At 39.1% G+C, this 1153433-nt stretch overlaps 2 protein-coding genes, 1 non-coding gene and 3 pseudogenes across 13 annotated transcripts in view; 2 read left to right on the top strand and 4 right to left on the bottom strand.

Moving 5' to 3' along the window:
• The window catches only part of Prex2 (phosphatidylinositol-3,4,5-trisphosphate-dependent Rac exchange factor 2), a 315395-nt gene extending 89983 nt beyond the window's left edge, over positions 1-225412 (top strand). Inside the window, exons 7-40 of the mRNA NM_001393795.1 lie at positions 5447-5580; positions 10789-10892; positions 17615-17764; positions 17951-18095; positions 20449-20549; positions 34036-34139; positions 34738-34787; positions 37500-37575; positions 40889-40961; positions 44066-44208; positions 44347-44439; positions 46695-46843; positions 53370-53455; positions 57169-57305; positions 59770-59887; positions 70398-70582; positions 73706-73867; positions 86786-87008; positions 87500-87707; positions 99846-100025; positions 102075-102169; positions 102779-102861; positions 103505-103595; positions 104410-104538; positions 108704-108745; positions 115780-115997; positions 119536-119638; positions 125742-125885; positions 145918-146032; positions 187381-187447; positions 187633-187823; positions 206677-206779; positions 212222-212289; positions 219599-225412. Of these exons, the coding sequence (NP_001380724.1) occupies positions 5447-5580; positions 10789-10892; positions 17615-17764; positions 17951-18095; positions 20449-20549; positions 34036-34139; positions 34738-34787; positions 37500-37575; positions 40889-40961; positions 44066-44208; positions 44347-44439; positions 46695-46843; positions 53370-53455; positions 57169-57305; positions 59770-59887; positions 70398-70582; positions 73706-73867; positions 86786-87008; positions 87500-87707; positions 99846-100025; positions 102075-102169; positions 102779-102861; positions 103505-103595; positions 104410-104538; positions 108704-108745; positions 115780-115997; positions 119536-119638; positions 125742-125885; positions 145918-146032; positions 187381-187447; positions 187633-187823; positions 206677-206779; positions 212222-212289; positions 219599-219644 (4116 nt within the window). The 3' untranslated portion in view covers positions 219645-225412. The remainder of the gene's footprint in view (positions 1-5446; positions 5581-10788; positions 10893-17614; positions 17765-17950; positions 18096-20448; positions 20550-34035; positions 34140-34737; positions 34788-37499; positions 37576-40888; positions 40962-44065; positions 44209-44346; positions 44440-46694; positions 46844-53369; positions 53456-57168; positions 57306-59769; positions 59888-70397; positions 70583-73705; positions 73868-86785; positions 87009-87499; positions 87708-99845; positions 100026-102074; positions 102170-102778; positions 102862-103504; positions 103596-104409; positions 104539-108703; positions 108746-115779; positions 115998-119535; positions 119639-125741; positions 125886-145917; positions 146033-187380; positions 187448-187632; positions 187824-206676; positions 206780-212221; positions 212290-219598) is intronic.
• A 160470-nt stretch (positions 225413-385882) lies between these two features.
• Positions 385883-925095, top strand: C5h8orf34 (similar to human chromosome 8 open reading frame 34). Of its 11 annotated transcripts, none has more exons than XM_039110519.2 (14): positions 385883-386843; positions 521322-521469; positions 529114-529245; positions 561832-561960; positions 573826-573854; positions 612386-612558; positions 622141-622307; positions 722195-722327; positions 774683-774768; positions 794814-794890; positions 857619-857666; positions 883135-883228; positions 921857-921913; positions 924044-924339. In XM_039110519.2, the coding sequence occupies exons 1-14, from the start codon at positions 386775-386777 to the stop codon at positions 924085-924087; spliced, it is 1386 nt and encodes a 461-aa protein (XP_038966447.1). In that variant the 5' UTR covers positions 385883-386774; the 3' UTR covers positions 924088-924339. The 11 variants fall into 11 exon arrangements, with proteins under 11 accessions (XP_038966447.1, XP_017449050.1, XP_063144238.1 ...); XM_017593561.3 differs by having other exon boundaries at positions 722192-722318; NM_001109259.2 differs by having other exon boundaries at positions 386323-386843; positions 722192-722327; positions 924044-925095.
• LOC120103365 (U2 spliceosomal RNA) lies at positions 391211-391339 on the bottom strand (annotated as a pseudogene).
• Positions 925096-1051945: 126850 nt separating the features above from the next.
• LOC120103277 (small nucleolar RNA SNORA2/SNORA34 family) lies at positions 1051946-1052081 on the bottom strand. Its single transcript, XR_005505356.1, has one exon. It is a non-coding gene; the product is annotated as a small nucleolar RNA SNORA2/SNORA34 family (small nucleolar RNA).
• On the bottom strand, positions 1127921-1129459 carry Ybx1-ps1 (Y box binding protein 1, pseudogene 1; annotated as a pseudogene).
• Tuba1b-ps1 (tubulin, alpha 1B, pseudogene 1) lies at positions 1132182-1133772 on the bottom strand (annotated as a pseudogene).

Raw genomic sequence — 1153433 nt, 5'->3', positions numbered from 1 at the left:
TGACAATGCAGATTAAACATAACAATTACTTAAGTTATAAGAGTCCAAGCCATTTTGCTGGCTAGGTTGATGTCAACTTGACACAAGCTACAGTTATCTAAGAGGAAGGAGCTGCCATTGAGAAAATAGCTGTAGGTAAGCCTACGGGGCATTTTTTCTTAATTAGTGGTGATTGGGAGAGACCCAGACTATTGTAGGTGGGGCCATCTCTGGACTGGTTGTCTTAGATCCTTCAAGAAAGCAGACTGAGCAAGCCACGTGAAGCAAGCCAATAAGAAGCACTCCTCCATGGCCTCTGCATCAGCTCCTACCTTCATGTTTCTGTCCTGTTTGAGTTCCTGCTCTGGCTTCCTTTAATGATCAACTACCATATAGAAGTGTAAACTGAGTAAACCCTTTCTTTCACAACTTGCTTTGGCCCGTGGTGTTTCATCACAGAAATAGTAACTATCTTTGACAGTCATGGACTTTTCAAATAAAAGTTAGCTTTACAGAAACTGTGTAGATCAGATCACCAATAGAAAAATCCACAATATCAGACTTGAAAATGATTTTGGAGCACCTGAACTTCCCGATAATCTAATAAAGCTCTAACTAAGTAGGCTCTATTTTCTTCAAACCTTTTAGCATGCCATCCCAAACTCTATTTAGACTTCTAAGACAGTAGTAATTTTATTTGGGTTAACTTGACTGGAGGAAGGTACAGGTCCTTGGCTAATGATCAGTGACTCATCTTTGGGAAATATTGATTAATGTAAACAACTAAAGGGAATACTTAAGCTTGGTCACTTAGCTCAGGGTGTGGGGGAGCCTAGAGTTTGTTCAAGTTATCTGCTCAAGTCTCCAGAGCTTCCGTGCAGATGAGAGAACAGCATGGGAGTTCATGAGAAGAGCTAAGTCAGTAGAGCCATAGAAGGTAGAAGTGATCAAGTTCCTTTTTAATAAATCATTCTCATGGGAAGTGACCCAGTACATAAGATCTGCTTTAACTTTTGTGAGGGTAGTGCCTGTGACCTAATTATCTTTACCACTCACCAACATTGTTTTGCTGTAAGGGTGCATGATTCACAGAAGAATGATACCCTGGACTCAAAAAGTATGTAAACACAAAGAACATTTTATTCTGCAGAAGTCTAGCCTGCTGGGGTCTGCCATCTACCACGATGGAGACATCCCAGTGAGCTCGAAGGCCCGATTTAAGGTACATTAGAGGAATTCCAGGGAGGGGTAGTTGACCTCTATCTTAATCATTGGCTCTATCTCTAGGGACATTCCAGAACCATTGCTGGAGTGTAGAGGTCTGAAACTGTTGTTGGGGAAATCTGGAAACTGTTGCTGACCTATTGTCCTTGCCTCAGGTCAGGTGATGGGACAGGGCAGGATCTGAGGTCTGGACTTTCCTGGACTTGCCCAGTTCTTGGAAACAGAAATTTAGGCCTAGTCTTCTGAACTGACAATGTGAAGGCTGTCATGGGATCAGCCTAGCCTATCTTAATACAATATCGCTAGGATATGAACCTCTGGGGTGTTAACCACACCTCAGCAGTGGCTATGAGTCTGAACATTTTTCTGAAGTTTTGATTCCCTTTCTGTTGACTTACAAGTTAGGATAATTAACTTACCCATTTCTCAAAACAATAAGCTAATGAGGTTTAGGTTTGCAAATTTGTAACTAAGGAAAAAAAATAGCTGGTTCTTTGAAGTATTGTTTCCCTACCTGCCCTTGAGCAGTAAAGAAATTAGGTTTTTCTCAGCATTTATGTAGTAACTATGGCCAAGAAAATATACAACTTATGCTTTAACTGCTCATCTTTGAAGTTATGCCTTACGCCATCACAGTTTATTATACTACTTCCCAGGAGAATGGCAATGGCCACTTTCTGTGAGAAAATGTTGATAATGGACATTATGAAACACAGCCAGAAAGTGGAGAGTTTCGGAGCACTCTACTAGACTTACTGAGCTCATATACCAATAATTAATATACGTTTGACAAGAAGATTATCAGAAGCTTAATCAGGGCTCTTGACTCATTTATTTCATAGAACTCAGTTTCACCCCACTTTCAGTGGATCTGTTATGTGGTTTTAGCTCTAATTTCTGGATTACAATGAGGTATTTTGATGAAGGACTATCATTAACATGACACTGTTTAGTAATTCAGCTTAAAGTCCTTGATTCTTGGTGAGCATGCTTTCTTTAAAATGCTATTTCATCGTGGTTATTCCCAAGATAAGGAATTATATAATTATAAGGGAGTAATAAGAAATCATGCTACTGGATGCAGACCTAGGTTCACATTCATGGTAATTTGGGTTCAGTGAACACAGGAGTGTTGATCAAACTGTAAAGATTTACAGTATCTCCATATTTTCTGGACTATCAGGATAAAAGGAATTTAAAGAAGAGGTTTTCTAAGACAAGATATGTTTGGAGCATAGATAAGCAAGTGGGAACAATAATACTTTCTCTTTATTAGTTTCTTCTTTAGACTTTAGAATAGGTTTGTTTTCATTTAGCTTTATTTGCAATTGACTGTAAAACCTCTACTAGTAGTTGTTTGGCTTCAGACCACTACACAAAGGACTGAGGTACATATTTTACATGTCAAAGCAGAACTGGCTTTCAGGTTCTCCCAGCATCCCTCAATTCCTACCTGGCAACCCTATCCCCAACCCTGAACTTTCCAGCCCAGGAGCTGGCCACTATTCCTCCAGAGGCTCTTTTTATATAATCCAGACATTTTGGTCTCTCTCTCTCTCTTCCTTCTCTTCTCTCTGCACTCCTGCCCTTTCTCTGTCCCCACCCCCTTGGCTTCTCTGCTGGCCTCAATCCTTGGGAAAAGTCAACTCGCTTGCAGCTTCTTAATTAACCTGCTTTTAATCTAATCTAATCTGTTTTGAGATCGACCATTTCATCGGCATTGGAGAAATAACCTGTCAATAATTATTGTGGAAATATAAGACTATACCTAACGTTCTGAATATTAAATATCAAAACCAAAATATAGAAACATTGATTTAAACAAAATCCAGCAATTTACCTATAGATTAAAAGAAACTAGACACATTTAAAGCTGAAATACTCTAGCTGAAGAGACCAGTTAGAGAGACCTATTGAAAACTTTGATTCTTTTATTTTTCTCTCTTAAATCTGACTCAATGCCCCCACCCAGTGTGGACGGCTAGGTGGCAGCAAACAGACTAGAAGTGTGAGTAGGAAGTGAGCCAGACATAGCTCTGTTGGAGCCCAGTGGTGCTGTTGAAAGCTGTGAGCTCAGCTCTGTGCTCAGCTAAGTTATGTTGATGCCTGGGGGTGGCTGCTTCTCTCTGGCCACTCTTCTCCTCTCAGGGCTAGTAGTCTTCCTTAAGAATCAGCTAGATCAAAAACTCAGGTGACAGCAGATGCTGGCGAGGATGTGGAGAAAGAGGAACACTCCTCCATTGTTGGTGGGATTGCAGACTGGTACAACCATTCTGGAAATCAGTCTGGAGGTTCCTCAGAAAATTGGACATTGAACTGCCTGAGGATCCAGCTATACCTCTCTTGGGCATATACCCAAAAGATGCCTCAACATATAAAAGAGACACGTGCTCCACTATGTTCATCGCAGCCTTATTTATAATAGCCAGAAAATGGAAAGAACCGAGATGCCCTTCAACAGAGGAATGGATACAGAAAATGTGGTACATCTACACAATGGAATATTACTCAGCTATCAAAAACAACGAGTCTATGAAATTCGTAGGCAAATGGTTGGAACTGGAAAATATCATCCTGAGTGAGCTAACCCAATCACAGAAAGACATACATGGTATGCACTCATTGATAAGTGGCTATTAGCCCAAATGCTTGAATTACCCTAGATCCCTAGAACAAACGAAACTCAAGACGGATGATCAAAATGTGAATGCTTCACTCCTTCTTTAAATGAGGAAAAAGAATACCCTTGGCTGGGAAGGGAGAGGCAAAGATTAAAACAGAGACTGAAGGAACACCCATTCAGAGCCTGCCCCACAGGTGGCCCATACATATACAGCCACCCAATTGGACAAGATGGATGAAGCAAAGAAGTGCAGACCGACAGGAGCCGGATGTAGATCGCTCCTGAGAGACACAGCCAGAATACAGCAAATACAGAGGCGAATGCCAGCAGCAAACCACTGAGCTGAGAATAGGTCCCCCGTTGAAGGAATCAGAGAAAGAACTGGAAGAGCTTGAAGGGGCTCGAGACCCCAAAAGTACAACAATGTCAAGCAACCAGAGCTTCCAGGGACTAAGCCACTACCTAAAGACTATATATGGACTGACCCTGGACTCTGACCCCATAGGTAGCAATGAATATCCTAGTAAGAGCACCAGTGGAAGGGGAAGCCCTGGGTCCTGCTAAGACTGAACCCCCAGTGAACTAGACTATGGGGGGAGGGCGGCAATGGGGGGAGGGTTGGGAGGGGAACACCCATAAGGAAGGGGAGGGGGGAGGGGGGTTTTGCCCGGAAACCGGGAAAGGGAATAACACTTGAAATGTATATAAGAAATACTCAAGTTAATAAAAAAAAAAAAAAAAAAAAAGAATCAGCTAGAGGCATTGGATCCCCCAGGGGTGGAACTAAAGGTCTTGTGAGCCACATGGCCTGGGTGCTGGGAACTAAGCTCTTACCCACTAAGTCACCCTCCAGTCCATTTTCCTTCTGTTGTCTCCTCCTTTCTATAATTAGATGATATCTTTAGATTGATACCCACTAATCATTTAAGCTTCTTAAAAATTATTTTATTTTTGACATTAAAATGTATTTATTTCATTCCTATCATTCCTCTCTTCCCTTGCCTGGCTCCAAATCCTGTCTGTCATATACCCCCTCTTTGTTGCCTTTGAAATTCATGACCTCCCTCCTTGTTTCATGTTATTGTTGTTACATGTATATATGTGCAAGTGTGTGTGTGTGTGTGTGTGTGTGTGTGTGTGTGTGCGCGTGTGTGCATGTGATTGTGTCTTCTCTGTTATACTTGAGTTTCTAGGCTAACCATTTGGTATTGGATGATCAGTTAGTGTGCTCTTAATTAGGGAAAATTTCTCTCTCATCTCTGGAGTTGTCTGTGGTTCTTCCTATAGGCTTAGGCCTGCTGGTCTCCCTTCCTGTTTTAGTATGTCTATTGCTGGAGCTTCAGTTGTCTCTGGGTAGGCCTTGAGTCTCTATGCAGACTGACCTGGAGACTGATGGGAAGGAGAGACCATTCAGTGTAACCACCTTCACTGTGTACCACTTTGTCCTGACTACCTGTTAGTACTAATAAAAAAAAAAGCAGAAATTTAAAGACAATAATTGCATATAAAAAGCCAGTCAAGGCTTGCAGGTAAGGCAGTGTGCTTGTCTAGCTTGTGCTACAAAGATAATAATATTAATCAGGCAGTCAGAAATAATTATCCTTTCTTTTCCTGCCCCAGGGTTCCAACATTACCGACACCTGTACTGAGATGCTCATGTGTGGAGTCCTAATGAAAATTTCTTCCGGAAATATTCAAGAAAGGGTGTTTTTTCTTTTTGATAATCTTTTGGTATACTGCAAAAGAAAACACAGGTAAGCTCATAAAATTAATTACATGTTGGAATTATTATTTGCACCTCACAGGATCCCCACAGGAATCCCAGAACTTACCAGTAACCCGTTTCACTCAAGCCTGCTTGTCTGTTCTCTTTACCTGTGGTATAGTCAGAACCGTGTGTCACTATCCCTTGTGATTTCCTCACAACAGCTCTCTCAAGAAAAGGTATATCCCGTGGGAGATGTTGGTGTGTTCCCCCTTTCCTAATTCTGCTTCTAAGCCATTTCTTCCTGTATCTGCAGGAGATTCAGCAATGTGAGATTCGGTTCCTATGCTTTACACTCACAGAACACAGTGTCCAATCACCGTCCTGTCTGCTTTTATCACCATCTACAGTATTTTCAGGATTTGTGTAGGTGACACATTGAGAACCTCCGGCCCGCATTCCTTTCCCTGTTAACACCTGAGCCACCAGTCCTGTGCCTGTACCTGAAGCTCATTAGCACTATCAGTTATGAATTTGACCTGAAGCTCATTAGCACTATCAGTTATGAATTTGACCTGAAGCTCATTAGCACTATCAGTTATGAATTTGAACTTCCATTGTGATCATGCAGTCCTGAGAGCTTCTACCTGTGTAAATCCAGAGCTTTCACAATATTATCACCAGTATACAAAATGCTGGCGTAATGTGATATTATGGTCTCCCAGAAATTAACTGAAAAAGTAGTATGGAGGGAAGATCTTACTGTGTGTCTGGCAGATATCCTTAAGGCACAGTGGCTACAAAGGGAATAACCTGATTAGCAATTCTCAGCCTGCGGGCGTGACCCCTTTGAAGGTCGAATATCAGATATCCTGCATATCAGCTATTCACATTATGATTTATAAGAGTAGCAAAAATAGAGTTATAAGTAACAATGAAATAATTTTATCGTTGGGGGTCATGACAGCATGAGGAGCTGCAGTAAACAGTCACAGTGTTAGGAACATTGAGAACCACTGAAATAGACTGAGGTCCCCTTTCTTCCAAAATTAGAGAGGCCTGTGCACTGTCTATTCCAGGAACAACCCACGTCATTTACAGGCTTCACCTTAACATACATAGGCCTTAGGAGACCCAGAGCTACTTTGAGAGCAGAGTAAACTGAAATCCTCTCAACATCCCATAATACTGTAATCACAAGAACCAAGGACAATGCATTCATTTCGGATTTCCACTTGCACTCTTTGAAGAATGATGTGTTAAATTAGGCATCTCTTTGGATCCTTTTAGTGCTATCAATGTTAGGAGAGACGAGTGTACAGATGATTTATGGTGTACCATGTGGTTCCAATGAATGAGATGCTACTTCGTTTTGCTTGATGACTTTCTAAGACAGAATCACAGTACATTTAGATTTTTTTCTATTTACCTTTTCCATTCATCAGTTTCCAAAATGAATATCCAGTTCTGTATTGCTGCATTGATAACCTATTTGATTAATCACAGTTTATTACTTCTTCTCCTGTCACTGGATTTTAGCATTGTTTGCAGCGTTCTGCCACTGTACATTGTCTTGCTAACATAGAGCACATGGTCAGAAGACAGGGATGACAGAATGAATGTGCACAGAGATGCTGTTCCATAACACAAGACAAACTGGCTTCGAATCTTCATGTCAGGCTACTTTCTTGAGAGATTACAGGATGTTCAAGTGTAAGCTGCCTATAGATTTACACATTATAACTCAGTATCAGCATTCAAGATTAAAAAGCCTGCTCTAAGTTCCAAGTGGGATCACAAAGAAAATTAAAAGCTTTGAAAATAGGACCCGATGATGAATCACTCCTCTGTGCGTGTGCATGTTATAGAAAGTGTTTGTTTGTTTTGTATGTGTGGTTATGAGGGAGGGTATATTTATATGTGTTTGTACATACAAAAATATGTATTGTGTAAGTTGTATGTGAGTATATGTATTTTGTCTGTATGTGTATATGTGCTGAATGTATGTCTGTGTTTTTGTATGTGAATCTGAGTATGTGTTGTGTGAATGTTGTATATTGTGAATGTATATATGTGGATGAGGATATGTGTGAGTGTTCGTGTGTTTTGTGTGCTGTGTGAGTATTCACAATTGTTTTGCCTATGACCAAAACTATCATTAAGAATACTAAGCCACTGTCTTGTGATTGCTTTTGAACAAAAGAGTACCAACTTCTAAGAAATGTTCTTTCATGATATCATGATTCTATCTTGTAAAACATATAAAAGCATGTATATTAATATACTGAACATAAATATACAAATGATGAAATGATAGAACTTCTTGTTTTAATTGTTAATTAAGTTAAACAACAGAAACGTGTTTACAGATAAATACTTGCTGTTTAGAAAAAAATCTATAGTAAATGTAATATGAGTCATATATATACATATACATATATATACATACACACACACACACACACACACATATATATATATATATATATATATATATATATATATATATATATACACACACACACACACACATATATGTCGGCGCCTGCACCAACACGGTACCAAGAATCGGGTGAAAGCCTGCAGGATTATAGAAACATACACACACAGGTTATTCGTGTCAAGCCTGAAGAGGAAGGGCCTCCTCTAACTTTATTCACCAAAATATATACCCCAAGTATACCAGGTACAAAATATCTGGGAAGCACAGTGGGAAACCCTGGCTCGAGACTTCAGTAACAAAAGACCAACTAGTGACCTGAATAAACTAGGGAAAAATCCCAGAAGATCAGTCTAAATCTCAGAGACAAAGACGGAAAAGACAAAAGGCAGGAATGAATTGACCACCACCCAGGTGTGTGGGTACCAGGCCAGACTGCTCCTTTGTTAGGAACAAAAGGCTTCCACATCCATCAGCAGGGCTCAGCAGGGGTCAAACCCTGCAAGAAACCCAGAAGGGTCTGACAAGGGGGGTGAAACATTGCAGGGGACCCAAGAGGCTCTGACATATATATGGCCTAAATTTCTGATTAAGAGCATTTATTGAGGAGTTGTAGCAGAGGACATTTAGAGATTGTTATCCAAGTCATACTAGAGTGTGTAGTGGTGATGGCTATGGGCTACAGGCTCTCTGGTCAGATGAATTCATTTGTTGTTTTTAGTAGTGAAGTGAAGGACTGCTAACTATGGATGAGGGGTCAGGACTGATTAACCAGCTCTTTGTTTTCCATGGAAGGAGGTCTGGGAGGGGAAGTATGCAGAGATGTTTCCATTGCCTACCTCAAGGAAGGTCAGTACTTAGAAGAGAGGAGGGGAGGAGGGGCTAGTGGATGGGCACAGTATGACTAGCTCTTCCATTATAAAATTAAGTATCTTTATTTCCATGAATTAGATTCTATACAGACTTTAGCTGTTGAGTCAGATTCCAAACTAGGTCAACTGAAGTCTGTTGACTGACTCGAATGGTTTTAAATTTTGAATACTTTTGTTAATCCTTTACTGCTTAATTAAAAGAAAAACACCTCCATCCAGTCTGATTATCCTGATATGTTACTGTGTAGTTCTCTGATACAGGTGGTCATCGGTAGATCTGGGTGAAGCTTTTACTTTAAATTAATGTCGATTAATTTAAAAATAAATAAGACTTTTAGAAATATTGAAAATGTACTAAAAGTCTTGTTTAACAAGTATACTGTGGTCATATAAAAACAGTAGAAGCATCCCACATTTTTAAAGTAATTTCTTTTTCTGTATGTAAGTTTTAAATCTGCCTGTATGTGTGTATACTGTGTGTGGTTGCTTAGTGCCCTCTCAGCCACAAGAGGGTGCCAGATCCTCTGGAACTGGGGTCACAGAGGTTGTGAGTGACCATGTTGCTTCTAGGAATTGAAGTCAGAACTTTCCTAGGAGCAGCAAATCCTCTTATCTGCTAAGTCGTCTCTAGGGCCCAGGATATATTTTTGCATCTGAGTTGTCACTTACATATGAGCTTCCAGAAGGTCAGTTTCTCTGAAGATGAATCAGAAGAACTAATTGAGTTTGCTTGCCAGGTCTTGAAAAACAATTCTCAGCTATTGAAAATTGAGAATCAGAGGTGTGAGAACTCAAATGTAGCATTAAAATGAACAACTTCCAGCATCTGTCAGTTAGGCTTCACGGTATTGAAGTCTCACATTGACGAAATGTGCATGACCACACCACTACTGCTATATAGTCTTTAGTTTCATGCTTTATTTTAGTTGGGTGTTGTTTTAATTCATATACATAAAGGGCTGGTGGTGCTCACTTGGTAGAGTATTTTATAGCAAGCAAGAAGTCTGAGTTAGGGGCCCAGCATCAAATAAACAGGGTACTGTAGTTGGTTCTTCTTTTTCTTATCCTTTATCCCCACCACCTTACCCCCAGTTTCAGCCCCTATCACTAGATACAAGAGAAAGAAAGATAGGAGGGAAAGAGAAAGAGTCTCCGGATTTAATTTCCTTCTTTCTTTTTTGCTTGTAGCTGGTCTTTGCTACGTTGTGGGCCTCCTTTTTCCTGCCCTTCATCCCCCTGATTTCACTGCCTATCACTAGATAGGAGAGAAAAAAGGATAGGGTTGGGGAGAGCTATCTGAATCTAATTTCTTTCTTCTTTTGTTTCTTCTTTTTACTAGCAAACCACAACCATGCCCCGTGAATGACCAATGATCCCCCCATCAACACTGTCTACCAGGTCTCTAGCTTGAAAAGTTCACAGAATTCCAACCCTCGCACCATCACAGAAACTATCTGCAGCTGGCAAAATTATACCTCTGCTTGAGTATGAGGCAAATCACAGTCAGCTACTATGGACAGTCTGAAACTGCTCCACATCACCATACCTGGGATTAAAATGAAAACATATTCTTACAATATTTCTCTGTGTTGTTGTTGTTTTTTTTTTAAGAAACAAAGATTTCAGAATTCTCTCTATAGGGTGTGGTCATGCACACCTGTAGTTCCAGCAATTGGAAACTGGAAGCAGTAGGATCAGAAGTTCAAGGCCATGCCCTGTTATATAACATATTTTAGGCCTGTTTAGGATACATGAGATCCTGCTTCACTTTCCCTCCTCCCAGCCTGCACAGCAACCTACCAGCACCATCGTGAGGGAGAAGACTTGAGTAAAATCAACTTCCCCAGACTTTTTATGATACTAACCAATTCGAGACTTTCTTCCAAAGAACTTTAAGATCCATATTAAGTTAGTAACAAAAGCCTTGTGGTTTCATTTATTTAAGACGGCTGAAGAATAGCAAGGCATCCACGGATGGGCATCGGTATGTCTTCCGAGGGCGGATCAATACCGAGGTGATGGAAGTGGAGAATGTGGATGACGGTACAGGTGAGCACACTTCTGATGCCATAATTTGCCCGTCAAAGCTTAGGCATGCCTTGCTAGGTATGACGGGTAGGTTGGGGAGAGAGGGGAGATGTAGATGTGCAGGATCCTTATTTAGCTTGTAAATGGTGTTGGCTGGAAGATACTATTTGAAAAGAAAATAACTGCTGTGCTCTGTCTGAGTATGCCTATTTTGCTTTAATGCTATAGGACATTAGCAACTTTGTATTTGGGAGTGTAAAAGACAGGTGCAGAAAATGTCTACTGAGTGAATTGATTCTCTTTAAGTTGTATTTTATTAGGATGGTAATTTCATTCTATAACATTTAACCATAGAACGTAAATGACTGTAGGTGTGGATTGTTATGCAGTGGTTACATGTGGCTCGGTTGTCAGTTGCCTTGCAGAGGGAAACTGGGGATGATCTTTGTGGTCCCAAGTGCTGGGTTGCTTCTTATTACTAAAGGGAAGTAAACTTTCTTTTTGAAAATTTGACCTTTACAAACATGTTTATGAAAATATGATTAGTCACAACCATAAAGTAAAACAAAGTTAAAATGCATTTTACGTTTATCATTTAGGAAAAAAAAAAGGTTATATACCCAAAGTGAAGGATTTGTAAATTGAATCACATTTTTCTCCAATGATTTTCATTATAATTTCAATGTTGCATTAGGAAAGATGATAAGAGCATATAGAATAGATTAATAGATAGCTAAATTTACCCCCCCCCCCAAGGTAGAGTCAAGCCTCTTCATATCCAGCAAAGCAGTGGGACTAAGGATTTCTTGTCACTCTGACTAGAATCCCTTATCAGTAGCTAGATAATACCATAGTATGTGTATATAATGTATGTGACTTGTCTGTTCACCTACTTCAGACTATACAGTGCCTTCATTAGCTTCTCTGTTGCTGTGACAACCGCTACTCCCACCCCACTCCAATCCCCCCTAAAGTAACAGCCTAGAGAGGAAACCGCGGAGGAGAGAACTCATAACAACTGTGATCAGGATGTTGCAGTATAGCTTCCCACAATTGATGACTTTTGGCAGGGGAGCAAGGAGAGAAGGCCTCAGATGTCTTTAAGGTTGGCCACTGGGATTTTGACCACGCTCTGGGGAGTATATGAGAAACACAAATTGAACTTTCATTTCTTCTTGTTCTGTAGGGAGGGAGGTTGTGTGTGTGTGTGTGTGTGTGTGTGTGTGTGTGTGTGTGTGTGTGTGAGAGAGAGAGGGGGGGGAGGGAGAGAGAGGGATAGGGAGGGAGGGAAGGAGAGAGAGAGAGAGAGAGACAGACAGACAGACAGACAGACAGACAGAGACAGAGACTTGGGAGTGAAAGCTACTATTGGGTGAATGACATAAAGTTTGTCTTTGGAATTTGTTTACAAAGAGACAAAACAGATCTCATTGTCTTAATGATTAAAAAACAGGGAATGGAAAGCACTTCAAGTTACAAATGAATGCCTTCTTTCACTTCCTCTGAGGAAGTACATAGGAAGGCCTGGAGGTGTGCACCCTCTCCTCCTTAGGAATTCAAACGTAGAGTTTTTAAGGATGAACAAGATCTCAAAGACAAGCAATAAAATTCATCAGTGTCTTGGGAGACTTGAGCCCAGATGCCAGAACAAAGTCACTGTGGAACATTCTGTTGTTTGGTGGAGAGCAGGGTCCAGGCTTCAGTCATGGGGTGGAGAGCAGGGGTCAGGGTTCAGTCATGCGGCCCTGGTATCCATGCCTCAGAAGCTGGCATTGGGGCTGATCTCAGAAGCTGCCTTTTCAGTGAGCCTTTAGGGCTGCTGCATCAACTTTCTTCCTTTCCTATTTCCCTGGTCATTCCTATCACAGAGCCTTCATTGCTTCTCAATGAACTCAGATTTTAATGAGAACCTATGGTCCTGAAAGATCTGGGCTAGACTTGTGATATCCACTGCCAAGTAACTGCTTATCTTATCTGCCTCTCCGGATATCCACCTTATCCGCAATATCCGGCTTATCCGGATATCCGCCTTATCCACAATTATCCAAACCAACTCAACAGCGGTACTTTATCACGATCACAACTGAGTGAATTGAGATAAAGTTTTGAGGATGCCTGGACTTTCTGATGGAAAACCAGATGGGAAAGTTTTGGTTTACTTGAATCATAGAAGCAATTAGTGTTGTTATACACTATAGGTGTAGACAAAAATGCTTCCTGGAGAAAGAAACTCCATCAGACACCTGATCGCCCTGATTTCGTTCAAAACTAGCAGGAGAAATATCTGTGTCTGTTGTGACACTCGCTTAGCCTCCAACTGACACATACAACATAACTCAATTATTCTCATAAACCCACGGCCTTCCACTTGTGAGGGAAAAGCTGTACTACTAAACTAAATCTTCAGCCCCCTAGTAAATAATTATGATAAATTCTGTTTAGAATCTTTTTTTTTTCCGGAGCTGGGGACCGAACCCAGGGCCTTACGCTTGGTAGGCAAGCGCTCTACCACTGAGCTAAATCCCCAACCCCTAGAATTCTTAATAACTTGTATTCTATCATGGTCACACCATAGCATAGATGAACTGATAGTATGTCCTTCCAACGTGAAAGAGTTTGGCCAGTTTTCTTCCATTTTATTTGTCCTGTTGAGTAAGGATGTTAGTAATTTAGCGTGTAGCCAGATCGCCATCCACCCATTATCTGGATTCCAGCAATCATTTCAGTGACTTTAATTTAGTTTCTCTTTGAGGATTATTGCTGGGGATAGTAGTTTGTTCGTGGTGTTATAAAATACCCAATTAATAGCAATAGCGAAAACATTTGCAAAATTCCACCGACTAGCTTTTCTAGTAAGTTTGAAAGCTCTTTGAAGAACGAATTTATACATGTGGTTTGGCAGAGCGAACGAATGAAGGCAGCGGACTTTTTAAAAGAGTGGTTTATGGTTCATTGGGCAAACCACAGGTTTGAATACAGTGGTTACATTTGAATGTGGTACGACTAGAAATTTTTATTCTAGGATAGTTTTCCCATCTGTGTGTTTGTTTGTTTTTTCCACTTTATTTTGTGGTGGGTGTCAAACTTAGCTTCACACATAGGCTGGGCAAGCATTGTACTACTGCTTTGTTTTGCCTCAGATATATTTTAAAAGTCCAATCACTTTAAAACAGAAAATGTGCAACCATTGTTTTAGTATAAATATTTAGAACCATCTTAAGGTATTGAGTATATTACTGAATATTAAGCTTTGCGTTTTGAATGAGATTTTAAAATAATTTCTTTCATGTATTTTTAAATGTTGAAAAATGCAAACTCTTAAATATTCACTTAAATAGAAGTATTAATGATACTCGTCATTTTCCCATTTGTGCTCACCAAGTGCATGCACATAGTGTTCAGTAGTTTTACAAGAGTTAATTGAATAAATAAGGATACCTGATCAAAGTAATTTTTGTACATGTTCGGTAGAATATTTTCTATGCTGTTATTATTATTACCGCCACCACCACCACCACTACTGCTGCTGCTATACATGAAGGGTTTGCCTGTGGGTTAGGGTAAAAGTGTAGAGTGCAGAGAACTCCAGAACCCACAGAAGTCAGCTCTTTCTTTCTGTGGGTCCAAGGACCCAACTCACAAATGCAGGCTTGTGTAGGGAACCTTTTCACCTGCTGAGCCCTCTAAATGTCCCTAAATACATTCTTAACTAAAAGCTCATAATTTTACTATGTTAACTAGGTTATGAAAAGCATAATATTTTCTAATACATTTTAAAACATCTTAAATCAAATTTTTTACATTATGTAAAGAAATCTTAGTATCCCAAAAATTTGAGAGATGAGAACATTTATGGGTTTTAAAGGAATATTTGAACCCCCTCCCCATTTTTGTTCTAAGTAATAGCCCATGTTGTGTTGGATGCCAGAATTCTTTCTTGCATCATTTGATAAAATCAAAGATTTATTCCAAAACTAATTTTCTTGACATGAAATATTCATCTGAATGGGTTGTGATTTTAAGTTTTCTTTTAGAATTGATAATTCATTGTTGACCAATAGAGCAAGGGCTAGATGCATTATGGAGCTATCATTATTAATATTTGATGTTTTGAACAGATATTTTGGTAACTCACTCTTTTGTAGCATGTGTGTACAGGTCTTGGATAGTATCCTTCTTACTAAAATACAAGTGTATAAATGGCTACCAGTGTACCAACTGAGGTTTATAGGGGGCACTTTTGGAAGAACTCCATTGCTGTCAGAGGCTGGGTGCTGAATTAATGTAAGGAACTCCCAGATCACATGGCTTCAGAGTCATTCATGACTTGTTTGGGTTTGACCTTTGAATATTTCTGGTTTTATAAGAAATCAGATGTGGTGGATTTTTTGAACTTGAACATTCCACATTTAATGAGTGGGGGTTAAGTTCAATTCTCCTTTGCATGTCTTCTATAAAATTAATCTTTAAGTCCCATGGAAGCTTATGAAGTTCTGTGTTAATCACCTAACTGTTATTTCATTTGAAGATATTTTTAATTCTTAAAGAGGACAAAGAAGTTGGGAGTGTATCTCAGTAATTGGGTGACTGCTTAACACTGGAGAGGCCCTGGGTTGGATCCTAGCAACAGAACAAATCAAAACCAAACAAAATCCATGGAGGAGAAAGACTATCGACCTTTTCCTTGGCCTTAGTGAGAATGATCTTTATGAACAAGTTTCCGAGTGGGAATATTTTGAACAATGTGCTGTGATTATGTCTTCTTACAGAGTGCTGCATTTTAAAGCAAATGGAAAGCATCTCTTATTTTGTATATGTTAATTACCTTATGAAATATGTATATTCATTCTTGAGGCTCCATATTTATGCATATATGTGAGAACTACGTATATAAATTTACAATTACAAATAATAGTTTAAAAACATAACAGAAAACAATTCTCTTCTGAACATTGAATGGATTATCATTATTCTTCCATTTAAAATCATATGACACAGGGCTGTAGAGATGGCTTAGCAGGAAAGATCACTTGCTGATCTTAAGAGAACTCAAATTGGGTTCCCAACACCCATGTTGTAACTTTTACTCCATCTGTAAGTGCGCTAAGACCAGCTTCAGGGGATCTATCCAGCTTCTTCTGGTCTTAGCAGGTGTCATGCATCCATGACGCATATGTGTGCACACTAATTTATTTCAGTTGTTATGATACAATCTGATTTTCCCCAATGCTGTTTGTATATCAGGTGGTGTGTTATTTGAGAAGATTGATTCTTTCAGTCTTCAGAAATAGATATTATTAGCTGAGTTTACTATTAGCTGTGGGAAGATTATGATGAGCTCAATGTTAAAGTGGGCCTAGTATTTCTCATGTAGGCTGAACATGGCTATTGTAGATTTCTTTGTCTGGAGGGGGGTAAAGCAGGCACGAATGTGGGATCTTTTAAACAATGGATCACAGTTCACATGTAAGGACCTTGTCAGGTGACAAGCATAAACGAACAGTTGCAAATATTTTTTAATAGAAAATGTGTTTTAGTTTTATTCTCGCTCATTCATTAAAATTTCTCAATAAAAGTCTAGAGTAATTATAAAGTCATTTTGATATTCCCCTTAAAGATAGCTAACCCATAATCTTATAACCCATAACCCATAACTGTGAGCTATTTTTAATTGGCTATGAACATGAATTAAGTAAAAATAACGATTCCCCAAAGCTCCTTTTACAAATTTGAGGCCCTGTTCTACCAAAGGTTGCTGTTTCTGGGCTCACCGTACATATATACAACACAGACCAGGGTCTGGTATAATTTGACTGATGCAGATATGACTGGGATGTTTTAAAGGACAGGACATGGGCATGTAGTGACTCTGGAGTGCATTCTGGGGATCAGCCAGTTAACAGAAGATAGCATGGTGCTTTGGCCAGAATGGAAAAGGAGTGAGCACCACGAACACCGCTGCCCTTCAAACCTTAGTGAAATGTGTGGCCTGGCAGAAGAGTTGCCAAGCCAGGGGGAGCAGCACTTGGGTGTTTCTGCTCATTCACATGGCTGTGCTCTGGGTACTGGCTGCTGCTGCCTAATACGTTATGGGACACAAACGATGTCCCTGAATCAGGCTGTCCCTCACTTCTCCATCTTGGAGCCATTGCTTGGTGGGCATGACTGACTAGTAAGGACAAATTGTGTCGCTGCTCTCTCCCTACTTTCACTATGTGGAATGGTGTGGGCTCCAAGATTCCATCCCATCCTGGTGTAGTGATAGCATCTGTTTCTGTTTGTTTTGTTTTACTTTTGTACACCATTCTTTTGCTGACTTTATTGCCCTGCGACATTCATTAAGTAATATAAACTTATCTGTTCAGCAAAACTGTCCTTTTTCTGAAACCTAGAATATATTTCTAGGAAATATTAGAAAGCTAAAATGAATTTAATATCTAAAATGCTTGGTTATTGAAAAATGCCTTGAAGTTGCTTTATTATTTTCAAAAAATCATAAATATCTTTGGACATAGGTTAAAATATGTTATTATACAATATCTAATTATATGTAATATATCAGTATTCTGAGTTAGATATGTTCCATTAATAAACATGACTGTCCATGAACATACCTACCCTATAAATATTTCCTTAATTGTCCTGTGTATAGTATATGAGTATCATTCATCAGGAATTGCCTGTTCATGCTGATGTAATACATATTGCCCTGTAGTGATTGGTATTCAATTGTTACTTTTCAGCTGATTTTCACAGCAGTGGGCACATAGTTGTGAATGGGTGGAAGATACACAACACAGCGAAAAATAAATGGTTCGTATGCATGGCTAAAAGCCCTGAAGAAAAGCATGAATGGTTTGAAGCTATCTTGAAAGAAAGAGAACGTCGGAAAGGTGGGTGCATAAAGTGGGAGCTGTTTTGCTTTGTGAAAATTCTTGCTTCCTATGAGAACAGAGGATTGGGAAACTATGAGAATGCGGTGAGGCATGATGTACACCTTGATTTACTATGTGATGTAACTGGCTCATTAAAATTAAATTATGTAGAAGAGCATTAACATGATGCCTGTTATTTCATAGGTTTAAAATTAGGAATGGAGCAAGATACCTGGGTAATGATCTCCGAGCAGGGTGAGAAATTGTATAAAATGATGTGCAAGCAGGGAAATCTGATCAAAGACAGAAAAAGAAAACTGACCACATTCCCCAAGTGCTTCCTGGGAAGGTAAGCTTGGTCTCTTGGGTGTATCATCTACCTTAACACGGTTTGTGTTTAAAAGGTATTATCCTAAACATTTTTCAATCTATATTCTTAATCCACGTTTTCTGGATGGTAGGGATATGAGGTAATTGACAAAGATGCAGTCACGGTGGGCCCCTTGAGCCGTCCAGTCACCACCTTTGGTCTTAACAATTGCTGACATGCCTGTTGTCATGGTGAATTAGAGCTTGTGGTCAGGCAAAGAATGTCAGGTAGCTGTATGCCTGTTGGGGACAGGATGATAGATGTGATGTGGAAGTGTTCAGGATCTGAGACTCAGAGTCTGGCATGAGTGTGTAAAATGAAGGGATGAGACAGCTCGGAGAAAATAATCTAAACTTTTGTTTAGTGAGATTTAATACAACTGGAGTCAAAATAGAAGAGTATCAATTATGAGTATGGTAGATTGTCCTCTGAGGGGCCTCAAACCTGAGACTATTGGTCATTTGGGTGCATGAGATTCCCTGGGTGAGGAGTGAAGCTGCTTAGCTGGTTCTTCTTAGGCCAGTCTCTACTCTGGTTTCTTTCTGTATCTAAGTTTGAATTCAGCAAGCGATCTTTAGGAGTTTATTGTGTTACATAAAGAATCAGCAACTATGGACCAGGGAACTTGACACATTCATGTGGTTAGTGGATGCTGAAGTCTGTCTGCAAAACTTCCCTGGAATTATATCAAAGATCAGTCTATAATCATCTATCTTTGTTCAACTCCTGATACTATTATTGGTTTGTATATTTGTTTGGGGCAGTTAAATCTCTGTTTCTCTTTAATCCATGAAGTTGATGGATCTGTACCCACTAGGATATTTAGCTACCAGGAGACAGCACGTGGCCACATCTGAACTGTAGGCCAGGAAACCTCAGACTGTAGGCCCATCTGAGGAAGTGATCCTCATAGTGGGGCTACCCAGTTGCCTGAAGACATTAGTAAGGTATTGCATCTGTGATCTGTCAATACCCCTTAGGTGAGAGCTAATGCAAAGGAAAACAGATCTAGTTCCCCCTTAAAATGGAAGACCCAACATTCACCATAAGGATGCATATATTGTAATAATTTCATGGGTATAATTTTAGGGTCCCCATGGTGATACGTCCACTTGCTGGACATTCACTGAAAGTTATGGCTTCTTGGGACCTTTAATGGGCATACTACATAGTCATAGAATATCTTTTCTTTATTGTTAATGTCACTTGAGAACTTACTGACCTCTCTCACACATTAAGAAAACACCACCATTTCACATCATTCTGTAAATCAGCTCTTTTTTTCATCCACACTTGGCATTTAGTGAAGTAAGAGAACTCTGGATGAAGAATCATGCTTTAGCTTCATATGAACCAGTTCAATCAACTGGCCTTTGTCAGAAGCCATTATGTGCCAGGCCCTGTGCTGACATATCTCATCCCAAGCAATCCTGTAGCAGCACTATGACCTTGATATTCCCAATATCATTCCTGTGTTATCAATAAAGGCATCCAGCTTGAGAGAAGTCATACAACTTGAGGGCAAAGAAGCAGGGCTTGATTCTAGAGTTTTATGTTGAAGAACCCATGACTGTAATCATTACAAGGTATTTTACATTCTTAAACCTTTTCTCTTTTATTTTCTTAAGTTATCTTGCTTCTTTTATTATTCCTCTTATGCTTAGTCATTCTTTTATATGATTCTTATTTAATAAAAGAATCGAAAGCCCTTTGTCCACTTTCCTGCCTTGACAAGTATTTCTTAAACTAACCAACATACTTGTAGAGTTCTGCGTCCCTTGATAATTTGATAGAAGGTATTTGTTACCTGTGGGATCAATGGAAAAGAATGGTTTGGTAATGGCCATAGCTTCATTACTCTGGGCTGTGTGCAAGAAACAAAAATGATTCTGAATCACATTCATCAGTTAATGTAAATATTCAAGTGTTAGATCTTTTTAAGCATAAACATAGGAACATTTTATTTGGAAATATTTGTATTTATTGAGTATTTATCTCAGTGATCTCCACAGCAATTGACATTGGGGTGTGGGGAAGTGGGGGAGTGTCATCTTTTAACTAAATCCTTTTTCAAATGCTCTTTGAGAAAGAGGACCTCCCCAAGTGCAGTTATTAAGTGGGTTCAATGTAGGGGAGGCTTAGTACATAGGGATTCTGGAATAGACTGTGACTGATGTGGTTGGGAGCCCTATGCATGAGAAAAAATATCTTCCAGACAATGTCTCAAAATGGTGCTTTGTGTATTTAAGATTCCTTTCACAGTTTTTCCATCACCAGACATGATTCTCAGAGAGACACAGACCTTATGTCGTCCATTATCTTTCCCTTGCAGTGAATTTGTCTCATGGCTGCTGGAAATTGGAGAAATCCACAGGCCTGAAGAGGGTGTTCACTTGGGACAAGCATTGCTAGAGAACGGGATCATCCACCATGGTGATTACTTCATTAATTTACTTTTTCTGTTTGTTCACAAATGGCCTGCATTTGAGCCCCATGTCTGCTTTTTGTATAATTTTCTACATTATGGCATGGGTATTTCTTTCAATACCTAATGTATAAAGAACAGTGTATCATGGGTTTAAGGTTATAGAGTTGTCATTCTATAAAATGATCAACTGATGAACAGCCCAAAGCACCAGTTCCACTTGAGGAACTCCAATAGGTTCTCATGTGGCTATACGATACTATGAGTTCATGAGCCAGTGTCCTGAGAGGAGCTTTTTGTGGGAAAATTGGAAGATACCTGAAATCAGCAGGACAACTCACTGGCTGTGTACCGAAGGGCAGGAGAAGATGTGTACTTTTACAGGAAGGCATGGCCAGGACTTGGTCTCAGACCATTGCTGCAGCACTGCAGAGTCTGCACTGTAGAGGTTAAAGGTGGAAGCACCCAGGTCTGCCAGAGGACTGAGCTTGACCTAGGAGTAACAGAAGAAGGACTGAGCTTGACCTAGGAGTAACAGAAGAAGGACTGAGCTTGACCTAGGAGTAACAGAAGAAGGACTGAGCTTGACCTAGGAGTAACAGAAGAAGGACTGAGCTTGACCTAGGAGTAACAGAAGAAGGACTGAGCTTGACCTAGGAGTAACAGAAGAAGGACTGAGCTTGACCTAGGAGTAACAGAAGAAGGACTGAGCTTGACCTAGGAGTAACAGAAGAAGGACTGAGCTTGACCTAGGAGTAACAGAAGAAGGACTGAGCTTGACCTAGGAGTAACAGAAGAAGGACTGAGCTTGACCTAGGAGTAACAGAAGAAGGACTGAGCTTGACGTAGGAGTAACAGAAGAAGGACTGAGCTTGACCTAGGAGTAACAGAAGGACTGAGCTTGACCTAGGAGTAACAGAAGAAGGACTGAGCTTGACCTAGGAGTAACAGAAGAAGGACTGAGCTTGACCTAGGAGTAACAGAAGAAGGACTGAGCTTGACCTAGGAGTAACAGAAGAAGGACTGAGCTTGACCTAGGAGTAACAGAAGAAGGACTGAGCTTGACCTAGGAGTAACAGAAGAAGGACTGAGCTTGACCTAGGAGTAACAGAAGAAGGACTGAGCTTGACCTAGGAGTAACAGAAGAAGGACTGAGCTTGACCTAGGAGTAACAGAAGAAGGACTGAGCTTGACCTAGGAGTAACAGAAGAAGGACTGAGCTTGACCTAGGAGTAACAGAAGAAGGACTGAGCTTGACCTAGGAGTAACAGAAGAAGGACTGAGCTTGACCTAGGAGTAACAGAAGAAGGACTGAGCTTGACCTAGGAGTAACAGAAGAAGGACTGAGCTTGACCTAGGAGTAACAGAAGAAGGACTGAGCTTGACCTAGGAGTAACAGAAGAAGGACTGAGCTTGACCTAGGAGTAACAGAAGAAGGACTGAGCTTGACCTAGGAGTAACAGAAGAAGGACTGAGCTTGACCTAGGAGTAACAGAAGAAGGACTGAGCTTGACCTAGGAGTAACAGAAGAAGGACTGAGCTTGACCTAGGAGTAACAGAAGAAGGACTGAGCTTGACCTAGGAGTAACAGAAGAAGGACTGAGCTTGACCTAGGAGTAACAGAAGAAGGACTGAGCTTGACCTAGGAGTAACAGAAGAAGGACTGAGCTTGACCTAGGAGTAACAGAAGAAGGACTGAGCTTGACCTAGGAGTAACAGAAGAAGGACTGAGCTTGACCTAGGAGTAACAGAAGAAGGACTGAGCTTGACCTAGGAGTAACAGAAGAAGGACTGAGCTTGACCTAGGAGTAACAGAAGAAGGACTGAGCTTGACCTAGGAGTAACAGAAGAAGGACTGAGCTTGACCTAGGAGTAACAGAAGAAGGACTGAGCTTGACCTAGGAGTAACAGAAGAAGGACTGAGCTTGACCTAGGAGTAACAGAAGAAGGACTGAGCTTGACCTAGGAGTAACAGAAGAAGGACTGAGCTTGACCTAGGAGTAACAGAAGAAGGACTGAGCTTGACCTAGGAGTAACAGAAGAAGGACTGAGCTTGACCTAGGAGTAACAGAAGAAGGACTGAGCTTGACCTAGGAGTAACAGAAGAAGGACTGAGCTTGACCTAGGAGTAACAGAAGAAGGACTGAGCTTGACCTAGGAGTAACAGAAGAAGGACTGAGCTTGACCTAGGAGTAACAGAAGAAGGACTGAGCTTGACCTAGGAGTAACAGAAGAAGGACTGAGCTTGACCTAGGAGTAACAGAAGAAGGACTGAGCTTGACCTAGGAGTAACAGAAGAAGGACTGAGCTTGACCTAGGAGTAACAGAAGAAGGACTGAGCTTGACCTAGGAGTAACAGAAGAAGGACTGAGCTTGACCTAGGAGTAACAGAAGAAGGACTGAGCTTGACCTAGGAGTAACAGAAGAAGGACTGAGCTTGACCTAGGAGTAACAGAAGAAGGACTGAGCTTGACCTAGGAGTAACAGAAGAAGGACTGAGCTTGACCTAGGAGTAACAGAAGAAGGACTGAGCTTGACCTAGGAGTAACAGAAGAAGGACTGAGCTTGACCTAGGAGTAACAGAAGAAGGACTGAGCTTGACCTAGGAGTAACAGAAGAAGGACTGAGCTTGACCTAGGAGTAACAGAAGAAGGACTGAGCTTGACCTAGGAGTAACAGAAGAAGGACTGAGCTTGACCTAGGAGTAACAGAAGAAGGACTGAGCTTGACCTAGGAGTAACAGAAGAAGGACTGAGCTTGACCTAGGAGTAACAGAAGAAGGACTGAGCTTGACCTAGGAGTAACAGAAGAAGGACTGAGCTTGACCTAGGAGTAACAGAAGAAGGACTGAGCTTGACCTAGGAGTAACAGAAGAAGGACTGAGCTTGACCTAGGAGTAACAGAAGAAGGACTGAGCTTGACCTAGGAGTAACAGAAGAAGGACTGAGCTTGACCTAGGAGTAACAGAAGAAGGACTGAGCTTGACCTAGGAGTAACAGAAGAAGGACTGAGCTTGACCTAGGAGTAACAGAAGAAGGACTGAGCTTGACCTAGGAGTAACAGAAGAAGGACTGAGCTTGACCTAGGAGTAACAGAAGAAGGACTGAGCTTGACCTAGGAGTAACAGAAGAAGGACTGAGCTTGACCTAGGAGTAACAGAAGAAGGACTGAGCTTGACCTAGGAGTAACAGAAGAAGGACTGAGCTTGACCTAGGAGTAACAGAAGAAGGACTGAGGTTGACCTAGGAGTAACAGAAGAAGGACTGAGCTTGACCTAGGAGTAACAGAAGAAGGACTGAGCTTGACCTAGGAGTAACAGAAGAAGGACTGAGCTTGACCTAGGAGTAACAGAAGAAGGACTGAGCTTGACCTAGGAGTAACAGAAGAAGGACTGAGCTTGACCTAGGAGTAACAGAAGAAGGACTGAGCTTGACCTAGGAGTAACAGAAGAAGGACTGAGCTTGACCTAGGAGTAACAGAAGAAGGACTGAGCTTGACCTAGGAGTAACAGAAGAAGGACTGAGCTTGACCTAGGAGTAACAGAAGAAGGACTGAGCTTGAACTAGGAGTAACAGAAGAGGGAGCCTTTGGAGCTGCATCCATCGATATGAAGAGAGGTGGCCATCTGAGATTCTGGTGAAGCTGGGAGCTCTTGTATGATAAGTGGTTGGATGTGGTGGAGGAAGAGATTGGGCGCTGCTGAGCTTTCTGCTCTGCATGACCAGGAGAGTTAATTCAGAAGAGGCTTGAGAGTTGAAGCATAGGCATGGAACAGTGCATGTGGGAAAAGGACCAAAGATAAGGAGAAAGTGGTGCTGAGACCGAGGATGAAGCTAGAAGATCACCAAGTGAAAAGGCAGGGAGGAGAAAGAGACAAGGAGCCATTAGAAACAGTGGCACTTTTACAATCATGTCCTTCCTAATAGGCAGTGTTGCATGAAGAAAGCAATCCTGATGCGTTTTCTTCATCACTCTGGGTGTTACCTCCATGTCTGCTGTGGCCCACTAACCATTTGGGCATTCCCACTCTTAGTAGACAGTTTCTCTCCCTCCCAGGATTGACGCTTCTTAATCTCTGCCATTTTCCCTTTGTTTCCCCCTTTGCCTAAGGACTCCTGTGAAAAAAGATAGAAGCTGATGGTTTCATTGCTATTCCTGGTTTCTTATCAGTTCATGTCCAGATTTCTTTGTGGTTTAACTCTTCACCAAAGGCCTGCAGCTCTCTGTACAGTGGGGCCCTTGGTATCTGCTTAAGTTGGGCAGCTATCGAATTTGACTTGCTACTCTGTGCCCACTTTACCCTTCTGCATTCCTATACTCAAAGCTAACCCTTATTTAAGATGTTTACTCTTGCTTCTCTCTTTAACAGTTTACAAGTTTCTCATTAAACACGGGACATTTCCAGTGTTAAAATTTAGTACTATATTAAATGAAGTAACAACATTGTATGCACTCAATGCTCATGCTCTCTGTGGCCTCTGAATTTTAGAAGCCCATCTGGTTTGCCATTTTAATATATTTGATCTTTTGGAATTTAAATTCTTCTGGAGTTTTGAATTTATAATTAGTGTGTGTGTACATGCACATGCGGTCTTTGTGCTGGCCAGAGGATATGTTTCTGGAATGGATTCCTTCTGTCCACTATCGGTTTGGGGACTGAACTCAGACCATCATGCTGTGCAAAAGATATTTTTACAAACTGAGCCATTTAATTAAATTGGCCCTAAAATTCTTCATGTGCTTATCATTGTCTAAAATTATGTTGTTTTATGTTGTTGTTTTTGGTTATATATTATCTCATTGTCTTTCTTACCCTGTCCTGGACTCTACTGAAAATACATGCAACATTAGCACATGAGCCTTTGTTATATACCATAGTATGTGCTTTTCATGCCTAGCATGTTCAGGTACTCTGTAAACACATGCTAACTGAGTGAAAGAATTAGCATATTTTAAACATATCTAATAATACATGGCAAGTGAATAAAAGAATTATTATATTTTATCATGTTTTACTCTTTATTCATTAATAGCAAACCATCTAAGGCATCATATAAATATATTTACCGCCAGGTAACAGCCATAATAGTTATTCTTTGCTGTGACCAAAACACACAACATAAGCAATGTAAAGCAAGAATCTACTTTGGTTCATTGGATCAGATGTCTGCATCATTTGACCACATGCATTTGAAGAGAATGTTATGGTGTTGGGAACATGAAGCAGAGGATGGCTGTTCACCTCATGGCCAATCAGGAAGCAAGGGTCAAGGCAGGAAATAGTCAATGCTTATAAACTCTCAAGAACCCACCTCCAGTCACCAGATGTACCCTATCCTCCAAGTTTTTAGAACCTTCAAAACTAGTACCACAATCTGGGGACCAAAAATTAAAATGAGTCTGTGAGGAACGATCTGATTTAAAACACACAACAAACTTAAATAGAAATAAGATGTTGATGGTTTTAGTCTTTCATATTCCTTAACTCATGTATACATTTAGGGATAAGACTATGTATTATACTGTTATCTTTAACTTATAAAGCATTTTAACCAACACACAGTAATTATATGTATTTATAGGGTATAGGGTAATAATTTGAGTCATGTTTTAATATGTAACGATCAAGTCAATCTCCTAAAACATTTATCATTTCTTTGTTTTATCTTGAACTCAAGTAGGTGGCATAAAATTGTGGTCAACCAGTTAACCTTCCTTTCTCACTTAGACTTATACATCCAGAGACACTGAATTATTGTGGTGTTTTAAGTACAATTGGCCCTATAAATTCATGTGTTTAAATACTTGGCTGTAAGGAGTGGCACTATTAAAAGGTGTGGCCTTATTGGAGGAGGAGTGGCCTTGTTAGAGGAAGTGTATCACTGTGTAGATGGGCTTTGTGGTTTCCTACGCTTGGGCTCCACCCAGGCAGTCTCCTGGCTGCATTTAGATCAAGATGTAGTCTGCTTGCCTGCTGCCAGGTTCCCACCATGATGATAATGGACTAAACCTTTGAGCCTGTAAGCCAGCCCCAGTTAAATGTTGCCTTTCTAAGAGTTGCCTTGGCCATGTTGTCTCTTCACAGCAATGAAACCCTAATTAAGACAATTACGTACTAAATCAAAAGAGGTTTCTTCTGTGGCTGTCAGGCCGCTATTGTACTAATGGCCATATCTTCCCAGGCCTGTCATTCTTGAAACTCATAGCAGGGTGATATTGTGGAATACTTTTATCCTCCATTAGGTCAAAGCCCAGAATGGATGGGAGAGTGGCTCCTGAAGTTCCACCACTTGTTCAGATGCCATTGACAATCACTGGCTACCTGACTTGACCACTGAAAGGCTTACTCATGCTCCAGGAGATGGCCCTGTACCTGTGAACACACAGGCAGCATTACGTAGGAATAAATAAACCACAGCAACAACAAAGGTAGTGCCTGACGTTCAGCAGGAAAATGAAGAGAACAAGATGGGGAAATAGGGTTGATTTGATCTAAATATATGCATATTTGAAACTATCAAAAATACAAAATTTAAAAAGATGAAGAAGTAGAATAAAATGAACACAAAGAATGGGAGCTCTTCAGTCCTGGTCAGTTTGTCCCTGTCTGTAGGCAGCACCTGGGTCAATAGCAGAGTCAAAGCATTTTTATACTAATTCCTTTTGTGTATCTGCATGCCTTGGCGTGCATTTGGTGGGTAGATGTCATCTGTTGGGAGTCAGTTCTCTCCTACCCTTTGAGTTCCAGGGATTGAACTCAGGTTTTTGGCCTTGCCAGGTTCCTTTATCCATGGGGTCATCTTCTTGGCCCAGTAATGAAGTCTTGAAATAAAATATTCAATGCATTTTTATTAAAAATTAGTTTCAAACCTGAAATGCATGAATTCATCAGATATTTAAATTAGGAGAATTAAAAACTGTTTTGAATATTTATAGCTCGGTTAGGTCTTACTGAGAAATACAGCCCAGAGAGCTGCCAGAATTCTTCTTTTTTTACTATTTCAATTCAGGGGCCTGGGCTTGTTATAGTGCAGTCAGGATTTGATTAACTATACAGTTATATTTTGAATCTAGAATTTTTATAAAAAGAAACCAGTTTTTTAAATGCCTATAATTCTCAGAAACTGGGTGTGAGAAATCTTATTATGCAATTTCATATTAAGAGAGTGGTTCTATTTCAATGAAGAGATATTGAGTCCATGCTTCCAGCTGCACTTTTGTAAAACAGAGTTTCTAAATAAAGTTGAATGAGCCATCTGTTTAAAACAGCTAGGGAGCAACAGAGAGACGGGTTGGGGTGGGGGGCAGAGACAGAGTCAGAGATGGGGGGAGAAAGAAACAGAGAGAGACAGAGACAGAGACAGAGGGGGGAGAGAGACAGAGAGAGTGAGTGACAGAGAGAGAGAGAAAGAGACAGACAGACAGAGGGAGAAAGAGAAAGACAGAGAGAGAGAGAGAGAGAGAGAGAGAGAGAGAGAGAGAGAGAGAGAGATTGTTCTTGCTATTATTCACATTGAATATATTATTGGCCTAGTCTGAGATAATATCTCACTTTACTGTGGACTCATAGGTTGGGGTAACATATATTTTCTTTATGACACAATGTTAATATTGTTCTTCTCTAACCAGTAGTCACAGTCAAAATGCTCATGTGAGATTTCAGAACTCTCATCTGGTACATCCTGCAGTGTGTAAAAATCCATTGTATAAGCTTCTGAAAGCTGTTAATAAAATTACTAAGGCTCTGAAACTGGTTGTTAAATACAACTGTTATTAATGTTGAGGATACATAACTAGGCATGTAATGCACAGGGTGATGGGTTCATGAAACCGGGCATTTCCCAGTTATTTTGCATTTTCCCTTACCTCTGCTAAGGGGTTATGTGCAGTGGAACCACTCTGTCCACTGTGCCAGCTCAGGTCACTAAGTTTTAGTGGACGGTTTGAAGTTAGCCCATGTAGGAGACTTCATAGCACAGATGTTAGCAAACTGTGTATTAGTTGGCCTTCTTCCCCACTTGCCCCAACTCTCTAGAAGTAATGATAACTGTGCATGCATTCTTCTGTCATAATTGTCTGAAAGATTGCAGTGAGCATCCTTTCTCATAAGTGGTGGCTGAATCTACTTTCCTGCTGTAGACTGAGTGCAAACCCCAGTTGTTCCTTCTTATTCAAGACAACATTTAAGTGCCTCAGATTGGCACAAGGTTATAAAGATTTAACCTCAAAGTCCCTTCCTGCTTAGCAGAGCCTCTTGAATACTTTAAGCTCCCATTTGTTTTGGTGTCACAAGAGACATACCTGTCTTCAATTTTCTTGAAAATCAAGAGAATTTATTGCTATAGGATATAGGCAGATTAGATAAAAAATTACTGATTTTAAAAACAAAACAGAATTTCAAAAATTTTCTTTTAATTTAATTTAATATTTTCACTCATGCTTCTTCTTAAAATGGGTGTTTTTGTGTCACCTTAACCCAAGTTAGAGTCATCACACAGGAAGGATCCTCAGTTGAGGAAATGCCTCCATAAGATCCAGCTCTCAAACTTCTCAATTTGTGATTAATGGGGGGAGAACCTCGTCCATTGTGGGTGATCCCATCCCTGGGCTGGTGGTCCTGGGTTTTATAAGAAAACAGGCTTGAGCAAGCCACGAAGAGCAATCCAATAAGCGCACCCCTCCATGGCCTCTGGATCAGCTCCTTGTCTCCAGGTTTCTGCCCTGTGTGAGTTCCTGTCCTGACTTCCTTTGATGATGAACAGCAATGTGGAAGTGCAAGTCAAATAAACCCTCTCCTCCCAACTGGCTTTTGTTCTTGGCGTTGTGTTTCAGAAATAGAAACCCTAATTAAGATAATGGGTTAGCTTCAGGGGAAAATCAGATGCCAAAAGGCTGTGTTGTTTACTTCTTCCCCCAATAACAACAGTCTTGGCTCAATTTCACAGACTTAAACCATGTACAAGGTTTATATGGGCTGGGTTAAAGATTTACACTCTTGTGTGTGTGTGCACACATGCATTCATGAGTTTGTGCTTATTAATCAATCTTTTGGTATACTTCTAGGTTCAACAAATGTTGTTACTTTTGACAGAATATATTCTGATTTTAATATTCCCAGTATAAAGATTACAGTTTTCTGTCTAATCATGAAATTATAGCTCTTTGTAGCACATTGTCTATCCTGAGTTTGCTGCATTCTTCATATAGAAAGTATTTAAATATAAACGGCTTGATCTTTATTTTAAAGTGTTTCTCTTCCCAGGAACTTTTCTGGAGAGACATAAGCACCCTCCCCAGAGCTCCTTAGCTGCCTCAGCACCTGCTTTCGGAAGTTCCCACCTAGGTGTTTTGTCCACTTTCAGTCGAGTCATTTATAGTGACTTGATTGCATTCCTTCTATATTTCGGATATTGACCCTATGGCTTATATGGTGTGCGGATGTTTTCCCTGATGCACATTTTGTCCTTTTATTTGGTGGATTATTTTGTTGTAAGAAAAGCTTTTTCCTTTAAGACATTCCCATTGGCCTGGTTTTGCTTTTCTTATTGTCACTTTTGGGGACAAAAGCTTTGTTGCCATGACAGTGTCAAGAAGGTTTTCTCCATTTCTTCCTTCTAGTGGTTTTAGTTTTAAGATTTTAATTCATTTTGAGTTGGTTTATTGTTTGTGGTATCAGATGTGGCTCCATTTTCATTTGTAAGCCTGTGTACGTGAGCTTTCCCTAGAACCATTTATTGAAGAGACAATTTTCCTATAACCATTTCCAGGAATCTTGGCCAAGGTCAGTCGACTACAAATACATGGAGTTTTTTGGAATTCTCCAGCATATTCCAGTAGTTTTCTATGTCTGTTTTTGTGTTAGTACCGCAAGGCTTTGATTACTACTGTCCTTGGAGTTTGCTTTGAAGTCATATAGTGCATGCTTCCAGCCTTGAGCTTTGTATAAAATCATCTTGACTATTTGGGGTCTTTTTTTTGTTCCAAAGAGATCCTAATGTTTTGTTTTACTGTTTTTTTCTTATTTCTATGAAACATGACAGTAGATTTTGATAGGGATTGTATTTGATCTTTATATCACTTTGGGTATATTGGACCTTTAAATAATAATAATCCTTTCAATTAATGAACACAGAATATATTTTTCCTTATTAATATCTTCCTAAGGAAATTTCTCTAATGTTTTAGACTTTAGTACACAGGACATTTGTCTTGTTCAAATTCATTCCCAAGTCATATGTCTTAGTGTGATTATGAATGCAATTTTCCTAAGGACTTTTTGGATAGTTCATTTTCAGCATTTAGAAATGCTACTGATTTGGGGTGTTGATTTTGTTCTTGGATGCTGATTTGTATCAGATCAATTTTTACTAAACAGTCATCCATTTTTTTAAAAAGGGATTTTGTGCATAGAAAACATAGAGATGATTTTTTCTTTCCAAATTGGATGCCTTTATTTCTTTTCCTGTTGCAGTCTCATGAGGAATACAAGTAAAACTAAATGCAATGTGTTTGCTCCTTGGGCAGTTGAAAGCCAAGACGTAGGATCAGGAGCTGTGATAAAAATAGTATTTCTTATGACAAAGAGAGTAGTGGGAGGTGATTGCCACCCAAGGTCTCTCTCTGAAAAAAATGTTGTTACTGAGGAACCTGATACATTCTCATATAAGGAAGTATCCTCATTACATGCTGAGGCTGTTGCATTTCTAAACATGGTCATGTAATCAAAGTCATCCTTCCTTATACATCATATGGCTTTTAAATGGCCAATGGGAATAGGCCACAGTAAAGAATTTAGCACCGTAATAAGATTGTGAGTAGATATGTCTCCTAGGAAAGGTCATCTTTTTCTCCCTCAGGAGCTTTAACAGAGGACTAAGGTTATCTCAAGGGGCAGTAGTTTCCCCTCTTCCTGCCAAGCAGCTGACAGGAGTACTGTAAAGAAAGATTACAAAAAAATTTCAAGGAAATGAATGGGCCTAGATGACAGTTTATTAAGTGAGGTAACCCAGGCTCAGGAAGAAAATACCATGCATTGTCTGTCATGTGTCCATTTTCGTCTCTGTCAAATGTGCATGTCCATGTAGAAAGTCATAGGAAGCTAAAAGGGAAGTTTTAAAGGAGGGCCATAGTGAAGATAAGACAACATAGTTCAAGGGGAACAAGGAACAAGTTGGTAGAACAACAGGGAGCTGAGGAGGGAGGTGGAGAAGTAAACCAAAAAGTTCTAGAATATATGGAAGTCCCCAGAAGGAAACCTGTAACTGTGAAAACTAATTTAAAAATTTTGGAATGAAGTGGTGAGCGTGAGTTTCTTCATTTCATTTTGGCCTCATGGACAAAGCTTTTAGATGTTACCTTTTGAGTGTAATGTGAGTTCTTGTCTCATATGTAATCCTTTCTCTGTTGAGGTCTGTCCCTACTATACTATCCCTTCTACTCAGAGAGTTTCCCATGAAACAGTACAGTGTTCTGTTAAATGTTTTATCTCTTGCTCATATTGTTTGTAGTTGTTTTTTTTTTTCCATCTTTATTAACTTGAGTATTTCTTATTTACATTTCGATTGTTATTCCCCTTCCCATTTTCCGGGCCAACATCCCCCTAACCCCTCCCCCTCCCTTTCTATATGGGTGTTCCCCTCCCCATCCTCCTCCCATTACCACCCTCCCCCCAACAATCATGTTCACTGGGGGTTCAGTCTTGGTAGGTTTGTAGTTATATTTACTGATTGGTCAGTACCCAGGGATGGGTCTTACATGCTTATCACTCATGTTTCTCTTGTGTCCTGTTGAATTTGTTTCTGTCAGTACAAATGGGAAAAAAAGTCTTACAACTGTTATCTCAAAGGAGAGAAGAGTTTATTCTGGAGCTAAATATGAGTAAGCACAGCCTGGAGTGGTCTCCCCAAGTACCATGTTCTGACGAGGTATCAATGTAATGAAATGTTTATAGTGATATAGAAGAAAGTCATAAAATAACACACTTTCAATAACATTGGTGGTGACATTGGGTAGGTAGGTTATGGCAAAGCATTAGACCAATGCTAGGTGATCTTACTGATTGGCGAGCCTAGGAGTAAGTCAGTTTATACAATCCAAGAGGATTTTATCAGTTTGTCAAACGGTGCTTGGTCCCATGCAGAGGGATGCAAGCAAGTGCTACTTAGCTGAAGTAGCTCAAGGTAACTTTAATTAGGTTCTGGGTTTGCAATACTCCATGCTCCCCAGGTCACCGACTCAGTCTGCCTTTGCAAGCAGTTCTTTCCTGGAACCCTTGGCCACAGTTTTATGGAATTTTGTTGAGGATTTTTGCATCTCTGTCCATTAGTGACATTCGACTGTGATTTTATTTCATTAGAATACCCTTTTCTGGCTTCATAGACTGAATTTGGAACTATTCTTTCTCTTCAGCTTAATTTTTTTTGGAAGAGTTTGAGAAAGTTTGCATTAATTCTTTAGACATTTGTTAGACATTGTTCAACACAGAAACAATAATTCCTAATGGTAAGAGTTTTGAGAAATGAAATGTTATCCTGTGGATGACACTGAAGACTAGCCATTCTTAAGAAGAAGATGAAGAAGAAGGAGGAGGAGGAGGAGGAGGAAAAAGAGGAGGAAGAGGAGAAGGATGAGGAGGAGGAGAAGGAGAAGAGGAAGAAGAAAAGAAACAAGTATCATGTTTTTAAAAAGTGCTAATCAACATAAGAACTCTTAAAATTTTGGAATCTGTTACATACTGAAAGTATTCAGTATGTCTGGAGGTCTGAATACAGGATACATGGATTGGTGTGTGTGTGTGTGTGTGTGTGTGTGTGTGTGTGTGTGTGTGTGTGGTCTTGGCCCAATCACTGTATGAATAAACAGTTACAAGCAAATATGCACTTCTAGGGCTGAAGATAAAAACACATAAAATAAAACACAAAATGAAAACTCACAGATATAATGCTCACTAAGTATGTACTCTACGATTTTTAAATTAAAATGTATTCTATTTTGTGAGGCAAGGTTTTGCTTTATAGCCCATGTTGGTGTGGGACTTACTTTGTAACCAAGACTGGCCTCAAACTCACTAGGTAGGTTAGGCTGGCCTTGGACTCAGCTACTCTCCTGCCTCAGCCTCCCTAGTTCTAGGATCATAGGCATGCACTACCACACCAGGCTAGGTGTTTGCTCTTTGATGTTTAGTTCAGCCTTGGGGAACTGTCAAGGAAGAGGAAGCATGCCTCGGCATTTCCTAAGTGTAAGCACACAGTCTATGTCTAGTTACATACGTGTATATATTATGCTAGCTGAGTATTACTAACCTCATTCAAGTCTTCAGATCATTTGGGAAGTTGCCTTGTAGTAGAGAGCAAAACCTTACAAATTTTACTGTTGAAAATACTGTGTTGACATTACTTTGTTGGAAAATCAGAACCTTTTCATAAATTGTGAATGTATATTCAATAAACCTAATCAAATTGCCAGTATTTTACTGTAACATTTTTATGTTCTTAGTTACCGATAAGCACCAGTTCAAGCCAGAGCAAATGCTATACCGATTCCGATATGATGATGGTACCTTTTACCCCAGGAGTGAGATGCAGGATGTGATTTCTAAGGTAATGACATCATCAGCCACTTCTAAAGCAGGATTCCTTTTGCCGTACTTGGGTAGATGAAATGCTACTGAGAGATTTGAAAAAGTCTTCTAATATAGGAAACTCTTAAAATATCTTATAAGCAGTCTTCATCTTATTAAGATGAAATTCCAGTGTTAGATCATTTTAATTCTTTCATGTGGAATAAACTCTGGCCAAAACATTTGAATAAAATTTAAAAACAGAAACATAAGGACAATATAATACCCCTTTTTATTGCAACCTTGAAAATTCTGAGACGTAACTAACCACATCCTAGATTTATTGCTGGATGAACTTTGTTTGCAGTATATCTTATAATTTATATCAAGAAATACTTCAGGTGATCTTTCGTATCTGTCATACACATATGGCAGATTCACAGTTCAAGCCCATCCTGTTCTTCAGTGATTTAACTCCTATATTTACCCTGTATTTCAACATTTGGACAGATTTTTAATCTTGCTGAGATTGCATAATGACCGAAGGAGACTGAGAAAGAGTTGATTTATTCTGAATGCTCAGTCGCGTGGCTCTTGAGTGATCCTATCCATTTCTGAGCTGCTTTTTTTCCACACAGGGTGTAAGACTCTACTGTCGTCTCCATAGTCTGTTTACTCCGGTGGTCAGGTGAGACCTGCTTCATGCTTATGTTTCATGTTAGAACTTGAATCATTACATTTTAAGTAATTATTTATGTCAAATCATCCTATAATTTTGTGGCACTGTATTTTCAGTGTCTTTTGCCTTTGTTATGCTTTCAAAAGTTCTTTTATTATTATCTCATACCTTCAGCTGTAAATGAAATAATCCATATTCCTTTAGTATTTAATAAATGGTACTTGAACGATCTGGAAATGATTCAGAAATACTGTTAATTCTAATTCTTCATAACTAGGAATATTTTTGATATATATTTTGGACTTTGTATACATTTATATATATGTAGAGTATAAATTGAACATTAGATGTATATTTTATATTTCCTTTTGATAGCTTTTCCTCTCAAAAGGCAATATTTTGTATTAGAAAATTAAGAATTATTTTAGACTCAATACACATAATTTTGGAGCTTATTAACTAAATCATTTTCAAAACAAGTACACAGTCCATTTTTTGAAGTGAATAAATATATTTTTCAGTAATGGCTATAAAAACCCAAATTTTTTGTATGCATACATTTATTTTACATGTGTAATATAAATTCTAAGGTGATGCATAGATAAGTAGGAGGAAGATTGATTAATGATGGATAAATGATAGAAAAATACATGATTGATAGAGGATGACTGGGTAGATGGATGGATACATAGATAAGATAAATAGATGATAGATAGATAGATAGATAGATAGATAGATAGATAGATAGATACTTTTTTCAGGAGTTGCTGTGTCTGCATATTGGAATCCCTTTTATACCACATAACGATTGTGAGTAGGTTCTTTAGAACCGTGTGTCTTCTCATCTTTTTGTCCTGAACTTTAGCAGTAGGCTTCAGAGTGGAAAGTTGGGAAAGAATGCGGGTAGACTTTATAATCCGCTGCTGCTATAGATCCCTTTCATATGCTTTGAGTAAATTAATATTAAATACTTAGCAATAATGTATCTTCTTTTCTGCTAATCAAATAGAAAAGAATAATTACTAAATGTCATCTGAATGTATATAAATATTATATGTATGAAAATATGTTTAGAAAAATACATTTAAAAGTTATTATCTTTTAAATTATCTTTATTATTATTATTATTATTATTATTATTATTATTATTATTGCTGTATGAGAGTTTACATCAAGAAAGTTACAGTCCTTAGGAACCAATAGGAAGTAATTATTCTTTGGCAAGAAATAGCCATTATTTACGTGCTGTATAAGAAAATGTATGGAATTAAAACATAAAACAGATGCACTGTATGATAGTTTCTCATTAATATATATGAGTTTGATTTATAGAGAAAAATTTCTTGCTGATAGGAACCAGATATCCACATCTGGTCCATGACTAGTCCTTTCTTTCCTGCTGATGCTTATGGAAATCAAGGTGAAAGGTGACAGCTTTTAGAAAGATGGCAGTGGACTCAAAGGAAATGAATTGGATTCCTGAGGAACCCAGCGGATAGACTGAAGGCCAGAAGTTTCAGTCACACTTCAGAGAGCTTTATATGCATGTGGATGGAGGATATGGATCTCAACTGGAAGTTACTGACAGGCTAAAGGACAGGACATATAGGCAGGACTTGGTAGCCACCTCAAGCTATTAGCAGCTTGCACTTTTTTTTTTTTGACATTTTGCAAGGATTGTCATTTTTTTCTCTTTCTCTCTTATCTGGGCCTACAAAATAAAATCAATTGTAGATTCTGTCTTTGTGCATAGGACTGGTCATGAGACTTCTTCAGTTTTTCATTGAACTTTGAATGATTTCTCAGGCCACAGGATGCGAACCTGTTGAATGAGTGATTGTGTGTGCATGTATGTGCATGTGTGTGCTTGTGTATGTGTGATATGTTTGTGCATGTATGCGTGCTTGTGTATGTGTGATATGTGTGTGCATGTTGGGGGTGTGTGTGCTTGTGTATGTGTGATATGTTTGTGCATGTATGCGTGCTTGTGTATGTGTGATATGTGTGTGCATGTTGGGGGTGTGTGTATGTGAATGTGTGGTATGTGTGTGCATGGGTGTGTGTGTGTGCTTGTGATGTGTGTGTGCATGTTTGTGTATGCATGTGTGTGTGCTTATGGTGTGCATGTGTATGTCAGTGTGTGGTATGCATGTGCATATGTATGGTTGTGTGTGTGTGTGTGTGTGTGTGTGTGTGTGTGTGTAGCTTCACTATTCCATGCTTTTCTTAGACAGATTATGCAGTACAGTTTTACTGTATCTTCTATAGGCCTGCAGGCTTTACATAGATCCTGGGAATAAGTACAATGTGCATCCCCTCTCTTCGCGGACAATATAGAGACCAGAATTTTCTTGCTCTATTCTCCACACTTTGAGAATAGTTTTAGTAACCATGACTTAGGGGTAGAAATTCTATTTATTATTTATCCACTAATGAGATGTCATGCCATTTTCCAGCTAGAGCACCACCAGGTTTAATAGAATTAATAATCTTGTGCGTGAAAACCTGTGAGAGAAGAAATGACTTATTGTGGTATTTTGATGGGTCAACCTTTCTTCTATGATAGATCTTTGTAGCTTACATACCTTGTTACTTCTTACGTATACATACACTGGCTGGCCGAAGGCTCACTGGTAGATGTTCCCCGGTACACTGATACTGAACGGAAGGACTTGCCTGTGATTACACTGGTTTAACACTTGTGCCTTCTTTTTCTTATAGAGATAAAGATTATCATTTAAGAACTTACAAATCTGTCGTCATGGCCAACAAATTGATAGACTGGTTAATTGCACAGGTAAGGAGGCAGATAGATGTCGCTCAGCTTCCTTCTCTGTCGTTTTAGTGTGAGGTGGGAACTTGCCATTGTTTGTAATCATAAAGAATATGAAGCGGAGTTAGGATTTGGATCTGATTGCTGGGATCTTGCATAGCCTTTATGCTATTTTCATTTTCAAAAATAAGATGTTCCTGCTTTTAAAACATGAGCTGAGTTTCATTCAACAATCAAATAAACAAAAACAAATGAGGTCTGCCACCAAGCACAATTTGATTATGAGTGAAGAGGAACTGTGTTCAGTCACTGAGATGTCTTGCATTGCTTTTTCTATTAATTTCTTTTAAAGTATCTGTTCATTAGTCCTCAAAAGTAATTCCACTGCCCCATGTCAGTTTCTCTGACACAGTGGACATGTATAGCATGAGCTATGTATGTGCATATGACATGTCTATGAAGTGCAGAGGGCACACTCACTGTTGCACAGAGTCATTGGCTCTTAGTGCTGACAGTGGTGTTGAGAAAGTTTATGATTATAAATAAAAACTTATATTTGCTTATAAGTAAAACAAATTCATACATACAACATGTCACAATAGCTTTTCAAATACAAATTTACACAGTTATTTTCACAATAGGTCAACTAAAAAGTGCTTGGATATATTCTGCTGACACTATTTCGAAAAGGTGATATACACTTGAATTGAACTTGCTGCCTGGGGCAGGTGGTTTGCTTGGTTAAAACACAATTGTTATACATAAATGTTTGAGTCAACTTAATAAGCAACCTCACTCTTTTGTTTGTATTAAAATATACTTCTTTTCCTTTTAGAAATAGTAACAAAATATTAAATATTGAAATGACATATATAAATATATATTAAATATTAAATATATGGGGTTTAAATATTAAAAATGAAATGAGTCAACCTTTTAAGTTCAATATCTAATTTAATATGTATAATAATTATAAAGAGGGTATATATATGTATACATATATACATTTGAGATTTCATTGTTTAGTGTTGATTTCTAAACTCTTCAGTGTCATCTGTTTCTGTATTTCATTGAATGTAAACTTTTACATTGAGAAGTTACTGTCTTAGGGGAATCAACGTGTCTTTGAAAGGACCATGAATCACATGTCTAGAAGCTCCCCAGTATGATAGCCTCTAACACTTCTATACTGTTGGTCATATGTGCAGCTGGGTTAGTTCTTTGCTCAGTAAGAGACTTTTACACAGAATTCATGTTGCTCTATAGTTTACATGAGCTCATATGATACGTGGTCATTGGGGGAAGACTGAGGAAATGGGTTTGAAGCAAAACCTGATGCCAAATCAGCCTTTAAATTCTAAAGCAAAAAGTCAGTTACTAACTTTAGGGGAGACAGTACTTGTGTTTTTAAACATTTAGGTAAAATGGGATAACAATAGTTATCTCAGGCAAGTAGTATTTGATACCAGCTCTGCTAAACCTGAGACAAACTTGGACATGTAGCTCTCATTCTAGAGTGTAGTGTTTTCAGCTGATTACCTCGTCCTAGAATAGCCATTCCTGGCTTCCTACAGCGGTCCCTGCAGCTTCATAATTCTCATATTGGTAAACATGTACGTTTAAGGCAGACTTTCTAGCTCTTAATGCTGAACTTCAAGATAGAGCATCATGGGAGAGATAGACATAGTAATGGGATGATAAGGGAGCAAGCTAAAGTGCAAGAGACAATGTAAGGCTCCCTCTATGCCCAGACTTGAGTACGACTTAATCTGCACACTAATCAGTACTGAATGGATTTGGACAGCACGATTGAACAGTTAGCAGTGCAGCAGGCCTTAGTCTGTTGCAGGGTATCTCTGGATGCTGCAGATGTCTGCAATATGTGAGTCAAATCATCCTGGACAATGCAATGGCTTTGTTCTGTTCTGGATACATTCTCACTTGCTAGATTGATGCTTTTATTATAATAATTTACAACCGACTACCTTATTCCACAGAGGTAACTCCTCACTGGATACGTATGTCAATGTATTACTAAAACATGTGATTTATATTTGTGCAATGTGCAGGAAACATTTGTATTTTTTAATTAGACAAGTTCTTGTTTCGTCTCCTCTAAGCAATGTTTTCACACCTTTCTCCAGTGCTTCCCAGATCTAAGTAGACCCAAATGGATTTTTAAAAAATATAGGGTCACTACGGTATTCCTCCCCCTTCCCTCTCACTACAGTATTTCAGATTAAATTTATACCTCTTCTTTTACTGAAATATTAGTCTGGTAAATATAACATTTTAATAATTAAAACAGCCAAAGCTTTCAGCTTAACCCTTTAAATAGCTACTGAAATAAAAGATCAGGAAACATGCAGGTGAGTTCTTACCTTGGAGAAGTTGGTACTCATTTGGGCTCATTTTTAATCTTCTGTAAAATTCTTCTTCAGCATCATCTTCTACAGAAGTCCTTATGGATTCTCCAGCTAGGCTCAGGGTCTTTCTGCACGCTGGAAAATCAGGCTGATTACGAATTCTAACTAATGGATAATGGTACTTAACTAGGTACCTAGTAATCAAATCCTTCACAAGATCCAAATTACTGGACAGAAAGAAAATGGCCTTTTTTTGGATTTTTTGTTTGTTTTGTTTTGTTTTGTTTTAATGTGTTGTATCTTGAACTCAGTGTGATATTTAGAAATGTATAAATGTATATTTTCAACTGACTTCATAAAACTTATCAAATATCTGGATTTGGGGAAGATATGATACATATCTGCAGGTACATAGTCAGTTTGCTTTGGTGGATAACAGGGTTATATCATCTTGGTGTTTTATAGACAGGGAAAAAACATCGTATGTGCTGGCATTACATTACTGAAGGTGAGCGTGACACTGATTGAATTCAGGCCATTGTAGGAAACTGGACCGACCAAAGAAAAGGGATAAGTTTGAAATTTGGGAAAGTAAAAGCTGGAGATGAGTAAACCAAGACTGGACAATCTTGAAAGCCAACAGGATAGTTTTGTCTTGATTATTAAGAACTTTCTCCAACTTTAGAGCATCATATTCCTGTGCAGTAGAGCTGATTTCTGCAGTAACTAATGTTGGAATGACTCCAGAAAAAGAATCTTAATTTAGATAATGGAAAAGGAAACACAAAATGAGAATATCGATGGTAGAAATGAAATAGAAATGAGAGTTTGGCAGAGTACTTACATGCTAAGAAAAGGACTAGGGCAAAGTGACATTATCTGTGGGAGATGTTCCTTGAACTATAATTCAGGCTCTATAAGGCCTCTAGTTGCCTGTCACCATGCACAGTGATTTATTTTTTGGTTAACAGGGTGATTGCCGTACCAGGGAAGAGGCAATGATATTTGCTGTTGGGCTTTGTGACAATGGATTCATGCATCACGGTAGGAACCCTTACCCTCAAACCTCACAAACAGATTTCATTGCTTTGGTTCCTCTTGGGACATTGTCCAGTGGTCCAGTAAGGCCAAGACAACCTGTCTGGGTCTAGCCATGGGTCCCAGATGAGTCACAACATCTGCTACCGATTTCACTATTAGTGCCATTTCTGTGGCACGTTCCTGTTATCTACCAGTTTTTCTAGGCCTTTTTTTGTTTTTCTAGATTGTGTTGACCCCAGAAGAGTCATGGAATGACTTAGAAGTTTTATTTTTTTTTTTTAAATTTCATATATCTCTTTGAATTCATTTTATATGAGCACTCATGATCTCCCCTGACTGTTGTGTGTAGTGGAATGCATAGATAAGAGCATACATAGTTAATGTTTATTGTTCATTTTAAGAAATCATACTCAGAATCATCCTATGGAACTAAGTCTTTGGAAATAAATATCTTTTAGTCTATTGGATTTTCTCTTGCTTGATATCTTCAAAAATCATTGAACATTAGTGTTATAATTCTCCATCTATCAAAGTAATGAGAGTTCCCTCTGTCTAGGCCATCTTACATAGGGCATGCAAACAGACGTCTCTTTTCATTACTAATGCGATGTACTTCTCAACATCTGGCTGATATGGCACTTACATCCATCCCTCAACTACTTTCAGAAGGTTATCAACACCTGTATGAAAAACTAGCACCAGTTACAGTCCTTTGTGTGTGGGGGGTATCCTTTCTCGTCCCATGCTCATTGGAGAATTCTGAACTGTGTTCTTATGTGTGGATCACTAGGAATATTAAGATAGAGAAATATGGATCCCTGGAGTACAAACTACTGATGATAGAAATTATAATATTTTAAGAAATTAGAATTATATAATCCATTGGACACCCCTCAATTATTTTTCTCTTTAACCCAAAACAACAACAGGCAGTAATTTGACATAAGCATTTATTGCAAAATACTCTGTGACAGTAAAAGTTCAGCTGAGAACAGCCCCAAGCCTGGATTTCTTGGTGCTTCTCTTGCCTGCTATGGGCCAGTTGCTTGGAGGAAGTATCATGTGATATTCCGGAAAACAATTAGATCATGGAGGCAAAACTTAGCCCAAAGTGTTTTTCCTTTCTGTTGTTCACTGTGGCTCATGTTACTGTTTACTGTGTGGGGGTAGCTTCATTTGTCACCATGTTACCAGATGCTCTTCTGCCCAAAGATCACCCATGCACCATCTGCTCCACATTATTTGCTGGAACTCTGTCAAAACAATGAAATCAAATGCTCCTTTGGGTTGTTTGACATATGCCAAGCTGCTTACATGCAACAATTCATTGTAGGGAAGGCAAGATGAAGAGTTCTTTGATTTTCATTTTGCAGACGAGAAAATTAATATGCAGAGAGTTTGGGTAACTTTCAAATTACCACACTGAGAATTGACCCCAGAACTAGACTGATTCATTGCAAAGTTAAGTGCCCTGGGACTACAGCCTTCCCATTACAGTGGGTCACCTTGTCCCCACAAGACACTACAAGGTACTAATGTCAAAGAATGAGAAACACAGATTTCTCTTCTCAAGTATTTCAGTAGCTGTCAAGATCGTATTCAACATAATTTTTTAAAAGATTTATTTATTTATTATATATAAGTAAACTGTAGCTGTCTTCAGACACACCAGAAGATGGCATCAGATCCCATTACAGATGGTTGTGAGCCACCATGTGGTTGCTGGGAATTGAACTCAGGACCCATTGGAAGAGCAGTCAGTGTTCTTAGTCATTAAGCCATCTCTCCAGCCCCTCAACATATATTCTTATTTATTTGTATCTACCTGTAGTTTAAACAAAACTAACAAAACATACACCAACAAACAGCACATGCTACCAGTTGATACTGGAGATCTTATGGGGATATGTAAAAATGTTAACATTTGGATAAAAGAGATAAAGTTGACCTTTGCAGAAATAAGATTATTTGGGAAGGTTGCTGTGAAACACAGAAGAACTAACAACTCATGGAAACTAAAATCACATTTTGTCCAGATGATGTATTTCTAGTTTGAAGTGTTGGGCTAACTATGACCCCCCCCATCAGAGTTGCTCTCACATAGAAAACTACTATGTGTATTAGTCAGGGTTCTCTGGAGTCATAGAACCTATGGGATGTCTCTATATATTAAGGGAAATTCCTGGAATAACTTATAGTCTACAGTCCAACAATGGGCAGGTATGAATGGGAAGTCCAAGAATCTAGGAGTTGGTCAGCCCCAAAATGCTAGTGGTTTCAGCTGGTCCTCCATATAACCTAGAATCCTGAAGAAACAGGTTCCAACACACTGCTGGCAAATAAGTGCAAGCAGGCGAGGAAGAAGAAATCCTTCTTCCATTGTCCTTATATAGGCCTCCAGCAGAAGGTGTGGTCCAGATTAAAGGTATGTACCATCATGCCTGGACCTAAACTGGTCTTTACTTGGAACTTGCTCTGCCTTAGGCTTGCCTTGAACTCGGAGATCTGCTTGCTTCTGTCTCATGGGATTAAAGGCATGCATCATTTTGCCTGTGCCAAAGTTTTTCATGGCCACTATGCTTCAAGATTGGGATCAAAAGCCTGTGTGTTCCAGCATCAAAATCTAGATCAGAGGTGTACCCTCCATTTTTGATTGTAGTTCATTCCAGATATAATCAAGTTGACATAGGGAATCACTATCACACTATGCAACCCAGTTGACCTTTTCCATAAAGATGCAGAACATTAAAAGCAGGCTTATTTTCCGAAAGTGGAAAATGAGTTTTACATTTAGAATATGTGAGATTTAGGAATTATATTTTCTTCTTTAAATTTTTATTTTCATTTGGACAATGGAAGATTAAGAGTTTCAACATTGAGAAGATGCTACTTATTTTAAAATGGAAAATCCTGCAGATAACAGTAATTTACAGGAAACGTAGGCATAGGTCATTGAAGGAATCTGAGAAGTATATGAGAGGAGAACTTGTTCTAGGAATCCAAAGCTGAGCTCATGGTTGACGAGATGTCCCTAAGTGTGTACTGGTGTGGAAAACGAGCTTGAGATTCAAGCTTACTGAAATTATTGAATCTCTCCATTTTTCTAGTCCTAGAAAAAAGTGAATTCAAAGACGAGCCTCTACTTTTCCGCTTTTTTGCCGATGAGGAAATGGAAGGATCAAATATGAAACACAGGCTGATGAAACATGACTTGAAGGTGGTGGAGAATGTCATAGCTAAGTCACTGTTGGTAAGCCGCTGCCACCTTAGGTTTCTTTCTGGGGTAGTGATTAGCACGAGGACACAATAACATGTTGATGCTTTCGATGTAGTTCATTGTAAAGACCTCCTCATTCTTTATCAGTAATGTTAGTATTTTACGTTTCAGATTAAATCCAATGAAGGCAGCTATGGATTTGGGCTGGAAGACAAAAATAAAGTTCCAATAATAAAGTTAGTGGAAAAAGGGTCGAATGCTGAGGTAATATAAATTAGTATTGTTGTTAAGGTTTGTCATCATGCAATGTAGTGCCAAACTGAAATCAAACATTATGTGTTTATTGAAGATGGTGTCTCTGAACAATCATGCACTGAGGTTCTGACACATACTGTTGAGTTTGTATCAGCTGGGACTGTGTTTCAGTGATAACTGGAGATGAGAGGTGCTGATATTCCAGAGATCTTCAGCTCTGAGTTGAAGAGTTCCCCAGTGATGTGTTTCCAGGATTGTTCCAATCATGCAATCCATTCTAGAAGTTTTTGGAAGCTGTGTAGGGTGTGACAGTTGTTCTAGGTCTACCAGATGGCTCTTCTGTTCAAGTGAAGGCAGTATCTTCTGTCTTCTGCTTTGGTTGTCTTTTCTATGAATGTAATTTCCATCATTAAAGCAAACATTTTGACTTTTTCATTAAATTAATTCTAATTGTCATCTTTTCGCATCACTAAGTTATTAAACAGTGAACTCTTCTGATCATTGACTCCTTCACTGAGAAATATTCATTTGATAGCAGTTAGTATTCTAGACTCTAGGATTATAGACATGTAGAAAGCAGATGACATTCCCTGTTCTGAGCTGGAAACTTTGGTGGTTTTCCTGTATATACATGAGGGACTGAGTTTGATAAACAAAACCCACATTTTGTTTTGTTTTGTTTTGTTTTGTTTTGTTTTGTTTTGTTTTGTTTTAAATGTGGTATGTGCAGGCTTGTAATCCTATGCTTAGGAGGTGGAAGCAGGTGAAATCCTGCACTCATAGGCCAGCAATCCTAGGCTGCTTGGTGATTACCAAGCCAATAAAAGACCTATCTCAAGAAATAAGGTGACAAGGTGGGCATCACCTGAACAACAACCAGAGTTGCCCTCTGGCTGCCAGATGGATGCATATACATGTACATACACCACACACACACACACACACACACACACACACACACACACACACACACACACACATACACGAATTCTGTTCTGTTTCTTTGTCTTTCTGTATCTGTCTTTATCTCTCTCTGCCTCTCCTTCCCTTCATCTTCCTCCCTGTTTTCCTGCCCCCTGCTTCTCTCCCTCCTTTCTTCTCTTTTCTTATTGAGTTTAACAATGCTATACCAGGGTAATACCGGATTTAAAGACTATCCTGCTACCTAATTTGCAAGGCACATAACCTTAAGCAAACACTTCAGTATTCATGTCTTTCATAAAAATATAAGAACTGGAATAGTAGAACATATATAATTTTAAATCTGTGTAGTAAAGTCTGTGTAAACTAGTCGTAAAGGTCTTTTATTTCACCCTAAAACAAAAGTGTGCAAGATAAAGTTTTCTATCCATCACTCCAAGTGCAAATACAGGACCTGTGGTCCATTTGTGGTCTGTTCATGTATTTGACCATCCAGCGACCATGAAATAATTCTATGGGAGAAGATGCTTCTCCCAGGTGCTTTTAAAGACTGGACTTAGAGCAGAGCATTATTTTACTCTGCAATAGAAAAGAAAAAAAAGCCCATCTCATTAAGTAACTGCAGTTCAATATAGAGGATAGTCTTGCTGGTTAGGACATCTGGGCTGACTGTAGGGGTAAGGTCTTCCTTATCCTCTTTCAGTGGGTTGCATTAGGTATAACCTGCACTTGTTGGACTGTACTTGCTTGGATTCCTGGCTTCTCTTTCCATTCCTTTATACTGGGCACACTCATGCTGATTGAGGCTGGAGATACAAATTGGTTGTAGTCAATATGTTTATATATTCATGGGATAAAAATTTCTAAGCTAAATAAATAAATAAATTTATATATAATATATAATATATTTGTATAATATATAAAACATACATCTGGAGATACACATCTATCCATCTATCTATCTATCTATCTATCTATCTATCTATCTATCTATCTATCTTGTTTGTAAATTAAAAGTCAAGTTTATTTATTTTTTTAAATTAAAGACACTGTTGTTATAACAACTAGAGAGAGCCAAAGATGCATACAGTATTAAGGAATAGCATGCATGGGGTTACGGGGAGGGTTGATTTCAATAAGACTCTGCAATCTCATTTACAATAATTCTCTGTATTATTATAACTATTATTGCATTCATGGTTCTGTTGCATAAATTTGTATAACAGTATAGAATATGTGTTTTCATGTACAAATGTGTACATGCTGAGCCTTCTCTGATTCAGTTTTGTGAAAAACTATTCATTAAATTATCATTCCAATTATTCTTGGTATTTCCCCCTTAGATGGCTGGCATGGAAGTTGGGAAGAAGATATTTGCTATTAATGGTGACCTGGTTTTTCTGAGACCTTTTCCTGAAGTTGATTGCTTCCTGAAATCGTGCTTGAACAGCAGAAAGCCACTGAGAGTCCTTGTGAGCACAAAGCCAAGGGAGTAAGTGACACAGCAGAACAGGGATGAGTAGAGTAGTGATGCTAACTTCAGGTCATTATTCCCCTGGTTTACAACATGTATGCCTCCCCAATATGGTGGGAACAGGCTCTAGATGAGAGAGGAAACTGCATTGCTTATCGAAAAATGTGCTCACTCCTGAATTAAATGGTGTTGGTAGCAATGACATTTTTCTTTTACTGTCCAAACTTTGCTATTTTGGGTTACGGTGAGTTTGACTGAGTGAAAACTAATTTATTAGAGCACCTGAAAGTTGAGAATAAAGAACTGTATGCTTGGCTATAGGAAGTGTTGTTGATTATTCAGTCTATAATGTACTGCTCATATGCATGGAATCAAACTCAGAAGGTACATGATGCATGCACATTCTTAGTAAGTTGCTCTTCCCTTTAAAACAAACTAACCCAAAACTCTGTGGCTCTCCCTGCTTCTGTTTACATAAGGAAACAATGTTTGTGCTTGTCTTTAATTGTTATGACACAGTAGCTGAGATAACAAAAAAACATAGTAGAGGATTACTTTAACTCGTAATTTCAGAAGTTTTAGTCCATAATGAGAGGAAAGAATGGTGTTGTAAAACTGTTCACTCAATGTTGTTCAGAAAGCAGAGAGAGGGAGTCAAAAATTGTGCTCCTAGACAAGACCTACCTCTCAAGGGCATGCGCCCAGTATCGAACTTCTCAAACTTGGCACAGTTACTATTAGCCCAACATCTATGAACTCAATTCATGGGTCAGCCAAGGGAGGAAATCATGATTCGGTCATCTTTAGATAATGCTACCATCATGAGACTGTTCAACACATGGGCCTTTTGGGTTCAACATATGAAATGTAACAATATTCATTATGAAAAATTCAAAGTACACATTTCTTTAGAGGAACTAATTTTTCTTCAAATTTTACCACATTTAAACAGCTACTACTGTTTAGAAACCAATTGCTGTTTATCAGAGTATTGATATATGATATAATCATGCACATATGGACTAGGGCCATGCTCTACGGCAGTGTCTTTAGCTAAAACAATTGATGTCCATACAGTTCATTGGCTTTTATTCTCTAATTTGTTTCTATTAGTGACCTGGTATTTCTTTCTCAGATTAGTCATCAGCTGGTTGAGATGACATATATGCAAAGTATTTAACAGAACATGTGAATGAGCTACGCCTCAATTCCTATTTAAAGTTTCTTTCAGTTAGAACAAGCAACATTATTAATTTTAAGATGAATATGAAGGATGTCACTTAAAATGACTTTTATTTTAATAATTTAGGAAACTGTTATGACCATAGCTGGTATCCTTGTTGACTTTAAAATACTTTTATATGTAGAGTATTTTATAGCACACACACTCAGGGCTAGGTAGATGTATCATACTTACATTGTTCTTGAGTATGAGTGCATTTTAATGGGCTGGATTCTCCCTAGAACATCCCTGTCTGACAATGCTAAGTCATTAATGGTCACGGGTGCTTTAGCTCATAACGTAATACACTAAGTGGCCCGAAAGCATAAGTGTGGCTTGTTAATATAGTTTCTCACAGGAAGCACTAGGCGAGAGGGCAGCAAAGAATCACTTCAGTGTCTTCTCTCTATGTACAATTATAGCTTATTTTTCCTTGTTTATCTAGCCCTGTTTAGGGAAGGTTATCTTAGTTGCCTGTGTCCTCACACATTTAAGGCATTTAAAAGCTATAAAATATCTTAGGAAGGAGTAGAGAGGTATTTGAAACAATTATTAGTGAATATAAGTATATGCCCCGTGGCCACTGGATTTACCCTTACAGTAACTGATCTGCTTACATGGACATTTCAATAATTGATAGAACATATAGCCAATGACTTAAAGACTAAATAGATGGAAACAAGTCCTGAGCTGTCCGAGTCCCGGCCATGTTTTCCCGTCATTCCCTAAGTGTTGTTGTGCAATGTAGACTCCTGAAAATTGTCCTTTGACTACACACGTGAGTGCACACACACACACACACACACACACACAGAATAAATAAATGAACAAATATTTAAAAGATTACATACTCACGTTTTCTTTTAATATACTTGAAATATATGACTTCCCCTAATATTCTCTTTATATTGAATCCTTAAACCATTCACATGTATTAAAGAAAAAGTTATGTTCTCTTTTAAAGAGACAATATAAATAAGCTAGAGTGGTATTATGGGAAATCCTCCTGTAAGTTACAACATTTATTAATTGGTGGTATATTGTCTTTAGACAGTTATGCTGGTTTCCATTAAGGAAAGTGTAAAATAAGTCTCATAACTCCAAACTCTAGTAGGCACTTTGCATGCTGTGGGCTGTGTCCTGGCATCCCAAGCTAGTCTACCCACTAATTGCTGGTAGAAACTTTCAACATCCTACTGTGAGCAGCAGACATGTTCTCAGACACGGCAGTGTGCCTTAGCAATAAATAGGTATGGTCACTTATAATAGTTGAGGCCACAAGAATACTCACATTCCTAACATTTCCATTTGAAAGTGACTTTCTAAGCTGCATAGATTACTAGTTTTCCTTTGGTCTAAGTTGCTGATTATTAAAGAGTTGGCAGTTTTTTCAAGACTTTGAAACACTCCAGTTATAATGATTCATTTCCTATGTGTCTACTGACATCTCCCTGCCTAATAAGGCTGAATTCATTAGTTTGTCTCTCTGTGGCAAATAGATGACATGAGCAGCTCAAAGGAGAAAGATTTATTTCAGCTCCTGGTTTCAGAGGACTCAGTTCAGAGTTGCTTGGCTCTGTGTACTAGGCCACAACATGATGGTGGTGGGAGTTTGTGGTGACCTGATGGGACCCTGAAAACAGCGAAACAGAAAGACAGGAAGCATTCAGGAGAAGATACAGCCTTTAACCACTCAACTCCATAAACTTGCTCCCCTTTCATCACCTCCAGTAATCCAGAACATTGTGAGTCCATCAAGATCTGACATCATCAACTAGGCCAGATCTCTCAGGAACCACTCACTTCCCCCAGGACATTTAGCATTCCCCACCCAGTACAGTGTCTTAGGGTTTCCTTGATATTTTCGTTCATAATTTGACCTGAGTATAAGGAGGACAGTACGGGCTTTTCTCCTAGGTGGATTTTCTGCTCTGACAGGTAACTTATCAGAAAGGCCATGAAGTACCTCCAGCGGGCTGCGTGTGCCCTGGTGCAGACAGATCAACTGCAATGTTTACCCGAGTGAGTGATTCTCACTTAATATAAAGAGGAGTTGGAGGGGACAGAGAGGCAGTGATATTTCCATGTCTCCAAACAGTTCATTTTGTCTTAAATCGTGCTTTCTCCTTCTCAGGCTTCCCAGGCCACCTGGGCTGGGGAGCATCTTTAGATCAGGCCCAGAGAGCATGAGGCCTCAGGACAAACTGCGGAAGCCTTGGATGGGTTATTCTTTTCTTTCTTTCTTTCTTTTTCTTCTTTTTACTTATTTTTTATTTTTTGTAATTTAAGTAGTAACCTGTGGAGAGGAAAAGATAAAAATATAAGAAGTAAATACAACAGAATTTTCCTTTCATTCCAGCCGTGTTTTACACTTGATAACATCAAGGAATTTCTCCAAAAGGCTTTGCAGTAGCCGATTTCACATATTTATTTTCTACCAGAAATAGAACATTCCTCATGTATACTTTTATTAATTATTTTAACAGGCAATATGGTTTTCCCATTGGAAAAGCATGATCTCCAAAGGTCATGTTTTTATTTGAGTTTAATCATATTTAATTAGAAGAATTCCAAGTTTTTCCCTAAAATGGATTTCATGGTGTTGTATACACAGTTTTTTAAATGGATAGAAATCTTCTTGAAGAGTAGAAGTCAGCCTCACACAGCCGAGTTAGATGGGCAGACCTTACTGAGAAAGCGCTGAGAGGCTGCTGAGAAGGACAAACAGCCTACAAGTAATCAAGCACCCGTTTGGAAGCTGTGAGGTAGTCCGGGCTAAGTGACTTTGCCTACAGCATACACAGAAGCCGGCAGCCACTCTCTGTTTCATCCTCACCAGCTCTTGTATTCATTCCCCTCTCGCCTTAGTTCACTTTAATTTTAATGAAATGACATGTCTCTTTGACAGGTAATAATAAGGGTTTCCCGTTCAAATGAAATGGATACAGACCTGTACCTCAGAAAACATTTAATTAAAGATAAGGGATGTGCTGTTTCTCTGACCCCTGTCATACATATATGCAAATCAAGCTATGGTCTATAGCGTCATTTATAATAAATAGTGCTTTCAAACTGCCACTGGATGGGGACTTTGCATTTTTATCACTGATTGCTTGCCTGGGTTACATCAGAGACTTCAGGGTCGGGCACTGCCTGCTGACCTAAATGTAACTTGTAGTTTTCTAGACTGTTCCAGGCACAGGGTCTTCTGTGAGCTGCCTCCGATAGATAAGCCTATCTTCAGTGTGTCTGTGAAGGGCTGCTTAGATTTCTTTTATAAGCGGTTTATCCTTTTCAGAACACAGTCGGTACTCGGGCAGGCAGGGCCATCCAGCAAAATGTACTGCTCTGCGTCCAGTTTGTCCTGCTCTCTGCTTCAGTGTATGGCACTTACCTTCACATAAGGATGCTCCATCCTCTCTAGAGTGCTCTGCTCTTCGGGTTTGCTCTCCGATCCCTGGCTTCCTCCCATGGAATGGGCTCCATTGTTGGGGACGAACAGCACATCCCTTCCAGTGTGCCATGACAACCATCTCTTATTCTCCTCCTCCTCAAATTCATTTTGGTGCGGGTTCCATGGGCGGTGCTTCTCTTACTCGGGTTTTACCTTTTAAATGTCTTATTCTTCCAGAGCTGTATTACAGCAATGCAGAAGTGAATCAAATTCCTGATACCATGATACAGTGTCAGGCAGCTCTGTCCCCTATAACTTGTCCTTGTTGGTCCTCTGGTGATGTTTGCGATGGTAGAAATGTACTGCGTGCTTTGTTTATATTATTAGTTACCCATTTCCTTTTTGTAATGATAAGTCCATAAAGAATGCTTCTTTTTCTCTTGAGCATCTGTCTAGCTCAGCATCTTTCAGGGCAGTTTATTACCTGTAGTGGCTAATCTTGGACATCAGCTCGACACACCTGAGGAGGGGAAAACTTAGCTGAGGAACTGGCTTCATCAGATTGTTCTACTGCCTTGTCTGTGGGGCCATTTTCCTGACTGCTAATGGATGGAAGATGGCCTCGCCCTGGGTTAGCTGGGCCACTCCTTGGCTCTTGTGTCTGGCCTGCGTAGGGAAGCTAGCTGAGAAGCAGAAAGTTAGCCTCTAAGCCGTACTGTCCTATGGTCTCTGCTTCCGTTCCTGCCTTGGCCTTTGCCAGAGTTTCCCTTGATGATTGGCAGGAACCTGTAAGATGAAGTAAAGGCCCCTACAGCTTGCTTTTGGGCATGTTTTGATGCTAGCAACAGAATTTAACTAGAATAGAAACTGCTCTTTAATTTTCAACAGCATATTACAAAAAAAAAGTTTACCCGTGATAACCTCCAACAGTTTCTGTAGTACGTTTTCCAACAGGAGCTAGTCCAAACCCACGGTTACCCAGCTACAATGTATCAGAATCCCAGCTACAATGTATCAGAATAAGGATGCAGAGCTGGTTCAGTGCCCACATAGCCTGCTCTTCACACACAGCGCATCCATGTAAGAGATTGTGGATATGTTATGGCAGCCCTGTTCCATGTCTAGCTTTTGCTTAGACAATGACCAGTGTTACCTCCACCGGCTTCTCATTCAGTGGCATTCTCCAGGTAGACCCTCTCCAGCTTTCCAGTTTTTTTTTCTGATCTAGACCCCAGCAGCGGTCTCCCCTCTTAGGCTCCTGGATTAAGAATTCATCCGGGAAACAGTAATAGATCAAGCAGGGGAAGGTTCAGTTAGGACAAATGGGGAGTGAAGAATGCGCTCTAGTACAGAGCAGTCTGAACTGAGCAAAAACTCTGCTGGCCACGTGGGTGGGGGCTTAGATTTCTCTTCCACATGTTATTACTAATACTCCCCTCTCCTGCCCCCTCTCTCCGGGGGGCATTTCTAACAATGGGGGCAACCTAGCAAAGAGCTTCCCCTCTCATATAAAATTGTACTTGATATAAGTAGATGAATAAAACGCAAGACCATGCATGAGAGACTTCAGTGCCTAGGAGGTTGAAAAGTCCAGTAGGGGAAAGGTGAACAGTACTGCGCATGCTCCTTGGTGAGGACGTTTCAGTGCAGTTGTCTAAGCTGACCTAGCTGGAGTGGCCTCTGCCACATATTGTTCTTCACATCCTGTTTTGGGGGCCTGAGCTGGGGAGACCATCTGGAGTCCACCACCGCCATTCTACTTACTTCCTGTTGAGGACCCTGAGCATCTCAGCTGGAGGAGCTGCTGCCCCCAAAGCAGAACTCCGGCTGTCCATCTCAGGACGCGTGCCTCGCTGAAATGAGCCGAGGTGTAGAGTACCCAGGAACCGATTTACATTTGTCTCACCTTATTTTCTGGTTACTTTTAGGACCGTTAAGATCCCAGATTCTGCAGATGGGCTTGGTTTCCAGATCAGAGGCTTTGGTCCTTCAGTTGTACATGCTGTGGGAAGAGGTGAGACGTCCTTTGTCACTGCGTGGGAAGTGCTTCAGCCACTCAGCCCTTGCTTTAGTCCTTTGGCCTGTCCCCTATCCCTGTCCTCAAAGTGCTAGCAATGGTTCCCTTTCACTGACATAACTCTCGCAAAGGATATTCTGGAAATAATACATCAAAATAAAACCTCAAAACTTCAACTTGTGTGCCCTGGCATACTTCTACATGTCTAGCACTTAGGAAAGCCAAGGCAGGAAGGACTGATTCAAATTCAAGGCTAGCTCAGGCAAGAGTGAGACCTTTCTCAAAAACAAAACGAAACAAAACAAAAGAAAAAAAAACAAAACAAAACAACAGAAAACCAAAAACCAAAAAACAGAACAAAAAAAATAAAAACAAAAGGGAGATTGGAGAGATGGCTCAGTAGGTGAAGTACTCACCCCACGAACATGAGATTGTGAGTTTTGATCTCCAACTGTTACATTAAAAACGAAATACAAAACAGACTTTGTGTGCTTGCTCCTAACTCTAATCGCAGCTCTGGGGACACAGAAACTGGAAAATCCCCTGGCTTGCTCAGTGTCTAATACAGTCCAAAGGCAAATTTCAGGTTCAGTGAGAAATCTAGCTTAAATCCTGAGGTGCAGTGTTCTAGGAAATACACAATCCTGGCCCTCCACATGTGCATACATATGTACAAACACATACATGCATGGGCACACATGCATAGATGCATACACAAAACCCTGTGAACAAATAAATGAATAGGCCCCCAAATTCTTAATTATATTATTGTTGTTACAAATCTGATTGAAGAATGACAACCTCAATCATAACTTTTTTTGTCTAGTTTAAATTAACAATGATTTTAAGGTTATCAAGTTGTGTTTTTCTTGGCATCAAATAAATTTGGGGTCTTTGTTCAATAATTTAAAAAGGAGAGTTTTCAAGTTTTGTAGAGAGGTCAGGCTTTGATGGTAATCTTGTTATATATTTCATTCAACTTTTTCCTTTGAATTCTCAGAAAAAAAAATCTCATCACGAAATTCATTCCAAAGCAAACAATTTTAATGATTAAAAGCCTGCTTAATTTTTTGAAATTATTTGAAGGGCAAATAAGAAAAGGTTCTTGTGATATGTACTTTTATTTTATCTTGACACCACTAAAGGGTGGAGAGATTCCATGTGCTGCACAGAACAATCGGCCTGGCTGCGGGAGCAAGAAGGGTGTTTGTGAACACAGGAGGTCTCACGTTTACGTAATATGGCGAAGGTGGCTGTTTGTAGACATTTAAAACATCCTAGTGTGATCACTCAAGCATGAAGCAGAGACATTTTGAAAGGGTGTTCTTATCAGAACCAGATTTATACTATAAAATCAACCAATGTGTGTATGACTAAAAAGTAAATGTTCTTTCAAAAGAAGTAACTTTCCACTTAGGCTTCCACAGTGGATGGATAAACGCTGTGGAACAGACATTCTCTGAGCTATCACATATAGCTTCTGTTTTCACTACCCTATAAGGGAAGTTTGTCTCATACTTAGGCACAGTCACTGCAAGCCTAAATGTATAGAGCTGTGGTCCCATCACTGTCTTTTGAGTGGGTGGCCACTGGGTTCATGCTTTTTGTTTCTTAAATGGGAAAGACTGGGATTAAGGTGTTCCCTTGTGTTTTTCCTCTCAGACTTTTTTTAAAAATCCCAATGGTGATTCATTATCAAATTATGCAACAAGAAAGGGTCACTGCAGTCATTCTTGCTGGTACTGCTGCTTGCAGGCCACTAGAGTTCAGCCTTGACTCAATCTAAGCGCTTTCCTAGCTCCTTTTTCAGAATAGCTGGAGGGAAAGCAACCAAGTGAGACACCACAACACATCTTCCCTGCAGTCTGCCCGACTCACAGAACTGCATGTCCTGATGCCAGCTCTGTCCCCAGAAGCCTTTTACAGGTTCCTGCTCTGCTAGCTCTTTCTCCTTCTCATACTTGCCTTATGTTTCCCAAGATGCACTTCTTTCTTGCCTCCCAGACACCCAGGCTGTAAGACATATATGTCCCTCAGTATCCTCCAAGTATAATAAAGTTCAAACTCCAGGGACTTTACTCCAGGCAGCTAGGACTCCAGGGAGAGGGGTTCACTCTGCCACTCCAGTCTGTCTCATCTGCTCCTCTGCCCCCAGATCAAGTCTCAGTCCATGCTCCCCCTAATCTCCCACTAACTCTAAGCTTGCACACAAACACTACTGCTTGTGTGTCCACATGGCTGAGTGATTTTCTGACTTAAAGCATTATTTGCTGCTGAAATATTCTTCCCTTCCTAAGGCTCAATTCAGTGTAGGAAAACCATTTTTAAGAATGAACATTAGAGGGGACTGAACAGAGAGTAAAAGGTGTTTTAAATATAAAAGTTTAAAAATGATTCCTTTATGGGTAAATTGCTTGAAGGGGAAATCTTTTCTATTGTACATTAAGTCTTGTGGACATTGGTATATTGTGTGTGTGTGTGTGTGTGTGTGTGTGTGTGTGTGTGTGTGTGTGTGAAATCCATTAACAGTACTTGTCAGACTCTAATATCAATGGTTGGAAAATCTTAAGTCTTCAGTTAGGACATGCCACTTATGTATTTGCACAGGTACCTTTCCATAGGTACAGATGTATGTACTTATGCACACAAAGTGACTGATGACTGATAACTGCTTAGATCTGTTGTTCACACGTTCTCCGGCTCCCAAACTTCCATTTATTTTCAAGCAACCAGTCATGATGCTAATTGACTTGACTTTTTTTAAATTAAGAATTGCTTTATGTGGGCTAAAGAGATGATTCAATTGAAGTTCTTGAACTGCTGTTAGACCAGCATTTGAATTTCCAGAGCTCACATTAAAAAAAGCTAATATCTGCAGTGCACCGATATAATCCAACACTGGGGAGGCACGGAAGAGTCCTGGGCCCAGTCTAGCTAGTAATTTAACTCCAGGATGAGTGGTAAAGCCTGACTGAAAAAGTACAGTGAAAGGTAATCTAAGAAATGCTCAGGTCTGTGTATGCAAGCATGTGCATGAGCGCGCGTGCGCGCGCGCGCACACACACACACACACACACACACACACACACACGCATGCACAGACACACACATGCACGCACGTGCAGACACACACATACGCATGCACAGACACACACATGCATGCTCATGCAGACACACACACACACACACACATGCACATGCACACACAAACACGGGCACAGCTATACACTTGTCTATGCTCACATCAACATGCACCACCCACACAGAAACAAAATACCTGCAAGATTTTTAAAGGATTCATTTTATATGCACATTAAATTGTTTGCTTTTGCAAAACAAAAGTAATATTATTTTAGTATCCATGGATCCTAGTAAACTAAGTAAAGTTCATGCTTTTGGTCTTTCAGACTTTTGTTTTACTAAATATTTAGAAAGTTAGACTGACTAGAGATAAGAAAGGCAATGTCACTATGTGTTATTTCTTCCAAATAATCCTTGCGGAGGCAGTGGACCAGTCTATCAATCACAGTCTGGATCATGGGTAAAGAACTAGAAGGACTGAGGGGCATTGCTGTCAGAAGGGGCTTCATCAGGAACATTTTCGTTATGCATTGTCATGCTTAAAATTGTTTCCATTGTTCCGTATGTGATACAGGTGAATCCTTGTGCTGACATCTGATTTTGACAATTTTTCCCGTTTCTATTTAAAGGTACTGTGGCTGCAGCAGCTGGCCTTCATCCAGGACAGTGTATTATCAAAGTAAATGGAATCAACGTCAGCAAGGAGACACATGCCAGTGTCATTGCACATGTCACCGCCTGCCGCAAATACAAGCGGCCCATGAAGGTACAGATGACATTAGATTTCAGTGAACACTGCATGGAATCCTTAACAGTGGCGTGGACTCATTCAAGGGAAGCTTTGGTTCCCAATTTTCTCCCGGTCTGAACACAGCACTGTGAATTTTATTATGATGCTCTTATCTTGTTATTTAATTCTTAAGTGCTGGCTGTGTTGAAATAGTTGTATTTTGTCATTACATTTTATTCTTTTGGTCTTATCACTTATTCAAAACATATTCTGAGGCACCTTTCTTCTTCTTTCCCTCTTTCTCTTTCAAATCCAATTGGTCCTAGGTGTTGAACCCAGGGCCACATGCAAACAAGACAAGCTCCTCCCTCAGTCTCTTTTATTCATAAGGGTTTATCAATATTAGATCTACAGCTATGAAATGTAGATTTCTTAGAATGAGATACTTTAGAATATATAGTGATCAAGAGTATATAAATGTACTCTTTGTAACAAATCTATGAGAAAGTCTAGACTTTATAGAATTAATTTTTAGATATAGTTATTGGGTAAATGGATTTAGCTTTAAAAGAAAATACCAGAATATACGTGGCCTGTATTTAAATTTTTAGGTGCTATCCTTTGATTTGTTAAATACTATCAGAAAATGAAGTTGGATCCTAATATAATCAAATTCTATTGTTATCTGGAAAAAAATGAATATTGGCCTGGTTGAGTGGAGTCTCAGGTTATCCAACTGGAAGCATCAGGAACCTTTAAGGGGAGGGCCAGGTGTTTTCCTTACTCTGTGTGATGAAATCCTCTTGCTTTTGAGATCTGACGGTACAAACTGGGAGGATATATGGCTATTTTTTTGAAACTAGGGCTGACAGTATGTAAAACACTAACTCCACAGAGGTAGAGCTGAGATTTACTGCTTACTTACTAATAGGGTCAGAACTGAAATAGAAAATCAGAAGTTATATGCATAACTCTGGATCAGTAACTATCTGTTGAATTGTACAAGTGAATGTGACCTCCACCTTGAGAGTCTTCTGAAATAATCAGAAGACTCCTTCTTCTCCTTCTTCTATCAGGATTTTACTAAGTAAACCAACTGATCCACCTGAGTTTTGGTTCTTTTCCATTTCCCCACCTCTCTCCTTGGAGAAGTCATGATCAAGAAATCATTAAAAGAAACAATGAATGCACTGAGTACCATGCCCTGACAGGTACCCTTTGACATGTTATAGGGGACTCCAAACCAGGTAACATAGGGAAACACTGTCTTCCTCTGAGCTGTCTATAGGTGGTTCTTCTGAAACTGCTGGTATACCTGACTTCATGGGGACCCACATAGGGACCTGGATCTCTTCTTTTTGGCACTGAGATGTCTGTGCCCAGCTGTACCCCTGAGCTCTTACAGGATTTTTCTTTGTACATAGTACCAAAATATTAGGAAGGGAATGTTACCTCCTATAAACCTTCCTCCTAGATGATTCTAGCTACTACTAAACCGCTGGGCAAATCGAGTCATAGAGCTAAGGCAGGATCAGGGTGAGAAGGACCTAAACGAATGCTAGGATACTGTGTACCCATAGTGGTTCATTGAGAATGGCCAACTGGCATGGTTTTATGTGTGTGGTGCTGGAGACTGAGTCTACACCCTCAGGAATGTTAAGCATGTCCCTACTCCTGAGTTCTATCACATCCACAAAGCTAGCTCTCATTTTAGTGATTTATAGCAACACACTAGCTAGACACAGTTGTGGAGTTGATTCAGATAAAAATGGGTGCTGTGCATTATATCACGCTTAAATAATTCAGTTCAATTTGATTTATTACCTTATTTGTAAACCTTAAAGTCATGTAACCCTTGAAGCGTTTATTTGGAGATCATCCCATCTGTCTTTTTTTCTCTAAATAAGGATTGAACTGCTGTTCCAATTAAAATACAGGGTGAGTTATGTCTTACATGAAAGGATGTTACATGACGTGGAAATTCAGTACAGTGAAAGATGTTCTTCCAGTTTTCAGCTTGGTTTGATTCATAAATACCATTAATATATTGAAATCTATGTGTCTGTTAGGACCTTAAAATGGTATGTATAATTGTAGGTAATTGGTGCAGCAAATGATTGCCCATTAGCATTTGCATATTTAAAGGTATAATTTATAACTTCACTAAAGATATACTTGAGGCAGTTGAATAAGACATTTTAGAACTGCATCCTATTTGAAAGAGTAGTCTTTAGTGTAAGTATGTAGAACACATCTCCTGAAGATGATTTAAGATAGAAAAAGTTGAAGTGTTAAATTGCCATTGGCTGTCCTTTCTGATATTTTATTTCTTCTGGAAATTTTATTACTGTTAAACCAGAAAAGTAAACAAGCATGATGCTTACGCTTCTTTCTGACATTGATGCCCATTAGTATGTTATTAGTGGTTATGAAACTAATACATAATCTTGCACCTATGCAGTACCTCTGAGGTTTCTCCCTTCCCATCCCTTCCCTCCAGCAAGATTCCATACAGTGGGTCTATGATAGTCTTGAAAGTGCTCAGGAAGACATTCAGAAGTCCCACTCAAAGCCCCCTGGAGACGAGGCTGGGGATGTTTTTGACTGCAAAGTAGAAGGTAGGTACCTTTTTATTTCTTCATGTGCATATGCCATTCTTTTCCAGAGAGCCCGTGCCTGTTCCCAAGTACTGAGGTCTTATATTTTTGAGCCGTAACTTGTTATCACATTTATATGTCATTTCATTCTATATCTCAACTTATATAGTTGAGATAGGGTTGACATGTGACACCATATTCTATTTTGTAGGTTCTTTATTTTTATTTTTCTTGGAGGCAGGTTTCATCTACTATATGACCCAGACTGGTCCAGAATATGTGATAATCTTCTTGCCTTTGTGCCCTAAAGGATGGGACTACATGCGTGCATCCCGCTCTGTAGTAGGATCCTTTCAGTGTTTCCCTAGACTTTCTCATTTAATCATCAAAACAGAAAGTCTCACCAGTTACCTGTTACCGTCATTCGGGAAGAAGAAATTAAACTTGTTCAGGTCAAGGGTCTGGTATGTGAGTTAAGTCATGGAGAGGTGGGCTGGGGGCAGGGAATCCAAACTAGAATTTCCTTCTTGGAGATGAATGTCATTTAGATGTTATTGTTCCTATATGGCTCATCTATAGTAAGCTTCCCTGAAAGCTAGGTAGAAATGCTGACTCTCTACTTCCACCCCGGGTCTCATGGATCAGGTCCTCATTTTCATAAGATCTGCTTCATATAGTCAGGCACATATAAGAAGCCCTAGGTTTGAGATAGTCTATAAAATATTCTTTAAAAATAGACCCCTGACTCAAATAATATTTATTATATCCACACCTCGACAAAAAGAGGTAAGTACGTATGCATGTGCCACACATACACATGCACACATTCACACTCACACGTACACACATGCGCATACACACATACACACAAACATACTCACACATATACACATACACACTCGTATATCTTTTGGTAAGGCTCTTGCTTCTTTTTCTGTTCCTTTTTCTCAGTGGAGTAGTCCTTCTTTGAACTGTGTTCAGCGGCTTTCTTTACCTTTGGCAGCTGAGGCTATTGTATTTGTGCCTGCACTTGTCAAATGCCGTGACTGATTTTTTTTTTCAGAGCATTTCTACAGAAGTCCTTGTATTCACTTACATTTTTGTTGGGTCCTTCCAACATATTTATTGGTGGGAATCTCTGGATACTTTTATTACACCATGAATTTCCTCCAAATAAATAGTTGGGAAATTATTCTCGGGCCAACACTTCACATATCATCTGTGTAAATATCTGTCCTTCTTCAGAGAGCACTGATGTCTACATCTCTGTTTTTGTGTTTCCAGGGAGTTAGCACACACTGTTAGCCCCACATCATGCCTATTCTGTCAATGCCCATTTCAGATGTTTCTACCTTGATTTCAGACCAAGTGGTACTACCATCAGTGGATTTCTGCACTCTTCTCTTTCATGTAATATTTTGGTAGAGTGATTCTCAAAATCTAGAAGGATAATTTCTTTAGTCTCACTGATTGAGCAGCCAGATAATGTGGTGGGCAGTTGGGGTACAACACACTGCCCCATTGAGTTGAGGTATCCCTGACTTCTGGCATATGAATATATTTACTGCCTTGGAAACTCTTAGACTCTACCACTGTAAGTATTTTCGGGGAGGTCTTGTGATGTAATATGGTTGACTTATTGGTTGTTGGTGATTAAAATTAACTTCTATTCCTCCCCCCATCCAGAAGAGAGTGGAAGCTGAACTTGTAGCTAAGAATTATATGATTGATCCCCTGGGTCTCATTTTGCAGTAATCTTAGGGATTATCTCATATGTTTAACCACAATTCACAATTGGTTTCAAAATATCATTGTGAATAACAAAAGAGCTATAGCTTGGTATGTAGAACACTTGACTGGCAAGCATAAAAGCCATCTTTGGCTCTGCCATGACATAAATGGGGTATGGCCTTCCTATTGTGCTTACTACTCAGACTCAAGATGATTCAAAGGATCTATTTATTTATTTATTTATTTATTTATTTATTTATTTATTTATTTATTCACTTATTTGGTATTTGTGCATGTGCCGATGCATGGACTTGTGAGTGTGAGTGCATAGGTGTGCATGGGGAATGTGGAGAGCAATCTTGGGTGTGATCGTCAGGAACTCCATTCACATCCATTGAGACGGTGTCCCTCATTGTTCTTGAGGTTAATTATCAGGCTGAGTTGGCCGGACAAAGAGACCTGTGGTTCTGTTTCTGTCTTCTCAGCTGAGATTGCAAATGCGTGCAACTCTACCCAGCATATTTTTATGGATTCTGGGGATCCAGCTCAGGTCGCTCCTGCTCTAGAGGAAAGCACTCAACCAACTGAGCCATTCTCCCAACTCTCAATTATAAGGATGTTCTTTAGTGGGAATAAGGGTCACAGACCACCTGTGTTTGCTCTTATTGTGTGACATCTGTATGCACTGATCATGAGGGGTTTTCTCTTCATCCATTGAAGGATGTTTAGCATAATCTAAAACGTGTACTATATGAATTATCTCAACCTTATTAGAACAGTACTGTTGTTATGATAAGATATAATGCTATTGCTCACAATAGGATTAGGTCCTGAGGCTTTTATTCTACATGTGGAATAAGTTGGCACTAGTTCACATCAAAAGTTTGATTGGTTGATATGACAGTTCGAAATTGAAATGGAGATTTATTTACTTTATAATAAATAATGGTATTCTACATTAGCCCCTACCCCCTCTCCCGTGTGTGTGTGTGTGTGTGTGTGTGTGTGTGTGTGTGTGTGTGTGTGTGTTTCCTTATAGGACTTAGTGAACTTTGTGTTATAAGTAACTATTTTCTCCTACCAAGTATGTATCTACTATTAGGCCACATACTAGTTTCTTTTATGAAATTATAGGCATTTACTCCTTAGCTTTTGAATGTATGCTAAAAAGAGTATAGTTGAAAGTTTTAGATGAAAATTTTAGCCTAGTGAACAATGATGGACTTCTTCCATGAATTCTCTCTCCAAGATGCTGTCTGGGAAACTTCACGCATCTGAAAACAAAAATGATATAGCATCTCCTTTCTGCCTTAGAAATCTGAGCTGTTTTGTGATTTTTTTGGAGTTATTTGATTCTTGGAGCATATTTTCATCCCATGTTTGAGGCCATTTTAGAATGTTTTTCCTTTTTTCTTTTTTTTTTATTAACTTGAGTATTTCTTATATACATTTCGAGTGTTATTCCCTTTCCCGGTTTCTGGGCAAACATCTCCCTCCCCCTTCCCCTTCATTATGGGTGTTCCCCTCCCAATCCTCCCCCCATTGCCGCCCTCCCCCCAACAGTCTAGTTCACTGGGGGTTCAATCTTAGCAGGACCCAGGGCTTCCCCTTCCACTGGTGCTCTTACTAGGATATTCATTGCTACTTATGAGGTCAGAGTCCAGGGTCAGTCCATGTATAGTCTTTAGGTAGTGGCTTAGTCCCTGGAAGCTCTGGTTGCTTGGCATTGTTGTACATATGGGGTCTCGAGCCCCTTCAAGCTCTTCCAGTTCTTTCTCTGATTCCTTCAACGGGGGTCCTATTCTCAGTTCAGTGGTTTGCTGCTGGCATTCGCCTCTGTGTTTGCTGTATTCTGGCTGTGTCTCTCAGGAGCGATCTACATCCGGCTCCTGTCGGCCTGCACTTCTTTGCTTCATCCATCTTGTCTAATTGGGTGGCTGTATATGTATGGGCCACATGTGGGGCAGGTTCTGAATGGATGTTCCTTCAGTCTCTGTTTTAATCTTTGCCTCTCTATTCCCTGCCAAGGGTATTCTTGTTCCCCTTTTAAAGAAGGAGTGAAGCATTCACATTTTGATCATCTGTCTTGAGTTTCATTTGTTCTAGGAATCTAGGGTAATTCAAGCATTTAGGCTAATAGCCACTTATCAATGAGTGCATACCATGTGTGTTTTTCTGTGATTGGGTCACCTCAGTCAGGATGACATTTTCCAGTACAATCCATTTGCCTACGAATTTCATAAACTCGTTGTTTTTGATAGCTGAGTAATATTCCGTTGTGTAGATGTACCACATTTTCTGTATCCATTCCTCTGTTGAAGGGCATCTGGGTTCTTTCAAGCTTCTGGCTATTATAAATAAGGCTGCGATGAACATAGTGGAGCACGTGTCTTTTTTATATCTTGGGGCATCTTTTGGGTATATGCCCAAGAGAGGTATAGCTGGATCCTCAGGCAGTTCAATGTCCAATTTTCTGAGGAACCTCCAGACTGATTTCCAGAATGGTTGTACCAGTCTGCAATCCCACCAACAATGGAGGAGTGTTCCTCTTTCTCCGCATCCTCACCGTCATTTGCTGTCCCCTGAGTTTTTGATCTTATCCATTCTCACTGGTGTGAGGTGAAATCTCAGGGTTGTTTTGATTTGCATTTCCCTTATGACTAAAGATGTTGAACATTTCTTTAGGTGTTTCTCAGCCATTCGGCATTCCTCAGCTGTGAATTCTTTGTTTAGCTCTGAACCCCATTTTTTAATAGGGTTATTTGTCTCCCTGCAGTCTAACTTCTTGAGTTCTTTGTATATTTTGGATATAAGGCCTCTATCTGTTGTAGGATTGGTAAAGATCTTTTCCCAATCTGTTGGTTGCCGTTTTGTCCTAACCACAGTGTCCTTTGCCTTACAGAAGCTTTGCAGTTTTATGAGATCCCATTTGTCGATTCTTGATCTTAGAGCATAAGCCATTGGTGTTTTGTTCAAGAAATTTTTTCCAGTGCCCATGTGTTCCAGATGCTTCCCTAGTTTTTCTTCCATTAGTTTGAATGTATCTGGTTTGATGTGGGGGTCCTTGATCCACCTGGACTTAAGCTTTGTACAGGGTGATAAGCATGGATCGATCTGCATTCTTCTACATGTTGACCTTCACTTGAACCAGCACCATTTGCTAAAAATGCTATCTTTTTTCCATTGAATGGTTTTGGCTCCTTTGTCAAAAATCAATTGACCATAGGTGTGTGGGTTCATTTCTGGGTCTTCAATTCTATTCCATTGGTCTATCTGTCTGTCTCTGTACCAATACCATGCAGTTTTTATCACTATTGCTCTGTAATACTGCTTGAGTTCATAGGGATAGTGTTGAGGGATAGTGATTCCCCCTGAAGTCCTTTTATTGTTGAGGATAGTTTTAGCTATCCTGGGTTTTTTGTTTTCCAGATGAATTTGCAAATTGTTCTGTCTAACTCTTTGAAGAATTGGATTGGTATTTTGATGGGGATTGCATTGAATCTGTAGATCGCTTTTGGTAAAATGGCCATTTTTACTATATTAATCCTGCCAATTCATGAGCATGGGAGATCTTTCCATCTTCTGAGGTCTTCTTCAATTTCCTTCTTCAGTGTCTTGTAGTTCTTATTGTACAGATCTTTTACTTGCTTGGTTAAAGTCACACCGAGGTACTTTATATTATTTGGGTCTATTATGAAAGGTGTCGTTTCCCTAATTTCTTTCTCGGCTTGTTTCTCTTTTGTGTAGAGGAAGGCTACTGATTTATATGAGTTAATTTTATACCCAGCCACTTTGCTGAAGTTGTTTATCAGCTTTAGTAGTTCTCTGGTGGAACTTTTGGGATCACTTAAATATACTATCATATCATCTGCAAATAGTGATATTTTGACTTCTTCTTTTCTGATCTGTATCCCCTTGACCTCCTTTTGTTGTCTGATTGCTCTGGCTAGAACTTCAAGAACTATATTGAATAAGTAGGGAGAGAGTGGGCAGCCTTGTCTAGTCCCTGATTTTAGTGGGATTGCTTCAAGTTTCTCTCCATTTAGTTTAATGTTAGCAACTGGTTTGCTGTATATGGCTTTTACTATGTTTAGTTATGGGCCTTGAATTCCTATTCTTTCCAGGACTTTTATCATGAAGGGGTGTTGAATTTTGTCAAATGCTTTCTCAGCATCTAGTGAAATGATCATGTGGTTTTGTTCTTTCAGTTTGTTTATATAATGGATCACGTTGATGGTTTTCCGTATATTAAACCATCCCTGCATGCCTGGGATGAAGCCTACTTGATCATGGTGGATGATTGTTTTGATGTGCTCTTGGATTGGGTTTGCCAGAATTTTATTGAGTACTTTTGCGTCGATATTCATAAGGGAAATTGGTCTGAAGTTCTCTTTCGTTGTTGGCTCTTTGTGTGGTTTAGGTATAAGAGTAATTGTGGCTTCATAGAAGGAATTTGGTAGTGCTCCATCTGTTTCAATTTTGTGGAATAGTTTGGATAATATTGGTATGAGGTCTTCTATGAAGGTCTGATAGAATTCTGCACTAAATCCGTCTGGACCTGGGCTCTTTTTGGTTGGGAGACCTTTAATGACTGCTTCTATTTCCTTAGGAGTCATGGGGTTGTTTAACTGGTTTATCTGTTCCTGATTTAACTTCGGTACCTGGTATCTGTCTAGGAAATTGTCCATTTCCTGCAGATTTTCAAGTTTTGTTGAATATAGGCTTTTATAGTAAGATCTGATGATTTTTTGAATTTCCTCTGAATCTGTAGTTATGTCTCCCTTTTCATTTCTGATTTTGTTAATTTGGACACACTCTCTGGGTCCTCTCGTTGGTCTGGCTAAGCGTTTATCTATCTTGTTGATTTTCTCAAAGAACCAACTTTTGGTTCTGTTGATTCTTTCTATGGTCCTTATTGTTTCTACTTGGTTGATTTCAGCTCTGAGTTTGATTATTTCCTGCCTTCTACTCCTCCTGGGTGTATTTGCTTCTTTTTGTTCTAGAGCTTTTAGGTGTGCTGTCAAGCTGCTGACATATGCTCTCTCCTGTTTCTTTCTGCAGGCACTCAGCGGTATGAGTTTTCCTCTTAGCACAGCTTTCATTGTGTCCCATAAGTTTGGGTATGTTGTACCTTCATTTTCATTAAATTCTAAAAAGTCTTTAATTTTTTCTTTATTTCTTCCTTGACCAGGTTATCATTGAGTAGAGCATTGTTCATTTTCCACGTATATGTGGGCATTCTTCCCTTATTGTTATTGAAGACCAGTTTTAGGCCGTGGTGGTCCGATAGCACGCATGGGATTATTTCTATCTTTCTGTACCTGTAGAGGCCCGTTTTTTGACCAATTATATGGTCAATTTTGTACTAAGTACCATGAGGAGATGAGAAGAAGGTATATTCTTTTGCTTTAGGATAGAATGTTCTATAAATATCTGTTAAGTCCATTTGACTCATGACTTCCTCTTAATCTGTCTACGTCTCTGTTTAATTTCTGTTTCCATGATCTGTCCATTGATGAGAGTGGGGTGTTGAAATCTCCTACTATTATTGTGTGAGGTGCAATGTGTGTTTTGAGCTTTAGTAAGGTTTCTTTTGCGTATGTAGGTGCCCTTTTATTTGGGGCATAGATATTTAGGATTGAGAGTTCATCTTGGTGGATTTTTCCTTTGATGAATATGAAGTGTCCTTCCTTATCTTTTTTCATGACTTTTAGTTGAAAATTTACTTCATTTGATATTAGAATGGCTACTCCAGCTTGCTTCTTCCTACCATTTGCTTGGAAAGTTGTTTCCCAGCCTTTCACTCTGAGGTAGTGTCTGTCTTTGTCTCTGAGGTGTGTTTCCGGTAGGCAGCAGAATGCAGGGTCCTCGTTGCATATCCAGTTTGTTAATCTATTTCTTTTTATTGGTGAGTTGAGGCCATTGATGTTGAGAGACATTAAGGAATAGTGATTATTGCTTCCTGTTATGTTCATATTTGGATGTGAGGTTATGTTTGTGTGCTTTCATTCTCTTTGTTTTGTTGCCAAGACGATTAGTTTCTTGCTTCTTCTAGGGTATAGCTTGCCTCCTTATGTTGGGCTTTACCATTTATTATCCTTTGTAGTGCTGGATTTGTAGAAAGATATTGTGTAAATTTGGTTTTGTCATGGAATATCTTGGTTTCTCCATCTATGTTAATTGAGAGTTTTGCAGGATACAGTAAGCTCGGCTGGCATTTGTGTTCTCTTAGGGTCTGTATGACATCAGTCCAGGATCTTCTGGCCTTCATAGTTTCTGGCGAGAAGTCTGGTGTGATTCTGATAGGTCTGCCTTTATATGTTACTTGACCTTTTTCCCTTACTGCTTTTAATATTCTTTCTTTATTTTGTGCGTTTGGTGTTTTGACTATTTTGTGATGGGAGGTGTTTCTTTTCTGGTCCAATCTATTTGGAGTTCTGTAGGCTTCTTGTATGCCTATGGGTATCTCTTTTTTTAGGTTAGGGAAGTTTTCTTCTATGGTTTTGTTGAAGATCTTTACTGGTCCTTTGAGCTGGGAGTCTTCACTCTCTTTTATACCTATTATCCTTAGGTTTGATCTTCTCATTGAGTCCTGGATTTCCTGTATGTTTTGGACCAGTAGCTTTTTCAGCTTTACATTATCTTTGACAGTTGAGTCAATGTTTTCTATGGAGTCTTCTGCTCCTGAGATTCTGTCTTCCATCTCTTGTATTCTGTTGGTGAAGCTCGTATCTACAGCTCCTTGTCTCTTCTTTTGGTTTTCTATATCCAGGGTTGTTTCCATGTGTTCTTTCTTGATTGCTTCTATTTCCATTTTTAATTCCTTCAACTGTTTGAATGTGTTTTCCTGGAATTCTTTCAGGGATTTTTGTGTCTCCTCTCTATGGGCTTCTACTTTTTTATTTATGTTTCCCTAGAATTCTTTCAGGGATTTTTGCGATTCCTCTCTGTAGGCTTCTACTTGTTTATTAATGTTTTCCTGTGTTTCTCTAAGGGAGTTCTTCACGTCTTTCTTGAAGTCCTCCAGCATCCTGATCAAATATGATTTTGAAAGTAGTTCTTGCTTTTCTGGTGTGTTTGGATATTCTGTGTTTTTTTTGGTGGGAGAATTGGGCTCAGATGATGCGATGTAGCCTTGGTTTCTGTTGCTTGGGTTCCTGCTCTTGCCTCTCGCCATCAGATTACCTCTAGTGTTACTTTGTTCTGGTATTTCTGACAGTTGATAGACTGTCCTATAAGCCTGTGTGTCAGGAGTGCTGTAGACCTGTTTTCCTGTTTTCTTTCAGCCAGTTATGGGGACAGAGTGTCCTCTTCCGGGCGTGTAGTTTTTCCTCTCTACAGGTCTTCAGCTGTTCCTGTGTGCCTGTGTCTTGAGTTCACCAGGCAGGTCACTTGCAGCAGAAAAGTTGGTCTTACCTGTGGTCCCGAGGCTCAAGTTTGCTCCTGTGGTATTGCTTATTAGCTCTCTGGGGCGGCTGCAACCAGGAAGATCTGCGCTGCCCTTTTAGGGAGCTTCCGTTCACCAGGGTCCAGATGGCATTTGGTGTTTTCCTCTGGAATCAGTAATGTGTGCAGAGTGCAGTCTCTTCTGGTTTTCCAGGTGTGTCTGCCTCTCTGAGGGCTTAGCTCTCCCTCCCACGGGATTTGGGTGCAGAGAACTGTTTATCCGGTAGATCCCTTCAGGTTCTGGTGGTGCCTCAGACGCAGCGGTCCTGCTGCTCTTGGGCCCTCCTCTACGGGAACCCAGAGGCCTTATACAGTTTTCTCTTGAGCCAGGGATGTGGGCAGGGGTGGGCAGTGTTGGTGGTCTCTTCCGATCTGCAGCCTCAGGAGTGCCCACCTGACCAGGGCGTGAGATCTCTCTCCCTCGGGGTTTGGGAGCAGAGAGCTGCTGCGGGCTGGGATCCGCAAGTTTGGGACTCCCGGTAAACACAGGAAGTGCCCGGTCCTAGGGGAAATTTGTCTCTGTGTGTCCTGAGTTCACCAGGCAGGTCTCTTGCAGCAGAAAAGTTGGTCTTACCTGTGGTCCCGAGGTACAAGTTCGCTCGTGGGGTGCTGCCTACGAGCTCTCCGTGACGGCAGCCCATTTTAGAGTCTTTGACTTTAATCCACATATAACTTTTTTGCTTATTTTTTATTTTGTGTGGGCAAATGTCCTTCTGCATGTGTATGAATGTGTACCAAGTATATGGCTTGGGCCCATGGAGGCCATAAGAGGGTTCTCAAATGGTTATGAGCTATCATATGGATAGTGCAAATTGAACCTAGGTTCTCTGCAGGAGTAAAAAGTTCTCTTTGATAAGCCTTCACTTAAGCCCCTCACATCCACTTTAATTAAAATATGCAGTTCTCTCTATAGTGTTTACTTGGTGGAAGTCAGTATATACATAGTTCACTGATCAAAATGACATATCAACCAGACCTTTTATGTTAAAATGACAACGTTTGAGTCTGTCAAATATTTATTTTTCTTAAAATTATTTTTGTTTTTTTAAAGCATTAGCAGAAATAGATATACCATTTATAATATCTATCTTAGATAGCCTTTAAAATTCTTAAAAATATTCAGAGACTCTTGGAGCACAGAGATACATGTCTTTAGCCCCAGCACTTGGGAGACAGAGCCAGGTGGATCTCTATGGATTCAAGGTCAACCTTGAGTTGTAGGTGAGCCAAGGCTACATAGTAAGACACAATGTCAAAAATAGAACAAAATAAAAATATTTAAATAGTCAGAGACTCAAAATTGCTTGATGAGGAGGAAGGAATGTGGATTGTCTTCACCAAAATTGTATTCCAGATGTCATGGACAAGTTCAACACCTTGGCCATTATCGACGGCAAGAAGGAGCATGTGAGTCTGACGGTGGACAATGTCCACCTCGAGTACGGGGTTGTGTACGAGTATGACAGCACGGCTGGCACAAAGTGCAATGTGGTGGAGAAGATGGTGGAGCCCAAAGGGTTCTTCAGCCTAACTGCCAAGGTATGAGTGACTCTGGGACATTAAGATTCTTCTACCTAAATTTCAGAACCACCCCCACTTTCTCATAAGGAATGACGGTGTGTACTGTAGCAGATCACCCAGTTAAGTCCCATTATTTGCTGTGCACCAGATTCCTGTTAACCATCCTAGGAGCTGAGTGTTAGGTGAGCCTCCCACGCAGGCAAGGCTTAGCTGATGAGGTAAAGACTTTGCTGTATCTGTTACTGTTGCTACACTTCTAGCTGGGCCTAAAGAACGGACGTCAGATAATCGTCATAATGGGTTTTTGAATGTACATTATTCATGTCATGAAATAAAAAATTCAAATTCCTTAATTGCCAAAATGTTAAGAACTTAGAAACCAGTTTGTAAATAGACCCAAAATGTCTGATTGTTGTTTGTGAATGATCATCTCAGATGATCCTTAGGTGAAAGCAAGGTAGAGGAAGGGGAAAGATCTTTAAATCTGAATGGAATGGCATACATTATAAAATAGGTCAAACTCCTGTTTTATCTAATAAATCCAAATGTGCCGTCTTCACATCTGGCTTTAGTATTCCAGTTGACTTTTTATCATCCTGTGAGAACTTTGACTCTGTAAGTTGAAGAGATAGTTTCTTTACCTTTATTTGTTTAATTATTGTTTCAAATACATATAGTCAAAATGCTACATATATCATTCATTTAAAAAATATAAGTTGGAAAATTAATGTAGTGATCCAAAGGAGGTATTTTAAAATAATTGTGTTTTGATCTTCTCAATGTTAATTAAAGGACACATTCTGATGTTATACCATTATAGGCATCTTGTATATTTTCAAAATTCAATCCTTTCTGAAAAATATTGTCTTATTAAATAGTACCCATATAAGATCTTAGGACCAGATGGTGAAAACAATTATGTTACTTCACTCTTTAGTTATTTCCACCCTGCAAAATCACATGGACTATTCTATGTGTGTGACAGTATGAGTTAGTATGATGACTCAGTGTTAAGACAGAAAACCAGGAGCACACATTGCTGATGGTGAAGCCCACACTGCTATTTCCAGACCTGTGAGCGAATGAACCTGTAGTCCACAGACCTGTGAGTGAATGAGCCTGTAGTCCACAGACCTGTGAGAGAATGAACCTATAGTCCACAGACCAGTGAGTGAATGAACCTCTAGTCCACAGACCTGTGAGTGAATGAGCCTGTAGTCCACAGACCTGTGAGTGAATGAGCCTGTAGTCCACAGACCTGTGAGTGAATGAGCCTGTAGTCCACACACCTGTGAGTGAATGAGCCTGTAGTCCACAGACCTGTGAGTGAATGAGCCTGTAGTCCACAGACCTGTGAATGAATGAGCCTGTAGTCCACAGACCTGTGAGCGAATGAACCTGTAGTCCACAGACCTGTGAGTGAATGAGCCTGTAGTCCACACACCTGTGAGTGAATGAGCCTGTAGTCCACAGACCTGTGAGTGAATGAGCCTGTAGTCCACACACCTGTGAGTGAATGAGCCTGTAGTCCACAGACCTGTGAGTGAATGAACCTGTAGTCCACAGACCTGTGAGTGAATGAGCCTGTAGTCCACAGACCTGTGAGCGAATGAACCTGTAGTCCACAGACCTGTGAGCGAATGAACCTGTAGTCTACAGACCTGTGAGTGAATGAACCTGTAGTCCACAGTCCACTGACTGTGAGAAGCAGAGCTGAAAGAGATGAACAGAGCAGCACTGCATCTCACACTTAGAGTGGTTGGGAAATTTCGCTTCATCAGAAAATCTCAGTGAGCCAAGGTACAGGGAGATGTTCATGCACATATATGTGCACATACACAGAGCCTTAACTCGACTGCCACACACAAATGATTGCTCATTGAAAATGTTCTTTGGGGGTTGGGGATTTAGCTCAGTGTTAGAGCACTTGCCTAGCGAGCGCAAGGCCCTGGGTTTGGTCCCCAGCTCCGGAAAAAAAAAAAAAAAGAAAGAAAAGAAAATGTTCTTTGGATGGTTTTATCTAGAACTTTTTTCAGCCAGAGCTCAGGCACCGAATAAAGTTCAGTGTATACGAATCAAGATACTTTTCTTTTATTCCTATTCCTAAAAGGCTAATGTGAACTTTCTTTATTCTTTTTTATTATTTAACATAGATTTCTTTCACACAATATATGTTGTTTATAGTTCGCCCTCCCTCATCTTCTCCCAGATCTTCTTTATTTCTCCACTCACCCAAATCTACACCCTTCCTTCCTTCCTTCCTTCCTTCCTTCCTTCCTTTCTTCCTCTCTCTCTCTTTCTCTTATTAGAATAAAAACCAGCATTAATAATAATAGTAATAATAATAATATTAGAAAAAGACAAAGTAAGAAAAACAAAACAGAGGTGAAGGCAAAGCAGCAGGAGCACGTCGAGACATCGGAACACACCTTCTCACATACAGAAAGTTAATTTAAAAAATCATAGGGCTGGAGAGATGGCTCAGTGGTGAAGAACACTGAATACTCTTCAAGAAGTCCTGAGTTCAGTTCCTAGCACCCACATGGTGGCTCACAACCATCTGTAACGGGATCTGATTCCCTCTTCTGGTGTGTCTGAAGACAGAGCACTCGTAGATATTAAATGAATAAACAAATAAATAAATATTTAAATATTAAAAAAGAAAATAACAAGCCATAATGCATAAGTTAAAGATCTGTAAGCAAAAATGAATTTACAATGCTAGGTGAAGCCTTGTGAACACTTCTCATTATTCAGTGGGCAGTCCACCGCGGCCTGTCTCAGTAAGGAAGGCTATTGATGCTTTCTCTTAGCTTTGTTGTTATTGTTGTTGTTGATCTACCATGAAATCGAGGGGGAAGGAGTCACAGTGAGTGAGGTAGATGTTCAAGAACTGTGCACCTACGTCAGAGGGAGCTGATTGATCCAACAGGGAGTCTTTGAAGTCCGGTTGGCTCCCTGAGCAGGCTTTCATTGTCCAGGGACTGTGAAACCTGAGATCTCAAACAGCCAAGTCAACCAGTTTACAGGCTGTGCCTCATAAAACCAAACCCGGGTAACTACAGTGCAAGCTTCATGGAAATGTATGTGCTCACTTTTGAAGTTTCCTTTCTCTTCTTTTGTGTGTGTTTATTGGTACAGATTCTGGAAGCCCTAGCAAAAAGTGATGAACATTTTGTCCAAAACTGCACCAGCCTCAATTCTTTGAATGAAGTGATCGCCACTGACCTTCAGAGTAAATTCACCAGCATGTGCAGTGAGAGAGTCGAGCATGTGTGCCACAGAATATCCAGCTATGGGAGGGTAAATATTCTAAATTTATGTGAAAATTGTTACTGAAGTTATTGCTTTTGAGTCACATTCTAATCAGAATTTAATATCTTCTTTAATATGTGTTTGGATTCATTCGTTGAAATATTAACATTTATATCATTTTCTTGGTCAATTATCTGTTGCAGTAAGAAAATGCTTGAGGCTATGTAGGGTTTTTGTTTGTTTTTGTTTTTGTTTTTCTTTCCCTCAAGGTCTTTTCCACATAGACTATGGTTTCCAGTGTTGTGATTTTATAGGATTTCTGTGTGTATGAATGTGTATTTCTGTGTGCCTGTATGTGTTTCCTGTGCTTTCTCTTTGGCTCTTTTCCTCCTTTTGCTAGTTTATTTTGTTTCACATTATTCTGGTTTGTTTGATTTTATCTTATTTTCTTTTCTATTATCTTCTTTTACTTTTTAGATGCATATTTATATTATAATTGGAGAGAAAGAGAGAGAAAGAAAGGGTATAAATTTGTATTGTTGGGTATCTAGGAGCAATTGGGAGGGGAAATTGTAATTAGGATATATTGCATAAAGTATCTATTTGCAATAAAAACTAACCAACAGATGGGGGGGAAGTAAATAAGGAAAAAAAGACAACTATGAAAATAAATTCCCTGATCCTATACAGTTGTTGAAATTGAGTGCCATGTTTGCCCTCCGCCTCATGAAAAGTGAAGTAATCTGCTATATTCTAATCAAATTCCCTGTGAGATATGTATGTATATGTGTGCATGACTGTCCTATTTAAGGTTATTATTGCTGTGATGTAACATGATGACCGGAAACAACTTTGGGAGGAAAAGGTTTATTTGGCTGTTCATCATGGAAGGCAGTCAGGACAGGAACTCAAACAGGGCAGGAACCTGGAGGCAGGACTTAAAACAGAGGCCATGGAGGGGTGTAGTTTACTAGCTTGCTCCCCACAGCTTGCACAGTGTTCTTTCTTATGGAACCCAGGACCACCAGATCAGGGATGACACCACTTAGAATGGTCTTTATCCTTCCCCATCAATCACTAATTAATATAATGCCCTACAGGGTGGCACATAAGGCCTGATCTTATGTTAGCAGTTTCTCAAATGAGATTCCCTTCTCTCAGATGACCTTCACCTGTGTCAAGTGACATCAAACTATCCAGTACAATAGACTTTCTTGGGCTCATTTTCTAAAGGAGATTTTTCCTACCATTTTCTTTTAATTTTGCAGATTTCACATTTGAATACTGCATTTATAGCATTCACGTCCCTCACTTTTCCCCCATGCTTCCCTTCCACCATCTCAAGTTCATAACCTCCGTCCTCCTCTGTGTGTGTGAGCGTATACTACCGAGCCCATGTGGCAATGTTTATATGAACACTTGTTGATGGCTGATTTTATAGGGTTGGATAATCTGTCATGGAGCTTGTCCATGAAGATAACCGTTTTTCTGTCTGCAACCATTAATTGCCCGTAGCACTCATTAATGAAAGTTCTCCCATCCACATTGTTTCAGCAGCCATATTGTTGAGTGTATCTATCTCTGCCATGTCTACAACACACTGTGCAGCAGCAGATTTCCTGTTTACCTAGCTCTTAGAGTCTTTCTTTCCTCGTTTCTGCAACATTCCTTGGCTCAAGGATATAGAAGTTACATTGTAGATGTACCAGATGAGACTGGGTACCCAAAGTCACTTATTCTGTTCATTTTGAGCAGTTGTCACACCAGGTTTTGTAGAGGCAGTACCAAGAAGTATCATGGGTTCTCATAGACAGGCCTCTGCAAAGAATTAGTGACAAAGAACAGGTTATTTTATGTAGCAGAGATTTTCAGTGCATAGGTCATTGGCTCTATGTTCCATAATAAAATGAAAGCAGTTTTTTTCTAAGATGGGCCAGGAAGCAAAGGGTGATACTGGCATGGTCCTACATGTTGCCAATAGAGGCACAGGGAAACGCTACTTGAGGACCTTTGTTTTCTCACACTTAGCACCTAATTAAAAAGAAAGATGAAAATAGATGGAGTGAGCATAGCCATGCCACTTTGACCAGCTAGGAGCCTCTCCAAGATAGCGGAAGGCCCTGGCGGCTCACATCTGGCTGCGCTCTCTGGAGCTCTGCAGCACAGTGTTCTCTGTCTATTAGATGCGTCCAGCAATGTGTGAAACAGTTTACAGAAGTATTTTACTTTTGTATGTGCTTTTCAGTGTGTGTGTGTGTGTGTGTGTGTGTGTGTGTATGCATGTGTGCCACGTGCATGAGTAAGTGCAAAGGCCAGAAGAGATCATTAGGTTCCCCAGAACATTGAGTTACAGAGAGTTGTGAGCCACTGATGCAGGTACAAGAAGCTGAACTTCCATCCTCTCTTAATACCTGCACCATCTCTCCAGCTCACTATATATATATATATATATATATATATATATATATATATATATAATATCTTACTAATTGGTGAGGTGGGATATACATTCTCTGTTTCATTGATAAAGTAATTGAAGTTCTGAGTTGTCAGGGAACTTGTCCAGTAGTGCCCAGTTGGCAAAGGCACTGACATCAGAAACTTTCTATCTTTTTATTCTTTTCTAACAGTTGTTCTCATTTGCTTACCTACATTTTATGTCCTGTTATCTTATACACTGCATATACTAGGAACTGTGCTTCATACTATAAGAACAATAGGATTTCTACAAAAGACAAATCACTGGTTTGGATAGTCAACAGTCATAACTCTTATTATAAAAATACATGAAAGGCAAGGTGTGTGTATTGGCTGATTTTGTGTTTCAACTAGACACAAGTTAGTTTTTATAGAGGGAGGAACCCAGTTGAGAAAATGCTTCCCTGAGGTCCAACTGTAAGGTATTTTCTCAATTAGTGATCAATGGGAAAGGGTGCAGTGCTTGGTGGGTGGTCCTGGGTTATGAAATTCATAGGCAAATGGATGGAACTGGAAAATATCATCCTGAGTGAGGTAACCCAATCACAGAAAAACACACATGGTATGCACTCATTGATAAGTGGCTATTAGCCCAAATGCTCAAATTACCCTAAATGCACAGAACACATGAAACTCAAGAAGGAAGACCAAAATGCAAATGCTTCATTCCTTCTTTAAAAGGGAACAAGAATACCCTTGTCAGGGAATAGGGAAGCAAAGTTTATAACAGAGGCAGAAGGAACACCCATTCAGAGCCTGCCCCACATGTGGCCCATACATATACAGCCACCAAACTAGATAAGATGGATGAAGCAAAGAAGTGCAGGCCAACAGGACCTGGATGTAGATCTCTCCTGAGAGACACAGCCAGAATACAGCAAATACATAGGCAAATGCCATCATTAAAACACTGAACTGAGAACAGGACCCCCGTTGAAGGAATCTTAGAAAGGACTGAAAGAGCTTGAAGGGGCTTGAGACCTCATATGAACAACAATGCCAACCAACCAGAGCTTCCAGGAACTAAGCCACTATCCAAAGACTATACATGGACTGACCCTGGACTCTGACCTCATAGGTAGCAATGAATAGCCTAGTAAGAGCACCAGTGGAAGGGGAAGCCCTTGGTCCTGCCAAGACTGAACCCCCAGTGAACGTGATTGTTGGGGGGAGGGCGGTAATGGGAGGATGGGAAGGGGAACATCCATATAGAAGGGGAGGTGGAGGGGTTAGGGGGATGTTGGCCCAGAAACTGGGAAAGAGAATAACAATCTAAATGTAAATAAGAAATACCCAAGTTAATAAAGATGGAAAAAAATTAAAAAAAGAAAGAAAGCAGGCTGAGGAAGCCAGGTGAAGCAAGCCAGTAAGGAGCATCTCTCCATGGCCTCTGCATTAGTTCCTGCCTCCAGGTTCCAGCCTTACTTGAGTCCTGGTCCTGACTTCCTCTAATGATGATATGTGATCCTGAAGAATAAGCTAAATTAACTCTTTCCAGCCCAACTTGCTCTTTGGTCACAGTATTTTGTTGTAGCAATAGAAACCCTAAGACAGTGTGTGATAGTGCACACTGTTAATCTCAGCCCTCAGGAGGCACAGGCCTCCTAATCTGTACAATGGATTCTAAGCTAGCCAGGTACATAGTCAGACCTTGTTCCAATAACAACAACTGTCAAACAACAAAGTGACAGGGAGCGACAAGGGTGAGAAATAATGTTCAAGTATAGACATGAGGCTGAACTAATTGATGGGGAAGATGGACTATAGCTTGGATTAGGAGGGGAGATTTTAGTTAGTTGTAATCATAAAGGAATGAAATCACATATTTCCAGAGAGTGTTTGGCTTAGAATAAGACAGTGATATAAAGTGTTCTTGGGTTATATAGCCCAAGTGGAAATGTTGCTAGTCTTTTCACCCTGCGAAGATGTAAGTTGGTAGTGACTTAGAAAGGCTAAAAGCTCAGGAGATGGAGGATGAAGAAATCAATCCTGACTATGTTTGTGGAGCAACATGAATGCATATGATGACTTGGTTATGGAGGATTAAGGTTCTGTCATTTCTCATTTTCTACAAAAAAAAATTAGCTGTATAGTAAGGTAAGAGGTGCGAGTGCAATGGGCTCAGAAGCACATACTGCCAAATGGTGAAGATTCTCAGAAACATCATGTTTCTGTGCTTAAAGTATTTGTCTTTATATAGAAGCAACGTGGGTGCTATAACACTTTAAGGTAGATATGGCCAGCTTAACAGGCAGTGATCACAGATAATAAAAAGTGTCTCATTTAATTATAGACTATATAGTGTCACTGAGTCTCGAAGCTCTATACACATCAAGTCTTGTCTTGCTTTTACCTGTAGGAGTTAACTCTTGCCTCAGACCATGTATCTGAGGAGATAACTGAATGGTCTCTCAGTTACATTTATTGTTAATCAAGAAGCATCTAGGCCACAAGGCCTGGTGGCTGTATAAGCTCGGTTCATTGTCATCACCCTCGGAAGATGCAAGGTTAGCCCCAAATATTGCCTACAACCCCTCCAGTTGGAATGGGATGTTGATAATTCTAGTAGTTTAAAGGGGATGAGTGCAATGTGTCTATCAAGTTTATGTCAACAGAAACCACAGCCTTTGTGTGCAGAGTCCCACAAACTCATTTTGAAACTATTATTAGCAACGTTTTTTTCTTCGAAATGAAGCTTAAACATGCTTATTGTGAAATAAAAACTCCTAGATCTCCTTAGAACCCCTTAGAGCTCATAGATCAGTGTCTTATTAGCTGTCATCAGTGAGACTTTGTCCTGAAGCAGATAGGATTGAATGAAGAGACCAATAGCCAGATATTACACTGTTACACACACACACACACACACACACACATACACAAACACACACACACGCACACACACACGGGGGAGGGGAAAGAGAGAGGCAGACAGCAGACACAGACAGACAGACAGACAGACAAACAGACAGACAGACAGACAGAGAACATTCAGCCCTAAATGGGATGTCTCATTCAAATCCCTCCCCTCAGAGCTCAGGAAATCCCTTTGAAAAGGGAAAAGGAAAACATTACTCTAATCAACTGAGCAAAGCCCATATGAGCTCACAGACTGAAACCTAATGTGCAGGACTGCACGGGTCCATACCAGGTCTTCTGCATGTATGACTGTGGCTTGTAGTTTCATGTCGTTATAGGATTCCTGAGTGTGCAAATTCGTGCATCTCTGATTCTGCGTCTTCTCTGGAGCTCTTTCCCTTCTGCATGTTTATCCTGTCCAACTTTGATATAATAATTTTGGTTTATCTTTTTATATTTCATTTTATTATATTAGAAAAGAATGAATGAATGAAGACCCAGCCACTAGGGTGAAGGCTAACAAGGGAAGGGAGAGGGAAGCCCATTTACCCAATGGAGTGACACTGAACATATCAACCACTTCAGACCAGACATCATGTTAGGAATAGCCAACTAACATATGAGCTCCATTTTCTCAGTGTGTGCCTCTTTTTGATTACACTTTGGTGGATTTTTTTTGTTGTTGTTGTTATTTGTTTTATTCTATTTGGGTGTTCTATTTTATTTTCTTGGTGTAGGGTAGCTTTTATTGTTGTATTGGGCTCTTGTTTTTTGAAAAAGAACTTAAAGTTAGACAAATACAGAAGGGGAGATGGTATGGAAGGACTCAGGGAGGACAAATATGATCAAATATATTTCAATTTTAAAACTTTTATATATAATAATAAAATGGATTCACAGAAGCTAAAAGTCTTAGGCCAACTTTACTTTGTTCTGATTCTAAACATTTCAGATTTTAAAACTAAGAACCAATCAATTTCAATAGCTTTTATAGCCAGGGACCTGAGATTGTAATAGGTTTCCCACCAGCCAAGAGATGGGTTTCTGCCCATGTGTGAGATAGATAAGGCTTCCATACCCTGGACAACTGAGTGAATCCTGAGCAGAAATTATTTTCTGTGTAGCAGAATTGCGATCGGATCAGGTGTGAAGCTATGCCTTGCTTTAGGGACACGCTTTTCTTACACTCTGCTGAGAACCCGTCCTAATAACTACAGTCACTGTCGTGGTTGAAATTATGAGTCTTATTGTGAGTGTTTGGAGTTCTTTATAGCCTTCCTAGAGGTAGTTCTTGTTTGCACAAAAATAGCACTGCAAGAATTGGAAAGCTTACTTTGAGGTTTTCTTCTGCTTCATGTTTTCCATATATGTAATCCTCAAACTGACACATGGCTTTGGTGAAATTATGTATAAATTTCTTCACCCTTCTTTTCTAAGGGGACAATCTACTGCAAAATCTTCTTCCTAACCATGGCAAAGCATTTTATGCTTAATTGAAATGAGAGATATCTGCCTGTTAGTAATTTACTTTTGTATTATCTCTGGCGTTTGGTTAAATGTCTTTATTGAATTTAAACTTGTATTAGCTTCCAATGCATAGAACACCTGAAGTTCCATGTCCAAGAACTGTTTGCTCCCGTCTGTTCACAAGTATTCCTTCATTGTCACCTGCTTTAGCAACGTGTCCTTTCGATGCTGGTTGCCACCACTTTTTTTTTTTCATCTTTATTAACTTGGGTATTTCTTATTTACATTTCGGTTGTTATTCCCTTTCCCCGTTTCTGGGCCAACATTCCCCTAACCTCTCCCCCTCCCTTTCTCTATGGGTGTTCCCCTCCCCATCCTCCCCCCATTACTGCCTGCCCCCCAACAATCATGTTCACTGGGAGTTCAGTCTTAGCAGGACCAAGGGCTTCCCCTTCCACTGGTGCTCTTAATAGGCTATTCATTGCTATCTATGAGGTCAGAGTCCAGGGTCAGTCCATGTATATAGTCTTTGGGTAGTGGCTTAGTCCTAGAAGCTCTGGTTGCTTGGCATTGTTGTTCATATGGGGACTCGAGCCCCTTCAAGGTCTTCCAGTCCTTTCTCTGATTCCTTTAACGTGGGTCCCGATCTCAGTTCAGTGGTTTGCTGCTGGCATTCGCCTCTGTATTTGCTGTATTCTGGCTGTGTCTCTCAGGAGAGATCTACATCAGGTTCCTGTCATCCTACCTTTCTTTGCTTCATCCATCTTGTCTAATTGGGTGGCTGTATATGTATGGGCCACATGTGGGGCAGGCTCTGAATGGGTGTTCCTTCTGCCTCTGTTTTAATTTTTGCCTCCCTATTCCCTGCCAAGGGTATTCTTGTTCCCCTTTTAAAGAAGGAGTGAAGCATTCGCATTTTGATCATCCGTCTTGAGTTTCATGTGTCTGTGCATCTAGGGTAATTCAAGCATTTGGGCTAATATCCATTTATCAATGAGTGCATACCATGTGTGTTTTTCTGTGGTTGGGTTACCTCACTCAGGATGATATTTTCCAGTTCACTCCATTTGCCTATGAATTTCATAAAGTCATTGTTTTTGATAGTTGAGTAATATTCCATTGTGTAGATGTACCACATTTTCTGTATCCATTCCTCTGTTGAAGGGCATCTGGGTTCTTTCCAGCTTCTGGCTATTATAAATAAGGCTGCTATGAACATAGTGGAGCATGTGTCTTTGTTATCTGTTGGCACATCTTTTGGGTATATGCCCAAGAGAGGTATAGCTGGGTCCTCAGGTAGTTCAATGTCCAATTTTCTGAGGAACCTCCAGACTGATTTCCAGAATGGTTGTACCAGTCTGCAATCCCACCAACAATGGAGGAGTGTTCCTCTTTCTCCACATCCTCGCCAGCATTTGCTGTCACCTGAGCTTTTGATCTTAGCCATTCTCACTGGTGTGAGGTGAAATCTCAGGGTTGTTTTGATTTGCATTTCCCTTATGACTAAAGATGTTGAACATTTCTTTAGGTGTTCCTCAGCCGTTCGGCATTCCTCAGCTGTGAATTCTTTGTTTAGCTCTGAACCCCATTTTTTAATAGGGTTATTTGTCTCCCTGCAGTCTAACTTCTTGAGTTCTTTGTATAGTTTGGATATAAGCCCTCTATCAGTTGTAGAATTGATAAAGACCTTTTTTTCCAGTCTGTTGGTTGCCGTTTTGTCTTAACAACAGTGTCCTTTGCCTTACAGAAGCTTTGCAGTTTTATGAGATCCCATTTGTCAAGTCTTGATCTTAGAGCATAAGCCAATGGTTCATTTGTTCAGGAAATTTTCACCAGTGCCCCTGTGTTCGGGATTCTTCCCCACTTTTTCTTCTATTAATTTGAGTGTATCTGATTTTATGTGGAGGTCCTTGATCCACTTGGACTTAAGCTTTGTACAAGGCGATAAGCATGGATCGATCTGCATTCTTCTACATGCTGACCTCCAGTTGAACCAGCACCATTTGCCACCACTTTACACACTATTTCTTCTCTCATCTCCTTCCTGGAAGGAGCTTCCCACAGCCCTTAGGTCACTGTCCTCTGCACTCCAACTGGACTCAGACTCCTGCTGTGTAAAAGAAAGAGCTAGATTTTAGTTGAAGCCCATTGAACTATTGTCCTTATTATCCTTCAATAGAATCTGCCACAGCTGACCTTGAACCCTCATTTATCAGTTCTCTGGAACTTAAAGCTTGTATTTCCTTCTATTTCTGATCCTTCCATTGACAGTCACCAGGGCTTAGCACTTGTTGTCCTTTCATTCTGCCTCCCTAGGTGATCTCAGTCTCTGGGTCTACTGGCTTCTCCATTCGAGGTTAATGAACATCTCAGCCCTTACCTGTTTTCAGCAAAGCTCCCATACCACCCCTCGCAATGTTCCCTGTCTGGTATCTCTTTTATCTCAGGCTTATGCCATCTTTCCATTAGGTAAATTCTATCATTCTGCATCTGGGCTTCCACATCCAGAGTCAACCAACTAAGATCAAAAGCATTTTGAAAAATAAAATAACAAAAATTTAAAAGTTATTTATGACATATTCTTATATAGTATTTATATTGTTATAAATACTATAGAAGCAATGAGGGACAGTCTTAAAATTACATAAAGAGTGAGATTTTTCTATAGAAAAAAATAGTACCTGTTAAACCTTTTAACTTCTTTTGATCCCTGGAACCCACATAGTAAATGTAAAGAGGAAAAAACAGAGTCATATCTAAGTGCTTATGCCACTTTATATAGGAGATTTAAACATCTTTGATATTCAGTAGTCCTACCATATCCTGGAACCAACGCCCTGAAGACTCAGATTCTAATTCATCAATAAATGGATAAAGCTAGCAGTGACTTTAGGCTTCACTATTCCACAGTAGGCCTAACCTTTTGTCCTTCAAAGCCCACCCGGACCAGTGTATCTATTCATTGAAAATTATCAGATTTCACTTGGGGAGAAAGAACTTTAATCTGCCTTTCCTAGTCAACAGGTGTTTTATTTAATATTGCTACAATGTTAGGCAGGTTGGAGCTTTCTAACACCTGTCACAGAGTATGTTCTTACGGATGTACCACAGTTGGTTCATAAGCTGAACCTACATTTTTTAGGATTTTCTTTATGGAAGTTGTTACTACAGAGTCCAGAGGATGTCTGTCTGGATACACACTTTTCCACCCAGCACTGTAGACTTGTGATGGAGAGATACTCCTGTTGGTTCCTCCCCTTGAGGTTATCTGCCTCAGTCCAAGTTCTGATGCTGTGACTATGTACCATGGACTGGGTGGCTAATGAGAAGGTCCTGTAACATCTGGTCAGCATCTGAGAAGGGCCTGCCTGCTGGGTCGTCACATGAACAGTGTTGTCATACTGAGACAGAGAGTGTGTCATGGAAGACAGGGACATAGAAACAGAGAGATCTCATCTTTCCCCAGAATAACATGCCAGCATGCTCTTCAGCTCAACCTGAAGACCTCTCACTCGACCACCCTTCTCCAAGGTCCCAGGACTGCCATCCCAAGCATAAAGCTGAGAAATTTGAACACACAGGTCTTCTCATCTAAACCACACCATGATTTGTGCTTCTAATACATCTATTTGACACATACATCAAATTCATACTAGACATTCCAGGATGGGAGACATTCCAGGATGGGAGATTTCCTGAGGTTCTTGCTTCTCTAGATAGACATAACAGAGTTGCTTCTTCCATGATACTTTTGAATTATTTGAGGAACATCCCAACCAAGGGCTACGATTTCTCTCCAGGTATGGAGTCAGAAATTTGTGTTGGGATATGAATCAGAGATTCTACCTCACGGTCTCCAAACCTACCATCCCTAATCACCCTAGTACCTACTCCTACCTCTAACCCCTAATCACCACGTCCATCACCTTCCTAGACTTTAACAACATCTCTGATCACCCACCTTGTAGATCTAGTATGTGTTTGCTCCATGTGTATCATTCCATAAGCCTGTATATATGATTGTACCTTAGTAGTTGTTCTGTATAACAGTATCCACAGTGTTTACCTGTTCTACTGCAACAGGGTGTACTTCATAGGATAGGAGTTGTATCTCCAATGTTTAGCTCTGGGGCCTAAACAGACAGTTCCCTCTTTGTTTCTGACTGGATGGATAATTGGATGCTATCATGACATAACACAATTTACTGCTATGCCTATGTGTACCATGCAGCCTCAGCTAAGACTTTAATCTCCAAGTGAGAGTAGAAAGAACTTGGTATTGAACTTTCGCAACTAGCCTCTTTTAGATCCCGGACCTGTCTTGGCAGGAAAGTTATTATTAAAATGAGGATCTAGATTTGGATTTTCTCAAGGTCTTTGTTTCTTTTCAGTGTATACAGTCATATAGTTTGGAGGACTCATTAATAACATCCTCCACTTTGGGCCAGTTTCATTCTGATTCTTACTGTGCTGCTTGACTGAGCTATTTATCTAGAAATAATTCACAAATAGTTTAACCCACATATATACATATGCATGTTTATATAGTTATGTATCTGTATATACATATAAGAGAGGCTTTCACCCTGATAGTGAGCTTATACTTATGGAATATGGTGTTTTATATTACCATTGAATTTAAAGTGTCAGAAAGTGCAGTGGTAGTCTTAATTCTTGTTCTTTTCAAAGCCAAAACTATCAATCAGCTTATAGCATGAGAAGGTAGGATCATGGCTGTGGTTTTAGAAAGAAGACAGGGTTATTTAATCCGAACCTTCTGAGAGATAAGACACTAACTTGCTCAACATCATATCCAGTCCTGTAATAGAGTATTTTTACCAAGGCCAGAGGATATCACGGCCCTTGAAACCACAATTAAGTTGGACTCTATGGGTGCCTGCTTCTTGTATACAAGACTGTTACGCCATGGAGTTTTTATCTTGCTGCCTGAGTGAGAGTAAAAATTACTCCTAATTATGTGGAAGGCTATAAGTGCCTTATAATTTGTAGCCAGGGAAATGGAAGCTGGCCTAGAATTCACTGAAGTCTCCTGATGACTTTTTAGGTCCCAAAAAATGCTGAAGAGAAAGTGTCTGGCAATGAATCAGAAAATCTAGACATACCAAATGTTTTGTAGAAATCCCAGAGTGAGTAGGTAATATATGAGTAGAACTATGTTCACAACAGAAGGAGTTTAGGGCTCAAGGGGACAGAGTTCTTTGAAGAAGGGGAAGCATACTTAGTGGAACTAAGTATATTGGCCTCATAGACCACAGAAGGAACATATGGGGTCCATTGGAAACCTTCTGTGAGGTTAGGGTAGCAGTGTAGTCATACTTGGAAGTCACACATCATTTGAGTGGCACTTTATTGTCAATGGCATGAAAACAGAATACACAACTAACTTCTGGCTGATCCCACCTATACAGCCCAGCCATCTGGCAGGATGTATGGGAAGCCCAGCCATCCTGCCACTCTGGGCCAATACCTCTACAACTTGTTGCTGGGTCTCAACAGATTACTGCTTTGGGTGGGTTTCTGATGGTACTTAGGATAACCCCATTTTTTTCCAAATTTATTTATTATATATAAATACTGCGTAGCTGTCTTCAGACACACCAGAAGAGGGCATTGGATCCCATTACAGACAGTTGTGAGCCACCATGTGGTTGCTGGGAATGGAACTCAGGACCTCTGGAAGAGCAGTCAGTGCTCTTAACCGCTGAGCCATCTCTCCAGCCCGATAACCCCATTTATTTCCCACCCTTGACCAGCTCTAGCTAGCTATACTGTTTTATTGTCTTGCCTAGTTTCAAAACTCTGCTTCCTGCTCTAAGGTGTCTTCTAAGCAAGTCTTTCTATTTGGCTCTCTCAGTTCCTGGGACCCACGGGACCAAGTGCTAAGAAGCTCCATGTCACTGAGGTTCACTCTAACACCTAAGTCATCCTCCCAGCATCAGCTGAGACACATACAGTTGCTGCCCATATACTTTGGTTTATCGGAAGATTTGGGTTTGAAGTGCATTCCAACATTACAGTCTATTCTTACCTTGTTCATATAGACATGCCTCAATTTTCCTTTAGCCTTGTTAGGGAGGATGCACGTGAGGTGTCTGAGTCGTTGCTGTGAGCTCGACTGGTTCCCATTTCTTTAATTTGCAGTTCTCTCGGGTGCTGAAGAACAGAGCCTGGCCCACCTTTAAGCAGGCCAAAGCTAAGATGTCCCCGCTGCACAGCAGTGACTTCTGCCCTACCAACTGCCATGTGAATGTGATGGAAGTTTCTTATCCGAAAGCATCGGCTTCCCTGGGCAGCGCCTTCGGTGTGCAGCTCGATAGTAGGAAACACAATTCCCATGATAAGGAAAATAGGTCTGCAGACCCAGGTATTTTGTCAAGTCGTGAATATGAATTTAAGCAAATGTAAAGCTAGCTATGCCTGCATCGCAAAATGTGGTAGATTCCCAGTGTGCAAGGAAGCCATTGTTTTCATAAGGGAAAGATTCCTGGCAACACTTAAACAATCTGTAAAGACTATCGACACTTTACTGTTTCCCTTGAAGAAGGCCATTGCTCCTGCTCTCCTTATGTATGTGGCTTACCTTGCTGTGAAAAAATCTTACCCCAAATCATTCTCTGGCTTTGAGAACAATAGAGAAGGTACAGGAGAAGGGTGCATGAGGCTCCTGTGAATCATTGCAACAGGACAAGCAAATTAACTACATTTATAGACTTTAATAACAATACCTCACAAGTTTTAACTTCTGAATTAAGTTTAACATTTAATTGACATTTCCTTATACATGAGCTTGGGCTTCTAAAATGTGCTGGCCTCCACAAGCAAAAGTTAAATGATGGAATTCTTTCAACTCCTCAGGGAAACTGAGCCCCATGGTATACATTCAACACACAATCACAACCATGGCAGCCCCTTCAGGCCTGTCGCTGGGACACAAGGATGGCCATGGCCTCCGGTATTTGCTGAAAGAAGAAGACTTAGAAACTCAAGACATCTATCACAAACTCCTGGGCAAGCTGCAGACTGCACTGAAGGAGGTGGAGATGTGCGTTTGTCAAATCGATGAGTGAGTATGCTTTGTCATGCAAGAAGTTTGCTAAAACAAAAGAGTTATGCAAGGCATTGTTTTTGAAAAATGTGTTCATTATTGTGAAAATCTTTGTGCTGACCATAAAGATCTTTGCCATTCTATCCTATAAATGCGATAAAATGACAATTCATATGAATAGGTATGTTAAGTAATCATATAGTTTGAAGAGAAGGAATGAATCAAGAAGAACACTAAGTCATTATAAAACATTACACTGGAATATATTCAAAGCTGGGCCCAGCTACTATGCAGTCAAACAAGAGGATCACAAGTTCAAGGCCAAACTGGGCTACATAGGGAGCACAAGACCAGCCTAGGCAACTTAGCAAGATCCTGTCTCAAAATATAAAGTAGTAAAAAGGACCTGAGGGGTATAGAGAGGTAGAACATTTACCTACATGCATGAGACCCCGTGTTCAATTCCAAGTACCAAACAGGTGCACTTAAACATGTCCTCAGAGGGTATGACCATTCCCTTGTTGTGTTCTATTTTGTAGTTCAGGAATTGGTATTTGAGTATGTCTTTTGCAGAGACGTTCATATGTGGTACATAGTATTACATAACAAATACTTAGCATATATTGAGTTAAAGCAAAACTATGTGTTTCTAAGATTGATTCTTTTTTTCCTATTCTGACTGAATTAGTGGACCAGTAATTTGGAAGTTTTAGCAAAGATTGGACGGAGGAAGTTCACGAGCTCCTTTGTAAGCAGACTTTTTAATATTTGATACTTAGGATGCCTACGCTCCATAGAGGAGCATGTCATATTCTGATGTGTGGTTATGTCTTCATCTAGAAGTTCAGTACCATGGAGAACAAGTGGCTTTTGGAAAAGTTCAATTTCTCAGGCATAGAAGTGAATGCATAATAATAATAACAATAATAATAATAAATTTTATATGTTTAAAATGTATAAATTAATAAGAAAAGTAATCAACATAGTAGAAAATACGCTTACTCGTGTTTTCAAGGAGTGGATATTATTGAATATATTTAGACATGATGAGATTCTGAAAGTTATATAGAGCCCCGTATCCTATTGGCTTTATGAAGTTGTTGAATTGCTTACAGATGTGAAGTAAATAGTTTCCACACATACATCATCAACAGTTCCATGAACAACATTTTTTAGATGCAAAATATTTTGAGCATACTCCACACTTTCTTTTTAATATATTTTTATTTAGTCCTCTATCATATATTATATCCCAACCACAGTTTCCCCTCCCTCATGCCTTCCCATTCCACACCCTGTACCCCCACTCAATTCACTTAACCTTTATTTCTCTTCAGAAAAGGGCAGGGCTCTCAGGGATATGGGATATCAACCAAACATGGCATATCAAGTTGCAGTAAGACTATGCATGTCCCCCCATATTAAGGTTGGACAAGGCAAACTCAGTGTGAGGGAATGGGTCTCAGAAGCAGACAGAAGAGTCAGAGACAGTGTCTTCACCAACTATTAGGAGCTACATAGGAAGATCAAGCTACACAACCATAACAAATGCTGAGGGCCTAGATTACACCCATGCAGGCTCCCTGTTGGACGGGTCAGTCTCTGTGAGTCTCTGTGAGCCCAGGTTCATTCATTCTCTGAGTTTTCTTGTGGTGCCCTTGACCTCTCTGGCTCCTACCATCCTTCTTTCCCCTCTTTAGCAGGATTCCTGATTTCTACCTAATGATTGACTGGAGATCTCTGCATCTGTTTTCATCAATTGCTGGACGAAGCCTCTCTGTTGACAATAGGCTAGACAACAATCTATGAGTGTAGTAGAATATCATTAAGAGTCATTTCATGGGGCAGGAAAGAGGGTAAGAATCATTTCACGGGGCTCAGAGGTTAAGAACACTGCATGTTCTTCCAGTGGTCCTGAGTTCAATTTCCAGCAACTATGTGCTGGCTCCTAACCATCTGTCACATAATTTGTTGCAGGCACACATGATGGCAGAACACCGTATATAATAAATAAATAAATAAATAAATAAATAAATAAATAAATAAATAAATAAATAAATAAATAAATAAATACATCTTAAAGATGAAGCAGAACAACAGCAACAAAGAATCATTTCCTATAACTTTTTTTTTTGTCATTCGTGTTTGGTTCTATCTTAGGTTTCTGGATTTTCTAGCCTCTGGGTCCTGGCCCCCTAGGCAGTGATAGGCCTGAGCTCCCACTGTGTGATGGGTCTCAAGCTGTTCTAGTCACAGTTGGGGTCTTTCTCAATTTCTGTACCAACTCTACCCCAGCATATCTTGCAGGCAGATTCATGCTTCTCCAACTTGAGTTCTTCTTGCTACTTAGCTTCTCCAGGTCTATAGATTGAAGCCTTGTTACTCTTTACTTTACAGTAATATCCATTTATAAGTGACTGTATACCATGCTTGTCTTTCTGGGTCTGACTTTTCTCACTCAGGATGGTATTTTTCTAGTTCCATCCATTTGCCTACAGGTGACGTGGGGTTATTTCTTTTAACAATCGAGTAATATTACATTGTGTGAATGTACCCTATTTTCTTTCTCTATTCTTCAGTTGAGGGGCATCTAAGTTGTTTCCAGTTTCTATTATGTATAAAACTGCTATGAACATAGTTAAGTGTCCTTGTGGTAGGATGAAGCATCCTTTGAGTATATGCCGAGAGTGGTATAATATGGTCTTGAGGTAGATAGAAATACAATTTTTGAGACTGACTTATTTTCCAAATTGTGTCTCCTCGATCTCCTTCAATTGTCTTATTTTGCTAGGAAAGACTTCAACTACTATACAGAGAAGGTGTGGAGACAATGGACAACCATTCATTAATTCATTTAGTCAGTCAGTCAGTTAGTCAGTCAGTCAGTCAGTCAGTCCAGATTTTAGTGGAATTGATTTCAATTGAATTCCATTTAAATTGATGTTGGCTATGTGATTGCTCTAAACTGCCTTTACTATGTTGAAGTACATTATTATATCCAGAATCTCTTCAGGATATTGATTATGAAGTAGTATTTGATTTCTTCAAAGTCCTGTTTTGTATCAAATGAGGGGTAGTATTTTTGTCTTTAGCTTTCTTTTAATATGGTGGATTATACTTGAGATTTACAAACGTTAACTGGTTCTGAGAGTATTTGCATTTGTGTTTATAAGGGAAACTATTCCATAATTCCTTCCTTTGTTTTGGTTGGGTTTTGATAAGGTTTGGATGTCAGTCAAACTGGGGCCTCCTAAAATGAATTGAGCAGTGTTCCTTCTGTTTCAATTTTGTGAAATAATTTGATAAGTATTGGCATTAATTGTTTGAAATTCTGGTAGAATTCTGTGCTAATACCATCTGGTCTTGGGCTCTTTTTTCAGGGGGGCGGGCATTTAATCACTGCTTCTATTTTTGTAGGGGTTATAGTGCTGTTTAAATTTCTGTCTTATCTTGATTTAACTTTGCTAAGTGGTACCTATCAAGATAATTATACATTCTTTTAGATTTTTCAATTTGGAGGAGTACAGATTTTTAAAGAATGTCCTTATGATTCTTTGAAGTTCTTGTTGTCTATTGTTATATCTCCCTTTTTATTTCTAATTTTGTTAATTTGGTTGGTCTCTCTCCTCCTTTTTGTTAAATTGGATAAGGTCTGTCACTCTTACTAATTTTTTTTCAAAGAAACAACTATTTGTTTCATGGATTTTTAGTATAGCTTTGTTTATTTGTTTCTATTTTATTGGTTTCTAACCATAGTTTATTCCTTGTCATGTACTTCTTTTGAGTGTGATTTCTTTTCTTCTAAATTTTGTTCTTTCAGATATTCTCTTGTTAGTATACGATCTCTCTGCTTTTCTCCACTTTATTTTTATTTCTTATTTTTTTAATGTAAACTCTTAGTTCTATAGACTTGCACCTTAGAACTGTCTTCACTGTCTCTCTTAGTTTTATGTATTTTGTTTTTTGTTTGTTTGTTTGTTTTCATTCATTTCTGGAGGGAATTTAATTCTTTTCTTAATTTCTGTCTGGACCCATTTTAATTCAGAAAAGAGTTGTTTAGTTTCTGTTAATTTATAAGCTTTTTCCTGCTTCTGTAGTTGTTGATATCTAGCTTTAATCCATAGTCAGATAAGATGCAGGGGTGTTATTTCAATTTTTGTATATTTGTTGAGAATTGTGTTGTGTCCAAGTATGTGGTCAATTTTGGAGACAGTTCCTTGAGATTCAGAGAAGTAGGTATATTCTATTGTGTTTGAGTTAAATTTTCTGTAAATATCCATTAGTTTCATTTGTTACATGTCAGATAGGCCCAGCCTTCACTGTTTTTTCTGGATGACCCGTCTATTGATGAGCATAGAGTGTGGAAGCCTTCCAAGACCAGTGTGTGAGAGATCAGTATGGGACTTAAGTTGTGCTAGTCTTTATTTTACCAATTTGGGTGCCCTTGTGTTTGATGCACAGATGTTAAGAATTGCAATATCCTCTTAATGGATTTTTCCCTTTGATAAGTATATAGTGCTCTCCCCTGTCTCTTTCGATTAATTTTCAAGTCTATTTTGTCGAATATTAAATTGGCTACCCCAGCTTGCTTTTTAGGGCCATTTGTTTGGAAAATCTTTTTCCCAACCCTTTCTTCTGAGGTAATGTCAATCCTTGATGTTACAGTGTGTTTTTTTGAGTACAGCAGAATAATGAATCCTGTTTCTTTATCCATTCTGTTAGTTTCTCTCTTTTTATTGGGGAATTGAGACCATTTGATTCTGAGAGCTATCAGTGAGCAGTGTTTATTGTTTCCTGTTACTTTTTTTGGTGATGGTATTGATGGTGGCCTGTGTGCATGTGTGTGTGCATGTGTATGCATTGTGTGTGTGTGTGTGTGTGTGTGTGTGTGTGTGTGTGTGTGTGTGTGTGCTTTTTTGATTTCACTCTTCTGGGATTATGTATTCCCAGTGTTTTCTTGGATGTAGTTAGACATATATAACTTAAATTTGACTTGATTATGGAATCTCTTGTTTTCTTCATCTATAGTGAATAATAGTTTTGCTGGGTATAGTTGTCTGGACTGGCATCTGTGGACTCAGTGTCTGTGTACATCTGTCCAGGCTCTTCTGGCCTTTAGGGTTTCCATTGAGAAGTCAAGGTATAATTATAATATGTCTGCCCTTACATGTTGTCTGGTCTTTTTCTCTTGTAGCCTTTAATATTTTTTGTACATTTAGTATTTAGATTATTATGTACCAATGGCACTTACATTCTGGACCCAGTTGATTTGGTGTTCTGTATGCTTCTTTTACCTGGTTAGGCATCTCTTTCATTAGGTTAGGGAAATTTTCATCGATGGTTTCTTCTTTTAAATTTTGTTTCTTTGATCTAGATTTCTCTTTCTTTTTCCTTTTCCATTATTCTTGGGTTGTTTTTTTCATAGTGTACCAGGTTTCCTATATGTTTTAGGCCATGAGCTTTTTAGAATTAATATATCTATACAGGCTGTTTTAAGGTCTTTTTTTTCCCTCATGTTTCAGCTGTGTTAGAATATTCAGGACCTGCTGTGGTAGTGTTTCTGAAATCTAGCGGAGACATCTTGTCCTCGCTATTATTGATCCTGTATTTATTCTGGCGTCCAGGCATGTGGGAAGTAGAAGATTGTAATTCTGGGTGCTGACATCTGGCTTTCTCTTTGTTGGATGGGTGTTTATTCCCTTTGTTTCTGTTTTCTCTCTGGTTCTTAGGAGAGTATGATGCTTGTATTTTGCCTGGAAGGAAACTCTACTGCGGTCCTGATAGACATGTATACTAGGGCTTCTAGGTAAAACTTGTTTCTGAGTATCAGAAGTGGGCATTTAGTAAATAGGCTGGGTATTGGGGAAAGGATGTTCTACCAGGAACTGCTTATTTAATACCCTTGGAATGGAGGAAGAGTGAGGAGCAACCACATCAGACTGAGGTCTGCTGCAGAGCTGGAGATGAGGCTGTGGGATTGGGTATGGAGGAAGAGAGGGGAGAGGTGAGCATTTCCTGTTAACACACCTACTTCCCTGGCCAGAGTAGCCTGTGGGTTCCCAGGGAGTCCCTGCTGGAGCTGGGAGCTGGGATAAAGCAATGAGATGGTCAAAGGAGAATGGCAGGTAGGGGAAGATCTGTGAAAGTGACTAGATATGGAGTGGGTGAGGCTGCTGCAACGTTAAGGATCATGCTGGGGATTAGATATGGAACAAAAGAGGATGGGGTGGAGATCTCTGCTCAGCCTACCGCTTCCCTGGCTGGAGTACACGTAAATATATTTTGGGGGAGAGGGCATGAATTAAGGCATTGCTTCACTTGTTTTTTGATTCTTATATTTAAGGAACTAGTTTTAGCAATGGCTAGGTTTCAGTGAACTGAAACTAATTAAAATGATACATTTTCAATTGAAAGCCCCCGATTTTGTAATTGTGAAAAACTTTACTGAGTTCTCTGTGCTGAAAGAGCAACAAAAAATACACAATAGCTGGAGAAGGAAATTTGGTCTTCTTCATGAGCACCATGTAATTTAATTCTAAATATAAACATTTTCCACATAATTTTATCTGCAGCATGATCTCTTTAAAATAATACAGTTGTCCAAATGCCTGGGTTCCCTGTTGTCCTTAGTATTCAGAGATGCTGCAATGAGCTCCACCAGTTCTTTCAAAGGCTTGTTAGCAGACCGTTTTCTCACGGTGTAATGATCATTGTTCGTCAGGGTGAAGCAGCAGATGCTGAGACAGCAATAGGGATATTGCCTCAGAAGCTTCTTTAGCCAGCCAGCCCTCCTAGAGTTATCCATTCCTATGAGGGACCTGTTACTGAGGTTGTCTTACTTCGATATCTTTGTACCTTATCTCTCCATGACTCCTAGAAATCAAATTTCTATCAGCACATAGACATTTTACTAAGTCTTTCTACCTAGTTTCAGATCCAGAGATGGAAACTAGGTAACTTTCCTTTACAGTAATATGATATAAGAGGATGTAGCCAGTTTGATGAAGGCTTGGTGGTTTCTGTTACACTCTGAGAAGCAGAATGGTTTTTTGCCTTTAAATAAGTCTTTGGAGTTAGTTACGTTTGGATATAAATGAGAGGAGTTTATAATAGAGAGCTTGCATATCGTCATTAGCATAGGTTATGGGTGGTCCATGGTCAAGATGGGAATAATTCTTGTTTTGCAAGTAGCAGACACCCCAAGACTGAGTGAAGAGCTATACCTAGCAAGAAGTTAGTACTTAAGGACTTCCAATATTGATGGTGGAATTATGTTTGAACCCTTTTGCTGGTAAATGTACAACCAGAAGCATACCTTCCCCAAAACCATTCCATGTGCTTCTGCGGAGGGTGTACTGTGTTTTTATATGCACTGACATATTTCATTATTGCAGTGGTAACTGGGTGAGAGGATTTCTCCAAATTACCTCTCATTTAAATCTTTCCAAGACTCATTTGTGATTTTCTACTGTTTCAGCCATTTTCACCTGTTCACTCACCAGGGGCTTCCCCTGACATCAAAGTGCTGGCCAACTTTGCAGTTCATGAAACTAGAATCCAAATATTACCTTCCTTTTTGTCTGACTTTTTTCTCCACTTTTAGTACCTCATTAGCATGTTAGTTATGCCTCAGAATATGTCCCTGACTGTCATGCTAGACTGAGTCACTGTCATACCCAATGAGGACTAGTGTCACCAGAGTGTTTCCTAGCTGAGCCTCTCTACGATACATCCTACATTCAGCAGATGCCAGAGATATTCAGTGTGGTGAATTTGCCTAGTGCCCTGCTAAAACCGTACAGAGCATTACATTGCAGTTAAACTACACTTGTCATATAGCATACAATGGAGATTGTACCCCTAACCCTCAACACATAACAAAATCTCAAGATTCTCTAATGACTTACACAAAATGATAAAGGATTTGTGTGCAACTTGTACTCTTCCCTTTATCAAATCGGCTGTAGATTCATTATGATGTTTAATATAAATAAGTACTTGTCATACCCTACTGCTCAAGAAATAACAGAGAAAGTGTTGTACACATGTAGTACAGGTAGGATTTTTTAAGGAATATATTTTTAATGTGTAGTTGTTGATTGAGTCCATGGATATGGATATAGAACAGGCAGACCCAGACAGCCAACTATAGAATCAAGTATGCCTTTCTAGCCTATAAGCTTTTTGATCACTCACTCCAAGTTCATTTCACTGAACTCCAGCTTTGATACATGTAGCATGTAATTTTAAGAAGCATGCTTGGTCTGGCTAGACTCTGGGACCAGCCAACTCTGGGACCAGCAGCCACCTGCCTGTTCCTCCTAGCCAACACCTCTCCCACAAATGCTGGCTTTGCCTTTCCAGAGCTCCGAGATCAATCTCTTGCCAGCCAACCACAGCCAACTCTGCCAGTGTCCTCCCAGTCTGTCTCATCAAACAGCCAGCTTGTACCCCCCACCCCCAAGAACGCCTCCAGTTCCTCAGTGCCCGTTCCTCTGCTGCCTGCTTTCTCTTCCAGCTCACCTTAACACAGTGAATGAAAAACACTAGCCACCTTTATATTTGAAAACTGACCAGATAATTCAAAGGCTGGGCAAAGAATTTCCTGCCCCGTCTTTCATTGCCTCCATAGGCTGCAGAGGCCTACCAATGCCCTGAGAAACCCTTCTTATCAACTTCTCATCCTGGTCCTCTCTCCTTCTCTTTCTGTCCTACCTAGAAAATCTCACCTCCATATCTTTCCCCAGTGATTAGCTTCTGCTCTCTTTTTTAGCCAACCAACAATTAGGGAAATAATTAGGAAAAGAATCAGGGAAACTCCCCCCTATAGCTATACACTTTCTACCCCTGAAAAATGACAACTGCAATCCTACCTGAGGGTGCTCTGCTTGTGGACCCTGCATCTGAGGGGGTCTATAAGGCCAGTCCATCACTTTGACTTTCAGGGTCAAGCTATGAAAGATCCATAGACATAGGAAGAAAGTAGCCTTTCTGCTCATGTCTGGTTTCCACTCAACCAGATCACGGTGTAGTATCTCCCACAAAGGGACACTAAAGATCTCGCAGATTTAAAAAAACAAGGGTTTCTTTGCTCGTTCTTCAAGTCTATGGTGAGCCACAAGGTCACTATTGTGCATTGTCTTTACTCAGAGGAGTAGCTTAGGTAAAGGTGCCTCTTTACCTAGAATGCTACTGATTGTTCTGCAAGAGAAAGGAATGAGCTGGTTTTACTTAGTCATATGGAATCTACTGTAAGTAGTCATACACCACATCGATCCCCATCATCTTACATAGCTATAGCAATCCTCATAGACATGTTTATCCTCAGAGAACTAGGAAAGGATCTCCTCTCACTTGAACGTGCACACCAGTGACCACCTAACCTTTCCAGTATGTAAAACCCATGCAGAGATGGTAAATATTGCCTATTTTGCAAAGTGTATGTGTGTAATAATGCATGTCTGTCACTGCAATACCCCCTGCTGAAGTAGAGTTAACACTTACTTACAGCGTGGACTTACATGATTACATTTAAGAGTAATGAATTGAACTTCAGTGAATTAACACCAGGCCATATTTACTGTGTGTACTATGAGAACTCAACAAATGCTAGATGTTATGATGATGATATTTTACAACACAGGCAGATGTGTGATAATATACACAGAAGTCTTCATCAATCAGTGTTTAACCAATCAGTGTTTAACCCAGAGGAAATGTTCTGGGAGTGGGATTCTGCAGAGAAATTAATTAATTGGACCTTTTGTGGATAGCTGCATGTTCTCGATGGGTGAAAGCAAAGGGAATATTTTTTGCCTACACACAAACATATATACGCTTTATTGTTGCTTCTCACGATCTCGGAATGTTATGCCTGTGATTTTTCCTATCGTTTGTTTTATTTGTAAGCTTAAACACTTATTCCCATAGGGTCAGAGCAAGCACATTGCAATTGTTTAAAATGTGAATATAATTCTTATTACTGTGAGAAAACTACTCATGCTCAGGCCCATGACTTCTAATTTAAAATACCCACAAGCCCAGAAGGCTCCCTACGAGATGAGAACTCCTGCATGCCTTTCTTGCTTGGTATGCAGAGTTCATCTGTCTCTGCAGTAGGTGCTTGGGTAATTGGAGTTAGTCTAATGTTTTCATCTTTGGAGTGGGGGAAGGAGTAAGCAAATGTACAGTCTGTCTTACAAGCAAGCATCTTTTTCAATAGAGAAACTCTAAAATTAATTCATCCCTTTGGGTTCAAAGAGCATTTTGAGCAATGCAAGGCGTTCTCCAGTTTTCACTGGTGTCTAATGACTCTAAAATGCCACATGTTATTCAAGCATCAGCTTACAATGAGAAGTTTCCCTTCCAAACTATGAAATCGTGGGTCTCAGTTGAATCCAGCGGGCCATGCACGTGATGCATAAGCAAGCGCTCACTGTAGAGCCGCACCGAAGCCCAGCATCTTTTCTTCTATTTCTTTTCTAGAAGTTTGTGTTTGCCCCCATCTGAGGAACTACAAAGCTTGCTGTTTGTGGCCTCCTGCTGGTGAAACTGACATTCCAATGAAGCAGAGGCTTTAGTTCAATACTACATTCACACTACCATGAGCACAACATTGTTTTAATCAGTGAAATCTCTTTCTCTAGGTTTACTCAATGCACAGCATTGGATTTGTTGTCTAATATAAAATATATACGAGAGGTGTGGGCATTGTTGACCTGAAATTCCAAAAAAGAATGTTTGCATTACCACAAACAAATTAATATACACATAGCGTGCAATTGGTTGGAACTGAGTGTCATAGGCATTTTATAAATGTTACTGTGATTATTGGCTAGAGAAATCATTTATAGGCTGTTATTTCAGGTGTATTTTAATCCATCTTGCAAGTTTGTAGCATGCTGTTTGATAATAAACTCCAATTTGAATTTTGCCGAATTTTGATGTGTCTAACAGAAGCATGACCTAGTCAGACTTCTAGCCTTAACATCACAGTTGGCTTTTACTCAGGGCATTATACCCTCAAGCGGAACTGGAGGAGTCTTTGTTGTGCCAATTCGTGCATTTCATACTGGCTGGATTGAGAATGCAAGTGGCCCTGCCTCCTCTTGGCCTCATAGGGAATGCTTTCCTGCTTAGAATCTTTAAGTCAATGTGTCCAGAACACCTGCCTATTGTAACAGAAACTGATGATGTGGATTCTCCCTATTGAATAGGTAATGATGCAGACAGGCTTCAGAGAATATCTTTAATTTTACGTTAAGAGGATGAGCCAGTGAGGCTATTAAAGCCTGGTTAATGGTTGCAATTAGTAGTTTCTTGCATGAATTTTCCTGTGGAGGCAGGAACTAGTTAGTGTCTGAACTCCCAATATGGCACCAATGCCAGGCCAAAGAATTGGTTCTACTCAAGTCTATCTTGGTAAAAGAATGGTTGTATTTGTTGCTTATGGGGAAATATGCATGAAAGTTGCTTATAGGAGCAGGGATGACTCATGGCTGCATCAGGGAAAGGCCAGTCCTAGCATGGCGTGATGCCTAAAAAGAGCTGCATCCTTAGAATTACCAAAACAACTTGAAAGCAGCTCCATTGAAGGCTCATCTCTCTTCAGCCATCCATTGCTGGATTTAAAGCCTTTACTGAGGACTTGTGAATTGTTAGGTTTTAAGACCTTCCTGAACCTTGTAAGTTTCCTTAACCTGCTGAGCCTTATGAGCCTATTTCAATTTAGAGGAAATAGCTAAACTGTAATGCTAGTGGTACTAATGCAAGAGGAAATAGCTAACAAATATTATATACCAGAATGTTGCTCCCTTTTTATTCCCATTGCAACCATGAAAGCTAGTTACTTCTTATTCCCATCATCTAACTATCAGTGACCCACCATAATCGTTTCAGATAACAAAGCTGGTGGGGAAGGGCATACCAGGCTTTGAACCAGGATCAGGCTGATCGTGTGCTGTTCTGTTATTTCTGAGTACTGAACAGTAAATCTGAGCTTCCTACGATGCATTTTATACACAGATAGTATTTGACATGTATCACAGAAGCCTTCTGGAAATATTTGTAAGCTATCACATTTAGCAAATAAAAGACTTATCTGTTTTGTCTAGTTTCAAAACATGCACTTATGTTCTAAAAAATGTCACATTGCAGCCTTCTGTCTTCAATAACATATTCTCCTAAATTGGAGCGTAAGACAACAGAGTATGTGATACCAACGGACAGCGACAATGAAAAGGGAGAGAGAAATAGCAAACGTGTCTGTTTTAATGTAGCAGGAGATGAACAAGAGGATTCAGGTCATGATACAGTCAGCAACAGAGACTCTTACAGGTAAGCTGGTTCTCAATCTCATTTCATCAACAAACTCAAGTGAGAATACATATTTTTCTCAAAGACTTAAAAACTGTTAATGGTTGATTTTTATCAAAATAACCACCCATTTAAGAAGAACAACACTGTTCTCATTAACAATCCAGATTATTTAGAGAAAGCATTTCTCCTTCTAGCAGTGTAAACCTATTGTGGAGAGAGATGCCCTTATAGGCTGTGTAACTGTGTAATAGCAATTGCTAAAAATGTCTTTCTGGTCATAGTTCATTAGCTAGTAAATAGCTAATAGTCCTTTTCACCGTTTCCCTTTTCTTTTTCTGTATTGCACTTTCATGTCCAGCTTTGTGTTTGACTCCTCTCTGGGCTCTTCTTGTAGTAGTTAGCCGGGTAGTGCAAGCTACCACTGACTGCTGACTGGAACACCTGAGGACTGGGAAGGAAGGAGATGCTCCAGGCATGCATCCTTACCATGTAAATTGTCATCTTTCCTCTGTGTCTCCTTGTGTGACCTCCCATTATAGACCCCTTCTTAGAGAACGTAGTCATACTGGATTGAAACCCATCCTGATGACTGTGCAGGACTATGTCCTTCAATCTGGTCCCATTTTGATGTACTAATTATTAGATGTTAACTTCATCATTTCAGGTTAAACAGTCTGTTCAGTACCCCTCCCTGCTCAATGGCTCTTAGGAGTTCACCTCTGAGAGTGCTTTGTTCTTTAAAACCTCGTCTCCAGAATTTTCACTGAACATTTTTACAGCTAGTCACATGAACTATGTGTGCAGCTTCCTGTCCCTGGTTTCATTCATGTTAGTTAGAGGGAAAATGTTCAGTCTTGTTCACAGTGTTTTAAAATGGAAAAATCATATAAGTAATAATTAGATCAAAATTATTCTCATCACATAGTGTTATCTCATATTCATAATTGATAGTCTTTGAAATGCATAGTTTTAGCATTTTAGAATTTAAAATACTCTGCCACAGCAACCAGGAGTGATAGCATTCTGGTAGCCCCATTTAACACATCAGGAAGGAGAGGACCACGGAGTTATCTTCCTTAATCAGTCTGCTGTTCTAAATTTTTCTTTTTTCCAAAGAGGATTTTGACAATGACATCAAAGTTGATTATTCCTGGAAATGTATTTATGAATCAAACACTGATACTATTTCATTTACTTCTAGCTTCTGAAGGTACCACCATGCTTCATAATAGGAATCTGTAGTTTCTCTTCACTGGGAAATGACTTTTCTAAAAATACTTTGTACCTCATATCCTAGTTACCAGATAATTAAAATTACCCTCACAGTCTTCCTCTGGACTATGATAGAAAATTGAAATAAGAATTTAAAATCAAGTCTGTTTTCCTTATTACAAGGGGTTAAAAAATTCTCCTGCACTGTTTCTAAAATCCAAATTATTTTCATATCCAGCAGCATTGAAAACATTCTTTGTGTAGACATTCGTCATTTCTAGTGCTTTCCAGTGCTGTGTTTTCTGTGGAGACAGATGAGGTTTCTACTCTGGGGAGCTCCAGGTATCCCCAGTAAGTTATTCTTTAAACTAGTAGATAGGGTTGAAAGAGAAAAGTCATAAAACAGACTTTGTCTTTGTCAGAAACTTATCTAACCACTGTTATTAAATAGATAATGGAGAATCTCAGGTGGGCTGCCTCTTGGTTTTACAACCAGACAGTTTTAAAAACTCACTCAGGAATCAATTACATAGCAAGAAAATTTGAAAAGTTTGGATTTGAAAGAGTGCTTCTGAAAACTGAGATAAATTGAGTTGGACAGGTCTCTTTCTCATAACGTTATATGGAACACACTAATAAATGTGTCTGTGGCACAGGTTTATGTGATAAGAAATAGCAGGAGGAAGTGGGCATTCTTTCATTAGCACACACAGCAATGACTTTCACTATGACATTCAATCCCGCATCCCTCTGCTCTGCTCATGTATGGCCCTTACTACCCTCTCTTGCTATCACAGTGGGATACCAACCTGGGCGAGCATGTTCTTAAAGCAACATAAGGCTCTTTTTTTGCAGTGACTGCAACAGCAACAGGAATTCCATTGCCTCCTTCACGAGTATCTGCAGCAGCCAGTGCAGTTCCTACTTTCACAGTGATGAGATGGACTCAGGTGCGTGGGGTCGACAGCCATGGTCTTTGATGTTAGTAACATCCAAGATGCCTGTACGATGGGGATTAATTTCTTGATTCCACATGTATTTTCAATTTTATTAGCCATTCTCCATGGCCACCCATATTGCCTTGTGACTGAAAAAGTGAGTTTCCAAATCCCAGATATAAGAACAGCACATTGAAAAGTGTTATTAAACATATGGCTTCTGATCTTCCTGTTCATTGTGAAAGGTTCTAAGAACACTGGAAATCAGTTTTAGCAGAAACACTGGGCATGGATGCTTGAGAAGAGGTGTGAGAAGACATTCCAGCCTAAGGATGATTTTTAGAAGGCACAGATGCCTGAGAACCTTACATTAAGTCAGCGGGGAGAGGGGCGTCAGAAAAACACAGGTTGATACTCTGCTCCCTGTGATGGGCATTGCCTTGGTTATTTCAGAACCAAGATCCAACTTGATCCAACTGACTTTTCTGCTCCATGAAACCAGATACCATTTTTCCTGATGTGGGATAAGAGCTCATTTTGAATTGCTTGTATGTTATCAAGTATGAGACTATTTCAATGTGTTAAAAATGGGATGGGGGTTTTGGCTTATTTTTCACATAGGTGATGAGCTTCCAACCAGCATCCGGATATCTCATGATAAACAGGACAAGATCCACACTTGCCTGGAGCAGCTCTTCATCCAGGTATCATGGGACAGTGGGGGTCTTGTTTACAAATTAAAAGGTAGAAATCTTTCAGACGCAAAGAGCTTGGAAGGCGAATATAAATGTCTCCGTCTGTCTCTTCCTGTTTGCTTTAAAAGAGGCATTCTTACAAGTAACCTAAAGGAAGCTACGGGAGATGGCGTCTTGACTATTTGTGGGTTTCCTGAATGTTTCCTGGCTTCTTGCTTAGTGTTGGTTCTAGTTTTGAAAACTGCACAGTTGTCTTAACTTTCATGTTAGGAGTTTGCTTTTGAAAAATGTTCCATAATCATAATTAAAAGTTAGAGTATTGAAGGTTTGGGCACTTTGAAAATAATTCTGTGTTTTTTAAAAGTAAGTTCTAAGCTTTCACTTTCCTTGGTGAAGTAAATTTTTATTTGGTAACTGTTTATCGATTTATAAATGACTAGGAAGAATTGGAAATATTTAAGTGAGAAGATGAATTCATTTTGACATTTTGTTTAAAGATAAGCTTCACTAGCATTGTGGGTTTTCAGAACCACTTATTTAAGAAAAATATTTTATAAGATATATTCACATATGTGTATATATTTATTATCATTTATTCATTTATATCATGGATTGTGGATTAATATAATACTTGGAAATCTACCCTCAATAGTTGGATTCAATAACCAACCTCTTGAAAGGACGAGCTGTTGTAAGGGCCTTTGAGCAAACCAAGTATCTCACACCAGGTCGAGGATTACAAGGTAGGTCTGTGAACCCCCAGTGAACTAGACTGGTGGGGGGAGGGCGGCAATGGGGGGAGGGTTGGGAGGGGAATACCCATAAGGAAGGGGAGGGGGGAGGGGGATGTTTGCCCGGATACCAGGAAAGGGAATAACACTTGAAATGTATATAAGAAATACTCAAGTTAATAAAAAAAAATATCGAAAAAAAAAAAAAAACAAGGTAGGTCTGACATAAATGTCAGATGATTACATGAAATAGGCAACATAGTCATGAAGCAAAATCATAACATCAGAAGAAAATAATTCCTGTTTTTGTTCCATAATTCTCTATTTCTGTTTGGATCGTTTGTGAAAGATATTAAAAATCACTGTATTATCGTTTATAAACTTTTTATGTTTTTTTGAGTGTTTAAAACACTTGATTCTTCTAGATCAAAACCGGAAAGGCATGAATTAAAGACACAGAAGACTTAAGGTTTTTTTGCAGAGGAGTATGGTGCAGCTGGTCATATCCCATGCAGGGGAAGGGGCTCATGAGTGTAGAACTGGCAAGTGGACTTCAACACAGCAGTGCAGGCTTCACACATCTCTGGTTCAGCATTCACAATAGAGCTTCTGCCTATATTTGCTTCCTGGCTGGACTATCTATAAGAAAATAATATTGAGCTTTGGTTTTTAGAGTTAGCACACTTTCTGATGTGACTTCACTAAAGAAATTATGAATGCTATTCTAGACTAGTAAAATTGGCAAAAGCAAGCAAATTCTGAAGACAGTGTCCTTGACTGAGAATCCTCCGTTGACAATACTGAGAGCCTTTCCATGTCTGATTAGAATTCCAACAGGAAATGGAGGCAAAGCTGAGTTGCCCCAGGAGGTTGCGGCTCCACCTCAAGCAGGATCCTTGGAATCTTCCCAGCGGTGTCCGGGCTCTTGCACAGAGCTTCAGAAAATATGTTGAAGGTCAGTGGGGAAGGCAGGGCACATTGTGGTAAAGTGATACAGTGGTACCCTTGATCCTTGTTCTAAAGCAAATAAGAGGAACACAGTAGATGAGGGAGGAGGAGAGAGGGAAGGATTAGGCTTGAAGACACTGTGCACTGTATCATGGAGAGGATCCTGAAGGAACACAACATTGTGCATAGACAGATGAAACATCATGAGCTTCATAGTACGGAATTAGAAATAATCACAGAGAAAATGATAAGGAACGAACAAAAAGTACACAAAGCTTAAATTTTTATAGGAAGCCTAAAAAGTCTACTGTACAGCTATGTGGGAGTCTAATTAGCGTCACAGCTTCATCACTAGTTTTGAAAGTTTTGGCCTTGGCTGACGGTCGCTGGCTGCCATGACACATTTACATGGCATCCTGAAATTGTCACAACCTAAGTTAGAGATCAGGTCTGGAGCTGTGTTTTATTCTCACAGCTTTAAGACTACTACTGGACATGGTGGCAGAGAGCAGGGATACTGCTGAGCCTACTACCATGTGCAGGGTGGCTTCTCACGACACAGGATCATTTATCCCCAAATATTGACAGCACTGAATTTGAGAATTGTGCACAGCAAACATCATGCCCATGCTTATAGTTTTATGTCCTAGTTCTTCATTTGATACTCAGCTGGAATAGATGGTATTCAGCAGCATTCTAGTCAGAGTCCAACTTTAGGGTAAATTAGGAAAAGTGTCCTATTTTCCCATCAAAAGACCAGCTCCTCTCACCTGATAGAGTCTGGGCAGGCAGCTCTGCTTCTTCATTTGGTGAGTGTTATCCTGAGATACTAAGTCTTCTGCATACAAATACACCCAAATATGGCAGGTTTGAACGTTGAGTGGAGTAGAGAGGACATTTGGATGGATGTGGATGGAACAGGCCCCTAGAAAGTTAACAGATGTTTTATTCAATGATGAAATGTTTTGTTACTTGTGACTGGATTTCTTGGCTATATTTTAATTTTATGGCTTAATCTGTGGTTTCCTGGGACACTTATAACATCCCATGTGATGAAAATTCTAAATCAAGACTGCCCCGATTAATAAATATTTAAAAAATGAATGGGTTTTAAAGATACATTAGGGAATTGAAGCACATGCTTTAAGGAGGGGATGCCATATTTTCTTAAAATAGTTAACTCTCAGCAGCCTAATGAACTCAATAGTTATAAAATCATAGTTCTCACCATCTTTTGTGGTTTTGACCACAATAAAATAGATTTAAAACAGATTTAATAGCATTTGTATTTCAAATAAGCACAGTATTGATTATAAAAATACATATACTTCTGAAACTTTGTTTTGTTACTTAAAAAATGTATACATATATAATGTAGAAACAAACTTACTGAAAAAATACTTTTAAATCTTAAATTATTATCCCTAGTTGAATTTTTATATTCATTTTCCCTCAAGGCACACTTGGAAGTCATAGACTTAGTTAGATACTTAGTGATTGAGTTATCGTTTGCTTGTTCATTTGGTTGGTTGGTTGATTGATTGATTGATTGATTGATGTTGTGAACATTGGTACCACCCTTGGTCATGAGACTCAATAGCTAGTTTAGTCTGGCTGTATGTCCTAAGACTGTACAGGGCCTTTTGCAGACTTTAGTTCTATTTTCTAAGTGCATTTGATATGCACTTACAGTGGGTCAAACACCAATTGTCTTGTGTTAAATGACTCCTTAAAACACAATAAAAGCCAATTAATTTACCGTCCACTGCTACAGCCTGCTGCCTACTGGGCTGTTCCAGGGAGAGGGTAAGCTGCCATTATCTTCAAGACAGTTGTAATGTAGACTGTCCTCAGGTAACCTTCCCATCCATTACCACTTGCTTCAGTGTAATTTTCATCCTCCCTTTCAAACTGTTGGGAATGCTGTAATAGATGGAGCCTCATGGATACTAATAGGTAAAAATTTAACGTACTGATATAGGGCAACGAATGTGTGCCTTACATATGTAAGTCAACAGAGTGATTCCATTTACGTTCCCTGAGATCCAACTTATAAGTTATACCAAATATGGTATCAGAATAGCATGACACTGTGGCTTTTATTTAAGAATTGCTACATGCCATTCCAATGCTAGATGAGTATTTACTTATCTGTACAAAGCCTACTGAACTGGGAGAGGGTGGAGAAGATAATCGATAGTAGCTAAGTCAAATGGTGATCATTTATTAAGATGTCACAAAAATGGTCTCCTGCTTAATCCTTCAGCTAAGCACAGTCTCCAGTTACCAGCTACATTGAAGTGCATTTGCTTAAATTGTGCTCAGTTTCTATTACATGATTTTTCCTAGGAAGATTACAAAAAATGCCCCATTACCCCAGATAGGGCAATGGTGAGTCAAAGAAAGATTCTATCTCGATTCAGTCTAATGAACCAATGAGTTTATTGGGGCTGCTTACAGGAGCATGGGTAGCTCACAGGAGCTGGCAAGGGCCATCACCAGGAAGCCCACTCCAGCATGTGTGGTAGATGGCTGTGTTCCCTGCACAGCTTGCAGGCAGCCAGGTCACTGAAGAGCCTCCTCTCCCCTAAGGGGTTTCCTGCTGACACAGTCAATGGGAGAGCCTTTGGGAGTCTTCTAATTTTCTGAGCTTTTGGAATCTGCTAAGTTTCTTGTGAATTTAATAAGCATTCTCCCTCTAAGAGGGAGTATTTCACATGCTCTGTAAGTGCTAATATTTTCTCCTTGTCCTTTCTTTTAAAAATGACATTCTTTTAAAATCTATTTTCTTCCCATAAAGCTACTTTTTCTTCTTTCTTTCTTTTCTTTGTTTCAATATCTTAAGGCCCAATTTTCATTCTCTATCCTGCATTCACAAGGCTAATAATTTTCTATTTGTGTCTTTGTGTTTTCTGATGTGTATACCCTAATACCAAGTGTCTCATTAATAGTTTATTCTTCTACCCTAGAGCCTTGTCACAGCGATTTTCTCTTCGATGACTCAAACTCATCAGTCTAATTTTAGAAGCTACTTTGCACTTGAACTTCATAATTGTAGCCCAGTCCTAGTGTCTTAGTGTTATGATAACAATCTCTACCTGCTAGATGACTGCATTGTTTGCTACTCACTTTCTGATGCATTTCTTTGCTAGCATTATTTCCAAGGATGCTCTGTCTCCCTGCTGATCTAAGCATAAGTTTCTATGAAATGTTTTCTTGCTGTAAATCCTATATCAGCTTCAGTTAGTTTTAGGTTATAGTCGTAGCACCCTTTCTGTATATACAGCACTTCAAAAAACTTCCGAGGACAATACGTGTATTTCCTGATCATTTTTCCTAAATAAGCCATTATAAAGATAAAGTAGATATCATCTATGAGTGAACTGGTACTGAAAGTATTTATTAAAATTTCTAATGCCACAAAGCTGGGTTATAGTAACTTGGTTCTCAGTTCAATATGCATTTCTACCTCTGATATCCTTTTGTTTTCTCAGTCTTGTTTGTAAACCTTAATGCGCTTTGAAGGGCTGTCTGATTCTTGATCAGTTAAACCACCCCATTCTTTAACACCTGTAAGCCTACATAGGCCAGGATGCCTTGTAACCTTCTTTTATTCTTTTTTCATCCCACAATTTAGGTTACATAGAAGGAACTTGAGACTTTATAAAATTTTCCTAATGCGAGTGCGCTATTTTCTATTGGTAGCAGATGGCCACAGTGATAAGTATGACATTAATACATACTTGTCAAATATTTGTGATTGGCCTGTGTGGGATGGAATAGCAGAATATATCAATGTATATACATGGTGTTTTTGCTAATTATTTTAGTCACAGTAGCAAGTGTTATTTTTATGGCTTAGCAACACAACTTTTAATACATATATGTTAGGGGATAGTACACAGGCTAAGATAGCTAAAGATTACTGAGAGTTTGGCAAGGTTTGAATGGTGTTCTATTACTTTTGTAATTCATAGATGAAAGATGATTTAGCATTCTGAGAAGTTTGTTGGCGTTTATCTTCACAGACGGGCAACAGTAGAATGTCAAGTAAAGAGGATTTTGATTGCCTGATATAGTGAGACCATGGCAGCTTTTGCTGCCATGTAACAGTGCAGAGTGTATTTCAGAAACAGAGCCGACGATTAACAATGTGCTTTCTCTCCCTGCAGAGGTGAAGTGCCGCATACTTCTGGCTCTCCTTGAATACTCAGGTAATGTTTTCTCCTAGTTTTACTGGTGAAAGTATGTGGCTTGGGTCATAAAAGTTTTAAAATAGGAAATCAGTTCCTTCTACCACTTTAAGACACAAAGCGAGCCTTTGACACCTGCCTTCTTCAAAGTACTGGAAAGATGCTTTTTAAAATATATTTACATGTTTTAGTGAGAGCCAAAAAGCCTTTTCTCACTTTTCATCATACGTACATAAGAGAATACATATAAACACATATTAAAACAGTTTCATTAATAAAAGAAAGAGGACGTTGGGGATGAAAGAACAGGCAGGCAATGCCATACCTCAGGAAGCCAATGAAGGAGGAACATCACAAGGAGTCCATCCTGGGTTACACAGCAATATCTTCCCTCAGCAAAACAAGGGGAAGGGTATATGGGATTTATCATGAAGCCATCTAATTATAGTTTATGGTCAAAGATTTATATAAACATTTTATAGATCATTAGCATACTTCTAACATGCATTTAGAAGGAGCTCAACATAATTAACAATGATGCCAAAGGACAATTAAACATTTAATCAAACTATCAATTACAAATGCTAAGTCATTAGCCTCTTCAAAGCAAGCACTGTTTCCTTTTAAATACCTAAAAGGTCAGCTGTCACAAGTGTCCCTCAAATATGTGTTGCATGTAAGAATGATGGCCTGAGAATGTAGCTGCACTGGTAGAGCTCAGCTAACAGTCAGAAAACCATTAGTTTTATCCATCGAGTGGCCTGATGGCACCTACACACCCCTAACTTTTGCACCCAGGAAGCGGGTGTTGTGGAAGTATGTAGGAGGTCAGCACTGTCTGCATAATGATACCTAGGAGCAGGTTCCAGTGCTACAGTACAGACGGGGCCTTTGCTGGATTGGGAGTGATTTTTTTTAATATTTAAGAGCTAGCTTCTTACCCAGTTACTAAGGTTGTCTTAAACTCCTCAGTTGAAGTGATCCCTCAGCTTCAACTATTTGAGTATCTGGCATCCCGCCACAACCATCTTGGGATTTTTCTTTGGATGGCAGGACTTACAAGTCCATGGCTTCAGGTAGAGGCTAACCTGTGAGAGCTTTAGAGCCTAGCACACTTGGAAGCTTTTGGGGATGAATGAGTTGGGTCAAAGAAAAGGGTTTTCTATTACTTGGTTGGCTGGTTCATGCTTCTCTCCTTGATTAATAACAGTAATTATAACAAAATTCTCAATCTTTTTAATTTTTCTAAAGACATTTCATAGTTTTCCAGGAAATCTTATCGGGGACTACTATTATTGTTTCTATAGTTATAAAAGAAAAATGTTTTAGGAGAATAATAATAACCAGTAGATTGTATTCATTCAACTCGGATCTTGAATGTCATGAGAGTTCACCAAAATAGTTTCCAGTGAGCAACTTTAAAGAAACAGCAAAACGCAGTTTTGAATTACAAATTCAGTTTCTTCAGTGCATTAGTGGTCCTGGACTGCATGGCGCCAGTACTGAAGTGGCCATTTTAGCAGATAGTGTTGGTGAGTGTATGTGTGCTTATGTGTGTGTTGAGAAGGGTTCTCATGTAGCCCAAGATGTCTCAAACTCAGGATGTGGCCCAAGCTCATCTCTTACTATAGAATCCAGGCTTGGCCTCCCAAGAGTTGGGATTGCAGGCAGGTGCTACCACACGAGCTGGCAGAGGCTGCTTCCCTTCTTATTTTATTCTTCTATTCTACCTATGGTTCTTTTGTTATAGTTTCACTCATCTTTCTTCCCTTTTATGCACGGTATGGCATTTGAACAATAGCCAAATTGCTACATCATTTTGGCTGTGAAGTGCTGTTTCTCATTAGAAAAGGGTGGGTCTTATCTGCTAAATTCTCTACTTAACCCTTTTCATCTTTTGGAGATGCTCCAAAATTTATTTGGTAAAAATTTATTCCTCTGGTTTGGGCCTTTAGGACTTTTTTAAAAATAGTTTTTCAAAGAATTTTATACTTGAAATACTCAGGTAATGTTTCACCTGCCCCCTCTTCTAAACTCTACATGTACCTCCTCCCAAAATCATTATCTTTTTTTGAATTATTATTGTTGTAAGCATATACATATGTAGAAACACACACACACACACACACACACACACACACACTTGTACGTATGACAACTTGGTATTGGATAACCTGTGTGGGAGCTCATCTGTGCAAAAGCCTGCTTCTCCCTCTCTAGGTAGCCATTGACCAGAGGTAGCATTGCTACTATTCCTATTCGGTGAAGTCTTTGTGTTCTTGTCTCTGCTTGTTTTTCTCCCCTGCCCTACCTTCTCTGAGTCAGTATAATACCCATCAATATTTCTCTGTTTCTCTCTATCCCCTTCTGGGTTCTTTTTCAGCACTAAATTAAGGCATTTGGGCTTGTAAATAGCTGAAATTACACAGAGTATTGATTGTGTTAGGTGTTTATAGAAGATGAATATAGTAGGTTCTTAAGTATTGAAAGGAAATTGAAGCTTTTGTATAGGAACAAAACCCACATTTTTGGAAATATATTCCCTCTACAAGAAAAAGCATAATCTTCAAAAATAATTAGAAAGCTGTGACAAAAGCCATTCTTTTGCTAGAAGCTGGGAACAGCTGTTAAGATGTTTGCTGAAGTTCTTTATATTTTATAATACAAGAAGTGAGAAGAGCTTTGTTATAGAAGGACACTGGGGAATTTTGCATGACTACATAATTTAAAGGAAAACAGTATATGTTTTTTTCTTACATTAAACAGATTCTGGTTTGTTTCTTTATCATCCTCTTCTTTTTCTGCCCAGTAATATGACCAGGTTTCTATATATAGCACTCTTCGATACTAAGAAAAGAACAGTTGCAACAATAAACTCATTACACTGCATTTTCTTAGGAAGTGCTTGGTATTTTCAATTCTACTTGTCTTTATTAGATACCTAAGAGATAGGAAGAAGAAATGAATTGTCTTGGTTCTTTTTTCTTTCCAGAACTAGGGATTGAACCCAAATCCTTGCTCTTGTTCATGCAAGGAAGCACTCTGCTACTGAGTTTTCTGGGTGCTCAGAGCCCGTTGGCTTAAGATACCAAAGCTAATTAGTTGCCTCAATGTCCATGGGTATGCTCATGCGAGTAACCCCATTTGGTTTTAAAGCACTTCTCTTCCAATGGGAAATCTAGCTATGTAAACAGACTCAAAGTCCTGTTAATTATACATCTTAGAGATGCCCTGGCTCTATGATGGCAGACATAAGTTCACTATGTTTCTCGATAGAAAGAGAAAAATTCACGAAGGGAAATACAATACTTCAATATTTCAAGGAGGTCCAGCCTTTCAATGAGACGCAGAAACAAAAAAGTGGGCTATAAGGCCATTTCACAAGGCATTTAATGTTTGAGGGTGCCGAGTCTCAGTGCAGGTCTGTGCACAAACACTACTTTGTTTTGTTACAGTTTCACACCTGTAACACTCTTGCTGCACTGTGGGAGGAGAGACGGAATGGGGCATTGTGGGATGGGACGTTGAGGAGCTGTGAATATTGGGTAGAGATGTATTATCACATGGCCTTAAGAGGCTATGGAACATCAAGAAGCTGTGAATAATAGGTGGGGATTATCACCAAGTGACCTTGATGCTACTGAGTTTTTAAATTTTCTAGTTTCTGTGAAATGGTAACTTTTTTTTTTTTCTGGAGCTGGGGACCGAACCCAGGGCCTTGCGCTTGCTAGGCAAGCGTTCTACCACTGAGCTAAATCCCCAACCCGAAATGGTAACTTTTTAAAATTACTTGTAAAACTCTCCATATACAATGTAGATTAAAAGCCTTTATTCTGTAGATGATGCCCCCACTCTCCATATCAGCAACTTCTGCCCAATTTATTATATTAAATTATCCTCAGGTTATACGTGGGATTATTCCTTCAACAGCTACTGAGTGTTTTTAAAGTTTATCCAAGCTTTCTACTTCCCTCTAGGACAATTAAGGCTTTTTGAATTTGGCTCTTAAGTCAAACTGTAGCCACAGATTCCAGGACCTCTGAGAATGAACTCATGCATTTTTGTGCTTTAACCAGCACCCTGCACATCATTGTGTCTGTCCACTCTGTCAGCAGACAGCTGTTGAATGCCCACTCTGTTAGAGGGGTACAACTCAGACAGGTGTTTCTTTCTGCTTAAGAGAAGAGTAAAGTTTATTCCAGTTTTCATGTTGGCTAGCTTCCTGCAAAACATTTTTGCCATCAAACAGCACAGGACACATGGTATGGAATTTTTGAAGGGAGATATCTAACATGCACATGTTTGTTAAATTAATAAGTTGAACCTTATGAAATTAGCATATTCAACTCTTTTGATCTGCCAGAGGAGAAGACTCATATAGTTAAACCTAATAAGGGAATATCTTAAATACAGTGTTGCATATTTTAATATTGAACCTATTTTCTATGAAAATATCAATAGTGAGTGCTCTTAATATTAAAAGTAACACAAAACAACTCTATTATGTGGAAACATGATTTTGATGGTTATTAAAAACAAATGTTCAATGTTCTTGGTAAATGACTTAAAAATTGTGTCTGTCAATAAAATGAGTATTCAATGCTGAACACTTCATTTCTCTTTGTTTCACACCAATATTGGTAATAGCTATTCCCTTCACAGGGTTATTTACGTCCTCAGAATACTCAGCCCATTTTGGGGAGGGGGTTATTTTGCTCTGTGTTCCTCTCCCATACCTTGTTTTCACCCCAGGCAGAAAGTAGGGCCTGAAGATCATGTAGACTGCAGGTTGCACTGACGCCACATGTGCCGGGTGTGTTTTATCATCTGCATTCAGAAACACATCCCGGAGAGGCAGGTCACACGCAAAACATACCTTCAAGGTTGGTTTGCCAAAAGTCACACAATTGTTGGATAGTACTTTTATTAAGCATATTAAAATCAATTTATGCTAAAATTAAATTCATTCGTATGCCAGGGAAAATATAGGAATCTTCAGTTTTATTACTGTAAATATATTTACCACTCAAGGAACTGAGTTATTTAGTTTATAACGTGCAGATTTGGTTACTAGTACAAGTAGTTTGTCAGCTAATAGTCTTTCTCCACCTGCATTATCATTTGGGAAGCTTTCAAAGGTGGTTATTTAAAAAAATGTTAATATTGTTTGTCAACACAAACTACATTTAGACTTTGAGTCTTTTTTACAAATAAAAATTGTGTCATATAAGGCAAATAGATAAGTAAACGAAGGTTTACATTTTTCCTTAGGTTTTCATAAAATAAGTTAATGATTATGAAATAGTCACAAGGCAAATGAAGGAAATTTTTATTTTGTATCCTTCGGAGTTTTCATATACATACCTTTTGTATATGATATATATTGATCGTACACACCCTTCATCCCCCTACTCCAGCTACCCCTGGGTCTCTGATATATCTCCTGCCCAGTTCAAGTCTTCCTTGTTGACTTTCTTTCTTTATTATTATCCTGTCGTCCACTGCCTCCAAGTATTGCTCTTTGTGTGGAGGTGGTCACAGGGCCATCCACTAGGACACAGAGTGTCCAGTGACCACACTCCTTAAGAAATAAAGAAAGTGCCTCTCTCTACAGCAGCTATCATCAGCTAGAGACAGGGCATTACGGACCTATCCTCCTCCATGCTTGGAGAGCCAGCAAGCTTAATTTGCACAGGTCTTGTGTATGTAATCAGAGCTCCAGTGAGTCTCCTGTGTGTGACAACCAGGCCATGTCCAGAGACCAGCATTTCACAGCGACACCCCTCCCCATCCATGGAGACTTCCTTTGATAGTTCAGATATATTTTAATATTCAAAACCTCAATGGAAAGCACATTTAAAAGATTTGTTATCAAAGAAAGTCAAACTCACCCTTCCCCCTCCAGTTAAATGGAGAAATTAAGTACTAGCCTTGGAATATGCTTAATAATTCATTTTGAAGCTGGTGTTGTGGCATAGACCTTTAATCCTATCGCATAGGTGGAAGAAGCAGGTGGATATCTATGAGTTCAAGGCCAGCCAAGGCCAGTGAGTTCCCTGGCAGTCAGGCTACAAAGAGAGACCTTGTTTAAAACAGAAATAGTTTTCCCTTTTTGCAAGCTCTTTTGAGATTATAATTACATCATTTCCTCTTGCCTATCCTCCATCCATACCCTCTTAATCAGTCCTCCTTTCTGTCATTCAAATTCACAGACTCTTCTTTCATTACTTGTTATTATGTATGTATAAGTGTATGCATATATGTATGCATATATCTATGCATATAGAGACAGTCCTTTGTGTAGGATTGAGGCCTCGTAGGCTTTCCTCATCAACTTTGGCATGCCTATTGCTTTTCAGCTCATGTTTAGGCAGCCATGAGAGTTTATGAGCATAGTTTCTGACATTACTAGAAGATACAGTCTCACCACAAATTCCCTTGTCCCCTGGTTCTTAAACTCTAGCCCCTATTCTACAGTGTTCTCTGAGCGTTCCATGCAGGCGTGCTTTGTACGTGTATCCACTGGGACTGGGTCCACAACCGTGCATTTTGATTGGCTAAAAATTTCTGTAATGGTCTCTCTCTGTTTCAAAGAGGAGTTTTCTTGATGAACAGTAATCGATACACTTATCTTGGGTATAAAGCTATTTAGAATTAGTTAGGGATATGCTGGCTTAATAAAGTGTTTTATATTCTTCTCTAAGACCGATGAATTCACTAGCCCTAACTTGTTGGCTGGGTTTCTAGTAACATCATGGTTTCTTGCACGCAGAGTGAGACTTAAGTGCATTCAGAGAGCTGTTGGTTAGTAGCAGGGCATGCATATCACTACTGTTCCATTATAGCTAACATGCCATGTAGGTGATGCTTTCTGCAATGTTTCGTGTTTTGTATTGCTTTTTGAGACCGGGTCTCACCATGTAACCCTGGCTTTCCTGGAACTTACCATTTAGACCAGGTTGGTTCCAACACACAGTGCTGGGATTACAATCACATGCCATCCATCACACCTGGCTACTGCAGTAAAGTTTCCTTTGTATTCTTTTCAATCACAGATAGTGAAACCCAGCTCCGGAGAGACATGGTTTTCTGCCAAAGTCTTGTGGCCACTGTCTGTGCCTTCTCTGAGCAGCTCATGGCTGCCTTAAACCAGATGTTTGATAATAGCAAGGAAAATGAAATGGAGACTTGGGAAGCCAGCAGGAGGTGGCTGGACCAGATTGCAAATGCGGGTGTGCTTTTTCACTTCCAGTCACTTCTGTCACCAAATTTGGTAAGTGATCTTCTGACTGCCATTGCCTGCATCCATTGTAACCTGCATGGTCACGTTGTTACCAAATATAAAGCAGTTGATCATTCCTCCGTCAGTATCTCCTTCCTTGTTTCCAGTCTTCAGTACTTTTTTAAAATGTTTTTTACTGTTATTTTATTTATTTACATTTCAAATGTTATCCCCCTCCTGGTTTCCTCTCTGAAAACTCCCTATCCCACCCCTGCTCTCTCCTGCTTCTATGAGTGTGTTCCTCCCACCCACCCACTCCTGCCCCACTGCCCTAGCATTTTCCTCTGGTGGGGCATCAGCCTTCACAGCACCAAGGGCCTCCCATCCCATTGATGCAGTCTTCCATACTTTAAAGGGAAATTTTTCCCTTCATCATTTAGGCTTTAATAAGAGTGTAGAATATATTTTTCCTTTCTGATTTGTTCTCTTATCTCTGGATACTAAAACCTAGAAAGAATGTCATTGTTAGAAATTCTTAGATCCTCAAGCACTGACTTGAATAAGTCATGAGAGAAAAGTGGGTCTTTATAAATCCACTCAGTCTAGAAATAACAAGTTCCCCAATACTAGCACTCCCACCAATGCTGATAATCTGGGACATGCTTCATGAGGTAACAACTGTCTGGCAATCTCTTTAAACTTTGCCTCTGCTATACAATTTCAACTGTTCCTTTGAAGGGGTGTTCTCCATTAACAGTAGGAACACTAGCATATACAGTAGAAAATGCCATGCTTAAGCATGAATAAAGATGAAAAATTCTTGAAATATAGAGAACTGTGGACTTTTTCACAGAGACTTTCTGTAGTTTTTGTGATGTCCTAATGCACAAGTGTCCACTTTTATTTGTGTAAACATTTTTGGGCCTCATAAATAGAATTCTGATTTGAGCATGAGAGCCTGTTTCATCTGATAAAGTACAAGTAGAAAATGTAGCTACCACGTAGCATGGTTATAAAACAAATGTAGTTGTATTGATGTAGCGAAATAGCACTTTTCTTCCCAAATATAATCTGCTCATCTGTATAATGCTATATAGAGAAGTGGTTGTAGTACTGAACATTCACAAAAGACTCTGGAGTGACAGGGTAAGGGCATTGATCTCTGAGAGGTCAAGAGATACAGAAGTAGATGCTTTAGAATGGATTTTGTGTACTCCACATAGGCAGCAAATTACTAACATGGTTGATTTAAACCAAGACACTTTAAACAAGTATTTAAAACCAAAGCCCATAGAGTACCTGATGTTAATTATGAATGACAGTCAGGTTGCTAACAATGTAGCACTATAGTTGACTAAGTGAATGAATGTATGTGGTGTGACTGAGATATAATGTCTATTTTATTCTCTTTAAAGTTTCAGATATCTAATCAGTTGCTGCTGTCTTTAAGCTGAATTTTATTTGAAGTTTCCAAGATTAAGAGAAAATATTTAGAAATCACAGAAGCAATAAATTGCACAGATTAGAATGTATAAAGAACTCTCAAACCTCAAGAGTAATTAAAATATGACCCAATTAAGCAATGGGATTTAGAATAGATACTGCTCTAGAAGGTGTGGAAACAGTCATTAAGTACAGGACAGACACTATTAACTGCCGTTAGATAAATGCAACTCAAGGCACAAAGAAAGAGCCCTCTACGGTAGCCATTGTTAGTGAGGATATGTAAGAGTTATAATTCTCACAAGATTATAAAATAACACAACCTCTTGGAAAACAGCTTAGCAGTACTTCAAGACATTAAGCATAGTCGCTGTGTTCGTGGAATTCTGGTCCTTAGGTAATACCCAGGGAACCCCAAACTTCTATTCATGCAAGAACTTGTTTCAGGCTGGAGAGATGGCTCAGCAGTCAAGAGCACTGACTTCTCTTCCAAGTACCCAGGTTCACTTTTGAGCTCCTACGTGGCAGCTCACAACTGTCTGTAACTCTATGGATCTAACACCCTCACACAGACATGCATGCAGACCAAAAAAAAAAAAAAAAAAAAAACAAGCCCATAAAACAAAAATAAATTATCTTTAAAAAGAACTTGTGACAAACTGTCCTATCCATCTTCTGCAACCTTAGCAGCTCAGTGTTTATCGGTGGATGACTAAGTAGAATGTGGTGTTCCATCTTCTCCAGTCTTGTTCAGGCAGAGACCCGTGTGCAGTACTGTGAGTGCTACACTAGACATGACTCTTGGAAGCACAGTCCTAAGACACTTTCTTGGTAACACAGACTATTTGCTTACATCATGATGAAATGTGCCGAGTGGAAACATTTCAGAGATCAAAGTAGATATCTGATTGCCTGGAGCTAAGAACTGTGGTAGATGCCCCAGGGCTCAGTTTTCTTGTGATGAAAATATTCTTAAGTGAGATGCTTTTAGAAGCGTCTCAGCTCCACATACACTGAAAACTCTGATCTGTGCTTTGTGATGGGGTGAATCCCATCCTCTGTGAGTTATCTCAATGGAACTGTGCTCTTGTTAAAACCTTGACGTTTATTTCAGCAACTTAGTTTTCAATCAGTTTACTGGGAAAAAATTCAAAGAAACCTTTGTATTAAGAACATAAAGGCCTGAAAATGTACATACCAATAGCATTATACAGATGAGCAGATTATATTTGGGAATATATACATGGACATGCATATGTACACATGTAGTCAGTAATAATTACTGAAAAAAGGGGTTATTAATTCGGAGAGTAGGAAGAGGAACATGGAAAGTTTAAAGTGAAGAAATGTAAGGGAGAAATGCTGTAATTAAATTATAACCTAAATTGATATACGTGCACACATACATACATACATACATACATACTTACATACATGCATACATACATATATAACCTACATACATACATGAAAACTCAAGCTCAGTTGTGACTGTGGCTCTCTGAAAGCAGGGTAAGTGTAGTGAAAGAGCTCTTAAAGCATTGTTATTGTATCCATTTAAAATCTCATTACAGAAATGAGACAAGTAGTTGAAATGAATTGGATTCTTTTTTCATACCTTATATTGAGGACTTCACAAAGATTGTGAATATTGTATGTAAGTTCCTTGGAAGACAAATATACTATATATAGCAATTGTTTTATCATAGTTCTAATAAGTAGTAATTGAACAACATAAATTATTATAAAACAGGATCTGTGATTTAGTATAACTTTTAACTTAAAATTAAGAGTTTTTTAGGTGTCATTTTGTGAGATTTTAGAAGGAAAAGGCAAGAAGCATAGATTATTTGTAAATGAGTTCAGCATAATTAGGTTCTATCTACAAGCTAGGCTGAAAAGTGTACATAAGATCATTTAAATATTAATAAAATGCAAAGGCAGAAAATTGTTAAGCCATACAAGAAACCTGCCACTATGTAGAATTTCGCTTCACTTTGAACAGAGAGTTCTCATAGATGTGTTGACACTATTGTTTTCTATGAAATAAAATGGAACTGAAATGATTTTGGTTTTGATTTACATTGTGCCATGAACTCTGACAGCATATCATCCTGATCTTATAGATTCTTTTTCTTTATTGCAGAAAGATGAGCAAGCCATGCTTGAGGATACACTGGTTGCCCTGTTTGATTTGGAAAAAGTTTCCTTTTTCTTCAAACCATCAGAAGAGGAACCACTTGTTGCAAGTGAGTAACTTTGTGTATCTAGAGGGTTTCTGGTCACAGATGTTAACATCTTTTCATTTGCATTATGTTGATGTGATAAGTAGAATGATTGAAAAAGTCCCTTTGATTTAGCCATTTTCCAGCATTAATGCTGACAGAGGCTCTATTTTAGAAGTCATATTGAGTAAAAGCACTTGTATGGTGAACCCATGGATTAATGTCCATGTCTTTACATTTTGTAAATGATCATCACTCTTCTACTATTTCAACCGTGTCATAAATGTTTAAGAAGAAGATGTCTACCAGTCCAGAAATGTTCAGTTTGCTTATAGAAACAGTTTTATATGCTTCCTGTTTTTCATAAATATGAAGTTCCTATGAATGTAATAGAAGATATAAGTGTCTTCGGAGATGGAGGAAGTCCTATTCACCTTCTCAATTGCTAATATGATAGATGGAGACTCAATAAGTACCCACTTCAAATCCAAGATTTGACCAAACGATGAGAACCATTTTTTTTTAATTTTTCTCATCAAAAACTTCTTTTGAATACTTACTTCTTGCCAGCACTATTCTGGTTACTAGGTTCAAAAGAGTACTGAACAGATGGTGTCTTCCACAGATTATAAATTGAAGTGAAGAAAAAAATGACAAGTCAGAAAAACAAATTGATTTGATGTTAATTTAAAAGAAGCAAATAATAGATCAGAATATAAGTAAAAGTTACTCCTGCTAGGATGGGGGAACATCTACTATAAGAGTACAGGGCTCTGAAGGAGCTAAGGAAAAGTCCCACACATATTGGGAGGAGAGTGTCAGACTTCAGGTGCACAACAGGTCCTTCTTTACATATCCAAAAAGTTGCATCCTGCTGTTGTTTTACACATACCATCCTGAGGACAAGAAAGAAGCCCTCAGACCACTTAGGAAGCTTTTGAGTAACCCAACTTGTCGCGCGCCTAACGTCTCGCCAGCAAGAATGATGCGCAGACACCAGGATCCTTTTGCAGCAAAGCGTTCATTGCATCTTGAAGAGGAAGAGACCGAGCCCCAGAATGGCGCTGCTTATATACACCCTAATGTGGCGTGTCCACGCCTGATTGGTCGCTTACCCATTAGCTCATTGGCACGCCCCGGGGTGGGCAAAGACTTGGCGTGAACACACTCTTGCACATGTGCACACAGCTAGTTTCCTGAAAGGAAGTCGGGCTGGCGCAGCGGAAGTCAGCGCCATCTTGTAACGGCGAATGCTATCGCGGCTTTCCACACCAACTGAGAAATCAGTGAACTGGACTTGAGAGGAACTGAAGGATGCTGAAATTAAAAATATTGATATTATTTCTATTTATGAAGATAGAGAGAATAGACTTGTCTCTAATTTTCACTTTTTACTTATGAATAAGAACAAGCAAGAATATGATGGTGTACGTCAGTTATACCCAAGAGAGACTTGTTATCTGGCAAGAGGTGATACATTCTGATTAAATCAATTTTAAATAATTTATGAGTTTTCTGCTTGTGTATATACAAAGATATATATTTTTTACTTGAAGGTAATCAGCACTTTTGCTGAAAGCTGTGAAAATGATTCTGAGATGTCACCTAACATTCATTCTTTAAAGTGCTGCTTAAGGAGCTATAACTCCCATGAACATTCACTGTCCTCCGGGGTTTCAAAATGCCATTTTGACAAATGAGTAAGCAGCTCTGGGAGTTATTTTCTTATTTATCAGAAGAAACACTGATGTGTTGGACACATGCTAAACACTACAGGTAATTGTAAGTAAAGTTAGTGTTTTAATACACCTGTGCCCATGCTAAATCACTCATGGCGGTGTTGTTTAACAATGTCTTTAATATATCTCTCTGGAACATAACCTGGACTTCTGAAGACAATTCTCTAGTAAAGTGCCAGTTTCAATGCTGCATGACGGTGTCATTAATTATAAAAATAAAGAAAGGGGAGCAAACCATTGGAGGTTTGGGAAAGGAGTTGACACATAACCATTCAGGAATGAAGTTTATCAGAAGAAACTTTCGAAATCACAAACGAGCCTTTTGTGGAAGAGCATTAATTAGAAGGATGCATTATCATTTAAGCATCATAACCTGGGTCTTCCTTAAAGGAAAGAAGATGCTTCCTCTTAAAACTGAGAGGAGATTCATTTAGAGATGGTTTAGTCAGATGTGCTTTTAGCTCCAGGCTCTAGAGGGAGAGCCTAAGGAGATGGATTTCTGTGAGATCTTGCATTCCTCATTCACATAGTGAGCATGAAGCCAGCCAGTCAGTGAGAAGAATAAAGATAGAACCACTGTGAGAGGGTTGGTTCAAGGAGGAGAGAGGAGCCTCAGAGAAATACTGAGAACAAAGGGTAAGATCTGGCTTTTACAAGTTTTGGGGGCTGGCAGAAAAAGTTTTTATACCATGCAGGTTGGTCCAGGATGACATAGTTGACAAAGAATGTGGAGGAGACAGATATTTGTTAGAACCATAAATCAGGGTCAATATAACTGTAAACAGGACAGCTTCTTAGTTCTGTCCCTTTGTGCATCCATTCTTATTTCTTTGGGCTGTGGGGTCTGGTTTCTTTATAAAGGAATAGGCTGTGATCTAACAGTAACTTTCCAAGCAAATTATAAAAGATGATAAGAGAGAGTTCTCATTGTGAGGCTGAGCCAACACCCAATGTCCATCATGTGTTCCTTAAGTGACATAAGAAAGTTAGAGCCTATTGAATTCTATGGCAGGTAGTTTTGTTTTTCCAGCTGTGTAGATTCATCTTCCTGTTGTGCTGGCATTTTGTTTCATAGAACTCAAAATCTGAATTTTAATAAAATCTAGATGACCAGACTTTAATTTTGGCAGCTATGTCTTTGGTGTTTTCTCTAAGATGGCACCATCCACGATCACCTGGCTTTCATCTGTGCAATCTTCTAGGCTTTCCACAGATTCTTTTTATATGTGCATGCCCAGGTGTTAAAAACAGTAGCTGAAAAGCCTATGGCTTTGCCCTTGCTTTTCTGTCAAGGATAAATTGACAAATCACATGGGAGTAATTCACAGGTTTCTAGACTGGGGGTCCATTTGGCTGCTTGTTTAGTCTTTGCTCATCAGCACATGGTCTTAGTATCTGCAACTGGAGGGATACCTGGAGGTAGACAGTCCCTGTACTTCTCCTCTCTTTCCTCTTCATCCTCATTCCTCCCCTTCTCCTCCTCAGCACTATGTTTGTTGTTCTCAATCCTTTTCATCATGTGAACTTTGGAATCATTTTGTTGATATCCATGAATATCTTGGACTTTTAAGATATTGAATGAAAGATGCATATCAGGTCATAAAAATAACATCTTGAAAATATTGAAGCTTCTTTATCATGAACATAGGCTAGTTTCCCATTTGTTTCCTAGTTTGTGTGTGTTTATGTGCTCTGTGTCAGAAATTTTCTTGCATTAATCTTGTACATATTTTAGTATATTTGTATGTATTTCATTTTAGAACATGGTGGTACAAATAGTAATGTGTTTTTAATTTTGTATTTTGTTGCTAACATATGGGGAAATGGTTGGGTTTTTTGTACATTAACTGACTCTTACTTACTTCATACATACATTTATTAGTTTCAAGAAAACTTGGTTCATCTTCTTAGATTTTCTTCCATCATTGAAAATTGTATCTGTAACCAGAAGCTTACTCTTTTCTTAGTGTTTTTGTTTTTCATGTCCCTTTTTTCTATGCTTGGCTTAGTGGGGACATAGTACATCATTGAAAAGCAGAGATAGTGAGAGGCATCATCTTTCTTTCTCCTGATTTAGTGGGAAATCATAGTTACTCACAACCAAATATGATATTAGCTATATCTTTATATGTTTTTCATGTTTGGGAAGTCCTTTTTTGCACCTATTGACTGAGAATAGTTTTTTATGAGTACATATTATGTTTTATCAAAGGGTTGTCTTGTATGCTGCCAGGATTAGGTAGGATTTTTTAATCTATTTATACAATGGATTATATTGATTTATTTAGCATACCTTGTGAAAACTCCTCCTAATAATGGTAAATAATTGTTTGCCAGATTGAATTTGCATACTTTGGGGTAATTTTTATGTCCATGACAATTATGGACAGTGAAACTATTCTCATTCCTTCATGTGGTATTGAATTTTTACTTCGCAGTAAACAAGATATTGGTAATTCAGAGTAAGTTTTACCTCTTTAATTTCTTTCTGCCTTTATACTGATCTATAATAGACATCTAACTGCAGCATCATTGTCATTGTTTCAATAGCAATATCCACTTAACACAGCTTTGTTACATTGATGACACAGAATTGAATAAATTCAGAATTGAATAAACAGTGGTATATGTTACAGATAAGGAAAAGAATAAAATATGTAAATATTTATGCTGCAAAAATCTATATTTCTTCTTTTTGTCTCTGTCTGCCTCTCTTTCATTCTATCTCTTAATCTCTTTCTTTCTCTTTTTAATTCCATCTAACTCTATCTATCTCTCTCCTTCTCTCTTTATCTCTTTCTCTGTAACCAAGGTTAGGCTGGAACCCCACGACCTTCCAGTACAGGTGTGAACTGCCATGCTTGATGGGTACTGCTAATTTTAACTACCAGGAATAAAAGATTTTGTCAATCATGAAAAGGATATTTATTGAAATCTTCAGTTGAGATACTTATATTTCTATTTCTTAAATCAAATGTCTTGCTATGAGACAGTTACAGAAATAAGACAGCCATTAGGATTTGGCATAAAGGAGTCTGGTGAACATCACTGCCACAACTCCATTGCCAAGATACACAATTAAGCAGATAAATAGGAAGCTTGTGATTTGTGTGGCCAATGACATTTGCATTTGAACTCTATATCAGTTTCATTTCAGGAAGCAAGTTTGAAGTGTTAATGTTGAATCAAGATATAGTAAGAATCTCCTATGTTTTGCTCTTCATTTTTAACTAATCAGTGTTTTAGTTTGAGTATACTCAGAATGATTTTCTATTCTTTTTTAATAGTGTAGAAATATTGTGGATTCATGTACAAGGAAAAGGATCTACAGTCACACTGTAAAATACTCCCACTGCTTTTTAGCTATTCATGCTGGCTGATCTTTTAAGCCATTGAGTTTAAGGTATTTGAAAATAGTTACAGGAATTTGAAAAGGTAATTGTTAATGACCATCAGGCATCCTTAATAGAATATGTTCATTTTAATCTGACACTCAAGAGAACAGAGCATTTAAAACCCATGGCTATTTTTTAATGGCTGCTATGTGGTCTGTTTCTCACATACTACTTAAGGAGTGTACCCCACAGGCTCATTTTGACTGAGTAGGAATGAGCCAGCTGCCCTGAGAGATCCTCATTTAGTTAAGTGAGTCATCTGGTGTGTCAAAGTGCAACTGTCTTTCCATTATAGAATTTGGTATTGAACTCAGTAATTTAGTTAATGAGACTCAGATTCAGTACCAATAGCACTTCCTATGCCAGTGGGCCTAAATGTTCAGTGCAAGTGTTCCAGCTCTGAGGAGAAAGGTTTCTCCAGTGCAAATGTTACAGCTCTCAGGGGAAAGCTATCCTGGCAGTCAGGAGCTAAGGAATACCACAAAGTCACACTGCACAATAAACCTCATACAAGAGATTTATTGGAAAAGATACAAGATGGTGGCTTACTCTGCTCTGACAAGAAGCAACAAATAAATGAACAAGAGGATGGCTTTATAAAGGGTTTTGGGGTTCGGGTGGAGATTTTCAGTGTGCCTGAGGATTAGTGGGATTTTATGGCCTGATATTGGGGCAAGTTCAAAAATTGATGGGATTTTGTAACCTAATCATGGGCCTTTTTTTTCCCCCTGTAAAGCAGAACTTGCCCATCTGCAGCTTCTGGGACTGGAAAAAAAAACCTTATGGCCTTTACAGTAGTGTGAGGGCTGGGCCTGGCCGTTCACCTACCTAAAGGAGCTTACGTAGAGGAGCATGAGTAATGCATTACTTCATAGCAAATTTCAAGATTTTTTTTTTTTGGTAAAAAGTTTAATACATTGCTGATATAATCCAAATGTACTATCTAACATATCCTGATGTCAGGAAGTGACTTGGCATTTTATTTTACTTCAGATGTGCCTCTTACATACCAAGTGGAAGGAAGCCGGCAAGCTCTGAAAGTTGTCTTCTACATGGATAGTTACCATTTTGAGCAGCTGCCCCAACGGCTGAAGAATGGAGGCGGGTTTAAAATTCACCCTGTTCTCTTTTCACAAGGTGAGCTATTTTCCTTTTCAGGCTTTTAGTATAGAAACTGTTTTATTTTTATTAATGTTTTAAGTACATTTCATGTTAATGGGGAAGTTTTTTTTCTCTTCTAATTTGAAAAATCCTTCATAGAGTTCAGGTAATATAATTGTTCCCAGAAACGTTTGTTAAGAATGTTTGATTTTAATATATTCATCAAATAGAATTGGAACATTTTGTAAGAAAGAGGAACACATCAAGTACTTCAAAGGAATAAGGGTGAATAAAACTGGAATGAACTGATTAAATAAAGTATGACAGAATAATCAGATGGCTAGACTACCATATAACAGAAAATGTTCAACGGTAGTATATTTCTGTTGGGGGTGATGGTTTAAGCCTGTAATTCCAGTGTTCAGGAGGCTGAGGCAGAAATGATACTAATTTAAGATCAGTTTGTGTTAAACAGCGAGACTCTGTCTACAGAAATTGCTGCCTGTTATTATTGCTTATGTTGTCTTGTGAAGAAATATATATATTCCTACTCATTTTTCTGTAAGTAATCAGTGAATGTCATCTGCAGTGGAAGAAATTCAGAACAATATAAGAATGAAGAGTCTTTCCATCAGTTCCAAGGGAAGCTCCTGGGTACCCAGAAGAGATTAGACACTCGTTATTATGTAGTCTCTGTTAGTGTAGGAGTAACTCCCTACCTCCTAAAAGGAGCATGCTAGGTGCCATAACTACAATAATTCCTAAGTGGTACCCTACAGAATTAGAGTTTTTCCTTTTTGGGTTTTCATAAATTATGTTTGTTTATCATGGACTTTAATAGTTTGATAAAAGTAAGAAATAGTCAGGCACATGATAGCCAGATTTGCTACAAGTGGATATTTTGCTTTATGCCATGTATGTATTAAACTGAAAGTCTAGTTTTACAGGATAGGCTACTCTCCATCAGGTTTCCAAGTTGGTTCCATCCAAGGCAAATTTCTATGAAGACACTGCTAGGAGGCATTTCCATTTTTCTTTGGTGGTATTATGTCATAGTTAAGATCAGTGTTGGCAATAGTCTGTAAGAAAGAAGAGACAAAGAAGCAACGACCAGCAGTAGATCGTAGGAAGTAAATAAGATTAACCTGAAATAGATCAGATATCTCCACAGACTGGGTGAGACAGAGAAGAATGCTAGGTCAGAGTTCATTTTTATATTTTATGTTGGGCTTACAGCTCTTAAGGAATCTTTGTGTCTTCTTTGTTTTATATTATGAGAGGGACAGAGACACATGGAGAAAAAGAGAGGCAGAGATACATGAGAAAAGTACACAGGCACATATATACAGAGACAGACAGAAACACACACAAACACACACACAGAGAGAGAGAGAGAGAGAGAGAGAGAGAGAGAGAGACCGAGAGACCGAGAGACCGAGAGACCGAGAGACCGAGAGACCGAGAGACCGAGAGACCGAGAGACCGAGAGACCGAGAGACCGAGAGACCGAGAGACCGAGACCGTGTTCACATGGACAACCTGTGATCCTGTGATGTCCACGTTCTCCTGCAGTTGAAAGTTCTAGGGATCAAACTTACCCTGTCAGAGTTGGATCATTGAGGAGCAAAAGCCTTTCCCCTGGGAGCCATCTTACTAACCTTATTTCTGTCTTTTTAAAAATTGTCATCTTTGCAACCATTACTGATATGAAAAGGGCACTAAACATTTCTTTTAGAAATTGTTTCATATAGAGATATCCACCTAAAATAACTGACAAAACACACCCATTGCAAATGTATATAGGGAAAAGAATATTTTGTAAGTAACCTTTATTTTGTTAGTGTTTGCACAAGCCAATTGAAAAATAAGTCCATCGCTTTAGTCATTTAAGAAACCTACACTAAACATTTGCCATTCAAACCTCATAGAGATAATCTAAGAGAAGCACATCTTTAATTCCAGCACTCCCATGGCAGAGACAGGAAGGAGAATCTCTGAGTTCTGGACCAGACTGGTCGACAGATGACAGATTGAGTTCCAGGGCAACCAGGCTTACACAGGGAAGCCCTGTCTCAAAAAAACCAATGAGAGAGGTGGAGGGTGGCAGATGTGTGTTCAAGGTCCCTGAAGGACATAACGTCCAGAAACAGCTGATTTCATTAAGATCTGCCCATGATAAACTTGTTCCCTTGAAGGACTATAAATGCCTCTCTAGTCATAAATCTCCTGTGATCTACTATTAACATCTCTCAGTGTTCTGACAGAACCCATGAGAACCTGACTCAAGTTGAGTAGAGATTTGCCTGTTATGGTGACTGAAAGTTATGCTAAATGAAAGAAATAGTCTTTCCCCAGGGTGAACGTCGGAAGGGGTTGCGGTTCTTGTTATTCGTGACTCTTCACTAGCTATTAGAAAATAGGGGGAAATAAGGAAATGTGACGTTTATCCTGGGGATGGGTAGCCTTCAGTGTCAGCCCTTAGCGTGGCTTATGGCAACAGACTCAAGGATATTGCTCTCTTCCTCTCAAGGGCTGGAGGTAAATAATGGCAAAGGTGAATGTGAATTGCAGGAAGCCACTGCTTCAGAACAGGACCTAGGCAAACAATGTGGTTCTGACTTACAAGACAAGGCACACAGAGATAGCACCACAGGAAAGTTGGCACAAAGAATTTCTACAGTGCGTGAAGCTAAAGATCACTTTCAGAGAATCGTTGTGCTTTGTTCCTTACAGGTTACACAGTTTAATGTGGATGGGTCCCTGAATCTTTACTGTGAGGAAAATCAAATAGAACACAGAAAATCAATACTCAGTCCTCCTTCTGCTGATTTATTTTCATGTCTGTTTTTATTTTGATGACTCACTTACTGTCAGCAGTAATCAATGGGGACAACCCAAGGTCACCTTAGAAAGCTTTTAAAAAGTGTCCGTGCTCTTAGAAAGGTTTTAGAAAGTGTCCACGCTCGCTCCACATAACACACAGCCATTAAGACAGAATCATTGGGAGGTTGTACATAAGTGACAAGATATATATATATATATATATATATATATATATATATATATATATATATTTTGCAGTTTTCTAGATGTTTTTGAGTCCACCAGGGTAAGAAGACCACTGGTCTTTCTTAATTATACAGTACTTCAATTATCTAGTTAATCTTTGTTTAATTACACTAATTCATTGCATGGTTGTTCAGGTCTAGAGTGTGTATAACTGGAGTAAAGTGGTTAAGGGCAGTGTACAAAGTTCTGTGGGCTTATGATGTAGTAAGATGCAGGCTGCCCTACAAGGAGACATCACATGGCTCAGCTTTCTTGGGAAAAGTTGACAGTATTCTGATGGGTGGAGGCACACAGGTAGAAAATGAACAATTTCTGATGGGGCATCGGCCTGGCAGCTCTTGGAGATTCTGTAGTCTCTGCTTTGTCTCAGCCCTTATAGGGCTGTGTTCAGCTTCCCTTCCACAGAGGAGATGCATGTACAAGAAGCTGGCTACTGGGATAAGTTAGAATCCTAACTCTCGGAGTTCATCCTAAAGCCTCACAGATCCCTTCCTTCTCATATAGATAGCTGCAGTCAGCAGATAAGTGACTGCTCTATGCAGATGGATCACTCTCTCTGAGCATGCACCTCCACTGGTCTTGGTTGATGATCCATGGCCAACCAGCCTTAATCCCAGGGGCCTTGGGATCCTAACTGCTGTCTTCATCTACTCCCCAAAGCTTTCAGCTGAGGAACCGCCAGGTAACCTCAGCAAATCAATTTTTTCTCCACTAATAAGTGGAAGCATAGATTACTATGAGTCTTAACATTTATTTTCCTTTAAAACTGATTAGGTTGGCCCATAGCCTTTTATCCTGCTGGCACTATTAGTTAAATGGCATGTTTTATTTCCTCTAATTCAAAAGTGCTAGCAATAAAACAAGTGAACTCAAGCTATGTTTTAAATATTGTTTTTAATTAAGTGCTATTAAGTATGTCTTCAACCAAGTATGTCAATATAATCTTTGAGATCTATATTATATACATAAGAAGGGAATTAGATAAGAAAATGTTAAAGAGAAAAAGTTTGACGTTAGCATGGTTATTATACATTTAATCTGTTTTTCCTTGCATTAGAAATTTAATTTGAAGAACACCATTCTGTGTCATGTTCATTTAAATAACAATAAATAAAACAAATTGTTTAGCAAAAATAGGAAATGCTGTTCTTTTTTCTCCTTTTGACCACACAAATCTAATTTTTAAATATAGAACTCATCTTTTTTGTTTTTCTTTCTCTACACTCTTATTATTTCCCATCAAATTCTTGCTAAATCTTTTAGCAAACAGACATTTCTCCTGTTTCTAACAAAAGTTGTTATGAATTTTAATAGTCATGTAAATTTGTTATTGTCAAAAGACAATGAAAATGGTGATTAAGAACAGAGGAGTGTTCATTAAAACTATACTCAGTGTTATTTGCGTCATTGTCCTTATTGTAGTAGGCTCCAAGGGCAGGACTAGGCCCTTATGAACACATCTCAGATTAACTCAGTTCAGCTAAAGCCCCACCCACTACCCATCTGTCTGCTCTGAAGCCACACAAGGAAGTGTCCTTGCACGAACCCTTGTTTTCACACTGTCTGCTTAGATGTGTGTTCTTAACCTCAGTCCACAGATCACAGACATTGAATTATCAAGTCTGGCGGAGTATCTGGCTTGTTGCCTAGAACTTAGAATTTTTCCAAAAGTAAGTTCTTATTTACTTATATAGTTTTGTTTTGCATCATATATAAGTTGCACACTCTCTAAATACTATCATTTATCTCTCACAACCGTCATTAGTAGCTACTCACATTTTCCAGGCCGAACCTTCAAAGAACCTGAGTGTCTCAGATGTTAATGAAGCTGCCCACTGTTGACTGCACAGTTCCAAAGGAGCAGAAACTGGGGTCTCACCATTAGCTTTCTGAGCAGGACGAATAGTTGGTATTGAAGTACGGCTGTTGATGAACCGATGCCTCCTGGGTAGCACCTTTCTAACAGATTCTTCCCACCCCTTAGCAGGAGGGACCCCTGTGTGCGTTTCAGGCTGGATCCCAGAAGGCCTGCATTTACCCTGTCTATTCAGGGCCTGGGGATTACTGCGTCTTTTACAGTTTTCCTAGTTATTGTTGAAAGCGTGAGGTAGAAACATGCTAAATTTGAAAAGATGCCGCAAAGATGGTTCCTGTGCAGGGTTCAGGTTATAATCATCCACTGTAATCTTCTACATTTTTATTAAAAACTTCAAATTTAGTAATAGGCTTTAGACGTTTCAATGTGACATGTACAAGATCCAAGAAGCTTAGAAAACAAATGACAATTCAAGTTAGTCGTCACCTTTCTGATTTTGAAAAATAAAAGGTAAACTTAGTCCTTGATACCTCATTATTTAGTTTACAAAGTATTGTATTTAGCAGCTTCAGAAGGAAATAAATTTTCTTTAAAAGTCAGTTTTGAAATGTTCTTTCGAAAATCAGAATTTGTGACTTGCGAACCACAGAAAAGGAAAAGAATTCACATGACCAAATTGCATTCATAACTGATCTGGCAGCTGGCAGCCCATGTATGAAATTTGGACGTCTGGTTTGGCCTCTGTTGTATGATTACACTTGATCTTAGCCAAAAGGCCGAGAAGCGATCTGTTGTATGATTCATGTCTTCTAAAAAAAAAAATCAAAAGCAAAACCAAAACTCATAAAGATTAAAAAGAAAAGAAACTCTTAATAAAAACTGTTATTAAAGTGAAAACTATGTTAAGCAAAATATCTTTAAAATGAGTGAGATGTTATATATGTCTTTTATCCAGACCTAAAATAGTTCACCATTTGAGTAAAAGTACTGTCCTAAGATTTCACAGAATTCATCTGCACTTTTTGCTACACTAGTAATAATTAACTGAATAACAGAATATAAATATAAATGAAGTATCTATGTGTGTGTGTGTGTGTGCGCACACACACACACACACACACACACACACACACACACACACACACACACACACACACACATACACACAGTACTAGTTAAGCCCAGATCTAGTGCACACTAGGCCAACACTCTCCCTCTGAGCTGTACCCTCAGATCTTGTTGGTTTTGAGACATTCTTACCATTCAGTTCACATTGCCCTTTGCTCATAGTGTGCCCCAGGCTGGCCTGAGTTACTCTGCTTTTGCCTCTTGAGGGCTAGGGCTGTGGGATTTGGGCCAGTAATGTAGCTCCCCTCTACTGTCCCTAGAAACCTGGGGACCTCTTTACAGAGGTATCTGCTTAAGTAAAGTTGAGGCTCTTGACTGAACCACACAGAATGAAATTTGAGAATGAGTCAGATTGGAGCAGAATTAGAATTTATTAAGAAAATAAGTTTTTGTAGATTTAAGCATTTAAGGACAGAATAATACACAGATGTGGGCTTAGGAAAGAGTTGTGCCTAATTGTTTTAGCGATATTTAGAAATAGTTATAATTAAGATTTGAGGGACTTTGAGGGATCTTTGCAGTTGCTTCTCTGAGTCACTAAGGGCATTCTCAGTGAATGAAAGTGAATGAATGCTTTGTATATGGTTACAATATGATAAGGTTAAATCATGGATCCCTAAACTAACAGAAGGGAGATTCTCAGAATACTGCAGGTTTGAAGTTGGAAAAAAAAAAAAAAAGAAGAAGGCCGTAAATGGTCATGTATGCTCAGGCTATAAGCATTGTTCATTGCTGTTTATTCAAATGTCACTGTAGAATGAGTATTATCTCTGTGTCCGTAAGCTTTATAAGGACTTTGCTATGTTTCTTAACTGAGAACCTTCAGCCAGACTACTGGGCTGGTTCTCTTTCCATGCTTCCCTAATTCCTGTTCTTCTGTCCTGCCTCAATTTCCTCCTGTAAGTCTTTGGTCCTTGAATATTTGTTGATGGCCAAAGTTTTCTAGAACGTATGATTTACTTTGGGCCTAGACCCTTCCTATCCAGGTACCCGAAGTCTCAACTGGCTTATCTAAGGGGGATAAGAGAATGTCCCAGAGTTGTAAGACCAGAGTATTATCTCATCTTTTGATTGAAATTTAAAAAAATGTGTGATTACTTCTGAAATCAAAGGAACAGATGACATTTTATGCAGCAGATGTTTGTGTTTAATTAATAAGATTAGCACTGAAAACAACAGAACCTTTGTGTCAAGAGATTCATTGTAATGATGCTAGTAAACCATTAAAACTTAAGCAGAGAGTGATATAGATGCCATCTGAGTATGTAAATCTTGACCTAAGACATGTCTTTCCCAAATTCTCAGGTATATATTCCCAACAATCTATTGTCACACTAGTTCCTTGGTAACCAAAGGTTTTCAAGTGTCCATATTGTGCTAACTTTTGAGCTTAGAAGTAAGCTTCTTTGGGCTATTAATAAAATCTCGAGTCTTATATATTAAGAATGTAGCAAAAAATATAAGAATAGTTTCAGGAAAGAATACACTGTGGAACAGATGCAAAGGAAGAGTGTAAGGTTGTGATGATTGAGTAAATGTCACACCAGTGGTAGTATTTGAAAGGACACTTGTAGTTTTAAGAGACTATGCTATCATCTTCTTAGAACTGTGCTCTCAGCTCAGTTCTGAGAACAAGCTGCCACTGGTCCCACTCACAACATAGCTCAGCGAATGGCCACATGGTTCTCTGACCCCTGGGCACTGTGACTGCTCCTCCAACTCCTCAAAGCTTCTCTGCCAAAACTCTAATGACCACCCTGAGGCTATGCCCACTTGAGTCACTGCAGGTAGAAAACACCAGACAGCCTTAATATTTTTAAATCAGCCAGATAACACAACTGCTGTGTGAAGAATCTATTGCTCAAAACTCTTCAGCTATCCTATATTAGAACTCTGCCCCCAGAATTCTAGTAGCCCCCAGACCTTACATGCTTCTGCTCCTCTCTCCAAAGCCTAGCCAAAAAGACCTTTATCTCTCTCCCTCCTTTTCCTCCTGGAACTCCGATAATCCCACCTCTTTATCTGTGCCCAGCGATTGGCTTCTGCCATCTTTATTGACATAATCAAGAAACAATTAGGGAACCAGATTTCAGTATTAGCCCCTCCCCACACAGACACTGGTGAAGCAAATCAAAACGTAAGTTTACAACTTTGAATAGGTTTATAACTTCCTTTAGCAAATTAAGGCTTTTTTTTCTTGAAGAAACCTTTTAAGTCTTCTGAGGTTCGCAGGTATAAAAAAGATACTCTTAGGCACAGACACCTAGGAGATAGAGAGTTTATTATAAGGACTGAGCCCTAACCTTATTTATTTGATTTCTTTTTTATTCAAGTATGGTAGATGTCCGTCCATCCTGCAGAGATGTCAGCCAACCCTAGAGAGTATACAGAGAGACATCTCAGTAAAATCCAGTTGTCCATCTCCTAAGATTTACCTCTCCTTTGTACAATATGGAGTAAAGTGGTAACTTGACTTCACCCCGTGCATTAATTCAGAGCTAAAAGGCACAACACCTGATTGAGGGTTCTGGTCATAGACTTTAATCGTTTTCCCTCAAAGGCAAGAGTGACTAAAGGAGTTAATATTTCTCTTCCCAGTGACATGAAATTCCTTAATTTGCAACTGATCTCTGGACAACAGATTCTTATGTCCACATCGAGTTCAGCATGAGCCATTTTTATCTGCATCCTTGATTCCTATCCCATTTCTTCTCTGATTCCTGCCTCTGTGTAAGATGGGCTTGCATGTACAGAGTGGTAGAGTGCTGCTTGTCTGGCACGTGTGTCTGTTAGTTTATTTCCTTGATGCCAAAAGGGAATTGTCCTTCTGCTAACTCTAATTGTGTATCACTGCTACCCATGTGAGTCACCAGATGGCTTAGAGAAGAAATAAAATGCAGAACCTTATTTATTGGGAACATTTTTCTGTTAAAATTCCTTTCTTTCCATACAGCTATGTGAACATAAAGAACTAGAAAACCAGGTGTAGAATCAGCGTACACATTGAGTCACTTATTTTTCCCAGTTAGAAAGTTCCAGTTAAATTGAACACTTCAGTTTTGTGAGCTGAGGTGTTGGGAGACAGGCATGTAATCTTTCTTGTCTTCTGGAAGCCACTGTCGCATTCTTGTCTATCAGTTCCCAGGTTTACACACCTGCTTCTATCTGTAAAAACCGTACATAGGTCTGTCGATGGTTCATCTTTTAGGTCAGGGCCATTGGCATAGACTGGGGATCTAATCACTCCACACATGAATAGGCTAATTTGTTTCTACAACTTGAAGAAGTTAGTGGCCTTAATGTGTGAAAAATCTTAACGATTGTTATTTGGTGGTTCCAATAACATGCTGGATTCTAGCTAATCAACTACTGATTTCTTCTGGTTATAGAGATGCTCTGAACTTGGTGAGGACTTAGGACCTCTATCTGGCGTCCAAGAGTGAGTTTAGTTTAGTTTAATTTACCTCATCTGCTACCATTGCTGTAGCTGTTACAGCTTGTAAATGTCCTGGCCTGCCACATCATGGCTATAAATCATTTGGTTTTGACATTTATTTTTATATATACCTATACCTAATGTATACATTGTCTTCACTGGATGAAAATGAAAATGTGACCATGCTAAGTATTGCTGAGGAGAAGGTTTTTATTGTAGATACGAAAGAGAGAACAGCCAGAGGCATCTGAAAGAATTCAAATTGAACATGGCCAGAATAAACCAGGCCATGAAAGGGGATGTGAGGAATAGTGAGAGAAGAGCAGAACAGAAACGGAGTAAGAAAGAGGGCAAATGGAAGAAGAGAGAAGCCTAGGAGCTTAGAAATTAGTAGGCCAAGGTCAAGAGAGGACTGGACTGGAGAATGGTTTTTAAGCAGCTATTCCCAATATATTTAGGCTTTATATTGCTCTGCTTAGCAAGGCTTATCATTTTTAGTGCCACACCAAAGTCACTTCTCAATAAGTCTCTGGCCAATCTCTTGGAGAAAAGAAATGGTTTTAATAAATAGACCTTACAGTGATATTCACTCCATGAATTTCTGAGACCGTTCTATCTGGGCCAGGAATGGATATTGGTAACTCCAGGAGAAAACCTGTCTTCAGAGCCAATTATATTCATTTAGCATCAAGTGGGGCTTTTGACTTTCTCCAAGAAAAAGAAATCAAGGTAACAAACAAGCTAGGAGAGTAGAGCAACAGTCGAGGAACTCAAGTATACTTCTCCTGAGGTTGTCCCATCTTGGTCATCAGAAAAGATATCAATGGGAGGCTGGCACGACCTGTAGATGCATCTCCATGCTGCCCCTTGTAGCAGACTAAGGAGAAATATTCTGGGACTTGTACCCATGCGATACCAAGATTCTAAGTTGGAGTTTATTAGGAAGAGATGTTTAGCATAGATTTAAGCATGCACAGCAACAGAAGGAGGGAATGTACATATGCAAACATGGGTGAGGACTTTGCAGGAAAGCTCTGTGTTTGTCTTCAGAATAGATGACTTAGGTGATTTCTGAAAGTACAACTTTAAACATTTCTAGGCACTTCCTCTACCTTTGGTGAACAAGATCTTGAAGTGCCTTGATGGCATTCAGTGATGTCCTAGTTTCATTTGTTATTATGATAAATGTGCTGATAAAAGCAGTTTTAAGAAAGATCATTTACAATCCCATCATTGGTGAAGTCAAGGCATGAATTTAGAGCTCACAGTTCCAGGTTCCAAATGCTCATTGAAGAGAGTCAGGGCAGGCACTGGGAGTAGTAGCCATATCTGTTGAGAACAGAAATAAATGAATGAGGGCATGACTGCTGATGAGCTCACTTTCTTTATACAACTCATGATGCAAACCCAGGGAACAGTGCTGCTGACTTTCAAGGCCTTGTCTCCTATATCACTCAACACAAAACAGTTCCCACAGACATCTGGACAGGCTACATTTGGTCAAGTGCACTTAGACTTTTATCATTGCTATTTTACAGTTTTTAATAGAAATGAATCTATATAAAAAGAATATTCTGCTTTCTATATGGAGATAACTCAGCAAGGATTAGTGCTTTTAATTGGAGTGGGGGGGTGTTGTGATTTGATTTTAAAATGTTCCCCATAGACTCATGTGTTTGAACACATGGTTTCCAGTTCCTGGCACTGTTGGTGAAAGTTTTGGGCCTTTTAAGGACAGCAATGGATCCTAAAGAACAAGCTATGGCTTGTGACTCCTTTGGCAAAACTCTACCCCCAAAATATTTACATTACAATTCATAATAGTAGTAGAATCACAGTTATGAAGTTGCAACAAAAATAATTTTATGTTTAGGGGGACCATTGAAACATGAGGAACTGTATTAAAGGGTCACAGTATTAGGAAGGTTGAGAACCACTGTTCTAAGAAGTAGAACTTGCTGGATGAGGTATGTCAGTGGGTGTGGGCTTTCTCTGAAGTTTTTTTTTTTTTTCTTAACCATTTCTTACTTTCTACATTTTTTTTAACTTTTTTTTTCTATATTTTTTTTTTATTAACTTGAGTATTTCTTATATACATTTCAAGTGTTATTCCCTTTCCCGGTATCCGGGCAAACATCCCCCTCCCCCCTCCCCTTCCTTATGGGTGTTCCCCTCCCAACCCTCCCCCCATTGCCGCCCTCCCCCCACCAGGCTAGTTCACTGGGGGTTCAGTCTTAGCAGGACCCAGGGCTTCCCCTTCCACTGGTGCTCTTACTAGGATATGCATTGCTACCTATGAGGTCAGAGTCCAGGGTCAGTCCATGTATACTCTTTGGGTAGGGGCTTAGTCCCTGGAAGCTCTGGTTGCTTGGCATTGTTGTACATATGGAGTCTCGAGACCCTTCAAGATCTTCCAGTTCTTTCTCTGATTCCTTCAACGGGGGTCCTATTCTCAGTTCAGTGGTTTGCTGCTGGCATTCGCCTCTGTATTTGGTGTATTCTGGCTGTGTCTCTTAGGAGCGATCTACATCCGGCTCCTGTCGGTCTGCACTTCTTTGCTTCATCCATCTTGTCTAATTGGGTGGCTATATATGTATGGGCCACATGTGGGGCAGACTCTGAATGGGTGTTCCTTCAGTCTCTGTTTTAATCTTTGCCTCTCTCTTCCCTGCCAAGGGTATTCTTGTTCCCCTTTTAAAGAAGGAGTGAAGCATTCACATTTTGCTCATCCGTCTTGAGTTTCATTTGCTCTAGGCATCTAGGGTAATTCAAGCATTTGGGCTAATAGCCACTTATCAATGAGTGCATACCATGTATGTCTTTCTGTGATTGGGTTAGCTCACTCAGGATGATGTTTTCCAGTTCCAACCATTTGCCTATGAATTTCATAAGGTCGTTGTTTTTGATAGCTGAGTAATATTCCATTGTGTAGATGTACCACATTTTCTGTATCCATTCCTCTGTTGAAGGGCATCTGGGTTCTTTCCAGCTTCTGGCTATTATAAATAAGGCTGCAATGAACATAGTGGAGCACGTGTCTTTTTTATATGTTGGGGCATCTTTTGGGTATATGCCCAAGAGAGGTATAGCTGGATCCTCAGGCAGTTCAATGTCCAATTTTCTGAGGATTCTCCAGACTGATTTCCAGAATGGTTGTACCAGTTTGCAATCCCACCAACAATGGAGGAGTGTTCCTCTTCCTCCACATCCTCGCCAGCATCTGTTGTCCCCTGAGTTTTTGATCTTAGCCATTCTCACTGGTGTGAAGTGAAATCTCAGGGTTGTTTTGATTTGCATTTCCCTTATGACTAAAGATGTTGAACATTTCTTTAGGTGTTTCTCAGCCATTCGGCATTCCTCAGCTGTGAATTCTTTGTTTAGCTCTGAACCCCATTTTCCAATAGGGTTATTTGTTTCCCTGCGGTCTAACTTCTTGAGTTCTTTGTATATTTTGGATATAAGGCCTCTATCTGTTGTAGGATTGGTAAAGATCTTTTCCCAATCTGTTGGTTGCCGTTTTGTCCTAACCACCATGTCCTTTGCCTTACAGAAGCTTTGCAGTTTTATGAGATCCCATTTGTCGATTCTTGATCTTAGAGCATAAGCCATTGGTGTTTTGTTTAGGAAATTTTTTCCAGTGCCCATGTGTTCCAGATGCTTCCCTAGTTTTTCTTCTATTAGTTTGAGTGTGTCTGGTTTGATGTGGAGGTCCTTGATCCACTTGGACTTAAGCTTTGTACAGGGTGATAAGCATGGATCGATCTGCATTCTTCTACATGTTGACCTCCAGTTGAACCAGCACCATTTGCTGAAAATGCTATCTTTTTTCCATTTGATGGCTTTGGCTCCTTTGTCAAAAATCAAGTGACCATAGGTGTGTGGGTTCATTTCTGGGTCTTCAATTCTATTCCATTGGTCTATCTGTCTGTCTCTGTACCAATACCATGCAGTTTTTATCACTATTGCTCTGTAATACTGCTTGAGTTCAGGGATAGTGATTCCCCCTGAAGTCCTTTTATTGTTGAGGATAGCTTTAGCTATCCTGGGTTTTTTGTTATTCCAGATGAATTTGCAAATTGTTCTGTCTAACTCTTTGAAGAATTGGATTGGTATTTTGATGGGGATTGCATTGAATCTGTAGATTGCTTTTGGTAAAATGGCCATTTTTACTATATTAATCCTGCCAATCCATGAGCATGGGAGATCTTTCCATCTTCTGAGGTCTTCTTCAATTTCCTTCTTCAGTGTCTTGTAGTTCTTATTGTACAGATCTTTTACTTGCTTGGTTAAAGTCACACCGAGGTACTTTATATTATTTGGGTCTATTATGAAGGGTGTCGTTTCCCTAATTTCTTTCTCGGCTTGTTTCTCTTTTGTGTAGAGGAAGGCTACTGATTTATTTGAGTTAATTTTATACCCAGCCACTTTGCTGAAGTTGTTTATCAGCTTTAGTAGTTCTCTGGTGGAACTTTTGGGATCACTTAAATACACTATCATATCATCTGCAAACAGTGATATTTTGACTTCTTCTTTTCCGATCTGTATCCCCTTGACCTCCTTTTGTTGTCTGATTGCTCTGGCTAGAACTTCAAGAACTATATTGAATAAGTAGGGAGAGAGTGGGCAGCCTTGTCTAGTCCCTGATTTTAGTGGGATTGCTTCGAGTTTCTCTCCATTTAGTTTAATGTTAGCAACTGGTTTGCTGTATATGGCTTTTACTATGTTCAGGTATGGGCCTTGAATTCCTATTCTCTCCAGGACTTTTATCATGAAGGGGTGTTGAATTTTGTCAAATGCTTTCTCAGCGTCTAATGAAATGATCATGTGGTTTTGTTCTTTCAGTTTGTTTATATAATGGATCAAGTTGATGGTTTTCCATATATTAAACCATCCCTGCATGCCTGGGATGAAGCCTACTTGGTCATGGTGGATGATTGTTTTGATGTGCTCTTGGATTCGGTTTGCCAGAATTTTATTGAGTATTTTTGCATCGATATTCATAAGGGAAATTGGTCTGAAGTTCTCTTTCTTTGTTGTGTCTTTGTGTAGTTTAGGTATAAGAGTAATTGTGGCTTCGTAGAAGGTATTCGGTAGTGATCCATCTGTTTCAATTTTGTGGAATAGTTTGGATAATATTGGTATGAGGTCTTCTATGAAGGTTTGGTAGAATTCTGCACTAAACCCGTCTGGACCTGGGCTCTTTTTGGTTGGGAGACCTTTAATGACTGCTTCTATTTCCTTAGGAGTTATGGGGTTGTTTAACTGGTGTATCTGTTCCTGATTTAACTTCGGTACCTGGTATCTGTCTAGGAAATTATCCATTTCCTGAAGATTTTCAAGTTTTGTTGAATATAGGTTTTTATAGTAAGATCTGATGATTTTTTGAATTTCCTCTGAATCTGTTGTTATGTCTCCCTTTTCATTTCTGATTTTGTTAATTTGGACGCACTCTCTGTGTCCTCTCGTTAGTCTGGCTAAGGGTTTATCTATCTTGTTGATTTTCTCAAAGAACCAACTTTTGGTTCTGTTGATTCTTTCTGTGGTCCTTTTTGTTTCTACTTGGTTGATTTCAGCTCTGAGTTTGACTATTTCCTGCCTTCTACTCCTCCTGGGTGTATGTGCTTCTTTTTGTTCTAGAGCTTTTAGGTGTGCTGTCAAGCTGCTGACATATGCTCTTTCCTGTTTCTTTCTGCAGGCACTCAGCGCTATGAGTTTTCCTCTTAGCACAGCTTTCATTGTGTCCCATAAGTTTGGGTATGTTGTACCTTCATTTTCATTAAATTCTAAAAAGTTTTTAATTTCTTTCTTTATTTCTTCCTTGACCAGGTTATCCTTGAGTAGAGCATTGTTCAATTTCCACGTATATGTGGGCATTCTTCCTTGATTGTTATTGAAGACCAGTTTTAGGCCGTGGTGGTCCGATAGCACGCATGGGATTATTTCTATCTTTCTGTACCTGTTGAGGCCCGTTTTTTGACCAATTATATGGTCAATTTTGGAGAAAGTACCATGAGGAGCTGAGAAGAAGGTATATCCTTTTGCTTTAGGATAGAATGTTCTATAAATATCCGTTAAGTCCATTTGGCTCATGACTTCTCTTAGTCTGTCTACATCTCTGTTCAATTTCTGTTTCCATGATCTGTCCATTGATGAGAGTGGGGTGTTGAAATCTCCCACTATTATTGTGTGAGGTGCAATGTGTGTTTTGAGCTTTAGTAAGGTTTCTTTTATGTATGTAGGTGCCCTTGTATTTGGGGCATAGATATTTAGGATTGAGAGTTCATCTTGGTGGATTTTTCCTTTGATGAATATGAAGTGTCCTTCCTTATCTTTTTTGATGACTTTTAATTGAAAATTGATTTTATTTGATATTAGAATGGCTACTCCAGCTTGCTTCTTCTGACCATTTGCTTGGAAAATTGTTTTCCAACCTTTCACTCTGAGGTAATGTCTGTCTTTGTCTCTGAGGTGTGTTTCCTGTAGGCAGCAGAATGCAGGGTCCTCATTGCGTATCCAGTTTGTTAATCTATGTCTTTTTATTGGGGAGTTGAGGCCATTGATATTGAGAGATATTAAGGAATAGTGATTATTGCTTCCCGTTATATTCATATTTGGATGTGAGGTTATGTTTGTGTGCTTTCATTCTCTTTGTTTTGTTGCCAAGACGATTAGTTTCTTGCTTCTTCTAGGTTATAGCTTGCCCCCTTATGTTGGGCTTTACCATTTATTATCCTTTGTAGTGCTGGATTTGTAGAAAGATATTGTGTAAATTTGGTTTTGTCATGGAATATCTTGGTTTCTCCATCTATGTTAATTGAGAGTTTTGCAGGATACAGTAACCTGGGCTGGCATTTGTGTTCTCTTAGGGTCTGTATGACATCAGTCCAGGATCTTCTGGCCTTCATAGTTTCTGGCGAGAATTCTGGTGTGATTCTGATAGGTCTGCCTTTATATGTTACTTGACCTTTTTCCCTTACTGCTTTTAATATTCTTTCTTTATTTTGTGCGTTTGGTGTTTTGACTATTATGTGACGGGAGGTGTTTCTTTTCTGGTCCAATCTATTTGGAGTTCTGTAGGCTTCTTGTATGCCTATGGGTATCTCTTTTTTTAGATTAGGGAAGTTTTCTTCTATGATTTTGTTGAAGATATTTACTGGTCCTTTGAGCTGGGAGTCTTCACTCTCTTCTATACCTATTATCCTTAGGTTTGATCTTCTCATTGAGTCCTGGATTTCCTGTATGTTTTGGACCAGTAGCTTTTTCCGCTTTACATTATCTTTGACAGTTGAGTCAATGATTTCTATGGAATCTTCTGCTCCTGATATTCTCTCTTCCATTTCTTGTATTCTGTTGGTGAAGCTTGTATCTACAGCTCCTTGTCTCTTCTTTTGGTTTTCTATATCCAGGGTTGTTTCCATGTGTTCTTTCTTGATTGCTTCTATTTCCATTTTTAATTCCTTCAACTGTTTGATTGTGTTTTCCTGGAATTCTTTCAGGGATTTTTGCGATTCCTCTCTGTAGGCTTCTACTTGTTTATTAATGTTTTCCTGTGTTTCCCTAAGGGAGTTCTTCACATCTTTCTTGAAGTCCTCCAGCATCATGATCAAATATGATCTTGAAACTAGATCTTGCTTTTCTGGTGTGTTTGGATATTCCATGTTTGTTTTGGTGGGAGAATTGGGCTCCGATGATGCCAAGTAGTCTTGGTTTCTGTTGCTTGGGTTCCTGCGCTTGCCTCTCGCCATCAGATTATCTCTAGTGTTACTTTGTTCTGCTATTTCTGACAGTGGCTAGACTGTCCTATAAGCCTGTGTGTCAGGAGTGCTGTAGACATGTTTTCCTGTTTTCTTTCAGCCAGTTATGGGAACAGAGTGTTCTGCTTTCGAGCGTGTAGTTTTTCCTCTCTACAGGTCTTCAGCTGTTCGTGTGGGCCTGTGTCTTGAGTTCACCAGGCAGCTTTCTTGCAGCAGAAAAGTTGGTCTTACCTGTGGTCCCGAGGCTCAAGTTCGCTCGTGGGGTGCTGCCCACGGGCTCTCTGCGGCGGCAGCAACCAGGAATACCTGTGCCGCCTCTTCCGGGAGCTTCAGTGCACCAGGGTTTCAGATGGCCTTTGGTGTTTTCCTCTGGCGTCCGAGATGTGTGTGCAGAGAGCAGTCTCTTCTGGTTTCCCAGGCTTGTCTGCCTCTCTGAAGGTTTAGCTCTCCCTCCCACGGGATTTGGGTGCAGAGAACTGTTTATCCGGTCTGTTTCCTTCAGGGTCCGGCGGTGTCTCTGGCAGGGGTCCTGCCGCTTCTGGGCCCTCCCCCACGGGAGCCCAGAGGCCTTATACAGTTTCCTCTTGGGCCAGGGATGTGGGCAGGGGTGAGCAGTGTTGGTGGTCTCTTCCGCTCTGCAGCCTCAGGAGTGCCCACCTGACCAGGCGGTTGGGTCTCTTCTCTGAAGTTTTATTCCTGACCACACTTCCTCTTCTCCCTGTCTGCTTGCTGTATGGGGTTAAATGTGATTAGTCTGATTCTTGACTGCCAGGCTTGCCTCATGCTTCTGTTACTGTGACTTCCCTGTCATGGCACCCTGTGTCTCCTTCAGAACTATAAGCTAAAATACCTAGTTTTTCTCTTGATTGTTCTTTGTCAGGGTCTTTGTTACAATCACAGAAAAGTAACTAATGCTGGGGCAGTGATTTCACCGCAAAGGCTCCTGTATCTTGTGGCTTGCTGCTCCTTGAGTGCAGTTCAATCCCTTTTTATGAGTCCTGTCATGGCTAGAATCTAACCTAACTTCCAAAGAGCGTGGTAGCGTTAGGAAATTAGTTGAGGAGCCAGAGTAGGGCCAAAGATGTACAGAATGGAGTGTGTTAAGCCAGGGACAGGTGTCCTTCTTCAGCTTTGACCCCAGCTTAACTGTGGTCTCTGCCTTCTCTGTGGTTTCACTTTTGTGGTTTTGTGTACCAGCTAGCAAGTGTGGTCTGATAACACTACATGGCAAATTGGAGATATAAGTGATTCACGGTTTCAATTGCACATCATTCTGAATAGTGTGATGTTGTGTATCTAACCAGAGCATGATAGATCATCCTTTGAGCAACATATCCACATGTGTATTAGTCACTTACCCATGAGTCACTCAATTGACCTCAGTTATCAGGTCCTTGACTATACAGGGTCTCATTCTTAAATAATTCCGACTTTAGTGAGTAATGGCTCCAACATGCAAAATTAGTGATGTTGGCAATTGGGATGTGCTGAAGAGAGGCATAAATGCTACCTTCCTGGGAAAATGTTACTCTTGACCTAATAGACACAAAGTAAAACTAGTTCCTTCGTCCATAATATTATGAGGATAAATAATCCCGTGTTTCTATTATCCTGGTGCAGTAGTTACAGAACATAAAAATATTAAGTGCTTTGTGAAAATGAGAAAGGTATTGTAAAAGTGTATGTAGGTGTGGGGCATTATGGGGTGTGCATGTGTATGGTGTGAAAATCCAATCAGGCTTCAGAAGAATCCCTTGTTTCAGCGTCTACTGCAGGTCTGGAATGCATCCCACAGAGAAAAGAAAAACAATGGTACTCAGATCCAGGGAAACAAATAGGGAGAAAACACCAATTATAAAGAATGGCATGGGGTACTGGCTAGTTTTCTGTGTCAACTTTATGAAAACTTGAGTCCTCAGAAAGGAAAGAGCCTCACAGTTTCGCAATTAGTGGTCGGGGGTGGGGAGGGATCACCAGCCTATGGATGACTGGTGGCCCAGAGTTCTATAAGAAAGCAAGCTGAGCAAGCCATGATGAACAAGCCAGTAAGCAATACACACCTCCCCACCCCATGGCCTCTGGATCGGCTCCTGTCTCCAGATCCTGCCCTGTTGGAGTTCTTGTCCTGATTTCCTTCAGTGATGAACAGCAGTGTGGAAATGTAAGACAATTAAACCCTTTTGTTTTCCGCTTCAATTTGTTTTTTGGTCATGGTGTTTGGTTGCAGCAATAGAAACTCTAAGACATGAGGAAAATAATGATGAGGCTTCTTGTATAAATTTATCTCAGTGGTTTGTGGAGGGATTAGAAGTTATTACACTTTTGTCCCTTCTTCTTCATGGTGCAGAAAGGGGCTGTACATGCAAATGCAGACACCCATCCCCACACCCTTGTGCTGGTATATACAATGTAGGCTCCCATTTAAGATATAAATTCTTTTTACAAAAAACTTAATTTTACATTTTTTTTCAGAACACTTCCTATGTCCGCAGTTTCTCAAAATAAACAGCTGAAAATAATGCTCATGCCAAAACAGCATATTCTGGAATGGCATAGTCTAGTCTTCCACAGTGCATTCAAAATGCTTTAAAAATAGAGGATAGTTTAAACCAGAACTTGCCTTTGCCTATTTAACAACAACAACAACAATAAATTTTCAGCTGTTTGATATATATATATATGTATATATATACATATATATATATGTTTTGAGAGCAAAGGACCCATTTTCATTCATTTCTGGAGTTACTTATTGCACATGTATTCATACTCAGCACTTTAAGTATATTGAGAATTAGTAGCATAGAAGAGATGCACAGTGACTAAGTTATAAGTTGGCATGCAAACTGTTCACTTGTTTCGCAGCACTGGAGAGCATGGAAGGATATTGCTATAGAGACAACATCTCCGTGGAAGAGTTTCAAGCGCAGATAAACACAGCCTCCCTGGAAAAGGTCAAACAGTACAATCAGAAGCTCAGGTATGTAACCTCCTCTGTTGTTGACTTAGCTTTTCTTTTTATATTAGGCCGAATGCTTTGGCTATATGATGGGGATGTGAACATTTTTATTAGCTTAGATTATCGATGATATTCCCTTTGATAATATAATGTTTAATGTCTCAACTACCCTTCTGGCCATGTCTCATGAAATTATTAAGAAAAAGAGGTTTGGAATATGTGGCGTTGGGGTTTTAATATCTGGGAAAAGTTAAGGGATGTAATTAAGGTATAGCCTTGTCCCCAGGGGAAATATCATTGTTGTATCTTATAGTGCCACCTAAAGGAAGGGTCATTGAATTGCAGGGAAAGTATATTCCTTTGTTTGCATTAAAGAGGTAGCCCCTCACATGGGGAGAAAAAAGGCTCCATATGAAGATGCTTGTTATTGGAAGAAATTTATCTGCAGCCAAGTAAATAATATTTAAATTTTAATTCTGCCTTTCTTCCTACACTGTTACTGTGCAGTTATCCTAGATATTAGCAGAGTTGGAAGCCATGGATGATAGATTCTTTTGTCATGGTTGACTTTAGACCTAACTTATTTCTCTGGTAATACAATGAAAGCAAATGTCAGCTTCTCTCTCCTTAGGATTTAAAATAACATATGGAAGAGTAGAGGTATCGGGGCTTTGTGGAGTCTCTTTAATGGAAAACTACTTCCTCCTGACCCAAAGAATAGATTCCGAGTTTTGCCTCAGGCCCTGAGTGGAGACTTGATTTCACCTCTCCTAAGATTAGAACATCACATAGGACTGTCCCCTGCAGCTGGGGCTGCCAATCACCTCACCAGAAGAACACCACAACTGAAGATATGCTAAGGAGATGGGAGGAATAATTTTCCTCACTGAGAAGATGCACTGGTAATGTGCAGAAGCCCCTTCTGCCCATGCCATACTGCTAAGCCTGCCTGTTTTTTTGGAATTCTAACTCTGAGTGTGAAACTCTTCCCCCTTCCTTCTCCCCTCCTCCCTCCCTCCCCCGTCTCTCTGATCCTAGTCAAAAACCTAAGCTTGCTCAAAATTTTTATTTTGTTAACCTATGTCTGAAGGTGACCCAGTGCCTTCTCCTTATATCATGTAGCTGCTTTGCTAAATGTGAAGACTTCCTTAGACTCACACTCAAAGTGGAGTAGCTTTTTCTTCTACTTACTTATCTCCCTCCTGCCTTCAGTTTCTGAGATTTATAGCTTGCCTGTTCTATTGTTTTTCCTTGGAGATTCTAACAGAATGATTTTTGAAATTCCTTCCATACCCATTTAAAATTTTTTATTAACAGGACTAAAAACCCCAAAAGGGAACCATGAATTTCATTGATAATTCAAAGGCAATAAAAATTAACCATCGCTAGTGAAAGGGAACTGGATTATAACTTAAAAGGTTTTATTTTCAACAACAATTAACATATATTCTTCCCTCCTGAGTGAGCTACTTGTCAGATCACTATTAAAATTACTTGACAGATTAGACCATTCTTTTTTATCTTTTTAAGTTAGCATACAAAAACGTATTTCGTTATAGTATTTATACAAATTTCATACATCTATAGATATTTCATATATTTACATTTTATATCGACATATATTTCATACATCTATATATTCATATAGATGAAAATACTATTGCAAAATATTATACATACTATATATACATATGTACATATATATTCCACAATATATGAAAAATATATATAGTCTCCCTCAGAGTATTCTTTCAGCCCTTTTCTCCCTGCCATCTGCTGATTGATCTCTTTCCTCTCAGCCCATTAGTTCCCTCTGCTATGTACATGTCTACTGGACTCCATTACTATGTTTTCCTTATTCTTCCTTCTCTTGAAATCTCTTCCTCCCTTCTTATGATCCTCCTTACAATTTCAGGCTACACAAACACACACACACACACACACACACACACACACACACACACACACCAGAAAGATATTAATTTTTATAGTCCTCTTATAAGATGCTGTGTTATCTATCTTTATTAGTCTGGCTTATTTCGCTTAACATTTTTAAAGGGAAATTTATTTTGTTCTAGCTTGGGTCTTAATAACTAAAAAAAAAGTCTATTGTGGTTATTTTGTTTTCCCTTCATTAATGTGGCTGAACACTGAAAATTAAATAAGTACCTAAATGACCAGCAGGGTGTGTGTGTTAGTGCTGGTGATTTCCTCCAGTGGCACTGGCCTGAACTTGTCTCACACATCTGTCCTTTCTCCTGTGCTCTCTACTTCAGCCATTGTTTGTCATTTCAAAAAAGCTTTAAGTCCCCTCATTTTTTCAAATACTTATGTAGACTTCCTTAGCAAATGCATTCTGATGTCCCAGTGATTCAAATTTAGAATGTCTTAGCCTGCTTTAATTTTGTTTTCTTGTTGACATCACTGTTTTTCAGAAGTATATATTGTACTAACTCGATCCATAGGAAAGGAAAATGTTAATCTTAAATTCATATTTTGTTTCTCCTTCCCTGACCAAGAAGCATTGGCTTAAGAAGTTCAGTCTTGAGAAAATCTTCCCGTTGATGATTATTAGAGTAGAATTTTGCCTTCCTAACTTGTGAAGAGTATTGCTATGTTGTCTTTGAATTAGATGCAATATTGAAGCATTTCTACAGAACACACGATCTTGAGCATGCACCCATGTACTCCCTTTAAGAAAATGGACCACTGTTGAATTATCCTACTTAACCCTGTCTCAAGGCAGCGGTCTTTCATTCACCCCCTCAGACTTGTGCTCCCAGGCCGTGCCATATTTTGGCTAGCAGGTCTTTAGTGATTTCTAGTTGCCTTCAAAAGGAATAACAAGCCCCTTAGTTTGGCGGTTAGGCTCTTTCATGACCTAACCCTACACTTCTTTTTCTCTGCAGACAGATCAGTCATTTGTCCTTCCTCACTACTACGATCCTTGCCCTCTCTTGTCTTCTCATTCTCCGTCAGCATCTGCTTTCTCTGTTTCCAACTCCCCAGGGAGCTGTGCCTCACATTCATCTCATATTGATAAAGTCTTCTTTGTATTCATTTATTATAGATGTGGAATAAGTCCTGGACACCAGGGATTTCAAAAGGTGCCTAAGAGATTAATGTGTAGTGAGAATTGAAGATCAATTCCAAAATAAGATCTCAAAGAACAGTCCCCAACCCTTTTAATGTCAGCGCCAGCTACAAATTTCTTAAAAATGGCTAAGAGTGCCCCATTGTCTGGGTTGGAACAAGCTTTCCCCATGATTCAGTCTTTTTTTTTCTTTTTATTGCAGATCTGAGAACTGCAATATTGTGTGAGTTTGGTGGCTGTGTATGGGCTGGATCCCCAGGTGGGGCAGTCTCTGGATGGCATTTCCTTCAGTCTCTGCTCCAAACTTTGTCTCCATATATCCTCCTGTGAATATTTTTGTTTCCCCTTCTAAGAAGGACTGAAGCATCCGCACTTTGGTTGTCTTCTTCTTGAACTTCATGGGATCTGTGGATTGTATCATAAGTAATCCAAGCTTTGGGGCTAATATCCACTTATCAGTGGGTGCATACCGTGTGTGTGTGTGTGTGTGTGTGTGTGTGTGTGTGTGTGTTTTGTTCTGTTTTTTGTGATTGGGTTACCTCACTCAGCATGATATTTTCTAGTTCCATCCATTTGCCTATGAATTTTATGAAGTCGTTGTTTTTAATAGCCGAGTAGTACTCCATTGTGTAGATGTACCACATTTTCTGTGTCCATTCCTCTGTTGAGGGACATCTGGGTTCTTTCCAGGTTCTGGCTATTATAAATAAGACTGCAATGAACATAGTGGAGCATGTGTCCTTGTATGTTGTAGCATCTTTTGGGTATATGCTCAGGAGATATAGCTGGGTCCTCAGAACTATGTCCAATTTTCTGAGGAACCTCCAGATTGATTTTCATAGTGGTTGTACCAGTTTGCAGTCCCACCAATAAGTTGTCACCTGAGTTTTGATCTTAGCCATTCTGACTGGTGTGAGGTGGAATCTCAGGGTTGTTTTGATTTGCATTTCCCTGATGACTAAGGATGTTGAACATTTCTTTAGGTGCTCTTTACCCATTAGATATTCCTCAGTTGAGAATTCTTTGTTTAGCTCTGTATCCCATTTTTAATAGGGTTATTTGATTCTCTGGACTCTAACTTTCCATTTCTTATTTTCTTAATTTAGATACTCCCTCTGTGCCCTCTGTTTAGGCTGGTTTTGTTGATTCTTTGTCAAGTTCTTTTTGTTTACACTCAGTCCTGAGTTTGATTATTTCCTGCCTTCTACTTCTCTTGGGTTCATTTGCTTCTTTTTGTTCTAGAGCTTTTAGGTGTGCTGTCAAGCTGCTAGTGTATGCCCTCTCCAGTTTCTTTTTGGAGGCACTCAGAGCTTTGAGTTTTCCTCTTAACATTGCTTTCATTGTGTCCCATAAGTTTGGGTATGTTGTGCCTTCATTTTCATTAAATTCTAAAAAGTCTTTAATTTCTTTATTATTTCTTCCTTATCATTGAGTAGAGCATTGTTCAGCTTCCATGTGTATGTGGGCTTTCTGTCATTTTTGTTGTTATTAAAGACCAGCCTTAGTCCATGGTGATCTTATAATATGCATGGGATTATTTCAATCTCCTTGTATCTGTTGAGGCCTGTTTTGTGACCAATTATATTGTCAGTTCTGGAGAAGGTACTATAATGTGCTGAGAAGAAGGTATATTGTTTTGCTTTAGGATGAAATGTTCCATAAATAATCTGTTAAATCCATTTGGTTTATAACTTACGTTAGTTTCTCTGTGTCTCTGATTAGTCTCTGTTTCCATAATCTGTCCATTGATGAAAATGGGGTGTTGAACTCTCCCACTCTTATTGTATAAGATGCAATGTGTTCTTTGATCTTTAGTAAGGTTTCTTTTATGAATGTAGGTGCCCTTGCATTTGGAACTTAGATATTCAGAATTGAGAATTTATTGTCCTGGGTTTTTTTTCAATGAATATGAAGTGTCCTTCCTTATCATTTTTGGTAACTTTTAATTGAAACTCAATTTTCTTTGATATTAGAATGGCTACTCAAGCTTGTTTCTTGGGACCATTTGCTTGGAAAATTATTTTCTAGCCTTTTACTCCGAGGTAGTGTCCAACTTTGTCACTGAGGTGTGTTTCCTGTATGTAGCAAAATGCTGGGTCCTCTTTCTATATCCAGTCAGTTAGTCTATGTCTTTTTCTTAGGGAATTGAGTCCATTGATGTTGAGAGTTATTAGGGACCAATGATTGTTGTTTCCTGTAATTTTTGTTGTTAGAGGTGTAATTAATTACATTTGTGTGACTATCTTATTTTGGTTAGTTGAAAGAAGATTACTTTTTTGCTTTTTCTAGGATGTAATTTCCCTCCCTGTGCTGGAGTTTTCTTTTTATTAACCTTTGTAGGGTGGATTTGTAGAAAGATATTGTGTAAATTTGGTTTTGTCGTGGAATATCTTGGTTTCTCTTTCTATGGTAATTGAGAGTTTTGCTGGATACAGTAGCCTGAGCTTGCATTTGTGTTCTCTTAGGGCCTGTATGACATCTGCCCATCTTCTAGTTTCCATAGTCTCTATTGAGAGACCTAGTGTGCTTCTCATAGTTCTACCTTTATATGTTACTTGACCATTTTCCCTCATTGCTTTTAATATTCTTTCTTTCATTTGTGTATTTGGAGTTTTGACTATTATGTGATGGGAGAAATTTCTTTTCTTGTCCAATCTCTTTGCAGTTCTGTACGTTTCTTGTATGTTTATGGGCATCTCTCTCTTTAAGTTAGGGAAGTTTTTTTTCAATAATTCTGTTGAAGATACTAGCCCTTTAAGTTGGGAATCTTCGTTCTCTTCTATACCTAGAATCCTTAGGTTTGAACTCCAAATCGTGTCCTGGATGTTTTGGGTTAGGAGTTTTTTGTGTTTTGCATTTCCTTTGATAGTTGTGTCAATGTTTTCTATGGTATCTTCTGTCCCTGAGATTTGCTCTTCTATCTCTTGTATTCTGTTGGTAATGCTTTTATTTATGACTTCTGATCTCTTTCCTAGGTTTTCTTTTCTTTCTGTGTGTGTGTGTGTGTGTGTGTTTTGTTTACATTTCAACGTTACCTCCTTTTCCATTTTCCCATCCATTTGCCCCCATCCCACCCTCCCTCCCCCCTTCTTGTATGATAGTGTTCTCCCACCCAACCATCCATCCATTCCAGCCTCCCACCCTGACATTCCCGTACACTGGGGAGTCCATCTTTGGCAGGACCAAGGGCTTCTCCTACCACAGTTGCCCAACAGGGCTATCCTCTGCTACATATGCAGCTGGAGTCATGGGTCTGCAGGGTTGTCTCCCTTGTGATTTCTATACTGTTTGTATTTCTGTTTTTAGAATACAGATTATTTTGTTCAATTCCTTCCCCTGTTTGGATGATTTTTGTATTTCCTCTTTAAGGCCTTCTACTTGTGTTGTCCTGTATTTCTTTAAGGGGGGTTATTTATGTCTTTCTTAATGTCCTCCAATATCATCAAGAGTTGTGATTTTAAATCAAAATCTTGATTTTCTTGTGTGTTGGGGTATCTAGGGCTTGCTGTGGTGGGGGAATTGGGTTCTGATGATGGCAAATGGCATTGGTTTCTGTTGCTTAGGTTCTTGCCGTTGCCTCTTGCCATCTGGTTATCTCTGATGTTAGCTATTCTTGCTGTCTTTGACTGTGGCTTGCCCCGCCTGTAAGCCTGTGTGTCAGCTTTTTCTTTTTAGATCTAAGAAACAATTTGACTATTTCAAGAACATTGACTGTCCCTCTCTAAGGGGATATTTTCCCCTTTCCCCCTCATTCCCCTAGTATCCCTCTTACTCTTTCATTAGAACTCATTAATTTATTTACTAATAGGACTTCAGAAAATATCCTTTTGGCCATTGTGTGATAAAAAAACATTACTTGGATGACAAGCTTCAGAAAGCAAACTTAAGCTAGGATAAGTAAAACAGTGTATTGGCTGTGTGATGCAGACATCAAGGCTTTGGCCTAGGGTATGAGCGTTCTTGTGAATAAGGATTCTTACTGTCTATTGGCACCATTGTCTCTGTGTAGATCCATTTTAATCTCATCTGGGCAATAGGTTCACTACAAATTAATGTTAACATAGAAAAAGAGATAGTGCCTTCTGCATCAGGAGTTCTACTAGAGGACTTGGGAGGGGCTTACAGCTACAACCTAGTTGGGTACTCCTTTCTAAAGGCCTTCAGCATGATAGACCAGTATTCTATCAAATATGAAGGCAAGTATACCCTACTTAAAGTAGTTAAGAACAGATAGATAAGATAGATATAATTGTCCACTTATCAGAAAATAACAGACATCATCTACCAAATAAGGACATATTGAATCAGTCCCATAAAAACATGTTATATGGGTTACTTAGAAGCTTAATGTTTATCTCTTTATCATTTCCATTGTAAGGAGAACATTGTTATCCAGACAGTGAGTTGGTGAAACCAAGCTTTAAAGCAAAGAATTATTTCTCTCTAGTGATATTTTTTTGTCCTGTATAAGGCCATATGAGGGGGTGAAGTGAAATTTTTCATGCTGTAGATGAATTTTATGCTACTGTTTCTATATTTGTTACCCCATGGGCCTCCATAGCTCATATTTTGTGCAATCAGCCATGCATTCACCCAACATATTTGATGCTACAACTAGAGGAAAAAGGACATGTGGTGTTTGAACATTAGCCTGAGTCACAGGGAAATATCCTTGCCAGGATTCAGGAAAGACCTTCCAGAAAGTGAATCAATGCCTGCACGTACTGTGTGATGCTATTTCCTCAGGTGTTGAAATGCCATCTTGGACTTTGTCCTGTAGCCATGGCAACTAGAATAGAGAAATATTACAATGGTACTTAGTCTACTAATGGTAATGAAGCTGTTGAAACTCCCTGGTAAGGATCAGGAAACCCTTGCCTGGCATTTTAGCTATTCATCTCTACTATACCACCCACATCAGCAGCCACTGATCTCGGGAGATGCTAGGGCATATGCAGAAGTAAAAGGCTGACTAGAACCTAGACTATGTGGTACAGATTCCGTAAGGTCACAGTCCATGTTGGTGTGGAACATTGCGGTGCTGCTGGTGTTTGAGGGTTAGCCATATTCCTATAATCATTCCTCCATCTATGATCTGTGAGAAAGCATGAAAACTCATTGGTTTCCCCAACTTGAACTTTTGTGAAATCTTACTTGCTCTGTCATTGGTGCCTATCTGGGATGATTGGATTTCATTTGCCTCTGTTCAGGAAAAATTAATACAATAACAATTCATGGAAACTGGCATATCATGTTCAAGGAAAGGCTGAAGGATTCTAGCCCTTGGAGAGCATGACACCCATGGAGAGAAATGGACAGAGCCTGACTTGCAGGGGTGATGTTATTGTAGGTACTTTGGGTTATATTCTAAGTGCAGTGGAGAATCCACGGGAAAACTTTATTGAATTAATACTGTTACTAGTTAATGCATCCATTGCAAATGATATTAAAGATAGTTAACATTTCCACAGCATACAATAAAGAAGCCCAGGCCAGTGGCTCAGCTCATCACTCTACACTCTGAGATACAAGTGGGGAAGAGCCTAGGAGCCTTGGCAAGGCCACTGGCTGCCCGACCTTTCTTCCTAAAGATGCTGGCTTAGCTCTTTAACCCATGCATAAGGCTGAGCTAGCATAAATAGTTCCAGGATGTTTCTAGAATATTTCCTTCTAGAACCAAGTCAGAAATCATTTTAACTGATTTATTTCTGCTTATTATTTTGATGAAGAATAATCAAAGTGTTTAACTGTGAAATTCTGGCAATCTCAGAAGTTAGGAAGTATTGCTAACCCTGACTACAACCCTTACCTGCTCTATTCCTCCATCCCGCCTCCAACACCTCAACCTGCTCTATCCCCCTCCCACCCTAACCTCCAACTCCTTGATATGCTCTATACCCCACCCTGCCTACTACTTCCTTACCTGCTCTATCCCCCACCTCATCTACTACCCCCTTACCTGCTCTGTTCCCCCTCCACTAACACTTTACTAGCTCTATCCTACCTCTTCTAACCCCCTGACTTGCTCTATCTTTCTCTCTTTTTCCCTTTTTACTTCCCCTGGCCATGATCCATCCTCTCCATCAGGCACATTTTGCCATGCCCTACTTAAAGGTAATTTATCATTAGTAAATCCTTTCATTTTAATGCATCCTCTATTGGCAAAAAGCACCACAGTGTGGTGACTAAGGATATAAATTGTAAAAGTGAACACTGTTTCCTGTATCCAAGAAGTCCTTGAAATTTGAGATACTCAGATAATTATGTTTCAATATTACTTTAGTGTAAAATAAAAAAAAAGTTCTGCATTAGCTGATCCCTTTACTATTTATATGAGTTAATAACTTCATACTGAATATTTTTTAGGGCTGATAATCTTGGATAGCAAACTGTAAATCTATAATTTTTGCAGAATATGGAAAAACTATTCAAGGATTCTCTTAAGATGTGCCTTTGTGTGGTTTAAAAAAAATAGCACATGGCCTTTGAGAAGTTTGTTTTTTAATGTAGTCTAAAGATAGCTTCGAGATAAAGAGCCTGTACTGCTCTTCCAATGACCAGGGCTTGCTTCCCCACTTGAGAGGTGGCTCACTACCATCTGCAGCTCTAGTTCCAGAGCGTCCAACACCCTTTTGTGGCTCTGCAGAAATCTGAACTCTCATGAAGGATGTAGAGACAAACAGGCATATACACTACACACAAAGAGAAAATAATTTAAAGACCTGTAGAATCCCCAAATATATTTTCTACAATACATAGAAAAGAGTAACAATTTTCTGCTGCAAGGGATACTACACACACCCATCTGATAGCGACACGTGTTGGACAGTATATGCAACATGAAATGACAGCCAGAAGCATTTGTTTGATTAGTCCCATGGTAATATTTCCCTTATCCACACCACTTCTCACACCCACAAAAGGAAAATATAACAGGGGTTGTGCGTTCCTGTCATGGAGCAGTTATGATGTATAGTTCATATTTTAGGTACATCTATCAAACAATGAGAAACAGCACCCACTCGGCTGTGGTATGCCTTTGCGGGTCCTAGGCTCAGGGCTCATGTCCTTCTTTCCCTCTCTTTGTTGGCCTCATATCATGAGACACTGCTGCCCATCCTTTGTTGAATGGCAAATGGAGCAGCTGAGTTTGGAAAGGAGAATACTAGGACCTGTTGGTGACCGTGTGTGTGTGTGTGTGTGTGTGTGTGTGTGTGTGTGTGTGTGTGTGCGCGCGGGCGCGCGCCATATTAAGTCAATGAAAGTACTAAAGAACATCAATTAGCATGTAAATATTTCTGTCTTAGGAGTAGCAGGTAACTTTCAGAAATCTATATCTATCTCCTCTGTGGTATTTCTGTATTTTTTTTTATTTTTTTTTATTTTTTTTTATTTTTATTTTTTTTATTTTTTTTTTTATTAACTTGAGTATTTCTTATATACATTTCAAGTGTTATTCCCTTTCCCGGTTTCCGGGCAAAATCCCCCTCCCCCCTCCCCTTCCTTATGGGTGTTCCCCTCCCAACCCTCCCCCCATTGCCGCCCTCCCCCCATAGTCTAGTTCACTGGGGGTTCAGTCTTAGCAGGACCCAGGGCTTCCCCTTCCACTGGTGCTCTTACTAGGATATTCATTGCTACCTATGGGGTCAGAGTCCAGGGTCAGTCCATATATAGTCTTTAGGTAGTGGCTTAGTCCCTGGAAGCTCTGGTTGCTTGACATTGTTGTACTTTTGGGGTCTCGAGCCCCTTCAAGCTCTTCCAGTTCTTTCTCTGATTCCTTCAACGGGGGACCTATTCTCAGCTCAGTGGTTTGCTGCTGGCATTCGCCTCTGTATTTGCTGTATTCTGGCTGTGTCTCTCAGGAGCGATCTACATGCGGCTCCTGTCGGTCTGCACTTCTTTGCTTCATCCATCTTGTCCAATTGGGTGGCTGTATATGTATGGGCCACCTGTGGGGCAGGCTCTGAATGGGTGTTCCTTCAGTCTCTGTTTTAATCTTTGCCTCTCCCTTCCCAGCCAAGGGTATTCTTTTTCCTCATTTAAAGAAGGAGTGAAGCATTCACATTTTGATCATCCGTCTTGAGTTTCGTTTGTTCTAGGGATCTAGGGTAATTCAAGCATTTGGGCTAATAGCCACTTATCAATGAGTGCATACCATGTATGTCTTTCTGTGATTGGGTTAGCTCACTCAGGATGATATTTTCCAGTTCCAACCATTTGCCTATGAATTTCATAAGGTCGTTGTTTTTGATAGCTGAGTAATATTCCATTGTGTAGATGTACCACATTTTCTGTATCCATTCCTCTGTTGAAGGGCATCTCGGTTCTTTCCATTTTCTGGCTATTATAAATAAGGCTGCGATGAACATAGTGGAGCACGTGTCTCTTTTATATGTTGAGGCATCTTTTGGGTATATGCCCAAGAGAGGTATAGCTGGATCCTCAGGCAGTTCAATGTCCAATTTTCTGAGGAACCTCCAGACTGATTTCCAGAATGGTTTTACCAGTCTGCAATCCCACCAACAATGGAGGAGTGTTCCTCTTTCTCCACATCCTCGCCAGCATCTGCTGTCACCTGAGTTTTTGATCTTAGCCATTCTCACTGGTGTGAGGTGAAATCTCAGGGTTGTTTTGATTTGCATTTCCCTTATGACTAAAGATGTTGAACATTTCTTTAGGTGTTTCTCAGCCATTCGGCATTCCTCAGCTGTGAATTCTTTGTTTAGCTCTGAATCCCATTTTTTAATAGGGTTATTTGTTTCCCTGCGGTCTAACTTCTTGAGTTCTTTGTATATTTTGGATATAAGGCCTCTATCTGTTGTAGGATTGGTAAAGATCTTTTCCCAATCTGTTGGTTGCCGTTTTGTCCTAACCACCGTGTCCTTTGCCTTACAGAAGCTTTGCACTTTTATGAGATCCCATTTGTCGATTCTTGATCTTAGAGCATAAGCCATTGGTGTTTTGTTCAGGAAATTTTTTCCAGTGCCCATGTGTTCCAGATGCTTCCCTAGTTTTTCTTCTATTAGTTTGAGTGTGTCTGGTTTGATGTGGAGGTCCTTGATCCACTTGGACTTAAGCTTTGTACAGGGTGATAAGCATGGATCGATCTGCATTCTTCTACATGTTGCCCTCCAGTTGAACCAGCACCATTTGCTGAAAATGCTATCTTTTTTCCATTGGATGGTTTTGGCTCCTTTGTCAAAAATCAAGTGACCATAGGTGTGTGGGTTCATTTCTGGGTCTTCAATTCTATTCCATTGGTCTATCTGTCTGTCTCTGTACCAATACCATGCAGTTTTTATCACTATTGCTCTGTAATACTGCTTGAGTTCAGGGATAGTGATTCCCCCTGAAGTCCTTTTATTGTTGAGGATAGCTTTAGCTATCCTGGGTTTTTTGTTATTCCAGATGAATTTGCAAATTGTTCTGTCTAACTCTTTGAAGAATTGGATTGGTATTTTGATGGGGATTGCATTGAATCTGTAGATTGCTTTTGGTAAAATGGCCATTTTTACTATATTAATCCTGCCAATCCATGAGCATGGGAGATCTTTCCATCTTCTGAGGTCTTCTTCAATTTCTTTCCTCAGTGTCTTGAAGTTCTTATTGTACAGATCTTTTACTTGCTTGGTTAAAGTCACACCGAGGTACTTTATATTATTTGGGTCTATTATGAAGGGTGTCGTTTCCCTAATTTCTTTCTCGGCTTGTTTCTCTTTTGTATAGAGGAAGGCAACTGATTTATTTGAGTTAATTTTATACCCAGCCACTTTGCTGAAGTTGTTTATCAGCTTTAGTAGTTCTCTGGTGGAACTTTTGGGATCACTTAAATATACTATCATGTCATCTGCAAATAGTGATATTTTGACTTCTTCTTTTCCGATCTGTATCCCCTTGATCTCCTTTTGTTGTCTGATTGCTCTGGCTAGAACTTCAAGAACTATATTGAATAAGTAGGGAGAGAGTGGGCAGCCTTGTCTAGTCCCTGATTTTAGTGGGATTGCTTCGAGTTTCTCTCCATTTAGTTTAATGTTAGCAACTGGTTTGCTGTATATGGCTTTTACTATGTTTAGGTATGGGCCTTGAATTCCTATTCTTTCCAGGACTTTTATCATGAAGGGGTGTTGAATTGTGTCAAATGCTTTCTCAGCATCTAATGAAATGATCATGTGGTTTTGTTCTTTCAGTTTGTTTATATGATGGATCACGTTGATGGTTTTCCGTATATTAAACCATCCCTGCATGCCTGGGATGAAGCCTACTTGATCATGGTGGATGATTGTTTTGATGTGCTCTTGAATTCGGTTTGCCAGAATTTTATTGAGTATTTTTGCGTCGATATTCATAAGGGAAATTGGTCTGAAGTTCTCTTTCTTTGTTGTGTCTTTGTGTGGTTTAGGTATAAGAGTAATTGTGGCTTCGTAGAAGGAATTCGGTAGTGCTCCATCTGTTGCTATTTTGTGGAATAGTTTGGATAATATTGGTATGAGGTCTTCTATGAAGGTTTGATAGAATTCTGCACTAAACCCGTCTGGACCTGGGCTCTTTTTGGTTGGAAGACCTTTAATGACTGCTTCTATTTCCTTAGGAGTTATGGGGTTGTTTAACTGGTTTATCTGTTCCTGATTTAACTTCGATACCTGGTATCTGTCTAGGAAATTGTCCATTTCCTGAAGATTTTCAAATTTTGTTGAATATAGGTTTTTATAGTAAGATCTGATGATTTTTTGAATTTCCTCTGAATCTGTAGTTATGTCTCCCTTTTCATTTCTAATTTTGTTAATTTGGACGCACTCTCTGTGTCCTCTCGTTAGTCTGGCTAAGGGTTTATCTATCTTGTTGATTTTCTCAAAGAACCAACTTTTGGTTCTGTTGATTCTTTCTATGGTCCTTTTTGTTTCTACTTGGTTGATTTCAGCTCTGAGTTTGATTATTTCCTGCCTTCTACTCCTCCTGGGTGTATTTGCTTCTTTTTGTTCTAGAGCTTTTAGGTGTGCTGTCAAGCTGCTGACATATGCTTTTTCCTGTTTCTTTCTGCAGGCACTCAGCGCTATGAGTTTTCCTCTTAGCACAGCTTTCATTGTGTCCCATAAGTTTGGGTATGTTGTACCTTCATTTTCATTAAATTCTAAAAAGTTTTTAATTTCTTTCTTTATTTCTTCCTTGACCAGGTTATCATTGAGTAGAGCATTGTTCAATTTCCACGTATATGTGGGCATTCTTCCCTTATTGTTATTGAAGACCAGTTTTAGGCCGTGGTGGTCCGATAGCATGCATGGGATTATCTCTATCTTTCTGTACCTGTTGAGGCCCGTTTTTTGACCAATTATATGGTCAATTTTGGAGAAAGTACCATGAGGAGCTGAGAAGAAGGTATATCCTTTTGCTTTAGGATAGAATGTTCTATAAATATCCGTTAAGTCCATTTGGCTCATGACTTCTCTTAGTCTGTCGACATCACTGTTTAATTTCTGTTTCCATGATCTGTCCATTGATGAGAGTGGGGTGTTGAAATCTCCCACTATTATTGTGTGAGGTGCAATGTGTGTTTTGAGCTTTAGTAAGGTTTCTTTTACGTATGTAGGTGCCCTTGTATTTGGGGCATAGATATTTAGGATTGAGAGTTCATCTTGGTGGATTTTTCCTTTGATGAATATGAAGTGTCCTTCCTTATCTTTTTTGATGACTTTTAGTTGGAAATTGATTTTATTTGATATTAGAATGGCTACTCCAGCTTGCTTCTTCTGACCATTTGCTTGGAAAGTTGTTTTCCAGCCTTTCACTCTGAGGTAGTGTCTGTCTTTGTCTCTGAGGTGTGTTTCCTGTAGGCAGCAGAATGCAGGGTCCTCATTGCGTATCCAGTTTGTTAATCTATGTCTTTTTATTGGGGAGTTGAGGCCATTGATATTGAGAGATATTAAGGAATAGTGATTACTTCTTCCCTTTATATTCATATTTGGATGTGAGGTTATGTTTGTGTGCTTTCATTCTCTTTGTTTTGTTGCCAAGATGATTAGTTTCTTGCTTCTTCTAGGGTATAGCTTGCCTCCTTATGTTGGGCTTTACCATTTATTATCCTTTGTAGTGCTGGATTTGTAGAAACATATTGTGTAAATTTGGTTTTGTCATGGAATATCTTGGTTTCTCCATCAATGTTAATTGAGAGTTTTGCTGGATACAGTAACCTGGGCTGGCATTTGTGTTCTCTTAGGGTCTGTATGACATCAATCCAGGATCTTCTGGCCTTCATAGTTTCTGGCGAGAAGTCTGGTGTGATTCTGATAGGTCTCCCTTTATATGTTACTTGACCTTTTTCCCTTACTGCTTTTAATATTCTTTCTTTATTTTGTGCGTTTGGTGTTTTGACAATTATGTGACGGGAGGTGTTTCTTTTCTTGTCCAATCTATTTGGAGTTCTGTAGGCTTCTTGTATGTCTATGGGTATCTCTTTTTTTAGGTTAGGGAAGTTTTCTTCTATGATTTTGTTGAAGATATTTACTGGTCCTTTGAGCTGGGAGTCTTCACTCTCTTCTATACCTATTATCCTTAGGTTTGATCTTCTCATTGAGTCCTGGATTTCCTGTATGTTTTGGACCAGTAGCTTTTTCCACTTTACATTATCTTTGACAGTTGAGTCAATGATTTCTATGGAATCTTCTGCTCCTGAGATTCTCTCTTCCATCTCTTGAATTCTGTTGGTGAGGCTTGTATCTACAGCTCCTTGTCTCTTCTTTTGGTTTTCTATATCCAGGGTTGTTTCCATGTGTTCTTTCTTGATTGCTTCTATTTCCATTTTTAATTCCTTCAACTGTTTGATTGTGTTTTCCTGGAATTCTTTCAGGGATTTTTGCGATTCCTCTCTGTAGGCTTTTACTTGTTTATTAATGTTTTCCTGTGCTTCCCTAAGTGTGTTCCTGTCTTTCTTGAAGTCCTCCAGCATCATGATCAAATATGATTTTGTAACTAGATCTTGCTTTTCTGGTGTGTTTGGATATTCCATGTTTGTTTTGTTGGGAGAATTGGGGTCCGATGATGGCATGTAGTCTTGGTTTCTGTTGCTTGGGTTTCTGCGCTTGCCTCTCGCCATCAGATTATCTCTAGTGTTACTTTGTTCTGCTATTTCTGACAGTGGCTAGACTGTCCTATAAGCCTGTGTGACAGGAGTGCTGTAGACCTGTTTTCCTCTCTTTCAGTCAGTTATGGGGACAGAGTGTTCTGCTTTCTGGCGTGTAGTTTTTCCTCTTTACAGGTCTTCAGCTGTTCCTGTGGGCCTGTGTCTTGAGTTCACCAGGCAGCTTTCTTGCAGCAGAAAAGTTGGTCTTACCTGTGGTCCCTAGGCTCAGGTTCGCTCGTGGGGTGCTGCCCAGGGGCTCTCTGCAGCGGCAGCAACCAGGAAGACCTGTGCCGCCCCTTCCGGGAGCTTCAGTGCACCAGGGTTCCAGATGGTCTTTGGCTTTTTCCCCTGGCGTCCGAGATGTGTGTGCAGGGAGCAGTCACTTCTGGTTTCCCAGGCTTGTCTGCCTCTCTGAAGGTTTAGCTCTCCCTCCCACGGGATTTGGGTGCAGAGAACTGTTTATCCGGTCTGTTTCTTTCAGGTTCCGACGGTGTCTCAGGCACAGGGGTCCTGCCGCTCCTGGGCCCTTCCCCACGGGAGCCCAGAGGCCTTATACAGTTTCCTCTTGGGCCAGGGATGTGGGCAGGGGTGAGCAGAGTTGGTGGTCTCTTCCGCTCTGCAGCCTCAGGAGTGCCCACCTGACCAGGCGGTTGGGTCTCTCTCTCACCGGGTCTGGGAGCAGAGAGCTGCTGCGGGCCGGGATCCGCGGGTGTGGGACTTCCGGTAAACACAGAACGTGCCCGGTCCTAGAGAAATTCTGCTTTCCTGTGTTTCAAGCTCACCAGGCAGCTTTCTTGCAGCAGAAAATTTGGTCTTACCTGTGGTCCCGAGGCTCAGGTTCGCTCGTGGGGTGCTCCCCACGGGCTCTCTGCAGCGGCAGCAACCAGGAAGACCTGTGCCGCCCCTTCCGGGAGCTTCAGTGCACCAGGGTTCCAGATGGTCTTTGGCTTTTTCCTCTGGCGTCCGAGATGTGTGTGCAGGGAGCAGTCACTTCTGGTTTCCCAGGCTTGTCTGCCTCTCTGAAGGTTTAGCTCTCCCTCCCACGGGATTTGGGTGCAGAGAAATGTTTATCCGGTCTGTTTCTTTCAGGTTCCGGCGGTGTCTCAGGCACAGGGGTCCTGCCGCTCCTGGGCCCTCCCCCACGGGAGCCCAGAGGCCTTATACAGTTTCCTCTTGGGCCAGGGATGTGGGCAGGGGTGAGCAGAGTTGGTGGTCTCTTCCGCTCTGCAGCCTCAGGAGTGCCCACCTGACCAGGCGGTTGGGTCTCTCTCTCACCGGGTCTGGGAGCAGAGAGCTGCTGCGGGCCGGGATCCGCGGGTGTGTGACTCTATTTCTGTATTTTTTACTCTGCCTTTCAGCAAAGTTGGTTTTTTGTTTTATTTTGGTTGTTGTTTTCATCTGTTTAAGGTGTCCATATTTTGGCATCTTTACAACTAAGTATAAAGTAAGTGTGTATATTTAATTCCTGTTTTTAGACTGAGAATGAAGAATTTTCAGAGTTTTATATGAGAGGTGATTCTCTTGTGGTAGGATGATAAAGCAAGTCTATGAAGAATTTGAGTCCATTCAGGATGCTTACAAGTTTTCTGGGTGTCTTTCTTATATAAGAGACATAAGACAAATCCACAATTTACAAACTACAGGCTTCACTTAAGTGACATTTTCCCACAGAGTAAAAGTATACACTTTCTGTGACTTAACCATTAATTCAGCAAACACCACCTACCTGCAGAGTGACAAGGACAACACTCCATGCTTGTGGCATTGCAGCAGCTAAGAGTCTGTCTGCCAGGAACATTATGTCTTTGGGTTAAGATAAATTCTAAACAAAATTCAACCCAATACTTAATGAAAATAAGTGAGACAAACAATATATACCTATGTGTGCAAGAAGAGAATTCATCCCAACTGTGGGAGGACGGTGAGTGGCAGTTATAGGAGTGTTACTTGAGGAATATATCCTTTAAGCTGAGATCTGGAAGCAGAATGGAGTGGTAGGGTTTAAGGGAGAGTGTCTGGAAGGTAAGCTTGGTAGGAATGATCATTATTTTCCAAAAGATGGGATAACATTTGCAAAAGTCCCAAGGATAAAGGGAGGATCTGCACTATTTGACTGAACCTAGAGCTCATGAGAGCAGATAGTGAAACTGATCTGTAAAGAGAGACCAGGCGCTTTGTTAACCCCTTACCTTTCAGCTCCTGCCCACCTTCTGCCACGCCATCCTTAACCCAGAACACACTCAGTTCCATTGCCTTTTGTTGACAGTGTATTTATTTTGTAGTTATTTAAGACCCATCTCGAACTCATCTTCTTGCAGGGTACCTTTGGTTACATTAAAGCTATGATTAATCAACTTCTTCCAAACTGAACCTTTTAAATAGCGCTTTGTTTAGTTTAGTGAACTATCTCTATAAGTTCCTCTTATATATATGCATATATGTGTGTATATACATTTATGTATATGTACATATATGTGCAAAATAGTTGTATTGAATTAGAAATCATATTAGTTATAATACATGGCCATACTCTCGTCACATTGTTATTATACTGAATTTATTCCACTATCCAGTCTACTTTGTTTTATATCTAAAATTTTTAGACTATTTGAAGGGTACAGATGCTGACTCTGTTGGAGTTCTCTCCAGAAAATTTATCATCATAGTCAAGTTTCATAAATTTCACATGAGATGAGAACAGATAAAGTTGAAGTTGTAGTGAAATTTTGAGAGCAGCATCTCTTTTTTATTTGAAAACTACAGTAATTCTATGAAAGCTTGACACCATTGTTTTACTGAGAAAGCATTGTAGCAACATATATATTAATGTGGTTATCTTGCCAATCTCACCTGGAATGTAGTTTTTGGATTCAGACCAGTTCATTTGCCCTTGAGAAGTTATACTTGTTACTAATATTTATTTTACATACCTTAAAGGCATTCTTAATGTAATATTTCAGTAAGGAGAATACAGGAGATTAAAATTACTAACCTATAGGTTTTCAGATTTTTGTAATAAATCCTACATCTGGTAGTATTTATGAGGAGGACTAGTTCATAGCGTGATAAATACAAGCAGATAGAAATCATCTTCATTTTCTTAGTGTCATTGGATGAGAATCATCTCATTGGAGATGCTAGTTGATTTCTATCTGGAGATTAGGAAAAGCTGCTGTTTTCTATTTCCTAGCTAAGAAAAGACACTTTGTTTTTGCCATATGAAAAAAAGAGATGAAAGTACCCTGTGCTTAGAACTTCTTTTGGAATAAATGCAAGTTGAAGGTGTAAAGGAACGAATAAGCACATCCTCAGAGTGTAGCCCTTAGTTAAGGGAATATACTGTGTGGGAGGAAATGACTATTGCTTACGGAAGCAAAATTGATTTTTAACTCTGCTGACTTTTGTATCTGATGACAAGGACAGCCTTAAAAAGGTGTGTAAGTATCTTAGCCAAACTTTTGGATGAGTATTTTTCCTATTGCTTTTGCTTGGTCCCTTTTAGCTGGCATTTCAGATTTTGTTTTATGGATGTGCAATGGAGGGATGACTTATAAATTACCTTTAGCTTGATCCCAGAAACTTTGCTACAAGAGGCATGATTCTAACTTGGAAGAAAAGACTATGGCTATCTTGAAACCCTTGGTTGGTAATGGAAATGCAGCATGATGTGTGTAAAATTAGCTGCTTAATTAGACAAGTCAACTCAGAAGGCAGGTCCTGTCTTTGTAGATTCAAATTTGTGAACTTCCGCCACTCTCCTTAGCTCTGTTAGGCCTTTAGTACATTTAATCAAATGACTCCAATTTCTGTTGCTGATCATTTCCTACATCTCTGCATACCTTAGATCTCATGCAACACCGTATCTTCTCACCTCTTCTTATTCAGTCCTTTTCTCTCTTTGCATTCTCCCATTTGTTGCTGATGGCTTATGTTAACTTGTATTCTTATATTATTTAATTCACTCTCTTTTTTCTTTTTACCTATTTTTTCTTCTTTTTTGTTTATACATTGCCAGCATTGAAGACCACTAGACATAATGCCAAAATGAGGGGGAAAGAAGAGGGGGGGAAATTGCTTAGGGAACTATTTTTTTTTTTGTTTGTTTTTTTTTTGTTTTTTTTTTTTTTTTTTTTTTTTTTTTTTTTTTTTTCATCTCCCTGTAGGAGTGCTGGCCTTGGGGTTACAGACCTGAGCCACAAAATCCAGCTCTTTTTCACAGAATCAAACTGTGGTCATCAGGGTGGAGAGGCAAGTGCTCTTACCCAACAAACCACCCCCTAAACCAGCAGCCTGCACCTCCACTTTTTTTTTTTTTTTTTTATTAACTTGAGTATTTCTTATATACATTTCGAGTGTTATTCCCTTTCCCGGTTTCCGGGCAAACATCCCCCTCCCCCCTCCCCTTCCTTATGGGTGTTCCCCTCCCAACCCTCCCCCCATTGCCGCCCTCCCCCCATAGACTAGTTCACTGTGGGTTCAGTCTTAGCAGGACCCAGGGCTTCCCCTTCCACTGGTGCTCTTACTAGGATATTCATTGCTACCTATGGGGTCAGAGTCCAGGGTCAGTCCATGTATAGTCTTTAGGTAGTGGCTTAGTCCCTGGAAGCTCTGGTTGCTTGGCATTGTTGTACTTTTGGGGTCTCGAGCCTCTTTAAGCTCTTCCAGTTCTTTCTCTGATTCCTTCAACGGGGGTCCTATTCTCAGTTCAGTGGTTTGCTGCTGGCATTCGCCTCTATATTTGCTGTATTCTGGCTGTGTCTCTCAGGAGCGATCTACATCCGGCTCCTGTCGGTCTGCACTTCTTTGCTTCATCCATCTTGTCTAATTGGGTGGCTGTATATGTATGGGCCACATGTGGGGCAGGCTCTGAATGGGTGTTCCTTCAGTCTCTGTTTTAATCTTTGCCTCTCCCTTCCCTGCCAAGGGTATTCTTTTTCCTCATTTAAAGAAGGAGTGAAGCATTCACATTTTGATCATCCGTCTTGAGTTTCGTTTGTTCTAGGGATCTAGGGTAATTCAAGCATTTGGGCTAATAGCCACTTATCAATGAGTGCATACCATGTATGTCTTTCTGTGATTGGGTTAGCTCACTCAGGATGATATTTTCCAGTTCCAAACATTTGCCTACGAATTTCATAAACTCGTTGTTTTTGATAGCTGAGTGATATTCCATTGTGTAGATGTACCACATTTTCTGTATCCATTCCTCTGTTGAAGGGCATCTGGGTTCTTTCCAGCTTCTGGCTATTATAAATAAGGCTGCGATGAACATAGTGGAGCACGTGTCTCTTTTATATGTTGAGGCATCTTTTGGGTATATGCCCAAGAGAGGTATAGCTGGATCATCAGGCAGTTCAATGTCCAATTTTCTGAGGAACCTCCAGACTGATTTCCAGAATGGTTTTACCAGTCTGCAATCCCACCAACAATGGAGGAGTGTTCCTCTTTCTCCACATCCTCGCCAGCATCTGCTGTCACCTGAGTTTTTGATCTTAGCCAATCGCACTGGTGTGAGGTGAAATCTCAGGGTTGTTTTGATTTGCATTTCCCTTATGACTAAAGATGTTGAACATTTCTTTAGGTGTTTCTCAGCCATTCGGCATTCCTCAGCTGTGAATTCTTTGTTTAGCTCTGAACCCCATTTTTTAATAGGGTTATTTGTTTCCCTGCGGTCTAACTTCTTGAGTTCTTTGTATATTTTGGAAATAAGGCCTCTATCTGTTGTAGGATTGGTAAAGATCTTTTCCCAATCTGTTGGTTGCCGTTTTGTCCTAACCACAGTGTCCTTTGCCTTACAGAAGCTTTGCAGTTTTATGAGATCCCATTTGTCGATTCTTGATCTTAGAGCATAAGCCATTGGTGTTTTGTTCAGGAAATTTTTTCCAGTGCCCATGTGTTCCAGATGCTTCCCTAGTTTTTCTTCTATTAGTTTGAGTGTGTCTGGTTTGATGTGGAGGTCCTTGATCCACTTGGACTTAAGCTTTGTACAGGGTGATAAGGATGGATCGATCTGCATTCTTCTACATGTTGCCCTCCAGTTGAACCAGCACCATTTGCTGAAAATACTATCTTTTTTCCATTGGATGGTTTTGGCTCCTTTGTCAAAAATCAAGTGACCATAGGTGTGTGGGTTCATTTCTGGGTCTTCAATTCTATTCCATTGGTCTATCTGTCTGTCTCTGTACCAATACCATGCAGTTTTTATCACTATTGCTCTGTAATACTGCTTGAGTTCAGGGATAGTGATTCCCCCTGAAGTCCTTTTATTGTTGAGGATAGCTTTAGGTATCCTGGGTTTTTTGTTATTCCAGATGAATTTGCAAATTGTTCTGTCTAACTCTTTGAAGAATTGGATTGATATTTTGATGGGGATTGCATTGAATCTGTAGATTGCTTTTGGTAAAATGGCCATTTTTACCATATTAATCCTGCCAATCCATGAGCATGGGAGATCTTTCCATCTTCTGAGGTCTTCTTCAATTTCTTTCCTCAGTGTCTTGAAGTTCTTATTGTACAGATCTTTTACTTGCTTGGTTAAAGTCACACCGAGGTACTTTATATTATTTGGGTCTATTATGAAGGGTGTCGTTTCCCTAATTTCTTTCTCGGCTTGTTTCTCTTTTGTATAGAGGAAGGCAACTGATTTATTTGAGTTAATTTTATACCCAGCCACTTTGCTGAAGTTGTTTATCAGCTTTAGTAGTTCTCTGGTGGAACTTTTGGGATCACTTAAATATACTATCATGTCATCTGCAAATGGTGATATTTTGACCTCTTCTTTTCCGATCTGTATCCCTTTGATCTCCTTTTGTTGTCTGATTGCTCTGGCTAGAACTTCAAGAACTATATTGAATAAGTAGGGAGAGAGTGGGCAGCCTTGTCTAGTCCCTGATTTTAGTGGGATTGCTTCAAGTTTCTCTCCATTTAGTTTAATGTAAGCAACTGGTTTGCTGTATATGGCTTTTACTATGTTTAGGTATGGGCCTTGAATTCCTATTCTTTCCAGGACTTTTATCATGAAGGGGTGTTGAATTTTGTCAAATGCTTTCTCAGCATCTAATGAAATGATCATGTGGTTCTGTTCTTTCAGTTTGTTTATATAATGGATCACGTTGATGGTTTTCCGTATATTAAACCATCCCTGCATGCCTGGGATGAAGCCTACTTGATCATGGTGGATGATTGTTTTGATGTGCTCTTGAATTCGTTTTGCCAGAATTTTATTGAGTATTTTTGCGTCGATATTCATAAGGGAAATTGGTCTGAAGTTCTCTTTCTTTGTTGTGTCTTTGTGTGGTTTAGGTATAAGAGTAATTGTGGCTTCATAGAAGGAATTCGGTAGGGCTCCATCTGTTTCAATTTTGTGGAATAGTTTGGATAATATTGGTATGAGGTCTTCTATGAAGGTTTGATAGAATTCTGCACTAAACCCGTCTGGACCTGGGCTCTTTTTGGTTGGGAGACCTTTAATGACTGCTTCTATTTCCTTAGGAGTTATGGGGTTGTTTAACTGGTTTATCTGTTCCTGATTTAACTTCGATACCTGGTATCTGTCTAGGAAATTGTCCATTTCCTGAAGATTTTCAAATTTTGTTGAATATAGGTTTTTATAGTAAGATCTGATGATTTTTTGAATTTCCTCCGAATCTGTAGTTATGTCTCCCTTTTCATTTCTGATTTTGTTAATTTGGACACACTCTCTGTGTCCTCTCGTTAGTCTGGCTAAGGGTTTATCTATCTTGTTGATTTTCTCAAAGAACCAACTTTTGGTTCTGTTGATTCTTTCTATGGTCCTTTTTGTTTCTACTTGGTTGATTTCAGCTCTGAGTTTGATTATTTCCTGCCTTCTACTCCTCCTGGGTGTATTTGCTTCTTTTTGTTCTAGAGCTTTTAGGTGTGCTGTCAAGCTGCTGACATATGCTCTTTCCTGTTTCTTTCTGCAGGCACTCAGCGCTATGAGTTTTCCTCTTAGCACAGCTTTCATTGTGTCCCATAAGTTTGAGTATGTTGTATCTTCATTTTCATTAAATTCTAAAAAGTTTTTAATTTCTTTCTTTATTTCTTCCTTGACCAGGTTATCATTGAGTAGAGCATTGTTCAATTTCCACGTATATGTGGGCATTCTTCCCTTATTGTTATTGAAGACCAGTTTTAGGCCGTGGTGGTCCGATAGCACGCATGGGATTATTTCTATCTTTCTGTACCTGTTGAGGCCCGTTTTTTGACCAATTATATGGTCAATTTTGGAGAAAGTACCATGAGGAGCTGAGAAGAAGGTATATCCTTTTGCTTTAGGATAGAATGTTCTATAAATATCCGTTAAGTCCATTTGGCTCATGACTTCTCTTAGTCTGTCTACATCACTGTTTAATTTCTGTTTCCATGATCTGTCCATTGATGAGAGTGGGGTGTTGAAATCTCCCACTATTATTGTGTGAGGTGCAATGTGTGTTTTGAGCTTTAGTAAGGTTTCTTTTACATATGTAGGTGCCCTTGTATTTGGGGCATAGATATTTAGGATTGAGAGTTCATCTTGGTTGATTTTTCCTTTGATGAATATGAAGTGTCCTTCCTTATCTTTTTTGATGACTTTTAGTTGGAAATTGATTTTATTTGATATTAGAATGGCTACTCCAGCTTGCTTCTTCTGACCATTTGCTTGGAAAGTTGTTTTCCAGCCTTTCACTCTGAGGTAGTGTCTGTCTTTGTCTCTGAGGTGTGTTTCCTGTAGGCAGCAGAATGCAGGGTCCTCGTTGCGTATCCAGTTTGTTAATTTATGTCTTTTTATTGGGGAGTTGAGGCCATTGATATTGAGAGATATTAAGGAATAGTGATTATTGCTTCCCGTTATATTCATATTTGATGTGAGGTTATGTTTGTGTGCTTTCATTCTCTTTGTTTTGTTGCCAAGACGATTAGTTTCTTGTTTCTTCTAGGGTATACCTTGCCTCCTTATGTTGGGCTTTACCATTTATTATCCTTTGTAGTGCTGGATTTGTAGAAAGATATTGTGTAAATTTGGTTTTGTCATGGAATATCTTGGTTTCTCCATCAATGTTAATTGAGAGTTTTGCTGGATACAGTTATCTGGGCTGGCATTTGTGTTCTCTTAGGGTCTGTATAACATCAGTCCAGGATCTTCTGGCCTTCATAGTTTCTGGCGAGAAGTCTGGTGTGATTCTGATAGGTCTCCCTTTATATGTTACTTGACCTTTTTCCCTTACTGCTTTTAATATTCTTTCTTTATTTTGTGCGTTTGGTGTTTTGACAATTATGTGACGGGAGGTGTTTCTTTTCTGGTCCAATCTATTTGGAGTTCTGTAGGCTTCCTGTATGTCTATGGGTATCTCTTTTTTTAGGTTAGGGAAGTTTTCTTCTATGATTTTGTTGAAGATATTTACTGGTCCTTTGAGCTGGGAGTCTTCACTCTCTTCTATACCTATTATCCTTAGGTTTTATCTTCTCATTGAGTCCTGGATTTCCTGTATGTTTTGGACCAGTAGCTTTTTCCGCTTTACATTATCTTTGACAGTTGAGTCAATGATTTCTATGGAATCTTCTGCTCCTGAGATTCTCTCTTCCATCTCTTGTATTCTGTTGGTGAAGCTTGTATCTACAGCTCCTTGTCTCTTCTTTTGGTTTTCTATATCCAGGGTTGTTTCCATGTGTTCTTTCTTGATTGCTTCTATTTCCATTTTTAATTCCTTCAACTGTTTGATTGTGTTTTCCTGGAATTCTTTCAGGGATTTTTGCGATTCCTCTCTGTAGGCTTTTACTTGTTTATTAATGTTTTCCTGTGCTTCCCTAAGTGTGTTCAGGTCTTTCCTGAAGTCCTCCAGCATCATGATCAAATATGATTTTGAAACTAGATCTTGCTTTTCTGGTGTGTTTGGATATTCCATGTTTGTTTTGGTGGGAGAATTGGGCTCCGATGATGGCATGTAGTCTTGGTTTCTGTTGCTTGGGTTCCTGCGCTTGCCTCTCGCCATCAGATTATCTCTAGTGTTACTTTGTTCTGCTATTTCTGACAGTGGCTAGACTGTCCTATAAGCCTGTGTGTCAGGAGTGCTGTAGACCTGTTTTCCTCTCTTTCAGTCAGTTATGGGGACAGAGTGTTCTGCTTTCGGGCGTGTAGTTTTTCCTCTCTACAGGTCTTCAGCTGTTCCTGTGGGCCTGTGTCTTGAGTTCACCAGGCAGCTTTCTTGCAGCAGAAAATTTGGTCTTACCTGTGGTCCCGAGGCTCAGGTTTGCTCGTGGGGTGCTGTCCAGGGGCTCTCTGCAGCGGCAGCAACCAGGAAGACCTGTGCCGCCCCTTCCGGGAGCTTCAGTGCACCAGGGTTCCAGATGGTCTTTGGCTTTTTCCTCTGGCGTCCGAGATGTGTGTGCAGGGAGCAGTCTCTTCTGGTTTCCCAGGCCTGTCTGCCTCTCTGAAGGTTTAGCTCTCCCTCCCACGGGATTTGGGTGCAGAGAACTGTTTATCCGGTCTGTTTCCTTCAGGGTCCGGTGGTGTCTCAGGCAGGGGTCCTGCTGCTCCTGGGCCCTCCCCCACGGGAGCCCAGAGGCCTTATACAGTTTCCTCTTGGGCCAGGGATGTGGGCAGGGGTGAGGAGTGTTGGTGGTCTCTTCCGCTCTGCAGCCTCAGGAGTGCCCACCTGACCAGGCGGTTGGGTTTCTCTCTCACCGGGTCTGGGAGCAGAGAGCTGCTGCGGGCCGGGATCCGCGGGTGTGGGACTTCCCGGGAACTATTAAAATCATTAAGGCAAGGGTAAGCTAATAGTTAAGGATAATAAAAAAACCCTAACACTCCCTGGGTTCGGTCCCCAGCTCCAGAAAAAAAAAAACCCTAACACTGAGAAATGGAGAAGGAACCCAGAAAAATGGGCAAGGAGACTGGAATGATTAGAATTATGTTGTTAGTTGGAAATAAATATTTTATGTGGGGCCCATCTGTGACTCAAGCTCAATCATATATTTTGTCCTCATAGTGAGTTTGCCTAGTGAAATATTACTGAGAGAGAAGGACGAGTCATCTACATTAAATTTAAATGCCATCAAAATGTATCATCATCCCTATTCAAAACCCAAAATGTATATTATATTATATAGTCAGTATTCTGTGGTAATTGTAAAAAGACAGTAATTTTATTTTATCGCTAAGCAAACCATATAGATAAAGTTGAACTTAAATGTATTTTCATTTTAGTCCATTCGAATATCAAGATGTTTAATTATGCAAAACCAAAAGTTCACAGTGGTACCCACCCATAGATTATGTCATAAATCAGTGTATCATAATAATTTCAAACTTCTTGAATGTTCTTTTATTTGTATAGAGTTTTGAACCTCCTTTACTTTTGACATCAGTAACACAGGCATAAAAAATTATAAATCCAGGGACAAGAGAGGTTGCTTAGCAGTAAAGAGAACTGCTTGCTCTTCCAGAGGACCTAGGTTCAATTCCCAGCACCCACCTACTAGCTCACAACTATCTAATAACTAAAGTCCCAGAGGATCTGACACCATCTTCCTGCCCTGGAGGACACTGCATGCATGTGGTACACATATATACTGGTAGACAAAATACTCAAACATATAAGTAATATTAATTTAAGAAATTAAGTATATGCACCCTCAAAATTCAGTGGGGAAGGGATGGACGAAATCCTTACTTGCCTTATGGAAAAGCGTTTTCAGTAAATATGACATTCACACTATTTCTTATGAACCAACTGAAAAAAAACAAAATGGAAATCTGATTTATTGATTAAATAGTAGTTGGGTCCCGGAGGGAAGAGTGCAGAGTAAACATGTAGCTCTGCTATGTTATAAGCAAGAAGCCTGTGATGCCACAGATTACTCGCTGACTACATTTCTCCCCTGGAGTCCAGTACAATTGGAGCCCAGACCCCTGACTAGAATGCTCTGAATAGCCACATCTCTTGGGGCAGACTTATAATGTCTACAATTCTGTTTTCCATTTTCTCTGTTGGAGATAATGATGATTCATAGCCTGAGAAGAAGTTTGAGCTCTCTTCAGAACTTGGCTAGTATGCACAGTAACTGATGCTAGAGATTTCTGTCTGAAGATAGGTTTCGTGGGTTTCCTGCAGAGCAATTTAATTGGAGGCTGGAAATATGAATGCCAAGCAATTCTCTGAGGTGCTTGATTCTAGGGTAACTGACCTCATTGCCTACTTGGAAAGGATGGACCTCTACACAAGAGTGATGCAGCATAGGCCAAAAGGGCCTTGCCTGTGCACAGCTGTACTTCTGAGATTTGAACATGGACTCTGCCCCTGTTAACATCCAGCAAACTGCGAAAGTACAGAGGTGATCCTGAAAAACTATTGGGAAGGATGTACAGCCCCTGCTCTCCTTGTCCTAAATTTAGCCCAAAGACAGGAAGGCTACTTCCCCAAATCTGTCATGAGCAACTTTGCCAGAGAGCTATAGGCACCCTTTATGCTGTATAGTCAAGGTGGGAAGAAATATCAGTGTCCTTGAATGCTACCAAATTCTATAGTAGTTAAGTAATTGCCATTAAAATCATTGTTACCAACGAAAATAAAATTTAAGAATGAAATAATGAATCCTCAATTCAACTTTATGCATGCTTTGGGCAACATGTCATATATGATAATAGTTAAAGTTAGTTATGTGAGAATGGACTTGCTGCCTGCTGTTGACACATGCAATATAGATTGGAATGATAGTGTGGTTGATAGTCAGCTCTATGCTTGTTCTAATAACCTTAACGGAGGAGAAAACCAATTTCAGAAATGCATTCACACGAAGGAAAGAAGAGGTTTCAAAAGAAATGTTTCCCTAACAAACATCTCGTAGAGTTCTTGCCATGAGTTATACACATAATAGCAATCTTTCTTGTTTAATTTAGTCAAGGATGTAGCTGCAGCAATGTTCAAATTTTTACTAGCAAAACCAGTGTGAAGAGGTGAGATGACTCAGTTGATAAGATTGCTTGCTGTGGAGCAAAAGCAAGAGGGCCTGGGTTCAAATCTCTGGCACCTGCATGAAAGCCAGGCATGGTCATGCTTTGGAAAGACAGAGAGAGTGGGTCCTAGGAACTTTGTGACCCGCTGGCCTAGCTAAAAAGACAAAGGCTCAGTAATAAGGCAAAGAACAATAAAAGACATCAAAACTCTCTGCTCTCTGCATGCATGTAATGAGCATGCACACATATCTTGTATATAACACACACACATATACATGATTGTAAAGAAGATAATTTTTAAAATGAAAGTAAATTTCTTTGTGGTCAAATCTTATACATCTTTGCTTAATAGTTTACAAACTGATGTGCTGTTTCTTTTATCATGCATGGGACTCGGGTTACACACAGACATTGTCATGCAAGTACATTTTTGACATACCCATGTTATTCCTCCCCTCACTGTCCCATCAGTCTACCTTGTTTCTTCCCCCAGATGGTTTTATCTCTAGCTTCACGTCATATGCATCTGTGCAGAATCTAGGACCCCCAAATGAGACATAACGAGCTTTTAGTCTAAGACTGATGTAATTTGCTTTGTAAGATTATTTATCTCCAGCTGCATCCATTTTTTTTCTGCAAGTAACATTACTTCATTCTTCCTGATGGCTACATAATTTCTATTGTGTGTATACGCCACAATCTACTATCCATTTCTTTTGTTGACAGACATGTATGTAAGGTTCTTAGTTTAGCTATTGTGAATAAACATCTAAGTCAGCAGATACAGAAACTTGCACAACCAAAAAGGACTAATCTTACTATGCCCCTTACAGTGATGTGGCCCTACTGTGTGTGATTAATATTCAAATCATACCTCAGCTTAGAGTGTCCCTCCACTCTAAACTGTGCACTAAAGTCATTCCATGTTCATTAAGACATGGTATTTTGGAATTTTTGTGTGCTGAGACAAAAAAAAGCACTGTTAATATTTTTTTTATTTGTTGTGTTTGTTTCAGAGACAGTGTTTCATACATTTCAGGCTGACTTTGAACTTGTGGTGTAGCTAAGGATGACTTTGAACTTCTGATACTCTTACTTCTGCTTCCTAAGTAGGATAGTAATTACCCACTTATTTCTCTTCCCTGAACTAGTTAGTTTTTTGCAGGTAAGACTGTCCTTTCCTTATAATGTGATCCTCAGCCCTTGACATTCTTTCTTCCTTATGAATTATATGTTATGAACAGATAACACATAAATTTAGACTTTAGAGACATCTTGGTAGTATGAGGAACTGAAAAGGATCAAAGAGAATGTTAAGGGAGAACAGAAGAGTGAGATCAGGCAGACAAAAGCACAGGAAACAGGTGCTTCAATATTAGCAATGAATAGAATGCCAAGGAGAATTCGGTGAGAAAATTATGCCACCATCAAGGTACCAGTCTCAAGCTAGAGACAGAAGGTGTCATTTACAAGAGTTGGCCACTGCAAAGCTGTCAATGTAAGCAGGGAGAATGGTTTGACTGGAGCAAAGGGAGAGCAGTTTTCGCAAGTTGGTTTCCTTGGGAGAAGTTTTGGTTGGAGGATAGGGGGGTTACTCAATTCCATCTGCAAGGGGTGTGGTGAGTGGGGTCTCTGCTTTCAGTCAGGATAAACTTGGCTGAACTTGCAGTTATTTATAGGCAGACTTGTTATCATACTAGGCGGTTCCATGATAGCCGTTACTGATTTTTTGTTCTGTCCTTGATTTATTTTTGTTCCCCTTCATGCATGCTTCCTGAGCAGCTAGCTTTCTAGGAGTTGAACATAACCTCGAATGTGGTTAAGAGTCCTTGTTCTCCCATAGAGAAGCTTTAGGGGTCGCTTCCAGACTAACCTTTGATCCCTTCTCCTTTAAGAAATAGAGTTGTGTAGGGGGTCACATGGGACTTGTGATTTCTACTTTATGTATGTATTCTTTCCATGAATTCTCTTGGAAGCAACTTAGCCATGTCTGCATGCCTGTAATTGCAACTTGTGTTAATTCTCCCACCCTCTCCATGGGCACCAGAGGTCTGCAGGTGTTTATAAAACTTGCTGCTGAGTTGTCACAAGTCTTAGGAGACATCTTAGGAGACAGTGGCAAAATGCTGATGCTTCTGTGGATTGTAATTGAAGTTTAAGGTAGGGCAGTCCTGGGTTATCTTTGCCAGTCAGTTCATTGGTTATTTTTTTTCTTGTAAAACAACAGCTCATATGACAAATGAAACACACACATGTCTTGTGATAAGAAAACAGATCTTACGCTTGGCAGGGCTTTTTTTTCTTTACCAATAGCTACCATTCAGGAAGGACAAATTCCCTTTTTTTAGTACTTGTTGACAAGCAATCTTAATTAAAAAATTCTTGGAAATGGTCTCATTATCAGAAAAGCTGGAAAATCATTCACTTATTGGCTCAAATAAAATATGTTGACCACTCTTTGCTCCCCCAAAAAGAGATGATGTAGCAGAGGCAAACTGTGTGGGAAAACTCATTTAATTTAAGTTTAAGAGATGCCTGGGTTTCTGGGGCAGTGGAAGAGTCTCCAACTCTAAGGAAAGCCAGAAGACATGATGCTGAAGAGAGAACAATGACCGCTGTCATCTAGGACATTTTGTCCCTCAGAAACTACTCTTAACAGCATGAATGTTGCCAGATAGTGGGAAGCTTATCTCTAACATGTTTATTACATTCATTTAATTATTGTTTGTGTGTGCTTTCATCCAAGCATGCACATAAAATTCAGGGGATAGTTTGTGGGTCCCATGGATCTCTCTTAGGTCCTCAAGCTGGGGAACAAGCTCCCTTATTCTCTAATCAACCTTGCTGGCCAGACACTTTACCATTTGATGTGACTTACTGTAGAGTCATATATGGCAAACATAAGGCACTTAGAATTTCAGTATACCAGTAGATAAGCCTGTGTATTTTAATCTCTTCCTTAGACATAAACAGGAGTTTTGATACATCATGTCTGTCTTGTTAGAGAAATATAAGGTCAACAAGAGCCTGTCCCAGATTGTCAGGCACCCTAAGAATGTTAGTTTTCATTTTAGTTGCCATTCACTGATGGAGAGATTGTCAGGCATCCATATTTGAATTTTAAGTTCTGATACCTGTTAACTGTTTTCTTCAACTGTTATTTTTCAGTGCCAATTTAATTGTTAGATAATGTTTATACGTTTAAGAATTCTTCCTGCATGCCAAAAACCCTTTTGAGAATATGCATAAATATAATATTTTCCTCTACAAGGCAACATGTGTATTTAGTTGCTACAGTATGACAAGCCCACAATTATACTCTCAGGAAATAAAAATCAGTTCAATACTACATCTGGTTCAAAATACATAGTATTGTCAAGAACTTCCTTAGATTATGAGATTTCAAAATAAAATGGAGGTTGGAAGCTTGGCTCACACCTGTAACTGAAGCACTCAGGAGGCTGAAGAAGGAGGATTGCCGTTGTTTTGAGACTACTTGGTCTACATAGTGTGGTCCAAGACAACTTGAGGCTGAGACCCTATCTCAAAATGAGGGCAACTTATAAAATGTCAAAGTGTGCTTGCCCACTCAGACTGCACTGTGTATTATAGGTGAAGGAGGGTGTGTAACTCAATATAATGGAGTTATAGTGAAATTGTTCTTTAAATGTCTCATTTGAGCTGGGCTTCATGGGACTAGTAGGATTCTGTGTGTGCGTGCATGTGTGTGAGTGTGTATGTGTGTCGGGAGGGGGTCCTACAGCACAGAACAGTGCTCAAGTGAGCAAAGTGCACACACAAGTGACACATAGGTCTGAGAAAGATAGCATGCTGTGTAGACAGGATGGTTGGGTGATGCTGACTGCAATTCAAACTTGGAGTCCTAATGAAAGCTAAATTTTTTGAGGTCTATAAAATGAAATTTATGCTCTCTAGAAATCATCTTGAAGACAGACTTGACCTAACTAAGGTACCAGAAGGAATTGGCTCCAATTTACTACTTACATTTTCTTTAATAAAAAAACTCATAGTTTTAAACATTAAAGAGTTTTTCCTTGAAAACTGTATTTCTAACACTTGAAAAAGATGTTATGCTATTTTACATAGTTTAATTATCTAACATAAGTATTCAACTAAGTAGGATGATTTTTAAAGTCGGAATACTCAATTGAATGTTTTTCCTCAGTAAAATGAGCTGGTCTTATATGACATGATACCATTCAGCTTCACTATTACAAAGGCTTCCTTAAATTAGACACTCGCTTCCTTTTCTCTCCCTTTCCACAAGAGTCTATTTTGTAATGGTGGAGTGTTATACCCTTGGAAACTACTCCCAGGAATATTTGAGCAGTAGATACTGTCCATTGTATTATATAAATAGGTAGGCACAAGAAGAGTCTGTCACTCGTATTGATTCATAAATGGGAGAACAAGAATCAGTAAAGGAGTGTTTGGAAAACAGAGATAGGATGCCGATCTAGTCAACTTACTATTTTTGGTTCTTGGAAAGGAAAGGAATGATGTGGGTTTATTGACAACATTGAGGAGCTGTGAGTCCATGACCAATGTGACAAGTCATAAAAGTGCTGTTGAACCATGTGTGCAATGACACACTTCTCTGTAGCCATGCACATGGTCTGGCTCGATAACCCTCTAGCAGCTGATTTTGTGTGCTTAAGTCAAACTGAAGTGCAAATTGGTCATCGGAAGTTCTCTGGCAATTCTAACTATAGAATTCATTCTATTTCCATTTGTGACAGGTAAACAGGCAAAGCCAAGATTGTCTCATAATCCAAATTACTCTTCATCTAACTGTAAGCATTGCTTCTAGTGATTTCCAGACTATGCTTAAGGTCATTGAAGAAGGCTAGTGGGACTGTCTCCTGCTTTTCCACTCAGTATGTGTCCTTTAAATGTGAACTGCCTTTTAATAAGACATACCAGAAAATTATTTACCATAATTTAAGTGCAATGGCAGCCATCAACTGTAATTTAACAGTAATACCAGACATCCAGTCACACCTGTACTCAACTGTAATAGTGGAACATCTAATCATATGCCCAAATGATATCCATCACAGGCCAGTTGGCATTCCAGTTCGTAGGAAACAAAGAATAATTGCTAAGACGCAAAGTGTTTGTAAGATGCATAAAAACAACTTGCTTCAATTCATAATATTTTAGAATAGGGTACAGTAGTAGAAATAAGTATGTGTCAGATGAAATAAAGAATCTTGCCCGTGACTATAAATATATAAATAGAATGGTGATCTCATGAATAAGCATCTGGAAAAAAAGCCAGAATACAGCAGAGGTCTTGCCTGGAGAATGCACTTCTACTTTGTTATAGAACACTAGAGACTCTTTGTCTTCATCATCTCTCCTAGAAACTGGCTCCCCTCCAACATGCTCACAACAAAAAGGAGAATTGGGTGGCCAAATGAGAAATAAGAGGATGTCAGTTTTGTCATTGATCTAACTTCTGTGTATCTCTCAAAACTAAGTCTATTTCTTTAACCCTTTTCAGCCTTTACGGAGAAAACTATCATCTCTGGGGCACAGCTCGATCCTGCTGAGCTAGGATCTGATCTGTTTACCCATTTAAGAGTGTAATATTGCAATTCTTAAATTAGTACTTAGCATGGATGACTGCATGAACTAATCAACCCGTCCACACCTGTTTTCTTCCTCTTGTGGCAAGCATTAGTTCCCTACATGATCCCCAAGGTCTTCTTATAGTGTTTCATGATACTTATCATTTCAAGGATCCCTTGAAACACATTAGCAGCCATGTGTTTTGTCCTACTCATTCCTACTGTAGCTGGTAGCTGAACTTTTCTTTTGAGTCCTCTTCACACTTTAATAATTATTGACAAACTTTTTGTTGTTATTGTTGTTTCTTAGTTTGACATTTCATTCCCTCAGTTTATAGAACTGTCCACCTTGTCAAATACCCTCTCCTCCAACTTCAATTAAACTCACTCTTTAAATATATTGACTCTATCTCTCCGTGCCAATTACATTATTCGTGGTGAAGTTTCCATTTAAAATGTTTCTTACAATTGTTACCTGTTATCATCCTATCTGAATCCAACTCTTAAATCCTACTTTTAGGACCTTCCTTCTATTTATCCACTAAGCCTTTGGAGTTACCTCTTATAGTCAGACTTTATTGCAAATGCATCTATACTTGTTTTCTTGGTAATGGTAGGTAGACTATGCCAAGTTTACCTTTAGCATAGTTATTCGATGTATGTATGTATATATGTATGTATGTATATGTGTACATATGTGTATATATATGTATATATGTATATGTGTGTATTTCAACTTAAGTTTAATTACTTGTTGAAATGTATGCTGCTTCCCCTTTTCATTGTTATTTCATTCTCTGAAGCTTGACCACGAGGATCATATAAAAATCTGCCCTTTTAGAAAGCTGTGATAGTGAAAGCTGACATGGTTCAGCAGGAATGGGAACTGCCTTGCCAGCCTTCCCAGGCTAGCATCAACACTTTCAAAATTGCCTAATAGGATTTTTCTATATTCAGGCCCAGGACCATGACTTCATTCTTACTCACCTTAGAAGCATCATAAATGACATCAGCTTTGGCATTAACCCAATTTTACCATTAACTTTCTCCATAAAATTTGATTAAGAGGCCTTATAGGACTTTTATAATTAAGGATAGTACATTATGAGATTATTTTCTGTCCATGGTTTGTCATAATCAGGATGACACTGAAATTCACCACTTGTTAAGTGAAATACCTTGTTGAACAACCTTTTATCTGATGAAGAATTCCTAACATTAGTTTCTGCCACAGGTCTAAGCTCCCATCGTCACAAGTAATTGAGTTTTCAGATTTGTTGACTGTGCATATGGGAATATTGAAGTAGCCACGTAGTTCCTGGTTACCTTCTTTAGACTTCTTCCGAGAGTCTGTGTACTGTACAGAAAACACATTGTTAATGCTTGCTAATTGTGGTTGCTGATTACTGTAGTTAACTGATGGCCACACACTAATGACTCTTCATAATTATTCCTTCCCTTCCACCATTGGTTAGAAAGTGTTAACTCCAAGAACACAACTTCATGAGTCAAATATTTAACTCTGAATCTGTAGAAACTTTTATTTGTAAGAGTATCTGAAGTTGTCAAGCTTTGTTATTGGCTGATTTTCTTTTTAGTTATCATATATAGCAGTTGAAAAGTAAAATTTCTAAATGGTGTTCTTTGATGTGGACTATGCTGTAAATCTATAAGTTGTTTTTCTTTAACTTCATCAACCATGAGTTGTTTTTTTTTTCTTTTAACATTTTGTTGAATTGATATTTGGAGATTTCTATAGAGTCGCTTGTAATTGAAATAGCAGATTTAGATGGTCAGGATCTAACCTTCCCTGAAGAGGCTGAATTAGTGGTAGCCTCTTTTCCTTCTGGTATTGAAGATTAAAGCCAAACCTGAATAATGCATGCCAGGATAGGCAAGAATTCAACCACTGGGCTGTAACCGAGCTAGAGTGGCCTTGTTCATTTGTTTGTTTGTTTGTTGTTATAGAACATTCTCTTGGAATGTTGGCAGCCAATGGTGCTGGCATCTTACCTAAAGGACATTTTCCTCAGCTGGAGCTGTGGGTGCTATTATAGAGCGCTGTTCTAGCTGACTCGAGAGATAGCAGTTCTGAACTGTCAATCATGGACCTTTAAAAGACAGACTTTTCTTCTTTAACCTGAAAACAGCTCTTTTCTTTTTAGTCCTAAACCTCTTTTTTGTTTCATGGTCATGGAATTATCTATATTTCAAATGTGTAACTTAATTTTTATCTTTGAATAGTTCAAAATGTAATAGAACAAAGAGGTTGTAAATTGTTTTAGGTGATGCCAGGAACAGCAGGATGTCTTTGATCTTAATCTTAGTTTTTAAAAAGATTTTTTTATAATCTTGTCTAAATGTAGGTGCCTATGTGTGAGTATGTGCACTTGTATGTGGGTACCTGAAGAAACAAGAAGTTGTGAGATCCTCTGTAGCTGCAGATATGGGGAGGTGCAAACTACTAGAAATGGATGCTAGGAGTCAAATTTGAGTCCTCTGTCAAATGTGTGCTCTTAACTATTTCTTTAGCCCCTAATTTTTACACTTCTAAAGCAAATGTATTGTTTCCGAGAGAGAGAGAGAAAGAGAGAGAGGGAGAGAGAGAGAGAGAGAGAGAGAGAGAGAGAGAGAGGCTGTGCATGTGTGAATGCACACATGTAGTTAGAGATAATTTTGTAGAGTCTTTTCTCTGCGTCCATTTTTGTATGGATTCTGAGGATTTATCTCATATAGTCAGGCTTGCCTGATAAGCACCTTTGCCTACCGAGTCATCTTCTCATCCAAGTCTCTCTTTTCGAATGACTAAAACACTGCAAGAAGCCTTGACCAGTGTGTGCACTTGTAGCTCCTATTGTTTGTTATACAAGTCCTACTGGCATATCATAGAGCTAGGCACTTCATACACCAACATTGTGCCGTCTATGTAATGATGATACTGGGCTCCTGAGAGGCTAAGTAGTTCACCCTGAACTTTAGTCCTTTCACCCCACATTTCCTTCTCTTCCTAGACATGGTAAAGGAAAGGATAATTGGACAGGGAGAGAATCTAACTTTGGATCACCACACACTTTCTGAGTCATAGCTTTCCTAGATCAAGTTTAAGGACAGAAAAGGCATAAGTCATATCTGATCACAAATGGCCACAGAAATGCAGGTGATGAGTTGAAGGCTTTCTTGGGACCTGTGAAGTGCAGGGATCTGGAACTGGCAGAGGCTGGAGCAGCTTTTGCAGGACAGTGGATGGTCACTGTTAGGCTCTAACAGAAGGAAGTCTAGAGCCAGCTCTACCAGTTGAGACAAGGCACAGAGAACTTGTCTGTTTACCTTCTTGGTGAAGGATAAAAATGTGTTGCCCTCCCTGTTTGAGACTGTCACTCAAGGTTTACTAGATCTGAAGGTGATGGGAGGAAGCAAGTAGAGCCACTAGACAACGAAATGAGCTGTAGTCTTCAGGATGTCTCCAAGATGCAGTCTCAAACCTCTGATGTGAAGGCAACAGAAATGTAATTCTTAGCACTAAATGATTTAGAAAGAAACACAATAGAGTTAATAATGGAGTTATCTAAAATAAATAAAACTAAATTTAAGATGTTCTTACTCCAATAAAATTACATGTAATTTCATAAGTCATGAGAAAACTCAACTTTAAGAAAAACAACCAAAAAATCTGGCCACGGAGAATAACAGTGGTTCTCAACATTCCTTATTCTGCAACCGTTTCATACAGTTCTTCATGTTGTGGTGACTCCCAACCATAAAAATACTTTGTAGCTACTTCATAATTATAATTTTGCTACTGCTATGAATTGCAATGTAAAGATCAGTTATGTGGGATATCTGATATGCCACACACTCTCTTTTTTTTTCCTTTTCTTTTTTTCGGGGCTGGGTACCGAACCCAGGACCTTGCGCTTCCTAGGCAAGCGCTCTACCACTGAGCCAAATCCCCAACCCCATCTACACACTCTCAAAAGTGTTGTGACTCACAGGTTGAGGACCACTGGCCTAGAAGCATTTGATCAATCAAAACAGCTAGGAAAATATATCTGGAATTCTGAAAATATAGCTCCAAAAATATCAGCCATAAAGGCATAAAATCCTGGAGCAAAAATGTTAACTAGTTATTACATACTTGCAAATATTTATTGAGATGACCCTGTCACAGGTGCTATAAATTACAGCAATTAGCAAAGACATCCCTGTAGTCACGTAGAGAAGAGAGATTTGGGGACAGGAACATTAACTTTTTAAAGTCAGAAGTAAAAGAAGAATGAATAGACATCTTTAAAATAAAAAGATAATCATTATAGTAAACTTCGTAACAAGGGCTAGGTTTTATACTTGACCTAGGGACAAATTATATACCTGGAAGACCTTACCAAGAAAACCACCTGAGATGCAGTATGAATCAACCTGAAAAGGAAAGAGTGGGGGTGGAGACTGTGTGGGGGAGACTGTGAAAGATGTATGTATGTGTCTAGTGGGAGTGGCAAGAGAAAGCAGACATTTTGATGGAAAGACAAAATTCGGCAGTTGATAACTACTGACATTTCAGATATGAGAGTGAGATTTCTCCCATGGAAAACTTTAGTCTGAGGTCCTACCTGGATCTATAAAAATAAATGTATATCTGAACACTAGCCGTCAAACTATAGGTCAGAGATGGGATAAAAAGGGACCCTTAGCGTGTAGCAATAATAATAATAATAATAATAATAATAATAATAATAATGAACCACAAAACCTTTCTCTCCAGATCTTAAACTGAAACGGTATTGGCAGGCAAATGCTACTGAAATATATTCTAAAATTTTATGATATAGTATGCAGTAAAAGACAGTGAGTGAAAAATATAAATTGAATAAGCAACTTTTAAAATTAAATACTGGATCTAAGATAAGAAAGGTGAGAGATTGAAAATGAAAATATTAAGCTTTCAAATTTAACTCTCTGTAAAAGTAATAGCTATGGACTGGGTGGTGGGAATGCTCTCCTTTAATCCCAGCATTCAGGAAGCAGAGGCAGGCAGATTTCTGTGAATCCAGGCCAGTCTAGTCTACAGAGCAAATTTCAGGATAGCCAGGACTACACAGAGAAATCATTTCTCACCTCTCACCCCAAAGTAATAGTTAATGACTAGGTATGAAGAAAGCATAATACCATACAAAAATAAGAAATAGGAGCAGACCACTAAGAGAGGAAACATGAGTGGTTAACAAATAAATACAAATTCAAATTAAGCAGACAGAGGTTCAAAGTCTGTAAGTGTGGAAATGTACACTCCTGTTCACAGCCATACATGTGAGCTCCCAGGAGTCTGCAAGGTATTTGTTCTAGACAAAGGACCACCATTGGCACAAACAGAAGAGTCGAGAAGGGTGTGTTCCTGCAGTCTCTGACCATTTCAGTGACTTTTTTATGTAAAATGAAAAACAAAGGACAAAATCTCACAGCGTGTTAATGGTTGGTATGTGCACATGGGTTTTCATATCATAGTAATTATGGCCGTGTGTGTTGGAAATGAAAGACATGTTGAACTTCTGATACCTGAAACGTTGGGTGTGGTGATAAGTGGATTAAACAGCCAGGTCATTTTCTAGAAAGGAGTCACGTTGCCTGATCACTTTCATTCAGTGGCTCCCAACTTTTCACAAGGACCCACAGGGCCCTACCTACCCAGGCTATCCCTTGTTGTGTCTTTGCTGTCCCTTCGCTCCATAGACCAGCCTCACTGCATCTTTTTGCTTTCTTTTCCATTCTTTGAGAGTCTTCCTTGTGGATTACTACTGTCACGGGCTTGGGAAATCTAGGGAAAAGTTTAAGTGATGCTTGAACCCCTTTGGATTTTGCTCCTGTTCCTATGGTTGCAGTACAAACAGATTCATTAGTTCATTAGGACTGTCTTCTTATTTGAGGATGTCCTGTGGATCATGTCATTGTACCCTTGCACTGGAACCAAGCAGTGCCTGGTGTCGATTCATCCTGTATTCATGGTCGTTTCTTTGCTCATGACACTCATTCCAGATGGTGCCTGGAAGTAAATCTCAGTAGGTCATTCTGAACTCTGGTGAGCAATAAGCAACTTGTGGTACGGAATTAATTAGATGCAAGCTCTTTTCGAGAAAATCTTAATCACTGCTTTAGGAAAGAAGAAACTGATTCTCAGTAAGAATGAAGGTAATTGTCAATAAGCTGTTGAGTGTTATCTTTCCTAATCAAGTTTGTAAAATGTCATCGATCCCTGCTGCTTTATTTTGAAAAGTAGACACCAAGCAAGACTACTAGTAACTATGAGATTATCACTATCAGCTGCAGCCTGCTTCTGGGGGAAGGATCAGAACACAGCTTTAGGCAGTAGCTTTTCTCTTGTGGACCATCTTTCTGGCTCTCTCTCTCTCTCTCTCTCTCTCTCTCTCTCTCTCTCTCTCTATCTCTATCTCTCTCTCTCTCTTTTTAGTAACCACTGCCTTTGCAGAGCCCTGACCAACCTTGTTGTCAGGGCCTTTGCTCATCTATTGCTCTTTAAGCAGACGTTTTTGGAAACCAAATATCCTCATGCATTTTATGTTCTTTGTTTTCTAACAATAGATGGTTTTCTTTGGACTCTTTCAGGGCATTCTACTTGGACAAGTCAAATTCCCCACCAAATGCCACATCTAAAGCTGCCTACATAGAGAAGGTAAGTGATAGCATTTGCTGACCCAGTATCCTCCCCTGCACCCTGTTAGCTGATTCTCTGAACACTGTCCCATTTTAAGATGATATTGTAGATCAGTAATCTGAAAGCTGCGACAGCTGAATTGCATGCCGCCTGAATGGACTTCGAAACACGTTGAGCTTTGTGTTCCTTGCTTTTCGTTTTAGCTCATGAGGCCTCTCAATGCTTTAGATGAGCTTTACCGGCTGGTCACCTCGTTTATCAGATCCAAGCGCATCGCTGCCTGTGTGAACACACCTTGCAGCGCCTCTGGAGTCGGACTGCTGTCAGTTTCTTCGGAGCTGTGCGACAGGCTCGGTGCCTGTCACATCATCATGTGCAGCAGTGGTGTGCACCGGTATGTGAACATCTTTGTGTTTTTTTGCATTTTTTTCTTGTTCTGTATTTAAGGTGGAAGACTTTGACTGGATTAAAGCTTGAAATGTTCAAATGACTCAAATGTGTTCAGGAACAATTTGAGATATTTTCTGGGTTTGTATTCTTGTGGTTTTGTTAACTATAGACAGACCAATTAACACAATCCTCTGTTTATGCCAAGATAGCTGAGATTTGTATCTCTCTCATATTTGCAGCTCTATTTTAGTATTTTAGGTTCAAAATGAGCATCTTTCATATTCACTGTAGGACTTCCCACTTTCCTTGAGGTGTTTAAAAGACATCCCATCCTTCAGTAACCGACACCCCTAGAGCCACATTACCATGAGCAGTATTCATGGAGATGGCTAAGTGCCATCTCCCATGGTCAACAAAGTGACAGTCCAGGAGCTCACAAGCTAAGATATGCTCTTTATGAGAAAGCATGCTGACTGTGTTCTCTGGGGCAGCCAAGGCAGCTGCATTGCCTGAGCTCCATCAGACTCTGCCTCCAACAGCAGTGAACATCCCAACTCAAGTCTTTCTTCACGATGAATTCTTCCTCTTAGTTTCTTTGGAAGTGAAACCTTATAAATGGAAATAATAAGGTAGGATTTATTCTTTTCTTTCATCTAAATAGGGCCTCATGCCACAGGATAGACTCTCTTAGTGTTAGGTCATTTAGACTTTGAAAGTCATGATTACTTATTTATTTACATTATTTGGTCCTCAGTCCATGGAAAGTATTGTAGCTGGTGCTTTATGATAAAATATAGCAAGAGTGTTCATGTTGGAAACAAGCATGATTAGCTAATAGGGGCAATGTAAGAGCTAATAAAGTTAATTATAAAAATAACATGGATGAAACCAACAAAACTACAGTGTAAGAAAATATAACTTAGGAAATCTAAAGATAATGAACAGGATTCAGAGGGAATCAACCGATCTTTCAGAGCTTTAGATCTGAACCATTCCCTGGAGCCGATGTTTCAATTAGGATAATGGATTGCAGAAAGTGGAGACGTGCCATGCAAGGCAGTTCGCTCTACAGTCTGGGACAATTCATTTTGATGAGATAGGACCAAAGTCTAGTTTTGAAGGCATATAGCATGACCTTATGTATGAAATGTGACAAGACAAGTTCTCAAGGTGTATTACCTAATCTTTTTACTAGCAGAGAAATATTTCTGAATACTCCCTGTTCATTCAGCCTGTTCTCTCATTCATTTATTCATTCACTCACTCATTCATTCATTCATTCATTCATTCATTCATTCATTCATTCATCCATTCTTCAGCCTATCTATGTTCACTAAACACTGGTTAAGTTTCTACACTATTACTGTTGCTGGGCTTACTGTATTGAAAGAGAAAGACCCCACTTGTATATAGTGTGTGTGTGTGGTGTGTGTGTGTGTGTGTGTGTGTGTGTGTGTGTGTGTGTGTGTGTGTGTATTGCATTGTAGGAGATGGACGGTAAAGGAAAAAATACATTGTGTTGCAGGTTGATCAGCTCCAGAAAATGTAAATCAGAGTAGTAGAAAATGCCAGCATGAAAAGGGATATACCTTCTGAGGGCTGAGCAAATCCATGAGGCCTTCAGGAAATGAGGGAGCCATTCATTCACTTGTCTGAGACAGGGCTGTCCTACAGAGAGACACAACAAGAAGTCTTTGGCAGGAGTATGCTTGCTGGTTTAAGGAAAAGCAAATCGTCCCTGGTGAACCCAATATGCTGCCATCACCATGAGTGTGTTCTTGTGTTCCATAGCTCACAATCAGATATCAGAGGAGCAGAACAAGCAAAAAGAGGCTTGTAGCTTTGCATCTAGAAATGCATGCTCTTACACTTGCATGAGCTTCCTGAAATTGAAGGAAATTCAATCTGCCATTTCATCCTACCAGTCATGAGCAAAAGTGCAAATTGCTTTTACAGATATTCCATAAACACTTTTAGAGTTTGATGGGTGTTGTCAACATCATCAGGGCTTTTACAATTTCTATACTCATTAATTCTTATGTTACAATCATAAATAGCCTTGAAAAATTTTTAAAGTACGATTTACTCCACTTTTACAAATAAAAATCAGTAAGGGTTTGGGTTATTCCCCTCAAGAGATATTTACTAAACTGTGGACAGATGCTGAATTTCAATTTAAAACTATTTTAAAATTACGTTTTATTTTGTATTTCACAGAGTAACTTGTGACTTTCACATAAATTTTCATTTTCTTCCATGAAGGACTTGCTTAGATTTTTTTCTGTAGAATAAAATAGGGGCCAATTTACATTGGAATTGAAAATTCCACAGAAGGCTGTTCCTAAAATAATCCTTTAGTAATTCTAATTTAGGCAGCTAGGAAGGAAGCAAAGGAGACCTGCAGGAGCCACTGAACAAGGAAGCTTCCCATCTGCTTTCCACCCCACCCCCACCGAGAGAGCACAAATTCAGTGTTAATCAAATGGCAAATCAGATATTTTTAACATTTATTTTTAAAATAAAGATGAGAAATAGGTGAACTTTGTAATGTCCATTTGATTTACTCTACTGCATTTTCATTCACTGGGTAAAGGGGTGTATCTAAATACTTTATTATTGGGAGCAAAAAAAAAGTGGGTTTTAGAAGGAAGGACAGACTTAATTCCCCACAACATAAGCTCTGCATGTTTAATAATGCATATGCGGGGCTAAGAGAATGGAGTTTAAGATGAATTATGAAAGTCTCCTAGCACTCAGCTTGCTTTGTTTCTATTGATTTTCCCCAAGGTGTCCATCCTTGTCCCCATGGAAGCTCCCCACTACCTCTCCCTGATGCATAAGCCTCTCGTTGCCATCCAGTCGAGGAAGGGAATAAGGGTGATCTATCTTTAAGATGAGGTTTTGCCTTTTAAAAACTATAAATATGATGAAAGGTAATGTAGCGTTTCCTCCTTGTATGTCCACCTTTTCCATTGTGAATCTTCTCATGATTTCTTTTTTTTTTTTCAATTTAATTTAATCTTTCATTTTTACACTCCAGATTTTATCCTTCTCCTGGTCCACCCTCTGACTGTTCCACATCCCATACATCCTTCCTGCTCCCCTGGCTACAGGAGGATGTCCTCATCTTCCCATCCCCCACCAGAACTCTAACCACCCTGGGGCCTCCAGTCTTTTGAGGGTTAGGTGCATCTTCTCTGACTGAACCCAGACACAGGAGTCCGCTGCTGTATATGTGTTGGTGTCCTCATCTCAGCTAGTGTATGGTTAGTGGCCCAGTGTCTGAGAGATCTCAGATGTCCAGGTTAATTGACACTGCTGTTCCTCCTACAGGGTCATCCTCCTCCTCTTCCTCAGTTTCTTCCAGCTTTTCCCTAATTCAACCACAGGGGTCAGCAGCTTCTGTCCATTAGTTAGGTGCAAATTTCTGCATCTGACTCAGCTGCTTTTTGGGTTTTTCCGAGGGAAGTCATGATTGGTCCCTTTCTGGAAGCACTCCATAGCCTCAGTAATAGTGTCAGGACTTGGGCCTTCCCCTTGGGCCTGTCTCTGGGCCTTCTTTTCCTCAGCCTCCTCTCCATTTCCATCCCTGCAATTCTTTCAGACAGGAAAAATGGGACAGTGTTTTGACTGTGAGTTGGCAACCCCAACCTTACTTGATGCCCTGTCTTTCTGCTAGAGGTAGGTTCTACAAGTTCCTTCTGCACACTGTAAAGTATTCATCTAAGGTCCCTCTGTTTGAGTCCTGAAAGTCACTCACCTCCCAAGTTTCTGGTACATTCTGAAGGGTACCCCAACCTCCTTCCTCCCGAGGTTGCCTGTTTCCATTCTTTCGGCTGGCCCTCAGGGCTTCAGTCCTTTCCCCCCACTCAATTCCAAATCATGCCCCCCCCTACCCTGCAACCCCATTCCCTTTCCCTCCTAGGTACCTCCCCACTTCTGCATTGTAGTTGCTTTCTCTCCCTCCCAAGTGGGACTTGGGCCCTTCAGCTTGTTGACATTTTTGAGTTCTGTGGACTATATCTTGGGTATTCTGTACATTTTTGGCTAACATTCACTTATTAGTGAGTACATACCGTGCATGTCCCTTTGGATCCGAATTACCTCATTCAGGATGATATTTTCTAGTTCCATCCATTTGCCTGCAAAACTCAGGATATCCTTGTTCTTAAATTTGTAGTTCATTCATAGTCCATTTGTGATTCATTGTGTAAACGAAACATATTTTTGTATCCATTCTCCTGTCATGGGACATCTGGGTTGTTACCAGCTTCTGGTTATCACAAACAGGGATGCTATGAACATAGTGGCACACATACCCCTGTAGCATGGTGGAGCATGGTGGTATTGATGGGTCTCCAGGTAGATCTATTTCCAATTCTCTGAGGAACCTCCAGATTGATTTTCAGAGTGGTTGTACCAGTTTGCAATCCCACCAGCAACGGAAGAATGTTCCTCTTTCTCCACATCCTCGCCAACATGTGCTGTCACCTGACTTTTGATCTTAGCCATTCTGATTGGTGTACGGTGGAATCTCAGGTCATTTTGACTTGCATTTCCCTGATCACTAAGGACTACACACTTGCACAGTGCTTTATTAGGGTATGATGGTCTTAGTAAGAGCTCATTATGCCCCATGTTAAGTGGGTTAGTTTGTAGGAAAGGGTTGTTACAGTAAGTTTGGCTCCTTTAGTTCTCCAGTCCTTGCCATTTGCTTTCAGTGGGAGATCATGCAGCCAGAATGTACAGACCAAGTGGAAGCTCCTCAACCTTGGACTTCTGCCTCAGCCTCAATTTTAAGAACTGAATGTATTTAAAAATCACCCTATCTTGTACACTGTTGTAGTAGCACAGAAGATGCATTTCCATCCTGTCCATTTAATGTTCAATCCATGAGTCTGCCGTTGATTACTAATGTCTTGTTTAATGATTATCCACCCCCCACCCCCCGTGGTGGCATGTAGGACTGGCACAGAGGCACACTTTTATATGTTGCTATCTCTTAAGTTAAAATAGCCCATCTTCTAGTTAGGATTACTGTGTCACAAAATAAAAAGCTTTCTAGTTAAATACATTGCAGTTAAGGGTCCAAAACAAATGACTCTCAATATAACAGAAGTTGAGTGGGTTATCCTGGCTTTCGTTGACTTGTCTGAAGAGGTTAATGTAACTCATCTGCATATTGCCTCTAATAGAGGAGCAATTACATTCCTGTATTGCTTTAATTTATACTTTTGTGCTAACAAATGGAAGTATTAGCTGTCTTATGAATTTCATTTCCTACAGAGAGATGTTACTTCTACTGTGTTGTTACCTGCCTATAGATGGAGTGAGTTTTATTTTTCCAAATGGAACATTTAATGGTATTAAATCAGCTCTGTGGCTTTCAAGTTCTACTTTGTATCCATACCAGTTATTTGTTACAGGTAATCAAAAAGCTTGCAACTTTTATTTCCCATTGGAGTGTATTTTGTTTGTTTGTTTGTTTTTGTTTGTTCGTGTTCCTTATTTCCACTCTGCCTAACAGTCATCATTTTCCCTTTAACAAATGTAAATCAGGACCTTACAAATGTTGCAAAGCCCCAAATATGTTTCTAAGTCCACAAAGATGCTTTTCTCTTCTACTCTGTTTGTGTCTTCTTTGTCACATGCTGGGAACCCACCAGTAGAAAACTTCTTGAAAGGACACGTGTTTAAAAACTTCCCAGTGAAGACAAGGTGTCTGTGATCATAGTGTGTCTCTTAGGAACCTATCTTTGTACTCATCTTGATCTGAGTTTCAGTAGTGGGTGATCCATGGTATCTTGGTGTGGCTGTGCCAGTAGATGATAAGGGATTTGAGTTCAGGGTTAAGGACTTGACAGGCCCGTGAAGTGCCTGGTCAAATTCTTCTGTATAAAGAAATGACTTTCTGCTGTCATGATTTCTGGTGAGACTAAGTTTCTTCAAGAATCAGCACATCCATTTTTAGGTAATATTCCTAGCCTTTTACCAGTAGAAGCAGTCAGATGAGCCTTTGACTTCCCAGGCTCCACCGTATCATAATACTCTGTGTGAAGAACTGCCCACAAGTATGAGGAAGGCACAATGCATGCTAAGGCCAGCTGGTTACCATTGTTAAATGCTTATGGGCCTCTTTTGGCACACATATTCAGCAGCAGGCTATTTTTATTATTAGCTGTAGAAAGAATATATTCATATATATATGACATTAGATATTTCAAACAAGATAGCAAAAATTGAAGGGAACAATTGTTTTACTTACGATTAGCTGTAGAAAGAATATATATATATATATGAATTCATATATATATGAATATATATATATAGTTTTAGGAAACTGAAGGGTCCATTTCCAAAATGCATTTATTAGGAAATTGAGCTGACATTTCCTAATTAATATTTCAAGACTTTGTTGGAGTCATGGGGTCATACCTTACCCTACACTCACCAACAGAAGCCCAGTTGTATAAGCATGGTACAGGACCCAAAGTATGACTACAGTATTTGTTAAGGAAATCAAATCCAGACAGTGACATTTAAAAGCAACTCCAAGGAAATCAGTGTTAGCAGTGCCTCCAATGGAATAGTTTTCATTTCAAAGAAAGATAAACAGTATGGTGAATTTTGGTTAAAAAGTTAGAAAAGTGTTTCTCAGATAACATGAACCACCATTTGTAAGAACCACTTTGAAGTTTTGAAGGACTCTTTCTTAGTATATTTTATTGTCATTAATATGACATCAAAGGACAAATTGACAAATAGGCTCAGATTAGGTCATGTAGACTCTTAGGAAAGTAGAGCATTCAAGGTAACCTGGCTTAGGTAATCATGGCATCCCAGGAGGCAGGCAGCAAAGCCTCACTTGTTCCAACTCAGAAAGATAGAGAAAATGTCAGCAGGCACTGTTCTTTCTTGGGGGCTTCCATATGAAGCTTAGAGTGTATGTATAGTACACTCTATTTAAAAATTTTAAAAAACCTCCATAAGCAAATAAAAGTTTTATATTATTTAAACTGTATTCAGTCAAACTCCCAAAGCAAAGAAGAGATGAAATGTGTGGGACAGAGAACCCAAGCCTGGGAGTGTACAATATGGAGGAACAGATTCATACTAGGTGTGCACAGCACTGGGGATACCTGGTGTCAGGCTCAGTTCCTGCACATCCTTGCACAGCCAACACTTCCTCCAAGTGCCTTAGTTACCTGATGCCAAATGAGTGAACACCTTGATGCTGGTCTTCACAGGGAGCAAGGCTGGTTAGAAATATACGTGTGTGTTGGAATAGGAGGAGACAAGATTAGTGCATGTGTTTGTTTATGGTTGTTTTTTTTTAATTGCATTTTTTTAACTTTTCAAATGTTATCCCCCTTTCCAGTCCCCCCTCCCTTGCTTCTATGAGTGTGCTCCCCCATCCACCCATGCCTTGCTTCCCACCCTGGCATTTTCCTACACAGGGGCACAGAGTCTTCACAGGACCAAGGGCCTCTGCTCCCACTGATGCCAGACAAGACCATTGTCTGCTACATATATAGCTGGAGCCATAAGTTCATCCCTGTGTACTCTTGGAATGGTGATTTAGTCCCTGGGAGCTCTGGAGGCTCTGGTTGGTTGATACTGTTGTTCATCCTATGGCGTTGCAAACCCCTTCAGCTCCTTCAGTCCTTTCTCTAACTACTCCATTGGAGACCCCATGCTCAGTCTTTGGCGGGCTCTGGCAGAGCCTCTCAGGAGACATTTATAACAGGCTCCTGTCAGCAAGCACTTCTTGGAATCCACAATAGTCTCTGGTTTGGTGTCTGTATATGGGATGTATCCCCAAGTATGGGAGTTTCTTGATGGCCTTTGCTTCAGTCTCTGCTCAAAACTTTGTCTCTGTATTTCCTCCCTTGAGTATTTTATTCTCCCTTCTGAGAAGGACTGAAGTATCCACATTTTGGTCTCCCTTCTTCTTTAGCTTCCTGTGGTCTATGAATTGTATTTTGGATATTTGGAGTTTTGGGGCTAATATCCATTGATAAGTGAGTGCATACCATATAATTTCTTTTGTGACTGGGTTACCTTATTCACGATGATATTTTCTAGTTCCATCTATTTGCCTATGAATTTCATGAAGTCATTGTTTTTAATAGCTGAGTAGTACTCCATTGTGTAGATGTACCACATTTTTTTCTGTCCATTCCTCTGTTAAAAGACATCTGGGTTCTCTCCAGCTTCTGGCTATTATAAATAAGGCTGCTATTAGCACAGTGGCACATGTGTCCTTGTTATATATTGGAGCATTTTGGGGTATATGCCTAGGAGTTGTGTAGCTGGAGATATATGAAGGCCAGGCAGTGGTGGCTCATGCCTTTAATCCCAGCACTTGGGAGACAGAGAAAGGCAGATCTCTGAGTTCCAGGCCTGCCTGGTCTACAGAGTGAGTTCCAGGACAGAGAAACTCTTTCATGAACATACAAAAACAAAACAAAACCAAAAAAGATACATATGGAAAATTTCAGGAGTTTTTGTTGGAAGTTATAATAGATTATGTCATTATCTTTAATGAGAATTTCCTATTTAATTTCCTGTGCAGGGCTGGAAAGATTCCCCCTTAAACACCACTGTATTTTGGCCTTGAGATAGGTAGAGGGAGTGGAGTAGTCAATACCTCTACTGTCAGGATCCTACCCTGGCTATGGCTCATCACTCCTGCACTCTGTTTTCTTGAGTTCACAGTGCTGTCCTCTGCTCTGCCTGTCATGTCTCTGCTGATCCATTAACCTTTCATCCCTCTAAGGTTCCAATCTAGACATCACAGCAGATTTCACCAGACCTGTCTGTTTGACAAGGAGCAAGTGATAATGCTGAAAACCTCAGGAGGTGCCCAGAGATTACCTCTCAAAAAAATAGAAACAGTGCCCAATTTGATTTAGTTTTAGAATTTTTTTCCACACCAAAAAGCATTTGTGTGCTTCATTAAGAAAGGGGATCCTATTACACAAATACTATTGTTCTGAAATCCCCATCAATGTGTAGTAATTTTTATCAAGGTTTTCATTTGTCACAGAAGAATTACTAATGGTGAACTGGATGAGAAATATCAATAGGTCAGCATCTGGCTCTCCGTATTAATTGTGCAAAGGCTTTGACTTTGGAGAACCACTGTAGCCACTTGGGTGTTTAACATGCTGCCTTTGGCCCTCAGGTGTACAATTTTCCTCTGTGTAAGGTAATATAAGCAAGGAGGAAAATAGAGCCATGCAACAAGAACAAATTGGTTTCTTCAATAGGGTGCTTCGCTCCACTTGTCAGGGGACTTTAACAGTGGTGCTCCATACACCATGATTAAATATAATTAGAAGTTAGAGTAAGTGTGATCATGGAGGGAGTGGAACATGCTTTGCACAGAGCAGTGCATTTTCTACAGCAGAATACAATTCCCTGGTTGAAAGGGACACATTATCGTGTCTGTTTATCCTCACTATTTGATTGCTTTCCAATCTACACACCTGAGTGTGGTTCCCTTCTAATCCTGAGCACAATTTAGTAGGACAAGGTCTACTTCCATTGAGAAGCAATCTGAGCTTCTTAGATTTATCTGTAGCAAAACAATGCATATAAAACACAAATGCTTGGGCCCAAGATTGTGGTTGTTGAATTATGGATGTTGGTAACTCTAAAGGCATTAACTATGGGATATGAATTTCATATAGTGAAAAGTTTGTTGGGTTTTGAATCAGAAAATGGTTGGATCCTGTTACTTAACTTGCTATTAAAGTAAGTAAATGGTTGTGTAACCTGATCTCTTACAGCCTCAAGGATGAGATGTGAATGGTAAATTCTTTGTTACAGTGGGAGTGTGAAGATCAAAGGAGCAGTGAGAGGACCTAGGTACTGCAGGCACTCTGGTTTTTCCTAGAGATCTGTGATGTTGATAGTAAATCCATTCATCCCCTTATTGCACAATTAGAAATATGATGCACATCTCACTGCTGTTTTTCTTCCATTTTTCCAATACTATTGACAGACCTCAGGTCCTCATTCATGTTAGGCAAGCATTCAACACTGGGCTGTAACCTCCAGCCTATAAAACACGCTGCTCAAAATTACCTACCAAATAGAGGAACCCACAGGAACTATCTGAAATCACAGTAAGGATTCATCATAGGCAAGAAAGGGAGGGGTATCCCAAGAACGCAAAATGTTAGACCTTGTTAGTGCTTATTTTTAGAACTTTCCCTGGCAACATCACAGAAACTTACTTAAGACAACAAAAGCATTCCCCTTGAATTCAAATAGAGGAAGTTTTTATTCCCCAAAAGAAAAACCATTAGAATAGAGATGCAAATTTAAGACATGAAAAGAGGCAGGTGTTAGCATTTGTTCTTTTGTTGATAATATAAAAGGCCCTTTGTAGAACTTTACTGTGGGAGTTCTGAACTCCCCCAAGGAAGGAAACTTGAGAAGCTTCACCTTCTCTGCACTTAGTCCTAATAAGGGAGCCCCCCAGGAAAGCTGGGCTGCAGCAATTTAATATTGGTTAACCCAGAGGGTTAGGCTTTTAAGTGAAGTAACTCAAAGCAGAATAAAAAGAGGTGACAGCTTTGTGGAGCAATTCTATTGTAGCCAGTGAGGTTTACTCAAAGGCAACTTTTTCTCAACAGCATTGTTGTAAGACTAGTTAGTCAATACTATGATATTTATGTTCCAAGTAGAAACAAAATTCGCCCAAAAATGTTAACTGGCAGATGTTAAGGATGAGAATGATCAGATCTGAAGGAAAGGAAATGAAACCAAATCTTATGTATATGCTATCAGGGAACCAATATCGATTTTGCCAATGTGTATTATCTTTTCAATGCATCTGCCACATGTCTGAATGGATTTAATGATTGGGTCCTTTTTACCAATAGATGCCAGTTCCAGACTATAAATAAATTAGTCTTGTATTTTAGAAGTGCTTGAATATCATTGGTACTTGTTAGGGGTTTGTATGCTTTTCCAAAACATATGTATTGAATACCTACTAAGTAGCAGGAATCAGACTACAATCTGAAAAACCTACATTCAACACAGATGTAAGTCCAGCCTATTGGTGATGGTATAGTGATCACTTTAATGAAATTTGATAGTTGTTGAGACTATACTATATACTACATGCTTGGTGATAAATAATACGATGGGTTGTTTTTATGTAACCCTGAAAAAAGTCACTCTGAGATATGTACTATTATTAGCTAGATTTATAGGGCAAGGCATTTAAGGAGATTAACTTGTTCTACGTCACCAAACTACTATTTTGCACTAATGAAATTTGATTGTTGTTGACATTATACTGTGTTCTATAGGCTCTGTGGTAAATAATAAGATGGTATATTTTATATAATTCTGAAAAAAATCACTCTGAGATTTGCCCTATCATTTAGCTAGATTTATAATGAAAGACATTTAAAGAGATTAAATAGCTTGCTTAAGGTCACAGAACTGTCTGCAAAGCCAGAATTCTACTCAGACCTATCCCTCTAATATCTGTTTTCTTAAATGTACACCCTCCTGCTTAGTAGGATATAGGATGTACTTAAACCAGTGCCCATTGACAGTGTATGAAAAGTTTGTGCAAAGTAGGAGCTGGCTACTGCAGAGAGTGTAAGTACTGGGGTTGAAACTTATGGTAGTTAGCAGAAACCACTGTATTGTGAAGACCTTATACTTCATCCAAAGACACAAGAAACCTGAACCACTCACATAACTACATTTTCATTTGCACTTTAAGAGGTCCACCATCTCAGTGGAGGAATCCAAGGAGAAGAGGCCACAGAGAATGGTCAAGGCATTAGTAATCTAGTAGAGAGGGGAGATTTAAGACATAGCTAAAAATAGAAAATAGAATGTTCTTTGTTGACGTAGTAATCCATTGCACACATGCAATGATCTCCTGCGGATGTAGAAGTTAAACTTGTTGCTGTGGGATTGATTATAGTACACCACAATTAATGGAACCTTATAAGACAATCAGAAATCAGTGCAGAATGGACTTGTTAAAAGGGCAGTGTTTGGACCACATTTTATAAATCCTTCTAACCTGTGTCCTTGATAAATTAATTTTTATGCCTCATTTCTGAAGTTGGTGAACCTCTAACAAAGCTGGTTCATAGATTTCTTATTAGAGTCAAAAGAAAAAAACCCACCAAAAAAGCCCAAGAGAAAGATTTATAAACTGAGCATAGGCACTTACATCACTATAACAGGTAAAACTGTGTCTTTAGCTCAAATATTGTTAAAATTAATGGGTCAGAAGGATAGGCGATGCTTGGTAATGTATAAAATCAGGTGATCAGCAGTGTCTTGCACCTATTAAAAGAAGCACATGTGTGTCCATAGGTGCCACATGATGAGTCACCAGAGAAGTCCTTGTTCCTGTGCACTGCCCCCATCATTATCCAGGGGCTGAAATAGGTGTTGGTTACTTTCCCACAATTCAAATGCCCAGGTAACTACTACCTAAGAAAGCAGCACCAAGAAGCGTCCTAATAATGCATTCCAATAGTCACTTAAACAAAGTGACTCAGCTTTTAATGAAAGGAGAAATAACCAAGACTTCCACTGAATGGGGGAAATCATTTCATATTCTAAGATCTAGATCTGTAGGGTTCTAAATATAAATCAAAAGCTATACCAGATGTAATTCATGTTTTTCTAGGTTTCCTCAGATTCTGCAGAGTCCTGTGCCCTTAGAGAATTTTCTTTTTTGTTGTCTCTGTGACTTGAGGGTGCACCAGAGCACAATGATGAAAAAACATTGTTCAGGTTATGTTTGAGTTATTAATAACTCATAACTAATAACTCATAACTCAGGGAAGGCACTGGATATTTTAGGCACAGTTTTGAGTTCTTCATATCTGTTATGACACAGATAAAGGTTTTAAATTAGTGTTCAGTGTGACTTAAGATTTTCCAAATGTGTAAAATTACCGAGAACCCCTTGTAAGAGTTGTATTTTCTATATCTGATTTTTAGATGAGTATACACATGATACTACTTTACGAAAATCTGTGGCTACAATTCTAGAACTGTTTATCATAAACCTGGTCTTTCATGTGTTGAATTTGTTGTGTTGAGTTATAGCGAGGACCTGAATCACAGACACACAGACACACATGCAGACAGACAGACACACACACATACACAGACACAGGGGGTGGAGGAAAAATAAGGGTTTAATACTGGCCCCAAGAGACAGTACACATGGTTAACTGACAACCAAAACATCAGCTCCTGTGTCCCTGTGTGCACTGAGAGCAAAGGAATCTTGTACAGCACTGATCAGCCACACTGGGTCCCACATCAGACTTATTCTAACTCCAGCACCACCACTGTGACCCTAAGGAGGTACAGCGCACCCACAAGTGTTCAATTTAACACACCTGTCACTGAGAGACTGTTATACTACAATCTGACTAGATATTAAATGAGTCATTTGAAGATATAATTAGAATTAAGCTGATGTTTTTGTCTGGGATTATTGCAAATGACCAAATATGCAGAAAGCCCCAAGGATTTGAGTTTGTTTGTTGGGTTTTATTTATTTATTTTTTTGAGTCAAATTTATTATCAGAGTCATGAAACATCTAAAATAGGAGGATTTCATGTAGCAAAAAGCTGCTTCCTTGAAGATTGAATGTCTAAAATCCCAACCTTTGTGTGTAGAAGATAGGAATTAATACAGGGATGAAATAAATCATTTTACGTATAAGCAATTTTGAGGCTCTAAGCTTTCCAACATCAGTGAGCTTCTGTTGAAGACAGGCCCAGAGTTTCATCTTAGCATCTTGTGCCTCTAACAGTGAGAGGTAAAAGACTCTGGTCACTGGGAAGGTGGAGATATTAGGGACTGAAGGTAAGTATCTTCTTTAAGAAAAATAACAAAAATGAGAAGACAAAAAAAATGAAAGTATTTACCAAGTATCAGAACAAGAACAAGTCACAAGGCTTAAAAGCTAATACATAGAACTCTTAAAAAAGTTGAAATATGATTGTGTGACCCAGTTCTGTCCTTTGTCCCTCAATTTTTATAGCACTACCTTTGATTGCCTAACAAATTATGATAATTTTGTGATATAATTTTTTTATGAAGAGAATAGAAAATTTGTTCTAGCTTCTAGCATGCCTGATCTAATTTGAGTTACTGAGAGCTCAGAAAAGTGTTTTAGTAGCAAAGGTGCATTACTGCTAATGGCTTGTACACCTTTTGTTTGTTAATTTAAATCCATATGAAATTGCACAGCACAGAGACTAAGCCCTGTCGTTGTAAACATTATTACACAGATATAGTCAGGCTTTCTATATTTCCAGCTTGCTTCCTCTGACCATACATATTTCCCATCGAGAGGAGCAGGATATGGGCTATCTTTCTTGCCCCTGCTTTTTAAATAGGAAGATTTTGTGCAGTGGGCAAGAAGGAAAGAATGCTCTGGAAGCCATAGTTATACCAGAATATCAGTACCATAACACCATGTAGAAGCAAGTATGAATCATCTAAATAATTCCAGTCAAGCTATCCTGAACGTATCCTAAGTTGGCTCTCTCTAGCTCAATTCTAGAACTAATCAACAGCCATTAAAATGCTACCCAAGACTACACATTATTACTGAAGAAGCTGGGGAGTGAAGAAATTAGCAGATGGAACCTATGAAGTTAAATATTTCACATTGTGCAATTGAAAACGGAAGCATGTAATAATGTCTCTAACCAAGTCCCTTCTAATTGCAAAAGGATCATTTCAGGCAGGCAGTTTAGAAACTGAAGCTTTTCAACATGGAAACAGATTGACTCTTCTGGCAACTCATGGCACTTGGTACAAAGTGGACACACAAAATAGCCCAGAGTGAAATGAAGTTACTCCTCTATGTTAGGTGCTACGAAGATGCTTAGTCATTAAAGTTCTTGCCGTGTGAACACTAGGACCAGAGTTCAACCCCCAGAACCCACATACAGCTGTGGCCGTTGTACTGTGCACTCGGATACCCAGTGTTGGGTAAGCGGAGACCAGTGGGTCTGTCAGAACTTCTATCCAGTTAACACCCCAGAGGAGCTTCAGGTCTCAGGGAGAAGATCTATTTCAAAACAAAACAAGACACAAGGTGAAAGACTCTTAAGTACCAAGACATAAAACCTCCATATGGATATGTGCGCACGCACGCACATGCTTCACACAAAGACTCCTAAATTAAACTGTCCTTCAAAGTAAATTGGGCCTATTAGCTATAGTTTATCATTTTAAGTGTGGGTAAAATAGGAATGAGTTGCCTCTATTTTCAATATAGGATGTCTGGAAACATATTAATCATAAGCACGGGTCTGTTGTCTTGTTTTTGTTTCTATGGGGAACTAGCAGTTGCTCTGGGATTAATCATCTCACCAAGTCCATGTCCTCACAAGTGTAAGGCAGGATCCAAATTCGGACCATCTTATTGCTGAGGCCACACTGGGGCTTCCTCCCTGTGCTTCTCTGCCACTTATGAAGGAGGAACAAACTAATGTGTAACATTGATCATTTGCTTTAAAATTTTACACTTTTATGTAATTTAAATGTTAAATTAGTTCATGTCAACAAAGGAAAAAAGTCTACTTAACTTCGTTTGTTTAATAGCAGCTAGAAGGAGCTACAAAAGGAGCCCATATTTTCTCAAAATAATGTAAAAAATATATATATTTTTAAATTTTGTCCATGATTGAAAGTATGAATTTTTCTAGAAGTGGGGTATTTAGTCAGGCAAGAAATTTCATAGTAAGTAGGACTTACTTGACTCCTGGCCTCTCAGATGGATTTTCTTATTCTTGCCTGAGATTTTTAAACTCGTCCCCTCTGGTAATCAAAGCACCTGTAAAACCCAATGGTGCCCTGTGAATCCCAGCAGTGGGCTTATATGTCTCTATTCACTAGGGGAAATCCACATGCCCCTTTCCGGAGTTGGAGTCTTAGATACAAGGACTCAAATGCTGGATTTTACCACCAGACTTTCAGGTAAAAGAGTTGAGAGACAATAAAGCGCTATGAGGCAAACAATAGCCTATCACCCACAGAGCGGGGAGCACAGGTCTCTGCTTCCCTTAGGATGCTGGAATTCGGGATATTGTACATGGAGATACTAGCCCTGGGGAGCCTGGAAGTCCGAATTGGAAACAGACAGTATATCCAGTGTTTGTATGGTTGTTTCTTTCAAAACAAAACAACAAAAAAAAAAACCCTCAAAAATCAAAAACAAACAAAAAAACGAAAGTGGTTATTTAAATTTTTTTAGTCACTCCTGGGACTTCATTAAAATATACAGGACATTTTGTTGTTGTTTGGATTGGCTAAGGGAAAAAAAACATGCATTCCCCTTCGAAGGTCAGCTTTTCTTTAATATCTCATTGGTTCTAACCATGTGCACCCCTTAGCCGGATGTGCTATCTGATGTCCATGATCTCAGCACTTAAATAGCTATGAGTTCTAGGTCATCCTGAGCTACATAGTGAGTAGCACTAGCCCAGCCACTATTAAATAATGGGGGGGGGGTGTGGGGCAGCAGCAGAGGCTGAGTTAGGGGGAGAGAGTCAGACAAAAGAGGTAACACTGATGCCCCTTGTTCAGTGTGTACCGTTGGCTACATTGATCGCACAGTTGAACTAAAATCTTTCTGGCAAGCAGTTTTTGATGTGTTGCTATTTACAACTTGTAGTACAAAGAATAGTCAGTGTAATATGATTAGAAAAATTGATGACACACATCCCTCCCTGTGTCTGTGTTCACAGTAGGAAAGGCAGCCTTGCTTTATTAGGAAACTGCAGACATGTCTCAGGACTAGAAAAGAAGTCAAGAGTTCTCTTTCTTTAGCATCATTTGGCGGTGTAATGAGCATTATTGATTGAACTGTTAGGGTCACCAGATTTAATATCGGAGCAGAGGACACCTTACTGAGGACGAAAAGGTTGTAGCTGTTGAGGAGGCAGGCAGTTAAATGAAATTGACTCTCCTTTTATATGAACCATTAGATCCAGTGGTTGGCCTTCTGTGCCTACAGGTACATGCAAAACATTGTGCAGAACAATTTGCATCAACTCAGACGCTAAGTCCTTGTGAACATCCTGTCCAACTAGAAGTTAATTATGTAACTTCAAACAATTGGCATGTGAAGAATTCAGACGAGTTCTCCGTAATGAATATAAGGAGGCCACTTCTCCAGTTGCTTATTGAGATGTGTAAATAAAATTTTTATTATAAATATGGGTATTCAATTTTCTATGGAAAAGATGTCTTTTATACATAGTTCACAATGCTAGGCTAATTTTAAGTTTAAATTCTTTGTCATATATTCCCAAACATGTGGTCCTGTGACCTATTTTTTCACTGTTAATTCTATCAAACTATTATTATTGTTGTTGTTGTTATTAATTTAATCTTTTTTATAGTGTAGTTGTTACCCCCTCTGAGTCTGCCCTGTGACAGTTCCTTATCTCATTCCTCCCTGCTCCCCTGACCCCCATCTCCAGGAGGATGTCCCCACCCCCACCCCAGCAGACCTTCACACTCCCTGGGGCCTCCAGTCTCTCCAGGGTCAGTTGCTTTTTCTCTCACTGAGGACAGACCAAGCAGTCCTCTGCCATGTATGTGTCAGGGACCTCATATCAGCTGTGCATGCTGCCCTCTTGGTGGCTCAGTGTCTGAGAGATCTCGGGTCCTGGGTTAGCTGAGACTGCTGGTCTTCCTATGGGGTCACCTTCCTCCTCAGCTTCTCCCAGTATTTCCCTAATTCAGCCACAGGGGTCCTCAGGCTTCTGTCCATTGGTTGGGTGCAAATGTCTGCATCTGAGTCTTTCAGCTGCTTGTTGGGCCTTGTGAAGGGCACCCATGCTAGGCTCCCATCTATAAGCACTCCATAACATCAGTAATAGTATCAGGCCTTGGGGCCTTCCCTTGAACTGGATCCCAATTTGGGCCGATCACTGGAACTCCTTTCCTTCAGTCTCTTTTCTGTTTTTGTCCCTAGAGTTAGGGACATATCTGGGTTAGAGTTTTTGACTGTGAGATGGGAATCCCATCCCTCCACTTGATGCCCTGTCTTTCTAATAGAGGAGGACTCTACAGGTTCCCTCCTCCCACTGTAGGGCATTTCATCTAAGGTTCCTCCCTCTGAGTCCTGAGAGTTGCTCACCTCCCAGGTCTTTGGTACATTCTGAAGGGTCTTCCCACGTCCTACCTCCTGAGGTTGCCTGTTTCCCTTCTTTCTGCTGGCCCTCGGGGCTTCTCTCCTACCCCCCTTCCCATATCTGATCATGTTCTCCTTTTCCCCTCCCTATCCCCTCTCTGACCCAGTTCCCTCACTCCCTCTGACCCCCATGATTGCTTTCTTCTCTCTCCCAAGTGGGATTAAAGCATCCTCAGTTGGCCCCTTTGGCTTGTTTACCTTTGTGAGTTCTGTGGATTGTATTCTAGGTATTCTCTAGGTTTTTTTTCTCTTTTTTTTTTGGCTCATATCACCTATTAGTACATATCATGCATGTCCTTTTGGGTCTGAATTAACTCTCTAAGGATGACATTTTCTAGTTCCATTCATTTGTCTGCAAAACTTAAGATGTCCTTGTTCTTAATAGCTGAATATTATTCCATTGTGTAAATGAACTATATTTTCTGTATCCTTTCTTCTGTTGTGGGACAACTGGGTTGTTTCCAGCTTTTGGCTATCACAAATAAGACCCTCTGACCTATTTTTTTAAAACAGGAGTTCCATGTAAAGAAATCATGATTGTCTGGTTTCTGAGGACTTTGGTCATTCAAATTTCTCTAGGAGTGGATCAGTGAATCTGACTGTGATTTCCACTACCTTGGCCCACAGGTGTACCCTGAGTGTGACACTGGAGCAAGCCATCACTCTAGCAAGAAGCCACGGGCTCCCTCCTAGGTACATTATGCAGGCCACAGATGTGATGAGAAAGCAGGTGAGTCACTTTTCCGCGTGTCTTAGGGGAGATGTTTTCTAGGACCTGGTTTGGCTTTGGTCATTTATCAGGTGTGGCACTTGTCTAGGCACATGACAAATGGGTAAGCCATGCTTAGGAAGCACGTTCAAGGAGAAAATAGTACAGACCCCTCATTCAAGGGCCCTGAACTTATAGGAAATAGATATCTGAGCTATGACCTAGAAGCAAAAGGGGAGATAGCTACACAAAACAAAAATGGACTGGGGCTCTTAACAGTAAGAAAATAAAGGATATGTGGTACTTCTAGAAACTACAGACAATTTAACAAACCAAGGAAGTTGATTGGGGTGGGGGGCAAGGAAAAGGAGGAACTGAGGACCCCACTAGTTTCTGTGATCTCCCACAGTCTTCCATGCCATGATAAAATGGGCACATCATCCTGAGGAGTAAGTTCTCACCTCAGGATTCCCATTTAGGGCTGAATACAAGCCTTTTAACTGAGTTTCCACCAGCAGAGACTGTACTGTCTTTGCATTATTTTAAACAGAATGAATTTCCTAAGCTGTAACCCAGTAGCATTTGAAGAACCAAGATAACATGATTATAAATTGTCTAAATTATTTTTTAAAATACACCAGCTTCCATAGTTCTGACTAGAAAATGGAAAATAGAATCAAGCTAGTACAAAAGACCTTTAAGCAGTGATAAGACAAATGAAAGTCGTCAATTTTATTTTTTTCTGTCACCTCCCCTTTGATCTGATGCAGCCAAGCTGACTTCTCTTGACTTTTTTCAATAACAGTGACTTCATTTGATATGCTTTTGCAATTATGACCACTTTATTCATCAAAACTTTACTCAAACAAATGAAAGCATTTTCAACCCCCATGGATCTTGTCCCCAGGATTTCACTATGGAATGTCAAGCTAGCCAATGAATATTGCAGTCCTACTGAGTTTTCCTGCCTCACACTTCTGCTTTAGGAATCAAGGGTAGAAGATGACTGTGAGGAACTTAGAAGGTTGCACAGGAATCAGTTAAATTTTTAGACCCACCAGAAGCCTATGACATACTGTTGTCCAGCTGGCAAGTGACAAACACAGACACAATCTACCATATGTTATAGGAGGGACTTGGGAAGTAGATGTACAAATTCAACTTTACTAAACAAGCCCAAGTAAACTTGTAGATTCTCACATCAGAGGTGGGATTTAGGTACAAAGGAATGAAGTCGTACGTTCTTTTCTTCCTCTACTCTAAGAGAGAGTACATAAGAGGCTTTGGAAATGTTCCCTCAAAATTATCACCTACAAGGAGAAGGAGCTAGCGTGAACCTCTTAAGAGCATTCCCCGAAGGAGTTTATTCTGAGTTTATTCCATATGCATTCCTACCTGTGGGTCTGAGTAATGACAGTCCTCTAATGTCTTCAATTATTAAAACAAAAGTGTAAATAGAGACAATAGAGAGAAAGTGAAGTTGATATTATCTATTCCCCAACTTCACTGCTACAAAGTTCATAAGCATGGTACACATACATAGTCTTGATAGTTGGTGTGTAAAATAAATCAGAAAAACCTGAAAACTGCACATTTTTCATTGCTCCTTTTATCGCTCTCTCTCTCTCTCTCTCTCTCTCTCTCTGTGTGTGTGTGTTTGTCTGTATGTGTGTCTGTCTTTGTCTCTCTGTTTCTCCCTCTCTCCATGTGTGTCTCTGTCTGTCTGTCTCTGTCTCTGTCTCTCTCGCTGTGTGTCTGTCTGTCTCTGTCTCTGTCTCTCTCGCTGTGTGTGTGTCTGTCCTGTTTCTCTGTATCTGTCTCTCCCTCCTTTTCTCTGTCTGTCTGTCTCTGTGTGTGTATCTGTCTGTAAATGTCTCTGTCTCTATTTCTCTGTCTCTGTCTCTCTGTGTGTCTGTCTGTCTCTGTCTCTGTCTCTCCCCCCTTCTCTCTCTCTTTGTCTCTATCTCTGTCTGTGTGTGTGGCTGTCTTTGTCTCTGTGTCTCTCCCTCCTTCTCTCTCTGACTCTATCTCTGTCTGTCTCTGTCTCTGTCACTTCTTCCTTCTCTTTCTCTGTCTCTATCACTGTCTGTCTCTGTTTGTCTGTCTTTGCCTCTCTGTCTCTCTGTCTCTCTCTGTTTGTGTTGTGTGTGTGTCTGTCTGTCTCTCTGTGTGTCTGTCTCTGCTCTCTGTCTCTGTCTTTGTCCCTCTGTCTCTCCCTCCTTCTCTCTCTCTCTCTCTTTCTCTCTCTGTATGTGTGTGTCTCTGTCTCTCTATCTCTGTCTGTCTTTGTCCATCTGTCTTTCCCTCCTTCTCTCTCTCTCTCTCTCTCTCTCTCTCTCTCTCTCTCTCTCTCTCTTTCTCTCTCTAATTGGGTTGAAAGTAGGTAGTTTTCTTCTCTTGATATTGGTTCCTCAGCTCGAAGCTGTGTGTCCTACAAACAGAGAGAAGGGAAGACCTCATTATCTCTTCCCTGTAAATGATTGCAAAGACAGGGCTCCTCTTCTTGGGCACCAGACTGGTGGACTGATGCACAGTACATCAGCCTGCAGGGCTCGGGTAAGCATCTTCCTTTTGCCATTCAGCAGTGGCAGGTGATGAGACAGGCGCTGGTGCTCCGGCCTCCAGCAAGCTCTCACTTTTCAAGGGGAAAGATTTGGCTGTTTAAACTTGACTCTGGGAGATACAGTGGTTAAACATCTTTCTTCTTTATTAGGTTTCAAAGTGTTAGAACTACTTTGTTGTTGAATTTTGTCATGGTTGTTTATTGGGGCTTTGAGACAAGATCTTAATTCTGAATCCATGGCACTCATGAACGGAGCAGTACCATTTGAATTCAGTATTAGTACTGATCAACTCTGTGCTTGAGGGCAAGGCTTTCCACACCTCAGCTTTTTAGTGTCCTTGTGATTTGATCAGGGATAATAATAACACCTTATTGATGACTATGTTTCTTAAGACTAAGAAATCTGTATATTTAACTCACTAAAAAGTGAGATGTCAAACGACCAGGTAGTTATTGTGAATGATTGTGATACATTTTTAAAGTCTCCAGAATAAACAGTGTAGACTGACAAAGGGGCGAGGGAGGCTGTCTGGGCCTGCGGGTAGAGCATGAACAATGGTGTGAACAAACTGCAGACAAGCCAAATGCATGGGGAATTGAACAGACAAATCAACATAAAATGTGCCAATGGTCTTATCAATTAGACCAGTTATCAGATTTTGGGATAATAAAAAGAGTTCTATTAATGACTTAATAAAATATCATGAAAGGGTACAGAGGATTATACATGAGTATTGTGCTCTAGTTTCTAAACATTTTTAATGTAGGTACGACTTAGACATTATAAAACAAAGTTTTGTACACACTAATATTGAAGAAACTAGTGATAATAACCTACACATGAAAAGGCGCGTTGCCGCTGACAGAGAAAGTTACAAAGAGGGACCAAGGAAAGGCTGGAGTCCAATGCACCCTATGGTGTTTAGAGTCTCACTATGGTAGTAGATATTCCAACCCGCCGTGTGCACACACAGATGGAGCAATGAGTAGAGACGGGTGCGTGTTTACTAGTAAACTAACCTTATTTACTAGTAAACTAACCTTGTTAACTAACCTTGTTAACTAGGAAAGAGTCAAGCAGCTTTTAATGGTGGTAATGAGCACACATAGTTTGTAGACCTTGGCTTATAAATAACATTTGGAAAGAAGGAAGACATGGAAAGAAGGTAGCTGGGAGAGGTGGTAGAGTGCCTAGTTACTGGAGGGGAGAAGATAAGCCTTTGGTCAGCAGACTGAAGAAGACACCAAAATAATGGTGCCTCGATGGGTACAGCGAACAACCAGAAAAAAGCAAACCCTCCAGTGTTCAACACCATCACAGTTTGAAAGAGAAAAAAACATATTTATATTATACCTCAGGATGACATTAATCCTTATCTGTGCGTTTCTGCTGAGGTAGATATATACTTAAATAAAGTATTTGGGAAATAAATAACTGATCTTGAAAGAAAATGCCATTCCATCACAATATTAATATGCCAATATTAATATTAATATTAATATTAATATTAATATGGGGGCTGAAGTGGTATGCAGAAGTTTGAAGGGAGATTCAATGTGCACAGTCTTAGAGCCTAAACTTCTTTGTAAAGCCCTCAAAAAAGAGGTGGTGACATTACAGGAGTTGCCCCATTGGAAAAGTGACCAAGTAATGTCACAAGTGCTAAGACACAAGGACAGCCTATATCTCCTAATGTGATGAACAGAGAAGATTTCAGTGTAACTCCTTTGATTTTCTTTTTTTGGAGAAAAAATCATTTCCTCCCTCTAACTATAAGAACACAACAGACAAATCCAAATGAGACATTATACAAAATGCTGGCCAGTAACCATCCAAAGTATGAAAGTTATCAAAGGCAGGTTCTGAGCAGCCGTCACAGGAACATGAAGCATGTTCACAAAGTACAACATGTCATTCTGCACCGAAGGACCCCAGACCAGAAAAGGAGCCTTCCTGAAGTAAGTGGTGGACCCAAGGATGAAGCACCATAATTAATAGCTGTATGCTGAGCTGATTCCTGGCTTTCATCAACCACACTTCAGGAAACTGTTAAGAAGGGTGGTGAAGTGTGTAGAAATCTATTTTGTTCTTGCAAATATTTTCTTGCAAAATTTTTTGTTCTTGCAAATAATTTCAAATATTTTGAGAGAATCTATTCTTTGGGGTTTTCCCTGCTTCTTCTCTCAACTTTATTTAAGGCAATATTTGGTGCAGTGGGTACTTGGAACATTCAGAGTTTTGTTTTGTTTTGTTTTTGTTACTGTCCTTTCTCTGATCCCAGAAGCAAACAATCATATTTGGTTCAATTGGGAATCCATTAGGAAGCAAACAGTGGTCGTAACTTCATTTCTGACATTGACTGGTCACAGGGCCCCTTTTATTGCTGAAAATGGATTGTCTTTATACCACCTTCTTTGAGACAAAACTCTTACATTTTATAAATCTACATCGATGTGGCTTGTCTAGGAATTGCTGTAGAGCCATTTAGAAGATGTTTTCTTACAAAATGCTATTACATTTAAACTACCTATCCATCTGAAGAGACGCAAGTTTGACGCATGTTCTGTGAAAGTGTCTGGGCCTAGCATGTGCTTATAACCTGGTCATGTTCTGTTTTTAATGTTTAAGTTACTAATTGCTTCTGGCAATAAAGATGTAAGATATGGGAATGAATAGGAAGCTGTTAGACTCTCAAATGAGCTAAGGCTATAAGTTAAATAGCAATTATTTGCAACAGTATATTTTAACTCATAACAGCATCAATTAAAAAATGTTCATATAGTAGTTTTGGTTGTATTTCTTATTAATGACCCTTGATATTAAGTAGTATTAAAATGCCTTTAAACTCAGTTTTATTTTAATTAACTCTTAAAGCATTATTGATTTTTCTGATTTTCAGGGTGCAAGAGTTCAGAACACAGCTAAGAACTTGGGGGTTAGAGACCGGACTCCTCAGTCAGCTCCGAGGTAAGTGTGCCACATCTATTCCTTATGTGAGGGCTTGCTGGCTTCTGCCAGAATCAGTCATGGCCCGTTATCTGCTCTAGTTTATGCACAGTGTCCTACTGGCAGTAATTGTAAGCTGACTCTGGAAAACATTCAATGGTGAAGTCTGGTAAAGGGCCATTCATTGTCTCAGAAAGAAACACATTATTTTATTTTCAACATGAATTTTAAAAAACAGAGTTTACAAAAAATCAACTCAAAAATGTAATTTTTGCATGTCAACTGCCATCTACCCTTTCCACAGCTCCTCTGTGAATGTCATGCTCTTGTCTCTACTGTTATGAAAAACTCCTGTTTAACTCTGAATGCCAGCTTGCATGTAATCTTCTGCTTTAAGTCATGGTTGAGTAGGCTCTTGTGAGGCTTCTGAGTGTCACATGATAATGCCCCTTTCTATATTATGTTGCCATGTATTATTAGAGGGTTTGATCCTAAAATGGGTTCTCAGGAGACAGAGAATATACATTGATTTTATCAGTGACTACATAGTAGTCTTCAAATATCTAAATTAATTTCAAGACCATGTGAATGAATGAATGAATGAATGAGTGAATTGATGGATGGATGGATGAATCATAGAGCTTTTTGTTGGTTATATCAAATATTCACAGTTCACCAATTTTAAGAAGGGACTCTAACCTAACTTTAAAGTGACTGAATTTATAAAAGTGCTTTTCATTTGATCTCCATGATTAGGGTAAGCAATCATCTATCTTGAAGTGGGGCAATATTAAATAATTACTTAGACATTTGATCATGATTACATGTTTGCATTTTAACAAAAAGTAGGCCCTTAAATGCTGTCTCAGGTAAGATGTTCTTTGTTTCTGTTTCTAACACCGTCAGCAGAAAGAGGAAGGTGATTACAGCCATTTATGAAGTTATACTTCATGTTGATAACCTACTTGGGAGGTATGAGTGCTTTCAAAAGAGAAACCATGTTTCCCCAGTAGAAGTGGATGGGACTATCATGTAGTGGCTACATTTATTTCCAGTGCTGACTCCTAACTCTGTATAATCCTCTAGTCTTGTTGATGGTATCATTCTTAGCTGGTTAGTCTTGAGGCTTGCTATTGCTAAGGAATCATTTCAAAAAAACATTCTCTTTTGTACCTTGAGCAGACACAGGATATTTGTGTAATAGACCTGCTAAAGTGTTCAAATTCCAATAAGAAAACAAGGCAATAACTTTGCAAGGTGGTTTCAGCGAGAACCATTGAACACTAATGAACAGCAGGGCTGGGATAAAGCTTTAGCACCTGATCAATAAACCAGTACTCTAGCTGAACACAGGACAACAAACGGTTGATGAATTCAAGCTTTCTCTCTGTTGGATTATCTTTAAAACACTTAAGATGAAATGTAATAAAATGAACCAGCCATAAAATTGATATGTTGTACAAAGGAATAACAAGAGAGAAATAAAAATCATTTTAAATTTTTATTTACTATTTCACTCATTCTGCAGATATTTACTGAGTAAATACCATTTGTTTTACTGTTGCCCCAGGGAGAATAGAAACGCAATACGGAAGTGACCGTGGCCCTGAAGGATCAATGTGGGACTAGGTACATAACTCAGTGGTAGAGTGTTAGCACCTTCGCCTAGAAAGCACAAGGGCCTGGATGTGATTCCCAGCAAGCAAGATACAGAAAAGAAGGGAAGAAAAGGAAGGAAGAAGGAGGGAGGGAGGGAGGGAGGGAGGGAGGGAGGGAGGGAGGGAGGGAGAGTGAGGGAATAGGGAAGAGAGGAGAGGGAAGCTGAGGGGGAGAGCAGCAGTTTGTGGAGACACAGGGAATACAAAAGCTCCCAGGGCATAGGATCCCTCCTGACAGGAACCAGCACTTCCTTCAAAGACAATAAGCTAAAAGATAGACACATTTGGAACTCACAACCAAACTACCCATTGGGCAAGCTGGCAAAATATTTCTGGAAGTTTCATTCTTGGAGCTTCAGGGAGCCATGTGTCCCTACAAGTTTATGTGGTTCAAACCTCCCAACCTAACTCCATCATAGTGTTCCTAACGTACTCTTAGTTTACTCATTATTATTGGTGTTCACTCAGCAAACATCCACTGATGTATATTGACTTACTGTTGTGTATCTGGGAGGGGCAGACCTTTTGGTGAAAGCAGCATGAAAAGATTCCCCAGTCTCTGTGACAAATGGGTGAGTGTGATTAAGGATGTTAAAGAGAGGAGGCAGAAGTGGCTATGGTTATCACATAGGAAGAGTGGGCATGATTCATGGAATCGCCAAGTCCTGAAGTTTAATGATTTTACATTGGTTGGTGGTAGGTGGTTGCTAGGGAAAGCCTACAGCTGAAGGGTGGGTTTCCTGAACATCTCTGCAACTTTGCATTAGTACATTAGCACTTTGTTTGATATCTATTAGGAATGGCCTTTGGCAATAAGATGTCAGATTTAAAACAAAACAAAACAAAACAAAATGTGTTCAAGGAGCTTTCAGCCCAGTGAAATACAAAGGCAGATGAAGTTTGTCTGGGCATGAGAGGCAACACTGAAATGGAGCATGGTTGGTGGCAGTCCTACCTAACTCTGGCTTTCCTTACAGCATTAATGATGTCAGATTACCATGTAAGGCACACTCCCTTATCTCTGTTATATCATTTGAAACAATTGTTCTATGAGAGTTTCACTCACTTTGTGTAATTTAGAGGTAACAAACATCAGTGGTTAAAACAGAAAGAAGGAAAAAAAGTTCTGAGTTCCAGCTCTGGTTCTCCACTTGACCTTCTGTAGTGATGTATGGTTGCGTGTACTCATGCATGCATGTGTGCTTATGTATGTGCATTTGTGTGTGCATGTGCATGTACATGTGTGTGTGTGGGGGTGTATGTGTATGTTTTCTGTCAAAGACTAGCTTTGTCACCAAATATAAATTGAGTCAGGCAGCAAGGTGTGGCATTGGCAGTTGGCTTCAGTGTTATAGCTGACAGGGGTCAACTCTAAGAAGGACTAATGGGGGTCTGTCCTGATAGCAGTCAACTTGAGGTGCTGCCAATGGCAGCTAGTGATTAGGGAAATTACACAGCAGACTCTTCTCTGACAGAACAAAGCGTTATTAATTGGGGCAGGTACTCCCCATAGCCAGAGAGAAACTCTGAATTATTCTCTTTAGGGGCTGGCAGGAAAGAGAAAACACACACACACACACACACACACACACACACACACACACACACACAAACACAGAGAAAGAGAGAGAGAGAGAGAGACAGACAGACAGAGACAGAGACAGAGACAGAGAGACAGAGACAGAGAGACAGAGACAGAGAGAGTGAATGAAGCAAAAGCAGGCTCCAATAAGTTTATACACACATACTTACTTACAACAGACAGATAGATAGATACACATCTATATATAGAATGGACGGAACAAAGTTCCAACAAGCAGGCTCCAAGTACTTCACAAATACACATATACACAGTTATTGGATGGAGCAAACACAAAAACACATATTAATTTTTCTTCCAGGGTTTATACATCCTAGCAAATCTTTCAAGAGTATAGAATTACGTGATTACATCCTTTTTTCTTCTAGTGAATGGCTATGAAAAAATAGCATGTTATCTAATGCCTTTACCAGGGAAACCATCAGTTAGTACACATCAATAAAACAAAGTATTACCCACGAATCCATTATATTTGTAACTATATCAAGTTTCTACTTGATATAGATAAACAAAATGTGAGTAAACAAGGTAATTCTCTCAGCCAGTTTCTCTTACTGGCAGACAGCAGATTGCCATTACAAAGAGATGATTGTTTTATTTATCTTAAGACACAATTTAATAAAAATCTTAAAAGACTCACAATTCTAAACTTTTATATAAGTAACAATCAGTCATATCTACTTTAAACCCTTAGAAGATATAAATCATCAACATTCTTCACAAAAGCGTATTAGGAAGTTGAGGGCAAGAATGGGTATAAAAAAATCACTCATCACTAGTCCAGCCTCAGTGAGAGTCACGTCAGCCAGAGCTGCCACTATTCTTGTTCCCTGACCATTAAAATTCCTAGCTTAACTAATACTGTTCCTTTCTGACCTTTAGATTGTTCCCTAAGATGTTCTACATCAGAACTAGTAGCAAAAAGACTAACAATTCTATTTTTCCAAATGCTTTCTAAGGTTAGGAGTCATTGTTGACAATCTACATTTCTAAGTTCTTTCCTAGGGTGGAGATTGAATCATAAATCTGCTCCAGCAGCAATGCCTGAAAGCATTGTGAATGCCAGAGATACTGCCCAGTGAAGGACTGGAAGCCCTCTTAGAGTTTTCATATAATTTTTAGGTTAAGAGGGACAGGAAGGCAGCAGGCAGAGCAGAACTTCATAACAGCATGAAATCCTCAGGACATATAGCCCTGTGGGACGCACCTGTCCAAAACATACCCATCATGGCTGTGCTAACCAGTAGGCCACATACTGTGAGTTTGAAAGCTGTTTGTTGTTCTTCCTGCATGGCCCTTGGCGTTTCACTCTCTGAGATACCTATTTCTCATCTGTCAGATGGAAGAATTGCCTTGAGAAACAGTGTATTTTAACCGTGGGAGAAGCATTTGCTCTGGAGCCCTGATTAGCAAATGTAGGAGTGTAGAGGACATAGCATAGATAGTGATGTTTGAAAACTCTGCTAGATGCAGAAATATCAACCCATCAAGGAAGAAGGGAAAGAGGAGTCAGAACAGGCCCTTTAGTGCATGTGTGTGGGATAATAGTTCCACATGCCAGGCCAGCAACCTGCCTCCCCACCCCCCTACACACACACCAATAATTTAGTTTCCAAAAGCAGAAGCCATGGTGCAGGGTTAGAGTCCAACTCCTTACCCTCTATTACTTCCAAAATTCATCAGCCGGTGCTAAACTCCCAGAGCTGTCAAGTTTCCATTATAAGTGTGCCTGAACTCAGATAACCCCGAGTCACTTCCAAGAAGCCTCGAGACACAGAAGCTTCCCAGATCTGCAGCAGCCAGAGTTATTATTGCATTTGGTGACCACAGGGAGTAGCCTTTGCTCCAATTTGCAAGGCACACACTTCAAAGATTCGTCTCCGTTAGCACTGGTCACGTTGGGCCCAAAGATGCAGAATAAGGTAATAGAATGTGAGAGGTTGGAGTTCTCCATGCACCCTCCTATCTCTGTCCTTGTTCTTGAGCCTCTGTGCATTGTCACTCACTAGGCAGAACAGCCACAGAAATAGGATAGAAATTGAGAGAGAAAAGAATCTTCTGAATGTTCTATTTCCCCAGCCCCAGGAGGCAGTTTGAAGCAGCATCTTGTACTTTGGCTGCAGAAGTATCTTCAAACTACATCAGCTCAATTTAATGTGTTCTTTCCGTTAGGAAGGACAAAACACACTTTTTTGTGTTCTCCTCTGTGGAGATAACCTGAGGGACATATGCCACCTTGTGTGCCTGAAGTACATATTTCAAACCTCCAAAGACAGTGACTTTTGGCTTCCAGACCAATCAAGTCCATTTTATTAACCAGACTTACAGTTCAGCATTAAATCATCCTCATTTCTCCCCACTGGTTTGGAAATAGTGTGGTATTTTGTGTTTCAGATAGAGGAAATTTATAGTTTGCAAGTGAGTGGCAATGCTTTTAAGTTCTGTTCAATTTACTGTGCAAGGTGAAGTAAATCTCCTTGGCCACCCATATTAGAATCTCTTTCCAAAAACTGTAAGATTGGGGTGTTCAGATAATGAGTGTAGATTAGGAGTGGAGCACATGCTTAGCTAGTTTGAAAGTCCTGGATTCAATCCTTAGGATCCATAAATACTCCTGACAAGATGCACACACACACACATACACACACACACATACACACACACACACACACATAAACACACGCACGCACACACGCACACACATGTACATATGCTTATACACATACTCACACTTGCATTCTCTATTTGAGATACTAGCTTAATGTATAGAGTAGGACAAGTGTAGACTTAATTCTTCTTAAGGAAAACAGGTAGGGTCCAAAACCCACACAATTTAGCTCAGCCTCTCATCTCTCTAGATTGGTGTTTTTCAACCTGTGGGTCTGAATATCTTTGGGGTGTCACATATCAGATGTCCTACATATCAGATATTTACACTGTGATTCATAACAGTAGGCAAATTACAGTTATAAAGAAGCAATGAAATAATTTTATAGTCAGGGTTCACCTCAAAATGTGAACCTGTATTAAAGGGATGCAATTAGGAAGGTTGAAAACCACTGCTTTAGACCTAGGGTAAGTAATCCAGAGGGCTTAGCGGTCACTAGCGTTGACAGCATTTTTCTCCAGTTCTTGTGTTAACTTTTAGCTACTTAGTTCAACTTGTGTCGAGCTAATAAATTCTCCTGAGCTGTGTGTTGATGCAATATGGGCTCAAATAGCTAGGCCTAGGCTGTGAAGGAGCATGACCCAGCTTTTCCACAAGTACCATGAATTCTCTGGACCTGATGATCCTACTGACAGGTGATAGCTGGCTGGAGTCAGTCGTGAGTCCTTAGGAAAAGCCAGGTAACTAACTAAATCTTGAGATTTAGGCCTTGTGAAGCTGTACTTCCACAAGTGTGTGGTTAACTCGTTAGTAAATGTGCAAAACTTGCTGAAAAATCTGTAGATCCCCATGAGATAGAGACTACATCGCTGCAAGATAGTTATGTTTGTCAATGTGTTAATTATCATAATGACACTGCCTCTGACAACTCAGGGGAGGGATATTACCATCAGCAAAGTAAACAGATGGACTGAAGCAGAGCAACAGCTTCTAAAACAGCAGGTTCTTACCTTGTGGTTCGTGACCCCTAGGGTCAATTGACCCTTTCAAGGAGCCCCATGTCAGAATTCCTGCATAGCATATATTTAAGTTATGATTCATAACAGTGGCAAAATCATAGTTATGAAGTAACAATGACATAATTTTATAATTGGAGGTCACTACAATGTGATGAGTTGTATTACCAGGGTGCAGCATTAGAACTGTTGAGAACCACTGTAAAAAAATAACGCTGTTAAATGACCAACCTTCTAAGCATTCACAGAGAAAGAGAAGTATTCTCTAAATCATAGGACCAAAATTTTAGATCAAGCTGATTTATATGCTATTTTCTGTGGTAGAACCAATGTAGTGATGACTGATGGAGTCAAGGAATTAGTGGTGATGTATTTGTTCTACCAATAAAAATATTCAGGTAAGGGTAGTGTAGAAAGTGATTATTATACTGTCCCATTTCTTTTCTAGGTTGTATAAGCTGTGTGAGCCACCACCTCCAGTGGGAGACGAATAAGCATTCCCAGGAGCCACGAGACAGATGCTTCCAAATGCTGGCCAAGTCAACATTCTCCCCTGAAGACAAAGAATTGCATATTTAAGAAGCAAAGTTTTCCCATGGTGAAAATAACTGATGTTTGGTTTGGATATTTATACTGGAACTAGAAGTTCCTTAAGACAGTTCAGCCTCACATTCTAGATATATTAAAATTACAGATTCATATTAGCATAAAATTCACTGCTCAAATTTGTAGAAAAATATACAGAGATAAAAGATTTAACTATTTTGATTCCTTTCTCATTCGTTAATTATATTGTATTTGTTTTTAGCTTCCCCAGTGGGCAGATATAATATTGGTAGTTTCTCGTGAAGAAGTCTGTCACTAAAAATGATTGCCACACTCTGGAAACAGTCATACAAAAATGTTAAGAACAGTGTAGATGGGGAGTTACAGGTGTCCCGTCTCCCACTGGTGCCACCTAGAAGTGCACATGTGGGAGGTAGGAACATACACACCTCCCTTTCTTCTAAGGCTTCCTGGTAATGGAGAAAGCTTTGAGGTCCTGGTAAGACTTTTCTTACTCTTGTCCTATGTACTCCCTGGCCATGAAAACACTCCAGCAGGCAGGTGCTTTTCTTGATCTCTTCAGTGAGCCACGAATCCTGGGTGATGTACCATTGATGGCTGTGTATAGGGAGTTGCCAGGTTGGAGAGATGAGAGGAGCCAATGAAAATAGCAAGCCTGTTTGACAACTCAACCCTTAAAAGAGAAAGATAAACTCGCAATTGTATGAAGTCGTCCTATGAGATGTCAGACCCTTAAAATAATACACCTTCATGAGTATTTTTCTATCAAGTTATATATGTAAGATGTAAAAATAAATTTATTTGTTGTATTTCAAAGGGCCATTAGAAAAAAACCTTGATAATTTATGTATTCATTCTAAAGTATATGCAATATTTATCACTTCTGTGTTGATGTACTAACATTGTTTTGAGCACATAAATATATTAATATTGGTTTTAAATGTGTAACTTTAAAAATAATTAAAACGGCATTACTGTGATTATGATAGAGTTGTGCTTTGCTTAATGATAGGAATACATTGTGCCTTTAGACCATATTATTATTGTACAAATGTTGTTGGGTGCACTTACCCAGACTGAGATGGCTGTGGCCTCATTAGACGGTATAGCCTACGGGACCATCTCCTACAGGTTGTCAATCACTGACCCAAAGGCCACTGTGTAGCACAGTACTGTGTATAGATATGGGCTAAGCACATGAAATCCTTACTTTAACTACAGTTTTGGCAAACCGTTATTCCATTTTACTTTATAAATCTTATAATGAATTTCAGACAATCATTAAAGCTGTCTTTACTGCCAGTGATATATTGAATTTAAAAATGTGTTTCAAAGGTATGGGATATATTTATCCCATGAATTAAGATGAAAATTATTCAGCACAGAGAACTTGAGATTTTTTTAATTCAGCAAAACTGTATGTGACTAATAGAGAAACCAATATGTTTCTAAAGAAAAGCCTTAGCATTTTGAATTTAATAAATGATATGACCTGCATTTGCATATATACAACATGCACCCATAACTTTCAGGGAATTAATATTTTGCTGCCATCAGCACACAACCCTGAAGCTCTCATAGTTCAGGCTGTCCTGTCTGAAAGTCTTGAGAGTAAGGAGAGCTGACTGACTGACTGACTAGGCAGACCCTTCACACTGCTTTCCTGTTCTGTGCTCACCAGCCTCAGTAAGTTTCCATAGAGGCAAAGAAAGGGCTACATGAGGGCTACAAAGCATGCTTATATGTCCTGGGTATATTGTCTACTTTTGCATTATTTATAAATTAGTGTATATAACAGATTGTGGTTAATGTTATCTTTTGAGTTAAATATATTTGTGTGCACAGCACTTACCAACTTTAAAAGTCGGCTGGTGGTTTATGGTAATGTCCATCACTGTCAATTTCATGGTAGTGAAGTCATAGTTGACATGATTTAGTGTGTACTAAAAGGCTCCCTTTATTGCCTACTCCACGTTTCGCTATTCCTTCTTCACATGGTGGTGCAGCAGGGATGAAGCCTGGCCTTGTCTTATTACGTGCACTTCACAGTTCAGCTACAGCAGAGACTAACGGAGTGACTCGCCCAAGTTCACCTGATGAACATGGTGGGGTCAGATGATGAACATGGCGGAGTCAGAAGTTAATGTAGGAAATCCCTCTTCTTAATGATTACACTAATTTCATCTGTTAATATGAGAACCATTATAATATTAGCAATTATTTTCTGACTAAAAAGTTGGAGTTTTATGACATGTGTTGTCATTCAATTCTACAGACTATGTTGCAAAAATCAAGTGGGAATATGCAGAACACCTTTAATGTATAAGAACTATATTCTTGGCACTTCCCATTCATAATTGAAGAGGCCCCACATGTATTGCAAGCCAAGAGTAAGACATTATATAAAATTTGACTATAATTTTAAGATTGCTAACACTTAAAAGTCTACGATAGATGAATAATCAATTTTTAATTCCATAATATATACCTTCTTTTGACATTGGAATTTTAGCAGGCCTTAGACCTTTTGAACAGCCTTGCTTTAATGTCGGACTAGCCTCTGCAACTGGGGGTTACTGAGAAGCTAAGGGAAAAGCCCTGCTTACTGTTCTTACAACTTCTGTTTGTGAACATAGGCTCCTGTCTACACACTGAGAGATTTCAGATCGCATCATGGGAACTGAATCGTATTTACTATCTTAAAGATTTTTCTCATCGATTTCTAACATTACAAAATTTAATTTTGTAAAAAGTATGAAGATTTAAGGGCTGAAAGTATGTCCATTCCTTATTCTAGAGAGAAGGACAGACAGGGGATGATAGTTTCTCTTCTGGTTGACTTGGCAGGATATGTAATAATGAGTGTATGCTCTCCCCTGTAAACCAGCATCGTCATCAGCAGGCCCATGCTACTCTCTTTCATTTAACAGAAGTCTTCTACTCTTCAATCCCCTGTGTATTCATTGTCACTCTTCTTGCAGCCAGATGTTCACTTAAAAAGGAAGGTAGGGCTGGTAATGTGGCACAGTGGTTGAGCACTTGCCGAGCACACGTGAGGCCATATATTAAACCGTGCTGACTCTTCTTCAGGCCAGTGGTGGCCCACACCTCTAATCCCAGTACTTGGAGACTCAGTAGGATTGCCAGCAGTTCAAGGGCACTTTAGCTACATATGAGTGTGAGGCCAGTCTGAACTACAGTGTGAGACATGGCCTATGAAGGAAAGAAAGATACTACAGTACATGTTACTTGGGGAGGGTGCTATTTCTGGCTTTATTGATTTTAACTTTGAATAGTTCAATTCAGAAGGAAATGAAGTTGATCCCTAACTTTAACGATGAATATAATCAATAAGAAACAAATTCAAGAGGAACTATTACCCAACTTAAGCAAAAAATGTCTTGTAGCGAGCACATAGATTTTATAGGCAAGGTTATTTAAAGCAAATATGTTTCTATCTCAAACTATCAAGTATCCTTACAAAAGTCTAAACATCTGTAGTCCTGTGCATTGTGAGTCACCACATCTAAGCAGGTGGGTTTTTTTAGGCACTTGGGGTTTTATAAAATCATAATATTAAAATTTCAAAGTAATAACCTTGCTTTTTAAGTCATTTGCCCTTTTAAAAAATTTTGAAAGTAATTCTGGAAATCTACCCAGTGGGATTACAGTCAAACCACTAAAGCTATGTTTTTGACTGAATTGCTTCTAAACTTTAGGAATTTTAATTTTGAAAGTTTAATTTTGTTTTTATGTGAATGTTCCTGCAAAACTGAGGTCCAAAGACTCTTCCTTAAACAATTACAATTTCATTAGCATACATAAGTTTCAACTAAGTAAGACGAACTATACTTTTGTATATTTGACGTTTCAGGGGAGAGCCTCAGGAAAATCTTTACTGTGAAGAACAGGTGGGGGAAATCTAAGAGGCAGCTTTACCAAGAATGGCCTCATTATAGTAGCAGTTTTAAAAAATAGTCACCATTTTACTAGGTGCGGCAATTCCATGACAGTCATAATGGTTAATAGTTGGTTCTAGAATCATTTGATACTTTAATGATTTGCCATTGTCACTATTGTTAGCATTGCTGTTGCCAAGCACCACATGGCATCAGTGTGGAGGTCTATTAAAGTACAGTTAGTCTGTGTGACTCTCAGTGGCCACTTAGTAGGAGTCTGCCTCACTCAGAACAGTTTATTCTCTCCCTGGCTAGGTTTCTAAAGTCTAATGAGTTTGATAATGATATACAGATGTGTGTGTGTGTGTGTGTGTGTGTGTGTGTGTGTGTGTATTCTCACATAACATAAACCATTTTTTTAGTTTTATGAACATTAACTATAAACATTATGATAATTATTAAATTTTGGTGTTTTCTTCATATGAAAATACAAGTCACGTATAGACAGACCATATGATGTCTGCTGCAGACGTCAGTGCTACCTAGGCCAGAGGTGAACTTGTGGGCTGTCCTATATTCACTGAGGCTCCTCTGCTATATGTATGAGCCAGCTTGGTTTCTGATTTGTTTTTGTTTGTTATCACTGTGACAAATCATCTGAGATAATTAAGTTACAAAGAGAAAAGGCTTATTTTGGCTCAAATTGATGGAGGTTCTAGTCCACAAAGCCTGTGGTTGGACCTGTCATGAGGTAGCAACTCCCGACAGGAGAAGACAGAAGAACATAACTAGTGTGCTCATTAGCCAAATCACAAAGGTGATTAAGAGACTTTAGCCCCACAGTGTTTCAAAGGCAGCCTTCAACAGACATAGGAACTATCCATTGGCCTCCATCTTCCAGATGTTTCACCACCTCTCAATAGCACTACAGAGGGGATCAAGCTCTTAATACAGGACCTTTGGGAGACATGCCGGAATCCAAACTAAATATCTAGTCAATCTCAAATCTGCTTTTCTGGTTTACCATTAAGAATTATAATGGACTTAATTGCTGAATTTGTAAATGATAGTTGCTAGAAATACTGGTAATACCAGAAATCACAAAAATTGGGTAATTAATTTTAGGCACAGATAATGGTTTGTTTCATTCATATTCAACAAACATTTTGAAATTCACTTAATAAGGCCCAACCAGAATTTAGTGTATTGGATATATTTCATTAAAAAAAAATCATCATAGGGTCACTTATATCTTTTACTTTAAAATTGTATTATTCATAAGGTAAATATATTCTAATACCATTTGTGTATTGTATACTATATGGTCAAGAATACTAAGTTGTTGACATATTTAGAAAGCATACACTTGAATTTAAATATCTAATGCCTCAAGCAAATCTACTAGTTTCAGAAGAATATATATTTTTGTAACTGCAAGAATATGAGTAGATCAGCTTTTGCTTAAAATATTTTTGTAAGCACTCATTTACATAATACTCATTTTTAATAGTAAAATTGATTCTGTAGAAGTAACTGTTTTGACTATGTCTATATTTAATATGATATAATATCCAAAATTCAATGATAAATTTCATCTAAATGTATTGTTAGCCCTTTTTCCTTTGTAAAATAGTCATGTAACATAGTTTCAGTCATTCCATATTTGTGTATGGTTAAATTTGTTAAAGTTCATTATGTATTTTGTATCATTCGTTTTATCCCACATAAAAGTTTGGAAAAGTAATGTTATCTGATAAATGTCAAAAATAATAAAGTGAATTATAGAGTGAGCTTAAGTTTGTCTAATTCCTATTAAATTCTTACATGTTTGGAAAGCAGAAAAATATGAAACTGCAACATTCACCTTTTAAAAATTCACAAGCTCAGGAGGAGAAACGTGGTCTATGTATGACACAGATTGACTGTGGTAACTTCTGAGGAGGGGACAGAAAAAGACGTTCAATACGTCTCACAATCTAGGAAAGCTCTATTAGAAACGAGGTTTTGTGGGGTCTCTCCTCAATCTCTCAAGCCTATCTCTCAAGGTTTCCATTCTTAATATGCATGAACTGTGGTCATTGTAGTTGCTTAGGGTGCTACAAATGCAGCAATACTTAAAATCACTTAAGGAGATTTATTTAGTACACAAGATAAGGAGCTATCTATTAACAAAAGACATCCACAATATCCACAATAATGTAAAGCCAACAATGAAGCAATAAGAAACTTGTACTGTTCACATTCAAGGAACTTAGATTCAATTAACATCAGTGTGTGGACTGCCTATAGGCCAAGTACCCACTTTTTACTGAGGTAGACATTAATAGAGAGACACACAAATCTCTATTGACCTTAGAGAGTTTTCCACCTTGGGAGGGGAAAGATTGATATCAAAAAATTTGAAGAGAGGCAGTGAGGTTAAAAAAAAAAGTGGTGAATTTGTAGAATGAATGAGAGTAGCACCTGTCACTGGTTTTGTGGGATAGAAAGTGGTTGAGACTGGACAGGATAAATGTTTGTGGATGTGAATTGAAACAGGTATAGATAGAGATTTAATTTAGCTCTGGACACTTGAGTATGCCTGCCATGTTAAAACTTCTAAACAGGGCCAGGGCATTGTGAGTTGAGTAGCTGAGATATATAGTTGATGACTGATGTGAAATTATGAATTCCAAGTGGTGAGTTTGAAAAGTGTACATACTGCTGATTGTGTTGGCCAGCTCAGAGATGTCAAGATCAAATTAATTGGAGGGAAAAATCAATAACTGGATTTTTATTGTTTGGACATTGCTAGTGGACACCACAATAGCCCATTTAATATAGCTTTAAGAATGAGAAAATAGAAGCAGCAAACATAAGCTATTTGTTTTGGAACAAGGATTTCAAACATCTATGTTCCAGAAGAGTGGTATTAACATGATCTTTCCCCACCTTGCCCCTTCTCCTTTCTCCATTCACACTCATGTGCACACACACACACACACACACACACACACACACACACACAAACACACACACACACACACACACACATGCACACACACGCCTACCCCACCCCCTACCTTTATGGGTATATTTTGGTAATAAGTTTATGAAACAGAATTGCTGTAGCATTGGAGCATGCCTGAAATCTGAGTGCTGGGACATGACAGGAATACAATGTGGTCAAGGTCAGCCTGGATTCCATAGTGGGTTCAAACCCAGTCCAGGAGACATTCTCTCAGAAACACAAGAGAAAATAAGAAAACAAAAGAACTGTAAAGTAAAACATGTGTTTTTTAAGAAGAAAGGAGAAAGGAAGAAAGGGAGACAAAGAGCAAGTCAAACAGATTTCCTTACAACCCCAAACATTCCCTTAACAGTCTAGAGGATGAACAGCAACTGCAGCTGGCAAAAATTCTTTATGCTGTGTTACCTATAATAGAAGACATGGAAGAGTTGTTCATTGTTCCTTGGAATACAAATATTTATTAAAACATAACATGGAGAAATAAATTAGAAACTTCATACATTGAAAGGGAAAGTAGTGGGCAGAGGGGCATTGTGCATCATCCCCTGAAATCTGTTGTCTAGCTCTGGGCTTGCTCTTCAGACATAAAGAGCCTTACAGGCTTGAAGAATGTCCTGCTCCCCTGTGGAAACCTTTGGAACTCTACTCCACAATCCCATCTCAGTTTGGTCCTCCCAAGACATAGGCAGAGATGAGTATTGATTGGTCTCCTGAATACCACTGTCTAGCTCTGGACTCACTCTTTGCTCCCAAGGAGTCTTGTGGGACCCTAAGAGTATCCTGCTTCCCCATGCGGAGCTGCAGAGACCCTAAGAACTCCAAGCTTGGAACATCAGCCCACCAATCCCTTGCTAGTGGGGACTACCTGAGGCACAGCCAGCAGAGTTGGATATTCCATTGTCTGATCTATGGCTCTCCCCAACTGGTGAGAAATCCTGATGCCATAAGGATCATCCAGCCAACAGCAGGGAAAACTAGATGACTAAAGGACAGCATAAGATTTCACCTCACACCAGTGAGAATGGCTAAGATAAAAACTCAGGTGACAGCAAATGCTGGCGAGGATGCGGAGAAAGAGGAACACTCCTCCATTGTTGGTGGGGTTGCAGACTGGTACAACCATTCTGGAAATCAGTCTGGAGGTTCCTCAGAAAATTGGACATTGAACTGCCTGAGGATCCAGCTATATCTCTCTTGGGCATATACCCAAAATATGCCCCAACATATAAAAAAGACACGTGCTCCACTATGTTCATCACAGCCTTATTTATAATAGCCAGAAGCTAGAAAGAACCCAGATGCACTTCAACAGAGGAATGGATACAGAAAATGTGGTACATCTACACAATGGAATATTACTCAGCTATCAAAAACAACGACTTTATGAAATTCGTAGGCAAATGGATGGAACTGGAAAACATCATCCTGAGTGAGCTAACCCAATCACAGAAAGACATACATGGTATGCACTCATTGATAAGTGTCTATTAGCCCAAATGCTTGAATTACCCTAGATTCCTAGAACAAATGAAACTCAAGACAGATGATCAAAATGTGAATGCATCACTCCTTCTCTAAAAGGGGAACAAAAATACCCTTGGCAGGGAAGAGAGAGGCAAAGATTAAAACAGAGACTGAAGGAACACCCATTCAGAGCCTGCCCCACATGTGACCCATACATATACAGCCATCCAATTAGACAAGATGGATGAAGCAAAGAAGGGCAGGCTGACAGGAACCGGATGTAGATCTCTCCTGAGAGACACAGCCAGAATACAGCAAATACAGAGGCGAATGCCAGCAGCAAACCACTGAACTGAGAATAGGACCCCCGTTGAAGGAATCAGAGAAAGAACTGGAAGAGCTTGAAGGGGCTCGAGACCCCTTATGAACAACAATGCCAAGCAACCAGAGCTTCCAGGGACTAAGCCACTACCTAAAGACTATACATGGACTGACCCTGGACTCTGACCTAATAGGAAGCAATGAATATCCTAATAAGAGCACCAGTGAAAGGGGAAGCCATGGGTCCTGCTAAGACTGAACCCCCAGTGAACTAGATTGTTGGGGGGAGGGCGGCAATGGGGGGAGGATGGGGAGGGGAACACCCATAAAGAAAAGGAGGGGGATGGATTAGGGGGATGTTTGCCCGGAAACCGGGAAAGGGAATAACACTCAAAATGTAAATAAGAAATACTCAAGTTAATAATAATAATAATAATAATAATAATAACAATAATAATAATAATAATAATAATAAGAAGAAGAAGAAGAAGAAGAAGAAGAAGAATGCAGCCAACAAGAGCCAGGACAATATGGAACCACCAAAGCCCAGCTATCCTGCTATAGCAAACTTAGTATATCTTAATGAAAATGAAGCACAACAAGATGATCTTAAATTCAATCTTATAAAGATTGTAGAGGCCTATAAAGAGGAAATTTTAAAAATCCCTTAAGAAAATATAGGAAAATACACCCAAGAAGGTAGAGGCATTTAAAAAGGAGGCAAATAAAAATAAAGAAAGTGGAATAAAAATATGGCAATATAATTGAACAGCTAAAGGATATGAATAATATTGTCCAAGACTTGAAAAGGCAAATAGAAACAATAGAGAAAACATGATCTGAGGCAATCCTGATATGGAAACCCTAGGAATGAGAAGAGGAACTACAGGTGTAAGTTTCACCAATAGAATACAGAATACAGAAAAAAGAGAGAATCTCAGATGTAGAAGATACAATAGAAGAAATCAATATATCAGTCAAAGAAAGTCCAAAATCCAAAAGGTTCCTGATTAAAAACATCAGGAAATTTGGAACACTGAAAAGACTAGACAAGAATAATAGGCATAGAAAAAGGAAGAGAATCCCAGCTCAAAGGCCCAGAAAACATCTTCAACAAAATTATAGAAAAAAATTCCCTAACTTTAAGAAAAAATATTCCTATAAATGTACAAGAAGTTTACACAACACCAAAGAGATTGGACCAGAAAAGAAAATCCTCCTACCACATAGTAATCAAGACACTAAATATACAGAACAAAGAAGGGATTTGAATAGCAGCAAGAGAAAAAGGCCAAATAACATCTAAAGGCAGACCTATCAGAATTATATCCTATTTCTCATCTGAGTCTCTAAAAGCTACACAGGCCTAGGCAGAGGTCTTTCAGAATGTAAGAGACCACAGATGTCAGTCTAGACTACTATACCCAGCAAAACTTTCAATCACCATAGAGAAATCAGGATATTCCATGAAAGCAGCAAATTTAAACAATACCTTTCCACTAGCCCATCCTTATGCAAGATACTAGAAGGAAGGTAACAAACCAATAAGGCTAACCACACCCAAGAAAACACAAGAAATAATTTTGCATCATTGAATCTAATAGAAGAGAAGCACACACATGCACACGCACAGGCACATACAAATCCAACACCAACACCAAAGTAACAGGAAGTAACAGTCATTGGTCTTTAAAACATCAGTGGACTCAATTCCCAAATAAAAAGACACAGAAAAGCATAATAAATGCATAAACAGAAGCCATCATTCTGCTGAATACAAGAAACACATCTTAGCAAAAAAGATAAACATTATCTCCTAGTAAAGGGCTGGAAAAAGCAAATGGTCCTAAGAAACAAGCTGGAATGCCTATTCTAATATTTAATACTATAGAGTTTAAACTGAATATATTCAAAAGAGACAGGAAAAGACACCTTGAACTCATCAAAGGAAAAATCTACCAAGATGATGTTAAAGTTCCTAACATCCATGCCCCAAATGCAAGGGGACCCACATTCATAAGAAACATTACTAAAGCCTAAATCACACACTGAACCCCATACATTAATAGTGGGAAATTTCAACACCCATTCTCACCAATAGACAGGCCGTGAAGAGAGAAACTAAACAGAGAAATAATGAAGCTAACAGAGATTATGATTCAAATGGACCTAACAGATATTGATAGAACACTGGACCAAACACAAGAGAATGTATATTCAGCACCACACAGAACCTTTTCCAAACTGATTATAGTCAATCACAAAGCAAGCCTTGAAAGATATAAGAAAATTGAAACAATGGAAAGCCTAAACACTGATGAAAACTAAACAACTTTCTACTCAATAATCACTGGGACAGGGAAGAAATAAAGAAAGTAAAGTCTTTCTAGAATACAGTGAAAATGAGGGCACAATAAATCCAAATTTATGGGACACAATAGAACAGTGCTAAGAGAAAAGTTGATAGCACTAAGTGTCTCCATAAAGAAATTGCAGAGTTTTCACACTAACTAATTAAAAGTATACCTGAAAGCTCTAGAAAAAAGAAAGAAGCAAACGCACACAGGAAATAATCAAACTCAGGACTGAGATCAATCAATTAGAAACAAAGATAACAATACTAAGAATCAACCAAACCAAGCTGGTTCTTTGAGGAAATCAACAAGATGGACAAACACTTAGCCCAACTAAAAGGCAGAGAATCAGTATCCAAATTGACAAAATCAGAAATGAAAAGGGAGACATAACAATAGACAGTGGCTAGATACAAAATTAAGTCAAATAAATTGGTAGTGTTCCTCTATACAAACAATAAACTGACTGAAAAAGAAGTTAGGGAGATCATACCCTTCACAGTAGCCACATCAAGCAAGAGAAAGACCTGTATGACAAAAACTTCAAATCAATGAAGAAAGAAATTGAAGAAGATATGAGATGATGGAAAAATATCCCATTCTAATGGACCAGTAATATTAACATAAAAAATGGCCATCTTACCAAAGGCAATCTACAGATTTAGTATAATCCCCATCAAAATTCCAAAACAATTATTTACAGATCCTGAAATAACAATTATCAATTTCATATGTAAAAGCAAAAATCCAGGATAGCCCGAACAATCCTGAACAACAAAAGAACCTCTGAATGTATCACTATCCCTGATTTCATAGCAGTCTTCTTTGTAGTCCTCAGAAAGTGGAAATAACCCAGATATCCCTCAACTGAAGAATGGACAAAGAAAATGTACATTTACACAATGGAATACTATTCATCCACTAAAAACAAGGGCATCATCAATTTCACAGGCAAATGGATAGAACTAGAAAATATCCTAAGTGACGTAGCCCACACCTGAAAGGACATATATGTTATGTACTCACTTATAAGTGGTTATTAGCCATAAAATACAGAATAACCACACTATAAACAACAGACTGAAAGAAGCCCAATAACAAGGAGGATTCAAGGGAGGATGGTTGAATCTTTCTGAGAAGGGAAAACAAAATAGATATTGGAAGTTAATGGAAGAGGATGAAAGAGGGGATGGGGGTGGGAGCAGATGTAGGGTGGGGTAAAATGTAGAGAAAGCAGTGGATAGAGAAGAGAAATCCTCGATGTGTGTGGGAGGAGGGGGGACAACCTCTAGGACATACTAGAGACCTGGGATGGGTGGCTGTCCCAGGGTGTATATGGGGGCAACTCTACCTGAGAATCTCAGCAGTGTGGGGTATGGATCCTATAGTGGACACTTCCTTTAGCCAGGCAGGACTCCCAGTGGAGGGATAAGGAGAATAACCCAGCCATAAAACCTTCAACCCCAAATGGGTCTTTCCAACAAGGAGTTCATGGACAAAGATAGAGCAGAGACAGAAGGTATAGCCAACCAATGAGTGCCCAAATTGATATCCATCTCCAATAGCAAGAACCAATCCCTGGCTCTATTCATGATACTCTGTTATGCTTGCAGACAGGAACCTAGCATAACTGTCCTCTGAGAGACTCTACCCAGTTGCCAATGGAAAGAGATGCAGTGACAAACGGCCAATGATTAGTTGGAGCTTGAGGGTTTTATTAGTTAGGAGAAGGATTGAAGAACTAAAGAGGGACTATACAGGAAGACCAACAGAGTCAGATAACCTGGACCCTTGGGGGTTCCTAGAGCCTGAATCAGCAACCAAAGACTGATCATGGGCTGGACCTAGGCCCTGGCAAAAATGTATGAGCAGCTTGGTCTTCATGAGTCCTCCTCAACAACTGGAGCAAGGGTCACCTAGCTCTGCAATGACTTGATATGTGAGGTGTAGGGGAGAGGAGTAGTGGAGTGGGGACTAGCACTCAGAGTGGGACTACCCTTCACCAAGGAAAAGAGGAGGGTGGAAATGTGGGGAGCATGAAGGCGTACTTGGAGAAAAGGGGGACTGATACTGGGTTATAAATTGAGTAGGAAGCACTCATTGGTTGGCTGTATCTTCTGTCCCTGCTCTATCTTTGTCCATGAACTTTCTGCTAACATTAAAGACATTTGCTCAATGCAGGTTCTCTAGCCTGCCATTGGCCGGCCATTTAAAAATGAATTGAATGTGGTGACAAACTTCTCAGTGATTTATTAAAACCAGACTGGCTATCAAAATATGAACCCCAGGAAGTCAGAATGTCCTATCTGAGGTCATTAAGATTTCTTTGCAACAGTAATTTCCAGATTTAAAGAAGGACCCCATTCAGTATTGATGCAAATAAAGTTCATAGGAGGAAGTCTCAGTTTCAGACAGTGGAAACACTGCAAGTCATGCACTTCACAGTCTTATCCTTGACTCACCGCATTGCTCTCAGTACAAGTCTGTGAACTCCTTGTCAGAAGAATGATGAAATATGTCATTTGGGAGCCATGGGTTCCAAGTAAAGGCAGCCATCACCACATGATATAATAGAGTGTTCTACTGAGGACACTTTAATTCTGAGAGATGTCGACAGGGTGTAAATAATAGCCACAGAATGACTAAAGGCTATGAGATGGATTTCCAGGACACACCAGGGCTGCTAAGAACTGCCGCTGCCCATATCTTGCCTCCCTGTTGAAAATGTTTGCCAAGAGGTTAAATATATGAGGACACATTTCCTGGCTTTAGCAACACAGGACCTAGAAGCTGGAGGCACACAGTGTGGAAAGAATAGCTTGAAAGAAGACAAGGTTTGGTATGGTGCTTAAAATATGTGGAAGAGTTGTATAAAATATTAGTTGAAAACCTCGCTAAGGTAGTTTTCTCTATTCTTTTATTGAGATGAGATTCCCAGCATGAATGTTTTAAAGCATAAAACTCAGTGGCATTTAATACATTCACAGAGTTCCCTCATCATTGTTCTTATCTAGTTTCCCCAAACTCACCTCCCCCTGAAAGGGGCTATATCTTGTGCTTTGTTGTTAAATTTATTTGAAGACAATTGTGCATTCACACTTTTACTAAAAGCATTAGGGCACTTCTAAGAAGGAGGGATAGTCATTTCCTCCAGTGGAAATAATGGAGCAATTAAATATAGGCACAAAAATGAACTTTTAGATGGTGCACCTGACACAAAAATCATCTCAGTATGGACAGTTCATTTAGATTAAAAGCTAAAACTTTCGGGAAAAAATCATAAGAGAAATTTTGCAAGAGTTTTGGCCAATTTTTACAGTTGATACAAAAGACATACTCTATAAAAAAAAAAAAAAGACAACAGAAGCTAATCAACGGTACTGGATCCTAAATTTGCATATTTTGTTATTTTAAAACCCTTGTGAAAACAACGGAAAAACAAGGCACAAGGTGGGAAGGAATAGCTGTAAACTGCTGATAGAGAAAATAGCTAATGGGGTCCTTAGACTACGTAAAGATATGGGAAATGTTGCAGCAGCTTGTAACTGAAGATCCCATTTGTACGGTCCTCTTTGACTGACAGCATTCTGGCCGGGAGAACGTGGATCGGATGAGGGAATCAAGAGGGTGCGGCCATGTGGAAGGAATGAAGTGTTCCTCACGGCGATTCTCATAACCCTACACGGCACCATCCATACTGTGCCTGCAGAAGTGCGCCCTGTAGAGAAGGCATGAGTGTACTGAAGCTCTCTGCTAACTCCCGTAGCTGCGCATGAAGCTACAACTGTCTCAAAACAATCTCATAAAAATACAGTGTAGAGTTGGAGGTCTGGCTCAGTAGTAGAACATGGTTAGCACACGCATAGAGTTAACATGCGTAAGATAATGAGTGTAAAAAGCCTCTCAAAATTGTCATTTTAAAGACAGATTTTTTTCTAAATATGGGAGTAACTCTAAAGATAAATACACCATTTTGAGAGTGGATACAATAAACTAAGCAACGTGTTTGCTTTTCAAACTTTCTTTTTGCTTAGTAGCATTCATACATTCTGAGAGTCCTTTACTCACATTGACTCACTATATCAAAGACTTGGTCATAGGGGACCCTCTTGAGTCCCAGGAAACTCATCTTTCAGACAGGCCCAGGCACATCCACATAATATCCTAGTTAAAAATCCCAATCCTGAGCTGAATAGCAATGTGACATGGAGAAGTTAGTTCCTTCTCCTCTAATTTCCTGAGCTGTAAAATTACACTAATAATCCACTTACTTTGTGGAGCTATAATGAGCATTAAATAAGATCATTGAGACAAAAATTTAGCACTAAGTCGGGCAGCTGGATGTATCATATAGTGTTCATGAGATAATACAGAACTAAATGTTATCGAGAGGCTGAAGAAAATTAGAAGTAAAAGGACCTCCTTTCCAGATACATTTTCTTCAGGTGAATTCTGTAAGACATTTGGAGGCTTCTGTTTGGAAGCATGAGATACCATGGGAAGAAGCTGTAGGTTATCTTGGAGGCAGGTAAACCTTTGCAATCTAGGCCACAGAACAAGTGAAAGTATCAAGTTGGTTACAGTCACGACCGTTCGAGCGATTGAAGGAAACCAAACAGTGTTTCTTAGGATTATCAGAACAAGTTCATCAAAATCCCTTGAAGGATCACTCTTGAGGATTTTGTTTCATATGCTTTCCAGATATGCTGATGTGGACTTTTTAAAAATTATTCTAGAGTTTGTGAATTGCTTATGTCAAGCATAAAATTCTTATTAGAATTCTGAAAAGAAAATATCTGGGAAGATAGGGATGGAAATGTTTTGACAAAGATTTACTAGATAAATTAACAAAAGGTATCCGTCTGCATGGCGTGAAGAACTGAGTTATAGGAGAAGACTTGGGATGTTGCAAAGTAGCTTAGTTGGTCCTGTAATAAGGGAGACAGAATTAATTGTAAGTAAACCATGGATCTGTGGCTGCATGTGAATTTGCCATGATTAAACTAGCCATGAGTTCTAAGGAAAAGATACTCTGGATTTTAAGTAAAAATCGGGAAGTAAAGCACCAGGAAGTGTATTAGCCCCAGTGGAACATTGGTGAGAGACACCCCAAATTAGAATTCTGTTGAGCAGAAGGACAGTACCTGGAGGTACTACATTTAACCAAAAGGAAAATCTAAATGAAATGCAGAATAAGTTGAAGTGACGGGGAGGAGGGATGATGAATGCTGTCAACTCCATAGTTGAGGAAGTAAAGTCCAAAGGGGGGATTATCAGAGTGTTGCCAGGTGAAGAAGAGGGCCATACAAATGGAATTGTCCAGTCCCAACCTGCTGCATCCTTTCCCAGATCCTTACAAAGTCTAAATTATTAACTAGATCATTAAGTGGACTGCGAAGGAAAATGATATTACCCCTGAACTACTTACTCACTTTACTCATCTAGGCACTATAAGGATGGATTATTTTTCATTTAAGTTGCAAATTTTTAAATTTTAAGATAAAGTGCTTTTATTTTTAGTTTCCATTGTGCATACTTATTGTATGTAACATTTCGTTACATAGGACAATTTCACACAGGAATAAATTGAAGAAAGCCTTGTTTCTATGAAGAGATAAACAAGGTGAACAAACTTAGCCAAACAAACAAAAAGGAGAGAGAGAGAGAGAGAGAGAGAGAGAGAGAGAGAGAGAGAGACACCACATTAATGAAATAGAGAGTAAAGGGGGAGTCATTTCCACACACACCAGTGAAATTTGGTAAAGCCTTAAGACATGTCTTAAAAAATATTGAAGTAAATAGGAAAATCTAGATGAAATGGAAAATTCTAAGACCTACCAAAATTAACCCAAGAGAAGATAAACAATTTGAAGAGATTGATAACAAGCAAGAAGACTGTAGAAATAAAAACTCTTCCAACTAAAAAAAGTCTGGACCCAGATGGACTCTCTGCTCAACCGGAATTTAAAGAGGAAGTAAAAAAAATTCCATAAAATAGGAAAGGTTGCTTCAAAGTACTTTTCACAAAACTCATATCATCTTAATATCTAAATAAGATGATAGAACAGAATATCATAGACCAATCTCTATAATGAATTTGCATGCAGAAATTCTCTATAAATTATTGTAAATCAAACTCAAGAACACATCTCAATCATCATTATCAAGATCCAGTTAACTCCTTCCACAGAAACAGAGATGTTTCAGCATGTAAAAGTCTATAAATGCAATATATCATATAAATGAACTCAAGAACAGAAGTCACATGATCATCTCAACAGATGACGAAATGGCCTTCAACCAAAGCTACATCCTTTCTCGGTAAAGGTCTTGAAGATAATAGCAGTGACATACCTCAACACGATTAGGATTGTATACTGCAGCCTGTGGTCAACAGCGTGCCAAGTGGGGGAGAATAGCATATTTCCACTAACATTCAGAAGAAGATGGCGAATCTACTTCCTCCACTGTTATTCTAGATAGTAGCTGGTTATTGCTATTAAGGCAATAAAGAGAGGTAAAATGATATAACTAGAAAGGAATAAAAGTGTTATTATTTGCAGATAAAATGATCCTATATAAAAATATCTTAAAGATTACACCAGAAAACTTAGAGCTAATAAATATTTTTAGCCAAGTGGCAGTATATAAAAGTGACACAAAAATCAGCCAGTTTTTGTGTATACAAATGATAAACACATTGAGAAAGAAATCATGAAAATTATCCAAATCACAGTGGCATCAAAATTACTTAAATAAAATACCTTGGAATAAAACCATTCAAGGAATAATAGAAATCCTTCTCATGCCCATGGTTGGAAGGAAACACGGAAAGAGGCTACGTTTCCTCATGTATTCTATAGGGTCTCACCATTAAGTTTCTAATGATGTTCTTCATAAAAGTAGAAAACAGTTTTAAAATTCATATGAAAAGTGAAAGTCCCCAGATACACAAAGCAATGCTTAGCAAGAACAATACTGATTGTATCACCATATTTGATTTCAAATTAAACTCCAGAGCCATAATACCATGTGCCAGCATGCTACTGGCACAAAAATAGAAGTGCAAAATCATTTGATGAAATAAAAGACCCAGATCTAAGCAGCTACCGCCATCTGGTTTTTGGTACAGATACCAGAAATATTCATTAAAGACAGCCTTTTCAACCAATTCTGCCAGAAAAATTGGATAGCTACAGCAGACACAATGAGCTTTGATCCCTGTGTCTTATATTTTACAAAAGAGCCTTCTTTTCAAAACTTCACAACATATTGTCCTACTAGAGTGTGTCTAGAACCCAGAATTTGCTACAGCATTGAATAATAGAAAAAAACCAAAGTATGACTGGCTTTCACAACCCAAATGGTATTGCTTGTTTTAGATTGCATTTATTTTTATTTTATGGATATAGGTGTTTTGCCTGCATGTATCTATATTCCATATGCACTCATGGCTTGTAGAGTGTAGAAGAGGGTGTTAGGTACTCTTGGGCTGCGAGTGATCCTATGAGAGTTGGGCTAGAAACTAGGTTTTTTAGAAAAGCAGGCCTTACTGTTTACCACTTAAGCATCTTTTCGGTACCAAAGGTGTAGTCCACTGGATAAATGAGACCTCGTGGGTAAAATGATGCCGCTGGAATCTCTCTTCCTCACTTTGCTTGTCCCTACCCAGCAGCTCTTCCTCAGTGACAGCAAATGGGCTAGCTGTATTGCTAAATTCAGAGATCTCACTTCAACTCCAAGAGTGGGTAACATCTCTGAGATTTCTCCCCAAATTAAATGCATGAAGTGCTTGCAGTTGGTCTAGCCTGAGTCACATTGCCTAAAGCACTTTGAGACCAAGCAGAATAGAATTGGCTGGATCCAAGCTGCACTCTTTGCCTCTCAATTAAGGGAGGAACTGTCAGAGATGGGCAAATAGAAAATTAAGGCTTACTGGAAGCAGGGATGATTGTGGACAGGCTTAAACATGATGGCTTGGGAGAGAAGCATTCAGGGATCCTGTGTCAGCCTTAAATACGACAATGCCTTGCATTGATGTGCCAGTCAGTCATGGGAGATTAAGTCTATTAACTACCTGGTCTCTTACCAACTCACAGTTATCTTTAGAAAGATCTGTGGTGGAAAAGGCAAGCTGCTGTAGACTATAAAGTGAACAGAGAAGAAACGGGCAGTGTTATTTTTACTATAAAGTTACTGGGAAAGAAGAAGCCTGCAGCTATAATCTGGGCAGCAAGAGTAAGAAAGGCCTTTTTTTTTTCCAGTTCAGTATAAGATTTATTTATTTACTAAAAATGAAAATAATGATTTCCAGGTGATTTTTCTATGTAACTATTAGGCAAAATTATTTTTATATTGGAGACACTTAAATATTCTTTTCTTGAGTTTCTTTTTCTGACTATTGCCCTTGACCTTAGAAATACATCGTTCAACTATAGTTTTCTTCAGTGTCCTTTGTGTCTATTTCTGTAGACATGTATATATGTATACAGTTTTGAATGTCTACTCTAAATTGGAGATCCCAGTTGAAAGATGCATCGTGTCATTCTGGGAAAATGGCATTTACAGGAGTCTGTTATGCAAAGTTTTCATGCTCCTATAAGTCCTGAAGAACATTGCTATAGGCCTAGTCTGTGGGTTTCCTTGGGACTCTATGATATAGTTCAGACATATTTGGAGTGCATTTGACCACTGTGACTTCATTGCTCAGCCAGAGAATGAAAGTGAAAGGCTGTGATTTTTTTTTCTTATCAAAGACTATCTCCTCAAAGATAGTGATGTAAACTGAGTGGTTTATGCCTGGTGTCTGACCAGCAGGTGGGGCTGGGTTGCAGGGAGACTGAGTTTGCCTTCTGGGAAGAGGCAGCATAAAATGTGATCTGATACATCTTTTAAACCGACACTTATATTGTCAACAGTTAAGATAGACAGTGAGTCAGTCCAGCACTTTGAAGACAGAGTTCTGATTACAACCCCTACTGCTATTTCTCATGAAAACCACAGTAAATATCATGTTGAATCACATCTGTTTTCAAAGTCAGAGTTATCACTATGTTAAATAAAGAGACAGCAGAGCACTGTAGAGCAGAGAGAGGTAATACTAATAAGAAGATCACATAAGCAGGACCAATTCTAGGATGGAAAGGAGAAATACTTCAGATTTTGGTAGAGTGAGGTGGACTTGTAAGGGATGTATTAACTCATTTGTTTCTAGTCCTCTATAGTGTTAACCAGCACAACATTCACAGACATAGGACATCTCACAGGGTTCAACTCACAGGCACCTAACCAACCTTGAGCTAGAACCCAGAGCCAACCTGTCTGTGGGACTCCTGAGAAACCTGGAGCCCACTGAGGTGATTAGACTTAGCCCACCTTAAACCTGTTTAAACCTGGCCCCACAATTCAGGTTCCTATTTCAGTCCTGCTATCTGTCACTCTGTGCTTTTCAAAGTGGTCCTTCTGGCACGTGGTACCCTGTTCTCTTTCAAGTGGGATGGGAAATATGGAAATCAAGGATAGGGTTCTTGGAATATCTCCAAATTGGAGATAAGACCCCACTGGATGCTCTGATTTTTTTATGGAGCCATTTGTTGCAGTCCTAGGCAAAGACTCCTGTTTTCAGTGGTCAGGAATGTTTAGTTGCATCTTCTGTCCATTTGGTAGTAAATTTGATCATGGCTTTGAAGGTGATTCTTTTTCCAGAGAGGGAAGAATTTTCTCTTTAAATCCTAGAGTGGGATAATCTGATTAGGGGTATGGGAGTCAACTGTGGCTGATTCAGAATTATTCTAATAATCAAAAGGGAAACAGTGCATTGCCTCCAGTTGGAGAATTCCAGAGAATATACCTTAGACCAGCTCCTTTCAACTTTGATATGCCCAGGAGTCCCTAAAGTGTTTGTCACACCTCGGGGCATCTGGGTGGAGCCTGTGTTTCTGAATCTAATGAGATCCCAGAGGCAATAATTGCAAGGTGCATTCCTTGCCTTGAACATAAATCACCTGCGGCCTTGTTAAAAATAAATAGTTCTGGGAAGTTGCCTGGAGATTCTGACTCAGCAGGCTGGGCCTGAGAATTATTTCAGATAATTTTATCATCAGGCAAGCTCAAAGTCTACCAGCCTGCAGAAACCGTCTGAATGTCATATAATGATGAGGATTACAATAGAACTAAATTGGTCACATAGTATATATTAGATTCTACTCTGTGCCAGCATTGTTCCAGACTATTCAGCCACTACAATAAATGACAGCAGAATCACTTGCTTTCACTATGGAGAAAACAAAAATAGCAAGGTGTATAGAGTTTTTTTTCTTTTTTTCGGAGCTGGGGACCGAACCCAGGGCCTTGTGCTTGCTAGGCAAGCGCTCTACTACTGAGCTAAATCCCCAACCCCCGAGGTGTATAGAGTTTTAAGATCTTCAAAATTCTTGATTATTGTGATAAACTATGCATACTGCCATCTAGACCTTTTTAAGTGAACACTGCACTGATGCTAAGTACACTTACCACACTATCTAACCAACTCATTTCACTTTGCAAAACTCACTTTATACACATCAAACAACAGTTCTTTATTACTTTCTGTTCACAAGCCAATATCACTGATTCTGCAATTATACATAGAATCTAAAACAGTCAAACTCATGGAAGCCAAGTGCACAATGGTAGTTCCAGAACGTGGAACTGGGGGCAGAGGGGATGGTGGTCACTGAGTTAAAAAGTCTTAGGAGAAATAAGTCTTTTTGGGTATGAGACTGTTGCATAGTGTTGAGTATGATTAGTGATAGAACACTATAAACTTAAACATGATTGGCAATGCATTTCACATGTTTTTCACCAGAAAAAAAAAAGGTAATTGGGACTGGTACTTTTGCTCATTGGCAAAGCATTTGACTAGCACATGCAAAGACCTGGGTTCACTCTTCAACACCAGAAACAGAAACTCCCATTTTTGGGTATGGAGGGATGCATCTGTAATCCCATGCTCAGAAAGCTGAGGCAAGAGGATTGAGAGTTCATGGCCAGCCTGGGCTAAACAAAGAAAAAACAGTTCAGAATATCAGAAGCTCTTGCTCAAGATGTGTAAGGCTTTATACACAAACTCTTACAATAAAAAAGAAAAAATAATCAACAATAACAACAGATAAGCAGAATTAAATAGAAAACACGATGTAATGTATTCTTGAAGGGACTAAAGTTAATTAGCTCAATTTTCTTTCACCTTGTATTCATAAATTATAACATCAATTAGACTTGACAAATATTTTCAACTATAAATAGTTGTTACTATGTTTTTAATAATTATACATAAAACATCTTAACTTACATCTTAAATACTTGGATTTATTTTTATATCAATTGAACAAGAACTCGTATTTTGGCAGAGTTTCTAATCCCTATCATATTTTATTGTTTGCAGTTCATCTTGAACATTCTAAAGTCCTCTGTCACTGAAACATGCAAAGCGTACAGACCATACAATCCACAAGTCCCAAGGGGAGAACTCACATTATTGAATTGCATTGATTATATAGGGCAAGGTTCTATAGGGGAGCAGAACCCAAGACTAAATATATGGTGTAAAGGGGTTTTATCAGATTTGGCTCGCACAATAGGGTCTGGGAAGTACTTCCATGGCTACCTGCACACTGGTGGTCTGAGAACCTGCTAACTTGTAGTGTACCATCTGTGGGCCTTGGTAGTCCCACTTTGGTGCGGAAGACCTGAATGGTCTCCCTGCAGACTCCCTGGTATTGAGTTCACATTAAAAATGCCTAAGAAGCTGGAATCTGATGTTAGCAGCTGGAGAGATAGACATGCTTGCTCAGAAGAAAGAACTGATGGCAAATACTACTGTTTCTCTGGATTGTCTTGGGAAGGTGGATACACTTGAAAAGCAGATATCTCCTAAATTCATCTTCTCTAGAAATGCCTTCCTTACATTTGTCTTCCAGGCCATTCTAAATCCAGTAAGTCAACAATGATGGCCAATCAGGACAGGATAGTATGCCACTCCACTGACAACTAGCTCTCTGATCCATAGCTGGCCCAATGTATAGTCCATATGGCTTTAAGTGGGAGGCTGGGAACACAATTACTGAGATGGATCCTTGCCATAGCTAATTTGATCCAAGATCTGAGAACATGAAACTCCGGCTTTTTCTCAGATTTAGTTCTGATTGCCTATGTCAATAATTAATTTCTACATTTCTATAATAAAATGCTACAAGCATGATACAGAAATGTCCACTCCAGACTTCAGTGGATCAAAAGCTGAAATTAGTAGATTGGCACAGATGTGTTCCCTTCAAAGAAGGTGGTTTTGGTGGGCATCAGAGCTCATAGCAGTTGCTACATAATTCTGTCTCTGCTGTTTGGAATTCTTCTTCAGACTTATTTATATATAATTTTCAAATAAAAGGTTTATGTATTTAGTGTATATATTATACCATTTTGATATATTTTAGAATGTGATTACCACAATCAACCAAGTTAAAATATCTGTCACTCTAATCTTTTTACTTATTTAAGAAACATAAGGCATAAAATGCACCATCATTAATTTAATTATCATTTGAAGATTACAAAACATACTCAATTATATCTGAAATGGATAATGTACTGTTTATCAGTTCATCCATGTTGCTTATTTGGTTGTTTTTTTTTCTTGTATGGTTGTTGTTGTTATTGTTTTTTACTAATGACAGAATTCTCTCTTCAAGAGTGAGTAGTTTTATATATATTATGTTTCCTTTATTAATTCAGCACATCATGGACATCAAAGTTATACTTGTGTGTTCAAACAATGTGTGGACCCAAATCCTGTGGGAGAGAAAGTTGAACTTCCAGAAGGGCAGACAATCCTGAGACTTCAGGACAGACCACAACTTCTGCCCACTTCTGTCCACATCCTCAGCCCAAAAGGAAACTGCATACTACCTCTGGATACAGGAATATAGGACCAATCAGTTTCAGGAACCATCTGGTTTCCTGCTGTGCCGGGAACTGAACTGAACCACTACTAAAGCTCCCTGCACCCAAATCCTGTGGGGAAAAGAGCTGGACCCTCAGAAGTGTGGACACTCCTGAGAACCCAGATTTGACAAAAACTTTCTGCCCACATTCCTGACCCAAAAGGAAATCGCCTAGTGCCATCTGTGCACTCTGGACACAGGGACCTAGGAACAGTCAGGGGCAGGACACTTTGGGTTTCAGCCTGTGCCAAAAGTTGAAAGCCAGTACCTAGGAATGCCTACACACCTGAGAAGAGAGCTGTCTGTTCCCAGATCCGATGAAAAAAAAATAGGTCTACAGGAGTGCTGACACACAGGACTAGAGGAGGGTGAAGCCATTGTCAGAGACAGCAAGACAAGCTAACACTAGAGACAACCTGATGGTGAGAGGCAAGCACAGGAACCTAAGCAACAAAAATCAAGACTACTTGGCATCATCAGAGCCCAGGTCTCCCACCAAAGCAAATACTGGATTTCCAAACACACTGGAAAAGCAAGATTTAGATTTAAAAATCACATTTTATGATAAAGATGTAGGACTTTAAGAAGGAAATAAATAACTCCCTTAAAGAAATACAGGAAAATGCAAGTGAACAAATAGAAACCCTTAAAGAGGAAACAAAAAATCCCTTAAAGAATTACAGGAAAACACAACCAAACAGGTGAAGGAATTGAAGAAAACTGTCCAGGATTTAAAAATGGAAATAGAAAAAATAAAGAATGCACAAAAGGTGACAAGCCTAGAGATAGAAAAGCTAGGGAAGAGATCAGGAGTCATAGATGCAAGCATCACCAATAGAAAACAAGAGATAGAAGAGAGAATTTCAGGGGCAGAAGATACCATGGAAAACATTGATGCAAACATCAAAGATAATGTAAAAGACCAAAAGCTCCTAACCCCAAACATCCAGGAAATCAAGGATACAATGAGAAGATCAAACCTAAGGATAATATGTTTAAAGAAGAGACTGAAGACTCCCAACTTAAAAGGCCAGGAAATATATCTTCAACAAAATTATAGAAGAAAACTTCCCTCACCTAAAGGAAGAGATGCCCGTGAACATATAAGAAAGCTACAGAACTCCAAATAGATTGGACCAGAAAAGAAAATCCTGCCATCACATAGTAGTCAAAACACCAAATGCAGAAAACAAAGAAAGAATTTTAAAAGCAATAAGGAAAAATGGTCAAGTAACATATAAAGGCAGACCTATCAGAATTACACCAGACTTTTTACCAGAGACTGTGAAAGCCAGAAGATCCTGGACCGGTGTCATACAAACCCTAAGAGAACATGACTACCAGCCCAGGCTACTATATCCAGCAAAACTCTCTAATAACATAGATGGAGAAACCAAGATATTCCATGACAAAACCAAATTTACACAATATCTTTCTACAAATCCAGCCCTACAAAGATAATGACAGAAAATTCCAACACAAGGAGGGAAACTATACCCTAGAAAAAGCAAGAAAGTAATCTCCTTGCAATGAAACCAAAACAAGAGAGACACAGAAACATAATTCCACCTCTAACAACAAAAATAAGAGGAAACCACAATCACTATTCCTTAATATGTCTTGAAATCAATGGACTCAATTCCCCAGTAAAAAGACATAGACTAACAGACTGTATAGGACATAGGACGCAATGTTTTGCTGCATACAGGAAACACACCTCGGTGAAAACGAAAGACACTGCCTGAGAGTAAAAGGTTGGAAAGCAACTTTCCAAGCAAATGGTCCAAAGAAACAAGATGGAGTAGCCATTCTAATATTGAATAAAATTGACTATCAAACAAAAGTTATCAAAAAAGATAAGGCAGGACACTTCATCAAAGGAAAAATCCACCAAGATGAACTGTCAATCCTAAATATCTATGCTCCAAATTCAAGAGCACCTACATTCATAAAAGAAACCTTACTAAGGCTCAAATAATACATTGCAACTCACACAATAAGAGTAGGAGATTTCAAAACCCTACTCTTATCAATGAACAGATAGTGGAAACAGAAATTAAACAGAGACATAGAGAAGCTAACAGAAGTTATGAAGTAAATGGTTGTAATAGAACATTTCATCCTAAAACAACAGGATCTACTTACATCTAAGCACCTCATGGTACCTTCTTCAAAATTGACCATTTAATCAGTCACAAAACAGGCCTCAACAGATACAAGAAGATAGAAATAATCCCATGAATCTTATCAGATCACCACAGACTAAGGATGGTCTTCAATAACAACAAAATGACAGAAATACCACATATACATGGAAGTTGAACACTGCTCTACTCAATGACAACTTGGTCAAGGAAGAAATAAAGAAAGAAATTAAAGACTTTTTTGAATTTAATGAAAATGAAGGCACAACATACCCAGTTATGGAACACAATGAAAGCAGTGTTAAGAGGAAAACTCATAACAGTGAGTGCCTGCAAAAAGAAACAGGAGAGAGCATACATTAGCAGCTTGACAGCACACCTAAAAGCTCTAGAACAAAAAGAAGCAAATACACCAAAGTGGAGTAGAAGGCAGGAAATAATCACACTCAGAGCTGAAATCAACCAAGTAGAAACAAAAAGGATGATACAAAGAATCAAATCTTTGAGAAAATCAACAAGATAGGTAAACCCTTAGCCAGACTAACCAGAGGGCACAGAGTGTGTCCAAATTAACAAAATCAGAACTGAAAAGGGAGACATAACAACAGAATCTGAGGAAATTCAAAAAATCATCAAATTCTACTACAAAAGCCTATATTCAATAAAACCAGAAAATCTGGAGGAAATGGACAATTTTCTAGACAAATGCCAGGTACCAAAGTTAAATCAGGAACAGATGAACCACTTAAACAACCCCATAACTCCTAAAGAAACAGGAGCAGTTATTAACAGTCTCCCAAACACAAAGAGCCCAGGACCAGATCGGTTTAGTGCAGAATTCTATCAGACCTTCATAGAAGACCTTTTCCCAATATTGTCCAAACTATTCCACAAAATAGAAAGAGACAGAACACGACTCAATTCCTTCTATGAAGCCACAACTACCCTTATAGCTAAACCACACAAAGAGCCAACAAAGATAGAGAACTTCAGACTAATTTCCCTTATGAATATCAATGTAAAAAGTACTCTGTAAAATTCTTGCAAACCGAATCCAAGAATACATCAAAAGATCATCCATCATTATCAAGTAAGGTTCATCCCAGGATTCAGGGATGGTTTAATATATGGAAATCTATCAACGTAATCCACTATAAAAACAAACTCAAAGAAAGAAAAAAACCACAAGATCATCTCATTAGAGCCTGAGAAAGCATTTGACAAAATTCAACACCCCTTCATGATAAATGTCCTGGGAAGATCAGGAATTCAAGGCCCATACCTAAATATAGTAAAAGCAATATACAAAAACACCAGAAGGTAACATCAAGCTAAATGGATAGAAACTTGAGATAATCCCACTAAAATCAGGGACTAGACAAGGCTGCACACTCCCTCCTCTTTAATCAATATAGTACTTGAAGTACTAGCTAGAGCAATCAGACAACGAAAGGAGGTCAAAGGGATATAAATTGGTAGGAAAGAAGTAAAAAATCACTATTTGCTGATGATTTGATAGTATACTTAAGTGACCCCAAAAGTTCCACCAGAGAACTACTAAGCCTGATAAACAACTTCATCAAAGTCACTGGGTATAAAATTAACTGAAATAAATCGGTAGCCTTCCTCTACTCAATGGATGAGCAGTCTGAGAAAGAAAGTAGGGAAACAAGACCCTCCATAATACTGCCAAATATATAAATACCTTGGTGTGACTCTATCCAAGCCAGTGAAAGATCTGTATGACAAGAACTTCAAGTCTCTGAAGAAAGAAATCGAAGATCTCAGAAGGTGGAAAGACCTCCCATGCTTGTGGATTGACAGGATTAATATTGTAAAAATGGCCATTTTGCCAAAAAGAATCTACAGATTCGATGCAATCCCCATCAAAATTCCAACTCAGTTCTTCATAGAGTTAGAAAGAGCAATTTGCAAATTCATTTGGAATAATAAAATACCCAGTATAGCCAAAACTGTACTCAACAATAAAAGAACTTCGGGGGAGTCACTATCCCTGACCTCAAGCAGTATTACAGAGCAATAGTCATAAAAACTGTATGGTATTGGTACAGATACAGACAGGTAGCTCAGTGGAATAGAATTGAAGACCCAGAAATGAACCCACACATCTCTGGTCACTTGGTCTTTGACAAAGGAGCTAAACCCATTTAGTGGGAAAAGATAGCATTTTCAATAAATGGTGCTGGTTCAACTAGAGGTCAGCATGTAGAGGAATGCACATTGACCCATTCTTATTGCCCTGTACAAACCTTAAGTCCAACTGTATCAAGGACCTCCACATAAAACCAGATACACTCAAACTAGTAGAAGAAAAGGTGGGGAAGCATCTCAAACACATGGGTACTGGGGGAAATTTCCTGGACAAAACACCAATGGCTTATGATCTAAGATCAAGAATTGACAAATGGGACTGCATAAAACTGCAAAGTTTCTGTAAGGCAAAGAACACTGTCATTAGGACAAAATTGAAACCAATAGATTGGAAAAGGTCTTTAACAATCTTACATCTGATAGAGGACTAATATCTAAAATATAAAAAGAACTCAAGAAGTTAGGCTCCAGAGAGCCAAATAACCCTATTACAAAAATGTGGTACAGTGCTAAACAAAGAATTCCTATCTGGGGAATATTCAATGGCTGTTAAGCCCCTAAATAAATGCTCAACATCCTTAGTCATCAGGGAAATGCAAATCAAAACAACCCTGAGATTCTAGCTCACACAGTCAGAATGTCTAAGATAAAAAACTCACTTGTGACAACAGATGCTGGAGAAGATGTGGAGAAAGAGGAACACTCCTCAATTGTTGGTGGGATTGCAAACTGGTACAACCACTCTGGACATCAGTCTGGAGGTTCCTCAGAAAATTCGACATTCCACTACCTGAGGTCCCAGCTATACCTCTCCTGGGCATATATGCTACAACATACAAAAAAGACACATGCTTCATGATGTTCATAGCAGCCTTATTTATAATCGCCAGAGGCTGGAAAGAACCCAGATGCCCTTCAACAGAATAATGTATGTAGAAAATGGGGTACATCTACACAATGGAGTACTACTCTGCTGTCAGAAACAATGACTTCATGAAATTCATAGGCAAATGGATTAAACTAGAAAAGATCATCTTGAGTGAGGTAACCCAATTCCAGAAAAACACACATGGTATGCACTCACTGATAAGTGTATATTAGCCCAAAAGCTCGGATTACACAAGATGCAATCCACAGACCACATGAAGCTCAAAAAGGATGACCAAAGTGTGGATGCTTCACTCCTACTTAAAAGGGGGAACAAAAATATTCATAGGAGGGGATATGGAGGCAAAGTTGGAGTACAGACTGAAGGGATGGCCACTCAGAGACTGCCCCACATGGGGTTCATATATATACAGCCACCAAAAACAGATAAGATTGATGAAGCTAATAAATGCATGCTGACAGGAGCTGGATATAGATGTCTCCTGGGAGACACAGCCAGAGCATGTCAACTACAGAGGTTAATGCTGGCAGCAAACCATTAAACTGTGAACGGGACCCCCATTGGAGGAAGTAGAGGAATGAGAGAAAGAGCTAAAGGGGCTTGCAGCCCCATAAGAACAACAATGCCAAACAACCAGAGCTCCCACAGACTAAACAACTACCCAAAGACTATACATGGATAGACTATACATGGATACCCATGGCTCTGGCTGTTTATGCAGCAGAGGATGGCCTTGTTGGGCACCAAAGGAAGGAAAAGTCCTTGGTCCTGCTAAGGTTGGACTCTCAGGATAAGGGAATGTTGAGGGGGCAGGAAGGGGGTAGATGACGAAGAGAACACCCTTATAGAAGAAGGGGAGGGGGAGGAGATAGGGGACTTATGATAGGAAACAGTGAAAGGGAATAACATTTGAAATGTAAATAAAAATAACCAAAAAAATAAAAAATAAAAAAAACATTCAAAAAAAGAGAAACTGGAGCTCAAAGATTTCAGAATTCGAATCTCTATTAAGAACCTCCAGAAGAACTGATATTATAAAAAAAACAGTTGTAAGAATTTTGTGGTAAAAGACAGTGAAATGTCTTTTGAAAAATATAAACTTGAAAATGAGACTTGAGCTCTCTGCTCCCAAACCCCGTGGGAGAGAGACCTAAACTTTCAGAAAGGCAGACACGCCTGGAAAACCAGAAGAGACTGCACTCTGCACACAAATCTCGGACGCCAGAGGAAAACACCAAATGCCATCTGGAACCCTAGTGCACGGAAGCTCCCGGAAGGGGGGGGGCAGATCTTCCTGGTTGCTGCCACCACAGAGAGCTCGTGGGCAGCACCCCGCGAGCAAACTTGAGCCTCGGGAACATAGGTAAGACCAACTTTTCTGCTGCAAGTGACCTGCCTGGTGAACTCAAGACACAGGCCCACAGGAACAGCTGAAGACTTGTAGAGAGGAAAAACTACACGCCCGAAAGCAGAACACTCTGTCCCCATAACTGGCTGAAAGAAAACAGGAAAACAGGTCTACAGCACTCCTGACACACAGGCTTATAGGACAGTCTAGCCACTGTCAGAAATAGCAGAACAAAGTAATATTAGAGATAATCTGATGGCGAGAGGCAAGTGCAGGAACCCAAGCAACAGAAACCAAGACTACATGGCATCATCGGAGCCCAATTCTCCCACCAAAACAAACATGGAATATCCAAACACACCAGAAAAGCAAGATCTAGTTTCAAAATCATATTTGATCATGATGCTGGAGGACTTCAAGAAAGACGTGAAGAACTCCCTTAGGGAAACACAGGAAAACATTAATAAACAAGTAGAAGCCTACAGAGAGGAATCGCAAAAATCCCTGAAAGAATTCCAGGAAAACACAATCAAACAGTTGAAGGAATTAAAAATGGAAATAGAAGCAATCAAGAAAGAACACATGGAAACAACCCTGGATATAGAAAACCAAAAGAAGAGACAAGGAGCTGTAGATACAAGCTTCACCAACAGAATACAAGAGATGGAAGAGAGAATCTCAGGAGCAGAACATTCCATAGAAATCATTGATTCAACTGTCAAAGATAATGTAAAGCAGAAAAAGCTACTGGTCCAAAACATACAGGAAATCCAGGACTCAATGAGAAGATCAAACCTAAGGATAATAGGTATAGAAGAGGGTGAAGACTCCAGGCTCAAAGGACCAGTAAATATCTTCAACAAAATCATAGAAGAAAACTTCCCTAACCTAAAAAAAGAGATACCCATAGGCATACAAGAAGCCTACAGAACTCCAAATAGATTGGACCAGAAAATAAACTCCTCCCGTCACATAATAGTCAAAACACCAAATGCACAAAATAAAGAAAGAATATTAAAAGCAGTAAGGGAAAAAGGTCAAGTAACATATAAAGGCAGACCTATCAGAATCACACCAGACTTTTCGCCAGAAACTCTGAAGCCAGAAGATCCTGGACAGATGTCATACAGACGCGAAGAGAACACAAATGCCAGCCCAGGTTACTGTATCCTGCAAAACTCTCAATTAACATAGATGGAGAAACCAAGATATTCCATGACAAAACAAATTTACACAATATCTTTCTACAAATCCAGCACTACAAAGGATAATAAAGGGTAAAGCCCAACATAAGGAGGCAAGCTATACCCTAGGAGAAGGAAGAAACTAATTGTCTTGGCAACAAAACAAAGAGAAGAAAAGCACACAAACATAACCTCACATCCAAATATGAATATAACAGGAAGCAATAATCACTATTCCTTAATATCTCTCAATATCAATGGCCTCAACTCCCCAATAAAAAGACATAGATTAACAAACTGGATACGCAACGAGGACCCTGCATTCTGCTGCCTACAGGAAACACACCTCAGAGACAAAGACAGACACTACCTCAAAGTGAAAGGCTGGAAAACAACTTTCCAAGCAAATGGTCAGAAGAAGCAAGCTGGAGTAGCCATTCTAATATCAAATAAAATCAATTTTCAATTAAAAGTCATCAAAAAGATAAGGAAGGACACTTCATATTCATCAAAGGAAAAATCCACCAAGATGAACTCTCAATCATAAATATCTATGCCCCAAATACAAGGGCACCTACATACGTAAAAGAAACCTTACTAAAACTCAAAACACACATTGCACCTCACACAATAATAGTGGGAGATTTCAACACCCCACTCTCATCAATGGACAGATCATGGAAACAGAAATTAAACAGAGACGTAGACAGACTAAGAGAAGTCATGAGCCAAATGGACTTAACGGATATTTATAGAACATTCTATCCTAAAGCAAAAGGATATACTTTCTTCTCAGTTTCTCATGGTACTTTCTCCAAAATTGACCATATAGTTGGTCAAAAAACGGGCCTTAACAGGTACAGAAAGATTGAAATAATCCCATGCGTGCTTTCAGACCACCACGGCCTAAAACTGGTCTTCAATAACAATAAGGGAAGAATGCCCACATATACATGGATATTGAACAATGCTCTACTCAATGATAACCTAGTCAAGGAAGAAATAAAGAAAGAAATTAAAAACTTTTTAGAATTTAATGAAAATGAAGGTACAACATACCCAAACTTATGGGACACAATGAAAGCTGTGCTAAGAGGAAAACTCATAGCGCTGAGTGCCTGCAGAAAGAAACAGGAAAGAGCATATATCAGCAGCTTGACAGCACACCTAAAAGCTCTAGAACAAAAAGAAGCAAATACACCCAGGAGGAGTAGAAGGCAGGAAATAATCAAACTCAGAGCTGAAATCAACCAAGTAGAAACAAAAAGGACTATACAAAGAATCAACAGACAAAAAGTTGTTTCTTTGAGAAAATCAACAAGATAGATAAACCCTTAGCCAGACTAACAAGAGGACAAGAGAGTGTGTCCAAATTAACAAAATCAGAAATGAAAAGGGAGACAACTACAGATTCAGAGGAAATTCAAAAAATCATCAGATCTTACTATAAAAGCCTATATTCAACAAAACTTGAAAATCTACAGGAAATGGACAATTTCCTAGACAAATACCAGGTACCGAAGTTAAATCAGGAACAGATAAACCAGTTAAACAACTCCATAACCCCTAAGGAAATAGAAGCAGTCATTAAAGGTCTCCCAACCAAAAAGAGCCCAGGTCCAGACGGGTTTAGTGCAGAATTCTATCAAACCTTCATAGAAGACCTCATACCAATATTATCCAAACTATTCCACAAAATTGAAACAGATGGATCACTCCCGAATTCCTTCTATGAAGCCACAATTACTCTTATACCTAAACCACACAAAGAGCCAACAAAGAAAGAGAACTTAAAACCAATTTCCCTTATGAATATCGACGCAAAAATACTCAATAAAATTCTGGGAAACCGAATCCAAGAGCACATCAAAACAATCATCCACCATGATCAAGTAGGCTTCATCCCAGGCATGCAGGGATGGTTTAATATACGGAAAACCATCAACGTGATTATATAAACAAACGGAAAGAACAAAACCACATGATCATTTCATTAGATGCTGAGAAAGCATTTGACAAAATTCAACACCCCTTCATGATAAAAGTCCTGGAAAGAATAGGAATTCAAGGGCCATACCTAAACATAGTAAAAGCCATATACAGCAAACCAGTTGCTAACATTAAACTAAATGGAGAGAAACTTGAAGCAATCCCACTAAAATCAGGGACTAGACAAGGCTGCCCACTCTCTCCCTACTTATTCAATATAGTTCTTGAAGTTCTAGCCAGAGCAATCAGACAACAAAAGGAGGTCAAGGGGATACAGATCGGAAAAGAAGAAGTCAAAATATCACTATTTGCAGATGATATGATAGTATATTTAAGTGATCCCAAAAGTTCCACCAGAGAACTACTAAAGCTGATAAACAACTTCAGCAAAGTGGCTGGGTATAAAATTAACTCAAATAAATCAGTAGCCTTCCTCTACACAAAAGAGAAACAAGCCGAGAAAGAAATTAGGGAAATGACACCCTTCATAATAGACCCAAATAATATAAAGTACCTCGGTGTGACTTTAACCAAGCAAGTAAAAGATCTGTACAATAAGAACTTCAAGACACTGAAGAAAGAAATTGAAGAAGACCTCAGAAGATGGAAAGATCTCCCATGCTCATGGATTGGCAGGATTAATATAGTAAAAATGGCCATTTTACCAAAAGCAATCTACAGATTCAATGCAATCCCCATCAAAATACCAATCCAATTCTTCAAAGAGTTAGACAGAACAATTTGCAAATTCATCTGGAATAACAAAAAACCCAGGATAGCTAAAACTATCCTCAACAATAAAAGGACTTCAGGGGGAATCACTATCCCTGAACTCAAGCAGTATTACAGAGTAATAGTGATAAAAACTGCATGGTATTGGTACAGAGACAGACAGATAGACCAATGGAATAGAATTGAAGACCCAGAAATGAACCCACACACCTATGGTCACTTGATTTTTGACCAAGGAACCAAAATCATCCAATGGAAAAAAGATAGCATTTTCAGCAAATGGTGCTGGTTCAACTGGAGGTCAACATGTAGAAGATTGCAGATTGATCCATGCTTATCACCCTGTACAAAGCTTAAGTCGAAGTGGATCAAGGACCTCCACATCAAACCAGACACACTTAAACTAATAGAAGAAAAACTAGGGAAGCATCTGGAACACATGGGCACTGGAAAAAGTTTCTTAAACAAAACACCAATGGCTTATGCTCTAAGATCAAGAATCGACAAATGGGATCTCATAAAACTGCAAAGCTTCTGTAAGGCAAAGGACACTGTGGTTAGGACAAAACGGCAACCAACAGATTGGGAAAAGATCTTTACCAATCCTACAACAGATAGAGGGCTTATATCCAAAATATACAAAGAACTCAAGAAGTTAGACCGCAGGGAGACAAATAACCCTATTAAAAAATGGGGTTCAGAGCTAAACAAAGAATTCACAGCTGAGGAATGCCGAATGGCTGAGAAACACCTAAAGAAATGTTCAACATCTTTAATCATAAGGGAAATGCAAATCAAAACAACCCTGAGATTTCACCTCACACCAGTGAGAATGGCTAAGATCAAAAACTCAGGTGACAACAGATGATGGCGAGGATGCGGAGAAAGAAGAACACTCCTCCATTGTTGGTGGGATTGCAAACTGGTACAACCATTCTGGAAATCAGTCTGCAGGTTCCTCAGAAAATTGGACATTGAACTGCCTGAGGATCCAGCTATACCTCTCTTGGGCATATACCCAAAAGATGCCCCAACATATAAAAGAGACACGTGCTCCACTGTGTTCATCGCAGCCTTATTTATAATAGCCCGAAGCTGGAAAGAACCCAGATGTCCTTCAACAGAGGAATGGATACAGAAAATGTGGTACATCTACACAATGGAATATTACTCAGCTATCAAAAATAACGGCTTTATGAAATTCATAGGCAAATGGTTGGAACTGGAAAACATCATCCTGAGTGAGCTAACCCAATCACAGAATGACATACATGGTATGCACTCATTGATAAGTGGCTATTAGCCCAAATGCTTGAATTACCCCCGATGCCTAGAACAAATGAAACTCAAGACGGATGATCAAAATGTGAATGCATCACTCCTTCTCTAAAAGGGGAACAAAAATACCCTTGGCAGGGAAGAGAGAGGCAAAGATTAAAACAGAGACTGAAGGAACACCCATTCAGAGTCTGCCCCACATGTGGCCCATACATATACAGCCACCCAATTAGACAAAATGGATGAAGCAAATAAGTGCAGACTGACAGGACCCGGATGTAGATCGCTCCTGAGAGACACAGCCAAAATACAGCAAATACAGAGGCGAATGCCAGCAGCAAACCACTGAACTGAGAATAGGACCCCCGTTGAAGGAATCAGAGAAAGAACTGGAAGAGCTTGAAGGGGCTCGTGACCCCATATGTACAACAATGCCAAGCAACCAGAGCTTCCAGGGACTAAGCCACTACCTAAAGACTAGACATGGACTGACCCTGGACTCTGACCTCATAGGTAGCAATGAATATCCTAGTAAGAGCACCAGTGGAAGGGGAAGCCCTGGGTCCTGCTAAGACTGAACCCCCAGTGGACTAGACTATTGGGGCGAGGGCGGCAATGGGGGGAGGGTTGGGAGGGGAACACCCATGAGGAAGGGGAGGGGGGAGGGGGATGTTTGCCTGGAAACCAAAGAATTATTATTAAGTATTAAATAAATTTAAAAAAAATGAAATCCAACTTGTGAAAAAAAAAAGAAAAAGAAAATGAGACTTTTAATATAGATGTGTTTTATTTTGTTTAAATACATAAATATTTCTGATCGCATTTTTACACAGTACCGCTTATCCATTTTTAAGGAAACAATTTTCATGAAGAAACATAAAACAATGGGCAATTCATTCAATTGAGTTTTATTACAGCTATATCATTTAACAAATCAAAGGATTTTGCTCTTGTTTAATAAGGAATTTATACTTTCATAGTGACAAAATCTAGTTGACATTTAGTTTCCCATGATTTGCTTTATAAACAATAAAAGATAATTATATTCTGGAGAATATATTAGTGCCAACTACATTTAAACCCTTTTTGTTTAATAACATTAAAATTTGATAACTTTTACACAGAATTAATCCACATATCCTATAATAATTGATCCCAGCCATGTGAGTTTTTTTGTGTTAGTTGGATGGAATATTCTTTTTTTCTGAAAGCTTTGTATTGCTCAACTCGTGAAAAGTCAGAGATTTAAATAGTTTTCTGCAGAGTGAGCTATATTTCACAGGAAGACATCATAAAGAGAAAATTGTTTAAAATGTCTTCATATTGCAGACATATGTTATCTGTTGAACCCACCACCAGACCAACTAGGGTTTACCAAAGCAGACTTTAACAAGGTCTTTCATACAAATATGGGAGACACTCCTTCATTCCCCAGCATTTAAGAAGGTTGTTCCTTTTTTCTGTGTTTGAAAATGGCTTTCGATAGCAAACTCCAAAGAAGAACTCTATAAGTATTATTTCTATAGAGAGACCATCACTGGATTCGTGCCTAGTTGCATTTAAGGTATATTTATTTGCCTGCGGCTATCCCTTGGGAATAACTGTACTCTTCCCATGTCAGTGCTGAACAAAGTACACTCACATTTGATTCCATTAAGACTTCATGGTTCTCTCTGAAGTCATTTTCAGACCCTCATCACAATACTTCATTAATTATTTCATCTCCCCAAGATTCAGTCTTGTCACTTATAGCATGGGAAAGGCAGGCTAACTGCAAAGAAATTTGCAAAGCTTAAATGCATTACTGTATTTAAAATGCCTACTGTGAAGTTCACATACTAAAGAGAATGAACTAAAAGCACACAATAAAAGTATACATTTAATTTTTTCGAGATTATATTGGCAAGATCTGTATGGCTCTGGGCTTTTCAAAATAACCCCATATACCCCCAGCTCTTTCCCTTGGTACAAATGGAGCATGTTCATCAGAGAGTTAATGGCCTCTGATGAGACTCCCATTTCTTCGTTGCCCAGATAAAAGCTTAGAACTACAGTAGCATTCCTTGTTCTTCGTGATGACTACTGGCCACACACCTACAAAGACAAGTCAAAAACAGCAAAAAGTACATGGTGAATTGATTTGATCAGTGCTTTATAAGAAACAGACTGAAGAACCAGAGAGAAGTATCTACTTTTTTAAGATTTATTTATTTTATCTTATATGTATGAGTTCTTTGCCTGCATGTATATATATATACACCACATACAAACTCAGTGCCCACAGAGTTAAGAAAATGGTACCAGATACCCTAGTACTAAATTTTCAGATGGCTGTGAGCCACCAAGTAGATGCTACGAACCAATTCCAGACCCTCTGTATGAGCAACAAAGTGTTCTTAACTGCTGAGCCATCTCCCTGCTCTCTTAAACTGTCTACTTTGTATGCATAAGCTCTGTGATTAGATAAAGCAATCTGATCTAATATAGCACACATTTAACAATGTCAGGCTTTGCAAAATCTTCTATCCCTTCTTTTAGGACCCTTTCCTCCCAGGCTGGAGAAGTGCATCTTCTGGAAGGAGAGTCTTGTATTCAGACAAGGTGTGCCAGGGACGTTCTCTGTGGCTGGCTTCAAATCAGAAGGTCAAGGAAAGGCTAAAGGTATATTCACATCTTGATAGCTTACTTGGTAAAGAGGGTTCTAGTTTCTATGACTTGTTTTAGGGATGAGGAATTATGATTTCTGTGACCCACTTTAGTGGAAAATTGAGCATGAGAACAACAAGGCTAGAGGGCAGAGACCTGAGTATTAAGGATGCTTCCTGGACTTTTGGATAGTCAAAAGTTCAAAATTTTCAGCATGACAAACTGCTCTACTTGGGTCATCATTTTCTGAGTCCAACAAGTATATACCTAGGATAAACCTTAAAACTAGTGCTATGGTCTCATTTAAGGAGACATTCCCAGGACCAAGGATCAAGCCATTAAAAGTGGGTTGGAGCAGCAGCTCTCTGCTCCCAGACCCCGTGGGAAAGAGACCTCACCGCCTGGTCAGGTGGGCACTCCTGAGGCTGCAGAGCAGAAGAGACCACCAACACTGCCCACCCCTGCCCACATCCCTGGCCCAAGAGGAAACTGTATAAGGCCCCTGGGCTCCCGTGGGGGAGGGCCCAGGAGCGGCAGGACCCCTGCCTGAGACACCGCCGGAACCTGAACGAAACAGACCAGATAAACAGTTCTTTGCACCCAAATCCCGTGGGAGGGAGAGCTAAACCTTCAGAGAGGCAGACAAGCCTGGGAAAACAGAAGAGACTGTTCTCTGCACACACATCTCGGACGCCAGAGGAAAACACCAAAGGCCATCTGGAACCCTGGTGCACTGAAGCTCCCGGAAGGAGTGGCACAGGTTTTCCTGGTTGCTGCCGCTGCAGAGAGCCCGTGGGGAGCACCCCACGAACGAACTTGAGCCTCGGGACCACAGGTAAGACCAACTTTTCTGCTGCAAGAAAGCTGCCTGTTGAACTCAAGACACAGGCCCACAGGAACAGCTGAAGACCTGTAGAGAGGAAAAACTACACGCCCGAAAGCAGAACACTCTGTCCCCATAACTGACTGAAAGAGAGGAAAACAGGTCTACAGCACTCCTGACACACAGGCTTATAGGACAGTCTAGCCACTGTCAGAAATAGCAGAACAAAGTAACACTAGAGATAATCTGATGGCGAGAGGCAAGCGCAGGAACCCAAGCAACAGAAACCAAGACTACATGCCATCATCGGAGCCCAATTCTCCCACCAAAACAAACATGGAATATCCAAACACACCAGAAAGGCAAGATCTAGTTTCAAAATCATATTTGATCATGATGCTGGAGGACTTCAAGAAAGACATGAACACACTTAGGGAAGCACAGGAAAACATTAATAAACAAGTAAAAGATACAGAGAGGAATCACAAAAATCCCTGAAAGAATTCCAGGAAAACACAATCAAACAGTTGAAGGAATTAAAAGTGGAAATAGAAGCAATCAAGAAAGAACACATGGAAACAACCCTGGATATAGAAAACCAAAAGAAGAGACAAGGAGCTGTAGATACAAGCTTCACCAACAGAATACAAGAGATGGAAGAGAGAATCTCAGGAGCAGAAGATTCCATAGAAATCATTGACTCAACTGTCAAAGATAATGTAAAGCGGAAAAAGCTACTGGTCCAAAACATACAGGAAATCCAGGACTCAATGAGAAGATCAAACCTAAGGATTATAGGTATAGAAGAGAGTGAAGACTCCCAGCTCAAAGGACCAGTAAATATCTTCAACAAAATCATAGAAGAAAACTTCCCTAACCTAAAAAAAGAGATACCCATAGACATACAAGAAGCCTACAGAACTCCAAATAGATTGGACCAGAAAAGAAACACCGCCCGTCACATAATTGTCAAAACACCAAACGCACAAAATAAAGAAAGAATATTAAAAGCAGTAAGGGAAAAAGGTCAAGTAACATATAAAGGGAGACCTATCAGAATCACACCAGACTTCTCGCCAGAAACTATGAAGGCCAGAAGATCCTGGACTGATGTTATACAGACCCTAAGAGAACACAAATGCCAGCCCAGGTTACTGTATCCAGCAAAACTCTCAATTAACATTGATGGAGAAACCAAGATATTCCATGACAAAACCAAATTTACACAATATCTTTCTACAAATCCAGCACTACAAAGGATAATAAATGGTAAAGCCCAACATAAGGAGGCAAGCTATACCCTAGAAGAAGCATGAAACTAATCGTCTTGGCAACAAAACAAAGAGAATGAAAGCACACAAACATAACCTCACATCCAAATATGAATATAACGGGAAGCAATAATCACTATTCCTTAATATCTCTCAATATCAATGGCCTCAACTCCCCAATAAAAAGACATAGATTAACAAACTGGATATGCAACGAGGACCCTGCATTCTGCTGCCTACAGGAAACACACCTTTGAGACAAAGACAGACACTACCTCAGAGTGAAAGGCTGGAAAACAACTTTCCAAGCAAATGGTCAGAAGGAGCAAGCTGGAGTAGCCATTCTAATATCAAATAAAATCAATTTCCAACTAAAAGTCATCAAAAAAGATAAGGAAGGACACTTCATATTCATCAAAGGAAAAATCAACCAAGATGAACTCTCAATCCTAAATATCTATGCCCCAAATACAAGGGCACCTACATACGTAAAAGAAACCTTACTAAAGCTCAAAACACACATTGCACCTCACACAATAATAGTGGGAGATTTCAACAAAAACACCTATGGCTTATGCTCTAAGATCAAGAATCGACAAATGGGATCTCATAAAACTGCAAAGCTTCTGTAAGGAAAAGGACACTGTAGTTAGGACAAAACGGCAACCAACAGATTGGGAAAAGATCTTTACCAATCCTACAACAGATAGAGGCCTTATATCCAAAAATACAAAGAACTCAAGAAGTTAGACCGCAGGGAAACAAATAACCCTATTAAAAAATGGGGTTCAGAGCTAAACAAAGAATTCACAGCTGAGGAATGCCGAATGGCTGAGAAACACCTAAAGAAATGTTCAACATCTTTAGTCATAAGGGAAATGCAAATCAAAACAACCCTGAGATTTCACCTCATACCAGTGCGATTGGCTAAGATCAAAAACTCAGGTGACAGCAGATGCTGGCGAGGATGTGGAGAAAGAGGAACACTCCTCCATTGTTGGTGGGATTGCAGACTGGTAAAACCATTCTGGAAATCAGTCTGGAGGTTCCTCAGAAAATTGGACATTGAACTGCCTGAGGATCCAGCTATACCTCTCTTGGGCATATACCCAAAAGATGCCTCAACATATAAAAGAGACACGTGCTCCACTATGTTCATCGCAGCCTTATTTATAATAGCCAGAAAATGGAAAGAACCCAGATGCCCTTCAACAGAAGAATGGATACAGAAAATGTGGTACATCTACACAATGGAATATTACTCAGCTATCAAAAACAACGACTTTATGAAATTCATAGGCAAATGGTTGGAACTGGAAAATATCATCCTGAGTGAGCTAACCCAATCACAGAAAGACATACATGGTATGCACTCATTGATAAGTGTCTATTAGCCCAAATGCTTGAATTACCCTAGATGCCTAGAACAAATGAAACTCAAGACGGATGATCAAAATGTGAATGCTTCACTCCTTCTTTAAATGAGGAAAAAGAATACCCTTGGCAGGGAAGGGAGAGGCAAAGATTAAAACAGAGACTGAAGGAACACCCATTCAGAGCCTGCCCCACATGTGGCCCATACATATACAGCCACCCAATTAGACAAGATGGATGAAGCAAAGAAGTGCAGACCGACAGGAGCCGGATGTAGATCGCTCCTGAGAGACACAGCCAGAATACAGCAAATATAGAGGCGAATGCCAGCAGCAAACCACTAAACTGAGAATAGGTCCCCTATTGAAGGAATCAGCGAAAGAACTGGAAGAGCTTGAAGGGGCTCGAGACCCCAAAAGTACAACAATGCCAAGCAACCAGAGCTTCCAGGGAGTAAGCCACTACCTAAAGACTATACATGGACTGACCCTGGACTCTGACCCCATAGGTAGCAATGAATATCCTAGTAAGAGCACCAGTGGAAGGGGAAGCCCTGGGTCCTGCTAAGACTGAACCCCCAGTGAACTAGTCTATGGGGGGAGGGCGGCAATGGGGGGAGGGTTGGGAAGGGAACACCCATAAGGAAGGGGAGGGGGGAGGGGGATGTTTGCCCGGAAACCGGGAAAGGGAATAACACTCGAAATGTATATAAGATATACTCAAGTTAATAAAAAAAAAAAAAAAAAAAAAAGCTACTGGTCCAAAACATACAGGAAATCCAGGACTCAATGAGAAGATCAAACCTAAGGATAATAGGTATAGAAGAGAGTGAAGACTCCCAGCTCAAAGGACCAGTAAATATCTTCAACAAAATCATAGAAGAAAACTTCCCTAACCTAAAAAAAGAGATACCCATAGGCATACAAGAAGCCTACAGAACTCCAAATAGATTGGACCAGAAAAGAAACACCTCCCGTCACATAATTGTCAAAACACCAAACGCACAAAATAAAGAAAGAATATTAAAAGCAGTAAGGGAAAAAGGTCAAGTAACATATAAAGGCAGACCTATCAGAATCACACCAGACTTCTCACCAGAAACTATGAAGGCCAGAAGATCCTGGACTGATGTCATACAGACCCTAGAGAACACAAATGCCAGCCCAGGTTACTGTATCCTGCAAAACTCTCAATTAACATAGATGGAGAAACCAAGATATTCCATGACAAAACCAAATTTACACAATATCTTTCTACAAATCCAGCACTACAAAGGAAAATAAATGGTAAAGCCCAACATAAGGAGGCAAGCTATACCCTAGAAGAAGCAAGAAACTAATCATCTTGGCAACAAAACGAAGAGAATGAAAGCACACAAACATAACCTCACATCCAAATATGAATATAACAGGAAGCAATAATCACTATTCCTTAATATCTCTCAACATCAATGGCCTCAACTCCCCAATAAAAAGACATAGATTAACAAACTGGATACGCAACGAGGACCCTGCATTCTGCTGCCTACAGGAAACACACCTCAGAGACAAAGACAGACCTTACCTCAGAGTGAAAGGCTGGAAAACAATTTTCCAAGCAAATGGTCAGAAGAAGCAAGCTGGAGTAGCCATTCTAATATCAAATAAAATCAATTTTCAATTAAAAGTCATCAAAAAAGATAAGGAAGGACACTTCTTATTCATCAAAGGAAAAATCCACCAAGATGAACTCTCAATCCTAAATATCTATGCCCCAAATACAAGGGCACCTACATATGTAAAAGAAACCTTACTAAAGCTCAAAACACACATTGCACCTCACACAATAATAGTGGGAGATTTCAACACCCCACTCTCATCAATGGCCAGATCATGGAAACAGAAATTGAACAGAGATGTAGACAGACTAAGAGAAGACATGAGCCAAATGGACTTAACGGATATTTATAGAACATTCTATCCTAAAGCAAAAGGATATACCTTCTCCTCAGCTCCTCATGGCACTTTCTCCAAAATTGACCATATAATTGGTCAAAAAACGGGCCTCAACAGGTACAGAAAGATAGAAATAATCCCATGCGTGCTATCGGACCACCACGGCCTAAAATTGGTCTTCAATAACAATCAAGGAAGAATGCCCACATATACGTGGAAATTGAACAATGCTCTACTCAATGATAACCTGGTCAAGGAAGAAATAAAGAAAGAAATTAAAAACTTTTTAGAATTCAATGAAAATGAAGATACAACATACCCAAACTTATGGGACACAATGAAAGCTGTGCTAAGAGGAAAACTCATAGCGCTTAGTGCCTGCAGAAAGAAACAGGAAAGAGCATATGTCAGCAGGTTGACAGCACACCTAAAAGCTCTAGAACAAAAAGAAGCAAATACACCCAGGAGGAGTGAAGGCAGGAAATAATCAAACTCAGAGAGGAAATCAACCAAGTAGAAACAAAAAGGACCATAGAAAGAATCAACAGAACCAAAAGTTGGTTCTTTGAGAAAATCAACAAGATAGATAAACCCTTAGCCAGACTAACGAGAGGACACAGAGAGTGCATCCAAATTAACAAAATCAGAAATGAAAAGGGAGACATAACAACAGATTCAGAGGAAATTCCAAAAATCATCAGATCTTACTATAAAAGCCTATATTCAACAAAACTTGAAAATCTTCAGGAAATGGACAATTTCCTAGACAAATACCAGGTACCGAAGTTAAATCAGGAACAGATAAACCAGTTAAACAACTCCATAACTCCTAAGGAAATAGAAGCTGTCATTAAAGGTCTCCCAACCAAAAAGAGCCCAGGTCCAGACGGGTTTAGTGCAGAATTCTATCAAACCTTCATAGAAGACCTCATACCAATATTATCCAAACTCTTCCACAAAATTGAAACAGATGGAGCACTACCGAATACCTTCTACGAAGCCACAATTACTCTTATACCTAAACCACACAAAGACACAACAAAGAAAGAGAACTTCAGACCAATTTCCCTTATGAATATCGACGCAAAAATACTCAACAAAATTCTGGCAAACCGAATCCAAGAGCACATCAAAACAATCATCCACCATGATCAAGTAGGCTTCATCCCAGGCATGCAGGGATGGTTTAATATACGGAAAACCATCAACGTGATCCATTATATAAACAAACTGAAAGAACAAAACCACATGATAATTTCATTAGACGCTGAGAAAGCATTTGACAAAATTCAACACCCCTTCATGATAAAAGTCCTGGAAAAAATAGGAATTCAAGTAAACATAGTAAAAGCCATATACAGCAAACCAGTTGCTAACATTAAACTAAATGGAGAGAAACTTGAAGCAATCCCACTAAAATCAGGGACTAGACAAGGCTGCCCACTCTCTCCCTACTTATTCAATATAGTTCTTGAAGTTCTAGCCAGAGCAATGAGACAACATATAGAGGTCAAGAGGATACAGATTGGAAAAGAAGAAGTCAAAATATCACTATTTGCAGATGATATGATTGTATATTTAAGTGATCCCAAAAGTTCCACCAGAGAACTACTAAAGCTGAGAAACTACTTCAGCAAAGTGGCTGGGTATAAAATTAACTCAAATAAATCAGTAGCCTTCCTCTACACAAAAGAGAAACAAGCCGAGAAAGAAATTAGGGAAACAACAGCCTTCATAATAGACCCAATAATATAAAGTACCTCGATGTGACTTTAACCAAGCAAGTAAAAGATCTGTACAATAAGAACTTCAAGACACTGAAGAAGGAAATTTAAGAAGACCTCAGAAGATGGAAAGATCTCCCATGCTCATGGATTGGCAGGATTAATATAGTAAAAATGGCCATTTTACCAAAAGCAATCTACAGATTCAATGCAACCCCCATCAAAATACCAATCCAATTCTTCAAAGAGTAGACAGAACAATTTGCAAATCCATCTGGAATAACAAAAAACCCAGGATAGCTAAAGCTATCCTCAACAATAAAAGGACTTCAGGGGGAATCACTATCCCTTAACTCAAGCAGTATTACAGAGCAATAGTGATAAAAACTGCATGGTATTGGTACAGAGACAGACAGATAGACCAATGGAATAGAATTGAAGACCCAGAAATGAACCCACACACCTATGGTCACTTGATTTTTGACAAAGGAGCCAAAACCATCCAATGGAAAAAAGATAGCATTTTCAGCAAATGGTGCTGGTTCAACTGGCGGGCAACATGTAGAAGAATGCAGATCGATCCATGCTTATCACCCTGTACAAAGCTTAAGTCCAAGTGGATCAAGGACCTCCACATCAAACCAGACACACTCAAACTAATAGAAGAAAAACTAGGGAAGCATCTGGAACACATGGGCACCGGAAATAATTTCCTAAACAAAACACCAATGGCTTACGCTCTAAGATCAAGAATCGACAAATGGGATCTCATAAAACTGCAAAGCTTCTGCAAGGCAAAGGACACTCTGGTTAGGAGAAAACGGCAACCAATAGATTGGGAAAAGATCTTTACCAATCCTACAACAGATAGAGGCCTTATATCCAAAATATACAAAGAACTCAAGAAGTTAGACCGCAGGGAAACAAATAACCCTATTAAAAAATGGGGTTCAGAGCTAAACAAAGAATTCACAGCTGAGGAATGCCGAATGGCCGAGAAACACCTAAAGAAATGTTCAACATCTTTAATCATAAGGGAAATGCAAATCAAAACAACCCTGAGATTTCACCTCACACCAGTGAGAATGGCTAAGATCAAAAACCTAGGGGACAACAGATGCTGGCGAGGATGTGGAGGAAGAGGAACACTCCTCCATTGTTGGTGGGATTGCAAACTGGTACAACCATTCTGGAAATCAGTCTGGAAGATCCTCAGAAAATTGGACATTGAACTGCCTGAGGATCCAGCTATATCTCTCTTGGGCATATACCCAAAAGATGCCCCAACATATAAAAAAGACACGTGCTCCACTATGTTCATTGCAGCCTTATTTATAATAGCCAGAAGCTGGAAAGAACCCAGATGCCCTTCAACAGAGGAATGGATACAGAAAATGTGGTACATCTACACAATGGAATATTACTCAGCTATCAAAAACAACAACTTTATGAAATTCGTAGGCAAATGGTTGGAACTGGAAAACATCATCCTGTGTGAGCTAACCCAATCACAGAAAGACATACATGGTATGCACTCATTGATAAGTTGCTATTAGCCCAAATGCTTGAATTACCCTAGATACCTAGAACAAATGAAACTCAAGACGGATGATCAAAATGTGAATGCATCACTCCTTCTTTAAAGGGGGAACAAGAATACCCTTGGCAGGGAAGAGAGAGGCAAAGATTAAAACAGAGACTGAAGGAACACCCATTCAGAGTCTGCCCCACATGTGGCCCATACATATACAGCCACCCAATTAGACAAGATGGATGAAGCAAAGAAGTGCAGACCGACAGGAGCCTGATGTAGATCGCTCCTGAGAGACACAGCCAGAATACAGCAAATACAGAGGCGAATGCCAGCAGCAAACCACTGAACTGAGAATAGGACCCCCGTTGAAGGAATCAGAGAAAGAACTGGAAGAGCTTGAAGGGGCTCGAGACCCCATATGTACAATGCCAAGCAACCAGAGCTTCCAGGGACTAAGCCACTACCCAAAGACTATACATAGACTGACCCTGGACTCTGACCTCATAGGTAGCAATTAATATCCTAGTAAGAGCACCAGTGGAAGGGGAAGCCCTGGGTCCTGCTAAGACTGAACCCCCAGTGAACTAAACTGTTGGGGGGAGGGCGGCATGGGGGGAGGGTTGGGAGGGGCACACCCATAAGGAAGGGGGGGGAGGGGGATGTTTGCCCGGATACAGGGAAAGGGAATAACACTCGAAATGTATATAAGAAATACTCAAGTTAATAATAATAAAAAAAAGTGGGTTGGATCTTGAGGCATTTATGAGTTCTGGGTTGGAACTTGAGGTATCCATGAGTCCTGGTTGGAACTTGAGGTATCCATGAGTCCTCGTTGGATCTTGAGGTATCCATGAGTTCTGAGTTGGATCTTGAGGTATCCATGAGTTCTGGGTTGGAACTTGAGGTATCCATGAGTCCTAGGTGGAATCTTGAGGAATCCATGGGTATTCACAGAGCTCTGGTTTGTGACTCAGATGTTCAGTGCTCTATTTTCTCCTCCTTGGTTTAATTCTGGAGCTCATTCTCTCCCCAATGATCAGCTAAAATTGTTTTCCTATAACTAAACAAACAAACTATTTAACACATAAATGAAATTAACACTGAGTGGCAGTAAAGGATGTCACTTCATATTGTTCAAAGCAGCAGCCCCCAAAATGCAGTAAGAGAAGATGACTTCGTGGACAAATGTCTAGAGCAGTGGTTCTTAACCTTCCTAATTCTGCAACTCTTCAATACAGTTTCTCATTTTGTGATGACACCCAAATATAAAATTATTTGTGTTGTTACTTCATAACTGTAATTTTTAATGTTATGAGTCATAATGTAAATACTGTGTTTCTGATGGTCTTAAGCCTGTGAAAGCATGGCTTAAATCTCAAAGGGGTTGTGACCCACAAGTTGAGAACGACTGGTCTAGAGCAGAGTGTCAGGAGCTGCTGGAAGGGTCTAGAGAGGTTCATTCTCCTGAGATTACCATGCTGTAGTGTTAATACAGCTAAGAGAGGTGCCCACACAGCTAAGAGAGGCACATATATGATGCCATCAGCCTCAAATAAAACCACAGAGATGTGGAAAAAGAAAACCCACAATGAAGAAGTCTCCATCAAGACTTGGTCACTGGACAATGTGTTATCAGATAGAGAGGTGAGATGCAAAGGTGCCTAAATGAGTAAGAATGGGGAAAATAGAGCCTATCCCACAGAGGACACTGATGACTTTGATTTGGGTGTTGGTAAAAGCCGTGGAAGATTTAGCTGAAAGCTTTGGGCAGGGCATGCCGGTCAGTGGCAGAATGCTTGTTGGAATGCATGAGTAAAATAAAGGTCTTGAGTATGAACATACTTTAACTCAAAAGACATTTGTTTATTGAGAGACCTGCAAATAAACCTGTATGTTTTAAAGAGAGGGCTACTGGTAGGATTTAGAGTAAGTAAATATTTTAATTACTCAAATGGAAACCATGAAACTATAATATACAGATGGCATCAAATCAGGACATAAGTTAAGCATAGCTAGTTAGAATCTATCTACCATCTACATGTGATGTTACTGCGAGATGTCAAGCATCAGTGATGGAGAGAATGGTGAAATTCTCTACAGAGAACAGATGATAAAGTAGAATGATTATAACTGTATTATAGCAAAGTTATGTGGATATGGCTAATTTGTCTTTCTCAACATACCTAGTGAGAATGCCTCATCTTCTTTTATGTGATAACGAAGACGATACAACCCCTCTGTGGCCAGTGAAGTGGGAGGAATGATGTAGGCACTGAGACGTGATATGAGGATGCTGGTAGTCACTGGGATGTGATGTTAAGATGCTACACAGGGAATGATAGAGAGTAAGTACTGTGATACTCTGGTAGTCTATCTGAGAACAAAACAGCTCTGGGCTGTTATACAGGGGGACACATTGCTCTATGTCTAAGCTTTTCCTGCAGGCCATTTTTCTTGCCTTTCCATTCCCATCTGAGATCAACACAAAAACAGAATGGACATCACAGCTTCATAAATCTCCAGGCTGCAGCTCACAGAAAACATCTCCTACAACAGTGCTAGAAGCAAATTAAACATAATATCAAAATAATTATGAAAAAAAGTTCCACTTGGGGTACATCTTTATTAAGAAAACCAAGTATCATTTACCTTGATTGATACTTTTAAGTAAAAACACCTGAGGCCAGATAGCAATAATTTTTAATAAAATTAACTTGTATATATCTACAATCATTAAATGCATTTCCAGCCAAAGTTGTCTAAAGAAAGGGTTTTGTTTAATATCACCTCACTCTAAATTGTTAAGCAAGTTTCAAAGATTTTTAAATTAGTTAAATGTTTGAATTGCACATCTACTATAAGCAGTATAATTTTTATCAGTGAAAAACATTTGCAAACCAATTAAACAAAAGTTGAAACCGCAACTCCCCTTTCTTTTGGGTCAGGTCTTAGTAGATTGTCTCAGAAGCCCTTGAACTTGCCATCCTCCTGTTTCAGCCCACTATGTACTGGGATTAGAATCTACACGACTTAGTCATCTATATTTGAAACACTTCTAATAGAGAAAATGACCTATCTAGAAGTTCCGAGATAAACATTGCTTCTCCTGATAACATAGACTTCAGCAAACACCACGTAGACTATTGAGTTATAGCATTACTAAATGGTTTTGATAACACTAAAGTTCCCTTCTCAAGTCCTTCTGAATTGTCCTTGTTCTGTGTGAAGACAAATGACTCCCTGAGATTTCAAATACTGAAAGGTTCCAGTTTTGTTTGTAGACCACAAATGATATGGCTTGGCTCTTTCTGCACAGCATCTGCTACTCTGCCTCTCTTGACAAACTATCTGAATCAGAAACAAACTTGGCGCATTCCAGTGCTTTCATATAATATTTTCTTTGGTAATTAGTATACGAGCCAGTTTGTGCTTGCAATGTTCACCAATGTTCCAAAGCTGCAAAACAGAAGAGTGAGGATTTGAGTTCAGGTTCTCCATTCGCTCTAGAGCTCCTCAGATAATAGTGATGTTACTGATGGTGAAGCATTTAAAGCACAGCAAGAAGCTTCTCTTCGTAGCAGACCATCACAGAAGCCATTCTGGACAAAAGAGAGAAAAACTGACCCCAGGGTACTCAGCCGCAATAGGTACATCTACAATACCACTCCTGTACATAGGCTCAGAGGAGAAAGCTCGTAAGATTCAAAGAACTGGGAGGCCTGCCTTGAGATATCTCCTAGAAATGACAGGGAAGCTTCACCCAAACTCCGCAACACTAAGACTATCGAAACAAGACCAAAACCTGCTTCGAAAACACTAATAGAAATGCCAGCATGGAACAGGAAAATCTCAAGGAATCCTAACACAAGTCTACAGACAGCTGGTGACTGATGAGGGATGAGGAATTAGTCTTTCCCGTGGATGAGCCCTCTAAAACCAAGGAGTTAAAACCCAAAATATCATGCATGTACAAGCAACACTAAACAGCTCAGCACGTTTATATACATATGCATGTGTGTGTCTATGTCTGTGTCTGTGCCCGTGTGTGTGTGTGTGTGTGTGTGTGTGTGTGTGTGTGTGTGTGTGTGTGTGTGTATGTGATAAAAAAGAAAAAGCTGGGGTTGGGGATTTGGCTCAGTGGTAGAGCGCTTGCCTAGCAAGCGCAAGGCCCTGGGTTCAGTCCCCAGCTCCAGAAAAAAAAAAAAAAAAAAGAAAAAAAAAAGAAAAAAAAAGAAAAAAAAAAAGAAAAAGCTATGAATTTGAGAGGGAGGAAGGGGTTTGGGAGTGGTTATAGGGAGGAAAGGGATGCAGAAAATGATTTTTATATTTTAATAAAAATGTAAAAATTAACAAAAAATGAGTGGTTGCTGACAAAAATTAACAAATCAAAAAGACATTAGTCCCAAATTTGCTGTTGGAGTTTTGTAGAGCAGTTGGAAGAATTTGCATTTATTACAAAATTTGCTTTCTTATGATGACAAAGTTTCCAACGAGTATCTCAAAGAATGTGATTACTGATTCCTTCAAAGGTTTCCCACAATTCCATACCAGTCTGAACTCAGCAAGTTCTGCCCTGCATGTAGCCTGGAAGGCGGTGTTGTTTTTAGCAGCTCCATCCCCTCCCTCTGTTTCTTGGGAAGCTTTCATTGCATTGTGCAAGGAATAGACATGCTTCTCTGTTTTTAAATTGAGCACTAAAGAATTTGTGTTTATTTAATCACAGTTGGAGAGCACATTCAAAGTAAGTTTGATCAGGAAAGTAATGAGAAATTTCAGAAGAATCCGTCAGGCAATTGAGACTCAGATTTAAGCCAGCCTCATACATGAGAGGAGTTGAAGCTTGACTCAGGTAAGGGGCAGAGTAAACACAGTAAAGAAAGCAATTTAGGCACAGAATCTGCTTGGGTTGGCAACTGATTGGATATAAGGAATTTTTGATTAGCCTGCTGCTTATTCAATTCAGCATCATTCTGTATTCCAGGGATTCAGGTCTCCGCAGCTGCACAATTTCTAACTTAATTCCACAGTGGCTGTTTCTGCACTTCAGCATACCGTGTGTCCTCTTGATTTTCTGATGCCAGAGAAATGGGGATTTTAGTCTCATCTTATCTTCATTCCCATCCTTGTCCCCCACCCTTCCTTTCCTTCTTCCCGGAGGGATAGGGCCATTTACAGTAACTTTTCTCACTTTTGCCTCCATTCAAACTGCCAGAGTACTTTGCTTTAGGAGGGCCAGTACTATTCTTTCTCCACCATGAGAACTGTTACCACACTGGGATGCAACCATTCCCCCATTTACAGTAGCTCAGCAAACATTTGGCTTTGGATTTGAATTTGGCTTTAAATCAATGATAAACACTCCAAGCTTCGTAGAGAAATGGACTCTTTTTTCATATTTTTATTGGTTATTTTATTTATTTACATTCCAAATGTTATTATTCCCCTTTCCAGTTTCACCTCCACGAACTCCTCAGGGTGTCAACTCTCTGAGAAACAAGAGACTAAAAGCAGCCACTCTCAGTTGTCTGGAGCCGTGCGGTGGAAGGTCCTATCTTGTCATTGTACATGGGGCCCGGATAGGTGAGTTCATCGTGATGACCGAAGTGTCTTGGGCACTGAAGCAGGGGAAGGATTTACCTCAGTTGTCCTCAGTTCTGAAGTCGAATGACAGTATTTCTGTTCCTCAGAACATTGCTGCAGGCCTCTCTAAAACTAGCTGCAGGGAGTAATTTTGGACAGTTTAGATTTGCATTCTTAGGAAATGCAATTTGAGGGCTTTAAATAAAACCATTTTGTATATTCATTCATTCATTCATGAAAGCCACCACCCAGCTCCAGGTCTGCTTATAACTTTCAGACTTTTATTTTTGGCATGGTCTCACTCTGAAGCTCTGGCAAGCCTGGAGCTCACTATGTAGACCTAGTTTGTGTCAAACTTCTAGTGATGGTCCTCCAGCCTCTCTCTTTACAGTATTGAAATTACACACACGCACCACCATGCCCACAAGATTTTTTTGATTTGTGGACATTAATTTATTACAAACAAACCTGTTGGGTGCCCAATATTACCTGCTTTCCAAGATGAGATCATTGAAGAATGTAGACAGAGAACAGAGCTTGCGAATGACAGAGCCACACTCTTAACCAAGTGTAAATCTTCACTCATTTCTGTGGTCATTGCTAAGTTCAAAGGAAGAAAGATATTCTATATGTAGTATTAGATTAAATAGAGATGGTCTTTCACTGGGATTAAATGGTCTTTTTCTGTAGTTATAAACCATTTCCAAGCTTCTGATATATTACAGGAAGATTTTTTATTGAAAAAAAACATTAAATGATCACTGTTTCGTGGAAAAATAACTCTTGAATAAAAACTGGAGTTCAGGAAAGATTTATTTATCTCTTTTATTGTATAAACCCTCATGCACATCTTAGCTCTGGAACCTGAAAATCAGGCTTTTATGGTTTACCAAAGATTTTAAAATAAATAGCAATGCCAAAGACCAGCAGCATGGGTGGGGCGGGAGGGAGAAGTCAATGAGTTTTGTCTTTAGTACCAAAATAATTGCTAGGAATCAATTATAGTGCTGCTTGCATAGTAAATAATACCATCTTCAATGGCTCAATGGACCACAAAAGTCATCAGTTGAGAGCTGATAGAAATTGGAAGAGATTCATTATAAGATCTCTAGGATACCACAACTTCAAAAAGAAAAAGAGATTAGCAATGCATCAAAGATAAACCTAATTCACTATTCTCACATTTGCTAAGTTTTCCACTTCAGTTTTTACCCAAATCACTAAGAAGCTGGTAACAGCTGAGACACACAATGCCAGCGATAGGAATGCTGTCAGCCCCTCTCCTTTGCTCAGTTCCAAGTCAGAAAAATTGGGCTTTATGTGCATCTGGAAGGATTGTGCTAAGTGATTACTAAAAGGGGGAGAGGTTACCCAAATTAGTTATGTGGGAGAATGTATGTCTGCAAACAAACACTTCCTTAGAATTCTTTTAATACAGGTCAGGAATTGGTTTGTGCCATAGCTTAGATTAGGGCTGACCCCCAAAGATCCCATGTATTGCAGGCTTGGTCTCTGGTGACCATATCGAAGAAGTAAAATCTTTTTTTTCATCTTTATTAACTTGAGTATTTCTTATTTACATTTCTTTTTTTTTAATCTTATTAACTTGAGTATTTCTTATTTACATTTCGATTGTTATTCCCCTTCCCGGTTTCCAGGCCAACATACCCCTAGCCCTTACCCTTCCCCTTCTGTATGGGTGTTCCCCTCCCCATCCTCCCTCCCATTACCGCCCTCCCCCCAACAATCATGTACACTGGGGGTTCAGTCTTGGCAGAACCAAGGGCTTCCCCTTCCACTGGTGCTCTTACTAGGCTATTCATTGCTACCTAGAGTTGGAGCCCAGGGTCAGTCCATGTATAGTCTTTGGGTAGTGGCTTAGTCCCTGGAAGCTCTGGTTGTCGTTCATATGGGGTCTCAAGCCCCTTCAAGCTCTTTCAGTCCTTTCTCTGATTCCTTCAACGGGGGTCCTGTTCTCAGTTCAGTGGTTTGCTGCTGGCATTCGCCTCTGTATTTGCTGTATTCTGGCTGTGTCTCTCAGGAGCGATCTACATCCGGCTCCTGTCGGTCTGCACTTCTTTGCTTCATCTATCTTATCTAGTTTGGTGGCTGTATATGTATGGGCCACATGTGGGGCAGGCTCTGAATGGGTGTTCCTTCTGCCTCTGTTCTAAACTTTGCCTCCCTGTTCCCTGCCAAGGGTATTCTTGTTCCCCTTTAACAGAAGAAGTAAAATTTTAAAGCTGGAACCTAGTGAATGGTGGTTAAGATGTACACTGCCTGTGTAGAGGTTTGGGTAGCTGTTATGAAATTGATGTGCTGTTATTAGTTATATCCTACAAATGTGAATTCTACACAAGTATTCCACTGGCCGGCCTGCTTGCTGTGCAGGTCTCTGTATAGTTCAACTGTGATGACATCATTAGATCTACCTAATGAAGATCTCATTAGAGGCCACATGGGTGGTACTTCAAATCTCTCTGTCTCTACAACTGCTAGCTCAGTAATCCCTTTTACTGTACAAGTATTGTCCCAATCTCAGGTATTTTGTTAAAGCAATGGAAAAAAATAACTACCAATCTTCCCTATTGGTTTGAGGGCGTTTTCTTGTACAGATTTTAAACACTTGATGCCTCAGATGCACCGTATTACAGAAAGGCCAAGGGCCCTTCCTGACAAAGATCTTCATTTTATTTCAAAATATTCTAGCTTGACCTTGTAAGAGTATGTATGACTTAAAGCCCATGGAAGGAACCAAACCAACAAGCAGAGAGGACTGAGAAATGATATCTCTCTTTAGTGGGTTTTCTTACCCTTCCACTTTGGGTGCTACTTCAAAAATAAATGATAGTGTATTGTGTACATAGGTATTATCATTTGAACAGACAAACCTCACACAACTGTAGTGTGAAATGAAATTGAAAAGCTACAAATGTACCCCTAATTAGTTAAAAAAAATTATCTTGGTATCATATTGTTATCCTGTTAACCACACATTTCTCTTTGTATTATGTAAATGACTGCTTGGCTTATGGAGGGAACTGAGTAGGTCATTGGGTCAAATGAATCAGGCAGAAAATCTACAGCTGAGAAAATAAATTATGGCACTATCTTGTATGAGGATAGCAAAGGAAAATGACTGGCTGGAAAGCAAGACTCGCTTGTGCCCCTGGTCTGTTGCCTGTGTTATTGACAGAATGATGCCATTAGCCTCTGCAAGGGCATTGCTATTACTCAGAGTTTACATAGCACAACCATCTTTTATTGGGTTTAAAAGGTCAATTGTGATCTCAGGTTTGTTTTTCTGTGTTCTCCTTTAGAGCCACTGAAGATGGTTTCTTAGCTTCTTTTCTTCAAAAATTTTCATTTTTCTCAAAGGCAGTTTTTGAACACAAATGATGTCTCACAAATACAATGCTTCTGTGCTCTGCTGATTTGTATGATGGAAGCTTTAATATGCATGAGTATTTATCTGCTTGATGACATGGCTGCTACCCTTCCCCATTCACACCAGCCTATTCAGAGTGCTGTCAAAAGCAGTTGGAAGATGTAGTGTGTCCACTTCAGGTTTCTTTTTTTTTTTTTTTTTTTTTTTTTTTTTTGGCCAGAGGAAAAACACCATGACTTGCCATCACTGAGAAAATTCAAGTGTCTTGTGTACACATTCAGTGTGTGGACAGTTTTCTTTAACTCCTCACACACTTCCCCAACTTCCCATAACCAGTGATTGGCCCATTGGACCCCAGCTCCAAGCTACTAATGCTGCCACTTCTGAATCCAAGCCAGATACATCTGCTATAGTAAACATGAATGCCAATGTGTTCAAAGATGAGCTGTCTGTCTGTGTTGTGTGGGGAATTAGTGAAACCTTTTAGAGATGGTGCCAAATGAAGGAACTTACAGCACTGTTGACATGACCTGGAAAGGGTGTGAGGGCCATTCCTGTCTCTTTGTTTTTGCTTTCTTGCCACCATGACTCGAGCGGACTTCATAGGTTAGATGCTGTCACTGTGGTATAGTGCCACGACAGAACCAAAACAAAAGACAAAATAATAATGGAGCCATTCAACTACCAACTGAGAGTTCTGGGACTATGAGCCTAAGGAGTTCTTTATTATTGTAAGTGTCTTATCTCATTGTCTCATCACAGTGATGAGAACTGGACTACATATCTTTACTCCCAAATGTGATGCTGCTGGCACTCCTTAGGTGAGATATCACTCCTCTCCACTACACTGAAGCCATTTTAAGTAAAGCATTTATTTTCATTAGGGGTCAAATAATATTAAGTTCCCAAGACCTTTATGTATACTGACATTGAGAGAGAGAGAGAGAGAGAGAGAGAGAGAGAGAGCAAGAGAGAGAGAGAGATACAGAGAGACAGAGAGACAGAGAAAGAAACAGAGAGATAGAAGATCCTACTTGAGATCCCGGCCCGCAGCAGCCCTCTGCTCCCAGACCCCGTGGGAGAGAGACCTCACCGCCTGATCAGGTGGGCACTCCTGAGGCTGCAGAGCAGAAGAGACCACCAACACTGCCCACCCCTGCCCACATCCCTCGCCCAAGAGGAAACTGTATACGGCCTCTGGGTTCCCGCAGAGGAGGGCCCAGGAGCAGGAGGACCGCTGCGCCTGAGACACCGCCATAATCTGAAGGAACAGACCTGATAAACAGTTCTCTGCACCCAAATCCCATGGGAGGGAGAGCTAAACCTTCAGAGAGGCAGACACGCCTGGGAAACCAGAAGAGACTGCACTCTGCACACATCTCGGACGCCAGAGGAAAACACCAAATGCCATCTGGAACCCTGGTGCACGGAAGCTCCCAGAAAGGGCGGCGCAGATCTTCCTGGTTGCTGCCGCCGCAGAGAGCTCATAAGCAACACCCCACGAGCAAACTTGAGCCTCGGGACCACAGGTAAGACCAACTTTTCTGCTGCAAGTGACCTGCATGGTGAACTCAAGACACAGGCCTACAGGAACAGCTGAAGACCTGTAGAGAAGAAAAACTACACGCCCGAAAGCAGAACATTTTGTCCCCATAACTGGCTGAAGGAAAACAGGAAAACAGGTCTACAGCACTCCTGACACACAGGCTTATAGGACAGTCTAGCCACTGTCAGAAATAGCAGAACAAAGTAACCCTAGAGATAATCTAATGGCAAGAGGCAAGCACAGGAAACCAAGCAACAGAAACCAAGACTACATGGCATCATCGGAGCCCAATTCTCCCACCAAAACAAACATGGAATATCCAAACACACCAGAAAAGCAAGATCTAGTTTCAAAATCATATTTGATCATGATGCTGGAGGACTTCAAGAAAGACGTGAAGAACTCCCTTAGAGAACATGTAGAAACCTACAGAGAGGAATCACAAAAATCCCTGAAAGAATTCCAGGAAAACACAATCAAACAGTTGAAGGAATTAAAAATGGAAATAGAAGCAATCAAGAAAGAACACATGGAAACAACCCTGGATATAGAAAACCAAAAGAAGAGACAAGGAGCTGTAGATACAAGCTTCACCAACAGAATACAAGAGATGGAAGAGAGAATCTCAGGAGCAGAAGATTCCATAGAAATCATTGACCCAACTGTCAAAGATAATGTAAAGCAGAAAAAGCTACTAGTCCAAAACATACAGGAAATCCAGGACTCAATGAGAAGATCAAACCTAAGGATAATAGGTATAGAAGAGGGTGAAGACTCCCAGCTCAAAGGACCAGTAAATATCTTCAACAAAATCATAGAAGAAAACTTACCTAACCTAAAAAAAGAGATACCCATAGGCATACAAGAAGCCTACAGAACTCCAAATAGATTGGACCAGAAAAGAAACACCTCCCGTCACATAATTGTCAAAACACCAAATTTACAAAATAAAGAAAGAATATTAAAAGCAGTAAGGGAAAAAGGTCAAGTAACATATAAAGGCAGACCTATCAGAATCACACCAGACTTCTCGCCAGAAACTATGAAGGCCAGAAGATCCTGGACTGATGTCATACAGATCCTAAGAGAACACAAATGCCAGCCCAGGTTACTGTATCCTGCAAAACTCTCAATTAACATAGATGGAGAAACCAAGATATTCCATGACAAAACCAAATTTACACAATATCTTTCTACAAATTCAGCACTACAAAGGATAATAAAGGGTTAGCCCAACATAAGGAGGCAAGCTATACCCTAGAAGAAACAAGAAACTAATCGTCTTGGCAACAAAACGAAGAGAATGAAAGCACACAAACATAACTTCACATCCAAATATGAATATAACGGGAAGCAATAATCACTATTCCTTAATATCTCTCAATATCAATGGCCTCAACTCCCCAATGAAAAGACATAGATTAACAAACTGGATACGCAACGAGGAGCCTGCATTCTGCTGCCTACAGGAAACACACCTCAGAGACAAAGACAGACACTACCTCCGAGTAAAAGGCTGGAAAACAACTTTCCAAGCAAATAGACAGAAGAAGCAAGCTGGAGTAGCCATTCTAATATCAAACAAAATCAATTTTCAACTAAAATTCATCAAAAAAGATAAGGAAGGACACTTCATATTCATCAAAGAAAAAATCTACCAAGATGAACTGTGAATCCTAAATATTTATGCCCCAAATACAAGGGCACCTACATACGTAAAAGAAACCTTACTAAAGCTCAAAACACACATTGCACCTCACACAATAATAGTAGGAGATTTCAACACCCCACTCTCATCAATGGACAGATCATGGAAACAGAAATTATACAGAGACGTAGACAGACTAAGAGAAGTCATGAGCCAAATGGACTTAACAGATATTGATAGAACATTCTATCCTAAAGCAAAAGGATATACCTTCTTCTCAGCTCCTCATGGTACTTTCTCCAATATTGACCATATAATTGATCAAAAAACGGGCCTCAACAGGTACAGAACGATACAAATAATCCCAAGCGTGCTATCGGACCACCACGGCCTAAAACTGGTCTTCAATAACAATAAGGGAAGAATGCCCACATATACGTGGATATTGAACAATGCTCTACTCAATGATAACCTGGTCAAGGAAGAAATAAGGAAAGAAATTAAAAACTTTTTAGAATTTAATGAAAATGAAGGTACAACATACCCAAACTTATGGGACACAATGAAAGCTGTGCTAAGAGAAAAACTCATAGCGCTGAGTGCCTGCAGAAAGAAACAGGAAAGAGCATATGTCAGCAGCTTGACAGCACACCTAAAAGCTCTAGAACAAAAAGAAGCAAATACACCCAGGAGGAGTAGAAGGCAGGAAATAATCAAACTCAGAACTGAAATCAACCAAGTAGAAACAAAAAGGACTATACAAAGAATCAACAGAACCAGAAGTTGGTTCTTTGAGAAAATCAACAAGATAGATAAACCCTTAGCCAGACTAATGAGAGGACACAGAGAGTGTGTCCAAATTATCAAAATCAGAAATGAAAAGGGAGACATAACAACAGAATCAGAGGAAATTCAAAAAATCATCATATTTTACTATAAAAGCCTATATTCAACAAAACTTGAAAATCTGCAGGAAATGGACAATTTCCTAGACAGATACCAGGTACCGAACTTAAATCAGGAACAGATAAACCAGTTAAACAACCCCATAACTCCTAACGAAATACAAGCAGTCATTAAAGGTATCCCAACCAAAAAGAGCCCAGGTCCAGACGGGTTTAGTGCAGAATTCTATCAGACCTTCATAGAAGACCTCATACCAATATTATCCAAACTATTCCACAAAATTGAAACAGATGGATCACTCCCGAATTCCTTCTATGAAGCCACAATTACTCTTATACCTAAACCACACAAAGAGCCAACAAAGAAAGAGAACTTCAGACCAATTTCCCTTATGAATATCGACGCAAAAATACTCAATAAAATTCTGGCAAACCGAATCCAAGAGCACATCAAAACAATCATCCACCATGATCGAGTAGGCTTCATCCCAGGCATGCAGGGATGGTTTAATATACAGAAAACCATCAACAATATACAGAAAACCATCAACGTGATCCATTATATAAACAAACTGAAAGAACAGAACCACATGATCATTTCATTAGATGCTGAGAAAGCATTTGACAAAATTCAACACCCCTTCATGATAAAAGTCCTGCAAAGAATAGGAATTCAAGGCCCATACCTAAACATAGTAAAAGCCATAGACAGCAAACCAGTTGCTAACATTAAACTAAATGGAGAGAAACTTAAAGCAATCCCACTAAAATCAGGGACTAGACAAGGCTGCCCACTCTCTCCCTACTTATTCAATATAGTTCTTGAAGTTCTAGCCAGAGCAATGAGACAACAAAAAGAGGTCAAGGGGATACAGATCGGAAAAGAAGAAGTCACAATATCACTATTTGCAGATGATATGATAGTATATTTAAGTGATCCCAAAAGTTCCACCGGAGAACTACTAAAGCTGATAAACAACTTCAGCAAAGTGGCTGGGTATAAAATTAACTCAAATAAATCAGTAGCCTTTCTCTACACAAAAGAGAAACAAGCTGAGAAAGAAATTAGGGAAACGACACCCTTCATAATAGACCCAAATAATATAAAGTACCTCGGTGTGACTTTAACCAAGCAAGTAAAAGATTTGTACAATAAGAACTTCAAGACACTGAAGAAAGAAATTGAAGAAGACCTCAGAAGATGGAAAGATCTCCCATGCTCATGGATTGGCAGGATTAATATAGTAAAAATGACCATTTTACCAAAAGCGATCTGCAGATTCAATGCATTCCCCATCAAAATACCAATCCAATTCTTCAAAGAGTTAGACAGAACAATTTGCAAATTCATCTGGAATAACAAAAAACCCAGGATAGCTATAACTATCCTCAACAATAAAAGCACTTCAGGGGGAATCACTATCCCTGAACTCAAGCAATATTACAGAGCAATAGTGTTAAAAACTGCATAATATTGGTACAGAGACAGACAGATAGACCAATGGAATAGAATTGAAGACCCAGAAATGAACCCACACACCTATGGTCACTTGATTTTTGACAAAGGAGCCAAAACCATCCAATGGAAAAAAGATAGCATTTTCAGCAAATGGTGCTGGTTCAACTGGAGGGCAACATGTAGAAGAATGCAGATCGATCCATGCTTATCACCCTGTACAAAGCTTAAGTCCAAGTGGATCAAGGACCTCCACATCAAACCAGACACACTCAAACTAATAGAAGATAAACTAGGGAAGCATCTGGAACACATGGGCACTGGAAAAAATTTCCTGAACAAAACACCAATGGCTTATGCTCTAAGATCAAGAATCGACAAATGGGATCTCATAAAACTGCAAAGCTTCTGTAAGGCAAAGGACACTGTGGTTAGGAGAAAACGACAACCAACAGATTGGGAAAAGATCTTTACCAATCCTACAACAGATAGAGGCCTTATATCCAAAATATACAAAGAACTCAAGAAGTTAGACCGCAGGGAGACAAATAACCCTATTAAAAAATGGGGCTCAGAGCTAAACAAAGAATTCACAGCTGAGGAATGCCGAATGGCTGAGAAACACCTAAAGAAATGTTCAACATCTTTAATCATAAGGGAAATGCAAATCAAAACAACCCTGAGATTTCACCTCACACCAGTGAGAATGGCTAAGATCAAAAACTCAGGTGACAGCAGATGCTGGAGAGGATGTGGAGAAAGAGGAACACTCCTCCATTGTTGGTTGGGTTGCAGACTGATACAACCATTCTGGAAATCAGTCTGTAGGTTCCTCAGAAAATTAGACATTGAACTGTCTGAGGATCCAGCTATACCTCTCTTGGGCATATACCCAAAAGATGTCCCAACATATAAAAAAGACATGTGCTCCACTATGTTCATTGCAGCCTTATTTATAATAGCCAGAAGCTGGAAAGAACCCAGATGCCCTTCAACAGAGGAATGGATACAGAAAATGTCGTACATCTACACAATGGAATATTACTCAGCTATCAAAAACAATGACTTCATGAAATTCGTAGGCAAATGGTTGGAACCGGAAAATATCATCCTGAGTGAGCTAACCCAATCACAGAAAGACACACATGGTATGCACTCATTGATAAGTGGCTATTAGCCCAAATGCTTGAATTACCCTAGATGCCTAGAACAAATGAAACTCAAGACGGATGATCAAAATGTGAATGCTTCACTCCTTCTTTAAAAGGGGAACAAGAATATCATTGGCAGGGCATATAGAGGCAAAGATTAAAACAGAGACTGAAGGAACACCTTCAGAGCCTGCCCCACATGTGGCCCATACATATACAGCCACCCAATTAGACAAGATGGATGAAGCAAAGAAGTGCAGACCGACAGGAGCCTGATGTAGATCGCTCCTGAGAGACACAGCCAGAATACAGCAAATACAGAGGCGAATGCCAGCAGCAAACCACTGAACTGAGAATAGGACCCCCGGTGAAGGAATCAGAGAAAGAACTGGAAGAGCTTGAAGGGGCTCTAGACCCCATATGTACAACAATGCCAAGCAACCAGAGCTTCCAGGGACTAAGCCACTACCTAAAGACTATACATGGACTGACCTTGGACTCTGACCTCATAGGTAGCAATGAATATCCTAGTAAGAGCACCAGTGGAAGGGAATCCATGGGTCCTGCTAAGACTGAACCCCCAGTGAACTAGACTGTTGTGGGGAGGGCGGCACTGGGGGGAGGGTGGGGAGGGGACGCCCATAAGAAGGGGAGGGGGGAGGGGAATGTTTGCCCGGAAACCGGGAAAGGGAATAACACTCGAAATGTATATAAGAAATACTCAAGTTGGGGTTGGGGATTTAGTTTAGTGGTAGAGCGCTTGCCTAGGAAAGGCAAGGCCCTGGGTTCGGTCCCCAGCTCCGAAAAAAAGAACAACAAAAAAAAATACTCAAGTTAATAAAAAAAATAATTAAAAAAAAAAGAAGAGCCTACTTGTCAAGTGGAGGCATGAATAATGGGCAAGTCACCCCACTACAGTTGAATACACCCGCCAACTCAATTTAACAACAGGACAAGTGTACCACATAGGAGTCCTCTGTCCCTGACTCCTGACTGGTAGAAAAAAATTATAACTGTAACTTATCACAGATTTGTGATTTTCAAGCTTTAAATTTCTGTAACATTCTGGCTTAGGTGAGGGTTCATAGTTCTGCTCCTGAGTGTATTCTGCATCCCTGATAAATACATAGCAGCTTGTTGACAATAAATCTTTGTCATCTGCATTGACCTGTTATTTGAATTGTGTTAGATCTAGGAGGATCCCATTACAATACTCTTAAACACATTCTTCATGTCAGTTTCTAGGCTCTAAGGATTTCTCTTGCTCTAATCTTGTAGCTTTTCCCATAGAGCCTGGATCTCTTCTGATGATTGTCACTGTTTTTATTCTACTTGTAAAATATTAGGTTTCCCATTATATATTCAAATTGGTAAGTCTTTTTATTGGTATACATTAATTACATTTAACACTGAGTTTCATTTGGATATTTTAATACAAGTATCGTCTTTTCTCCCCTCCTTCTGTTAGTGATCTTTGTTCTCCTACTGTGTTTCCTTTCTTTAGCATCACACACAATTTATGTATATATATATATATATATATATATATATATATATATATATATATATGTAGAATCTGGGATGCACAATGAGCAAAAAGTTCAATATTTATCTTTCTGATTCTGACTTAAGTCACTTAATAGGATACCTGAAGCTGGACCGTTTTACCATTACTAGTAAATGGGCACACCATCAAAAGCCACATTATTAGTTTTGAATTGAATTAATTCTATAAATACTGGTTGAGTTGAATGAACAAGTTGTTGTTCAATTTGTTAACTTTCACAGATACTTCTTGGATGACTTTTCAAATAGATATGTATATTTGTGTTGAAAAGTAAAGAGATGGCATGATATGCCTGGCATAGACGCTCCTGTAGCAGGAATAGAAAACATCTTCTTCATGCCAATTTCTGTTGTTTCAAGTGTGGCAGGCATTTTCATGAAGGGCAGAAAACACAGCTTGGCTGCCGTGAAGGACAGAGGAATAAGGAAACAGATACTTGGGAGAGCTTGCCAGTGGTGTCTGGCTCACATATATTCAGCCTTCTGATTTCAACTGAAGCAGAACCTCTTCGAAGACCACCCACTGCCAAGCTTGATTAGCTGTCCCCGCTATATATCCTCCATGCTAATGACTAACTATAGCAGCAACAGCTGCTTTAGAAATATGTTCTCCTAAGGAGACATCGCCTGAGGTACTCACTACACCACCTGTACTTGGTTTGGTTTATATGCTGTAGAGCCAAACAAAGTTGCTTCCAATCATCCCTTGCCAATTTTCACATAGTCTTCCAGCCTAGCCAAACATGGTTACTTGCCTGTAAGGTCCTTGTTCTAGCCCCAGAGTGGACTGCAGCATAGCATTGCCGTGGCCAAGGTTGCTTTAATATTTTCTAGACATCTTAACACAAGCCCTGCCAGTTCTTGATTATTAGCTCCACTGAGCATACTCACATTCATCTATTAAAGCCCAGACAAGTTCCCAGGCAGCTCAGCAGAATTGCTCAGACCGATAACCTATCATTTCTCCATCTGCTGGATCCTGAGAGATGAATAGACCTTCAGAGGAGGAACAGTCCAAGTATATAAACACATTCTGAGGCGAGTAAAATCTAGCTTTGCTCCTCCCCAAAACACTAACTGGAAAAAAAATAGAAGAAAGTGTGGCAATGATGCAAAGTCAATTTTCTAATGTAGGGATAGTTGATCATCTGGAAATTTCTAATAATCATGATGTTAACAACTTGCTAACATTGGAACAAGCTTAGGCTAAGACAACATAAAAACTGATTCCAAAAACAGAAACAGCAACCAAAACAAACTTAAATCTTTTTTTAAAAAAAAGATACAAACATTCCAGGATAAAAGTTATTTTTTCAGAAGTTAGGAAGCTATTGTGGTAAAGGCTGTCTGCTGTTTGTACAGATGCTGGCCTGTAGCACTTCCTGTATATAGATAAGGGCATCTGTTCTATTTTCTACTCAATACTGTCTCAGTGAAGAGCCACGCAGACAATATCTAGAGAAAGAACAAATGGACAATGTAAGTCTGTCATGTTTGTCCCTGACTAAGAGGAAACCCCACCACATGAGCCTGCCACTCAGCTAGAAAAGGAAAGATGAGAAGAATTGGTAATAGTTAGCTTCGCGTGGGAATAGCATTGATTTTGATATGCTTTCTAATTGCAACATTATTATTCTGCTAGTGAAAAGACAAATGAAAGTCACATGAAATTCTGTCATTTGATGATAGTGTATGAAGGGACTAGAGAGATGGCTCAGCAGCAAAGAGCTCTGGCTGCTCTTCCAGAGCTCCTGGGTTTGATTCTCAGCACCCATATCATTACTCTAGTTCAAGGCCATCAGATGTCTTCTTCTTGCCTCTGAGGGTAACAAGTACACACGTGACACCCAGGCATGCACACAGGCAAAACACATAAAGTTTAAAATATTAAGTTACTATATGAAGTCTTAAGTAAAACTATGCACCAGGAATACTGTTATATGTAGTGTGATTGTAACTTAGTAGTCCTGAAACCTTTCTTATAAACCAGTAGATTATAATTAACAAACACTAAGTGAATTTTGGAAGTGTAAGGCTGTACAGGCTAGTAACCTTTTTGTTATAGTGAAATTTTAAATGCATTCTCATTTCCCCTTCTTGAGTATTTCAAAATCTCAACAAAAAACATTAAAAACAAAAGAAAAGGAATCTTTCTTTAGCAAGTGTTGATAAACTTGATCAAGATTTAGAAATGTATACAGCGGGGTCGGGGATTAGCTCAGTGGTAGAGCGCTTGCCTAGCAAGCACAAGGCCCTGGGTTCGGTCCCCAGCTCCGAAAAAAAAAAAAAAAAAGAGAGAGAGAGAGAGAGAGAGGAAAAAAGAAATGTATACAGCAGTCTTACTGATAAGCACTTGAAAAGAACATATGAAATTACTTGTACTCAGACATTTTAATTTTAATTTGTTTAATTTTATTGGATAATTTTTATTGACATTTCGAATATTATTCCTGGACATAAGCCCCCTAACCCATCTCCCTCCCCTTCTTCTATAAGGGTGTTCCCCTCCCCAACCACCTCCCCTTCCCACACCTCCCCTAACATTCCCCTACACTGGGGGTCCAACCATGGGAGGAACAAGGGCTTCTCCGTCCATTGGTGCCCAACAAGGCCATTCTCTGCTACATCCGCAGATGGAGTCATGGGTTAGTCCATGTATAGTCTTTGGGTAGTGGTTTAGTCCCTGGGAGCTCTGGTTGGTTGGTATTGTTGTTGTATGGGGTTGCAAGTCCCTACAGCTCTTTCAATCCTTTCTCTAATTCCTCCATCGGGGGTCCCGACTCAGTTCAGTGGTTTGCTACTAGCATTCCTGTCTATATTTGACATGCTCTGGTTGTGTCTCTCAGGACAACATTTATTTTTTGCATTGTTAAGAACATACTGTTATAGGTTGAAAGGTGATATCTCATTAGTTTATTTGAGGACAGTTAGTCTATTTGTTTTACAGTTCTGTACCAGTCCTTTTAACAGCAGGCAGGGGGTGCCTTTCCCATGCAGCAAGTCTTCATGGGTAGACTGTATTTTCCTGATACCAGGCAATGATTTAAGTTCAAGGATTATCATTTCTAAAAAGGACAGGCACTTCATTCCCTAATCAAATCACAAACACGTGAAACAAAGGTAGTTCCTGAGCTTATCAACTTATTGTAATAAACTCCAAATCAGATGAAGACAAAGATACATAAAAGAAAAATGGAATTGTAGTCAATGTAAGTCAAATAAAATTACTGGTGAGAAGAGTATGAATAAACCAGACAGTACATCTTCACCAAAGGACTCATCCAAATTAACCAGGAGGTTGTGCTCCAAGGAGACTCACAGTTATACGCAATGAACTCAAGAAACAAAGGACTGTTCATTCTGGGCGAGCATGTGGCAGCCACTGTCTCTAAGAAAAATGCTTATCTTGCATGTTGGAAGACAGTGTATAGGTATGTGGATTTGTATAGTAGAGGGTTATTATCCTGTCACAAGCTAATTTTAGAGGGGGGAAAGTCTAGTTGTTTATGAAATTGGGAGGGGGATGGTAGCATGGTCTCCTCCTGGAGAAAATGCAGAAGATTAAAACTACATACAACAATATTGACTTTTAATAAAGCCACTAAATCTGAAACTAATAACAAAATGAAGATTTGTTTACTTCCATAAGATCTGTGTAGCTACAGGGGGCTTTTCTCTTTAAAAACACTACCTGGTGCTTTGGAAAAAAATTTTTTTAACTGATAAGGAGCTATTTTGTATTTTAAATATAAAATTTCAGAAATGTAAATGCTCCATAAAATATAATCCTATAGGCTAATTAATACAGTGGTCTCCGTGTATGAAGTTTGAAGTGACTATGTTATGGTGTTTTTATGAATTCTTTATATCCAGAGGAATCAGTGATAAAAGACACACACATCTTCTTCCATTATAACTTGCCTTCTTGGCACAATTGCTGGGTGTAACTGTCCCCTGCCTAGGAAAGTGTGCCCTTACCAATTTATTATCGCTGTCTCTCCACCTGCCCTAAACTTCAGTAGCTAGTCTTGCCTAGCTCTGGCCAAACATCTTTGGCCACCCACCTGTAGTAGTGGTCACAGGTTCCAGCTCCCCCAAGACCTCACATGGTTGTTGTGTTCTTCTTCCTCCAAAGCATGGCAGAAAAACCTCCTCCCTCCTTCCTTGCATCTACTTTTTCCACCTGGGACCTGGAAGTTTCTCCTGTACCTTCTGCTCAGCAATTAGCCCCCAACTTTCTTTACTGACAAATCAAGAACCAATCGGGGAATAAGACCTTACCCCTTCACATTATTTTCAAAAACCTAGTAAGCTATATTCTCAGTGAGGATGTGAGAGGTAGAAGAGAGCCCCTAGCCATGACACTGAGGTTAATTGAAGAAAACCAAACAAATAAACACTATTCATTGGATCAAACTCAACTTTGATGAAATAAAAATTTCCTAAAGGACCATATGATCGGTTTATTTCCAACAGTGGTTCCAATGAGAATTTTCTAGAAGTAGGCCTCAGAGAAGTCATCAAGTCCCTGTGCACACCCCTTCCTCATGTTCTTTTCCTCCCTGGACATTCTGTGTGTGTGTGTGTGTGTGTGTGTGTGTGTGTGTGTGTGTGTGTGTGTGAGAGAGAGAGAGAGACTTGTTCTGCTATGTGTCTCTGCCATAGGGCTTCACCATGGATCCATAGCAACAGGAACACCTACCTCATCAAGACTGAAGCCTCCAAACTGACTGAAAAGAAGCTTTTTTTTTTTAGTATTGTTGATCATCTCTAGTACTTGTGACAGAAAATTGACTAGCATAGGGTTTTGTTTTGTCTTTTGATGTTTTAAAATGTGCTCTACAGAACTTGTCTAAGAGGGGAAATATGCTTGAGGATTTCATTATTATACCTTTAATCTCATGTTCCTATGTCAAGCCCCACATTTTCTTCCTTTGAGATGCCCTCACATCCCAGGCAAGCACTCTACATCTGACGTATACCGTAAGTCCATCTGTGGTTTGTATCTGCACGTTTTCACTGTGGGGGTGTTTCTTAGAAGTGTACATTGTCACATTACAGTGGACATGGCTATACCTCAGATCTCTAAGGAATAGGTGCCAGGACTGGTACACAATTCCCTGAGGAGGTGCAAACTGAAGATTTTCATGTATTGGAAATAAAATCAATTTTCCTGTTGGCATAAATTTAGAAGAAACCTCTATATTATCACAAGGCGTAAACCTCTGCTCACTTTTTTTTATAATCTCAAGATGTTAATGAACATTTTAAATGTGAACATATGCTGATTTTTAAATAAATGTCATTACTATGTAAATTAAATATATATATATTCACCCAAAATTTTCACTGTGCAGAGAATGTAATTTTTGGTTGCAATGCTAATAAGGGTAGTCAAGTCCAAAAAAAGGTAAGGGTTAGGCTAAGGAGACAAAAAATCAATCAAAATATTATCCCTACCCTTGCCAGCTAGAAACTGTGTTTTGTATCTCATCTTGCGCTATCTGGGTAGTTTGGTTCTGATCAGGCAGAGATCTAACTCACAGCACCCTGTGTAGTGTTAGGGGAGCACTTACATATAAAAATATGTATTAGAAATCAAGTTTTTTAAATACATTTAGGGTATGATACTGTATTACCACTTGCTATAGTTTAATACTATGGGAATTTGTTGACTCTGGAGGAACTTTCTCTCCTAAAATTGATTAGTTTTTAGAAAGAGTAAACACTTCACCTGTGACTGTACTTTTAAGTTTGAAATAACCAATCAAAAGCCCACATACCAACCGTCTTCTTTATTTAGTTCTGTCACTCCAGGCTATCCATTGTCCAGTTCACTCAGCAGGAACCAAACACATAAGGATGGGCTTTCTGCATGAGCTTGCCCAAATCATTCAATTTATCGCAGTCTCGATTCCACTTACCCTGTGTACCCTGTGCCTTCCAATGGGAACCTCCATAAAGGCAATTGCCAATGACCCTTCTCCCTCTGCTATCTGACCAGTCCTGCACCCCACCTTTTAGTCCCATACCTGTGCTATGTTATACTGACTTTAGGGTGACACTTTGAGTAACAGGCTGTATTATTTAGGACCAATGATCTCTTTACCTTTTGGCCGTATCATACTTAGACTTTTCCACAAATAGGCTATGTTGCAAAATGTGTTTACTTCAAACTGAAGATAAGATTTGACTTAATTTTCTTTACATTTCCTGATTGTAAGGGGTGCTACAAAATGTTTGCTGTGAAAAAATAGTGTTGAATTTTATAAAGTTGAAGATAACTGACCTTGAACTTGACTGCATTACAGAGATTGATAAAAGCTTTAGAGGCTATAGCACTTGGAGACTGCTGCTTTGAGGTGTGACAAGCACCATATGTTTATCTTAACGTGACACTGACTTGAATTCATGACCAGACTTACAGCATTCCATTAATTTCATCTTAAATGTGGTATTTCAAGGAGAGACTATGATTAGCAAGGAGTGAGAAGTTATTATCTTGGAAATTAAAATTTTCAAATAAAGTTAAAGTCATTAGTTTTGAGGATTTAGTTAGTGTAAATCTTGACTCCCAAACCTGATAATTGATTTCCCAAACAGACCTCTTCTGTTAAGAGTCTGCTTTGCCTTTTAAATGAGAAACCTGGTGGAACATTCTGGGTTAGCACTGTATCTTAACATTTTTTTTTTCTTGGAGCTAGAGACCGAACTCAGGGCCTTCCGCTTACTAGGCAAGCGCTCTACCACTGAGCCAAATCCCCAACCCCAACATTTTTCTTTCAACCTTTCACAACACCTTCTTGCTCTTACGCCACTCAATTCTGTTATGGTATACCTTAGGTTGTTCTTTATATCTTGTTTGAAACATCTTGTCATCCCTCCATACTAATCATATATACCTAGAACTTATTAAACAGCTAATAATTTTAGAATCCAAGTTCTTCATCCTCTTCAATGGCTAGTAGCCTTACAAACCTTCCAAGCATGAGTCCATAAGCTCTGAGAAAAAGAAATCTGGATAGCACTTATTTTCTCTTCAATGGACTGAAGAAACAGCAGTCACTTGAGTCATGCACCCTCCATCCCCTGAGACATGATCTCATGCTTCTTTCAGAGCTGTGGACATGTTTGGCAAGGGTCCACTTGACCTACAATCTTCCTCTGATCTTCAGAGAAAGGCAATATGTCTATAATTAATCTCAAGCACAAGGGAAATAAACAGAAGCTGAGATTGCTGCTCAAGTTACAGTCTCTTTTTGCTACTATTCACTGGCTGATATGGTGCTAATTTTCATTTTCTTTGAGTAGATATAATTTGTTCTGTTCATTACCAAAGTTTAATATTAAACTCTGCCATTGATATACTTAGAGAATATACTTCACAGATGACTGGCACAAAGGGGATATCAAATGAATAACGTAGATATGGTTATAAAGTTATCACCATTAAAGTTTCATTAGTCAGGATATTTAACACACCATGAATATAAGTGTGTTTTCTTATATTTTTGGTTGTGAGCCTAGCCTTTAATAGCTGAGCCATCTCTCCAGCCCATAAGTGTGTTTTCTATGTTTGCTCTTATGTTAAAATCCAATTCTGTCACATATAAGTCAGTCCTTGAGCACACAGTTACTACAGACCCATATTCTAAAGAAATGTGAAGAAGCTCACTGAATGACTATCTTGAGCATTTCAAGTTTAAATACTATGAAAAAAAATATATGGATGTCCTCAAGTAAGGCTAATGAAAAATAAAGCATAGAAACACAGGGGAAATTAACATATTAATTGTGATAAGGTTCAATAGAATTATTTACATCTGACGTACAGTGAGGAATTGTGGCCATGAGTTTGAAAAGATGCTACTAAACCATCTGCTGGGAGAGGGGCAAGAGCTGACTGATTCTTTTTTTTAATTGAAATCAAATTTATTTGCTTGAGTAACACTATAATTTTCAATACCAGTAAAAGGGGAATTGTGAGCTCAACTGCCAAGTGCCCTTGTCTCATCCTCTCATTCTCCTTCCACTCATTGCTTCTGTTTGGTTTACTTTGAGCATCTGTGCCATCTTATCTCTTATGGTTATAGATAACAATCTCAATAGAACTGTTAATGATTTACAATAACTTTATTGACATATCTAATGATACTTCAAACAGACCTTAAAAATAAAATCCTTACGTAGAGAAGTTAGAAAGATTGCAGGAGCCAAAGTATTAGGGGTTTAGCTGTGAGCTATACCCATAAAGTCTCACTGGCATGCCTGCTTAAACATGAGCTAAGCGAGTGTCAGGACATGGTCAAAGATGACCTTGTAAAAGACAGACAAAACCAAAGACATCCAAAACATTTGCAGAAGGAACATGTGAAGTAAGGAAAGACAATGGGATGATGGATCCATCAAACCAAAAGAACAGAATCTACCTACCAATAATGATGCAGAGGGAGAAACTAGTAATGGAGGGAAAAGAGTGAAATTTCATGGAATGGGTGGGTGTGACTGCAGAAAGGCAGTTTTTGCTATGTTGGATCTGTTGGAGGCATCTGTTACTGTGGAGACAAACTGGGTTTATGTCCCTGATCCTCCTGTTCTTCGCTTTGTTAATTAGGAAGAGGATAACATTCTGTTTATGTCAAGGACACTGAGATCTCAGATGCTTCCCCTTGCTAATCATGTTGTTCTTCAAACAAAGATGGTCACATGACAACTTGAACATTAATGTTCAAGTCTTGCATGATAAAATATTAACTAAAATATTAACTATTCAACATTCGAAGTAAGATAAATTACACTCCTCAAAAACTTTTATTTTTCACTTTATTGCCGACATTCAATGTTATGTGTGTTCCCACACACGCTGATAATGGTCTAACTTTGCCTACTGAAATTTTAAGAAATTCTGTTTTGAATTATAAATTCAACACATCACTAGAATCACTTATAACCCACAAGGTCACACATTTGTAGAACATACACATTCCATTCTTAAGAAAACAATTTTTGAAAAATAAAAGCTGGGGAACTACTGCCTGAGACACTCTTGTTATTGCCTTATTTATTTTAAAACTTTTAAGTTTGTTCCTAGGTGAACTTATTATGAAAACTTTCCAACATTTTCTGGATGCTCAGCTCTGCAGGCAGCCATTGTATTGGCCCATCTGGCATAAAGAACTAGACCACTGGGTACTAGGATGAAGATTTTCAGATATTTTCTCAATAGCTCCCTGGATTTCAGGCCGTGCAATAGCAGAAGAAATTGCTGATGTGTTATAAGGCAGGGGTCCTCGTCCCTGAGGGAAAAGCACCCTGTAAATTTCTCTTACATCAGCATGGCACTTATCTCTTCACCCTTCTCTTAGGATGTTGATGACTCCAAACAAGAATAAATACTCCCAAAAATTAAAATATAGAAAAGGGAGGGGAGTATGTTGGAACTTGGTCAAAAGAATGATGCATGCTGAACAATGCCTGGAGAACTGTGAGAGAGGCTCCAGGAAAAAAATGGCAGATAGCCTTTTACCTCAGCTGCATTTTTCCCCCTGTATTGTTCCTGGATGTGATTTCATGACAAACATTTACATTCAATATACAAGACATGTTTATTCTTGTTGGATGGCAGAACCTTCAGCTGTAGAACCCATCTTGGTCAGTGTGCCCTGAATTGGGATATGGCCATCTGCCCTGCTTTCATGCTTTCCCAGATAAAATCTATAGTATGCACAAGACAATTGGGTTTAAATTAGTCTATCCTGAGAAAGTTCTGGGAAAGGATTGCTGTATTAATATTTAGTATATACTTACTGGTGTTTATTTACATGTTTTTCTGATGATTTTCTGAACTCAAACAACGTTCCTTGGATCATTACTTTCTTTGTTACATTTGTATATAAAAGTACACTAAAACTAAAATAAGATTTTCTATATTTGACTGCAGTCCTCCCATTATTTCAGGTCCTGAGATCCCAAGTCCAGCAGAAAAGATCGTAGAGGTTGGCTGGAATGTCAACGACAAGGTGAACAGCAACGGACTTGTCACGGTGGATAGGGAAAGACCATGAAACCTCTACCCAACACAGAGAGCTACAGGCAATAAAGGACTGCTGAGAATGGGAGAAATAGTCCTCCCCAGAGAAGAGTACACCAACTGGTTATCCATACCCATGAGCCCTGAAAGCACACATTCGAGTGACATGTACAGTCTGAGAAGGCTGTATTTAGGAATATGTATGTATACACATGCACACATATATATATTCTTCTAACAATTACTGAAAAAAAGAGGGCATTAATTTGAAGAACGAGCAAAGAGAGATGTATAGAAGAAAGGTTCAAAGGGAGGAAAAGGTGAAGCGGAAATGGTGAGATTATATTGTAATCTTAAAAATACAGGAAACATTTTTAAAAATAGAAAATGAAGGCATCAATAAATATGAAAGAGAACAGACCAATATTTATGTGTTAAGTTACATGTTATTTTTTACTTTGTGTAATATATTGCTATCATATGTGATTTTATATTATATATAAAAGTAGAACATATATGTTGTTTTGTACAATATTGTTCATATATGTGAAGCATATCATAATAAATATGTAGCACACATTTTAGAATATATAGTTTGGAAAATTCATCGTGCACTATGATATTTATTTTTCTTAGATTCCAGAGTAGAAAGACATACTTAGTAAAAGCAAGCATTTTTATCAACTCAATTTCCAAAGCTTACTGGTTTTTTCACTGCCTAGACTAAGTGCTGTTCAGGGAATAAGAAATAATTTCATTTTAGACTGAGAAACTGCAAAGGCTCTGAGCATGAACAGTTGCATTCCTTGTATATAGACATACACAAAACCATATGCTCAGGTCTAATTATAAATTCTGAAACATCATACTTGGGATATTAATAAAAGCATATCAAATCTTCCTGCTAAAAGACTAAGAATCAGTATCATGGGTAGCAGACAAGGGAAATGAGGTAAGGAAGCCTTGTACAATGCGAAATCATCAGGAGCCCATTTTCTACCCAGATAGGCCTTTTTAATACTTCAGCAGCAATCTCACAGGATAGCTTATAAAACAATAATTCAATATAATACACACTACTGTAAAGGTCACTGCGAGAAATCAACAGCATCTAGAAATACTTAGGAGAACAGAGTTGGACCTGAGTACCTGGAGAGAATACACTTGTTGAATCCCTATGGTTTAGATTCCTAAGGGTGAGCACTAATGCAGTCACACACTGCTAGTGGCCAGTGGTATGATTCCTGCCTCTCACATGGTGGTGGATTTCTAGGGATCAGTGGGAAGCAGGTGGTTCCTGAAGGTGGCATCCAGCAGTAGATAGCAGAGATTTTTCTCCTGGAAAATATTAAACGTAAAAAGAAGTAGAGAGATAATAAGTTGCTCTCAGGAAACCAGAGGACCTGCCAACTCGACCTCAGATCTTTAAGTGCAAAAGAAACTGAAACAGTATGGAAAGATGAAAATTAGCAGACCCAGGTTTTAACTAAGGCAGGGATGGTTCAGTGTGATTGTTGAGAAAGTGACTTTACACTTCTAAGGTTTCCTTTCTATACAAAATGAGAAATCACAACATATATTTTGTAATTCTTTTGATAATAAAATCTTTAGATAATTTAGTTACAGTTTTTTGCACATAATAAACTTTGTCAAACATATAGAATTGAGCTCTAGTTGAGAAATTGGGTTCCTGGGTATGTGTCCCTATAGCCATAACTCGCCCAGGTCTATTTCTGTATTTCCTTTCCTTTACTCTCTGTCTTCCGTGAGATGAACATTTTTTTCTACATACGCCTGCCTCTGAAATTCTCCCAAGCATATGGGGCTAAACATAATAGAATCTTCAGACCATAAACTAAAACAATCCACTCTCTTGTTTCTTTTAGGTGTTTTGGTAGAAAATGTAGTATTTAATTCACAGGTAACTTTTCTAGCACATTATTATGAGCGTTATTATATACACATGACACTTACATAGTTAACATTTTTTATTTATTAGAGTTTTATTGGATATTTTAAGTTTACATTTCAAAAGTTATCCCCTTTCCCAGTTTCCGATCCATAAGGCCCCTATACCATCCTCCTCCCCCTTCTTCTATGAGGATATTCTCCCATCCATCCACCCCCCTGACATTCCCCTACAATGGGTCGTCGATCCTTGCCAGGACCAAGGGCTTCTCCAATCATTGGTGCCCAACAATGCCATCCTCTGCGCCATATGCGGCTAGAGCCATGGGTCCCTCCATGTGTTTTCTTTGGTTGGTGCTTTAGTCCCTGGGAGTTCTCATTTTTATCATCTTAAATGCATGGAAATGTTATATCTGTTTATATTACCTTGCCTTTATAAATATAAAATTCTCTAGAATGTCATTTTTATGATTTTTCTTCCAACAATTAAATATGATCATCATCTTTTGAAAGGGATGCCGTGTACTCTATACTCACATCTCTGCTTGACCATTCTTTTTTTTTTTTTATTAACTTGAGTATTTCTTATATATATATTTCAAGTGTTATTCCCTTTCCCGGTTTCCGGGCAAACATCCCCCTCCCCCCTCCCCTTCCTTATGGGTGTTCCCCTCCCAACCCTCCCCCCATTGCCGCCCTCCCCCCATAGTCTAGTTCACTGGGGGTTCAGTCTTAGCAGGACCCAGGGCTTCCCCTTCCACTGGTGCTCTTACTAGGATATTCATTGCTACCTATGGGGTCAGAGTCCAGGGTCAGTCCATGTATAGTCTTTAGGTAGTGGCTTAGTCCCTGGAAGTTCTGGTTGCTTGACATTGTTGTACTTTTGGGGTCTCGAGCCCCTTCAAGCTCTTCCAGTTCTTTCTCTGATTCCTTCAACGGGGTACCTATTCTCAGTTCAGTGGTTTGCTGCTGGCATTCGCCTCTGTATTTGCTATATTCTGGCTGTGTCTCTCAGGAGCGATCTACATCCGGCTCCTGTCGGTCTGCACTTCTTTGCTTCATCCATCTTATCTAATTGGGTGGCTGTATATGTATGGGCCACATGTGGGGCAGGCTCTGAATGGGTGTTCCTTCAGTCTCTGTTTTAATCTTTGCCTCTCCCTTCCCTGCCAAGGGTATTCTTTTTCCTCATTTAAAGAAGGAGTGAAGCATTCACATTTTGATCATCCGTCTTGAGTTTCGTTTGTTCTAGGGATCTAGGGTAATTCAAGCATTTGGGCTAAAAGCCACTTATCAATGAGTGCATACCATGTATGTCTTTCTGTGATTGGGTTAGCTCACTCAGGAAGATATTTTCCAGTTCCAACCATTTGCCTACGAATTTCATAAAGTCGTTGTTTTTGATAGCTGAGTAATATTCCATTGTGTAGATGAACCACATTTTCTGTATCCATTCCTCTGTTGAAGGGCATCTGGGTTCTTTCCATTTTCTGGCTATTATAAATAAGGCTGCGATGAACATAGTGGAGCACGTGACTCTTTTATATGTTGAGGCATCTTTTGGGTATATGCCCAAGAGAGGTATAGCTGGATCCTCAGGCAGTTCAATGTCCAATTTTCTGAGGAACCTCCAGACTGATTTCCAGAATGGTTTTACCAGTCTGCAATCCAACCAACAATGGAGGAGTGTTCCTCTTTCTCCACATCCTCGCCAGCATCTGCTGTCACCTGAGTTTTTGATCTTAGCCATTCTCACTGGTGTGAGGTGAAATCTCAGGGTTGTTTTGATTTGCATTTCCCTTATGACTAAAGATGTTGAACATTTCTTTAGGTGTTTCTCAGCCATTCGGCATTCCTCAGCTGTGAATTCTTTGTTTAGCTCTGAACCCCATTTTTGAATAGGGTTATTTGTTTCCCTGCGGTCTAACTTCTTGAGTTCTTTGTATATTTTGGATATAAGGCCTCTATCTGTTGTAGGATTGGTAAAGATCTTTTCCCAATCTGTTGGTTGCCGTTTTATCCTAACCACCCTGTCCTTTGCCTTACAGAAGCTTTGCAGTTTTATGAGATCCCATTTGTCGATTCTTGATCTTAGAGCATAAGCCATTGGTGTTTTGTTCAGGAAATTTTTTTCAGTGCCCATGTGTTCCAGATGCTTCCCTAGTTTTTCTTCTATTAGTTTGAGTGTGTCTGGTTTGATGTGGAGGTCCTTGATCCACTTGGACTTAAGCTTTGTACAGGGTGATAAGGATGGATCGATCTGCATTCTTCTACATGTTGCCCTCCAGTTGAACCAGCACCATTTGCTGAAAATGCTATCTTTTTTCCATTGGATGGTTTTGGCTCCTTTGTCAAAAATCAAGTGACCATAGGTGTGTGGGTTCATTTCTGGGTCTTCAATTCTATTCCATTGGTCTATCTGTCTGTCTCTGTACCAATACCATGCAGTTTTTATCACTATTGCTCTGTAATACTGCTTGAGTTCAGGGATAGTGATTCCCCCTGAAGTCCTTTTATTGTTGAGGATAGCTTTAGCTATCCTGGGTTTTTTGTTATTCCAGATGAATTTGCAAATTGTTCTGTCTAACTCTTTGAAGAATTGGATTGGTATTTTGATGGGGATTGCATTGAATCTGTAGATTGCTTTTGGTAAAATGGCCATTTTTACTATATTAATCCTGCCAATCCATGATCATGGGAGATCTTTCCATCTTCTGAGGTCTTCTTCAATTTCTTTCCTCAGTGTCTTGAAGTTCTTATTGTACAGATCTTTTACGTGCTTGGTTAAAGTCACACCGAGGTACTTTATATTATTTGGGTCTATTATGAAGGGTGTCGTTTCCCTAATTTCTTTCTCGGCTTGTTTCTCTTTTGTATAGAGGAAGGCAACTGATTTATTTGAGTTAATTTTATACCCAGCCACTTTGCTGAAGTTGTTTATCAGCTTTAGTAGTTCTCTGGTGGAACTTTTGTGATCACTTAAATATACTATCATGTCATCTGCAAATAGTGATATTTTGACTTCTTCTTTTCCGATCTGTATCCCCTTGATCTCCTTTTTTTTTTTGTTTTTGTTTTTTTTTTGTTTTTGTTTTTTTTTTTTTTTTTGATCTCCTTTTGTTGTCTGATTGCTCTGGCTAGAACTTCAAGAACTATATTGAATAAGTAGGGAGAGAGTGGGCAGCCTTGTCTAGTCCCTGATTTTAGTGGGATTGCTTCACGTTTCTCTCCATTTAGTTTAATGTTAGCAACTGGTTTGCTGTATATGGCTTTTACTATGTTTAGGTATGGGCCTTGAATTCCTATTTTTCCAGGACTTTTATCATGAAGGGGTGTTGAATTTTGTCAAATGCTTTCTCAGCATCTAATGAAATGATCATGTGGTTCTGTTCTTTCAGTTTGTTTATATAATGAATCACGTTGATGGTTTTCCTTATATTAAACCATCCCTGCATACCTGGGATGAAGCCTACTTGATCATGGTGGATGATTGTTTTGATGTGCTCTTGGATTCGGTTTGCCAGAATTTTACTGAGTATTTTTGCGTCGATATTCATAAGGGAAATTGGTCTGAAGTTCTCTTTCTTTGTTGTGTCTTTGTGTGGTTTAGTTATAAGAGTAATTGTGGCTTCATAGAAGGAATTCGGTAGTGCTCCATCTGTTTCAATTTTGTGGAATAGTTTGGATAATATTGGTATGAGGTCTTCTATGAAGGTTTGATAGAATTCTGCACTAAACCCGTCTGGACCTGGGCTCTTTTTGGTTGGGAGACCTTTAATGACTGCTTCTATTTCCTTAGGAGTTATGGGGTTGTTTAACTGGTTTATCTGTTCCTGATTTAACTTCGATACCTGGTAACTGTCTAGGAAGTTGTCCATTTCCTGAAGATTTTCAAGTTTTGTTGAATATAGGTTTTTATAGTAAGATCTGATGATTTTTTGAATTTCCTCTGAATCTGTTGTTATGTCTCCCTTTTCATTTCTGATTTTGTTAATTTGGACGCACTCTCTGTGTCCTCTCGTTAGTCTGGCTAAGGGTTTATCTATCTTGTTGATTTTCTCAAAGAACCAACTTTTGGTTCTGTTGATTCTTTCTATGGTCCTTTTTGTTTCTACTTGGTTGATTTCAGTTCTGAGTTTGATTATTTCCTGCCTTCTACTCCTCCTGGGTGTATTTGCTTCTTTTTGTTCTAGAGCTTTTAGGTGTGCTGTCAAGCTGCTGACATATGCTCTTTCCTGTTTCTTTCTACAGGCACTCAGCGCTATGAGTTTTCCTCTTAGCACAGCTTTCATTGTGTCCCATAAGTTTGGGTATGTTGTATCTTCATTTTCATTAAATTCTAAAAAGCTTTTAATTTCTTTCTTTATTTCTTCCTTGACCAGGTTATCATTGAGTAGAGCATTGTTCAATTTCCACGTATATGTGGGCATTCTTCCCTTATTGTTATTGAAGACCAGTTTTAGGCCGTGGTGGTCCGATAGCACGCATGGGATTATTTCTATCTTTCTGTACCTGTTGAGGCCCTTTTTTGACCAATTATATGGTCAATTTTGGAGAAAGTACCATGAGGAGTTGAGAAGAAGATATATCCTTTTGCTTTAGGATAGAATGTTCTATAAATATCCGTTAAGTCCATTTGGCTCATGACTTCTCTTAGTCTGTCTACATCTCTGTTCAATTTCTGTTTCCATGATCTGTCCATTGATGAGAGTGGGGTGTTGAAATCTCCCACTATTATTGTGTGAGGTGCAATGTGTATTTTGAGCTTTAGTAAGGTTTCTTTTACGTATGTAGGTGCCCTTGTATTTGGGGCATAGATATTTAGGATTGAGAGTTCATCTGGTGGATTTTTCCTTTGATGAATATGAAGTGTCCTTCCTTATCTTTTTTGATGACTTTTAGTTGGGAATTGATTTTATTTGATATTAGAATGGCTACTCCAGCTTGCTTCTTCTGACCATTTGCTTGGAAAGTTGTTTTCCAGCCTTTCACTCTGAGGAAGTGTCTGTCTTTGTCTCTGAGGTGTGTTTCCTGTAGGCAGCAGAATGCAGGGTCCTCGTTGCATATCCAGTTTGTTAATCTATGTCTTTTTATTGGGGAGTTGAGGCCATTGATATTGAGAGATATTAAGGAATAGTGATTATTGCTTCCCGTTATATTCATATTTGGATGTGAGGTTATGTTTGTGTGCTTTCATTCTCTTCGTTTTGTTGCCAAGACGATTAGTTTCTTGCTTCTTCTAGGGTATAGCTTGCCTCCTTATGTTGGGCTTTACTTTATTATCCTTTGTAGTGCTGAATTTGTAGAAAGATATTGTGTAAATTTGGTTTTTTCATGGAATATCTTGGTTTCTCCATCAATGTTAATTGAGAGTTTTGCTGGATACAGTAACCTGGGCTGGCATTTGTGTTCTCTTAGGGTCTGTATGACATCAGTCCAGGATCTTCTGGCCTTCATAGTTTCTGGCGAGAAGTCTGGTGTGATTCTGATAGGTCTGCCTTTATATGTTACTTGACCTTTTTCCCTTACTGCTTTTAATATTCTTTCTTTATTTTGTGCGTTTGGTGTTTTGACAATTATGTGACGGGAGGTGTTTCTTTTCTGGTCCAATCTATTTGGAGTTCTGTAGGCTTCTTGTATGTCTATGGGTATCTCTTTTTTTAGGTTAGGGAAGTTTTCTTCTATGATTTTGTTGAAGATATTTACTGGTCCTTTGAGCTGGGAGTCTTCACTCTCTTCTATACCTATTATCCTTAGGTTTGATCTTCTCATTGAGTCCTGGATTTCCTGTATGTTTTGGACCAGTAGCTTTTTCAGCTTTACATTATCTTTGACAGTTGAGTCAATGATTTCTATGGAATCTTCTGCTCCTGAGATTCTCTCTTCCATCTCTTGTATTCTGTTGGTGAAGCTTGTATCTACAGCTCCTTGTCTCTTCTTTTGGTTTTCTATATCCAGGGTTGTTTCCATGTGTTCTTTCTTGATTGCTTCTATTTCCATTTTTAATTCCTTCAACTGTTTGATTGTGTTTTCCTGGAATTCTTTCAGGGATTTTTGTGTCTCCTCTCTATGGGCTTCTCCTTGTTTTTTTATGTTTTCCTGGAATTCTTTCAGGGATTTTTGTGTCTCCTCTCTATGGGCTTCTACTTGTTTATTTATGTTTTCCTGGAATTCTTTCAGGGATTTTTGCGATTCTTTCAGGCATTTTTGCGATTCCTCTCTGTAGGCTTCTACTTGTTCTCTAAGGGAGTTCTTCACGTCTTTCTTGAAGTCCTCCAGCATCATGATCAAAAATGATTTTGAAACTAGATCTTGCTTTTCTGGTGTGTTTGGATATTCCATGTTTGTTTTGATGGGAGAATTGGGCTCTGATGGTGCCATGTAGTCTTGGTTTCTGTTGCTTGGGTTCCTGCGCTTGCCTCTCGCCATCAGATTATCTCTAGTGTTACTTTGTTCTGCTATTTCTGACAGTGGCTAGACTCTCCTATAAACCTGTGTGTCAGGAGTGTTGTAGACCTGTTTTCCTCTCTTTCAGTCAGTTATGGGGACAGAGTGTTCTGCTTTGGGGCGTGTAGTTTTTCCTCTCTACAGGTCTTCAGCTGTTCCTGTGGGCCTGTGTCTTGAGTTCACCAGGCAGCTTTCTTGCAGCAGAAAAATTGGTCTTACTTGTGGTCCCGAGGCTCAAGTTCGCTCGTGGGGTGCTGCTCACGGGCTCTCTGCAGCGGCAGCAACCAGGAAGACTTGTGCCGCCCCTTCCGGGAGCTTCAGTGCACCAGGGTTCCAGATGGTCTTTGGCTTTTTCTTCTGGCGTCTGAGATGTGTGTGCAGAGAGCAGTCTCTTCTGTTTTCCCAGGCTTGTCTGCCTCTCTGAAGGTTCAGCTCTCCCTCCCACGGGATTTGGGTGCAGAGAACTGTTTATCCGGTCTGTTTCCTTCAGGTTCTGGTGGTGTCTCAGGCAGGGGTCCTGCCGCTCCTGGGCCCTCCCCCACGGGAGCCCAGAGGCCTTATACAGTTTCCTCTTGGGCCAGGGATGTGGGCAGGGGTGAGCAGTGTTGGTGGTCTCTTCCGCTCTGCAGCCTCAGGAGTGCCCACCTGACCAGGCGGTTGGGTCGACCATTCTTTTATGATAAAGAATTTCTATTACTATTCACTATTTAAAGCCAAATCTTAGCAACAAAATTTGTTTTTTCTACTTCTGATAAGGTCTTTTTTTCCTTTACATGCCTAAAAGACATGTAATATGGCATTTATAGTTAGCAGGTCTCATCTCAGCTTGAGAAATGTGCTGCTCATCCAATGATTTTGGATAAAAACTCCACTGTCAGTGGAATCAATGGTTTATCTGGATGTTACTAGCAGTGATAACTTATTCAAGTTGCAGTTTTCACAGTTCTTATCAATAATTGATAAGTGTTATCTTGCATATTTTATACTGTTAATGAGAGAAGACTCTGAGACTTCATCTTTTCAGTTTAGCGGGTACTATTCCACTTAGGGCTGTGGTTTTGGTGATAGTTAATGCTCACAGACCCTGTACTTGTGTTTTGATGTACCTATTTGGTATTCGTAGAAGTCATAATTGGTCTTTCTGACATTATCTGACAGGGTACAGTGGGTCATGTAAGTCCTGTGTGCCCAGACTCTTTGTGGAGAAGTGTCAGGTGTTTGACAATGAACTTCTTTGTTGGGTTAATATTCTTTCTGTGGGGACTCTCTTCGAGGGGCTTCTATTGACTGAGTTAAGTAGGAGTCTTAGCTGTGTGGGAAGAGATGGGCTTTAGGGGCCATGTGACTGTTAATGGTGGGGTTTTCTTGCAGGGACACCTTACTGACCCGTTTGGTCGAGTAGAAAGAGAGATTTCATACCTTTCAAGAAAGGAGAGGCTTCCCCAACTTACATTAGCAATATTGCCAGAGGAATCACCTTGCCCCCAGAGCAGCCATGCCTGTTTGTGGTGTAGAACCTCTTTCTGGTTCAGGAAGGAATTGCACCATCCAAACTACCTGTACTGTTGCTACTTTTGTTGAGAGTAAGAGAATAAAATGTCAGGTGACTGCATTTCCTTTAATTCTTAGGTCATAAACCAGCATTCCCCTTTGCTGCCTAGTACATTATTCCTGTTCTCATCTGAGGAAGAAGAAAAACAAACAAACAGTAATAGAGAGTTAAAGTCTGCATCATCTTGTATTGACCAGAAGTCATAGACCAACTGAAAGCATGCTTTATATAGGCAAATGAGTTTTCTATGCCTACTTCTATTTCAAGAATCTATTCTGCTTCCTGACTCTGTTTTGATTAACCCTGGTTGCCTCTGATCTTCATCACTGCAAGCCAGACCTCTGCTCTACAAAATAGCCAGTTACAGTTTAAATACATTTTCCCCACTGCTGTAGCTGCTTCTTGTCTGGGTTCATCCCGCTGACATGAGCCTGAGCAAATTAAATTGTCTACTGGCTCATTTTTCCATTTGTAAAAATAAGAAGACACATTGAAAATCTGTCTCTCAAATCCGTTCCTAAATAAACCACTGATGACATGAAAAATGTAACCTGGCAAATGAGGGAGATGGTTTGGCTATGATTCTCCTGAGATTTTGAATCAAAGATTTTTTCAAGTTAATCAAATTCTCATAATTCCTCACCATGTAATTTTTAAATCTGACCCTTCAGTTTTCTTTTGGTTTACCTCTATGCATTATATTAGGTGAAAACAGATGCTTGAAATACAGTAACAGACTCACAATACAGGGGTGTGTGTGTGTGTGTGTGTGTGTCTGTGTTTGTGTGTGTGTGTGTGTCTGTGTGTGTGTCTGTGTGTGTGTGTCTGTGTGTGTATGTGTTTGATCACCCAAAACATGTTATTGAAATAAAATCATGGTCCTAAGAATATAAGTCATACTGAGAAACACCTAAAGAAATGTTCAACATGTTTAGTCATAAGGGAAATGCAAATCAAAACAACCCTGAGATTTCACCTCACACCAGTGAGAATGGCTAAGATCAAAAACTCAGGTGACAACATATGCTGGCAAGGATGTGGAGAAAGAGGAACACTCCTCCATTGTTGGTGGGATTGCAGACTGGTACAACCATTCTGGAAATCAGTCTGGAGGTTCCTCAGAAAATTGGACATTGAACTGCCTGAGGACCCAGCTATACCTCTCTTGGGCATATACCCAAAAGATGCCCCAACATATAAAAAAGACACGTGCTCCACTATGTTCATAGCAGCCTTATTTATAATAGCCAGAAGCTGGAAAGAACCCAGATGCCCTTCAACAGAGGAATGGATACAGAAAATGTGGGACATCTACACAATGGAATATTACTCAGCTATCAAAAACAATGCCTTTATGAAATTCATAAGCAAATGGTTGGAACTGGAAAATATCATCCTGAGTGAGGTAATCCAATCACAGAAAAACAGACATGGTATACACTCATTGATAAGTGGATATTAGCCCAAATGCTTGAAATACCCTAGATGCCTAAAACACATGAAACTCAAGACAGATGATCAAAATGTGAATGCTTCACTCCTTCTTTAGAAGGGGAACAAGAATACCCTTGGCAGGGAAGGGAGAGGCAAAGATTAAAACAGAGACTGAAGGAACACCCATTCAGAGCCTGCCCCACATGTGGCCCATACATATACAGCCACCCAATTAGACAAGATGGATGAAGCAAAGAAGTGCAGGCAGATAGGAGCCGGATGTAGATCTCTCCTGAGAGACACAGCCAGAATACAGCAAATACATAGGCAAATGCCAGCAGCAAACCACTGAACTGAGAACAGGACCCCCGTTGAAGGAATCAGAGAAAGAACTGGAAGAGCTTGAAGGGGCTCGAGACCCACATGAACAACAATGCCAAGCAACTAGAGCTTCCAGGGACTAAGCCACTACCTAAAGACTATATACATGGACTGACCCTGGACTCTGACCTCATAGGTAGCATTGAATATCCTAGTAAGATCACCAGTGTAAGGGGAAGCCCTGGGTCCTGTTAAGACTGAATCCCCAGTGAATGTGATTTTTGGAGGGATGGTGGCAATGGGGGGAGGATGGGGAGGGGAACACCCATAAAGAAGGGGAGGGGGAGGGGTTAGGGGGATGTTGGCCTTGAAATGTAAATATGAAATACTCAAGTTAATAAAAAAAACTGGGTGAATGGAAAAATATGACAGCCATATCAAGGTTTAAAAAGGTAAATAAAAAACTTTATTTTTAATCATCTTAAGATTTTGGGGGTTAGCCTTTAACAACTGAGCCATCTCTCTATCCCATTAAATGAGCAATTCTTAGTGATCATGTTAGTGTAGGGGTTGGGGGAAAGGAAAGACATGGGGAAAAAAAAGAATATAAGCCATAAAGGGACTAATACTACATTGATTTTTACATATTATGTTATATCTAGTGTTCAAAGTAGAAGCTCAATGTATATGCTGAATTCATAACAAGTGGCATTAGTGAAAATTTTAAAGTTGCAAAATTCTAATGTTATAGAATAGGAAAAGTATAGCTAACCAATGAGAACAAAGGCTGGTTGATGTACAGACACTCTTGGCACATTGTCTATCATATATATATATATATATATATATATCTGTATATATATTATATATATATATACTGAAAGAGACATTGGCTGGTGACTAAAGGGTGCCATTTGATCCATGGATCAATTGTAAATGGAGTGAGAATGGATTTTATTAGGGGAATTATTTGATGAAAGCACACGGGAGAACTTTTAGGAATAGTATCCACAACTGCCTGTTCAGTTGCTAAACTAGAGTAAACCATGCTCTGACCTATGACAGTGAAGAGGAGGGAAAGGCAGAACATAATTTTGTCATGGATAAAGAACTAAAAAAAGAACTTTGCCCTTCTTCTTCTATATTTTCCTAGGACTATCCACCAGATCATATGCTCGTCTCCATCAGAAACTGGAGAAACATATGCAATGATTCGCACCAGTAATCCAAGCAACAGGAGGCAGAGAGATGGCATGTTTGAGGCTAACCCAGGCAGTAAAATAACACCTGATCTCCCACAACACAAAACAAGGCAACTCAGTAACTTAAGAACAGCAGCACCAATGGTAACAACACAGGCAAACTGAAAAGAGATGCTTAACCGCAGACTTAAAAAAATCACCCAGAACAGCCCTCCTTCCTCCTGTTCTAGGGGCAGATAAAACATGTAATCTATTGATCAATTTACTGTGTGCTTGAGGAGGGAGTGACTTATCCAATACCATTCTGATGTACACGAATTTTCTTCAGGTTTGAATACTACAAATGATTCTGCTTAGTAAGGAGATAAATGGAAGCCTTCATAGAATGAAACACAAATGTGATATTGAATCTTATATTTCATTAATCAAAATTCCATTTTTTCTCTTAAATTAGCAAACTGGGCCACAGTTTGGCCTAATACAGCACAATGCTCCCGAGAAACCAACTTCTCTGAAGGAATTAGTTATTGGAAGGAGCATAATAAAGCAATAGTCGGATTCTTTCCCTCACTAGTTCTTAAAAGACTAATATCACAGATCTCCATAGACCAGTTTGCTAAGAAAAATGGGTTTAATTCCTGGTAATGGAAAACTCAGAGCGCATATCCACCAGCTTCGCACCAGCTCCGCTGTGGAGTGTGGTTACTCAGAGTCACTGTTTTGTTCCTTCTTTTTATGCCTCTTCTACTCTGATACCCTGTACTTTTCTCTCATTTCATTTCTATTTGAATCTTTATATCTGCTATCTGGAACCTAGGGTGCTCTGTATGTCTTTTTTAAATAAAAATATTTTTGACCACAAATATTAATCTTATAATTTCAAAGAGTAACCCATGTAAAACTGATGAAGATGTTTAATGTCACCCAAGTCTTCAAAATCCAGTGTGCCGTTTTCATATTTCAGCACATTTCTACTTTAAAATTATGTTAGATATGCTTGATCTGTTCTTAGACCTTAAAACATTTACAATGGAAGAGTGTTGAAATAGCCAGATATTTTCAAACATGACTTAAAGATTCTAAAAATAGAGGCAATTATCATAGAAAGTTTAATTTATGCTAATAAAAAATATTTCCAATAAGCAGCTCTGTTCTGTTTATTTCCGGTTAGTGTCCTGCTCTAGGGATGTCCCAGTTTGCTAATCCCTTCAACCACTCAAAAGCATTTCAGTGCTTTCCAATTTTGGCAACTTTATTAAAACTGTTATAAATATTTACAACCAGGTTTTTGTGTGTGTGAGTACAGTGTATAATTTAGCTTACAGTGTAAGGATAGGTTTCCATACATCAGAAAATGACCATTGTTCTAGCTTAGTTTTCCCAGTTCACATTCCTGTCTGCAATGTATGGTAGCTGTTCCCATCCTCCAGCCCTTTGACATTTTAAATGGCTGTGTGTTGGTTCATTCACAAGTAGTGGTGAGGAGCACATGTTCGTTCATTCACAAGTAGATGTGTTGAACATTGATTCATGTGTTTCATTGCTTTTTCTGTAACATATGTGTTCAAGAAACTAAACGTAGTTGTGTAACTGATAAATAACCTGCGTCTTGTTGAAACCATTTTCTGAGTTTGGTTCTTTTAACACATTCTTTTGCTTTGGTCTAACAGACTCTAGTCATTCCCCAAATGTACTGGAGCCAGCATTTCTCCCTTACCTTTTTTCCACTAAATTAACTAACTTATTTGTTCACTTTACGTCCCAATCACTGCCTGCCTTCTCCTCCCCCTTACCTTTTTAAGGTGTTAACTGTGTCATGCGGTTCAATTCTTTTATTATATTCTATATTCCAGCCTGAGATCCATAGACTTACAAAATTTCAATGTTTTTGATAACTGTGTATATTAATGTTTATACTTGTAATCTAAGCAGTTTGGAATTTTGCATAATACTATGTAACCATCATTATTACCTTATGTATTATGTGTATTATTATGAAATAGTTTTACTGCATGAATCCATTTTCTGCTTTCTCTCCTCAGCCATTCTCGATACAACCTAAACACCGATCTCTTTGCTGCTTGTGAGAACTTCAGTTTTCCAAACTTAAGTTGACTGGCTTCCTTCAGTCACTGACATGTACTTAGCTAAGATTTGTCCAAGTCTTCATTTTAAAGTCATACCTAACTTACAGTAATTATGCAAAAAATTGGCTATTTTTTCCCTTTTTCTTTATAAAGAAATAAACCCAGAGCTTTTTGTGCACCAGGCAAACATTTTATCATAGACTCTCAGACTTCTGACATTTTTATTTTGGGGACATGGTCAGATTTACTTACCCAGACTGGACTTGAAGTCTCTCTTGTAAAAATGGGTCTCAAGCTTGTAATCTGCCTGCCTCCTTTTCCCGAGCAGCTGGAATCACAGGCTTGTGCCACCAGGCCCAGATGATTCCAGTCTTTTAGTACAATGTTGTGTTTTAACACCCACATATATTATATAGTAATCAATACAGAATATTTAGCTTATTAATTATCTCAAACATTTATTGCTTCTTTCTTGTGGGGACATTTAAATATCCTCCCCAAACTTTTGAAATATGCAATACAATGATAACTATGGTCACACATTGGTATAACATCAAACTGAAATGCATTCTTCCTCCCTCCCTACCTGTTAGCCAATCTCCCTATTCTCCATTTTCCCTAATTTATCAGTCCCTGCTCAGCACCATGGTGTTCTCTCCTTTTATTAAAAAAAAATGACAAAAACCCAGTATAGCTAAAACTATCCTCAACAATAAAAGAACTTCTGGGGGAATCACCATCCCAGTATTACAGAGCAATAGTGATAAAAACTGTATGATATTGGTACAGAGACAGGCAGGGAGATAAAAAAAAATAAAAAAAAATGTGGCACCAGCCTTTCTGTGTCTGACTGTATCTGATTTGTTCTTCTTAAGCTATATCATTCAGATTTACCTCCATTCAAATGTGTCTTTCGGAAACTTGGTAGCAGATTTCTTTAATTGCCAAGCAAGATTCCATTGCTTGGATCGACCATGATTTGTTCAATAACTCATTTTTTAAGGAATATCTTGGTTGCTTCTAGTTTGGAGAAATTGTGAAGAAAGCTTCTATGAACATTGTGCGTAAGTTTCTTGTGGACATAAGTTTTCACATCATCTGGACAAATATCTGAAAGTATAATTGCTGACTCCTATGATAATAAATGTTAGACTGTGTAAGAAACTGCCAAACTGTCTTCCAAGTGGCTCTGCCATTTTCTAGTTCCAACACCACAAACAACAGTTGCTGTTGCTCTGGTGTTCTCTAGCAATTGGTCCTGATAGACATTAGACTATAGGATGAAGATCTAATCCAATGTGGTTAATAATCTTAGAAGAAGAAACAGAGAGCCCTGGAATAGACATACACTGACCAAACACCATCTAAAAGGCAGTCATCTGCAATCCAAGTCAAAAGGCCTCAATGGGAACCAATATCCTGTAACTCAAGTTTCAGAGACTCAGATGTCCTCTTCTGTCCTTCACAGGCACCAGACACACAATTAATGCACAGATTTACATGTAAGCAAAACACCCATCCATATATAATAAAATGATTTTTAAAAATTAAAAAGAGGAGTTTTGCATTTTAAGATTTAGCTACATGGTTTATTTTGAGTAAATTTTATGGTGATTATAATGTCCTTGTTGGAGAATGTTAATTTTGTTTACTTGTACATGAATATAAAACTATACAAACCCTCATTATTGGATAAACAATTTCCTCATTAGATTGCTTTTGAAATTTTATCAAAAATATGTTGACTATATTTGGGTCAGATTAGCCTTCTATTAGATATGTGAGTATGAATTAATTCTTAAAACTTGGAAATACAGAAATGCTATACTTAATATTTCATGTAAAACCACAGATATTTTTATTATAACTATATAATTTATCTCCATCTTACATGTCTCTTTCCATAAGTGAGGTCAAACATATGTATCTCTTAGAAATGAAATATTCAACTTAAGAGAAATACTAGTTGTTTGAGTTTGCCTTTGGGCCAGGCTCTAGGTCAAATTCTAGACTGAAATTTATAGGTAATCTTTTAGATTCAACCACAGGAAACAGCAAGTTTATAGCTATCCTCTGGGCAGAGTTGCTCTACTGCTGGCTAGTGTGCTGTAGAGGCAGAACACCATGGTTTCTGGAGGAAGTAACAGGCAGGGACCCAGCATTTTCACACCAACTCTGCTCATCCAGCCATAGTCTTATCCTATAAGCCTCCCTAGCCTAGCTACCTCCATTCTGATACCTAGGATGGGCAAATGGTTTTGAATCACTCTATCTAGAGGGGCTGGAAAGATGCCTTGGCAGTAAAGAGTCACCACATGGTGATCCATCACCACATGGTGACTCACAACCATTTTGGAACTCCATTTCCAGGAGATCTGATATCCTTATATGGCCTCCATAGGCAGCAGGTGTATACAGGTGGTACACATACATGTATGTAGATAAAACTTTCAGACACAGAAATAAACAAATCTACAACAGAACCCATTATGTAGGTATCTCTATGAAGCTTTATTCTTCTCCATTCTGTCTTTCCTTTTGTCTCTATGTCCTGTCACCTCCTAAAGTCTATCTGGGCAGTGAGAGGGCTCAAAATGTCTAATCTAATTCACATGGCCCTCTTCTTGTGTAGTTCCATGAGGAGAAAACAGCATCAGCAACAATAACAAACAAAAACCAACCAGCCAAACAGGACATGGGAGAATCCACTACTTGATTTTTCTCTTTGGCTTTTCCCTTATACTATCATGGTCAGTGAGACAGGTACTGACAGGGAATATTGAGAAAATGGCAGCCTTACCTATACCATGTTTCAGTTGGGAAACTGTATGTGTAGGCAGTTGTTGCCCTTAACAAGGAACCTTAAACCAAAGGAGACTCTGACGTTAAACCTGGTTTCTAGAATGATAAATCTTGAGACATGAACATGCCTTTTAGAAAGACTCCCTTACCATTTATTCTCCTGATGGTTCACCAACTCAAAACAAATAATGTCACCAGATTGTGTCTAAGGTCTACAACAGTGGTCTCCCTGTTATGTGCAACACACCAGTGTGATGTTTCCATCAATGATAGAAAATGCTCCTGACTTAGAAAAGAGTTTATGGACTGTTGTCCTGTGCAGCTTTGGGGTGTGAGGTAACCTAATCATATGATCCAGAACCATGCCATGATATTTGTCTCTAGTACTTATTTTCTTTTAACATAAGAAATAGTCTTGGATCAACAGTTATTGACACTTAAATGTGGGAGACTAAGGACAGTCCCCCTTCATCAGAGGAAGTGCATAGGTCAGTTACATGTACCGGCATCGGACCTTTGTATCTACCAGTCCAGCACTGGCTCCTGGGGTGGACATTAGTGTATTCTCTCTGGATCTTAGACCTCACTTTATCTTTGTTTCAGTCTGTTATTTTGCCAGTGTTTAGACTTATTCCCTGCTACTGCTCTAGTCACTAACTGTAAAAAGATACAATGTCTAAATGCTGATGTTTGCCATTCCAATTGACTTTAAGATTAATATAATTATTGACTGTTACTGATTTCTTTATAACCCTTTTTAAAACCCTGCTTATCCTATGTGAAGACATATAGATATCATGATATTTACAACTGTCCCAAAGTGTTTAATTATGCCCTAATTATATTTTTCTTTTATAATGCGTTGAAACAATAGTTTGGGACTTCTCTCTATAAAAAAATGAAAGGACTGAAAGATATTGTCAAGTAAAAAGGAGATATACATATAAAAGCTATTCTTATAAAGAATATTAATGTACATTTTTAAAAAGTTATGAGAATTGATGCTTAAAAATATGACATGGCTATAACCAAGATCATGACAATGAAAGATTATTAAATTTCTTAAGGTAAAAGTTCACTACTGTGAGGTAAACCGATGCCAGACTATCTGCTTACAGCACTTGGTCTGCCTTTAATGACATTTACACAAAAATCAACTCAAAAAATAAAAAACTCACAAGGATTTAAGGGTTCAACCTTTGCCAAATAGGCCATTTAATTATTGATAATTTGATTTCATTTACATGCTGTTCATATATGTTTTTCCACAGGGAAAAAACCTTACCTTGTCAGATGTCCACTACTGTAACAATAGGGAGACCCTTACATAATAAATTGTATTGTAAAGACCTTTTTCTATTCAAGACATTGCTACTAAATTAAATCTTTTGTAAGAACTGAGAATTATGAAAAGTGTTCACTGTGTCTATAATCTTTATATCGACTAAAGTAATGATTAAATAGGCTATTGGTACAAATAATCAGAACTGACCATGGTTTTCAGCTTCCTTTGGTTCTAAATTTACAATCTGACACTTTTACCCATTGTAAAATAAAATGAAAACTATATGAGTCATGTCTATTAAAAATACATATATTATAGAGAAAAGAATTTTCATCATGATGAGTAAAGTTTCAAGAATGGTTATAGAATTTTTCTACAATGAAAAAGAGGGAAGTATGTGAATAAAAGCTAAAACCAGATGATTTTATCCATTCAGAAAAGAAATCACATCAAAGACCCCTTCATCTTGTGGGGAGAGGGAGTCTACAAAGAACTTCTAAATATTTCCTGTGCTGAAATGCTTCTGGAGAGCCCTCTTATATTCATATTTCTCATCTCAGAATTGTACCAACTTCAAAGAATACATCCTTGTGAACTTCCTAAATGCTGTATCTTCAACTACAATGATAACTGGTCATGAAAGATCCCCGAAAAGAGAGACCCTTATTCAAGTCTTGGGAAATCACGGACCCCAGACACAGAGAGACCATTTTGGATGTAATAAACAAAGGCGAGGTTTATTACGGAGATCTATTACGGAGATCTCCAGGCCAACATGTATCCCGCAAAGGAGACAGGGGTGTCGACCCGGACTTTTAGAAGCAAGGGGTTTTTATAGGGTGAGGAACAGGGGGATGGGGAGACTCGGCATGGCTATAAGTGATTGGCTCATTCAAACATAGCAGTTGGATCACAACACAGCAGAAGAGTACGTGCTGACTGGGATGCTCGGGTTTTTAGAAGCCAGGGGCTTATCAGGGTTTGAAGGACATCTGGTTAAAGTGTGACTCTGAATAAGCTGGGGGAGGGGCCCTCCTGCCAAATGGTTTATGAGTCAGTCTTGATAGCTTGGGCTGGTTCTTGCATTCCTTTTCTTTATCTTTATGGTCTATTAGTCCTTGTGGCAGGGCTGCGTGGACTTGTCTGGGCTTGTTTCTTATAGTTTAGCCCTGAGTCTGTGGATTTTGAAACTTATTCTTTTAATTTTACATTTTTAAACCTTAAATCTGTATAATTTTCCTTTCAGTCACCCTGCAGAACTTAGGCCTCCCAACAATGTTCCTCACTCTCATGTGCATTTTCCACATCCTTATGCCTTCAGATCTGCCTAAAATATTTGAAATTTGGTTGGTGCATTCTTAAATTTAATAAAATAATGAGAGTCTTAGTTTTACTGTATCTACAGACAAGAATGACATTTTATGCCCACATACTAATCATTTTTGTTCCATGTGTTTGCCTATCCAAACCTCCAACATTACTTTAACCCAGTCTGCAAATGTAAAGAAATTCTATAGACCCAAGACAGAGTCATACAGTGACTCAGTATGACTGAGAAATAAGCTGACACATCTAGATGATGATTTGTTTGTTAGGATGTCTGCTTGGTTATTTGTACCTCTGAGATGGCATTCTTCTTACTAATTATTATTATCAAATATTGTGTCTTAGGGTCTTATTGATGTGAACAGACATCATGACCAATGTAAGTTTTATAAAGGAATTCAGTTTGGGTTGGCTTACAGTTTCAGAGGTTCAATCCATTATCATCAAGGCAGGAGCATGGCAGCACTACAGCATCCTGGCAGGCATGGTGCAGAAGGAGCTGAGTTCTACATCTTCACTTACAGGAAGCCAGGAACAGACTGAGCATTCCCAGGCAGCTAGGAGGAGGGTCTCTAAGCCTGCCCCCACAATGACACACTTCCTCCAACAAGGCCACACCTTCTAATAGTGCCACTCCCTGGGCCAAGCATATGCAAACCATCACATTCTTTCCACTCCTGGCCTCCATAAGCTTGTGTAAACACATGAATCTATGGAAGCCATACCTAAACTTAGCATAATAAAAAATATATTTAGTTCAACTTCCAAAGTCTCCATAGTCTATAGCAGTATCGGTAGTGTTAAAAGTCCAAAGTTCAAAGTCTCTCCCATGATCCATCTAATCACTTAACTGTAATCCCTGGATTAAGACAGGCAACCAGCTGGGCAAACTTCAAACTCTGCCATCTCCAAGTCTGATGTCAAAGTGGTCTTCATATCTTCAACTCGTTTTTCATCTTTGCTGACTAAAACAAATTTCTTTCTCCTGAGCTGGTTCCACTCCCTGTTAGCAGCTTTCCTAAACAGATAGCCCGTGACTGTGAGATCTTTAACATCTTTGGGTCCCCACGGCAGCTTCAACATTACAGCTTCTTTCAATGTCTGGGATCCACACATGATCCTACAAAGGGCTGGCTTCACTTCTCCAGCTCTGCCATCTGTAGCAGTTTAACTTCAGCTTGATCCACACTACACTGTTGCTGATGTTCTTGGTGGTCATCCCATGGTACTGGCATCTCCAATACACTGGGGTCTTGCGTTGCATCTAGGCTTCATCGATAACTTTTCCTAGGCTTTCTTCATGGTGACAAGCCTCAGTTCCTTTGCCTGACCCCTTCGGTCCTTGGCCATCAATTGCTACAGAAGGTGCACCTTCACCAATGGCCTTCCACAGCCTCTCACAGTGCCCAGCCCAGCTGCTCTTCATGACCCCTTCAAAACCAGTACCACCTGGGTAACTCTTACACATTACCAAGTCCAGCTGTGAGAACCCTATCAGAAATAGTAGGCCACCACCCTACCTGAGGGAAAGACAGATAAGGAAATGGCCTAAACAGGGAACCACCCTGCCTAGTGTGAGGACAGAGAGGGAAGTGACTTGGATAAAAGACAATGCCAGGAAATATCACAAATTCCATACGATGGGCAGGACAGGGCCAAATGAAGTAGACAACCTTTCCATTCATGTTGACCAATATTTTTAAATGTTGCTCAGGGTAGCCAATCACAGTCGTCCAACTCAGGTGACCACTGAATTCCCTGCCAAAATGTTTATAAAAAGCGTGTGCTTTGTAAGCTCATGGTCTCCTCTTGCCTGCGTGCTGAGGGACCCCAATGTACATTGGAACAAAAAAACCTCTTGTGGATTGCAGCGATTCCAGTCTTTGTGGCCTTGAGTGGGGGTCTTCCAATTAACTCTTACACAGCCACAACATGAGATACACTTGGCATTTCTGGAACATAGCTTTCAAAATACACTTCTCAGAAGATTTCACCTCAGTGATGCTGATCTCTTTTGTAGCTCCAGCTAACCAGCATCAACTGTCTCCTTCTCCTCTTAAATATAAAGCCAGAGACATGTGGCTGAAGCTGCTGAGTTCTGCTGCTTGCAGGAGCTGGAACATGGCCCTCTTGTTCTATTATATTATCAATAGCTTCCTCTTTTCTAACTCCTTCACTGTCTAAACTTGGCTGTCCTGGATCTTGCTCTGTAGATTGACCTTGAATTTAGAGATCTGTTTGCCTGTCTCCTGGGATTAAAGGTTGTACTTAGTTGCCTGGAGCTAACTTAGCTGGGCGGGATCTTCCCCCAAGGTCATTACTCCCTTAATTCAATTTAATATCCTTGAGCACAGGATGCAGCTCCATTTCATCTCCAGGTGTCCCTTTAATACTCAAACCATATATTTTGTATTTTTCCTTTCTCAACTTCCCCTTTCTTTTTCATTAAATTGCTCTTCAAGAGACTTAACCAGAGGAAAAAATTCTATGATGGGTGTTTATGAGACTTCCTTTGTCAATTTAATTAATCTGAGTCTTTTCACCTTAGCTTCAGGCTCACTCCAGACAAGGGCAAAAAGCAGCCACATTCTTCACCAAGATACCACAAGAAGAGTCTTTTCAGCACATACCAGAAATTGTTCTCTGAAACCTCTTGGGCCAGGCCTGCACAATTCAAATCACTCTTAGTAACAAAGACTTCTGCATTCCTACTAAAATAGCCCATTAAGCCCCATGTAAAGCATTCCACTGTTTTTTTTTAAAGTCCCTAAATCCACATTCCTCTAAGCAAAAGCATGATCAGGCCTATCACAGCAATACCCCACTCCCAGTACCAAATTCTTTCTTAAGGTCTTATTGCTATGAACAGACACCATGACCAATGTTAGCTTTATAAAGGACATTTAATTGAATCTGGCTTACAGGTTCAGGGTTTAGTCCATTATCATCAAGGCAGGAGCATAGCAGCATTGTAGCATCCAGGCAGACATTGTGCAGGAGGAGATGAGTTCTATATCTTCACCCCAAGGAAGCCAAGAATAGACTGAGCATCCCCAGGCAGATAGGAGGATGGTCTCCAAGCCCGTCCCCACAGTGACACACTTGCTTTAACAAGGCCACACCTTCTAATAGTGCCACTCCCTGGGCCAAGCATATACAAACCATCACATATTGTATAAGATAAAGAAGATGAAAAGGAAAAATATCAGACCTGGAATTTGATGGCTAGAAATATTTTATATGACTCAGGTATTTCTTCCTTAATAGATTTTGCCAACTATTTTTCTCCAGCCTTTAGGTTTACACAGCATCTCCTCCTGATACTAGAAATGAGCCTCCTAGAAACAATGGAGGGAAAAAATGACCATCTTGGCCTCAGCATTCATGGGTATAATGCTTGTCCAACAAGGGAACTGCAAACCAAAGTCCCGGTGAAGAAACAATACCTCTGTTAAGGATTCTACTTTGTTTACTTACTGATAGAACTTCTTTGGATATACAGAACTGAACAGCAATAGTCTGAAGCCAGAACATATCTTAGGCTATCTTTGGCGCTCTTGATAGTTTGTTGTCTACTTCTTATGATTATTAAGTAAATCTTTGTAAGGTGACCAATCTGAAAGTGTCCAACAAAATAAAAACAATATCCTCTCTTCTCCCTTTCTCTGCCTTTCCTTCCTTTTCTCTTCCTTCCTTTTCCTTCCTCTCTGCTCTCCTCTCTTTTCCTTACCTTTTCTCTCCCTTCTCCTATTTTCAAAGAATTTACTTCCCCTGGAACCCAGCAAGTCCACAAACAAGTAGTCCTGGAGAAAATACTGTACCCTGGAGCAACAAAGCTGGCCAGAAAGAACATTTGGTTTACTAAGGAGTGACTTAGACGCTTCATGGATGATGGCCAATGGGTCCCAGGAAGTATAACACCTTTAGGGACAGAATAGGAGAGATTTTCTGCCCTACCTAACTCTATGTTCCCATTCAGCATGAAGTTCTAGGATGGCTGACCATTTTTCAGTTCCTGACTCAGTTTGGGTTATCCATACCCCAGCATTTTGCAAACATAAAACTCAGCTGCCTCATCTGTTTAACTGCACACAGTGCTCATTCACACCCAACTCCACAAAATGAATCTGGCAACCTGCTAGCAACATAGGAGCTTTGTGTGCCTTGAGCTACACATGGAGCCCTCTCTAAAATATGAAATAAATTTCTCCTTCTCTCCCAGTCATCAAAGGTGAAGTCTCTATTCAAACATATGTATCATGGCATTAGGGACTTGTGAAATAAGAGGTCAAGAACACAGAAACACAGGACCCAGACTCTAAACATCAGTGAAATAAGAGAATAAAGGTCTGCACTGTTAGTTTTGGTTTGGTTCCTTCTCAGTGGACCGGCCTGACACCCCAGTTTCCTGACAGCATTTTCTATAGTTGTTCCCTGGCAATTTTACAGAGTCCTATGATGGTGTCATTTTTCTAATCAACTTTACTGGACAGAAAACTTCCAAAGAGACTGGTAAAGTCACCTCTAGATGTATCTGTGGTGGCATTTTCAAACATGATTACAATATGAGGACTCTCTTCTAATTAATATATTAGCACCTTTGTAGATTAATAATTCCCAATGACCATCGAAATCCAGATACCAAGAAAGGCAAGGGGTATGGAGTCTGCAGCTGGAGTTGATGCTGCAGCAGTTGAAGTCCCTTCCCTGCTTCCTGCTGATAGCTATGGGCAATTTACAGAGTTAGCACTACTGCCCAAACAAAACTTAATTACCTGAGGCTGACAAGAATGTCCAGGGAGAAACTCTGGACTCTTTTAACTCTTCAGAGGTCAGCGATAAAGAAAAGGATAGAGAGAAAATTATGCATATACAGAGACACACGAACACACACACACACACACACACACACACACACACACACACACGCACACACACACACTTGGCCAGGGCCAACCACCAGTTGCATCAATTTCACAAGAATACATGAATACTTTCATGCATATACCTATATATGTATGTATGTACATACATATAAACAGATGCACATATATATATATATACATATATATATATGCATTTTGTACATACATGCATGTGCGGGCACACACACACACACACACACAAAACACACACACATATACATCTAATGGATGGACTGAGCCACACTTTATTTTGTCTCTCAGATTTTTTAAACCTACTTAGACAAAAGTTTTTTTTTATAAAATTACCTCATAGATGAAACGTTGCACAAAAGAGGGGTTACAGAAGGATCCCAATAGTAAGTTCAAAGCAGTGTTTTATTCTATAAGTTCATTACAAGTTCAAAGCAACAGTTTCACATGGCCTTGCTTTATCATAGTGCACACCTGATGCTTCATTCTTGAACCTGACATAGAATGTATGATTTTTTTTTCATGATCACAAATCTGTATCAAGCCTATTTTTCTTCTTAGTGTAATTGTGAAAGTTCATTGTACTCCTTATTATGCAGGCTTTACTTATTATTCTACTAGGAGGGGCACATTCTATTTTTGACTCTAAGTGTATTACATCTTTCTGTTAAAACAAGTAAAACCATCTTCTTAAACCTTCTTCCTAAAATTATTTGAATCATATCAGGAATTCTATAAAGTCTTTAGTTAATCTAAATAGCATTAATTCATGAAAGTTCATCTTCATGTTGATCTGCAGGAAATTTACCCAATAGGGTGGCTGACTATTGCACAGGAATTATTAGGTTATGTAATAGTGGAGGAAAAGGCATATCAGAATCGAGAAGCAATCCTAAGACAAGTCTCGGTGGTTGTGCCTGTCCAGAGTGCAACCATTGTTATCATGTGAAATGGTGGGCCATCTCCAGGAGATTTTCTTGCCTGAGGCCTTTCCTAGAAGGCTTCTGTCAAATAATACAAAGTTACTGCTGTGAAGTGGAAAAAGGAAGGGCATGACTTTAACTGGAAGAAGTGGATTACTGAGCCAGGCTCTGGAAGGACTGTATCTTTCTCATCGTAGCCTCTTGCTATACAACGCCAGCTTGCTCTTTGTTTGGTTCCCAGGAAGGATCACATGATGCTCCTTCTTCTTTCGTATCACCTTCACAATGGTGATACTCTGAAACATTGCATTCTATGGTTAATGATAAAGTTGGTTCTGTTTTTATTCATTCTAATTATGTATATGAGTTCATTTCTTTAAAATATTAATATGTGGTATGAAAATTTTCCCTCAGGTTCATGTGTTTAAATATTTGCTTTTGAGCCTGAGACACTGTTTTTGGAGGTTATTTCTGGATACTATCCATGAGAACAAGTAGTCCCGTTGCTGCTGTATAGTCTGGGGTTGCTCGTGCACCATGTTTTCTCTGCCCTCTGCAGCCCTCAGAAACTGGCAGCCAAAGTCTGTCTTTCCTCCTTGAAGTTTCTCTCTTAGATATTTTGTTACATCAAAGCACCAATACAATTATGTTTTGCCTTTCATTTCTTTGATTCTATATAATACACAGGGATTAAGCAAACTCACTTCTGGTCAAATTTTTACTTACTTTACTTTCAGGATAAAAAGAATTTCTAAGCAATCTCAAAAATAGGCAGCAGGTTCATTTTCAGAGATGTATTTCACCTTTGCATTATGAAGCTTACACCAGATTCATTAAAATAAAGACATTATTCTCTATAATTTCACTTTCATATACATATTGCTCTATGAAGTTCTTGTAAACTGTAGTTTTATGATACATGTAAGAGTATAACATTTTCCTGCCAGGTTTCTCATGCTTAAAACTTGCTGCCTCTGTTTGCCATACTTGATGGATTCTGTAGAAGGCTGAACTAAATTTACTTGGAGAATATTTTTTCTAATGCTTCAGCAAATTCACACAGCAGCTGCTAGACTCGCTTTCAAATATTTAGTAGCAATAATCTATAAGAAGAATTGGGTTCATCCTGTGCAACAGGCTGAAAGTATGTCATGATTTAAGACATAAGCATCTAAATACTATAAATGGTAATTAGGTCTTCATAATTAAGTAAAACCTGTAATAGTTGGCAAACTGTTCAATACATTTACTCAGGTGATACCTACACAGATGAATATACTACTCAAAATTCTGGCACATAATTGCCAATGCATTACAGGAACAAGTATCTCATATAAAAATCTCACAACAGAAACTATTTTAGTAAAAATGACAGGTGATTGTGGCTCTGTGCTACCTATAAAGGATGTGTTTGATTTACAGGAGATTCTATACTCTATACAAAACTTTGAATGTATGAAGATAACATATAGTCAGTCCTTTCAAGGTACACACACACACACACACACACACACACACACACACACACACACACACACACAGGACCATGAAAAGCACCCTGATTGAGGAGGTTTAAAACCTCTTAGGCCCTAAGGGACAGTAGACGTTTTGCCCAACTCCCAGTAAACCAGGCTGGTCACTAGCTGTATCCCTCCATTAATTTGTGACCATCAGTCACAAAAGGCAATGCCCCAAGCTCCTCCATAGATAGGATGTGACCAGTGGTCACATAGGCTCATGACAGATCTCCGTTATAATGATGTACCTAAAGGCCTGGAGGCTTAGCCAATCACCTTTTCTTTCCAGCACTCCTCCCTACAAAAGGTATTTAATCTCAGACCACTCTGAGAAGTAGGGTATGGTTTTACTCATCCACTTTCTGCCATGACAATAAACACCTTAAAACCACGAACCGAGTCTTTTTATCGGGATCTGCTGTGGGGAGCCACAGAGAAGGCTTTCACCTACAAGAGTCATCATCTATCTAATCATCCAAAGAAAGCCTCCCTGTGCTCCCAGCCTCCTTCACCACCAAGCATGCAGCTTACCACAGTCAAGCCAAGGACTATCTCTGTGGGATCAGTCACCCGGAGTTTCCCCTTTTCCAGCCCTGCAGACCCTCACTTTGTTCTCAGCTTTTCCCTAGCACTCCAGCAGTGCCTGGATGCCCAAGAGCCTGAGAATCAGAGGGCTTCAGCTTCCTTACAGCCCACCCCCAAGCCCCAGCCAGCTCCAACTGTGTCCCATGCTCAGACTGCGCTCCTTCCGCCCCCTAGTGATGACCCTGACATCTGCAGCATGTGGTCAACTTCCTGTGTCCTGCCTTCACAAGCGGCCCAAGCCCTGTGGTGGAGGGAACACAGTACTCCAAATTAATCACACACACACACACACATACACACACACACACACACACACACACACACACACACGCAAGCACTCCCTCGTTCAACTAAGTACAATTCCATAATATGAATGGAAAGTTCCTGTTGAGCACTTTGACTCTCACATAAATATAGTGTTGGATATTATTGGTGTGGAACTCCTGGTTTGAGTAAGGGTTTCATGAAATATGCAAATCTTTCACTTTTATCAGATTAAAAAAACTAGTAAGAGAATCCTAAAAACAAGTTATTAGAAAGGAAACTGATCAGCATTTTAGAGAAAAGTGCCCTCTGTTATTAGGTTAGTCCAGAAGAATGAGATCAATGGAGTCCACCTGGTAAGTCTGAGACATTCACAAAAGAGGCCACTATGCTAGGTCCCAAGGGACCGAAGAAGTTGTATAACTTAACAGAGGAAGGAAAGAGAGGGTAGGGGAAGAAGGAATGTTCTTCAGAAAGTCAAAGAAGTATTATGACTAAAATCTTTTTGACAAAATAGATATAAGTATCATATAGCATATAAATGAGTAAAAAGCCACTTGCTAAAGATAAAAGTACATTTCAATACAAATAGAAGTAATTAAAATATCATCATCAAGCAACACTTAGAAAAATTCAAAAGACTTGGGGATTTCTGTTTGATTGTTTTCTGTTTTCATATTTAAAAAATATCTGGTTTATCTACGTCCTTGCACAGGCAAACATTTACTGAGAATGCAACATTTACAGGCAAATACAAATAACTTCTATGTAAGACATACGAGGAAAGAACAACTTTTCTGAAACCATATCTATATGAATCAAAACCATGTTAGACTCTGTATTTCAAGTATGAAGGCTGTATAATGAGATATCTGACCATCACCAGGCCATTCAGAAAGACCAAGATGTATGCGCATCCAAGAGCATTCTATCAAACTGGCCAAACATGTCTCAGCATTGTTGTACCCAAGAGACTGTCATCATCAAAAGAGCTATAACCATTCATATGGATCTTGCAATCTGCCTGTTGAATAATTTCTTTACAAAGAAAAGACTGAGTAAAGATCACCAGACACATTTAAGAACAACTTCGTAGACACAGCCAGAATACAGCAAATACAGAGGCGAATGCCAGCAGCAAACCACTGAACTGAGAATAGGACCCCCGTTGAAGGAATCAGAGAAAGAACTGGAAGAGCTTGAAGGGGCTCGTGACCACATATGTACAACAATGCCAAGCAACCAGAGCTTCCAGGGACTAAGCCACTACCTAAAGACTATACATGGACTGACCCTGGACTCTGACCTCATAGGTAGCAATGAATATCCTAGTAAGAGCACCAATGGAAGGGGAAGCCCTGGGTCCTGCTAAGACTGAACCCCCAGTGAACTAGACTGTTGGGGGGAGGGCGGCAATGGGGGGAGGTTTGGGAGGGGAACACCCACAAGGAAGGGGAGGGGGGGAGGGGAAGTTTGCCCGGAAACCGGGAAAGGGAATAACACTCGAAATGTATATAAGAAATACTCAAGTTAATAATAATAAAAAAAAATAACAACTTCGTGCCCTTTCAGTGGTCCTTTCTGCTAGTGCAGACTGCTAGATTGCATGGTGAGAGGCTCCTCTGAAGATACCACAGCCTGAGATATCCCAGGAGATCAGTAGCACACAGACCAACTGACACCAGAGCCAGAAGGAATCTCAGGAGATCACCAGGCAACTGAGAAGCTGATCATCAGCCTGTCTATTCCACCGAAGACACCAGAGCTTTAGGGCATCCCAGGAGATTTTATGTACACAGGGCATCTGGGCAACTGACACCACATTCTGAAGACCTGCTGGGGTCTCTACAGCATGGCAGAGCAACTGACCCAACAGACTGAAAGTCTCCCTGGAGTTCTGTACACAGGGAAACAGAACCCATAGTCTGTACCCCCCTACCCCCACTCTCAGAACAGCTCCACACAGTAGCTTGACTACTCCTCTGAAGACCCAACAGTCTGAAGGCCTCCCAGGAGATCTGCTGCTTCTCTGCTCCTTCTCTGTTGGTCTGCTACAGCTAGGACCGCAGGCCTACCAAGAGACTGAAGCAACCAAGGGACAAACGAGGCAGGCCCCAGACAGAATCACCCAGAGCAGCAAACACCAAGGATAACCACATGGTGAGAGGCAAGCACAAGACCATAATGAACAGAAGCTAATATACATGGGCATCATCAGAACCCAGTTCTCCCACTACAGCAAGCCATGGACCTGAAATCAGGAAGCTGACCTAAAATCCTGTGCCATGAAGATAATAGAGTCCTTAAAGGAGGATATAAATAACTCACTGAAAGAAATGCAGGAAAACACAGGTAAACAGATAGAAACCCTTATAAAGAAAACAAATAAATCTCTCAAAGAATTACAGGAAAACACAATAAAAAAGGCAGAGAAATTGAATTTAGTAGTCAAAAACCTAAAAGTGGAAGTAGAAACAATAAAGAATACACAAATGGAGGCAAACCTGGAAATGGAAAACTTAAGATAGAAGTCAGGAATTACAGTTGTAAGCATCACCAACAGACTACATGAGATAAACGAGACAATATCAGGTGTAGAAGGTACCGTAGAAGAGATTGACATAGCTGTCAAAGAAAATTCCAAACACAAAAATCTCCTAATCCAAAACATTCAGGAAATTCAAGAGACAATGAAAGGACTGAATTTAAGAATAATTAAAATAGAGGAGAATGAAGATTCCCAGCTCAAAGAACCTGAAAACATCTTCAACAAAATCATAGAAGAAAACTTCCCCAACCTAAAGAAAGAGATGACCATAAAAGTATAAAAAGTCTATTGAACACCAAATAAATGGGACCAGAAAATAAAATACTTCTGTCACAAAATAATTAAAACACTAAATGCACAAAAGAGAGAAAGAATATTAAAAGATGCAAGGGAAAATGGACAAGTAACATATAAAGGTAGACCTACCGGAATTACACCAAACTTCTCAACAGAGACGCTAAAACCAGAAAAGCCTGGTCAGAGCTCATGCAGACTCTAAGAGAATAGAAATGCCAGCCCAGGCTACCTCTCTCAGCAAAACTCTCAATAAACATAGATGGAGAAACCAAAATATTCCAGGACAAACCAAATTCAAACAGTATCTACCAATCCAGCCCTACAGAGAACTGTAGAACAAAAACTCCAACACAAGGAGGATACCTACACCAAAGAAAAGACAGGATATTAATTATCTCACAACAAAGCCAAAGCACATAATGCCACCTACAAAAACAAACATAACAGGATCTAACAATCATCTGTCTTTATTATCTTTCAATACTAATGGACTCAACTCACCTATGAAAAGACATAAGCCAACAAACTGGATACACAAACAGGATCCAACATTTTGCTGCATACAGGAAACAACAGATGAACAAAGAGTAAAAGCTGAAAAAGTTCTTCTAAGCAAATTGTACCAAAAAAGAAGCTGGAATTGTCATCCTAACATCTAATAAAATAGACTTTCAAGCAGAGATAAAGAAGGACACTTCATACTTATCATAGGGAAAATCCAACAACAGAACATCTCAACTCTGATCATCTATGCCCCAAATACAAGGGCACTCCCATTCATTAAAGAAACTTTGCTAAAGCTCAAAATGTACATTGAACCCTATACAATGATAGTGGAAGAATTCAGCATCCTACTCTCACTAATGGACAGATCATTGAAATAGAAGACACAGTGAAACTAATATAGGTTATGAACCAAATGGACTTAACATTATCCATATCCATAAGTATAGAACATTTCACCCTAAAACAAAAGGATAAACCTTCTTCTCAGCACCTCATGGTACCTTCTCAAAATCTACCATATACTTGGTCACAAAACAACCCTCAGCTGGTACAAGAAGATTGAAATAATCTTATGCATCCTATCAAATCACCATGGCCTAAGGCTGGTAGTCAATAACAACAAAAGCATTAGAAATCTCACATATACATGGAAACTGAACAACTTTCTACCCAATAACACTTTGTCAGGGAAGAAATAAAGAAAGGAAAGTCGTCCTGAAATTCAATGAAAATGTTGACACAACATTTCCAAACTTATGGGGCATAATAAAAGTAGTACTAAGAGGAAAATTCATAGCACTAAGTGCACTGGTAAAGAAACCAGAGAGATCTTACACTAGCAACATAACAGTATATCTGAGAATTCTAGAACAAAAAGAAGGAAACACACCCAAAAGGAGTGGATGGTAGGAAATAGTCAAATTCAGGGAGGAAACCAACCAAATAGAAACAAAGCTAATGACACAAATAAACAACAGAACCAAAAGCTGTCTTTTTGAGAGAATCAACAAGATAGATAAACCCCTAGCCAAACTAACTACTGAGTCGAGAGGCACTATCCAAATTAACAAAATCAGAAATAAAAACAGAAACAGAGGAAATTAAAATAAATCATCAGATCTTACTACAAAAATCTATACTCACAAAACCAGAAAATCTGGATGAAATGGATGGTTTCCTATACAGATACCAAAGTTAAGTCGCTAGTAAGAAAACTATCTAAAAAGGCCCAAATCCCATAAGGAAATAAAAGAAGTCATTTAAAACCTCCCAACCAAAAAAAAAAAAAAAAATCCCAGGGACAGACAGCTTTAGTGCAGAATTCTACCAGACCTTCATCGAAGACCTAATATCAATATTCCTCAAAATATTCCATAAAATATAAACAGAAGGAATACTACCTAATTTGTTCTATAAAGCCACAATTATTCTAATACCCAAACCATACAAGGACACAACTAGAAAAGAGAACTTTAGACAAATTTTGCTTATGAATATCAATGCAAAAATACTCAATAAAATTCCTGAATCAAAGAACACATCAAAACCATCATTCACCACTAAGTAGGCTTCATCCCAGGGATGCAGGGTTGGTTCAATATGGGAAAATACATTAACATAGTCCACTATATAAATAAACTCAAATTTTAAAAAATCATCTCCTTAGACGCTGACAAAGCATACAGCATCCCTTTATGTTAAATTATTGAAGAGATCAAGAATTCAAGGTCCATACCTAAACATAATAAAGGCAATTTACTGCAAACCAACAGCCAATATCAAATTAAATGGAGAGATACTTGAAGTAATCCCACTAGAATTGGGGACAAGACAAGGATGCTCACTCTCCACATATCTAGTCAATATAGTCAATTGAAGTTCTAGCTAGAACAATAAGACAACAGAAACAGATCAAGAGGATACAAATTGGCAAAGAAGAAGTAAAGGTACCACTATTTGCAGATGATATGATAGTGTACACAAGTGACCCCCAAAATTCTACCAGAATATTTCTCCAAGTGATAACTTCAGCAAAGTGTCTGGATTTAAAATGACCTCAAATAAATCAGAAGCCTTCCTGTATACAAATGATAAACTGGCTGAGAAAGAAATTAGGGATACAACTTCCTTCACAATAGCTACAAATAATATAAAATGTCTTGGGGTAACTCTAACCAAAGAAGTGAAAGTTCTGTATGACAATAACTCCAAGTCTCTCAAGAAAGAAATCGATGATCTCAGAAAATAGAGAGATCTCTCATGCTCATGGATTAGCAAAATTAACGTAGTAAAAATGGCCACCCTACCAAAGGCAATCTACAGGTGCAATGCAATCCCCATCAAAATCCCAACACAATTTTTCAAAGACATGGAAAGAGCAATTCTCAAATTCATCTGGAAAAATGAAAAACCCAGAATAGTGAAAACAATTCTTAACAATAAAAGACTTGCTGGGAGAATCACTATCCATGACCTCAAGCTATACTCAGAGCAATTGTGATAAAAACTGCGTGGTATTGGTACAGAGATAGACAGTTGAAGACCCAGAAATAAACCCACACACTTACACACACTTCCTCTTTGACAAAGAAGCCAAAAAAAAAAAAAAAAAAAGGAAAAAAGAAAGCATCTTCAATAAATGGTGCTGGTCTAACTTGATGTCTATATTTAGAAAAATGAAAATAGACCCATATTTGTCACCTTGCACAGAGCTCAGATCCAAGTAGATCAAGGACTTCAACATGAAATCAGATATATTCACTCTAATAGAAGGGAAAATGGGAAAGAGCCTTGAACTCATTGGCACAAAGGAAAATTTCCTAAACAGAACTTCAATGGCTCACGCTCTAAGATCAAAAATTGATAAGTGGGAACTCATGAAACTGGAAAGCTTCTGTAAGGCAAAGGACAAATCTGCAACCTACAAATTGGGAAAAAAAATCTTCACTAACTCCACATCTGATAGAGGATAATATCCAAAATATGTAAAGAACTCAAGAAGCTAATCCTCCAAAAACCAAACAACCCAATCAAAAATGTGGTATAGAACTAAACAGAGAACTCACAACAGAGTAATCTCAACAGGCTGAAAAGCACCCAAAGAAATGCTCAAATCCTCAGTGATCAGAAAAATGCAAATCAAAACCATTGTGAGACTCCATCTTACACACCGATCAGAATGGCTAAGATAAAAACCTTAGATAACAGCACATGTTGGTGAGGATGTGGAGAAAGAGGAGCACTCCTCCACTACTGGAGGGATTGCAAACTGGTACAACCACTCTGGAAATCAATCTGGAGATTTCCCAGAAAATTGGAAATAGATCTATCTGAAGACTCAGCTATACCATTCTTGGGAATATAACCAAAAGATGCCTCACCAGGCCACAGGGGCATGTGTTTTATTATGTTCATAGCAGCCATGTTTGTGATAGGCAGAAGCTGGAAACAACCTAGATGTCACATGACAGTATGACAGGCCCAAATTGGGATCCAGCTCAACAGGAGGCCCCAAGGCCTGACACTATTACTGAGGCTATAGAGTGCTCATGAAAAAGAGACCTATTAGGAGCGATTACCTAGGAAGTGCAAGGCCCTGGGTTCAGTCCCCAGCTCCGAAAAAAAGAACCAAAAAAAAAAAAAAACAACAACAAAAAAAAAAAACACCTGCATGGTATTGGTACAGAGACAGACAGATAGACCAGTGGAATAGAATTGAAGACCCAGAAATGAACCCACACACCTATGGGCACTTGATTTTTGACAAAGGAGCCAAAACCATTCAATGGAAAAGAGATAGCATTTTCAGCAAATGGTGCTGGTTCAACTGGAGGTCAACATGTAGAAGAATGCAGATCGATCCATGCTTATCACCCTGTACAAAGCTTAAGTCCAATTGGATCAAGGACCTCCACATCAAACCAGATACACTCAAACTAATAGAAGAAAAACTAGGGAAGCATCTGGAACACGTGGGCACTGGAAAAAAATTCCTGAAAAAAACACCAATGGCTTAGGCTCTAAGATCAAGAATCGACAAATGGGATCTCATAAAACTGCAAAGTTTCTGTAAGGCAAAGGACACTGTGGTTAGGACAAAACGGCAACCAACAGATTGGGAAAAGATCTTTACCAATCCTACAACAGATAGAGGCCTTATATCCAAAATATACAAAGAACTCAAGAAGTTAGACCACAGGGAGACAAATAACCCTATTAAAAATGGGGTTCAGCAACACTGCTCACCCCTGCCCACATCCCTGGCCCAAGAGGAAACTGTATAAGGCCTCTGGGCTCCCGTGGGGGAGGGCCCAGGAGCGGCAGGACCCCTGCCTGAGACACCGCCGGAACCTGAACGAAACAGACCAGATAAACAGTTCTCTGCACCCAAATCCCGTGGGAGGGAGAGCTAAACCTTTAGAGAGGCAGACAAGCTTGGGAAACCAGAAGAGACTGTTCTCTGCACATACATCTCGGACGCCAGAGGAAAAAGCCAAAGACCATCTGGAAACCTGGTGCACTGAAGCTCCCGGAAGGGGCGGCACAGGTCTTCCTGGTTGCTGCCACTGCAGAGAGCCCCTGGGCAGCACCCCACGAGCGAACTTGAGCCTCAGGACCACAGGTAAGACCAACTTTTCTGCTGCAAGAAAGCTGCCTGGTGAACTCAAGACACAGGCCCACAGGAACAGCTGAAGACCTGTAGAGAGGAAAAACTACACGCCCGAAAGCAGAACACTCTGTCCCCATAACTGACTGAAAGAGAGGAAAACAGGTCTACAGCACTCCTGACACACAGGCTTATAGGACAGTCTAGCCACTGTCAGAAATAGCAGAACAAAGTAACACTAGAGATAATCTGATGGCGAGAGGCAAGTGCAGGAACCCAAGCAACAGAAACCAAGACTACGTGGCAACATCGGAGCCCAATTCTCCCATCAAAACAAACATGGAATATCCAAACACACCAGAAAAGCAAGATCTAGTTTCAAAATCATTTTTGATCATGATGCTGGAGGACTTCAAGAAAGACGTGAAGAACTCCCTTAGAGAACAAGTAGAAGCCTACAGAGAGGAATCGCATAAATGCCTGAAAGAATTCCAGGAAAACATAAATAAACAGGTAGAAGCCCATAGAGAGGAGACACAAAAATCCCTGAAAGAATTCCAGGAAAACATAAATAAACAAGTAGAAGCCCATAGAGAGGAGACACAAAAATCCCTGAAAGAATTCCAGGAAAACACACTCAAATAGTTGAAGGAATTAAAAATGGAAATAGAAGCAATCAAGAAAGAATACATGGAAACAACCCTGGATATAGAAAACCAAAAGAAGAGACAAGGAGCTGTAGATACAAGCTTCACCAACAGAATACAAGAGATGGAAGAGAGAATCTCAGGAGAAGATGATTCCATAGAAATCATTGACTCAACTGTCAAAGATAATGTAAAGCGGAAAAAGCTACTGGTCCAAAACATACAGGAAATCCAGGACTCAATGAGAAGATCAAACCTAAGGATAATAGGTATAGAAGAGAGTGAAGACTCCCAGCTCAAAGGACCAGTAAATATCTTCAACAAAATCATAGAAGAAAACTTCCCTAACCTAAAAAAAGAGATACCCATAGACATACAAGAAGCCTACAGAACTCCAAATAGATTGGACCAGAAAAGAAACACCTCCCGTCACATAATTGTCAAAACACCAAACGCACAAAATAAAGAAAGAATATTAAAAGCAGTAAGGGAAAAAGGTCAAGTAACATATAAAGGCAGACCTATCAGAATCACACCAGACTTCTCGCCAGAAACTATGAAGACCAGAAGATCCTGGACTGATGTCATACAGACCCTAAGAGAACACAAATGCCAGCCCAGGTTACTGTATCCAGCAAAACTCTCAATTAACATAGATGGAGAAACCAAGATATTCCATGACAAAACCAAATTTACACAACATCTTTCTACAAATCCAGCACTACAAAGGATAATAAATGGTAAAGCCCAACATAAGGAGGCAAGCTATACCCTAGAAGAAGCAAGAAACTAATCGTCTTGGCAACAAAACAAAGAGAATGAAAGCACACAAACATAACCTCACATCCAAATATGAATATAACGGGAAGCAATAATCACTATTCCTTAATATCTCTCAATATCAATGGCCTCAGCTCCCCAATAAAAAGACATAGATTAACAAACTGGATACGCAACGAGGACCCTGCATTCTGCTGCCTACAGGAAACACACCTCAGAGACAAAGACAGACCCTACCTCCGAGTAAAAGGCCGGAAAACAACTTTCCAAGCAAATGGTCAGAAGGAGCAAGCTGGAGTAGCCATTCTAATATCAAATAAAATCAATTTCCAACTAAAAGTCATCAAAAAAGATAAGGAAGGACACTTCATATTCATCAAAGGAAAAATCCACCAAGATGAACTCTCAATCCTAAATATCTATGCCCCAAATACAAGGGCACCTACATACATAAAAGAAACCTTACTAAAGCTCAAAATACACATTGCACCTCACATAATAATAGTGGGAGATTTCAACACCCCACTCTCATCAATGGACTGATCATGGAAACAGAAATTAAACAGTGATGTCGACAGACTAAGAGAAGTCATGAGCCAAATGGACTTAACGGATATTTATAGAACATTCTATCCTAAAGCAAAAGGATATACCTTCTTCTCAGCTCCTCATGGTACTTTCTCCAAAATTGACCATATAATTGGTCAAAAAACGGGCCTCAACAGGTACAGAAAGATAGAAATAATCCCATGCGTGCTATCGGACCACCACGGTCTAAAACTGGTCTTCAATAACAATAAGGGAAGAATGCCCACATATACGTGGAAATTGAACAATGCTCTACCCAATGATAACCTGGTCAAGGAAGAAATAAATAAAGAAATTAAAAACTTTTTAGAATTTAATAAAAATGAAGGTACAACATACCCACACTTATGGGACACAATGAAAGCTGTGCTAAGAGGAAAACTCATAGCGCTGAGTGCCTGCAGAAAGAAACAGGAAAGAGCATATGTCAGCAGCTTGACAGCACACCTAAAAGCTCTAGAACAAAAAGAAGCAAATACACCCAGGAGGAGTAGAAGGCAGGAAATAATCAAACTCAGAGCTGAAATCAACCAAGTAGAAACAAAAAGGACCATAGAAAGAATCAACAGAACCAAAAGTTGGTTCTTTGAGAAAATCAACAAGATAGATAAACCCTTAGCCAGACTAACGAGAGGACACAGAGAGTGCGTCCAAATTAACAAAATCAGAAATGAAAAGGGAGACATAACTACAGATTCAGAGGAAATTAAAAAAATCATCAGATCTTACTATAAAAACCTATATTCAACAAAACTTGAAAATCTTCAGGAAATGGACAATTTCCTAGACAGATACCAGGTATCGAAGTTAAATCAGGAACAGTTAATCCAGTTAAACAACCCCATAACTCCTAAGGAAATAGAAGCAGTCATTAAAGGACTCCCAACCAAAAAGAGCCCAGGTCCAGACGGGTTTAGTGCAGAATTCTATCAAACCTTCATAGAAGACCTCATACCAATATTATCCAAACTATTCCACAAAATTGAAACAGATGGAGCACTACCGAATTCCTTCTACGAAGCCACAATTACTCTCATACCTAAACCACACAAAGACACAACAAAGAAGAGAACTTCAGACCAATTTCCCTTATGAATATCGACGCAAAAATACTCAATAAAATTCTGGCAAACCGAATCCAAGAGCACATCAAAACAATCATCCACCATGATCAAGTAGGCTTCATCCCAGGCATGCAGGGATGGTTTAATATACGGAAAACCATCAACGTGATCCATCATATAAACAAACTGAAAGAACAGAACCACATGATCATTTCATTAGATGCTGAGAAAGCATTTGACAAAATTCAAAACCCCTTCATGATACAAGTCCTGGAAAGAATAGGAATTCAAGGCCCACACCTAAACATAGTAAAAGCCATATACAGCAAACCAGTTGCTAACATTAAACTAAATGGAGAGAAACTTGAAGCAATCCCACTAAAATCAGGGACTAGACAAGGCTGCCCACTCTCTCCCTACTTATTCAATATAGTTCTTGAAGTTCTAGCCAGAGCAATCAGACAACAAAAGGAGATCAAGGGGATACAGATCGGAAAAGAAGAGGTCAAAATATCACTATTTGCAGATGACATGATAGTATATTTAAGTGATCCCAAAAGTTCCACCAGAGAACTACTAAAGCTGATAAACAACTACAGCAAAGTGGCTGGGTATAAAATTAACTCAAATAAATCAGTTGCCTTCCTCTATAGAAAAGAGAAACAAGCCGAGAAAGAAATTAGGGAAACGACACCCTTCATTATAGACCCAAATAATATAAAGTACCTCGGTGTGACTTTAACCAAGCAAGTAAAAGATCTGTACAATAAGAACTTCAAGACATTGAGGACAGAAATTGAAGAAGACCTCAGAAGATGGAAAGATCTCCCATGCTCATGGATTGGCAGGATTAATTTAGTAAAAATGGCCATTTTACCAAAAGCAATCTACAGATTCAATGCAATCCCCATCAAAATACCAATCCAATTCTTCAAAGAGTTAGACAGAACAATTTGCAAATTCATCTGGAATAACAAAAAACCCAGGATAGCTAAAGCTATCCTCAACAATAAGAGGACTTCAGGGGGAATCACTATCCCTGAACTCAAGCAGTATTACAGAGCAATAGTGATAAAAACTGCATGGTATTGGTACAGAGACAGACAGATAGACCAATGGAATCGAATTGAAGACCCAGAAATGAACCCACACACCTATGGTCACTTGATTTTTGACAAAGGAGCCAAAACCATCCAATGGAAAAAAGATAGCATTTTCAGCAAATGGTACTGGTTCAACTGGAGGTCAACATGTAGAAGAATGAAGATCGATCCATGCTTATCACCCTGTACAAAGCTTAAGTCCAAGTGGGTCAAGGACCTCCACATCAAACCAGACACACTCAAACTAATAGAAGAAAAACTAGGGAAGCATCTGGAACACATGGGCACTGGAAAAAATTTCCTAAACAAAACACCAATGGCTTACGCTCTAAGATCAAGAATCGACAAATGGGATCTCATAAAACTGCAAAGCTTCTGTAAGGCAAAGGACACTGTGGTTAGGACAAAAAGGCAAGCAACAGATTGGGAAAAGATCTTTACCAATCCTACAACAGAGAGAGGCCTTATATCCAAAATATACAAAGATCTCAAGAAGTTAGACCGCAGGGAAACAAATAACCCTATTAAAAATTGGGGTTCAGAGCTAAACAAAGAATTCACAGCTGAGGAATGCCAAATGGTTGAGAAACACCTAAAGAAATTTTCAACATCTTTAGTCATAAGGGAAATGCAAATGAAAACAACCCTGAGATTTCACCTCACACCAGTGAGAATGGCTATGATCAAAAACTCAGGGGATAACAGATGCTGGCGAGGATGTGGCGAAAGAGGAACACTCCTCCATTGTTGGTGGGATTGCAAACTGGTACAACCATTCTGGAAATCAGTCTGGAGGTTCCTCAGAAAATTGGACATAGAACTGCCTGAGGATCCAGCTATACCTCTCTTGGGCATATACCCAAAAGATGCCCCAACATATAAAAAAGACACGTGCTCCACTATGTTCATTGCAGCCCTATTTATAATAGCCAGAAGCTGGAAAGAACCCAGATGCCCTTCAACAGAGGAATTGATACAGAAAATGTGGTACATCTACACCATGGAATATTACTCAGCTATCAAAAACAACGCCTTTATGAAATTCGTAGGCAAATTGATGGAACTGGAAAATATCATCCTGAGTGAGCTAACCCAATCACAGAAAGACATACATGGTATGCACTCATTGATAAGTGGCTATTAGCCCAAATGCTTGAATTACCCTAGATACCTAGAACAAATGAAACTCAAGACGGATGATCAAAATGTGAATGCTTCACTCCTTCTTTAAAAGGGGAGCAAGAATACCCTTGGCAGGGAAGAGAGAGGCAAAGATTAAAACAGAGACTGAAGGAACACCCATTCAGAGCCTGCCCCACATGTGGCCCATACATATACAGCCACCCAATTAGACAAGATGGATGAAGCAAAGAAGTGCAGACCGACAGGAGCCGGATGTAGATCGCTCCTGAGAGACACAGCCAGAATACAGCAAATACAGAGGCGATTGCCAGCAGCAAACCACTGAACTGAGAATAGGTCCCCCGTTGAAGGAATCAGAGAAAGAACTGGAAGATCTTGACGGGGCTCAAGACCCCATATGTACAACAATGCCAAGCAACCAGAGCTTCCAGGGACTAAGCCACTACCTAAAGACTATACATGGACTGACCCTGGACTCTGACCTCATAGGTAGCAATGAATATCCTAGTAAGAGCACCAGTGGAAGGAGAAGCCCTGGGTCCTGCTAAGACTGAACCCCCAGTGAACTAGACTGGTGGGGGGAGGGCGGCAATGGGGGGAGGGTTGGGAGGGGAACACCCATAAGGAAGGGGAGGGGGGGAGGGGGATGTTTGCCCGGATACCGGGAAAGGGAATAACACTCGAAATGTATATAAGAAATACTCAAGTTAATTAAAAAAAAAACTGCATGGTATTGGTACAGAGACAGACAGATAGACCAGTGGAATAGAATTGAAGACCTAGAAATGAACCCACACACCTATGGTCACTTGATTTTTGACAAAGGAGCCAAAACCATCCAATGGAAAAAAGATAGCATTTTCAGCAAATGGTGCTGGTTCAACTGGAGGGCAACATGTAGAAGAATGCAGATCGATCCATACTTATCACCCTGTACAAAGCTTAAGTCCAAGTGGATCAAGGAACTCCACATCAAATCAGACACATTCAAACTAATAGAAGAAAAACTAGGGAAGCATCTGGAACACAAGGGCACTGGAAAAAATTTCCTAAACAAAACACCAATGGCTTATGCTCTAAGATCAAGAATCGACAAATGGGATCTCATAAAACTGCAAAGCTTCTGTAAGGCAAAGGACACTGTGGTTAGGACAAAATGGCAACCAACAGATTGGGAAAAGATCTTTACCAATCCTACAACAGATAGAGGCCTTATATCCAAAATATACAAAGAACTCAAGAAGTTAGACCACAGGGAAACAAATAACCCTATTAAAAAATGGGGTTCAGAGCTAAACAAAGAATTCACAGCTGAGGAATGCTGAATGGCTGAGAAACACCTAAAGAAATGTTCAACATCTTTAGTCATAAGGGAAATGCAAATGAAAACAACCCTGAGATTTCACCTCACACCAGTGAGAATGGCTAAGATCAAAAACTCAGGTGACAGCAGATGCTGGCGAGGATTTTGAGAAAGAGGAACACTCCTCCATTGTTGGTGGGATTGCAGACTGGTAAAACCATTCTGGAAATCAGTCTGGAGGTTCCTCAGAAAATTGGACATTGAACTGCCTGAGGATCCAGCTATACCTCTCTTGGGCATATACCCAAAAGATTCCTCAACATATAAAAGAGACACGTGCTCCACTATGTTCATCGCAGCCTTATTTATAATAGCCAGAAACTGGAAAGAACCCAGGTGCCCTTCAACAGAGGAATGGATACAGAAAAGGTGGTACATCTACACAATGGAATATTACTCAGCTATCAAAAACAGCGCCTTTATGAAATTCGTAGGCAAATGGATGGAACTGGAAAATATCATCCTGAGTGAGCTAACCCAATCACAGAAAGACATACATGGTATGCACTCATTGGTAAGCGGCTATTAGCCCAAATGCTTGAATTACCCTAGATCCCTAGAACAAACGAAACTCAAGACAGATGATCAAAATGTGAATGCTTCACTCCTTCTTTAAATGAGGAAAAAGAATACCCTTGGCAGGGAAGGGAGAGGCAAAGATTAAAACAGAGACTGAAGGAACACCCATTCAGAGCCTGTCCCACATGTGGCCCATACATATACAGCCACCCTATTAGACAAGATGGATGAAGCAAAGAAGTGCAGACCGACAGGAGCCGGATGTAGATCGCTCCTGAGAGACACAGCCAGAATACAGCAAATACAGAGGCGAATGCCAGCAGCAAACCACTGAACTGAGAATAGGTCCCCCGTTGAAGGAATCAGAGAAAGAACTGGAAGAGCTTGAAGGGGCTCGAGACCCCAAAAGTACAACAATGTCAAGCAACCAGAGCTTCCAGGGACTAAGTCACTACCTAAAGACTATACATGGACTGACCCTGGACTCTGACCCCATAGGTAGCAATGAATATCCTAGTAAGAGCACCAGTGGAAGGGGAAGCCCTGAGTCCTGCTAAGACTGAACCCCCAGTGAACTAGACTGGTGGGGGGAGGGCGGCAATGGGGGGAGGGTTGGGAGGGGAACACCCATAAGGAAGGGGAGGGGGGAGGGGGATGTTTGCCCGGAAACCGGGAAAGGGAATAACACTTGAAATGTATATAAGAAATACTCAAGTTAATAATAATAAAAAATGGGGTTCAGAACTAAACAAAGAATTCACAGCTGAGGAATGCCGAATGGCTGAGAAACTCCTAAAGAAATGTTCAACATCTTTAGTCATAAGGGAAATGCAAATCAAAACAACCCTGAGATTTCACCTTACACCAGTGAGAATTGCCAAGATCAAAAACTCAGGTGACAGCAGATGCTGGCGAGGATGTGGAGAAAGAGGAACACTCCTCCATTGTTGGTTGGGTTGCAGACTGATACAACCATTCTGGAAATCAGTCTGGAGGTTCCTCAGAAAATTGGACATTGAACTGCCTGAGGATCCAGCTATACCTCTCTTGGGCATATACCCAAAAGATGTCCCAACATATAAAAAAGACATGTGCTCCACTATGTTCATTGCAGCCTTATTTATAATAGCCAGAAGCTGGAAAGAACCCAGATGCCCTTCAACAGAGGAATGGTTGGACTTCTAGGGACTAAGCCACTACCCAAAGACTATACATGGACTGACCCTGTAACCTCATAAGTAGCAATGAATAGCCTAGTAAGAGCACCAGTGGAAGGGGAAGCCCTTGGTCCTGCCAAGACTGAACCCCCAGTGAATGTGATTGTTGGGGGGAGGGTGGTAATGGGGGTAGGATGGGGAGGGGAATACCCATATAGAAGGGGAGGTGGAGGGGTTAGGGGAATGTTGGCCTGGAAAATGGGAAAGGGAATAGCAATTGAAATGTAAATAAGAAATACCCAACTTAATAAAGATGGAGAAAAAAAAAGAAAAAGAAAAAGAGACCTTTCAAGACTGACCTTCAAAAAACCCAATAAAGTAGTTGAAAGAGTCAGATGCAGATATTTGTACCCAACCAATGGACAGACGCTGCTGATCCCTGTGGTTGAATTAGGTAAAAGCTGGAAGAAGCTGAGGAGGGTGTGACCCTGTAGGAGGACCAGCAGTCTCAATTATCCTGGATCTCCAAGATCTCTCAGACACTGTGCCACCAACCAGGCAGCATAAATCAGCTGATTATGAGGCCCCCAACACAAATACAGCAGAGGACTGCAGGGTCTGGGTTCAGTCAGAGAAGATATACCTAACATCAAGAGACTGGAGGTTCTAGAAAGTTTAGAGTTCTGGTGGGGTGGGGGTTGTGGGTGTGAGGACATTCTTGTGGTGGCAGGAGAGTGAGGAGGAGGAATGGAATGGAAAACAGAGGGTGGACCAGGAGGGGGAATAGAACCTGGAGTGTTAAAAAAAAGATGAAATAAAAAAAAAAAAAAAAAAAACGAACAAGTTCTCTACAAGAAGAAAAGATAATTCCAAACAAATAAATACAAGAAATAGAAGATGCGGAAAGTAATGGGACAATTTAGAAACAAGCTACTTGAAGTGTTGCTTTCAGTTGTTTTTAGTTGCTCAAGTAATTTATCCTGAGACCTGATAATTCTTTGACATTACTTATAATTTTGAGATCAATTATAAAAGAAGGTACTGCAAAGGTATTATACAATGAATAAATGTAAGCAAATTCCAGGAAAACATGAAATTTGGAAGAAAAGACACATCCCTAGATTTAAAATAATTTTGAACCTAAGAGTAATGCAAAGTTAGTACCAGAGTGCTTTGAACATTATGAAAGAAACATAGTTTTGGGTACTAGTGTTTTCTATGGAAGATATAGTAGGTTCATGGTCAGAAGCCTCAATACTGTGAAGGAATAAATTGTTTGTACATTCGTTTATGAGGCAGCAGAACCTTAAGTAAAATCCAAATAGACTTTTTAGTTACAAAATTTATGTTAAGTGCCAGTATCCAAGATAAAACCAAAACAAACAAACAAACAAACAAACAAAAAAAAACCAAGCAAACACCAAGAACAAGTTGGAGAGTGAATGCTATGGGAATTTAACAGTTGAATAAATTGACAGCTTTAGAGACTGTGGTCCTGGCATAGAGAAGATGAAACCAGAGGAACAGATATGAAAGTACAGAAATATATCCAGCATATGGATGGCTTATTTTCTTCAAAGATATATTGAGGAGAGATTATTTTTAACATGGTCATGGAACAAATAGTCATGCAGGAATAAAAAGAATGAAGGTTCCGTCCACTGCTCTGTGCCACAGAAAGATGCTATGGTCTACAACAATTGATAAATTTCTAAGTATTTAGGAAAAGAAGGATACAAAGTTTCTGATCACAGGCTGATGAAAAAGTTCATTACCTTAATTTGGTAATTACCACATTCAATATATGTATCAAATTACTATAATGAAGATCATAAATATATATAAATATTATATGTTAATTAAGAACAGATTTTTATTATATACTTTAAAGGTTGATAGATATATCAACCCCATAAATGATTTTACTAAAGAGGATCATTGACATAAATGTGAAACCTAAAATTATAACACTTTAGAAAGCCCATGAGAAATATTCTGTGAGCTTCTGTTGGACAAACTGCCTAGGCAAACTCCTGGACATAATCTAGAAAAATCCATTAGGAGAAGCATGGTGGCTTGTAGAGAGTCCAGATCAGGAGATAGTGGGAGCTATTTAATTGGTGTTGAGATTTAACTTTGTAAGATGAAAACATCCTGGTGAATGCTTGTGCAGCACACGGGCTTAATGCTGAATTCTACACTGAGTTTGGTAAACCTTAAAGTTTGCACATTTTAGCATAATTGAGAGAAGATGCACCTAACCTTCAAGAGACATGAGGCCCCTGGAGGTCTGGTGGGTTGCGGGTGGGGGTTGAGACATTCTCTTGGAGACTGAGGAGGGGGAGAGGAAATATAGAATGTGGAACAGAGGGTGGACTGGGAGTGGGGCAAAGACTGGCCTGTTAAAAAAAGATTAAAGAATAACAATAATAAAATTTTTTAAAAATCTCTGAATACCCACAATACAATTCACAGACCATTTGAACCTCAGGAAGAAGAAAAATCAAAGTGTGGCTGTTTCAGTCCTACTTAGAAGGGAGAACAAAATAATGACAATAGGTACAAGGAGGGAGGGACCTGGAAGAGAGAGAGGAGGGGGATGGAAAGTGGGGGGCAGAATCAGGTGTGGGAGAAGACAGGGGAGAAGTACAGAGGGTCAGGAAATTGAGCAGAGGTATGTAGCAGAGGTGGATGGGGACCTGAGGGTAGACATTAAAAAGTCCCTGATAACAGGAAAGCATGAGGCTCCCAGGACCAAATGGGGATGACATTAGCTGAAATACTCAAGAAAGGGGAGAGAGAACTTGTAGAGACCATATCCAGAGGTTAGGCATGAACCCCCGGTTGAGGGATAGAATCACTCACCCATCTCAAAAATATTAACCAAAAATTGCTCCTGTCTAAAGGAAATTCAGGGACAAGGAGTGCAGCAAAGACTGAAGGAAAGGTCTTTCAGAGACTGTCCTACCTAGGGATCCATCCCATATACATACACCAAACAGAGACACTATTGATGATGCCAAGAAGTACTTGCTGACAGGAGCCTGATATAGCTGCTCCTGAGATGCTCCGCCAGAGCATGACTAATACCGACACAGATGCTCACAGCCAACCACTGGACTGAATATGGGTATCGAAGAACTGAAGGAGCTAAAGGGGTTTACAATCCCATAGGAACCAACCAGACTCCCCAGGGCTCCCAGGGACTAAACCACCAAACAAAGAGTACGTATGGAGGGACCCCATGGCTCCAGCTGCATCTGTTGCAGTGGATTGCCTTATCTGGCATCAGTGGGGGGGGGAGGTGCTTGGCCATGTGAAGACTCAATGCCCTTGTATGGGGGAATGCTTAGGACTGTGAGGCAGGAGTGTTTGGTTAGAAGGAGGAGCTCCCTCATAGAAGCAGAGGGGAGGGCAGTTGGATAGGGTATTTGCAGAGGGGAAAACAGGAAGGGGGGATAACATTTGAAATGTAAATAAAATAACGAATAAAAAATAAAAGCGTGCATACTATAATTAACTTTTCAAATCATGCATATTAAAATGATAATGAAAAGAGTAATATTAGGACAAAGATAAAGCTGTTATTTTGTGTTTTCATTCTGTATTTCTGAAACTGTCTATAATACACATGGTTTAATTATAGATTTAAGTTGCATGAAACTTTTTGATAAGTGAAAGTACACTCACTGGTAATAAAATTACATAAAATTGTTTTATACACTTTTATGTTCACCACCACTAAATGCTCATAAGAATTTAAACTTGCTGGAAATTTTAAATGCTTCTAGAAAGGATATTAAATAGTCAAATTTGTCTGGAAAGCAATTTGGTAGGTTTAAAAATAATTACACATATACCTGATCTATGATCCAGGCATTGCCTTACAAGATATTTGGGTAAGAGAACTAAAGAGTATGTCTTTCTAAAAATACTGTCTATCATGGGGACAGAGGGTAGGGCACAGATATTTTTCAAACAAATGAGCATATCTGTACAACGGGATGTTTATTAGCAATTAAAGTGTGTGAGGTAATGGTACATTCAGTAATGTATGGATATCAAATAATTGTGGTGCTTAAAGGTTATTAGACAAAATAGTGTATGAATCAACATTTATGAAATCCTGGTAACAAAATCCGGTAGTGACAAAGGAGATCATTGAAAGTCTTTGGAGATTGTGTGAAAGATAGCAGAGGAAGTTTCAGAAATAATAGGTGTGTTAGATACTTTAATCTTGTGCTTTGAGGCCAAAACGTCTAACTCAGGCTCATACGTTGAATGCTTCTTGGCCAGCTGGTGGCGCTATTTTGGGAAACCTGAAACGTTCAGAAGGAGAGGCAGAAATGGCTCAATTGGATTGGGCCTTTGAAGATTGTAGCCCACCCCTGGTTTCTGTTGACTCATCTTTCTGTTTGGTACTTATGATCAGTTGTCCTCCACCCTATTCTCCTTTTGTCACCATGACACAATACAGGGCCAGCGTCAAGCAATTAGGCTTGAAACCCTGTGAAACCATAAGCAAAATAAGCATTTTTTTTTCTGTGTGCTGTTTCTGCAAGACATTTCAACTACAGTAATGCAAAAGTAAGGTACATATATACATTTACGTATGTATGTATGTATGTATGTAGGTAGGTAGGTATGTATGTTACTTTTGTTATACATGTATGTATGTTATTGTGGTTTTTATATAATATGCATACAAATACATATATATATATATACATGTACTTGTATATAAGTATATGGACATATATAAGTATATAAACATATATGGGTGGATATGAATATATGCACACATATGTGTATATATAAGCATATGTATGTATGCGCGTGTGTATCCCAAATTTACACTAGTTTACTATATGCCAATTATATTAAAATACATTATTTTTAAAATTAATAAATTCCAATGTGAAAATTAGTAATAAACCCATATTTTCATTCAACATTAAAATATTGGAATCAAACAAAAATATTGAAAGCAAAAGCAAAAATGAACACATTTTAAATTAGTGAAAGATACGACAATAATACATTCAGAGTTCTGAAATAGCAGAAAAAAAATCTGTCAACTTAAAAACTCAAATGTCTATAGCTACTCAAAATGAAAAAAGCATCATAGAGGTAATTATAGATAAGGAAAAGGCACTGTGTTCCCAGCAGAGAGGTCCCTGAAAAATGGTCATGGAACAATGGTTTCAGGCTGTGGGAAAATGATACTGAATCAAACTTCAGATCCCCAGGAAGAAACTCTGGGGAGAAAAATACAAATTTCACACTAAAAAGGTAGTTCACTAAGTACTCTGTATTCACAAATTATTTCTGTCTTAATAGTTTTAAAATTCAAGAGACAATAAGATCAGAATCAGAGGGAAATAATTTTGGAGTCAGAGTTGAAACAATTAATACCATTCTTTCAGCAGTTGACAGAACTAGATTTAAAAAAAAGTCAATCAAACATAGATCATTTTGAGAACAAAACCTGTTACCTTGATTAAATCCCATTTTTGAAAAAGTCCTTTCAAACATTGCATAATGTGTGTTCCTTTTAAGTACTCATGGTATGTTTATCAGAACCATACACTGATCTTTCTACCAAGTACAGAGAAATGTTAATGACCAGAAGCATGAAGAATATGTTCTTTGAGTTAAGCTGGAAATTAAAAGCAGTATACAATACAGGAAAGTATATGAAATTATAGAAAATACAGTTTCTACCATGAAATAATTTGATATAGGTAATAACTGTAAGCCATTTAAAATAACTTTTTTGAAAAATATTTATTTATATATTTTATGTATGAGTTACTTTGTATGTACATCTGCATGAAGGACCCTAGTTCTTACTGAAATGTAAGAGCAATTAAGAGGCTTGCCTTGGTAGAAAGTAGGTAGGTTATGGGGTTCCTGTGAAGGACCCTAGGGGCTTTCAACAGCCTTACACTCACCACCTCAGGTCAAGGTTAGGCCAAGTACCAGCTTCCCACCAGGTCAAGGCTAGGCCAAATTCCATTTTTCACTCACAGTTCTTGGGAGGAGCAGGGACATTCTTGAAAAAGTGCAGAATGTACTGACTTAGTCACCTGACCTTCTGGTCCCAGATAGAGTTTGAACACATGTCATAAGCTTGCTAGCCAATAAATCCAAAGGTCAATATACTTAGCCATTAAGTTTAAACTGTAACCTTGCTGATGTAATCTCTATCCCTAAAAAGTATGAGAACTATTTGTTATAGCCATTCGGGGTTGCCTTCTAGTCACTCACCATGAGGGGCTAATTGAAGGTCGACCCCAATGTACTGGAAAAATAAATCTCTTGCATTTGCATCAAACTCCTTTCTCGTGTCTCACTTGGGGGGGTGGGGTGTCTCCCAATAGTTAAGACTAACTTGGAGCCTTACATGCACACCAGAGGACAGTGTCAGTCACTTGTGAGATGACATGTGGGGGTTGGGAATTGAACTCAGGACCTTTGGAAGAGCAGTGAATAGTCTTCAGCACTGAACCATCTCTCTGGCTCCTAATAAGTATAATGAAAAATTGCTCAGATAAATTTCTTCAAAATTAATAGCTGCTTAACAAAGGATCCATGAACAGATGGAACAAACATGCTTGGGTTTCATGACAACTCATGTAATAGAGCATGTAGCTGGCAAATATTCAGGGCATCTAAAGACATTCCAGATTCCAGTGACAGCAACAAACTTTAACTGGCCAAAAGAATTGCATCAGAATCTTTATAAGTACCTGAAATAGTATGGAAAATGCCTTTATATTCATTAGTTATTAAAGAAAGTTGGAATCCCTAGAATGACTAAAATTGAAATGTCACCAATACCCCACTTTAGAAAGGTGTAACTAGGAAAGTTTCCTAAGTGAGGTGTTAGAGATCATGAATAAGAAAAGAGCCAATTTTCAACAAAAGATGGCATCTTTGCCTTTTTAACCACAAGATACTGGTACAATTCTTGCCAAGTTCTTAGTTATTTCCAAGTTAGCATCAAATAATGAAATCAGAAGAAAACTTTTTTTACCTTCTAAGTTTTAAAGTTTCCTTAAAATTTATTATAAAACATACTGCAAACAAAAGACATTATACACTGAAATTAACCAGATGCAAAACTGTACAAGCCAGTGAACTTCTATATATTTAAAGTAGCCATTTAGAACAGAGTGATGGCACTTCAGACTGGAATTTTAAACTGTCACCATCAAATACATTTTTATGAACATATTTACCACTAGTTCTAGCTCTAAAACATTTTGAAACCCATAAAACTCTCAAAACTAAGATCTTTCATGTCTCCTTAGCCAAGAATTTACTGGATGATGATAAATCAAAATATACTTATAAACCAGGAAGGAAAAGACATGGGAGCTGGGAAACTGGGAGCCAGTGTCATCTGTCAGTAACACCCAGGATGATGGTGAAGCAAACACCCATGCAGGACTAGAAAATCAAGTAATTTTCTTAGACAGAATAGTTATACAGAGATTCCAGGGGGCTGTCCTGTCAAATGAGTAAACCATCCTGACCTACTGCTTATGAACCTGTGGCAGGGGATTTTCCTTATATTAAGAGGAGAAAGTTAGTGTGAAGGAGTTCAAAAACAGAAACAAGGAATTCAACAAACGATTGGCATAGGAAGTGAAAGAGCGTACCCCTAAACGGGGAGCCGTGTCTCTCACTCCGATCGCGGGGTGGGGTGCCCCCAGGAATCACGAGTAGCCGGCCTTGATGTAACAGCAGGAGGTAGCTTTTATTAATGAGATCCCTATTAGCGGGATCCCGGGTCGATACGTATCCCACACAGGAGACAGAGGAATCGACCCCGAGCTTCCAAACTCGGGGGTTTATAAAGGGGCATTCGCGAGGTTACACATGATTGGTCAATTCAAATGGTGCAGTTACTTTCGGTGCCAAATTACATCAGCAAGGAGTACGTGCTCTCTAGCAGCTCGGCAGGCAGGTAGGGTGGCTCATCTCACTCAGGGGGGTGAAGGAAGGGGAGGGGGTGGCTACAGATGGTCAATGTCCTTGGGGCTGATAGCTGGTTTGGCAAGTCCGGCGCTGCACATCCGGACTCTGACAATGAGTAACCTTTTTAAAACTCTAGTTCTACAGTAGTGCCTTAGTCAAGGTTTCTATTCCTGCACAAACATCATGACCAAGTAGCAAGTTGGAAAGGAAATGGTTTATTCAGTTTACACTTCCACATTTCTGTTCATCACCAAGGGAAGTCAGTACTGGAACTCAAGCAGGTCAGAAACCAGGAGCTGATGCAGAGACCATGGAGGGACATGGCTTGCTTCCCCAAGTTTGATCAGCTTGCTTTCTTATAGAACCCAAGTCCTAGTCCAGGGATGACACAACCTACAAGGGACCCTCCCCCCTAGATCACTAATTGGGAATATGTCTTACAACTGGATCTCATGGAGACATTTCCTCAATTGAAGCTCCTTTCTCTGTGATAACTCCAGCTTGCATCAAGTTGACCCACAAAACCATCCAGTACTTGTAGTAATAATGTCAAAATGAGCATTAAGAAAATATGACAGAAAACTAAATTGCACATGCCTAAATCAAGAAATGTGCACATTTAGTACAAATTTTACAGTACCAGTGTTTTGCTTTTCTCATAGGAAAACTGTTATTTTTTAGAGGACTCTTTTTAAAGAAGTTATGCTATAATAGTAGAAATTTTTTTTATTGTTGTTGTTGCTGTTTTGTTTATTTCTGAAACATGGTCTCTCTATTTAATCTTGGCAGATCTGGAATTCGCTACGTAGACTAGTGGGCCTCAAACTCACAGAGATCTGTCTGTCCCTGCTTAAAGATTGCTGGGATTAAAGGTTTACAACGCCATACCCAGCACAGTAGAAATATTAAAACTAAACCAAAAATATAGGGGAAATTTCATGAGACAGTGGAGTTATTTAAAACAAATGCATGTAACCTGTTAGATTGTATTGTAGAAGTCAGCCAGACTAACTTGTTAACCAGAATGACGTCCACAAACTACAGGCCTCAGTTGGTCACTCCAAGCTTCAAAGCCTTGTTTCTGTCTCTAAGTTCAAAATGAAGCTTGAACTTCTCACTCTGACCTTGGGGATGTCTGTACTCACCCATCATCATGGAGGAACCAGCTCCTCTCTGTCCTCTGCCCCTCTATAGGGTCAGCCTGGGCTCACATCCACTCCCTATAGCTTTCTCTACAGTGTTTCTATTGCTAGGAATTCCTTTCCTTCTTTAAAATGGCTGTTATTTTAGAGGCTGCAAAGATAGTTCAAAGGTTAAGAGTACATACTGCACTTGTAGAAGACAGTACTCAGCATCTAAGTCAGGCGATTTACAAGTGCCAGCAACAGCAGCCCCAGGGAATCCAACATTGACTGTGGGCACTACCCTCACATACACAGGTACACCCTCAGACACACATATGAGACTAAGCCAGCTCAGTCAGTCAACAGGTTCTCCAAGGCAGGAGTGAGGATTAAAAAGAAAAAAGATAATTAGACAACATTATAACATGACTCCAGCCAGTGCGGAGGCTAAAGTTGGTTTATTTTCCAGTCTGCTCTTATACAATTTAAGTGCATGCAAATTAATGAGATCAGGTCCGGGTTAAGGAACAAGCAAAGCAATAAACAAAATTCTTCTAACACTTTTACAGAGGTTAGTCAGGATGACCAAGACAAAAGCATGTCTCCACTGAGCCTGCTCTGAGCTTTTCATTAACTCAAATGTAAATGTTCTTAATCTGGGCCTATTTCCTGAGCTCAAAGTCAGATTCCTGCCTTGAGCTTACCTCTTTTGTTCTGGCCAAATTCCTGCCAAGTATCTAGAAGCAAGTGGCCCCAAAAGGCAATCCACACATATGCATATGTAATTAAAATTTTAAAAGAAAGTATTTTAAAGGAAGTTATGTAGTATTGTTCATATTTCAGTTTTGAAATTAATTTAAATTCTTAAACACAAACACCTGTATTTAAATTATCTTAAACTATTTTAAAAATGAAAAACAACTTTAAACCATCTGCTAACCTTTCCTCTTTCCCTGCTCCTTCTGATGCATCACCTACTGTTCACAAACATTTCCTTGAAAGGGCTGAAAGATGCTGATGGGTTTGGTTAGAACTAATAGGTTATTTTTAGAATGATCAGTATCAATTGGGTGTTAGAACATTATAGAAATAGTAGCAGACAAACAAAAGTCTAGTAGAAGAAAAAGGAAATATTTCTAGCAAGCAATCAGCAACCAATAAAGGACAAGATATGCTGCATCAACAAATAGTCCCAAATCACTTTCATGAGTTAATCTGAATGGTCATGGCAATGGTGGTTGAGAGCACCCACATTGCCATGGTACCAAGAACTGGGCGTAAGCCTGTGGGATTTAACAAAAGACAGAGTCTTGGGTCATTCATGGTATGAGAATGACAAAGCTTTACTGAGGTACACAGTATATATACACCAAGTTCACCCGGGTGGAAAATCTCAAGAAGCACAGTGGAAAAACAAATTTATGCCCTCAGTATAAAAACAGGAACAAAAACCAGGAACTGACTCCATGGTGTTACCTCCCAGGTGTTACCGCCCATCGGCCAAATAGAGAAGGCCAAGAGGTTCCTTTGTTAAGAAAAAAAGCTTCCACATGCACCAGCAAGGCTCAGCAGGGAGCAAATACTGAGGGAGCCTGGGAGGGTCCAACCCTCTTTTATATTTTTTGAAGTAGTGCATGTCTTAGGTCACTCTGGGAAAAGAAATACCCTTGCCCATCCTTGGGAATCTCGGCCATTCTCAGAGCCCCTGTCTTAGGTGGGTGCAGGCCCCAAAGGGTTTACTGTCTTTGCCAGATTTGGGCAGAGGGATTGTTTCCTGCCAAGGAGAGTAACACTTGCTTGGTTGCTGCCTAGGACTGAGAATGCTATCTGCATATGTGATAAGAAGCAAGAGGCCAACTACTACAGTGCCAAGGGCCATAAACTGAGGGCCACAGTAAGGTTTTGAACTCTAGTTGGAGTCACACAAACATGCATGAAAATAGCAGAACAGGAGGCCATATGAGATCAAGCTGTTCCTGTAAAAGCACCGGCTGTGGATTTAAATTTAGAATTCCCAATTGTCAGCCACTTCTACTGAAAGTTTATCCACTGTGCTTGCATTAACAACAGATTGGTAGAGGGCAATCCCAGACACTGCAGCTGCAGTGGCTGCAGTGGCAATGGCTGGTATAATAGTAGTGATGATGTCAAAGTCTCTCCCAAGACTGTTCAGGATTAGCTGAACCTCTCTCAAATGACCAACAGGCAATGCAACCATGCATGCCTGAGAATCACACAACCAGGGCAGAGTTCCCTGGTCCCCAGCAGCTTCATGCAGATGGCATTACTGTGAAGAATAGTCAACATTATCTCCAGCATTAGTATCATTTGGGTAATACAAACAGCATGATGAGCAAGAAGACATATGAGCATCCCACAATAAATCCAATTGTTCTTGTAACAAGGAAGTCTGTTGACTTAAGTTCAGACATCTTGATTGGATCTGTGAATTTAAACCATTCAGAACAGTTAGAGCTGCAGACTTCTCCAGTTTATCCAATATATGAGCAGAAGCCAGAGATTGTGAAATGGCAACACCAGCTATGGCGAAAACAGCTGTCGGGGGGAGGGGGGACGGGGGCAACGATGGGAGTCTGGCCTCCTCCTACAGCACATAGCAGTGCACATGGAGGGGTTGGAGCACAGGCTACGCTGGGACCACTGCAGCAGCAGCAGCAGCAGCCGCCTCAGCAAGGAAAGCCATTGTGAGCACCAGTGGCAGGACAGGATGCTCAGCAGTGGTAATAACGACTGCAGTAACGTCAAAATCTCTTTTGTGACAATGTAATATGAGGAGAAATCTTCCATCATCATCCAAGGGCATAGGAAAGACTCTAGAAACCCGAACCACAAAAGCTGAATCTTCATTTCCTAGCAATTAGTCAACAAACAAGACAGCTGCTTTTCCTGTGGTGATCACTACTGGCCAAATTGCGTTCCTTATTCCCACTGGCATCAGAATCAGGGGATTTTTCATGAAGCTCCAATAGGTCTCCATCCATACCGTATTCCATAGCAACAGGATGTACACAACGCTCAAAAACCCAAATGGGTGCTTCAGCGTGTCTAGGAAAAACACAAGCAGAAGCCCTAATGTTAAAACACAGGATCAGGTCCTTTCCACAATCCTGAGGTCAAATCTTTCCAATGGACCAGACCTTCATTAGATCTTATTCCTTTCCAATTTCTATCTGCTGCTGAATAGTTATTCTTATATACTAACAAAAATTTTAAAATATAGGTAATAAAGGAAAGTTTAGCAGGTAGGAAAATCTGGTCCCCTATTTTTGTGTTTTTCAAGACAATTCTTAAGTGTTAAATGAGCTCTTTCTACTATGGCTGGTCCTTAAGAATTATAAGGAATGTCAGTTTTATGTATAATATCATAATCCTCACAAAATTTCTTAAAAGGTCCATTAGTATATGCTGGACCATTATCAGATTTTAATTGTCATGGTACTCCCATAAAGGCAAAGTCCTGTGACTTACAACATCTTTAATTTTATCTCTACTATGTGTAGAGGCAAAGAGTAAGCCAGAATAGGTATCAATAGACACATGGACAAACTGTAATTTTCCAAAGGAAGGAATATGGGTAACATCCATTTGCTAAATATCATTAGGCTGTAACTCTCTTGGGTTAACTCCCAAACTGAAGAGGAAATAAATGGGGCACACTGGGGACATTGACTAACTGTTTGGGCTGCTTGTTCTTTACTTACTCCATTGTGAAACCTCAAAGAATTAGCATTAAGATGAAATTTTTTATGTATCTGTAAAGTTTTTCATAGGTAGTACTATTCATTAACATATAATAACATTGAGACAGTATAAGATTCAGCCAATTCACTACCTTGTGCTAAGGGGCCAGGTAGCATGGAATGTCCTCTTATATGGCCTACAAAAATAGGTTCCCAATCCTGTCATAGCAAAGCCTGTACTTGCAATAAGCAGACACAAATGGATGAAATAGGAGCAACAAAGGCAAAGGTCTCAATGGGTGAAACCATCTGAGACAAATTGTCGGGGACCGGACTGCTGGATTAGTCAGATTCCTGAGAAGGGCTTGACCTTTTCAAAGAAAGTACATGTCCCCGGAAGACTGTTGCCTCCTTGTCTAAGGAGAATATCTTGCGGTTTAGAAATTCACCTTATGTCCTTGGGCACTTCCCAGTACTCCCCCGCCCTAAGCTTCAGTTCCTGCTTCAGTTCCTGCTTCAGAGCTTTAAATGCTGTACATTCCTCTCAATAAACAGACCTTGACAAGGACACTGCTTGGTCTTGCTCCTCTTTCTCGCCCTTTCTCCCGCAGGTATGGGTCCCCCTCGACCCCCACAAATAACTGGGTCCCCACTGATGGGGGCAACACATACATGCTATCAGTGTATATGGTACAAGGTTAATCAGGAAACATTACCAAAGCTAGTTGTAAAGCTTTCAATTTTGCTAGCTGTGTAGAACAATTAGGAATATTTATAACCTCTACCTTCCCTCCAGAAACTACCACAGCCCTTAATCCTCAAAAGCTTTAGGGCAGAGAATACATACACCTAACACATAGTAGGACTATTGGCCATCCCCTGAGGTAACACAATCCAATAATAGTGATAAGAAGGCTCCTGAAAATTTATAGAAGGAATGTTAAAAGAAAATCTCTCACAGCCTTTAGGATCTAATAGAATAGTAAAGAAACAATCCTTTAAGTTAATAATTATCATATGTCAATTTTTTGGTATAGCTACAGGAGAAGGGAGACCAGTAGGTCCCATAGGCACCACAGTTTTGTTAATTTCCCTTAAATCTTACAATAATCTCCACTTTTTAGACTGTTTCTTAATCACAAAAATGGATGTATTCCAAGAGGAAGTGGAAGGAACAAAATGACCAGCTTGTAACTATTCCTGTCCTAATTGATGAGCTGCCTCCAATTTTTCCTGCTCTAATCCTTAAGGAAAAAATATGATGAAAATATGGTAAGAACATTATTTGTCCCTCCCCAGTCACCAACTTAGGAAAAGGACAAAATTCAGAATTCAGTGCTCCTATACCACAAAGTAATAATCTAATCTAGAATGGACATATAGCATACCCTCCCACAACAGAGTTGTTCAGCTATGGCTGAGTAAAATCCCAGAAATATAGGTAAAAGAGAGGTATTTTGGTACTGACAACACCGTGTCATAAGAAAATTATAGGAAAGGTGTTGACTAGTCTGTTGTGTAAATCAGAACTTTTGGGGTTAGAGGTCTTTGTTTAGAAAAGGATGACTCTCTACCCTACAAACTACAAGTGAGGCTCAAAAGCTCTGTGAAGGAAGATGGAGGATTGATAACAGGTTGAACATACAAGCTTTCAGTCAACCATCTAGTTATGGTGTGAAAAAACTAATTTTGTTAAATGGGTGAAGAACTATATTACTAGCATAATGTACATCTACAAAAAATAATAGTCAATATTCAGGTTATCAATTTTCTCTTTCCATTGCCCCAAAAGAACTGAGGTTGGCTATCCTTGAGAAAGGGGATTGAGTGGGGTAGTTGTTGTCAGCTAGACACTGGACAGAATCACTGGGAAGAGAGGATTTCTATTATAGAATTGCTTTCATCAGATTGTCCTGTAGGCATATGAGTGCTGTCTTTTGATGGATGATTGATGTATGAGGGTCCATCTCACAATAGAAAGTGACATGCATGGACTGGTGGTCCTGTGATGTTGAAAGGCAGTTGAGCAAGCCTTAGAAACGAAGCCAGTATTACTCCATAAACTCTGCTTGAAGTCCTGTCCCAACTCCCCTCAGTGATGGACTATAAATTACAAGCTAAATACTTTCCTCCCCAAAATTGCTTTTGGCCAGTGTCTTATTACAGTATTACAAAAAGCAAACTAGAAAGGAACCAGGAAGACAAGGTATTTAGTTGTTTTTTGTACCCTACCCAAATTCATATTACTGTGAGTCATTGTCAAGTTTCCTGTATCAACTGTGTAGTGTATCTTAATTAATTTACTTCTAGTTAAATATAATGGGAATATGGCATGAAAATTATATTAAAAAATTTATAGGACGTCCTTGTTTTAGATGATGTAGTTGCCCTAGGTTGCAGCAAGCAGGATAAAACCAAATGGAGTCCCTCCTGCTAAGTATTCAGTTTACAGAAACAAATTCACAGCAATCACTCTGAATGCCTTCCAGACTGTTTATGATGGCATGATAATGGTGGCCTCTCTAGCTTAATCTGATAAAGAAAGTAACATTGACATAAGCAATATATTTGCTATGGTTTCTACATTTTGCTCTGTGCCCATAAAGTCAGCCCTCAGCTCAGCTTCCTCCCATCCCTTTCCATTTCATTAGCAAGATAATGCCCAGTTCATGAACTGCTAATTAAAATAAATTGGATTGTTAAAGATAAATATGTTAAACTTTTGCTTTTTGACAGGAATTGAGGATATTGACAATGCATGATAAAATTGAATAAGTAACAAAAAATGCTTAAGTGTTCCATTCTTGCAAAGGCTCATACTCCTCGATACAGGTTACTCACAGCCCAAGCATCCTCAGATGTAGGAATTAGGCTGGACATACTGAAAAAAATATGTTGTTCTTATTAGTGTGAAAAAATATTTGAAAAAAGAAACTTAAAGAAGTGTGGGATGGAAGGAAGGAAGAAAGGGAGGAGGGAAGGGGAAGGATTGGAGGCACGGAAGGAGGGAGGGATGGAGGGAGGGCTTCTTTTTGGTTTTTGTTTGGAGTTCACCATGGGTGTGGAGGCATAGCCTCGGGAACACGAGGAAGCTAGTTACAGGATGTCCACAGTCAGGAGGCAGAGAGCAGTGAATGGTATGGTTCTCCCTGTTTTCTCCTTTTTATTCAGTCTAGGAGAGTGACTCTCAATCTTCCTAACACTATGACCTTTTTTTAATATCTTCTTTTTTACTGGATATATTTCTTTATTTACATTTCAAATGTTATTCCCTTTCCTAGTTTCCTGTACAAAAGCCCCCTATCTCTTCCCCCTCTCCCATAAGGGTGCCCCCCATTTATGCCCCTTTATTACACCAATCCCGATATTCCTGTGCATTGGTGTTCCAACCTTGAAAGGACCAAGGACTTCTCCTTCCACTGGTGTCAAATAACGCTATCCTTTGCTACATACGCAGTTGGAACCACCTGTCAGTCCATGTAGAGTCTTTGGGTAGTGGTTTAGTCCCTGGAAGCTCTGGTTGGTTGGTATTGTTGTTGTATGGGGTTGCAAGTCCCTACAGCTCTTTCAATCCTTTCTCTAATTCCTCCATCGGGGGTCCCGACTCAGTTCAGTGGTTTGCTACTAGCATTCCTGTCTATATTTGACATGCTTTGGTTGTGTCTCTCAGGAGAGATCTATTTCTGATCCCTGTCAGCATGCACTTCTTAGCTTCATCAATCTTACCCAGTTTCGGTGACCATATATATATACAGCACACTTGGGGCAGCCTCTGAATGGTTGTTCCTTCAGTCTCTGCTCCAAACTTTGCCTCCATATCCCCTCCTATGGATATTTTTGTTCCCTTTTTTAAGAAGCAGTGAAGTTTCTGCATTTTAGTCATCCTTCTTCTTGAGCTTCATGTGGTCTGTGGATTGCATCTTGGGTAATTCAAGCTTTGGGGCTAATATCCATGTATCAGTGAGTGCATACCATGTGTGTTTTTCTGTGATTGGGTTACCTAACTCAGGGTGATATTTTCTAGTTCAATACATTTGCCTTTGAATTTCATGAAGTCATTGCTTCTGATAGCTGAGTAGTACTTCATTGTGTAGATGTACCACATTTTCTGAATCCATTCCTCTGTTGAAGGGCATCTGGGTTCTTTCCAACTTCTGGCTATTATAAATAAGGCTGCTATGAATATAGTGGAGCATGTGTCTTTTTATATGTTGGAGCATCTTTTGGGTACATGCCCAGAAGAGGTTTAGCTGGGTCTTCAGGTAGTGCAATGTCCAATTTTCTGAGGAACCACCAGACTAATTTCCAGAGTGGTTGTACCAGTTTGCAATCCCACCAACAATGCAGGAGTGTTCCTCTTTCTCCACATCCTTGCTAGCATTTGCTGTCGCAAATGAGTCTTAGCCATTCTGACTGGTATAAGGTGGAATCTCAGGGTGTTTTGATTTGCATTTCCCTGATGACTAAGTATGTTGAACATTTCCTTAGGTGCTTTTCAGCCATTCAATAATGCTCAGCTGAGAATTCTTTGTTTACCTTTGTATCCCATTTTTAATAGGGTTATTTGGCTCTCTGGAATCTAGCTTCTTGAGTTCTCTGTATATTTTGGATATTAGCCCTCTATCAGATGTAGGATTGGTAAAGATCTTTTCCAAATCTGTTGGTTGCTGTTTTGTCCTAATGACAGAGACCTATACTTTACAGAAGCTTTGCATTTTTATGAGGTCCCATTTGTTGATTTTTTGGTCTTAGAGCATAGGCCATTGGTGTTTTTTTCAGAAAAATTTCCCCCAGTGCCCATGTGATTGAGACTCTTCCTCACTTTTTCTTCTATTAGTTTGAGTGTGTCAGGTTTGATGTGGAGGTGTGTGATCCACTTGGACTTAAGCTTGGTACAAGGCAATAAGAATGGATCAATTTGCATTCTACGTGCTGACCTCCAGATGACCCAGCACCATTTTTGAAAATGCTATCTTTCTTCCTTTGGATAGTTTTAGCTCCTTTGGCAAAGATTAAGTGACCATAGGTGTGAAGGTTCATTTCTGGGTCTTCAATTCTATTCCACTGTTCTACGTGCCTGTCTCTGTACCAATACCATACAATTTTTATGACTATTGCTCTGTAATACTGCCTGAAGTCAGGGATAGTGATTCCCCCAGAAGTTCTTTTATTATTGAATATAGTTTTTGCTATCCTGGGTTTTTTGTTATTCCAAATAAATTTGCAAATTTCCTTTTCTATCTCTATGAAGAATTGAGTTGGAATTTTGATGGAGATTGCATTGAATCTGTAGATTGCTTTTGGCACAATGGCCATTTTCACTATATTAATCTTGCCAGTCCATGAACATGGGAGGTTTTTCTATCTTCTGAGATCTTCTTCAATTTCTTTCTTCAGAGACTTGAAGTTCTTGTCATACAGATCTTCCACTTCGTTGGTTAAAGTCACACCAAGATATTTTATATTATTTGGGACTACTGTGAAGGGTGTAATTTCTTTCTCAGCTTGTTTATCCTTTGAGTAGAGGAAGGCTACTTTTTTTTTTTTTTGAGTTAATTTTATACCCAGCCACTTTGCTGAACCTGTTTATCAGGTTTAGTACTTTTATGGTGGAACTTTTGGGGTCACTTAAGTACACTAGCATATCATCTGCAAATGGTGATATTTTGACTTCTTTTCCAATTTGTATGATTTGTTGTCTGATTTCTCTGGCTAGGATTTTGAGTAGTATATTGAATAAATAGGGAGAGAGTGGGCAGTCTTGTCTAGTCCCTGATTTTAGTGGGATTGCTTCAAGTTTCTCTCCATTTAGGTTGATGTTAGCTACTGGTTTGATTTTTATTGCTTTTATGGTGTTTTGTTATGAGCCTTGAATTCCTGATCATTCCAGGACTTTTATCATGAAGGGTCTCGAATTTGTCAAATGCTTTCTCAGGATCTAATGAAATGATCATGTGGTTTTTATCTTTGAGTTTGTTTATATAGTAGATTATGTTGACAGAATTCAGTATATCAGACCATCCCTGCATCCCTGGGATGAAGCCTACTTGATAGTGATGGATGATCATTTTGATGTGTTCTTGAATTCGGTTTGCAACAATTTTATTCAGTATTTTTGCGTTGATATTCATAAAGGAAATTGGTCTGTAGTTCTCTTTCTTTGTTGGGTCTTTGTGTGGTTTAGGTATAAGAGCAATTGTGGCTTTATAGAAGGAATTTGGTAGTGTTCTGTCCGTTTCTACTAAATATCTTGAACAAAATTATAGAAGAAAACTACCCTAACCTAAAGAAAGAGATGCCTATGAACATACAAGAAGCCTACATAACTCCAAATAGATTGAACCAGAAGAGAAATTCCTCCTGTCACATCTGAGTCAAAACACCAAATGCACAAAACAAAGCAAGAATATTAAAAGCAGTAAGGGAATAAGGGCAAGTGATATGTAAGGGTACACCTATAAGAATTACACCAGACTTCTCACCAGAGTGTATGGAAGCCAGAAGATCCTAGATAGATGTCATACAGACCCTAAGAGAAAACAAATGACAGCCCAGGCTACTATGTTCAGCAAAACACTCAATTTACATAGATGGAGAACCAAAATATTCCATGACAAAACCAAATTTAAACAATATCTTTCTACAAATTCATCCCTACAAAGGATAATAAATGGAAAACTCCAACACAAGGAGGGAAACTATGCTGTAGAAAAAGCAAGAAAGTAATCTCCTTGCAAAGAAACCAAAAGGAGAGAGACACACAAACATAGTTCCACCTTTAAATATGATTTAACAGGAAGCAACTATCTATTCCTTAATATCTCTCAACATCAATGGACTCAATTCCCAAAGAAAAAGACATAGACTAACGGCCTGGATATGTAAAGAGGACCCAGCATTTTGCTGCATACAGGAAACCCACCTCAGAGACAAAGACAGTCACAATATCATAGTAAAAGGCTGGAAAACAACTTTACAAGCAAATGGTCTGAAGAAAGAAGGTGGAGTAGCCATTCTAATATTGAATAAAATTGACTTTCAACCAAAAGTCATCAAAAAAGATAAGTAAGGACACTTCATATTCATCGTGGAAAAATCCAAGATGAACTCTCAATCCTAAATATCCATGCTCCAAATGCAAGGGCACCTACATTCATAAAAGAAACCTTACCAAAGCTCAAATCACACAATAATAGTAGGAGATTTCAACACCGACTCTCATCAATGGACAGATCATGGAAACAGAAATTAAACAGAGACATAGACAGACTAAGAGAAGTCATAAACCAAATGGATTTAACAATATTTATAGAACATTTCATCCTAAAACAAAAACTTATACCTTCTTCTCAGCACCTACTGGTACCTTCTCCAAAACTGACCATATAATCAGTCACTAAAAAGGCCTCGAAGGATACAGGAAGATAGAAATAATCCCACACATCCTATTAGATCACGACGGACTAAGGTTAGTCTTCAATAACAACTATAACAACAGAAAGACCACATATGCAGGGAAGTTGAACAGTGCTCTACTCAATGATAACTTGGTCAAGGAAGAAATAAAGAAAGAAATTAAAGACTTCTTAAAATTTCATGAAAATGAAGGTACAACATACCCAAACTTATGGGACACAATGAAAGCTGTGCTAAGAGGAAAACTCATAGTTTTGAGGGCCTGCAAAACGAAACAGGAGTAGGCATGCACCATCAACTTGAGAGCACACCTAAAAGCTCTAGAACAAAAAGAAACAAGTACACCAAAGAGTAGTAGAAAGCAGGAAATAAACTCAAGGCTGAAATCAATGGATTAGAAATGAAAAAGACTATACAGAAGAATCAACAAAACCAGGACCTGGTTCTTTGAGAAAATCAACAAGATAGATAAACCCTTAGCCAGACTAACCAGAGGATACAGAGAGTGTGTCCAAGTTAACAAAATCCGAAATGAAAAGGGAGACATAACTACAGAATCAGAGGAAATTCAAAAAATCATCAGATCCTACTACAAAAGCCTATATTCGACAAAACTTGAAAATCTGGAGGAAGTGGGCAATTTCCTAGACAGATACCAGGCACCAGAGTTAAATCAGGAAGAGATAAACCCGTTAAACAACCCCATGACTCCTAAAGAAATCAAAGTAGCTATTAAAAGTTTCCCAACCAAAAAGAGCCCAGAACCAGATAGACTTAGTGCAGAGTCATATCAGACCTTCATAGAAGACCTCATTCCAATTCTGTCCAATCTATTAAACCATGACATTTTAATGCAGTTTTTCATGCTGTGGTGAATTCCAACCACAAATTTTTTGTTGCCACTTCATAACTGTTTGTTGAATCATAATATAAACATTTTTTAACATACAGGTTTGCCAAAAGGATCATAGTCCACAGGTTGAGAAGTACTGGTCTAGGGCATTAGATCGTAGATTTATGGGACATATTTACGGTGGATCTCCCAAGTATAGTTAATTTAGTCTAGAAAAAATTCGAGGGTTTCTAGCAGGAGTCCCAAACCCGTGGATCCCTGCCTACAGCAGCTCCCTGCTCCCATACCCCGTGGGAGAGAGCCCTCACTGCCTGGCCAGGTGGGCACTCCTGAGACTGCAGAGCGGAAGAGACCACCAACACTGCCCACCCCTGCCCACATCCCTGACCCAAGAGGAAACTGTATACGGCCTCTGGGTTCCCTTGGGGAAGGGCACAGGAGCAGGAAATCCGCTGCGTCTGAGACACCGCCAGAACCTGAAGGGACTGACTGGATAAACAGTTCTCTGCACCCAAATCCCGAGGAAGGGAGAGCTAAACCTTCAGAGAGGCAGACACGCCTGGGAAACCAGAAGAGTCTACACTCGGCCCACATCTCTGACTCCAGAGGAAAACACCAAACGCCATCTGGAACCCTGGTGCACGGAAGCTCCCAGAAAGGGCGGTGCAGATCTTCCTGGTTGCTGCCGCCACGGAGAGCTCATAAGCAACACCCCATGAGCAAACTTGAGCCTTGGGACCACAGGTAAGACAAACCTTCCAGCTCCAAGCAACCTGCCTGGTGAACTCAAGACACAGGCCCACAGTAACAGCTGAAGACCTGTAGATAGGAAAAACTACAGGCCCGAAATCAGAACACTCAGTCCCCATAACTGGCTGAAAGAAAACAGGAAAACAGGTCTACAGCACTCCTGACACACAGGCTTATAGGACAGTCTAGCCACTGTCAGAAATAGCAGAACAAAGTAACATTAGAGATAATCTGATGGTGAGAGGCAAGCACAGGAACCCAAGCAACAGAAACCAAGACTACATGGCATCATCGGAGCCCAATTCTCCCACCAAAGCAAACACAGAAGATCCAAACACACCAGAAAAGCAAGATCGAGTTTCAAAATCATATTTGATCATGATGCTGGAGGACTTCAAGAAAGACATGAAGAACTCCCTTAGAGAAACACAGGAAAACATAAATAAACAAGTAGAAGCCTTCAGAGAGGAATCACAAAAATCCCTGAAAGAATTCCAGGAAAACACAATCAAACCGTTGAAGGAATTAAAAATGGAAATAGAAGAAATCAAGAAAGAACACATGGAAACATCCCTGGATATAGAAAACCAAAGGAAGAGACAAGGAGCCGTAGATACAAGCATCACCAACAGAATACAAGGGATAGAAGAGAGAATCTCAGGAGCAGAAGATTCCATAGAAATCATCGACTCAACAGTCAAAGATAATGTAAAGCAGAAGAAGCTACTGATCAAAACATACAGGAAATCCAGGACTCAATGAGAAGATCAAACCTAAGGATAATAGGCATAGAAGAGAGTGAAGACTTCCAGCTCAAAGGACCAGTAAATATCTTCAACAAAATCATAGAAGAAAACTTCCCTAACCTAAAAAAAGAGATACCCATAGGCATACAAGAAGCCTACAGAACTCCAAATAGATTGGACCAGAAATGAAACACCTCCCATCACATAATAGTCAAAACACCAAACGCACAAAATAAAGAAAGAATATTAAAAGCAATAAGGGAAAAAGGTCAAGTAACATATAAAGGCAGACCTATCAGAATCACACCAGACTTCTCGCCAGAGACAATGAAAGCCAGAAGATCCTGGACAGATGTCATACAGACCCTAAGAGAACACAAATGCCAGCCCAGGTTACTGTATCCTGCAAAACTCTCAATTAACATAGATGGAGAAACCAAGATATTCCATGACAAAACCAAATATACACAATATCTTTCTACAAATCCAGCACTACAAAGGATAATAAATGGTAAAGCCCAACATAAGGAGGCAAGCTACACCCTAGAAAAAGCAAGAAACTAATCATCTTGGCAACAAAACAAAGAGAAGAAAAGCACACAAACATAACTTCACATCCAAATATAAATATAACAGGAAGCAATAATCACTATTCCTTAATATCTCTCAACATCAATGGTGTCAACTCCCCAATAAAAAGACATAGATTAACAAACTGGATACGCAACGAGGACCCTGCATTCTAATGCCTACAGGAAACACACCTCAGAGACAAAGACAGACACTACCTCAGAGTGAAAGGCTGGAAAACAACTTTCCAAGCAAATGGTCGGAATAAGCGAGCTGGAGTAGCAATTCTAATATCAAATAAAATCAATTTCCAACTAAAAGTCATCAAAAAAGATAAGGAAGGACACTTCATATTCATCAAAGGAAAAATCCACCAAGATGAACTCTCAATCCTAAATATCTATGCCCCAAATACAAGGGCACCTACATATGTAAAAAAAACCTTACTAAAGCTCAAAGTACACATTGCACCTCACACAATAATAGTAGGAGATTTCAACACCCCACTCTCATCAATGGACAGATCATGGAAACAGAAATTAAACAGAGACGTAGACAGAGTAAGAGAAGTCATGAACCAAATGGACTCAACAGATATTTATAGAACATTCTATCCTAAAGCAAAAGGATATACCTTCTTCTCAGCTCCTCATGGTACTTTGTCCAAAACTGACCATATAATTGGTCAAAAAACGGGCTTCAACAGGTACAGAAACATAAAAATAATCCCATGCGTGCTATCAGACCACCACGTCCTAAAGCTGGTATTCAACAACATTAAGGGAAGAACGCCCACATATACATGGACGTTGAATAATGCTCTACTCAATGATAACCTGGTCAAGGAAGAGATAAAGAAAGAAATTAAAGACTTCTTAGAATTTAATGAAAATGAAGGTACAACATACCCAAACTTATGGGACACAATGAAAGCTGTGCTAAGAGGAAAACTCATAGCTCTGAGTGCCTGCAGAAAGAAACAGGAGAGAGCATATGTCACCAGCTTGACAGCACACCTAAAAGCTCTAGAACAAAAAGAAGCAAATACACCCAGGAGGAGTAGAAGGCAGGAAATAATCAAACTCTGAGCTGAAATCAGCCAGGTAGAAACAAAAAGGACCATAGAAAGAATCAACAGAACCAGAAGTTGGTTCTTTGAGAAAATCTACAAGATAGATAAACCCTTAGCCAGACTAACGAGAGGACACAGAGAGTGTTTCCAAATTAACAAAATCAGAAATGAAAAGGGAGACATAACTACAGATTCAGAGGAAATTCAAAAAATCATCAGATCTTACTATAAAAGCCTATATTCAATAAAACTTGAAAATCTGCAGGAAATGGACAATTTCCTAGACAGATACCAGGTACCGAAGTTAAATCAGGAACCAAGAAACCAATTAAACAACCCCATAACTCCTAAGGAAATAGAAGCAGTAATTAAAGGTCTCCCAACCAAAAAGAGCCCAGGTCCAGACGGGTTTAGTGCAGAATTCTATCAGACCTTCATAGAAGATCTCATACCAATACTATCCAAACTATTCCACAAAATTGAAACAGATGGAGCACTACTGAATTCCTTCTATGAAGCCACAATTACTCTTATACCTAAATCACACAAAGACCCAACAAAGAAAGAGAACTTCAGACCAATTTCTCTTATGAATATCGATGCAAAAATACTCAATAAAATTCTGGCAAACTGAATCCAAGAACACATCAAAACAATCATCCACCATGATCGAGTAGGCTTCATCCCAGACATGCAGGGATGGTTTAATATACGGAAAACCATCAACGTGATCCATTATATAAACAAACTGAAAGAAGAAAACGACATGATCATTTCATTAGATGCTGAGAAAGCATTTGACAAATTCAACACCCCTTCATGATAAAAGTTCTGGAAAGAATAGGAATTCAAGGCCCATACCTAAACATAGTGAAAGCCATATACAGCAAACCAGTTGCTAACATTAAACTAAATGGAGAGAAACTTGAAGCAATCCCACTAAAATCAGGGACTAAACAAGGCTGCCCACTCTCTCTACTTATTCAATATAGTGCTTGAAGTTCTAGCCAGAGCAATCAGACAACAAAAGGAAATCAAGGGGATACATATCATAAAGAAGAAGTCAAAATATCACTATTTGCAGATGATATGATAGTATATTTAAGTGATCCCAAAAGTTCCACCAATGAACTACTAAAGCTGATAAACAACTTCAGCAAAGTGGCTGGGTATAAAATTATCTCAAATAAATCAGTAGCCTTCCTCTACACAAAAGAGAAACAAGCCGAGAAAGAAATTAGGGAAACGACACCCTTCATAATAGACCCAAACAATATAAAGTACCTCAGTGTGACTTTAACCAATCAAGTAAAAGATCTGTACAATAAGAACTTCAAGTCTCTGAAGAAAGAAATTGAAGAAGACCTCAGAAGATGGAAAGGTCTCCCATGCTCATGGATTGGCAGGATTAACATAGTAAAAATGACCATTTTATCAAAAGCGATCTACAGATTCAATGCAATCCCCATCAAAATACCAATCCAATTCTTCAAAGAGTTAGACAGAACAATTTGCAAATTCATCTAGAATAACAAAAAAACCAGGATAGCTAAAACTATTCTCAACAATAAAAGGACTTCAGGGGGAATCACTATCCCTGAACGCAAGCAATATTACAGAGCAATAGTGATAAAATCTGCATGGTATTGGTACAGAGACAGACAGATAGACCAATGGAACAGAATTGAAGACCCAGAAATGAACCCACACACCTATGGGCACTGGATTTTTGACAAAGGAGCCAAAACCATCAAATGGAAAAAAAGACAGCATTTTCAGCAAATGGTGCTGGTTCAACTGGAGGTCAACATGCAGAAGAATGCAGATCGATCCATGCTTATCACCTTGTACAAAGCTTAAGTCCAAGTGGATCAAGGACCTCCACATCAAACCAGATACACTCAAACTAATAGAAGAAAAACTAGGGGAGCATCGCGAACACATAGGCACTGGAAAAAATTTCCTGAACAAAACACCAATGGCTTATGCTCTAAGATCAATAATTGACAAATGGGATCTCATAAAACTGCAAAACTTCTGTAAGGCAAAGGACACTGTGGTTAGGACAAATGGCAACCAACAGATTGGGAAAAGATCTTTACCAATCCTACAACAGATAGAGGGCTTATATCCAAAATATACAAAGAATTCAAGAAGTTAGACCGCAGGGAGACAAATAATCCTATTAAAAAATGGGGTTCAGAACTAAACAAAGAATTCACAGCTGAGGAATGCCGAATGGCTGAGAAACACCTAAAGAAATGTTCAACATCTTTAGTCATAAGGGAAATGCAAATCAAAACAACCCTGAGATTTCACCTCACGTCAATGAGAATGGCTAATATCAAAAACTCAGGTGACAACAAATGCTGGAGAGGATGTGGAGAAAGAAGAACACTCCTCCATTGTTGCTGGGATTGCAGACTGCTAAAACCATTCTGGAAATCTGTCTGGAGGTTCCTCAGAAAATTGGACATTGAACTACCTGAGGATCCAGCTATACCCCTCTTTGGCATATACCCACAAGGTGCCCCAACATATAAAAAAGACAGGTGCTCCACTATGTTCGTAACAGCCTTATTTATAATAGCCAGAAGCTGGAAAGAACCCAGATGCCCTTCAACAGTTGAATGGATATAGAAAATGTGGGACATCTACACAATGGAACATTATTCAGGTATCAAAAACAATGCCTTTATGAAATTCATAAGCAAATGGAGGGAACTGGAAAATATCATCCTGAGTGAGGTAACCCAATCACAGAAAAACACACATGGTATGCACTCATTGATAAGTGGCTATTAGCCCAAATGCTTGAATTACCCAAGATGCACAGAACACATGAAACTCAAGACGGATGTCAAATATGAATGCTTCACTCCTTCTTTATAAGGGGGAACAAGAATACCCTTGGCAGGGAATAGAGAAGCAAAGATTAAAACAGAGAAGGAACACCCATTCAAAGCCTGCCACACATGTGGCCCATACATATACATCCACCCAATTAGACAAGATGGATGAAGCAAAGAAGTGCAGGCCGACAGGAGACGGATGTAGATCTCTCCTGAGAGACACAGCCAGAATACAACAAATACAGAGGCGAATGCCAGCAGCAAACCACTGAACTGAGAATAGGACCCCCGGTGAAGGAATCAGAGAAAGAACTGGAAGAGCTTGAAGGGGCTCGAGACCCCTTATGATCAACAATGCCAAGCAACCTGAGCTTCCAGGGACTAAGCCAGTACCTAAAGCATATACATGGACTGACCCTGGACTCTAACCTCATAGGTAGCAATGCATAGCCTAGTAAGAGCACCAGTGTAAGTGAAAGCCCTTGGTCCTGCTAAGACTGAACCCCCAGTGAATGTGCTTGTTGGGGGGAGGGAGGCAAAGGGGGGAGGGTGAGGATGGGAACACCCATAAAGAAGGGGAGGGGGAGGGATTAGGGGGATGTTTCCCCGGAAACCGGGAAAGGGAATAACATTCGAAATGGAAATAAGAAATACTCAAGTTAATTAAAAAAAAAACAACTTGAATCCAATATCAAAAAAAAAGAAAGATAAGTTGCTGATGAATAGACTATTAGTATGTAGATGTTAGTTATATAGAAATACTAGATAGATCGATGATTGATATGTAGATGATAAGTATTTAGAAATGCTATTAGAGGGATTGGTTCACAAGAACACTGAACCTGAGCATCAAAGATACTTATATGAACTATGAAGAACTAGTGTGTGGCATGTGAGTAGCACAGAGCAGTTCACAGCAAAAGCATCAGACATGGAAAGACTTTACATTTAATTATGAGGTCAGTCTTGAGAGCTTTCTTGTAAAAAAAAAAAATCGAAAGACATACCAGAGGTTTGTCTCTAAGATGATTATGAATCCTGTAAAATTCACAATACTGATGACCACAAAATCGCAGTGTGTCCCCAGATAGCCTCTTTTGAATACAAAAATGCTAGAGAGGGACCAGTGATGCAAACAGTGACCAGCTTGAGAGGAAGAAAGGATGTCAAACAAAGGCTGGTGGGGGAACATATGTCCTACTTTGAGGCCAAAGAATGAACAGGACAGAATACTTGTTTGCTCTCTGTCTGTACAATGCTCTTAAACAGTATAATGCAGATGCCTACCATATATAAGAGCATATAATGCACTTGCTCTTAAGCCTGTGTAATTGATTAGTTGAACAAGCAAATGATTCTCTATGTGTAGGGCACAATGAACACCAACTAGTTCACAAGCACAGAGATACCTTCGGTAAATCTATTGATCATTAGAATTATAAAGTTGTGCTGTGGTGTTGCAAACTTTATATTGCCTAGGCTGAGGATGCAAAGCTGTGGGAAGACTATTAGTAAAATATTCATGGGTAACCTGGAGATGCACGCTTAGTATTCAGGATTCCATGTTATTTATTTACCAAGTGACTGCACAGCACACACCAATTCCCAGATATAGACCTAATCTTTTCATGAATTCTAATATATTGAATCCAATGGCACTGCTGTTACCATCCCTTCTCAGCTTAAGGCCCCAAGAGATGAAATTCCTTGTCCTACCTTTATGTACTTAGGATGCAAACCCAAACAACTGGCCATAGAGTTACTATCATTAGTTGCTATTCTATCCTGACTTCCTATGCAGTAATGAAAGTAGAGCTTAATAGTTCTCATCTTTGCTAACTTGATTTCTATTTCCTTTATGCTTTTAACATGTGGGGAAGTTTAAAAACTTGTCAGATGCTAAAAACAGTTATGGATTTACGTGCCTGGTTTGAAGTTCCCCGGTTCTGAGCACCAAGAATCACTCAATAAATTATCACTAACATCCTCACGGACACATGGCTGAACTGCTAGAGAGTCAGGGAAATTGCCTTGGGCCAGAAATAAAGACGGGACAGAAAACGGGGACAGCAAACTGCAGAGTTGACAAGGTGTCTGCCCTGGGGCTTTTTAATCACTTTATATAATAAAAGCATAGCATTCAGTATAGTGTAGGATTGGTGAAATTGGGACTGAGACCTGTTTGTTTTATAGTACTGCCCCTTCACTATGATGAAGAATCTGGCAAAGGAATCTCTCCAACGTTATGGAAAGATTAGAAATCACTGCCACCACCTTTAAGTGGAATGTGCGTGTGCTTGTCCTTGTGACTGAGAAGCGATTCCTAGAGTGGGTTCATGGGTGCAGAACCTCTCGGCCATGCAAACCTCAGACATGGGCAGGGACTTTATTGCAGCAGTGTTGGCCTTAGTGAAAACCTGGAACAGGAGCACTGATGAGTGGACTGTGCTTCAATCATGCAGAGGAGTGTTGAGAACAACGGAAATCTGTGGTGCAGAAGGTGTATCAATGGGGATAATTTAAGAAAGTGTCCCTTTCATTTACAGACAAAAAGGGCAAAGTGTCAAATATTGTAGCGTTAAGCATAAGAACTGATTGAAAAAATAAGAAAGAAATAGAGAGATCCAGTAATCTCTCTGAAAATGAAGGACATTAGCCTTGAAGACGCAGGCTTTTGCTCACACCTCTCTTGCAGTCTGCCCTTCACAACAGGGTCCACAGTGTGGCAAGATGGCAGAATGAAGGTTCTTCCCCAAGACTTCCTAAGAGGAAGGAGGAGAAGAAATAAAACAAAGTTACATAAAAGTGAGTGTATGTGCCTTATTTCATGCAATTAAAATAACCCCACACACCTGCAACTCTCTACACTGAAGTGTCAGTGCCTTGGCTTCAGTTCCTGAAGTCCCGGAAGTACTCATACACTTAGGCTAATGCAAAGCCATTTGACTCCATTTTGCTTTTAAATTTATTCTGCTCATCAAATACAAGCTCTTTTAGGGATCTGTTTATGATTCCATGGGTATGTGTTATAAAAATACATTTTTTTCTGTAACAAAAATTCTTATCTAAGAGAAGCCTTGAAACTACAAAATTTAACAATTATGGTAAATTCTTAAAATGACTCCTTTACTGAGATAAGTTTCATGCAGGAAACCACTCACATATTTAAAATGCAGAATTGAAAAGTTTTAGCATATTCATAAAGATATATGCAAACATTCACACAGTGTTAGGCCATTTTTGTCACCCCAGAAAGAAACTGAAGGCATTCTTCCCCCTGACGCTCCCTGAGCCTCCCTATCGCCTTCCAGACTCCCTGTATCTTATGCTCCTCTAGGCAGCCATTAACCTACTTTCTTCCTCTGGAGACTTTCTATAATGGATATTTCCTATGAAAGGAACATACAGAATATGATGTTTCCTCTATTAAAATATTTTCATATTGATACACAGCAATACTGTGCTCAACTTTATGACTTAACAATATTACACCATATGGATATATTTTTATTTATCATTAGTGATGGATATTTGGGCATTTAGATTATTTCTACTTAAGGAATTTAACTTTTAAAATGTTCATTTATTTGCCCATGCAAGTGCTTATACACACGTGTGTGTGCAGAGGTTAGAAGAGTATATCAGGTGTTTTTGTACATGCATGCATGTGTATTCATGTGAGCAGAGGCCAGAAGAGTATATCAAGTGTTTTTGTACATATATGTATGTGTGTTCATGTGTGCTGAGTCCAGAAGCAAATATCAGGTGTTTTTGAACATATGTGTATGTGTGTTCATGTATATACAGGCTGGAAGTGTTCATCAGGTTTTTTAGAATATATGTGCATGTGTGTAAAGGCCAGAAGAATGTCTCAGGTCTCTTAGAATATATGTACAAATGTGTAAAGACTGGAAGAGTATATCAGGTGCATTTGTTCATATGGGTATGTGTGTTTGTGTGTGCAGAGGGTAGAAGAGTGTATCAGATGTTCTCTTCCATCACTCTATGCTCAGTCCTATGAAACAAGTGCTTATCTCTCCACTGGGCTAGAATCCATTAAGGAGCACAACAGGAGTTGTCCTCCTGTCTCTACCTCCTGAAGAGCTGATGTTACAGGTATGTGAGGAATGCCTCAAATGCTGATTGTTAAGTTAGGTGCTGGGATCCAACCAAATAATAAACATGTATGTGCAAATGTCTCTGTAGTATGCATTAGAGCTCTTTGGGTACATGCTAGGAATGCTGGTACATGCTAGGCATGCATGCTGGTCCATGTGGGCTTGTATGGCAGGTCTATGTTTAATTTTGGGGGGACCTTCTGGATTGATTTAAATTCCTACCTGCAGTAAGCAAGGGTGTCCTATCCACAACAGTGTCTGTTACTCTTTTTTTTTTAATTGGATAGTTTATGTATTTACATTTCAAATGTTATCCTCTTTCCCTGTTCCCCCTCTAGTGTCCCCTCTCTCCCATGCTTCTATGAGGATGCTCCTCCTCCCACTCACCCACTCTTACCTCAATACGCTGGCATTCCCCTACATTGGAGAAAGGAGACTTCACAGGACCAATGGTTTCTCCTATAGCTGCCAGACAATGCCATCTTGCTATATAAGTGGCTGGAGCCATGGCTTTCCCCCCATGTGTACTCTTTAGTTGGTGGTTTAGTCCCTGGGACCTCGGGGGGGGGGGTCTGGTTGGTTGATATTGTTGCTCTTCCTATGTTGCAAACCCTTTCAGTTCCTTCAGTCCTTTCTCTAACTCCTCCATAGGGGTCCTTGTGCTCAGTCTGATGGTTAACTCCAATCATCTTAATCTGTATCAGCAAGGCATTGGCAGAACCTCTCATAAAACAGCAACCAGCAGATTGGGAAAAGATCTTTACCAATCCTTCATCTAATAGAGAGTTAATATCTAATATATACAAGGAACTCAAGAAGTTAGATACTAGAGAACCAAATAATCCTCTTAAAAAATGGGGTACCCAACTAAAGAATTCTCAACTGAGGAATGGTTGAGAAGCACTAAAGAAATGTTCAACATCCTTAATCATCAGAAAAATACAAATCAAAACAATTGAAAGATTCTACCTCATACCAATCAGAATGGCTAACATCAAGAACCCAGGTGACAGCAGATGCTGGCAAGGATATGGAGAAAGAGGAACATTCCTCCATTGTTGGTGGGATTGCAAGCTGGTACAACCACTCTGGAAATCGGTCTGGTGGTTCCTCAGAAAATTGGATATAGTACTACATGACGACCCAGCTGTTCCACTACTGGGCATACACCCAAAAGATGCTCCAACATATAACAAGGATACATGCTCCTCTATGTTCAAAGCAGCATTTTTTATAATACCAGAAGGTGGAAACAACCCAGATGTCCCTTAGCAGAGGAATGGATACAGAAAATGTGGAACATTTTATACAATGAAGTAACACTCAGCGATTCAAAACAATGACTTCATGAAATTCTTAGTCAAATGGATGGAACTAGAAAATATCATCCTTAGTGAGGTAACCAAGTCACAAAAGAACACCCATGGTATGCTTTCACTGATAAGTGGATATAAACCCCAAACTTGGAATACCCAAGACATATGACACTCAAGAATAAGGAAGACCAAAATATGGATGCTTCAGTCCTTCTTAGAAGTGAGAACAAAATACTCAGGAAAGGAAATACAGGGACAAAGAGTGGAACAGGGACTAAAGGAAAGGACAACCAGAGACTGCCTCTCCTGGGGCTCCATCCCATTTATAGCCACCAAACCCCAGTCACTATTGCGGATGCCAAGAAGTACTTGCTGACAGGAGCTTGGTATGGCTGTCTGTTACACTTGATGACAGTCATTTTTGACTGGGGTGAGGAGAATATCAGTGTGGATTCATTTCTCTCATAGCTGGAGATGTTGACCTTCTCCTGTCTTGTTTCTGTTGGCCATTTTGTATTTCATCCTTTGAAATGTCATTTTTTTTACTCCAATGTGATTTTCCATTTCCTTTTCTTGTCTAATTACATTGGTCAGTATTTCAAATACTAGATTGTATTGATGTATTGGATTGTTCATCTTAGCTGGAATTATCCTATAAGTCCTTTTTCTTGTGGTTAATAGTGAAGGGGTAAATAAATGTCCTTTTTTTTCCATGGGGCACACGATGCTATAGAAACCATAGATATTATCTGAGAAGAACTCAAAGGACAGGAATATATGGTGATGATTAGCAAGAGAATTGAACACAATCTAGGGCTCCACATCCTCTTCTGGGATCCACAAGTTTTACTTACATTAGTCCTAGCTTAATACTCAGTTTTGGGAATTAGCTGTCTGGATGTTTATGGTAGCTTTGTAACATGTAGAAAGAGGACTCCTTTTAAAATTGATAACACCATATGCAGAATTGTCATCCTTAAAACATTTTTAGATGTCTAAAGCATTGGCTGGAGAAATATCTTCATTTAAAGTTGAAAGTTCTGTTAGTGTTTTTAGAATAACGTATGAACACCAAACCCAAAAAGTTATCAGTAACAGGTATTAGTAGAGCTCCAACATAAAAGAGAATATATTGTTGTAAATAAGTCCAGGGAGCTTAACTTTTCTACCTCCAAATGAAATCTAAATGTATTAGTTTGATACAATGACTTCAAGTTAGTTTGGTTACTTTTTATTTCTTCTCTTTTTCTTTTTAACCTTGACAAGTATATATAGTCTACTCAGTTATAAATCTCCAGATTGTCCTCAGTAATTGATCGGTAAGATAGAAATCATTTCACATTATGATGTTCAGACAAATGAGAAGAGTAGGCCCCTTTTTTTCTTATATTTTTGGTTGTGAGCCAAGCCTTTAACGGCTGAGCCATCTCTCCAGCCTGGCCACTTTTTTTCTGATTAGACTTTCCTTACCTTTAAAAGTGCAGGAAGGAAGGAAAACAGATGGTGCGTGTTAATGTCCTGCTATCAGCAGTAATTCTCATTGAATACTTTGGCAACCATATTTTAAAAATTTGATGGATATATGGCCTCTGGGACCCGGAAGATAGGGGCACTGGAGCTGCAGGTCCCCTGTGCCCCAGACACATCAGGAACCTGAAGGGACCGGATCAACAGTTCTCTGCACCCAAATCCCGTGGGAGGGAGAGCTAAACCTTCAGAGAGGCAGACACGCCTGGGAAGCCAGAAGAGACTACACTCTGCCCATATTTCTGACTCCAGAGGAAAACACAAAACGCCATCTGGAACCCTGGTGAACGGGGGCTCCCAGAAAAGGCGGCGCAGGTCCTCCTGGATGCTGCCCTCGAGGAGAGCTCATAAGCAACACCCTACAAGCAAACATGGGCCTCGGGACCACAGGTAAGAGCAACTTTTCTGCTCCAAGTGACGTGCCTGGTGAACTCAGGACACAGGCCCACAGGAATAGCTGAAGACCTGTAGACAAGAAAAAACTACACGCCCGAAAGCAGAACACTCTGTTCCCATAACTGGCTGAAAGCAAACAGGAAACAGGTCTACAGGACTCCTGACACACAGGCCTATAGGACAGTCTAGCCACTGTCAGAAATAGCAGAAAAAAGTAACACCAGAGATAATCTGATGGTGAGAAGCAAGCGCAGGAACCCAAGCAACAGAAACCAAGACTACATGGCATCATCGGAGCCCAATCCTCCCAACAAAGCAAACACTGAATATCCAAACACACCACAAAAGCAAGATCTAAATTTAAAATCATATTTGATCATGATGATGGAGAACTTCAAGAAAGACATGAAGAACTCCCTTAGAGAAACACAGGAAAACATAAATAAACAAGTAGAAGCCTATAGAGAGGAATCACAAAAATCCCTGAAAGAATTTCAGGAAAACACAATCAAACAGTTGAAGGAAATAAAAATGGAAATAGAAGCAATCAAGAAGAACACAGGGAAAAAACCCTGGATATAGAAAATTAAAGGAAGAGACAAGGAGCTGTAGCTACAAGCATCACCAACAGAATACAAGAGATAGTAGAGAGAATCTCAGGAGCAGAAGATTCCATAGAAATTATTGACACAACTGTCAAAGATAATGTAAAATATAAAAAGCTACTGGTCCAAAACATACAGGAAATCCAGGACTCAATGAGAAGATCAAACCTAAAGATAATAGGTATAGAAGAGTGTAAAGACTCCCAGCTCAAAGGACCAGTAAATATCTTCAACAAAATCATAGAAGAAAACTTCCCTAACCTAAAGAAAGAGATGCCCATAAGCATACAAGAAGCCTACAGAATGCCAAATAGATTGTACCAGAAAAGAAACTCCTCCTGTCACATAATAGTCAAAATATCACATGCACAAAATAAAGAAAGAATATTAAAAGCAGTAAGGGAAAAAGGTCAAGTAACACATAAAGGCAGACCTATCAGAATCACACCAGACATCTCGCCAGAGACTATGAAAGCCAGAAGATCCTGGACAGATGTCATACAGACCCTAAGAGAACACAAATGCCAGCCCAGGTTACTGTATCCTGCAAAACTCTCAATTAACATAGATGGAGAAACCAAGATATTCCATGACAAAACCAAATATACACAATATCTTTCTACAAATCCAGCTCTACAAAGGATAATAAATGGTAAAGCCCAACATAAGGAGGCAAGCTATACCCTAGAAGAAGCAAGAAACTAATCATCTTGGCAACAAAACAAAGAGAAGAAAAGCACACAAACATAACCTCACATCCAAATATGAATATAACAGGAAGCAATAATCACTATTCCTTAATATCTCTCAACATCAATGGTGTCAACTCCCCAATAAAAAGACATAGATTAACAAACTGGATACACAACGTGGACCCTTCATTCTGCTGCCTACAGGAAACACACCTCAGAGACAAAGACAGACACTACCTCAGAGTGAAAGGCTGGAAAACAACTTTCCAAGCAAATGGTCAGAAGAAGCAAGCTGGAGTAGCAATTCTAATATCGAATAAAGTAAATTTTCAACTAAAAGTCATCAGAAAAGATAAGGAAGGACACTTCATATTCATCAAAGGAAAAATCCACCAAGATGAACTCTCAATCCTAAATATCTATGCTTCAAATACAAGGGCACCAATATACATAAAAGAAACCTTACTAAAGCTCGAAACACACATTGCACCTCACACAATAATAGTAGGAGATTTCAACACCCCACTCTCATCAATGGACAGGTCATGGAAACAGAAATTAAACAGAGACATAGTCAGACTAAGAGAAGTCATGAACTAAATGGACATAACAGATACTTATAGAATATTCTATCCTAAAGCAAAAGGATATACACTCTTCTCACCACCTCATGGTACTTTCTCCAAAATTGACCATATAATTGGTCAAAAACCTGGCCTCAACAGATTCAGAAAGATAGAAATAATCCCATGTGTCCTAGCAGACCACCATGGGCTGAAGCTGGTCTTCAATAACAATAAGGAAGAATGCTCACATATTCATGGACGTTGAACAATGCTCGACTCAATGATAACCTGGTCAAAGAAGAAATAAAGAAGGAAATTAAAGACTTTTTAGAATTTAATGAAAATGAAGGTACAACATACCCAAACTTACGGGACACAATGAAAGCTGTGCTAAGAGGAAAACTCATAGCTCTGAGTGCCGGCAGAAAGAAACAGGAGAGAGCATATGTCACCAGCTTGACAGCACACCTAAAAGCTCTAGAACAAAAAGAAGCAAATACACCCAGGAGGAGTAGAAGGCAGGAAATAATCAAACTCAGAGCTGAAATCAACCAAGTAGAAACAAAAAGGACCATAGAAAGAATCAACAGAACCAAAAGTTGGATCTTTGAGAAAATCAACAAGATAGATAAACCCTTAGCCAGACAAACCAGAGGACACTGAGAGTGTGTCAAAATTAAGAAAATCAGAAATGAAAAGGGAGACATAACTACAGAATCAGAGGATATTCAAAAATCATCAGATCCTCCTACAAAAGCCTATATTCAACAAAACTTGAAAATATGCGGGAAATGGACAATTTCCTAGACAGATACCAGGTACCGAAGGTAAATCAGGGACAGATAAACCATTTAAATAACCTCATAACTCCTAGAGAAATAGAAGCAGTCATTAAAGGTCTCCCAACCAAAAAGAGCCCAGGTGGGTTCAGAACTAAACAAAGAATTCACAGCTGAGGCATGCCGAATGGCTGAGAAACACCTAAAGAAATGTTCAACATCTTTAGTCATAAGGGAAATGCAAATCAAAACAACCCTGAGATTTCACCTCACACCAGTGAGAATGGCTAAGATCAAAAACTCAGCAAATGCTGGTGAGGATGCGGTGAAAGAGGAACACTCCTCCATTGTTGGTGGGATTGCAGACTGGTAAAACCATTCTGGAAATCAGTCTGGAGGTTCCTCAGAAAATTGGACATTGCAGTACCTAAAGACCCAGCTAAACCTCTTCTGGGCATGTACCCAAAAGATGCTCCAACATATAACAAAAACACATGCTCCACTATATTCATAGCAGCCTTATTTGTAATAGCCAGAAGTTGGAAAGAACCCAGATGCCCTTCAACAGAGGAATGGATTCAGAAAATGTGGTACATCTACACAATGGAATATTACTCAGCTATCAAAAACAATGACTTTATGAAATTCGTAGGCAAATGGTTGGAACTGGAAAATATCATCCTGAGTGAGGTAACCCAATCACAGGAAAACACACATGGTATGCACTCATTGATAAGTGACTATTAGCCCAAATGCTTGAATTACATTAGATGCACAGAACACATGAAACTCAAGACGGATGATCAAAATGTGAATGCTTCACTCCTTCTTTAAAAGGGGAACAAGAATACCCTTGGCAGGGAATAGGGAGGCAAAGATTAAAACAGAGGCAGAAGGAACATCCATTCAGAGCCTGCCCCACATGTGGCCCATACATATACAGTCACCCAATTAGACAAGATGGATGAAGCAAAGAAGTGCAGGCTGACAGGAGACGGATGTAGATCTCTCCTGAGAGACACAGCCAGAATACAGCAAATACATAGGCGAATGCCAGCAGCAAACCACTGAACTGAGAACGGGACCCTTGTTGAAGTAATCAGGGAAAGAACTGGAAGAGCTTGAAGGGGCTCTAGACCCCATATAAAGAACAATGCCAAGTAACCAGAGCCTCCAGGGACTAAGTCACTACCTAAAGAGTATATATGGACTGACCCTGGACCCTAACCCAAACCCTAACCCTAACCCTAACCCTAACCCTAACCCTAACCCTAACCCTAACCCTAACCCTAACCCTAACCCTAACCCTAATACCTCATAGGTAGCAATGAATAGCCTAGTAAGAGAACCAGTGGAAGGGGAAGCCCTTGGTCTTGCTAAGACTGAACCCCCAGTGCATGTGATTTTTGGGGGGAGGGTGGTAATGGGGGGAAGATGGGGAGGGGGAGGGGTTAGAGGGATGTTGGCCTGGAAACTGGGAAAGGCAATAACATTTGAAATGTAAATAAGAAATACTCAAGTTAATAAAGAAAAAAAGGAAAAAAATGTTTGATGGTTAAAAATACCGTGTATCTAAAAATAACAAGAAATTACCTCAAATCTTGGTTCATCAGAACCCTACATTAGGTTTATTGATGTATTTAATGTTACATTAGAAGAAGGTGAGGCTTCTAGACCTACTTGGGCAGATGTGAGAGTTGATATGTTCTGGAGCTAGGATTCAGAGTACATAAGTTTGCTCTGTGTTCTCTCTGTAATTGTCAGCCCACTGCATTCACAATTCACCCAGGAAAGACTTATAGTCATGGAAAGTTGGTTTTGTAGATGACATAGCAGTCCATAATTTTTCTACTCACCAGAATTTGACTTTGACAGTGGTGGGCATGTGTGTAGCTGAAACCATAATTAAGAATGTGAATTCGTATCTTTTCCTTGGGAAACAGCATGTGGTACAGTCTTTTCTCCTGATAATAGCAACAACAGCTCTTAGAAGGCCACATGGGTCACAAGTGAAAACCCACTGATGTTCCACAATGAACTGTGTTGCTGGGCTAGGGTGTTTTGTATGTGGGATGAATTAATTATGCATCAATTTACAGTACCTTCATACTAGCCTTAAACACATGGTTGCCAAAGAGTAAGTATTTGGTCGGGAGCATCTGGATAGTATGGAGAACATGCTGGGAAAGCCTAGATCATGAGCTCCTTGGAATTTCTGGAGAAAAGCCAGAATAAGGTGACCAGGTTAGGATTGGCTATTTTGACTAATTTCAGACATCTCTCATCTACGAGGATGACCTTCAGTTGCTTATCACTTAGCCTGGGAAGAATTAAAGAGAAAACCATTATCTCTTAGGGTATGTGGGCCAGAAGGGAGTGTGCCTCTGATTGTCCACTCTACATGCAAAAAATGTGATCCCCCAGTCTTTTTGCTATCTTTAAAAGTAGACTAGCCATGGGAGGGACATTCTGCTCATAGTGAGGAAAATTTTTGGAATGCTAAAAAACATTGTAATTTCATAATTCATACATCTATATATTTTCTAATATTGCATCATTTCTATAAAAATAGTGAAAAAACATCAAAAATATATTATAATGTACAAACACATTTTATGAAGCACATTGATTACTAATATTTGCCATTTAATAGAAGGGTTAGTGAATATTTAGAGCTATCTCCTTGATCTGTCTTCAGTCAGATTCCTTGGGTCCTTCTCTAATCAGACCTCAACTTTGAGATGTTTGTGTCCATTTGCTCTATTTTTAGGAAGAACAAAAGTTATTGATCTAGTCACAATCTTCCTGAAGTATTCAGATATCTTGTCTTTCATTCACTTATTTTTTCACCCCGCTCCTTTGCTGTGGATGCTAACACGGCCACTGGTGTTTGAAACTGACCCTAAGGGGTTGGGGATTTAGCTCAGTGGTAGAGCGCTTGCCTAGCAAGCACAAGGCCCTGGGTTCGGTCCCCAGCTCCGAAAAAAAGAAAAAAAAAAAGAAAGAAAGAAACTGACCCTAATCTGTGACCTCTGCAGCACACAGCCCCTCACCTATCATAGTGATCATTAATAAAATTGTCACACATTTCATCACCTGTCATGAATATTTCTTTAGCAGTACTGAAAACGATAAGAATTAAAATTGGTCCTGTGTAATAAATAGAAAGAACACAGACTTTTAGACTCAAACTGATCATATTTGAAATTTCGTATCCCACCACAATTAGTGTGGAGTTTTATTGCCCAACTACTGCTTCCTATTCTTGTCTAAATACAGAGTGGTAAGGACAGGCAACAGGGAATCGCACAGTTGCCAGATCTATGCTTCAATTCCGGCTTTGACACCAAAGCTAGTTCAGCTGCCTTTGTAAAAACTTTGAAAAACTTCAAGTCCTTGGAAAGCACTAAATTATAAAGGTATCAGCAGACATTACAAATGACAGGAAAAACCATTTATTTGGGGGAGCAGAGAAAACACACTTTACAAAGATGTCTTGAGGTTGGGGTATATGTAGTGGTGGAATGTGGGCAAGGCTTTAGATTCTGCTCCCAGTGTTGCAGGATATTTCATCATACTGTGAACCCTGAGATTGTGTTATTGACTGGAAAGACCTGTTTCTAGTTGTATGGCTCAGCCTTGGTACACACTTTTAATCCAAAAGTTTTCTGTTTATTGTAAACAGGATTAAAGAAAGTCAAGATGCAGAGGATCGATCAGTTGATATGGAGTAAACATAGTGAAAAATATAAAGAGTAAGAGGGAGCTAGGGGTTTTCAGAGACAGCTCAGTGGTTAAGAGCACTGACTGCTCTTCCAGAGGTCCTGAGTTCAATTCCCAGCAACCACATGGTGGCTCACAACCATCTGTAGTGGGAATGTGATGCCCTCTTCTGGTGTGTCTGAAGACAGCTACAGTGTACTCACATACATACAATAAATGTTTTAAAAAAATGAAAGAGGGAGCCAGGAAGACGCGCAGGGATAAGTAAGGAGATGCACAGGAAGTAGAAGGGAGGGGCATTCAGTTTGAAGAGTTTTTAAGATGTCATGGAGAGGAGAGCTTGCTTTTCCTTTTGGGACAGCAGCTGAGGAAGAAGGTGAGGTGATTGCTTTTTGAACTAGCAGGCTTTCACCCCAGCATCTGGCTCTTGAGTCTTTACTGATAAAATAGGGCTTTTGAGATTTTGTTAAAGAAACAATACTCAGTACATTATTCACCACACACAACAGAGTATTTGTGCCTTTCACTTTACTAGGAACATGATTCTGTCATTGTCTGACTTTGTTTTGCCTAATTGTTATTTTGAAAATGATACAATAAAATATAAAATGTTCATAACCTGGTGCCTTGTTAAATTTCTAAAATAGTCTTACAGTCTTGGCTTTATTGAACAAGTTTTGTGGGCTGGCCCACTGGCTCAGCAGGTAAAGATGCTTGCCACCATTTTTAATGATGAGTTTAATCTACTTCTTGGACTCATGTCGCAGATGGAGAAAACTGACTCTAAACATGTTCTGTGGTACACACAAGGTTACACATACATATGCTCTGTCTGTGTCTCTGTCTCTCTCTTCCCCTTTCTCTCTGTCTCTGTCTGTCTCTCTCTCGGTCTCTCTGTCTCTCTGTCTCTCTCTCTCTCTCTCTCTCACACACACACACACACACACACAAATAAATACAATAAAGCAAGTTTAAAATATAATGTCATTTGATTAAATACTATGAAATTAAAAAAAAACACTATCTTGCTTTGGCAATAGTTTGGCCAAATGGATCCAATGAGTTAGTGCATGTTGAAAGTAACAAATACATATCATAAGATGGAGGAAATCTTGGATTCACTAGAGAAGAGAAACTTAGGCTCTCAGTTCTACAGAGTAAGTGTGTGTGAAGCATAAAAGATGAGAGCCCAGATAACTGTCACTACTTCTTGGTACCTGACAAGCCAAGAACTAACTAACCAACAGCTTTACTGGATTCAGGAGGACCCCACCACCATAGCCGTCCCTCCCCATGAGGTCACACTCCCCTCAGTGCTGTAATGGCAACCAAATTTCAAGCAAGAAATAACCATATTCAAACCACATTACTAAGTATCTAGAGGAATGCTACATTAAAGTACATCATCTGGACTTGATTGTATACGGTTTCATCATGATTTGAACACAAAATATTCAACCTGATTCCTGTCTATTCCTCAGACCCTACCTTACAAATTGCCAGCATATTTTAGTTAAAACCTTTTTCAAAATGTATTAATTTTTTCAATGTATGAGTGTTTTGTCTATGTATGTGTGTCATCACATGCCTGGTTGACGCCTCAGAGCCAGAAGAGGGCACTAGATGCCCGGGAACAGGGGTTATGGGTCTTGTGAATATTATATGGCTGCTGGGAATTGAACTGGGTCTTCATCAAGAGCAACAGATGTTCCTTCATTCACTACTTGTAAAGGGAGGATAGATGGGTGTGGTTATCTCATGCTTGTGGAAAATCAGCTTATTCGTAGGTTCCTCAGAATCATCTGTCTCCTAGGACCAAATCCATCTGAGGGTGAGTGTTAGCTGTGAGACATGGGGCAGTATCTGTTTCTGAGGGAGAGAATTTGTTGATTGTTTTGTCTACGGTAGAAATCGTATTATATTTGCAGAGCGTAAAGTCATAGTAGCATTTTATATTTAAAGTTTAAATTTAGGCTGGCCAATAGTGCTTCCACTAATTCACCTAAAATTAACCTTTTGTGCTAGTGTTATTGTGATTCACTTTATTGTAGCTGAAAATGAGCTGGCATTTATGGAGATGTGTATTTAAGAAATAGGTCTCACGTTGCTTATTCCTTGATAGTTAGACTGGAATATAAGACCATGCTGTCCCAGGCAGAGTGCCTGGTTCCCCAGGGCATGTGCAGAGTGGAGTTTTGTTGCATTATCACGTGATCTTTTGCTTGCTCAGACATTCTTATTTTTATTTCCTTCCTTTCAATATAACCAGTATCATGTAACATTCTTGATTACGTCCCATTTCCTAACAGAGACTCATACTAGAATGAAAACACAAGACAAAGCCATTGCAAAAATACAAGCAGAAGCCAGCCAGGATGAAGAGTTTACTGACACAATAAGAAATATGTCTATAGTCTGATGTCTGTAGCCATTCTTCAGATGGGGCATGACTTAATAAATAAACCTGTTGTAAAGTTACTGCCATAAATTAAGGACTTTGAGATGGAGATTGCTTATGAACCCACATATTAAAAATTAAATATTAAAATCTAATATTTTAGTGTGAAAGTAAAAGAGATTGAATTCTAACAATAACAGTAGGCAGGGCTGTATCAAATGAAAGAATCATTGTAGTTCTGAATCCAGTGGCGCCACTGAATCTGAGTTACTAGACACTAAGAGCAGTTAGTGTGAATGCGACTGACTGGGTGTGTTTTAAAATCATGAGAGACAATGTGTTCATTTAGCATAGGGCCAACAATTATGTTGGTCTTGAAATTCATTATCAAAATCACCCCTGGTGTGAAAGAACTCAAAGTGAAGGGAAATGAAGTATTTGTGACTTTGGTTGGCAGGGCTATGAGTGTTTCGGACACCACAGAGGTCCAAGCACACATTCTGTTATTTGCTTAGCTTTCATTCTGGGTACATTATTTGCTGGGTGTCTCTCTTTCTTCATCCGGAAAAGATGAAATTGAAAGCACCAACTTTTTGATGTTGTCTCCAGGATGCGATGCATTGGTTCAGTGGAGAAATCGCTGTGTGACCGTGTTCAGATGGCAGATGTGGCACTTGTACCCGTTCAGGCAGAAAGGAAGAAAACTAACTGTCCTCTTTTTTTGCATGGGCAGAATGCTCAAAGCCACCATGTTCTTTGGGAAGGTACTTGTCACTGCTTATTGTAAAAAGAGAAGGCAAAGTCATCAAAGAAAGGGAGGACTGCGCTTCAGGGCTCAAGAGTGTCCCTTCAAGGACCCTGTAGAGACTGTCTCTGCTGTCTGATCTCTATGTCGAATCAATTTTAAGAGGTCACATTGCTATTGGATGTGAGGTGGGTCAATGGGACTTCGCCACTGCTCTGTCTTTCATTGAAAATCATTTGTTTAAGGAGCTGTGCAAGGTGTCTTACAAATGGAGTTAGACAAGGGCTTTAGAATGTTCTATAAATTGCATCCTGTATACTTGTAAATTATGCTGACAGGCACTCCTAGAACACAATGAGGTCAAAATAGTCTCACTAAAAGTGGCCAAAAAAGGAGAAAGCTTACCAAGGTAATGTGGACAGAAAACGCTTGTTAAATTCAATCCAAGACCAGGATTAAATTTCAATCGATCATTTAAAAGAATGTGTTCTTATTATTTTTAATTACGTTTATGTGAATCGTCCAGAAGGATCAGATCACCCAGGGCTGGTATTACAGGAGTTTGTGAACAGCCTGACAGAGATGCTAGGAAGCAGAGTCTTGTCCAAGGAAGAGCGGCAAGTACTGTAAAGAACTGAGCCATTTCTCTAGACCCCTAGTAAACCAAAAGAATAAAAGTGATCAGAATTATTAAAATGCAGAATCATAGTGTTCCAAAGATACAGTTATGAAGAACTTACTATATAATATATTGCATATTGTAAACATAAAGACATTATTAAAATATATTTCATGATTTTAAGTAGTTCACAGGTTAAGAGGCCAAAATGAACCAAATGAAACAAAGCAGACTATGAGTGCCATGAATAGGGACAAAGTTTAATCGAGAAGTACAGTGGTGGACTGAACCAGTCTACTAAATTTACCTCGTACATTGTCTCCTCAGTGGATGTTAATGTTTAAAAGCTCCATCATTGACAGGTGGAGCCGTCTCCTCAGTGAATGTTAATGTTTAAAAGCTTCATCATTCATCATTGACTAATCCTACACTATAGGGTACAGGATATAGATGGGCTCCATTTGAGAATGAGGCAACCTGAATGAAAATGCTGAGCCATCTATTTTATATGGTGGTTTGAACAAGTGCCTGCCATATCCTCACTTTATTCCAGAACTCAGTGTCATTCTAATTTCCTTCTCCTATCTCAATGGACATACACTTAATCAACAGATTCCTTCTTATGTATGTCCTCACAAAATGAAATTCCGTTCTTTTCATGCCAGAGTCTAGTTCTAATTCTAGCTGACATCATTTTATAGAATGTCTAACCCAAATAATCACCTCCCACTTGACATGTCAGTTCTGAGCAAGGCATTTAAGACTGTAAGAAGATGAATGCTGGGTATTTTTATTACTGCATGTGATCCTCATCCGGGTTTACCCCTGTTTCTCTAACCACTGGTCTGTGGCATGACTGTATACTCTCGCATGCTAGTTTTTAATGTTGAAGCTTGAAACTTCACCCCCCAAATCTCGCTCCTCCAGTCTCAGCAAGAAAACCAAACTTTGAATCTTCCAAGACTTTGTATGGAGACTCTATCCTTTGTTAAATATTCATTGAGGAGACTCAACAAGCCTCACAATAGTCCTCAAGAAAACTATAGCCACAGAATACTTCTTTACCCCTGTATTAGCACACCATCATCTGTGCAGCTGCCAATAACTTCCACAGGACTGAACACCACAGGACAAGGTGGAGCTTTCTGCCTTTAAAGTTTTGGTCTTCATATTATGTCTATTATGGGGAAGCTAGACAGAAAATACTTCCAGGAACAATGGTATCAGATTTAGTAAGAAGTGGGATGAACGAGATCGTGTTTGTTTAGTAGTGGAGTGGCTTCGGAAAGGTCTCAGTTATGTCAGTTTGGGATACTTGGAAATGTAGCATCCTTACTTAAAATCTCATTATGGGTCTTCTTTAATGTACAAACAGTTGTCAGACTAAACTTTATACTTTCTTCCAAGAAAATTGATGCAGAACTCCTGGGCTTAGTGAAGACGTATTAATTATATTGATAGATTTGAGGAAAGATCTTCCACATTACTCTTAGAAGATGTACTTTGATGAAGGACTGTCCTGATCTTGCAGTTCACTGTGGAATTTAAAATACTTGGGCCCTTAGGTGACTCACAGGGCTTCATTCCAACTCTACGACATATTTCAGAGACATGATGGTATTCACGATGTATAGTCAGTATCTCCTGTTCTTATGGAAAAGTACACAAGTAATCATGGTTTGGAACTGTTGCGGAAAATGTGTGACAGTTCAGGACACCTCACTGTTCGTTACCCCCGCCTGCACTGGGAATGTCATGACGCTGGCTGCAAAAGTAACAGCCCCAACATCTTTCCACCCCAAAACATGTCTGCTTTGAGTTATCAGTAGTGGCTAATATCCTAGCTCCTCTAGGAGATTTTCTGCATGTGAATTATTAAAGGCAATTATTACAGCACTTCCTGGAACAATCCATTCTAATCTTAACTATTGTATGTTACTAAGATAAATTAAAATGGAGAGAAAAGGCTTGGACAGATACAAGTCACAGAAACCTGGAGCACAGTGGAGGGTGGGGGTACGGGTGGGATCTCTGCTGCCACAGTCGATTTTAAGGAAACTGGTGCCCAACAGACAACCAACTGTTTCAGTGAAAACGTTCTGATTGGGTAATGCACAGTGGTTTGGAACCGGGCAAATCATCTCGGGGGCTTTAGTGTTTTATATCATGTTTTTAAAAGAAATGCAAAGAACTCTATGCAGAATCCTGTAATAACTGTGGATCTGAAATTTGAAAGATCCATGCATAACAAGAAGGTATTAAGTAAAACTGATGTGCTCACGTGGTATCTAGAGGAAGAACTGTTAGAAGGAAGATCGGAGCCCTAGCCAGAGGTGTAACCTACAGAACTGAAGGTGTAGGCAGAAAAGCAAACTTGGAAAGAGAGAGAGAGAGAGAGAGAGAGAGAGAGAGAGAGAGAGAGAGAGAGAGAGAGAGAGAGAGAGAGATCTGACTCGTTTTTTTTTTTTTGTTTTTTTGTTTTTTGTTTTTTTGTTTAATCTCCATGCCAAATGCCTAAGGGTTGCTTCCAGCTTTTCGGTGTCTGCACTTAGGGAATTTTCAATCAGTTCTCAAACAGCAACGCTGATTGCGGCTGCCTTGCTCAAGGCCAAGACAGATATTCTTTCCTTTTTCCTTTTAACATAAGTAACTTTGTTTTCACGGCAAAACCCACCCATAGTTCTCATCTCTGGCTTTCTCTTATCCTGGGCCAGAGAAGACAGAGCGCTTGGCCAGGAGAAGATCAAACCCAATGGTGAGGACTATCCTTTTTAGAACTGCGGTTGTAGCTGCCAAGGAGTAGCCAACAAGCACCAGATTTATGTGCACTTTGAAAGAAGCACCTTTACCATTGGCTTTTTGAGCGGCGCTGTCGCTAGGGAGCGAGCACCGCCTCAGGGAGCAGCTTGGAGCTGGGCTCACACCGTGGCGCGCTCTGGGCGGCTCCGCGCTGTCGCCCCTGTGGCTCGCGCTGTCCCTGGCTCGGCTCGTGGAGACGCTGCACAGACACTAGCCTTTGGCCACCGGCTCCTGCTGCTGCTGCCGCCCAGAGGACAGACCAGCCTCTGCCCGCGATTTCCCCTTGGCAGCGGCGCTGCAGAGAGCGGGTGGGCGCGAGCTGCAGGATGCGAGGTAGTTCTCCCCTCACCTCGGAGTTGTCTGAGTTGGCAGAGCCTCGCCCGGGTTCCTTGAGTCCTGCTCCCTTCGGGTTCGCTCCTCACCGGTTTGCTAGCCATCGCTGTGCCAGGAAGCCCAGGCAACCCAGCTCCTGTTGTGGGTCCATCCTGGGCCAGAGGAGGGCTGTCCCCAGCCAAGGTGCACTGTCTTCTCTCTGCTGACCCATCTGTTTTCCCATGGCGTCTCGTCAACAGACCCGAATCCAGGCTTACCTGGAGAAAAACAAGATCGGTCCTCTGTTTGAGGTAAGGAGCCCTGGTGGGAATGGTCCCGCTCTCTTTGTGGGTGCTGGTGGTGCAGAAATAAAATCAGAATTCCCTTAAGTGTAGGTAGGGTGTTGAGCAATTGCGCGGGAGAGGGAGCCCTGTCCAGCTAGGTGTTTGCAGCCAGGCTGGCACTTGGCCAGTTACCTGGATACTGACAGGTGAGCTCTGGAGGGCCCAACTTCAGCCTAACAGCACACAATTGGAGCCATCTGACTGTCTTGCATCTAGTAGCCGTTTGGCAGGGCTTAGACAGCGTGAGACAGGCGATCCAGATGTACAACCTCAGACTATCTTCACACACACACACACACACACACACACACACACACACACACACACACACACACACCGAATTCACATTATCTTGTATGTTTAATTTTCTTATTTTAAATACGAGCAGTAGTAGAACCTGAAAAAGTGGAGGAGTTGACCGGCTGGAGAAAAAAAATGTTAAAGCTGGTCCATTGGGAAGCACATGGGACTGTGGCTGAAACCAGAGCCCTCTGCACAGCCTCTGTACCCGCTCTCTGAGGTGGAAAGGAGCAGAGAACGGTTTTAGGAAAACATGCCTTTTCCGAGGACACTGTGAAAAAGAACTAAACAAGAGGGAAAATTTGACCTAAGGGGCAGAAAGCAGGCACCACCTATGTGTTAAGCATCAGCAGGTTGTCAGTTGCTGGCCAGATGCTGGAGTCAAGTGGCCAGGCTCACCTGGGAGGGGTGCCCGAGGCCCCTAACTCTGCAGTCCACTATCCTGTGACCCGCACACCTGAAAAGCAGCTGCCTAAGTCTTAGGCTGAGGAACTGGGGAGAAAGAGGAAGAGCATGCTTTAGTGATCCCAGAAGCTTCTTGAAGACTGGAGCAGCAGAGATCTGCAGACGGACGGGGTGGGGGTGGGGGTGGGGGGCATTAATGCCTCTGCCTAAAAGGGCTCGTGGGGGCACAAAAAGATATTTTCCCTGGGAAGGGCAGGTTTCAAATAATTAAGTGTTTCCAAGTTTTTCTGCCTGATCTTAAGTTAATGTGGTAACATTTTGAAAAGTTGGAGAACTGTTTTAGTGAAAACTCTGTTAAAGATGCCACAAAGTCTTGCAGGTCTCTTAAATTTTAGTTTGTTTCAAAAATGTCAGCACAGGAAATTTTGCTTCTGCTAAATCCTTACCCCACAGCCATGCGAGCCCTTAGCATCCTTCCGTATCCCCAGTGTAATGATTATAAATTACGCACAGCCTCCCAACAGGAAAACTCAGAAAGGTAGACACGGATTATGAAATGGTATGTGAATTCCATCAAAATAAGAAGCTGAAGCATTTCGGCAGTATTTGTTGGCTTCATTCCTGGAATATAAAGCAGAGTTAGCCAAGGAAAAAAATAGGGAGTTGCTTTTAATAGATTCCCCTTCTCACCTGACTTATTTAAAAACGCCCACCATTCTTTCCAAGTGACAATAATGGAATTAACTTTCTCCATGATTAGGGAAAAAGCTGGACTTGATATTTATCAGCAGTCTCCTCCCCTTCAATGCTCAGCAGCTAATTTCCCTTTGAAGAGTTTTAAGTGACTAAGAAAATTGCTTCACGAAAGCTTTAGATCTCCCCACCCTAACCAACAGAATCCTATGCTTTTGTACTTTACTGGGTGCACATTACGTAATCCCCAGCAGCTTTGAGTGAAGTGGTGAGTAGTTCATTTTTTAGGGTTGATGTGCACTTTCCATAACTGAAGGGAGGAAAGCAGATAGGAAGTTCTCGACTGCTCAGAGCAGGATGGGTGCCAGTACGTGGGCAATGACTATGGTAGAGTTTGACTCTGAGAGTAGAATTGGCCAATTTTACCCATTTGGGAACTCATACCAATTAGTAGCCTATTTCTCCTCAAGTTAGAGTCAATGCAGAAGTCAGACGTGGTGGCCGCGCCTGCAGTCCTAGCACCTGTTGGACTGTGGTAAGATGGTCCTACAGTCTCCTTCAGTCTGAGCTACAGAGTGAGTTAAAAAAAAATAGTCTGGGCTATAGCGAAAAACATGCCACAAAGAAAACAAAACCCAAACTAATCAATCAAGCAAACAAAACCAGCCTAGAAATATCATCGATGGGATGGATGTTGGTGATATAAAATTCCTGCGACCCAGTGTTTCTCAGAACTGAAGTGGAAGTTCAGTGGAGACCTCCCCACCCTCAGGTCTGGAAGAGAAGACTACAGCAATATATTGCCTCCATTCTTGAGCCATTTTTAAGAAATGAAAATATAAGCTAAAAATTTCTTTTAAGAAAGTAACAATTTAAAATAGGTAGCTACCATCATTGTTACCCCAACTGTATTAGGTGGGGGCCCAAGGATTAGTGACACAGGCTTCTTCAGTGGTCAGAACGTTCACTGAGAGGATGTCCCACTGTGTGCTTTGTGTGATAGGAATATTTGGAACCCCCTTCCTTCTTATTACAGTGAAACATTTTAAAGGGAGCGTATCAAAGTTATTCAAAGAATATCAAATAGGAAAGATAGCCTTCTCCCTGGGATTGAGAAAGGCTGAACTTTTTTGGAGATTTTGAAAAGACCATGACCCTGGTTGTGCTGATTAGACCTTCCTAAACAGACCACGTTGCATTCATAGCGATCCACCTGCTCTGCCTCCCAAATGCTGGAAAGTTAAGGGCATGCATCACTACACCAGGCTTAATTTGTAAAAATCCATAAGATTTCTGTACTTAGTTTATCGACAATACTGTTTCACTAGTGATGCTTAAAAATTGCTTTGTACACCACAATCAAAATAAACTGAAACTAACTTTGATTTCAGGTGATCTAGGAACATACATTTAAACTACCTTTAACTATGAATAAAAATAGTTTGAAACATCACAGAACCATGCCTAAAGATCATTGCATAAGAGTCCTGGGTGGTGACATTTGAAAAGGGTACAAACACACATAAGATGAAAGTGACTCGCACTCCACAAACTCTGAGATTTATGTAGCGTGTAATAATTTCAGTTTCCCTTTGGCTTATTAAAATCAGTTAAGCAGAGCAGAGCTTGGGCATTTGACTTATAGGAGTGTTTCACAGGGTTGTGATACAGCAGAAGAAGTGTGACTTTGATCACTTCAAAATTTACGTCTAAGTTCTTAACTGGCAAGGTGTAAAATGGTCCCTGTCCCACGAAAGTGGGGTAGTTTTATAACAAATGTAAAACGTGTGCTGCGAAAACAGGAGTTCTGTCAAACCCCAGGGTCAGAAAGTTAATAGCTTAAAAGTAATTCAGTACTTGAATTGTCTGGCTTAGGCAATTAAAGTGGCCCCTTCGTCTGCAGTAGACATCATTAAACTTAGTTCATGAGAGATTATATGGTGTAGATCATCCAAATTTATCATTTTCCATACAAAGAGGTATGCAGATTTTTAGATTTTTTTCATTTCCATTAACTATACAGAGTAATTATTAACTGGCTACTGGTTAGGAAGATTCTCAAGGTAGCATGTGTATTGCTTCTGACCTCACACGAGACTACGACATCCTGAACCACTGCAAAGCAGAACAGTGTTGACACTCGTGTATTTTCATGTAAATTTTAAGTGTATGTGTACACTGACAGTGTGGCCAGTGAAACTCATTATATTTCTTTAAATATGGTTTAACGCTCTCAAAGTAGAATAAACTCATGTTCTTATCATGTTTGTGCTTCAGTGTGGTACTACTCACATAGCCTAAATTTGTATGAACTGATTTGCTGCACACAGGGAGAGTTGGACTCATGGTCAGATCTGAGGCATCCTTGGATGCATTTAGATCCATTATGCTGCAGTGGCTTTGCTCATCATTGGTACCTACATATCTGGAAGCTCAGACTCCAATATGTTTCCATCCTTCCCTAGCTCATGACTATCCTTTGTTTCTGTGTTATAGTATGAAAAGACTTGGCTCTCATTAGGGAGCGTCCCTGGATGTGGAGGTGGTACACAGGGTGACAGCTGTGATTGGCATGCTATGAATAGGGTAAGGAAGGATGCCTATGCTAGACTCACAAGCTAAGCTCCATGCCTACCTTGTTCTGAAAGATTAATGTAAAAATTGTGTTTGTAGTAAAGTGCTTTCTGGGAAGAGGTAATAAAAGTACTACCTTGTTATTTAGAAAGTCTTCACATTAATAAGCCAATACAGTTTTGAAATAACTCTTGTCAGAGATTTCTACCCAGTTCTTGAAGTTATAAGGATGTTCTTGTTTCTGACTTTATATTGGTCTTTATAATTCTGGAACAGTTACAGAGTCAAAGATGAGGAAAGATGTTTATTTTAATCAAGTTTCCCAGAGTGAAAGGTAATACATTCTTATTGATTTAACCTCAGAATGATCTGTTAAAATGTATCTGACATGCTTTAGATTATTAACCCATTAATTTTGACCCATAACGTGTTACATCTTATTTTCAAACAGTTTACTACACTTGATCTTAGCCAAAAGGCTGAGAAGCGATTCAAACAGTTTACAAGGAAATAAACTGACTCCAAAATGAAATAGCGCTGGGAACGTAGCCCAGTGGGAAAGAACTTGACTTCCACACACAAGATCTGGACTTAATTGTGAACACTCCTCTTAACAACAAAAGGAGAGCATCCAAACCAACCAATCTGTAATGAGATCTGATGTCTCTTCTGTTTAATGCTCTATCACAAGCATACATGCAAATATAGTACTCAGATACATAAATAAATTCTTTAACAAAAATCATGCAAGCCAGTTTTGTCACGAATAAAGACAGGGATAGCATTAAAAGTGGAGAAAAGTTTGGATGTTAGAACTGAGTTGCAGGTACCATCTAATCTCATGTCTTTCGATAACAGGTTTAGGCTTTACTTATGTTAAGGTGTCTGTACCGCATTTATATCTTTGCTCTGTTCGCTGTGAGAAGCTAGGAGTAACAGTATCTGAGTAGCAATGAGCACACTTGGTACCCAGATTGTGATATCGACGTATCTTTCCCTACTAGAATAATCAAGTATCGCTAAAGGAATGGCTGGTCCTCGGTTTGGATAAGATGAATTAACTTAGGACATCTTACATCTGCTGTTTAAAGGGTGATTATGATGTCACAAGAACAGAGAGGCCAGTTTGGGGAGACTCCGAAACCAGAGTCAAGTAAAGATCAAAATATAGAATTAAGATAAAAGTTTATCATAGTGGATAAAACAGAATAGAAATAAATAGAATATTTCATTCCACTAAGATTTAATGGAATATAGAATGTGTTTGATTCTTGGAAGAGGAGAAAGGTTAACTAGTAGAATGCCAGTAGTAACATTCAAAGGATTAAGAGATTGGGAAAATTGCTACTTCATAGCCTAGGTAAGAAAAGGCAACAACTGTTGAACTGCTGAGAGGAGTTGGATGGATGGTAAGATGTGACATATTCCCAAGGCATTTTCCCGTGAAATATCTAGTATTTCTAAATGTGAATGTAACTTTCCAGTAGAGAAGACTGGCGTAAACCATTTTCTTCCAATGATAATGTTTGCAACCAGCTTGAAGGGGTCTTCTGCACTCTGTAGATGGAAATCATGGGTAGGAAGGAGAATCTCTTCAAGGGATGGTCTTAGGCAGTGACCAGTGTTACATCTACAAGGCCTGTGGTATTGAGTGCACTGTCCCTAAAGGTTTTACAGTTACCTGCGACTCTTCTGTGACCAGGACGTGCCATTTCTTTGGCTCACCACAACATTCTGTTTCTCATCAGCCTCAATTTTCTAGCCCTTTTATTTCCTTTTCCTCTTTGTTCCAGCACTGGCCATTGTCTCAATATGCTTACCTTCCTTCTCATTAGCTGTCAGTGAGCTAGCTTCCTGCTTTTCTGATTCAGCCTGCAGACCACACTGCGGTGGGTAGTCAGTCTGGGATAGGTCAGCCCGTAAAACCAGACTTAGACTCTGCAGTACGGATTTTCAGCAGTGGAAGCTGCGGGCCCACTCAGGACATGAGAGGCTCTAAGGATTCAGAGTCTCTCCAGGGCTTGGTTTACACTAGAGCCAATCACAGATAAAAGGTTTACCCAATCCCATGTTCTGGCTCTCTTTCAAAATTAAAAAAAATGTAGGGGGGTAGGGAATATACTGGAGGAGTGTTTGTGGGATCAAGCAATACAATCAAATTTGGTGTATAAAATATTTTAATAGAAAAATAAAAATGAAGTCCAAATCCATGTTTTGGGATGGTGCACTGTACTTTACAACATCTCTGTCTAAGCACTGAATGCCATCATTGAATAAAGTAAAAGGTTACAGGCAATAATTAAAACACTTTTACAATGGTTTAATTGAATGTTCTGCATAAGAGATCACCAGAGAGAAGGAAGAAAAGGGAGCAGAGATAGAAAACTAAATAGGGACAGAAAAAGCTTTACTTCATTTATAGCACATTCCTGGGTGGAAATAACTGATGTATGGGTGATTTCCTTCTGTCTTCAGTGTGCCAAATGCCATCGTCCTCTTAGACACAGAACTTGTGTGTATCTCTCTTTCTTTTTTTAAAAAATTATTTTATTTTTTAAACATTTTTCATTGGAGTTTTAAAAATTTACATTTCAAATGTTATCCCCTTTCCTGGTTTCCCGTCTATAAATCCCCTATCCCAGCCTCATTCCCCCTTTTTCTATGAGGTGCTCCCCTGCCCTTCCACCCACCCCTTCCTGCCTTCCCACCCTGACATTCCCCTACACTGGGGGCTCCAGCCTTGGCAGGACCAAGGCTTCTCCTCCCACTGGTGCCCAACAAGGCCATCCTCTGCTACATATGCAGCTGGAACCATCTATCTGTTCGTGTGTACTCTTTGGATGGTGGTTTAGTGCCTTGGAGTTCTGGTTGGTTGGTATTGTTCTTACAGGGTTGCAAACCCATTCAGATCCTTCTGTCCTTTCTCTAACTCCTTCAATGGGGACCTCATTCTCAGTTCAATGGTTGGCTGCGAACATTCAACTCTGTATTTGCCATGTTCTGGCAGAGCCTCTCAGGACACAGATATATCAGGCTCCTGTCAACATGCACTTCTTGTCTTCATCAATATTGTCTAGTTTTGGTGGCTGTATAATTATGGTCTGGATCCCCATGTAGGGTAGTCTCTGAAAGGCTATTCCTTCAGTCTCTGCTCCAAACTTTGTCTCCATAGCCCCTCCTACGAATATTTTTGTTCCCCCTTCTAAGAAGGACTGGTGCATCCTTACTTTATTTAGTCATTCTTCTTGAGTTTCATGTAGTCTGTGGATTGTATCTTCGGTAATCCGAGCTTTTGAGCTAATATCCACTCATCAGAATGTGTCTCTTTTGCAGACAGGCTGTTGGCAGCAGCACATGTTGGCTTCCTTGAACTGTGAAGACAATGGTAGTCTTGCCACTTTTGTAGCATGGCCTGTCAATTTTTTTAATATATATATATATATATATATATATATATATTATGTATGCGAGTACATCATTCAGACACACCAGAAGAGGGCACCAGATCCCATTACAGATGGTTGTGAGCCACCATGTGGTTGCTGGGATTTGAACTCAGGACCTCGGGAAGAGCAGTCAGTGCTCTTAACGGCTGAACCATCTCTCCAGCCCAAGGCCTGTCAATCTTTCCACAGTTGGTACCTCTGCCACTTCAATGCCTCTGCTGTCGCTGCTGTTTGGCTTTTGTGCTACCAGCTCACCTAACGCTTCTAAAAGTAAGCAAGGGAAGGGCATTTGCAAGAAAACTTTTATTGCAACACAGAGGGAGGCAGCACAGGAGGTATCTGGTGACATACTGAGCCCGAGTCGCTGACTTGTATAGCTAGAAAAGGTTATTGGAACCAATTGCAGCACATTGTGCAGGGATATCAAGGTTTGTGTTCATGCTATGCACAACATAGCGTGCGTGCGCGCGCGCGCGCACACACACACACACACACACACACACACACACACATACACACACACACAAATGGAAGTTTATGTTTGCACAATTAGAACCTTGCCTCCGTAGCATCAGCCCTAGCAGTCCCTCTGTCCAAGATAGAAAATGTTGAAGAGTTTCCTAGAGTTCAGCAAGGTTTGCAATGCCCCTGAACTGCACTGACAGAGCTTGTACATTAGGGAGGTGAGACCATCAGCTGTGATCATTGTGTAGTTTTCCCCAGGGAACCATAGGATGTTCAAAATGGCAGGGATTAAGTAAATAAGGATCCTCCTACTGGCTGTTACTAGCAGTCTGGTTGCTCAAGGCAGCCTGGGAGAATAGAACAGCTGCTAATTGAAAAGTCAAACAGTCCATCCTTGAACATCATTCCTTAGTTTTAGGAAAATAAATATTGGAGAGCTTCGAAAAGAGTCAACTCTCAAGATGCTTCAGTGGGTAACGGTACTTGTTGGCAATCCTGATTATTAAAGTTGGATTTCTTGGACCCACTTGGAGATGGAGTGAGCCATGGAGAGAGTTATCCCCAGACCTCCATATGTGCCCTGTTGCATACACAGAAGTGTATTAACACAAACATAAATAAACATCAAAGAAAACATAACTCTGTATTGACAGTAATAGCCATTTCAACAGATTTTACTAATGGGTGAGAGTGTTGGTTACACACATACACACACACACATACACACACACACACACACACACAGAGAGAGAGAGAGAGAGAGAGAGAGAGAGAGAGAGAGAGAGAGAGAGATTGCTCCTCACTTGTCTCATCCAAGTGTAACATAATGTGCCACTCAGAGGACAGGACTGAATCCACACAATTTGCTTGTGCACTAATTTCAATTGTGTATAACGAATAAAAGAATTCAAAGTGGGTTGGGGATTTAGCTCAGCGGTAGAGCGCTTGCCTAACAAGCGCAAGGCCCTGGGTTCGGTCCCCAGCTCCGAAAAAAGAAAAGAAAAAAAAAATAAAAGTATTCAAAGATAATTCAAATATAACTATTAAACTTAATGGGGCACAGTTTATAATGTGACTTCCTTAGAGTCTTCAAAACTGTCAAGGCTTCAGACTGAAACACATGAAGACTAAACGTGGAATCTGGCTCTAGACACAGAAGTCCTGTCATGGAGGATGGTGCTGGAAAAGTATTGAGGTGAAGGACATAGGCAATACTTTCTATGCCTATGCATCATATAATTATATTCATCATATAGTTCTTCATATCAATGTGAATTGTTTCAAAATAAAAACAATAAGACAAAAATGTAAAAAAATAAATATTTAGATAACAATTCATCTCAGTTTTTATGAAACAAATTGGATGCATTTAATTTAGACATTGATCAATATTTATTTATGGGTATATTTTATGTAATAAATAACAAGATAAGAGAATGAGTAAAGAAAGGGTAAAATTCTCATTGAGCACATGTTTCTGTCCTTTCATCTTGAAATGCTGCTGAGATAGATACCTTTTAGAAATCACGGGAACAAACGTATAAGTGCTGGGGCTATGAAAAAGGTCAAGTCTTCCTTTCTATTTCTCTTTATGGTGACCGTTGAATCCATGTATATAGTCAAGCCACAGAGTCAATGCTGACTTGCACAATCTCATGCATCTGTCACAGAATACTCGAGTCTGGGGTGTGTACAAGGCGCAGAATCAGTTTTCCCAGTTTCACAGCTCACCTAAGGCTGTGTGGTCCACTATCCCTTTCCTCAGAACATTATGGAGAATTCCCTTCTGTATTGTCTGACTCCTGCTGGCTACAGTAAGAAGCTTTTGATAGAAGATGTATTCTATAGCATACATGCAGTTCTTATATTGAGACTCTGTGATCAGATGGCAAAATCCCGATTAAAAAGTAGATAATCTAAATAAGAATAGATGACCTGATGATACAGCTCACTTAGTGGAGTGTTTGCCCCAAATGCAGACTCTGATCAATCAGTTCACATAACCCAAGCATGGTGGCGGACATCTGTAATCCCAGCACTTAAGTAGATGGATGCAGGAGGATCACTTCAAAGTTGTCCTTGAGTAAGTGATGATCTCAAAGCTTGCAATATATTAGATCTTACTTAAAAGCAAACAAACAACCAGGACACAAACTACTGGAAAGATTCAGACATTTTGGAATTTTATTCTATTAAATATAATGTATTATACACACCATGTTTTAGCATATATATTTTCATATATTATATATGATATATAGAAACATTGGATGAACTTTTGAATTGGAAATTTGTTTAAATATATCATAATTTTGAAGTACTCATTTGAGAATAGGTTATCTCTCATAAATTTTTAGATGTATCCACTTTTCTTGCAATTTGCAAAGTTTCATTTTCCTGTGGCTGAATCAAAGTATACTATGTATGACTTTTTTATGGTTCATTCATCTGCTAATGCACATCTAGATGATTCTATTACCTTGCTGCTGTGAATAGAGATGCAATCAACATGGATAGGCCAGTATCTCTGTAGAGGCTTTCAAGTCTTATGGGTATATGTCACACATTTTCTTTCAGATATGGGTCCTGACTTTCAAGCTATAGGCATGTATGTATGTGAATATATGTGTGTGTGTGCGTGTGTGTGTGTGCATGTGCGTGCGTGCGTGCGTGTGTGTGTGTGTGTGTGTGTGTGTGTGTGTGTAAGGATAAACCATGAAACTAGAAAGAGGACTATTAATAGAGAAAAGGTATTGAGCAAGTGGGGAAGGGCAATAGGACACGCATAACTTTAAAGTGGAAAGGAGCTGGGAAGTCAAGATGTAAGGAGACTCAGGGAGGTGAAGAAGCTAGGGGCAGGGGCATTAACAAGAAAACTATGCTTAAAATACCACAACGAATCCTTTGTATGCTAATTTAAGCAATAAAATATTAAGCAACAAAAGAACTCTTAACATTACTTATGAGTATTTAAACATTAATGTAGTTCAGTCTGACAGTTCAAAACATATATACAACATGTAATGATCAAATTCAATTTTTTCTGTGTATTCATTCTTTACAGCCTTTCCAATCTTTCATATCACTGTGCTACATTAAAATCAGCTTTCTTCAGGTTTCCCACATAAGAAAGCAGACAGTGTGCGTGTGTGTGTGTGTGCGTGTGTGTGTGTGTGTGTGTGTGTGTGTGTGTGCGCGCGCGTGCGCGTGCCAGTTTTCGTTTATTGCAGTAATCCCAAGAAATATCCAAAAAAAAGTGGAAAGTTTTATTTTCGCTCACAATTTTTGGTGGTTCAGGTTGCCATTCAGTTGGTCATGTTTGCCTTGGGCTATCTGAGAGGCAGTACTGCACAATAGGGGTTACTCACCTCATGGAAATCAGGGGGTGAAAGATAGTACGGAAAGGTAAAGAGTTCTAGTCACCCACTCCTGAGTGACACACCCTACTGACCTAGCTTCCTGCCAGTAGGCTGTACACTTAAAGGTCCTCCTACTGCCCAATCACAACACAGCCTAGGATCAAGCCTTCAACACATGGGCCTTTGAGAAACAGTCAAGATCCCAACTATAATATGGTGCTTGTAAAAGAACTCTTTGAACTAGTAATTTCATTTGTAGGAATGTGCAAAAAATTTGCAAGAACATGAATTGCAGATTATTTGAAATGGTCAGAACTTATGAATAAGATGAATATGATCTATAGGCATCGCCTATAGATAATAAAATAGATGAGCCAGTTTGAAATCGTATTTTATTTTATTTATTTTATTTTTTGTCCATCTTTATTAAATTGGGTATTTCTTATTTACATTTCAATTGTTATTACCTTTCCCGGTTTCCAGGCAAACATCCCCCTAACCCTTCCTCCTCCCCTTCTATATGGGTGTTCCCCTCCCCATCCTCCTCCCATTACCACCATACCCCCAACAATCCCATTCACTGGGGGTTCAGTCTTGGCAGGACCAAGGGCTTCCCCTTCCACTGGTGCTCTTACTAGGCTATTCATTGCTACCTATGCAGTTGGAGCCCAGGGTCAGTCCATGTATAATCTTTGGGTAGTGGCTTAGTCCCTGGCAGCTCTGGTTGCTTGGCATTGTTGTTCGTATGGGGTCTTGAGCCCCTTCAAGCTCTTTCAGTTCTTTCTCTGATTCCTTCAACGGGGGTCCCATTCTCAGTTCAGTGGTTTAATGATGACATTCGCCTCTGTATTTGCTGTATTCTGGCTGTGTCTCTCAGGAGAGATATACATCTGGTTCCTGTCAGCCTGCACTTCTTTGCTTCATCCATCTTATCTAGTTTGCTGGCTGTATATGTATGGGCCACATGTGGGGCAGGCTCTGAATGGGTTTTCCTTCAACCTCTGTTCTAAACTTTGCCTCCCTATCCCCTCCCAAGGGTTTTCTAGTTCCTCTTTTAAAGAAGGAGCCAAGCATCTGCATTTTGGTCATCCTTCTTGAGTTTCATGTGTTCTGTGCATCTAGGGTAATTCGAGCATTTGGGATAATATCCACGTATCAATGAATGCATACCATGTGTATTTTTCTGTGATTGGGTTACCTCACTCAGGATGATATTTTCCAGTTCCATCCATTTGCCTATGAATTTCATAATTATTGTTTTGATAGCTGAGTATTATTCCATTGTGTAGATGTACTACATTTTCTGTATCCATTCCTCTGTTGAAGGGCATCAGGGTTCTTTCCAGCTTCTGGCTATTATAAATAAGGCTGCTATGAACATAGTGGAGCATGTGTCTTTGTTATATGTTGGAGCATCTTTTGGGTATATGCCCAAGAGAGGTATAGCTGGGTCCTCAGATAGTGCAATGGTCAATTGAAATCATATTTTAAACAAATACATCTATTAAAAAGAATCAGATTGACATTTATATGCAGTGTTCACATACTGAGATTAAGGTATCTATAATCGTAAGTGAATTAGTCTTGGAATGCTTGTGTTTCTGTACTGATACTGAAGGGAAATATGAAGAGGATTTTAAATTAAAACAGTCAGAGTTTACCTCCTTTTATATCTATAAACACATTTAACATGAATACAGGAAAACCGTAGGTTGGCAGTTAATAGCTGGTAAAAGAATCAATGTGTGCCCTTTGTGAACATGTAATAACCCCTGACTTGTGCGTGTGAGTTTTCAGTGTCTTTATAAGGGCAGAAGGATGTGGCCACAGACTTTGTGTTGACTTATACTGATTGTGAAACTTGACAGGATCAAGTATCACCTCAGAGATAAACCCCAGGACATGTTTGTGAATGATTTTCTACATTAGGCTAATTGTGTGAAGGATTGCTCAAAGGTCCTAAATTATTTGAATTTTCTAAAAACATTCATATATTGCATTTATTTTTCTCAGTGTATCTAATTACTTGCACATGTATGTGTATGTGTGTAATGTGTGTGTCTGTGTATTCACATATGTGTGGGCAAACACAGGTACATATGTACATTGGAAGTTAAATTCAGTGACTTCCCTCAGCCTTGTTCAGTTTATTTTTTGAGGCCAGGTCCTTGGCTAAATCTGGAGCTCAGTTGCATCTAGTTGAGATAATGAGTTTGTCCGGAGAGCTGTAAACCTCCTGTCTCTGCCTCCCTAGAAATGGGACTGCAGGCAGGGCTTTCTTCATATATTTTGGATATTAGTTTCTGTCATGTGTTGAGTTGGTGAAAATATTTTCTGTAGGCCAAATCGTGGTGTCCTTTGGCTTACAGAAGCATCTCAGTTTTATGAGGTCCAATTTCTTAATTGTTAACTTTAGCACCTGACCTAATGGTGTTCTGTTTAGAAAAGCTTTATCTGTGCCAATGAGTTCAAGGCTACTCCCAGCTTTCTCTTCTGTTAGGTTCAGTGTGTCTGGCTTTACGTTGAGGTCACGGATCCAGAAGAGTTGAGTTTTGTCCATGGCGGTAAGTTTGCTTCTATTTGCATTCTACATGGAGACATCCAGTTTGACCATTCGTTGGAGATGCTATTTTTTCCAGTGTGTGTTTCTGGTTTCTTTATTAAAAGAAATCAGATATCCATAGGGAGATGGATTTTTTTCTGAGTCTTCAATTTTATTCTATTAATCAACATTTTTTTTTTTGTTTCAATGCCATGGTGTTTCATTACTATAGGTCTGTAGTGGGAATTGAAATTCAGAGTACTGGTTCTTCCAGCTGATCTTTTATTATTCTGGTTTTAGCTATTCTACTTTTTGGTGTGTATTTTCACATGAACCTGAAAATTTTCTTTTCAAGATTCAAGAAGAATTGTGTCGGAATTTTAATGGAGATTACACTGAATATGTTGGTCAAATTTATTGATTTTCTCAAAGAACCTCTTTGTTTCATTGATTCTTTGTATTGTTTTTGTCTGTTTGTTTCTAGTCTATTGATTAGGACCCAGGGTTTGAATATTTCTAGCCATCTACTCTTTTTGGATGTGGTTTCTTCTTTTTTTCCAGAGATTTCCAATGTGCTATTAAATTGGTATTATGAGAGGTATCGAAAATATTTGGTGCTATAAACTTGCCACTTTGAACTGTCATCATTGCTTTCTCTAAGTCTGGGTATGCTGTGTATTCATTTTCATTTAATTCTCACAAGCTTTTAGTTTCTTTCTGAATTTTGTCCTTGTCCCATTTTTCATTCCATAGTGAGTTGTTGAGTTTCTATGAGTTTATAAATTTTCTGTAGTTTCTCTTGTGGTTAATATCCAGCTTTAATCAGAGGAAGCAGAGCAGAGTCTGGAGGAAAGGCCATCCAGAGATTGCCCCACCTAGGAATCCATCCTATCTGCAGACAGCAAACCCAGACACTATTGCTGATGCCAAAAAGAACTTGGTGACAGGAGCCTGGTATACCTTTCCCCTAAGAGGCTTTGTCAGAGCCTGACCAATACAAATGTGGGAGCCCACAGTCAAACGTCTGAGTGAGGGGGAGCCAATGGAAAAGTCAGGGAAAGGACTGAAGGAGCTGACGGGGTTTGCAACCCCATAGGAAAAGCAACAATATCATCCAACCAGACCCTTCAAAGCTCTCAGAGACTAAACCACAAACCACAGAGTACACATAGGGAGGACCCATGACTCCAACTAGATATGTAGCAGAGGATTGATAGGAGGGGAGCCCCTTGGTCCTGCGGAAGCTCAAAGATCCAGAGTAAAAGAATCCTGGAGCACTGACGTGGGCGTGGGTGGGTGTGTGTGGGAGCATCCTCATAGAAGCAGGCGGTTGGGGGAAGGTATAGGGAGTTTGTGGAGGGGAAACTGGGAAGGGGGTAACATTTGAAATGTAAATAAAATAACCAATAAAAAATCAGAGGAGGTGGTCGAACATGATGCAGGGTGTTATTTCACTTTCTTTTATCTGTTGAGCCTTGCTTTGTGACTGAGTTTGTATTCACTATTGGAGAAATTTCCAGGAGTTGAGTTGCTGAGGAAAACTTATATTCTTCTGTCTTTGGATGAAATGTTCCGAAATACATGTTAATCCATTTGTGTTTATAATATGTTAGCCCCAGCATTTCTCTGATTAGTTTTGTCTGAATGACCTGTCTATTGGTGAGACTAGGTATTGAAGCTTACCACTATCTACGTGTGAGGGTCCATATTTGATTTAATGTGTAGTCATATTTCTTTTACAATCTTGAGTGCTTTTGTGCACAGATGTTAAGAATTGCCACATTTTCCTGGTGGACTTTTTCCATAGATGAGTAAGCATTGTCTTTCCATATTTTTCTGATTAGTTTTGAAGTCTATTTTGTCAGATAATACAATGGCTACAATTGCGGTGCTATTATGCCTATTTGCTTGGAATATTTTTCTATCCTTTTGCTCTAAAGTCAGAATATTCTTGATGTTATGATATGTTTCTTGGATGCAGTAGAGGATGGATCCTACTTTTACATTCATTTCTTTAGTCTGTTTCTTTTTTATTGAGAAATTGAGACCATTTCTGTTGAGAGATATCCATGACTAAAGACTGTTGATTCTTGTTATTTTGCTGGTACTGGTGCTGCTGGTGCTGCTGGTGCTGCTGGTGCTGGTGGTGGTGGTGGTGGTGTGTGTGTGTGTGTGTGTGCGTGTGTGTGTATGTGTGTGTGTGTATATATATATATATATATATATGTATATGTATATTTGGTTTTATCATGGAATATCTTATCTTCTTCCTCTATGGTGTTTGAAAGTTCTGCTGGCCATAGTAATCTGGTTTTGTGTCTGTGGTTTCAGTCTGTGGCACATTTGTCTGCCGGGATCGTTCTGTCTTTAAAGTCTGTTGTTTTGTCTGTTGAGAATAAAGGTGTAATTCTAGTAGATTTGTCTTGATATTCCACTTGATCTTTTTCCCTTGCAGCTTTTAACATTCTTTCTTTGTACTATATATCTAGTGTTTTGATTATTTTGTGGGAAGAGGACTTTATTTTCTGATCCAGTCTATTTGGTGTCCTGAATGCATCTTGTACCTTGATAGGAATCCCCTTCTCTAGGTTAGGGAAATTTTCTTCTGTGATATTTTTGGAAAATATTTCTATTTCTTTAACCCTGATTTCTTCTCCATCCTCTATTCATATTTGTCTTAGATTTGTGCCAGTACTTTTTTAGATTCAACATTTTCTTCGAACAATGTATCTATTTCTTTTATTTTCTCCTGAGATTTTCTCCTGTATTCCCTTGTTGAGGTTTGCCTCTGTGGTTCCTCCTTGCATTCCTGAATTTTTTATTTCCAGATTTTTCTCAGTTTGGGTTTTCCATTGATTCAGTTTATTAATTCTAGTTCCACTTTCAGGTCTTGTAGGTTTTAGTTATTTCCTTCCATGCATTGTGTTTTTATAGATTTCTTTAAAGATTTTAATCATTTGTTCTTTAAGAACCTCTATTACCGTATAAAAGACAGTTTAAAGCCTTTTTTGTACCTCAAATATGTTGCAATACTCAGGGCATATTGTGGAAGGGTTGGTGGGCTCTAATATCATATTGTCCTGGGTATTATTGATTGTAGTTTTTCTGTTGGAGTCTAGTCATCTGGGTTAGGGAAGACTGTAATTCTAGGTGCTGATAGCTGGTTTGTCCTTGTTGAGTATATGTTTTGTTCCTTGTGTTTATAAAAAATGCTGTGATAGTCAGAATGCCCTCAAATGATTACATTGTCATGCATCTAAATTATCTTCAAATTTTGTTTTTCTGTTTATATACCTGACCAATTTTTATACATCAATATATTTATGGTTATAATTCTAAAAAAATTTCTTCCTTAAAAAGGAAGTTTAGAGTTAATTTTTAAAGAAATCTTCTGAGAAACTGGGAATGCAACTGGAGATAGTAGAGTGACTCCTCTTAATATTGATTTTTCTAGATGATCTCAGCACAAATGAGATAACTCGTATTCAAAAGATTTGACCCACCTCCTCCCATCAATAGTATGTTACATCTAACATATTGGTAGCTTTAAGTTGAAAGTTGTTTCTCTTACATAAAAATGAGAAATTTCACTTTGAAGTATAATACGGGCTATGCTGAAGTGTCTGAGTCTTGTGATTGTGCCCATGTTTGATCTACTGATTTAAGTTCATCATAGTAAGCCACATTGCATTGAAAATGTATTTGATTTGTCTGTACATTTGAGACATTGTCTTGAATCAGGTACCTTTTGCCCCTAAGAATTACCTGTAGAGAATTTAATATTGTTTTAGGTTTCTTATTTTCTTCCTGGTTTTACCTAAGTTGTAACAGTCCTCTTAGCACTACCTCAAGTGATAATTAAAAGAGACATGTGAACAAGGCAGAAACTATTACTGGATTGTACCTAACAGGTTTATTGAGCCATTCTTCAGTATCCTGACTCTCACCTTTTTTTTTAAGTGGCAATACTCTACCTTTATACAGATTATTATGCTTTGTGGAAGCTTTAAACCTTCCCATAATTTCACAAAACAGTTCCCACATTAGTAGGACTATTTTCAGCCTAACCCTCATAGCACGTTCAGTTTTGACCTTGAGGTCTGCTATGGCTGGCAGCCTTCCACTCCTACAGATTGTAAGGGATAGAAGATGGATTAGCATCATTAAGATTCTCAATAGTTGAGTTTTAAGAAATAATATTCTGAGAAAAATTCATGGGGTTCATGTACATTAACTTCCAAGTTGTTAAAAGATGTATTTTTGGGTGAAATGAGTTGAACGAGGACCTAGAAATCTATTCTCTCTCTGTAAGGCTGCCCTGTGAGGACTTGCTTTCATCAGATTATACACTGAAACAAGTAATGAGCATCACTGTGAGAATCAGACCAGGGAAATTGCTTTTATTCATTGGAATATGGATGATACAGAGGGACTTGACCATTGCGTTAGGAGGTAGTCTTTTATAGGAACTACTGGGTTATATCAAAAGTAGTTATTAAACATTTTGAAATGCTAAGTACCATTTCACCACCCGCTACCCATGTTGGTCTTGGAAAATCCAGACCTCAGCCATAGCCAAATTATAAGTCATTATCTTGAACTTTTTTTTCTCAGACTGCCTTTATATATTGTTTCAGTTTCTCATTTTTACTCCACTTTTCTTTTATACTGCTTGATAACTTATTTGATTTTGCGAAATATGTTATTTTAAAGCATACATGCATACATGCATATGCACATATTATTACTCTCTACATATACACAAACACATATATGTATATATACTTTATACAGAAAGAGTTTAGAGAAATACACTTCTATTCTAAATAAATGGGGACACTATGGGGCGTTAACATATTCCTAAGAACATTCTTTGTCTCCATCTCCATTGTCCAGTGGGGATTTACCTGTCACTGTCTGTCAGGGCTTGTCATCTGAGCCATGCAGACAAAGCTGCTTGAAACTCAAGTTTTGTGAACTTAGAACTCCGCATGAAGTTGGCCATTATCCTCCAACATGGATCTGTCTCTGGCCATTCAGACTGAAATCAGAGCCTCATTGATTGACAGGGTCTCAATCTTGACAGTGTTTAGGCACTATTCATCATGATACATGACATGGATTTCCTTTTACCACAGTACTCATCAGTTTTTCCTGTGACAAAGCATGAGGCACACTAGTTAGATTCCTATAAGTATCTATTATAAATTAACCAAAATTACATACCCATTCCTTACATTAAAAAATAAAATGAAATAAACCTTTCCTCAGGTGGGATATAATGGTGCCATTGTGATTGGGGGAGAATTCAAGATTTCATTGAAGTTTATCACCACTGTGTAAGATACCAAAGAAAATGGAAATGAAGAGTGATTTCTAGCACATATATGATGTTCTAGTTAGTCTTCTGCTCTTTCCACATATACCTCATCCAGATTTCTAAGCACACTGTCTTACTTCACACAGTTTTTGTTGTTGCAAAGACACTGTGTTAGATCATTTGTTCTCCTAGGGGCCCTAGAGACAGACACATGGGTACCGCATTTGCATGCGATCTCTGAATTTATTTTCAACTTAAACATTAATGAGGATTTTTGGCAGAGAGTAAAGTTCTAACTCAACAGCCCAGCAGGAAAAACCACAAGTATTAGAGTCTAGGAGTAGGCAGGATGGAGGTAAATATCAGTCAGGTGAGGAATGTGGTGTTAGCCAGAGAGGAGGATTGGCTGTGCTTCTGTCTTTAAAAGCATCCCTTTAAAGATATTAATGACATTGGTGTTATGTGTGGCTTGGTGCCACAAAACTTTACAGCACCTTATCCTGTGTCTCAACTCGTTGTAGGACAACCTCACATGAACCACAGGAAGCAGAAAGGGACATGGAACCAGCCTGAGACAGCTTCACAAAGGCATTAGAAACTCTCTGTGTAATATCTTCCCTTCACAGGAGTCTCATTTGGACATGCTCATGGTCAAGCTAGAACCTACACAAATGTTAACATGTGTGTCAACATCATGATTATTTTTGAGACAATAGTGCTTGACGGAGTCTTCTTAGTAGATCAATTTGAATGCCCCTTAAATTAAAAAATAACAAAAAAGAAAGCACAAAGAAAAGGTGTTCTGCTTTTCTTACACATGTGCTTCATCTGTGGATTAAGAATTCTTCCCAGGGCCCATTTGCCTTCCACTCTTCTCTCTCTTCTTCCTGGTACATTAGCAGACATCTCAGTCAGTTCTTTGACTGCCTTTTGCACCAACTCCTCTTTTTCTCATGGTTGTTAGGTTAGTCCTGGAAGCCAGACAATACAATTATATCCCCTTCCTCCAATTTATTTTACTTGTACTTCATGCAGTAGCCACTGTAATTCAAAATATTTATCATGATACTTCTCTATCAAAAAATTAACACATACAGTGTTTTCCTTCCCTGTGGCTGTGCTTTCTGAACAGCTCAGCAGTAGGCACTTGTCATTTGAACATGTGCCAATAACTTGGATAAAATGCAAAGTTCGTGTAGATTTTAAGCAGCATGAAATCTCAGAGAACTGTCATGCTTGCATTTGTATTAATTTTAGCTCTGCCTCCTTATCCAGGAGGGTGGATGCACAGCTCTGGGCCACTCAGCATTTGACAGCTTGAAATGCTGAAAGATGAGCAGCAGAATTCTAAACTGGGGTGGCCTTCGAGGTCTTGCAGTCTCCTGAGCCACACTTCTCATTGTCTGCTTATTGCTTTCCTCTGGCTTAACTAGGTCAGCTTGTCCACCTGCACTCCTGCCTGATGCACACAAAGTCGATTTTTTATTGGACTTTAGATCAGAGTTTTTGGAAGAGGGAATCTTAAAGATTTCCATGCAGATCATTATGGACAGAATCTGCAACATCAGCCAGCAGGAAATCAAGAAGAGGTTCCCAGTGAGGGACAAAGTTGAGCTGTGAGGCAATTACAGTAGTCTGGCCTATCATAATCGTCTACTTAAGATGACCTGGAACTGAGAGCACTGAGAACTGTTATTATGGAAGATAGAACTTTGTACTCTAACCACATAGGAGGGGGCTTCCTTCAGAAAGTGTAGCCTTGGGTGGTGGCTGCCTTCTATGGAAGGATGGTTCTGGAGGCGACTCTATGAGAGCCTTTTGCATCCTTGGAAGCCAGCAGCATGTTTTCCTGTGTCTGAAGGATGGATGGGCACACCACAGTATTTTCTACATTTCTCTGTCTGGCTAGCAGCCACTGACAGTGGGGAGGCATGTTTTGAGTCTTCAAGTAAATGCATTTGACTGCTGTGGATCTTCTCTGGATTTCTGTTTCACTCAGACACCATTTCACACATCTCTTTATTGCATCTCATCTGTCTTGTTGGATTTTCCCTACCTATCCTGATCAGTATCTAACTTAGCTACTGGGGGATGTGACTGTTGGCTAAACAAATATGTGAAAATTGTAGCCTATAGAAACTTGAACAAATTTTTCTTTTTCATTTAAAGCAACCTCAAACTTTCCACCCATTCTAAACCTCACAAGTGAGAAAGGTGAAGACTTCACAGGTTAAAAGATGACCATGGAAAGGAAGGGTGGAAAATATCTAAAGTGGGCTATAAGTGTGGTTGGAATCTCTGTTCTGTAGAATCCAGAAGGACTTAAGTTTTCTTTTCTTTGTATACAGTCCTAAGTGATCCATGCAGATATAAATATTGCAGTTTGTATGAATAAACACTTAAAAATCATGTAACTCGTTGAGTCTCTGCGAGAATAAAGGAGATGGAGTATCAATGTAAGGACAAGTTGTGTGTTTGCCCTTTTGCCTTCTCTTTCAGGTTTATTATTCTCTAAATGGAGGATTTTATACTCAAGTTCATATTTGATAACAAGATTAAGCATTGAAACATAGACTTTGTATTAAGTAATTTAAATTTGATGTTACTTTCATCTTACCAACTTTTTTTCATTGTTGCATGTCTATGAAAAGCAATGGACCACTGAAATATGAAAAAGGAAATTAATAATTTCTGCTCTACCATGCCCTAGTGAGGCTGCTATAGAAAGCTGTATAAATTTAGTTTAATTTCTTCTGAATTTTAATGTATTTGAAACTGCAATGTTGGAAACTCTTGAAGCTTAAGAAAGTCAGAGCTACAAGTTAGGTTGACAACTTAGTTCTTGAAAACAAGTAGTTGTGGTGGGGGTTCCCATATATGAACCATGGGGTTAAACAGGAAGTGGATGCTGCCATGACAATAGCAACTGTTTCCCACTGGACCAAGTGTGCATCCAAAATCATTTTATTTCTCTAACTCTTTAGATTGAAAATATGCTAAATTTTCAATGCCCAGGATCCTGTTTATGACAGTGTTCTTTTGTGTTTCCAAATGTTTCTTTCTGGAGGTGTCCATTATTAATAAAAGAATGAGGACGGTTTTGTTCTGACTCAATCTATAATTGTTTACTTTTAGTGTTACTTTGCTGAATAAAGCAATAAAGACAATGTTGAGCAGAAGTGGTGGTCAATATTTCCATGTGTGCATCTGGGTATTACAAGAAAACACCAGCAGCTTTTTTGATAAGTACCTTTTATAACAAAGTTGATAAAATTTCTTATTTCAATGATTTGCTAACTTTTTTAAATTAAAAGTTGAATGCAGTATTACTTCAAGTTCTTCGTGTATGAAGATTACAACGATTACCCCTTCATTCTATTAGTGAGGAAAAGTACATTAGTGGAGTTCTGAAATAAATAGATTTTACTCAGGGTATTTAATCTCAATCTCGCTGTTTTTAATCTCTCTCTGTCTTTGTTTCTTTCTGTCTCCCTTTTCCTGGATTTTGACTTTCAACTGCTGGTTAATTTAAGACATTCTTATCTATCTATTCTCTGAAGTGGTGAAGTTAATTTCTTTCTGCTGCAGTTCTTCCAGGATGTGTTTATACCTTAGAATCTAAGGATAAACATTGTTTTTTAATCTCTTTATTTTCACATTTAATTGACATTTTAAGTGGATTTTGCACACAGCTCTCCTTAGATCCTTCTACCTAGGTTTCAATTACTAGCTTTCTAAATCTCTGGACTGTACAACTGATCACCAGCCACCAAGAGAGTGGACACACCACATCTGATAATAGACAACTCAGGTGGCCAACCAAGCAGGCTTCAAGCTTTGTTTCTTGGGACGTTTACTTTCTGTCTTTCTACCTGTCTTGTGAGTAGATTTGTAACACTGTGATAGTCCACTTCTACTCTATTATTTTAGGTCAAAATATGATTCTGAACTTGGACTAAACCATACCGTTGCAATCTGCAGCTTGCAAGCTATGTAAGTCCCATAGAAGTTTTGAGTGTGGTTTGGTTCATTTGTAAACAACAACGTCAAGGTTGGGAAGCCCTGGACTCTGAACTGTTCTCAAACACCCTTCCCTCTCCTTTCTGTGCCTCTCATTCCCTGTGTCTTTCTTTAACTGATTGTATGAACTTCCCGTAAGGATGCAAACATGGATGTATTAAAGGAAAGGACGCAATACAGCAAAAGCGTGTATGGAAAGAGCCTGAATAACTTTTAAATATAACCAGTGCACTCTGGATGCTTGCTTTACACATTCTCTTATGATTTATTGAGTCCAAGAAATTAGAGTTCATGATGGGCAGCTCCAGTCTCATGGAAATTGATTTCTCATAATTGAGTGTTCTTTCAGAGCCTGGGGCCTTAGAAAGAAAATAGTCATCTGAGGCAGCAAAGAGAACTTTATTAAAGCTCCACACACTGATACTGCACAGCTCTCATTGGATTTTTTTAGTATTCCTCTGCAATATCCTTATTGGCACAGACACCTTGACCTCCATTGTTTCTGCAGGAACACTAGGATTCTGTATTAAAGCAGCCTCTGCAGCTGCACCAGCTTCAGAGCCTTCTCATGCTTCAGGCTCACGTGAAAGGGCAGATTTATGTGTGGATCATATTAACAGCACACAGCACTTCCCCAAGCCAAGAGTGGTGTGCCCTGTTGGAGTGTTAAATATTTGAGTTGTGTAACTTTGGGGTGGTGACCATGGTTAATAGACCCTCAGAAATTTTTGCCAGCTTCCTTTTCAATGAAGTAGACTTCATTGTGATTAGTCAAATCATGATAAAGCACACCAGCGTTTTTCTCTTCTTTTTAATTCTCTCTCTCTCTCTCTCATTCCTTCCTCCTTCCTTTCTTTCTTTCTTCCTTTCTTTCTTTCTTTTCAAAATTATGTAGACAAAGTTACTTTGCTATAGGCTATCCACTGTTCCATTTTTAGGACACGCTGATTGATTTTAGGCAACATAAAATAATTTTTCTGGTAATTTTTTTTGCTCCAGATTATGGTAGATGTGTCCATCTTGACTATAGAAAGCAGACATTTACATTTGGGTTTTGGTACCCATCATCCAAGTTGAATGCTGATCCTATTAATAATAAAATGATAATACCCCTCATTATCATCCCTGAATTCAAATTCAAAAAGTACAGAGTTTATTAAGGAGATTGTCCAGGAGGTATTTTTCAATACTTATAAAGGGGATGTGGCTCTGACTCTTTCTAAGGTAGGAATGGGCATTCATATGCAGTTTTCACATGATAAATTTATTCTGTATTCTAATCTTTCTACTCCTTGGGATTCTTTCCCCTGTGTTAGGATATATCGGAATCTTAACCTCACTTCAGGCAGCACTGTTCTGTGGGTAACATTTCATGAACAGTGCTCTGCCTTCAGCCATATTAGTAATCCAGCCCAATCTGATATTAGGTTGCATTTGCTTTTGTCTGCCATGCTCAGAGTCAAATTCAACACCCACTGGTTTTTCCAGATTTTTGTCAAAATACATTAATGATAGTTCATAGAGAATAAGCTGTCTTCTTCCACTAGGGTCCAACATTTGTCTCACAGGGGTAAGCCAAAACATGACTATGAAAAAGTAATTGTACTTGGGGCAGGTCTTAGGGACAATAGGTATCTTTTGGTAACCTAACTGATTTCATGAGCATCCACAACCTCTCTCACTGAGACAGGTTTTAAGAAGAGGCTGCTATGCTCAGACCAAGAGGGCAGACTCATTCTTTGATAAGAGAATCCCAGGGAAACTTGGGGGGTCCATGATTTTGGATTATTTTTAGTCTATTCAAATATCTCAGCCTGAACCACAGATACGCAGTACTTATTAATCCTTGCCAAAACTATCATTAAGGGAGTATGTAAACTTACAATGTAATTTAGATTTACAAATTCATCTTGAATTGTGATATAACAGTGTAATTTGAATTTACAAATCTGAACATTGACATTGGGTTATCCATGAAGTAATATCTATAGTTAGAAGTGACAAAATATAATTTGATGGGCGCAGTTGAAACCATAGTGACTAACGGTATGAGTTATAGTCAGTTAAGTCTCACTTTAGTGTCCTTATGATCACCATGTCTGCAGTAATGGTCAAGCGCTATAGGCATTCAATTCCCTTAGGTACTGAGTCCCTTGAGTATTTTATCATTTTGCTAATTAGCTTTTGTTAACCTGAAACAAACTATGGTCGCTCTAGAAGAGAGAAGCACAATTACGATTTGCTTCTCTCAGACTGGTCTGTGGACATGACAGTGGGTAATTTTCTTAATGGATAATTATGTGGGCTGTGTCATCACTAGGCAGGTGGGCCTGGGTTGTGTAAGAGAAGTAACTGTGCAAGCCAGAGTAGAGCAAGCCTTGGTTTTTAACTTTAGCCAGTGCTCTGTCTTCCCTTGGTGATAGACTATAAAGTGGAATATGAAATCAACCCTTTCCTCCTTAAGTTGGTTTTGGTCAGTGTTTTTTGTTTTGATTTGTTTTTAAATTTCTTATTGGGTATTTTGTTTATTTATATTTCAAATGTAATCCCTCTTCCTAGTTTCCTCTCTGAGAACACCCCATTCCAACCCCCATCTTCCTACTTCCACGAGGGTGCTCCCCCACCCACTCATCCACTTCCACCCCACTCCCCTACCATTCCCCTAATGCAAGGGCATTAAGGCTTCACAGGACCAAGGGCTTCTCCTCCCACTGATGCCAGACAAGGCCATCCTCTGCTACATATGTGGCTGGAACCATGGGTCCCTTCATGTGTACTCTTTGATTGGTGGTTTAGTTCCTGGGAGCTCTGGAGGGTCTGGTTGGTTGATACTGTTGTTCTTCCTATGGGGTTGCAAACCCCTTCACTCCTTCAGTCCTCCCCTTAACTTCTTCATTTGGGTCCCTGTGCTCAGTCTGATGGTTGGCTGCAAGCATCCACATCTGTATCTGTAGCCTATCAGGAGACATCCATATCAGGCTCTTGTCAGTAAGCACTTCTTGGCATCACAACAGTGTCCAGGTTTGGTGGCTGCATATGGGATGGATCCCCAAGTGGGGCAGTCTCTAGATGGCCTTTCCTTCAGTCTCTGCTCCACTCTTTGTCCCTGTATTTCCTTTAGATAGGAGTAATTCTGGGTTAAAATTTTGTGGAGGTGGGTGGCCCCATCTCTCAACCTGGGGTGTGCCTAACGCTGGTTATGGTCTCTACGAGTTCTCTCTCCCCTTTGTTGGGTATTTCAGCTGGGTTCTCAGAGCCTCTTCCTTTCCTGGTATCTGGGATATTATGGTGGTTACCCTCACTTCCCCACCGCCCACTGCTACACACCTTTGTTCAATTTCCTGACCCTCTGAACATCTCGCCTGTCCCTTCTCATACCTAATTCTGCAACCCCCCTTTTCCTCCCCCTCTCCAATCTTCTGCCCAAGTTACTTACACCCATAACCTCCCACGATTATTTTGTTCTTCTTTCAAAGTATGACTGAGGCACCCACACTTTGGTCTTCCTTTTTCTTGACCTTCGTATGATCTGTAAGTTATACCATGGTTATTCCCGGTTTTTTTCCTAATAGCCACTACTCAGGGAGTACATACCACGAGTCTTCTTTTGTGACTGTGTTGCCTCACTCAGGATATTTTCTAGATTCATCCATTTCATAAGGTCGTTGTTTTTAATGGCTGAATAGTACTTCATTGTATAAATGTACCACATTTTCTGTATCTATTCCTCTGTTGAGAACATCTGAGTTGTTTCCAGCTTCTGGCTATTATAAATAAGGTTGCTATGAAGATAGTGGAGAATGTGTCCTTTTAATATGTTGGAGAATTGTTTGGGTGTATGCCCAGGAGATTATGTCTAATTTTCTGAGGAATCACCAGACTGATTTCCACAGTGGTTGTACCAGCTTATAATACCATTGGCAATGAAGGCGTGTTTCTCATTCTCTACATCCTTGCCAGAATCTGCTGTCATCTGAGTTTTTGGTCTTAGCCATTCTGATTGGTGTGAGTGTAATCTCAGGGTCTTTTTTATTTGCATTTCCCTGATGATTAAGGATGTTGAACATTTTCTTAAGTGCTTCTCAGCCATTTGAGAATTCTGTTTAGCTTTGTACCCTACTTTTAATAGGGTTTTGTTATCTGGAGTCTAATTTCTTGATTACTTTGTTTATGTTGGATATTAGTCTGTTTAGAGGAAGGTAACTGGGCACTAGTCGATCAGGATGCAATATGAGCAGGCTTACAGCAGTTTCTATGCCTTCTGTCACAATGAGTTGCACCCTCAAACAGGACAGGAATAAAGCTATTCTCCCTTAATTCCTTTTGTCATGTACTTTGGGATAGCAAGAGGAAAATTAACGTGTACTGCATAACACATAAGAACCCAAGTTCTGTCTCCAGCACCCAGGTAGATATCTGAAAGACTTGCACAAGCCTGCAAGCCTACCACTTTGATTTGAAAATAGGACAATCCTGAGAGCTTACTTACTACCAGTCTATCTAGCGGAATCATGGAGCTCCGGGGTTTTTAGGGACTCCCATATCAAAAATAATGTTTTCATGCATACACACACACACACACACACACACACACACACACACACACACACGACTACTAACATTCACACATGCATTCATGTATAGACAAAAACAGGACTTCCCATATACACATTTATATATATACTTCACACATACACACAAGCACACACACACTTGAGTGCACACACACACACACTGAGGTGGGGAGAGCTTAGATTCTCAGAGAAAAGTCCCCCTGCAGAGAAAAAAGCCTAGAGAAGCTACAGAGGAGAATCCAGTCAGCCAAGGGATCATATGAACAGGGCTAACTGAACACAGGATGCAGTGAGCCCCTCCTCTTGTCTTTACATTTCCAGATGTGCTTGCCAGCCCTTATTTTCATGATGTTAGTTTCTAGTTGGCGAAGGACATGAAGTATGTGGAGCCACACCCTCCTCTGTGTGTAACCGTGTGGAAGTGTGAACTTACTAAGAGAAAATAATTTCATAAGCAACACAAGGACATTCCTCTTTGACTTGGAGTTTAATGGAGAAAAGGGCAGAGTTGAATGAAATATATTTCTGTATTTATAGGCAGTTTCTCAAAAGCTTGACTATTGTGATAATATTGACAGGACCAGTTTGCATTTTCTAAGCAAATCCTGTGCAGAGGGGTATAGGGCCTTCCTGTCAGTGAGATTTGCTTCTCATTCTTTGCAGCTTTAATGCTTTAGTGCAAAGTTCTAAGACTCCCAGAACTGCTTTATCCGTATCTTATTATACTTGCTAATCTATTAGTAGTGTTTATTTCATACTCCTAAATCACAACAATACAATTATCTAATCATTTTTAATATTCATTTTGAAAAAAAGTATTTTTTAGTTCACTTTCCAGTCAGCAGTATTAGTATATTATATATTTGAAATGAGGATAACCGTGGAACATTATATCATTATTCAAATGATGGGTTATAATTTTTTCTTAGTTAAGCCATGGGTGTAGTGTAGACTTATTGATGTGTAGGTTATGCTTATTCTCCTTCTGGTGTGTTAACACACGGGTAGCCAACAAAGGATAGATAGAAGCTCTGTCTTTGGTACTTAACTTTTTTTCTTATCAGATGCATCTTAAATTAAAGAATTCCCCATTGTTGAGAGTGGCTCAGCATTTGCAAATCAGTTTTATTATTTATGAGAGATTTTTGTTATTTATTTGTTCATTTAAATTAATCAGACATGGATATCTATGGAGGCTTTGGCTATCTATTTAATGTGACTGAAGACACCAATCTTTTCTGTAAAGAGTTAATGAGTTTTCAGAATGGAAGACTAACTGTTGGGGAATATTAAATAACTTCTAAATCATTAGCATCTTTCTCTGTAGACTATAGACAGTTTCTAAGTGAATCCTCATAACATACTGAAAGTAATTATTCTCATTGCCTTTTCAAAAATAAAGGCTCTAGGCTCAAAGAGGCTCAATAATTAACTTGAGATCACTTCCAGCTGCTAAAACTACAATTCTGCCTTGGAGGGAAAGGTCTTGGCTTTTATAATTGAAAACTGTCCTAATGCAAGCCTTTCTTCTCATTAGAAATATAACATTAAGAAGTGCCTTAGGGGCTGGGGCGATGGTTTAGTCAGTGAGGCACCTGCCTTGAAAGAATAAAGACGAGCTTTGATACTGAAAACTCATGTAAAAGGCTGGATTTAGAGGTGCGCACTCATGAGCCAGGAATCCAGCAATGATGAGATGGGATGTGGAGACAGATAGATCCCTGGAAGCTCCCCAGATAACTAGTCTGGCCCACACGATAACAAAAGGTGAATATATGTCTGGTTATCTGCATAGACTAGATTATCTTCTCTGCTTGTGTGCATGGGTGTCTATGTGCATGTGTGTGTGTGTGTGTGTGTGTGTGTGTGTGTGTGTGTGTGTATCTGTGTGTGTATGTTTCTGCTAACATGCTTAATAGTACAAAACCAGTTGTCACACTGTTATCTCTCCATATAGGAAAAGGTCAGCTTCAGTGAGGGCCCATGGGATGTTCTCACATTACAGCAGAGTTGCACCTGCAATGCTTTCTCTACTTCTTAAGTGGAATTGAGGTTAGAGAAAAGAAAATTTATTTATATGCAGTATTGTGATACAGGAAATTACGTTTTTGACATGGGCTTTGCCTACCCTCCTGTTACAACTCAAAAGTTTTCAAATATTTGGGTTGATCAATCTTATGGACAAAAATGTATGTATATGCAAACAAAACTAATGTGTATGTAAAAATTATAGAACTACAAAACTGAAGTAATGTGTTTTACATATGATAAGCAACATGTCAATAAGAATGAAATAAAATCAAGATAAACATAAAGCTGAGTGTAAGACCAAGTATATCTTTCTAGTCTCTAAAAGATGGTTGTGGGAACTCCATTGGAAAATGATTCAGGGGGCATGCACAACCATTAAGGAGGAGAAAACTCGTCATATGAGATGTTAAAGCACTTTTTTCTGCTTATGTTGATATTCTTGATTCACAATTTTGTGAAGCCCTTAAAAATATGATCTAAGATAATCAAAGCTAAATTTAACAAACCAATAGCCAACATTGAGCTAAATGGAGAGAAACTTAAAGCAATCACTAAAACCAGAAGCAAGACAAGGCTGCCCGCTCTTTCCCTATCTATTCACCATAATGCTTGAAGTCCTAGACAGAGCAATAAGGCAACTAAAGAAGATCAAGAAGCTATAACTTGGAAAAGAAGTCAAGGTATTTGATAGTATACATATGTGACCCCAAAATTTTGCCATAGAACTTCTATAGCAGCCGATAAACAACTTCAGCAAAGTGGTTGGATTAAACATTAATTCAAAGAAATTGATAGCCCTCCTTTCCACAAATGGTAAATTGACTGAGAAGAAAATTAAGGAAACAACATCCTTTATATGAGCCATTAATAATATATCTTGGAGTAACTCTAACCAAGCAATTGAAAGATCTGTATGACAAAAAGTATAAGTACCTGAAGAAAGAAATTGAAGAAGATATCAGAATATTAAAAGATTCCTCATGCTCATGCATAGGTAGGATTAACATATTGAAAATGGTCATATTAGCAAAAGCAATTTACAGGTTCAATGCAACCCCCATCAAAATTCCAACACAAGTTTTTAATATACATTGAAAAAGCCATTCTCAACTTCATATGGAGAAATAAAAAACAAGATAGCAAAAACAATCTTGAATGATAAAAGAACTTGGGGAGGAATCCCTGACCTCAAGCCATACTGTGGAGCAATAGTGATAAAAAAAAATTCATGAAAAAGACATATCCGTCAGTGGAATAGAGTCAAGAACGCAGAAATAATCTCATAGACCTATGAACACTTGATTTTTGATAAAGAAGTCAAAGCCATATTATGGGGGGGAAAGCATCTTTAACAAATAGTGCTGATCCAACTGTGGAATAATTAAAATAGATCTATACTTATCATCCTTCATAAAACTCAAGTCCAAGTGAATTAAGGACTTCAACATAAAACTAGATATGGTAAATCTCACAGAAGACAATGTGGGAAAAACCTCTGAAGGCATTTACACACAGGGAAACTTCCTGAACACATGAGCACTGGGGGAAATGTCATGAACAGACCTCTAATGGCTCAGAGTCTGAGATCAACAATTGACAAATGAGACCTCATGAAACTGCAAAACTTCTGTAAGGTAAAGGACACTGTCAATAGGACAAAACAGCAGCCTACAGGTTGGGAAAGGATCTTCATCAACCATACATCTGATATCCAAAATTAATAAAGAGCTCAAGAAGTTAAACACCATCAAGCCAAGTAACCCAGTTAAAAAATGGGGCACAGAGCTAAACTGAGAATTCTCAACAGAGGAATCTCAAACGGCCAAGCAGCTCTTTAAGAAATGTTCAAAGTCTTCAGGGAAATGCAAATCAAAACAACTCTGAGATTCCATTTTATACCAGAAACTTCTTAACATCATATTTTAGCAGGACACACTGGATTCCCACCATTAGTATTTGTCTCACGAGCACTTATCCTGTAGCTAGCATTGAATGGCATGGCATATGATACCGAGAGTCTAGCTAGAGTTGATATGTCTTGTCTTAAGATAGCATGTAGACACATTAATCTGTATGGTCAAGTAGTGAAAAGAATGACCTTTACCTAAGGTTTGTAGATGTTTGTCAAGATTGAGAGCGGATACAGCTAATTTGGATTTACAGCAATTTATTTCTTGGTTAATTTGTTTGACCAAAAATTCTAAAAATTAAGGCATTTAAATTATTTTTAAAAATCTCAATTGGAGAGACTGAGAGGTTGGACCCCCCAGCGCAGGGGAATATGGGGGATAATAAGGGGGAATACTCGTATGGGGGAGGGGGAGGGGAAGGAGGAGGGGAAGGAGGAGGGAATTGGGGCTTATGGACAGGAAACCGGGAAGGGGAATAACCTTTGAAATGTAAGTAAAGAAATATATCTAATAAAAATTTTTTAAAAAACCTCAATTTTCCATGTTGTATGATTGAATGGTAATAATGTGATGATACTATCTTGCTGGCATTATTGGCAGCTTTTAATTTAAGTTTTTCCTAGAGCAATGGAGGGAGCCTACTTTACAATGAAATCTATGCTATGGTGAGCAAAGCAGAAACAACTGTGTCAGTAACGCCACCAACAAACTTGCAGAGTGTGCAAGCTGGGACTTTCTAACTAAATAAGACAGTGCATCTTCTTATTTATGCTAGTCAGAATTTTGTTTGCTGTGTCTTTCAAGCCCACATATCTTAAATAGTAATGTAAAGAAATATAAATCGTAAGTGTAACATAAGCAAGTTGGGAGATAAATGACTGAAAGACTGAGTTCTCTTCGTAATAAGGAAATTTAAAGCCTGAATCATTGTACAAAAGCCATTGTTAAGAACATCCAGCTAAAAACACAAACCTAACGTTTTCAAAAATGATGGTTTAGGATGCCTTCCTTTCCTTATGGTCACCTGTATGCACATCACTGCTCTTCCCTGTGGCTTGTTAGGCTGTGCTGTTTCTACTTAAAGAAGTCTTTAGCGTCATCGGAGTTCATCACGTGGCTAAATATGGTTTTAAATTCTCATAATATTTTTTTCAGTTGGTAGCTTCATTTTCCCCTGACAAGAACAAGATGTACTTGAGAAAGAAATTGAGCTCAGCCCAGGAAAATAAGATCCTAAGAGTGAATGAGGCAGTATGAGAAGTCTAGGATTTAATTATGCATAATTGCCAGTGTGGAAATTGCTGTTTACAGCATTGTCATTTTAAAGAAGATATTTTCAGAAGTGACATTTTGATAAAGATAATTTCCTACTTCCAGTGTAACACTTAGAATAATCATTTTTTTGCCTGTGTGGTTTTTATGCCAGCAAAATTATTGACAGGATTTTTAGATTGGGTGAACATAGGCCCAAGGTGTCTTGGTTTTAGCTGTAGTCTATTGATTGCATCAATATTTCATTGACACAAAAAGCCACTTTATGTCACCCTAACAGAATTCAGTTGTTCAGCTTGCAAAACAGATAAAAACATGCAGTAATGAACTCATCCAACATTTTCTCTGTGCAGACAAATCCAGAACGAAACCAATATGCGAGCCAGGCTGGGAAGAGCTTGTGTGCCTTTGTATTACAGCCAATTACAGGCAAGATTTAGAGCACAGACATTTACTTCGGAAGATTCTTGTAGCAAAACCTTTAACTCCCTTTTATACACTCAGCTATGTTCTGCGGCTATATGTTAGCTGATTGTGCTCATTCATTCATTCTTTCATTCATTAATTTTTCAAGAAAATATTTTCATTTAATTTATTTATTCAATTTGCATCCTAATTATACCCCCTTCCTCCTCTCCTCACAGTCCCACCCTTACAAATCCCTCCCTCCTTTACCCTCTCCCTTTCTCAGAGAAGGGGAAGCCTTTCTTGGCTACCCCCCCCCAACCCAGGGATATCTAGTACCAGCAGGACTAAGCTTATCCTATTCCACTGAGCCCCAACCAGGCAGTCTAGTGAGGGTAACGGGATCCAACGGTAGGCAACAGATTCAGAGACAGCCCCTGCTCCAGTTGTTAGGGGACTCACATAAACACCAAGTTGCACATCTACTACAAATGTGTAGGGGGCCTAGGTCCAGCCCTTGTGTACTCTTTGGTTGGTGGTTCAGTCTCAGAGCCCTTTGGGTTCAGGTTAGTTGACTCTGAAGGTCTTCCTGTTGTGTCCTTGACCCATTAGGCTCCCTGAATTCTGATCCTCACTCTTCCACAAGAATCCTTGAACTCTGCTTGATGTTTGACGGTGGCTTCCTGAATCTCTTTCCATTGGCTGCTGGTTTGGAGCCTCTCAGAAGACAGTTATGCTAGGTTCTTGTCTGGAAGCATAACAGAGTATCATTAATAGTGTCATGAATTGTCTTTGTCCCATGGGATGAGTCTCAAGTTGGGGCAGTCATTGGTTGGCCATTCCTTCAATCTCTTCTCTGTTTTTATCCCTGTGCATTTTGTATCAGGAAAAAATTTGGGTTGAAGGTTTTATAGGTGGGCTGATGTCTCTCTCCCTCTACTAGAAGTCGTGCCTGGCTACAGGCATATTAAGTAATAAAATTTAAGAGAAAGGAAGAAAAGAAGGAAATGAAGTAAATTGTCCTAGGTTAAAAAAAGGTTTTTAAGCAACAATACTGCAGTTGAGAATAGGGGGAATCTTCATGAAGTAAAATCTAATGGAAGTCAGCCACTGAGCATAGAGAACGTACTCTCAATAGTTATCTTAATATTTTAAGAAGAGTAAAGTGAAGCTCGCTTTATGTTGGCCATTTTGTCTCATTAGCTAAAGAAGGATGCCTACGTTCTTATTCTCTAGGGAGAGGAAACAACAAACCCCATGGATTTGTGGTAACAACTTCTACACCAAATTTACACCTTCCAAAAATTCTTTCAAGGTCAATTGTATCAGGTTCTAATCCATGCAGCACATGCTTGTATCTCACACGATCAGTATTTATGTTTATAAGTGTAAATGTTACTTTACAATTACTTTGTCCTCCTTGAAAAGGTCCGCTTTATTTTCTGAGTGTAAAAGAGACATTTAAATGGATTAAAAATTCACATGATATATTTTCCATTTTTTCTTTAAAATGATATAACGGTTAATAATCAAAAGGCAAAGCCTTTCTTGTTCATTTATTAAATTGTTTTGCTAAAATGCTAATGCATATTTTTATCTTCTATGCATGGGTACTTGTTATTTAATGATACTGAAACACACAGTACAGACTATTTCAGACCATTTTGCCATTTGAAAATTTCTACTAGATAGAGATCTGGCACATAGACTTCCTTGATAACCTATGTGTCAATGTCATCATTTCCCTTTTCTCCATATTTTTGCTTTATTTTTCATCAATAAAAAAAGAAAAATCATAATATTATGTAATATTTTTTTCTGATTTCTGGATTGGCTTGAGAACTAGTTTGAAAATGTTTCATATACAGAACTAGAAAGTTGGAAGTTCTGAGCTCTTTGCTGATGAAATATTTTTTTCCTATGGCCCACAGTTCTGTCTTCTCTCTGGTTGGCCCTGCTGCCTTGGCTCTCTGTTCCTGAACAGTTATGTGCTACCTGCTCAGTAAACCATTTTACATTTAGTACTAATATGGTAGCCATGTTATTGTGGTCATTTAGCCATTTTATGCAATTATTTCTTTTGTGCACTTAAAGCTTCATCTACTTTGTTAGTTGTAAACACGTTTTCTTCCTTTCTAAACCACAAAAATTCTACTTCCTGGAAGATCTGTGGGTTTCTAACATCTAAAAGAGCAGGAAGTCTGAAATTCGCTTTGTTTCTCTTTATGTCACTCTTTTGTAAAAGACTCCACATGTGCTTCCAATTCAGTCATCTTCCTCCTCCTCCTCCCTCCTCCTCTTCCTCCTCCTCCCTCCTCCTCCTTGTCCTCCTCCTCTTCTTGCTTGGAAGTATTGGAGCCCATTGTGTGAGGCCCATGTTCTTTATGGGCAAAATCCCTAGTCCATGGGGTATTAACTGCAATGTCTTGTGATACAGTTTTTCATAACTTTGAAAAATACTATTAAAAAATATAGATCTAATCTCTTGTAAATCCTTACATTTGAGACAACTGTTACAGGACAACCTTCATGGGTACCAACTCCTAAAATGATAGCTTGATACCAAAATGCAGCCAGATGGCTGCTTACCTTTATTAAGGATGTAGACACATGGACCAGCAATACAGAATTCTGATGGGCATGAATAGAAGGACCCTCCTGGAATTAGGCTTAGCAAGAAGAAAAGCCTTCATTTATTATGTATCTATTTAATGAGTTTTAACTTCTGTGACTGAAGACAGGTAAACTATGGTTTGGGTACAATGTTCCCTCAGTTTAAACAGAACTACATGGGCTCTGAAGTTTTCTGTGGACTTTTATTGGAGTGGGGAAGACAGTACTGGTAATGTACTAAGACAGTGAGACCTACAGTCTTACACAAAAGTGTGCCTTTTGTAACTAGAGATCCTCTTAAAACTGGACGGTAAGGGTTTCCTTCCATGGTAGAATGTAGAACATTGCTCTTGAGGGTAGCATATTCTTTCATGCAATCTCCCTTCTAGTTGAGAAACAGCAAATAGTTCTTTAAGTTTAAATGTAGTCAAACGTACCCACAAGCTCTTTTTATGTGCCTTTCATCTGTTGTGTGTGTCTATTCTTGATTTTTTTCAGAGGTCTGTATATTTTTCTTCTTCATAAGCTGTTCCGAGGTGTGGCTTCTGTAAGTGACTTCAGTTAATAATGTAAACATTACTGTTATTTTATCAGGCCTGTTTGTAGGCCTGTGTGAACTGGAGGTGTGTGAACTGGATTCCTGGACTGTGCTCATTAATTCCCGTCTCCTTGAACTTGACATTATTGAAAATAGTGGTTATTTGCCACAAGTGGAACACCAAACTGGTTGAAATTAAATTAAACTATTGTGTTTGGGTTACCTTACACGGGGTGATATTTTCTGGTTCCATCCATTTGCCTGCAAATTTCATGAAGTCACTGGTTTTAATAGCTGAGTGGTACTCCATTTTGTATAGGTAAACCACATTTTCTGTATCCATTCTTCATTTGAGGAACATCGGGGTTCTTTCCAACTTCTGGATATTGTAAATAAGGCTGCTATAAATGTAGTGTTTATAAACATAGTGTTTATAAACATGTGTCCTTGTTAGATGTTGGAGAATCTTTTCGGTATGTACCCAGTAGTGATATAGCTGGGTCTTCAGGTAAAAATATTACTAATTTTCTCAGGAACCAGCAGATTGAATTCTAAAGTGGTTTTACCAGCTTGCAGTCCCACCAGCAATGGAGGAGTGTTCCTCTTTCTCACATCCTCACCAGCATCTGTTGTCCCCTCAGTTTTTGATCTTAGCCATAATGACTGGTGTGAGGTGGAATCTCAGGGTTGCTTTGATTTTCATTTCCTTGATGACTAAGGATGTTGAACATTCCTTTAGGTGCTTCTCAGCCATTCCTCAGTTGAGAATAATCTGTTTAGCTCTGTACCTCATTTTTAATAGGGTGATTTGACTCACTGGAGGCTAACTTCTAGAGTTCTTTGTAAATTTTGGATATTAGCCCTCTATCAGATGTAGGGTTGGTAAAGATCTTTCCCCAATTTGTGGGTTGCTGATTTGTCCTACGGACATTGTCCTTTGCCTTACAGAAGCTTTGCAGTTTTATGAGGTCCCATTTGTCGATTCTTGATCTTAGAGCATGGGCCACCGCTATTTGGTTCAGGAAATTTTCCCTTGTGCCCATGTGTTTGAGGCTCTTCCCCATTTTCTCTTCTATTAGATCCAATGTATCTGGCTTTTTTTTTGTTTTTTTTTATTAACTTGAGTATTTCTTATATACATTTCAAGTGTTATTCCCTTTCCCGGTTTCCGGGCAAACATCCCGCTCCCCCTCCCTTTCCTTATGGGTGTTCCCCTCCCAACCCTCCCCCCATTGCCGCCCTCCCCCCATAGTCTAGTTCACTGGGGGTTCAGTCTTAGCAGGACCCAGGGCTTCCCCTTCCACTGGTGCTCTTACTAGGATATTCATTGCTACCTATGGGGTCAGAGTCCAGGGTCAGTCCATGTATAGTCTTTAGGTAGTGGCTTAGTCCCTGGAAGCTCTGGTTGCTTGACATTGTTGTACTTTTGGGGTCTCGAGCCCCTTCAAGCTCTTCCAGTTCTTTCTCTGATTCCTTCAATGGGGGCCTATTCTCAGTTCAGTGGTTTGCTGCTGGCATTCGCCTCTGTATTTGCTGTATTCTGGCTGTGTCTCTCAGGAGCGATCTACATCCGGTTCCTGTAGGCCTGCACTTCTTTGCTTCGTCCATCTTCTCTAATTGGGTGGCTGTATATGTATGGGTCATATGTGGGGCAGGCTCTGAATGGGTGTTCCTTCAGTCTCTGTTTTAATCTTTGCCTCTCTCTTTCCTGCCAAGGGTATTCTTGTTCCCCTTTTAGAGAAGGAGTGAAGCATTCACATTTTGATCATCCGTCTTGAGTTTCATTTGTTCTAGGGATCTAGGGTAATTCAAGCATTTGGGCTAATAGCCACTTATCAATGAGTGCATACCAAGTATGTCTTTCTGTGAATGGGTTAGCTCACTCAGGATGATATTTTCCAGTTCCAACCATTTGCCTATGAATTTCATAAACTCGTTGTTTTTGATAGCTGAGTAATATTCCATTGTGTAGATGTACCACATTTTCTGAATCCATTCCTCTGTTGAAGGGTATCTGGGTTCTTTCCAGTTTCTGGCTATTATAAATAAGGCTGCGATGAACATAGTGGAGCACGTGTCTCTTTTGTATGTTGAGGAATTTTTTGGGTATATGCCCAAGAGAGGTATAGCTGGATCCTCAGGCAGTTCAATGTCCAATTTTTTGAGGAACCTCCAGACTGATTTCCAGAATGGTTGTACCAGTCTGCAATCCCACCAACAATGGAGGAGTGTTCCTCTTTCTCCACATCCTCGCCAGCATCTGCTGTCACCTGAGTTTTTGATCTTAGCCATTCTCACTGGTGTGAGGTGAAATCTCAGGGTTGTTTTGATTTGCATTTCGCTTATGACTAAAGATGTTGAACATTTCTTTAGGTGTTTCTCAGCCATTCGGCATTCCTCAGCTGTGAATTCTTTGTTTAGCTCTGAACCCCATTTTTTAATAGGGTTATTTGTTTCCCTGTGGTCTAACTTCTTGAGTTCTTTGTATATTTTGGATATAAGGCCTCTATCTGTTGTAGGATTGGTAAAGATCTTTTCCCAATCTGTTGGTTGCCATTTTGTCCTAACCACAGTGTCCTTTGCCTTACAGAAGCTTTGCAGTTTTATGAGATCCCATTTGTCGATTCTTGATCTTAGAGCGTAAGCCATTGGTGTTTTGTTCAGGAAATTTTTTTCAGTGCCCATGTGTTCCAGATGCTTCCCTAGTTTTTCTTCTATTAGTTTGAGTGTGTCTGGTTTGATGTGGAGGTCCTTGATCCACTTGGACTTAAGCTTTGTACAGGGTGATAAGGATGGATCGATCTGCATTCTTCTACATGTTGCCCTCCAGTTGAACCAGCACCATTTGCTGAAAATGCTATCTTTTTTCCATTGGATGGTTTTGGCTCCTTTGTCAAAAATCAAGTGACCATAGGTGTGTGCGTTCATTTCTGGGTCTTCAATTCTATTCCATTGGTCTATCTGTCTGTCTCTGTACCAATACCATGCAGTTTTTATCACTATTGCTCTGTAATACTGCTTGAGTTCAGGGATAGTGATTCCCCCTGACGTCCTTTTATTGTTGAGGATAGCTTTAGCTATCCTGGGTTTTTTGTTATTCCAGATGAATTTGCAAATTGTTCTGTCTAACTCTTTGAAGAATTGGATTGGTATTTTGATGGGGATTGCATTGAATCTGTAGATTGCTTTGGTAAAATGGCCATTTTTACTATATTAATCCTGACAATCCATGAGCATGGGAGATCTTTCCATCTTCTGAGTTCTTCTTCAATTTCTTTCCTCAGTGTCCGGAAGTTCTTATTGTACAGATCTTTTACTTGCTTGGTTAAAGTCACACCGAGGTACTTTATATTATTTGTGTCTATTATGAAGGGTGTCGTTTCCCTAATTTCTTTCTCGGCTTGTTTCTCTTTTGTATAGAGGAAGGCAACTGATTTATTTGAGTTAATTTTATACCCAGCCACTTTGCTGAAGTTGTTTATCAGCTTTAGTAGTTCTCTGGTGGAACTTTTGGGATCACTTAAATATACTATCATGTCATCTGCAGATAGTGATATTTTGACCTCTTCTTTTCCGATGTGTATCCCCTTGATCTCCTTTTGTTGTCTGATTGCTCTGGCTAGAACTTCAAGAACTATATTGAATAAGTAGGGAGAGAGTGGGCAGCCTTGTCTAGTCCCGGATTTTAGTGGGATTGCTTCAAGTTTCTCTCCATTTAGTTTAATGTTAGCAACTGGTTTGCTGTATATGGCTTTTACTATGTTTAGGTATGGGCCTTGAATTCCTATTCTTTCCAGGACTTTTATCATGAAGGGGTGTTGAATTTTGTCAAATGCTTTGTCAGCATCAAATGAAATGATCATGTGGTTCTGTTCTTTCAGTTTGTTTATATGATGGATCACGTTGATGGTTTTCCGTATATTAAACCATCCCTGCATGCCTGGGATGAAGCCTACTTGATAATGGTGGATGATTGTTTTGATGTGCTCTTGAATTCGGTTTGCCAGAATTTTATTGAGTATTTTTGCGTCGATATTCATAAGGGAAATTGGTCTGAAGTTCTCTTTCTTTGTTGTGTCTTTGTGTGGTTTAGGTATAATTGTGGCTTCGTAGAAGGAATTCGGTAGTGCTCCATCTGTTTCAATTTTGTGGAATAGTTTGGATAATATTGGTATGAGGTCTTCTATGAAGGTTTGATAGAATTCTGCACTGAACCCGTCTGGACCTGGGCTCTTTTTGGTTGGGAGACCTTTAATGACTGCTTCTATTTCCTTACGAGTTATGGGGTTTTTTTACTGGTTTATCTGTTCCTGATTTAACTTCGATACCTGGTATCTGTCTAGGAAATTGTCCATTTCCTGAAGATTTTCAAGTTTTGTTGAATATAGGTTTTTATAGTAAGATCTGATGATTTTTTGAATTTCCTCTGAATCTGTAGTTATGTCTCCCTTTTCATTTCTGATTTTGTTAATTTGGACACACTCTCTGTGTCCTCTCGTTAGTCTGGCTAAGGGTTTATCTATCTTGTTGATTTTCTCAAAGAACCAGCTTTTGGTTCTGCTGATTCTTTCTATGGTCCTTTTTGTTTCTACTTGGTTGATTTCAGCTCTGAGTTTGATTATTTCCTGCCTTCTACTCCTCCTGGGTGTATTTGCTTCTTTTTGTTCTAGAGCTTTTAGGTGTGCTGTCAAGCTGCTGACATATGCTCTTTCCTGTTTCTTTCTGCAGGCACTCAGCGCTATGAGTTTTCCTCTTAGCACAGCTTTCATTGTGTCCTATAAGTTTGGGTATGTTGTATCTTCATTTTCATTAAATTCTAAAAAGTCTTTAATTTCTTTCTTTATTTCTTCCTTGACCAGGTTATCATTGAGTAGAGCATTGTTCAATTTCCACGTATATGTGGGCATTCTTCCCTTATTGTTATTGAAGACCAGTTTTAGGCCGTGGTGGTCCAATAACACGCATGGGATTATTTCTATCTTTCTGTACCTGTTGAGGCCCGTTTTTTGACCAATTATATGGTTAATTTTGGACAAAGTGCCATGAGGAGCTGAGAAGAAGGTATATCCTTTTGCTTTAGGATAGAATGTTCTATAAATATCTGTTAAGTCCATTTGGCTCATGACTTCTCTTAGTCTGTCGACATCACTGTTTAATTTCTGTTTCCATGATCTGTCCATTGATGAGAGTGGGGTGTTGAAATCTCCCACTATTATTGTGTGAGGTGCAATGTGTGTTTTGAGCTTTAGTAAGGTTTCTTTTACGTATGTAGGTGCCCTTGTATTTGGGGCATAGATATTTAGGATTGAGAGTTCATCTTGGTGGATTTTTCCTTTGATGAATATGAAGTGTCCTTCCTTATCTTTTTTGATGACTTTTAGTTGGAAATTGATTTTATTTGATATTAGAATGGCTACTCCGGCTTGCTTCTTCTGACCATTTGCTTGGAAAGTTGTTTTCCAGCCTTTCACTCTGAGGTAGTGTCTGTCTTTGTCTCTGAGGTGTGTTTCCTGTAGGCAGCAGAATGCAGGGTTCTCGTTGCGTATCCAGTTTGTTAATCTATGTCTTTTTATTGGGGAGTTGAGGCCATTGATATTGAGAGATATTAAGGAATAGTGATTATTGCTTCCCGTTATATTCATATTTGGATGTAAGGTTATGTTTGTGTGCTTTCATTCTCTTTGTTTTGTTGCCAAGACGATTAGTTTCTTGCTTCTTCTAGGGTATAGCTTGCCTCCTTATGTTGGGCTTTACTATTTATTATCCTTTGTAGTGCTGGATTTGTAGAAAGATATTGTGTAAATTTGGTTTTGTCATAGAATATCTTGGTTTCTCCATCAATGTTAATTGAGAGTTTTGCTGGATACAGTAACCTGGGCTGGCATTTGTGTTCTCTTAGGGTCTGTATGACATCAGTCCAGGATCTTCTGGCCTTCATAGTTTCTGGCGAGAAGTCTGGTGTGATTCTGATAGGTCTGCCTTTATATGTTACTTGACCATTTTCCCTTACTGCTTTTAATATTCTTTCTTTATTTTGTGCGTTTGGTGTTTTGACAATTATGTGACGGGAGGTGTTTCTTTTCTGGTCCAATCTATTTGGAGTTCTGTAGGCTTCTTGTATGTCTATGGGTATCTCTTTTTTTAGGTTAGGGAAGTTTTCTTCTATGATTTTGTTGAAGATATTTACTGGTCCTTTGAGCTGGGAGTCTTCACTGTCTTCTATACCTATTATCCTTAGGTTTGATCTTCTCATTGAGTCCTGGATTTCCTGTATATTTTGGACCAGTAGCTTTTTCCGCTTTACATTATCCTTGACAGTTGAATCAATGATCTCTATGGAATCTTCTGCTCCTGAGATTCTCTCTTCCATCTCTTGTATTCTGTTGGTTAAGCTTGTATCTACAGCTCCTTGTCTCTTCTTTTGGTTTTCTATATCCAGGGTTGTTTCCATGTGTTCTTTCTTGATTGCTTCTATTTCTATCCTCAATTCCTTCAACTGTTTGATTGTGTTTTCCTGGAATTCTTTCAGGTATATTTGTGTCTCCTCTCTATGGGCTTCTGCTTGTTTATTTATGTTTTCCTGGAATTCTTTCAGGCATTTTTGCGATTCCTCTCTGTAGGCTTCTACTTGTTCTCTAAGGGAGTTCTTCAAGTCTTTCTTGAAGTCCTCCAGCATCATGATCAAAAATGATTTTGAAACTAGATCTTGCATTTCTGGTGTGTTTGGATATTCCATGTTTGTTTTGATGGGAGAATTGGGCTCCGATGGTGCCATGTAGTCTTGGTTTCTGTTGCTTGGGTTCCTGCGCTTGCCTCTCGCCATCAGATTATCTCTAGTGTTACTTTGTTCTGCTATTTCTGACAGTGGCTAGACTGTCCTATAAGCCTGTGTGTCAGGAGTGCTGTAGACCTGTTTTCCTCTCTTTCAGTCAGTTATGGGGACAGAGTGTTCTGCTTTTGGGCGTGTAGTTTTTCCTCTCTACAGGTCTTCAGCTGTTCCTGTGGGCCTGTGTCTTGAGTTCACCAGGCATCTTTCTTGCAGCCGAAAATGTGGTCTTACCTGTGGTCCTGAGGTTCAAGTTCGCTCGTGGGGTGCTGCACACAGGCTCTCTGCAGTGGCAGCAACCAGGAAGATCTGTGCTGCCCCTTCCGGGAGCTTCAGTGCACCAGGGTTCCAGATGGTCTTTGGCTTTTTCCTCTGGCGTCTGAGATGTGTGTGCAGGGAGCAGTCTCTTCTGGTTTCCCAGGCTTGTCTGCTTCTCTGAAGGTTTAGCTCTCCCTCCCAGGGGATTTGGGTGCAGAGAACTGTTTATCTGGTCTGTTTTTTTCAGGTTCCGGCGGTGTCTCAGGCAGGGGTCCTGCCGCTCCTGGGCCCTCCCCCACGGGAGCCCAGAGGCCTTATACAGTTTCCTCTTGGGCCAGGGATGTGGGCAGGGGTGAGCAGTGTTGGTGGTCTCTTCCGCTCTGCAGCCTCAGGAGTGCCCACCTGACCAGGCGGTTGGGTCTCTCTGTCACCAGGTCTCATGTATCTGGTTTTATGTGGAAGTTATAGATCCACTTGGATGTGAGTTTTATTCAAGGAGATAAGAAAGGCTCAATTTGCATTTTTCTACATGCTAGTTGAACAAGCACCATTTGTTGAAAATGCTGTCTTTTTTCCCACTGGATGGTTTAAACTCATTTGTCAAAGATCAAGTGACCATAGGTGTATGGGTTCATTTCTCGGTCTTCACACTGATCTACTTGCCTGTCTCTGTACTGATACCATGAGGTTTTTAATCACTATTTCTCTATAGTACAGCTTGAGGTTGGGCATTGTAATTCCCCCAGATGTTCTTTTATTGTTGAGGATAGTTTACACTCTCCTGGGTTTTTTTGTTATTACAAATGAATTTGAGAATTTCTCTTTCTAACTCTATGAAGAATTGGGTTGGAATTTTGATTGGGCTTACATAGAATCTGTATGTTGCTTTTGGTAAGATGGCCATTTTTACTATAATAATTCTGCCAAATCATGAGCATGGGAGGTCTTTCAATCTTCTGGGGGATTCTTCAATTTCTTTTTCAGAGATGTTAAGTTTCATCATATAGATCTTTCACTTACTTGGTTAGAGTCACACCAAGATATATTATTTGAGACTACTGTGAAGGGTGTCATTTCCTTAATTTCTTTCTCAGCCTGTTTATCCTTTGATAGAGGAAAGCTACTGATTTATTTGAGTTAGTCTTATATCCAGCAAGTTTGCTGAAGTTGTTTTTCAGCTGTTGGAGTTCTCTTGTAGAAATTTTGGGGTTGCTTATATATACTATCATATCATCTGCAACTAGTGATATTTTGATTTCCTCCTTCCCAATTTGTGTTCATTTAATCTCTTCTTGTCTAATTTCTCAGGCTAGAACTTCTAGTATATAATTGAATAGATATGGGGAGAGTGGGTACCCTTGTCTAGTCCCAGATATTAATGGGATTGCTTTGAGTTTATCTCCATTTAGTTTGAGGTTGACTATTGGTTTGCCAAATATTGCCTTTATTATTTTTCAGTATGGACTTTGAATTTCTAATCTCTCTAATACTTTTAACCTGAAGGAGTGTTGTATTCTCTCAAAGGCTTTTTCACCATCTAATGAAATTATCATTTGGTTTTATATTTTTTCCGAGCTTGTTTATATAGTGGATTACTTTGATGAATTTCCTTATATTGAAACATTCCTGCATTCTTGGTATGAAGCCTATTTGATCAAGGTAAATAATAGTTTTGATGTGTTATTATTGGATTCTGTTTGTGAGAATTTTATTGAGTATTTTTAAATTGATATTCTTAAGGGAAATTGCTCTGAGTTTCTCTTTCTTTGTTGGTTTGTTGTGTGCTTTAGGTATCAGTGTAACTGGGCCTTCATAGAAGAAATTAAGTAGTATTCCTTCTGTTTCTATTTGGTCGAACAGTTTGATAAGTATTGGTATTAGGTATTATTTGAAGGTCTGATAGGATTCTGTACTAAAACCCTCTGTCCCTGGGCTTTGCTTTTTATTTTTTTCTTTTGTTGTTGTTGTTGGGAGACTTCTAATCACTGCTTCTGTTTCCTTAGTGGTTATGGGGTTACATAGATGGTTTATCTGAGACACAAAAGAATGCACATGGTATGTACTCACTGATAAATGGATATTAGCCCAAAAATGTACAATGTCCATGATACTACCAACGGACCATATTGTGCTTAGGAGAAAGGAAGACCAGGGTGTAGATGGTTCAGTCCTTCATTGAGAGGAAACAGGGAGGTAGAGGAAGGAGGGACCTGGGAGGGAGCAGGGGAGGAAATAAGGGGGGGGGGCGTATCAGGTACTGGAGGGAGTAGGAAAGGTACAGAGGGTCAGGAAATAGAATAAAAATATGTAGTAGTGGGGGGATTAGGAATTGGGGGTAGCTACTGGAGGGTCCCAGATGCCAAGGAAGCAATAGGCTCCAAGGTCCCAATGGGGGATGACATTAGCAGAAATATGTGCAGGGAAAGCAAAATAGAACCTGTAGAGATCACCTCCAGTAGATAGGCAAGGCCCCCAGTAGAGGGATGGGACTACCCACCAATCTCAAAGTTTTTAACCCAGAAATGTTCCTGACCATAGTAAAGACAGGTACAAAAAATGAAACAGAGACTGAAGGAAGGGCCATTCTGGACTGTTTTGCCTGGGGATACATCCTGTGTGCAGACATCAAACCCTGACACCACTGCGGTTGCCATGAGGGCTTGCTGACAGGAACCTGGTGTGGCTGTTCCCTGGGAGGTTCTGCCAACACCTGACAGGCAAATGCAGATGCTTGGAGTCAACCATTAGACTGGGCTCTGGGACCCTGGTGGAGAGTTGGCAGAAGGACTAGAGGAGTGGAGAGGATTGTAACCCACAGGCAGAACAATATTGGATGGCCGGACCATCCAGAGCTCCCAGGAACTAGACCATCAACCAAGAAGTGCACAGGGAAGGATCCATGACTCCAGAAATATATGTAGCAGAAAGGGGCCGTGTGTGACATCAAAGAGAGGGGAGGCCCTTGGTCCTGTGGAGGTTTGATGTCCCAGTGGAAGGGTATGCTGGAGCAGTAGGGTGGAAATGGTTGGGTGAATGGGTGGGCACCCCCACAGAGGCAAAGTGGTGGCAGGAGAGGGCACATGTGGGAGGGGGGCTGTGGAGGGGTAAAGGAGAAGGGGGATGATATTTGAAATGTAAATATATGGAATGATTAATTAAAAAATTAATTTAAACTAAAATGGAGGAAAATTTTATTTTACCTCATGGTCATAGCACTCGTGGTGAGAGTAGGAGCCTGTGTGATGTGTGTTCACGTCTTCGTAGATCAGAAAGTAGAGAACAAAGATGAGAATCAGAAGAGAATATCATCCTCAAGTCCAGTTTCCAAAAACCCACTTCTTGTAGCTAGACCATGGTCTCAAATGTGTCCTAGCCTTCCCAAACAGTGCCACTACCTGATAACCAAGTATTCAAACGTAAGCAACTGTGGTGAGCATATCACATTTGAATCCTAATGCTTGTGTGATGAGATGTATTTACATGTGTAGCATTTCTTTAAGCCACATATATAGTATATTAATCTATAAGCACAAATTGATAATGCTAAATATGTTTCTAAGGTTTTACTTCCTGATTCAAGTTGTGGAGCATGGAACCATATTCTATTCTGGAAGAATATGTAAGAAACACTCCCTCCATCTATATCTGCCCTTTGCTGATTATTTTAGTGCATACTGAAAATTACTCATATGTTTTCCATGGTCTCTGGTGCCTTGAAGTACATCCAAACAATGACGACTCAGGAAGGTCATGGCCCTGAATGAATATGGAACCAGAGGTTGAGTATCGGAATCTAGGATCATATCAGCAAGCAGTCTGAAGGAGGCTACAGCCTTGCCGGGATCCTAGGCCGCACTTGTATTTTAACAACACAGCAACTGAGATCATGTGATGGAAATGGGTGTATGTCAAGGGGCTTTCCGTTCAGATAGTGTTCTGTTCAGAAAAACATAGCTGACTGCTGTGCTCCCCCTCAGCAGTAGAACAGGAAGGAAAAACCAAACAATTCTATTTTCTGAAACTATTATTTTAATTTTTTGAGGTCATTGTAATTAGAGTTCTTAATATTTTTTTGAGTCAATGTAAGTTAGAGTTCTCAACAACTTCCTTTGAAGTTTCAAAAGGTATCTTAACTATATAAAGGAAAAAGACATGTATAGCAAAGCAATCTATCAAAACGTGTTTTTGGTTTTTTTTTTGTTTTTTTTTTTTTTTTGTGGCCAGTTTAGCTTTCAGAATGTTTCAGTTTTCACAAGTTCTAGGAGATGTACAGCCTATCCTAGCAGCATGCTTGGGATAAAGGGTAGTGTCTGTAATATATGAAGCTAGCCTCTGTTTCAGCTTCTGTATATGCCTTGCCAATAGATCGTGTTACTTCATTAAAAACAGAGTGAGGTCAATTGGCTAAGAGTTAAACCCCAAGCTATGTGATTATAGATTACACAACAGCAGTGTTTTCTGTTGGGAACAGAAAGGAGGCTCAGTCAAGTCGTCCTCCACTGTTTCTCTTCATTCATTAAATTAATAAGCAAAAGTCAGTCATTTGAATCCACTAAATTACATTGACAAGGAAGTGATTACATAGCAGATATGCATAGATGTAATTTTATGTCCATTTATTCAAAAATTTTGTAGTACTGTATTCTCATATTCGCCCCCTTTCTCTCCATATATTTCAAAAGATTAAACACGTAGAATCTAATAATACCAAGGATGGAACTGAGCCCATGGAGACAGCAGATGGTGAAATTTTAATAGAACATGAAAGATTGGAAGAATTCAACTTCTATTTTGTGGACATATTTTCTATCGAAGATTATCTTTAAATGCCACAAAATAAGGCATTTTTGACCAAGATGAAGCTGGAAACCAAGAAAGGGGATGAAAATAGCCATATGCATCCACGAGCTTCCGCCAGAGCAGTGAGGGGCCTTGTGATTTCAGCAGCTTAATCCAAGGTAATGGATCATTATATATCCTTTTTAATTAACAGTGCAACCTCTGACCACAGCCTTGTACCTGATCCTTCCAACATTCTAGGGAAATAATTAGTCTTCAGTGTTCTATGTTATTATATTAGCCCCATTCTATAGTTAAATAGTGGTCTCCAGTTGCAGCAGATAAGTTATCTGGGGTCTCCCATCTCAACTCAATCTAGAAACTACCCCCACAAACATACCCAGAAATTTGTTTCTTAAGTGATTCTAGATAAATGGTTCTCAGCCTTTTTATTGTTGCAAACTCCTTAATATTCATGCTGTAGTGACTCCCCACCATAATTTTTTCATTACCACTTCATAATTGTAGTTTTGCTATAGTTATGTGTTTTCTGATGGTCGTAGGCAACCGCTGTGAAAGGATTGTTCCATTCCCAAAGGGGTCTCATCCTACAGGTTGAGAATTCCTGTTGTAGATCGTGTCCAGTTAACACTCAGTATTAGCCATCACACCAATTGAGCTCACATATCACACAAATAGAGAAGGAAAGGATTGAAAGCCACAAGCTCAAAGGCCAGCACCCATGTTTCTACCCTGTGCTATGCTCACTGATACACAGAAGTTCCAGGATAGTAGAGCAGGAGAGAATGATTAATGTTTGACAGAGTAGGTTTGGTATTTTCTGGAATGAACAGAACATGAGATTAATTTATCTATCATTAAAAAACTATACAGTTTTATTAAATGGTGGTGAATAAAAGCAATGAGTAAGTTGCTTGCTCTACTGAAGCCATGTTGAATTTATTGAAAACAAGTCATTTCACACTAGGTTAATGACTCTAGCTGATAAGAAAGATAGGCTCGGGTTGGGGATTTGGCTCAGTGGTAGAGCGCTTGCCTAGTAAGCGCAAGGCCCTGGGTTCGGTCCCCAGCTCCGGAAAAAAAAAAAAGAAAAAAAGAAAAAAGAAAAAAAAGAAAGATAGGCTCAGAGTGTCCAAGTAGGGTGCACCACTTCTCTGACGTCTCCCCACCCCAAAATCTGAAAGGCCTTTGATGTGCAATGGGAATATGAAGAGTAGAGCCTTTTGATCAAGTCTCATTCTGAAGATGGGTTGGCCATTATGGGAACCTGGAAAGCCATCCCCAATGACATTTTAGTGCTAGAATGTGTCTTGTTGATTATTCTTACCCCAAACTTATGTGATTAAATAAACTACATATTTTAAATATTGTAAAACAGATAGAACCCCCTGCCCCAAACAAAGAGCTTGGAGTTTATAATGATTGATGCAAAGCTTCTCAGGGCTTTGTATGTGGTCAGCATTCAATTTATCAACATACTTATTTTTGCCACACTGTAGTGAGACCCCAGGACTTGCAGGACTAGGCAAAACAGATTTGTACCCCAGCCTCTGGTATTTAATTTTAAATATTGTAAGTGCAACTATCATATTTACAATGTTTAAAGCAATAAGAAAGGATTGAATACTTGGAAATACTAAGTGTAGGAAGGATGATATAAAGAGAAAATTGCATGTCTTCAAATATATGAGAGAAATATATAGAATGTGTACTTATTCTAGATATACCCAGGAGACGAAGTTCGAAATATCAGGTAAAAACAGCATCAAATCTTCATAGTATTAACTAGTGTCATGGTTTCATGTAAAATGTATTTCAGGGGCTGATTTTTGAGTTCTTTGTCCCAGTTGGTGGCAATACTGTAGTAAGTTGTGGAAACCAGGAGGAAGACTCCAGATGGAATAAGTCCCTAGGGACTTGAGGCCTATGCCAGCTCTGACTCCTTCTCATCCACATGAGGAAGTAGCTATCCCACATGCTCAGTACGTTGATGTCTTGCTCCAAGCATATGGTGCAAAGCAACTGAGATCTGCCGTCTCTGACTCCTCAAGGGAAATCAGTCATCTGATTTTCTCCTTCAAATGGTTCCCACTGACACTTTTTTCACAGTGATGGGGAAATGAAATGACATGTTTTTTCTTCTCTGAGTTTCTAAATATATGGGCAAAGACGGTGGCCTTAGGTAACTGCAAATTCAGCCTAAATCTGTACTGTGATATGAGAAATAATAGACTCCCTTTGCCTCTTTTCAAGTGCCCTTATCAAACCTTATCCTTGACAGACCTTCAAATGCCTTTGCTTTTATGAATGGGGCAGGGTTATATAACTGCAGAATTGCAGACATTTTGTATTGGGTAACCTTTTTCAAAAGACTGTCCTGTGTGTTAAAGGATTCTTAGAAACATTATTGGTTTTTTTTTTAATCTAGCCAATTTTCTGAATAGTTTTGCCCAGTATTACAATAATAATGATGGTGATGGTGATGATGATGTCCCGGGGACAAGATCACAGGTTGATGTTTTCTACTGTAGGAAAGAAATTGAGACCCTTGTTAAAATTTAAATATTGGTATGAAGTGTATAAATCATTCTCTGGTCACCAATTTGTCACAGCGCCTGGGTTTTCCTTAGAACTGTTCCTTAGAAATAAAAGACTACAGAACAGGCATGTTTCAGGAGGACAGCATGACAAGAATCACTTAATGCATCTTAGCTCACTTGAATGCTATAAGAAAAAAGTCTAAGTGAGTGGCTTTCCAATGTAGACATTTATTTCTTATGGTTCTGGAGGCTGGCAAGTCCGAGATGGAGACTGACAGATTTGTGTGAGGAACTGCTTCTCATGAGTGGTTACCTTCTCACTGAGTGCCCAAAAAGCAGACCACAAGGCACTTGCTGGTTCTCAGGTTTACAGCTACTATCCCTTCATGAAGACACCGTCATGAAAGACCCAATCTCCAAAGCCTCTACCAGTGAAGACTATAATACCAGGTATTAGGAATTTGTTACACAGGAAGTTCTAGAGGAATTCAATTCTAGGAGGGCATGTCTGGGAGGCATGTTTCAATTCAAGAAGCAAAATGCTTCATTTTTTCATTAAGCATATATCACACATAGAGCTACATGTAAAGAATATAAGATGAAGTGAAAGTTTTCTTTGCTCTTGATCTCCACTGCATGACCTCCCTTCAACCCTGTGCAACCCTGAAATCTTTCCTCTTTTTTTGTGGGTCTTTGAAATTTTTTTTTACCTTGCTAGTTAATGGAAGTCCATTGAGTTCACAGCCCTGGCTCCCTGCTCTGCCTTAGTATCTCTCAACAGAACCCTGAAATGGATGCTTCTGAAATAGCTGCTCAAAGAAGAAACGAAAGAATTCATAAGTGAAAAACAAAATTTGAATTGTAAGATTTGGGTCAAATCATAGGAGACTTGAGAGGTTTGGAAGCACTTCAAGTTGAAGAATGACATGATACAAAGACAGTGATGAAACAGTCAGGGGAATGCCACCTTAGTGCACCTAACTCCTGGTACCAATGTTGTAGGCAGGAGCAAGATGATGATGGAGCAGAGTGTAGGTCCTACACGTGTGTCTGTTTCACTGCCCAGCATGAAGACTCTGCTCATGGTCATGCTTTTTGGGACATCTCCTATGTGTGGACATTATTGGGGTCTCAGTGGTGCTAGTCACAGTTCATTGCTAGAGGGTGCATTACAGTGATCCAACCTAGGTCTATAGAGCAGGAAAAGGAAACAGAGGATGGGACTGTTAAACCAGGGTTCAACTGAATTGCTATGGGGTGTGGGAAGTTTTGGTTGTAGATAGGAAAGCATCAGCAGTCCCACCAAGACCAGGAAGGAGCACTGCCACAGTGATGGAGGGGATGGCACTGAGGGTTCAGAACAGCCACTGAGTTCCCAAGCAAGAAATACATGGAGATTTGCCATGGACAAATAGCTTCGCTTGGAACAGTACAGTGAGAAGGGAGAAGGCTACTTCTGATAACTGCAGAATCAGAAACAATCAGTGTAGCTCATTTCATGAGATATATATCAATGGTCCATGAAATTAAAAAAATAAGTAGAGAAGGAATGCAGCATCTGAGTCTAGTGTTTCTTTCCCTCCACTTAGCTCTAGGGTGTAAATATACATCACTTTTAGATTAAAAACAATGATGTTGTCTCCATCCATTTAGTGTTCAGGTGCTGAGCCTGAGTCAGTGCAGCACACTGGGTTTCTCACTAAGAGCTTCCCTCTGCTGCAGTTCTCTGCTGAGGAGGGAGCTCCCTTCTGTCTGTCTGTGTTTGAGCCTTTCTGGCAGTTCTAACCCAGGGGTCCTTGTTTATCTTCTAGTGATGACTACTTTCTACCCATCATTTAAAATCATGAATTCTGTGGGGATTGCTTCAGGTTTCTTCTTCCTAAGAACAGTGTTTTAAGATAAAAATTCAATTTTCTGCTTTCATTACTGTCTATCCATTATCCAACAAAGGAAAAAATTCGCAAGTTATTAAGAGTCTTGGCTGGCACGCAGTTACTGACATTTTGTATTTACTGACTTCAGTGGCTTCTAAGTATGTTAGTACTGTCGTATTTCATTCCAGCGCCCTGGTGACATCGCACCTAGATTTCTTCCTCTCTAGAGACAAAGATGAAGGGGTGTCTTGCTTAACTGCTTGGGCTGGTTGAACTCTACTTTCTCAGAGGCACGTGGTAAGAGGAAGGAGCAAAGTCATTATGGGCTGAATTTTGTTATAAAAGATTTTTTTATGATATCAAAATCTAAGTATTATGGAAGTGGAAACCTGATGTACCAGATTGATTAGAAACCTGAAGCCATATGATGACAGTACTGAATCCACTGAATAAAAATTGGCATTCAGAAAAAAACTTTGTTTATTTGTTTATATTTTAATAGTAGCCTTCCTTTCTCAATGCGTTCCTTTTGCTGGATGCCAAATCGTAAAGTCATGATTCACAGGACAAAAGAGACATGACTTGTATTTTAAGTAGGGAGTAGAAAAACAAAACCTTCTTCAAGTTTTTTCTCTACTATGTCAAACTAGCTTTTCTTAAAGTTGGAACGTGTCACTACAGTTTATTAAAATACAGATTATGATTTTTCCATCCTCCGAGTTTTTAGCTTGGTTTGGATTTTTTAGTTTGAACCCCCAAACACTGTGATGAGATTTTGAAAAGTACCTCTTGAAACTGCTCCTCGGTGAGTTTCTCTCTGTCGAGTAACTACACCGCAAGTCTTTTGGATTCTCAGTTGATGAGTAATACATATGAAAATATTGGTTAGCATGTGTGCTGCCCAGTAGGTTCTCTGCAATTCAGCTTTATCATTACTAAGTTCTGATATTGTATGTTTAGATGCATTCATTGTACCAAGATTTATTAAATCCTTCATCAGTGGATACAAAATAAAAATAGATTATTAAGCAAAATGCAGTATGGTCCTTATGTACCCTATAATATATTGATTAAAAAAAGAAGAGGAAATGTCAATTATAAAGTTCAAAGACATGACTTCCATCCCAGTTGTGTTATTCCTGCCCTGGCCATTGCTTTTTTCTCTGTGAATGTGGAGTCGTGAGGAGAGGTACAGGTTGTGCTGCAGAAGGCTTATAGACTGGGCTGACAGACCCACATGCTCACAGCTCTGACCTGGAGAACTAGACCCCAGACCGAAAGCCTTAGAAGCCAGACTCGTGGCTGTAGGTGCTCACGTTAGTTTTCAGTAGTCTGGGTCACACTTGCCAATGATGCAGCATGGAGCACCTGGTGCAATCTTAGTGTCTTTGCAGCAGCAGCAGCATGTCAGCCGCAGCAGCAGGCACCTGCTAATTGCATCACTCTTGCCAATATCACAGCTCTTGGCTGCACTGCACAGCTCTTGGCCCCCATGCTAAGACCATTAGCCTGCCAGGCTTGGCCCCCTCCCTGGAATTCTTCTAGACCTCAGGCTGTTTAGTTCCTGTCCTCGGCTCCCCACAGCCTTCTGTCTTCCTTCTGCCTTCCTTTTTACCCTATCCACCCTTGATGCTACTTCTGTCCCTTGTCATCTCTGTCACCTCTGTTTTCCATCCTTTCTGTCCATGACCACTCCCAAGAACTCTTCAGTCACCACGTTGCTGACAGTGCTGCTATTCCTGCTTCTGTTCTGAGGCAGCGGCTGATCCACAATCACTGCTGGTTCACATCTCTCCCTGTTGGTGCTGCATCATGTTACCAAGCCAGCCAACTCCACTTAAGATAAAAACCCAAGGTCAGCCACAGACAGGCAGGCAGACAGAAACAGCCCCTGAGACAGTCCTACCATGGACCTAATGCTCTAGCGCCAGGATTAGCATAGGTAAGTGGATCCCAGCTCACAGTCACAGCAGAATAGTTTCCTCCTATAGCAGTCGTGGTTTTTGCACTCACACTATGTTCTCTAATGAGGACTCTGTTTACACTAATCATAGCACAGTCCTTCTGTGTTCATGCCGATCATGGCCATCCGCTGGGCTCCAGGACAAGTTCCTGCTCTCTAGGCTGTGGCAAAGTGGCTGCTAGAGTTTAATTAGTATTGTGATGGCATAAAGATCCTTTGACCACAGCTTGGATAGGGCCTTCTGAGCTTGGGCACTGATTTGGAAGTGCGCAGTGTTATCAGTATTTGTCTGTGGTTTGCTCTTGGCCTCTGTGGAGCATGGGATCATTTTCTCTGTCTCACTTGAGGCCTATGATCTGCAGGCTTGGGCCTGTGCCTTCCTTTTCATGTCTATGGTATAGTGGTGAGAATAATAGTTACATGATGCCTAGGAATGAAGGGAGGCTTCATTGTTTGCGCTGCCAAGGGTTGTCCAGATGTGTGCTACAAACTACACCAACCAGACGGTCCCTTTAGGATGAAACCCCATGAACAGAATTCTGATAATTATATATAAGCATATTTTAAACCCCATGACACTTGCTACCCCTTGCATATAAAACTGAATCTTCCTTTGGGAAAAGCTATCAACTTATTTTGTAATTTTTGTACTGTGGAGGACATGGGTAACAGTCTTTCTCAACTGTTGCTTAAGAATTCTGTATTTATCAGGCACTTAGAAATTTGTTCAGCTAAAGAGTTTTAAACTAAAAAATGAAGGCATGATTGAATGTACACACCTACACAATGCACACATGCATGCACACATGGGCACGTACGTACACATACACATGGGCACGTACATACACATACACATGAACATACATGCACACACACACACATATACACACACAACATTTGTAGACTTGGCAATTTATTTTTCATTTGCTTTCCAAAATCCTTGGTGAATTTTGTGTATTTTAATATATTCATTTTTTTTCACACAAGAAGCAAAATCTGATTTAAGGGCAGAGTATTTAGATGAAAATTGTTCTTAGTCTTACATAAGCACACTGATTACTGCCTTTATGGAATGTCTTTGCTAAGGTGCTGGAATCCTCCAACATCTAAGGAAGTGATTTGATGGGCCATAGTTACTTTTCAAGGAATCATCATTCCTAGCATTACTAGTAGAAAGATGACTTATTTGTGTTTGTTAGTTTTTGGTAACTTGACATGAACTTGAGTCACCTGTGAAGAAGAAATATCAACAAAGAAATTGCCTTCATCAGATTGGCCTGTGGCATGCCTGTGGGGGTGTTTTCTTGACTAATGATTGATGTAAGAGGGCCCAGCCCACTGTGGGTGGTACCATCCTTTGACAGGTAGGCCTGGGCTGCATAAGGGAGATAGCTGAACAACATGGGAAATCAAGCCACAAGCAGCATTGCTCTGTGGCCTTTGCTTCAGTGTCTGTCTCCAGGTTCCTTCCTTGAGTGTTTCCCTTGGCTTCCTTTGATGGTGGACTATAATCTTCCCTCCCTAGGTCACTTTTGCTCATGGTGATTATTACAGATATAGAAAGCAAACTAGGGCAATGTTTTTCTGTATTCCTTTTATATTTTCCACTTTGGTAAAGGGTCTTTGTCATGGCATGGATGAAAGAATCAGTACTCAATGAACATACATTTGATGCAGCCCAAAGATGTGAGTTGTGCTTCTCTTGCTTGCAGTTCATCTCCGGCACCAGCCTTCTCACAGTGTTGGTGTTAGTACTCAAGGGGACATTACTGAGAGTACAGAACCACGGATTGGTCCTTTTCTTGGAAGCGTCTCAGAGATTATACAGATTAACTGCTTAGTCTACGGCTTCTTTCAAACTAAAAACAAGAGGAGCTGGCTCCTTGACTTGCAATGCATCATAAAATAGTCAAGAAGAGCTAGGCAGCTGTAAGACGATGTTTGCAACAGCAGGTTGTCCAGTAGACAATACATGTAAGAAGGTTTATTCATGGAGATGGTGCCAGGGAGAATGCATTAAAACTGAGCAGACTCTTCCAGTCTTTTTGATCCCTGTCACTTTTCTCCTGCTTTCTTTGAGTAGGAGTGCATTATCACTCCTCACCCTCTCCCTTTGAGGGTGTTACTGTGTTTGAACCTAGGACCTTGATTACGCAAGGGAAATGTTCTATTCTAGAGCTACACCCCCAACCTTAAATTAAGGTTTAATTGTACAGGCATGTGTCTTCTCCAGTTCACTAGTGTTGGACCTAGGGGACTTCCTGTGAATTCATATATTACAGTTTTTCAACTCAGCTCACTTCTAATAGAGTAGAGATGGCAGTCGCTTTTGAGGATACATGTAATGTGTATCACAGCTTTCTCAAAAAAACATAGACTACAGTTTAAAATCTAGTAGAAGAAATTGCCTCATGTGATGTTGGATTCTGGCAAGTCTGAAGTCTGAAGTCCAAGTAAGTAGGTTGGAGACTCAGGGGGATGCAGGAGCTGAGCCCTGGAGACACACTTTCTTCAGGAAATGTGAGTTGTTTTTCTTTGGTCTTTTGACTAATTGGATGTGGCCTATTTGCATTGTCAATGATAATGTACTTTAACCAATGTCAACTGATTTTAGATGTGAGTTATGTGTACACTATAACACTGTGGGCTAGATTGTATAAAAGTTGACACAGAAAATGTAATGGACACATAGCCCGCAAACTAAGAGCCCATATATATGGATCAAATAGGCTGAGTGTTAGCACAGATTATTTTGTTTATTGCTGAAGAAAATCAAAGAAAGGGAGATCTTTTTTATAATCTTAGAAAGGATGAGAGAGGCATCATCTCATAGTGACTTGAAACTGGAAGTCATCCCATGTCTGGGACAATCATAGTCCTGTCCTAAAAGTTTTCAAATTTAGATTAGAAGCAAGAAATATATCATTATCATCTCAAAGCCCAAGGCTTTGTGCTATCATTTTGGTGGTCATTTTCCCCAATGCTATTTAATATCTTGAGGACCACACTTAGGGAAATGATGCAGAGGGTCAAAGGAGGGAGGCATTAAAGGTCCAGAAGTCTTCCTTCCTCTGTAGTATGTCCTGATTGAATCTTTTTTTACCCTCTTTTCTTCCTAAGAAACTGAGGTGTATGTCAGCCAGGACCAGCACAGTGATCATTTTGCAATTATGGATGAAGTGACCACCAATCATAAAGTCACTAGCTTAGGGTTTGCGTTCCATGTTCACCTAGGTCAGTAGTCCATTGTGTTCTATCATCTCTGAGAGACCCCTGTATTCAGAAACATGGTGAGCCCAGAGCAGAGGGAGAAAGACAAAGCAAGCTGAGGATGGGTTCTTAAAGATTCATGCAAAGTGACATAATATTCCTACAGTCCTTTTACACTGACCAAAAAGAATCAATCACATGAACCCTGGAAGCTTAAGGAACTAAGAAAGTATGACCCTACTGCATCTAGAAAGAGCAAAATGAGGAAACTTAATGAACAACACTAATCAACACAAAATAAGGGTTTTTAGTTGGGTGATTTGTAAATAAAGAGCCACTAAATTTAAGAGAATATGAATTTCTATTTTGCCATGATTTTGTTTCTTATCTATAAAATGTATTTTTCCAAGATTATATATTTTTACTTAGATTAAAACATGTTTATGTTTTTAATATAGCTGAAGTTTATGATTCCATGGAGTTTGGAATAGGAATCTAACTATTTTATTTGTGTAGAGAAAAAAATGATTCTGAGGACCCTTGTAACATTATTTTTCTTTAACATTCAAGACCATATCTGGCACATATCAAGTTTTCTTCTTTATTTGAAAACATGGAGAGTCCTGTTTTCTTTCTAATCCTCTACTTTGCTTACAGTTTTAAAAAGCTTGGAAATAAAAATGATGTGTGACAGTGTGGACCTGTGCATAAAGTACTCGGTAGACTAGTCTTCCCAAATTTTTAGATATTCTTCCCAAATATAAGATTTAATATTTTTCACAATGTCAGTTTTTTAAAAATTTCTTTTGAAGACTCTGCAGAGAAGATTCCTTTACAAAATAAGTTTGCTTATTAAGCATTTTCTATTCCTCAACTATGCTTTATTTTAAAAGTGTTTAACACAACAGTATACCAATTAATTATAGAAAAATGAATAATACACTTGAAGGAGACTGAACACAGAGTCTGTTCTTGGCTTTATAAATATACCATAATTTTATTTTTCTTTTCATAGGCTATTATGATTTTGATAAGTAATAACATCATGTTCTTGGCTTTAGGTAATAAAAAATCTAAGCTTTGAAAAGCCCACAAATTGAAACTTGACCTTGGAAATGTAGTTAAGCACACACACACACACACACACACACACACACACACACACACACAGAGAGAGAGAGAGAGAGAGAGAGAGAGAGAGAGAGAGAGAGAGCACTTTATTTTGTTGTTCAGTTCATTAGCCGGCATTTCATTTCACTTGTAAAACACTACTGTATGTCACTCATACTTCACGCCAATTACTTGGGCTGGTGAAGGAGGATGTGCTGAAGAAAAATACCTGTCGACCTTTGTATTTAGTGAATTTCATACAGATGAATAGGCTTTTGTGAACAACCTGAGATGAATCCCAGCATTACAAGTTGTTAGTAATGTCTACGTGATCCGAAAGAGAAGTTATTTGAAATCTCATACCACATATTTGAAGCAAGGTGTATATGCTGGGGTGAATTGATCAAACAAACAATCTGGGAGAACGAGATTATTCCTTTTGGCAGACATGTTCAGAGTTTCAGGAGAAAGAGGATATTGAGAAGCAAAATAAAACATTCCAATTTCCATAACGTTGTTTTGAAAAGACCTGGGATTTTTACCACATATCATACATAAGGAATTTAAATTAATCTCTCTTTACCACTAATGCTAGAGGCCTTGGTTGCAGTAACAGTGGCCAGCCTACACAAATGGTCAGAATTGAGCTTGGGGAACAAGATGCTTCTTGTAGCAAAAGCAGAGAAAGGGTCACCTTTGGAAAAAGAATTACCAAAGACAACATGTTGTTTCAGTGTAGAGTCTTATCACACTGACGTAGCAAAAGAAGAAATTAGATAATTTAACAAGAATCAGTCCATATTCTCTAGTAGTTTGACTGTTAGTCTTGGGGGGAAAGCAAGACATGGTGGGCTTTAAATAGGGGAGTGGTGTAGTAAAAAGACAGTCAATAGTATATTCTTGTCTGGTTGACAAACAGATTGTCAAAAATCAAGATCAGAAGTAATGAGACATATCTGGAGCCACATAGCCATCTGAGAGAGATGATGTGTGGAGGACTAAACAGAGCACGTTGTAGATCATCAGTCATTAAGAAAGTGAAAATTAAAACTCTGGCAGTATGCACACCACTCTAGTTAGAATGGTTATTTTACAAAATACAAAAGTAAATACTAGTGAGAAAAGCTGTTTCAATGTGCTATGAAAATGAAAATGAGTATGACCATTAAGGAATGTAGTATTGACTTCCTCAAAAAAGCTAGAAATATATCAAACATATGAACCAGTCAACTGAAAACTGTGTATATATATATAAATCATGGTAGCAAAGGCAAACACAAACTTTCATGTTTTTTGCAACATAATAGCAAAGATATGGATACAACTTAAGAGCTCATGTACATAAAATCAATGAGAATAATGTGGCTCATATATATAGAACGGAATACTACCCTGCCATGTAAAAGGATGAAACCTTGTCATTTGTGACATTTGGTGGAAAGGGAGACATAATGTTAAGCAAAATAAGTCAGGCACAGAAAGATAAATGCCACATGCTCCTATTCATATATAGAAGCCGAAAAGTTAGTCTTATAAATGTGGAGTCAAATAGTAAAGTTGGAAAGGAGGACAATGAAGTCAGATAAAGGGAATCAATATATTTGGGAAGGAGTAAGTCTAGCATTCTGTAGCATTGTAATATAAGCATAAGCAATAAGCCCATAGGTACTTATTGTATGTGAAATAAAAGCTAGTTAAGGGAGGAGGAGGAAGAAGACGAAGAAGATGAAGATGAAGAACATGAAGAAGATGACAACGACGATGAAGAAGAAGAAGGCGATGAAGAAGAAGAAGAAGAAGAGGAGGAGGAGGAGGAGGAGGACGAGGATGAGGAAGAAGAAGAAGACAAAAAGGAGGAGGGGGGAGGAGATCTGAGGGGAGAGGGAGGAGGAGGAGGAAGAAGAAGGAAGATGCCAACACTAAGACATTTAACTGAGAAAACTGAAACACTAGCCACGGTGAAGTGTACACCTTGCATTCTGGCATTGAACTACTGTTCTGTAGCCTATAAATACATGAAGTAATGTCTCAGCAGAAAAAGAAGTAGATTGATATCATCTCCAGGGAGGTTGGGAAGCAGACCTGATGTGCTGAGACAAAACACCCTTGCCAACTATTGCTTGGATTTAAAGGCCAAGTGTCTAAAAAAATTTGTTTCTAACTTACAGTATTTTTGAAATTCCTTGGTGAATTGTATCTTGTTTTAGACTTCTATGATTTATGTTAGACCTAATTTCTCATTTTTATTGGTTATTTTATTTATTTACATTTCAAATGTATCCCCCTTCCCAGTTTCTCCTCTACAAGCCCCTAGGCCCTTCACCTCTCCCTGCCTCTATGAAGGTGCCCCTTCCAACCCAAACACCCAGTTCTGTCTCAGCACCCTAACATTTCCCTACCCTGGGTCATCAAGCCTCTACAGGACCAAGGAGCTCCCCTCTCAGTGATGCCAGATAAGGCTATCCTCTGCTACATGGGCAGCTGGAACCATGAGCCACACCCTCACATTCTGTGTACTCTTTGGTTGGTAGTTTAGACCAAGGGAGCTTTGGAGGGGGGTCTGGTTTGTTGATGTAATTGTTCTTGCTATGGGATTGCAAACCCCTTCAGCTCCTTCAGTCCTTTCTCCAAGTTCTCTATTGGGGTACCTTGCTCAGTCAGATGGTTGGCTGTGAGCATCTGCATCTGTATTGGTCTGTGGCAGAGCATCTCATGTGGCAGCTATACCTTACTCCTGTCAGTAAGCACTTCTTGACATCAGCAATAGTGTCAGGGTTTGGTGTCTGCAGATGGGATGGATACCTAGGTGAGGAAGTCTCTGGATGGCCTTTCCTTCAGGTTCTGTTCCACTCTTTGTTCTCACATTTCCTTTAGACAGGGGAAATTCTGGATTAATATTTCTGAGGTGGAAGGCTGGCCCCATTCCTCAAACAGGAACCATGCCTATTCACTGGATATGGTCTCTACAGGTTTGATCTCCCCTTTGTTGGGTATTTCTGCTAATGTCATCCCTGTTGGGTCTTGGGACCCTCTTGGGTTCCTGGCATCTGGGACTTCCAATTTCTTTCTTGAGAGACTTGAAGTTCTAGTCATACAGATCTTTCACTTGCTTGGTTAGTATCACACCAAGATATTTCATATTAATTTCTTTCTCAGCCTGTTTTTCCTTTAAGTAGAGGAAAGCTACTGATCTGTTTGAGTTAACTTTGTATCCAGATACTTTGCTAAAGTTGTTTATCAGCTGTTGGAGTTCTCTGGTGGGATTTTTGAGGTTACTTAAGTATACTATCATATCGTCTGCTAAAAGTGATATCTTGACTTCCTTTTTTCCAAATTGCATCCCTTTGATCTCCTTTTGTTGCCTAATTGCTGTGACTAGAACTTCAAGTACTATATTGAATAGATAGGGGAAGAGTGGGCAGCCTTGCCTTGTCCCTGATTTTAGTGGAATTGCTTCAAGTTTCTCTCCATTTAGTTTGATGTTGGCTATTGGCTTGCTGTATATTGCTTTTATTATATTTAGGTATGGACCTTGAATTTCTTTTCTCTACAATACTTTTAGCATCTAGGGGTGTTGTATTTGTCAAAGGCTTTTTCAGCATCAAATGAGATGATCATGTGGTTTTTTTTCTTTGAGTTTGTTTATATAGTGGATATGTTGATGGATTTCCATATATTGAACCATCCCTGCATCCCTGAGATGAAGCCTACTTGACTGATTGTTTTGCTGTGTTCTTAGATTCAGTTTGCAAGAATTTTATTGAATATTTTTGCATTGATATTCATATGGGAAATTGGTCTGAAATTCTCATTTTTACAGGGTCTATTTGTGGTTTAGTATTAGTGTAACTGTAGCTTCATAGAACATATTAAATAGTGTTCTTTCTGTTTCTCTCTGTGAAATACTTTGAAAAGTATTGGTACTAGGTCTTATTTGAAAGTCTGATAGAATTCTGCACTAATAATTCCTGAGGATTTTTTTTGGGGGGGGGGAGTGGAAGACTTTTCATGACTGCTTCTATTTCCTTAGGGGTTATGGGACTGTTTAGATTGTTTATCTGTTCCTGATTTAATTTGATACTTGGTATCATTTCTCATTTTAAGGAAAGGGGACTGCCTCAACTTAATACAAAAACAAACCAAAACAAATCCATGGCATTTCTCCTAGTGCCATCTAGTGGCCTGTCGTCCTTAACCTTTTTGTTCTCAAGATTGTATCACTTCACTACGATTATTTGGTTAGAGCAGGATAGTCCAGTTGTAATTATTTACAACTGCAAACATTGGTCATCTCCCTCTCTCTCTCTTTCTCTCTCTCTCTCTCTCTCTCTCTCTCTCTCTCTCTCTCTCTCGACTTCAGGGCTTCATTTTTCCTGAATGCACTATACTTTGCAATATTTTAATGATGGAAGATGCTAGCCACCTTTTGAAATTTTACAGGACTTAAAACAGCTTATCACAACAGATCTAGAGGAAATTTAGTAATATGTGACTATATCCACATCATATTATGCCATGTAATAGAATGTTCTTCAGGGGAAAGCATACATTTCAAAAGGATAGGGGCAGATGTCTATAACTATCAACATGCAAATACCTACTCAGCTACTTCTGTGTGCCCAAAAGCCAGCAATGTCATGTTATATTCTCAAGAGCAGAGCACACTAATAGAGCAGGATGTGGATTTTTTTCCCTAGGCATTTATCTTTCAAGGGAAAAGGCATCAAAATATACTGTTTACATCCTTCTCTGAACCCAGATTTTTGTCCTCCCCCCATTTCTGGCCAACATTTCAAAGTTCTGGTTGTCTGGAAAGAAGACTGCCTGTTACTATCAAGAGTGCCTGATAAAATATCAATTTTGAAACCTTCATGAAAGGGTATTTGTTATATTTGTTATTTATTTTTTTGCCATGCCAAGAAAAATAAAATTAGAATTTTGATAAAAACCAGTGTGAGTCATTTTTTTATGAGCTGACCCTAGGGAATGGTGCAGTAAGCATTTACAGTCTCCTAAGGGAAAGGAGGATGAACACCTATGACATTACAAATACACTTACTATAATAATGACTATGCCATAGAGGCAAGGGAGATGGAGGGATTCGAAGAGGATGCAATAGAGAACTAAAGGCCTTTGAAAGGCCTGTGCCTGCGTTTTATGTGTGGGGCAGTAGACTAATATCTAAATTCATCCCAATCATCCAGTGACAGAAAAACTGTCTTGCTGAATCTGCTGAGCCTGATGGCTAGAGAAAGTATTGTTTCCAGTAACATTAAAAGGCATTTTCTAGTGCACCAGATTTCCTGCATGTTTTGTGTCAGGAATTTTTTAAGATTTAGCATTTTCTTTGACCCATGTAATCATTACTTCGATTGTATTTTCAATTCCTGTGATTAACTCCCCTTTTGCCACATAATAATCAAAACATTAAACATACAGAAAAAAGAAAAATATTAAAAGCTGCAAAGGGAAAAGACCAAGTAACATGCAAAGGTAAGCTGATTAGAATTACACCTAACACCTTAAAGGAGATTCTAAAAGCCAGCAGGACTTGGAAAGATTTGCTACAAACACTAAGAGAGCACAGATACCATCTCAGATTACTAAACCCAGCAAAGATTTCAGTCAGTATAATTGGAGAAAATAAGATATTTCATGATAAAGTCAAATTTAAACAAAATCTAACTACAAGTTCAATCCTACCAAAGGTGCTAGAAGAAAAACTCCAAACTAAGGAGTTAATGAAAACACAGGAAATTATTAATACCATACTATCAAAATTAAAAAAAAATGGAAGTACAGCATGCGTGTGTGCAAGTACCACCACTATCACCCCCACTCCCACCACACCACTACCACCACTACCACCACCACCACCACCACCACCACCACCACCAACAACAACAACAACAACAACAACAACAAAATAATAGGTATCAATAATCATTGGTCATTGATATCTCTCAAAATCAATGGTTCAATTCCCCAATAAAAGGATACAGACTAACAGAATAGATGTGAAAACAGATGTGATCCATCCTTCTGCTGCATCCAAGAAACACACCTCAGTACCAAGGATAAACATTATCTTGTGGTAAAAGAGCGGAAAAGGTATCCCAAGAAAATGGACCTAATACACATGTAATTGTAGCTACTGTATTATCTAGTGAAAAGTTGGGGAGAGAATATCCAAATTAACAAAATCAGAAATGAAATGGGGACAAAACAAAAGACACCTAGGAAATCCAGAGAATTCTAAGGGCATACTTCAAATAGCTGTGTTCTAAAATATTGGAAAACATTAAAAGAAATGGAAAATTTTCTCAATAGTTGACACTTACCAAAGCTTAGACAAGATCAGAAAAATAATTTGAATAGACCTATAATCTCTATGGAGATTGAAACAGTCATTAGAAGACTTTTTTTTTTAAAGAAAGTGTCCAGAGTAAGATGGTTTTAGTGCAAAATTTAGCCAGACTTTTTTTCTTTTTCTTTTTTTAATTTAATTTTTCTTGGATACTTTATATATTTATACTTCAAATGTCATCCTCTTTTACTCTCTCCCATATCTCCTCCTCTTGCCTCTATGAAGATGCTCCCACTCCCACCCACCCATTCCAACCTTAATGCCCTGGTATTACCGAACACCGGGGAAATGAGCCATCAGAGGACCAAGGACTTTTCCTCCAACTGATACTAGACAGTGCCATCCTCTGCTACATATGTGGTGGGATTCGTGGCTGGCTGTGAGCATCAGCATCTCTATTGGTCTGGCTCTGGCAGAGTCTTTTAGGGAACCTTGCTCCTGTCAGTAAGCACTTCTTGACATCAGCAATAGTGATGAGGTTTGGTGGCTGCATGTATCCCCAGGTGAAGCAGTATGTAGATGACATTTTGTTCAGTCCTTGCTCCACTCTTTGTCCCTGTATTTCTTCCCATGAGTATTTTGTTCTCCCTTTTAAAAAGAAATGATGTATCCATACTTTGGTCTTCCTTCTTCTTGAACTTAATATGATCTGTCAATTTTTTTCTTAGGTATTCCAAGCTTTTTGGGCTAATATGCACTTATCAGTGAGTGCATATCATGTGTGTTCTTTTGTAACTGGGTTTCCTCACTAATGATTATATTTTCTATTTCCATCCATTTGCCTAAGAATTTCATGTAGTTGTGGTTTTTAATAGCTGCATAGTGCTCTATTGTGATAATGTAACACATTTTCTGTATCTATTCCACCAGACTGATTTCCAGAGTGTTTGTACCACACTGCAATCCCACCAATGATGGAGGAGTGTTATTATATCTCCACATCCTCACCAGCATCTACTGTCAGCTGAGTTTTGATCTTATGCATTCTAACTAGTGTGAGGTAGTATTTCAGGGATATTTGATTTGCATTTTCCTAATACTAAGGATGCTGAAAATTTCTTAAGGTGCTGCTCAGCCATTCAATATTCCTCATTTGAGAATTCTTTGTTAAGCTCTGTACCCCATTTTAAATAGGGTTATTTGATTTTTTGAGTCTTACTTCTTAAGTTCTTTGTATATATTGGATATTAACCCGCTATTCTATGTAGGAGTAGTAAAGAATTTTTCCCAATCCGTTGGTTGCCGTTTTGTCCTATTGAGAGTGTCCTTTGTCTTACAAAAGCTTTCCAGTTTTATGAGGTCCCATTTGTTGATTCTTGATCTCAGAATATAAGCTATTAGTGTTCTGTTCAGAAAATTTTCCCTCAGTGCTTAGGTGTTTAAGGCTCTTCCCCAATTTTTCTTCTATTTGTTTAAATGTATCTGGTTTTATATGAATGTCTTTGAGCTACTTGGACTTAAGATTTGTACAGGGTGATTAGAATGGGTGAATTTGATTCTTCTACATGCTGACCTCCAGTTGAACAAGCACCATTTGCTGAAAATGCTGTGTTTTTTCCACTGGATGGTTTTAACTCCTTTGTCAAGTGACAATAGGCATGTGAGTTGATTTCTGGGTCTTCAATTCTATTCCATTGATCTAACTGCCTGTCTCTGTACCAATACTTACAGTTTTTATCATGATTGTTCTGAAATACAGCTGGAGATTAGGGATAGTAATTAGCCTAGAAGTTCTTTTATTGTTGAGGACAGCTTTGGCTATCCTGGTTTATGTGTTATTCCAAATGAATTTGCAATTTGCTATTTCTAACTCTGTGAAGAACTGACATGGGATTTTTATAGGGATGGCATTGAATCTGTAGATTGCTTTCAGCAAGATGGCCATTTTTATTATATTAATTCTGCTAATACATGAGCATGGGAGATCTTTCCATCTTCTGAGACATTTGGTTTCTTCCTTCAGAGTCTTGAAGTTCTTATCATACAGATCTTTCACTTGCTTGGTTAAAGTCACACCAAGGTATTTTATATTATTTGGGACTATTATGAAGGGTGTCGTTCCCCTAATTTCTTTCTCAGCTTGTTTCTCTTTTGTGTAGAGGAAGGCTACTGATTTATTTGAGTTAATTTTATACCCAGTCACTTTCCTGAAGGTGTTTATCAGGCTTAGTAGTTCTCTGGTGGAACTTTTTGGATTACTTAAATATACTATCATATTATCTGCAAATAGTGATATTTTTACTTCTTCTTTTCCAATCTGTATCCCTTTGATCTGCTTTTGTTGTCTGGTTGCTCTGGCTAGAACATCAAGAACTATACTGAATAAGTAAGAAGAGAGTGGGCAGCCTTGTCTACTCCCTGATTTTAGTGGGATTGCTTCAAGTTTCTCTCCATTTAGTTTAATGTTAGCTACTGGGTTGCTGTATATGGCTTTTAGTATGATTAAGGATGGGCCTTGAATTCCTATTCTTTCCAGGACTTTTATCATGAAGCGGTGTTGAATTTTGTCAAAAGCTTTCTCAGCATCTAATGAAATGATCATGTGGTTTTTATCTTTCAGTTTGTTTATATAGTGGATTACATTGATGGTTTTCCGTGTATTAAACCATCCCTGCATGCCTGTGATGAAGCCTACTTGATCATGGTGGATGATTGTTTTGATGTGCTCTTGGATTCGGTTTGCAAGAATTTTATTGAGTATTTTTGCATCGATATTCATAAGGGAAATTGATCGAAAGTTCTCTTTCTTTGTTGGGTCTTTGTATGGTTTTGGTATAAGAGTAATTGTGGCTTCATAGAAGGAATTCAGTAGTGCTTCATCTGTTTCAATTTTGTGGAATAGTTTGGATAATTGGTATGAGGTCTTCTATGAAGGTCTGATAGAATTCTGCACTAAACCCATCTGGACCTGAGCTCTTTTTGGCTGGGAGACCTTTAATGACTGCTTGTATTTCGTTAGGAGTTATGGGGTTGTTTAAACTGGTTTATCTCTTCCTGATTTAACTTCGGTACCTGGTATCTGTCTAGAAAATTGTCCATTTCCTGCAGATTTTCAAGTTTTGTGGAATATAGGCTTTTATATTAAGATCTGATGATTTTTTGAATTTCCTCAGAATCTGTAGTTATGTCTCCCTTTTCATTTCTCATTTTGTTAATTTGGACACACTCTCTGTGTCCTCTCATTAGTCTGGCTAAGGGTTTATCTATCTTGTTGGTTTTCTCAAAGAACCAACTTTTGGTTCTGTTGATTCTTTCTATGGTCCTTTTTGTTTCTACTTGGTTGATTTCAGCTCTGAGTTTGATTATTTCCTGCCTTCTACTCCTCCTGGGTGTATTTGCTTCTTTTTGTTCTAGAGCTTTTAGGTGTGCTGTCAAGCTGCTGACATATGCTCTTTCCTGTTTCTTTCTGCAGGCACTCAGCACTATGAGTTTTCCTCTTAGCACAGCTTTCATTGTGTCCCATAAGTTTGGGTATGTTGTACCTTCATTTTCATTAAATTCTAAAAAGTTTTTAATTTCTTTCTTTATTTCTTCCTTGACCAGGTTATCATTGAGTAGAGCATTGTTCAATTTCCACGTATATGTGGGCATTCTTCCCTTATTGTTATTGAAGACCAGTTTTAGGCCGTGGTGGTACAATAGCACGCATGGGATTATTTCTATCTTTCTGTACCTGTTGAGGCCCGTTTTTTGACCAATTATATGGTCAATTTTGGAGAAAGTACCATGAGGAGCTGAGAAGAAGGTATATCCTTTTGCTTTAGGATAGAATGTTCTATAAATATCTGTTAAGTCCATTTGGTTCATGACTTCTCTTAGTCTGTCTATGTCTCTCTTTAATTTCTTTTTCCATGATCTGTCCATTGATGAGAGTGCGGTGTTGAAATCTCCCACTATTATTGTGTGAGGTGCAATGTGTGCTTTGAGCTTTAGTAAGGTTTCTTTTATATATGTAGTTGCCCTGGTATTTGGAGCATAGATATTTAGGATTGAGAGTTCATCTTGGTGGATTTTTCCTTTGATGAATATGAAGTGTCCTTCCTTGTCTTTTTTGATGACTTTTAGTTGAAAATTGATTTTATTTGTTATTAGAATGGCTACTCCAGCTTGCTTCTTCTGACCATTTGCTTGGAAAGTTGTTTTCCAGCCTTTTACTCTGGGGTAGTTTCTGTCTTTGTCTCTGAGGTGTGTTTCCTGTAGGCAGCAGAATGCAGGGTCCTCATTGCATATCCAGTTTGTTAATCTATGTCTTTTTACTGGGGAGTTGAGTCCATTGATGTTGAGACATATTAAGGAATAGTGATTGTTGTTTCCTGTTATATTCATATTTGGATGTGAGATTATGTTTGTGTGTTTTTCTTCTTGTGTGTTTTGTTGCTAAGATGATTAGTTTCTTGCATTTTCTAGGGTGTAGCTTGCCTCCTTATGTTGGGCTTTACCATATATTATCCTTTGTAGTGCTGGATTTGTAGAAAGATATTGTGTAAATTTGGTTTTGTCATGGAATATCTTGGTTTCTCCTTCTATGTTAATTGAGAGTTTTGCTGGGTACAGTAACCTGGGCTCGGGTTTGTGTTCTCTTAGGGTCTGTATGACATCTGTCCAGGATTTTCTGGCCTTCATAGTTTCTGGCGAAAAGTCTGGTGTGATTCTGATAGGTCTGCCTTTATATGTTACTTGATTTTTTCCCCTTACTTCTTTTAATACTCTTTCTTTATTTTGTGCATTTGGTATTTTGACTATTATGTAACAGGAGGAGTTTCTTTCTTGGTCCAATCTATTTGGAGTTCTGTAGGCTTCTTGTATTTTTATGGGCATCTCTTTCTTTAGGTTAGGGAAGTTTTCTTCTATGACTTTGTTTTTATTTACTGGTCCCTTCAGCTGGGAGTCTTCACTCTCTTCTATATCTATTATCCTTAGGTTTGATCTTCTCATTGAGTCCTGGATTTCCTGTAGGTTTTGGACCAATATCTTTTTCTGTTTTACATTATCTTTGACAGTTGTGTAGATGATTTCTATGGAATCTTCTGCTCCTGAGATTCTCTCTTCTATCTCTTGTATTCTGTTGTACCTATGGCTTTTATCTAGGGCTCCTTGTCTCTTCCTTTGGTTGTCTATATCCAGTGTTGTCTCCCTTGTGCTTTCTTTATTGCTTCTATTTCCATTTTTAATTCCTTCACCTGTTTGATTGTGTTTTCCTGGAATTCTTTCAGGGATTTTTGTGATTCCTCTCTATAGGCTTCTCCTTGTTTGTTTATGTTTTCCTCCATTTCTCTAAGGGGGTTCTTTATATCTTTCTTTAAGTCCATCATCATGATCAAATATGATTTTAAATCTAGATCTTGCTTTTCTGGTGTGTTTGGATATTCAGTGCTTGCTTTGTTGGGAGAATTGGTCCCCGATGATGCCATGTAGTCTTGGTTTCTGTTGCTTGGGTTCCTGTGCTTCCCTCTTGCCATCAGGTTGTCTCTGGTGTTTCCTTGTCCTGTTATTTCTGACAGTGGCTAGACCGTCCTATAGGCCTGTGTGTCAGGAGTGCTGTAGACCTGTTTTCCTCTCTTTCAGTCAGTTATCGGAACAGAGTGTTCTGCTTTCAGGCGTGTAGTCTTTCCTGTCTACTGGTCTTCAGCTGTTTCTGTGGGCATGTGTCCTGAGTCTACCAGGCATGTTGCTTGGAGCACAAAAGTTGGTCTTGCCTGTGGTTCTGTGGCTGAAATTGCTCCTGGGGGTCTGCTTTTGAACTCTCTCTGAGGGCGGCAACCAGAAGGGCCTGTGCTCTCTTTTCCTGGAGCCCCCGTGCATCACGGTCCCAGATGGCGTTAGGTGTTTTCCTCTGGAGTCAGAAATGTGGTCTCTTCTGCCTTTCCAGGAGTGTCTGCCCCTCTAAAGGTTTAGTTCTCCCTCCCATGGGATTTGAATAGAGGGAGCTTTTGATCAGGTCCCTTCAGGTCTGGACAGTGTCTGGACTGCAGGGGACCTGCTGCTTGAGTGCCCCTATCTTCTGGTTCCCAGAAGCCCTATAGAGTTTCCACTTGGGCCAGGGATGTGGGCAGAGGTGGGCAGTATTGGTGGCTCTCCCGCTCTGCAGTCTCAGGAGTGCCCACCTGTCCGGGTGGTGAGCTCTCTCTCCCATGGTTTTGGGAGCAGGGAGTGTGGACTGGGATCAGTGAGCTATGTTTAATATTTTTGTGTCCATATTCATAATGGAAATTGGTCTGAACCTTTCTTTCTTTGTTAGGTCTTTGTGTGGTTTAGGTATTAGCATAATTGCGGCTTCATAGATGGAATTAGGAATTCAGTAGTGTTTCTTCTGCTTCTATTTTCTGTGATAGTTTGTACAGTACTGTTATTAGGTCTTTTATGAAGGTCTAATAGAATTCTCCCCTAAACCAATCTGGTCCTGGATTTTTTTTTTTTTTTTTTGGTTAGGAGACTTCTATTATAACTGTTTCTTTTTCTTTATTATTCCACAAAATAAAAACAAAAGGAATATCATCTAATTCATTTTATGGGTCCAGAGTTATGCTGTTTCAAGATGGAACTTTTACTGAAAAAGCAACTCACAGCTTTTTGGAATCTCACTAAGCAGCTCCTCACATTCCCATCACAGCATTCACTAAGGCTCCTGGCTCAGACCCTACTCTTCATGTAATGTTCAAAATTCCTAATTAGTTTTAAAGAGAAACTATTTATTACAAACTGCCCCCTAATCAGTGCTGATTAACCTCAATGATAGTAAACATTTTCTAAATCAAAATGAATCATCCATTTTGTTTGAAACCAATGGCCAGTGAATGATGAGATATGAATTTTCATGAGCTGTGGAATAGGTTCCAGTGTCTTTCCTTAGTCACTAAGGGGGAGCAGGCCTGGAAGTGGCTTCCCAGTATCATGGTGGGTTAATGATGTGACTGTTCTGTATCTGTTGGTGGGATAACTCAAATGTAAGAGTTAGAGGCATGCTTGAGCATTCTTGAGAGTCACAGAAGTTCAGGCAGAGGCCAGAAGTACAGAAAGGGGTAAGGAGGTTTTCACTATCCTGGAAAAAGTGAAGATACTCTAAAGAGACCCTTGGAACCCCTATTGGGCTACCAGATTCTTGAAGGGATGGACCTTAAGAAACTGGAATTTCTGCAGGAAATCTCAATCTTGGAGAAAGAAAAGACTGAGAACCTGGTGTAAGACAGGAAGGGAACTTGTTTTAAAAGAGATCTCAGTAGTCTAACAACCTTCCAGGCAGTTATGCTATAGAGACTGGAAATGAGAAACTAATGTGTCAGTAATAGGCAGGACCACACTTTGACCTCAGTGCTTCATACTCTCACTCTCTTTCTTAACCTAAACCTCACGTGAGAACCTTGAAGATAAGCTCAGTGTATATTATTGGAACTTTTTGTTGATTTTCACAAAGTGACCACATTGGATAGATCTCCATTTCTGCTTCTTATTCTACTATCTTACTGAGAACAAAAGGGAAAACACAATCTGGTGTGTGTGTGTGTGTGTGTGTGTGTGTGTGTGTGTGTGTGTTTATATCAAGTAGCACATGCAGGAATTCAGAGAGGACATTCATTACTGGAGTCAGTTCTCCTCTCCCAAAATACAGGTCATGGGATTGAATTCAGGTCATATAACTTGGCTGTGAGTACTCTTTCCTGCTAAGTCATCTTGCTGGTACTTACTTTTATATATTTTAGATCATTAATGGGCCTTCAATTTATTACTCAGTCTTTCCCTTTATATTTCAAGTTTAGAAAAATATTTTAAAGATATTGTTTCCATATTTTCTTCAGATTGCTCATTGTTCATGCTGGCACAATTTTATTTCACAAACACCACCTTCCCTCCAGTCCCACTGTGTCACAGCTTTCATCTTCTGATATAGCTCTATTTCTTCTGGCCTTATGTGTTCTCTTAATTTACCCAAATGTGTGTTTTATGGTGATTTCTTGTTGCCTGTTCATATGTATGAAGGAAAGAAAACATTGCTCATGGGTAGCTTGCCTATGCTCCTCCTTAGTTACACGTGTCTCCCTAGCTGACCCCTGTTCTGTGTGTGATCCTGGAGGGAAGGGCAGTCACTATTTCTTATGCACTACATGAATGGAAGGCTAAAGTACCAAACCAAGGAAGATCTCCTCTTGGTGAAGAATACTGTCCTCATCTCTCTCCCTGTAAGACCAAAGCCCAGCATGCCCTCAAGCTAGCTTTTCAGTTTTCTCTCTAGTGGGTTGCACTGGAGGTGAGTTATTGGCTCTCACTGTGAGTGAGTGAGTGTGAGAAAAAGCTCCCACTATTGACAATACCTATTAGAAGCAGAGAGGGACTGGACTACACAGTACATCTTCAGAAACCAGAGAGCATACTCTTGGCTTCTGCTTTGTTATTTAGTGAGAATGATCTCTGCTTCTCCAGTCATGCTGCAGGCTTATTCTGCTGTATTAACAAACAACAATACACCTGGATCTTGTCATTGCAGATATTACAGAACCATACTGTTCATTGAGAAACTGCAGTTCAATGCAAGACATTGTTTTCTTAAACAAGCCATTCATCAAAATCTTATGAAAGTGTGTGTACAGCGTTCAAGACATGCCTTTTTGTGATTTGAATGTGTCTCTAGGTTACAATTGTTGCCTACAATTCCTAGGGCTACCACTATGTTTATCTTCTCTATTGGTGCTGGGTTTAGAGATTTCTGTCCATTCTACACAGCAAGCCCCCTATTCCTGAGCTTCCTCTTAGCACCTCAGTGTGCTTTTTCACTTTCTATAACCTAGAGAAAATATATGATGTAAGCAACATATATAAAACATATGTAATATATGTCACTAACATATATAAAATGTTGTTTATACCCACAGTGGGGTTTTTCTTTTCATGAAGATGTCAGATTATGCCTAAGCAATTATTTTATTTGGGTACATGGTGCTGTGCATTCACAGTGTACCTCTTCCTTTAAAATATATGTAAAAATATAAATAGTAATAGAACCGTGGATTTTAATAGGTCCAGTGTAGTTTTCTTTAAGGATCAATGTGTGTGTGTGTGTGTGTGTGTGTGTGTGTGTGTGTGTGTGTGTGTGTGTGTATCCATGCACGTGCATGTGCTTCTGCCATGGAATGCATATAGAGGTCAGAGGCCGAGCTTAGATGTTGATCCTCACCCTCCACATGATTTGAGATGGGATGTAGCTCATCTTACAATTTCTGAGGGTTCTCTTTCCACTACTTACAATCTCGCTGCAGGATTGCCGAGATGATGGGCCTTCATTTGTTTCTGTGTCCGGCTTCATGTGGTTCTGGAAATCAAAACTCAGATTTCTATACCTACATAATAAGTATGTTACCAGTAAGGCATCTCCAAGCCTAAATTACAGCAGAGGAAATATTTCTGATGGAGAGGAGTGGTTACTGTTCAAATATTTCTGAATTGCTGTATTGCAGATCCACTCTAACAGCAGATTGAAGTCCTCGTTGTGTTTGTCTCAACTCCCAGGGCCACTTTTCTTCACCAACCTCTTGGCATCCTCTCTCAGGGCACTGTTCGTATCCATTTTGGTAATTTTCCTCTTCTTGTATATGGCTCTTCTAAAATCCTGGACTCTTTGTTGAGCTCTTTCCCTCCAGTGATTTTTTGTGTGTGTGCTACTTTATTCCTTCATGCCTGCCATTGTTAACAGTAGCTGCTGACTCTCCGCATTGTACATTTTAAACATCTTCTCAGAACATTTCATTGTCTTTCTAGCTCATCAACTCTATATTCTGAACTGCAATACTCTTTGAATCCCCTCACCTTTTCATTATCTCTTACTTTCTAGATATCCTCATGCAATTTCTGGTCCAGTTAGACCCTGGGCCAGTGGTCAGTTATTATAACTCTTTTATGCATCTGTTCTAAAGCACCTGCTCCTTTCTCAGCTTGTCCTACTCAACTAACTAAATCATTAGCCGCCAAACTATAATTCTGCTCCCTTCATTCATACAAAAGTCAAACTGATCATGGAATACACCTCAAGAATTTAGTCTTCATTGTCTTGGAGATCTTTGTCTATCAGGCTGTCTCTGCTCTCTCCTCAGTTGGCAGAAGAGCCAGAGAAAGCTACACTTTGAAAGTTTCTTCTTTAAATTTTTCTATGAAGTGTGCAGAACACTGAGTTTCACTATAAACCTTCATTCCTCACTGCCCATGCCCCCACTGTTCCCCTTCCCATTTACATATGCCCCTCCTTCTGCTTTTAGGTCTCATTAATTTTTTTAAAGGTTTCACACTTGACAGTAACACATGAGACTGAACTTCTGCATCTGGCCTATTTCATTCATGCAGTGGATCTCCAGTTTCATCATTTTTAATACAAAGTTGCATTATTTCTTTTTATTCATGGCTAGATAGTGTTGCTTGCATATATATATATATATATCATTGTTTTATCTATTCATCTTCTCATAGAGATTTGAATTGATTTCATGCTGTCACTGATGTAAGTTGTGCCTAATAAAGACAGGTATGCTGGTGTCTCTACTGTATGCTCTCTTCAACTCCTTCAGGAGTATAAATAGCAAGGTATGGCTACATCATATGCTAGATCTGATTATGTTTTAAACGACCTTCCTATCGACATCAAGAGTGGTGATACTAACTTTCATTCTTGCCAGCCATATATGAGAATTACATATTTCTGGCATCACCTTAACATCTTAACATGTTATATATATTTTTCCTAACACTAGCCATTCTGATAGGATCAACAAAATGTCAGTGTAATTATAATTTGCAGTTCTCTTATGACTGAGGATATGTAACTTTGTGTTTCTTCAATAATTCATGGCCTATATTGATTGGTTCTTTTCCCTTACCCATTTAAGATTTTTTATTTATTATTGGATTATTTTTATTTATTTGAATTTCAAATGTTATCCCCTTTCCCAGTTTCCCATCCATAAACACTGTATCCCATTCCCCTTCCCCCTTCTTCTATGAGAGTGTTCCACCCACCCAGCCCTCCCCACCATGACATTCCTCTACATTGAATCAGCAATCCTTGGCAGGATGAAGGACTTTTCCTCCCATTGGTGCCCAACAAAGCCATCCTCTAGGACATATGCAGCTGGAGCCACGGGTCTGTTTATGTGTACCCTTTGGATGATGGTACAGTCGTTCAGAGCTTTGGTTGATTGGCATTGTTCTTATTGGGTTGCAAATCCTTTCAGCTCTTTCAATCCTTTCTCTAACTCCTCCAATAGGGACCCTGTTTTCAGTTCAATGGTTGGCTACAAAAGTCCACCTCTGTATTTCTCATGCTCTCATATAGCCTCTCAGGAGACAGCTAAATCAGGCTTCTGTCAGCATGTACTCCTTGCCATCCCACATAGTGACTGGTTTTGGTGGCTGTATGTATATGGGCTAAATCCCCAGGTAGAGCAGGCTCTGAGTGACCATTCCGTCAGTCTCTGCTCCAAACTTTGTCTCCATATGTCCTCCTATGAATATTTTGGTTATCCCTTGTAAGAAGGACTGAAGCACCCACAGTTTGGTCATCCTTCTTCTTGAGATTTATGTGGTCTGTGGATTGTATCTTGGATAAACTGAGCTTTTGAGCTAATACCACTTATCAGTGAGTGCATATCACGTGTGTTTTCTTGTGTTTGGGTTATCTCACTCACGATGTTATTTTCTAGTTCCATTCATTTGCTTATGAATGTTATGAAGTCATTGTTTTTAGTAGATGAATAGTACTTACTCCATTGTAGAAATGGACCAAATTTTCTGTATCCATTCCACTGTGATAGGACATCTGAGTTCTTTCCAGCTTCTGGCTATTATAAATAAGGCTGCTATGAACATAATGGAGCATGTGTCCTTGTAATATGTTGGAACATATCTGGGTTATATGCCCAGGATTGATATAGCTGGGTCCTCAAGTCCTACTTCGTCCAATATTCTGAGGAACGTCCAGACTGATTTCCTGAGTGGTCGTACCAGTTTGCAATCCCACCAATTATGGAGGCTTGTTCCTCTTTCTCCACATCCTCCCCAGTACTCTGTTGTCACCTGAGTTGTTGATCTTAGCTATTCTGAGTGGTATGAAGTAGAATCTCAGGGTTGTTTTGACTTGCAATTCTCTGAAGGCTAAGGATGCTGAACATTTCTTTAGGTGCTTCTCAGTCATACAATATTCCAAAGTTGAGAAATCTTTGTTTAGCTCTGTACCCCATTTTTAATAGGGTTATTTGATTCTCTGGAATCTAACTTCTTGAGTTCTTTGTGTATATTAGATATTAACACTCTGTCTGATGTAGGATTGATACAGATATTTTCCCAATATGTTTCTTGCTGTTTTGTCCTAATGACAGTGTCCTTTGCCTTACAGAAGGATTGCAATTTTATGAAGTCCCATTTGTCCATTCTTAATGTGAGAGCATAAGCCATTGAATTCAATTCAGAAAGTTTTCCCCAGGAGCCATTTATCTGAGGCTCTTCCCCACTTTTTCTTCTAATAGTTAGAGTGTATCTGGTTTTATGGGAAGGGCCTTGATCCACTTGGAATTGAGCTTTGTACAGGACATAAGAATGGATTGATTTGCATTCTTCTATAGATTGACCTCTAGTTGAACCAGCACCATTTGTTGAAAATGCTATCTTGCCGTCCCACAGCTCCCTGCTCCCAAATCCCGTGGGAGAGAGAGCTGAACACCCAGAAGTACAGACAATCCTGAGACCACAGGAAAGGTTGCCACTTCTGCCCACATTTGCCCACATCCCTGGGCCAAGAGAAAACTGCATAGTGCCTCTGGACACAGGAATATAGGAGCAGTCAGCTGCAGGAGCCTGTGATCCAGGACTGCATTCAGACCTGAACTGAACCAGTCAAACTGCTCCCTACAACCAAATCCCTTGGGGAGTAGGGAAGAGAAGAGTTGGACGCTCAGAAGTACAGACACTCCTGAGAAACCAGAAGAGACTACTATGCCCACATTCCTGACCCAAGAGGAAAATGCCTAGCACCATCTATACACCCTGCTCAAAGGGACCTAGGAGCAGTCAGGGGTAGAATCCTTCTGATTGGTGTCCTTGCTGAGACCTGAAAGCTTGCCACCAGAAGCAACAACTTACCCAAGAGCAGAACACTCTTCTGAGAACCAGCTAAAGAAAGCAGGAAAACAGGGCTACAGGAGTGCTGAAACACAGGCCTATAGGAGGGTCAAGCAACAGACAGAAACAACAAGACAAGCTAACACCAGAGACAACCTGATGACAAGAGGCAAACACAGGAACCCAAGAAACCAAGACTACTTGGGATCATCAGAGCCCAGATCTCCTACCAAAGCAAACAATGGATATCGAAACACACAAGAAAAGCAAGATTTAGATTTAAAATCACATTTTATCATGATTTTGGAGGACTTTAAGAAGGTCATAAATAACTCCCTTAGAGAAATATAGGACAACACGTGTAAACAAGTAGAGGCCCTTAAAGAGGAAACACAAAAATCCCTTAAAGAATTACAGGAAAAAACAACCTAACAGGAAAAGGAACCATCAGGGAATTAAAAATGGAAGTAGAAACAACAAAGAAAACACAAAGGGAGACAACCCTGGAGACAGAAAACCTAGGGAAGAGTTCTGGAGTTATTAGATGTGAACATTACCAACAGAATACAAGAGATAGAAGAGAGAATCTCAGGTGCAGAAGATACCATAGAAAACATCTACACAACTGTCAAAAATAATGTAAAACAGAAAAAGTTCCTAGCTCAAAACACATAGGAAATCCATAACACAATGAGAAGATCAAACCTAAGGATAATAAGTACAGAAGAAAGTAAAGACTCCCAACTTAAAGGGCCAGTAAATATCTTCAACAAAAGTATAGAAGAAAACTCCCCTAACCTAAAGAAAGAGATGCCCATAAACATACAAGAAACCTACAGAATTCCAAATAGATTGGACCAGAAAAGAAATTCCTCCCATCAAATAATAGTCAAAACACTCAGTGCACAAAACAAAGAAGAATATTAAAAGTAGTAAGGGAAAAGGGCCAAGTAATACATGAAGGCAAACCTATCAGAATTACACCAGACTTCACTACTACATCACACAGACACAAAGAGAACAAAAATGCTAGCCCAGGCTACTATATCCAGCAAAATTCTCAACATAGAGGGAGAAACCAAGATATTTTGTGATGAAACCAAATTTATACAATATCTTTCTACAAATCCAGCCCTACACAGGATAATAGACAGAAAAGCCCAACACAAGGAAGGAAACTACACCCTAGAAAAATCAAGAAAATAATCTCCTTGCAACAAAACCAAAAGAAGAGAGACACAAAAACATAATCCCACCTCTAAATATGAAAATAACAGCAAGCAACAATCACTATTCCTTAATATCTCTCAACATCAATGGACTCAATTCCCAAATAAACTAGATATGGAAAGAGGACCCAGCATTTTGCTGCATACAGGAAATACACAACAGAGACAAAGACAACACTACCTTAGAGTTAAAGGCTGGAAAACCATTTTCAAAGCAAATCGTACAAAGAAGCAAGCTGGTTTAGCCATTCTAAAATCAAATAAAATCGATTTTCAACCAAAAGTCATCAAAAAAGATAAGGAAGGACACTTCATAATCACAAAAGGAAAAATTCACCAAGATGAACTCTCAATCCTAAATATCTTTGCTTCAATACAAGGGCACCTACATTCATAAAAGTAACCTTACTAAATCTCAAAGCACACATTGTACCTCACACAATAATAGTAGGAGACTTCAACACCCCACTCTCATCAATGGACAGATCATGGAAACAGAAATTAAACAGAGACATAGACAGACTAAGAGAAGTCATGGACCAAATAGACTTAACAGATATTTATAGAACATTCTATTCTAAAACAAAAGGATATACCTCTTCTCACCACCTCATGGTACATTCTCCAAAATTGACCATATAATTGGTCACAATACAGGCCTCAACAGATACAGGAAAATAGAAATAATCCCATACATCCTATCAGATTACCATGAATTAAGGCTGGTCTTCAATAACAACAATAACAACAGAAAGACCACATATGCAAGGAAGTTGAACAATGCTCTACTCAATGGTAACTTGGTCAATGAAGAAATAAAGAAAGAAATTAAAGACTTCTTAGAATTTAATGAAAATGAAGGTACAACATATCTCAATACGTGGAACACAATTAAAGCTCTGCTAAGAGGAAAACTCATAGCTCTGAGGGCCTGTAAAAAGAAACAGAAGACAGCATACACCAGCAGCTTGATAGCACACCTAGAAGCTCTAACACAAAAAGAAGCAAATGTACTCAAGAGATGTAGAAGGCAGGAAATAATCAAACTCAGGGCCGAAACCAACCAAGAAGAAACTACAAGGACTATACAAAGAATCAACAAAACCATGAGCTGGTTCTTTCAGAAAATCAACAAAAAAAGATAAAGCCTAAACCACACAAACCAGAACACACAGACAGTCTGTCCAAATTAACAAAATCAGGAATGAAAAGGGAGACATAACAACAGAATCTGAGGAAATTCAAATAATCATCAGATCCTACTACAAAATCCTATATTCAACAAATCTTGAAAATCTGGAGGAAATGGACAATTTTCTAGACAAATACCAGGTACCTAAGTTAAATCAGAAACAGATAAACCATCTAAACAATCCCATAACTCCTAAAAAAAATAGAAGCAGTTATTAAAAGTCTCCTAATCAAAAAGAGCCCAGGAAGAGTTGGGTTAAGTGCAGAATTCTATCAATCCTTCATAGAAAACCTCATACCAATACTGTCCAAACTATTCCACAAAACAGAAACAGACGGAGCACTACCAAATTCCTTCTATGACACCATAATTACTCTTATACCTCCTAAACCACACAAAGACCCAACAAATAAAGAGAACTTCAGATCAATTTACCTTATGAATATAGACGCAAAAATACTCAACGAAATTCTGGCAAACCGAATCCGTGAACACATCAAAAGAATCATCCATCATGATCAAGTAGGCTTCATCCCAGGGATGCAGGATGGCTCAGTAAACAGAAATCCATCACCGTAATCCACTATATAAACAAACTCAAAGATAAAAACCACATGATCATTTCATTAGATGCTGAGAAAGCATTTGACAAAATTCAAAACACCTTCATGATAAAAGTCCTGGAAAGAACAAGAATTCATGGAGCATTCCTAAACATAGTGAAAGCCATATACAGCAAACCAGTAGCTAACATTAAACTAAATGGAGAGAAACTTGAAGCAATCCCACTAAAATCAGGGAGTAGACAAAGCTGCCCACTCTCTTCCTACTTATTCAAAATAGTTCTTGAAGTCCTAGCCAGAGCAATCAGACAACAAAAGGAGGTCAAAGGGATACAAATTGGAAAGGAAGAAGTCAAAATATCACTATTTGCAGATGATATGATAGTATGCTTAAGTGACCCCAAAAGTTCCACCAGAGAACTTCTAAGCCTGATAAACAACTTCAGCCAAGTCTGAAATTAATTCAAACAAATCAGTAGCCTTCTTCTACCCAAAGCATAAACAGGCTGAGAAAGAATTAGGAAAACAATACCCTTCATAATAGTCGTAAGTAACATAAAATACATCAGTGTGACTTAAACCAAGCAAGTGAAAGATCTGTATGACAAGAACTTCAAGTCATTGAATAAAGAAATTAAAGATCTCAGAAGATGAAAAGAGCTCCCATGCTCATGGATTGGCAGGATTAATATAGTAAAAATGGCCATTTTGCCAAAAGCAATCTACAGATTCAATGCAATCCCATCAAAATTACAATTCAACTCTTCATAGAGTTAGAACAATTTGCAAATTCATTTGGAATAACAAAAAAACCCAGGATAGCTAAAACTATTCTCAACAATAAAAGAACTTCTTGGGGAATCACCATCCCTGACCTCAAGCACTATCACAGAACAATAGTGATAAAAACTGTATGGTATTGGTGCAGAGACAGGCAGATAAATCAGTGGAATAGAATTGAAGACCCAGAAATGAACCCACATACCTATGTCACTTGTTCTTTGACAAAGGAACTAAAACCATTCAATGGAAAAAAGATAGCATCTTCAGCAAATGGTGCTGGTTCAACTGGAGGTCACCATGTAGAAGAATGTAAATTGGTCCATTCTTATTGCTCTATACAAAGCTTAAGTCCAAGTGGGTCAAGAACCTTCATATCAAGCCAGATACAGTCAAACTAATAGAAGAAAAAGTGGGGCTTGTGCTCTAGGATCAAGAATTGACACTTGGAACCTCAAAACTGCAAAGCTTCTGTAAGGAAAAGGACACTGTCATTAGGACAAAATAGTAACCAACAGAATGGGAAAAGAACTTTACCAATCCTACATCCAGTAGAGGACTAATATTCAAAATATACAAAGAACTCAAGAAGGTAGACTCCAGAGAGCCAAATAACCCTATTAAAAATGGGGTACAGAGCTAAACAAAGAATTCTCAACTGAGGAATATCAAATGGCTGAGAAACACCTAAAGAAATGTTCAATATCCTTAGTCATCGGGGAAATGCAAATCAAAACAACCCTGAGATTCCACCTCACATCAGTCAGAATGGCTAAGATTAAACAAACAAACAAACAAACAAACAAAAAAACCTCAGGCAACAGCAGATGCTGGTGAGGATGTAGAGAAAGAGAAACACTCCTCCATTGTTGATGGGATTGCAAACTGGCACAACCTCTCTGGAAATCAGTCTAGAGTTTCCTCAGAAAATTGGCCATTGCACTACCTGAGGACTCAGCTCTACCTCTCCTGGGCATATACCCAAAAGATGCTCTAACATGTTACAAGGACACATGCTCCACTATGTTCATAGCAGCCTTATTTATAATAGCCAGAAGCTGGACAGAACCCAGATGCCCTTCAACAAAGGAATGGATTCAGAAAATGTGGTACATCTACACAATGGTGTACTATTCAGCTATCAAAAACAATGACCGTGAAATTCATATTCAAGTGGATGGAACAAGAAAATATCATCCTGAGTGAGGTAACCCAATCACAGAAAAACACACATGATATCCACTCAGTGAGACATGAATATTAGCCCAAAAGTTCTAAATCCCTCAAGATGCAATCCAAGGACCACATGAAACTCAAGAAGAAGGATGACCAAAATGAGGATGCTTCACTTCTTCTTGAAAAGGGGAACAAAAATATGTATAGGAGGGTATAGGGAGGCAAAACTTAGAATAGAAACTGAAGGAATGGCCATTCAGAGCCTGCCTCACTTGTGGACCCCCACTGGAGGAATTAGAGAAAGGATTTAAAGAGCTGAGGGGACTTGCAACCCCATAACAACAACAATGCCAACCAATCAGAGCTTCCAGGGACTAAACCACTACCCAAAGACTAGACATGGACTGACCCATGGCTCCAACTCCATATGTAGCAAAGGATGGCCTTGCTGGGCACCAATAGAAGGAGAAACCCTTAGTCCTGTCAACGTTGGAACCCCAGTGTAGGGGAATATTGGGGAGGGCTTAGGGAGGTGGATAGGGAGGGGAATGCCCTTATAGAAGGGGAGAGGGAGTGGTTAGGGAGCTTATGGATAGGAAACAGGGAAAGGGAAGAACATTTGAAATGTAAATAAGAAATACCCAATTTAAAAAAAAATAAAAAAGAGTTTATATATCATGTGAAAAAAGGAAAAGAAAGAAAAGAAAAAGAAAATGCTATCCTTTTAACACTGCATGGTTTTAACTCCTTTGTCAAAGATCAAATGACCATAGGTATGTGGATTCATTTCTGGGTCTTCAATTCTGTTCCATTGATCTACCTGCCTGTCTGTGCTATTGTTCTGTAATACAACTTGAGCTGGTGATTCCCCACGAAGTTCTTTTATTTTTGAGGATAGTTTTTCCTATCCTGAGTTTTTTGTTATTCCAAATAAATTTGCAAATTGCTCTTTCTATCTCTATAAAGAATTGAGTAGGAATTTTGATGGGGATTGCATTGAATCTGTAGATTGCTTTTTGTAAAATGGCCATTTTTACTATATTAATCCTGCCAATCCATGAGTATGAGAGGTCTTTCCATCTTCTGAGATATTTTTTCAATTTCCTTCTTCAGAGACTTGAAGTTCTTGTCAAACAGATCTTTTACTTGCTTGGTTAGAGTCACACTGAGGTATTTTATGTTATTTGTGACCATTGTGAAGGGTGTCAACTCCCTAATTTCTTTCTCAGACTATTTATCTTTGAATAGAGGAAGGCTACTTAAGTATACTATCCTATCATCGGCAAATAGTTATTGTTTGACTTCTTCCTTTCCAATTTTTATCACCTTGACCTTCTTTTGTTGTCTGATTGCTCTGGCTAGGACTTTGAGTACTATATTGAATATGTAAGGAAAGAGTAGGCAGCCTTGTCTAGTTCCTGATTTTAGAGGAATTGCTTCAAGTTTCTCTCCATCTAGTGTAATGTTGGCTACTGTTTCTCTGTGTATGGCTTTTACTATGTTTAGGTATGGGCCTTGAATTCGTGATCTTTTCAAGACTTTTACCATGAAGGGGTGTTGAATTTTGTCAAATGCTTTCTCAGCATCTAATGAATAGGTTATGTGGGTTTTTTTTCCTTTGAGTTTGTTTACATAGTATATTACATTGATGGATTTCCATATTTTGAACAATCCCTGCATCCCTGGGATGAGGCCTATTTGATCATGCTGGATGATCGTTTTGATATGCTCATGGATTCAGTTTGCCAGAATTTTATTGATTATTTTTGCCTTGATATTCAAAGGGAAATTGGTCTGAAGTTCTCTTTCTTTGTTGGGTCTTTGTGTGGTTAAAGTATAAGCATAATTGTTGTGACATAGAAGGACCTGGGTAGTCCTCCTTCTGTTTCTATTTTGTGGAATAGTTAGGACAGTATTTGTTGTAGGTCTTCTATTAAAGTGTGATAGAATTTTACACCAAACCAATCTGGTCCTGGGCTTTTCTTGGTTGGGAGGCTTTCAATAACTTCTTCCTTTTCTTTAGGAGTTATGGTACTGTTTATACTGTTTATCTGCTCCTGATTTAATTTTGGTACTTGATATCTGTCTAGAAAATTGTCCATATCATCCAGATTTTCCAGATTTGTTGAATATAGACTTTTTTTTAGTAGAATCTGCTGATATTTTTTAATTTCCTCAGATTCTGTTCTTATGTCTCCCTTTTCATTTTTGATTTTGTTAATTTGTATACAAACACTCTCTCTGTGTGTGCCTTCTGGTTAATCTAGCTAAAGGTTTATCTATCTTATTGATCTTCTCAAAGAACAAGCTCCTGCTTTTGTTGACTCTTTGTATAGTTATTTTTGTTTCTACTTGGTTGATTTCAGCCCTGAGTTTGATTATGTCATGCCATCTCCTCCTCTTGTGTATATTTGTTTCTTTTTGTTCTAGAGCTTTTAGGTAGGCTGTCAAGCTGCTAATGTTTGCTCTCTCCAGTTTCTTTTTGGATACATTCAGTGATATGAGTTTTCCTCTTAACTCTTTTTTCACTGTGTCTCATAAGTTTGGGTATGTTGTACCTCCATTTTAGTTAAATTCTAAAAAATCTTTAATTTCTCTTTTTTTATTTCTTCCTTGACCAGGTTATCATTGAGTACAATGTTGATCAGCTTACATGTTTAGGTGTGATTTCTGTCTTTTTTGTTGTTATTGAAGACCAACCTTAGTCCTTGGTGGTCTGATAGGATGCATGGGATTATTTCAATCTTATTGTATTGGTTGAGGCCTGTTTTTAGATGGATTATATGGTCGATTTTTGAGAAGGTAGGATGAGGTACTGAGAAGAAAGTATATACTGTTATTTTAGGATGGAATGTTCTATAAATTTCTGTTAAATCCATTTAGTTCATAACTTCTGGTGCTTTCTCTAGGTCCCTTTTTAGTTTCAGTTTCCATGATCTGTCCATTGATGAGAGTGGGGTGTTGAAATCTCCCACTATTATTGTATGAGGTTAAATGTGTGCTTTGAGCTTTAGTGATGTTTGTTTTATTAATGTAGGTTCCCATGCATTTGGAACATAGATATTTAGAATTGAGAGTTCATCTTCGTGGATTTTTCCTGTAATGAATATGAAGTGTCCTTCCTTATCTTTTCGGATAACTTTTGATTGAAAGTTGATTTTATTCAATAGTAGAATGGCTACCCCAGCATGTTTCTTGGTTTCATTTGCTTGGAAAATAGTTTTCCAGCCATTCCCTCTGTGGTAGTGTTTGTCTTTGTCACAGAGGTGTGTTTCCTGTATGCAGCAAAATGCTGGGTGTCCTGTCTGTTAGTTTTCATCTTTTTATTGGGGAATTGAGTCCATTGATGTTAAGAGTTAATAAGGAATAGTGATTTTTGTTTCCTGTCAATTTTGTTGTTAGAGGTATTTTTGTATCTTTCTTCTTTTAGGTTTATTATATTACTTTCTTGCTTTTTGAGGGTATAGTTTCCATCCTTGTGTTATAATTTTCCATCTATTATCCTTTGTAGGACTACACTTCTGAAAGTATAGTGTGTAAATTTGGTTATGTCATGGAATATCTGGGTTTCTCCATGTAGGTTAATTGAGAATTTTTCTGTATATAGTAGCCTGGGCTGGCATTTACATCCTTTTAGGGTCTGTATGACATCTGACTAGAATCTTCTGGTTTTCATAGTCTTTTGTGAGAAGTCTAGTATAATTCTGATAGGTCTGCCTTTCTATGTTACTTGACCTTTTTCCCTTCGTACTTTTAATATTCTTTCTTTGTTTTGTACATTTGGTGTTTTAACTATCATGTGATGGGAGGAATTTCTTTTCAGGTCCAATCTATTTGGAGTTCTGTAGGTTTCTTGTGTATTTATGGACATCTCTTTCTTTAGGTTAGGGAAGTTTTCTTTCATAATTTCGTTGAATATATTTACTGGCCCTTTAAGTTGGGAGTCTTCACTCTCTTCTACACCTATTAACCTTAAGTTTGACTTTGTCATTGTGTCCTGGATTTCCTGGATGTTTTAGGTTAGGAACTGTTTGTGTTTTACATTTTCTTTGAAGATTGTACCAGTGTTCTCTATGGTATTTTCTGCCCCTGAGATTCTCTCTTCTATCTTTTGTATTCTGTTGGTGATGCTTATGTCTATGACTCCTGATCTCTTTCCTAAATTTTCTGTCTACAGGGTTGTCTCCCTTTGTGCTTTCTTTATTGTTTTTATTTCCATTTTTAACACCTGAATTTTTTTTAATTCCTTAACCAGTTTGGTTATGTTTTCTTATAATTCTTTAAGGAATTTTTGTGTTTCCTCTTTAATGGCTTCTACTTGTTTACACGTGTTGTCCTGTATTTCTCTAATGGAGTTATTTATGTCCTTCTTAAAGTCCTTTATTGTCATCATGAGATGTGATTTTAAATCCAAATCTTGCTTTTCTTGTTTGTTTGTATATCCAGTATTTGCTTTGGTGGAGAACTGGGCTCTGATGATGCCAAGTAGTCTTGGTTTCTGTTTTTTAGGTTCCTGCGCTTGCTTCTTGCTATCAGGTCATCTCTGGTGTTAGCTTGACTTGCTGTCTCTGACAGTGGCTTGACCCTCCTCTAAGCCTGTGTGTCAGTACTCCTGTAGGCCTGTTTTCTTTCATTCAGATCTGGGTATAGAGAGCTGTAGGACCAGTTCAACTCTGGGCGCAGGCAGAAACCTGAAGGGTCCTTTCCCAGAATGCTCCTTCATCTGTGTGTCCTGAGGTCTCCATGTTGGTCACTTGGAGCAGAAAAGTTGGTCTTACCTCTGCTATCAGTGGTTTCAGTGTTCCTTGTGGCTGACATTCAGTTCTGGGTACAGGCAGACTTGAAGGGTCCTACCCCTGACTGCTCCTAGCTTCCAGTGCCCAGAGGGTGTTAGGCCAGTTTCTCTTGGGCCAGGAATGTGAGCAAAAGTGGAGGTCTCCCCTGAACTCTCAGGAATCTCTGCAGTTCTAAGAGTCCAGCTGTCTTCCCCTCTGGATTTGGGTACTGAGAACTGTGGGACCTGTTCAGGTTCAGGTGCAGGCAGAATTCTGAAGGGTTCTGTCCCAGACTATTCCTGAGTTTGTGTTTCCTGAGGTCTGCAGGCAGGTGACTCAGAGCAGAAGAGTTGGGCTTACCTCTGCTCTCAGGAGTATCAGTGCTCCTGGCAACTGTGTCCTGTATTTCTTTATGGTAGTTACTTATGTCCTTCTTAAAGTTCTCTAACATCATCATGAGTTCTGATTTTAAGTCAAAAGTTTGCTTTTCTGGTGTGTTGTTTTATCCAGGTCTTGCTGTGGTGGTGCGTTCTGATGATGCCAAATGGCCTTCTTTTCTGTTGCTTAGGTTCTTGCCTTTGCCTCTCGCCATTTGTTTATAACTGCTGTTAACTGGTCTTGATGTCTATGATAGTGGCTTGACCCTCCTGTAAGCCTGTGTGTCAGCACTCCTGGAGACTGACCTTCACCCAGCGGGATCTGAGTATAGATAGCTTTGTCCCAGGGTCAGGTCCTGGTGCAATGGAAACCGAAAGGATACTATCCCAGACTGCTCCTTGGTTCCTCTGCCCAGAGGCCCTAACACAAGTTCTTCTTGGGCCAGGAATATGAGCAGAAGTGGTGGTCTCACCTCTGCTCTCTGGATTGTCCACTCTTCTGAGAATCTAGCTCTCTACCCAAGGGTGCTGGGTATAGAGAGCTGTGTCCCAGGGTCAGCTCTGGGTGCAAGACCTCATTTAAGTTTTTAATTCTTTAAATATTGTGAATTTAGATCTGTCCAATGGTATGCCCAAGATTCCTTTGTAGTATAGACACAAAGCAGTATTTTTCCCTTCTAGCATGGTTCCCACAACAGAATGAGATACTATTCCACCAAACTTCACTTGGGGTTCCAATGTAGTCTTCTGTATGTCAAACCATCATCAAATCATTGACAATCACCAAGTAGATCAGGATACCTGATCATTTTAATGTCATACTAAATTCAGTTTTTAAAAAATTTATTGGACTTTTATGTCTATATTTATCATATACTAGCTTATATTTTTTAAGATGTACGTGTGTGTGTGTGTGTGTGTGTGTGTGTGTAGCTTAACGATTGCTTCAGAGAATGAGTTTGAAAACAACCTTTTCACATCTTGTAATGTGATAATTTTGAGGCATATCGGTTTGAATATATTGCTATGACTACATGGTGACACAGTGTGAAGTATATTATTGCTGTGACTACATTGTGGGATGGTTTGGTGTATATTGGTGTTTACCAAAGTGTGGTAGCATTCAGCCATGGAAATTCTTGTTCCAGAGGTTCTTTGTTGGGAGACTCTTATTGTTGCTTCAATTTCCTTGTTCATCATAGATCTGTTTATGCTGCTTCTATACTTAAGAATCAATTTTGGCAGTTCATATGTTTCAGGAAATTATGTATTTCTTTAAGATCTTCTAATGTACTACAATACAAATTTTCAAAATGTCTAATGTGCTCTGCATTTTAGTGGTATCTTTCACAATATTTTTTTTCAGAAAGTTTTCTCCCTCTTTTAATTTCTAGATTTTTCTGTCTCTGTCTTTTATCTTTCTTTTAGTAAGTTTGGCTAATATTTTGCCAATTTGATTGACCTTTAGAAAAATCTAACTCTTTGTTTCTCTGATTATTTATATTGCTTTTAGTTTATTTTGTTTTACTTTCAGTTATGATCGTCATTGTTTCTCCTTTTTTCTGTTTATTTTATATTTGGCTTAATCCTGCCTTCTAGAACTTGAGGTCCAATTACATAATTTACTTGACATCTCTTTGATTATCCATTAGTCATTTATAGCACTAAACATTCTTCCTTCTAAGGCTCATTTACATAGTATCCCTCTGGGTCTGTTTTATTATTGTTTTTGTTGTTTGTTTCGTTTTCACTTGATCTTAAGGAAAATTTAAGTTCCCCTCCCAACAATTTTTCTGATGAAGCCTTTTAAAATAGGCTTCGTTTTATCAATGACAGGCAGCCTTCATAGCTTAACTATGTCCCAAACTGAATTTTGAAAGGTCAGAATCATATGGCAACCACTTATAACTTATCCAGAAAATAGGAAGCACCTAGGTATAAAAGTTATCAAAAAATATATGATTCCTATGATAAAAAGCTGGTCAAATAAACTGTAGAGTTAACCAAATGGGAACTCATACAAATAGTCAATAATTGGGAATGTTAACATCATTATATACTCCCTAAGTTGGTGTGTCTGACTAAAATAGCCCTATCAACATCTCTGAGGATATTATATAGTCCTAACTGTCCCACAATTTGCATAGAAATGTACTAGAATAGCAAAAATAAGTTTCGTTTTGTTTTATTTTGTAAAACTGAAAATCATGCCCAATTTGAAAATACAAGATATTAGCTAAATATAATAATGCATGCCTGTTGTCCCAGCACTTATGAGGCAGAGGAAGATGAATTAAAATGAGTTCCTGGTGAGCCAGAACCATACAGAGATCTTGAGACTAGCCTGGAATACATAGGGAGGTTTTACACACTAGTGTAAACTACTAAGACAGGATCAGGCCATTGGTAGAGAAACTGACATACTAATCATTTGAAGAAATGCAAGAAAAGATAAACAATAATTCAGATAATTTTGACCAAGAAATGAAAGTGATTTGATGTAAGAAATGTGCTCAAATATTGGAACAGCAAGAGCTCCAAATGAAAACTAGAATTTAACCTTTATCCTTGACTCGGCACCTTACACAAAATTAACTCTTCATAGGTCATTAAGTTTCATGTAAAATATAAGACTGTGAAATTTAGTAGAAATGAAAAGCATGTATTAAGGACCTGGACTTGGAGATAATCGTTTACAAAAAACACTGAAAGGTTTATCATAAAAGGAACATTCAGGGACTAAATCGCCATCCAGAGAGTCCACGCACAGACCCATAGCTCCAGCTACATATGTACCTGAGGATGGCCTTCGTTGGGCACCAATGGGAGAAGTCCTTGGTCCTGCCAAGGCTGGACCCCCCAGTGTTAAGGGGATGTCAGGGCAGGGAGGCAGGAAGGGGTGGGTAGGAGGGGGAACACCCTCACAGAAGAAGGGGGAGATGGAGGGAATAGGGGGGTTATGGACTGGAAACCGGGCAAGGGGATAACATTTGAAATGTAAATTTAAAAAGTATCCAATTTAAAAAAGGAATATTCAAGAAACAGGACATTATAAAATGAGTTATCACCTAAACTATGATACATCCTTTTGTAGGGGGAGTTTCCCTAATTGTTTGATTGGCTAAATAAAGAGGGGAGAAGAAGATATGGAGATGGGTTTTTTGGGTCACAGAAAGGAAGAGGAGAAGACAATGAACAAAAAACAAGTCTTTTCGACCGGGCAGGGAAGAGAGGAGATGGGCACCATGTAGCCCTGCTAGTAGTAGCTGTGACATCCTATGAATTTTAAATATTAAGATGGCTGGTGTTTTCCATTCTCGATGCTTCATGTGGGGGTGAACAACCTGGCGGCAGGCAACTGCATTGGCTGGAGCTGACTTAGAGTTGGTTTGTAGTTGGTGGCTTAGCAAAAGTAGCCGCAAGAGGTTGAGGGACCTTGGCTAGAGGACTCTTTAGGAATTGGCGTGATTTTCTTGAATTACATAAACATTCTTTAAGAGTATAAAAAAAATGAAACCAAGAAAGAGACTAAAATATCCTAAAATCTCACTGTCATGTCAATAATGCATAATGAACTTTCAAAACAGTCCAACATTCAAACATCAATTAGGAAAGTGGGCAAAAGATATTCATGATAACTGGGAAGATATGAAAGATGGCAAAAGAGCAGGCTGAGAGAACTTTACTGAAGTTAGTCACCAGTGGAACGCCATTAAAACCATAATGAGCCATCTCACGTGCCCACGGGCAGCAAAAGTAAATATCAAACTGCATCAGCAGTTAGAAAGTAGTCTGTCAGTTCTTTTTGAAATTAAAAGTAACTTTAACAAACAACTGAATAATTGTACTATTAGGCATTTAACCCAGAGCAATATACATTTTCACACTAATACTGTGTTTATTATAAAATTATTCATGTTTTTTCAAAGTCCTTTAGCATTCACTAATAGATGGGTGAACACACTACAGCCCATCTACACCACAAGTAATACTCATTAATAAAAACAAATAATTTGTAGGCATAACTGCTTATATGGACACCAAGAAGGTTATGCTAAGTATAGAAAGACAACCCCCAAAGAGCATGTATAACATAGTAAACATATGTATAACATAGTAAAGTTGCAGACTCACATAAATAAATGGAGAAGAGTTGCTGGATGCCAGGTCTTTGACATGGAGGAGGGAATGGATGGATATGAGTGTAAAGATATAATATGAGGAGAGCTACAGATTACCACATAGCCATGTGATAGTATCTTCATTTTGGCAATATTTATTCTCAGGTCCAGCACAACAGAATTACAAAATTACACACACACACACACACACACACACACACACACACACACACACACACACAAGTACATGAGTGCATTCAGGATGGTGAAACCAGACGAAAACCCACAAGCTTACAATAATGCCACTGTCCACTTTTGACGTCATATACCAACTTTATAGTACATTATGGACAACCCATTCAATGATGTATTCAAATTCTCTAAAAATTCCTGTAAATGCATAGTCATTTCGCGTGCTTCCTCTTCAAGTAAAAAGGAATGAAAAAGAGTGTGGTGTGAGTGGGGATAAAACTGAAAGATAAAAGAAAAGAAGCAAGGGGAAATCAGCCCAATGTATAATTATAAAGTGAAACACTTTCTGTTTCAATTTTATTTGCTTAAGAAATATATTGCTGTGCAAATAAAACAGATTCATTGTCACTAAAATCCTTATGCTGCCAAAAATGACTTTAGATGGATAAAGATTTAAAAATGTAACAAGACATAAAACAATCAAAATTATAAATATCCGATGATATGTAAATCTGTGCTAATGCTATAAAATAAAAATGAAGATATTTTATGGGGTTTAATGTATACAAAGAGTAATACAAATCAATCAAAGCCATATAAGGCAAGGATAATGAAATATACAAAATTTTTGCAACACTTCCCAAGATAGCTTACATTTCAATGGAACAAAAGAAGCTATGGTCATCCTTGAGAATAAAGAAATGCCAACAGTTTTATCTTGTTCCCAGGCATGGGGGACAAAGACCACATGACTTTCTGTGCTACTGCACTCCACAAACTGTTGTCTATTGTGGTCATCATAAAGGCATTAATAGACAAGCCTTTGTTTATGACTCCCCTCTGTTTTTAGTTGGCTTTCTTGTAAGAAAGAATAATGGGATTCGTTTTCATTGTGTCTAATTCTTTAGTGGATAGCTAAAATACATTTATGTAGGTATTTATTAATTTAGTTTTTATATTAGATATTTTTATTTACATTTCAAATGTTATCCCCTTTATAGGTTTCCTGACCACAAACCCCCTATCCCATCACTCCTCCCCCTTCTTCTATGAGGGTGTTCCCCAACCCAACAACAGCCCTTCCCACTTCCCTGCCCTGACATTCCCCTACACTGAGACATCAAGCCGTGGCATGACCAAGGGCTTCTCCTCCCATTTTTGTCCAAGAAAGTCATCCTCTGCTACATATGCAGATAAAGCCATGAGTCTGTCCTTGTGTACACTTTGGATGGTGGTTTAGTCCCTAGGAACTCTGGTTAGTTGGTATTGCTGTTCTTATGGGGTTGCAAGCCCTTCAGATCCTTAAATCCTTTCTCTAACTCCTCAAATAGTGACCCCATTCTCAGTTCAATGGTTGGCTGTGAGCATTTGCCTCTGTATTTATCATGCTCTGGCAGAGACTCTCTGGGGACAGCTATATCAGGCCCCTGTCAGCATGCACTTATGGGCATCAGCAATACTGTCTGGGTTTGGTGGCTGTATGTATATGGACTGGATCCCCAGGTGGGCCAGGCTCTGAATGGCCAGTTTTGCAGTCTTTGCTCCAAACTCTATCTCACATCTCCTCCTATGAATATTTTTGTTCCCCCTTCTAAGAATGACTGAAGCATCTACCCTTTGTTTATCCTTCTTCTTGAGCTTCATGTGGTCTGTGGATTGTATCTTGGGTAATTTGAGCTTTCCGGCTAATATCCACTTATTAGTGAGTGCAAACCATGTGTGTTTCTTGTGATTGGTTTATCTCACTCAGAATGATATTTTCTAGTTCTATCAATTTGCGTATGAATTTCATGAAGTCATTGTTTTTAATAGATGAATAGTACTCCGCTGTGTAAGTGTACCACACTTTCTATAACCATTCCTCTGTTGAAGGACATCTGGGATCTTTCCAGCTTCTGGCTATTATAAATAAGGCTGCTATTAACATAGTGGAGCATGTGTCCTTGTAATATGTTGGAGCATCATTTGGGTATATGCCCAAGAGAGGTATAGCTGAGTCCTCAGGTAGTACTATATCCAATTTTCTGAGAAACCACCAGACTCATTTTCAGAGTGGTTGTACCAGTATATAATCCCACCCACAGTGGAGGAATGTTCCTCCTTTTCTACTTCCTTGACATAATCTGCTGTCACCTTTTTTATCTTAGACATTCTTACTGTTGTGAGGTAGAATTTCAGGTTTGTTTTGATTTGCATTTCCCTGAGGACTAAGGATGTTGAAAATTTCTTTAGGTACTTCTCAGCCATTTGATATTCCTCAGTTGAGAATTCTTTGTTTATCTCTGTGCACATTTTAATAGGGTTATTTGATTCTCTGCAGTCTATCTTCTTGAGTTCTTTGTATAGATTAGATAGTAGCCCTCTATCTGATATAGGATTGGTAAAGATCTTTTCCCAATCTGTTGGTTGCCATTTTGTCTAATGACAGTATCCTTTGCCTTACAGAGCTTTGCAATTTGTCCATTTTTCCATTTGTCCCATTTGTCCATTCTTGGTCTTAGAGCATAACCCATAGGTGTTAATTGAGAGTTTTTGCCTGGGCTGGCATTTGTGTTCTCTGTGGGTCTATATGATATCTGCCCAGAATCTTCTGGTTTTCCTAGTCTCTGTTGAAAAGTCTGGTGTAATTCTGATAGGCCTGCCTTTATATGTTAGTTGATCTTTTTCCCTTACTGCTTTTAATATTCTTTGTTTTGTGCATTTAGTGTTTTGACTATTATGTGATGGGAGGAATTCCTTTTCTGGTCCAATCTATTTAAAGTTCTGTACACTTCTCGTATGATTATTGACATCTCTTTCTTTAGGTTAGGGAAGTTTTCTTCTATAATTATGTTGAAGATAGTTACTGGTCCTTTAAGTTGGGAGTCTTCACTCTCTTCTATACCTATTATCCTTAGGTTTGGTCTTCTCATTGTGTTCTGGATTTCCCGGATGTTTTGGGTTAGGAGTTGTTTTTTGTTTTGTTTTGTTTTGTTTTTGTTTTTGTTTTTGTTTTACATTTAGGAGTGTTTTCCTGTTTTTTTCAACATTGTGCCAATGTTTTCTATGGTATCTTCTGCCACTGAGATTCTCTCTTTCAATCTCTTTTATTCTGTCGGTGATGCTTGCGTCTATGACTCTTGATCTCTTTCCTAGGTTTTCTATTGCCAGATTTATCTCACTTTATGATTTCTTTATTTTTTCTATATTCATTTTTAGATCCTGGATGGTTTTGTTCAATTTCTTCACCTGTTTGGTTTTACCTTCCTGTAATTCTTTGAGGGAGTTTTGTGCTTCCTCTTTAAGGGTTTCTATTTGTTTACCAGTGTTGTCCTGCATTTCTTTAAGGGAGTAATTTATGTTCATTTTAAAGTCTTCTATAATCATCATAAGATGTGATTTTGAATCCCAATGTTGCTTTTCCTGTGTGCTAGAATATCCAGTATTTGCTTTGGTGAGAGAACTGGACTTTGATGATGCCAAGTAGTCTTGGTTTCTTCACTTGCCTCTCATCATCTGGTTATCTCTGGTGTTAGCTGGTCTTGCTTTCTCTGATGGTTGCTTGACCTTGCTCTAAGCCTGTATGTCAACACTCCTGGAGACTGGCTTTCTCCCAATGGGATATGGGTATAGATAGCTGTGTCACAGGGTCAACTCTGGGTGCAGAAAGGAACCAGAAGGATCCTGTCCCAAACTGCTCCTCAGTTCCTGTGTCTGGAGGGTTCCAGGCAGGTTCCTCTTGGGCCGAGAATTTGAGCTGAAGTAGTGGCTTCCCCTGAGCTCTCAGGATTGTCCACATTTCTGAGAGTCCAGAATCTCTCCTGCACTGGATTTGGGTACAGAGAGCTGTGGGATTGGGTCAGCTCCGGACACAGGCAGAAACCTGAAGGGTCCTGTCCTAGACTGCTCGTTGGTGCTTTGTTCTGAGGGCTCCAGTCGGGTCCTTCTGAGCAGAAGTGGTGGTCTTACCTCTGATCTCAGATGTGTCAGTGCTTCTGGTGACTTGCTTTCAGCTCTGGGCCCAGGCAGAGACTGGAAGGGTCCTGTTCCAGACCACTCCTCAGTTTCTGGGTCCAGAGGTCTCTAGGAGCATGTGAACAGAAGTGGTGGTCTCCCCTGTGCTATCAGGAGTTCTCATACTTCTGAAAGTCCAGCTCTCTCCCCCACAGGATCTGGGTAGAGAGAGCTGTGGGACCATGTCAGCTCCATGAACATGCAGAAAGCAGGAAGTTATGTATTTATTTATTTATTTATTTATTTATTTATTTATTTATTTATTTATCAAAGCTATTTGAGTGTCTGCATGTGCCCTTTATGTATAAGCAGTCAGAAACACAAGTGACCTAGGGCTTGCCATTTCCATCATAAGTGTGGACAGGCTTAGGATGAGACTGAGACTTCCAATCTTTTGGGTCTTATAGTACAGTTGTTGTCTTGCGGTAAAAATTAGAAAAAGGTATACATAGTGACCAGTTCCCTTGTATACCACTCCACGTTTTTTCTTCCATCTCCTTGCTTTCTCTCTGGGTTTCCCCATACCAGGAACACACAGCCCAATTCTGTGGCATTTTGCCATTATTATGCAAAATCATGACATTCACATTCCATTGAACTCAATTAAATTGCCACATGAAAGAACACACCACACAATAACCTCCAATCTAATTGATTACCCATCTAGACAGTATAAAATCCTGTACACACCCATCCCTTGAAAACATAACAACCTGTAACTATGTGCAGAGAAGAATATTAACATAAGCTGCCACTGGGCAGAAATGGCCTGTTTCATCTGCATACTAATACTGTCCAAAAGGTTCACCTTATGCAGAGTAGTTGTTGACTGATAATCTCTACTGAGCCAGAATTGTCAGCCCTTAGAGGTTTCCACATTTCAAGAGTCTGTCAGTTGATTTTGGACCAGAAGGCTGAGGACTTACACTCACATGTTGCTAACAGGGGACTGTGCTAGTGAAAACTTGTCTCTACAACCTCTCAGATCTGGCAGCCATGTTAGGCTTCCTATGTGTATAGATGTTTGGTCATTCTCAGATTCTGATGAGGTTGAAACCTAATTATAGTCTCATAGCCTACCAGGCTGTTAAACTTTGAAAATACATATTTTATTAGGTAGTTATCAGATAGTATACAAGCTAGCCAGAATATAACAGATTTTAAGCCTTTCTTCAGCTGGATAACTAAATATTCTGTTTAACTGTTAAAGTGTTGGACTGGGTGTTAGATATATTGTATGCCTTTAATTACAAAATGATAGCTGTGCTCAGCTTATATTTGAGAGAAAAAAATTTTTTAGACAAAATGGGTGAAATGTAGGACGTCATACAGGTGAGGCAGGTACAAGATAGAACGAGATCTGTCATTGGAAGAGAAGGAAGGATGGGAGGAGAAAAGTTTGAGAGAAGAGTTGGAGACTGGAACAAGAGGAAGCCGCTGAGAGAACATGGAGGTGGACGTTAAGATTCCACTCTGTACCTTTACAGGTTGTTATGAATGTTCTTAAAAGATGAATGTGTATAGGGCTTTGTATGTTTAGGTGGGCAATTATATCTTATCAATCGGATCAGAGGTTATTGTGTTGTGTGTTCTTTCTTGTGAATTAAGTTTAAGAGAGTATGTGTTGACTGGGACACTAAGCCACCATGGAATTGAGATGTATATTTCTGGCATGGTGGCAGCCTGCCTTGGGGAATGAATGGGTAGAGAGATTGTTGTCAGGCTCAGAAAGAGGCCATTGGCAGTGTTATATGGGATGGAGCAAAGTGGATGAGAGGCTTTGCTGACTGAGATTAAGATATCTACCAGATATCTTGGGGCACTGCGGTCCCAGATATACTGGGGGGGGGTAAAAGACAGCCTTTTACTTTTTATAATTTTACAAAAACATTCTCTCAGCCCTTTCCTCATTCCAGGCCCCTCTCGCCTGCTTCTTCCTCCCTTCTGAAACCTCGGTTCCCACCTCCCTTCCTTCTTAGCTAATGCCAGGCCTTGTTTTATCTTGTCTGCCTTCACCTGAATAATGACATCAACCTACACTGTTGGGCACATAATGTTTTGGTTTTAGTGTTGGGAAACACTCTAGAAAGTTTTCTGATTGACTGTTAAGTGTATAAATAAAAACACAGAGTGCCTGTCCTGAAGGATTGGTAGTAGTTTCTTCTAGAATCTGGGGAAAGGGGTAGGTGTCAGGGTGCTGTCTCCAGGTAAGCAGCTCCAAAGGCTGTCGGCAGCTCAGTTCTCTGAGAAGTGACTGATAAATAAATAAAGCTGAAAAGCTGTTCATTTACCTTGAGGAAAACATCTACAGAGATCAAATTGGCAAGCCCTTTGTATTATGTATCCTTTTCCTTGTTGTAAACTAAAGGGAGTGCCAAGTCCAGTTTTGCTGTGGCAGAGATGGTATGACCTGGTTCCCATCCATGGAACAGAGCCGGCAGGACATGGTCCTCCTTGAGTGTTGATAGTTGCTGTGGCATAAAACTTGTTGTGTGTATGTTGTGTACATGTGTGTATATTTTTTTTAAACTTCAAGTTGCAGGTCTATATCTCAGCAAAACTGTAAATGCTGAGACCTTTAAGAGAGTCCTTAAGGCTGTGGGAAAGGACTCTGAAAACATAGATTCAAAAACATATAATTTCTCAACTATACAAAATATAAGCATAAAATTTGCAATATGAATTGTAGAGAGAGCTTCACAGATCTAAAGGAACAAAGGCAGTTGCACTCTGAACGAGCTTGTCAGAAAGATACTAAGGAAGGAGATAAAGAGATTTAGGGAGTAGTGATCACAGGGAAAAATACCACTCACCTATGGTTTTTGTTTGTGCTTACAAAGGCAGGCAGATTCCTGAGTTCAATGTCATCCTAAGACAGAAGGAGTGTGATAGGAATGTAATTTCAGGGTAGGGTCCCACCCAATTAGCTTTTTATCTGTGCTTAACAAAGGCAGGCAGATCTCTGAATTCTTTTGAAATGTTAAAAAAAAAATGTGCTTGTTGTCTCCTTTGAAGAATCAAGGGACTGGGTTCATGGGATGCTGATTCATGGAATAATCAAAAGGGAACCTGTGGTGATGACTAATTGATATATAAATAAAAGTCAGAATTTTTGATCTGCAATAGATGAGCTATCTAGAGAGAGATTTTTAGAATAGCAAAAAATGCTGTCTCAACGAGAACATAGAGAGAGCTGTCTGGAAAGCTGTTTTGAGCAGAACATAGACTGTCAGTTTGTAGCTCAAGATTTGAGGTCAGGTCATTTGTTTCATCATTCCCAGACACCCTTCCTCTCAGAAACCTCTCTCCAGGCTGAGACTGGTTCTTGGCACAGGGAGACACATTTATTCATGTGATGTTATAAATGTTTCTTCTGCTCTTGACAATCAATAGATGAAGTAGATAGTACTGTACCCATTTTAAGGATGAGAAAATTAAGACAAAAGCAGACAACTTGGATGTGTGAGATAATAGTTTCATCATTGAAGACCTCAGTGTTTGTCTAGATATCCATGTGAAATGTGTACAGCAGGTAGGGAACCAGGGTGTGAATCCAGGTGAGATGGTACCCTAGTCCCCTTCTCAATCCACACTGTCTTTCCAGGTTCTCATGTAGAGTACGTGGAGTGAGCCCCACAACAGAGTGTGTCTGTCCATATTGGTCCCTTGAAAACATCACATATTTGAAGCTGCACTTGCCATTGAAATAGAAACAGCTACATCCTTGTCTTAGATCATCAGTCCCAGAAGGAGGTGCCAGGTGTACAGTAGGACATTTTGCCATTATTATGCTAGGAAGAGCACTCTGGTTTTGTTGTTTTCAAGATAAATAATAAAAGTCTAAAATAATTTTTATTCAATGGAGAGATTGTCATTTTATGGGAACTTTTACATAAATCTGCTGTTTCCTCCATGGACCTGTATAAGTGGTTTACTAGAGTTCTGAACCAACTCACTATTTGAGGAATCAATGTTTTATACTTGCACAGAGTTATTTTTAAGTGACACTGGAAAATCATGCCTAAAACTAAATATGTTGCTTCCACAGAATGTTATACCAAATAACACAATTCACTAATGGGAAATATTTGGATGTGTGAGATAATAGTTTCATCATTGAAGACCTCAGTATTTCTAGATATCCATTTGAAAGCTTCTGATTCTTATAGGGGGACAATCTCATAGTATATATTAAACCTCAAAAATGTACACTGAGAGAATGAACTGGATTTGTAATACTTTTATTGTCTGGCCTGTATGGGTCTGGGGCTGCCAGGTATGTGTGGTTGTTGATCTGAAAACAATAGTATGGAATTAACAAAACCACAGAAGTGTGTTCATCTCTTGGCTGATTCATGAAAAACCCTTTGTTCAGTTCTTTAATTCATAGTGAATAAATTAATCCATGTGAAACACTTGCTACCTGTACTTCTCAGGCTTAATAAATGACTGGTAATTTATTAATTTTTTATAATTTTGTAATTATATTTAGGTACAGAAAAAACCAGCAGTGTGCATTTAACCCAGTTTAGTGGGGAGTTCTTTGACTTTGTCTTTCTACCTTGGCAATCCAAGCCACAACTTAGGACCCAGGATGATGCCCACAGTGGCTGTGGATCTCCTGGTATCTGTCACTATAAAGGATGGCTCTTTGCTCTTCAGCCTGATGTAGAGAAGCCATTTGGTGAAACCATAAGGTCTGTTTTGGGCTGGATGCCCTGCCCAGTGCCTAAGTTCTAAGTCTTTTCTTAAACAAAGGATTCACTACATGTTTGGCCTCCTGTTTCTACCTGATGAAGGGGACAAGACTACCTTCTTTCCTTTGAACATCTTACTCTACTGGAAGAGAGCTATTATTGTACTACTTTCATTACTATTGGTCATAGCATCCAATTCAATCTGAGTCTTTACTGGTACAAAAGAGTAGTAGGGTAGTTCAGAAATAGAAAAAAACAAAAAAGAAACTAACAAAATACCTGAGTTCTCCAGTGACATGGAAGGGTCTCTACATCAGCTGAAGGAAAACATTTAAACTGGCTATTCTCCAGCATGCATGGAGATTTGTGTACTCCATTTTGAACCCCTTTCTGCCAAGTCCAAATCTTATAGATCTGCTCGGAGGTACAACGAAACAAGAAAAAGGTTCTCCCCACTATGCATCATGTTTTCCAGTTTAAAAAAAGAAGCTGTGGTACAGGTAGGGAAAAAAACAAGCCTGCTTTATATGGCAAGTCAGTAGGCAAGCATGGTCGAAGGGGCAGGTGAGAAAGGTTCTCCTATTCTGTCTGTAACTAACAGCTGTCCAATTTACACCCAGTCCCATTTGCTGGGAGGAAAATCGTGCCTAGTGCTGGACACTTAACCAAGTACTTAAATTATTAATATAATAGAGGAGAACCTCACACCACCACATAATTAAACCAGTGTAATTTCTAGTTGTATTCTAAATACTTATCTTTAAACCCACAGAGGGGAGTACTTTCATCCCACATCAAAGAAACTTTTCCTTCTAACAGAGGGAGAATTTTACAGAAAACAACAACCAGTCAGAATGCAGAGAACAACTTGTCATGAGGTTCAATGAATCCATTTACACCACATTCTTCACCTCAGGCTCAGGGAATATGAGGGAGAGGTTGTAAAGAGATTGGAAGTGCCAGAGGACTGAAGAAATCTACTGTGATACTATGTATGCTTTAATCGACAGAGAAGCTTCACTCATGGTACCTTAGCAATATGGCTGAGAGAAAAAACACCTGAATAAGGACAACACCAAGAGACCTGTTAACCTGGGAGAAGGAGAAGGAAACCTTTTGGGGAAGCAGCCTTAGGCAAAGAATCCCAGGCAGCAACTGCCTGTTAAGAGAGGGAGCAAGAGTTCTCTCCAGGAAAACCCCTCCTATTTTGTTATCCAATACCAGTCAGCCCTAAAATCATATGCACACACGTAACTCTAAGTAGATTTTAACTAATAACTATTAAGTAAAGAGAGGCAATGAATTATGAATTTGAGAGAGAGCCAGGGAGAGGAAGTGAAAAGCGCTGGAGGGAGGAAAGGGAAGGAGCAAAATAATGTAATTATATTTAAATTAAGAGAGAGCATTAGTTCACTCCTTCTTTAAAAGGGGAACAAGAATACACTTGGCAGGGAAGAGAGAGGCAAAGATTAAAACACACACAGAAGGAACACCCATTCAGAGCCTGCCCCACATGTGGCCTATACATATACAGCCATCCAATTAGACAAGATGGATGAAGCAAAGAAGTGCAGGCCGACAGGAGCCGGATGTAGATCGCTCCTGAGAGACACAGCCAGAATACAGCAAATACAGAGGCGAATGCCAGCAGCAAACGACTGAACTGAGAACGGGACCCCCGTTGAAGGAATCAGAGAAAGAACTGGAAGAGCTTGAAGGGGCTCGAGACCCCATATGTACAACAATGCCAAGCAACCAGAGCTTCCAGGGACTAAGCCACTACCTAAAGACTATACATGGACTGACCCTGGACTCTGACCTCATAGGTAGCAATGAATATCCTAGTAAGAGCACCAGTGGAAGGGGAAGCCCTGGGTCCTGCTAAGACTGAACCCCCAGTGAACTAGATTGTTGGGGGGAGGGCGGCAATGGGGGGAGGATGGGGAGGGGAACACCCATAAAGAAGGGGAGGGGGAGGGATTAGGGGGATGTTTGCCCGGAAACCGGGAAAGGGAATAACACTCGAAATGTAAATAAGAAACACTCAAGTTAATAAAAAAAAAAGAGAGAGAGAGAGCATTAGTATTAAAATAAAGTCAATTGAACTATTTCATACATTTATAATATTGCAAATCTATGTTAATAAAAGGACAATGGTTACAATAAATAATATAATAAGTAATAAGTAATAAAATAGATATTGCAGTACATATTAAAATGTATTCTTCTGAAGGGCATCACTAAACATTAAGTCAGAAAAACAAACTATTTACTGTGTCTTGGTAATAATAGAGCTAGTAATAATGAATTCACATGATAAGAGATAACACATTGAGCTCCAAGGCCAGAGAACTGCTGTTGCAGATCAAGAGCGGCTGCCATCAGTATCAGAGTTATTGACCCTGGATACAGCACAAGAAGCAGGTGACTATGAATTGTGTGCCAGGAGCTCATGCAGCCTTGCGTACTTTTGCATTATTTCTATCCCAGCCTGCAGTGGAGTTTTCCAGAGGCTCTGGGAGGCTGTTGTAAGTCTCTTGCTTGCCCTCATTTCTGTCCTCAATAGATTCTACAGAACAGTTTCTTCTGTTTCTCTCTGCTTTCCAAGGCCTCTACAAATTTCTCATTAGGAAGCTCTAACCCAGAGCAATAAAGGAGTGAGTTCTGAGAAACAGTCCTCACTCAGCAGTCTCTACATAGCTTAAGCACTTTGCAAATTATCATCATTCACATTACTGCTATCATTCACATTTAGTTGCATGTTAAAGTGGCAATGTACCTGACCCAAAGCTATAGGGCTTGTAAGTAGAACCATTCAACAGAGTGCTTTCAAAGTCTGGGTGCTGAGTCATGACTGTGTCTTAGACCTCCCATTGTATGCTGTTTGAATCAGCAATGCTATCATTATTAGTAATTATGGATTCAAATTATAGGCAAGTTTGATAATATGTGTTCTAGACTGTGAGTGCAAACAAGGTCCCAAGTAAAGCAGTATTTGCACTTTATCAATCCCTGTGTTCCTTAGTCTAAAATACTTAAAATATTTGTGTGCAAGATGATATTACTAGTTCTATTTTGCTTTTGTATTTTTTAACACACACAACCAAACTCTCACCAGAACTTTCATACTAGGACCCTTACATTAATGGTAATGACTGTAGATCATTTCCTGAAGGTATTCAGCCTGATAGTTGAGACTGGCTCAATGTTTTCAAATTAATCCCCTTGTGCTGAATGAACTTTGTGGACTAAACATCAATCAATTCCCACTTGAACTTGACATTCTACCCACACAACTCTATTCTCACTTCCCAAATCTATCCTTGGTTATATTTCTGTGTATCTACAACCTCTTGGTTGAAAGAGACTGGCCATCTATAGCCAAGAGCTCGTTTGAAAATGATTTACCTGTTCCTGTAGAGAAAAGGGATTTCTGAGAGTTCAAAATCCTCAGGATTATTTAAATGCAAAATGTCTGGACACATATACTGAGAAGCCAAATAACACTTCTTGTGTTTGGAACCACCTGAAAATAGATTATTGACCAAACAACGTATTATACCAAAATATTAAGTGTTTTAATTGCTTATGATTGAATTTCTCTGTTCCTTTAACCTTATATATTTATTAGTGGGTTAAAAATGTATCCCTGAAATTACTAGACTCATAATACTTTTAAAACAGAGGCTACTTGACTGCTCTTCTGTAGAGAATAAGGGAAGGCTTCCGACTCTTTTCAAAGAACAAAAATATAGAAACTTTCCATCTGACTTGAAAGATAGAATTTTAGAAACAAAATTATATGCAATCTCACAGGGTCAAAACAGAAAATTACTGTGGACCTGGGTCATTTTGTCTGACCTAATTTTGCTGTATCTTAGTGCCCAGGATTTCTGTGACAAGATAAACCTTGTTGGTCTTTTCATTCCCCTTTCTCTCCATTGTGTAGTGGTCTTTGTAACGAACAAGACGTTCAAGCAGAATATTGCACATCTCTTCCCTAAGTGCCAAATTTGAAATGGTTTGAGTTATGTTGTGTTATATTAATATGTAATTGGAATTAAATTGAGCACATTACTGTGTTATGAATGCCAATAGAAGGATATCCTCTCGTTAGTTATAGTGATAATTAAGCCCTTTCAATGATGGTGTCTTAGTTTGGTTTTATTGAAGTAAACAGACACCATGACCACAGGAACTCTTTTTTTTAATTTTATACTTAATATTTTATTTATTTAAGTTTTTTCAATTAAACATTTCAATTATGCCTGTGTGTACGTGTGTAAGTGTGTGTGCGTGCACACCCACCTGAATCTAAATTTGTGCTGTGTGAATATCTGGTTCTGGACAAGGCTGGAAGATAATCAGATAATCGAGCACAGGAACTCTTATAAACACAATATTTGATTGGAGCTGGCTTACAGGTTCAGAAGCTCAGCCCATTATTGTAAAGGGAGGATCATGGCAGTGTCCAGGCAAACATAAAACAGGAGGAACTTAGAGTTCTACATCTTTATCCAAAGGCTGCTAGAAGAAGATTGGTTCCCACGTGGTTAGGATTAGGGTCTCATTGCCCACCCCCACAGTGACGTATTTCCTCAAACAGGGGCTCACCTCCCAATAGAGCTACCTCCTGGGCTAAGCACATTCAAACCACCATCCACCATATTTCACTCCTTTCAGGCTTTTTCCAACACATGAGTTTATGTAGGCAAATTCATAATAAAAAATACATTTAGTCTAACTTCCAAAGTCCTCACAATTTATAGCAGTCTTAATAATGTTAAAAGACCAAAGTTCAAAGTCTCCTCTGAGATTCATCAAATCACTTACCTGTAATCCCCAAAACAAGGCCAAAAACCAGCTGGACAAACTCCAAACTCTGCATCCCTATGTCTTATGTCAAAGTACCCTTCAGCTCTCCAACTCTTTTCATTCTTGTTGACTGCAACAGATTTCTTTCTCTTAGGCTGGTTCCATTCCCTGTTACCAGCTTTCCTCAGCAGGAATCCCACAGTTCTGTCATCTTTTACATTTTGGAGTCTTCAAGTGAACTTCAACTTCACAGCTTTTTGTTCCAATTCTGGGATGCACACATGATCTTCTGGGCTGTTCCAAAGGGATTGAGTGACTTCTCCAGCTCTGCCCTTTGTAGTACTCCAGGCTCTGATTGACTCCTCTCTATTGTGGCTGCTGTTCTTGGTTATCATGCCCAATTGGTACAGGATGTCCAATACACAGTGGTCCTCTGTTGCAACTAGGCTTCACCAATAGCCAAACCTCAATATCTTTGCATGATCCCTACAGTCCTGGGCCATCAACTGCCACTCAAGCTGCACCTTCACTAATGGCCTCTTACAACACCGCACCTTGGCTGCTGTCTATGACCACTTCATGCCTTCAAAACTAATATTACCTGGGTGACTCTTATGCATTAACAAGTCTAGCTGCAGCAAAAGGTACATCCTTGGCTGTCTCTGGAACACAGGTTCTTTGTGATCTGAGAAAACACTTCTCATAAGATTGCATCTCAGTAATGCTGGTCTCTTCTTAATCCCTGATAATGTCTTAACTCTTGCTAACCAGCATCAATTGTTCCAGTAGACCCTTCTATTCTTGACTCTAAAGCCAGAGCCACATTTCCAAAGCTGCCAAGTTCTGTTCCTTGCTGAAATGACAATCTGTAGATTGTCTTTGAAATCAGACTTCTTCATGCCTCTGTCTCCCGAGTTTTGGGGATTTAAAGCATGTATCACCATGCATGGGATTAACCTTTTCTTCACCTAGAACTTGCTCTGTCTCAGTCTTGAACTCAGAGATCTACTTGGCTTTGTCTCCTGGGATTAAACTTATATACCACCATGCCTGGGCCTGAGCTTTTCATGGCCATGATTCATCAATATCTGGATCAAAAGCCTGTGTCTTCCAGCTTCAATATCTGGATCACAAGTATGCTTTCCATTTCTGTACTATAGTTCATTCCAAGTTAAAAGTCCAAACTAAAACAAATAATAATCTTAGCTGATTTTGCTAGGAGATCACTACTCCCTTAATCACTTTATCTTATTGAACAGAGGATTAAGCTCCATTATACTTCCTGGTGTCTCTTTATTACTTGAATAAAGTAATTTTTTGCGTGTTTTTCTTTCTATGCTTAATCAGAATGTTCTTCATGAGACTAAACCAGTGAACAGTCTCTACTGGGCTTTTTTTGAGACTTCCTTTGTCAAAGTAATTAATATAAATCTCTATAACTTAGCCTCAGGTAGATTCTTCAGATGAGGGCAAAAAGCAACAACGCTCTTCACTAAAACATCACACAAACAGTCTCTAGGCCGCATACTAAAATTCTCCACTGAAACCGCTTGAGCCAGGTCTGTAAAAATCACCCTGGGCAGCAAAGTCTTCCATATTCCTATTAGGATGGCCTAGTAAGCCTCACTTAAAGCACTCCACTACTTTCCAAATCCAAAGTTCCCACATCCACATTCTTACAAAGAAAAGCATGCTCATGCCTATTACAGGCCTACCATACTCCTGGTACCAACTTCTGTCTTGGTTAGGGTTTTACTGCCATGAACAGACACCATGACCAAGTAATTATTATAAGGACAACATTTCACTGGGGCTGGCCTTACATGTTCAAATGTTCAGTCCATTATTGTCAAGGTGGAATCCAGGAAGGTATGGTATAGAAGTGCTACATTTTCATCTGAAGCCTGCAAGGAGAATATTGGCTCCCACATGGTTAGGAAGAAGGTCTCATTGCCCATTGCCACAGTGACACATTTCCTAATAGTCCTACTTCCTTGGCCAAGCATAGTCAAAGTGCCACAGATGGTAGTGTACAATTTGTTTTCCCAACTTTCTGCCTATAGAAAGTATTTTCTTGATAAATACTTTGGATCAGAGTACACTCATGAAACAACCTGCCTTGATTATTGGGTTTCTATTATTAGCTTTCAGATGCTCTGAATTAGTCTAATTGTGCACCTAGCAGCAACATAAGATCGTTTTCATCTATAATCTGTGTTTGTCTCTATGTAGACATTGCAGTCACCCCTTGCTCCATCCCAATTCGTTCTTGATTTAACCTCAAAGCTTGTGTCAGTACCCTTAAAAATGGGATACAATTTTTAGTCTCTGTCTTCCAAAGGTGACTAAGATTAAAATATTTTCCTTCACTTAACCATGACCTTTGTTTGCCTTGGGTGGGGGTTTCTGACAGGAATCTGGATACAAAATAATACAGACCTATAAAGATGATTTATGATAGGTCTCTTAGAACATATCACTGGAGACAGACTGATGACAGGCATGCCAAACACTGAGGAAGAACAGTACAGTAGAAGTGACATGCCAGCATTATCAACAACCAACAGGAAACAAAGAAAAAAAAAAGCAAAACCAAAAATGGAATGGTAGTTTCTTGTATCCTCTGTTTCCTATGTAATCCTAATATCTAAGATTTCTGACTTACTGAGCAGAACAATTGCTACTTACATAATAGAATTTAACATGACAATCAACACATGATGACAATAAAACAGCCAAGATGAGACGTGATTGGTAGGAATGTTAAGAGGGGACTGTCAGCTCAAGAACCGATTAGGGGGCTTTAAGCAGCATCCCCATTCTTGTAGTCAGGCAGTTGTTCATGTCTGGATATCATAAATGACCACAAAATGGAGACTTTCCTTTGTGTTTTCTGTCTGAATAAAATTATTGGCATAATTTAAGGTATCATTAGAGCAATTAAAAATAAAGAGTCTGTTTTGTGGGTAGGGACCTAGTCATTGGGTGAGGACAGAGAGGAAAAGGGAGAGGGAGATACAAAGGAAGATAGAGGGGGAGGGAAAGAGGGAAAGGGGAAAGGGGAGATTTTTGTAAAAAAATAATCCTATACTGTTCCAGATTATGTGAGATGTATATGACCTTGTGACTGCTAAATCGTTTCTTAAATTCCAGCATATTCTTTGGGAATTACAAGGGGAATTATATATTAACATATTATAAAATGTATACTGTTTCTTTAATCTAAAGCTTAGTTTCTAGTAGGATTCCTTGAAAGAGTAATCTAAGGTTTAAATTTTAGATCATATATTTTTAATGTGTATTTTTTCCTCGGGAAAAACAAACTATATTGTTATCACCACCACCACCAAAACCTCACAGCAGCTTTCTTCTGCAACAGTGCAGTCATGGCCTGTTCATCTCCAGTCTTTTTTTTTTTTTTTAATTAACTTGAGTATTTCTTATATACATTTCGAGTGTTATTTATTCCCTTTCCCGGTATCCGGACAAACATCCCCCTCCCCCCTCCCCTTCCTTATGGGTGTTCCCCTCCCAACTATCCCCCCATTGCCGCTCTCCCCCCACCAGTCTAGTTCACTGGGGGTTCAGTCTTAGCAGGACCCAGGGCTTCCCCTTCCAAGGGTGCTCTTACTAGGATATTCATTGCCACCTATGAGGTCAGAGTCCAGGGTCAGTCCATGTATAGTCTTTAGGTAGTGGCTTAGTCCCTGGAAGCTCTGGTTGCTTGGCATTGTTGTACATATGGGGTCTCGAGCCCCTTCAAGCTCTTCCAGTTCTTTCTCTGATTCCTTCAACGGAGGTCCTATTCTCAGTTCAGTGGTTTGCTGCTGGCATTCGCCTCTGTATTTGCTGTATTCTGGCTGTGTCTCTCAGGAGCGATCTACATCCGGCTCCTGTCGGTCTGCACTTCTTTGCTTCATCCATCTTGTCTAATTGGGTGGCTGTATATGTATGGGCCACATGTGGGGCAGGCTCTGAATGGGTGTTCCTTCAGTCTCTGTTTTAATCTTTGCCTCTCTCTTCCCTGCCAAGGGTATTCTTGTTCCCCTTTTAAAGAAGGAGTGAAGCATTCACATTTTGATCATCCGTCTTGAGTTTCATTTGTTCTAGGCATCTAGGGTAGTTCAAGCATTTGCGCTAATAGCTACTTATCAATGAATGCATACCATGTATGTCTTTCTGTGATGGGGTTAGCTCACTCAGGATGATATTTTCCAGTTCCAACCATTTGCCTACGAATTTCATAAAGTCGTTGTTTTTGATAGCTGAGTAATATTCCATTGTGTAGATGTACCACATTTTCTGTATCCATTCCTCTGTTGAAGGGCATCTGGGTTCTTTGCAGCTTCTGGCTATTATAAATAAGGCTGCTATGAACATAGTGGAGCATGTGTCTTTGTTATATGTTGGCACATCTTTTGGGTATATGCCCAAGAGAGGTATAGCTGGGTCCTCAGGTAGTTCAATGTCCAATTTTCTGAGGAACCTCCAGACTGATTTCCAGAATGGTTGTACCAGTCTGCAATCCCACCAACAATGGAGGAGTGTTCCTCTTTCTCCACATCCTCGCCAGCATCTGCTGTCACCTGAGCTTTTGATCTTAGCCATTCTCACTGGTGTGAGGTGAAATCTCAGGGTTGTTTTGATTTGCATTTCCCTTATGACTAAAGATGTTGAACATTTCTTTAGGTGTTCCTCAGCCATTCGGCATTCCGCAGCTGTGATTTCTTTGTTTAGCTCTGAACCCCATTTTTTTTATTAACTTGAGTATTTCTTATATACATTTCGAGTGTTATTCCCTTTCCCGGTTTCCGGGCAAACATCCCCCTCCCCCCTCCCCTTCCTTATGGGTGTTCCCCTCCCAACCCTCCCCCCATTGCCGCCCTCCCCCCATAGACTAGTTCACTGGGGGTTCAGTCTTAGCAGGACCCAGGGCTTCCCCTTCCACTGGTGCTCATACTAGGATATTCATTGCTACCTATGGGGTCACAGTCCAGGGTCAGTCCATGTATAGTCTTTAGGTAGTGGCTTAGTCCCTGGAAGCTCTGGTTGCTTGGCATTGTTGTACTTTTGGGGTCTCGAGCCCCTTCAAGCTCTTCCAGTTCTTTCTCTGATTCCTTCAACAGGGGACCTATTCTCAGTTCAGTGGTTTGCTGCTGGCATTCGCCTCTGTATTTGCTGTATTCTGGCTGTGTCTCTCAGGAGCGATCTACATCCAGCTACTGTCGGTATGCACTTCTTTGCTTCATCCATCTTGACTAATTGGGTGGCTGTATATGTATGGGCCACATGTGGGGCAGGCTCTGAATGGGTGTTCCTTCAGTCTCTGTTTTAATCTTTGCCTCTCCCTTCCCTGCCAAGGGTATTCTTTTTCCTCATTTAAAGAAGGAGTGAAGCATTCACATTTTGATCATCCGTCTTGAGTTTCGTTTGTTCTAGGGATCTAGGGTAATTCAAGCATTTGGGCTAATAGCCACTTATCAATGAGTGCATGCCATGTATGTCTTTCTGTGATTGGGTTAGCTCACTCAGGATGATATTTTCCAGTTCCAACCATTTGCCTACGAATTTCATAAAGTCGTTGTTTTTGATAGCTGAGTAATATTCCATTGTGTAGATGTACCACATTTTCTGTATCCATTCCTCTGTTGAAGGGCATCTGGGTTCTTTCCAGCTTCTGGCTATTATAAATAAGGCTGCGATGAACATAGTGGAGCACGTGTCTCTTATATGTTGAGGCATCTTTTGGGTATATGCCCAAGAGAGGTATAGCTGGATCCTCAGGCAGTTCAATGTCCAAATTTCTGAGGAACCTCCAGACTGATTTCCAGAATGGTTTTACCAGTCTGCAATCCCACCAACAATGGAGGAGTGTTCCTCTTTCTCCACATCCTCGCCAGCATCTGCTGTCACCTGACTTTTGATCTTAGCCATTCTCACTGGTGTGAGGTGAAATCTCAGGGTTGTTTTGATTTGCATTTCCCTTATGACTAAAGATGTTGAACATTTCTTTAGGTGTTTCTCAGCCATTCGGCATTCCGCAGCTGTGATTTCTTTAGCTCTGAACCCCATTTTTTAATAGGGTTATTTGTTTCCCTGCGGTCTAACTTCTTGAGTTCTTTGTATATTTTGGATATAAGGCCTCTATCTGTTGTAGGATTGGTAAAGATCTTTTCCCAATCTGTTGGTTGCCGTTTTGTCCTAACCACAGTGTCCTTTGCCTTACAGAAGCTTTGCAGTTTTATGAGATCCCATTTGTCGATTCTTGATCTTAGAGCATGAGCCATTGGTGTTTTGTTCAGGAAATTTTTTCCAGTGCCCATGTGTTCCAGATGCTTCCCTAGTTTTTCTTCTTTTAGTTTGAGTGTGTCTGGTTTGATGTGGAGGTCCTTGATCCACTTGGACTTAAGCTTTGTACAGGGTGATAAGCATGGATCGATCTGCATTCTTCTACATGTTGCCCTCCAGTTGAACCAGCACCATTTGCTGAAAATGCTATCTTTTTTCCATTAGATGGTTTTGGCTCCTTTGTCAAAAATCAAGTGACCATAGGTGTGTGGGTTCATTTCTGAGTCTTCAATTCTATTCCATTGGTCTATCTGTCTGTGTCTGTACCAATACCATGCAGTTTTTATCACTATTGCTCTGTAATACTGCTTGAGTTCAGGGATAGTGATTCCCCCTGAAGTTCTTTTATTGTTGAGGATAGCTTTAGCTATCCTGGGTTTTTTGTTATTCCAGATGAATTTGCAAATTGTTCTGTCTAACTCTTTAAAGAATTGGATTGGTATTTTGATGGGGATTGCATTGAATCTGTAGATTGCTTTTGGTAAAATGGCCATTTTTACTATATTAATCCTGCCAATCCATGAGCATGGGAGATCTTTCCATCTTCTGAGGTCTTCTTCAATTTCTTTCCTCAGTGTCTTGAAGTTCTTATTGTACAGATCTTTTACTTGCTTGGTTAAAGTCACACTGAGGTACTTTATATTATTTGGGTCTATTATGAAGGGTGTCGTTTCCCTAATTTCTTTCTCGGCTTGTTTCTCTTTTGTATAGAGGAAGGCAACTGATTTATTTGAGTTAATTTTATACCCAGCCACTTTGCTGAAGTTGTTTATCAGCTTTAGTAGTTCTCTGGTGGAACTTTTGGGATCACTTAAATATACTATCATGTCATCTGCAAATAGTGATATTTTGACCTCTTCTTTTCCGATCTGTATCCCTTTGATCTCCTTTTGTTGTCTGATTGCTCTGGCTAGAACTTCAAGAACTATATTGAATAAGTAGGGAGAGAGTGGGCAGCCTTGTCTAGTACCTGATTTTAGTGGGATTGCTTCAAGTTTCTCTCCATTTAGTTTAATGTTAGCAACTGGTTTGCTGTATATGGCTTAACTATGTTTAGGTATGGGCCTTGAATTCCTATTCTTTCCAGGACTTTTATCATGAAGGGGTGTTGAATTTTGTCAAATGCTTTCTCAGCATCTAATGAAATGATCATGTGGTTCTGCTCTTTCAGTTTGTTTATATGATGGATCACGTTGATGGTTTTCCGTATATCAAACCATCCCTGCATGCCTGGGATGAAGCCTACTTGATCATGGTGGATGATTGTTTTGATGTGCTCTTGAATTCGGTTTGCCAGAATTTTATTGAGTATTTTTGCGTCGATATTCATAAGGGAAATTGGTCTGAAGTTCTCTTTCTTTGTTGTGTCTTTGTGTGGTTTAGGTATAAGAGTAATTGTGGCTTCGTAGAAGGAATTCGGTAGGGCTCCATCTGTTTCAATTTTGTGGAATAGTTTGGATAATATTGGTATGAGGTCTTCTATGAAGGTTTGATAGAATTCTGCACTAAACCCGTCTGGACCTGGGCTCTTTTTGGTTGGGAGACCTTTAATGACTGCTTCTATTTCCTTAGGAGTTATGGGGTTGTTTAACTGGTTTATCTGTTCCTGATTTAACCTCGATACCTGGTATCTGTCTAGGAAATTGTCCATTTCCTGAAGATTTTCAAATTTTGTTGAATATAGGTTTTTATAGTAAGATCTGATGATTTTTTGAATTTCCTCCGAATCTGTAGTTATGTCTCCCTTTTCATTTCTGATTTTGTTAATTTGGACACACTCTCTGTGTCCTCTCGTTAGTCTGGCTAAGGGTTTATCTATCTTGTTGATTTTCTCAAAGAACCAACTTTTGGTTCTGTTGATTCTTTCTATGGTCCTGTTTGTTTCTACTTGGTTGATTTCAGCTCTGAGTTTGATTATTTCCTGCCTTCTACTCCTCCTGGGTGTATTTGCTTCTTTTTGTTCTAGAGCTTTTAGGTGTGCTGTCAAGCTGCTGACATATGCTCTTTCCTGTTTCTTTCTGCAGGCACTCAGCGCTATGAGTTTTCCTCTTAGCACAGCTTTCATTGTGTCCCATAAGTTTGGGTATGTTGTACCTTCATTTTCATTAAATTCTAAAAAGTTTTTAATTTCTTTCTTTATTTCTTCCTTGACCAGGTTATCACTGAGTAGAGCATTGCTCAATTTCCACGTATATGTGGGCATTCTTCCCTTATTGTTATTGAAGACCAGTTTTAGGCCGTGGTGGTCCGATAGCACGCATGGGATTATTTCTATCTTTGTGTACCTGTTGAGGCCCGTTTTTTTGACCAATGATATGGTCAATTTTGGAGAAAGTACCATGAGGAGCTGAGGAGAAGGTATATCCTTTTGCTTTAGGATAGAATGTTCTATAAATATCCGTTAAGTCCATTTGGCTCATGACTTCTCTTAGTCTGTCGACATCACTGTTTAATTTCTGTTTCCATGATCTGTCCATTGATGAGAGTGGGATGTTGAAATCTCCCACTATTATTGTGTGAGGTGCAATGTGTGTTTTGAGCTTTAGTAAGGTTTCTTTTACATATGTAGGTGCCCTTGTATTTGGGGCATAGATATTTAGGATTGAGAGTTCATCTTGGTGGATTTTTCCTTTGATGAATATGATGTGTCCTTCCTTATCTTTTTTGATGACTTTTAGTTGGAAATTGATTATATTTGATATTAGAATGGCTACTCTAGCTTGCTTCTTCTGACCATTTGCTTGGAAAGTTGTTTTCCAGCCTTTCACTCTGAGGTAGTGTCTGTCTTTGTCTCTGACGTGTGTTTCCTGTAGGCAGCAGAATGCAGGGTCCTCGTTGCGTATCCAGTTTGTTAATCTATGTCTTTTTATTGGGGAGTTGAGGCCATCGATATTGAGAGATATTAAGGAATAGTGATTATTGCTTCCCGTTATATTCATATTTGGATGTGAGGTTATGTTTGTGTGCTTTCATTCTCTTTGTTTTGTTGCCAAGACGATTAGTTTCTTGCTTCTTCTAGGGTATAGCTTGCCTCCTTATGTTGGGCTTTACCATTTATTATCCTTTGTAGTGCTGGATTTGTAGAAAGATATTGTGTAAATTTGGTTTTGTCATGGAATATCTTGGTTTCTCCATCAATGTTAATTGAGAGTTTTGCTGGATACAGTAACCTGGGCTGGCATTTGTGTTCTCTTAGGGTCTGTATAACATCAGTCCAGGATCTTCTGGCCTTCATAGTTTCTGGCGAGAAGTCTGGTGTGATTCTGATAGGTCTCCCTTTATATGTTACTTGACCTTTTTCCCTTACTGCTTTTAATATTCTTTCTTTATTTTGTGCGTTTGGTGTTTTGACAATTATGTGACGGGAGGTGTTTCTTTTCTGGTCCAATCTATTTGGAGTTCTGTAGGCTTCTTGTATGTCTATGGGTATCTCTTTTTTTAGGTTAGGGAAGTTTTCTTCTATGATTTTGTTGAAGATATTTACTGGTCCTTTGAGCTGGTAGTCTTCACTCTCTTCTATACCTATTATCCTTAGGATTGATCTTCTCATTGAGTCCTGGATTTCCTGTATGTTTTGGACCAGTAGCTTTTTCCGCTTTACATTATCTTTGACAGTTGAGTCAATGATTTCTATGGAATCTTCTGCTCCTGAGATTCTCTCTTCCATCTCTTGTATTCTGTTGGTGAAGCTTGTATCTACAGCTCCTTGTCTCTTCTTTTGGTTTTCTATATCCAGGGTTGTTTCCATGTGTTCTTTCTTGATTGTTTCTATTTCCATTTTTAATTCCTTCAACTGTTTGATTGTGTTTTCCTGGAATTCTTTCAGGGATTTTTGCGATTCCTCTCTTTAGGCTTTTACTTGTTTATTAATGTTTTCCTGTGCTTCCCTAAGTGTGTTCATGTCTTTCTTGAAGTCCTCCAGCATCATGATCAAATATGATTTTGAAACTAGATCTTGCTTTTCTGGTGTGTTTGGATATTCCATGTTTGTTTTGGTGGGAGAATTGGGCTCCGATGATGGCATGTAGTCTTGGTTTCTGTTGCTTGGGTTCCTGCGCTTGCCTCTCGCCATCAGATTATCTCTAGTGTTACTTTGTTCTGCTATTTCTGACAGTGGCTAGACTGTCCTATAAGCCTGTGTGTCAGGAGTGCTGTAGACCTGTTTTCCTCTCTTTCAGTCAGTTATGGGGACAGAGTGTTCTGCTTTCGGGCGTGTAGTTTTTCCTCTCTACAGGTCTTCAGCTGTTCCTGTGGGCCTGTGTCTTGAGTTCACCAGGCAGCTTTCTTGCAGCAGAAAATTTGGTCTTACCTGTGGTCCCGAGGCTCAGGTTCGCTCGTTGGGTGCTGCCCAGGGGCTCTCTGCAGTGGCAGCAACCAGGAAAACCTGTGCCGCCCCTTCCGGGAGCTTCAGTGCACCAGGGTTCCAGATGGTCTTTGGCTTTTTCCTCTGGCGTCCGAGATGTGTGTGCAGGGAGCAGTCTCTTCTGGTTTCCCAAGCTTGTCTGCCTCTCTGAAGGTTTAGCTCTCCCTCCCACGGGATTTGGGTGCAGAGAACTGTTTATCCGGTCTGTTTCCTTCAGGGTCCAGCGGTGTCTCTGGCAGGTGTCCTGCTGCTCCTGGGCCCTCCCCCATGGGAGCCCAGAGGCCTTATACAGTTTCCTCTTGGGCCAGGGATTTGGGCAGGGGTGAGCAGTGTTGGTGGTCTCTTCCGCTCTGCAGCCTCAGGAGTGCCCACCTGACCAGGCGGTTGGGTCTCTCTCTCACCGGATCTGGGAGCAGAGAGCTGCTGCGGGCCGGGATCCTCGGGTGTGGGACTTCCGGTAAACACATAACGTGCCTGGTCCTAGAGAAATTCTGCTTCCGTGTGTCCCAAGCTCACCAGGCAGCTTTCTTGCAGCAGAAAATTTGGTCTTACCTGTGGACCCGAGGCTCAGGTTCGCTCGTGGGGTGCTGCCCAGGGGCTCTCTGCAGCGGCAGCAACCAGGAAGACCTCTGAACCCCATTTTTTAATAGGGTTATTTGTTTCCCTGCGGTCTAACTTCTTGAGTTCTTTGTATATTTTGGATATAAGGCCTCTATCTGTTGTAGGATTGGTAAAGATCTTTTCCCAATCTGTTGGTTGCCGTTTTGTCCTAACCACAGTGTCCTTTGCCTTACAGAAGCTTTGCAGTTTTATGAGATCCCATTTGTCGATTCTTGATCTTAGAGCATGAGCCATTGGTGTTTTGTTCAGGAAATTTTTTCCAGTGCCTATGTGTTCCAGATGCTTCCCTAGTTTTTCTTCTTTTAGTTTGAGTGTGTCTGGTTTGATGTGGAGGTCCTTGATCCACTTGGACTTAAGCTTTGTACAGGGTGATAAGCATGGATCGATCTGCATTCTTCTACATGTTGCCCTCCAGTTGAACCAGCACCATTTGCTGAAAATGCTATCTTTTTTCCATTAGATGGTTTTGGCTCCTTTGTCAAAAATCAAGTGACCATAGGTGTGTGGGTTCATTTCTGGGTCTTCAATTCTATTCCATTGGTCTATCTGTCTGTGTCTGTACCAATACCATGCAGTTTTTATCACTATTGCTCTGTAATACTGCTTGAGTTCAGGGATAGTGATTCCCCCTGAAGTCCTTTTATTGTTGAGGATAGCTTTAGCTATCCTGGGTTTTTTGTTATTCCAGATGAATTTGCAAATTGTTCTGTCTAACTCTTTGAAGAATTGGATTGGTATTTTGATGGGGATTGCATTGAATCTGTAGATTGCTTTTGGTAAAATGGCCATTTTTACTATATTAATCCTGCCAATCCATGAGCATGGGAGATCTTTCCATCTTCTGAGTTCTTCTTCAATTTCTTTCCTCAGTGTCTTGAGGTTCTTATTGTACAGATCTTTTACTTGCTTGGTTAAAGTCACACCGAGGTACTTTATATTATTTGGGTCTATTATGAAGGGTGTCGTTTCCCTAATTTCTTTCTCGGCTTGTTTCTCTTTTGTATAGAGGAAGGCAACTGATTTATTTGAGTTAATTTTATACCCAGCCACTTTGCTGAAGTTGTTTATCAGCTTTAGTAGTTCTCTGGTGGAACTGTTGGGATCACTTAAATATACTATCATGTCATCTGCAAATAGTGATATTTTGACCTCTTCTTTTCCGATCTGTATCCCCTTGATCTCCTTTTGTTGTCTGATTGCTCTGGCTAGAACTTCAAGAACTATATTGAATAAGTAGGGAGAGAGTGGGCAGCCTTGTCTAGTCCCTGATTTTAGTGGGATTGCTTCAAGTTTCTCTCCATTTAGTTTAATGTTAGCAACTGGTTTGCTGTATATGGCTTTTACTATGTTTAGGTATGGGCCTTGAATTCCTATTCTTTCCAGGACTTTTATCATGAAGGGGTGTTGAATTTTGTCAAATGCTTTCTCAGCATCTAATGAAATGATCATGTGGTTTTGTTCTTTCAGTTTGTTTATATAATGGGTCACGTTGATGGTTTTCCGTATATTAAAGCATCCCTGCATGCCTGGGATGAAGCCTACTTGATCATGGTGGATGATTGTTTTGATGTGCTCTTGAATTCGGTTTGCCAGAATTTTATTGAGTATTTTTGCGTCGATATTCATAAGGGAAATTGGTCTGAAGTTCTCTTTCTTTGTTGTGTCTTTGTGTTGTTTAGGTATAAGAGTAATTGTGGCTTCGTAGAAGGAATTCGGTAGGGCTCCATCTGTTTCAATTTTGTGGAATAGTTTGGATAATATTGGTATGAGGTCTTCTATGAAGTTTGATAGAATTCTGCACTAAACCCGTCTGGGCCTGGGCTCTTTTTGGTTGGGAGACCTTTAATGACTGCTTCTATTTCCTTAGGAGTTATGGGGTTGTTTAACTGGTTTATCTGTTCCTGATTTAACCTCGATACCTGGTATCTGTCTAGGAAATTGTCCATTTCCTGAAGATTTTCAAATTTTGTTGAATATAGGTTTTTATAGTAAGATCTGATGATTTTTTGAATTTCCTCTGAATCTGTAGTTATGTCTCCCTTTTCATTTCTGATTTTGTTAATTTGGACACACTCTCTGTGTCCTCTCGTTAGTCTGGCTAAGGGTTTATCTATCTTGTTGATTTTCTCAAAGAACCAACTTTTGGTTCTGTTGATTCTTTCTATGGTCCTTTTTGTTTCTACTTGGTTGATTTCAGCTCTGAGTTTGATTATTTCCTGCCTTCTACTCCTCCTGGGTGTATTTGCTTCTTTTTGTTCTAGAGCTTTTAGGTGTGCTGTCAAGCTGCTGACATATGCTCTTTCCTGTTTCTTTCTGCAGGCACTCAGCGCTATGAGTTTTCCTCTTAGCACAGCTTTCATTGTGTCCCATAAGTTTGGGTCTGTTGTACCTTCATTTTCATTAAATTCTAAAAAGTTTTTAATTTCTTTCTTTATTTCTTCCTTGACCAGGTTATCACTGAGTAGAGCATTGCTCAATTTCCACGTATATGTGGGCATTCTTCCCTTATTGTTATTGAAGACCAGTTTTAGGCCGTGGTGGTCCGATAGCACGCATGGGATTATTTCTATCTTTGTGTACCTGTTGAGGCCCGTTTTTTTGACCAATGATATGGTCAATTTTGGAGAAAGTACCATGAGGAGCTGAGAAGAAGTTATATCCTTTTGCTTTAGGATAGAATGTTCTATAAATATCCGTTAAGTCCATTTGGCTCATGACTTCTCTTAGTCTGTCGACATCACTGTTTAATTTCTGTTTCCATGATCTGTCCATTGATGAGAGTGGGATGTTGAAATCTCCCACTATTATTGTGTGAGGTGCAATGTGTGTTTTGAGCTTTAGTAAGGTTTCTTTTACATATGTAGGTGCCCTTGTATTTGGGGCATAGATATTTAGGATTGAGAGTTCATCTTGGTGGATTTTTCCTTTGATGAATATGATGTGTCCTTCCTTATCTTTTTTGATGACTTTTAGTTGGAAATTGATTATATTTGATATTAGAATGGCTACTCCAGCTTGCTTCTTCTGACCATTTGCTTGGATAATTGTTTTCCAGCCTTTCACTCTGAGGTAGTGTCTGTCTTTGTCTCTGACGTGTGTTTCCTGTAGGCAGCAGAATGCAGGGTCCTCGTTGCGTATCCAGTTTGTTAATCTATGTCTTTTTATTGGGGAGTTGAGGCCATAGATATTGAGAGATATTAAGGAATAGTGATTATTGCTTCCCGTTATATTCATATTTGGATGTGAGGTTATGTTTGTGTGCTTTCATTCTCTTTGTTTTGTTGCCAAGACGATTAGTTTCTTGCTTCTTCTAGGGTATAGCTTGCCTCCTTATGTTGGGCTTTACCATTTATTATCCTTTGTAGTGCTGGATTTGTAGAAAGATATTGTGTAAATTTGGTTTTGTCATGGAATATCTTGGTTTCTCCATCAATGTTAATTGAGAGTTTTGCTGGATACAGTAACCTGGGCTGGCATTTGTGTTCTCTTAGGGTCTGTATAACATCAGTCCAGGATCTTCTGGCCTTCATAGTTTCTGGCGAGAAGTCTGGTGTGATTCTGATAGGTCTCCCTTTATATGTTACTTGACCTTTTTCCTTTACTGCTTTTAATATTCTTTCTTTATTTTGTGCGTTTGGTGTTTTGACAATTATGTGACGGGAGGTGTTTCTTTTCTGGTCCAATCTATTTGGAGTTCTGTAGGCTTCTTGTATGCCTATGGGTATCTCTTCTTTAGGTTAGGGAAGTTTTCTTCTATGATTTTGTTGAAGATATTTACTGGTCCTTTGAGCTGGTAGTCTTCACTCTCTTCTATACCTATTATCCTTAGGTTTGATCTTCTCATTGAGTCCTGGATTTCCTGTATGTTTTGGACCAGTAGCTTTTTCCGCTTTACATTATCTTTGACAGTTGAGTCAATGATTTCTATGGAATCTTCTGCTCCTGAGATTCTCTCTTCCATCTCCTGTATTCTGTTGGTGAAGCTTGTATCTACAGCTCCTTGTCTCTTCTTTTGGTTTTCTATATCCAGGGTTGTTTCCATGTGTTCTTTCTTGATTGTTTCTATTTCCATTTTTAATTCCTTCAACTGTTTGATTGTGTTTTCCTGGAATTCTTTCAGGGATTTTTGCGATTCCTCTCTTTAGGCTTTTACTTGTTTATTAATGTTTTCCTGTGCTTCCCTAAGTGTGTTCATGTCTTTCTTGAAGTCCTCCAGCATCATGATCAAATATGATTTTGAAACTAGATCTTGCTTTTCTGGTGTGTTTGGATATTCCATGTTTGTTTTGGTGGGAGAATTGGGCTCCGATGATGGCATGTAGTCTTGGTTTCTGTTGCTTGGGTTCCTGCGCTTGCCTCTCGCCATCAGATTATCTCTAGTGTTACTTTGTTCTGCTATTTCTGACAGTGGCTAGACTGTCCTATAAGCCTGTGTGTCAGGAGTGCTGTAGACCTGTTTTCCTCTCTTTCAGTCAGTTATGGGGACAGAGTGTTCTGCTTTCGGGCGTGTAGTTTTTCCTCTCTACAGGTCTTCAGCTGTTCCTGTGGGCCTGTGTCTTGAGTTCACCAGGCAGCTTTCTTGCAGCAGAAAATTTGGTCTTACCTGTGGTCCCGAGGCTCAGGTTCGCTCGTGGGGTGCTGCCCAGGGGCTCTCTGCAGCGGCAGCAACCAGGAAGACCTCTGAACACCATTTTTTAATAGGGTTATTTGTTTCCCTGCGGTCTAACTTCTTGAGTTCTTTGTATATTTTGGATATAAGGCCTCTATCTGTTGTAGGATTGGTAAAGATCTTTTCCCAATCTGTTGGTTGCCGTTTTGTCCTAACCACAGTGTCCTTTGCCTTACAGAAGCTTTGCAGTTTTATGAGATCCCATTTGTCGATTCTTGATCTTAGAGCATGAGCCATTGGTGTTTTGTTCAGGAAATTTTTTCCAGTGCCTATGTGTTCCAGATGCTTCCCTAGTTTTTCTTCTTTTAGTTTGAGTGTGTCTGGTTTGATGTGGAGGTCCTTGATCCACTTGGACTTAAGCTTTGTACAGGGTGATAAGCATGGATCGATCTGCATTCTTCTACATGTTGCCCTCCAGTTGAACCAGCACCATTTGCTGAAAATGCTATCTTTTTTCCATTAGATGGTTTTGGCTCCTTTGTCAAAAATCAAGTGACCATAAGTGTGTGGGTTCATTTCTGGGTCTTCAATTCTATTCCATTGGTCTATCTGTCTGTGTCTGTACCAATACCATGCAGTTTTTATCACTATTGCTCTGTAATACTGCTTGAGTTCAGGGATAGTGATTCCCCCTGAAGTCCTTTTATTGTTGAGGATAGCTTTAGCTATCCTGGGTTTTTTGTTATTCCAGATGAATTTGCAAATTGTTCTGTCTAACTCTTTGAAGAATTGGATTGGTATTTTGATGGGGATTGCATTGAATCTGTAGATTGCTTTTGGTAAAATGGCCATTTTTACTATATTAATCCTGCCAATCCATGAGCATGGGAGATCTTTCCATCTTCTGAGTTCTTCTTCAATTTCTTTCCTCAGTGTCTTGAGGTTCTTATTGTACAGATCTTTTACTTGCTTGGTTAAAGTCACACCGAGGTACTTTATATTATTTGGGTCTATTATGAAGGGTGTCGTTTCCCTAATTTCTTTCTCGGCTTGTTTCTCTTTTGTATAGAGGAAGGCAACTGATTTATTTGAGTTAATTTTATACCCAGCCACTTTGCTGAAGTTGTTTATCAGCTTTAGTAGTTCTCTGGTGGAACTGTTGGGATCACTTAAATATACTATCATGTCATCTGCAAATAGTGATATTTTGACCTCTTCTTTTCCGATCTGTATCCCCTTGATCTCCTTTTGTTGTCTGATTGCTCTGGCTAGAACTTCAAGAACTATATTGAATAAGTAGGGAGAGAGTGGGCAGCCTTGTCTAGTCCCTGATTTTAGTGGGATTGCTTCAAGTTTCTCTCCATTTAGTTTAATGTTAGCAACTGGTTTGCTGTATATGGCTTTTACTATGTTTAGGTATGGGCCTTGAATTCCTATTCTTTCCAGGACTTTTATCATGAAGGGGTGTTGAATTTTGTCAAATGCTTTCTCAGCATCTAATGAAATGATCATGTGGTTTTGTTCTTTCAGTTTGTTTATATAATAGGTCACGTTGATGGTTTTCTGTATATTAAAGCATCCCTGCATGCCTGGGATGAAGCCTACTTGATCATGGTGGATGATTGTTTTGATGTGCTCTTGAATTCGGTTTGCCAGAATTTTATTGAGTATTTTTGCGTCGATATTCATAAGGGAAATTGGTCTGAAGTTCTCTTTCTTTGTTGTGTCTTTGTGTTGTTTAGGTATAAGAGTAATTGTGGCTTCGTAGAAGGAATTCGGTAGGGCTCCATCTGTTTCAATTTTGTGGAATAGTTTGGATAATATTGGTATGAGGTCTTCTATGAAGTTTGATAGAATTCTGCACTAAACCCGTCTGGGCCTGGGCTCTTTTTGGTTGGGAGACCTTTAATGACTGCTTCTATTTCCTTAGGAGTTATGGGGTTGTTTAACTGGTTTATCTGTTCCTGATTTAACCTCGATACCTGGTATCTGTCTAGGAAATTGTCCATTTCCTGAAGATTTTCAAATTTTGTTGAATATAGGTTTTTATAGTAAGATCTGATGATTTTTTGAATTTCCTCCGAATCTGTAGTTATGTCTCCCTTTTCATTTCTGATTTTGTTAATTTGGACACACTCTCTGTGTCCTCTCGTTAGTCTGGCTAAGGGTTTATCTATCTTGTTGATTTTCTCAAAGAACCAACTTTTGGTTCTGTTGATTCTTTCTATGGTCCTTTTTGTTTCTACTTGATTGATTTCAGCTCTGAGTTTGATTATTTCCTGCCTTCTACTCCTCCTGGGTGTATTTGCTTCTTTTTGTTCTAGAGCTTTTAGGTGTGCTGTCAAGCTGCTGACATATGCTCTTTCCTGTTTCTTTCTGCAGGCACTCAGCGCTATGAGTTTTCCTCTTAGCACAGCTTTCATTGTGTCCCATAAGTTTGGGTATGTTGTACCTTCATTTTCATTAAATTCTAAAAAGTTTTTAATTTCTTTCTTTATTTCTTCCTTGACCAGGTTATCACTGAGTAGAGCATTGCTCAATTTCCACGTATATGTGGGCATTCTTCCCTTATTGTTATTGAAGACCAGTTTTAGGCCGTGGTGGTCCGATAGCACGCATGGGATTATTTCTATCTTTGTGTACCTGTTGAGGCCCGTTTTTTTGACCAATGATATGGTCAATTTTGGAGAAAGTACCATGAGGAGCTGAGAAGAAGTTATATCCTTTTGCTTTAGGATAGAATGTTCTATAAATATCTGTTAAGTCTATTTGGCTCATGACTTCTCTTAGTCTGTCGACATCACTGTTTAATTTCTGTTTCCATGATCTGTCCATTGATGAGAGTGGGATGATGAAATCTCCCACTATTATTGTGTGAGGTGCAATGTGTGTTTTGAGCTTTAGTAAGGTTTCTTTTACATATGTAGGTGCCCTTGTATTTGGGGCATAGATATTTAGGATTGAGAGTTCATCTTGGTGGATTTTTCCTTTGATGAATATGATGTGTCCTTCCTTATCTTTTTTGATGACTTTTAGTTGAAAATTGATTTTATTTGATATTAGAATGGCTACTCCAGCTTGCTTCTTCTGACCATTTGCTTGGATAATTGTTTTCCAGCCTTTCACTCTGAGGTAGTGTCTGTCTTTGTCTCTGACGTGTGTTTCCTGTAGGCAGCAGAATGCAGGTTCCGCGTTGCGTATCCAGTTTGTTAATCTATGTCTTTTTATTGGGGAGTTGAGGCCATTGATGTTGAGAGATATTAAGGAATAGTGATTATTGCTTCCTGTTTGATTCATATTTGGATGTGAGGTTATGTTTGTGTGCTTTCATTCTCTTTGTTTTGTTGCCAAGACGATTAGTTTCTTGCTTCTTCTAGGGTATAGCTTGCCTCCTTATGTTGGGCTTTACCATTTATTATCCTTTGTAGTGCTGGATTTGTAGAAAGATATTGTGTAAATTTGGTTTTGTCATGGAATATCTTGGTTTCTCCATCTATGTTAATTGAGAGTTTTGCAGGATTCAGTAACCTGGGCTGGCATTTGTGTTCTCTTAGCGTCTGTATGACATCAGTCCAGGATCTTCTGGCCTTCATAGTTTCTGGCGAGAAGTCTGGTGTGATTCTGATAGGTCTGCCTTTATAAGTTACTTGACATTTTTCCCTTACTGCTTTTAATATTCTTTCTTTATTTTGTGCATTTGGTGTTTTGACTATTATGTGACGGGAGGTGTTTCTTTTCTGGTCCAATCTATTTGGAGTTCTGTAGGCTTCTTGTATGCCTATGGGTATCTCTTTTTTTAGGTTAGGGAAGTTTTCTTCTATGATTTTGTTGAAGATATTTACTGGTCCTTTGAGCTGGGAGTCTTCACTCTCTTCTATACCTATTATCCTTAGGTTTGATCTTCTCATTGAGTCCTGGATTTCCTGTATGTTTTGGACCAGTAGCTTTTTCTGCTTTACATTATCTTTGACAGTTGAGTCAATGATTTCTATGGAATCTTCTGCTCCTGAGATTCTCTCTTCCATCTCTTGGATTCTGTTGGTGAAGCTTGTATCTACAGCTCCTTGTCTCTTCTTTTGGTTTTCTATATCCAGGGTTGTTTCCATGTGTTCTTTCTTGATTGCTTCTATTTCCATTTTTAATTCCTTCAACTGTTTGATTGTGTTTTCCTGGAATTCTTTCAGGGATTTTTGTGACTGTTCTCTATGGGCTTCTACTTTTTATTTATGATTTCCTGATATTCTTTCAGGGATTTTTGTGTCTCCTCTCTATGGGCTTCTCCTTGTTTATTTATGTTTTCCTGGATTCTTTCAGGCATTTTTGTGATTCCTCTCTGTAGGCTTCTACTTGTTTATTAATGTTTTCCTGTGTTTCTCTAAGGGAGTTCTTCACGTCTTTCTTGAAGTCATGCAGCATCATGATCAAATATGATTTTGAAACTAGATCTTGCTTTTCTGGTGTGTTTGGACATTCCATGTTTGTTTTGGTGGGAGAATTGGGCTCCGATGATGCCACGTAGTCTTGGTTTCTGTTGCTTGGGTTCCTGCGCTTGCCTCTCGCCATCAGATTATCTCTAGTGTTACTTTGTTCTGCTATTTCTGACAGTGGCTAGACTGTCCTATAAGCCTGTGTGTCAGGAGTGCTGTAGACCTGTTTTACTGTTTTCTTTCAGCCAGTTATGGGGACAGAGTGTTCTGCTTTTGTGCGTGTAGTTTTTCCTCTGTACAGGTCTTCAGCTGTTCCTGTGGGCCTGTGTCTTGAGTTCACCAGGCAGGTCACTTTCAGCATACAAGTTGGTCTTACCTGTGGTCCCGAGGCTCAAGTTCGCTCGCGGGGTGCTGCCCACGGGCTCTCTGCGGCGGCAGCAACCAGGAATACCTGTGCCGCCCCTTCTGGGAGCTTCAGTGCACCAGGGTTCCAGATGGCCTTTGGTGTTTTCCTCTGGTGTCCGAGATGTGTGTGCAGAGAGCAGTCTCTTCTGGTTTCCCAGGCTTGTCTGCCTCTCTGAAGGTGTAGCTCTCCCTCCCACGGGATTTGGGTGCAGAGAACTGTTTATCCGGTCTGTTTCCTTCAGGTTCCGGCGGTGTCTCAGGCAGGGGTCCTGCCGCTCCTGGGCCCTCCCCAACGGGAGCCCAGAGGCTTTATACAGTTTCCTCTTGGGCCAGGGATGTGGGCAGGGGTGGGCAGTGTTGGTGGTCTCTTCTGCTCTGCAGCCTCAGGAGTGCCCACCTGACCAGATGGTGAGGTCTCTTTCCCACGGGGTCTGGGAGCAGAGAGCTCCTGCGGGCCGGGATCCGCGGGCGTGGGACCTCCGGCAAACACAGGACGTGCCCGGTCCTAGATGAACTCTGCCTCTGTGTGTCCCGATTTCACCAGGCAGCTTTCTTGCAGCAGACAAGTTGGTCTTACCTGTGGTCCCGAGGCTCAAGTTTGCTCTCGGGGTGCTGCCCACGGGCTCTCTACGGCGGCAGCAACCAGGAAGAATTAATGGGTTTTTTTATATTTGCATTTCAAATGTTATTTCCTTTCCCGGTTTCCTGACCATAAGCCCCCTATCCTATCCCTCGTCCCCCTACTTCTATGATGGTGTTCCCCCTCCCTAAACACCCACCAACCCTTCTCCCCGACCTGACATTCCCCTACACCGGGCGGGGTCCAGCCTTGGCAGGACCAAGGCCTTCTCCCCCATTTTTGCCCAAGAAGGCCATCCTCTGCTACATATGCAGCTGGAGCCATGGGTTTGTCCATGTGTACTATTTAAGTAGTGGTTTAGTCCCTGAGAGCTCTGGCTGGTTGGTATTGTTCTTATGGGAAGTCAAGCCCCTTCAACTCCTTCTAACCTTTTTCTAATTCCTCCAACAGGGACCCGATTCTCAGTTCAATGGTTTCCTTCTAGCATATGCCTTTGTATTTGTCATAGTCTGGTTGAGCCTCACAGGAGACAGCTATATCAGACTCCTGTCAGCATATACTTATTGACTTCATCAATATTGTCTAGTTTTGGTGGTTATATGTATATGGGCTGGATTCCTAGGTGTAGCAGGCTCTGAATGGTCATTCCTTCAGTCTCTGCTCCAAGCTTTGTCTTCATATCTCCTCCTATGAATATTTTCATTCTCCTTTTTAAAAAGGACTGAAGCATCTGTACTTGGCTGTCCTTCTTCTTGAGCTTCATAGTCTGTGGATTGTATCTTGGGTAATTTGAGCTTTTGGATTGATATCTACATACCATACCATCTACTTATGCATATAATGTGCATTTTTTGTGATTGGCTTACATCAATCAGGATATTTTCTAGTTCCATCGATTTGCCTATGAATTTCATAAAGTCACTGTTTTTGATAGCTGAGTAGTACTCCATTGTGTAGATATACCACATTATCTATATCCCTTCCTCTGTTGAAGGGTATCAGGTACTTTCCAGCTTCTGGCTATTATAAAAAAGGCTGCAGTGAACATAGTGGACCATGTGTTCTTGATATATGTTGGAGCATCATTTGGGTATATGCCCAGGAGTCGTATCGCTGGATCCTCAGGTACTACTCTATCCAATTTTCTGAAGAATCTCCAGACTGATTTCCAGAGTGGTTTTATAAGCATGCAATCTGACCAACAGTGGAGGAGTGTTCCTCTTTCTCCACATTCCGGCCAGCATCTGTTGTTACCTGAGTTTTGATCATAGCCATTCTGACTGATATAACGTGGAATCTCAGGGTTGTTTTGATTTGCATATCCCTGATGACTAAGAATGTTGAGCATTTCTTTAGGTACTTCTCACCCATTTGATATTCCTCAGCTGAGAATTCATTGTTTAGCTCTGTACCCTATTTTTTATTTGGGTTATTGAACTCTCTGGAGTTTAACTTCTTGAATTCTTTGTATTTATTGGACATTAGCCCTCTATCACATGTAGGATTGGTAAAGATCTTTTCCTAATCTTTTAGTTGCCATTTTGTCCTAATGACAGTGTCCTTTGCCTTACAGAGCTTTGCAATTTTTTGAAGTCCCATTTGTCAATTCTTGATCTTAGAGCATAAACCATTGGTATGGTCTGTTCAGGAAATTTTCTCTAGTACCTATGTGTTCGAGATTCTTCCTCACTTTTTCTTCTATTAGTTTGAGTATATCTGGTTTTCTGTGGAGGTCCTCGATCCACTTGTACTTAAGTTTTGTACAGGGTGATAAGAATGGACCAAGTTACATTTTTCTACATGCTGATGTCCATTTAAACCAGCATCAATGTTGAAAATTCTATCTTTTTTCCTCTGGATGGTTTTAGCATCTTTGTGAAAGATAAAGTTATCATAGGTGTGTGGTTTCATTACTGGGTCTTTAATTCTATTTTATTGATCTACCAGCCATACAGCTTTTATAGCTCTTGTTCTATAATACAGCTTGAGGTCAGGGATGGTGATTTCCCCCAGAAGTTCTTTTATTTTTGAGGATTGTTTTCCCTATACTCTATCTTTTGTTATTCCAGATGAATCTGCAAACTGTTCTTTCTAAGCCTATGAAGAATTGAGTTGGAATTTTGATAGGAATTGCACTGAATTTGTAGATTACTTTTGGCAAAATGGTGATTTTATTATATTTACCCTGCCAATCCATGAGCATTGGAGGTCTTTCAATCTTCTGAGATCTTCTTCAATTTCTTTCTTCAGAGACTTGAAGTCCTTGCATACCGATCTTTCACTTGCTTGGTTAGAGTCACACTGAGTTATTTTGTATTATTTATGACTTGTGATGGGTGTCATTTCCTTACTTTATTTCTAAACCTCTTTATCCTTTGAGTAGAGGAAGGCTACTGATTTGTTTGAGCTAATTTTATATCCACAAAATTTACTGAAGTTGTTTATCAGCTGTAGGAGTTCTCTAGTGGAACTTTTGGGGCACCTTAAGTATACTATCCTATCATCTGCAAATAGTGATATTTTGACTTCTTCCTTTCTAATTTGAATCCATTTGATCTCCTATTGTTGTCTGATTGCTCTGGCTAGGACTTTGAGTACTATATTGAATAACTATGGAGAGAGTGGGCAGACTTGACTAGTCCCTGATTTTAGTGGGAGTGCTTCAAGTTTCTCTCCATTTAGTTTGATGGTGCCCACTAGGGTTTACTATGTTTAGGTAAGGGTCTTGAATTCCTGATCTTTCCAAGACTTTGAACTTGAAGCGGTGTTGAATTTTGTCACATGCTTTTTCAGTGTCTAATGAGATGATCATGTGTTTTTTCCTTTGAGTTTGTTTACATTGTGGATTATGTTGATGGATTTCTGTATATTGAACAATCCCTGCATCCCTGGGATGAAGCCTACTTGATCTTGATGGATGATTCTTTTGCTGTGTTGTTGGATTTGTTTTGGGAGAATTTTATTGAGTATTTTTGTGTCAATATTCATAAGAAAAATTGGTCTGAAGTTCTCTTTCTCTATAGGGTCTTTGTATGGTTTAGGTACAAGCATAATTGTGGCTTCATAGAAGGAATTTGGTAGTGCTCCTTCTGTTTCTATTTTGTGGAATAGTTTGGAAAATGTTGGTAATAGGTCTTCCTATGAAGGATTGATAGGATTCTGCACTAAACCCCTCTGGTCCTGGGCTTTTTTTGGTTGGGAGACTTTTAGTAGCTGCTTCTATTTCTTTAGGAGTTATGGGACTGTTTAGATGGTTTATCTGATCCTGATTTAACATTGTGTCCTTGGATCTGTCTAGAAAATTGTCCATTTCATCCAGATTTTCCAGTTTTGTTGAATATAGAGTTTTGTAGTAGGATTTGATAATTTTTTGAATTGCCTCAAATTCCATTGTTGTTTCCCGTTTCATTTCTGATTTTGTAAATTTGGATACTTTCCCTATCCTGTGGTTAATCTGGTTAAGGGTTTATCTATCTTGTTGATATCCTCAAAACACCAGCTACTAGTTTTGTTCATACTTTGCATAGTACTTTTTGTTTCTACTTGGTTGATTTCATGCCTGAGTTTGAATATTTCCTGTTGTCGAATCCTCTTGGGTGCATTTTCTTCTTTTTGTTCCAGAGCTTTTAAGTATGCCCTCAAGCTGCTAATCTAAGATCTCTCTAGTTTCTTTTAGGAGGCACTCAGAGCTATGAATTTTCCTCTATCAGTGCTTTCACTGTTTTCATTGTGTTCCATAAGTTTAGGTATATTGTGTCTTCATTGTCATTAAATTATAAAAAAATCTTTAATTTCTTTATTTCTTCCTTGACCAAGTTATAATTGAGTAGAGCATTGTTCAACTTCCATGTTTATGTGGGCTTTCTATCGTTTTTTTATTTTTTTGTTATTGAAGACCAGCCTTAGTCTCTTGTGATCTGATAGGATGCATGGGATTGTTTCAATCTTCCTGAATCTGTTGAGGCCTATTTTGTGGATTATATGGTCAATTTTGGAGAAGGTAACTTGAGGTGCTGAGAAGAAATACTCTTGTTTTGGGATGAAATGTTCTATAAATATCCATTTAGTTCATAATTTCTCTTAGTTTCTCTATGTCTCCATTTAGTTTCTGTTCCCATGATCTGTCCATTGATGAGAATGGGGTGTTGATAGCTTCTACTATTATTGTGTGAGGTGCAATGTGTGCTTTGATGTTTAATGAGGTTCCTTTCATAAATGTAGATGCCCTTGCATTTGGAGCATAGAAATTCAGGATTGAGAGTTCATCTTTGTGGATTTTTCCTTTGGTGAATATGAAGTGTCCTGTATCTTTTTTGGTAACTTTTGGTTGAAAATCAACTTAATTTGAAATTAGAATGGCTACTCCATGGCTTGTTTCTTGGGACCATTTGTTTGGAAAATGGTTTTCCAGCCTTTTACTCTGAGGTAGTGTCAGTCTTTGTCACTGAGGTATGTTTCCTATATGCAGCAAAATTCTGGGTCCTCTTTCTGTATGCAGTTTGCTAATTTATGTCTTTTTATTGTGGAATTGATTCCATTGATACTAAGAGATATTAAGAAAAAGTGATTATTGTTTCCTGTTAATTTTGTTGTTAGAGGTGAAATTATGTTTGTATGGCTATATCTTCTCTTGTGTTTAGTTTCCCTCCTTGTGTTGCAGTTTTCCATCTATTATGCTTTATATTGCTAGATTTGTGGAAATATAGTATATAAATTTGATTTTGTCAGGAAATATCTTGGTTGTTCCATCTATTCTATTAGAAATTATTGCTAGATATAGTAGCCTGGGCTGGCATTTGTGTTCTCTTAGGATCCATATGACATTTGCCCAGGATCTTCTATCTTTCATACTCTCTGGTAAGAAGTCTGGTGTAATTCTGATTGGTCTGCCTTTATATGTTACTTGACATTTTTCCCTTACTGCTTTTAATATTCTATCTTTGTTTTGTGCATTTAGTGTTTTGACTATTATGTGACATGACGAATTTTTCTTCTGGTCCAATCTATTTGGAGTTCTATAGGCTTATTGTATGATTACGGGCATCTCTTTCTTTATGGAAGTTTTCTTCTATAATATTGTTGAAGATATTTACTGGCCCTTCAAGTTGAGAGTCTTTGCTGTCTGTTATACCTATTATCTTTAGGTTTGACCTTTTCAATGTGTCCTGGATTTCCTGGATGTTTTAGTGTAGGAGCTTTTTGCATTTTATGTTTTCACCAAAGGTTGTGTCAATGTTTTCTATGGTATCTTCTGTCCCTGAGATTTTCTCTTCTATCTCTTGTATTCTGTTGGTGGTGCTTGTGTCTATGACTCCTAATCTCCTTCCTAAGTTTTCTAGCTCCAGGGTTGTCTCCCTTTGTTGTCTTTATTGTTTCTATTTCCATTTTTAACTTCTGGACCTTTTTGTTCAATTCATTCACCTGTTTTGTTGTGTATTCCTGTAATTCTTTAAGGGATTTTTGTGTTTCCTCTTTAAGGGCTTCTACTCTTTACCTATGTTGGCTGTATTTCTTTAAGGGAGTTATTTATGTCTTATGTAAAGTCCTCTATCATCATCATGAGATATGATTTCAAATCCAAATCCTGCTTTTCCAGTGTGTTTGGATATCCAGTATTTGCTTTGGTAGGAGAACTGGGCTCTGATGATGCCAAGTTGCCTTGCTTTCTGTTGTTTTGGTTCCTATGCTTCCCTCTTCCATCAGTTTGTTCTGGTGTTAGCTTCCCTTGCTGTCTCTGATAATGGCTTGACCCTCCTGTAAGCCTGTGTGTCAGCACTCCTATAGACCTGGTTTTTTTTAGTTGTTGTTGTTTGTTTTGTTTTGTTTTTTTGTTTTTGTTTTTGTTTTTATTTCAGCCAGATATGAGTATAAAGAGCTGGGGAACCAATTCATCTCTGGGTGCAGACCCAAACCCGGAAGTTCCTTTCCCAGACTGTTCCTTTTGTTTGTGTGTCCTGAGGCCTCCAGGGGTGCCACTTGGAGCGCAAAAGTTGATCTTACCTCTGCTTTCAGGTGGGTCAGTGCTCCTGGTTCCTGGTTTTCAGCTCTGGGTTCAAACAGAAACCAGAAAGGTCTGCCCCTGACTGTTTCTAGCTTCCTGTGCTCAGAGGGCACTAGGCAAATTCCTCTTGGTCCAGGAATGTGAAGAGAAATGGAGATCTCCCCTGAGCTCTCAGGAATGTCTGCACTTCTAAGAGTCCAGCTCTCTCCCCCATGGGATTTGGATTTAGAGAGCTGCAGGACCGGTTCATCTCCAGGTGCTGACAGAACCCTGAATGGTCCTTTCCCAGACTGCCCCTGGGTTTGTGTGACCTGAGGCCTGCAGGCAGGTCACTCAGAGCAGAAGAGTTTGTCTTTCTTCTGCTCTCAAGTATGTCAGTGCTCCTTGGCCACTGGCTTTAGATCATAGTTTAACAAAAAGAATTTAGATAACATTTCTAGTATGATTTCGGCTACTTTTTGCTGTGTTTTGCTTGTGGAACACAAATCATAAGTTATCTGTACTACTTTGTCCTTAGAGTGAGAACAGTTACTAACTTGAACCTGACTCGATGGATTCTGGAAGAGTTTTAATTAGTTGTACTGTGTGGACAGTTGTAGTGCCAAACAAAGATGAATGCTTAGCTACAGTTTCTTCTTCTTAGATGTAAATGTGTGTCTTGTTCTGTCCTTAGGAATTAATGACCAAGTTAATAACTGAGACACCTGACCAACCAATCCCATTTCTCATTGACCATCTTCAATCTAAACAAGGAAACCGAGGACAACTGCAAAGAACTTTGTCAGGGTCAGCGGCTCTCTGGGCAGAAAGCGAATCATCAGGTAATGGGGTCGGGAGAGGGGGATCAAATCTTGGAATATACATGCTAATTTGGGATATATCTAACGCAGTGCTTTTCAACCTGTGGTTTGCTACCACTTAGGGGTCATTTAAGACTATTTGAAAATATACATATCTACATTAAAATTCATAATGGTAGTAAAAATATAATAATGAAGTAGCAACAAAAATAATTTTGTGGATGTTGGTTACCACAACATGAAGAACTGGACTAAAGGGTCTTAGCATTAGGAAGGTTGAGAACCACTGATCTAATAGAAATTTTTCACAAGTATTTTCAATTATAATATGATAAACCTAAAATTTTCAGATATTCTGTGATTATAGTCTCATGTTCAATTTTCATATAAAATAGTCTTGATTTGAATACATTAAAGTGTACTGTGCTTCTATGAATAAAAATTAGGGTATTTTGTCTAATAAAAATGATTCTGATTGGCAAGAAATTATTTTAGTCTGTATGATTCAAAATTATCATTCCAAACATTGTTTCATTTTATAAACAACTTGGTTTAAAATCATACAGCTTATTGTCACAGAAAAGTAATGAAACAGTGTCTACAAAGTTAGTTTTGCTTTTCTCAAAACTATACTGCATTTTTTTAAAACCCTAGTATTATCTATCCTGTATAGAAAATGTAACCATAGAAACAGTTGAGCACTGGGCAACTCTAAACATTGGGAGGTTGGGGCATCCTTCCAAGTCTACATAGACTGCATTCCACATTAAATGAGGAAAACAATAGAGTAGATGTGGTTTCAATCTTTCTGTACATTGTTCTTCAGGTATGAGGTTTGTGTGGAAATCCCATTCTCTCCATGGCATGGGCTGGTCTATTTATGCCGACTCGACACAACATAAAGGCATTTTAGAAGAGGGAATCTCAATTAAGAAAATGCCTCCCCCAAAGTGACTTGTGGGCAAGACTGTGGTACATTTTCTTGATTGATGATTGATGGGGAATGGTCCAGCTCACTGTGGGCAGTGTTAACCCAGAGTTGATAGCTCTGGGTTTTATAAGAAAAGAGACTGGGCAACCTGAGTAGCAAGCCATTAAACAGGATTTCATCATAGTTTCTGTTATAATTCCTATTTCTGGTTTCTTCTTTTTTTTTAAGATTTTTTTTTATTTACTTCATGTATGTGAATACACTGTTGCTGTCCTCAGACACACCAGAAGAGGGCATCAGATCCCTACTACAGATGGTTGTGAGTCACAATGTAGTTGCTGGAAATTGAATTCAGAACCTCTGGAAGAGCAGTCAGTGCTCTTAACCACTGAGCCATCTCTCCAGCCCCTATTTCTGGATTCTTGATCTCAACTTCTGCCCTCAGTAATTCAGTGCTACTGGAAGATAATGATGAAATGGAGTTTTTCCATCGGAATTTCTTGTTGGTCCTTCTATATTAGCATTGCAATAGATACCCTAAATAAAACACCTGCTGTCACATTGTGCCTTAATTAGGATTTCTGTTGCTGTAAAGAGACAACATGACCAAGGCAGCTCATATAAAGGACATTTAGTTGAGGTTCAGTCCATTATCATCATGACAGGAAGCATGGTAGTGTCCAAGCAGGCATAGTGCTGGAGGAGCTGTGAGTTTGACATGTTGTTCCAAAGGCAAACAAGAGAAAATTGTCTTCCAGGAAGCTAGGAGGAGGCTCTTAAATCCCATGTCCACAGTGACACACTTCTTCCAATAAGAACACATTTACTACAACAAGTCCATACCTCCTAATTGTGCCATGACCTGGGCCAAGCATATTCAAGCCACCACCAACTCTTTGCTTAATTCCCATGGGATTGGACTGACTAGTCTCTAAATGATTTCCTAGGATGCTACCATGTTACCTTCTACTCTCATATTCAGGAATTTCAGGAAAGTAATTTTCATATTATCATAGTAATTATTTCTTGATAATATTAGAAGTCTATGCTAAGAAGGGCAGAAAGTGAATATCTTCTAAAGAAGGTAGACATTGCTGGTAATGATTTCAACATAAGTTATCCTCAGTAAACAAGAAACTAGAACATGAGTTTTATCATATGAAGCAGAGAACTCTTGTATTGGCTTTTCCCTTTTTTGGCATCATTTTGGTGGGTTTGTAAGTCCACTGACCATGGTTTATTGTCAAATGCTTTGGTTTCTAGATGCTGAGATGGTACCCACCATGTGACAAAAGAAAAAATGGGCATCTGTCAAGTTCTAGAAGCTCATAAGGATATATCTTATAAATAATTTCATTTATGGGAGCAGTAGTATATTAAACTATGAATTATTTATCAATGCACAATTAGCATTCAATGTCTATGTGTCAGAAGTTTATGTTTGCTTAGTCAACTTTATTCAGCTTCATAAGACAAATCAAACTGTAGGCTACTTTACATTTTCATCTGGATACTGAACTAGAGAAAAACATATTCCTATTTGTCTTGTTGCCAAACAAACTCTTACAGGATATGACTGAGTGCCTTATTTCCTTTCTGGCTTTTAGCCTGTATTTTTCCTAGCTGCTAGCTACAAGTAGAGTTCACTTCTACATGATTCTTACAGGTTGGCAGATCATTTTCTCCAAGTCAAGAAATCCACTCAAATGGGGTTTCTGACACCATTACTGAAGCTATAGCACATTCACCAAAAGGGACCTACCATGACTGTTCTCCAAAAAGAAATAAGGGGACCTTGGGAGGAAGGTTGGGAAGACCCTCTAAAATGTACCAGAGACCTGGAGAATGAGAGACTCTCAGGACTCAAAGAAGGGGGACCCTAGCTGAAAGGCCCTACAATGGGGAGAGGGAACTTATTGAATCTACTTCCAGCTGAAAGACAAGGCATCAAGTGAGGGATGGGGTTGCTTTCCCACAGCTAAAGCTCTGACCCCTAATTCTTCCTGTCTGAAAGAAATAATGCGGGAATGGAAATGGAAAAGAGCCTGAGGAAAAGAAGGTCCAGCAACAGGCCCAATGTTGGTTCCAGCTCAAGGGGAGGGACCAAGACCTGACACAATTACTGAAGTTATGGGGTATTCACAAAAAAAGGGACCTACCATGACTGCTCTCCAAAAGACCCAACAAGTAGCCAAAAGAGTCAAATGCAAATATGTGCACCCAACCAACAAACAGAAGCTGTGACCCCTCTGGTTGAATTAGGGAAAACCTGGAGGAAGCTGAGGAGAAGGGCAACCCTGTAGGAGGACCAGCAGTATCAATTAACCTGGGTCCCTGAGATCTCTCAGACACTGGAACACCAACTAGGCAGCATGTACCTGCTGAGAGGAGGCCTCCAACATATATACAGCAGAGGATTCCCAGGTCTGGGTTCAGTCAGAGAAGATGCACCTAACCCTCAAGAGACTGGAGGCCCCAGGAGGTTTAGAGGTCTGGTGGGGAGGAGGTATGGGATGTGGACCAGGAGGGAAATAAAATCTGGAGTGTAAAAATAATAAAGAGAGAGAGAGAGAGAAAGAGAGAGAGAGAGAGAGAGAGAGAGAGAGAGAGAGAGAGAGAGAGAAACTTGTAGAAACCACTAGAGAGGTGTTCTCCAACAGAGTACAAAAATGGAAGGATTCACTGAGACAGGTGATGTACCAGGGTAGAAGGTGGAACACAAATTCTTTGGAAGAGTTGGGAATATTGATGAACAAAATGTACACGTAAATAAGTGTAAAGCCTGGCATGGAATATAGCAACTGTGTGTGGGAAAAGACTTCTCCATAGTACCCCAGTTCAATATTTAAAAAGCTATGAGAGACTTATGTGGTTAAAAACAAGAGAAACAGGATTCTAGCTGTGCTGAAAGGTAGTATGTAACTAATCTCTTTTCTGTTGAATGTTGCTTTTGCTACTCCGCCTTGTGTTCCTGACGGATCACACTCTTGCACCTGCCCAGGAATTATCTCAGATCCTCAGATTGAGAAAACACACACACACACACACACACACACACACACACACACACACACACACAGAGCAGCCATTCTCAAAATGCCTTGGCTAACAACGAATGGATATACTTAATTCTTCCCCTGCTACCTCTTTGGCCACTTCCCTGAATTCTTACATCTTTGGTAGCTCTGTCTCCTGCCAAGGATAGTGGTAAAACATTTTACTGCATCGCTCTCCCACCTGTGGGAAGCTGGAGGCCCCACCGTTTCCACCCAGCCATTGGCCGACATTTGTAATGATGGATCAATAAACCAATTGGGGAACAGGACCTTCAGTTTCAGTACTTACAGATTCCTGATTAAATCAATATATCAGAACCTCACCCTTACATTCTCTGAAGCCTCCTTTTAATGAGGAGTCTTAAATGCTTGAACTTCCCTTCTAGCCCATCACCCACTAGGGGAAGTGGACCTGTTTAGAAATGGTTCTTTGGAACAGATCCCATCTGCATTGTCAGGAAATCAGTGGTTCAATTCACAGATCAGCATTGACAGCTTGATCCAGTTGCTTCATGAATATATATACCAGTAATTCAGTTCAGTCAGAAAGGATTCAGAGCAGCAGGGATGCCGGTGTTTATGGTGCCTCTTTCAGCGAAGACTTGACACCAAGAAGCCTTGTACAGCCACCTCTATTAGCAAGCCAAACCTCACCACGCCAAGCTTCCATCACTGTTATTGAGTTCTATTTATACTGCCTCCAAACAGCACATGCCCTCTACAGATCTTGCCTCAGCATGTGAGTCAGACTTAGCAAAACTCCATGTGAGCCTTTGTCTGCTGCCATCACTCTGCCAATCACTCCAAATCTTTGGAAACAGCAAACAGCCATAGCACACAACCAGAAATTTTTTTGTATGGTTCTGTCGATGGAGTCCCAATAAATGGAGCTCAGCTAATACAATGTAATGAAAAGTAAGTGGACCGATATATGCAGATCATTAGCGAAGAATCCTTCATCATGTGTTGTTTCACATTCTTGCCTTAGCAGGACATGCTTTCACTTGTGTCTGTTTCCATGAAACATTTCTTCATGAGTCTGCCTTAGCCTTTCACGTGTGTCTTCTTCAGAGAAACATTCCTTCACATGTTTGCCTTAGCAAAACACCATCCAACACAACTGACTTTCAAAAGAACCCTTAACTTTCACTTCATCAGTGATAATTGATGTCGAGTCATCTATAGAAGAGTGGTTCTGGAGAATAAGAAGACTAAGAAAACCAATGTGGTGCCTGAAGTATTAAAGAAATGAAGCTCCTCAGAACTGAAGAATGGAAGTCAGGAGTCTATGGTTTGTGTAGTTTAAAGAAGTTGTCTGTGTTTCATCCATGCTGTGAGAAGGACAAGAAACATTGTAGCAAGGTCTAGAATGTTGCTGTGAAGAAAAGCAGAGGCCATTGATTGAGGAATGGTGAACAGTGTGGGAAGTGGTGTTTCCTCCTTCCCTTTACTAGTAGAGGCCTCCCATTGCAGAAGCATCTGGAATGTAAGAAGTCTCCAGCCTTCACAGTGTGTGTGTGTGTGTGTGTGTGTGTGTGTGTGTGTGTGTGCGTGTGTGTGTGTGTGTGTCTGTGTGTGTGTGTGTTTGTGTGTGTGTCTGTGTGTGTGTCTGTGTGTGTGTGTCTGTGTGTGTGTGTCTGTGTGTGTGTGTCTGTGTGTGTGTGCGTGCGTGTGTGTGTGTGTGCGTGTGTGTGTGCGTGTGTGTGTGTGTGTGCGTGTGTGTGTGTGTGCGTGTGTGTGTGTGTGCGCGTGTGTGTGTGTCTGTGTGTGTGTGTCTGTGTGTGTGTCTGTGTGTGTGTCTGTGTGTGTGTGTCTGTGTGTGTGTGTCTGTGTGTGTGTCTGTGTGTGTGTCTGTGTGTGTGTCTGTGTGTGTCTGTGTGTGTCTGTGTGTGTGTGTGTCTGTGTGTGTGTGTCTGTGTGTGTGTCTGTGTGTGTGTCTGTGTGTGTGTGCGTGCGTGTGTGTGTGTGTGCGTGTGTGTGTGTGCGTGTGTGTGTGTGTGCGTGTGTGTGTGTGCGTGTGTGTGTGTGTGCGCGTGTGTGTGTGTTAGGATGGGGGTGAAATCCTCTATTCCATGTGAGCTGCAAAGAAAGAAATGTGAAAAATGAGGTACATGTTAAGATATGAAATGGAGATTTAAATATGTTAGAGTTCTTGTTTATGTGGAATGTAAGGGTTACAGAAGGAGAAATATTTCAGAAGGAAGATGTGGAAGGAGAAAGAAAATAATCAGTTCTTGGATGTTGATCGAAACAAAGAATGATTAATTGGATGGTGGTTAGTTGGTCCTTTATGAGCCATGGCTGTGATTTGCATTATTTTGGTGCATCTTCTCATATGTTACACAATGTACCAACAGCTTAAGGATAGAGAAGAAAGGCTTTTCCAAAATATTCTAAGTTGTCCTGTTAATGCATTTAAATACATCTGGCAACTCAGGGCATAACATGACCTCACACGTCCAACACTTTGTAGTTATTTCATTTTTTTTCATTGAGAAAAGCAATTTCCTTTGTGTAATACTTCCATGTACATGGGCACATGAGCATATACCACACTGACACCCACATACATACATACATACACACACACACACACACACACACACACACACAAACTTTTAGTATTCTGAACTGTAGCTGAGATATTTTCTACAATTCAGGAAAATCATTTTTGTGCAAATCAAGTTTCCTTGAACATTGCCTGTTTCATTTTGTGGCCTCTGCTCTGGAGCTCTATTGAGTGAAGTTTGTTCTCTATGTTCCTGATTCAATTTTCAACACTATCAGAATTCCTTTTCTGGCACTGAATACAAATTTAATGTGGTATTCCATTTTAGTTCTCTGTCAGTACTTATGAAGAAAGCACAAGATACTTCCTTTAAAACACTATGTGCGGGGTTGGGGATTTGGCTCAGTGGTAGAGCGCTTGCCTAGGAAGCACAAGGCCCTGGGTTCGGTCCCCAGCTCCGAAAAAAAGAACCAAAAAAAAAAAAAAAACACTATGTGCAATTATACTTTAGTCCAGTTTTCTGAGAACCTCTTCTTTCATTTTGTTTTGTTTCATAAATTATTTTGGTAAGACTTATATTGGTAAGTCAAAAAATCAAGGTCCTGACATTTAATAGTTGTAAGATTATTATTTTCCTTTGTGTCTTAAATCTTTTTTCATTTAATATATTTCATCAACTCTTTCTAGAATGGTAGTTTTCTATTGATCCGAAAACACTTAAATGGGGAGTGTGTTTACTTAAATGGGGAGTGTCTTATCTAGTTCTAGGTATGTCAGCAGATAGTGTAGGCAGAATTTCTCGTTTCACCATAAAACCATGAAACATAAAATGTATATGTAATATAAATGTATAATATGACATAATTATATCATGAATATAATATAATAATTATATTCATGACTGATACTGAAATTGCTAATATCAGTCAAATCTTGTGAATGCTTGCTATACTGATTAGTGAATTTCTTTCTCTCACAACTATTCAAGCAAATAGACAAGAAAGATATCGTGGCTAAGCTATTTTGCTACTATGATTTATGGACAAAAGTATAAAATAAAGAACAAAATCCAATGTTTTCAGAAACAATTAAAAAAATAAGATGCTCTATTTAATAGCCAGAATTTTTCATCCTTATTACTATGATTTGTTTATATTTTATTTTAATAGAACCCAAAGGAACAAGAAGGGATTTGAGAAGCTATGATAAACCTTGGCAGATGAATGCAAAGAAGCCTAAAAAATCAAAAAGTGACCTGGCTGTTTCTAATATTTCTCCTCCATCACCAGACTCCAAATCATGTAAGTTTGTTACTTAGATGTTATTAATTTGGCAAGTCTTTGTAGTCTTGGAAGTAAAGAAAACTTATCAACTGAACTCAAACTTTACACTTGTTTTTGGTTATTTGCTAATCCTGATGACTCCACATTCATACCAGAATTTACATTGAATTTCATGCACACAACTCTCTGTGTTCCTTTCTGCCCTCTCGAGTGTGTAACTGGCTAAGATCTTTTCTGATATTCTGTTATTTGTAAACTGTAAGCTACATGAAACGTCTCTTACCTCTTAAGGCCCATTGTAGCAATAGACCTCATTTGAAGCAGGTCAAATTTACAGAAAAGCAAAACAAATTTTTGTAGAAGGGAAAAAGATTTGCATTCTGAATATTGAACCCAAATTAAAAAGAAACAAATCAACCAAATAATGAAAGAAAAACCAGTCATCTGACTTCTTTTGTCCCCCTCTTTGTTATTTATGATTAGTTTCCATGTTATTTCTTTGTCATACTGACCTAAATATTCTTCAGTATCTTAGTTACCATTGGGTTTTTCCAATGCTCTATCATGGTAACCTGCATGGGAGCTCACTAAGTGCCCAGGCTTCAAATCTTGGTTAACTTTGGAAGACAAGAGAGCTTGAATTTTCCTTTATATACCAGCTCCCCATAATTAAGTATGAGTGCTTTATTTTAATCACAAGAGAAAGGAAGTTTAAGGTATGTTAAAATGTTTTAAAAAGCACTATGTGCTAACTGGTAATTGAATGTGGGTGATGATAATTAGCTCTGTATTTCACCTACATAACAATGCTCATTAAACCTGCACAGAGCTGTAGTGAAGAGTATGTGAAGTACTGACTTTAAGTGTCCATGGCAGATTGCAATTTTTTCATTACAGAAAATTTATTGAAATTTCCAATTGAATTCTATTATTAGTCATTATCACATATTTGATATGAAATACCATACATATTGAACAGTTCAGTCAATATTACAATCAAGATAATGAACATATACCTCATTTCAGAAATTTCCTCCTGTTCTTGCAGGAAAAATACTTCAGAACCCCCACCTCCACCCCATCTCTCTCTCTCTCTCTCTCTCTCTCTCTCTCTCTCTCTCTCTCTCTCGCTCTCTCCTTTATCAACACTTTAATTTTTTAAATTTAATTTAATTTGTTTTTATTATTCACTTTACATCCTGTTCACCTACCCTTCTCCCTCCCCTTCTCCTTTGAGTGGGTGGGAGCCCTCCTGAGTATCCCTGAACTCTGGCACTTTAAGCCTCTGTGAGGCTAGGTGCTTCATTTCCCACTGAAGCTAGACAAGGCAGCCCAGCTAGTAGAATGATAGCAACCAACCTGGACCTTTCAAAGCTCCCAGGTACAAAGCCACCATCCAGAGAGCATATGTAGGCTGGTCATTGATCTCCTGCTGCATATGTAGCAGAGGACTGCTTTGTCTGATCTCAGTTGGAGTGGATGCATTTAGTCCTGTGGAGACCTGATGCCCCAGAGAAGGGAGATGCTAGAGGGGTGAGGTGGTTAGAAGAGCACCCTCTTAGAGGGAAAAGGGACAGGAAGAGGATGGGAGATTGTGGAGGGGGGATGGGAATGGGACATTTGAAATGTAAATTTAAAAAAGCTAATACTATCACTAGATAAAAAGAGGATAGATTAATAGCAAACAAACCAAAAGAAACAGGCAAAGTTTTAACTGCAGAATATAAAGGAGACTCCATGGCTGAAGCAATAACAGACAAAATAAAATTTGAGATGAAGACCAGTACCAAAGATAGGAAATTAATCTCATAACAATATCTCACAAAATGTTATTGAATCAAGACAACATAATTCACTGGTATAAATATAACTCATTGTTAATGTTCTTGCTTTGCATGTACACAAAGATCCTGACTTGCCTTCCCAATTCTAAAGAGAGGGAGTAGGAGGTGGGGAGAGAGGGAGGGAAAGAGAGAGAGAGAAAGAGAGTGAGTGAGAGAGAGAGAGAGAGAGGGAATATTTATCATATAGATCCAGGAAGCACTACATATAATCAGGAGCAAAGTCCTCAAGAGTATGATTGGAAATTTACATAGCTAAAGATAGGCTGAATAGATAGAACAGAAACATAAGTAAGATACAGGAAACTTCAATAACATAGCCAACTACTCTGAGCTAATTGACACAGAATATTATGCCAAATAAAATTAGAATATATAATTTTACTTCCAGAAGGTATTTTCAGAAAGATAAACAAAGTGTCATGCTGTACTAAATTTTAAAATGCAAATAGCACATGTGTATAAAAATTCCTGAGTTGAGAGCAGAAATTACAGAAATTAGATAACATTTTGATATATAAATATATACATTTATAAATTTATGGGTGAAAACTAAAATAGAAATAAGACAACATTTCTAGCTCTACTATAAGCATTTTAATAAAAATAGCACAAAATTGGTAATATCAGAATTTATATTTAAAGGGAAAATTGTGATTAAAACCAAAATATGTTGAAAGAAAATCAATGAAAGAAATTAAACTAAAAAGAAAAACAAGAAAAATTATATCTAGCCATTGGATATTTGAAAATATAGTTCTAGGTTTCCACCTGCCCTTGGAGCTGACCCTGTGCCAAGCTTTTAGTACACAGAATCTGCCTGGAGAGAGCTGGTCTTCCAGGAGTGCTGACATACCTGGGAGCACAGGTGAGAACACCACTTCTGCTCAGAGGGACCTGCCCAGAGCCCTCAGGACACAGGAACACAGGAACAGTCTGGCACAGGATAATTCTGGTTTCACCTGCTCAGAGAACTGACCCTGTGCCACAGTTCTCAGTACCCAAATCCTGCCTAGAGAGAGCTAGTCTCCCACAAGTGCTGACACACAGACTTGTCGGAAGGTCAAGCCACTGTCAGAGACAGCAAGACCAGCTAACACAATACATAACCAGATGGCGAGAGGCAAGTACAAAAACCTAAGCAACAGAAATCAAGAACACTTGGCATCTTCAGGACCCAGTTCTCCCACCACAGCAAGTCCTGTATATCCCAAAACACAAGAAGCAAGATTCTGATTTAAAATCACAACTCAGGATGATATTAGAGAACTTTAATCCTCAGCTCCAAAAAAAAAAAAAAAGAATATCATGAGAACTTTAAGAAGGACATAAATAAATCCCTTAAAGAAATACAGGAAAACAGGTAGAAGTCATTAAAGAGGAAACACAAAATTCCATTAAAGAATTACAGAAAACCACAATCAAACAGGTGAAGGAATTGAACAAAACCATCCAGGATCTAAAAATGGAAATAGAAACAATAAAGAAATCACAAAGGAAGACAATTCTGGAGATATAAAACCTAGGAAAGAGATCAGGAGTCATAGATGCAAGCATCACCAACAGAATACAAGAGATAAAAGGGAGAATATCAGGGGCAGAAGATACCATAGAAAACGTTGATACAACAGTCAAAGAAAATGCAAAACTCACAAAGATCCTAACTCAAAACATCCAAGAAATGCAGGACACAATGAGAAGATCAAACCTAAGGATAATAGATATAGAAGAGAGCAAAGATTCCCAACTTAAAGAGCCAGTAAATATCTTCAGCAAAATTGCAGATGACATCTTCCTTAACTCATATAAAGAGATGCCCATAATCATACAAGAAGCCTACAGAACTCCAAACAGGTAGGAACTGTAAAGAAATTCTTCTTGTCACATAATAGTCAAACCATAAAGTACACAAAACAAAGAAAGAATATTAAAAACAATAAGGGAAAAAAGTCAAGTAACATATAAAGGTAGACCTCTCAGAATTATACCAGACTTCTCACCAGAGACTATGAAAACCAGAAGATCCTGGGCAGATGTCATACAGACTCTAAGACAATACAAATGCCAGCCCAAGCTACTGTATCCAATAAAACTCTCAATTAACATATACTTTAAAAACCAAGATATTCCATGACAGAACCAAATTTACACATTATATTTCCACAAATCCAGCCCTACAAAGGATAATAAATAGAAAACTCCAACACAAGGATGGAAACTACACCCTAGAAAAAGCAAGAAAATAATATTCTTCTAACACACCCAAAAGAAAATAAACAAACACAACTCCACCTCTAACAACAAAAATAACAGGAAACAGCAATCACTATTCCTTAATACCTCTTAACATCAATGGACTCAATTCTCCAATAAAAAGACGTAAACTAACAGACTGCATACAGAAAGAGGAGCCAGCATATTGCTGCATACAGGAAACACACCTCAGTGACAAAGACAGACATTTCCTCAGAGTAAAAGGTTGAGAAAAACAATTTTCAAAGCAAATGGTCACAAGAAACAAGTTGGAGTAGCCACTCTAATATCAAATAAAATCAACTTTCAACCAAAAGTTATCAAAAAAGATAAGGCAGGACACTTCATAGCCATCAAAGAAAAAAAATACACCAAGATGAACTCTCAGTTCTGAATATCTATGCTCCAAATGCAAGGCCATCCATATTCATTAAAAAAAAAACTTTACTAGGATCAAAGTATATATTTTACCTTGCCCAATAATTGTGGGATACTTCAAAACCCTACCCACCTAAATGGGCAGATAATGGAAAAAGAAATTAACCAGAGACACAGTGAAACTAAGAGAAGTTATGAACCAAATAGATTTAGCAGATATTTATAGAACATTTCATCCTAAAACAAAAGAATATACTTTCTTCTCAGCAGCTCATGATACCTTCTCCAAAATTGACCATATAATACATCAAAAAACAGGCTCAACAGATAGAAGAAGATAGACATAATCCCATGTATGTTATCAGATCACCATGGAATAAGGCTGGTCATCAAAAACAACAAAAACATCAGAAAGCTCACATATACATGGAAGCATGGAAGCTGGACAGCTCTTTACTCAATGATAACTTGTTCAAGGAAGAAATAAAGAAAGAAATTAAAGATTTTTTTTGGAATTTAATAACAATGAAGGCACAACATTTCCAAACTTATGGGACACAATGAAAGCAATGCTAAGAGGAAAACACATAGCTCTGAATGTCTCCAGAAGGAAACTAGGGAAAGCATACATTAGCAGCTCGACAGCACACCTCAAGCTCTAGAACAAAAGAAGCAAATACACCCAAGAGGAGTAGATGGCAGGAAATAGTCAAACTCAGGGCTGAAATCAACAAAAAGAACTATATAAGGAATCAACAAAACCAGGAGCTGGTTCTTTGAGAAAATCAACAAGTTAGATAAACCCTTAGCCAGACTAACCAGACGACACAAAGACAGTATCCAAATTAACAAAATCTGATATGAAAAGGGAAACAGAACAACAGAATCCGAGGAAATTCAAAAAATCATCAGATCCTACTACCAAAGTCTATACTCAACCAAACTGGAAAATCTCAGTGAAATGGACATTTTTCTAGACAGATCACAGGATCAGATAAACCATCAAAACAGTCCCATAACCCCTAAGGAAATAGTTATGTAATTAACTGTCTCAAAAAAAAAAAAAAGCCAAGGACCAGATGGGTTTAGTGCAGAATTCTATCAGACCTTGAAGGAAGACCTAATACAAAGACTCTTCAAACTATTCCACAAAATAGAGACAGAAGGATCACTACCCATTTTGCTCTATGAAGTCACAATTACTCCTAAACCACATAAAGACCCTACAAAGAAAGAGAATTTCATACCAACTTCCCTCACGTATATCGATACAAAAATACTCAACAAAATTCTCCCAAACCAAATCCAACAACACATAAAAACGATCATTCACCATGATCAAGTAAGGTTCATCCCAGGGATGCAAAGATGTTTCAATATATGGAAATCCATCAAATAATCCACTATATAAACACACTCAAAGAAAACGCCACCTGATATCTCATTAAATGCTGAGAAAGCATTTGACAAAATTCAACAAAGGTCTTGGAAAGGTCAGGAATTCAGCACCCACACCTAAAGATAGTAAAAGCAATATACACCAAACCAGTAGCCAACATCAAACTAAACAGAGAGAAACTTGAAGCAATCCCAGTAAAATCAGGAACTACACAATGCAGCCTAACTCTCTCCCTACCTATTTATTATAGTACTCAACGTCCTAGTCAGAGCAATTAGACAACAAAAGGAGGTCAAGGGGATACAAATTGGAAAGGAAGAATTCAAAATGTCACTATTTGTAGATAATATAATGGTATATTGAAGTGAACCCAAAAATTCCACCAGAGAACTTCTACAGATGATAAACAAATTCAGCAAAGTGGCTGGATATAAAATTAACGCAAACAAATCAGTAGCCTTTTTTTTTTATCTTTATTAACTTGGGTATTTCTTACTTACATTTCGATTGTTATTCCCTTTCCTGGTTTCCAGGCCAACATCCCCTAACCCATCCCCCTCCCCTTCTATGTGGGTGTTCCCCTCCTTATCCTCCCCCAATTACCACCCTCCCCCCAACAATCACATTCACTGGGGGTTCAGTCTTGGTAGGACCAAGGGCTTCCCCTTTCATTGGTGCTCTTACTAGGCTATTCATTGCTACCTATGCAGTAGCCCGGGGTCAGTCCATGTATAGTCTTTGGGTGGTGGCTTAGTCCCTAGAAGCTCTGGTTGGTTGGCATTGTTGTTCATATGGGATCTCAAGCCCCTTCAAGCTCTTTCAGTCCTTTCTAAGATTCTGTCAATGGGGGTACCCTTCTCAGTTCAGTGGTTTCATGATGGCATTTGCCTATGTATTTGCTGTATTCTGGCTGTGTCTCTCAGTAGAGATCTACATCTGGTTCCTGTCAGCCTGCACTTCTTTGCTTCATCCATCTTATCTAATTGGGTGGCTGTATATGTGGGGTAGGCTCTGAATGGGTGTTCCTTCTGCCTCTGTTCTAAACTTTGCCTCCTTATTCCCTCCCAAAGGTATTCTTGTTCCGCATTTAAAGAAGGAGTGAAGCATTCACATTTTGGTCATCCTTCTTGAGTTTCATGTGTTCTGTGCATCTAGGGTAATTCAAGCATTTGGGCTAGTAACCACTTATCAATGAGTACATACCATGTGTGTTTTTCTGTGATTGGGTTACCTCACTCAGGATGATATTTTCCAGTTCCATCCATTTGTCTATGAATTTCATAAACTCATTGTTTTTGATAGGTGAGTAATATTCCATTGTGTAGATGTACCACATTTTCTGTATCCGTTCTTCTGTTGAAGGGCATCTGGGTTCTTTCCAGCTTCTGACTACTATAAATAAGGCTGCTATGAACATAGTGGAGCACGTGTCAGTAGCCTTCTTCTACTCAAGGAATAAACAGGCTGAGAAAGAAATTAGGGAAATGACACCATTCACAATAGTCACACAAACACAAAAAAATACATTGGGGTGACTCTAACCAGGCAAATGAAAGATCTGTATGACAAGAACTTTAAGTCTCTGATGAATGAAATTGAAAAGGATATCATGGAAAGATCTCCCATGCTCATGGATTGGCAGAATTATAGTTAAAATGGCCATTTTGTCAAAAACAATCTACAGATTCAATGCAATCTTCATAAAAATCCTAAGTCAATTCTTCACAGAGTTAGAAAGAGCAATTTGAAAATTTATCTGGAATGACAGAAAACCCAGGAAAACTATCTTCAACAATAAAAGAACTTCTGGAGGAAACACCATCCCTAACCTCCAGCTGTATTACAGAGCAATAGTGAGAAATACTGCACTGCATTGGTACATAGACAGGCAGGTAGATCAGTAGTATAGAATTAAAGACACAGAAGTGAAACCACACATCTATGGTCACTTGATCTTTGACAAAGTAGCTAAAACCATCCAGTGGCAAAACGACTGCATTGCAAGCTGGTACAACCACTCTGGAAATCAGTCTGGTGGTTCCTCAGAAAATTGGACATAGTAGTACCTCCCTCTCTCTCTCTCTCTCTCTCTCTCTCTCTCTCTCTCTCTCTCTCTCTCTCTCCTCCCTCTCTCCTACTAGTTATAGTATTAGTTCTTAAGTGCATCCTTTGCTGGACATTGAGTTCCTTTCTTTAAATGGGGGGGGGGAGCCCCACCTTCATTCCTGGATATGTGTTTATCCAATTGTCTCAGTATCGTTTGTGAAAATATTCTTTCCTCAGTGTGTAATCTAGTGCTTTGCTGAACACCAGGTGAACATAAATACAAGGGCAATTTTATCCTTTGTTAACACCATTCTGTGTAATTAAATAGTCTACTTGTAGTTTTCTGAGTATCATGCTTTTTTTTTAATTAGGAATTATGAGCATTTGAATTGCAGTCTTCTATCTTTTTTATTCTTTAGGGATTGTTTCAGATGCTCTCTACTCTTCACATCTTAAATAGCTTTTAAAATCAGTTTTTCTTTTCTGAGCAAAGCAAATGGAATTTTGATACTAATATCATTGAATGAATAGATTAGGGAAAATGCTCAATTTCAAAGCAGGAATTTTCTATACCATCAATGGGAAATGTCATTTTACTTTTTTATTTGTTTGTTTGTTTGTTTGTTTTTCTTCGGAGCTGGGGACCGAACCCAGGGCCTTGTGCTTACTAGGCAAGCGCTCTACCACTGAGCTAAATCCCTAACCCCATTTTACTTTTTTAGATCACCATTAATTATTCTCATTATGTTTTTGTTGGATTTGGGCGTGAATGTTAAGTTGAACTCTAGCGAAAAAATTGTCTTTTGGGGGTTGATTTTTGTAAGTTCCTGAGCTGACTTCCCTGGCCAAGGTCGCCTGATACAGCCATGAAGAATTAAATATGGTGGCAATTGCCAGGATCAATAGCATTGTAATTGCCAGAACACTAATATTAGGATGTCTACAAACTTTACAGTGTACACAATCAATGTCTAAGACCAACTGTCCTGTCAAGCTGCCATGCTTCCTTCATCAGAATCGTTGTTGCTAGGCAGACTCTGTTCTTCATAGCTCAATAGTTCTGTGGCTCCAATCTCTTTCTTTTCTGTAAGTATGGCCTCTGCAGACACTTTCGAAGTTCTTTGTCCATCTTCCATAGTTCCAATCAGTCTTTCGATTATCCACAGCTGCTTCTCAGCACTCCGAAGAGAAAACACGAACACAACCTCAGCTCCAGTGAGTTATGAAGCCATTCTGTTGCCCGGACGTAACTTCTCTCCAAAAGACATGACCTTTTAGGAGAGACCCAAAAATGTTTTGCATTCTCACACAAACTGAAAAACAAATTAAAATATACAAAATAGAAGATAAAATATTATGAGAGGTAGCCATAGTTCCCTACAGCTTTCCTTATTTTTAAATAATATTTATTGTCCATTAGCTCTTTCCAGAGAATATTGACTGAGGATCATCTGGAATGCCTGTGATATGACTATATTAAATTGTTGACGAATTGTCTTAAAAAGCTGAATAGTGTATTTAGGAGAAATGTTAGTTTTTAATATGTTTTATAATGGTGTAAAATAGTAAAAGCCAGTGCTAAATCATCTAAAGTATTTAACAAAGATTTTGTTTCCTTTAAATGATGAATACAAAAATAGCTAATCCAGCCTTTACTTTTGTAAACAGATCTTTTAGTATTTTTAGTATTTAATCATTTCGGTACAACTTAAAATACCATCTATACAATGTATGATGAAAACAAGAGGAAACAGCTTTTTATCGCTCTTTAAAGCTGTGGCAACAATCTTTTGACCTAAAGTCAGACGATTTGCCTGTATTCATTCTGCTGCTGTTATTGCTGCTGCTGCTCAGAGACTGCCTGCCCTTGGAGGGCTACAGCCAGCTAACAATGTCAACGCAAAGGCACATGTAACCATTAACATCTCCTTGTTTTCCAAAAGGACTGATGGCAGCCTGCCATATAGCATTAGCATTCTCAAATTCCATTTGTCTAACCATAATCATTCCAACCTCACCATCAACTGTCAGGTGACTGCCTGCCTGCCTGCCTGCCTGCAAAACACATGAAACAAAATCTTGATATGGTTTGTCAGGTCCCTGTCCAATTGCAGAAAGTTCCTCTCCCACCACCTACCCCAGAATCCAGTGATTTAGGCCATCTCTTTAAAACCAAAGCACTGTGTTTACACAAAGCCTCAGGGAGGGGGATATGTCATTGAGATCACTATACATGCCTTGTCCTATAACATTTCAAAAGTATGGACACATAATTTTGTTGCTTTCTAAAAGCTCTGTTCTGAATAATCAGTCTTCCATAGCAAATATTGACTTTTAGACAAGCTTTTGCTTCCAATCCTCTAGCCAGAGGGAAGAAGAGTTTCCCCAGAAACAGAATCAGGAACAGACAATGCAAAAGGAGCAGTTGGTCTGTACTGAGCCTGCTGTAAATCCTTAAAACTTTTAAATGGACTGGGAATCTAATTTCTAACTCTTTGTGCCGGGTTATTAGGATCAGTCATTTTATTTACTAGGAAAAGAAAAAAAAACCCTTCTTATCTCCTCCCATCTCCTGGGCACTATGCAGAGCCTCTTGCATCAGAGCTCTGTACTGTGACTTGAAAGGAATTAATTCTACAAGAAAGTTCTTTAACAATCTCACTACAAGGTGAAGTGAATCGGCAAAAAGGTTCTTATGCTATCAGAAACTGCACTAGATGCATGGGTTTTAAGAGCAGAAGCAATTGGAGCTGGAGGTGGGGGAGCAAACTCAGCAGGAGAACCCTCAACCTCACCAGAGAGAGAGAAAGAGAGAGAGAGAGAGAGAGAGAGAGAGAGAGAGAGAGAGAGAGAGAGAGAGAATGAGAATCTCCAGGTTCTAATTTTTCTTCAATCCGCAGTGTTTTGCTTTTCTCTGATCATTTTAGCTGTCAGTTTTATCTATTATTCTTTTTATTTCATTCCAAAGATGGAAAGCATCTCTAGGAATATTTTCTGGTCCCCTTGCTCCTAATTCTTCCTGAATTACTCAACCAGGACAAAGTTCTGGGATTCAGAGATTGCTCCTCAGTGAAGACAGGCTGAAGTTAGCCAAGAAGCTCCAGGAATTCCATCAACCATTGGCGTCCCTCTTTAACTCCTTCCTCCAGCAACAATTGGTAGAATTTCTGCAAACAAATGTCCCTCCTCCAACCCTGCTTGTCCCATCTTTTTACTTCCAGTGGATGCTCCAGTCTTATTATACAGTCTATGTATATACTTGGTTCCCAGGGGTTCCTCACCTTTGACCTTAGACCTTTTTATCTGAAATTTCCATATTTCTGGTCCCTGTTTCTGGCATTGCCCTCAAGTGCTTGCTTACCAAGCCAAGGTCACCTGACAGGGTCATGAGGAATTAAACCAGGAAAGTTGGACAGTCTGTAGCAAGACTGAAAGTCTGACAATTTTATTGTGAGTGATCAAATTTTCAATATATCAATTGGAAACAGAGTAGGGTGGAAATTGCCACATTTTGTTTCCTAAATCTTTGCTGAACAGACTTATAAGTGTTTACCGTTATGTGTATATGTGGATTCTTAGGATTTTTTTAAACATAAGATCACTGACATCTTCAGAATGTGATAGCTTTACTTCTTTTCCAGTTGGAATGGTTTCCTATTTCTCTTAATTTCTGTAGCTAGAAATTCCCATGCAAAATTGTCTAGAAGTGCCTAAAACTGGTCAGGAGTCTGTGCCTATTATTGTCTAGAAGAGACTTTTTCAACCTAACACCATCCAGTACTATAATTTACTGAGAGATTTTCTCATTTGTGAGCATCTTCTCTTTAACACCAGTTTGTTAAATTAGTTTCATAAAAAATGTATTCAAAATTCTGTCACTTTTTGAGACAAATTTTTCATTTGTATTCTTTGTATTCTTATTCATTTGTATTATATCAATACAAATATATATTATATATAATATCTTATATTATATATATAATAATTTATTGATATATATATATGTATATATATATAATTTATTGATTATCGGCTGAAGAGATAACTCAGTGGTTAAGAGCCCTGACTGCTCTTCCAGAGGTTCTGAGTTCAATTCAGCAACCGCATGGTGGCTCACGACCATCCGTAATGGGATCTGATGCCCTCCTTGGTATGTCTGAGGAGAGCAACAGTATAAATTTATTGATTTTTTGTGTTAAACCACCCCTGAATTCTCTTGGTTTACGACTTGCTGCTGTATTTGGCTTGGTACTATGTTGATGACGATTTTTGCATGTTTCCATCAAATACATTGGAATGAAATTGCTGCTCCTTTGTCTTTGCTGATAGTGACGCTGGACTCATCATATGTGGTAAAGAATGTTCATTATTTTCAATTTTCTAGAACAATAAAAACACTTTGATGTTAACTAGTTTATATATCTGTGAGAGAATCTAATTTGGAATAGATTGCTTTGGACCAGTAGTTGAAGGGTTTTGCTTTGTTTGTTTGTTTTATGGAGTCTATGTTTTTACTACTCAGATCAACAAGAAATTCTCCAGACACTCCTTTTCTTTCTTTTTGAGTGAGTTTTTAATGAGTTCCAGGATTTTTTTTTAAATGTAGAATGTCCAACTTACTTCTTTAGGGTCCCTAAGAATGTCTCACTGAGATTTCCGACTTTAGATAATACAAATTTTCAATTCTTTCTTCATCACCCTTGCTAGAGATTTGTTATTTTTTAAATCCTAATAAATTGACTTTTATTTCTCTTACCTCTGTTATTTTTCAGTCTTTTGTTTAACTTTTCTCAGTTCTAATAGTTATTATCTCCTCCTTCTGCAAGACTGTTCGCTCTTCCTACTTTAGTTTTTATTAGGGGACAAAGTTGGGGTAAACATTGAAAGTTCCTCTTTCGTGTGAGCATGCAGCTGTGGGTCCCCATCTGCGCACTGCAGCCCGCATATCCCTGGCTATTAGAATGTGCGTCATCTCCACATAGTTATTCTTCACTTTCTCTGGAAATCTCTGTCTTCTGATTGTTTTTAACTCTCCAATTCCTGTGTGTTTAGCAGTTCTGCTTTTGACTCCTGATATCCTATCACAGTCATAGAACATGTTCTGTATGATGCTTTTGTTTGTTGATTTTTATTCAGCTGTCTTACACATGGTTTCTGCTAAGGAGTGCCTCCTCCACCCCAGAGAAGGATGCCCATTTCCGTCATGCCTCTCTTCTTGCTATGTAGCCTAGTGCTGATGTCTGCCTTGTTCTTTCTGATTTCTCTCTAGGATTCTAAGTATTTTATAAAGAAAAATATTATATTCGTCAGCTTTTATTTTAGTGCTGTATTTTTAAAATTCTATCAGCTTTGAGACTAAGGCCAGACATATAACATATAAACATATAAACACATTTATTGCGACATATTGTTATAGTGGGTTGACTTTTGACCAGCACATTTTGCACTTCTTTGTCTGTAGGGGAGGTTTTGTAACAAACCGTTACTTTTTCTAATGTTAACACAGTCAACCCAGATTGCTTTTCAGTAGTATCTGTATGATTTATCCAATTCATGATGCTTTTATAATATTTCTTCCTATTCCTTTCTCCTTTGGAGATTGTACATGTAGTTTTGTGTTCTAGATAGAGAAGTAAAGTACAAAATAATAATAGTAATACTTGACCTGATAAAATAGTTTAACGTGTTAAGTAAAAACTCATTTGTTCTTAAATATTTGAAGAATAAAGTTTAAAAAGGAGACCTAAGTTATTGCTCATGTTTTTAAAAGGAAAAGGAAAAGGAGTACAAAGAAATATTTAACAATCATGACTTTCAGATGAGAGAGAATGCTGTCAACTGTGTGTGTGTCCCTGTATATTTCTCTGTGCATATATCTTTCTGTGTTTGTGTCTGTCTATCTGTCTCTGTCTCTCTCTCTCTCTCTCTCTGTCTCTGTGTGTGTGTGTGTGTGTGTGTGTGTGTGTGTGTGTGTGTGTGTGTACATATGTGCATTCTCGTGCATGTTGTATTCTGGATAAAATACAGGACTTAGAAGAACTCAGTCCTCTACTGCACAGCTCTATGTCTATCTCACAGTAGAGTCCCCTGCTCTCCTGGTGTGCCAGCCCTCTCCCTTCCCTGCTTTTTCTTTTCCCAGCTAGATTTCAGTAAGTTGCCAAGTTTGCCCTCAAACTTAAAATCCTCACCCCTCCCCTCTCTTTCTTTCCTCTTTTATTTATTTAGTTCGCATGCCAGCAACTAAACACTTTGAGGTTAGGAGGATTCTAAGTTTGAGGCTAAGAAGGGCTGGAAAGTAAGGCTCTGCTTCAAAAGAAAAATGAAAGAAAGAAATCCTAAGATATCTTTACTTTTCAACCTATCATAAAAAGATACTATTTATTTTTAAAACAAATTTTACAAAAAAAAATAACTTTATCCTACTCAGTGGCTTGTTAGTAGTTATGTACTGTAGTTTCAGTAGTTATGTACTGTAGATAACACAGGTGGTAATTGATAAGTAGTGCTAAGTTCTTGTCATGTAGTGTTAAGTACCCTTTTCAGTTGCCTAGAATGTGGGATGGCATACAGTGACAAGAATGTTGGCAGGTACAGGGAAAATTACATTATTCATCAATTTTCTGTGTATGGGGATACATGCCTTCATTTTTTTTTAGTCATTTCATATTCATGATCTAGTTAAGGAAACTGAAAAGAGAGCTGGAAAGATAGCTCAGGATTTAAGAACACAGTTGCTTCTGCCAAGAAACTTGGTTCATAATCCCAGCACCCACATGGAACTCATAACTGTAATTCCTGTCTCCAGGGACCTGGCATCCCTACACAGACATAAATCCAGTCAAAACACCTATGTACATAAAGTAAAAATACATATATTTAGAAAAAGAAAACTGAGAGAAATATGTTGGTTTAGAATAGAATGAAAAACAGAAGTCAGCAGTCAGCAATCCTGTTAATACTTTTCTTTGCATTTGGGGGACTATAACTCAGTTTTGTTTTATTTATTATTTTTTATTAAGATTTTTTTTATTAACTTGAGTATTTCTTATATACATTTCGAGTGTTATTCCCTTTCCCGGTTTCTGGGCAAACATCCCCCTCCCCCCTTCCCTTCCTTATGGGTGTTCCCCTCCCAACCCTCCCCCCATTGCCGCCCTCCCCCCATAGACTAGTTCACTGGGGGTTCAGTCTTAGCAGGACCCAGGGCTTCCCCTTCCACTGGTGCTCTTACTAGGATATTCATTGCTACCTATGGGGTCAGAGTCCAGGGTCAGTCCATGTATAGTCTTTAGGTAGTGGCTTAGTCCCTGGAAGCTCTGGTTGCTTGGCATTGTTGTACTTTTGGGGTCTCGAGTCCCTTCAAGCTCTTCCAGTTCTTTCTCTGATTCCTTCAATAGGGGACCTATCCTCAGTTCAGTGGTTTGCTGCTGGCATTCGCCTCTATATTTGCTGTATTCTGGCTGTGTCTCTCAGGAGCGATCTACATCCGGCTCCTGTCGGTCTGCACTTCTTTGCTTCATCCATCTTGTCTAATTGGGTGGCTGTATATGTATGGGCCACATGTGGGGCAGGCTCTGAATGGGTGTTCCTTCAGTCTCTGTTTTAATCTTTGCCTCTCCCTTCCCTGCCAAGGGTATTCTTTTTCCTCATTTAAAGAAGGAGTGAAGCATTCACATTTTGATCATCCGTCTTGAGTTTCGTTTGTTCTAGGGATCTAGGGTAATTCAAGCATTTGGGCTAATAGCCACTTATCAATGAGTGCATACCATGTATGTCTTTCTGTGATTGGGTTAGCTCACTCAGGATGATATTTTCCAGTTCCAACCATTTGCCTACGAATTTCATAAACTCATTGTTTTTGATAGCTGAGTAATATTCCATTGTGTAGATGTACCACATTTTCTGTATCCATTCCTCTGTTGAAGGGCATCTGGGTTCTTTCCATTTTCTGGCTATTATAAATAAGGCTGCGATGAACATAGTGGAGCACGTGTCTCTTTTATATGTTGAGGCATCTTTTGGGTATATGCCCAAGAGAGGTATAGCTGGATCCTCAGGCAGTTCAATGTCCAATTTTCTGAGGAACCTCCAGACTGATTTCCAGAGTGGTTTTACCAGTCTGCAATCCCACCAACAATGGAGGAGTGTTCCTCTTTCTCCACATCCTCGCCAGCATCTGCTGTCACCTGAGTTTTTGATCTTAGCCAATCGCACTGGTGTGAGGTGAAATCTCAGGGTTGTTTTGATTTGCATTTCCCTTATGACTAAAGATGTTGAACATTTCTTTAGGTGTTTCTCAGCCATTCGGCATTCCTCAGCTGTGAATTCTTTGTTTAGCTCTGAACCCCATTTTTTAATAGGGTTATTTGTTTCCCTGCGGTCTAACTTCTTGAGTTCTTTGTATATTTTGGATATAAGGCCTCTATCTGTTGTAGGATTGGTAAAGATCTTTTCCCAATCTGTTGGTTGCCGTTTTGTCCTAACCACAGTGTCCTTTGCCTTACAGAAGCTTTGCAGTTTTATGAGATCCCATTTGTCGATTCTTGATCTTAGAGCATAAGCCATTGGTGTTTTGTTCAGGAAATTTTTTCCAGTGCCCATGTGTTCCAGATGCTTCCCTAGTTTTTCTTCTATTAGTTTGAGTGTGTCTGGTTTGATGTGGAGGTCCTTGATCCACTTGGACTTAAGCTTTGTACAGGGTGATAAGCATGGATCGATCTGCATTCTTCTACATGTTGCCCTCCAGTTGAACCAGCACCATTTGCTGAAAATGCTATCTTTTTTCCATTGGATGCTTTTGGCTCCTTTGTCAAAAATCAAGTGACCATAGGTGTGTGGGTTCATTTCTGGGTCTTCAATTCTATTCCATTGGTCTATCTGTCTGTCTCTGTACCAATACCATGCAGTTTTTATCACTATTGCTCTGTAATACTGCTTGAGTTCAGGGATAGTGATTCCCCCTGAAGTCCTTTTATTGTTGAGGATAGCTTTAGCTATCCTGGGTTTTTTGTTATTCCAGATGAATTTGCAAATTGTTCTGTCTAACTCTTTGAAGAATTGGATTGGTATTTTGATGGGGATTGCATTGAATCTGTAGATTGCTTTTGGTAAAATGGGCATTTTTACTATATTAATCCTGCCAATCCATGAGCATGGGAGATCTTTCCATCTTCTGAGGTCTTCTTCAATTTCTTTCCTCAGTATCTTGAAGTTCTTATTGTACAGATCTTTTACTTGCTTGGTTAAAGTCACACCGAGGTACTTTATATTATTTGGGTCTATTATGAAGGGTGTCGTTTCCCTAATTTCTTTCTCGGCTTGTTTCTCTTTTGTATAGAGGAAGGCAACTGATTTATTTGAGTTAATTTTATACCCAGCCACTTTGCTGAAGTTGTTTATCGGCTTTAGTAGTTCTCTGGTGGAACTTTTGGGATCACTTAAATATACTATCATGTCATCTGCAAATAGTGATATTTTGACCTCTTCTTTTCCGATCTGTATCCCTTTGATCTCCTTTTGTTGTCTGATTGCTCTGGCTAGAACTTCAAGAACTATATTGAATAAGTAGGGAGAGAGTGGGCAGCCTTGTCTAGTCCCTGATTTTAGTGGGATTGCTTCAAGTTTCTCTCCATTTAGTTTAATGTTAGCAACTGGTTTGCTGTATATGGCTTTTACTATGTTTAGGTATGGGCCTTGAATTCCTATTCTTTCCAGGACTTTTATCATGAAGGGGTGTTGAATTTTGTCAAATGCTTTCTCAGCATCTAATGAAATGATCATGTGGTTCTGTTCTTTCAGTTTGTTTATATAATGGATCACGTTGATGGTTTTCCGTATATTAAACCATCCCTGCATGCCTGGGATGAAGCCTACTTGCTCATGGTGGATGATTGTTTTGATGTGCTCTTGAATTCGGTTTGCCAGAATTTTATTGAGTATTTTTGCGTCGATATTCATAAGGGAAATTGGTCTGAAGTTCTCTTTCTTTGTTGTGTCTTTGTGTGGTTTAGGTATAAGAGTAATTGTGGCTTCGTAGAAGGAATTCGGTAGGGCTCCATCTGTTTCAATTTTGTGGAATAGTTTGGATAATATTGGTATGAGGTCTTCTATGAAGGTTTGATAGAATTCTGCACTAAACCCGTCTGGACCTGGGCTCTTTTTGGTTGGGAGACCTTTAATGACTGCTTCTATTTCCTTAGGAGTTATGGGGTTGTTTAACTGGTTTATCTGTTCCTGATTTAACTTCGATACCTGGTATCTGTCTAGGAAATTGTCCATTTCCTGAAGATTTTCAAATTTTGTTGAATATAGGTTTTTATAGTAAGATCTGATGATTTTTTGAATTTCCTCCGAATCTGTAGTTATGTCTCCCTTTTCATTTCTGATTTTGTTAATTTGGACACACTCTCTGTGTCCTCTCGTTAGTCTGGCTAAGGGTTTATCTATCTTGTTGATTTTCTCAAAGAACCAATTTTTGGTTCTGTTGATTCTTTCTATGGTCCTTTTTGTTTCTACTTGGTTGATTTCAGCTCTGAGTTTGATTATTTCCTGCCTTCTACTCCTCCTGGGTGTATTTGCTTCATTTTGTTCTAGAGCTTTTAGGTGTGCTGTCAAGCTGCTGACATATGCTCTTTCCTGCTTCTTTCTGCAGGCACTCAGCGCTATGAGTTTTCCTCTTAGCACAGCTTTCATTGTGTCCCATAAGTTTGGGTATGTTGTATCTTCATTTTCATTAAATTCTAAAAAGTTTTTAATTTCTTTCTTTATTTCTTCCTTGACCAGGTTATCATTGAGTAGAGCATTGTTCAATTTCCACGTATATGTGGGCATTCTTCCCTTATTTTTATTGAAGACCAGTTTTAGGCCGTGGTGGTCCGATAGCACGCATGGGATTATTTCTATCTTTCTGTACCTGTTGAGGCCCGTTTTTTGACCAATTATATGGTCAATTTTGGAGAAAGTACCATGAGGAGCTGAGAAGAAGGTATATCCTTTTGCTTTAGGATAGAATGTTCTATAAATATCCGTTAAGTCCATTTGGCTCGTGACTTCTCTTAGTCTGTCGACATCACTGTTTAATTTCTGTTTCCATGATCTGTCCATTGATGAGAGTGGGGTGTTGAAATCTCCCACTATTATTGTGTGAGGTACAATGTGTGTTTTGAGCTTTAGTAAGGTTTCTTTTACGTATGTAGGTGCCCTTGTATTTGGGGCATAGATATTTAGGATTGAGAGTTCATCTTGGTTGATTTTTCCTTTGATGAATATGAAGTTTCCTTCCTTATCTTTTTTGATGACTTTTAGTTGGAAATTGATTTTATTTGATATTAGAATGGCTACTCCAGCTTGCTTCTTCTGACCATTTGCTTGGAAAGTTGTTTTCCAGCCTTTCACTCTGAGGTAGTGTCTGTCTTTGTCTCTGAGGTGTGTTTCCTGTAGGCAGCAGAATGCAGGGTCCTCGTTGCGTATCCAGTTTGTTAATCTATGTCTTTTTATTGGGGAGTTGAGGCCATTGATATTGAGAGATATTAAGGAATAGTGATTATTGCTTCCCGTTATATTCATATTTGGATGTGAGGTTATGTTTGTGTGCTTTCATTCTCTTTGTTTTGTTGCCAAGACGATTAGTTTCTTGCTTCTTCCAGGGTATAACTTGCCTCCTTATGTTGGGCTTTACCATTTATTATCCTTTGTAGTGCTGGATTTGTAGAAAGATATTGTGTAAATTTGGTTTTGTCATGGAATATCTTGGTTTCTCCATCAATGTTAATTGAGAGTCTTGCTGGATACTGTAACCTGGGCTGGCATTTGTGTTCTCTTAGGGTCTGTATGACATCAGTCCAGGATCTTCTGGCCTTCATAGTTTCTGGCGAGAAGTCTGGTGTGATTCTGATAGGTCTCCCTTTATATGTTACTTGACCTTTTTCCCTTACTGCTTTTAATATTCTTTCTTTATTTTGTGCGTTTGGTGTTTTGACAATTATGTGACGGGAGGTGTTTCTTTTCTGGCCCAATCTATTTGGAGTTCTGTAGGCTTCTTGTATGTCTATGGGTATCACTTTTTTTAGGTTAGGGAAGTTTTCTTCTATGATTTTGTTGAAGATATTTACTGGTCCTTTGAGCTGGGAGTCTTCACTCTCTTCTATACCTATTATCCTTAGGTTTGATCTTCTCATTGAGTCCTGGATTTCCTGTATGTTTTGGACCAGTAGCTTTTTCTGCTTTACATTATCTTTGACAGTTGAGTCAATGATTTCTATGGAATCTTCTGCTCCTGAGATTCTCTCTTCCATCTCTTGTATTCTGTTGGTGAAGCTTGTATCTACAGCTCCTTGTCTCTTCTTTTGGTTTTCTATATCCAGGGTTGTTTCCATGTGTTCTTTCTTGATTGCTTCTATTTCCATTTTTAATTCCTTCAACTGTTTGATTGTGTTTTCCTGGAATTCTTGCAGGGATTTTTGCGATTCCTCTCTGTAGGCTTTTACTTGTTTATTAATGTTTTCCTGTGCTTCCCTAAGTGTGTTCATGTCTTTCTTGAAGTCCTCCAGCATCATGATCAAATATGATTTTGAAACTAGATCTTGCTTTTCTGGTGTGTTTGGATATTCCATGTTTGTTTTGGTGGGAGAATTGGGCTCCGATGATGGCATGTAGTCTTGGTTTCTGTTGCTTGGGTTCCTGCGCTTGCCTCTCGCCATCAGATTATCTCTAGTGTTACTTTGTTCTGCTGTTTCTGACAGTGGCTAGACTGTCCTATAAGCCTGTGTGTCAGGAGTGCTGTAGACCTGTTTTCCTCTCTTTCAGTCAGTTATGGGGACAGAGTGTTCTGCTTTCGGGCGTGTAGTTTTTCCTCTCTACAGGTCTTCAGCTGTTCCTGTGGGCCTGTGTCTTGAGTTCACCAGGCAGCTTTCTTGCAGCAGAAAATTTGGTCTTACCTGTGGTCTCGAGGCTCAGGTTTGCTCGTGGGGTGCTGCCCAGGGGCTCTCTGCAGTGGCAGCAACCAGGAAGACCTGTGCCGCCCCTTCCGGGAGCTTCAGTGCACCAGGGTTCCAGATGGTCTTTGGCTTTTTCCTCTGGCGTCCGAGATGTGTGTGCAGGGAGCAGTCTCTTCTGGTTTCCCAGGCTTGTCCGCCTCTCTGAAGGTTTAGCTCTCCGTCCCACGGGATTTGGGTGCAGAGAACTGTTTATCCGGTCTGTTTCCTTCAGGGTCCGGCGGGGTCCTGCCGCTCCTGGGCTCTCCCCCACGGGAGCCCAGAGGCCTTATACAGTTTCCTCTTGGGCCAGGGATGTGGGCAGGGGTGAGCAGTGTTGGTGGTCTCTTCCGCTCTGCAGCCTCAGGAGTGCCCACCTGACCAGGCGGTTGGGTCTCTCTCTCACCGGGTCTGGGAGCAGAGAGCTCTTATTAAGATTTTATTGTATGCCAAGCAACCAGAGCTTCCAGGGACTAAGCCACTACCTAAAGACTATACATGGACTGACCCTGGACTCTGACCTCATAGGTAGCAATGAATATCCTAGTAAGAGCACCAGTGGAAGGGGAAGCCCTGGGTCCTGCTAAGACTGAACCCCCAGTGAACTAGACTGGTGGGGGGAGGGCGGCAATGGGGGGAGGGTTGGGAGGGGAACACCCATAAGGAAGGGGGGGGAGGGGGATGTTTGCCCGGAAACCGGGAAAGGGAATAACACTCGAAATGTATATAAGAAATACTCAAGTTAATAAAAAAAAAAAAGAAAAGAAAAAAAGAAAAAAAAGAAAAAAAAGAAAAAAAAAGAAAAAAAAATATTTTATTGTATGTGTATGATGTCTTACCTGCATGTATGTCCGTATTCAGGGTGCATATCTGGTGTCTGTAGAGTCTAAAAGAGGGCATTGGGTTCCTGGAAATGGAGTTACAAATGATCAAGCACCATCCCGTGCATGCAGACCCACCATCTCTCCTGATGCTCTTCTCTTTTTTATGTTTTACTGAGAAAATATAAATAGCTATACCTAGATGTACAATGTGCACAATGTAAAGATTATCAGGGACAATTTAGGTGAAAAAGCACATGATGATGCCTAGGGATGTACATATGGATATAATTGACACTCACATAAATACAAGAGAAGGAAGACATTCACAAGCTGTAAATGTGGAAAGCAGACGTGACACAGTATCTCACCTCCATCAACTGTCAGTAGGACTACACTAGACTGTCGTGGGCACTTCCTGGCATACTTACAATGAAAGCATGGCGCAGGTATTGCTTCAGAAACGAGGGTTGCAAGGTGTAAACCATAGCTGTGGGCAATTGAGTAGGTGAGAACTACATCCTAGCAAGGATCAATAAGCTGTGGTGTGCTACTCACAGTAGTCTTATCACAGGGGACAATGCAGTGTGTATTGCATAAAGCTTGGAGAAAGCCTTCTCACCATCAAGAAATGATAAATAAAAGGCACAAATGTATCCACTCTCTTTTAAATATGCATAATGTATATGTCTATGAATATCATGTGGTATTCCATAAATATGTGGGGGTTTTTTGTGTGTATTTTTCTGAATAAGTTGAATAAGAGACAAAAAAGGCAGAGTGGGTAGGCATGTCAGTATTACTTCTGGCTGAAGATCCTGGACTTTCTTCTGTAGAGATTTGTCAGTGACTCAGCTCTCATATTACCTTAAAAGAATTTGGACAACTGGTTCTTTTTTTTTTTTTTATTAACTTGAGTATTTCTTATATACATTTCGAGTGTTATTCCCTTTCCCGGTTTCCGGGCAAACATCACCCTCCCCCCTCCCCTTCCTTATGGGTGTTCCCCTCCCAACCCTCTCCCCATTGCCGCCCTTCCCCCCATAGTCTAGTTCACTGGGGGTTCAGTCTTAGCAGGACCCAGGGCTTCCCCTTCCATTGGTGCTCTTACTAGGAAATGCATTGCTACCTATGAGGTCAGAGTCCAGGGTCAGTCCATGTATAGTCTTTAGGTAGTGGCTTAGTCCCTGGAAGCTCTGGTTGCTTGACATTGTTGTACGTATGGGGTCTCGAGCCCCTTCAAGCTCTTCCAGTTCTTTCTCTGATTCCTTCAACGGAGGTCCTATTCTCAGTTCAGTGGTTTGCTGCTGGCATTCGCCTCTGTATTTGCTGTATTCTGGCTGTGTCTCTCAGGAGCGATCTACATCCGGCTCCTGTCGGTCTGCACTTGTTTGCTTCATCCATCTTGTCTAATTGGGTGGCTGTATATGTATGGGCCACATGTGGGGCAGGCTCTGAATGGGTGTTCCTTCAGTCTCTGTTTTAATCTTTGCCTCTCCCTTCCCTGCCAAGGGTATTCTTTTTCCTAATTTAAAGAAGCAGTGGAGGGAGAGCTAAACCTTCAGAGAGGCAGACAAGCCAGGGAAACCAGAAGAGACTGCTCTCTGCACACACATCTCGGACGCCAGAGGAAAAAGCCAAAGACCATCTGGAACCCTGGTGCACTGAAGCTCCCAGAAGGGGCGGCACAGGTCTTCCTGGTTGCTGCCGCTGCAGAGAGCCCGTGGGCAGCACCCCACGAGCGAACTTGAGCCTCGGGACCACAGGTAAGACCAACTTTTCTGCTGCAAGAAAGCTGCCTGGTGAACTCAAGACACAGGCCCACAGGAACAGCTGAAGACCTGTAGAGAGGAAAAACTACACACCCGACAGCAGAACACTCTGTCCCCATAACTGACTGAAAGAGAGGAAAACAGGTCTATAGCACTCCTGACAAACAGGCTTATAGGACAGTCTAGCCACTGTCAGAAATAGCAGAAAGTAACACTAGAGATAATCTGATGGTGAGAGGCAAGCGCAGGAAACCAAGCAACAGAAACCACGACTACTTGGCATCATCGGAGCCCAATTCTCCCACCAAAACAAACATGGAATATCCAAACACACCAGAAAAGCAAGATCTAGTTTCAAAATCATATTTGATCATGATGCTGGAGGACTTCAAGAAAGACGTGAAGAACTCCCTTAGGGAAACACAGGAAAACATTAATAAACAAGTAGAAGCCTACAGAGAGGAGTCGCAAAAATCCCTGCAAGAATTCCAGGAAAACACAATCAAACAGTTGAAGGAATTAAAAATGGAAATAGAAGCAATCAAGAAAGAACACATGGAAACAACCCTGGATATAGAAAACCAAAAGAAGAGACAAGGAGCTGTAGATACAAGCTTCACCAACAGAATACAAGAGATGGAAGAGAGAATCTCAGGAGCAGAAGATTCCACAGAAATCATTGACTCAACTGTCAAAGATAATGTAAAGCAGAAAAAGCTACTGGTCCAAAACATACAGGAAATCCAGGACTCAATGAGAAGATCAAACCTAAGGATAATAGGTATAGAAGAGAGTGAAGACTCCCAGCTCAAAGGACCAGTAAACATCTTCAACAAAATCATAGAAGAAAACTTCCCTAACCTAAAAAAAGAGATACCCATAGACATACAAGAAGCCTACAGAACTCCAAATAGATTGGACCAGAAAAGAAACATCTCCCGTCACATAATTGTCAAAACACCAAACGCACAAAATAAAGAAAGAATATTAAAAGCAGTAAGGGAAAAAGGTCAAGTAACATATAAAGGCAGACCTATCAGAATCACACCAGACTTCTCGCCAGAAACTATGAAGGCCAGAAGATCCTGGACTGATGTCATACAGACCCTAAGAGAACACAAATGCCAGCCCAGGTTACTGTATCCTGCAAGACTCTCAATTAACATAGATGGAGAAACCAAGATATTCCATGACAAAACCAAATTTACACAATATCTTTCTACAAATCCAGCACTACAAAGGATAATAAATGGTAAAGCCCAACATAAGGAGGCAAGCTATACCCTGGAAGAAGCAAGAAACTAATCGTCTTGGCAACAAAACAAAGAGAATGAAAGCACACAAACATAACCTCACATCCAAATATGAATATAACGGGAACCAATAATCACTATTCCTTAATATCTCTCAACATCAATGGCCTCAACTCCCCAATAAAAAGACATAGATTAACAAACTGGATACGCAACGAGGACCCTGCATTCTGCTGCCTACAGCAAACACACCTCAGAGACAAAGACAGACATTACCTCAGAGTGAAAGGCTGGAAAACAATTTTCCAAGCAAATGGTCAGAAGAAGCAAGCTGGAGTAGCCATTCTAATATCAAATAAAATCAATTTTCAATTAAAAGTCATCAAAAAAGATAAGGAAGGACACTTCATATTCATCAAAGGAAAAATCCACCAAGATGAACTCTCAATCCTAAATATCTATGCCCCAAATACAAGGGCACCTACATATGTAAAAGAAACCTTACTAAAGCTCAAAACACACATTGCACCTCACACAATAATAGTGGGAGATTTCAACACCCCACTCTCATCAATGGACAGATTATGGAAACAGAAATTGAACAGAGATGTAGACAGACTTAGAGAAGTCATGAGCCAAATTGACTTAACGGATATTTATAGAACATTCTATCCTAAAGCAAAAGGATATACCTTCTTCTCAGCTCCTCATGGTACTTTCTCCAAAATTGACCATATAATTGGTCAAAAAACGGGCCTCCATACCTGAACATAGTAAAAGCCATATACAGCAAACTAGTTGCTAACATTAAACTAAATGGAGAGAAACTCGAAGCAATCCCACTAAAATCAGGGACTAGACAAGGCTGCCCACTCTCTCCCTACTTATTCAATATAGTTCTTGAAGTTCTAGCCAGAGCAATCAGACAACAAAAGGAGGTCAAGGGGATACAGATCGGAAAAGAAGAAGTCAAAATATCACTGTTTGCAGATGATATGATAGTGTATTTAAGTGATCCCAAAAGTTCCACCAGAGAACAACTAAAGCTGATAAACAACTTCAGCAAAGTGGCTGGGTATAAAATTAACTCAAATAAATCAGTAGCCTTCCTCTACACAAAAGAGAAACAAGCTGAGAAAGAAATTAGGGAAACGACACCCTTCATAATAGACCCAAATAATATAAAGTACCTCAGTGTGACTTTAACCAAGCAAGTAAAAGATCTGTACAATAAGAACTTCAAGACACTGAAGAAGGAAATTGAAGAAGACCTCAGAAGATGGAAAGATCTCCCATGCTCATGGATTGGCAGGATTAATATAGTGAAAATGGCCATTTTACCAAAAGCAATCTACAGATTCAATGCAATCCCATCAAAATACCAATCCAATTCTTCAAAGAGTTAGACAGAACAATTTGCAAATTCATCTGGAATAACAAAAAACCCAGGATAGCTAAAGCTATCCTCAACAATAAAAGGACTTCAGGGGGAATCACTATCCCTGAACTCAAGCAGTATTACAGAGCAATAGTGATAAAAACTGCATGGTACAGAGACAGACAGATAGACCAATGGAATAGAATTGAAGACCCAGAAATGAACCCACACACCTATGGTCACTTGATTTTTGACAAAGGAGCCAAAACCATCAAATGGAAAAAAGACAGCATTTTCAGCAAATGGTGCTGGTTCAACTGGAGATCAACATGTAGAAGAATGCAGATCGATCCATGCTTATCACCCTGTACAAAGCTTAAGTCCAAGTGGATCAAGGACCTCCACATCAAACCATATACACTCAAACTAATAGAAGAAAAACTAGGGCAGCATCTGGAACACATGGGCACTGGAAAAAATTTCCTAAACAAAACACGAATGGCTTACGCTCTAAGACCAAGAATCGACAAATGGGACCTCATAAAACTGCAAAGCTTCTGTAAGGCAAAGGACACTGTGGTTAGGACAAAACGGCAACCAACAGATTGGGAAAAGATCTTTACCAATCCTACAACAGATAGAGGCCTTATATCCAAAATATACAAAGAACTCAAGAAGTTAGACCACAGGGAAACAAATAACCCTATTAAAAAATGGGGTTCAGAGCTAAACAAAGAATTCACAGCTGAGGAATGCCGAATGGCTGAGAAACACCTAAAGAAATGTTCAACATCTTTAGTCATAAGGGAAATGCAAATCAAAACAACCCTGAGATTTCACCTCACACCAGTGAGAATGGCTAAGATCAAAAACTCAGGGGACAACAGATGCTGGCGAGGATGTGGAGGAAGAGGAGCACTCCTCCATTGTTGGTGGGATTGCAAACTGGTACAACCATTCTGGAAATCAGTCTGGAGAATCCTCAGAAAATTGGACATTGAACTGCCTGAGGATCCAGCTATACCTCTCTTGGGCATATACCCAAAAGATGCCCCAACATATAAAAGAGACAGGTGCTCCACTATGTTCATCGCAGCCTTATTTATAATAGCCAGAAGCTGGAAAGAACCCAGATGCCCTTCAACAGAGGAATGGATACAGAAAATGTGGTACATCTACACAATGGAATATTACTCAGCTATCAAAAACAACGACTTTATGAAATTCGTAGGCAAATGGTTGGAACTGGAAAACATCATCCTGAGTGAGCTAACCCAATCACAGAAAGACATACATGGTATGCACTCATTGATAAGTGGCTATTAGCCCAAATGCTTGAATTACCGTAGATGCCTAGAACAAATGAAACTCAAGACAGATGAACAAAATGTGAATGCTTCACTCCTTCTTTAAAAGGGGAACAAGAATACCCTTGGCAGGGAAGAGAGAGGCAAAGATTAAAACAGAGACTGAAGGAACACCCATTCAGAGTCTGCCCCACATGTGGCCCATACATATATAGCTACCCAATTAGACAAGATGGATGAAGCAAAGAAGTGCAGACCGACAGGAGCCGGATGTAGATCGCTCCTGAGAGACACAGCCAGAATACAGCAAATACAGAGGCGAATGCCAGCAGCAAACCACTGAACTGAGAATAGGACCCCCGTTGAAGGAATCAGAGAAAGAACGGGAAGAGCTTGAAGGGGCTTGAGACCCCATATGTACAACAATGCCAAGCAACCAGAGCTTCCAGGGACTAAGCCCCTACCCAAAGACTATACATGGACTGACCCTGGGCTCTGACCTCATAGGTAGCAATGCAGATCCTAGTAAGAGCACCAGTGGAAGGGGAAGCCCTGGGTCCTGCTAAGACTGAACCCCCAGTGAACTAGACTGGTGGGGGGAGGGCGGCAATGGGGGGACGGTTTGGAGGGGAACATCCATAAGGAAGGGGAGGGGGGAGGGTGATGTTTGCCCGGATAACGGGAAAGGGAATAACAATCGAAATGTATATAAGAAATACTCAAGTTAATAAAACAAAATGAACGTTTAAGAAAAGGAATGAAATAAAAAAAAAGAAGCAGTGAAGCATTCACATTTTGATCATCCGTCTTGAGTTTCGTTTGTTCTAGGGATCTAGGGTAATTCAAGCATTTGGGCTAATAGCCACTTATCAATGAGTGCATACCATGTATGTCTTTCTGTGATTGGGTTAGCTCACTCAGGATGATATTTTCCAGTTCCAACCATTTGCCTACGAATTTCATAAACTCGTTCTTTTTGATAGCTGAGTAATATTCCATTGTGTAGATGTACCACATTTTCTGTATCCATTCCTCTGTTGAAGGGCATCTGGGTTCTTTCCAGTTTCTGGCTATTATAAATAAGGCTTCGATGAACATAGTGGAGCACGTGTCTCTTTTATATGTTGAGGCATCTTTTGGGTATATGCCCAAGAGAGGTATAGCTGGATCCTCAGGCAGTTCAATGTCCAATTTTCTGAGGAACCTCCAGACTGATTTCCAGAATGGTTTTACCAGTCTGCAATCCCACCAACAATGGAGGAGTGTTCCTCTTTCTCCACATCCTCGCCAGCATCTGCTTTCACCTGAGTTTTTGATCTTAGCCATTCTCACTGGTGTGAGGTGAAATCTCAGGGTTGTTTTGATTTGCATTTCCCTTATGACTAAAGATGTTGAACATTTCTTTAGGTGTTTCCCAGCCATTCAGCATTCCTCAGCTGTGAATTCTTTGTTTAGCTCTGAACCCCATTTTTTAATAGGGTTATTTGTTTCCCTGTGGTCTAACTTCTTGAGTTCTTTGTATATTTTCTATATAAGGCCTCTACCTGTTGTAGGATTGGTTAAGATCTTTTCCCAATCTGTTGGTTGCTGTTTTGTCCTAACCACAGTGTCCTTTGCCTTACAGAAGCTTTGCAGTTTTATGAGATCCCATTTGTCGATTCTTGATCTTAGAGCATAAGCCATTGGTGTTTTGTTCAGGAAATTTTTTCCAGTGCCCATGTGTTCCAGATGCTTCCCTAGTTTTTCTTCTATTAGTTTGAGTGTGTCTGGTTTGATGTGGAGGTCCTTGATCCACTTGGACTTAAGCTTTGTACAGGGTGATAAGCATGGATCGATCTGCATTCTTCTACATGTTGACCTCCAGTTGAACCAGCACCATTTGCTGAAAATGTTATCTTTTTTCCATTGGATGGTTTTGGCTCCTTTGTCAAAAATCAAGTGACCATAGGTGTGTGGGTTCATTTCTGGGTCTTCAATTCTATTCCATTGGTCTATCTGTCTGTCTCTGTACCAATACCATGCAGTTTTTATCACTATTGCTCTGTAATACTGCTTGAGTACAGGGATAGTGATTCCCCCTGAAGTCCTTTTGTTGTTGAGGATAGCTTTGGACAACTGGTTCTTAAAAGGTCAAAAGGGATTATATCGTATAGCAAAGGGGTCATTGCAGGTTCTCCTCTGACATCTGTGAGCTTACCATTAGCCCTGGAAGGATGGATGGATGGATGGATGGATGGATGGATGATGGATGGATGGATGGATGGATGGATGATGGATGGATGGATGGATGGATGGATCAGTGGTTTCCAATACCAGGCATAATTTCCCTCTTATTGAGCAGATCTTAATTCAAATTAGAAGACTGTTGGCTATCAGCAAGGCATGTTGAGAGTGAGAGAAATAGTCTTTCCTAGAGAAGATTCCTCCCAATTGTTTATTTAATACCAAATTGTCAGCCCTTGGTATATTATATACATACAAGTATCAATAATGTCCTGAGCTGGCTCTATTTATGTATTAAAGGAAACAGTATGCATAGTACATTTATATATAAAGAATTTATATGTTAAAGGAAAGGGGCTATACATTTGAGAGAGATGGGGAATAAGATGGTACATGGGGGACCTGAAAGAAGGAAAGAGGAGGGGAAATGGTGTAATTATTTAAACCTCCCATGCTCAGTCAGCAGCGTGACTGTTCAGTGGCATGGCAGACTTGTTACAGGAAAATAAGGGAAGGGACGTCCACCTGTGCTGAATTGAGCTTGCTTTTAAGTGTTCTCAAATGTTGTCATTTTCTCCTCTGGCTCATATTATGTTGGGACACTCTTTTGCAATTTTCCATTTCAGCTGAGGGTATTTTCTAAGATGTAATTGTATTGTGGCACTGAGTTCTAAACTTAAGTAAAGCCTCAACAAAGTTTCAGTCTCCCAGAAACCTACAGTCATGCTCTCATTCAAGCCTGAGTGCTTGACTGATGACTTTCCAAGCTTTGTGTTATTTAGCAGAGCAGCTACTGAAATTAAAAGCATAGCTAACCTGCCCATGATCACACAGCAACCATAGTCATTCTGAAATTGACTACAATGCTAAGTTATTATGTTCATGAATTACCACAGACTACAGATACAAAAATGGAGCAGATCTTGGTTTCTAGTTAAAGTCATAAGGGAAACTTTTGATGGCATGTGAGGCCCCTCAAACCCAATGCCTTCAAGGGTGTGTGTAGATTCTTATGATCTAGGGTTGATAGGTCAGTCAGGTCTTCTGAGGGTCTCACCTGATCTTGGCAACCTGGAGCATTTGGGAGAAGGTCTGGTGGCTGGCTGGACATGGACTTGGAGTATTTGTGCTTTTATTCTACTTTTTCCTAAATTGAAAGGGAGATCTTGATGATTCGTAATTTTATAGGAAATTAGATGACATGGTGATACAAACTGCAGATCAAAGAAATGACTAAAACCATGTTAACCAATGTGGTCATCAAGATTTCAGCTGAGACTCCTTATGCTATAAAGTAGAACTCTATCACGGTGCTATTATTCTTCCTTCCCGACTCTAACTGGAATCAACTTTAACATTTCGAATGTTTATATTAGCTTCTTAGTAAGGTTCTAACACTGCTCATAGCCTTCGAAACTTGAGGTCATCTATTGATCTACTTCAAACCTCATATCAGCTCTCATCCTGTCCTAAGAGCAGAGGAATGGAATTACTTCAAATGTTGTTTTAAGATGTATTCTGCAACAAAGTTATTACAACTTTTTTAATAGCCAGACTGAGTATTAATACTTTCACTGTTTAACTTGCTTTCTCTATATTTATTCAAACCCTATTGAAATTGTTTTTCAATATGATCTAACTCATCTTCTCTTTTATGCCGCTTTATTTGTTGATTTTTTAATGTCATTCAAGACATTGGAAAGGCCTTCTCTTACAGCCCTTTCACTTTTCCTCCATTCTCAATTTGTTCATCCATAACATTTTTCAACTGTATGTTGATACCATCCTTCACTGTCATATCAGGAGACCTTCCTCTTCCTCTTTCTTTTAAAATCCACCCATTCCTGACTCTCAAGTCTTTTAGAATTTTGGTTTTTCTGTTCACTGTGGTAGAGTACATCTTTCAACAACTTTCTTAGAAAGAATGTTTATGACAGAAATTCCTAAGAACTTTAAGTATATCAAGATAGTTATAAAATTTTGAATTAGAAGTAACTTTCTGTTGGAATTTAAAGGAATTGTTCTTCTATTATCTAGGACAGAATACTGCTGTTGAGAAGTTTACTGTTAGTGTGATTTCTCATTTTTATCCCCTGAAACTTTTACCATCATTTTTTTTCTGACATTGTATAAAAATTTGAAATAAAGGCAAAGGTTGTCTTTTCCTGGACCTTATAATTTGACTCTTTAAATTTGGAAAAACAATGAAGTTCTCATGTTTCCTTGACTTGACAAGGTGCCCCTTGAATTGACAATTGATTTGACATGATGCTCCTTAAGTTGACACTGTCATACTTAAATAAAATGGAGCATCCACTCCATCTGTACCCACTCTCTGTAGCCTACTTTCTCTGTATCCAACTCTCTGGGGATCTGAGTCTCCTTTTTCTCTACTTTGTTAAATCCCACTAGTGCTCATTTCCTTATTCTGTCTTCTTAGAAAAAAGAGTGTTGCCCAATAACTTCTCCATGCTCCATTTATTATTGGAAAGGAACAATCACCCCTAACTGCAAAATAATGTCCATGGTTGTTTTGCCAAAATGATGGTATGTGTATAAATATTCAGTCTTGTGTTTTTAGAAGACACGCAAATGGCATCTTAAGCATGTTTGTGAGTTGCTACTGCTGAGCTTAGTAAATATTTGTAGGACAATAGTGTTATACAGAATAAACATTTCCCTAGTGTTTCCTCTTAAGTTCCAGAAGTAATTAGATTTAAATTAGTACTCCACTTTCCCTTTTTCCATAATCTAGCCATATTTCCTTCTATTTATTGAGTTCAAACATTTTCTTCAGATTGAATTTTAAATCTCTTTGCTGTTCTCATGAGAAAACCGTCTCCAGCTTAACCACTTTTTAACCCTGTGTATTGATCTTGGTTCAGTGAGGCACAGTTGCTAAATAGTGAGTTTGTATCATTGTACGACATGCTTATGAAATAACCATTTCTTTTAAACATAGTGCCAAGGTCAGTAGACCATCCTAAGTGGACCTGGCGGACTAAACCACAAAGCCGTGATTTTGATGAATTGAACCACATCCTTCAAGAGAGCAAGAAGCTGGGGAAAGCCCTTGAGAAACTCTCTCGAAGTAAGTTCACTTTCTTGACAATCATTGAAACCCAGAGCCAATGTTAAATTAGATCTATCCATCACTAGTGGCAATGATCATTTCTAACATCCTCATTATCATGGTGGAAGGCCGAGGACTGCAAAGGGAGCCAGCCTTGAAGGGAGGCTTGACTGTGTTGTGGCACAGATCTATCAGTAGGTAGGAGCTATAGGACCTCTTGGAGCACTTGCACTCTAATGTTTTGCATGGTTTCTGTCACATAGCACAAATGCACATCTAGTGCCATCTTCTTCAATCTTCTATGTTGAAAAATACTGGTTTGTCCGTTTACACTAGGAAGCACTCTTCTCACATCCATGAGTTGTAGATGTCTATCAACTTCTTGCAGGGCAGTAACTGGATGAAATTCATCTTAGATTCCTTTCAGAGCTGAGCATGGTGTCATGTAATTTACTTTTCCCCCAGAAGTCACATCTATATTCTGAGGGCACTGCATAGAGATTTCTGTGTCATCCAGAAGGTGACCACCACAGATAAATCACTTTCCTTCCATGAGATGTTCCTCTCATGACTAAAGCAGCACAATGTCACTGTGGCTCCCTGGGGAAGGGTGAGGTTGTAAGATAAGATGATCTTCAGGCAGATGCTTTTCAGTCAGTACCAACATCACTGCATCAGCAATCCAACAAGCATTTTTGATTCTGTGCCTTGGTGAATGTGTACTGAATTTGTAGATGTGCATGTGAACATTGTGATTTTAGAAACAAACTCATGGTATTCTTATCTTTGTTTGCATAAGTGCCCCCCCATGACATCTTCATAAACAAGTTAACATCATGGCTTCCTTTAAAGTTTTCTTTTAACAGAATGAAGACTAATGATTCTGACATGTAGCACTAGATTTTTCTTTTTAAATAAGATTTATTTATTTATTTATTTATTTATTTATTTATTTATTTAATGTTTATGAGTGCATTATTGCTGTCTTTGGACACACCAGAAGAGGTTATCAGATCCCATTACAGATGGTTGTGAGCCACCGTGTGGTTGAACTCTGGAAGAGCAATCAGTGCTCTTGACTGCTGAACCACCTCTCCAGCCCTAGATATTTTTCTAATGGTACAGTTTTACTAATTTTGTGTATCAAAGTTTATCATTGTCCTGTGGCAAACTTTTGATAGTGATTTAAACTATTTATACCTATGTGTATTTGTTCTTAGCTGGTACACTTATATATAGATTTATGTGTTTTATATATATATGTATATATACATATATAATTTTAATTTAAAACTAGTTCCATTTTTAGACTTTCATACAGTGAGGAGCTTTGAGAGGCTAAGCTGTTATAAGATGTTAAGCCCCCCAGATAGGATTTAGCAAAGCCCTGCTTTGAGCTAGATTTACTTTTAGACAAAAAATAAAAACAATAAAGTGGGTTTTCAGCTTATTACTGAATTGTCTCCCTGAAAGGAGCTTGATCTCATTAATATGGCAAAAGGGAGATTCTAATATTCCTAAATCTGACTATTTGGAGAAGTGATTAGGGCTGTAACAACTTCTTGATTGTTTATAAACAGTCGCTAAAAGAAGGATGATCACAGAACGTGACTGGTTCTTATACATATCCATCAAATGGTGCCCTGTAAAACAAGTCAGGGGCCAAGCCAGTATCTGACTTATTGCTCATTCTAGGTCCTATCTGGTCTTCCTCCAAAACTGTTTCTTGAGAGACCATGCCACTACCTAATGATGTATGTTCACGGTAGTGGATGTGTCAGTTTGCACTGTGCTGGATAACAGAGCAACACAGGTTGGTAAAGTCTATACTCACAGAACATACTTCTCATAGTTCTGAATATTAAGAGCTCCAAGATTAAGGTCCTAGGTAATCCATTTTTAGTGAAGTCCTTTATTGTTGTTTGTTTATTTGTCTGTTTGTTTTATAGGTATTGGTTTCTTGCATATCCTTGTATGGTGGAGAGGCCAGGCAGCTCTGTGGGCTCTTTTATGTATATACTAATACCATTAATGACAGAGAAGACTTTGTGCCATAATTATCACACACACACACACACACACACACACACACACACACACACATATATATATATATATATATATATATATATATATATATATATATATGAGGAAGCCACAAACATTTACACATATACACAGGTAGACCACACAACTGAGCTCTGCTTTCTGAAACTTGTGGTGGGCTTCTTTAATGTTTCAGGATAATGTAGAGAAGCAATAACCACAGAAACTGCTAACAACAGAGTAGAGAGGATACATCTGTTTAGTAATTTACTACTTCTTATAGGTGATGGTGGAACATTTATCTGAAGTTTCACCTTCTTCTAAAGGCTGTACTCGATCAGGTCAGGTTCACACAAGTTAAACTCTCTCCCTACTTGCTCAAAGTCCATGGAATAGTGTTCTTACCAAGAGGCAAATATCTCTTCACACCCAGTAGTCCTACTTGGAATCAGGGGAGAGAGATACTGTACTAGCATGAATCTTGGGAAGTGTTTTATTATTATGCTTAACAGAGTGACTTAACAGCCTGTAACATGCTCACCTATGTACAATGCAATAGAAAGGTAAGATTAGTCACACATATGAGTTTCTATTTCCAATCAGGTCCATTAAAGAAGATCAAAACAATTGCACAAAATTAATTTTAGTGCAATATTTACCCTAATGTGCACATTATCAATTTTATGTATGTTCCATGTAAAATGATCACTGGGACCTATGTCCCCAAATGTTAGTGTGAATTTTATTCCCAGCATATGTCCATGTGGACCAGTGTATTTGCAGGGATTGATCTCCACATGAGGGAGGACTAGCTGGCATACCAGGCAGCACACTCAATGCTAATAGCGCATACGGAAAGTTCCCTCTTGAATTTTAATAAGCTCCAGACACCCAGCTTTCCTTCATCACTTCACATACAAAGTATCAAAAAGAATAGCTAGTGTCTGGTGTCTCCAAGCTGGCAGCTTCCTTCCACTCTCCAAGGTATCAATGATTCTGTTGAAGTTAGTTTTGATAGTATCACCCATTGACTTCAGCTACCCAAGAGAACGGTATGATTTGTTGTCCTCATCCAGTGAAACTTCTCCAGCAGTTTTCAACTGTTCAATGGTTTTCTTTCACCTCTCTGACTTCTGACGTTTGGGGAGCTGACAGACACTTGGCCTGCATTGGATGCCCTCACAGCATTTCTTGTAGGTCTTCAATGAGAATTCTTTGTATCCTGTGATTCATCACTTAAATATGTTCTTTACTCTCTCTGTCCAGCTCATTATTCATCACTCCCAAACACTTAGTTCAAATGGGTTTATTTCACATCTAGACTTTTTCCCTCAGGCTTTCATAGAAGTCAAGTCTCGACATCTATCTCCAGTCAGGTATCCCATATTACAGTCAATATATGTAAAGGGAATGCAACTTCTCTTTGAGGTGACATTTTGGCACACTGTCTTAGATGGTGTTACTTTAGCCCTTCAAACCTTTATTTATTCTCTCTCCTTGTCAAATCCCCCACCACAACTAAATTTCCAAATATTGGTCATTTTTCCTTTTGTTTATGTTTTAAATTTGACTTCATTTCTGTGGTCTTATCAGAATCTTGTACCTTACACCTTAATATCATTGAATAGTTGATAAGAGCCCAGGAAGCCCAGTTTCTGCATGAAGTGGCACACATCATGTTTATATGCATTCTACAAAAGCTGCAAGGGAGTCTGAGCATTGTCTTGCATGGGAAGCAAAGAGAAGTATGGAGATAAGGACATTTAGGAATGAAAACTAGCCTTCCTCACGCTCATGGATTTTTCTCTCCAGTAAGCTCACACTGTAGGTCCCCAAGTACAAAACTGGTAGTTATTTCAGATGCCTCTATTTAGAAAGTCAGGGAAACTGCTTCTAGGTCTGACCTTACCCTGTTTTCAATATCATGTCTATGGTTTTCAGGTGTCCCATACTTCGTTGATATAACTCCCTATCATTTGCCTGTTCTTGTTTTCCTTAAAATCTCATCTTCTGGCATAGCTTCCCTTTCTAACAGGCCCAACCTTGCCTTGAGTCCTCTGACATGACTTCTCCGCTCATGTCTGGCTCTAGACTGAATTTGGATGTGGCATTTTGAGTCTCCTGACTGCACTTACCTGCCATTATCTGTTTGTCCTTTGTCTCCTCTTGACCCAGAGGACTCTAAGGACAAGGTTTCCTTAGCTTGTTGACTCCCTAAGACTTGGCAATGACTAGCACTGAGCACAGTCATGGTTTGCTGTCTCTATGTCTTCCACATATATCTTCTTTGGGATGCCTTTGTCTTCATTTTTGATCTGACTTCAGATTCCTTAATTGTGAACCATTGATATAAGATAGCACGAGGTTGGCTGATTGTGGGTTTGTTTGCCAGGAGATTTTACTGTGTCAAAATCATAAATTGGAGGGCTATGCTTAAAAACAAGTAGGTAAATCTGAGAACAACAAGCTCCAAGTGACGAGGCAGCTGTTTCCTGTCTAATGCACCAGTGAACTGCTACTCCCTAGGTGGTGAGGCTCTTAGTAATTTCTGAGTCTGATTCTCGCCAACATCTGGCAGCTTTCTTGGAAGAGGCAGTGGTAAGCGGGTGCCTTTAGGCCATCCAGACATTGCCTTGTTTGCCACAGCTCATATGAAAAGAGTTTTTGGAGCTTTTCCAGGGAAAGGCACCCAGCTATTGGGAAACAGAGGACAGTCACCAGTGCAGCATGACATAATAGCAATCTGTACTCAGTCAAGATAAAAAGTAACACAATTTTTTGTAACAGTCAATCATGAGTGTACAAAAGTAAATCTTCTCTGGTATAGCAGCCTGAGGAGCTAGAGCATAACAGCTTATGAGAAAAAGTAGGGGCAGATTATATAACAACCGACAGCTCATTCGTCACCACATTCATTTAGTGCCATTGAGAAATAATGAAGATAGGGACCTGTACTTCCTCTTTACATGTAATGCTGAAGTTATCAAATAAAAATGATCATTTCTACACTCGGCAGAAAGTGATGTAAGAGCTACGAGGGAGTGGCTTGTGACTTCATCACAAAGCACCACAATACTGCTGAGGCAGCAGCCCGCAGTGCGTCATGAGGATGGATTATTGTCAGACGTGAGGACAGATGCTCCAGCAAGGTGCACGAGAAAGGGAAAGCCTTGTATTGTTCGTGCATAAAGAACCAGGAGAGACACTGGAACTGGAAGGTTAGCTCGAGACAACTATGAGAAGAGGGAGCTAGGAGTGCTTCGAAGCCTCCTAAGAGTCAACTCCAGCCAGACTGTGTTGTACAGTCACCATACTGAGGCACTGTGGCAGACAGAATTGGTTTGCTACAGACCTCGAGGCAAGGACAGAGGGGAAGTCAACCTAAAATAAAGCAGTACCCATAGAATGGGAGCGAATGAACACGAAAGATGGTGCAGTTTACATAAATTGAGATGTTTCTGTGACCAAGGCGTGCTGATTGTAATGAAGGAAAGGTGAGGATAGAGATGGTACTGTGATTAGTTTCTTCTGCTTTAGGTTTTGTTTATAGGCAAGATTGCTTGGGGCCTGTACTCTAAATAAGAATAAAGAATTCAGGAGTTTGGAGGTAATGTAGCACTATACCTCAAACTCTGCTTCCGGATGCTGTGGGACATCTGAACAGAGTCAGCCACTGGCCACTGGCCTGCATCTCCAGCAAGCAAGTCATATATCAGGTTGTGGTTTAGGGTGGTGTTGACGTTGCAAATAAAGATATGGGAGTCGTTAATGCAAAAATAAAGAAACTCACAAGGCATGGAACACATATTTGAGATTCATGTAGTAAAATGATCAAGTGAAGAAAAATAAAATGAATCTTTAGGGAGACTGAATGAAAACAAAACAAGAATGTGCTCATAAAATCAGGGGAACACAGGAATGTGTTTAATAGAGCATGGATCCAGTGTTCGACAAAATCTGTAAAAGAAAGACAGACATACAACAGGCAAGTTTTCTCTGGGCTTGGCTACCACGGCTCATTGTGGTGGTATTCTAATGAGTGGAGAGCTGGAAGCTACATTATTTCTCTCTTATCTGAATATGCTATGAGGAGAATCATTCATCTCATTAGCTGTCTAAGAGCGAATGAAAGTTTCTTGTTTTCTACTTGGTGTTAGTTCACTTTGCAGACTTTACCTGACCAAACAATTAATGGGAGGCAGCATCATCTGTGGCTCACAGTTTCAGTCTGTTGTCACTTGCCTTTCTGCCCTCCTGTAGAACATAATGGAACTGGAAATAAGATAAAGAACACCCTTGACCTCAAGGTTGGTGGAAGCACAGAATCAGGACCCTGCTACAACCTTCAAAGGCAGACGTTTTAACCTTCCTTCTAGAATCACTTTTAGTGACTCTACCTTCTGAAGGTTTTGCCACTTCCCCAAATATTTCCCAACAGTTTAGGATTATGTACCCAGCCCAGGAGGCTTTGGAGGAGGGTAAAAGTTTGGTCCTATTCTTTTGCCAAGTCCTGTGCTCCCAGAGAATAAGACTCAGACTCAAAATGTATTTACAAATATCTTGGCCATATAGCTAGGCTCTTTTATGACCAGACATAACTATGAATAGCCCATTTATTTTAACCTACATTCTGCCGTGTGGCTGGTTACCTGTGCTTAGGTACTGTGCATCTGTCTTGCTACATCTTTCTGGGTGAATCTTCTGTATCTGGCTCTATCTCAGAATCATTTCTGCCTCCTGGGTGTCCTACCTTCTATTCTACCCTTTCCCATAGGCCATAGGTTTAATTGACAAGTCATGCATCCATACAATAGACAAGATATAATCTCTAAAGAGGACATTTGGCGTATAAACTATAAAATTCATGCTGCTTTCTTCCTCCTGTGAGAAACAGGTTTAGACTTGATGATATAAAACATAAAAGCTTGTTTTACAATAGGAAAGTTCTCGGTTTGGATTCATAACCAGGAACTATTATGTTACTTATCAAAATATAGCTTTAAGAAAAAGGAGAAAGCAGAAGCAAACACATAGTAGTTGGAAGGGAGTGGGTAGAGAAAGGGAAAGTTGAGTCATGGAATCTTCCTGGAAAACATACTCATGGGAGGAGCAGATGAATGCCAGTGGTGATAGTGCTTGCCTTTAACACCAGCATTGGGAAGATGGAGGTCGGAAGATCAGAAGTTCAAAGTCAACCTCATATGTTGATTTTGATGCTAGCCCAGACCACACGAGACCCTGTTTTTTGTTGTTTGTTTTGTTTTGTTTTGTTTTTAAAGGGAAGAGCTGAGAGAGGCTCTGGTTAGGAGAACATAGGAGTGTTGTTTGGAGTTGGGGACCACTTCGGTTTGGCTTCTTTTAGATAGGTGTGTGTGTGTTTGTGTGTGTGTGTGTGTGTGTGTGTGTGTGTGTGTGTGTGTGTGTGTGTGTGTGTGTGTGTGTAGAGAAGGGGGGACAAGAGAGAACACACATATTTGTGAATGTGTGTGTGCATAGAATATGAATACATTAGAAAGTAACAGGCCATATGTAATTTATAAAATCAAAACTATTTATTATTTAGTGTGTTACAAGGTTAACCAATCAAAATCAGAATCCCTCAAATGTGTTGAGTTAGGTGACTTATGTCTGCAACTAGAATACTCAGACTGCTCAGGGAAAATTGCTCCAAGTCCAAGGCTGGCCTCAGCCGCAATGCAAGATACTGTCTCAAGTAACAGAAACAAAAACAAGCAAGCAAGCAGGAATTCTCTGCCCTAAAAGCAACCTGTCTAAACAATGTTTGACAAATGTTCAAAGGTATTTGATCAACTACATGATGCATGTGGGTATTTTGCAAGTATGATCTATTACAGTAAGTGTTTTAAATTCATTTATTCTAAAAATGGGGCCAGGTTTGTGGTAATCAAGTCTCATGGTGCATTTAGCCCCACCATAGCTAGTTCCAGTCTGACAATGGGATGCTCCATGGAAACACCTGGACTAAATGTGCAGAGTTTATTCCTGTAATTCCCAAGTCAGCATTTCCATTGTATGTATTCTGTTTCTGCACCTTACCTCAGAATTGGAAAAGGACTTTTCATGAGGAAGGTTTTTAAGACCGTGTCTCTATAGTTTATCATGAAGGTTTGTTTTCCCCAGCAGGGAGCCAGATAAGAAAGAAATAGCTAGAATCATTTCATATGGGAATTTCCTGATCTACTTTCATGAGAAGAATAATCCTGACCAAGGTGGAGAGAATTGTGAAAAGCCACTACTTGTGTTCCTGTACCTACATTTGGATTCTAACTCTAGGCCTGGTAGATGGCCATCTTGATGAATCACACATCTTAAGGGATACACGTGATATCTAGACTCCTGAGGACTGTGTTTTAGAACTGCATTCTGATGCTACTGAGACCCCTTTGGAGGTGAGAGTAAATTGGAAGCTCAGGAGATAATGGAAACTGTGGAGATTATTTTGCTACCACTGATTGACTGACTGACTGACTGACTGACTGACTGACTGACTGACTGACTGACTGATTGATTGATTGATTGGGCCTTAGTTTTGGTTAGTGTGTCAGATCAAATCTGGAGCTTCCTGCATACTGGATAAGTACCTTCCAGTTGAACTGCACCCTGCGCCTGTCATAGCTTCAGGAGAAGAGAAGCTAACCCTCACAGAGTCACTTCCCCAGGCCATACCACATTCAATCCCTCTCCTAGTCCAATGTGAGTTTTCTAGAATTCATGTAACCCTTCTCTATAGAGTGTTAAAGAAAATTACCTTTGTATATTTCATTTAGTACTGATCCCCAGTCTCTGTAAGCTTTAAAGAGCTGATGAAAAGTGGACACTCTAGGCCCTGGGAAGAATGCTGATTTGACTGTTCATACACAATGCTAATGCTCCTTGCTTTCATAGAGAAGAGTCTCATTAAAATTCCTGCAACTACTTTTAATCAGTATAAATTTTGATTAAAAATGAAATGAGAAGTGCCCTAGGTCTTTTGATGCTGAAAACAGAAAGTTAAGTTAATTATATTTAATATAATGCTTATTAGAATAATTTTGGGGGCAAAGTCATCAAATTATGGAAATGTTAAGACTATCTGACACTTTGTATTTCCACAAAGTATGGTTGTTAGACGAAACACTCAGAATAGTTAAAGGGATAAGGGGAAATGGCTGTCTGTCGTGCTAGTCTTCCACATGGGCAGGCTGAGTTTCTGCTGTGGCTTCTCATGACTTCTTCAGCTGGGATATGTCTTCCCTTTTCTTCTCCATGAGTGAACACCCCCACCCTGGAAAGCAGCACACACTGCCAGCCACCACAAAACTGTCCTTGGCTGCTCTGGCACATGCTTCTTGGCTGTGCCTTTTTGTTCCTGACTTGCTGGCAGTAATTGCCTACATTGCACATGAGTTATGCATTAAAAAAGTAAGTTACTGACACTTACCTAATGTTAAGTTAGATGAGTGTCATGCTGGTTCTGTCTTTATGAATACCAGTTCACAAATCTGACGTCTAAAAAAATTTAAAGATTAAATGAGAGCTTTCTGAAAACTAGATCAGAAAACTATTTCAGCCGCTTCATGGCATTTGAGCAGCAAGTTCCAAAGATCAAGAGGTTCAGAAATCGCATGCAACTCACTCCGGGCTGTTTAATTCCAGGTACCTAACTGTCGTGAACTTGAATGAGAATTTCATTTCATAGATTCTATACCCTCTTTCTCTATATGTTGATGTAGATTTAGTCTTAAATATTTATGCCTAAGGTGTTCTGTCTTAATCATGGATGTATGTAGAAAAGGGACATTTCTGTAGAATTGTATTAAAAGCAGCAGTAGCAGTTAAGACATACTTTTATAATCTACAACAATGTGTCTTAAGTGTGTTGTAGACTATAATTCAGGCCATATGGTGTGCCAGATATCATTAATTTGCTTAAAATTTTAATTATTTACAATAACCATTTGTAATTCTATGTTTTTAAAAGACCAAGCCTTGTAAAGGTATGATGCATGCTAAGCCTACAGAACTATCTATAATTGTCCAGAAAGCTTTGACATATCTGATTTGCCACCTCCTCCTGATGGTCAAACACTCTCTACCATGGCACAGCAGCTCCCAAGCTGGTTCCCTGTGGAGTTTTCTCCTTCACTAACCAACCTCCTCCCTAAACCGGAAGCTAGACTATCTTTCAGCACAGTGACAAATTACTATATTTTATGCTCATAAGTGTTTTCCTTGAATGTATACATGTGCACCATATGCCCAGTACCCACAGAGGCTAGAAGAAGGCAGTCTATCCCCTGGAAACGGAATCACAGATAGTTATAAATCACCATAAGGATCCTGGGGACTGAACTCAGTTCTCTAGAGCACCTGCTAATGCTCTTTAATGATTACCTATATCTTCCATTCCAAAAATTAAAGTATTAGTCATCATCAATAATTTGTGTGTGGGGGGGGGTGTATTCCCATGTGTTTGGAAGCTAGAGGTCAACATAGGATACATTTCTTAATGGCTTCTGCTTGGTTTTTTGAGATAAGGTCTCTCATTGAATTTGGATCTAGTCAATTCTGCTAGATTGGCTGACCAGCAATCTCCAGGGATCCTCCTGACTCTGCTCTCCCATACTGCTATTATGGGTGTCCAAAGCTATGCCTATATTTTTATATAGGAGCCTAGGTTCTGATATCCGGTCTTCATACTTTCATAGCAAACATTTTATCAATGGAGGTATCTCCCTATCCTCACCAACGACTCTTATTAAAAGAATACCATGGACTGTGGTTATGAAGAATATGTTTTCAGGTATGATACATGTTAATTTTATCTACAACAAGAAGAATGGAGCCAGTTACTGAGATGAGGAAGTGCATGGTATTCTCCCGTGTATGAGTGATTTCCAAGGCTGGTATCGATTGTGTGGGAACTGGTGGGGCAGACTGCATACCTTCTGCAGGTTCTGCTGGGTCTCTAGGAGGAGCAACTGAATACTCTGGCACTCTTGGTCAGGTTTCTTTTCTTTCTTCTGGTTCTGCTGTCTGGTTCAGCTGCTTCCTGTTTGCCCTTGGGTTCTACTGACCTTAAGTTTCAAATCCCACTCTGACACTCTTCTGTTCCCTTGCACTTTAAACTTCAGTGTTTCTCCTGATCCTTCTTCATCTGACTTGACATTAGCTCATTTCTTCCACCTGCCCAAAATGTGAGTTGGGTGCCCAGTCATGGAGACTCTTCCCAGCCCTAACGTGGCATGCTATCATAACATATAAAAAAAAATGGATCAGGAAGGGTGCTATTGAAATGTCAAAGGAAATGATCTTGCAGAGAAGCAAACTTGTTGGTGTGAGTTAGTAGAAAGGACTCATACTCAGTATGAAGTAAATGCTTCCTCAAGAAAAGAACCTCTTTGAGAGGATTCTGGGAAGGTGGGAAGTACAGACAAAAAGTAGAAAAGAACCCACAACATTTTAAGAGGAGAGAAAGAAAGAAGGAAGTCTTGAAGGAAGGAAGGAAGGAGACAAAAGCAATGAAAGTGTTGGGGAGGGTGGATGGATTGATAAGCATCTCTGTGATGTCTCTGACTCCAAGGAGGACCTCAGGCAACACAGGCTTGCTTGCTTTCCCTCCTTTAGAAGGACAGACAGGTCTTGGCAGTCACCTCGACTTTATTTCCTAATTTGCTTTCATAAGTAGGATGAACATAGCTTTTTTTTTCAAAGAGCCAACTCATAACGTTGAATAGATAACACACTAGAGTTATGACTAGAATTTTTGTTGTCTGTAGCATGAAGTTATCAAGAATTGCTTCTAAACCTATCTTGTAAATCTCTTTTGAATCCCAGGTATTGCGACATCAGATGAACTTGATAAGGTAAGCTGAGCTCTGTGCCTAATGATCAAATGCAGGACTTAAGTTTGAATCAACCTCTCAACTATTTTTTCTGAAACATGCAAAATGATCAAGATAGTTCATTTGGTGTTAATATTTTGATAGTTTGATTATCCTTAATGAAAAATATATAGCATCTACTCTTTGAATCAAGGCCTGTAAAATTTGCTTAGACTAAATATAATCACCAAATAATTACAAAAAAAATGAAAAACTAGTGACACCATGTCTATTATTTTTATCTGGCTATATCTAGTAATGATGATGTTGCTGTTGTTGATGTTGTTGTTGTTGATGATGTTGATGATGATGATAACAACGATGATGACAGTGGTGGTAATGGTGGTATCTATAGTGATGATGGTAATGATGTTGATGGGAATCTCATCGTGATGGTGGTAACCATAGTGATGATGGTGATGGTGATGATATGGAAGGAACTTGACATTTTCTATTCCTGCCCTTCCACATTAATGGTTGTTGTTTGCATGATTTAGCTTTCCAAGATGCCAACAGAATATGATGATGGTCGGAAACACAGTGACAGTTGCAGGGGTGGTGAGAGCAGTGTGAATAAGGGTACCAGATTGGATACATATTCTCACAGTAACACCTGTAGTTCTCACTGCTCCTGGGGGCTGTGCAGTCACAGAAGTCAGGCAGCAACTCCTGAGTTGTAAAACTTGGCTTCTGCTCAAGCTGCAGTGAATGGGGAAACTGAGGAAGGGCTCAGTTCAGGTGGGGCTGTTATCAAGAGTTCTTTTTCTTGTGTTTATCTTACTGTCTATTAAACACGTTTGTACAGTTGGTGCTCATAGAGGATCTGCTTCAAACAACACACTTGTGAATTACCTGGATCTAAGTTTCCAATGTCCCTTAGTGAGGACCCTTCATAGCTCATCAGTATTTCAGCAGTCACTAAAGGCACCATGGGAGAAATAAAAACAGAGAAAATTTTATGTGTTTATTATGTTTAAGTGGTATCAAGCAAAGCTGTTACATTGTCAAAAATACATATCAATGGAAAATACTTTATTTTCCAAAACAAACTATGACTGAGGAAGAGGTCTTCACATCTTATAAACTTCGGTTATACTGAGAACATCTGGAAGCTGCTGCATTCTCCTCTCTGCGTCCATTTAATATCCTGCAGTTTTCATCTATGGATGGAAGAAATCTGGCATCAGAAATGTAGTTAGAAAGCAAGACATGGAGAGAGCCACCACTGAAAAGGCATTTCTCTTTAGATTGAGACATTTAAGAACAGCAAAGAATAGTAAAAGTGGTGGTGTTCGCACCAAGACAAAGTATCTCTAACAGTAATATGACTTTGATATTTTAAAAATGTCTGCCTGAGTCACTAAAAAAAACCCAAAGCCTGGATATTTTCTTTGACATGGTTTCCTGCAGTAACCATCGCTATGTTGAACAGCTGTGTGTGGTAACTGCAAGACTAGGCCTTGATTGTGTAGAACAGCAAGTGGAGTGAGAGCCAGATGTGTTCTCCCAGCTTTGCCCATCATATTTAGTTCTCTTTCCCCATCCCTTCCTCCCTCTTACACCCCCTCCCTGCCACCCCCCCACCCTACCCCCACCCCCGCACCCCTCATTCTTTGCTTTCCTGGGCCATGAAAAATCCTTACAATTTGCAAAATCTTAATACTCTAATCTCTTACCATTTTGATCTACCTTCACTTTAAATACAAAGACACTATGGTCCACTCTTCACAATTCCTGCCTTTTTAAATTTCTCTTTTCTTTTCCCCCCATATGCTCCTCTACACAACTGAATCACCATGCATGGGGCTTGCACTGCTCCGCCCCGTTTCCTGTGCTCTGAGTGGCGGTAGCATTGCTGTACTTTACTGCTAAGCTCAACGACCTTTCTCACTTTTTTTAAAATCTCTTTTTAAAATTAATTTATCAATTCACTTTGCATATCATTACTGGGAGCCCCCCTCCTCCAAATAGCCCTCACACAGATCCCCCCTTCCCTTCTCCTCTGAGAAGAGAGAGCCCCCCTCTGAGTATAACAAACACTGCCCTCACCCCCATCCCCCTACACATTCTCTCCCACTGAGGCCAGACAAGGCAACCCAGCTGGGAAAACTGAATCCACAGGCAGGCAACCTATTCAGGTCCAGTCCTGATCCACTTGTTTCTTTTTCCTGAAATGATTTTGTATCTCAGGGGGTGACTGAGATCTGCCTTGGCAGTGGTCAGGTGCCTTCCACTGCATGTCCTTCACCCACTTCCTAGTTCTAGGCCCAGGCAGGGAGGCAGGGGAAGGTAGTCCAATCCACAAATCTACATGATACTCATTTTAACCAGTTTACCTAATACTTGTTTCTGAAGACTTCGTGGAAATTTACTGTTAATTTCAATTGAGGGAAACACCAGCAATTGTCCTAAGTAACTTCTCTTTCTGAAAGCTCACAAAATCTCAGTGCTATTGATATTTGATATTCAAGGGTGGGAGAGGATCTCAGGCCTTCAAGAAGACCTGGGTCCTCTGCCAGCCCTGAGAGCATCACTGAGTAGAGTGCTTGTCCCACACCACCCTCGTGTGGCCATAAAACTCACACTTCTGAATTTCTTGATCCCCAGAAAAAGACCCAAGTTCAGATACCTGTAAATACAAGATTTTTTAATTTTTATTTTTTTTTATTTAAAAGTAGTTCTTTTTTAGCGGAAAGAATTTCTAATACAACAATAATGTCTACCTTTCCTCTGATTCCTTGAATTCACTCCCATCTAGCCCTCTCCCTCCCTCAAATTCATGGCTTCTCCCCCCACCCCAGGACACGCATGCACGAACGCACATGCGTGTGAGTGTGTGTGTGTGTGTGTGTGTGTGTGTGTGTGTGTGTGTGTACATTTATTAGAAATCCTTTCCTCTAAAAAAGAACTACTACAAAGTTCTGAGAAAGTGTTTCTGTTCAGGTGTGCCTTCTGGAATCTGAATACTTATCTTACTATCTATCTCCATCCATCTATCATTCATCTATCTGTCTGTCTATCTATCTATCTATCTATCTATCTATCTATCTATCTATCTATCTATCCTGATACTGGCTCTCACATAGCACAGGATGACTGAACTCACTCTCTTAAGCTGTGTATAACCTTGGCTTTCTGATCCTTCACATCCACAGCTCTAGCCTTAGCAATGCAGGTGTGTAGCACTAAACCCAGTTTGCATTGCTAGGATCAAGCCCAGGCTTCCTTCATGGCAACCAAACACCCTAGCAACTAAGCTATGGTCTTCTAGCTTCTCTTTTGCCTCTTGCTTCCCTCACATTTCTAGTTTTCACTTGGAAAAATCCACTAGATCAACTGTTTTCTCAGTCTCTGATGCCAGGAGGCTTTACCTAAGATGAGGCAGCAGAAGTAACTCACATAGACACAATCTGGCTGGGAGTTTGTCTTGAAACTTCTGAGGCCTGCCAAACTGTGTACATATTTCCAAGGCTAGAGTTAATTCTCCATCGTATGCCTCACATCTGTACTCCACGCTTAACTTTCCTCTGCTATTCAGTTACTACACTGTACTCAGCAAGGCCTAGAGGATTAAGTGGGCCAATAAGACAATGCGTCTAAGTAGTACATTTTATTTATCTCCACGTTTCTGTCTGTCCATCACCCTTGAAGATGTGATCTGACCTCATACTATTTCTTTAGAGCACACAGTGACTTCATGAAAGTGGGTCTTCTGATCTGAACTATGGGTGTCTGTGTTTTCTCATTGAAAAAGAGGACTGGTATTGTGGGAAACCATGCATATCAATCAGCACTGGACTGACTCTAAATATGTACCATAGCCTGCCCCCTGCCAGGAGTTATTTATAGATGCTGGTTCATCATCCCTCATTTAGATGGCAACGATTTTAAAAATGTCATGAATTTCCCCTTGAAAATAAGTTATATGCACAGCTAAAATATCAAAATTATGAAATATTAAAAATATGTTTGAAAAAAATCATTTCAAAGATTGGACCTCCCACACAGTGTGGCACCAAGTGACAGACCTCCCACACAGTGTGGCACCAAGTTTCTGTGCTTTTCCTCCACACAAGGGAACTGTGGCTCTCACTGTCACTGTCACGACCACCCACAAGATCAAAGCAAACCATCAGGTTGGCAGATCCCTCAGACCTAAGAAAATCATCTTTCATTTATCCTTTGCCATGTCATGGATTCAATAATATCCTCAAAAAAATAACCTTACACACCATAAAGCAAAGAATGAAGTTATGGGGTGAAAGGGCTGCTTGTAGGGAGGGAGAAAATTTAAAAAATCATACACCTGGTCAAAAGTGACCTTCAAAATATGTGAAGAATCCCCAAAGCCCAATAACACAAAGCAGACAATTGGGTTAAAATTGGGCAAGTGATAAGAATCGATGCAGAATGTCACTGTCCATTGGAAGAACTCAAAGCAAAGCCACAGTGTGCCATTACCTTCCAAAGCTTAGTTCCTACCACAGACAGAAGACGGCAAGGGTTGAGTGTCAGTGAAGACATGGAGAATTCAGGACTCTGTACATCATTGTTGGTGGGAATATGAAAGAGAACAGGAACTATGCAGATCTTTAAGTAATTAAAAGTATAATTACCATATGCCAGAGTTTGGGTGGGAATATAAAACGAAACGGCCGCTATGGAAAACAGTTTGGCAGTTCTTCAAGTAATTAAAAACAAGCTCACCATATGCTGCGCTTTTCACGTTTGTGTCCTTTCAAAATTCACATTGAAAGTTAATGGGCAAAGTATTAAACTTCCTAATATCACATGGCGATGCTGTTTCAGTGACTGTGCCAGGAGGCACCACTCAGTGGCATTAGCTCCCCAGTCAAAGGCTTTGGTGACCTGCTTGACCCTTCCTCTGTCCTCTCCCATGTGAGGACATGGTATTCATCATTTTTATCCTGTGACACTGCAACATGTAATAGAGTATACGTTTATCAGAGACTCTGGGCACCTTGATCTTAGCGTTCTACCCTCTAGAGCCATGGGAAATACATTTCTATTATTTGCAAATTACCTAGTTTAAGATATTTTGCTCTACTAGCAGATAGGAATGAAGATGGCGTGTGATAAAGAAACCTCACCTATAAATACACATCCAAAAGAAGCAGAAAAAAAGATCAGTGAGAGGTGCTCCCATATCTGTGTTCACAGTGCCATTGCTCACCAGGACATGAGAGCAACCCAAGTGGTCCTCAGTGGGAAATAGAAAATATTGTGGAATATTATTCAGCAATCAAAAGGATGATGCATTGTGACATGCACAGCATGAATGAGCTTGTAGGCACTTGTGCTAAGTGAAAGAAGCCAGTCACAGAAGCTAACGTTACATGGATTCCCCTGTGCTGTATTTAGCAGTCACATTTATAGACACAGACGTACAAGGGCAGTTGTCAAGACTAGGTTCTTGCCCACTGAAAACTTCTCTTCACAAACTGAGTTTGCTTGGTGATTGGCGACACAATAATGAATATATTCAACATGACTGAATGGTGCCGCAAATGTGTTATTAACTGGTCATTCCATGTGCAAGATCATTATTTTCATAGTAGCACTTAGAAAAATTTGCACAGACCCAGATGTACCATGAAACATGAGCAACTTTCAGTAAGAAAAACTTCACTGGAGTTACTAACAGCACAGCATAGAATGTGCCTTACGATGTTCTCAAGGAAAAAGAACTTTAGAGCAACTACACAGCACTCAGAAAAGTCATCAGAACTACTGCTGGTCTTGAATCCCTCGTCCATGAATATTTAAGTAGATGCACAATCATGATGATGATCATAATAAATAGTAATGTCCTATTCGGTACCTGTTAGAGGTTAGATGTTGGTTAAGCACTTCACATAGGTTATGCCATTTCACTTGGCTCACTTGATCTGTATCAGACGATGCTCAGAATTATCTGCCCGCATAAACCCGTTTCTTATTCTCTAACTGTGAAATGATAGACTGTTGGTAGGTGAGACACATGCAGAGAAGTTAATGAGTTTACTGAAGGTTGCACATCGAATGGGTTGGACTAGGAGCAGGGGTGAGGCACAGAGCAGGGGTGAGATAAAGAGCAGAGGTGGGGCACAGAGCAGGGGTGGGACACAGAATAGGGGTGGGACACAGAACAGGAGTGTGGCACAGCATGGGTGGGGCACAGAGTAGGTGTTGGGCACAGAGCAGTGCTGAGATGTGGAGCAAGCAGGTGCTGTTTCTCCGAGAGTCTGCAGTCCTAACATTGATGCCGTGTTGTTGAGATCTGAACTCTTATCACAGTGGAAGGATATTGCTTTTGGGATATCTTAGTTTTATCTCCTTTGGTTTCACATCAAGAAAGGAAACTGGAACTAAAACCTTGATACAATTTCTCTTCTACAGTCCATGCTGGATGTCTGTGTAGTGAGCTCAGCACTGTCTGGAGACAAAGAAAGCACTCAGAACCTGGGTCCTCTGACTACTTGCCTCTGCAGACTTGCATTAACTAAGCTTTTGGTAAACAGTCGCTGGATAAGTAGCTTCTTAAAAAGTTATTTATCATACTTAAAGTCTACATTTTATAACATCTTGTCGCTCTTCTCACCACCAAGACATCTTAATTCAGTTATTTTACGGAGTGAGTCACAGAGCAAGCAGGTCCTGATTCCTGACACTGCAGTCTGAACAGTGATGTCATGTTTTTGAGATCTGAACTTTTACCAGTGGTGGAAATACCCTTTGGGATATCTTAGTTTTATCTCCTTTGCTTCCACATCAAGATTATTATTGGTTATTATGGTGTAGGAACCGAGGGAGAGTTATGATTATGTCCTAAGTCCTAATTAGGTTTCTATTGCTACAGAAAACATGACCAAAAGGAACTCATATTTTGAGGCAACAGCCCATCAGCCTTGAGGAGGAACTGATGCAGAAGCCATAGAGGATACTGCCTACTGGCTTGCTCCACTCAACCAACCTACTTTTCATACAACTCAAATCTGCCTACACTAGGCTCATGCTACTCACTGTGAGCTGGGACCTCCCACATTGTCAATCAAAAAAAAAATCCCCTGAGACTTACCCACAGGCCAGTTTTGTGGGGCATTTTATCAACTGAGGTCTCTTCTTCCCAGATGGCCTTTTCTTACATCAAGTTAACAAAAACAAACTAATTAACCGGCACAGATGGTGTCTCACAAACAATGTTTTAATAGGAGAAATTAGATATGTATGCATTCTGGTGGTGATGGGGATAGAGAGATAACTCAGTGGGAGAAGAGCATGCATTGCTTTTCCACATGACCAGAGTTTTGTTGCCAGCATTCGTGCCAGGATCTAAAACATCTGGCCTCCCGGGCACCTATGCTCACATGTGCATACCCCAACACGCATACTCATAAATAAAAGTACTAAAGAAATCATTAAAATGTATATAGTGAGATGACCCCTGTGTTTTAAAGTACATTTTCTCATGCCGACAATGGCCCTGTGAGAAGGCTCTGATAATAGGCCTCATATGAATAGTTAAGAGTATGTCAGCTTGAAAACTTTTACAAATGTGAAACACATATTTGAAAACTCAGATTTGGGTGGGAGAGAGACCCGACCGCCTGGTCAGGTGGGCACTCCTGAGGCTGCAGAGCGGAAGAGACCAACAACACTGCCCACCCCTTGCCCACATCCCTGGCCCAAGAGGAAACTGTATAAGGCCTCTGGGTTCCCGTGGGGGAGGGCCCAGGAGCGGCAGGACCCCTGCCTGAGACACCGCTGGAACCTGAAGGAAACAGACCGGATAAACAGTCCTCTGCACCCAAATCCCGTGGGAGGGAGAGCTAAACCTTCAGAGAGGCAGACAAGCCTGGGAAACCAGAAGAGACTGCTCTCTGTACATACATCTCAGACGCCAGAGGAAAACACCAAAGGCCATCTGGAACCCTGGTGCACTGAAGCTCACGGAAGGGGCGGCACAGGTCTTCCTGGTTGCTGCCGCCGCAGAGAGCCCGTGGGCAGCACCCCGCCAGCAAACTTGAGCCTCGGGACCACAGGTAAGACCAACTTGTCTGTTGCAAGAAGGCTGCCTGGTGAAATCGGGACACACAGAGGCAGAATTCCTCTAGAACCGGGCACGTCCTGTGTTTACCGGAAGTCCCACACTCGCGGATCCCGGCCCGCAGCAGCTCTCTGCTCCCAGACCCCGTGGGAAAGAGACCTCACCGCCTGGTCAGGTGGGCACTCCTGAGGCTGCATAAGCTCCCAGAAGGGGCGGCACAGGTCTTCCTGGTTGCTGCTGCCGCAAAGAGCCCGTGGGCAGCACCCCTCAACCGAACTTGAGCCTCGGGACCACAGGTAAGACCAACTTTTCTGCTGCAAGAAAGCTGCCTGGTGAACTCAAGACACAGGCCCACAGGAACAGCTGAAGACCTGTAGAGAGGAAAAACTACACGCCCGAAAGCAGAACACTCTGTCCCCATAACTGACTGAAAAAGAGGAAATCAGGTCTACAGCACTCCTGACACACAGGCTTATAGGACAGTCTAGCCACTGTCAGAAATAGCAGAACAAAGTAACACAAGAGATAATCTGATGGCGAGAGGCAAGCGCAGGAACACAAGCAACAGAAACCAAGACTACATGGCATCATCAGAGCCCAATTCTCCCACCAAAACAAACATGGAATATCCGAACACACCAGAAAAGCAAGATCTAGTTTCAAAATCATATTTGATCATGATGCTGGAGGACTTCCAGAAAGACGTGAAGAACTCCCTTAGAGAAACACAGGAAAACATTAATAAACAAGAAGAAGCCTACAGAGAAGAATCGCAAAAATCCCTGAAAGAATTTCAGGAAAACACAATCAAACAGTTGAAGAAATTAAAAATGGAAATAGAAGCAATCAAGAAAGAACACATGGAAACAACCCTGGATATAGAAAACCAAAAGAAGAGACAAGGATCTGTAGATACAAGCTTCACCAACAGAATACAAGAGATGGAAGAGAGAATCTCAAGGGCAGAAGATTCCATAGAAATCATTGACTCAACTGTCAAAGATAATGTAAAGCGGAAAAAGCTACTGGTCAAAAACATACAGGAAATCTAGGACTCAATGAGAAGATCAAACCTAAGGATAATAGGTATAGAAGAGAGTGAAGAATCCCAGCTCAAAGGACCAGTAAATATCTTCAACAAAATCATAGAAGAAAACTTCCCTAACCTAAAAAAACAGATACCCATAGACATACAAGAAGCCTACAGAACTCCAAATAGATTGGACCAGAAAAGAAACACCTCCCGTCACATAATTGTCAAAACACCAAACGCACAAAATAAAGAAAGAATATTAAAAGCAGTAAGGGAAAAAGGTCAAGTAACATATAAAGGCAGACCTATCAGAATCACACCAGACTTCTCGCCAGAAACTATGAAGGCCAGAAGATCCTGGACTGATGTCATACAGACCCTAAGAGAACACAAATGCCAGCCCAGGTTACTGTATCCTGCAAAACTCTCAATTAACATAGATGGAGAAACCAAGATATTCCATGACAAAACCAAATTTACACAATATCTTTCTACAAATCCAGCACTACAAAGGATAATAAATGGTAAAGCCCAACATAAGGAGGCAAGCTATACCCTAGGAGAAGCAAGAAACTAATCGTCTTGGCAACAAAACAAAGAGAGTGAAAGCACACAAACATAACCTCACATCCAAATATGAATACAACGGGAAGCAATAATCACTATTCCTTAATATCTCTCAACATCAATGGCCTCAACTCCCCAATAAAAAGAAATAGATTAACAAACTGGATATGCAACGAGGACCCTGCATTCTGCTGCCTACAGGAAACACACCTCAGAGACAAAGACAGACACTACCTCAGAGTGAAAGGCTGGAAAACAACTTTCCAAGCAAATGGTCAGAAGAAGCAAGCTGGAGCAGCCATTCTAATATCAAATAAAATCAATTTCCAACTAAAAGTCATCAAAAAAGATAAGGAAGGACACTTCATATTCATCAAAGGAAAAATCCACCAAGATGAACTCTCAATCCTAAATATCTATGCCCCAAATACAAGGGCACCTACATACGTAAAAGAAACCTTACTAAAGCTCAAAACACACATTGCACCTCACACAATAATAGTGGGAGATTTCAACACCCCACTCTCATCAATGGACAGATCATGGAAACAGAAATTAAACAGTGATGTCGACAGACTAAGAGAAGTCATGAGCCAAATGGACTTAACGGATATTTATAGAACATTCTATCCTAAAGCAAAAGGATATACCTTCTTCTCAGCTCCTCATGGTACTTTCTCCAAAATTGACCATATAATTGGTCAAAAAACGGGCCTCAACAGGTACACAAAGATAGAAATGATCCCATGCGTGCTATCGGACCACCACGGCCTAAAACTGGTCTTCAATAACAATAAGGGAAGAATGCCCACATATACGTGGAAATTGAACAATGTTCTACTCAATGATAACCTGGTCAAGGAAGAAATAAAGAAAGAAATTAAACACTTTTTAGAATTTAATGAAAATGAAGGTACAACATACCCAAACTTATGGGACACAATGAAAGCTGTGCTAAGAGGAAAACTCATAGCGCTGAGTGCCTGCAGAAAGAAACAGGAAAGAGCATATGTCAGCAGCTTGACAGCACACGTAAAAGCTCTAGAACAAAAAGAAGCAAATACACCCAGGAGGAGTAGAAGGCAGGAAATAATCAAACTCAGAGCTGAAATCAACCAAGTAGAAACAAAAAGGACCATAGAAAGAATCAACAGAACCAAAAGTTGGTTCTTTGAGAAAATCAACAAGATAGATAAACCCTTAGCCAGACTAACGAGAGGACACAGAGAGTGCGTCCAAATTAACAAAATCAGAAATGAAAAGGGAGACATAAGTACAGATTCAGAGGAAATTCAAAAAAATCATCAGATCTTACTATAAAAACCTATATCCAACGAAACTTGAAAATCTTCAGGAAATGGACAATTTCCTAGACAGATACCAGGTATCGAAGTTAAATCAGGAACAGATAAACCAGTTAAAAAACCCCATAACTCCTAAGGAAATAGAAGCAGTCATTAAAGGTCTCCCAACCAAAAAGAGCCCAGGTCCAGACGGGTTTAGTGCAGAATTCTAACAAACCTTCATAGAAGACCTCATACCAATATTATCCAAACTATTCCACAAAATTGAAACAGATGGATCACTACCGAATACCTTCTACGAAGCCACAATTACTCTTATACCTAAACCACACAAAGACACAACAAAGAAAGAGAACTTCAGACCAATTTCCCTTATGAATATCGACGCAAAAATACTCAATAAAATTCTGGCAAACCGAATTCAAGAGCACATCAAAACAATCATCCACCATGATCAACTAGGCTTCATCCCAGGCATGCAGGGATGGTTTAATATACAGAAAACCATCAACGTGATCCATTATATAAACAAACTGAAAGAACAGAACCACATGATCATTTCATTAGATGCTGAGAAAGCATTTGACAAAATTCAACACCCCTTCATGATAAAAGTCCTGGAAAGAATAGGAATTCAAGGCCCATACCTTAACATAGTAAAAGCCATATACAGCAAACCAGTTGCTAACATTAAACTAAATGGAGAGAAACTTGAAGCAATCCCACTAAAATCAGGGACTAGACAAGGCTGCCCACTCTCTCCCTACTTATTCAATATAGTTCTTGAAGTTCTAGCCAGAGCAATCAGACAACAAAAGGAGATCAAAGGGATACAGATCGGAAAAGAAGAGGGCAAAATATCACTATTTGCAGATGATATGATAGTATATTTAAGTGATCCCAAAAGTTCCACCAGAGAACTACTAAAGCTGATAAACAACTTCAGCAAAGTGGCTGGGTATAAAATTAACGCAAATAAATCAGTTGCCTTCCTCTATACAAAAGAGAAACAAGCCGAGAAAGAAATTAGGGAAACGACACCCTTCATAATAGACCCAAATAATATAAAGTACCTCGGTGTGACTTTAACCAAGCAAGTAAAAGATCTGTACAATAAGAACTTCAAGACACTGAAGAAAGAAATTGAAGACCTCAGAAGATGGAAAGATCTCCCATGCTCATGGATTGGCAGGATTAATATAGTAAAAATGGCCATTTTACCAAAAGCAATCTACAGATTCAATGCAATCCCCATCAAAATACCAATCCAATTCTTCAAAGAGTTAGACAGAACAATTTGCAAATTCATCTGGAATAACAAAAAACCCAGGATAGCTAAAGCTATCCTCAACAATAAAAGGACTTCAGGGGGAATCACTATCCCTGAACTCAAGCAGTATTACAGAGCAATAGTGATAAAAACTGCATGGTATTGGTACAGAGACAGACAGATAGACCAATGGAATAGAATTGAAGACCCAGAAATGAACCCACACACCTATGGTCACTTGATTTTTGACAAAGGAGCCAAAACCATCCAATGGAAAAAAGATAGCATTTTCAGCAAATGGTGCTGGTTCAACTGGAGGGCAACATGTAGAAGAATGCAGATCGATCCATGCTTATCACCCTGTACAAAGCTTAAGTCCAAGTGGATCAAGGACCTCCACATCAAACCAGACACACTCAAACTAATAGAAGAAAAACTAGGGAAGCATCTGGAACACATGGGCACTGGAAAAAATTTCCTGAACAAAACACCAATGGCTTACGCTCTAAGATCAAGAATCGACAAATGGGATCTCATAAAACTGCAAAGCTTCTGTAAGGCAAAGGACACTCTGGTTAGGACAAAATGGTAACCAACTGATTGGGAAAAGATCTTTACCAATCCTACAACAGATAGAGGCCTTATATCCAAAATATACAAAGAACTCAAGAAGTTAGACCGCAGGGAGACAAATAACCCTATTAAAAAATGGGGTTCAGAGCTAAACAAAGAATTCACAGCTGAGGAATGCCGAATGGCTGAGAAACACCTAAAGAAATGTTCAACATCTTTAGTCATAAGGGAAATGCAAATCAAAACAACCCTGAGATTTCACCTCACACCAGTGAGAATGGCTAAGATCAAAAACGCAGGTGACAGCAGATGCTGGCGAGGATGTGGAGAAAGAGGAACACTCCTCCATTGTTGGTGGGATTGCAGACTGGTACAACCATTCTGGAAATCAGTCTGGAGGTTCCTCAGAAAATTGGACATTGAACTGCCTGAGGATCCAGCTATACCTCTCTTGGGCATATACCCAAAAGATGCCTCAACATATAAAAGAGGCACGTGCTCCACTATGTTTATTGCAGCCTTATTTATAATAGCCAGGAACTGGAAAGAACCCAGATGCCCTTCAACAGAGGAATGGATACAGAAAATGTGGTACATCTACACAATGGAATATTACTCAGCTATCAAAAACAACGACTTTATGAAATTCGTAGGCAAATGGTTGGAACTGGAAAATATCATCCTGAGTGAGCTAACCCAATCACAGAAAGACATACATGGTATGCACCCATTGATAAGTGGCTATTAGCCCAAATGCTTGAATTACCCTAGATCCCTAGAACAAACGAAACTCAAGAGGGATGATCAAAATGTGAATGCTTCACTGCTTCTTTAAATGAGGAAAAAGAATACCCTTGGCAGGGAATAGAGAGGCAAAGATTAAAACAGAGACTGAAGGAACACCCATTCAGAGCCTGCCCCACATGTGGCCCATACATATACAGCCACCCAATTAGACAAGATGGATGAAGCAAAGAAGTGCAGACCGACAGGAGCCGGATGTAGATCGCTCCTGAGAGACACAGCCAGAATACAGCAAATACAGAGGCGAATGCCAGCAGCAAACCACTGAACTGAGAATAGGTCCCCCGTTGAAGGAATCAGAGAAAGAACTGGAAGAGGTTGAAGGGGCTCGAGACCCCATATGTACAACAATGTCAAGCAACCAGAGCTTCCAGGGACTAAGCCACTACCTAAAGACTATACATGGACTGACCCTGGACTCTGACCCCATAGGTAGCAATGAATATCCTAGTAAGAGCACCAGTGGAAGGGGAAGCCCTGGGTCCTGCTAAGACTGAACCCCCAGTGAACTAGACTATGGGGGGAGGGCGGCAATGGGGGGAGGTTTGGGAAGGGAACACCCATAAGGAAGGGGAGGGGGGAGGGGGATGTTTGCCTGGAAACCGGGAAAGGGAATAACACTTGAAATGTATATAAGAAATACTCAAGTTAATAAAAAAAAAAAAAGAGCACCAGTGGAAGGGGAAGCCCTGGGTCCTGCTAAGACTGAATCCCCAGTGAACTAGACTATGGGGGGGAGGGCGGCAATGGGGGGAGGGTTGGGAGGGGAACACCCATAAGGAAGGGGAGGGGGGAGGGGGATGTTTGCCCGGAAACCGGGAAAGGGAATAACACTCGAAATGTATATAAGAAATACTCAAGTTAATAAAAAAAAAAAAAGAAAACTCAGATTTGAATAGCTTTCAACTCCAAGTAATTTTACTATATATTGTCTTGCCATCTTAAAATGCTAACAACTCATAAGAGAACTTTTTAGAATTATTTCAGACTGACTAAACCGGTAACAGAGATCTAACACCATTACTGACAGAATGCACCATGGGCCACTGGATGCTGCTTCACAAAAGGTGCACCGTAAAAGGGGAGACATTGCCTTAGAAATAAGGACATCTTTCCCCAGATGACTTCCTGTTAATTTTTTTCCCAGGAAGGGAATTTTAAAGTTTTGTGCTTATTTCTGTCACTCTTTGGAGAGATTTTTCTCAATTTTTCTGCATCAGCAGAGTGTATTTTAATTGTTGTCATCCAGAGCTGGAGCAGTGGCTCGGCAGTTGAGGGTATGGGCTACTCCTGCAGAAACCCCTGCTTTAGTATTCAGAATCTTACATGGTGGCTCATAACTGCCTGAAACTCCAGTTCCAGGGAATCTGATGCCATCTTCTAGCCTCTGCAACCTTCAGGCACACACACAGTACACTTATATACACGCAGCCACTCACACATACACATACACCCAAACAACCCCTGAATAAATAAACTGCTATTGATCCCGTGTCCTAATTCCTTCCATGTTCCAGAATCACTTGTCGAGTCATGTTTAGACGCATATGCATTATGTAATATTTGAGGCAGTAGAGGACAAGAATCTATAGCTATATCTGTTTTATGTGCTATGGTGATATATGTTTGGTTTTTAACGAATAACTTGCTCTAACAGTAGGGGAAATAATCATGTATAGTTTATTGCACGCTTGCAATTAAGGTTCTTGCCCATTTTTATTTTTAAAAACCTGTGTCTCAAAGGTGAGATGAGGAAACAATTTTCAAGGAAAAAATTTTATATTTAAGTCACAAACAAAGCTTAATACCTTTGAGTGTGGGAGAGGGGGAAGGCTCTTAAAACAGAGACCAGGAACTCAAGAGATGGCTTAGTGGTTGAGAGCACTCAATACATAAACATGAGGACAAGAATTCAGAACCCATCACCCAGGTGATATGCCATATCTCAGAAACGCCTGTAACTCCAGCACCTAGGAACTGCCTGTGCACAGTGTATGTGTAACACTCACTCAGACACACACAGACAGAATATAAATCTCAGTAAGTAAACTAAACAGACTAAGATATACATTTGCGTTATAAATGAAGCAAATGAGGAGTTTGTTAACAGAAAAATTGTCCTTGTGAGCTATATAAAACAATGATTGCTACAATGCAAATACTAATGTATTTTTATCAGACTTAACCACAACGTTTGTCAAAATGCTATTTGGATGAGGCTCTGGCAAACAGGCACATGGACACACTGCTGGTGAGAGTGTGAAACTATACAAACACTGTGCAGGAAAAGGTTGCAATATCTTAAATATTTGATGTGCACTGTTCGTTGATGAATTTATCTTTTTCCTATGGTGAGTTATTTTTCCATTGCTGTGACAGAACACCTAGCAACTGGTAAGAGAAGAGAAAGCACTTAATTGGTCTTATGTTTTAAGAGGGTTAGAGTCCATGATAGAAGAACAAACCAAGACTCACATCTTAATTGAAATCAGGAAACTGATATGTATGTATATCATTCATATCATAAATATATCATACATATGATATGTATTTCATACATATCATATACATATACATATGAGAGAGAGAACGTAGTAGGAATAGTGCAAGTCTTTAACCATCAAATCCTGTCTCTAGTGACATTTGTGTAATCCTTCCCAAAGAGTTCCACCAACCAGGGACCAAGTATTCAAACATATGGGTCTGTAAGGACCATTCTCATACAAATCGCCAGTCTAATTAAAAGACATACTGGCAAAATATGAAGAGACTTATACTTTAGAAGCTGAAGAGTAGCAAAAGTCAAGACTACATTGAAATAATACTGAATATATTTTAGAGCACAGGATTATTTGTCCATAAGAATGAAAGAATATATATTATGAAGTGGTCCTTGACTATCTGCTTAAATGAAAAGTCAAGGTGATCAAGTGTGCTTATACTATTCATTGAGGAAGTATAATGAAAGCATACACACATCTTCACACCAGAACACTGCTACAAGATGTGCCATGCGTTTCGTATTTTGTGTAGAACAAGGGAAAAGGTGGGGTTCATGATGGAGAAGAGAGCAGGGATGCAGCTGCTCCTGCAGGATTTTAAATACTTTACGACCAGTAAGTACTCTGCATAATTTTAAAGCAAATTTAATACCTTGTGTTTTAACTGTATATTTTTTTATATTCTAGGGCAAGTGAACATAAATGCACTTCAGGTTGTGGCATAAATAATCAGGAATTTATCACAGCATGTATTTAGAGCCAGCCATCCTATTTTCCCACAAGGAACATGCTCTAAGAACAGACAGCATAGTTAGGCACCTTTGGATTCTTAGTGGTCAAATGGTTAAAGACAACACTCACAGTCTTTTTTTTTTTTTTTTTTTTTTACTATTTGCAGAAGATATGATTGTGTTCTTTTTTTTTTATTATTAACTTGAGTATTTCTTACTTACTTTTCGAGTGTTATTCCCTTTCCCGGTTTCCGGGCAAACATCCCCCTAATCCCTCCCCCTCCCCTTCTTTATGGGTATTCCCCTCCCCATCCTCCCCCCATTGCCGCCCTCCCCCCAACAATCTAGTTCACTGGGGGTTCAGTCTTAGCAGGACCCAGGGCTTCCCCTTCCACTGGTGCTCTTACTAGGATATTCATTGCTTCCTATGAGGTCAGAGTCCAGAGTCAGTCCATGTATAGTCTTTGGGTAGTGGTTTAGTCCCTGGAAGCTCTGGTTGCTTAGCATTGTTGTTCATAAGGGGTCTCGAGCCCCTTCAACCTCTTCCAGTTCTTTCTCTGATTCCTTCAACGGGGGTCCTATTCTCAGTTCAGTGGTTTGCTGCTGGCATTCGCCTCTGTATTTGCTGTATTCTGGCTGTGTCTCTCAGGAGAGATCTACATCCGGTTCCTGTCAGCCTGCCCTTCTTTGCTTCATCCATCTTGTCTAATTGGGTGGCTGTATATGTATGGGCCACATGTGGGGCAGGCTCTGAATGGGTGTTCCTTCTGTGTCTGTTTTAATCTTTTCCTCTCTATACCCTGCCAAGGGTATTCTTGTTCCCCTTTTAAAGAAGGAGTGAAGCATTCACATTTTGATCATCCATCTTGAGTTTCATTTGTTCTAGGCATCAAGGGTAATTCAAGCATTTGGGCTAATAGCCACTTATCAATGAGTGCATACCATGTGTGTTTTTCTGTGATTGGGTTACCTCACTCAGGATGATATTTTCCAGTTCCAACCATTTGCCTACAAATTTCATAAACTCGTTGTTTTTGATAGCTGTGTAATATTCCATTGTGTAGATGAACCACATTTTCTGTATCCATTCCTCTGTTGAAGGGCATCTGGGTTCTTTCCAGTTTCTGGCTATTATAAATAAGGCTGCAATGAACATAGTGGAGCACGTGTCTCTTTTATATGTTGAGGCATCTTTTGGGTATATGCCCAAGAGAGGTATAGCTGGATCCTCAGGCAGTTCAATGTCCAATTTTCTGAGGAACCTCCAGACTGATTTCCAGAATGGTTGTACCAGTCTGCAATCCCACCAACAATGGAGGAGTGTTTCTCTTTCTCCGCATCCTCTCCAGCATTTGCTGTCACCTGAGTTTTTGATCTCAGCCATTCTCACTGGTGTGAGGTGAAATCTCAGGGTTGTTTTGATTTGCATTTCCCTTATGACTAAAGACGTTGAACATTTCTTTAGGTGTTTCTCAGCTATTCGGCATTCCTCAGCTGTGAATTCTTTGTTTAGCTCTGAACCCCATTTTTTAATAGGGTTATTTGTCTCCCTGTGGTCTAACTTCTTGAGTTCTTTGTATATTTTGGATATAAGACCTCTATTTGTTGTAGGATTGGTAAAGATCTTTTCCCAATCTGTTGGTTGCCGTTTTGTCCTAACCACAGTGTCCTTTGCCTTACAGAAGCTTTGCAGTTTTATGAGATCCCATTTGTCGATTCTTGATCTTAGAGCATAAGTCATTGGTGTTTTGTTCAGGAAATTTTTTCCAGTGCCCATGGACAACACTCACAGTCTTATAACGAGGCTTTCTTGGAGCATTTTGAATTCTGTGACAAAGAAATTATGTCACTCTTTAAAAACTTAAATGTGGAGCATGAATAAAGAAAATGCACGTGTACACATAGATTTACATACAATGTCTATTATCCTGAGTTCAAATAGGAGACATGATGAGGTAAACATTAGATGCAATTAGACAACCAAAGTTAGTAGACTTTTACTGATCGATTCAGGTCATCCTCAGCGAAGGTGGTAAGAGTAAGGGACGGCACTTTCCTAATTCAAGAAAATGAATATGGTTCCCCAGCTGTCTGTCCCAGAAGATACTTAGTGATGAGGGAAAGGGCCTCATTCACTTCAGAGAAAACTAGAAGATACTGCCTCAGAGTTATGACGACCATCAGGAGAAAGAGTAATGGGAAAGCAAAATCAACCCTGTGTGCCTTTTGGTGTAAAATGCATGCGTCCCTATTTTTATTCCCAAGAATGAGTGAGTTAAATTTGAATACGGAGAAATACCTGGAGTATTTTCTGAAAATAATAAAAGTCTTATAAAACAAAAACGTGGAGGTTCTAAACATCAAGAGACACAGAAACCTGTTCAAACTAAAGGAAAGTTAAAAGCCACATTATCAAATTCCACATATTACTTAGAATTTTATTTTGTCAGGAGGAGTATTATTCAGGTAATTCAGACAAGTAGGGAGAATTAAAGGTGGCAGTTCTCAATTATTGATTTTGTACATCATACTTCAGCCATGCCAGAAAATCTTTCATACTTTTAAAGGACATAGGGAATAAAAGCATCATATCAGAAGTGTTTCTGGGAACATTTTGTAACATAAAATGCATATATTTTATGTAGTATGTAATTTTAAAAGAACCCATGTTAGTTCCGGCTAGGTGCCAGCAATCGTGGTCTCATCTGTCGAACCCCCACGGCTGGCTCCAAGCGGCCATCTGGTCCTATTTCCCATGGCCGCCCCAGACTGGCTCAGCTCCGCTGAACTGCTAACTTGCATTTTTCTCTGAGCCTCCTGTTTCTCTGACTGGCTTTTTTTTTTTCATCTTTATTAACTTGAGTATTTCTTATTTACATTTCAATTGTTATTCCCTTTCCCAGTTTTCAGGCCAACATCCCCCTAACCCCTCCACCTTCCCTTCTATATGGATGTTCCCCTACGCATCCTCCCCCCATTACCACCCCCCCCCCGCAACAATCACGTTCACTGGGGGTTCAGTCTTGGCAGGACCAAGGGCTTCCCCTTCCACTGGTGCTCTTACTAGGCTATTCATTGCTACTTATGAGGTTACAGGGTCAGTCCATGTATAGTCTTTGGGTAGTGGCTTAGTCCCTAGAAGTCCAAGCAAGCTCTTGGCATTGTTGTTCATATGGCGTCTCAAGCCCCTTCAGCTCTTTCAGTCCTTTCTCTGATTCCTTCAACGGGGGTCCCATTCTCAGTTCAGTGGTTTGCTGCTGGTATTCACCTATGTATTTGCCATATTCTGGCTGTGTCTCTCAGGAGAGATCTACATCTGGTTCCTGTCAGCCTGCACTTATTTGCTTCATCCATCTTATCTAGTTTGGTGGCTGTATATGTACGGTCCACATGTGGGGCAGGCTCTGAATGGGTGTTCCTTTTGCCTCTGTTCTAAACTTTGCCTCCCTATTTCCTCCCAAGGGTATTCTTGTTCCACTTTTGAAGAAGGAGTGAGGCATTCACATTTTGGTCATCCTTCTTGAGTTTCATTTGTTCTAGGCATCTAGGGTAATTCAAGCATTTGGGCTAGTAACCACTTATCAATGAGTGCATACCATGTGTGTTTTCCTGTGATTGGGTTACCTCACTCAGCATGGTATTTTCCAGTTCCATCCATTTGCCTATGAATTTCATAAAGTCATTGTTTTTGATAGGTGAGTAATATTCCATTGTGTAGATGTACTACATTTTCTGTATCCTTCCTCTGTTGAAGGGAATCTGGGTTCTTTCCAGCTTCTGGCTATTATAAATAAGGCTGCTATGAACATAGTGGAGCACGTGTCTTTGTTATATGTTGGAGCATCTTTTGGGTATATGCCCAAGAGAGGTATAGTTGGGTCCTCAGGTAGTTCAATGTCCAATTTTCTGAGGAACCTCCAGACTGATCTGGCTGGCTTTCTTAAGCCACCTGGCAGGGCAAGTGTCCCTCCTGAGATGCCCTGGAGCTACAGCTTACCTCTCGGTCAACCAACTGTCCACCTCTGCGGCTTAGCTCTGCCATGCGGCTGCACCCTCTCTCTCACCCACCTGAATTGTCACAAATGGAAAACACCAATCTTAATTTTAAAATTAACCAGAATGATGCAACCACTGGGTGAGAATTCTATAGCCCTAAACTCATCATCTTTTCTATGTTGGAAATTCTTCAGGTGAAGGAAGCTTCCACCGGGTCCGACAATTCCTGGGCCTACATCCTGTAAACCTCTCACTCTCCATATCCTCCCTAAAAGAGGTGCTCCTTTCTCCAAGTCCCCTCATCCTCTCTCGGACCCGGAAGACTTGCCTCCTTATCTTCACCCAGCCATTAGCTTCTTGTCATCTTTATTAGCCAATCAAATAATTAAGGGAAATCTCCCTACAATTTTATATTCTTAGATATCTAAAGAACAAAGCAAAGCAACAAGGCAAAATAACAACTGAGAGAGTCAATCAACATTGTTGTCGGATACCCTAGCACTTATGCAGACTTGAAAAAGGGTAGAAAGGGATTCTTGGATTCTTTACTTTGCTTTCTTCTCCCAGGAAGTCTGAGTCCTGTGAATTTGAAGACTCTTTTATTTTTATTTTATTTTATTTTTTATTTTTGAGGCAGGGGTTACTGTGTAGCGCTGGCTAGCCTAGAACATTCTATGTAGACTAGGATAGTTTCAAAATTAAAGATCTGTCTGCTTTTCTTCCTCCTGGGTGCTGGGATTAAATGCATGAACGACCATGGGTGACAAGGATAAAATATTTGAAAAGTACATTTATTCACTTTATTGACAGCCCAATAACAATTAGCACTTCCAGTGCTGAGTTTCTAGTCTTTGAATATTTCACATTACCAGTAAGCAAAGTGCATTTGGCATAAATGCTAGTTCCAGGACTGGGGCAGAAGATATCCACAGTGAAACTCTATTGTGTCTTAGTTGGGCAAACTACTAAACACTGACAAGATTGTCGTGGGAGCTGGCTAGCATTGTCTCCTCCTGGGGAAAGCTGAGGAAATGGAACAGGAGTAAGAACAATAGCTGTGATTCTGTGAGAAATGCCAGACTTTACAAAACCAAGATCTTCATCAGAGACTTCCTTCATCATCTCTATGAATGTAGAGATCCACAATTATTATTCTTAAAAGCCTCCTGGGGTGGAGAAAGAATGAAGTTAGAAATTGTTCCTCAGGGTAATACAGAATTACGTCAGAGTTCTCCTCATAGAAATATTCCGATAAGCAGATGAACACGGAATTATAAAAGTAGATGGTTGTGATTTTACAATTTATGCTGCTGAATTAATGGTGGTAAGCAAAGTTGTTAGTGCTGCCATCCTCGCTGATGAGCAGTCCTTGGGAGATCGTATGCCTTGCTATTACAACAGATCTATTCTCTCTGAGAAAGATGAGTAGAGAAGAATAGCATTACTAAGAACTTACTGGAAAATTTAAAACTAAATACTGACTGGTATTAAAGAATCATTGTTAACTTACATAAAATAAGATAATGGAATTTATTTACAGCAGGGCCTCATACCCATCTGATAATCGGTTACAATAATCTCTTAACCCAAGTAAACCCATGTAAAGAAAACACAACTTTGTCGCGTGCCCAATGTCCCGCCAGCAAGAACGACGCGTGGCAACAGGATTCTTCTGCGAACAAGCCTTTACTGTGTTACAGCTCTCTTGAACAGGGAGCCTGAGGGGCAAAGTCGCTCGCCTTATATACACAACAGTATGCTAATTATCTCTCAGGGATTGATGGGGCATGGATCACCCCACTATCACCCCACTACTTGTCCTCCAGGGATTGGCGGAGAATGAATCACCCTATTAGCATGGTACCGCCCCTCATTAGCATATCAACGGTCAACTGACACCTGGTGCAAAAACCGCACATGTGCAGTACCGTTGTTCACCACTGGAGGGCGCCCTACATCTCATTATCGTATGGCCGCCCTAGCAAGGGGACAAGCCTGCACATGCGCAGTAAGTTGTCGACATCCAGACAAGGCTAGATGTCGGCACCATCTTTGTTTCGCCGCGCCGCTCTCTAAACAACTTGATTGATATGAATACAAGTTCTCACCTAGATCGGGCAAATCTAGAGTACTACTCTATTTCCCAACTGTGAGATCCCTTATAACTTGCAGTTTCTCCAGCCCATGTGCTTCAGCTCCATCTTTCTTCCACCTCCTCTTCTCCTAATCCGCCCCCTCTCTCTCTTCTCTTTCTCCCCAACTCTTTTGTTCCACCTACCCCTTCCCCTGCCCAATCATCACTCTCACCTTTACTTTACAAGTTAAAATAGAGAGATGGTTCTTAAGTCACCTGAGTCCTGAGTCTGTGACTAGGCAGCCCTTCTGGGGGAAGCGGAATTAGCATTAAATTACAAACAGCTCCAGGGCAATCCACAACATTTTCCCCTTCATGTCCAGTTCAAAGGCTCTTTTCCCTCAAATATAAATCGAGTAGAACTATTACCATTTTACAATTTATGAAGTATAAGATACACTTAACACCCAGTCCATCAATTTTGTCCATTAAATAAAGCACTCTGACATCTATCCTAAAAGAGTATAATTCCATACCCAACTTATATCTTGGTTTTAGATCATATGTCATCTGAAAACCACCCTTTCATATCTATATTATCTTTCTCACTGCTAAACAGCTTGGGTTGGCTATGAGACTACAACCAGTCTCCAACCATGACAGAAATCCAAGAATGACTAATATTACCTGAAAATATGAGAAGCATAAAACATAGCTTTCAAAACTTTGTAGATTTATAGAGACTACTGATCACCTGACAGTCCTTCATTCCTCAAAACATTGGAACATCATTCTTCAGCCTTCTGGACCAGGACCATCTGACAGACCTTTGTAATGTAGAATTTTGAAGGGCTGATTACTCTGTCTTGGCAGAGCTTATCAGTCAACTATTTTGCATAATTTGTCCTTTTTCTGTGTAGTATTTTCCCTGTAGTTGAATTGAGGCAATTCTTGCCTAGTGGCTGTCTCGGCACAATTGAAGCAACCAAATTGATGCTCGATTTCTCCTTAGATTCCAAGAAGGGGTGCTGTCAGGAACAGTCTCTAGTCAAATGATCTTTAATAAAGAGATGTCCATAAATATCCTATTCTATGGACTTCTGACACCTTTGAGAATTATCTATCTACACAAAACATTTCTGAACTGTTAAGCTTTGACTACTCTTGGCCATTTTTAATTGAAGTATCTCAAAAACACCCTTTTAATTGACTCAGAACCATGAGTTTGCTATCTGACCTTTAACTCGTATTTTTTTAATCAACTAAAAGCAGTTTGTAATAGCAGTTATAGGACTGTGTCTAAGTTTTGTATTCTTAAATGTATTGTATAGGCACAATGCTTATATGAAAGTAACAATATTAATCTCAATTTTAAATCAATAAGAAATTATACCAATGAAAACCTTAAATTTGTATCAAATAAATACTATACTAATGAAAAGATTATAACTTCAACTTTGTATCAATTACAAAGACTTCTACTAATGTAAGATATAACTATGTAATATTTTGCTTAAGAGTAAATTTGCTAACCTATCCCTATTTGTCTATTTCTCTAACTTCTATGATATTACTGTATCACCTCCATTCTTTTCCGCCCACTTCCCTTTTACCTAAGAAGGAAGGGTAGAAGGAAGGATAGAGAAGAGGAAAGAAAAGGTCGAAATCCCTGAGTTTAAACTGCCTAGTTCCTTCCCTGTCCGAAGTTACATTTGTAAAGTATCCCTTTAATGACAACATATCTATAATTCTTAACATAACCAGAATCATCCACTCCAACATAAGGAACTGGGAAGATGATCTTCTTTTGTCTACTTCCAGCTGAATTGGGGCAAAGAATTCCCATCTGGGGGTTCAAGGGAAATTAGGAAAGTTGGCTTTGTCAAAGTAGAGCTAGGTGGCATCATTTGCCTTCCAGTCACCATGTGCCGAGAAAGTTCATTGCTTAGCTGATATCTTGAATACCTTGAATATGGCAGTCTGAATGGCTGGATAGGCAGGCTAGCTGTTCTGGAAGCAAGTCTTTAAAAAAACAGCAATGTAGTTGAGGTAGAATCAAATGTGGAGCTAGAATGGAAAGTCTCAGAATCTCAGCATCCCAGAGTATAGATCTTTTTTAGGGCTGTCTTTCTCTTCTTTCATCCTGCAGCACACAAAACTTACAGGCATCATATAGTCCTGTAAAGGAATTCACATGGAATGTTCCAGGTGTACAGATTGGTAAATGAAGATCAAAAGAAAGATGACTGCCTTTCTTCAGAGGTTCATGTAATCAAACTGTTATATAATTTTGTATACTTGCCATCTTAAAGAATGGTATGTAATAACAAGTTATGAGAAATTTGGACCCAGTAAATGTTACTGGCTGTGTATAACCATTTTAGTCTCAGCCAGTTCAGAGCTGACTCTATATACAGTGACATAAAGATCACCACATATACATTACCTATTTGTGGATTGTGTTAGTCTTCCTTTTCTTCTCTGTCACCAAGGTCTTCAGGAGGTCTCTCTTTGTCATGTCTGATCTTTATCAACTTGAAAGGAACTCACGACTTTTCTTTTCCTGTGGAAACATAGGCATAACCCCTTCCCCAGTGTAACACATTTCCCATTTTCCATTCTGATGTCAGAATATCCTTAATATAAACAGGCTGATTTAGTTCAGTAGTTTTTCACAATCCAACATCTTTCAGTAGCTATGCTGTCTTCTTCATTAGCATTTAAAAAATGTAAGGTTAATAAAGGGCTGTGTAATCTACCTTTGGGGGGTTTTGTTGCCAACTTTTGCCTGGTAAGCATTTCCTTTAGAGTTCAATTAGATCTCTCCACAATCTCTTGTCCTATAGGATTGCATGATATGCCTGTAACATGTTTTACATTATAATATTCAAAAAACTGCTTCATCTTATTAGAGGTATCTCATTGTCTGTTTTAATTTGTATGGGTATACCCATAATGGCCATAACTTGTAACAAATGTGTAATTACAGAATCGGCCTTTTCTGATGCTAAGGCCATTGAAATCCTGAATATGAGTCTAAAGTTTGGTGCACATATTTCAGTTTACCAAACTCTGTAAAATGGAAGACATCCATATGCCAAATTTCATTTCTTTGACTACCCTTAGGGTTAGTTCCTGTAGGCAATGGAATTTGGTTATAAAGAGCAAGTAGGACATTGCCGCAACATTTGCTTGGCTTGTTAGCCAAGAATTCTTTATTTAAACCTTTGCTGTTAACGTGGTGTTTTTTTTTTTTATGGAATTCTGATGCTTCTGGTATAGTTCCTATCAATAGCTGGTCAATTTCATTATTACCCTGAGCCAGAGGGCCTGACAAACCTGTACAAGATTTTATGTGTATTATATATTGTGGATGACTCCTATTTCTGATCATTGGTTGTAGCTGAGTAAATAGTGAAGTCAATTCAGAACAATCCTGAATAAGTTCAGCAGTCTTTGTGTAAAACAGCCCTTTCTGCATCTTGAGAGTCAGTTTCTATATTAAGAGACTCTTGAAAATCTGACAACACCATGAATATTGCATATAATTCAGATTTTTGAACTGACTTATAGGGACTCTCAGCCACCTCACTTTTATCTTCTGATTTATATCCTGCCTTTTCTGACTTACTGGCATCAGTGTAAAATGTAGGGGCTCCACATATTATACCACCTTTATTATACGAGGGAGTATCCAATTAGTTCTTTTTATGAACTGAAGTCTTTAGGGTATCTGTTGTTAATCTCTCCCAAGAAATTACTGCATGCTCTTTGCCAGTATTCATCTTTTGCCAATAACAGGGCAATTTCTGTGTTAGTAAAAGGTACCACAATTTCAGCTGGATCCATTTCGACTAATTGTCAAAGTCTCATGTTTCCTTTTAGTGACAATTCAGAGACCTTCTCAATATAGGTTTCTAGTTTCTTACTCTGTTTTTGTGCTAAAAATATCCATGCAGTCCTCTCCTATTCTTTATTCCCTGGGAGGGGACTCTTTGGGTTACTGGCAGTCCTTGCTTGTGTGCTGATCTCAGGCAACCTCCAGTTCCAAGATAAGTCTGACTGTCTGTTTCCAGTGTAGACATGGGGAGATCTGGGGAAGCAAACAAAGGCTCTCCAAGTCATAGATGCCTAGACCTCTTCAATGTGTCTGCCCAAAAATCTACCTTGCAGGCAGTTGAGCTCCAGGTTCTCTTGTCCCTCCCTGTGATTCTTGGTGCTGCCCCTAGCTGGAGCTCTCTGGCTGGGGTTTGGGGGAGGGAGCCTCTCTGCAGTTCTCTGTAGACCCCTCAGATGCAATCAGCTTTCAATCCACCACTGCTCCAGCCTAGATCCCTGCCAGAGAGTCCTATTCTAGTGTGTGTGTGTGTGTGTGTGTGTGTGTGTGTGTGTGTGTGTGTGTGTGTGTGACATTTTATCTCAGGTTAGTTGAGTTCTAATGGATAGGTTGGGTGCCAATTTGTTGCAGTAATCTCTCCAACTCAAATAAATGCAAAGAAAACACAACTCGATTAATATGAATGCAAGCTCTCACCGAGATTGGGCAGATCTACCACTATACTACTCTATTCCCCAGCTATGAGATCCCTTATAACTTGCGCTTTCTCCAGGCCAGGTGCTTCAACTCAGTCTTCCTTCTACCTCCTCTTCTGTTGGCCCTTTTCTCTCCTCTCTTTCTCCCCAACTCTTCTGCTCCACCTACCCTTCCCCTGCCCAATCACCAGCTTTAGCCTTTATTTTACTAATGAAGTATGTGACTAGGCAGCCCTTCTTGGGGAAGCAGAATTAGCATCAAAATACAAACAGCTTTGGGGAAATCCACAACAATAATCTGGCAAAATTAGGAGAAGAAAGGAATACAATAGACTGTGTAGTCTACACACAGGACAAAGTCTCACCACTTCAGAATTAAGAAATAATTATACTATATTATAAGAAAAATGAATCAGAGCAAGAGAAATCTAATTAATAGCAGTGTAAAAGACAGTCAGTTGCAACATTCAGAGAACTTCTTAGATCCGTCCAGCCTTGAACAAACAGATAACTTCCCTAAGGCCATCTGGGAAAATTTTAAATTAAATATTGATTAGTATTAAAAGAATTATTGCTAAATAATTCTTTTATGTTAAATAAGATAAGAATTTATTTACAAATAGCTACTGTGCTAATTAAATACTGGAACATTTACATATGAGGAAGTGGCTTACATATAACCTAAGTGAGAAGGGAGAATGCAGAAGAGATATGGCAGGGGAGGAGGAGGAGGAGGAGGAGGAGGAGGAGTTGATGACTAATGAGGAGTACAAAGGAGTTTTTACTCTGTCTAGACTAGCACAGGTGTGAGAAATACCCGTAGTAAAGAGTAAATGTTTCTTATTGTAAATAAAGACATAAAACAGGGGTGGAATGATGTGGGGTGTATCTAGCAGCTACTGGGTGTGCCATTCAGAGACATCTTCAATGGCAGTCAGATGTGCTATTAGCCCAGTGAAATGGTATGCTGCCTTTTTACAAAAAAATTTTGAATATGTCAAGTCATACATTACAACATGTGAAAAAAATTATATTAAATACCTAGGTGTGTAGAATGTACCCAGCGATTAACCATTACTAACCATTGTAACACAGAAGGAAGTCCTGTGTGACCCTAAGAATGTCCTGTTTTATGTTATCTTCAAGTGTAATTTTATTTCTCTCTCTCTCTCTCTCTCTCTCTCTCTCTCTCTCTCTCTCTCTCTCTCTCCACACTATTACTTATTTATTTGTTTCTTTGTTTTTGAGACAGGGTACCTCTATGTAGCTCTAGGTATTCTAGAACTCACTATGTAGACCAGGCTGACCCCAAACTCACAGAGATCACCTGCCTCCAGAGTGCTACAATTAAAAGCATGTTCCATCCCACCAGGCTCACGCACACCTTTTTAACAATAGGTTTCCTATTTATTTATGGTTTAAAATTTCCTTAAATGGTGTTTTACTCCAAACATTTTTTTTTTCAATTATCTCTTTCAAAAACTATGGTGCAGTAGCCACTGGTGCTTGCATTTCCTTTCCAGTGGTCTCCCTCTGGGACAGAAAAACAAACCCTTTGGGCAGCAAGGCCAGTGCCTTTTGTGTGGTAGAATTTTTAACATAAAGTGTTTGTGTCAATTTATACACCTACTAACGGGTTCAGAATAATACCTTTTTCTCCAGTAGTTTCCATGTTAATGGAGAAAAGTAAAAGAAAAAAAAAAGTAAGACTCACGCTTGTAACTGACAGTCTTAGCATGTTGAACAAGGTCCAGTAGTGGCTAGTATATTTGGCCTAGTTTTTTTACAGTGTTTTTTTGTTTGTTTGTTTGTTTTTTGTTTTTGTTTTTGTTTTGTCTAGATTCTTAAGTTTGAGCACTGCCATCACATTTTAAATTGTGTTTTCTATTAAAAGAAAAACTATCATTTTCTTAAACACTCTTGCTTTGTTAGGAAATCTATTTTTTTTACATTTATTTATTTTATGTATGTGTGTGCACTGTCACTGTCTTCAGTCACATGAGAAGAAGGCATTGGATCACATTACAGATGGTTGTAAGTCACCATGTAGTTGCTGGGAATTGAACTCAAGACCTCTGGAAGAGGAGTCAGTGCTCTTAACAATTGAGCCATCTCCCCAGCCCAGGAAATTCATTCTTACATGGAATCATTAAAATAATTGTAACATTTCTACAAGTTTTTTTTTTCTAAATCACAAGTAGGTATTTGATTCACCCAAATTTTTTGTTCAGCATAGCCAAAAGTTGGGACATGTTTTTCCCTCTATGGAGAAAAGCTTTCTTAGAGCCCTGTGCTGAACAGTGAACCCTCGGCTTCCTACCATTAGCCTCTACCAATTTTCTGTTCCTTTTGTGGGTTTGGCTTGTCATGGGCCTGACTTAGCTGTGTATGGGAGAACTGGCATGTTCACACTTCTGAGACACTCTGTGAACATTCTCTTCATCCATTTAGCTGGCATTTGTTCCATTTATAAGCAAGCTATAGTTTTATTTCTTTGTTGTCATTACATGATAGGATTAGGATGGGATAGCCTTATTAACATTTCCACCACAGACAAGGAATATTGTGTGTGTGTGTGTAATCTCTGCTTGGCACCACATTGGGATGTGGGTTCCTTAACTGTACCAGGTTATGGAGACTGGATTCCCTGGAAGTCCAGTTCTTGGTGTCACCTGTAGGAGTTTCTTCTTTTCTCAAGAGTCTTAGGGGAATGCAGGGAAAAGAACACTGTGCACCTCCCTCCACTTGCTTCCTCACGGCTCACAGTTTACATCCTAACATCTCAGCCTACCTCATTCCAAACAGATAGTTTTTTCTATTCATTCCATCCATGCCAAATAGATGGTTACCTATATCTGATTTCACATCCTTCCTTGTACCACATCTATATCCACAAATCTTTCCATAGTTGCTTTTAATGTATACAATGACTACTATTTCATTAGGTATATGAAGTATCACCTTTAACAAGCTTTTAATATTTCAGAAACTTTTTTCAAGGGGGAATTGTAGTCATATTCTTGGTATTTCCTTACCTTCAGGCTTTGTTTTATCTAAAAGAGCCTAAATTTAACATTTGGTGAGAACTTTAATCTTTGGATATCTGGATATGGTGGTGGTGATAAACTTGGCAATGCCCAATTTTTTTTTTATTAACTTGAGTATTTCTTATATACATTTCAAGTGTTATTCCCTTTCCCGGTTTCCGGGCAAACATCCCCCTCCCCCCTCCCCTTCCTTATGGGTGTTCCCCTCCCAAGCCTCCCCCCATTGCCGCCCTCCCCCCAACAGTCTAGTTCACTGGGGGTTCAGTCTTAGCAGGACCCAGGGCTTCCCCTTCCACTGGTGCTCTCACTAGGATATTCATTGCTACCTATGAGGTCAGAGTCCAGGGTCAGTCCATGTATAGTCTTTAGGTAGTGGCTTAGTCCCTGGAAGCTCTAGTTGCTTGGCATTGTTGTACATATGGGGTCTCGAGCCCCTTCAAGCTCTTCCAGTTCTTTCTCTGATTCCTTCAATGGGGGACCTATTCTCAGTTCAGTGGTTTGCTGCTGGCATTCGCCTCTGTATTTGCTGTATTCTGGCTGTGTCTCTCAGGAGCGATCTACATCCGGCTCCTGTCGGTCTGCACTTCTTTGCTTCATCCATCTTGTCTAATTGGGTGGCTGTATATGTGTGGGCCACATGTGGGGCAGGCTCTGAATGGGTTGATCATCCGTCTTGAGTTTCATTTGTTCTAGGCATCTAGGGTAATTCAAGCATTTGGGCTAATAGCCACTTATCAGTGAGTGCATACCATGTATGTCTTTCTGTGATTGGGTTAGCTCACTCAGGATGATATTTTCCAGTTCCAACCATTTGCCTACGAATTTCATAAACTCGTTGTTTTTGATAGCTGAGTAATATTCCATTGTGTAGATGTACCACATTTTCTGTATCCATTCCTCTGTTGAAGGGCATCTGGGTTCTTTCCAGCTTCTGGCTATTATAAATAAGGCAATGCCCAATTTTTAAATTTTGGGGTTTTTTTTGGAAAATTGCCTTGAAAATTGGCCTGTTCTGCATGGAATTCGTTTACAATATTACTCCTAAATATTTCCATACTTAATTTTGAAAATCAGATACAATTTCTATCTTGCCAGCTGACACTTTCACCGAGTATCTGAACACCACTAGAGCTCATTTTCTCAGCTTCTTGAAATTTTCTGACCATTTCCAAAGTCTCTGCCCGTCACAATATCCCAATGTCAAGTGAATCTTTTATTTAACAATACAGAGTCTGAATTGGCTGTGGCGAACAATTTTCAGCATAACTTGGTGGTTGAACAACATTTACCTCTCTTGCTTCTTTTGAATTAAGCTAGTTTGTGCTGGTTTCTGGTTCAAGGGAGTGTGGTTGAACGTCTTTATGTGTCAAGAGGGTATCTCATATATCTGCCAAAATTATATACGCTGGGTTTGCCTGAGGTGATTCAAAGCTAGTTAAGCATTTCCTGAGAACCCTGAGTATCTTTCTCATGGTAATGGTGAACCTGCAAGGCAGCAAATGTGGCAGGAAAGTCTCTGCAGGGCTAGGCTTGCTTGTATCTGATACAATCATTTCTGTCCTCACCATTGGTCTAAGCAAGTCATATGTGGAATGAAATATACTTTACCCTTGTCCGAGACACTCAAAAGTCATATGATAAAAGACAAGGACATAGACTTGTCCTACAGATTAAAGACTCAGATCATTCAAATTGATCCCCCACACTAGCAATCTTTAAACTCTAAGGATGTCGGTTCCTTGGTAGCTCTGGGAGGGCCTATTGCAGATGCTCCATCAGCACCTCCTCTCTATGAATTTAAAAATCATCTCACTCCATATTATCTAGAATTATTGGATTTTTATTTAGAAAAGAGAGTTTTGGAAAACCCTGTCTACGGGGATAAATATAATACAGATATGAGTTCAACAGCTGCAATAATTATTCGGATAGGTAGAGTTAGGGCATTTGTTGCTCAAGCAGGAACTATAACAAACCTGTACAAGAAAGCGGGAGGTCATCAGAGAAGGAAGTGGTACTTTATACTATAAGATCACTTCAAAGAGGCAGTTAAGCTAAACATCGTGGTCCAGGCTTTTAAACCAAATGCACAGAGGGCAGAGGGCAGAGGGCAGAGGGCAGAGGGCAGAGGGCAGAGGGCAGAGAGCAGAGGGCAGAGGGCAGAGGGCAGAGGGCAGAGGGCAGGGGACAGAGGGCAGAGGGCAGAGGCATCTCTATGAGTTTGAAGCCAGCCTGGTAAACATAGTAAATTCCAGGCCAGTCAAAGCTTATGCTGAGATGTTGTCTTGATGGATGGATGGATGGATGGATAGATAGATAGATAGATAGATAGATAGATAGATAGATAGATAGGGAATGAATAAAATAAGGAGGCAGTAAATATCTGAAAAAAAGTGAGCAGAGGGGAGTGGACTGGAAGTGACTTAAGCAAGGGAAGTTGCCACTGAGAAGGCTGGTATTGCACATATGCACAAATGCAAAGTGTACCAAGTACACAGTTCAGTCCTTTGCAAAGTGTCTGTAAGTAAGCAACTGTGTAAACGATCAGATCTGAGTTTTGAGATTTGATCCCCCTCCCTCCCTCATTTTACTGTGTGCCTTCAGACTTCCCCTTTCTCTTCCGGTTGCTTTGTGTAAACTGCATTCAGTAAGACAGGACAGATGCGTATCCTATAAATGTAAATGAATGGAAAACAGAAAGAGTGGCATATTTATTCTAAATAACTTCCCAGAGGGAACCATCTCAATGAGGTATAAACCAAAGCCAGCATGGGTTTTGGTATTCCATTTATAAGTGATGCTATGTAAAGCATAGGCAAACAGAGGAGCTAAAACAAAGTAAAGAAACTTGACAGCCATAAGCATTTGAGCAAATATATTCTGAAACAAATAATAAAAGTGATTCTCCTTTGTATTTCCATATGACAACTTAACTGGGCGAAGATAAAACATAGGATGTCCTACTTTTATTTTTCTTCAGTGAATTTGAGACACAGTTTTAGAGTTCATAAGTAAATCCCATTAACACATGTGTGTTCATAACTAGATCCCATTAACACATGAGCTTTAGGTTGTGACCAACTCAGACATTTGATGGACTTTTCTTTGAGGCTTTATTTCACACTCTCATTTCCAGGACGGTTATTCCCAGTCTCGGCACGCCATGTGTCTGTGCAGCAAGGAGTCCTCCTTGTCAGTGTCCCACACACAGAGACTACTGTACCTCACACTTACAGTGCCCAGAATTATTGCTTCTGCTTTTACACCGCTCCCTTTATCTTGGTTATCTAAAACTCCACCATGGACAAAACTCCACTTCCCACAACCCAGTCATTCACCTCCGTCCCAAATTAGACTAAACTAGAACAACAAAAGCAGTTTAAACTTCCTATTGTTCTTCTCCAGACTCAGGTCCTCTACTGTGCTCTTTACTTGTCTTCATATTAATGGTGATTTCATATTAATGGTGAGTCACAAATCTCTCAAAAGAAACTCTAATACACACACACACTCTCTCTCTCTCTCTCCCTCTCTCTCTCTCTCTCTCTCTCTCTCTCTCTCTCTCTCTCTCTCTCCACATTATCTCAGTACCAGTTTTAGTGGAAGTTTCTTTTTTTAAATTGTTGTTACAAAAATACAGTGACAGAATTGAACCTTTTCATATCCACTTTGAAGCTACACTAATCCCCGAGTTGATTATTATCACTCCAGGAGGAAATAAATCAGACCCATTACAGGATTCTGCTTTCTATTTCATACTCGGACTAGGTACCTTTCATTTCCTGTTGTTCTAGTCATAACTCAGAATTCTGTAGAGATGTCACACTTTTTAAAAGATTTAGACATTTATTGTTTATTTTGGCTTCAGACTCAGAAGATTTTAGTTGTGGGTCACTTGGCCTTATTACTTCGCCTTGCAGCATGATGGAGGGTACACAATGGAGTGAATGGTGTCCTTCATGGTGTCTGAGGGCAAATAAGAGAGATGACTAAGGTTCCAGTACCTACTTCAAGAGCACTTTCCTGTGCCACAAAGTCCTCCCGTAGACCCCTCTCTTAAAGGGAGCCCCACAGGCTGGAGACAGTCTCCATCACATGAACTTTGTGAGACATTTAAAATCCCAAACCTGGCAAGAGCCGAACTTGTAAGATCAGTTAGTTGATTGTGGGTTAGACTGTGGATGGCATGTTCCTGGAAAGAGTAGGTGTGGATGAAACAGCTACTCCCTGGATATGTATGCTCCTTGGTAATGGGTAAAGCCAAGAGAATCTGTGAGCTGTGGGGGGCTTTCTGACTAGGCATGCATTTGCAGTTGAGTGAATCCTAGCCAAGAACAGGATTCTGCTTCTTACTGCATAGTCTCACGGGGTGCCTTTCATTTCCCAATGTTCGAATCAGAACTCAGAACTCTGGAAATTTGGCAGAGGGCAGAGGGACTTGGGGTTTTGTGTTTCTAAACAATTCACATTTACAAGTTTATCATTCCATCTTTAAGTAAGATGTTTATCTGTGAACCTAAAAAAGGTTTCAAAAGATCTGGTGTTATTAGCATACATTTTAATTGGATGTGGTGGCTCATGGTTATAATTAAATTAATTGTGAGGTAGAGGCAGGCAGACCTCTGTGAGTTCAGGCCAACATGGTCTACATAGTGAGTTTCAGTTCCATGACAACTAGGATTACATGGGCAGACACACACACACACACACACACACACACACACTTTGTATGTGTGCACATGTATATGTGTTTAAATATAATTAATTGTTATTTACTGTAGTATAATTATGTACTACTAAGAATAGTTCACTTTATTAAATCACTTTTAGAGAGATATATACAGAAATGTTTATTGAGCTTAATCCAATGTAAATAAAATGCACAAACAAAAGTCTGTTTCTTCAATCTCTTACATGTGAACAGACTAAGTTAAAAATTTTCAATGACAAAATATTTTTTAAAGAAGTAGTATTTGTTTCTTCCATCTTTTCATTGATACCACTACAAAAAGGCTTTGTACATTCAGAAAAATATGAAAGCCATTGAGTCTCTTTTGAATCATGTAAAATAGTGGCTCACCAGCTGCCCCTACCCTGTGTACGTCTTCTCTCACTGCCCGATGGTCAGCAATTTCCCCTTAAATTTCTGTGCCAGATGGACTTAACCATCATAAACGTCAAGCCATTTACACCCTCTGTGGTTCCACTCCCCAACAGTGGTGGTTACCACTCCGTTTGACTTCCCAGCAAGCAGCCAAGGGTTCTTCTGAATCTCTGCTGCTCTCAGCATTTGGATCTCACCAAATCTTAAGTCCCGTTTCATCCTTTCCTTCATAGTTATTGTAGTCACTTGCTTTTCTTTTGCTATTTCTTTTTTACTAGTTTGTATGCTTCTGTGAGTCCAGAGCAAAGAGAATATTTGTCTATTCTGTTTCATTGTTTAAATAAATTAATTAATAACATTTAATTACATATCCAGCTTTTCCCTGTAACTCAGAGAAATGTCCACTGAATATATTCTAAGTCACATTTGATGTGGTCTTAATCTTTAAGTTAGTATCTAAGCTATTATACAATGTCTTAAATACTGTGCTTTTATTATATTCAGATATTTAAATGTTGTATAATTTGTGTTCTGCATTACAATTGCATAATATTTTGTGAATTATAAAGGCACAGAACACCAGGTCTGAATTTTTGAAGAACTGTTCAAAATTTTTCTAACACTGAAAATTTTCCATAAAGGAGATTTAAGCAGAACATGTTTCTCAAATCACATATTTTCATCATAAACATGACCAGACAAATACATATTTGTCATGGGACAGTTAAAAGATAAGGAAATAGCAAACCAAATAATTAAAATCACCTCCCTCTCCTTTTACAGAAAACCATTATTAAAAGTGGCTCCTTTTTGCTATAGCTTTTCCCAGCATGACAGCCAGTTCTTAGCACATAAAAAATAGTAAATGGGTCTTGGCCTGGTCCAGTCCTTGGTTGGCCACTCCCATAATTTCTGGGGCTTATCCACCCCAGGATATCTTGCAGGCAAGACAAATTGTACGTTGAAAGTTTTGTGGCTGGGTTGGTGTCCCAATCCCTCCACTGGAAGTCTTGTCTGGTGACAGAAGATGGCCAATTCAGGATCCTTATCCCCCATTGCTAGGAGTCTTAGCTAGGGTCACCCCATAGATTCCTGGGAGTTTCTATTGCACTAGGTTTCAAACTGATCCTAGGGATCCCAACCTCTACGTAGCCCAGATTCCAATAGCTTCTCCCAGTCTTCCATCTGTCTTCTCCCACCTGATCCTTCCTGTTCCTACACCCCCTCCCTTAGCCAGAACCCCTCCCTGTCTATCTGATATGTCTATTCTATTTCCCCTTCACAGTGAGATTCATGCATCCCTCCTTGAGCCCTCCTTGTGTTTTGCTGCTCTTAGTGTGTGGATTGCAGTATGGTTATCCCTTACTTTATAGCTAATAAACACTTATGCCAGGAGAGGAAACCCACTCTTGATGCTGGGAGAGCTAGGAACCAGAAGCTGGACAGCCCAGAAACCTAGGATGGAGCCAATCAGAAAGTGTGTGTGTGTGTGTGTGTGTGTGTGTGTGTGTGTGTAGGAGAGTCAGTGAAGTGATCCCTGTTTATCTTCTGCTATACTCATAGTTTAATGCTTTGCCCAATCATCATCAGAGAGGCTTCACCCAGCAACTGATGGAAGCAGATGCAGATACCCACAGCCACATGTTAGGTTGAGTTTAAGGAATCCTATGCAAGAGGTGGAAGAAGGAGTTCAGGAGCCAGAGGGATCAAAGGCACCACAAGAAAACCTACAGAAAATCAACTAAGCTGGCCTCCTAGGGGCTCACAGAGGCTGAACCACCAACCAGGGGCTTGTCTGGAACTGACCTAGGCCCTCTGCACATGTGTAACCATTGTGGACCTTGGTCTTCTTGTGGGACTCCTAACAGCAGGTGCAGGGACTGTCTCTGACTGTTGCCTGTGCTTGGGATTCTTTCCTCCCACAGGGTTGCCTCACCTAGCATTAATAGGAGAGAAGGTACCTAGTCTTACTGCATCTTGATATGCCATAACTGATTGGTAGCCATAGTAGGCCTGCCCTTTTCTAGAGAGAAACAGAGGAGGGGTGAATGGAGTTAGGGATGGGGGTGTGGGAGGAGGCCAGAAGGAGGGACTTGGAGGAGAGGAGAGAAGGATATAAGATAAATACATAAATACAATTGAAAATGATGATAGAAAAGTTGATATTTCAGAATTACTGAAAATGTGCTATAAAATCTATGTGCAAATTTTAAAAAAAAATCTAGTAACTGACTCTATGAATTAGGAATCAATCGATGAAGGTAAGTCTACATGTGGCTCCAGATAAAAGTTAGGTCATGTAGGTATTTCTTTTTAACTTGACTTTTTTTTCCACTTAAAATATGCCTAGTAATTACATATAGCCAATATTTTCCATCAATATTTTCTTGGGTATGTCATAGCCAACAGGTGAATCGAATGCATTGACTCATTTCAAATCTCTGAAGAGACCACATGGTTTCAGCTAACCTAATCTACTTGTCGTTGGTATGGGCCTACTCTGTGTGTCTATGGCAACCCTGCAAGTCCAGAATGCATCACAGTGTAGGAAACACATCCACCCTTCCCCTCCTACATCCTCATAGTTATGGTTTCTTGCTGCAGCTCGTTCCTTCCAGAGCGAGTATTTGCTCTGTTTCCCAGCTGTGGCACAACACCCTTGCATACTGTAGGCTTTGAAGGCTCTCTTCCCTCCACTCAGAATTCCAACCCACTCTTCTGAGGACCCAAATCCAAGATTTCACTCCCAGACACTTAATCCCAGTGGTCTTCAGGAATTAGCCTAAATCACAGAAGAAGGCATTGAGTGGGAATGGCGAGAAGTGAGGGGACATTTTGATATCAGCGAGCCCAGGAGGATATTTTCCTGTTACCCGTTAACGAGAAAAAGTAATGGAAAGCAGCACTTTTCATCTCTTTGGACCTGCAGGAAACAGTGGCTTTCAATTCCTCCCTTCTGAGACCTCGTGTGATTGGGGAATGGATCGGCAGAGCAGAAAACGATGCCGATCCCCTCGCAGCTGAAATGCTGCAGCCGCCGGTCCCGCGGAGTAAGAATGACTCATGGGAAAGTGAAGACAGCAGCTCTAGTCCGGCGGGAAGGTGAGGTGGATCTCCTTCGTGAATCTGTGTTAGAGCTTATTAAACAGGAGAGGGAAAGTAAACATGAGTACATAATTTTGTTATCTCATAAGGAAAATTGTTGAACTTTGCATATGATAAAAAAAAAAACTAGATTTTCATTCCATATTGTCTCCTAAGCCCTTGGTTCTGCTAAGGCTGGACTCCCACCACCAACATCAGTGCAGGGGGATGTCAGGAAAGGGAAGCAGGAAGGGGTGGGTGGTTGGGGGCTCACACCTTCATAGAAGGGGGAGGGAGGGTGGGATAGGGGTTTTTTGGACAGAAAGCCGGAAAAGGGGATAATATTTGAAATGTAAATTAAAAAATATCCAATAAAGAATTTCAAATCAAAAACAAAACAAAACCCCATAATGTCTCCTAAAAGTACACAGACTGGTCAGAAGAAGTAATGTCTAGAGTAAGCAGAGTAAAACTCTGCTTAGAGGGGAGGATGCAGGTCCCCAGCCTAGTTCAATCCTCTTGGAGGCTACATTACAGAAGGAAAAACTCCCTTCAATTGTCCTCCGAGCACCATACGTGTGAAATGAGCTTGCAGAGTCAAGTGCACACACACACACACACACACACACACACATATACAAAAACACATATACAAACATACAAACACATAAACACACATACATAAACACACATACACAAAGTAAACAGATAAAGAGCATTTTAGTAAAAATGTTTAAAGAACGGTGTTATTTAGATCTTGTTCTTGAAGTCTTCTCCCTTCCCTTGGGCAGTTCTAGGACTTTATACATATAATAGGCAAGTACTTTCCCTCTGAGTATGCCTGCTGGATTTGTGTTTTGTTACTTTTCTTCTTATTTAAGTAAGTTCCATTTCTTTGTTACCAACACCAAATAGAGAAATAATTTCAAGATTCTGATCTTTGAGTAAGGACCAGCTGTAAAACTGGGCAGGGGATTAAGAGGTGGGTGGGGAGACGAGAATGTACTAGGAAGAAGCGTCATCAGGGAGAAGGGGATTGTTCAGTGGGTAAGAATTTATGGGGTGGGCGTAGTTAAGGTGGACTACAGAGAAAAGTCTTTGTTATCATCATTTATGCTTACAGACGATAACTGTGACTGAATATAATTATTGTGTTTTATTAGCTTTAGTGGTTTAATTTATAAGCTATAATGTGTTTAGGAACTTCAAAGTGCATATGCTTTAGTTGCTGTTCCATTGCTGTGAATGGACACCATCACCATGGAAACCTTTAGAAGAAAGCATTTAATTCAGCAGCACTCAACCTGTGGGACTGGACCATCTGAAAACACATATTTCCCATGGTCTGAGGAACTGAGACACAGCTCAGAAGCAAAATTACACTTATGAAGTTGCAACCAAAATAAACTTATGGTTGGGAGTTCCTAAGACCATCAGAAATACGTGCTTTCTCATGGCCGTGACACGGGTTGAGAACTGCTGATTTAATTAATGTCTTGCTTACAGTTTCAGAGGGTCAGTCCATGATCATTATGTCGAGGACCATGGTGGCAGGCAGCCAGCAGGCTCAGTGTTAGAGCAGTAGCTAAAAGCTTACATCATGATCTGTGAGCAGCAGACAGGGAGACAGCCAAACTGAACCTGGCATGGTCTTTTGAATCCTCAAAGCTCACCCCCAGTAACACACCTCCAATGAGGACACACCTCCTAATCCTTCCCAAACAGTCCACCAACTGGGAACCAAACATTCAAATATATGAGCTTATAGGGCATCCTCTTTCAAAGTACCACTCCATGTAACTTTTATTTTATTCAGACTTTATTTCCCAGAATGGTGGCAGGTGATCTGTCATAAGTGTTTGTGAACTAAGGGGGAGCTACATTGAGATGTGAGATCATGTTTACTAACTAAAGCACATTTACCATTACCATTTTGGGGTCTGACCACCATGAGAAGTAAAAGTTAAAACAGAAAATGGGTCAGTCAAGGAAGCCAGGTAAAAGTCATTATGGGATAAGAATTATGAAACACTGAGAAGTTACATTTAAATATTCATGATGGAAAGTTGACAGGACCATAGGTCCCTGTGACTGCTAAGAGCTGGTCCCTACCAAAGGTGTTTACTCTGACAGCATAGCCACAGGAACTCTGCAGTTCCTAGGTTCAATTTTCTGTCAACCAATAAGGATTTTTGTTCTCAAGGAGAGAAAAATGTGTTTTCTACAATTTAATAGCTTTCAAGGTTCCTTCGCTCTCTCTTGCCACTTGGCTTGAGGGAAAGAAGCACAGAAAACTCACTAATGTGCATCAGGTTTGGGAAAAATTGATTCTATTTCCACACAAAATAACTTTAAATTATTTAAATACTTAAAGTGCCCCGAAAGAAGAAGCAAGCCATGCCTAAAAGTCCATTTCTCTTCTGGGAAATGCCAGATCAATTCCACCTGTCAAAGGGGGTAATTTTGTTCCTAATGCTAGACTCACAAACCTCAATAAACTTTTCTACTTCTTCATTGGTCAATCTTTAATTCTTAAATGTAAAATAGAGAAATGTCAACTACTATCTTGTTTTCACTTAGTCATTAAAATATCCAGAGCTTTTTATTGCAAATGTTATTGCCCCTATTTTCTTCCTCGCTTTAGTGAGCTCTTATTACCCTGAGATTCTCAAGCCTAGTCGTAGCTCTTTCTCAGTCTCTAAAAATACTTCCCGCATATTTGTCCTTATGTCCTGAAAAGCCATCTCGGCTTTCACTTCACTTTGTACTTAAAATATGAGCTGAGATGTCACGTGTGCATTGAAAATGTGACAAAGTCTTGGCTAAATCCTAGTTACTTCAGAAATATTTCATGTATGTAGAAATCACACATAGAAAAAAAATCTCAGGTTACAAAGTGTTTGTCTCTCATCACATTAAAAACCAGAGTTCCTGTATTTACGCAGTGGCTCACACAACATTTCAATGAATAAGAAATGCTCGAGAAAAAGTTTTAAAGTTGATAGTGCATAATTATAGCCTTTTTTCATTAAATAGCAGTAACACATGTAATAATTTAACAATTGTAAACATTGAGATTCTAATCATAATGATATTGAACTCCTGAAAGCAAAGTTGATTTTCAAGCCTTACTTCAGCCATTTTTTTTCCTTACAAAGGGTGGCACATAGCTATTTTCAATAAATATCTGCTACACAAGTGTAGGAGGTGTGGGCTATCACTACGCCCATGCTAAATAGAGTGTATTCATAAAAAAAAACCATCAAGTCTGTTTTTATTTTTGGGCCATTGCTCTAACTTGGATTTTCCTAGGAGAAAGGAAGCAAATAAGTCATATATAAGTGGCTGCTATTGTAATACTCCATTCATAGACAACATTATTTAAAATGCTGAACAAGTACATAACAGATCAGACATTCACCGATAGACTAGAGAATTAAATTGGAAACCAAACCTTGAAAGTCTTACGGATAGAAACTTATCCAAAATATTTTCTTGGAGCTTTTATAACAAACAACATTATATACCTTAATGCTTTTATTTATGTACCTCAAATACATTATAGAAAGTCAACCACTTATGTCAGGAATGATTGCCAACTATAGTGTTAACTGCTGGTTAGAGTTAAGGAAGTTGAAAGGACACAGATAAAGTAATAGAATAATACTGAGACTCCAGTGTTAAGATAATGGATATTAATGGCCCTTGGGTGCATCTCAAGACATCTGTAGACATTTTGAAGTTACACTAAAAATGATATATGAATATGATGAAAGATATTTTCCTGACTCCTTCTTGGATTTTTAAATTCTGAAGTAAGAGAGCTCAAGGAAGAAAGAAAGCATCAGAACAGGGACAGAAAGAGGGAAGAGAGACAGAGAGAAAGAGAGATGAGAGGTGGAGGGAGAAAGAGGAGGAGGGGGTCGCAAATATGGGAGAGGTGGAGAGTGGGGGGAAGAAGAGGGGGAAGAAAGAAGGAGAGGGTGAGGGGACAGAAAGGAAGAGGGGAAGGCAGAGAGAGAGGAGACAGAGAAGGAGGGAGGTGTGCTAGGGAAAGAGTGGACTTTTTATGTTTATTCATATCTTCCTAATTCTGTCCTTTGCCTGGCTGGTTATTGGGAAAGTGTATGAACCCTCTACACATTTAGAGTTACTATAATCACATATTTATCATATAAGTAGAAACAAAAATTGAGTTAATAACCCTATATAATTTTTTCTAAGCCATCCTAATTGGATGTTGCAATAGTTGTATAACAAATTTGTTTAAATTACTTGATAGACCTTAATGTAGAATTAGTAAATAGGTTCATCAAGCCTTGAAAATATAATCAGTTCTTTTAAAGCTGAACCATCTAATTGAAAGGAGAATAAAATTCATAAATAGTGTAGACCAAGTAAACTGATTTTCTTAAATGAGGGTTGTTATTAAAATATAAATATTCAATAAAATTAGTAGAAATCTTACAACTCAGAAATAAACTTTAAATTGAAACTAAATTCTCTTTCTATTACGTTTTCATTTCATTGATGTGAAGACTGACATTGATGTACAGTGCACAAAGCCTAGAAATGTTTCCTTTCATAGAAAGACAGTCAACATCTCTGTCTACAAGTGAGAGCTGTGCCTTCAAGTCATACTGTGTGGTGCTGTGGGAAGTAAATCAGGATAAAAAGATCAAAAACTCAAATGACAGCAGATGATGTCCAGGATGTGGAGACACTCCTCCATTGTTGGTGGGGGTACAAGCTGGAAATCAGTCTGGAGGTACCTCGGAAACTTGGACATAGTACTACCTGAGGACGCAGCTATGCCACTCCTGGGCATTCACCTAAATGATGCTCCAATATATAACAAGGACACATGCTCCACTATGTTCATAGCATTTTTATTTATAATAACCAGAAGCTGGAAAGAACCCAGATGCCCTTCAACAGAGGAATGGATACAGAAAATGTGGTACATCTACACAATGGAGTACTACTCAGCTATGAAAAACAATGACTTCATGAAATTCATAGGCAAATGGATAAAACTAGAAAATATCATCCTGAGTGAGGTAACCCAGTAACAAAAGAACATACGTGGTATGCACTCACATAAATGGATATTAGTCCAAAAGTTTAGAATGCCCAAGATACAATCCACAGACCAAATGAAGCTCAAGGAGATGGAAGTCTAAAGTGTGGATGCTTCAGTCCTTCTTTGAAGGGAGAACAAAATACATTTCATGGGAGAAAATACAGGGACAATGAGTGGAGCAGAGATTCAAGGAAAAGCCACCCAGAGACTGCCTGCCCTACCTGAGGATCCATCCCATATGCAGCTACCAAACAGCAGCCACTGTTGCTGATGCCCGGAAGTGCTTGCTGACAGGAGCCCAATATGGCTGTCTACTGAGAAGCTCTACCAGAGTCTTACTGAAACAGATGAGGACGCTTGCAGCTGACCATCAGACTGAGCATGTGGACCCCAGTGGAAGAGTTAGAGAAAGGACTGAAGGAGCTGAAAGAGTTTGTAACCCATAGGAAAAACAACAATATCAACCAACCAGAACCTCCAGAGCTCCCAGGGACCAAACCACCAACCAGAGTACACAGGAAGGGACCCGAGGCTGTAGCCGCACATGGAGCAGAGGATGGTCCTGTCTGGCATCAATAGGAGGAGAAGCCCTTGGTCCTGTGAAGGCTCTTTTCTCCAGTAGGGGAATGCCAAGGTGTTGAGGTGGGAGGGGGTGGGAGAGAGTGGGAGCATCCTCATAGAAGTGGGGAGAGGGGAGATGAGAGGGGGAAACCAGGAAAGGTGATAACATTTGAAATGTAAATACATAAACTATCCAATTAAAAAACAAAATTTAAAAAAAGAAAATGGATTGAAGCAGGGATAACTCTTTCATATTCGAAATTCAAAAACAAGGACAGTCAAGTTTGAGCTCTTCTGGACATGGGAAATCTGTAAAGCACTTGGCAGAAATAACACTAAAATTTAAGGACTTAAGAAGATGAAAACTTTGGATAGGGATGGTCCAAACAGTGGGTAAAGCAGTTACTCCTAAGTCTAAAGACCTGAATTTGACGGAACACTTAGATATTGCTGTGCGCTTTGGCAGTATTAATCCACTCCATTCTTATGGTAATGTAGTTGTTATTACTATCTTCATCTCTACTTCAGGAAGAGGTAGTCGAGTCCCAAAGTGCTTTTATCCTCTCCCGAGACTGAAGAGCTGCAAATTGGCTATGCCAGCCTGTCTTGACCAAATTTTGTCATCTTCAATGTTTTGCTGTTCATCCATTTTTTTGGTAAGGAGTTGTAGAAAGCTCCCAAGATCTGGAAAAGAAGAGAGTGCAGCCTGCTGATGGTGTGCAGAACATCCAGTGTTCTTAGGAAGAGCCAGGCCCGCATCCACTCTCCTCATCCCACCTACCACTCTGCATTCCCAGGCTGCCGACAGCATGTCCTGCTTCCTTCCATTCCCAGGCTATGGTGCTGAAGAAACTCAAGTGTGATTTCTACTCACAAGCCTTGCCCACCGTCATCTCTCTAAAACCATCTCCCTTTCCTTTTCTTTCAAACCTGATGTAAGGATCCCACAAATCATACCACACACACACACACACACACACACACACACACACACACACACACTTTATATCTAGCTGGCACCATCTCATAGCAATAATCAGCCAACCATCAGACCCTCACATCAATCTTCCCCTGAACACGTTATTTCGTTATTTGTCTGTTCTCCTGTCTTGATGAAACAGGAGCATAATTCGTTCTGCCCCAGACATAACCTTTCATTTCCTTTCTCTCCTTTTTCTCTGTTCTTGATTTCTACTCTTTCCCTACTCACTCCTTGTACATTTCATTAACTCTTGTCATCATTGTCTGGAATCTGTAATATTATTTCTGGTATTTCACTCCTTGGCATCTTCTGGCCTTCTAATTCATCCTCTCTGGTACCCAACTGGTTCTGGAACCCACAGTGCACTGTTCCTCAGGCTTCTCTGTATCTCTCTGTATCTGTCTTCTGACACAGCCTATAACTGAGACCAGCCCCCGGGTCTAGCTAGCTCCCTGGTCCTTTTTGTTTTTAATACAACTCTACTTGGTGGAAATTGGTTCCTTTCTGCTCTCAGATAGAATCATCAAAGGTTGGAGAACACTTGCCCCACTGTCCAGCTTCTCTAGACCGTGAGTGCTCAAACTCCTGCCAATGAAACCGCCGCTTACATCTGCTCTGTTGCACCTTGAGTCTCCTTAATTACAGCCATAAGATGACACCAATCATCTCTTCTTCCCCCCAAATATTCCAGTCTCCATTTTGTTCAGAACTGATGGACCTGTGTCTTACTTCATGGGGATATATGGAAATGGCATTTCTTGGCTCCTGTTTTTCTTTGTGTCCAAGCCCTCAATTTCTTCTGTGGCAAGGGGTCAGCTACCTGAGACAAGTCCCCCACTTATCTCCCTTGATCTGAGCTCAACCTTATTAACCTAGCACAGTGATTGCCTTCATTTGATCATTGCAGAATACCTCTCCTAGCTCTTTCTCATCCCCATGCATGTATGATTCTATTTCAGACATCACCAACAAGGATCTGTGACAATATAGCCTGGTCACAGGAAAGACTTTGTTTCCCCACAGTCTGACACTTTGTTCATCTACCTGGAGGCATCCGTTTAACAACCTGGATATGCCTTCCATTAGACACCAGACGGACCAGTGTGAGCTACATCAACATAAGAGAAAGCAAGCAAATGAAGATGGAGAGTGAGGGCTCTGACAATTCCACTGTTATTGGACTTCAGGCTGGTTCAGCAGCAGCAGCTTGACTGCTTTATAAATTACAAGAATGGATAGGGGGTGCACTCAGAGTCCTAAAGTCATAGCCAAATGGTACAGGACACAATTTTATAAAGTGCCATGCATACCCAGAACCAGAATAACCACATCCTGAGTGCCGAAAGTCAACCAATGTCTGCCTAAGATAACATAGATAGTACAATTACCTGGCTAGGCATTAAAGCGGTCATCATAAAAAATGCTTTCATAAGTAACTACAATTTCCTTGACAATATTTAAGCATACAAAATAATAGCAGTAAACACAAATTATAGGAACAATACGAAGATTAAAGCACTGACAAGAGAATTCACAGAAATGGAAATAGTGTAAGTGGTAGGGCAAAGATAACAAAAGACAAAATTATAGGCTGTAGGTAGCAGTTCTTTTCAATTGGCCTGTTTTGAACAATTGAGAGGAAGTAAACTGAAAAAACATGATAAAGGGTCTGAAAATATTGCCAAGAAACTAAGAACATTTGCTGCTCTTGGAGAGGACCTATGGCTTTCACTGCATGCTTCTCACAAGTCGCCTGAGCCTCAGGTTTCAGAGAAAGCAGTGCCCTCTGCTGGCTGCTGTGAGCACTTATATGCTTGTAGGCTAGACACGCATTCACACACCCATACGTAGAAAATATGATACAGCTTCAGTGACCTATGGATAAATAAGAAAAGGTATACATTGTTATCAGGTTCCGAAAAGAAAGAGAGAAGTGTGGGTAGGTTGGAAGAAAGTTAGGAGTGATAGCCGAAAGCATGCTGAGCAGCTGCGAACTGGGAAAAGCCAGGGGGATAACGGACTAGTTCATTTTACACAGAAACCTGCGTATCTTAAGTAGACTTAGGAAACCAATATCAAAGAAGGAATCTTTTAAAACAAAAATTGTTATTTTACGCATTTGAGTGTTTCCGTGCATGTATGTCTTTGCACCACGCGTGTGCCCGGTGCCCATAGAGGCCGGAAGATGGTGTCAAATCCCAGGTAGCTGGGGTTACAGATGATTGTGTGCTGGGAACTGAAACCTGCTTCATTGCAAGAGCAGCAGGTATTCTTAAGTGCTTGCCTTCTCTTGTGTGTCCTAAGAGTAAATCTGAAAAGCAGGCAGAGGTAAATACCAAATTGCCTGTGGGAGAACAATCGTGTGAAGGGCTATGGAGTTTTCATCTAAAACTACAGGAGTGAAGGGAAGCACCAGGCCCCAAGTAAATGGTTCTCAACCTCAACCCTTACGTTGTATGTCTAGTGAACTGTTTCCAGCAGAAGTTCCCCTAAGGTAAGAGTGAATGAAATTCTTCAAAGAAAAAAAAAGCAATAAGAGGGCATTAGGGAACATCTGGAAGGAGGAAGAAAACATCCTACAAAATAGGAGTGTCTGCACTGAATTATCATTACTATTGATTTGAATGAATTAGAACAAAGTGCCACCAATACCTCAACATACCTGACATACACCTGTAGAAATCAAGGAATAATTTAAACCTTCTAGTTCTCACTGGATCAGAAAAGTTACTTAAGGCATAGGTCATGTAGCAGCAATCAGATGGAGCACTTCAGAGGGCAGGAGTTCCCAACTCAACACTGGGCAAGGGTTGAGTATCAAGGGCTGTTTCAGAAACGTGCTATTTCCGTTATCCCTGGTACAAACAGCAATGTGCAGTATGCTTGTGTGACCGTGTAATGGAATGAAATTGTGTTGGTTTAGTAGATTTTCATTTGCTGACCACAGCTAAGTAGCCTGTCAATGTTTCTTCAGCTTGAAGATGGAGCCCAAGACGAAGGGACTAAAGCAACAGCAGCAGCAGCATAAGAAACTCCTGGCTGCAATGCTCTCCCAGGATTCCTTCGAGTCCATCCACAGCCCCACGCCATCTGTAATAGAAGAAGACATTGACAATGAAGACGATGCAATGGAGTTGCTGGGTAATTTTAAAAATTAATCACTTCTCTTTTCTCTTCTTTTCCGGCATTGGAAAAGTGTGAAGGGATTGAGGTGGGTTGGGGTGGGGGAAGTGTTAAACATTTTGCATAGTCCTGTCCGAGGCAAAGGGATCCCTTTAACCTACACTTTCTTTCCATTAGAGTTTTATGAAGTTGCATGTAAGAACTAAACTGAACCCATGGAAGCATGAGAAACATTCCCTAGACTGTACTATGTGCTTTGTGTATACAGCACTCGTTCTATCCTCTGACTTCATTGAGCTTTATTCTGTGTGCAATGTGACAGGAGGCAAATCTGTCTGTTTTGTTTTTTTATTAGACCTGTTGTCTATAAAATACACCCACCTTCTAAGAAAGTCTTGTGATTATAAGGTTGCTTTAGAAGAAAATCACAGAGTTGAAAGATGTTGGCCGTAGATTAATGTTGGACACCTTTCGAACGTTAGGGAGCCTTGCAGAGATTGCGAAGTCTGCCGACTCATTGCCTTCACACACCTTCACTAACTTTGTAGGTACACTTCTTCTCTGTTTTTTTGCTTTTTTATTTTTAGTGATTTAAGTACATGGTCTTGTATCAGTAGAAATATCATCATATAAATTATCCTCATATAAATTGTTAATTGATACTTACTTTGGGAATTCGTTTTTTTCAAAACAGGCTTTCTCTGTGTAGTCCTGGCTGTCCTGGAACTCACTCTGTTGACCAGGCTGACCTTGAACTCAGAGATCCACCTGCCTCTGCCTCCTAAGTGTTGGGATTAAGGTGTGCATTGCCATGCCCAGCTAAAAAAATCATTTTTGCAGAGGAAGGAACTTTTCTTAGCCAAGCAGTCCACATGTAAAATGGCGTGTTCTTGATTGAATGGTACTTATTATTATATTATAGAGAATTGAAACAATTGGTATATGCTTTTATAACAACAATCTATTATATTTAAGTAAAAAAAGAATAAACAATGTAACTACCTGTAGAATATCAATGCATAGCAAAGGTATTTCATTTAGAATTCTCAAACAGATTTCTTATGAAACAGAATTAGGTGTTGATAACAGTAAGTTACATTCTATATAAATGATGTCTCCGTGCATATACCTGCAAAGATGTTATTCAGTCAACGATGGCAGGGCTCGAGATCTTTTCTAATGCTCTAATAACTACCTTGAGTCTAGAATTAAGGCGACTGACGAATGGCACTTTTCATTAGATACTATTGGTCCTTGTTTTCTTTTAAGCAATTGAGTCTTATTCCCGTAAGTCCAAATCATTAATGTGACCGGGCTTTTGGATGCCATGATACCTTTATTCATCCTTCATTCACTACAAAGGATTTTGACCTAAAGACATAAAATAAAATGATATCTGTTGCAGGCTTTTTCAGTCAGGTTAAAAATGGAAACTTGTCACTTCCACCATGTTCTTTACATGCTGCACAGGCACATGTAGTGGTATGTCCTAGTACAAAAGTGGGCGCAGAGGTTACTGCACACTGTTTCAAGAAGCTGATTCCTCTTCTTAGTCCTGCAGGACAAGGAGGTGTAAACCTGGGAGGAGGAGTGTGCCCAGACTCCTGGGGGCTTTTTCACACACATGCAGGGTCTTCTGTAACCATGACTGTCAACTGCTTTCCTGCTGGTCAGGACAGTGAAAGAGATGATCCACGGACTCTCAAGAGACTCACATGTCTACCTTATGCTGATTGTCCCTAGACATCAACTGCTCTGCTCAGAAGTTTCTAAGCTGAAGACCAGAGGGTTGGGTCTTGGTGTCTACATCGTGACAAGCCATTCGCAACTGGCTCTCATTAATCCTTCTTCTCCCTTTAGATATTTAGCCTGCTTTCTGACCGAGCTTTATGGTAAAGAATAGTGGAAGCTTTGGGCTTTCTCGGTGTCACCTCACATATCTCTGCCCAGGTGGCTAAAAATGACGCTGCTCTCTTAGTGACAAGCATTCCTCGTGATGATGTGCAATGCTCAAGCACACAACAGTGGCCTTAACTCCACATGCGTTTTCTCTGGTTCTGTAAATGATCCCAGAGGAACGTGGAGTTGTGCTTAGCTGAAGAAAACACAAACGTTACTAACTTGAAATTGTACGCAAAGTAAAAATTTAGTACATAGATTCGTTGTTAAGATGTAACAGATATTGCTGTTTAAAATATCTTTTGGGATCTATGATGTGTTGTAGAATGAGTTTGCTGTAATAAGTTTTTAAGAGTTCAAATTTTTATTATTTATGCCATAGTAAAATAAGCTAAAAATGTGTTATGCATGGAAAATAATATGTAAATATGAATTGATAAGTAAAATACATGTTTTTAGTCAATATTAATATAAAAATGAATTATGCATCAATGAAATTGGTTGACCTAAACAGAAAATGTTTTAGTGAAGATAGCAGATATAAATAAACCTAGTTCTTCTTGTTGTCTTTATTGAAATACAATGTTGTTAATATGATGATTATATATTCATGGTTTAATTGTATGTCTGTGGATGTATTTTATAAATATATTAGGCATGTGGAAATAATTTTGGGATTCATTTTATATTAATATTTATGATTATTTTAAATCTATTTATAAATTCAGAGTGTGAAAGTAACCACTTAGGAAATTAATATTAACTATCAAATGATGAACTATCTGTACTTGGAGATTTTAAAAGACATCAATAAAAAGTACCCCTGAAATTGGCTCTAGATATCCAAAATCTAGAGTAAAAGCATCTTCCCACCCATCTCAAACAATCTATTTCTCAACCATAAATGTAAGGCAGCCTCAATTATTTTGGTGGTTATGCTGCCACGGAATAATCAGGGTGTGCAGAGACTCTTTGCAGAAAATGATCACATTTTCTAAAACATCTACTAAACTCAGGAGTTGTTTTCAAAAACGGTATGAGAGAAAATGAGTTTCCCAGATCACGTGTGGTTTCTTTCTTTATCCTCCCAGGGAATTTGAGGAACTGTTGAAGACGTTGAGTTGTGTGACCGTCTTCCCATTTTCCCGTGTCGCCTATTCACAGCATCACATTAGACATGTAACAGTAATGTGTAGTTCATTGCTTTCGACACAGTTTGTACTGATTTATACCCATTTAAAAAACTAGGATAAAAGGCTCTACTACTTTATTACACACTTTAGTTGAAACTATTACTTTTAAAATATTTTAGGCTTTCTTAGGTTTGAGGACAAGGCAACTGTCTGAAATCATATTCCTGAGATGCTAAAGCCATTAATCATACTTAGTTATACTTTCTGGCCTTAGCTCAGAATTATATAATTTAAATTAAAGCTTGCTCTACACTGCCTCAAACAAGCAATGTTGCCATAAACTTACTCATTTTAAGATTAAATAATTAAGAGTTTTAGTATAATTGCAGTGGTATTCCTTGACAAATGCAGTTTCTAGGTCTCCAATATCTTACCAAATAAATCAACTCATTATTGGCAAAATACCGAGAGGATTTAATGGAGATGCCCTTTTGGCCAATTCTTCTGCATCGCAACGAACTTTGTGTAAGACAAACATTCACTGCCGTGTGTTTGGTTAAATTGGAGGCAGAAAAACCTTCTTATATTTACAAAGTAATATTGGGCCATTGTATCTGATGAGAGAGGAAGGCTGCCATTGTGGCCTAAGGAAGGGGGCCCTAAATGTTGTTTATACTTTACTCACTTAAAACCTGTAAACCAGTCTAAACCAGAAGAGACCAGCAGCATAGGCCTCTCTGGTTTTGTTTGTTTGTTTGTTTCCTTATAGAATTGATCATTTGGCACGTCAGAATAGCAAAGCAAACTGAAGAGTCTTCATAAAAAAATGATTCTTTAAAAAAATATTGAGGACTTTCACACATTCAACCACAAAGTATTTTAATATTACCTATAAGATTGCTTAAAATATTAATTCATTCAGTATAGTATAAAGGAAAGGTAATTGAAATTAGTGCCCATTATAGATAAAATATCCAAATGGGGAGTGCTTAACCTATAGTGATTAAAACACTCAGAAGGTTAATATTTAAGATACTGAAAAGAGTTACCTCAATCCAAGTCAGGTTTATCTTTACCTATAGGATATTCTAACAAACTCCATTAATTTTTCTGCAGCTGATTATCACAATTAACCAAACCTTACAGAGAAGCACTAAACCAGTGCAACTGCAGACCTAAGACATCCTGAAGTCGTGTGAGATATCTGTCACTTGTCACGATATCTCCCCTGTGACAGAAGCTCTGTAGAAGGTCCCACTCCTATGTTGGCACCCATGCTCTGAGCTGTAATTTCAGTTAGCTTTCATGTTGTCATTGCCTACATGAAATCCCTGAAGACACACACAGTGTCCGTGTGGTCCAAGGACTTGAAGACTGTGCTGGACTCTTTTGGTTAGAACGCCATTTTAGAAAATATACTCCAGCCCGTGTTTTCCCATTGCAAACCCTGTGCAGCTGCTGGGCGTGGATGTTAGCACACTATATGAGGGGTGTTGCATCTTATGATTAATTTTAAAAAGCCATTTGATCCCTTCGAGTTTACTGCTAAGGGCTGGTGCTGTGGGAAGGCAGAAGATCATCCTCCATCTCTCAAACCGTTCATGTTCATTCCACGTTGGCAAGTTTCCCTCCTAAGTCTATACCTACCACGTACAGAGGGAATTTGAATGTTTGTAGGACTTCAGACTCGCACAGATATACAAGTCTGGATTGCAGATGCCGACTCTCAAGGTTTGATTTGCTTGGGAATCCTCAAAGGGCCATCTTTAAACAAGGACTCAGCATTCCTCACACACAGTAATCTGTTAATTAGATTGAAATCCAACCCATGAAGCAGATTTTGCCTAATAACACCTTTCCGACTGTAGTAGATTCAGTTATAGGCAGTCTGTCAAACTCATAAGAACACTGACAGAAAGGACATGAACCAGTGCATGAGGAGGCTCAATGTTTACAGCCATGAAGTGGAGGTTTCTGAGTCATCCACACTCACCAATTTGTTTTGTGTTTGGAATTCTACTCATGCTTTGTTCTTTTCATTCGTTATTTTTATTTCTTTTCAAAGATACCAGAATTTTTGCTAACAGTAATGGTATATGTGGAAAAGGCTCTTTAAATAAAGTATAATACAAGATGTCACCAAGACTGTACATACCATTTGATATAACTTATATGGCATATGACAAGAAATGCTTCACTTTCCACCTGTAAAAATAAAACAGACCCAACTGTGGAGCACTTTAATGCAGGAGAATAAAGGTAATAGTTTGCAAGCAGCTTCTAATCATGCAGACAAATCTTGTATAGTGATGATTGTACTTCAGGTGGAAATTCCTCACTCAGCAGAGAACTGTTTCTGATTATTTCTGTGTAGGTTTGCTTAAGATATACTGATTAGCTACACTAAACTATAAATTGATTGACACCTACCAACGGCTCCGTTTAGTGTGTTTTTCACACATGTGCTGTGGCTTTTCCTTGAGCATTTTGTGAACTGTGGGCCACTGTGATGTGGTGTAGGTGACTTGGCCAAAGACCTGTGCTCTAATTCTAAGGCCCAAATCTTCTCCCATGCTACCTCTTGCTAGGCTTTTCTCACATTTTTGCTATTTTGGTTTTGATTTTTAATCTTTTGCTAATCTTTGAACTTCAGGCAATTAGTTGTAAGTTGCTGGTCGCACCATGCGCCCTCCCTACTCCACAGGAACGGCACGAAGTAATGAGATATTCTCAGAAGTAACACATTCCTCTTTCATCACCACTGAGAGGAATACTTGGGGAGAGACACAGATTTATGTCCCAACTCTTCTCCACAACAGGTTCTCTAACCTATGGCTGTTATGCAATCGGAGGCAGAAGAACGTAGGACCTGGAGTTTCTCACAGCACAATAATATACTTGGAGAGCCAGGCTCTGAGACCCCAAATGTGACACGGGCAAGCTTGCAAACAGTGCTGCCTGCCTGCTCGCAGCGTCTGTCTTTTGCTTGACCCGTAGAGATTTAAGCAGGGGCAGTGACTTCTGTGACTTGTTAAAAATGGGGCGCAGATGGCTAGACTGTCTACTTTTTCCCTATAAATGTAAAATTTATAGGAGAAAAGAAAGTTATTTTGTATACATGCAGATGTTCACCCTAGTAGACACAGCTTGGAAAAGAAGAGAAAGAGGGATCTGGATCAAATTCAGAAAATCTATAACTGTAACTCATGTTTCCGTGTTTCTACACAGATCAATTACTGAGCTTGTTACAGTGCACAGGATTTAATAATGCTTTCAAGGTCTGTTAGCAAATACGAAACTATTTGAACAATTTTGGTTTAGTGTTAACTCATTCAAGGTGAAAAATCGACCAAATTCCATAGCAGTTTCAATATTATTAGAGTCTTGTTGCTTTAGGAGTAAACCTTTCCTTTCCGAACACTTCCTACATGACTATGTGATATTGCAGGATGGTTTGTTCACCACGTACTTATTTTCATGTAATTGGAATTTGAACTTTTCGCTTTATATAAGACTAATTTGAAACTCAGGACGAATCACAACTTTGTTATATTTTATTGGTTGATACAAATGAATTGTAATTGTTTGCAACTTAATGTCAAAATCAATAGCTTATTAAAGACATGTTGCAATTCTGATTTCTTTAAATCTGGTTTTATAGCTAAAATATCTGTTTAGATATTTCTATTCATAATATACCAAGCCACATGTTTAATTGTTTTCAATAAATGCTTAGGTGAAACAGAATGCTAAAAAGAATGTTCACACGACTTGACAACTATTTCCCCAAACCGTTGTTCTTGTGAAATAAAGTTTTCTTTAAAAACCATTAACAATTATGTTATATGTATGTTTTTGAGAATTCTTAATAACAATAAGTACATCCATTTATCGATGTAAAGCTTTTAAGATCACCAAGAAGTATAGTGGAGAATTTAAGGTTGTTCCAATGGAAATCAGTGAAGATTAATCATTTCTATTATATTTTTTAAATTATGTTCTTTCTGCTGAATGCCTCTGTCAGGTTGGATGGATTTGTCTGTGTTAGAATGAAATATTCTCAGATTTTATTTACAATTTTAATTTCTTTAAAGCTTGCTTTTTCAAGCATCACCAGAAGAGAATTTAATTTGGTCATTTTAATTACTGAAATTCAGTAAATTTGTGTTTCAAAATATTAACGTAGGTGGTGTTAGTACAATAAATCAAAATTCACATTAAGCTTAGGAAGTTAACTTTTCAAGAAAGGCACAGTGTGTGAAGTGACAACAGCAGACAGCCTTGATGATCACGTCACCACTGTGCAGACTGTAGGACTGGGAACAGTGGCATCCTGCAGATGTGGTACTAGAAAAATGGGATTAGTAAATGTGTTTGCTCTTTAAGGTTTTGTAAGATTAAGTAAAACTATTCATGCTAAAGTTCTCAACCATCAGGCAAGCTAGAACATTAATGTAATTCTTAAGTGGATTCTTTTCTTCTTTCCTTTTAATGTGTGAAATTGAATTCATATAAAAAAACGTGAGACCCAGGAACACTTAGGTTTGCCCCGTATATTTAGAAAACATTTCGACAACCTCTGCATCTTAGTCATTTAGTTACTTTTTATAGACACTGACAACCTTATGAAATTTCATAACATATGAAGGTAATTTTCCCTGGTGCTTTAGAGAAAACCCTGGCAATTTAAACAGCAACAGTATTGTAAAAGAGCATAAACATGTTCGATTCTCCTGATGATTTAATTGAACATTCTTTGCAGCAATGTGAATATTCTTGCTGTTTTTAACAGTATCAAAAGCTACAACTGTCAGTGTGATTTTATTGTGCATGTACTGGGTTTTGTTGCCTGGTCTCCGGGTTTTCTGACTCCAAGATTTGCCAGCACAGTCTCTGGCAGGTCTGTACCATGGAAAGTCCGCGTCTGGTGTGTGGAACCACAGAGAGGGAGGAGGGAGGGCTGTGGATCTCATCTGGTGGTGGGAATGGGAGCTTTGGCTAAGAAAACTCTATTTTGTACCGCTTTTCAGATTACACAACAATTAGCACCTATGAAGAGGTGTGTGTGTGTGTTTGTGTCTGTGTGTGTGTGTGTGTGTGTGTGTGTGAGAAAGAGAGAGAGAGAGAGAGAGAGAGAGAGAGAGAGAGAGAGTTTTGACACTTATGACCTGAAACTTCTAAAGTAGCATTAATAATACTGTGATACCATCTGGGTCCTGCATCTTGGTAGCTGAGATAAGGCACTCTTTGTAGTTTAAGGAAAAAAAAACTGTATCTCTATTTATCTTGCATAAGAGGACAGGACAAACTCTGAGCTACTTCATTTCTGGTTGGATAAGAGAAATTGAAAACGGGAGAGGAGTTTCTCTCCAACAAAAAGCTTTTGACTGAGGGGGAGAGAGAGAGAGAGAGAGAGAGAGAGAGAGAGAGAGAGAGAGAGAGAGAGCAAAAGAGAGAGCTCTAAGGAAATACACCTAAAAGCAAAAGTCAAAGTCCAAAAAGCAATATTCCTTTAACAACACGTGTATATTCCTACAGAAACACTGCCTTATTTAAAACAAATATTTTCACCAAAAATCCTAAAGATGTTATAATATTAATATCGATGAATTATTATTTAATTTAAAGATATTGATTCATTAAGTAGCTAAAGATTTAAGTAAATTGCTGGTGGTAAAAGAAAGAAAACAGGGTGAGACAATTTGTACATGGTAACTATCATTCTCAAGCCACCTCTAGACTCTTAATACTCTTAGTTCCTCTCTAGACCCCTCTGCTCCTTTTCTCGTCTCCTTCTTGAGTTGAATGTCTTCTTCAAAACACAGGAGAAAAATATCAAACGGAGACAAAAACCAATTCAAGATGAAAAGTAATGGGCCAACAACACAATGGCAAGGGAACAGCAAAAACAATTCCTTGAAAAGCAGAGTGAAAAAAAATCAAAGCAGTGTATAGTAGGAAAAAAGGTGAAAAAGCTTGGTCTTTATCAATCTATAATCTGATTTTGTAACTCTACACTCAGAAGGCCGAGGGAGGAGGATTGCAGGAGTTTGGCTAGCCTGGGCTCTGTGAGTGTGTGTGTGTGTGTGTGTGTGTGTGTGTGTGTGTGTGTGTGCAAGTGCGCGCACACATGCATGTGTTTCCCTATAGATAGCTTCTTTTCCTCTTATGTGATAGAAATAACAAATGTTTTAACCTTTTTCTACAAAATTAAATGTAAATTTATATTAGTGTCAATGTGTAAAGATAGATATATCTATCTTTATCTACATAGATATCTATTATTATATAGATATATGATAGTAAGAGAGAGAAGGAAGGGGGAAGAGAAAAATCCAAATTATGAAGAGGGACTAAAACAGAGGAGAAAAATCAAGGAAATAGAAGTTATATGGACATAATGATCTCCAATGGCCAAAATAATGGGAAAAAAGTAAGGGAAAATGTGGGTGTAATTACAGTATCTAATGTCTAGATATACCCTAACAATTAGGACTTGTGGCATTGATATAAGGGTCAGATCAGTGGGGTGAGCTAGAGAGATTCCTCCACACTTATGTAACCAATTAGTTTTTAGTTAAAATGGTTTGAGAGAGGAAAACATTTGTAAACTATCTCTGCTGGGAAATTTAAGAGCTAAAATAAGTGAGTTCAGATCTGCCTCATACCTTTGACCAATTACTTTTAGAAGAATCTGATACTCACTTCATCATGGAACAGGCTCAAGGAAAATAAACAAAATGAAAAGTAGACAAATTTGTACTATACGTAGGAGTGCCGTGACATCTTTAGTCACTAGGGAAGTAGGATTTAAAGCATGAGATGCCTCTTCCCCTGAGCTTAACAGCTGAAATTAAAGGCCGAACAGCAAATGTGAAGTGTGCAGCATCCAGATCCACCCCCCACTCCCTGCATTGCTGAGAAGAGGTAGGGAACTTATCTGGACAATACCTTGTACATTTAAATATGTGCTCATCCTGTGACCTAAAATTCTCTGCATGCTTCCAAGGCACCGAAACTTGTTTCCACAGCTAAACTGTGTCAAAAAGTGGGCTACTGAAAATAATCTAGTAGAAAACCATTCAATGCCAAGCAACAGTTGTGGTATATCCATACAGTAGAATACTAGTCAGCAGGTAAAAGTGGAAGCATCGATGCGTGCAGAAGTATGGATGATCTTCATTGCCAAAAACTGCGTTCTGTTCCCCAGAGACCTACATGTTATTGATAGCCTAGCTCAACGTGATTGCATCCTGAGATATGAATCTTAGAAAATAATCAATATTAAATGAACTCTATGTGGTGTTTGTTAATTAGATACAATCGGTATTTGTTATGAGAGAAATTTCTCCCCATAATCCCCATTTATACATGAAGGGCAGGATGAGAGTGTTCAGACTGTGCATGCTAACTGGATACTGACTCTTTTTATAACTATGACCTTGGGCACTTAAACCTCTAGGACTATGAACAAAGGAAACCAAAACCACTAGTTACATTCTAAATTAATTTAATAGTAATACATTTATGAATAGGTAAATTTAATGGTCAGAATAGTAGAAGGTGATGTCCTGACTTAATATTGGGTACAAGGAAGCCTCCTGGGTGATAGAAGTGCTTTCTTTATAGCTTGATGCATAGATGTGTCCAACTCACAAAACTGTACGTATATTGTTGGGGAATTTCATTGCACATCGTCATTCTAAAAGCCATCCAATTCTTACATGGACTAAACCACGATGGAGTCAAACTTAAACCAGATCTGGGCCTTCCTGAAATGATGTCATGATTCTGAAGACTCAGGCCGTGAGTGGATTCCTTTCTACATTTTGAAACTTGGTACAGTTTCACCTTGCACATTTTAATGTTGGTTTGTAGGGTACTTGAATACTAAGGGTGATTCTGTCTTTTTGAAGTGTCAACACTTTTGTTAAATCTCCTTCTCTATCCCTGATAACTGCTGCTATGCTGCCATTTGCTTGGCCTGGAGTACAGCTGTGCCATGTCGCTTGTTATTCGTGTCAGTGTTATTCTGTATTCGTGTATTTTAATCATTATGTATCTCTTTACTCAGAGAAAAATTCTTGGACAAAAAATACAAGCTGATTATGATAACCTTGACAACCTCGTTCGTTAATGAGGCATAATTTAGGTCACTGAGATTTAAAGTATGATTGAAGCGCTTGTTTTAGTAGCTATCATCTCTGGTTTGTTTTATATGAATTATCTTTCTTTTTTATTCCTATTATCCTCTTCAGCTCTTGGATTTTTTTGTCTGTTTGATTTTAGTTTTATGGGTTTTTTATCATTGGTGGGTATTTTGTGGGGAGGGTCTTTTGAGACAGGGTCTGACTATAATATGTCTTTGGCAAACTTAGTATTTCATGATACAAAAGTAACCATAAATCATTCATTCATTTCATCATTCATTACATATATATATATATATATAGAGAGAGAGAGATGTATACATAAGTATATTGCTACTTATTTTGAACAGCTTTATCTGTTATATTAACAAAAATATGTAAGTTTATTTCTCTTCCACTTCATATTTCAGGATTTTTCCATTCTTTATATATTAATAAATGAAGTTTCTGACCTGCATCATTTTCTGTCTCCTTAAAGACAGAAATTTCTGACATTTATCAAAAGATATATCCACGATAACAAATTTCCTTCATTTTATCTGAGACTTTTTAAATTATTTAATGTACCACCTTTCATTTTCATGTTTTCTTTTTATTTTATTTTCCTCTTATTTCCTATTATATTTATTTTATTAAAACTTTTATTATAACTCAATTATATATATTATGCAATTTTGTTTGGTAGGGGCTGTTTCTCTCCCAATTCAAAGCTTTAAATATTTCTTCATGTGTCCACAATTTCTAAGAATTGAGGTGTAACTTTAAGTGTTTCTTCTAGCTTCTTTCTTTTTATTTGAGTTTCTATACTTTGCATATGATATACCTAGTTGTAATGCTACTGACACTCATATTGTCTAGTCTTCTCTGAGTATCCTGAATCCCTCCCTCTTACATTAACTTGGAGGAAATTTTCATTCATTATTGTTTCAAATATTATTTCTGCTCACTTTTTCCTTCTTCCTTCCTTCCTTCCTTCCTTCCTCCTCCCTTCCTTCCTTCCTTCCTCCCTTCCTCCCTTCCTTCCTTCCTCCCTCCCTTCCTTCCTTCCTTCCTTCCTTCCTTCCTTCCTTCCTTCCTTCCTTTCGTCTTCCCTTCTTTTCTCTCCCCCCATTTGTCCTCCTCCTCTTCCTCCCCTTGTCATTTCCATTGTTCGTTATGCTCATGGATTTGGGGTTTTGTTTGTTTGCTTGTTTGTTTGTTTTTGCAGTTGCTGTGCAGTTCTCTGGCATTCTAATCTTGTAAGTTTTTATTGATAAATCCTACAGCTTAAAGATCCTTTCCACAGCCTTCCTCCCACACTCAGTCTACGAATAAGATCATCAGAAGTATTCTTCATTTCTTTTACATTGTTCATTACAGCCAGCTAGTCTCTGTCATTCTTAGATTCCTGCTGTGAAATCTAAACTATACTAAATCTATACTAAACACCTGTACTTGCATTAAGACTAAATTATCTGCCAAAGCCTTGCAATAATCCTAGATTTAAAAACGTCTCTGCCACATCAGAATCTGATTTTGATCCTTATGTTCCTTAAATTAATGTCTTTGCTTTTGCAAAGATTAATAGTCTTTGGTTGTTTCATAGTTGTTTCCTCAGCCAGACATGATAGAGGAGATGAAAGAAATGGTGGCCTTTAGAAGGAAGTGCTAAGATACTGAAGGACAGCAGTATTTCATAGTTCTGTGCTCGAGGCACCTCTTTCAGTGACCTGTGCTTCATGACTTTAAACCTCAAAGTACTGTTCACTAATCCACCCTTAGACATGACAGGATATGTAAAGGTAAACTCGTACCTTTGCCTCTGTTGGTAGTCTCATACCTTATGTGAGATTTTGTCTGCTCCACATCAAGCTCACTGTGCACACAGCCACTGTTCTGATCCTTTCTCCTGTTATGGTGATTCAGGGGCAATGACATCTTTTACCAAGAAGAAAATATTTTCTTTCCATTGTATTATATGGCATTTTTTGAATATAAATTCACCCTAAATGCTCTAAAGGATTTCTCTCCTTTTAATTAAAATTTTATGGTAAAGAAGTTGTAAACAATCACACACCAAAATTCATCAGACCCAAAGTCTATATGAAGTATAAGATATAATGTGATCCCTATGTCCTCAGAATGCCTATGCTGTCAGGAGTTCGTTGAAATGCAAAGACTGTGGGATTTTCTCCCATGTCAGTACCACTGTGTCTTACTCTTTTGCTTTGTGCTAAGATCTTGGTTTGGAAGGTGAGAGTCTTCCAACATTGTTCCTCTGAAAATTTATTCTCCTTGGTTTCCCTTTCATCATTTATTTCCCAAGCTACACTTACATTGTGAAACTTGTTAAAGCTTTGCTGATTACTGCACATATTGATCATCGTTAGACCACTACTGAGGCATCATTGACATATATGTGTTTTATCAACTCTGCCTTCTTAAAATGGATCTCTATTTGACAAGTCTAAAATCTCGTATATACTGCTGAAATCCACTTGCTCATATTTTGATTTTTGTGTCTATATCTAAAAGAGATACCAGTCTTATATTCTTTTAATGTCTACGTCTGGCATGGAGGTAATGTGATACTGATTTTATAATATTAATTAGGAAACATTTCTTCCATCCTTTTATTTAGGAGTTTGGGAAGCTTTCTTATTTAATATTTAGCAGAATTTATCAGGAAAGCCACTTGATGTACACAGGCTAGTAAATTACTAATTTAATCTTTATTTGTTTGCAGATCTGGTCAGTTTCTTCATATATTAGTTTTGGTGACTTGTGTTTTATTATGAACATATCAGTTCTTCAACGTTATATAATCCACTATCAAGTGACGGTCCTAAGTCTTCCTTCTGTCATGTGACTGTCCTGAATATTCCTTCTAAGATGACATTTTATTTCTTTAGGGTCAGTAGTCCATTTTTATTCCTAATTTTTTTTACAAAATATTTTTACACATATTCTATCAGGGAAAGAACTTTCCCCACAGATTACATGTGGATGTCTGAAGACAGCTTTCAGGAGAGGGTTCTTTCATTCCATCATGTGGATTCTAAGGATCAAATCCAGGCCTCAGACTTAGTAGCAGGCCCTCATTCTGGCTGAGCCATCTTGTCATCCTTATTCCTCAATTTAATGATTAAGGGTTTCTCACAATTTTTTCTTGGTAGGAAAAGCTAAAGGGATATAAATGAAAACTTTTCTATTTGACTGACCTTTTTGTTCATGTTCTTATATAAGATTATAAACATGTCAACAGATATTCTGTGAATAAGATGAGAAGTTTAAAGTTTACAAAAACTCTTCTGAGTTCAACTTTGAAATAGACAAAACAATTGAGAAAATTTAAGTCCAATCAAAAGCAGAGAAAGATTTACATACACAATAACATCATATTTTAAGTAGCTCTTAACATTTTGTTTTGTTTTGTTTTGTTTTCTGGGAGATCGTACCACCCGCCTTTAATCCCAACACTTGAGAGGCAGAGGTGGGTCTCTATGAATTCAAGGTCAACCTACTCTATAGAATGAGTTTCAGGACAGCTAAGCCTACAGAGAGAAAATCAGTGCCTTGATAAAAACCTTATAATGTTACCTTCTGTGTACGCCACAAGATAAAAGAGCAGAAGAAAACATCACAAGGAAGTATCTACACACTTGTAATGTAAATTACTAGCGCATCGGGCTGAGGAAATGCTCAGTGGTTTAGAGAGCTTGTGCTTCTCAGAGAAGACCTGAGTTTGGTTCCTTGCACCCAAGTCTGTTAGATCACACCTGCCTGTAACACCCACGCTGCAGAATCTGATGCCATCTTCTGCCTTTGCAGGGACCTACAGACCACACGTGTGGACACACACACACAGACACACACACACACACAAAGAGATGCACACAGTTATATAAATAAAGTAATGTAGCTAAATAGCTACATAAATAAAATTAAAAAATAATGCATTGAGATTTTATAATTTTGTTACTATAAAATATTTCTACATGAAAATGTATGCATTTTACATATTTTAATAAAGGCTGGCCACCATATTTAATGTTTACATGATTCATGACATTTAATTTTTACAATGTTCCTTTTTGATAAGTGTCATCTCCCCATTGCAGTTGAGATTCCGAGAGATCTGGTGACTTGGACAAGGTAATAGATCCTGACAGGTATAAGATTCAAATGTGAGTAACAAACACATCGTGGAACTGTGCATGCATACAGACATATATGCATAGGTGTTATCTGTGCAGCAAGCATACTTTCCTACTGCGCGTGCATGCAATCACACAGTGATCAGATATTGGAGGGGAGCAATGTTTGCAGGGCTGTCATTACTATCATATTCATGTTGCATAGATGGTTCAAGTGTGCAAGTTAGGAAACCATCATCAATGTAACAGGGACACTCTATGTAACACAGTACTATAACACTGTGCATGCACACAGACACACATATACAGGTTTAATCTATTTCCCTCATCTGCAACACAGGACCCCCCTCAGAGGACCATTGTGCAGATTGAGAGATTGAAGATGTGTAGAATAGCACTTGGTGCATGAAACTCAGGAAACATCTAGCGACTGTTATTTTTCTCCCTCTTTCTTTCCTTACACATTTTCCTGTGTGGAATTCATGTATTTAATTTGTAGTTTTAGTTTTTTACCACGGCTTAACAAAGTCCAAGTTTAATCTCCAGTTCTAGCCCTCTTCATATTAAGAATACCCTGGTTCATTCCATTTGACTTGTCCGCTTTCTAGAAGATTAGAACTTCACATCATGGTAAAGTTGGACTTTCTTTAGATTTTCTAACATACCCTCTTGTTTCATAGACACAGTATAAAAATTGCTTCCCCCATTCCATTTCTTCAGGATTCATTTTCCTGACTTTTCAAAAAATATCTTTCAGTAGTTTCTTCTCCTGAACTCTGTACTAACTCTTACTTATCCTCAAATAACACTGCAATTCATCCTATTATTACAGGAAGGTGGCCATTAAGAGATATTAGTTGAAAGAATCTGTTTGTGACAAGGCTGTTCACTTGGCATAATTCTTTTCCCTGTAATTAATTACTGTGCATCTTAATAATCTTGTCAACCACTTCTAAGTAAAATATATCCATTAAATAGTTCACACATAGAGAAGATTGTAGAAAAGTGGTAAACTAGGTCTAATGTTCTCAATGGTAGATGTACAAATGTCAACTTTTTTAAGTTTCCTGTAAGTAATTAAAAAAAAAAACACTCGGTCAAGGCTCTCCTTGCACTTATTCCAGGCTCCTGGCCCCGCCCCTTCTGGGAATAATGACAGCACCAAGTTGGTTGCTCTTTTATTCCATTGTTTCAGGTAGTAGAGGATATACCTATAGCACTTCACATTTAAAAATCTATGCATACAGTAATATATTGTACATTGCATTACAGAAGTCTCTTCTATAGTGAATTGTACGTGTTGGGCACATAATTGCACATCCACTCCATTCAGAAGGGCTGGTACTCCACATTCTCTGGAGTGAGCACCATAAAGTACTCGTATCTTCTTCCTTCTTTATCGTTCAGTAAGATTTCTCAGTCTATCCAGCTCAGGATGCCTGTACACAAGTGAAGGCATCGTCACTTGTTCAAAGATCTAAGATTACTTCTCAATTCTATCGCGCAGGTGCTAGGGAGGTGAAATATCCTGCATTGCACAAAATAATCGCAGATTTTTAAAATCCCTATCGCAGGTGCAAGTGCTATTCCTACTCACACATTCTTATTTAAGTATTTCTTATTTTTTCGTGCTGGGGTGCTTTGCCACTGTGTATGCATGTGCACTGTGTGCATACCGTGCCTGTGGAGGGTAGGAAACGTGTTTGAATTCCCTGGAACTGGAGTTAGAAAAGGTTGTGAACTGTCATGTATGTGCTAGAAATGAAACCTGGGTCCTCTATAAAAGCACGAAGTGATATTAGCTGCTGAGCCATCTGTCCAGCCCCATAACACAGTTCCTCGAGAGAATAAGCACAGCCGTGCATTTGCTGACTCACAGAGCACAAACACATGTTCCAAATGGCCGTGGGTCCCTAGAGTCATCCAACACACTGACCTTGATGGCTGTTTCTGTCTTACTATCACTTTGACTCATGTATGGTGATTGCAGTTTGTTTTTAAAAAACTAAATGTCTGACAATTTGATTATGGTTTCTTTAAAAACCCTATTCCATTCTGTGGTTTGCCCTATAATCCTGACATGTAAGGATTTGATCCAGTCTTTAAACATGTATTATTAATATTAATATATTAGCATATGATTATACCATAATTATATAATATGATAATATAATCATTGTATAATATTATACAATAATAAATTATAACACTATGTAAATAATATATAATAAAATAATATAATTATATTAATTAAATATTGGATCCATCTCCAAATAACCCCTAAAGGCCAACTGACTTTCCCTCTCACACCTACCACCACACTGGTCATCAGCCACTCCAAGTCTATCAGCACACTCGCTCCCTTCAACACTAAACTGCCTGATTTTTCACATTTTCCTTGTTGCTGCTGTCTTGAGATGAAGTCTTTCTGGGGTCATGGCTATCTAGGAGCTTTCTACACAGGTGAGCATGGCCTCAAATTCATGGATATCCATTTGCCTCTACCTTGTGGGCACTGAGATTAAAGATGTGAGCCACCACATTTGAGGATTTCATTTTCTACTGTATGTAAGTCCTTAGTGTTGGATTTTATACAAAGCAACTTACAACAAGAAAAAGGTACTAGAGTCACTGATCCTGCAAAGAGGAATGATTTTCTAATGCTCCTGACCATCATCTTCAGACTTACTGACAGTGCAAACTTTGTAAACTTGAGAGGAAGCCTGTGATCTTGTGTAGATTGCATGCTGCATATGAATCAAAGGAAGACGCCACAGTGTGTCTTCATGACCCCTGGATCCTGCACAGGAGCCCATGGAGGAGTGTGAATGAGGATCCAGCAGCTCTGGAGGCTCATGGAAGATGAGGACCACACAAGCAGACCAGGACCACGAGGCTCTACAGGTGGTCGGTCTGTCAGCTGCTTCTGTTCTCCCTCTCCCTGTCTGCCAATCTTATATTTAAAATTTTCATAGAGAATCATAAATTCTGTGGATTCTAATGTAATTTGTAGGTAGAATGTATTTTATACCCAAATGACCTGTGAAAGTCAATTGAATTTCCCTGTCCCAGCTCATACCAGCTCCACTTGTGCCAGCCCCCTGCCTCTGTAGTCATTCACTCTATCAGTGCCAGCCCTTCCCTCTGTGGGAACAGAACACACTACTCTTGTGCTGTCCCCCTCACTCTGTGGTCACACACTCCTCCTGTGCCAGCCTCATCCCTCTGTGGACACACAATCCTGTGCTGTTCCCCTCCGTCTGTGGACACACACTACTCTTGTGCTGTCCCCCTCCTTTTGTAGGCACACACTTCTCCTGTGCTGGCCTTGTCCCTCTGTGGGCACACATGCTCATCTGCACAAGTTTACACCCATTAGTTTGTTCAAATGCCAAACTTGATTTTTCACAAAGTAGGAAGTCTTATAAAAATTTTTCTTAAACTCAGGTTGTTAAAATTATTTTTGACTGTGCTTATAATTCATCTAGACATACAAAACATCTATAAATATTAATGGGAAAGTGTTTATCTTATTGAATTCCACTGCATCAATAAATTCGTGGTGAAAGAAGAAATCTTGCATCTATGGACTGGCTGAATTTTACCTTTGGAGGTAATTTCTTCACCTGAATGGTAAAATAAAGTTTGCTACGTTTTGCACTTTTACCTTATTGCCTATTTATAGCTGGATTTTCTTAGCCAGCATTTAGATTTTAGGCATATAATGTTATACTGAAAAAGAATCTGTCAACCTTCTCTGTTCATGAATCATTTTCTTATAAATTAAATTGCCTAATTAGCTGATTCCTTCAAAAAGCCAATTCTAAGATTGATAGGGGAAAATTGTACCAAAATGCTTTACATTTAAAAAAATGACTTGCAGACACATGATAATGGTCCTCTCTTCAAATTATTGTCTATGAGATCTGTAATAAAACTGCTTATTCTAGGAAATACATGTTGTATCAGGACAAACCTGTTACACTGTGGTTTGTTTGTTTGTTTCAAGCAGAAGGAGTTGGGGTTTTTTGTGTGTGGTTGTTGTTTGTTTGTTTGTTTATTTTCTTTTGGTGTTTGTTTTTTGTGCTTCCTTACTGCATGTGCACCCAGATCCTGCGGGTAAACAGCACCCCTACCTTGCTGTCCAGGGCTTTTAGAATATGCTTCATTCCTTACATGCTGCCTGCCACCCAACAAACTTTGGACAAATGTGTGACTTCAGCAATCAGCTTCCCAATGACCAGTTGAGAGTCCTTGGTGTTCTGAGAGCACTCAGATTTTCCCCTTAGGGTTCCGACTCAGTATTCAGTCTATACCAATCGATCTCTTTCCCTCTTGTGGTCCACAGTAACAGATCCCTTTTCCCCTTTGTGGTCCACAGTAACAAATCCTTTTCCCCCTACACGCTGTTTCCTACTGAGGTATTTGAATAAACTGAGGAGTTTTCTAAACAGGTGACCATGATTTAGGCAGCGCAAGAATTGTCAGACATGGCGTTTGGCAGCCAGAGTTGCAAGACAAAGAGTTTTAAATATTCTCAGCCCTCATATTTTGGTCACTTTGAATAAAGCTGATCACATAACTAGAGAAAGAGAAAGTGGGAAATTTTTACATGAAGTAGAAACTGATGCTTACCAAGCTCGTGGTTCAGAAGGTCATCGTCCTCTGTGACTCTGGATGGCATCATCTTTGTGCCGTCATTCACGATTTCTGAATACTAGTACTGTAAAGAAAAAAGAAGAGTTCTGAAAAAAACGATGAAAATACTGTATGAATCCTGCATGCTCTTGTTCTGAGTTAACCTAGACCAGAATCAGGCTATGTCCTCATCCACTCTGGTAGGAGGTTAAAAGGTTGCTTATTCTTCACTTTGTCTGGGGCTATGATATCTAGATCAAAATATAACCAATTTAGTATTTTCTTTTAAATCTGAGAAAGCAAATATATGTTGTATTCATTTTTGCAGAAAGTAAAGTACATCTATCATAAAATAATTTAAAAATTCCCACCAAACATGTAGGGTAGAAACAGTCCTAACCTAACAGTCCCCCCTTTTGTTTCATCATAGAATATAGTAGCATGGTCAACTTAATTAGCAGAAAATGCTCATAATTGTTGGAAAGGTGAGTGGTAAGATGGCAATGAAAAGATGAGGGGGGGATGAGGGGGAGAGAGTGGGCAAACACTGGGAAAGGAAGGAGGAGATGGTTACTCACAGAGTATAATTACAGTTAAGTAGCAGTACCATTGGAACATTTGATCTTATTTCCAGTGACCCGTTGAGGTCTTTAGTTATACTATGTCTTGTAGTCCACAGACAGCTACACAGCCAAATGAGGTACTACCACACATGTGCATATGAACCCAACAAGATTGAAAGCAGGATACTGTTGAAATAGAGTAGAAAGAGGAACAAAATTAAGCAAACATACACCCATATGATACAGTAGTATTAGGACTGGTAAGGCATCCAGAGGAGAGGATGGACATCTTCACAGAAGAGGGGCAGCTTCCTGGGATATTGAGTGATGGAATTGATTATCTTATGAGAACATTGAGGCAGAGGGTGGGCACACATTTGAAACAAAATATGATAAGATTTGCCTCTTTTGAAATGTTTCCCCTGATTGCACAGTGCTGAGAGCAGGGGTCACCTTTAGATCTTTAGATCTGGAGTCCAAATTGAGAGGCAGGAACCCAGATGAATGAGGTTATACCAGCCAGGTGAGGAGGGTGGAGGAGACTAAGATGATTACTGTGTCTAGCCTTGTGGAGGGTGGTGTCACTGACACAGAAAAGGAATGCAGTGAAAGATTAATTTTCTGTCTTCTAATGAGAATTTTCACATTAAGAGAGTTTTATGATATTCCAATGTGTCCTCTAAATTACAGCATAAGTGGGCAAGTCTATAGTTATGGGATTGGTGAGGAGGTAGGAAATTTGGTCCTGAAGATTAAAACTGTCCAGAGAGCTGAAAAAAAAAAGACAGATACATGAAGGAGCTTGATAAATGGTGTATTAGTCACAGTAAAGAACTGTTCTCCTTTAGCTGTCAAAAGAATGTAGGACCTTTGTCAATACAGAAACTCCATCTATGTGGAAAAAAACCCCTACATCCATTTTCATTGTATTCTCAGGTACCCACAAATGTTCAATTTCAAAACTTAAATCTAAATATGATATAGGCATGAAAGAAAAATACAGCTAGATGCATCAAAGTTTTCATAAAGGAATGTGCTCAATGAGTAATTAAAATACAGGGAGTGACCTGACACATGTCAGATTGCAGTAGACTACCCTGGATGTCTGGATTGCTCCTTGTGGCTGTAGGACTTGTGGGTAGAAGAACTGATGGAAATGCTGATGAAGCAGAGGGGGACACAACAGAAATCTGCATTCCTATGAGGCCAGTAGAGATCATAGAGCCTTTCTTACGAGGGTGTTCATCTTGTAGTATGAAAAACACCAAAACCCATGAACCATCACAGACTGAAAGAGCTGATATATGGAAGGAAGGCTTTGCTATTTCCATTAAGTGGCTTGGATTTTTCTCTTGCAGTTATAGGAAAATGACAGCAAGGGAGCTACAATGTACTTTTTTTTGTCATGTGAAATATTCCTCTTATGGCAGTGTGGATGATGTTATGATAAGAAAAACAGAAAAAAAATACAGGCATATATGAGAAAAACTTTGCTAGAGGCATTAGGGGGAAGAAATAAGAAGTTTTATTTCTGGCCATTCAGGTCACTAAGTTTTATTTTAAAAAGATATTAAGTTTTACAGTTTCAGGTTATGAACATTTTACTCAAATATTCGCCTTTCATTCTCTCCTGCCATGTGTATCCCTGAGACCAGGATCAAAGTTAGTATGAAGGATTCTTCTTCCCCTAACCACTAGGAAAAGAGAAAGCAAGATAGCAAAAGTGAGTCAGACACTCGGGCAGCCCATTCCCTTGGGAAGCTTCTCATGGCTCTGATGCTCTTTTAAACAAACAAAGGCATTTGCTTTCATTCAACAATTAAAAAATCATTTCCATCTTATCCCATGGAAGAGATAATGGTCAGCACCATTTACCAAATTCTGAGCTTCTAGTTGTTCAGAAGTCGAGAGTGACTTGATGTGCATGTTTACTTTGAAGCTGCCCACCAGAGGGCTTTGAAGTGCATCAGAGGGCACTGAGAGGAGAAGACATGGCATTGTATTCACCAAGTGACCAGCAATACTGCATACACAGTTTCTTGTGGAAAGCTTTATCACATGATGTCGGTACATAAGAAAGTGAATGTGTTTTGTGTAGACCACAGTGTCTGTGTAACCTGCCCCTGTGTGGTTCACACAGACTGGAACTGATAAGATTTGGACTTTTCTGTCTTTATATCCAATTGCTTAGCATGGTGTCAGGAATGGGGGCTGGCAGGGGAAAGATCTGGAGAATGTTAAAATATGAATCTTATACAATAAAATTAGGATTCTCATCGATATCCCAAGCTTCATAGATATACGTGATTACTAACCCTGCATCCAAACTTGACATGTTACTAAGGTGCTTTGAATGAGAAATGTCCCCATTAGGTTCAATTATTTAAGCATTTGGTCCCCAGTTGTTTGAGTTGTTTGAAGGTTATGGAGCCTTTAGGAGGTAGGGAGTTTGTGGACCTTATTTGGGTCAGTGTTTAAAGATCATGACTCTTGCCTTGTGCTCTTGTGGGCAGATGAAGTGTGATCTGTCTGTTCCTGCTCCTGTTCCTGTGCACCCCCCATACACACACACACACTCTCACACACACATACACACACATACACACACACACACACACACACACACACACACACACACACACACACACACACATACACACACAGTGAACTGTATCTCTCTGTAACAGAAACCAGAACAAACTCTTCCTTAAGTTGATTTTGGTCATGATATTTTATCACAGCAATGGAAAGTAACTAATATATTATCATTAGTTACTTTAACATTTAAAAGGTAAACGTCCTAACTAACCTTTTACAGTTTGAGTTCCTATTACAGTATTAGTAAAACAATAAGTTTCAAAGGTGTAAAAATGTGTTGTTTGGAGGGCACCACCAACACAGTCTGTAAGGACACTTTCTTATCCCAACATCACTGCTCTACTCCTAATGCAGCCTCACCCTTTACTCTGTTGTTACCTCCCAAAGTATCAGCAAAGCTGCTTAATCTGATCAGTAGCCAGACAACTCTTAAGAAACAAGTAATACAATTATGATGCAATCCACACTCCAAATAAGGAAGTATAGACAAAGATATATGAAGAATATACTGTGGCCATAAATAATTTTAGGGTTGTAATATCTCTAAGTATGTCGAACTCTAGTTGGAGAGGAGATTGAGATTATATTATTATATATGTGTGTATATGTTTATACGCTCTTTATTAGAAGCAATGTAAGATGCTCATAGGGGCCATATCAAAAACCTGTGGAAGGTTACATTGAAAGCATGAGTCTTTAACTGTCTTCTTGTTCCTTAAATAGGTGAACTTCAGATTTTGGAGGGATAAAGAGAACTCGAATGAAATCCAGCTAGGAGATTTTAGAGGGCTTGTGTTTCATAGCTTGGTTTATTTGCTTGAGAGAGTTGAAATTGGGCTAGGAAAGAAGGCATAGCCAATGCTCAGTGTGTGTCCGTGGTGTGTTCTCTTTCACTTGTACTTCAGTGAAACAGGTTCTAGTCTGAAAGAACGTTCTCAGATGAATGAGGGCATTGATATTAGCTTGGATAATAATGTGACTGATGAGAGATAGAACAAAAAAAGTGGACAGGGCTGTAGAAGGCATTGAGGAAGGAGCAAACAGGATTATTAGAGAAGAGTTAAATAGGTAAAACAAAGGATGAACACATTAGCTTCAAAAAATCTGAAAGGTGCCCTTTAGCACTGCCCAAAACAAGATGGCATCCAAAAAGAAAAGCCCAACTTCATTTCAATCTTCAAATATAAACATCTATCACTGCTGAGTGTGTATTTTTTTTTAGGTAGGACAGGTTGCTGTGGATAGTTCTTTATGAGGCAAACCTTTGTACACATTCTTTCTTCACATAAAGAAAGATCACATGTAAATACTTCTCATTTATAAATTTTTAACTTTAAAAATGAACAAAACCTTCAATTTTCATAAACTTTTTAAAAAAGACATTTGCTAACAGTATTTTTTTCTTTAAAAACTTATATTCTTTTCAAAGGAACAAATATGAAAAAATATGCTTGATTATCAGAAAGATTGAAAAGACGACAATTTAATCACACAATTTTTCAGTTTTTCCTTCAAAGACAATACATCTGGAATTAGAGACTACTCCTAAAGTGGCTGTAACACTACTGACTTAGAATTAGACCTGGGACATGTAGCAGGTTTGTAAGACACAGAAACACATACCACCTGGTGTGTGTGTGTGTGTGTGTGTGTGTGTGTGTGTGTGTGTGTGTGTGTGTGTGTTGTAGACTAGTTCTAACAATGGAAATGGTTATAGACTGGAACAGCTCTAAAGGTGACAGGAAAGCAGTATATGTCAGAGAGTGGGCTCATGGTCAGCTGAGCTCTTGACTTAAGTTCCCTTGATATCAGATAAGTCATCTCCTCAGGTACAAGATTTGGGTTGCTTCTCTCTCTAAAGTAAGATAATGGCCCCAGTTATTCCAAATATTCTTTGGCTGTAGAAGAGGATCTTGTTATCAGAGAAATGTTGATGTAATACAAAATAAAGAGTATTTGAAATGAGTTGTTTTAAAGTAAAGTCACAATTTCCTAACTCATTTTGGAGAAGTTTGGTGAGATTGTTTCCTAAAAATTAAAATAACTATAAATGCTGGCTCAGTGGTTAAAAGTGTTTGCTGATCTTCTAGAAGACGTGTTTTCAACTGCCAGCACCCACACCACGTGACTCACAACACACCTGTAATTCCAGCTCCAGAGGATCAAGTACAGCCTCAGACCTGCATGCAAATATTGCATGTAAAAGTACACAGACATACCTGTAGGTACACACACACACACACACACACACACACACACACACACACATAAGCACACACACTTAAATGACTAAACCTTTTTAAGAATTGAAGTGACTCTATCAATTAAGAAGAGATTGCATTTTGCCCACTGGGGAGATTTTCTTTCCATTTGCATGTTTTTCATTATATGAACTTTCCAGCAATCTGATTGGCATGCTGGTTAGTTGGGGCAAAGCTGCAAGGGATTTTAAGAGGAGTTGGTCTACATTGACAAGTAATCCTGAGTCGTATGTTTGTTTCTTTCTTGAATTCTGAGGTGTGTAGACATCAACAATGAGGAGATCGACAGTCATCTTTCTTCTCTGAATGTCTCTGACTCTGATCCTGATCCTTATAGCTATGTAAGAGTAAATAGCAGGTCTGATCCTGGTTCACACTGCTGCTTTGTGGAACATTACTACTAAATTAGTACACAGGAACAGGGAGGCAAGAGCTTATGGTTGCCTTGGTGGCCTTCCTCTCGGGTCCTGACCCTCAACAGACAGCAGAAAACTCCCAGGAAAACACTGTAAGTCAAAGTCATACAGAAGGACCGTCTTCACTTCAGCTTCTGGTCATCCACTGCAAACCAGGTCTTCAAGGCTGTGTTTAAGATGGAGAGGAAAGACAGAGGAAAGAAGAGGAGGGAAGAGAGGGGTGCAGAGGAGTAAAGGGAAGCAGAGAACAGCTCAGAAGAAAGTCCAAGTTACACAGGAATAGGTAAGGTTAACACTGTCTATGTAGGAGTCTTACTCAATATTCTGTTCTTAATCATTTTAAAAAAAACTACTTTTAGTTTGTACTTAAATTATTTTCTACAAGAATTTCCAAGACCTTTCCAACTTTTTATGCACAGCTATTTGCAAGGTTGTGTTTTTAATTCTACACACAATTGCATCAAGCACGGCTTTCTGTGAAGTATTTGCTACTTCAGTTACTGCCAAAACTCCTGAGAGCTTCTGCGTTAATGATGAGAATTTGGGAATATGAGAGGTCTTTTTTAAATCTGTGTTCCAGGTTGGCCTGGACCTCATTATGCAGAACAGGCTGACCTTGAATTCATGATGATCTTCCTGTCTCGGATTCCAGAGTACTGGGTTTCTTGGCACTACTTTCAAGGGTGGGTTTTAAATTTTTGTGTTCACTTTAGTTCTGTGATAATGGGAAGAACGGTCATTTTAACTTTTTCTTTTTCTTTTCAGTAAAATGCATTAGTCTATTTTAAAACTGACGTAATTATTTGTATCACACAGTATTCACTACCAAGTTTATGATTGGTACATAGGAATTTACACTAAAAGTAAGTGAGAAATTTTATGGAAGTTCAGTCTTTTGTTATTTATGTCCTATTTTTATATAAGAAATTCTAAAAGATTTCTAAAATTGAAAACAATAATATATTAATATTAGATTTACTTTTTAAAAGGTGACTGTGTGGAGGCTGGAGAGATGGCTCAATGGTTAAAAGCACTGCTACTCTTTCAGAAAACCTAGGTTCAATTCCCAGTCCCCAACTGTGATGGCAGGGAAAACATCAAAGCACATAAGATAAAAATGAATAAAAACTTTCAAATGACTCTAGAAGTTCCAGAATAAGGATAAGAAAAGGAGTGTCCTGAAGGGCTAGTTAATAAACATTTAATTCTACAATTGCATATGAAAACTAGTCATGAATAAAAGCCTAATAATTAGCTATGGCTGTGTTCCAATGAAACTTCATTTTAAAAGACAGACATTGGGTAAAGGTTGACCTGTAGATTTTCATTGTCAATTTCATTTATAGGTAGTTTGATTTTCTTTCTGTTTTTAAAACTTTGCATATAGTATTTCAAAATTTATTTTTGTGAGGTGTTTGTATATTGAACTTTAGTTAGTAGTAAGAATTACCCAAGTATTAAAATTGCTAGGCGATACTATGAGGTTAATAAAAAGAGTAAAATTTGAGGGCTTTAGGTGTTCATTGATTGAGAGGTAAGATCTCACTCTGTGTTCTAGGTTGATAAGTTATCTTTTCAGATACATAGCCAAAAGTTTTATTGAATTGCGAAAATATATTAAGGCCTTCAGTCATGTTCTACTTGATCTTATTAATAACAACTCTCCCTCCTGCACTTATGTTCTGAAAGTAACAAAAGTCCTTTAAGTAGGATAGATAAAATACAGGATTAATCACAGCCATGACCACAGGCAGGTGGGTGTGAAGCAGTCCGAGAGGCTGCTCCTTATCCACATGTGGACTGGCTGAGCAGTCCAAGACGCTGCTCCTTCCTCCCGTATGAGGCTAATAATCAGAAATAAGGATGTAGGAAGAAAGATGTGCAAGATGGGAAGAGCTCAAAGACAAACAAGAGCAGACAAAGACCCTCTGAGCCCCACCTCATTTTTGGTAATTCAGGGATGCCCTAGATAAGCCATCTTCCTTCCTAGACCACAGCTGACATCAGCCAAGAACTCTAGGCTTTGGGAATTCTGCCTCCTGATCTTCTGGGAGGAACACCATGCCCACCACTTCACTTACTTTTCCTAGAACCACTGCAGGGGTCAGTCCCTCATATCATTTATAACCTTGATCTGTACAAGAACAGAATCCAGGGAAAAGCCTGCACTCAGCTAGATGGATGGAGTATTAATTCTGTGGCTGAATTCAGTAGCTGCAAAGGAATCGTGAAGATGGGGCAGTTAGCATTATTATTATTAAAGGTAAAACACATTATATCTGCTTCAGTTCCTGAAATAGCTAGAGTACAGAGCTGCTAACTGTGGTATGTGGAACCTGCATTTGCAGAATAAATATGTTCCCTCCTCTCTTACAACTAAGCTGAAGGAAGCTCCATGAAGGAGAGTAGAGATTATCAATGCTACCTCTAACAACAATCATTTCATGGGGGCTTTCATCCCTTCCTGAGCTCTAACTGATGATCCCTCCCCCTGCCCCCGACACGCACACACACACACACACACACACACACACACACACACACACACACACACACCTTAGCTCCTTCTCTCCTGGTTACTAAGCTTTGAAAATAGTGGAAACCTAAATTTCATTTTGTGAAAGACAATTTTCTCCTTGGAAGCAAGCAGAAATATTAACAGAAGATAAACATCATGAGATAAATGCGGAGTCCTTGGAAATGGTCAACAAATACAGTGGTGAAGATGCATCTGGCTTATGAAAATGTAAGTTTGGGGCTAATCTTCATGGTTTCCCCTAGCTTCTCCATTGCTTTTCTAGTACCTTCTTTCTGTTGTTCATCTCTAAAAAGCTTATCATCAAATGTGTGTTTCTAGCCATGCTGTTGACTCTAAATAGAATATGCTTAACCATGGAGACAATAAAAGGACATGCATGCCCCACCTAGAAAGATGGCACAATGGCTGTCAGTGTTCAACAACATCTCTGTGCTATCTTCAAGTTAGGAATGCAATCTTCGTGCAAAAGAACAATGTAATTCAAGTTCATTGTGAATACTTGGGTTGGCTTCAAAATTGGTTGCACTTCTCTTGGTTATTGCTGCGCGTCATGCAGAATAACCCTTGTTACATGTTGTAAGGGGGCATTGGGTGTTTCTCCAAAGGGCTCCAGATTGAAAGCTTTGTTCCAAGCTCCTGGTATTACTAAAAGATATTGAGTCAGGAAAGCACAAATGTAATTTTAAAGGTTAATTTAGTGAATAATCAACAGATAAGTTAATAGTCGAATGAAATATTAGAAGGTAAGGCCCAGTTGGAGGACTTAGGCCAGTGAAGATATGCTTTTCAGGGGTTTTTCTTGTCCCTGGATTCTCTGCCTTTCTCCCTCTACTTCCTGGTTGCCCCCAAGCAAACACCTTTTCTCCACCATGCCTGTTCTTCATGAAGTTTCTGTGAAGTTACAAGGTGACATCAACGGAGCAGTTGACACTGAAATTTCCCAAACTGTTATGTTTCTCACCTGACTTTCTAATGCCTTCTCTCATTGCAAAGAAATGAATGAAAACAGCACAAACTCAAAAGCTAGTATTTGCTTCTTACATTGCCCTGCTAATGTAATCTTGATTATATGCCATTAACCTCTTGTTATACAGAGGGTGTCCCTATGCTAGCTATATAGCCATCAGCAGGAAACTAGCAAGCAGTCTCTGAGATTCTAGCCACAGCTGTTTGGTCATAACCTACATTTCAGGAAGAGTCTTTTGCTGTGTGTGTGTGTATGTGTGTGTGTGTGTGTGTGTGTGTGTGTGTGTGTGTGTGTACATACATATTCAGTATCTAACTCCTGTGATGTTCCTGTTAAATTAGAAATTATAATATAATTGGATATACCATGGTAAAACATATTAAATGAGATGATGTGTGTTATCTGGCTTCAGATATACAGGCAAGAGTTCTTTTTACCAAACAGAATGGTATGCAGTCTACTTTTGCTGTCCTCAAACAGGTCAGAAAGGCTGAAAGAAGACGCTTTAACTATAGAACCTTAGAGCAGGAGTTTTGTTGGATCTTAGGGCAAAAGCTTTGAGAGCACAGGAGCTCACATAACACAAGGTTGGCAATACCAAGAAGGCTGTATCAGTTAGCTTCATCTTCCACATAAAAGAAAAGTCCTTTGCCCTTGCTAAACAAAGACCTCTCAGCTCCAGGACCAGATTTATTTGTTGGTTGTCTCCTGACTGGGAGCATTAGGATGCATTGTGGAAGCCTTGCTCAATCTCCTCATACGGACCCTTTAAGTCAAGGATAACTCCGTGGTTATCTTCTTGCCTGAAGCTGAAGACCACTGTAGAAATGCTATCTATTATTCTTTCAGCTAAATGTTGCTATCGATCATATGAGACTGTAAAGTGCTCTATAGCCTTGCACTGTGCTGCTTATCATGGTGGTGGGTGAACTCAGTGCAGTCGGATGCCCTTTGCATGAGACTGAATATTTTAAAAGAGAAATGGTTGCTTTAGGAGAGGTCTCAATGAATAAAATGCTTGCTACACGGACACGAGAGCTTTAGTTTGGATTCTCAGCACCCACAAGCTGGGCTGTAATTCAGCCCCAGGAGACCAGGGACTGGAGGATCCCTGGGCCTTCCTGCCAGCCATACTTGCTGAAATGGTGAGAAATTCTGTGGAAAACTAAAGTGAAGATCAATAGGAGAAGACACTCACTGTGTGCCTCTAGCTTATCCGTGTCCACACATGAATGGGCATACTGCTCTCCCTACACATAAGCTTATGTACACACACAAACCTATATACACAAAGACAAAAAGAAAAGAAAAATGCTTACTCTGTAAGGCTCCTATATCATGGTTACTAAATAACACTTATATATCAGAAAGAAGCATAGGAAAATTGCCAAATGGCCTTTTTAATACTGTAATGCTAATGATACGGAAGTGTTCAGTTTTCTTGCTCACACAGATTCAAATATATACATATATTACTAAGGTTTCTATCTGCTATAAAAAATAAAAAAATTTTAGTATATGAACAATCACGATATATTGCTTTAATTAAGAAAATTATTAAATATTTTATATTAACTGTTATCCATAACTATTTCTAGTTGGTGTCATTAAAATAGTACCAGCTCTACAGGTTATACTTACAGCTGACCGCTTCACCATATTAATACAAATGTTAGATACATTTATAGGTTTTGTGTTATAGTACTATTGTGACCACTATTCTAAGAAACACACACAAACACACACAGGAGAGAGAGAGAGAGAGAGAAAGAGAGAGAGAGAGAGAGAGAGAGAGAGAGAGAGAGAGAGAGAGAGAATATACTCCTTTTAAAACAACGCACACTGTAATTTCCAGAAAGGGAAAAAAATATAATATTGACAGCCATGATCCAGGAATGAACTCCACTTCATTGATTTATTTTGATCACCTCATGATAATTTATCTTTCACAGAAATATAGCATCTCCCAAAGCTATCCTGAGGGGCACTGTCTATGGGTTGTATGCCTTCTGTCTGTTTGGGCTGTATGTTTGCTATCTGTTTGGTTTTATTCCTGCTGTCTGACTGGATTGTGTGCTTGCTGTCTGGGTTCTGCAGAATTGCAGTGTGATGACTTCTGCTTAGAACTTGGCGGGTTTCATGTGTTTAGAACAATGTGGATAATGACAGAGCATCGCCTGATTATTTTTTTATGGAGCATTTTCTATTGTTTAGGTCTCCTGAGGCAACCCTTAATAATTCATGACTCTTTTTCCTACAAGCCCTCAGATACTTTAGTACAATGATACACACCCCCAGCCTTCTTTCCTTCTGTCAAAAATTCTAGTATTTTGCAACTGCTCTGCAATGCCCTAATTCATAGGACTTGTACTACCCCAAGCCTCTCTTCATACTTTACTCCAGTTTTATGTACTTTGTTACTAAACTGTTCCTCCCTTCTCTATCCATACACTTAGCTGTATATTTTACATACACACATACAACACACACACACACACACACACACACACACACACACACACGTCTCTTCCTACAATATTCAGGACATACTGCTCTCTCCAACTCCTGAATGTAGACCGTGTTTTCCCTTTGCCGTACAAAAGGAAAAGTGCATGGAGATGAAATGTGCTCGTTGTAGATGAGGCCAGCAGAAAGCACCAGGTTAACATTTCTGTCTTGTGTGTCTTTATCCCCATAGGCATAGTGTGCACTGGCTTTTGTTGATCAAAAGAATAGTGAGGAATGCATAGAACCAAACAGATGTAATCTTCAGCTGTGAGCCAGGCTCCCATCTGTACTGGACTAGGACTGGCATCATTGTTCCAAAGTAGCTACAGGTATATGAAAAATTATGGACATGTATAGATGATATTTTGTAGCTGCTTGATGCATGTGCTCTTTGCTATAGAATTCTATAATTTATTGTCCTAGTTAAAATGTGATGATCCGACCAATACAGTATATCTCTTTTTTGATTTTGGACAAGTAGGGCTGATAGCGTGCAATTCTATTACATTACACCATGCTTCTCCATAGACAGTGAGGCTATGAATGGTGGCTCTGGGGACAACAGGGCTGTAGAACACCGATCGTGCACATCGTTTGGTAGTACTCTCCTCACCTCCATGTTCATGATCTGAACATTCTTGGCTCATATAGAATCTCTACAGTAAAGATTACTTCTTATTTCACTGGTGTCTTAAAATATACTCTAAACATATAATTGTACAATGATTCTAAGTCAACTTAAGTTCAGCTATTTGGATATTTCTGTTATAACATAGAAAGTTCATCTCAGGAAACAATTCTCTGTGATGTTCTGTAAGGGGAACAGAAGCCTCTAATCAAACAAGGATTTTAAACTCTTAATATTATATTACTGTCTAGGATATTGTCTAAAAGATACTAAAAGTTCTGAGAAGGGCTACAGTTAAGAAATCAAGTTGAATGTCACTACCCAGTAATTCCTCGGGCTTATTTGAGCACTGAGTTATATTTTAGTTAATGCTATTGGCACTCAGTAAGCTGATATTCTCCTAAATGTACATTGTGACTTTTTAAACATGGGTTATAATATTTTTAAAATGTAAATTCTACTTTCCCATATAATTAGCTCTTCCCACAATTACACAAAGAAGTCAAGAATATATCCATCTTTATCTAAGGTAATAGGAAAAGTAGTGGGAAGTGGAACCATGACAAACTAATAGAAATGCTACTTTAGCTGCTTATCTTCCCCCATTATGTAGATTGTTTATCAGTCTTCCATCATAAATACCTCACCTGCCTGACATATCATGCATTCAACTTTATTTCATTTGAATTACAAAATTAGAATAAGAATGCCATACAGTATTTCAAATTAAGACAATTCCTTTGTTTCTCACTATGGCATGCAGTAAAGATGCTCCCGTTTGCATTTTGTTATGCTTTAACTTTTGAAAGCAGATTATGCTTTTTACAAACTATTACAGTTGAAACTTGACTGTTCCTCAAATGCTAATACCCCAAGCTTTGCCCCCAGCTGATGGTGCTATTGGTAGGTAGTGTAACTCATAGGAACTAATCCTAGCCAAAGGCAGTCATCAGAACATAGCTAGGATGGAGATGTTGGTACCCTAGCCCCACCTCTCTTTTTTTCCCCAGCCACTCCAAGCTTTTCTCTACCATGTGCTCCCTGATGTGACATATGGTTTTCTCCAGTCCCTGAAAAGTTATAAAGCTAACCAAGTATGGCCTGAAACCTTTGAGACTGTGCATCAAAAGAAAAGTTATTTGGGAGAGACAGACAGATAGATAGACAGACAGACAGATAGATGATAGATAGAGATAGAGATAGAGAGATAGAGATAGATATTTGCAGTGAGGGACTCCGGTGTGAAGATTATGATCAGTGAAGCAGAATCCTAGCAGTATAAGTCATGGCAACAGCACACACATTGCAGTTTTGTTTTACATGTAAGAACTGAACGAAAGCATTTGTCTCTCATTGCACATAAACTCAAGCCACATGCATGAATGCTACTCTTCTGCCTCCTGGGAGATCTGATTTACAATTCTCCATTTCATGTGCATGTTTTAATTTCTTTTCCCAGTGCTAAGGATCAAACCCAGGCTTCATGAGTACTAGGCAAATATTTTACCCGTGAGCATTACCCGAACCCAGATTTCATCGTTTTACTTGTCAAAACCTAACAGCAGTGGAAATTTATTCACAAGTAGAATAAATTCCAAATAAGCCAACATTGGAAGATATTTCTGTGCTTGTTAGAGTTTCAATCAAGCAAATAGAGGGCAAATTCATTACTTTCTCATGCATAGAAATTTTAATATTTATTATCTTGGCAGCTGGAAGCTATTTTAAGTAAAATAACAAGTTTATATAAAATCTCAACTCAACATGACCTGTGTATATTAGCTTATACCTCTTAATGTCTACAAAAAATGAAGAAAACACATCATTGGAAGTTGGAAATATCACTACAAGAGATATTATGAATTATGAGTTTATAATCTTTCACTTAGGAATACTCCTTATAGACATCTAACATGATACATTCTTGTTCTTGTTCTCAACAAAATGGCATACCCACCTAAGTCAGCATAAAATAAACATCTAGTTTTTGCCTGCAAAATTCACGATGTTCTCATTTTTAATAGCTGAATACAGCATTTCATTGTGTGAATGAAGCACATTTTCTGTATCCTTTCTTCAGTTGAGGGACATTGGGGTTGTTTCCAGCTTATGCCTGTTACAAATAAAGCTGCTATCAACATGGTGGGATGCAAGTCCTTGTGACATGGTGGGGAGTCTTTTGGTGTATGGCCAAGGGTGGTATAGCTGGGTCTTCAGGTAGAACTAGTTCCAATTTTCTGAGGAATAGCCAGAAGTGGTTGTACCAGTTTGCATTCCTGCCAGCAATGAAGGAGTGCTCCTCTTTCTCCATTTCCTCACCAACATGTGCTGTCACTTGAGGTTTTTTATCTTAGCTGTCCTGATTGGTGTGAGGTGGAATCTCAAGGTCATTTTGATTTGCATCTCTCTGATGGCTAAGGACTTTAAACATTTCTTTAAAAGCTTTTCGCCATTCCAAATTCTTCTGTTGTGAATTCTCTGTTTAGCTCTGTACCCTATTTTTAAAACTGGGTTATTTGGGGTGTGTGTGTGTGTGTGTGTGTGTGTGTGTGTGTGTGTGTGTGTTTGGAGGTTAACTTCTTGAGTTCTTCATATATTTTGGATATTAGCCCTCTATTAGATGTAGGGTTAGTCAAGATCTTTTCCCAATCTGTAGGTTGCCAATTTGTCCTACTGATGGTGTCTCTTGCCTTACATAAGCTTTTCAGATTCATAAGATACCATTTATTAATTGTTGATCTTAGAGTCTGAGTCATTGGAGTTCTGTTTAGGAAATTTTCCCTTGTGCCAGCGAGTTCAAGATTCTTTCCCACTTTTTCTTCTATTAGATTGAGTGTATCCGGTTTTCCATGGATGTCCTTGATCTACTTGGGCTTGAGCTTAGTGCAAGATAATAAATAAGGACCTACTTCCATTCTCCTACACACAGACCATCAGTTAGACCATTTATTGAAGATGCCTTCTTTTGTCCCTTGTATATTTTTGGCTACTTTGTCAAAGATCAAGTGTCCATAGGTGTGGGGGTTTACTTCTGGGTCTTCGTTTCTATTCCATTGATTGTCCTGTCTGTTTCTGTACCAATACCATGCATACCACCAGCTGACTGAGATACAAGCAGATACTTGAACTCAACCATTGGACTAACGTCAGGGATCCCTATGTTTGAATTAGGGGATGGATTGAAGAAGGTGAAGGGGATGGCAACCCTATAAGGAAGACTAGCAGGTTCAACTAGCCCAGACTTCAGGGAGCTCTCAGAGACTAACCCACCAACCATGCAGCATACATGAGCTGGTCCAAGGCTCCTTGTACAAATATAGCAGAGATCTGCCTGGTCAGGCCTCAGTGGGAGAAGATGCACTTAATCCTGAAGAGACCTGAGGTCCCAGGTAACGGGGAGGCTTGGTGTGTGTGTGTGTGTGTGTGTGTGTGTGTGTGTGTGTGTGTGTACACCATCTAGGAGGCAAGGGGGAGGAGGAATGGGATGGGGAGTTGTGGAGGAATTGAGGGGGAGCAGTGACAGGAATGTAAATAATAATAATAATAATAATAATAATAATAATAATAATAATAATAATAATAATAATAGAAAAATTCCCTTAAGGCTGAATCTGACAGATTTGATTTAAAACATAAACCTTAAAAAAAATCTACAGCTAAAAGTGACATATAGCAGTTGATCTCCATCCACTCTTCCTATCCAGAAGATTTTCTTTGGCCTACTCTGAGACCTCTGTCACTTTCACCTTGCTTTCCTCTAGCTTTCCTTTCCTCAAGTGCTTGGGTTACATTTCTGCCTGCTCATAGTTCCAGTCCCGTTTGCATTGTCAGCTGTAGCTCTAGTATTGGACATGAGAGATGGAGTCTCACTTTTCACTTATGAGACCACTGAAGTGGGAAACAGACACTTTTGTCATAATAGAGGTGTGGGATTGATTTCAAGAGCTCCTGTGGAAAGCCAACACAAGTCAGTGTTGGGACTGAGCACTCACCCCTGCTATCAACAGAACCCAATGGTGGTTTCCTGGTTAAGGCCCATGTGACCAATGAAAAGACAACTGTCCACTTGCCCTGACCTTTAGGAGTCTACATGCTTTGAAGACCTGTATTTCCATCTCTGTGTGAGGACTTAATTCTGTTTTATACAATCATAATTCTGAGGTCAGTTATTAAACTCTGTTTTGATTTTCACATTTGAAATTCTTGAAAGACGACTCATACTTCTTTTGGATGTGGTTGACCAGACAGACACAATGCTAATAGATATTTTTCTTTTCTACTTTTTAATAAATAAAACTGTGTTATTTACACATGTATTGTCTATTAAATTTTGTAATTACTTTTATTTGTATGCTATTATTTAAAACATGCCATTTATTAGTGGCTACTAAGTAATATTTTTATATTGACATACAAGCAGATACATACAGTTTTTACATTGTCTACTTTCTCTTCAAGAAATAATTATTATTCCAATAATATTATAGCCATATGGACATATTTTTAAAAAATAACTTTTTGCCAATGATTTAAGGATACTTATGCTGTGTAATAAAGGCTAAAATCCAACATGCATATAAAATATAAATAATATATAATATATAATATATATAATACATTATATCTGTTATTATATATTTATTTTATATAATAATTTATTTATAATTATTGTTTTAAAATAATTTATTTTAATAAAAATTTTAAAAGAAAAAGTTTAATTATAATTAAAATAAACATATTTTATTATATATTAAATATATTTCATTATATAATTATATATTTAAAATGAAAAATTTTTTTGCTAAGTTTGGTACAAATTTGGAGATGTACATTGTTGAAACTAATGGTTCAATGGATAAAGGCACCTGCCACCAACTCTGATGACCTAAGTTTGATTCCTGGGCACCAAAAGGTCAAAGGAGAGAACCAAATCCTGTTGGTTATTATCTTCCCCACACACAAGCAAAGTAGCATGCCCGTCTATGCATAAAATACATAAAATGTCCAGCCACCCAGTAGATGTGACAGGTACCATGCAGAACTCTCTCACTAGTAGGGGAAGGAGGCCCTTCTTTCTTAATCACCATTCCTTTCATAAAGTTCTTTGAGACTCTATAATGACTGGAGGTGCTGCTCAAATGTTGTATTGAAAGCACTGATGTGCAAATAGATAAGTAAACTAATGTTTAAAGAGTTGTGTACCCCACTACTGTACTAAACACACGGCTGCCTTGATAACTGGTGCTGACAAAAGCCCTGTGGTCAAAATGCATTCTTGCAGCTGATTAGTCATTCAAGTAAAAATTGCTATTAAAAACATTTTGCTGGGGGCTGGGGATTTAGCTCAGTGGTAGAGCGCTTACCTAGGAAGCGCAAGGCCCTGGGTTCGGTCCCCAGCTCCGGAAAAAAAAGAACCAAAAAAAAAAAAAAAAACCATTTTGCTGGTTCTGGAGCCATTTCCACAACCAAAGGAAGCGGGACTCCCAGGTGCTCTAACATGTCCAGGATCACAGGAGAGGAGGCCACAACAACTGTGATAACAAATGGAGTAACTGAGACACCTGGGATCCAGGGACACAGAAACACCCGGCCGGCCAGCAGCACAGGTTCCTTCCAGTTTGAATCTGCACCTGGAACAGACCTAGGGCACTGGTTCAGCACCCACTCCTACAACACCCAGAGGTAGTTGAACTCCCAGATGCTCTGAAACACCCAGGATCACTGGAGAGGCCACAACATCTGCTTCAACACCCGAAGTAACTGGGTCCCCCAAGGTCCAGTGATGCAGAAATCCCCGCCTACCCAGCAGCACAGGTTTCTTCTGGTCTGAACTTCTGCCCTGAGCAGACAGACGTTGCACTCTGGCTTTGCACCCAGAGGAAGCTTGACTCCTAGGTGCTCTAATATGCCCAGGATCACAGGATTACAGGATCACAGGATCAAAGAGGAAGCTCGACTCCCAGAAGATTTGACATGTACAGGAGCACTGAAACCCTGACACACTCAAGATCACAGTTGAAGCCACAACATCTTTCCTAACACCCAGCATAACTGGAACCCCCACGGATACCAGGGAACCACAAACCTTCGAACAGCCAGAGGCACAGGTTCCTTACAGCTTGCACCTGTGCCTGGAGCAAACCCAGGGCTCTGGCTCCCCATCCACTCCTGCAATGCCCAGAGAAAGTTCAACTCCTAGGAAATCTGACACAACAGGATCTCAGGAGCTTGTTCACACCAGGATTTCAGGATGCCAGAGTCAGCTTGACACCCAGGAGCTCTGACGCACCCAGGTTCTCAGGATCACAGGATCCCAGAATCACAGGATCACAAGCCCAGCTGGACTCCAAGGAGTTCTGACACAACCAGGATCATAAGAGAGACAGGCTCCAGTCACAGACAGCAAGAGCAGTTAGCACTAGAGACAACCAGATGGTGCGAGGCAAGCGCAAGAACATAAGCAACAGAAACAAAGGCTACTTGGCATCATCAGAACCCAGGTCTCCCAATACAGCAAGTCCTGGATACCCCATCACACCAGAAAAGCAAGATTTGATTTTAAAATCACATCTCCTGATGATTACAGAAGACTTTAGGAAGGACATAAATAACTCACTTAAAGAAATACAGGAGAATACAGGTAAACAGGTAGAGACTCTTAAAGTGGAAACATAAAAATCCCTAAAAGAATTAGAGGAAAACAACCAAACAGGTGAAGGAATTGAACAAAATAATTCAGGATCTAAAAAGGGAAATAGAAACAATAAATCACAAAGGGAGACAACCCTGGAGATAGAAAACCTAGGAAAGAGAGTCATAGATACAAGCATCACCAACAGAATACAAGAGATAGAAGAGAGAATCTCAGCAGCAGAAGATACCACAGAAAACACTGACACAATAGTCAAAGAAAATGCAAAATGCAAAAAGTTCCTAACGCAAAACAACCAGGAAATCCAGGACACAATGAGAAGACCAAATCTATGGATAATAGATATAGGAAAAAGGGAAGACTCCCAACATAAAGGGCCAGTAAACATCTTCAACAAAATTATAGAAGAAAACTTCCCTAACCTAAAGAAAGAGATGCTCATGAACATACAAGAAGTCTACAGAACTCCTAATAGACTGGACCAGAAAAGAAATTCCTCCTGGCACAACACCAAACACACAAAACAAGAAAAAACATTAAAAGCAGAAAGGGAAAATGGTCAAGTAACATATAAAGGCTGACCTATCAGAATTACACCAGACTCCTCACCAGAGGCTATGAAAGCCAGAAGATCCGGGACAGATGTCATACCGACCCTAAGAGAAAACAAATGCCAGCCCAGGCTACTATTCCCAGCAAAACTCTCAGTTAACATAGATGGAAAATCCAAGATATTCAATGACAAAACCAAATTTATACTATGTCTTCGACAATCCAGCCCTACAAAGGACAATAGATGGAAAAACCCCGACACAAGGGAAACTACATCCTACAAAAAGCAAGAAAGTAATCTTCTTTCGACAAACCCAAAACGAGAAAGCCACACAAACATTAATTCACTCTAACAACAAAAACAGCAAGAAACAACAATCACTTTTCCTTAATATCTCATAAGATCAATGGACTCAATTCCCCAATAAAAAGACATAGTCTGACGGATATGTAAATAGGACCCAGCATTTTGCTGTGTACAGGAAATGTACCTCAGTGACAAAGATAGACCCTACGTGAGTAAAAGGCTGAAAGTTTTTTCAGAACAAATGGTCCCAAGAAACAAGCTGGAATAACCATTGTAATATTGAATAAAATCCACTTTCTACTAAAAGTTATCAAAAAGTTAAGGAAGGACATTTTATATTCATCAAAGAAAAAAATCTGCTAAGGTGAACTCTTAATACTGAATGTTTATAATCCAAATGCTTGGGCACCCACATTCATAAAAGAAACTTAGTAAAGATCAAAGCACACACTCACCTCACACAATAATATTGGGAGACTTCAACAACCCACTCTCAGCAATGGACAGATTATGGAAACAGAAACTAAACAGAAACACAGTGAAACTAACAGAAGTTATGAACCAACTGGATTTCACAGATATCTATAGAACATTTCATCCTAAAACAAAAGAATATACATTCTCAGCACCTCATGGTACCTTCTCCAAAATTGACTATGCAACTGGTCACCAAACTGGACTCAACAGATAAATTGAAATAATCAAATGCATCCTATCATATCACCACAGATTAAGGATGGTCTTCAAAAACAAGAAAAACAACAGAAAGCCCACATACATGTGGAAGTAGAACAACACACTACTCAATGATAAGTTGGTCAAAGAAGAAATAAAGAAAAACATTAAAGACTTTTCAGAATATAATGAAAATGAAGGCACACCATATCCAAACTTATGAGACACATCAAAGCAGTGCTAAGAGGAAAACTAATAGCTCTGAGTGCCTCCAAAGAGAAACTGGAGAGAGTATACACTAACAGCTTTACAGCACACCTGAGAGCTCAAGAAGAAGAAAAAAAAAGCAAATACACCCAAGAGGAGTAGAAGGCAGGAAATAAATCAAACTAAGGAAATCAACCAAGTGGAAACAAATAGTCAACCAAGTGGATACAAAGAATCAACAAACCCAGGAGCTGGTTCTTTAAGAAAACCAACAAGATAGAAAAACCCTTAGCCAGACTAACCAGAGGGCACAGAGAGAGTATCCAAATTAACAAAATCAGAAATGAAAAGGGAGACATAACAACAGAAACTGAGGAATTCCAAAAATCATCAAATCAACAAAAGCCTATACTCAACAAAACTGGAAAATCTGGATGAAATGGACTATTTTCTAGACAGATATCAGGTACCAGAGTTAAATGAGGATCAGATAAATCATCTAAACAGTCCCATAACTCCTAAATAAATAGAAGCATTCATTAAAAGTCTTCCAACCAAAAAAAGCCCAAAACCAGATGGTTTTAGTACAGAATTGTATCAGATCGAAGACCTAATACCAATACTATCCAAACTATTCCACCAAATAGAAACAGAAGGAACACCACCCAATTCCTTCTATGAAGCCACAATTATACTTATAACTAAGCCACACAAAGACCCCATAAAGAAAAGGAACTTCAGACCAATTTCCCTTACGAATATTGATGCCAAAATACTCAATAAGATTCTCGTAGACCAAGAACACATCAAAATGATCATCTATCATGATCAAGTAGACTTCATCTCAGGAATGCAGTGATGATTCAATATATGGAAACACATCAGTGCAATCCACTATATAAACAAACTCAAAGTGGGAAAAAAAAACACATGATCATCTCATTAGATGCTGAGAAAGCATTTGAAAAAATTCAACATTCCTTCACCATAAAAGTCTTAGAAAGATCAGGACTTCAAAACTCACACCTAAACATAGTAAAAGGAACATATAGCACACCAGTAACCAACATCAAATTAAATGGAGAGTAACTTGAAGCAATCCTACTAAAATCAGGGACTAGGCAAGACTGCCCACTCTCTCCCTCCCTATTCAAAATAGTACTAGCAGAGCAATTAGACAACAAAAGGAGGTCAAAAAGATATACATTAGAAAGGAAGAGGTGAAATATCACTATTTGCAGATGATATGATAGTATACTTAAGTGACCCCAAAAATTCCACCTATAAACTCCTATAAACAACTTCAGCAAAGGGGCTGGATATAAAATTAACTCAAACAAAACAATACCTTCCTCTACTCAAAGGATAAACAGGATAAGAAAGAAATTAGGAAGACAACACCCTTCACAATAGTCACAAGCAATATAAAATACCTCGGTGTGACTCTAACCAAACAAGTGAAAGATCTGTATGACAAGAACTTCAAGTCTCTGAAGAAAGAGATTGAAGAAGATCACAGAAGATGGAAAGATCTCCCATGCTCATGGATTGGCAGGATTAAGACTGTAAAATAAATGGTGATCTTGCAAAAGCAATCTAGAAATTCAATGAAATCCCCATCAAAATTCCAACTCAATTCTTCATAGAGTTAGAAAGAGCAATTTGCAAATTCATTTGGAATAACAAAAATCCCAGGATAGCAAAAACCATCCTCAACAATAAAAGAAATTCTGAGAGAATCCCCATCGCTGACCTCAAGCAGTATTACAGAGCAATAGTGACAAAAACTGTATTGTATTGGAACAGAGACAGGGAGGTAGAACAATGGAATAGAACTGAAGACCCAGTAATGAACCCACACACCTATGGTCACTTGATCTTTGACAAAGGAGCTAAAACCATCCAATGGAAAAAAAAAAACCCAAAATGGTGCTATTTCCACTGGAGGTCAGCATGTAGAAGAATGCAAATCGATCCATTCTTATCTCCTTGTACAAAACACAAGTCCAAGTAAATCAAGGACATCCACCTAAATTCAGATACACTCAAATTAATAGAAGAGAAAGTAGGGAAGAGACTCAAACACACAAGCACAGGGGAAATTTTCCTGAACAGAACACCAGTCGCTTATACTCCATGATCAAGAATCAACAAATAGAGTCTCATAAAATTGAAAAGCTTCTGTAAGGCAAAGGACACTGTCAATAGGACAAAATGGCAACCAACAGATTGGGACAAAGATGTTTATCAATCCTACATCTGATAGTGGGTTGAAGAACTCAAGAAGTTAGACTCCAGACAACCAAATGCCCCTATTAAAAAAATGGAATTCAGAACTAAATGAAGCATTCTCAACTGAGGAATATCAAATAGCTGAGAAGCACCTAAAGTTCAACATCCTTAGTCCTCAGGGAAATGCAAATCAAAACAACCCTGAGATTTCACCTCACACCAGTGAGAATGGTTAAGATCAAAAACTCAGGTGACAGTAGATGCTGGCGAGGATGTGGAGAAAGAGGAACGCTTTTCCATTGTTAGTGGGATCATTAGCTGGTACAACTACTCTGGAAATCAGTCTGGAGGTTCCTCAGAAAATTGAACATAGTACTACCTGAGGACCCAGCTATACCACCCCAAGGCATATACCCAAAAGATTCTCCAACATGGAGAAAGGACACTTGTTCCCCTATTTTCATGGCAGCCATATTTATAAGAGCCAGAAGCTTGAAACAACCCAGATGTTCTTCAACAGAAGAATGAATACCGAATATGTGGCATAATTATACAATGGAGTACTACTCAGCTCTCAAAAACAATGACTTCATGTAATTAATAGGCAAATAAATGGAACTAAAAAATATCCTGCTGAGGTAACTCAATCACACACACACACACACACACACACACACACACACACACACACACACCACATACACACACACAAAACCCACATACGGTATATGCGCTCACTGATAAGTACTTATTAACCCAAAATCTTGGATTACCCAAGACACAATCCACAAACAACATGAAGCTCAAGAAGAAGGGCAACCAAAATGTGCAGTTCAGTTCTTCTTACAAGGGGGAACAAAATACTCACAGCAGGAAATACAGAGACAATATGTGGAGCAGAGACTAAAGGAAAGGTCATCCAGAGACTGCCTCACCTGGTGGATCCATCCCATATACAGTCATCAAACCCAGACAATTTTGTGGATGCCAAGAAGGGCATGCTGACAGGAGTCTGATGTAGCTGTCTTCTGAGAGGCTCTGCCAAAGCCTGACATTACAGAGACAGAAGCTGGCAGCCAATCATTGGACTGAGTAGAGGGTCCCCAATGGAGGAGTTAGAGAAAGGACTGAAAGAGCAGAAGAGGTTTGCAACCATATACGAAGAACAACAATATCAACCAACCAGACTCCCAGAGCTCCCAGAGACTAAACCACAAACCAAAGCGTACACATGGAAGGACCTATAACTCCAGCCCCATATGTAGCAGAGGATGGCCTTATCAGGCATCATTGGTCCTTTCAAGGTTTGATGCAGGAAGAAGTGGGTGGGTGAGTAGGGGAACACACTTATGGAAGCAGAGGGAGGGGAAAGGAGTAGGGGGTTTCTGGAGGGGAAACCAGGAAAGGGTATATTTGAAACATAAATATAAAAAATATCCAGTAAAAGAAAAGAAAAAAGAAATCATATGTAAGTTGGACATTTTGCAAACTTATTATACGTGGATATGCACATAAATCAATTCATTTCTTAAGGCATTTCTTTTTTTAAAAAAATAGTTATTTGCCAGGGATGGTGGCATAGGCTGCCTGCAATCTCCTGTTGCAGGAGGCAGAGGTGGGAAAGCCCCAGGTATTCTGAAAAACACAATAAAACCTTGTGTCAGAAAATTGTAGTTAATTTCTAAAACTATATATCTTTTTACTGTGACTACTTTAGGTGCTCACACGAAGTATTTATAAATGCCTCCATTGCTTTATAGAAAATTTTAAATACTTCCTGTCTTAAGTGGTGCCTACTCTCAGTATCCTCCTCAGATCTGTCAGTATCAGCAGCCTCAGGCATAGACTTTGAGGTCCCACATATACCTGTTAAATTATCCTCTTCAATTTACTCAGATCACGTCTGGTTTATATGGTACAAAACGTAAAATTGAAAATAGAATTTCAAGAGTCAACTTGAAGATAGGCGTAGTGGTTTTTGTCTGTAGTTATAGAGTTCAAAACGTGGTAGAGGAGGTTATAATGTCTAGGACATCCTGGGCTACATAGTGAGTTCCAGAGCAGGTTGAACTGCACAGACATAACCCAATTTAAAAAGGCATAATAATAAACTCAAGAATAATTACTACTAATTAGGTTAATTTAAACATATGCCAGTACTGTAATGAGCAAAGCAGAATTCTGTAATAGTAAAAGTATTAAATTCCTCTATGAATTTGTGTATTACTTTGCACATTTTGAGTCATTTTATTATCTACTCAAACATGCAAATAACCAAAACATCTTTTAAAATGCACGTTACACACTGACTTTAAAATAGCCTTGCACTGTTAAAAGTGAGGTGAAAGAGAAAATGGAGGCAAACTTACCAAAACTACTTTGTTCTATAAATTCGCTGCACCACCAGGGGGTGCTAATGCTTTTTATTTGCAATTTTCCAACACTTTCAGGAAGTCCCACAAAGGGAAACCTTGGCACAGGCTGTTAAAATGGAAACCTGCGTTACAAATGAAAGGTGCTGCACGCTATGCCTTTATGCAAAATTAATAATTAAAGAAACGTTTCTGAAAACGTTCTTATGCAACTTTTTTGTAAAGTTTGGAGAACAGATTAACATATAAATACTGAAGAAATGAGCTGCAGTGTAATCATCGTGCGAGGTGAACAGTGTAAGAGATGGCCACCACTGTCTATATGCTTCTGTGTACTTCCGGTGTCATTTCCCAACACGACCACAGCGAGATTGCATCTATACTCAGCTTAAAAATAACTTTAAAAGTGAAAGGAAAAGGAAGGAGAAAGGCGGGAGCTCATTTGCTAGATTATTCTGATTTTAAATTTTACTGGAAGCAAAGTTAAATTTTAGGACACAAAAGCAAAAGGTTTGGAATCCTGTGAATGGTCATCATCGTTTACAATGTTGAGATAGTCTCTCTCCTGTCCTGCCTTTATTAACAACATTAGGAGCCTAATAAGAACTGGAGTCGTGGTGGGCTCCTGATTATACCTGTTTAGTTAGATCTACCCCAAGTGAGTGGCAGACAAGAAACCTAAACTACTCTAAGTGTTCTTCAGTTAGGAGATGTTGAGTCTTTGAAATCACGGGATTGGCGTGGTGTGATAGTTCTAATAAGGTTTGGAGCAAACCAGTGCAGGTGGCTTTCCTTGTTAACTTTCTTCTAAGTAAGACCTAAGAGGAGGGAGAAGACAGACAGACAGAGGGAGAGGGAGAGAGGTTGTCACTGATACAAATACATCGCATCTTAAGCATTTAACTTACTAGCAGGCTTTTAACTTTTACTCACACTTGAATTACTCAAGTACAGGTAAATTCGGCACAATTGCATGCGTAATCTAAATTTCATTCGTTGTTTTTCTAATTATGGGAAAAGACCTTTCTTGGAGCTGTTAAAATTCAACAAATGGCTATGACACCTAACCTTATACCCTTTGGCCTGTATCCACGTCAAGTCACAGTGACTTAACGTGAAAATAACAGGCTTTCTATGGGTTACGTTTCAGAAAGCTCAGAGGTTCACAGATTATGCTCACCTCATTAAAACACGGGGCATTTTTCAAAATTGCATACAAAGCAAATTTCCTCGGTGTCAAACGAGCATTAAAGGTTAACTCATATTTACTGCTACTTTGGGCTCTGACCATCAACGCTGGTTCTCCTCTCCTCTTCAGTAATGTGGTCATAACCGAGCATGCTGCTGCTCCTCTCTGGTAACAGCGTGGCTTTTCTTTGGTGCATCTTGAGGAGGAGGAAGAGATCTGTGAGGGTCTCAAGGGTCGATTAGCAAATGTTGTGGGAGCGGATAATGAAAATAGTTTCATAGGAATGAAAGTGTAAATATCTTCCATCCTTGAATCTAGAAAGAGAAACAAGAAATGGAACCTGATATTTCTTTACATGCTTTCCTTCTGGCTTTGTCTCTCTCTACCCAATATCTGAACTATTGGCCTGGCTTTTCTTCCCTTCAAGGCTAGTCTAAAGTATTTATCTGACTCTGGTAAGAACAGGTTGGGAAGCCAAATTTCTTTACTTCATTTATTTCAATGAAACCAAGCGTTTCCCAGCTTGTGTCTGTAGCGTGCTCCGCAGAGCTGCAGCAGCACCCAGCTTGCTAACGTACACTCTGTCCCCTTTTTGCTCATGGTCAAAGGCCAGGCCGGACAGCCCGGAGGGCAGGACAAACTTCTAAGGGCTGATTCAATTAGTGAGTTCCAAGAGATGGCAAATTCGTGCTGTAGGTGTTTCTGGCTTCCTAGCCTGCACCTTGGAGTTCCAACAGTTGCCCCCAAATAGCATGGCAGTTTTCATCTCCTTAATTCCCAGGACAAGCTCTTAGCCTATCACAAAGGATTCAGACAAAGTCTTTGGATTATATTGTGTTGATGCCAATGAAACTTGGGCTGTTTATATCGTTTACTTTTAGAGAAATCTAAGATTAAGTACTTCACAAATGGCTGTTTGATTGGGGTTTGCATAGAAGCTAGAAGACTGCTCAACAAGTGATGTGTTTATAAACAGATAAAAAGAAGGGGGATAAGTTCTACGGTGTTAAAGTCAGGTATGGGGGGAGGGGGTGTCTCTGCAGGCCCATGCTGAGGCATCTCATGGGGAGGGGAGGCAAGAGGGTACTAGAGACAGAGAAAGGCAGAGAGAGAATAGAAAAGTAGAGAAGTCGAGGCCGGCTATAAACACGGAGAGAGGCGGGGGACAAAGACGACAGAGCAGGAGCAGGAAAGCAAGGGCAAGAGAGGAACAAGAGAGAGCAAGAGACAGAGGAGGGGGCAAGCAGCCCCCTTTTATAGTGAGTCAGGCATACCTGGCTGTTGCCAGGTAACTATGGGGCGGAGCTAAGAACAAGAATTTTACTAGAAGAACAGATGGCAGAGTTGGCGCTGTCACCAAAGACCTACATTTTATTTATATTGACAAAGGCGTTCATGTAGCTTAGGCTGGCTCTCAAAAGTCAAAGCTGGCGTTGAACTACTGTCCGCCTGTTTCCTTCTCCAAAGTGACGGCATTTTGTGCATATACCACCGTGTCTAGCTAAAGTCTTTCAAAATATGAAAAAAAAAAGAGGAAAAAGGGAGAAAATGAGGAGAAAGAAGTGAGGATGGGAGAGAAGCAGAGTGTTAAAGTGTTCACAACCCCTGTGTGTGGTGGTTTGCACCAGAATGGCCCCATCGACTCATACATTCATGACTGCTTGGTCACCAGTTAGTGGAACTCTGTTGGAGGGGGTTTGTCACTGGTGGGTGGGCTTCTGAGCCCGGTCTCTCTTGCTCTCACTGCCTCCAACACAAAGATGCCCACCTGCCTTGTTCCCTGTTGTGATAGCCATGCTCTTACCCTCTGAAACTGTAAGGAAGCCCCCAGAGTAAACACTTTCTGTTTTGCTTTGCTCATGATGTCTCTTCACAGCCGTAGCGAAGTCACTAAGGCACCGTTCACAGTTGATTGGTTACATTATGTTAATGTGCAATAGCTGGATTTAGTAAGGATTTTTAAATAATTACCTACTGAAATTCATGAAATCTGAGAAATTTCAAACACTAACAATGCAATTATTACAGAATACTTTGGTGTCTAACCAGGTTGAGTTCCATGGCAAGCGTATGGAAATTTTGACACTGACCTGCAGAATCAGACATTAGGTGGTGGGGAGTTTTCATTGTTAACTCGTATCTTCCAGTATGAATCACTTATTACTGATAAATCACAAGAAGATAGTGTTAGCTACTTTTGAGAAAACAAAAATTCTGTCATTTGTGTCACTTATTCATTTAATATAAGATAATGTTTTGAAGAGGTGATTTTTCTTACAAATAAATGAAGATATTGTTTTTTTTCTGATTAACTTGCCTACTCCCTAGAATTTATTCTTAAAATAAAATTAAATACAGCTCTTCTAACTAAATTGTCAAAGTGTAGAATATGCTCAAAATCTAATTTGATAAATTAAAAGTAAAAAATTACCTAGCTATTCAAAGTGCAGAGTGATTTAATTCAGAGAATTAAGTGGAAAAGGAAAGTTTTTTTCCTCAACCTTAAAAAGACTGCTGCGTCTTGGAGCAAATCTGACAAAGATTAACGTGAGACAGCACACTGTTTACTTAATACGCTTTGCTTCCTGTGACTCGGGAGTGGGAGCACTCACAAAGAGAGGAAGACCTGAAGAAAATAGTGAGCTTTTATATTTCTTATGCTGGGACTGGGGAGGAACCAGGTCTCTGTGAAGTGTGGTAGAGCAGAAGCATGACCTCATGGGAATGAACAGGGAAGGGCTTGTTATATCTGGTCCCTTTCTGGTGGCTGTCATTAAAATACCCCTACAAAAGCAGGATAAAGGGTTTGGCTCCCACTTCAAGGGTGCTGTCCATCGTATAGAGAAGTGGTGGAAGCAGGATTCTGATACTGGTCACAGTGCCTCTGCGTTCTGGAAGCAGAAAGGGATGGATGCTATTGCTCAGTTCTTTTCATCCTTTTTATACAGTGTAGATCCAACCATGGAGTGGTACTGTCCATGTTAGGGTGTGTATCTTCCTAACAGCTCATCCACTCAAAAGTAACTGTCAGAGGAATTCCCGGAGACTCCCTTCCTAGATGATTCTAGATCCTGTCAAGTTCAAACTCAACATAAGTCATCACACTTAACAGGTGCATTTATCCAGGCGGGTCTCTGTGCTCCCACTTTCCTCTGGGTAGCAGGCACTTCTGTGGTTCCTGGAAATGTCAGAAAATCTTTCCCAGACTTTATGTTTATTTCAAGGGAGATGAGTGAAAGGCAACAGGCAGAAAGCTCTCTGCATTTCCTGCTTCCCCAAATGTCATGTTTACGGGTAATATATCCTGAGTTCCCCAAGCTAGCCCAAGGGCTACAAAGGAAGAGGAATGAAAGCAGGGTTTCATATTTTGTTTAGTCCACTGCACTGCAGACTCCCAGAAACTGCTGCCCGCATCAAGACTAAGACTTTCACACTTCACCAAGTCAGAACTCCAAGTCACAGATAAAATGTCTACCTTCTTGCTGCTCCACTCCCTGCAACAATGGCCATGGACTCATCTTCTGAATCTCTAAGAAAGCTCATAAATTAAATACTTTATTTGATAAGTTCTATCAGTCATAGTGTCTTTTCACAGCAATTGAAGACACATCGTGACCAAGACAACTTACTAAATCTATACATTTTGGTCTTCTGCAGTTGCCTACATGGTATGTGATTGCTGTAAGCAGCAGCAAAGACATCCATTCTAAGTTTACCTTTGGGACCTGTGCTTGCTTCTACTGGGCACCATGCTCATGATTTCCTTCCTTCTAATTTCTTCCCAAGCAGAACAAATTTCATCTAGCCATGTACAAGCTATTCCCAGCACAACACTTCTCAGTCTTCCCATTCCTATGATTTTTTTTAAATTATAAACATTTAAAGGTGATTTAACAATTGATGCTGAGAGGGCGAAGACAGAATAATTTCCCTCTATCACTTTAAGTCATTGGTGCATTCCTTCCAAGAAAAGGCAAAAAACAACAACAACGACAAAAAATACAAAGCCATTTAGCAGGTAGATCTCATGTATGAGAGGCAAGCGGAGAAATGAGTAAATGTCATGAGTTCTAACTCTGCCTTCTACACCACCTTCCCCAACAAGAGGCACAGAGGCTGCAAGAGTGCAGCAATGACCAGGCAGTCACGGTGAAGGTGTATAAGGTTTTGTACAAAAGTTGAAGGCAGTAATTTCTCATGTGGTAAGTCTTTTGGGATTTATTTCTACTCCTTGCAGAAATCAGAAGGAGGTGGTAGGATTTACAAGTAGAATTTAGGGCTTCATGGTCTAGTCTCCTAAAGTCATACTTTTGTGTCCTCTGTTATCATATCCTTGAAGAGATCCAGCTGTAAGAGAGAAAAGGCATGCCTCTCAGGAAGTGAATAATTGTCCCTCACTGTCTGCAGGGGATTGGCTGCAGTTATCCCAGGGACATGAAGTGCCACAGAAGCCAAAGTCACTTATATAAAGTTATGAAATATTTGTACACAGCCTTTGGATATCCTTGTATTCACTTTAAGTCATCCCAGAGTACTTATACTAATACAATGTAAATTCAATCAATAGTTGTTGTATTATGCGTGTTAGGAATAATAACAAGACTAAAATCTTATATTTGGTAGAGGTATAATATTTTCATTCAGCAGTTGGTTGAGTCTAATGTAGAACACACGGGCATGAGGGAGGAGAAACTGAAATGCATTCTATCTATATAACCAAGGGAATAAATCAGTAGTCTTTACTGTTATCAGCTGTGAAAGCTTGTGCACTTTGTATCTAAAGGACAAAAGATCAGGATGGATACTGTTTCTCAAGTTAGAACAAGTGGGACATTTTCTAAACCAGTATTATTTTACTGTTTCATTTTTATTCGAATTTGCATTCAGAAGAGGAAAAAGAAAAAGTAACAAAAACACCTGCAGGATGGAGTCTAATATCTTGCCTTCCTCTTAACCAGCTCCACTGAACTCTTTAGGGTTTGCTAGAGAAATTGAAACTATAGAATTTCTATATACTTATTATTGTTACGAATTACACATATGTATGTATATAAATATACCACACACATATGTATATACATATAGATGTATATTTGTACATATATATACACATATAAACATAAGTGTCTAGATAAATAATAATAACCCATATGTACATATTATACATATATGCATATTATATATGGGTTATTATTTTATGTCAGTTATTATTATTTATTAGAATGGCTTAGAGACTGTGGTCCAGCTAATCAAACAATGAATGTCTACCAATGTAAGGTTCAAGAGCCCAGTAGGTTTCAGCCTACAAGTCTGGATGTCTCAGCTGTTCTTCGCTAGCCGCCCTAGTCCTGAAGATGTAGACTTTAATGCTGGTGAAGGAGTGAATTTGCCAGTGAGAATAAGAACTGGTGAGAGCAAGCTGACGATGAGCAAAGGCTTCTTCTTCCTTGTCCCTTATACATGGTCCCAGCAGAAGCTGTGGCCCAGATTAAAGGTGGATCTTTTTCCCACTTCAAGAGATCTAAGTTAGAAGTGAGTCTCAACTTCAAAGGTTTTTTTTTTTTTAATTAAAAAATTTCCTCACAGGTTTACCTAGCTGCTTGGTTTTTTGTTTGTTTGTTTGTTTTTGTTTTTGTTTGTTTGTTTTTTTTTAATTCCAGATGTAGTCAAGGTAACAACCAAGAATAGCTACCACACCAATACCCAACTGCATGGCTCTAAGTGTTATGTTACTTACCACCACTTGGTGTTAGTTTTCTGATGTCAGATATTCAGGAGTTCTTTTCTTACTGATTCATGGGTTATAATTTGGTGACCATACTTTTTGTTGTTACTCAATAGCATTTTTTTCTTAAGTGCCCGATGTTTTCATTACATGGCTCAGATGCGTGGTTCACAAATGATGGATCCTTAATAGATTTCCACTTTGTTTCAAAAAGTCACACAGAACTATTATAAAGACCCTTCCCTCGATCTGAGTTTAGAGAAAAAGCTGTTGGGTGGAGACTGAGTAAACACAGAATGCAAATAAGAAGAAATAGAAAGCATGCCATATTGATGGTATCTACTCTCCTCGGGATGGCAACAGTTTTGTCCCAACAGTAGAGATGGATATCGTTTTAGGAAATCCTGCCTGTATATGTGGAAAGGCACATGCCCATGAGTATATCAAGAGTCTTTAAACCCACACATGTCTATTTCTTCCATACCCCTCCTCTTAGGTACTAACCATGTAGGAAAACTAATGCACGACAAAAAGAACAACTGGGACTCATTAGGCGTAACCACAGCTGGGATCAAGGGCACAGGCCTGGCGGGTGGAGTGCTCTACTGCACAAAGTTATACAGAACTCTGGAAAGACACTGTTTAAAACATAGTTCTTAAAATAAATCATGGCTACAACTTCCTCCGCTCTTGATATTTTTTCTCTTTTCCCTTTCACTTTTGTTTAAAATCTAGCTGGTGTTGCTTAAAATGGAATATTTGGCATGTTAAAAATAATAAACACGAATTGAATTGTTATGGAGCTTAAAGGATTTCTTGAAGAATACAAATTTCGACGCAGCCCTTCCTTCATCCCCACGGCTCTACAGTCCACTAGCTGTTTTATAGACATGATTTGGTTTGTTCTAAACTGTTGCGGGAATCAGGTTAGATGGAGAATTCACATCACTCTAGTACTTTTTACTGTGTAGTCTTAGGGACATTACTCACTCTCTCTAGACCTCCAATAGGAAGATGTCTTAAGTGAGTCTTTTTTTGGGAAATTTACTGAGGTGTGATCTCCTTCACAAAGGTCATGAGACAGGTCCTAAAACATATGCAAAATGGTTTATATGACTAAAGGCTTCACCTACAGACTTAGGCTTACATGTGCACTTTAATACTCAAATTGGATGAAATATGGATATGGATGGCCGTGTACAAATACAATTGAACACAAGGTTTTTTATCTTAACAACAGAGGGAATCACCCAGCAAAGTGTTTCTGTTCTGGTTCTTCTTGTCCCCTTACTTGAAGGATGTTTATCCTACTAAATAACATGGAGACTCCCTTCTGAAATGCTAATATCTATGGCCTGCTAATGGGGTGGAGGTCATGATTGGGGATGACACAGGAAGACAAAAGTCAAAGAGAAGCTCTGCCCTGAGGTCCTTGCTCTGGGCCTCCTGGCCTAACATCAACATCTGCAGAGAGCAGAATTTTGAAAGCATAGAGAACTGAACTTCAGTTGCCCTAAGGATGCTTACATCTTAGTTCATTGAGCAAAGTGGGAAAATAACTAAGTGGAGAGAAGATCCACAGATGAGAACTGCAACGTAGCTTCTTCCAAGTGAAGCGACAGTGGAACCTTTGGAAGAATTCAGAGAAATGTGATGGAATAGTTTGTGAATATACTTTGATCAAGAATACAACATTTCGGTGCATCATTAAATGAAAAATGGATTCCTGTCTTGGATAAAAGGAGCACAGTAAGTGAGGAGACAGTTGGTCTTCAGCCCACTAACTTTGATAGCCTGTTTTGTTTTGCTATAAGTTGCAATACTAGCTTTCTGTGTTGCATAACAGTCTACGGTAAACCTAGTGACTAAAAAACAAACATTTCTTATTTCAGTTTGTGTGGGACAGGATCTGGGAAGAGCAGAGCTGGGTGGTTTTGGCTCAAGCCCTCTTAGCTGACCATAGTCAGTGTTTCAGGCAGCTTGTTGGGGCTGGAGATTTTGGAAGAAAGCTTATGCACATTTGTGTTAAAAGAGAACTTAGCTCATCTCTGCATGGACTTCATCACAAGCAGTTGGGGAGTCCTCAGGACATGGTATCTAACTCACTCCATGTCACAGGGACCAGTAGAAAATTCAGAGACAAACGAAAGGAGGAGAGGGGAGGGAGTCTGACTTTCGAATTCCTAAAAAACGCATTTTATGATACGGAACATGTTTCTGAGGTGCATAGCCTCTGAAGCAGCTCAGGGGTTTTCTACGGTATGTTCAAGGCAGAGAGAACTTGAAGTCCTAATCAATTAAGTAAGTAATTCTTGCTGTCCAGGAACAGGGACACAGTGTGTTCCTGCTGGAACTGGAGGAGAGGATGAAGGGAAGAAAGGACAGATGAAAGAGACCTAATTTTATCCCTTCTGAAAGTCAATATCAAAGGACTGAAATCATTAAACCATTAACACGGGAACCATTAAAACACCCAACTTCACCAGGGAGGCCCCAGTGATCTAAGTCTGAAAATGTTATGCAAAACACAGTCAAGCTTGAGGCTTCTGAGAGGCACTGAGCCTTAGCTCCAAGCTGCAGGAACACGCTAAGAGGCTGCAGGGTTCTGGTGGCAGAAGAGGGGGACTAGTCACAGTCCTGACGCGGCAGCTCTGAGACTTTCCTACCATAAGAGATGAGTCTCAGATAGTGGGGGTGGTGTTGGGGGAGGCTGCAGCATTGGCAAAGCCTGAAGTAATATATGAAGTATGTGAGGACTTTTTTTGTGGGGGGCTGTGAGTGCTGGTGAGAATAGCACATTGGAACTTCAAAGGAAACTTTCCTAGCACCAATGATATGGAAGAGACAAAGCTAGACTCACACCTTCCACACACAAGAGAGTCCGTGGCAGGGCTGGGTGGGTGTATGGGCCCCTTATTTATTACTCTTGCTAAGTCATTCTGACAGATATTACAAGAAGACAGAAAAATCTGATGATATAATAACAAACAAATGTGTAGTCATTCATAGCAGAACACATACCAACGACACTCATTTAGATAAATATAAGATAAATAAGAGAAATGCTATTTTTGTTGCTTTGCTTCTCCAATTACCCATCAAAGTAGAAGCCATTATAGGATTAAACTCAAAACAAACTGTTTTGGTTTTGCACCACTAATACAAAGTCACCATCCAACAGAATTAGGCATCTTTGACAAGGTTCCCATGGGGTTCTGACCTTAACCAGACAGATTATTCAAGATAGTTTTAAGGATAGCTTATTCAGAGCTGTTTTCTATGTCACAGAGATACAAAATGGACAGGGGAAATAAAATGCATAAAGGATCCTGTCAGGCCATAACTGGTGAATGCTCTCGTGTTTGCTAGGGAACGAGGTGAACAACAGGCTCATGTAAAATATTTTTTCTATGCACCATGTCTTTACGTACATGTTCTACTAGTGAATCCAGAGTTAACTAATGTGGGATGGTGTCGTTACACAGGTGAAGGCAGGTACAAGATAGAACAAGGCCTGTCATTGGGGGAGAAGGAAGGATGGGTGGGAGAAAAGTTTGAGGGAAGAGGAGACTGGAATAGGAAGGTAGAGGAAACTGCAGAGAGAACATGGAGGCTGATGGCAAGATTCCACTCTGTGTATTTACAGGTTGTTATTAATATTCCTAAGGGATGGATGTGTACAGGGCTTTGTATGTTTAGGTGGGAAAGTGTATCTTATCAATTGGATTAGATGTTATTGTGTTGTGTGTTCTTCCTTGTGGAGAATAGAGTTTGGGAGAGTGTGCGGCAGCAGAGACACTGGGCTGCCACAGAGTTGGGATGTATATTTCTGGCATGGTGAAGCCTGCGCTGGGAACTAGATGGGTAGAGAGATTGCTGCCAGGCTCAGAGAAAAGCCTTCAGCTGTGTTATATGGGTGAGATGATTTGCTAACTGAGTTGAAAATATCAGATATCTTGTGTCACTGTGGTTCAGGCTTAGTAGGGGTAAAAGACAGCATTTTATTTTTTTATAATTTTACAGCAACAAACTAATGTTCTGTTTGACTAGACACCTATCCCCTGTAAAAAGTGAAATTTCCTAAACATATGTGCTGACTGCCTTTCATGTTCTCTTAGTTCCCAGATATATAAATTTCATGGTGTTACTTGCATCACTCAAATGGACACAGCTAGAATTAAAGAGCCTAGGCCACTTGAGAACTGTCCCTGGTCAGAGGACAGTTTAATGGTCATATGAGAGCTGTCTTTAACAGCTAGCCCATAAACACAGAATTTCATGGTTGTGATATTTTTTTCTCCGTATTGTACTCTGACAGCGTCCGAACAGCCACAGTACCGAGAACAAGGTGTAGGCCTTCCAGGTTTAAGAAAAAATACATACTCAGGTCATTAGTGTTACAAGAATGCCAAAGCTTTACTGAGGTTCACAGAATATATACCCCAAGACCACAGAGTGGAAGCACAATGGAAAAATGAGTTTACATTCTCATCAGAAAAACAAAAACCAAAACCAAAACCAAGAGCAAAGATGATGTTAGCGCCTACCACGACGGTCAAACAAAAAGGCCAGGATGTTCCTTTGTTAGGAACAAAGGCTTCCACGTGCTTCAGCAAGGCTCAGCAGGGGACAAACACTGGGGGTGGGGGTGTCCACAAGGCTTTCTTAAATTACAATATGTGTAAAAGCCTCAGTCAAGATCCTGTTTTAAATAATAATAAAAACTGAAAAAAAATGGATTCTGCTCAAATTAAAATTACTTCAAACTTACCTAAAAACAAACAAACGCAGCCAGTGCGTGCTTAGCCCTGATCCTGTGCCTCGAGTTACAATGTTTCTACTCTCCCCATATTTTTATAGATACATTTTTTTCCTTTTCCTCTCTACATTTTGTTACTTCATGGTCTCCATATAAACACAGACAGGAATGCACTTTAACTTTTTAATAGTCATTAATCTTTTAAGTTTACAAAAATTCCCCCTGAAAAGTTTTGACTTGTATTGCATTCCATGTGTTTGCCTGCCTCCATTTTGGATGCTCTTCCCCTACAGCTTTCTTCCTTCACCCTCTGTGTTGTCAATGCATTATTACTTCCTAGTCTTTTCAAAGACAGTTCTTTCAGCAATATCAACCAGCTTTTTATTATTGTTTATTTGATATTCCTTCCATTGATTTCTGTACCAGCCTTTATCATACTGCTCCTTCTGGTGCCCCTGAGTTTATTATCTTATAGTTCTACAAGTAGTTCTATGATTCTCCTTCTTCCTTGGTTTCAATAGTATACATAGTTCTATATTTGTGCTGATTTGATTGTGGCCTACAAATTTTTAAATTGTAATTTAGTATTGTATTTTTTCAGTTGTAAAATGTTCCTAATAACCTAATAGTTATTTAATACTGACTTATTTAATTAAAGACTTAATTAAAAGTAGAATCATTGTCTTTTCTTTAAGTTGCTAGTTTATGGGACAAAGTCTTACTGCTTATGAATTGAATTTTATTGGGTAGCTGGTGTTCTTAGGAGATTTTTCAGATTGTTTATATTGTCTATATTCTATGCATGGCAGGGTACAACATGTGCATGTGCGTCCTTGTGTGTGGTGCGTGTGTATCCATGTGTGCATGTGTGTGAGTGTACGTGTATAGTGAGTATAGTTTAATACATTGTCCAACACTCTATGATGTCATTCTCTTGACCCACGAATGACTACATTACCCCTTCACTTCCCATAACTTGTCTGATGTGCTCCATCCTTAGCAACTAATCACATGAGCTTAATATGCACCTTAGAGTTAAATGTGTACACAAGGATGATGAGTGTATCTGCCAGCCTGGTCTCTACTTGTGGATGTGATTCTGTTTTCCCGGGGTGTTTTTCTATAGTTTCATCTATAAATATTAAGATGGGCACAGTAAAACCTTTCTTCACAGCTCATCATCTTTCCTTTATAACTCTTTAAGATGTTTCCAGGCTTCAATGGAACTGGTAGTTATTTCTCTTTATCACTTCTTTAGATATTCCCCTGACAAACTGCTTGCCTCTGGGCAATTAAAGCTAAGAAAACTTTCACACATTATTTCTTCAAAAAAGTACCTCCCTTCTCAGTGCTTTAGTACTTCCATGAAGGAGTTAATATTCTGCACCTCACTACTTGGAATATTTAAGTAGACAGAGTAAAAATTATTTTCCAGGACATTAGTTTTATCTCTTTATTTGTATCTTTGCTTTGATTTACTAACTTCAGTTATTTTAAATATTTCTTGTTTTGCTTTCATCTTAAATATCTCCAAGTCATTTTTATTACAGTGATTTTTACTATCAGTTTCCACTATGATCCTTCCTCCTTCTGAATGCAGGAACATGGTTTCTTCCTGATCTGTCAGGCCAACTCTGTCTGACATGTTTTCTGTTTCTCTTTTTATTGGACTTACACTCTTCAGTTCTGCAACATAGCCTTCTCTCTGGACATACCCTTTGTCTAACGTAAGGAATACGTGCACAAAGAGAAAAGGCCTCACTCTGATCATGAGGTAAGTTAGAGAGTTGAAGTCACAGGTGGAAGAAAGACTCAGTGTGAACTCACCTACTACTTCTCTCCATCCTTATTAGCTGGGTAGATTCAGCCAACATTTCCATTTTCTAAGATTCTTTTTCCTGTCACATTTAAGTATTATAACATTTACTCTGAACACATTTATCTTTGTAAATTAGAATAATTTTTTTCCTAAAATACATCTGTGATCATCAGTGGCTTAAACTTTCAACCCTATATCTTATTTTCAAACAAATAAGGTAGTTGCCTACATATTTAACTTTGCTGTACAAGACCAAGGTTAAATAACTGTAGCATTACCAATAGGCAAATTATCAACAATTCGTATGCTAGTTCTTCATTTTTATCTCGGAACCAACATGACGAGGTGTTACCTGTACATATGTGAGTTTCACGTAGGAAATTATTCCCAAGCCTTAGAAACACCAGAGCTTCTTAAGTGATATCAAGCAGCCTCGAGGGTTTTGTCCAGAGGGAGATATGATCTCCCAGCCTTTCTTTTGAGCCTTACAGAGGAACTGCTCTGTTCCTCAGTTCTGCATTATGTAAACATCTCTGATGTCCCCATGCAGCAAAAGCCATCAAAGGCATGTGGGAACAGAAGATACCCATGAAGAGCTATTTTCTCATGAGGGAAAAGCAGTATTTTAATCATCAATATTTAAAATCACAATAGTTCTAGATTTTTAATATACATGTAGGTCTTAGAGTTCATGGCACCCTTTAATATTTACTGCTTTTCAGATGGGAGTTATAATCTGAGTTCTTTATTTTCTGTTCCAATACTGTTATTATAGTTATATCACTCAATAGAATCATATTATTTTCCCAGATACATTTCCCATGGCAGTCGGAAGGTTTGGTTTTGCTAAGTATTCTTTACTGGACTACCAGTCTCCTTATAGTATATCACATTCTTATAATACTGTAAAACAATCATTAATGTAAAAACCAAATAAAATCATAATCATTCAGAAAAAAATTGTGTTCAAAACAAGACAAAACAAAACACTCAGAAAGAAGCTGAAAGCTTGTGTTAGGACCTAGGTCCAATAACTCCAGGTTGCTGGGAGGAACTGGAGCAGGACTTTAGGTGAAACTTTCCCTTGTATGTAGGATCCCAAGGTCAGTGAGGATGACAAAGAGATTGTCAGCAAAGTGGCAGGACCTCTGGCCTCATATGGAAGATTCTGTTCCGTGAACTTGCCATGGGGCCAAGTGTCAGGCCCGGGTCACCCATGCAAAGCCACTTCTTCTGTGCCCTCTCATGCAGCCCATGCACTGCCCTCCAGCTGCATGCCTATGACCAGGTTGTTTGGGTTTTTTTTGTTTGTTTGTTTTCATATGAATGAACTGAAAGGGTGCTTGGTTATTAATACTGACTTTATTGGGAGCCTCTTTTCTTTTAAATTTTATCTATGTTGGTTTGGAAGAGTTAGTAAGCTATAATGGCATGAAAATTAGAGTGAAGGCTCATCTAACTTTAAAAGGTAAATTCTAGACATTTTGAGAAATAAATTATTCTTCCAGATAATATATACATGCTAAACACCCCCTCACTCTGAAGAAAATGTAAATAATTTTTTGCCTTCGTTAATTTGGTGTTCAAAGAACTCCTGAAGGAGCTCTACTAGAAACCAGAAGCGGTAAGTAGGCGTTTTCTCATGTTGCAGATAAGACTTTTAAACCTACGTTAAGCCTGAAAGTAATGTCACTACCAAGAAGGAGGAATTTTTCTTCCTGTTTCTGGTCAGAGTCTTAGTTCTTTTTGTTTATGTGATCTTTTTAAAGGTGGTGAATACTTTCAAACCAGAGAGCTCTTCCTTCCTGCTACCAGGTCGTTTTAAGAACTTTAGACTTTAAGTTTTAAGTAGTTTTTCTTATGGTGCTTAAGGAAAGAATAATTTTGATAATAATGTTTTTAATTACTAATTTAAAATGAGATAAAATGAGGCTCCTCAAGATAGCTTCAAGCGTCCTTCTTGGCAGTAAAGTAACCAGTTAATATCCCCAAGTATCCAATGACTGGTAAGTGTGGGGTGGTCCAGTAGGACAGCATCTGGCACCACATTTCCTACTTAAGATTAAGGGCTTGGGGGACTTTACATTTATGTTATGCCTGGTGTGGCAAGGTTAACTTCCATAGCTGGAAGAAGCTATGCCACAGTTTGTCCCCGCCAGCGGGGACCCAGTTATTCAGGGTCCCGAAGAGGCTTTCTACCTGTGGGCCAAAATGGGGGTGAAGAGAAGAAGTAGACCAAGCAAAAGTTCTGTTGTCAAGGTCTCGTTTATTGGGGTGAATGTTACAGCTTTTAAGGCTTTCAGGTAGGGGGAGTGTCCTTTGTGAAACACAGAGGAGGGGAGAGGAGGGGGAGGTGCGGATATAGGTAGTGATAGCTGGAGGCAAAGAGGTCAGGCGGTGGAGACACTGGGTGTTGATTCAGGAGGTAACAGGTATCTGCTAAGGGAGCTGAGGCATCCCTTGAATGTTATCTTCCTGTGCCGTAAATTCACGGGAGAGGCTTTCATTCAACAATCTTAAGACTTATGGCAGTCATCTTAGGGGTGAATATCTGTGGCCAAACAGCCCAAAGTCACCTAGCCACTTTGAGCCATGCAGTCAAAAAGCGGCTAGGCCCAAATCCAATACGGCTCCGTGCAACAGTTGACCTTAACAATGTGAGTACAGAAATCTGGAAGGTGGCTGTAGGTTAGTAACAAATAGGAAAGGAAACTGGAAGCCAGGTGAAAGTGAGGTTCCTCTTCTGTGGTTCCCCAAGGCTCCATTCCCTCCTAAGTCTAATATCCTGTTCACTGAATACTCTGCAGATATTCTCATCTGTAAAGCCTGCCCTTCCCGATTTCAGAGATACTTTAATAGTAATCAAGTAGAGAAAGAAAAATGTTCCGTGGCTACTTATCATTTACTGTCAGGGGAGAAAATCAGGCATAGAAAATGCCCGTGTTCTTTGTTTTTAACACTTAGAAGCATGGAGTATATTCAAACTGAATTTGAAGAGCCCTTTCATCCTGAGGAAAAATAAAAATAGATCCTAGACCTCATTTTAAAACTGTAAACCTCCTAGAACAAAACACAGGAAAAACTGGAAGTGATCTTTGTTTGAATAATGAAGACCTTTTTGATTCAGTACCAAAAGCAAGATTTAGTAACAAAAGAATTGAGCTAGGTGTCATTAAAATTACCCCCCCCCTGCAATGGAGAATAGACAGATAAGGCAAGGCTATGTGATAATATTTGAAAATATGTAGTGAATTACAGATGAATAACAAGTGTACAGAAGCACCCTAAAACTCAACAATAAGTAAAGAAATAAATGATTCAAATTTAAGCTGAAGACCTTATCAGACATCTTGTCTAGGAAGATTTTCATGCTGAAAATAATATTTGAAAAGTTGATTCGTATCATATGCCATCAAGGAGTTTCCAATTATAAGAGCAATAAGCTATTACTACATACTGACCAGAGTGGCCAACAGCTAGAACACTGGCAAAACCATAAGCTGTTGAGTGGTACAGAGACACAGCTACCACTCTGAATGAGAGTTTGACAGTTTCTAAAAAACTTAAACATACTCTTATCATAGAGCACAACAGTTTCACTGTACTGTTTACCCTAACACACAAAAGTTTATTTCTTCCAAACCTACAAAGGGATGTTTATAGCAGCTATACTCAAAGTTCCTCCAACTGCAAAAACTCAGAAGCAACTAACATTAACTGTCCTTCAGCAGTTAATGAACAAATAAACTGTGGTATGTCCAGATAGTGACATAGAATGCAATGCTAGAAATGCTTGTGCTATCAGACCACAAGAAGACACACAGGAGCCTAGGTCACATGTTATTATGTGAAAGCCTATCAGTAATTAGAGCTCCTCAGGATTGTTAGGGAGAGGGATGAGTAACTGTGGGATTTTGTACACTTGATAATATTCTGTTTGGCACTGTGGCAGATGGTTTTTTTTATTTCAGGACCCATGAAATACAAACTATGAACTTTGAGTGATAATGATGTACAATTTTGCATTCACTGTTACAGCAAATGAAGCACTTTGCCCATAGTAGAAGAGCACTTATATAGTTGGGTAAGGAGGTGTTTGAAGGAATTCTTTACTTTTACTCAGATAGGCCTTGAAATGCTATTAAAAATAAACTATAAAGAAAAAAATGATCATAAGTTTTATATTTGTGCAGTTTTTAACCAATGCAATATGAAACATAACTAACAAAGTGGGAAAATCAATTTATGCTAATGTAGAATTATTTCTTGTATTTCAAAATGTGAAAAAGTGATTCTTGCTACTAGTTAGTAGAATGGTTACCCATGAAGAAAATAAAGAGCTTTACTGAATGTAATGTTTCCTATGTCTGGCTTGGTTAATGTATACATGGAATGTTTATGGAAAGACAATTTCTTATATATTCTAATAAGGCATTGAGAAAAATAAATCAAAATATTCAGGGTGAAAAATCATGGGGCATGAATCATTATGTAAGAAATTACCACTAATTCATTTTTAAATGATTAAAAGAAAATGAGAGAGCTTTTATCTCAGGCTTTCAAGAGATGACCAATTGTATTTGCTGGTCCTCAGTTTGGATGTACCGAGATTAATGACTTTCAATAAATTGATAGCTGGTTGAGTATGACCAATGTGATAGCTTGTCTTCTAACCTTCATAATGGGAAAAATGTGAAATAAAAATAGGAAAAATGTGAAATAAAAAGGCAACAGCCATTTGGCTTTATTGTAGGCTAAACCATAGAAAAGGGTGGCATGGGCGCAGATGATTACATAAGGAGTTTGCTTAAATAAAACATCCCTGGCACCATAGTGTTTACTTAGTGTCTCGAATGAAGGTAGACCTTTGCTTGAGTTTACTTCTTTCTTGGATATTTTGAAACATGCATAAACTCATGGAGCTAATTTAATATCTCCATGTGTCGACCCTCAAAGCACTTTTTGCCAAACGGGGGAAAAGGTTTGCTCAGTGGCATCTTTCAGAAAACATTCTTCCACACTTTGTGTCTCCAGATGTTTACCATTTGTGAGTGTCTTCAGGAGACAACCACATGTGCTCCACAGTCCTAGTCAGTGTCCCTAGCAGATTAAGAGTTCCCTGGGCTTGTCCAAAGGCACCTTAATCAAAGGAAGGAGAGGGAAAAAATGATATTAACTTTTTATCTTCCTTGTTTCATTGACAGTAAGGTTTGCTGAATTTCCCTCAGTGTTATAAAATATGTAAAGCTATTTATTTATTAAAGCAGTTTACTAGAGCTGTTGTGATATACACCATAGATTTAGTGACCTAACAATAAGTCTAGGGCCTATGATGTCATCAGGGCTGGCTTCTCCTGAGATCAATCCCTCCATTCCTTCCCCTCCCTCTCCTCCCCTCCGCTTCATTTGTATTTGACCATCTTTCTTCTCTGTATCTTTGTAGCAGAACCCTTTATGTGTTTCTGGCCAAATTTCTACCTTAAAGTGTTTACATGTTTTAGAGGGGGTATACATATATCCCATGGCTTCAGTGTAGAAGTCAGAGGACAACCTGTTGGATTTGGTTATCTTCTACTATGTGGGTTCTGGATATTAAACTTAAGTCTGTGGGCTTGGTGAAAAGAGCCTTCAGCCACTTAGCAATCTTCCCTGTCTCTACATTTCTTCTGTTGAAGACAGGAGTCATGTTGCCTTACAGCCCATCCTCATAAATTTATCTTAATTTCATATCCTCCTTGACTTCTCTATTACTGGATCAAACACTTACTAAAAGCAATGTGGGAAAGGAAAGGGTTATAATCCACCACTGACAAAAGACAGCAATAAATCAACACAGGGGCTAGAAGCAGAAACCATAGAAAAACCCTGTTCATTGAGTTTTACTCGGTTTTTCTAAGGCAGCCTAGTCCCATCAGAGGAGGGGTGGCTCCCCATGGCAGGCTTTCCCTCCTGTATCAATTAACAAACATGAAAAATAGCCCCATAGAGATATCTACAAAACAATATGGTAATCCCTCAACGGAGCTTCTCTCCTCATAGGTATGTCAAGTTGACAACCAATATTAGCCATCACTCTTGACTATTTTGTGAGAGAACCTACTTCCAGAACTAGTCACATTTGGGGACAAAACGAATTAGAATTTCAGCATTTGAATTTTTGAAGTGCAATTTGCTCATCTCATCACTTAACAGTCACTGTGATGACAAAGAGCCAGATTTTATTGATACTTGGGAATCATTCCTGGTACAATATAGAAAGCTTTAAAGTCTGTGGGCTATCAACATATTAAGGGTATGACCTACTACTTCTTACTTAGTTTTGCAACAAGAAAAATAATCAACAGTGGACGGTATAATTTAGAGGGTTGTGTATATCTCGTGTTCACCACACTTTCACAAACTTCCTTACACCTGTATTAAAGTGTACAATCTTGATCACAAGTAGCCTCTAACTAAGATGAAGTATAAGACAATTGCAGCAGGATATATGGTCAGATGACCAGTGAAATTCTCAAAAGCAAAGTAAACATACTTTCTATACAAGAAACTGAATACATGGTGTAGAATTGTACAGTGGGTTTTGGTTAAATTCAATTCATTATCTCATTCAATAAGACTATATTAAATAATGAGGTAGATACTACATAAAAAACAAAACATACAGTCTAAAGATTTTATACACTGTAGGGGAAAGAGATCTATTAAGTGAAAACTGTAACACCATCTGGTGAAGACAGGATTTTAGTGGGGATATCAAGGAGAGTACAGTAAAGCACTGTGGTGCACAAGAGAGGAGGTGCAGTCTAAACCGATGACAGGAACTTCTAGGGATGCAGTGACGGTTTTAATATGATCAAAGATGCAGGGCTAAGAAGAATTATGGCACGTGAGTGAAAACTGGAAGCAGTCATCTGGTGATCTTGAGATGGGAAAGCAACGGAAAATCAAAAGAAGCTCTGCAAGCCAGAAAGGTTTGAGTGCAGCACAATGTGATGTACAGATATGTGGAGCCAAAAGTAGATCAGAAGTGACAGCAGAAGAATGAGAATGGAAGGCTTTTTTCTTATTTCCAATAGATGAATGCTTCTAAGGTGAAATTCCAAACATTTCCTAGGTGAATGCTCCAGTGTCAGTAGTAAGGAGTGAAAGAAATGTGTATGAGGAATAGCTGGGAAATAAATTAGGCAAATTGATATGATTGGAAGTACTGAAGGAAAGATTTGAAGACAATATAAGAGTCACAATTATTTTATTTTATAAGTTCAAGTTTCTAAAGACTTTAGTGGGCTAAACTCACTGAACCTGATTATATACTTTGGAGCTGCTAGCAGTTTCATGTAGAGGAATGACATGAATGTCAAAGAAAAAATACAGAATAATAGACTAACTACGCTGCAAACTTGAAGATCCCTAAAACAAAGGCTGTTAAAGAAAGACTTGACAAAGCTACAATGGAGAAAAAAATGGTTTTAAAAATTTAAATAGTCGGGGTTGGGGATTTTTAGCTCAGTGGTAGAGCGCTTGCCTAGAAAGCGCAAGGCCTGGGTTCGGTCCCCAGTTCCGAAAAAAAAGAAAAAAGAAAAAAAATTTTAAATAGTCAAGTTGTCAACTGTGTCAGGCTAGTAGAGAGACTAAATAGTCATTTTAGGTTTGACACATGGGAACTCACTTTATGGAGAAGTGTTATGGTGGTAGTGCCATTCAGTTATGACTAGATAGAAAAGTCAATGGTTGGGATGAAAGTGAGTAAGAACCCTTGGTAGTCTGGATGGCTCTTCAAATGAAAGGAACTCAATTCTTTCTGTACCACTGGTATTCATCCCACCTAAACACCTCTATGTCTCAAGGGAAAAGAATGCTAGATAACAGCAGTTTTCGTCCCACATTTAGTTTTCTGGAAGATGGGAGAGGCAATGACATCATCTACCACAAAGCTGAGACATAGAGCCCAGTAGAGACAAAGAATTGATCTCTACAAAGCCTACAACAGGAAAAGAATCTTTGCCATTTCTAAGAGTCTTACATTGAAGATGTATTAGGGCTGAAAGGCTGAGCTTGGAACAATGCACTGTGCTCTCATATTCACTTCAATGAGAGTTGTGGACATGGACTTGTAGAGCGGTATCATACACGGCTGCCTGATGCTGGTAGTGAGCATAGTGACTTAGCATTTGATAGATATGCAGCACAGAATTTTTAATTAACAAAAGTCATTCTCAACAAAATTCTTGTATGAATTCAAAGCACATAATTGAGTTACTTTTAAGAATTCTCAGAGAGCAAATACATGAGAAAGAGATATGAGTGGCAACTGATTGGCCATGGAAATAGCTATGCGACACAAGGCATCGAGGAACATAATATGTATGACACTACATGTGCCAAGACTCGTTGCTGACATTTTGTATAAACAATGGTATGTTATTTCTGGATTGATTCTTTTTAATAAGGAACTGTCCAAATGTTCTCAGATTCATTTGTAAAGCATAATCAAATGCAAGCTAATGTAGCAAACCTACACTAAGACCTCAGAAGTATTCATGGTATTAAAGTGTAATGCAATCCTAATTGAACTTAAACAAAAATAGTTAGGCACACGTTTATGCCTTCTTGCTTTCATTGCACATCCAATGTACTTTAGAGAGTCTAGAAAACCTTCAGGCTACATACCTGTTTCTCTCTGCTGAGTGCTTGCCCCCTGGTATTGAGTTGAACAAGTTCATGAAACCAGGGTACTGGTCCTGGATCAGCTTCACACACAAAACTGTCATTGTGAAGAAGGTTATGGTATCTCTGATCACTCTTAGAGCCATGTTCTGGTGGCTAGAACTGACTAGATCCCCGAGAAGTGATAGCTGACATAGACAAGAAGAAAACCACCAAGAGAGTGAAAATATCTTGTGGTGTCTCTGTGAAAATGTATAGCTGTGATAACCTCATGCCAACAAGGTAATCTGGGTAATCCCTTGAACAAAACTGTTATCAAGAAGAATGTGTTCAGAGACCCATCTATGAAACACAGGTTTGAGGAGTAAGCAAGATGAGGTTTGAGGAGTGGTGAAAGACAGGCAATAATAGCAGGGGGTAGGGGTTTCCAGAAACTTCATGTTTAGATACATTTTTATTCCCATCATTAATTTCTAAAGCTTAGTAGCTACTAATCTATGTCTATAGTAGAAGGTAAAAGATACCTTTGTCTTATCTTAAATTTTTAACTTAGTTCTTAACATCTGTAAATTATGTGAAAAAATATAAGGATTAGGTAAAGGCAGGTAATAAGGTTGTATTAGTGTAGTACATATTTCATATTTGTATTTCAATAATGACAAAATAGTGATAATTAGATTGACATTTTCCAATTTTGAAAACTGGAAAAAATGTGTTAGACATGCTCTGTTGCCTGAACAAAATATCCAGGTAAACCTACTTGAAGAAGGAAACATGTATTCTAGCTCGTGTTTTCTGAGTGTTATTCATGATCAGCTGACTAGGTCTCATGTAGCCTGTGTAGGACAACATATGGGTGGGAGTGTATGGCAGGGGAATCTATTTGCCTACTGAAACTCTCAAAGCCCCAGAGATAAAGAAAGGAAGATGAAAGGAGTAAAATATATCCTTAAATCTTACTTGTAGAACCCCCCTCATTCCAATCACACCCATTTTCCTAGTTTTCAATACCTCCCAATAAAGCACCTCAATTTGATAAAGGCATCAAAGTATAAGACCATAATGCATTCATTCAATGAAATTGGAAACTCTGACATTTAATCACTTCCACAAATCCCTAAGCTGATAACCAAACTTTTAATACATTACTGGGGTTATCTCATACTTACACAATAACAGGTTTTTAAAGGAATGATTAATTCAGAGAGATCAATGAAACCACAAAAACTGAGACACGGAGATGGAAGCAAGCATGGTTTACATGGAGATATGAAAATTAATGTGGTAACGTGTGTGTGTGTGTGTGTGTGTGTGTGTTTGTGTGTGTGTGCGCGCGCGCGCACGCACACACATACATGTGGAGGCCAAAGAGAAAGAGCTACTTTTCTTCAAATGATGGCCACCTTGTTTCGTTGGGAGTTGTGGGGAAGATTGGCTCTATCAGTTATCTAAACCTTACTTTGTAGATTAAATTATTGCGCTAAGAATCCAACTATCTGTCAGCAATGCAAAGATTACAAGTGCATATCATCATGCATGCCTGATATTTCAGAAGTAGACACTAGATGCTAAACTGATATAATCACCCTTGAAAAATAACTAATCTACTGCCTGAAGTATTTCCCACTCAACTGATGAGTTTTCTACAGGCTGAGGATATGGCTTAGTGGTACAGTCCTTGCTTGGGATGCTTGAGACAAGAATTAGGTATTATGTTTGTTTATCTTCATGTGAACCAAGTTCAACTGCATTTCTTAAGGATAAAAGAAAATTAGGATACTCCTTTATCTAAAGAAATATCAAAATATCTCCTCTTGAATTATTTTATTGGCAAAGATCTTTAAACATCTCGAATCTGTTAAGATTGTTCAATGTATAGTGTTAAGTTTTATTTAGGTCAGAGTCAAAGCTAAAGTACTACTTCTATTTGGGCTTTGTTACATTTGAAATTTAACTCTTTTTCATAAGTTTACAGACTTTAATTTTTAGTGACCCAAACTTTAGTTAGCATTAACTAATTTATTATATTTTCTACTTCTGAGATATATCACCATATATTAATTTTTACCCACTAATTATATAGATATGTGAGATCTATTAACAGGTTTGAGTAGAGGGTAAGTGAAATGAATGAATGTTAGTTTAGTCTCCAACTTCTAATGTCCACTTACTTATAAATAATGAGCAGTAAGTAGAGGACCCAAGAGAAGGAAAACACCAACAGTAAAATTTTATACTTCAGTGATTGACACTAAGAACAAATATGTGCTTTGTTTTGCACATAGATTTCAGACTCATGTGGCTTAGTTATTGAATACTATATTATCTGCTTAGTATTTGTTGAGTTTTCCTGAGTTCAAGAAGTTAAAGTTATATCAAGTCACTTTGAATGAAACACACTGGGCGTTTGTAACTGTGAAATGAAGAGTGGACGAGACAGTGTCCTATTGCATAGCTCTGATGTGGTACAGCCTGTGATGTTCTAATCCAGTCTAACCACTATCACACGGGTAACACTAATAACTAGTATTGCCAGCTTTTTCCATTATTATGAAAAATACCAGAGATAAGCAACTTAAAGAAAGAAAAGTTTATTTGGTTTACAGTTTCAGGAATTTCAGTCCACAGTTGGTAGATTCCATTGCCTTTGGACCTGGCAAAACAGAGAAACATCATGGCTGAAAGGTATTGTGTAAAAAAGCTGTTCATTTTTCTGTAGCCAGGAAACAGGAGGAAATATCAACAAGACAAAATATACTACCCTTTAAAGTTACTCACCTCCATCTGTCCACTCTAAGCTATAAGCTCATCAGTACATTTATACATTAATGAAGTCAGCAATCAAGATCCAATCACTTCCTCAAGGATCCACGATTGCATGTAGAACCAAGTCTTAGGTGTATGTATTTTTTTTTCCGGAGCTGGGGACCGAACCCAAGGCCTTGCGCTTGCTAGGCAAGCGCTCTACCACTGAGCTAAATCCCCAACCCCAGGTGTATGTATTTAACGAGCATTTCAGATCCAAACTACATCAATGCAGATAAAATTCAAAACTAAAATTTACCAATAGCTGTAAAGCTCTTTGAGAGACAAAGAGTTACATACATAATATAGAATCTCTCAATAATGGATCCAGGAGTCAATGGGTAAATATATAAATATTTAAAATCAGGTATTGATGCAAAATGATATGCTTCTAAGATTTAAGTCATAGGTAATGTTCTGATTATTAGGAGTAAGGGCAATGAGGAATACTTCAAAAACAATAACACTGAGTTGAACTTAAGGAAATATGAGATGTTTGTTAGAGGAGAGATAAGAGGGCTTTCAGGTACCAGGCAACTCAACACGAACATGCAAGCTCTAGAAAGCAAAGAGTTTCTGAACATGTTCATCATGAAAATGTGAATAATATTTTCTACCAGACCAATGTGTTGTTAATGAAAATTTTCAAATTGATGATTTTCCTAGTTGCCATGACCTGACAAGAAGAAACTCAAGAAAGCAAGGGTTTATTTAAGTTTGAGAGGGATATGACCCATCACTACAGGGCAGACATAGGTACAGAAGAATGAAATGCCTGGTCACATTGGGTTGGCAATCAGGAAGCAGAGAAAGCAAACAAAGTATGGCCATGCTCCATATCAAAACTCCAGAGTAGCCCTTGGTGATTCCTATAGAAATTATCCAGTTTTCTAAAGGTTCAGCCATTTCAAAACAGGATCCAAGTGTTGAAGCACATGAGCCTCTGGGGAACATTCTAAAATCAATCCACAATAATTATTTTTTAATTTTGTTACTCTTTCATGCTGTGTCTAACCACAATGATGGTATCATATCCCAAAAGAGACATTGCTTGAAATAAAGAGAGTATGAACTTAGCAGCCTCACACTCCTCAAGTAACTGTTGTGAAGAGAAAAATCCAGCCATTTTACAGCATGACCTGTGGAGAGAGCTACGGACTTTCTAAATTCCAGAAGCTGCCATTGAATCTTACAAGGAGAAACTCCTCCATGGTTTAATCACAGACAACAGAGTGAAACACAGTTTTAAGGCAGGTACACAATGGAACAGTGGAAAGAGAAATAGAAAAATAAAATTGAGTCAGAAACAATTGGTGTTGGTTATACCTCAGAGTAGACACCCTGATAGATATCCAGATAGATGAGAGGCAATAAGAAGATGACAAAATCTTTTCTTAAAAGCTAGCTTGATGTCTGCAGCAATGGTTCAGGGGACAAAAGTGCTTACTGTTCAGCTTTTGACTTGAGTTTGAGTCCGAGGATCCATATCGTGAAGGACACAAATAATTCCTACAGAGTGTTTTCTGACCTCTACCTGGGTAATATGGCACCCTCGTACATGCTCACAAACAAACAGGAGAAGTAAATAAGTAAACAGTAATGCCTCATTTTGACAGTTTTAAAATAGAGATCATTCAATTATGAATTTCCATCCTACATCCATAGAAACCATAAGACCAAAATAGATGTGCTGCTCAGTTGGGTGACTCATTGAGTACCTCCAATCTTGTGACATACAGGTGGACCAGCAGCTACTATATACCTTGTGAGGAGCACACAACTTGAAAGGAACTCAGAATACTGAGCCCCTTGTAGTGAGGGGGGAAATGAGCCACAGCAGAGTAAGCTGTCCCTGTCTATGCCTGAGGCCAGAGGTGGTTGTTGGGAGTTGGAGAAAGAAATGTGAGGTGGAATCCATGATAAGAAGGGTAAGAAAGCTCTTAGCCATGGGGAGAGCAAGCTCCCTCATTCACTATCCTGGGAAAAGCTTTCCTCTAGCAGATGGTGAGCAACTAAAACGACAGACTGAGCCTGCAGAGACTGCTTTTCTGCTGGCTTTTATTAAGGACATGTGGTCCTGGTGCCACCTTCAGAAGAAAGGATGAGACAACAAAATTTGGAAGAATGGCATCCTCGCTGGTGTCTGTCAAAAAGAGGCTAAGCTTGATACAAGAAAAGGGAACAAAATAGCCACAGATAGCAAATTTAGGGGCTCATCAGCATTATTAATTTCTTTAGGTTCTTAAGGTTTTTCTCTGGGTCCATAGTAAAGAGGTTGAGAGCAGACTAGGTGTTGAAGGATATTGCATTGCTTGTCCTCCCCAGTTTTATTTAGTTTTGGAACACACAGCAAGGGTTTTGGAGACTGGAAAAATCTGGCCTTCTAACAAGGAACACATATTAAGAAATAGTGTTCCATAGATTTCATTAACATTTATTTCTGGATGTGAGCAACACTAATGGATTCATATTATGTTTGGAAATGGAGTCAGATGCTTTATATGAAAAGATGCTTCTAATAATTGCAAAGGCTCTCTAAGACAGCTCTTGAAAGATGCTGGATGAGTGGCAAGTGACTTTATCATGGGACTTTATCTAAGATATGGATTGAGTCCATCGAAGTTGGTGAACTAGGATAGTACAGGACAAAGTGCTGCTTGATATTCAATTTCTCTCTCTCTCTCTCTGTACGTGTGCGTGCGTGTGTGTGTGTGTATGAACGTGGTGTGTGTGTCTGAATGTGTATATGTGTGTGGTGTGTGTGATGTATGTGTGTATGTGTATGGTGTGTGTGTGATGTGTGTGTATGTGTATAGTGTGTGTGTGATGTGTGTGTATGCGTGCATGCATGTGTGTATGTGGGGTGTGGGGGTATGGTGTGTGTGTATGCATGTGTGTGGTGTGTGTGTGTGTGTATGTGTGTGTATGTGTGTGGGGTGTGTGTGTGTTGTATGTGTGTGTGTGTATGTGTGTGTATGTGTGTGTGATGTGTGTGTGGTGTGTGTGTCTGAGTTGTATGCATATGTGTGGTGTGTGTGTATGTGTGTGTATGTGTGTGTGGGGGGGTGTGGGGTTGTGGTGTGTTTGTTTATGTGTGTGTATGTGTGTGGGGTGTATGTGTATGTGTGTGAATGTGTGTGTGTGTGTGCTGTGGTGTGTGCGTGTGTGCGTGTGTGCGTGCGTGCGTGCGTGTGTGTGTGTGTGTGTGTTCCTAGAAAAGCTGCTAAAGGATGACTGCACTTTGTGTTGGGATGTGTTCGTGAAAACCACATTACTGAATTTGAAGCTCATAAAGTCATGCTTTCTTTACTAAATGATGTTAACAATTGTGGTTAGAATTTAAGACACAGTACAAAGGAAACCATAGATGTAATCAAGACAATAATACAAAGGAAAGGAAGTATAGCACTCAAAGATGTTGATTAAATCAACTGAAAGATGAAGAATCATTATTAAGTATCCAAAGGACTAATGGATATATTAAAAAATTAAACAAATGTTAAATTTTGATAAGTATTCGTAATTAATTGTTTTATTTCACAATGGTGGGATGGAATTCTTCCATTGAGACACATTCCTAGTCTCTACTAATCTTCAATGTAGTTTTCACAAGGCAAATAATGGAATGTAGACCTTGAATGGCCAATGTCTGAAAATATATAGTCTGGAATTTTAATTATTTTGGTTTCTATATTTATTGCTATTTCTCACGTGATCAGCAATTTAAGCTATTCAGTGCAAAATAATTCTTTAAGGTGTCACTAAAAATGTTAATCTTAGTAAGTTTGAAAAGAGAAAAACTACCTTAATATTGCATTTGTCAGTGATAACTGTATGACAAATTACCATGTACTTAGCATATTAAAACAACATCATGTCTTTTATGTGTGAAGAATCTGGGTACAGTCTCATGAAGTCCTATGTTTCACATGACTATAACCAGGATGTCAAACCAGGCAAATGATGCAGAAGATGACCCTAACATCACATTGTTAGTAAAATTCAGTATCTCAAAATTTCTTGGACTCTGGATCTGAGTTCCTAGCTGGCTATTTCACTGTTTGCTTAAAATATAACAGACGTTCAACAAATGATACTTTTACTTTAAAGTTTTTACCTTGAAGAATGTTATCTAATGCATTAACTTAATTAAATACACATTTATTAAATATAGGAGATAACTAATATTTTATGCAACAGATTCAAGAAAACCTTCTTGAACTTACATCCATACGAAGTTGACCCCTAGCTGCAGGCTAGGCAATCATTTCTGTTCTTATCTCTCTAGCTAACTCTTGTATTAGGAAACCCAACTGACTTCCTTTTGTTCTACGGGCCCATTCTGAGGCATCTTTTCCCGAAGGGACCAGTCACATAACAGTATAGTACAGAATAAAGTTTATTCAGGGCATGTGGGGTGGAATTGAGAGGGTAGTAGAGACAGAGAAAGGCAGAAAAAGAATAGAGTAGAGGCTGGCCATGAGCAGGTGGAGAGAGAAGGGGAAGGAGAATGGGGAGGGAGGGGAAGCTGGACAAGAGGACAGAGCAGGAACAAGAAGTCAAGAGAGGGGAACTGTAGGGAAGAGCCTAGGCAAAATGCTAACACTTTCTAAGGGACTTTATCTGTAGTATGCATCATTTATAAAGTGGAGGTAATTGTGGCCTGCAAATCATGGGTTTTGGATGGTTAACCTTTTTTGGGCATTTGATATATAACCATTGATCATTTATATTCTAAGGACAGTTCTGGAAAAGAAGAAAACAGTAGTCATTGTGAGACGTGTGATGTAATTTGATTAGCGAACAGTACAAGGAATGAGCAGTGGTTGTGTAATATGGTTCTAAAAGATAATGAATGTTACAGAGATAAAAAGAAGATAGGAAAAGAGAAGATTCTGTCAGAATCCTCAGAAGTCCCTACTAAAGGGTAGTAATAGGACACAGAGTGAAATAAGGAAGAAAGTGCAATGTAGACTCTCTGGGGAGTGGAGAAAGTACAGACGAGATAGCAAGCGAGACTCTTCAGCTTATATAGAGAGGATGTGGCTAGTTTATAAAGACAATAAGCTATACAATCAATTGGTATTGATATACTTTATAATTTTTTATTCCAAAAGATTCATTTTTTAGAAAACTGAAAAAGTATCTTGCTACCTTATACAGCCTGATCAGGTTATATTTGAAAATGGATATAAATATGCATGTACATATAGATACACAGAATGGATGTAACAACAGTGAGTGGTTAAATTTGGAAGAAGAGCACGGATGGAGAAGAGGGAAGGGATGGGACACTGTAATTATAATCTCAAAAACTAAAGAACTAGTAAGAGACTATATCGCCTGCAGGAAGTAAAATGATATCCACAGGTAACATCAGGCCTCATCACATCTTACTAAGATCCAGTTCCATGGAGGCAGCTATCCAAGAAAATAGAACAGAGTTGGAAATGGTTTTGTGAGATTTCATTTTGGGTGACAGTGTTCTGCCACTTGAAGTGTAAGGGATGAGAACAGCACATGGATTCTGAATAAGCCAAATGCAAGATGGATTTGCAACTTGTGAGATGTGGTGGCAGCAGTGGGAGGTATGAGCTTGCTTCTCCATGTTTGGAAAGGTGTACCATGTGCTGCTTTTCACCTGTGCACAGCAGGAGCATGAGAGGGTCACTACAGCCAACACACATCAACAGCAATTTTAGGATCGTTTATGTTTTCCTCCAAAATAGATTCTTTTTTATTGTTTCAAAGGACCCAGTATATGGGAAAAAGAAAAGTAGTGTGAAAAGAAGATATAGATATAACATTTAGCATTACTTTTAGATGAACCACATTGAATTTAAATCCTCCAAAGTGTGACTCACATAATATTCTTTCCCTCCCATTCTCTGTGGACTTGTAGTTAAATTTTGCTTTACTGAGAGTATTCCACAAAGGGCTGAAAATCATAGAGCAACAGCAACAACAACTCTGACATAGTTTTTCAAAGTATTAGCTTAAAGCATTCATAAGCAGGTCATGTTTAAAATATGAAACATGAAAATGAAACAGAAGATGGAGAAGTAAATAAAAGGGAGAACAGTTGAAGCACAAAAAAGATTCTTCAAGGGTTTAGTGAAGGAAGAATAATGGCAAAAGCTAGAGCTTAAGAAGATGTAAGCAGTGAATCCCAGAAAAGAGAGATTCAAGCAAGTGGATGTTGATGTCACCCATTTAAGTCTAAGCACAGTTTAATTTGATGAAAAACACAGTGACATTAAGTCCTAGCTATATACCCTGGCTTAGTCAGGATTTCACTGCTGTGAACAGACACCATGACCAAGGCAATTCTTATAAGGGCATTTAATTGGGGATGGCATAAAGATTCAGAGGTCCAGTCCATTATCATCAAGGCAAGAACATGACAGCATCCAGGCAGGCATGGTGCAGGAGGAGCTGAGAGTTCTACATCTTCATCTGAAGGCTGCTAACAGAATACTGACTTCCAGGCAGCTATGATGAGGGTCTTAAAGACCACACTCAGAGTAGCACACCTACTCCAACAAGGCTACACCCTCTAATTGTGCCACTCCTGGGCAGAGCATATATAAACCATTACATACCTACTAGCAGATTTGTGTTGGCATTTGAAGTCTTTCTACTTCCGGTACAGTCAGTGCAACTACAGGCAATCTTAGAGCATTCAAACAAAACTTCGCTGCTATGGTTTGGACTGAAGTGATATGCATGAATATCCCATACTCTTCCCAAAGCAATAACTAAGAAATAGCATATCCCATAATCCTGCGCACAAATATTCATTAAAATAATCCTGATTAATATCTGTTGTCCTGATAAAATATCATTAAATATAGTACAAGGCAAAATGATCAAGTATATGGTCCATGTTCATCTGCAATCAACAAATCAATAGAACACACCTAGAAAATCCTCAGCTTAGGAAATACATTGATTATTTTCATGTCCCTGTAAGAAAATACTTGACAGCACCAAATTAATGAGGACATTTATATTAGTTCACAGTGTCAGAGGATTCAGTTCATCCTAGCTGAGAAGGATTAGTCCACACCACAGCAAGTTGGAAAGCAAAGAAAAGAGTGGAAGGACTCTACTTGCTTTGTGTCTTCTCCTGTCAACCTATCTGAGACTCCAGCTCACATGATGATAACATGTTCTTTCCTTGTCAGTCATTAATTTCTAGAAATATCCCCCAAACACACAGGTGTGTCTTACCATCTCCTAGGGATGCTAAACTTCAGATACTTTGACAATGCAGGTTACCTTCAACAATCCACCCCTTGTCAATGGACACCAAACACTGCACTGTAGATTATAACATTCTACCTCTGGTGTATTTAAAGTCTCAGCCCCATCTCATAATGCAGAATGCATTTAGTCTGTCTGCAAGAGCCCTCTTAGGCTTAACATCATCCAACCATCTAAGTTCAGAGTCCTTGAGACTCAAGGTAAACTATTAGTTGTGAGATTCTGTAACCCATCCTCAGCCCCGCACATGCTCATGTACTAATATCAAAAGCATGTCATATACTTCCTATATAGTGTAACAATGAAAATCAATCCCAATATAAATAGGATAAATGTGAGCATGAAAATAATCATACCAAAGCAAGACAAAAATTGTACAGGCAAATATTACACATTATAGTTCCATGCTGGACATCTGGACCTCATGAAGTATACTCCAATGAGATTGGGAAGTTCTACCCCTATAGCCTTGCTGTATGTAAGCCTTAAGAGTTTGTCTTGAATGTAGCTTTCCTTAGAGAACACTCCAAATTTTTATTGCCTCCCATGTCCTGAAGTTTCCATTATGGATTAGACTTTACCCTCACAGCTTCATCATGGTGTATATGTTTTCAATTATATTGCACATGATGGTTCAGCTTATCAAACCATCCTTATGAGTTGCAGAGGGAGATTTCATGATCCTTGCACTCTGATAGCTCCAGAACCAGTGCTACATGAATCATGCCAGGTTGAACACTATTGGGCACTGATCAAATCACCTTGGAAAACACTTATCCAAGCATATAAGCAGAGTGTCCTGTTGTTCTTTTTTTTTTAACAAAATCTCAATCATTTGATTTTAACAATGAAAACTTGGGTGCTGGGGCAAAAGTCTGCTATCTCAGAGAGGCAGAGAAATTATCCAGATGACCAGATGACCTTCCTCTTCAGCCAACTTCCCAAAGGAACAAAAACCAAAGACAAAAAAAACAAACCTTCTATTTCCTGCACATCTCTTTATCCATTCTCCCGACTCCCTCTTCCTCTATATAATCTTTTCTTGACAGTACTCTACATTCCCTTCCGGCCAACTGGTTGCTTGCTCTGCTTCTTGGCCTTGGTTGACTTTATTTAATCCTGTTTACAATATTCACGCAGAAAGCTCTCGGATGAATGGTATGTGCTAAGACTGAGTCACACCACAACTAAAAACAGGTTTTTTTTTTTTCCAGTAGCAAACACAGTGTCATGGTTCACAGTATAATCAAATATCCTCTAACACCCTGATTCTAACTTAATCAATGGAAAATATTTCAAATGAGTACTGTGTTTTATGTCCCAAAGCTTGTGACTGACAGCATCTGTCTGAATTCTTATTTTCTTGGTGAAAAATATTCATATTCTATTGGTGTTCATATCTTTAATAACTATACCCTCCTTGTCTATAACTTTTAAGCAGCTCATCTGCATAATAGTATACTTCATAAATCTTTCTTCTTTTTTGCTTTATTTCGCACTACAAATATCAGATAAAGTTGCAAACAATAATCACACTGCAGTCTTAATACAGTGCTGTCCTGAAATTTCCTTTGTCAGATTAATTAGCACACTGCTTCACACAAATTTTCAAGATGTCAACAAAATGTAGAGATTATTATTTCTAGAATTTAGCCCGAATAGCTTCAAGTTCAGTACAGAGCTGGTCCTTTCCCCCTTTTGAAACATCCTGAGAACAGTCTTTACTGCCCATTTTCACATTGCCATCCCAGATTCTTAAGCATCTGCCAGAATTTTCTTCTAAGCTATGCTTATAGCATTTTAAGTTTTGTCTGTTTAATTTCTCTGAGTTTTTTCCAACACCTCTTCCAAGCTATTTTCAAAGGCGTGAGTACCACATACTCAGGTTTTGTCACAGCAGTGACATCCCTTCTCTGGTACCAATTTTCTGTACTAGTTACTTTTGCATCCCTATGACAAAATGCCTGAAAAGGGAGAAGAAAACGGAGTAAAGATTAGTAGGAACTACTGGGTTTTTTTGTTTTTGTTTTTTTTTCCTTTTCTTTTTTTCGGAGCTGGGGACCGAACCCAAGGCCTTGCACTTGCTAGGCAAGCGCTCTACCACTGAGCTAAATCCCCAACCTGGAACTACTGGTTTTAGTGGATGCAGCACATTGTAGCAAAGGAGTACAGCAAAATGACTCTATCAGGTCATGGTGAGCGAGGACACAGAAACCATGGCTGACACTGACCCTGGGAAATACAGAAGAGGGGAATATTGACACTGCTCATGTTCTCTCTTTCCCCAGATCCCCAGACAGTGAGACTGTGCCACTCGCCTTCAGAGTAGGTCTTCTTCCAGTTCTTGAATCCTCTGAGCGCATACCTTCACAGACACGCCGAAAGTGTATTTCTCTAGGGTTTCTTAGTTGAGTCTAAATTCAGTTAATTGTATCTGGTGTCTGTAGTGGTCTAAATGATGTTTTGAACAAAACGATGTTTTTTTAATAGTACCAGTGAATATTTCCCCTCATAGAAATGAAACACTTTCTTGAAACACAGATGATTATTAAGAAATATTCATTACATGAACTATTTAGCCAGAGGAGAAAAAAAATTCTAAAGAAACTAAAATTGGACAAGCACATTTTACCTAAAACAATATTTTTGTAAGGTTTTTTACAAGAATTTCATTATTTAATTATAATACATTTTACTCACTGTTTTATGAAGATTTGATAATTAACATAATTTTCATCTTTGCAATTATGTGATTTGATTGAAAATGCCTCCATAGGTTCATATATTTGAATACTTTCTTGCTTCTCAATTGGAAGTTGTTTGGGAAGAATCAGGAGGTGTAGCATTGTTGGAGGAGGTGTGTCACTGGGGCCAGACTTTGTGGTTTCCATCCAATTCATTTTCAAGTTAGCCATCTCTGCCTCGTTGTTGTTGTGTCTCAAGCTGTAATTCCCAGCTACTTCCCAGTGTCATGTCTACCTGCAGCCATACTTATTATGCCATAAACTCATCTTCTGAAACTGCAAACTCCCAACAAATGCTGTGTTCTATAAGTTACTTTGGTCATGATAACTTATTACATCAATAGAAAAGTAAATAAATTATAATATATTTTACCCACTGTCTTATAAAGATTTGATAATTTACATAATTCATTTATTTTTGATCGACAGACAGATCAATCCTCATGATTGCCTATCATCCTTACCTTACTGTGTCTGACCTTTGAGCATTTTGCCTGATGTTCCTCACTCTCTTTCTTCCTCCTAAGTCCTTTGCCTACAGACCCCGTCCACGATCTATGATTCAGATCCCTGATATTTCTCAGCTGCCTTTGTCTTTATGTTTTCTTGTTGGTGATGACATATCATGACTTGAATGGGGGTAATAACTGCATTTTCTTAGGCTGAGTTAGATTCATATGCCAGGACTCTTATTATGGAGAAGTTTGTAAAATCATTTGTCAGACTTTGAGAAAGTAATCAATATTTCAGGATACACCAGCCAACCTTTTAGTGTATACAACATAATCTCTTAAACTTGTGGTTGCTGAAAGTTAAGAGAAATGATGATTTCTTCTGATGTAGAAACCCTGCTTTGAATAGTGTTTAGGTTTGACTTTGTTAGAAGAACCAGCATTTTCTTCCTGATTGGAAGAAGAAAACTATTCCCAGATGTCTTACTTTTTCTGACTAAATGAAGAACCTTCACAATTTATCTAATGATCAGGCCAATTAACCCAAGACTTGTGATTCACTTGCAATCTAAACAAATTCCAACCTATACAACCTTATAAAAATTAAGCTTTCCTATAGCAATCATGCAAGGACTGGTAGCTAAGAAGAATATCTCAGTATATTCCTAGCACTTTTCAATGAAGAGTAGAGACAGAATGTGTATAAATTTAAATCAATATAAATATTTCCATTATCTTATCAGCTAAATCTTTTTCTTTTGCTTATTGACTCATGGAGCCAAAAAGTTAAATATTTTGTAATCCGTTTCCTTCTAAAGCATTAAAATTGAAACGCTCAATACATCCTTTAAATTCTACGAAACTTAATTTCCAAATAAAATTCTATTTCATATTTGTTACCCTATTATTTTTCTAAAACTTAGGAACTTTAATTTCTGTTCACTACCAATTTTGTTCAAATGATTTATGGATCTTATTGTTTTTATAAACTCTTACTTTTGTGAAATAGTAGTCATACTACTCTGATGCACAGAGACAAATGTGAAGTCATATTTCAGATAACTCTGAGAACAGAGAAGCCTCTCACAGCTCCTCATTGTCTGCCCATCCACTGCCCATGTTCTACCATGATATGTGCTGAAACTGACTTATGTGCTCTTTCTCTTCCTTTTTTGGAAATGTAGCTGACTCTCATAACAGAAATATTTTATACATATTTTATTTGATCTTGTCTAATCTCTGATGTTTTCTTAACATTTGCTTTAATTTTAATAATTCACTTAGAATATGTAACATCTGTTCAAAACATTTGACCAAATCAGTTTTATTGATATAAATCAACAAACCAATTCTAATGCAGGGAAAACCACCATATAATTCTTCTTCAACTCATCAATGAATCACTCTGAAGAGACTTACACTTGAAAGGCTTTTAATTTTTCTATAAAGTTCCTTGAAACAGATGTGAAAATTCACTCGTCTCCCACACTGTCTAGTTCAAACAGCTATAATTATTTCATGGATTACACTTGACTGAAATGAAAGTCCCAGGATTATTTTATCTAAGCGGATGCTATTTTCTGACATCAAAACACTATTTTGCTTGATTAGTTCTTGGTTATTTGCCAGTGAATAAAGATAAAATGCCTGTGCCTTCACTGGTAAAGATGTGCACCTTTAAACATATATTCCTGCATTGGGCTTTCTGTTGGAAAGAAAAGGGTTTCTTCTCAAAAGCTTAAAATCCAACATTCATATAATGTGCTCCTCTTTTTTTATGGTGAAAATTAAGTCCAGTGAAGTGTAACTGCAGGATGAGAACTGTCAAGTTTCCTTGGCCACCTAGTCTATAGGTCCATCCTCAACATTTCTTTCTCTAGGGTCATCTATGTAGGTATCTTGTAGAGAGCCTGTGTGAAAATTATTGCCTTTCAGGTCTCCCTCAGAGGTAGAATATGGAGGAGCTTGCTCAGTTTTCACCTTTAGCCGTTCAGTTAGTCTTCCCATTGTGTTGACCTCTGCTACTTTCTAATATGTTTTTCCCTTCTAGCTACTTCTCCCATATTATTGGCCTCAGAGTTAATACACACACTGATGACTCAGGCTTTGTGATGGCTAGTATTATGTTTTACACTTAAATTACTGTGCTTAGCGGATCTATAAAACAAAAAACAGCTCTAACCTATAAGCCCCACTTTTCCAAAGATAACATCCTGGAATCTGCATTGTTATGTAAGATAACAAGCTGTGTGTTTTTACTTCTATAAACAAGCTTGGTTGCCCTAGTTGTGAAGGATGTGGGTAGACTGTCCTTGTTACTTTGAGGGCTCTTCTCTTTTTCACCCTTTCTCCCTCTTCTACTGAACCCCTACCAGCTTCATCCTCTATCACTAGATAGGAGAGAAATGACAGAGGGGAGAGACGAGATAGAGATCCCTTGAATCTAATTTCTTTTCTTTTGTTTCTTTTTTTGATCACAACTACTAATAAACCACAGCCAATGTCCTTTAACAACCACCAATCCTGCTTATTGGGCTCTACCACTTATATTCCCTCTGAAAAGTTCCCAGAATTCCAAATGTCATGCAATTACAGAAACCATCTGCAGCTGGAAAAACCATGCCTCTGCTAGAGCATGAGGCAAATCACAGTCAGCTACTGCATTCAGTCCAAAGCAGCTTCATATCCCCATACCTGGGATTAAAATGAAAAACATGTTTCTACAATATTTCTGTGATTTTTAAGGAAACCAGAATTCCAAAATTGTCACCAGAAATGTGTGCTTGATCACACGTAGACAGGAGGTACATAGGCAAGAAGTACAAATGCATCAGAATGTGTGCTACTCAGAAGTACAAATCATCAGGATATATGCTACTTGCCTTTGACTAGACAAAGATGGGAAATACATAGCCTGTGGGTTTTTGCCTTTGTAAGTCCCTTACTATGATTCAGACTCACATGTTAAATATGAGTCTCAGGTATGGAACTAGCCAGCATCCATAGTCCTCTCCAGTATTTGATAAAGCCTGTTTTAAATTTGGCTCAAAAATCATGGTACTAGTCTTATTCTTGCTCGGTATAATTCCAACTTCTTTAGTTACCTCTTTAGTTCCCTTAACATTTTATTTTTCCTGTGTCTATAGATAAGTACAGCAAAAACATTCCTTCCAAAACCAGTTTCTTGGAGTCAATACATATAAGTATCATGTTTTCAATAATTAACAAATAATTAAAATCAAGGAAGCAACTTTTGTTATAAGAGAAATGAAAAGCTCGGCTTGGGCTCTTTAGTCTTAGTAATAAAGGAATTTAAGAATTGACTCAAATAAAAACTCAAGGATAATTTTATTGCATTTAAAAATACAACTCTCCATCCCAGTCTCAGCTGCTGCCAAAAAAAAAAAGTATAGAAGAGGAAGTGGGAGGAAGTCATTTGAGCCTGCATGGAGGTTAGACACATGGCAGACAAGAAGCCACACAGCAATGAAGGAACTTAGAGGAAGAACCAGGAAGCCCAAGAATCAGAAAAGGCAAAAGTTTCAGCTATCTGAGGAATGAGGCCATGAAAGGAAGAATGGAAAGTTATTGTTTTTGTGTCACAAAGGACAGCTAAACCTTACAATGCCTCATAGAGACTACACTAGGCTACAGGTGGACTACACTAGGCTCCAGGTGGGTGAGGGGCATGAATATTCTGAGGAAAGTACAGTGCTTCACTAAAGGAGGTGACTGCACTAACTCATTAGTGCAACATGTTTTGGAAATGGGAAAGAAAGGAGGGAAAACAGTTTAATATTTGATTTATTAAACAAACCCTGAATATTTGAGGCCATTTGCTGAGGAGGTTGTGGGTCAGTATTGGAATGTCATCGGTCTTGTAGGCATCATCTATTTGTATATTGTCTTTCAGTCTCTTCTGAACACTTCCCATCTTGTAGAAGTTTGGTTAAAGTCTAGAGATCCAGATACTTTCCAACTGCGCATTTGTCATTATAGTCACTTCTATCCTGATATATTTTAATGACATTTTATTGTATTGCCACTGTGATCATGGAATAAGAAAATGAGAATGTAACAGAATTGAATTTGGATGCCCATGCCCAAAGCAAAACACAATGAAAGGTACACTTAGGGTGCTTCAGAACCAAAACCAGTTTTTCAATCCAGGCTGAAAGAACAAGCTCACAGATGCAAGGATCAAACCTACAAAGTCACATATCTTTTCTCTTAATACATAGGAGGTGTTTCTGCCTTACCTGTTGCATTGAGATAAGTGTGGAAAAAATGCTGGCTGTCAGGATTCCACCGTGACTAACACACAAAAAAAATCAAGACCAACATAATTATCAATATGTTAGCTTTGCCAATCAATTGATACATCACCTGAGTTTGATCTCAAGGAACCACGTAGTGGAAGAAAATGACTCTGGCAAGTTCTACTATAAAGTCCAGGGACATTGCTGTACACAAATACTGACAAAGACACAAAGACACACACACAAAGACACACACACACACACAGACACAGGAGGGGAGAGAGAGAGATAGATGATAGATAGATAGATAGATAGATAGATAGATAGATAGATGATAGATAGATAGATAGAGATACAAATAAATTCAATACAAATTAATTAATTAAAAACAAAAGAATCCTAACTGAGGTCACCTAGTGGTTTTCTCTGGACTCCTACTAGGATTACAGCTGATAAGATGAAGTCTTTCTCACAGGGATCTGGGAAGGTAAAATGTCTTTCCTGTAAATAAAGCCAACAACTTTCTTTGAGATTCTCAGGGATGTCTGCAGCAAGGAATGAAACTCTATCCAATGCTGTATTTACTTAGGAGTTAAGCCTGCTTTATTGTTTCTTTGACATAAATATTTATATATGAGAAGAACAAGAATTCTTTATCAGCAGCGTTTACAAAAATGTTTTTATTTTACCCAAATTCTGGATGGAATCCTTTCTCATCCTATGTCCCTATAATCTTCCAGTCTTTCTTTTCTGCCCCAAGCAATACATAGATTCACAAGAGAAAGTGTATACAAATGAATTCATGTACAGAGGGATATGCCAAGTAACCCCCAATAACTTACTGAGATCAAGACATATAATTTCCTATTGTTAAGGAGAGAGGATTGCTAAAATGGAAGCAATTTTGAAGGGTAATACATGATTTTTAAAGGAGTCAGGTTAAAAAAGAAAGTAATTTTTTAATACAAAGCTCCCTTGGCTCTTGAGGTAAGTGAGGACATAAATGGAAGAACTGAGTGACTTCACCAGGATCTCTAAGAAGAGAGAAATTCTCACTTCAATGTGATGGAGTGGAATTGATCACAAAGCATTGCTAAGGTTTTAGCTTTTCCACCCTTACATAAAATTATTTCCCTCCCTTTGTAAGCCAATCTTGATATAAGATGACTCCCTCATTTGGTAATTTCTATCTTGTTATCATTCATAAGGATTAAGGTTAAATGGAGATTCAATAGAAAGAAATAGTGTATGGGTTGTAGCTTTTCTCTTAGCTTTGTGAATTTCTATGTTAATAATTGGGTATGGCTTTTGGTGTCTTCGACGGTGGAAGGGTTGTCTTCTATGTAGGAACTTTAGGATTAGGCATTGTTAATTCTGAGAGAGTCCTGATAAGTGGGAACCCTGCCAACACACCCAAATGGAAGCGTGAGAGTGAATAACGCAGAAAGCATATTTAAATCAGTAGAAATACCTAGTGATGCCATAGATAACACAATGAAATCAGCATGTGTTCGAGGTGTTTTCAGAGGCAAGGGACCCAGACTCTAGAACTGAGTACAAAGGGAATACAGTGCTTCCCACTTGGAAAGATTTTCCCATTTTGCTTGAATTCCTGTCTATAAAGCAAACAGGGAGTTGACTGACAAAGGAAAGTAGAAATAAAAGGAAATGGGTTGAAGACACAATCCAATACCTCAAAGAAACTATGAGTTGTATTTTCTGGTTTTAGAGAGGAAAAAGCATGGCTGAGTTTAGCAAGGGGCCCTGGTGTAGGGATATATCATGTGATCAAGTTCATGATGGGAGGGTTCAGATCCTGGGGATAATTAAATGAGATGTTTGTACAGGCAAATAAGAAAAGATAGAGAAGGAGCTAGGGACCACAGGAACTATTTGTAGAGTGGCTTCATTAATGTTTCTCTAGTCATGAAATATATATATATGTATATATGTATATATATATATATATATATATATATATATATATATAGAGAGAGAGAGAGAGAGAGAGAGATTATGGAATATTTGGGGTTTTTTTGACAAGTAGAATAAGTATAATGCAGGGGGTGCTTCTTTGTGGGACACCAAGAAGATTTGTTTCAATACCTGCTTTGGACATAATAAAAGACTGTGCTCACTCATATTTGACCTTATCTGTTTGACTTTGGGCTAGAAACAAAGAGAAAACCACAGCAGTTGTTGTTGTAATAATATAAAAATGAAAGGGTATCTTTTATCCCTAGGTCCAGCACCACAGTGCCCCAAGATATCTGCTAGATATCTTAATCTCAGTCAGCGAAGCCTCTCACACACTTTGCTCCATCCCCTAACATACTGACAGCAATCTCTCTACCTATCTAGTTCCCAAGGCAGGTTTCCATGCCAGAAACACACAACCCAATTCTGTGCCAGCCCAGACTAGCTGCCCCACACTCCCTTACACTTAAATCTACACAGAAAAGACCACACAACACATTAACTTTTGACTCAATTGATAAGATATAATTGCCTACCTAAATATACAAAGCCCTGTACACATCCATCCCTTAAGAACATTCATAACAACCTGTAAAAGTACAGCATGGAATCTTAATATCAGCCTACATATTGTCTCCTCCAACTCACTCCTCCTCCTCTTCCTTCAAACATTTCTCTCACCCATCCTTCCTTCTCGTCCAATAACAGGCCTCAATCTATTTTGTACCTGCCTCACCTGTGACATCATCCCACATTTCACCCTTTTTGTCTAGTTAAAAAACTTTTCTCTCAAATATAAGCTGAGCACTACTATTATCATTTAGTAATTAAAAGCATAAAATATATCTAACACCCAGTCCAACACTTTATCAGTTAAACAGAACATTTAGTGATCCATTCCGGCTTAAGAAAGGCTTAAAATCTATATTATATGTTGGCTAGCTTGTATATCTGATAACTATACAATAAAATATGTATTTTCAGAGTTAAAACAGCCTGATAGGCTATGAGTCTATAATCAGTCTTCAACCCTGTCATAAATCTGAGAAGGACCAAATATCTATACACATAGGAAGCCTAACATGGCTTCCAGAACTGAGAGGATGTAGAGACAAATCTCCACTAGCGTAGTCCTCTGTTAGCAACATGTAAGCGCAAGTCTTCAGTCTTCTGACCCAAAATCAACTGTCAGACTGTTGAAATGCAGATTTTGAAGGGCTGATCACCCCGTCTTGGCTTGGCTTATCAGTCAACCATTCTGCATAATCTGTCCTTTTCTGGACAGTATTAGTCTGCAGATGAAACAGGCAGTTTTGTCCAGTGGCTGCCCAGCCACAAAGTATTACCTCATGTAGAGGTAGCGATGTTCAACTTGTTCATTAAATCTGCCAAAGGAGAACTGTTAGGAGCAGATATGTCTCAACAAAAGATAAATAACCTTAAAGATCAAATTTTATGGATTTCTGAAGTTTTTGAAAAACATCTATCTACATAAGGCAACCTGGACTGTTGTCTTTATATCTTAAGTATTATCTTGAAAGTTCTCTCAGAAACTCAGAGCCATGAATTTGTTATTTGACCCTTAACTCACATGTGTAATCAACTCAGAAGTTTGTAATGACATCAATAGAAGGACTGGCTTTAAACACTGTACTTTTAAACTTTTTGACAAATAAATTCTATACCAAAACAAAGATATGATTTTAGCTTAGTTAACAAATGAGATTATGACTGTATAATTCAATCTAGCTAATTCCTCCCTCTTTTTTTTTTTTTGGTTCTTTTTTTCGGAGCTGGGGACCGAACCCAGGGCCTTGCGCTTCCTAGGTAAGCGCTCTACCACTGAGCTAAATCCCCAGCCCCATAATTCCTCCCTCTTAAATTACAACTATTTCTAAATTCCTCATAAAAACAACTTTAGAATAACCAATTTCAGCCCCCCAAAAGTCTAGGGAATTGGGATGACAGCTCCTCCATAACTTCTTCAAGCTGTACATGGGCATTGAGATATCCTTAGGGGTAGGGAGTAGGAAGAATGAAGCAAATGTTGTAGCCAATGTGTCCTGACTGGACCCAGCTGAAAGTCCTTGAGACCAGGAATCCAAGTAGGCACACTCTGCAAAATACAACTCTCAAGACAAAAGTTTAGAATCCAGATATCTTTTTTATTCTCCTGAATCAATTTTTTCAGGCTTTCTACTGTTATCAAATCTGATCAGTATGACTCTGTGAGATTTCCAGACCCTAATCACATTTTTTAAAAACACAACGATAAAATCTTTTTCCCAAAATACTTTGTTCCTTAGTCTGTAACCAGAAAAGTTTTTATCTTGCACTCTCTCCCACAGTAATAATATAACCATAAAACTCAAAGTCACACCCATTATGAATATTAAACAATTTTTCAAAAAGGAAGTAAGATGAACAATGAGCCTGATAGCCTTTTGTACTCAATGATATCCAGAAATGAGCCCAAAATTCCCATGGAGCCCACGTTAAGAGAATCTGAGCTTCCTGTTGTGGTAAATTTCAAAAGTAACCACAAGCCCTCTCTAGCCAGCATCAGTGAGCCATATGGCCTTTAGCAGGGTAATTTATAAAACAAACTAAACACCATATATCAATTCTAATACCAATAAGCAACGTATCCAACCAGGACTATAGCCCAAAATATATCTCTACTCAGATTTTTATTTAACCTTAATAAGTTCTATAATATATGTCTGTATTCACTCTGCCTGGTGTTACAGATATTTATCACAACTCCCTACTTGTAGTTAGTGACTAATTTTCCTATCTAAGTTCTGAACCATGGATAAAAATCCCGATGTGATTTGGGGAATCTCTTTACTCTCTTCTTTCTAAAAATAAGCTTAATCACCTTTTAATAAACCTGTCATTAAGAAGTATTTTGTCTAACTAGGATTTCAACCCAAAATTCCTGTGGAGCCCCATTAAAAGGAATGTGAGTATCCTGAAAAACCTTTCTAAACAACTTTCTTTTAAAAAGCAGCTTTTAATCTCTAAGTCTCTGATCTGCCATTACTTATCACACAGCAGGGGACCTACAGTCTGCCAGCCCAGGCTGCTTCCCTGTTTCTTTGTTTAAACCCACCCCACCCCCATCATGTTGGCTCGCCATCTGTTGTCTTTTATACCCACTAGGTCCGGCACCATAGTGCCCCAAGATATCTGCTAGATATCTTATTCTCAGTCAGCAAAGCCTCTCACCTGCTTTGCTTCATCCCCTATCACACTGTGGGAGGCCTCTCTCTGAGCCTGGCAGCAATCTCTCTACCTATCTAGTTCCCAAAGCAGGTTTCCATGCCAGAAACACACAGCCCAACTCTGTGGCAGCCCAGACTAGCTGCCTCACACTCCCTTACACTTAAATCTACACATAAAAGACCACATAACACATTAACCTTTGACCCAATTGATAAGATATAATTGCCCACCTAAGCATACAAAGCCCTATACACATCCATCCCTTAAGAGCATTCATCACAACCTGAAAAGATACAGCATGGAATCTTAACATCAGCCTCCATATTGTCTCTGCTAACTCCCTCCTCCTCTTCCTTTCCTGCCTCCTCCTCTTCCTTCATACTTTTCTCCTGCCTATCCTTCTTTCTAGTCCGATACAAGCCTGAATCTATTTGGTACCTGCCTCACCTCTGACATCATGCCACAGCACTTGCAAGTTATGAGTCATAATTTGATTATTTAGACTGAATGACACAGAGGAGAGAAGCCAATGTGGGTTTTTTGGGGAGTTCTCCTAGAGGAGGCACATCATCTGCAGGACCAATGCCCAGAAGTAAGTCTCCTAGAGGAGGAGGAGACAGGAATTTTAAATTTAATTGAAATTCCAAAACAGGATGTTTTGGTCTTTGAATGAATTAAATTTTAATGAACTAATAGGAACTGAGATATAGTTCAATGTTGATAAAGAGGTGTTGTAGTAATATCTAATCTCAAATTAGGGTCTCTACCCTGCCATTGAACATTAAGATCCTAAGTAAAAGGCACATAACCAGCCTGCACTGAGAGCTGACCCTGTCCCACAGTTCTCTGTACACAGATCCTATGGGGAGATAACAGGACTCTCAGAAGTGTGGACAGCTCTGAGAGCACAGATGAAACCACAACTTCTACTCACATACCTGGTTCAAGAAGAACCCACCTGGTGCCCTCTGGCCACAGGAACTGAGGAGATGCCCATGCCCAGAGCCGACCTCTTTACCCAGATCCTGCTGGGAGAAAGCTGGTCTCTAGGAATGCTGACATACAGGCTTAGAGGAGGGTCAAGCCACTGTCAGAGACAGTAAGACCAGCTAACACCAGAGATAATTAGATGGTGAGAGGCAAGTACAAGAACTTAAGTAACAAAAACCAAGACTACTTGGTATCATCAGAACCCAGTTCTCCCACCGAGATGTAAAATCACATCTCATGATGATGATAGAGGAATTTAAAAGGACATAAATCATTCCCTTAAAAAAATGCGGGAGAACACAGATAAACAAGTAGTCCTTAAGTAGGATACACACAAATCCCTTAATGAATTATAGGAAAACACAAAGAGTTGAAGGAATTGAACAAAACCATCCAAGATCTAAACTTGGAAAGAGAAACAACAAAGGAACCACAAAGGGAGACAATCCTGGAGACAGAAAACCTAAAAGTTCAGGAGTCATAGACACAAGAATTACCAATAGAATACAAGAAATAGAAGAGAGAATCTCAGGGGCAGAAGATACCACAGAAAACATTGACATAAACACCAAAGAAAATACAAACTACAAAAAGCTCCTAACCCAAAACGTCGAGGAAATCCAAGTCACAATGATCAGATCAAAACTAGGACTGATAGGCATAGAAGAGAGTGAAGATTCTCAACTTAAAGAGACAGTAAATTTCTTCAACAAAATTATAGAAGAAAATTTCCCTAACCTAAAGAAAGAGATGCCTATGAACACACAAGAAACCTATAGAATTCCAAATAGATTAGATCAGAAAAGAAATTCCTCCTGTCAAATGATAGTCAAAATACCAAATGCACACACACAAAAACAATGTTAAAAGCAGTAAAGGAAAGAGGTCAAGTAACACGTAAAGGCAGACTTATCAGAATTAAACCAGACATCTCACCAGGCACAGTAAAAGCCAGAAGATCCTGGGAAGATGTCATACACACCCTAAGAGAACACAAATGTCAGTCCAGGCTACTATTCCCAGCAAAACTCTCAATTAACAGATATTTATAGTCCATTTCATCCTAAAACAAAAGAATATACTTTCTTTTCAATACATCATGGTACCTTCTCCAAAATTGACCATATAATTGATTACAAAATAGGTGTCAACAAATACAAAGAGACTGAAATAACCTTATACATCCTATCAGACCAGCACAGTCTAAGGCTGGTCTTCAATAACAACAAAAATGACAGAAAGCCGACATAGACATGGAAGTTGAAACAATGCACTACTCAGTAATAACTTGGTCAAGAAAGAAAGAAGAAAGAAATTAAAGAAAATTTAGAATTTAATGACAATGTAGGCACATCATATCCAAATAAAAGCAGTGCTATGCGGAAAACTAATAGCTCTGAGTGCCTCCAGAAAGGAACTGGAGAAAGCATACAGTAGCAGCTTCATGGCACACCTAAAAGCACTAGAACAAAAAGAAGAAAATACAAACAAGAGTAATATATGGCAGAAAATAAACTCAGGATTGAAATCAACCAAGCAGAAACAAAAAGAACTATACAAAGATTCAACAAAACCTGGACTTGGTTCTTTGAGAAAATCAACAAGATAGATAAACCCTTAGCCAGACTAAACAGAGGGTACGGAGTGTCCAAATTAACAAAATAAGAAATGAAAATGGAGACATAACAACAGAATCTGAGGAAAAGATCATCAGATCCTACAACAAAAGCCTATAATGAACAAAACTGGAAAATCTGGAGAAAATGAACAATTTTCTAGACAGATACCAGGTACCAAAGTTAAATCAGGACCAGATAAACCATCTGAACAACCTAATAACTCCTAAAGAAATAGAAGCAGTCTTTATAGGTCTCCCAACCCAAAAAAGCCCAGGACCAGATGAGTTTAGTGCAGAGTTCTATCAGACCTTTATAAAAGACCTAATACCAATATCATACAAACTATTTCACAAAAGAGAAATAGAAGGAACACTACCCAATTCCTTCTATGAAGCCACAATTATGCTTATACTTAAGCCACACAAAGACGCAACAAAGAAAATTTCAGACCAATTTTACTTAATTAATATTGATGCAAAAGTACTTGATAAAATACTTTAGAAAATTTAATCCAGGAACACGTAAAAATGGTCATTCACCATGATCAAGTGGGCTTCCTAAATCCCTGGGATGGTTCAATATATGGAAATCCATCGACATGATCCGCTATATAAACAAATTCAAAGAAAAAAACCACATGATCATTACTTTAGATGCTGAGAAAGCATTTAACATAATTCAACACTCCGTCATGTTAAAAGACTTGGAAAAATCAGGAATTCAAGGTACATACTTAAACATAGTAAAAGCAATATAGAGTAAACCAGTAGCTAACATCAAATTAAATGGAGAGAAACTTCAAGCAATCCCTCTAAAATCAGGGACTAGACAAGGCTGCCCACTCACTCCCTACCTATTAAATATATTCCTTGAATTTCTAGCCAGAGCAATCAGAAAACAAAAGAAGGTCAAAGGGATACAAATAAAAAAGGAAGAAGTCAAAATACCACTACTTGCAGATGATATGATATGATATGATATGATATGATATGATATGAGGTCACTTAAGTGACCCCAAAAGTTCTACCAGAGAACTACTAAGCCTGACAAACAACTTCAGCAATATGACTGGGTATAAAATTAACTCAAACAAATCAGTAGCCTTCCTCTACTCAAAGGTTAAACAGGCTGAGAAAGAAATTAGGAAAATGACACCTTTCACAATAGTCCCAAATAACATGAAATACCTCATTTTGACTCTAATCAAGCAAGAGAAAGATCTGTATGACAAGAATATCAATTCTCTGAAGAAAGAAATAGAAGATCTCGGAAGATGGAAAGATCTGCCATGCTCATGGATTGACAATATTAATATAGTAAAAATGACAGTCTTGCCAAAAGCAATCTACAGATTCAATGCAATCCCCATCAAAATTCCAACTCAATTCTTTATAGAGTTAGAAACAGCAATTTGCAAATTCATTTGGAATAACAAAAAGCCCAGGATAGGTAAAACTATCTTTAACAATAAAAGAACTCCATCCCTGGTATCAAGTCATATTTCAGAGCAATAGTGATAAAACTTCAAGGTATTGGAACAGAGACAGGGAGGTAGATAAATGGAATAGAATTGAAGACCCAGAAATGGACCCACACACCTTGATCTTTGACAAAGGAGCTAAATCCATTCAATGGAAAAAAGATAGCATTGTCAACAAATGGTGCTGGTTCAACTGGAGGTCAGAATGTAGAAGAATGCAAATTGATCTACTCTTATCTCCTTGTATAAAGCTCAAGTCCAAGTGGATAAAGGACCTCCATGTAGAACCAGGTACACTCCAACTAATAGAAGAGAAAGTGGGGAAGAACCTTGAACACATGGACACTGGGGAAATGTTCCTGAACAGAACACCAATCACTTATGCTGTGACCAAGAATTGACTAACGGGGCTTCATAAAATTGCAAAGCTTCTGTAAGGTAAAGGACACTCTCATTAAGACAAAATGCCAATCAACAGATTGAGAAAAGAATTTTTCCAATCCTACATTTTATAGAGGGCTAATACCCAATAGATACAAAGAACTCAGGTTTAGACTCCAAAGAATCAAATAACCCTATTAAAAAAATGGCATACAGAGCTAAACAAAGAATTCTCAACTGAGGAATATTGAATGGCTGAGAAGAATCTAAAGAAATGCTCATCATCCTTAGTTATTAGGGAAATGCTAATCAATACAACCCTGAGATTCTACCTCACACCAGTCAGAATGGCTAAGATCAAAAACTCAGGTGACAACAGGATGGGGAGGATATAGAGAAAGAGAAATACTCCTTCATTGTTGGTGAGATTGCAAGTTGGTACAACCACTCTGGAAACCAGGTTCCTCAGAATATCAGACATAATACTACCTGAGGACCCAGCTATACCACTCCTAAGCATATACCCAAATGATGCTCCAACATATAACAAGGACACATCCTCCACTATGTTCATAGCAGCCTTATTTATAATAGGCAGAAGATGGAAAATACCCAGATGTCCCTTAACAGAGGAATGGATACAGAAAATGTGGTACATCTACACAATGGAGTACTACTCAGCTAATAAAAACAATGACTCCATGAAATTCATAGGCAAATGGGTGGAACTAGAAAATATTATTCTGAGTGAGGTAACCCAATCACAAGAAAGCACACATGGTATGCAATCACTGATAAGTGGATATTAGCCCAATAGCTTGGATTACCCAATGATACAATCCACAGACCACATGAAGCTCAAGAAGAAGGATTACCAAAGTGCAGGTGCTTCACTTCTTCTTAGAAGGGGGAACAAAAATATTCATAGGAGGGGATATGGAGTCAAGGTTTTGAGTAGACACTGAAGGAAAGGCCAGTCATAGACTGCCCCACCTGGGGATCCAGAGCATACACATACAGCTACCGAACCCAGACAATATTGCTTATGCTAAGAAGTGCACACTGACAGGTGCCTGATATAGTTGTCTCCTAAGAAGATCTGCCAGAGCATGACATATACAGAGCCAGATGCTTGCAGCCAACCATTGAACTGAGAACAGGGTCTACATAGGTGGAGTTAGAGAAAGTATTAAAGGAGCTGAAGGGGTTTGCAACCCCAGAAGAACAACATTTCCAACAAAGCAGAGCTCCCAGGGACTAAACCACCATCCAAAGACTACACATGGACAGACCCATGACTCCAACTGCATATGTGGCAGAGGATGGCCTTGTTGGCCACCAATGGGAGGAGAAGTCCTTGGTCCTTCCAAGGCTGTACCCCCAGTGTGAGGGAATGTCAGGGTGGGGAGGCAGGAATTGGTGGGTGGCTGGGTAAGGGAACACCCTCATGGAAGAGGGGGAGGAGTGGGATATGTTGGTTATAGACAGGAAACTGGAAAAGCATATAACATTTGAAATGTAAAGAAAAATATCCAGTAAAAAGACACATAACCTTTATATCTACAATAAGCCATGATACTTACTAGATATTGGCAAACATCTACCCTCTAAGCTATTAGAAATTACTTTGCTATCAATAGTCCCAGATTATAACTTGCCATGCTCCACCTGGACCATTCTAAACTCCAATTGGCCAGTCCTCTTGGCCATGTAATCATAACTCACTTAATCTATTATGTTTCTCCTCTTTCCATCTTCTTCTCTTCCCTCCTTGTCATGGTCTCCTCAGACCCCAAGCCCAGCAAGCCCAAAACACCTATCTCTTAGTGCCCACCTATTGGCTATAGGCATCTTTATTCACTAATCAGGCATAATTTGGGTGGCAAAGTTACATATCTTCACTTGGGTAATTGAAGATTCTTATCTCTGGAAGCAATTAGGTCTTGGGGGCCAGTATTTAGTATTACATTATATAGCAAAATACCAAACCTCAACAGAAAGGGAGAGTTAAAGAGACAGGAAATATTTCTTACCATTTGCTTGGTGTGCTATGAAATCTAAATCTTTAAGGCATAATTTTGGACCATTGACTGCCGTAATCTACTATACTGTGGCCATGAAGCACTACGAAGGAAAACTTATTACTTATGATTAATATAATGCTCAGGATAAAGAATTTAAATTTGTCAAACATCTAAAGTGAGAATCTTTAGGTGACTGAGATTGAGCAGTACTCTCAAGTAAGATGAAAACAAGTAAACAAAGAAAAAGAAGGAAATATCCTTGTGAGTTCCACATTCCCTTTTGGGAAATATAGTCAAATCCACATTGCACAGCAGCATTCTTAACTTTCACATTCAGCAGCTCTGTGCAAATGCAAGCCCTGATCTAGCACTAGGATGTTTGGGTTTTTGGGCATTGAGATGGAATGTCTCTGGCAAACCTAACCCACCAGAGGGCAAGACACCTGGGGGACAGTCGCTAATGATATTGGCACTGGAGAATATAAATGACAAGAAGACCTCCTTGTGAAGATGCAGAGTACAAGGGCAAGGGCAGGAATGAGTTCTGGAGGCAACACAGCTAGATAACTCTCAAATATTTTATTCCCACATAAATTAGATAGTAGAGAGATGGGTGGGTTTTAGAGAGATGCAAAGGTGTATCATCCTTCTCAGACAAAAGTTCATTAACATTGCTGGGCACAGTGAGACTGAAGGGAGAACTTTAGGCCTGAGAGACAAAGACAAAAAAGGCCTTATTTTAAGATCTCTTTACAGGAAGGTAGAGAGGAAGAAGCTCTTACATTGCAGGTAATACAGGTGTAAAAAAAAGTGATCTGTGAGATGGGGTACATAGGACTTAGACTCTGACAGGGGTCACAGAGATACTGGATTGTAAGAGTCCGTCGGAAGATCCCCCACTCAATAAGGCCACAGAGAGTGGAATTGCTGCAATCCACAAAGAATTATTGTTCCAATGTACGTTGGAGTCCCCCAGCACACAGGCAAGAGGAGACTCTGAACTCACAAAGCACACACGTTTTATAAACATTTTGGCGGGGAATTTAGTGGTCGCCTGAGTTAGACGGCTATGATTGGTTACCCTGAGCAACATTTAAAATTATCGGGCAACTTGAATGGGAAGGTTGTCTCCTTCTTTTGGTCCAGTCCTGACCATCTTGTTGAATTTGTGATATTTCCTGGCATTGCTTTTCTGCAAGTCACTTCCTTCTCTGTCCTCACCCTAGGCAGGATGGTTCCCTGTTTAGGTCATTTCCTTATCTGTCCTTATCCCAGGCAGGGTGGTTCCCTGTTTAGATCTTTCCTTATCCATCCTTACCCCAGGCAGTCATGGGCAGAATGGAAGGTTTTAGTTGGACTGTGAGCCCCCATCCTTGGTGGTGGGGAACTGCCCTGCTATTTCTGACGGGTTCTCACAGGATAATCAAGTGAGACTGGTTATATACTGACCACAGTCAAGTTGCCATGGATCCTGGGAAGAAGAGTGTTTTGGGTTTGTTTCCAGCAATGTTTGAAGCCTTCCTGTGTGAGAAGTGCTTTTTAACATCAAAGGTTGGTAGCTCACCAAAGGCCAATATTCCATAAATCTTCTTACCTTGTAAAGTTTTATGCAAAGGAATTTAAATCTTTAATCTGTCTCACCTGGTAAAACTTGTGAACCCAAACCTCCCCTCACCAACATTCTGGCCTGGAACAGCTGTTCTCTTCTCCTTCTACCCTGTTTTCCTTCATTTAAATTACACTGGTTCTTTAAAAATTAGCCAGCTGGGAATGACTGTGTGGTCAGTACCCAAACAAAGGGAAAAAAGCAGGCTTTGCCACCAGCATTGGGCCCTGATGTGCTTGTTAGGTCAGCTTACCTTTTTGGCAAAAAAAAAAAAAAAAAAAACTTCCTTTCCAGTTAATTCCATTTTGTTCGTGTTTGTTTGCTGGGCATAGAGAGTGCTTCCAGTGCCTGTTTAGGGGCTAATAGGCTTGGGTAGTTCCACGTACTTAACTTCATCTCCTTGGCTGAACAGTCTATAGGTACTTTTTCTCTATACCAAGACATGCATGTTTGTTGTAAGTGAAGGTGCATCAAAACCACAGAACTAGACCACTCCATAGGTAGAAACAAAATGTATTGGTTAACTGTCAAGTTTTTCTTTGGGGCTGGGAGTTAAGGGAGAAGGAAAATGGCAGAAAAGCAAGTGGTCTTTGAGCAGATACTGAATACTCAGAATGACTAGGAGCTAGAAAACTAGATGCCCTTGCCGAGGTAGTTCACCTTTGGGGAATGGATTAAGGGAGATTCTTGGAGGAATAATTAAGGTATCTTACCTTACTGGCTTCCAAGATTTTCTTTCCTGATAAACAAACCTTCCTTCCACCTACTCTAGGAGATAACTGGGAATGCTGAACTTGGGCTTCTGTTTACCTGGTCAAAGTCCATTCTGTTAAGGACATTGTCATTAATATAGCCATTTTGGGCATTTGCTTTGGACCTAATGTTTGTGTTACTTGCTGAAGCCCACACTTAAATCTAAAGTGTGTATCTCTATTTAAAAGACCCAGTGTTGCCTGGTGGTGGTAGCACATGCCTTTATTCCTACCACTCAGGTGGTAGAGACAGGCAGATTTCTGTGAGTTGGAAAAAAGCCTGGAAAATAAAGTGAGTTCCAGAACAGCCAGGGCTCCACAGAAACTGTCTTGAGAAACAAAAGGAAGAAGAAGGAAAAGAAGAACAAGAGGAGGAGGAACAGGAAGAAGAGGATGAAAAGGAACAAGAGGAAGAGGAAATAAATCTAATGTTGCTTCACACTGACCCATTCTGATTCTTAGGTATAGGCAAAATCTGCCTTTATCAGTATGGACAAGTCCCTCAAACTGTAGGTGAACTTGTCAGGCTGTATAGCTGTAGTTGACACATGTACACTAGAGAAAATCGGAAAATATAATTTACACATGAGATTTGGTTGGTTTTTTTGTTGGTTGGTTTTTTGAAAGAATATTTACTTTACACATTACTGGTAGGTACCTTAAACTTTGTTTTTTTGTTGAACTCAACAAGAGTTAATTCTCTCTGTCACTGTTTGTGTTGTTGCAGAAGATCTGGATGACTTAAGGATGGAGGGTGTAACCAGCCTGGTGCTTTCGGGGAGCAAATTTAACCAAGGTCGTCCTGCTCACCCTGCCGAGCCACAGGCCAAAGTTACACTGAACATCTGTTCAAGGTGTGCCAGGTAAAACTTCTATTTGGTGTGTGGTATATCTAAGATTTTGTTGCAAAGAGGGTACTTTGCAATAAACACGGTTTTCCTAATTACTTTTGTTCTGACATTGGCAAAGGAGTTAGTTTTGCAGTTTATCCTTGTTCACAAGGCTACTTGGACCAAAAATTAATCAAAGAATTTAGATTGTCTTCACAGCTTGAGATTGTGTTGAGTCTTGGAGTCTCTGCAATTCCTTCCTTTTCTGCTCATTTCACTTTCCAGAGAAGATTCAGCAAGCTCTGAACATTCAGAATCACCTTTAAAACACTTTTCTAAAAAGAGTTTGTTCAGGTATAGTTCAAATTCTGGTGTTATTGGCTTTTTAGCCTGGCCTCATCCTGTTCACCTCCTGGTAAGAATTTAATCAGCTCGAGGCTTCCCAGTTTTGGCAGCTGGAAGCAATCTTTGCCAACACTGCATGTGGTCCAAGAAGCAGCTTGGTTACTGCCAAGTCAGTTCTGGGCTAGAGGCAACTCACCAAATAGCACCAATTCATTCTTTTGTAGAAACTAAATCTCATTTGCACAGGGCTTTTAAGTCTGTTTAAATGATAAAACAAGCCTCCTAACCCTTATGTAAATGGCTCAGATTAGCAAGGACAATGTAGTAGCTGGCCAATTTTACCTCTTCTTTCTGTCTGTCTGGTCTATTGTGCTCTGTGAGAGGGGATTAGTTGCTTGGAAATTCGGAAGGGGTAAGGATAGGAAAATCAAATCCGATTCTTGTAGCTTTTCCTCTTTGCTTTTTACTCCTTCTGAATTTTTATTTTAATTGTCACTGGCTTAGAAAAACCTAAAGGAAAACCTTCAGAAATCAGGGGAAGATATTTGAAGACATCAAGAAAAAGAGCAAAGCGCAGTACAGTGCAAACAGGAGTGGGAACACCGCCTGGGTTGTGCAGTGCTTAGTTTTATATTTTTATTATCACTGTGAAGAAAACACTTAATTTTTCTATAATGACGTCTGTCATTATAGGTTGTCTATGGAAGAGGTCTTTAGCATTTTGTTTTAAACTTTGTATAACTACAGTTTGACTAGATTGAGTTGATGCTTTCCATAACAACTGCAGGCCTGTTGGGTACACTAAGAGAGGATGCCTGTCCAAACATCTTGCTAAACTATAAAGATAACAATTACCTACTAAGCTGAGAGAACACCGAGCACACACTTAGCTTTTTATCATGCTGCTTTCAGAATGATGGAGTTGGATTATATTCACAGACAGTCTGTGTTTAAAGTGAATCCTTAACTGAATTTATTCAAGAAATACTCAACCAAGTAGTATTTGGTTATTGATGTGTCAGGAAGAGAGTGCGGATGGAAGTACTTGGAAGGCCAGAATCAATAAAGCATTTTAATAAAGGATATGTGCTGTATGAGAAAAAGAAACCGAGGGCGAATTCTCAGAGAAAACTGCCTCCTGAGAAGAAATTGAGGGCCTATTACAATGGTTAAGAACTTATTCAGTCTTTCCTCAGGAGTCTTCTGCGTTGGGTCCTCTGTGGGAAAGTAAGAACTAGCTAGACTCCTCACTATCTTCTTAGATAGTAAATTTCTCCATTCAGTACCCAGCTGAGGCAGGGTTAAGTAGGGGTTAGGACCTAATTGTTTGTATAATGCTCTTTGAAGGGGAAGAGGATGACAGGAAATCCCTTAAGACAGACACCTTCTTGCCTCAGGTGAGCATATAGGAGTGGAGTATACTAGGATCCAAGGTATCCCTTGTCCTCTCAAGTCATTCTGTGTCAATGGCTTCTGAATTCTTAATCTTCCAAAGTGACAGAAAACATTTTGCAGACAAGGTGGGTGAGTTTCAGAAAAGAATTTTATTGTAGGCAAGTGCATTAAAAAAAAGGGGGGGGGCAAGCAGAATTTATGCGTAAGAGGGGGTGGGTTCCAAGAAAGGCTTGCCATTGTTGGAAGTAAAGTTACAGTTATTTAGAAAGAAACCCCAACAAGAAAAAGTTTACTTCTTATATGTATACTACTCACAGAGGCAAAAGACCAAATGCCCAGTACACACGGACAGAAAGTTCAGTTGCTTTTTATGCTTTTTATGTAGGTGGTATCATTCTCCTTTTGGCTAGGGTCCCGCCTCATAGTCTTTTGTGATTGGCTAATCTTAAAAGAATCAGCACAAAGTAAATGAAGAAAATTAAAACACTTAAAATCTGAGAATTCAGGAAGGACTTTGAGAAAATAAGTTTTACAAGGCAAGGGAATTAAAACATTTGCAAAAAAAGGGTTTACATGGTTGGGGAGATAAAAATATTTAAGTATCTTATTATACAAAACTTTTACAATATTTAGTGTAAAAGACAAATATTTAATTTGGGTTCTATTTAGGGGTTAATAAGGTTTTACCAGCTTGAGATGTGCAGGAATGACCTGGTCAGTCCAGTTGTCCCACCGAGAATATCTTCATGACATCTCTACCATGGTGACTGTTCTGGACTGGAGTTCTGGGCACACTCTCAAGGGCTAAGAAAATATCTGATCACAGGCAGCTCTTAGGCTGCATTTGTTCGTATGTAAAAAGAGAATAAAGACTAAAGACAAGAAATCAGAACATGAAGCCGTTCTCCTAAACAGTTTTAGTATTTCTGTCCTCTGGCCAGGACAGAGCTGCTCACAGAAGTGACATTTTCAGTGTCTAGCCAACACAGAACTGGTTGTCAAGGATGAGAAGCAGACTGGCTCCTTTCTGGAGTTCCCAACCCACGCTTCCCCACCAGCCTCTTTCTTCTGTTCCCAGAAGTAGCACAAACTACTGGATCTGGCTCCAAGCAGTTGGGGTCCAATTGCTAAAGACTGGGAGAGTTCTCTTTAGTGTGTCTCAATAGTTATGTTTTTACATTCACAGGTTCCATTGTATAATCATGTAAGGACATCACAAATCTTAACTTGTATTGTCCAGGAAATTCTGAGTTAATATTACTGTCCCAGCCTCATAGATAAGGACAATGAGGTACAAGTTGATTAAATAACTTGTTAAAATAGTATTCATCACTAAGAAAAGCAGTTAATTTTAGGTGCAGATTTAATTGAATTTTTGTAGTGTTCTTTCATCAGCTAAAATTTTGTAACATCCAGAAGCATTCTTGTATATTATCTTTCTTCCTCTTCCTCCCTTTTTCTTTTAAAATTTATTGAAAATAGATTTTTGTTCCCCTTGCATAAAACATCCCATTTACAGTTTCTCTTCACTCTGCTTCTCCCAGCTCTTCCCCTCCCCTCCAATCTGGGTTTACTCCCTTTCCACCTCTCATTGGAAAAGAACAGGCTTATAAGGGATGATCATAAAAAAAAAAATAAAACAGAAAAGATAAAACGAAAACTAGCAGAGCACAATTGAAAAAAACAAACAGAAGGAAAAGAACCCAAGAGAAGGTACAAGATGCAGAAACTCATTTGTTCACATACTCAGCCATCCCCAAAACTCACCAAACTGGAAACCATGATATGTACACAGAAGGCCTGGTGAAGACCCCTGTACTACCCACACTAGCTACTTCAGTCTTTTTTGCCAGGGTCCAGCCTTGATGTGAGTTGGGGTCATCAAGGACTAGGGATACCTGGTAGGCAAATAAGAAAACACATCAACTGAGATACAATACAGACAGGCAATTCTTACCATGAGAGACCCTGGACTCAGGAATCAGGGTGCTCATATAGACTTGACTCAGCTTCAGTCTTTTATTGAAATCATACAAGGAAGTTGGTTACAAAGTTCATAGGACAGTGGGTATATGCTTCTTTATTTTCCGTATTTTCTTGTGATACAGAGTAGTACAAATTTAGAACAGAAAAAAAGGAAACTATGCAATCTCAAACATAACAGTTTTACAGAAAGCACAATTGATTTTTACATCTCCCAACCACCAGTTTTGGGTGAGGTCAGGAGCAGAAGTATTGCGGTTAAAAAGTCAGTCTCTTTCAGACATGTGTGAGACAATATGGTTTTATAGAAGGGCAGATATGAGGTCACACTGCTGCTGCTGCACTCTTTATAATTTTTGGACCCCATCTGTTTGTTACAAAAACATCCTCACTTAACCTCTGTGGAGAATTCCTAGGGGCATGCCACAATCTTTCCTGAGCCCAAGGAACCTGTTGCTAACTTTCTGGGAGATATCTGTATACTGTTCAATCCTTAGTTTTATGATTAAAAACATCCTATTTTATTATGCAGAGTTTAGAGTAAGACTAGGGTAACAGCTGCAGAGTTACTTATCTCTACCAGCAGCTCTGGGTTACTTTTATTTCCACCTCGAGTGAGTCACCGTAACATACATTTCTCTTGAATTCATGAACAGTTTCACTTTAATATTATTGGAAACATCTAGTTTCTGCTTATAATGTGGGCTCCTACTAGGTCTTGCCAGGTCACCAAGGTTAGCCAAGGAAGGAGGAAAGAGAAGGAACAGTAAATAGATAAGAAGAATGATAATCTTCTAAGAATAGTTGCAAAAATAACATGACGAGGTGCTTGCTCCAAAGAAGCAGGACTTGTGGCTTCTCAATACTCATACGGGGGCTCTGAGACATAGTCACTCCCCCCAACCCCTGGGTTTTCTTCCTTGCGATCAGGGGTCCCAGGCATCCTGCAGGGTTTTCTTCTTTGCGATCAGGGGTCCGAGCTTAAAGTGCAGTGTCTCCAACACTTTTTGATTTGATATGAACTTTGCTCAGTTAACTTAGAGGGCCTTTGTTCTCCTGGTGTTCTCCATTCCCTCTTTTCTGCCTTCTTTTCCATGAGGGTTCCCAGAGCTCTCATTCTTTACATAATATATGGCTGTAGGTCTCTGTATTTGTTCCCATGTGCTGCAGGAAGAGGCTTCTTTGATGATGGCTGAACAAGGAATGATCTATGAGTATAGTAGAATGCCTCAAGGAGTCTTTTCTTTTCTTTTTAGAACAGGAGTATTTGATTTTTACCCTCAGTCTCTGGGCTATTCAGTCTCAGGTTTTTGATTACAAAGCAGTGACAGGTATAGGTTCAATCTCCTGGAGTGAGCCTTACCCCAAATCAGATACTGCTTGCTTATTCAAGCCCTGTGTCACCATTGACTAGCAGGTAGGACACCATTGTAGATCAATGGATTTGCATCTGGCTTGGCATTTATGGTTCTTTTTTGGTAGATTGCCAAGTATCTTCCTGTATCAAAGCCCCAAGACTTAGGACCAAATGCTCTGTGTAGGTACCAGCTTGATTTCTCCATGTTCAATGAGTTGTGTAGGTGTCGTCTTTGGTAGTGGGGAATTGTTGTGCATTTGTGGTATGCACAGAGCACATGTGTCTTGGCAACAGCCTGGGTTGTTTGGGGATTCCATTCAACCCTTTGGCCAAACAAGTTAATTAAAACTCAATCCCAGTGCTGGAAATTTCATTTGGTGAAAAGAACTGTCCAACTGGGGCTCTGTCTGTCCCATTATTTAGTGATTTTATTTATGTTTGTATATATGTATACAAAGACATATGTATGCTCAATATATGTATATATTTTAAGAAAGTTCTACTCTATTAGGTTTTCATACTACCCCTCAAACAACCCTTAATTTTAGTTGTCTCTTTTGTACCTGATTTCCCTTCCTGTCTTGCCTTTATTCTCTCCTCAGGTCCCCTCATCCAACTTTAACTAACTATTCCATTTCCCTTTTCTAACTCTGTCTCCCTAGTCTCTTACCCTATGCCTACCCTCTGTGGTTCTGTGGATTTTTAGCTTGGTTAACATTGACTTAACATCCAAGATCCACGTGTAAGCGAACACATCCCATATTCGTCTTCCTGGGTCTGCACTACTTCTATCAGGATGATGTTTTTCCTAGTTCTAGATCTTTACCTGAAAATATCACATGTTTTTGTTTTTATTTTTTAAATAACTTAGGAATGCTCCATTCCGTAAATGTACTACATTTTCTTTATTGAGTCTTCTGTTGAAGGGCATCTAGGTTGTAACTTTCTGGTTATTATGAATAGAGCATCAATGAACATAAAGAAGAGTGTAAGGAAAGGGGAGGACAATAACCCAGAATATCAAGGTAAGCAAATTTAGGTTTTGTCCAGTACATGGAAGGGAGACAGAAATAAAGGAGACAAAAATTATGCTTTCAGAGTTAGTGGTAAGTATCTCTGAGTAGCTGTATTTAGGAGAGGCTTTTGCAGTATGTATGTCCATATCTTACTGAAGAGATTGTTGTCTTCTTGTCTTTTTAAGATGTCTTCATTATATCATGTTGTTTGAAGTTTCTGGAATGAACTACAAAGTGATTATCTGACCCAGTAATTGATAGACCCATTTGGATGACTCTTCAGTGAAGAGTCAATAGTGCATATTTTATAATCTTATAATCTTTGGAACAGAGGCCAAGTCTCTACTGAATATTTGAGTTATTACTCAGATCTGTCTTTTTAAAACCAAAACAATAAATGTGATTGTTTGCATATGCTTGGTCCAGGGAGTGGCACTATTAGAAGGTGTGTCCTTGTTGGAGGAAGTGTGTCACTGTGGGGGTGGGCTTGGAGACCCTCCTAGCTGCCTTCGATGCTCAGTCTGTTCCTGACTTCCTTCAGATGAAGACATAGAACTCTCAGCTCCTCATGCACCATGCCTGCATGGATGCAGCCATGCTTCCACCTTGATGACAATGGACTAAACCTCTTAATCTGTAAGCCAGCCCCAATTAAATATTGTCCTTTATAAAACTTGCATTGGTCATGGTGTCTGTTCACAGCAATAAAACCTTAACTAAGACAATAAGGAACAGAACACATGGAAAGATCAAGGAAAACTTTAGAATTTATCTGGGGCATTTTGAATGTAGTTAGGCCCCACAGGCCATTTACACAAGGAGTGTCACTATGAGGAGATGTAGTCTTTCTGGAGGAAGTATGTCACTGTAGAGGTGGGCTTCACGATCTCCTATGCTCAAGTTACATTTAGTGTAAACACAGTCTCCTTCTAGCTGTCTATGGAATAAGATGTAGCCCTCTCAACTCCATATCCAGCACCATTTGGCCTAAATGTTGCCATGTTTCTCACCATGACAATAATGGCATGAACCTCTGAAACTGTAAGACAGCTCCAATTAAATTCTTTATAAGAGTTGCTTTTGTCATGGTGTTTATTCATGGCAATGGAAACCCTAAAACAGTCTCTATAAAACCTTCTCCTGAGCAATGGGCTTCAGCAAAGGCCTTGTACTCCACCTTTTCTCCTTTCAGGTGAATTTTATTCTAACGTGGGGGGTAATTGTGATACTTATAAACTCCTTCTCCATGTTGTTAGTCATTCTGACTTGGGCAATTGCGATACCCACAGCCCTGAAATTAGTCTGTAACTAGGGACACAGGAGTGGGAAACAGAGCTGACTTCAAGCAGTCCATCTTCCATTACCTCAAAGTCAGCTAATATTTAACTACCTAAACATTAAACATGTCTCCTTCTCCTCCTCCTCCTCCTCCTCCTCCTCCTCCTCCTCCTCCTCCTCCTGCTTCACAGTGCTAGTGTCCAAACCTGAGGCCTTGTATTCACTGTGCTACATCTGGAATATCTTCTAATATGGCATTAACCCCATAAATGGGGGCTGCAACCTCATGATATAACCACCTTCCCGGGCTTATATATTCTCATACCTTCATATAGCTTCATGTAGGGGTTAGGTCTCAACATGACCTTCACTAGCATGAAAATATTTGAACACATCCTAGTCAGTTACCAAGATTATATAAAACTATGTTCTCTTAAAAATCAATACAGCTAGTAACATTAGGCCCATATTTATAATAGGTGTTCCTCTTGATCCTTAAGGCTTGTGGTCATATTGCAGAGTGCCTTTGTTTACTGGGCCAGCCTTGCTCCTTCATAAACTTTGATTTATAGAAATGCTGTGCACAATGAGGAAGATCATGCTCCCTTTGTCATTCAAGTATTTGACCATTTAGTGTATGAACTAGTCAATAGGCTACTCATGGTCAGAAGGACAGATACACATTTATTAATATACACAGAGAAATCACAGGAATGGAAAAGGAAGAGCCCAAATTTCAGTAAGATTAGAAAGCTTTTATACTTCTTTTGGGAGAAAACAGGACAGATACAAGTAACTTGGAGGGAGAAGGAACCTATTGGAAAGAGGAACAACAGAAACTGTGACAAAGTTGCCTGTGTGTATTTTCCTCTGGTGGACTCCTGCGAGTCTTCTATTATGCTTTGTTGTAAGAGGAATAAAATTTATCCTCCCTGGTTGAAGAAAAATGAGATCATTTAGGAAGTTCTATCTGTAAGCAGCTAAGGGAAGATAATTTCTGTATTTGTTCCTTTTCTTGCTTCTGTGACAAAGTATTTAACAAAAGCAGTGTAAGGAAAGAAAGGTTTATTGTGCTCATAACTTGAGTACATGCTGGCAAAAGACATAACTGGAGCAATGTGAGGCAGCTGGTCACATTAATCCTTAATCAGGAAGTAGAGAGATATGAAAGCTGGTCTCAACTCTAGTTCTAACTTTAAAGCACCCCATGCATTCCAGGAATAAATAGCTAAATTAACCTAACCTAGACAATCCCTTATAGATATACCAGATGCTTGATGACGATTCAAGATCTTGTCAAGTTGACAATCAATATTAACTACCATAGACTCCCATTGCAATTTCTGTTTCTCAAAGCCTTTAAGTGAATATAATTAATATATGAAAATAACAAATAGGATATAGCATATTTTGCGAGATTGTCCTGTACTACTCCAGTTGAAACTACTGGGATATGCAGTGATTGGAGGAAGTCCACAGATAGAACCTGACCAGGACCCTGGAAGAAAGGAGGAGTCTACGGAAAGACCCTAGCCAGGACCCTAAAGAAAGGATTCATGGGAAGAAGAAGAGGAAGGAGGAGGAGGAGAAGAAGGAGGAGGAGGAGGAGGAGGAGGAGGAGGAGGAGGAGGAGGAGGAAGAGAAAGAGGAAGAAGACAAGATTCTAAGTTGTTTTTTTGTTTTTGTTTTTATTAACTTGAGTATTTCTTATATACATTTCGAGTGTTATTCCCTTTCCCGGTTTCCGGGCAAACATCCCCCTAATCGCTCCCCCTCCCCTTCTTTATGGGTGTTCCCCTCCCCATCCTCCCCCCATTGCTGCCCTCCCCCCAACAATCTAGTTCACTGTGGGTTCAGTCTTAGCAGGACCCAGGGCTTCCCCTTCCACTGGTGCTCTTACTAGGATATTCATTGCTACCTATGAGGTCAGAGTCCAGGGTCAGTCCATGTATAGTCTTTAGGTAGTGGCTTAGTCCCTGGAAGCTCTGGTTGCTTGGCATTGTTGTTCATAAGGGGTCTCGAGCCCCTTCAAGCTCTTCCAGTTCTTTCTCTGATTCCTTCAACGGGGGTCCTATTCTCAGTTCAGTGGTTTGCTGCTGGCATTCGGCTCTGTATTTGCTGTATTCTGGCTGTGTCTCTCAGGAGCGATATACATCCGGCTCCTGTCTGCCTGCACTTCTTTGCTTCATCCATCTTGTCTAATTGGATGGCTGTATATGTAAGGGCCACATGTGGGGCAGGCTCTGAATGGGTGTTACTTCTGTGTCTGTTTTAATCTTTGCCTCTCTATTCCCTGCCAAGGCTATTCTTGTTCCCCTTTTAAAGAAGGAGTGAAGCATTCACATTTTGATCATCTGTCTTGAGTTACATTTGTTCTAGGCATCAAGGGAAATTCAAGCATTTGGGCTAATAGCCACTTATCAATGAGTGCATACCATGTGTGTTTTTCTGTGATTGGGTTACCTCACTCAGGATGATATTTTCCAGTTCCAACCATTTGCCTACGAATTTCATAAAGTCATTGTTTTTGATAGCTGAGTAATATTCCATTGTGTAGATGTACCACATTTTCTGTATCCATTCCTCTGTTGAGGGAATCTGGGTTCTTTCCAGCTTCTGGCTATTATAAATGAGGCTGCGATGAACATAGTGGAGCACGTATCTTTTTTATATGTTGGGGCATCTTTTGGGTATATGCCCAAGAGAGGTATAGCTGGATCCTCAGGCAATTCAATGTCCAATTTTCTGAGGAACCTCCAGACTGATTTCCAGAATGGTTTTACCAGTCTGCAATCCCACCAACAATGGAGGAGTGTTCCTCTTTCTCCACATCCTCGCCAGCATCTGCTGTCACCTGAGTTTTTGATCTTAGCCATTCTCACTGGTGTGAGGTAAAATCTCAGGGTTGTTTTGATTTGCATTTCCCTTATGACTAAAGATGTTGAACATTTCTTTAGGTGTTTCTCAGCTATTCGGCATTCCGCAGCTGTGAATTCTTTGTTTAGCTCTGAACCCCATTTTTAATAGGGTTATTTGTCTCCCTGCGGTCTAACTTCTTGAGTTCTTTGTATATTTTGGATATAAGGCCTCTATCTGTTGTAAGATTGGTAAAGATCTTTTCCCAATCTGTTGGTTGCCGTTTTGTCCTAACCACAGTGTCCTTTGCCTTACAGAAGCTTTGCTATGAGATCCCATTTGTCGATTCTTGATCTTAGAGCATAAGCCATTGGTGTTTTGTTCAGGAAATTTTTTCCAGTGCCCATGTGTTTCAGATTCTGCCCTAGTTTTTCTTCTATTAGTTTGAGTGTATCTGGTTTGATGTGGAGGTCCTTGATCCACTTGGACTTAAGCTTTGTACAGGGTGATAAGCATGGATCAATCTGCATTCTTCTACATGTTGACCTCCAGTTGAACCAGCACCATTTGCTGAAAATGCTACCTTTTTTCCATTTGATGGTTTTGGCTCCTTTGTCAAAAATCAAGTGACCATAGGTGTGTGGGTTCATTTCTGGGTCTTCAATTTTGTTCCATTGGTCTATCTGTCTGTCTCTGTACCAATACCATGCAGTTTTTATCACTATTGCTCTGTAATACTGCTTGAGTTCAGGGATAGTGATTCCCCCTGAAGTCCTTTTATTGTTGAGTATAGTTTTAGCTATCCTGGGTTTTTTGTTATTCCAGATGAATTTGCAAATTGTTCTGTCTAACTCTTTGAAGAATTGGATTGGTATTTTGATGGGGATTGCATTGAATCTGTAGATCGCTTTTGGTAGAATGGCCATTTTTACTATATTAATCCTGCCAATCCATGAGCATGGGAGATCTTTCTATCTTCTGAGGTCTTCTTCAATTTCTTTCTTCAGAGGCTTGAAGTTCTTATTGTACAGATCTTTTACTTGCTTGGTTAAAGTCACACCGAGGTACTTTATATTATTTGGGTCTATTATGAAGGGTGTTGTTTCCCTAATTTCTTTCTCGGCTTGTTTCTCTTTTGTGTAGAGGAAGGCTACTGATTTATTTGAGTTAATTTTATACCCAGCCACTTTGCTGAAGTTGTTTATCAGCTTTAGTAGTTCTCTGGTGGAACTTTTGGGATCACTTAAATATACTATCATATCATCTGCAAATAGTGATATTTTGACTTCTTCTTTTCTGATCTGTATCCCCTTGACCTCCTTTTGTTGTCTGATTGCTCTGGCTAGAACTTCAAGAACTATATTGAATAAGTAGTGAGAGAGTGGGCAGCCTTGTCTATTCCCTGATTTTAGTGGGATTGCTTCAAGTTTCTCTCCATTTAGTTTAATGTAGCAACTGGTTTGTTGTATATGGCTTTTACTATGTTTAGGTATGGGCCTTGAATTCCTATTCTTTCCAGGACTTTTCTCATGAAGGGGTGTTGAATTTTGTCAAATGCTTTCTCAGCATCTAATGAAATGATCATGTGGTTTTGTTCTTTCAGTTTGTTTATATAATGGATCACGTTGATGGTTTTCCGTATATTAAACCATCCCTGCATGCCTGGGATGAAGCCTACTTGATCATGGTGGATGATTGTTTTGATGTGCTCTTGGATTCGGTTTGCCAGAATTTTATTGAGTATTTTTGCGTCGATATTCATAAGGGAAATTGGTCTGAAGTTCTCTTTCTTTGTTGGGTCGTTGTGTGGTTTAGGTATAAGAGTAATTGTGGCTTCATAGAAGGAATTCGGGAGTGATCCATCTGTTTCAATTTTGTGGAATAGTTTGGATAATATTGGTATGAGGTCTTCTATGAAGGTCTGATAGAATTCTGCACTAAACCCGTCTGGACCTGGGCTCTTTTTGGTTGGGAGACCTTTAATGACGGCTTCTATTTCCTTAGGAGTTATGGGGTTGTTTAGCTGGTTTATCTGTTCCTGATTTAACTTTGTTACCTGGTATCTGTCTAGGAAATTGTCCATTTCCTGCAGATTTTCAAGTTTTGTTGAATATAGGCTTTTATAGTAAGATCTGATGATTTTTGAATGTCCTCTGAATCTGTAGTTATGTCTCCCTTTTCATTTCAGATTTTGTTAATTTGGACACACTCTCTGTGTGCTCTCGTTAGTCTGGCTAAGGGTTTATCTATCTTGTTGATTTTCTCAAAGAACCAACTTTTGGTTCTGTCGATTCTTTCTATGGTCCTTTTTGTTTCTACTTGGTTGATTTCAGCTCTCAGTTTGATTATTTCCTGCCTTCTACTCCTCCTGGGTGTATTTGCTTCTTTTTGTTCTAGAGCTTTTAGGTGTGCTGTCAAGCTGCTGACATATGCTCTTTCCTGTTTCTTTCTGCAGGCACTCAGCGCTATGAGTTTTCCTCTTAGCACAGCTTTCATTGTGTCCCATAAGTTTGGGTATGTTGTACCTTCATTTTCATTAAATTCTAAAAAGTTTTTAATTTCTTTCTTTATTTCTTCCTTGACCAGGTTATCATTGAGTAGAGCATTGTTCAATTTCCACGTATATGTGGGCATTCTTCCCTTATTGTTATTGAAGACCAGTTTTAGGCCGTGGTGGTCTGATAGCACACATGGGATATCTTTCTGTACCTGTTGAGGCCCGTTTTTTGACCAATTATATGGTCAGTTTTGGAGAAAGTACCGTGAAGAGCTGAGAAGAATGTACATCCTTTTGCTTTAGGATAGAATGTTGTATAAATATCTGTTAAGTCCATTTGGTTCATGATTTCTCTTAGTCTGTCTACGTCTCTGTTTAATTTCTGTTTCCATGACCTGTCCATTGATGAGAGTGGGGTGTTTAAATCTCCTACTATTATTGTGTGAGGTGCAATGTCTGTTTTGAGCTTTAGTAAGGTTTCTTTTACATATTTAGGTGCCCTTGTATTTGGGGCATAGATATTTAGGATTGAGAGTTCATCTTGGTGAATTTTTCCTTTGAATAATATGAAGTGTTCTTCCTTATCTTTTTTCATGAATTTTTGTTGAAAATTGATTTTATTTGATATTAGAATGGCTACTCCAGCTTGCTTCTTCCAACCATTTGCTTGGAAAGTTGTTTTCCAGCCTTTCACTCTGAGGTAGTGTCTGTCTTCGTCTCTGAGGTGTGTTTCCTGTAGGCAGCAGAATGCAGGGTCCTCATTGCATATCCAGTTTGTTAAAGATTCTAAGTTTTAACTTTCATCTTGACTGGCTTTAGAGTCATCTAAACTGGATTCAATGCACATTGGTGCTGTACATATGTTTATGACAGTGTTTCCAGAAAGGAGTAACTGAAAGGAAAAATCCACCCCAAATGTAGACAGTGCCAGGCTTAGTCTTGGAGCCAGGAAGGAATCAAAGAGGGGAGGCCATTGGGCATGAACAATTTTTTCTTTGTTTCCTTTAAACATGGGATGAGTAAACCCCCTGTGTAGGTTATAACTTCCATAATGTCTGCCAATGACACAAGGCTAGGAAGTCATTTGTTGAACATTCTGAAACTGTAAGCCAAAATAAAAATTTTCAACTTTAGTTTTTGTCAGGCATCCAAAACAGAGATTAAAAAAAAAAAGAAAGAAGAAAAGAAAAAGTAAGCCAATATACAAGAATAAGCCTCTTGTTTTTGCCAAAATACAAAGAACCAAGTTGCATTAGTTACTTTTGTGTAACTGTAATAAAACACATGAATGAAGGTTTATTTGGGGTCTGGGTTCCACACAGATAAGAGTGGGGAAATGTTGCAACAGGCAGCAGGTGAGTGGAGCAGGATGCTGAAAGCACATGGGTTGAACTGTAAGTACAAATCAGAGAACGAACACGGGAAAGTGAGAGGCTTTCAACCCCAATGGCAGCCCCCAGAGATACATTCTTCTAACGAGACCCAATTTCCTTAATCTATCCAACAGTGGCACTAACTGGGAACCAGACAGTCAAATGCGTGAGTCTATGGGTACATTTCTTATTCAAACACCACATAGGTAACTGCTCCTATTTCAGATGTACTGAGCAAGTCAGAGATCTAGGGTTACCAACTAGAAGAGCATGGAGAAAATTACTCTTTCACTTAAGATCAGAGCACACAGGGGCCTGGAATGATTGCTCAGTGGTTAGGAGCCTTGGCTGTTTTCCCAAAGGACCCAGGTTCAATTCGCAGCACCCATATAGCTGCTTAAGGTTACAACTCCAGTTGCAGGAGATCTGACACCCCACGCAGACACACATGGAAGCAAAATACCAATATAAATAAAATTTAAATAATAATAAAAATAAAATAAAGGTAACAAGATTAATCTCTTTTTAGGCACTTGTTTCTAGCAAGGAAGGGAGACATAGGACCCAGTTTGATTTAAAATTTCACTAAATTGGACACATATAACGATGATGGATAAGAAAATATAGGAATATTAATATTAATGGCATCACTTTACCAATAATGTTCAACACTTACAGCAGAAGTAGATTAGAATGACAACTTGGTTTAAAGTTGGACAGTAATGTTCTTATTCCATACTATTAGATGGTGGCCAATAATTGAGAAAATATTTGCAAAAACTAAGTCATTATCTATGAAATGAAGTTCCAGCAATATGGAGCTAACATGGAAGGCTGGATAGGGAACTGATAATGTTTTTAACACACTTTTATGGAAAACATCAGAGACATCCCTCAGCACAGAATCTAGAAACAACATACATTCCAACAATTTCTGTTCTTGGTGCATAGCCAGAGTGATTAAAATCCTTATACAAAGGACACATCTGCATAGATCCCTTTCCCAGTCAGAAGCTATTGGAAGACATGTTCAGTAAAGAGACTGCTGACAATTAGTTGCAATTGACTGAAGCCTTCAAGGAACTCCCAACCACTGCTCTTACTTTGGATTTTCAAGACATCTACAAGGAAATAATTTTCACATATTAAAAAGTCCCTAGCAGTGTCACTTGCTTCAAAGTCTTTAAAACATTGAAAACAATTTTTTAAAGTTTATTGATTAACATGCTTATAACTGCTCAGTGATCTGTTCTATTGTTATTATTGACATAATCTGTGTAATTTGAACAAAGAGATGACAACATCTGACAACTAAATGAATGGGTAGTTAGTAACTGAGTGACATCCAAAATATATAAATATTCCAGTCTAGAGCATCTCATTGCCCCCTCCCTCAGAGCATGAAGGGAAGAGGTCATTAGAAAACCATCAGGCAAATGAAATGTTATCTTTTTGGAGTATAACACTGTCCTTATAATTGTTAGTACTATCTGTTTAGCGGTGAATTTTTCAAATCAGACACTGGCCATCTTGGTTTCTGTTTGGACTGGTACAGTTTGAAACTGTTTAGCAAACTAAGGAGTCACAGGCACTGGCTTACTTGTCTGGGTGACAAATGTACAACACTGATAGGATGATAATGCCTACTTCTAGAAATTACCAACAGACCCTCAGCAGTTTAAAGAAACAGTGCTCTGTTTTCTGTTTAAAAACAACAAGAAAAACCAAAAAGCGAACGCTGAGTTTTACTTGCAGTTTTTCTACCGATTGTCTTGAGTTTTTGTTTCAAGGTAAGAGCAAAAAATCCTGGATGTCAAGATAAGCAGAGGCATGCTGGTGTTGGGACACTCATTGATGTTTGCAGTGGAGTTTCATTTTTCAAAGACCACCCCTTAGTTCTTTCTCTCTATGTATGCTACTCTGAGGAGTTAAATCTCAGTTCGAGAACTCATGCCAGGGAGTTCCCTGTGGTAAGATGCCATTTGCTTTTGATGGTGAGAGTGTTTGCATTCCTTCATGCTTAGCATCATTTGTGAACAAAACACTGCTGGGAAGCTGAAAGTCATCTTGAAAAGAATCGGATTATAGAGAACATACAGGAAACTGGCTCAAAAAGCAGCCTCAGAATTCAGTGGAAATTTGTTTCCAAGTATTTTGATGATTAAAAAAAAAAGTGTGCTCTATGCAACTGAAAGTTCATTCTTGTTTCTCTTTTGTTCCAAGGTATTAAGCTTTTGAGATCAGTTGTAAGTTGAATTGATAAAAAAGAAATAGAGTATTTTGGGTCACGTGGCTATGAAGAAAGGCCAATGCTAAAGCTTGTGCGAATTAACTACAAACTGTCAATATTAGGAATTATTAGCTGATACAGAAGAGCTGCACAATTAGGGACACATTATGCTCAGTTCACTTGTGTGCACATAGTATCCAGTTGCTTTCATAAGGTTTAATTCACCAAGTTTCCATGAGAGGAAATGGTGAACTAAACAGGTATGAACTGAAAAATGAAAAAAAAAACTTTCAGTGGCTTAAATGTATTTATTTATGTGTGTATTTCTTTATGCATCTATCTATCTATCTATCTATCCATCCATTAATTTGTTATTTACTTCATAAAATTGACCTTCTTGACCAAAGGGGTAAAGGATTTAACTATCGGCATACATACAATGAAAATTTCACTGATATTCAAGTGGCAACAGTATTGATTGCAGTCATCCAGCACAAACATTGTATGAGACACTGTGATAACCTTTAAGAATAAAAATTAGCACTCATAACCACCAAGAACGTCTTCTTAGGAATCAGCCATGCTGACAAATGACAAGTATATATTAGTTTTTCACTAACTATATCGAAATAGCTGAGCTATTCATTTTGGTAAGAATAACGATTTGCTTTGTGCATATGGTTTAGAAGATTTCTGTCCATGAGCTGGAGGGTCCATGCCTTTAGGCCTGTGGCGAAGCAGTGCTTCATATACTTCTTTATGGTGGAGATAAACTGCTCACTTTCTAGCCAAAGGAAAAATAGCGAGGACGAGGAAGTTGACCAGTCTTATTATCCTCTTTTGCAGCATATCCCCAATAACCTATGCCATATTCATTGAGCTCTGCCTAGTCAAAATCCTGTAATCTTCTGATAGTTTTGCCTGGAAAGCCAAGCTCTTAACAGATTGTCCTTGAGAGCATGCAAGATGCAAGTTGGAGTAGATGGTGACGGAGCTCTGGACACGGGTGTAGCATGGCATGATAGACGTGACTGGTTGCAATTTTATGGAAAGTGTTGCTATGGAGTATGCCCAAAGCCTGGGGAATAGTGCTATATGGCTTTCATTGTTCATGTCAGATCTGCATGAAGCTAGGAAGCACCTCTTAAATCAATTTCATAGCTCTTTTTATTTATAAATCAATGCAAGATTCTCTCTGACTTTGGCCTGTCTTTGGTTCATGGTAGGGCTGTACTCAGATGCACCTATACATTCACATGCACACACTAAAATGGGCAATTTTTATGTTATATCTTAAAAAGCAAGAATTCAGAGAAGGAAGCACAATGGTAAAATCCCACTGCAAACTTTTAGAAATCAGGTAATATCTATAAATTCAGTTTCCCGTGTGGATGTGGGAGTAGAGATTTCTCTGAGTTGGAGTGGAAAAGAGTGTTTACTTCAATTTCTGACTATACTAGTTAGTTTGGTATACTTGACACAAACTAGAGATACTTTGAATAGAGGGAATCCCAGCCCAGGAACTGCCCCCATCAGATTACCCGGTAGTCATGTCTTGATTGGTAATTGATGAAGCAGGGCCTAGCCCACTGCACACAGTGCCACTCTTGGACAGGTGGTTTTGGGTTCTACAATAAAGGTAGACTGTGAGCCTGGAAGCAACCATATCAGCAACATCCCTCCATTGGGGTGGTGGTGTTCTCTAGCCATTTTTTAGGACATAGAGTAATTCCTGTATTCCTAGAATAGTTTGCACACGTGCTGCTGTTTGTAGAGAAGTGTCTTGAACTATGTTTTCTGTTGATTGAAAAATAAGCAAATTTAGAAAAAGTAAATTGAATAGTGATTCTTTGTTTTACATAAGATTGGGTTTTAGCTTTCAGTTTCCATTTGCATGCTGGAACTAACCCTTTGCCACAGTTCTCCATACCCAAATCCTGCCTGGACAGAGATGGTATCCCAGGAATGCTGACAAACCTATGGTCACAGGTGAGACCACCAATACTGCTTTAATTTCTGGTCCAAGTGGAAACCACCATGAGCCCAAAGGGCACTAGAAACATGGAGCAGCCTCAGACAGGATCCTTCTGGTTTCTAATTATGTCCAAGAGCTCACCCTGTGCCACAGGTCTCCATACCAAATCCCGCCTGGAAAGAGTTGGTCTCACATGAGTGCTGATACACCTAAGATCACAGGCTCACAGGAAGGACAAGCTACAGTTAGAGACAGCAGGGCCATCTATCACCAGAGATAACCAAATAGAGAGAGAGAAGTACAAGGAGCTAAACAACAAAAACCAAGGCTACTTGGCATTATTAGAACCTATTTCTCCCACCACAGCAAGGACTAGATACCCAAACACATGAGAAAAGCAAGATTTGGATTTAAAATCACATCTCATGATGATGACAGAGGACTTGAAGAAGACCATACATAGTTCCCTTAAAGAAATAAAGGAGAACACAGTTAAACAGTTAGATAACTTAACAAGGAATCACATAAATCCCTTAAAAAAATACAAGAAAAAAAAACAGGTGAAGGAATTAAGGAAGACCATCCAGGATCTCAAAATGGAAATAGAAACAATAAAGAAATCACAACCCTGGAGATAGAAAGTTTATGAAAGAGATCAGGAGTCATAGATGACCCAAAAGAATATAAGGAATAGAAGACAGAATCTCAGGTGTACAAGATACCACAGAAAACATTGACATAATAGTCAAAGAAAATGCAAAATGCAAAAGCCTCTTAAACTCAAACATCCAGGAAATCCAGGACACAATGAGAAGATCAAATCTAAGGATCAAAGGTATAGAAGAGAGTGATGATTTCCAACTTAAAGGGTCAGGAAATATCTTCAACAAAATTATAGAAGAAAACTTCCTTAACCTAAAGAAAGAGATGCCCATAAGCCTACAGAACACCAAACAGATGGGACCAGAAAAGAAATTCCTCCTGTCACATAATAATCAGAATACCAAATGCACAAAACAAACAAACAAAAAGAATATTAAAATTAGAAAGGGAAAAAGGTCAAGTAGCATATAAAGGCAGACCTATCATAATTACAGGAGACTCATGAACAGACTATGAAAGCCAGAAGATCCTGGGCAGATGCCATACAGACCCTAAGAGAACACAATGCCAGCACAGGGTATTATACCCAGCAAAATTCTCAATTACCAATGTGAAGAAAACAAGTTATTTCATGTCAAAACCAACTTTATACAACATCTTTCCACAAATCCAGCCCTACAAAGTATAATAGATGGAAAACTCCAACACACAGAGGGAAACTACATCCTACAAAAAGCAAAAAAGTAATTTTCTTTCAACAAACACAAAAGAATATAGTCACACAAACATAATTCTACCTCTAACAACAAAGATAACAGGAAGTAACAATTACTGGTCCTTAATATCTCTTAACATCAATGAACTCAATTCTCCAGTAAAAATGCATAAAGTAACTGACTGGATACATAAAAAGGACCCAGAATTTTGTTGCATACAGGAAATGCACCTCAGTAACCCAGACAGACACTATCTCAGAGTAAAAGGCTGGAGAAAAATTCCCAAGCAAATGGTCTCAAGAAACAAGCTGGAGTAGCTATTTTAATACTGAATAAAATTGACTTTCAATCAAAAGTTATCAAAAAAGATAAGGAAGGACACTTCATACTCATCAAAGGAAAAATCTACCAAGATAAACTCTCAGTTCTGAACATCTATGTTCCAAATGCAAAGGCACTCACGTTAATGAAAGAAACTTTACTAAAGCTCAAAGCATACATAGGGCTGTACACAATAATAGTGGGAAACATCAACACCCTACTCTTAGCAATGAACAGATGGTGGAAACAGAAACTAAACAGGGACACAGAGAAAGTAACAGAATTTATGAAGCAAATGGATTTAACAGATATCTGTAGAACATTTCATCCTAAAACAAAAGAATATACCTTCTTCTCAGCATCCCATGATACATTCTCAAGAATTGACTATATAATCAATCACAAAACAGACCTCAACAGATACAAAAAGATTAAAATAATCCCATGCATTCTATCACATCACCTCAGACTAAGAATGGTCCTTAATAACAACATAAACAACAGAAAGCCCACGTAAACATGGAATATGATCAATTCTCTACTCAATGATAACTTGGTTAAGGAAAAATGAAATGTAGTAAAAGTAATGAAAGACCTTTTAGAATTTAGTGAAAATGAAGACACAACACACCCAAACTTATGGGACACAATGAAAGCAGTGCTAAGAGGAAAACTCATAGTTCTTAGTGCCTCAAACAAACAAACAAACAAACAAACAAACCTGGAGAGAGTATATACTAGCAGCTTAACAGAACATCTGAAAGCTCTAAAACAAAAAGAAGCAAATATACCCAAGAGGAATAGATAGCAGAAAATAATCAAACTCAGGGCTAAAATCAACCATGTAGAAACAAAGAAAACTATTCAAAAAGTCAACAAACCCAGGTGCTGGTTCATTGAGAAAATTAACAAATAAATAAACCCTTAGCCAAACTAACCAGAGGGTATCGAGACAGTATCCAAATTAAATAAATCAGAAATGAAAAGGGAGACATAACAACAGAATCTGAGGAATTTCAAAAAATCATCAGACTCTGCTACAAAAACCAGTACTCAACAAAACTGTAAAATATGGATAAATGGACAATTGTCTAGACAGACACCAGGTATCAAAGTTAAATCAGGATCAGATAAACCATCTACACAGTCCCATACTCCTAAAGAAATAGAAGCAGTCATTAAAAGTCTCCCAACTAAAAAAAGCCCAAGACCAGATAGTTTTAGTGCAGAATTCTATTAGTCCTTCAAAGACCTAATACCAATACTCTTCAAACTATTCCACAAAATAGAAACAAAAGAAATACTACCTAATTAATTGTGTGAAGCCACACATATGCTCAATTCTTCATAGAGTTACAAAGAGCAATTTACAAATTCATTTGAAATAACACAAAGCCCAGAATAGCGAAAAGTATCCTCAACAATAAAAGAACTTCTGGGGGAATCACTATCCCTGACTTCAAGCAGTATTACAGAGTAATTGTGATAAAAACTGCATGGTAATGGTACAGAGGCAGGGAGGTAGATTAATGGAATAGAATTGAAGACCCAGAAATGAACCCACACACCGATAGTCACTTGATCTTTGACAAAGGGGCTAAACCCATCCAATGGTAAAAAGATAGCATTTTCAACAAATGGTGCAGGTTCAACTGGAGGTCAACGTGGTGAAGAATGCATATCTATCCATTCTTATCTCCTTATACAAAGGTCAGGTCCAAGTGGATCAAGAGCTCCCCATAAAGCAAGATATACTGAAGGTAATAGAAGAGAAAATGGTGAAGAGGCTTGAACATATGAAAATAAAGGAAAATTTCCTGAACCAATGGCTTATGCTGGAAGATTAAGAATTGAGAAATGGGACCTCATAAAACTGAAAAGCTTCTGTAAGTCAAAAGACCCTGTCAATAAGACAAAAAAGTAACCAACAGATTGGGAAAAGATCTTTACCAGTCCTACATCTGATAGAGGGCTAATATCCAACACATATACATACATACATATATATATACATATATATATATATATATATATATATATATATATATATATAATGAAACTCAGGAAGTTAGACTCCAGAGAAATAAAGAACCCTATTAAAAATGGGGTACAAGGTTAAACGAAGAATTCTCAATTGAAAAATACTGAATTGCTGAAAAACACCTAAAGAAATGTTCAACATCCTTAGGCATCAGGGAAATGCAAATCAAACAACCCTGAGATTCTACCTCACACCAGTCAGAATGGCTAAGATCATAAACTCAGACCACAGTAAATGCTGGTGAGGATGTGGAGAAAGAGGAACACTCCTCCACTATTGGTGGGATTGCAAGTGGGTACAACCACTCTGCAAATCAGTCTGGCAGTACTACTTGAGGACCCAGTTATACCACTCCTGGGCATATACCCACAAATGGACAAATACCCAACCTATAAGAAGGACACACGTTCCACTATTTTCATAGCAGCCTTATTTATAATAGCCAGTACCTGGAAACAATGCAGATGTCCCTCAACAGAGAAATGGATATAGAAAACGTGGTATATTTATACAATGGAGTACTACGCAGCAATAAAAAACAATGATTTCATTAAATTCATAGGAAAATGGATGGAACTAGAAAATATCATTCTGAGTGAGGTAAGCCAGTCACAAAATATACACATGATAGGTACTTAGTTGTAAGTGGATATTAGGCGAAAAGCTTGGAATACACACATACAACTCACAGACCATATGAAGTTCAAGAAGAAAGAAGACCAAAGTGTGGATGCTTCAGTCTTTCTCACGGGACTTAGAAGGTGGGAGGGATTTGGGAGGAAGAGAGAAGGGACAGAGAAAAAAAGCAGACAGAATCAGGTACAAGAGGTGACAGGGGTCATCTTCAGAGGGTCAGGAAATTGAACAGAGGAGTATAGCAATGAGGGATGGGGAACTGGTGGTAGCCACCACAAAGTCCCAGATGCCAGGAAGGCAATATGCTCCTAGGAACCCAACTGGGATGACTTTAGGGGAAATGCCCAACAAAGAAGAGATAGATCCTGTTGAGACTATATCCAGAGGTTAGGCAAGGCCTTCAGGTGAGTGATGGTGCCCCCCCCCTCCCATCTCCAAAAGTATATCCCAGAATTGCTCCTGTGTAATGGAAATATGTGACAGAGACTGAAGGAAATGCCATCAAGAGACTGCCCCATCTGGGGATCCATCCCATGTGCAGACACCAAACCCAGACATTATTCCTGATGCCAAGATGTGCTTGCTGACAGTAGCTTGGTATAACTGTCTCCTAAGAGGCGTTGCTAGAGCCTGACTAATACAGATGTGGATGCTCACAGCCAACCACTGGACTGAGCATGGGAACCCAATGGAGGAGATAGGGAAAGGACTAAAGGAGCTGAAGGAGTTTGCAACCCCATAGGAAGAACAAAAATATCAACCAACCAGAACCGCCCCTCCAGGGCTCCCAGGGACTAGACTAACAACCAAAGAATACACATGCAGAGACCATAGCTTCAGCTACTTGTATGCCATCAACAGGAGGAAAGGCCCTTGGTCTTGTGAAGACTCTATGCCCAGTTGTAGGAGAGTGCTAGGGTGGTAAGTCGGTGGGTGGGTGGGGTGGGTGGGTGGAGGAGCACTCTCACAGAAGCAGAGGGTGGGGAAAAGGGGTAGGGGCACTGTGAATGGGAAGCTAGGAAAGGGGATAACATTTGAAATGTATATAAAAGTATCCAATACAAAAGATTAGTTTCCATTTAAAATCTTTAATATTAGAGCTTTAGTTTAGGTTAATAAAATTTTATTTTTTTATTCTTAATAATGTTTTTATATAATCTTATTTGATAAAAATGCACGTATGATATTTATGGGAGAGATTACTAAGTTGCCATAGTATATCAACCTACTACCTATTTGGTTAAAGTTTTTGGTTTTGTTTGGCTATTTTGTTTTGTTTTATTTTAAACTTGCTGCCTCCCCTAGGCTGTCCTTGAACTGGATACCCTCCTGCTTCTTGTAAGTACTGTAATTATAGGCTTTCACCACTTTGCCCAGATGGATGGTTGTTTTTTATGCAGACACAATAATGCTTATGGAAAAGAGAGAGAAATGAACACAGTGCATACAAGTTGTTACTGGAGAATGGAAAATATTGCTAATTTTCCAATGATTTTACAAATAGAAATTTAAGAGCACTCTTTCCTTTTTGTCTGTGAATCTACCTCTGTATCTAATCTCTATATTATTTATATATTATATATATGGTTTTGCTTTTATTAGAATACATAACAATGTATATTACTATTAGTATCAAAGAGTTTATATCTTTTGGTCAATCAATCTGTGGGTAGGCAGAATGGCCTTAAGGCCTTTATGCCTGAAAGGTTAAAACAAACTCATAACAATGCTTCATAGCTTCCCTTAAGATGAATTAAACTGGAGGAGATACCAAGCTTCCCAAATTAGACATCTTTCTTTCTGATTAACAGATCCGAAATTTCCGGTTTTGGAAATGATTATCAGAAAGGATTACCATCAACAGCTCACTATTAACTGCAGTGGTTGGATTCTCTCTCTTCTGCATCTGATTTCCCATAAGCTATGTTCAGCAGCAGCTGTTGTCACAGCAACTTGGCTGAACTGAGTCTTCCTGGAATACCGTCCATGTGGAGAAAGTCCCAAAAGTCAGTGGGCAAAGGAGGACGTGATGTGCTAGGCAGATTGCAGCTCCTGGGTTGGTTTGATTCTTGACACTCATGACCCTGGTTCAAAAATGGATCTGATAATTCATGTTCTTGATCCATTTTAATTCACTTTAATTATTACCAAAAAGCATTTTATTTAAATGTTTAGTCAATTATCCTGACAAGTGAAGGTGTGCCTATATTTAAGCAAATTTGTAGCTACTGGAAAGTGAATAGGTGACTAAAATGAAACTGCCTGAAAGTATTCAATAGTTAAGAACATCAGAGTTGTTGGGGTATTGTTTGTTTGTTTTGTAACAAGGAGATTTTGTCCACTGATAGTACAAATCGGGAACATACTGTTGAGAATGGCAGGAGACTAAAGAGAAAAATTCAAGGACCTTGATTATCATTTCTAGCTTCTTTTTATGATATTCAAGAAAAGGAGCTTGGTTGCAAAGTAGCATAACATGGTTGAATCTCATTTTAATTGTCAGGCGACAGTTATTTAAGCCTTTGGTTTCTCAGTATGTCCTTTCCCATAGTGCCTCTGGTTATATCCGATTCATGTATGTATGCATAGACATTAGATGAGAGTAACTTATTTTGGTGCTTTAAAGCATGTATACAGACTGTCTGTCTGAGTGAGGGTCCAAGTAGACCAGGTATATTTTTAGGACAAGAATGTGACCTAACTCAGCAGTGTACCAAGTTACTAAACTGCTCCCTATGCTTGCTTGATTCAGGGGGATCATTAAAAACACCAATTACAAATACTATGTAGCAACTGGAAAACAGGCTTTTCACAAGTAAGTGGAAGAAAATGAAATAAGCATTAACAAACACTATGATAATAACTACTACAAAGATGACTGCATATGAACTAAGAATGTAAACTTCTTTGTAAAAGCAAAATTGTTAGGTGCTGCATAGAGTTACTTGTTTCCTTCTCCATTCTGTCTTTTTGTTAAACCTATTTAATGATAAAATTCAATAGTAATATTTTTGATAATTGATTTTTAAAATTTTTTTCTTAAAAAATAAATACACCATTTCCCTATTTTGCCTTCTCCCCTTCTATCCCTCAAATGCACCTCCTTTCAAGAAGAGGACTAGAGTTAATGATGGCAGGACAGCAATCACAGCTGAACACTCACTTCTACATCTATAATATAGGGGTAGGGAGGAAGGAGGGGTAGGGATGGAGGGAGGGAGGTAGGAAGGGGAGGGAGGGAGGAGGGAGGGAGAGAGAGAGAGAGAGAGAGAGAGAGAGAGAGAGAGAGAGAGAGATCGCTCGGAATCCCAGGAGTCTTTTGAAATCTCTGTCTAACACCATGATGTGCCTCTTCCAAAGCCACACCCCCTAATCTTCCCCACACAGTTCCACTATCTGGGGACCAAGCATTCAAATACATGACCTCATACAGAGCATTGTCATATGTGCAACATGCTCATTCAAATTACTACAGCATGCGTCCTTGTTGAGGTCCTGTCTACGCAGCCACATTGTTGAGGTATTGGGGTGAAGGTTCACTGTCATTTCTGTGAGGCAAAATTTTATAGCCAATTTTCTTGTCCTGTGGCTTTTACAATCTTTCCATCCCCTATTTTATGATGTTCCCTGAGTTGTAGGTGGGGGGACTTGTAGATGTAGCAATTGGGGATACAATGATCAGAGTTGTATTGTAGATGTACCAATGAGGGACACAATAATCAGTTGTTCTCTACATTTTGAGCAGTTATAATTTTCTGTAATGGTTTTCAACTGTTGCAAAAAACCCTCTTTGATAAGGAAGGAAAGCTACACTTCTAAGTGGATCCAAAGATAAGTATTTAAGAACCCAGTCAGGAATTATGTTGGTTTAGTAAACTTGCAGTGTGAAGTTCTTCTCTAAGATTCATAACCTCACTAGCTCCTGGTAGTTGACTAGGATTCCAGTACATGGCTTGATTTCCCTGCTGTCAAGAGGGCCTTAAGTCCAATTAGACAGTGGTTGGTTACCTCCAAGATATGTGTGCCATTACTGCACTCTTAGGGCTATCTTACCACCTTTGTCATTGCTGTGAATCTCATCTGGGTAAGACTATTGTTTGCTTCCCTCCTTTGGAAACTTGCATAATATCTCCTGGCACTAGGAAACAAGTCTTGGATGGGAGATTTTGATCTGAGTTTTTGATCACAGTTTGTCAGCACACTTTGAAAAAGCATTTCCTAAAAGCAAACAGTGGTATCATTTTCTGTTAGCTTCATTGAGCAAGACAAACTTAGAGAAGGAAATGAGCTTCTTGTGTGAGATATGGGCCAAAGAAAAGCAGAAATTTTAGGCAGACAAGAATCTAGTCATTCAGAAATAAGTGGAAGTTCAGAAGACCTAAGAAATTATTCAGACACTAAATAATCAAGAAATTTCATTAAATATACATACATTTCATTTAAAAATGAGACTATATAGCTCCTGTATTTTTTCTTGAAAGTGTCTGTGGGTGACTGTGTGTGTGTATGTCTACTGAACTGCCATTAAAATTTTCCTTGGGGCCCTAAGTATTGAATTGTACAACACATGAGAAACACAAACTTTTCCTTAGCTCAAACATTTTTAAAAATTAGGAAGATTTTATAGTTTGTACTGGACAAGAATAAGTAGAGGTATGCATATTTGAAGGGCAATTCGATGAAAGAAAAAAATATACTTATTTTTGTTATTCTGAAAAGCAGTACTGTCATTAAAGCCAAGCACACACGCAGGCTTTACTCTGCTCCAGGAAGAATAGTGGAACAAGTGAAGTGGCAATGGAATGGAAAGGCCAACTGTATTATTGTATAAAGCATTTGCTAAATAATTTTTGAAGATGTTGTCTAAGGCAAGGTGATTTACAGAGGTAATTTCTAAGCATGTTTTTCAATGTATGTTGTGTTGTATCATTTTGTGTGCTGTTGCTAATTGATATTGAGGCGGGTAGAAAGGAGGAGGGGGAGGGGGAGGGGGAGGGAGAGGCGGAGGGGAAGGAAGGGAAGGGGGAGGAGCAGGAGGAGGAGGAAGAAGAAGAGGAGGAGGAGGAGGAGGAAGAGGAGGAGGAGGAGGAAGAGGAGGAGGAGGAGGAGGAGAAGAAGAAGAAGAAGGAGAAGAAGAAGAAGAAGAAGAAGAAGAAGAAGAAGAAGAAGAAGAAGAAGAAGAAGAAGAAGAAGAAGAAGAAGAAGAAGAAGAAGAAGAAGAAGAAGAAATCCAAACCCATAAACCCATCCTATAAGCCATAAGCCTCTCCAGGCAGAGAGCTTTCTAAGAAGGGCCAGGTAAGAAAGGGTTCAATGTGTCAATGTATGAAGGAGCAGAATCTCGGGAGGTAGGTATGTTCTGACAGCATGTGACTGAAAGCCCCCCAGTAAAAGGACCTACAGAACTGTAACTAGAAGGAGTTAGATTTGGCCAATAATTTGAATGAGCTTGAAAATGAATCTTTAGTGTCTCCAGATTAAAGCTTTACAAATCTGACACCTTAATTTTGTTTTTGTGAGAGCTTGTAAACATAGCCAAGGTTTTCTAGGCTTGCTTTAAAAAACACATTTTATATCTTTATTGTTGCATGTACATGCCGCAGTGTATGTGGGGAGGTCAGATGATGATTTAAAGAATCTGGTTCTCTTTTTCTACTATGCAGATTCTGGGAATTTAGGTTCCCAAGCTTGAATGAAGTTCTTTTCTCTGCCTAGTCATCTTGCTAGCCTGTGACATATTTAAACTACACACACACACACACACACACACACACACACACACACACACACAGAGAGAGAGAGAGAGAGAGAGAGAGAGAGAGAGAGAGAGAGAGAGTACTTCCTTTTATATGTGTGTATGTATGTATGAAGGCCAGAAAAGGTCATTTGATCCCTTTGTATTGGATTTACAGGTAGCTGTGTGCCAATCAGTGTTGGTGCTGAGAACTATTCTCGGTTACTTTAAAACTGCAGCCAGCACTCCTAACCTCTGGATCCATGTCTCGGCTCATGACCCAAGACTTCTGATATTATAATGAATGACTGCTGTATTAAACAATCAAGATGATAGTAATTTGTTATACAACAACTGAAAAACAATGAAAAACTTGCCTAAAATATGCATTTCATACCTAAAACTTTAAAAATTCTGTCATGCTTTCGGTGATGATGATATATTTTGAGGGTTATCCATTGCAGCAAATGTACCATTTGATACAGGCAGTGGGGGATGCTGTGTGTGTGTGTGTGTGTGTGTGTGTGTGTGTGTGTGTGTGTGTTGGGCAGAAGGTACACAGAAATCATCTTTTGTATATTCTTGGTTTTACTCTAAATCTGAAACTATTCTACAAAACACTAAAAAGTTTTAAAAATTCTCCTTATCACAGCAAAAATGGTTTAACCTATTTATATCTAATTTGGGAATTAAGGTGGTCAGCAAGCAGGCTACTGTGTGTAAAGTAAATGAATGAGAAACCACTGGGAATACTACATTGGGACTGATGCTAGCTGCTCCATTTTTAAAAGTGTTTTAAGGTTCACATTGTTATTTATTTTTGTTTACATACATGTGCTCTGTAAGTCCTTTGTGTTTAAACATGTGGTCTCCAGATGGTGGTGATTTTTTTTATGAGAATAAGGAACCCACGTAAGAAGTAGAACCTTCCTGGAGGAGGAAGGCACTAGGAGTAGCCTTTGAGATTTAACAGTCACTCCTTTTCCCATCTACTCTCTACTTTAGAATTATTTGGGCAACGTGATGTGCTGCCTCATTGTCTCGCTACTGCATCTTCCTATCCACAATAACTATTCCCTCAAACCAGAAAGCATAAGTCTTTCTTCCTTTAAGTTGCTTCTTGTTGAACATTTGGTATAGAAACAGGAAAGGTAACTGCAATACTATCTGATCCATTCTTAGGACTATGAAGAAAGCTTTAAAATGATAAGTGGATTATACATGTATTACACAGCATGGTTCTTTCCATCAAAGCTTTGGATGCCTTACTGGGGACCTATGAAGATGAAGCAATGAAACAGCTCATTGGACCAACAGAGTTTAGCAAAATTAAATTATCAACTTAGGGAACGTCATTTCAGGCCTTATCTGGGATGATTTTCTGAAGGATCAAGACATTTTTCAGAGTTGAGGACAGTAGTACAAGCTTAACAACGTACCTGCCCTAAGGCTTGCTCTGCACTCGTGATTTGGAGATTATGCATGAACAATACTTTTCTTTCATCCAAGAAGGCATCTATACCCTCTACTCTTTCTTTTCAATGTCTTTACTAAGTGCTCTAACTAAATTAGGCAGTTCAGAATGTACCTGTAAATATTACGGTATGCCCTTTGGGTGGTTTAGTAGACTGGTGTGTCTTTTTAAGAGAATCTTAGACTGAGAGTTTTATACTCTAACTCATTTTCCATTCCTAAAAGAGAACTGTAGAACAAATACCACATCCTCAACCATGTTTTGAGTAGCAAAGTGGATATTTATGTTGACTCTTCCCAGAACTGAGTTGTTATATCTAGACCTACAGCTGGTCCAACCTTAGGACCATAAATTATAATTGATTAAAGATGAGTATATGACAGACACGCAATTTCATGGACTCATCCAGCATGTTCCAAACTAAGCTTTACTTTATGCACCTACATATTACACCTCAAACAATTACTGTGTTTCAATTTTAAAGAAATATGAGGATATTTTTTATTATAGGATCACCCCCGTGAGAGCTGGGGGCTGTCATGTGACTTCAACACCCAAAACAGTTAAACCATGCTGGGATCATGTTTTGCTGCTAGAGAAGAAACAGATTATGTGAGGAAAGAAACGGCTGTGTTAAGTGACATCTATGTTAGAGCTAAGTAAAAGTAAAAGTTTAAAAAACAAAGTTCCTTCACTGTAAGAAATGGTTTCTCACCAGATCAAATGAAGAAAATAGGGGAACATGGGAGAATGGGGGTCCCACTCCATGTCAGTATCACAGTTACTTCAGAATGTCAGCTGAACTGTCATCTATTTTAACTACTGTTAAAACTTAAATTTCCCTAATTTTGTAATTTGAAAAACATTAGGCAAGAGTTATCTATGGAATATATATTATAGTGATATATAATATAGATGTGTAATGTATATATCACAGTATGGTATGGTTTTTTGCTAATTATATTAATGTAAAATGAATGTAAATGAATATTGGGCTTCTAGAGACTCACTTTCCTTTAACAGTTAGTTATCCAGTAACATTTGAGGTGCAGCTGTTTTGACTAGTGCATTTGCTACACAGAACCACAAATCTAGGGAGGAAAATAACTTACTTTTTTTCCTTTCTTGGTTATTGGCTGCCGCCTTTTACAGCAGAAGACAGCTTAAGGAGATAACAGAAGCCTATGAGCAAACAGGAGCAGAAGGCGGGTCGGGAGGGGACGGGAGAGGCTTAGTAAGTAAGGGCAAGTGTAGCTATCTGGACTTCTATGGATCCCTTCTCATCCACCAAGATGTGACCTGGTTAACTTCCTCTTTCCTTGCTTGACAAGGTGGAGACAAGGACAAAATTGGGCATTCCTTTTATTAATGGAAGTTTCCCTTAAAGAAGTTTTATTTCTACACTGTTGTCGGAATTCTTCTTTCTGTTACTTCTAAAAATCATCCTACACCCAAAGACCATATTTGAGGTTGAAGCCTTCTGATCTCCTACAGCCACATTTTGGGGAAATCATACCATCACCACCAGCTGTTGAACCCACAGGTACACGGGACTAGATGTGTTGTCAAGATGGGTGTCTTGGGAACATCATCCTCAAGTTTATGTATTGATGGACTTTGGAGGTGGATTTTAGAGGCTAATATTGGTTAGTGTGGGCATGTGACTGGAGTCTTCATTGGGTGGCTTTATAAAAAGAGATGGTCTGGAGTGATAGGTGAATGGGCAAGAGCAATGTTTGTTCTTTTGGAGGACTGGGGTTCGATTCTCAACATCTATCTGGTGACTCCAGCCTCAGAGGATCTGGCATCATTTCCTCACTACCATAGGCACTGCACAAACATTATGCTCAGATATATATATATATATATATATATATATATATATATATATATATATATATATATATATACAGGCAAATTACACATACACATAAAAAGAAAAAAATATTTTTAAGAGAAGAGAAAAGTACAGCTAACACACTATTCCTCTGCACAACTTCGACCCTGTTTTGACAGAGCAAAATGGTACTGCCAAGGTTCTGGCAGCTACATCCTGCATTTCTTGGCCTCTGGCGCTGTGCAAAATGTCTTTTCTCTATGATATGATGTTCTTGTGATATTGCATTCTCTAAGACCAGCAGGAAATGGAGTAAGAGAAGAAACTGGCACTGAACCAAGGAATACTCCTAGCATTTTCTATCTAAACTAATTTTATGATAGATTCATCAAATTAAATTTCAGACCCTCCTTGCTTTTTTTTTCTAAATTAGGACACAAATCTTTGTACTTGCACTGCGTTCTCAGCAGGAAGGAAAATCTTTTGTGCAGCTGGGCTTGGAACAGTGACTTTAGAGATTCCCTATCTCATGGATTCAGTGTACGCAGGCAATGGCCAGGAGACAGAATGCCCTAGTCTGTGATGGAGTATTAATAGCGGTTTTAGCCTTGAGTAGCTTTTATAATCTTCTCATATTAAGCAGAAAAAAATGTGGTGATTTGAAGTTAAATTTGAGACCAGCAAGACTACTGGGTTCCCCAGTCCTTACACCACTAGCTCATATAGATGACAACTGCCAAACAAATTTACCTTTGTCATGAAGAATATTGCTTTAGTGATTCAATTTTGTTTCAAGGGAGCTTTATGATTGTTTAAAGGAACCTTTATGAGATTCAGTGAAAATTGTGACTTAAAACTACAACTACTACTGTTGCTCACAGAGCTTTTAAGCTCTGTTAGTGGATGAAGCGATAGGTTTGACTCATGTAAAAAGAAACACAAACCAACTTCACCCTGACCTTGTGGGCACTACTGATCTACTTCTGCCATCAGCACCTATTTCTCAAGTGCGTGCAGAAAGTGTACCACAAGAGAATTTGTGGATGGTATAACTTTTTTGTCTTTTGATGACAGACAAAGTGAAACAAAGAGATACCAATCAGAACTGTGAGATACGAGTATTTAAAATGCGGTAAGAATTTAAGAGACAGATTTGGAAATTCTAGAAAGGGATCTGAGTTTCAGAAGGAAAACTTATATTTGAAGAACTTAAATATTTATGGTAGAGGAAAATAGAATGCAAAAATTACAATGAAACAAAACAAAAAAATCCAGGTGATGGAGAGACAACAATGAAAAATGGTACACTTTTTATTTCCTGACACGAGGCTTCCTGGGATTTCTTCCTCATGTTGGGATTATGAAAATAGTCAACAGTAAGGGGAAAGAAGAGGGCATTGTGAACTTTCCTTCCAACTGTTTTGAATACTGGCTAACAGTTTTACATCAACATTCAAAATGAAAATCTGGTTAAAATAGCAAGGAGCACGGAAGGGCATTCATTGTACTGCTAGTTTTCCTCCCTGTGTCTTTCATCTCCTGGAGTCTGTTGCCTGGCTTCCCTTTTCCTTTCACCATCTGAATGAGACCTTGTGTGACCAGCTGGACACTGTTTATTTTTACACGTTCCATGCACTCATAAAGTTACAGAATATATTGGGAGCTTTATTTTTCAGATCCAATGGGACCCACTGTTGGTTCTGAGTGTGTCTGTTTAAGGGAAAAAGAAAATGAAAGCTCCAGGAATGATAGAAAATTAGAAAGAACCAGAACCTTTTCTATGTGGCATGTTTCCTCATCACACACAGAAAGTTTTAAAAGGATAAAGAAGCCAGAGTTAAGAGACAATTTAGAGGTAAACTGGGAGTACAACAAATCTTAGTTGTAAGAAATAGTTATGAACTTGCTAGGAGACATACTGCTTTGAGGAAGCAAGAGTCCTTGAGAAGACTGGCTAGGATTTTCTCTAAGCTCCAGATTTTGGTCCTTGTTGCAGAGGTTTGAAAATTATTATGAACTATGATAGGATATAAAACTTTAATCTCCAAGATTATATATGATTTCTAAGAATAATATAAAAGTAGCACAATATTTAGACAGTAATAATGTAGGACCAGTGCCATAAGAACTAGCTAATAAAAATGTGTCAAGTTAGTTTTCAAAAGTAATCACCTTCTCTCCACTTAGTTTCTTTAAAAAAGTATAACAGTCTGTTTATATAAAATCTGCTATTTTTATATTGTAAAAGAAAAGCAGGGTTAGTGTTACCTCTAGAAAAATAAATGATTAAAACAGAATACGTTAGACTTAAGTTTTGTAATGTTATTTTATTAGTATAGAATAGGTAAGGTGAAATTCATTCTTACATAAATAACTGCATGAGTTTCAAATATCTATTTTAAAAAATTTCAACAACATCAGAAAATTATGCCAGTCAGTGTATCTCAAACTGGGGCATCGAATAAGTCATACAGTAAATACATTTCAGGCAGTAGGAAAGACTCTGCTCATCACGGAAGTGCACAGGATCTAGACCTCTCCTCCTTCATCACTTGGTAAAATGATTTGGAAAAAGATATCACAATTCTTTTCATAATCTCTGATCAGATTCACCATTCAGGGACAGGAATGCAACAAGTTAAGTTCAACATCTTTGCAAAATCTTAGCACAAAATGATTCTCCTTACTTTCCATGTACCCCTCCCCCCAAAAAAAAACTGGGGATGGAAGATAAAGGGTGTGATAATGCGGGAGCTGAGTTAATACTTGAGACATGACTAAGACTTAGATGTCATATGGACAGGTATGGAACTCCTCAACCAACCATGAATTCAGTGTTTAGTGAACGTCTGACTACTTCATTGACATTGTATGAAATATTGACACTATTTCCGAATTAAGTTGTAGAAAGAAACTACAGTTTTAAAATAACCTTTTAGTATTTTTAAGAGAGTGTGTGTGTGTGTGTGTGTGCGTGCTTATGTGTGTGTGTTTGTGTGTGCGTGTGCATGTGTGCATATGTGTGTGTGTGTGTGTGTGTGTGTGTGACGTACATAAGTTCAGGTCCCTTTAGGCCAGAAGAGGGTATATTGTCTTCTGTATTGTGTATCTAGAGTTCAATGTAGCTGGGAGCAACTTAACCTGTGTGTGAGAACCAAATTCTATACCACTACAAGAGCAGTACATGCTTCTAACCACTGGGCTGTCTGAGTAACCCCAGGAAACCATTTCTCAAAGTATAATGATTTCCTTACTGGTCTCCATCTGTGGCAAAGAAAAGTTTTCTTGATGAGGGGGTGAGCTTGTCTGTGGATGGGAGGAGTTAGAGGGAGTGAAAGGAAGAAGTGATATATTATTATTTCTAAATAAGAGAATTCGTTTTCTAAATCTGGTACAATGAGAGAAGCCTTTGTTCCATAGCACTTTGCAGCTGTTGCAAAGTAACAAGTGTATGCCAAACCCTTCCCTGGGCACCAGCACTCACCATCTGTAACTCCTCAAACAGCAATTTCAAGTGTGTACTTTTTAAGTCTTATTTGCAGTTGAGCAATGTTGTCCAGAGTCTTGGCTAGACTTCTCATTATCCCTAGCGTGTCAAAAGAGTGTCAAGCTTAAAGAGAAAGTCCATTTCTCATTTTCTCTGTTATGATGAATGTGTATGCCTTTTGATTATTCCTCCTAAACTAATCCCAGTCCGAAGGAAATTTTTTGAGCCCAGTTGGGTTTCAAAAAATAATGGTGCGAAGGGGTTGTACTAATAACTATGGGACAAAGTGAGCAATTCTTTAAGCAATAGGATGGGAGAGTTCTCTTCCTTTGGGGAGAATTCAGAGAGACAATGTGACAGAACATGGGAAACTTTAGAGGAGAATCAGCTAGCAAACATGAGCTAAGGACAGTCATGTCTGGAGTATTATTGACATCTGGGATGAATGAGGTGTATAGACGTTAGACCGTAGATGGAATGCCCGACAGGTAGACAGTGGGCCATCCACTGGGAAAGGCTGAGTTTGTGAAATGTGACAAGAGATTACTAGCATAAGTCAGAAGAAATTGTTCTTGTCATGTGCAGCAGCAGAAGAGATGGATTCAAGATGATCATAAAGTACAGAAACATAAGGCGAGAAGCAACGAGGATGTTGCTATGGGACCAGAAGCCCATGGTGCTATTTGGGGTAGTGGAACCTTTAAGAAGTTTGATCTACTGTCAAGATGTTAAATGTTAAGTCTTTGGTGGCACTAGCTTGTTTTCCCATTTGCATCCTGGATATCACAAGGTGAACAGCTTCCTGTACTACAGGCTCTCACACTGCACCATGATATACTGTTACATTACAGGTCCAAAGCTAACCAATCACACATTGAAATCTCCAAAACTCATAGCCTTTCCTCTCTAGTAGATAAATGTCTCAGAAATTCTGTTATGGTGCTAGGAATAAACCGCAGTGATACAGAGGAGGATTAGTAATTTGTTTTCAACAGAGTTCTTTATTGGAATGAATCTGTGTAACTAAAGACAGGTTAACAACAGAAACACAAATACAGTTAATTACCGTGCACAAGCCACATGTGCATAGACACATCTGCAGTGTGAGTAGTTTTTAAAGTGACAACCTTGAATTTTAGTGTTTGTAGCTTCTTCAACAAATAACAGTATATTTTTAGACAAGTAGAAAGATTAAAATCTTTGATCTTTAGGCTAGCAACCTATGGGAAATAAACACACGTGTCAGAAAAAGACTAGCTAGTGCAGTTCTCAATAAACGTCTATGTGATTAACCCCAACCAGTAAGGATCGAAAGCTGTCTTCTCTGGTTAAACTCCCCTTTACTGGGAAGAATCTAGAGGAATAGAGGGAGTTTCCTTTTATCCCTGAAAACCCATTCCTGCTTTAGGAATGAGAGACCCACACTCATTTATTTCAATGTATCTTCCAACTCAACCATCTTTCATTTCTGGTGACAGAATTTGCTGGTCTTCTACAATGGGCTAAGGGGAAATTTTTGCTAGTATTATAAAACTTTCAGTACATAATTTAAAGAGCAAATGAATTGTACCAGATATATGAGAAGAAGCAGAGAGAAAGCTTAAGAAAATCATTACCGAAAGTCCTTGTCTAAGTAGAATGGGAAAATGTGTTTGTAATCTCAGCAGTCATTAGCTGGAGAGAAGAGGACAAGACTTGAAGGAAGCCTTAGTTACATAGAGAGTATGAAGCCAGAGGGCTTGACACTAACATCATTTAAGAGAAAAAGCAAACGCAAACTATGCTCAGTCTTTAGTCCACCTCCTCCAGCTGTTCTGTGTTGGCCAGTGATAAAATACATTAAAGGTTTTTCTGAATAAGGAGCTAACTTCCACATGTAAAAAGTAATTAATACTAGTAATAATAATACAGTTTGTAATTGTTTTCCCACTTTTTGCATTGCTAGATTTTCCAAAAATAAATGAGTTCTGCTTTTTCAGGTTTGATTAAAGAGTCTTACACTCTAACCTGATGACTGAGGGCCTTTGGCTCTTGGCAGGCATCTTTCTGTCATGGGAGATCATGGTCTCAGCATCCAGAGCCTGTTGTATAGTGAGTTGGATGGTGATGGCAGAAAGTGACTGAGAGAATTCTGAGGAAACCTTCTTCCTGTGCTCTCCGTGGAAGCGGAGAGGCAAAAGGGTGCATGTTTCCACTATTGATTTAACTATTCACTGTTTAACAGAACCAGGAAAATCCTCTGTCTCCCTCACAGATCAGAAAAACTGTCCTTGGGAAGATGAAGTAAAGTAACTCAGATGTCAAAGCTCATACTTTGTGACCAAAGAGGACCAGGATAAAGAGGGTTGTAAAGCCACCATGTGGTTGCTGGGACTTGAACTCAGGACCTCTGGAAGAGCAGCCAGTGCTCTTAACCACTGAGCCATCTCAACAGCCCTCAACACATGCTTTTTAAACCTTCAGGAGTTGTGACTTCACACAAACACAACTTTAACCTCAATTTCTAGCATGACCAAGTTCTGTTACTTCCAAGTGGAGTTTCCTTCAGTTGGTTTTCTGACACCCCAGTATCTGGCACAAGAGCTAACCCCAGACAGGTTGCAGCTCACATTCTGATGTAGATGGTTTCAAATGACACAGTAAGAGGCTGAGAAAACCAGGAAGGGACCCCCAAGAAGGCTATGGGTGTTACAATGCACAGTCTGCCTAGCAATCCTTCGTTCAGTTCAAGCAATGCCACACAATGTCTGCCTTCTTGCCTCTTACATGCCCCTGAAAGTGGAATTCTGATAAGCTCCCCTCTAAGCACCTTTAATTAGGAGTGTGTGGAATGCTTTGTGAGAGCTATGTTTGTTGAAGCACAAGGGCACCAAGTTCACAAGTGAATTAATTAATCCCCAAACCTTAGGGAAACAAGAATAGACCCTAAATGCCTTTGATCCCCATTCCCCTTTCAGGCTATTAAAGATTTTTCCAAAATAGCATACAACAAAGACGTGCTGTGTCTCTAGGTTGGAAGATGACAATTTTAGAAGGAATTTACCTTATGCATGTCTATTGATAAAATGATCACAAAAATTGTCATGACAGAGAACAATATTTCAGTTTTGAGCAAAATATCAATCTCGCTTTAAAAATAGCAGCTGTGAGTCTTCCAGCTCTAATACTGACTTCTGTTGTCAAGCACTTTAAGTGTTGCAACAGCATTATTGAAGCTTATTTTGTTGTCACGATGGGGTATTGACTAAGATGGCTCCTACAGGCAGAGGATGAGCCATTCTGTGAGAGATTGAAACGAAAAGCAAGAAAATGTAGTCCTTGCTTTTCACTCATGACTAGAGAGTTCTTATTGATTATTCCCTGAATGGTGTTTTGTACTCCCTGGTACATGTAGTCAAACTGAAATTACTTCAACTACTTACCTATGGAGTTATAGTTCACAATGGCTTGCATAGCATGAACCAAACAAAAGATTTTGTTTATCTGCATGAGTACTTTCTACTGTCTCCATCGTCCATGAGGGGTTAGCTTTACTAATCGGAAGAAGTCATTTAGAATCAAAGTGGGCTGGTGCTTTTATAACTATCAAAGTATACTGAATGCTTAATAATATTTCCTAAGAAGTAGGGTTCTCAGAAGATGCAGTTCATTCACAATACTTGGTACTTCCAATGGATAGTGAAATACTTGAGTAGAAAATCACGTTGGGATGACTGCAGCGCTTTGATAAGCCTGCATGTTCACTGGTAGCTGCCTTCCAATTAGAGAGGCTCTCCATAATTTAAATATAGCCATTCATTCTCAAACAATCAGAAAGTCTATCACATCTAAATTGTATATAAAGACTGATGAAAATTAAAGAAAAGAAGTTCTGAGTATGAAATGATATAAATTAAAGAATGAAGTCTGCATGAAATGGTTGTGTATCCAAAGACTGCTTGGCTTTCTACAACACTTTCAGTTTCTGAAAGCAGAAGGCATGTGGAAAATATTCCACTGCAAGTAAATCACATAAGCTTTCTAGAGTTCATTTGACATGTACAGAAGAAAGCATACGGCGGAGATGATGGCAGTAACAATTTCAAATGGCAGCGTGAGCAGCAGATATGTTCTGGACACTATGCCAAGAGAGGAGTCACTCTAATGTCCTCATGTCTGACAGGCGTTTGCTTGTCCGGTTATGCAGATGTGTATTTATACAGTGTTGTCCTGATTAAGAATTTCAAAAGCATTGTTAGTAGAAGGACAGAACTCCTCTGTGTTTCCATTACATCACTTCCAGACTACACATACTTCACATTACATAAAGCAAACCTCTTCCTCCTCGAGGAGCTTATCATCCTCTTTCAGGATTCTGTCCAAATGCCAGTAAACAGGAAATTTAGAGATTTCATTAAAAAATGATTTCTCATCCAAGATTGCACTTATTGTGCAGGGATATGTTAAACACAAATGTGCTCAGGCCAAGCTTACTGACCCAGCACAAACCTGATACTTTGAAAGCATGTAAAGCTCAGGGAAAATGCTCCAGTAAGACATTTCCCAGGGCCAAGCGCCTGTTGCCCAGTAAGTGAGGAGTACAGCAGGCCTAGCTGATGCAAAGGGAAGACAGAACATATTCTATGCTTAGGCATGAATATCCTCTAGTCTCCTAGCATATGGAGGAAAATATTCCACAGTGGACACTTGGTACAAATTTTTTTATCAGTATTCTGTTGTGTATTATGAAACAAAATATATGAGAGTTTGGCTGAGTTTGAGAGTTATAATTTACTATGAACTCTATCATTTATCTGTCTACCTATCTATCATCTATCTATCCATCTATCCATCATCCTATCTGTCCATCTATCCATCCACCCATCCATTTATTTATCCATCTATCTACCCATCATTTTATCTGTCATCTATCTACCATTTTATCTATTTGTCATCTATCTATCTATCTATCTATCTATCTATCTATCTATCATGTATCTTCATCTTCATTTCATTTCTATTTCTATATTGTTTCATGAAATAGAGATCATACATCTATAATTATCCTTTAATTTTATATGACTCAGCTGTCATATTTATGTGTATCTGCATTGAGTTTTCTTGTTGTTTAAGACACTATTATACTTATATTCTTATTTTTAGTAACTCTGCTCTTTAGATGAAATTTACTTCTTGATCTAGTGATGAGTAGCTTTCTGATTTCCTTAAATCACCTCCTTAAGATAAATTTCTCAGCAGAAATGGTGACTCAAAAATAATATAAATTCTAATTAATCCATTTCTGAGTGGTGCAAAACTTTTCATTTCAAATTATGTTACATATTTTAATGCTATACAACCGATATACACTCAGTGTGCCAGCTACAGAACTGTGAAATGTTAGATGCGTGCTTATTGCCCTTCTGAACATTATGCTAGATTTCTTCACTAATTTATAAAACATGCATCTTGTTTTCTTCTTTCCTGTCCCCACTCTTCTTTTATACTTTTGTTAATGATTTTTTTTCCTTTTAGACAAGGTTTCTTTAACTAGTGCGGGCTTGCTTTAAATCTGAAGCTAATCATTAGCCTACCCCTGCAACCCCTGCTACGCCTGCTACGCCTGCTACCCCTGCTACCCCTGCTACCCCTGCTACCCCTGCTACCCCTGCTACCCCTGCTACCCCTGCTACCCCTGCTTAGTTGTGTACTACTGCATCTAGCTTTAAATTTTTAATGGCAACAGTTGTACATATTTGTACCAAGTGATGTTTTGGTGTATGTGCATAGTGTATAATTTTTAAATTTAAGTGAACGTATCTATTCAGGTGTTTAGCATTCCTTATGCTGAAAAGATTCCAAAATTTTGAAATGCACAATACCATTATTATTGTCTATGGTTGTATGTATCCTATTTCTGTGCCTAGTTAAAAACTAGCATAACTAAGTTTAGATTATTGAATTATCAAAAAGGGTGTCTTTTGCTTCTCTTGTAAAGTGTGGAATTATTAGACCCAAACTCCTGATGACCCCTTGCATTTTTGTTTTGTTTTGTTTTGTTTTTTACACTTGTTGATTAGGGCCGAATCCCTCTTCCACTTCTATGTATCGTCTCTTCTGAGGATCGTACCAGGCGCATTCTGGTCTTAGAGTGCTGGGGGGGGGGTGTATTTAAGCCTCTTTGCATTCTTCAGATGGTTGTCTCCTAATTATATATCACGCTTATGAATGAGTTCTCCACTCTGCTTCTTCCTGCTTACCTGGTCCCAGGGAAGTTCAGTCAGGGAAGCGGGAGAATATAGAATTCTGAACTTGTCAATATCCAAGAATGTCTTTAAACTGGTTGAAAACTTGGGTAGAACATCTCAGTTTTTCCTGGATATCGTGGGAGCTACTGATTTGGCATTTACAGTGCAAGTGGTTCCAAGTGGAGAGGTTCCCAGCACAGAGTATCGTCATTTTCAGGCCTCTCAGCTCTGGATTATGGGAAGTTCCCTGCAATTTAGCACTGTGATTATTGTACATGATTGTTGTAAAAACTTGGAGGCCATATCCCTAGGTCCCCACTGAAGGAGCCTTTCTTTTTGATGTGGTTATACATCGGCGCCACAGCCTTAGGCAAGAACCTTGCAAGCTGACTGTTTCTGGTATCTGAGAGAATCTTCTGTGTTTTTTATCCTTAATCTCCCCCATCTGGCCAATAGTCTCAAATAAGAGCTATGACTCTATCCTTCTGCTCTAGTTATATCAGAGGCCAAAAGCACATTGACAATTTGATGGATTGTTTTATGGATATGAAATCCAGGTAAAATGTCCAGGCTGCCTGTGGCTCACTCTTCTGAGCTGTTTTCCCCTCAGTCCCTCTGATTCCAGAGGGCATTGAGAGATTAGCCTTTCTCATGGTTACTTTGTGTTTAGGAAGTTTGGAATGACCCCAGGCTGTCTTTTGTACACATAGCTATAGTGTGTTGACTAAATTAGTGGCCCACATTCTGGCCCTATCTGCCTGGAAAAATCTGGTGTAGGACTTCTTAGGTATGTTCAGAGTCAATCCTGGTTCAAGTCTCATCCCCAGAATCTCATTTTGTGTTGACAGTTTTATGCTTAATCCGAGGAGAAGCAGAAGAGACCAGCAACAACACATCTATTTTCCACGTTCATTTCTCAGACTTGGTCTTTAAAATCCTTAAGTCTCTGCCAAAAAATAATTAGCAATCCAGATAAGAGGTACTCATGACAACTTCATGCCTTCCATCCTGCATATCTGAGAGAACCATGAATTTTATGAAAGGGTTACAGGAGTTTACAGGCCCATATCTCACTTTGAGAGATAGGTCGCAAAGAGGGAAACTTATGAGGAAGGGGCATGGCTTTTATCTTGATGTCTTTGTCAATCATACTGTTTTAGAGGTTAATGCTCAGAGCTTCTTGTGGATTTTAGAAGCAGAAGTTCATAAAATCTTTGGGGTAAATGGGATTATTGCTTTTCTTGCTCAGTTCCTCAGGAAGGAGCTTTGTCTAGAAGCAATTATTTGTCTGCCTGTACTATCAAGAGAGTGAGGCCAGAAGCATCCACAGATGAATGCTAGGAGGGGGACGTTAATGCCCCAGCGAAGGGAATGGAAGGAAGGCACTTTTGGGTTTTCTTTCTTGTTGTCAGAGATACTGGGGTAAAGCATGTCTAGGCTCTGGGAATACTATCCAGGAGATCTGAGAGACTGTGCCAAAAGGGTTAGATCAGTGCAAGAGATCAGTCACAAATAGATGGACCTGGAGTAGATGAAGAAAAACCGTAAGCACAATGAAGAAGCAGGTTTGGAAAGCTGGAGGGGACAGGGCAATTCCAGTTGTGTCTGAATTACTGCTGGGATATGGTGATGGTTCTTAGAGTAGCAGTGAGTGTTTTTGTTTTGTTTTGTTTATTTGTTTTTGTGTTTGTTTGTTTGTTTTTATAGGGAAGGAAAGAGCACATCAAAATGCAGGAGAAACCTGGTACTTTGAGAGCCACAAATAAAAGCTTCCCTATAAGACTCGGATGCTGTGTGGAGATCACAGGACCTGGCCTCTGGCCTTAGGAAACGTGTGATGCCAATGAAGCAAACATGTAAACACACACAAATCATGCGAGATCACAGCCATAGATGTAGAATACAATTGTACCTTTATAGGTTCTCAGTGGGATTATCTTTCTGTTTTTGTTTTGTTGTTGATGGCAGTTTTGATTCATTTGAAAGCATCAAGATTGAATGGACATAATTTCTTAAGATGTCCTTTGAAAACAAAACCCAGAGAAATATACTAGAATTCTGCAGTGGTAAATTAACAGTTAGAAGGAATTAGAAGTGACCCAAAATTCACTGTCACAAAGGCAGCTTTGCAAATCCAGAGCAGCCTTATTTATGGAGAGAAGAGGTTTCCTACCTCCTTCAAAGAAAGTGGTTCAAAATAATTGTTAAAACCCAAACTCTTAATTTGATTTCCTTGATTTAATTGATATTCCTTTGTGATGCCATTAGTTTTTCAATGGAAGAGGAAGATCATACTATTCAAAGTAATTGCATGAACTAGTATTTCACTTGCTAATCTTTTGAGGGAAAGATTTTGTAATCTAGAAGGAGAAAACCTCCCCACAGCTTCATACAGTTGTTCGATCTCCATGTGTTTGTCTCTCTGTACTTCTTCATATATGCCTAAAATGTCTTTTAATATTGTTGTGTCCCAGACTAAATTCTGTTTAATTTCTCTCAGATTTCTCTTAAATTTTATACCTCAGACAAGGACCAGATTATCATTTCAACTGCTCAGTGCCCTTCTCCCCCCCCCCAAAAAAAATTGATAGCAGGTCTCTTCTTTCTTTCAAGCTCCATATTGATATTCCATGTATCGGATATACAGTTACCACTCCAAGGCATATCCAGAATCCATCTCGTTCCTTCACTATGGTCACAGAAACAGGAGTATTCTCTCTCTCTCTCCCTCTCCCTCTCTTTCTTCTTTCTTTCTTCCTTTCTTTCTTTCTTTCTTCCTTCCTTCCCTCTTCCTCCTCCTCCTCCTCCTCCTCCTCCTCCTTCTTCTTCTTCTTTCTTCTTCTTCTCCCTCCTCCTCCTCCTCCTTCCTCTGACAACTCACCATCCTATTCACTTTGTCCTCCACTTGACTAAACTCATTGCTTGAAGATGCTTGAAAAGGCAATTTCTGTATATTGCAGTACCATTTTTCCAGGGTTCTAGAATACTCTGTCACTTCATGTTTCAGTTCAAATATTACATTTGAGATCAGCCTTCTCTGAACACCTCCTGAGAAGTTGTATACTCCTTAATATTGGCTTAACCTTTCCTTTCTTTAATATAAACTGTATTTCTTATAAACCCTCAGCTGTGTGTATTTTACTTGTCTGACCCTCCTTTCTGCTTATATAATCTAAACTCCACAAAGTTGGGATTTGTGGTGACTTTTCCCAGCCTCTCTGGTGCCTGTGCCATCAACTGTCCACACAACCCATCATCCATGCTTTGCTCCTGTTTCTCTGGATTATCATTCCAAAGGAACTCAAGCATTTCAGCAGTCATAGTTGCTGCTGTCATTGTGACTGCTTTATCACATTAGGCATATCATCCTGTTGGGACTTTCCACTCTGTGAGTGTCTGCTATCCTTGCTCTTGTTGAAGCTATCAGCTGGTGTGGTATTCTCCTGTTCTCTTCCTCTTAACCCATCCTCATCTCTGTCTATCATTTGCTCTTCCTGTCTCCCTCTATGTAGCCAGATCCTAGGCTTATTAATACTCTGCTCAAGTACTGCCCACTCTTAAAGCTTCCCCAGTATGTGTATCCTTATGAGTTCCTGCATGCATTAGAAGTGTCAATTAAACATTCAACTGATTATTCAGTGACAAAGAAGCACTTGATGAATATCTATCTACTCTTAAGTTAAATACTGCTTCTTCTAGAAAGTTTTCAGACAAAATAATGAATGTGTGCAGAAAAGTAGTGATTTATCTATACAGACTTGCTAAGTCTTCTAGTATAATGTTAAGAATGATACTTGTTTAATTGGACGTTCCTTTGCTCATGTCTTTGTTCAACTGGAACAAAAATGTTAGGGATTTTGTTTGTCCTTTTCTAGGTTTCAAACCCAGGGTACTGTGCATGCTTAACAAGCACCACCACTGAGCTTCTTCCCAAGACAACAGAATGGATTTGAGAAACATATTAAGAAATATAATACTTCATTGAATCTTTTGGGTTATTAAAAAGGGACAAACTGACCAAATGGGACAAATGGCCTGGTCTACTCCCTCACTGCTTACATTGTTCAAACTCCCTCCTCGGGAGTTAGTTCTGTGCTCCTCTTGGTTCTTTTCGATGAGACCTTGGAGGTTCTTTCTGTGATTTCCATAGCAAAATAGTGAAATCCAGCCAACATCATCCACAGTATTACACCCAATGTCCTCAATGAGCTCTGTCCTTTTCCTGACAAATCCACTTCCTTGGGTCTACATTGTGCAAGATCTGGGTAATTTCTCACAAAATTTATGTCACAAGTGTTTCTTATATACCAGGTTCTGCAACAAGCATAATAATTCCCATCAATATATCTGTTATTGTTAAATTCATTGTGAGGACTGTGCCAGTAAGGAGCCCACAAAATTTGGGATACACTTTTTCAGTGTTTATTGGCTACTATGAAATTAAATCTGATTTTAATTTATTTTAAACTAATATATTCATAGCCTTTCTTAGCCCCATGTGTTTGTCATGGGGCTGCACCTTTGATGCACCTCCAGTTGTGGTGTGTTAATGAGTGGTAAGCAGATTTGTGGAGGGACAAAATTCAACATCTCACTTATTTCCGTCCTGTTATATAGTATTTACTACTCAGGGATAACACTGAGCAATAGTGTAATAGTGGTCTACATGCAAATCATGGGTTAAGAAAAGCCATTGCCCAAGAGTCACTCCTGACTAGGTATCGGTGAATAAGTGCTTTGCCCCTTCAGCCTTCAAGTTATATCTCATTAGGTTCCTCATGGCTTCGCATACTTTGGCATTAAGTAGCAGCCATCTGCTAAGTACAGTGGTTGGCTCAGTGATCCATCATCACTGGATTTGTGTTTGTACTTTGCATACCCATGTCCTGCTTTCCTGTTTCCTGGATTACACATCAGCCCCTGACTCATTCACTGCATCAATGTGGACCAGGTGGAGAACCACTTGACCAATGTGGGACACATGCAGGATGATATTTCGGCCTTCTCAAGGGCATGTCGTTCTAAGAGTCTGTAGAGATTCTTACCTGCCATCTGGGTCACATATTTCTTTACTTCCAAACTGAAATAATCATTGAAAAAGTATCTTAAAAATCTTCTCAGAACCCATAATGTACCAAATTTAATTAACCCTTAATCCTTTAACATAGGTTAGAGGGACAGAGATCTTTCTCCAAGCTGACAAACATCTAAATAAACAGGTGAGACACAGTGAAGCAGAGAGATGGGAAGGATTTGCAAAGATGCTAAGACTCCCAGAAGAAAAGCTTTGGAAAGGGGGAGGATCCAGGGTGAAAACCCGAGGAATAAGCCAATGGAATAAAGGAGGACAGAGGGATTTGGCCAGAGATAACAGTACAGCAACAGAGGACTCACAACAAAACGCTTTGAAAGTGAAGCAGCTCTGAGTTTGCAGATCATTTAACCCCAGGAGAATATCCAAGAAGATAGATTTGCAGACACAAGTAGGGATTGTCCAATGGAGGGAGTCAAATAATTTTCTGAGGAAACCGTAACTTATCTTGCAGGAGATAAGAAGTCAATACAAATGGGAGCTCTTAAGCCCTTTTGGGCCAAACATTATTTTGAGAAACCTCCTAAAATTATGGTCTTTCCCTCTTTCCAAAGAAAGAGGTCACAAACACTTAAAACTCCTCATTTTCTTCACTGTAATTTATTATGAATCCCCTAAAACCTAAGGCACCACTCAAATTGCTGATGGCAAGGCTGAGCTGCTGAAATATTCCTGTGCACAGCACATGAAGAAGTCCTAGTGCATCCCAGGGTGCACTCATCCCAGGGTGGTTGAGGTACAGACCAAACCAAAGTAAGATGAATGGAAACTGTGAAAGTGGAGGTATTGATAAGAGTATTTCAAGAGCTTTGCTAAGTATAATACATAAGAAAAGATAACAGCAACATCTGTTAGACAATGTGGGGTCAGTGTGTGTGTGTGTGTTTGTGTGTGTGTGTGTGTGTGTGTCTGTCTGTCTTTCTGTCTGTGTATATCTATGTATGACAGAGAGAGACAGATACAGAGAGGGAAAGGAGGGAGGAAAAGGACGAGGGAGAGGGAGAAGGAGAGGGAGAGGGAGAGGGAGAGGGAGAGGGAGAGGGAGAGGGAGAGGGAGAGGGAGAGGGAGAGGGAGAGGGAGAGAGTCTATAGCTGCTAGAGAAGTAAGCTTGCTCCTATCCTATGAGGAACAACAGGGCAAATGCATAGAATGAATAATAATGGTGGGATAGAGGTGGATAAAACAAATTGAAGAGCAAGAAAGACATGAGACCGTGGACCTCCATCACCAGCCCGGTTAATAGATTCCTCCTCTGCAAGCTGGGAAACAGAAAAATAAAGAAGCTAATTATGGAACTCATGTATGGAACAGAATTGAAGATTTTTATTAGTAACGAAATAATTTTTTTCTGAGTGGTACAGAAGGAAGGTATTTATATTTGGAAAGTCCTTGATAAAAATGGAAGAAAGAAAACCAAGACGTCTCCCTTTAAAGGTGCCGTCAGACCCTCAACCACTCATTGTTCCTATATTTCCTGCCATGAGTATTTTGTTCTCCCTTCTAAGAAGGAATGAAGCATCCACATTTTGGTTTTCCTTCTTGGGCTTCATATTATCTGTGATTTTTTTCTTAAGTATTCCAGGCTTTGGGGCTAATGTCTGTTATCAGTGAGTGTATACCATGTGTGTATTTTGTGATTGGGTTACCTCACTCAGGATATTTTCTAGTTCTATCCATTTGCCTAAGAATTTCATGAAGTCATAGTTTTTAATAGCTGAGTAATACTCCATTGTGTAGATGTACCACATTTTCTGTATCCATTTCTTTCTTGAAGGACATCTGGGTTCTTTCTAGCTTCTGTCTATTATAAATAAGGCTGTTATTAACATAATGGAGCATGTGTCCTTGAGACTGCCCCACCTGTGATCCATCCTAAATGCTGCCACCAAACCCAGTCACTATTGTTGATGCCAAAAAGTGCTTGCTGACAAGAGCCAGATATGGGTGTTTCCTGAGAGGCTCTGCGAGAGCCCTACTAATATAGATGAGGATGCTTGCAACTGACCATTGGACTGATCAAGGGGACCCCAATGGAGGAGCTAGAGAACAGACTGAAGGAGTTTAAGAGGTTTGCACCACCATAGGAAGAACAAAAATATCAAGCAACCAGACCCCACCAGAGCTCCCAGGGACTAAACCACCAATCAATGAGTACACATGGAGGGATCCATGACTCCAGCCACATATGTAGCAGAGGATGGCATTGTCCAGCATCAATAGGTGGAAAAGCCCTTGCTCTTGTGGAGGCTCCTTTCCCCAAGGCCAGAGCGTTGAGGTGGAGTGGGGGGTGGGGAGTGCGAGCACCGTCATAGAAGCAGGGGGAGAAGGTATGGGAGAGGGGCAAAATGGGATAACATTTAAAATGTAAATACATAAAATATCCAAGAAATAAAATTAAAAAGCATAAAGTTGCTATCAATCCCTCTGTACTCCCCAGTACTAGGGATCTTTATTAACATAGCATAACACAAACAACACCATTATTGTTAATTGTTACTTAGTTTCACACAAGCACCATGTGGCAGATTCTTGCAGGCTTGGATTCTGGGTGGCATTGGTGGAAAGATGGCATGGGAAGGAACTGAGGACACATGAATTCCTGCAGAGGAGGGAAGCAGGGCAATTTGGGAAACCTGAATATCTAAGAAAGAACATGAGGAACAGGAAAATACAATTAAAATAGTTCCAAATGTGTTAATGGGAATGGCATTATGAAAAGTCATAAAGTAACAACGTACTTCCAAGGAACATAGGCATTTCTGGTACCAAGTGACTGTGAGAATCCTATCATTGGGTTAGGGATGATGAAGCAGAGGAAGTCCAGGGACTTCGAGATTATCACATATGCATATGAATGGATACCCAGGTATACCAGATACTAGGGATCCATGAATTGAAAGAAACTGGAGACCTACGCAGACTCTATTACCAGAGAGAAGAAAGGGTTATCTACACAGTCCCAAGTGAGCAGAAGTTGAAGGGTGGGCACCGTTCCTTGGAGAGGAGTAATGTAGTAATAATACTTTTCTTCTTCATGCACATGCTCTACCATTGAGTTCTATCTCACTCACTGGGAGAATGGCTTCAGTGTGACAAGGAAGGGTGGGGGGCAGCGTGTGTAGGGGATGATTCAGCATGACAATGAAGAACAGAGGCATTCAGCATAGGAGTTAAAAATATAAAGAAGTTTGTTTAATATGAAAGAGTGGTTTTAGAAAGCAAATAGAAATGGCTTGGAAAAGGCGTGTGGTAAAGAGGAAAATCAAAACAGAGTACGTTTTTAAAGACTGTATTTCCCGGACATTCCCTCCCAACCCTTGTCTGCGCAGCAACTCTAACCTCCAACAACAGTGGTGCTCTGTGGCTTGCAGCTCGGTGAATACTGGCAGAGCAGTCGAGCACATCGCCCCCAGGGAAAAGGTGCCAAGTCACAGCAAACAGCTTCTCGGGCATCTGGAGGGCAGTGCTTGGATGAAGATGAGCCAGCTTCAAGGACACCCAATTCACTGGGATGTATTCATAGCTATGTGTCTGTTCAACTCAGTTACACCAAGGACTCCGAAACCAAAGACAAGTAGAATTTCCTTTGATCCTTGCAACAGTTGGCCCAGCACTGATCAAATTATTAAATGTTAAGTAAACATTTGCCTCTGCTGATTCATGAGGTGAGAGAAAAACAGGAATAAACACAAAAACAACAACAAAAGGGGAGTTTATTGTTCATTTTTCAATTCCTCAGACAGTTCTTACCAGGCTGGTGTTGAACTGCTCTCACATCCTCTGGGCTGGGATTACAAACTCACAAACAAGTGCTGTCACATCAGGGAGCCATTCTTTGTATCTTTGTGGAGAATTTCTCTTCTTTTTACATTTTAATCTACTGTTCATTATACAAGTATGTTTAAACATTTGTGAATATTTTAAAGGTCAATTTTTAAATTTTTGTTTATGTCTAAATTATGTACGCACATATGAAAGGTTCTTTTGAGTGGCAGGAAGTGGGTACAACCTGGATCTGTAGTTATGGGCATTTGCCAGCCACACAATGTGTGTTCTCAGACCGGAAACGTGGGTTCTCTGCAAGAGCAGTAAGCACTCTTAAACACTCAGCTATCTCTCTATCCCCTTGTTAATTTCTAGTAACAGATTTAATTATAACATTATATATACATTGTTTGTTTACACTTTCTTAAAGAATTTTGACAGAATGGTCATGGAAAAGAGAACTCAAAAAACAGTACTTGATATTATGGGTTATCAAAATACTTTTCCTAATTTGTTTACATTAATTGGAAAGAGGAAAGGGATAGGATAGGTTTGGAGAAAAATATAGCTCATCAGTTATTTTAAAGTACTGTTTCCTGTGGTAAAAATGGTTGAGGTATAAAATGCATACATAGCTGACTAAAAACTATTTCAAGAAAATTATCCTTGGCAAATCTTTAACTTTTCTCTTTTATTATTTACTAATTTGTGGGTGTGGGTTTTCCCATGCCACGGAATGCATATGGAGGTCAGAGGACTTGTGAGTGTCGGCTCTCTGCTTTTTTACCTGTGGGTCTAAGGGAGCAATCATAGATGTTCAGTCGGCGACATGTATCTCTTTACCTGATGACCATCCTACTCAGCTTATACAGCTCAGAAAACATAATTTTATTTACAGAAGGCTAATCTAGCACACATTGTGGCATAGAGAGAAATACAGAGAATGCAATATTATAAAAAGCAAGCATAATTTCCAAATATTTATAATTTTACAAAACGTAAAGAGAACAAGTTATTGTGTGATTCCACCATGACGCAAAAAGGAACGGTAAAACTGAAAAGTTTAACACTGAGCCCGATATAGTTACGAGTTACACTTTTTGTTTTTAACAAAACTTAATTTTACATGCAAACCATGTATTAGTATTTCCCTAGGGAATGATTTGTCATTTGCTCAGTGTACAAAAACTGTGAAGGCATTGGTGGAAACTCCCAGTTTTGTGACTGTTTCATAACCTCCTTCAATATTTACAGAGCTGAACTTATTTAGGGCAGAATTCTGAGACATATTGCTGATACCCACCTTCTTCTCTGAAGGCAGTTTCACAACGTTTTATCAAAACAAAGTTGAATTCGATACTGTGAGGTATCATTTTCAGTGGAGACATGAAGATGCATCACTTGAGAGATGATGCCACTGTATAAGACCTACACAGCCTTCCACTCTCCAGGCTTCCCTAGTGCCTTGTCAACCCTGGTCCACTTGTGCACAATAGGACCCTCCCTTCCTGCTGCTGACAGATTCTGACACTAGCCTTTCTGTTCAGACTGATTTGATTTGGACAAAAATGTGTGTGGTAAACCTCTGTGAAATTTTAATATCTGTCTCATGAATCCAGGACCTGGAAGTCAGCTGACCACATAGTATCAAACTTATTTTCTCTCTGCTCAGCCAGACTTCATGGCTTAGTTAAAAACATTTGCTGTAACTATTTTTTTTTTGCTCAGGCTAAGATGTGAGTTTGGCTCTAGTAGTCAACCTTCCTAATGGTGTGACCTTTAGTGCTGTTCCTCGTGTTGTGGCAATCTCCAGACATAAAATTACTTTCATTGCTACTTCATAACTGTAATCTCGCTACAGTTATGAAACACAATGTATATATCTGACCTGTAACCCCTAGATTCCGAAACACTGGTCTACAGTAATCATACTGCATACAACAGATAGAAGACCTTTCCTTTTTAGCTAAAAAAAGCAACAACATGAGATTAAGATAAGATATTGTTTATGCTAATTAAGATAAGCACAAATGCTTATGCTTAAGTTGAAGAAGCACATTTGATTTCATATTCTAGAAGTCTGGCATATATGTTAAAACCCACCATTTAGCACCGTTACAATTTCCAATAATGATTTTTAATTATTTAGGCTTCAAGGGGACAACATGATGGAAAGGACAGAAGACACATTACAAGTATTTCCTTCTCCAGATGAGATAATCCCAGACTCATTGGGTAAGTTTTAAGTTTAAAAGTATTTGTTGATTGAAGTTTTAGTTACTCTTAGTGATTTTCGAAAGTAACTTCCGTGAACCAAATGCCTGCAATGTCCAGTCACAAGCTCATCCCACCTACCCGAGCTTGGAAGGGCCAAGGAATCAGGAAGGGGAGATTCTGAACAGGGAACTATATGTTGGCTACTGTCAAAGTCATGCTACTAATTCTAACTTTTTAGAAATTGATTCTCCACTGTGGCTCTTTAGAAAGCAGAGGTCATTATGAGTTCCTTGACAAAGGGTATGTCTTTATTCCCATTCTCTTGCCATTGATCCAGTTAGTCTGCTTGGAGGAAAACAGTGATGTCTTGTTGGAAATATCATACTTCTCTCTCAGCCATGTGTTGAGGTGGTGTTGAGACTGTACATATTGTTTCTCTCTCTAAGATGGACTTCATTTTCTTCCTGAGAGTCTCATCTATGCTTCCTTTCCCCTGCTGTATTGTGTCCTGGTGTGCTTTTATGTTGCCGTGATAAAATACCATGACCAAAAGCAATGTGGTGAGAGAGAACGTAATTCAGTTTGCAGGATACGGTCTGTTATCTAGAGAAGCCAAGCCAGGAGCTTAAGGCATGAACCTGGAGGAAGGCACTGAAGCAGAGTCCAGGGAGTAAGGAATGCTGCTGGCTTGCTTGCTCCCCTGGCTTGCACAGCTGCATCTCTGATATAATCCAGGCCCACCTGACTAGCCACGGTATCACCTACAGTGGGCTGGGCCCACCTATATATCAATTACTAATCTAGAACATATTCCACAGAGATGCATACAGGCTGAAATGATGGAGGCCATTTCTTAGTTTAGATTCCCTATGCTTAGGTGTCCTACTTTCATACACACTCTCATAATAAGTCACTGACCAAAACTACCTGGTGTGAGGGTGTGGTATTTCAGCTTATATTTAAGTCACAGTCCCGCATGCAGGAAAGCCAAGACAGAAACCCGGAGGTAGGTACTGAAGCAGAGATCCTGGAAGGATGTCTCTTACTGGATTTTTCTCACATAGCTTGTTCAGCTTGCCTAGTACCGTGTGTCCGGGAGTAGTCTCTCCAAAGCTGTGCTGAGCCCTCCTCTCACATGAAGCAGTAATCATGTTCTACAGACACCCGCTCAGAAAAATCTGATGGAAACAATTGCTCAGCTGAGATTTCCTCCTCCTAGATGATTCTAGTCTGCATCAAGTTGACCCAAACTAACCAGCTATGTCTAGCTTCGTTTGAGGTTGACAAAACTGTGACACCCAGCACCACAGCTGCCTACTTTATTATCTTTTCTAAATTAAAGTTTTTAGTGCATACCCATTTCTCTATGAGGCAGCACAAACTCCATGACTTATATGAAGTTAAAGCTAGAGTACTTCAAAATACTTGGCAAAGAAGTGGCAGTTGTAATGCTACTTCAATTTCATCTAGGTTCCAGTCCTATTGTTCTATAGTGTTCTAGCAGGTCACAGCACATGGGATCAGGATCATCACAGCAACCACATTAGGAAGATATTGCCCTTATGTCTGAATGGAGAACATCTTAAAGCAGACAGAAAAGTTAATAACCATTAGAGAAGCAGTATAACAATAATGTACTATCCTTCCCAAAAGCTAGGGCAAGGGTGTTTGACAAATTTTACCACAAACTAATGAAATAACAAATGCTTGTAAATATTTTTAATTTTATATAAAATCTTATGTGTATTAAAACAAAATACCCCAAGGTGCCCTACTGATATGTACAGTTTCTATTGTTATAATTTATCACTTTAATTAACTTAAAATTTAAAATGAGGTTAAAAGTTAAAGGTGAAAACAAACTATAGAAAGTGAAGAACTATGGAGCTGAGGGGATTGCTCAGCAAGGAAAACGCTTGTCGCACATGGATGAGGCAGTGCTCAGATCCTTGCTATACACATATGACACGGTAGCACAGGCCTGTAAATCCATCTGTGGATCACCTATGCTGGTGAAGGAGACACAGGAAAATCCTAGGGATTCATTGGCCAGCCAGCCAAGCTAATCACTGAGCTTGAGAGTCAGCCTGAAACCCAGTCTGAAATAAAAATAAGGTGGGAAATAGCAGAGGGGGACTCTGGCCTTTATAAACGTCCACACAGTGCATGAACCTGCTCACATACTCCACGCGCAATCCACATGCCACATTCATGCAAATAGAGCTGCTTGTTTAGGAAAATTTAAAAACTACCAAAAATGCCAAGGAAAAAGCCACAAAATGAGGAAATATGTTTGCAGTATAGTTTTCACTGCTCAAAGATGGGCATTCAAATATGATCACCTATAATCTAATTATGTCAGTGGATCCATTGAGAAATAATCAACAGAATGAACAGGCTTGTCACAGAAGAGGAGATACAAATGACAAGTAAACATATGGAATATACCTCATTACCTTAGAATCCAGGAAAAATCAAATGGAGACTATAATGAAACATTGTTTTATAATTGTTTGATATTAATTAACAAGGCTGAAAAAAACTAGTAAAGAAGGGATTTACTTAGTGGTGTCTAAACAATTTGAGAAAAGGTTTCTGCTATATTAAGATTTGAGCATTTATATGATAGAAAGCCCCAAAGCTGACTGTCTAGTTAGGCATCTTAGAAAATCCAGCTTTATGTATCAGGGAATGCCAAGAAGCCTTGTCAGGATGTTTGCGGGTGATGAAACCAATGGGCTGTGGAGTTGTTACACTGTAGGGACTCTCGAGTGCATTTCAACTGTACACACGGGATGGATAAAGTCAGCAGCCTGCTGGTAAATGGTTAGCAAAAATGTTGTGCAGAATGGATGGTTCCTCTGATGTAATATAAGCCAGCCACTGAGTGGATTTCAATCAACTCTAAATGGCCCAGCCACTGAGCGGACTTCAATCAACTCTAAATGGCCGGCTGGCTCACTGTTGCCACTGTGAGTGCCTAGAGCTCCCCAATGATCTGGCTTTAAGACCATAAGTGTTGACTGGACAAACAAGTCAGAGGATGTCATTTACACAAAGTTTCAAGTGAGGACATTTCTAGAGAGTGTTCAGTAGGAAAAATGTGCCTAAGTGAAGAAACTATACTACAGGAAAGGAAGGATAGACTCAGAACACTGCTCTTCAGGATATGAGGAGGCTTAGAGATCTGATAAAGAAGGAACCCACAGCAAAGTGGAGGCTGCTGAGAATTCTCTGACTTTTAAGGTAGGGCTCAGGCTCGGTGTATTTAGTTTTTGTACCTTATAACTTAAATTTACTATATATCTTATCCGTACAACACAGTTTTATGTACTTTATTTAGAATTTTATATGTACATACAATTTCATGTGTTGACTATCACCTAATAATATTTAAAAATAAAATGATTACAGGAATAAAAACCAATACCAATGGTGACCTACAAAGAGAGCATGATATTTTACATTTGTTCAGATCTGTTATAACACCAAGGCATGAACATTCTCAAGAGAGTTCTTGATCCCTGACACTGAAAAAGCAAGGTCTTGGATGACTGGCAACATGGAGGCTCATGCTAGCTAGCTGTCAACTCTTATTTAGCTTGTGGATTTAGCTCGACCATTTCATCTTGTGTATATTGCACGATTTCCTCTGCACAGGTCACTTTTCCCTTAATGGTGGCAGCCTCCTTTACCTGCAGTACTTGGAGCATCTGCCCTGAGGTCACATTGTGTCTCTGATGTCCAGCTCACAGCAATGCTTCCTCTTTCTAAACTCCTAATTGTTTCTGAATTACTTACAATTTGTTCTCACTTCAAAAAAGTTCATGCTTCCTAAGGCTTTCATGCTCAATATAAAAGTAACACAACGCAGATACTGTGTAACAATTCGGCCATTAACTCTTTGAATTCAATAAGAAATAGTCTAATCAATCAATCTGCTAATAGATCTATACTCTTTAGCAATTACACATACATATTTACTGAGAACTGTAGGGGCTTAAGTATCCTGTGATATTGGACAATACATATGTTTTTTATTATTACCTAGATCTGCTGGGAAAATATATTCATTATGTTTAAGCTTTTTTCTTGAAATATTTATGCCCTGCTCTTTCCACACTCAAATATTATAATACCCAATTAGGAAACTGCAAAACAGGAGTTTCTGCTTCAGTTCATTCCTTTCAATGACGTTAGTCAAATCGTGAGACCCCAAAGTTTAGAATCATTAGCATTATCCAAAAATCTCCAGTGTGGTTTACATGTCAAGTGGGCACCCATAATGAACGTGGCTCAAGATACATGTCTCTATAAATAGGCCTAGTTTTGTGCAGAGAAGTTCTTGGAACACAAGTAGCCATGGTAAAAATGATGACAAGGGGAAGCTGAGTGAAACTAAATATTGTGACGGAGTGTTTGAGATTTCTAGGTCCTGTTAGCATGCTCACCCTAAAGATATCCCAGAGTTCGAAGACACATTTTAGAGAATAAAATCACGTCATTATTCCATGCTTCTGTATTGTTTCTTTAAAGACACAATTTCTATTATTCCTATGAGATTAAAAGAAATCAAACAACTATAGTATGTTTCTTGAAAATATGCTTGCTTGTAAGATAAATTTCTCTGCAGAAAAAAAGAACACAATTGGTTTATGTCTACATCTGTTAGTGAGCACTAGCAAAGAGGCAGATGCTCACAGCCAACCTTTGGACTGAGAACAGGGTCTCCAATGGAAGAGTTAGAGAAAGGACTGAAGGAGCTGAAGGGGTTTGCAACCCCAAAGGAAGAACAATACCAATCAACCAGATCCCCCAGAGTTCCCAGGGACTAAACCACCAACTAAAGAGTACACATGGACAAACTCATGGCTCCAGCCGCATATGTAGCAGAGGACGGCCTTGTAGGGCATCAATGGGAGGAGAGGCCCTAGGTCCTGTGATGACTCAATGCCCCAGTGTAAGGGATTGCCAGGGCAGGGAGGTGGGAGGGACTGGATGGGTGGGTGGGGGAGCGCCCTCATAATAGCAGGAGGAAGCGGATGGTATAGGGGGTTTCTGGAGCAGAAATCGGGAAAGGGCATAACATTTGAAATGTAAAGAAAATATCCAATAATAGAAAAGAAAAGAAATGTACTTCATGAACATTAAAAAGTTTGTCCCTTCAAGCATGAGACACTGAATTTTTATTTTTATGATGTCTCTTTGCTCAACATCTTAGATTGATGTCCCATCACAGTTAAAGCTTCTTTGGCTGGCTCTATTTACTCTTGTAATTTCAATTAAGGTAAGACATCAAAACTGCTCTGAGAAGCACATCACAGAAGTGCTCTGCTAGACTCTAGGACTATGATCTCATAGACTTTACCAGGTATGACAGCCATAATCACAGAATACTCAAAACAAGCACCTAGCAGAACATAAACTAAAAGTGACTAATATTGCCACCTTGTAAATCTTTATTTTTTCTTAAATAATTAATCCTATATACATATTAAAGTGAATTTCATGAAACAGTAATAGAAAATCATTTTTTAACACACTTTGAAACCACATAGACTATGGAATTGTGTTTATTGAATAAATGAATATGCATAAATGGATGAATGAATGAATTAGCATAAATTAAATCAAGCAGAAAGACATCTACCTACTGTCACATATTTCCTGAGAGGAAATGGAGAATATACATCATACTTCTAACTTTAGATAGTCAGGAAAGCCATAGAAACTTTTGGTTTTGGTCTTATATTTATGCATATCCCTATAAATTGCTCTAACTGTTGAAAATAAAATTTTAATATTAAGTAAATGTCTTATTCAAGAATCTCAACTCATAAAAAAGTACACAATAAGTTATAACATCACATGGTATTTGCACAGTTTGATGGATGGTAACTTAATTTTATTTATAAATTGTTTCCTCTTTTATTGAAATTATATTATTTCCTCACATAATATATTCTGATTATGGTTTTATAATTTCCCCTTTCTCTGCTCCCCCTAGTTCCTTCTCATATCCCTTCCCATCTGGAACCACCCCCTTTCTGTCTCTCATTTAAAAAGAACAGGTTTCTAAGAGATAAAATATAAATAATATAAAAAGGTAAAACTATCACATCTGAGTTAGACAAGACAAACCAACAGAAGGAGAAGAGCCCAAGAGAAAGCACAAGAACCAGAGACACATACATTCATTCTAACATGTAAGAATCCCATAAACACAGTAAATTGAAGCCATGATATAATTGCAGAAGGCCTGGTGTAGACACAGCCAGTCCCTTTGCCTGCTGCCTCAGCATGAGTTATGCCTATGAGTTGTAGAGGGCCTTGCTCTCCTTGCATCTGCCATCCCTTCTACTCAGGATTCTATGAACTCTGAAGGAAAGACTTTAATGAAGAGATCACATTTAGGACTGGGTGTTCCAAGGTCTCTCAGTCTCTGCATTATGTCTGCTGTGAGTCTCTGTATTTGTTCCATCTGCTGCAGGAGGAAGTTTCTTTCATGATGGTCTATGATTGTAGCAAAATAGCATTAGAACTTTTTATCGCTCCTGTGGTTTGCTTGTTTGTTTTGGTTTGGTTATTTTAGACAAGTGGGTAGTATTTGGTTTTACCTTAGGGCCCTGGGTTTTCTAGTCACAGGTTCTTGGTAACCAAAGTAGTGTTGGGTCTTGGATCCATTCTATGGAGTCAGCCATAAGTCAGATCAGATATTGATTGGTTGCTCCCAATAGTTGTATACTACCATTGCCCTAGCATATTTTGCAGGCAGAATGGCACTGTAGATGAAAGATTTGGAGGCTGAAAAAGGTAACTCTTCTCTTTTAGTAGCATGTAGAGTACCTTACTGTACCAAAGACACTAAGACATAGAGATGAAGGTGTTATGTAGGCACCAGCTCAACTTCTCCGTTTTCCAGGCGTTGTGCTGGTGTTGTCTTCAGCCATGGGGCATTGCTGTCAGTTTGTGGAGAGCAACATGAAGGTCTGGCAGTAGCTTGGAATGCTTAGGGATTCCCATGGGGCCACATAGCCTAACAACTCAACTAGGTTTAACCCAAACCCAGCACTGGAAGTTTCATTTGAGGACAAGAAATGGCCAGTTGTGTCTCTGTCTCCTCCATTACTTGACAGTTTCATTTAGATTGGCTCACATGTGTATATATTTTAGGAGGTTATTGTTTTATGTTTCTGTACTATCCCTCAAATGGCCCTTAATGTCAGCTCTTTCTTCCTGTACTCCTTTTATCAATGCCCTCTCTTCTTCCCTCCCCCTTGTTTCTCTTATTTCAGCTCTCTTATCCATCCGAATTATCCTTTATGGTTTCCTTTGCTAATCAGAACTATTTGTAGCCTTGAATTCCTTACTCTATCCTAACTTCTGTGGTTCTGTGGATTGTAGCTTGGTTATCATTGACGCATCCACCCACATACATTTGTCCTTCTGAGTCTGGGTACTTCACTCAGGATGATTTTTCTATCTTCACTCAAGATTCTGGTTCCATCCAGTTGCCTGTGAATGTCCATGTTTTTTCTTCTATCAGCTACAGTGTATCTGGTTTTATATTAAGGTCTAGATCCATCTGAAGTTGAGTTTTGTGGGGGGTGATAATTATGGGTCTATTTGGATTCTCCTGCATGCAGCCATCCGGTATGACCAACTCCATTTGTTGAAGATGTTATCTTTTTCCACTGTATATTTCTGGCTTCTTTATTAAAAATCAGTTGACTGGACTTATAAAGAGGTTTTCAATCTGACTCTACCGATCACCATGTCTGTTTTTATGCCAATACCACACTGCTTTTATTACTATATCTTTATAGTACAACTTGAAATCAGAGATGTAATATATCAAGCAGTTCTTCATTATTTGGGATTATTCTAACTATCTTAGAATTTTTGTGTTTTTGTATGAAGCTGAAAATTATCTTTTCAAGACTGTGAATTTTGTATTGGAACTTAGGATATTGCAGAGGTAGGATGGCCATTTTTGTATATTAATCCTACTGATCCATGAGCATGGAAGATCCTTCCATCATCTGATATACTCTTTAATTTTTTCTTCAAAGGCTTGAAGTGTTTCACTTGATTGGGTACAGCTACCCCAATATATTTTATATTAGTTGGGGTTATGATAAAAGATGTTGTTTCTGCGATTTCCTTCTATATATATATTACTGGTTTTGTGAGTTAATTTTGTATCCAGCTACTATGCTGAAAGTGTTTATCAGGTATAAAGGTTTCCTGGTGGAATTTTTCAAGTCAACTGTCATGTCATCTGCAAGCAAAGATACTTTCACTTCCCCTTCCCCCTTTACATTTCCTTGATCTCTTCATTTGTCTTATTGATCTAGATAAGATTGCCCTGCATTTATTATGTTCAGGTATGTCCCTTGTATCCCTAATCTCTCCAGGACATTTATCCTGAATAGGTGTTAGATTTTGTCAAAGGCCTTTTCTGCATCTAATGAGATGATCGCGTGGTTTTTATCTTGTAATTTCTTCTATATGGTGAATTTATGCATGTTGAAACACCCTTGGTTCATTAACCTTGGATCAAGACTACTTGATCATGGTTAATGAATTTTTAAAATTGCTTTTGAGTTTGGTTTATAAGTAGTTTATTACAAAATTTTGTATCTATGTTCATAAGGAAAATTGGTCTGTAAATGTTTTCTTTGTGTGTCATTATGTGATTTGAATATCAGAGTAACTGTTAGTAAAAATGAATTGAGAAATCTTATTTCTGTTTGTATTTTGTGGAATAATTATAAGAATATTGGCATTAACTCTTTTTCAAAGTTTGGTAGAATTCTAGACTAAAATTATCTGTGCCTGGGTTCTTTTTTGTTGTTGTTGTGAAACTTCTAATGATTATTTTTATTACACCAGGGTTATAATTCTGTTTTTGTTGTTTATCTGATCTTGATTTAACCTTGGTAAATGGTATATATCAAGAAAATTTCCATTCTTACAGATTTTCCAGTTTGGTGAAGGGCAGGTTATTAAAGGATATCCGTATGGTTCTCTAGACATCCTTGGTGTCCGTTGTTATGTTCCCCTTTTCATTTCTAATTTTATTGATTTAGATATTCTCTTTCTGTCTTTCAGTAAATTTACATAAGGCTTTGTCAATTTTATTGATTTTTCTAAAAGAATCAACTCTTTGTTCTATTGATTCTTTGTACTGTTGTTTGTTTCTATTTCAGTCCTGAGTTTGGTTATTCCTCATCCTCTTCTACTTTTGGATGTGGTTTATGGTTTATTGATTTTTGCTCTAGAGCTTTCTGTGTGTGTGTGTGTGTGTGTGTGTGTGTGTGTGTGTGTGTGTGTGTGTGTGTGTATTTCCATTGATTAAATTTAATGATTCTACTTCCACTTTCAGGTCTTGAACATGTTTTTTTGCATTCCCTTCCACTATTGGTGTTTTCATTATTTCTTTTTTTTTTTTTTTTTTTTTGGATTTTTTTTTTTTTATTAACTGGAGTATTTCTTATATACATTTCAAGTGTTATTCCCTTTCCCGGTTTCCGGGCAAAATCCCCCTCCCCCCTCCCCTTCCTTATGGGTGTTCCCCTCCCAACCCTCCCCCCATTGCTGCCCTCCCCCCATAGTCTAGTTCACTGGGGGTTCAGTCTTAGCCCGGACCCAGGGCTTCCCCTTCCACTGGTGATCTTACTAGGATATTCATTGCTACCTATGGGGTCAGAGTCCAGGGTCAGTCCATATATAGTCTTTAGGTAGTGGCTTAGTCCCTGGAAGCTCTGGTTGCTTGACATTGTTGTGCTTTTGGGGTCTCGAGCCCCTTCAAGCTCTTCCAGTTCTTTCTCTGATTCCTTCAACGGGGGACCTATTCTCAGTTCAGTGGTTTGCTGCTGGCATTCGCCTCTGTATTTGCTGTATTCTGGCTGTGTCTCTCAGGAGCGATCTACATCCGGCTCCTGTCGGTCTGCACTTCTTTGCTTCATCCATCTTGTCCAATTGGGTGGCTGTATATGTATGGGCCACCTGTGGGGCAGGCTCTGAATGGGTGTTCCTTCAGTCTCTGTTTTAATCTTTGCCTCTCCCTTCCCAGCCAAGGGTATTCTTTTTCCTCATTTAAAGAAGGAGTGAAGCATTCACATTTTGATCATCCGTCTTGAGTTTCGTTTGTTCTAGGCATCTAGGGTAATTCAAGCATTTGGACTAATAGCCACTTATCAATGAGTGCATACCATGTATGTCTTTCTGTGATTGGGTTAGCTCACTCAGGATGATATTTTCCAGTTCCAACCATTTGCCTACGAATTTCATAGACTCGTTGTTTTTGATAGCTGAGTAATATTCCATTGTGTAGATGTACCACATTTTCTGTATCCATTACTTTGTTGAAGGGCATCTCGGTTCTTTCCATTTTCTGGCTATTATAAATAAGGCTGCGATGGACATAGTGGAGCACATGTCTCTTTTATATGTTGAGGCATCTTTTGGGTATATGCCCAAGAGAGGTATAGCTGGATCCTCAGGCAGTTCAATGTCCAATTTTCTGAGGAACCTCCAGACTGATTTCCAGAATGGTTTTACCAGTCTGCAATCCCACCAACAATGGAGGAGTGTTCCTCTTTCTCCACATCCTCGCCAGCATCTGCTGTCACCTGAGTTTTTGATCTTAGCCATTCTCACTGGTGTGAGGTGAAATCTCAGGGTTGTTTTGATTTGCATTTCCCTTATGACTAAAGATGTTGAACATTTCTTTAGGTGTTTCTCAGCCATTCGGCATTCCTCAGCTGTGAATTCTTTGTTTAGCTCTGAACCCCATTTTTAAATAGGGTTATTTGTTTCCCTGTGGTCTAACTTCTTGAGTTCTTTGTATATTTTGGATATAAGGCCTCTATCTGTTGTAGGATTGGTAAAGATCTTTTCCCAATCTGTTGGTTGCCGTTTTGTCCTAACCACCGTGTCCTTTGCCTTACAGAAGCTTTGCAGTTTTATGAGATCCCATTTGTCGATTCTTGATCTTAGAGCATAAGCCATTGGTGTTTTGTTCAGGAAATTTTTTCCAGTGCCCATGTGTTCCAGATGCTTCCCTAGTTTTTCTTCTATTAGTTTGAGTGTGTCTGGTTTGATGTGGAGGTCCTTGATCCACTTGGACTTAAGCTTTGTACAGGGTGATAAGCATGGATCGATCTGCATTCTTCTACATGTTGCCCTCCAGTTGAACCAGCACCATTTGCTGAAAATGCTATCTTTTTTCCATTGGATGGTTTTGGCTCCTTTGTCAAAAATCAAGTGACCATGGGTGTGTGGGTTCATTTCTGGGTCTTCAATTCTATTCCATTGGTCTATCTATCTGTCTCTGTACCAATACCATGCAGTTTTTATCACTATTGCTCTGTAATACTGCTTGAGTTCAGGGATAGTGATTCCCCTTGAAGTCCTTTTATTGTTGAGGATAGTTTTAGCTATCCTGGGTTTTTTGTTATTCCAGATGAATTTGCAAATTGTTCTGTCTAACTCTTTGAAGAATTGGATTGGTATTTTGATGGGGATTGCATTGAATCTGTAGATTGCTTTTGGTAAAATGGCCATTTTTACTATATTAATCCTGCCAATCCATGAGCATGGGAGATCTTTCCATCTTCTGAGGTCTTCTTCAATTTCTTTCCTCAGTGTCTTGAAGTTCTTATTGTACAGATCATTTACTTGCTTGGTTAAAGTCACACCGAGGTACTTTATATTATTTGGGTCTATTATGAAGGGTGTCGTTTCCCTAATTTCTTTCTCGGCTTGTTTCTCTTTTGTATAGAGGAAGGCAACTGATTTATTTGAGTTAATTTTATACCCAGCCACTTTGCTGAAGTTGTTTATCAGCTTTAGTAGTTCTCTGGTGGAACTTTTGGGATCACTTAAATATACTATCATGTCATCTGCAAATAGTGATATTTTGACTTCTTCTTTTCCGATCTGTATCCCCTTGATCTCCTTTTGTTGTCTGATTGCTCTGGCTAGAACTTCAAGAACTATATTGAATAAGTAGGGAGAGAGTGGGCAGCCTTGTCTAGTCCCTGATTTTAGTGGGATTGCTTCAAGTTTCTCTCCATTTAGTTTAATGTTAGCAACTGGTTTGCTGTATATGGCTTTTACTATGTTTAGGTATGGGCCTTGAATTCCTATTCTTTCCAGGACTTTTATCATGAAGGGGTGTTGAATTTTGTCAAATGCTTTCTCAGCATCTAATGAAATGATCATGTGGTTTTGTTCTTTCAGTTTGTTTATATGATGGATCACGTTGATGGTTTTCCGTATATTAAACCATCCCTGCATGCCTGGGATGAAGTCTACTTGATCATGGTGGATGATTGTTTTGATGTGCTCTTGAATTCGGTTTGCCAGAATTTTATTGAGTATTTTTGCTTCGATATTCATAAGGGAAATTGGTCTGAAGTTCTCTTTCTTTGTTGTGTCTTTGTGTGGTTTAGGTATAAGAGTAATTGTGGCTTCGTAGAAGGAATTCGGTAGTGCTCCATCTGTTTCAATTTTGTGGAATAGTTTGGATAATATTGGTATGAGGTCTTCTATGAAGGTTTGATAGAATTCTGCACTAAACCCGTCTGGACCTGGGCTCTTTTTGGTTGGAAGACCTTTAATGACTGCTTCTATTTCCATAGGAGTTATGGGGTTGTTTAACTGGTTTATCTGTTCCTGATTTAACTTCGATACCTGGTATCTGTCTAGGAAATTGTCCATTTCCTGAAGATTTTCAAATTTTGTTGAATATAGGTTTTTATAGTAAGATCTGATGATTTTTTGAATTTCCTCTGAATCTGTAGTTATGTCTCCCTTTTCATTTCTAATTTTGTTAATTTGGACGCACTCTCTGTGTCCTCTCGTTAGTCTGGCTAAGGGTTTATCTATCTTGTTGATTTTCTCAAAGAACCAACTTTTGGTTCTGTTGATTCTTTCTATGGTCCTTTTTGTTTCTACTTGGTTGATTTCAGCTCTGAGTTTGATTATTTCCTGCCTTCTACTCCTCCTGGGTGTATTTGCTTCTTTTTGTTCTAGAGCTTTTAGGTGTGCTGTCAAGCTGCTGAGATATGCTCTTTCCTGTTTCTTTCTGCAGGCACTCAGCGCTATGAGTTTTCCTCTTAGCACAGCTTTCATTGTGTCCCATAAGTTTGGGTATGTTGTATCTTCATTTTCATTAAATTCTAAAAAGTTTTTAATTTCTTTCTTTATTTCTTCCTTGACCAGGTTATCATTGAGTAGAGCATTGTTCAATTTCCACGTATATGTGGGCATTCTTCCCTTATTGTTATTGAAGACCAGTTTTAGGCCGTGGTGGTCCGATAGCACGCATGGGATTATCTCTATCTTTCTGTACCTGTTGAGGCCCGTTTTTTGACCAATTATATGGTCAATTTTGGAGAAAGTACCATGAGGAGCTGAGAAGAAGGTATATCCTTTTGCTTTAGGATAGAATGTTCTATAAATATCCGTTAAGTCCATTTGGCTCATGACTTCTCTTAGTCTGTCGACATCACTGTTTAATTTCTGTTTCCATGATCTGTCCATTGATGAGAGTGGGGTGTTGAAGTCTCCCACTATTATTGTGTGAGGTGCAATGTGTGTTTTGAGCTTTAGTAAGGTTTCTTTTACGTATGTAGGTGCCCTTGTATTTGGGGCATAGATATTTAGGATTGAGAGTTCATCTTGGTGGATTTTTCCTTTGATGAATATGAAGTGTCCTTCCTTATCTTTTTTGATGACTTTTAGTTGGAAATTGATTTTATTTGATATTAGAATGGCTACTCCAGCTTGCTTCTTCTGACCATTTGCTTGGAAAATTGTTTTCCAGCCTTTCACTCTGAGGTAATGTCTGTCTTTGTCTCTGAGGTGTGTTTCCTGTAGTCAGCAGAATGCAGGGTCCTCGTTGCGTATCCGGTTTGTTATTCTATGTCTTTTTATTGGGGAGTTGAGTCCATTGATGTTGAGAGATATTAAGGAATAGTGATTATTGCTTCCCGTTATATTCATATTTGGATGTGAGGTTATGTTTGTGTGCTTTCATTCTCTTTGTTTTGTTGCCAAGACGATTAGTTTCTTGCTTCTTCTAGGGTATAGCTTGCCTCCTTATGTTGGGCTTTACCATTTATTATCCTTTGTAGTGCTGGATTTGTAGAAAGATATTGTGTAAATTTTGTTTTGTCATGGAATATCTTGGTTTCTCCATCTATGTTAATTGAGAGTTTTGCAGGAATCAGTAACCTGGGCTGGCATTTGTGCTCTCTTAGGGTCTGTATGACATCAGTCCAGGATCTTCTGGCCTTCATAGTTTCTGGCGAGAAGTCTGGTGTGATTCTGATAGGTCTGCCTTTATATGTTACTTGACCTTTTTCCCTTACTGCTTTTAATATTCTTTCTTTATTTTGTGCGTTTGGTGTTTTGACTATTATGTGACGGGAGGTGTTTCTTTTCTGGTCCAATCTATTTGGAGTTCTGTAGGCTTCTTGTATGCCTATGGGTATCTCTTTTTTTAGGTTAGGGAAGTTTTCTTCTATGATTTTGTTGAAGATATTTACTGGTCCTTTGAGCTGGGAGTCTTCACTCTCTTCTATACCTATTATCCTTAGGTTTGATCTTCTCATTGAGTCCTGGATTTCCTGTATGTTTTGGACCAGTAGCTTTTTCCGCTTTACATTATCTTTGACAGTTGAGTCAATGATTTCTATGGAATCTTCTGCTCCTGAGATTCTCTCTTCCATCTCTTGAATTCTGTTGGTGAGGCTTGTATCTACAGCTCCTTGTCTCTTCTTTTGGTTTTCTATATCCAGGGTTGTTTCCATGTGTTCTTTCTTGATTGCTTCTATTTCCATTTTTAATTCCTTCAACTGTTTGATTGTGTTTTCCTGGAATTCTTTCAGGGATTTTTGCGATTCCTCTCTGTAGGCTTTTACTTGTTTATTAATGTTTTCCTGTGCTTCCCTAAGTGTGTTCATGTCTTTCTTGAAGTCCTCCAGCATCATGATCAAATATGATTTTGAAACTAGATCTTGCTTTTCTGGTGTGTTTGGATATTCCATGTTTGTTTTGGTGGGAGAATTGGGCTCCGATGATGGCATGTAGTCTTGGTTTCTGTTGCTTGGGTTCCTGCGCTTGCCTCTCGCCATCAGATTATCTCTAGTGTTACTTTGTTCTGCTATTTCTGACAGTGGCTAGACTGTCCTATAAGCCTGTGTGACAGGAGTGCTGTAGACCTGTTTTCCTCTCTTTCAGTCAGTAATGGGGACAGAATGTTCTGCTTTCTGGCGTGTAGTTTTTCCTCTCTACAGGTCTTCAGCTGTTCCTGTGGGCCTGTGTCTTGAGTTCACCAGGCAGCTTTCTTGCAGCAGAAAATTTGGTCTTACCTGTGGTCCCGAGGCTCAGGTTCGCTCGTGGGGTGCTGCCCACGGGCTCTCTGCAGCGGCAGCAACCAGGAAGACCTGTGCCGCCCCTTCCGGGAACTTCAGTGCACCAGGGTTCCAGATGGTCTTTGGCTTTTTCCTCTGGCGTCCGAGATGTGTGTGCAGGGAGCAGTCACTTCTGGTTTCCCAGGCTTGTCTGCCTCTCTGAAGGTTTAGCTCTCCCTCCCACGGGATTTGGGTGCAGAGAACTATTTATCCGGTCTGTTTCTTTCAGGTTCCGGCGGTGTCTCAGGCACAGGGGTCCTGCCGCTCCTGGGCCCTTCCCCACGGGAGCCCAGAGGCCTTATACAGTTTCCTCTTGGGCCAGGGATGTGGGCAGGGGTGAGCAGAGTTGGTGGTCTCTTCCGCTCTGCAGCCTCAGGAGTGCCCACCTGACCAGGCGGTTGGGTCTCTCTCTCACCGGGTCTGGGAGCAGAGAGCTGCTGCGGGCCGGGATCCGCGGGTGTGGGACTTCCGGTAAACACAGAACGTGCCCGGTCCTAGAGAAATTCTGCTTTCCTGTGTCCCAAGCTCACCAGGCAGCTTTCTTGCAGCAGAAAATTTTTTCTTACCTGTGGTCCCGAGGCTCAGGTTCGCTCGTGGGGTGCTCACCACGGGCTCTCTGCAGCGGCAGCAACCAGGAAAGCGTTTTCATTATTTCTTTAAGGGGTTTAATTATTCTCTCTTTCAACTTCTTTGTCATATACATAAAGGAAAATCTTTTATTTGTGCTTCAATTATGTTGAGATATTCAGGGCCTATTGTGGTAGGCCTATAGGGTTCTAGTGGAGGATACACTATCCTAGGTATTCCTGATTATGATTTTTACATTGGCATCTAGGTATCTAGGATTGGGAAGACCGTAATTCCAGATGCTGATTTCTGGTCTTGTCTTTGTTGGCTGTATGCTTTTGCAACTTGGTTTCTGTTTTCTCTCTGGTTCTTAGGAGAGTATGTCTGTATGTTGTCTTCTGCTTTTTGTTAGATGTGGCCAGTTGGGGGACTCCTACCAAAATGAGTTCCTGGATATTGGTTACTAACAGTTAGAAATGTAAATGAGCTTGGATGGGGAGACAGCTTTCACAAAAAGCAGGAAAGTGGGGTGTTTTATTACACCAGTATCTACTTAGTGTCCTGGGAATGGGAACAGAAAGCAAGGAGGGGCCACAGCAGAAGGTTTGCTACAGACCTGGGGATGAGACTTCAGGGCTGGATTTGGAGGAATGAATGGGGAGGTGGAGAACTTTAGTTACCCACCTATTACCCTGGCCAATGTTGTAACTTCATTTTACAAGATGTAAATGAAATATGATTTGCCTCCATGCTAGCTTGTGAGCTATTAGAAATTGGTCTTAATAGATAGATGCCAAATTTCTCTTTTCAATTGAATGACTATTTTTCTAACATGAAACATTTTTCCCTTACTGAACTTAATTTTATCAACCTAAATGTGCTTCTGTTAATGGATCTATTCTGTTTAGAAGGGTGGTAAGTAAACTATCTTAATTCATGGCTTCCCCAGAGTAGTATCATAGTGGAAGGCATTCTGTGTTCTGTAATGATATCTGTTTATATAGAAATATGCTTGTACCCAAGAGATTTGCTAGCTTTTCTTCTTGAGTGAAGTACTCTGAATTATCAGAGATAGAGAAGCCCTGAGCCACAACCACGGGCTTATGCCACGTTTTCCATTGTTTCCTTACTGCTTGATCATAAGCAGCTAGGATTCAAAATTCTAATTTCTTGGCCAGAGCCTTTATGTCATACATTAGAAAATTCTACTTCCATTTGCACATGAATGTAAATTATTTTTCTTTATGTAATCATACTGCACTTTTTAAAAAAGTAGAGTAAATTAGAAATATGCTTCTGGTTTTTTCTCCTTCCAACTCCTCCCCTCACATTACCCTTCTCATGTCCTCCAAAAAATTGATTTTTCTTTATTGTCTACACATATGTGTATGTATATGCACAAACATATACATACAAGCTGTTAAGTCTGCTTTTGTTGTTTGGGTACATATGTCTTCAGGGCTGACCACTTTGTATTTGATATCGAATAAGAGAACTCATCTGTTGGAGAAGCTAATTATCCCTTCAATTTTAAGCTATCGATAATTCCCTATAGTTTTTTGTTTAGGGGTGGGACCTATGAAGGCTTTCCCTCTTACTCATGAGCGTGTACATTGATATTGATATTTCCCAGTCTTGTTTATGGAGCTATTTCTAGCGGAGACTGTTTTTCAGCAGACTTCCTAATATGGCTTTTAAATTCATTTAGCCATTTCTTCTAGTGTGTTCCCTGAGCCACACATACAAGAGCTATAGTGTAGGTGCATACATTAAGACAGGGCTGCCTATGAGTTCTTGATCTCTGCATTTTGTCTAGTTTTAATCTACTGTGTTCGTCTCCATTTGCTATAAAGAGACACTTCTTTGATAAGGACTAACTTGTTTTTCTTTTTAAATTGGATATTTTATTTATTTACATTTCAAATGTTATCCACTTTCCCACTTCCCCTCGAGAATCCCCCATCCCCCCTCTCCTTCCCCTGCTTCTATGAGAGTGCTTCCCCACCAACCCACTCCTGCCTCCCTGTCCAGGCATTTTCCTACACTAGGACATCGAGCCTTTACAGGAAGACCAAAGGCCTCTCCTCCCATTGATGCCTGACTATGCCATCCTCTACTATATATGTGGCTAGTGTTTGGTGGCTTAGTCCCTGGGAGCTCTGGGGTGTCTGGTTGGTTGATATTTTTGCTCTTCCTATGGGCTTGCCAATCTCTGCAGCTCCTTCAATTCTCTCTCTAACTCCTTCACTATGGACCCCATGCTCAGTCCAGTGGTTGGCTGCCAGCATCTGCCTTTGTATTTGTCAGGCTCTGGCAGAGCCTTTCAGGGCTCTCTTAATATTAATAAATATAAGAAGTCAAGTTTACAAAACTTTATGGTTTTAAATGCTCCCCTCTAAATGGATTTTTAAACTTTAATATATGAAGCTAAATTTAACTAGAGAAGTCGAGAGTATCTGGTATATATTATTTACAGATGTTACATATAATTATCATTACTACAGAGTCCTCTAACAAACATAAATCTTTATCTGCACGCACTAATTAACACAACTTGGCAGCATGTGGATAATTGAAGATTTATTATTCCCTTTATTAAGATAACTGAAAGCACCACTCATCTCCTTCTCTAAGATTTAGCCCAAACAGTCACAACTTCTCACTTGATATGTTTGGACAGAAAAACCTACCATCATTTAATATCTTGCATTGTTACTGATCCCTTCACAATTTGTCATCTGATTTAGAGGAGAGAATGCCAATTAATAGAATTAATACTTAAATTCTCTAATCCCCCTCACCATCAAAAAGAAGGCATTGAACAAACATGAATTATAATACTACAAAACAGAAAAGAAAACCCTAAAGGTAAATATGTACCAAAATCTAGCTGAATCAATACCAAAAATTACCTAACTTTTAGACTTATATTTATTTTAATTATTCGTGTGTGTGTGTGTGTGTGTGTGTGTGTGTGTGTGTGCGCGCGCGCGCGCGCGCGCGTATGTGTGTGTGTTTGCCCATAGAAGCTGGAAGAGATTGCTAGTTCCCCTGAGGCTGTAGCTGTAGGTAATTGAGAGCCATGTGATATGGGTACTGGGAACCAAACACAGGTCCTTTACTATAGTAGTGCATATTCATTTTTTTAAATTAAAACTAGTTTTCCTATCGAGTATTTTGATTACGGTTTCCCCTTCCCAAATTCACTCCCCCCGCCAGATCCAATTCTCCATTATCTTTCTTGTTCTTTCTCATTAGAAATAAGACAGGCATCCAAAAAGAAACAAATAAATAAGTTAAAAACAAATCTTAACTGAATAGGACAAAACAAATGGAAGAAGGAGGGTCAAAGACAGTAGACAAGGAGAAACAGGCAGAAATCCCAGTAAGACCCAAAACCAGAAACAATAATATGTAAGTAGGATACTTGACGTGTTAAGCAATGCCCAGACAAAACATTATGAAACAAAGAAACCTTCAGAAACACCACCAAGTTCATTTTGTGCCGGCCACCTCCAGCTGGATATAAGGTCTACCCTTTAAGTGTGGTTTGTACAGCCAAGGAGACGCGGAGAAAACTTCTCTTTTCTTTGCAAGAAGTTACTGGAGGTAGCTTCAGAGCTGGGGATGTGGGCTTGTGTCCATTTCTCTTCTCAGCACTAGGACCCTATCTGGCTTAGACATGAGTAGGTTCTGTCTGTGCTGCCATAGTTGCCTTGATTTCATAAGGAGGACACGCTCTAAACCACCATGCCATCTCTCCAGCCTGAAGCACTGTTTTATATGTAAAATGAACATATAAGCTCTTATGCTTTCTTGATTTTATTCCATACTTCTGAATTAGAAATGTGTTCATTTTCTTATTTACCTATAAGCTGAATAAATGCCATTAAAAATGTATTCACAAACTCTTTGATTCTTTGAATTAATAATTCCATTATGTTAATAGCCTTATCACAAGGCATATAAGTGCATATATTTACATACATATATACATATAAATATGTGTGTATATATGTAATTTATGCATAAGCAATGTGTGACTTTTATTTTTAAAAATTAAAATAGATTCTTTACCTGGGACTGAAGAAACGCTGATGGAAGAAGGTGAAGATTTTGAGAAAACATCTAACTTAACAGAACCAGTAAGTATATTACATTTATTTGTTTTTGTTAAATCTGTAACATGTCTAGGAAAAGCACACACACACACACACACACACACACACACACACCAAAGAGAGAGAGAGAGAGAGAGAGAGAGAGAGAGAGAGAGAGAGAGAGAGCACTAGAGAACATCCCTGAAGTACACAGAGAACAGAAATAAGCATTCTTTTATAAAGAATACTTGAGTAGCATCCACTATTCTCTATAAAGTGGCCGAGCTCCCACAGCAACTGGGGACCACTTTAGTGGATATACAGAGGGCTGTGTCCAGCTTCTTTGACAGTTGTGGGAAGCTTGACTAAGGCAGAGTGCAGCTGCTGAGAGATCCGCTGTAACTAGAGCATGGGCACATCCTAAGAGCTTGTGAGTTACCGTGTCAAACTTCAACCAGCTACATGCATCCTAACCAAGAAGTGTTTTCTGAGCTGACATATTCCTTAATGCCTGCTATCATCAGGTGTGGAGTCCTTATAACTTTTGCTACCTCTTCACCAGGGTACAATGGGATTTTGTTTCTGACTTTCAATATAAACACAGGAAAACCAGAAGTCTCTATATAAATCCTGACTATAAAAGTCTTTAAAAGATTTTGGATTGTTCTAACGCTTGGGCTACTGCAGTGTTTTACTTTTATACAGTGTTCATAGGGTTCATCTAGTCTGTCTGTGTGCTTGTGTTTCCACAACAAGGTACCACAGAGCAAGTGGTGTAAACAAAGACAGTGCACTTTTCTCCTGGTTCTGGAGATGGAATGTGAGGCAGTGTTAATCTCTACTGACGCGTGGTGATCGATCGGTGTCTATCTTCTTCCCACGTCACCCTGTTCCCCTTTCGTTGCTGCTGTTGTTCCAGTTTCTTCTGAAGAGAAGAGTCATCAGAATGCCCACTGACACTAGGGCCAATCTGTGTCTCAGAGAATTGGTTCTTTTAGAACCCCATTTATAAACACATTTTGAGATAATTATGAAATTTAGGGGTACGCACAGTAAGCCATGCTACTAACCATGATGAAATGCCGCTCTGGCTGTGCAGTACTTCTTTAAGGTGATCATCTTTCCTATTGGATGCCATAGTAAAATTAATTCTAAAAAATACGAAATAAATCAATGTCACTTTTCTAAAATACTTCTTTCTCACTGCAGCTTTCCTGATTTTTATTAAACTTTTACATTTTTGTGGTTCTTCTCACCTATTACTTGTCCCTGAATCATGATCTATAACCTACTACTTTGTGTATTATCTATATCCTTCTACCACAATACAAGATTGCTAAAGGCAGACATGTTTTGTTTTCTAGTTCTCTTTTCTGCACATAGTAGGTTCATAATACATGTCTGTTTTATTAAGTAGCATGACTCAGCAATAATTCCCAGACAGTAAGTTAAGCACGTTAGAGAACTAGACAGGTAGGACCATCTTACTTTTATATAGCAACTGGTTACTTCTTTCCCTTACCCCTGCATTCCCAGCCATTATCCTACCATTTGTCCTCACTTATGGATACGCATAGGTGAGAAAATTCACTCAGGAAGCTCAGTCACTAGGACATTTTTGGAACACTGTATTACTATTAAATTTTTTGTGTATCTCACAACTTCTTTCTAGCTTCTAGTCTTAGTTCTACTCGTGGTATGACAGCTTAACCAGTGTTTTCTTCTGACTAATACTCAGATATTAGTAGCTACTTTAGCTTCTTTGCTGTTACTATCCTAATATATTCTGACCAAAAATAACTTAGGGGAGGATGAGGCTTATTTGGTAAATGCCTCTAGATCACAGTCTATGACTGAGGGAAATCAGGTAAAAAACTCAAGAGGAATCTTCAAGTAAAAACTATGGAGGAATGCTGTTTGCTGGCTTGGTGGTTCAGTCTTAGCTAGCTTTCATGTGCAACCCAGGACTGCCTGCCCAGGGAACAGTACTACACAGCCCTCTCAGATCAATAGCAGTCAAGAGAACCACCCACAAGTCAGTCTGATCTGGGCAATCTTCAACTGAGACCCCATTCTCAGATGATTCTAGGCCATGTAAAGTTAACTGTTTAATCTATAATACAATCTGCCAGCATGTCCAACCTAAGACAAATTATTCACCCAACATACAATCTATACTTTCAACCAATTCTTACATTGTATACTTTCAAATATATACGTTGAACACTTCCTATAAATGCATAAATACATTTGTTTCAAACGCAATATTAATTTTTAATGGTAAACCAGAATTTCATCAACTTTTATTTGAAAGCATGTTTTCTCACTTATAAACTTATATTCATAATGATATGCTACTTAAGCTGGATTACTGCTCAGACTACAATAACTTGTCATCATGATTTTTGAAGGCTTGCTTTATCTTCTGTGAAATCTAGCAAACTTAGTATTTCTCCTTACATATCTAAAAGGATACTACCAGACTAGGCTTAGTATTTCTCCTTACATATCTAAAAGGATACTACCAGACTAGGCTTAGTATTTCTCCTTACATATCTAAAAGGATACTACCAGACTAGGCTTAGTATTTCTCCTTACATATCTAAAAGGATACTACCAGACTAGGCTTAGTATTTCTCCTTACATATCTAAAAGGATGCTACCAGACTAGGCTTAGTATTTCTCCTTACATATCTAAAAGGATACTACCAGACTAGGCTTAGTGCTTATTTACTATAATTCGACCGACCACTCAAGGGGCGGAAGCCGGGGGAACAAGAGTTCATTAAGTACATAGCCAGTTGGAAGCTGGTCTCAGCTACATGATTCGCCTATTTGCTTAAAACAAAAAATGTTTTTAATTAAAAGTGATACTACTAAAAGATTTCTCTAATAGCCTTATCAATTTTAATCTCTGCCTATAATGTTTGGCTTCCTAAAGGACTTCTGATATGCCAGTGGAAAAATATCTTTGTGTAATCAAATGATTTGTAGATGACTATATGTTAGAACTCTTCTTCCCACAATAATCGAGTAATACTTCTCTAATAAAAACTTTTCTTGTATAACAATTTTTTATCATTCCTTGATTAGATTTTGATTTCTTAAAACTTGCTTTAATTCCATTTGACATTAGCTAATCCATTTAAATCTCTTTTGGAAATGAGTAATTTTACAAATAAAAAGAAAAAATTATTGCTATAAATATGATAATTTTAGGTGGAAGCTCCTTTTAATATAAAGAGAACGTGGATTTTAAAAAGTTAATTATTTTAGGATGATTATATTTTTAGATGTAAATTGCCTAAAGTGCTTTTGTAGGAGTTCTGGACATTATTTTCAGTAAGTCAAAGAGAAGCTTCTAACATTTCCTAAGTGTTCATAGGGAATTAAAGCAAAAATGACTTTTCTTTTTACTGTTGTCATAAATATAAAATGTAAGCTTTCAGTGGTATTCTGCAAAGGTATGAATATGTCACAAATAGGAGTTACTTTATCTACATATCCATCCATTCTGTTCACTAGCCTGCTGGTTGAGTAACAGGCATTTAGACATTCTTCCTCATGGATGAACCTGCACTTTCAATATTTCTCGAATATTTTAGTATTAGAAAGGCAATGATTAGATTTAGAATTTTATTTTAATCCTTTTATCCACCTCAAAGCAAATCATTCTTCTGGAATTTTTCTTTTTTTCTGTTCTGGAAAGGTTTTTAGCATACACATAATCCAAGCAGATTAAAACTGGATTTGTCAGGTAAATCCTTTTATTAAAAATGGGTGAACAAAAGGAAAAAAGTAATCAAAAGGAAAATACCTAGCAGTAGGTATTGACCACTGTGGTTTAGCTTCAGAAGTGTCACAGACAGATGTTTGAGGTAAAAAATTAATCAAGATTTACATAAAGGTTTTTCAAATTTCACAGTTCCTACAACACTCTTATTCTGAATTATTTTCTATTTTGTTTTCAAGATACTAATTAAATACATGGTCACAGAGCAAAGAAGAAAGATGATTAGGAGAGACCTTTGACTTTCAGTGTTTTATTGACTTCCTTCATAAATACCTAGTTTATTCAGTGAGCCCCCTGAACACTTTCTGGCTACTATGACTTACCGAAAATAGAGCAAAAATTAGAGGACTTCTGACGAGGTTTTGCAAAATGCCCAGGAGTTGTTGAAAATTATATGTTCCTTCTGAAGAGTATTATTTACTGATTGTCTAGAGTGGGAGTAGTGCAACCGTAGAGTACTATTATTTCAGGAAGCATTTTGCACTCTGGACATTAATATTCTTGGACTTTGTCCTTCTGTGACATAATTACTTTGAATGTACTATCCATTCTGAAAATTAAGTTGCATTTACTTTTAAGTGAGCAAACTGAGGTCTCACAACATTTTAGGATGCATCCTGGGACAGGGCACAGACACCTCATATTTCTCAATGTAAACCTTCTTTTGATTCTAAGTTTTTGTTGAATGGCTGCCTGAAGTATAAAACTCACACAATCTAGGCCATCCCCATTGGCTAATACCACAGAATTTTTCACTAGATTAAACACAGTGAAAAGGTGCAGTTTGAAAGATTGGATTGTAAGAGGGCTCTTTAGGAAAAGAAGGGGTTTTACAGATTAGCTTTGCTTAGGTGTTCCGCAATGGAAGAGGTCTGAGAGACCTAGGCATCAGGACAAAAGAGAGATGTTGACAGTGGGAAGAGAAACAAGACACCCCTCACATGTTTCCTGTGACCACCAAGCATACTGGAGATTCCGGAAATTATCTCAGGAAAATGCCTACTCAGCTTAATTAGATGCCAAGTTTGGTTAAAGACTGTGTGATATTGTGTTTTGTGAATCAGTAAATAATGCACTTGCTTTATTTTATTCTTCACTGGGAAGTAGGTGGCTTTGGCTTTTGTTCTTTGCTGAGATTTTTAGCCTCTACCCAGTACTGAGACTTGAACCTTTCTGGAAACAGAAATTTGCATGCTTGATTCATTTGCTGACAACCCTATGCATATGAATGTTAAAAATGCACAAACTTTTTAGGGTCCAAATAGAGTAGATTTTTTGATAATTCAAAGGTTGAAGGTTAAAAAATATATATTCACAGAATCTGTAATACAAACAACAGCATGATTGCTTCAGAAAGGTTTGACAGGAAGGGCATTGTTCCATGATGAGTTCTTTATCCTGGGGAGAATTTGATGAATTGGTTTTTGTTCATTTAAAAATTAATCCTAGAATGCAGTGAATAGGTCAGCTATGTCTCTGCTGTGTATCTTTTTCCTGTCTGAATGTTAATACTCAGAATAGAATCTTCTTATATTAAATCCTGGATGCTTTAGGGAATTATATTAAAAGAGGAATTCCATTATACAGTGAACACTGGTTGCTAAGACTGGAGGAGATCTATAATCTGCTACAGTCATATGACTTTTATAATATGCAAGGTGATGACATATCTTCATGTCTCTTCTCCAGTTGCCTGGCTGTCTCTTTCAGACCAAGCAGTGTGTGATCACCTGGGAGATGAATTCTTCTGTTTCTTCCCATCTCTCAGATCTTTATCCTTTCTTTTGTAAGTCATGCATGTGACTTTACAGCAGCATGCTCTGCTCCTACACCTTCAGTATATACGAAAGACCGTTAGACTATTTATCCAACCATGGACTCTGCCATCTCTGCTCTCTCCCTTGTTTCGTACTAATGTGGTTCTTAACCACACCCAACGAGTCTACCTCATAAAAATTCTTTCTGCCTCATCATCTTTACAAGTTGATGTTTGGAGAGCCCTACAAATACGTTTCCGCACTGAAGTGTAGTACTATGTAAAAATATATATTTTCCCATATTTTATAAGGTACATAATTCTTTGCAAATTGATACAGAGATTGAAGAGCTCGGTGAAGAAGGTGTAATGTTTTGCTCACACTAGATCACTTACACAGAAAGCAGACAGTCGATTAGCATTTATGAATCTAAGTCTAAGCATATTTCATTTGACTTTTGTAAAAAGCAAAAGAAGTGAATGTTCATTACTGTCTCTCCAGGTAAAAGTCTTAAACATAGCAAATTTTGTGTCTTGAAACAATAAATTGACCCAGTGTGTGCAGGTGATGGTAGCAATCAATTTTCTCTACAGAACCATGATGAGCGCCTCCTTGGTTCGTCACTGGAGGGTTTTGTTGGTTTTTAAAATCATTTTCTTCATTTTCTCCGTGGATTGTACTTGGCTTCCATGACTTCCAGTTCCAGGATGTTGATAAAGCAGATAGAAATGAGACCCTAAAGCAGACAAGTTTATTTGAGCAGGTTTTAGGACCAGGTGGGAATTTTTTTTTCCTTTTGAAATTTCAGGGCTATTGATTCCCAAAACATCAAGGTGGAAATATTGAACCAAATTATGCAATTATTAATTTTTAAACAAATATGAATTTTGAGAATTCTAAATGCTATAATCATGTAATCAGGTAAAACAAGGCATAATGAATGTTTAGGCATTGATTGTGGCTTTGGCAAGTTACTCAGGCTGCCTCGGTCCTTTTAATGCATCTGCGTGAAAATATGACATTCATTTATTGATATTAGTTAAATTTTAAACTTATGTATTAAGATAAGGTGACAGGAGAATGACAAAATGTGCACAGGTGCAAACGAATATAATTAATCTTGGGTAGACAAAACCCAAGAAGACGTGAGACATCGTGTTCTTGTCTGAGGATCATATCATATCATGGTTCATGGACTTTTGCAGAGATGATAGGCAACAAAGAAACCTCTCTTCATATTTTCAATATTTTAAAGTTAATTTTGTGTTGCGAAGAATTTTAAAAATCGGCATGCTTACCCTTTGTCTGGTCTCCTTGCCCGATGCTGCCGCCCTTCACAACTTAGCTCGGAGAAGAGCGGTCACCATGTTGTTAGCTGGCTTTTTCCCAAGACCCATGGGCTGCTCCTCTAGTGCAGAGGCTGCCACCAGGTCTAACCTGTACTATCTGGGCTACATGGTATCCATCTCCTCTCTCCCCTTGCCTAGACAAAAAAGAACGTTTTCCTATCGTGTCCTTCTCTTCCTCTCTGGGACCCAGAAAACCCACCTCCATATCTTCGTCCAGTGATTGGCTTCTGTCATCTTTATTTAGCCAATCAAACAATTATGGAAACTCCCCCTACACCTCAACTTTTCTGTCAAATAAAAAAAAAAACTTCTTCCAGATAAAAATTGGAAAAAAAAAATCGTGACAAGAAAATTGCACAGCATGAAATACAAATGGCATCCAGTCTACCAATTTGTCAGTTTGGATGAAATATACCACTATCTATCTTAAAAGACTTACAATTCTATACCTGAATTATGTTCTGGTTTTAGCTTGTATACTATCTGAAAACTATCCTCTCAAATCTGTCATCTCTCTCAATGCTAAATAGCATGGGTTGGCTATGAGACTACGACCAGTCTTCAACCCCACCAGAAATACGAGAACGATTTAAATATTACCTGAAAAATACAGGAAGCACTAACAGAGCTTCTAAAACTAAGTCAATGTAGAGACAGCAGACTACCTGGACAGTCTCCCAATTTTTTAGAATCCAAGAGCATCTGTCCAGCCTTCTGGACAAGGTTCATCTATCTGGCAGACTTACTATGCAGAAAATTGAAGGGCCACTGTCTTTTTCTCAACAAAGCCAGTAGTCTTTGTGTGTCCTTCCCTGGACAGAATTCTGCAACATGTGTCCTTCTCATGTCAGCAGACAAAACTGCACTTCTGCCAGTGGCTGCCTTGCCATGAAAGCAACCTTCGGAAGGTAAGTGTTGCTCCATCTCCTCTCTGTGAGGGGGGTACTGTCAGGTCTCTAGACTAATGAGTGTTAATAATGAGATGTCTTAACTGTTGTAAACTGTGGAGTTCTGATGTTCTCAACTTCTCTCAGCTATTTCTAATTGAAATATCTCAAAAATACCCTTTTATTATTAACTCTTAACCATGAGTTTACTATAGGGCCCTTAACTTATATTACTTATTTAAAAACAGTTTGTAATAGCAGTTATAGAAGGACTGGGTCTAAGCTTTGTATTCTTAAATGTGTTGGATAGGTACAATGCCGATATAAGAGTAACAATATTAGTCTCATCAATTAATATAAGAAATCGATATATATATATATATGAAATTCATACCAATGGAAACTTTAATTTTGTGTCAAAAATAAATTTTATATCAATGTAAGAAATTATGTAAGCCATCTCTCCATCTCCTCATTTTCTTCATTTTAAATAGAATGATGAGTATATTCTCCCAGAATTTTATAGGGCTACCTGAAGAATGTGTATATTAGTGTAGTGGTGTCTTATGATGTGATAGTGTCTTATTGTTCATTTTTGAAAGTTAGATTTCCACTTCAGTGTGTAACAAAAAGATAATATTGTCATATTTGAAAAAAATGTCAGGGTTTAAAGTTGAGTTTTCCTGCCAGGTTGTCCCACGCTATTGCTGTGATCTGGGACCCTGAGCAGGAGGTGATGGCATTACTGAGAACTGAGCTTTGCGGCCCCATGGGTAATTATTTATGTCTCATTTCCTGGCAAACTGCTAATTCTGAGACCCTTGATGTGTTGCACAAATATTAATTTTCTCTGTTTGTTTTGATGTAAAAAGGGCTGCAAACACTGACTTAGTTTGCTTGGTATTTATTCATGGATGCAATTCTTTAGAGAAAACACTACGTATAAATTATAGACAGTGTCTGAGTGCTTCATGCAGGCTAAATTCTTTAAAAGGTCAAAGCCTCTGGTACTTTAACATTCTTGATCTGTTCCAGAAAAAGTCCATTTGACTTGTTTGTCCAGCATTAAATCTATTTACCAGGATTAAATAGTCTTTCAACATATATAACTGAAAATAAACAAAATTTCATAAAATTATTTTGCCATGTCTGTAACTATAAAATGAAATGGTTTGCCATTTAGTTGGGTGTCTTAATTAACTGTATTTCTTTGATTACTAGTGAATATTTAAAATTAATCTTTATGATTGTTTATTTGTTTCTTTTGTGTGTGTGTGTGTGTGTGTGTGTGTGTGTGTGTGTGTGTGTATGTGTGTGTGTGTGTGTGTCCACACATACATGCTGCATATGAGTGCAATGGGGCTTCTGTGTTGGTCAGAGGACAACTTCTGGGGATCTGTATTTTCTTTCTACCACGTGGGTTTCTGGGACTGAACTCAAGTTGGCATGTTTGGTGGCAAGAGGCCTTATGCTCTTATGTTTAAAAACATATTTATTTTTACTGTGTGGAGTGGGTACGTGTGCCATGGTATGCATGAGGAGGTCAGAGAATAGCTCTGTAGAGTTAGTTCTTTCTTTTTCCCTTCACGTGGTGCCTGGGCATTTTTTGGGAATTTAAATGAGGTCGTGAGGTTTTCACGATAATCTTACTGACAATATTCACCAATGCCTTTACATATTATTTGTTAGATTGTGGAACTTCAAAGTGTTTTCCTGTTCCACTGGTCATGTCTTTTCTGGACCTTACCTGCCCCATTGACTTTGCTAGCATTCATTATATTACTATGGTAACTTCCTTCAGTTCACATTCATTGCAAGTATTTTCAGTAACTATTAGTTTAGCACTACAGAAACAATATTTTTCTCATAAGTTTTTTTCATTCTTTTTGTACTTACTACCCTTTTCAATATTAGATAAACGTGTACCTTTTAGCTCTTTGCAGTTTTCTTTTGAACTCCCCAGTCAAACTTCAGTTCTTTCTATGCTATTGTGAGTCAAGAAATTAGGTATATTTCCCAAATCATTTGCTGTTACTTTCTCTAACGTTCCCAAGCTTCCAGTGTCCCCTTAGCCAGCAGCAGTATGATGGACTGGAAACCCTTGCTTTCTGTCCACATTATTATGCCATTCCTTTCCTATTAGTTTGAGATTTGTCCTTTCATGTTATTACACTCTGGAGAACAATGGCACAGCATGAACTAAATTTTATTTTTTTTGTTAGACCCCCCCCCTTTTAACCAATGATTTTACATGATTTATAAATGGAAGTGCAGAAGTTGTACGGCATGTGATGACTTGTCTTGACTTTCTCCGTTTATAAGTAAAAAGCTAAATTGGAACTCCACCCCAAGATGACCCAAAGTGGATTCTGTTAATGTATTCACTCTATCAACTTAGCAGTGAAGGTTCTGTGCTACTCAGGTCTTAGTCATTATAGTGTTACATGTTTCACATAAAAGAGGCAGAATTCCATTTTAGTTTTATTTTACCCAACAAAATAAGCCATCACATAATGACCAATTGTTCTTTGTCTCTGCCTTTAATATATTTCTTGAATATAGTTTTTTAAAAATATATAAGTTCATTTTTGTTTAATGCTAGTGTGTGTATGGGGGGGAGGGGTTCATGTAGCCTCTTTCTGTGGCCTAAGCTGGTATTAAACACATACAGTTCTTGTCACTGCTTCTCAGGTGTTGAAATTAGAACTGTGCACCACACAGCAGGTGAAGTTGAAATTTTTCATGTTTCTATAGAAGTCTGGTAAGGTATTTCGCCAGCCTAGTGGGACATATTAATTTGTTATGAAATTTTTGATTTGGTGAGTCTATTAAAAAGTATTTTGTCTAGTGATTTTTGTATAATTTCAGTGGTAAAACTTAAGTAGTATTCATAAGAATCTCAAGAATTAGAGGTGGGATGAAAATCTTAGCATTTAGTTATGTTGAACAGTCCATTGGGAAATCTTGATCCAGAAATAACACAAACTTTTTTGGGGTAAAAAGGAAGCTGGATAATTTGTAAGCAAATATGTTTCCATGATGTCACAACTCAAAAAAAATACTTGTGTTTCTTAAGAATTCTGAAGCGGATGTCTGTATTTACTTAAATTGGAATTTCTGGAAATTCCACATTTCCTCTTAGATTTTTGCTCATGTTTTAAAAATGTTTATTAGGAAAGTATTTACATTTCAATAGTGAGACACTTCTGGAAAGAAACATTCTGGAAAGATTACTTTATCAGTGGTGGAAATAATAAAATGTTTAATGCCTGAAGGAAAGAATGTTGAATGTGGCCAAGAAATATGGAGATCACAAAAGTTGAGAAGCAGTCATGTAGAATCCATCCTTCAACATAAAGAGAAAACCACATCCCAGCCTACATGATTTACAACTAAAGGAACCTAAAGAAGAAAAGTATGTGGATCTGGGGGAGCACAAGCTATTAGGCACTCCTAATATTACTTCCTCCCACTGCCTTCCTGGGGCAGAACTCCTTCAGGCTAAATCTTTGTCAACAGGGGAAAACCCAGAATGCTTTGAGTGCCTCTGTTGCATTTGTAATATTTTCAGCTCCATGGTAGCTTTCAAATCTGAATCTCATTCTCTTCCATGTTTTCTTCTCGTGAAGAAGTTGGTCCTCCCAATGACCTCCTCCTGTAGAAAATAAGCCTCATTATATCCCCAAGTCAAGTGACCTCTGAAGCTGAGGCCATGCTGGATCACTCTCCTTTAGCCCAAGAAAGGCTTTGCCACTTAAATATCTCTTCATAGTCCCTGGCAACCCATTCTTCCACACAGCTGCCCCTCCTAAGAATTCCTAGTTCACGGAGACAGTACATATACTTTCATGAGATTAGATCTTCCTGCTGGAGGCCACTACTATATTTATGGATTGATAGAGAGAAAGAGAAATGATCAAGAATGTCTCAATCTGGTATGCTACTCTAAGAACTTATAGCACAACTAATTGAATACTTTTCAACCTTCTGAATATATTTTTGTTACACATTGTACACTTTATCTCTCACCAATACAGCTTTCAGATTATATTAAACAGAAAAATAAGTACCTGACAGTGAATGTTTGCTCCTTTTTGTTTCTTTTATTTTTGAAGTAGAATAAGACTAGGGAAAAACATTTATGGACATTAACCAAAACATCACTGTGTGGTGAACATAGCTGCTGTGAGTCTCTGTGTGCAGTAGGCATGTTATTTCCAGAGGTCAACATGTCACAGCATTCCTTCTGGCTTTTACAGTGTTTATACTTGCTCCTTTTTGATGTTCCCTGAGCCTTGGGTAGAAAGGTGTTGATACCCCCTCCATGACAGGGCACTGGTACTAGCCTGCTCTCAGCACTGCCTGTGTATTAACTACTGTGCTCTGCAGCGTCTCTGACCAAGGATGAAAGCAGCACAAGTCTAAGATGTAAACATAAACATTTGGAGAGCTGTTTGATGACCAGTAACCAAGGCACTATGGCTAGGTTCTTCATTAGGACCCATGATCTCCTTAGCCACTGTGCCTGACCGTTTTTATACCATTGTACATAAATTCCTTCCCACACAATGTTCTGGAACCTGTTGTTAGGGGTGTTATTTGCCTCTGCATTCTGTTACCCAGAGTGGCTGAGGGTGGTCATCTGTGTGCATAATTTGCCTTAAAAGTAAAGAATTTACTTAAAACTTAAGAATTTAGAGTAAAAAAAATGAGTAAATCTATCTTTTTGTGTAATAACTTTAAACATACTACAATTCAGGTTGTCCTAAAATTTGGTATTTATTTTCTTATATAGTAATATTAAAATTTACAACTTTCTGATTCTTTTGCATTTTATGACTATTTTTCTACCTTATTAACCACTTTTGTGGCTTAATGATCTAAACAGCTAAAATATATTTTCTCTTTTCACAAAAATTTACCTTGGAAGTTTTGAATTTCTTTAAAAGCCTGAAAAATTTTGTTCCTTTTAGCTAAGTAAGAATTAAGCATATCCAAGCATATTAAACAAAAGACCATCGAACTTGGTTTGGACAGAAGAGAGCACAGTTAAAATTTCTTATGTTTAAAATAATCTGCAGGCATATCTGATAAATTCAGTCCTTGGAAATTTACTAAAACATTTGACCACATCTTTCATAGCTCCTCAACTTAAAAAGAAACAGAGAAAAAGTTCAAAATATAAAAATTAAGATTAATTGATAGAAATTTTTAGAAACCTACTCAAGGAGAGATCCTAGCTAGTTCGAGTACTTCCTTTCATGTTTAAGGAATACTAATTTCAACTAAATTCTTTTAAATATAGATTTGTGAAAAACTAAAGTTTACTGTTTGTGTGCGTGTGTGTGTGTGTGTGTGAGTGTGTGTGTGAGAGTGTGTATGTGTGTGTGTGTGTGTGTGTGTGTGTGTGAAGCTACCGAGGAATCTACCATGAGACATTTATTAACTGAATAGAATTAGTTCAAAGTCTCACTCAACAATTCAGAGTAACTGAGGAAAACCCACTGACCCCACTCCTAACTAAATTCCTCCTGGACAACCACAAGACAATGTTCTTCCTTTCATGAACCAGTGTCTTCTTCATATAATTGTTGATATATATGGAAACCAGAAGTCTTTACTAGGGCATTCTTTGTCTATTGAAAGTGTAAGCACATTGGGTTCCTTTATCTGTAACTATTAGAACTTTAATCAGCCATAAGGTACAAATGTCAAATAAATAGTTGGTTTCACAGTAAAGCAGACTGCTAAATGTTGTCTTCCCATAGCTCAGAGACAGAGATTTATATGTGCAAATTTCAGCTTATTAGATATTCTCATAATAGTTCAATAAACACATAAATATTGCTGTTTCAATTTTACATATTTGTAACAATGTCCCAAAAGACATTCCTTCACATCTCAGAGCACTGCATATCTCTGCGAGGTGTGCTCTGAGTTTTTGCAAATAGATGGCAGTGTAGCTTGCAGAATAAACAACTGGATTGTGTTAGCCCTGCTTGATATCGGTCTAGAGATTTCAATGATGTGATTATCAACATTAGAATATTTTAACCAATAATATAACAAGACAGTAGATTTTTGTATTATAATGAATTATATTGATTTTGAGATAGTACTTAACACATTGCGTAGTATGTGCTGGGGACACTGGGGACACTGAAAGCAGGTTTGGTGAGTTTAACTGAAGGAGCAAAAGTCATTCTGAAATTCTTCCACTTTATTTCTGTTTAGACATTTCTCCTAAGTGGCTTTGTTCCGAAAAGTAAAGTGCTGTACGTTTCAAAAGTCAGATGACAGGTCATTAATCACTTAAAGCACCAATCTAGTCGCTTAACCACATCCCAAATTGCTAGAGTCTGTATAGGCTCAGGAACATGGCATGATATGAACCTATATAACAGCCACTATGGATTTGTTTAGTATTTGGAATTGAACTCAGGCTCTTCCACAATCTAACAAGTTATCTGTGACTGAATCAGATACCCTAAAGATTTTTTGTTAGGAGATGAGATTTCTTCTCAAGTTTTCCAGGCTAGTCTCAAATTCACTGTCTTTCCGCTTCACCCTCTCAACCAGCTAGGATTACAGGAGTACACTGTCATCTCTACACATGTAGTTCCACTCTTTGTAGATGTTTTTCTTTTTCTTTTTTCTGATTACATAGAAAAGTTTTAAATGCACTGATTGCTTGAGTAGGATATGGAAATGTTGGCACAGTGGCTATTAGTGCAAACATGAACTATTTGACTTAGTTTTACTTGAATGATATTGAATAGCTCTAGGTCCCAGAACTTACAAAACACAAAAGAGTGAGCTTGTAGAACATATGTGAAAACAATGTTCTAAAACAAGATTGAAATGCTCTCCCATGGAAGAATTCAGTTAAAAGTAGGGTATGTTTGGCCTGTGCCTGGAACTGAGAGCCAGTCTCCAAGAATGATGACACACTTGAGAGTAGAGGTAAGACAACCACTTCTGCTCAGAGGGATCAACCTGGAGCCCTCAGGGCACAGGAACCGAGGAGCAGTCTGGGACAGAATCCTTCTGGTTTATGCCTGGGCCTAGAGATGACCCTGTGACACAGCTACTCAGATCCCAGTGTCCAAGAGTGCTGGCACACAGGTTTACAGGAGGGTCAAGCCACTGTCAGAGACAGCAAGACCAGCTAACACCACCGAAAGAGAAGCAAGCAAAAGAAAATAAGCAACAGAAACCAAGACTATTTGGCATATCAGAGCCAAGTTCTCATACCAAAGCAAATATTGGATACACAAACATAGTGGAAAAGCACGATTTGCATTTAAAATCACATCTCATGATGATGATAGAGGACTTTAAGAAGGACAAGAGTAACTCCTTTAAATACAGGACAGCACCGGTAAACAAGTAGAAGCCCTTAAAGAAAAAATATAAAAATCCCTTAAAGAATTACAGAAAATACAACCAAACCAGTGAAGGAATTGAACAAAACCATACAGGATCTAATACTGGAAATAAATACATTAGAGAAATTACATAGGAAGACAACCCTGGATATAGAAAACCTAGGAAAGAGATCAGGAGTCAGATGCAAGTATTAAAAGCTGAGTACAAGAGATAGAAGAGCGAATTTCAGGGGCAAAACATACCCTTTTGACACAACTGTCAAAGAAAATGTAAAAAATAAAAATCTCCTAACACAAAACATCCAAGAAATCCAGGACACAGTGAGAACATCAAACCTAAGGATAATAGGTATAGAGGAGAATGAAGATTCCCAATTTAAAGTGCCAGTAAATATCGTCAACAAAATTATAGGAAAAAAAAACTGCCCTAACCTAAAGAGATACCCATAAACATACAAGAAACCTACAGAACTGCAAACAGATTGAAAAAGAAAAGAAATTCCCCCATCACAAAATAGTCAAAACTCCAAATGCACAAAACAAAGAATATTAAAGCAGTAAGGGGAAAAGGTCAAGTAACATATAAAGGCAGATCTATCAGAATTACACCAGACATCTCACCAGAGACGTTGAAAGCCAGAAGATCATGGACAGATGTCATACAGTCCCTAAGAGAACACAAATGCCAGCCCAGGTTATTGTATCCAGCAAAACTCTCAATTAACATAGATGGAGAAACCAAGACATTACATGGCAAAACCAAATTTACACAATATCTTTCCACAAATCCAGTCCTACAATAGAATAATAGATGGAAAACTGCAACACAAGGAGGGAAACTACACCCTAGAAAAAGCAAGAAAGTAATGTTCTTGCAACAAAACCAAGAGAGCTACACAAACATAATTCCACCTCTAACAACAAAAATAACAGGAAACATCACTGTTCCTTAATATTTTTTAACTTCAATAGACTCAATTTCCCAATAGAAAGATGGGAAGAGGACACAGCATTTTGCTGCATGTAGGAAATGCACCTCAGTCACAAAGAAGACATTACCTGAGAATAAAAGACTGGAAAACAATTTTCCAACCAAATAGTCCCAAAAAACAAGCTAGAGTAGCCATTCTAATGTCGAATATAATTGACTTTCAACTAAGAGTTATCAAAAAAGATAAAGAAGGACACTTTATATTCCTCAAAGGAAAACTGCACCGACAAGAACTCTCAATTCTAAACATCTATGCTCCAAATTCAAGGGCACCTACATTCAAAAAAGAAAACCTTACTAAAGTTCAAAGCACACATTGCGCCTCACACAATAATAGTGGGAAATTTTAACAACCCCACTCTCATCAATGGACAGATCATGGAAACAGAAACTAAACAGACACACAGAAACTAACAGAAGTTACAATCCAAATGGATAAAACAGATATCTATAGAACATTTCATCCTAAAACAAAAGAATATACCTTCTTCTCCATAGCTCATGGTAACTTCTCCAAAACTGACCATATAATCAGTAACAAAACAGGCCTCAACAGATACAAGGATATTGAAATAACCCCATGCATTTTATCATATTATCACAGCCTAGGGCTGTTTGTCAATAACAACAAAAAGAAGAGGAAGTCCACATACACATGGAAGCTGAACTATGATCTACTCAATGATAACTTGGTCAAGGAAGAAATAAAGAAAGAAATTAAAGACATTTTAGAATTTGATGAAAATGAAGACACAACATACCCAAACTTATCAGACACAATTAAAGCAGTGCTAAGAGGAAAACTCATAGCTGAGTGCCTCCAAAAAAACCAAATAACAAAAACAAAAGACAAAACAACAACAACAACAAAAAGTTGGAGAGAGCATACCCTAGCACCTTGACAGCACACCTAAAACTCTAGTAAATATACCAAATAGGAGTAGACAGCAGGAAATATTCAAACTCAGGACTGAAATTAACGAAGTAGAAAAAAAAAGAACTATCTATACAAAGAGTCAACAAAACCAGGAGTTGGTTCTTTGAGAAAATCAACAAGATATAGATTAGCCAGACTAACCAAACGGCACAGAGAGTGTATCTAAATAAAAAAACAAAAACAAAAACAAAAACAAAAACAGAAATGAAAAGGGAGACATAACAGAAACCAAGGAAATTCAGAAAAGTCATCAGATCCTACTACAAAATTAGAAAATCTGGATGAAATGGACTATTTCCTAGACAGACATCAGGTACCAAAGTTAAATCAGGATCAGATAAACCATCTAAACAGTCCCATAGCCCTAAAGAAACTGAAGCAACCATTAAAAGTCTCCTGGCCAAATATAGCCCAGGACCAGGTGGGTTGAGTGCAGAGTTCTATCTGACCTTCATAGAAGACCTAATACCAATAACATACAAACTATTCCACAAAAGACAAACAGAAGGAACACTACCAAATTCCTTCTATGAAGCCACAATTACACTTATACCTAATCCACACAAAGACACAACAAAGAAAGATAACTTAAGACCAATTTCTCTTATGAAATCAACACAAAAATACTCAATAAAATTCTCAAAAATCGATTACAAGAACACATCAAAATGATCATCCATGGCGGTGATGGGTTCTCACTTTGTACTCGTGGAGGTGCCTCTTTCCCAGAACTGCAGGAACTCAAGATTGGGCCAGGGAACTCGTGCAGCGGTGGTGGAGTTGGCAGACACCACATCTCTGGCGCCATTAAGAATCACCCAGGTATAGTTGAAGATCTGGTGAGGCGATATAGCAAGGGCAGACATGATGATGCTTCCAGGGATCCAGATGAAGGGGAACATGGTCAGCATGATCTGTAATTAAGCATAGTTAGACTTTTCCTCAGGGTTGTCCCCTGGGTGGGTTAAAGGCCTTAACAAGGTGCTCGGATAGTCAATGGGCACCCCCAGTCTTTGAATCATAAATGCAGGCTGATCCATGTCCCCAAATGAAGACTGGATCAGGGCCATATCATTGGGATGTAAATGGGTCCTTCCATAAGACTGGTGCATAATTGTAAGAATTATGGGGGTGCCACAGGTGGTCTGCTGCAGTTTTTCCATCGTAGTCCATGACAAGGTAGTTAAGGACAAAGAGTGCATGATTTATAAATTTTTGTGATTACCGGGGAGGGGAATAATATTCCCCCATTTGACTGTAATTTATGGATCATATTTTTAAGGGTTTGGTGAGCTCTTTCAACTATACCCTGTCCCTGTGGATTATAAGGAATGCCCGTGACATGTTTAATTCTGAGTTGGGAACAAAAGTCTTTCAATTTAGTGCTAGTATATCCATTATCTGTTTTAACACTCTTAGGTTGAGGTAAAACTGTGAGGCAAGCCAGAACATGACTTACAACATGTTTGGTGGCTTCCCTTGTCTGCAGGGATGCATAGATAAAGCCGCTAAAGGTATCAATGGTGACATGAATATATTTTAATTTACCAAAGGAGGGAAGATGGGTGACATCTATTTGCCAGAGCTCTCCAGGAACCGGCCCATTGGGGTTGATCCCCAGGTGGGGGTCAGGCAGTAGGGTAACGCAGCCTTTGTAATTATGGACTATTTGGAGAACCTGTTCCCGGATGATCTTATATTTAATCCTAAGGGTTTGTGCATTAAGGTGATGTAAATCATGTGCTTTTTGGGCAAGTTTTAGGGGCGTAGAGAATGCCCCCTGGGCCAAGGCCACGAGCCAGGTGAGGCGATCAACAGCATCATTACCGTCGGCCAAGGGGCCTGGCAATCCGGTATGTGCTCGGATGTGTCCCACAAAGAAGGGGCAAGAACGCCTCTGAATATACTTTTGTAAGGTAGCAAACGGGGGGGGGGCAGCATTGGTGGCAGGCTGAATATAGGGCACTGTTTCTAACCAGGGGATAGAAAAGGCAAGATATTAGCTATCTGTATATAGGGTAAAGGGTGCATCAGGCAGCGCAAAAAATACTGCAAGGATAGCTTGAAGCTCTACCAGCTGAGTGGAATCTAAAGGAATAGAGAGCTGTTGTATTTGACTATCAATAGAAAATGTGGCTTGTCCATTAGAGGAGAGGAGCTGTCTGTAAAGACAAGGAGGACTCCTGACCTAGGGTCATCATGTGTTACCTTTGGAAAGACCACTAGGACTGTAATTTTGTGAAAAAACAGTATCAACTTATCTGAGGGGTAATGATTATCTATCTTACCCTGAAAGACAATGCAGCTAATTGTCCATTTGTCTACATGGTGACTGCGCCAAGAGACCTGGGAGGGACTATAGGGTAAGATTAAAGCATCGGGGTCCCTTCCAAAGAGCTTATGGGACTGTTTTCTTCCAAGATGTATGATTTGTGCCACCAGCAAGGGATAGTTGGGAAGGACCCTAGTTGAGGAGGCAGGTAAATGTATCCAGTAAAGAGGATATTGCTGCCAAAAAACTGCTGTTGGGGAAAAGGGGGTAGGAACGACATCATTGGAAAATCTCGAGAATACCAGTGAAAAAATCACAAGGAGGAGCTTCCTGTTTCTCAAGATTATTTAACTTTATGGTCTGGTAGTTCCTGGGAGAAGCTTCCTGCTTCTCAAGATTGTTCTCTAAGATTTTAATCTAACTTTATGGTCAGCTAGTTCCTGGGAGAGAGCTGTCGAACCGGCTGATATAAATTACCAATTCTATGGTCCTAGGAGAAGCTTCCTGGAACATAAAATTCCAGGGCCTAACCAGTTTCTTCTGCTCTAAATTTTGTGTCTAGGGGGGCAACTTTAAAACTTTTACTTTTCATTCCCCACTTCTTCTAGTAGCTAGTTCTAATCATAGAACTAAATTAAAACATGATATTGCTGACGTAACATCAAAATCTGAACAGCACTTACTCTTTGTCTAATGAAGGTAAATAGCTTATTTAACAGACATGGACCTATAATCAGAAACAGAAGCAAAATTAGAAGGGTCCCATAAGGGAAGATATCAGAGTAGTTATCCAAGGAGGTCTACTAAACCAGCTCTCGAACCGTCCCTGATGGTCTCTGTCTTTCTTTTGTCTAACCTTTTAAGCTTACTCACGGAATCCTTTATTACTCCTGAATGGTCTACATAAAAGCAACATTCTTCTTTTAGTGTAGCACACAGACTTCCTTTTTTAAGGAATATCAGGTCTAATCTTCTCTTATTCTGAAGGACTACCTCTGAGAGGGGGGTTAGGGATTCTTGGAGGTCAGGTTAAAAAGTCTTTTTTTTTTTACTCTTTCTATATCTAAGTCAATGGCAATTCTGAATTCTCCATAAGCCTTGTGTTGCAGGGCAACAGCAGATGTCCTTGTAGCTGCCCTTGCAGCACCCAGACTCTGCCTCAAGATAGCCCTAAGTAATTCTCAACTCTCTTTTGTGTCTTACTAAGTCTTTAGCATCAGGATTCCAATCTGGACACTATCTGAACCTACACACAAAGATCATGACTGCCTTTTAGAACTTCTTGACTTATACCGGTTGTGATCCCTGAGGCACAGTCCCAAAAAGTGTTAGGAGTACTAACATGCAATGTTACATCATTTGCAATAGAAATCAAGCCTATCCCCACACATATCCCGGTGGAACCCAGGGCAAACATGAAATTCTTGTTTCTAAAGCACACTCCTCAAGTGAGCAGTATAGATTTCCTGTAACAGCCACTAACAAGCATCCCAAGTGGGATGGTGAGGAAACAAGAAGAGAGTCCAGAAAATAGAGGTCTGCCAAAGAGGGCAAAAGCATTCAGTCACACAGAAAGACAATCAAAAGATTAACTGATGAAAAAACCCAAAAGTGTGCACAAAAACAAAAAGCAAACAGCCGCCGCAAGATTGCCACAAAACTGAACTGATTCAGATGGGAACTTCCACAGGCTCACCAAAGACAGATGAAGGGGAACAGATTCCACATCACTCCTCCTTCCCAACCAGAATCTTCCCATTGTCAAAGTCACAAGTAACACAAAACAAAGACCTAAGACACACAGACAAAGACCACTCTGGAAATACAGACAGCTGGAAAGGTGGGTCTTTTCTCCAATCCATGAGAATCACCGAATCCTCACCGGCACACAGACGGGAATCTCCCAGGCATCTCTGGGGTCCCTTCTCACCTCCTGGGATGTCTCCCAGGGCAGCGCAATTGGTGAGCCCCTGGCACATCTATCATTCACATTCGCATCTCTCCTGAGACATGAGCCTCCCTCTCAGCCCGAGATGGGAGCAACTGCAAAACCAGAACTCCAGAACTCACGAGCAAATACAGACCCAGAGTAGCAAATACAGACCCAGAGTTTAGCCGGCACAAAACACAAAGACACAAAGGCACAGACGCTATCTCCTGAATCGGAACCGCCTCGAATCCTTTTTCTTACAAGAAGTCATTTCAACACTTTCCAACCTTGTCCCAACTATAGGAGCTAATTTCTGGTCCTTCAATAATAAACCACGGACAAGTTTCTGACACAAAGACAAAAAAATTTAACGAGATCCTTTTTCTTAACTCTTAGTCCCCTTTCCCTGAGAGAAGACTTAAGGTCTTTGATAAAGACTGCTTCCTTAGACAATTTTTGCCCATTCTCAATTAGACAGATAACTCTTACCTGCTACATGCTGTCATGAACACCAGATCGGCACAGCTACTTTCACTTTATATGTGTTGGTTTCTGGACAATTACCCGGGGTCCTCAACTTCTTTTTCTGTCCGGTGAGGGTCCGTACCTCGAGCCCCACTGTGGGCGCCACTTGTGCCCACCAGTGGGGACCCAGTTATTTGTGGGGGTTGAGGGGGACCCATACCTGAGGGAGAACGGGCGAGAAAGAGGAGCAAGACCAAGCAGTGTCCTTGTCAAGGTCTGTTTATTGAGAGGAATGTACAGCATTTAAAGCTCTGAAGCAGGAATTGAAGCAGGAACTGAAGCTTAGGGTGCGGGGAGTACTGGGAAGTGCCCAAGGACATAAGGTGAATCTCTAAACTGCAAGATAGTCTCCTTAGACAAAGAGGCAACAGTCTTCCAGAGACATGTTCTTTCTTTGAAAAGGTCAAGCGCTTCTCAGGAATCTGCTCAGGGCAGGGCACTAGCTTTACTTAGTCCTGGTCCCCAACATTTGTAGCATTCTTCTACTGAAAGGGAAAACAGGGTGAGAAAGAAATTAGGGAAATGACACCCTTTTCACAATAGTCACAAATAATATAAAATGCCTAGGGGTGACTCTAACAATGCAAGTGAAAGATCTCTATGATAAGAACTTCAAGACTCTGAAGAAAGAAATTGAGGAAGATCTCAGAAGATGGAAAGATCTCCCATGCTCATCGATTGGCAGGTTAATATAGTAAAAATGGCCATTTTGACAAAAGCAATCAACAGATTTAATGCAACCCCTATAAAAATTCCATCTCAATTCTTCATAGAGTTAGAAAGAGCAGTTTGCAAATTCACTTGGAATAACAAAAATTCAAGTGAAAACTGTCCTCATAAATAAAAGAACTTCTGGGAAAATCAACATCCCTATCCTCCAGCTGTACTACAGAGCAATAGGGATAAAAACTGTTTGGTGCAGAGACAGGCAGGTAGATCAAGGGAATAGAAATGAAGACCAAGAAATGAACCCACACACCTATGTTCATTTGATCTTTGACATAGGAAGTAAAACCATCCAGTGGGGAAAAATAGATAGCGTTTCCAACGAATGGTGCTGTTTCAACTGGCAGGCAACATGTAGAAGAAGGCAAGTCAATCCATTCTCATCACCTTGTACAAAGTTCAAGTTCAAGTGGATCAAGAACCTCCACATAAAACCAGATACACTCAAACTAGTAGAGGAGAGAGTGGGTAAGAACCTCAAATATATGGACACAGAAGAAAATTTCCTGAACAAAACACCAATGGCTTATGGTCTAAGATCAAGATTTGACATATGGGACTTTATAAATTTGCAAAGCTTTTGTAAGGCAAAGGACACTGTCATTAGGTCAAAACAGCAACCAACAGATTGGGAAAAGATCTTTACACATCCTACATCTAATAGAGGGCTAATATCCAATATATACAAAGAACTCAAGAAGTTAGACTCCAGAGAATCAAGTAACCCTGTTAAAATGGGGTGTAGGGCTAAACAAAAAATTCTCAAGTAAGAACTGTTAAATTGCTGAAAAGAATGTAAAGAAATGTTCAACATCCTTAGTCATCAGGGAAATGCAAATCAAAACTTCCCTGAGATACTACCTCATACAAGTCAGAAGAGCTAAGATCAAACACTCAGGTGACAACAGATGCTCACGAGGATGTGGAGAAAGAGGAGCACTCCTCCATTGTTGGTGGTATTGCAAGCTGGTACAACCATTCTGGAAATCAGTCTGGAGATTCCTCAGAAAATTGGACAGTAATATCTGAGGACCCAGTTATACCCCTCCTTGGCATATAAACAAATATGCTCCAACATATACCAAGGACACATGATCCACTATGTTCATAGAAGCCTTATTTATAATAGCCAGAAGCTGTAAAGAACCCAAATGTCCCTGAACAGAGGAATGGATACAGAATATGTGGTACATTTATACAATGGAATACTACTCAGCTAGTAAAAACAATGACTTCATGAAATTTATAGGCAAATGGATGGAACTAGAAAATATCCTGTGTGAGGTAACACAGTCACAAAATACACACATGGTATGCAGTCACTGATAAGTGGATATTAGCCCAAAAGCTAGGATTACCCAAAGATACAACCCACAGACCACATGAAGCTCAAGAAGAAGGACCACTGAAGTGGGGATGCTTTAATCCTTCTTAGAAGGGGGAACAAAAATATTAACAGGAGGATATATGGAGGCAAAGTTTGGAGCAGAGACTGAAGGAAAGGCCATCCAGAGACTGCCCCACCTGGGAATCCAGCCCATATACATACAGCCACCAAACCCAAACAATATTGCTGATGCCAAGAAATACAGGCTGACAGGAGCCTGAAATAATTCTCTCCTGAGAGCTTCTTCCAGAGCATGACAAATACAGAGACAGATGCTTGCAGCCAACCATTGAACTTTGAATGTGGTTTCTATTGGAAGAGTTAGAGAATGGATTGAAGGAGCTGAAGGGGTTTGCAACCCCAGAGGTACAACAATACCAACCAACCAGAACTCCCAGGTAGTAAACCACCATCCAAAGAGTACACATTGACATACCTGTGGCTCCAGCTGCATATGTAGCAGAGGACAGCCTTGTTGGGCACCAAGGCTGGATTCTCCCCAAACCCCCAGTATAGAGGGATTCCATAGCAGGGAGACCGGAAGGGGTGGGTGGAGGTGTGTGGGAACACCCTCATAACTTCTCTCCCTATTCCTCTTTACACACACACACACACACACACACACACACACACACCCTTCTGTTATCTAAGAGGGTTTCTCTACATTTTCAGCCACTTGACTTTGGACTTCATTATCAATACACTCGAGATTCACGTAAATTTCTGCAAATTTCGTTTGTTCAAAATTACTTGGAGTATGTTATATACGAATCAGATAATATGTGTCAAAGGAAGCATTTATATTTAGAGTTGAATAACCAGGAAGTTGCATGAAGATAATTGTTATGAGAATGATTATTCCTCAACCACAATTGTTACAAGAATGAGTAAAAAAGAGATGTGAGAAACACCTGGATGAATATTACTTTTTCTTTATGGACAGAAATGGAGGTGGCAACCGGTAGATAGGTTGGGGACATTTTAATTGACCTCAAATAAGTTCAAAATGAGATTGGTGTGGGCTTTGTTTGTTTTTCTGGGAAGGTCACACTGTGTAGTCATAGTTGGAAGTCACTATATGCAGAACAGTCTGCCTTCAATCTCACAGGAGTTCTTCCTGCATCTGTTTCCAGAGTGCTGACACTATAGCCACACCTGGCAAAAATATCCTAGTTTTTTTTTTCATTAGATTTTTTTAAATTTAAATTTCAAATGTTATCCCCTTTCCTGGTTTCCCGTCCATAAACTCCCTCTCCCTTTACCCTTCCCCCTTCTTCTATAAGTGACTGTAGCCCCTTAATAACCCCACTATGGCACTTCACTCTCTGGGAGGCAAGACTCTTCCTCTGCCACTGAGTCCAGGCAAGGTAGCCAAGCTAGAAGAACGTGGACAGATAACAGCTTTTGAAACAGCCCCTGCTCCAGTTGTTTGGGACCCACATGAAGATCAAGCTGCACATCTGCTACATATGTGCAGGGATGCAGCCCATGTACGTTAGTGGTTCAGTCTCTGAGAGCCCCAAGGGTCCAGATTAATTGATTCCGTTGGTCTTCCTGTGGAATTCCTATCTTCTTAGGAGCTGCAATTATTCTTCCTGTTCTTCCATAAGAGTCCCCAAGCTTCTTCCACCATTTGTCTGTGGGTGTCTGCATCTGTCTGAGTCAGCTGCTTGGTGGAACCTCCCAAATTTGCTTGTCTGCAAGCATAACAAAGTATCTTTAATAGAGTCAGGAATTATTGTTTACCCATGGGATGGGCCTCCAGTTGGGCCAGTTATTGTTTGGCCATCCCTTTCATATCTGTTCCATCCCTCATCCCTGTATTTCTTGTAGGCAGGATAAATTTTGGGTCAAAATTTTTGTGTGTGAGCTGGTGTTCTTATTGCCCCACTGGGTTTCCTGCCTGGCTACAGGAGGTGGCCTCTTCAAGTTCCATATGCCTAATGCTGTGAGTCACAGCTAAGATCACCGCCATTGATTTTTGGGTGCCTTTCTTATTCCAGGTCTCTGTCTTTTTCTGTAGATGCCACCCCCTATGCCTCCTCACCCCTGTCAATTGCACATCTCCATTTATTTTCATGTCATCTGTCTATCTCTCCTGTCTCTCCCCACACCTGATCTTAAATGCCCCCTCAGTCCCCTCCCCGTCCCCCCTCCCATCTAGTTTGCTCCCTCCATCTGCCCCTTATGACTATTTTATTCCCTTTTCTAAGTCAAATTCAAGCATCCTCACTTGTACTTTTCTTCTTGTTTAGTTTCTTTGGGTCTGTGAAGTGTAACACGGGTATCTTGTATTTTATGACTGATATCTACTTATAAGCAAGTACATTCCATGCATGTCCCTTTGGTACAGGGTTACCTCACTCAGGAAGATATCCTTTTTTTTTTCTTTTTTTCAGAGCTGGGGACCGAACTCAGGGCCTTGCGCTTGCTAGCCAAGTGCTCTACCACTGAGCTAAATCCCCAACCCCAGGATGATATTCTCAAGATCCATCTATTTTCCTGAAAAATTAATAATGTCTTCATTTTTAATAGTTGTAACACCAATTTTAAGAGGAGCTGACATTAATGCATTTACCTTCATTTTGTGAGTTGATACATTCAATGTTCTCATGCATGATATCCAATTTTCAAAACAAACTAATGGCATATTACCTCAGTGTCACTGTATTTTATTTAAAGGTTAATTAAAATTTCTTGAGGGCATAATTTATGAATAGTTCATAAAAATTCAAATTCAAGTCATCTGGTTACCAGCTCCCTGTGCCCCAGCACCATTATGTATTTAAACAAAGCAAACTGAGTAAGGCAACCTGAGCGTAGCTGCTCACAGAGATTAGATGATGACATCCTACTACAGAAAGCTCGATTGACTAGCACCTGTGAGCTGCTGGACATCGGTGCTGGGAACTGAACTCAAGTCCTCTGAAAGAACAACAAACTCTCTTAAATGCAAGAGACATCTCCTTAGCCTCAGCGTCGTGATTATTCAGTGTGATAATGACTCTACAGGGTCAGAGCAATTAGCATGAAAACGAAGAAAATGGTTTTTACCCTGTATTTCATCTTTAAAATTGTTTCCTAACTCTACAAAGGAGTAATTGATAGATTAGAATGTTGACTATTCTATTTGTGTGAAAAAACATCGTGGCTATGGTAGCTCTTATATAGATAAATTTTTACTGGGACTGGCTTTCAGGTCAAAGGTTAGGCCATTATCATGGTGGGAAGCGTGGAGCACAGGCAGACACGGTGCTGAAGAATAGCTGAGTTCTACATCTCAGAAGAGAGAGGCACTAGGCCTAGCTTGAGCTTCTGAAACCTCCAAACCTATCCTCCAGTGATAAACTTTAACCAGCCAAGCCACACTTATTTTTAAAAATCTGCACTTTCTAAGCCTCCTCAAGTAACACTACTCCCTCTTAACCAAGTATTTGAATTCTTGACCCATGGGGAGTGTCAATATTAGAGGGAATGGCCTTATTGGAGGAAGTGCAGCAATATCAGAGAAAATGTTTTACTGTGAAGATGAAGCTTTAAGGTAATACATATGCTCACACTCTGCCCAGTGTGAAACAGAGTAGTCTCCTTCTGACTACTTCCAGATCAAGGTGTAGAACTCTTGGTTCCTAAAGCCTCAAGTCTTCCTGCACGATGCCATGCTTCCTGTCATGATGATAGTGGACTGAACTTCTAACCCTGTAATTCAGGCCTAATTAAATGTTTGTCTTTATAAGACTTGCCATGGTCATGTTGTCTCTTCACAGCACTAGAACTCTAACTAAGACAGAAGTTGATGTCAGGGATTGGGTATTTGCTATAATAGACCATGTATTTCATTTTGGAGGAATATAGACTTTGGAACTGTGATACATTTCTGTGATAAGCATATTTATGTTCAGAGGAAGATAGATTTTGGGAATGTGGATTACAGAATCAGTTTAAAAAATTTAAGTGAAGCTTAATGAGCCATCCTATTGGAAACATGGAAGCCAGTGATGCTGAGGGTGATTTGAATTGTGGTGGCCTGGCTCAAGAGGTTTCAGAAGAGAAGACGTTCAGTATGTGTCCTAGAGACTGTTCTTGTGATATTATGCTGAAGAATGTGTCCACTTTTTGCCCTTGTCTGAAGAGTTTGCCTGAGGCTAAAGTGAAGAGATTTAGATTAATTACACTGTCAAAGGAAATCTTAAAACAGCCTAGTTTAGACCCTGTCCTGTGGTTCACTCTTATGAAGAAGATTTTCATGAAGGGTAGCAAGCTTAAAAAGGAAAAATTCCCAAATGTATGATTCTAGGATTAAAGGGGCACCAGGAAGTAAAATGAAACTAAATCCTTTGTTCAAGGATATTAAATGCAATTAATGGAGTGTTGACTTCAGGGCAAGATCCCACCCAGATAAATTTATTGTTTATGTATTTGCAGTTGAACAAGGAATAGTTACAGCATGTTTCTTAATTTTAATTGTATGCTATATGTAGCTCAGAGTTTTTCTTTAATTAATTCTCAGAGTGTATGTGTGAGTACACAAGTGTGTGTGTGTGTCTGTTGTGTGCATGTGTGTGTGTTGTGTATTTAAATCAGAAAAATGTCCATAAATTTGTAGGTACTTCTTTTTGCAGGTAGTATAGATCTAATTTCCTCTGAGTTCACCAGAGCATGTTGCTGTTTTCTTAAATGAGGGTATCTGGTGGGACCTCATATTGCTGTGCATTATTTTGTACTTGATGGAGAACTTAAACTGACAATCCATACATCTTATATTCACATTCAGTATTGAAAACATGTTCTCTTAGACAAAAGTTTTGGACATTATTATTACCTCAAGGTCCATGTAAAGTTATAATCCATTTCTACTCCTAGACATTGACTTCTATACTGTCTCTTTGTAGATATGCTTACTTTGAAGTTTTATAAAGATGAAATGGTACAGCATGTGATCTTTTGCGCCTCTTGTTGTTTTCATTCAACTTAGCATTCACCAAGTTACATTTCATTCTGTGTTCAGCAATTTCTTTTTATGGTGAACAGTAGTGTTACACTTCTAGTAGTGTTCATGATATAGTCAGGAGCTGACTGATCTGTAGGTTGTCTCTCATGCTGACCTATATATAAATGTGGCCATGACGAGTCATTTGTGTGGTTTTCTGTGGACCTAGGTTTTATTGTCTTGAGGAAGCTTCTAAGGAGTAGAATTGCTTAGTTGCAGGTTCTTAGGTGACATTTCCTTTGCAGATTTAGTATAAAAATTACAGTTACAAACAGAATTACCATATAACCCACCAATTCTACTGCTAAGTATGTAGAAAACAAAGTAACCATAAAAACTTTTATACAGTGATGTGAAGTTACTATTCGTAATAACCAAATGGAAGACACAAACCAGGTCCTTTAATTAATGAATGCATAAAAATATAGATATATGAAGATTACTCAGGAATGAGAAATGACATTTTTGGTAATTTGTGTAATATTTCAACTAGGAAATTATTGTATTCCCATTTTTAAAATCTGAAAATATAAACACTAGCAAGTTAAAATACTTATACTCAAAGTTGTTTGTTAATGGCAGTACTGAGAGTCAAGATGACTCTACTTTACTCAAAAAATAGGAATTTTATGCTACAGTTAATTGTTAGACAATTGTTTGCACATGTACTAGCTGAAAGTTACCACAGACAAAAAAGCAATCAAACAAAGCATTGTTATTGGAAAAGGCAGAAGAAACTGGAAATAAATTCATATTGGAGAACCACTGTCATTGTCTTAATGCCAGTGGAGTCCTGAGTAAACCGGAACAAAGACCATAATTTATTCCATATTGTAACATTACAGCACAGAGCTTAGTATGTGCTTACTCTACGCAGATTTCAAGTATTTTGGCTTACTTCCAGGGAGAACGTAGAGCTGGTAATTCAAATTACATGGTATTTCAAGTAGAACCATGTCTTAATACTGGAGGAAGAGATTAGAGGTGACTGCCAGGACAGCAACAAGGTTCAGAGGAGGATTATTATCTTAGATTACTTTGAGAACCAAGTAGGTGAGCTCATGACTGTGCTTGCAAACACCATAAAGGCTAAAGGACTTAATACGTGCTGAGTCTCAGTAGAGAGATGTAGGCTGAGGATTTAAAAGTTCAAATTTTTGCACACTAAATCGTATTGAGAAGTTAGAAGATTAGATTCCAGCCTCCTCAGACAGAGGTATAACCAAAATTTATTTGTACCAGGAATTGTTAGAGAAGCATTAAAATTACTTTGGGAACTATTTGAAGATACTAAAAGAAATAAAACAGTATACAAAAAATAAAAAGCAAAACAAAAATTGTACGTCCATTTCCAAGTTTGACTAGATGAATCGAGAGGTTAAATGTCATGTTTGAATCATTTTATCAGGAGATTGTTCCTGAAGTTAGTAGATAACTGGATTGCTACATACAAAACACAAGAGATACATTTGAATTAAAACCTCATTACAAATAAGCATATCAAAATCCCTTATGTAAGTTCAAACATACACTGATAACATGAAGTTGCTTCAGATGACAAGATAAAAGAGGTAGGTTTCTTTGTGTTTTAATTTAACTTCCACTTTCTCTACATGCTGTCAATATTCACACACAGCAGAGGAAGGCTTTGTTTGCCCTCTGAGCCTTCAGGGAAGTGATGCTCAGTAGTCTTCTGGTAAGACTCATATTGGGTCTTCCTTGTCCAGGCACTCCTTCCTCTGCTCTGATTATCTGAAGTGGCATTTAGAACACTATGCTGGCTCAAACATTCCAGTTTCCGGCCATGGTTCCACCTTCCCTTCAACAGTGTTTACTGCCATCACACTGGTACCTTGAACTTAGCCCTGGGAATAGCAATGTGACAACCAAAAAAAAAAAAAAAATCAAGAAAAAGCTACAAATTATAGCCTGAAGATTTTCCCCAGAAAACTAGTTGTTAAGCTTTTGCATGTATGATTCTGATAATTATAATCTTATTGAGAAACAGGATGTTGCCCTAAAGACTGCCAAGTCACCGCTTTGGGAGCAGCACTGGCAAACTTTGATTGAGACACATAGCTGAGACACCACAGCTTATATCTCAGGACCAAATGGGCATAGAGTTTCCCCAGACTTGTATGAGTAGAGTATGATTAACCTTTTCCAAATTGTTTTGTTTTGTTTCTTGAAATGATGGTAAGACTCCATACATCCATTATTTTGTTCTTGATGGAGTACTTAAAAGGAAATGACAATTGACATATGCGCATAGCACGTTGATATTGAAAACATGTTCCTTTAGAGAAAAGAAAGTGAGCTGTTCTCTACAAAACTTCATGACTGCTAAATACAGAACTCAGTAGAAATTGTTCATCAGCTGTGGTAATAAGTGTTAAGTTACAATATGTACTCTCCTTTCATTTCAATTCAAAGTCTTGTAGAAGAAAAGAGTGAAGTGACTTGATTTTAGCCATGCATAATGTTGGCTCTTTTAACTGAATGCAATTAAGCAAATTGCACAATGGAGACTGTGTGTATGATGATTGTTTTTAAAGTAGCAAAGCTACTGGAAACAGAGAATGAATTTCAGGGAAGGACTGAATTTGACCTTTGTGTCTCAGAATTTGTGGTACCCAACTGCTTTAGAAATCACTACACAGCACCTTCCTAGTTCTTCACAATAGCAATGAAAAGAATACAAAGCCAGGCACCTCAGGCACACTCTGTATGACCCCTAGAAATTGGATAATGAAGTTTACATGTGACTCAGATAGGTCTGGTCATATAAATGATGTTTTCAAAACATTTATGTTCTTTAAGGAATGTGGTTTCTAAGATGATAAAGAGGATTTTGATGTGTGAATAACATGTTCCATATTGTTGAAATTGACTAATAGCTTTGATCAGTTACTCATGGCCCCATATGTTATTTCTTGCTGTATGCTCTGTTCTTGGCCAGAAATGGAAGCATAGTAAGCAGTGTCAAGTATTCCTGTGATTGTTAGGGGTAAAGTCAAGCTCTGCTTAGGAGGAGGAAGCTCTGTGAATAAAGCTCCTGTATTCAGTGCAAGTTCCCGTGTCTGTGATTGATAGCTAGCATTTGAGTGCCATGTTTTATTAAGCAATTTTATGCAGGCATTAACTGAAAAAAATATGTTAAAATGCCAGCAGTAATCTGGTTAAGAAAACTGGTTAAAAATTAGAGATACACAGATCACATGTTGTTTGAAAAAAAACCAAACTCATAAATCACATTATAAAGTAATAAAAACATACCATGGCCTTAGACATGAAAGAGTATAATCTGAAAGTGTTACTTTTACATTTTTCTGAAGCTATGCTAAATTGCTGCCTTCATAGTTCATTGATGAGTTCATAGTTCAGCAAACTGTTTGGAACTGAGGCCTAGATGGAGGAAATAAGACTACATGTAGCCTTTAAAGGGTACCTTTGCTCCTGGTTTGCCTCCCCTTCTCCCTCCCCTCCTCTTCTGCTTCCTTCTTTCATTTCTCTCTCCTACTCTCTCTCTCTCTTTAGTCCACTATAACATTCACCATTTTGCTCAGCCACAAGTTCTCCCCAATGATGATCTATCTGACTTCCCATCAACCCAGAAATAGCAGGCAAGTGACCTTAAGATACAATCTCTGCAGCTATGAGGTCAAGCAAATCTTTGGAAACTTTGGAGTCGCTATTTGGGGGATTTTGTTAAAACAGCAGACAGATGACCACATAGACACCCATAAGAGGTATTTGTGAAGATATTAGGGTCAATGCATTCAAAACAGAGACCAGACAGAGACCTAGGAAGGAAAATTTCATTTCAGATTTGTGTAGTTTCTACAGAACATTCCTGACAATAAAGGTATTGCATGTGCTGGGGACTATAACAAAAGAAAGTAGCATGTGACTTAATGAATGACACGGGCAGCAGAATAATAAGTGAGCATCTTAGAGCTGCCATCTACGTAATGAAAATGTGTGATTTCCTCGTTAGTGAGCAGGGTCCTCACACTAGGAATTACTATTCCAACCCTTTGACAGTCAAAACTACTTCTTGTGAGGACCAGTGGTCCTTTAAGATCACCAAGGTGATGACACTCTGTCCCAACATTTGCCACATGACTACAGGCCAAGAGCATGTGTTCTGATGTCTACCACTTGCTGTCTGTTGTCATTATGTATCTCCACAAGGTCCTTGTGTAACGACAAGAAAAATCATTCCTGCAAAGCTAAAAAGTGACCTAGGAGCAAGCATATCTATGTCTTTTCGCCTATACTTCCTGATGACCCTTGCACTGAGTTTAGGATTCTGACATAGAATGAAGCTTGCTTGAAGGATAAGATGAGAAAACTTTTTGCTTTTACCTTTATGACCTTCCAAACTACATAAGACTACTTGCACAAAAATGTTTCAGCCAGGAATCAATTTATTCTAATTGGAAGAGTGCAGCTCTAGTGTTCTTTTTTGTGCTGGTACTTATTTAAGCATGTTTAAAAATATATATTCTGTTAGATTTCTTATTAGAAGCACTGACAGTAACTCAATACCTCATTATTCATCCAGATAGTTTTTGGTAAGAAGTTATTCTAGTTTTCTTCTAAGTTGAAACTTCTAAGTAGAAGACAATTTGATTTTAAATGGAGTTAGTAAGGATTAAAAGAAATCACACAGACTTAAAAGAAAAGAGCAGGGAGAGTGTACTATGTTTTTTAATACCTTACATCGGTACCTTTGTATATGTTTTGCTTAGTTTCTGTACTTACTCACACACCACTTGGAATAACATTAAAGAATGTTGACCCAACAGTTCTGGTGTGGGGAGGTGGTGAATCAAAACATTCCAAAAATGATATCAGTGAATAAATGTTGTGATCAAACTCTTGAATAACTGGGATGATGTTGAGTGGTGTAATTTTAAACAGGACCTGTTCATTTCTTTTTCTATGGGAATCTGAAAGGTTAACACACAGACATTTCTTTCTAAAGATGAAAAGAAACTTGCACTTGGTTAGAAACAGTTGACAGGATGTTTAATAGATGATTTACACATAGGGCAATCAAGCACATACCAAGCATAGTATTCACACTTGGCAACATCCCTCCTCAATAACATAGAAAATACATCTTATCAGTAGGCTTGCATCTCATACTCAAGGACTATCATTAGCATGAGTGTAAGTTTGGTTTCATTTTAGTCTTTTCATGCAACTGAGAAAAGACAAAACCTTTCGTTATTTATTCATGATAAACTATATTTGCTTTAATTGGTTTTTAAAATATAGAAAGTACTCTGGGCTTTCTACAGGAAAGCATTAAGTTTCTATCTTTATTCAGTAGAAGAAGGTTCGGGAAGGTATGGGTCAGAGACGCATGTTAAGTATTTAACTTTAGCAAACATAGTAGGTAAAAAACAAAAATATTGCTGTGCTGAACATGTTGAGAGTTATAGAGATCCATGAATCAATTTAGCACAAGTGGACTTTAGTGCAGAAATATTGGTGCATAATTGAATTATTTTCATTCATAAAACATTTTAATATAACTTTACCTGTTGTGATGTTAGAATAGCCAAGAATAGTGCTAAGAAGTATAGCTGTTTCATCCATTCACATTTACCCAAGGTAGCACTGAACGTGAACACAGCCAGTAAATGATAACAGTGGACCCACTGGGTGCCCACCAGTCTGGTAGCATTAGGAATCCAATTATGACAAAGCAGAACTTTTATCCTAGAGGGTCTGGGTAATGAAATGAATATGTTCTTTGTTCACCTTTAGATTTCACTGTGACAGAAATAGTAAAGAAGTTTGTCGATACAGGAATCATTCATATACATATACATATATATATTTTTTTCTATTATCCAAACTGTAAAATTTGACCCTCCTTTACCACTCCATGTGGACTTTACGTGTTTCCTTGTGGTCCATTGTTTTGTAGCCGCACATTCCTAAGCTAAGCTAGACTCAGAGCAGAAACACAGGATGATTCTCTCTGAAAATTGAATTCAAGCCACACTGCTTAGTCAGCAGTTAACTTGGCAGGGAGTATCAGGCCGGAATATCCTCTCCAGAACCAAGTGATATATGAACATATTTACATTAGTTCTGAGAAATCAGGGAGGAAAGCACCATTATTAAGGACTATCTATCTTTAAATAAGTTGTTTCTATACTGCTAACTTTATTCCAAGTCCTGACAGAGGCTGTGGTAACAGGTTGTGGAGGCTTGCTGTCTGCCTGGGAAACTGGAGACCTTTAGAACTGTAGAAATGAAATCCATCTCCACCCCAAGTCAAGATCACATAAAGCAGGATCTTAGACTTGATTCTCTTTTATTTCCTTGTAGGCTCATCATTTATCTGGTGTGTTTTGTTTAATAGGTAGACTCCCTCACTCAGTAGATGAAAGTGGTCCTAGACACAGTAATAAAAGTTATCAAACTTACTTTTCCCAGATTCTTAGGAGCATTACTACAATTGCAACCTTATTGTCATTCTTGATAATTATGCTAAAATACGTCCAAGAGAAAGTACAAGACTTCAAAGGAAGCATGTTTTCTCCCCCAAAAATAATGACATTGGACTATATTTATGTAATTCAAAATTCTTGTTTGTATTTTTTAAGTGATTTTTTTCTATGATCTATCTATCTATCTATCTATCTATCTATCTATCTATCTATCTCTCTTTATCTATCTCCCTCCCCTCCACTCTAAAGTGAAAATAGACCTCTTTAAATAATATATTCTGATCAAGGTTTCCATTGCCCCAACTCCTCCCAGATCCTCCCTACCTCCCCACCCACTCAAATCTACACCCTTCCCCCCTCATTAGAAAACAAATGGGCAACTAAAAATAAACACAAATATAACAAGACCAAGAAACAGGGGAAAAAGCCAAAGGAAGAAATATAAGAAACATGTTCAGATGCACAGACTTACACATTCACATACCTAGCAATCCCATAAAACACAATTTAAAATACTATAATATATGAGCAAAAGATAAGTAGGGAAAATAAATGTCTAGAAAAAATATTCTGAGACAAAAAAAAAAAAACCACAGGTCAAAAATACCATTTTGTGTTGACCATCTACTGCTGGACCAAGAGCCTGTCCTTAAATGTGGTTTCCATACACAGTAAGACTCCACTAAGGAAACACAGTTTTCATTTTTTCTGGGTTACGATGGGGGCTTGTGTCTACTTCCCCATTCAGCACCAAGGCATCATCTGCCTTAGATCTGTGCGGGCTCTGTGCACGCTGCCACAGCCTCTGTGAGTTCGTGTGTGCTTCAGCCTTGTTGTGTCTGGAATCCTTGTTTCTTCGGTGACTTCATTCCCACTGGTTCTTAAAATCTTTCTCCCTCCTTTCCTGCATAGATTGTCAAATAATGGGAGAGACAAGATACAAATTATTCATCTTGCTACAAATGAATCTTTCATGTCCACAAATAAATTACATTTAATTAATTGGCTAAACGGGCTCTGTGGAAATCCCCTAACAATCCAGGCTATTGACAGGCTAATGGTTATTCTCTATAAACTGACCATCCCGTTGATGAAGATAACACCTTTATAACTGACTGAACACAAAGTTGAGGTGGTGCCCTGCTAGAGCCTTCGCCTCTGCTAACAATTGTTCATGGTACTGGAAGGTATCTCCACATGCTCCCAGAGGAAAACAGCAAACACCAATCCAGATACAAACCCTTCAGTTTACTATGGTGACGCAACTGCTTGACAGGCCGGTACAACCATTGCATAGTGCTTGCAGCAGTAACCAGCCATTATCGAATAGCATTTATGGACATTCCAGGAGATGGAGCCTGCCATTGCTGTGGTAACCAAGAAACTGAGATTACATCAGTCATGGACATTGTGAGAATTCAACCACTAGTTCTAAAGAAACATAGCAAAACAAAAAAAGATTCCTAATGATTTTCTGCTTTACTCATAGATAGGTTTCTTGCTCAGGCAACATCAAATAAACTTTCTTCTGAAGTAGATGCGAACAAATACAGAGACTCACAATGCCAATGTTCAGAGAATGAGAGACAGTCTCTAAATGAAATTCACTGTTAAAGGAAGTAATCTTAAAAATGATCTTTGACTGTATCTTAGATGAATTCTTTTTACCCATACATGTTACATACTCACACAGCTCTATTATTAAAAGTAGTACATAGATATATTATATGTATGTACACTACACATAAGCTATTTTCTTAATTAAAATTATATATAGACATACATGTGAACATCACACACATACATACATGATACACAAAAGCAACAGTCTTCTTAATTATTATTGCCAAACATTTTACATGTTATAACTAAATGATATTTAAATCATATTCATCCTACTTAAGGAGTAACAAAATAGTAAGTAATCAACCTAAAATGCAGTTAATATTTACTAACTTTTCAAGTGGTGTGTAAATTTCATTCAGTGAAAAGAGGGTCAAGCCTTCTCTAGGTAATGGAGTGAATTTAGAAAAACCAAAACAGTCTTTTGAATTTTTTTACTCCTCACCTGGTCATCTAAGGGATTCATTGCTGTGAAGAGGCACCATGACCAAGGCAACTCTTATAAAGGTAATATTTCACTTGGCTGGCTTACAGTTTCAGAGGTTCAGTCCATTATCATCATAGTGGGAAGCATGGCATCATGCATGCAGACTTGGTGCTTTAGGAGCCAACAGTTCTATATCTTGATCTAAAGACAGCCAGATGAAGACTTCTGTGCTTCATACTGGGCAGAGCATGAGCATACATGTCATCTCAAAGCCCTGCCTACTTGGTAACCCACTTCCGCTAACAAGGCCACACCTCCTCCAATAAGGCCATACCTCTTAAAAGTGCCATTCTCAAAAGGCCAAGCATTCAAACTCATTATTATATGGGGGCCTTTCCTATTCAAATCATCACATTCTCTGCCTCCCATAGGCTTGTAGCTATAGCACAATGCAAAATGTATTTAGTCTAACTTCAAAAGTCCCCATAGTCTATCAGAATCTCAACAATGTTTAAAAGAACAAAGTTCAGTCTTTTTTGACATTCATATAATCTCTTAACTTTAATCCCCTATAAAAATCAAAATTGAAAAGCAGATTACATACTTCTATCATGGCACAAGGCATACATTACTATTCCAAAACCGAGGGAAGAGAGCATAGTGAGAAAATACCGGACTAAAAACCATCTGAGCATACTTCAAACTCTGCATCTCCATGTCTGATGTCAAAACACTCTTCAGATCTGCAAGTTCTTTCATCTTTGTTGACTGCAGCACAGTTATTTCTCTTGGGCTGGATCCATTCCCTGTTAAAAACTTTCCTTGGCAGGTTTCCTGTGTCTCTGGCATCTTTAACATCTTGGTGTCTCCACGACAATTTCAACTTCACAGCTTTTTGTTCCAATATCTGGGCTCCACACGTGATCTCCTGGCCTCCTCCAAAGGGCTTGGATCACTTCTTCAGTACCGCCCTCTGTAGCACTCTAGACCCTGGCTGACACAACTCCACTGCTGCTGCTCTTCTTGGTAGTCATCCCATAGTACTGACACGCCCAATATGCTGGAGTCTTCTGCTGCAGCTAGGCTACATTTTCACCAATACTCTCTCGTAGGCTATCCTCATAGTGCCAATTCTCAACTTTTTTGCATGACCTCTTTGGTTCTGGGCCTTCAACAGCCACTGAAACTTCACCTTTACCAATGACCTTTCCTGGCCTCTCACAGTATCAGCCTCAGCTGTTCTCCATGACCCTTTCATGCCTCCAAAACTAGTCCATCATGGTGATTCTTAGATATTACCAAGTTAGACTTCAACATGAGGTATATCCTTGGCTCTCTTTGTTGGCTATGCATATAGAGAGTTTTCTAAGCTCAAAATGCTTGGAAAGCAAAAAGATTCAGTAGGAGGACAATAACAGAGAGAGAGACAACTGGTATTGGTTTTCAGGAGCATAACACCAATATCATGGGGAAAATCATAGTTAGAAATATCAGAAATCAAAATGTTTGATGTTTTATTTGTGGTAAATTTAATCATTTCAGAGTTAAAAATAACAGGTACATTGACTCTAGAGAATATGATAATGGTAGAAGAGAACAAGCAGTTTCTGGTTGCTCTAAGCCATAAAGGCTTCCAGGGTATTGTTGCCACTGTGGAAAGGGCCAACATTGTTCAAAGGATTGCTGGTCCAAGAGAGACATATGAGGTAACATCTTGCCTTTGGAAAAGGGGTCTTGCCAAAGGGTTTATCAGCTCTAGGCCATGCAGAAAACAATATGAGCCAGTTGTTTTGTTTTTTGGGTTTTTTTTGTTTGTTTAAGGGGATCAGTCAGGAGTTATCAAAAAGGCAAGAAAATCAAAATTAGGTATTTCTGATCTTATGCCTGCTACAGAAGGAAGTGCAGGTTTGGATCTGGCCACAGATACCACTGTTATATTATCCCTGAAAACTGAATGTTACAAGTTAACCAGTGGTGTGTATTATTATGGACCTTCAGGGACAGTGGTAATAATCTTAGGAGAAAGTACATTAACTTGTCAAGGATTTATTGAATGCAGTAGATGGGGATAGCAAGGAAGAAATAAAAATCATGGCTAATGTGAAAAGAAGATGCAAATTGAAACAAGGGCTAGAATTGCTAATTGTAGTTGTTTCCTTACATCAAGGGCAATGCCACCCCATTTTGAGCACCACCTATAGGCATATATTCTTCTCAATCTACTGAACGGTTCAACCTCCCCTGTAGTTCACCACCCACCAGAGGTAATGAAGAAAGGTTATTAGGATACAGGAGAAGTGGACCTGTTCAGAAAGAATTCTTTGGGGTGATTCCAATCTTCCTTGTTCTCAGACCAGACCACTGGAAAAACAAAACATGAATCAGTAGTTGTAGTTCAGTTCACTCTGCAGACACCACACAAAAATCAGCAAGGGTAGTTCAATCCAGAAGAAACTGTGAGACTTGCCAATTAACCTGAGTCTGTGGAAGCAGCAAGAAGCTTCAGGAACCTCACAAGACATTGGTGAGTTTCTGTGAAGGCGCCATCAGGGAAGCTCAGCAATGCAATGTAAAATGCACAAATACAAGCATGTCATCAATGAAGGCTATTGAGGCGGAGCAAGGCCAAACAATGCTCGAGTTCCCACTGAGTGTGGGCTCCTTCTAAACATCATGAATCCTTTCACATATTTGCTATAGCAAAACATCCTTTTACCTGTGTGCCCCAACAGAACATTATTTGACATTAGCTGGCTTTCTAAAGAAACTATAAGTTTCCATTTCAGAATACCTCTTGTTTATGCTCTCAGAAATCACCTCTCCAAAGATTTCATTTCAACGATGCTGTTTTTTTCTTAATCACTGCCAAATTTTAGCTCTAGTTAACTAGCATCAATTGTCCCAGTAACCCATTTTATTCTTGACTCAAAGCCATGTGGTCAAAGCTACTGCCAAGTTCTTCTTCTTTCTGGGACTGAAACATGCCCTCCTTATTCCATTACACCTTCACCATTTTTTTCCCAATGATTTCCTTCGCTTCCAAGGTTGACTATTCTGGATCTGCATGCCTCTGTCTCTTGAGTGCTGGAATTAAATTACTATACCACTAAGCCTAGACCTAAACTCTTATTTACCTGAACATGTCCTGAATTAGGCTGTCCTTGAGCTCAAATATCTGCTAGCCTCTGTCTCCCTGCATTAAAGAAGTGTACTATCATGCCTGAACGTAAGCTTTTCTTTAATTCCTTTACACAAGGTCTTTATGGCTATGGCCATGTTCCTCATCATCTGAATTGCACTTAACATCCTTTATAGTCACATTGACACTTTGACTGAGAATAGCCATCACAATCCATCCCTTATCAATGTGACACAAAATCATGTCTCCTTATGTCCAAATGAAAATAATAACAAGGTCATAATAATACCTAATATAATATAACAACTGCAAATGCATAAACAATAAGATTAGCTGGGTGGAATCTTGCCCTGAAGTTACCATGCCCTTAATTTTATTTAATATCCTTGAACACAGGATTTAATTCCATTACACTTCCCCTTTAATACTTGAACCATATATTTTGTATCTTTCCTTTCTAAGCTTGCTACCCTTGATCACAATGTTCTTCACAAGAGCTGAACCATAGGACCGGGTCTAAACTAGGCTGTTTTGAGATTTCCTTTGACACTATAATTAATCTAAATCTCTTCACTTCAGCCTCAGGCAAACTCTTCAGACAAGGGCAAAAAACAGCAAAGTATCACAAGACCAGTCTCTAGGACAAATACTGAACATCTTCTCTTCTGAAATCTCTTGAGCCTGGCCGCCACAATTCAAATCCCCCTCAGCATCATTGGTTTCCATGTTTCTACTTGGATAGTTCATTAAACCCACTTAAATTTTTCAACTGATTTTCTAATCCACATTCCTCAAATCTCTATTACCCTGAAAAAAGATATGCCTATCACAGTGATGCAACAAAGTCCTACAGTCCATTTTCCTGAAAGCAGAAGCATGATTCAGCCTATCACAGCTCTACCCCATTCCTGATTCCAACTTCTATTTCAGGGTTATATTGCTATGAAGAGACTCCATGACCAAGGCAACTCTAATAAAAGCAAACATTTAATTGGGGCTGGCTTACAGTTTTAGAGGTTCAGTCCATCATGATCATAGTCAGAAGCATGGCATCATGGAGATGGACTTTGTGCTTTGGGAAGCAAAGTTTTACATCTTGATCTGAAGATAGCCAAAAGAGACTACTGTGTTTCACACTGGGCAGAGCTTGAGCATAAATATTACCTCAGTGCTTCATCTCTACACTAACATGTTTTCTCTGCAAAGGCCACACATTCTCCAATAGGTCTCCCCTCCTAATAGTACCATTCTCCATTGGCCAAGCATTCGAACACATGGATCTACGTGGTCCATACCTATTCCAACACCATATCTGGTTACTCCCATTGTTTCAGTTTCCTGCCATTCTGTACTCAAATAACCAAGATGTCAAAAGTACTTGAAAGCTCCCAAAGTGAAAACTTAGAGATCTCTTAGTCCCAAGAGAATAATGGATCTGAAGAACCAATGTGACACTATGGAAGAGGAAACTGAATGAACACAAACCTGCTTGTGTATTAGTGGAATCAAGTGGAAACTTGATTCTGAGTTTCCAAATGCCTTTTCAATTATCTTATAAATACACTTGTCTGATATCTGTTGGGTTTTTAAGTTAAGTTCTCAATGGTTGACAGAAGAATCTGGTCTTATAAAAATTTATCTACTCTATAATGGAAACAACATGCCTTGTTGGCCTTCTGTGCTTGGTTTATTCATTAAGCATTTATTAGTCAAATGATGTTGTAAACAACTTTGTAAGATATTGGAGATCTGAAAATGAGAGGTGTACCCTTACCATGGAAGCCCTTCATTATCAAGTGTGTGACTTCATGTTGTGTCAGCGTAGAAATACTGTGACTGATATATGTCCAGTATGTGGATGGGGCAGGAGAGGGTCTATGATTGCTAATCTCGGTTGTTGACTTGACTATATCTAGAACTAACACCCAAGCAGCTGGGTACACCTATGTGGTACTTTCCACCTCTCATAATTAGATCATTTGAAGTGGGACACTCAACTTTGAATCTGGATCTTCTGAATTGGGAATATTTACCTTTGATCTGGGCCACACCTTCTGCTGGCAGCTTATATACAGGCCTTGGAATAAAGAAGCTTATCTCTTTGTTAGCACTTTCATTCTTAATGACAAGTCCATTTCTTCAGAGGTATATAGATTTATAATATCTATCTATATCTATATATTATCTGTATCATATATATTTATACCTGTATATAATCTACATCTATACCTATATCAATCTATAACTTTATTCTTTAAGTCTGTTACTCTAAGGAACTCTGTACAAAACAAAATTTGGTAACAGAAATAGTTCTAATGCAACAGAAGTATAAGAAGAAAATTTCTATGTATCTGAAATATGCTTTCAAATTTTTTGATACCTACAGTTACAGGAGAATGCCCATGGTGTGAACTATTTTACAAACTAAAGTAGATTAATGCATTTGATTGACCTGTTTTACCAATTAAGAGAATCAGTGGATTTGGTGACTCTATATATAGAACCTTTGGCAATTTTTGGGAAAATAAGGAAAATGTTGCTACTGGTTGGTTGCTCCTATCATCCCTGGATAAATTGACAAAGGAAAACAATGAGGTCTATGATAAAATTCACCAACTTCCAGCATCTCAGAATATGGTGAAGGACAACAGTGGGGTCAGTGAGAAAACTGACTGGCTCCAGATACATAAACAGTAAAAACTGTTCTAGGTGTGGTGTGGGATAGAATCTTCTCATAGGCAGCCACAGATCTCACGTTGTTTAAAATCAAACTTAAGTCACCATTATATGGGTAGCCAAATTACAGCAAAAATTAGTTTCATTCTCAGAGGGTATGGATGGTTTAAAGTGAGAGTGTTAAATAGTAAGAATGAAATGGAGATGTGAGAAAGGACCCTATTGAAGCTGAGAACTTTGAACCTTCAAGTTCTCAAAGGTTTTATCATACCTAAGGAAGTATTCTCTCTACCTTCAGCTTAATATATACTCCTGACTCCACCTCCTGAAATATGGCCTTTTCTACCTTTCCCTGAGGAAATTAATACTTCACTATCTGCTAAGCAAGGACTCACTTTTCTAAGGGAGTTACCAGGCAAGATGATACTAATGGCCCTCAGGGCCCACCAATATTTCCTCTAGACCTGTTACCAGACTTAAGCTTAAACAGACTTTTAGAGGATAGAAGTTGTAGTCCACAAGGAAATACATTCCGCTATTAAAGTGTTCCATAAGTTGGTGAATTCATTCAAGCAGATGTCTGGGGAGTGTGTATGGGAATGAACTTAAGGGTGTGGGATAATAGTAGAAGGAACAAAACCTGGATCAAGCCAAGTTTAGTGCTATGGGCCAACTGAGTAGAGATTCTAGATTTAATATGGATGCTCACAGTTTTGAAGACAGATGTCAAAAGTTTGAGTGGTTGGCTGAAACATCTTTAAAAAGATGGTTCCCTGAAGAGGAGTTGGACATGCCTGATATCCTGTGGCTTAGTGTTGATGAAGAGATTATAGGACATATGGAAATTGCAATGCTAGAATGGGTATGCTGTGTAAATTAAATTTTCCACAATGGAAGTCCCAGTAAACATGCTCTTTACTAATTCTATAAGACACAAAAGGTGAGAGGGGCACAAGCCCATTTAAAGAGTTCTCTTGTCCCCCCTTTCTTTGTGCCAGACACTGGAGACACTGCTGCTCAGTATCAATACAAGGGATGAATCAGGATGAATTAAATGCAGTGGGTTTAATTGAACCTTGAATTTGCAGGGGCCAGGGGACAGCACTGAACTGACATAGGAAACATGATTGTAGTTATAATGAACCACACAGACAAAGAAATGTCCATAATGGCCTAACTCATAATGTACAGTTCAGATAAATTGAATTTTATGATGGCATGACTCATATGGACCTTTGGTACTGGCTAATCAAATCATGGTGTTAGGCATGAAATAGAATTTGTGTTTGATCTGAAGAAACAAGAAACAAAAAACAAAAAACGAAACAAAAAACCTCAATCAAATGAAAGACTCCATTGGTTCATATCAAAACAAAAGAAAATCTCAGCCCATGAACCAATTTCTAGCCTTGAGCCAGTTTATAGACATAGAATCATTTGAATGAAGGGATATCCATGTTCCCCTGAGGAAGGACCCTGATAAAATACTAGAGTTTTACTGTTAGTCTTTTTCCAGTCCTTCCTCAGAGGGAACTAAGGTCTTTAATAAAAGTAACTATATACTAGGAGAAAGAAAGCAATCAAATGTCCACGGTCTGTTGGATACTGGTTCTGAATTGACATTGATTCCAGGAGATCCCAAGAAACATTATGACCTTCTGGTTAAAGTATGGATTTGTTAAGGCAAAGTGATTAATAGAATTTTGGCTAAAGTCTGATTCACAGTAGGTCCACTGGGTTCCTGAACTCATCCTGTGGTTATTTCCCCAGTTCCAGAATATATAATTGGAATGGATATACTTAGAAGTTGGCAGAATTCTCACATTGGTCCCTTGACTTGTGAAGTTAAGGGCTGTTATGGTTGGAAAGGGTAAATGGAAGTCCTTAGAGTTGCTTCTGCCAAGGAAAATAGGAAATAAAATCCAGTATACATCCCTGGAGGAACTGCAGGAATTTGTGCACCATCAAGGATTTGAAAGATGTAAAGGCAGTGATTCCTATCACATCTCCCTTTCACCATCCTCTCAGGCCAATGAAGAAGATAAATAGATCATGAAAAATGATATTTGGCTATTTAAAACTGAATCAAGTAGTGACTTCAATTACATCTGTTGTACCAGATGTGGTATCCTTACTTGAGCAGATTAATATATGTCCTAGGTCATAGCATACAACTAATAATTTATCAAGTGTTTTTTCTTCGTATCTGTTTATGAGGAACATCAGAAGCAATTTGATTGCAGTTGGCAAAGGTAACATTGTATGTTTACAGTTTTACCTTAAGGGTATGTAAACTCTCCAACCCTATGTCAAAACATAGTTCAAAGGGACTTTTAGCATATGTCTCTTCCACAAAATATCAAATGAGGCACTATATTGATGACATTATGCTCAATGGACCAAGTCAGTGGGCGGTAACAGTCACTTTGGAGTTGCTGATGATAGTTATGTTCATCAGACAAAGGGGAATAAATCCAACCAAAATTCAGTCTTCTTCCTCACTGAAATTGAGGTATGGGAGTCCAGTTGTATGGAATATGAGGAGATATTCCTTCCAAGGTGAATTATAACATATTGATCCTGTCCCACCTCCAACAGCACAAAAGAAGCACTCTGTTTAGTGGGCCTGTTTGGATTCATGATATAACACATTCTTTACTTCAGTTTTATTGTGGCTCATGTAACATGTGGTTCAGAAAGCTGCTAGTTTTTAGTGGGGCTTGAAATGGTTGAAGACTCTTCAACAGGTCCTGAAATATATATATATATATATATATATATATATATATATATATATATATATATATATTGTGTGTGTCTGTGTGTGCGTGTGTGCGTGTCTGTGTGTGTGTGTGTGTGTGTGTGTGTGTATGTATATGCTGTTCTACCACTTGAACCATCTGATCCAGCAGACCTGACAAGTACTTGAAGTATCAATGGCAGATAGAGCTACTTTCTGGAGCCTTTGGCAGGCCCCTATAGGTGAGTCATAGAAGAGAACTTTGGGATTTTGGAGCAAAGCTCCACCATTATCTTCAGACAACTATTCTCCCATTTAGAGACAACTCTTGGTATGTTTTAAGGATTAGGGGAAACTGAATGTTTGAGGATAATCCAAGGTACCATGCAATCTGAACTGCACATCATAAGTTAGATATTATCTGAAGATCAAGTCATAAAGTAAATGGTTCACAGAAGCAATGCATTACTCAGTGAGAGTGATACACACACACACACACACACACACACACACACACACACATACATATATATGATGGGAAAGGAGCAGGTCCTGAATGCACAAGCAAGTTACATGAAGTTGTCCGAATGCCTTTGTGTTCTACTCCAGTTAAAACCACCTGCTGCCTAACACGCTCCTACTGGGATGTGCTCTATGATTATTTGACTGAGGAAGGGAAGACTAGGCCCTTTTTTGATGGTTATGAACGTCAAACAGGAACTATCCAGAGATGGACAGCAATAGTATTAAAACTCCTTTCTGAGACAACCTTGAAAGACACCAGTGAGGGGAGATCTTCATGGTGAACATAAATTTGGGTAGGATATGGTCATATATTTTGTATGGAAGAAGAAATAGCCAGTTGTACAATTGTGATTATTCACTGATTAATGGGCTGTAGACAATTGATTGGTCAAATGGTGAGGAACTAGGAAATGGCATGATTGGAAAATAGATGAGAAAGACATCTGGGGAAGGAGTTTGTGGATAGAGCTCTCCAAATGGGCAAAGGATGTGAAGATACTTATGTCCCACATCAATGTTCAACAAAAGAGAAGGTGACTTCAGCAGAGGAGGAGTTCAATAATTAAGTGGATGGAATAACAATTAAGTAGATAGGATGACTCATTTTATAGACAGCCACCTCTTTTCCAAGCCACACCTCTCATTGTCCAGTGGGCCCATTAACAAAGTGACCATGGTGGCAGAGAAGGACCAGCCACTCATCAAGGTTGACCTGGCTATAGCTGCCACTGAGTGCCATATCTTCCACCAGCAGAGACCAACACTGAGCCCCAGATATGGCACCTTTCCCTGGGGTGAGCAACTAGTGACCTTGTGGCAGATTGACTACATTGAATCACTTCCTCCATAAATAGGACAATACTATGTCTCTATTGTAGGACATACTTATTCTGGTTAAGAATTTGCCTTTCCCACACATAATATGTGTCAGACATACATGTGAGAAAGTTGACTTAACAGAAAGATAGAATGGCCTTTTGAAGGCACCATGTCATTGTGAATTAGGTGACAGCATCCTTGAGGGCTAGGATTGCATTCTCCAGAGGGTAATATATGCCTTGAATCAGCCTCCAATATATGACAAAGTCTCTTCCATATTCAAGATCCATAGGTTCAGGAAATAAGGGATGGAGAGGGAATGATAGTTCCACTCACTATCACCCTTAATGACCAACTAGGATAAGTTTTACCTTCTCTTCCTATAATCTGAAGTTTTAGATGTCCTACATGTTTTAGTTTCAGAGTAGGAAACACTTCTGCAAGAGACTCAGCAGACATGCTACTGAACTGGAAGCTCAAACTTTCTGATGGCCACTGTGAGCTTGTCATGTCCTTAAACCAACAGCTGAAGAAAGGAATAATATGTTACAAGTGATTGATCCAGGTTTTTAAGTTTCCCTTCAAAATTGTTTCTCCACAACGGAGGTAAGAAACATCATATATGGAGTACAGGAAATCCTTTATGACATCTCTTGGTGCTGCTACATCCTTTTGTTAAAATCAAAGGGAAACTACAACAACCTACTCTAGGCTGTATGACAAAGAGCGTAGACTTCAAGAATAAAGATATGGGTCCATTTTCTAGGAAAAGAGACAACACTGGCTGAAGTGCTTGTAAAGGGTGGAGGAGACACAGAATGGGTCGTAAAGAAGGGCAGTTGTAAATATTAGCTAGGGCCTTGTGACCAATTGCAGAACCCAGAATTCTAATTGAAATGTGTGTCTCTATCATACTGTTCAAAGAATGTGATTGTATAGATATTTGGGTTTTCTTTTCTCGATTTCCTTATCATGTAATGTAATATCAATTAAAAGAATATCTGTGATTATCGTTGTCTAAATTAAGTTAGAAACATTAAAAGAATGTCCTGTAAGGATAGAGAATGAACAAAGACAACATCACTGAAGAAGGTGACCTCTAGATTTGTAGCTAAGTGGGTATCTCAGAGGAGTCATTACTGTCATTACTGCAAGGGTTAAGGACTTGAAGGTGTCAACTCCCATGTATGACAAGGGAGGATAGCTAAGCAGGATGTTGGAGTGTCAGATTATAATCAAAACAGTTGCCAGTTATCCATTGCCCACCACTGTGGTTTACCAAGATGATCATTATTTATTAAGATCTAACACATTCTTATTTTTATTCTTTTTATAACCCAAACCTGAGCAATTTGAAGTTTATTTGACTCACTTAATAGTAGAAAACTGAAAGTATCCAGCCCAATAGTCTTTCTACTTATTTGAGGACATTGCTTACTAGTCTACAGTTTGTCCCTTTTTCTTCAGGGTGAAATGAACAAATTTACCTGCTCATGAATTTCTGTGATATCATGTTTCAAATTCTAAGACTTTGCTTTTTATGTCTTGCAGGTTTTTCTTTCCCATAAGTGATGTTCTACATGTTACTTGGAGTTAATTCATCCATTACATTAATAATTTGCATTCAAGTTTTTGTGAATCTTTGTTGAATTACTCTTGAAGCACTAAAACTAAAAAGGGGAAAATGATGTATTACAAAAGTGAAGTAGACTTGGTATCCAAGGATGGCATTAGATCAAACTCCACAGTCAAACCTTTACTTGGATAAAATGGTTGAGTTTATTCCATCTTCTAGAGAGACACAGGCTGTGGATGAAGACAGTTTCTTAGTCTCAGTTATTCAGCTGTGCAATGGAGATGACAGTTCCTCAGAATGGTTGTGGGGACTCTGTAGAGCTGGATATGTCTGCTGTTTAGTGAGTGTGGGGAAAGGCTGTTCCCTTTTCATTGATTTGAAAAATGCAGCAAAATGCAAGTCTCTCTTAAGAATCTTTCACCCCCTTCTCCCAAATTAAATTCAACAAGACTTCATCTATAGGCTGCAGACTAGCCCGTCTGCTCAGCAGCAAAGTCCTTGATTCTGAAGCCAACCTTTGGGCTGCTGCAAAGGCTCGAGCTGGGTAAGAGGAAATGTTCTACAGTTTAGTGTTAGAACATGGGACAATTTTTTTTCTTGATGAAAGGCCCAATGCCTTCAGATTTAGGGCAAAAATTCTTTTGTGAATCTTCCTGGTCCATTCTGTATTGTTTTTGTTGGTATAACACAATGTCTCCATATTTTGATAGAAAATTCTGTCTCCCTGAATATCTTGCCCACAAGAAGTAATACAGCTAGGTGAATTAGGAGTGTACTCCAGATTTTTCCATTTGAAATATCTTCACTTAGTTATAATATTACTCTTTCAGTAGCAATTCTTCTTGACTAAAAAAAAGAGTACCTTCTTCAAGCACCCTTATGCAGTCTTCGGTTGGGAGCAACCTCAAGATGTTGAAAGCAGCCTTCATGTTAAAAAGCAATTGTATTTTAGCCTTATGTTAGATCAAAGCAGCCATATCTAAGCCTGCAACTGCAGTTCTGCTTGAATTCAATAGAATAAATCTGGTTGTTAGGTCGCATAGCACTGGTGGTCAGGTCGCTTGGCACTGGTAGTTAGGTCACTAAGTAACCCACACTACTGTTCCTCCCATTGGCCGATTTACCCAACCAATATCCTGGTCATTGAGCTATTCTTTTGTGGGTACCTAACCCCTCCCCATGTCTTCTATCAGTATATCTTCTGCCTGAGAAGAATTAATAATTGTCAGCTTGATCAGACCTCTTGACCTGCTGTTCATTCTTTGTGTCTCTTGTCTCTCATTCTCTCCTAGCTGGACCCCAGACTCTGGTCAACTGCTCTGCAGGACAGGGCAGTCTTACTTTTTCATTTTGTCCCATATTCTTCCTATACATGAAACTTAAACATACTGTTTACCTCATCAACTAACTACTACCCAACCAACAATGATACCAACAATGATATACAGTCGATAATACTCTCATTAAAGATATCCTTTGAAATTGCTATTATTGGGCATGGAGATATTTAGGCCACTCTGCAAGCAGGAGGTAGATCTTGGGCACTTATGTAATTAGCTGTGTGTTGCTGCTGATGCTGGTAACCTCCATACTATAGGCACAAAGAAGGATGCTGGGAGTTTTCTGGCCATGCAGCCTACCCAAATGTTGAGCTTCCTGTGTACTCAGAGATCCCATCTCAATCAAGTCTTGTACGATGGCCACCTCCTCAAAGGAAGATACTCTCATTTCCACATGTGTATACATGGGTGTGCTGTCTCACATATAGGCATGCAACTCATATACGTATACCATACACACACACACATCTAACAAATAGTTATAAAATGTAGTTTTACAAAGTTTACCAATGTTCTCAGGCAAGACTTTGGATGATTCCTTGATAAGTTTGGTCTATCTGTGTATGTCAAAGAATATCTGACAAGGGTAAAAAGAATACTTTCTTAGGGGACCAAGGATCCTTACAAATATTGAGATTGCCTTTTTATGACTTGGCCTTATTGGGTTGTTTAACTGACTGGCAGTGACCTTAAGATGAGTAGCAGTGCAATGCTGGTTTGAATTTTAGCCATTGCTAAATAGTTTTGTCTGAATTTGATTATCAAAAAGTATCCAACATTCAAAATGTTCATATCAATTAATATTGAAAGAATATAAAATTAAGTGACACATGATATAAACATTATTCTTTTCTCTGGAAATGTCTTTTAGACTCCAAAACTGGCAGGAGATTTTTTTGGCTCTTCTCTTTCTGTTCCTAGCTGGTTTTACAAAATGCAAACACATGCAAAAACATTGTAATGAACGTCAAAATTCAGTCATGTTCAGTAAGACCTCAATAGATATTTGCTTTGAACTTGGTTCTCCAGGCAGGCAAACATTCATGAGAATAGAAGATATCATCTTATTCTCTGTGATGTGGTTTGACCCTTTTCAAGGTCCCAAAGCAGGCTTTGTTCTATAGAGCATGTTGAGTTCACTTCTGGATTAAGAGATGACAGAATCCCTTTTCCTTATAGAACATCCTCAGGCTCTGGTCTTCAATGGGACAAGAGGCTTAGACCACAAAAGAAAAACTGGGCTGCATAAAGAGACATATTGGTCTCACACTTGAGACCCTGTTTCTTTAGGTTGTCATATCTGGCATGGCTTCATCGTTTTATCTTTAATATATTTGTGCCACTGATTATATTATAATTCTGTGTCACTGAAATAAATTCCTAGTAGGTTTGTTTCTTAAATACATACTACAGTCTTTCTGGGCTCAACTCACAATGAATGAACTTTTAAATGGAAGTTCAAGATTCAAGGATAGGGTTTTGACAGTAATATCTCCAGTTGGAAGACTATGATGACCAAGATGCCTGCTGAAACCAACTTCCTCCACATCCTTCTCTAGTGTATTTTATCTCTACATTTTATGCAATATCCTTGATAATGACTACAAGCTACTCTGTCTGTTCTAAAGAAAACTGTTAACTTTAAGCTCTTCCCAGAGTGCCCACTGAACTGGTAGACCTAAGCTTTCTTGGTAGAAATTTTTGATTGGTTTCTTTCCTTTTTTCATCTAACTTACCTTTAGTGTAATTATTATTTACCTAAGATATGGTAACCATTATCCAATATAAAATAAATGTAGTCAATTCTAAATGTCTGTTTCTGTCTTATATTCAGGTGTATTTTTCTGTTGCTTTATAGATATAAAACATGACCTTATCCCTTATCACTTGTCATTAGATGCTTTGTAATTCTATTATATTAATTATTCAAAACAGCTAAAGTGTTTGCTTTTTTTATTTTCTGGCCATACTCTCTTCAGTTTCTCCATTAAATTAGAAATGTATGTTCCTGGGATAGTCCTCATGCATTCAGTACAAACTATGGAATGATTTAGGTGCCAGACTTGTACTGTCAATGGTAATGAGAAGAGTAAATTCCCCCTTAGGGAAAATTCAGGAGTGTTCCTAGATGAACCTAAGACCATTTCTGTCCATATGGCACAAGGAAGTTATGTGGCCAAGCAGAGATATCTAATCAGAGCTTTACAATGTTTGTGCTATGCACCAAGATGCCAGAGTCTTTGCATAAATGATCCCAGGCCTTGTTAGGAAAACAATCCTTAATTCATTAGCTCCCGTAGTGAAAATCTAGACCTAAGAAATGAAGAAATCGCTGTTAGAGTGCGTAAAGAAGCTGTAGGTCAGGTAGGCAGAGGTAACCATTGCTTAGGGCGCAGTACAGAGTGTTGAACAAAGCGGATGTGCGGTGGAGTCCACATCTGTAGATGCTCTGTCTATCCCACCAGTGTGGTTCAGAAGCTCAGCTTCAAATTTTCCAGCAATTCTAAACCTGAAACTGGTTGTCCAAGTTTGACTGTCAGCTAGGATACATTTCATACTTCAAGTCTCGGCAATGTGACCTTTGTTTAAACTTTTGTCCTAGGCCCCAGAAGTCTTGGGGATTGGTTTTAGGAGCCAACAGTGTAACAGACTACTTCAGTAGAGGACTATTCATCTGTAAAAGTTAAATGAAATTAGGTGATTCACAGACAAATGAGTGAAGATATAAATATCGTTCTGGATGAGTAACCCACATTCTAAATGACAAACTCTGTGTGTTCTCCCTTTTATGTAAATGCTAGCCTGGAATCCTTAGACACATATGTTTAAATAGGACAGCCCACAGAAGCCAGAGTACTAGTAAGAGGCATCAACATGGGATTAGTAAGAGGAATAGAGCACAGATGGTATATGAAAGGGAAAGGGGAATAGCAGAACAATAATAAAAATAAAATAGTTAATTTTGGTGGTGGAAGGAAGGACAGAGTAAAGGAAAGGTTGTGCAGATAGACAACTAACACTAAAAAATGTTGAAATGATATATGAAAATTCAATATTGTAAAAACTTCTTAAAATAGATGTACATGGACATATAAAAAGCATTTAAATACCATTAATCTGTAACAGAGGTCAATGATTCTCTGACACAGCATAGGCTGTCAAATAAAAGTCATGGTTCCAGGTATGGTTTAGCCTCTTTCAACTTGTTGGTCAGTTGAATCCCATAGAACCCCTAAACATTATAACCTATTTTCACTGTTATTAGTTATGCTTTTAGCTTCGACATTGACACCATTGCTGAAGACAACATATACTTACGTCACAGGACATGGAGAAATCAACAGGTACTGACTTTGAAGTGTCACCCCTTGCTCTCAAATGATGGTGTGGGAGAACGTTGTCAACAGTCTTCCTCAACTACGACTCTGGAAACAACAGTGGCTTGACAGAACATGCCTACTAGTCCAATGGTGGCACAAATCTTACAGAAGTAACCAACCACTTTCTGATTAGATATAAGGCTCACTCCACAAGATGGAATGGATGCCTGGTACCATCAGCTGGTTTCCCAATGAATGGCAGGCCAGGACATAGGTCCTAAGGGAGAACTTAGTATACTATTCTGCTCAGTCGTTACACAATGCTTAGTGACTGACACTAACACACTTAACTTTACACCAGTATATTAGTGCACCTCTCAACTCTTATCAGAAATGTTTCCTTTCTGCAGTGAATACACCTACATACTTCATCATACAGAAAATAGCAGACTTCAGACTACTACCTACAACTCTGCTCTGAATGGGCTATTGTATATCACATCCTTTCCTTAGGGCTCAGCAACTGTTATAGACGATGGAGTGAAGCAATTGTTATATCCACAAACAGTAGACATATGCTGTGAAACAGTACTTTCTGGACCTTTCAGGGTTTCTCTGCATAGAAAATCATTGTTTCAGATATTTGATCACACTGAGTAACCCAAGATTATGTTATTTACTGAAAATAAAAACTGTTTTTCACTGCTGTGTGGCTCAGCCCTTATCACACACCTTTAATCTTAAGCAAAGATGTCTATGTTATCAGGGATGGTCTTGCTGAGGATGCTCTTACACCCTGTATCAGGCACTGATTTTCTTGCTTTTCACCATTTGTTCCTTTCCAGTTCTGAAAGTCTACATTTTGTTAATTGTATCTTTGCTCACTTTCAACCTTCCATTGGCCCTTGAATTTTCTCTAAAAGATTTAGTTATAATACAAAACCTTTGGAATCTGTGGTCACTTGAATAGTAGTGCCCCTACTCCTCTTCCCCTCCCCAACCCCCTACCCCCAGACTCATATGTTTGAATTTTTAGGGAGTGACATTAAAAAGTGTAGGAACTGGAGAGATGGCTCAGCAGTTAAGAGCAATGCTGCTCCTGCAGAGGACCGAGGTTCAATGTCCAGCACCCATATCGCTCACAATTTTCTATAACTCCAGTTCCTGAGTTTTAGATGTTCTGCCCTGGCCTCTACAGTACCAACTATGCATTTAATGCATATAAATATATTTAGGCAAAATGCTTATACACATAAAAGAAAAATAAAGAAGACGAAGTAGAAGAAGGGAAGGAGCACCCCATCTTCTACAATTAATCACTTTTATCAAGGTAGTAAACTCTGAAGCATGGCTCCATCTTTGATTCCTTGCATAGATTTAGATTCCTCTTTCAATCACTATAAACTGCTTAAATACTACTAGGAATTTTGTTTATTTATTTTTAAACATTTCATTTTTTAATTTATGTGTTTGTCCATAAGTCTGTGAGAGTGTGTATGAGAGTAGCCATAGAAGTCAAAATCAGAAGTCAAAGAGGGCATCTGCTTCCTGGACTTGAAGGTATAGATGGTATTGAGCCCCCCAATGGGGTTCTGGAAGCCTGACTCAGGACCTCTGCAAGAGCAGGAAACACTCGTAGCCACAGAGCCATTTCCCCAGCCCAGTGCTCCTGTGGATTACTGAAGTGAGCAGCGGTACGCCATTGTTGTTGGGTGCCATAAAGATACATTTTCCTTTGACTTTCACAGTGATCCTGGAGACAGTGATTATATCATCATTGACAGGCAAGGAAGCTGAGATTGGGGCTAGCATCATATATGAAGTAGGGGTTTAACATCTATTTGTGTGACCACACACAAAAGCCTGATCCCTCGTCTGTCTCGTGTTCTTGTAAGCAGAGAGTCCAGATCCAGTCTTCCTCCGATGACCAGTTCACATCAACCCCATATTAAACAGAATAAACAAGTGTCATAGATGGGTGGTGAGTGAATGCCCTGGAGTGTATATGTCACCTCTTCAGAGTACCCTACAAATAATAGGAGAAAGATCTATCAGCTTTTCTGACTCACCTGGAAGTCAGTTTCTTTGCTTGAACAACTTCACACTTCTGGTCATGGTCATTTCCCCCTAGCAAGCTACCATTGTGCTAGTGATGTACTGGCCTCAGCATTCAAATTGTGAAAGGCTAGCTTGGCCATTCAGTATTTTATTCATTTTTCAATTTGTAGCTTAATCCTATAGATATTATTATCTATAGACTACATTCAGAGTGAAAAAAATTCCTTTTAAGAAAGTGTGTTAAGGATTAAAATGATTTTTTTTTACATCTAACATCTCACCATTCTGTATTAATGGTGAAAGTCAGGGTGTCTGCGGGTAATTCCGGCACTTGTGAAGAGGAAGCAGAAGAACGTGAGCTGGAGGCTTCCCATGGCTACAGCTTAGACATTGTTTCAAAATAGACAAACAGCTCTCGTTTTCCGTGCCAACATATTTGTTGACAAGTTGGTAAAAAGAATGTTTGTCCTGATTATTCTGTAGGTGTTTACTGTATATAAAATTATTTTAGGATGTATCTAACATATGAAATTGATCTTTTTCCTATTACATGCAAAAATTAGAGACAGATATTAAAAATGGAAACATAGAATTAGACTTGATGTATAAGTTAACAGAAATATGTTCCTCTAAATGCAGAGAAATGCCTGGTGATGATATTTACCTGAAATATCAATCACGATTTAAAATCAGAGCGACTCAGGCAGAGACCCCAACACAGGAGCCCTAGGTTTTTTGGAGCTTTTGTTTCTCACATATCAGCTTTCCTGCACATTCCCCATTCGAGTCTCAGTTCAGGAAGAGAGTCATTTTATCCATTTGGTCATTTTGCCAGGCACAGGTTAATTTAATTTCAAAAAAATACATTGTGTGTTTGGTTTGAATTATGAGGCTCACATTTATATTTGACTGGCCTCAGAGAGTTTATCCAGGTACTTTACAGATTCCAAAGTGACATCTATTGATTTTTTTTAAAAAGCATAATGGAAGAGCATTTAAAGGCTTAAAGATTTCAAAACATAAAAACTCAAATTGTCAACTGGTTTCTATGAGGTCAGTGTTACAATTAGGTTAACGGCAAGATTAAATTAGAATGCCGAGTGCGGTCTTCCCTCTTCTGGATACACGGTCAACATTTACACCTTCACACAGACCGAAGGCTTGGGACATAATCACAGTTAACTGCGTCAGAAAGCAGAGCTAGAAAACAACTCATGCTAATGCTTTTCCTACCAGAAATACAGTTGTTTGTTTGAAAATACATTTTCTTATGAAATTAAGTGTATGTACAGAAAAATCACTTGGATCAAACATTCGCCTTAATTAATCAACGTTGAGAGAAAACCACAAAGCTTAAGACTTGACCTTTACCATTTAGCTATGCGTCAGTGGGCTACGTCCTGCTTAGCCCTCTCCTCCTATCACAGACAAGTGCAATCCTAACTCTGTAGCACATAATTTTCCAATGTAAACATTTTCTCCGAGCATGCACCTCTGGGCTTTGTGGCTGATCTTTGTCACCTTCAGGGAATCAGACATGACTTTCAACCTCTTTGCTAGAACCGTCTCCTCTGTCTCTGGCACTTCGTTACAGCACGCCTGATGGACAGCAACGTTTTATTGAGCTGTACCTGGTTCTTGTATCTTCCCTTTCCTTCCATTTGTTTAACTTTCTTGCTTCAAGTTCTCTGTTCTCCACAAAGTTGATCTTCCTTGCCTCTTTTTAATGTTTCCTAGTTTACCTAATATTTTGTAATTTTAAAAAGGCTTCCTTTTAGTTTCTTCCTTAAATTTCAATCTAAGACTTATTTCTCCCCAAGGGGAAGTATGTCAATTCAAAGAATGTAGCTGTAAAAATGAGTCATATCTTTTTACGCTGTTCTTTTGTACACTGTCCTTTCTCTGATCTAGCCTTCACTCGTGGGGGGGGGGGTTACCAAGGTCACCATGCCCCCAAATATGGAGCCTCTTGTTTCTAGCCCATCCACTTTTGTTTTCCTTGACACTGAAGGAAATTAAATCACTAAAGTGCTTTTGCTACTTGAGTAGTCACTTTTAAGAGAAAAAGGAACAAAGAAATATTTTAATTCCTTCAAAATTGAACATTCACACTAATAGCTGTTATCTCATAGTCATCCCTACGCATTCCCATCAGCGCTAAATGAACTCTTCCACATGACATCAAAGACTTTGAAGAAAGGTGTAAATCGTTTTTGTTTAAATGTAGAAATTGTTTATTTGCATGGAGATTGAATATGTCTTGCCCTCCCCCTCTTTAAATGCTTCAATTTATTTTTATTTTGTATTTCTGAGCATTCTGCCTGCATGTTTACATGTGAGGCTGTGCTCCAGCAGAGCCAGGGCACTGATGCACTGCAGCTCGAGTCACAGGAGGTAACATGTATACACTGGGGACTGAACTCAGGTCCTCTGCAAGAGCAGTAAGCACTCTCAACCACTGAGCCACCTCTCCAGGGCCCTTCCTTAAGAGCAATTTGATGAAGTTTGATGTTATCCCTTTCCAGAACAACCATCCTGCTCTACCAGTAACCCTTAAAAGCAGAATGAGTCACAATCCCACTGTCCCAATACACCAGTGCTTTGTGGTGATGGTGGTGTTTGTTCATTCTCTTTTGTTTTGTTTTGCTGGGGTTTTTTGTTGTTTTTTAATCTTAGACACCCTAAAGTGCTTGAGTATCTTGTCTACTGAATGAAGTTGTCATTTGTGGGAAAAAGTTGTCAGAGTTTATATCTATCCATAAGGTTATTGACAAATTTTCAAGACATACATTTCTCACTTGATCTGAAAGAACATTTGGGGATTTACACAGAACCATCAGTGTTCATGTATGCAAGTGTGAAAACAAACTAGATTCAATTTCCTAAACACACCAGTGACTTCACAGACATCTGATCTTACCACGCTTCCCAGGTGTAGACAATCTTAGCTTTCTACTAGCCAGACAATAATAGCCACTGCTCACAGAGTCTGCAAAGCTCAAAAGGTTGAATTTCCCTCTCCTCCCTCCTGGGACTATGGTACGTTTACCCTGTGTGATGGTGCAGGTGGCAAGCAAAGCATCAACCAAGTATGCATCTCTATTCCACACACTTACCATAAGAAATGAGGACTCGGAGCCCTGCTGATAGCTGTCTATTGGACAGCACAGTCCACACTGCAGTGCCTAGTGTCTCTGATTTTCCTTGTAATCCTCACGGTTTCTTGTGTTCTGTTGTGTCTTAAGCAAAACTTTCCTTACTTCCAAAATCCCCTTGGGCAGCTTCGTTATCAGATTTGTCTCAATCTTCAAGATGATGTTTGAAAACAATATCAAGCATCTTTATATGTGCAATGTTGGCAACAGGTCTCAGTGTTTCTGATCTCTAGGTATGTGTTTTGTCAAGGATGAAAGCCTGAATGTTTTTCCTCTTAGCCTTTCCTGTGCCAGCTTAATATTACATGAGTCAGGGAACTTTTGTACTTGATCTGATTTGTCTGTTTGTTCTCCCATGGCAAACTTCTTATAATCAGAGCAGGTTTTATTCAACTATTTGTCCTGATATGTACAACCATCTGTGACTCTCACGAAGAGCTCAATACCTCACTGCAATAAATGTTGAGGAAATTTGATGTTTTGCTTGAGTTTGGGAGTGGCTTGGCCAATTCCATTGGTTTACTGTCCTTCTGTGGGCAGCATATAACTCAGAATCTTCTTAAGATGGAGTCTATCCTAGCATTCTTGCTTAGTTTTATCTGAATAGTGTAGGAAGCAAGAACATTTCAGTGAAGTAGGGTCCTCATGAAGTGTTCTTTGAAGGAAATTTGTCCCTCAGATCTTACACACATACTGGTGTAAATAAATACCTCCTACTGAGAGAACCAGTCTGTGTTTGGTCTAAAAATTAGTAAAAGATAAAAAAAATGCTAACTGATTGAAGCAGGAGATACATATAATAGTTAAAATGCAAATTGAATGAGGAATAGGTAAATTTAGTTCTGCTGTTAGAATATTCTACATTACTGAGAATGTTTCTTCAAATATAAGATATCTAAGGAGGTGGCCCAGGCCTTCCTACCTAGCAGCTCATGTGGGCTCTTATAGAGGCCTCTTAACTCTGGCCTTGCTCTTTCCAACTTTCTCTGAGTTTTCAGTATATTTTCTGTTCAGTATTCAAAGTATTTTTATTTCAATTGTGACTGTATTAGAAATTGATGAAAAGTGAAATCATGTTTCAGGAAATACCTTCCCTTGTTTTTGTTTTTAAAGGCATGGTTTCCATATCCCTGCCCTGTCCTTCCTCCACACTCCCCCTTCTTCCTCTTTTCTATTTCTTTCACCCTCTTTGATTTTCAAGGGAAATTGCATTTGGGTATTTTTGATTCTTTTTTAAAAAGGTGTTTACAAAAATATTATGCTATTAGGATGGCTTGATATTAAAAAATATCAGACATTAAACCTAAGAAAATGTGGACTGAAATAGATAGATCTGAGCCATGAAAGTGTTTTATTTTCTTACCATGCCCAGTGGTGGGAAGACAGATATATCCTTTGTAAGTCTCCAAAGAAGCTTCTTCACAGTGTTCTTCTTCTGATTTTAAATTCATAGGTCCTACATCTTGTTTTTGCCTCTGTTCACTGGGTCATGGGCACATTTGTAATTCTCTCTACCAAATGCTCCTTTTCCTATATTACCAACTAGAGACTTTAATTTTATGGTCTTCATTTACTGGAGCCAACAACTCAGCGATTTGTGGATGAGGTTTGTAGCCAGATTCCAGTCTGTGAAAGGAATGATGTGTGGGTTCTCCTGCCAATCTCTAGGCACAGACAGATTCTCAGAGAGTGGCAGCATTAATTTGGGATTGGCAGGGCATCGTAATGGGCATGCATAGGCCATAGTAAACTCTGCATATCAACATGGATGAGGCCATTGTATATTTTTAAAGAAAAAAGGGAAAAACTTCACTGGTGTTAGAGACCTTTGGGGGACTTGACATCACCTCATTAGTGGAGGTGTTACTGCTGGGCAAGTTGAGACTGCCTTGTATGGACTGTTGTGATTTAAAGATAGGTCACTTCTTACATAAATCTGTGGACATACGTGAGGTATTCCATGTGTTCTATTGTGTGTCCAATGAGGCTTTCTTCTGAGCATTTAAAAAGCTCTTGTCATGGACTGGAAGCCATAAGTCCTTCCTTTTCCTAACTTGCTTGCTTTCAGTCCATGTCAGCCTCACAAGATGTTTTCATATTGGTATCATTGCCATTCATTGTTCTTTTCTATGGCATTGCCATTAAGAATTTTGGCACAGTTGAAGGAGTAAAGGTGTCAAGAAGAGTACTTTATTGTATATTGATATGTGATCATCATGAAAGCCCAGGGTCATCAGTCTTAGCAGAAGACTGTGGGCACCTAGACAAATGGTGAAAAGCAATTGTTTTCTAGTTGGAAGCAATCAGTTCTCTTCAGTGAGTATCGAGAAACTCTGAAATTGCACTTCATGTCCTCGTCCATGACATGTAACCTTCACATTGTAGCCGCTTAGCATATTTATCATCAAAAACAATTTGCCAACTAATCCTCTTTGTCCTGGCAACTGAGGTGAAAGTAAAGGTAATTAGACATTTGAGAGACATACTGGAAGGGTCTACAGTATTTTGTGACTAGTTGTTGAGCTAATGAGGGATTAAGTGTTGAACTTGTAGACTCAAATTTCCTCAGTTTTTAGAGGGCTTACATGAATTTGATTTCTTCAAATAGTTTATACTTTAAGACCACAGGACTACCCTATCCTCTTGATTGCTTTATGCATTGAAAAGTGCCACAAGAGTAGAAACATTTGGAGACTGTTAAACTCTAGTATATTGATGTGTGTGTATACATCTGTGTGCATGTGTAGTTTTATGCACGTATATGTGTGTGTGTGTATTTGTGGGTATGCATGATGTGTGTAAGTGTATATGTGTGTTTGTATGTGTGTATGTTTATGTGTATTAGTGGAGTCCATGATCTAAGAAGAAATATTATCATATTGATCTGTGATGTCTAAATCAACTGTCAGACTATTGCTCCTAAGATAATTCTTGTTTTCATATGATCATGCTGCCTTTATTTTACCAGGATCCTATTGTTCAGAACATGCAGAAAACAGTAACCATCAAAAAAACAACTGCAACCAAACAAAACCCCATTTTTAAAAATAAAGTTAATTTAACCTTTTATGATAAATTGCTTTTAATCCTAGTGAGGTGATAGTGTGTTTGCTTCGCTCCTGAGTTCATTTATTTCACTCCTCCTAGTTCTAATTGATCAACACATCAAATTGACCTGAGGTTGTGTTGTCCTTAAATTGCACTTTAAAATAGAGGAACACACACACACACACATCAGTCCAATGAAATTACATGTATGAGGGACCTTGAAAAGTCCCAAAAGATACTGTGAAAACCATTCTAAGCTTCATTCACGTTTATTTAGCTATCTTTCAAACATATACGACATCCTAGAATTTATCATTTCATGATATCACAGAATTTATTTCCAAATGTCCCTGACTATGTAGTCTGAAACATACAACTTGATTGATGGTTTAGAATACATTCAATTTGATGCTTCAAATTGTAGTGATCTCAGGCTCACTGGTTTCTGGAGTTCACACAAATAATGGAGACTTGGCTGACTACATATTACTATGTTTAGAAAGACTAAATGCAAAGACAAAATATTTAGTAATATGTTGTCTTTTCATAGGATAGTCTTAAATCCAGATGTTAGAGCTTCATAAAAATTTAAAGCACATGGAGTTAGTGACTTCATCTCGTTTTAAAAACATAGTTAGAAGTTAATAATGGAAAATTTCACAAACCTGCCTAGCACTCTCTTCTAATATTTAATAAGCTTTACCAACTGGCTCTTTGTTTACATGAATTGAAATGTACTTACAAGATATGTCTTTGTTTAGAAAGAAATGACATCTCCTTCAGAGAGTCTGAAGCTGTCAAAGTGACAGGCTCATAGGTATCCTTAGAGCATGGGACAGTGAGGGAGACCTTCTTCCCCTCTACAATTTTGTATTGTTCTTTGTTTCCTTTTCTGACTTTTTCAACCTCTGTTTGCCTCTAGGGAGAAGCCTCCAGTGGAGGATACTCTCTGAAATCCTACATGGAAGAAGTGAGTCTTTCGAGGATCTCCCATAGCATATCATCAGTCTAGCACGTGAGAGGAGGCACACACTTGGCTTTCTCCTTCTATCTTTTGGGTTCCTAATTCGTATCTGTTCACTGGCCATGTTTAGAAAAGAATAAGAAATGATGTTATCAAAATTGCTTTTGTTCCTCATTGGTAGAGGGATAGTATCAATCCAGTCATCCTGAAAATAGAGGAGAGAGTGCATGAACTGTCATATGTTTTCATTCACAAAACATTTGTTGATATATGTCTAATGAGAAACACATGTTTTGTACTGGGCATGAGGAAAAATAAAAGGAGCAAAATCAGAAAGACACAGCCTTTATGAGAAGAGCAGTCATGATAGGGCAGCACCCATTCATATGCAAATGCTCGCCTTGCTGCTGTTTGCTGCACCTATTAAAATGTAAGACACATTCTTGGAACATGCCTTAGATTCTTGCCTTTATTTGTAAAGAAACTGAAGAGTGTTCTGTGTTATAGAGCTTTCCACTGACTGACAGGCATTTGGAAGCTCTCAGAACTTTTGCAGAGTCCCTAAGACCTGAAACAAAGTCATGGTGCTCATGAAGAATGCAGCTTGAATCTGCTGGGCATAAAGGGATAGGATTCAATCTTTGGGTGGAATGCTAGTTCTCAACAGGAACTGATCTGCTTCTGCACTTCTTCTCGAAAAGTCCATTGAAATGACATCTGAGCATACTGGCTTTTGAGTTGAAAGAGATCATCAAAGAAAGAGGATGAATTAAGGCTGTGCTGGCAGCCAGGTGGTATAGCCTGTATGGACAAAATCTTAAAGGGCTGCATGAAAGCATGTTTATTGACTGTTAAACAAAAGTTCCTCCTACCAAAGCCCCTAATCTAATGTATATGTTTCCTGAAGAAAAACATCATGCCCCTGCAACTTTAGTCCTTACTGCGTATTGTTTGCAGTATTTAATAATGCAAGACATTTCAAGGTGTGCCAGGACTGTCTTACGACCAAAGTCACATACAGGTTGGGAACCTCCTTCAGGAAAAACAAACAAACAAACAAACAAACAAACAACAACAAAACAAAAATCTCTATAGATAACAGAAACAATCACTGTTTTTATTTTTAAGGTCAAAGCACTTCTAGAAAACTATTTCATTCTAATGTCTACCCCAGATCTAATGATATTCTACCAGGATTTTTGCTACAGTTGAAGCCATGTACCATGGGAAACCCCACTCCCATTCTCTACTTTAGAAAAAGAGAACACTCTGCAAGTACATTGGAGTGTGGTGGACTCCTCTGTTCTCCGTCATGCTCTGTTTGTTCATTGGGAGGATAAATGTCTTCAGCTTACGTGATTCATTACTGACTCTCCATGTGTGCTTTGCCAGTCTGTGTGAACCAGGTAGTATAAATGTCACCTATCTATCATCATGGTCCATTACTGCATGGAATTTTCACCTCTTATTGGTTGATACTTAGATATTAGTTGTTTCATAAACCAACAAATTACTGTCACAGTAAAGTTACATGGCCTTGATTAGTGGCTTGTGAATTAGTTATTAGTTTTTTCTTCTAAATTTGTATACACTTGGTTTTTAGAAAATACAACTTAAAATCTCCATTGATAACCTGTTTAAAATGCAAGATATAAAATGATATTATTTTCTGTTTTACTTTTCATGTTACAGGATCACCGAACAAAACAAAAACCCAATATTTGTGAATATTAGAAGCACATAAAAGCTGAGCTTACAAACATTTGTTTTTATTTAGCACAGACTAAAACTCAAATAAACTAAACTCTTGATGCTTTAATATATTTCACATTTATTTTTAACATATCAACCTCTCTCTTGTTTTGCTTCCTTCTGGTGTGGTTCAGGGTTTTGTCTGTCTTATTTATTGATTTATTTATTTACATACTGTTTACATATATTGTACATGAATTATAATCACATGTCATTAAGCAATTGTGTTGAGATCTAATTAGAAAAACTGAGGCAATATAATTTTCTTTAAAGTTATTCTATATAATAATATTCTATATAATAATAAGCCTAGTCTTATTCTATATAATCGATTTTTAGTCTACTATTTCAGTCTAACATTCAGATTTTTTTGGGAGGTGTGGGGGTGAGACAAAGACTCTTTGTATGGCCCTGGCTCTCTGGCAACTCACTATGTACACCAAGCTGGCTTTGAACTCACAGGGTAATGCCTGCATCTACTCTTCAAGTGCAGGGATTAAAGGAATGCACCACCATACCCAGCTGACATTTAGGTCCTTGGTCTTTAGATCTTTCAGCAAGTAGAAAATAAGGTATTTCATAAGTCTGCTTTCCAAAGCTTCAAAATAGCTCGGAAAGTTAAATTTAAGAGATTACATGGTCTTCCCGTGTGAGTTTCCTCACAACTCAAGTTAGAAATAATTTCAAAATACAAACACTTTATTGTTTACAATCATAATACTAATGCTGATCAATAAAATGAATTAAAAATAATTTTTAAATATTTCTAAAGTTTTATTGTCATACCTTTCATAAGGAAACTAGCGTTCTTAAAATACCACATTTCCCAGAGCATAATGTGGGACAAGAATAATGCACAACCTTAAAAGTGCCCTAGACTGGCAGGGGTAGTGGTGTGGACAGAGGCATCTATGAAGTGCTAGCCACCACTACGAGGAAGAAAGCTACGGAGAACTATAGCGTCAAGGCAAATGTTTCTGAAACTTTTCAGAAAGCACTCATGACTTCACCAAGGTGGTGAAGGCCAGATGACAGAACAGCAACGGCACATGAAGTGTGAATTCACTTAGGGTGACAAGTGGCAGTTTTGCTGCCTCTAAGGGTGCCAGCCAAGAAACAACACTGGAAATATGAAGACTTTCCCAACTCTTGGCTTGGTCCACCAGATGCAGAATCTGAACTGGAGAGGGACTGATTCTATACAGCAAGGGGCTCTCTAGATCATGTATACCTATTCAGGCCTGTTTGGCTCTGCTTGGGGTTGAACTCTGTGTTCTTCAAAATAAAGGAGCTCCCAGCTATATTTCAGATGGAGAAAGCACATTTACTTATAGAAAAGGAATAATATGCCTTTTGTTCTTCAGATTACTAACTTTTGAAAAATCAAATTAATGATTATCACTGTCATATCTTATTCTCTTTGGGAAATTAGCCAATTATATTATGCTTTGCAAAATAAAATCAATTTTTGCCATTGTCAATTGACATTTTTGACATTCCTTGTTAAATAACAACTTTGAAGGGGTCATATTCATAGCCCTCATAGAAATATAAAAAGAGGTTTGGTTCAGGAGATGACTCAGTCAGTCAACTGATTTCCTTGTAAGTACGAGGACTGGAGTTCCGTCCCTGAATCCATGTTAAAAAGCAAAACACCTAAATGTGGGGGAAGAAATTTGTAGCCACAGAATTGAGGATTCAGTGACAAGCTTGATCTCTGAGCCAGCCTGGCCTACTAGGTGAGCTTCAGACTAGGGATAGACCTTGTCTCAAAAAAACAAACAAACAAAAATACTAGGCGATAAGTCAATAATCATTCCTGAGGTTATCCTCTGCTCTTTCTCTACACATGTGCACCCTCCATATACTTGTACACATGAACACACACACACACACACATACACACACACACGCACGCACACACACACACACATACACACACACGCACGCACACACACACATACACACACAACTACACACACAAATACACATGGAGGAATACATGTCAAACATATAGGAACAGTAAGTTAATGATGGAACAAGTTGTATGTTATGACCAATAAAAGAAGACTTCAATCACAAAAGAGCAAACAGGGAATGTTAAAGTGACATAAATAGGTGACAAAATTGGCCAAATTAAATTCATTTCCACGGGCGAACAATCAATCACATTTACAATGGACTCAGTTTGCATCTACATAGACAAGAATTGTTTGGAGTGCTACTATCCTTTACCCATTCCATAACGTGATGTAGCTGATATCTATCTAATGGACTCATGCAGCCATAGAAGCAAGTGACTGGAAGGGAATGCTGGGAAATGACTACATAACTACATAAATGCATGACTCCAATGACTTTGTGAACTACAATAATTCCTTCCTCTGGGGAGGAAGTCATCAAGTAGAAAGGCTTGCCTAGTCCAGTGGTGTGCTTTTCCAGTGCTCAACACAGAAGAGAAAATAGGGCAGATGGTTACATTTTCTGCAGTAGTTTGAATCGTTTATACTTTTTCCTCCTTTCTTAGACAATTCATCATAGTTTCTATAATTTTGCTATAGTATCTTTCTCAGAACCTCTTCATTAAAAGTTATAGCTCTCAGTCTTAGTTAATTCTGTATTCTTATATTTCAATTGCTTTTCATGGTTCCCAAATAATTGGACCACAGAAACATTATTCATAAAAAGGAAATTAATGATTTCAGGGTAACCATACGATATTTTGCAACAAGTGCTAAGAGGCAGTGTTATTAATACTGCCAGCTAACTGTACAAAAGACTTAGAGGAAATTTTACTTTAATAGAAGCACAAATTAATTTTGTGTCACTTGAAGAAGTCTATGAAATGTATCTGGAGCAGAATAATTTTTAGTACATTATCAGGTTTGATAATGAATACCCTTATCCACTAAGCTAACTCACTTGCCGTTGTGTGCACCATTCTCCACAGATCATCTATTTAGAGGTATTCTGTGACTTGAGCATTCTCAGGAAACTGAGGAAGTGTGTCAGGAAAAAATGGAGCCATCGTCAGTATGCTACTTACATGTTCATACCCAACAGGAAGAAATAGTTAATTTAGAATTAAAACATTTTCAACAAAGGAACACATTTTTTTCTCTTAATATACTGAACTTCTATGGTCAGATGTGACTTAAGTCAGTGATTTATAGCATTTTGATAATCCAAAAATAAATTATACATATGAAATAACAATCCTGTTAGCTTATGAAGCTCTTTCTCTGTAAGCAGAGAGAAGGCTCTGTTGATTCAGGAGTAGTAGCTGGTCTCTATAAGAGCCATGTGACAAGTGCCCACCACCCAAGTCCCTGAGTATTAGCTACACTTAGGGTAAAACAAACAAACAAACAAACAAACAAAAAAACCCCACAGTTTTAAAAACGATGAATGGTATTTTTTTCTAGTAGCAACCCTGAGAACTTGCTGTTGGTGATATGAAAACATTTGTGCTATACTGAATATAACTTAATAAACCACAGATTTTTTTCTTTGATCAGAGGAAGGCAAACTGGGGGCTTCTATTTCTAGCTCTAGTTTAGGGAGTGCTGAAGTATGACAATGAAATCCTCTGATAGTGATACTTGCTCTGTCATCACGATTCTGTGTCAACAGTATAAAGATCTCCCCAAACCCTATGGAGTTCCATTTTGGCTCTATACCACTTGCAGAAAAGTGAGACCAGTTAAACCGTCTTTACTCAGGAGCAAGTCATTAGCCTAGGAAGCCAGTCAGTTATATTGCTTAATATCTTGAACCATTGTGGGGAAAATAACAAAACTTATGACTTATTAGTCATATCCTTTTAATACTGGGGACTAAAGCTAGACAACAAAAACACTTTTCTAAATTAATAAACATTTCCTGGGTTACTTTGTGCTTTGTTTCAATTGAGGAGCTCCAGCCTTTGATTTCCCCCTCAGAAACCTAAGACCAGCATTCATTCTTCCTTCTTTAAAAACAGAAGACTGCTTTGAGAATTTCAGGATTGTGATTTTTCCCTCTTTGATACATGAAATATCCTGAATTTTTGTTTACACACACACACACACACACACACACACACACACACACACACACACAACACTCACATACACAAACACACATACACAATTGCAGAGCACACAGAGGTGGGGCAACAGGGGAGAGAGAGAGGGGAGAGGAGAGAGAATTTTCAAGCCAATAAACCCAATATTTTCATATTTGTACATCTCCTTTGGGCACCTCTGCAAAGCCAAATATCATAGTTATCAAGAATTTAAAAATTAATTTAAATCCTAAGAATAAGTATGCATTTACATGTAAGTCACATATTCCAAGACTGAATAACTTGTTTTGGTGCTAAATTTCCTTTAAAAAACCCAAATATGATCTTTTCCATTCAACTTTGTGAAGAGTGGAGACCTAGATGTGACCTGCTTGTGAAGCACCAGGCACTCTCTAACCCAATACCTTCCCCTTCTCTATCAGCTCTAGGCGGGCGGGCGGTGCAGTCTGAATCTGAGTGTCCATAGAGTTGTGGTTTGAATGCTTTGCATGGATCTGGTTGCGTTTTTAAAACTGTGGCCACTAGGCTGCGGGACTTTTGTGGTAGAAGCAAAACACTGAGGTGGCTTTTAAAGGCTACCACCATCTGTGGCTACAGTCTGCTCTCTTTGCTTCCTTATCACCACATGAACACTCACTGCCACAGACTACTACTGTCATAGACAGATACATAACCACCATGATAAACTGAAACCATACAGCAAAGGAAACTGTCTCTCCTTAAGTTTCTTTGTGAGGTATGTCTCCACAAGAACAGGAAGGGGACTTAACATAGATGGGAACTTAAGGGCCTTGGACCAGCCAGGATTTCTCACCCTGGGGCAGACATTTCACTGTAGAACCCATCACTCATTTGATAGGAATTTACATTTCGGTCCAAATTGCAAAATGTTTTTAAGAGTTGGTGATACAAAAAAATCAAGCTATTATTTCCAAAATCATTTCCAAGTTTGCATTTCTTTTGCTTCACTTATTAAAATAAATGTTTCAATTTTAGAGTCACAGGATTATTGCAAAAATATAACATAGTACCTATGTTTCTCCCACTCAGATTCCAACTAGAAGTAACACATCATATAACTATAATAGAGTATGTTACATTTGTCACAATTGATCGCTTTTGGTAAATGGCCATTTTTACTGTATTAATCCTGCCAATCCATGAGCATGGGAGATCTTTCCATCTTCTGAGGTCTTCTTCAATTTCTTTCCTCAGGAGCTTGAAGTTCTTATCATACAGATCTTTCACTTGCTTGGTTAAAGTCATACGAGGTATTTTGTATTATTTGGCACTATTATGATGGGTGTCGTTTCCCTAATTTCTTTCTCGGCTTGTTTCTCTTTTGTGTGGAGGAAGGCTACTGATTTATTTGAGTTAATTTTATACCCAGCCACTTTGCTGAAGTTGTTTATCAGCTTTAGTAGTTCTCTGGTGGAACTTTTGGGATCACTTAAACATACTATCATATCATCTGCAAATAGTGATATTTTGACTTCTTCTTTTCCAATCTGTATCCCCTTGATCTCCTTTTGTTTTCTGATTGCTCTGGCTAGAACTTCAAGAACTATATTGAATAAGTAGGGTGAGAGTGGGCAACCTTGTCTAGTCCCTTATTTTAGTGGGATTGCTTCAAGTTTCTCTCCACTTAGTTTACTGTTAGCTACTGGTTTGCTGTATATGGTTTTTACTATGTTTAGGAATGGGCCTGTTCTTTCCACGACTTTTATCAGGAAGGGGTGTTGAATTTTGTCAAGTGCTTTCTCAGCATCTAATGAAATGATCATGTGGTTTTTATCTTACAGTTTGTTTATATAGTGGATCGCATTGATTTTTTTTTCTGTATATTAAACCATCCCTGCATGCCTGGGATGAAGTCAACTTGATCACAATGGATGATTGTTTTGATTTGCTCTTGGATTTGATTTGCCAGAATTTTATTGAGTATTTTTTTTATTAACTTGAGTATTTCTTATATATATTTCAAGTGTTATTCCCTTTCCCGGTTTCCGGGCAAACATCCCCTTCCCCCTTCCCCTTCCTTATGGGTGTTCCCCTCCCAACCCTCCCCCCATTGCAGCCCTCCCCCCATAGTCTAGTTCACTGGGGGTTCAGTCTTAGCAGGACCCAGGGCTTCCCCCTCCACTGGTGCTCCCACTACGATATTCATTGCTACCTATGGGGTCAGAGTCCAGGGTCAGTCCATGTATAGTCTTTAGGTAGTGGCTTAGTCCCTGGAAGCTCTGGTTGCTTGACATTGTTGTACTTTTTGAGTCTCGAGCCCCTTCAAGCTCTTCCAGTTCTTTCTCTGATTCCTTCAACGGGGGACCTATTCTCAGTTCAGTGGTTTGCTGCTGGCATTCGCCTCTGTATTTGCTGTATTCTGGCTGTGTCTCTCAGGAGCGATCTACATCCGGCTCCTGTCAGTCTGCACTTCTTTGCTTCATCCATCTTCTCTAATTAGGTGGCTGTGTATGTATGGGCCACATGTGGGGCAGGCTCTGAATGGGTGTTCCTTCAGTCTCTGTTGTAATCTTTGCGTCTCCCTTCACTGCCAAGGTTATTCTTTTTCCTCATTTAAAGAAGGAGTGAAGCATTCACATTTTGATCATCCGTCTTGAGTTCGTTTGTTCTAGGGATCTAGGGTGATTCAAGCATTTGGGCTAATAGCCACTTATCAATGAGTGCATACCATGTATGTCTTTCTGTGATTGGGTTAGCTCACTCAGGATGATATTTTCCAGTTCCAACCATTTGTCTACGAATTTCATAAACTCGTTGTTTTTGATAGCTGAGTAATATTCCATTGTGTAGATGTACCACATTTTCTGTATCCATTCCTCTGTTGAAGGGCATCTGGGTTCTTTCCAGTTTCTGGCTATTATAAATAAGGCTGCGATGAACATAGTGGATCACGTGTCTCTTTTATATGTTGAGGCATCTTTTGGGTATATGCCCAAGAGAGGTATAGCGGAATCCTCAGGCAGTTCAATGTCCAATTTTCTGAGGAACCTCCAGACTGATTTCCAGAATGGTTTTACCAGTCTGCAATCCCACCAACAATGGAGGAGTGTTCCTCTTTCTCCACATCCTCGCCAGCATCTGCTGTCACCTGAGTTTTTGATCTTAGCCATTCTCACTGGTGTGAGGTGAAATCTCAGGGTTGTTTTGATTTGCATTTCCCTTATGACTAAAGATGTTGAACATTTCTTTAGGTGTTTCTCAGCCATTCGGAATTTCTCAGCTGTGAATTCTTTGTTTAGCTCTGAACCCCATTTTTTAATAGGGTTATTTGTTTCCCTGCGGTCTAACTTCTTGAGTTCTTTGTATATTTTGGATATAAGGCCTCTATCTGTTATAGGATTGGTAAAGATCTTTTCCCAATCTGTTGGTTGCCGTTTTGCCCTAACCACAGTGTCCTTTGCCTTACAGAAGCTTTGCAGTTTTATGAGATCCCATTTGTCGATTCTTGATCTTAGAGCATAAGCCATTGGTGTTTTGTTCAGGAAATTTTTTCCAGTGCCCATGTGTTCCAGATGCTTCCCTAGTTTTTCTTCTATTAGTTTGAGTGTGTCTGGTTTGATGTGGAGGTCCTTGATCCACTTGGACTTAAGCTTTGTACAGGGTGATAAGCATGGATCGATCTGCATTCTTCTACATGTTGCCCTCCAGTTGAACCAGCACCATTTGCTGAAAATGCTATCTTTTTTCCATTGGATGGTTTTGGCTCCTTTGTCAAAAATCAAGTGACCATAGGTGTGTGGGTTCATTTCTGGGTCTTCAATTTTATTCCATTGGTCTATCTGTCTGTCTCTGTACCAATACCATGCAGTTTTTATCACTATTGCTCTGTAATACTGCTTGAGTTCAGGGATAGTGATTCCCCCTGAAGTCCTTTTATTGTTGAGGATAGCTTTAGCTATCCTGGGTTTTTTGTTATTCCAGATGAATTTGCAAATTGTTCTGTCTAACTCTTTGAAGAATTGGATTGGTATTTTGATGGGGATTGCATTGAATCTGTAGATTGCTTTTGGTAAAATGGCCATTTTTATTATATTAATCCTGCCAATCCATGAGCATGGGAGATCTTTCCATCTTCTGAGGTCTTCTTCAATTTCTTTCCTCAGTGTCTTGAAGTTCTTATTGTACAGATCTTTTACTTGCTTGGTTAAAGTCACACCGAGGTACTTTATATTATTTGGGTTTATTATGAAGGGTGTCGTTTCCCTAATTTCTTTCTCGGCTTGTTTCTCTTTTGTATAGAGGAAGGCAACTGATTTATTTGCGTTAATTTTATACCCAGCCACTTTGCTGAAGTTGTTTATCAGCTTTAGTAGTTCTCTGATGGAACTTTTGGGATCACTTAAATATACTATCATATCATCTGCAAATACTGATATTTTGACCTCTTCTTTTCCGATCTGTATCCCTTTGATCTCCTTTTGTTGTCTGATTGCTCTGGCTAGAATTTCAAGAACTATATTGAATAAGTAGGGAGAGAGTGGGCAGCCTTGTCTAGTCCCTGATTTTAGTGGGATTGCTTCAGGTTTCTCTCCATTTAGTTTAATGTTAGCAACTGGTTTGCTGTATATGGCTTTTACTATGTTAAGGTATGGGCCTTGAATTCCTATTCTTTCCAGGACTTTTATCATGAAGGGGTGTTGAATTTTGTCAAATGCTTTCTCAGCATCTAATGAAATGATCATGTGGTTCTGTTCTTTCAGTTTGTTTATATAATGGATCACATTGATGGTTTTCCATATATTAAACCATCCCTGCATGCCTGGGATGAAGCCTACTTGATCATGGTGGATGATTGTTTTGATGTGCTCTTGAATTTGGTTTGCCAGAATTTTATTGAGTATTTTTGCGTCGATATTCAGAAGGGAAATTGGTGTGAAGTTCTCTTTCTTTGTTGTGTCTTTGTGCGGTTTAGGTATAAGAGTAATTGTGGCTTCGTAGAAGGAATTCGGTAGGGCTCCATCTGTTTCAATTTTGTGGAATAGTTTGGATAATATTGGTATGAGGTCTTCTATGAAGGTTTGATAGAATTCTGCACTAAACCCGTCTGGACCTGGGCTCTTTTTGGTTGGGAGACCTTTAATGACTGCTTCTATTTCCTTAGGAGTTATGGGGTTGTTTAACTGGTTTATCTGTTCCTGATTTAACTTCGATACCTGGTATCTGTCTAGGAAATTGTCCATTTCCTGAAGATTTTCAAGTTTTGTTGAATATAGGTTTTTATAGTAAGATCTGATGATTTTTTGAATTTCCTCTGAATCTGTAGTTATGTCTCCCTTTTCATTTCTGATTTTGTTAATTTGGATGCACTCTCTGTGTCCTCTCGTTAGTCTGGCTAAGGGTTTATCTATCTTGTTGATTTTCTCAAAGAACCAACTTTTGGTTCTGTTGATTCTTTCTATGGTCCTTTTTGTTTCTACTTGGTTGATTTCAGCTCTGAGTTTGATTATTTCCTGCCTTCTACTCCTCCTGGGTGTATTTGCTTCTTTTTGTTCTAGAGCTTTTAGGTGTGCTGTCAAGCTGCTGACATATGCTCTTTCCTGTTTCTTTCTGCAGGCACTCAGCGCTATGAGTTTTCCTCTTAGCACAGCTTTCATTGTGTCCCATAAGTTTGGGTATGTGGTACCTTCATTTTCATTAAATTCTAAAAAGTTTTTAATTTCTTTCTTTATTTCTTCCTTGACCAGGTTATCATTGAGTAGAGCATTGTTCAATTTCCACGTATATGTGGGCATTCTTCCCTTATTGTTATTGAAGACCAGTTTTAGGCTGCGGTGGTCCGATAGCACGCATGGGATTATTTCTATCTTTCTGTACCTGTTGAGGCCCGTTTTTTGACCAATTATATGGTCAATTTCGGAGAAAGTACCATGAGGAGCTGAGAAGAAGATATATCCTTTTGCTTTAGGATAGAATGTTCTATAAATATCCGTTAAGTCCATTTGGCTCATGGCTTCTCTTAGTCTGTCGACATCACTGTTTAATTTCTGTTTCCATGAACTGTCCATTGATGAGAGTGGGGTGTTTAATTCTCCCACTAGTATTGTGTGAGGTGCAATGTGTGTTTTGAGCTTTAGTAAGGTTTCTTTTACGTATGTAGATGCCCTTGTATTTGGGGCATAGATATTTAGGATTGAGAGTTCATCTTGGTGGATTTTTCCTTTGATGAATATGAAGTGTCCTTCCTTATCTTTTTTGATGACTTTTAGTTGGAAATTGATTTTATTTGATATTAGAATGGCTACTCCGGCTTGCTTCTTCTGACCATTTGCTTGGAAAGTTGTTTTCCAGCCTTTCACTCTGAGGTAGTGTCTGTCTTTGTCTCTGAGGTGTGTTTCCTGTAGGCAGCAGAATGCAGGGTCCTCGTTGCGTATCCAGTTTGTTAATCTATGTCTTTTTATTGGGGAGTTGAGGCCATTGATATTGAGAGATATTAAGGAATAGTGATTATTGCTTCCCGTTATATTCATATTTGGATATGAGGTTATGTTTGTGTGCTTTCATTCTCTTTGTTTTGTTGCCAAGACGATTAGTTTCTTGCTTCTTCTAGGGTATAGCTTGCCTCCTTATGTTGGGCTTTACCATTTATTATCCCTTGTAGTGCTGGATTTGTAGAAAGATATTGTGTAAATTTGGTTTTGTGATGGAATATCTTGGTTTCTCCATCAATGTTAATTGAGAGTTTTGCTGGATACAGTAACGTGGGCTGGCATTTGTGTTCTCTTAGGGTCTGTATGACATCAGTCCAGGATCTTCTGGCCTTCATAGTTTCTGGCGAGAAGTCTGGTGTGATTCTGATAGGTCTGCCTTTATATGTTACTTGACCTTTTTCCCTTACTGCTTTTAATATTCTTTCTTCATTTTGTGCGTTTGGTGTTTTGACAATTATGTGACGGGAGGTGTTTCTTTTCTGGTCCAATCTATTTGGAGTTCTGTAGGCTTCTTGTATGTCTATGGGTATCTCTTTTTTTAGGTTAGGGAAGTTTTCTTCTATGATTTTGTTGAAGATATTTACTGGTCCTTTGAGCTGGGAGTCTTCACTCTCTTTTATACCTATTATCCTTAGGTTTGATCTTCTCATTGAGTCCTGGATTTCCTGTATGTTTTTGACCAGTAGCTTTTTCTGCTTTACATTATCTTTGACTGTTGAGTCAATGATTTCTATGGAATCTTCTGCTCCTGAGATTCTCTCTTCCATCTCTTGTATCCTGTTGGTGAATCTTGTATCTACAGCTCCTTGTCTCTTCTTTTGGTTTTCTATATCCAGGGTTGTTTCCATGTGTTCTTTCTTGATTGCTTCTATTTCCATTTTTAATTCCTTCAACTGTTTGATTGTGTTTTCCTGGAATTCTTTCAGGGATTTTTGTGTCTCTTCTCTATGGGCTTCTACTTGTTTATTTATGTTTTCCTGGATTTCTTTCAGGGATTTTTGTGTCTCCTCTCTATGGGCTTCTACTTGTTTATTTATGTTTTCCTGGAATTCTTTCAGGCATTTTTGCGATTCCTCTCTGTAGGCTTCTACTTGTTCTCTAAGGGAGTTCTTCACGTCTTTCTTGAAGTCCTCCACCATCATGATCAAAAATGATTTTGAAACTAGATCTTGCTTTTCTGGTGTGTTTGGATATTCCATGTTTGTTTTGATGGGAGAATTGGGCTCCGATGGTGCCATGTAGTCTTGGTTTCTGTTGCTTGGGTTCCTGCGCTTGCCTCTCGCCATCAGATTATCTCTAGTGTTACTTTGTTCTGCTATTTCTGACAGTGGCTAGACTGTCCTATAAGCCTGTGTGTCAGGAGTGCTGTAGACCTGTTTTCCTCTCTTTCAGTCAGTTATGGGGACAGAGTGTTCTGCTTTCGGGCGTGCAGTTTTTCCTCTCTACAGGTCTTCAGCTGTTCCTGTGGGCCTGTGTCTTGAGTTCACCAGGCAGCTTTCTTGCAGCAGAAAATTTGGTCTTACCTGTGGTCCCGAGGCTCAAGTTCACTCGTGGGGTGCCGCCCACGGGCTCTCTGCAGCAGCAGCAACCAGGAAGACCTGTGCCGCCCCTTCCGGGAGCTTCAGTGCACCAGGGTTCCAGATGGTCTTTGGCTTTTTCCTCTGGCGTCTGAGATGTGTGTGCAGAGAGCAGTCTCTTCTGGTTTCCCAGGCTTGTCTGCTTCTCTGAAGGTTTAGCTCTCCCTCCCACGGGATTTGGGTGCAGAGAACTGTTTATCCGGTCTGTTTCCTTCAGGTTCAGGCGGTGTCTCAGGCAGGGGTCCTGCCGCTCCTGGGCCCTTCCCCACGGGAGCCCAGAGGCCTTATACAGTTTCCTCTTGGGCCAGGGATGTGGGCAGGTGTGAGCAGTGTTGGTGGTCTTTTCCACTCTGCAGCCTCAGGAGTGCCCACCTGACCAGGCGTTTGGGTCTTTCTCTCACGGGCTTTATTGAGTATTTTTGCGTCGATATTCGGAAGGGAAATTTGTCTGAAGTTCTCTGTTGGGTCTTTGTGTGGTTTAGGTATAAGTGTAATTGTGGCTTCATAGAAGGAATTCGGAAGCACTCCATCTGTTTCAATTTTGTGGAATAGTTTGGATAGTATTGATATGGGGTGTTCTATGAAGGTCTGATAGAATTCTGCACGGAGCCCATCTGGACCTGGGCACTTTTTGGTTGGGATAACTTTAGTGACTGCTTCTATTTTGTTAGGAGTTGTTTAAATGTTGTTAGGGTTGTTTAAATGATTTATCTGTTCCTGATTTAACTTTAGTACCTGGTATCTATCTAGGAAATTGTCCATTTCTTGCAGATTTTCAAGTTTTGTTGAATATAGGCTTTTGTAGTAGGATCTGATGATTTTTTGAATTTCCTCTGATTCCTTAGTTATGTCTCCCTTTTCATTTCTGATTTTGTTAATTTGGACACACTCTCTGTGTCCTCTCATTAGTCTGGCTAAGGGTTCATCTATCTTGTTGATTTTCTCAAAGAACCAACTTTTGGTTCTGTTGATTCTTTATATAGTCTTTTTTGTTTCTACTTGGTTGATTTCAGCTCTGAGTTTGATTATTTCCTGCCTTCTGCTTCTCCTGGGTATATTTGCTTCATTTTGTTCTAGAGTTTTTAGGTGTGCTATCAAGCTGCTAATATATGCTCTCTCCTGTTTTTTTCTGCAGGCTCTGAGATCTATGAGTTTTCCCCTTAGCACAGCTTTCATTGTGTCCCATAAGTTTGGGTATGTTGTACCTTCATTTTCATTAAATTCTAAAAAGTTTTTAATTTATTTCTTTATTTCTTCCTTGACCAGGTTATTATTGAGTAGAGCATTGTTCAATTTCCATGTATATGTGGGCATTCTTCCCTTATTTTTGTTGAAGACCAACTTTAGGCCGTGGTGGTCTGATAGGATGCATGCTCTTATTTCTATCTTTCTTTATATATTGAGGCTTGTTTTATGATCAATTATATCGTCAATTTTGGAGAAAGTACCAGTGGCTGGTGAGAAAAAGGTATATCTTTTTGTTTTAGGATAGAATGTTCTATAAATATCGGTTAAGTCCATTTGTTTCATGACTTCTCTTAGTCTCTCTATGTCTCTGTTTAATTTCTGTTTCCATGATTTGTCCATTGATGAGAGTGGGGTGTTGAAATCTCCTACTATTATTGTGTGAGGTGCAATGTGTGTTTTGAGCTTTAGTAAGGTTTCTTTTACATATTTAGATGCCCTTGTATTTGGAGCATAAATATTCAGGATTGAGAGTTCATCTTAGTGGATTTTTCCTTTGATGAATATGAAGTGTCCTTCCTTAACTTTTTTGATGACTTTTAGTTGGAAATCAATTTTATTCAATATTAGAATGGCTACTCCAGCTTGCTTCTTCAGATCATTTGCTTGGAAAGTTGTTTTCTAGGCTTTCACTCTGAGGTAGTGTCTGTCTTTTTCTCTGAGGTGTGTTTCCTGTAGGCAGCAGAATGCAGGGACCTCATTGCGTATCCAGTTGTTAATCTATGTTTTTTTTATTGGACAGTTGAGTTCATTGATGTTGAGAGATATTAAGGAATAGTGATTTTTGCTTCCTGTTATATTTGTATTTGGATGTGAGATTATGCTTGTGCACTTTTCTTCTATTTGTTTTGTTGCCAAGATGATTGGCTTCTTGATTTTTCTATGATGTAGCTTGCCTCCTTATGTTGGGCTTTACCATTTATTATCCTTTGTAGTACTGGATTTGTAGAAACATATTGTGTAAATTTGGTTTTGTCATGGAATATCTTGGTTTTTCCATCTATGTTAATTGAGAGTTTTGCTGGATACAGTAACCTGGGCTGGAATTTGTGCTCTCTTAGGGTCTGTATTACATCTGTCCAGGATCTTCTGGCTATGTCTCTGTTGAGAAGTCTGGTGTGATTCTGATAGGTCTGCTTTTATATGTTACTTGACCTTTTCCCCTTAATGCTTTTAATATTCTTTCTTTGTTTTTTGCATTTGTTGTTTTGACTATTATGTGACGGGAAGAGTCTCTTTTCTGTTCCAATCTATTTGGAGATCTGTAGGCTTCTTTTGGTTAGGGAAATTTTCTTCTATGATTTTTTTGAAGATATTTACTGGTCCTTTCAGCTGGGAGTCTTCACTCTCTTCTATACCTTTTGTCCTTAGGTTTGATCTTCTCATTGAGTCCTGGATTTCCTGTATGTTTTGGACCAGTAACTTTCTCCGTTTTACATTATCTTTGACAGTTGTGTCGATGTTTTCTATGGAATCTTCTGTTCCTGAGATTCTCTCTTCTATCTCTTGTATTCTGTTTGTGATGCTTGTATCTACAGCTCCTTGTCTCTTCCTTAGGTTTTCTATATCCACGTTTGTCTCCCTTTGTGCTTTCTTTATTGCTTCTATTTCCATTTTTAATTCCTTCACCTGTTTGGTTGTGTTTTCCTGGAATTCTTTCAGGGATTTTTGCGATTCCTCTCTGTAGGCTTCTACTTGTTTATTTATGTTTTCCTGTGTTTCTCTAAGGGAGTTCTTCATGTCTTTCTTGAAGTCCTCCAGCATCATGATCAAATATGATTTTGAAACTAGATCTTGCTTTTCTGGTGTGTTTGGATATTCCGTGTTTGCTTTGGTGGGAGAAGTGGGCTTCGATGATGCCACGTAGTCTTGGTTTCTGTTGCTTGGGTTCCTGCGCTTGCCTCTCGCCATCAGGTTGTCTCTGGTGTTACCTTGTTCTGCTATTTCTGGCTGTGGCTAGACTGTCCTATAGGCCTGTGTGTCAGGAGTGCTGTAGACCTGTTTTCCTGTTTTCTTTCAGCCAGTTATGGGAACAGAGTGTTCTGCTTTCAGTTGTGTAGTTTTTCCTGTCTACTGGTCTTCAGCTGTTCCTGTGACCATGTGTCCTGAGTCCACTCTGCAGGTCACTTGGAGCAGAAAAGTTAGTCTTACCTGTGGTCCAGCCGCTAAAGTTGCTCCTGGGGTTGCTTTCAAGCTCTCTGTCAGGGCTGCAACCAGGAGGGCCTGTGCCGCCTTTTCTTGGGGCCCCATGCACCAGCGTCCCATATGGCATTAGGTGTTTTCCTCTGGAGTCAGAAATATGTGTAGAGTGTAGTCTCTTCTGGCTTCCCAGGCATGTCTGCCCCTCTGAAGGTTTAGCTCTTCCTCCCACGGGATTTGTGTGCAGGGAGCTTTTGACTGGGTCCCTTCAGGTCAGGGAGGTGTCTGGACCACAGGGGACCTGCTGCTTGAGTGCCTTTATCTTCCGGTTCCCAGAGGCCCTATACAGTTTCCTCTTGTGCCAGGGATGTGGGCAGGGCTGGGCAGTATTGGTGGTCTCTCCCGCTCTGTAGTCTCAGGAGTGCCCACCTGTCCAGGCAGTGAGCTCTCTCTCCCCATACTTTCTTTATAATCTGTTGTCCATCCTGAGATTCCCTGATCTCTTTCACTGGAGCACATGGTAACTTTCATTGCGGCATACAGCCGATTTGGTTTCAACCAGTTTGCAATATCATGCATTTACTATAACACCATACCACAGCAGCTTGCTGCTTTGAAACATCCCTATGCTTTTCCTGTTCATTCATTCTTCCACACTCCTAGAAGAGATACGTTATTTGAAAAAGTCTACACAAGGATGAAACACCTCAGGAATTTACCATCAAATCAAGGGTCTGTGCATAGTGTATTTCTCACGTTGGGAGCTATCTTAAGGAATGCTGACGTTTAATGGCTAGTATGTTTCTTAGCATTGTTAGAATTATGTTTTATATTGTTAGCATTTTTCAGAGCAAAAGAAAGTAAGGTATCCTAAGCAGGAGGGAAAAAGGGCAAAAGTGGAAAAAATATTACATGAAGTTTGGAGGTCAAGTAGGTGAACTGACCGATATTTTGATTTTTGATTATTGATTTTTACTTTTTAGTTAAATGTTGTATTTAAAATTTTTTTCTGTGTTTTATGGATGAATTTATACTCTCAAACTCTTTTGTTCCTAAAAATGTTCCTCTCTTTTTTAAATTTTCTCCTACACAAATACTTAATTTGTGAGTCCCTAGTTTGGAACCCTACACTTTTCATACATCCCGGGATGACCAGTTGCAAAAAGCTCTCTATGCTTTTGCTGAGACAGAAAATTATGACTTGAAACTTACTGTATAATAACTGTATATTGATCCACTAAGTATATAAAGAAACTGGGAAATAACTTGCCTTGTAGGGTAAGGGAAAACTCTCAGTTTAGGTACAAATCGAGCCCTGCAAGCATTTTATCTTGTAGGAGAAAGAAAAACAAGTTCAGTGTGAAACATCTTAATACAACTTTTATCTTTAATTTTATTTTTGTTGGATATTTTATGTATTTACATTCTCTATGCCACCATTCCAATAGTCCCTTTCTCCTCCCCCTGTTTCTATGAGGATGCTCCTACTCTCACCCACCCATTCAAACCTCAACACCCTGGAATTACCCTACATTGGGGAAATGAGCTCACAGGACCAAGAGTTTTTCCTCCTATTGATGCTGGACAATGCCAACCTCTTCTACATATGTGACTGGATTTATGGGCCCCTCCATGTGTACATTCACTGGTTGGTGATTTAGTCCCTGGGAGCTCTGGTGGGGTCTGGTTGGTTGCTATTGTTGCTCTACCTATGATAGTGCAAACCCCTTCCTCTCCTATTGTCTTTTCTCTAACTCCTCCATCCTGCAACCATCCTGATCTGTGTCAGTATGCCTCTGGCATAGCCTCTCATGAGACACCAATATTTGGCTCCCATCAGCAAGCACTTCTTGGCATCAGCAATAGTGACTGGGTTTGGAGGCTACATATGGGATGAATCCCCAGGTGAGGCAGTCTTGGATGACCTTTTCTTCAGTCCCTGTGCCACTCATTTTCCCTGTAGTTCCTCCCATGAATATTTTGTTCTCCCTTCTAAGAAGGAAAGAAGCATTCACATTTTGGTCTTTCTTCTTCTTGGACTTCTACAATGTATGAATTTTTCTTAGGTATTCTAAGCTTTTGGGCTAATATCCACTTATCACTGAGTGCATAGCATGTGTGTTCTTTTGCGACTGGGTTACCTCACTCAGGATGATATTTTCTTGTTCTATCCATTTGCTTAAGAATTTCATGGAGTCATTGTTTTTAGTGATTGAGTGGTAATCATTGCGTAAATGTACCACATTTTCTATATCCGTTCCTCTGTTGAAGGACATCTGGGTTCTTTCCAGCTTCTGGCTACTATAAATATGGCTGCTATGAACATGATGGAGCATGTGTTCCTGTTATATGTTGGAGCATCTTTTGGGTGTATTCCCAGGAGTGGTATAGCTGGGTCCTCAGGAAGTACTATATCCATTTTTCTGAGGAATCACCAGACTGATTTCCAGAGTGGTGCCAGCTTGCAGTCCCATCAAAAATTGAGGACTGTCCCTATTTCTCTACATCCTTGCCATCATCTACTGTCACCGAAGTATTTGATCTGACCCATTCTGACTGGTATGAGGTGGTATCTCAGGGTTGTCATGATTTGCATTTCCCTGATGACTAAGGATGTTGAACATTTCTTTAGGTATTTTTCAGCCATTCAGTAGTTCACAGTTGAGAATTATTTGTTTAGCTATGTATCCCATTTTTAGTAGGGTTATTTGATTCTCTGGAGTCTAACTTCTTGAGTTCTTTGTATATGTTAGGTATTATCCCTCTATTGGATGTAGGATTGATAAAGATCTTCTTGAAATCTGTTGGTTGTGGATTTGTCCTATTGACAGTGTCCATTGCCTAACAGAAGCTTTGAAATTTTATTAGGTCCCATTTGTCTACTCTTGATCTTAGAGCATAAGCCATTGGTGTTCTGTTCATGAAATTTTGCTTTGTGTCTGTGTGTTCAAAGCTCTTCCCTAATTTCTCTTCTATTAGTTTCAGTGTATCTGGTTTTATGTGGAGGTCTTTGATCCACTTTGTTTGAGCTTTGTTCAAGGAGATAAGAATGGGTTAATTTGCATTGTTCTACAGGCTGACCTTCAGTTGAACTACTACAATTTGTTGAAAATGTTATCTTTTTTCCATTGGATGGTTTTAGTTCCTTTGTCAAAGATCAAGTGACCATAGGTGTGTGAGCTCATTTCTGCGTCTTCAATTCTATTCCAATAGATCTACCTGCCTGTCTCTGTACCAATACCATGCAGTTGTTATCACAATTGCTCTGTAATACAGCTTTAAGTCAGAAATGGTGATTTCCCCAGTAGTTCTTTTATTGTTGAGAATAGTTTTCATTATGCTGGATTTTTTGCTTTTCCAGATGAATTTACAAACTGCTCTTTCTAATTCTATGAAGAACTGAATTGGAATTTTAATGGGGATTTCATTGACTCTGTAAATTGCTTTTAGCAAGATGGCCATTTTTACTATATTAATCCTGCTAATCCATGAGCATGGGAGATCTTCCCATCTTCTGAGATCTTCAATTTCTTTCTTCAGAGACTTAAAGCTCTTGTCATACAGATCTTTCACCTGCTTCGTTAGATTTACACCAAGATATTTTATATTATTTATGGCTATTGTGAAGGGTATCATTTCCCTAATTCCTTTCTCAACCTGTTTATCCCTTGAGTAGAGGAAGGCTACTGATTTGTTTGAGTTCATTTTATACCTAGCCAATGGGTGAAGTAGTTTGTCAGTTGTAGGAGTTCTCTGGTGGAATTTGGGGTCACTTAAGTATACTATCTTGTCATCTGCAAACAGTGATTTTGTGACTTCAACCTTTCCCATTTGTATCCCTTTGACCTCCTTTTGTTGTCTAATGGCTCTGACTAGGACTTCAAGTACTATATTGAAAAGATAGGGAGAGAGTGGGCAGCCTTGTCTAGTCCCTGATTTTAGTGGAATTACTTCAAGTTTCTCTCCAGTTAGTTTGATGGTGGCTACTGGTTTGCTGTGTATAGCTTTTACTACATTTAGGTATGGGCCTTGAAATCCTGATCTTTCCAAGACTCTTAACATAAAGGGGTGTTGAATTTTGTCAAATGCTTTCCTGCCATCTAATGAGATGATCATGTGTTTTTTTTCCCTTGAGTTTGTTTATATAGTGGATTATGTTGATGGATTTCCATATATCGAACCATCCTTGCATCTCTGGAATGAAGCCTACTTAATCATGTTGAATGATCATTTTGATGTGTTCTTGGATTCAGTTTGCTAGAATTTTATTGAGTATTTTTGCATTGATATCGATAAGAGAAATTGGTGTGAAGTTCTCTTTCTTTGTAGGGTCTTTGTGTGGTTTAGGTATAAATATAACTGTGCCTTCACAGAATGATTTGGGTAGTATTCCTTCTGTCTCTATTTTGTGGAACAGTTTGAAGAGTATTAATATTAGGTCTTATTTGAATGTCTGATAGAATTCTGCACTCAACCCATCTGGACTTGGGCTTTTTTTGATTGGGAGACTTTTAATGAATGCTTCTATTTCTCTAGGGGTTATGGGACTCTTTAGATGTTTTATCTGATCCTGATTTAACTTTGGTACCTAGTATCTGTCTAGAAAATTGTCCATTTGCTCCAGATTTTCCAGTTTTGTTGAGTATAGGTTTTATATTAGGATCTGACAATTTTTTCAATTTCCTTATTTTCTGTTATGTCTCCCTTTTGATTTCTGATTTGTTAATATGGAAATACTCTCTGTGCCCTCTGGTTAGACCAACTTTAGTAAGGTTTTATCTATCTTGATGATTTTCTCAAAGAACAAGCTCCTGATTTTGTTGATTCTTTGAATACTTATTTTTGTTTCTACTTGGTTGATTTCAGCCCTGAGTTTGATTATTTCCTGCCATCTACGTCTTTGGGTATATTTGCTTCTTTTTGTTCTAGAGCTTTCAGGTGTGTGTCAAGGTGGTAGTGTATGCTCTCTCCTGTTTCTTTTTGGAGGCACTCAGAGTCATGAGTTTTCCTTTTAGCACTGTTTTCATTCTATCTCATAAGTTTGGGTATGTTGTGCCTTCATTTTCATTAAATTCTAAAAGGTCTTTAGTTTCTTTATATCTTCCTTGATTAACTTATCACTGAATAGAGCCTTGTTCAGCTTCCATGTATATGTGGGCTTTATATTGGTTTTGTTGTTATTGAAGACCAGCCATAGTCTATGGTGATCTGAGAGAATGCTGGTATTATTCCAATCTCCTTTTTCTATTGAATCCTGTTGTGTGATCACCTATATGGTCAGTTTTTAAGAAGGTACCATGAGTGCTTTGAAGAGGTACATTCTTTTGTTTTGGGATGCAATGTTCTATAGATGTCTGGTAAATCCATTTGGTTCATAACTTCTGTTAGTTTTACTGTGTCTCTGTTTAGTTCTTCTTTCCATAATCTATCCATTGATGAGAATTGTGTGTTGAAGTCTCCTACTATTATTATGTGTGGTGCAATGTATGCTTTGAGCTTTAGTAAAGTCTTTTACGAATGTGGGTACCCTTACATTTAGAGCATAGATGATCAGAATTGAGAATTAAACTTGGTAGATTTTTCTGTTGATGAGTATGAAATGTTCTTCCTTAAATTTTTAATAACTTTTGTTTGAAAGTTGATTTTATTTGTTATAAGAATGGCTACTCCAGCTTGTTTCTTTGGACCATTTGCTTGGACCATTTTTCCCAGACTTTTACTCTGTCTTTGTGACTGAGGTGCATTTCCTGTATGCAGCAAAATGCTGGGTCCTGTTTACATATCCAGTCTATTAGCCTGTCTTCTTATTGGGGAATTGAGTCCATTGATATTGAGAGATACTAAGAAATAGTGATTGTTTCCTGTTATTTTTGTTGTTAGAGGTGGAATTATGTTTGTGTGACTATCTTCTTTTGGGTTTGTTGAAATATTAAATTCTTTCTTATTATAGGATGCAGTTTCCCTCTTTCTGTTGGAGTTTTTCATCTATTATCCTTTGTAGGGACTGAATTTGTAGAAAGACACTGTGTAAATTTGTTTTTGTCATGGAATATCTTGGTTTCTCCATCTAAGATAATTTAGAGTTTTGCTGAATACAGTAGCCTGAGCTGGCATTTGTGTTCTCTAAGGGTCTGTATGACATCTGTCCAGTATCTTCTAGCTTTCATAGTCTCTGTTGAGAAGTCTGGTGTAATTCTGATAGGTCTGCATTTATATGTTACTTGACCTTTCTCCCTTACTGCTTTTAATATTCTTTCTTTTGTTTGTTTGGGTTTTTTATGTATTTGGTGTTTTCTCTATTATGTTATGGGAGGAATTTCTTTTCTGGTCCAATAATTTTGTTGAAGATATTTACTTACCCTTTAAGTTGGGAATCTTCCTTCTCTTCTAAACCTGTTATTCTTAGGTTTGGTCTTCTCATTTTGTCCTGGATTTCATGGATGTATTGGGTTAGAAGCTTTTTGCTTTTTGCATTTTCTTTGACTATTCTTTCAGTGTTTTCTATTGTATCTTCTGCCACTGTGATTCTCTCTTCAATCTCTTGTATTCTCTATTGATCCTTGAGTCTATGACTCCTGATCTCTTCCCTATGTTTTCTACCTCCAGGATTATCTCCCTTTGTGATTTCTTTATTGTTTCTACTTCCATTTTTTGATCCTGAATAGTTTTATGTAATTCCTTCACCTTTTTGGTTTTGTTTTCCTATGATTCTTTAAGGGATTTTTGTGTTTCCTCTTTAATGGCTTCTACTTATTTACCTGTGTTACCCTGTATTACCTTAAGGGAGTTATGTCCTTCTTAAAGTCCTTTATCATGTTCATGAGATGTGATTTTTAAATCTTGCTTTTGTGGTGTGTTGGAATATCCAGTATTTGCTGTGGTGGGACAACTGGGTTCCAATGATGCCAAGTATTCTTGGTTTCGATTGCTTAGGTCTTTGAACTTGCCTCTTGTCATCTGGTTATCTCTATTGTTAGTTGGCCTTGCTTTCTCTGACTGGATCTTGTCCCTCCTTTTGGGCCTTTGCGCCTGTGAGTTTGTGATCTTTGGAGTGAGAGCACTCCTGACAGACCAGCTCTCTGACAGCCAGTTTTGGGTCCAAGAGCTGTGGGACAACCCTAGTTCTGTGCACAGATGGAGAGCAGAAGGAACTTGAGGTTGCCTTGTGGCTCCCACACCTCACATTCCTGGTGTGTCCCTCCTTAGACAATCAGTGGAGAGAAAGTGGGATCCTACCTGTGAGTTTTGGGCTTACAAGGGAGAGTGCTCTTGGCAGACCAGCTCCCTACAGGCAGGTTTTGTGTCTGAAGGTTGTGTGACAGACAAGCTCGGGGCGTAGATCTAGATTACTACTTATGACAATGTTGAGGAGCTACCGGATAAGAAATGATAATAGTAATCTGGGAAGGAAACAGTAGGGGTCAGAAACCAACTTGAAATTGATTTTACCCATGGAACAATCAGATAGCCAGAACAACAGTCAAAAATTATAAGCATAGAAACAATATCATCATATAACTTCTTTAAAATCTCACCCAAAAAATGACTTAAGAGGAAACCTAGAAATCTTAAGTAAGTTGGTTTTTGAAATTTCATAGTTGTCCTTTACTGCAGACAAAACAGGAGACTGTGGTTAATGTGTGCTCATCATCAGAAAGGAAAAAACAGAGTAAAGATGGATATATGAAATATTTTAACTAAAGGAGCATTGAAGATGAGTGTAGTTGTTTGTGTCTGTAGTACTGGCATACTTACAAAACTTACAAAGTGGAATCCCTTCAGCTCAGGAGATTGAGACCAAAGAAATAGACAGCAAGAAGGGAGAAAAGGCAGGGAGAAAATACTGCGGGAGTAAAGACAGGGAGCCAGTGTCAATCATCCTAATTTTTCTCCTTATAGAAAAGTTCATCCTTATGTAATAGAGGCTACTTCTATCCAATTTTATCTTGTGCATTTTGTGATGTTATTTGCAAGAACATTTATATACACTATTTTCTTTGAGGATTATAGTCTAAATTTAATTCTTATTATCTAAATGTTACTAAATAAGAATGCAAAATGACTTTAGGGTTAAGAGATTTATAAATATGACATGAAAAGAATGTAAGAATTCAACTACTTCTCTGCTGTGGTGGAAGGTTTTAGGGCTTTTGAACACACACTTTATGGAAACTGAATTGCTCAACCTCACTGGTGTCTGTGATATCAACCTAGACTTTAATCTAAAATAATTTTCTCTCTGGCAGGATGAGTCTTTGAAGCAACTGCAGGTTGTGCATCAGCCATGGCTTTTACCAAGTGACACAGAAAGTGATGGAATTGAAGCAGAACAAGACAAACGTGAGTAAATTCATGTTCTGGGGCGAGGGACTTTTAACTAAGTCAGCAACAGGATTGGTTTAATGCTATCCTAAGTCTTGTAGAGAAGTTGAGAAGCGAACTTTTGAAATATGAATCGTTTTTTCTTGATAGCAACAGAGGAATGTCCAGCTAAAATCTCCTAGGAATTCTGCAGAATAATGTCAATGGCGACTTGGTGGTATTTGGAAATTTCAAAATACCATACAATTGGATGACTACAACATGAAAAGTTACACTTATAAATTAAATTATTAATAAAATCGTCTTGAACAAGCAGCATGGTATACTAAAGAGGAAAATGTCTAATTCTGAAGTAATTACACACAACCTGGAACATGCATAGAAAACGCTGGCAACACACATGTAAGCCTGTTCTTTCCCATGGCCTGCCGTGCATACTGAAAGGGATATGAGCTTGTATGTCATAGTTACATTCAGTCATTTGCAGTGAATTCTTTCAAAGCCTTTATAATGTTTGCATTAATAAAAAAATGGTTGCAAGTATTCTACAGACAGGCTAATGTATGATTTGAGTTAGTTTAGCTGTCAAATTGAACAAAGGTGCTTGAATTTGGCCAAGCCAACATTCTTTTTGTTTTAATTGGATATATTTTTTATTTACATTTCAAATGTTATTCCTTTTTCCATTTTCCTATCCATAAGCCCCCTATCTCCTCCCCCCTCCACAAGGGTATTTCTCCTCCATCCACCCCCCTTTACCATGCTTGCCCAACATTCCCCTGCACTGGAGGTCCAACATTGGCAGGACCAAGGGCTTCTCCTTCCACTGGTGCCCAACAAGGCCATCCTCTGCTACATTTGCAGTTGGAGCTATCGAACCAACATTGTTATAGAATGGAATTTAATAACTGCATCTGTGTGACTGTGCTAATGAGCTAAACCCCGAATATAAAGAAAGGATCTATAACAGTGTATGGTAAGTGATCTCAGACATAGGCTTATGTCCTTTCCCTGAAACTCATGCTTATGACCAGTTTTAAGATGCCCTCATAGCCAAGCAATATAAAGGAGATAAAAATCCTGGGAACTTTCTTCAACCTTGGACATTTAATAAGTTTTGGTTATTTCACATATAATTTTCTCAAACTTCTGACAATAAATTAGAATTTTCCCCTTTTCTGATAAAGTGAAATTTTTTACTTTCTTCATCTTATTTAAAAACTTAACAAGCCTCCACAAGCATGAAAACTGTCACTCAGTATGAACCATTGACTAAATGAATATTAGAGGGCTTTGCTGCTCTCCAGTTTGTTTAATAAGGAAAATTCAAATTTAAAAGTAGCAATAACATTATTATAAGTATCATACACAACTATTCTACAATTATAATATTGGATATGAGGGTTTATTCATGGATTTTTTGAATTATCATTCTAAAGAAGGCCATTTTTTAATTCTTGTAATCAGACCTAAGACCAAAAATACTTGTCCTTGGCAATGCTGTGCAAAGAGATGACCTTAGCAATGGTAAACTGTTTGAAATAAAATCTGGGTTGAATATAATTAAATGGTAATAAGAGCCATCTGGAAATGGAATGTCCACCTGCAATGTAACACAGGCAGGCAAATGTTTTCACGAGTCCTTTCCAATTGCCAGGTGCTAGGATGTGTATAAGGTGGAGGCCCTGAAGCTCTGGCATGTTGTCCACTTGTACTCCGTGTGTGTGGTTTGTGCAATAGTTCACAGCTCACTGCTTCATCACCTGTGTCTACTTCCTCAGTTAACAAAAACCAATGGTATAAGTCGGTGTGAACTGAGCATCTTACTCAGAGTTTGCAGCTTTATATCCCAGGAAATTATAAATATGCAAGGGACCAAGTTCATCTCCCCAAAAGCAACTCCCATTTTAATACAGTGTTTTATAAATAATACCTAGGTAATGCTACAAATTACTTAATTTTTCTTGGAATAAAACAATCATGAAAGGAATTTTCAAAAAAATATTTCAGGATATTTGCAGTAGTGCATATTATTGTAGCTCAAATAGATTTTTTGTTTGTTTATTTTTGTGTTTAAATGTCCACCTGTTAGAAAGATGCTTTGGAACAACTGAAAGGAAATCTTTATAGGTTTTGATTCTAAGCAAATGGAGCACATGGTTAGGGAGATTTTGTCTTTATAACATTTATTAACAAACTCTAAGATAAAGTATAAACAAACTCATGTCTACAGTGCACATGTAGGTTTGGATCTCTTAGGTTATAATCCTGAACCACTAAGTAAATAATGCCAGATGTCCAGATATACTGCAGTTTTCTAGGATGCTGAGTCAGAAGCTCTGTTCACTGCATAGGGCAAGGTTTTACATTTTTAATAAATCCTTGGGGGGTTAGATGAACTTTTTCACTTATTCCAAAAAATAGTAAATATTACAAAGAAAAGTTCAATGAATTAGAACTTGTTGTTCTTAGTATTGATTTCATATTGGTCCTTGATTCTCTAGACCTTTTCTTTCTCAGAGGTAGATTTCAATTTTGCATGTAAAACATGAGATACAGGAAGAAAGACTAATCATAGAATGAGTGGATCTAGACAGAAACAAGTGCAGCTCCTCCACATTAAAGTTTATAAAGTCAAAGTGGAAATATCAGTCAGCATTCCTTAACTACATCTTGAATTTTTAAAAAAACGTGCTTGTGCGTGGATATTAAGTGATCTTGGTATACTATAGTTCTGTAAACAGGGTTCACTGAGAATGTATGAAATCCTAAGTTCTGTCTTTAACACTACAAACTAAGAATTAAAAGCAAATACAGAAAAAAGAAAAAATGTCCAAGCAAATCCACAAGAGAAAAGATGTCCAAAATAAACAAGTACCAGCTTGGCAGGTGTCTCACAGCTCTGATGCCAGGACCCTAGAGGCTGCCAGAAGAGGATATGGAGTTTGTGGTCACTCTGGGATACACAGCCAGACACTGTCTCAGAAAACAAACAAGGATCAGGACCATATATTGAACCTAGTTATACAACAATGTGTTAAGATGTCAGAAATAAGTCAAGGTTCTAGGAACTCAGGGAGTCACTGTTAAGGTCCTGTGGTCTAAAAACCATAAAGGCACACAGTGTCCTTAGGGAGGCTTTACTTATGAAGCCCCACACTTGAGGACTTGACACACATATGAATCTGTTATCTCCAGATGTAGAGAAAGCAAGGAAGTTTGTCCTCCAGGAGCTTTAGTTGAAAATGCAGTTATCCCTTTCCTTCAGTCTCTGCTCCACTCCTTGTCCCTGTATTCCCTCCCGTGAGCATTTTGTTCCCCCGTCTAAGAAGAACTAAAGCATCCACATTTTGGTCTTCCTTCATGGGCTTCATATGGTCTGGGAATTGTATCTTGGGTATTCCAAGCTTTTGAGATAATATCCACTTATCAGTGAGTGAATACCATGTATTTTTTTTGTGATTGGGTTACCTCACTCAGGGTGATATTTTCTAGTTCCATTCATTTGCCTATGAATTTCATGTAGTCGTTGTTTTTTATAGCTGAGTAGTACTCCATTATCTAGATGTACCACATTTTTGGAATTCACTCCTCTGTTGAAGAACATCTGGGTTATTTCCAGATTCTGGCTATTATAAATATGGCTGCTATGAAAATAGGGGAACATGTGTCTTTTTTTTATGTTGGAGAATCTTTTGGGTATATGTCCAGGAGTGGTATAGCTGGGTCCTCTGGTAGTACTATGTCCAATTTCTGAGGAACATCCAGACTGATTTCCAAAGCTGTAACAGCTCATGATCCCATCAACAATGGAGGACTGTTCCTCTTTTTCCACATCCTCGCCAGCATCTGCTGTCACCTGAGTTTTTTATCTTAGCCATTTTGGTGTGAGGTGGAATCTCAGGGTTGTTTTGATTTGCATTTCCCTGAGGACTAAGGATGTTGAACATTTTTTAGGTGCTTCTCAACTGTCTTTTTTCCACTGAATGGTTTTAGCTCCTTTGTCAAAGATCAAGTGACCATAGGTGGGTATGTATCCCATATGCAGCCACCAAACCCAGTCACTATCGCTGATGCCAAGAAGTGCTTTTTGACAGGAGCCAGATATGGATGTCTCCTGAGAGGCTCAGCAGGAGCCTTACTGATATACATGAGGATGCTTGCAGCTAACCATTGGACTGTGCATAAGGACCCAATGGAGGAGTTAGAGAAAGGACTGAAGGAGCAAGCCCATAGAAAAAACAACAATACCAACCAACCAAATCCCGGAGAGCTCCCAGGGAATAAACCACCAACCAAAGAGTACACATGGAGGGACCCATGGCTCCAGCCACTATGTAACAGAGGATGGCCTTGTTGGGCACCAGTAAGAGGAGAAGCCCTTGGCCCTGTGAAGGCTTGTTTCCCCAGTGTGGATTAATGCCACAGTGTTGAGGTGGAAGTGCGTAGGTGGGTGTGGGAGCATCCTCAAAGAAGCAGGGGGTGGTGCGATGGGAGAGGGGGAAACTGGGAAACGAGATAACATTTGAAATGTAAATACATAAAATATCTAATAAAAAAAGAAAAAGAAATGCAGTCATCCATATGAAGGCTAGCATTTAGGTCTCAACTAGTAGAGTTTAATGGGGAACTTCTTATGTTGTCTGGAACTTAAATTGTGGTAGAAATTGGCCTTTTTTTTAAATTAAAACTTCCCTGTGCCCTTTCCTAGGTAAATGTGAGACCTGCAATATTTATAAACCATAAAGATTTGAAAATCAACTCTCTGAAGATAAGATCTCAGACAAGATTTATAGAGTTGGTGAAAAGTCACAGTGACACAATGTCAAGTCAGTGGGTGAGGAAAACAGTAGAGATGGCCTCATTAGGATGCAAGGGAACAGCACTATATGATCAACTATTTGAAGATCCAAAAGGAAGCCAGAAAATCACGCCAAAAGGCTAAAGATGTAGGGAAAGGTGGATATGTAGAAGATATTAAATAAATCACTTAGTATGATTTACCCAGCAGTGATTTCTAATTCCCCCACTGTGAAGTTGCTGCTAACCTAGTTGGTAATGTACTACCCTCTGTCTCCTGTAAGCAAATGACCAATGCTGGTCCGCATTCAGGGCTCTGCCATGCACTATCTTCTGGCCTTTGTGCTTCTTGTGAGGAAGTTAGATGCCGGTTTCACTGGCGACCCTTTGTAGATGATGTGATGTTTTTCTCTAGCTACTTCCAGGATTGTCTCTTTGGGTTTGTCTTTTGACAAACTGTATAGGTATGAGCATCTTCTTAGAACTTCTCATTATCTAAGTTACTCTTTCTTTAATCTAACAGGGATTATTGATGTTGTTTTATCATTGCTCACTCAAAAACTCTGCCCTTATCTCTGTCACTTTTGGAGACTCTGAAATACACACTCTCTTACCAGTGATTCAAGAATCTCTAAGTTACTCTTTTACTTTGGCTTTTTCTTTAATATTTTTGTGTTTCTCAGAATGAATAATCTCATGTATGATTACTTTTTTATTCCTTAGAATGAATAATCTCAATTGACCTATCTTTAAACTCTTTTATTCTTTTCATGTCTTCTAGGCTCTGCTCTTGAACCCCACAACAATTAACGATTTTTTTATCTCATTGTCTTTTATAATTTACATCTCCTTAATGATGGTTTATAGTTATCAAGACATTTTTCTCATACCTTTCTGTAATTTTGATATCATTTTCACAGTAGTTCCAATATAATTATAGCAATTTCTTATTGATTAAGCCTTGTCTTGTGTGCTTGTAATATAGACTTCCCTGGAGATAGTTTCTATTATCTGCTTTATTTGTGGACCCCAACTTTTTTGTTTTGTGACATGTCACTTGTTTAACATTTGACTATTCTTTTTGGAATTGACCACTGAAGCTCTTTTCAGTGGCTTAGATAACATTTGGAAAGATATTACTATGAATCATACTACTTATTTTCATACCATGGTGAGATAAGAAAGACCTCAAGAAAGTAAAATGTATATTTTATTCTACACACAATTTTCTGGCATTTAGTCCACAATTGCTTGGCCTTATGTGTTTGGGCAAGACATATATAGAGGAAATGATATAGGACATTCCACTACCACAAATGGAACTGTGAGAGCAAAGTTAGAACTTAAGCTTTTAATGGGACATAATGTGTGTGAGAGAACAGCTGTTCCCATCCTTGAAAACAGGAAGCAGAGAGCACACTAGGATCCAGAGGATACATATAACCTTCAGTGAGTGTCCCAAGTTCAGTTACCATCTTCTGCCTTCTAGATCCTCATATGAAAGCCAAAAAATTTGTAAAATGAACCATAATGTATCACGTCATGAAAACACCAACCACTTTAGTTCTGTTTATATGGGGTCTGTAAGTCAGGCAAAGGTGAGAGATAGGCCATGTCAGATCTTTCCTGGAAGGCATACACATTTGCAAATCTATGCAGTTTTCTATGGAAATCATATTCGCTATATTTTCTTCTTTCCTTTTATTTTACTTCTTTTTCCTCTCTTTCCCTCTCCAATTCCTTTTCCTCTTCCTCTTCTTTCTTTAGCCCCTTCCCCTTTGTGTCCCAACTATTGTAACTACCTCAGGAATATGGTGTTCACAACGATTACTCCTATGGGCTTTTATGTTCTTTTTGTTTTGTTTTCATTTATTTTGTTTTTTGGTGTTTTTTGTTTGTTTGTTTGTTTGTTGCTTTTGTTTTTTGTATTTTTCTGAGACAGATTACTCTGTGTAGCTTTGACTATCCTACAACTAGTTTTTGAGATCAGGCTGGCCTTGAATTTACAGAGATCTGCCTGCCTCTGCCTCCTGTCTAATGGGGTGTACCACCACAGTCCTACACAACCCTGATTGTGTTTAATAAATATCTTAGATGCATCTTTTCTCATAGAAGAAATTTGGAAGACTATAAAGAAGTATTATCTAAGTGTCCATAGAAGTCTAATTGTGATAGCTGTCTAAAAATGTGTATTTGGGATTCCAAATTCATTCTGCTCTTGTGCCTCCTAGGATGTTCTGATCACAGTCTCCTGCATGATGAACGTACTTATTTTCAAGGGTGCTGCTGAACTGAAGAGAAATATTTTGATAGAAGGCAGTGAAAAATGTCCATAACTCAGTGCTTTTGCTGAGATATCTGCATGTCTTGACCTAATGTTTTACTCTCAGGAGTAGAAACATGGCAGCTCACTATGGAGTATAGAGTCAGATAGTATATGTGAGAGTCTTAGCTTCAAATGAAATTTAAAAGAAAAGTTTAAGTTTCTAATAAAATGTAGTAAAATGACACTGGGAAAATACTACTTACTATATTTGGGTCTCTTAGTCATCGTTGTGGTGACAAATTTTCAAGAGTGACAAGTCAACTGTACAGTTGAAAATGAACAGGCCAATAAACCAGTGTGCTGGCTTAGATAGTGGAATTACTGTTCATTTGTTGGATTGATCTGATAATTTTCTAAAATATCTACATAATAAAGTCACTACTTAGTTCTACAGAAACAAGCTCTGCTTGATCATAGTGAGCATAAGTCCCCTTTGCAGAATGCCTATCTCTGATTTCAGTCTACACTTCTGTAAGAACAGCTGTCCCTCAAATTTAACATTCTTTAGTCTTATCTCTCTCAATCAAATAATGGGGAAGTTGGGGCTCCTAAATACTGTTTGCTCATTCATTTCACCTCATTACTAACAGAGAGAAGACCAGATCCTACATCTTCTGGCCAGTGCTGATGCTATTACACCCCTACCCTATGCTTCATTTATAACCTTCCCTTAATCCCATTGCCAAGGCCTGATTGTGACTCTTTATATCAGAAGTGTGGAAGGTAGAAAATTGAAACACAGGATTTGACCATGTATCTAGGCATTTCACCTTGAAGGAAAACCTATTATGTTACCTAAGTTATTTCTTTCTAGGTACTCTCCCAAGATTTGATTTTGAAGTATGTGTAAGATATGGGTACTAGGGTTCCATAGGTGATTAAATCCCCATGCCCAAGATAAAGTACTAATAAGTACATCTAAGATAGAAAGTTATAGAAGAGAAGTATATATAGGAGGGTAGTGTCTATGTTGGTCTATGACCTAAAGAGAGAAACCATCAGTGGCGAGTTAGGTCTGAAAGGTGTCAGAGCTTCAAAAAATTTGTATCTCTTGAGATTCCCATAATGTTAGGGCTGTGCCATCAAAGTGAGGACTAGAAATTATATTATTCATACCAAAGGGATTGACAGACAGAGGACTTTGGTGCTTTGTGATCATTTATGGATCATGTGATTTATCTTCATACTACAAACATTTGTAAGTGAAAGGACTTACATGCTGGAAAGAATCAAAGACTATCACAATAAAAGTAATAAAGCAAAAGCAATAGCGATAACTACTGAGATTAGCTCTCACAGGGAAAATTGCCAGAACTTGATACCAAACAGTAGTAGACTGGCTTTCTATATTCAACAAATTTTGATAACAATTTAATCTCATAATTTTTTTGCTTTAAATTTTTCTATGCTCCTTAAAAATTAAAGCTTTTTTATAAATGGTTATGAAATCTGAATCACATCAGACAATATACTCTCTAAGTTTGATATAGCAAACATTTTTCAATTGATCTTTAAACAGTATAAAAATAAGTCCAAGTACTTACAGTTACTTATTTGTGAAAAGCTAGTGACTCCAATGTCAGTTGCAAGTCTCTACTATAATATTTAATGTTGAGGACTATTTTTGTTACAGAAAAGATTTTGCAATTTTTGGAGTGCAAATGCCTGTGAATCACTCATATAATGTTCTTTTGTGAAAATCCTCCCTAGGTCTGTGGCGAGACTCACAAATTATGAAATTACTTCCTAAGGCCCTAGAAAAATTAACTAATGGTAACATTTAATAGTATTGTTTTAGTTAGGGGTTACTGCTGTGAACAGACACCATGTCCAAGGTAACTCTTATAAAGACAACATTTAATTGGGGCTAGCTTACAGATTCAGAGGTTCCATCTATCATCATTATGGCAGGAAGCAAGGCAGTGTCCAGGCAGGCACAGTGCTGAACGAATTTAGAGTATCACATCTTGTTCAGAAGGCAAAAAGGAGAAAACTGACTTCTAGGAAACTAGGAGGAATGTCCCAAAGCTCACCCCCACAGGTACTCACTTCTTCCAACAAGGCCACACTTCTTAGAAGTGCCACTCCCTTGGCCAAGCATATTCAAATCACTGTGCTGTACTGCCTAGCTTCCTTAGGTCTTGTTCAAACACAAGAGTCTATGGGGATCATATCTAGGGAAGGAACAATGTAAAATACATTTAGTAAAACTTTAAAGGTCTCTGTAACAGTCTCAACAATGTCAAAAGTCCAAACTTTAAAGCCTCTTCTGAGATTCATGTATTCTCTTAACTGTAATCTCCTATAAAATAAAACTCAAATAGCAGTTCACACATGTCCAACATATCATGACACAGGATATATATTACCATTCCAAATGTCATAGTGAAGAAATACTGGATGAAAGTAAGACCAAAAACCATCTGAGCAAACTCTAAATTGTGACTCTCCATGTCAATGTCAAAGCACGTTTCAGATCTCCAACTCCTTTCATCTTTCTTGACTGCAGCACAGTGCTCTTTGGCAGGTTCTACTATGCTAACAGATTTCCTCTGTAGGCATCCCATGGCTCTGGCATCACAGACATCTTAGGGTCTCCAAGGCAAGCTCAATGTTATAGCCTCTTGATCTAATATCTGGGATCCACACATGATCCTCCAAAGGGCTTCGGTCACATCTCCAGCTCTTCTTCTGTAGCACTCTAGACTCTGGCTGACTTCAGTCCACAGCATCTGTTGTTCACGGTGATCATTCCATGGTACTAGCATTTCCAATACACTGAGGTCTTCCGCTGCAACTAGGCTTCACCAATAATCTCTCATAGGCTCTCTTCATGGTGCCAAGCTTCAACTTCTTTGCATGACCCTTTCAGTGCTGGGTCATCAACAACTGAGGCTATACCTTCACCAATGGCTTTCCCTGGCCTCTCAAAGTGCCAAACCTCAGCTGCTCTCTGTGATCCCTTCATACCTTCAAAACCAGTACCACTTGGGTGACTCTGACACATTACCAAGTACAGCTACAGCACAAGGTACAAACTTGGCTATCTCTGGAACACAGCTTCTTTGTGCTCTCAGAAACCCCATACCAGAAGATTTCACTTCAGTGATACTGGTCTCTTCTTAATCTCCTCTAATTTCTTAGCAACAGCTAACCAGTATCAAGTGTCCTAGTAGTCTCTTCTGTTCTAGACTCTAAAGACAGAGCCATATGGCCAAAGCTCCCAAGTTCTGCTGCTTACTGGGGCTGGAACATGACTCCCCTTGTTCTATTACATTATCGCCAGTTTTCTGTTTTCCTTCACTGTCTAAGCTTGGATGGCCTGGAACTTGCTCTGTAGGTTGACCTTTTCTGCATGGCTCTGGCTCCTGAGTGCTGTAATCAAAAGTGTCTACCACCATGTCTGGACTTAAGCTTTTCTCTCCTTAGAACTTGCTCTATACCAAGCTAGCCTTGAACTCAGAGATCTACTTGCCTCAACAGGCAATTAAAGGTGAGTATCACCATACTAGGATCTAAACTTATTTCAGTGGGATCTTGACCTAATCTGTTATTCTCCCTGAACATAGGATTCAGCTCCATTTCACTTGCTGGTGCCTTTGTTACTTGAAGTCACACATTTTATATTTTTCCTTTCTCACCTTGTTCCGTTGCATTAAAATGCTCTTCATAAGAGTGAACTCTAGTAACAACACAACAGAATTGAAACCAGGCTGTTTTGTGACTTCCCTTGCCAAGTCAATTAATCTGAATCTCTTCACCTTAGCCTCAGGCAGACTCTGGACAATAGCAGAAAACAACCATGTTCTCCACTAAAACATCACAGAAACATTCAAACCCCTGGGCCTGGAAGCCTACACAGTTCAAAATACCTTCAAACCCACTCTCTTCCATATTGCTACTAGGGTGGCCAATTCAGCCTCACTTAAATCATTTCATGGCATTCCAAATCAGACGTCTGCAAATCCGATATTCTTCCAAACAAAAACACACGGTCAGGCCTATCACAGCAATACCCCAGTCCCTGGTACCAACTTCTGTCTTAGTTAGGGTTTTACTGCTCTGAGAAGACACCATGGCCAAGGTGTCTTATAAAGACAACATTAACTGGGGCTAGCTTACAGATTCAGAAATTTAGTCTATTATCATCAAGGCAGGAAGCAGCACAACATCCAGGCAGGCATGGTGCTGGAGGGGCTGAGAATTCTGTATCTGTTTAGAAGGCAAACAGAAGACTGACTTCCAGAAAGCTAGAAGGAAGGTCTCAAAGCCCATCACAACAGTGACAGACTTCCTCCTTAAGGCCATACCTTCTCCAACAAGACCACATCTCCTTATAGTGTCACTCCCTGGGCCAAGCCACAAGTATATGAAACTTAATTTCACCAAATATACTTGTCTTAAGAACAGCAGGAAAAAAAATGTGTTTTGTTGCTCAGCAATATATAATTTTATAAGTTTTAAACTACATGATTCCCTCATTTAAAACTCTAGGTCATAGAGAGCAGTTGTTAGACTCATCCAAAAGCATGTATTTAAATGAGAGCACTGAAATGCTATTTTGCAAATTCTTTGGTCTAGAGTCTTTCATGGGGTTGAATTCCCTAAACTAATAGGAGCTACCTGACCCAATATTTTGTTTTTGTTTTTTAAGAAATCAAAGTTAGAAGTGAATAACACATGTTTTTAATCCTTTTACCAAGCACTTTGTTTGTCTTGGAACATTCTTATCTTTCCACTAGGTGTGGCCTGAAACTACAAAATAGTGACAATAAAATGTTAAAAAAAAAAGCAAAAAAAAAAAACACCTTATTTCCCTCTCTACCTTGGGGAGCATACGTCGGGACAGTCTCTATATCAAATGTAATACATCTTCATGAATGTGAGGAATGCAGGGCTGCTTGCAAACAAAGCCTATTCCCGGTACTGTAGATTTTATCCTTGCATTTGCTGTTATTGAAAAGACTTGAGTGTATTCACAGCAGCTGAACTGCTTCAGAATTCTCTCTGGATGTTTTGGCTGTACTAACTGCCTAAAGTTTCACAAATCATGTAGTCTTGGACATGTTTGTCTCAAATTAGAAACAGTTAAGATCTTCCAACATAAATCCCAGGAGCTGAGCTGTACAGGCCAGATAACCAATTTGGAACAGCCATAAGTATGGACCTTAAAAGTGCATATGTATGCTGAGGTGCACTTATGTGCAGGACTCTGTGGACTGCAGATGCAGACAGGTCAGAGTATCTGCTCACTCCTTTCTCTACTGCTGTAGACATATACACATCTGTAATATTAATTACACACTTTTTGAGAAAAGGGGGTCAAAAGATGAAACTGCGTCCAGAGAGGGTAGCAGGCACTTTGTTAGAGAGGCCTTCAATGATGAACATGATTAAATTTATGGATGGGTAGGATTTTAAACAGCAGAACTAAGTACTAATTTTAAAATTATTTCAAGTGTGATTATAGGAAGAGTAACTTCAGAATTCAACTTTGTACATTTATATATAAATATATGTTTATATGTACATAATAAGATCCAACTTTTTGAAAAATAAATATAGCATCACAACTCATATAATGTTATATTTAGTTTTGTTTGTTTAGAGACAAGATTTCACTAGTAACTGAGGCTAGCCTTAAACTTACAATCCTTTGCCTCTACCTCTTGGGTGCTAGGACAAGAGTCACAACACTTGGAACATGATACATACTTGTAAACTTTTCCTGATAAACTTGAGAATTCAAGTAAAATATAGAAATCATTTTTATTAAATTTATTTACTTTTACTGGATATTTTTGTATTTACATTTCAAATGTTATCCCCTTTCACCTCTCTCCCATACGCTCTTCCCCCTGCCTCTGCTTCTATGGAGATGTTCCCACTCCCACCGACCCACTTGGACACACCCACTCCCAACTCCCCCCTACACTGGGGAAATGAGCCCTCACAGGGTCCAGGGAATCTTCTCCTTTTTGGTGCCAGACAATACCATGCTTTGCTACACATGCAGCTGAAGCCACGAGTCCCTCCATGTCTTTGGTTGGCAGTTTAGTCCCTGGAAGCTCTGGTGGGGTCCGGTTGGTTGATGTTGTTCTTCTGTGAGCTTGTAAATCCCTTCAGCTCCTTCAGTCCTTTCTCTAACCTCTACATTGGGGTCCCCATCACAGTCCAAAAGTTACCTGCAAGCATCCTTATCTGTATCAGTAAGGCTCTGGCACAGCCTCACAGGAGACATCCAAAACAGGCTCCTGTCAGCAAACACTTAGTGGCATCAGCAGTAGTGACTGGATTTGGTGGCTGCATATAAGATGAATCCCCAAGTTGGACAGTCTCTAAATCACCTTTCCTTCACTCTCTGCTCCACTCTTTGTCCCTCTATTCCTTCCATGAATATTTTGTTCCCCCCTTCTAAGAAGGACTGAAGCATCTACATTATGGTCTCCCTTCTTGAGCTTCATATTATCTGGGAATTTTATTTATTTCAAGTTTTGGGCTAATACCCACTTATCAGTGAGTACATACCATGTATGCTCTTTTGTGAATGGGTTACCTCACTCAGGATGATATTTTCTAGTTCCATCCATTTGCCTAAGAATTTCATAAAGGCATTGTTTTTGATAGCTGAGTAATATTCCATTGTGTAGATGTACCACATTTTCTGTATCCATTCCTCTGTTGAAGGGCATCTGGGTTCTTTCCAGCTTCTGGCTACAATAAATAAGGCTGCTATGAACATAGTAGAGAATATGTTCTTATTATATGGTGAATCATCTTTTGGGTATATGCCCAGGAGTGGTATAGCTGGGTCTTCAGGAAGTACTAAGTCCAATTTTCTGAGGAACTTCCAGACTGATTTGCAGACTGGTTCTACCAGCTTGCAATTGAACCAACAATGGAGGACTGTTCCTCTTTCTCCACATCCTTGCTGGCATCTGTTGCACCCTGGGTTTTTTATCTTAGCCATTCTGACTGGTATGAGGTGGAATCTCAAGGTTGTGATTTGTATTTCCCTGATGACAAAGGATGTTGAACATTTCTTTAAGTGCTTCTCAACCATTTGATATTCCTCAGTTGAGAATTCTTTGTTTAGCTCTGTACCCATTTTTAATAGGGATACTTGGCACTTTGGAGTCTAACTTCTTCGGATCTTTGGTATATATTGGATATTAGACCTCTGTTGGATGTAAGATTGGTAAAGAACGTTTCCCAATCTGTTGGTTGCCATTTTGTCCTATTAAAACTGTCCTTTGCTATACAAAAGCTTTGCAATTTTATGAGGTCCCATTTGTTGATTTGGGATCTTAGGAAATTCTATCCTGCCTGTTTCTGTACCAATACAATAGAGTTTTTGTCACTATTGCTCAGTAATACAATTGTAGGTTAGGGATGTTGATTTCCCATTTCTTTTATTGTTGCAGATAATTTTCACTACCCTGGGTTTTTTATTATTCCAAATGAATGTGCAACTCACTTTTTATAACTCTATGAAGAATTGAGTTGGAATTTTTTTAATTAACTTGAGTATTTCTTATTTACATTTCGAGTGTTATTCTCTTTCCCAGTTTCCGGGCAAACATCCCCCTAATCCCTCCCCCCCCCACTTCTTTATGGGTGTTCACCTCCCCATCCTCCCTCCATGGCCGCCCTCCCCGCAACAATCACGTTCACTGGGGGTTCAGTCTTAGCAGGACCAAGGGCTTCCCCTTCCACTGGTGATCTTACTAGAATATTCATTGCTACCTATGAGGTCAGAGTCCAGGGTCAGTCCATGTATAGTCTTTAGGTAGTGGCTTAGTCCCTGGAAGCTCTGGTTGCTTGGCATTGTTGTTCATAAGGGGTCTCGAGCTCCTTCAAGCTCTGCGAGTTCTTTCTCTGATTCCTTCAACAGGGGTCCCGTTCTCAGTTCAGTGGTTTGCTGCTGGCATTCGCCTCTGTATTTGCTATATTCTGCCTGTGTCTCTCAGGAGCGATCTACATCCGGCTCCTGTCGGTCTGCACTTCTTTGCTTCATCCATCTTGTCTAATTGGATGGCTGTATATGTATGAGCCACATGTGGGGCAGGCTCTGAATGGGTGTTCCTTCAGTCTCTGTTTTAATCTTTGCCTCTCTATTCCCTGTCAAGGGTATTCTTGTTCCCCTTTTAAAGAAGGAGTGAAGCATTCACATTTTGATCATCCGTCTTGAGTTTCATTTGTTCTAGGCATCTAGGGTAATTCAAGCATTTGGGCTAATAGCCACTTATCAATGAGTGCATACCATGTGTGTTTTTCTGTGATTGGGTTACCTCACTCAGGATGATATTTTCCAGTTCCAACCATTTGCATACGAATTTCATAAAGTCATTGTTTTTGATAGCTGAGTAATATTCCATTGTGTAGATGTACCACATTTTCTGTATTCATACCTCTGTTGAAGGGCATCTGGGTTCTTTCCAGCTTCTGGCTATTATAAATAAGGCTGCGATGGACATAGTGGAGCATGTGTCTTTTTTATATGTTGGGGCATCTTTTGGGTATATGCCCAAGAGAGGTATAGCTGGATCCTCAGGCAGTTCAATGTCCAATTTTCTGAGGAACCTCCAGACTGATTTCCAGAATGGTTGTACCAGTCTGCAACCCCACCAACAATGGAGGAGTGTTCCTCTTTCTCCACATCCTCGCCAGCATCTGCTGTCACCTGAGTTTTTGATCTTAGCCATTCTCACTGGTGTGAGGTGAAATCTCAGGGTTGTTTTGATTTGCATTTCCCTTATGACTAAAGATGTTGAACATTTCTTTAGGTGTTTCTCAGCCATTCGGCATTCCGCAGCTGTGAATTCTTTGTTTAGCTCTGAACCCCATTTTTTTATTAACTTGAGTATTTCTTATATACATTTCAAGTGTTATTCTCTTTCCCAGTTTCCGGGCAAACATAACCCTCCCCCCTCCCCTTCCTTATGGGTGTTCCCCTCCCAACACTCCCCCCATTGACGCCCTCCCCCCATAGTCTAGTTCACTGGGGGTTCAGTCTTAGAAGGACCCAGGGCTTCCCCTTCCACTGGTGCTCTTAAGGATATTCATTGCTACCTATGGGGTCTGAGTCCAGGGTCAGTCCATGTATAGTCTTTAGGTAGTGGCTTAGTCCCTGGAAGCTCTGGTTGCTTGGCATTGTTGTACTTTTGGGGTCTCGAGCCCCTTCAAGCTCTTCCAGTTCTTTCTCTGATTCCTTCAATGGGGGACCTATTCTCAGTTCAGTGGTTTGCTGCTGGCATTCGCCTCTGTATTTGCTGTATTCGGGCTGAGTCTCTCAGGAGCGATCTACATCCGGCTCCTGTCGGTCTCCACTTCTTTGCTTCATCCATCTTGTCTAATTGGGTGGCTGTATATGTATGGGCCACATGTGGGGCAGGCTCTGAATGGGTGTTCCTTCAGTCTCTGTTTTAATCTTTGCCTCTCCCTTCCCTGCCAAGGGTATTCTTTTTCCTCATTTAAAGAAGGAGTGAAGCATTCACATTTTGATCATCCATCTTGAGTTTCGTTTGTTCTAGGGATCTAGGGTAATTCAAGCATTTGGGCTAATAGCCACTGATCAATGAGTGCATACCATGTATGTCTTTCTGTGATTGGGTTAGCTCACTCAGGATGATATTTTCCAGTTCCAACCATTTGCCTACGAATTTCATAAACTCGTTGTTTTTGATAGCTGAGTAATATTCCATTGTGTAGATGTACCACATTTTCTGTATCCATTCCTCTGTTGAAGGGCATCTGGGTTCTTTCCAGCTTCTGGCTTTTATAAATAAGGCTGCGATGAACGTAGTGGAGCACGTGTCTCTTTTATATGTTGGGGCATCTTTTGGGTATATGCCCAAGAGAGGTATAGCTGGATCCTCAGGCAGTTCAATGTCCAATTTTCTGAGGAACCTCCAGACTGATTTCCAGAATGGTTTTACCAGTCTGCAATCCCATCAACAATGGAGGAGTGTTCCTCTTTCTCCACATCCTTGCCAGCATCTGCTGTCACCTGAGTTTTTGATCTTAGCCATTCTCACTGGTGTGAGGTGAAATCTCAGGGTTGTTTTGATTTGCATTTCCCTTATGACTAAAGATGTTGAACATTTCTTTAGGAGTTTCTCAGCCATTCGGCATTCCTCAACTGTGAATTCTTTGTTTAGCTCTGAACCCCATTTTTTAATAGGGTTATTTTTCTCCCTGCGGTCTAACTTCTTGAGTTCTTTGTATATTTTGGATATAAGGCCTCTATCTGTTGTAGGATTGGTGAAGATCTTTTCCCAATCTGTTGGTTGCCGTTTTGTCCTAACCACAGTGTCCTTTGCCTTACAGAAGCTTTGCAGTTTTATGAGATCCCATTTGTCGATTCTTGATCTTAGAGCATAAGCCATTGGTGTTTTGTTCAGGAAATTTTTTCCAGTGCCCATGTGTTCCAGATGCTTCCCTAGTTTTTCTTCTATTAGTTTGAATGTGTCTGGTTTGATGTGGAGGTCCTTGATCCACTTGGACTTAAGCTTTGTACAGGGTGATAAGCATGGATCGATCTGCATTCTTCTACATGTTGCCCTCCAGTTGAACCAGCACCATTTGCTGAAAATGCTATCTTTTTTCCATTGGATGGTTTTGGCTCCTTTGTCAAAAATCAAGTGACCATAGGTGTGTGGCTTCATTTCTGGGTCTTCAGTTCTATTCCATTGGTCTATCTGTCTGTCTCTGTACCAATACCATGCAGTTTTTATCACTATTGCTCTGTAATACTGCTTGAGTTCAGGGATAGTGATTCCCCCTGAAGTCCTTTTATTGCTGAGGACAGTTTTAGCTATCCTGGGTTTTTTGGGTTATTCCAGATGAATTTACAAATTGTTCTAACTCTCCGAAGAATTGGATTGGTATTTTGATGGGGATTGCATTGAATCTGTAGATCGCTTTTGGTAAAATGGCCATTTTTACTATATTAATCCTGCCAATCCATGAGCATGGGAGATCTTTCCATCTTCTGAGGTCTTCTTCAATTTCTTTCTTCAGAGTCTTGAAGTTCTTATTGTACAGATATTTTACTTGCTTTGTTAAAGTCACACCGAGGTACTTTATATTATTTGGGTCTATTATGAAGGGTGTCGTTTCCCTAATTTCTTTCTCGGCTTGTTTCTCCTTTGTGTAGAGGAAGGCTACCCATTTATTTGAGTTAATTTTATACCCAGCCACTTTGCTGAAGTTATTTATCAGCTTTAGTAGTTCTCTGGTGGAACTTTTGGAATCACTTAAATATACTATTATATCATCTGCAAATAGTGATATTTTGACTTCTTCCTTTCCCGATCTGTATCCCCTTGACCTCCTTTTGTTGTCTGATTGCTCTGGCTAGAACTTCAAGAACTATATTGAATAAGTAGGGAGAGAGTGGGCAGCCTTGTCTAGTCCCTGGTTTATATGGGATTGCTTCAAGTTCCTCTCTATTTAGTTTAATGTTAGCAACTGGTTTGCTGTGTATGGCTTTTAGTATGTTTAGGTATGGGCCTTGAATTCCTATTCTTTCCAGGACTTTTATCATGAAGGGGTGTTGAATTTTGTCAAATGCTTTCTCAGCATCTAATGAAATGATCATGTGGCTTTGTTCTTTCAGTTTGTTTATATAATGGATCACGTTGATGGTTTTCCGTATATTAAACCATCCCTGCATGCCTGGGATGAAGCCTACTTGATCATGGTGGATGATTGTTTTGATGTGCTCTTGGATTTGGTTTGCCAGAATTTTATTGAGTATTTTTGCGTCGATATTCATAAGGGAAATTGGTGTGAAGTTCTCTTTCTTTGTTGTGTCTTTGTGTGGTTTAGTATAAGAGTAATTGTGGCTTCATAGAAGGAATTTGGTAGTGCTCCATCTGTTTCAATTTTGTGGAATAGTTTGGATAATATTGGTATGAGGTCTTCTATGAAGGTCTGATAGAATTCTGCACTAAACCCGTCTGGACCTGGGCTCTATTTGGTTGGGAGACCTTTAATGACTGCTTCTATTTCCTTAGGAGTTATGGGGTTATTTAACTGGTTTATCTGTTCCTGATTTAACTTCGGTACCTGGTATCTGTCTAGGAAACTGTCCATTTCCTGCAGATTTACAAGTTTTTTTGAATATAGGCTTTTATAGTAAGATCTGATGATTTTTTGAATTTTCTCTGAATCTGTAGTTATGTCTCCCTTTTCCTTTCGACTTGGAATTTTGATGGAGATTGCATTGAATCTGTAGATTACTTTTGGGAAAATGGCCATTTTTCTATATTAATCCTGCCAATCCATGAGCATGGGAGATCTTCCATCTTCTGAGATCTTCAGTTTTTTTCTTCATAGACTTAAAGTTCTTGTCATACGGATCATTCACTTGCTTAGATAGAGTCACATCGAGGTATTTTATATTGCTGTGACTATTGTGAAGGGTGTCATTTCACTAATTTGTCAACCTGTTTTTCCTTTCAGTAGAAGAAGGCTACTAATTTGTTTGAGCTCATTTTATATAGAGCCACTTTGGTGAAGTTGTTTATCAGCTGTAGGAATTCTCTGGTAGAAAAATGGGGTCACTTAAGGATACTATCATATCACCTGCAAATTGTGATATTTTGATTTCTTCTTTTCCAATTGGTATCCCTTTGCCCTCTTTTTGTTGTTGTTTAGTGACTCTGGCCAGGACTTCGAGTACTATAGTGAATAGGTAGGGAGAGTCTTGTCTAGTTCCTGATTTTAGTGGGATTGCTTCAAGTTTCTCACCATTTATTTTGATTTTGGCTACTGGTTTGCTGTACATTGCTTTTTACTGTATTTAGGTATGAGCCTTGAATTGTTGATCTCTCAAATACCTTTATCATGAAGGGGTGTTGAATTTTTTTCAAATGTTTTCTCAGCTTCTAATGAGAAAATTATGGGATTTTTCTTTGAGTTTATTTATATAATGAATAATATTGTTAGATTTCTGTTTATTGAACCATCCTTGCATCCCTGAGATGAAGCCTACTTGAACATGGTGAATGATCACTTTGCTGTTTTCTTAGATTTGGTTTTGGAAGAACTTTATTGAGTATTTTTGTGTTGATATTCATAAAGAAAATTGGTCTGAGCACTACAAAGGATAATAAATGGTAAAGCCCAACATAAGGAGGCAAGCTAGAGATAATCTGATGGCGAGAAGCAAGCACAGGAACCCAAGCAACAGAAACGAAGACTACATGGCATCATCGGAGCCCAATTCTCCCATCAAAACAAACATGGAATATCCAAACACACCAGAAAAGCAAGATCTAGTTTCAAAATCATTTTTGATCATGATGCTGGAGGACTTCAATAAAGACGTGAAGAACTCCCTTAGAGAACAAGTAGAAGCCTACACAGAGGAATCGCAAAAATGCCTGAAAGAATTCCAGGAAAACATAAATAAACAAGTAGAAGCCCATAGAGAGGAGACACAAAAATCCCTGAAAGAATTCCAGGAAAACACAATCAATCAGTTGAAGGAATTAAAAATGGAAATAGAAGCAATCAAGAAAGAACACATGGAAACAACCCTGGATATAGAAAACCAAAAGAAGAGACAAGGAGCTGTAGATACAAGCTTCACCAACAGAATACAAGAGATGGAAGAGAGAATCTCAGGAGCAGAAGATTCCATAGAAATCATTGACTCAACTGTCAAAGATAATGTAAAGCAGAAAAAGCTACTGGTCCAAAACATACAGGAAATCCAGGACGCAATGAGAAGATCAAACCTAAGGATAATAGGTATAGAAGAGAGTGAAGACTCCCAGCTCAAAGGACCAGTAAATATCTTCAACAAAATCATAGAAAAAAACTTCCCTAACCTAAAAAAAGAGATACCCATAGACATACAAGAAGCCTACAGAACTCCAAATAGATTGGACCAGAAAAGAAACACCTCCCGTCACATAATTGTCAAAACACCAAACGCACAAAATGAAGAAAGAATATTAAAAGCAGTAAGGGAAAAAGGTCAAGTAACATATAAAGGCAGACCTATCAGAATCACACCAGACTTCTCGCCAGAAACTATGAAGGCCAGAAGATCCTGGACTGATGTCATACAGACCCTAAGAGAACACAAATGCCAGCACAGGTTACTGTATCCTGCAAAACTCTCAAGTAACATAGATGGAGAAACCAAGATATTCCATGACAAAACCAAATTTACACAATATTTTTCTACAAACCCAGCACTAAAAAGGATAATAAATGGTAAAGCCCAACATAAGGAGGCAAGCTATACCCTAGAAGAAGCAAGAAACTAATCGTATTGGGAACAAAACAAAGAGAGTGAAAGCACACAAACATAACCTCACATCCATACATGAATATAACGGGAAGCAATAATGACAATTCCTTAATATCTCTCAACATCAATGGCCTCAACTCCCCAATAAAAAGAAATAGATTAACAAACTGGATACGCAACGAGGACCCTGCATTCTGCTGCCTACAGGAAACACACCTCAGAGACAAAGACAGACACTACCTCAGAGTGAAAGGCTGGAAAACAACTTTCCAAGCAAATGGTCAGAAGAAGCAAGCTGGAGTAGCCATTCTAATATCAAATAAAATCAATTTTCAACTAAAATTCATCAAAAAGGATAAGGATGGACATTTCATATTCATCATAGGAAAAATCCACCAAGATGAACTCTCAATCCTAAATATCTATGCCCCAAATACAAGGGCACCTACATACGTAAAAGAAACCTTACTAAAGCTCAAAACACACATTGCACCTCACACAATAATAGTGGGAGATTTCAACACCCCACTCTCAACAATGGACAGATCATGGAAACAGAAATTAAACAGTGATGTCGACAGACTAAGAGAAGTCATGAGCCAAATGGACTTAACGGATATTTATAGAACATTCTATCCTAAAGCAAAAGGATATACCTTCTTCTCAGCTCCTCATGGTACTTTCTCCAAAATTGACCATATAATTGGTCAAAAAACGGGCCTCAACAGGTACAGAAAGATAGAAATAATCCCATGCGTGCTATCAGACCACTACGCCCAAAACTGGTCTTCAATAACAATAAGGGAAGAATGCCCACATATACGTGGAAATTGAACAATGCTCTACTCAATGATAACCTGGTCAAGGAAGAAATAAAGAAAGAAATTAAAAACTTTTTAGAATTTAATGAAAATGAAGATACAACATACATAAACTTATGGAACACAATGAAAGCTGTGCTAAGAGGAAAACTCATAGCGCTGAGTGCCTGCAGAAAGAAACAGGAAAGAGCATATATCAGCAGCGTGACAGCACACCTAAAAGCTCTAGAACAAAAAGAAGCAAATACACCCAGGAGGAGTAGAAGGCAGGAAATAATCAAACTCAGAGCTGAAATCAACCAAGTAGAAACAAATAGGGCCATAGAAAGAATCAACAGAACCAAAAGTTGGTTCTTTGAGAAAATCAACAAGATAGATAAACCCTTAGCCAGACTAACGAGAGGACACAGAGAGTGTTTCCAAATTAACAAAATCAGAAATGAAAAGGGAGATATAAGTACAGATTCAGAGGAAATTCAAAAAATCATCAGATCTTACTATAAAAACCTATATTCAACAAAACTTGAAAATCTTCAGGAAATGGACAATTTCCTAGACAGATACCAAGTATCGAAGTTAAATCAGGAACAGATAAACCATTTAAACAACCCAATAACTCCTAAGGAAATAGAAGCAGTCATTAAAGGTCTCCCAACCAAAAAGAGCCCAGGTCCAGACAGGTTTAGTGCAGAATTCTATCAAACCTTCATAGAAGACCTCATACCAATATTATCCAAACTATTCCACAAAATTGAAACAGATGCAGCCCTACCGAATTCCTTCTATGAAGACACAATTACTCTTATACCTAAACCACACAAAGACACAACAAAGAAAGAGAACTTCACACCAATTTCCCTTATGAATATCGACGCAAAAATACTCAATAAAATTCTGGCAAACCGAATTCAAGAGCACATCAAAACAATCATCCACCATGATCAAGTAGGCTTCATCCCAGGCATGCAGGGATGGTTTAATATACGGAAAACCATCAACGTGATCCATTATATAAACAAACTGAAAGAACAGAACCACATGATCATTTCATTAGATGCTGAGAAAGCATTTGACAAAATTCAACACCCCTTCATGATAAAAGTCCTGGAAAGAATAGGAATTTAAGGCCCATACCTAAACATACTAAAAGCCATATACAGCAAACCAGTTGCTAACATTAAACTAAATGGAGAGAAACTTGAAGCAATCCCACTAAAATCAGGGACTAGACAAGGCTGCACACTCTCTCCCTACTTATTCAATATAGTTCTTGAAGTTCTAGCCAGAGCAATCAGACAACAAAAGGAGATCAAGGGGATACAGATCGGAAAAGAAGAGGTCAAAATATCACTATTGGCAGATGACATGATAGTATATTTAAGTGATCCCAAAAGTGCCACCAGAGAACAACTAAAGCTGATAAACAACTTCAGCAAAGTGGCTGGGAATAAAATTAACTCAAATAAATCAGTTGCCTTCCTCTATACAAAAGAGAAACAAGCCGAGAAAGAAATTAGGGAAACGACACCCTTCATAATAGACCCAAATAATATAAAGTACCTCGGTGTGACTTTAACAAAGCAAGTAAAAGATCTGTACAATAAGAACTTCAAGACACCTAAGAAGGAAATTGAAGAAGACCTCAGAAGATAGAAAGATCTCCCATGCTCATGGATTGGCAGGATTAATATAGTAAAAATGGCCATTTTACCAAAAGCGATCTACAGATTCAATGCAATCCCCATCAAAATACCAATCCAATTCTTCAAAGAGTTAGACAGAACAATTTGCAAATTCATATGGAATAACAAAAAACCCAGGATAGCTAAAGCTATCCTCAACAATAAAAGGATTTCAGGGGGAATCACTATCCCTGAACTCAAGCAGTATTACAGAGAATAGTGATAAAAACTGCATGGTATTGGTACAGAGACAGACAGATAGACCAATGGAATAGAACTGAAGACCCAGAAATGAAGCCACACACCTATGGTCACTTGATTTTTGACAAAGGAGCCAAAACCATCCAATGGAAAAAAGATAGCATTTTCAGCAAATGGTGCTGGTTCAACTGGAGGGCAACATGTAGAAGAATGCAGATCGATCCAAACTTATCACCCTGTACAAAGCTTAAGTCCAAGTGGATCAAGGACCTCCACATCAAACCAGACACACTCAAATTAATAGAAGAAAAACTAGGGAAGCATCTGGAACACATGGGCACTGGAAAAAATTTCCTGAACAAAACACCAATGGCTTATGCTCTAAGATCAAGAATCGACAAATGGGATCTCATAAAACTGCAAAGCTTCTGTAAGGCAAAGGACACTGTGGTTAGGACAAAACGGCAACCAACAGATTGGGAAAAGATCTTTACCAATCCTACAACAGATATAGGCCTTATATCCAAAATATACAAAGAACTCAAGAAGTTAGACCGCAGGGAAACATATAACCCTATTAAAAAATGGGGTTCTCAGCTAAACAAAGAATTCACAGCTGAGGAATGCCTAATGCAGAGAAACACCTAAAGAAATGTTCAACATCTTTAGTCATAAGGGAAATGCAAATCAAAACAACCCTGAGATTTCACCTCACACCAGTGAGAATGGCTAAGATCAAAAACTCAGGTGACAGCAGATGCTGGCGAAGATGCGGAGAAAGAGGAACACTCCTCCATTGTTGGTGGGATTGCAGACTGGTCCAACCATTCTGGAAATCAGTCTGGAGGTTCCTCAGAAAATTGGACATTGAACTGCCTGAGGATCCCGCTGTACCTCTTTTGGGCATATACCCAAAAGATGCCCCAACATATAAAAAAGACATGTGCTCCACTATGTTCATTGCAGCCTTATTTATAATAGCCAGAAGCTGGAAAGAACCCAGATGCCCTTCAACAGAGGAATGGATACAGAAAATGTGGTACATCTACACAATGGAATATTACTCAGCTATCAAAAACAACTAGTTTATGAAATTCGTAGGCAAATGGTTGGAACTGGAAAATATCATCCTGAGTGAGCTAACCCAATCACAGAAAGACATACATGGTATGCACTTATTGATAAGTGGCTATTAGCCCAAATGCTTGAATTACCCTCCCTAGAACAAACGAAACTCAAGACGGATGATCAAAATGTGAATGCTTCACTCCTTCTTTAAATGAGGAACAAGAATACCCTTGGCAGGGAAGGGAGAGGCAAAGATTAAAACAGAGACTGAAGGAACACCCATTCAGAGCCTGCCCCACATGTGGCCCATACATATACAGCCACCCAATTAGACAAGATGGATGAAGCAAAGAAGTGCAGACCGACAGGAGCCGGATGTAGATCGCTCCTGAGAGACACAGCCAGAATACAGCAAATACAGAGGCGAATGCCAGCAGCAAACCACTGAACTGAGAATAGGTCCCCCGTTGAAGGAATCAGAGAAAGAACTGGAAGAGCTTGAAGGGGCTCGAGACCCGATATGTACAACAATGCCAAACAACCAGAGCTTCCAGGGACTAAGCCACTACCTAAAGACATGGACTGACCCTGGACTCTGACCTCATAGGTAGCAATGAATATCCTAGTAAGAGCACCAGTGGAAGGGGAAGCCCTGGGTCCTGCTAAGACTGAACCCCCAGTGAACTAGACTATGGGGGGAGGGCAGCAATTGGGGGAGGGTTTGGAGGGGAACACCCATAAGGAAGGGGAGGAGGGAGGGGCATGTTTGCCCGGAAACCGGGAAAGGGAATAACACTTGAAATGTATATAAGAAATACTAAAGTTAATAAAAAAAAAAAAAAGAATCGACAAATGGGATCTCATAAAACTGCAAAGCTTCTGTAAGGCAAAGGACACTGTGGTTAGGACAAAACGGCAACCAACAGATTGGGAAAAGATCTTCACCAATCCTACAACAGATAGAGGCCTTATATCCAAAATATACAAAGAACTCAAGAAGTTAGACCGCAGGGAGACAAATAACCCTATTAAAAAATCGGGTTCAGAGCTAAACAAAGAATTCACAGCTGAGGAATGCCGAATGGCTGAGAAACACCTAAAGAAACATTCAACATCTTTAGTCATAAGGGAAATGCAAATTAAAACAACCCTGAGATTTCACCTCACACCAGTGAGAATGGCTAAGATCAAAAACTCAGGTGACAGCAGATGCTGACGAAGATGCGGAGAAAGAGGAACACTCCTACATTGTTGGTGGGATTGCAGACTGGTCCAACCATTCTGGAAAACAGTCTGGAGGTTCCTCTGAAAATTGGACATTGAACTGCCTGTGGATCCCGCTATACCTCTCTTGGGCATATACCCAAAAGATGCCTCAACATATAAAAAAGACACGTGCTCCACTATGTTCATCACAGCCTTATTTATAATAGCCAGAAGCTGGAAAGAACCCAGATGCCCTTCAACAGAGGAATGGATACAGAAAATGTGGTACATCTACACAATGGAATATTACTCAGCTATCAAAAACAACTAGTTTATGAAATTCATAGGCAAATGGTCGGAACTGGAAAATATCATCCTGAGTGAGCTAACCCAATCACAGAAAGACATACATGGTATGCAGTCATTGATAAGTGGCTATTAGCCCAAATGCTTGAATTACCCTAGATGCCTAGAACAAATGAAACTCAAGACAGATGATCAAAATGTGAATGCTTTACTCCTTCTTTAAAAGGGGAACAAGAATACCCTTGGCAGGGAAGAGAGAGGCAAAGATTAAAACAGAGACTGAAGGAACACCCATTCAGAGCCTGCCCCACATGTGGCCCATACATATACAGCCACCCAATTAGACAAGATGGATGAAGCAAAGAAGTGCAGACCGACAGGAGCCGGATGTAGATCGCTCCTGAGAGACACAGCCAGAATACAGCAAATACAGAGGCGAATGCCAGCAGCAAACCACTGAACTGAGAATAGGTCCCCCGTTGAAGGAATCAGAGAAAAAACTGGAAGAGCTTGAAGGGGCTCGAGACCCCATATGTACAACAATGCCAAACAACCAGAGCTTCCAGGGACTAAGCCACTACCTAAAGACATGGACTGACCCTGGACTCTGACCTCATAGGTAGCAATGAATATCCTAGTAAGAGCACCAGTGGAAGGGGAAGCCCTGGGTCCTGCTAAGACTGAACCCCCAATGAACTAGACTGTTGGGGGGAGGGCGTCAATGGGGGGAGGGTTGGGAGGGGAACACCCATAAGGAAGGGGAGGGGGGAGAGGAATGTTTGCGCGTAAACCGGGAAAGGGAATAACACTTGAAATGTATATAAGAAATACTCAAGTTAATTAAAAAAAAAAGAATCAACAAATGGGATCTCATAAAACTGCAAAGCTTCTGTAAGGCAAAGGACACTGTGGTTAGGACAAAACGGCAACCAACAGATTGGGAAAAGATCTTCACCAATCCTACAACAGATAGAGGCCTTATATCCAAAATATACAAAGAACTCAAGAAGTTAGACCGCAGGGAGACAAATAACCCTATTAAAAAATCGGGTTCAGAGCTAAACAAAGAATTCACAGCTGAGGAATGCCGAATGGCTGAGAAACACCTAAAGAAATGTTCAACATCTTTAGTCATAAGGGAAATGCAAATCAAAACAACCCTGAGATTTCACCTCACACCAGTGAGAATGGCTAAGATCAAAAACTCAGGTGACAGCAGATGCTGGCGAAGATGCGGAGAAAGAGGAACACTCCTCCTTTTTTGGTGGGATTGCAGACTGGTACAACCATTCTGGAAATCAGTCTGGAGGTTCCTCTGAAAATTGGACATTGAACTGCCTGAGGATCCAGCTATACCTCTCTTGGGCATATACCCAAAAGATGCCCCAACATATAAAAAAGACACATGCTCCACTATGTCCATCACAGCCTTATTTATAATAGCCAGAAGCTGGAAAGAACCCAGATGCCCTTCAACAGAGGAAGGGATACAGAAAATGTGGTACATCTACACAATGGAATATTACTCAGCTATCAAAAACAACGACTTTATGAAATTCATAGGCAAATGGTTGGAACTGGAAAATATCATCCTGAGTGAGCTAACCCAATCACAGAAAGACATACATGGTATGCACTCATTGATAAGTGGCTATTAGCCCAAATGCTTGAATTACCCTAGATGCCTAGAACAAATGAAACTCAAGACAGATGATCAAAATGTGAATGCTTCACTCCTTTAAAAGGGGAACAAGAATACCCTTGGCAGGGAAGGGAGAGGCAAAGATTAAAACAGAGACTGAAGGAACACCCATTCAGAGCCTGCCCCACATGTGGCCCATACATATACAGCCACCCAATTAGACAAGATGGATGAAGCAAAGAAGTGCAGACCGACAGGAGCCGGATGTAGATCGCTCCTGAGAGACACAGCCAGAATACAGCAAATACAGAGGCGAATGCCAGCAGCAAACCACTGTACAGAGAATAGAACCCCCGTTGAAGGAATCAGAGAAAGAACTGGAAGAGCTTGAAGGGGCTCGAGACCCCATATGTACAACAATGCCAAACAACCAGAGCTTCCAGGGACTAAGCCACTACCTAAAGACATGGACTGACCCTGGACTCTGACCTCATAGGTAGCAATGAATATCCTAGTAAGAGCACCAGTGGAAGGGGAAGCCCTGGGTCCTGCTAAGACTGAACCCCCAATGAACTAGACTGTTGGGGGGAGGGCGTCAATGGGGGGAGGGTTGGGAGGGGAACACCCATAAGGAAGGGGAGGGGGGAGAGTAATGTTTGCCTGGAAACCGGGAAAGGGAATAACACTCGAAATTTATATAAGAAATACTCAAGTTTATAATAAAAATAAATAAATAATTAAAAATAAAATTGGTCTGAAGTTCTTTTTCTTTGTAGGTCCTTTGTTAGTTTAGGTACAAGCATAATTGTGGCTTCAAAGAATGAATTGGGTAGTATTCCTTCTGTTTCTATTTTATGGAATAGTTTGAAGAGTATTGGCATTATGTTATCTTTGAGGTTCTGATGGAATTCTGCAGTACACCTATCTGGTCCTAGGGTTCTTTTTAGTTGGGAGACTTTTAATGATTGCTTCTATTTCTTTAAGGGTTATGGTACAATTAAATGTGTATCTGATCCTGATTTAACTTTGGTACCTGGTATCTGTCTAGAAAATTGTCCATTTCCTCCAGATTCTCCAGTTTTGCTGAGGATAGGCTTTTGTAGTAGGATCTGATAATTGTTAGAATTTCCCCAGGTTCTGTTATGTCTCCCTTTTCCTTTATGATTTTGTTAATTTGGATACTCTCTGTGACCTCTGGAAAGTCTAAGTGTTTATCTATCTTTTTTATTTTCTCAAATAACCAGCTTCTGCTTCACTGATCCTTTATATGGTTCTGTTTGTTTCTATTTGGTAGATTTCACTTCTGAGTTTCATTATTTCCTACATTGTTTCCTTGGGTGAATTTGCTTCTTTTTTTTCTAGAGCTTTTAGGTGTGCTCTCAAGCTGTTAGTGTTATGCCTTTTCCTGTTTCCTTTTGGAGGCACTCAAAGTTATGAGTTTTCCTCTTAGGACTGCGTTCATTGGATCACATAAGTTTGGGTATGTTGTACATTCATTTTCATTAAATTCTAAAACATCTTTAATTTCTTTCTTTATTTCTTCCTTGACCAAGTTATCTATGAGTAGAGCAGCATTCAGCTTCCATGTGTATGCAGATTTTCTCTTGTTTTTGTTGTTATTGAAGACCAGCCTTAGTTCGTGGTTATCTGATCAGATGCCTGGGATTTCTTGAATCTTCTTGTATCTGTTGAAGCCTGTTTTGTGACAGATTATAAGATCAATTTTGGAGAAAGTACCATGAGGTGCTTAGAAGAAGGTACATTCTTTTGTTTTAGTATGAAATGTTCCATAGATATTGTTATATTAATTTGGTTCATAACTTCTGTTAGTTTCTCTATGTCTCCATTTAGTTTCTGTTTCCATGATCTATCTATTGATGAGAATGGTGTTTTGAAGTCTCCCAATATTATTGTGTGTGGTGCAATGTGTGCTTTGGGCTTTAGTAAAGTTCTTTTCATTAATGTGGGTGCCCTTGTATTTGGAACATAAACGTTCAGAATTGAGAGTTCATGTTGGTAAATTTTTCCTTTGATGAATATGAAGTGTCCTTCCTTATCTCTTTTGATAACTTTTGGTTGCAAGTTGATTTTATTTGTTATTACAATGGCTACTCCAGCTTGTTTCTTGGGATCATTTGCTTGGAAAAATTTTTCCTAGCCTTTTACTTTTAGGGAGTGTCTGTTTTTGTCACAAAGGTGTGTTTCCTGTATGCAGCAAAATGCTGGTTCCTGTTTAAGTATCCAGTGTTAGTCTATGTCTTTTTATTGGGGAATTGAATTCATTACTGTTAAGAGGTTTTAAGGAATAGTGATTGTTCCCTGTTATTTTTGTTGTTAGAAGTGAAATTATGTTTGTGTGTTTCTCTTCTTTTTGATTTGTTGCAAGAAAATTACTTCCTTGCTTTTTCTATGGTGTAGTTTCCCTCTTTGTGTTGTAGATTTCCATCTATTATCCCTTGTAGGGCTGGATTTGTGGAAAGTTATTGTGTAAATTTTTTTTTTATGAAATATATTGATTTCTCCATCTATGTTAATTGAGAGTTTTGCTGGATATAGTAACCCGGACTGGTCTTTGTGTTCATTTAGGGTTTGTATTACATCTGTCCAGGATCTTCTGCCTTTCATAGTCTCTGTTGAGAAGTCTGGTATAATTCTGATAGGTCTGCCTTTATATGTTATGTGACCTTTTTTCCTTTCTGCTTTTAATATTTTGTTCTGTTTTATTTTGTTTTGTGCATTTGGTGTTTTGACTATTATGTGACAGGAGGAATTTCTTTTCTTGTCCAATCTATTTCGAATTCAATAGGCTTCTTGTATTTTTATGAGCATTTCTTTCTTCTGGTTGGGAAGTTTTCTTCTATAATTTTGTTGAAGATATTTGCTGGACTTTTAAGTTGGGAATATTCCTTCTTTTCTATACCTATTATCTATAGGTTTGAATTTCTGGTTGTATCCTGGATTTCCTGGATGTTTTGGCTTAGGAGCTTTTTGCATTTTACATTTCCTTTGATTATTTTGCCAATGTTTTCTATGATATCTTCTGGCCCTGTGATTCTCTCTTCAATCTCTTGTATTCTGTTGTTGATGCTTGCATGTATGACTCCTGACCTCTTCCCTAGGTTTCCTATCTCCATGGTTGTCTCTCTTTGTGATTCTTAATTGTTTCTCTTTCCATTTTTGGATCCTGGATGGTTTTGTTCAGTTCTTTTACCTGTTTGCTTGTATTTTTCTGTAACTTGTTAAGGGATTTTTGTGTTTCCTCTTTAAAGGCTTCTACTTATTTAGCTGTGCTGTCCTATATTTCTTTAAAGGAGTTATTTATCTCCTTCTTAAAGTCCTTTATCATCATCATGAGATGTGATTTTAAATCCAAATCTTGCTTTTCTGGTGTGTTGGGGTATCCAGAACTTGTTGTGATGGGAGAACTGGCTTCTGATGCTGCCAAGTAGCCTTGGTTTCTGTTGCTTATGTTCTTGTGCTTGTTTCTCAACATCTGGTTATCTCTGATGTTAGTTGGTCTTGCTGTCTCTGACTGGAGCTTGTGTTTCTAGTGGGCTTGTGAATCTATGATCATAAGAGTGAGATCACTCCTGGGAGACCATCTCTCTTTGGGCAGATTTTGGGTCTGGAGGGCTGTGGGACAGCCTTAGCTCTTGGAGCATATGGAGACTGAAAGTGTCTTGTCCCAGAGTACTCCAATGATCCTGTGCCCTGTGTGCTCCTGGTAGGTCCCTCTTTGGACAGTTAGTGAGCAAAAGTGGGGTCTTTCCTGTGGGTTTACGAGTTTGACCACTCCTGGGAGACCAGCTCTCTCCAGGTAGGTTTTGGATCTGGAGGGCTGTGGGACAGCCTTAGCTCTGGGTGCATATGGAGACTAGAATGGTGAAATGTAGAAATTCTTAAAATATAACTTACCAAAGCTAACAGAAGAGGTAAAAAAAAAAAAACCTGAGTAGAATTTAACTATTTAAAAATTTATATCCATAACTACAAAACTTACATGGAAAATTTTCTGATCTTTTGTTATTTTAACACTGAATATTATATAAAACTCCCAGAAAATTAGAAAGGTAACACCCTCTTATTCATTTTATAAAACTAAACTAAGTATGATTTTAATACTTAATAGTGATATTTCAGGGGAAAATGAATATTCTATGAATAAGTAATAGTATTATCAATTAGATTTAAAATCCTACACAAATTGATGACAATACAATTCTTATTACATATAAATCATAATATCAAACTAGTAATGCATTACCAGATTGAAATTTAAAAAAACCAATGAAATCAATTATCTTAAGAAGCTCAATTTATTTTAAATATAAGTAAAATTTTTTAACCTAAAAATAATCCCTTTAACAAACTACGCAACACAATATTGAAACCTTCCCAATTCAGATCAGGAGGGAAAACAAAATTTGTACTGTAACTAGGGAAATAGAACCCGAGGCAGAATACAAGCATGTTCCTATTGTAATATACAGAGAAGTCAAAGAAACACTTAGTGTAAGAGAATGGTCGTCTTATATTTGCTTGACAGAGTTACATTTATCTATATGGCTAATAGGTATTTATAGCCTCATTTTTATTACTGAGGTAACATTATTTTGTCTTTTTCTGCATTTGCATTCAGAATTCAGAATAAAACAGATCTGTAATATGCTTGACTTTGTTTTGGCTTAAAATACTTTTGGTATTTTGATTTTGAACATGGCTAAATTATTAGAATGTTTTCTTATTTTTTTAAAAAAATTATGTGCATATGTGTGTGTCCCTATATGTATAACACATGAGTGCAGGTACCTGCAGAGGCCAGAAGAGGATAAAAGACCCACTGGAACTGTAGCTACAGACAGTTGTGAGCCTCCTGATTTGGGTGTGCCCTGTCTCAAAAGCCATTGAAAAGCATTCACACCTTTGAAGCATCTGCCGTGGATCTATGCTAGTTGCCTATACAGCTGAAGTCTAAGAAACACTCAGCACCACATGTCAATTTTCCTCAGCTATAGTCATTAACATCAGTTATTTAAATTTCACAAGAATAGGATTCTTTCCTTGCCAATTTTTATAATTGTTTCATATATGTATATCTTGTTTCTGCAAAAAACACAAAATGTCCTTGAGGACTGCCACACTTAGATAGCACTTGCTCTTATCTTTTCCCAGTACTGTGGCTAACAATTGAATACTTATAAATTATAAACTATGGTTTTGTGAATCAAATCAGATAGACAAAATGAGAAACATTTTGAAATATAGTAATGCTTTCAGCACTCAATATATTGAAATTAAATAGCCCCTTCATTATTTTCACATAGATTAAAAAAATAACATTGAACTGAGATATGTTCTCTAAACAAACATCACTAATGTTCTTCAACATAAGCACCGAGGGCCTAGCAGAGTGAATGCCTTGCTTTCCTCCATTCATGACTGAGCTTCATGGTCTGCAAACTTACATGTCAATAGATGCTTTCTGTTAAAAAGCTGGGTATCAATGACAAAACATACAGCTCGGAGAAGATAGATGATTCTGGAATGAGAAGCTGGCCTTTCTTCATTTCAGATCTGTTGGTTTAAAGTGAATTGTTCCCTACATGTCTAACTCTGTTTTTATATTGCATCCATTTTATGTGGCTGCTTTAAATCACTCAAAATGTGTTGATACTGCATGGGTAATCCAGGATGCGACTAGTTTGTGACAACTGTAGTAAAGCAATATATTCCTGAACAACAATGAGGAAAACCTATTCTGTCGCTGGGTATAGTTTTCTCTCTGGGTGTGCTTTTGATGCGCATATATCTATGTTTTTGCTGATTATTTGAGTAGATGGTATTATATTCATCACCATAGGACATGTGTTAAAAACTCTTAGGGTATGTATGGATGTGTTCTCTTTTTATCTCTGTGAGTTTTTTTTATTTGATTTCTAAATTTCAATGTTATTCAGGTTACAAATATTTAGAATTACTCTTCCCTGGCAAGTTGGAAGCTTTAAGTAAATACAACTAATTATCCTTAGCAATAATTTTGCATTAATTTTCACATCATCTGAGACATTGTATATCAACTATATTTTGGTTGATGTTGGTATAATGTTTTCGCTGTCTCTTACTTTTGAGAATTTTGTATTCCTGTATAAGTTTTGAAATTAGTGTGGATATTATTTTAAAATCTAGATAGAAAGAGTGGCCTACTATATGATCCAGCTGTACCACTCCAAGAGATATTCCCATCAGAGATACTTGCCCATCAAGTTTATTGCTGTTCTATTCACAATAGATAGGAAATTGAACTGCTTAGGCATCCATCAACTGATAAAAGGGTAATGAAAAATGTGATGCATTCATACGACATAATATTATTCCACAATAAAGAGAAATAAACTATGAAAATTCTAGATAGAATTGGAAATAATCATTCTCAGTGAGATAATCCAGACCCACAAAACTAATGTGTGTGTTCTTTTTCATATATTGTTGCTGACTTTGAATCTTTAGGTAAGTGTTTAAATTGTAAAGTACCCATAGAATTCAGGCCATGCATCTATATTTCAAAGGATGGGAGATGTAATTCATATAGTATGAAAGGGAAAATGGTGGGGGAGGGGTGATATTGGGGCCAAAGAGTCTCAGTGCAATGGGAGATGGGAGAGCAGCACAGAAGAGGGAGTATGGGGAGGAAAAATAATAATTGCCCTTGAAAATGTGTTGTAAAAATCTGCTATTCTAGAGGCTTCCTAAAATATATACATATATAAAAGGAGTTTAAATGGAATTGCTCTCTAACAGGAGACAATAACCATTACAGATGCCATAGAATATCTAATAAAATACTCAGTTCCAGATATGGGTTACCTCCTTTTTAGTTGTTATTTAGTGACATCCCATAGAACCCCCTCAACATTCCCAGCTATTATTACTGTTCTGGGTTACTCTCTAGAACAGTAGTTCTCAACTTTTCAAATGCTGCAACCCTTTGATTCAGTTCTTCATGTTGTGGTGACCCCCAACCATAAAATTAGTTTCACTGCTATTTTATAACTGTAATTTTACTGCTGTTATGAACCATAAAGGAAATATTTTAGGAGATAGCCGCTTGTCAAAGGGGTTGTGGCCCACAGGATAAGAACCTGCCATAGAGCTTGATGGTAAGACTCTATTGCTAAAGATACTTTATATACAAGTCACAGGACATGAAGAAATCAAGCTTCATCCCTAATGGATAGTTTTCCTAGTCCTAGAAGATTCTGTGGACAGTGCTACAGGAGAAGACTAATCAATAATCTTACTCAAATGTGAACCCTGGATCTACCATAGAGATGATGTATATTATGACTTTGGTTTTAAAAATTGAGATTTTAAGAATAGAATTCCCTTCACAAGAATACACAATTACCAACTTACATCCTAACCTAATATAAAGCCATGTATTCTACTTGGATATTTCTCTACCTCTGTAGCTGCCATATTTGTATTTGCTTCTTTTCTCATTGCTGTGACAAAATACCTGACAAGAACCAACTTAAAAAATAGTTTATTCTAGCTCCTGGTTTGAGAGGGTACTGTTCATTACATAACTGAGGGTATAATGGAATTCACTGTGATAGGAACATAGGGCTGGGACTCCTCCCATTACCACAGGTGAGGAAGCAGAGAACTCACAGGAAGGCCAGTGAGACAGTAAAGCTTCAAAAAACATATCCAATGATATACTTCCTCTCATTGTACTTTGCCTCCCCAAGATTCTACAAACACTGAAAACAATGCTACCAGCTAGGGAATAAAATATTCAACCATATGAGCCTATAAAGGACATTTCACATCCAAATCATAACAGAAGCTAAAACACTATAGGTGTAAAAAAATAGGCATATGCATAGCATAAGAAAGAAGTCATTCCATTTTGCACTGTGTAGCAAAGGGGAAACAAAAGAAAATATGGGAAACCAATAGAGAAAGAAACAGAGATGCTAATGTATTTGGGCAAGAAATCTGGTTTTAATAGAAACTTCAACTTGATTTCATTATATTTACATTGTGTTCCAAATTATTATCTATGAGCAAAGTCATCCATAAAATTAAGGGAGGCATATATAATAAACATAAAAATTAGATATTTGACAGAATAAAATAAATATTGCTTAGTAATTACATCAGGCATGTCTTCAGTCACATAGAGAGCTATTAAAAGTAGAACAACTGTTCAAGACGTGCTGCCAAATTCCTTCAAAATGACTAGTTTTGAAATGTTGACTAAATATCTTAGAACTGTATATCATCTTTAGTATAATTAAACATTGTTCAAAACAAAATCACGGCCTTTCTTTGGATTCTGAGACATAAATTAACTGTGACATTCTCTTTTATACTAGGACAGAGAAAATTATCCATTATTAGCAATTAAAATGATCCTTTTTAAGTTTCTACCATTTATAGATGACTTTATGCCTCAATCATTGCTTTTATCTATTTAAAAAGTTAGCCTTTTAGGAAACACTTTATTGAAGGTATTCATTAAATATTTACATATTTATTTAATAGATACCTGTGCCATGACTCTTAACATGTCTAGTTAATAAATTTAATGAGAAATTGAATAATTTCTTCTTGGGGCCTTTAATATCCATCAGGTTCTAATGTGTACTCAAACATGAATACAATATGAATTTGTCTGAACTCAACAATGTGAAGACTTCTAAAATATACCACATTTTCCATTATTGTTCACTCTCCACTTCTGATACAACTGCCATTTTCAGTTCAAATGTCTTTTATACTTCCAAATCAATTGAATTTGAAAACTATAAAAATGCTAGATGTACATTCCTTAATGATGTTCAAGAAATGTTTTTGCTCATTGCCATCCTTTGTAAATGATGGGAAATGTTAACTTACTTATGATCACAACATATGACAAGACTTGGACTCTATTGAAAACACAAGCTCACTGATGCATGATGCAACATGACAAAACAGAGCAGTGTCTCTGCACTCTAGTTGAAGAAGCACCTGCCGACACATACTTAATAAAATTCTTTTTATGTCACATATAAATATGTCTAGTGAGCATGTATTTTCCATATGTGTGTAGGTGCACATATATGTATGGATACATGTGCACATATAAGTTTCTATGTGGAAACCCAAGATTAGCATCTTTTTCATCAGTCTCACCTTAGTCATTGAGGCAGGGCCTCTCACTCAAGTCCAGAGTTCACTCACAGATTCAGCTAATTTAAAAAGCAAGCCTACCTAGGAATCCCCTACCATTATCTCCCATACACTGGGCTAGGATTATAAAGGTCCGCCATTTTGTCCATCTGACTTTTATATGGGGACTAAGAATCTAAACTCTGGTGTTCATGATTGCATAGCAAGCATTTTACTCATTGACCTATCACCATATCCCTTAATAGAGTTCTTTGTAATGGGTGCCATAAATTTTTTTTGAATAGTTTTGATGAGTGTCAAGTTAATTTCTTTTATTGAGGCACTTCTATGTCTTATTTACACCATTGTGCCTTTTGACCCTTTAAAAAGCAGATATAGTATAATGCTTTGGAAAATTCTTGAGTGTTGTAGAAAATTATAGATCATCCATAGTAACACCCAGGACAGGTGTTCCTAGAGCTATGTAGGAATTTTATAACTTTCTTCCATTTTGTTTCTCTTTAAGACATGTACCTTTGTCCTTTAATTTGCTTCTATTGTCTGATTTCTGCTTATTCTTTTTTTCCACTTTTTAGAAATAAGATATCCTATCATCCCAGTAGGGACTATTTTCCTTCCTTTAGAGATCAGCTCACAGTCTACTCTCCTTACTGCATCCAGAAGAATTCCACTGATGATGCAGTATTGTGCATCCTTTGCTATAAATATGGTTTATTAGTTCATAGACACTATCACATGTAAATCTCCAGCTTCAGGATGATGAAACTTTGTATACTTTTATAGCATCATTATATGGTACATATAATTATTCATTCGCCCTCTAACACTGAGCCTCAGAATTGTGACTATTATCTAGATGAGAACATTTCTAGTGTTCACATGTATTCCCAGAATATGACCTAGGGAGACATTTTCTCTATACTTTATTTAAAAACCAACAAGATTTTGAAATTGAAATTGACTGGATTGCAGAATGACAACCTGCACACTGTTGAACAGTTAACATGCGGCTGACACTCTGCTCACACTGAAGGTTTGAGTTTGATCTTAACTGATTAGTTTTCTCGAGGAATGGGGTTAAAGCGGCAGAGAATTTTAATTTTGGTCTAAACCCAGTGTATTACCTTTCTCTTCCAATTGCCCAGGTTCTGCTGATCTTCTCTGTGTGCCATGCTCTTCCTGCCCTACCCTGGTCTACTCAGGTATGTTTGCTCATGGCATTTAATATCAACAGCAGGTAATCGGGTTTATTCTCTGTAACTGCTCACAGCTCATATTGTTTAAAATACATATTGTTTAGAACCTCATGAGAAAAAAGTTTGTGTTTAGTCCCCTACATTATCTTCCTTTCCTTCTCTCCCCTTCCCTCCTGCTTCCTCAGTTTGCTGTTCTAGGACAATAAATAACTTCTAGACTCTAGATCTAGAGAGTAGATAAATAGAGGCTAAAAACATATTTCCCAGTTGTGCTAGACTCTACAATGCCACTGATTATTCCCCGAACTTTCAGAACAACAAACACCATATCTATGAAAATATCTATATATCCCAATTTTTTAAAAAAGATAAAAAACAATCAGATATATCTTCTTTTTGGATAGTTTAGAGAGAACCAGTGAATTTTGTTTCCCTTGGTATCCAGTAAGTCACAAAATAACAAAACTAAAAAGAACTTTGGAATAGTCTACACCTTACATGTGGCTGGCCAATGCTACTGTGGACCTAAGAAAGGGAGCTCTCCCACAGCTGAGTCTCCCATAGTTGCTCATTTGCTTTTCACCCTATGCATGTATTAACCTGCGAATTCCATATTAGAAAATCATTTCAAGAAAAGTTCTTCAATACATTGTATGTTGCATTAATAATAGTATATTCCCCTTTGTATGTTTTAGATAAAAGAAGAAAATGTTGTATTATAAAACCTAGGAAAATTTTATAGTAAATGTGGAAAGCATATAAAAATAGAAATAATCTAGTTTCCACCAACAGGAGTTAATTTTGAAATTATATTCATTTCATACTAAAGAACTATGATTTTTTAGGATATATGAGATATATAAATATACATATTCATACACATACACATGCACATATACTCATATACAAACATACATTCTGATCCTGATGCGGAAGTTTTATCCTAATATTTTTATTAAAAAATCAAGTCACAGAACAGAATATTAAATATAAACTAATTTTTTCATATATACAGTACAGGCATATATGCAAGAAATTTATATTTATTGAAAATAACCTGGATGGTTACAAACAAAAATGTCATTAATGTTGTATTTTAGTAATATGATAATTCCTTTTGTTTCTTCACAATAATTCCATAATTAACAGATGTTATATAAATTATTAAAGTCTTTATGACCTTTTGTTTCAAAATATGGTGAGAAAAAAAATCCTGTCTTTTCTTGCTCAAGTCTCCAAGTCCTTACAGATGTCTTCTTTATGGTTCTGTCCATTTGTACCATAGACTGACTCTACTAGTAGCCATCATGCACTTTTGTCTTTCAAATGTTTTTTACAAGGTTTATAGGTATACTGTTCTTCAATCTAAGAGTACCTAGAAACACTGTCATTCTGGTGATTCATATTTAATAAATAGATTTGGAAATATACTAGAAAAGTAGCTCATCACAATTGTGGGTGGCATGACATACAGTGTAGTTTACAACCAACAAACATATGGAAGAAAAGAAAAACATGGACACGGTGTATAATGGACAATCATCTTGACAGAATAGGTACGTTCGCGCACCAGACAATTCTAATCGAGGGTCTAGAGTGAGTGATAGTCATGGGTGATAGGTACTAGTCAAAGATGGGAGTTAGCTGGGGTTGCTTGGAGTAAATAATGAATTCTAGGTAAAGAAGAAATAAGCAAAGACAGGTGGAGTCCCCTCTTCCTACTCTGTCATCCTTCCTCCCTTTGTTTCTCCTCTCTCATTAAATAAAAATTTATTGAGAATTTTGCTGTATGCAAAGTATTCCACCAAACCCTGTGAGCACTGTAAAGATTGATAAACTTCTTCCAAAGTATTGCTTAATTGACAAACCAGAAAAATTAGCTATAATTGTGACACGAAGCAGAAAATATAAAATGACATTCTGATTAGGATTTTATGCAGATACCAGAATTTAAATACTATTAAAACATGGGGCTAATGAGACTGACGTAGGTACAGCAAGCTCAAGGCCACGGCAAAAATGCATTCAGAGTAGAAGAGAGCACTAAAGTTCCATTCTCCCCTATGGCTGTGCAGCTCCATGCATGCATTGTTGAATGTATTTTCTTTTTCTTTTTCTGTTTTTTCTCTTCTACAGGTCTGTCTGTTAAACAGGCAAAGGAATTTACAAGTGGTCCTTAAGGAGACTGTAGCTGACTGAATCCTTACATATAGTCCTACTTTGATGTACTAAATGTAATCTCTAAGAAATGTTATTTTCCTAATGTTAATAATAAACAAGCACTCTTGTAAGGAGGGTGTGCATCTATGTATAGTCCAAGGACACTAATTCAGTCAATTGGCTATGGAATCTTATATCCTTTGATGTGGTCAGTGTCTTGGGTTTATGTTACTTTATATGTAGTTATTAAAATTAATGTTTGATATATTAAATGTTGGCTGACTCGAGTGCTTAAAAATTTCTGGATTTTAATTTAGCTAAGGTTTTCTACCTCTATTTTTATAATAGTATCTCATATTTCGGGTTAATAAACATTACACTTGCCCACATGTGCCATGATATAGCATTAGTCCTTTGCAGCAGTTAACTGCTTGGTGTTAGCCTCTGAGATGTAAACTCTTTGCATTGGGAAGAAATTTACCCCCCACAACTGCCCCAATATCATTATATTACCATTCCTATTAAAATATATCAATATGTTACTTCAGTAAAGCAAAATAATGAATAATGAAATGCATGCCCTCAGAGCACTTGCAAGGAAAATCACTGGTTCATTTATCCAATTAGTGAGACACATTAAGACTTCCAGTTTAAATCTGATGTATGCCTCTTTTGGAATGTGCTATGCATTGATTCTAAGTGAATGGATCTCAGTTAATCTATTATCTACATTTGCTATTTTTATCTTATTTGCCTTAAACGCAAGACTTTTTGGTGGGCTTTAATGAATTAATGCTAAGTTATACAACTCTGTATAGCTGTGAAAGAAACAATTGTTAAAGACTAAAACATAGCTAAGGAATAAACAAGCAATTTCTGACTTCTGAATTAAGTCATGTTTATAAATATAAATACTAAAATTATAAATGATGTAATAAATTTTCTTACATTATTGTTTTTGTATGATGAAACTAATTTTAGTAATAAGTATTTTTATAGAATGGAAATAAATTAAAGGTTTATGTATTAGTTGCTGTTCGTGGATGTGACAACATAACTGAGTACCATCAACCTCAAGGAGAAAGTTCTATTTTGGTCCATGTTTTGGGAGGTCTCAGAGCATGGTCTCCTAGCTCCTTTGCCAATGGCCCATGGTGAAGCAGATTGACATGGCAGAAGGACTATGTGATGTGAGATCACTCACTTCATGAAGGCCCAGAAGCATAGAAATTGAAAGTCAGGAACAACATATACATTTCAGTGACCTACTTCCCCCAGCCAGGTCTAGTCTTCTAGTTTCCATTACATCCTGATAACCCATTTAAGTGTCTATTCATCAACAGATTACCCCATTGATATAGGTCTGATAACTTAAGATCCAGTTACTTATCTATCTAAAACATTACTTCCGAAAATGTTATTGGGAACCCTACAAGTCTTTGAGAGGGAACATTTTTCATCCAAATTCTAACAGCTCGTAACACAGTTTTTCAGCAGAAAGCCAGAAGGAGGAAGATTAAATTCGTAGGATGAGAATATTTTTTATTTAACACTTTGCATCATGAAATGAAGTTTCAAAAAGATTCAACTGGTGATTTGAAATATTTTTCCTGTTAGAAATTTTTGGTTTAAAATATGTCACAAATAATGTGTTTATCTGAGAGCCACACTCTCCTCCAGTAATGGCATATTGAAACTTGGCCTTCCATTTTCCAACGGACTTTTTCTGAAGACTACCAGTCTCCTGTCCCACATGAATATCAAAATCCACATGCACCAGGAAATAAGAATTGATGTTACTGCCTGCAGCATGGAAGACAGACCAAGTCATACACTAAGCGAAGGTAAGGACAGATGCCAATCAAGAACATCCTGCTGCAAACAAAAGGAGTCTAGTGTGAACCAAACCCAACTCCACTTTGTACAGAATGGGTGAGTGTTTCCAAGGCAAAAGGGGTGAGTGGAATTGGTGAGGGCTGAGGGTTTGAGTACAGTCAGGGAAGTGGAAATTTACAAAACCTATGAGTGGAAAAGGGTGGTTGTTCCAGGTAAAACTCACCTGGCTTTGCTCAAGAATTTTCCAAAGATACATGTCTAACCTATGACTGAGGTGAGTAGACAGTGTGGCTGGAACACGGCTGTACAGATTTTTGCCAAGTGGTGCAGAAGTCAGTAACAACCAAGTCATCTGGTCAGTTGCAAGTTACACCCCATCCAGAAGGGAAGGAAAACAGCAAAGAGCTTCGAGCTAGCAAATAGTATAATTTTCTGCTTAGGAAGATAATTTCTGGGAACCATGAGGAAATTGGTCATAAAGGGAAAAAACTGGATGCCAGAGGAATGGCTAGGACACTTATAGAATCAGAGCTGGAGAGCAAACTGCACAGAAAGGGAGGAATCTAGACAACTAATTGATGAAAGATGGGAAAGAAAGGTCACAGATAGTGTTGAGATTCTAGCCAGGACACCTGGTGGTGAAATATCTTCAAACGATGTGTAGATGTTCACATGCTCAGTTCAGCTCAGGATATAGCCAAGATTTTAAGTGTCATCGTTGTGAGGATGATCAAATAGAGCATAATAGAAGTTGAGGCTATAGATGATGTCACCTGATGAGTCTGTGCAGTGGAAGGAGGACAGACATCCTAGGGAAACACTGGGATTTAAGAGATTGTAAAAGTGATTTCAAGAGTCAACATTTTATAGACACTTCACAGAGTGGGTGGTCCACACTCTGTGTCTAGGAAGCAGAAGGTCAAAATCCTTGAACCTCTAGGTCTCTGGTTCCAGTAAGCACAGCTGGATTTGAAGGAAGAGACAAGTGTGGCCACATTTGTGGAACCTCTAGTAAGCAAGTTTAATGATGCTGTAGAAATTTCCTGTGCGTGAAATAAAAACAGCTGTATTGAATAGAAACCTGCATGGAAGAAACTTAGCTTCTTCCTCATTTACGTCCTAAATAAGGCATTGCAAACCTCAGGTCTTTTCAGTCAGTGTGTTCTGATGTTCTAACTTGACAGTGTCTATTTCTTTATTTTGTAGTAATGAAGGGGTTTAGGAATTAGTCCAGCTGGCTTATCTCAATGTAGTCTTTGTTTACCACCCCCTCTGTGTGTGTGTGTGTGTGTGTGTGTGTGTGTGTGTGTGTGTGTATCTGTGTGTGTGTGTGTGTGTGTGTGAGAGAGAGAGATTAAACACATAAACAATAGTATGTATGTGAAGATCAGAGTGCAGCATTGAGTTTCAGTCATCACTTTCCAGATTGTTTGAGACAGGACTCATTCACCAGTTCATTTGTCAGGCTGTCTCAATAGTATGCTTTGAGGACCTCCTAGGTGTCTCCACCCACTATAACCCTGTAGGAACCTTGGGGTGCACAGTACCATATCTACCTTCATGGAGCTTTTAGGGTCTTCAGTTTTGCATATAAGTATTTTGTCCATTTATTCACAGTCACTTGATATAATTTTAATGTTTGATGATTTTATACATCTCTGTTTTCAAACTAATGAAACATACATTAACATACATTGAACATATACAGAGCCACTGTCACTAGGTGTGGGACTGAGATCTGTCTTCATCTGGACATGGAATTCTTGCTCTCCTGTAGATCCCAACTTTCACATGCCAGTACTTTTTGGTTTCCAACTTGTGCTTTGTTATTCTGCAAACTTTGTGTGATGGTTCTGGTGCCTCTTGTCTTTGAAGTTTTTAGACCCCCACATCTGGATGTTCAGATGTGAGCATCTGAGAAATGGTTGGAGCTGGGCTTAGATCATTTATGCTGTACATGAAGAGCCTATGGGAAGAATTGAGCCATTGTTTCAAGAAGACAGAAACCACACAGCATTCATTTCTTTCAAATATTGCTTAGTACATGCAAAGAGGAGTGGCAGCCTCTAAGATGAAATGGCCAGCATAGGACTTGCAAATGTATGTTTAAAAAGAGTGTACAACCAAAGGAGAAGCTTATAGATCTAGCACATAAGTTTGTATATAGGCCTTTATAAACAGTGGGAATTTGATGAGTGACTGCCCCAAGACTTGCATTACTATGTGGATTCTCAGTGAAAAGAGGACTATGGTGGTTGTAGAAACTTCACATTAGAACTTGAAATTATTTTTAATAATGTAAAAAAATTTTAAAAAGATTTTATTTTATATATGTGAGTACACTGTAGCTGTCTTCAGACACACCAGAAGAGGGCATCAGATCCCATTACAGATGGTTGTGAGCCACCGTATGGTTGCTGAGAATTGAACTTAGGACCTCTGGAAGAGCGGTCTGTGCTCTTAACCATTGAGCCATCTCTCCAGCCCCCCAGACCTTGAAATTTTAAACAAAAAGCTGCACAAGAAACTTTCCTTCTAACATAGTCAGGATCATGTATCAGGGGCCTCAGATGAACTAAGAAAGTTTATATTTTCATGAGAGAAACAAATATGTATATATCTTGAATAATATGAAAAACAAGGTTTTAGTAATGTTTATATACTTGCTATTTGTATTCTGTGATGCATACTGTTTTTTACTCAACATTACTTTTTGCCTCCTAGACTTCTAGAAGGTCCTTGCAGGTAGGTAGATTACATAACTAGTCCTGGTCAATGAATCACCTGGGTAATATGACATATCACTTCCAAGCCAAGGCATTTGCAAGAGACTTAGGGCATAGACACTTCTTTCTAATATGTGTTACAAGGTGAAATGGTAGCATATAAAGATGATTAGGTTCATAACTATGTGGAGTATTGCTCTCCTGATATGAATTAGACAAGCAATGTGAGCAAGAAATGAACCTTCATTAGTGTGTTCTTGGCATCTAATGTTCTAGAGCTGTTTTATTGTGCTACCATACACCCTCGGGAAACTCTCAAGAACTAAGTTATAAAAGTCATGGAAAAAATGAATTCTGCATAGGTAATTTGCCAGTAACATTGAGACTTAAGCTTGTATCTTATTAGGACAAAGGTTATCATGCCAAACAGATCTCTTGAAGGGGAAAGATAAAAAATAGTGCGCCGTAGTACCCATCCTAGGACTTTGTTGTTCACATTGGGATTTGAACACTTGCTACATTCCTCAAAGACTGAGTAAGTATAGCTAACATACTGTGGCTCTCAGCACAATAACTTCATTGTTATATCTAGGAAGTCTAACAAGACATTCCACTAAGATCTGAATCCATTTCCATCTTATATCCTCATCATTATGTTCTATAAAGGTTTGAAGAGTTCAGTACGTCAGCTTTTGCCATCAGTGTGGATAGCAGTTAACACCCAGGGCATCTGAGTTTAGCACTCATCAGTAGCTTTTCTGGGAGACTTCTTCAGCTACAATACAAGATCAACATTTAAATGAGCTTAGATACGGCATCATTTGATATTCTGACACTGTGAGAGATATGGTCATTTGGAATAGAATATCATGCATTAAGGGGTTGATAAAAGATGGGTATTTGACATTTCTTTGACGCTTCATGACCAGGCGTCAGGCACTTGGTGGTTAGATTCTGTTGAGGTTTGCTTCCTGTCTTCCCTAATGACCAAAGGCTTGCCTCTAGATTCCACTGGGAGTTAGTGTTTCAGTATACGCAGTCTGGAAGATACAAATGTTTATTATATAATTGGTACAGTAAGTTCTAATTAAAGCATAATGACTATCGTTCTGAGAATAGTAGCACTCTTATCCATCCTAAGAAAGGACCACTGTGATGGTTCGAATGAAAATGGTCCCAGTCAGCTTATAGAAAGTGGTACTATTGTGCAGTGTGGTTTCGTTGGAGTATGTGGCACTGTTGGAGGAGTGTACTACTGCGAGAGGGCTTTGGGGTTTCAGAAGCCCAAGCTAGACCCAGAGCTACTCTCTCTTCTTGCTGCCTGCCAATCAGGATGTAGAACTCTCCACTACTTCTCCAGAACCCTATCTGCCTGTGTGCCGCCATACTTCCCACTATTATGGTAATGGACTAAACCTCTGAACTGTAAGCCAGCCCCAGTTAAATTCTGTCCTTTGTAAGACTTGCCACGGTCATGGCGTCTTTTCACAACAAAATAAATCCCAAGTAAGACAACTGTTAAATGACAAATGTCAGCTCAAGAAACTTCAATATTCAGCCCTTTCTGAAAGTACAGTAATTGCATGGAACCTATAACATACCTGTATAAATCTTACATGTTGACCTCAGTATTATATTTCTCTTCAAAAACTACCTAATCGTCTGGGGCTTCTCAGTCAATCCTACACAATTAATAATGGAAAACCATAAAATTGTAGCATACAGTCCCAACTCATTAAGCATATATTTTGTCTTGTAACTCAAGTGGTTCTGCAAGTTAGCTTACCATCTCATAATTATGGTGCATTCTAAGAAAGATCCACAGCTGGGATCTAATCCCAGGATTATGAATCAGAACATCTAGAGGTGAAACCAGACATGAATACTTGCGAGTCTCTTTGGGTGACTCTTTCACACACTTAGGCCCAGAAACACAGAAAATATGATGTGATGTGGCATATCAAAGAGATCTGAAAATTTCATTTTCTTTGTAATCCATAGCTGAGCACACAACTTTCTTTGTAAAATGAAATTATAGTTATAAAATTTTAAATAACTTTTTGGAAAATGACTGTTTTTTCAATAAGTTATGTTTGAGTGTCTCCCATTTTTAGCTTCTTCTCACAAATTCTGTGTCCATTTTATCTTCTAATATTTATGGTGGCCCTAAGAAGTAGTCTGTTGACTATCTCTCTCTGTCTTAGTTAGGGTTTTGGTTGCTGTGATGAAGCATCCTGATCAAAAGCAAGGTAAGGAGGAAAGGCTTTGTTTGACTTCCATATTATTATTGAAGTCAGTCATGACAGGAACTCAAAAAGGGCAGCAACTTCAAGGTAGAACCTGGTGTAGAGGCCACAGAAGGATACTGTCTATGGACTTGCTCTCCATAACTTGCTCAGTCTGCTTTCTTACAGAACACAGGACCTCCAGCCCAGGGATGGCACCACCCACAATAGGCCTCCCCATCCTAATTAAGAAAATGCCCTAAGGCTTACAGCCCAAACTTATGAAGGCATTTTCTTAATTGAGGGTCCCATCTCTCAGATGATTTTGACTTGTATCAGATTGACATGAAATTGTCCTGTTCATCCCTCTTATATAGAAGAGAAAATCAAGTGAAGTGATCTGTACGATGGTTTAGGTTGTAAGCAAACTTGTGAAACAGGAAACCAGGGAGGCTAAGACTTTGGCCTCTGTTCCCAGATGGAGCTGACTTCAGAAGACCTTAATGAAGGTTAGTCATGGCAAAGGCATGATCTCCTAAAAGTCTGTATCAGTAATCTCAGAGAGCACTCTGTACTGCTAGTCCTGCTGGCTACATCTGTTTTTCATGACCCTATCTCCAAAGTGACAGTCTCTGCCTTTGACTCTGAGAAGACTCTCATCAATGATGGCATCTGATGTGAGTTTGTATTTATAGAGTCAGTTCTTCTGCAGAGTGGGGTCTCAAAACATCAGAAAATGTACATAAGCAGTAGCCTAGGAGAGGATTTTCTTAAGCCTAAATCCTTTGGGCTGGAGCAATCATGAAGAGAAAATACCTTGTCCTCTCTTCTTTAAAATTCTGGTGTGGGGCTCCATTGGACTCTGGGCTCTAGGTATTAAAGTGAAGGGTCAGAACTGGAAGTGGTACAGATGAATAGATACTGTTGTTAGTAGGCAGAGCATGCGTGGTGCTAATGAGGGGTGGAGGAAAGAATACTACATGATGTTAAGACATTTGTTGTGATATCCATAAATGAAGAGACACCTCTCTGATTGGAAACCCTGTTAAAAAACAGGGAACATCTTGTTTTATAAGATATCTTAGTGGAGATTTATGAATACGTTCAATTATAATAAAGGTAAATAAACATGCCTACTGTCACTCAATGCTAAATGTGCATGGACTTATTTGTATACTCACGGAAAGTCATTCTGCTTTCATTGACTTCATCTGAGAAAGGATGTGGTTTAGCCTTAATCCCCTATGATATTGCCCAAGTCAAGGAGCAATAGAGCTCACACTTACTCCCAGTTGCCTGGTGTGAAGCCGAGGATGTAACTGCTGGATACTAAGCCTCTTCCCTAGTGTTTATTAGTGAATGTGTTCAGCTGTCCAGCGGAGCAAGGTTGGCTTTCATTTTCTACTCCTGCTCTGAGATTTTCACATATTTTTCTTTCCCATTTTTGCTCTGCAGAGTCAGAGCAGGAAAGAACTCAGAATAAGTATTTGTAATTGTTCTAGGGTTTAGGAGACAATTCCATCATCTTCTTCCTTTCCTTTGATTCAGGTTTCAATGGACTTTGATTCTCTGTCCAACTGAAGGCAGGCCAATGGTGCACATGGTTCCAAATCAGATTACATAAAAGGTAAGGCTGGCATCTCCCAGAGGCTGTCAGGCCAAACTTCTCACTGTGATAAAAGTGAAGGTGTTCCCAAGGGCAGCAACTGCCAGGCAGCTTTGAACTTTGATAAGTCAAAGAAAGATGTGTGGATTTTGGATCAACTCCCATCTGAGCACTTAATTCCCTGACACTCTTGGCTGCCTTTGTTCAGCTGCACCTCATATTATTTTCTGGAGTAGTGTCATAGAATGTGCATAAGGTTTTGTTTCCATACTATGAAGGATCTTTGACTGGGAAGAGCTGGGCAGGATTTCCTGCACCAGCATCTTCACTGAAGAGAACTGCCCCTTGATTATTTCTTTTTCATATTGCATTTCAATCTTCCAGAAGCAAATGCTATGCCATGCCCATTCACATTATAGATACATGGGGAACACATCAGCATTGCCTTCTTTCTTTACACGTACAAGGTCTGCATCTGCCTAGTCAACCAGTGTCAAATGCAAGTTACAGTCTCTTGCCAGCCTTAGTCATATGAGCTGACATTCAGACAAAATAAGAAACCTGTTTGCATCTGCGTGTGTGTTGAAGTCTTGCTAAGTGGAATGTGAAACCTTGAGAAGAAACCTGGGAAGCTGGAGTTGGTCTGGATGCCACCCCAGCAAGTGCCATGTGAATTAAACCAGATCTTAGAGGAGCTCTGAGGTCATTAGTGAAATTCCGTTCTTGTTTTCCTTTTCATGGTCTTTGTTTTGTTTGCTTCGTCCTTTCACTGTATCGTTTTCATAGACTCGGAAGGAAATCAATACCACAGAAGAAAGAGAACCTGACCTGTGGTATTTCTGACTGAGTCAAATTCAAGACACTCTGGAAATCTACACGACAGTCCAAGTTTGTGAGATTGCCAGCCCGAGAGCCAGACCAAAGAGGTTAGCTGTGGCACGTGGGCCTCTCCAAGGTGACCTTTTGCGAAGTTTATGTTTATCATGTCATTTGTCTGTCAGTGACATTGACTTTTTTGTATTAACATCTCCTCCAGACCAGTAAGTAAATGTACTTTCCCAAAGCCAAAAGAGATGTCATTACAGAGTGTGCTGTAATCTACTAACCCCTCCCCTCTAGTACATATCATAATTAAAGTATAGTCTATAGTGGGAAATTCTGTATTTGTATTATTCTGTATAGACCACCCTAAATCAAAGTCAGATTTTGTGATGTGCTGACAAGTGACAAGTTAGTATTTTGGAATAAAACTCTCTGCCTTGTGTTGTATATCTAGGTTTGGGTATAAATGGTCTCTCTATAACCCATGCTACTGCCTGCATCGCATTACTTACCACATAGTAGGGAAGTGATGTGCATAAATATAGGTCTTGATAAGCCTGGTGAGCTGGCCCCAGCCCTTCCCTTGCCTTGTATCTGATCTTGTGTGTATAATACTCAGAGAAAGATATCCCTTGCTCAACTTAAGGGACAAATTGGGACAAGAACTACAAATTGGAGGGAGGTATCATAACTCTAGACAACTTTCACTTTAATTATTTATGGAATCACATACAAATATTATCATTTCTGGTTTAATACTTGCTACTTCTTGAAAATTAAAATCAAGATATTAGGTTCCTTCTCTCCTTAGAAGAGTGATTTTAAACCTAGTTAATAGTTTCTAATTCAGGGTAGAGGGAGAAGAATATGTTCCTGAGTTTCAAGGTCAGAAGGATTTGTAACTTAATTTCGAGATAACTTCAGACTACAGTTGCCCCTGACATCACAAGGTTAGGATTATGTCTGAGTTTACTTATTATTAGTATAAGATAACTTTATTAACCTCTGGTTGTATATTTAATTGTGAAATCCAGCATGGCTCTAGGAATAGAACTAACTGGGGTACCTAGGGAATGAAGAAAAGACAAACACACACAGAAACATGGACACACAGAAATAGCTAGGATCATATGAACTGGGCTCTGGTGGAGAAACACCAGCAGCCCTGGGAGCTCAGAATGTTAAATATAGCTGAACAGAGCGACTGTTTATTGCATATAGCTGAACAGGGTTAGGGCTTATGCCATGCAGATAGACAAGGAGGCAGGGTTTATGGTATTCAGCTGTATCAAGAAAACAGATATAGCTAATCTCAGTAGGCACAGACTCTGGTGGAACTGTCCTCTGGCCATAAATATACAGGGAGGAAGCTATGGTGGACATTTTCTGTATTCACTAAAACGTGCACATGGACTAGAAGGGAAGGCTTTGCTATTTTCCCACTGTTCTGAGGCTGCGGTCCTTGACATGGCTGGTTCATGTCAACCATACATATTCAGTCAGGACTTACCTCACTCCGGACTTTCTGCATTCCCCAGTTCTGTTAAGCTTAAGCTACCAGTGTTTCTCCTCACTATTTGAGATTACTTATAGTAGAATAAAGAATTTTACAACCTTTTATTCACTCACAGTGCTTATCTCCATCTGAAGAAATATTCCTTATCTGACTGAATGTTATGCATACTGATCTTGCAACTGTTGGTATAGAGCTTATATTTCATTTTACAAGTATAACTGAACAGAAAAAAATAAGTTGTCAAACTTCATACTGATACTTAGAATTGGCCTAGGTTCAAGAGTTAGCTCTCTCTAAAGTCAAGACCTTTGCTATCCTGGCCGCACATTTATTACCCTGGACAGCACATTTATTTATATAGAGTGATTCTCTGCACCAGAATTATAGCTCATGCTGTGGATTTGACAGCTTCTTCCACAAAGATCAAATTCAGAGACTGGGACTCAGGGCCAGTCACAAAGAATGTGAGCTTATGGAGTGTACATAACTCTGTATGAAATCTCTACTCACTAACATTACGGTAAGTGTTGACTCAAGGCATGCAAAGGCCAAAGGTCACAATTCTCTGCTTGCATATGTGCTCCCTCAGCACTGATTGGAGAGTAGTCCATCTGGTGTAGGAGAAAGGACTTACCTTTGTGGGTATATTTTTGAGAAACAGTAAGAAAACATGTTCTATGTTATTCATGTGTAACTAAACTGAATAACATGGGTAGCAGGAGATCGGGAGGAGTCAGTTCAGAGCTGAGACTCACTGCTGTCCTTGCTTACTCATTGGGGAAGTTACATTGCTTGTCGAAGCTTTCACCTCTGCACTAGGGTTTGTATTGCCCATCATAAGACATGGTTGGTTATTATAAAAGCAAGTACTGTATATGATGAATGATGACTGTAAAGAAAAAATAGACAGAGATTCATCATATCTGTGGTAGTTTCTTAAGGAAATGTGCCAGATTCTCTTATGAAAGATCATACAATTTAGTTAAAGGATATAAATTATTTAAATGGTAAACAATGCAAGGACTGAATAAATAATATAAACACCAGGAAGTGACATATAACTATTAAATAATACCCCTAATAATTGACAGCTAAACAAAAATAATAATGTGTACTTCCTGCTTTTTCCTTTAGTAGTGTCAGAGTTTCAGGTCTTACATGGAGGTCCTTAACCCATTAAGAGCTAAATTTTATGTGGAGTGAAAGATAAGTGTGTGGTCTCCTGCATATAGATACCCAGGTTCCCCTACACGATTTGTCAAAATGTCCTCTTTTCTTCACAGACCATCTTTTTTATTCCCCAACTCTTATTCCATAAGCTTTGCTGTACAGAAGCTTTTTAGTTCATGAAGTAATGCGATTAACTGTTGCCTTATTTCCAGAGTGACAGAAGTCCTATTCTACATGTGAGATAAAACAGGCAGTAGTTTCACTTTTGAGCCTGCCTTAATTCTCGTAATCTAACAACCCCCATGTATATCCATTTTTCCTAAAATTGACATGCTGTTCATCTTTATTAATAATATTCTTTGTGTGGGTGTAGTACATAACGTTTATCCATTCATCCATTGATAGTACTTAGAGTGATGCATAAATTAGGTACAGGAAATAGTACCATACTGAAGGTATGTTAACGTAAGAAGAATAATTTGAGGTTCAAGAAAGAAGGATACTATTAAGTCAAAGGCAAGTGAAAATAAGAAGAAAGTGTTCTGGACTGGATTGAGTTTCATCCAAACTCATTGGTGAAGCTTTACCCATCCCATCATGTTCTTATTTTGAAAATAGGGACAATGGAAATAGTAAATTTTAAGGGTGGTAACATTCGCTTCTTGATTATCAAAGAGGAAGTGAGAGTAAATCCCTCCCTCCTATGAGAAGATGGCTGTGTGCAAATGAAAAGAGAGACTTGCTAGAATCAAGGCCTTGCTAGAACACTGTTGATCTGTGTGGACTTTTCAGCCCATGGCACTATGCAGAAAGGTGTTAACTGATTAGGACAGATGACTGCCTTAGCCAACTAAGACAAAGACAATTATGAAAATAGGAGAGGACAGGGGACTGGAGAGGTGGCTCATTGGTTGAGTGCACAGGCTAATCTTTCAGAGGACATGGGTTTGGTGACTCATAATTGTCTGTAGCTTCTGTTCCAGGGGGCCTGATACCCGCTTTCTGCTTTCTATGGACACCAGACAAGCATGTGTTCATAGACATCTATGGAGACAAAATAGTTTACATATAAAATATTTGTTAAAAATTAAAATTGAAGAGAGGAAGTGATGTGCTGAAATCATAGGAGGATGTCTTTCAGAAGCTGGGTATGTAGCTTAGTGATGAGTGTCTGCCAAGCACATGAGAGGCCCTGGTTTGATTTCTCTCATATGCCCACACCCCTACAAAATGTCTGAACAGATCACCACAAATAAAAAAACCCTAGTCATTATGGACAGTAAATAGAGAACCTTGGAGTTGAGTGTTTGTAAAATTTATTTAAATGTCTAATAATAAGCCAGAGTTACATGAAAAACATTACTGAGAAGGTTGCATAATCTCCCTGCAGCACAAATGAATACCACCTTAAATATCTGAACATGAAATGATAGTCAGAAGTCAACCTACACTCTAGCAATGTTTCTGTAAAGGAGAGAAAGGTAGATTTTAAAGAGCAAAACAGTGAGTGAGAAGGCATTTTCCCTGTTTCTCATCATTCAGTGGGAGCTAGAGTCCCTTTCATTTAGCACATGGTTCTGTGGGAGTCAAAGATCTGCACTTCTGTCCAGGAATTCAGTGAATGGAGCTGTTCCTTCAGCTGTCCCTCTTATTGGTTTTGCATGTTTCACTGCGTACTACACAGGGTTTATCTACATTTGTCAAAGTTCTATTCATTAATTCACTAAACTGAATAAATGTGTGTAAAACCTGGCTAATGTCAATCTTGTTCTTGGTGAACTAAATAGCAATACAAAAAGTCTCCCAGCATGCATGAGCTACACTCAGAAAAAGAAAAAAAGAGAAAGAAAAAGAGAAAGCAAACATATTAAAGGAAGGAGTGTCATACAAGTCTAGTCTATATCCTGTAACATATGTCTAATATATGCTAGGCTATCTCCATAAGGTTTATAGTCTGGGGAAGGGAGTTAGAACCAGTTAGGAGGAGTCAGGTGCTTCTAGAAAAGAATAGACTTAACTGTGTTGGGGAGGTGTACCTTAATCAAAAGGTAATAACTAAGGAAGGTTTCATATTCATCTCATATTGTAGGTGGATATAACACTCATAGAGAAGGTGTTAAATACATAGAAGGAAGGCAACATGTAATGAGAAAGGCCCAAACGACATAACAATAGTTATAGACCAGTGAAAGAGAGATTGTTAAACATAGTTGACAGCTAGATGATTAACTGACTCTTTTCCTTTGGTTTTCGTATTTCAGAAGGTGGTTGAGTTTTCTGACTTTGATGGATAAGACACACATCAATTAGAAGTACTTGAAATGACGGTAACTGAACAGTAAAATCTGCAAGCCTGGCTGAGACCAACTCAAGAGCGCAACACATAAGCATGTACGAAAGGAAACTTTCATTCGCCCTAAAAATGGACAACAAGCACCTCCCTAAACCACAGTCCATGGAGAGCTTCTGCCAAAGTACTCTGAGATTTAGATGGATTAAGGAAAGTCACTTAAAGCCAAAATAAATGAGTATCTCCACATCCTGAGTGAAATATAAGATTCTCACAAATAAGTGGGAGTCCTGAGGGAGTGTGGGTGGGTTGAAGTAAGCATCCCTGTGGACTGTGGGCTTCTCTTAAATCTGAGCTCCTAAATAGGAAAAATCATTTAGATGAAGCTTAACAAGAAGCAGAAAATATTAGTCCCTGCTCAAGTCTGTGAACAATGGGCGAGCTTAATTTAAATGGCTCTACATGACCTCCTGAACTGTGGGAGAAATATGTTCACAAGTCCAAGACAAAAGTCACACAGTAGTCAAGTACTTGTAAAAAGATGTCTCATTTAAAAGTGGCCCAATCCCAATCACAGGTTACTTTTTCTGTTTCTCTATCTTATTACGGGAAAAGTGGTCGAGACAGAATTCTACCTGTGTAAAATGGGGAATGGGGCATCTACTCCTGGTGAATGTGGTTCAGATGCAAGCAGATTTACTTTTCCTGCTTGAAGAAAAATGAGCAATGTATCTGCCAACTCTTTGAAACTGGGCATAGAAGGACCAGTCAGTGAAATTCAGACAACAAGTTAAGCTGGTGACTGCCCTGGTTTATGTTCCAGTTTCAGACAGCAGCAGAGGAAACTCTAGCAGCTTGCTCACCTCTCCAGACTAATGATGTGGAGCTGGAAGTCCAGAGAGTCAGGAGTTTCCAGTGAAAAAAATAGAGGCAAGCACAAAGGAAAGGAACTCCAGGGAGGCCCAGAGTTTTGTCTCCAGTCATCACCTGAGAATTGGTCTACATATGCACAAAAGAAAACCACTAAGACCAGAGCAGAATGGCCTAGTGATTAGGGGGATATTACTTCGAGTTCCCTTGTGGCTGGAATATTTCCTGTTCTCACCAGTCCAAGTTTCAATCTCATGAAAAGCTTAGCTTTAAAAGGCAGTATGAAAAAATGAACACGAGACCGACCACTGCTCTTGTCTTCTTCACTAAATTTTACAACTGAGACTTTAAGGGATTGAATTATTTCTTATCTATGCCTCAGAACAAAGGTTAAGATGATAAGGGTTAAGGAAACAGCTTGGTGGTAAAGCACTTTCCCAGTATACACAGGGTTCTGGATTCATTTTCTAGTATTAAAAACAAAATAAAACAAAACCAAAAACCAAAAAAGCACTAGCTCTCAGTAGGGATAATTCACAAGTTATATCATCCTATCCTTTAACAATTGAAAAATCAAACTAATTTCAACAAAGCAGAAATACTGATTTACAATAAAAAGTAAATTTAATCAATTAAAATAAAATAAGAATTCCAGAATTATTAGACAAGAAAATAAAATACATCTGTTACTACTTCACATAGAGTTGCCTTGGTCATGGTGTCTGTTCACAGCAGAAAAATCCTGACTAAGCCAAGGTGTGAGATAAGTTAGGAGTTAAGTTTATGTGAAGTTTCATCCCCAAAGGAATAGTGGGAGAAAGTGGTAAAAGCAAACAATTTGAAGAGTATCAAGGGAAACTGACAAGTTCCATGAAAACCATAAATCTAGCACTCTAAAATGGACACTCAAAAGGAGAGCATGAAGAAAACTGTGCTTAGATATTTCATAACACAGCGTTGCCAACCGACACAACAGGAAAACTTAAATGAAAGCACAGAGGAATCGTGGGTACCTAGAGGTGCAAAGATAAGACAAAAATGTCCTGACAGGTCCCTGCAAGCCACAGGAGTGCAGAGAAAGGTGATGACATCCTACAAACAAAAATCTCCAAGCCAACCTGTCAGCCTATAAGAGAAAACCATCAAATGAAGGCAGTGTAGACTTTTCAGATGTAAGAATTTGAAATCACCCAATGACAGCAAATTTGTACTATAACAGTGTACTAATCATTCTTTAAGCAGAAAAGAAAAAATTCCATACACAAATTTAGATTTACACAACTAAAAAAGGGACAACAGAAAGGTAACCTTGAGAATATGCATATGTGTTTATTTTTATTTTATGCATATGCGTGTTGGACCTCTATGTATGTCTATGCACTGCATGACTGCTTATTGACTGCAGAGTTCAGAAGAGAGAAGTAGAGATAGGGATAGTTGTGAGCTGCACCGTGAGTGCTGGAAATCCAACTAAGGTGGTCTGGAAGAATGTCCAGTGCCCTTTCATGCTCAGCAATCTACCCAGTCCTGGAATTCAGGTTTCTCAATGTTGGAGCAGGAAGTTACAGGTGAAGAACAGATGCTGATTGGTCCATGTGGTAACTTATCATCAGAGTTTAAGACAGAAATAATAACGTATGTATGGTGTAAGGTACACATGGTTATATAAAAATATTTATAAATACATTATCAGTGTATAGCAGTTATAAACAATACTTTCTGATTCTGTCAACCACGTGTACATAATCCCCAGTAACATCCCAACATCAATTAAAAATGATGCAGTTTCCCACCACCACTCCCTCTCGTTGCCTTAAGGGGTTTAATAGAAAAATTATTAATGCTGCACAGAGCAGAATGGTGGGGACTGTGAGGGAAACTTAGCCCAATGGGACAAAGAGAATGTCCCCTCTTACAATTTTCCTAAAGAATGCAGAAATCTTATGCCATGTGGGTGATCAGTAGTCCTCATGATTGGTGCTCTGTGGTTTCCAGATGTAAGGGAAAGGAGTCTTAAGTTCAACCCTCTATTAATAATTCTTCTAATAAATCTCTTATTCAAAAAGGCCATGTGCTTAGCATCTGTCAGATTCTGCCTTTAATCTCTAGAGCCAATAACAATGATATTTTTTTAATCATCATCATAGGAAAAACTGGATGTAGGATATATAGAAACTCTCTGAACTCCTAGTCTTTCAGGTGAACTCTTTCTTTTAGTTACTCAAAATTGTTCTTAAAATTGTTTAAAAAAGGAAAAATAACAAAGATTGAGGAAAAAGAGGATAACTAGAGTAGTAAAGTTTGTATACCATATATAAGTGTTATAAGACTATTTGAATACATGTGGTAAATTCAAGTGTGTATTATAATCACATTGACATAAAGACAATGTATATTTACATCTAATAAAGTAGTACAGGAGATAAAATGGAGTAATAAACAACAGTCTATCCAGAAGGCAGCCCAGAGAAATGAGAGTCAAGAAAAAAATCACATGAATAATAGGTCACCTACAGCAAGTTAGTATATTCAAAAAAGTTACATCAAAGCAAGGTTTGATTTAAATGTCTACAACTAAATTAAAACTGTCTGACTGTAGATTATGCAAATGGCAATCCCCACATGGACATTTTCTACCTGGAAGTGAAAACACACTTCCATAAACAGAAATATAACTGATTAGAGCTAAAAGCTAAAACACATTCTGACAATATTTTAAACAAAATATTTGCCTGTTCTATAAAATTGTCAGGGAAATCTTGTAATAGAAAGACATTTCAAGGCTATTTCCTAGGGAAGATACAATGGTGTAAAAGTGTATGCTATTAAGACCAGAGATCCAAGTACATGTTAATCAAACAGTGATAACTTCATGATCATTACTTCTTACATTTTTACCTTGTCCATTTCTTTCTTTCTGGACTTTCATGATTTTTCTAAGAAGTCTTATATGTCCTAAGGTTGTCCAGTAGCTTTCTATCTTCTCTTCTTGTCTAACTTGATTTCTATTTCGTCTTCTAATTCACTGATTTTGTTTTCCTCTATTCCCTCCATTTTGCCTTTGAGTCCAACTGCTGAACATTGCATTTTGTTTATTACATTTTTCAATTCTAAAATTTCTAATTTATCCACCATGAAGGTATCTGCAAAGACTTACAAATATCCTGGCTCCCACAATTAAACCCAAATAGTTTCAATAAAAAGATCTCCAAGCTGTGTGGTACACTAACAGAAACCACATCATTGAGAGCATAGATCTTCACAGCCTGCCCCACCGGCCCCTCAGAGTGGGACCCATAAAGTGCATCTATTCCACCAAGTCCTCCAGGTGATATGATGAAGCTACCATTGAAGTACCTTCTTCTGGGAAATTGAAATCTAATATTTCTTCTGTGTCTTCTATGCACTTGTGCACACGTGTACACACACACACACACACACACACACACACACACACGTATGCACAAAAGTTTCTAATGGGTTGTGAGTAATGTTTTACTCAGTTTTCCACAACTATAACAGAATATCTGACACAATCAACTTAAAAAGATAAACATCCAGTTTTGGCTCATGGTTTCAGGGGTTTCTGTCTCTGACTAGTTAGCCCTCTTGCTTTAGGCCTAAAATGGCACAGTGCACCATATGAGGAAGAGCCAGCATTTTGTTAATTCTATCAAGTACATTCATGAAGGTCTCTTTCTCTGCTAGTTCATATTTTCTAAAAATTTCATCGCTTCCCATTATTATCAGAGGCCTGAGCCCAACCCTTCAGCAAATGGGCCTTTGGTTCACATTCAAGATGAAACAGTAGCTCCTAAGAGTCATTTGACTGTAAGGCAGGAGGGGACCTGCTGAACTAGACCAGGGTAGCTTAAGAAAGTTTATTATGGGACCAAAGCCTGGCCTAATTCTTGGGCACTGGGGTCTGACCAGCATGAATGCTTCCATTCCTTGTTTACAAGACTATCATCAGACTTGCTACAGGTATTGCTAATAGTAGTGGAAGTTAGAAAAATCAGTCTTCTAATCCTAGATGCTCCTGATTGAAACTCTGTTTTAGAATTGTGACCATAGAATGAGAACATGGAGCAGAACAGGCAATGTATATAATTCCTGCTCTGAGAATAAAAACACACTGCTCACATGTTACAAAAGTGTAAAGTTTACAGAGCAGACTCCTTTATCTACATCTTGGCTCCCCCGCCCCCGAACTCTCCAGATAAAAAGTAAGGAGAAGCAGACTATTACCCATTGCAAACACTCTTCTATAGTTAAGTTATCCCTTTATTGAGTTTTATATGCATAGTGGATCTCTGTATGTGCAGATTCTAGATGCATGGTTTCAATCAGTGCCAGTCAAAACTACTTGGAAGACAGCTGTGACTATCATTGTGACCTTTTCCCTGATTGTCAGTCTGGACCTCTGTTTATATTTGCATATACAGATAATAATGAATACTCTACAGATATTTAAAGTATATGAGTGAGTGTATGGTTATTGTATGCAAATTAGACATCATTTTATACAAGGACCTAAGCCCCTTTAATTGTGGCACTCCAGATTCATGTAGGGAGTCCTACCATTTCTGGTGACAAATGGATGGGTCCATTTATTTTTTAGTACTTATACTGAGCATTCCAGTTTCTGCCTGTGCCCGAAGCTGAACCAATCCCAAAGCTTTCCGTACCCAAGAGAGAACTTGACTCTCAAAAGTGAAGACAATCCTGAGAGCTCAGGGGAGACCTCTACTTCTGCTCACATTTCTGGCCCAAGAGGAACACGCCTTAGTGCACTATGGAAACAGGAAACTAGGAGCAGTCAGGGGCAGGACTGTTCCTGTTTCTGACTATGCCCAGAGCTGAAAGACAGTCACTAGGAGCACTGGCTGAGAGCAGGGGTAAGACCAATGCTTGTGCTCCAAGAAACTCGCCTAGAGGCCTCAGGACACAGAAACCCAGAAGCAGTCTAGGAAAGGACCTATCCCGTTTCTACCTTTGCCAGAAGCTAAAGTGGTCCCACAGCTCTCTGTACCCAGATCTGGCTGAAAGAAAACAGGTCTACAGGAGTGCTGACCCACAGGCTTAAAGTCACAGTCAGAGACAGCAAGACAAGCTGACAACAGAGGCAACATGATGGTTCCTAAGCAACAGAAACCAAGACTACTTGGCATCATCAGAGCTCATTTCTCCCACCAAAGCAAATACTGGATATCCAAACACACTGGAAAAGCAAGAGTTGGATTTAAAATCACATCTCATGGACTAAGGCAGGTCTTCAATAACAACAAAAATGACAGAAAACCCACATATACATGGAAGCTGAACAATGCTCTACTGAATGATAATTTGGTCAAGAAAGAAATAAGGAAAGAAATTAAAGACTTTTTAGAATTTAAATGAAAATGAAGGCACAACATACCCAAACTTATGGGACACAACGAAAGCAGTGCTAAGGGGAAAACTCATAGTTCTGAGTGCCTCCAAAAAGAAAATGGAGAGAACATATACCTTTACAGCACACTTAAAAGCTCTAGAACAAAAGGAAGGAAATGCACCCAAGAGAAGTAGAAGGCAGAAAATAATCAAACTCAGGGCTGAAATCAACCAAGTAGAAACAAAAAAAACTATACAAAGAATCAGTAAAACCAGGAGCTGGTTCTTTGAGAAAATCAACATGATAGATAAACCCTTAGCCAGACTGACCAGAGAAAGTATTCGAATTAACAAAATCAGAAAAGAAAAGGGAAACATAACAATAGAAACTAAGGAAATTAAAAAAAATCATCAGATTCTACTACAAAAGCCTATATTCAACAAAACTGGATAATCTGGATGAAATGGTCAATTTTCTATAAAGATACCAGGTACCAAACATAAATCAAAATCAGATAAACCATCCAAACAGTTCCATAACTCCTAAAGAAATAGAAGCAGTTCTTAAAAGTCTCCCAACCAAAATAAAAGCCCACGATCAGATGGGTTTAGTGCAGAATTCTATCAGACCTTCATAGAAGACCTAATACTAATACTGTCCAAACTATTCCACAAAATAGAAACAGAAGGAACACAACCCAATTCCTTCTAAGAAGCCACAATTACACTTATACCTAAACCACACAAAGACTCAACAAAGAAAGAGAAGTTCAGGCCAAATTCCTTTATGAGTATTGACACACACACAAAAAAAAACTCAATAAAATTCTCACAAACTGAATCCAAGAACACATCAAACGGGTCATCCATTATGATTAAGTAGGCTTCATCCCAGGTATGCAGGGATGCTTCAATATATGGAAATTCATCAATGTAATCCACTATGTAAACAAACTCAAAGGAAAAAAAAAGCATGTGATAATCTCATTAGAGGCTGAGAAAGTATTTGACAAAGTTCAACTCCCCTTCAGGATAAAAGTCCTGGAATGATCAGGAATTCAAGGCCCATATCTAAACATAGTAAAAGCCATATACAGCAAACAAGTAGCTAATATCAAACTAAATGGAGAGAAACTTAAAGCAATCCCACTAAAATAAGGGACTAGACACGGTTGCCCACTCTCTCCCTATTTATTCAATATAGTACTCGAAGTCCTAGCCAGAGCAATCAGACAACAAAAGGAGTACAAAAGGATACAAATCGGAAAGGAAGAAATCAAAATATCACTATTTGCTAATGATACGATAGTATACTTAAGTGACCCAAAAGTTCCACCAAAGAACTACTAAGTCTGATAAACAACTTCTGCCAAGGGGCAGGATATAAAAATAACTCAAAGAAATAAGTCTAATTTCTCTACTCAAAGGATAAACTGAGAAAGAAATTAGGGAAATGATACCCTTCACAATAGTCCCAAATAACATAAAATACCTCGGTATGGCTCTAACCAAGCAAGTAAAAGATCTGTATGACAAGAACTTCAATCTCTGAAGAAAGAAATTGAAAAAGATCTCAGAAGATGGAAAGAACTCTCATGCTCATGGATTTGCAGAATTTATAAAGTAAAAATGGCCATCTTTCCCAAATCAATCTACAGATTCAATGCAGCTCAATTCTTCATAGAGTCAGAAAGAGTAATTTTCAAATTCATTTGGAATAACAAAAAACCCAGGATAGCAAAAACCATACTCAACAATAAAAAAACGTCTGGGGGAACCACCATCCCTAACTTCAAGCAGTATTACAAAGCAATAGTGATAAAAAAAATTGTATGGTATTGGTACAGAGACAGGCAGGTAGATCAATGGAATAAAATTGAAAACCCAGAAATGAACTCACACACCTATGGTCACTTGATCTTTGTCAAAGGTGCTAAAACCATCCAGTGGAAAAAAGATAGCATTTACAACAAATGATTCTGGTTTAACTGGAATGCAAATCAATCCATTATTATCACTCTGTACAAAACCCGTGTCCAAATGGCTCACATAAAACAAGATACACTCAAACTAATAGAAGAAAAAGTGGGGAAGAGCCTTCAAACACATAGGCACTGGGGAAACTGGTGTTTCCTGACAAAACACCAATAACTTATGGTTTAACATCAAGAATCAACAAATGGGACCTCATAAAATTGCAAAGCTTCTATAAGGCAAAGGACACTGTGGTTAGGACAAAACAGCAACCAATGGATTGGGAAAAGCTCTTTACCAATCCTACAACAGATAGAGGGCTAATGTTCAATACATACAAAGAACTCAAGAATTTGGACTCCAGAGAGCGAAATAACCCAATTAAAACATGGGGTACAGAGCTAAACAATGAATTCTCAGTTGAGGAATATCAAATGGTTGAAAAGTACCTAAAGAAATGTTCAACATCTGTAGTCATCTGGGAAATGCGAATCAAAACAACCCTGAGATCTCACACCAGTCAGAATGGCTAAAATCAAAAACTCAGGTAACAACATATGCTGGTGAGGATGTAGAGAAAGAGGAACACTCCTCCATTGGTGGTGGTATTGCAAGCTGGTACAACTCCTCTGGAACTCAGTCTGGAGGTTCCTTAGAAAACTGAGCATTGTGCTACCCTGAGGACCCAGCTATACCACTCCCGGGCATATACCTAAATGATGCTTCAACATATAACAAAGATACATGCTCCACTATGTTCATAGCAGCCTTATTTATAATAGCCAGAAGCTGGAAAGAATCCAGATGCCCTTCAACAGGGGAATGGATGCAGAAAATGTTGTACATCTACACAATGAAATACTACTCATGTATCAAAAACAATGATTTCATGAAATTCATAGGCAAATGGATGGAACTAAAAAATATCATCCTGAGTGAGGTAGCCCAGTCATGAAGAAACACACATGGTATGCATTCACTGATAAGTGGATATTAGCCCAAAATCTTGAATTACCCAAGATACAATCCACAGACCACATGAAGCTCCAAAGAAGGATGACCAAAAGGTGGATGCATCAGTCCTTCTTAAAGGGGGGAACAAAAATATCCATAGGAGGAGATATGGAGGAAAGTTTGGAGCAGAGACTGAAGGAATGGCCATTCAGAGCCTGCCCTATCTGGGTATCCAGCCCACATATTTACAGCCACCAAACCTAGACAAAATTGTTGAAGCCAAGAAGTGCATGCTAACAGGAGCCTGATATAGCTGTCTCCTGAATGCTTCAGCCAGAGCGTGGCAAATACAGAGGCAAATGCTAGCAGCAAACCATTGAACTGAGAATGTGGTCCCTGTTGGTGGAGTTAGAAAAAGGACTGAAAGAGCTGAAGGGGCTTGCAACCTCATAAGAACAACAAGAGCCATCAATCAGAACTCCTAGGCACTAAACCACCATCCAAAGAGTACACAGGGCAGACCCATGACTCCAGCTGCATATGTAGCAGAGGGTAGCCTTGTCAGTCACCAATGGGAGGAGAAGCCCTTGGTCCTGCCAAGGTTGGACCCCCTGTGTAGGGTAAGTGAGGCAGGAAGAGGAACACTGTCATAGAAGAAGGAGGAGGTGGGATGGGATAGGGGGCTTATGGATGGGAAACTGGTAAAGGGAATAAAATTTGAAATGTAAATAAAAATTATCCAATAAAAAATACTTATACCAAATCTATATATCAATGTGAACATGTTGTTTTATCTTGTAGATGAAAATGAGTATAGAGTTACTGAAGACAATCTAATAGCTGTGCTTTAACAACGACATAGATGTACTTTGTTGTGTCTACTTTATTGAGAATATATTATTGATTTTCAATTCTCTGTCTTTTCTTGCCATGCTCTGAGCTCATTCATTACTTATAGCAGGAAATCGTCCCTGGTACTGCATCTGTTCCCAAATGTATGAGCTGCTTGTGACAAAACTAAGGAAGGAAGGCACCTTGTACTCACCTTTATGTCTGAGACAAACTTATGAAGGTTTATTATGCCTTCCACAGTGATAAAAAAAAACTATTTTCTAAGAAAACAAGAGCTTTGAAGGCCGTTCATCCTCGTGGGTAACCTCAGAAACAATTGCCTTCTCTGATGAGGCAGACCAGCTGCTCCATGCTTCAGCTAGAATCAATGCTCTGGCTACTCTATAATAACTAACCGAACACAATGTCTGAGGCCTCAAACCCTCTGAACCTTCAATTCCCTTTATTACCCCAGTTTTATTGCCTCTAGAACAACTATGTCTGTGTGCACCCTCCCACCCCCGACTGGGAATGCTCTCACATAATTTAGCTCTCTCTCTCTTCCCAGAACTTCAAGTGCTGAAAACCGAAAATGATCTTGTCTGGGACATGTGAATATATATGGCTCTTGAGAAATCAACTGAGCTGGGAATAACCACTCAGGCCATAACTTTAAATCCACTGAGGGCTAAGAAAAGCAAGGCTCCTTGAGGGAGTGAAGCTGCCTATGCTAACAGAGCCAATATTCCACCCTCCCCCAATTTCTGACTGTTATCCCAGAAAGCCCACTCTGTTCTCCTGTATTTTGTTGTCCTGTGGAATGTGTGACAGTTCAGTTCAGTGCATCTCTGTATCCTTGGGGTATTCTTTGTTTCTCTATGATTTCTTGGCTTTTCCAAGAAGTCAGATGTATATAATATCCAGAGCAGAATTCCTTGAGAAATCTCTCCATGACCAGACTTCTGGGAAAGGTCAAGGCCAGATGGAATTAAAGAAATAATAATTCTCCTCACATGCCCTTTAAACAAGGCCAGATGCCTAGAAGCCCCCATGGAATAAGATGGTGTCTGGTCCTCTAAAAGCTGGCTCATTAGAAATTCAGGTGTGTGTGTTGGAGGGTGAGCACGAGTGTGTGTGCGCATGTTTTTGGCCATTGGTAAGCAAAATCCTTTGACAGAGAAGTTCATCTTACAGGTTTTGCTCACCATCATCCCGTGAAACTTTATACAATCAGTCCCTGCTTCTGTCCAGTGTACAGGCTTAGATTCAACCAACAGCAGCTCATTGATAAATTTCAAGAAAGAAAAAATCCTGCAAATAGATTTGCACACTCTCATAGTTTAACATCCATAGGGAGTCCTACAGATGCTGGGGGTAGGGGGGAGAGTTGAATGGCCCAGGTCCAGATAAGACTTCCCTGCTTCAAACAGAAGGACCAGGCACGGGATACAGGCCATGTGTATTTCTTAAGAAATGACCACAAATTCAGAAGTTCCCACAGTCTCCTCAAGTTTTATAATCTGTAAGAGTGGCTGAAAGACCTGTAGCAAATTCTACATCCATCTATTATAGCTTTACTATAAAGGTTATAAAGAAAAACACAGTGGCTCACAGTGGAGTCTGTAACTCCGATCCGTAGGAGACAATGTAGCAAGATCCTGAGAGTTTGAAGCCAGCCTAACCTGCAATGTGAAACTCTGTCTCCGAAAATAATTTTTAAAAAATCCTAAAAATGAAATATGCTAAGATTCCCTAAACTAAAATCAAAGTTGAGAAGCAGAGAAAATAAATCAGAAATCAGTGCTAGCCAAAGGGGATGACACAGAGTGTAAGGCTGGCAGAGTTCTTAGTGCAGGACTTCTCTGCCATCTGCACATGGAACTGGTGTTGATCTGCTTCCTGGTATATCATGATTTCATCAGCTGGCAATCTCCACTAGTTGATTATTGGAGTGGGGGGATTCCCTATGTAGACAGACTGAATAATTGGCCTTGTGATTGAGTTCACTCTCCAATCATTGTTGGCCTTTCCAATGGCTGTCCTTCATCCTGAATCAATCTCCTGGCTTAATATAAATTCAAATATGAGTCTAGAGACTCTGAATGATGAAGCTCTTCCTATACTTGGAAATCCCAAGATCAAGTATCCATCAAATTCTCTATTATACTGTAGCACACTTTGATTTTATCCCTATTTTGCAGAATGGTAATTAATTTTCATATCTGTCAGTTTCTTATACCCATCTGTCCTAGTTAGGGTTACTGTTTTTGTGATGAAATACCTTGACCAAAAAGCAAGTTGGACAGGAAAGGGTTTGTTCAGCTTACTCTTCCATGTCTTCATTCATCAGCAAAGGAAGTCAGGACAGGAACTCAAGCAGAGCAGGATCCTAGAGGCAGGAGCTGATGGAGACCATGGAGGGGTGCTGTTTACTGGATTGTTCCTCCTAGCTTGCTCAGCCCGCTTCCTTATAGAATCCAGGACTACCACCCCAGAGATGGCATTAGACACATTTACGCTGTCCCCAACCTTATTGATCACTAGTTGAAATTTTCCTTACAGTTTGATCTCATGGAAACATTTCTTCAACTGAGATTCCTTCCTCTCTGATGAGTCTAGCTTGTGTCAAGTTGACACAACACCAGACAGTATACCATCTAATAATTCTTAGAAAGATTTATTACAGGATAGTTATTACTACAGAAGCTTCCTACATAAATGATGTGTGTCTGTATGTCTGCCTATTTATGTGTGCCTTCCTGTATTTCTGTGTAGTATGTAAGTAGGTAAACACCCCACAACGTGCATGTGAACTCAGAAGACAACTTCACAGAATTTGGGGTTTCCTTTCTCCTTACTTGAGCTTAGGGGATCACACTTATGTCATCAAACTTGCACAACAAGTGTCTTTGCACTTGATATGTCAGTAGCACATGCCTGGATTGCTGTGGAGTTTTGTGGGCTGAACTTATATCTTTATGTACTATACCAAGTATGGTCTCTTCATGGTCCTGTTGTTTTTCCTTAAGTTAATTTTTTTAGATTTTACCATCACTCATATTCCAATCTTACTTGAATTTTTAAAAATTTTTGATAGTCAAACCACTCTTCTATGAACAAATAACTTTGTAAAAAAAACACTGTATTTTTTCATCAAAAAGGCACTTTGTTTTATTCTATCTGACAGTATCCAGCTCTGACTGTAAAATGAGCTGCCACTTCTGTAGATGCAAAAGATTTATCAATGGGAAAGGCAGTGCAGTCTTTATGAGAGTGACTTCAGAAGCACACATATTTTGATTTAAAAAAGGAAAGACTGAATTGACTTCCTAGGTGTTTTACCTTGTTCAAGTGACACAATTTCTCTGAAGTCTGGTTGTCCGTTTTAAGACCCAGATAAGGTACCTCATGAACATTTTTGAGATCAAAGAGCATGTAGTATTGATCAGCTAATCTGGTGTATACTACAATGGCAACATCTGACAGCAACCTTTACAGACATATGAGGCATAACAGGTTGGGTTTTGAAAGCATGCTATTATGAGATTTTGTCCTTGGTTGAGTGTCAGAGAGTAGCCACAGCACCTGATGGTATAGGACAGTTATACCTTATGTTAAATTATGATAAGTTATGGCTTATCAAGATGCAGTTGAGAGACATTGTAAATATGATATTCATGAAGTTAGTGCCTGGACAATATATTGTGCTGTTCTTCAGAGCAGTATTTGTTTTTATAAATAAGAGCACACTCTAAAGCAGTGATTGAACAGTACACTAAACTTTGCTTATGGACAAGTAAATAAAAAAAAAGAAAAATTAGCAGCATGGCCATTACCATTATCAAGTACGGTGCTCTACCCAGCTGTTTTCATGCTTTACTTTGGCGACTAGAAGCACAGTACAATGGGCTTGTTTTTATAACATCCTTGCCAGCAGGTAGTCAAAGAAAATGGTCCAGTTTTACTACATCTGACTGTAGACCAATGCACAGTCAATGAAAATGGTCCAGTCTTAGTACATCTGACTTGTAGACCAGTGTATAGTCAATGAGAATGGTCCAGTCTTACTATATCTTACTGTAGACCAATTCACAGTCAATGAGAATGGTCCAGTCTTACTATAACTTACTGTAGACCAATGCACAGTCAATGAGAATGGTCCAGTCTTACTATATCTTACTGAAGACCAATGCACAGTCAATGAGAAGGGTCTAGTCTTAGTATATCTGACTTGTATACCAGTGTATAGTCAATGAGAATGGTCCTGTCTTACTTCTTCTGACTGTAGACCAGTATATAGTCAATGGGAATGGTCCTGTCTTACTACATCTACTGTAAAGCAGTGCATCTTACTACATCTAACTCAAAGGTACTTTCCTCACTGAAGAGCTATGGTCCCACAAGATCTGAATTCTCCTTTCCTTGCAAAGCACTTCCAGTCTTCGTTGTGTTTTTCTGACAGTGCTTTCAGGCTGTATTGCCCTTAAGTTCCTTCTAGATTTAGCTCCTATGGCCCCAAATGCCAGATCAGCGCAGTGTGCACAGGTTTGCCCAGGATGCTCAGCAGTTTTCAAACTATACCAGTGGTCACTAAAACATTGAAAACCGAACCTGTGGAACATTGCCTATGAAATAATATTAACATGAGTGTTAAAACTGAGAAATAATTCTTGTATTTTGTCATGCTAATAACTCTTTTCTTTTTTTAAAAATGCATAGCTAGGATGTATTTTTCTATGAAAGTCTTTGTTTTGTATATATATCCACAAATAAATGATAGTTTTCAAAAATTGTCTTGCTTTTGTTTTCAGTTTTTTGCAATTGTGACACCAATGCAGCATGCCCACTTAGCGATGAAGAATAGACTTTGAGAAGTGCACATTCCCCAGTTGCTCCATGAGTGATAAAACAAGATCCTGTGGGCACAGGTAACCAACCCCAACATTTCCAACAGTTATTACAGTACCTCTTGGAGAAATTCCTGCATACCTCTGTAGAACATATGTAAAGGAAACAGCCTTTGGGCTATGAGCTCAGTTAAGCCTCTAAAAACAAACCAGTCCAGAGCACAAGTGACAGAATTAAAAAAGCAGTGGGGTTCAGCTTCCCTGGGCTCAAGGTGACATTGTGTGGGACCTGAAGTGATTAAATACCTGAATCACTGTAATATTCCTGTAAGAAATCCTGTAAGAAAGGCTGAATTCACCAGGGGAACACAGGGCTAATGTCTGGGGCAAAGCATTGGCTGAGAGCCAATTTGTATGTGACCTAACACAATGGTCATATTGATGGAGAACCATTTCTGCTTTGGAAGCCATGAGTGCAGTTTTAATACATACAGAGGAGACTGCCTTAGGAGGGTGAGCTGGTAGATAAACATTATCAGTGTTGATAACATGTCAAGCAAGGTGGCTAAGCCTTGAAGATTAGTAAATGACTAGGCCTATCTATTCTTTATAAGCACACGGGCAATAGCAAATATTCTGAAACATCTATCATTCTCATTGAGCAGTGATAAAAGGAAAACAGTGTGCTAAGTCCTGTCTAGTTCACAATAAAATGAGGAGGAAATTGTATGGTAATGCATCTATGAAGGAATAATATGGCAGTAAATTAGAGATGCAATTACGGTTGGCATATTTGAAAACAATAGAAGGCAACCCCTACCTACCAACTCTGTGTATATTATGGGGTAATGTAAGGTGGCCCATACATAACTTTTAAGCATCACACTCTGAGCTATCAAGGTCCATCCAGCAGACATGGAGATTAGCCCTGACAGCACAAATAAAGCTCAGATCAAATTGAGATGACCTTAATTCCGCCAACCATAAGGGGAGTATTTTCTTGGGTGTGTGGCTTCTATGAGATGTAAACAGAGTCTCAGGCAAAAGACAAACCGATTGCAAAGTACACCTTGTACTTACGGTGATATTTAAAGTTTTTTTTACTTGAGTACATGCTGGGGCTTATGGCCCCTCAAGCTGTCTTGAGAATATGTTTAAGAATATATGTATATCTAATAATTCTAGTGAATGAACAAAAATATGTTTCCTAGGAACTGTGTAGGTGAGTAGAGGCAAAATTTATTTAGTTCACTTCAAGGATAGCACCTCTGCCTTGCAATACTTTTATTACCACATGCATAATATTTCTACAGTAAGAAAGCCTAGGTTTATGCACTGACAATGTGCTTTAAGAACTGCTCAGTTGGTCCGGTCTTTAACTTTCCGTTTAGTCTTTTTTTCTGTTGTAAACACCTGTATACTCTCTGACTTCTACAATCCTAATTTATCTTTTCAGTAAAAGAAAAGTCTGTCTTTTAAAATGTACTTGTTTCTAGAGAAACAAAAATATTATTGGATTTCAAAGTTTAAGAGTAAAGTAAGTAGAAAGTTTTATCATTTGAACTTCAAGAGCCCTTTACTACATACTTTATATGTAATCTCTTGAAGACTACATATAAAACCAACATAGAGAGAAACATATATACACAACACAGGCATAATTAGTATAACTTTAAATACAAATGGATGAAATTGACTTCCTTTCTTTTTAATTTATTTTTTACTTATTTACTTTACAGCCCACTCACTGCCCTCTCCTAGTCACACCTACTCACATCCTTCCCCATCCCCCTCTCTTCTCCTAAGAGTGGGTAAGGCCCATTAATAACCCCACCAAGGCACTTCAAGTCTCTGGGAGCTAAGATGCTTCCTCTGCCACTGAGTCCAGACAAGGCAGCCCCACTAGAAGAACATGGAGATGTAACAACTTTTGAAGTAGAACCTGCTCCAGTTGTTTGGGACCCACATGAAGGCCAAGCAGCACATCTGCTACATAGGTGCAGGGAGGCTATGTCCAGCACTGCATGTTTTTTGGTTGGTGGTTCAATCTCCGAGAGTCCCAAGAGTCTAGGTTAGTTGATTCTTTGGTCTTCTTGTGGAGTTCCCATCCCCTTAATATGTGCAATCCTTCATCCTAGCCTTCCATCAGGATTCCCAAGCTCCACTCACTGTTTGTGGACGTGTACACCTGTCCAAGTCAGTTGGTGGCTGGAGCCTTTCAGCAGATAGCCACGCTAGACTCCTGCCTGCAAGCATAACAGAATATCATTAATGGGGTCAGGGATTGGTGCTTGCCAATGGGCTAGTTATTGGCTGGCTGTTCCCTCAATCTCTGCTCCACCCCAATCCCTGAATTTCTTGTTGACAAGATGTTTGGAAAAGTTTTGCATCAAAAATTTTGGTGGTGGGTTGGTGTCCCTATCGCTCTACCAGGGTTCCTTCTTGGCTATCGGAGGTGGCCTCCCCACGCTCCATATCCCCAATTCTGTGAGTCACAGCTAAGGACACCCACAATGATTCTTGGGCACCTCCTATCCCACATCTCTGTTCCTGGAAATCCCCCCCTATCTCCCCCAACTCCCAGTTGGTCAAAGATTTCCATTCATTCCCACTGCTATCCGATCATCTGCCCTGCCCCTCCCCATACCCGACCTGGAACATCCCACTCCTCTTTTGATTACCTCTCCTTCCCAGTTCCTTCTCTCCATCTTCCATTCTTTCCCCTTTCCAACTGAGACTCAAGCATCTTTGCCTGTGTCCTTTTTCCTATCCAGTCTCATTGGGTCTGTGGAGTGTAGCAAGGACATCATGTATTTTATGGTTAATATCTACTTATAAGTGAATACATGCCATGCATGCCCTTTTGGGATGGGTTACCTCTCTTAGGATGATATTCTCAAGATCCATCCATTTACGTGCAAAATTCATGATGTCTGTGTTTTTCATAATTGAATAGTATTCTATTGTTTAGTATTCCCATGTGTGCCACATTGCCTTTACACATTTCTTCAGTTGAGGGACATCTAGGTTGTTTCCAATTTCTAGCTATTATGAATAAAGCTGCTATGAACATGGTTGAGCAAGTGTCTTTGTGGGATGTTTGAGCATATTTTAGGTATTGGTAAAATTGATTTAATACATACAGTCAACTCAATATATGGAGAGCTGAAAAATAATACAAAGAATTTTATGTCATAAAGCTAAGTATTCTAAGGAGCAATAATATGACATAATGAATTACTATTGGTAAGAAAGAAGAAACAATAGGATGTTTGTTATGTCTTCAAAGTGAGACAATTGATGTGGCTTACATACATAGAAGGCTAAACCTATTATAGTAAATTGTAATTATATAAATGGCCACTACATTTCATAAAAGCAGAAAGAAAACTTTCTAAATTATAAGTACAGAATCATGGGCATAATAAAACCAAGGGAAAGGGAATATCTAAATATCTAAGGCAAAATTAAAGGAGACTAGCATTCAAGAAAATGAGGAAGAAAGATAAACAACAACTACATCAGGCAAGTAAAATTTACAATGAGAATAAGAAACTGTGAGCATGAAAGCTTTCTAAAGTAGTGTCAAGAAAAAAGTTCATGAAACTCTTAGTAAGATCTAAGCACGAACAGCCTAAAACCAAAATTCATAAAGTGCATATGTGTGCAAATGCACATATATACACACATGCACACGATCTCACACACACACACACACACTCACACATGCATACACATACTCACACATGCTCACACACTCACACACACACATGCAGGCATGCTCACATATGCACACATGCCACAGTGCACACATGTGTGCACACACACATACCACAGTAACGAAATAACTCAAAAATGTCAGCATTATTCAAGTATCTCTCAAATATCAGACTTGAGAAATGACTCTCAAATGTTTATATGTACACAAAAGAGCACCATAAAATTTTTAAATTGTGCACTGTCTTCTGACTAATTTCTTCCCGTCTTTTCTGTGTGCACCTTTTGTAACTTGTTCCTTCTACTCTGCTGTTTGTTTGTTCACCCAGGTCTTAGGGAACTGATGGCTGTGGGCTTGCTCCTAGCAATACTCAGTTCTGGAACTGCACTGCAGCCCTTGCTACTTTCCCTTTCTGTCTCTTTTCTCTGGCAATTGATCTTGTTTTGCTCAGTACCTCGAGGTCTTTTTTTTTTCTTCTTCTATTTCTGCCACTTTGGTTTTCTTTAAAATAATAGTCACTTCAAAACTACTTCCGTTCCTGCTCTAATATACGACCATTTTAGCACATAGGACTTCCTTTCTTGCTTATTACACATCTTTTTAATTTATTATTTAAACATTTAAATTAAAATATAAGTACATCAATCTCCCTCTTCCCTGTCTCCCTCTAGCTTCTACCATGTTTCTGCCTTATTCATTTTCATACTGATGACCTTTTTCTTTGATTATTTTTGCTACTTGTCTACATATAAATACATAAATACCATTTGCTGAGTCTCTTTAGCATGGCTTGTGTGTATATAATTTCACTGCTGACCACTTTGTATGGGACAAACAATTACCGGGCTCATCCCTGGGAAAGCCATGTTCTCCCTCTCTTGGCTGCCACTTGTTGCCTGTAGTTCTTTCTCCAGGGGTCAGACCACTGAGATTTTACCTTTCTGTGATAGTCTATTGGCTTTGTTGGTATCCAGGTTTACACAACTATATTGTTGGTGTATCAAAGAGAGAGACAGAGACAGAGACAGACAGAAACAGAGAGACAGAGAGACAGAGAGGAGAAACAGAGAGAGAGAAAAAGAGAGAGAGAAAGAAAGGAGAGGAGACAGAAAGAGACACAGAGACAGAGAGAAAGAGGAGAAAGATAGAGAAACAGAAAAAGATATTCTTATATTATTGTTTATAATTCTGGTTAATATAAAATGATAATATTCCTTTTCCCAGTATTTAATATGTATATATTGAATATACACACACATACACATTACACATAGTGATATATTTTACTATACATACATTATGTACTAAATACTGTGATGGTTGGTTTTTTATTGGATGTTTTATGTTTTATATTTCAAATTTTATCCCCTTTCCTGGTTTCCCCTCTGGAACCCTTCTATCCCATACTCCTTCCTCCTGCTTCTACGAGGGTGCTCTCCCTCCCACCCACCCACCCACCCATTCCTACCTCACCGCCCTGGCATTCCCCTATGCTGGGGAATTGAGCCTTCAGAAGACCAAGGGCCTCTTCTCCTATTAATGCCAGAGAATGCCATCCTCTGCTACATATGTGGCTAAAGCCATGGGTCCTTCTCTGTGTACTCTTCAGTTGGTGGTTTAGTACCTGGAAGTTCTGGGCCTTATCAAACATATTTAGTATTATTTGTCCCTCTTCCTTATATACTCATTAACTATCTTAATTTGTCAAGTATTTATGACATAAATTGAGTGTTATCAGGGCATTAACTCTCCTCTATCATGCATTTAGTGTCTCATTTGCTTGTCTGGTTGGGAATTTAAGCTATGAGTGAGGTGCTGCAGGGCTGGCTTATGTGCCCAGACTTAGAACTGGGTTCTAATAAAGCAATTTCGCATTTGATTTTGCCTAGCTTATGGATTCATTTGCTGAGTTTAATGCTAATGTGTGTTCTCGGGGTTCTAGTAACACTAGGCTGACTGTGTTTAAACTCCTCAATCTTACATCAAGCTGGGTAGGTGTTGTCTGCTCCTTGGTGCCTTTTCTCTGTTGCTCATGGTCTTGAGTAGACAGAAGGACAACACTGACTTTGCCCTGAGATGACATGCAGAACTTTTCTTTCTTTTTTTAAAATTTTTTTATTAGATATATTTCTTTACTTCATTTCAAACGTTATTCCCCTTCCCGGTTTTCTGTCCATAAGTTCCCATCCCCTCCCCCTCCCCATATGGGTATTCTCCCTATACATCCCCCTTATTGCCCCGCATATTCCCCTGCACTGGGGGTCCAACCTTGACAGGACCAAGGGCTTCCCCTTCCACTGGTGCCCCAACAAGGCTATTCTCTGTTAAATGTGCAGTTGGGTCAGTCCATGTACAGTCTTTCGGTAGTAGTTTAGTCCCTGAAAGCTCTGGTTGGTTGGCATTGTTGTTCTTATGGGGTTGCAAACTCCTTCAACTCTTTCAATCTTTCCTCTAATTCCCCACAAGGGCATCCTGTTCTCAGTTCAGTGGTTTGCTGTTAGCATTGACCTCTGTATTGGACATGTTCTGGATGTGTCTCTCAAGATAGATCTATATCCAGTCCCTTTCAGCATGCACTTTTTAGTTTCATCAATCTTATCTTGTTTTGATGACTGTATATATATGGGCCACATGTGGGTCAGGCTCTGAATGGCAATACCTTGAGTTGCTGCTCTAAAGTTTGCTTCCATATCCCCTCCTATGGATATTTTTCCCCTTTAAAGAAGGAGTGGGAGCATCTGCATTTTGGTCATCCTTCTTCTTGAGCTTACTGTGGTCTGCGGATTGCATCTTGGGTAATTCGAGCTTTTTGGCTAATATCCACTTATCAGTGAGTTCATATCAAGTGTGTTTTTCTGTGGTTGAGTAACCTCACTCAGGATGATATTTTCTAGTTCATTCCATTTCCCTATGAATTTCATGAAGTCATTGTTTTTGATAGCTGAGTAGTACTCCATTTTGTAGATGTACCACATTTTTTAATCCATTCCTCTGTTGAAGGGCAACTCGGTTCTTTCCAGCTTCTGGCTATTATATATAAGGCTGCTATGAAGATACTGGAGAAGTTTTCTATAAAACCAAGAAAATATGAAGCCATACCTATGTGCAGAGTTTGGTGAGTTGGTTTCTTTTCCAACATCACTCTCAAATATTTTAGAAAACTGCATGAGAATCACTCCCTACCCATGCCCATCATGTGCACACACACACACTTCAGTTGTTAGGTTTTGTCTAAAATTATTAGTGTCTTTAAGGTGCTAATAGTTCATCAAAAATAGGCGATGACTTCATGAGTAAAGTGCTTGTTTCCCAAGCATGAGAAATCATGTTCAAGTCTGTGTGAAAATCCAGTTTGTGACAGAAGGCAGTAATCTCGGCAAGCATGAGAAAACCAGGAGACAAAAGCAGAAAGATCCATGCAACTTTTCAGGCCAGCAACCTTGGCAAAGTTCCAGGCAAATGAGAGACTCTATCTCAAATAAAAAGATAGAAGGCACCCGAGAACTAATACTGAAGTTTGTTGTCTGATGTACACATGAACACCATGTACCTGTACTGACATAACACCTTTGACTGTACTACACCTTGACGATGCTACCGTCACCTGCATCCCTCTTCCACTTACTCTCCTTGGACCCTGAGATCTGAGCTGCTGCCTACATAGCCTGCATGCTTTATGTTCTCAGGTCATGGAAAGAATGCCAGTTCATGTCTCTCTTCTGCAGATACCATAGATTTGAGCTTTAAATCTCTCCCTAAATCTCTTTAATCTCACTGTGGTTCCTACAAAAATCATTTTCCTAAAATAGGAAGAATTTTCTAGCTACAAAATCATGGAAGGCACAGTCCTTAAACACAACCAACTTTATTCAAGATGGTCTATGAATTGTCCTATCGAGTATCAGAGATGCCTGACACCTTCTGTCCTAGCTGAGGCCCTCAAACTTTGTCCAAGAAAGGTCTTCGTAGATAAAACCATTGCAGTGAGAGCTCTTCACATCTTTATTGATGTATCTTTCCTCCTTTGAACTCTGCTATATATCTAAAATATTTTTAAAAGATTATATATATACATATAATTATATATATAATATATATGTATATATAATAATTTTTGTGATTTTGGAGGCAGAGTCACCCACATGTAGTTAGCATGTGCCATAGAAATAAATTAAATTTCCCCACTATCAGGAACCCTGATTCTGCTGTTCAGAAACCCCTCTGTGCTGTTTATCTATGGTGCTAGAGCCTGAACTCTCCTCAGGGTCCCCATCATGCTGCTGTCTACCTGTCTGTGTATGGGATTAATAACTATTCCACACTTGCATACCCACAAACAAACAAAAATGTCCCCTGAGATGAGCAAGTGACACAGCATAATCCTCATTAAAACAGAAGTTTAAGAATGGTTTTTATAAATCTATCTTTAATTATAAAATTCAGGAGTGTGTGTAAAGAAAGAAATAAAGTAACTAGTTCTATAATTGGAGACAGGCAGTAAGTTCATAATTGAATTTGTGAACATAGACAAGGATATATATTTAATAAATAATACATGGAGGGTTCATACAAAAACCCACTGAACAGAGTAATGGCGAGTTTGATGATTGTCACCTGGCCAGCAGGCACTCAACTCAGCACCAGGAACATCCTGCTGTTTAGTTTCTGTTTGTTTATCCTGAATCCTGGAAGTGGTTAAGGTCTGTGATACCAGAGAACTGAAGGTTAGAATGCCAGCTCTGTTGGTAACAGGGAGTTGAAAGCCATCTGCATGGAAAATTCCTTTTGTTACATGAACCCATTCTCTTGGTTTGAGAAAACATCATAGGAGAAGCGGTCCTAAGGCATCATTGGAGACAGGAAGTAATTACATTTTCCATGCACAGACAGAAAGACACACACACATACACACACACGCAAAAACGCACACACGCATGCATGTATATCTTCCTTGGGCCTACTTTTCATACTTGTCCTCTTTGGGGAAGATTAATGGTAATATGTGGGCTTTAAATTTTTTGTTTGTCTTTAGTTTGAGGCAGGTGTTGTAAGTGTGTGTGTGTGTGTGTGTGTGTGTGTGTGTGTGTGTGTTTGTGTGTGAGAGAGAGAGAGAAAGAGAGAGAGAGAAAGAGAGAGAGAGGGAGAGAGAGGGAGAGAGAGAGAGAGAGAGAGAGAGAGATGATCCAATAATGCCAGTACTAAAGTTGGTTAAAATCACAGTCCTTCTTAGGTCAGTAAGAATCATTGGCCTCAGTGGGAGGCTGATTTACTTAATGGTCTTTCCAGAGGGACCCGGTTGGAGAGGCTGGAACAGGTGGATGATGTACCTCCCTCAGTGGCTTTCTTACTGCCCTCTTCTCTTTGCCTTGTGAGAAGATGTATTCTTGCAATGCCCTTCTTTGTTTCCTCATATCTAGTATATAGATTTCTTAAGACCCATTGCCAGTGTCAAGTCTTTCAGAATATAAATATTTTATCTCATTTTACATCCAAATTCAAATTTTCCTTTACAACAATTCTTTGCTTGAGATTGCCTTGTCATGTCACAAAAGATTCTGTGTTCCTCTACTCCCTCTGTCTTTTTGTCCTTAAACCTTAAAGATAACAGTATGGTTGGGGGAGGTATTTGCTGGAAATAACTAAGATAACCATGAGTATGGACTTGTGACAAGAAAGAGACTGGAATTTTGCCATTGAAAATCCCCCTCAAATCCTCTACTCTCTGGAGAAATCTCACAAATCACAAAAGACATTTTACTATTGTACTATTTTTTTTCTGTAGACTTATAGTCTTTTAGGGGAAGAAGAAATGTGTCTGATTTTCTGCAAGCTTTGAACTTACACGGACACCCATTTGATTCTTTCTCGATTTGTTTTTAAAAACAAACCATGACAATTTTTCATATATATAAGAAATGGGTCACTTTGTGACATTTCAGAGACTTAAACTTAGCTGTAGATTCTTGTCAAATGGACAACTGTGTGGAGTGCAGTCACCTAGGGACTCTGCGATCTCTCTCTCTCTCTCTCTCTCTCTCTCTCTCTCTCTCTCTCTGTGTGTGTGTGTGTGTGTGTGTGTGTGTGTGTGTATGTCCTTCCCTTCCCTCCCTTCCTCCCTCTCTCCCTTTTCCAAGTATCCATAGTTCCATAGCAACCAACCTTGCTTACCTACACTAGATTTGTCAAATGACAGTCATGGATTGGGGTGGAGGTCTCATGGGGCCCCACCCCTCCCTCCTGAACTATTGACTTATGATGGGAAAGGGTGGAGGCACATTAAGTTGTTTACCTGCAAGTCCATCTGGTACCAGTGGATAATTCCACATTCATGGTTATACACATGGCTCTGGTCAAACTCAATGGATTACAAACACAAAAACATGCTAACAAGGGAAAGGGACCTGAGGGCAAGGAAAGAGAGGATATTACAGGGCAAGGGGTGTTCATTGAACATAATCAGGATGGATTAATTATATATGTATGCATATATTTATGAAATTGTCAAAGCAAAAAAGTTCAATTAAGAAATAAAACAGAATCCACATAAGAGGCTCACCTTAAAGATAGTCAACATGTCTCTTCCACATAAGAATTGTACCTTATGAAATATCCAAATACCTTTCCACTTTATTACTGCAAGAATTTTGTCACACAGGCTCTCATCCAACATGTGGAACATCTTATTTGAAAAGAAAAGTGAAGCTTTCAGAGGTGTTCACCATAGCTCCCTGTCAAAGTCAACACCAGCCTTCTAACTTTTAAGTTTAAACTTAACTTTTTGACTTCAAAAAAAAAGTCAAGTATTGAGTCTAAATTCACCCTGCACAGTCTACATAAGTAACCTGTGTGCTGCAAAAAATCCTCCTACAACTCCTTTTCCAGCCAAGTGTTGTAGAACAGCATCAACCAGAGAAGAAAAGTGAAGATTTATCTTCATAATGTGTCATCTGTTGTCATGGCAATAAGCTTGGAGACTATTGCTTCTCAGTAGAGCAGCTGCATAGAGACTAGCATTAAGGGTGTTCGAATTCTATATAGAAAAACTCAAATGGAGATGTGGAGTAACCAGCCCATAAACTCTGAGGACTTTAATCCACAATGTTATATCTGGATTTGGTGGAGCAAACCAGTCCTTCTACTTGAAATTTTCAGTATGGAGATCGTATAAGAATCTCATTATGTCTAGTCAGAGACTCCCTAGCAATCAACCTTATTCCCTCTTTTCTGCTCTCTCTTTTCCTTCCCAGAGTTAAGCACCACTTGTCTTCCTCACTGGTTAGAAATCATGATCTGCCAAGCTAAATGCTGCAGTGCTCTGTGTATGGGACCTGGTATCTCGCACTGCCAGTAATCAGTGAATTATGTTAAAGTTCTGGCAGGTGATATCCAAGAAGGACATTTTATTTTCATGATACAATTCTTCAGGGTGATACCAATTTTGAAGTGTCAGGTTTTTAACACTTTGGGTATAACCAGAGAAACTCTCTCTGTTGCAGGAAAATACAAGATGTTTGGGGACTGGGAGGTAGGAAGCTTCTGCAATAACTCCATGATCTCCCTCTAGGTATTCAAGCCCATTCTTAATACCCTCCTTTACCCTTGAGTGAGGACTGAACATGCAGGTTCACATCTAATCCACAATGTAGAGCAATGATGATGTGCTACAGTTTCTGAGATTATGCAACAGCAGACTGACACATTCTTTGGCGAGATTTTGTGGGCTCATGCTGATGAAGAGGAAAGTGGTAAGAAATTGAGAGCTGTTTCCAACCACCAGTCTACAACAAATTGAAATCCTAAATTTCACAACCTAAAGCCCGGAATCTGACCAACATCCTCATAAGAAGGCTGTGAGTTCATCCTGACCTGTAGCCTGACCTGCCATCAACTGCGGATATAGCCAAAGTCTTTTCTCCAGCTTGTGAGGGAAACTTGTACAGATGAACCAGCTATACATGCCTGGATGATTTCCTATGAGATCATGAGATGCGATACCTGAACACTGTCACTACAATTGTTCGTAGGTTGTTTGATTTTTGTCCTTTGAGATTTTACCTTACTGTGTGGTCCTGGATGCCTCAAAACTGATAATCTTCTTGGCTCAGACTTCTGAATAGTGGGATTATAGGCACAGAAATCTATGCCTGGAATTTGTGGGCTATCTCACATGTTGCAGTAGAAAATCAATCTGACAAGTGATAGAAAATATCTGGAGACCAGCGTTTTTGTTTTTGTTTTCTAGAAATGTTCAGTTAAACCAGAATGTGGCAATGTTATCCATGTTCGTGGCTCAGGTTAGAAACAGCCCTACTACGAGGATGTGGAGAAAGAAGAACACTCCTCCATTGTTGGTGGGATTGCAGACTGGTACAACCATTCTGGAAATCAGTCTGGAGGTTCCTCAGAAAATTGGACATTGAACTACCTGAGGATCCAGCTATACCTCTCTTGGGCATATACCCAAAAGCTGCCCCAACATATAAAAAAGACACATGCTCCACTATGTTCATAGCAGCCTTATTTATAATAGCCAGAAGCTGGAAAGAACCCAGATGCCCTTCAACAAAGGAATGGATACAGAAAACATGGTACATCTACACAATGGAATATTACTCAGCTATCAAAAACAGTAACTTTATGAAATTCATAGGCAAATGGATGGAACTGGAAAACATCATCCTGAGTAAGGTAACCCAATCACAGAAAAACACACATGGTATGCACTCATTGATAAGTGGATATTAGCCCAAATGCTTGAATTGCACTAGATGTACAGAACACATGAAACTCAAGAGGGATGACCAAAATGCAAATGCTTCACTCCTTCTTTAAAAGGGGAACAAGAATACCCTTGGCAGGGAAAAGGGAGGCAAAGTTTAGAACAGAGGCAGAAGGAACACCCATTCAGAGCCTGCCCCACATGTGGCCCATACATATACAGCCACCCAATTAGACAAGATGGATGAAGCAAAGAAGTGCAGGCAGACAGGAACTGGATGTAGATCTCTGCTGAGAGACAAAGCCAGAATACAGCAAATACATAGGCGAATGCCGGCAGCAAACCACTGAACTGAGAACGGGACCCCCATTGAAGGAATCAGAGAAAGGACTGGAAGAGCTTGAAGAGGCTCGAGACCCCATATGAACAACAATGCCAAGCAACCAGAGCTTCCAGGGACTAAGCCACTACCCAAAGACTATACATGGACTGACCCTGGACTCTGACCTCATAGGTAGCAATGAATAGCCTAGTAAGAGCACCAGTGGAAGGGAAGCCCTTGGTCCTGCCAAGACTGAACCCCGAGTGAACGTAATTGTTGGGGGGAGGGCGGTAATGGGGGGAGGAAGGGGAGGGGAACACCCATGTAGAAGGGGGGGGAGGGTTAGGGGGATGTTGGCCCAGAAACCGGGAACGGGAATAAAAATCGAAATGTAAATAAGAAATACTCAAGTTAATAAAGATTTAAAAAAAAAGAAACAGCCCTACTAGAGCATAATGGACACTTATTACTAGTGATGTGATCAGAAACTTTTGAAATGCTAGTACCCTTAGAACAGAATTGGGTGAGAAAAATGAGATCATTACCCAGGGAAGGAAGATACATTTGGAGAAAAGAAAGAGTTGCATATTCATAATAAAATTAATAACATTTAGAAACTGTTCCCATATGAAAAATTGGTAGGAATGAGAATAGAAAATTGCTCAGGCTCCTCAGAACTCACTGATCTAAGGATGCATCTTCTCTGCCTTTAGAGTGACCACAAACAGGAAAGAAAGGTTGCTTTATTTTTTTTTAGATATATTTCTTTACTTACATTTCAAATGTTATTCTCTTTCCCAGTTTTCTGTCCATAAGCCCCTATCCCATCCCCATCCCCCATATGGGTATTCTCCTCATATATCCCCCTTATTGCCCCCCCATATTCCCCTGCACCGGGGGTCCAACTTTGGCAGGACCAAGGGCTTCCCCTTCCACTGGTGCCCCAACAAGGCTATTCTCTGCTACATATGCGGTTGGAGCCCTTGGTCAGTCCATGTATAGACTTTCAGTAGTGGTTTAGTCCCTGGAAGCTCTGGTTGGTTGGCATTGTTGTTTTTATGGGGTTGCAAACTCCTTCAACTCTTTCAATCCTTCCTCGAATTCCCCCCAAGGGCGTCCTGTTCTTAGTTCAGTGGTTTGCTGCTAACATTGACCTCTGTATTGGACATGCTCTGGATGTGTCTCTCAGAAAAGATCTATATCCAGTCCCTTACACCCTTACAGCATGCACTTTTTAGCTTCATCAATCTTATCTAATTTTGGTGAACATTATATATATATATATATATATATATATATATATATATATATATATATATATATATATATATATATGGGCCACATGTGGGGCAGGCCCTGAATGGCCATTCCTTCAGTCTCTGATCTAAACTTTTCCTCCATATCCCCTCCTAACTGATATTTCTGTTCCCTGAAAGGTTGCTTTATATCAAACATTTAAATTGCCTTTTAGCAATTTCCAATAGACCATTTATTACTTTTGGAAGCTCTGAGGATTCTGTGGATACACACATCAAAACATGTTGCTCAAATAGAATATTAGGTGCTCACAATCAAAGCATAAATCATTTTTCTCAGCACTGGACAAAATACCTGACAGAACAAGTTAATATAGGGTTTATTTGACTCCTAGTCTTAGGGTTTGGCCCATGGTTGCCTGGCCACACACTTGGGCATCATATCATGGCAGTGGCCTACATAGAGAGAATGCAGCACACCACACACACACGCGCGCACACACACACATTTTTAAGATGAGAAAGAAGAAGAGAGAGAGAGAGAGAGAGAGAGAGAGAGAGAGAGAGAAATGTGACAGGGCTTTTGAAGGATATGCATTGATGACCTACCTCCAGCAGGACCCCACTTCCTGAAGTTTCCACACTTCTCAAAATGAGAATATCTCAAAATATCTAAGATGTAATATTACATCCCTTTTAGTGCCTTTGAGAAGCACTTCATATTCAAATTTTAACACCATATATATATTTATATAAGAAACCAATTATTTTTGTATGAAACAGAATAAAAACATGAAAACACAGGAAATTAAGCAATTTTAATAAAGGTGCTCTTTGTGAGTGGATAAAGCTGTCCCAGAAGTCATAGATTATTAATGAAATCTCTTTTTCAAGGGTGGGCTACCTCTCTATGAAATGATGAACATGTAGGCTCTCAAAATGGCACTAGAACTTATAGTTGCTTCTGGTTGCCACCAGAACTAGAAAGTAATGGCTTATTAGTGAAGAAACCACATGTTTTGGTTCCAAGATAGAAAAATTGAGCTAACACAGCAGGCTGGATGCTTCCTTACTGCTGACCAACTGTGTTCCTTAATTTTATGTCAACTTAACACAGGCTAAAGTCAACCCCAACTGAGAAAATGCCTCCATAAATAAGAGTGGTCTGCAGGTGAGGCTATAGAGAATATTCTTGGTGGGTGCCTGATGAAGGAGAGTACGGTTCACTATGGATGGTACCAATCAGGGCATGTGGGTCCTGAGTTCTGTAATAAATCAGGCTAGGCAAGCCATGGAAGCAAGCCAGTAAGCAGTATCCTTCATGGCCTCCGCATCAGCTCCTGATTCTAGGTTCTTTCCCTGTTTGAGTTCCTGTGCTGACTTCCTTCAGTAATAAACAGCAATATGGAAGTATAAGCCAAATGAACCGTTTTTTCTCGAAGTTTCTGTAGTCATAGTGTTTCATCACAGCAAAAGCAACCCAAACTAAGACAATTTGGTACCAAGAAAGTGGAGAATTGCTGTTACAGAATTGACCGTAGTGCTTTGAAGGAGCATTGAGGAAGGACTTAGGAACCCATGGAACCATGGGTGTGGAGAGGTCAGTGGGTTATTCTGTAAGAACTTGGAAGAGTGCTGAGAGCAGTGCAGAGGGCTGGTTTATGAAGTGTCCAAGGAAAGCAAAGATTCATCTGGGCCTTTTGGGTTTTCCCTTTTGAAATAAGACACTCTTTAGTTTAATTTTGATTTTCATAGGAGATGATAGTTGAGAGACATTCAATTTTTAAAAGCTTTTACCTTTCAAAAGAAACTGGATTTTTATAGAAATTAGGCTTTTTAAAAGATTTATTTCTTTATTATGTATAGAGTGTTCTGCTTGCATGTATGCCTGTATGGCAGAAGATGACACCAGATCTCATGATAGATGGATTTGAGGCACCATGTGCTTACTGGGAACTGAGCTCAGGACCACTGGAAGAGCAGCCAGGATTCTTAACGCCTGAGTCTCTCCAACCTGAAACTTAAATTTTAAACTATTTAAATACATAAAGACTATGGGACTTTTAAGTTGTGAGACTTTTTACTAATCTGAGATCATGGAGATGAAGGAGAAGGAGGAGAAGGAAAAGGAGGAGAAGAAGGAGAAGGAGGAGGAGGATAGTAATAACAACAACAATAACAAAACAGGAGAGGTTATAACTTAAAAAATACTATGTGTCTGTATCTTATCTGAGCAGCATAGTAGATTGGGCCCTGGATATGGGAGTTGCAGCTGGAATGCCATGAGCACAAGGGTGTGGGAGAGCTGACTCTTGTCTTCTGTCTAGTGTGACATTGGTTACTCCCATCACTTTTGCTCTAGCAACCTGTAGCAGGCAGGAGAGCTGCCCCTGCCCCTCACCTGCTGTAATACTCAGAAGAGTGGGTCTTGCACTTTACCTAGGCAGCAGGGTAAAGATGACCCTTGTTGCAGGGTTGCTGGTGAACCAGCCACGAGGATGTGAAAATGGGAGAGCTGATGAGCTGAACAAGCTCAGATACCTCTCAGTCTCAGACCCAGGGCATTGAGTTGACCCACCGCAACATCTACCCCATCAATGAAATGCTGGAGCATTTGAAGTAGCTGGTCCTATAAATCCCAAACTAGAGGATCTCTATGACACAAAGCAACAGATATCAGACAGGAGTTTCAGAAAGGTTCAACATTGACACAGTAGCAGAAGTCAGAGGTCTTATACCAGACCAAGGAGCCATGTTAATGAACATTTGCAAGAAAAGAAGTATGGACAAGAAGTTATACTTTGGAATACTGTGACCCATTACAGCTTCCACAATGCAAACTTTCTCTTTATTATGGGGTGGGGAGTTGCCAGGGTGGAGGTAGATAAGAGGGGAAAGATAGATGAATGGAATTGGAGTACATGATATGAAATTTACAAAGAACCAATAAAAAGTTAAAAAAAATACTGTGTGTTAAGCAAGCTAATTGTAGGACAACTTGGACTAGGATAGATCTGACCCCAGTTGCGAAAATGCTTTCATCAGTCTAGGCTATAGACAAGCCTCTAGACCATTTTCTTAGTTAGTGATGGTTGGTGAGTAGGGCTACCCATGGGATGGTCCTGGTTTGTTGTTTGAATTAAAATAGTTCATAAGTTAGTATTATTGGAGCTATGGTGCCTAAATTAGGGTTTCCATTGCTGTGAAGAGACACCATGACCAAGGCAACCTTTTTTTAAAGGCAAACCTTTAAGTGGGGCTGGCTTACAATTTCAGAAAGCATGACAGTATATACAGGTAGACTTGGTGGTGGAAAAGGAGCTGAGAGTTCTGAGTCTTTATCCACAGGAAACCAGGAGAGTCTGGCATCCTCAGGCATCTAGGAGGAAGCTCTCTTTCACAATGAGGGAAGCCTCAACATAAGAGGATACCTCCAAAGCGCATTCGTACAGTGGCACACTTCCTTCAAAAAGTCATGCCTTCTAGTAGTTCCACTCCGTGGGCCAAGCATATTCAAACACACGAGTCTATGGGGACTAAAGTTATTCAGACCACTACATATGGCCCTATTGCAGTAGGTATGGCCTTGTTGGAAGAAGTGTGTCTGTGGAGGGGTGAGCTTGAGGTTTCAAAAGCTCAAGCCAGGCCCAGTAGCTCACTCTCTCTTCCTATAGCCTGTGAACCAGGACATAGAACTCTATGCTCAAAGCTTCTTCAGTACCATGTCTGTCTGTGTGGTGCCGTGCTTTCTGCCATGATGATAATGGACAAATCTCTGAACCTGTAAGCCACCCAAATTGAATTTTGTCATTTAAAAAAGTTTCTGTGCTCATGGTGTTTCTTCTCAGCAATTGAAACCCTAAGACTTATGGGTTATATAAGAAAACCATCTGAACAAGCTATGAACAGCAAGCCAGGGAACAGCACTCCCATTATGGTATCTATGTCAGCTTTTGCCTCCAGATTCCTGTCTTGTTTGAGTTCCTGTCTTCCTTCAGTAACGATCTGTAATATGAAACTATAAGTCAAATAAACCATGTCCCCCAAAAGTGGCTTTCATCATGGTGTTTCATCACAAAAATAGTAACATAAATTAAGATACCAAGCTTGCTATCAAGATTGCTGGGGTATTGTTTCATCATCAACAACCATGGACTCTATGAACAACAGTCCTGACCAGCCTGTGTACAACACTACTGAACAGCCTGTGTGCAACAGTACTGACCAGTCTGGCAAGACAAGTCAACTGGTTCTGTAGGAGTGACACACAGAGTAAATATACTGAAAAAATTATCTCTATGCATCAAATGTCCTAATGTCCTAAAGATGTCATTACTATTTGCAATTAATGTAGGATTAAAACAATAAAATAAGAAACATAATAAATAGAAAATATTCTCTCTCTCTCTTTCTCTCTCTCTCTCTCCCCCTTGCTCTTTTTCTGTCTCACTATGTCTTACATCTAAGAGGTCTTTTGGCTTCATAAAAATTCTTGTTTTGAAATATATCTCTATGTGAGTTGTAATTAGACAGGGCTAGCCAATCTCCAAATAACAGATTTAGGATATGTATAGTAATAGGGAAAGGTAGTGTTTTATCACTGTTTCTAATTTATGCTCACTTCATAAAGCAACTGTTGGAGAGCTGGAGTCTTAAGTTATCTAGGCTCAATAGGGCTACTCCCTGGGCAATCTTGAAAGAGTGGAGTTGAATTAATTAGGTAGTGGAAAACTTTTCTGGGAATAATGCAGTGACTATGTGAGTTTGGATTGCCTGATAGGAAGCCCTTACAGAGAACAGGAGCTCCAACTAAGGAAGCATGGGAGTCCCCACTGTACAATGAAACTGTAAGTATTGCTTTTCTAGCCTAGGATTTTAATTCAGTTAGTGTGATTCTTGCTATGGACAAGTTTTTTGTGATAGGAATAATACACAGAAACAAAATTATATGAAACCATAAGCAAGTATAAGGCCCTTCACAGGTGCTAAATGGGAATTGAGAGCAAAGAGTACTTCAAACACTAAATAAAGTCTGTAAGAAGATTCTCCTAGGTGAGGAACACACATAAGACATATGACCACTGAAAGTTTGGTGGCCAGAAAGAAGTCATATGCAAATGAATCCCCTTTAAATGAAGGCCTATGCCAAGATTGACCATGTATAAAATGTTTAAGACACATGTGCATTGTGCTCAGTGGTCAACTGTGCTACCCAAACTGATAGGTCTCTATAATCCAAGAGAATAATACTTAAAATTCTCTCTATATACAGAAGTAAGATCAAGTAGATCTATAAAAAGGAGGCACTTTTCTGTTCATAGAACCATTATTATAGACTATATTACAGAGTATTATATCTTGACTTGTGATAAACCTGAAAATAAAATGTTCTGGATTTAAAAAGAAAAAATACTCTTACTATTACATTATCTTTCCATCTTCCATTGGAAGATTCTAGATTTTGAAATTCTGATAAGATTTATTTTTCCTCCGCAGAAACTCAGTATTATCTGTAGCCCTTTTTAGATAGAAACTCTCTAGAAGGTAAACTTTCCCATGCAGAGCCTGTGTCCTCTGTCCCTCCCTTCCAAAATCCAGGATGCTAAACTTATTCAAGAAAAAAGTTCTTCAACTGTCCTTTCTAAGTTTTCAAAAAACCCCAGCCATGCTTGCCCAAATCCTCATGCCCTTCATGCTGTAAACTTCCACAACATAAACTATTTTCTGACACATAAGGAGGGGGTTCTGGTGTTATCCTCTAAAAGAAAAGAAGGAAAGAAAGAAAGAAAGAAAGAAAGAGAGAGAGAGAGAGAGAGAGAGAGAGAGAGAGAGAAAGAAAGAAAGAAAGAAAGAAAGAAAGAAAGAAAGAAAGAAAGAAAGAAAGGAATGAATTAAGGAAGGGAGGGAGGGAAGGAGGGAGGGAGGGAGGGAAGGAAAGGGAAGGGAAGGGAAGGGAAGGGAAGGAAAGGAAAGGAAAGGAAAGGAAAGGAAAGGAAAGGAAAGGAAAGGAAAGGAAAGGAAAGGAAAGGAAAGGAAAGGAAGAAAGAAAGCCCTCCTTTGAAACTCATATGATTTAGGAATATTTCCTCCTCTCCTTTCTCCTTTCTTGTTTGCTGATATCATCCCCTCCAACCCAAATGCTTTGACCACAATGGGTAACCATAGTTATTGCCTATACACAGTGCTCCATCCTGGTGTGATTTATCCTGTCAGAAACACCTACATTTCTATAGCTGACCGACAGTGATCTCCGCCAAGTTTTCTTTTGCTTAAACCACCCTCTGGTCTAATCTCTGAAGATAGTAAGGATTCCATTTGAAATTTCCTATTGTTGTTACAGATTTTAGCCTTTTTCTTCACAAACATTGCTTAATGAATGTGTGTATATACACAAACATGTTCCTAACAAAATAAGACAAATATTATCTCAGTTATAAACCACAAATATACTTGTCTTGTGCATAGATTAAATGGGAGAATTAAAGGGAGATATGCCACTTGTGCATCTTTCAAGTGCCTCATGATATCACCAATTTCAGTATTTCTTTCAGAAATGTGACATTGTTTTTTTTTTCTATTATTAACTTGAGTATTTCTTATATACATTTCAAGTGTTATTCCCTTTCCCGGTTTCCGGGCAAAATCACCCTCCTCCCTCCCCTTCCTTATGGGTGTTCCCCTCCCAACCCTCCCTCCATTGCCGCCCTCCCCCCAACAGTCTAGTTCACTGGGGGTTCAGTCTTAGCAGGACCCAGGGCTTCCCCTTCCACTGGTGCTCTTACTAGGATATTCATTGCTACCTATGAGGTCAGAGTCCAGGGTCAGTCCATGTATAGTCTTTAGGTAGTGGCTTAGTCCCTGGAAGCTCTGGTTGCTTGGCATTGTTGTACCTATGGGGTCTCGAGCCCCTTCAAGCTCTTCCAGTTCTTTCTCTGATTCCTTCAACAGGGGTCCTATTCTCAGTTCAGTGGTTTGCTGCTGGCATTCGCCTCTGTATTTGCTGTATTCTGGCTGTGTCTCTCAGGAGCAATCTACATCCGGCTCTTGTCGGTCTGCACTTCTTTGCTTCATCCATCTTGTCTAATTGGGTGGCTGTATATGTATGAGCCACATGTGGGGCAGGCTCTGAATGGGTGTTCCTTCAGTCTCTGTTTTAATCTTTGCCTCTCTCTTCCCTGCCAAGGGTATTCTTGTTCCCCTTTTAAAGAAGGAGTGAAGCATTCACATTTTGATCATCCGTCTTGAGTTTCATTTGTTCTAGGCATCTAGGGTAATTCAAGCATTTGGGCTAATAGCCACTTATCAATGAGTGCATACCATGTATGTCTTTCTGTGATTGGGTTAGCTCACTCAGGATGATATTTTCCAGTTCCGACCATTTGCCTACTAATTTCATAAAGTCGTTGTTTTTGATAGCTGAGTAATATTCCATTGTGTACATGTACCACATTTTCTGTATCCATTCCTCTGTTGAAGGGCATCTGGGTTCTTTCCAGCTTCTGGCTATTATAAATAAGGCTGCGATGAACATAGTGGAGCACGTGTCTTTTTTATATGTTGGGGCATCTTTTGGGTATATGCCCAAGAGAGGTATAGCTGGATCCTCAGGCAGTTCAATGTCCAATTTTCAGAGGAACCTCCAGACTGATTTCCAGAATGGTTGTACCAGTCTGCAACCCCACCAACAATGGAGGAGTGTTCCTCTTTCTCCCCATCCTCTCCAGCATCTGCTGTCACCTGAGTTTTTGATCTTAGCCATTCTCACTGGTGTGAGGTGAAATCTCAGGGTTGTTTTGATTTGCATTTCCCTTATGACTAAAGATGTTGAACATTTCTTTAGGTGTTTCTCAGCCATTCGGCATTCCGCAGCTGTGAATTCTTTGTTTAGCTCTGAACCCCATTTTTAATAGGGTTATTTGTCTCCCTGCAGTCTAACTTCTTGAGTTCTTTGTATATTTTGGATATAAGGCCTCTATCTGTTGTAGGATTGGTAAAGATCTTTTCCCAATCTGTTGGTTGCCGTTTTGTCCTTAACCACAGTGTCCTTTGCCTTACAGAAGCTTTGCAGTTTTATGAGATCCCATTTGTCGATTCTTGATCTTAGAGCATAAGCCATTGGTGTTTTGTTCAGGAAATTTTTTCCAGTGCCCATGTGTTCCAGATGTTTCCCTAGTTTTTCTTCTATTAGTTTGAGTGTATCTGGCTTGATGTGGAGATCCTTGATCCGCTTGGACTTAAGCTTTGTACAGGGTGATAAGCATGGATCGATCTGCATTCTTCTACATGTTGACCTCCAGTTGAACCAGCACCATTTGCTGAAAATGCTATCTTTTTTCCATTGGATGGTTTTGGCTCCTTGTGACATTGTTTTTTGTCTCACTACTTTCCTTGGAAGACTCAATTTCAGTGGCTTCCATTTGGCCTTTTTGATCATAATAGCTTTAACTCATTAGGTCAGGGAATCAATATGGTAATTCTGCCAACTACTAAGTATATCTATTGTCGGCGCCAGCACGGACACGGTACCGAGAATCGGGCGAAAGCCTGCGGGATGAAAGAAGCACACACACAGGTTATTCGTGTCAAGCCAGAAGAGGAAGAGAGCTTCTGGTTTCTTTATTGACCAAACTATATATCCAAAGAACACCACTTAGCAGGTATCTGTCAAGCACAGTGGGGAACCCTGGCTGAGACTTCGGTAACAAAGGACCGACTATGTGGCCTGAATAAATTAGGGAGATAACCAGGAAGGCCAGCCTAATTCTGACTCAGGTGAGAAGTACCTGGCCAGACTGTTCCCAGTTGGGGACAAAAGGCTTCCACATGCAAGGGCAGGGCTCAGCAGGGGTCAAACCTTGTTGGAGACCCAGAAGGGTCTTGTTCAGGCTGACAACATTCTGTGAATGTAAACTTCTTGTGCCACACAGTGACAAAGCAACCAGATGGCTCCCACAACTCCTCCGTATTTCTTTTATAAAAGACCATTAGGTGGAAGTAGTGGTCTGAGAGAGATCAGACATGCCTCACAGAGTGCCCAGCTCGGCCATGGCGAGCCACTCTTGCAGTTAGGACTGCACCCCAATGGCTAGGAATGAAATTATGTTGTAACACACCGTTCTGGGCTAACCGTGTGTGTGGTTAAGGAGGGAGAAACTGGGCAGAGGAGCATTTGACCGGCCCGTACATTTAAACGGGGCGGAGTCACCTCTGTCTTAGGATCGACCTCTCGAACCCCAGCCTCTCTGACATAGGATCACCTTGTCGCCCTCAAGGGTCCGTGTCTAGATTGGTCAAGGATCAGAGGAAGTTGCCCGTCGCTGAGGAAAACTACATCGGGTGATGTATATGTGAATCTTTCTATTTCACCTAGTCAGAAATATGTATAGTTGTAGGGTGTCATAAACACTCAAGAGTGTTCCTTGGCACCCAAATTTTATAATAGAAATAAAAGGAGCATTATTTAGCATACAGTGATAACTCCCCCTTTTTATTTATTAAGATATAAACTGTCTAGTATCATTGTCCTCCCTCGTTAAGGGGTCTAGGCAATCTAGTTTGAGTTCTTAAATGTCCTATAAAGTAACAGCTTAGTGTTCTTAACCACTAAGCCATCTCTCTAGCACCTCACAAACTTTATTTATCTAAACATAAGTATTAATTAGAAATGTCAAATCTTGTAAATATTGTCCAAATTTAGTCATATTAGAAATCTCTGAGCTGGCAGGGCGAGGCTGGGAATTGAAAGTAAGCAAATGGAGTCTTCCTCTTTTCATATCAACTCTATTATCATTTTCAAAGAGCTGGGTCTATGGTTTTGTTTAGTTGTCTGAGCCAGAGCACTGAAAGGACAGTGAGTTGTCAGACAATTTACACTGAAATCACTCACTGATTTCATGTAGAAAACTTGCCTCTAATAAAGCATTAAGTAATTGAAATCAATTGTAAAACACAAGGCACACATTGGCTATCAGTATGTGAATAGAAAGCTTGATTTAAAAACAGTGGCTACAGGACATAATCTAATAATTTGTGCTGAAGCAACAGAAACTCAAGAGAATAAACAAGTGATCCAATCATATATGTAGCCTTTTCATTAGATGAACCACCTATAAATACAGTAAGCGCATTTCCTATGGGTTGTATGTACAAATATACAGGAAATACAAAAACATGTAAAGAGTAAAATTACCAACTTTGTCTGAAAAATTTGTATATGTGATAGGCCAAATATCAGTATTTTGTAATAACCAATTTAATTGCTGTTTGGAATAAGATATGTTTTACCAGGTTTCTTTTTTAAAATACTTCCATGACTCTAGTCTACAGTTCTGTATTAACACAGCTGAAGCTTTATCTCCAATGAGGATAACAAAGACCTAAGTCCTCTGGTAAGGTGAGGTACTTAGCCAATTAACATATCCTTAGTAGCTTAAAATTAGCTTCAAATATTCTTTTCTGGAGTAGTGTAACAGCTACTCCCCAAATATTAAAGCTCATTTTGAGAGCAAAGGTTTGTAGTAAAAATTTTCATATACACTTAAAGATTAAAGTTCTAACTTCTTACATTGAAGAAGCGACAAAATTTCATAATATAAGGCTATTAGCCATTCTTTAGTAAAAATTTTAATGATATCACTTTATGGGCTCTCTAAAATTATAAGCAAGCTCACAAAATGAAAACTCACAATCGCCAGGACGTAAACAAATTGTATAAAAATAATCCTCTAAATCTATCTTGGAATGGCCGTTGGAGTAAGCAAACTGGCTGTAATGTTCTCACAAGTTCTAAAACCTCATCAATCCTTCATAAATCTTGTAACAATCTCTACCTGTTTGATTTTTTTTTAATTATAAATAAGTTTGAGTTAGTCAATGTAACACTGACAATCTTTAATCACAATCTTTAAGATCTCTTTGTAACACCAGAGCACAGCCACAACTTTGGAATGTCACCTGAATTCTGAGTATGTGACTAGGCAGCTGTTCTTGGGGCAGTGGAATTATCATCAAAATATAGATACAAAGTTTGACTGTCAATTCTTATATATGAATTCTTATATATGAATAGACAATGTCCTGAATTCTTTTAGAAGCCTGGTTTTTAGGATAAGAATTCCATAAAAATATTACCTCAATTTAGACCTGTTTCCCTAGGTTGGCTCATATCACATGTTATCTAGAATGACTTCATCTAAATTACAGTTTTAAGCCAACTTTCTTTTACCAATGTTACACCTTTTAACCATATCTAATAACTTAAAAGCCAATAGTACATAACCAAGGCGTGTAGAGCATATTTATACATTTAAAACCAATCAAAAACAAAATTGAAGTGGCTACACATGTCTTTAATATTTACACCAAGCACCATGTCACCTGTTGAGTCCAATAATCACAGTCAAAGATTTTTCAGTTTTATTATCATAGAAGCTGTGAAGCTCCTAGTGCCTTTAGGATAGGCTAGTATAAACATTTAGCCAGCCCCTGGGGAGCTTGTCCAGCAGACTTAGGCTTCTAGCTACAGATGTAGGCTCCAAAAGCCAATTGAAACTGTTTTTTATTCATTGTTCTCTTCTTGAAACGAGTTAAAACCAAGTCAAGGTGTGAACGACTGGCAGATAAAGTTTTTACCATTTTTTTCTTTTGACCACGAAACATAAAACATTTAAGCAACGAGAAACAAAAACCACAGACATAAACTGACAGACATGGGGACATCCTGGTGTACCAGGGACAGACAATAGACAAAGAGGGAAAATTCTAGATGGTGTCCCTCCGAAGGGACCCACATATCCTACCTATGGAACCCAGAACCAGAAATAAGCATTTCTCCAATAGGAGCCAGCAGAGAGGCAGGACGTCTCCTGCCTTTCTTCTGTTCCCAGGAGAGCTCTGAAAAGTTTTTCTCTTTATCCAAAGCATCTGTGAAGAGTCCGGCAGGACTGTTTTTCTAAGCCCATTCTCTCTCATGTCTAGGGTGTAAACTATCTCTAGTCGGGGTCCAAAGACTAAAACATAACTCTAAAAGAACGCATATGTAAAAACGCTTTACTATTACCTTGTCCCATTTATATGACAAGTTTTACTCAGGCTAGCCCAAATCATCCAGGCCTTTTCTGGCCCATCTTACCCCAATCTGTCCCTGCTTCTATGCCGGCCGGGCTCCCGGGACGTCCCAACAGTACTCCTTTCTTCTCCGATCTCGGTGGGACCTCCATTTGTTGGCGCCAGCACCGACACGGTACCGAGAATCGGGCGAAAGCCTGCGGGATGAAAGAAGCACACACACAGGTTATTCGTGTCAAGCCAGAAGAGGAAGAGAGCTTCTGGTTTCTTTATTGACCAAACTATATATCCAAAGAACACCACTTAGCAGGTATCTGTCAAGCACAGTGGGGAACCCTGGCTGAGACTTCGGTAACAAAGGACCGACTATGTGGCCTGAATAAATTAGGGAGATAACCAGGAAGGCCAGCCTAATTCTGACTCAGGTGAGAAGTACCTGGCCAGACTGTTCCCAGTTGGGGACAAAAGGCTTCCACATGCAAGGGCAGGGCTCAGCAGGGGTCAAACCTTGTTGGAGACCCAGAAGGGTCTTGTTCAGGCTGACAACATTCTGTGAATGTAAACTTCTTGTGCCACACAGTGACAAAGCAACCAGGCCCAAATCCAATATGGCTCCCACAATCTATCCTAATTATACATGCTGAAACTGTATAAATCACCAGAATATAACTTTGGGGAACCACTGAATGGACTGTGAGTGAGACTTCATCCAAACTTCCATTAATCACCCAATCTTTCCTTGTTGAGTGATCACATCTTGAGAAACAACCTCAGAGCAGAGTGAAAGAGACATGGCACACTGGGAATGGTATAAGTCTTTTGAAACCTCAAAGTTCACCTCCAGTGACACATTATTTACAAGAAAACCACACTTCCTATTCATTCCCAAATATTTATACCAACCAGGGGCTGAGTATTCAAATACTTGAATCTATAGTGGCCATTCTCATTAAACTATTGCAAATTGAGAGCTTCCTCAACAAACAAAAACAAGCAAAAATATTTCTGAATGTGAAAGTACCTATTTTAAAATAACCTACAACCAAGTAAAATGGATTTTAGCAAGTATAATGAAGCTGAACTTACAGGATACAATTAAGTGACAGATATTTGGATCATAATAGTTCCAACATGGTTAGAAAAGGGGACAGAAAGTGAAGACCTATCTCATGAGATAATACCAAATCACCACCATCATGGCCACCACCATCACCTCTACCATCTTCAAACAGCAACAGCAGTAACAGCAACAGCAAAACCAAGTCTTCATACTCAGATTTAAGAAGTTTGAAAGGCCTCAGATGTACTCGGCCAAAGTTATATTGTAGCCAAATGTCAAATGTACAAGATAAAAAAGAATTCCAAAATACAGTAAGAAAAACTTATCTGTCATATATAAAGGGATGACTATTACAGAAGACCTTTGAGCAGTCCCACAGTCCAGTAAAGAAATGTGATTACAATTAAAATCATGAATGAATTTCCTGCCAAACGGAGAACATCGTATCGGGTAAAATTATTCTTCAGAAATGAAGCCCTTCCCACTTTAGTAGAAACTAAGGCTTATGAGACATGCTTACAGAGTTCTACACTAAAACAAAAGGTCACCATCACATAGACACACACACACACACACACACACGCACGCACACACACACACAGAGGGGGGGTTCAGTAAAATAGCAGGTGCACTAATGAGAGAGAGAGAGAGAGAGAGAGAGAGAGAGAGAGAGAGAGAATTGACAGCAATAGAAATCCAGCAAAGCATAATAAAAACTTAGTAAAGGTGGAAAGGAACGATGTATATATAAAACAAATGTAAAATAAGAAAATGACAGGAGGAAATTTGTATCTTTCAATAGTATCCTAAATATAAGTGGCAATGAAAACCACACACTGTAGGAGAAAATGCAGGCATGACTTGGTACCCAGTACCTGGCGTACTCCACTTCTTTGAGTTGGCTTTGTGAATAAGCCGGTAGCTGGTTTGCAGTCAGTTCTGCACTCTCCATGTCTCCTATCATGTGCTTCTTCTATATGGAGATCCTGGCACTCACTGTCTTGTTCAAAGTAATGTGCTAACCAGTCACAGTCAATAGACTTCCACTATATATGTGGTTGCTTATGTGCAATAAAACAGATGCTGTTCCCTGAAATCATTTCCAGAGTGGATTATCTTCATATCCTTTGACCACGTTTACCAGCGTTGCAACTTTGTTGAAGAACACTCTGGTAACAACAGCAACACACTTGCTGAATAGATTCCCATAACAAAGACCCAATTGTTTGCTGCATACAAGAAACTCACATAACTGGTAAAATATAAATTGAAGTACTTCAAGGAAAAAAAGAGAGAGATAAAACATGAAAGGGAGCAGCCATCCTCAGATCAGATAATGCAGACTTTGAGATAAAGCTGAGGAAAGACAAATAAGGTCACTATATATCCATACATGGACCAAATCATCAAGGAAATATAATCATAAGTATGTATACAAACACACAAGTATATATTCCTACATATGTATTTAAATATATACATAACAACAACTGACACATACATATCATACATATAAAGCAAAAATCATTATATCTGAAGAGTAGGATAAATTACTTGTTAATTTTCCATTGCTATAGCTAATAGCTAAGACAAGAGTATTTTATATAGGGAGCATTTATTATGACTCGAATTTCAGAGGTTACACTCCATGACTGACTTGATCCACTATTCTTGTACCTGTGGCAGAACAGCACAAAAGATGGGCGTAGTAAAGAAGCACTATTCTTTCCACAGGAACAGGAAGAAAAAAATAAAGAGGATCCTGGGACAAAGCATGGCATTCATATAGCCTTTTCTTCCAGCAAGGCCCCAACAAATGAAGTCAACAGCACCTCCTAAAATAATACCACCTGTCTATGCCTATGGGAAACATTATATATTCAAAATGTAACAGACTCCGACATAAAAGTATTATGGTGGACTAATACCCCACTGTTCTCATTGGACAGATTGTCCTGACAGAAAAAGAATAAGGAAATATTTGAGTTGAGTAATATTATGTAGCAAATAGACATCAGACAATTCTGGTACACCTTGTTCAACACCAGCAGGAAACACATTCTTTTTCTCAACATGCAGATGAACATTACCAGGTACCAATCATTTTAAAGTATAAATCAATAAAAATTCAATGTAAAACCTTCTATCTTCTCAGAGAACATCAGAGTAAAACCACATGTCAAAAAGAAGGATAAAAATAGATAAGCATGCCTGATAATGGTGGCACAAGCTTTTAATCCCAGCCCTTGGGAGGCTGTGAGGTGCAACATGGTAATAGACGCAGCTTGTTTTACTTAGGGTTTTGCTTCTGTGAACAGACACCATGACCAAGGCAACTCTTGTAAGGACAACATTTAATTGGGGCTGGCTTACAGGTTCAGAGGTTCAGTCCATTATCATCAAGGCAGGAATATGGCAGCATTCAGGCAGGCATAGTGCAGGCAGACCTGAGAATTCTACATCTTCATCTGAAGGCTGCTAGTAAAATATTGACTCCCAGTCAGTTAGGTCTTAAGCCCACACCCAGACTGACACAGTTACTCTCCAACAAGGCCACACCTCCTAAGAGTGTCACTCCCTGGGCCAAGCATCCGCAAACCATCACACAGCTGCATGGCATAGTTTCAGCTGTGGGAGCACTGTCAACCTAAATAAAGTCTCTGAGCACAGTTTCAGAACAACCAGTGTCAGTCTTCACCTGCATCATTGCCTGAGACTCTGATTTCACACTGATCCAATCCTCCCACTTGTGAAAATCTTGAAGTGACTGGGGTTGGTCCTCTACAGGAGGCAGAGGCATGTGGATCTCTGTAAGTTCAAGGCCAGCCTGGTCTACAGAACTAGTTCTTGGACAACCAGTACTATAGAAACAAATCATGTCAAAAGAAACAAACAAACAACAACAATGCAACAACAAACCTTGACAAAAACATGAAGATTGAGAAACGTCTTATTTCATCAATGAGAAAATGAAGAAATCAGTGGAGAAATAAGAAAGGTGATCAAATAAGTTTTGAAACAAATTATTTTACATACAAAATATTAAAATATTTGAGATACACAGAAAAGAGTACTTACATTATAGGAAAACAAACCAAAAAAGAGAGAGAAAGAGCAAGAGAATGAGAGAGAGAAAGAGAGAGACAGAGAGAGATAGAAGAGAGAGACAGAGAGAGAGGCAGAGAGAGACAGAGAGAGAGAGACAGAGAGAGAGAAACCAGTCTACAGGTATATTTCAAGAAAATTCTAAGAACAAACCAAATGCAAAATTAGTAGAAATAAATAATAAAGATGAGACCAGAAATCAAGTTAATATTAAAATATAATGAACAATACCAACAAAGTAGATTATTTTTAAGACAATAAGCATACTGACAAAACTTTAGCTAAACTAACCAATAAATAGGAGTAAAAACTCAAAAATATACTTCACGGCTATAGCAAACAAAGAACATAGTACTCACATAACAATAGACAGATCAGCTAGTGGAATAATAACTCAGAAATAAATCAACCAACAAGTCTATAGCTAATGTGTTGTTGACAGAGATATAAATTGCATGTAGTTGAGAAAGAATAATCATTTCATTAGATGCTTCAAGCAAACTGGAAGTGTGTGTGTGTGTGTGTGTGTATGCACATGCATACAATACTTAAACTAGATTTCTTCCACTTACCATATAACAAAATCAACCCAATCAAAGGTCGAAATTTAAAACTTGAAGTACTAAATTACTGCCAAAAAGAATAAGAAAAACATTTGGAGACATGGATATAGCTAATTATTTGTTTAGTGGTGACCCAAACCTTGGGCATCACAGGCAACAAATGGGAAAACCAAATAGTTCTGTACCAAACTGAAAAGTGTGTGTGTATGAAAAAGAAATAATCAACAATTTGTTATTGTTGTTGTTGTTATTTTAAGGCAAATCCAGAATGAGAGATAATGTCTTTCTCTAATGCACTATTGATTCATTTCAGAAACTCCCTCTAGATTTGTCTACATTGCTACAAATGACTTGGGCTTAAAATTTATTGTGAATATGTATTTTCTATTACCTACTCATCTATTGATGGATATCCAGGTCAGTTCTGTATCCTAGCTGCTTGTTTTGTATTTTAGCAGCTGTAAATTTGCTACAATAAACACAGCAATGCAATCCCCTCCCAAAATTTTATATCTTCAAGCCATATCTTGATTGTATGGTAGTTCTAGTTTGGAATGTAGGGGAGTATCTATATTATTTTCCATATTAGATATACTAATGTATGTCTTCTACTTATTCACCTGGCATGGAATTCATATCTAGAATATAAAATGTGGTCGATATTGGAGAAATTTCTATGTACTGTTAAGCAAAAGTATTTGGATGAAATGTTCTGTAAATATCTATTTTGTCCATTTGGTTTATAATACCAGTTACCATCACCATTCCTCTGTTTTGTTATTGGCTGAATGAAGTGTTTACTAGAGAAAGTGGAATATTGTAAGTCTCCCACTCTCAGTGTGTGAAGATCAATATGTGATTGAAACAGTAGTAATCTTTCTTTTACAAACTTGGGTGCCCATGTGTTTGGTACATAGATGTTAAGAATTGCTAAATCCTCTTGTGGAAATATCCTTTAAATGGTATGTATTGTTCTTCCCTATCTCCTTTGATTAGTTTTTGTTTAAAGTTTATTTGGTCAGACACTGATACAGCTACATCAGATTGTGTCTTATGTCTATTAGCTGGGAATATGTTTTCCATTCTTTTACCCTGGGTGATGTCTATCCTTGATGTTAAGATGTGTTTCTTGAATGCAGCTGAAAGATGAATCCTGATTACACAACTGTTCTGTTAGTCTATGTCTTTGGGGTAGGAAATTAAGATCATTGATGTTGGATTTCACTGAGTAGAGGGTGTTTGTTGAATCCTCGTATTATGTTTCTTTTCTTTTTGATCTGACATTATTTATTATCTGTGTTTTCTTGGATGTGGTTAACCTGTTTAAGTTGATAGAGCCTTCTGCAGTTCTGGAGTTGTAGGTAGATGATGTTTAAATTTGGTTTTAACATGGAATATCTCATTTTCTCCATCTATTGTAATTACTAAATATAGTAGTCTTAGCTAGCGTTTGTGGTCTCTTAAATCTTTTCAGGACTTTCTGGTTTTATTGTGTCCATTGAGAAGTCAGGTGTTATTGTAAAAGACCTATACTTGGTAATTTTTCCTTGAAGCTTTTAACATTCTTTCTTTGTTCCATACATTTAATGTTTTGATTATTATGTGCCAAGAGGACTTTCTTTTCTTGTCCAGTCGTTTTGGTGATCTGTATGATTCTGGTGCCTTGAAAGGATATTTTTTTACATTAGGGAAAATTTCTTCTATGACTTTGTTGAAAATATTTATTGTGCATTTGACATGGGTTTCTTCTCTTCTATTGCTACTATTGTTAGATTTGTTCCTTTCATCATATCCCAGATTTCTTGGATGTTTTGTAATAGAAGTTTCCGAAATTTAACAATTTTTGGCTGATGTATCTATTTCTTCTCTCATGTCTTCAATGCCTGAGCTTATCTACTATACTCTGTTGGTGAAGCTTGCCTCTGAAGTCAATGTTTGAGTTCTTAAATTTTTCATTTTTAGATTTCCCTTACTTTTGATTTTCTTTGTTGATTTCATTTCCATTGCTCAGGTCTTAAACTGTTTCCACCATTTCCTTCTATCAGTTGTTTGTGTTTTTATTCATTTCTTTAAGAGATATATCAATTTCTTTATTAAGGAGTATACAAAGTCTACTTTTTAGACATTTTCTTGTGCTTCAGCAATGTTGGAATATTGGCTGCTGTGGTAGAGTTGCTGGGTTCTAATGGAGACATATTATCTTGGTGGCTACTAAATGCAATTTTAAGGTTGTATCTAGTTGACTTAGTTTGAGATTGTAATTCTTGATTCTGATAGCTAGTCTTGTCTTCATTGGGTGGATATTTTATTTCTTGATTCATTTGTTCTCTCTGGTAATTATGGGAGCATGGTGCTGTGTGTTGCCTAGTAGGAAATTCCTTTGGGATCCTGATAGGAGTGGCCACTAGGGGTTCCAAGTAAAATATATTTCTGGGTATTTGGAAATGGTACATAGGAATAGGGATGGACTTGAATGAGGAGCTGAGGGTGGTTGTTCAATAAAGGATGAAAAACAGGGTGTTTCATCAGGATTTGCTTAGACCTGGGGGAATGGGGAAGAGAATGAGGAGAGGCCACATCAGGTATGTAGTATGTATTTATTATAAATAAATCCACATGCAGGGTTACAACTGCCTCAATGGTTTATGTTCCCAAATGAAAGACACATACATGGCCTTTATATTTACAATATGTCTTAGGCAGCACAATAACTCGGCAACTAACTGCCATGCTGCTAGAATCTGCCTCTTGCCAATAACTTCAAGTTACTACTTACTATTGTCTATGTTCTATCTTGGCTGCTCTTGACCCAGTTGAGTCGTCCTCTGTGTTACAGTCTCTTGGCCCCTTTACATGGCAGTTCTGCTTCTACTTCCTGAATATTATTAGCCTTTCATGACCACCTCTGTGTCTTTCTCCTTCCCCTCCTTGTGGTCCCAAACCCTGGAATCCTAAATCCCACCTATGTATCTCCTCCCAGCTATTGGCTACTGGCATCTTTATTTACCAATCAGAATTAACTGGGGGCATTTTCCCAGAAGCTACTTTTAGATCCTCTCCTAAAAATAGTTTTTAGGGATCCCATTAGCATTAGAATACAAGAAGCTACACAGGTGGTCTGCAAGCCTAGCCTCATTAGATGGAGGAATGGGGAGATAGGTGAGTCTCTGCACTAGTCTACTTGCTTTCCAAGTCAGAGTGGCTTATGGGTTCCTAGGGAGTCCCTGCTGGACTCTGTGGACTGGGATAATGACTGAGTTCTGGGGAGGAAAGTTTGCACAGGAAGATCTATGTGAGACACCAGAAGTGGGAGCAGGGAGAAAGGGGAGGCAGCAGCAGGTGGGTCTGCTTCAGACCTGAACATGAGACTGGAGGATTGGATTTGGAGAAAAGGAGGAACAATGAAGATCTGCTAGAATGTTTTAATAATTACATATTAAACCAATATTCTGAATTATCCTATTATGAGAGTATGCAAATATATTGTCTTCATAAGGCAGAAATGTAATTTGTAACTAAAAGCTACAAATATGGCAACCTACAAGAAAATTAATAAACATGCTTATGATAAAGATAAAATTTAACATCACTAGTTCAACCTAGTCATCTTTGATTTTAAGTTGCACACAACGTATCTGAGAAGGAGGGCAGCTGAACTTTTTACTGTGAGAAGACACAAGAAACAGGCTTGAACACTGTGCTGATATGTGTCGTTTCAGAAGAGGGCTCTTTCAAAGTTGTGATGTTTCGAATAACTGGACACAATCCAGGGAACCTTTTAAACTAATCTTTCAGCTCATGAAAAGATTTTTGCAGTAAACACATGCTCAGGAATTGGACAGCTGATTGGCCAGCAGGTAAAGTGCTTCCATATAGACTTTTATCTCCAGGGGAAATAAAGATGTAGTTCAAAGTCTGTAGAAATTTATCAAAATCCAAAGAATATGCACAAAGCCCTGATTATCAAATGTCCTGCTGCATGAAAACTGTTCCTGATACTTTATCTGCTGAAAGAGAACACCACATAATGCTCAAGTTATTTGTTTTGCTCCCATGACAGAAAGCATAAGCACATTTAATTTGCCCATTAGAGACACTGCTTTGCTGGGGGAAGAAAACAGACTATGAACAGTCATTTCTGTTTGTAACAGGATACCAGATGCTGTGTGCCAAATCCCAGCTCTGTCCTATGCATGCCTATCTCTAGCTGAATAAGAAAATGTTGTTAGTCTCCTTTTGTTTGAAAAGAACTAAGAATCTTCTCAAACTCGGATGCCTAGACATAGCCGTAAACTACACATATTCACTTATTAAACAATGCTTTTTGGCAACTCAAACAGAAAAATAACTTTGCATAATTCATCTTCTCTGTTTCCTCACTATTCAAGGTTACTATTGACACTTGGTTTTTGCTAGTATAAAACTCATTGAGGACCATACTATGGAGTGTAAGTGAAAAAAATTTAAAAGTAACAATCTGATTAATAAAATGTGTTCTATTTTGATTATAAAACTTACAGAGGAAGCTTACAGTAGACAGAAAACTTGAAAACCTTGTACAAGTTCTTGTGCAATTTGGAAAGTTCTTTACAGTGGACATTTGTTATCCAAGAAAGTGAAAATATTGTACAAAATTACCATAGGGTCATAAATATTAGTTGCATATGAAATATGAATAAATTTAATATTTAAATATCGGTCCCATCTCTTAGATATTTCATTGTGTACACAAATGACAAAACATGAAATTTGAGGCATTAAGTCTCAAGCTTTTAAGGAAGGCCTTGCCTGCAGCAGTTGTGTAATTGAATAAAGGCTCAGTGTCTTCCAAGTGATCTTTCTATGTGTGTAACTAAATGTCAGTTCAGTCTCTGATGAGTGATTTTCACTCCAGTTAACACTTTTGAAAGCCTTCTAGTTTGGAAAGTAAAATGTCCCAAGTAGCAATATCTGGTTTCTGTCCCAGCTTGTGTGGTGCTTATAGTTCATCATTCTGAATGACTTGGAAGCAGCACTATGTGACTGACCCCTTAGTTCTTATCATCAGGCAGGACATTTTCTAAGGGTCCATTCAATTTTTATCACTGAAAAGACCAAGCACAGTGAATGGCTTATCTGTCTTTCTGAAGTATATAAAAAGCATTACCAAGGAAATGATATATGTAGACGTAAACACACATGAAAATCTGTGCAACACACTTTCAGCATTTGTAATGCATTTGTAATTGCAAATCTTGCTAGATGTTTTCTTATGGAGACTGGAGAGATAGCTCCAAGGTTAAGACTGGTCTTCCAGGTTGCATTTCCTGCTTTCCAGAGGACCTGAATTCTATAGCAAACACCATGTCAAGTGACTTACAAATGCTTGTACTTTCAGCCCCTGGGGATCCAATGCCCTCTCTGCCTTCTGCCAGCACTTGCAAACAAATGATATGTGCACACACATGGGCATTGTTAGCATTCTGTCTAAGCTCTACCCACAGTTATGTAGCAACAGACAGGTGTGCCTGACACTATAAAGGGGGCTGCTTGCCCTCCCTCACTCTCTTGCTCTCTTGCTCCTCTCTTGCTCTTGCCTTCTTGTCCCCACACTCTTCCCCATTCCCTTCCCCCTCTCTCCATGTGCTCATGGATGGCCTCTACTACTTTTCTCTTCTACTCTTCTCCCTCCCACCCCTCTCTGCCTTTCTCTGCCCCAACTACTCTCTTGCCTCTCGTGTTCATGCTCTGAATAAACTCTATTCTATACTATACCGTTGAGTAGCTTGTCCTTGGGAGTGGGAAGTGGGAAAGGGATGTCTGAATTTGAGCCCATTGAGGCACTGCCTTCTCCCACACCTCACCACGACTGCATAGAACATATACCCCCTCTCTTTATCTTTTTGTAAACACATCACATATAACAAACTTTCATTTTCTAGAATAGAAAGAGGAAAAATATAACGAAACTCAAATTCACAGAAATACAACTTCTACAAACTTTAACCATTGCAGAGAAACATTTATTTTACTAATAATATCTCTCTGTCCCTGAAAATATGGTGCACTCAAATATATCTGTTAGATTTTACAGAATAATAAAATGTTTTATAATGACAAGAACATAGCTGTGTGCATGCAAACTGAATTTCTATTGGTATGGTGTGGCATGGTATGGTGTGGTGGGCTTCTTATTTCTCAAAAGATAAGCTCACTTGGATTAAGCTTCATTTCTGTGGAAACTTACCATGTCTAGTAATTCACATTGTATTTTTGCTTTGTGATGTTCAAGGAAATAAAACTTAGGCATGGGTTTCTGTGACATAAATGTTCCAAAGGTAATATTTGCAAATGGGTGCTGTTTATGAAACTTAGTTCTATGTTTTTCAAAATGTGGTTTTATTATCCATAATAGAAATGTGCCCTTCTTTGAAATTCTTGTTAGTGAGTTAGTCTCTTTTGTATTTCATATGTATACTCCTTAGAGTATATCATGAAGACATCAAACGCTTTGCATTTTCTTTTCTACATTTTATTTTGAAATAATAGCCAGAAATAGAATAATTTGGAGTAAATAGATAATGGAACTTTCTTCTGATTTCTTTAATAAGAAAGTCTACTTATGGGTCTGAAATAAGTGCAGATCATCTACTTGGAAGATGAACTTTGAATGATGTCCTGGGAGATTCTTCTTTCATATGAATTGTTAGGGACTTTGGAGTTCGCCATTTCAATAGCCGTGGAACTAAAGGAAAAGGGATGAAAGAAAATTCCAATTCTGTGATGGTGATATCTAAGTCTGCACTGCTTTCTGATTGAAAGAACTACAGTATCCACACTCCATAATCCACAGTATGAGAAACAGTCACCCACTCTATTGTTTAAAACTTAGACCTCTAGAATACTGATTACATTCTTAATTAGTAATGCCTTCCAAGAAACTGTTACGCTCCATGATGGCATGCAGTCAACTCCTTCATTTCAACATTTATGAATATTTTCTAATATCTCTTAAAACAAGAGTACTTTTATCAGCTCTTGAGCTAAACAAAATCCTACTTAACTCTTTCTAAAATGAAAATAACTGACAATGAATCTGAAGACTATGACTCAAAGTCCACATGGATTTGGAACAGCCACCATCCCTATGATGGATCTGTTTCTACTTAGTCTAGCATCCATCAGTGTGGTGGGTAGGGCAAATGCTCTGTCTTTGTGCAACACAGGCTGTTCTTCCTGAGTATTTGGTTTGACGAGCTGGAAACATAAGCCAGCTCCTCCTCACTGGGCTGCTCCTGCTCATTTGTGACATTACTGTGAGATTTGCCAACAAGGGAAAAAAGCTTAGTAATCATAGGATAATTGAGAATGCTTGTCTGGTTCCCAGCTATCTAGGTTAAATCTCAGGAAGTCTTTGAGACTACATCTGTATCAAGACATTTTCCACCCTAAACAGTACTTAACTCTAAAACAGACCATATCCTAAACCAGAAGGAGGAGGCTAATTACCTAGTCTGTCCAAGTAGCTAGGTGAGCCAGATCACAGCATGTAAGATTGCTTTGAGGAGCTTTTAAATTCATCTTGAGAATTGGAATTCAATTGAAAGGTAACATGGCTCTTTCCTATGCTTCCACATGTCCTCTGATGGTGGAAGAACTCCATCTGGTGTTTCTGAGGCTTGGAGAACTATCCCTAAAGGCCAACGTAATGAAGGTTTATGTCCCACCTTGTCAAGTTAATCGGAACTCTTTGAAACTTTTTTTTTCTATTTTTTTTTATTAACTTGAGTATTTCTTATATACATTTCAAGTGTTATTCCCTTTCCCGGTTTCCGGGCAAACATCCCCCTCCCCCCTCCCCTTCCTTATGGGTGTTCCCCTCCCAACCCTCCCCCCATTGCCACCCTCCCCCCAACAGTCTAGTTCACTGGGGGTTCAGTCTTAGCAGGACCCAGGGCTTTCCCTTCCACTGGTGCTCTTACTAGGATATTCATTGCTACCTATGAGGTCAGAGTCCAGGGTCAGTCCATGTATAGTCTTTAGGTAGTGTCTTAGTCCCTGGAAGCTCTGGTTGCTTGGCATTGTTGTACCTATGGGGTCTCGAGCCCCTTCAAGCTCTTCCAGTTCTTTCTCTGATTCCTTCAACGGGGGTCCTATTCTCAGTTCAGTGGTTTGCTGCTGGCATTCGCCTCTGTATTTGCTGTATTCTGGCTGTGTCTCTCAGGAGCGATCTACATCCAGCTCCTGTCTGCCTGCACTTCTTTGCTTCATCCATCTTGTCTAATTGGGTGGCTGTATATGTATGAGCCACATGTGGGGCAGGCTCTGAATGGGTGTTCCTTCAGTCTCTGTTTTAATCTTTGCCTCTCTCTTCCCTGCCAAGGGTATTCTTGTTCCCCTTTTAAAGAAGGAGTGAAGCATTCACATTCTCTTTGAAACTTTTAAGCACAGAGCTTAGTGGTAGGTCTACCAGTTGTCTGGGCTTCTCCCCTGATGATTCCTTGGCTTCCTACACACATAATTAATGTTTTTTTTTCTCGAGTTTCTGTCCTACTGCACTGTCACAGGCCTAACAGCAATGAAACCAAACAATCATGAATTATCTTCAAATCGTGAGCTAAAACACATTCACTCTTTTTCTCTTTATGGGATGATTATTTTGGGCATTTGTTAGTAGTGAAGACTGATATCAACACAGGGCCCTAAACATGTTTGTTAAGCTTGTTTCTGCACTAGGAAAGCCACCTGTGTGCAAAAGGGAAGGTATTGTAAATGGGAACAGAATCCTGATGGCCACTGCAGTCCATCCTACCACAATGGTTCTTGCCACGAAGCTACTTTAGGCACAGGGTCAAATGGGTAAAATGAATGTGATCAGATCCCCTGTAATGCTTATGGTTCATCACTTTAACTCTGGGTCATGACCCAATATGAGTCCAGTAACTGAGTATAAAGATTGAAAATATGGCTGCATTAAATGGTTTCTAAATACACAACAATCACAAGTGAATTCAGAGTCCAGTGCATAAGATCTGAGGTATTTATGACAGCACTCACCTGTGTGACTCTATGGCAACCTCTATTTAGAACACTGCCTAGTTACATAGCCCCACTATGCATTCAGAGCAAGTGACAGGATCAATATTGTTGGACACACACTTAAGTTTTTACTGCTTTCATACTGTCAACTCAAACCATTCAAAAATCAAAGCATTATATATTTAGATTATATTATATCAGAATATTTGCTTTTTAAAATTGCCTTTGAGTTACTAACTCGAGTTTCATTTTTTAAAATGTGAAATGAATGTTGGCTTGGATCAGAACAAAATTTCCAACAATTTCTGGAATGGCTTTAAGCATACTGCCATTTCACATTATGTATTTGTAGAAATTGGAATTCACAGAACTGATACTTAAAAAATCAAACTATCAATCAACTATCAATTTAAATTTTTCTATTTCCTGAAGTATCAAACTTTAGCTGATCTGATTCTTTATATAAAAATAAATAAACATTTCTATCCTGTTACAATTCTAATTTACTTTCATTTGTGTGTGTGTATGGGGGATTGACCATGTGTATGCTTTCCTGACCCACCATATGCATATGTGTGGGACTTTCCACCTAACAGACCTGGACCTGCACAGCCCTGGGATCTTTTTGTCTATACTCATATTCAATATTACGTTTACACGTGTGTAGTACTCAGATTTTACATTGAGTATTGGATATCTAAACATACTTTTACAAAAAATTTAAATAATTACTTTATGATTTATGATTGGCAAACAGTTGATTTCCATACTGATTTAATATTTATATCCCAAGGGTCATATAAATATTTATTTGGTAAGCCTAGGCATAGTGGCTTATGCTTTTAATCCCAGTACTCAGGAAGCAGAGGACAGGCAAATTTCTGAGTTCCAGTCTTGCCTTTTCTATATAGTGAGGTCCAGGCCAGCCAAGGTTACACAGAGAAACTTTGTCTCAAAAAGCCACCTCCAACAATATAGCAAAAGCAACATTTTTTCTCTTGGGTGAAGAGAATTCTCAAGGAGAAAAAGTTAAGAAGCAGATGATAATGGCTTCCCAATATGAAACCTGAAGAACCCTGTCTAAACTCAGGAACACTCTACATTTCATTGGAAGAAGAGGCAGAAACAGCACCCATCTTTGTTTCAGTATTCTTTTAGGATTTTCTCCACCCATTGTTTAAATAAAATATAAATTAGTCATACTTCTTTGCTCAGAACACCAAACAAGGGAAAATAAATGTTAACAGAACTTCAGGGACATCATAATGTACTGGAAGCTCTGTCACATCACATGACCTCTGTGAAATTCCACACAGATGTGCATCCTACCTCCAGACCAAAGGTGGGGCATAGGAGCATGCCTTCAGGCAAAGCTTCTCATTCAGATTTTATACACACGCCAGCTCTGGGCAACCTCTCCTCTGCATTTCTATTTTTGACATTGATTTATTTACTTCAGAGTATCCTAAAGTTGAGCTTCATATGTCTATATTCTCTGGAAAAATCACAGTCCTTGATTCAATTGTTCCATTTGATTTGTGGCCTAAAAATAAAAAGCATAAGGACTTCATTATAATTCTCTCTCTCTCTCTCTCTCTCTCTCTCTCTCTCCCTCTCCCCTCCTCTCCTCTCCCACTCTCTCTCCAGCTCTCTCTTTCTCTCCATCCCTGTCTCTTTCCCTACCTTTTCTCTCCTCTCTCTCTCTACTTTCTTCTCTGTCTCCCAGGCCCTCTCCTCTGTCTCTCTTCTCTCTCTTTACATACACACACACACACACACACACACACACACACACAAACACACACACATGAGAGAGAGAGAGAGAGGAGAGAGAGAGAGAGAGGAGAGAGAGACAGAGAGAGACAGAGATAGAGAGATTTCAGGAAAGTCTAGTAGCTTGGAGAAGTTGGACAGTTCTGAGTTCACCAATGATGCTTGCTCCTTACCACTGTTGTCTCTTTCATCCTTGCTTTGCTGTGTATACAGCCAGCCTTGCCAGATGTTGCCAATTACCCTGCAGTACTTTCATGTAAGTGAACACTATGCAGATGTTACCTGTTCTTTCTAGAACAAATGAAAGTGAAGAACCGTGGAAGTAAATAAATTCCAGTGGCACATTAACAAATCTTTCAAAATAGTTTTTAAATATAAAAACATGAAAGAGAACACTATGAATAAATTCAGTACTGTAACATAGAAATTTTAAGTTGACAGACAGGCAAACTCAAACTACATTAAGAATGAACTGAGTCCTAGACAGATGTCATACAGGCCCTAAGAGAACACAAATGCCAGCCCAAGTTACTGGATCCAGCAAAACTCTCAATTAACATAGATGGAGAAACCAAGATATTCCAATGACAAAACCAAATTTGCATAATATCTTTCTATATATCCAGCCCTACAAAGGATAATAGACGGAAAACTCCAACACAAGGAGAGAGACGACAGCGTACAGAAGGCAAGAATATAATTTCCTTGCAATGAAACCAAAAGAAAGACAAACAAACATAATTCCACCTCTAACAAAGAAAATAATAGGAAGCGACAATCACTATTCCTTGATATCTCTCAACATCAATGGACTCAATTCCCCAATAAAAAGACATAGACTAACAGACTGGATATGTAAAGAGGACCCAGTATTTTGCTGCATGCAAGAAACACATCTCAAGGACAAAGACAGACACTGCCTCAGAGAAAATGGCTAGAAAACAACTTTCCAAGCAAATGGCCTGAAGAAACAAGCTGGAGTTGCCATTCTAATACCAAATAAAATTGACTTTCAACCAAAAGTCATTTAAAAAGATAAGGAAGGACACTTCCTGTTCATCAAAGGAAAAATCTACCAAGATGAACACTAGATCCTAAATGTCTATGCTCCAAATGCAAGGGCACCTACATTCATAAAAGAAACCTCACTAAAGCTCAAAGCACACATTGCACCTCACACAATAATGGCAGAAGATTTCAACACCCCACTCTCATCAACAGACAGATCATGGAAACAGAAATTAAACAGAGACATAGAGAAATTATGAAACAAATGGACTTAACAGATATTTATAGAACATTCCATCCTAAATCAAAAGGATATACCTTCTCAGCACCAAAATTGACCTCCTCCAAAATTGACCACATAATTGGTCACAAAACAGGCCTCAACAGATACAGGAAGATAGAAATAATCCCATGCATCCTATCATATCACCACGCACTAAGACTGATCTTCAATAACAACAGTAATGACAAAAAGCCCAGATATACATGGAAGTTGAACAATGCTCTACTCAACGACAACTTAGTGAGGGAAGAAATAAAGAAAGAAATTAAAGACTTCTTAGAATTTAATGAAAATGAAGATACAACATTCCCAAACTTATGGGACACAATGAAAGCAGTGCTAAGAGGAAAACGTATAGCTCTGAGTGCCTGAAAAAACAAACAGGAGAGAACATTTGTCAGCAGCTTGAAAGCACACACAAAAGCTCTACAACAAAAAGAAATAAATAAACCCAAGAGGAGTAGAAGGCAGAAAATAATCAAACTCAGTGGTGAAATCAACCAAGTAGAAAAGAAAAGGACTATACAGAGAATTAACAAAACCAGGAGGTGGTTCTTTGAGAAAATCAACAAGGGAGACACAACAGAATCCAAAGAAATAAAAAAAAATCATTAGATCCTACTACAAAAACCTATATTCAACAAAACTGGAAAATCTGGAGGAAATGGACAATTTTCTAGACAGATACCAGGTACCAATGTTAAATCAGGAACAAATAAACCATCTAAATAACCCCATAGCTCCTAAAGAAATAGAACCAGTTAATAAAAGTCTCAACCAAAATCAGCCCAGGACGAGATGGGTTTAGTGCAGAATTCTATCAGACCTTAATAGAAGATGTCATACCAATACTGTCCAAACTATTCCATAAAATAGAAACAGATGGATCACTACCGAATTCCTTCTATGAAGCCACAATTACTCTTACACTGAAACCACACAAACACCCAACAAAGAAAGAGAACTTCAGACCAATTTCCCTTATGAATATTGACACAAAAATGCTCAGTAAAATTCTTGCAAACCAAATCCAAGAACACATCAAAGCAATCATCCATCATGATCAAGTTGACTTCATCCCAGGGATGCAGGGATGGTTTAATATATGAAAATCCATCAATGTAATCCACTATGTAAACAAACTCAAAGATAAAAACCACATGATAATTTCATTAGATTCTGAGGAAGCATTTGACAAACTTCAACATCCCTTCATGATAAAAGTCTTGGAAAGATCAGGAATTCAAGGCCCATATCTAAACATAGTAAAAGTAATATACAGCAACCAAGTAGGCAACATCAAACTAAATGGAGAGAAACTTGAAGCAATTCCACTAAAATCAGGGATTAGATAAGGCTGCCCACTCTCTCCCTACTTATTCAATAAAGTATTAGAAGTCCTAGCCAAAGTAATCAGACAGTGAAATGAAGTCAAAAAGATACAAATTGGAAGGGAAGAAATCAAAATATCACTATTTACAGATGACATAATAGTGTACTTAATTGACCCCAAAGGTTTCACCAGAGAACCACTTAACCTGATTAACAACTTCAACAAAGTGTCGGGGTGTAAAATTAACTCAAACAAATCAATAGCCTTCCTCTACTCAAAGGGTTACAGGCTGAGAAAGAAATTAGGGAAATGATACCCTCCACAATAGTCCCACATAATATAAAATATTTTGGTGTAACTTTAACCAAGCAAGTGAAAGATCTGTATGACAAGAACTTCAAGTCTCTGAAGAAAGAAATTGAGGAAGATCTCAGAAGATGGAAAGATCTCCCATGCTCATAGATGGGCAGGATTAATGCAGTAAAGATGGCCATTTTGCCAAAAGCAATCTACAGATTCAATGCAATCCTCATCAAAGCTCCTACTCAATTCTTTATAGAAATAGAAATGTGGAGTTCCTTGATCCACTTGGACTTAAGCTTTGTACATGGTGATAAGAAAGGATCGATTTGCATTCTTCTACATGCTGACCTCCAGTTGAATGAAGATCATTTGCTGAAAATGCTATCTTTCTCCCATTGGATGGTTTTGGCTCCTTTGCCGATCAAGTGACAATAGGTGTGTGGGTTCATTTCTGGGTCTTCAATCCTGTTCCACTGATCTATCTGCCTGTCTCTGTACCAATACCATACAGTTTTTATAACTATTTCTCTATAATACTACTTGAAGTCAGGGATGGTAATTTGCAAATTCATTTGGAATAACAAAAAACCCAGGATAGCGAAAACTATACTCAACAGTAAAAGAACTTCTGGGGGAATCACCATCCCTGACTTCAAGTAGTATTATAGAGAAATAGTTATAAAAACTGTATGGTATTGGTACAGAGACAGGCAGATAGATCAGTGGAACAGGATTGAAGACCCAGAAATGAACCCACACACCTATTGTCACTTGATCGGCAAAGGAGCCAAAACCATCCAATGGGAGAAAGATAGCATTTTCAGCAAATGATCTTCATTCAACTGGAGGTCAGCATGTAGAAGAATGCAAATCGATCCTTTCTTATCACCATGTACAAAGCTTAAGTCCAAGTGGATCAAGGAACTCCACATCAAACCAGATACACTCAAGCTAATAGAAGAAAAAGTGGGGAAGAGTCTCGAACACATGGGCACTGGGGAAATTTTCCTGAACAAAACACCAATGGCCTATGCTCTAAGATCAAGAATTGACAAATTGGACCACATAAAACCGCAAAGCTTCTGTAAGGCAAAAGACACTGTTGTTAGGACAAAACAGCAACCAACAGATTGGGAAAAGATCTTTACCAACCCTACATCTGATAGATGGCTAATATCCAAAATATACAAAGAACTCAAGAACTTAGACTCCAGAGAGCCAAATAACCCTATTAAAAATGGGGTATATACCGAAACAAAACATTCTCAGCTGAGGATTATCAAATGGCCAAAAAGCACCTAAAGAAATGTTCAGCATTCTTAGTCATCATGGAAATGCAAATCAAAGCAGCCCTGAGATTCCACCTATCCCTTGCACTTCACTTCCTAACAATCACCTATCAAGAGGAAAACAGAAGTTAAGTTTATGGTTTGGCTTCCAGCACCAGCCAATTACGTTAAAGGGCAACAAAATTCGATAATAGATCCCAATCAGATGTGTGCCAGGCTAGAAATCTGCTCTCTTTGCTTCCCATTTCCTATAAAACCTTGTCCTGTTGAGAGCCTGCTGCTGCACTCTTCCATCGTGTGTCAGAGATGGCAGTGTGGCCCAAGCTAGTTTGAATAAAGGGACTCTAATGGGATTACATCTGAGTCTGCTCCTTGGTGAGTTTTGGGAGTTCGCCAGTGAACCATCTCTCAGCCTTCCTTTATTTCTCTTTTAAAAAAATAATTAATTATTTATATTTTTATGCAGAATATCCTTTTGCCACACAATATACTCTCATTATCATTAGCTTCCTTCAACTCTTCCCAGATCCTGCCTACTGTCCTATCCACCCAAATCTTGTCTTTTTCAAACCCTCCCTCTCTCTCTCTCCCTCTCTCTCTTACTAGAATACAAATCGGCAAATAGGCATGTAAATAACAATAATAAAATAAGATAGAAACAAAGCATAGCATAAAACATGGAAACAAACTGGGAAAAAAAGTGCCAGAGAAAGCACAAGAAATGAACACACACACTTGCACTCACAGGAAACCTACTAAATCCAAATTGGGAAATACAATATAGAAGCAAACGACCTGTAAAGAGAAAAAAACTTTTAAAAGCATATGCAATGCATTGTGAGACAAAATTACTCTCCAAAATTACCGTTGAGTTCTTTTTGTTGACTTTCTGTGCCTACTCTTTCAAGTGGTTTGTATACGTAACTAATTTTTCCTTTGTAAGTGACTATTGATGAAAGGTAGCTTCTGAGTTAGAGACGGGGGCTTCTGTCCATTTCCCCTCTCAGTGCTTGGACCACATCTATCTTAGACCTGTGCAGGTCCTGTGCATAGAGACACATGTACATTCAAATGTGTATCAGCCTTCTTGTATCTGGAAGACTATTTTCTCAGTGTCATCCAACCCTGTTACCTCTTCCAATCTTCCTTCCTCTTTCACCGAGTTCCCTGATCCCTAAGGGGAGATGTTTTGTGGAGACATCTCATTTAGGACTAAGTGCTTCAAAGTCTCTCATTCTATGCACATTGTTGGTTTTGTATGCATTCCTATCAGCGTCAGGATGAAGCTTTTCTGTTGATGACTGAGCAAGGCACAATCTGTGGCTATAGTAGAATGTCCGTAAGACTCATTTTATTGCTGTGTTCCTTTATTATTCCCTGACCTCCTGCTCTTATAAACTTTGCAGCCCCTCTTCTGCAATTGCCCTAACCTGTGGATGGATACCCTAGTTGTAAATGAGCATTTCACAGACACTCTATACTACACATTGTTCAGTTGTGAGTTTCTCTGTTAACCACCATCTATTACACAACAAACCTTCTTTGATGAAGTCTAAATATGGCACTAATCTAAAAACATAAAGATATTGATTTCAAGGGCAGTTTGCTACTATATGCATTTGGCAGAATAACATTGTAGATCCACTCCGTGGACTGTCAGTCCCTCAACCACATGTTCTTGTTCATATTTATAGAACATGGCATATGTTTCATCTTTAATTTCACTAAGACAGTGATGGTAAACCCATGACATTCATGCTACTCCTACACCCAAGGTCAAATCTTGACAGGTTGAATGTTACTGTAGTTCACTGGGTTAACAACAGGGCTAGAATGTTCATTTCTCTCCCCCACCTTCCTGTATAACACCTTCCAGCATATGGAAACTAAGCCAGCAGGAAGGAACACTTTCTAGTCAGTTGCAGTTTCATTTCTCCATATTCAGTGACAAAAATATATGGTGCCTTCAATAATAGGACCTTGCCATCAAATATTAGTGGACAATACAAAGCAATGGAAATAGGCTGCATTGTTTTGAGAATTGCTAGGAAATCAACAACTTTAGGGGAGGTGTCCCATAGCTGGAATGGAGTTTTATAGTTGCAACATATGACTCAGGGAAGAGCATTATCCTCTGATTATAGAGAAACTCTAATTGAACTGTACACACACACACACACACACACACACACACACACACACACACACAAAATGTTAAAGAAATTTCACTTGATGCTAGGCATCCATCTTGGTACCCATAGCTATTTGTCTCTTACTCTACCCCTTGGAAGGTAAGTTCCTGGTAACCCTGACTCAATAATCAGGGACCACCCTCATCCAGAAATGTTACTTATAATGGCATGAGTAAAACCTTATTTTGTTTTCTGAAGCTTTCTTACCCAAATACTTGCTTGCATTAATATTGAAGATATTGTGATGTTTTCCTCAAAATATTCTGTCCCATAACCCTCCTTCATGACATGCCTGATATTTGGCCTTAAGCTGTAATCCGGCTAGCAGCTATCAAAAAATCTTTTAACTATAGTTGAATAGAGTCTATAGCCTTTTCCCAGGGGACATGAACTCCATAACATATATAAAACTTATGAAATAGTTTTCATTATGGCTTTTCCAACATCTCCACTGTTAGTTATCCCCTCCATCTCTGTGATCTCTCTGTGTCTATTTCATTCTCATTATCTCTGTCTGTTTTTCACCATTATCACCCATGTCACCCCTTCCTCAAGATCTTTGCCATCTTCACTAACCATCCCGTTCCAGTTTCCTGGGTTCTTTGCCTCTCCTATGCAAAACGTAAAGATCCGTAGATCTTCCTCTGACAAGTAACTACCTGATAAGTCTTAAACGTCATTGTGGTGGTTTGAATGAAAACAGCCCCCACAGAGTCATAGGCTTGCAGATTCATTATTGGAGGTTAGACCTTATTGCAAGACATATGTCATGGGTGTTGGAGGGACAGGGCAGTTTCAGAAGGTCGAGTCAAGATCAGTGTCTCTATTTCTTTCTGCTGGCTGCCAATCCTGATGCAGAACTCTTGGCTCCTTCTCCAGTACCATGCGTGCCTCAGTGCTGCCATGCTTCCCGCAATGACAATAACAGACTAAACCTCTGAATCTGTAAGTTAACCTAATTTAAATGCTTTCCTTGAAAGAGTTGCTGTGGCCATAGAGTTTCTTCACAGCAATAGAAACTCTAACTAAGACAATTGTTTTCCATGACACTCTGAAAGATTTTTAGAAAAGTGAAAAAAAATATTATTTCTCAAAGATTGGAAAGCTACATAATGAAAGGAAATTGGTGAGGCAGTTTGGGACATTATGTAGGTTTTCTTTTCCATCTACACTTCCTCTTTTGTCTCTATAACATTAACAGAGAGGACTGTGGCCACGTTGAGTATTCCTTTACTGTGCTTTATTACCTAATGTCAGCTGACAACAAAATACTTTGGCAAGTATATGCAACATTAGACTCCAACGGTCTTAAATCTAAGGGAAGTTGGTAATTGCTTTGTAAACGCTGAAGATAGGGATGGCATTTTAAGAGTCCAGCTTTTATTCTTTCAGGTTGATTATATGTTACCCAGAGGTAGACGTTTTAAGAATTATGGGAGTTGAATTTTGTAATTTTGCCAGGAACATACTCATGCACATAAATTGAAAGAATTGAGTTGATAGGAATTTTCAAAGTATTTTAGGAGAGAGTAAGAAGGTATGCAGTATCTGTTTTCTTCAGGGCATACTATTTCACCTAATGAGCACCTTTAAAATATGTTTTATAGCCTACCTTGTTCATCTTCCTGAAAGATAAAATCTATATGATTCCTTAAACTCATGAATTCACAAAGGACATTCTGTCTTCCTGGGTTTTGCCCAGACAGATGTTATATATAAAAAGAGAAATAGGAAGCAGGGACAGGCGTTGGAATTGAACTGACAGCATTTTACCTAGGTATTGTATCAATTAATATATATTAGAGAGAGAGACAGAGAAAGAGACAGGCAGAGACAGACAGACAGACAGACAGACAGAGACAGAGAGACAGAGAGAGATTCTCTCTCACACACACACATACACATAAACACACACACATAAACATACAAGAGGGACATGGGGAGACAGGAATAAAAAAGTATAAAAAACGAGGAAGGAAGGAAAGAAGGAAGGAAGGAAAATTTTATTTGGATGTTGTTTGAATTACTGTTCTGGATAACTTTATGTCAGCTTGACATAAGCTATAGTTCTTAATTAATGATTGATGAGGGACAGACCAGCCTATTGTGGGTAGGGTCATCTCTGGGCTGATGATCCTGGTTTCTATAAAAAGCAGAATGAGCAAGCCATGAAATAAGCCAGTACACAGTGTCCATTCTACATCAGCTCCTACATCTAGGTTCCTACCCTGTTTGAATTCCCTCCCTGACTTCCTTCAGTGATGGACTGAAGTGTACTCCGAATAAACCTTTTCCTTCTCATCTTGCTTTGGGTCATGGTGTTTCATCACAGCAATAGAAATATTCACTGAGACACACATGCTTAACTCTGAAGAATGTAAGGATGGATGATTCTACTTTGTACCCAAAGGACAAAGCCAGAAACAAGTGCTTATTAGACAGAATCACCTAAGGCTCAGGCAGGATCTGGAGAGCTAACTGATCAAATGTCAGTCATTCAGTTTAACTCCAGGGGGTTTGGGCATCAGGTGAGGTGTTTATTAGAAATAGCAGTCTCTCATGGGTGGCAGAATGCTTGCAGGCAAACTGTTTCCGTTTCACCTTGCAATCAATAACTATGGGGATTAGCATAAGGGAAAGAAGATTTTCTCAAATAGAATAATCTTTACCTACTATTTTTCAAAAACTTCCATGAAACAGGTTCAAGGCACAAACATGTGTTGGCATAAGAAGACCATTGGACACTGTTTTTCACAGATAACTCTTATGGAATATTCTTTACTTATGGTTCAGTAACTTGTGGCCAGGTCTTGATCCTTAAAACAAGCTAAGATTCGTGTAATATATTGGAGAGTTTGTTTATTAATGTTTATACCTTTACCCCTATTGGGAGCCACTGAATAGTCAGTATCAGAGCATACATATCATGCTTTATGAAAACATGGTCACAGATGTCACATGGTGATAGAATGTATTTTAGCAATACCTAAATGTTTAATAATTTTCTCTGCGATCTTGGTAGTATAAATGTGATTTTGTGCAATATCTATACATAAGAAGTAGGCTGGAGGGGTTGGGGATTTAGCTCAGTGGTAGAGCTAGGAAGCACAAGGCTCTGGGTTCCGTCCCCAGCTCCAAAAAAAAGAACCAAAAAAAAAAAAAAAAAGAAGTAGGCTGGATATGCAATACTTGGCCTGGATACAAAGAACACAGTAGGACCCAGCAGATAGAAGATTTTGTCAGAGGTGCCCATAAATTGCTTTCACTCAATTCAAAGGACACACATACATGTGGATGAAGAGGACTGATTCTTCAAAACTGTCTTTTGACTGAACACCAGAGTACATGTGTGTACATAAGCACACACATGTGCATTCATGGGTGCATGCACATACACACACATACACCACTGAACACACACATACAAAAACAATAACAATATAATAAATATTATTAAACCACAATATGTCTTTCAACAAAAATTTGAGCATGAATAGAAAATTAGCTCATTTATTAAAATATTTTTTGACTGGGGCAAAATAGATTTCTTGGATGTGAATTATTGTCTCTGAAAGAAAAAATAGCTACTACAACCCTATCAACATTATTAGCAAAATAAAATGCAAAACTGCCTTCCCTTTCTTTTGTGTTTTATTTTATCTTTTTATTTATTTATCTATCTATTTGTTGTCCATCCTGATAACAGCTTGGGAAGTCTTGTGGAAGAGTGAGGGACAGAGATAAGCAAGTCTGGGGTGACAAAAACACCACAAGAAAACCCACAGAGTCAACTAACCTGGGACCATGAGGGTTCACAGAGCCGGGGCCACCAACTAGGAAACATACAGGGGTTGGTTGTGATCTGTCTAACGTGGGCTTGGAACTAGACTGAAGTTCTCAAGGTCTCCTGAATGGTACTGTATTGTTCGAGCTGAGGTTCTCTGTTTTGAATAGCGCATGCTCTGTTCTGATGTGAAAGGAAGGCAGCATAGGATGAGGAGCCATAGAATTCTCTTCTAAAGATGTTTCTTACATGGCACTCTGCTACCTACTTCAAATAAAGCCACTTTATAAGAAGAATCTAAAAATTATTTTTAAAGGGTTTATTTATTTATGTCTATGGTAGTTTTGTCTTCATGTACATCTGCAGACCAGAAGAAAGCATCAGATCCTATGGGGCTACAGTTATAGATGGTTATGAGTCACCATTTGGGTGCTGGGGATTGAACTCAGGACCTCTGGAAGAGCAGCCAGTGCAGAGCCATCACTCCAGCAGCCTCTCACCCCTGTATTTAGGAAGCTGAAGCAGCAAGATCATAATAGGTCTGAGATTGGTCTGGGCTAAAGAGTGAGCTCTAGTACATCCTGGGCTATAGAGTGAAACCCTGTCTCAAGAAAAAGGGATGGGTATTGCTTGGAGAAATGTGGTTGTGGCTAATAGCATTTGTTACTCCTCCAGAAAAATGCGCATTAGCCTCCTAACACCCATGTTGGGTGGCTCACAATTACTAGCTTCAGCTCCAGGAGATCTGGTGTCCTCTGTGGCCTCTGAAAGTACTACACACACACACACATGCACACACACACACACACACACACACACACACACACATATTCACAATAATAATAATATAATAATGTGATGATGATGATAAATAAAATTAATCTTTTTAGAAACATTGCACCAAGCTCACAGAGAAACAGTAGAAACAAGGAAAAGAAGAGGATTCTAATTAAGAGAACAGCTACTGTTGCTAACAAACAAGTTTCCCCAGCTCTCACTTGGCATCTTACAATTACTCTGCCCAATAATAACACCTGGTGGCTTTTGTTCTCAGCTGAATTTTCAACGACAGTTGAATAGCAATCAACATTGAGCAGACTAATTTACAAATCAATCAGATAATATTTTTAGTACAAAGGTCCAGCATCTGGCTTGTGCTGGCTAAGAAAGTTCAGGGTATGTGCACCTAGTCTACTCTGTGATGTGGCCCATTGCACACACAGACAGCTTTGTACAGCTTGCATTGCCACGTGCAGACTGTGTCTCTAGGAAGCAGCCCAAGTGTAGCCCAAGGTTGCTGTGAGTTCTAGAACATGAGTTGTACTGGGCTCAGCAGTCTTGTATTGGTTTTCCAGAATCTGAGAAACTCTGGCAAAGTTTTTTTGTTAGCTTACGAGGCAAATATAGGGATTGCAGATTCCCTCTCTCCACCCTTCTTGCTCTCATTCTCTCTTGCTCTTATGCACACACACACACACACACACACACACACACACACAAAAACATACAATAGGCCATAATGTTTGAAAGCAGACACAATTACTAATATACATTTTGCATTTCAGAATAGAAATAGATGACTGAATACATATAAAAGTCCAATTAGTAAAAATACAATAATTAAAACAAAATAATAATTTTAAATAAATCACAAAGCACATATTGAAAAATGATCAATAATGTTAGTCCTATTGTTTGAAAGAACAATCAAAATGCTATTACATTTTGGGGGCACTAATAATTATAGACTATTTTCTAATTCATAACATTGAAAACCAGATGTAAATGTTTTTTATTCATTGTTTAAAAGTAAACACACACACAAACACACACACACACAGAGAAAGAGAGAGAGAGAGAGAGAGAGAGAGACTCATATACATATACACACAAGATCTATGTATCATGGGTAAAGATTAGTGTTTGTCATCTTGACACATACTAGAGTCACTGAGTCACCTGGAAAGGGGGAAACTCAACTAAAGAATTGTCCAGATCAGATTGGCCTATGCTCATACCTGTGAAGCATTTTCTTGTTTGCTGGTTGATGTGGGTAGGCTTGTCCCACTGTGGGTGATGACATGCCCAGGCAGTGGGGACTTGGGCTGGAGAAGAAAGATAGCTGGACAAACGAGGGGATGTACATCAGTAAGTTCTGGTTTGTTTGTTTATTTGTTTGCTTGTTTGTTTGTTTCATGATCTTTGTCTCCATGCTCTTGCCTTGAAGCCTGCCTTGGCTTCCTGTGATAGTGAGCTGTAATGTGTAAACGAAAGAAGCCAATTTGTTTTGGATCAGCGTTTCACCACAGCAGCCACAACAAAACAGAAAGGTAGGACATCTTGTTCCCTTGAAAGCAGAGTTTTTTTTAAGACTCAAAACTTTTAGATTGTGTTATTTCATAATATTTGAGGCTGTGGTAGTTCATATTAATTGACAATTTGACTAGTGTTGCAATTACCTAGAAGACACAAGTCTTGGCATGTCCATAAGAAGTTTTGGACCCTGAATATAAGGTGACACCATCCTGAATGTAGGTGAGGGGCATGCTTGAGTGACAGGAGAAGAGGCAAGAATAGATAAGCTGTCAGCATTCATCTCTCCTCTGGTTAGAGATGCATTATGACCAGCTGTCTCATGTCTTTTTCACCATCATAGATTGGTTCTTCAAACTGTGAGCCAAAGTAAGTCCTTCCTTAAGTTGCTTTTGTTAGGAATTTTTTCAAAGGATTAAAGAAGTAATGAATATAATATTCATATAGAGATAAGTATAAATTGCATAAATCTCATAACACTTGATTAATCAACTATTTAACCCCAAGCAGAAACTTGCTGGAAAATTTCCTATAATATGTTTTAGCCTGGCTTGAAAATAAAAATTAATCTTATTTTAGGTGGAAACTGAGAGATGTAGTTGCATCCTCTTGGCTTAACTGTAAAGCAAGCTCATGTAGAAGACTCAACCAGAGAGCAACCAACCATTTCCTCTCTTGAGAAACATTAAGTATCAGAGAGCCAAATTAAGAATGAAAAAAAAATATGTGTTTAAAATCCCGACTATGGGGCTGGAGAGATGGGTCCCCAGTTAAGCACACTTCTTGCTTTTCCAGAGGACCCGAGCTGTGATCTCAGCACCCATATCCAGCAGCTCATGATCACCTATAGCTCCAGCTGCAGGGGAATTAATACCTCCTTCTGTCCTGGGCATCCCTACACACGTGGTACGCACAGATACCAACACATGCACATTAGTAAAGGTAAAATTAACCTTTGGATTAAATCTGAGTCATCCTCTTTGTTTATAAAGCTGCATCTTAAAACTAACCGTAAAATCCTTACATTTCAATCTTCATACAAACTCTTTTCTTCTATTGGTGTTCAGCTGTGTCAATGTCTCCATGGTCAGTGTTCTCAACCTTAGAAGGGTAAAGGAATGAAAAGAGAAGATGTGAGAAGGGAACGGAAACATGTGGAGGAAGGTAGTTGTAACAGAGATTTCAAGATCCTATTCTAGGAACACCAGGCAAAGTCCTCTTTGAAGACCCAGAGGAACTGACAAAGATTGCACTGGACTCTTTGTTCAAGAATCTCACTCAGTCCCCTGGCAAATCCATGAGAAGACGTAGCTACAGAAGCTTGCCTGCCTTCCTTCCTTCCTTCCTTCCTTCCTTCCTTCCTTCCTTCCTTCCTTCCTTCCTTCCTTCCTCCTTCCTCCCTCCCTTCCCTCCCTTCCTTCCTTCCTCCTCCCTCCCTCCCTCCCTCCCTCCCTCCCTTCCTTCCTTCCTTCCTTCCTAGTTCCAATTTATCTGGTTGTTTTGCTTGCTTGCTTTCAGCTTTCCATCCATTTTCTCATTTTTCTAAACACTCCAATCTCTTATATTTGACCAGAATTTTGTGAGCATTCAATTACTTTCCTTCTCTTAGCATTCTCTCCTCCTGATTTGAAACCCGTCGCTTGTACAGAACTCTATTGGTTCTATGATTAACAAACCTCTGTTCTCACCTTTATTCCCAGTATATCCTCTAACTTTCAGTTATGTAAGTATATTGAGAATGGACCTGCTTTGGGAAAGAATTTTCTAACATACCACATAAATAGTGCCGAACTTGGCATCTTGCCAGGAGAAAAACACAATTGTCCACAAATAACAACACAAATTTTATAATATTTCTGCCAAATAAGGTGAGAAGCAGTCACACATATACACATGTGCATGCACACATGTGCATGTGCATGTGCACACAAACACACACATACACACACACACACACACACACACACACACGCACACACACAGATTGACACACAAAAAAATTGGATTTTATTTAACCAAAACCCAAAAAAATGTCTGTGCTTTAAATCATGGAACACCAAATATGTGTACAGAAATATGTGAGGACCCTTTTAAACATTACAAACCATGTCTTGGGGTGAGCTGTGGATTTGGGTGATTAGTGTGGATTTAGTACCATAGCAACATTTTTACATTAGCAACATACTGCTTATAATTCAGTGTTTCTGAAGAAAGAGCCCAGCAAAATAGCCTACTGTTAAGTAGAAAAAACTAGGTAAGTTCAGGAATTCTCATTGCTAGCTCTGTTCACTATGCTGCCTAATTTTCTTTCCATAGTGTTTCCCATATATCTATAAAGGAATATCTGTTGTTTTAATTTCTGAGTGTATTATATTGTGTGTTGTATAATGTTTGCATTTTGGGAGCGCATATTTTCTTTAGTAGTGAAATTTTAGTTTATTCTTTGTTACTACGTCATCCTGAACTGTGGTCATAATTCATTTTGAAGTCCTACAGCCATCTCTGGTGTTTATACAGCTCGCATGCAAGCTATATACACAGTACTTTAAAATAATATATTTTATCATCTGATGACACGTATTTTGTGTTTCTGTATGTGCACTCCTGTGTTTAATTCTATGAATTCTGGTAAACATACTCCTAGTAGAGGTCAATCTCAGATATCTTCCTCTACTGCTTTCCACTAAGCTGGCTGGCCTCCCAGCACTGGCAGTAAGGATGCCCACTGTTACACACATTTTCTCCAGACATTCTGGAGATCTGAACTCAGGTCTTCACTGTTCGCACAGCAAGAACTTGCCTAACTATGTCATTTTTACATTGCTATCAATAGCATGAATTTTAATGATATTTTTGAATGTCCACTCTGGATGCACTGGATTTAACTCTGAGCTAGTTTAAGGGGGTGTGTGGTAGCATTTGGTTTCATGAGAGACTATTTTAGGGCCTAGGATGTTATTATAAAAAGATCTCTAATAGCCTTTATGTAAAAGGTTGGGTAAGTAAGCTAAAACATTCAGTCTTGAAGAAGCCACTGTGGCCTCAAGAGTTCTTTCAGAAGCCTTATTTGTGGGGTAGGCAGTAGATTCCATAAAGTGTCTCAGTAGAGCCTGATGTGGGCACAGTGGTAGCTGAAGAATTAAGATCACACCCTCATGGTGGTGGTGGCTCTAGATTGCTCATAGAACAAGAATCCATCTTCCATTTTCTCAACCACCCTCTGCAGTACTTCCATAAACCCAATTCTAGGTGAGTTAAAAATCTACTTCAAATCAGAGTTTCCTAAGAAATATAAAGATATACTAGCCACATTAATTTATCATCTAATTACTTGTACATAGTTTCAGAATGTAGCATTCTAAAAATAACATGAAAAGAAAAAATTGTATCTAAAGTATTTAAACAAGTAAAATAAAATTATTTGTTTCTTCTGATGTTAACATATATTTTCTGTTATATTTATATAATAGGTAATATAATTCCTTTACCTTAATTATATAGGAAACATTGTTAAAAATATGACAGGAGAAAAAACATGGAGTCTGTTTTTTAATAATATTTTATTTTTCTCAACTTTATTAGGTAATAATTTATAAATATGAATTCCATAAACTTGTGACATACAATATAAAGTTTTTATATGTAGACATTGTAAAATAAATAAATAGAGCCACTTAATAGTGATAAAGTTTTTATATGTAGACATTGTAAAATAAATAAATAAATAAAGCCACTTAATAGTGGCCTTGGTTCAGAGAGATGTCTCAATGGGTAAAAATACAACCTTCAATGCCTGAGTTCAATCTCCAGAGCCCATATAAATGTCGAAGGATCCACAAAATTGTCCTTTGGACTCCACACATGTCATGATGTGGTGCCTTCATGCACATAGTATGCATACAGAAAAAGAAATTTGAAATAAGAACTTTATCGTGTTTATTTTAGAAATAGTTCATTGGTAGAGCATTTACCTAGCATGCATAAAGCCGAGTTTAATCTCAATACTGATAAAAAATACATAAAATAATAAAATAAAATACCCATCACTTCAGGTATTTTTCAATGATGAGAACATTTATGATCTACCAAATTTTTTTTAAAAGTTCAACATTATTTTTTTTATTATGTAGTAGTTAAGCTTCATTAACAAACTGACTAAATTTACAATCAAATAAGAGACATATCACTGGGATGGTGAGAGTCTTTTCAGGGAGGTTTCTTTGAGGAAGGAAGATCTACTCAGAATATGGGTTGTAATTCCCTGTGCTCTTAGTTTGAGTGAAAACAAAAAGATTGGAAACAGTGCTGAGAGTTCTGTTTCCTGGGGAAGGATGCAATGTGAGCAGTTGCTGGTTGCCATAGCTGGAGCCCAGCCCACTCCTGCCCTCCCTAAGGTCATGGACAGCATCCTCATACCACGACTCAAAGCAAAATCTTTCTTCTTTACGTTGCTTCTGTCTGATATTCCAGCAGAAGAAGGAGAGAAATAATTAATGCACAGTGCAATTAACTTTATGCTATACAAATGGTTTAAAATGTAAGAAGTATATGTAGGATTATCGCTGATACTCCATTGAATTTGTTGCAAGGAAAACCACCTTATATGCAACACAAATTAAATCAGTTTTTAAAATATTCTATTTATCTACCTTTTGCTTCTTTTCAAAGATAAAGGAGACTTAGGAACTATCATTTCTTATCTAGCATACTGAGTTTTTTTTTCCTGTCCTGAATGCCTTATTATTATTTACTGTTTAGTAAGTGATGACAAACCTTATCTAATCAAAATGAAATCTCCCTCAGAATCAATACCAGGCCAGAGGGAACTAGCATGCTTCACTCTCATTAATACCACCGTTCACAAACCCTGAAGCAACATTGGTTAAAGAAGGCTTTTCAGACTCTAGTGAGGGGTGCAAGTTAGCAGCTACCTTTCGGCCAGCATCTAGTGGAAGTGCCATCCCCTACCTCTAAATAGATGGGTGACTGGTGTCCACAATCTCCAGGTCACATCTACTCAGATTGGCAGCTTCTAAAGTGATGAGTTCAGGCTGCTGACTGGGAATGAATCAGACTTTAATCAAATAGACTTAAGCAAGTCTTTGAGGATCTGAACCAGGTGACCCTATAAATTCACACATGAGCTAAGTCAAGCAAAAGATTTTCTGTTTGTGTTTAGAAGTAGGAATCTGAGAAGAGGGGAAGTTTGGGGTCAACTGGTGGGAACATTTTGGGGTTCCATGAGTCCATGACGATGACAGCTACACAATGCCTTTCTGCAGGGTCTTGTTGGGGTTCAGGAAGTATGTGACATTTGACATGGTGGTGATAACAGACACATGAAGGAAAACAGTCTGCTAATCTTTAAACTTGAAATAATTAAGTGGTAAGATTTTCAAGCTAAAAATTGAACTCAGCATTTTCAGCCACTGAGTATGGTCACTAAATAGTATTCAAAGATGTTTGTCTGAAGAGTTATGTTTATTTGAATAAATTAATTTTTTGCAATGAATTCATTTTGATGGAGATTAGAAGTTGGATGGAAGTGAAAGGCCTTTTCTGTAAGCGAAGATAAACACAGTGGACTGTTGTGTCCCTGTGTGCACTGAGGCAGCTGAGGATGGCTCTCAACAGATGGATGATGCCAAAAGGGTGCCCTGGCTCTAAGACACTAGGGTCTGTAGAATTTCTGAAGGTCAAAGCACTGAGTCTTCTAGCCACCTGCCATAGTAAAATTGACTTATTGATGGGCACAAGCAGGTGAGGTAAGTGTTATGAGGACTCTTACGTGGCCCTCTTCAGCATCTTCTAAGGAACTTGAATGCAGATTCTGCTGAAATGGGAAACAGAAAAAAAAAACAAACGGCCATTTTAATCCCTGAAAGAATTCTGGGATATCTGCCTGCTCCATAAGCATGTAAAGGTAAGAAACTTTTATTTACTTATTTGAAACAGGGTTTTGCAAGCTAGGCTGGTTTGAAATTCTACCTCATCCTGCAGAGTGATGGGATTAGACTCATGTTGCTGTGTCTAGCTTCAAAAAAAAAACCACTTTTCGTCAGTGTTTGTCAGTGGAACTGATGAGAAAGTCAACTAGTGTGTGTTCTACTTTTATGTTCATGAATTATTCACTTACCATAAGCTTTTATAATTTAATCAGCATACAAAATTCATGGAAGCTGTATGTCCAGCTCTCTGGAGAACAACCATCTCCTTTCTTCTACTGAGGGTGAGGAATGGTATGTGACTTGACAGAAGGAGTTCCCATGGTCTGGAAAGAACCACCCGGCTGTCTGAGTAAGGGAAGGCCTCTCTCGTGAGAGGTGGACCGTTCAGCTGTGTGAGTCTAACTTCTGAGGGGAAAGAAAGCACTTTCCCTACTTCTGACTTTATGACTTTATCCAGAACAAGTCAGAGATCGTTCAGGAACTGCACTGAAGGGGGGATGTTTTATAAGGTATGTGAGTTGTGGAAACAGAACATATGGATTGTAAGCTGGACTAAATTCACTAGCACAAATTATTGAAATGAATGAAAAGTGCTTTGATTTATGGTAGAACCTGTGTTTTCACAGGGAAGGTCCCCAACTGTTCCCAGATCCCTCTCTTTGGTCTGAAAACCGGTTTCTATAAATAGCTGAAATATGAGAGAATAGAGTCTACTTCAGTGTTTGTGTATCTGCTCCACTATCTTTATGTTTCCCTATAATCTTTCAGTGTCTAGACATGTTCTCTTCAGTAAATTAGAATAGAAGTTGACTTCTACTTGGGAAACATGGGAAGTGATGTGAATTGGATGGAAAATGTGTTCCTAATTAAAATTTCATTCATGCAATTCTATACAACATGTTCGTAACATAAATGGCTGCTTGTTTTAATTTTCTCAAGTTAAACTAAATTAAAATGATTCTCAGTAAAACTGAGGTTATAAAATACTTGTCATGAATTTTATGTGGATAGTATGTGGATGCAGTAAAACAGGACCAGAATGGCACCCACAGGGCTCTGACTCCAAAGCATCCCTAAGTTGCATCTGCTTTCCAGATATTTGTAATAGCTTGAGTTGGTGCTGTCACCATCTATGGACAAGGAAACTCTTTGATGGTCATTGTTGACTCTTTTACTCCAAGTTCCCTTTCCCTAACTTTGTTTATATGAGGTTAGCAGAATTACCTCTCATTTTCCTTTAGTTTACTTTCTAGGTTGTCATAACATCTGAGATACATTCAGTTTTTTTTAATCAGAATTTTTTCAGATGTAATATGACCTTTTAAATTTTCAATTCACTTATACAAAACTATATTTGCCTCTACTCTAAAAAGAAATTTTCATTATTGTTGGGCAGGTTTGTACAAAAATGAGTTAGTTGTGCATAAATAAAGATGTACAGAAAGTGCTGGCTCTATGAGGTTGATTATATTTACCTTAAAGCTCATATGACACAATTAGCTATTATCTTTCCAGAGGTATTTATATCCAAGGGTGGAGAGTATTTCTAAATATGAATACATCTGAAATCCCTAAAGAATTAGTGATAATGTTGGCTTTATTACTCACTAGTAATAGACTTTAGTGAGATCCACTTCAATTAGACTATATTAGCAGGCAATTACACCTCATCCAGAAGAGCTACCCATTTCCTGACACCCACTCTTATATTCACTGAGATGATTGAATGGAACAGTGGGGTTTTGGTAGGAGAAAAATATTCACAGAACATTAACAGAGATGGGTCCATTGTTTTGTAGAATGAATGTTTCCTAGGCATTCATTCTAGTTTTCAACTTCTAAAATGATCAAGATTTTTATAATTGTGGCTAGAGTTGGGTCTATGTACTTTCAACTGGCATTGAAAACAGCTCCAAGAGGTTGGCAGAAAAAGACTTGATGAAGCCTCAAGGGTTCCACTTCACATGTGGCTCCCTTCCTGCTGACAGTCATCAGGGACACACATGCAAGGGCACGTGGCTTGTGCTCACTGTTTCTACAATAAAGTACACTGTGTATGAAGCACTATTTTTATATCGTATGAGAGTGTTTATTTGCTGGAGGTAATTATCTGAGGATGTCAAGTTCAAAGGATTCTGCACACATTTCCAAAAATAGCATATCCCCAGGAAGACCAAATGGTGATAAAAAGGGAATTTGTGAACTTACAACGTTTGTATATTTCTGAGGATCTCATCCAGATAGAGAGAGCTTTTACAGCCATGAGTAAATTCCTCTTTGACTCAGAGATAAGATGGCCCGAGCTCCCAGGTTCAGCATGGGTCATTGATTGTTCTGTAAACAGTGGAGTGGAGATATTTGATTCAATCCTAGAGCAGTGTTTTCTCCAGATGTGCTGTGCTGACCAATGGCACCATTGTTACCTTTCATAGAAACACAAATCCGTGGGCCCCATCCCAGACTATTAAATCAAAATCTTTGAGGCTGAGACCTTTCTATGTGTGGTTCTGAAAGACTCCAGGTAGTTCTGATGCATGCTTAATTACGAAAAGCACCATATGGCATTCTTCCTATCCATCAGGAAGTACTTAAGTGCCAGCCAGAATGTGTGTTAGGCACAAAAATGATCAGAAAACATTGCCCTGATGCAGCTTAAATTTTTCAGGTAGCCTAGGTAGTCTTTCCTTCTTCTCATGGTAATTTAGTTTCAGTCATAGGATAGGAATGAGAAGTCCAAGCCCGATTTGATTTTTGTTTTGGGATTATTATCTACCCAAATGCTGAATGACAGATATTGTTAAATTCTAATAGCTCCTCCTAAATCTGAGAAAAACAAAAATATTGTGAGATACAGTTTCCTTAGTTTCTCTCTATCGTGTTTCCACAAAAGAGCCTTCTCTGTCTGGATATACATTGCAAAGGTATCTAGAAGATATATATCTATGGTATAAATGTAGGGTATAAAAAAAGAGGACAGAAACACCCTGTCTATCTAGTGAGATATTAGCAAACATGTCAATCAACTGTATAAACAATAATGTCAACAACAACAGCAAACCCTCCCTAATTTGTTGTGTTGCTGTTTTCTATGGTGTAAATACTCTCATTGATTGAAAGTTGTCAAATGGAGAACAAACATAATTTGTGCTGGGAAAGGCAGTACATAATTGGCACTTTCCAGACTTTTGAGCTGAATTTGGTGTAGTCCAGGCTTTTTCCAGGTCCTAGCACAAAGTAAGTGCTCTAAGGAAAAGCATTCCTTCAATGAGGGAATGTAGGTAGATCAGTGAGAACCTTTTCCCACTTCTGCTCAAGCAGCCGGAGTCTCATTGGTGTGGAAGCATGGCAGCCGTCTATGCAAGTTGCACATTTTGCTTTACATTCTTGTCCAGTCTTGATAAATAGACAGTTGACATCAAATTGTGTAAACACTGGTCACATAATGAAAAACAGCCATGATCTTGTAAATGGGTATAATTTAAGTATTCCAACTCATCCCCAAATAACTCGGCACATATTAATAGGAGGATGAGAGAGTTTCAAAGGAGAGGTGATCGTGTGCCAGCATGTTTGACTGTTTGAACTTGTCGCTGTCAAGTTAAGTTGGAGAGACTGGCATTTGTAGACAGGACACTATTTTCCCCTTTGTGGTTCTTATTAATGACACAAAGTTGTTATAAAACTCACTGTTTAATAAAGACGTAGTCCATTCATTTAGTTCTACAAATTGCTTATGTGGAAAGTCCTTACTTTAATTTTTCCTTAATAAATATTAAGAAAAATCTGAGTCTTCCTTTTGAAAGTATTCACCTAATTGTAAGGATAGATATTTATTTATAAGTATGTTGATAATAAATTCTTATTTTCTGAAGCAGTTTTATACCCTTACTTAGGAAGAAAAGTTAGACAATTTTTTTTCTTCTTCTCAGAGTAAAACTGATTTTTTGAGGGAATTTCAAAACACTCCTTTTGACTACAAAGCTTTTGTTAACTTCTCTGCAATTAGATAATAGAAATCCCCACTATTCTTCCTTTCCCTTCTGCGCTCTTCACTTTTTAAATGCTCCCTGTAGGTGTTCATGTTCACTGGTATTTTCTTTCAACAATTCCTGTAAGTTATCCTTTCTTTGTGGCTAAGTAAGAGTTTGCAAAACTTTACACCCTTATTCTTCCATTAAATACCGACAAGGAATGGTGGCGTGATGCATGCTAATCGGCAGGACCTCCCTGTGGGAATCTGTGCTAGAAGACTGGTTCACATTGAAGGCAGACAGCGCTGTTGACACTGGCTGTCAAAAAGGCTTCAGGTCTTTGAAAGGAAATCTTAATCTTCTTTATTCATGTGTGAACAGGTCCAGACCCCCATCCCGGGACTCTTATGCATTGGCTGTTTAAACTGCAGGTTGCTAGGCTTTGGGGGAGAGTCTGTTTGCCTGTGTCTAGTCCCCTGCAAATGGATGAGGACTGAAAATTAAAATCTGTCTGACACAGACCAGAGCTTTTCTGTCTCTGTTTGAAGAGACATGGCAACCTAGGAAGGAATGAAAAGGAATTTTATTGAACGCAAAACCACTCAATGTTTAAATGTTGGATGCAGGGACTGAATGGTGATTTGGGCCAATGGTGGATTGTTTATAGACAGTGGGATGGCTGTCAATCAAACTACAAAAGCAAAATTTGTGTCAGAGGAAGAAAAGTGCCTTTCTAGTGACTGAACGCTTGCTTCCTGTTAACATGCTCAACTCCACAAATAAAAAGTTGTTTGTTTTTTTTCCAGAAGTTTGCAAGTACAAAAATTTCAGAATAACAGAGATGCCTTGCTTGTCTGGGTGGCAGAATTTCAAGCTAAGTTACATCCAAAACACATTGTATATGATTCCCCTCTTGCATCTGAAATCATTCTCCTGTAGTGGTGTCACCTTAATTTTTACATTTTTTATAACCAGGAAACCAAAGAAACAAAGATTTAGTCATCAACTGAAAAATATCAAAGTGTATGAGACAAAAGGTAATGTAATGTTTGTAAAATGTAGTACAAAACCCCATGATTTTAAGAATCATTTCTTGAAAGAATCTGAAATTTCTTCAAGTTACTCTTTTAGATCATCCATGAAGAGTCTCCATCATTGATAGCATTTGTATAAAACAGAAAAGAACATTAGCAGTGAGAAAGGAGTTTCAAAATAAATCTCGACTCTTTTCCTAGATAAAATGTAAGTCATGAAGTAATGTATAGTAATATGATAAATATATATGAATGCATACATTTAATCCAATGAACTCCTGCTCCCTCATTTAGCATAAAAGGGGAAATTAAGATTTGAAAAATCTTCAGACAGCTCTATATTCCAAAAGATGATTTAGTTCCCTGAGTATTTCTTAGACCTCTGTGTGTCCCCAGCAAGCTATTTTCTGAAAGTGAAGAAGGCAGAATACTTGCCCAGGGGAATGCACATTGCTGGGGACGGCTGGGGAGTTACTGCACATTCTCTTTGTACATTTAAGTCCAGCTCCCTTTGGGAGTCATACCCTGAGCTGGCAAAACCTATTTAGGGATGTGAGTTCTTTCCTTTACGGTGGTGAGGGTACGGAAGAAAAACGAAAGACCAGTACATCAAAGCTTCTCCAATCAGTTTTGGTTTTGAGAAGCATTAATTGAGCATACTTAGTGCTCCTTCCTCATTCAGAATAGTCACAGGACTCCTTTGGGATTGAATGGCAGCTTGGATTACAGTAAGATTTATTACCATGACCAAGGCAAATTTGTCATGACTTATCTTTGTCTATAGTTTGGGAGATATCAGACACTTAGAGCACCCAAGGCTGGACCCCTCCTTTGTAATCAGCAGCCCATTAAACCAAGGACTGGAACTGAAGAATTCCAATCACTAGGTAGAGGAATGAGACCCTTGACATTCCAAACTGCCTAGAAGGTAATTAGTAATAGTTATATTAGCTTTGTTCTAAGAACCTGTCTATTAGCTTGGTGTCTTTTGCTTTGAGGAAACAACATGAGGCACACACCATGACCAAAAAGCAATTTGTTCAGGAAAGGGTTCATTTGGTTTATGTTTCCATATCTCATTTCATCATCACATGAAGTCAGAGCAGGAACTCAAGTAAGGCAGGAACCTAGAGGCAGGAGTGACACAGGCCACGGAGGGTGCTGCATTCCAGCTTGCTGCTCCATGGCTTGCTCAGCATGCTTTCTTATAGAGCCCAGGACCTCGAGCCCAGGGAGAGCGTCACCCACAGTGGGCTGAACCCTCTGCCCCTGATCACTAATTAAGAAAACAACTCATAGCTAGATCTTATGGAGGCATTTTCTCAACCGAAGCTCTCTCTAACTCTAGTTTGTGTCTCAAGTCTAGACATAAAACTAGCCAGTGCAAGCCCCGCACCTTATCCTACCTCTTATATATAGCAATAAGCTTTTAGGCAAAAGCCAAGAACTTGCCAGTGCTCCCTCTTCTAGGCTCAGTACAAATGGGGAGACTTTCCTGTCCAGAGACTTTATATACAGCAAAAGTGCACCTAAAAATACAGATCAGCACAATGCTGCCCTTGACTGTTGTCCACCCTTACCTCGTGGGAACACACCACTTTTCTCTGTGATAAATTCTATGTATTTTTTATACTGTGGTTTGTCTCATTTGAATTCTTTGGACAGTTCAAAAGAACTCCTGAGACAAAATTAAAGCAAGAGGCCAGTGAACTTTAACAAAATCCCCATCCCTATGCAACATGCTAAGCACATTTTCTGCCTTCTAGCCTTTTTGGGCACAACAAATGACTACAGAAGCATGGAACTAGGATAAGGAAGCAAGGGAGGCAGAATCTTTGTCAAGCTTTCACTGACAGACAAATAACATGGGAAAGCTGGAGTCAGAGAACTGTGATGGGTCACACTCCCCACTTGAAAAGGGATAAGAGTCAATACCCTGGTCCTTTCTCCTACCCATGATCAGGGTCTTTCTCCTTGAGCAAATCTTGACTCCTTAGGAACCTCATTTCATATAGTCCAGAACCATGGATCTTAGTATTGTCCTCATTGTGACTCTGTCTTCTGCTTTTAGCGAGGGCCCTCCTAAGTCATGTGGAGAGAATTTCCTAGTCTCCGAGTGTAATACTCTTTGGCATCCAGTCAAATTCCACAATCCTCCCATGATGTTTGATAGCCTTCAGCCTTCAGCAAAACCAAACCAAACAAAATCAGTTAGTTCAATCTTTGAAGAGGCACTCTTGCTCTATCTCTACACTGAGCCCCTTGATTGCTTATACCCACTTCATCTTGTTGCCGTTGTAACTCAGCTGGCTGCTGCTCAGAGCTCTCTCTACTCAGGCTGCATGACTCCCTGGCTCTCACTTCCTTTAGTACCACCATTATTACTATCTCAGGCAACTTTCCCATGGAAAGAGGCAGAAATGACATCTGTTTTCACTGAGAGAATTGTTGTTCTGTTTACACAGCCTCTAAGATGAAGGTAGGTTTCCAAACAATGTCTCACTGCTCCTGAGAACTGTAGAATAGGACCATAGACATTGCTAGGACCAGAATCATGAAGAACCAATACATTTTTTCCTTCCTCCATAGCTGCTTTTCACTCCCAAGTTAAAAGAAGTTAATTCCGTATGCATACCAATTTCCTTAGGAGCTCAGAACACTGGAGTTGCCATGTCTCCATGGCTGGCATTTCAGATTATTAACTTTGGGCACCTTAGAGTTACTAAATCACCTTGAGCTTAGAGGAGGTGAGGAATGAATGTAAATAATGTTAATACTGCAATAAGGATGTGGACTCCCGGGGAATTAAAAGGAAATTGTTTGAATTCCAGAAAACAAAAAGGTTCTTGAGGTGTAGATTTCTCTGTAGGGTGCTGGGCAGAAGTTCGAGTTGTTTAACTGAACTGCTGCTATTCAATTTCCTTCTTCCAGCTCCATCCCACATCCTCTGGTGTCCCAGCTGCTGCCATTCATTGACCGCTTGAAATCATAATTTATTCTGTCATTATAGAAGACAGAGAGACACTTGCTGCTTTTGTCAGGAAAACCATCTTGTCTGTTTTCCAAAGCCATTTTGCTAATATTTCTGGCCTTGTCTCATCTTTCTCCTCTCTCAAGCAAATTGAAAGTGTTTGATATGATTGTCTAATTTACTGGGGTTTTCTAAAGTCTAGCCAATGGTTATTAATCAACCTTTAAAATTTAGCTGAATATTGGTAATTGTCTAAAGCATTACCACTGAATTTATTCCATTTTACAAAAGTTTCTTTTCCTATCTCAAGTGTTTCCAAGGTCAGTGAATGCTTCTTTAGGGACAGAAATGAAAATCAAACAAAACTCCCTAAATTGCAAATGCTGAAAAATATTATCTATCTGTCATCCATCCATCTATCTATCTATCTATCTATCTATCTATCTATCTATCTAGGGATAGATAGATCTATGTGATTCAAATCAAATACAAGGGGTTTTTTTTTAAAAAAAACCTGAAATAAGTTTTGCATTTCAAAATTCTATAATAATGTCTAAGCAAAATAGTAGTGTCACTGTGCGGCATCTGTTGATATGTTGTTCTGTCCTTCTCACCTCTGGCCTGACAGTCAATCAGAGTCTTCTTAACAACAAAGAGGCTCAGAGCAGGAATAATTCATTATGGCTATTCCTCCCAGCTATTGATTTAGATGGCTATTGGCTTCTAATTTTGTAACCACCTCTTCTGAAGGTTTCTTCCCTTCACTTTCCCCCAGTACCTCATGATTCATTTGGCTTTGTCTGTCTTTACTATCACTGGGAATTTCCTTAAAGCATTACTAAGAAGTATGCTGATTTTGACATAGCCCTGCAACAGGCACTAGCATACTTAGGTGTTGTTTGCTTGAGAAAGGGCAGCATTATTTTTCTTTCTTACTCAGTAGACCTGTGCATCATAGGTACCACTGGATATTGGATTCTTCCTGGTTGTCAACTGGGAAAAAAGGAACAAAAACAACTGGCTTCTGGCTCAAACTTCAGTGATTAACTCTGCTCATGAAAGAGCGTACCCCTAAATGGGGAGCCACGTCTCCCACTCCAATTGAGGAGTGGGGTGCCCCCAGGAATCACGAGTAGCTGGTCTTGATGTAACAGCAGGAGGTAGCTTTTATTAACGAGATCCCTATTAGTGGGATCCCGGGTCGATACGTATCTCACACAGGAGACAGAGGAATCGACCCCGAGCTTCCAAACTCGGGGGTTTATATAGGGGAGGTTAGGGGCATTCCCTCGGTTACACATGATTGGTCATTTCAAATGGTGCACAGTTACTTTCGGCACGAAATTACATCAGTAAGGAGTACTCGCTATCTAGCAGCTCAGCAGCGCAGGTAGGGTGGCTCATCTCACTCAGGGGGATGACTCACTTCTGGGGAGTGAAGGAAGGGGAGTGGGTGGCTACGGATGGTCAGTGTCCTTGGGGCTGGTAGCTGGTCCGGCAAGTCCTATCTCTGGCTCTCCCTCAGGCATGTCCGGGCCTGCACATCCGGACTCTGACAATGAGTAACCTTTTTAAAACTCTAGTTCTACACTCTACATAATGTTTCAGACAGATTTTTATCTTTTGATTATTTATTTAGGAACAATTAGTTAATTATTTAAATGTTGAAGTGCCATCTTAAAACTGTAATTTTAGTTTTTAGCCTGTGTAACACTTCTACTCTGCCTCCCTTGGAGGGCTGCTTTAAGCTTAAAATGCAATGATGGGCAAGTAATCGGTGGTTGGCACCGACTTTCCGGCTTTGTCCTCTCGACTTACTGAAATTTCTAATAGTTTGGAGTTGGGTTAACTTTAAAAACTCATTCTTAAGCAGTAGTTCCCAATCTTCATACCACTGCAATGCTAAGACTATAGTTCTGTAGAACTAGAGTTTTAAAAAGGTTACTCATTGTCAGAGTCCGGATGTGCAGGGCCGGAGGTACCTGAGGGAGAGCCAGAGACAGGACTTGCCAAACCAGCTATCAGCCCCAAGGACATTGACCATCTGTAGCCACCCCCTCCCCTTCCTTCACCCCCCTAAGTGAGATGAGCCACCCTACCTGCCTGCCGAGCTGCTAGAGAGCACGTACACCTTGCTGATGTAATTTCGCGCTGAAAGTAACTGTGCACCATTTGAATTGACCAATCATGTGTAACCGCGCAAATGCCCCTATATAAACCCCCGAGTTTGGAAGCTCGGGGTCGATTCCTCTGTCTCCTGTGTGGGATACGTTTCGACCCGGGATCCCGCTATGACCCGGGATCTCGTTAATAAAAGCTACCTCCTGCTGTTACATCAAGATGGCTACTCGTGATTCCTGGGGGCACCCCATCCCACGACTGGAGTGAGAGATGCGGCTCCCCGTTTACGGTCTTTCAGTTCCTCATGTTGTGGTGACCCTCAACCATGAGATTATTTTAGTTGCCTCTTCATAATTGTTAGCTCCATTTTGTCTAAGTTCCATCTCACAGTTATCTAGCAACAGCCAGGTGTTCCTGACTCCTATAAAAGGAGCTGCTCACCCTGTCTGCTCCCTCTTGCTCTTGCCTTCTTGCCTCTGCTCTGTCCTCTAGCCTCTTACCCCCTCTCTCCCCATCACCCCCTTGTGCTCACGGCTGGCCTTCCTCTACTTCTCTACTTTCTCTCTCTCTCTCTCTCTCTCTCTCTCTCTCTCTCTCTCTCTCTCTGCCTTTCTTTGTCTCTATCACCCTCTCAACTCTCCTCACCATCCCTAAATAAAGTCTCTTCTATACTGTGGCTGGTCCCTCAGGGGTAAGGGATGCCTCAGCATAGGCCTGCAGAGGCACCCCCTTCCCCCATACCTGACTACACTTCACCAAACATGTTCCCTCTTTCCTTATCATTTCATAAACACAATAACTATAATTTTGTTATTATTATGAATCATAACATAATTTTTTTTGAAATAGAGGTCTGTCAAAAGGGTCTCGATCAACAGGATTGAGAACCACTGCTTTATCTCTTAATGCTCCTCAGGTGGGAATCTCTGGCCACGGTTCCCTTAACCCTGAAACAGTTCTATTGATAAGGATAAGCCAGTGCCATAATACTTAACATCTAGACTTCTTAGAATCCAGCATGCAGGGGTCCATCTCCAGAGGTGCAGGTGCTGAAGTATTTTATAAACTGCCAGGTGAGTTTAACCTGTAGTGGTACTTGTGAAATATAAATTTAAACTCTGAGGGGGGATGTATTCTCATTGTCTACATTCTACCCAGCACCCACAAAGCAAACTTGTTTTTTCTGGGACATAGTTGCCTTTCAGTGACATGTGATTATGTTCTCTCTCAAAGAGGATAGGGTCTCTGTATCCTAAAGCATCTGCATTCATAACACTCCCTACATAAATGCACCATTTTATTTTTCTCCTGCTCTTTATTTTCCTTCTCCTCCTCCTCTTCCTCCTCCTCCTCTTTCTCCTCCCCCTCCTCCACTGCCACCACCACCACCGCCACCTCCTTCACTTCCTTCTCCTCCTCTTTGACCCTTTTTCCTCTTTGTTGGTTTGGTTCATTTCGTGTTTTGAGATTAGTCACATTGTGTAGCCAAGGTTGGCTTCAACCTCCAGACTCTCTCCCAAGTTCAGGAATTAAATATCTACACACTCATGCTTGCCTTGTACTTATTAAATCTGTATTTGAATAACTAAATGGTCCTGCTGTGATGAAAATAACATAGCCATATTGTATCTCTATTCTACCTTAATTCCATAAAAATAATTGTAAAGCTGTGACCCCTTGTATCAGTGACAACACCTCAAAGCTCCTTTATATCTCTGGTGCTATGAAGACAACCTAGTCTGACCTCAGAAGGATAGATCTGCATCACTGATATCTTCTAGAAAGTAAATGAGGGGAAGCCATCAGTTTCATAGCTGCAGGTACTCTATACAGACCAAGAACTAGTATTCTAATAAAAACAAAAATGAACATCAGAGAAGCTCACTGATATCAAGTATCCTTATGGATAATTTTGCTCACTAATGAAAGTAATTGTGATTAATTGAGCAGAAAAGCCAAGGGAGCTTTCTCATACTGCAGTGACCTTCCTGGAAAACTAGTTGAATGAGTTGAAAACCTTATTTTTTATAACAAGGCATCCTCCTGAAGATACTTGACAGTGCCCACTCCGCCAAGGTACAGAGAACCGGGCGTTGGCCTGGGGGATCAAAGAAAATACACATACTTAGGTCATTCATGAAGGAGAATGCCAAAGCTTTACTGAGGTTCAGAGAATATATACACCAAGTTCACCGGGTGGAGAAGTCCAGGAAGCACAGTGGAAAAACAAGTTCAAGAGAAAAACAGGAAGAAAAAACCGGGTTTAATAGTGGAACTGCCCAGGTGTTACTGCCCAGGTGCCAAATAGAAAGGTCAGAATGCTCCTTTTTTAGGAACAAAAGCTTCCATATGCATCAGCAAGTTTCAGCAGGGGGCAAACACTGAGGGGGCTCAGGAGGGTGGGACAATACTTTAATTAGAGAGAGACTAAGGCCAATTGAAGATCTGTGCTGTTTATTTGCCCCAGTGAGTGATTCTAAGACACATCTAAAGTATCTCAAAGAAAAAAGATAAAAAGCTACCTCACCCTACATATTCTTTTCCACATAGTTCTAAGCTGAACATGTTTATTAAAGTAGATACATTCTTGGCAGGCTTGGAAGTGAATTGATCATTACTTTGTAGACAGCTGAACTGAATGTTTAAATGCACTCTTTGGCCAAAACCTCAAGAGAGGATTCACAGTTCATCATACTTGGAAAATCCTAGGAAGAAAACAGAATATGTGATCCATTATGCTCAAAAGAAAAATAGAGATCTGTGTTCCTTGAAAGGCCACCCCAAGCTGGGTACATTTGATGGAGAGATCTGGCTGCCAGTTCCAATGACATTAACACAAAGAGAATAAAGGTAGGTGTTGAGATGCCTGGGCAGTCACTGTCTGGAAAAATGGCCACAGGACACTCTGTGATGTCCTCTCCTCAACCCCATCTATTCTTCACATACATCTCTTTGTGTAAGAATAAACCTTGGGTTCTATTTAAAAGGTACATGGCTTTATAACAAAGTCAAGCTAAGCTTGACCTAGGAGGCACCGGCTTAGCATCAGGATAGACTTTTTGTGGGTGGGCCACAGTTTACAGATACAAAAAAAAAAAAATCAACCACCAAGCATTTCACATTTTAAGAAATGCTATACATTACCAGGTGCTTTTCTGGCAACCGAACACCTAAACATTGAGTGAACTAATCCCTCTGATCCATGAGCCTTTTCAGTCAGCTTAAGCTGGAGTGGTAACCTGTGCACTTCTGACAAAGGTTCACTGTTCTTCCTTTGTGAACCCAGTGCACCTTGCTACCTGATATGGGGATATTATTTGCCAGCTATCTGGTTTATACCTTTAACCAAATACAAAAGAACTGCTTACTTATGAAAATAAGAAGAGTTGAATGGCTTCTGCCACTCTGCTCCAATTTAAAGAATGAGGAAGGATTGGGTGAATTGTTCTGTGAAGGACTCTAAATGACTAGGATTCCTCAGATCTCCTTTCAGGCTGCTGTATTACTGAATAAAATTCCTTGTGACCTTTTCAAATACTGTGTTCAACACTTCCAGCAATAGGCAAGGTGTTGTTGAGGAAGAAATCTCTTTTTTAAAGCAAGTAACCAAAAAACTGAAAAAAAAATTATCATAATGAAAAAGTAAACTTGTTATTTAAAGTTTAGCAATAATGGTTCCATGTTCAGCACTTTGTCAATTGTTCAAGGATTTAATATGTTCTCTCTCTCTCTCTCTCTCTCTCTCTCTCTCTCTCTCTCTCTCTCTCTCTGTCTGTCTCTGTCTCTCTCTTCTAGCTACAATTCCCATTACAAAATCACTCGTTAACCTCATAGATGAGAAAGATGTAATACAATTCAGAAACTTAACTCATTCAAGGTGACATGCCTCTGCAGGACATTTATGTTTCCATGACTACATTCTAGAGTTCCAGCTTTAAAAAAATTATAACCTATTGGCTGAAGAAGTGGCTCAATGGTAGAGAGGTAACCTAGCATGTGAAATCATGGCTTCAGTCCTAACCCTAACCCCAGCTATTCAACAACAAATGATAAAAATGATGTGCAAAATTTTACAGTACTAAATGCAGAGTCCTTGGGTACAAGCCTTAGTCTGTTAGTAAAATTGAAAACAAACAAACAAACAAACAATGATTTTGTTCCACTGGTGATAAGTACAAAATAAGATGAACCAAATTTCTGGGTTATTGAAAACCCATCATCATTCTAGAAGAAATAAAACACAAGTATCACTGACAGGGTCGGTGAGGCATTTTCATGAGACAAATTATTGTTGGCAAGATGTATTCATTTCAATATGCATGAATCAATAGAGAGATGTAGCTTCTATAAGGTGAGTAAATACAAAGAAGGGAAATCTAATGAGAACATGAAGTTAAGTCAAGGAAGAAAGTTCTAGAAAAGAAGAATTGGGTAAACTGAACTCTTTAGAGTTGTGGAAGACAAAAGGCTATTATCTACAGTTCCAGTAGCCACTGTTTATATATGAGTTTATTTCTACTGCAAAGAACAAATCATGCTATTATGTTCTCCTCATAATGTAGAGTGATCAGCGTCTTCAACATATGATCTTTCAGTGCAAACTACAGCAAACCTGTGAACCCTGCTTAACCTTCTCACTTTGACACACAGTTATAGTTCAATTTCTCACCCTAATTGTCACTGACAGCTCAGAGATCTTGATCTCTATCACAAGAAGTTGGAATTGGAAATGTGTATTTTCTTAAGCCAAGGATTTGTTCCTGCTATCCATTAAAGCCTAAATGTTTCAAATCAATCATCTTTCTCTCAATGGTGTGTGTGTGTGTGTGTGTGTGTGTGTGTGTGTGTGTGTGTGTGTGTTCTGATGAATCCCACCTGAACTGGAAAAAGTCAGCCATGTACTAACATGCAAGGATCTTCTGAATTCTTATATTATCTTCCTTTTTAATCTAAGAAACAAAATGTAACAAGAGAGGACTCATAAATTTTGATAGATACCTCACCATTCTGACCAGCATTCTCTGTTGGAATGTATCTTCTAGATACATGTTACCTCTGGTTTCTAGGAAGCCTATAAAGCAGCCGGAAAAGCTGGGGCAGAATCAATGTCCTTCCACAGCCACTGGGGCTCAAAAGTTGGCTTTGTTAACTTTTTCAAGTCAAGTTGCTAATATCTAGTGGTGACTACTCATTTTCCTTTTGAGTTGAGCCAGATCAAGTTTTATGTATTTGCTGGATAGAAAAGCAAAATATACTTTGATGCATTCATGGTCGTGTTCTAAGTGAGTCAAAAAACCTAAAAGTAATGAATCTTAGAAAATGATTGGTATTGGGAAAGGGTAGGAAGAGGCAGAAGGAGACAAGAGTGTGGGGAATAATCAGAACACATTACATACATGTATGAAACTGTCAAAGAGAAAAATTAATCAATAAGAAGTGACATTCCTTTATTGTGTCCACAGGGTTCGTTCTTAAGCTTTGTCTTGGTAGTATTTGTAGCATTAACTCCATAGACCATTGTGGTACTGAAATATTTAATGCATGTAAACCAGAGTGGACATCCTCCACAGCCACAGTTATTTTACCAACACACACACATACATGTGTATGTGTTGGTGTGTATTCTGCATTACAGATTTTTGTTTCATTATTTCTTCAGTTACCTATCTTTATTTGCTTTATTCTTCCATAGCTGCCATAGCAAAGTATCACAAATTAAGTGGTAGAAAATAAAATTAATTGATTTTTTAAGGACTAGAGAGATGGTTCTGCGTTTGAGAGCAAATACTGTTCTTGCAGAGGACCAGACTGAGGGTAATCTTAAAAGCAAAGTAGCACAGTCATGAGTCCTGTTGAGAAAATGGCCATGCTATAGAAAGCAATCTACGGACATGAGGCAAGCATCATCAAAAGTCCAATAACATTCTTTAAAGAAAAGAATAGTTAGAGAAACACAAAACTTCTTTTATATTCACATTGGCCTGTCATAATTACTATCATCAAGAAAACACACAAATAGAAAATAGCAAACTACAAGAAGGGGAAGGAACACATATGTTGTTGCTGGGAATGTAAGTCAGTGCAGCTACTGGAAAAATCAGTACGATTCTCCCCCTGACCTAAAAATATAACAGCATAATAATGCTAAATCATCTTGGGCATAAAAACAAAGGAATCAGAGATACCGTTCAATGACAGCTTCATGTTCAATCCCGAGTTTATTATGATGGTTTATACCAGAGATAAGGCTTCGAGTCAATGATGAGTGGGTTAAAAATTACATATATGCATATGTATTATGGAGTCATAAAGAATGATTAAATAATTTTCTTTATGGGAATATGTGGAACTAGAGATCATCATGTTAAGCAATAAGCCATCGTCAGAAAGAGAAATATTAAATCTTCTCTTATACTTGTGATACAAATGTTCTTCTAGATTATTGACTTGACTAGATCTATAATGAATTAAGAGCTGCCCCCGCCAGCGGGGACCCAGTTATTTGTGGGGTCGAGGGGCACCCATACCTGCGGGAGAACAGGCGAGAAAGAGGAGTGAGACCAAGCAGTGTCCTTATCAAGGTCTGTTTATTGAGAGGAATGTACAGCATTTAAAGCTCTGAAGCAGGAATTGAAGCAGGAACTGAAGCTTGGGGGGGGGGTGTTGGGGGGGGTACTGGGAAGTGCCCAAGGACATAAGGTGCACGGAGCCATATTTGATTTGGGCCTAGCCGCTTTTTGACTGCATGGTTCAAAGTGACTCTGGGCTGTTTGGCCACAGAGACTCACCCCTAAGATGACTGCCATAAGTCTTAAGATTGTTGGACAAAGCCTCTCCCATGAATTTACGGCACAGGAAACATAGATACACAAGATAACATTCAAGGGATGCCTCAGCTCGAGCAGATACCAGTGATCTCCTCAGTCAACACCCAGTGTCTCCACCACCTGACCTCATCGTCTGACCTCTTTGCCTCCAGCTATCACTGCCTATACCCTCATCTCCCCACTCCTTCATATTTCACAAAGGTCACTCCCCCTACCTGAAAGCCTTAAAAGCTGTAACGTTCATCCCAATAAACGAGACCTTGACAACAGAATCTTGCTTGGTCTCCTTCTTCTCTCGCCCCCCATTTAGGCCCAAGGGTAGCGCCCCTTCAGGACCCTGAATAACTGGGTCCCCGCTGGCGGGGACAATAAGGTGAATCTCTAAACCACAAGATATTCTCCTTAGACAAGGAGGCAACAGTCTTCCGGGGACATGTTCTTTCTTTGAAAAGGTCAAGCCCTTCTCAGGAATCTGAGTAGTCAGGCAGTCTGGTCCTGGACAAGAGCCACACTATTGGGCACCGTATTTGAACATTTTCTTTATCCTGTTATTTGAAGTGGGAAGACCCACTCTAAATGTGAGGAGCAACTTCTAGTGGCAACCCAGATAAAAGGATGACCAAGTGTTTTTCCTTAGCTCTCACTGGCAAGTTGATGTGCATCACACCTACTGTGTTGCTCTTGTTTCATTCTATCACTGATATCAGAACCCAGTTTCTTTGGACAAGACAAATGGCTCTCCAGGCATATTCTAGGCATTTGAAAGAAATTGAAATCACTTAGACACCCAGCCTCATGGACTGAGCTGCCACTGTGTTGTTAGCCTCTCCAGTATAAGACATCATTGCATTTCTCAGACTATATCATTTAAACCAATGTAGTAAACTCCATTTTAATATATTTTCACTCTATATTCTATTCCTCTGGACGACCCTGACTAATATGTAATCTAGTAGGAAAAATGTATGTGAAATTAGAAGGGGACTGTAATAACTGAATTGAAGGGATTTAAGAGAAGCTTGGATTATGGGAAGCATTTTTGGGTGTGAATGTAATCAAAGCATATTATATACATGTGAAGCATGTGATTATTTTAAAAAAATACATAATCCATGCTATTACTGGCTAGGCATTGGCTGTTTCAGTCTGTTCCCTGCCTAGGACATAGCCCAAGATCTGGACTGTCTGCTCCTCTAGGCCAACACCTCTCCCACAAACAATGGCTCTGCCTCTCGAAAGCTCCAGCTTCCCTCTCTGGGTCCCCACGGCCAAAGTGCTCCATACTCGCAGGTTTTCGTGTGTGTGTGTGTGTGTGTGTGTGTGTGTGTGTGTGTGTGTGTGTACGCGCGCAAGTGGTTGGGGGGGGGGGGACACACTCTAGCCAGCCTGATCCACTATGGTTACCTCTCTCTTGGAGCTTAGTTCTTGCCCAATCTTCCCTTTCCAAAGCCTGGCTAAATTCCACCCTGCCTAAATTCTTTCTCTCCAGCACACCTGAGTCGTCAGGAATGTAAAATTTTAGTTTAGAATCAACAGTTGACCCAATCGCTAGGCGCAGAATGTATCATCCTAAACCACCAACTATTCTATTAGAAATCTTCCGGTGGCAGAATCCGCCACCAGATCTAACAGTCCCCTTCTACACTTTGCTTGCTTTTACTCCCACCTCGCCATACAAATAGGCTGTTCCTTCCTCCTGCATCCACTTTTCCTCTCTCGGCCCGGAAGGCCCACCTCCTCCTCTCCCAGCGATTGGCTTCTTGTTGTCTTTATTATCCAATCAATTAATTAGGGGAAAATTCTGCTACTCACTTGTCATGAGTAATGTCATAATATTATTTGAACTTTTTTTCAGTCTGATTATATAGCATTCTTCAATTCGTATCTGTTTTTATCAATTTCTTTACGAAAATTAAAAATCTGTGAAATTACTATTGTTAACATTCTGTAATACTGAATAATTTGGAAATTAATAAGAGAGAACTGGGTACTGAGAAAACTCCACATGGTCATGCGATATGCTCTATATATTTGCAAAGAGCCTGAAATGTGTCTAAGATGTAAAGATAATGGCTCCCTGGGACACTTGAAGAAGACAGGCATGCTTCCTAAGATTCATTTCTACTGGGTTTGAAAACGGTACAACTTGAATATTTCCATTCCTTTGCTTCAAGAGCTATATTGAACTAAAAAAATATTTTTGACTCCTTGTTCATGCAAATTTCTGAAAACCTCACACTGGTAGATATTTGTTGTAGGTTCAGTTTGTCACACCAGAAAAATATCTTAGATGAAAGGCTTCTTTATTGTGGGCCAGAATCAGTCATGGACTCTGTCTCAAGGATGCTCTTAGACTAATCTTTATGCTTTTGAATTGCATCCCTGGAGCTGATGATTTCTACATGTTTTCCTGGAAGCTTAGTAACTGCTTTATATTTGGAGCTAAAATGTCAGTGCATCGGGAGATTGCTTATGAGCTGATGGAAAACATCTATCCATATGATTAATAAGGAAAGTAAATTGAATAAGCACACATCTAATAATGTAAATGTGACAAAGTAGGTTGTACTATAAGCTTCTGGTTGATGAGGTGGTAGGTTTCAGTTTTGTCTATTACGACCCATGTGACCTTTTATTTATATTATATCACATAGACGTGGTAAAAATTAAATTAAATTACATGGAGAGATATATTGAGCATTGAATTCAAATCTAACTTCATATTTTATTTGCTGTCAGTTTCTGTATCAACAAAGGAAGATTAAAACAAAGCATACCATAGGGAAATAGGGATGAGTTGATGTAATTCATTCTTACATGTTGACCTAGTCTTTATCAGAGGGTTTTGACATGAAAGCAGTCATAGACAGTTTATAAATAAAATGCCTGTATTAGCATTCTATATATTACCATGCTTATGCATGCTGCATTTTGAATTTTATATGACTTTTTGTTATGACATATTTTCTTTTGTTTTATTTCTCAGTGGCTTAAAGTATAAAAGTCATTCATATCCTAGCTTGCCAAGCCATTACAGCATTATAGAAGAACTCCAAGGTCTGTGGAGACTAGATTTATTTGTTGTTGATACTGTGTAGTTGCTATTGAGGTTCTCATACTCCTGAAGTATGTGGCATGCTCCAGATCCCATAATAACATCAACACAATGTCATTTAACTTTCTCAGAAAGAATACAGAAGGATGTTTCTTGTTGACAGTTGATTAAATTAAGCTATACTGGCTGAGCAAACACTTCCACATTATGGTTCAAATGACTCTGTGGCTGATGTGTTGAAAGTTTATTCTCCAAATGGTGGTGATATTTTAAGATGTGGTGGAAATTTAAGAGGTAGTGCTTGTCTGGAGAAAGTAGGTCAACAGGGATGTGTCTTTGAAGTCTACTCTGGTATTTTAGCCTTCTTGTCATCTTCCTGTTCTCCACAGAGTACACACACTTCCCATCCACATGCATCCAGGACAAGACTATAAGATGATCAACTTCACCATGGACGCAGAAACAATGGAGCCAAGGAAAACGGACTAAAATCTCTAAAATCATGAGCCAAAAATGTCATGTCTTCCTTAAAGTATTCTCCCTGGTACTTTGTTTAAGGTGATGAAAATCTAGTATCCATGCTTCTTACATTCTGGAAAGTTCTCTGCTAAGTGGAAACAATGGTTGTACACGTGGTCATGTACTCAGAGGATAAACATTGTGGAGATGGTAAAAAATGCAAGCCCATATATCCTTAGAGTCTATGGTAAACTCTGTAAGGGAATTAGGAAAATTAATAGAATAGTGACAGTCACTCTCTCACATAAACTCTTTTAACAAAATATTCAAGGAAAACTCTGACATTGAAAGAGCGTACCCCTAAACGGGGAGCCACGTCTCTCGCTCCAATCGCGGGGTGGGGTGCCCCCAGGAATCACAAGTAGCCAGTCTTGATGTAACAGCAAGAGGTAGCTTTTATTAATGAGATCCCTATTAGCGGGATCCCGGGTCGATACGTATCTCACACAGGAGACAGAGGAATCGACCCTGAGCTTCCAAACTCGGGGGTTTATATAGGGAAGGTTAGGGGCATTCACGCGGTTACACATGATTGGTCAATTCAAATGGTGCACAGTTACTTTCGGCTCAAAATTACATCAGTAAGGAGTACGTGCTATCTAGCAGCTCAGCAGCGCGGGCAGGGTGGCTCATCTCACTCAGGGGGATGACTCACTTCTGGGGAGTGAAGGAAGGGGAGTGGGTGGCTACAGATGGTCAGTGTCCTTGGGGCTGGTAGCTGGTCCGGCAAGTCCTATCTCTGGCTCTCCCTCAGGCATGTCCGGGCCTGCACATCCGGACTCTGACAATGAGTAACCTTTTGAAAACTCTAGTTCTACAACATGACATCTGATCAGAGATCCAAAGATTTGAATGAATCAGCACTGTGGAGACCGGAGGTACTGCATGTTCAGAAAAGCAGCAGTGTAAGACTGGAAATAGGGAGAGAGTGGGAAAAGTGGAGCTCCTGAAATATACAGTGTGATTTATATGATCCAGTAACACATAGCAATGCATTTGCTTTTTTTTTTTTATTACAAATACAATGGGAAGTCTTTAAAGTGCTTTTAGTAGATACTTACTACTGAATCATTTATACAAGTCAGATTTAGACGTCAAGACACCAGTAAGGAAGCAACTCCAGAAGTCCTTGAGGAAATAATGATAGCTTGAACAAGGTTAGCAACAGAAGTAGCAGATGAATAAATGACTTTAAAAATAGAACTTGGGCGTACCACTCAGCCATGAAGAAGTACTATTTACTGACAGTGAGTTTTGGATAATGAATAAAGGAAAGGATTGACATGCAGATTTCTGCTTTAACAATTTAAGGAGACTGGCTTAATTTATTGATATGCTGAGTACATGAACATTTGAAACGGAAAATATTTTATTTTGGAAGTCACATTAACAATAAAAATTATAAATTCATTTATTAATTTAAGTATCAGATGACTATATTGTTCTGAAATGAAAGTTTTGCTCTTCAAATATAATCATAACTTAGAAGATGCAAGTAATCTTAAATGAGGTATGAGGAAAATAAGGTAATTCTAAGACATGTAAACTGAGAGTACTTGATAAGTTTTTCCAAATTTAGTAAAATAGTGATGTAACACAGTGCTTCATATTTAAAATGTCGTTAAGAGATGTTTGCAATCTAACCAGTAAGTAAAATAGGTTCAACTATCTGTAAATTAAAACTTTGTTACAAATAAATTACAAATTAAAATATTGAAAATTGAGAAATTTAAAATTCCACAATAATGTGGGATGCAATTGATGTAAAATTATATATATGCATGTATAGAAAAGATAGCCATATAACTACATATCATATATATATATACATATACATATATATCATGTTTATAGCCATATAGCTTATATGCAGATATCATGTATATAGCATATATATCTCTCAAATAGTTATATATATATGTAAAAATATATGTAAAAGATCATTCACATTTCTGTTCATATTGCATATACATTCCTGCACCCCAAAGTCGTCAGTAATAACTTATTATTTGGTTAAATCATGGGCACTAATCAATAAGGAAACTGAAAGAGATCTAATTTATAGCCAGTTCTATGTGTTCTGTGCATCTTTACCTGAAGTTTAAGAGAGATTTTCTATTACCTATGTAAATTACCCTTTGCAATGAACTTCCTCATTAATGTCCATGCCCCTATTATACTTTCATAGTTAACACCTGTTGTCTGTTTCATATTTGAGCTTCCAAATATGGTTTACCCTTGACATATTTAACCAGCTTTTTAAGTGTTTAATACTCTAACTTCTTATAGGAAATGATTTTTTTATAGCTTTTCAAAATAATCTTAAGAATTGTGGAGTCCCCAATGCCAAATCCCAGTAGCAAATAAGATTAGAATCATTTAATTGCTGTACTTTATATATATATTTGCCAAAGAGGTAAACCCTAGCCAGCTGAGATTTATTGAAGGTCAGATAACATTCATGCACTCCCAGATGTGTATGTAGGTATTTCTTCCTTGGCGTCACGTTTACACAATTCCTGTATCCCTCTGAGATCCATGACAGCTGAAGAACACATTTACTGAGCAATAAATTTCAAACATAAGCAAGTAAATGAGCTGAGAAATGGTGCCCATGTGTACTGTGGAGCATCAAGCCAAAGAAAGACAGGAGACTCACATGAAGGCATCTTAAGATTGCTTTTATCCACATTTTAGTATCTGTGAAGCCAGAAACACGTATTTCTTTTTATTGAAATGGCATGTCTTTGCAAACAAACACAAATTTACTAGGAACTTTGCCACCTTAGTTTTATCTTAATTTTGTAAGCCTTATTACTGAAAAACTTGCAAATAAATGAAAACATTACACATCAAAGTTGACCAGACACCTACTACTATGTAATTAAACCAAGTATTCAAAATGGAACTTCACATTAATTTTACATTTTCACTATTTAATATATTCACCATCTCAAACAAATAAACAAAAATCCATAACCTTATTAGAACTAGAAAAAAAGGCCTTAAACCCTTTTTCATAACCCTTATCAATTATCTGAATTGAGTTCTTCCTGTTATGCATGTTGTAATCTTTAAAGTTGGGTTTATTCATTTGAGTTTATGTATGTGTTTTGCCTGCATGTGTGTGTGGGTACAAAATTTGTTCTGTGGGCCCACAAATGCCAGAGGAGGGCAGTGGATCCCCTGGAACTGAAAATAAAAATGGTTGTGAATCAATATGTGGGTACTAGGAATCTATCTGGATAATCTGCTAGAAAAGTGTTTTCTTCTAATCATTAAGCTATCTCCGAAGCCCCCTCTTTTCTTCATGTTTCATCTGCTTGGATATTTGTTTACACTCACGCACACACACACACCCACACACACACACTCACTCACACACACACACACATTATTGACTAGGGTTGCAAATGAAAGGAAACATGTTTTTTTTTTTCTTTTCTAGGGTAGTGTGACTTTACTTAATATTATATATTCTAAGTCTATTTTTTACAAAATATTTAACATGTTTCTTTAGGTCTGAGTAGTATTCCATTTTATAAATATACCAAATTTTCATTATCCAATCATCCATTTCATAGACAATAGTTTAACTCTAACTCATTGTTGTAGCAAATAAATCATTGATATTATGGTGGGTCACATATCTCTGTGGTAGAACGTGGAGTTCTCTGGGTATATACCAGGAGTTAAAGAACTGGACCATATGGACATTTTAGTTTTAATACATTTAGTAGAAGTCTCCAAATTAATTTTCACAGCATCTGCATTATTCTATACCCCCATAAACAGTGAATATGGGTTCCATTTTTCTTATACCTTCTTGAGCCTTTGTTGTCATATTTGTTGATAAGAGCCAGTCTGACTGGGGAGCAGTAGTGTCCCAAAGCAGTTTTAATTTGCACTTGCTTGATGGGCATCTTAATGTACATATCACAATTTGTTAGTTAAATAGTCTGTTTTATTTTCGCCTCAGGTCGCTAAGAAATTTAATATATTATTCAAAACTTTAAACTACATGTAATTATATATGCTTCTAGCTGTTTTTCTTTAGAGAAAAAGAGAAGCGAGAATTAGCATATGCAGTCTGTGTATCTTTGTATTACTATATACATTATTAATATTTTATATATTATATATACATATACATATTATAGATGATAGCGATAGATAGATGATAGATAAATAAATAGATAGATGATAGATAGATAGATAGATAGATAGATAGATAGATAGATAGATAGATAGATGAAAATATAGAGATATAGATATATAATGTGTCTGAAAGATAGCCATGGAGAAAAGTCCTAGGAAGTGTTTATATCTTGGGATAATGCAGAATGGCAGAAATCAGCAGAATCATTGAGATTTTTAACATGTAAGAAAACTTAAACACTTGGAAGTAAGTTGTGTTTCAAAAGTGGGATCAACATGAAGCTCCCACTTCTTATATATCCTCTCTATATATTATTTGGACAGTAATAAATAGCTGTAAAAGGGTATTACTTAAACATTTTTCAAAATTCTTCCAACAGAAAGATAAAGGTGACTAGAAATGCCACCCTGGGATATGCTACTTCAGCATTCAATGTTTTGAGCTAAAGACATCAAAAACACACAAAACACTAAAGCACGAGGAAAGATTTCTATAAGAAAGATGTATTTGCTCCCAACACAAGGAAGAAACCTTTAAAAGAGGGAGAGCCTGGCCCAACCCCATCTGGGAGCTGACCTTGTTAGAGTAGCTCTCCTTGGTTCTCATATCTTTTAGTTACTTCTAAAACATTGTTTCTTTGTTCCAATTGGTATCTCACCAAAGGTTTTCCTACTTGTATTAGTATTATATCCCTGTGAAGGATCCTGAATACGTAATTTAAGTCCTAACTCAATGCCTGACAGGATTTAATAGACCTCAGTCATCTGATGCTATACAGTAAAAACTTTATGACAGGGTACAGTGCTTTGTGGCAGTGGCTCTTGGGTATATAGAGTAAATCTTGGTAAATTTTATCTCTGGATGCAGAATAAGCACCTCCTTCAAACTCAGAGAAAAGCTTCAGTGGGCTCAGCTTTTCATATATCTACAACATACCTAGCACTGAGCTCTTCCATGAAAGGAAGTTTTATGAAGCACCTAGGAAAAGTGATTTGCAAGAGTAATCCCAAGACTTGTCTCATGAAGAGCCTTGTCATCTGGGGAAAACGACAGCACTATCAGAAAGTTTGTAGTCACCTTTTCAAAAATCTATTGCTGTTTTTGTTAAAGATTTATTTCTGTTATTTTAATAGAGTTTGATGTCACAGTTTTAATCTTTGAACTTCCTGAGAGTGATCTGGGGAGAAAAATATTTAAGGAAATTTTGCAACACTGAGAAACTATCAATATTAGGGAAACTCACTTTTCACTTTGTAGGTAGCTGGAGACACCTTTGCAGAACCAGAAGTGCATTTTCCTTAAAAGTGGTAAAGTATCAGGAAACAATATTGCATCTTCAGAGCCTTGATCAAGATTGATGATGATTCTCCAGCTGATTTCCACTGAGTTTTTAGACTGATACCTTCTCTGTGCTTCACCTAAAATTAATGAAGGGAACTGTGTAGAAAACTGTGTGGTATATTTGAAAAAATGGGTCCCCAAACCATGATAGATAGTGCTTTCCTCCAAACAGCAATGTTGATCAGCTTAAGGTCCTAGTCTTGTCATAATAGAGAATCCACACATTTAATATAACTTAACAAGGCCACCTTGACACATCTCAGAGACGCTACATGACTCTCAGGGCATAAGTTCATATAATTCTTATATGTCATCGTGTTAGTTACTTTTTTGATACTGCAATAAGACGTCTTGATGAAATGCAAGTTAGGGAAGGAAGAGCTGATTTGAGCTTACATTTTTAGAGTAATAGGAGCCCGTCACAGAGAGAAGGCATGGTAGCAAGAGGCAAGCATGGCAGCTAAAGGGTATGTGCTCCTACCGTCAACCAGAACCATGAAGCAGACAGAAAACTGGGACTGTGGTCTTTATAGCAGTCCTTCTGTTGCTGAAAGGTCAAAAAAATATTGGAAAGGAAAGATTTATTTCATCTTATATGTTACTGGCCCTCATGAAAGGAATGTGGGGCAGGAACCCGGGACAGGAATTTTGAAGTAGAAATTGAAGCAGAGGCACAGAAAAATGCTATTTACTTGCTTGGGTTCTGTGGCTTAGTCAATTTGTTTTCCTATACAAACAAGACACTTGCCCAGGGGTTGGACCCCATGCAAACCCCATACTAATTATTATTCAAGAAAATGTCCCACAAAGTTTGCCACAGGCAAATCTTCTGGAACCATTATCTTAATTGAGGTTCTTTCTTCTCTGCTGATTCCAAATTGTTGTCAAGTTGACAAAAATGTAGCCAGCACAATTGAACTTTTCTCACAAATAAACCATTATTAAAGCAGAATCTTTTTTTTCTTATCACCAGATCTTATGTCAATGTTAAGATCTTAATATAAGACACAATGTAACTTTAAAAGTACATGGTGTTTTTAAATTGCCAACAGTTAGGCCAGCGAGAGAGCTCAGTGGACAGTGGCACCTACTTCCAAGCCTTATGATCCTGGTTCAATCCCTGTTTCTCATGCGGTAGAAGAGAACTGACTCCCACAAGTTGTCCTCTGACCTCCATACTTGTGGTGTGGCAGATCCCTCCACCTGCAACAAATAAATAAATAAATAAATAAATAAATAAATAAATAAATAAATAAATTCAACACTTTAAATTTTAGTCTCCTTAAAATAATCAATGTTTCCTTAAACATTAAGTCTCTTAAATGTGGGGCCCTCCTTAAGAAAATAAGTTAACAGACTTTAAGGGAAGAACCAGAACGCACTAACAATTAAATGGAAGCAAAACCAAACTCCATCAGGGTAAATGAAATCCTGTAGTTACCATCCTAGGTCTGTAACTCAGTATATTCTGGGCTCTAAATGGCTTAGGGTGTTTCTCCTCTCTGATTCTGCAATTTACAATATATACAGCTCTTTTCCTGTAATTAGGTCAGTTTTACACTGCAACTGCCACTGTCATTAGTAGTGGTTCCATGACCCTGGTATCTCTAGTGTGCTGGGACCTTGGCAGACTACAACCCTACAATGGCCAGCTGGCCTTTCTTCAAGGATAACAAACCTCCCAAACAGTGTCAACCTCAGTTTCTCTCCATGACCCCTTCAAGCCCTGGGTTTCCACTGTAACTGAGAAGTGTGATATAGATTTCCCACTTACAACTGAGAGTTCACCACAGTTTTCTATTCTCTGCTTCTGACACTCTCTGCATTAATAATCATCATCAAAATAGCCTTCTCTGAGGAAGGTTGAGAGATAAAACCCTCTGAGAAGGATCAGGTATAAAGGTATTTAGGGACAGTTAAACTCTATGTCCATTCATCAGAATAATATTAGTAGATTCTCCTTTTTACAGAAAGAATTTTTTTAAGGTTCACACAATGCCTGAGACTAGTTAGTTGTTTTATCATTCAGGTATATATATTTGACATTTCTAAGTCTAAAAATGTGTTTTGGAAATTAAATAAGAGAAAATATTCACTTCCCAAGAACAAGTTAAATTTTGGCTAGCTGTAATTTTTTTGCTTTAAGAACTTTTACATTCTCTTAACTAAAACTGTGTTGTGTATATTTTCGAATAGAGTCTATTTATAATAGTGGAAGACAGACAGACTGGTTCCAAATTACCAAGTGAAGGATTAATTCCACCCAAGTCTTGCTTGCTCAATCTTTTCCCTCTACTGGGGTTCCTTGTAGTAGTTATACCACCGAAGAGGAGCCTCCCACCGAATTGCAGACAACAATAGTTACTATCATTTATCTCTGTGAACCTTCAGAGTCCCACTGCTTCTGTGAGGGATTATTATAGATCCAATTTTGTGAGGATCTCATAAGCTTGAACATAGATATTCTGCTTTCAAGATAGCAATGTCTGGAGGGATGGGACCACCACCTACCTACAAAATTTTTGACCCAGAGTTTGTTCTTGTCTAAAAGAAATGCAAGGACAGAAAGAATGGAAGAGAGACTGAAGGAAAATCCATCCAGTGACAGGCCCAACTTGGGATTCAGCCCATATGCAGGCACCAAACCCTGACACTATTACTGATGCCATGTTGTGCTTGCAGACAGGAGCCTAGCATAGCAGCTGACTGAAACTCATGCAGACACTTAACACAACCATTGGACTGAGGTCAGGAACTCCTGTGGAAGAGTTAGAGGAAGGATTGAAGGAGCTGAAGAAGATGACAACTCCATAGGAATAACAACAGTGTCAACTAACCTAGACCCTTCAGAGTGCCCAGAGTCCAAGCCACTAACCAAAGAGCATATGTGGGCTGGTCTGTGTCCCACTTATGCAGCAGCGAACTGCCTTATCTGGCATCAATGGAAGAGGATGCACCTAATCCTCTAGAAACTTGATGCCCATGAAAGGGGGATATTGAGGGGGTGAGGTGGGGGTTGGATTTAAAATTAGATGGAAATATTAAAAATTCATTTAGTTTGTAGTCTTGCTTCATACATATTTTAATCTGGAAGCAAGCTGTATAACATGCAGTGAGTATGTCCATATAGGATAAAAGACCTTTCTTACATTTCATAATATTCTTTGATTTCTCAAAGGAGACTCTGAATAGAGTATGTTTGAATTAAATACATACATGGATATAACACTGATTTTTTTCATTAAACTTCTAGGCTTTTGTAATGAGATCATGAATTAAATGTGATAAGTCATATGTTTTTTTTATTCAATTAATTTCATACTGGGTCTGAAGTTCAGTAGGAATCCTAGTATGTTCTTCTGTTAGAGATCAGGAATATGTGTGATAAAGGGGCTTTTTTCAGTTTCAATCCCTTTAACATACATTTTTCATAAATTGTTACAGGACAGCTTTTACTTTATTTTAACATCTAGCAAACAATAAACTTCAGTCAACAGCCATAATTGATACCGCCCTTTAAAAATGCATCCTATGTTCCTTTTATAAAATGTCCAATTGACAGAGGTTCAATGAATAATTCTATTTTTATTAACTAAGTCAGCCAGAGTGGCCTGGGGATCACTAATTGGGGTGATTTTGTAATTTTAATAGTAATACAGGCCCTTCCTGATTTCCTAAAGAGTGGCTATTCCAGTACTTCTTTGCATGGCTGTTCCGTCCTAGTTAGAGAATGAATTCTCTGCATCCGCCATTCTTGGTTGAAAAAAGTTATACAACCCATGGGAATCAAGTCCCATTTTCGTAATTCTCCCCAGAAACTTCCCCTTTCATCCACTGGCCAGAATTATTACGTGCTCACCTGTAGCGGCAAGGGATGCTAGGAAATACAAATTTGCACCTGCATTTATGTTGCATCTGTGGAAAGCAGATTATATTACTGACAGAGAAATGGGAAACAAGACTAAGCAGACAAGAAAAGTTTGACAGTGTAAAAGAATTAGAATAACAGCATGAATATTTTCTTCATTCAACAAGCTTGATTACAAAAAAAAAAAAAAAGCAAAACAAAATAAAAACAAAAAACTAGTCCCAAAGTGGAATGATCTTTTATCTATAAATTTTCATCTAAAATGTTTATTGCTAAGTTTGGTGTTATGCTTTGCTATTTACTTTCATTAGTGTAATGAGTGCGTTTAAAAGAGTTTGCAATGCCAGATTTGAAGTAAAAGCATGCTGGCAACAAGCCCAATTGGGACCACACATATTTATAATATAAATTAGCACGTTTGGCAGGTTGTCTTACAGTATGTGACATAGTGAGATTTCTCTCAAAAATTAGCTTCCCATGCAGCATTCCAAATGGTTTCTAAGGAGAAATGAAACCATTCAGTGGTTCCTCTGTGCGGCCATAGTGAGGTGTTCCAAAAACCTGTGTCATGAAAATAGAGCACTTAGAATTAATTCCTTTAAAATGAGTTGTGCATGCGTGTGTGTGTGCATTAAACTTAATTAGCTAACCACAGCCTGTAGCTTACATCTGTATGGTATGTGTTTATATAATAGAGCAGATGACATAATGTAGATTTTGGCCAGTAATCATATTCTCTTTCCATAAACATCGTCTGAAATGATAAAGACAACATTCGCATGAATAGCTCTCAGTAGGTAAAAAATCATTACAACCCACACTTGCCAGTGCAATTTTAATCCCATCTTGTTGCTCAAATATTTTGAGAGGGAGATATATGGCTATATTAAGAGGCTCAGTATTTCATTTTAACAGGAAAATGACTCTCAGATATCAAGGGCACAGGACCAAGAAATACTCCAGTTGGAAGGACAAGGCATGTGTGAGAAGCTGAGGTAGATTGGGGACTGTGCACTCCAGGAGGCAAGCTTTGCTGAAAGGATCCTCATGTTCCCATACAGCTACAACCCCCTTGTGCCCACTTGCTAACACAGTGAGATAGGGAGTTACCAGTAGATGCTCTCTTTCAACAATGTTATCAAAAGGCACAGGGTTCCTTCTAGGCTCCCTTGCACATGACAACATGAAAAGCCATGTCACATCCCTAGCATGGGATAGCTTCACTCTAGCTTTAACCAAGGGGTGGATCACTGCTCTTTTCTATATGTCCTCGGATCCCCATCTGCTGTTAACCGTATTTACAGTTATTTCCCCAGAAACAAGCTTTCTCACTCCCCCGGAAGGATTTATATATTCATATATTTTCAGCACTATAAAATACTCCCTCATCTAAACTCCTGTGAATAAAAGATGTTCAAAGAAATTTTAAGTAAAGAAATTATTATGAGCTTCAGCACTTCCTTTTTGTCAAAGACACTAAGATCTCACCATGAACCACAAGGTTTGGGAGGAAGTGGAATATTCCTTTGTAAGCATTATTGATTTGTGTAACCTATTGGTATGAGTTGGTGCTTTTATTCATAAAAAGTCATTATGGTAAACTGTCTTACAGATTTGTTGCGATTTCACTCAGACCATCACCTGGAATGTGGTAAGAAGTCAGGTCAGCATATACATTTCAATCTCAGATAACCTGAACAGTGACCTGACTGACATACAGAATCATTAGTTCATCCTGAAGAGGCACGGGTTTCTTGCAGTCTGAAGAGTGCCCTGAGCAGACCTTGGGCACTGGCTCCGCACCCAGTCCCACAGCACCCGGAGGAAGTTCGACTCCCAGGTGCTCTAAAACGCCCAGGGTCACAGGTGAGGAAGCCACATCTGCCCCAAGCACGGAGAGTAACTGAGTCCCCAGGATCCAGGGACACAGGAACCCCCACCCAGCCAGGGGCACGTGTCCCTTCCGGTCAGAATCAGTGCCCTGAGCACACCTCGTGCTCTGGCTTAAGCCAAATTTAACACTGATTTTCTTTTTTCAGCCACTCTCTAATTATTGCCGTTTTGGTTTTACATATTTTATCACTTAACAAACAAAATATGAAAACATTTAGAATGTAGAATAGCTCCCATTTTATTCAGAACTACAGCCAAGGGGTTAGGGATTTAGCTCAAGGCCCTGAGTTTGGTCCCCAACTCCGAAAAAAAGACTTTACACCCAGAAGTACAGCCAACCTGAAAATAATTAAGGACCCACAAGGCTATCGTACCCTGCCCTCCTCCCCATGTGTATGATTGAGAAGGTCCAGGAAATCTTTCCAAAGGGATCTATGAAAGCAGCTGTCTGTTACAATTACCTGGCTGTTATTTCTCAGCTAATGAGTTAGCACAGTCTAACAAATGATTTTTTTTATTTCCTTGAAAATTAAATTGTATTTTCCAGGACTTTTAATCACTCAGTTATTGACATTTGTATTAACCATAAGAAAAATGAATGCAAAAATCCCTATATAGAATTATTAAAATTAGCTTTACTGGGTTGTTGGCTTAATAAAGATGCTGGTCTGTGTTAGTTTAACTACATCTATGTAACATTTTAAAAAATGTACACACTTCATAGTTTTATTCATTTCATCTCGAAGCCTAGATTACTTTGTTAAACAAATGTATACTGTACATAATAATGCAGTATGATAAAAAAGAAAGAAAATGCCCGCACCCAGTTCCACAACACCCAGAGGAAACACAACTCCCAGGTGCTCTGAAATGCTCAGGATCACAGGAGAGACCATAACATCTGCCCCAACACCCAAAGTAACTGGGTTCCCCAGGATCCAGGGACTCAAAATCCATGCACAGCTTGATGGAACCAGAGCCCTGAGCAGACCTTGAGTGCTTCCTCCACACCCAGTCCCAAACACCCAGGAGAAGCTTGATTCCCAGGTGCTCAAACATGCCCAGGATCACAGGATCACAGGATCAGAGGAGCACGGGATCACAGAAGAAGCTCGACTCCTAGGAGATCAGACACACACAGTAGCACTGGAGCCTGACACACGCAAGATCACAGCTGAGGACACATCTTTCCAAACACCCAGTATAACTGGGACCCCCACAGTAACCAGGGAAACACAAACTCCTGCCCAGCCAGAGGCACAGGATCCTTCTAGCTTGTACCACTACCCAAAGTAAACCCAAGGCTCTGGCTCCCCACCCACTCCTGCAACACCCAGAGAAAGTTTGACTCCCAGGAGCTCTGACATACATGGGATGCCAGGATCACAGGATCACAGGATCACAGGATCACAGGATCACAGGATCACAAAATCACATGTTCAGGGTCAGCTGGACTCTGACATAACCACGATCATAGGAGGAAAAGGCCCCCAGAGCGGGGAGACCCTCATTCAAGTCTCGGGATGAAGCGGCCACCCAAGAACTCATGAGAGCCCGTCCTTGCTGTAAAAACACAAGGTTTATTGATAGGAACCAGTGCACTGGGGTCGAGACTCATATCCCACGCAGGGGCAGTGGAGTTCGACCCCGAGTGGCTGGGAGAAGAGGTGTTTAAAGGAAGAAACCCCAACCCAAGGGTGTCGGGAGGGCATAATTGGAAAATGTCGAGAATATTAGTGAAAAATCACAAGGAGAAGCTTCCTGTTTCTCAAGATTGTTCTTTAAGATTTTAATCTAACTTTATGGTCAGTTAGTTCCTGGGAGAGAGTTGTCGAAACGGTTGGTATAATTGCAGCTCCAGGGCCCGACCAGTTTCTTTCTTCTGCTCTAAACTTTTGTCTAGGAGGGCAACCTTAAAACTTCTACCTTTCAGCTCCAATCAGAGACAGCAAGGGCAGATAACAAGATGGCAAAAGATAAGCACAAGAACATAAGCAACAGAAACCAAGGCTACCGGGCATCATCACAACCCAGTTCTCATACTACAGCAAGTCCTGGACACCCTTTCACATCAGAAAAGCAAGATTCAAATTAAAATCACATCTAAAGAGGAATTTAAGAAGAGCATAAATAACTCAGTTAAAGAAATAGACAGGTAAACAGGTAAAAGCCCTCAAAGAGGAAACATAAAAATCCCCTTAAGAATTACAGGAAAACAAAATCAAACATGTGAAAGAATTAAACAAAACCATTCAGGATCTAAAAATGGAAATAGAAACAATGAACAAATCGCAAAGGAAGAGAACACTGGAGATAGAAAGCATAAGAAAGAGATCAGGAGTCATAGATACAAGTATCACCAGAAGAATACAAGAAATAGAAGAGAGAATCTCAGTGACCATAGAAAGATACCTTAGAAGTCATTGACATGATAGTCAAAGAAAATGTAAACCACAAAAATCTCCTAACCCAAAATATCTAGGAAATCCAGGACACAATGAGAAGACCAAACCTAAGAATAATAGATATAGAAGAGAGCAAAGATTCCCAACATAAAGGGCCAGTAAATATCTTCAACAAAATTATAGAAGAAAACTCCCCAAAATTAAACAAAGAGATGTCCATGAACATACAAGAAGCCTACAAAACTCCAAATAGATTTGGTCAGAAAAGAAACTCCTTCCATGATATTTAATCACACCAGATGCACAAAAAAAGAAAGAATTTTAAAAGCAATAAAGGGAAAAGGGCAAGTAACATATAAAGGCAGACCTATCAGAATTACACGAGACTTCTCAACAGAGATTATGAAAGCCAGAAGATCCTGGGCAGGAGTCATAAAGACCCTAAGAGAACAAAAATGCCAGCCTATGCTATCATACCCAGCAAAACTCTCAATTACAATAGATGGAGAAAGAAAGATATTCCATGACAAATCCAAATGTATACAATATCTTTCCACAAATCCAGCACTACAAAGGATAAGAGATGGAAAACTCCAACACAAGGAGGGAAACTACACCCTAGAAAAAGCAAGAATTTAACCTTATTTCAACAATCCCAAAAGAAAATAGCCACACAAACATAATTCCACGTCTAACAAGAAAAATAGTAGGAAGCACAATTTTTATTAATTTCTCTTAACATCAATAGATTCAGTTCCCCAATAAAAAGACATAGATTAACTGACTGAATAAACAAGACCCAGCATTTTGTTGCATACAGGAAATGCACCTCAGTGACAAAGACAGATAATATCTCAGAGTAAAAGACTAGAAACAAGCTGGAGTAACCATTCTAATATTGAATAAAATTGACTTTTGGGAAAACTTATCAAGAAAGATAAGGAAGGACAACAAAGTTAAAATCTACCAAGATGAACTCTCAATTCCGAACATCTGTGTATGTCTTGCTCAAATGTAAGGGCATACACATTCATAAAAGAAACTTTACTAAAATTCAAAGAACACATTGTACCTCACAGGATAATAGAGAGAGACTTCAACACCCCACTCTCAGCAATGTACAGATCATGGAAACAGAAACTAATACAGACACAGTGACACAGTGAAACTAACAGAAGTTATGAACCAAATGGATATAACACATATCTATAGATCCTACCAAAAAAATAGAACATACCTTCTTCTCAGCACCTCATGGTATCTTCTCCAAAACTGACTATATAGTTAGTCAAAAAATAGGCCTCAAAAGATACAAGAAGATTGAAATAATCCTATGAATCCTATCAGATTTCCAGGGACTAAGGTTGGTCTTCTATAACAACAAAAACAAGAGAAAGTCCACATAAACTTGGAAGCTGAACAACACTCTACTCAAGGATAACTTGGTCCAAGAAGAAATAAAGAAATTAAAGACTTTTTAGAATTTAATGTAGATGAAGGCACAAGATACCAGAACATAATGAAAGCAGTGCTAAAAGGAAAATTCATAGGTCTGAGTGCCTCTGAAAAGAAACCGGAGAGAGCATACACTAGCAGCTGGACAACAGACCTAAAGCTCTAGAACAAACAGAAGCAAATACACCCAAGAGGAGTAGACAACAGGAAATAAGCAAACTCAGTACTGATATCAACCAAGTAGAAACAAAAAGAACTATATAAAGAATCAGCAAACCTAGGAGCTGGTTCTTTGAGAAAATCAACAAGATAAATAAACCCTTAAGCCAACTAACCAGAGGGCATACAGTAGTATCAAAATTAACAAAATCAGAAATGAAAAGGGAGAGATAACAACAGAAACTGAAGAATATAAAAAAAATTATCAGATCCTACTATAAAAGCCTATACTAAAGAAAACTGGAAAATCTGGAAGAAATGGACAAACTTTTTAGATTATTTCAGGTACCAAAGTTAAATCAGGATCAGATAAACCATTAAAACAGTCCCATAACCCCTAAACAAATAGTGGAAGTCATTACAAGTTTCCCAAACAAAACAAAACAACAAAACAAAACAACAAACAAAAAAACCAAAAATACAAACAAACAAACAAAAAACAAAACAAAACCAAAAAAAAAAAAAAAAAAAAAAAAAAAAAAAAAAAAAACGCAAGCTCAGGACCAGATGGGTTTAGTGCAGAATCCTTCAAAGGAGACCTAACACCAATACCCTTCAAACTATTACACAAAATAGAAACAGAAGGAATACCACCCAATTTATACTCATTCTACAAAGTCACATTTAATCTTATATCTAAACCACACAAAAACCCTACACACAAAGAGAACTTCAGACCAATTTCCCTCATGAATATCAATGCAAAAATCCTCAACAAAATCCTCACAAAGCAAATTCAAGAACATAACAAAATGATGAGTCATCATGATGAAGTAAGCTTTATGCAGGTATGCAAGGATGGTTCAACATATGGAAATCCATCAACACAATCTACTATATAAACACATTCAAAGAAAAAAACACACATGATGTTGAGAAAGCATTTGAACAAATTCAACAACACTTCATGGTAAAAGTCTTGGAAAGATCAGGAATTCAAGGCCCATACCTAAACTTAGTAAAAGCAATATATAGCAAACCAGTAGCCAACATCAAACTAAATGGAGAGAAACATGAAGCAATCCCCCTAAAATTAGAGACTAGACAAGGCTGCACACTTTCTCCCTACCTACTCAATATAGTACTCAAAGTCCTAGTCAGACAATAAAAGGAGGTCAAAGGGATACGAATTGGAAAGGAAGAAGTCAATTGTCACTATTTATAGATGATATTGTCGCGCGCGCGACTTTTCGCCGGCAAGGAGCAGGCGGACATTAGAAATCCTTACTGTGACCACTTTATTAATCTTAGAAGAGGAAAAGCCACGCCGCGCCAATATGGGGCGCTTATAAAACCCTTGTGCAGCGCACCCACACCTGATTGGTTGTTACCCATGATCTCATAAGGCACGCCCCGGAGTGGGCAAAGACCTGGCACGAAGGCACTCTTGCACATGCGCACAGTTAACTACCTGAAAGGGGGGGCCGGCTGGCTCGGCAAAGGTTGGCGCCATCTTGCAATGGCGGAGTCTATCCTGACCTACCATGTGGGGCGCAGTGGAAGATAGCGCCAACTAGTGGTTGCGAATGTTATTGCGGCCCTCTACATGATAAGATAATATACTTATGTGACCCCAAAAATTCCAGCACAGAACAATAAGAACTTCAAGACACTGAAGAAGGAAATTGAAGAAGACCTCAGAAGATGGAAAGATCTCCCATGCTCATGGATTGGCAGGATTAATTTAGTAAAAATGGCCATTTTACCAAAAGCAATCTACAGATTCAATGCAATCCCCATCAAAATACCAATCCAGTTCTTCAAAGAGTTAGACAGAACAATTTGCAAATTCATCTGGAATAACAAAAAACCCAGGATAGCTAAAGCTATCCTCAACAATAAGAGGACTTCAGGGGGAATCACTATCCCTGAACTCAAGCAGTATTACAGAGCAATAGTGATAAAAACTGCATGGTATTGGTACAGAGACAGACAGAAGGACCAATGGAACAGAACTGAAGACCCAGAAATGAACCCACACACCTATGGTCACTGGATCTTTGACAAAGGAGTTAAAACCATCCAATGGAAAAAAGATAGCATTTTGAACAAATGGTGCTGCTTCAACTGGAGGTCAGCCTGTAGAAGAATGCAAATTGAACCATTCTTATCACCCTGTACAAAGCTTAAGTTCAAGTGGATCAAGGACCTCCACATCAAACCAGATACACTCAAACTAATAGAAGAAAAAGTGAGGAAAAGTCTCAAACACATGGGTACTGGGGAAAATTTCCTGAACAAAACACAAATGGCTTATGCTCTATGATCAAGAATTGACAAATGGGACCTCATAAAACTGCAAAGCTTCTGTAAGGCAAAGGATACTGTCATTAGGACAAAACCACAACCAACACTGGGAAAAGATCTTTACCAATCTTACATTCAATAGAGGGCTAATACCCAATACATGCAAAGAACTCATGAACTTAGACTCTAGAGAATCAAATAACCCTATTAAAAATGGGTACAGAGCTAAACAAAACATTCTCAGCTGGGGAATATCGAATGGCCAAGAAGCATCTAAAGAAGTGTTCAACATCCTTAATCATCAGGGAAATACAAATCAAAATAACCCTGAGATTCCACCTCACACCAGTCAGAATGGCTAAGATAAAAAACTCAGGTGACAGAAATGCTGGTGAGGGTGTGGAGAAAGAGGAACATTCTTCCATTGTTGGTGGGATTGTAAGCTGATATAACCACTGTGAAATTAAGTCTGGCAATTCCTCAGAAATTTAGATACTGTACTACCTGAAGTATACCACTCCTGGGCATATACTCAAAAGATGTTCTAACATATAGCAAGGATTCATGCTCCACTATGTACAAAGTAGCCTTATTTTTTTTTTGAAATTAAGTTATTAGTTTATTCCCAGTACTTTCCCCAGTACTCTGCTGTTCCTAAGAATCAGTCATAACTGAAGCTGTCAAACCAGACACAACAAGGGGTTGTTTCTTCCAGATGGAAAAGTCACTCTCTATTGAAGTCCAGAAGAGCCAACAAACCACAGGAAGACAGTTCTTTAGGCGTCTGCTTGAAACCAACAGCTACAGTACGACTGCTGGTCTTCAGTGAGAGCCATGCAAAGTAGCCTTATTTAATAACAGTCAGAAGCTGGAATGAACCCAGGTGTCCTATGGAGGAAAATGTAGTATATTTGCATAATGGAGTATTACTTAGCTATTAAAAGCAATGACTTCATGAAATTTTTAGGCAAATTGATTTAACTAGCAAATATTATCCTGAGTGAGGTAACCCAATCACAGAAAAACACACATGGTATGCACTCGCTGATAAAGTGGATATTAGCCCAAAAAGCTCAGAATACCCAAGATATAATTACAAACCACATGAAGCTTAAGAAGAAGAAAGACCAATGTATGGATGTTTCAGTCCTTCTTAGAAAGGGGGAGATAATACTCAAGGGAGAAAAAAAGCAGTCAAAGTGTGGAGCAGAGACTGAAGGAAAGGCCACCTCGGGATCCCTCCCATATAAAAACACCAAGCCCAGACACTATTGCAGATGCCAAGAATTGCTTGCTGACCATGCCTCGTATAGCTGTCTCCTGAGAGGATCTTCCAGAGCTAGACAAATACATAGGCAGATGCTAGCAGCCAACCATTGGACTGAGAATGGGGTCTCCAATGGATGAGTCAGATAAAGGACAGGAGCCGAAGGGGTTTACTACCCCATAGGAAGAACAATGATATCAACCCACCAGACTCCCCAGAGCTCCCAGGGACTAAACTGTGGGATAATGTCATTATGCAAGTGCGACAGGTACAAGACAGAACAAGGCCTGTCATTGGATGAGAAGGAAGGATGGGTGGGAGAAAACTTTGAGGGAAGAGGAGGGGACTGGAATGGGATGAGAGGACAAAGCCATGGAGAGAACATGGAGGCTGACATTAAGATTCCACTGTGTGTACTTAACAGGTTGTTCTGAATATTCCTAAAGCATGGCTTTGGATCTTACCAATTGGATCAGAGGTTATTTTGTTGTGTGTTCTTTCTTGCGGTAATTCAAGTTTAAAAGAGTGTGTGGCAGCTGGGACACTGAGCTGCCACGGAATTGGGATGTGTGTTTCTGGCAGTGTGATATGGGATGGAGCAGAGCGGGTGAGCTGCTTTGCTGATCAAGATGAAGGTATCTGCCAGATATCTTGGGGCACTGTGGTGCCAGATCTAGTGCAGGGTAAAAGAGAGCATTTATGTAATTTTGCAACAACACTAAATAAAACGCCAATAAAAGAGTACATATGGAGGGACCAATGGCTACAGCTGCATATGTGGCAGAGGCTGGCATTATAGCACATTAATAGGAGGATGGGCTCTTGGTCCTGTGAAGGCTCTATGCCTCAGTATAGGGGAATGCTGGGGTGAAGGAGGGAGGGAGTGGGTGGGTGGGCAAATGGGGGGGCACCGTCCTAGAAGCAGGGGGAGGGGGAATAGGATTGGGGGTTGCCGGAGCTGAAACCAGGAAAGGGAATAACATTTGAAATGTTAATAAAGAAAATATCCAATAATAGGAAAAATACAGAAAAAGAAAAAAGAAAAAATTGCCTTTTACTTGTTATTCTGGAAGTGGCTTTTAATTATTACAGCATCAGGGATAAATATTGGCTAAAGAATATATTATAACCTCATTCTACACACACACACACACACACATATATATATATATATATAATAACGATCTTTTTTTCTCAAATGCTTTTATATACAAATGGAACTTCTAGGCTACATTAATCACCTTTTAATTGCTGTGACAAAACCAGCTAACAGAAACAACTGAAGAGATGACTGATTTCTCTCCTGGCCCATGGCTTCAGAGACCTCTGGTCCTTCTCCCCAGCTCTGTTGTTTCTGATTCCATGCAGGGAAGACTGAAAGTATGTGGAGAAGGAAGCTGTTTATTTCATGGAAGACAGGAAGCAAAGAGAGTACAACACCAGGGACCTGACATAAGCTCCATAGACATGTCCCAGTGGCACATTTTCTCCAGTTAGGCCCCAGGTTCTCAAGGTTTCATAACCTCCCCAAATAGTGCTCCAGCTTGGAAGTAACTGTCAACCCTAATTGCTTGTATTTTATATTTAAATCTTAGCATGGATTATTAAGTCTCCAATTTTTAATGCTATTATAATAATATATAAAGATGCAGTGAGATACCAAAGAACCTAGATCTTTAAGAACTTTCTAAAAATCAGATTAAGAGTAATTAAAAATATACAGCCTATTCTCATGCTTTTTCTAATCCCCAAAATCCTCATCATAAATGTGGTCATTACAAGTAAGTGCTATGCAATGAAGCTGCCTCCTTTAGCAGTCTATCCCTGTAATTGCATTTTAATTAGAACATAATTTTGTTGGCATATAGCTGCCAACATGGTCATTTAGATTAGACTCAGGGCAAAAGACTATATGCAAATATATGCACATTAAATTATCTTACCCTCTAAAGAACAGTTTTGATTATTACTAATGCAGTTTTGTGAGTTTTTATTTTAGCACTTATAAACCCTTTTACTAGCACTTTCATTGAGGAAACCCAATACTGTTTTCACTGTGGAACAAAGTCTAGAATAGAAATGGCTCCCTAAATCTTAACCTCACATTAACTATGAACTCATCATTTTCCATTATCTATTGGTCCATATCACTTACATTCAAGTTGAAGAAAGTGGACATGGAGTGAAGAATTTTGCAACAGAGCCACAATGTGGGTAGCCAGAATAAACCTGGAGCTAAACACCACCTTCAGTTTGTCCCACTTAATCATTCCTTGTCCATAATCTCAGAGAATCACAGTAAGCACCTAACACAAATGGTGCCAAGCATTCTCATTTGCTGAGAGAGTGCTTACTGCCGAGTATGAAGATTGTATTGAAGTCACATCTGTGACCTCAGTTTATACTATCTCATTTGCTTCTTACATAGTTATGGCTAGTATTAATTGTCAACTTGACAAGATCTATAACAAGCTTTTGTGCATGCCTCTGAGGAAGAGCCTAAACTTATGGGGTTTCCTATAACAACCACTTAAAGAAGTATTTTTGCCAAAGTCAGCCTGGAGGGCAAACAGGCTATTAGAGGTACAGTCCAGGGGAATAAGCTACATCCTAAACTAGCAGGGCTTGACTCTGTGACCACCTTGTACTGACTTATGGCAGCATAAAAGATGCAGAATTAATGGGTCACAGGTCTAGATAGCCGCTCAGGTCATCATTTGTGTTATGTGGCAGAGTCTGTTCTGAAAGGAGACTTTCTCGGAGGCTACTATGTGAAGCTATGAAGATAAAGCACAGAGCACCCCAGTTTGTTACAGATGCAAGGACCATGTGACATCCACTGAAGAACACTGCGAGCACTGAATATAACTGGCCTAGGAGAGAGTCTATGTGTGCTGAAGGCAGCAGACTAGAAAGGGTGGGGAGACCCTTAATCAAGCCCAGATGACTTCATCCCAAGTCTCAGATGTCTGAGACAGAGTGTAGGACTTTTCCTTGCTGGGTTTTGGTTTTGCTTTGGTTACATCTCATCTTTTCCTCCCATGTCTCTATTTATCTCTTTTTGAATAGCAATGTCTATTTTATTCCATTATAAACTGTAATTATACCACTTGAGGGTTATTTTTTGTTTTGTTTTGTTTTTTTGGAGAGTGGTTCATAGTTAAGAAATGGCCTGAATCTCAGAAGAGAGTCTACATTTGTACTTTTAAATAATGATGAACCCGTTAAGGACTATGGTAACTTTTGAATATATTTTGCATTATAAAATGATTCTAACCCTATGGGGGTGATGAGTAGAAGATTATAATTTAAAAGTGGTATGTAAGACTGGAGAGATGTCTGTCTAAAGAGTGAAGAATACTTGTTACACTTACAGAGGACTCCCACGATAGTTCACAAATAATGAAACTCCAGTTCCCAGGGCCCTAATGACCTCTTCTGACATAGATGGCCACATGCAAACAAAATGTCCCTACATGTGTGATGACTATTTTTAGTTAACAGTTTGACTACATAGAATTAACTAATATCAAAAAGCAGCAGGCACACCTTTGGGGGATTTTTTTGCTTAATTTGAAGTAGGAAGATCCACTTCTAATTCAGATGTTGAGGTAGGAATATGCATACCTTTAATCTGGGACACAGTGAATGCTGGGTGTCTATATAAAGACTTGGAAGAAGAAAGCTTTTGCTCTTTGCTGCTTGCCTTGCTAGCAACTCCATTCCTTCACTGGCCTTACAGCCTACTTCTTTGGAATTCCAGCATCTACTGAAGACCAGCTGAAATAGCTAGCCTTGTAAACTGAGCAACTTCTGGTTTCTTGGACTTTCAGTTCATAGGTAGACATTGTTGAATTAGTAGGAACACAGCCTATAAGTCATTCTAATAAATTATACATATAATTTATAATATATTTATATTATATATTTTATATATTCATATTATTTTATGTATTTATGTTTATATATTTACATTTATTTATAATATATTTATATTATATAATTTATATATAGAGAGATTTATTCTATAAGTTCTACTACTCTAGAGAATCCTGACTAATACAATATATAAATTATTTTACATCTAATAAAAAGCTTTAAACATTAGAAAAATTGATAGTTTGGATATCATTTAATTAATCAGACATATACTTGTGATATTTAACATTGAATATTAATTTGATACTTTCTAATAAACACCTGAGGAATTAATTTAATAGGTTAACACATGCAAAAAACTGTAAGAGATTATAATCATCAGGTTGATTGAAATGGGAAGACCTGTTCAAACTGAATGGTACCCTTCTTTAGGACTTCGTTCTATACTGAATATAAGGGAGAAATCTATTTTAAAAGTATTTATCTCTGATTTCTGCTTCTTGACTGTGAATCCAATGTGACCAATGTGACTGCCTCATGTTCCTGCCAATGTGACTTCCCAATCATAATAGACTGAACCTTCAAATTCTAAGCCAAAATTCAGTCTCCCTCCACAAAGTTATTCTGACATATCAACACAAAAGATAGCTACTATACCTCCTAGGGGCTTGGAATAATATAGATTTAGCTAAGACTCTATCTGCATTTCAGGAATGATGCAGAGGAAGAACCAATAAAGGTTGCTTTATCATAAACTTAAATATAATACTTCCACAGATGATGAGACTGTGAAAAATAAGAAAGACTTGATGCAAACAGGTTCTTATCTGTGGTTGTTTGGGTGTCCTAGGAGTGGCGGTATCAGGAAGTATGGCCTTGTTGGAGTGGGTGTGACCTTGTTGGAGGTTGTGTGTCATTGTGATGTTGGGCTTTGAGATCCTTCTCCCAGCTGTCTAGAGCACAGTCAGTTTCCCATGGCTTCAGTCAGATCAAGACACAGAACTCTCAGCCCCTCCAATGCCATGTCTGCCTAGACACTGGTAGGTTTCACCATGATGATAATGGATTGAACCTCTGAACCTGTAAGCCAATTCAAATTAAATGTCGTCCTTCATAAGAATTGCCCATGTCATGGTGTCTATTTACAGCAATGGAAATCCCATCTATGACATCTTCAATAGCCCTGTATCAGAAAATGTGACTTTCTTTCAGCATTTCAAATCACATGACACATGGTCTTACCAGATGACTTTCTTCAGATAGGTAGGAAGATAATGGGAACACCCCTGCTGAATCCCAGCACAGCTAGGCTCGCCAAGCTGAGGGAGGGATGTGTCTAATGCCGTCTACCTGATTCTCTGAGACATGAAAACTGGATATTCATCAGAAGAAGTAATACTCTTATGACCTCCTTCATAGCTTCGTAAAGTCGCTCTTCCTACCTAATTCACAACATGGGTGTTTCCAAGAATGAAAATCTTCTCCATCAGCTACTTTACTCTTCTTTCAAACTTAAGAGTCACCTGCAGTTGCAGTCTCAGGAGTAATGGTGAAAGGTAGCTTCAGGAGTAAATGACTGCACTCTGGCCACCTCTGGAAGCAGCCTTATGTAAAAGTCTAATGACCATCTCTTGTTGTGTAGGGCACTGAGTTCAAGACTCTGACGGAAAAGAAAGACAAGAAAAGGTAAGTGGGCTATAGAGATGGCCCAGTTAGTAAAGTGCTTATTATGCAAGCAAGGGAATCCAAACACTGTCTCCAACATCCTCATAAAGATCTGGCCTATGCTTGTGACTTCAGCACTAGGGGTTGGCGAGCTGATATGGAGGTAAGATGGCTCCTGGGATATGCTGGCAAGCCAGCCTAGCTGACTTGGAAACTCCCAGGCCTTGCTGAGAAACTTAACGTCTAAAACACAAGGTGTTCGGGTACCTGGATTGGTTTCTTGTCTCCATATGTATGCATAAACATCTGAAAACAAAGATATTCATGCACATTCACATGTACAAAGAAACAAGTCATTTTTAAAAGGGGATAATTATTTATATTCGTATCTGTCCATGAACCTTTGCACAATGTCCACAGATGATAGCATTTGCTTAAGGAAGAAATCAAAAACATGGGTCCTGCCCATAATGCATGCATGCAAAATGTGAGTTACATACAGAGACATAAATGTGATCCAATGAAAGAAGAGGAAGTGCTTCTGAATGCAGAACAACCTGTGTAGAGAGAAAAGAAGAGTTACCTTAAGCAAGCTATGGAAAAAGAAAAGTAAATGCCAATCCAGTGCACATTAGGGAAATGACACCCGTGACAATAGTCACAAATAACATAAAATACCTCCCTGTGACTCTAACCAAGCAAGCAAAAGATCTGTAGGACAAGAACTTCAAGTCTCTGAAGAAAGAAATTGAAGAAGATCTCAGAATATGGAAAGACCTCCCATGCTCATGGATTGGCAGGATTAATATAGTAAAAATGGCCATTTTGACAAAAGCAATCTACAGATTCAATGCAATCCCCATCAAAATTCCAGCTCAATTCTTCCAGAGTTAGAAAGAGCAATTTGAAAATTGATTTGGAATAACAAAAAAACCCAGGATAGTGAAAACTATCCTCAACAATAAATGAACTTCTGGGGGAATCACCATCCCTGACCTCATCCTGTATTACAGAGCAATAGAGATAAAACTGAATGGTATAGGTACAGAAACAGGCAGGTACATAAGTGGAATACAATTAAAAACTCAGAAATGGACCCACACACCTATGGTCACTTGATCTTTGACAAAGGCGCTAAAACCATCCAGTGGAAAAAAGAGAGCATTTTCAACAAATGGTGCTTGTTCAACTGGAGGTCAGCATGTAGAAGAATGCAAATTGATCCATTCTTATCATCCTGAACAAAGCTAAAGTCCAAGTGGATCAAGGTCCTCCACATAAAACCAGATACACTCAAACAGAAATAAAAGTGGGGAAGAGCCTTGAACAAATGGGCACTGGAGAAATTTTCCTAAACAAAACACTAATGTTTTATGCTCTAAGATCAAGATGGGACCTCATAAAATTACAAAGCTTCTGTAAGGCAAAGAATACTGTCATTAGGAAATATCAGCAACCAACAGATTGGGAAAAGATCTTTACCAATCCTACATCCGATAGAGGGCTAATATAAAAAATATACAAAGAACTCATGAAGTTAGACTCCAAAGAACCAAATAACCCTATTAAAAATGGGGTACAGAGATAACAAAGAATTCTCAAGAATATCAAATGGCCGCCAAGCACCTAAGGAAATGTTCAACATCCTTAGTCATCAGAGAAATACAAATCAAAACAACCCTGAGATTCCACCTCACACCAGTAAGAATGGCTAAGATCAAAACCACCGGCGACAGCAGATGCTGGCAAGGATGTGGAGAAAGAGGAACATTCCGCCATTATTGGTGGGATTGCAAACTGGTACAACCATTCTGGAAATCAGTCTGGAGGTTCCTCAGAAAATTGGACATTGAACTACCTGAGGATCCAGCTATACCTCTCTTGGGCATATACCCAAAAGATGCCCCAACATATAAAAAAGACACGTGCTCCACTATGTTCATAGCAGCCTTATTTATAATTGCCAGTAGCTGGAAAGAACCCAGCCGCCCTTCAACAGAGGAATGGATACAGAAAATGTGGTACATGTACACAACGGATTACTACTTACCTATTAAAACCAATGAATTCGTGAAATTCATAGACAAATGGATGGAACTAGAAAATATCATCCTAGTGAGGTAACCCAATCACAGAAAAACACACATGGTATGCACTCACTGATAAGTGGATATTAGCCGGAAAGTTCCAATTCCCCAAGATAAAATCCACAGACCACATGAAACTCAAGAAGAAAGAAGACCAAAGTGTGGATGATTCAGTCCTTCTTAAAAGGGGGAACAAAACTATTCATAGGAGGGGATATGGAAGCAAAGTTTGAAGCAGATACTGAAGAAATAGTCATTCAGAGCCTGCCCGACCTGGGTATACAGCACATTTATATACAATCACTAAAACAAGATAATATCAATGAAGCCAAGAAATTCATGCTGACAGGAGCCTGATATAGCTGTCTCTTGAGAGACTCAGTCAAAGTATGTCAATTACAGAAGTGAATGCTGGCAGCAAACCATTGAACTAAGAATGGGGACCCCCATTTGAGGAATTAGAGTAAGAATTCAAGGAGCTGAAGGGGCTTGCAATCCCATAAGAACAATACCAATGAACCAGAGCTCCCAGGGTCTAAACCACTACCCAAAGACAACATATGGACAGACCCAAGGCTCCAGATGCATATGTACCAGAGGATGTCCTTGTTGGGCACAATGGGAGGAGAAGCCCTTGGTCCTGCCAAGGCTGGAGCCCCCAGTGCAGGGGAATGTCAGGGGGTGGGAAGAGGTAGTAGTTGGGAAGGAGGAACACCCTCATAGAAGAAGGGGAGAGGGATGGGATAGGGGGCTTATGTCTGGGAAACCTAGAAAGAGAATAACATTTGAAATGTAAATAAAAAATATCCAATAAGAAAAACGGGAGCATTTGGGTGAGAGTCTCATGCTCTTGTATTGTACCCTGGTTCCCTTCACTGAGTGTGGAAAGTAAGTAAAATGACAAATCCTTCAGCTATAAAATAAGGTAAGTGGGCACAACAGATTCTGAAGCCCTCTGCCTTTAGTGTCATTGTAGCTGCAGTCACTGACAGGTAGATTAATAGACAGTTGCAGTTACAACAACAGTCAAAAGCAAGCAAAGTAGTTCCTTACCTTTATATATAATCCAGGGACGAAGGAAACAGCCATAACAGGCAGGCCCCCTGAAGCATAGCCAGTGGGTACATTACAAATGTTGGAAATTTAGAGATAATTGATGTTGACTGTGTTCAAATATGATATTTCAGGAAAATATTCTAGCAAAAATAAGTGAATTTTATTTGTTCTGAATATTATTATTATTATTATTATTATTATTATTAATGGTCTTTTCAAGAAGGGGAAAAAGAATGCATCTATAAAGAAAATGAAAGTAAATGAGACAAACTGCACAGAGATGATCCTTCTCTGCAGGCCCATGTTTGCAAGCCAGCTGTTTGTAATAAAGCTGGGCTTTAAGTTGATTCATTATTTTATTCAACTGCTTTCCTTTTGAAAATACTTACATGAAATGGTGTGAAAATGAATCCAGATGTAGTTGCTTCTTCAACATTATTGGGAATGTATGAGCGAATGGAAGATAGATCATTCAATTATAAAAATAACTCAGAATTCTTTTCATGTTTGGAAATATCTGAAACAGTGTCATGTCAAGAGTCAAAATGGAATGCAGGAGGCAATTCTGATCTTTAGGTTAGTGGGCTCACACACTGGCACTGTCACTAGTCATTGGAAATTTGTGGATCAATGTATGGTCATATAATTCAATAGCCCATGAGGGATGTCACTGTCATGAGTGCCTAGCTGTCATGAGGATGCTACAACAAGTCTTTGTATGCTGTGCAAAAAGATTATGGGAATTTACAGTAATTAAAGAGAGCATTTATTTAATTATAGCTATTTTCACTGTAATTTTAAAGGAAATACTATGCAATTATATAAACACTGAATAGAATATCTTAATTTGCATAGCTTGTGGTTAAACCTATATTCTAAAATAAACCAAAATCATAATTATGTATGCTTTTGAAGTTAACACCTCATATTTTTACTACACATAACCATCTATCATTTTATTTGTAAATATTTTAGTATAACACTTTTTAGCCATTAATATATAGTACACTTGAGAGAATAATTATTTAAATTTCCTTATCCTTTTGAAAAAAATCTACATAATTTAATGTGGTTAATAGCTTGGAAGAACACAACAGGCAACACTTTAAATCTTTATTGTTAAACTGGGTTTGAAGTTCAGTGTGAAGTGTGCTGCTTACTGTTTGGAATTTACGGGGCTCCAGTCCAAGAGCCTGTCATTCTCTCTGAACTATGATGGAGATACTTACTCCATTTAACCACTGATATGTTTGGTTGGCTAATTACTAATTCATTTTTACTTTACTTTCTAGAATTCATACTTTCCTAATTGCAAGATCACAGAGCTGAACTGCTTTTTTGAAACTTCTATGAGGGGCTCTTCAAGGACACGAGGAACATTTTTCACCTTGAAAGTAAGAGTTCCTGGGGATAACTACATTTTGTCATAAATTTGGTATCTTCCAGAGGATAATATGCTAATAGATACACATATAGAATAGGGTTTCTTGTGGTCACATGAGGAGACTCTCTTCCCTTACCTGAAACATAAGTGTGCTTTATGTAAATGAAACACTCCTGTAGTTAATGGTTGCTGTAACCAAGATTACCAAGGAGCAGCCCCCCACTGTGTGTTTCTGCTGCTTCTGCACCCTCTTCCCAAACTCTAATCAACTACTCCACGCTACTTGCCTGTGATACTGACTTCTGAGTCTTCACAAATGATTAAAAGCAAGTATTATTTTTGTCTTTAATACTCATCATATTTGTACATTTCAGTTTTCAAAAGCCTGAATCCTTGGTGGATCAACCTTCATTGCTCACATCATATGGCCAAGGACATCACAAGCAAACTGCTAAGAACTCTGTTCTCTGAGAAGTCACAAACTCTAATCAGAAATGAGATACTCATACCATCAAATAAGTTTGTTTTAAAGAAAGATATAAATGTGTGACAAAGAAATAAGCCAGTTCAGAAAAAAAAAAACAAAAAACAAACAAACAAACAAACAAAATCCTGCAAAACTGTTAAGCAATAGACAAGAAACAAAGAGGCTCACATCTCTTTCTCTTTCTAATGTTCACTCTAGGTAAAGGTTACCTTGCTTCCTTTCTTCATCAGGAAACCAGAAACAGTGAAGAACTTTTGTTAGGCATCTAGTCCCTTTCCTCACTTCCATGTGCTTTGCTATCAGGTCCACCTAACTACTGGTTATTAGTGATCACTTCCCCCCACATCCTGATCCAAGACAAACCCCACCACTTATCCTATGGATGTCTAGGGTACTTATAGTAAATTTTATAAATCAAACTTTGTTGTAACTAGCATCTTGTCTTCTAAGGTTGATATTATAAAGGTAAAACATCACTGTGTAGAATTATTTGTATCCTGAAGTCATGAGACACCAGAGAATATTTCAGAAGTTCTTAGTAATACTAGCCAAAGTCAATTTTTTTTACAGTCTGAAAACAGTTGACAGTTAGATAATAGGATCAGTTGGTACAGACTCATTTAAGTCCGATTTTAGATATAGGTATAAATGAATAGTAACACTTTAGGATGAGCAGCAACTGTAAGGTTTTTACATGGAATCTCTACTACTATCTCACTATTAAACAGGAAGAACAGAAAGACAGAAATACCTGCACAGCTAACAACATCCAAATCCTTCATTCCTTTAATTTAGTTATTTGATATTAATTTATTTAAAATCTCATTGCAATAAGTTTCTCTGCTATTAGAGCTGAAGATGTCAATAAGACTCAAAATATGTGAGATATTAAAACATATACCAGTGTATATGCCCCGCTCCCAACTCCTCATTTCCTTCCTTCCTGACCCATTCTTCTCTTGCAGAGGAATGAAGAGAATTGTGTCTCCATGCGTAGTCCAACCTGCACAGAGATGTTTGGAAGATCAGAGCTTGCTAATTATGCTTCTCTGTGACTCCTTGAAATTATGTTGGTTAAACAATGCAACTGTTTCCTAAATCCAAACTGTTATTACTGACAAACTAAATATCACAGCTTAGCACTATTAGGGGGTCTCTCATTGGATAAAAAAGAGGATAACCCAGCTGTCCCATGTTAATTTTGGAATTCTACAGACCCATAGGAAGCTTGGCAGAAGCCAGTGAGTAAGCTCATTCACAAAGAAGCTCAGCATTTCTTAGATCCTTTATTGGTCGTGTAAGAAAGTCTCAACCTAAACAAAGACATGTAAGAAATATAATCAGCGAAAATGTGCCAGAAAATCTGTACTTCAACTCTGACTGTGCTCATCAACTGGCCATGGGTAAGTTAATCATCACTTTAGGTCCCAGGATCTCTCAGCAGGATTAGCTCCAGAGTGATTCAAGGATGACATTCAAAAATGAGGCATAGCCCAGTAGCAATGGCAGTGTAGCATCCTGCCCTAAATTCTAACAAGCTTTGTTTATTCTTTTATAAATGAAACAAGATTTTTAAAAGCAGAGGTCTCTTAAAAGGCACTCAGAGAAGCTAAAAAACAATGTGTCATATGTTAGCCGTCAAAACAATGACTCACATTACTTAAAAGAGAAAATGGGAAAATCAATTTTTGTGTTTCATGTTAACAAAGTAACCAATTCGTAGACAATTTATCCAACAATGTATTCAGAGAATAGGGAGAGAATAGCTAGCCTGGAATAACATAATCTTTTTGAGTAACTATAAATATTTCTTACTTTAAAGTGAAATGAGTCATGGATAAATGAAATTTCCAAATAATCATGCAATGGTCCCCATTGCTTCTGTTCCTTTTACAAGAATTTTTGCCAACATTCAAGACAAGATTATCAAATTAAATTTTACTTAATAATTTGGCCAACACTGCCTGTGGCTATTGTATAAAATATTCCCTTGTTTACTATTTAGTTCTTTTGGTGCTTGCTAGAAATGTTTACAGCCCCCTGACTTGAGTTTGTGAAGAACCATGCGAGGAAAGTCTTTGCAAAGGTTGTTCATTGTTTGTGAATGCTGCATACATAAGAAAATGGACTACTAGCTGGGTGTGCATGGTGGCAGTCATTGCTATACATTTTTATATTCTGTTGTAACAAAATGTTTTCTATGGGAGATTAAAATTGCATTATGGAAGGGCTAAAAAGATTACTGAGTTAGTGGTTCAGAGTTCTGGATGCTCTTCAAGAAGACCTGAGGTTGATCTCCATCACTCACTCAGACGCTCACAACTATCTGAAACTCCAGTTACAGGGTCTCTGATACCTTCCCTCTCCTGGGCACTTTAGGCATTGCCTACATGTGACACAAGCACCAACACACATAAAATAAAGTAAGTATATTTTAAAATACATTCTGTTATATAAAGTATGGTTGTACCTGAACATCCAGCTCTTTATATAATATGAAAATTCTTTGAAACATTGTTTTGAATAAATTGAAGTCAGTTTCCCTCTCATTGAGATAAAGGCACATACAGTGACTAGTTTCTAACATATACAATAAGGCAAAATAACCAGCATATCAAGAAAGCTTGGTCAATGAAGAAGCGGATTACCCAGAAGAACACTGACACCTCTAAAAAGTTGCTACAATACCAAGTGTCTCACCCCCCAATCAGTGTTTTTTCCTCAAATACTTTAGCATCCCCATGATTATGTAGCCAGGCAAGAAGGAGCAGCAGTTTTCAGGGATGGACTTCTTAAGGCCATAAATGCCTCTTATTTTTCCCTCAAGAAGGAATGCATCCAGCACCAATACCATAGATCTGTCTACCTGATGTACAGTTTGTTGAGTTCCTTTTCATAACAGTCCCCACAAGTACTGTGCTCCAGACCACAATGGTCATATCAAGTCCACAGGAAAGTTCTACACTGCAATTGCTTCAAATAGTTACCATTGTCTGGCTTGGTTTACATGGGTTGAACAAGCAAGAAAAAAATCCTTGCCCTTGGATTCTACATCTATTAAAGAATGAAAAAATTAATTAGAAAAATAGTTTATATGTAAAAAACAAACAAGTTAATAGTTCACATATATATAAAATACTAAGTGAAGATAAGTGAAATCGTTCTAAGAGAAACTGAGAATATAATAAATATCAAAGGCTAGATATTGTTACTAGGAGAAAGAATGGGGACAGGTTGGTTAACAGATAAAAGCTAAATCTGGAATGGAAAGTAACTTCTGATGTTCTGTTGCACAGTTGAGTGATAGCAGGTAGCAATAACAGTATAAATTTCAAAATCCTCACCAAAAGTATTTTGAACCACAAAGATGTGCACCACAGAGATGTGTCTGTTTGAATTGATTGGTACTGATCATTTATGACTTTACAGAAGAATTATAATAAAAAATATTTGGAGTGTTGGCTGCACGACTAATGATGAGCTGAGAAAGTTAGGATATTTCATTCCAACTCTATTATGGGCTAGAGAACAGAAAGAGACTAAGTCTACTTCAAATCACACTGTGAGGCAAAGGTAGCCATCAGAACAAACATTTGGAGTTCAGAATCATTAACTTAACTAAGAGTAAATTTTACCTTGTTCTGCAAATAAGTGTGTCCTTGTTAATTCTAAGTTTTATTTTAAATTGTGCAATAGGTTGACTATAATAGATAATGTTTATAAATGAAAAGGGTCATCTGGAGAAAATTCTAGTTTTTCCCAGAATACCTTACCACCTCCTTCTCTGTGATTCCCAAGGATAAGTATTGCATGGGGCGTGACTTACATACATGAGATTCCAACAGCAATGCTTTGGAAGTGGATGCATTGCCCCCTTACATTCAGTGAGCAAAGCAAGGTGGCTCTTCATTCATGTCTGCCTAGAACACCTTGTCTGCACTTCTAGTTAGGCCCGGATATGGCTGGGATAAAATAATAGGGAATATATATATATAATATAGGATATATATATATATATATAATATATATATATATATATATATATCCTAAAACGTGATTTTCTTCCACCGACCCTGAGAGAGAAATCTCATCATCCAGCTTTTGTGCTCTTGGTGCTTCATGAATACATTTTCATGCTATCAGGATCTCTGGGTCTACTGACAGACTTAACACTTTCATTTCATTATCATCTTAAACAAACTTCATAAATTTAACATTCAAACAACATCGATGCTAGAAGTCAGGCACTAAACATTACAAGTTTTAGTAGAGCCGAATTAAAACACTACTCTCTCCTTTGCCCCTCACTGAGAGATCAGGACGCCCTATCTATCAGACATTTAGTTTCAGAACTTAGAAGGCTGCTTGTTCTTACTCTGAAAATGTCCAAAATTATTCTGTGCAGTTTATAGCAAGGCAGTTGATAAGTGCATATATGGTAAGGCTTCATTTCTTCTTTAAAATACATTTATCTTCTTTTAATATATTTATCTTTAGAAATTTTAATGGTCTACTTATCTGGAGGAATAAAAGAGCACTCTATGTAGATTATTGGATTTATTAGACTAAGCAAGTCCACTTTGGAATAATAAAATCCTTATTGGCTTATTAAAGACTGAACTGTGTTGTGTTTATTTTTTCACTTTCACCTCATGTGCTTTGTGCTATTCTGAAAGTTTTAGAACTTCATAACTTTCCTACTTTGTGACATTAAAGTATTAGGCTACAAAACTTTCACCTCTCCGCAAAATGGTTTAAGCATGACAGAAACTTAAAGTTCTATGATTTTACTTTTTTTCGTAAGCAGAAAATAATTATAACTGAAGTGATTCTCAGTTCCAAACTAACCACTGGAAAGCATGACTCTTTCCATAAAATGGATGTCCAGTTCTCCAGGAGCCAAGGAATCTTTTCTTATTTTCTAATACACAGTCCACTGTGGGGAAAGGCGGGCACTGGTGACAGAAAGACCTAGGATCAACACTCTGTACTCTGTGATCTTGGAAAGATCCTTGGACAGGATTGTTTTGCGATTGTTGTTTTGTTTTAAACTTTCTTTTTTCTTTTTTTTATCACTTAAAACAATTTTAAGTTTAAATATATTTGATCATATTCTTCCCCTCAAGCAAGTTCATCTTCATCCTACCCTCCTCTCTTCCCAACCAAATTTAAGTTCTTTCTTAGAAAAACAAATGAAAAACCCAATACAACGACAAAACACCCCAAACCTAAACATCACCAAAAACAAAATAAGAAAAAAAGGGGGAGGGGGATGTGGGTTGATGTCTATATACAGGTGAGAGTTGGCACAAGTTAGGTGAAGGTCTATGATTGGACAGTAAGAAAATAAGGCGGGGACAAGGTTTTTGTAAGGCAGGAGAGAAAAGAAAAGGGAGAATCAAGATGGAGACGGAGAAGGATGACCCAGATCCGGGTGGTCTTGAATGGCCCTAGGTAGTTATGAATAGTTCTTAAGGAATGGATTTCTATAGGTCAATTTATTTTATTTAGGTGGGTGGTTTACATCTTTATCAATCGATTGTGAGTTTATCGTGTGGATGTATTGTGGATTGAGGATTTAACACATAAATCTGGTGTTAAATTACAGTTTAGTGAGTCTTGATTTCACTGGGTAGTTGGGAGTTTATACCTTAACTACCAGAAGGTGGTTGGTGGGAGTATGGACAGAGTCTGTGGTAGGGAGTCACGATAGGCCAGTCGCTGCTGAACTTCTAGAGCCCTGATTTTAGGTTAGTTCCATATGGCACTCTGGTTCAAGAACTAACACCAGGGAGCGAGCACAGGGTCAGAGACTACAAGGAACTGGCCACCTTAGAGATGAAGGTCCCCTCAGATGCCATGTGGCCCTATGGTGCCAGCACTAGCGCGGGATAAAAGATAATTTTTTTTAAAAAATATTTACCACAATGGGGGGTGGGGGAGTGGGACTGCATGGTGACCATTATTTGTTGATCAACTATTGTGTGAGGTCTACCTGAGGTCAACCTTTGAGTAGTTGATATTCCTCATGCTATTTCAATGGTGAAAACTGATTTTTATACTCTCAGTAGGTATAAATAATAATACTTTAGTGGCAGCTTTGCATTCATTCATTCTTACTTTTTAAAAAATATAACATAAAATAAAACAAAAACTATCACATCAGAGATGTGCAAGACAAACAGAAGGATAAGAGGAGCTCAAGAGAAGGCAAAAGACCCAGAGAACCACTCATTCAAACATTTGGGACTCCCATAAAGACAATAAACTGGAGAACACAGTTTATACACAGAGGAACTGGTGCAGCCCTGTGCAGGTCCTGTGCGTACTGCCTCAGGCTCTGAACTCAGAAGGGTTTTGCTCATGCTGATTTGGAGAGCCTTGACTTGTGTGTACACGTGTGTGTTGTGTGCATGCGTGTGTGGCACGCGCATGCACATATGCGTGTGTGCGTGCGTACGTGCGTGCGTGCGTGCGTGCATGTATGTGTGACCATCCTTCATAATCTATGGCTCTTACACTCTTCCCACCTCCTTTTCTAGGGGGCTGCTCTTCGTTTTTATAACCAACTCCTTTGGTGAATATGTTTATCAGATGTAGGCATTTCCTGGTCGAATTTTTTCAGGCCACTTACATGTACTATCACATCATCTGCAAGGAACAATACTTTTGACTTCTTCCTTTCCTATTTTCATCCCCTTGGCCTCCTTCAGGTGTCTCATTGCTACGGCTAAGACGTTAAATCCTGTATTGGATAGATACGGAGAGAGTGGACAGTACTGCTTTGTCCTCAATTTTAGTGAAATTTTTTTTAGTTTCTCTGCATTTCAGTTGACGTTGGCTAGGGGCTTGTTGTAAACTGCCATTATGATGTTGAGGTTTGTCCCTTGTATCGCTAATCTCTCCTGGACATTTATCATGAAGGGGACTTGGATTTTGTCAAAGGCCTATTCTGCATCTAACAAGATGACTGTGTGGGTTTTTCAATTTTTTTATGGTGGGTTATGTTCATTCATTTTGTATATTTGAACCATCCCTGAATCTCTGGAGTGACACTCAATTATGGCGGTTCACTTTTTTTTTTAATGTGTTCTTCTATTCAGTTTGCAAGTTGTTGTTTTTTTTTTTTTTTTTTTGAGTATTTTTGCATCTATGTTTATAAGGGAAATTCATCTGTAATTCTCTTTCATTGTTGGATTTAATGTGGTTCAGCTATCAGCTTAACTGTGGTTTTATAAAGTGAATTTGTCAATGTTCCTTTTCTTTCTATTTTATGGAATAGTTTGAGAAGTATTGGCATAAACTCTTCTTTGTAAATCTGGGAGAATTCTAATCTAAAATCATCTTGCCCTGGGCTTGCTTTTGTCAGGAAAGTTTTAACTATTTTTTCTATTTCACTAGGGCTTACTGGTCTATTTCAATTGTTTATATGATCTTCTGATCTTGATTTAACTTTGATAAGGGGTATGCATTGAGAAAATTAACCATTTCTTTAATATGTCCTTATTTTTCTCTGGATTTCCTTGTTGTCTCTTGTTATATCTCCTCTTTCATCCTTTTTTTAAATTTATATATATTATTTCTGCCTTCTAGTTAATTCGGATAAGAGTTTGCCAATCTTACTGATTTTCTCAAAGGACCAACTCTTATTTTTCATAGATTCATTATATTAATTTAAAAAACATTTTTTGATTATTTGTGAATTTCACATCATGCATCTCAATCCCACTCATCTCCACTCCCCTTGAACCCACCCTCCATGCTTACAATCTCCCCTTCAGCAAAGAAAAAAATCTTGCTGTGAAAGATGTAGTGTGTCACAGTGTATCCCACAGTATATACTTTTGTTTACACAATGAAGTCTCTTCTAAGACACAAGTTCATATCACGTAGTGGCTACAGACTTCATTATGTCTCATAAGTTTTGTGTGTTGTATATTCATTTTCATTCAATTCTAGAAAGTCTTTAATTTCTTCCTCAATTTCAATATTGACCCATATTTCATCCAGTAAACAACTGTGCTGTTTTCATGAGTTCGTAAGCTTTCTATAGTTTCTGTTGTTGATATCTTGCTTTCATTCATGATGTTCTGATGGAAAGCAGGTTATTATTTTAGTATTCTAGTGTCTTTGAGATGTGCTCTGTGTCTAAGTATCATGTCAGTTTTGGAGAAGGCTTCATGAGCTGCCGAGGAGAAGGTATATTCTCTTGTTTTTGGGTGAAATGTTCTATAACTTTTGGTTATGTCCATTTGGTTTACAATGACAGTTCTATCACTTCTCTGTTTTGTTATTGTCTGGGTGACATGTCTATTAAAGAGATGGTCCTGATGCCGATGTTGATGTGTGTGTGTGTTTGTGTTTTCCTTCTTTTGACTTTGCTGGTCTGATATTATTTATTCCATTTTCTTGTATGTAGTGACACTCTTATGTTGGCATTTAGCCCTCTTGCCTCCTTATGGCTGAGTTTGAAAATTTGGTATTATCACATGTCTTTTTTTTTTCTCTATCTATGGTGACTGAAAACAGCAGGCAAGGGATGCTGTATCAGGTGCAGAGTTGGGGATAAGACCAGGGGATTTGATTTGGATAGGCAGAAGGAAAGGTGAAAGTCTACCATCATCCTACCTGCTTCGCTGGCAAGAATGGTTTGTGTGGTCACAGGAAGTGGAGTTGGGGAATGGAGTAAGGCAAAGATTGGACGAGGAAGGCTAGGAGGGGAAGATATGTAGGATGCACTAGAGGTGCATTGTCCATTGTCATTGTGGTTGAGGTTGGGGATCAGGGGAGGCTATAGGGGTGTTGTGCTACAAAGGTGGGGATAAGCTGTGGATTTGGATTTGGAGGAATAGAGAAAGGCAATATGGCAGGAGTGGTCTATAGGTTCCCAGGGAGTGCCCTCTGTAGCTAGTGAGGTGGGGAGGGGGATAAACCTTATTTGTTTGTTTGCTTTTGCTTTCATTTTTCTGTACTTACATTTCAAATGTGCTTAAAAATTAAATATAATAAAATATTTACTGTACTGGCTAGACTGAAATAAATCCCCAAAAGAGAAAGAGTGAATATTTTTACTCTATCATTTCTTCATATCAACACTTTATCATATCTGAGTTTCAAGTTTTTGTGAATGTTGGGCAGGATGGAAAATAGTGTATTTCTCTCTGTGGTAATAATTGGCCTGGATGTGTTTTCTTAAAAAAATAAAATATCAGGTTCTAAACAAAAGACGTCTAAGCTCTCAATTTTTATTTTATTTTAATACAGCACTTCCAACATATCAACTTAATGTGTGTCCATATCTAGACTTTGTTCAGAGTGAATTTCACTATAACTCATCAACTAGCACTGCTTCCAGAAGTCAGAGGCATTCTATGAGAAATCTATGACACATTGGATGCCAGTTAATTAAATAACCCAGATGAAGCAAAAACACTTCTGGAACCACAAATTATCAAAACTAACACAAGAAGAAGTAGAAATTTTTCATATCATAAGTAATAAAATCCAATCAGAAATCAAAAGCCATTCATAGATCTAACACCCCACTCAGGTCTTTGATCTAAATATTCGATTCTATCAAACATTTAAGGGAGCATAGTCAACTTTTTCCAAACTGCTATAATAAATAAATAAATAAATAGTACTGTTTAAACAAATTCGATGAAACATTAATTTGCTTTTAAAGCTACAGAACAATTGTACACAAATCAAAGTTGATGATGGAAGAACAGCCATTTTATTAGTTGTGTAGCTTGCTGGTAAGGAGCATATGCACATGTAAGTAAGCTCCAACTCTTGCTCTTATATGCAACCCTAATGAAAGCCATCCCCCACCCTCTTCTCCCATACACACACACACCACATTGGCATTAGAGGAGAAGATGTAGAGCCATTTAGGATGGGAAGGGGATTATATATTGTGCATGGGACACTAAAAAGGGAAAGTAATAGGCAGTGAATGTGATTGAAATATACAGTGTGGATGGATAAAATGCTACAAGCAAGCCTATTATTATGCTGTTAATATATGGTAATAGAAACACAAAGTTTAGGAGGTTGGGGATTTGGCTCAGTGGTAGAGCGCTTGCCTAGGAAGTGCAAGGTCCTGGGTTCGGTCCCCAGCTCCGAAAAAAAGAAAAAAAAAAAGAAACACAAAGTTTAAAGAAACCTACAGCTTATTCCCTCTGCTTAAGTAACAGTTCAAGGAAAATTATAGTAAATAGAAATCAACAGTGAACTGAAAATATCATACATTATTTCCAAGTTACATTTATTCCAGAAGATGATTCAAGCAGTTTTAAATCAATATGAAATTGGCAGAATTTATGTAGGGGCACCAGAATATCTCCATTACCACCAACAGTGTTTGACAAAATTCACCATTTCATGATAAAAACATCCAGCAAAGCTGTAATAGAAAATTTGTCAGAGCGATAATAGGCTTACCTGAGCTAGCACGGTTAATGTCATACTTGTTACAGACGGAGTTGTGTGGCACTAAATGCCTGAAAATCCAGGTTCTTAGACACAAGCCTATATTCAGAGATACAGTTTTAAATGAGGTGATTAAGTGCAAATTAAGTCATCAAAGGAGCCTCTTCTAATAGAACTGTTCTCTTTTCTTGGAAAAATAAAACATAGTGTGGTTGTGCCTCTGTGTGTGTGTGTGTGTGTGTGTGTGTGTGTGTGTGTGTTATTATGGAAAGCATATGATGTTCAGAGGACAATTTGCAATCATCAATTCTCCATTTGCAATTCATCATTCCTTTCACCATGTAGTTACTAAGGATTGGACTCAGCAACTTTATCTATTAAGCCATCTCTCCAAACCTTCTCTCAACAAGAGAAACCCCAAGGACATTCAAAGATGGGGAGAATGTGGCCACTTGTAAGCCAATGCTAAATGTCTCAGGAGGAATTAAATATGCTGATGTATAGATATTAGATTTCTAGCCTTAATAGCTGTGATAAAATAAGTGTTTGTTACTGGGGCTGGAAGACAGCTCAGTGGCTAAAAGCGCTGACTATAAAAGTCATAAGGACCTATGTTTGAATCCCATAGACCCATATAAATGCTTGGCATAGCAGCATGTGTATCTGCATTGCAAGCAGTCCTATGGAAGTATGGGAGACACAGAAAGAAGAATCCTTGATGTTCGTGGGCCAATTAATCTCACATATGCAGCACCATACAACAAGAAGATAGACCCTATCACAAATAAGATTTAATGCAAGCATCAACACCCAAGATTTTCTTCTGACTCAATAATACAAACTGGAAATAACCCTGCATTCAACCAAAACGAACACACACACACACACACACACACACACACACACACACCCCTTTTGAGTTTGGAGTTTTCCAGTCTGTGGATTCTACCACGATAGTTCTAATACACTAACATAATACAGAATAGTGCACTGCAGAGAGTTTCCCTCTCAGATAAGAGAGGAGGCACACACATGCCTTCTTTAGCTCTGCTATTTAAATTTGTATTGAAAGTTCTATTTTGAGCATGTAGTCAAAAAGGCGGAAAAAATGAGCCCAATATGAACAAAAACGTACTTGTTTAAAGATACCTTAACTTCATACACTGCAAATCCCAAGGAACTGCTTTAGACAGTGTGCTTGGTGGATTTTTATCAACTAATCACAAGCTAGAGTCATGTGGAACCAGGTACCTCAACAGAGAAAATTTCTCCATCTGCTCATTTGTAAGTAAATCTGTGGGGGCATTTTCTTAACTAATGATTTATGTGGGAGGGCCAGGTCAACTCTAAATGGTGCCACTACTGGGCAAGTGTTTCACGGTTAAGAAATACCTAATCAAGCTCTGAAAGCCAGAGTGAACAGTACTCTTCCATGGTTTCTAATTCATTTCCTGTCTCAACTTTCCTGCCCTGACTTCCCTTTATGATGAGCTGTAAACTGTATGGTGAAATATGCTTTTTCTTCCCCAAGATGATTTGGGTTATGGTATATTTAATTTTTTCTTTTATTTTTTGAGCTTAAAATTATATCATTTCCCTTCGCTTTTCACACTTTAAACCCACCCCCCCCACACACACACATACACTCACTTTTAAATTCATGATCCCTTTTAATGTTGTTGCTAGATACACACATACACAGGTGTGTGCTATGCTCATTTTTTTTCTTTCTTTTTTTTTTATTAACTTGAGTATTTCTTATATACATTTCGAGTGTTATTCCCTTTCCCGGTTTCCAGGCAAACATCCCCCTCCCCCCTCCCCTTCCTTATGGGTGTTCCCCTCCCAACCCTCCCCCCATTGCCGCCCTCCCCCCATAGACTAGTTCACTGGGGGTTCAGTCTTAGCAGGACCCAGGGCTTCCCCTTCCACTGGTGCTCTTACTAGGATATTCATTGCTACCTATGGGGTCAGAGTCCAGGGTCAGTCCATGTATAGTCTTTAGGTAGTGGCTTAGTCCCTGGAAGCTCTGATTGCTTGGCATTGTTGTACTTTTGGGGTCTCGAGCCCCTTCAAGCTCTTCCAGTTCTTTCTCTGATTCCTTCAATAGGGGACCTATTCTCAGTTCAGTGGTTTGCTGCTGGCATTCGTCTCTGTATTTGCTGTATTCTAGCTGTGTCTCTCAGGAGAGATCTACATCCGGCTCCTGTCGGTCTGCACTTCTTTGCTTCATCCATCTTGTCTAATTGGGTGGCTGTATATGTATGGGCCACATGTGGGGCAGGCTCTGAATGGGTGTTCCTTCAGTCTCTGTTTTAATCTTTGCCTCTCCCTTCCCTGCCAAGGGTATTCTTTTTCCTCATTTAAAGAAGGAGTGAAGCATTCACATTTTGATCATCCGTCTTGAGTTTCCTTTGTTCTAGGGATCTAGGGTAATTCAAGCATTTGGGCTAATAGCCACTTATCAATGAGTGCATACCATGTATGTCTTTCTGTGATTGGGTTAGCTCACTCAGGATGATATTTTCCAGTTCCAACCATTTGCCTACGAATTTCATAAACTCGTTGTTTTTGATAGCTGAGTAATATTCCATTGTGTAGATGTACCACATTTTCTGTATCCATTCCTCTGTTGAAGGGCATCTGGGTTCTTTCCAGTTTCTGGCTATTATAAATAAGGCTGCGATGAACATAGTGGAGCACGTGTCTCTTTTATATGTTGAGGCATCTTTTGGGTATATGCCCAAGAGAGGTATAGCTGGATCCTCAGGCAGTTCAATGTCCAATTTTCTGAGGAACCTCCAGACTGATTTCCAGAATGGTTTTACCAGTCTGCAGTCCCACCAACAATGGAGGAGTGTTCCTCTTTCTCCACATCCTCGCCAGCATCTGCTGTCACCTGAGTTTTTGATCTTAGCCATTCTCACTGGTGTGAGGTGAAATCTCAGGGTTGTTTTGATTTGCATTTCCCTTATGACTAAAGATGTTGAGCATTTCTTTAGGTGTTTCTCAGCCATTCGGCATTCCTCAGCTGTGAATTCTTTGTTTAGCTCTGAACCCCATTTTTTAATAGGGTTATTTGTTTCCCTGCGGTCTAACTTCTTGAGTTCTTTGTATATTTTGGATATAAGGCTTCTATCTGTTGTAGGATTGGTAAAGATCTTTTCCCAATCTGTTGGTTGCCGTTTTGTCCTAACCACAGTGTCCTTTGCCTTACAGAAGCTTTGCAGTTTTATGAGATCCCATTTGTCGATTCTTGATCTTAGAGCATAAGCCATTGGTGTTCTGTTCAGGAAATTTTTTTCAGTGCCCATGTGTTCCAGATGCTTCCCTAGTTTGTCTTCTATTAGTTTAAGTGTGTCTGGTTTGATGTGGAGGTCCTTGATCCACTTGGACTTAAGCTTTGTACAGGGTGATAAGCATGGATCGATCTGCATTCTTCTACATGTTGCCCTCCAGTTGAACCAGCACCATTTGCTGAAAATGCTATCTTTTTTCCATTGGATGGTTTTGGCTCCTTTGTCAAAAATCAAGTGACCATAGGTGTGTGGGTTCATTTCTGGGTCTTCAATTCTATTCCATTGGTCTATCTGTCTGTCTCTGTACCAATACCATGCAGTTTTTATCACTATTGCTCTGTAATACTGCTTGAGTTCAGGGATAGTGATTCCCCCTGAAGTCCTTTTATTGTTGAGGATAGCTTTAGCTATCCTGGGTTTTTTGTTATTCCAGATGAATTTGCAAATTGTTCTGTCTAACTCTTTGAAGAATTGGATTGGTATTTTGATGGGGATTGCATTGAATCTGTAGATTGCTTTTGGTAAAATGGCCATTTTTACTATATTAATCCTGCCAATCCATGAGCATGGGAGATCTTTCCATCTTCTGAGGTCTTCTTCAATTTCTTTCCTCAGTGTCTTGAAGTTCTTATTGTACAGATCTTTTACTTGCTTGGTTAAAGTCACACCGAGGTACTTTATATTATTTGGGTCTATTATGAAGGGTGTCGTTTCCCTAATTTCTTTCTCGGCTTGTTTCTCTTTTGTATAGAGGAAGGCAACTGATTTATTTGAGTTAATTTTATACCCAGCCACTTTGCTGAAGTTGTTTATCAGCTTTAGTAGTTCTCTGGTGGAACTTTTGGGATCACTTAAATATACTATCATGTCATCTGCAAATAGTGATATTTTGACCTCTTCTTTTCCGATCTGTATCCCCTTGATCTCCTTTTGTTGTCTGATTGCTCTGGCTAGAACTTCAAGAACTATATTGAATAAGTAGGGAGAGAGTGGGCAGCCTTGTCTAGTCCCTGATTTTAGTGGGATTGCTTCAAGTTTCTCTCCATTTAGTTTAATGTTAGCAACTGGTTTGCTGTATATGGCTTTTACTATGTTTAGGTATGGGCCTTGAATTCCTATTCTTTTCAGGACTTTTATCATGAAGGGGTGTTGAATTTTGTCAAATGCTTTCTCAGCATCTAATGAAATGATCATGTGGTTCTGTTCTTTCAGTTTGTTTATATAATGGATCACGTTGATGGTTTTCCGTATATTAAACCATCCCTGCATGCCTGGGATGAAGCCTACTTGATCATGGTGGATGATTGTTTTGATGTGCTCTTGAATTCGGTTTGCCAGAATTTTATTGAGTATTTTTGCGTCAATATTCATAAGGGAAATTGGTCTGAAGTTCTCTTTCTTTGTTGTGTCTTTGTGTGGTTTAGGTATACGAGTAATTGTGGCTTCGTAGAAGGAATTCGGTAGGGCTCCATCTGTTTCAATTTTGTGGAATAGTTTGGATAATATTGGTATGAGGTCTTCTATGAATGTTTGATAGAATTCTGCACTAAACCCGTCTGGACCTGGGCTCTTTTTGGTTGGGAGACCTTTAATGACTGCGTCTATTTCCTTAGGAGTTATGGGGTTGTTTAACTGGTTTATCTGTTCCTGATTTAACTTCGATATCTGGTATCTGTCTAGGAAATTGTCCATTTCCTGAAGATTTTCAAATTTTGTTGAATATAGGTTTTTATAGTAAGATCTGATGATTTTTTGAATTTCCTCCGAATCTGTAGTTATGTCTCCCTTTTCATTTCTGATTTTGTTAATTTGGACACACTCTCTGTGTCCTCTCGTTAGTCTGGCTAAGGGTTTATCTATCTTGTTGATTTTCTCAAAGAACCAACTTTTGGTTCTGTTGATTCTTTCTATGGTCCTTTTTGTTTCTACTTGGTTGATTTCAGCTCTGAGTTTGATTATTTCCTGCCTTCTACTCCTCCTGGGTGTATTTGCTTCTTTTTGTTCTAGAGCTTTTAGGTGTGCTGTCAAGCTGCTGACATATGCTCTTTCCTGTTTCTTTCTGCAGGCACTCAGCGCTCTGAGTTTTCCTCTTAGCACAGCTTTCATTGTGTCCCATAAGTTTGAGTATGTTGTATCTTCATTTTTATTAAATTCTAAAAAGTTTTTAATTTCTTCTTTATTTCTTCCTTGACCAGGTTATCATTGAGTAGAGCATTGTTCAATTTCCACGTATATGTGGGCATTCTTCCCTTATTGTTATTGAAGACCAGTTTTAGGCCGTGGTGGTCCGATAGCACGCATGGGATTATTTCTATCTTTCTGTACCTGTTGAGTCCCGTTTTTTGACCAATTATATGGTCAATTTTGGAGAAAGTACCATGAGGAGCTGAGAAGAAGGTATATCCTTTTGGTTTAGGATAGAATGTTCTATAAATATCCGTTAAGTCCATTTGGCTCATGACTTCTCTTAGTCTGTCTACATCACTGTTTAATTTCTGTTTCCATGATCTGTCCATTGATGAGAGTGGGGTGTTGAAATCTCCCACTATTATTGTGTGAGGTGCAATGTGTGTTTTGGGCTTTAGTAAGGTTTCTTTTACGTATGTAGGTGCCCTTGTATTTGGGGCATAGATATTTAAGATTGAGAGTTCATCTTGGTTGATTTTTCCTTTGATGAATATGAAGTGTCCTTCTTTATCTTTTTTGATGACTTTTAGTTGGAAATTGATTTTATTTGATATTAGAATGGCCACTCCGGCTTGCTTCTTCTGACCATTTGCTTGGAAAGTTGTTTTCCAGCCTTTCACTCTGAGGTAGTGTCTGTCTTTGTCTCTGAGGTGTGTTTCCTGTAGGCAGCAGAATGCAGGGTCCTCGTTGCGTATCCAGTTTGTTAATCTATGTCTTTTTATTGGGGAGTTGAGGCCATTGATATTGAGAGATATTAAGGAATAGTGATTATTGCTTCCCGTTATATTCATATTTGGATGTGAGGTTATGTTTGTGTGCTTTCATTCTCTTTGTTTTGTTGCCAAGACGATTAGTTTCTTGCTTCTTCTAGGGTATAGCTTGCCTCCTTATGTTGGGCTTTACCATTTATTATCCTTTGTAGTGCTGGATTTGTAGAAAGATATTGTGTAAATTTGGTTTTGTCATGGAATATCTTGGTTTCTCCATCAATGTTAATTGAGAGTTTTGCTGGATACAGTAACCTGGGCTGGCATTTGTGTTCTCTTAGGGTCTGTATGACATCAGTCCAGGATCTTCTGGCCTTCATAGTTTCTGGCGAGAAGTCTGGTGTGATTCTGATAGGTCTCCCTTTATATGTTACTTGACCTTTTTCCCTTACTGCTTTTAATATTCTTTCTTTATTTTGTGCGTTTGGTGTTTTGACAATTATGTGACGGGAGGTGTTTCTTTTCTGGTCCAATCTATTTGGTGTTCTGTAGGCTTCTTGTATGTCTATGGGTATCTCTTTTTTTTAGGTTAGGGAAGTTTTCTTCTATGATTTTGTTGAAGATATTTACTGGTCCTTTGAGCTGGGAGTCTTCACTCTCTTCTATACCTATTATCCTTAGGTTTGATCTTCTCATTGAGTCCTGGATTTCCTGTATGTTTTGGACCAGTAGCTTTTTCCGCTTTACATTATCTTTGACAGTTGAGTCAATGATTTCTATGGAATCTTCTGCTCCTGAGATTCTCTCTTCCATCTCTTGTATTCTGTTGGTGAAGCTTGTATCTACAGCTCCTTGTCTCTTCTTTTGGTTTTCTATATCCAGGGTTATTTCCATGTGTTCTTTCTTGATTGCTTCTATTTCCATTTTTAATTCCTTCAACTGTTTGATTGTGTTTTCCTGGAATTCTTTCAGGGATTTTTGCGATTCCTCTCTGTAGGCTTTTACTTGTTTATTAATGTTTTCCTGTGCTTCCCTAAGTGTGTTCATGTCTTTCTTGAAGTCCTCCAGCATCATGATCAAATATGATTTTGAAACTAGATCTTGCTTTTCTGGTGTGTTTGGATATTCCATGTTTGTTTTGGTGGGAGAATTGGGCTCCAATGATGGCATGTAGTCTTGGTTTCTGTTGCTTGGGTTCCTGCGCTTGCCTCTCGCCATCAGATTATCTCTAGTGTTACTTTGTTCTGCTATTTCTGACAGTGGCTAGACTGTCCTATAAGCCTGTGTGTCAGGAGTGCTGTAGACCTGTTTTCCTCTCTTTCAGTCAGTTATGGGGACAGAGTGTTCTGCTTTCGGGCGTGTAGTTTTTCCTCTCTACAGGTCTTCAGCTGTTCCTGTGGGCCTGTGTCTTGAGTTCACCAGGCAGCTTTCTTGCAGCAGAAAATTTGGTCTTACCTGTGGTCCTGAGGCTCAAGTTCGCTCGTGGGGTGCTGCCCACAGGCTCTCTGCAGCGGCAGCAACCAGGAAGACCTGTGCCGCCCCTTCCGGGAGCTTCAGTGCACCAGGGTTCCAGATGGTCTTTGGCTTTTTCCTCTGGCGTCCGAGATGTGTGTGCAGGGAGCAGTCTCTTCTGGTTTCCCAGGCTTGTCTGCCTCTCTGAAGGTTTAGCTCTCCCTCCCACGGGATTTGGGTGCAGAGAACTGTTTATCCGGTCTGTTTCCTTCAGGGTCCGGCGGTGTCTCTGGCAGGGGTCCTGCCGCTCCCCCACGGGAGCCCAGAGGCCTTATACAGTTTCCTCTTGGGCCAGGGATGTGGGCAGGGGTGAGCAGTGTTGGTGGTCTCTTCCGCTCTGTAGCCTCAGGAGTGCCCACCTGACCAGGCGGTTGGGTCTCTCTCTCACAGGGTCTGGGAGCAGAGAGCTGCTGCGGGCCGGGATCCGAGGGTGTCTCATTTTTTTTTTTTTTTCGTTACAACAGAAGGCAAATTGGGACAGACAGTGTGGCCAGAGATTATAAACCAGTTAATAAAAGGATCAGAGTTCAAGAGCAATATAAATCAATTTTGCTTCTATATAGAGTTATAGAAAATCTGGAAAGAAAATCAAGAAAACAATGCTTTATATTACAAATCAAAAAGAATACTATATCGAGAATTAATTTAACCAAGGAAGGGAAAGGCAAAACATCATAAAAAGAAACCAAAGAAGATCTAAATAAGTTGAAAGATATAACCTGTCCAATAAACTGAAGATTTAATATAAAGAGAGGAATACTTCTCAAAATGATCTAGGCAGTCAATGCATTTGCTGGCAGAATTTCAAGGCCTTTCCTACAGAAATGGAAACGCTTATCTTTACATTCAGGTTAAAATGAAACAGACTGCAGACATACAAGGCAGCCAAGGAAGTTATGATCAAGAGTTGGAGGATAGATAGATACATGATAGATAGATAGATAGATAGATAGATAGATAGATAGATAGATAGATATTAGATTGGATTGGATAGATAGGTGATAGATACATAGATACATAGATTTAGATAGGGATAGATAGATAGATAGATAGATAGATAGATAGATAGATAGATAGATACACAGATACATAGATACATAGATACATAGATACATAGATACATAGACAGACAGATAGATGATAGTGATGGTAGATCTACAGAGAAGTTGAGAGATACATGGATGATAATGATAGATGATTTATAGATGATAGGTAGATAGAAGCATACGTACATACATATATACATAGACATATAAATGATATATAGATAGAGGAAAACAAAATTTAAAAAATCACTTAGTTTCAAAACATGCTCCCAAGCTACAGTACCCAAATCATGATACTAGAATAAAAATAGAAACATAGAAAAATTAAATGGAATTGAGTCTGAAGAGCAACTTTTATATCCATGACCAATTAATTTAGGAAAACTGCCTGTGCCTGTTATTGTGAAGAAAATAATTTCTTCAACAAATGGTTCTGGAAATGCTGATGTTACATGACAAGTTGTGCAAGAGACGGAATCTGAACCCTATCAAAGAAAACAAAAAGATATTAGGGACACCTGACACCTGTGGCCTACTCTGTCACCTGTATTCATAAACACATATCTGAACATAATCACATGTATGTTCACATGATTTTATAAAAATATAATTAATCTTTTAAAATCTATAATTAAATCTTAAAACATTTCTGTATCAATAAAGTGAAAAAAATTTAGAGCATGGTGAAAAAAATTGAAATCACATATTTAGTGACGTTCCAGTCTGTAGAATATATAAAGAATGCAACATTTCATTTTCAAGAGTTCAACAAGAACATGATGGCTGACAAGATACCCTAGTGAGTAAAACTTATCGCACATGCCTGCTGACCTGAATGCAAGTCCCCAGAAACCACAGTGAAGGAGAGAACAGAGTCAAAAGCTGTCCTCTGACCTACTGGGCAAATGTCTTGAATAGAAATTTCTCTAAACAGAAGAAATATAAATGGCCAACAACACATGTTAAGCACAATTAATCATTAGAGAGTTGAAAATCTAAAGCAAAATGGATTCACACTCTGGCATATTTATAAACAGTAAGAAAAAGAAAAGTCAGCATTTGTGAAGATGTAGAAACCAGAGCCTCACACACACAGACACAGTGCTACAGCCATATCAAATGGCCAAGATCCAAAAGAGTCAGATGACTTCTCAAAAATTTAATAGAGAATAAACTGTTACTCTCCCCAACAGTTCTCCTGGACTTACACTCAACAGGCTGAAAACAGATATTCAAACAAAAATGTCTACAAAAAACAGACACAGCAATCCCATTTAAAATCAACAACATATGAAATTCACATGTTGGATGCTTCCCACGTTTATGTGTCATAGATGGATGGTAAATTGAGATATATACATATAATGAAATACTCTTTTGCCATACAAATTAAGGGTGTGTGTGTGCAGTGTACTACAGCACTTTCAAGTCTTACAAGCACATTACTTTTTTTATTGGATATTTTATATTTGCATTTCAAATGTTATCCCCCACCCAACCACACACCCCTTCCTGCCTCCCCACCCTGACACTCCCCTACACTTGGGGTCCAGCCTCGGCAGGACCAAGGGCTTCTCCTCCCTCTGGTTTCCAACAAGGCCATCCTCTGTTACATATGCAGCTGGAGTCATAAGTTTGTCCATGAGTACTCTTTGCATGGTAGTTTTATCCTTGGGAGCTCTGGTTGGTTGGTATTGTTGTTCTTGTGGGCTTGCAAACCCTTTCAGCTCCTTCAGTCCTTACTCTAACTCCTCCAATGGGCACCCCATTCTCAGTTAAGTGGTAAGCTATGAGCATTCACCTCTGTATTTGTCATGCTCTGACAGAGCCTCTCAGGAGACAGCTATATGAGGCTCCTGTCAGCATGGACTTCTTGGCATCAGCAATATTGCCTGGGTTTGGTGACTGTATATATATGGGCTGGATCCCTAGGTGGGGCAGGCTCTGAATGGCCATTTCTTCCTTCCTTGCTCCAAACTTTGTCTCCATGTCTCCTCATGAATATTTTTGTTCCCCCCTTCTAAGAAGGACTGAAGCATCCGCACTTTAGTCACCCTTCTTCTTGAGTTTCATGTAGTGTGTGGATTATATCTTGGGTAATTTGAGCTCTTGGGCTATCCACTTATGAGTGAGTACATATTGTGTGTGTGTGTGTGTGTGTGTGTGTGTGTGTGTGTCTGTGTGTTTGTTTTTTTGTGATTGAGTTACCTCACTCAGGATGATATTTTCTAGTTCTATCCATTTGCCTATGAATTTCATGAAGTAATTGTTTTTAATGGCTAAGTAGTATACCAATGTGTAGATGTACCACATTTTCTGTGTCCATTCTGCTCTTGAAGAACATCTGGGTTCTTTCCAGCTTCTGGCTATTATAAATACGACTGCTATGAACATAGTGGAGCATGTGTCCTTGTTATATGTTACAGCATCTTTTGGGTATGTACCCAGGAGTGGTATACGTGGTACCACTATGTGCAAATTTCTGAAGAACCTGCAGACTAATTTCCAGAGTGGTTATCCCACCAACAGTGGAGGAATACTGTTCTTTGTCCACATCCCTGCCAGCATCTGTTGTCACCTGAGTTTTGGATCTTAGCCATTCTGACTGGTTTGAGGTGCAATATCAGAGTTGTTTTAATTTACATTTCCCTGATGAATAAGGATGTTGAACATTTCCTTAGGTGTTTGGCAACCATTCGATATTCTTGAGAATTCTTTGTTTAGCTCTGTACCCTACTTTTTAATAGTGTTATTTGATTATTTGGATTCTAACTTCTTGAGTTCTTCGTATATATTGCATATTAGCCCTCTATTGGATGTAGGATTAGTAAAGATCTTTTCCCAATCTGTTAGTTGCCATTTTGTCCTATTTGACAGTGTCCTTTGCCTTACAGAAGCTTTGCAATTTTATGAGGTCCCTTCTTGATCTTAGAGCATAAGCTATTGATGTTTTGTTCAGGAAATTTTCCCCAGTGCCCATGTTTTCGAGGCTTTTCCCCACTTTTTCTTCTATTAGTTTAAGTGTATCTGGTTTTATGTGGAGGTCCTTGATCCACTTGGACTTAAGCTTTGTACAGGATGATAAGAATGGGTTGATTTGCATTCCTCTACATGCTGACCTTCAGTTGAACCAGCACCATTTGTTGAAAATGCTATCTTTTGTTCAACTAGATGGGTTTAGCTCCTTTGTCAAAGATCAAATGACCATAGGTATCTGGGTTCATTTCCAGGTCTTTAATTTTATTCCATTTATCTACCTCCCTGTCTCTGTACCAATACCATACAGTTTTTATTACTATTGCTCTGTAATATTGCTTGAGGTCAGAGATGGTGATTCCGCAGAAGTTCTTTTATTGTTGAGTATAGTTTTCGATATCCTGGGTTTTTTGTTATTCCAAATGAATTTGAGAATTTCTCTTTTTACCTCTATAAAGAATTGAGTTGGAATTTTGATGGGGATTGCATTGAATCTGTAGATTGCCTTTGGTAGGATGGCCATTTTTACTACAATAATCCTGCCAGTCCATGAGCATGGTAGATCTTTCCATTTTCTGATATCCTCTTCAATTTCTTTCTTCAGAGACTTGAAGTTCTTGTCCTACAGGTCTTTCACTTGCTTGGTATTTTATATTATTTGTTACTAAATGAAATAAATAAAGTATTAAATGTCAAACATTTATGCTTTTGTTCATATCAAATACCTAGAATGGTCAGTCACAGAGACAGTAAATAGATTGCTGGTAAGTGGCAGGGACAGAAGGAACCAACTGTGTCTGTAGGATTAATTTTCTCTGTCATGAGAAAAACAATGTCTTTCTGTTAGAGTGAATGTTTTACAATATTAAAAAGACCTAAATGACACTAAATTGAACTTCTGAATGCTGAATTTTATGTGATGTGAATGTCACTTTAATTTTTAAAACTTTTTTAAAAAATTACTTTTATTTTATGTGTGTGTAAGTGCCTCCACGTATGTGTACCATGTACATGTGTGGTGCTATAGAGGCCAGCATAGGGCACTGGATCTCCTAAAACTGGAGTTGTAAACGTTGTGGCTGCTGAGAGCTGAACCTGCATCCTCTGCAAGAGCAGCAAGTGCTCTTAACCACTGAGTCATCTCTCTAGCTCCTACAAATTTTTGAGATAGGTTTATATACCCGAGGATGATCTTGAACTCCTACTCTTCCTACCTCTACCTCCTAAGTGTTGAGGTTATAGGACACCTTGTTTTATGTGTGCTGAGGATGGAACCCAGGGCTTTGGGTATGCCATGAAGACACTCAACAAACTGATCTATATTAATGGTTCATTTCAAAGTTTTGGGGGTTGGGTTGGTTCTTTCCTACCAATGGGTTCTGGGGATCAAACTCAGGTTGTTGACTTGCATAGCCAGCACTTTGTCCTCTGTACCTTCTCATAGGCCTGCATCATCCCTTCTTTTGTTGTTAAAAGGAAACAACTTAGAATACCATAACACTTTATGGCATTTTCTGTTCTGTTACTCTGTTTTTTTTTCTTTTTAAGACAAACTATCACCACTATGAAGTCCCTGGAATTTGTGATCCACTTGCCATGCTTCAGAAGCATTGAGATTATGGGTGTGTGCCACCTTGCCCAGCTTTTCTATAAGGGAAAACCCTGCTGGATATAGGAGGCTCTGGAAATCAGAAGTTAAATGATAATCACAGTGGCCACAGCAAGATCATTTTAATCCTACCCTAATAGGTAGGGCTCTGAGTGGGACCGGGATCTCCTAAACAACCTTGAGAATTTGACTTCCCTTAGAAAACTCCCTGGTTGTCCTGATTTTTGTTTCTGTTTCTATTTGTGTTTTATTCATACTAAATCACCAACAATCTACACACATACATACACACATATACACACACATGTGCAATGTCTTGTCTTCAGCATTCTGGTTTCATTAAATATCTTCAGTACTAAAGAAGATACCTAGTGACAATAAGCTTTCCAGTGTCACCTCTTCTGGCATCTACTTGTCTCTTACCCCTAATGCTTCATATTTCGGATGCTCTCCAGAATCTTCCCAGGCTTAATTAGATACCCTTATATTGTCAGAACAAAATACATTCAAATAGATTGTGTGACTTTAAGCTCTGCTCCCAAGCAAACATTCATTTTTAGATGAAATACATTCACTAATAGTACTTAAAACCCATTTAGCTCACAATTAAGGATGATGGATACTCTTACATGTTTCAGATCTTGGGCTTCCATTATTGGTGCTAAGGATAGTAAAACCCTATTTTTGCCATCTCCATTTAACAGGATTTTAAATAGCTTTAAAGTTACAAGACAGTGAGCCACTCCAACCAATTGCATGGTATCTGTGTCCAAAAGTTCTGTTTAAGGATGGGAGAAGGGCTACACAATGAACAGTCATTGTTTTTGAAATCCATGAAGAATTACCATACAGGGTATCCTAAGAGTAACAATTTTTTGTTTGAGAAATGTAGGATTAATATTTTGCCAAATAACTTCTATGAAGGGTGTCATTTTCCTAATTTCTTCCTCAGTCCATTTATTTTTTGAGTAAAGGATGGCTATTGATTTTTTTAGTTAATTTTATATCCAATCACTTTGCTGCACTGTTTTCTCAGCTGTAGGAGTTCTCTAGTGGAATTTTTGGGGTCACCTAAGTATAGCATCCTATCATCTTCAAATGTAGGGAGCTGTATTGAATTCGGGCCTGGCCGTTTTGTGACTAGAGGTTCAACCTTGAAATGACTACCATAAAGTCTTGAGATTGTTGGACAAAAGCCTCTCCCATGAACTTATGGCACAAGAAGATAACAATCACGGAATGCTTTCAGCCTGAACAAGACCCTTCTGGGTCTCTTGCAGGGTTTGACCCCTGCTGAGCCCTGCTGATGCATGTGGAAGCCTTTTGTTCCTAACAAAGGAGCAGTCAGGCCTGGTACCAACACACCTAGGTGGTGGTCAATTCATTTCTGCCTTTTGTCTTCTCGGTCTTTGTCTTTGAGATTTAGGCTGGTCTTCCTGGATATTTCCCTAGTTTATTCAGGTCAGTCTTTTGTTACTGAAGTCTCAAGCCAGGGTTTCCCACTGTGCTTCCCAGATATTTTCTACCTGGTGTACTTGGGGCATATATTTTGGTGAATAAAGTTACATAAGGCCCTTCCTCTTCTGGCTTGACACAAATAACCTGTGTGTGTGTGTTTCTTTAATCCCACAGGCTTTTCCCTGATTCTCGGTACTGTGTCGGTGCGGGCATGGGGCACCGACATTCAAATAGTGATATTTTGACTTCTTTTCCAATCTGTATCCTTTTGACCTCCTGTTGTTTTCTACTTGCTCTGGCTAGGACTTTGAGTACTATATTGAATCGATGGGAATTTTGATGGGGATTGCATTGAATCTGTAGATTGCTATAGGCAAGATGGTCATTTTTACTATATTAATCCTGCCAATCCATGTGCATGGGAGATCTTTCCATCTTCTGAGGTCTTCTTGGATTTCTTTCTTCAGAGACTTGAAGTTCTTATGGTACAGATCATTCCCATGTTTGGTTAGAGTAACCCAAGATATTTATTTTATATTATTTCTGACTATTGTGAAGGGTGTTGAGGAAGAAATATAGAAATTAAAGACATTTTAAGATTTAATGAAAATGAAGGCACAATACACCCACACTCACGGGACACAATGAATTCAGTGCTAAGAGGAAAACTCATAGCTCTGAGAGCCTTCAAAAAGAAACTGGAGAGTTAGCAGCTTGACAGCACAGGTGAAAGCTCGAGAACAAAAAGAAGCAAATACACCCAAAAGGAGTAGATGGCAGAAATAATGAAACTCAGGGCTGAAATCAAACAAGTAGAAACAAAAAGAGTTATCCAAAAAATCAACAAAACCAGGAGCATGTAGAAGAATGCAAATTGACCCATTCTTATCGCCTTATACAAAGCTTAAGTCCAAGTGGATTAAGGACCTCAACATAAAACCAGATACACTTAATGTAATAGAAGAGAAAGTGGGGAAGAGCCTCAAACACATGGGCTCTGGGGAAAATTTCCTGAACTGAACACGAATGGCTTATCCTCTAAGATCAAGAATCAACAAATGGAACCTCATAAAATTGCAAAGCTTCCGTAAGGCAAAGGGCACTGTCAATAGGACAAAATGGCAACCAATAGATTGGGAAAAGATCTTTACTAATCCTATATCCGGTAGATGGCTAATATCCAATATATACAAAGAACTCAAGAAGTTAGACTCCAGAGAATCAAATAACCCTATTAAAAAGTGGGGAAGACGTTGAAGGAATCAGAGAAAGAACTGGAAGAGCTTCAAGGGGCTCAAGACCCCATATGAACAACAATACCAAGAAACCAGAGCTTCCAGGGATTAAGCCACTACCTAAAGACTATACATGGACTGACCCTGGACTCTGACCTCATAGGTAGCAATGAATATCCTAGTAAGATCACCAGTGGAAGGTGAAGCCCTTGGTTCTGCTAAGACTGAACCCCCAGTGAACGTGATTGTTGGGGGGCGGGTGGCAATGGGGGGAGGATGGGGAGGGGAACACCCATAGAGAAGAGGAAAGGGAGAGGTTAGGTGGATGTTGGCCCGTAAACCGGGAAAGGGAATAACACTCGAAATGTAAATAAGAAATACTCAAGTTAATAAAAAAATTAATAAAAATAAATAAATAAATAAAAATAAAAAAAGTGGGGAAGAGAGCAAAACAGAGAATTCTCAACTGAGAAAACTTTAATGGCCATGAAGCACCTAAAGAAATGTGCAACATCCTTAGTCATCAGGGAAATGCAAATCAAAGTCACACCAGTCAAAATGCCTAAAGTAAAAAACTCAGGTGATAGCAGATGCTGGCAAAGATCTAGAGAAAGAGGAAAACTCCTCCATTGCTGGTGGGATTTCAAGCTGGTACAACCACTCAGGAAATCAGTCTGGTCGTTCCTTAGAAAATTAGACATAGTACTACCTGAGGACCCTGGGCATACACCCAAAAGATGCTCCAACATGTAATAAGGACATATGCTCCACTATGTTCATAGCAGCCTTATTTATAATAGCCAGAAACTGGAAACAACCCAGATGTCCCTCAACAGGAGAATGGATACAGAAAATATTGTACATTTATACAATGGAATACTACTCAGCTATTAAAAATAATGATTTCATGAATTATCAGGCAAATGAATGGATCTAGAAAATATCATCCTGAGTGAGGTAACTCAGTTACAAAAGAACACACATGGTATGTACTCGCCGATAAGTGGATATTAGACAAAGAGCTTGGAATACTCACAATACAACTCACAGATCATATGAAGCTCAAGAGGAAGGAAGATCAAAGTGTGCATACTTCAGACCTAATTAGAAGGGAGAACAAAATAATCAGGGGATGTAGAGGATGGGAAGGACATGGGGGGAAGAGAAGAGGGGATGGGAAAGTGGGCAGAATCAGGTATACAAGGAGATGGAGGAGAGATGTACAGAGGGTCAGGAAAGTGAACAGAAGTGTGTAGCAATGGGGAATGGAGAACTGGGTGTAACAACCAGAAAGTCCCAGATGCCAGGAAAGCAAGAACTTCCCAGGACCCCACGGGGATGACGTTAGCTGAAATATTCCACAGAGGGGACAGAGAACACAAGGAGACCTTATCCAGAGCTTAGGCATGCCGCCCTCCCAGTTGAGGGATGGGCCACCCACCCATCTCCAAAATTTTAACCCAGAACTGCTTCTGTCTAAAGAAAATACAGGGAGAAAGAGTGGAGCAGAAACTGAAGGAAAGACCATTCATAGACTGCCCCACCTGAGGATCCATTCCAGACACATACACCAAGCATAGACATATTGCTGATTCCAAGTGTTCGCTGACAGGAACCTGATACAGCTGGCACCTGAGAGGCTCTGCCATATCCTGACCAATAAAGGTGCAGATGCTTGAAGCCAACATTTGGACTGATCACTGGAATCCCAATGGAGGAGTGTCGACCCTCCTGGGTCCCCTGCAGTGTTTGACCCCTATTGAGCTCTGCTGATTCATGTAGAAACCTTTTTTTTCCTAACAAAGGAACGCCCTGGCCTGGTAGTGACACACCTGGGTGCACACCTGGGTGATGGTCCATTCGTTCCTTTCTTTTGTTCTCAGTCTTTGTTCCTGGGATTTAGGCTGGTCTTCCTGGATTTCTCCCCAGTAAATTTGGGGCACATGTCTGGTCTTTTGTTCCTGAAGACTTAAGCCGGTTTTCCTACTGTGCTTCCTGGAATTTCCCACTTGGTGAAGTTGGGGTATATATTCTGTGAATAAAGCTATAGATTACGCATTCTCTCTTAACATGAATGACCCAAATATGTGTGTTTTTTAATCCCACAGACTTACACCTGGATCTCAGTGCTGTGCCGGTGTGGACACTGACAGAGAAGTTAGGGGAGGACTGAAGGAGCTGAAGGGGCCTTCTCAGGCATCAATGGGAGGGAAGCACCTTGGTCCTGTGAAGGCTTGATGCTCCAGTGTAGAGGAATGCTAGGAGTTGTTATTAAGGAGGAAGGGGTTGAGTGTGTGGAGGAGCACCCTCATAGAAGCAGGGTAAGTGGGGATGGAATACGGGGTTTGCGTAGGAAAAACCAGGAAAAGGGATAACATTTGAAATGTAAATAAATAAAATATCCAATTAAAAAAATATTTTGTCAAGTGATCCAGCAGCAAGGTTCAAGCCCTTTGAATGAGAAACTTCAACAGAGGCTTTGAATTAAGGAGAAATTCCTGAAAGACAAGAAAAACTGAACAAAATAAAATTAGGTAACAGGCCTTTTCCATTTCCTTTTTGTAAGGGACCTTGAACCCTAAGTCTGTTCAGCATTTAACTCCTCAAATTCATCTGCATCCTCAGGCATTTTCATCTGTAGTAATAGTTGTCATTTATAAGACAATAGGACAGTTTTATACATACTGTCTTATGCATATAATAGCAAAGAAACCTTAAGAGCAGAGAGACATATTGTGAACATACACAGTACACGTCAGAATGGAATTTACTTCAGCATAACTAATGTCTACATTATGTGTAAGAAAGGATATGGCAAGACTGGAAACCTCTGGAAAGTCATGCTACAGAGTTTTAAATTAATTTTATGTGCAAGGAAGAGCCATGATAAGTTTAGGATTGTTTTAGAAGCTGGACCAATTGATTGATTAAATATAGAATCCCCCATGTTATTTTTTTACTTATTACAAAGTGAGCTGAAAGTAGTCATTTATCTTCATAGCTTTAAAATCAAAATAATGAATTTTAAAAGGATTTTTGTTTAAATTTATGTATATGTATGTGTATTTGGATGACTTTACAGCAAATGTGTATGGGTTGCTGAGGAGGCCAGCAGAGGGTGTTAGATCAAGTAGGGCTAGAGTTACAGGCAATTGTGAGTCACTTGATACATGTGCTGGAAACTGCACTGCAGTCCAATGCAAGAGCAAGAAATGTTCTTATTGGCTGAGCTATCTTATAGATCCTCAAATAACAACTTTTTACAGCAAAATCAAAATGGTATATGTATTTCATTATGAAGGTAAACATGTCACTTGTATAAATGAAATTGATGTATAATTTATAGCTATATAATAAACATTATATGTTAGGTATGCATATTCATATAAACTCATAATTATCTAAGCCTTCTCTTACTGACTTAAGCTAAAATTACATGCTGAACATTTATACTATTTCATTTATTTATTATATATTTATTTTATTACATTTTTCTTCACTATTTCTTTTCCAATTGTAGTAGTTAATATTGTTTGCTAGCTTGACCTCATGTTGGATTACCTAGAACTAAAAGCTCTGGGCATGTCTGTGAGGGTTTTTTGAGATTATATTGATCAAAGTGGGAAGACTCATCCTAAATGAGGTCAACAACATCCCACAAGCTGCCACTTTGAAACCTTCCTTCCTCTCTCCCTCCCTTTCCCTCCCCCCTCTCTCTTCCTTCCTTTCTTTCTTTCATTCTTTCTTTCCTGTGAAAGAGGTCAAACACAAGTCCCAGGATAAGCTAAACAGTCTACCACAGAGCCACGCACTCACCCCATAGACTTCTATGAGAACTGTAAATTATAAGCTTGTCAAAATTATTTGTATTTTGTTCTCAATCTACATAATTACTTATATAGTGTAATTAAGCATTGGCTTAACTAGTGGACAGTGTGGGTAATGAAAAATAAACAGCAGTTTTTGCAATTAAATATTGTTTTTAAAAGGAAATGAATGTTCATTTTTTTAAATATTGACAGCAAAACTTCACACACTAAACATCCTCTATATATATATATATATATATATATATATACATGTATATATATACACACACACACACACACACACACACATACACATACACACACAATCACCAAGTTGTAGATGAAAGAGAAAACTGTAAAAGTTTAGAATCAAATTATCTTTAAAATATTGCTCTACTTTATAGAAGTCAGACAGAGCTGGAATTTGCAAATGATGCAACTCTGGTTTCCACAACAAAGACTGTCCCATCTAGTTAGAGGATAGTCGTGAGGAAAGCGTGTTTCTTCATCAGAATGTTTGAAAGATTTGTGCTGTTGTACTTTAATTTATAATAGAAATATTGTGCTATATATCATTTTAGTGTGGCTTGCTTAGAAAACATTTTAAATGAATATAAAACTAAACTATTTCTGAGTACAGTGAGTAGTAAAGTTTATGGTATATGGAGAGACAGAGTCTATAATATATGAAGAGAGAGAGAGGGAGAAAGGAAGAGAGAGTGAGAGAGAAAGAGAGAGAAAGAGGACAACTGCTATTAGACTTAGATTTATGTTGTTATTCATACCCAGAAAGGAAAGTGACTTGAGTGTCTTCAATATTTCGCGTGTGAACAGTCCACAGCACTCTACTTCTATGAAATATGTGCATCTTTGGTTATTAACAAGTTGAGGTTATTACTACAAAAGTGAAGATGGCTAAAAGCTGAGTTGATATCTTTGTAAGATTATTTGTTGCACATAGAAAGGCCCTAATCTAACTCACAGACCATCCTTCTGTAGTCTCATGGATAGGCCGGTTTTACAAGGTCTGGGCATGCTAGGTAAAGTATGAATAGTGAGAAAATAAAAGTAATCATGATGGAATGAGGACTGGTCCTCACTTGTCAAGTTCCATAAAAAACATGCTCTGTCATTGATGGACAGATGTTGAATATAACCATGCGAATAACTGGCCTCAGAATACTATCCAATAGAATAGGTCTGACGCATGGTCATAAAAAGAGAACAGTCCTTGCTTTTCCTTAAACTGTCCATGAAGAATTTCTAGAATGAGGGATTTAAAGAGTGGGAACACTAGCATAAGAAATAATGGCTTGCATGCGCTAAGTCCAGGCAGCTGACTGTACAGTAACTGTTTTCTTTATGACGTATGCGGCATCTTCAATGTTGGCAAACTTTCCGGTTCTGTGGTGAGGACTCTGTAACCCTGAGAGGGAGCTGGGCTTTTTGTGGCTTCCTTTTCCTTCTCAGTTTTCCTACTTGAGCCATGTGGAAGGAATATCCTCACCCCATCATACATCTTTCCATGAAAACTGAATGAGTAGAAAGTGAGCGTGGTTTTAAAATGTACTGGAAAAATAGAATACGTCTATTTTTCAACCAGAAAACACACTAACTTACCTGGCAGCTCAATACAAGCAGCTGACAACACCTTTTCTATATCTTTTAAAAGTGTGATTTTTATATTTAAAGGTGGCTAGCTCCACAAACACACCAACCCTTCAGAGGTTGTCCTTTAGCACAAGTGCTATGATCATTATGGTCATGAAGAACACTTAACAATGGGGGACGGGAATGATAGAGTGGCATGCTATTAAACAACCTCTCACATACTTTAGACTCTCCTACTTGGGGACTTAATGACTGGAAATAGAATTAAAGTATCTAAGTGATGTATAATTTGGTTCCTTTTAAAACTGAGATTTCAAATGTTTTCAAAAGTGTCCTCTCAAATTTTGTGTGTTAATTATTACTTTCTCTGAAGTGAATCTTCTACTTGCTATATTTTTCTCTTTATCTTAGAGAGTCTGTGGATGTCAATCAAAAGTAATGGTGGATTTAAATCATAAGAATATATAATACTATATTTAATAAGTAATTGATTATATTTAATATAAATATATTTTATATTTAATATAATTAAATATATTATATACAATTTAGTGTATATTATATAAAAACTGAGTTAACCCTTGCTTCACACTTCATTCTTTCATTAGTATACTTGTTCAAGTTGCTTGACCCTGTCGAAAGCTTTCTACCAAGTCAGGGAAGCCCTGAGCAGAAAGACAACTCACCCGCATGGCTATATAGTAGCCTATTCACTGAAAACTTAATATAGAGGATCTGTTTTTGAAAAGATAAGAAGAAATAAGGAGTGGAAATAGTAAAAACTAATGCTATTGTTTTGTGTAATTTGATAATTTGATATATTTAGAAAGTTTCAAAATTAAGAGTAGATGTGTAAGTAATGAATTCTGGAAAAGATCTGGAGGGAAGAAGAGATGTGATTTTCTTGTTTTTCATTGATCACAACTTGTGTGAAAAGTGATACATACATATATATATATATATGTGTGTGTGTGTGTGTGTTTCCATACAATATATTATGATGTGAAAAGTGATACATATATATACTCATACAATATATTATGATCATGGCTTTCTCTTTACCAGGTCTTCCAAGGTTCCCCTCCCCACTTCTTCAAACACTTTATTTCATGCTCTTTTTCTTGCTTTCTTTAGAAAACAAAGCAAAACTAAAAACAAGTAAAAACCCAAACTTTAACAAAATGGGAAAGTGGGAAACATACACAAAATATAAAGTAAAATAAAACCCCACAAGATCAGATACCATAATATACAAAAGAAAGAAAGAAAGAGAGAGAGAGAGAGAGAGAGAGAGAGAGAGAGAGAGGAAGGAAAGAAGGAAGGAAGGAAGAAAAGAAGAGAGAGAGAGAGTGACAGAGAGACAGAGGAAGAGACAGAGAGAAACCAGACAACAAGACAATACAAAAACCCTACATGTGTTAGTTTTGTGTTGATCCTCTACTAGAAATGGGGCCTGCCCTTAAATGTGGTTTGTATATCCAGTGAGACTCCATTGGAAAAAACTTTTGCCTTTGTGGGTGACTGTGAGTTGGAGATAGCTTCTTGATCAGGGTGGGAGCTCAAGTGCACATTCTCCTCTTGGGCTGGGACTGGTGCAGGCCCTGTGCATGCGGCCAGGGCTCTGTGAGTTCATAAGTCATCAGTCATCCTGTTGTTTCTGAAAACACTGCTTCCCTGGTGTCCTTTGTCCCCACTGGCTCTTACAGGCTCTCAGCCCCTCAGAGGAAAAGATTTTAAGGAGGTTGACTAACAGAGGGCTTGAGGTAAATAAAGACAAATGTTAAGGAGGGTTTGGTTCCCATATGGAGATTCAGATTTATAAAAGCAAAACCAAAGATCAGTAGAGAAGAAAGCAGTGGGCATGAACGGAGACAGGAAGCGGGTAATGGAGTCAGGATGAGCAGTGTGTGGGAGAAAAAGGACAAAAATTAAGGGGTAGCAGAGTCAGTATGAGCCCAATGCACGGATACACATGTATGAAATACCTTTATGCAAATGATCTGTGCACAGATTCTCAACTCTTTCTTCCACTAAAAGCAAACTTTCTTTTTCCTTTTGTTTGCCATGAGCATGCCTTGCCTTTATCATTAGAATGTTAATTTAGGAAACAACCAACACTTGTTCTATAGTTGAATAATGTAGATGTTCAACAGGCATTTATTGAATTAAAACTTTTAAAAAACTAATTATTTGGTGAGTGTGCCTACAATGTAAGTTAGGAATGGATAAATCGACATGTATGAAATGGTCCTAAAACACATTGAAAAGACAAAACAGTGATAAACTTTATAGGCCAAATGATTTATTTTCATTATGGAGTTTTTTCCTAGCATGCTCAAGCACTAGATTTACAAGAGTTTGTATAATTAATTAATAAGATTACAGAAAGAGAAAACAATTACTTGGGAAAATATAGAGATTCACTATAATTTTACAGAATGTAACTAGTGAGTTCAATCATTAGTTGATCATTATCTCTAGTGTATAATGTTAATAGATTTTATGTCCATCTAAGTGATGAGTAGGAACTGTTGAGGGCTTCTTTGGAAAGAGGTTTATTAGAAGTCCTGAACTTCCACACCTCTGGTGAAAGTCTAAACGTAGGCTGGAATAAGACATTCACTGAAAGGCTGTGTTTTTCTTTTGTCTTGACAGTATGCTTCTGGAATCCATTTTCCTCTTTTGTATCACTCATAATTGTGAATTAGATTCCATTCATAGGAATGTTTTAATACTAAAGAGCTTAAAGTGACAGGCATGCAATATTGAAAAGCTCTGTGTTGCCTGTCAGCGATAGGAAGTATGTCTAGAATGCTCACCTGTGTGGCTCAGAGACACTGACACTGTTGTGATATATCCATAGAAAACAAAGAATGGCCCAAATTCAGTCACCCACAGCCTGAATGAAGAGAGCAAGATGAGTGTCAGGTGTCCCCTTCTAAGAGATAATTCTTAAACCACCATATTTGAGTTTAGTACAAGGAAGTAAGCACAAAGGCCTGGACATGATCTAGTAGGACTTTTTTTTCCCCTAGCTGCCTCATGCCTGACTCATGGGTCTATTCTCTACTAATTAAAGAGTTTTTCCTACTAAACTATCAAGCTATAAGCCTAATAGTGACACTATATCGATGCCCATTTTGTTAAAAACAGATCCAGGAAACATCAAATAATTTCATGAGACATCAGAAAAAACAGCAAAATGTGAAAGACACAGACATTAAAGATCCTGAGAAAGAAATACCCAGTCTCAGGTGAGACAGAACTAAAATACCATTTATACTTCAGGCCAGTACAAATTCATCCACCAGGAAGATGCTATTGGTACTAAGAGTTGAAACTTTATGTTATAGTGGGCCATTGATGTGTCAAATAGGATCAGTTCAAGTAACAGACATCAATGAGAATCCATCTTTCTGTAGGTTCTGGGAATGACTCAGCTCACAGACTCATCCCATGACTTGTGACATACTTAGAAGTCTTGTGTGGTCAGTCTCAATGTATTATATAGGGATAAAACAGTGTTGTCTTCGTAGTTTTAAGTTTCCAAACAGTTCACTGAATCACACTTGAAAATGTTCTCCTTGATAAATAACTTGAAAATTTTTTTGGAAACTCCCAGTTGAAGATGTCAAAGAAAACACTTTTTGTGGGCAGAAAACAGGGCAGTTATTTCAAAGAATTACCAAATGGGGCAAAGAACATTATTGGTGAGCTTTGCATGTTTTCTGTGTTGCCCACTCTGTCGCATTAAAAAAAAAGTCTCCACCACAGTGTTATGATACACTGAAGTAAGAAAGGCATCTATGGCCTTTTATAGCTGCTACATGTGCATCCAGATACACCCAGCCACTTTCCCTAGAGTCAGAAAGGAAAAACAGACTTTACTGCATTTTTCTTCCTTTCAACAATCTTGAAAAGTGAGCTCCTATAAAGGAGCAAGAAATACCAGCAGAGGCTTCCTTCATCTTGCTTAATTTACTCTGATGATTCCAAATTAAATTTCAGTTGATAATGTCTTCCTTCCTTTCAAGCTCAGAGTATTATTCTCCAAACTTTTTGCAATCTTCTTTATTAATATATAGTCAAATATCAATTCACATTTGGATTTTGTGGTGGAAAAGATAGAAAAGAGGGGAACCATCCCCACACATATCCTGGTGGTCACTAGTTCTGGCTCCAACGGGCCATTGGAATTAGTGCTAATTCATCTCAGATTAGTATCTCTCCTGGCGGCTCTCTGATAGGTTCAAATTCTCTGTGTTCCAGCTACCTGGTAATATCAAGAGTCAACAAACTGTGACCGAACAATCAGATTTACATATTTAATTCTCAATCCACAATACATCCACACAATAAACTTACAACCAATTGATAAGGATATAAACCACCCACCTAGATGGGATATAATTTGCCCATCTAGAAAAACAAAATCTGGGGCTGGAGAGATGGCCCAGCAGTTAAGAGCACTGACTGCTCTTCCAGAGGTCCTGAGTTCAATTTCCGGCAACCACATGGTGGCTCACAACCATCTGTGATGGGATCCGATGCCCTCTTCTGGTGTCTGAAGACAGCTACAGTGTACTTATATATAATAAATATATCTTTAAAAAAAAAAGAAAAACAAAATCCTGTACACACCTATCTCTTAATGATAGTCATAATAACCTGTAATAGGTGCAAAGGGGAATCCGCTGCCATGTTCTCTTAGCTGCCTTCTCCTCGCTCCGGCTTCCTCTGCCTCTGTAAAACTTTTCTCCCACCCATTCTTCCTTCTTGTCCAATAACAAGCCTAGTTCTATCCAGTACCTGCCTTCACATGCCTAATGACATCAACCTACACTTCACACTTTCTGTCTAATTAAGAGAAAATTTTCTCTCAAATATAAGTTGAGCACAACTATTATCTGGGTTAGGTATAAAATATACCTAAACCCAGTCCAACATTTATCAATTAAGCAGAATATTTAGTTATCTATTCCAGCTTAAGAAAGGCTTAAAATCCATGTTATGTCCTGCCTAGCTTGTATACTATCTGATAACTATCTTATAAAATATTCTCAAAGTTAAACAGCCTGGGTAGCCTTTGAAACTATAATCAGTCTTCAACTCCATCAGAAAACTGAGAATGACCAATATATCTGTAAATATAGAAAGCCTAAAACATGGCTTCTAGAACTGAGGCAGGTTATAGAGATAATTTTCTACTTGCACAGTCCCCTGTCAGCAACATGTGAAAGCAAGTCTTCAACCTTCTGGCCTAGGATCATCTGACAGACTTTTGAGACACAGACTCTTGAAGGGCTGATCACTCTGGCTTGGTGGAAATTATCAGTCAACTTATTCTGTAATGTGCCCTTTTCTGGACAGTATTTAGTCTGTAGAAGAATTGAGGCAATTCTTGAATAGTGGCTGTCTCGCCATAATACATCACCTTACCTGGAGATGGAGATGTTCACTTTCTTCTTTGAATCCACTGAAGGGGAACTGTTAGGAGAAGACATGTCTCAACAAAAGTTAAATAACATTAAATGTCAGATTTTGTGGATTTCTGATGTTTTTGAAAACCATCTAACTATGTAAGTAATCTGGACTGTTGTCCATTATCTTAATAAGTTATCTTGAAAGCTCTCTAGCAATAAACTTAGAGCCATGAATTTGCTATTTGGCCCTTAGCTCACATGTTTAATCATCTCAGATTAGTTTTATAATAGCATTTAACGACTGGATATAAGCTTTGTGTACTTAAATGTGTTGAAAGGCACAAGGCCTATGCATGAGATGAACAATATTAATTTTAAATTGATAAGAAATTTGTGTCAAATAAAATCTAAACTTGTATCAAATAAATTCTGTACCAATGTAAAAGATTATAACTTTAGATTAGTATCAAATATAAGGATTTCTACCAAATGAGATTATGGCTGTACAATCAATTCTAGCTAATTCCTCTCTGTTAAATTATGACCTTTTCTAAATTATCTAGAAAGACAACCTTAGAATATGCACTTTTAGTCTCTCAAAGTTTACGGAATCAGGGCAACGACACTTCAATAACTTCTTTAAGCTGTACATGGGCATTGAGATATCCTTGGGTGCAAGGGGTAGGGAAAAATGAAACGAATGTTATAGCCTGATGTCTGTTTTGACTGGACCCAGCTGAAAGTCCTTGAGATCATGAATCCAAGCAGTACATTCTGCAATATATAATTCTCAACACAAAAGTTTTAGTATCCAGATATCTTTTTGTTTGATTCTCTTGAATCTAGTTTTTCAGGAGGCCTACCTCTATCAAATCTGATCAATATATCTGGAAGATGTCCAGAGCTTAATCACTTTTTTGAAAAACACAAAGACAAAGCTTTTCTCCCAAAACAGCATGTTGTTTAATTGGCAACCAGAAAAGCTTGGATCTTGCACTCTCTCCCAAAGAAATAATGTAACTATAACACTCAAGATCAAAATGGGCACATTATGAAAATTGAACAATTTTTTTAAAAAATAAGTAAGCAAAACAATGCCATATAAACTTGTTTAGGTTTTTATAATCTGCCATGCCAGGAAATTAAACCAAAATTCCTGTGGAGCTGATGTTAAAAAAAAATCTGAGCTTCCTGTTTTGGTAAATATCAAAAATAACCACAAACCCTCAGTAGCCAGCATTGCTGAGCCATATGGCTTTAGCAGGGTAGTCCATAAAACAATTTGATCACCTTTTTATTAATACCAATACCAATAAGTAAGCAACGTGTCAAACTAAGATTTTAGCCCAAAATACATCTGTTAAATATCTGGAGCGTCAAACTTATATCACCACTCTCTGCTTGGAGTCAGTGACTAATTTTCCCTAAGTCCCGAATTGAGGATGAAAATCCATGTGATTCAAATAAACTCTGTACTCTCCCCTTCTAACTATAAAAACAAATTTAATCACATTTCCATTAATACCTGTCATTAAGAAGCAGGCAACTTGTCAAACCAGGCATTTAACTCAAAATTCCCATGGAGTCCACATTAGAAAGAATATGAGTATCCTGTAAGACTTTTTAGAGCATTATATCTTTATACCTTCTATCTGTTAAGCTCTCTACTTGAAGTCTCAGACTTTATTTATTAGTAACTCCATAAGATATGTCTGTATTCACTCTGCCTGGTGTTAGAGACTTTTGTTTCTACCTAATTCTGAACTGTGGGTGAAATTCCCCACATGATTAAGACAAACTCTGTATATACATATTCTAAAAGCAAATAAACCAGCCTTTTAAATAAATCATACCCTAATCAGCATCTTCTAAGGAAGCAGGGGACCTAGAATCTGTGAGCGGAATCCCCCTCTGTTCCTTTGTTTAAGGTACCTGTTCTCGGGCCATCACATGACTCAATATGGTGCTGGGCCCCCTTTTCACTTAGAAAATAAAGCTTTAATTTTTAATGGATTCTTGTGTAACACGTTGGTTTGACACTTGGTGACATAAAAATAAAAAATAGGTGGAACGGTTTTCACACTTACCTGGCAGTCTTGCTAGTTCCAGCTCCAGCAAGCCATTGGAACTGTTAGTTTATCTCAACTGCTCCACACTGCTCCCATCTACTTTCTGACCAGTTGTCCATGAGCCCAAAGGGAAAAAAAATCAAGATAAAGACAACAGAGAAGGATGATCCAGAACTAGGTGGACTAGTTCAATTTTATCTTGTCTAAGAGGGCAGTTTATATCTTTATTAATTAGCAGTGAATTTATCGTGTGGATGTATTGTGGATTGAGAATTTAACATATAAATCTGATTGATAAATTACAAGTTTCAAGAACTTTGATTTTATCAGACTACAGGATATGTGAGCAAAGCTCCTGGCTGGCAGAGAGACAGCCTGGAGAGGGCGGCTATAGAATGCCTGGGGCTAGTATGGCCTGGTGCCACAATAGAACAGCTCGAGGAATGCTATGTGTCAGGTGTGGTAACAATCCTCCAAGGGGACAGTGTGAGAAAGTGACTGGCAGAGAGACAGCCAGAGCTCGAGGCTCCCACGGATCCACAAAGAGTGGGAAGACAAGAGTACTACTGGTAGCCGACGATCTATTTTTTATTTTTACTACACCAGGGATTTGATGATCAATCTTCTAAAGTGTCGACCTGATAAAATAGTTCATGTCATGAGTTTTCCTTGTATTTGTCAGCAAAGGAATGTTTTTTAAGAAACTGCATGAAGAAGGTCATTCAGATGTAATAATTTGGGGAGTTTATACTTGAACTGAGGGGGTTAGCATAGATTGACCAGGTTTTCATAAAATTGATAAGTAACAAGTTTAAAATTGTTTACAGTTTAAACACAATTTGTTTTAGTAACTAGTTAGGTTAAAATGCCAATTTTCAACAAAGCAAAGGGTTTTTTTGTTTAGTAGAAAAGAGAAAGGAATGTGTAAGAGCAATAACTCAGAGGGAGGGAGGGAGCATGCTGGGATATGGAAAAAGACATCGAGTGGCAATGCTCACTTATGAAGGACAGGATCTATGTGTAGGCTTTTATTTTTGTATTACAAGAACTGAAGACAAAGAGGGAGATGCCATATATACACAGTTAACATTAATACATTTTTAAATAATAGCCAGAAGGGAGGAAGACTTCAGCTCTGGTCCAGGTACCTGTGACCTGCATCTATAATATGCATTGTCTTCAGTGACAGCGTCTTACTAGTTCCATGGCAACCAAAAGCAGTTGCAACAGCCTATGTTGTTTTGGGAGCCCCTGGGAGTTCCCTGGCCAATATTTCATTGAGAGGCAGAACTCATCTCATATGTGGAGCCTAAATTGTAAGTTTTAGGTTTCCATGTTAACTATAAAAACAACAGGAGGAAGATAGGAAGAAGAACATAGCAAAATGTGCCTTTATTTTACTTTTGTATGTTGAACTGTTATATTATTTGATTATGATGGGTGATCATTCCTTGATACTGTTGCATTCGGTTTGCTGGCATTTTATCAATCACCTAAATTCATTAGAGGCAATCATCTGTGGTTTTCGTTTTGATCATTGTATCCTTGTCTAATGTCACTATGGGAACCAAGTTGGTCTCAAAAACTGAGTTTAGAATTACTTTCCTTCCAACGTTTAGGAATACTTTGATAAGAATTAATATCAACTTTCCCTTAAAAACTTCATAGAATTCAACTGAATTTTATAGTCTTGAAATTTGAGGGGTGCATTTCAATAGGGTGTAGTCATATATCAGTATTAGCTAGGGTTTTCTCTTACTTCGTCGTTCAATTTTTATTGGCTATGAGTGGCCAGAAGTGAATTAATTTCTTCTAGGTTTTCTCACTCCTTATGAACACAGTTGTTCATAAGCTCTAATGCGCATTTGTATTTCTGCCATGTCCATTACAGTGATGCATTTCTGTCTGTTATTTTGCCATCATGCGTTGGGTCTTCTCTTTTTGGGTAAAATATTGCTGGGTTTATTGTTTTTCTAAGATCTTTGTATTCATCAGTATTTTGTGTTATTTTTATAGTCTCTTCTTTATTTTTTAACCTCAATCTTCTCTTTCTTTCCATCTGCTCATTTCTAATTTGTCTTGCCCTTTCTTTTCTGTGCCCTTGAGATATCTAATTAGGCTGTTGATTTGAAATATACCATTTTGCTGAAATAGGCAATTATTCCTATAAAATCCCTATTAGTATTTTTTATTAAGTACTGGTATATTTTCATTTATCTTAAGGAATTTTTCTGAGTTCTCTTCCAATTTCTTCAATGACTCATTGTTATAAAGTCCTCATGGACTTCTGCATTTCATAATTTTTTGTTTATTTCTACTTCTAACTTATTGTGGTCAGAAAACATACCTCTGATATATAAAAATTAGACTTTTAAAGATGCTTTGAGATTCTGTTTGTGATATAAGATATGGTTTATTCTGAGAACATACGACATGCTGCTTAAATGTATATCATCTGGAGCTGGTGCATGAAATACTCTACAGGAATTTTCACTTTCAGCCTACATGTAAAGTGAGAATCTTGTATCCATTCCATAATTATCTTTGATTAGTCATTACTTAATTTTTAATGTTTTATAAATAATTAAGTTTTAATACATATCTTCTTTTGTTTTTAGCATTTTTTCTGTTTTCCGTGCTGTGTGTCTTTGGGGTTATTGTATTTGTGAAATTCTTTTCTTTATTTTCTCCTGCACCTCTTCTCTACACTGAGTTATATGCTTTCCTGATGAGGGCACATTTTCTTTGTTTGTTTGTTTTGTTATTGATATAACTTCCCAATAAAATCTTTTGAACACTTCTTAGTGGTAATGAATTCTCTTATTCTCTTGTCTTAAAAAGTCATCGTTTCTTCTTCATTTATAGCTTTGCTAGGCACAGCACAATCATTTATGTGAGAATTGGACTCATTGATTTCCTCTCCCTTTGGACAGTAGAATTCTGACCGAGAAAGGGGCAGTTAGTCTAACGAAAGCTCTCCAGAATAGGATTCAGTACTCTGGATGTTTTTAAACATTCGTTCTGTTTTGTACTGTTCACATTTTAACTATGATAATAACTATAATAAAGATCTTTTCTGGCATGTCTGGTCAACACTGTCATGGTTATGGTCCTCTTTTCATGGATTATCATAGATTTTTCCAAGATTAAGGAATTTTTTTGATTATTATTTCAACAAATTATTTCATCTTCCTTCTTTTTTAGTCATTTTAAGAACTGAAGATATGCATTTCAGGAGCATGTCATGTGTTCTCAGAATAAACCATATCTTAGATCACAAACAGAATCTCAAAGCATCTTTAAAACTCTATATCTTTTAAACTCTTGTTTAATAATGTGACAGAGGTAGCTATCCTTATTATTTCTTTTCTCTTTCCTTCTTTCCTTGCCTGGTTGGAATAATCAAAGGATCAGTCTCAGGTTTGTTTGTTTGTTTGTTTGTTTGTTTGTTTTAGGATATATTTCTTTTTTTACATTACAAATGTTATTCCCTTTCCTGGTTCATAAGACCCCTATTCCCTCTCTCTCCCCCTCCCCGATAATGGTGTCCCCCCATCCACCCCACCTTAGCACACCCCCAATATTCCCCTGCAATGGGGGACCAACCTTGGCAGGACCAAGTACTTCTCTTTCTACTGGTGCCCAACAAAGCTACACATGCAGCTGGAACTATGGGTCGGTCCAGGCACAGTCTTGAGGAGTGGTTTAGTCCCTGGAAGCTCTGGCTGGTTGGCATTGTTGTTCTTATGGGAATGCAAGCCCCTTCAGCTCTTTCAATCCTTCCTCTAACTCCTCCAGCTGGGATCCCAGTGGTTCAGTGGTTTGATGCTAGACTTCGTCTCTGTATTTGACATGCTCTGGCTGTCTCTCAGGACAGATCTATACCTGGTTCCTGTCAGCGTGGACTTCTTAGCATCGACAGTCTTATCTAGTTCTGGTGTCTGTATATATATGGGCCACATGTAGGGCAGGCTTTGAATGGCCGTTCCTTCACACTCTGCTCTAAACTTTGCCTCCATATCCCCTCCAATAGATATTTTTGTTCCCCTTTTTAAGAAGGAATGAAGCATCCACATTTTGGTCATCTTTCTTCTTCAGCTTCATGTGCTCTGTAGATTGCATCTTGGGTAATTCAAGCTTTTGGGCTAATAAACACTTATCAGTGAGTGCATACCATGTGTGTTTTTCTGTAATTGTGTTACTCACGCAGGGTGATATTTTCTAATTCAATCCATATATCTATGAATTTCATGAAGTCATTATTTTTGAAAGCTGAGTACTACTCCATTGTGTAGCTGTACCATATTTTCTGAATCCATTCCTCTGTTGAAGGGCATCTGGATTCTTTCCAGCTTCTGGCTATTATAAATAAGGCTGCTATGAACACAGTGGTGCATGTGTCTTTCTTGTATGTTGGAGCATCTTTTGGGTATATGCCCAGGAGTGGTATAGCTGGGTCCTCAGGTAGTGCAATGTCTACTATTCTGAGGAACCTCCAGATTGATTTCCAGAGTGGTTGTATCAGTTTGCAATCCCACCAACAATGGAGGAGTGTTCCTCTTTCCCCACATCCTCGCCGGCATCTGCTGTCACCTGATCATTTTATCTTAGCCATTCTGACTGGTGGGAGTTGGAATCTCAGGGTTGTTTTGATTTGCATTTCCCTGATGACTAAGGATGTGGAACATTTCTTTAGGTACTTCTCAGCCATTTGATATTCCTCAGCTGAGAATTATTTATTTAGCTCTCTACCCCACTTTTAATAGGGTTATTTGGCTCTCTGGAGTTTAACTTCTTGAGTTCTCCATATATTTTGTGTAATTAGCCCTCTATCAGGTATAGGATTGGTAAAGATCTTTTCCCAATCTGTTGGTTGCTGTTTTGTCCTAATGACAGTGTCTTTTGCCTTACAGAAGCTTCGCAGTTTTATGAGGTCCCATTTGTTGATTCTTGATATTAGAGCATAAGCCACTGGTGTTTTGTTCAGGAAATTTTCCCCAGTACCCACATGTTCAAGACTCTTCCCACTCTTTCTTCTATTAGTTTGAGTGTATCTGGTTTGATGTGGAGGTCTGGATCCACTTGGACTTAAGCTTTGTACACGGTGATAACAATGAATCCATTTGAATTCTTCTACATGCTGACCTCCAGTTGAACCAGCATCATTTGTTCAAAATGCTATCTTTTTTCAACTGGATGGGTTTAACTCCTTTGACAAAGATTAAGTGACCATCGGTGTGTGGGTTCATTTCTGGGTCTTCAATTCTATTTCACTGATCTATCTGCCTGTCTCTGTACCAATACTATACACTTTTTTCTTTTTATCGCTATTGCTGTGTAATACTGTTTGAGATCAAGAATAGTGATTCCCCCAGAAGTTCTTTTTTTTTTTTCACTTTGGAAACTCAAGCAGTTTATTTAATATCGCAGTTAGTAACAAAACAGCCCACTCCTTGGAGGAATGCTTATTGCCATACAGATGATATGCAGAGAGGTTTGCTCACTGCAAATAGTGAAACCCAAAGAAAGAATCTTAATGTTCTCTAACTAAAAAATATTGAGATGTATAGAAAAGTGCGAACACAACTGGCAAAACTTCCTTAGAGGAGATTATCATTTCTCTTCCATGCATTAGTATGCTTATCTTGTTAAGATAAAATAGTCACTTTTTTCTTATTAAAGACTCATAGCTTATTCTTTTTTTTTTATTAACTTGAGTATTTCTTATATACATTTCGAGTGTTATTCACTTTCCCGGTATCCGGGCAAACATCCCCCTCCCCCCTCCCCTTCCTTATGGGTGTTCCCCTCCCAACCCTCCCCCCTTTACCGCCCTCCCCCCAACAGTCTAGTTCACTGGGGGTTCAGTCTTAGCAGGACCCAGGGCTTCCACTTCCACTGGTGCTCTTACTAGGATATTCATTGCTACCTATGAGGTCAGAGTCCAGGGTCAGTCCATGTATAGTCTTTAGGTAGTGGCTTAGTCCCTGGAAGCTCTGGTTGCTTGGCATTGTTGTACATATGGGGTCTCGAGCCCCTTCAAGCTCTTCCAGTTCTTTCTCTGATTCCTTCAACAAGGGTCCTATTCTCAGTTCAGTGGTTTGCTGCTGGCATTCGCCTCTGTATTTGCTGTATTCTGGCTGTGCCTCTCAGGAGCGATCTACATCCGGCTCCTGTTGGTCTGCACTTCTTTGCTTCATCCATCTTGTCTAATTGGGTGGCTGTATATGTATGGACCACATATGGGGCAGGCTCTGAATGGGTGTTCCTTCAGTCTCTGTTTTAATCTTTGCCTCTCTCTTACGTGCCAAGGGTATTCTTGTTCCCCTTTTAAAGAAAGAGTGAAGCATTCACATTTTGATCATCCGTCTTGAGTTTCATTTGCTCTAGGCATCTAGGGTAATTCAAGCATTTGGGCTAATAGCCAATTATCAATGAGTGCATACCATGTATGTTTTTCTGTGATTGGGTTAGCTCACTCAGGATGATGTTTTCCAGTTCCAACCATTTGCCTACGAATTTCATAAAGTCGTTCTTTTTGATACCTGAGTAATATTCCATTGTGTAGATGTACCACAATTTCTGTATCCATTCCTCTGTTGAAGGGCATCTGGGTTCTTTCCAGCTTCTGGCTATTATAAATAAGGCTGCAATGAACATAGTGGAGCACGTGTCTTTTTTATATGTTGGGGCATCTTTTAGGTATATGCTCAAGAGAGGTATAGCTGGATCCTCAGGCAGTTCAATGTCCAATTTTCTGAGGAACCTCCAGACTGATTTCCAGAATGGTTGTACCAGTTTGCAATCCCACCAACAATGGAGGAGTGTTCCTCTTTCTCCACATCCTCGCCAGCATCTGTTGTCCCCTGAGTTTTTGATGTTAGCCATTCACACTGGTGTGAGGTGAAATCTCAGGGTTGTTTTGATTTGCATTTCCCTTATGACTAAAGATGTTGAACATTTCTTTAGGTGTTTCTCAGCCATTCTGCATTCCTCAGCTGTGAATTCTTTGTTTAGCTCTATTTTTTAATAGGGTTATTTGTTTCCCTGTGGTCTAACTTCTTGAGTTCTTTGTATATTTTGGATATAAGGCCTCTATCTGTTGTAGGATTGGTAAAGATCTTTTCCCAATCTGTTGGTTGCCATTTTGTCCTAACCACAGTGTCCTTTGCCTTACAGAAGCTTTGCAGTTTTATGAGATCCCATTTGTCGATTCTTGATCTTAGAGCGTAAGCCATTGGTGTTTTGTTTAGGAAATTTTTTCCAGTGCCCATGTGTTCCAGATGTTTCCCTAGTTTTTCTTCTATTAGTTTGAGTGTGTCTGGTTTGATGTGGAGGTCCTTGATGCACTTGGACTTAAGCTTTGTACAGGGTGATAAGCATTGATCGATCTGCATTCTTCTACATGTTGACCTCCAGTTGAACCAGCACCATTTGCTGAAAATGCTATCTTTTTTCCATTGGATGGTTTTGGCTCCTTTGTCAAAAATCAAGTGACCATAGGTGTGTGGGTTCATTTCTGGGTCTTCAATTCTATTCCATTGGTCTATCTGTCTGTCTCTGTACCAATACCATGCAGTTTTTATCACTATTCTTCTGTAATACTGCTTGAGTTCAGGGATAGTGATTCCCCCTGAAGTCCTTTTATTGTTGAGGATAGCTTTAGCTATCCTGGGTTTTTTGTTATTCCAGATGAATTTGCAAATTGTTCTGTCTAACTCTTTGAAGAATTGGATTGGTATTTTGATGGGGATTGCATTGAATCTGTAGATTGCTTTTGGTAAAATGGCCATTTTTACTATATTAATCCTGCCAATCCGTGAGCATGGGAGATCTTTCCATCTTCTGAGGTCTTCTTCAATTTCTTATCTCAGTGTCTTGAAGTTCTTATTGTACAGATCTTTTACTTGCTTTGTTAAAGTCACACCGAGGTACTTTATATTATTTGGGTCTATTATGAAGGGTGTCGTTTCCCTAATTTCTTTCTCCGCTTGTTTCTCTTTTGTATAGAGGAAGGCAACTGATTTATTTGAGTTAATTTTATACCCAGCCACTTTGCTGAAGTTGTTTATCAGCTTTAGTAGTTCTCTGGTGGAACTTTTGGGATCACTTAAATATACTATCATATCATCTGCAAATAGTGATATTTTGACTTCTTCTTTTCCGATCTGTATCCCCTTGACCTCCTTTTGTTGTCTGATTGCTCTGGCTAGAACTTCAAGAACTATATTGAATAAGTAGGGAGAGAGTGGGCAGCCTTGTCTAGTCCCTGATTTTAGTGGGATTGCTTCGAGTTTCTCTCCATTTAGTTTAATGTTAGCAACTGGTTTGCTGTATATGGTTTTTACTATGTTCAGGTATGGGCCTTGAATTCCTATTCTTTCCAGGACTTTTATCATGAAGGGGTGTTGAATTTTGTCAAATGCTTTCTCAGCGTCTAATGAAATGATCATGTGGTTTTGTTCTTTCAGTTTGTTTATATAATGGATCAAGTTGATGGTTTTCCGTATATTAAACCATCCCTGCATGCCTGGGATGAAGCCTACTTGGTCATGGTGGATGATTGTTTTGATGTGCTCTTGGATTCGGTTTGCCAGAATTTTGTTGAGTATTTTTGCGTCGATATTCATAAGGGAAATTGGTCTGAAGTTCTCTTTCTTTGTTGTGTCTTTGTGTGGTTTAGGTATAAGAGTAATTGTGGCTTCGTAGAAGGTATTCGGTAGTGATCCATCTGTTTCAATTTTGTGGAATAGTTTGGATAATATTGGTATGAGTTCTTCTATGAAGGTTTGATAGAATTCTGCACTAAACCCGTCTGGACCTGGGCTCTTTTTGGTTGGGAGACCTTTAATGACTGCTTCTATTTCCTTAGGAGTTATGGGGTTGTTTAACGGGTTTATCTGTTCCTGATTTAACTTCGGTACCTGGTATCTGTCTAGGAAATTGTCCATTTCCTGAAGATTTTCAAGTTCTGTTGAATATAGGTTTTTATAGTAAGATCTGATGATTTTTTGAATTTCCTCTGAATCTGTTGTTATGTCTCCCTTTTCATTTCTGATTTTGTTAATTTGGACGCACTCTCTGTGTCCTCGCATTAGTCTGGCTAAGGGTTTATCTATCTTGTTGATTTTCTCAAAGAACCAACTTTTGGTTCTGTTGATTCTTTCTATGGTCCTTTTTGTTTCTACTTGGTTGATTTCAGCTCTGAGTTTGATTATTTCCTGCCTTCTACTCCTCCTGGGTGTATTTGCTTCTTTTTGTTCTAGAGCTTTTAGGTGTGCTGTCAAGCTGCTGACATATGCTCTTTCCTGTTTCTTTCTGCAGGCACTCAGCGCTCTGAGTTTTCCTCTTAGCACAGCTTTCATTGTGTCCCATAAGTTTGGGTATGTTGTACCTTCATTTTCATTAAATTCTAAAAAGTCTTTAATTTCTTTCTTTATTTCTTCCTTGACCAGGTTATCATTGAGTAGAGCATTGTTCAATTTCCAAGTATATGTGGGCATTCTTCCTTGATTGTTATTGAAGACCAGTTTTAGGCCGTGGTGGTCCGATAGCACGCATGGGATTATTTCTATCTTTCTGTACCTGTTGAGGCCCGTTTTTTGACCAATTATATGGTCAATTTTGGAGAAAGTACCATGAGGAGCTGAGAAGAAGGTACATCCTTTTGCTTTAGGATAGAATGTTCTATAAATATCCGTTAAGTCCATTTGGCTCATGACTTCTCTTAGTCTGTCTACATCTCTGTTTAATTTCTGTTTCCATGTTCTGTCCATTGATGAGAGTGGGGTGTTGAGATCTCCCACTATTATTGTGTGAGGTGCAATGTGTGTTTTGAGCTTTAGTAAGGTTTCTTTTACATATGTAGGTGCCCTTGTATTTGGGGCATATATATTTAGGATTGAGAGTTCATCTTGGTGGATTTTTCCTTTGATGAATATGAAGTGTCCTTCCTTATCTTTTTTGATGACTTTTAATTGAAAATTGATTTTATTTGATATTAGAATGGCTACTCCAGCTTGCTTCTTCTGACCATTTGCTTGGAAAATTGTTTTCCAGCCTTTCACTCTGAGGTAATGTCTGTCTTTGTCTCTGAGGTGTGTTTCCTGTAGGCAGCAGAATGCAGGGTCCTCGTTGCGTATCCAGTTTGTTAATCTATGTCTTTTTATTGGGGAGTTGAGGCCATTGATATTGAGAGATATTAAGGAATAGTGGTTATTGCTTCCCGTTATATTCATATTTGGATGTGAGGTTATGTTTGTGTGCTTTCATTCTCTTTGTTTTGTTGCCAAGACGATTAGTTTCTTGCTTCTTCTAGGGTATAGCTTGCCTCCTTATGTTGGGCTTTACCATTTATTATCCTTTGTAGTGCTGGATTTGTAGAAAGATATTGTGTAAATTTGGTTTTGTCATGGAATATCTTGGTTTCTCCATCTATGTTAATTGAGAGTTTTGCAGGATACAGTAACCTGGGCTGGCATTTGTGTTCTCTTAGGGTCTGTATGACATCAGTCCAGGATCTTCTGGCCTTCATAGTTTCTGGCGAGAAAGCTGGTGTGATTCTGATAGGTCTGCCTTTGTATGTTACTTGACCTTTTTGCCTTACTGCTTTTAATATTCTTTCTTTATTTTGTGTGTTTGGTGTTTTGACTATTATGTGACGGGAGGTGTTTCTTTTCTGGTCCAATCTATTTGGAGTTCTGTAGGCTTCTTGTATGTCTATGGGTATCTCTTTTTTTAGGTTAGGGAAGTTTTCTTCTATGATTTTGTTGAAGATATTTACTGGTCCTTTGAGCTGGGAGTCTTCACTCTCTTCTATACCTATTATCCTTAGGTTTGATCTTCTCATTGAGTCCTGGATTTCCTGTATGTTTTGGACCAGTAGCTTTTTCCGCTTTACATTATCTTTGACAGTTGAGTCAATGATTTCTATGGAATCTTCTGCTCCTGAGATTCTCTCTTCCATCTCTTGTATTCTGTTGGTGAAGCTTGTATCTACAGCTCCTTGTCTCTTCTTTTGGTTTTCTATATCCAGGGTTGTTTCCATGTGTTCTTTCTTGATTGCTTCTATTTCCATTTTTAATTCCTTCAACTGTTTGATTGTGTTTTCCTGGAATTCTTTCAGGGATTTTTGCGATTCCTCTCTGTAGGCTTCTACTTGTTTATTAATGTTTTCCTGTGTTTCCCTAAGGGAGTTTTTCACGTCTTTCTTGAAGTCCTCCAGCATCATGATCAAATATGATTTTGAAACTAGATCTTGCTTTTCTGGTGTGTTTGGATATTCCATGTTTGTTTTGGTGGGAGAATTGGGCTCCGATGATGCCATGTAGTCTTGGTTTCTGTTGCTTGGGTTCCTACGCTTGCCTCTCGCCATCAGGTTATCTCTAGTGTTACTTTGTTCTCCTATTTCTGACAGTGGCTAGACTGTCCTATAAGCCTGTGTGTCAGGAGTGCTGTAGACCTGTTTTCCTCTCTTTCAGTCAGTTATGGGGACAGAGTGTTCTGCTTTCGGGCATGTAGTTTTTCCTCTCTACAGGTCTTCAGCTGTTCCTGTGGGCCTGTGTCTTGAGTTCACCAGGCAGCTTTCTTGCAGCAGAAAAGTTGGTCTTACCTGTGGTCCCGAGGCTCAAGTTTGCTCGCAGGGTGCTGCCCACGGGCTCTCTGAGGCGGCAGCAACCAGGAAGACCTGTGCCGCCCCTTCCGGGAGCTTCAGTGCACCAGGGTTCGAGATGGCCTTTGGTGTTTTCCTCTGACGTCCGAGATGTGTGTGCAGAGAGCAGTCTCTTTTGTTTTCCCAGGCTTGTCTGCCTCTCTGAAGGTTCAGCTCTCCCTCCCACGGGATTTGGGTGCAGAGAACTGTTTATCCGGTCTGTTTCCTTCAGGTTCCGGCGGTGTCTCAGGCAGGGGTCCTGCCGCTCCTGGGCCCTCCCCCACGGGAGCCCAGAGGCCTTATACAGTTTCCTCTTGGGCCAGGGATGTGGGCAGGGGTGGGCAGTGCTGGTGGTCTCTTCTGCTCTGCAGCCTCAGGAGTGCCCACCTGACCAGGCGGTGAGGTCTCTTTCCCACGGGGTCTGGGAGCAGAGAGCTGCTGCGGGCCAGGATCCGCGGGTTTGGGACTTCCGGTAAACCCAGAAGTTCTTTTTTGTTGAGTACAGTTTTCACTATCCTGGGTTATACTTATTTCAAATGAATTTGCAAGTTGCTCTTTCTATCTCTATAAAGAATTGAGTAGGAATTTTTATGGGGATTGCATTGAATCTGTAGATTGCTTTCGGCAAAATGGCCATTATTACTATATTATTCATGCCAATTCATTAATATGGGAAATCTTTCCGTCTTCTGAGATCTTCTTCAATTTTGTTCTTCAGAGACTTGAAATTCTTGTCATACAGATTTTTCACTTGCTTGGTTAAAGTCAAACCAAGATATTTTATATTATTTGGGATTATTGTGAAGGTGTGATTTCCCTAATTTCTTAATCAGCCTGTTTATCCTTTGAGTAGAAGAAGGCTACTGATTTGTTTGAGTTAATTTTATACCAGTCACTTTGCTTAAGTCATTGATCAGGTTTAGTAGTTCTTTTGTGCAACTTTTGTGGTCACTTAAGTATACTATCTGCCAATAGTGATATTTTGACTTCTCCCTTTCCAAATTGTATCCCTTTGACCTCGTTTCATTGTCTTATTGCTCTGGCTAGGACCTTGAGTACTATATTCAATAAGTAGGGAGAGAGTGGGCAGCCTTGTCTAGCCCCTGATTTTAGTGGGATTGCTTCAAGTTTTTCTCCATTTAATTGGATGGTAGCTACTGGTTTGCTGTATATTGCTTTCACTATGTTTAGGTATGGGTCTTGAATTCCTGATCATTACAGGACTTTTATCCTGAAGGGGTGTTGAATTTTTTCAAATGCTTTCTCAGAATTTAATGAGATGATCATGTGGTTTTTATCATTGAGTTTATTTATATAGTGGATTACACTGACGGATTTCTGTATATTGAACCTAGCATGCCTACTTGATCATGATGGATGATCGTTTTGATGTGATCTTGGATTCTGTTTGTGAGAATTTTATGGATTATTTTTGCGTCGATATTCATAAGGGAAATTGGTCTGAAGTCCTCTTTCTTTGTTGGGTCTGTGTGTAGTTTTTGTATAGACTAATTGTGGCTTCATAGAATTTTGGTAGTGCTTTGTCTGTTTCTATTTTGTGAAATAGTTTGGACAGTATTGGTATGAAGTCTTCTATGAAGGTCTAATAGAATTCTGCACTAAAGTCACCTGGTCCTAGGTTCTGTTTGGTTGGGAGACTTTCAATGACTGCTTCTATTTTGTTAGGAATTATGAGGTTGTTCAGATGGTTTATCTGTTTCTGATTTAATTTTGGTACCTTGTATCTGTCTAGAAAATTGTCCATTTCCTCCAAATTTTCCTGTTTTATTGAATATAGGGTTTTTGTAGGTTTTTTTGATCTGATTATTTTTTTAATTTCCTCAGATTCTGTTGTTATGTCTTCCTTTTCATTTCTGATTTTTCAAATTTGGATACACTTTCTGTGCCCTCTATTTAGTGTGGCTAAGAGTTCATCTATCTTGTTGATTTTCTCAAAGAACCTGCTCCTGGATTTGTTGATTCTCTGTATAGCTCTTTTTGTTTCTACTTGGTTGATGTCAGCTCTGATTATTTCCTGCCTTCTACTCCTCTTGGGTATACTTGTTTCTTTTAGGTGTGCTGTCAAGCTGCTGATATATGCTCTCTCCTGTTTCTTTTTGCAGGCACTCAGAGCTATGAGTTTTCCTCTTAGCACTGCTTTCCTTGTGTTCCATAAGTTTGGATATGTTGCATCTTCATTTTTATTAAATTCTAAGAAATCTTTAATTTCTTTTTTTATTTCTTCCTTTACCAAATAGTCACTGAGTAGAGTATTGTTCAACTTCCATAAATATATATGGGCATTCTGTCATTGTTGTTGTTATTGAAGACCAACCTTAATCTCTGGTGATCTGACATGATGCATGGGATTATTTCTGTCTTCCTGTATCTGTTGAGGCCTGTTTTGTGATTGACTATATGGTCACTTTTGGAGAAAGTACCATGAGGTGCTGAGAAGCAGGTATATATATCCTTTTGTTTTAGGATAGAATGTTCTATAAATATCTGTTATGTCCATTTGGTTCATAACTTCTGATAGTTCCTCTATGTCTCTGTTTAATTTCTGTTTCCATGATCTGTCCATTGATGAGAGTGGGGTGTTGAAATCTATTACTATTATTGTGTGAGGTGCAATGTGTGTTTTGAGCTTTAGTAAGGTTTCTTTTATGAATGTAGGTGCCCTTGCATTTGCAGCATAGACATTTAGGATTGAGCGTTCATCTTGGTGGATTTTTCCTATGATGAATATGAAATGTCCATCCTTATTTTTTTTTGATGACAATTTTTTTCCCAGTATTAGAATGGCAACTCCTTCGTGTTTCTTTGGACCATTTGCTTGGAAAGTTTTTTTCCAGCCTTTTGCTCTGATTTAGTGTCTGTCTTTGTCTCTGAGGTGTGTTTCCTGCAGCAAAATGCTGGGTCCACTTTACACATACAGTCTGTTAGTCTTTGTCTTTTTATTGGAGAATTGAGTCTGTTGATGTTGAGAGACATTAAGGAATAGTGATTTTAACTTCCTGTTATTTTCATTGTTAGAGGTGGAATTGTGTTTGTTTGTCTCTCTTTTGATTTTATTGCCAGGAGATTACATTCTTGCTTTTTGTAAGTCATAGTTTCTCTCCTTGTGTTGGAGCTTTCCATCTACTATCCTTTGTAGGGCTGGATTTGTGGGAAGATATTGTGTAAATTTGTTTTTGTCATGGAATATCTTGGTTTCTCCATCTATGTTAATTAAGAGTTTTGCTGGATATAGTAGCCTGTGCTGGCATTTGTGTTCTCTTAAGGTCGGTATGACATCTGCCCAGGATCTTCCTGCTTTCAAAGTCTCTGGTGAGAAGTCTTGTGAAATTCTTATAAGTCTGTCTTTCTATGTCACTTGAACTTTTTCCCTTATTGCTTTTAATATTCTTTCTTTGTTTTGTGTATTTTGTGTTGTGACTATTATGTGATGGGAAGAATTTCTCTTCTGGTCCAATCTATTTGGAATTCTGTAGGCTTCTTCTTTCTTTAGGTTAGAGAACTTTTCTTCTATAATTTTGTTGAAGATATTTACTGGCCCTATAAGTTGGGAGTCTTCACTCTCTTCTATACCTACTATCCTTAGGTTTGATCTTCTCTTTGTGCCCTGGATTTTCTGGATGTTCTGGACTAGTAGCTTTTTGCATTTTACATTATCTTTTACAGTTTTGTCGATGTTTTCTATGGTATCCTCTGCCCCTGAGATTCTCTCTTCTATCTCTTGTTATGTTGGTGATACTTGCATCTATGACACCTGATCTCTTCCCTAGGTTTTCTATCTCCAGGGTTGTCTCCCTTTGTGCTTTCTTTATTGGTTCTATTTCCATTTTAAAATCCTGGATGTTTTTGTTCAATTCCTTCACCTGTTTGGTTGTGTTTTCCTGTAATTCTTTAAGGGATTTTTGTATTTCCTCTTTAAAGACTTCTACTTGTTTACTTGTGTTGTCATGTATTTCTTTAAGTCCTTCTTAAAGTCCTCCATCATCATCATAAAATGTGATTTTAAGTCTAAATCTTGCTTTTCTAGTGTGTTTGGATATCCAGTATTTTCTTTGGTGGAATAACTGGGCTCTGATGATGCCAAGTAGTTTTGGTTTCTGTTGCTTAGGTTTCTGTGCTTGATTCTCGCCATCAGGTTGTTTCTGGCATTAGCTTGTCTTGCTGTTTCTGACAGTTGCTTGACCCTCCTGTAGGCCTCTGTGTCAGCCCTCCTGTAGTCCTGTTGTCCTGTTTTCTTTCAACCATTTCTGGGAACAGAGTGTTCTGCTCTCAGGTGTGTAGGCACTCCTGGTGACTGCCTTTCAGCTCTTGGTCCAGGCAGGAATCTGAAGGGTCCTGCCCCTGACTGCTACTAGGTCCTTGCATCCAGGGGGCACAGATGGCACTAGGTGATTCCCTCTTGGGTTAGGAATGTGGGCAGAGGTTAGTCTCCTCTGATTTCTCAGGAGTGTTCATACTTCTGAGGGTCCACCTCTCTCCCCCATGGGATTTGTGTACAGGGAGCTGTTTTACGGTTTCAGTTCAGTTCCAGGCACATCCCAGAACTGCAGATACCTGCTACTGACTGCTCCTATATTGCTGTGTGCACAGGTGCTATGCACTTTCCTCTTGGACCAGGGATGTGGGCAAAGTTGAGCAGAAGTGGCAGTTCCTGTGGTCTCAGAATGGTCCGCACTTCTGGGTGTTCAGCTCTCTCCCCCATTTGATTTGGGAGCAGGGAGCCCTAGTCTCAGGTTTAAATGATCTTTTTATGCTTAATCTAGCCTGTTGTTATTGAGTATGTACTATATTTCTAATTTATATCATGAATTACTTTTTCTAATTTCATTCAATGGAATGTATCATCTTAACCTCATCAGATTACTTAGAAGCATTTTATCATGCTTTTAAATTTTCTATCAGCAATTTTATCAATATTTTATATGTATTTTTAAAAATTGTAATATATTTTAGTGTGTCTGTGTGTGTATGTGTGTGTGTGTGTGTGTGTGTGTGTGTGTGTTCCCTTGCATGTGCTACATTAAAAAAAAAAGTAAACTGTGCAAATCAGAGGAATCCACATGTCCCCCAGAAAGTGTATGGAGATCAAAGGACAGCTTAAGGCAGTAAGTTCTCCTCCTCCAACCTGTTGGTCACAGGGTTTAACTCAGGTCTTGTTAGCAGGCACCTTTACCTGCTGAAGCATCTTCTAGGCCCTATAATCTTTTCTTTAGTTGTTGTGTTATTTTGGAAGCATTATATCCCTTGTTTTTAAAATATTTTTATGATACTCTACTGAGTTTTATACATGTGGTATCATCCCCCCTTCTCTTATAAGGTTGCTTTCATAGGAAACAGCTTTCTTATGAAAGTATGCCTAAGAGTATGTGTAAGATTCACACTTAAGGAGCACCAGTGGAAGGGGCAGCCCTTGGTTCTGCCGAGACTGAACCCCCAGTGAACGTGATTGTTAAGGGGAGGGAGGTAATGGGGGGAGGATGGGGAGGGGAACACCCATATTGAAGGGGAGGGGGAGAGGATAGGGGGATGTTGGCCTGGAAACCGGGAAGGGGAATAACAATCGAAATGTAAATAAGAAATACTCGTTAATAAAGATTTAAAAAAAAAAAAAGATTCACACTTAAGGACAAAGACTGCCTTAGGCAAACACCAGGTGGCAAAATCTATACTTTACCTATATTCCTGTTTGTCATTTGGTTTTGGGGGATTTTGTTGTTGTTGTTTGTTTTTGTTTGTTTGTTTGTTTGTTTGTTTGTTTGAGCAGCATCATTGTGAGGCTTTTTTCTTTCCCAAGGGTCTTGTAAATCTTTTCCTCTACATATCTTTTCCATAATTTATTAGTATTGTCTTCCATCTATATTGTGACATATTTTGCATTCAGTTTTAGTTCTATGAACTACATATATACCTTACTAAATTTGAATCATTTTTCTAACATGAGAACCTAAGGCTGAGTTTCATACCACTGTCACATGATTTTAACATGCTTCAATTCATAACTTTCAAATATATTTTTTATGCCCTACCATTTTATTCTGATTTCTTACCTGGTGATAGATTCTTGTGTTTCCTAATATAAAATATAACTTTCTGGAGGCTGGAGAGATAGCTCAGCAGTTAAAGCACTTGCTGCTCTTCTAGAAGATTGGAATTCAGACCCTAACATTTATGTTGGGCAACTTAAAACTATTTGTGATTCTAGAGGAGCTAATGGCCTTTTACACACACACACACACACACACACACACACACACACACACACACACGTAATTACTTGATTTAGAAACCCTAATAGATTACAGAAACTTTATAGTAAGATGGTAGACTAGCAACAGACATAGCAAAGAAGAGAAGTCAGGAAATAACTCCCTTGTGCTATGTTAATCTTCTTCCTCCCATCTTCTGTGCTACTCTCAAGAGCCACAATCACAGCCATGCTCGTCCTGTGTATTATTAACACAATGTTCTCTGAGTATTCATCAACTACTTTTGTATTCCAGAAACAGTCACAGTGGCTTACTGAGCCTTTCATTGCATTGTTCAGATATGGTATTGGGTCATGTGTATTGGTTTCTATGTACTCTGCTGGTCATTTTCAGCTCTTGGCTACAGCTAAGTACTGACTGCAGAGATCATGTTGTAGTCAAATGTTCTTCTGGAAATGAAATCTGAATTGCCCCCACCTTCTTCTGATCTCATCTGTTCCCCTATGACTGAGTCCCCTGGGATGCTTACGGAAGAGTGGAATTGCTGGTCAGGTCAGAAGGTAGGTGCACATCTTTATTATATGCTGTCAAACTTGTCACCAGAGCTTCGATCGGAAGTGGAAATATTTATTTCTGTAGGTATTTACCCCTGGTAGGTATTAAAAACACTTACCTTTTGCCATTCTAGTAGATATAAAAAGGGATCTTGTAAATTAAAATGCATCTATCTTATTTCTAGTGAGGGACAATATATTTTACTATTCTTTGCTCTGTATTTTCTTGACCACTTTTCCCTTTGGATTGGACCATGTGTTTCATTTGGTTTCAAGCTAGGGACAGAGCTCATAGACTAGGAGCTTAGTTGATATACATGAATATGTCTTCCATCCTCACAACTTTAGGAAGGAAGTAAAACAATGTTCTAGGATCAGTGGTGCTAGGCTAGGCTGAAGGCAGAGAATCATGAGTTCAAGACCAGTGTGGGCTATAGAAAGATTCAACACAAAAGTTAACTAGCCCACACAATAAAAACAAAGGAAAAACATGTATTTACATTAGCCTTCGAATGGTCTCCAGTTTTTTGAGATGGCAAAGTCCTATTTTGATACCCATCTCCTGTTTTTTTCCCCTTTGATGCCTTTTGTTGAATAGAATTTACCATCTGATACTGCCAAATTCTCTAATGTTTGCCCATGTTTACATATGCTCCCAGAGATAAGCATGTGATTAGCTTTCTGTGTGTACTTTTCATAGCGAGACTCATGAAACGTATCTTCTCCATGTTATAAATGGACTTTCCCCAATGCTTCTATGCAATAGTTTCTTAATTCCAAAGCTAATGCAGTTGCCACCAAGTTCTCCTTAGAGACATGAAAATACCTGCCCCTGAACTTCATTCTGTTTAGCAAGCCTATTTTCCAGTTACAGTGATCATAACTCATCAATCACTGTGACTTTCTATTATGTTCCTATCTCTCAAGGAAGCTTTCTTTCTCTGTTTTATTTCAAAAGCAAATTTATTTGTAACTTTGTTTGTTTATATGTTTCAGAGTCTTTTCACTAAAACAAAACCAACATAAGGATTCTTTATGCATTTTGCCATACTGCACAAGTAAAATAATTTCTGAAGAATATTTGTCATTATGCCCTCCCTGGATCAGTTTCACAAATTTTGTGATGACAGTTCTGTGTGTGGATTTTTAGGGGTTGTTGCTGACGTTTTTGAGTCTGTTTATGTTTCAGTTCCGTAGCATTTGACTCAAAATTTGTTTGCTTCTGTGTTTCCTAGTACTGGACTCCAATGTAGAAAAAGTTAATATTTTTAAAATGAAATCTGTTCTGATGATATAATGAAATTACTGAACTCCATCTCAGTCCCATTATATGTATATGTTCAACAGGCACAGAAACAGCATTACATCATCCTGTAGAGGAATACACATCGACAGAGAGGACACTCACTGAGGCAAATGAAGCGTATCTTCCACAGGGGAAAATATACTGCTGTGAAATAGTACTGCCCACACTTACTACACAAACATCATTTCCCAATGTCATTATTTGAAATGCTATGGCAAAATAAATGCCACATACTTCTATAATACAAAATGAAGGTTTTGAGTCTCTGCACAGTTCCCTGTGTGAAAACAGGTTCATACACTTCTGGTTTGCCATTTACGGACATTTTCACTTTATTGATTCTTTAATAAGTGTGCTTTTAACTGTTTAACCATTTTCTTCTCTCTATTTCATTTTCTACCAGCAATTTATATCTAGAATAGCACACAAGTCATTATTCTAGTCTGAGAAACCGTCACAACACACAATACCGTGAGCACCCAAACCAAGAAAACAGTAATATAAGGAGAGTTCCCAAGCACAACATTTTATTTACAATTCTGATTTTATTTCCTTTGGAAAGAGTCCCAGAAAACGAGTTATGAATTAAAAGCATAAGAAATTTTTAAAAATATCAGTAAATGCCCTGTGGGAGGAATAATTTCCTAGTTTTAATAAATCATCACAGAGAACCATCCCAGGGATGTTATCACCTCATCGATAATTTCCAATTTGGGATCAAATCTAATTTTTGCTATAGTTTGTATAACTTTTAAAAATGAATTTGTGTTGCCACCTTGGTCCACGAATTCTCTTTCCTGGGTTGCTTAATTTTTAAACAGAGTTTCAGGAATTCTTATATTGAAGCATCACTTCTACATGAACAATACTAGCTTTGAGGAATTCTTGTACTTATGTGATTTTCTATTTCTGTTGCTTTCTAATTTTCAGAATTTCTGTTTAGTTTTAGTTATCTTTCATATTTCTTTTTTTCTTTCCATTTTTATTAAATTGGGTATTTCTTATTTACATTAGAAATGTTATTCCCTTTCCAGGTTTCCTGTCGATCAGCCCCCTAACCCCTCTCACTCCGCTTCAATATGGGTGTTCCAACCCCCATTACCGCCCCCCCCCAACAATCCCCTACACTGGTGGTACAACCTTGACAAGACCAAGGGCTTTCCCTTCCACTGGTGCCCCAACAAGGCTATTCACTGCTACATATGTAGTTGGAACCCAGGGCCAGTTCGTGTATAGACTTTGGGTAGTGGTTTAGTCCCTGGAAGCTCTGGTTGGTTGGCATTGTTGTTCTTTTGGGGTCGCAAGCCCCTTCAGCTCTTTTAGTTCTTTCTCTAATTCCTCCACCGAGGTTCCCATTCTCAGTTCAGTGGCTTGCTGCTAGCTTTAGCCTCTATATTTGACATGTTCTGGCTGTGTCTCTCAGGAGAGGTCTATATCCCATTCCTGTCAGCATGCACTTCTTAGCTTCATCCATCTTATCTAGTTTTGTTGGCTGTATATACATATATGTGCCACATATGGGGCAGGATCTGAATAGTCGTTCCTTCAGTCTCTTCTCTAAACTTTGCATCCCTATCCCCTCCTATGGATATTTTTGTTCCCCTTTTAAAGGAGTGAAGCATCCCCATTTTGTCATCTGTCTTGAGTTTCATGTGTTCGTGCATTGCATCTTGGGTAATTCAAGCATTTGGGCTAATATCCACTTTTCAATCAGTGCATACTATGTGTGTTTTTCTGTGATTGGGTTTCACTCAGGATGATATTTTCTAGTTCCATCCATTTGCTGATGAATTTCATGTATTCCATCACATAGATAAACCACATTTTCTGTATCCATTCCTCTGTTGAAGGGCATTTGGGACCTTTCCAGCTTCTGGCTTTTGTAAATAAGACTGCTATGACCATAGTGGTGCATGTGTCTTTCTTGAATGTTGGAGCATCTTTTGGGTATATGCCCAAGAGAGGTATAGCTGGGTCCAGAGAGGTTGTACCAGTTTGCAATCCCACCAACAATGGAGGAGTGTTCCTCTTTCTCCACATCATTGCCAACATCTGTTGTCACCTGAGTTTTTGATCTTAGCCATTCTGACTGGTGTGAGGTGGAATCTCAGGGTTGTTTTGATTTGCATTTCCCTGATGACTAAGGATGATGAACATTTCTTTAGGTGCTTCTCAGCCATTCGATATTCCTCAGCTGTGAATTCTTTGTTTAGCTCTCTACCCCATTTTTAATAGGGTTATTTGGCTCTCTGGAGTCTAATTTCGTGAGTTCTTTGTATATTTTGGATATTGGCCTTCTCTCAGATGAAAGATTGGTAAAGATCTTTTCCATATTTCATATTTCTATATAAATCACATTTTAATCATTTAATAAATCTCGCTGAGTCTCTATCCTTCTGATTGGTTAGCCCTCTTCGCCCTGCTTCTCTCTATGATTGTTTAGTAATCCCTGTCTCCCCTTTATAAGGAGTATCTGTTCTAAAATTTATTTTTACACTTGTACACAGTAATAAATACTTACGTTAATTCTTTGTGCTTTTTAATATCAGTTGTTACCTTTGGACTCTCTGTAACAAAGGTAAATATTTTGTTCTTACCACACACATCCTGCCTGCCCATGTTACTTTTCTGTCTATACCAACCCAGCAGTAATAATTGCTAATCTTCCAGAAACAACTTCTGGAGTCAGTTATTTGTTACTTTTTTGCTTATTTACTTCTCTATTAAGTCTAATTTACCACGTAGTGTGAAAGTTCCTCCATATATATGAAAAGATCATGAGCGTCCATTATTTTAATATGCCAAGGGAGTCCTAGAACCTCCAATCAGCTGCAATCTGATTTTTTAAAACTATTTAGTAAAACTAATGCTACCTGTGGGTATATGAGTGTGCGGGAATCCATTAGAGCATGGGAAACTCACCAGTGACCACACTATCCACAGATGATTGGGTGTGCTATGTAGGGGCAGCCAGGGCAGTTGCAGGAGGAATATGGGTACTGTAAGTGATCATATTTTATTGTAGACGTATATAAAATTCTCAAGAATCAAGGGAGAAAATCTCCCTTATGTTCAATGCCTTGTTCTCTGAATCTGCTCTCTCTCCATAAAGAAAGCTTTAGGGTTCATCTAGTCCACAGAGGTTTACTAAAGTTGCACCTTCGGGTTCTATTTTCAGCCACGTACTGAGTACTCACTGGACTTGTCCTTCAGGGAAATTTTTATTAACATATGTTTTGTTTATTTTTCTGACCCTTTTCTATTTGATCTTTCTTTGCTTTATTACCTATTTCAAAAATATCAGAAGATGCTTACCATATAATTTTAAAATTTTACTTTAAAATGTTCTTACTAATTTTTTTTTATTTTGGAAAAAAATTCTGTCTTTTTTCTATTGTGTTCCATTTTTAATTCTGTATTTCCTTATATTCCTTGTTTAAAATCTATATTTTATATCATGTGTATGTGTGTGTATATGGGTATTTGTGTGTGTGTGTTGTGTGTGTGTGTGGTATATGTGTGTGTGTGCATGTGTGCATGCCTGTGTGCGCACACGCACATGCAGATACGTGTGAAATCCAGAAAAGTGTATGCAGGTCATTGGAGCTATAGTTACAGGCTAGCAGGAGTAGTTACATATGGGTGCTAGGACCAAACTCAGATCCTCTGCAAGCACTGAAAATCCTCTTGACTGTAATGCCATCTCACCAGCAGAAATGGTTTTTGTTAGCAGAGTTCTCTTTTTTGTTTTAAGTACAGTGATGTTTCTTATAGACCATATTTTCATTTTACTCTGAAAGGTTTTTTTTATAATTTTTTATGTTTATAATCTTTGAAGCTGTATGTTCTTGTATTCACCGAATCATCTTTGAATGTCTCTCCCTTGCCCTGTTTAATATTTACATTTTCTCTAGATGCTTATTTCTCCTTAGCTGTGTCTTAAGTTGCTAGAAGACAATTAAGCAATGATAGGGACCTTTCTGTCCATGCAGTCTCTACTGTAGACTTGCTTGTAGGGTAACAAGCAGAGCAGATTTTGTTCTTGCTGATGTTGATAGCACTGAGCCCACAATGTAAATAAGTCTAGATTTCCTTTTGGTTGTGCACTGTTCCACAGTGGAGGAAAGGCATAGTGAATAAGACAAGTTTCTGTTTTGTTTTAATTTTTAATACTTAGTATGCAGATCTCCTTAGCCTGCTTCCTTCCTTCCTCCCTTCCTTCTTCCTCCCTTCCTTCCTTCTTCCTTCCTTCCTTCTTCCTTCCTTCCTTCCTTCCTCCTTCCTTCTTCCTTCCTTCCTTCCTTCCTCCCTCCCTTCCTCCCTTCCTTCCTTCCTTCTATCTTTCTTTATATCCCTAGAACCACATTGTAGATCTCTCTTTACAACTTCCTTCCTTTCTTCAATCTTCCTTCCTTCCTTCTATCTTTCTTTATAACCCTAAACTATCAAAAACATTGTTAGAGAACACTCATACTCCAAAACTAAACTAATTTAAAGACTTCCTTTCTTTCATTGTCCTCTACATTTATCTTTTAAAAGATACAAAAACAAACCATCTGAAGGTTTTGTATGAGAAGGACAGGGAGATCATCCGGTATCAAACATGTTTTAAATTTTGCTTTAAAACACAAAGAGAGATCATTTACTTTATGATCTATCTAGCCTGGAAATTCAAAATGTGCAGCTTCTTTATTTGAACTCACTGAACGTATATCCAGGTATTCTGGAAGAATAGTGAACTTGATATATCAACTGAAACTTGCTACCTAATTCTCCTGAAATTTATTTAACCTTCAATTGTTCCATTTTCATTAGTCATTCAGCTCACTAATTTTAATTCCACCTGCAGGTCTTGTTTAATTTCTTTGTCTGCTATCTTTAGTCAAATATTTTTCTACCCTGTGGCAGGAGATGCCTGCTGTGCTGGCATCTGTGGTAAAAGCTTGAGGAGGAGCAAGGGGTTAGGATAAAAACAAGCAGGGTGGTAACGTGGACTGGATCATGGCCTCCCAAATTCATAGTGGAAACCTGAACCTCTAGGTTTACTGTGACTTTTGTTAGGGCCTTGAAGGAAGTTATTAAGATAATATGATAAAGGTGGGTCATATTCATTATGACTTTTTTTCCAAGAAAAGCAAGAGACACTGGGAATGGTTATGCACACAGAAGAAAGGCCATTTGAACATCCAATGAAAAGAAAACCTTTTTAAGCCAAGGAGGGCTGTCTCTGGAGAAATCAACTTTTGAGGTAAATTTCCAGATGCTAGAGCAGTAAGAAAATAAGTTACTAATGTGTAACTTACCAAGCCTCTGATATTTGTTATGACAAGCCAAGATGACCAATAGGAATAGGTAGATTTAAATTGACAAGCATGTATATATATATATATATATACATACATATATATGTGTGTGTGTGTGTTTGTCACTTCAAGTTCACTGACATAATTAGAATAAGCATCATACTTTATGCCTTAAAAATAGTACCTATAGTCTATTAAACCAATTTCATGAACATATAAATACTATAATGATTAAAAACTCATTACTTCGGATGGGGAGGGGAACACCCATAAAGAAGGGGAGGGGGAGGGATTAGGGGGATGTTGGCCCGTAAGCCGGGAAAGGGAATAACACTCGAAATGTAAATAAGAAATACTCAAGTTAAAAAAATAAAATAAAATAAATAAATAAAATTTTAAAAAAAGAAAAAAAACTCATTACTTTAAAATTATTTTTATTATTATTTAAGACCTTTATTAATAGGTGCTTGAAGTTTGTTGACTCTTTTGAAAAAAATCAAGTTGCAAACTTTATTGCAAATTAAAAATGAAGTTCTTATAAATCTCAACTTGACCAGATATGAAACAATTTAAAAACCGTTAAAAGTGTATTGAGAAAAACCAGGCCTTTTTTTTTTCTTAAAAAAACAAAAAACAAAACAAAAAGAAAAACATGTTTGTCATGACCAAAAACAGACTTCTTTAGGTAAAAATAATAAAAACCCCATGCTGCATAGATACTGCAGATAGTTCTAGTGGATCTGGTCAATGGGCAAAAGGCAAGCACTTAAGGTCTTCAGCTCCAATCTTTGCTCATTTCTTATTGCTGGAATTTCGTATTCATTTCTTTTTGTTGGATAACCAACCGAATTATGGTAGAGATGGTAAGCCGGCTTTTACTCAGCCCTGCCCTGCTCAGCAGACAAATTCTCAGCTGGTGGATTTGCTGCTTTTGTCTCTTTGCCATCTTGTGGTTTAGGGTTCTCTGGGTGTCTGCTTCAGTAATTGAAGTTGCAGCAATACTGACGATGTTGAGGTGGCTGCTGACCTTGGGTCTCATCTCCTTGATTTTCTTTGTCCTCTTCACTGCCATCCTCTCTAGGCTGTCTTTGGAGAGGAGAGCCCCTGTGGAATCGTGGTCTGTAACCCCGATACATCCTTTGTCTTACTGGTCTACCTTGAGAGCCCCTGAGGAATCATGGTCAGTAACCACATACATGTTCTGTCTTACTGGTCTACCTTGCTCTCCTGCACCCTGGTGGTTAGCATCATCCATCAACTCTCCTTGCCCAGGGGTTTGGAATCCTGTGGTCAGCACACATAGGGTCTCTGCATATAGTAAGGTCAGAACCTTCGCCTGCGATAGGACTTGGGTTGTTGGGCTTGGCCTTCGAGAGCGTTTTTCGATCCCCCATTCTTTTCCCCACTCTCACTATTCCGGTAATTTTGCTGGTAATTGCCTGGAGGAGCCCTACGACGTGGATAGCACCTATAATGGTTACTGTCTGCTGCGTATTTACTGCCTTGAACTGAACCTCCATCAGGGCAGGTAACATTTGCTGCCTCCGCACCCTTTTCTCCTTCAACAACATCAAACTCCGGTCTCGCCATCTCCTACATTGTGAAGGTTCTTCCTGGGGTTTTCCTTCTTTATGGCAGTCTGGTGTACAAATACGTCTTCCTTGGTGTCATTCTTGTCAATGAAACTGTATTCATTCCTTACATTGAACAACATTATACTGTTCACAAAACCTTCGTTGCAATGACTTTCTTGTAGCCGCTGTGGGAGCCACAGATGTGAGGCTGCCCCAGCTTGGTGCGGTCGCTGCTGAGTCTCAACCTCGCTACTCCTGGTTGTGGTGATGGTGACTGGGGCCTGTGGCGACAGCTGCGGCTTCTTCTCTGTGTTATGGTGACTAGGCCAGCGATGGCAGTGGAGCTCTCAAGGCTCTCTGGCTCTCTGGGGTATACTCTCCACTCCCGCTACCGATCGAACTATAAGAATTATTTTTAAGATATAAAGATTTTATATTGTTGATTGACCAGATTCTCCCAATGTCCACAGCCCTCTCCTTTCTTGGTTCCCCCCATTACTCCCTTTTGTTAGCCTAGACAATTTTGATTTTCATGTTATAAAGGCAGACATGGTTTTATAAAGCTCTGTAAAATCTAGAAAGCCAAGATGAGAAAAAACACTTGATGGTTATATTTCTAGCTTAATATTCCTTTAACTAAATGTTCACAGCAGTATAACTGGGTCATATAGCAGATCTATTTTTTTTTGAAAAACCTTCATATTAATGCACACCGATGCTGGACTTTTTTACAGTCCCACCCACCAGCAGTATGTAAGTACTCTTTTTCGTCCACATCCTTGACAATACATTCTTGGCTTTGTTTTAGTTTGTGTTTTTCAATGCTTCCTTTTTATCAAATTTATTTTTTAAATTTCATACATGTGTACTGTATTCACATTGTTCCTCCCTCCCTCTCGTCCTTGCAACCTCTCCCACTCTCTCTCAAATCTATGACCTCTTTGATCATTATTATTGAATGTATCCATATATGTATAAAAATATAGATAATTTGCCGAATCTGTTTAGTGTTGCTCATGTGTATACCATTTTAAAGAATGGCCACTTGGTATTAGAAAACCAGCTAAGGGACTCACTCCTGGAAAAGACTAATTCTCCTGCTCTCAGCAGACACTGATTTCCTGTAGTTCTTCATTTACAGGTGGGGCCTCCTGAGATTTCCCTCGCCTGTGTTGGTGTGTCAACAGATGTTAAAATTTTCCAGTTCTTGATTGGACAATCATATTGTTACCTAAGATTTTATAGGTGTAGTTTTGTTTATTATATCTAGAAAACTCCCAAATTCTGAATAGCCACTGCAGGAGAGACAATGTGAGAAGCCCCTGGAGCAGAACCAACAGGACAGGGCCTCCTTGAGTGTTGATAGTTTCTAGGCATAAAGCTTGTTTGTATAATAAGGTATATAATTTACTTTGCGTTCCTTCTTTGTGAAATATTCTCTCTGACAAGGTTATTGGGGAATGTTCTCCCTGTCAAAATTAATGATTCCATGATTATAAGAAACAGCATGAGTCTGAGAGGTGGGGATATGACTAATGTCCTTAACAAAATGGTAAACATTGTGACCTTTAGGACAGCCTTTAAGGCTATGGGAAAGAACTCTGAATACATGAGTTCTTCAACTATGCAAAGTATAAGTATGCAATATGAATTGTATGAGGGGAGTCACAGACCTAAAAGAACAGAGGCAGCTGTAATGAGCCAGCTTGTCGAAAGGATATTAAGGAAAAAGATAAAGAGATTAGGGAGTGGTAATCATAGGGCAGGATCTTACTCAGCTAGCATATTTTTAGTACTTACAAAGGCAGATGGATTTCTGAGTTCAAGGTCAACCTGGGACAGAGCAAGTTTACACCCAGGTGTGATGGGAATGGTGATCTCAGAACCAGATTCCACCCAGATAGTTTATAGTTTATGCTTACAAAGGCAGGCAAATCTCTGAATTCATTTGCAATACTAAAAATGTACTTGCTGTCTTTTCTAAGAATCAAATGGCTAAGATTATAAAATACTGATTGGTGGGATAATCAAAAGGGAACCGGGGGTTGATGGTTGAATTGATATGCAGATAAAAGACTATGCTTTGGTCACCAAGAGCTGCACTGTCTGGAGACCTCTGGAGAGTTGTTAAGAACAAAACACAGAGCTGTCAGTTTGTACCCAGAATTGACTTCACGTCACTTCTACCACTCCCTACCACTCCCAAGCACTCTTTCCTCAGAAACCCCTCTCCAAGCTGAGGCTGGACCTTGGCAGAAAACAGGAGTACAGCAAATATTTTGGTCCCCTGGCTCTGATAAATTTTCCATTCGTTTTCCCATGTTCCCTGAGCATATAGGTAAGGGTTATGCTGTGGATGCATCAGTTGAGACTGAGCACCACAGTGAGTTTCCTCTTCATTTTGATGTTCATTCTTTAATGATCATTGTCTGCTGCAAAAAGAAGTTTCCTTGGTGACCGGTGATATCTACATTTATTTGTGTATATAAAGATAAATATTTAGAATATGATTAGGAATTACACAGAGTTAGGAAAGTGGCTGTAGCAGGCTCTCCTCTAATATAATGAGTTCCCTTGAAATGTAGAGTCAACTAGGTTTGCAATATCAAATATGGATTCTCTTCTTTGAGGATGCCTTAAGTCCCAGGACATATCTGTTGGTTACCACTAAGGTATAAATGCCTCTATTGCACATTTTGAGATATTGCCATGTTGGCCATTGATGTGACTTGCAGTCAACATAAAAAATGTATAATTATCAATTGTTCATCTTTTCTCTTAGCAGTTTGCATAGAACCTTTGAATACAGTGAAAGAATCCCCAGGATTTTCAGGCCAGTTCCAGCCTGATTCCTCTGAATCCTGTATCTGAAGTACCTGATGTCTTCAGCAATTAGGACTTCCCTTCAGATCCTGGAAGCAATCAGGGGCAACAGCAATAACCTACATTGCCTGGGAAGTTGCTTACCCTTACCTGACCAATGAATCAAAGGAGATTTTTCATGCCTGATACAGTGGTTTTGGTTAGTGTACAGCTAGAAAAAGGCATTATCACCCCAACTAGTATAACTTTATTCAAACTATACATACACATACATCCTCACTTGTTTGTATTATACATATTTTTTTCTTAAAGCTTTCACTTTTAGACATCATGGAAAACTTAGAGGTAACACATGGACAAGACATGATCACAGAATGGAAAAAGCACAGAACCATCAATGCCTACAGATAGCGATGGGAGCTGGAGCTTTGAGTTTGGCATGATTCAGTGACTGGAGAAATGAACTAGTATTCCTCTCCTTCTTCCTCACCTTCATCTTCAACAGAATCCATACCAACCTCCTCATAATCCTTCTGTAGGGCAGCTATGTCTTGACAGGCCTCAGAAAACTCCCCCTCCTCCATGCCCTCACCGACATACCAGTGCACAAAGGCACACTTGGAATACATCAGATCATACTTGTAATCTAGGTGAGTCCAGGTCTCAGCAATGGCTGTGGTGTTGATCAGCATGCACACAGCTCTCTGGACCTTTGCCAGGTCACCACCAAGTACCACAGTGGGAGACTGGTAATTAATGCCCACCTTGAAGCCAGTTGGGCACCAGTCCACAAACTGGATGCTGCACTTGGTCTTGGTGGCAATAGCAGCATTGGCATCCTTGGGAAGCATATCACCATGATATAGCAAGCAGCAAGCCATGTATTTACAATGGCGAGGGTCACATTTCACCATCTGGTTGGCTGGCTCAAAGCAGGCATAGGTGATCTCTGCTATAGAAAGCTGCTCATTGTAGGCTTTCTCAGCAGAGATGACAAGGGCATAAGTGGCCAGAGGGAAGTGGATGAGAGGGTAGGGCACCAGGTTGGTCTGGAATTCTATCAGATCAACATTCATATCCGGGTCAAATCTGAGGGCAGTGGTGATGGAAGACACAATCTAGCTAATAAGGTGGTTAAGGTCAGTGTAGGTTGGGTGCTCAAGGTCAAGATTTCTATGACAGATGGTCTCATTGTCTAACATGAAGGCACAAACAGTACTCCAGGGTGGTGTGGAAGGTGAGGATGGAATTGTAGGGCTCTACCACAACAATGGAAACCTGGAGGGCTGAGTAAATGGAGAACTCCAGCTTGGACTTCTTTCTGTAATCAACAGAGAGTCACTCCATCAGCAGAGAGTTGAACCCAGAGCCAGTTCTCCCACCAAAGCTATGGAGAAGCCCTGGAGACCTGTGCACTGGCCAGCCAGCTTGTAAATTCTGTCCAAGACAAGGGCAGTCATCTCCTTGCCAAGGGTGAGGTGGCCATGGGCATAGTTATTGGCAGCATCTTCCTTGCCTGTGATGAGCTGCTCTGGGTGGAAGAGCTGGTGATAGGTAACAGTACAAACTTTATCAATAACTGTGGGTTCTAGGTCTAGGAACACTGCCTGGGGCACATGCTTGCCAGTTCCCGTCTCAATAAAGGTGTTGAAGGAGTCATCTCCTCCCTCAATGGTCTTGTCACTTAGCATCTGGCCATCAGGCTGGATGCCCTGTTCTAGGCAGTAGAGCTCCCAGGAGGCATTGCTGATCTGGATACCAGCCTGGCCAAAATAGATGGAGATGCACTCATGCATAATAGCTACCGGTTAAAAGGTGGGGGTGATAGAAGCAGACACCAGGTCCCGGTTACATTCCCGACAACGAAGTGTTCAGGTAAGTAACTAAGTAATGCCACATTATTTTAGATAAGTATAAAATATTATGGCTTTTAAAAATATCCTTAGTATTATTTATCCCTCCACTTTCCACCTTGATTGTCTTCCTGTTCCTCTCTTAATGATCGCCATTGTGCCTCTGGTAAGATAGCCATAGATAAGATCTCTCTTTAGTTTTGATTTGCAATTTTCTGGTCATTAGTGGGGTGAAACATTTTTCATGTTTATTGGTCTTTTGTATTTCATCTTTTTGAGAACTGTCATTTTATCAGTCTACCTATTAATTGGGTTGCTGCTGTAAAATTATAAAAATGATTGTCTTTTACCCCCACTAGGTCTGGCACTGCAGTGCCCCAAGATATCTCATAGATACCTCAATCTCAGTCAGCAAAGCCTTTCACCTGCTTTGCTCCATCCAATGTAACACTGCTGATGGCCTCTCTCTGAGCCTGGCAACAATCTCTCTACTCATCCAGTTCCCAAGACAGGCAGCCATCATGCCAGAAATATACATCACAATTCTGTGGCAGCTGCCACATACTCTCTTAAACTTAATTTGCCACATGAAAGAACACACAACACGGGGTTGGGGATTTAGCTCAGTGGTAGAAGGCCCTGAGTTCGGTCCCCAGCTCTGAAAAAAAAAAAAAAAAAGAACACACAACACAATAACCTCTGACCAACTGATAAGAGATAATTGCCCACCTAAACATACAAAGCCCTGTACACATCCATCCCTTAAGAACATTCATAACAACCTGTAAATACAGAGTGGAATCTTAACTCCAGCCTCCATGCTCTCTCTGCAGCTTCTTTCTGCTGTCTGTTTCCATTCCAGTCTCCTCCTCTTCCCTCAGACATTTCTCCCGCTCACCCTTCCTTCTCATCCAATGACAGGCCTCATTCTATCTTCTACCTTCCTTCATCTGTATGACATGTTACTTTGAGGTATTTAATTTCTTCAGTCTTCTGAACTCTTGGTATATCCTAAATAGAAATCCCATTTCAGATGTGTTGCTAGCAAAGCTTTCTCCCATCCTGTGGCTAACTCCTCTACCTGACATTTCTTTTGCTGTGCAGAGGCTTTTTAGTCGTATTTGCTCACTGTTTATATTATTTACAAAGCACTGGGATTCCCATTTAGAAAATCTTTCCCTGGCCTACATACCCTTAAGTGTAAAACTCCTTTTTCATCTACTACATCAGCTCCAATAGGTGATAGAACAGGCAAAATGAGTGAAAGTTCTTAAGTGCAGCCACCAAAATCAGGGTCAACTCTAGCATGCTGCCCATGCAAGGGATGGGGCCAGCTCAATACAGTGTTTCGTGTGTCAGACCAGACCAGGGACATCCACTTGGCCTTTAGTAGTAACTCAGGCCACAATCGACATGGACCCCAGCTGCAACAGGACCATAGACCCATACATGACCGTTGGCAGCAGTCCAGGCCAGGAGCTCACCACAACTTCCTCATACAGGCCTGTTCCTCCCCTCCATCAAGTTTACACTTGCACCTTTCCTCACAGTGAATGAACTCTATGGCTTTGCTTTCTGTCCATCTTTCTACCACATATTCCTTCTTTCCCATCTCTCTGTTACACATCTGTCCATCATAGTGGCACCTGTAGAAGATAGCTCCAATTGAGTGTCTTTCTTCTGGCTGCCCCACCTAGCATGACTGGGGCAGGCGCTTCCACAAAAGTTTTTAATAGATCTTCTTTCCTTTTTTACATTGTTTGTTTACAACTGCTATAATGTAACTCAAGCTGACTCAAAAGCCACCATGTAACTCAGAGTGGCCCCAAACTGACTGTTTTCCTAATTCAGTGTCCTGTGATTAGAGAACTCAAGGATTGGTGGCTTTTTTCATGTCCCTTTTTCCTTGCCTTGGGCCCATGGGTTGGCTGCTTGAAATCCCACCAATCCTCACTCTGGAAATCTTTGCCCTGATAAGCTCCACGCCCTGAGAGATCCTAAATAGGACTCATATAAGCCCTGTCCTTTGATCAGTTCCCTGTTGCAGGCCACCTCTGGATTCATCCCTCATCCCCATGAATTCATCCCTCCAAAAATCTCTTTTATGAAAATTTTTTGCCTGGTGTGACTCTGTCATCAGAAGAAGCCAGGAAGCAATGAAGAGAAGTGAATAATCAAAGAAGTGGAGTGGGGCTGAGGCTCTGAGCTCCTCAACTCAGCCGCGGATATCCTTCTCTGGAATACCTCTGTTGAGGAGGCTTCCTCTCTCTTCTGAGAGCTGTGTGGTTACGGGTCTCACATTTCCCAGGATGCCTGCCATCTGAGCAGGAACACTTACACCTGCTCCTGTTGTTCGCCATTTGGAGACAACTGTGGCTCTCCACTTTTGCTGTCCTAACCAGTTCTGCTTAAGTCACTCCCCTTGGGCTAAAGCTTTCTCAACTGGGAAGTAAAGAGTTTGCACAAGATTGTCTGGATGCCAATGCTTACTGTGTGTGACATTTTAAAACACGTCTTGCTTCCCAGGAGTGAATGCTTAACTTTTATCATCTCCATAGTGCCCAGCACTTCATCTCCACAGAGAGCACTTAGAGTACTAAGGGCTTGCCAGGAGACATCGCAATGCATCAGCGAGGTAACACATGTTGAAAAAAATGAGACAACCATCCCCATTGAAACCGTAACTTGGACTTCAAGTATACGCTGGTGAGTTTACTTAACTTTGTTAATATAGCACAGATGTTATTAATTATATTTTCCTAAGGGAGAGAACAAATGATACCACAAGCAACCTTTTTGAATTACAACTCACGAAGATGAGATTGACTTAATTTCTATAACATTTCAACAATCTCAGCCAGAAGAAAGTATACAAAACCATTCCTATACGTGTTTAATATATTTTTAGCAAGAAAAATATCGCTGCTTAAAATAACAGTGTGTCATACTTAATGACCAATGCAAACCAAATACACCTGTGCTGAAGACCTATAAAAAGTGCAACCCTAACTAACATTTAAGCATGTGTTAAACTTGCCCGTATTTTTTTTTTTCAGAATTAATGGAAATGCAAACTTCATATGGAGCCAGATCTCTTGGTGTGATGCTGCCAAGAAAAATAGATCTTTGAAGGGAAAAGCAGGTGGGAAACAAATGTCCTTCTAAAAACCATTCAATCATAACCCACTTAATGAAAGTACTAGTAAAATTTAATTGTTCCAGCCTCACAATTATTTTTTTTATAACAAGGATACAGCATCTTTTGATAAAATGTTATCTCTGATCTCCCACAGTTTATCTGCAATTTGATCTACGTATCAACATTTACATGACAATATTTTATACACTGGCTAAGACATTAGTGGCTTTCATGATGAGATTATTGTACTAAGCAGGCTGGGTAGGAATTGCTGAAGAATGACACCGGAAGTAGAATGCTCCAAGCAGAGAATAATCTCTATCTTGCAGACTCTTTGCTACAATACTGAAGCTTTTCATGACTGACTTGGATTCTTGAGTCCCCTGGGCCATCTCTTCCTCTCTCCATCATATAATCTGATTATACTGAATCATATCAACTTTATTTTTATACAACTTATTCTGCTCCATGCTTGAAAACCACATGGAACTCTTGAAAACAAATTCAAGAAGCATTTCTTTGGGGCTCTCCTTCTTCACCCTGCCCCCCTGCGTGAAACCTCTTTCCTCCTGTGTCTCCAAATACTTCATGCCGCCATTTATTCCATATGGCCCTGCCTCTGAAGCCCATTCGCATGGCATTTCACTTTTCAGTGTCTGTGGATCCCTAAAGCATAAAACAGTGCCTGGCATAGTGGAAAATCAGAAAAATATGTATTGAATACATAGAAATATTTATTTATGGAAAAATCCATGCCAAATATGTAAAGGAACAATTCTTCCCTATATTTAAAGGAGTTTTCAAAGATTTAAAAATAAAATTATTCTATCAAAACACTTCTTTCACACTTGGTAAGGAAAAAGAATTTTAGTGATTAATAATTTGGTTCTGTATCATCTCCTAGCAATATTTTACTCAAAAAAGTGTGTAATATATACTTTCAGATTCAGAAAAAAATGGTTTGCTGCCTTAAGTCAAGTGGCCCACCTTTTGCTCTTTGTCCTATATTTCATCTAAGCTGAAGACAGAGCCTATTATACTAAGTGAAAATCACATGATTTTTTTTATTGCCTCAAAATTTGGGACTAGCTTAGTTGGGATGACAACATGTTTAAGTGATATCACTATCACACAGGTCATTTTGTATGATGTAGCAATAAGTAGTCAGCATTATTCCGTTTCACCATTTTCAGGGCCCTAACTAGAAGCCATGGTGCTCTGCTTCAGAGAATAATTTCTCTTTCTAAATAAGCAGTTTTTAAAGGAGAAAAGCTGTTTGTTTCCAGTAAAATAAAATCAAATAACCCTTAAACCCTGAAGAATTTCTAAAATACCTCATTGTGTGTGTGCAACTGTCATGAATAATGAGTATGAATGAGTCTGCATACATCCCTCTGAGGTTGCCTATCGTCTGTGGATTCTCTCATACACGATGCCCATCACAGCATGCATGTCTCCAAAAGTACACAATCAGCTTTCAAACAGTATGGAAATTATACATTAGATGACTCTCAAAAGGCATTCTCCAGGTTTCTGCTTGTCAATCATCCTCCTGTCTACACCGTTCTATATCTCCAATCTAAGGTGACCTTCCGTGCACCTGAGTCATCCACTGTACCCAGCTGTTGGGAGGGGGTACAGACTGTTATGTTACAGACAGTAGAACAATGAATATTTTATCAATATCTCCGTACTTGCTGTGTGTTTTTTCTTCCTGAAGCTAGTCTTATGGTTACTGAGTATCACCTATAATGAGGCAATTAGCATACAAACAAAAGTGGTTATTTTAACTCATCATTTTGGAGGGTCTTTCCGAAGATCTCACAGTCCTTCTGTGGGCTTTTCATGGGGGCAGCATGTAATTACAAAATGCACAGCAGAGTCTCTATTCCCACCATGGGCTAGGAAGCAGAGCAGGAGAAGACAGATCTTGTTTTCAGCAACTCCTTCCTAGGACTTGTCTAAGGGCCTCCCATGACACTTTCCTAGGTAAAGGTCTAATGAGTTCCCTGTAGCACTACCCTCAGAATCAAACATTAGACACATGGCTCCTTAGGTGACACTATCCCAAACTCACAACAGTAAACTAAAAAATACAGTCATTCCCTCAGGTCCAATCATTTTATAAATTATTCCTGAATTTTATTTACCTTTATTATATTTTTATTCTTTTCAAAAGTTGTCATGAATATGTTTTGGACACATTCATTCTTCTTCTCATAGTCCTTCCAGATCCTCCATATATATTCAACTAACCAACCTCCCTCCCTCTCTCTTTTCCTCTCCCTCCCCACCCCTTCCGGTGTGTGTGTGTGTATGTGTGTGTGTGTGTGTGTGTGTGTGTGTGTGTGTGTGTGTGTGTGCAAAAAAGCCAAACAAAACAAAAAGCAAACAACAATAACAACAATAAAAACACCAAACCATATACCAAAAAATAGGCATCCAAAAACCCATGGTCTGCATTTTGTGTAGGTAAAGCCACCCTTGAGCAAGAAGCCTGCCCTGGGAAGCATATTAACAACCCCCAAACTTGGAATCATTCTTTATATCAATGTGATGAAGAATACTTTATTTTTTAAAAATAAAGCTGGTTACAGCATAACCAATATCATAAGTACAATTTAATATTTGTATATACCTTGTAAAGTTTTCCTATGGTCAATGAATACTGTTTTTTTTGTATGTGTATATATGTGTTCTGTTTACATGTTTGCATACATATTTATGTTCATGTGCACATGTGTGTGTCTGTCTGTGTGTATGTCAGTGGGTATGTGTGCGTATGTCTGTGTGTTCAGATATATTTACTGTGTGTGAGCATGTGGAGGCCATGGGAGGAGAGCAGGCAAGTTTTCCAATCATTACTGAGACTCCACAGTTATAACTGTAAGCTGGCACTCTTGAGCTCCTGGGAGCTCTTGCAGAAGCAGTCCCTGGCAGGGATCACATGAGTCTGTCTCAGGCTCGAGTGACTGGGTATGGTAACTGCATATGGATGGATCCCCAGGTGGGGCAGTCTCTGGATGACCCTTTTTTCAGTCCCTGTTCTACTCTTTGCCCCAGTATTTTCTCTTGTGAGTATTTTCTCCTCTCTTCTAAGAAAAAATGAAGCATCTACATTTTGGTCTTCCTTCTTCTTCAGCTTCATATGATCTGTGAATTTTTTCTTAGGTATTACACACTTTTGGGCTAATATCCACTTATTGATGAATTCGTATCATGTGTATTTTTTTGTGACTGGTTCACCTCACTCAGGATGATATTTTCTAGTTCCATTTGCCTAAGAATTTCATGAAGTCATTGTTTTTGATAGCTGAGTAGTACTCCATTGTGTCGATGTACCACATTTTCTGTATCCATTCCTCTGTTGAAGGACAACTGGGTTTTTTCAGCTTTTGGCTATTATAAATAAGGCTGCTATGAACATAGTGGAGCATGTATCCTTGTTATATGTTGGAGCAACTTTTGGGTATATGCCGAGGAGTGTTATAGCTGGGGCTTCAGGTGGTACCATGTCCAATTTTCTAAGGAACCACCAGACTGAATTTCACAGTGGTTGTATCAGCTTGCAATCCCACCAAAACCAAAGGAATGTTTCTATTACTCCACATCCTCGCCAGCATCTACTGCCACTTGAGTTTTTGATCTTAGCCATTCTGACTGCTGTGAGGTGGAATTTCAGGGTTGTTTTGATTTGCATTTCCCTGATGACTAAGGATGTGGTACATTACTTTAGGTGCTTCACAGCCTATTCCTCATTTGAATATTTTTTTAGCTCTGTAACCCATTTTTAATAAGATTATTTGATTCTCTAGAGTCGAACTTCTTGAGTTCTTTGTATATATTAGACATTAGCCCTCTATCAGATGTAGGATTGGTAAAGACCTTTTTCCAAACTGTTGGTTGCCATTTTATCCTATTGACAGAGTCCTTTGCTTTACAGAAGCTTTGCAGCTTTATGAGATCCCATTTGTCAATTCTTAATCTTAGAGCATAAGCCATTGGTGTTCTGTTCATGAAATTTTCCCCTGTGCCTATCTGTTCACGGCTCTTCCCCATTTCTCTTCTATTAGTTTCAGTGTATCTGGTTTTATGTGGAGGTCTTTGATCCACTTGGACTTGATCCTTGTACAAGGAGATAAGAATGGATTGATTTGCATTCTTCTACATGCTGACCACCAGTTGAAACAGCACCATTTGTTGAACATGCTGTTTTTTCCCCCATTGGATAGTTTTAGCTCCTTTGTCAAAGACGAAGTGACCATAGGTGTGTGGGTTCATTTCTGGGTCTTCAGTTCTATTCCATTGATCTACCTACCTGTCTCTGTACCATTACCATACAGTTTTTATCACTATTGCTCTGTATAGCTTGAGGTCAAGGATGATTTTCCCAGAAATTCTTTTATTGGTGAGGATAGTTTTTCTATCCTGTTTTTTGCTTTCCCAAATGAATTTGCAAATTGGTATTTCTAATTCTATAAAGAATTGAGTTGGAATTTTGATAGAGATTGCATTGAATCTATCGATTGCTTTCGGCAAGAGGCTGTTTTTACTATATTAATCCTGCCAATCCATGAGCATGGGAGATCTTTTCATCTTCTGAGATCTTCAATTTCTTTCTTTAGAGACTTGAAGTTCTTGTCCATGATTGTCTCCGTTTGTGATTTGTTTATTGTTTCTATTTCAATTTTTAGATCCTGGAAGGTTTTGTTCAAGTTCTTTATCTATTTGGTTGCATTTTCCTATAATTCTTTAAGGGATATTTGTGTTTCCTCTTAAGGGCTTCTACTTTTTTACCTGTGTTGCCCTGTATTTCTTTAAGGGAGTTATTTATGTCCTTCATAAAATCCTTTATCATCATTATGAGATGTGATTTTAAATCCAAATCTTGCTTTTCCAGTGTGATGAGATATCCAGTATTTGCTGTGGTGGGAGACCTGGGTTATTATGATGCCAAGTAGTCTTGGTTTCTGTTTATTAGATTATTATGTTTGTCTCTAGCCATCTGGTTATCTATGACGTTACTTGGTCTTGCTGTCTCTGTCTGGACCTTGTCCCTCTTGTGGGCCTGTAAGCCTGTGATCTTAGGAGTGAGAATGTTCCTGGTAGACCAGCTCTCTGCAGGCAGGTTTTGTGTCTGAAAGCTATGGAACAGCTCCAGCTATGGCACAGATAGAAACCTAAAGGGTCCTCTCCTAAGCTGCCCTGCAGTTCCCATGCCCCATGTGCTCCTCACAGTTGTCTCCTTAGACAGTCAATGGAGAGAAAGTAGGGTCCTACCTGTAGGCTGTGGGCTTAGGGGGAAGAGTGCTCCTGGCGGACCAGCTCTCTGTGGGTAGGTTTTATTTCCGAGGGCTGTGGTACAGCCCCAGCTATGGGCTCAGATGAAGACCAGAAGGGTCCCCAAGGCTGCCCTGCCGCAAACTTGGAATCTTACAAGACTTTTTGAGCTGCGCTCTTTGTTAAGGTTCCATAGTAGTCCATTTGTTCCTTTTATGTCTTAAATACACTGACATTCAAAAGTAAAGTTGTCTGTTAGCACATCATATTGCACATTTTAGACTTTTTTTCAAGATTATAATACAATTACATCATTTCTTCCTTTCCTTCTCCCCCCTCCAAACCCTTCCATGTACCCTTTCCTTGCTCTCTTCCAAGTTTGTGGCCTCTCTCTTCACTAATCAATGTTATAAAAATATGTCTATATAAACATGTTTTACTAAATACATAAATACAACCTTCTCTGGCCATTTTAATGCTACTTGTATTGTTTTCAGGGCTGACCATTGGGTACTAGATAACCAATTGGTGTCCTTTCCCCTGCAGAAGATATTTTTCAATGTGTATTTATTAATAATAACAAAGTTATTGATTAAAATGTAAAATTAGTTCACTCATGAAGATGAATATGACTGTGGTCAACAGTGATGACACCACATGTTGCATTTACTCTGTCTAATAAAGATGGCTCTCTCCTTGAACATCCTTAATATTGGCATGTATATCTTGAGGAGGCTTCACATTTCTGCATATGACACATTTCGTTCTCATCGTCTGTGAAATTAAGCTGTAAGTTTGATTATTTAAAAGTTTCAAACTGAGTATAGTAAGTCTGTATGCATGTTCACAGGCCATAGCACTAGTAGAGCAATCAAACATTTAAAGCTTCTCCTCCCTTTACCTCGTAAGTCCCAATATAAAGGTGAAGTTATTGCCTCACTTGGCTCTAGCACGACACATTGCTATTGTAGCTGATCACATTGTGTGTTGCAGAGCTGAGCCTCAAGATGTGGGAATATACAGCCATAAATTAAAATTATTTGACATGTGTCAATAAAATAACATTGCCAAGTACTAAAACACTTTGGCTCTCTGTCAAGTCTGAGGTCAGGGCCTGTGAGAATGACATAGTCCCTTTTCTTGCCTGCTTATTACTGTGGCCCGGAGGCTGTAGCAACCAGATGTCTGGCACTTTGCATTTAAAGGGCTCACAGTTTTTGCAGATAAAGCCCCGATTTTCCTTCTTTAATTCAAAGTTATACTGTTTCCATTGAATTATGTGCTTTTTTTTTTATTAATGTGATTTTCTCTTTTTCCATACTCTGTCATTACCAGCTAAATAAAAAAAAGATCATAGTTTATTATATATTTGAATTACTCTTTACCAGAGGGTCAGAAGAATAAATATACTTGATTTTTCTCCTGTTCCTTAGATTGTGTGTTATAAATCTTAGATGTTATTAGAAATGTTTTCATGTAGCCTTACCATCCTAAAAGTCCCTCATCTTCATGTCTCCTGTGCACCTGAGCTTTCTGCCCTCTCTATGCTGAAAGAAAGAAGGGACAGATGGATCACTTGATGAACCTAGAATATGCATCACATAAACCATGGTATATTTAAGACTAGCTTAATATTGTGATTTAAAATCAACAAACAGAAATATTGGTGTGTGCTAGTATGTTCAAAGACTGTTGGCTGATTGTCCATGAGTGTGTTTACAGTTGCCCTACCATCATAGCTAAAGAAAATCAACTCTTATAAACCTCCACCTATGTTTTACGAGGATATGAGGCTCTAGCCTGCTGTCTAGGGGAACATTTCAACCCACCATTTAGTTCTCTTATTACATTTTAATATTAAATATCATTGTGATTGTTATAGCCAAGTATCTGCATTTTATCTGAGCACTCAGATAACAAGGTTTCTGCTACATCTATCATAATCTTTACTTTAGAGGGGAAATGCCCTTTCTAAAATACAGATGGATGAAAACACTGTGCAAAACACAGTTGAATACCAGAACAACTATGAACAGATACTCGTAAGATAGAGACCATGAAAGACTGGATCTTCCAAAATATGACTGATTCCAAATCCTGGCACAGAGACACCAGAGAGCTTTGGCATGTTGTTTGGTTATAAGTAAAGAACCAAGTCAAAGATGTTCCCTCTGGACAAAGAGCAAATAAGCTGGGTATCTATAATGAGATGTTGAGTGTTACAGAATAATATAGGTATGTTTCAATCTATGAGAACATCCCTTAGATGTGTACACAGCTGCAATCCTCACTATCTTCATTCAGTCACATGTGGAGGGGACTACCTCAAGAGTGTGAACAATGGTAACAGAAGGAAATAAATATTTCTCTTGACTTTTCTCTATGAATGACTCAAAGTAGTATAAGAGCTGCAATAAAGATGGGCTTCTCTGAATGGATCCATACTTTCTAGTAAATGAAGAAAGAAAAATGACATCATTACTCATTGACCTGTAAGCTAGTGTATCTAAGATGCTTGTATGTGAATTAGCACTACCAACAGTGACATAACCAAACTTCATCTATGACACCCATGCCTACTGGTTGAAGTACGAACTAGCACCTATGACATCATTGTGTTAAAGTATTAATTCTGAATTTGACAAAGTTTTATATAATATGTTCATTCATGGAAACTTGGGAGATGATATATCTAGTACATAGCAGCCTGGGGTTGGAGGGAGTGGTGGTTTAGAGCATCTCCACAAGTGTGTGTATAGGGGTGGGGGAGACACTAGAACAAAAAGCTCAGAACCATTTTTGACAAGCCTTCAATAAGGTCAGAGTTCATGGCAGAATCTAAATTACTGATAACACTAACCACATGCTTTAACTTGCTTCTGTTCAGGAGACCAAAGCAGCTGTTTAGTTAGGGTTTGACTGCTGTGAACAGACACCAAGACCACAGGAACTCTTCTAAGGATAGCATTTAAATGGGGCTGGCTTACAGGTTCAGAAGTTCAGTCCATTATCATCAAGGTGGGAACATGGCAGTCTCCATGAAGGCATGGTGCAGGAGGAGCTGAGAGTTCTACATCTGTATCTGGAGGCTACTGGAATACTTACTTCCAGGCAGCTAGGACACGGGTATTAAAACCCATGCTCACAATGACACACCTACTCCAACAAGCCCAAACCTCCAAATAGTGCCATTCCCTGGGCCAAGCATATACAAACCATCATAATAGGGTCACAATACCAATTTTCATATATAGCACCAGCATGGCCAACAGCCCAGACCTATTTTGCAGAATACCTTTAGTCTTTAAAATTATATATATATATATATATATAAGTATATGTGTGTGTGATTTATATAAATATATATAATGAGCACAGTTTATTATGAATTACATATAAAAATTACAAATATATAAATTATAATTTGAAATATGCATAACAAGAAGTAAAAATCTATTGATGCATGCCTGTTATAAAGTGTTCATTTGATTATATATGTGTTTGGAGTAAGTTAACCATTTTCTTTGCCAGATTATTGGTTTTCCTGGTATTGAAATTTAGGAGTTGTATAACAGTATATATAAACAAATGTTCTTAAAACCCACTAAGATGGGTTGTCACTAAAAGACATGTAACCCGATAAATGTGGTTGTGAATAGATCTAGAAATGTGGTCACTGACTCTGTCAAGTCTGGCTGGTGTCTTTACAAGAACACAAGTGTTTGTACAGAGACACTAGGAAAATTCTGTGTAATAACAGGCAAAGGCTGGAGTTACACAAAAAAAGTCTTAAAACCTGCATGGCAGTCACAGATTAGCAAAGTGGCATGGAATTCTCATTATGCTCCCCCACCCCCCAACACACACAAGGAACAAATCCTGCTGACACTTCAGTTTCAAATGTTATCCTTTAGGCTCAGGATGTTATCCTTCATATCTGCTGTTTTAGGGAACGTGAGTTGTAGCAATTAGATGGATCATCAGTCAGGAGTTCATTCTGTTTTTGCAGAAGACCTGTATTTGGATTCCAGAACCTATGTTGGGTAGCTCACAAGCACCTCTAAGTCTAGCTCCAGCGAGCTTATGCTTTCTTCTGACTGCCTTGGGTACCTGCATTCATGTGTTCATACCAATACACAGGCTCAGAGCATTTGCACATACAAGCAAATAAAAGTACAATATTTTAAAAGAGAACTTATATCCCTTTAAGGAAGGAGCCACAAATATTTGATATTTGAGAACTAACACCCTCACTGAGTTTATTAGAGTTGGTGCCTCTTTAACTATGCTAGGAACACCCAGGCAGGAAAAGGGTGTTTCATTGTGTTTCTGCATAATTTTCATCAGAAAAGAAAATCTATTTTTAATAGTTAGATGAGCTGTTGGTTTAAGAAGATTAGAATTGGAACTTCTGTTTTTATTTTTTAAGAATAGATAATGGTAACAACTATCATGAAAGAAAAGGAAAATCTAATACCATTGATCAAACATATGAGCATCTTGTTTGTATAACAAACTAGGTCAATGGAATTATACCAAGAGAACTGGCTGTTTGAAAGAAACCCTGGTCATTTATTAGACTTTTTAAAATGTGTGGGAAAGATAATCTGTGGGTCCCACCCAAACCCTTATTTCCCAGGACTGTGCTCTTGGAGCTTTCAGATAGCCAACTTCTCTAAAACTTCATAAGGAAGTTTGACTGGTTTATGCAAACAAAACCATGACATTATAGGGGGAGGCTTTTTGTTTTGTTTTGTTTTAAGCCTTTTACCATAATTATGAAGTAGAAAAGAAAAGAAAAGTAAAAACAGAGGAGAAAATGGAAGAAGGATTTTTAAATGCAAGTAAAGAAACAGCTTAGGACCTTTTTCTGCTTGATCTGTTACACATTTAATTCAAGATTATACTTTTTAGCAACATCAAATATTTGTGGCCCTTACCTTAAAGGGGCAAACATTTTTTAAAAACAAGAAGTATTATATTTTTATTTTATTTCTATTTGTGAGTGCAAGTGCTGTGAATCTACAAATGGGTATGAACACATGAATGCAGGTACCCATAGAAACCAGAAGAAAGCATAAGATCATGAGAGCTGGAATTAGAGGAGGTAGTGAGTCACCCAACATAGGTGCTGGAATCCAAACACGACTCTTCTTCAAAAGCATTATGAACTCCTAACTGCTGAGCCATCACCTTTCGAGGTTCCATAATTGGTGAGAAAGCCATTGTGCTCCTTTACTGCATTCTCTGAGTGACAGGTATGGTAGGGGTATTTTTGTTCTGTTTTGTTTGTTTCTTTTCTTTTCTTTCTTTTACTTTTTATTCCACCTTCTCACCTCTGCTGCCACATTCTGCAGGAAATGATCAATGTTTTTAAGAGATGGACCAGCCATTTAAACAGAGAAGGCTTTTTAGCTGCCCGTCTTGATATACATCTCTAATATTAGAGTTGTTTAGCTCTGAGCTGGATCTTAGACCCAATGGTATTCTGAAATACCATTAAAATATAGGGAAGGGAAGACTGGAGACAGGTAGATGAGCATGCAAGGACATATGTGTCAAGCATCTTGAGTTTGGAAATGCAATGCCTTAAAGAAATGTTAAAAGTCTGAACTAAAATAATTTTCAGAAGATAAGTCTCAAAGATGTGCTTCATATGCATAAATTAACTTACACACTTTTCCAAACAGTTTAGTTGATATAAGAGAATTTATTTAAAAAATAAAATAAAGCTAAGATGGAGAACAAAGCAACAGAACACTTACTCAGGAAGATTTGAGGTGAATGTGGTTGATTTATTGGGTCATGTGGGAATATCTGGTCTTTGAATGTTAATTAGTGATTAGTCATTGCCTGTAACTTTTCGTTCTTAAACTTAAACCTAAAGCTCTTAGCCATCAGTGCACACATTGCGACCACATGGACATTTAAGAAAGTGCGGATGGCTGGAACTCACCCTAGAGAATCTCTTTATTTGATTGGAGTGTAGCCTGCAATTGTGTGGGGATTTCATTTTGTTTAAGTTCCCCAGATGAAACTGATATGCAGCCAACTTTGAAGTCACTTGCATGTGGCTTCTGTGAATGACAAAGAGGAGGGCATGTCTCCCTCTGAATAAGATAAGAGCATCTTCTTAAAGCTGCTGCCTCAGCCGTGAACAGGACCTGTGGTCAGCAAAGAAAAGTTACATCATTGTCACAGGGGATTTCTGTCAACTGCATCTTTGATTCTCTCTTGGGGATTTTATTCAAGGAGTCTTTAAGATTCTGACCAAGAACATATATTTAGAGAAGATGACACAGAACACAGGCATGAAATCATTGACCTAAATGTTCAAACTTCATTCACTGGAAGTTTAGAATGAGAAAAACAAAGATTCCAAAGCCAGGGTCCATGCACATGAGCCCCAGAGATTTCTTATCTCAGTTCTTCAGATGTGAAGCTGGGGTAAAGGTATTAAAATGGTTGGTTCTGGGTCAAAATAATGAAAGATCATGGTCCCGCCTTTCCCCATGCCCCAGTGTCTTCTGGGAATTTTCAGCATTCCTTGGTTTGTAGATATATGATTGTATCTTTCCATGTCTTCTTCCAGCATTGAGTGTTATGGGTGTCCAAATTTCCCCCCTTTTAAAGGGAAAACAGTGATGTCCAACTGGGCCCACTGCAAATATTTCACTATACCATTACATCTGGTGACAAACACATGAAAGCACAACTTCTCAGATAATTTGATCTGAGGTGGTGAGTTAGGGTATTAGCATGCATTCAAAAAGTACAGAATACAAGCAAGACGTGGGCACCACCTATCTCCTTGTCTTTGAACAATATATTGATATTGATAAAACCCGCATTGCCAATGCCTAACAAATTGGAATTCGATCCAATAGACATGATTCAAATGGTTTGAACTTTGCCTAATTCTTCTCTAGCTCAAAGAATGATGTGCATTGCCAATCTTGTAAAGCGTTATTTAAGACATTTTCCAGTAGCTCCCTTCCATACATGGGTATGAAAAATGCCATGTGTTAAGAATACATTGGATTAGAAACTTTTTAGACTAAGATGAAGAGTATAGAATGGGTCCTCGGAATGAAAACTACATTGTCTTTATCTCTATAATTTCTAACTAGAAAAAGTTAAATTGAAAACCCACCATCTTCTAACTGGCATCAGACTATGGACAGCAAATATATAATGAAATATACATCAACTACTCAGATTTCCAACACTTCGGGACGTTTCTGGAGAAATACAGGAAAATCACATCAGCTCCTCAGCACGGAGGAGCATCTGAGCCCAGCGTGCTGAACCAACAAATCAATTAAACTTGACAGAAACAAATGCCCAGAAAGTGTTCTCTGATGTCTTGGACTGAGCGGGGAGAAAGAGTGGGTGAAAGTGAGTGAGTTTCCTGGGGGTCTTGGGCAGAGCTGCAATCATTGACTCAAGTGGACGAGGATGTTAAAGCAAGATGTCTTGAAACTGAAGAAATGAACATGTACATATAAGTAGGGGAATGACATTTAGCCCATCAGAGCGCTGCCTTTCCTCTGACATACAAAAACACCATAGTTTATATCCATGTATTTTCCTTCTGCCAAGAAATGATCCCAGAATACGGGACATTCTGGCAGAGAGCCTCATTAGGGATATGGAAAGCAAACAGAAGAAGGTTAGTTGGAGGTTCAGCTGTGTTGTATTGATGTAGTAATGTTGTCTTTAGAACAAATTAGCTCACTGGGACTTGGTGACACAGCAGACTATAAAACCTTTCTCTACAAAAAGAACATGTGCGAAGCAGGGTTGTTTTTTTTTTTTTCCTCTCCTCTCCTCTCCTCTCCTCTCCTCTCTTCTCCTCTCCTCTCCTCTCCTCTCTTCTCCTCTCCTCTCCTTTCCTTTCCGTTTCTTTTCTTTTCCTTCCTAGCTTGAAAAATTACACACAGACCAAGCTTGGAAAATGCTTGCTTTGCAGAAAATCATTTAAAAATGGAATCTCAATTTTGGTGGTAGCTCTGTTTTATAAGGGGCTATTTATTCCTGACTCCACAGCATATGGTTTATGACCAGTTATATGGTGCGTTGGAACCGCCAGAACTTGGGCACCTTCGGGAGTGTTTGTTTTTATATTTTTTTAAAGATAGTTGGACTGAAATCCAACATCAATCATCTAAGAGAGGTTTAGGAGCACGTGGAGATAAATGTTTCCCGGGTGACAGTAAGCAGCACAGCTGGAAGGTGGTCCTGCATAAAGAAGCAGCAGAAAAAAGCCTTGCTTCCATGCTGTCAAGGACAAACAGGAGTGTGGTGTTGTCATTCCTCAGGTAAAGAGGAAAACCGTTTTCGAGTTCAAGAGAGAATTCTACCATCTCTTGAACAAAGTGCTGGAAGCTCTCTCAGTATAGAAACTTAAACGCACACTCATTAATTCACACACTGTTTAGGAAATATTATTGAGAATCAACGGTTAGAACTGCTGTTCTCTGAGGCTCTCGAAATAGAAAATGAATAAGGCATGTTTCTTGCCCTAAAATGTTTTGTTGCTAGATTGTTAACTTTATCTAAATGTATGGATTCTGCGTATGTCGAATGCCCCCAGCTCAGCTGATGAGCTATCATGGAAAAGTGTCATACAGAATTATTGCTAATGGTTTCACGATATTGAAAAAGATTTCTCTTTAATATTTTTCGTATCATTTGCTAAAGTCTACATTTACTTTTTTCTCCATTTTTGCCAAGGATATTCTGTATCAGTTGGTAATCCTTAAAATACAGTTTTAATTCTTGATCAAAGCAATTTTCAAATAAAGTGAAGTAGCTTAGTTCATCTTTTGAAGCAAATAATCTTCAAACCATTTGTTCTGCTTATTTCTTTTAAAAAGAAACAGTGAAAAGTATCCTATCTGGCATTGGAGAATTAGACATCCATTCCTGCTTGTTCAGTATTGGACAATGAAAATAAAGCCACTTAACATTAGAAAGGAAAATTGTCAAGGTGCCTCAGTGGATGTTGTCACTAATATATATATGCAAGACAGGAAGGGGAGCCTCTACTCTCAGTCCTCGCACTGAGTTTCTTCATTGACATCAAATAAGATCTTTAATATTATCTAAACACAAGACTCAGTGCCTCACCCATCCCTTCAGTCCGGCTGTTTAATGGTGTTCCTATTTTAAAAAAAAGGGGGGGGGGATACAGAGCAACAAAGAATTCTCAACTGAGGAATATCAAATGGCTGAGAAGTACCTAAAGAAATGTTCAACATCCTTAGTCATCAGGGAAATGCAAATCAAAACAACCCTGAGATTCCATCTCATACCAATCAGAATGGCTAAGATCAAAAACTCAGGGGACAGCAGATGCTGGAGAGGATGTGGAAAAACAGGAATACTCTACCATTAATGGTGGAATTGCAAGATAGTACAACCATTCTGGAAATCAGTTTGGAGGTTCCTCAGAAAATTGGACATTGCACTACCTGAAGATCCAGCTATACCACTCCTGGGCATATACCCAAAAGATGCTCCAACATATAACAAGGACACATGCTCTACTATGTTCATAGCAGTCTTATTTATAATAGCCAGAAGCTGGAAAGAACCCAGATGTTCTTCAACAGAAGAATGGATACAGAAAATGTGGTACATCTACACAATGCAGTACTACTCAGCTATCAAAAAAAATGACTTCATGAAATCCTTAGTCAAATGGATGAAACTAGAAAATATCATCCTGGGCTGGAGAGGTTGCTTAGTGGTTAGAGCACTGACTGCTCTTCCAGAGGTCCTGAGTTCAAATCCCAGCAACCACATGGTAGCTCACAGCCATCTGTAATGGGATCCTATTCCCTCTTCTGTGTCTGAAGACAGCTACAGTGTACTTACATAATAAAAATAAATAAATCTTTTTTTTTAGAAAATATCATCCTGAGTGAGATAATCCAACCACAGAAAAACATACATGATATGCACTCTGTGATAATTGGATATTAGCCCAAAAGCTTGAAATACCCAAGATACAATTCACCGACCACATGAAACTCAAGAAGAAGGAAGACTAAAGTGTGGATGCTTCAGTCCTCCTAAGAAGGGGGAACAAAATACAGGAGGAAATATGGAGACAAAGTGTGGAGCAGAGACTGAAGGAAAGGCCATCCAGAGACTGCCCCACCTGGGGATCTATCCCATATGCATATTGTGGATGCCAAAAAGTGCATGCTGACAGGAGTCTGATTAGCTGTCTCCTGAGAGGCTCTGCCATAGTCTGACAACTACAGAGGCAGATGCTTGCAGCCAACCATTGGGCTGAGCACAGGGTCTTCAATGGAGGAGTTAGAGAAAGGACTGAAGGTGCTAAAGGGTTTTGCAACCCATAGGAAGAACAGCAATATCAACCACCCAGACTCCCCAGAGCTCCCAGCGACTAAACCACCAACCAAAGAGGACACATGGAGGGACCCATGGCTTCAGCCACATATGTAGCAGAGGACGGCATTGTCTGGGAAGAGAAGCCCTTGGTTGTGTGAAGGCTCAATGCCCCAGTGTAAGAAAATGCCAGGGCAGGGAGGCAGGAGTGGGTGGGTAGGAGGGAGAGCACCCTCATAGAAGCAGGGGGAGGGAAAATGAGATAGGCGTTTCTGGAGGGGAAACCAGGAAAGGAAATAACATTTGAAATGCAAATAAATAAAATATCCAGTAAAAAAATAAAATGAAACAATGTAATTAAAACACCTAAAACAAAACAAAAACAAAAACAAAAACAAAAACAAACAGACAAACAACAGTGTTTCCTTCTTCCCCATTTCACAGACCAGAGCCTAAGGACAGATAGGGAGAGCATATCTCTTAAGGTTCAAGCAACTGTGTCATGTTTGTTGTCTTCAGATGTGACAGATTAATATTATTAGAAATAGAAGACATGGCAGTAACAGATATGGGATTCCATCCTAGGCTAAAGTCCCAATCTCTACATTATAATTTTAATTCTTGCTGTTTCTTGCAGCATAATATCCATTCTGCTATGTGTTCTAAAACACTTCATAGTGGGCCTCTTTGTCTGCTAAATTCTCATTCAATAATGTTTATAACAAATCCTTCCCCAAATCAATACCCAGAAGCTGAAGGAATTATATATTAAATTACAAGCAGAGGAGGCCATTACATATAGAAACTATTCAGAAAAATAACATTCTAAAAGAAAGTTTCTGTCTTGGGCAACTATAGTCTTATTAATTTTACACTCATTGTCCTGGACATTGCACACATGAGTCATTCATAATTTCATT

This window comes from Rattus norvegicus, chromosome 5, assembly GCF_036323735.1.
Source record: "Rattus norvegicus strain BN/NHsdMcwi chromosome 5, GRCr8, whole genome shotgun sequence".
NCBI classification, from domain to species: domain Eukaryota; kingdom Metazoa; phylum Chordata; class Mammalia; order Rodentia; family Muridae; genus Rattus; species Rattus norvegicus.
This window is presented reverse-complemented; position numbering and strand designations above follow the sequence as displayed.

Excerpts from the sequence above, each read along its gene's own strand:
- C5h8orf34 (NM_001109259.2), top strand. The coding sequence starts at position 386,775 with ATGGCGTCTCGTCAACAGACCCGAATCCAGGCTTACCTGGAGAAAAAC. Across the intron at positions 561,961-573,825 it reads CCTTGAGAAACTCTCTCGAA|GTATTGCGACATCAGATGAA; the intron begins GTAAGTTCACTT and ends TTTGAATCCCAG. Across the intron at positions 774,769-794,813 it reads GATAATCCCAGACTCATTGG|ATTCTTTACCTGGGACTGAA; the intron begins GTAAGTTTTAAG and ends AAATTAAAATAG.